Source organism: Balearica regulorum, chromosome W (genome assembly GCF_011004875.1).
Source record: "Balearica regulorum gibbericeps isolate bBalReg1 chromosome W, bBalReg1.pri, whole genome shotgun sequence".
Classification (NCBI taxonomy): Eukaryota; Metazoa; Chordata; class Aves; order Gruiformes; family Gruidae; genus Balearica; species Balearica regulorum.
Window position 1 is genome coordinate 25,271,609 of NC_046219.1, and position 910,833 is coordinate 26,182,441.

Genomic DNA, 910,833 nt, shown 5'->3' on the forward strand with positions numbered 1-910,833 from the left:
TCGTTCCCCTGCTCCAGCGTGGGGTCCCTCTCACGGGAGACAGTCCTTCACGGCCTTCTCCAACGTGAGTCTCCTCCACGGGGTGCAGACCTTCAGGAGCAAACTGCTCCAGCGTGGGTCCCCCACGGGGTCACAAGTCCTGTCAGCAAACCTGCTCTGGCGTGGGCTCCTCTCTGCACGGGTCCACAGGTCCTGCCAGGAGCTTGCTCCAGCGCGGGCTTCCCACGGGGCCACAGCCTCCTTCAGGTGCCTCCACCTGCTCTGGCGTGGGGTCCTCCACGGGCTGCAGGTGGAATCGCTACACCCCCTCATCCTCCCTCCATGGGCTGCTGCAGGGGGACAGCCTGCTTCACCATGGTCTTCACCACGGGCTGCAGGGGAATCTTGCTCTGGCGCCTGGAGCACCTCCTCCCCCTCCTTCTGCACTGACCTTGGTGTCTGCAGATGTTCTTACATCTTCTCCCTCCTCTCTCTGGCTGCAAAAGCGCTCTCTCTAACTGTTTTTGTCTTTCTTAAATATGTTATCACAGAGGCGCTGATTGGCTTGGCCTTGGCTAGCGGCGGGTCCGTCTTGGAGCCGGCTGGCATTGGCTCTGTCAGACACAGGGGAAGCTTCTAGCAGCTTCTCACAGAAGCCACCCCTGTAGCCCCCCCGCTACCAAAACCTTGCCACGCAAAACCAACACAGCCAGCTGTCAGAAAGAAAATTAACTCTATCCCTGCGAAACCAGGACAGAAGGCTCCTGGGAGACCTTATTGCGGCCTTCCAGTACCTGAAGGGGGCCTACAGGAAAGCTGGAGAGGGACTTTTTACAAGGGCATCTGGTGATAGAACAAAGGGTAATGGTTTTAAACTGAAAGAGGGTAGGTTTAGGTTAGATATTAGGAAGAAATTCTTTACTGTGAGGGTGGTGAGGCACTGGAACAGGTTGCCCAGAGAAGTTTAGATGTCGCATCACTGGAAGCATTTTAAGTCCAAGTTGGATGGGGCTTTGGGCAAGCTAGTTTAGTGGAGGGTGTCCCTGCCCATGGCAGGGGGCTTGGAACTAGATGATCTTTAAGGTCCCTTCCAACCCAAACCATTCTATGATTCTATGACCCTAGGAGATGCCAACAGATCCTCTCATCACCAGCGTCCAGTGCCGGCAACCTTCAATGAGTTCACCTGGAACCTTGGGAATGAGGGACTCTGGCTGGTGAGTCATTAAACTCCTGCTCCTAAATTCTAAATCCTGATAATCTGGTTTCTGGAAGTGCACAATAATGGAAATGAACTTGGCATAGAGAAGGGGATGCCCTTAACTGAGATTTTAGAAAACTGGAAGAAAATAGATAAAAAAAGGATGGTAACACTATGTAAGGAAGACTGGCCAGCACTTAGAGGAGCAGGGGTATGGCCCTGCAAAAGATCCTTTGAATTACAGAAATTGGCTACACTCTGGAACATTTTGGAAGATGAAAAACCTCAGCAAATGGATTATTGGTATGTATGAGATAATTGGGCATATGACCGCCATAAAGAGGATGGTTGAAAAGGAGTATGAAAACCTCAAGGAAGAACTTTAGCTGCGGCAGTTGTGAGTAATTTAACTGAGGCGCCTGCAAAGCCAGTCTCTGCATCACCCTATACTCCTCCCTCTCTATCACTTGTTGATTCCCCCCCAATTGTCTCTGCTGTCCCCACTGCTTCTGCTCAGCTTTACCCTGTGGTTTCTAATGTTATCCCTAATCCTCTTGCAATGCAACCAGTGACAGGATGGGGGTGAGGAGTGGGGGGGTGGGAATGTTCCTCCCCCACCTTCAGTGTTACATGTATATACCCATCACCCCTGGAACCCTGGGGATTTGGTTATGTGAGGAAATCAAATTTCCAGCTTAAGAGAAGATGCAGGTTGATGTGCATCATTATTTTCCAATATTTGTTTGGGATATAATCCATCCTGGGCTGATGTTAACCTGTTGTTGAGAGAGTTGTTCTGTCCAGATGAGAGAGATAATTGAAAAGAATGTGGAATTAACTCTACAGGTAGGGGGAAATCAGACTGCCTGGCCTCAGGTTGATCCTAATTGGGATTATAATAATCAAACAGAAATAATTCCTGAATGGCAGTTAGAAATCTGATAGATGCGATTAGAGCTTGCAGGGCGATAAGAGGAAATTGGACTAAAGGACAGGAAACAGAGGCTAGAGGAATATCCCTGCGGCTACTGGGGAAGATTGCAACAGGCTTTATTGACATATGGGTGAATGACTCGCCAGAATTTTGAGAATGAATTGGCAGCAATTGTGTTTGTGGACCAAGATGCCTCTGATATCTGCAACTATTTTAAGGATCACATGCTGGGATGGCAAGGAGAAAATTTGAAAGATATATTACCTGGAGGTTCTATACTTGTACAATATGTAGATTATTTGTTACTTGCCAGCAAGACATACAAAGATTACTTGCAAGATACTATTTGTCTATGTACTGCTTTAGCAGAAAAAGGTCACCGTGCATCACGTTCTAAGCTTCAGCTGTGTCATCAGGAAGTAAAATATTTAGGATTCATATTAAAAGAAGGACAAACATTAGTGTACCCAGAACGAGTCCAGTCTATTGTAGAAATACCTCAACTAGTAACAAAGAAACAATTGCAAGGATTTTTAGGTGCAGTAGGATACTGCAGACCCTGGATACCAGGGCTAGGGGAGTTAAGTAAGCCATGGACAGAGGCTACCAAAGCAGAGGAAGTGAAGCCTATACATTGGGGTCCAGAGGGAGAAAAGGCTTTCCAAGCTATAAAAGGAACTTTAGTTTCTGCTCTTACATTGGGATTGCTGGATTATTACAAGCCCTTTGAAATATTTTTGCATGAGAACAAAGGAGTAGCTAGCAGAGTCCTTGCTCAAAAGCTAGGTCCACATTGCTGCCTTGTGGTTTATTACTCAACTCAGCTGCATACTGTAGCAGCAGGGAATAATTCCTGTGTTAAAGCAATAACAGCAACAATGACTGTCATAAAAAGGAGCAAACTGTTAGTTCTGGATGTCGTGGTTTAATCCCAGCCAGCAACTAAGCACTACACAGCTGCTCACTCACTCCCCCCACAGTGGGATGGGGGAGAGTATCGGAAGAGTGAAAGTGAGAAAACTCATGGGTTGAGATAAAGACAGTTTAATAAGTAAAGCAGAAGTCGTGCACACAAGCAAAGCAAAACAAGCAATTCATTCACTACTTCCCATCGGCAGGCAGGTGTTCAGCCATCTCCAGGAAAGCAGGGCTCCATCACGCGTAATGGTTACTTGGGAAGACAAATGCCATCACTCCAAATGTTCTCCCCTTCCTTGTTCTTCCCCCAGCTTTATATGCTGAGCATGGCATCGTATAGTATGGAGTATCCCTTTGGTCAGTTGGGGTCAGCTGTCCTGGCTGTGTCCCTTCCCAGCTTCTTGTGCACCCCTCAGCAGACTCGCTGGTGGGGCGGTGTGTCCCAGCAGAAAAGGCCTTGACTCTGTGTAAGCACTGCTCAACAATAACAAAAACACCTCTCTATTATCAACACTGTTTTCAGCACAAATCTAAAACATAGCCCCACACTAGCTACTATGAAGAAAATTAACTCTATCACAGCCAAAACAGGCACATTGGGTCACCCAACAACCATGTATGTCCCACATGAAGTAGAAATGATTCTTAAACAACATGCTACACAAGCATTGCCCCAACAAAGAGCACTTTGTTATGAATTAACTGTTTTAAATGTGGATATTACTTTAAAAGGATCTAATGTTTTGAATCCAGCAACTTTACTGCCTGTTCTCTCTGATGGTAGCTGCATCATGATTGTGCTAAGGTAGTGTTTCACTCCAACTGCCTATGGGAATATCTGTGGGACAAACCTCTAGAGAATTTGGACCTAACTCTTTTCACCAATGGATCTTTGTACTACGTGAATGGAAAACAACACATGGACTATGCAGTGGTGAGAAACTTAGAGGTACTTGAAGCAGAACCTCTACAACCTTGGTGAGTGCTCAAGGGGCTGAATTAACTGCATTAGTAAGAGCAGCCTGGTGGGGATGTAATCAGCGAGTAACTATTTATACTGATTCTAAATATGCCTTTGGAGTATGTCAAGCAATGGGTATGCTATAGAAAGAACACGGATTCCTTTCTAATGGGACTGAAACCTGAATGCTGTTGAAATCTATTAAGCTTCCAAGGGAAATCGCTCATACCAAAGGATTCAGTGAAATTGAAAGGAGTAATGAATTGGCAGATAGAGCAGCAAAAGCTGCTGCCTGCCAACCTATATACGAGTGTACCGCCATAAAACCTCCCTCTACTAATGATTGGCCAGATATCAATAATCCAAGCCAAATATATGCAGAGGTCACTCAGGAAGAACAGCTTGATGGAAAAGTTGGGAGGCTGTGAAAGATTGTCCTGGTTTTGGCTGGGATAGAGTTAATTTTCTTTCTAGTAGCTATTATACTGTTGTGTTTTAGATTTAAGATTAGAGTAATATTGATAACACACTGATGTTTTCAGTTGTTGCTAGGTAGTTGTAGTGTCTACACTAAGTCAAGGACTTTTCAGCTTCCCATGCCCTGTCAGGTTCACAAGAAGGTGGGAGAGCATAGCCAGGACAACTGACCCAGACTGGCCAAAGGGATATTCCCTACCATATAATGTCATGCTCTGTATATAACCGGGGAAGCAAGCTGGGAGGTGGGATCACTGCTTGGAAACAGATTGGGCATCATTTTTTTTTCCGCAGGTGGTGAGCAATTGCATTTGTGTATTATTATTGTTATTATTATTATTGCCATCTTCCTTTGTTTTCCTATTAAACTGTCTTTATCTCAACCCACAAGGGTTTTTTTTCCATTCTCTTCCCCATTTCCTTGTGGTGGGAGGGGTGAGCAAGTGACTGCATGGTGCTTAGCTACTGGCTGGGGTTAAACCATGATAAAGATGAAAATGGAATTTGGACTATTAGAGAAAATCCATTTTACCAAGAAAATATTTAATGAATTTGGCTGGGTGGTTTCATGATAAAACACATGGAGGGATGGTAGCAATTGTTAACCAGTTTGAGAGAATGTGGGCAGCTCCAGGAATACATATGGCAGTAAAAAGGTGTGGTGGGTTGACCCTGGCTGAGGGCCAGGTGCCCATCAGAGCCACTCTATCACTCCCCTCCTTCTCTAGACAGGGGAGAAAAAGTATAACGAAAAGCTTGTGGGTCGAGATAAGGACAGGGAGAGATCATTCTCTAATTATCATCACGAGCAAAACAGACCGAACTTAGAGAGGGAATTCATCTAATTTATTACTAGGCAAAACAGAGTAGAGGAATGAGAAATAAAATCAAATCTTAAAACACCTCCCCCCACCCCTCCCATCTTCCCGGGCTCAACTTCACTCCCAGCTTCAACCTCCGCCCCGCCTCAGCAGCACAGGGGGACGGGGAATGGGGTTATGGTCAGTTCATCACACGGTGTTTCTGCCGCTTCTTCATCCTCAGGGGGAGGACTCCTCTCATCGTTCCCCTGCTCCAGCATGGAGTCCCTCTCACGGGAGACAGTCCTTCACGACCTTCTCCAACGTGAGTCCTTCCAATGGACTACAGTCCTTCACGAACTGCTCCAGCATGGTCTCTTCCATGGGGTGCAGACCTTCAGGAGCAGACTGCTCCAGCGTGGGTCCCCCACAGGGTCACAAGTCCTGTCAGCAAACCTGCTCTGGCATGGGCTCCTCTCTCCATGGATCCACAGGTCCTGCCAGGAGCTTGCTCCAGCATGGGCTTCCCACAGGGCCACAGCCTCCTTCAGGTGCCTCCACCTGCTCCGGCGTGGGGTCCTCCACGGGCTGCAGGTGGAATCTCTACACCCCCTCATCCTCCCTCCATGGGCTGCTGCAGGGGAACAGCCTGCTTCACCATGGTCTTCACCGCGGGCTGCAGGGGGATCTCTGCTCTGGCACCTGGAGCAGCTCCTCCCCCTCCTTCTGCACTGACCTTGGTGTCTGCAGAGTTTCTTACATCTTCTCACTCCTCTCTCTGGCTGCAAAAAGCGCTCTCTAACTGTTTTTCCCTTCTTAAATATGTTATCACAGCGGCGGGTCCCTCTTGGAGCCGGCTGGCATTGGCTCTATCAGACACAGGGGAAGCTTCTAGCAGCTTCTCACAGAAGCCACCCCTGTAGCCCCCCCCGCTACCAAAACCTTGCCACGCAAAACCAACACAAAAGGCTTGTGAGTTCTTCTCCCACGTTAGAATTTTTCTCATGCAAAATACAAACAGGAGGCTGGAGGACAACCATGGGCATACTTCCCATTCCAAAGACTGGAAATTGATTATGGTGACGTGTCTCCAGTGAGAGGATTTAAGTATCTGCTGGTAATCATGGATCAACTCTCAGGATGGGTAGAAGATTTTCCCACCAGGAAGACTGATACTGCAGGAGTGGTCAAAGCACATGTGGGAAAATCATTCCCAGATATAGAATACCTGAAACCACAGAATCCTATAGGGGTTCTCAATGGGAGTACTAAATAACATTTATAAAAGTTTAGGAATACAGCGGCAGCTACATGTTCCATATCATCCACAGTCCTCAGGAGAGGTGAAAAAAATGAATAGGACTCAAGAATTACTCAAATTTGTAGTCAAGTGGGTTTGAAATGGCCTGAAGTTTTAGGAATAGTGCTATGGGAGATTAGAAATATCCCTTGCCAACCTCTAGGGTTGTCACTAGCAGAAATACTGTTTGGCAGGCATTCAGCTGTACCCAAGACCTTTGTTCCTGCTAGGAGCAGCCTCTTAGATGGAGGTGAATGAGTTACCAGATTTGTATTTGGGATACAAAAACATCTAAAAGAAAAAAGGGCACAAGCCCAATGATTTCAACCAGTACCAGCAGGAATGCAAGTACATGATATCCAGTCTGGGGATACAGTAATGATAAAAGTCCACTCCCACAAAATGAAGCTGGACCCTAAATGGGAGGGTCCATATACTGTGATATTAATTTCTTATTTTGCTGTAAAAGTGTATTGGGTCTGGCTGAGATGGAGTTAATTCTCCCCACAGCAGCCCTCATAGTGCTGTGCTGTGTATTGGTAGCTAGCAAGGTGTTGATAACACACCAGTGTTTTGGCTACTACTGAGCAGTGCCAGCACACATCAAGGCTTTCCAACATTTCTTTTTCCCCAGCAGCAGGCTGGGGGTGGGCAAGATCTTGGGAGGGGACACAGCTAGGACAGCTGACCCAAACTGACCAAAGGGATATTCCATACCATATGACGTCATGCTCAGCAGTAAGAAACTGAGAATAGGGGGAGGAACAGGGCGGGGGCATTCGTTGTTTTTTTTTTTACAATGTTTGTCTTCCGGAGTAAGGGGCACACTTACTGAAGCCCTACTTCCCAGGAAGTGGCCGGACATCGCCTGCTGATGGGAAGTAGAGAATAATCTTTGCTTTTTGCTTTGCTTCCGCGTGCGGCTTTTTGCTTTAGCTACATTAAACTGCCTTTATCTCGACCCATGAGTTTGGGATTGTTTTTTCTCCATCTTCCTTTCTCCCCTCCCTGCCTTGCTGAGGAGGCGAGTGATAGAGCGGCTCTGGTGGGCACCTGGCCCCCAGCCAGGGTCAACCCACCACAAAAAGTTACAGGGAAAGACAATGAGATTAATCACTCATACGTTAAATGAATTCCTAAGAATAAATGAATAAGCGCCAGCCACGCAGAACCCTACCAATCCTGCCATGGAGATTAAAGCTGGGACCATTCAAATCCCTAAGGAGGAAGGAACATGTTGGTTTTGTTTCCTTTCTAGAGCCTCCTGGACCAGAGAGGTTCCTGCAGCATGGCCAAGTGGACCACCGGACAGTGTTAAAAGAGGACAGTGTCCTGTTTAGTGTATTCATAGAATCATAGAATCATAGAATGGTTTGGGTTGGAAGGGACCTCAAAGATCATCAAGTTCCAACCCCCCCTGCCATGGGCAGGGACACCCTCCACTAGATCACATTGCCCAAAGCCTCATCCAGCCTGGCCTTAAACACTTCCAGGGATGGGGCCTCCACAACCTCTCTGGGCAACCTGTTCCAGTGCCTCACCACCCTCACAGTAAAGAATTTCTTTCTAACATCTAATCTAAATCGACCCTCCTTCAGCTTAAACCCATTACCCCTTGTCCTGTCACTACACTCCCTGATAAACAGTCCCTCACCATCTTGCCTGTAGGCCCCCTTCAAGTACTGGAAGGCCACAATTAGATCTCCCCGGAGCCTTCTCTTCTCCAGGCTGAACAATCCCAACTCTCTCAGCCTGTCCTCATAGGAGAGGTGTTCCAGCCCTCTCATCAGCTTCGTGGCCATCCTCTGGACTCACTCCAACAGCTCCATGTCTCTCTTGTACTGGGGTCCCCAGAGGTGGATGCAGTACTCCAGGCGGGGTATCACCAGAGTAGAGGGGCAGGATCACCTCCCTCGACCAGCTGGTCACACCTCTTTGGATGCAGCCCAGGACATGGTTGGCTCTCTGGGCTGCAAGCGCACATTGCCAGCTCATGTTGAGCTTCTCATCAATCAATACCCCCAAGTCTTTCTCCTCAGGGCTGCTCTCAATCCGTTCTCCATCCAGCCTATAGTTGTACTTGGGATTGCCCTGACCCACGTGCAGAACCTTGCACTTGGCCTTCTTGAACTTTAGGCGGTTCGCATGGGCCCACCTCTCCAGCCTGTCAAGGTCCCTCTGGATGGCATCCCTTCCCTCCAGCGTGTCGACCACACCACACGGCTTGGTGTCGTCGGCAAACTTGCTAAAAGTGCACTCGATCCTACTGTCCATGTCGCCGACAAAGATGTTGAACAGTGCCGGTCCCAGTACCGACCCCTGAGGAACGCCACTCGTCACCGGTCTCCACTTGGACATTGAGCCCTTGACCACAACTCTTTGAGTGCGACCATCCAGCCAGTTCCTTATCCACCGAGTGGTCCATCCATCAAAACCATGTCTCTCCAATTTAGAGACAAGGATGTCGTGCGGGACAGGGTCAAATGCCTTGCACAAGTCCAGGTAGATGATGTCAGCTGCTCTTCCCTTATCCACCAATGCTGTAACCCCATCATAGAAGGCCACCAAGTTTGTCAGGCAGGATTTGCCCTTAGTGAAGCCATCTTGGCTGTCACCAATCACCGCCTCATTTTCCATGTGCCTGAGCATAGTCTCCAGGAGGATCTGCTCCATGATCTTGCCAGGCACAGAGGTGAGACTGACCGGCCTGTAGTTCCCTGGGTCTTCCTTTTTTCCCTTCTTAAAAATGGGGGTTATGTTCCCCCTTTTCCAGTCAGTGGGAACTTCACCAGACTGCCAGGACTTGGCAAATATGATGGCGAGTGGCCTGGCCACTTCATCCGCCTGTTCCCTCAGGACCCACGGATGCATCTCATCAGGTCCCATGGACTTGTGCACCTTCAGGTTCCTTAGATATTCTCGAACCTGATCTTCTCCTACAGTGGGTGGTTCTTCATTCTCCCAGTCCCTGCCTTTGCCTTCTGCGACCTGGGCAGTGTGGCTTGAGCACTTGCTGGTTAAGGCCGAGGCAAAGAAGTCGTTGAGTACCTCAGCCTTCTCCATATCCTGGGTAACCTGGTCACCCGTTTCATTCTGGAGGGAGCCCACGTTTTCCCTTGTCTTCCTTTTATCACTGACATATCTATAGAAGCTTTTCTTGTTGCCTTTGATGTTCGTGGCCAGATGTAATTCTGTCAGGGCTTTGGCTTTCCTAACCTGCTCCCTGGCTGCTCAGACAATTTCTCTGTATTCCTCCCAGGCTACCTGCCCTTGCTTCCACCCTCTGTAGGCTTCCTTTTTGTGTTTGACTTTGTCCAGGAGCTCCTCGTTGATCCATGCAGGCCTCTGGGCATTTTTGCCTGTCTTCCTCTTTGTTGGGATGCATTTCTCCTGAGCTTGGAGGAGGTGACCCTTGAATATTAGCCAGCTGGCTTGAGCTCCTCTTCCTTCCAGGGCTTTGCACCATGGTATTCTACCAAGCAGGTCCCTGAAGAGGCCAAAGTCTCCACTCCTGAAGTCCAGGGTAGCGAGCTTGCTGTGCACCCTCCTCGCTGCCCTGAGGATCTTGAACTCCACCATTTCATGGTCACTGCAGCCAAGGCTGCCCTTGATCTTCACATCCCCTACCAGGCCCTCCTTGTTGGTGAGAACAAGGTCCAGCATGGCACCTCTCCTCGTTGACTCCTCTGTCACTTGGAGGAGGAAGTTATCACCAATGCATTCCAGGAACTTCCTGGATTGCTTGTGCCCTGCTGTGTTGCCCCTCCAACAGATATTGGGGTGGTTGAAGTCCCCCATGAGGACCGGGGCTTGTGAACGTGAAGCTGCTCCTATCTGCCTATAGCGCTCCCTTTAATCCTAACCAATAACCTCTGGGTCGGCTCCTCATCCATCCCCAGGCGGAGGTCCATGCACTCTAGATGGTCATTGACATAGAGAGCCACACCCCCTCCTTGTCTCCCCTGCCTGTCCTTCCTAAAGAGCCTGTATCCTTCCATCCCAACACTCCAGTCATGGGAGCCGTCTCCGTGATGCCAAGAAGATCATAGCCCTGCAGGCATGCGCATGTCTCCGACTCCTCTTGTTTATTCCCCATGCTACATACATTTGCATAGAGGCATTTCAGTTGGGCCCCCCCCCATTGAGGCTGACTTACTGACTGGAGTGGCTGGAATTCCTTTGATGTATTTTACCAGTGTTTCCTCTTGGTTCCCCTTGCCTCAGGAGCCCCTGGCTCGTCTCCTCTAGACTTCAAGCATGCTGCATGTGTCCAGCACGTCTCTGAGCAATAGGCTGAGGGCCCTCACCAGCACCCCGTCCCTCCAACCTTGGCATGTCATCCCACAACATGTCACAGACAAGCCTGATATTATCCCCCTCCTCCTTCGAGCCTAGTTTAAAGCTCTGTCAATGAGCCCCACTAGCTCCTGGGCAAAGACCCTTTTTCCCCTTTGAGAGAGGTGAATCCCGTCAGAGTTCATCAAGCCTGGTGCCGTGTAGGCCATCCCATTGTCAAAAAAACAAAGTTCTGGCGGTGACACCAGCCACGGAGCCATGCATTTATGGACTACGTCTGCCTGTTCCTCCCAGTGTCGCTGCCTGCAACTGGAAGGAGGGAAGAAAAAATAACCTGCGCTCCAGATCCCTTCAGTGACTGTCCCAAGAGCCTGAAGTCCCTTTTGATTGCTTTTGCATTACGCGTCGCAGCTTCGTCCCCACCCACATGGAGGAGCAGTAGTAGGTTGTAGTCACAGGGCCGTACCAGGCTGGGGAGTTTCCTGCCCAGGGAGGCAGCAGACTTCTCTAAGAGGAGGGTCTGCCCTGCATATTGAACCCTCTGTACCCCTCAGAAGGGAGTCACCTACAACTGTAATCCGCCTTTTCTTCTTTGTCGAGGTGGTCATGATATGGGGTGCGGGCTTTTCTGGCCTTGGTGCTACCTCTGGTGTAGCTCGACTATTGTCCATATCCTCCTTTGAGTGGCCTTCCACAGCCAGAGCCTCGTACCTGTTGTACAGAGGCACTTGGGAAGGCGAGGTGGGCAAGGAGGAGAAGGTTCACCTGCCACGCCGAGTGTGGACCTGCCTCCGTTCACTCCTTCCTTTTAAGCTACTGCCTTCTGCCTGGCAGGGGAAGGATACAGGATCCCCTTCGCCTTGAGTTTTGTCTGGTGGCTGTCCCTGTTTCTGTCTCAGGGAGGGCAGAGCTTGGCTCCACCAGTCTATCTCTCTTTCTCAGCCTCTCTGATGCTCCTTAACCTTTCCACTTCTTCATGTAGTTGTGCCACCACGCTGCCGTCCACTACCAGTGATAGGCTCTGGCACTCCCTGCAGCCTGAGAGCTGGGTGGCTGCATGTTTTTGTGACAGCTCTGTCTGGGTTGCCACATCCCTTCTGGCAAGCGCAGAGGACAGAGTTTTCTGCCGGGTGGATGTCATGGCTAAGCTCCTTCCGAGGGAGTGATGACCACTAATGGACTCACCTCTTGAGCAAGTAGGGTGACTAGGCTCTCCCTGCACGCCCTTCCACACAAACTGCCACACAAACTGCCGCACCACACCCTGCCTGACGTGCCACGCTCTGTTTGCCGTGCTCCGGGTCAATAGCGCTCCCTAGGCTGCTTTTTATAGGCATGGAGGTGGGTGCCGCTACTCTGGAAATGCTCAGGTCTCGTCAGCAGTTCCGGTGAGAGGTGCTGCCTCGTGGCGGGTCTCTTCTGCTCTTCCGGCATTTACCTGCCTCTGGAAAGTCAGGAAAATCCCCTGTGAGCCTAGATCTGCTGCTCCGCTCCAGGTCGGGCTGGCACCACAGCAGCTCTCTTCGATGACTGAAGAACAATTTCAAATGGGGTCCTGAGCAACGACAAGCCTTTGAACAAATTAAACGGGAAATAGTTCATGCGGTGGCCTTGGGCCAGTTCGAGCAGGACCAGATGTAAAAAATGTGCTCTACACTGCAGCTGGGGAGAATGGCCCTACCTGGAGTCTCTGGCAGAAAGCACCAGGGGAGACTCAAGGTCGACCCCTGGGGTTTTGGAGTCAGGGATACAGAGGATCCGAGGCCCGCTACACTCCAACTGAAAAAGGAGATATTGGCAGCCTATGAAGGGGTTCGAGCTGCTTCGGAGGTGATTGGCACTGAAGTACAGCTCCTCCTGGCACCCTGAATGCTGCTGCTGGGCTGGATGTTCAAAGAGAGGGTCCCTTCTACACACCATGCAACTGATGCTACGTGGAGTAAGTGGGTCACACTGATCATACAGCAGGCCTGAATAGGAAACCCTAATACCCGGGACTCTTGGAAGTGATCACAGACTGGCCAGAAGGCAAAGATTTTGGAATGTTGCCAGAGGAGGAGGTGACGCATGCTGAAGAAGCCCCAGCATATAATAAACTGCCAGAAAACGAGAAGCAATATGCCCTGTTCATGGATGGGTCCTGTCGTATCGTGGGAAAGCATCGGAGGTGGACGGCTGCTGTATGGAGTCCTATACGATGAGTCACAGGAGCTGCTGAAGGAGAAGGTGAATCAAGTCAGTTTGCAAAGGTGAAAGCCATCCAGCTGGCTCTAGACATTGCTGAAAGAGAAAAGTGGCTGACGCTCTACCTCTGTACGGATTCATGGATGGTGGCCAATGCCCTGTGGGGGTGGTTACATCAATGGAAGCAGAGCAACTGGCAGTGCAGAGGCAAACCCATCTGGGCTGTCGAATTATGGCAAGATATTGCTGCCCGGCTAGAGAAGCTGATCGTGAAAGCACGTAATGTAGATGCCTACATACTCAAGACTTGGGCCACTGAAGAACATTAAAACAACCAGCAGGGGGATCAGGCTGCCAAGATTGAAGTGGCTCAGGTAGATCTGGACTGCCAACATAAAGGTGAATTATTTACAGCTCGGTGGGCCCCTGACATCTCAGGCCATCAAGGAAGAGATGTGACATATAGATGGACTCGTCATCAAGGGGTGGACTTGACCATGGAAGCTATCTCACAGGTTATCCATGAATGTGAAACATGCGCTGCAATCAAGCAAGCCAAGCGGGTAAAGCCTCTGTGGTATGGAGGACGATGGCTGAAATATAAACATGGGGAAGCATGGCAAATCGACTACATCACGCTCCCACAAACCCGCCAAGGCAAGCGCTATGTTCTTACAATGGTGGAAGCAACCACTGGGTGGCTGGAAACATATCCTGTGCCCCATTCCACCACATCAGAACACTATCCTGGGCCTTGAAAAGCAAGTCCTGTGGCGACATGGCACCCCAGAGAGAATCGACTCAGACAACAGGACTCATTTTTGGAACAACCTCATAGACAGCTGGGCCAAAGAGCATGGCATTGAGTGGGTGTATCGCATCCCCTACCATGCACCAGCCTCTGGGAAAATCGAACGATACAATGGGCTGCTAAAGACTACCCTGAGAGCAATGGGTGCTGGGACCTTCGGACATTGGGACACACATTTAGCAAAGGCCACCTGGTTAGTCAACACTAGGGAGTCTACCAATCAAGGTGATCCTGCCCAATCAAAACTTTTATGTACTGTAGAAGGGGATAAAGCTCCTGTAGTGCACATGAAGAATATGTTGGGGAAGAGAGTCTGGGTTAGCCCTGCTTCAGACAAAAGCAAACCCATCCATGGGACTGCTTTTTCTCAAGGACCTGGGTGCACTTGATGGGTGATGTGGAAGGATGGGAAAGTCCAATGTGTACCTCAAGGGGATCTGATTTTGGGTGGGAATAGCCAATAAATTAAATTGTTTGATGTTAATTGTTAAATAACTCTGTCATCGTACGTTATCATTGCTACAATTGCTATATGCTCTATCAATGGTATTACAGTAAGAATCACCCAAATTAATGAAGGATGAATGCTGTGATGATGGAACTAGAACTGGCCTTAGCAACTGGCGCCCAGTAACTTCCTTGAGAATCAACATCTTCAATCCGCAGACCATGAGCATGGACCATGCCAGATACACCAGCCGCAAGTTCTGGATGCAGCATGTAGCAAACCAACAGCACGCATCACTCCTGCCCTGAGACACTGTTAGGACAGATGGAGCCCAAAGTCACAGCCTAAATGAACTCAGTGGACACCATAGAGGGATGGCCTATAGACTAAGGGAATGATATCTGTGTGTGTGTGTATATATATATCAAAGACAGGGAAAATGATGGTGATTAATTGGGAAGTGTAGGACCTGGGCATGACATAGATGGTATAGAATAAGGAGTGGATAATGTCCTGGGTTCGGCTAGGACAGAGTTAATTTTCACCAGAAGCTGGGATGGCACACAGCCAGGATAGGTGACCCAAACCAGCCAAAGAGGGTATTCCATACTGTCCTGGTTTCAGCTGAGAGAGAGTTAATTTTCTTCATAGTAGCTAGTATGGGGCTACGTTTTGGATTTGTGCTGGAAACAGTGTTGATAATGGAGAGGTGGTTTTGGTTATTTCTGAGCAGTGCTTACACAGAGTCAAGGCCTTTTCTGTTTCTTGCACTGCCCCGCCAACAGGATGGCTAGGGGTGCACAAGAAGTTGGGAGGGGACACAGACAGGACAGTTGACCCCGACTGACCAAAGGGATATTCCGTACCATATGACATCATGCTCACTTTATAAGGGACTTGGGGAAGAGGAGGGACGGGGAGGGCGGTGGAATTTTGAGTGATGGCGTTTGTCTTCCCAAGTAACCGTTACGCGTGATGGAGTCCCGCTTTCCTGGAGATGGCTGAACATCTGCCTACCGATGGGAAGTGGTGAATGAATTCCTTGCTTTGCTTTGCTTGCGCGCGCGGCTTTTGCTTTACTTATTAAACTGTCTTTATGTCAACCCATGAGTTTTCTCACTTTCAGTCTTCCAGTTCTTTCCCCCATCCTGCCGGGAGGGGGCGGGGGGAGTGAGCGAGTGGCTGCGTGGTTCTCAGCTGCCGGCTGGGGTCATACCATGTGACATCATGCTCAGCATAAAAGGGGGCTAGTCGGGGAGGGGCGGCGGGGCTCCAGGACTCATGGCTCGGGAATGGTCTGGCTTCGGGACAGGTCTGAGCTTTCGGTCTGAGTTGTACGCTCATTGGGTGAGAAACTGCATTGTGTATCACCCGTTTTTGTATATTCTAAGTACTGTTGTTATTTCGCTCTCCCTTTGCTGTCCCAATAAAGTGTCCTTATCCCAACCCACGAGGTTTTGCTTTTGTCTTCCCTTTCTCCTCCGCATCCCGCCAGGGGGTAGGGGGTGGGGTGAGCAAGCGGCCACGTGGTGCTCAGCTGCCGGCTGGGGATAAACCATGACAGGGCCTCACTCTGCTCCCCATCCCTGTCTTCCAGCTCAGGGAGCTGGGTACCCGGAGAACAACTGGTCTTACGGCTAAAGACTGAGGCAAAGAAAGCATTAAGTACCTCAGCCTTTTCCTCATCCTTTGTCACTATGTTTCCCCCCGCATCCAATAAAGGGTGGAGATTCTCCTTAGCCCTCCTTTTGTTGCTAATGTATTTACAGAAACATTTTTTATTGTTTTTAATGGCAGTAGCCAGATTAAGTTCTAGTTGGGCTTTGGCCCTTCTAAGTTTCTCCCTGCATAGCCAAATGACATCTTTGTAGTCCCCCTGAGTTTCCTGTCCCTTCTTCCAAAGGCCATAAACTCTTTTTTTTCCTGAGTTCCAACCAAAGCTGTCTGTTCAGCCAGGCCGATCTTCTTTCCTGCCGGCCCATCTTTTGGCACATGGGGATGGCCTGCTCCTGGCGCCTATAAGATTTCCTTCTTGAAGAACGTCTAGCCTTCCTGGACTCCTTTGCCCTTCAGGACTGCCTCCCAAGGGGCTCTGTCAACCAGGCCCCTAAACAGGCCAAAGTCTGCCCTCCGGAAGTCCAGGGTAGCAGTTCTGCTAACTACCCTCCTTACCTCTCCGAGACTCGAAAACTCTATCATTTCATGATCACTATGCCCAAGACGGCATATAACTGATAGATGCAACACACTCTGCAGATCAGTATATCATCCAGCAAAGCACCAGTTTCTATGTACCAAATTAAACAGACTATGCCTCTTTCAGCAGAAGTAGGGGTTTTGTGGGGTTTTTTTCAAGCTTCCATAGAGATAGTTCTACCTTACAGAGTAATCTGCCAAAATCTCACATTCAGAAATTAAAAAAAAACAAATCTCCTTATTTACCTTCTGATCAAGAAGTCACATCTGAAATAAGTTAGAGAAATATAAATACAAGCCTGACCTGAAGTGTTGAGTAAAAATCTTGCTAGTCTTACTCATATTAGTCATCTCATGGGGCCTATGCTTAGAACCCTGTGGGTGGACATAAATTCACATGGAACCCACTGAAACCTGTTAAGTGATGTAAGAAGTGTAGCCGCCTTCTCCAGCTTTTGCCCAGAACTTCTCCTTGTCCAGCCACTGGAGCCCAGCCTGGTGCCTGGGGACCCGGGTTCTCTGCCAAAGCTGAGGGACATGGCTGCCACTTTCCCAGTTGCAGGTTCAACCTGTAACAATGTTGTGCATGTATCCCACACACACACAGAGGACACTGATACAGCCAGTCACACAGGTTTCCACAGACAAAGCACTGCCTTCAACAGCACCTACATACAGAACTCACATAAAACGTAAAAATAGACAGCCAAGTCCCCTTCCTCCTCTTTGGCTGCTAGAGATAGGAGGTCACTAGTGAAAGCATAGACAGAATGCTCCCTAGCTTCACAAGCACACATGCATTTGTGGATCCCTCAAGTACTGGCACAGACCCTCTGTCTGGCTGGCACCTCTGCCCAGATTCCAGGCCCCCTTACCTGCTTCACACATCCCCTACATGCTGGCTAGTCCAGCTTGATGCTTACTAGCAAACACTCACACTCTTCCCACAGGCACTCCACACTGGCAGGTTCCCCTGGGCATACCAGCACAGACCCTTGCCCACCTGATACCCTGGCCCAGACCCGAGCCTCCCGTACTCACTGGCTAGTACCAACTTAAAGTTTGCTAGTGAACACACACGCACACCCCTCCACACACCAGGATCGGGGGAAATACAGATACTCAGCCCCCTGCCACAGCAGCTGGCACCAGGTACATGAGCTGTGACCTGCAGTCCCACTCTAGCTGCCAGCATGGAGCCCCTCAGTCACCTCACTCACACTGGTCCTCCCCAGTAGCTGGTTTTGGGAACACACACAGTTCTTGCCCCAGAGGCTGGAGGTTAAAGACCCCAACTTTCTCCAGTAGCTGGCACTGAGACCCCACTCACTTCAGTAGCTGACAGCACAGGCCAGGGATGCCCATGCTCCTGGTCTGACTCCAGTAGCTGGCACCAAATTCCACTCTCAAACACACAGGTCTCACCAGTAGCTGGCACTTAGTCCATGCAGCACACATACACAGGGGATCGAGAGTAGAGATTACGCAGAGAGATAGTTAAGAAAAGATTTAACAAGAAGATATAAGATGATAGGACAGATTGCGGTGATCAGGCACAGGACTCAGCCAGACAAACGCACTGATCGGCGCTGTTTTACATGTGACAGGCCCCTTTTATACCATTTTTCAGTCTACCACCACCACACTCTTCTTCCTCCCTGCTTCCCCTTCCCCTGCACATCCTTTATGAATTTGCAATAGCTCTATCGGTTCCCGCACCCTTGCCAGTCTGGGGTCTCCCCCACAGTTTACGATATTATCAAAGTCCATGTTGATCTTCCTAGAAGTGGCACCTGTGGTTTCTTGATAGCGCATCAATTAGTGTGACTGGAGCAGTTTGTTTCTTGTCATTGTCTCCCTGTTTGCTTTGTCAAGTCTGTGTCTTGGTATAGTTTGGTTTCTGGCTTCCCCTTTTCCCTTGATTTCCCAAGTGACAAATTCCTCGCTCAGATAACCTTGCTGGAATAAACATTTTCACACTCTCACATGCCCTCATCAATTAGTGTGACTGACCAGGTTTGGTTCTTATCACTGCCTCCCTTATCATTTGTCGGCCAGTTTTGTGTCCCTGTATATCCTTGTTTATTGCTTCCTCCTTTTCTTATTATCCCTTGTGTCATGGTTTAGCCCCAGCTGGCCGCTTGCTCACCCCTCCCTCCCCTTGGTGAGATGGGGAGGAGAATCGGAAGAAAAAGGTAAAACTTGTGGGTTGGGATAAGGACAGTTTCCAAGGACGTCAAAGGGAGAGGAAAATAACACCAGTACTTATAACAGAATATACAAAGTGAGTGATACACAATGCAATTTGCTCAACCCCAGAGCCCAGCTCATAGTGAGCAGCAGCTCCTCCTCCATGGCCAGCCCCCTTTACATACTGAGCATGATGGTATGTAACACCCCTTTGGCTAGTTTGGGTCACCTGTCCTGGCTGTGTCCCCTCCCAGCTTCTGGTGAAAATTAACTCTATCCCAGCTGGAAACCAGGACACCTTGCTACATTGAAAAAGGTTCTTTCCTCTCCCTCCACATACCTGGGGTGGGTTGACCCTGGCTGAAGGCCAGGTGCCCTCCAGAGCTGCTCTATCACTCCCCCTCTTTAACTAGACAGGGGAGAAAAAAGTGTAAAAAAAGGCTTATGGGTCAAGATAAGGACAGGGAGAGATCACTCACCAATTATCGTCACGGGCAAACCAGACACAACCTAGAGGAAAAAAAACAATCATCTAATTGATTACCAAGGAAAACAGAGTAGAGGAATGAGAAATAAAATCAAATCTTAAAGCACCTCCCCCCACCCCTCCCATCTTCCTGGGCTCAACTTCACTCCCGGTTTCAACCTCCGCCCCCCCCTCAGCGGCACAGGGGGATGGGGACTGGGGGTTGCAGTCAGTTGATCACACGTAGTTTCTGCCGCTCCTTCCTCCTCAGGGGGAGGAATCCTCACACTCTTCCCTTGCTCCAGCGTGGGGTCCCTCTCACGGGAGACAGTCCTTCACGACCTTCTCCAACGTGAGTCCTTCCCACGGGCTACAGTCCTTCACGAACTGCTCCAGCGTGGGTCTCTCCCACGGGGTGCAGACCTTCAGGACCAGACCGCTCCAGCATGGGTCCCCCACGGGGTCACAAGTCCTGCCAGCAAACCTGCTCTGGCGTGGGCTCCTCTCTCCACGGGTCCACAGGTCCTGCCAGGAGCTTGCTCCAGCGCGGGCTTCCCACGAGGTCACAGCCTCCTTCAGGTGTCTCCACCTGCTCCGGCGTGGGGTCCTCCACGGGCTGCAGGTGGAATCTCAGATTATTTTACCCCAAGGTTAAATTTCCTTGAGGCACACACCGGGTCTCTCCATCCTTCCGCATTACCCACCAAGTACACCCAGATCACACTTCCTCCCCCTCCTTCTGCACTCACCTTGGTGTCTGCAGAGTTTCTTACATCTTCTCACTCCTCTCTCCAGCTGCAAAAGCTCTCCCCAACTGTTTTGTTTTCCTTCTTAAATGTGTTATCACAGAGGCACTGATTGGCTTGGCCTTGGCCAGTGGCGGGTCCGTCTTGGAGCCAGCTGGCATTGGCTCTATCAGACACAGGGGAAGCTTCTAGCAGCTTCTCACAGAAGCCACCCCTGTAGACCCCCCCCGCTATCAAAACCTTGCCATGCAAACCCAACACATTCCACCCCTCGCCTCTGTGAATCACATATTTAAGAATTATCATTAAAATATACATTCAACACAAAAACTTCACACACACTAATCACATCAACAAGGAAAAAGGAAAAAGAATTCCCCACACCCAAATCAAAATAACACCAAACAAGAGTGGACAATACACACAGAATCCACCTCTCGTCCCTTCACCACTATTTCACTCTCAAGCTATGTTCAGTTCATGTTTTGCCTGTTACCTCTTCCAATTACTATCCTTATCTCGATTTTCTCGTGCCCCACGTTGGGTGCCAAAAAGGACTGTGGTGGTTTACCCTCGGCTGGACGCCAGGTGTCCACCAAGCCGCTCTATCACTCCCCTCCTCAGCAAGGCAGGGAGGGGAGAAAGGAAGATGGAGAAAAACAACCCCAAACTCGTGGGTCAAGATAAAGGCAGTTTAATGTAGCTAAAGCAAAAAGCTGCGCGTGGAAGCAAAGCAAAAAAAGCAAAAGTTTATTCTCTACTTCCCTTCAGCAGGCGATGTCCGGCCACTTCCCAGGAAGTAGGGCTTCAGTACGCATACTCGTTACTGCAGAAGACAGACGTTTTAAAAAACAAATGCCCCCGCCCTGTTCCTCCCCCTATCGCTCAGTTTCTTATTGCTGAGCAGACATCATATGGTATGGAATATCCCTTTGGTCAGTTTGGGTCAGCTGTCCTGGCTGTGTCCCCTCCCAAGATCTTGCCCACCCCCAGCCTGCTGCTGGGGGGGGAAAGAAATGTTGGAGAGACAGCCTTGATGTGTGCCGGCACTGCTCAGTAGTACCCAAAACACTGGTGTGTTATCAGCACCTTGCTAGCTACCAATACACAGCACAGCGCCATGAGGGCTGCTGTGGGGACAATGAACTCCATCTTAGCCAGACCCAATACAATACCCATGCATAATCAGGGTCAGAGTCTTTCAAATAACATATTTAAAAAAGTAAATGGAAAAAAAAGAATATGTGCCTAAATAAGCAATACAGAGTAAATAATAGCATACAAGTTTCAGTATAACCCCGGTGGCATCTAAAACCACGCAGCCATTAGCTCACACCTTGCCTCCCAGTGGGATGGGGGAGGCAATCGAAAGGGAGAAAAAAGTAAGACTCGTGGGTTGAGATAAAGACAGTTTAATCGGATAGAAAAGAAAGATTATTATTATTATTAATAATAAAATAGAATATAAAAACCAAGTGATGAACAGCACAATTTCTCACCACCTGAAGTCGATGCTCAGCAAGTTTGACCTGTGTGCTGAAGCAACAAAGAACAGCGGTTCAAAGAAAGGATATGCACAGAACAGGCCTTGCATGTTTCAATAGCTCATAAATAACATGTGACTGGCCGAATCCGGGAGATAAGGAACTGAGAGGAGAAAGCCAGGCACCTGCCAGGAGGAAGAGAAAAACAAATAGCAAATCATGTGGGAAACAACAATCGGGTGATGATTGGGGAATAAAAGGGCCTCCCCTTTTAACAAGAAATACTATATAATCAGGAAATTCTGTAATAAAGTTGATTCTGTACTTGCACCCTATGGAGTCCATGCCTGTCATACACCACACCCGCTTTCTCGTTGGCAGGCCAGTATGAGAAGATGAAAAGTCCTTGACTGCTTAGCAACAACTAAAAACATCAGTGTGTTGTCAACATTATTCTCATACTAAATCCAAAACACAGCACTATAACATGTGCTAGAAAGAAAATTAACTCTGTCTCTACCAAAACCAGGACAGTATCCAGCCCTTATTCCATACCATCTACGTCATGCCCAGGTCCCATACTTTCCAATACACTGCAATTAATCACCACCACTTTTCCTGTCTTTTGATATTTATACGCACAGATATCATTCCCTTATTCAATGGACCATCTCTGTGAAGATGGTCCTTATTCAATGGACCATCTCTCTTCTCACTCCTCTCTCTGGCTGCAAAAGCGCTCTCTCACTGTTTTTTTCCTTCTTAAATATGTTATCACCAAGGCGCTGACTGGCTTGGCCTTGGCCAGCAGCAGGTCCGTCTTGGAGCCGGCTGGCATTGGCTCTATCAGACACAGGGGAAGCTTCTAGCAGCTTCTCACAGAAGCCACCCCTGTAGACCCTTGAATAAGGACCATCTACATTAAACTGCCTTTATCTTGACGCACGAGTTTGGGTTTGTTTTTTCCATCTTATTCTTCTCCCCTCCCTGTCCTGCTGAGGAGGGGAGTGATAGAGCGGCTTGGTGGACACCTGGTGTCCAGTCGAGGTTAAACCATGTGATGGGTTGACCCTGGCTGGGGGCCAGGTGCCCACCAGAGCCGCTCTATCACTCGCCTCCTCAGCAAGGCAGGGAGGGGAGAAAGGAAGATGGAGAAAAACAACCCCAAACTCGTGGGTCGAGATAAAGGCAGTTCAATGTAGCTAAAGCAAAAAGCCGCGCGCGGAAGCAAAGCAAAAAGCAAAGATTATTCTCTACTTCCCATCAGCAGGCGATGTCCGGCCACTTCCTGGGAAGTAGGGCTTCAGTAAGTGTGCCCCTTACTCCGGAAGACAAACATGGTAAAAAAAAAAAAAAAAAACGTTACAGATTATTTTACCCCAAGGTTAAATCTCCTTGAGGCACACACCGGGTCTCCCCATCTTTTCGCATTACCCACCAAGTACACCCAGGTCCTTGAGCGAAGACAATCCCAGGAATGGGTTTGCCTTTTCCCATGGGAGGAGCAATCCACACCACCTTCCCCAACCACTTTCCCATGTGTACTACAGGGACCTTGTCTCCTCCCACAGTATGCAGGGGTTTTGTTTGGGCAGGACCAGGATGGTTAGCAGATCCTCTGGTATTAATCAGCCAAGTGGCTTCTGCTAAATTTGTATCCCAGTGCTTCCATGCCCCATTACCTAATGCCCTCAACATAGTCTTTAACAGTTCATTATATCTCTCGATCTTTCCAGAGGCTTGTGGGTGATAGGGGATGTGATACACCCACTCAATGCCGTGTTTCTTTGCCCAAGAGCTTATGACGTTATTTCGAAAATGAGTCCCATTGTCTGATTCAATCCTTTCTGGGGTACCATGTCGCCATAAAATTTGCCTTTCAAGGCCTAGGATGGTGTTTCGGGCAGTGGCATGGTTTACAGGAAATGTCTCTAGCCAGCCAGTAGTTGCTTCCACCATGGTGAGTATGTAGCGCTTGCCTTGGCGTGTTCGTGGCAGTGGCCCAATATAGTCAATCCTCCAGGCCTCGCCATATCGAAAACCCAGCCACCGCCCTCTATTCCAGGGAGATTTTACTCGTGTCGCTCGCTTGATTGCAGCACATATTTCACATTCACGAGTGACTTGTGTGATGGCCTCCATGGTCAGGTCCAGCCCTCGATCACGAGCCCATCTGTATGTTGCATCTCTCCCTAGATGTCCTGATGTTTCATGGGCCCATCGAGCTACAAATAGCTCACCCTTACGCTCCCAGTCCAGGTCCACCTGAGCTGCTTCAATTTTGGCAGCCTTGTCTACCTGTTTATTGTTTTGATGTTCTTCAGTGGCACGGCTTTTGGGTATGTGAGCATCCACATGACGTACCTTCACAGCCATGTTTTCTACGCGGGCAGCGATGTCCTGCCACAATGCAGCAGCCCAGATGGGTTTACCCCTGCGCTGCCAATTGGTCTTCTTCCACTGCTGTAGCCACCCCCATAGGGCATTTGCCACCATCCAGGAGTCAGTATAGAGTATTGGCCACTTTTCTCGTTCAGCAATCTTTAGGGCTAACTGAATGGCTTTCGCTTCTGCGAACTGACTTGACTCACCTTCTCCTTCAGTGGCCTCAACGACTTGTCGTGTGGGACTCCACACAGCAGCTTTCCACTTCCAATGGTTTCCTACAACACGACAGGATCCATCAGTAAACAGAGCATAACGCCTTTCATCTTCTGGTAACTCATTATATGGTGGTGCCTCTTGGGCACGAGCTACCTCCTCAGGCAGTGCTCCAAAATCTCTACCTTCTGGCCAGTCCATAATCTCTTCCAGGATTCCTGGGTGGTTGGGTTTTCCCAGTCGAGCTCGTTGCGTGATCAATGCTACCCACTTACTCCATGTAGTGCTAGCTGCGTGATGTGTAGAGGGAATGTTTCCTTTGAACATCCAGTGTAGCACAGGCAATCGCGGTGCCAAGAGAAGAGACGCTTCTGTACCAACAACTTCTGAAGCAGCTCGAATCCCTTCATATGCTGCTAGGATCTCTTTTTCAGTTGGGGTGTAGTGGGCTTCTGATCCTCGATACCCCCGGCTCCAAAACCCTAATGGTCGACCTCGGGTTTCTCCTGCTGTTTTCTGCCAGAGGCTCCAGGTGAGGCCATGCTCCCCAGCTGCAGTGTAGAGTACATTTTGTACAGCTGGTCCTGTCCGAACAGGTCCAAGAGCTACTGCACGAGCTATTTCCTGTTTGATATGCTCAAAGGCTTGTTGTTGCTCAAGGCCCCATTCAAAATAGTTCTTCTTTTGGGTTACTCGATAGAGAGGGCTCACAAGCTGACTATAACCTGGAATATGCATTCTCCAGAACCCTACAAGGCCCAGGAAGGCTTGTGTCTCCTTCTTGTTAGCTGGTGGAGACATAGCTGCTATCTTGTTAACCACATCCATAGGCACATGACGGTGTCCATCCTGCCATTTTATTCCCAAGAACTGGATCTCCTGTGCAGGTCCCTTGACCTTGCTTTTCTTTATGGCGAAACCAGCTTTCAGAAGAATCTGAATTACTCTTTTTCCCTTCTCGAATACTTCTTCTGCCTTATTGCCCCACACAATGATGTCATCGATGTATTGTAGATGTTCAGGGGCACCACCCTCTTCCAGTGCAGTTTGGATTAGTCCATGACAAATAGTAGGACTATGCTTCCACCCCAGGGGCAGTCGATTCTAGGTGTATCGGACACCTCTCCAAGTGAAAGCAAACTGCGGCCTGCATTTGGCTGCCAAAGGAATTGAAAAGAATGCATTAGCGATGTCCATTGTAGCATACCACTTGGCTGCTTTTGACTCCAATTCATATTGGAGCTCTAACATGTCTGGTACAGCAGCACTCAGTGGTGGTGTCACTTCGTTTAGCCCACGATAGTCCACTGTTAACCTCCACCCTCCATCAGACTTTTGCACTGGCCATATGGGACTATTAAAAGGTGAATGAGTCTTGCTGATGACTCCCTGGCTCTCTAGTTGATGAATCAGCTCATGGATGGGAGCCAGGGAGTCTCGATTTGTGCGATATTGCCGCCGGTGCACTGTCCTGGTAGCAATTGGCACCTGTTGTTCTTCAACTTGCAGCAATCCCACAACAAAGGGATCTTCTGAGAGACCAGACAGGGTAGATAACCGTTTGATCTTCTCTGCGTTCACAGTGGCTACACCGAAAGCCCATCGGTACCCCTTTGGGTCCTTGAAGTACCCTCTCCTGAGGTAATCTATGCCAAGGATACAAGGGGCCTCTGGGCCAGTCACAATGGGGTGTTTCTCCCACTTGTCCCCTGTTAAGCTCACCTCAGCCTCCAATACAGACAATTCTTGGCATCCCCCTGTCACTCCAGAGATCCGGATGGGTTCTGTGCCCCTATACCCTGATGGTATCAGTGTACACTGTGCACCAGTGTCTACCAAAGCCTTATACTTCTGTGGGTCTGATGTGCCAGGCCATCGAATCCACACAGTCCAGTATACCCGGTCATCCCTTTCCTCCTCCTGGCCGAAGGCAGGGACCCTCTATTCCTGTTTCTGGTCAGAGTATTCACTGTCTGACCCTTGCGGTGCCAGACCAGATGTCCCCTCACCAGGATCAAGGGAGGTCATTTTAGTTTTACATCTGGGAGATCGCTGTTTGCCTTCTTGTGTCTCCGTGGCAACTACACTGACGGCCTTCCTGGGTGTCCCCTTCTTAACAGCTGTCTTCCCTCTTAGTTCACGAACACAGGCTTCTAACTTAAAGGTGGGTTCACTGTCCCACTTCCTCATGTCCTCCCCTTGGTCACGCAGGAAAAACCAGAGTGTACCACGTGGCATATGCCTGGGGCTCCCTTTCCCTCTGACCGGAGCAGGAGATGAATGATTTCTTGGGGTACCTCTGACAGCCGATGTGCTGGCCCATAGGGAGGAGGAGGTACAGAGGTTTTCTTCAAAGTTCTGAAGCCAAGCAGACACCTTCTCCACAGTTGGTGTGTCCATATCTGGGAAATACATTGCTGCCAAGCTGTTAGAATACGACGCTGGGGCACTTTGAATCACCTTCCTCCACATGGCCCGCGTGCACAGGACATCCTCTGGATCTTTGGAGACCTCCTCATCATCTAGATCACTATAGATGACTTCCAACACCGCTAGTTCTCTCAGGTACTGGATGCCTTCATCTGCGGTGGTCCACTTTCCTGGGGAGTTCACAAGATCTTCCTCGAATGGGTATCTTGCCCTCACACTTGAGAGGAGCCGTCTCCAGAGACTGCAAATTGCTGTCTCTTTTCCAATTCCCCTCTCAATTCCTCGGTTTCTAGCTAGGGATCCCAGCTGTTGGGCTTCCCTGCCTTCCAGTTGCTGACTGTCGGCCCCATTATCCCAGCATCGAAGCAGCCAGGCAGCAATCCGCTCACCAGGCTGGCGGCTGTAATCTTTCCGCATATCTCAAAGTTCGGATGAGGTCAGAGACCGGGTAGTTTCTGCTTCCTGTCTGATTTCTCTCACTCCTTCCTCCCACTTCTTTGCTGAAGGACCAGCTTCCTGATCAAACCTCTCCTCCTCTTCTTCCTCTTCCCTTACTAATCGATGATAGGGAACTGTTGACCTCCTGGTCCACTGTTTCTTTTTTACTACTGGGGCAATTACTGTAGTTGTTATTGTTTGTGTCCCTATCTCAGCCACGGTGTCCTCAGCTGCAGTTTGGGTGCCTTCCTCAACCACAGTCCTCTGAGAGTACTGCACTGTGGCTCGATAGGCCCAGGCCAGGCCCCAGTACAGTGCTAGAAGCTGTTGGTTTTCGTTGGGGTAGGCAAGGCACCCTTCTATCCGGTGGCGTGTCAGTTTGCCAGGGTTGCTTGCCTGTTCAGGTGTGAAGTCCCAGGCTATGGGAGATGATAACCATCCTAGGAACCTGCCCAAATCCTTCCACACACCCTGCCACCTGGGGACCGGCGGCCTCAGGGCACGTTTCAGTATTGCCTCACTCAAAAGTGGTCTCCCATTAAACCAGGACAAAACCAAACTCCACAGCACCCGTAATATGCCAGCAGTATGAATGAGTAATATTAAAGAGCTTACACAAGGGTGAACAAGGACCTTGGGAGCCTGCATAATGAAACCATCCACATCTTGCCCGGGTAGAGAGAGAGAGAGATGTATTCCCCCATCATCTCCACAAGATAGCTCCCCCAGCACAGCAATAACATCAATGCCAGGGCCATGCACATAACCATTGTTTGTACTAGCATGCTCCCAAGTTCCTTCATCCTCCCCACAAAATAGCTCCCCCAGCACAGTAAGATCATCGACACCAGGCCAAAGCACAGAGCAGCCATTGTTTGTATCAGCATGTTCCTAAGTTTAGCAAAATAGAGATAAGCAGCACAGCTAAAACCCTGTGACCTGCACAGGAGCTTGCAACTTAATAACTACTATAGCTGTAGCACGCTTAATACAAAACTGCCGTTGTCATGCCCCACGTTGGGCACCAAAAAGACTGTGGTGGGTTGACCCTGGCTGGGGGCCAGGTGCCCTCCAGAGCCGCTCTATCACTCCCCTCATTCACTAGACAGGGGAGAAAAAGTATAACGAAAAGCTTATGGGTTGAGATAAGGACAGGGAGAGATCATTCACTAATTATCGTTGCGAGCAAAACAGACCGAACTTAGAGAGGGAATTCATCTAATTTATTACCAAGGAAAACAGAGTAGAGGAATGAGAAATAAAACCAAATCTTAAAACACCTCCCCCCACCCCTCCCATCTTCCCGGGCTCAACTTCACTCCCGGCTTCAACCTCCTCCCCCCTCAGCGGCACAGGGGGACGGGGAATGGGGGTGTCGCGTAAAAGGGTACGAGTCTGATGTGTGGCTGAGGGAGGCCCTCCCGTTGAGTCACGAGGTTCAGAAAGGACCCCCTTGCTTTCTAAACTCCTTCTCAGAGAGCAGCCTAGGTGCGGCTAGGTCCAGTCTTAGTCCCAGACTTGGTCAACCGTTTATGTCTAAAGGATTATGTGCGTAGCCACTTATCAGAGCCAACGTTTGCCTGTCAGAGCCCCACTAAGGACTTTCACTGAAACAGTTTCGCAAAGTTGAAAAGCAAAATAGGTAATTTATTGAGGCGACAGATATAAAAAGTTCGGAATTGCCGTTGATAAATGCACTTACTGCAACAATTTTGAGCTCAAGTTAATAGTTCAGCGCTTTTGTTAATGATAGTTTTTCCCGGGGTAACATCCGACATAATTGGAGGCGCAAGTCTTACCAAAGAGGCGTCCCTGCTTGGGGAGGAGAGAGGTCCAGGCCCGTCGACCCGTCCGGAGAGTTGGAGTGCTCGTCCTCAAAAAAGAGGATTCTAAATGCCAGATTTATACTTTTGGCGAGGTGGGACTAAGTCAGGCATTGTGTGCCGATTGGCCCTTGACAAGGCTTGTTATGCAGTTGATCGGGGCTGAGTGGGGGGGAAGTGGCGGAGAACAAAGGTGTTCAGTATAGAGGAGCGGTGGTCTGTTTAGTTCTACCAAAGTAATGTCGAGCTGTGAAGGCTCCCCCTCACCCCAGGCGTCACTTAGTTGATTGAGGAGTAGACCCGTCAGGCGCCGCATCTTGTTAAGATGAACAAATTGCTCATCTCCTGCCCCTGTTCAGGTCCAGTGCTTATCAGTGCAAGATAAGCAAGTTGCTCAATCCCTGCTCTCGCCCAAGCTGGACTCCTCCAGGGCCCCTTCTGCTGGCTCATAATGGCCCCGTATTCGGCACCAACAAGCCTGGACAAGTCCGGCATCCCGCATTATCCACCCTGTGACTTTAGTCACAACTCGCCAAGAGGAACATCATATAATTTGGATTTAGGCGGGTTGAGGGATCCATCTCTCTCTCCCGTGTTTTTGTTCTCGTAATTTTCAATAGGGGATGGTATTAAAGGGACATATTCAGTATCACAGACTTGAAGCATCCTGACTTGTGCAGTTACAGCTCTAGTTATCATAGTTTTCATACATGATAATCCAGTTCCAACAATAACAGTCATTATGATAAACATGAATGCATACCGGATTAGATTCTGAACCCATCCACTCATTTTTAATCCAAACCAACTGAAAACTTTTGAAATCCACCCAGTCCACTGCCAGTCTCCTGGTTTCATTTTCTCACGGAGTTCGTGGGTCTGGTCTGCAATTTTTCTCATCTCATCCATCGCTTCGTGCAAGGTAACAGACACATTTGGGATTGACACACAACAAGTTTCATCGGGATAGGTGTTATTTAGCCACCCACAAACGCCGTTCTCCTTCAGTAGTAGTATATCCAAGGCCAATCGATTTTGTAAGGTCATCTGTGAGGTTGCTTGTAGCTGGGTGTTGCTAGCCCCGATGGCAGTTCGTGTCCAATTAGCAAGAGTCTCTACTTGCCACGTTAGATTTTCTATATAAAAAGTCGATTGTTAACTATTACTGTCCAGTGACCCCAGAATGCTTTCATGGCTAAATGTATCCTCATTCCCGGTGTATAATAACTTGGCCATGACGTGGGGGGCAATACGTTTCTCTTTGTTCTGTACCCTCTTACTTTCGTCCATGATTGAGTGTAATTAAAAGCTATTGTAGGACATAAACTTGGAAGTCCTAAAGTGCATTCCAACCCATCCCAATAGGGTTGAATGTAATCCGATATCAGTCCATCAGAACATACCCATATGGTCTCAGGTGGTGCAGGTAACATTAGAGTGGTACATGTACTGTTTTCTACTACGCTACGCGTGGAGTGTCCATTCCTATAATGTCTCGTAGGTATTCTACATTTACCAGAATTGTACACTGACCAGACGGTGATGTTTCCAGGCGTCACCTCCTTTTTACAGTCTGGTGGCTGGCCCAGGGATTGGAGCACTATAATTATGGCACAGACATATACTTCTTAAGGCGTGATAGAGGTCTGAGGCAAACCATACCCATAGATAATCATCAATATTGGAGCAATTTATTTTGTTGGTACAATTCCATAACCTGTCTGGTCCCAATGGCGTGGTATATTGGGGTCTCCTCACCCATTGTTTAAAATGTTTTTTGTGGTCAGTGGTGGTCCATATGCAAGATAAGTTATTAGATTGTGGGCCACAGTCAGATCCATACTTAGAGGGAAACTCAGTACACCATTCAGCTTCTACTGGGACATTATATCGGAATGTAATGGGCAAACCCCAGAATGGCCGAGGAGGCTGATTAAGCCAAGGTACCTCAGTGCAACTGATATTTGCAGGTACATTGTTATTATCAGCTGCTCTGCGCGGGTTTAGCCAAGGATTCTGTGGCCAATATTGCATAGTGCAATTGGTACCCCATATATTGCTAAGGTTAAGGCCCAAGGGGTATGTATAGTTTAAAGAAGTAGTATTTTCTACATTCATCCATGGTAAGTCTTGTACTAGAGTGTCATTTCTTTTCCACAGATCAGACAGTGCTCCACTTAGGTCAAGAGGAATCACCATAAAAGGGAGTCCCTCCGCAGGGGTTGTTGGCATCATTAAGCAAGTAGTACCCTGAGTCCACTCCATCATCCTAAAAAATCCTTGCATTAGCTTAAAAGCAGTGTTGTCCTGTAACATCTCTAAGGTTCTTTTACTTCTTCGATCATAGTCTCTATGGATCACACACACAATTACTATACCTAACACATACATATATATTAAACTTATCCTAAAACTACTCACACATAATAGGCTCATAATCAAAACTTTGGTTGCCACTTAACAGTAAATAGTACAAACAGAACAACAGTAATGATGAACACAGTTAAGCCTGGAATATATTCCAAACCAACATTTTAATAAACACACAAATTGTTTCAACTATGGCCCCAAACAATGTCACAGTTTTGTTAGCCATGGCCATATTAAAACTTTGGTTTCCAGATAAGTATGAGAATTAGAAATAGAAATACGCAACAAATAAAAATCAGTAGCCCTTGGGGGCATTCTAGATTGGTGTAGGGGAGTCCGTGATCCCAGGTGCAATTTCCTGTCATTCGGAGTACCTGTGAACACAAAAGAAGTGCTCAGTCTTGATTTAACCGGCAGATATTAGGTTAGAAGGTGGGTACTATCCACCTAGTACTGATCCGATGGAGTTTTCCAGAACTGTCTTTCGCTTCCCAAACATAAAGATTCTTTGGAGTCGTTAGTACCATTGCCACTGGCCCAATGTGAGGCATTTTAACCAGCACAGGCTGGCCTGCATAAAAGCCAGTAGGGTATTCCCCAGGTTTTACATCTGCCTTTGGCACTAAAGCTGTGGCAGAAGCACAAAAAGCTTTCATCTTCGGGCAACCGTCTCCGCTCCATCTATTGTTTAATTGATAGATGGCACTGGACAGTTGTAGATGCCATCCAGATTCATGAGTTTTAGCAAATCGCTTGACCAAGCCATTTGTTTGCTCCACAATACCATTGGCTTGGGGGTAGTAAGGAGTATGGAATACCCACCGGATCCCTTCTTCCTTTGCCCAGTCTTGTACTACTGTAGCTGAAAAATGTGACCCGTTACCACTTTGAATCTCTTCAGGAAGGGGAAGTGTACTAAACCATTCCTTCAGACTGTGACAGCTGTAGCCATGGTAACTCCTGAAATGACTTCCACTCCCACCAGTATGCATTTTTTACCACTCTATCACTCCCCCCCTTCATTAGACAGGGGAGAAAAAGTACAACGAAAAGCTTGTGGGTCGAGATAAGGACAGGGAGAGATCATTCACTAATTATCGTCGCGAGAAAAACAGACCGAACTTAGAGAGGGAATTCATCTAATTTATTACCAAGGAAAATGAAGGGGGGGAGTGATAGAGTGGCTCTGGAGGGCACCTGGCCCTCAGCCAGGGTCAACCCACCACAGTCCCACCTCGCCAAAAGTATAAATCTGGCATTTAGAATCCTCTTTTTTGAGGACGAGCACTCCAACTCTCCGGACGGGTCGACGGGCCTGGACCTCTCTCCTCCCCAAGCAGGGACGCCTCTTTGGTAAGACTTGCGCCTCCAATTATGTCGGATGTTACCCCGGGAAAAACTATCATTAACAAAAGCGCTGAACTATTAACTTGAGCTCAAAATTGTTGCAGTAAGTGCATTTATCAACGGCAATTCCGAACTTTTTATATCTGTCGCCTCAATAAATTACCTATTTTGCTTTTCAACTTTGCGAAACTGTTTCAGTGAAAGTCCTTAGTGGGGCTCTGACAGGCAAACGTTGGCTCTGATAAGTGGCTACGCACATAATCCTTTAGACATAAACGGTTGACCAAGTCTGGGACTAAGACTGGACCTAGCCGCACCTAGGCTGCTCTCTGAGAAGGAGTTTAGAAAGCAAGGGGGTCCTTTCTGAACCTCGTGACTCAACGGGAGGGCCTCCCTCAGCCACACATCAGACTTGTACCCTTTTACGCGACAGTAAAAGTGGCGTCATGGACAGGATTGCCATGGATAAACTGCTGCAAAAATATAAGTAAGTGTGCACCATCCCGAGCGGGAATAGAATGGGCCCAAAAATTTTGGAAAGATGAGGACAAAGTGATAGAGAGGATAGAACAGTGTAGAAGTGAGCAAAAGATTAAAAAAGGTAAAGGCAAAGGAATTGTTTGTGCAGTGTTGGGGGCTTGTTTATCCTGTGCGCAAAGGGAAATTAAAGAGTCCCCTCCCCCCGAACGAATTGCAGATGTAGAATATGCCTCTCTGAAATCAGAAAATGAAGTATTGAAAACTTCATTGACCTTTGAAAAGGAAAAAGGTGAGAAACTGGGAACACGAGTAGATGCCCTCGTGATTGAAAACCAAAGCTTGAAAACAGAAAATAGGGAACTTAAAATGCTATTAGCCTCAGCGGAAAGGCGAGAAAAACAACTGCAGGAAAAGTTAAATCTTTTACTGAATCAAATGCCATCCTCGGTCTCGGCTAAACAGATCCGCAAATTAATACACTGTGCAGATCCCGAGACATGGGATGGAGACATCTGGTATGATAACGATAATGATGAACTGGTGGAAGATTTTGATCTTACCCCAGAACCTGTGCCTGTACGACCACGGATTAAAACTGAAACTACAAATGAGGGGGATGATGATGTTCGTACTACTGTACGCACCATTCCCTGGTCTCCTGCTGAATTAGCAAAGCTGCAGGAAAAGTATTCCAGGAATCCGGAGGAGTCCGAGACAGAATACGTGTGGTGAGTCTCCCTTACGGGGGGGGACCGCATTTTACTAAGCGAGGAAGAAGCAAGAGGCTATTGGGGCCCTGAAGTGTTTTTAACCACTACACCAGGCAATCATAATTATTCATTAACGACACGGGCTGCCTATTGGGCTGGCGGCATAGACCCGCAAGAAGGAGGAGATCCCCTTGTTATCAAAACATCAGGATTCTCTGACTTGGCTGTGTCTGTACAAAAGGCAGCCTGCATACAAGCAATGTATGAGAGGGATGTGTTAAGGAAATCCCCAATGCTAGCTCCTGTTGACCCAGCAAGGTTAACTCCCCTCATCCGTGGCCTCCCGGACAGCCTAAAGACATATGTAGCTAATGTCCAGGATAGGATCAGAGCCACCGGGGAGGCTAATGCTGTACCTTACCGTGCACCCCGAGTTGGGAGACACAATTACAGGGATCAGTCAATTCCCACCTGGAGCGAGTTTGTACAAGAGATAGTGCATTATGGGCGCCGCGTGGGTTGGATTGGACCGACCACTGGGAAACCGCCAGAACCACCCCCTCGACGAGTTTGTCAGGTCCATACCACTAAGCCTAAATCGGAGTTCAAACTAAAGTTTGATAAGGAACGTAATGATCTGTGGCGCAGAGCCTTGGCGATGGGAGTGCCACGACAGTTACTATACGGCACATCCACTGCTGATCTCCGAGCTCTGGTACAATCACTAAGCCAAAGAATTGATTCAGCGGGGGGAAGTCAGACGACCGGAAATAAATCAGTTCCTGTTAGATCCTTGCCCTCAGCCCCGCAGCAGGTTCCAATTGATTTAGTAGATACTCCAACAAAAAACTTGCATCCCCGGGGAGGACAGTGAGCCACCCTGCCCGGCGAGTGCTAACTATACAATGGCTCTTTGATAAACATCACGAACCTGTCATTGCTATTCCAGTAGGACCAAGGAGAATTTTTACATATTTCCTCATTGATACGGGTGCTCAAATGTCAGTAATCACCAAGGAGACCGCGGAATGCCTAAATGTGAAGCCCGGTCGCCGTAAGGTAAAATTTACAGGGATTGATGGGATCGTAACGGAATGCCCCACAGCAAAAATTGCCTTGTGGCTCCCAGGCGAGAGGAAATTGACCCGCACTGAAGTACTGGTCGGTGCTGCAAACACCAACATATCGGGATTTGATGTGTTGTATGGCAGAGTGTGGAAACTCCCTGATGGGTCAGTCTGGAGTTTCGCCGGACGAGGTGATGGAGAAATAGCATGGCTTGAAGAGGACGAAACTAAAGCTATAAACTTGCTAGAGATGTCTATATCTCTACCCCCATCAAGAATTACTAATGTAAAGCAGTACCCCCTGCCAGCAGCCGCACATTCGGGCATTGACAGGGTGGTAACAGATTTAGAAAAAAGAGGTATTATCACTCGCACACACTCCCCTTATAATTCTCCTGCCTGGCCAGTAAAAAAGCCAAATGGACAGTGGCGGCTTACAATTGATTATAGGCGATTGAATGCCAATACTGCACTTTTAGCGGCAGCCGTACCAAACATTGCAGAATTAGTAACCCAAATTCAGGGAGCATCACACCCATGGATGGCAACTTTAGATGTCAAAGATATGTTCTTTATGATCCCACTCCAGGAACATGATAAAGCCCAATTCGCTTTTACCTGGAAAGGGATACAGTACACCTTTAATAGGCTGCCTCAGGGATATAAACACTCCCCCACCATTGCTCACAATGCTTTGGTGAAGGTTTTATCAGAAATTCCCAGCCCACAGGGTATCACGATATATCAATATATTGATTGACATACTGATAGGAGGAGAAAACTCGGAGGAAGTCGGGCATACCATGGAAGGTATACAAGAAAAATTGATAACTTTGGGACTAGACATTCCCCCATCCAAGTGTCAGGGACCTGCCCAGGAGGTTAAGTTCCTGGGAGTTTGGTGGATTAAAGGAGCCGCCTCTATTCCCACCGACACCCTGGAAAAAAAAGAGCATGGGCAGAATCCATCTAGCATAAAGGAGATACAGCAAGTTCTGGGAACCTTAGGCTATTGGCGCAAACATATCCCTGGTTTTTCTATTATTGCCCATCCCTTATACAATCTGCTCAGGAAAGGTAAATCATGGGAATGGACTAAACAGCACGAGACTGCGTTAGAATTGTTAATAAGAGAACTGAGGCTATTCCAACAGCTAGGCCCCTCACACCCGACTGACCCTATCCACGTAGAGTGGGGATTCAGTGAACATGGCTCCCATTGTAACCTATGGCAAAAGGGACCAGAAGGGCCAGAGAGACCGCTAGAGTTTAGCTCCCATTCTTTCAATGACACCGAAATGAGATATTCAGACCTTGAAAAAGGCTTGCTATCCTTAGTGCGAGCAGTGAAAAAAAGTGGAAGAGATAAGAAAAGGACAGAGTGTGATCATCTGGGGACCTTTCCATCTTCTGGATATAGTTCGGAAGGGTACGGCACCACCTGCAGGCATTGCCCAGAAGCCTACAGTCCGTAAATGGTACACCTACATGGAAAGTATCAATGACAACACTGTGGCACACCTGGCAGATCGACTACATTGGCCCACTACGACCCTCAGGGGGTAAAAAATGCATACTGGTGGGAGTGGAAGTCATTTCAGGAGTTACCATGGCTACAGCTGTCACAGTCTGAAGGAATGGTTTAGTACACTTCCCCTTCCTGAAGAGATTCAAAGTGGTAACGGGTCACATTTTTCAGCTACAGTAGTACAAGACTGGGCAAAGGAAGAAGGGATCCGGTGGGTATTCCATACTCCTTACTACCCCCAAGCCAATGGTATTGTGGAGCAAACAAATGGCTTGGTCAAGCGATTTGCTAAAACTCATGAATCTGGATGGCATCTACAACTGTCCAGTGCCATCTATCAATTAAACAATAGATGGAGCGGAGACGGTTGCCCGAAGATGAAAGCTTTTTGTGCTTCTGCCACAGCTTTAGTGCCAAAGGCAGATGTAAAACCTGGGGAATACCCTACTGGCTTTTATGCAGGCCAGCCTGTGCTGGTTAAAATGCCTCACATTGGGCCAGTGGCAATGGTACTAACGACTCCAAAGAATCTTTATGTTTGGGAAGCGAAAGACAGTTCTGGAAAACTCCATCGGATCAGTACTAGGTGGATAGTACCCACCTTCTAACCTAATATCTGCCGGTTAAATCAAGACTGAGCACTTCTTTTGTGTTCACAGGTACTCCGAATGACAGGAAATTGCACCTGGGATCACGGACTCCCCTACACCAATCTAGAATGCCCCCAAGGGCTACTGATTTTTATTTGTTGCGTATTTCTATTTCTAATTCTCATACTTATCTGGAAACCAAAGTTTTAATATGGCCATGGCTAACAAAACTGTGACATTGTTTGGGGCCATAGTTGAAACAATTTGTGTGTTTATTAAAATGTTGGTTTGGAATATATTCCAGGCTTAACTGTGTTCATCATTACTGTTGTTCTGTTTGTACTATTTACTGTTAAGTGGCAACCAAAGTTTTGATTATGAGCCTATTATGTGTGAGTAGTTTTAGGATAAGTTTAATATATATGTATGTGTTAGGTATAGTAATTGTGTGTGTGATCCATAGAGACTATGATCGAAGAAGTAAAAGAACCTTAGAGATGTTACAGGACAACACTGCTTTTAAGCTAATGCAAGGATTTTTTAGGATGATGGAGTGGACTCAGGGTACTACTTGCTTAATGATGCCAACAACCCCTGCGGAGGGACTCCCTTTTATGGTGATTCCTCTTGACCTAAGTGGAGCACTGTCTGATCTGTGGAAAAGAAATGACACTCTAGTACAAGACTTACCATGGATGAATGTAGAAAATACTACTTCTTTAAACTATACATACCCCTTGGGCCTTAACCTTAGCAATATATGGGGTACCAATTGCACTATGCAATATTGGCCACAGAATCCTTGGCTAAACCCGCGCAGAGCAGCTGATAATAACAATGTACCTGCAAATATCAGTTGCACTGAGGTACCTTGGCTTAATCAGCCTCCTCGGCCATTCTGGGGTTTGCCCATTACATTCCGATATAATGTCCCAGTAGAAGCTGAATGGTGTACTGAGTTTCCCTCTAAGTATGGATCTGACTGTGGCCCACAATCTAATAACTTATCTTGCATATGGACCACCACTGACCACAAAAAACATTTTAAACAATGGGTGAGGAGACCCCAATATACCACGCCATTGGGACCAGACAGGTTATGGAATTGTACCAACAAAATAAATTGCTCCAATATTGATGATTATCTATGGGTATGGTTTGCCTCAGACCTCTATCACGCCTTAAGAAGTATATGTCTGTGCCATAATTATAGTGCTCCAATCCCTGGGCCAGCCACCAGACTGTAAAAAGGAGGTGACGCCTGGAAACATCACCGTCTGGTCAGTGTACAATTCTGGTAAATGTAGAATACCTACGAGACATTATAGGAATGGACACTCCACGCGTAGCGTAGTAGAAAACAGTACATGTACCACTCTAATGTTACCTGCACCACCTGAGACCATATGGGTATGTTCTGATGGACTGATATCGGATTACATTCAACCCTATTGGGATGGGTTGGAATGCACTTTAGGACTTCCAAGTTTATGTCCTACAATAGCTTTTAATTACACTCAATCATGGACGAAAGTAAGAGGGTACAGAACAAAGAGAAACGTATTGCCCCCCACGTCATGGCCAAGTTATTATACACCGGGAATGAGGATACATTTAGCCATGAAAGCATTCTGGGGTCACTGGACAGTAATAGTTAACAATCGACTTTTTATATAGAAAATCTAACGTGGCAAGTAGAGACTCTTGCTAATTGGACACGAACTGCCATCGGGGCTAGCAACACCCAGCTACAAGCAACCTCACAGATGACCTTACAAAATCGATTGGCCTTGGATATACTACTACTGAAGGAGAACGGCGTTTGTGGGTGGCTAAATAACACCTATCCCGATGAAACTTGTTGTGTGTCAATCCCAAATGTGTCTGTTACCTTGCACGAAGCGATGGATGAGATGAGAAAAATTGCAGACCAGACCCACGAACTCCGTGAGAAAATGAAACCAGGAGACTGGCAGTGGACTGGGTGGATTTCAAAAGTTTTCAGTTGGTTTGGATTAAAAATGAGTGGATGGGTTCAGAATCTAATCCGGTATGCATTCATGTTTATCATAATGACTGTTATTGTTGGAACTGGATTATCATGTATGAAAACTATGATAACTAGAGCTGTAACTGCACAAGTCAGGATGCTTCAAGTCTGTGATACTGAATATGTCCCTTTAATACCATCCCCTATTGAAAATTACGAGAACAAAAACACGGGAGAGAGAGATGGATCCCTCAACCCGCCTAAATCCAAATTATATGATGTTCCTCTTGGCGAGTTGTGACTAAAGTCACAGGGTGGATAATGCGGGATGCCGGACTTGTCCAGGCTTGTTGGTGCCGAATACGGGGCCATTATGAGCCAGCAGAAGGGGCCCTGGAGGAGTCCAGCTTGGGCGAGAGCAGGGATTGAGCAACTTGCTTATCTTGCACTGATAAGCACTGGACCTGAACAGGGGCAGGAGATGAGCAATTTGTTCATCTTAACAAGATGCGGCGCCTGACGGGTCTACTCCTCAATCAACTAAGTGACGCCTGGGGTGAGGGGGAGCCTTCACAGCTCGACATTACTTTGGTAGAACTAAACAGACCACCGCTCCTCTATACTGAACACCTTTGTTCTCCGCCACTTCCCCCCCACTCAGCCCCGATCAACTGCATAACAAGCCTTGTCAAGGGCCAATCGGCACACAATGCCTGACTTAGTCCCACCTCGCCAAAAGTATAAATCTGGCATTTAGAATCCTCTTTTTTGAGGACGAGCACTCCAACTCTCCGGACGGGTCGACGGGCCTGGACCTCTCTCCTCCCCAAGCAGGGACGCCTCTTTGGTAAGACTTGCGCCTCCAATTATGTCGGATGTTACCCCGGGAAAAACTATCATTAACAAAAGCGCTGAACTATTAACTTGAGCTCAAAATTGTTGCAGTAAGTGCATTTATCAACGGCAATTCCGAACTTTTTATATCTGTCGCCTCAATAAATTACCTATTTTGCTTTTCAACTTTGCGAAACTGTTTCAGTGAAAGTCCTTAGTGGGGCTCTGACAGGCAAACGTTGGCTCTGATAAGTGGCTACGCACATAATCCTTTAGACATAAACGGTTGACCAAGTCTGGGACTAAGACTGGACCTAGCCGCACCTAGGCTGCTCTCTGAGAAGGAGTTTAGAAAGCAAGGGGGTCCTTTCTGAACCTCGTGACTCAACGGGAGGGCCTCCCTCAGCCACACATCAGACTCGTACCCTTTTACGCGACACCCCCATTCCCCGTCCCCCTGTGCCGCTGAGGGGGGAGGAGGTTGAAGCCGGGAGTGAAGTTGAGCCCGGGAAGATGGGAGGGGTGGGGGGAGGTGTTTTAAGATTTGGTTTTATTTCTCATTCCTCTACTCTGTTTTCCTTGGTAATAAATTAGATGAATTCCCTCTCTAAGTTCGGTCTGTTTTGCTCGCAACGATAATTAGTGAATGATCTCTCCCTGTCCTTATCTCAACCCATAAGCTTTTCGTTATACTTTTTCTCCCCTGTCTAGTGAATGAGGGGAGTGATAGAGCGGCTCTGGAGGGCACCTGGCCCCCAGCCAGGGTCAACCCACCACAGTCTTTTTGGTGCCCAACGTGGGGCATGACAACGGCAGTTTTGTATTAAGCGTGCTACAGCTATAGTAGTTATTAAGTTGCAAGCTCCTGTGCAGGTCACAGGGTTTTAGCTGTGCTGCTTATCTCTATTTTGCTAAACTTAGGAACATGCTGATACAAACAATGGCTGCTCTGTGCTTTGGCCTGGTGTCGATGATCTTACTGTGCTGGGGGAGCTATTTTGTGGGGAGGATGAAGGAACTTGGGAGCATGCTAGTACAAACAATGGTTATGTGCATGGCCCTGGCATTGATGTTATTGCTGTGCTGGGGGAGCTATCTTGTGGAGATGATGGGGGAATACATCTCTCTCTCTCTCTACCCGGGCAAGATGTGGATGGTTTCATTATGCAGGCTCCCAAGGTCCTTGTTCACCCTTGTGTAAGCTCTTTAATATTACTCATTCATACTGCTGGCATATTACGGGTGCTGTGGAGTTTGGTTTTGTCCTGGTTTAATGGGAGACCACTTTTGAGTGAGGCAATACTGAAACGTGCCCTGAGGCCGCCGGTCCCCAGGTGGCAGGGTGTGTGGAAGGATTTGGGCAGGTTCCTAGGATGGTTATCATCTCCCATAGCCTGGGACTTCACACCTGAACAGGCAAGCAACCCTGGCAAACTGACACGCCACCGGATAGAAGGGTGCCTTGCCTACCCCAACGAAAACCAACAGCTTCTAGCACTGTACTGGGGCCTGGCCTGGGCCTATCGAGCCACAGTGCAGTACTCTCAGAGGACTGTGGTTGAGGAAGGCACCCAAACTGCAGCTGAGGACACCGTGGCTGAGATAGGGACACAAACAATAACAACTACAGTAATTGCCCCAGTAGTAAAAAAGAAACAGTGGACCAGGAGGTCAACAGTTCCCTATCATCGATTAGTAAGGGAAGAGGAAGAAGAGGAGGAGAGGTTTGATCAGGAAGCTGGTCCTTCAGCAAAGAAGTGGGAGGAAGGAGTGAGAGAAATCAGACAGGAAGCAGAAACTACCCGGTCTCTGACCTCATCCGAACTTTGAGATATGCGGAAAGATTACAGCCGCCAGCCTGGTGAGCGGATTGCTGCCTGGCTGCTTCGATGCTGGGATAATGGGGCCGACAGTCAGCAACTGGAAGGCAGGGAAGCCCAACAGCTGGGATCCCTAGCTAGAAACCGAGGAATTGAGAGGGGAATTGGAAAAGAGACAGCAATTTGCAGTCTCTGGAGACGGCTCCTCTCAAGTGTGAGGGCAAGATACCCATTCGAGGAAGATCTTGTGAACTCCCCAGGAAAGTGGACCACCGCAGATGAAGGCATCCAGTACCTGAGAGAACTAGCGGTGTTGGAAGTCATCTATAGTGATCTAGATGATGAGGAGGTCTCCAAAGATCCAGAGGATGTCCTGTGCACGCGGGCCATGTGGAGGAAGGTGATTCAAAGTGCCCCAGCATCGTATTCTAACAGCTTGGCAGCAATGTATTTCCCAGATATGGACACACCAACTGTGGAGAAGGTGTCTGCTTGGCTTCAGAACTTTGAAGAAAACCTCTGTACCTCCTCCTCCCTATGGGCCAGCACATCGGCTGTCAGAGGTACCCCAAGAAATCATTCATCTCCTGCTCCGGTCAGAGGGAAAGGGAGCCCCAGGCATATGCCACGTGGTACACTCTGGTTTTTCCTGCGTGACCAAGGGGAGGACATGAGGAAGTGGGACAGTGAACCCACCTTTAAGTTAGAAGCCTGTGTTCGTGAACTAAGAGGGAAGACAGCTGTTAAGAAGGGGACACCCAGGAAGGCCGTCAGTGTAGTTGCCACGGAGACACAAGAAGGCAAACAGCGATCTCCCAGATGTAAAACTAAAATGACCTCCCTTGATCCTGGTGAGGGGACATCTGGTCTGGCACCGCAAGGGTCAGACAGTGAATACTCTGACCAGAAACAGGAATAGAGGGTCCCTGCCTTCGGCCAGGAGGAGGAAAGGGATGACCGGGTATACTGGACTGTGTGGATTCGATGGCCTGGCACATCAGACCCACAGAAGTATAAGGCTTTGGTAGACACTGGTGCACAGTGTACACTGATACCATCAGGGTATAGGGGCACAGAACCCATCCGGATCTCTGGAGTGACAGGGGGATGCCAAGAATTGTCTGTATTGGAGGCTGAGGTGAGCTTAACAGGGGACAAGTGGGAGAAACACCCCATTGTGACTGGCCCAGAGGCCCCTTGTATCCTTGGCATAGATTACCTCAGGAGAGGGTACTTCAAGGACCCAAAGGGGTACCGATGGGCTTTCGGTGTAGCCACTGTGAACGCAGAGAAGATCAAACGGTTATCTACCCTGTCTGGTCTCTCAGAAGATCCCTTTGTTGTGGGATTGCTGCAAGTTGAAGAACAACAGGTGCCAATTGCTACCAGGACAGTGCACCGGCGGCAATATCGCACAAATCGAGACTCCCTGGCTCCCATCCATGAGCTGATTCATCAACTAGAGAGCCAGGGAGTCATCAGCAAGACTCATTCACCTTTTAATAGTCCCATATGGCCAGTGCAAAAGTCTGATGGAGGGTGGAGGTTAACAGTGGACTATCGTGGGCTAAACGAAGTGACACCACCACTGAGTGCTGCTGTACCAGACATGTTAGAGCTCCAATATGAATTGGAGTCAAAAGCAGCCAAGTGGTATGCTACAATGGACATCGCTAATGCATTCTTTTCAATTCCTTTGGCAGCCAAATGCAGGCCGCAGTTTGCTTTCACTTGGAGAGGTGTCCGATACACCTAGAATCGACTGCCCCTGGGGTGGAAGCATAGTCCTACTATTTGTCATGGACTAATCCAAACTGCACTGGAAGAGGGTGGTGCCCCTGAACATCTACAATACATCGATGACATCATTGTGTGGGGCAATAAGGCAGAAGAAGTATTCGAGAAGGGAAAAAGAGTAATTCAGATTCTTCTGAAAGCTGGTTTCGCCATAAAGAAAAGCAAGGTCAAGGGACCTGCACAGGAGATCCAGTTCTTGGGAATAAAATGGCAGGATGGACACCGTCATGTGCCTATGGATGTGGTTAACAAGATAGCAGCTATGTCTCCACCAGCTAACAAGAAGGAGACACAAGCCTTCCTGGGCCTTGTAGGGTTCTGGAGAATGCATATTCCAGGTTATAGTCAGCTTGTGAGCCCTCTCTATCGAGTAACCCAAAAGAAGAACTATTTTGAATGGGGCCTTGAGCAACAACAAGCCTTTGAGCATATCAAACAGGAAATAGCTCGTGCAGTAGCTCTTGGACCTGTTCGGACAGGACCAGCTGTACAAAATGTACTCTACACTGCAGCTGGGGAGCATGGCCTCACCTGGAGCCTCTGGCAGAAAACAGCAGGAGAAACCCGAGGTCGACCATTAGGGTTTTGGAGCCGGGGGTATCGAGGATCAGAAGCCCACTACACCCCAACTGAAAAAGAGATCCTAGCAGCATATGAAGGGATTCGAGCTGCTTCAGAAGTTGTTGGTACAGAAGCGTCTCTTCTCTTGGCACCGCGATTGCCTGTGCTACACTGGATGTTCAAAGGAAACATTCCCTCTACACATCACGCAGCTAGCACTACATGGAGTAAGTGGGTAGCATTGATCACGCAACGAGCTCGACTGGGAAAACCCAACCACCCAGGAATCCTGGAAGAGATTATGGACTGGCCAGAAGGTAGAGATTTTGGAGCACTGCCTGAGGAGGTAGCTCGTGCCCAAGAGGCACCACCATATAATGAGTTACCAGAAGATGAAAGGCGTTATGCTCTGTTTACTGATGGATCCTGTCGTGTTGTAGGAAACCATTGGAAGTGGAAAGCTGCTGTGTGGAGTCCCACACGACAAGTCGTTGAGGCCACTGAAGGAGAAGGTGAGTCAAGTCAGTTCGCAGAAGCGAAAGCCATTCAGTTAGCCCTAAAGATTGCTGAACGAGAAAAGTGGCCAATACTCTATACTGACTCCTGGATGGTGGCAAATGCCCTATGGGGGTGGCTACAGCAGTGGAAGAAGACCAATTGGCAGCGCAGGGGTAAACCCATCTGGGCTGCTGCATTGTGGCAGGACATCGCTGCCCGCGTAGAAAACATGGCTGTGAAGGTACGTCATGTGGATGCTCACATACCCAAAAGCCGTGCCACTGAAGAACATCAAAACAATAAACAGGTAGACAAGGCTGCCAAAATTGAAGCAGCTCAGGTGGACCTGGACTGGGAGCGTAAGGGTGAGCTATTTGTAGCTCGATGGGCCCATGAAACATCAGGACATCTAGGGAGAGATGCAACATACAGATGGGCTCGTGATCGAGGGCTGGACCTGACCATGGAGGCCATCACACAAGTCACTCGTGAATGTGAAATATGTGCTGCAATCAAGCGAGCGACACGAGTAAAATCTCCCTGGAATAGAGGGCGGTGGCTGGGTTTTCGATATGGCGAGGCCTGGAGGATTGACTATATTGGGCCACTGCCACGAACACGCCAAGGCAAGCGCTACATACTCACCATGGTGGAAGCAACTACTGGCTGGCTAGAGACATTTCCTGTAAACCATGCCACTGCCCGAAACACCATCCTAGGCCTTGAAAGGCAAATTTTATGGCGACATGGTACCCCAGAAAGGATTGAATCAGACAATGGGACTCATTTTCGAAATAACGTCATAAGCTCTTGGGCAAAGAAACACGGCATTGAGTGGGTGTATCACATCCCCTATCACCCACAAGCCTCTGGAAAGATCGAGAGATATAATGAACTGTTAAAGACTATGTTGAGGGCATTAGGTAATGGGGCATGGAAGCACTGGGATACAAATTTAGCAGAAGCCACTTGGCTGATTAATACCAGAGGATCTGCTAACCATCCTGGTCCTGCCCAAACAAAACCCCTGCATACTGTGGGAGGAGACAAGGTCCCTGTAGTACACATGGGAAAGTGGTTGGGGAAGGTGGTGTGGATTGCTCCTCCCATGGGAAAAGGCAAACCCATTCCTGGGATTGTCTTCGCTCAAGGACCTGGGTGTACTTGGTGGGTAATGCGAAAAGATGGGGAGACCCGGTGTGTGCCTCAAGGAGATTTAACCTTGGGGTAAAATAATCTGTAACGTTTTTTTTTTTTTTTTTACCATGTTTGTCTTCCGGAGTAAGGGGCACACTTACTGAAGCCCTACTTCCCAGGAAGTGGCCGGACATCGCCTGCTGATGGGAAGTAGAGAATAATCTTTGCTTTTTGCTTTGCTTCCGCGCGCGGCTTTTTGCTTTAGCTACATTAAACTGCCTTTATCTCGACCCACGAGTTTGGGGTTGTTTTTCTCCATCTTCCTTTCTCCCCTCCCTGCCTTGCTGAGGAGGCGAGTGATAGAGCGGCTCTGGTGGGCACCTGGCCCCCAGCCAGGGTCAACCCATCACATGGTTTAACCTCGACTGGACACCAGGTGTCCACCAAGCCGCTCTATCACTCCCCTCCTCAGCAGGACAGGGAGGGGAGAAGAATAAGATGGAAAAAACAAACCCAAACTCGTGCGTCAAGATAAAGGCAGTTTAATGTAGATGGTCCTTATTCAAGGGTCTACAGGGGTGGCTTCTGTGAGAAGCTGCTAGAAGCTTCCCCTGTGTCTGATAGAGCCAATGCCAGCCGGCTCCAAGACGGACCTGCTGCTGGCCAAGGCCAAGCCAGTCAGCGCCTTGGTGATAACATATTTAAGAAGGAAAAAAACAGTGAGAGAGCGCTTTTGCAGCCAGAGAGAGGAGTGAGAAGAGAGATGGTCCATTGAATAAGGACCATCTTCACAGAGATGGTCCATTGAATAAGGGAATGATATCTGTGCGTATAAATATCAAAAGACAGGAAAAGTGGTGGTGATTAATTGCAGTGTATTGGAAAGTATGGGACCTGGGCATGACGTAGATGGTATGGAATAAGGGCTGGATACTGTCCTGGTTTTGGTAGAGACAGAGTTAATTTTCTTTCTAGCACATGTTATAGTGCTGTGTTTTGGATTTAGTATGAGAATAATGTTGACAACACACTGATGTTTTTAGTTGTTGCTAAGCAGTCAAGGACTTTTCATCTTCTCATACTGGCCTGCCAACGAGAAAGCGGGTGTGGTGTATGACAGGCATGGACTCCATAGGGTGCAAGTACAGAATCAACTTTATTACAGAATTTCCTGATTATATAGTATTTCTTGTTAAAAGGGGAGGCCCTTTTATTCCCCAATCATCACCCGATTGTTGTTTCCCACATGATTTGCTATTTGTTTTTCTCTTCCTCCTGGCAGGTGCCTGGCTTTCTCCTCTCAGTTCCTTATCTCCCGGATTCGGCCAGTCACATGTTATTTATGAGCTATTGAAACATGCAAGGCCTGTTCTGTGCATATCCTTTCTTTGAACCGCTGTTCTTTGTTGCTTCAGCACACAGGTCAAACTTGCTGAGCATCGACTTCAGGTGGTGAGAAATTGTGCTGTTCATCACTTGGTTTTTATATTCTATTTTATTATTAATAATAATAATAATCTTTCTTTTCTATCCGATTAAACTGTCTTTATCTCAACCCACGAGTCTTACTTTTTTCTCCCTTTCGATTGCCTCCCCCATCCCACTGGGAGGCAAGGTGTGAGCTAATGGCTGCGTGGTTTTAGATGCCACCGGGGTTATACTGAAACTTGTATGCTAATATTTACTCTGTATTGCTTATTTAGGCACATATTCTTTTTTTTTCCATTTACTTTTTTAAATATGTTATTTGAAAGACTCTGACCCTGATTATGCATGGGTATTGTATTGGGTCTGGCTAAGATGGAGTTCATTGTCCCCACAGCAGCCCTCATGGCGCTGTGCTGTGTATTGGTAGCTAGCAAGGTGCTGATAACACACCAGTGTTTTGGGTACTACTGAGCAGTGCCGGCACACATCAAGGCTGTCTCTCCAACATTTCTTTCCCCCCCCAGCAGCAGGCTGGGGGTGGGCAAGATCTTGGGAGGGGACACAGCCAGGACAGCTGACCCAAACTGACCAAAGGGATATTCCATACCATATGATGTCTGCTCAGCAATAAGAAACTGAGCGATAGGGGGAGGAACAGGGCGGGGGCATTTGTTTTTTAAAACGTCTGTCTTCTGCAGTAACGAGTATGCGTACTGAAGCCCTACTTCCTGGGAAGTGGCCGGACATCGCCTGCTGAAGGGAAGTAGAGAATAAACTTTTGCTTTTTTTGCTTTGCTTCCACGCGCAGCTTTTTGCTTTAGCTACATTAAACTGCCTTTATCTTGACCCACGAGTTTGGGGTTGTTTTTCTCCATCTTCCTTTCTCCCCTCCCTGCCTTGCTGAGGAGGGGAGTGATAGAGCGGCTTGGTGGACACCTGGCGTCCAGCCGAGGGTAAACCACCACAGTCCTTTTTGGCACCCAACGTGGGGCACGAGAAAATCGAGATAAGGATAGTAATTGGAAGAGGTAACAGGCAAAACATGAACTGAACATAGCTTGAGAGTGAAATAGTGGTGAAGGGACGAGAGGTGGATTCTGTGTGTATTGTCCACTCTTGTTTGGTGTTATTTTGATTTGGGTGTGGGGAATTCTTTTTCCTTTTTCCTTGTTGATGTGATTAGTGTGTGTGAAGTTTTTGTGTTGAATGTATATTTTAATGATAATTCTTAAATATGTGATTCACAGAGGCGAGGGGTGGAATGTGTTGGGTTTGCATGGCAAGGTTTTGATAGCGGGGGGGGTCTACAGGGGTGGCTTCTGTGAGAAGCTGCTAGAAGCTTCCCCTGTGTCTGATAGAGCCAATGCCAGCTGGCTCCAAGACGGACCCGCCACTGGCCAAGGCCAAGCCAATCAGTGCCTCTGTGATAACACATTTAAGAAGGAAAACAAAACAGTTGGGGAGAGCTTTTGCAGCTGGAGAGAGGAGTGAGAAGATGTAAGAAACTCTGCAGACACCAAGGTGAGTGCAGAAGGAGGGGGAGGAAGTGTGATCTGGGTGTACTTGGTGGGTAATGCGGAAGGATGGAGAGACCCGGTGTGTGCCTCAAGGAAATTTAACCTTGGGGTAAAATAATCTGAGATTCCACCTGCAGCCCGTGGAGGACCCCACGCCGGAGCAGGTGGAGACACCTGAAGGAGGCTGTGACCTCGTGGGAAGCCCGCGCTGGAGCAAGCTCCTGGCAGGACCTGTGGACCCGTGGAGAGAGGAGCCCACGCCAGAGCAGGTTTGCTGGCAGGACTTGTGACCCCGTGGGGGACCCATGCTGGAGCGGTCTGGTCCTGAAGGTCTGCACCCCGTGGGAGAGACCCACGCTGGAGCAGTTCGTGAAGGACTGTAGCCCGTGGGAAGGACTCACGTTGGAGAAGGTCGTGAAGGACTGTCTCCCGTGAGAGGGACCCCACGCTGGAGCAAGGGAAGAGTGTGAGGATTCCTCCCCCTGAGGAGGAAGGAGCGGCAGAAACTACGTGTGATCAACTGACTGCAACCCCCAGTCCCCATCCCCCTGTGCCGCTGAGGGGGGGGCGGAGGTTGAAACCGGGAGTGAAGTTGAGCCCAGGAAGATGGGAGGGGTGGGGGGAGGTGCTTTAAGATTTGATTTTATTTCTCATTCCTCTACTCTGTTTTCCTTGGTAATCAATTAGATGATTGTTTTTTTTCCTCTAGGTTGTGTCTGGTTTGCCCGTGACGATAATTGGTGAGTGATCTCTCCCTGTCCTTATCTTGACCCATAAGCCTTTTTTTACACTTTTTTCTCCCCTGTCTAGTTAAAGAGGGGGAGTGATAGAGCAGCTCTGGAGGGCACCTGGCCTTCAGCCAGGGTCAACCCACCCCAGGTATGTGGAGGGAGAGGAAAGAACCTTTTTCAATGTAGCAAGGTGTCCTGGTTTCCAGCTGGGATAGAGTTAATTTTCACCAGAAGCTGGGAGGGGACACAGCCAGGACAGGTGACCCAAACTAGCCAAAGGGGTGTTACATACCATCATGCTCAGTATGTAAAGGGGGCTGGCCATGGAGGAGGAGCTGCTGCTCACTATGAGCTGGGCTCTGGGGTTGAGCAAATTGCATTGTGTATCACTCACTTTGTATATTCTGTTATAAGTACTGGTGTTATTTTCCTCTCCCTTTGACGTCCTTGGAAACTGTCCTTATCCCAACCCACAAGTTTTACCTTTTTCTTCCGATTCTCCTCCCCATCTCACCAAGGGGAGGGAGGGGTGAGCAAGCGGCCAGCTGGGGCTAAACCATGACACAAGGGATAATAAGAAAAGGAGGAAGCAATAAACAAGGATATACAGGGACACAAAACTGGCCGACAAATGATAAGGGAGGCAGTGATAAGAACCAAACCTGGTCAGTCACACTAATTGATGAGGGCATGTGAGAGTGTGAAAATGTTTATTCCAGCAAGGTTATCTGAGCGAGGAATTTGTCACTTGGGAAATCAAGGGAAAAGGGGAAGCCAGAAACCAAACTATACCAAGACACAGACTTGACAAAGCAAACAGGGAGACAATGACAAGAAACAAACTGCTCCAGTCACACTAATTGATGCGCTATCAAGAAACCACAGGTGCCACTTCTAGGAAGATCAACATGGACTTTGATAATATCGTAAACTGTGGGGGAGACCCCAGACTGGCAAGGGTGCGGGAACCGATAGAGCTATTGCAAATTCATAAAGGATGTGCAGGGGAAGGGGAAGCAGGGAGGAAGAAGAGTGTGGTGGTGGTAGACTGAAAAATGGTATAAAAGGGGCCTGTCACATGTAAAACAGCGCCGATCAGTGCGTTTGTCTGGCTGAGTCCTGTGCCTGATCACCGCAATCTGTCCTATCATCTTATATCTTCTTGTTAAATCTTTTCTTAACTATCTCTCTGCGTAATCTCTACTCTCGATCCCCTGTGTATGTGTGCTGCATGGACTAAGTGCCAGCTACTGGTGAGACCTGTGTGTTTGAGAGTGGAATTTGGTGCCAGCTACTGGAGTCAGACCAGGAGCATGGGCATCCCTGGCCTGTGCTGTCAGCTACTGAAGTGAGTGGGGTCTCAGTGCCAGCTACTGGAGAAAGTTGGGGTCTTTAACCTCCAGCCTCTGGGGCAAGAACTGTGTGTGTTCCCAAAACCAGCTACTGGGGAGGACCAGTGTGAGTGAGGTGACTGAGGGGCTCCATGCTGGCAGCTAGAGTGGGACTGCAGGTCACAGCTCATGTACCTGGTGCCAGCTGCTGTGGCGGGGGGCTGAGTATCTGTATTTCCCCCGATCCTGGTGTGTGGAGGGGTGTGCGTGTGTGTTCACTAGCAAACTTTAAGTTGGTACTAGCCAGTGAGTACGGGAGGCTCGGGTCTGGGCCAGGGTATCAGGTGGGCAAGGGTCTGTGCTGGTATGCCCAGGGGAACCTGCCAGTGTGGAGTGCCTGTGGGAAGAGTGTGAGTGTTTGCTAGTAAGCATCAAGCTGGACTAGCCAGCATGTAGGGGATGTGTGAAGCAGGTAAGGGGGCCTGGAATCTGGGCAGAGGTGCCAGCCAGACAGAGGGTCTGTGCCAGTACTTGAGGGATCCACAAATGCATGTGTGCTTGTGAAGCTAGGGAGCATTCTGTCTATGCTTTCACTAGTGACCTCCTATCTCTAGCAGCCAAAGAGGAGGAAGGGGACTTGGCTGTCTATTTTTACGTTTTATGTGAGTTCTGTATGTAGGTGCTGTTGAAGGCAGTGCTTTGTCTGTGGAAACCTGTGTGACTGGCTGTATCAGTGTCCTCTGTGTGTGTGTGGGATACATGCACAACATTGTTACAGGTTGAACCTGCAACTGGGAAAGTGGCAGCCATGTCCCTCAGCTTTGGCAGAGAACCCGGGTCCCCAGGCACCAGGCTGGGCTCCAGTGGCTGGACAAGGAGAAGTTCTGGGCAAAAGCTGGAGAAGGCGGCTACACTTCTTACATCACTTAACAGGTTTCAGTGGGTTCCATGTGAATTTATGTCCACCCACAGGGTTCTAAGCATAGGCCCCATGAGATGACTAATATGAGTAAGACTAGCAAGATTTTTACTCAACACTTCAGGTCAGGCTTGTATTTATATTTCTCTAACTTATTTCAGATGTGACTTCTTGATCAGAAGGTAAATAAGGAGATTTGTTTTTTTTTAATTTCTGAATGTGAGATTTTGGCAGATTACTCTGTAAGGTAGAACTATCTCTATGGAAGCTTGAAAAAAACCCCACAAAACCCCTACTTCTGCTGAAAGAGGCATAGTCTGTTTAATTTGGTACATAGAAACTGGTGCTTTGCTGGATGATATACTGATCTGCAGAGTGTGTTGCATCTATCAGTTATATGCCGTCTTGGGCATAGTGATCATGAAATGATAGAGTTTTCGAGTCTCGGAGAGGTAAGGAGGGTAGTTAGCAGAACTGCTACCCTGGACTTCCGGAGGGCAGACTTTGGCCTGTTTAGGGGCCTGGTTGACAGAGCCCCTTGGGAGGCAGTCCTGAAGGGCAAAGGAGTCCAGGAAGGCTAGACGTTCTTCAAGAAGGAAATCTTATAGGCGCCAGGAGCAGGCCATCCCCATGTGCCAAAAGATGGGCCGGCAGGAAAGAAGATCGGCCTGGCTGAACAGACAGCTTTGGTTGGAACTCAGGAAAAAAAAGAGTTTATGGCCTTTGGAAGAAGGGACAGGAAACTCAGGGGGACTACAAAGATGTCATTTGGCTATGCAGGGAGAAACTTAGAAGGGCCAAAGCCCAACTAGAACTTAATCTGGCTACTGCCATTAAAAACAATAAAAAATGTTTCTGTAAATACATTAGCAACAAAAGGAGGGCTAAGGAGAATCTCCACCCTTTATTGGATGCGGGGGGAAACATAGTGACAAAGGATGAGGAAAAGGCTGAGGTACTTAATGCTTTCTTTGCCTCAGTCTTTAGCCGTAAGACCAGTTGTTCTCCGGGTACCCAGCTCCCTGAGCTGGAAGACAGGGATGGGGAGCAGAGTGAGGCCCTGTCATGGTTTATCCCCAGCCGGCAGCTGAGCACCACGTGGCCGCTTGCTCACCCCACCCCCTACCCCCTGGCGGGATGCGGAGGAGAAAGGGAAGACAAAAGCAAAACCTCGTGGGTTGGGATAAGGACACTTTATTGGGACAGCAAAGGGAGAGCGAAATAACAACAGTACTTAGAATATACAAAAACGGGTGATACACAATGCAGTTTCTCACCCAATGAGCGTACAACTCAGACCGAAAGCTCAGACCTGTCCCGAAGCCAGACCATTCCCGAGCCATGAGTCCTGGAGCCCCGCCGCCCCTCCCCGACTAGCCCCCTTTTATGCTGAGCATGATGTCACATGGTATGACCCCAGCCGGCAGCTGAGAACCACGCAGCCACTCGCTCACTCCCCCCGCCCCCTCCCGGCAGGATGGGGGAAAGAACTGGAAGACTGAAAGTGAGAAAACTCATGGGTTGACATAAAGACAGTTTAATAAGTAAAGCAAAAGCCGCGCGCGCAAGCAAAGCAAAGCAAGGAATTCATTCACCACTTCCCATCGGTAGGCAGATGTTCAGCCATCTCCAGGAAAGCGGGACTCCATCACGCGTAACGGTTACTTGGGAAGACAAACGCCATCACTCAAAATTCCACCGCCCTCCCCGTCCCTCCTCTTCCCCAAGTCCCTTATAAAGTGAGCATGATGTCATATGGTACGGAATATCCCTTTGGTCAGTCGGGGTCAACTGTCCTGTCTGTGTCCCCTCCCAACTTCTTGTGCACCCCTAGCCATCCTGTTGGCGGGGCAGTGCAAGAAACAGAAAAGGCCTTGACTCTGTGTAAGCACTGCTCAGAAATAACCAAAACCACCTCTCCATTATCAACACTGTTTCCAGCACAAATCCAAAACGTAGCCCCATACTAGCTACTATGAAGAAAATTAACTCTCTCTCAGCTGAAACCAGGACAGTATGGAATACCCTCTTTGGCTGGTTTGGGTCACCTATCCTGGCTGTGTGCCATCCCAGCTTCTGGTGAAAATTAACTCTGTCCTAGCCGAACCCAGGACATTATCCACTCCTTATTCTATACCATCTATGTCATGCCCAGGTCCTACACTTCCCAATTAATCACCATCATTTTCCCTGTCTTTGATATATATATACACACACACACAGATATCATTCCCTTAGTCTATAGGCCATCCCTCTATGGTGTCCACTGAGTTCATTTAGGCTGTGACTTTGGGCTCCATCTGTCCTAACAGTGTCTCAGGGCAGGAGTGATGCGTGCTGTTGGTTTGCTACATGCTGCATCCAGAACTTGCGGCTGGTGTATCTGGCATGGTCCATGCTCATGGTCTGCGGATTGAAGATGTTGATTCTCAAGGAAGTTACTGGGCGCCAGTTGCTAAGGCCAGTTCTAGTTCCATCATCACAGCATTCATCCTTCATTAATTTGGGTGATTCTTACTGTAATACCATTGATAGAGCATATAGCAATTGTAGCAATGATAACGTACGATGACAGAGTTATTTAACAATTAACATCAAACAATTTAATTTATTGGCTATTCCCACCCAAAATCAGATCCCCTTGAGGTACACATTGGACTTTCCCATCCTTCCACATCACCCATCAAGTGCACCCAGGTCCTTGAGAAAAAGCAGTCCCATGGATGGGTTTGCTTTTGTCTGAAGCAGGGCTAACCCAGACTCTCTTCCCCAACATATTCTTCATGTGCACTACAGGAGCTTTATCCCCTTCTACAGTACATAAAAGTTTTGATTGGGCAGGATCACCTTGATTGGTAGACTCCCTAGTGTTGACTAACCAGGTGGCCTTTGCTAAATGTGTGTCCCAATGTCCGAAGGTCCCAGCACCCATTGCTCTCAGGGTAGTCTTTAGCAGCCCATTGTATCGTTCGATTTTCCCAGAGGCTGGTGCATGGTAGGGGATGCGATACACCCACTCAATGCCATGCTCTTTGGCCCAGCTGTCTATGAGGTTGTTCCAAAAATGAGTCCTGTTGTCTGAGTCGATTCTCTCTGGGGTGCCATGTCGCCACAGGACTTGCTTTTCAAGGCCCAGGATAGTGTTCTGATGTGGTGGAATGGGGCACAGGATATGTTTCCAGCCACCCAGTGGTTGCTTCCACCATTGTAAGAACATAGCGCTTGCCTTGGCGGGTTTGTGGGAGCGTGATGTAGTCGATTTGCCATGCTTCCCCATGTTTATATTTCAGCCATCGTCCTCCATACCACAGAGGCTTTACCCGCTTGGCTTGCTTGATTGCAGCGCATGTTTCACATTCATGGATAACCTGTGAGATAGCTTCCATGGTCAAGTCCACCCCTTGATGACGAGTCCATCTATATGTCACATCTCTTCCTTGATGGCCTGAGATGTCAGGGGCCCACCGAGCTGTAAATAATTCACCTTTATGTTGGCAGTCCAGATCTACCTGAGCCACTTCAATCTTGGCAGCCTGATCCCCCTGCTGGTTGTTTTAATGTTCTTCAGTGGCCCAAGTCTTGAGTATGTAGGCATCTACATTACGTGCTTTCACGATCAGCTTCTCTAGCCGGGCAGCAATATCTTGCCATAATTCGACAGCCCAGATGGGTTTGCCTCTGCACTGCCAGTTGCTCTGCTTCCATTGATGTAACCACCCCCACAGGGCATTGGCCACCATCCATGAATCCGTACAGAGGTAGAGCGTCAGCCACTTTTCTCTTTCAGCAATGTCTAGAGCCAGCTGGATGGCTTTCACCTTTGCAAACTGACTTGATTCACCTTCTCCTTCAGCAGCTCCTGTGACTCATCGTATAGGACTCCATACAGCAGCCGTCCACCTCCGATGCTTTCCCACGATACGACAGGACCCATCCATGAACAGGGCATATTGCTTCTCGTTTTCTGGCAGTTTATTATATGCTGGGGCTTCTTCAGCATGCGTCACCTCCTCCTCTGGCAACATTCCAAAATCTTTGCCTTCTGGCCAGTCTGTGATCACTTCCAAGAGTCCCGGGTATTAGGGTTTCCTATTCAGGCCTGCTGTATGATCAGTGTGACCCACTTACTCCACGTAGCATCAGTTGCATGGTGTGTAGAAGGGACCCTCTCTTTGAACATCCAGCCCAGCAGCAGCATTCAGGGTGCCAGGAGGAGCTGTACTTCAGTGCCAATCACCTCCGAAGCAGCTCGAACCCCTTCATAGGCTGCCAATATCTCCTTTTTCAGTTGGAGTGTAGCGGGCCTCGGATCCTCTGTATCCCTGACTCCAAAACCCCAGGGGTCGACCTTGAGTCTCCCCTGGTGCTTTCTGCCAGAGACTCCAGGTAGGGCCATTCTCCCCAGCTGCAGTGTAGAGCACATTTTTTACATCTGGTCCTGCTCGAACTGGCCCAAGGCCACCGCATGAACTATTTCCCGTTTAATTTGTTCAAAGGCTTGTCGTTGCTCAGGACCCCATTTGAAATTGTTCTTCAGTCATCGAAGAGAGCTGCTGTGGTGCCAGCCCGACCTGGAGCGGAGCAGCAGATCTAGGCTCACAGGGGATTTTCCTGACTTTCCAGAGGCAGGTAAATGCCGGAAGAGCAGAAGAGACCCGCCACGAGGCAGCACCTCTCACCGGAACTGCTGACGAGACCTGAGCATTTCCAGAGTAGCGGCACCCACCTCCATGCCTATAAAAAGCAGCCTAGGGAGCGCTATTGACCCGGAGCACGGCAAACAGAGCGTGGCACGTCAGGCAGGGTGTGGTGCGGCAGTTTGTGTGGCAGTTTGTGTGGAAGGGCGTGCAGGGAGAGCCTAGTCACCCTACTTGCTCAAGAGGTGAGTCCATTAGTGGTCATCACTCCCTCGGAAGGAGCTTAGCCATGACATCCACCCGGCAGAAAACTCTGTCCTCTGCGCTTGCCAGAAGGGATGTGGCAACCCAGACAGAGCTGTCACAAAAACATGCAGCCACCCAGCTCTCAGGCTGCAGGGAGTGCCAGAGCCTATCACTGGTAGTGGACGGCAGCGTGGTGGCACAACTACATGAAGAAGTGGAAAGGTTAAGGAGCATCAGAGAGGCTGAGAAAGAGAGATAGACTGGTGGAGCCAAGCTCTGCCCTCCCTGAGACAGAAACAGGGACAGCCACCAGACAAAACTCAAGGCGAAGGGGATCCTGTATCCTTCCCCTGCCAGGCAGAAGGCAGTAGCTTAAAAGGAAGGAGTGAACGGAGGCAGGTCCACACTCGGCGTGGCAGGTGAACCTTCTCCTCCTTGCCCACCTCGCCTTCCCAAGTGCCTCTGTACAACAGGTACGAGGCTCTGGCTGTGGAAGGCCACTCAAAGGAGGATATGGACAATAGTCGAGCTACACCAGAGGTAGCACCAAGGCCAGAAAAGCCCGCACCCCATATCATGACCACCTCGACAAAGAAGAAAAGGCGGATTACAGTTGTAGGTGACTCCCTTCTGAGGGGTACAGAGGGTTCAATATGCAGGGCAGACCCTCCTCTTAGAGAAGTCTGCTGCCTCCCTGGGCAGGAAACTCCCCAGCCTGGTACGGCCCTGTGACTACAACCTACTACTGCTCCTCCATGTGGGTGGGGACGAAGCTGCGACGCGTAATGCAAAAGCAATCAAAAGGGACTTCAGGCTCTTGGGACAGTCACTGAAGGGATCTGGAGCGCAGGTTATTTTTTCTTCCCTCCTTCCAGTTGCAGGCAGCGACACTGGGAGGAACAGGCAGACGTAGTCCATAAATGCATGGCTCCGTGGCTGGTGTCACCGCCAGAACTTTGTTTTTTTGACAATGGGATGGCCTACACGGCACCAGGCTTGATGAACTCTGACGGGATTCACCTCTCTCAAAGGGGAAAAAGGGTCTTTGCCCAGGAGCTAGTGGGGCTCATTGACAGAGCTTTAAACTAGGCTCGAAGGAGGAGGGGGATAATATCAGGCTTGTCTGTGACATGTTGTGGGATGACATGCCAAGGTTGGAGGGACGGGGTGCTGGTGAGGGCCCTCAGCCTATTGCTCAGAGACGTGCTGGACACATGCAGCATGCTTGAAGTCTAGAGGAGACGAGCCAGGGGCTCCTGAGGCAAGGGGAACCAAGAGGAAACACTGGTAAAATACATCAAAGGAATTCCAGCCACTCCAGTCAGTAAGTCAGCCTCAATGGGGGGGGGCCCAACTGAAATGCCTCTATGCAAATGTATGTAGCATGGGGAATAAACAAGAGGAGTCGGAGACATGCGCATGCCTGCAGGGCTATGATCTTCTTGGCATCACGGAGACGGCTCCCATGACTGGAGTGTTGGGATGGAAGGATACAGGCTCTTTAGGAAGGACAGGCAGGGGAGACAAGGAGGGGGTGTGGCTCTCTATGTCAATGACCATCTAGAGTGCATGGACCTCCGCCTGGGGATGGATGAGGAGCCGACCCAGAGGTTATTGGTTAGGATTAAAGGGAGCGCTATAGGCAGATAGGAGCAGCTTCACGTTCACAAGCCCCGGTCCTCATGGGGGACTTCAACCACCCCAATATCTGTTGGAGGGGCAACACAGCAGGGCACAAGCAATCCAGGAAGTTCCTGGAATGCATTGGTGATAACTTCCTCCTCCAAGTGACAGAGGAGTCAACGAGGAGAGGTGCCATGCTGGACCTTGTTCTCACCAACAAGGAGGGCCTGGTAGGGGATGTGAAGATCAAGGGCAGCCTTGGCTGCAGTGACCATGAAATGGTGGAGTTCAAGATCCTCAGGGCAGCGAGGAGGGTGCACAGCAAGCTCGCTACCCTGGACTTCAGGAGTGGAGACTTTGGCCTCTTCAGGGACCTGCTTGGTAGAATACCATGGTGCAAAGCCCTGGAGGGAAGAGGAGCTCAAGCCAGCTGGCTAATATTCAAGGGTCACCTCCTCCAAGCTCAGGAGAAATGCATCCCAACAAAGAGGAAGACAGGCAAAAATGCCCAGAGGCCTGCATGGATCAACGAGGAGCTCCTGGACAAAGTCAAACACAAAAAGGAAGCCTACAGAGGGTGGAAGCAAGGGCAGGTAGCCTGGGAGGAATACAGAGAAATTGTCTGAGCAGCCAGGGAGCAGGTTAGGAAAGCCAAAGCCCTGACAGAATTACATCTGGCCACGAACATCAAAGGCAACAAGAAAAGCTTCTATAGATATGTCAGTGATAAAAGGAAGACAAGGGAAAACGTGGGCTCCCTCCAGAATGAAACGGGTGACCAGGTTACCCAGGATATGGAGAAGGCTGAGGTACTCAACGACTTCTTTGCCTCGGCCTTAACCAGCAAGTGCTCAAGCCACACTGCCCAGGTCGCAGAAGGCAAAGGCAGGGACTGGGAGAATGAAGAACCACCCACTGTAGGAGAAGATCAGGTTCGAGAATATCTAAGGAACCTGAAGGTGCACAAGTCCATGGGACCTGATGAGATGCATCCGTGGGTCCTGAGGGAACAGGCGGATGAAGTGGCCAGGCCACTCGCCATCATATTTGCCAAGTCCTGGCAGTCTGGTGAAGTTCCCACTGACTGGAAAAGGGGAAACATAACCCCCATTTTTAAGAAGGGAAAAAAGGAAGACCCAGGGAACTACAGGCCGGTCAGTCTCACCTCCATGCCTGGCAAGATCATGGAGCAGATCCTCCTGGAGACTATGCTCAGGCACATGGAAAATGAGGAGGTGATTGGTGACAGCCAAGATGGCTTCACTAAGGGCAAATCGTGCCTGACAAATTTGGTGGCCTTCTATGATGGGGTTACAGCGTTGGTGGATAAGGGAAGAGCAGCTGACATCATCTACCTGGACTTGTGCAAGGCATTTGACCCTGTCCCGCACGACATCCTTGTCTCTAAATTGGAGAGACATGGTTTTGATGGATGGACCACTCGGTGGATAAGGAACTGGCTGGACGGTCGCACTCAAAGAATTGTGGTCAAGGGCTCAATGTCCAAGTGGAGACCGGTGACGAGTGGCGTTCCTCAGGGGTCAGTATTGGGACCAGCACTGTTTAATATCTTTGTCGGTGACATGGACAGTAGGATCGAGTGCACTTTTAGCAAGAATGCCGATGACACCAAGCTACGTGGTGTGGTCGACACGCTGGAGGGAAGGGATGCCCTCCAGAGGGACCTTGACAGGCTGGAGAGGTGGGCCCATGTGAGCCACATAAAGTTCAAGAAGGCCAAGTGCAAGGTCTTGCACGTGGGTCGGAGCAATCCCAAGCACAGTTACAGGCTGGGTGAGGAATGGATTGAGAGCAACCCTGAGGAGAAGGACTTGGGGGTGTTGATTGATGAAAAGATCAACATGAGCCGACAGTGTGCGCTTGCAGCCCAGGAAGCCAACCGTGTCCTGGGCTGCATCCAAAGAAGTGTGACCAGCAGGTCGAGGGAGGTGATCCTGCCCCTCTACTCTGCTCTTGTGAGACCTCACCTGGAGTACTGCATCCAGTTCTGGGGGCCCCAGGACAAGAGAGACATGGAGTTGTTGGAAAGAGTCCAGAGGAGGGCCACGAAGCTGATCAGAGGGCTGGAGCCCCTCTCCTATGAGGACAGGCTGAGAGAGTTGGGGTTGTTGAGCCTGGAGAAGAGAAGGTTGCGGGGTCACCTAATTGCGGCCTTCCAGTACCTAAAAGGGGGCCTACAAGATATCTGGAGAGGGACTGTTTATCAGGGAGTGTGCTGATAGGACAAGGGGTAATGGGTTTCAACTAAAAGATGTTAGATTTAGATCAGATGTTAAGAGGAAATTCTTCCCTGTGAGGGTGTTGAGGCATTGGAACAGGTTGCCCAGAGAGGTTGTGGAGGCCCCATCCCTGGAAGTGTTTAAGGCCAGGTTGGATGGGGCTTTGGGCAACGTGGTCTAGTGGAGGGTGTCCCTGCCCGTAGCAGGGGGTTTGGAACTAGATGATCTTTAAGGTTCCTTCCAACCCAAACCATTCTATGATTCTATGATTCTATGATTCTTCCAGGTTACGTGAAAGAGAGGGCTTACAATGAGACTGTAATTTGGAATGTGCATTGGCCAGAAACCCAAAACGCCTAAGAAAGCTTCTGTTTCCTTTTTGTTGGTCGGTGGAGACGTAGCTGCTATTTTGTCGATCACATCCATTGGGATCTGACGACACCCATCTTGCCATTTTATTCCTAAAAACTGTATCTCCCGTGCAGGTCGCTTGACCTTACTTCGCTTTATGGCGAAACCAGCTTTCAGAAGAATTTGTACTATGCTCTTCCCTTTCTCAAAATCTTCTTCTGCTGTGTTGCCCCATATGATGATGTCATCAATGTATTGCAGGTGCTCTGGGGCTTCACCCTGTTCCAGTGCAGCCTGGATCAGTGCATGGCAAATGGTGGGGCTGTGTTTCCACCCCTGGGGCAGTCGGTTCCAGGTGTAATGGACGCCCCTCCAAGTGAAAGCAAACTGTGGCCTGCACTCTGCTGCCAAAGGGATCGAGAAAAATGCATTAGCTATATCCATTGTGGCGTACCACTTGGCTGCCTTTGACTCCAGTTCATATTGAAGTTCAAGCATGTCTCACATGGCAGCACTCAGTGGTGACTTCATTCAGGCCATGATAGTCTACTGTCAGCCCCCATTCTCCATTGGACTTCTGCACTGGCCATATGGGAATATTAAAGGGTGAGCGGGTTCTGCTGATCACTCCCTGGCTCTCCAGTTGACGAATCAGCTTATGGATGGGAATTAGGGAGTCTCGGTTGGTGCGGTATTGCTGCCGGTGCACGGCTGTGGTAGCGATTGGCACCTGTTGTTCTTAGACCCTGAGCAACTCCACAACAGAAGGATCCAACAAGAGACCAGGCAAAGTAGACAGCTGTTGAATTTCCTCCGATTCCAAGGCAGCTATACCAAAAGCCCACCGGTACCCTTTTGGGTCCTTGAAATATCTTGTCCAGAGATAGTCTATGCCCAGGATGCATGGAGCCTCTGGTGCAGTGTCCTGGTTTCAGCTGAGAGGATTGATTTTTCTTCATAGTAGCTAGTGTGGTGATACGTTTTGGATTTGTGCTGGAGACAGCATTGATAATATAGAGATGTTTTTGTTCTATGGACTTGAGCAGTGTTTACACGAGGCCAAGGCCTTTTCTGCTTCTTGCACTGCCCTGCCAGTGGGATGGCTGGGGGTGGACAAGAAGTTGGGAGGAGACACGGACAGGACAGGTGACCCAAACTGACCAAAGGGGTATTCCATACTATATGACGTCATGCTCAGTTTATAAGGAGCTTGGGGGAAGAGAGAGGGGGGGGTGGCGGCGTTCGGAGCAATGGCGTTTGTCTTCCCAAGTAACCGTTACGCGTGACAGAGCCCTGCTTTCCTGGAGATGGCTGAACACCTGCCTGCCCATGGGAAGTGGTGAATGAATTCCTTGCTTTGCTTTGCTTGTGCGCGCGGCTTTTGCTTTACCTATTAAACTGTCTTTATCTCAACCCACGAGTTTTCTCACTTTAACTCTTCTGATTCTCTTTCCCATCCCGATGGGGGGGAGTGAACGAGCGGCTGCGTGGTACTCAGCTGCCGGCTGGGGTAAAACCACGACAGTCTTTTTGGCGCCCAACGTGGGGCTCGAAGGGTTCGAGATAATGACAGATTTGATCAGAATGTGCTACACTGAATTTATAGCTGCTATTAGCTATTTAGTATTAGCTGTTTAGCTATTAATTGGCAGGCTCCTGTGCTTGCCATGGGGCTTGCTTGCCTTACTATCTATTAGAGTCTAGTGCTCGTTAGTGGCTGCTTTGTGCTTTCGCTGCTCGCTGTACTGCTGTACTTCTTATCATTTTACTGTGCTGTGCCTGGGAACATTTTGATAACAGCAATGGCGATGCGCCTGGGCTGGCAGGTGGCCAGGGCATCGCTGCTGTTTTTGTGCTGCTGTACTGGACAGGCTGGAACTCCTATGTGCACTCGAGTCGAAGGGACTGTGACCTGTGGATGATTCCACGTCGGAGCAGGACACCCCAAAGCGTCTGTGGCTGTGGTTGCATCTGTGCCGCAGCAGGTATATCTCGAAGCGTCTGGGGCCGTGGTTGCATCTGTGCCGCAGCAGGTATATCTCGAAGCGTCTGGGGCCGTGGTTGCGTCTGTGCCGCAGCAGGTATATCTCGAAGTGTCTGGGGCCGTGGTTGCATCTGTGCCGCAGCAGGTATATCTCGAAGCGTCTGGGGCCGTGGTTGCATCTGTGCCGCAGCAGGTATACCTCTGGAAGGACTGTGAGCCAAGGATGAGTCCATGCTGGAGAGGGTACACCTCGGAGCATCTGTGGCAAGGATAAGTCCATGCTACAGCAGGTACACCTGGGAGCATCAGTGGCTGTGCATGGGTCATACTGGAACATTTCAAAGTGTGTGGCCATGGACGAGCCCATGATAGGGCAGGTTTATTTCTGAGAGGACTGAAGCGACTGTGACTGTGGGCAAGGCCACACTGGAGCAAGTGTATCTATGAAGGCATTGTGGCCCATGGAGAAGGCCATGCTGGAACAGGTGCACCTCGAAGTGACTGTGGCTGTGGATAAGTCTATGCCACAGCAGGTGTAACCCTGGAGAAACTGTGGCTCATGGATAAGGCTCCGCTTGGAGCAGGTAGACCCCTAAGGGACTGCAGTCTGAGGATAAGTTCAAGCCAGAGCAGGGGCAAGGGGAGGTGTTCATTGCAATGGTAAACTTGATGGTCTGACTCGAAGGGACCAGGGGTGGAGATTGTAATGGAAATACCTTTAAATTATCGTAACCCATGATTTGAGTTGCATGTTACAGGAATTATTGTAGCAGAAATCACCTGAACCAATGGAGAACAAGCCTTACAGGGGGCAGCGCAAGTGCAGCAGTGGACCTGACCTGAGCTGGTTTTGGTGCCCAGTAACTCCACGTCAACCACCTCTCCTGTCCTGAGTGACCACCATGGTGGATGGAGCCCAAGGTTGTGGACCAAGTGAACCCAATGGACATTTTGTGGACATTTATGGACATTTTAAAAGGGTGGTCCACAGACTAAGGGAATGATATCAGCATATTATATCAAGGGATGAAAAGGGGGGTGGTGCTTAATGAGGATGTATTGAATTGTGTGGGACCTGAGCATGACGTAAATAGTATGGAATAAGGGGTGGATAATGTCCTGGTTTCAGCTGAGAGGATTGATTTTTCTTCATAGTAGCTAGTGTGGTGATACGTTTTGGATTTGTGCTGGAGACAGCATTGATAATATAGAGATGTTTTTGTTCTATGGACTTGAGCAGTGTTTACACGAGGCCAAGGCCTTTTCTGCTTCTTGCACTGCCCTGCCAGTGGGATGGCTGGGGGTGGACAAGAAGTTGGGAGGAGACACGGACAGGACAGGTGACCCAAACTGACCAAAGGGGTATTCCATACTATATGACGTCATGCTCAGTTTATAAGGAGCTTGGGGGAAGAGAGAGGGGGGGCGGCGGCGTTCGGAGCAATGGCGTTTGTCTTCCCAAGTAACCGTTACGCGTGACAGAGCCCTGCTTTCCTGGAGATGGCTGAACACCTGCCTGCCCATGGGAAGTGGTGAATGAATTCCTTGCTTTGCTTTGCTTGTGCGCACGGCTTTTGCTTTACCTATTAAACTGTCTTTATCTCAACCCACGAGTTTTCTCACTTTAACTCTTCTGATTCTCTTTCCCATCCCGATGGGGGGGAGTGAACGAGCGGCTGCGTGGTACTCAGCTGCCAGCTGGGGTAAAACCACGACATGCAGTCACAATCGGGTGCTTTTGCCAGTCATTCCCAGTTAGACTCACTTCGGCCTCCAACAGAGTCAACTGTTGGGATCCTCCTATGACTCCAGAAATAGAGATGGGTTCCGCCCCTTCACGGCTCGATGGCATTAGGGTACACTTTGCACCAGTGTCCACTAGAGCCTTATACTCTTGTAGATCTGGCGTGCCTGGCCATCAGTTCCACGCGGTCTAATAAACCCGGTTGTCTCTCTCCTCCACCTGGCTGGAGGCAGGGCCCCTCTAATCCTGCTCATCATATTCGCTACTCACTTCTTGTAACGTTGACTTAGAGGCCCCTTCAAGAGGATCATACGTACAAGTAGGCCTTCCCCTCAGTCTGGGGGACTGCCTGCTGGAAACAGGTGTGGCATTTTTCCTGGGAGAATCCCCTTTTGTGACTGTTTTGCCTTGCAACTCAAGTACTCGTGCCTGTAGGATCAAGGTAGGCTTTCCATCCCACTTCCTCATGTCCTCTCCGTGGTCACGCAGGTAAAACCACAGGGGGCCTCACGGTGTGTTCCCTCTATATCCTCTCTCTTGAGCAGAGAAACATTTACTCCTAATAGCTGAGATATAGTGGTCTGTACAGTTGGGGAGTAGGACAAATTCTCCTTAAGTTGCTGGAGCTTCCAGAACAGTTTCTCCACAGCTGAGATGAGGGAGGAAGAAAGGCTCTCTTCATATTGCTGGAGTCGGCCAGCCACTTCATCCACTGTGGGTGCCTCTTCTCCTTTCCAGTCCATTGCTGCCAGTGAGTTGGCGTACGATGATGGTGCATTCCGTACAAACTTCTGCCACATGGGTCGTGTGCACTGGAATTCATCAGGATCTGTGGGTAACTGCACATTGTCTGGGTCATAATAAACCATCTCCCGCATGGCTAATTCCCTCAGGTACTGGATGCCTCGTTCCATGGTGGTCCACTTGCCTGGCCAACATACATCATCTTCACTGAAGGGATACCAAGCGGCATGGGTTTATGAAAGACAGGTCCTGTTTGACTAGCCTCATCTCCTTCTGTGACAAGGTGACCCACTTAGTGGATGAGGGAAAGGCTGTGGATGTTGTCTGCCTAGACTTTAGTAAAGCAACACAGTTTCCCACAGCATTCTCCTGGAGAAACTCGCTGCTCGTGGCTCGGATGGATGTACACTTCGCTGGCTAAAAAACTGGCTGGATAGCCCGGCCCAAAGAGTTGTGGTGAATGGAGTTAAATCCAGTTGGTGGCAGGTCACAAGTGGTTTTCCCCAGGGCTCAGTATTGGGGCCATTTCTCTTTAGTATCTTTATCAATGAGCTGGACGAGGGGATCGAGTGCACCCTCAGTAAGTTTGCAGACGACACCAAGTTGGGCGGGAATGTTGATCTGCTTGAGGGTAGAAAGGCTCTACAGACGGATCTGGACAGACTGGATCGATGGGCTGAGGCCAATTGTATGAGGCAAGGCTAAGTGCCGGGTCCTGCACTTGGGTCACAACACCACCATGCAATGCTACAGCTTTGGGGAAGCGTGGCTTGAAAGCTGCCTGGCGGAAAATGACCTGAGGGTATTGGTCGATAGCCACCTGAACATGAGCCAGCAGTGTGCCCAGGTGGCCAAGAAGGCCAACAGCATCCTGGCTTGTATCAGAAATAGTGTGGCCAGCAGGACTAGGGAAGTGATCGTCCCCCTGTACTCAGCACTGGTGAGGCTGCACCTCAAGTACTGTGTTCAGCTTTGGGCCCCTCACTGCAAGGAGGACATTGAGGTACTGGAGAGTGTCCAAAGAAGGGCAGCAAAAGTGGCGAAGGGTCTGGAGCACAGGTCTTATGAGGAGCGGCTGAGGGAACTGGGGTTGTTTAGCTGGAGAAGAGGAGGCTGAGGGGAGACCTTATCGCTCTCTACAGCTTGAGTCACCATCCCTGGAGGTATTTAAAACACGTGTAGATGTGGTGCTTAGGGACATGGTTTAGTGGTGAACTTGGCAGTGTTAAGTTAATGGTTGGACTTGATGATCTTAAAGGTCTTTTCCAACCAAAACAATTCTACAATTCTATGATAAAAGTAAGAAAACTCACGGATTGAGATAAAGGCAGTTTAATAGGTAAAGCAGAAGTTGCACGCACAAGCAAAGCAAAATAATGGATTCATTCACTATCTCCCATTGGCAGGCAGATGTTTATCCATTTCCAGGAAAGCAGGGCTTCATCACTCATAACGGTTCCTTGGAAAGACAAACGTCATCACTCCGAACATCCCCTCCTTCCTTCCCCCAGCATTTATTGCTGAGCGTGATGCCATAATGTATGGAATATCCCTTTGGTCAGTTTGGGTCAGCTGTCCCAGCTGTGTCCCCTCCCAACTTCTTATCATAGAATCATTTAAGTTGGAAAAGACCATCAAGTCCAACCGTAAACCTAACACTGCCAAGTCCACCACTAAACTATGTCCCTAGACAGTTTAATAGGATAACCAAGGAAGAAAATAATAATAATAATAATAATAATAATAATAATAATAAGGGTAGGGAAGCCAAGCAGCTGGGATCCCTGTCCAGAGAAGGGGTTATTGACAAGGCAATTGGAAAAAGGACACAAGCCCTCAGTCTCTGGAGGTGACTCTTGTCATAGAATCATAGAATTGTTTAGGGTGAAAAAGACCTTTAAGATCATCAAGTCCAACCATTAACCTAGCACTGCCAAGTCCAACCACTAAACCATGTCCCTAAGTGCCATATCTACACATCTTTTAAATACCTCCAGGGATGGTGACTCAATCACTTCCCTGGGCAGCCTGTTCCAGTGACTGACAACCCTTTCAGTGAAGAAATTTTTCCTAATATCCAATCTAAACCTCCTCTGGTGCAACTTGAGAGACTATTTCCTCTCATCCTATCACTTGTTACTTGGGAGAAGAAACTGTCCTGGTTTCAGCTGAGATAGAGTTAATTTTCTTCATAGTTAATGCACCCCAGGATACCATTGGCCTTCTTGGCCACAAGGGCACATTGCTGGCTCATGGAGAGCTTCTTGTCCACCAGGATTCCCAGGTCCTTCTCCGCAGTGCTGCTTCCCAGCAGGTCAACCCCTAACCTGTACTGGTGCCTGGGGTTGTTCTTCCCTAGGTACAGGACCCTACACTTGCCCTTGTTGAATTTCATATGGTTCCCATTTGCCCAATTCTCTAGTCTGTCAAGATCTCACTGAATGGCAGTGCAGTCTTTTGGTGTGTCAGCCGCTCCTCCCAGTTTAGTATCATCAGCATCTATGCTGAAGGTACACTCTGTCCCCTCGTCCAGGTCATTGATGAATATGTTGAATAAGACCAGACCAAGCACTGACCCTTGGGGCACACCACTAGATACAGGCCTCCAACTAGACTCTGCCCCGCTTATCACAACCCTCTGAGCCCTGCCATTCTGCCAGTTCTCTACCCACCTCACTGACCCCTCATCCAATCCACGCTTCCTAAGCTTGCCTCTGAGGATGTTATGAGAGATGGTGTCAAAAGCCTTGCTAAAGTCAAGGTAGACAACATCCACTGCTTTCCCTTCATCCACCCAGCTGGTCATGCCATCATAGAAGGCTACCAGATGGGTCAGGCATGATTTCCCCTTGGTGAATCCATGTTGACCACTCCTGATAACCACCTTGTCCTCCACAAGCTTATTGATAACCCCCAGAATAAGTTGTTCCATCATCTTTCCCAGGGATGGAGGTGAGGCTGACTGGCCTGTAGTTCCCTGGGTCCTCCTTTTTGCCCTTTTTGAAGACTGGAGTGACATTGGCTTTCCTCCAGTCCTCAGGCACCTCTCCTGTTCTCCATGACCTTTCAAAGGTGATTGAGAGCAGTTTAGCAATAACATCTGCCAGCTCCCTCAGCACTCATGGGTGCATCCCATCGGGGCCCATGGATTTGTGGATGTCGACTTTGCCTAGATGTTCTCTAACCCGATCCTCCTCGACCAAGGGAAGGTCTTCCTTTCTCCAGTCTTTCTCTCCTACTGCCAGGGTCTGGGTTTCCTGAGGGCCAACCTTAGCAGTAAAGACCGAAGCAAAGAAGGCATTCAGTAACTCTGCCTTCTCTGTATCCTCCATCACCAGGGCACCCACCTCATTCAGTAGCGGGCCCACATTTTCCCTAGTCTTCCTTTTGCTGCTGATGCACTTGAAAAACCCCTTCTTGTTGCCCTTGACGTCCCCTGCCAGTTTTAATTCCAAGTGAGCCTTAGCCTTCCTTGTTGCATCCCTACACACTCTGAGTATGTCCCTATATTCCTCCCAAGTGGCCAGTCCCTTTTTCCACTTACTGTAAACTTCCTTCTTCCCTTTGAGTTTTTCCAGCAGCTCCTTGCTCATCCATGCAGGTCTCCTGCCTCTTTTGCTGGATTTCCTATTCTTCGGGATGCACTGATCTTGAGCTCGGAGGAAGTGGTGCTTGAATACTGACCAGCTCTCTTGGGCCCCCGTACCTTCTAGAACCTTAACCCATGGGATTCTCCCAAGCAGGTCTTTGAAGAGGCCAAAGTTAGCTCTCCTGAAGTCCAGGGTTGTAACCCTACTTTCTGCTCTGCTCCTTCCACGCAGGATCCTGAACTGCACCATCTCATGGTCACTGCAGCCAAGACTGCCCCCAACCTTCACATCCCCAACCAGTTCTTCTTTGTTTGTTAGTACAAGGTCTAGCAGCACCCCTCTCGTCGTGAGCTCCTCCAGCACCTGCGTCAAAAAGTTATCATCAATACTCTGCAGGAACCTCCTGGACTGTGCATGCTTGACCGTGTTGCCTTTCTAGCAAATATCAGAGTGGTTGATGTCCCCCATGAGGACCAGGGCCTGTGATCGTGAGGCTACTTCCAGCTGTCTGTAGAAGGCCTCATCGACTTCCTCTTCCTGATCAGGTGGTGTGGTGGGTTGACCCTGGCTGGGGGCCAGGTGCCCACCAGAGCCGCTCTATCACTCCCCTCATTCACTAGACAGGGGAGAAAAAGTATAACGAAAAGCTTGTGGGTCGAGATAAGGACAGGGAGAGATCATTCACTAATTATCGTTATGAGCAAAACAGACCGAACTGAGAGAGGGAATTCATCTAATTTATTACTAGGCAAACCAGAGTAGAGGAATGAGAAATAAAATCAAATCTTAAAACACCTCCCCCCACCCCTCCCATCTTCCCAGGCTCAACGTCAACCTCCGCTCCCCCTCAGCAGCACAGGGGGGTGGGGAATCGGGGTTGCAGTCAGTGGATCAGGCATTGTCTCTGCCGCTTCTTCATCCTCAGGGGGAGGACTCCTCTCATCACTCCCCTGCTCCAACATGGAGTCCCTCTCGCGGGCTACAGTCCTTCACGAACTGCTCCAGCGTGGGTCTCTTCCCTGGGGTGCAGACCTTCAGGAGCAGACTGCTCCAGCGTGGGTCCCCCACAGGGGGTCACAAGTCCTGCCAGCAAACCTGCTCTGGCGTGGGCTCCACTCTCCACGGGTCCACAGGTCCTGCCAGGAGCTTGCTCCAGCCTGGGCTTCCCATGGGCCACAGCCTCCTTCAGGTGCCTCCACCTGCTCCGGCGTGGGGTCCTCCACGGGCTGCAGGTGGAATCTCTACACCCCCTCATCCTTCCTCCATGGGCTGCAGGGGGACAGCCTGCTTCACCATGGTCTTCACCACGGTCTTCACCACGGGCTGCAGGGGGATGTCTGCTCCAGCACTTGGAGCACCTCCTCCCCCTCCTTCTGCACTGACCTTGGTGTCTGCAGAGTTTCTTGCATCTTCTCACTCCTCTCTCCGGCAGCAAAAGCTCGCTCTCGCTGGTTTTTTTCCCTTCTTAAATATGTTATCACAGAGGCGCTGATTGGCTTGGCCTTGGCCAGCGGCGGGTCCGTCTTGGAGCCAGCTGGCATTGGCTCTGTCAGACACAGGGGAAGCTTCTAGCAGCTTCTCACAGAAGCCACCCCTGTAGACACCCCCCCCCCCCACTACCAAAACCTTGCCATGCAAACCCAACACAGGTGGCCTGTAGTAAACACCCACAACAGTGTCACCCCTATTAGCCTGCCCCTTAATCCTTACCCATAAGCTCTCGACTCTTTATTCATCCACCCCTAGTCAGAGCTCGATACATTCCAGTTGCTCTCTCACATAAAGAGCAACTCCACCACCTCCCCTTGCTGGCCTGTCTTTCCTAAGAAGTACATAACCATCCATGACAGCATTCCAGTCATGTGAGCTATCCCACCATGTCTCTGTAATTGCAATGAGATCATGGCCCTGTGACTGCACACAGACCTCTAGTTCTTCCTGTTTATTTCCCATGCTGCGTGCATTGGTGTACAGGCATTCCAGAGAGGTAATCGAGCATGGAGGTTTCCGTAGAGGGGTGCAAGAGGGTCCACCGTGGCCACATACACCCTTGAAGTGGTTGGCTTTCTGATTCTCATCTTGGGAGGCAGCTAAGGAACGTTTGTCACTGCTCTGGTTATCCTGGCTTATTCCCCAGTTGGATGCAATGGCATGAGCATCGCCACTTTGGACCCCATCCCCTGAATCCTTCAGTTTAAAGCCCGCTTCACCAAGTTGGCCAGCCTGCTGCCAAAGATTCCCTTGCCTCTTCTAGACAGGTGGTTCCCATCCCTCTCTAACAGGTTATAGTCAAAGAATGTCCCACTGTCATAAAAGCCAAACCCCTTGTGATGGCACCAGCCACGTAGCCAGGAGTTGATATGCATTATATGTCTTTTTCTGGCTGCCCCCTTCCCTCCAACTGGTAGAAAGGAGGAAAAGATAACGTGGGCACCAATGTTTTTCACTTGCACCCCCAGGGCTTTATAGTCTTCCTTGATTCTCCCCAGGTTCTGGCTTGCCCACATGAAAGAGTAGCAGTGGATAGTAGTCTGTGATCTTGACAAGTTGTGGCACCCTCTCGGCAACATCTCACATCTTGGCTCCCAGAAGGCAGTGTACCTCTCGTGACTCCCTGTCAGGTCAGCAGATGGGCACCTCAGTGCCCCTTAACAGAGAGTCACCCACTACACGCACTCGTCATTTCTTTTTACGGTATCCACTGTGTGCTGCTGGTACAATTTCTCCTTGCACACCTTGCTTGTGGGTGTCTACAGCTGTTAAGGCTTCATATCTGGTTTTGATTGTGAAGCTGGAGGGTGAAGACTGAAGCGGAGCCCTACTTTTGTGGGTCACCAGGGTCCAAGGTGCCTCATTCTCTGTGGTGCCCACTACAGGTACTTGGTTATGAAACCACCTATCTATCTCTGTCTCAGCCCCCCTAATACTGTGCAGCCTTTTAACTGTTTCCTGCAACTCAGCCACCTGACACAACAGATAATCAACCTGTGTGCACCTTGTGCGGGTACTTACCTTTTCACCAGGAGAAGGGTCTGGGCACTCGCTGCAACCTACTGCCTGTACTGAAGTCTCCTTCCTTACCGCTTCTGACTGGGTGAATGTGTCAGTCATCTCAGGGGAGATGTTCTCTGTAGGAACACTGGTTTTAGCTCTGAGGCGAGTGCCCACCATTTTGGCAGAGACCTAGAGCAATTCCCTGGGCTGTGGGCCTAGAAGCAAATTACAGGGCCCTCCCTGTGCGCCCTCCCGTGCAAACTGCCACACCCTGTTTGTGCACCCTGTTAACTGCCGTGTTGCGCCCTGTTTGCGGCGCTCCGGGTCGCTAGTGCTCCCTAGGGCCGTTTAAATGTCCTGCAGTTGCTCCTGGCAACGCCCAAGCCACGTCAGCCTTGCTCAGGCCATGTCCGCCTCCCTCACAAGAGCTGCCGGTGCCTGGTGAGTCTCCGCTCTTCCTCGGGTTTCCCTGGCTCCGGGAACCCCTTATCCACCTTAAACTAGCGCTCGGCCACAGGACTTTCCACTGCCACTGCGTTCCTCACCGACTGAGTCTATATAGTAGAGTCTAGTGCTCGTTAGTGGCTGCTTTTTGCTTTCGCTGCTCACTGTACTGCTGTACTGCTTATCATCTTACTCTGCTGTGCCTGGGAACATTTTGATAACAGCAATGGCGATGCGCCTGGGCTGGCAGATGGCCAGGGCATTGCTGCTGTTTCTGTGCTGCTATACTGGACAGGCTGGAACTCCTGTGTGCACTCGAGTCGAAGGGACCATGACCTTCATCTGTGGCCGTGAATAAGTCCACACCAGAGCAGGTATATCTCGAAGCGTCTGTGGCCATGGTTATGTCTGTGCTGCAGCAGGTATACCTCTGAAGGGATTGTGGCCCAAGGATAAGTCCATGCTGGAGAAGGTACACCTTGAAGCATCAGTGGCTGTGCGTGGGGTCATGCTGGAGCATCTCAACGTACGTGGCCATGGATGAGCCCATGCTGGAGCAGCTTTACTTCTGAAGGGACTGTGGCTGTGAGCAAGGCCATGCTGGAGCAGGCATATTTCTGAAGGCATTGTGGTCCATGGATAAGGGCACACTGGAACAGGTCACCTCTAAGTGACTGTGGCTGTGGATAAGTCTATGCCACAGCAGGTGTACCCCTGGAGAGACTGTGGCTCATAGATAAGGCTCCACTTGGAGCAGGGACACCCCTAAGGGACTGCAGTCTGTGGATAAGTCCAAGCCAGAGCAGGGGCAACAGGAGGAGTTCATTGCAATGTTAAACCTGATGGTCTGGTCCAAAGGGACCAGGGGTGGAGATTGTAATGGAAATACCTTTCAATTGTTGTAACCCATGATTTGAGTTGCATGTTATAGGAATTACTGTAGCAGGAACCACGTGAAACAACAGAGGACAAGCCTTCCAAGAAGCAGTGCAAGTGCAGCAGTGACTTGACCTGAGCTGGTTTTGGTGCCCAGTAACTCCATGCAACACACCACCTCTCCTGTCCTGAGTGACCACCATAAGAGATAGAGCCCAAAGTCATGGGCTAAATGAACTCAGTGGACTTTTTGTGGACATTTGTGGACATTTTATGGATGTTTTTTAAGGATGGTCCATAGACTAAGGGAATGATATCTGCATATTGTATCAAAGGATGAGAACGGGGTAGGTGGTTCGTGAGGATGTACTGGACAGTGTGGGATCTGAGCGTGATGTAAATGGTATGGAATAAGGGGTGGATACTGTCCTGGTTTCAGCTGAGGTAGAGTTAATTTTCTTCATAGTAGCTAGTATGGGGCTATGTTTTGGATTTGTGCTGAAAACAGTGTTGATAATACATAGATGTTTTTGTTATTGTTGAACAGTGCTTACACAGTCAAGATCGACACCTACCTCAGTACAACCTCCTTCCAGGTAGTTGTAGAGAGCGATAAGGTCTCCCCTCAGCCTCCTTTTCTCCAGGCTAAACAACCCCAGTTCCCTCAGCCGCTCCTCATAAGACCTGCTCTCTAGACCCTTCACCAGCTTTGCTGCTGTTCTTTGGACACACTGCAGCATCTCAATGTCTGTCTTGTAGCGAGGGGCCCAAAACTGGGTTGGAACTGCTAGAAAAGGGACACAAGCCCTCAGCCTCTGGAGGCGACTCTTGTCAGGCATGAGGGAAAGGTATTCCTTCAAAGAAGATGTTATATATCACCAAGGCAAGTGGACCACCATGGAGAGAGGTATCCAGTACCTGAGGGAATTAGCCATGCGGACAATAGTTTATTATGACCTGGACAACATGCAGTTACCCACAGATCCAGATGAAGTCCAATGAAACTGACCCACGTGTTGGAGATTTATACAGAGCACACCACCAGCGTATGCCAGCTCATTGGCAGTAGTGGCCTGGAAAGACGAAGAGGCACCAACAGTGAATTAAGTGGCTGGCCAACTCTGGCAATACAAAGAAAATCTCTCTTCCTCCCTACGGGCCTGTGTCTCGGCTGTGGAAAGACTGTCCGAAAAAAGCAGAAACCCTGTTTGAGAAACTGTCCCGGGAGGTCCAGCAACTCAAAGAGGATATGTCCATTTCCCCGCTTTTACAGATCATTATATCAGCTATTAGGAGTAAGCATTCCTCTGCTCAAGAGAGAGGATATAGTGGGTACACACCACGAGGCACCCTGTGGTTTTATCTGTGTGACCATGGAGAGGACATGAGGAAGTGGGATGGAAAACATACCTTGACCCTAGAGGCACAGGTACGTGAATTGCAAGGAAAAACAATATCTCAAATGGGGATTCTTCCAGAAAAATTGCTGTTCCAGTCTCCAGTGGGTAGTTCCTCAGACAGAGTAGGAGGACTGATCTTACTTCCGATCTTATGGAAGGAGCTTCTGATTCATATTTACAAGAAGTGAGTAACAAGGATGAGATTCAAACCCATGTGCATCGCACGAATCCATTAGTCGGTAAGAAATACTATGACCAGGACTAGAGGGGCCCTGCCTGCAGCCAGGTGGAGGAAAGGGACAGCCAGGTTTACTGGACTGTGTGGATTCGATGGCCTGGCACATCAGATCCATAAGGCTCTAGTGGACACCGGTGCACAGTGTACTTTAATGCCATCAAGCTATAAAGGGTCAGAACCCATCTGTATTTCTGGAGTGACAGGGGGGATCCCAACAGCTAACTGTATTGGAAGCTGAAGTAAACCTAACTGGGAATGAGTGACAGAAGTACCCCATTGTGACTGGCCCAGAGGCTCCATGCATCCTGGGCATAGACTATCTCTGGACAAGATATTTCAAGGACCCAAAAGGGTACCGGTGGGCTTTTGGTATAGCTGCCTTGGAGTCAGAGGAAATTAAACAGCTGTCTACCTTTCCCGAACTCTTGGAGGACCCTTCTGTTGTGGGGTTGCTGAAGGTCGAAGAACAACAGGTGCCAATCACTACAGCAACGGTGCACTGGCAGTAATATCGCACCAACCGAGACTCCCTGATTCCCATCCATAAGCTTCTTTGTCAACTGGAGAGCCAGGGAGTGATCAGCAGAACCCGCTCACCCTTTAACAGTCCCATGTGGCCAGTATGAAAGTCTAATGGAGAGTGGAGACTGACAGTAGACTATGGTGGCCTAAATGAAGTCACACTGCTGCTGACTGTTGCCGTGCCAGACATGCTCGAACTTCAATATGAACCGGAGTCAAAGGCAGCCAAGCAGTATGCTGCAATTGATATAGCTAATGCATTTTTCTCGATCCCTTTGGCGGCAGAGTGCAGGCCACAGTTTGCTTTCACTTGGAGGGGCTTCCATTACACCTGGAACCGACTGCCCCAGGGGTGGAAACACAGCCCCACGATTTGCCATGAACTGATCCAGAGTGAAGGGACCTCTGGAGGTCATCTGGTCCAAACCCCCTGCTCAAGCAGGCCCACCTAGAGCCAGTTGCCCAGGACCGTGTCCAGATGGCTTTTGAATATCTCCAAGGATAGACACTCCACAACATCTCTGGGCAACCTGTTCCAATGCTTGGCCACCCTCACAGTAAAAAAAAGTGTTTCCTTATGTTCAGATGGAACCTCCTGTGCTTCAGCTTGTGCCCATTGCCTCTGGTCCTGTCACTGGGCACCACTGAAAAGAGCCTGGCTCCATCTTCTGTGCACCCTCCCTTCAGGTATTTTTATACATTGATGAGATCCCCCCCAGAGCCTTCTCTTCTCCAGGCTAAACAGACCCAGCTCTCTCAGCCTTTCCTCATACGAGAGATGCTCCAGTCCCTTAATCATCTTTCTGGCCCTTTGCTGGACTCTCTCCAGTATGTCCATGTCTCTCTTGTACTGGGGAGCCCAGAACTAGACACAGGACTCCAGGTGTGGCCTCACCAATGCTGAGAAGAGGGGGAGGATCACCTCCCTCTACCTGCCGGCAACACTTCTCCTGATGCAGCCCAGATGCCATTCGCCGCCTTTGCCACAAGGGCACACTGCTGGCTCATGTTCAACTTAGCGTCCACCAGGACCTCCACAGCCTTTTCTGCCAAGCTGCCTTCCAGCTGAGTGGCCCCTAGTGTATTTTGGTGAATGCAGTGGTTCCTTCCCAGGTGCAGGACTTTGCACTTCTCCTTGTTGAACTGCATGAGGTTCCTGTCAACTCATTTCTCCATCCTGTCCAGAGCCCTCTGGATGGTAGCACCACCCTCTGGTGTATCAGCCACTCCTCCCAGTTTTGTGTCATCAGCAAACTTGCTGAGGGTACACTCTGCCCCAACATCCAGATCATTAATAAAGATATTGAACAGGACTGGAACTAGTAGTGACCCCTGGGGTACAGCATTATTTACTGGCCTCCAACTAGACTTTGCGCCACTGATCACCACCCTCTGGGTCCAGCCATTCAGCCAATTTTCAATTCACCTTACTAGTTGCTTATCCAGCCTATACTTCATCAGTTTCTCTATGAGGTTCTTATGGGAGACAGTGTCAAAACCCTTCCTGAAGTCTAGGTAGACAATAGTAACTGCTCCCTCCTCGTCTACCAAGCCAGTCATTTCATCATAGAATTTGATCAAGTTGGTCAAGCATGACTTCCCCTTGATGATGCCATGCTGACTACTCGGATGATTTTCTTGTCCTTAATGTTCCTAGAAATGGTTTCTGGGAGTAGCTGCTCCATCACATTTCCAGGAATCGAGGAGAGGCTGACCAGCCTGTAGTTCCCTGGGTCCTCCTTCTTGCACTTCTTGAACATAGGAGTGTTGGATGGATGGGGGCAAATTGGTGCAACAAGACCAAAATTGTCTGATATGTGTGACATATTTGGTGACTGAAAGCTTTAAAATAAATACAATGAAATTACAATAACTGCAAGCCTGTAAAATTTATTTCTTTTGCAGCATTTTTCATTTCTGGAGAATTCTGACACTCTCTGACATTTAGTGCTGATTCTGCAAAATGTGTTAGTGCTGTTCTATGGTTCTTTATTAACTAAATATAATACAGTTGCAAGACAGCAATTTCTTAACTCTATGCTTGGAAGCATAGAAACAAAAGCATGTGAAGCATGGAAACATGTGAAGCATGGAAACAAAAGGCCCCCAAAATTCAGAGGAATGAGGCCACTCTTACATGTTTGCTGCAGCCTATCTATCTATATGAAGGGATATCCCTATGTGCTGGGAGTTAGGACTAAGCAGCAACTGGTTTGTATGATGTGAGGTCCCCTCTGTCTCCAGCAGAATTCTAAAAGTTCTCATTCCAGTCTTCTGGGCTATTTACAAAAATAAAAAAGGGAAAATGTTATAATCCTCAGAAAATTAAAGAAATTAAAGGAGTTGAATTCAAACCTTTTTGAAGCTCTTTCTTTATACTAGATAGAATCAAAATTGGACACACAGCCAAATTGTTTCTTTCTATAGCTTGTGTAAAAGTTGCCAGGGAGATTGGTTAGCCTGAAAACTTACCTGTGTTTTCAACAATATCATTATTACTACTTCTCTCTATGAACCATGCTTCGGATGGAGAGAAGCACTTCTACACAAAAAACTGTGGCAATTATGACTGGCATTTCTGATCTTGTTCCTGGCATTGGTAATTTTGATATAATTTGCAGCACTGGCTGTACAGGTTAATATGCTCACTGTTTTGATGATTACTAAATAATCAGTAGTACTAATATCATAGAATCATAGAATGGTTTGGGTTGGAAGGGACCTTCAAAGATCATCTAGTTCCAACCCCCCTGCCATGGGCAGGGACACCCTCCACTAGACCAGGTTGCCCAAAGCCCCATCCAACCTGGCCTTGAACACTTCCAGGGATGGGGCATCCACAATTTCTCTGGGCAACCTGTTCCAGTGCCTCACCACCCTCATCATAAAAAAATTCTTCCTAATAGCTAATTTAAATCTACCCTCCTTCAGCTTAAAGCCATTACCCCTTGTCCTATCACCACACCAGTTTTGCAAGATATCACCCTTTAGATTCTCAGAATACTTGTGAGAGATCCGGATGCCCACTCCTAGCAATAATAATCAGTGTTAATTATGCAGTATTTTAATCAACAGTTTTAATAGTGACATCTGCTATGCATGTTCTCAGATTTCTACATTAAGTGAAGTACACCAGTCAATGGTTGTCTTGTTTTTTGATGTTTTAATATCTTGAGGATTTAGCATGGAAACTTAGTATTGAGGCAATAAAGCTAGGGGCACTGGTATGGTGGACTCTCAGGATACTGTGAATATTCTGAAAGGGCAGATATATACAGTAATCAAAAACAAAGATGAGGGATATAAGTAATCCAAACCTTATGGTGATTGTTTTACTATCATGTCTGATCTCAATCACATACAGCAATGCCATTGATATGTTTATATAAGGTATGATCATCAATTGATGTGTCTATGTGAAAAGCCCTAAGGTTCAATAGATACATATGCTTCTTTTTTGCACCAGGAAGTGCTGGTCCATGATGATCCCACTAAGAAGGGCACTCAGACTCTGTAACTTATCATTTAAAATGCTATTTATTACAGCTAACGCTATAAAGAAAGAGAGAATAGTATAGATAATCTTACATACCTTTAGATGCTGGCAACTCTGAGTTGTGCAGTATTTAATGGGCCTCTGCTCCACATGCAGCACACCGTGCAGATCCCATCCATAGAAAGGCTTACCCCATTTTCATCATTCAAGCTATTATAGGATTTTCTTACAAGGAAACAACTCTATTCATCATTTCTACTGTCAAACACAAAGGATATTCTCATGAGAACTTCTTGCTGCACTGTTAGATAAAGGCAAGGCCAAGCAGGTGATGTAATCACCACTACCAAGTGGGAGCTGCCTGCAGGCTTCTCTGTAACGATAAGCTGGCTAAGTTTATCCTGCGGCCAAGGGATATGCACAGCACAACACAACACAACACAGCCTGAAGGCCAAGTTGTACACATGCAGTAAAGCACAGGCCTGGGCCTACTCAGGTTAACTGTTATGTGGATCACTAACTCCTTGATGTACAATGGTCTTCTGGTCAGGATCACTGCAGTTTCCCACTGAAGTTTTATTAGCTTAGAAAGAGCGTTTTAATTCACCAAAGTTTGATAATTCACTGATATTTTAGCCAAGCCTTAAGCAATAGAGAGCTGACTGCCTTCTGGGCAACTGGTAACTACACCTAGCCAAGCCCAAGGGACACAAATGTTTCTAAAGCTGGAGGGCAGGGGGCAGACAGTGTTCTGAAAAGAGAAAGGGTTTTGACTTTCCTGTCCCAGGGTAGACTAAGAAATCCCAGACATGTAAAAGGAGACATTTTTGAATCTGAGACTGTAGTTTTGTGATATGTTTCCTTGTGTGTCAGAGCTGGCTTAAGAAATTTCTTTCCTCAGCCTCCTGCAAACACTGGAATTTGCTTCACACTCAGTTTTCAACACAGCAGTTTGTAAGGCTGTGCTGTAAACTGGATAACTGAAATGACTTAAGTTAAAGTAAAACCTTTTTGAAATAAGTGGCCAGGGGAATGGACAGAACAACTTCTTAAGCTGGCTTCACTGCCAAAGAAGACATATTGTGTAACCTCATCCTGAACAATCCCAAGGATAGATCTAAGCTGTAAAAGAAAGTGTGTGTCCCCAGTGGAATCTGAGAACGTGGGATTGTATAAGAAACAGATCCTCAGCTATGGACTATAAAGCATGTATTAGTCCATCAGCTGGGTTCCATCAGTTGAGGCTTTGGATTTGTTCTAAGAACTAAGTAGTCAGGTACAGGGTTAATTGCTCTATACTTGTGTCTTTATAAGCCTTTACAACTATTTTATGATTTCAAGATAACTGGCTAACATTAGGACATTCCATTCCCATGTATGTGGGAATCCTTAAAACTGGAGCCCAGTACACAGAAATATGGTTCTCTGGGTATTGAAAGGATAATGGAGTGTCACAGAGCTACATGAGTAACTTGGGAGCTGGTATGCAGAAGTTAGGGAGAAGCATATTAGACTTCTAAGATGGCTTGTGACAACATGCAACTTCTCTTAGACCTAATGAGCTCATTGTATTGTAGACCTCTTCAAGGTGAGCGTCAAAGATGAGCTGGATTCTTCACTGTTTGTCATTGTAGAGTTACTGGCATAACAGCAGTAGGACAAAGTGGAGAACTGGGGCAAAATGGAGAAGAAATAAACTGGGAGAAGTTAGACTAAGGTTAATGAAATTACACTGGTATAAATGAGATCCAAATCAATTTGAGGCTATTTTTTACAATACAGCTGAAAATGTCAGTGTAGCATACTCTCAGCATGCACCTGAGCTTAGTTAATGGCTCAGTGGGTCGGAAGCCTCAGCAGTGTGAACTGTAGTGGGTACTTCACAAATTTAATGTTGCTTTTGGTACCCAAGCTGGCTCAGGTATACTATATGTGTTTACAGTGATATCGTCTAACAGCATGTATTGGGTCTGGCTGAGATGGAGTTAATTCTCCCCACAGCAGCCCTCATGGCGCTGTGCTGTGTATTGGTAGCTAGCAAGGTGCTGATAACACACCAGTGTTTTGGGTACTACTGAGCAGTGCCGGCACACATCAAGGCTGTCTCTCCAACATTTCTTTCCCCCCCCAGCAGCAGGCTGGGGGTGGGCAAGATCTTGGGAGGGGACACAGCCAGGACAGCTGACCCAAACTGACCAAAGGGATATTCCATACCATATCATGTCTGCTCAGCAATAAGAAACTGAGAGACAGGGGGAGGAACAGGGCGGGGGCATTCGTTTGGGTTTTTTTTTTTGGAAATGTTTGTCTTCCGGGGTAAGGAGTAGGCATACTGAAGCCCTGCTTCCCAGGAAGTGGCCGGACATCGCCTGCTGAAGGGAAGTAGAGAATAATCTTTTGCTTTTTGCTTTGCTTCCGCGCGTGGGTTTTTGCTTTAGCTACATTAAACTGCCTTTATCTTGACCCACGAGTTTGGGGTTGTTTTTCCATCTTATTTTCTCCCCTCCCTGCCTTGCTGAGGAGGGGAGTGATAGAGCGGCTTGGCGGACACTTGGCATCCAGCCGAGGGTAAACCACCACACAGCAGCAGACTTAAACATTACTACAGTTCTCTTGGACATCAGTACTTCTCCAAGCCTGTTTTTTAAGCCAGTGGCAGAGCTCTTGGACAGATAGCTTATTCGTAATGTTTTTTGTGAATGTACTAACTTTGTAAAATGTAAGAGATAATTCTGGTTTTTTTCCTGAAGATTGTAGTATAAAGCAGTTGTATGGTTGTTTTGTGAGTTTTGGTACAAAACAAATATGGTTTTTTCTTCTTAAATTAAGTTAAATGTGTTTGGGCTAAAAAATTACATTCAAGATTTTCTGCAGTGATTAAAATTAATGTTTCAGGTAGCACTTTTAAAGAACATTGATACTTTCTATTACTTGTTATTACAGCAGCAGTTAGCAACATACAATGATAGATATTGACTTCCTGGGGAAAAAAAAATTGCAACTGACTCGTTTTCAAATATTTATTCTACTGCGTTTTGAAAGTTAGTCTCCAAATAACTGCATCTTGATGAGTTACTCTGCTGCCATGCAAGGCCTGCCCAGTAACTGCTATAAAACAGTTATGAAACTATAAAATTAGGCTATTTGAAGATAGTTCTTGCAGTATGGAAAAGCTTTACTTTCAAACTGCATGTAACCCACACTTACCACTTTGTGCTCATGCGTCAAATTCTTTTTTCTCTTCTACATCTAAAGTCTGTTTGGGCTAAGAAAGCCTGCATGGTTTTGATTTGTCACAGTATAGCTGAACTTTCTGACTGAGAATGACCAAGAGGAAGTGACCTCAGGTGTCCTTCATAATATTGTTAAAAGACTAGGTTAGATATGTGTGGCAATATCTTTTTCCACTCAGTGGATCTGTTGCCCCAAAACTGAGAGTTCGTTTACCCAGTGTGCAATATGCCAATATACACACAGAGCAGAGGTATTTTATTGCATATTTGTGCAGATATGGGTGTCTGTCCAAGACAGCATACCAAAGCTCCAAATCAGTGGTTATTTATACATACGCATTGTTATTCTATTAAATGATTGGTTTAGATTTCTTCGTCTAGCATGCAAACTAGAACGCATGCTCAGTTCTTTTCTCCACCTTTATCTTTTGAGTCGGTGATGTAATTAGGGTGGGTGGTCCATGGGTCGGTGGTCACGGTCTCCCCCTGTTGGAATTACAGTTCCCCTAATTTCTTTCTTTTTGGCAATCCTCAGCGATTCTTCAAGGTTTGTTGGTAAAACTAGCAATATATCAGTTACGCTTCTACCTTTTGACAATCACATCCTACTTATCAGACAAAGGTACATTATTTAGATATTTCTTGTCTGGCCTTAGACCATCAGGGGTAGGGCTACACAATGGACTTTTGCAGCAGCATGACAACTTGATTCATATCAACATTTGGTTTTACTGTAACAGATCTGCAGAAGGAAGAAGAGCAGAGTTTCTGATTTTTGGATACAAGGATGCTGTGGGAGACCATGTCAGAAGCCTTGTTAAACTCAAGGTAAATGACATTCACAGCTCTCCCCTCATCTACATATATAGTAATTTCATCATAGAAGGCAATCACATCGGTCAAGAATAATTTTTCCTTGGTAGATCCATGGTAGCTCTTACCAATCACCTTCTCCTCTATGTGCCCAGAAATGGTTTCCAAGAGGACTTACTCCATGATTTCCCCAGGGTCCAAAGAGAAGCTGACTGGCCTGTAGTTCCCCAAACGGTCCTTCTTTCCCTTTTTGAAGATGGGTGCAATGTTTCCTTTCTCCAGCCATGCAGGACCTCTCCTGATATCCATGACCTTTCAAAGGTGATGGAGAGTGGCCTCACAAGGATATCAGCCAGCTCTCTCAGCACCTTCGGATGTATCACATAAGGTCCCGTAGACTTGTATATGTCCAATTTGTACAGATGGTCCCTAAATCAACCCTATTCTACTACTGTTTGTTTGCCATTTGCTTCATCATTGCTTTGTGGCAATAAATTATGGGGAGAACTTAAGTCCTTATTTCTTCCAAATGGCTACATTCCTTGTGGTCTGCTGCTCTATAAAAGGAATCTTCTTCCTTTCCCACAAGAGCAAAAACATTGTTGCTTTCCTTCCTGGCACTAGTGAAAGAAAAGATCAGACTCTGAAAAGGAAATTATGTAAGGTAAGGAGGGAGCAAGTTTATAATCAGATTTTTTACCTTTATTTTGCCAGCTGCCCCTCTGTTTCCTACAGACAACTTTTTACTGTCCTTTTTCAGAACTCTAGCTTTTGTTGTGTTCAGTCATTTCTCTCCTGTTGTGCCTTCATTGCACTTAAGAGACTCTCCTACAAGCCTTTTTTTCCCATTAATAAAGGAGCCATTAACTGCACAGTTGCTCCCAGAGTCAAGGAGTTTGAGTGCTATCAAGATTTGAAAGGTAAGTAAGTTCTGACCTACCTGGGAGCAAGCTTGAGGACCCAGATCCAGCCAACTACTTAGGCTTTCAGCTTGATGAAATTGATGAAATATTTGTGTTCCTGGGTCCTTGTTCTCCTCCAGATTATCATCTGCTATGTGGAACAAAGGACTCTGTTCCTAGATCACAAGTCTGCAGCCAAGTGGTGAGGGCATCTGGATGGGAAAAATAGGAAGAAAGAAATAAAACCAAGGCATATTACATAAGAGAAATATTCTGCTCAAGAAATTTCTGAATTTGTCAAAAATCTTTGTATTTGCAAGCTGTGCTAAACTATACTCAGAATGTGAGAGGATGAATCGATTTTTCAGTTGGAGTAGAAATGATTATGATGAGGAAAGTATGATTTCTTCAGTGAAAGAGAGGTTGCTTGTGAAAAACAGATATTTGTGAGGAGATGCAATTCTGTTAGCTTCAGTTGGGAAAGGTGGGAGTTGTGGGAGTACTAATTGTGATTAGAATTTGTTTTCAAGTGTGAGAAAGAAGAATTTATTTTTGCCTGGAAGAAAAAATGACTGAGAGATGGCTTGGCCCTAGATGGGAGAACTGATGTTAAGTCTGAAATGGAGGGGAGGAGGAAGCAGGTGAAAATATATTATGAATGAGGGAAAAGAACAAATGAGGTGGGAACAGAGACAGAAAAAAGGAAAGTATGGGTGGATGACTGATTTCTTCTGTTCTGCAAGTGCAAACTGTGAGTCACTGTACTGCATTAGTGTGGCTTTTTTTTTTTTTTTTTTTTTTTTTAAATCTTAACTGGTCCTGTATGCAGAAGTAAAATAGTTAATGCCTCACTAGATAAGAAATATTTGCAGGTTGACTTAATAGTCTCACCAAGTCATAGCAATTTAATTAACAAAGGACTGAATTATGTACTATCTAGAGCTTCCTTATCTGGAGAATTCCGATTGCTGTTGTTATTTACCACTGTTGCGGTTTAACCCCAGCCAGTAACTAAGCACCACAGCAGCCACTCTCTGACCCCTCCTTCCCCCCAAGAGGATGGGGAGGAGAATGGAAGAAAACCTTGTGGACTGAGATAAAGACAGTTTAATAGGATAACAAAGGAATAGAATGACAACAACAACAATAATATCAATAATAACAATAATACAAGTGATGCACAAATGCAATTGCTCACCACATGCGAAAGGGAAAAAAACCCAATCTGATGCCCAGTCTGTTTCTGAGCAGCGAATCCGCCTCCTGGCTAGCTTACCCAGTTATATATGGAGCATGATGTCATATGGTAGGGAATATCCCTTTGGTCAGTCTGGATCAGCTGCCCTGGCTGTGCTCTCCCAGCTTCTTGTGTACCTTTCAGGGCATGAGAAGCTGAAAAATCCTTGACTTAGTGTAGGCACTACAACTACCTAGCAACAACTAAAAACATCAGTGTGTTATCAAAATTATTCTCATACTAAATCCAAAACACAGCACTATACCAGCTACTAGAAAGAAAATTAACTCTATCATCTCAGCTGAAATCAGGACACTTTTGAACCTGGGGCTTGCAAACATTGGGCCTACTAGTCACACATATTAGAGCATTCTGAAGGCTGAAGGGTTGCTATGACAAGTAGAGATCATTGTGGACCAAAGTTGACCACAGTCACTCTCCTCATCTTGAGGATTCTACCTGCACGGATATGCTGCTTTGGTGGCTCTGCACCACCTAAGAAGTCCACCAGAGAAAGGATCCTCAAGAAGCTGATTAATCCGGGTTTACACTGGGCCTATGAGAGCCACATTTATTTTGCAAAGCTAAAGCAGCTGGGGCAAGCCAGTGAACAGAATACAATTCTGGCCAGCTGTACTAGAGAGAAACTGAAAGAGAAAATCAATATCAATATCTGGTTTTTGCTCAGTAAATACATGTTGCATCAAATACATTCTTGCTGTGCAATCTAAAATTTATTCATTATTACTATTATTTATAATTTAATGTCTTTAAGATACTCTATGATGCCAAGACCTAGTTGTGTATGTGCTAAGTTATTTGATTTACTTCAGTAGAGTTGATATAGATTTACAATAGTGTGATAGAATCAGAATTTAAACATTAAACTGACTGGGACACAGCAGACAAAATTCTTTACTTGTTTGGAGGCTGCACAAACATGACTGGAGGTGGATTTGCCCTTCTCTGCTTGCAGAAAAAGATAAGTAAGGTAAGTGATGTCGCCCTATGTTTTATATCCATGTAAGCACATTCAAATCTAAATTTGGACCAAAGTTTAAGTTTTAACCTAAAAGAAAGAATTTCATCAATTCGTTCAGATCCTCTTTGTCAGGTTTGCTCAAAACATGCTAAACCAAAATCCCTAGAAGGTAGAAACAGAATTTCTATCCAATCATCTTCTGTATACAGTTTAAATATGGAATTAAGTTGAGGGTGCCATTAGACTTTACTAACAGTATGAGTATTGCTATGCTGGTCTTCCTAACAATCCACTGGGAAAAAAAGTGGTCTTTGGACTAGAAAAATCCATCTCCCTTGTTGTGAGCTGTGTGATGTATTGTCTCTTGTCTATTGTATCATGGGAGGTGTATTAGGACACACTCAACGGACCCACCGCTGGCCAAAACTGAGCCAATCAGCAAAGCTGGTGACGCTTCTGTGATAACATATTTAAGAAAAGGCAAAAAATGTTGTGCAGCAGTGTCGTGGTTTAGCCCTAGCCGGCAGCTGAGCACCATGCGGCCGCTCACTCACCCCCCTTCCCCCGGTGGGATGGGGGGAGAATGGGAAGACAAAGGCAAAACCTTGTGGGTTGAGATAAGGACACTTTACTAGGACAGCAAAGGGAGAGGGAAATAACAACAACAGTACTTAACAGAATATACACAACTGGTGATACACAATGCAGTTTCTCACCCAACGACCGTACAACTCCACCGCACGCTCAGACCATCCCGAAGCCGAACTTTCCCTGAGCCACACGTCCTGAAGCTGCACCGCCCCTCCCCAACTAGCCCCCTTTTATGCTGAGCATGACGTCATATGGTAGGGAATACCCCCTTTGGCTAGTTTGGCTCACCTGTCCTGGCTGTGTCCCATCCCAGCATCTGGTGAAAATTAACTGTATCCTAGCCGAACCCAGGACAAGAAGCTGTGAGAGAGAGGGATGAGAATATGTGAAAGAAACAACCCTGAAGACACTGAGGTCAGAGAAGGAGGGGGAGGAGTTGCCAGAAGATTCCCGCGAAGCCCCTGGAGAGGACCATGTTGAAGCAGGTTGTCCCCTTGCAGCCTGTGGAGGACCATGACGGAGCAGATATCCACTCTGCAGCCCATGGAGGACCCCACGCCAGAGCAGAGGAAGAGCGTGAGGAGGAAGGAGTGGAAGAGACGCATTGTTATGAACTGACCACAATCCCCCATTCCCCATCTCACATGCGCCACTTGGAGGGAGGAGGTAGAAGATTTATGAATGCAGTTGAGATTGGGAAGAAGAGGGAGTGGGGGTGTTGTCCCAAAAGTGGGATCGTTTACCTGGAACTACCACCTAGCACCCATCTCTGTGCAGGCATGAAATAAATAAAATGCCTCTGCTCTGTGTGTATATTGGCATACCGCACACCGGGTAAACGATCCCACTTTTGGGACAACAGGGGGAAGGTGTTTTTAGTTTTGTTTTTACTTCTCACTCTCCTACTCTGTTATTAATTGGCAATAAATAAAATTCATTTCCCCAAGTCGAGTCTGTTTTGCCCGTGACGGTAATTGGTGAGTGATCTCCCTGTCCTTGTCTCAACCTGCGAGCTTTTTCATCTTATTTTCTCCCCCATCTTGTTTTGGAGGGGGAGTAGTAGAGCAGCTTGGTGAGCACCTGGCAGCCAGCCAAGGTCAACCCACCACACTATTATATTTGAAGTTTGGGTCTCTGTTTTAGTCTCAGTGTCTGTTTGTGTGGCCTCAGAGCGAGAGACCTTCTTCTTAGTTTCCATCTGTGTGCTCTTAGATCAGGAGACTCTCTTGGTCCTTTGAGGGTGCTGGACAGCAGCTCAATAGGCATGGGCCAGGCCCAACACAGCATTAGAAGTAGCTGTGTTTCATTAGAGTAGGCGAGGCTCTCCTCCTTCAAATGGTGTATTAGTTTGACAGGATCACATGCCTGTTCAGACATGAAATCAAAAGCTATCGGAGGCAATAACGGCCCTACATACCTGCCCAACTCGTCATGTACACCCTGACACCTAGGAATCATTTGCCTTAGAGCATGTTCCTATGTGTCAATCCTAATTAATTGTTCAACCTTACAAAACAATAATCAAAATCAAACTCAGGCTCACAACACACACCAGTATGAACAGTCTGATTATGCAAGGATATTCAAGGAACTGAGAGGTGATTACAACAAAGCTATAAAAACATATCCTAGAGGAGAGGAAGGGATAGGTGCCATTCTTTCCTTTTTCCACAAAGTGTCTCTCAGAGGACAAAAGTGGAAAGGTATAATTGATGATTTTCTCAATGAGATGGTTCTCCAAGTACTGGGACAGCAGCAATGCAGGGCCAGAATACCAGATTAGGCTCAAGGCCATTTCTTTTATCATAGCTGTCCCAGGCAAAACAAAACAAAGTGATAAACAATACAACAAACAGCAAAAACTGGAGAGTCATTAACAATTCCTGGAGTTTGCTGTACAGCGAGAAAGGGATGAAGCACCATGTACTGAGTTTGGCTGGGATGGAGTTAATTTTCTTCACAGTAGCTTGTATGGTGTTATGTTTTGGATTTGTGGTGAAAGCAGTGTTGATAGCACGCTCATGGTTTATTTATAGCTGAACAGTGCTTACACAGCATCAAGGCCTTTTCTGCTTCTCACACTGCCCCACCAGCAAGTAGGTTGGGGGTGCACAAGAAGTTGGGAGGGGACACAGTTGGGACAGCTGATCCCAACTGACCAAAGGGATATGCCATACCATATGATGAGCCCGTGTCAAGGACGTCACTAGGAAACTCCCCAGCCTGGTATGCCCCTCTGACTATTACCCACTGCTGCTCCTCCATGTGGGTGGGGATGAAGCAGAGACATGTACTACGAAAGCGATCAAAAGGGACTTCAGGCTCTTGGGACAGTCACTGAAGGATTCGGGAGAGGAGGTAATATTCTCCTCCCTCCATCCAGGTGAGGGCAGCAATGTTGGGAGGAACAGGCGGACACAGTCCATAAATGCATGGCTCTGTGGCTGGTGTCAGCGCCACGACTTTGGGTTCTTTGACAATGGGGTGACCTACACGGCACCAGGCCTGATGAACCCTGATGGGATTCATCTCTCTCAAAGGGGGAAGAGGATCTTTGCCCAGGAACTAGCGGGGCTCATCGACAGAGCTTTAAACTAGGCTCGAAGGGGGAGGGGGATAACATCAGGCTTGCCAGCGACATGTTGTGGGATGATGTGCCCAGGATGGAGGGACGGGGCGCTGGCGAGGGCCCTCGGCCTACTGCTCAGAGATGTGCTGGACGCACAACAGCACCCTCGAAGCCTAGAGGAGACGAGCCAGGGGCTCCAGATGCAACAGGAACCAACAGGGAAACACTGGGAAGATACATCAAAAGAATCCCAGCCACCCCAGCCAATAAGTCAGCCTCATCAGGGGCACAACAACTGAAATGCCTCTACGCGAACGCACGGAGCATGGGGAATAAACAAGAGGAGCTGGAGACGTGTGTGCGCCTGCAAGGCTATGACCTTACTGGCATTACAGAGACGTGGTGGGATAGCTCCTATGGCTGGAGTGTTGGGATGGAAGGGTACAGGCTCTTTAGGAAGGACAGGCAGAGCAGAAGAGGAGGGGGCGTCGCCCTCTATGTCAATGACCAGCTGGAGTGCATGGAGCTCCACCTGGGGATGGAGGAGGAGCCAACTGAGAGCCTATGGGTCAGGATTAAAGGGAGGGCTGGGGCAGGGGACATCATAGTGGGGGTCTGCTACAGGCCACCTGACCAGAGGGACCGAGCAGATGAAGCCCTCTATAGGCAGATAGGAGCAGCCTCACGTTCACAAGCCCTGGTCCTCATGGGGGACTTCAACCACCCCAATATCTGTTGGAGGGACAACGCAGCTGAGCGCAAGCAATCCAGGAAGTTCCTGGAATGTGTTGATGACAACTTTCTCCTCCAAGTGACAGAGGAGTCAACGAGGAGAGGTGCCATGCTGGACCTTGTTCTCACCCACAAGGAGGGGCTGGTAGGGGATGTCAAGCTCAGGGGCAGCCTTGGCTGCAGTGACCACGAAATGGTGGAGTTCAAGATCCTCAGGGCAGCGAGGAGGGCGTGCAGCAAGCTCACTACCCTGGACTTCAGGAGAGCAGACTTTGGCCTCTTCAGGGACCTGCTTGGTAGAATACCATGGGACAAAGCCCTGGAAGGAAGAGGGGCCCAAGACAGCTGGCTAATATTCAAGGGTCACCTCCTCCAAGCTCAGGAGCGATGCATCCCAACAAAGAGGAAGTCAAGCAAAAACACCAAGAAGCCCACGTGGATGAACTAGGAGCTCCTGGGCAAAGTCAAACAAAAACAGGAAGCCTTCAGAGGGTGGAAGCAAGGGCAGGTAGCCTGGGAGAAATACAGAGAAATTGTCTGAGCAGCCAGGGATCAGGTTAGGAAAGCCAAAGCCCTGATAGAAATAAATCTGGCCAGGGATGTCAAGGACAACAAGAAAAGCTTCTATAGGTATGTTAGTGAGCAAAGGAGGATGAGGGAAAATGTGGGTCCCCTCCAGAATGAAACGGGTGACCTGGTTACCCAGGATATGGAGAAGGCTGAGGTACTCAACGACTTCTTTGCCTCAGTCTTCACTGGCAAGGGCTTCAGCTGCACTGCCCAGGTCACAGAAGGCAGGGACGGGGAGAATGCAGAACCGCCCACTGTAGGAGAAGATCAGGTTCGAGAATATCTAAGGAATCTGAAGGTGCACAAGTCCATGGGACCTGATGAGTTGCATCCGCCAGGTCCTGAGGGGAACCGGTGGATGAAGTGGCCAGGCCACTCTCCATCATATTTGCCAAGTCCTGGCAATCAGGCAAAATTCCCGCTGACTGGAAAAGGGGAAATATAACCCCCATTTCTAAGAAGGGAAAAAAGGAAGACCCAGGGAACTACAGGCCGGTCAGTCTCACCTCTGTGCCTGGCAAGATCATGGAGCAGATCCTCCTGGAGACTATGCTCAGGCACATGGAAAATGAGGAGGTGATTGGTGACAGCCAACACGGCTTCAGTAAGGGCAAATCCTGCCTGACAAACTTGGTGGCCTTCTATGATGGGGTGACAGCATTGGTGGATAAGGGAAGAGCAGCTGACATCATCTACCTGCACTTGTGCAAGGCATTTGACCCTGTCCCGCATGACATCCTTGTCTCTAAATTGGAGAGACATGGTTTTGATGGATGGACCACTTGGTGGATAAGGAACTGGCTGGATGGTCGCACTCAAAGAGTTGTGGTCAACGGCTCGATGTCCAAGTGGAGACCGGTGACGAGTGGTGTTCCTCAGGGGTCGGTACTGGGACCGGCACTGTTCAACATCTTTGTCGGCGACATGGACAGTAGGATCGAGTGCACTTTTAGCAAGTTTGCCGACGACACCAAGCCGTGTGGTGTGGTCGACACGCTGGAGGGAAGGGATGCCATCCAGAGGGACCTTGACAGGCTGGAGAGGTGGGCCCATGCGAACCGCATGAAGTTCAAGAAGGCCAAGTGCAAGGTCCTGCACGTGGGTCGGAGCAATCCCAAGCATGACTATAGGCTGGGCGAGGAATGGATTGAAAGCATCCCCGAGGAGAAGGACTCGGGGGTGTTGGTTGATGAGAAGCTGAACGTGAGGTGGCAGTGTGCGCTTGCAGCCCAGAAAGCCAACCGTGTCCTGGGCTGCATCCAAAGAGGTGTGACCAGCAGGTCGAGGGAGGTGATCCTGCCCCTCTACTCCGCTCTTGTGAGACCCCACCTGGAGTACTGCGTCCAGCTCTGGAGTCCTCAGTACAAGAAGGACATGGAGCTGTTGGAGAGAGTCCAGAGGAGGGCCACGAAGATGATCAGCGAGCTGGAGCACCTCTCCTGTGAGGACAGGCTGAGAGAGTTGGGATTGTTCAGCCTGGAGAAAAGAAGGCTCCGGGGAGATCTAATTGTGGCCTTCCAGTACCTGAAGGGGGCCTACAGGAAAGATGGTGAGGGACTGTTTATCAGGAAGTGTAGTGACAGGACAAGGGGTAATGGGTTCAAGCTGAAGGAGGGTCGATTTAGATTAGATGTTAGAAAGAAATTCTTTACTGTGAGGGTGGTGAGGCACTGGAACAGGTTGCCCAGAGAGGTTGTGGAGGCCCCATCCCTGGAAGTGTTTAAGACCAGGTTGGATGAGGCTTTGGGCAACCTGGTCTAGGGGACGGTGTCCCTGCCCGTAGCAGGGGGTTTAGAACTAGATGATCTTTAAGGTTCCTTCCAACCCAAACCATTCTATGATTCTATGATGTCATGCTCAGCAATAAAAACTGGGGCGGGGCGGGGGAAGTTTGCTGGGGCTGCTGTTGCTTGAGGACTGGCTGGGCATTGGTTGGCTGGTGATGAGCATTTGCGGGGTTTTTTCCATCACCTGTTTTTCTTGGGTTTGTTTTTATTTTTTTTTCTTCTTTTTTTCCTTATTAAACTATCATTATCTCAACCCACGAGTTCTCACGTGTTTACCCTTCCGATTCTCCCTCCACCCCACTGTGGGGAAGTGAGCAAGCGGCTGTGTGGTGCTAAGCTGCCTACCGAGGTTTAACCACAACAGTCCTTTTTGGTGCCTGAACAGGGACTCCAGGTCTTTGAGAAAATGACAGATTTGACTACAGCATTTTAGAGGGAACTTAAATTATCATATCTGTTTAACAGTTGCTGGTCGTGATATTGACTTATCTGTTCTTGACACTGGTTTTTGTGATCTGTGCCATATTCCCTTTTTTTGCTGCACATCAAATTTCAGATCTTGTTAAAGGCTGGTTTTGGCTTTTGCAGTTTGCTGTGCTGTGTAGCTGTTGTGGTTTAACCTAGTAAGCAGCTAAAGCAATCACACAGCCGTTTGCTCACTCCCTCCCCCCCCCCAGTGGGATCGAGGAGAGAATTGAAAATGGAAAGGGAAAAAAAGAAAAAAAAAAAGTGGGTTGAGATAAAGACAATTTGACAAAAAAGGAAGATGATGATGATGATGATAATAATAATAAAAGAATATTCAAAACAAGTGATGAACAGCATAATTTCTCACCACCCAAAGTCAATGCTCAGCAAGACCCCGAGCTGCCCTGCCTCCTGGCCCACCTCCAGTTATATACAGAACATGACATCATATGGTATGGAATATCCCGTTGGTCAGTTTGGGTCAGCTGTCCTGGCTGTGTCCCCTCCCAGCTTCTCGAGTGCCCCCCTCCTTTTGGTTGGCAGGCCAGTATGAGAAGCTGAAAAGTCTCTGACTGCTTGGCAATAACTAAAAACATCAGTGTGTTATCAACATTATTTTCATCCTAAATCCAAAACACAGCACTACCAGCTGCTAGGAAGAAAATTAACTCTATCCCTGCTGAAACCAGGACATTATGATAAAAACACTGGTCTTGAGCCTAATCAGGTATTTGGGCCCTGCATTGATGCCATCCCTGTACTTCAGGAACCATCTCATGGAGAAAATTAACAATTACACTTTTTCCCTATTCTCCTCCGAGAGCCATTTGGTGGAGCAAGCACAGAATGGCACCTTCCCCTTCTCCTGTGTGGTAGATGTTTTCTCCCTCATTACAATAACTCTTCAGAATCTTGAACATCCTTGGGTAAGTAAATAAAATGCTCTTATTGGTATGTCTCAAGAATCTGTTTTCATCTTTTCCTAAGGTTAGCCAACTGTTTAGGTATATCACCCAGGGATATGCCCCGAAGCAGTGTGGTTATGGGTGGCAAGGCATGTGGGAGAATATGGGCAGGTACCTAGAATGGTTGTCACCTCCAATGGTCTGGGACTTTACCCCCAAACAAGTGTGGGATCCTGATGAAGTGATAGAAATTTGAAAAAAGGATGCCCTGGCCCTAGCTATGCCAAAGAGACACAACTTCTTGCACTGTGCTGGGACCTGGCCTATGCCTACGAGCACTATTCGGCACAATTCAGCACCCTCAAAGGGAAGAGAGGGTCTCTGGATCTGAAGACATACAAACAGACACTGTGGCTAAACCAGAGACTGAACTCTCAACTATATCAGTCACCCCAATAGTCAAGAAGAAACAATGGAATTGGAGGTCAACTTGTTTAGTAAGGGAGGAAGAATCTTCTCCTAAGAGGGAGCAGGAGAAGAAGAATCAGAAGAGGCAGCCTGTTTTGTAGCAGAGCAGTCACAAGAGCAGGAGGGAGAAGAGATGGAAATCATAAACAAATCAGAAACCACCTGATCCCTATCCCTAAATGATCTGTGAGATATGTGAAAAGATTTCAGCTGTCATCCAGGTGAGCAAATTATCAGCTGATTGCTCCAGTGCTGGGATATTGGGGCCAATAGTCAGGAATTAAAGGATAAGGAAGCCCAGCAGCTGGGATCCTGTGCTAGGGACAAGGCCATCAACAAAGAGATTGTAAAAGGGGCAACAGTCCTCAACCTCCAGAGGCGTCTCCTGTCAAGTGTGAAGGAAAGGTATCCCTTCAAGGAAGATTTTTCTAAATTACTGAGGCAACTGGACCACCACTGAGGGAGGTATCCAGTATTTGAGGGAGTTAGCGGTGGTGGAAGTGATCTACAGCAACCTGGAGAACAACCAGGCATCCAAAAACCCAGATGGCGTCCAGTGCATGCGGTCCATGTGGTCTAAGTTTGTACTGAGTGCATCTATGTCAAGCGCCAGCACTCTGGCGATAATGAGCTAGACAGACACAAACTGTGGATGGATTGGACAGCCAAATCTGGTAATTCAAAGATAATCTCGCTTCCTCCCTACAGGCCTGCATCTCAGCTGTGGAGAAACTGTCCCGACAGTTCCAGCAATTCAAAGGGACTGTCTTATTCCTCGCCCATACTAAACAACATCTCAGCTATTAAGAGTTGGCCTTTCCCTGCTCAAATGAAAGGTAACTGTGGGTGCGCACAGTGGGTTCTATCTGCGTGATCACAGAGAGGACATGAGAAAGTGGGATGATGAACCTACCTTGAAACTAGAAACTCAGGTATGGGAATTGCAAGAAAAAACAGCAGCCAAAAGGGATCCATCCAGGAAAATTACTGTTCCAGTTTCTATGGGGCAATTCCCTGGACAGAGTAGAAGGACTGATCTTAATTTTGACCCTGATGAAGGGATTTCTGGTTTGCAGTTACAAAAATCAAGTAATGAATACTCTGACCAGGAATAAAGGGGCCTTGCCTCCAGCCAGGTGGAGGAGGCTGGAGTGTGTGAGTTCAATGGCCTGGCACATCAGACCCACAGCAGTATAAGGTTCTGGTGGACACCAGCGCACAGTGTACCCTAATGCCATCAGGATATAAAGGGGAGGACCCATCTGTATTTCTGGAGTGACAGAGGGATCCCAACAGCTGTCCGTATTGGAGGCTGAGGTAAGCCTAACTGGAAATGAGTGGCAGAAGCACCCTACTGTGACTGGCCCAGAGGCTCCGTGCATCCTTGGCATAGACTACTTCAGGAGAGGGACCCAAAAGAGTACCAGTGGGCTTTTGGTATAGCTTCTTTGAGTACAGAGCTGTCTAGCTTGCCTAGTTTCTCAGAGGATTTTTCTGTGGTGGGGTTGCTGCAGGTTGAAGAACAGCAGGTGCCGATTGCTACCATGACATTGCACAGGTGACGATATTGCACCAATCGAGACTCCCTAGTTCCCATCCATAAGCTGATCCGGTGACTGGAGAGTCAAGGAGTGATCAGGTAAGAGTAATTCACCCTTTAATAGTCCGATATGGCCAGTGCGAAAGTCTGACAGAGAGCAGAGGTTAACAGAAGACTATCATGGCCTGAATGAAATCACGCCACCACTGACTGCTACCATACTGGACATGTTAGAGCTCCAATACTAACTGGAATCAAAGGCAGCCAAGCGGTATGCCACAAGTGATATCGCTAATGCATTTTTCTCAATCCCTTTGGCAGCAGAGTGCAGGCCAGAGTTTGCTTTCACTTGGAGGGGTGTCCAGTACACCTGGAATTGACTGCCCCAGGGGTGGAAACACAGCCCCATGATTTGCCATGGAGTGATCTAGACTGCACTGGAATAGGGTGTAGGGTGATGCCCATGAACATCTGCAGTACATTGATGACATCATCACATGGGGCAACACAGCAGAGGAATGTTTGAGAAAGGGAAAAGAATAATCCGAATTCTTCTGAAAGCTGGTTTTGCCATAAAACAAAGCAAGGTCAAAGGACCTGCACAGGAGATCCATTTTTTTAGGAATAAAATGGCAAGATGGGCATCATCATATCCCAATGGATGTGATCAATAAAGTAACAGCTATGTCTCCACCAACTAACAAAAAAAGAAACACAAGTTTTCTTAGGTGTTGTGTGTGGGTTTCTGGAGAATGCATATTCCAGGTTACAGTCTGATCATAATCCCTCTCTATCAAGTGACCTGGAAGAAGAACAGTTTCAAATGGGGCCTGGATCAGTAACAAGTCTTTGAGCAAATTAAATGGGAGAGATAGTTCATGCAGTAGCACTTGGGCCAGTTGAGATGGGACAAGATGTGAAAAACTTGCTTTATACTGCAGCTAGGGTGCATGGCCCTACCTGGAGCCTCTGGCAGAAAGCACCTGGAGACACTCAACGTCAACCTCTAGGGTTTTGGTGCCGGGGATATAGAGGATCTGAGGCCTGCTACACTCCAAGTGAAAAAGAGATATTAGCAGCATATGAAGGGGTTTGAGCCGCTTCAGAAGTGACTGATACTGAAGCACAGCTCCTCTTGGCAGCGCGACTGCCTCTACTGGATGTTCAAAAGTCACATCTCCTCTACACATAACACAACTGATTTTCTTCATAGTAGCTTGTATGGTGTTATGTTTTGGATTTGTGGTGAAAGCAGTGTTGATAGCACACTGATGGTTTATTTATAGCTGAACAGTGCTTGCACAGCATCAAGGCCTTTTCTGCTTCTCACACTGCTCCGCCAGCAAGTAGGTTGGGGGTGCACAAGAAGTTGGGAGGGGACACAGCTGGGACAGCTGATCCCAACTGACCAAAGGGATATCCTGTACCATATGATGTCATACTCAGAAATAAAAACGTGGCGAAATGAGGAGGAAGGGGGGACGTTCAGAGTTATGTCTTCCCAAGTAACCGTTAAACATGATGGAGCCCTGCTTTCCTGGAGATGGCTAAACACCTGCCTGCCAATGGGAAGTAGTGAATTAATTGCATGTTTTGCTTTGCTTGTGCATGCAGCTTTTGCTTTACCTATTAAACTGTCTTTATCTCAACCCATGGTTTTTTCTCACTTTTATCCTTTCGATTCTCTCCTCCATCCTGCTGGAGAGAGCAAGCAGCTGTGTAGTGCTTAGTTGCCTACCAGAGTTAACCCACAACAGACCATAAACAAGATTTTGAGTGCAATAATATGTAATGGACCAAAGGGTGGAATGTGGCAAAACTCATGGAATTTAAATTTTTACTATAGTTATAATTGCAATGGAGCTGAATAGAAGGTCTGTGCCTATGCACATACTCAGAATGTTTAGCCATCAATAGGAACTCTTCAAGAAGTCCTGTGAAATCCCAAGGCAGTTTCTGCTTAGATGAAATTATTGACTGATCAATAAAGGAATCCCCTCCCCAGACTGTCCCAGCTTTGTTTTTACTCTCCAAGTAGTTCCTGCTTTGCATAAAGAAGGAATTAACCAATTGATGGACACTATTTGTATGTTTAGATATGTGTATTATTGGATAGGACAGCTTTTGTACATAGTTAAGATAGTTTTAGCTAGTCAATAGGAACTGATTATATACATACAGTGGAGCGGTCACATAGGACCATGGGCCAGATGGATTATAAGAAATCACTGAACAAGACTTGGGAGAATCTCATACGATTCAGCTGAAGATACCATTAAAAGGATACTTGCAACGGAGACTCCTGTCACCATCTGGACAGCAACTGGCCATCCTGTTCAAGTGATTCTCCACAGAGTGTTACCCTATGCAGAAGATCCAAATAAATCCCAGTTTCTTTAACTAACACTCTGTGTGTGTATCTGTGGAACATTATTCAAAGCTCAACTTCATTCCTCACAGGAGTTAGGAAAGAAATGGGTCTATCCCAGTATTCCTACTACTCTGCAGAAAACTGTGTCCTTGAGGACCTAGGCACTGTGGAGTAGATAGCCATAGGCAACAGTCTTCTGCATTGCATCCTCAGACACTCAAAGACTGGTAGGCTTGCCTCTTTTCTCCTTCACAGAGTCCTCTGAGGAAGAGGGGCCACAGAGGCAGTAGCATCTTGTCCTGATTTCAGCTGAGAGAGTTAATTTTCTTCATAGTAGCTAGTATGGGGCTGTGTTTTGGATTTATGCTGAAATCAGTGTTGATAATAGAGATGTTTTTGTTATTGTTGAGCAGTGCTTACACAGAGTCAAGACCTTTTCTGCTTCTCACACGGCCCTGCCAGTGGGATGGCTGGAGGTGTACAAGAAGTTGGGAGGGGACACAGCTGGGACAGCTGACCCCAACTGACCAAAGGGATATTCCATACCATATGATGTCATGCTCAGCATATAAGGGGCAGGAGGAAAAGGAAGGAAGGGAGGGGACATTCGGAGCGATGGCATTTGTCTCCCCAAGTAACCATTACGCATGATGGAGTCCTGCTTTCCTGGAGATGGCTGAACACCTGCCTGCCCATGGGAAGTGGTGACTGAATTCCTTGTTTTGCTTGCGCGTGCGGCTTTTGCTTTACCTATTAAACTGTCTTTATCTCAACCCACGAGTTTTCTCACTTTCACTCTTCCGATTCTCTCTCCCATCCTGCCAGGGGGGAGTGAATGAGCAGCTGCGTGGTGCTTAGCTGCTGGCCGGGGTTAAACCACGACACATCTCCACCTCCCCTCGTCTGGGCACCTTTTACTGCTTTCCTGCAAGTAGAATGCAGCACATCTCAGAAGGCCATCCTGGAGGGCATGTTGCAACAGCTGAAGTCCAAGGTGGTATTCATGAGGAAGAAGAGGGACACCATGCATACTCTTTTTCTAAGAGGTGCTCCAGGATGCATAGTAGGCCCAACTCTGTTTCTTGGCCTATCTACATGCCTGATTGGCGGAGGCTTGGGAGCAAGAGGATCCAGAGAGGGGGTAGGATGAACAGCTGCCAAAGAAGGCCTTCCATCTCCAACCAACGCCCCTACACCATGCTCCTGAACAGCAACAGAACAGCTGAAGGATAAAAAAAAGAGAAGGGCACCCTTTTCCTCAGGAGTTACTTCTATCCCTACCACTAGCTCCAGTGTGTCCCCGTAAGACTATTCCAAAGTGCCCAAGCAGTGCTAGGAGGACATAGTGTGGCAACAATACTCAGTGGTGACAGCCTGGACCTTTCCTGTTTTGCATCACAACCATGGGCATGATGCCTGCACTTCTAATTGGACTATGCTGACTGACCAGTTCATTAACCGCAGGTCATAATATCTGTAGGTATGATTACAGACTCTAAAATATATCCTTTAAACTGCGAGTACCAGAAAAGGTTTAGATAAGAGCAAGAAAGATGATCAAACATATGGAATGTCTTCTACATGAGTAAAAACTTTTCAGCCTGGAAAAAAAGGTGATTTGGCGGATATAATAAATATTTACAAAACCACATGGAGAGGTGGATTGGTACTGACTATTCATTATCTCTTCCAAAACAAGAGCAAGGAACCATAAAACAAAGCCAGTAAGGATTCGGTTCATAACAAACAAAAGGACCTGTTTATTCATATAACAGCTATGAAGAACATTTGGAGTTTCTTGCCAAGGATGTTGTGAATGCAGAAAGTCTACATGATTTCAAGGGCAAAGTTGACAAGCTTTTGGAAGAGATAGCCATTGAGGTTTATTAAATAGATGACCCACATCAGGCTCAGGAAAAGAGTGAGGTGAAAATAGTCAGAGGATGGGCAAGTATTCAAGAGAAATGTCTGTGCTTGACTCTTCTTGCACTTCCTTAGACATCTACTTGTGGCCACTGGGCCAATCAGAATACCAGACTAGACACAACCTTGGTCTGAACCAGTATGATTGTTCTTATGCACTTTCCTTTAACATTTTGTACAAGTTTTATACTGTTTGATAAGATATACAAGTATTAGTTATACTGTGTGCTGCAGAGACTAGCTGATAGAAATCTCTAATATCAAATTCGAAATATGCCAGAGTTGGCAGATTGTACAACTGAACATCATTTGGAAATACAAACAGTCCATAAAGTAAACTTAAAAAAAAGAATGGGATATCTTATATAAGATGTTGGTTGGTCTAATTATTACACACACACACAAAAAAGATATCTAAACTGTAAGAGTCAACACTGAGGGACACCACTTGTTATTGCTTTCCATTTGGACATTGAGTCGTTGACTGCAACTCTTTGGATGCGGCTAGCCAACCAGTTCCTTATCCATCTAACAGTCCATCCATCAAACCCATATCTCTGTCACAGAACCTCACAAATCAGGCCAGGCCAGTTAACAAACTAAAAAAATGAGATTTATTTTACAAGATGGAAGGAAAAAAAATCAAACTGTTTTATTCTAACTGAAACCGCTCTGAGGCTCCAACAGACATTAACAATCCACAGGTTCAGGATGTCGGTCGGGATGTTAATACTACACCACTGACTTAAGAGCTCCTAAGGTTTATGGTTGATGACTCAAAATGCACAAAATCACTCACCCATGTAAGATGAGGCCTCTCAATCTGTACAGAAGATGAACCGTAGGTGGCATCCCAACCCATAGGGAGAACCTCTGACTGCAGACCCGCTGTTCTGAGGGAGACCAGCTCAAAATGGCTCTCTCGCAGGACTCCATTTATACCCAATTCAAATCTGACCTGTGGTCATATATGGTCACGTAGGCCTCCTATTGGCCAAAGACCTCACCTTTGTCACCTGTCAACTGAAATGGCCACTGCCATGTGGGCGTAATTCAAACTGCAGCGCGAAGGTTTTCCCGCAGGCTTTGTCAGAGCGAGTGCATCTGCCACACTCTCCAATTTAGTGGTAAGAATGTTGGGGGGGGGGTGTTATATCAAAGGCCTTACAGAAGACTAGGTAGATTGTAGAATCATAGAATCGTTTAGGTTGGAAAAGACCTTTAAGATCATCAAGTCCAACCATTAACCTAGCACTGCCAAGTCCAATCACTAAACAATGTCCCTAAGCGCCACATCTACATATCTTTTAAATACCTCCAGGGATGGTGACTCAACCAATTCCCTGGGCAGCTTGTTCCAATGCTTGATAACCCTTTCCATGAAGAAATTTTTCCTAATATCCAATCTAAACCTCCCCTGGTGCAACTTGAGGCCATTTCCCTTCGTCCTATCACTTGATACTTGGGAAAATAGATCGACACCCACTTCGCTACAACCTCCTTTCAGGTAGTTGCAGAGAGCAATAAGGTCTCCCCTCAGCCTCCTCTTCTCCAGACTAAACAACCCCAGCTCCCTCACCCACTCCACATAAGACTTGTTCTCTAGACCCTTCACTAGCTTCGTTGCTAGTGACAGATGACGCTCTTCTAAAATATTGTCAAACATTAATGGAATATGTAAGGACTTTCCGCACACAGCTGAAAAAAGCCTCACCTGAACCTATTACTGGTGTGTGTCACTTCTTGAAACCAGGAGACTGGGTCTACATTAAGGTATACCAGCAAAAACATTTCAGCCGCACTGGAAGGGAACTTTAGCAGGTACAGTTAATTACTAATACTGCGGTAAAGTACAAGTGTTACAGCAAAATCAAATATAACCAAGACTATTGCTGCTAAGGACAACCATTGTATAGTCCTACCCCTGTGTTAGTTAATGTTTATCCAAACAATGTGCTAATTAAGATGTGATTGTCAAGAAGTAGAAGCATAACTGATAAATTGCTAGTTTGACCAACAAGCCTTGAAGAACCATTTGGACTTGTCAAAAGTACTGGGAAACTAGGGGAAAGCTAATTCTGGCAAGGGGGAATTGCAACCACCGACCCATGGACCACCTACCCCAATTATACCACCTACTCAAAAGATAAAGGCAGAGAAAAGAACTGAGCCTGCGTTCTAGTTTGCATGACAGATGAAGAAATCTAAACCAATCATTTAATAGAATAACAATGCATATGTATTAGAAAGATGAAGTGCCAATAGGAATTTAATACCCCCATTTTGCCAGTAAGAAAGCCTAACTCTCAAGAATATACATTGGTACAAGACTTGTGGAGAATAAATACTTAGAGAGTCAATGTGCACCCTGTGGTGCCAAACCCGTATACGTTACTTGCTTCCATCCCTGAAAGTAACATGTGTTTTACAGTTTTAGATTTAAAAGATGCTTTCTTTTGCATTCCATTGGATGAACAGTCAGCTCATCTTCGCTTTTGAGTGGGAAATCCCGACTACTGGTTGGACTGTATTCAAAAATAGCCCAACGTTATTTGGTAACGTATTGGCAAAGGAATTAGAACACTGGCAAAATAATAATGGGCACATAACTTTGTTGCAGTACGTTGATGATTTATTAATTGGCTCAAGTAATTACAATGAATGTCTAGAAGCTACAATTAGCCTACTGAATTTTTTGGGACTTGCAGGATATCATGTTTCTAAGAAGAAAGCACAAATAGCAAAAGATAGAGTCTGATATCTGGGATTTGAAATTATGCAGGGACAGAGGAGACTGAGTGCAGAGCGAAAGGAAGCAATTCGCAGAATTGCTGTACCAACATCAAAGAAACAACTGAGAGGATTCTTGGTTATGGCTGGATGGTGTCAGTTGTGGATCCCTAATTTTGGACTGATTGCTAAGCCACTATATGCTGCCACCAAGGGTTCAGAAGGGCTGTTGGAATGGACTGCTGAATGCCGAAAAGAGTTTGATGAAATCAAGAAAAGGCTTATGGAAGCTCCTGCATTAGGACTTCCAAATTTAGAAAAACCCTTTCAGTTATATGTGCATGAGAGGCAACAAGTGGCCTTAGGAGTCCTAACTCAATTGCTGGGAACTTGGAAGAGACTGGTGGGGTATTTCTCCAAACAGTTAGATGACGTCAGTAAAGGATGGCCTGCTTGCTTGAGACCTGTTGCTGCAACAGCGATTCTAATTGAAGAAGCCAGAAAACTGACCTTGGGACAACCTATAACTGTGTGTGGTGGGTTGACCCTGGCTGGAGGACAGGTGCCCACCAGAACCGCTCTATCACTCCCCTCCTTCATTAGACAGGGGAGAAAAAGTATAACAAGAAGCTTATGGGTCGAGATAAGGACAGGGAGAGATCATTCACTAATTATCGTCATGAGCAAAACAGACTGAACTTAGAGAGGAAACTCATCTAATTTATTACTAGGCAAAACAGAGTAGGGGAATGAGAAAAAAACCCAAATCTTAAAACACCTCCCCCCACCCCTCCCATCTTCCCGGGCTCAACTTCACTCCCAGCTTCAACCTCCGCCCCCCCTCAGCGGCACAGGGGGACAGGGAGTGGGGGCTACGGTCAGTTCATCACACGTTGTTTCTGCCGCTTCTTCATCCTCAAGGGGAGGACTCCTCTCATCGTTCCCCTGCTCCAGCATGGAGTCCCTCTCACAGGAGACAGTCCTTCACGACCTTCTCCAACGTGAGTCTCTCCCACGGGCTACAGTCCTTCACGAACTGCTCCAGCGTGGGTCTCTTCCATGGGGTGCAGACCTTCAGGAGCAGACTGCTCCAGCGTGGGTCCCCCACAGGGGGTCACAAGTCCTGTCAGCAAACCTGCCCTGGCGTGGGCTCCTCTCTCCACGGGTCCACAGGTCCTGCCAGGAGCTTGCTCCAGCATGGGCTTCCCACGGGGCCACAGCCTCCTTCAGGTGCCTCCACCTGCTCTGGCGTGGGGTCCTCCACGGGCTGCAGGTGGAATCTCTACACCCCCTCATCCTTCCTCCATGGGCTGCAGGGGGACAGCCTGCTTCACCATGGTCTTCACCACGGTCTTCACCACGGGCTGGAGGGGAATCTCTGCTCCGGCGCCTGGAGCACCTCCTCGCCCTCCTTCTGCAGTGACCTTGGTGTCTGCAGAGTTTCTTACATCTTCTCACTCCTCTCTCCAGCTGCAAAAGCTCGCTCTCTCTGTTTTTTTTCCCTTCTTAAATATGTTATCACAGAGGCGCTGATTGGCTTGGCCTTGGCCAGCGGCGGGTCCGTCTTGGAGCCAGCTGGCATTGGCTCTGTCAGACACAGGGGAAGCTTCTAGCAGCTTCTCACAGAAGCCACCCTTGTAGCCCCCCCCGCTACCAAAACCATGCCACGCAAACCCAACACACTGTGTTTGTACCCCATGCTGTGAAAACAAGGGACACTATTGGATTTCTCCTAGTAGATTGGCCAAGTACCAGGCCGTGTTGCTGGAACAGAATGATATTACCATTTCAATATCTACTACTTCAAATCCTGCAACTTTGTTGCTAATCTCAGAACAAAATGGATTACAACATGATTCACAGATTCACACATTCACAGGTTAGTAGGGGTTGGAAAGGACCTCTAGAAATCATCTAGTCCAACCCCCCTGCTCGAGCAGCATCACTTAGAGCATATTGCACAGGATTGCGTCCAGGCAGGTTTTGAATATCTCCAGAGAAGGAGACTCCACAACCTCTCTGAGCAACCTGTTCCAGTGCTCGGTCATTCTCAAAGTGAAGGAGTTTTTCCTCATATTCAGATGGAACTTCCTGTGTTCCAGTTTGTGCCCATTGCCCCTTGTCCTGTCATTGCTTGACAACAGTCGAGCAAGTTTATTCCAGCTGACTGGATTTACAAGATGCTCCTCTTATTCATTTCGACCTGGAATTATATACAGATGGAAGCAGTTTCATGTCTGGAGGAAGATGATGTGCTGGATATGCAGTAGTGACCAGAGACCATGTTCTGGAAGCTTTACCTTTATCTTATAATACTTCAGCCCAAAAAGCAGAGTTGATTGCTCTAACTAGAGCTTTAGAAATAAGTACTGGAAAAAGAGCTAATATTTACATAGACTCAAAATATGCATTTGGGGTTGCACATGCACATGGAGCAATTTGGAAAGAAAGAGGACCTTTGAATTCACAAGGAACTCTTGTTAAATATAGAACTGAGATCATGAAATTGCTACAAGCTGTGTAACAGATGAAGAAAATGGCAATAATACATTGTTGAGCACACCAAAGACGGAGTAATGATATAATCAAAGGAAATCAGAGAGCTGATACAGCAGCAAAGGAAGCAGCCCTGAGAAGACTGGATATGGAAGGAGCATTAATCCCAGGATGCCATTTATATTTAACCCCACCACAATACACTGAAAAGGAAGATTAATTAGCTGAACAATTAGATTGTACCAAAATTGAACAAGGATGGTGGGCGACACCTTTAAAACAACTTTTAATCCCTGAAAGGACAATGGAATTTGTGCTAAAGAAATTACACCAAGAAACGCACATGGGTTCTGGTGCGCTAGTCCTTGCTGCTAAAAAATACGTCATAGGACTGAAAATGTAAAGTATTGCTGACATAGTACTAAAAAGGTGTCCAACATGCTGTGCTAATAACCCAAAGGTAGAAAAGAAAGCAATAGAAGGAAATGTAAAATGAGGCATAACACCTGGGGAGTACTGGGAAATAGATTTTTCAGAGTTACCTAGATGTAACCTTTACAAATATGTTAGTCTTGGTAGATACCTTTTCTGGTTGGCCTGAAGCTTTCCCCTGTCACACCAATAAGGCAAGAGAAGTGATTAAGGTAATGCTAAAAGAGTTAATCGCTAGATTTGATATTCCAGAAGGAATATCTTCAGACAATGGACTGCATTTTGTAGCAGAAATAGTCCAAGGAGTGTCAAAGATTTTGAAAATAAAATGGGATCTTCATACTCCATGGAGACCCCAATCTAATGGAAAAGTAGAGCGAATGAATCAGACTCTTAAAAGGTAAATTTCCAAATTATGTCAAGAAGCTCACCTGAAATGGATAGAAGCTCTACCTTTAGTCCTATTAAGAGTTAGAATTACCCCCAGAATTAGAGAAAAAGTAATCCCCTTTGAGATAATGTAAGGAAAACCGTATCCTATTAATGCACTTACAATAAAGGAGGAACAAATGCACCTCAAAGGACAGGAAATGGTCAAAGAGTATTTAATTTCTCTTTCGCAAATTTTATCTTCTTTACATAGGTATTTAAATCAGAGAGCACCGTTGCCGTTAGACACCCCTGTTCATCCCTTTCAGCCGGGAGACCTTGTCTATATTCAAACTTGGAAAGATGAACCACTAAAGGAAACGTGGAAAGGACCATATACTGTGTTGTTAAAAACTTACACTGCAGTTAAAGTGGATGGAGCGGACTCTTGGATCCATTACGCGAAAGTCAAGAAAGCATTATCTCTGGAGCAGAAACAATGGACTTCTAGAGAAACAGGACCTTTAAAATTAACACTCATTTTTTACTTATTGTTTTATTGATTATAGTAATTTATAGTGCATTTTTTCTTAGCAAATCTAAACATGATGAAATTGAAATCAGAATTAGTCTTATTGATTTACCAATGCATGTACATTTGTCATAGCAATTTAGTTTTGCAACTTATCCAGTCCTTCGGGAGAATCCACAGTGTTAGTCAGATCTCAGCATGTTTACCATTGCCAAAATCTGCTGCTTCCCCTTTAGACTGGGGAATTTTAACTTTGGACTTAAATCGAAACTTTGATACGATGCTGACTAATGGGACAGGAATATTACAGTTTAATTTAAAGAAGGAAAAAGTATTTGGGCTAGGAAAGTGGAAAATCTTGGGGGATGAAACTAAAAATTTGTGTTGGCCTGTTAATAAAACACACCAGCCAGGAATGGTTAAAGAGGCAGAGTCTTGTGATCAATTACCTTGGGGAAATGCAGTTTCCCTCTGTTTGGAAGACTGCTGAAGAAGGAGAATGGCATTATATGCAGCCAACTCCTTACTATATTGATTGGATAGGAAATCAATCAAAAGAAAAGATAAAAAAAATCATTTTACCTTCAAATTTGACTGAAAACAGAAGTTCTCCAAAGGCTTATAATTGGAATTGCACTCGAGTCTATGACTGTTCAAAAAACGTATCCGAACTTCAAAGGATAGGAGCGCTAGCAAGAGCTCTACGGCTGGGGTGTTTACATCGGAATTATTCAACATCCATAAAGGACAGGAATTTGGACAGGAACTATGATTAAGGACAAAGTTATAAATTGTGAATTGGAAATTATTCCCCCCATAGGACATACTGTATGGGTAGGCAGTGATGGGTCTTGGTCAGCTCAATTATCTTTGAAAGGACTAAGAAAACAAATTACTCTAGGAATGTTAAGCTTATGTCCTTTGTGGAGAAGATGGCCTTTAACTCCCAAATTATGGGGAAAAGTTAAGCGATCTAGTATAGATCCTCAGCAACACCCATCAACGGGAACAACAGCAGGATGGGTATTAGAATCCATATTTAGCCCTCGAATATCATCCTTTAGAAATCACATCTGGTTACATAATCTGACAGGACAAATTGAAGCATTGGCAAATGCCACAAAAATTGGTCTTCATGACCTAAATGTACAACTACAAGCTTCTTCAAGAATGACTCTCCAGAATCGCCTAGCTTTAGATTTGATGTTACAACATGAACATGGTGTCTGTGGTTATTTGAAATTAAATGATGATAAATGTTGTGTACACATTCCAAATGTAACCAAAAATTTGGAAAGGCAGCTTGACACTATTCAACAAGTAGCAAAATCAAGTCGAAATTTGAGAGAGGCAATGGAAATGGGGTGGCTTAATGAAATTTTACATGGCCTAGGATTCTCCCTGACGGGATGGCTTCAAAGTTTACTACAAAATTTAATTATCTTTATAATAATCATTATAATTGTTAATATCATGTTTGGATGTTTGAAAAGTTTGATTACTATACAGGTGTCTCAGTCCTATGTGTTAGTTGTACAAAACAGAGGTGAGACTTGATGAAGAATAGAACTTCGATAAGTCTCAAAGGGGGGAAATTGTTACGGGAAAAGCAAATGTAACCAAGACTATTGCTGCCAAGGGCGACCATTGTATAGTTCTACCCCTGTGTTAGTTAATGTTTATCCAAACAATGTACTAATTAAGATGTGATTGTCAAGAAGTAGAAGTGTAACTGATAAATTGTGAGTTTGACCAACAAGCCTTGAAAAATCATTGAGGATTGCCAAAGAAGAAGGAAATTGGGGGGTCGCTTACCCAATGTGCAATACGCCAATATACAAACAGAGCAGGGGTATTTTATTGCATATTTGCACAGATATGGGTGTCTGTCCCAAGACAGCACACACCAAAGCTCCAAATCTTTGGTTATTTATACATACAACATTAACATATTCATCTTTCTAATACATATGCATTGTTATTCTATTAAATGATTGGTTTAGATTTCTTCGTCTAGCATGCAAACTAGAACGCATGCTCAGTTCTTTTTCTCCGCCTTTATCTTTTGAGTAGGTGGTATAATTGGGGTAGGTGGTCCATGGGTCAGTAGTCGCAATTCCCCCTTGCCAGAATTACCTTTCCCCTAGTTTCCCAGTACCTTTGGCAAGTCCAAATGGTTCTTCATGGTTTACTGACTGAACTAGTAATGTGTCAGTTAAACTTCAGCTTTTAACAATCACAACCTACTTATCAGACAAAGGTACATTATTTAGATATTTCTTGTCTGGCCTTAGATCAGCAGGGGTAGGGCTACACAATGGACTTTTGCAGCAGCATGACAACTTGATTCATATCACATTTTACATTTGGTTTTACTATAACAAGAAGAAACAAAGTCAGAGGGACTTATGTCACTTGGATCCTCAGTGAGGGAGTACAAATCTAGGCCTATCCATTGCAAAGAGGGATAAGAGGTTTGGGCATCCAGGAGAAGACAGAGCTTTGACTTAATCCCCTCAAAGTGTTCAACCACGGTTTTGTCCCCCAAGGTGGCTAACCAGAACCAGAGACTGAAGGGAAAGATAAAAGTCACACAATGGGCCCTCCTGCTCATAGTGTCTAGCCTGAGCCCACCATACTGGTTGAGGTTGGAGTCATCAACAATGAAACCAAAGGAGGTTCATACTAGAACTAGAGACAGAAAAGGGTTAATGGAGTCACTCACACCAAGAGCTCACACCATTTGCAGAGGGTAGCATGGCATATTAATACCAGAAACCAACCCAGACTTTTCCTGACTTACCTCTCCTAAATTTTACCAGAACCGGAATTACAGATTTCTTCTCTCTTTTAGCCAGCAATTTGAGTCTGAACTGACCTTTATCAAAAGTTCGGATTTGGCAGTCTCAGCATACTACAGGAGCCTACAGATGACCATTGCCTAAAGTCTCAGTAGGGATTTCAAAAGGTCCTGTACCTTTCTGAGTGGTGCCAAGGGGTTTTGGCCGGGAGCAGTCTGCGGTCCTCCCAGGTGAAGCAGGATGTGTGAATCCGACTCACAGCCCCAAATTTGTCATGAAAAAAACGGAATACAATTTACATCAGGTCAGAACAGAAGCTATTGGAGAGAGCACAGAGCAGCAGAGAAACAGTCTCTGCTGATGTGAACTCTGTCTCTGTAAAGTGGATACAAGTTTTATACACTTAGAGATACTATGCAATAGACAGATAACAGGATGTGAGTTATTCATATCTGTTACATAAGGCCACAGAACTGCTCAAGGCTGGTCTGGCATCTGCTTTCTTTAGCACAGGGACTGATTTATCATGAAGGTTACACAGTGATTATTGTTTCAGGAGACAGGGTAAGAGTTCAATCAATAGGCCCATGAGACAGGATGAGAATTGAGTTGAGAGGCCCACTTAGGCCTTAGCATTTCTACTTCCACAATAGTAATGTGTAATCGTAAAAATCAGAAAAGATGATCTCTTAAAAAATTAATGAGACATACCTTCTTTGAGGATGATTTAAGAAGTTTATTTTAAGACAAAAATATATATATTTGGAATTATTTGAAGTAGAATTTCCTATTCCTCTTCTAATTTATATTAGGCCTATTAGGCCCTGATGGATCTAAGTGGATATCTTTGCAAATTAACTACACAGAAGAAAGGATTACAATTTGATAATTTCCTTGTAACACTGGTAGCTACAATCCTCCTACCTGTATAACCAATGATTATATATTCATAAGATGAAGATGTTTCTAAAACATTCTACAAATATGTAGAGTCAGGGAAAGAACTTCAGTCATTTAATTTTATTTCTGCCAAGGCCTTAAAGAGGTTTGATTTCTTCTTTCAAAGATAGACACATGAAGTTCCTTGCTTTGAGAACACAAATTGACAGCCTAGTCGATTGAGATAAAGAGCCAGATTTAAGGCTCTTACCACAGCTTATCCTGTTCATCTTTCCAAGCAAGTAAGCATGCAAGTGATGCTTGACAGAACAAATAAGTACAGTATCGAGAAGAAACAGTCTTCAGGTCACATAATCACAGAATAGTTGAGGTTGGAAGGGACCTTTTGAGATCATCTAGTCCAATTCCCCTGCTCAAGCAGGGCCACCTAGAGCTGGTTGCCCAGGACCACATCCAGATGGCTTTTGAATATCTCCAAGGTAACTACCACCACCTCTCTGGGCAATCTGTTCCAGTGCTCAGTCACCCTCATAGTAATAAAGTGCTTCCTGATGTCAACGCTTTCTTAACCATCACGGGTAAGATGAAAGATTCTAAAGCATTACTGTAGACTTACAGTCATAGTCTTCTGGCAACAATTTTTATGAGATAAAAATTATTTGGTGTCCAACCTTTAGAAATATCTTTTCTGTCCCTTATATCATTAAAAAGGAATTTAAAATTCAATGAATTTACAACTCCTCAAAATTTTCAGTGTATTATTAGCTAAATTAAGCTACCTTAATTTGCTGTATAGAAAGGAAAAGTATGTTTATCAAAATAGTTTTTAACTTCAAAACAAATTGACTTATTAAAGAAAGTATTATCCATTTTTAGCAAGTTGCAATTTATGTTTGTCTGTTATCATAATGCTATGTAGATGAGTGAATGTGAGCTTTGATCACCCAGAGATCCATTTAGGTAGAAGAACCTAAGTGGATAAGTTATTTGTTCAGCATCTCAGGATTACATTCTATAATAGAAAGTAGTAAGCTATATCTTCACCTTGAAAAATAGCATCATTTTACTAATTTAAGATTATTCTGTCTTGCTTTTAGCAGCAATTATGCTAAGAACCCTTTCAACTTTAAACATTATGATATAAATTTTGTGGCCCTCTATGTGGATGGTGAACAAATGCCAGTGAAACTGCTGCAGCCTGATTTTGAGAATGGCTGCTATGTGAGAAAATACATGCAGCTCATTCAGACAGTCAGCAGCCATATGGAAGACCATTCCCTGCTGGTTGACATAAGGATCATTGAGTCCAGCTCCCTGCTCCTTGCAGGACTACCTAAAACTAAATCATATGACTAAGAGCATCATCCAGATGCTTGGTGCCATGACCACTTCCCTGGGGAGCCTGTTCCAGTGATCGACCACTCTCTCAGTGAAGAACCTTTTCCAAATGTCCAATCTGAACTTCCCCTGATGCAGCTTCATGCCATTTCCTTGTGTCCTATCGCTGGTCACCAGAGAGAGGAGACCAGCACCTCCCCCTCCACTGCCCCCCTTGAGGGGGCAATGAGGTCACCTCTCAGCCTTCTCTTCTCCAAGCTGAACAAACCAAGTGACCTCAGCCACTCCTCATAAGTCTTGCCCTCGAGACCTTTCACCATCTTGGTTGCCCTCCTCTGGGCACACTCCAATAGTTTGATGTTCTTCTTATACTGAGGCGCCCAAAACTGCACACAGTACTTGAGGTGAGGCTGCATCAGTGCAGTGTAGAGTGGGACAATCCTCCCTTGACCAGCTAGCTATGCTGTGCTTGATGCACCCCAGGACACAGTCAGTCCTTTTGGCTGCCAGGGCACACTGTTGACTCATATTCAACTAGCCATCAACCCAAACCCCCAGATCTCTTTCCACAGGGCTGCTCTCCAGCCTGTCATCCCCCAAACTGTATGTATAACCAGGATTATCCCATCCCAGGTGCAGAATCCAGCATTTGCTCTTGTTAAATTTCATATGGTTGGTATTTGCCCAGCTCCCTAGTCTATCCAGATCTCTCTGTAAGGCCTCTCTACCCTTGAGGGAGTCCACAGCTCCTCCTAATTTAGTATCATCGGCAAACTTAATGTACATTCGATTCCTGTGCTCAGATCATTTATAAAAGCATTAAAGAGCACTGGCCCTAAAATTGAGCCCTGGGGAACCCCACTGGTGGCTGGCCACCAGCCTGATGTAACCCCCTTTACTAGAACTCTTTGAACTCAACCTGTCAGTCAATTGTTCACCCAATGTAGCTGTATGCTGGACATTTTGTCCAGAAGGATACTGTGAGAGACAGTATCAAAAGCTTTGTTAAAATTAAAAAAAAAAAAACACATCTACTGGCTTCCCTGGGTCAACTAGATGGGTGACCTTGTCATAAAAGGATATTAAGTTAGTTAAGCAGGACTTTCCCCTCATGAGCCTGTGCTGGCTATGACCAATACATGTATTACAGCCAAATGTTACTGGTTATGTAGATGGTAGAATGGGCTGCATACAACTATACAGCGATTTTATAGGTTACAAAAGGTGCAAAAGAGCTGCAGGTTTGCATATATTTGGGTTACAGGGATATATGGAATCATAGTGGCCATTAGATGTGGATGCATTGCAGAAAAATAGGTATGATGCTGTGTAAATTCTCACATTGTGTATTGCCTCCAATACAAAACATCCTTTATATCCCTAAAACAAGCAGTCATCCTTAACACCTTGACTGTAGAGGAGCAGAGAATCACTGGTGATATGGGAGATTAAAGGGAAACAGGATGAGGAAAGAAAATTAAAGAACATTGCCCTGGTGGCAGTGATAGAGAGAACTAACACTTAAGGGAAATGGCAGGACCATTAACTAGCTTAAGCCACATATCTAGTAATCTTAACCCTTACGTAAGATGTTTTAACAAGAACTAGCGTAAGGAAGGGTCAAGATGACCCTTCGCTCTGCTTGCATTTTTGTAACCAATCACAAGATAAGGAGGTAGTAAATAAGAATGGAATGAACACGGAGGATTCTCTGCTAATTTGGAACTGGTCTGAGTACGTTTTGTGGTGAAGGTGAAAAGTGCACAGTGAGGAAGACATACGGCCTTCATCCCTAAGACCCCGGCCCATGACCACCAAGAGGCACTGCGCGTGCGCAGCTGAGAGGAGTTAAAGGCGGAGACAATGGAAATGAACTCATTGTAATAAGACCGCCTTTCCGCGGAAAGATCATGAATATGTATAGGCGCTTTTTGAATATGTAACATTCTGTTGTATAAAATTCAAAGGGAATTGCCCCAAGGCGCGCACGATTTTGGTAGGATGACCCCCCGTGCTGCCCAGCGCTGAATAAACATACCTACTTTACAACTTTCCCAGCTGTGGAGTCTGCTTTCTGCATGTCATTTTGGCAAGCCAGCCAGGAGACACTCTGCTCGGCTGCGGGATCGACTGCAGAGCAGACACCCCTAGGCGCGCCCCGAGTACTTTCCTCGGAGGAGCCTCCACTCCCAGCCGCTCACCACGGGAGTAGACAACAACCTCCTGAAGCTGCGGATAAATGGTATGTTTAATGAGGGGGCCAGTAAGTCGTAGGGGACGCCCACGCTTGGCCGGGGCCGCTGGTAAATCGCGCAGAGACGTCTGGTGTACAGCATAGTCCCCGTATGGGAGGAGGGTACCCTAAGGAAAGGGGGGATTTGCTGACCGATAGAGCGGCCGCTAGCGATCTTGGGAGTAGATCGAGTGAATCCGAGGTTATCGCTGCATCCTGGCATCGGGAGCCAGGACGGACCTGCTAATGACTGTATAAGAAGCAGGAGAAGGGTAAGCGAGCCTCAAAGTGTGCAGCTGCTGAAGGGATAACAACTAGAGCATGAACTGTATGTTTTACCTATGAAATGCCCGGGTATTTTATGTTTAAAGCACGTGTGTGTGTGTGAGTGTGTGTTTGAGACACAGCGCCGCTGTGAAGCGAGTGGGAGTCCTGATTTGCAGTTCCGTGATTCCGCGAGGAACACGGCCAGAGATGGACAAAGCGTCTGAAACGTTTGTAAGGTCTGTAAGTGTTTTTGGTATATATAAGTTGGGCTGCTGCGGTGTTTAGTCAATCTCCTAAGTATCAGAGGCCTGGCTGATCATCAAAGTGGCAGGACGGAGAGAGTCACTCCTTCGGTGGTTTGGGCTCGAACCTTGGGAGTATTTAAATGAAGGAGGGAATTGGATAAGGAGGGGAGAGGAGCGAATTTTATTAAGAGGAGCATATTTAACACCAACTGGACAGATAGTAGCCCTAGATTGGGAACAACCTGTCCCAGATACCTTTTTTAAACCCCCATATTGATGGACACATAGGGGTGATTCCTTGTTTTGTGTGTGGGCTTACTAACAAATTATGTGAAAATTGGCATTCGGCTTGGGTCTTGTTGAAATGTGCATCTTGTAAGAAAAAGTGGTATTGTTTATCTAGAAGGCGAAAAGCTGAATGCCCTAAGTGCTTTCCCAAAATCCCCAGCTTTGTGATTGGGAAAGGACTTATCAAGAATCCAAAATAGGAAAGTTTGCGTGTAAAAAAAAAAAAACAAAACCAAAACCAAAACCAAAAAAACCCCCCAAAACCAAAAGACCTAATCCCAGAAATTTGGGGACGTCTGGGAAAAAGGATTGAAAGAGAACGGTGGGGATTTGTAAGAGGAGGTTTGCGTGGAAATTAAAACGGGATAGAGAAGGTAGCAGGAAAGAGTTTGGAAGGAATTTCAAGGAAAAAGAAATTATTAGGATGGGCAATACCCAGGGAGGCATTCTAAAAAAGAGTCCCCTAGGCTGTGTACTTGCTCACTGGAAGGAAATTGCTGGGACTGGAGGCACAGAGAGCAGGAAGACCCTTATTAAGTACTATAATCAGTGGTGGCCGCTGTACAAACTGGAAGATGGAGCCAAATGGCCGTTGAATGGGTCAATTGATTATAACACTATCTTGCAATTAATGCTGTTTTTAAGAAGGGAAGGAAAATGGGATGAAGTATCATATGCAGATATGTTTTTCACCCTCCGAAATCATCCGGAGTGGCAAAGGGACTGTGGGATGGTGCCACCACAGGACCCAATGGTACTTGCCCTTGAACGAGAGAGTAACAAGGAACTTAAAGGCAAGCTGAAGCGGTGCTGCTCGGCATGTAGTATTGGACAAAGATGTACAAATGTAAACAAAAACCGCCAGGCACTAGAACAAGATCTAACCGATTTGTTTAAGCCTCCCCCTCGATCGCAGGAGCAGGATCTGGACTCGGACAGAACCTCCACTCCCCCGACTAGCCCTGTATCCTCCCGTACTAGGCGGAAGCCCACCCTGACGGTCCTGCAGGCACCTCTCCGGGAAGCAGTAGGACCTGATGGTGGGACAATGCTGATCAAGGTACCTTTCTCCACGATCGATTTAGAGGCATGGAAAAGAGTTGCTAAGGATTACAGGAACGATCCGGTGAGTGTGACCAAACATTTTCAGTTTATTGTGAAGCAACACAACCCTGATTGGAATGACATACAATTATTGTTAGAATGTATGACCGAGATGAAAAAACAATTGATTTTAAAAAACTGCAGGGGACCTGGCTGAAGATCATTATAAAGTTATGGGAGGAGACGTTAAAGAATACCTCCCCCTTCAGGATCCAAAATGGGATGTGAATAGGTCCGCCCATATTGAAAAACTGCAGGCGTATCAGGGATGGATTTCAAAAGGAATGGAAAGAGCCATTCCCAAGACCATAAATTGGTCAGCACTATATGCAATTAAGCAGGGGCCTTCCGAGTCACCATCCGAATTCCTAGATCGACTGAGGGATGTAATGCGCCGTAATACACCGCTGGACCCTGGGTCAGAGAGGGAAAAATCAGTGAAGAAATTGCGAACCAGGTATACCCCAGGGTTTGGGCCACTGATGTGCCCGGAAAAGCAAAAATGCTCCACCTGTGGAGGTCAAACTCAAAGAAGGACGACAGCCAGTAAGAATCAAGCAGTATCCCCTGAGGAAGGAAGACAGGGAAGGAATTCAACCAGTAATAGAAAAATTTTTACAACTAGGATTATTAAGGGAATGTGAATCCGATTTTAACACTCCCATATTACCTGTCTGTAAACCCGATGGGTCGTACCGGGTGGTTCAGGACCTACGGGCTATAAATAAAATAACTGAAGACCTCTACCCAGTAGTGGCGAATCCATATACCTTGCTGACTGTATTGACACCTGAACTAACCTGGTTTACCGTTTTAGACCTGAAGGATGCCTTCTTTTGCCTCCCTCTCCATAAAGCCAGCCAGAAAATATTTGCATTTGAATGGAAAAATCCTAAAAGCGGTTGTAAAACTCAGCTTACTTGGACGGTGTTACCACAAGGGTTCAAAAACAGTCCTACTATATTTGGTAATCAACTCGCAAAAGACCTTTAGTCTTGGGAAGCCCCGCCTGAGGAAGGGAAACTGTTACAATATGTGGACGACATCCTGATTGCCACCAAGACAAAGGACGCTTGTATGACCTGGACGGTGAGTCTGCTAAATTTTTTGGGGCTCCAGGGATACCGGGTATCCAAGAAAAAGGCCCAAGTAATGCAGCGCAAGGTGATTTATCTGGGCTATGAAATTAGTGCTGGACAAAGGACTTTGGGACAGGCCCGAAAAGAGACAATATGCCAAACCCCGAGACCACAAACAGTGAAAGAGTTACGAACTTTCCTGGGGATGACTGGGTGGTGCCGACTATGGATCTATAACTGTGGAATGTTTGTTAAACCTCTGTGTGCACTGACAACCACTGAGCAGAAACCCCTTAAATGGAACAAAGAGACCATACAGGCCTTTGAGTTGCTAAAAAAGGCCCTCATGTCGGCCCCAGCCTTGGGACTCCCAGATGTGAGTAAACCATTTTTCCTTTTTTCCCCACGAGAAGCAGGGGATTGCCCTAGGAATATTACCACAAGATCTGGGCCCGTATCAACGAGCAGTTGCCTACTTTTCCAAACAATTGGATGCAACTGCAAAGGGCTGGCCTGGATGCTTGCGAGCGGTCGCGGCTGTAGTACTAAACATCCAGGAAGCCCGAAAATTCACCCTGGGCCAGAAAATGACTGTGTTGGTGTCCCATACAGTATCTGCAGTACTGGAAGCGAAAGGTGGACACTGGCTTTCCCCACAAAGATTCTTGAAATATCAGGCTATAATGGTAGAACAAGATGATGTGGAGATTGTAGTCACTAACATTGTCAATCCAGCCTCTTTCCTCAGTGGAAACACAGGAGAACCAGTGCATCATGACTGTCTGGAGACCATCGAAGCAACATATTCGAGCCGCTCGGACCTGAGAGACAGTCCTATGGAAAACACGGAAAACTGGTTCACGGATGGAAGCAGCTATGTCCTAAGCGGTAAAAGACATGCTGGATATGCCATTACCACCAGCCAGGAAGTAATAGAGTCAGGGCCTTTGCCCATGAATACCTCTGCACAGAAGGCAGAAATAATTGCTCTGACCCACGCTCTGGAATTGGCCCGAGGCAAAGCTGTAAATATCTATACAGACTCAAAATATGCCTTTGGAGTCGTACATGCGCAGGGAGCAATCTGGAAGGAGAGAGGATTATTGAACTCACAAGGCAAAAACATCAAGCATGCGGAGGAGATCCTGAAGCTGTTGGAGGCAGTCCAACTCCCTGAGAAAGTGGCAATCATGCACATTAAGGCGCACCAGAAAGTGAACTCAGAGTTGGGAAAGAGGAAATGAGCTGGTGGACAGAGAGGCAAAACAGGTAGCCAAAACAAAGGTAAAAACAGAAGGGGCTTTGGTCCCTGACAGGCGAATCTCCCTAGAAGGTAAGCCAGAATATACCAAGGAGGATCAGAAGCTTATCACAGATCTAGAAGGGTCATATAATAACGAGGGGTGGGCTCTCACCCCACAAGGGAAACTAATCATTCCCTCCTATCTAACATGGTCTCTGATAAGGGAAGAACATAGGAAGAGGCACTGGAGGGCAGAGGCCCTATATAAACACCTGATTAGAAAGATTGTAGCTAGGAATTTATACACCTCCGTGAGACAAGTGACTCAGCAGTGCGATCTTTGCCTCCAGACTAATCCCAAGAATACCCCCAAACCAGAAATGGGCCAAATTGGGAAAGGCAACGGGCCTGGGCAACAATGGCAGATTGATTTCTCAGAACTCCCAAGAAAAGGGGGGTATCGATATTTATTGGTATTAACTGATACCTTTTCAGGTTGGCCAGAGGCATTTCCTACCAGGACAGCCAAGGCTCGGGAGGTAACCAGAACATTAATACAAGAAATAATACCACGCTTTGGGGTTCCAGCAACCGTATCTTAAAACACGTGGTTGGGACTCGAAGCAGGGGTTTGGATGGACCTGTACATAACATACAACCTGGAGATTATGTATATGTGAAGTCTCTTACAGAAAAGACCCTGGAACCACAATGGGAAGGACCGTTCCAGGTACTCCTCACATCCTTCACAGCAATAAAGATTAAGGAACAGAACGCCTGGATTCACCACTCCCCTGTGAAGAAGGCACCTAAATCTCCATGGAGAGTCACGCAAGTACAGCAAGGAAAGCTTACCTTGTCACGACGCTGATTGTAAGCCTAATAGGGGGACTTGAGGCATGGGAGAATAATGCCTTTTTGCAGTGTCCTGGTTCTGGCAAGGATAGAGTTAATTTCACAAGGAGCCAGGATAGGTGAGCCAAGCTGGCTGGGGGCTATTCCATACCATGTGACATCATGCTCACCATAAAAGGGGGCTAGTCGGGCAGGGGTGGGCTCAGCGTGGCTCCAGCATGGGTTGAGCATCTGGTCGGTAGTGGGATCGGTAAATCGTTCTCTGTTATCACCCATTGTTACTATCTGTTATCAGTACTGTTGTTGATTGTTTTTTCTCTCTCCCTTGCTGTCCCAGTAAACTGCCCTTATCCCAACCCTCAAGGCTTTGCCGTTGTTTTTCCGTTCTCCTCCCCATCCCTCCAGGGGAGGGGTGAGCGAGCGGCGCGTGGCACTTAGGTACCACGTCATGCAGCTACATGACAAAATTGCTAATGCCATGAACTGGTCTGATTGCTGGATTTGCTCACGATTGCCCACAAACGTAGGACAGGGCCACCCGGTGGTCGCCACCAGTTTTCCCAACTCTTCGGAGATAGCCAAGGCCTTTAGTAATATATCCCTCACCGAATACACGGAGATACCAAAAAGGAATCTCGAGTGGCAGATAGATTTTAGCATACTCTGGAACGAGACCACGGAAGTACCTTGTGTCCAGAGGTGCTACCTGGAAAACACCACAAAGAGTACAGGAGGGAATAGCACAGATAAAAAATGTGGAAGTACAAGTTTTGTTGGGGCTTACCCTAATTGCACGAGTTATATCAAGTATGGAGGTGCAAATATGTGGAATAGCAACCAGACTCGAAGACACGTCAGCGGTACCCCCAAAGGCTGGCCCACCCCTGTGGGTCAGGGATGGTACTGGATCTGTGGGAAGTGGGGGTACAAAGTATTGCCCTTAGGGTGGAAAGGTCAATGCGCTACAGGGACTATAGTTCCTAACATTACTATTGTACAAAACTTAACTAGTTCAGGCACGCTCGGTTTATTACGAACTTATATGAAACCCGTGGCCCATCCAACCCGGGGAAAACGGAACCCTTTAGTAGAAAGACCAACCAGCTTTCAAAGCTTTGCGAGGTGGTTTATCCCATGGTTGGGGGTTAGTGAATTAGAAAAGGCCTTAGTCAACATTTCGGCTACAATGGAAATTATTAATAATGCTACAGCTGATGCGCTCACGGCTCTACAAAAAGAAATCTCTTCTCTAGAACAGGTGACACTCCAAAACAGGCTGGGGCTGGATTTGCTTTTTGCTAAAGAAGGAGGTTTATGTACGGTTATTGGTGAACATTGCTGTACCTATGTCAACCAAGACAAAAGGATTGAAAAGGATTTATCTCAAATTTGGGAAAAAACCAAAATCTTGCATGAAGTGCCCCAAGATAACACATCTTGGGGGTTTAGTGACTTAGTGGAAAGATTAACATCCTGGTTACCGAATTTGACATGGTTGAAACAATTATTTGTTATGACAATTATGGTTATAATCCTGTTTATAGCTCTGTGTGTAGTAGTTCGATGTGCTTTAGGGTGTTGTCAAAACATGGGGAATTCTTACAGCGAATGGAAGAAATATCAACTAAGGCAAAGGTTAGAATCAAATAAGTATTTTGAGAAAGTATTAGATAAAGAGTCATTGTATTAGCTGTAGTAAAAGAATTTACTAACCTTTTGGAAAAGGGGGGATTGATAGAGGGAACTAACACTTAAGGGAAATAGCAGGACCATTAACTAGCTTAAGCCACATATCTAGTAATCTTAACCCTTACGTAAGATGTTTTAACAAGAACTAGCGTAAGGAAGGGTCAAGATGACCCTTCGCTCTGCTTGCATTTTTGTAACCAATCACAAGATAAGGAGGTAGTAAATAAGAATGGAATGAACACGGAGGATTCTCTGCTAATTAGGAACCGGTCTGAGTACGTTTTGTGGTGAAGGTGAAAAGTGCACAGTGAGGAAGACATACGGCCTTCATCCCTAAGACCCCGGCCCATGACCACCAAGAGGCACTGCGCGTGCGCAGCTGAGAGGAGTTAAAGGTGGAGACAATGGAAATGAACTCATTGTAATAAGACCGCCTTTCCGCGGAAAGATCATGAATATGTATAGGTGCTTTTTGAATATGTAACATTCTGTTGTATAAAATTCAAAGGGAATTGCCGCAAGGCGTGCACGATTTTGGTGGGATGACCCCCCGTGCTGCCCAGCGCTGAATAAACATACCTACTTTACAACTTTCCCAGTTGTGGAGTCTGCTTTCCGCACATCAGCAGCATGCAGAATGAAGTGTGTTCAGGGAAGGAATTAAAGTGAAGCAGGTTGCATTCTAAGGAAAGGCATATGTGGGGAAGGGTAGGGGTCTATGAGGACCATTGCTGGAGGGAAAGGTTGGCACAAGGCAGCTGGTAATGCACATGCTGGTTGTGCACGTGCCAAGTCCAGCAGGCCAAGTATATAGAGCAGAAAATGTTCAGCTTTGCCAATGAGGGCAGTACAGCTGCTGCCACAGTCTCACCTACTTTAAATGGCAGCAGTCAATAAATAGCCCCATCCATCAGTGGCTCTTCACTGCCATTTTCTGATGGAAAAATGAGTGTAAAAGGTGACAAGCAGTGATCACAAAGCAGAACTTCCTGTTCACTCTAAACTGATTCCAAGTTGCAGGAAGCAAGCACAGCAGAAAAGCAAAGCAAACCACTGAACGGAGATCCCTGCACAAACCCCCCCTTTATCTTAGTCGCTAATCGGATGTGACGTCAGGATGTCGGTGAGTATGATCCACGCGGGAGACAGATATGCAGATATGACCACACCCCCTCTTCTTTCCTTCTCCCTCCCACTCGGTTTTCGGCCTGGCAGTTGCTATCCATTTGAACAATCAGCCACCACTACAGGTTCTCTCCCTGCCCGCTCCAATGTAGTGTGATCTTACATCCATGAATAGTCCATTGTCATACTACTGCCACTTTGCTTGTAGGGGATAGAATGCGCCCTCGCACGCCCTTAGCGAGGTGGAGGAGTTAATATGTCCACCCCAACCTTCTTTTCTTTCCTTTGAGGAAACGGATACCCCTCCCCTCCGGCCCTGGAAGCTGTCCGTCATACGGAAGGCCCTGCCTCTTCCGGATCTCTTCGGCTGGGCCACTGTCGCCTCCTCTCTCGTTTGTTCTCTCTCTTTTGTGAGTTATAGCAACTGTTGCCTTGTGAATCAAGCGCCATAGTCACTGTAGTCCTGGTGACTGTTACTCATCAACAATAACCGCTCTTCCGCTGCTTTCCATCTCCTTCCTCTTCGTCACCTACAACAGCCACCACCAGCAAGAACAACAACACAGCTTTCCACAGGTCAGGTGAATGTAACTGTTCTATACACGCTTGCAATCCCGCCTTTCTATCCCTTTCTTCTCCTCCCCCTCCGCCCCAACCTTTACCTCCTCCCTCCTAGCAGCATCCACGCTGGGACTGCTCCATTGGGCTTCACTATTGATTGAGGGGGAGGGGGAGGGAGAGGGAGAGGGAGAAGCCTTGAGCGCTTTCTCTTCCTTAGCCTTTTTTCCCTCCTATTTTATAATATAGGAAGAGACATCATTTCCGAAGGGGAAAAATGATGTAAATTGCCCTGTGGTTGTTTATTATAAAGAGTATTTATCTTTTTTTATTGGATGTAATCTGACATATTGCAGTACTTGTAATGTTCCAAAGTATCTTGTATGTCAATAGGAAAGGCTAGTGGGTAACACAGCAGAGGGATTTGAGATCCTTTAAAGCTGTCTTCAAGGTGTGATTTGTAGTTAATAGTAGAGGTCGAAGGGCTAATTGGTACCTATATAAAATCCTTCAGTGTAATTAGCTGTCATTTCCCTAAACTATGTGGTTGCAAGTGTAACTTAATTTTATAATTTATTTTTATGGCTTTACTTCTGAATTCCCAACTTTCTGTTCTCATCAACTAACATTTTCATTTTATTTATAATACATATTTGTTCTACATGGGATATTTGATTGTATTATTTTTCATGCACTGATTCAGAGCCTTTTTGAATTCTCTAGCTCATACTACTTGTAGAATTTAACCTGCTAGTATAGAAACTGCTAAGTTTTCAGTAAACTCAAAGGAGTTGTGAATATTTAGAGCACACAACGCTGTTTGTTTATCTTACTTACTTAGAAACACATTTGTTTCTGAAGAGCTAAAGAAGTCTTTAATGTATAGTTCCATAGGAATAAGAACCATCTACCTAGGTATGTTTTCTTAAAGGTGGTCCAACCATGCCATGTTGTTGATCCATATGGTTTTCTGTTGTCATTCAGTTTCTGTATCAAGTTGTATTATCTCAGTAGATGTTCTAAAATACTTTCATAGTCTATTAAACCCTAGCTTATACTGTGTTAGTAAGTGCACCTCTTCTTACAAAAAATGTACACGCTATCTTTCTTATGAACGTAGTGTCTTTCTGCTACCTAATAAAAGTGCTACGTAGAAAAACAATGACAGAATGTATCTACTGTGGGTTTTAACCTATTTTTAAATTAAGTTAAAAGAAGAAAAACACTGATACTGTGTAACTATCCAGTTCTTCATAACTCCTTAGCCAGTGGTTTTTTTCACTGATTCTTAACATAAATCCCATGTGCATTTCCCATATAATTGCTTTACTTGAAATTATGCTAGTTTCTCTCTCTCTCTCTCTAACATTTAGTGCCATGATGAAATGTTTAGTTGCCTCTTAAACCCATACTTACATGGCACAAAACAGGGATCTTTTTATCTTCAGTGATTCCTTTTTGTTTTGTTTTGTCACATGATCAGTCCTTTTGAATTAAACCTAATTTTGAGCTAACTATAAAGTAATATTGTATTAGGAAAATAATGATTAATTTTTAGAATTACTGTTTACTAACATGCAGATATAAGCCTGTGAAATGGAAGACAAAATACTAGATTTTTAAAGGGATATTTGGAATTCAGAGGGGAAGCTAAAGAACATTCCTTGGAACATTTTGCTCATTTTGTTTCTAGATAAGAAATTAAACTAAATGTCACTCTTTAAATCTTGCAATTTATGTTTTAGTCCTACTTTGCTTTTTTATTATTGTTGATAGTTTTGTCTGGACGTGTTCGTGTGCATTTTATAATTCTGTTTTCTGTATTTGCTGGCACTCAGTTTCAGTCTTTATTAACCTCCTCAATATGGTTCCTTTTTGGTGAATTGTTTCCTTTTCCTTGTTAGATGCTTTGCTTCCACATGGTTTAATGTTTCAGTTTACTTGAGGTAGTGGGATGTGGCAATGCTGGGAAGCATTGTATATTGCACATCTCTGAAGTATATCCAGCTGAGCTGCAGGGATAGCCTACAGTTACTCTTGTTAATCTGTTTTCTTTTGGGGTGTAAACGTTACCTGCTTCATCTCAATATACACAGAATTGACATTTAAAACTTATTTTGAAGACGACTCCTTCAGCCAATTGCAAATAACTAGAAAGAATGCTTATTCAGCAGTTCAGGATGAATTTTTCATGCCAGCAATCTGAAGATTGGTTAAAACATCTTCAAACATATTGTGAAAATAATCATATTGAGGAATTTGCCTTTTTGTCAAGTAGAAGAATCTGAGGAAGGTTTTAAATTATCTAAAAAAATAATTTAGAAATTATCTGTAAGTGTGCTCAGTTGAAATCTGCTTAGTTTTTTGCAGAACATATTAAAGCCTGCCCCCTTTGTGATACAGTAGTGCTTCTGTGCCTGGCTTGACATCTCTGTTGTTGTGATAACCCTTTACCACGTAAAATTTACCATAAAAACATCAGGGATTTACTAAAACTTAGTATTGTAGTAGCTGTTTTGGGGCTTTTTCTTAGTATCTATGTTAAAATATGTCTATATGTTATTTTATATATATGTATCTATGTATACATTTAAATACAGGTGATTGAGATTTTTCTTCTTCTTTTTTTTTTTTTTTTAACATGTCCTATTCTTGGAATTGCAGAGGAGTTAATGTTCCTGAAAATTCTAGGTGATTGATATTTTGCCCAGCCGAAAGAAGAATAAATTTAGAAAAGATACACCAAAATGAAAAAATATTTATGCTGGAAAATGTTCAAAAATCTTAAGCGTATACAGCAATATCCATTTCACTTCAGGTAGATCTTTATTGTGTGCATGTGAAACAGCCGTTGAGAGAGAATGAGCATCTGCATATGTGTCAAAGCATGCTCTATGTACTTGCATCAAGTACTTAAAAATTTGATGCTGAGAAGGAGTGAGGGAATGTCATGATTTAACCCCAGTCAGTAACTAAGCACCATGCAGCCGCTCACTCACCCCTCCCCACTCAATGAGATGGGGAGGAGAATGGAAAAAAACCTCATTGTAGATAAAGACAATTTAATAGGATAACAAAGGAAGAGAATAGTAATAATAAAAGTGATGCACAAATTCAATTGCTCACCATATACAGAAAAAAACAAGACCTGATGTCCAGTCTTTCTGAGCAGCGATGCTGTCTCCCAGCTAGCTTCCCAAATGATATACGGAGCATGACATTACATGGTGGGCAGTATCCCTTTGGCCAGTCTGGGTCAGCTGTCTTGGCTATGCTCTCCCAGCTTCTTGTGAACCTGGCAGAGCAAGAGAAGCTGAAAAGTCCTTGACTTAGGGTAGACGCTACAACTACCTAGCAACAACTAAAACATCAGTGTGTTATCAAAATTATTCTCATACTAAATCCAAAACACAGCACTATACCAGCTGCTAGAAAGAAAATTAACTCTATCCCTGCTGAAACCAGGACAGTATCCACCCCTTATTCCATACCATCTATGTCATGCCCATGTCCTATGCTTCCCAATACATTCCAATTAATCACCATCAATTTTCCTGTCTTTGGATATTCATACACACGGATATTCATACACACAGATAATATTCCCTTAGTCTATGGGCCATCCCTCTAAAATGTCCGTTGAGTTCCTTTAGTCCATGACTTTTGGGCTCCATCTGTCATAACAGTCTCTCAGAGCAGGGGAGATGGTGTGTGATGTTGGATTGTTGCGTGCTGCATCTAGAGCTTGTAGCTGATGTATCTGGCGTGGTCCGTGCTCATGGTCTGTGGGTTGAAGATGTCAATCTCAAGGAAGTTGCTGGGTGCTCGTTGCTGAATCCAGTTCTGGTTTCATCACCTCTGCACCTTGCTCGGTTTTATCAAAGTTCAATCTTCATTAGTCTGGGTGATTCTTACTGTAATACCATTGTTATGGCATATAGCAATCAGTAGTGATGGCATGCAGTATTATGTAGCAATCAACACCATACAATTTAAATAATTGGCTATTCTCACCCAAAATCAAATCCCCTTGAGGCACACATCGGAATGCCCCATCTTTCTGCATCACCCACCAAGTGCACCCAGGTCCTTGAGCAAAAGCAATCCCATGGATGGGTTTGCCTTTGCCCGAGGCAGAGCTAACTCAGACTGTCTTCCCTAACATATTTTTTAGATACACTACAGGAACTTTATCCCCTTCTACAGTATATAAATTATTGATTGGGCAGGGCCAGCTCGATTGGTAGATCCCCTAGTGTTGACTAACCAAGTGACCTTTGCTAAATGTGTGTCCCAGTGTTTGAAGGTCCCACCACCCATTGCTCTCAGGGTAGTCTTTAACAGTCCATTGTATCGTTTGATTTTCCCAGAGGCTGGTGCATGGTAGGGGATGTGATACACCCACTCAGTGCCATGCTCTTTGGCCCAGGTGTCTATGAGGTTGTTTCTGAAGTGTGTCCTGTTGTCTGACTCTATTCTTTCTGGGGTGCCATGTTGTCACAAGACTTGCTTATCAAGGCCCAGGATAGTGTTCCGGGCAGTGGCATGGGGCACAGGATATGTTTCCAGCCATCCGGTGGTTGCTTAGACCATCGTAAGTACATAGCGCTTGCCTTGGTGGGTTTGTGGGAGTATGATGTAATCGATCTGCCAGGCCTCCCCATATTTATATATTTCAGCCATCTTCTTCCATACCATAGAGGCTTTAACCATTTGGCTTGTGTTGTGGTTTAGCCACGGCTGACATTTAAGCACCACGCAGCCGCTCGCTCACTCTCCCCCAGCAGGATGGGGGAGAGAATTGGAAGGGTGAAAGTGAGAAAACTCGTGGGTTGAGTTAAAAACAGTTTAATAGGACACACACAAAAAAAGGGAAGATAATAATAATATATATAAAACAAGTGATGAACAGCACAACTTCTTATCACCTGAAGTTGATGCTATGCAAGACTCCCAGCCCACATGCGCAAGAAAACAAGACAAGGAATTCATTCACCACATCCCATTGGCAGGCAGGTATTCAGCCATCTCCAGGAAAACAGGGCTCCATCACACGTAACAGTTACTTGGGAAGACAAACGTTATCACCCCAAATGCTGCTGCTCAAGACTCCCAGCTGCCACACCAGGCCCCTAGCTGACCCGCCTCTCAGCCCACCCCCCCAGTTATAAACGGGACATGACATCGTATGGTATGGAATATCCCTTTGGTCAGTTTGGGTCAGCTGCCCTGCCTGTATCCCCTCCCAGCTTCTTGGGTGCCCCCACCTTCTCGTTAGCAGGGCAGTATAAGCTGAACAGTCCTTGACTACGTGGCAACAACTAAAAACATCAGTGTGTTATCAACATTATTCTCATCTTAAATCCAAAACACAGCACTATACCAGCTGTCAGAAAGAAAATTAACTCTATGCCTGCCAAAACCAGGACAGTTTGTTTAATTGCAGAGCATGTTTCACATTCATGGATAACCTGTGTGATAGTGTCCATGGTCAAGTCCACCCTTTGATCACGAGCCCATCTCTATGTTGCATCTCTTCCATAATGGCCTGAGGTGTCATGGGCCCACGGAGCTATAAATAACTCACCCTTATGCTGCCAGTCCAAATCCACCTGAGCCACTTCAATCTTAGCAGCCTGATCCACCTGCTGGTTGTTCTGATGTTCCTCAGTGGCCCGACTCTTGGGTACCTGGGTATCCATGTGACATTCTTTTACAATTAGGTTCTCTAGCCGGGCAGCAATATCTGCTTCCATTGCTGTAACCACCCCCACAGGGCATTGGCCACCATCCATGAATCCGTACAGAGGTAGAACACTGGCCACTTTTCTCTTTCAGCAATGTCTAGAGCCAGCTGGATGGATTTCACCTTTGCAAACTGACTTGATTCACCTTGTCCTTCAGCAACTCCTGTGACTCATCGTGTAGGACTCCATCCAGTAGCCTTCCACCTCCGATGTTTTCTCACAATACGACAGCACCCATCAGTGAACAAGCACCCGTAGTGCTTCTCGTTTTCTGGCAGTTTATTATATGCTGGGGCTTCTTCAGCATGTGTCACCTCCTCCTCTGGCGACATTCCAAAATCTTTCCCTTCTGGCCAGTCTGTGATCACTTCCAAGAGTCCTGGGTGACTGGGGTTTCCCATGTGAGCCTGCTGTGTGATCAGTGCAACCCACTTATTCCACCTAGCATCAGTTGCATCATGTGTAGAGGGGACCCTCCCTTTGAACATCCAGCACTGGCAGTTGGGGTGCTAAGAGATTGCCGCCACTGCACCGTTGTGGTAGCGATTGGCACCTGTTGTTCTTCGACCCTCAGCAATCCCACAATAGAAGGGTCCTCCAAGAGACCGGGCAAGGTAGACAGCTGTTTCATTTCCTCTGACTCTAAGGCAGCTATGCCAAAAGCCTATTGGTACCCTTTTGGGTCCTAAAATATCCTTTCCTGTGGTAGTCTATGCCAAAGATGCACAGAGCCTTTGGGCCAATCACAATGGGATGCTTTGCCCAGTCATTTCCAGTTAGGCTTACTTAGCTTCTAATACGGTTAACTGTTGGGATCCCTCTGTCACTCCAGAAATACAAATGTGTTCTGCTTCTGGCTCTCTTTCATCAACCTTTAATAAATGAGTTGACATTTGTGTCCGTTTCTTCTTGTGTATAGGGGCGACTAATACCGGTATGGATTGCTTCTCTGGTTCAGCTGCAGTGCCTATCACTGTGGTTGGAGTATCCACCGTGCCTGTCATGAGGGTATTCTTAAATAGTTGTTTAACTACATTCAGGAGACCTAGCAATAGAAGTATGCTGGTTTGAACATAGAATCGTTTTGGTTGGAAAAGACCTTTAAGATCATCAAGTCCAACCATTAACTTAACACTGCCAAGTCCACCACTAAACCATGTCCCTAAGCGCCACATCTACACATCTTTTAAATACCTTCAGGGATGGTGACTCCACCACCTCGCTGGGCAGCCTGTTCCAATGCTTGATAACCCTTTCAGTGAAGAAATTTTTCCTCATAGCTAATTTAAACCTCCCCTGGTGCCACTTGAGGCCATTTCCCCTTGTCCTATCACTTGTTACTTGGGAAAAGAGACCAACACCCACCTCGCTACAACCTCCTTTCAGGTAGTTGTAGAGAGGCAATAAGGTCTCCCCTCAGTCTCCTTTTCTCTAGGCTAAACAACCCCAGTTGCCTCAGCCACTCTTCATAAGACTTGTTCTCCAGACCCTTCACCAGCTTCATTGCCCTTCCTTGGACACGCTCCAGCACTTCAATGTCTGTCTTGTGTTCAGTTTTGGGCCCCTCACTACAGTACTTGAGGTGCGGCCTCACCAGGGCCAAGTACAGGGGGACGATCACTTCCCTAGTCCTGCTGGCCACGCTATTCCTGATACAAGCCAGGATGCTGTTGGCCTTCTTGGCCACCTGGGCACACTGCTGGCTAGTATACTGCCAGCTATTGACCAATACCCCCAGGTCCTTTTCTGCCGGGCAGCTTTCCAGCCACTCTTCCCCAAAGTTGTAGCATTGCATGGTGGTGTTGTGACCCAAGTGCAGGACCCGGCACTTAGCCTTGTTGAACAGTTGGCCTCGGCCCATTGATCCAGCCTGTCCAGATCCGTCTGTGGAGCCTTTCTACCCTCAAGCAGATCAACACTCTTGCCCAACTTGGTGTCGTCTGCAACCTTACCGAGGGTGCACTCGATCCCCTCGTCCAGATCATTGATAAAGATACTAAAGAGAACTGGCTCCAATACTGAGCCCTGGGGAACACCACTTGTGACCTGCCGCCAACTGGACTTAACTCCATTCACCACAACTCTTTGGGCCTGGCCATGCAGCCAGTATTTTACCCAGCGAAGCATATGCCCATCCAAGCCATTGTATTGTAATTCCGGCAGAGGTCTGGTAAGTTGAAGTCCCCCATGAGAACAAGGGCTAACAATTGTGAGACTTCTCCCAACTGCTTATATTTTGTATGCCTCTTCATCCTGTTTGAGTGGTCTATAACAGACTCCCACCATGATATCTGCCTTGTTGGCCTTCCCCTTGATTCTCATCCATAAACACTAAGCCCTATCATCACCATAGTCAAGCTCTAAACAATCAAAACACTCCCTAACATACAGGGCCACCCCACCACCTCTCCTTCCTTGTCTATCCCTCCCGAAGAGTTTATAGCCATCCATTGCTGCACTCCAGTTGTGCAAGTCTTCCTACTGTATTTCTGTGATGGGAACTATATCATAGTTTTCCTGCTGCACAATGGCTTCCAGTTCCTCCTGTTTGTTGCCCATGCTGCGTGCATTGGTGCAGATGCACTTCAGTTGGGCTACTGATCCCACCCCCTTTTTTGGGGGGAAGCTCTAATTCCTACCTGACCATTCTCAGGTGCTTCCGTGGTTTCTAACACATCAATAACCCTTGCATCTTTACTGCCGCATGGATCTCCATCCCCTACCTCCACTGAGACAGCAGACCGAAGGACCTCACTAGAACACCATTCCTCAAACACTGGCGTGCCACCCCTAGCAAGCCTGGTTTTATCATTTTCCCACCTTCAAATCTAGTTTAAAGCTCTTTCTATGAGCCCTGCTAACTCCTGTGCAAAAATCCTTTCCCCTCTTTGAGAGAGGTGTACCCTGTCTGTCGCCAGCAGGCCTGGTGTCATGTAAACCGACCCATGATCAAAAAACCCAAACTCCTGCTGGTGACACTAGGCTTGGAGCTAGATATTGATTTGCTGGCTCTTCCTCTTTCTCCCTTTATCATTCCCTGCAACTGGAGGGATAGAAGAGAACACTACTTGTGCTCCTGATCCCTTAACCAGTTGTCCCAAGGCTCTAAAGTCTCTCTTGATTGCCCTCGGACTTCTTGTTGCAACTTCATCGCTGCAACTTCATAGTTGAATATCCCAAGGATATTCAATATTCTCAAGAGCTATTGTAATTAGCTGGGAGAAGAAGGGGAAGGTGTCTCCTCCACATATTGGCTCTCCAAGGAGAAAAAGTAAAAGGTATAGTTATTAATAGCTTCCAACAGATGGCTCCCGCAGTACGGAGATGAAGCTGTCGCTCCATTGCTGCTGAATACAAATACAAAACTGGTCTGAGTATCAATGATTTTATCATACCATAAGCCAGTAGTACATGGAACAGCAGAGCAATAATCTTAATCCAACACCCCAAGGTGACAAACCACACATAAACACTGATAACCAGTATATATGGCGAGTAAGGTGTTACATAACACAACTCTGAGAACAAATAAAACGACATTGTGACCAGCGACTATTAAACTAATATAATGAATGCTTATGACAAATTTGGTTTAACATGTTCTGGTTAGATATGTCATTATCTCAACCCTTCCTGACCCACATTGGGTGCCAAAAAGGACTGTTGTGGTTTAACCCCAGCAGGTAACTAAGCACCACGCAGCCCCTTGCTCACCCCTCCCTCCCCCCAAGGGGATGGGGAGGAGAATGGAAAAAAACCTTGTGGGTTGAGATAAAGACAGTTTAATAGGATAACAAAGGAAGAGAATAACAATAACAACAATAATAACAATAATACAAGTGATGCACAAATGCAATTTCTCACCACATGCAGAATAAAACAGAACCTGATGCCCAGTCTGTTTTCCAGCTAGCTTCCCCAGTTATATACAGAGCATGATGTTACATGGTAGGGAATATCCCTTTGGCCAGTCTGGATCAGCTGTCCTGCCCATGCTCTCCCAGCTTCTTGTGCACCTGTGTAATGGGTTTGCATGGCAAAGTTTTGGTAGCGGGGGGGCTACAGGGGTGGCTTCTGTGAGAAGCTGCTAGAAGCTTCCCCTATGTCAAATAGAGCCAATGCCAACAGGCTCCAAGATGGAACCGCCCCGGCCAAGGCTGAGCCAATCAGTGATGGTGGTAGCGCCTCTGATAACGTATTTAAGAAGGGGAAATAAAAAAAAACCAACAAAAAACCCAGCAGCAATTGCAGCCAGAGAGAGGAGTGAGAACATGTGAGAGAAACAACTCTGCAGACACAAAGGTCAGTGAATAAGGAAGGGGAGGAGGAGGTGCTCCAGGCGCTGGAGCAGAGATTCCCCTGCAGCCTGTGGAGAAGACCATGGTGAGTCAGGCTGTCCCCCTGCAGCCCATGGAGGTTAATGGTGGAGTAGAAATCTACCTGTAGTCCCTGGAGGACCCCACGCTGGAGCAGGTGGGGACACCTGAAGGAGGCTGTGACCCTATGGGAAGCTCGCGCTGGAGCAAGTTCCTAGCAGGACCTGTGACCTGTGGAGAGAGGAGCCCATACTGGAGCAGGTTTGCTGGCAGGACTTGTGAGCCCCATGGGGGACCCATGCTTGAGCAGCCTTTTCCTGAAGGTCTGTACCCCGTGGGAGAGACCCACGCTGGAGGAGTTTGTGAAGAACTGGAGCCTGTGGGAAGGACTCACATTGGAGAAGTTTGTGGAGGACTGTCTCCTGTGGGAGGGACCCCCACACTGGAGCAGGGGAAGAATAAGAGGAGTCCTCCCCCTGAGGAGGAAGGAGTAGCAGAAATAATGTGTGATCAACTGACTGCAACCCCCATTCCCCGTCCCCCTGTGCTGCTGGGGGGGAGTAGGTAGAGAATTCTGGAGTGAAGTTAAGCCCAAGAAGAAGGGAGGGGTGAGGGGAAGGTGGTTTTAAGATTTGGTTTTATTTCTCATTATCCTGCTCTCATTTGGTAATAAATTAAATTAATTTTCCCGAGTTGAGTCTGTTTTGCCTGTGATGGTAATTGTTGAGTGATCTCTCCCTGTCCCTGTCTCAACCCATGAGCTTTTTGTTATATTTTCTCTCCTCTGTCCAGCTGAGGAGGGGGAGTGATAGAGTGAGTTTGGTGAACACCTGGCCTCCAGCCAGGGTCAACCCACCACAACCTGGCAGAGCGTGATAAGGTGAAAAGTCCTTGACTTAGTGTAGATGCAACAACTACCTAGCAACGACTAAAAACATCAGTGTGTTATCAACATTGTTCTCATACTAAATCCAAAACACAGCACTATATGGGCTACTAGAAAGAAAATTAACTGTATCTCAGCCAAAACCAGGACAGGAAGGAGAAGGAATTTGAGTGAAAAAGACTAAAGGGAGCATTGAACTTGGACAATTTGTACTGTAGAAGCATGCTAGTCTCACAGATGAGGGAGATATTCCATAATAGTGTAGGGGGAGTGCTGATTTAATCTCAGTAGGGCTTGGTTCTGGTTAAATTTCTTCATGTGAGGAATACTTATTCAGCTAAGCTGTCTCACCAAACTTTACAGATTGAGGCTCTATCCTGTTTTGTATAATCAAACCTATATGTCTGCAGAAGTTTCATTTACTTTAGTTACACTGAAGGGACTGTCTTATGGTACTAATAAAGGGCTACTTATGGAACAACTGAAGTTGGACAGCATTGCAGCTGCTCATTGCTTAAGTCCCTCCTGTCTCTAGTACATCCTTGAGCAACACAGAGGAAAACATTTGCTCTCGGTAGAGACTAGATCTAACATAAATCAAGACTGTATAATGTAGTTCAGATAATCATTAGCTAGTTTTTAAGTAAAACTATTTTTACAGTATAATATATCTAGATGTCTTTATAGCTGTGTAGATATAATAATTTTAGACTGTTTTCCAAGCTGTTTTCCATCACTTTTGAGATCACAATCAATAGGGTAGCTTTTAATGTTGTAGTGATCTGTCCTTGAAAGTAATTAAAAGTAGCAATTACTGTACTTATTAAGTATCTATATTTTTTTTCCTGTGCTAATGGAAATGGGTGCCTGATTCTGGTCTCTGAGTTGCTACTGTGTTCTTTACAAGGCTAAATCCTAAAAGTGCAGGAGATGAGGCAACTTCTCTTTATGGTTTGTATTATAAGCCCATTATCCTAATGTAGGCAAAAAAAAAAAAAGCCTTGGTTTTGCTTTAGTGAATGCAGTGAAGATAATATGTACTGCTTTTGTTTCTCTGCTTTAATAATTATTAAATATTTGCTTGTGCACACAAGCAAAGCAAAATAAGGAATTCATTCACTATCTCCCATCTGCAGGCAGATGTTTAGCCATTCCCAGGAAAGCAGGACTTCATCACGCGTAACGTTCCTTGGGAAGACAAGCACCATAACTCTGAACATCCCCCTCTTCCTTCTTCTTCCCACAGCTTTATATGCTGAGCATGATGTCATGTGGTATGGAATATCCCTTGGTCAGTTGGGGTCAGCTGTCCCAGCTGTGTCCCCTTCCAACTTCTTGAGCACCCCAGTCTAATCGCTGCAGGGCAGTGTGAGAAACAGAAAAAGCCTTGATGCTGCATAAGCACTCTTCAACAATAACTAAAACATGGATGTGTTATCAACACTGTTTTAGTCACAAATCCAAAACACAGAACCATACAAGCTGCTATGAAGGAAATTAATTCTATCTCAGCCAAAAAACAGTGCAATTGTTAAAATATGTTAGTATAACCCTTTAAAAAAAAGATATCTGGAGGTGTGTGGTGACTATTTGAGAAGAGTTTTAAGCTCTTTAAGCAAATTGGTCAGAAATGTATAAGGAGGCCTACAGATTTATTAATGCTTCTTAACCTGAAAGCACCACATACCTTTTAGGTTGCACAGCAACAGACTCCTAGCAACAGTAGTAGATTGAATTTCTAAGAGCGACCATGTCGGATGTAATAATAAAGCAAGAGTACAAAGAGTTGGTTTTCTTTTCATAATAAACTAGTTTGAATTTAAGGAACTTTTTGTCCTTCAAAAATAGAAAGCCCCTTGTAAAACAAAGGTACTTCAGAATGCTTCTGGTACCAAAACTAAACAAAAAAAAAAAGAGAGTAGCTGTAATGTTTTGAGGTGTGTGTGGTTTGGGTTTTTTTTTGCTAATTTCCTTTCTTTTTTTTGAGCATAATACTATGAGAGAAAACAGAAAATAAAGAATCATTAAATGGAGCATTAAGGAAGGAAGACATTTAATGCTTGCTTTTAAGGTGATCTGTAAATTTCAACTTTTCTTGCAAATTAATCCGTTGTAGGACTTCCTAAAAGTCACCAGCTAAACAAGTAAACAAATAAATGTTTTTTAAGGAATAAAAATTCTTTTACTTTGGGGTATAAGTCAAACTAATGGAGTTAGAAAGAGACCTCCCCTGAAGAGGTTATTCCATAACTGTCTACTGTAGGGGTTCTTGTGTCTATGTGAAGCTTGCAGTATCAGCTAATCTCATTTAGACAATTTTTATGTTCCAAAATATAAATGGTCATTGTTTTATTATTTTTATTTTTTCTGTTGTCTTCTCTTAGTTCAGCTAACAAATATTCTGAGGCAGTTTTTCTAACTTTTTTGGAGATGAATGTTGTTATAAAATCCTATATTGATTTTTTTTTAATTTTATTTGTTAAACACAAGAAAATTGGCTATTTTAAATCAAACTCTAACCTTTTTCAAAAAGGTTTGTGAAATTCTTGTGAAGATTTGTATAAAACTGACAGACAAATTTACTCTGTCATACCAGTCTGTCAGTGTTTTTTACCTTCTCAAATCCCTTATGTTAAAGGTGTGAAAAAGGTAGAAAATATGTGGGCAGGTAGGTGGTATGGAGATGGAATGAGACTTTCACAAAATTCTCTCACAAATAGTAAAATGCATTACTTTGTACAAATACATTTAAGTTTAAAATTTCTCACCTGACTGACTTAACTAGAACATTGCTTTTTTTGTTTTGTGGTTTTTTTAATTGCTAGTAAAATCTAAGTCTAAATTGGATTAATACCCTTATTCATTTTTTGTGTCTGCTTTTAGAACAGTTAATGTGTAGTTCTGCTAGAGGCCAAAAAATTTAATAAAAAGCCCAATTTAGTTCTTTGTGATATATTATATTTCATTAAAATAGCAATATTTTTTCTGAATAGCAGAGCACTGTCCTAACAGCTTAAAACATACAGTTTCAATTAATAAAAGTGATAGTTCTACCTTCATAGCATAGAACAAGAACATTGTATGGAAATATAGACTAATGTTACTCATTTGACTTGGGATGTTTTAGCATCTCATTCTGAAAAAGTCTTTGTTAAATGGGTCTTGAGTCAGACTATGTGAATAGTACCTTCCAGCTCAAATAGTCCATTTCAGAATGTGATGTTCTGTGTGTCGTGGTGTAGCCCCAGCCAGCAGCTGAGCACCACGCAGCCACTCGCTCACCCCCCGCCCCCCCCCATCAGGATGGGGAGGAGAATGGGAAGACAAAGGCAAAACTTCCTGGGTTGGGATAAGGACAGTTTACTGGGACAGCAAAGGGAGAGGGAAATAGCAACAACAGTACTTAGAATATACAAAACTGGTGATACACAATGCAGTTTCTCACCCAAGGACCCTACAACTCAGACCGCACACTCAGACCGGTCCAAAGGCGGATTGTCCCTGAGCCATGCACCCTGGAGACATGTCGCCCCTCCCTGACTAGCCCCCCTTTTATACTGAGCATGATGTCACACGGTATGGAATACTCCCTTTGGCTAGTTTGGGTCACCTGTCCTGGCTATGTCCCCTCCCAGCTTCTGGTGAAAATTAACTCTGTCCTAGCCGAACCCAGGACATTATCCACCCCTTATTCCATACCATCTACGTCATGCCCAGATCCTACACTTCCCAATTAATCACTATCCTTTTCCCTGTGTTTGAGATGTATATATATACACACACACAGATGTCATTCCCTTAGTCTATAGGCTATCCCTCTTATGGTGTCCATTGAGTTTTGGGCTCCATCTGTCATAACAGTCTCTCAGGGCAGGAGTGATGATGGGTGCTGTTGGATTGTTGCATGCTGCATCCAGAACTCGTGGCTATGTATCTGGCGTGGTCCATGCTTGTGGTCTGCGGGTTGAAAATGTTGATTTTTCAAGGAAGTCAGTGGGTGCTGATTGCTAAGGCTTGTTCTAGTTCCATCATGACGGCATTCATCCTTCATTACTTTGGGTGATTCTTACTGGAATACCGTTGATATAGCATATACTAATTGTGCCAATGATAATGTACAATGACAGGTTTATTTAGCAATTAACAACAAACAATTTAACTTATTGGCTATTTTCTCCCAAAATGAAATCTCCTTGAGGTACACATGGGACTTCCCCATCCTTCCACATGACCCACCAAGTGCACCCCGGTCCTTGAGCAAAAGCAATCCCATGGATGGGTTTGCTTTTGTCTGAAGCAGGGCTAACCCAGACTGTCTTCCCTAGCATATTCTTCATACGTACTATGGGGACTTTATCCCCTTCTACAGTAAGTGGAAGTTTTGATTGGGCAGGGCCAGCTCGATTGGCAGATCCCCTAGTGTTAACTAACCAGGTGGCCTTTGCTAAATGTGTGTCCCAGTGTTTGAGGGCCCCACCACCCATTGCTCTCAGGGTAGTCTTTAGAAGTCCATTGTATTGTTCGATTTTCCCAGAGGCTGGTGCATGGTAGGGGATGTGATACAACCACTCAGTGCCATGCTCTTTGGCCCAGGTGTCTATGAGGTTGTTTCTGAAGTGTGTCCTGTTGTCTGATTCAATTCTCTCTGGGGTGCCATGTCGCCACAAGACTTGCTTTTCAAGACCCAGAATAGTGTTCTGGGCAGTGGCATGGGGCACAGGATATGTTTCCAGCCACCCAGTGGTTGCTTCCACCATTGTAAGAACATAACGCTTGCCTTGGTGGGTTTGTGGGAGTATGATGTAATCAATCTGCCAGGCCTCCCCATATTTATATTTTAGCCATTGTCCTCCATACCAGACAAGCTTTAACCATTTGGCTTGCTTGATTGCAGCGCACGTTTCACATTGATGGATGACCTGTGAGATAGCATCCATGCTCAAGTCCACCCCTCGATCTGGAGCCCATCTCTGTGTTCCATCTCTTCCTTGAAGACCTGAGGTGTCATGAGCCCAACGAGCTACAAACAGTTCACCCTTATGTTGCCAGTCCAGATCTACCTGAGCCACTTCAATCTTGGCAGCCTGATCCACCTGCTGGTTGTTCTGATGTTCCTCAGTGGCCCGACTCTTGGGTACGTGGGCATCTACATGACGTACCTTTACAACCAGCTTCTCTAGCCGGGCAGCAATATCTTGCTGCAGTGGGGCAGCCCAGATGGGTTTGTCTCTGCGTTGCCAGTTGCTCCGCTTCCACTGCTGTAACCACCCCCACAGGGCATTGGCCACCATCCATGAGTCAGTAGAGAGGTCGAGCATCGGCCACTTCTCTCTTTCAGCAATGTCTAGAGCCAGCTGGATGGCTTTCACCTCTGCAAACTGGCTTGATTCACCTTCTCCTTCAGCAGCTTCTGCAACTCGCCCTGTAGGACTCCATACAGCGGCCTTCCACCTTCGATGCTTTCCCACAATGCGAAAGGACCCATCGGTGAACAGAGCATATTGCTTCTCATCCTCTGCTAGTGTCTACTAGGGCCTTGTACTCCTGTGGGTCCGATGTGCCAGGCCATTGGATCCACACTAATAAACCCGGTTGTCCCTCTCCTCCACCTGGCTGGAGGCAGGGCCCCTCTAATCCTGCTCATCATAGTCACTACTCACTTCTTGTAACGTTGACTTAGAGGTCCCTTCAAGAGGATCATACATACAAGTAGGCCTTCCCCTCAGTCTGGGGGACTGCCTGCTGGAAACAGGTGTGGCATTTTTCCTGGGAGAATCCCCTTTTGTGACTGTTTTGCCTTGCAACTTGAGTACTTGTGCCTGTAAGATCGAGGTAGGCTTTCCATCCCACTTCCTCATGTCCTCTCCGTGGTCACGCAGGTAAAAACACAGGATACCTCGTGGTGTGTACCCTCTATATCCTCTCTCCTGAGCAGAGGAACGCTTGCTCTGAATAGCTGAGACACTGGTCCGTACAGGCAGGGAGTAAGACATATCCTCTCTGAATTGCTGGAACTCCCGGGACAGTTTCTCCACAGCTGAGGGAGGAAGAAAGACTCTCTTCATATTACCAGAGTCAGACAGCCACTTCAACCACTGTTGGTGCCTCTTCGCTTTTCCAGTCCATTACCGCCAGTGAGTTGGCATATGACGATGGTGTGCTCTGTAGAAACTTCTGCCACATGGGTCATGTGCACTGGACTTCATCAGGGTCTGTGGGTAACTGCACATTGTCCAGGTCATAATAAACCATCTCCTGCACGGCTAATTGCGTCAGGTACTGGATACCTCTCTCCATGGTGGTCCACTTGCCTGGCTGACAGACGACATCTTCACTGAAAGGATACCTTTCCCTCACACTTGGCAGGAGTCGCCTCCAGAGGCTGAGGGCCTGTGCCTTCTTCCCAATTGCCTTGTCAATGCCCCCTTCCCTAGACAAGGATCCTAGCTGCTTGGCCTCCCTGCCCTCCAGTTCCAGGCTACTGGCCCCGTTATCCCAGCAGCAGAGCAGCCAGATAATGATGTGCTCCCCTGGAAGGTGGCTGAAATCTTTCCGCATATCTCGCAGGTCAGGGACAAGGATCGGGTGATCACTTCTGGTTCTGGCTCTTCTTCCTGTTCTCGTGACGGTCCTGGTTCATCATCATCTTTCACTAAGTGAACTGATTTCTTCGTGTATTTCTTCTTGTGTATAGGGGCAACTGATACCGGTACGGGTTGGTTTTTTGGTTCACCTGCAGTCCCTGTCATAGGGGTTTGAGTGGCCACAGTGCCTGTTGCCGGGGTTTGAGTGGTTGCCGTGCCTGTCGTGCCGGTGGGTCTGTCCTCCCTCTCTTCCCCTTCATGGCACTGCCTACTATCGAGCAGTGTTTGGTAGACAGTGGCCAGGGCCCAGCACAGGGCGGTAAGTTGTGCCTCCTTGGAATAACCACAGCATTTTCCTTTCAAATATTCTATCACTTCATTAGGGTCCTGTAGTTTTCGGGGGTGAAATTCCAAACCATTGGGGGTGAAAAGTTCTCTAGATACCTGCCCATATTCTCCCACATGCCATGCCAGCCCTGACTATTCACCCTTGGGGAAGAACCCTGGGTGGTATTCTTAAAACACTTTTTTGTAACCCTGAACAAGATTTGAAACACATTCAGGAGACATAATAATAGGAACATGCTGGCTTGAACATCCCAAGGGTATTCAAAATTCTCAAAAAGCTGCTGTGACTAGCCTGAACGGAAAAGGGGAGGTGAAAGAGTGGGAGAAAGTATTCCCCTCCGTCTTTCCCATAGATTGGGTGCGATTATTAATCAATTCAAAAAGATGTCATCCGAGGTACGGGCATGACAGCAAAGCCCCATACAAATACCAACTTAAGCTCATGACCATTGATGTTATCATATCATAAGTCGATATCGCACAGTACAGCAAAATGAGAACTCAGACCCCTCTCCCAGAGATGATAAACAGCATCGCAAGAAGTACATACAGCAAGTAAGGGTTTAGATACCACAGCCACATGACCAAACAAAACACCATTGTGACCAGTGGCTGCTTAAAATAATGCAATGAATACTTAACGACTTTGTTTCAACACACTCGGGTCAAATCTGCCATTATCTCAACCCTTCGTGCCTCACATTGGGCGCCAAAAAGGACTGTCGTGGTTTAGCCCGAGCTGTCAGCTGAGCACCACGTGGCCGCTCGCTCGCTCACCCCCCTTCCCCCCCCTCCCCGCCCCCCAGTGGGATGGGGAGGAGAATGGGAAGACAAAGGCAAAACCTCATGGGTTGGGATAAGGACAGTTTACTGGGACAGCAAAGGGAGAGGGAAATAACAACAGCAGTACTTAGAATATACAAAACTGGTGATACACAGTGCAGTTTCTCACCCAAGGACCCTACAACTCAGACCGCATACTCAGACTGGTCCAAAGGCAGATTGTCCCTGAGCCATGCACCCTGGAGACATGTCGCCCCTCCCCGGCTAGCCCCCCTTTTATACTGAGCATGATGTCACACGGTATGGAATACTCCCTTTGGCTAGTTTGGGTCAGCTGTCCTGGCTGTATCCCATCCCAGCTGCTGGTTAAAATTAAGTCTATCCTAGCCGAACCCAGGACACTGTGATATCACTGTCATTAGAATTCTCACTGCAAAGCATATTAGTAGGTGAACATGATATATTCAGTAAAACAAATGTATATGTTTATATTTGAATAATCATATTTATGTGGCATTTTTCTAAACCAGGGACTTTATAAAGCCTTTATAAAGCATATTTGAAGCAGGTATTTAGGTCTCTATCTTTAGGGAAGTTGTTAAGCAAGCACTTAGTTTTAAGCATGTGAATTCAGTTAATTTAAGTGGGAGTTAAGCACTTGTATGAACAACCTTCTGAATTAGTATGATGGCATTAGACTGTCAATTCAGTTATTTTTGCAATAAGGATATATTAGTGTAGTAAACTAGCAACTACCACTAAAAGTGGAGAATTTAAAGGAAAGATGAAGCAAAGATGGAAGAGAGAAGATCTGAGACTCAGAAGTTGAAGGTTTGCAATTTGGAGGTTAAAATCTGATTTTTTTTTTAATTATTTTTTTTTAGTAATAGAAAGTAAGTAGAAAGCAGAAATTTAAAAAAGACAAACTATGGAAAATACCTTTTATAATGAGCTGTTCGTATTCATAGCCCATAATTTTTTAAAGGTGTTTTTACTATATAAGCAACAAACAAGTTTTACTTATAGTACTGACCTTTTCAGAGGAGATTTGGGAATTTTCATGTCTTCCCTTATAAAAACTGATTGTAAGTATGTCTTCTCAAATCATGTAGATTACTTTGAGTTTCTGTAAGGATTTAATTTATTTTCCAGAACATTCTTCATTATCTTTATACAACTCCCCCCTCCACCTTCTCCCAAGTAGCTGATTTATCATAGATTGTATATATACTTTTCTTCTTCTTCTAGAATAGCCATTCCCTAATACAAGTCTTATAGGACAAACCTGAGTAACTGGGTCTGCAGGTTGTTTCCACTGCATCCAGAAGTAACTAATTATGACGACTGCTCTATGAATGTTTAACTAAATTATGTTGTGGTGGGTTGACCTTGGCCAGATGCCCACCCAGTTGCTCTCTCACTCCCCCTCCCCAACAGGCTCCCCAAAAGCATGGGCTTTCCATGGGCTGCAGCTTTCTTCAGGGTATAGCCACTTGTTCCGGCATGGTCTTCACCACAGGCTACAGGGGAATCTCTGCTCTGGTGTACCTCCTCCCCCTTCTCCTTCACTGACCTTGGTGTCTGCAGGGTTGTTTCTCACACTTCCCCCCCCCGCCTCAGTCTGCTGCACAGTGTTTTTACCCTTTCTTAAATATGTTATCATAGAGGCGCTACCAACTTTGCTTATTGGCTCAGCTTTGGCCAGTGGTGGGTCGGTTATGGATCTTGCTGGAACCACCTCTGTTAGGCACAGGGGCAGCCCCTGATCTTTCTTCACAAAGGCCACCCGTGCAACCCCTTGTGGTCTGAACACTAATGGAGTCTGACAACACATTATAAAACAAAGCTTTATTGAGGCAGTAAGAAAGATGAGCAATGATGTGCCCATACAGTGACTCACCCATCCCTGTTAGCAAACACAGGATCCTAAGTGATGCCATGGCTCTGATGGACTGCCAGTTACACTTGATGGCCGGGTCATCTGGCAGCAACCACCAATTGTACAAATGCTTTTTGAGCGTGGGTAAGAGTTGCGCCTCCCCTTGGCTCCACCAATGGTAGTGTGATTTGAGAGAATCATACTTTACATGAATAATGTGGGCAGCATCCTGCCTGTGCTGCTGATATTGGTCAAGGGGCAGGGTGTCAGGAAGCAGAGTGTCACCCCCTCAACTACCAAAACCTTGCCACGTAAATCCAGTACTTATGTTTTGTTTTAAACTGCACTTTGTTAAATGTAATGAGGATATTTCATTACTTCATATGCCCTCAGTAGAGGGCTAGTGATAGAAATTCATCTAAAAGAATGCCTTGCATGTCATAAAGCATTATTTTATGACATAAAAGCAAAATGAAAGATGGAGATTTAAGAAGATGCTTAAAAATGGATCAGAAGAACCAACTATATGTAAAGAGAGTTATAACATGTGCTTGCTTTTTTTAAATTTATTTTTGGTATTGTATCTGTAGTGGGTTAACCTTGGCTGGCTCAGACCCCCATCCAGCTATTCTCTTCTCCTCCTCAAAAGGATGGGGGAGAAAATAAGATGAAAAAGCTTGTGGGTCGAGATAAAGACAGGGAGATCCACTTGGGGAAAATTAAGTTAATTTATTGCCAATTAAAATTGGATAGAGAAACAAAGACAAAACAACACCTCCCCCCTGCTTTTTTTCCCAGGCTCAACTTCACTCTTTCATTCCCAACTCCCCTGTCATGTCCTGTCCCCTTGCAACAGCACAAAGGGGGGATGGGGAATGGGAGGGTTATGGTAAGTAATAACAGTTCCTCCCTGCCACCCCTTCTTCCTCACACTTCTCCTCTGCTCCAGCGTGGGTCCTCTCCATGGGCTGCAGTTCCTGTCAGGGGAATCTACTCCAGTGTGGGCTTTCCACAGGCTGCAGCTTCCTTCAGGACATATTCACTTGCTCAGGCATGGGGTCCTCCATGGGCTCTAGTGTGGATACCTGCTCCACCATGGTTTCTTCCATGGGCTGCAGGGGACTATCTGCTCCAGCGCCTGGAGTATCTCCTCCCCCTCCTTCTCTGACCTTGACATTCATAGTATTGTCTCTCACACTTTTTTTCCTTGCTCCTTCCACTGCCTATGCATCCTTTTGCCCTTTCTTAAGTATATTATCACAGAGGTATCACTAGCTTTGCTGACTGGTACAGCTTTGGCTGGCAGTTGGTCCACTGCCAAACCAGCTGGAACTGGCTCTGTCTGGAAGAGGGCAGCCCCTTACCTTTTTTCACAGAGGCCAAACCCATGCAGTCCATTGTGCTACTAAAACCTTGCCATGTATACCCAATACAGCGTCCATGAGAAAACTAATAAAATCCATTTAACTGGTGTTAGTGTAAGGCTAAATAATATTACAGAATGTTTAAAAATATACTATATTTTGTGTGTGAAGAAAATTTTAAAACACTAAAGGTTTATCAGTAAAAATCTACATGGGCACTAATGTAGTTCTCTGAATGAATGCAAGACAATTTTCTGGGGCTCATCTGCTATTTCTATACTACTGCAACATGTATGATAGCCTCCTTGAATGAATTCACCCATACACAGTATTCACTCTGGGATCATATACTGTGTTTATAGAACAATTATCTGCTAAACAGAGCAAAGAACATGAATGAGCTGTTTTAATGTTAATTAGAGGGCTCAATTTTATGGACCTGTATCACATAAATAAATAGTACTTCAGTAGCATTCTCTATTATATGGTTGTGAATTGAAACTTGGGCATAAATTGCAGAGTTTCAGTATCAGGGGGTGACGTGGTTTAGCCCCAGCGGGCAGCTGAGCACCACGTGCCGGGGGAGGAGAATGGGAAAACCAAAGGCAAAGCCTCATGGGTTGGAATAAGGACAGTTTACTGGGACAGCAAGGGAGAGGGAAACAATTAACAACAGTACTGGGAATGTTCACAATGGATGACAACAGAAAGCAACCAACACCAGAGTTCAGCCCACACTCAGACCCTCCGGAACCCACCCCTCCCCAACTAGCCCCCTTTTATGGTGAGCATGACGTCACATGGTATGGAATAGCCCCCAGCCAGCTTGGCTCACCTGTCCTGGCTCCTTGTGAAAATTAACTCTATCCTAGCCAGAACCAGGACATTATCCACCCCTTATGCTATACCATCTACATCATGTCCAGATTATTCACAGATATCATTCCCTTACTCCATGGGCCATCGCGCTAAAATGTCCGTCAAGTTCATTTAGTCCATGGCAGATGGTGGGGCTGTGTTTCCACCCCTGGGGCAGTCGGTTCCAGGTGTAATGGACGCCCCTCCAAGTGAAGGCAAACTGTGGCCTGCACTCTGCCACCAAAGGGATCGAGAAAAATGCATTAGCAATATCACTTGTGGCATACCACTTGGCTGCCTTTGACTCCAGTTCATATTGAAGTTCCAGCATATCCGGCACGGCAGCACTCATGGGCGACATGACTTCATTCAGGCCACGATAGTCTACCATCAGCCTCCACTCTCCATTGGACTTCCGCACTGGCCATATGGGACTGTTAAAGGGTGAGTGGGTTCTGCTGATCACTCCCTGACCCTCCAGTTGACGAATTAGCTTGTGGATGGGAACCAGGGAGTCTCTGTTGGTGCGGTATTGCTGCCAGTGCACAGTTGTAGTAGCAATCCGCACCTGTTGCTCTTCAACCCTCAGCAACCCTACAACAGAAGGGTCCTCCGAGAGACCAGGCAAACTAGACAATGGTTCAATTTCCTCTGCTTCCAAGGCAGCTATTCCAAAAGCCCACCAGTAGCCTTTTGGGTCTTTGAAATACCCTTTCCGGAGGTAGTCTATGCCCAGGATGCACGGAGCCTCTGGCCCAGTCACAATGGGGTGTTTTTCCCACTCATTCCCAGTGAGACTCACTTCAGCCTCCAACAGAGTCAACTGTTGGGATCCCCCCTGTCACACCAGAAATAGAGATGGGTTCTGCCCCTTCATGGCTCGATGGCATTAAAGTACACTGTGCACCGGTGTCCATTAGGGCCTTGTACTCCTGTGGGTCCGATGTGCCAGGCCATCGGATCCACACAGTCCAATAAACCCTATTGTCCCTTTCCTCCACCTGGCTGGAGGCAGGGCCCCTCTAATCCTGCTCATCATAGTCACTACTCAGCTCTTGCAAAAAGGACTTAGAAGTCCCTTCAAGAGGATCATAAGTGCGATCAGGCCTTTCACTCGATCTGGGGGGCTGCCCGTTGGAAACAGGAGAGGCATTTTTCCTGGAAGAGTCCCTTTTTATGACTGTCTTGCCTTGTGGCTCATGTACTCGTGCCCGCAGGGTTGAGGTGGGCTTCCCATCCCATTTCCTCATGTCTTCTCCGTGGTCACGCAGATAAAACCACAGGATACCTCGTGGTGTGTATGCTCTATATCCCCTCTCTGGAGCAGAGGAACGTTTATTTCTAATAGCTGAAATACAGGTCTGTACAGGCAGGGAGTAGGACATATCCTCTTTGGGTTGCTGGATGTTCTGGGACAGTTTCTTCACAGCCGAGACTAGGGAGGAAGCAAGGCTCTCTTCATATTGCTGGAGTCGGCCATCCACTGTGCGTGCCTCTTCACTTTTCCAGTCGATTACTGCCAGTGAGTTGGCATATGACGATGGTGGGCTCCGTACACATTTTCGCCACATGAGTCAGGTACATTGGACTTCATTGGGGTCCGTGGGTAACTGTGCATGGTCCAGGTCATAATAAACCATCTCCCGCACAGCTAATTCCCTCAGATATTTGATACCTCTCTCCATGGTGTTCCACTTGCCTGGCCGACAGATGACATCTTCGCTGAAAGGATACCTTTCCCTTACACTTGGCAGGAGTCGCCTCCAGAGGCTGAGGGCCTGTAACTTTTTCCTGATCAGCTTCTCAATGCCCCCTTCCCTAGACAGGGATCCCAGCTGCTTGGCCTCCCTGCCCTCCAGTTCCAGGCTACTGGCCCCGTTATCCCAGCAGCGGAGCAGCCAGGTAATAATGTGCTCCCCTGGAAGGTGGCTGAAATCTTTCCGCATATCTCGCAGCTCACTCAGGGACAGGGATCGAGTAATCACTTCTGGTTCTGGCTCTTCTTCCTGTTCTCATGGTGGTCCCGGTTCATCATCATCTTTCACTAAGTGAACCGATTTCTTCGTGTATTTCTTCTTGTGTATAGGGGCGACTGATACTGGTATGGGTTGATCTTTTGGCTCGATTACAGTGCCTGTTGCAGGGGTTTGGGTATTCGCAGTGCCTGTGGGTCTATTCTCTCTCCCCCCGATGATGCTGTCTACTATCAAGCAGTGTTTGATAGATCGTGGCCAGGGCCCAGCACAGTGCGGTAAGTTGTGTCTCCTTAGAATCCCCACAGCATTTTCCTTTCAAATATTCTACCATTTTATCAGGGTCTTGCAGTTGTTTGGGAGTGTGGTGGTTTACCCTCGGCTGGATGCCAAGTGTCCGCCAAGCCGCTCTATCACTCCCCTCCTCAGCAAGGCAGGGAGGGGAGAAAATAAGATGGAAAAACAACCCCAAACTCGTGGGTCAAGATAAAGGCAGTTTAATGTAGCTAAAGCAAAAACCCACGCGCGGAAGCAAAGCAAAAAGCAAAAGATTATTCTCTACTTCCCTTCAGCAGGCGATGTCCGGCCACTTCCTGGGAAGCAGGGCTTCAGTATGCCTACTCCTTACCCCGGAAGACAAACATTTCCAAAAAAAAAACCCAAACGAATGCCCCCGCCCTGTTCCTCCCCCTGTCTCTCAGTTTCTTATTGCTGAGCAGACATGATATGGTATGGAATATCCCTTTGGTCAGTTTGGGTCAGCTGTCCTGGCTGTGTCCCCTCCCAAGATCTTGCCCACCCCCAGCCTGCTGCTGGGGGGGGAAAGAAATGTTGGAGAGACAGCCTTGATGTGTGCCGGCACTGCTCAGTAGTACCCAAAACACTGGTGTGTTATCAGCACCTTGCTAGCTACCAATACACAGCACAGCGCCATGAGGGCTGCTGTGGGGAGAATTAACTCCATATCAGGCAGACCCAATACAGGGAGTGAGCTCCAAACCATTGGGGGTGAGAAGGTCTCTAGATACCCGCCCATATTCTCCCACATGCCATGCCAGCCCTGATTATTCAGCCTCGGGGCAGATCCCTCAGTGGTATCCTTAAAAAAATTTTTGCTAACCTTGAACAGGACTTGAAAAACATTCAGGAGACCTAGCAATAGGAATATACTGGCCTGAACATTCCAAGGGTATTCAAAATTCTCAAAAATTGTTGTAACCAACCAAAAGGGAAAAGGGGAGGTGAAAGAGTGGGAGAAGGTATCCCCCCCATCTTCCCCATAGAGTGGGTGCGATTATTAATCAATTCTGAGAGATGTTGACCGAGGTACGGGCATGACAGAAATGCTACATACAAGTGCCAGCTCAGACTCATGACTGTCAATGATATCTTATCATAAGTCGTTATCACACAATACAACAATATGAGAACAGGAACCCCTCTCCCAGAGGTGATAAACAGCGCCGCAGGGATTACATAGAGTAAACACGGGTTTACAAACCAGAGCCATGGGACCAAACAGAACATCATTGTGACCAGTGACTGTTTCAATAACATTATAAATGCTTATAACAACTTCGTTTTAACACACTTGCGTCAGACCTGTCGTTATCACAACCCTTTGTGCCCCACGTTGGGCACCAAAAAGGACTGACGTGGTTTAGCCCCAGCCAGCTGCTGAGCACCATGCGGCCGCTTGCTCACCCCTCCCCTGGTGGGATCAGGAGGAGAATGGGAAAAAAACAAAGGCAAAGCCTCGAGGGGTGGGATAAGGGCAGTTTTCTGGGACAGCAAAGGGAGAGGGAAACAAAAACAGTACTGATAACAGATATTCACAAGGAGTGATAAGAGAAACCAATTTACGGACCCGACCCCACGCTCAGACTGTCCAGGAGCCATGCCAAACCTGCCCCTCCCTGACTAGCCCCTTTTTATGGTGAGCATGACGTCACATGGTATGGAATAGCCCCCTGGCCAGTTTGGCTCACCTGTCCTGGCTCCTTGTGAAAATTAACTCTATCCTTGCCAGAACCAGGACAGGGGGGCTGTAGTGGTGACCTGTGTGGGAAGAGGCTATGAACTGCCATGTGCTACTCACGGCCAATTCCAGACAGCTGTGAAACTAATGGAAACAACCCATCCTGTGCCAAAACTTCAGCCAAACAGAGTTGTGGTGAATGGAGTTAAGTCCAGTTGGCGGCAGGTCACAAGTGGTGTTCCCCAGGGCTCAGTATTGGAGCCAGTTCTCTTTAGTATCTTTATCAATGATCTGGACGAGGGGATCGAGTGCACCCTCGGTAAGGTTGCAGACGACACCAAGTTGGGCAAGAGTGTTGATCTGCTTGAGGGTAGAAAGGCTCCACAGACGGATCTGGACAGGCTGGATCAATGGGCCGAGGCCAACTGTTCAACAAGGCTAAGTGCCGGGTCCTGCACTTGGGTCACAACACCACCATGCAATGCTACAACTTTGGGGAAGAGTGGCTGGAAAGCTGCCCGGCAGAAAAGGACCTGGGGGTATTGGTCAATAGCTGGCAGTATACTAGCCAGCAGTGTGCCCAGGTGGCCAAGAAGGCCAACAGCATCCTGGCTTGTATCAGGAATAGCGTGGCCAGCAGGACTAGGGAAGTGATCGTCCCCCTGTACTTGGCCCTGGTGAGGCCGCACCTCAAGTACTGTAGTGAGGGGCCCAAAACTGAACACAAGACAGACATTGAAGTGCTGGAGCGTGTCCAAGGAAGGGCAATGAAGCTGGTGAAGGGTCTGGAGAACAAGTCTTATGAAGAGTGGCTGAGGCAACTGGGGTTGTTTAGCCTAGAGAAAAGGAGACTGAGGGGAGACCTTATTGCCTCTCTACAACTACCTGAAAGGAGGTTGTAGCGAGGTGGGTGTTGGTCTCTTTTCCCAAGTAACAAGTGATAGGACAAGGGGAAATGGCCTCAAGTGGCACCAGGGGAGGTTTAAATTAGCTATGAGGAAAAATTTCTTCACTGAAAGGGTTATCAAGCATTGGAACAGGCTGCCCAGCGAGGTGGTGGAGTCACCATCCCTGAAGGTATTTAAAAGATGTGTAGATGTGGCGCTTAGGGACATGGTTTAGTGGTGGACTTGGCAGTGTTAAGTTGTGCTGAGTGCATATGTTTGTTTTTATTCTATGTCATTCTCAGTCCGATGTGGTGGGGAAGTTTGCTCGCAAAGGGATGTGTTAAGCATGCTAGTGCTTAACCTCTCATTTACTAGATTTAGAGAAAACACTGTTTTCTTTTCTCCCCACATTCTGCCCTAGCTTTTATAAATTGCACTGAATCAGAAGAATCTAGGTGCTTTGGTGGGATGGGAATCTGATTGATGATGCGGCTTCCATCCTAAACCACTGAACCTGCAACATCAACACTAACACTTTAATTTGAGAGGAAGCTAGTAAAAGGATAAGGGAACAAAAGTCACGTTCTGATAGTGACGCCGACATATTGTGCTGGTTTTGGCTCAGATGATAGTTAATTTTCTTTACAGTAGCTATTATGAGGCTATGTTTTGGATTTGTTCTGAAAACAGTGTTGAGAATACAGGGATGATTTTGTTATTGTTGAACAGTGCTTACACAGTGTCAAGACCTTTTCTGCTTCTCATACCACCCCACCAGCGAGTGGGCTGGGGGTGCACAAGAAGTTGGGAGGGGACACATTTGGGACAGCTGACCTCTGGGATATTCCATACCATATGACGTCATGTTCACCAATAAAAGCTGTGGGGAAGAAGGAGGAAGGGGGGATGTTCAGATGTTCAGAGGTATGGCGCTTGTCTTCTCAAGTAACTGTTATGCGTGATGGAGCCCTGCTTTCCTGGAGATGGCTAAACATCTGCCTGCCAATGGGAAGTAGTGAATGAATTGCTTATTTTACTTTGATTGTGTGCACATGTTATGTTTTACCTATTAACAGTGCATACCCCAATGCGCGCAGCATGGGGAATAAACAGGAAGAACTAGAGGTCTGTGTGTGGTCGCAGGGCCATGATCTTGTTGCAATTACAGAGACATGGTGGGGTAGCTCGCATGACTGGAATGCTGTCACGGATGGTTATGTACTTTTTAGGAAAGACAGGCCAGCAAGGGGAGGTGGTGGAGTTGCTCTTTATGTGAGAGAGCAACTGGAATGTATCGAGCTCTGACTAGGGGTGGATGAAGAAAGAGTCGAGAGCTTATGGGTAAGGATTAAGGGACAGGCTAATAGGGGTGACACTGTTGTGGGTGTTTACTACAGGCCACTTGATCAGGAAGAGGAAGTCGATGAGGCCTTCTACAGACAGCTGGAAGTAGCCTCACGATCACAGGCCCTGGTCCTCATGGGGGACATCAACCACCCTGATATTTGCTGGAAAGGCAACACGGTCAAGCATGCACAGTCCGGGAGGTTCCTGCAGAGCATTGATGATAACTTTTTGACACAGGTGGTGGAGGAGCCCACGAGGAGTGGGGTGCTGCTAGACCTTGTACTAACAAACAAAGAAGGACTGGTTGGGGATGTGAAGGTTGGGGGCAGTCTTGGCTGCAGTGACCATGAGATGGTGCAGTTCAGGATCCTGCGTGGAAGGAGCAGAGCAGAAAATAGGGTTACAGCCCTGGACTTTAGGATAGATAACTTTGGCCTCTTCAAAGACCTCCTTGGGAGAATCCCATGGGTTGGGGCTCTAGAAGGTAAGGAGGCCCTGCCATGGGCAGGGACACCCTCCACTAGACCACGTTGCCCAAAGCCTCATCCAACCTGGCCTTGAACACTTTCAGGGATGTGGTTGCCACAACCTCTCTGGGAAACCTGTTCCAGTGCCTCACCACCCTCACAGTAAAGAATTTCTTTCTAACATCTAATCTAAATTGACCCTCCTTAAGCTTAAACCCATTACCCCTTGTCCTGTCACTACACTCCCTGATAAACAGTACCTCTTCATCAATCAATACCCCCCAAGTCCTTCTCCTCAGGGCTGCTCTCAATCCATTCCTCGCCCAGCCTGTAGTTGTGCTTGGGATTGCACCGACTCATGTGCAGGACCTTGCACTTGACCTTGTTGAACACCATGCGGTTAGCATGGGCCCACCTCTCCAGCCTGTCAAGGTCCCTCTGGATAGCATCCCTTCCCTCCAGCGTGTTGACCGCACTACACAGCTTGGTGTTGTCAGCAAAGTTGCTGAGGGTGCACTCGACTTCAGTGTGATGGCGTTTATCTTCCCAAATAACTGTTACGTGTGATGGAACCCTGTTTTCCTGGAGATGGCTGAATACCTGCCTGCCGATTCAAAGTGGTGAATGAATTCCTTGTCTTGTTTTGCTTGCGCGTGTGGGTTGGGAGGCTGGGCAGCTGGGGGTCTTGCGTAGCATCGACTTTGGGTGATAAGAATTTGTACTGTTCGTTGCTTGTTTTGTATATATTATTATTATTTATTTTCCTTTTTTTGATTGTCGTATTAAACTGTTTTTATCTCAACCCACGAGTTCTCTCACTTTCACTCTTCCAATTCTCTTCCCCATCCTGCTGGGGGGGGAGTGAGCAAGTGACTCCATGGTGCTTAACTGCCAGCTCGGGCTAAACCACAACACAGAGAATGTCTGGAGAAAGGAAGACCTTCTCTTGGTTGAGGAGGATCGGGTTAGAGAACATCTAGGCAAAGTCGACATCCACAAATCCATGGGCCCTGATGGGATGCACCCACGAGTGCTCAGGGAGCTGGCAGATGTTGTTGCTAGGCCACTCTGAATTATATTTGAAAGGTCATGGAGAACAGGAGAGGTGCCTGAGGATGAGAGGAAAGGCAATGTCACTCTGGTCTTCAAAAAGGGCAACAAGGAGGACCCAGGGAACTTCAGGCTAGTCAGTCTCACCTCCATCCCTGGAAAGGTGATGGAACAACTTATTGTGGATGTCATCTCTAAGCATGTGGAGGAGGAGAAGGTTATTGGGAATGGTCAACATGGATTCACCAAGGGGAAATCATGCCTGACCAATCTGATAGCCTTCTATGATGGCATGACTTGCTGACTGGATGAAGGAAGAGCAGTGGATGTTGTCTACCTTGACCTGGACAAGAGGACAGAGTGTACCCTCAGCAAATGATACAAAACTGGAAGGAGTGGCTGATACACCAGAAGGCTGCACTGCCATTCAATGAGATCTTGACAGGCTAGAGAGTTGGGTGGAGAGGAACCAAATGAAATTCAGTAAAGGCAAGTGTAGGGTCCTGTACCTAGGGAGGAATAACACCAGGCACCAGTACAGCTTAGGGGTTGACCTGATGGGAAGGAGCTCTGCAGAGAAGGACCTGGGAGTCCTGGTGGACAACAAGCTCTCCATGAGCCAGCAATATGCCCTTGTGGCCAAGAAGGCCAGTGGTATCCTGGGGTGCATTAAGAAGAGTGTGGCCAGCAGGTCGAGGGAGGTTATCCTCCCCCTCTACTCTGCCCTGGTGAGGCCACATCTGGAGTATTGTGTCCGGTTCTGGGCTCCCCAGTTCAAGAAAGACAGGGACCTACCGGAGAGAGTCCAGCAAAGGGCTACCAGGATGATTAGGGGACTGGAGCATGTCTCATATGAGGAAAGGCTGAGAGAGCTGGGTCTGTTTAGCCTGGAAAAGAGAAGACTGAGAGGGGATCTTATTAATGCCTATAAATATCTAAAGGGTGGATGTCTAGAGGAAGGGGCCAGACTCTTTTCAGTGATGCCCAGCAACAGGACAAGGGGAAATGGGCAGAAACTGGAACACAGGAAGTTCCATCTGCATATGAGGAAGAACTTCACTTTGAGGGTGACCGAGCACTGGAACGGGTGTCCCAGAGAGGTTGTGGAGTCTCCTTGGGAGATATTCAAAACCTGCCTGGATGCGATTCTGTGCAACATGCTCTAGGTGTTCCTGCTCTAGCGGGGGGCTTGGACTAGATGATCTCTAGAGGTCCCTTCCAACCTAAACAATTCTGTGATTCTGTGATTCTGTGGTTCTGCGATTAAACTGTCTTTATCTCAACCCACAAATTTTCCAATTCTCTCTCCCATCCCACTGGAGGGGGAGTGAGCGAGCAGCTGTGTGGTGCTTAGCTGCCTACTAGTGTTAAACCACGACAGTATTTTTTTAACTTGTTCTTTCAAAATAAGTCATATTTTGAACTGTCAGTCTCACTGCTCTTTTTAGTATCTTTGTGAAAACTTGCATTGTTGGAAAAATATGCATCAGGTGATAATGTTCCAAGACATTTTGTGTTGACTGTTAACATTCTGTTAATCCATTTTGACTTCACGTTGCAGTTTTTTCTTAGACATGTCAGTTTCATTCTGTTCTTCTCCTTCAGTATGTAAGGTGCATGTGTCATGGATTAAGTCAACTGATTTTGAGCTTAATAATCAAAGTATCATTCAAATTGTTACTCGCTTCAGATATATAATTTAGTGTCATTTATTTGAGAAACATCATTTACAGTAGCAGTTTTAACAGAATTCCAGTACACTGAGGGACAGCCATCAACTGTGTGAGAAACATTTGTGATGTCATAATCTTATCCAACAGTAAATTTGGTCACAAGGGGGAGCAGCATATAGTTATAAGGAATAAGTGAGCATAAATAGTTTCTTGATGAGCTGTTAAGGGACTGCTTAAATACTTAATGAAAAGTGTAAAGAGAAGAGAGGAATGAAATGGGCATTCAGTAATCAAAGATGAGTTTTGTGAGTATAATTTTGGCTTTGAAGTGATGTGACACTACTTTCCGTCTCTTTAAGGGCATGGTGAGACCAAATTCTACTGGTAGTTCCTGTATTTGCCCCCATGATGTATCTTGTAATTCTGTTTGAAGAGCTCTTGCTGTATCTATCTATCTCTTGATAGTTGGGCATCTTCAGAGCTGGAGATTGTATTGTTGTCTTGGCCTGTTCTCTGTGCAGTAGACTCTTTCATGTTTCCCCTTTCAATCACTTCGGAAGGGGAGAGAGAGGTGTTACTTGGACAGTCAGTTTTATTTTCTTAGCTTTTCTGATTTCATACTAGGCAGAGGTAGAGCAATGTGTATCTGAAACTGAATAACTTGTCTACTGAAAATAGATCTTTGCTGTAGTTGATTACTGCTGTTAGTTTGTTGTAAAATTAGGATAAACAAGCTCCTTTTATTTTTACACTGAAGATTTTGAAGAATTTTAATTCCTTCTGTGCAGAAAGTTGTTACGGTATACATGAAGTCACTTTTCTTTAAAATGTTCTCCATTTCCTCTATTTCCTTCTGCTAAAAGTGCACTGAGGTCTATAGATCCTCAATCTTTTGGTAAACAATACTGATTTTGGATCCTGTAACAGAAATTGGACTTCTTACCTCTTTATTAAAAGCAACAAAAAAGTAAATCCATGTCTCTTAGCAAGTAGAAAAGAAAATAATCCTTTCTTCTTAGGGAACTATTGATAAAGTTTCCTCAAGGTACAAACATCATAACGGTGTGGTGAATAAACACCTACTACTAGCAAGACTGTGGTACTCCTTCCAAGATTTATTCTGATGTAGTCTTCATCAATACTGAGTCCCTTGGCACCAGGAAGGTCAAGGTTGTTATTCAGCCCTGAGGAAAGTCAGTCTTTGGCATCAATACTACCTTTTATGGTTTATCTTACTAAATGATCTACAGTTCAATAAAGATCATCTTGTGCTGAGTTATTCTAAAAATGGATGCCTAAGTGTAAGTTTAGATAATTGCTATTAGTGTTTTGTATCCAATGTAAGGCTGTTTGGGGTTAAGTGACAAGACACATGGGATTTGATTTATCACTCCTAACTGTTAACCATTGTGGTTAGGTAATGAGCATATGTGGATATGTAATGAGTTCTGAAAGTTTATTTGTTCCAGTCAGTGCTTTCAGGCATGGAAATCAGAGTACTAATCTATTTAACGTACTGTGTACTATTATCTTTTTACCATTGTATCTCAGCAGATTGGAGACTTCAGTGTAGTTCCTTTAATGCCTACAAGGCTGAGAATGACAATTGTCTCAATTTTATAGATAGGAAACTTGGGCAAGCAAAGTGACTTAATCAAGGTCTTGAAAGGAAGACTGGGAAATCAGGGTGCTGAATTTAAATCTCCAGATTCTTAGACAAGTGTCTTCACTGCATAGACCAGCATTCCTCTCAAAAGTAAGATTTTGGTCTGCCTAGCACAAGGAATCTCAGAATTAAGGAATAAAATGTTTTATCTACTACATAGATTTGTAATTCCTTTAAAAAAGGTGGAATTTATAACATTAGCATTTAAAATATATGGAAAGGAATATCAGTAGTTATTGTGTACACATTGGAGATTAGCACTAAAAAGAATAGAGTCCTTTCTTTTGCAAGTTGAATATTTGACCCCCTAGTAAGTGATATATGAGAGATGTTCTATATAGTGATGTTCTATAATGTGATGAAAAAACTGTGTTAATTCTATTAGTTGCATTCTGAATGAACTGGTTAAAATTATCTGAATCTTTATAAGTCAGTTGGAACATCAAAAAACTAAATATCCACAGCACACCCCTATGTTAACGATCCTCAGTCATCTGGACCAGCAAATCTATTGAAGCAGGTAAACAGCCAGAAGTTGTCTTAACATCAAGTCAGTAAGCAGCCAGCATATACTTGGAAGGAACTAGGATTTGCAGGGCACACTTAAACCTACAGTTTATCTGCATTCTTGGTGTATTTAGGTCTAATTCATATTTTTTAAAACCCATATGGGCTGCTACGAAGAAAATTAACTCTATCCCAGCCAGACACAGTACAAAAACTATAAGAAACAAATTTTACATGATCTAACAGCCACTATAAGGAGACATAAAGTCTTTCTTTATGGACGGATAACTGATTTAATAATTTTGATCTAGTTTGAGTGAGATCTTCTAAATTTGGTAGCCATGCAGTTGTCAGTGTAGTCTATTTGTTTACTTATAAGTAAAAGATCAAATTCATTCTGAAATATATTTGACTAATATCTCAGCTATTTTATTATTTTCTTAGTAATTTCTGATCTTTTTACTACATTTCCCAACACTGCTTACTGCCACAATAAAATGAAAGATGTGATTCAAATTAAATAAGCATTTATCATACGGCTTAAAGTTTTGCATAGGTATTGTATTGTATAGGTATTGTTCTGTCTCTGCCAGTAATTAGGAATGAGATGTCCTACAGGCATATATTTGAAATTATAACAGATGGTTAACAGGTAGTAATGTTAAAACCAGAGATAGGAAGCTTGATGTAGCAGCCTTTTCTTCAGTAAAATCTCTCTGTTAGCCCATTGTGTCTGTTTTCTACACTCAATACATAGGTATTAAGGTTGGTTTCAGAGAGTTCAAAGACTTATTTTTGAGCTTTTATACCCTAAATGATTTAGAGGTTGCTTATTTAAATGTCTGCTTTTCTTTCTGTGTGCTTCTGCTATAGTTTTAGCACTTGGGTACTATGATTACAGATTTTTTTTTAATATATATACAAAAATATATGTAAATCATTTATCATTTAATTTTGCTTGAAACAGACCCCAGTGATATTAGGTATTAGTAAAATACTACTAAGTTATACTATCATATCATTGTTCGTAAAAAAAATCAGAAACAAATGGAGTTTAGGAATGGGTGTTTTTATTGCTAAAAGTAAATTAGTATAGACTTCTAAAAATTATTATGAATTTAATTATTTACAAAATACTCAGATACTATGTAGAAAGTACACAGGAAATTTTTAACTACATGATTACTATTTTAAATATATGAATACATCCTTATACAAGACTTAAGCTTATAAAATGAGCTATAGTGGGTGAATTAGTATCTTCTTTCAAGTTTCTGACCATCTTTTGTCATGTTGCTAGGTGAAGTGATATTAAAGCTAGACGTTTGTCTTAATATAACTAAAGAAAATTTGTTGGCTTTTTTCTGTTGCTTTTCTGCCACCTTGTGGACTGACTTATTTGAATTCTAGAGTGGGTTCTTCCTAGGTTTCCTGAGAAATACTTTTTTTTTTTCTTCTTGTTTTATTCTTCTTATTTAGCATGTTCTGCAGTAGTTTTCTACTCTGTTCTTTTCAGTTTTGAAATGTAATTAAACTGTTCCTGGTGTTTTAAATTTTGTGATATCTTTAATGGAAAATTGATTGATTAAGTTTTTGTAGGCATTTGTTGACCTCATCTCTTATCTCTCTGCCTGAATTGTCCTACAATTCTAGCAGGAATTGAAACATTTAGTAGGAGAAAAAGTACAAGCGTATATCTCCAGCTACCTATTCTGGAATTAGTATAATGTCCTGTAAAAGCATTGAAGTTCCATTTCAATATATAATTCAGTTGGACTCCAACTTCTGTACTTCATATTCATTTGTTGCAAGTTAACTTGAACTTAAATCTGTCGATATAAACTAATATAATGTATGTTTAATAGTCACCCAGTTGTTAATTTTAGGACTACTTGGTCATATTTTCTCTGTGGATGCCTCAAGATTTTAATTACCTTTCTGTTTTTTTAATTGTGTGTACTAGCTTTAAAAAGGCTTTAGAACTTTTTGTATATTTGTCATGGAAAACAGCTTTGAATCTGATGTCAGAATGTGCATAGCAATAGAAAGACAATTCACTGTGATCCCACTGTGAGGTTTCTGGACTATGTTGATAATGAGTTGGCAGAAGAAAAGTAGAGAAGTAGTTAATGAGAATTTTAGTAGTTATGCTTCTATAAAAGACCTTTAGTCAAAAATCTTTGACTTAAGACATAGTGAGTGCCAGAAGGGATAATTTTAAAGATGGAGTTCTTGACTTTCACTGTATTTTTTTCCACTGTGCATTGTATACCTACATCTGAAATAGTATTAGTGATTTCAAAAGGCTGAAATTTCAAAGGATTCAAGCATTGTGAGCTCTGGCTAACTCTGTAGCAAACAGTGCCAAAAGAAAAATTAGTATTTTAAATTTTCAAAAGATCAACTGGTAAATTGGTTTATTATCCAGTACTAAGAAATTAATCTTCCACTTCCTTTACCGGTACTTAGTTAAATTGAACAGGAGCTTGAACAGGGAAGACATTTATTAGAAAAAATAAATTTTGTATAGAAGAAAAACTGGTGGTATGTGGAAGCAGATATCAGGGAGGGATAGGATCATTGGACTGACTTTGAACAGAGGATGGAGATTTGAGTTCTGATAAATATATACCTTAGGTGAAAGTGGAAAAAGAAGAAAGGGAGAATAGGATCAAAATCTTCAGAATAAGGATAGGAGAAGGAGGGTATGAGAAATGTTAATTCTATGTAATATAGAGGGATTATTACCAAATATAGTAATTCGTTGTTTTTTGACTAATATGTTACAAAATATTTTTTTTAAAAACAAAACTTCTTTCAACTTCCTTCCTTCAAAACTGGGTTGTTTTCCTTTCCTTTCCTTTCCTTTCCTTTCCTTTCCTTTCCTTTCCTTTCCTTTCCTTTCCTTTCCTTTCCTTTCCTTTCCTTTCCTTTCCTTTCCCTTTTCTCTTTTCTCTTTTCTTTTCTTTTCTTTCCTTTCCTTTCCTTTCCTTTCCTTTCCTTTCCTTTCCTTTCCTTTCCTTTCCTTTCCTTTCCCCTTTCCTTTCCTTTCCTTTCCTTTCCTTTTCTCTTTTCTTTCCTTCTTTCCTTCTTTCCTTCTCTTTTCTTTTCTTTTCTTTTCTTTTCTTTTCTTTTCTTTTCTTTTCTTTTCTTTTCTTTTATTTTATTTTCTTTTCTTTTCTTTTCTTTTCTTTTCTTTTCTTTTCTTTTCTTTTCTTTTCTTTTCTTTTCTTTTCTTTTCTTTTCTTTTCTTTTCTTTTCTTTTCTCTTCTTTTCTCTTCTTTTCTTTTCTTTTCTCTTCTTTTCTCTTCTTTTCTCTTCTTTTCTTTTCTTTTCTTTTCTTTTCTTTTCTTTTCTTTTCTTTTCTTTTCTTTTCTTTTCTTTTCTTTTCTTTTCTTTTCTTTTCTTTTCTTTTCTTTTCTTTTCTTTTCTTTTCTTTTCTTTTCTTTCATCATGATGTACATTTGTATATTTTGTATGGTTATCTCTAGTGTTTCTCACTTTTATTTTGTAAGGAAAGAAAGTCCAGAAATGAGGGTGTTAATCTGGAGACCTACACTCAGTTCCCTGCTGTGTTACCGATTGTGTTTGTGGTCTGGTCTGGAGCAAATTATTTGGGCTCATATAATCAAAGATATTTAGGGACTTAATTCCTCTTAGCTACTCTTTGGTTGAAGTTTTTAAGTATATGAAAGTGCAGGGCTTTTTCTTTGTTAATGCCCTTTATATGATTTCATATTCTGGTTCATATACATTGGTCAATTTAAAAGGAAAATGACCGGGATTTATATGCCTTTTGTCACATCACCTCTCCTGTCTCCAACACTTGCAGGGGCAAAAGGGTTTTGAGTTTTGTTGGGAATCTCACATTTGAAGAAAATAGTTTGTTCATACTAAATTGACCATGTTCTAGTCAACAATGAATGAAGGATACTAAGTTGATGATTAAAGTCCTTTAGAGTGGATCAGTCTCCAAAAAAAGTTTTGGAACTCAGATGTCGATGTCTTCATCTTTACCTTCAATTCACAGTAACCCTTAATATTATCAAAGAATGCAAGAAAAGAAATTTTAAACTTCATTGTGAAAACAGGTTGATTGTATCATTGTTTATAACACTATGGCCTAGATTTGGTGTGATGTATTAAACCTGTATGGCATTTTTAGTACAAATCACCTTTTTCCACTGTGGTTATTATATCCCACTATTCAATAGCTGGAATTGTATCACCATGGAAAGGTAAATCCTAGAGATAGTGCAAGAAGATTATTTGGTATATTTTAACCCTATTCTTCTATTCATATCCCTCCCTCATTTTGGGGACCTTTCTCAGAAAAGCCTGTTTAAAAAGACTTGCTTCCTACTGTGGATGAAGTGTTTAAAAAGTTCAGAGGAATTAACTTGATTCTGGTTGTTTTCTGATCACAAAGAGGGATGATGAACTGCAGCTGATCTTGAGACAATACAGTTCTTTTACAAGAAGTTTGATTTCTGTATATTAAATTTAATCAAGTCTGTCTTTTTTCTTAAATTGGTTCAGAGGAAAAAGATGCATGCTACCATATGACTGTCAGAACTTTACAGCTCTGAGATGTACACTTCCTAGTTGAAGATGACAATTAGTGCAAGACCTGCCTTCTGGTCTTTCTACTTCCCTGTGTAAATTTACAAAGTGTCTGTCACTTGCAATATGTATTTGAGGGTTTATGTACCCTGGTTTGGATGAATGGGTCATAGAAGTTGCATGGCAGACATCCCTGCCAAATTCAGACAATACTTATGTTAAATTGGTTCTCATAATGAAATATTCTTATCTCCCAGTGGCAGTCAGAGAATAGAATAATAGTCTAAAAAACCAAAACAACAAGGTTCTGCACAACCATTAGAGATTATAGCATCAGATACTTCAGGTTCATTTAGGTTTATTTCATAGAATGGTTTGGGTTGCATCCTGATTTCAGCTGGGATGATAGAGTTAATTTTCTTCATAGTAGCTAGTATGGGGCTATGTTTTGGGTTTGCACTGGAAACAGTGTTGATAATAGAGAGATGTTTTTGTTATATAGAGATGTTTTTGTTATTGTTGAGCAGTGCTTACACAGAGCCAAGGCCTTTTCTGCTTCTTGTACCACTCCACCAGCGGGATGGCTGGGGGTGCACAAGAAGTTGGGAGGGGGCACAGCCAGGACAGGTGACCCAAACTGACCAAAGGGATATTCCATACCAGGTGACATTATGCTCAGTTTATAAGGAGTTTGGGGAAGAGGAAGGGGGGGAGGGCGCAATGACATTCGGAGTGATGGCATTTGTCTTCCCAAGTAACCATTATACGTGATGGAGCCCTGCTTTCCTAGAGATGGCCGAACACCTGCCTGCCAATGGGAAATAGTGAATGAATTCCTTCTTTTGCTTTGCTTGTGCATGCAGCTTTTGCTTTACTTATTAAACTGTCTTTATCTCAACCCATGAGTTTTCTCACTTTCACTCTTCCGATTCTCTTCCCCATCCTGCCAGGGGGGGGAGTGAGAGAGCAGCTGTGTGGCACTTTTAGCTGCGAGCTGGGGCAAAACCATGACAGTCAGACAATCTATATGCATAGACAAGGCCTCAGTGTGCTCACTGACTGGCAGATAGTGTAAATGTATGTGGAAGGAGAGCATCTGTTCCTTTAAAGGTATCTAGTCAAGGACCTCTTCAATGCAAAAAGGGATAATAAGAAAAGGAGGCAGCCATAAACAAGAATGTACAGAGACACAAACTTGACTGACAAATGATAAGGGAGGCATTAAGAGAGTATTAAGGCATTGAGGACATTAAGATGTATAGTACACAGTAAGAAATCCCCAAACTTGATGAATATGGATCATTAACCTAAAAAATAAATTTAAAATAAGCAATAGGAAAAGTTACTTCCAAGCTATACAGAATCACAGTGCTGAAACATCTCTACCCCAAAATACTGTTTTTACTCCATAACCTTGTGGGTCTGACAATGTGCAACCTGATTTGCTCACAGCCTGGACTAAAACTTGGAGTCCAGAGTCTGAGAGTCCGAGGGGGAAAAAAAAAAGACAAATAAAACTAGCTTAGTTTTAAACCTTTAAATAACTAGAGGGAACATCAACAAATTTAAGGATAGCTCTAATTTGTGGAAAAGTGCTATGGAAATGAAAACAGATTAAGCCAGTTAGGGCCAACAGAAATCTAATTGGACCAGAACAAATTACTTGAAAAAAAAAATTTATGGATTATATTTTTCTATAAAGTTTTTTAAACTTTCCTATAGAATTCTATAGAAGATATATATATGTATTGAGGTATGCAATATAGTTCAAATATAAAAGAAAGTTTACTTTTTTTTTTTTAATCTAGCAGCAGTACTAAATATAGAGGAAGTCCATGCAGCTTCTTAGCTAGTGCATTTAGACTCTTCTCATTCATCATGTGAAACACTGGAACAGAAGGAATACTAAAAAAAAATAGCAATGACCATTATGTACATCTTAAAATACAGAGGAATGGAAAAGACAACTAAATGAAGGCCTGTAAGAAATCCAGTGCTAGTGATCTTTGGCTCCACAAAGAAGCCACAAGAATGCCTCCAATGAGTGATGCCAGGCTGTATATCTAATTACTTTCTCCTTTTCATGATGATGCGTGTTTAACATTGCACATTTTTTGGTATTTCAAAAAAGCTTTGGGCCTTTGAAAATTTTATAGCATTCTTTGGCTTCAGTTCTTTTATAAAAAGGGGTGGGGTTTTGAAAACTGCATTCTTAAATGATTCCAGCAATTCAGCTTTGATAGGATTAAAGCCAGCAGCAGTTTTCTTATTCAGGCTTTCATTTCCTTTGAGTTAAAAAAAAAAAATAAATCCAACAAACCCAAGCAACAGAAAAGTAGAGCTGCTGTATAGCAGATCAAAAAATAAACACGTGCAAACATTTGGACAAAGTTTTCTTTTTACCGACATTCCCTCCATCCCCATCCCAGTTGACTGCTTGATTACATGATGAATGCCTGGTGACTTCATGTTTACTTCTCCAATATATATGCACATGTACCCACACATACATAGCAGTCTTACGGAGAGAAAAATTTATAGCATTCATCCTGAATATCAGAATGGGAAGTTGGATATATTATGTGTGACAGGTCCCAGTTGCATTCACACTTGAAACATAGATGTCAAGTATTTCTAGTCTGCAACAGTCATTTACCTGTAATACCAGAATGAGTTGAAAAAGTTTGATGGAAAACATCAAGCCCTTTCTAGCCCACTGATGTGGGAATCAAGCGATCTTTGAAAGGATGGACCGTATTACAAGAACCACCATACTGTATGCTCTTCAGATTGTCAGCAGAATGTGGAGGGCATAAAGTCTGAAGATGCTCAAAAAACCCCCTAAAACAAAGAGAAGAAAGTGATTGGTAAAATATCTGAATAGAGAGACGAGGGATAGTGATAGTCCCAGTGAGTGAAATCTTGGCCATGTGATGTGAATAGTAAAAATCCCACTGATTGCAGTAGCATCAAGATTTCACTTGATTTCTGCCTATGAAGTATATTTGCTATAAAGCTGTCTAAGATGAAGCTTCCTCCAAGAAGTGTTCTTCCTTTTGCTATTAACTCCTCCTAATCCAATCAATTTCACTGACATTCTGGTTCACACATGATCTCTGAGGAGGCACTTGGTCAGCTAGTAGATGGTATTGTCAGGAAATCTCTCATGACATTGTTGAAAATGGTGGCTACCTGCCATAAAATGGTGGCTGAAACAACATGGCAAATCCTGTGTATTTAGTGGGAGGGAGGCTTCCTGCTCTGACATCCTTCTGGAATAAACAGGAAGACAAGGATGGTCTTGTCAGCCAATCACAGAGCTGCCTGAGAACACGTGGGTATGACAGTGTCAAGAAATGGCCGTTAGCCAATCACAGAGCAGTATAAAAACACATGGGTTATGATGTTTAACCCAGTGGCAGCTCCATGCCATGATCTGATGTATTTCCAGGTAAACTGGAAAGGACAGCTGGTCCTGCCAGCCAATCACAACAGACCATGTGGCGAGAAGAAGAGACTGTCTTCTGGGGCAAGTGGAACACATCGCTGCCTGCAGCAGGGCAGGACTTCAGCCAGAAACTGGGGGGCATGCCACCTGTCACTTCTTATTTTGTATACCAGTGGTCCCTATACTCTGCCTGTGGATTCTCTATACCCCTGGTTCCAAAACCCTAGAGGTTGACCTTGGGACTCTCCAGGTGTTTTCTGCCAGAGGCTCCAGGTGAGGCCATGCTCCCTGGCTGCCATATAGAGCACTGGTCATAGAATCATAGAATGGTTTGAGTTGGAAGGGACAGTTAAAGGTCATCTAGTCCAACTACCCCTGCAGTGAGCAGGGACATCTTCAACAAGATCAGGTTGCGCAGAGCCCTGTCCAACCCGACCTTGAAGGTTTCCGGGGATGGGGCATCTACAACCTCTCTGGGCAACCGGTTCCAGTGTTTCACCACCCTCATCATAAAAATTTTCTTCCTTATATCTAGTCTGAATCTACCCTCTTTTAGTTCAAAACCATTACCCCTTGTCCAATCGCTACAGGCCCTACTAAAAAGTCTGTCCCTATCTCTCTTATAAACCTCCTTTGGGTATTGAAAGAAAGAAGAAGAAATGTGTCAGTTGAAATAACTAGAAATATGAGACTCCTACCGGTATTTGTGACCATTGTTTTCTATCCTATATCTGAGAAATTATTAATCTCAAATACTAACGGAAACTGTTGTTGTTATAGATCTCTGAAATGTCACATAGATCTTTATCCAAACTCAATCTGTTGCCCTCTAGCAGGTTCTCAAAAGTGCTTCTTGAACCAACTTTTTCCAGAGAATCAGACTGTTTCCATTTTATCTATGCAACATTTGATTATATCATTACAATCTCTCTTAATAACATTGGTGAAACATTTACTAACTTTATTGCTGTCTGGTGAGAAAATCTATTTCAAAAAATACCTATTTTTCAGTAATGATGGCTATGCTACAATATTTCAGTTCTCATATCAGGTTTCAGTAATTTAACCAAAAAGTAATTCCCTTCCATTCTTTTGTCCCAAATCCTTGATGTTTGTTACACAAATATTGCATCCAGTTTTCTAACCAGATTAGAGACAGTCCTTTGATTACCTGCCATTTTTCTGACTTCTCATCAATAGTAATACTTTAGTCTCTACTATTTTTCATTTTACTCGCCTGTCAACCTGATTTTATTTACTTAAAATCAGGGGCAGAGATTACATGAATCTTTCCCAACTTTCTTTCCTCACTTCTTAGTTTAAAGCTCTTAAGAATGTTAGACTAAATAATGCAATGCTGTTTTTCACATATTTGGTCCATCATTTAAAAAGAGTCCACTCTCAATGAATTGATGGTAGTGATCAAACATCCTAGAAACTTGTCATGGTTTAACCTGGCAGGCAGCTAAAACAACCACACAGCCGCTCGCTCACTCACCCTCCAGTGGGATGGGGGAGAAAATTGGAAAGGTAAAACTGAGAAAACTCATAGGTTGAAATAAGGACAGTTTAATAGGTAAAGCAAAATCTGCACACGCAAGCAAAGCAAAACAAGGAATTTATTCGCTACTTCCCGTCGGTAGGCAGATGTGTAGCCATTTTCTAGGAAAGCAGGGCTTCATCACGCGTAACAATTCCTTGGGAAGACAAGCGCCATAACTCCAACCGTCCCCCCTTCCTCCGTCTTCCCCACAGCTTTTATTGCTGAGCACAATGTCATATGGTATGGAATATTCCTTTGGTCAGTTGGGGTCTGCTGTCCTGGCTGTGTCCCCTCCCAGCTTCTTGTGCACCCCCAGCCTACTTGCTGGTGGGGCAGTGTGAGAAACAGAAAAGGCCTTGATGCTGTGTAAGTACTGTTCAGCAATAGCTAAAGCATGACTGTGTTATCAACACTGTTTTTAGCACAAATCCAAAACATAGCCCCATACCAGCTACTGTGAAGCCAAAACCATTACATTTGGCTAGTAAATTTCCATCTTCCCTGATGTCAATCAGTTGTTCTTGCAAATTGATAGGAAGGTGTTTCAGTTTTATAGTTTTGACAGATGGGTTCAAAATCTACTGAAACTCTTCATTTGGAAGATTTTTAAGCAGGTTAGAAAATTCTATTTCCAAATTGTTTAAGTGCACAAATATGAGAGTTTTTGTAGGTGACACACGTGTACTGTTTTTGTCAACAAAATCACAGAATGATGGAAACATTTCCAAACATCTGTTTTCAAAATGCTCTCTGCATAACACAGGTTTCTTTTAAAAAGCAGTTGCTTTCTCACTCCTTGTTAAAACATCACTTTTACCTTGAAAGGACAGATTAAGTGTTTTTATTTTTTTGAAAATATCTGCGTAAGTAGATAATAAGCAGCAAATACACTTACAATCAGTTACCTATATGCCCATATATATATAATTTAAAATAATACTAGTACAGTGATCACCAAACCAGCTCCCAGGAGTGGGGCCTCGAAACTGTTCCCAAGAGCAGGGCCTTGAAATCGAAAATGGACAAAGTCTCACTTTGAAGGCGATCTGTGTCATGGAGTCTGGAGTCAGCCAGGTGTCCCCCGTGAGGGTCCAATAACTTGTCTAGGAGATCTCATAGAAAAGTTCATGCAGGGGGAGTTCTCAGAGAAAGAGGCTCCATTTTGGGTAGAAAGCAAGTAATTTTTATATCACTGTATTGGGTTTGTGTGGAAAAGCTTTGGTAGCAGGGAGGCCTACAGGAGTGGCTTCTGTGAGAAAATACCAGAAGCTTCCCCCATGACCAACAGAACCAGTTTCAGACAGCTCCAAGAGGGACCCACTGCTGGCCAAAGCTGAGCCAATCAGCGATGTTGGTAGCACTTCTGTGATAACATATTTAAGAAGGGAAAAAAATTGCTGCGCAACAGCAGCTGGGAGAGAGAAGTGAGAAAAACAACTATGCAGACACCAAGGTCAGTGAAGAAGGAGGAGGGGGAGGAGGTGCTCCAGGCACCAGAGGAGAGATTCCCCTGCAGCCCATGGAGAAGACCATGGTGAAGCAGGCTGTCCCCCTGCAGCCCATGGAGGATGATGGTGGAGCAGATATCTACCTGCAGCCCATGGAAGACCCCATGCTGGAGCAGGTGGATGTGCCTGAAGGAAGCTGTGACCCTGTGGAAAGCCTGCACTGGAGCAGGCTCCTGGCAGGAACCTGTGGCCAGTTGAGAGGAGCCCACGCTGGAGCAGGTTTTTCATCAGGACCTGTGACCCCATGTGGAACCCATGCTGGAGCAGTCTGTTCCTGAATGAATGCACCCAGTGGAAGGGACCCATGCTGGAGCAGTTCATGAAGAATTGCAGCCCATGGGAAGGATCCACGTTGGAGGGGTTCGTGGAGGACTGTATCCTGTGGGTGGGACCCCACACAGGGGAAGAGCATGAGGAGGAAGGAGTGACAGAGACAACACATAATGAACTGACTGCAACCCCCATTTCCTGTCCCCCTGTGCCGCTGAGGAGAAGGAGGTAGAAAAGTCAGGAGTGATTGGTCAGTAATTGGTGAGGGATCTCACTGTCCTTAAGTGAACCCACAAGCTTTCTGTTATATTTTTTTTCTTCCCCTGTCCAGTTGAGGAGGGGGAGTGATAGAGCAGCTTGGTGGGCACTTGTTGGCCAGCCAAGGTCAACCCACCACAATCACAGAGACATAAGGGGGCATAGGACACCAGCACCTGGAGCAGCCAATAGATGTTGCTAATTTCTATTTTTCACCTGGGACAGTCAATAAGTAATGATATTTTCCTAATCTCTCAGACCAGTTTTTATTTTTCCAGACTCTTTTCCTGTTCTTGCAGTTAGAACAGCCAATGGCAGTTACTGATTCCTTCTTTTTCAGGATGGTTTCCCTCTTTTCCAGACTATTTTTCACCTTTCCAGACAATAAGTTGCTGTTACAGTTTCTTGGTTTTGTGCTTATCAATGGTATCTCAGGATGTCTCCAGTTTCTAGGTACCCAGCTGCACTTCAAAGATGCCAGTTATGCATCTCAAGGATGCTTCTGGTTCACAGACCTAGTTCCCAGGCTAGCATTTCCCAGGCTGGCAAGCATTTTCTCTGTCGGTATTTCAGCAGACATCTTCTGTTTAGTATTTTTCCCCTTATAACCAGGTCATCTTTATGGCTGCTCCCATCAAGGATACCTTGCGTAGTGTACGTGACACATGACCACCTGACATATGGACCAAGTGAGGGCACCGGTGTCAATCCATATATTAAGTATTAGTAAAGCTTAATCTTTCTTATTTGTTTTAAATAAATATAAATTCTAGTATTTTCTTCCCCCACTCCAATGGATCATCTTGTGCATCCCCCTTTGGAGACCATTGGTCTAGAACACAGGACATCAAACAGATGATATACTTTGTCCTTCCAAGTTGAACAGATTTGGACCAACAGCATGGAGGTGAATGATTGTGTTTATTGTTATTACCTACTCTTTGAGTTCTCTTAGTCTGTATTTGACACTTGCCATCGTGGCACCCTTCACTCTCTGGACACTCTCTGTCTCAGCTCACTCACCCCTCTCTCAGCTCAGTTGCTCCCTCTCTCATTGTGCGCTCTCAATGTGCTCAATTGATGCACTTGTTCGGCTTTTTAGCTCAATCCTATCAATACACGCACTGGACTTGCCTGCCCAGCTCCATGTCAATGCTCTCGGCTCGCTCAGAGCACCTGCTCTTCTCCCTCTTCTCAGCACTCCCTTTCTCTTCTCAGCATGCTCTTTACTCTCATTGCTCTCAGATTTCGGCTCACTCAATGCTCTGCTCTTGACTCTCAGCACTCCCTCTCAACTCTCGACTGTCAATTCTTGAGACTAGTGTCTCTTGACTTGGTGCTCCATCTGTCGAATCACCCAGTCTCTCAACTCTTGGTACTTCCTCTCTTGATGCTGGCTCTCTTGGCTCTTAGCACACTGTCTTGGGGCTCTCACTCACCTATTGACTCTTTCTCTGCTCTTTCATGGCTCTCTCTTGGTGCTCTGTCTGCTCTGGATGCTTGCTCAGCTTGCTCTCTGCTCTGGGCACTCTCTTGGCTTGCTCTTGAATCTTGGTGCTCCCATTCTTGACTCTTGCTCTGCTTTTTACTCTTGATGTTTGGATCTCTCTGGGAACTTGCTTGGCACTCTGGGCGCTCTCTCTCCACTCGCTCATGACTTTCAGCTCCCCTCCCTCATTCCTCTTCTCTCAGTCCCCTCTTGCCTCCCACACTTGGCCCTTGCTCTCGGCACCTCCAGCCCTCTCTCCAGTCTCAGCCCTCACAGGATCCTCCCTCAGCCCCTTCTGGGCACTAGAAGGATCCTCACTTGGCCCTCTCTGCTCTCATTCTCCTCTTTCTTGGTCTCCACTTGTCTCACTCACCCCTCTCTCGGCCCTTCTTTCTCAGCCCTTGCTCCCTTCTTGCTTTCCTCTCTCTTGGCCCTCACTCAAACTCCCCTCCCCCCTCAGCCCTCTCTCCGCTTGCACATCTGTTGCTCTCCTGTCTTGGCCCTCACTCCTCTCATTCTCCCCTCATTCTCCTCTCTTGGGTCCTGCTCCCCTTTCACCCTCTTCTCGCTCGGCCCTTGCACCCCCCCCCCCCCCCCCCCCCCGCTTTATCTGCCCTTGCCCTCTTTTTGCTCCCTCCTCTACTGGCCCTTGCACCTCCTGCCCTCTTCTCACTCTCACCTTGTTCTCCCCATTCCATTCACCTATTGCTCCCTGCTCTCGACTGTCGCTCCCTCCCTCTTCTCAGCCCTCACTCCTCCCAGCCCCCTTGCCCCTTTTGCTCTCCTGTCTCTTGGCCCTCACCCCTCTTGTTCTCCCCTCTCTTGGCCCTCTGCTCCCTTCTCTCTGGGTCCTCTCTCACTCCTCTCGGTTGTATGCTAATCTCTCTTGGCTTCTCGTTTCCTGTTGTGCTCTCTCAGCTCTCGCTCTCGGCTCCTCAGCTCACTCCTCGTTCCTCGCTCTTGTCTCTCCTCTCTGCCACTCCTCTCCTCTCTCCTTGCTCTTCGCTCCTCTTGGTCCTCGCTCCTCACTCCCCTTTCTTGGCCCTCGCTCCTTGCTTGAGGCCCTTGACCTCAGTCCTAGCTCTTTGCCCTCTCTCTCTCCTCTCGGCCATGGCTCCTCTCTCTTGGTTCTGCACTCCTTGCTCTCGACTGCTCACTCCTTTATCCTCTTGCTTGGCTCTTGCTCCTTGGCGCTCAGTCATGCTTCCTTGCTCTTGGCACTCCCTGCCCCACCTCCCCGGTCCTCATTTCCCTCTCACTCCTCACTCCACTCTCTCAGCTCTTGTCCCTTGCTAATTGCTCCCCTCTCCCTCAGCCCTCCCTTGCTCCTTTCTCATCTCGGCCCTTGCTCCTTGCCCTCGGCTCTCTGCTCCTTGCTCATCACTCTTGCCTGCTCATTCTTGGCTCTTGCTCCTTGCTGCTCTCTCTCCTTGCTCTTGCTCTTCACTCTCAGACCGTGTTTCTCTCAGCCCTTGCTTCTCTCTCCTTTCTTTCCCCTCTCTTGGCCCTCACTCCTCTCTTGGCCCTTGCTCTTCTGTCTCTGTCTCATCTTGGCTCTCACGTCTCTCTCCTCTTGTGTGTCTCTCCTCATCCCCCTCTCCCCTCCACTTGGATCTTGCTCCCCTCTCCCCTTGGCTTGCCTTTCCCCTTGGCTTTTGCTCCATGCTCTTCTCTCTTGGCCCTTATTCTTTTCCCTCTCTTGTTCCTCTCACTCCCCTCTGTCGGCTCTCACTCCTCGCTCCCCTCTGCCAACTCTTGTTCTTGCTCCTCTTGCATCCCTCGCTCCAGTCTCTCGCTCATCTTGCTCTTGGCTCTCATGCCCCTCACTCACGCCTCTCCCTCCCCTCTGTCATTCCCCTCCCTCGTTCCTCGCTGTTGGCTCACTCTCCTCATTCCTCATGATCCCAGCTCTTTCCATCATTCCCTTCTCTCATACCCTTCACTCCTGGCTCCTGCCCCCCACCTCCCTCTCTCAGCTCTCGACCCTCACTGCCCTTATTCTCATGCCATGTTCTTGCCCCACTCCCCTCTCTCTCGCCCCAACCCCTTGCTCCTTCCTTTCCTCTCTCACCTCTTGCTCCTCTCACTCCTTCCTCTTGTCCCTCCCTCTTTGCCCCCCCCTCAGCTCTTTCCCCTTGCCCCTCACTCTCCTCTCGCAACCCTCCCATCTCTCTTGCTCCTCGCTCTCTCACCTTTTGCACCCTTCACTTGCGGATCTTGCTCCCCTTGCTCCTTTCTCACCCCTCTATTCTGGGCTCTTGCTCATCTTACTCTCAGATCTTGCTCCCCTTGCTCTTGATCCTCACTCTTGCTCTTGGCCTTCTCTCCCTTCACTCTCGCCTCTTGTTCTCCCCCCTTTTGACTGTTACCCCTTGCTCCTCATTCCCCTCCCTCTTGGCTCTCACACCTCACTCCTCTCACCTCCCTTTATCTTTTCTCTCACTCCTCTTGCTCCACTTCCTCTCAGCTGTAGACTCTCACTCCCCTCTGTTGGCTCTTGCTTCTTGTTCTTGCTTCTGTAGGCTTGTCACCCAGCACTATGGGGATAGGGACAGACAGGTTCTTTTGGGGATCCCTGGCAAAAAGATGATGGCACTAAGCTGTAGTTACAATTAAAGCTTTATTTTTTTTAACAGAATTTTATGATCAGAGTAGCACAGGAGTTTTATAAGTAGAATCAGTGTAGCACAATTTTATAAGTAGTGTAGCACAGAATTTTATAGCACAGCTTAGCTTATGGTTCCTAATCACCTGGACCCTCTACAGATTGGGTCAAATCTTAATACTTGGCTTGCCGTATCAATATAACAATTATAATCTAGACTTGAAAACACATAAAAGAATACAAGTCACTCAGTCCTTGGAGGAAGCAGACAATGGTGGAGGTGTCCCTGGCCACTGAGGGATCATGGGTTTCACTGTCCAGCAGCAGTTCTGGTCCAAGTTCCCACTTAGGACTTGTAAATGCTTGATTTTATAGACAGTTGACATGGTTTAGCCCCAGCCGGCAGCTAAGTGCCACGAGCTGCTCGCTCGCCCCTCCCCCCCGGCGGGATGGGGAGGAGAACGGAAAAACAATGGCAAAGCCTTGAGGGTTGGGATAAGGGCAGTTTACTGGGACAGCAAGGGAGAGGGAAAACAATCAACAACAGTACTGACAACAGATATTAACAATGGGTGGTAACAGAGAACAATTTACCAATCCAACGACTGACCAATTGGATGCTCAGCCCCGTCCGGAAACACGCTGAAACCGTGCCACCCCCTCCCCTGCCAGACTAGCCCCCCTTTTATGGTGAGCATGACGTCACAGTCACATGGTATGGAATAGCCCCCCCCCCCCTCCCCCCCAGCTTTGGTCACCTGTCCTGGCTCCTGGTGAAATTAACTCTATCCTTGCCAGAACCAGGACAACAGTGCTCTGTGTACTGTTACACTTCCCTGTTCTGTGACAGGGTCATCACCACCACATGGTTGGTCAGGTGCCTGGGACCTTCAAGGCCGGTAAGGAGGGAAGAAGTCAGCCTGGTGCCCAGGAACCTTGAGGCTGATAGGGAGGGGATGAAGAAATCTGCCTGATGCACAGGATCTTCAGGGCCTGATGAGGAGGGGAAAAGAGATCGATACATAACTAGCTCAGTGACAGAGAATGGTCGTTTGCCTTATAAAATGGTGTTAGTAATGCTAACCATATTACCAAGAGTTAGGAGCAGGAGGTATCAGTCACAAGGCTCTTGCTCCCTTCGCGCACAGTTCTTGGTCCCCTCGCTCCCTCGTCTTTTGACTCCTCGCACACTCCTTGCTCTCAGCTCTTGCTCCTCTCATACCCCTTGCTCTGGGCTCTCACTCATTTTGCCTTTGCTAACCGCTCCCCTTCCTCTCAGCCTGTTGTGGGTTAATCCCAGTAGGCAGCTAAGCCCCACACAGCTGTTCACTCACTCCCCCTCCAGTGGGAGGCCCTCATTCCTCTCTTGCCTCTCTCAGCCCTTATTTCTTCTTGGCACTTACTTTTTCCTCTGGGCCCTCTCAAGATTCTCTCCTTGCTGCTCTCCCCCTTCTCCTCTTCCAGCTCTCTCTGTCCTCACTCCTCTCTCACCTCTCCTTTTTCTCTCAGGCCCCCTTTTTCTCATGGCCCTCATTTTTCTCTCTTGGCCCTCTCTTGGCTGTCTCCTCCCTTGCCCCTCTCCTGGCACTCTCCAGTCTCTCTCTCTCTCTCAGATCTCTAGACACTTGCACCTATCCCAGCTCTCTCCCGGCTCTCTCTCAGCCCTCACCCCTCTCTCAGCCCTCAGTCCTCTCTTGCCTCTTTCATCTCTCTCTTGGTCTTTGCCCCTCTCTCGGCCCTATCTCCTTTCTTGCTCCTCTCAGGCTCTCTCTTGGCCTTCGCCCCTCTCCTGGCTTTCTCCTCCCTTGCCCCTCTTTCGTCTCTCTCCCAACCATCTTTCGGGCATCATGCCTCTCCCAGCCATCGCTCCTTTCTCAGCTCTCTCTCAGCCCTGGATACTCTCTCTTACCTCTCTCTGTCACCCCTTTCCCCTCTAGCTCCCATCCTCCCTCTCCTCCCCCCTCCCTTGTTTCCTTCTCCTTTATCTCTCCCCTCCCTCTCTTTTTCCTCTTCCTCTCTTGTCTTCCCTCCCTTCCTCCTTCCCCTCCTCCCTCATTCTTGAACCTATCTCATCCCTCTCCAGCTGTCCCCCTCTCTCATCCACCTATCTCTTGTCCATATCTCTCTTGCCGCCCCTCCCCTCACCCATCCCTCCCACTCTCTGGTCCCTCTCTTGCACCTCTCTTGCTTCCCCTCCCCTTGTTGCCTCCCTACGCACTCTAGTCTCCCTCCTCTCCTCTCCCATGTCCCTGGTCTTCCACATTTCTCATCTAATCTTTTAGCCCTCTCTTGCCCCCTCCCTCATCTCTCACGTGCCACTCTCATCTCTCCTTCTCTCATCTCCCTCTCCCACTGCCTCGTCTCTCTTGTCTCTCTTGTCTCTCATGTTTCCCTTGTCTCCCTCATCTCCCTCTCATCTCCCTCTCAGCTCTCATCTCTCTTGCCTCACATCATCTCTCTTGTCTCACTTCCTATTGTCTTGTGTCCTCTTGTCTTGTCTCATTGCATCACTTGTCTTCTCGCCTCCCCTTTCTCTCTCTCCCCATCTATCCCCTCGTCTCTCTTCTGTTTCTCCCATCTCGTCTCTTTGCCTCATCTCTCTCCTCCTCTCATCACTCATCTTGTCTCTCCTCTCTTCTCTTGTCTCTCCTCTTGTCTCGTCTCGTCCTGTCCTTTCATCTTGCCTCGTGTCTTTCTCTCATCTTGTCTCTTTCTCATCTTGTCTCACCTCTCGTCTCTCCCTCGTCTCTCATTTCTCTCTCCCGTCTTTCCCATTCTTCCCTTCTCCCCCCATCTCTTTCATCTCGCCTTGTCTCACCTCTCTTGCACCTCCCTCTGTCCCCTCCCTTCTCTCCCACCCCTCTCTTATACCATCTTTCTCATCTCTCTTGGCTCTCTCATCTGGTCTTATCTAGTTTCTCACCTTGTCTGTCTTGTCTCTCATCTGGCTGGTCTTGTCTTGCCTGGCGTCTCATCTCTTGCCTTGTCTTGTCTCTGTCAGTTTACCTCTCTCATCTCATGTCTCATCTCTCTCATTTTGTGTCTTCTCTCATCACTCATTTCGTTTTTCCCCTTGTGTCTTACCTCATGTCTCACAGCTGTTGTGCGGCATTTTTTACCCTTTCTTAAACAGGTTATCACAGTAGCACCACCAGCTTTGCTGATTGGCTCAGCCTTGGGAAGCAGTGGGTCCATTTTGGAGCTGGCTAGAAGTGGCTCTGTCCAACATGGGGGCAGCTCCTGATCTCTTCTCACAGAAGCCCCCCTTGAAGCCCCCCTCCCCCCGACTACCAAAACCTTGCCACGTAAAACCAATACAGGCACCAAAAAGGGCTGTTGTGATTCACCTGGAGTACTGCATCCAGCTCTGGGGGCCCCAGTACAAGAGAGACATCAAGCTGTTGGAGGGCCACGAAGCTGATCGGAGGGCTGGAACACCTCTCCTATGAGGACAGGCTGAGAGAGCTGGGATTGTTCAGCCTGGAGAAGAGGAGGCTCCGGGGAGATCTAATTGCAGCTTTCCAGTACCTGAAGGGGGCCTCCAGGAAAGATGGTGAGGGACTGTTTATCAGGGAGTGTAGTGACAGGACAAGGCGTAATGGGTTTAAGCTGAAGGAGGGTCGATTTAGATTAGATGTTAGGAAGAAATTCTTTACTGTGAGGGTGGTGAGGCACTGGAACAGGTTGCCCAGAAAGGTTGTGGATGCCCCCATCCCTGGAAGTGTTTAAGGCCAGGTTGGATGAGGCTTTGGGCAACCTGGTCTAGGGGACGGTGTCCCTGCCCGTAGCAGGGGGTTTGGAACTAAACGATCTTTAAGGTTCCTTCCAACCCAAACCATTCTATGATTCTATGATTCTATGATTTAACTCCAGCAGGCAGCTTAACACCACACAGCTGCTCACTCACTCTCATCTTGTCAGGTCTCTCTTGTCTCTCATCTTGCCTCTCTCATCTCATCTGGTCTCTCTCACATCTCTCGTCTCGTCTCACTCTCCTCTTCTTGTCTCTGTCAGCTTGTCTCTCATCTTGTTTCCCATTGAATCTCTCTCATCTGTAGTCTCTAGCCTTTAGTCTCTTCATCTCTCCTCTCGTGACTCACCTCTCCTTTCTTGCTTCCCCTTTTTCACCTCCCCTTTTCCTCTTCTCTCTCCTGTCTCTCATTTTGTCTTGTGTCTCATGTCTTGTCTCATCTTTCGTCTCATGTTGTGGTGGGTTGACCCTGGCTGGGGGCCAGGTGCCCACCAGAGCCACTCTATCACTCCCCTCATTCACTAGACAGGGGAGAAAAAGTACAACGAAAAGCTTATGGGTCGAGATAAGGACAGGGAGAGATCACTCACTAATTATCGTCACGAGCAAAACAGACTGAACTTAGGGAATTAATCTAATTTATTACTAGGCAAAACAGAGTAGAGCAATGAGAAATAAAATCAAATCTTAAAACACCTCCCCCCACCCCTCCCATCTTCCCGGGCTCAACTTCACTCCCGGCTTCAACCTCCTCCCCCCTCAGCGGCACAGGGGGACGGGGAATGGGGGTTAGGGTCAGTTCATCACACATTGTTTCTGCCGCTTCTTCCTCCTCAGGGGGAGGACTCCTCTCATCGTTCCCCTGCTCCAGCATGGAGTCCCTCTCACGGGAGACAGTCCTTCATGAACTTCTCCAATGTGAGTCTCTCCCACGGGCTACAGTCCTTCACGAACTGCTCCAGCATGGGTCTCTCCCACGGGGGTCACAAGTCCTGCCAGCAAACCTGCTCTGGCATGGGCTCCTCTCTCCACGGGTCCACAGGTCCTGCCAGGAGCTTGTGCAGTACAGGCTTCCCACAGGCCACAGCCTCCTTCAGGTGCCTCCACCTGCTCCAGCGTGGGGTCCTCCACGGGCTGCAGGTGGAATCCCTACACCCCCTCATCCTTCCTCCATGGGTTGCAGGGGGACAGCCTGCTTCACCATGGTCTTCACCACGGGCTGCAGGGGGATCTCTGCTCTGGCGCCTGGAGCACCTCCTCCCCCTCCTTCTGCACTGACCTTGGTGTCTGCAGATGTTCTTACATCTTCTCACTCCTCTCTCTGGCTGCAAAAGCACTCTAACTGTTTTTTTTCCTTCTTAAATATGTTATCACAGAGGTGCTGATTGGCTTGGCCTTGGCCAGCGGCGGGTCCGTCTTGGAGCCGGCTGGCATTGGCTCTATCAGACACAGGGGAAGCTTCTAGCAGCTTCTCGCAGAAGCCCCCCCTGTAGACCCCCCCGCGACCAAAATTTTGCCATGCAAATGCAACACACGTCTTCTCTCATCTCCCTCCATATTTCTCGCCTCTCCACTCTCGCCTCATCTTACCTCTCTCGCCTCTCATCTCGCTTCTCTCTCTTGCCCCCCTCCCGTCTCATCTCCCTTGCCTCCCTACTCTCTCAAGTTGCTCTCATCTCTCTCATCTCTTGTCGCATGGTGCCCCCCCCACTTCCCTCGTTAGCCTCTGGTCTCCCTTCATCGTCTCGTCCCACTCCCTTCTTGCTTCTTCCTCTCTGTTCTCCCTCCCCGCCCCTCTCTTGCCCTTGTTTCTCTCTTGTCTCTCCTTTTGGCCCTCGTCTTTCTCTCTTGTGTCTCAGCTATTCTCTCTTGTATCTCTCATCTTGTTTCTTTCACCTTGTCTGGTCTCTCTCATCTTGTCTCTCTCCTCCCCTCCTTTCGTCTCCTCTTGTCTTACCCCCTCTTGCCTCGTCTAGGTTGGCTTGTCTCTCTTGTGTCGTCTCTCCCCTCTCTTTAATCTCTCATCTCGCACCAACCCCTCTCCTCTCCTCCCTCTCCTGCTCCTCTGCTCTCTTCCCTCTATCTCTTTTCTCTCCCATCTCTCTCCTCTCTCTTCTCTCCCCTCATCTCTCCCTCATCTCTCTCATCTCTTCTCTCATCTGTTGTCTCTCTTCTCTCCCATCTATCTCAACTTGTCTCTTATCACTCGTTTCTCTCATCTCCTGTCATCTCCTCTCTCATTGCATGTCTCTGTTGCCTTTCATCTCTCAATTTGCTTCTTGTTTTCTCTTTAATCATGTCTCTTCTCTTACCTTGTCTCCTCTTGTCTCGCTTCATCTCATCTCTCGTCTCATCTCTCATCTCAGCTCTCTCTTGTGTCTCTCTGCTGGTTTTGGCTGGGATAGAGTTAATTTTCTTCATAGTAGCTAGTACGAGGCTATGTTTTGGATTTATGCTGAAAACAGTGTTGATAATAAAGAGATGTTTTTGTTATTGTTGAGCAGTGCTTACACAGAGTCAAGGCCTTTTCTGCTGGGACACACCTCCCCACCAGCGAGTAGGCTGGGGGGTGCACAAGAAGCTGGGAGGGGACACAGCCAGGATAGCTGACCCCAAATGACCAAAGGGATATTCCATACCATATGACATCATGCTCAGGATAAAGCTGGGGGAAGAAGGCCAAATGAGAAAAGTGGCCAGTACTTTATACTGACTCATGGATGGTGGCAAATGCCTTGTGGGGGGTGGTTACAGCAATGGAAGCAGAGTAACTGACAGCATAGAAATAAACCCATCTGGGCTGCTGCATTCTGGCAAGATATTGCTTCCCAGCTAGAAAACCTAATTGTAAAAGTGCGTTACATCATAGATGCTCACATACCCAGGAGTCAGGCATGCAACATATAGATGGGCTGGTGACTGAGGGGTGGACTTAACCATGGATGCTATATCACACAGGTTTATCCATGAATGTAAAACATGTGCTAGATTCAAACAAGTCAAGTGGTTAAAGCCTCTATGGTATGGAAGAAGATGGCTGAAATATATAAATATGGGGAGGCCTGGCAGATCGATTACATCATACTCCCACAAACCCACCAAGGCAAGCGCTATGTACTTACGATGGTCTAAGCAACCACCGGATGGCTGGAAACATATCCTGTGCCCCATGCCACTGCCCGGAACACTATCCTGGGCCTTGATAAGCAAGTCTTGTGACAACATGGCACCCCAGAAAGAATAGAGTCAGACAACAGGACACACTTCAGAAACAACCTCATAGACACCTGGGCCAAAGAGCATGGCACTGAGTGGGTGTATCACATCCCCTACCATGCACCAGCCTCTGGGAAAATCAAACGATACAATGGACTGTTAAAGACTACCCTGAGAGCAATGGGTGGTGGGACCTTCAAACACTGGGACACACATTTAGCAAAGGTCACTTGGTTAGTCAACACTAGGGGATCTACCAATCGAGCTGGCCCTGCCCAATCAATAATTTATATACTGTAGAAGGAGATAAAGTTCCTGTAGTGTATCTAAAAAATATGTTAGGGAAGACAGTCTGAGTTAGCTCTGCCTCGGGCAAAGGCAAACCCATCCATGGGATTGCTTTTGCTCAAGGACCTGGGTGCACTTGGTGGGTGATGCAGAAAGATGGGGCATTCCGATGTGTGCCTCAAGGGGATTTGATTTTGGGTGAGAATAGCCAATTATTTAAATTGTATGGTGTTGATTGCTACATAATACTGCATGCCATCACTACTGATTGCTATATGCCATAACAATGGTATTACAGTAAGAATCACCCAGACTAATGAAGATTGAACTTTGATAAAACCGAGCAAGGTGCAGAGGTGATGAAACCAGAACTGGATTCAGCAACGAGCACCCAGCAACTTCCTTGAGATTGACATCTTCAACCCACAGACCATGAGCACGGACCACGCCAGATACATCAGCTACAAGCTCTAGATGCAGCACGCAACAATCCAACATCACACACCATCTCCCCTGCTCTGAGAGACTGTTATGACAGATGGAGCCCAAAAGTCATGGACTAAAGGAACTCAACGGACATTTTAGAGGGATGGCCCATAGACTAAGGGAATATTATCTGTGTGTATGAATATCCGTGTGTATGAATATCCAAAGACAGGAAAATTGATGGTGATTAATTGGAATGTATTGGGAAGCATAGGACATGGGCATGACATAGATGGTATGGAATAAGGGGTGGATACTGTCCTGGTTTCAGCAGGGATAGAGTTAATTTTCTTTCTAGCAGCTGGTATAGTGCTGTGTTTTGGATTTAGTATGAGAATAATTTTGATAACACACTGATGTTTTTAGTTGTTGCCAAGCAGTAAAGCACTTTTCAGCTTCTTATGCTGGCCTGCCAACGAGAAGGTGGGGGGCACCCAAGAAACTGAGAGGGATACAACCAGGACAGCTGACCCAAACTGACCAAAGGGATATTCCCTACCATATGACATCATGCTCTGTATGTAACTGGGGACTGGGCCGGGAGGCAGTTTGGCTTGAGAACTAGCTGAGCATCAGCTTCCCGTGGTGAGAAATTGTGCTGTACATAATTTTGTTTATTCAGTTTTCATTATAATTATTATTATTATTTTCTTCCTTTTCTGTCCTATTAAACTGTCTTTATCTCAACCCATAAGTTTTAGCTTTTTTTTTCTTTTTCGATTCTCTCCCCCATCCCACTGGAGAGGGAGTGAGCAAACAGCTGTGTGGTTGTTTTAGCTGCCTGCCGGGTTAAACCACAACAATCTTCTATATCCTTTCTCTTGAGCAGAGGAATATCTAGTCCTAATAGCTGAGATACTGGTCTGTAAAAGCAGGGAATCGGACATATCCTCTTTGAGCTGCCAGACCTCCTGGGACAGTTTCTTGAACAAGTTTTCAGATTTTTCAGACAGTCTTTCCATGGCTGAGACACAGACCCATAAGGAAGAAGAGAGATTTTCTTCGTATTGCTGGAGTCAGCCAGCTATTTCATTCACCACTGGTGCCTCTTCACCTTTCCAGGCCATTATTGCCAATGATTTGGCGTACGCTCATGGTGTGCTCTGTACAAACCTCTGCCACATGGGTTGGGTACATTGGATTTCATCTGGATCTTTGAGTAACTGCACATTGTCCAGATCATAATAAACCATCTCCTGCACAGCTAATTCCCTCAGGTACTGGATACCTCTCTCCATGGTGGTGCACTTGCCTGGGTGACATATAACATCTTCTTTGAAGGAATACCTTTCCCTCATGCCTGACAAGAGTCATCTCCAGAGGCTAAGGGCTTCTGTCCCTTTTCCTATTGCCTTGTGAATGACCCTTTCCCTGGACAGGGAACCCAATCTGCTTGGCTTCCCTACCCTCTAATTCCAGGCTACTTGCCCTGCTATCCCAGCATTGGAGCAGCCAGGTGACAAGTTGCTTGCCTGGATGATGACTGAAATCTTTTCACATATCTCGCAGGTCACTCAGAGATGGAGATTGAGTGGTTACCTCAGGTTCTGTCTCTTCTTCCTGTTCTTGTGATGACCCTTTTTCATCATCCTTTACTAAACAAGTTGACTTTTGTGTCCGTTTCTTCTAGTGTATCAGAGTGACTGATACCAGTATGGGTTGGTTTTCTGTTTCAGCTGCAGTGCTTCTCGCTGGAGTTTGAGTAACCTTAGTGCCTGTTGCTGGTGTTAGAGTAGCCACAGTGCCTGTTGCAGGGGTTGATCTCTAGGTGGTATTCTTAAATAGTTGTTTAACTGTAAACAAGACCTGAACCGCAATTACTAGAAAGAAAATTAACTCTATCCAAGCTGAAAGCAGGACAAGGGGAAAAAAACCCAAAACTGCACAAGAGAAACTGCAGCCAGAGAGAGGAGTGAGAATATGTGAGAGAAACAACTCTTCGGACACCAAGGTCAGTGAAGAAGGAGGGGGATGAGGTACTCCAGGTGCCAGAGCAGACATTCCCCTCCAGCCGGTGATGAAGACCATGGTGAGGCAGGCTGTTCCCCTGCAGCCAGTGGTGATCCCACACCAGAACAGGTAGATGCTTGAAGGAGGCTGTGATTCCATGGGAAGCCCATGCTGGATCAGGATCCTGGCAGGACCTAATGGTATCCCCCAGGAGTCTATACTGGGGCCAATACTTTTTGCTGTCTTCAGCAAATCTGGAAAATGTGACAGAGTGTACCCTCAGCAAGTTTTCAGATGATACAAAACTGGGAGGAGTGGCTGATATACCAGAGGGTTGTGCTGCCATTCAGAGAGACCTCGACAGGCTGGAGAACTGAACAGAGAAGAATCACATGAAGTTCAGCAAGTGGGAATGCGAAGTCCTGCATCTGAGGACTTACCCTAGGCACCAGTACATACTGCAGGCTGACTAGCTAGCAAGTAACTGCAGAGAAGGAAATGAGTGTCCTGGTGGACAAGCAGCTGAACGTGAGCCAACAATGCACCCTTGTGGCAAAAAAGGCCAAGAATATCCCTGGCTGCATTAGGAAGAGCATTGCTAGGAGGTTGAGGTAGATCCTTCCTCTCTACTCAGTGCTAGTGAGGCTGCATCTGGAGTACCGTGTTCAGTTCTGGGCTCCCCAGTACAAGAAAGGTATGGACTTACTGGAGCAAGTCCAGCAAAGGGTCACAAAGATGATTAAGGGCATCTGCCATATGAGTAGAGGCCTAGAGACTTGGGACTATTCAGCCTGGAGAAGAGAAGGCTCAGGGAGGATCTTTTCATTGTGTATAAATACTTCATGGGAGGGAGTGAAGATGAGGGAGCAAGACTCTTCTCAGTGGTGCTCATTGACTGGACAAGAGGCAATGGGCACAAATGGAAAAAAAATCAGGAAATCCCATCTGAATGCTCAAAGACACTTTTTTACTGTGAGGTTAGTCAAGGACTGTACCATGTGTTCCAAAGATTTTTGTGGAGTCTCTATCCTTGGAGATATTAAGAACCCAACTGGACATGACCCTGAGCAACTTACTCTAGGTGACCCTGTTTTGAGCAGGGGGGTTGGACTAGGTGATCTCAAGAGGTCCCTTCCAACCTAAACAATTCTGTGATTCTGTGCAAAATTGAGGAATTCTCTAATTCCTAGTATGTATGTCATCCTCAGTCTTCTTTCTGATACTCTAAATAGGTTTTCTTTGTAAGGCATTTTTCCTTCACTGTTGGAACGTTTCTGTGCTCTATCCAGATTTTGAATATTCCTCTTAAAAATGTCAGTGCCACAACCTCATGTACTTTTCTAGTGTGTGCCTCACTGTTTTAATAGGGATAAAATTCCTGTTTATAACTCCAGTGATTACATCAACATTCTGCTAAAGCAAGTTTACTTGAGTCATTTTTTCACTATGACCTTTAAAATGCTTTTCAGGGTCTTCTTTTCAGGTTGCAGCCCTTCATTCTATTACCTCCTAGAGCTTTAACTCAGCATTTGAATATGAAGAATTTATAGTGCAACTCAGTAAACCAGAGGAAGGACAGCTTTGAAGAATGGGTAGTCATTTACAAGCTGATGGGAGGACTGACTTATTTCTAGTTTTTATGAGTTGTTCCTGAAGTCACATAAATAAGTGAGAAAAGTTTCTGTTCATTTACATTATTAAAATAGATATTTTGAGTGCAAGTAAAGCAAGAGAAAACTTTGAGTGTTTCAGTACATAAGGTTTTGAACCGTTTCAGGGAAGAAAATGAAGAGAGAAATTTTCTGGTATTGCATATTTTACTTATCGTGTTCTTACAGTACACTTTATTCAGTGTATGTTAGTTCTTTCTGAAAGCTGACACTATTGGAGGTACTGTAATTTACTTGTATTGTGATTACTATAGAGATTACTCTTAGTTCTTTAGAATTGTGATGAGTTGGTATGAAATGTTTCCAGTGTTCAGTTTAATTGGTTTGATTACTGCAAGTCTTTTTGTGAAGGCATGCTTAATTAAGAAGTAAATATTTATATGTGAAGCTTCTAGAATTAATTATGTTTGTGCATATATGTAGCTTAAAGTGTGTTGTCTTAATATGGTATAAGGTTTTGAGTCTCCTCTCAAAATTTGACAATAGTTGCAGCTAATGTATACAAGTGTAGTTAGGGAAGAATCAGGCCTGTGAATGGATTTTTTTCTAAAAGTTCTTTACTGCAAAACAGTAAGTAGGTTTGTGTGCACCTTGCTTCTGACTTGATAAATGTATTTGCTGTTACAAAGCAGACTGTAAACTGTTAGAAAAAAATCATGAAGTCCAGAGCTTATAATATTCTCTTCTTGATGTGCTGCAAGCTCTAAGGAGACCTTAAATTAGACAAAGCAATAATATATAATATGAATTTTCTAATATTTTAGACCAAAGCAGCATTTTAAAAAAGGAAAAATAAATTAAGTATCTCCATGTACTCATGTAATAGTACGTGAAACAATCTTTAGCTAATCCCCAGATTGGATTTTGGGTGAATATTCTTCTTTTAAGATCTGAATAAGGATAAGTGACAAAAAGCAAAGAATTTTGTGCTGAACTTTTAATTTTACATTTTAATTTTATTCAGAGACCACGATGCAGACATCAGAGACTGGGTCGGACACAGGTTCGACTGTGACTTTACAGGCATCTGTGGCTGGCCAGGCAGCAGTGCCCACACAGGTAGTACAACAGGTACCGGTTCAGCAACAGGTAGGTGTCTGTTAATTTTGGGAAAACAAAAAACCCTGGCAAGACAGAATGATGCATTTCAACAGGTGTAGTGAAGAACTGATTTTGTAAAAGGCTGCAAAAGCAACTATTTTTCACTGTTTTATTCAATTTTATTTTGCTGGAACTAAAATAGCTACATAAGCAGACATGCAGTTTTCAGGGTTTATTTCTTGAACTAGAATATCTGACAACCACCAGAAATACATATGCATGATTGAAAAAGTAAGTTACTATGAAATGTGTGCAATATCTCATTTAAAAGTTACATTCATTTAAGTTATTGAATAGTCACATTTATTCCTTTGAAAGGTTGATAAGGAATATGGAATTTTTGAAATAAATGCAATATAGATGTAAAATACAAAAACAATGTCATTTTGTATTTCTAAGCTGGACTCCCTGCAGGTTCTTGCACAACTGCAGAAAGATATTTGAAGTAAAACTATACGTAATGCATAATTTGGATTTGCCAGAGAATTAGAATCATAGAATCATAGAATGATAGAATGTTTTGGGTTGGAAGGGACCTCAAAGATCATCTAGTTCCAACCCCCCTGCCATGGGCAGGGACACCCTCCACTAGACCAGATTGCCCAAAGCCTCATCCAACCTGGCCTAAACACTTCCAGGGATGGGGCCTCCACAATTTCTCTGGGCAACCTGTTCCAGTGCCTCACCGCCCTCACAGTAAAGAATTTCTTCTTTAAATTAAAGGTGCTTCTGAAGCAGCCAGCTCAGCACACACTTGTGTGACCTATGCAGCCCCACTAACATTAGAGGGAGTGGTGCATGGGGAGATTAAGGAGGGAAGTGGAGTTGGAAAACAGGAACTGAATGTGAAAAGCCATGACTTCTGTCCAAGACTCCTTTAGTATGTGTAATGTAGCTTTTTAAAATATTTTTAATTATTTGTTCCAGTTGGAAGGGACCTACAACGACCATCTAAGTCCAGTTGCCTGACCACTTCAGCGCTAATCAAAAGCATATGATTAAGGGCGTTGTCCAAATACCTCTTCAACACTGACAGGCATAGAGCATCAACCACCTCTCTAGGAAGTCCGTTCCAGTGTTTGACTACCCTCTCACTAAAGGAATGTTTCCTAATACCTGGTCTGAACCTCCCCTGATGCAGCTTTGAACTATTCCCACTTGTCCTGTTACAGGATACCAGGGAGAAGAGATCAGCACCTCCCTCTCCACTTCCCCTCCATTCACCTGTTAGTGTTTTAGGTTCTTAGGGTGAAATCTGACTTTTTTTTTTAAAGTTGGCTTTACAGTTTCAAAATCAACTATATTAAAACTGAGAATAACTTGTTAAATTATGTAAGTCTGTTTCAGTGCTAGTGAATCACTGTTGTCTAAATTAAAATTTCTAGCATTTTTTAACTTTAGTTTTAGAATTTAAGGTGATTTTTTGCATGTTTTTTGCAATGCTGTTTAACTGTCTTATACATTTCACTAATAATTTTTCCTGGTATACAGACTTAATTCATAAAGTCTCATAATTCCATTAATATCACTTCTACTTATAATGTACCTCAGAATACATTTGCTTTTTTTTTTTTTTTAAACACCCCCTCCCCCCAAAAAAAACTCCACCAACATTTCAGCAAAACATTCAAGCATTGGGCATTTAACATGAATTTAAATGTTTATCTTTGTGCACTTGCTCAAAGTTCATCCCTATGAAGTTAATAATTGGATGAAATTACAGAATCATAAAATCACAGAATGGCTGAGATTTGAAGGGACCTCTGGGGTTCATTTTCTCCAACCCACTGCTCAAGCAGGACCACCTAGAGCCGATGGTCCAGGAAGATGTCCAGATGGCTTTTGAATATCTACAAGGAGATGGCCAAGCCCAGAGAGTTGTGGTGAACGGAGTTAAATCCAGTTGGTGGACGGTCACAAGTGGTGTTCCCCAGGACTCAGTTTTGGGGCCAGTCTTGTTTAATATCTTTACCAATGATCTGGATGAGGGGATTGAGTGCACCCTCAGTAAGTTTGCAGATGACACCAAGTTGGGCAGGAGTGTTGATCTGCTCGAGGGTAGGAAGGCTCTACAGAGGGATCTGGACAGGCTGGATCGATGGGCCGAGGTCATTTGTATGAGGTTTAACAAGGCCAAGTGCCGGGTCCTGCACTTCAGTCACAACAACCCCATGCAAGGCTACAGGCTTGGGGAAGAGTGGCTGGAAAGCTGCCTGGCAGAAAAGGACCTGGGGGTGCTGGTTGACAGCTGGCTGAATATGACCCAGCAGTGTGCCCAGGTGGCCAAGAAGGCCAACAGCATCCTGGCTTGTATCAGAAATAGCGTGGCCAGCAGGACTAGGGAAGTGATCGTCCCCCTGTACTCGGCCCTGGTGAGGCTGCACCTCAAGTACTGTGTTCAGTTTTGGGGCCCCTCAGTACAAGAAGGACATTGAGCTGCTGGAGCATGTCCAAGGAAGGGCAACAAAGCTGGTGAAGGGTCAAGAGCACAAGTCTTATGAGGAGTGGCTGAGGGAACTGGGATTGTTTAGCCTGGAGAAGAGGAGGCTGAGGGGAGACTTTATTGCTCTCTACAACTACCTGGAAGGAGGTTGTAGTGAGGTGGGTGTTGGTCTCTTCTCCCAAGTAACAAGAGATAGGATGAGAGGAAATGGCCTCAAGTTGTGCCAGGGGAGATTTAGATTGGATATTAGGAAAAGTTTCTTCACCAAAAGGGTTGTCAAGCATTGGAACAGGCTGCCCAGAGAGGTGGTGGAGTCACCATCCCTGGAGGTGTTCAAAAAACATGTAGACGTGGCACTTCGGGATATTGTTTAGTAGGCATGGTGGTGTTGGGTTGATGGTTGGACTTGATGATCTTAGAGGTCTTTTCCAACCTTAAAGATTCTATGATCAGCCAATTCCCTCAGGATTCTGGGATGCATCTTGTCAGATCCCATAGACTTATGTATGTTCAGGTTCCTCAGGTGGTCTCGAACCTGATCTTCTCTTACAGTGGGAGGGACTTCTCTCCCCTAGTTCCTGCCTTGAGGTCTATCCACTTGAGAGGTGTGGGAAGAGAGACTGCCATTTTGAATTTTAAAAGACGTACAAATTCCTGCACCTGGGACAACATAACCAATGATCCCAGTACAGGCTCGGATATGTGTGGATGGGGAGCATCCTTGCTGAAAGAGACCTGGGGGTGCTGGTGGACAGCAAGCTGAACATGAGTCATCAGTGTGCCACTGCAGCAACAAAGGCAAATCAGATCCTGGGCTGCATCTGCAGGGGCATTACTACCGGAGATAGAGACACAATCATCTCACTCTACTCAGCCCTTATCAGGCTGCACCTGCAGTACTGTGTCCAATTCTGGTCTCCACAATTCAAGAAAGACATACACAGGCTGGAGAGGGTCCAAAGGAGGTCCACAAAGATGCTCAAAGGGCTGGAGAACCTGCCCTATGAGGAAAGACTGAAGGAGTTAGTTTTCTCCCTGGAGGAAAAAAGGCTCAGGGGGGACCTCATCACAGTATTCCAGTACTTAATGGGCAGCTATGAAGAGGATGGAGGCTCTCTCTTCACAAGGAGCTGCATAGAGAAGACAAGGTGCAATGGACAAAAGTTCCACTGGGAGAAGTTTTATCTTGACATAAGAAAGAATTTTTTTACAGTGAGAACAATCAATCACTGGAACAACCTCCCCAGGGACATGGTAGAATCCCCATCATTGGAGGTTTTCAAGATGTGATTGGACAGGGTGCTAGATAATCTCATCTAGGCTCCCTTTCCCACGATAGGTTGGACCAGATGATCTTTTGAGGTCCCTTCCAACCTAGGCTGTTCTATGATTCTATGCTTGCCTTTCTACTCATTGATTTCTACCATTCTTCTTTTCTGAGGATACTGTCCTCAAAGATCAGCTAGCTCTCCTGGGCCCTTTTTCCCTCCAGGGCAGTTTCCTACCAAGCAGGGCTCTGAACAGGCCAGAATCTGCTCTTCTGAAGCCCAGGGTTGTAATTATACTGTGTTAATTTTCAAAAGTTATACCATTTCAATTTTCCATTAAACAAATTAGCAAAGTTTTGGTTAGCTAAAATTTTAAGTTGAGAAATTTTTTTAAAAGAGTTAATAAGTTTGAAGATTTCATCTTTCCTGCATATCATTCTCAGACAAAGGATAATTTGACATCTAATATATTTTATGAAATGCAAATGTGTAACCTGCTCCATTGCTCAGTCACTGTCACAGTAAAAAAGTGTTTCGTGATGTTCAGATGGAACCCCCTGTGTTTCAGTTTGTGCCCATTGCCTCTTGTGCTGTCACTGAAAATAGCCTGGCTCCATCTTCTATGCACCTTTCTGTCCTGGTTTCATCTGGGATAGAGTTAATTTTCTTCCTAGTAACTGGTATAGTGCTGTATTTTGGATTTAGGATGAGAATAATGATAATACACTGATATTTTGTTTGTTGCTAGGCAATGTTTACACTAAGTCAAGGACTTTTCAGCTTCTCATACTGCCCCACCAGCGAGGAGGGGACACGGACCAGGATAGCTGACCCAAACTGGCCAAAGGGATATTCCATACCATATGACATCATACTCAGTATACAACTTGGGGGAAACTGGCCGGGGCTTTGGACTGCGGCTCGGGAACTAGCTGAGCATCCGTGGTCTGGGGGTTGTGAGCAATTGTGCTGTGCATCACTTGTTTTGTATATTCTTTTTAAATAACAACAACAACAACTACTACAAATATTATTATTATCGTCCTTTTCTGTTATATTAAACTGTCTTTATCTCAACCCATGAGTTTTACCTTCCCCCCCCGCCATTGGGGGGGAATTGAGCGAATGGCTGTGTGGCTGTTTTGGCTATCTGCCAGGTTAAACCACAATGCTTCCATTCAGGTATTTATAGGCATTGGTAAGATACCCCTGCCCCATGCCTTCTCTTCTCTAGGATAAACAGTCCCAGCTCTCTCAGCTGGGAGCCCAGAACTGGACACAGGACTCCAGGTACACAGAACTCAACTGGTGCTGAATAAAAGGGAAGGATCGCCTATGTTCATCACTGTCTGGATTTGTGCTGTAATCCAATGCAAGATCCTTCAGTGCCTAAAAATTTATCTTTTCTCTGTTTGTTCCATTTAGAGTGATGCCTTTAACCTTTAAACAACACTTTCCTCCAGAAAAAGGGTAGCAGGACCCTCAGGTCCTTTTCTGCAAAGCCGCTTTCCAGCTGGTTGGTCCCCAACCTCTACTGGTGCATGGGATTATTCTTCCCCAGGTACAGGACTTGGTGCTTCCCCTTTTTGAATTTCATGAGGTTCCTGTCAGCCCATTTCTACAGCCTTTTGAGGTCCCTTTGTATGGCAGCATGACCCTCTGGTGTATCAGCCACTCCTCCCAGTTTGGTATGATCAGTAAATGGCTGCCCATCATCTAGGTCATTATTGAAGATGTTGAACAGGACTGGATCTGGTATTGCCCCCTGGGGTACACCACTAGTCACTGGCCTCCAACTAGACTTTGTGCCACTGAAAGGCTTTTGCTGAATTAGGACTTTTAGATAGATCTCTCTCTTTAACTTAAATCTTTATTACAGAATCACAGAATGGTTGAGATTGGAAGGGATCACTGGAGGTCATCCCTGCTACTCAAGCAGGGTCACCTAGAGCTGGTTGCCTAAGAACATGTCAAGAGGGCTTTTGAATATGGACAAGGGGCAACGGGCACAAACTGGAACACAGGAAGTTCCATCTCAATATGAGGAAAAACTTCTTCACTTTGAGGGTGACAGAGCACTGGAATAGGTTAATCGGACAGGTTGTGGAGTCTCCCACCTGGACGTGATCCTGTGTTCCTGCTTTAGCAGGGGAGTTGGACTAGATGATGTCCAGAGGTCCCTTCCAACCCCTACCATTCTGTGATTCTGTGATATCTCCAAGGGGGGAGACTCCACAATCTCTCTGGGCTCAGTCATTGTCACAGTAAAAAAGGGTTTCCTGATGTTCAGACGGAACCCCCTGTGTTTCAGTTTGTGCCCATTGCCTCTTGTGCTTTGACTGGGCACCACTGAAAAGAGCCTTGCTCCGTCTTCTTTGCACCTTCTCTTCCAGTATTTGTACACATAATGAGATTCTCCCCTGAGCCTCTGGGCTAAACAGCCCCAGCTCTCTGCACCAACTTGGCTTTGTGCCACTGATCACCACCCTCTGGGCCCACCCATTCAGCCAGTTTTCAGTCCACCTCACTATCTGCTGATCCAGCCCATATTTCAACAGCTTCTCTATGAGGATGTCATGGTTTTACCCCAGCTGGCAGCTGAGCACCACACAGCTGCTCACTCACTCCCCCTCCAGTGAGATGGGAGAGAGAATAGGAAGAGTAAATGTGAGAAAACTCGTGGGTTGAGATAAAGACAGTTTAATAGGTAAAGCAAAAGCCATGTGCGCACAAGCAAAGCAAAGCAAGGAATTCATTCACCACTTCCCATCGGCAAGCAGGTGTTAAGCCATCTCCAGGAAAGCAGGGCTCCATCACATGTAACAGTTACTTGGGAAGACAAATGCCATCGCTCCGAACGCCGCCACCCCCCGTGCTTCCTCTTCCCCAAACTCCTTATAAAGTGAGCATGACCTCATATGGTATGGAATATCCCTTTGGTCAGTTGGGGTCAGCTGTCCTGTCTGTGTCTCCTCCAACATCTTGTGCACCCCCAGCCATCCCACAGCAGGGCAGTGCGGGAAGCAGAAAAGGCCTTGGCTCGGTGTAAGCACTGCTCAACAACAACAGGTCTATATGACAAAAACGTCTCTCTATTATCAACACTGTTTCCAGCGCAAACCCAAAACATAGCCCCATACTAGCTACTATGAAGAAAATTAACCCTCTCAGCTGAAACCAGGACAGAGGACCTTATGGGAGACAGTGTCAAAAGCCTTCCTGAAGTCTAGGTAGACTATATCCACTGCTCTCCCCTGGTCTACCAGGCAAGTTATTTCATTGTAGAAGGTTATTAAGTTGGTCAAGCATGACTTTCCCTGCTGACTGCTCCTGATTATTTTCTTGTCATTCATGTGCCAAGAAATGGTTCCCAGGATTAGTTGCTCCATCATCTTCCCAGGAATTGAGGTGAAGCTAACCAATCTGTAGTTCCCCAGGTCCTCCTTCTTGAAGACAGGAGTGATTTTTGCTTTCCTCCAGTCCTTGGGCACCTCTCCTAATCGCCGTGATCATTCAAAGATTATTGAGAATGGCCTCACAATAACATCAGACAGCTCCCTCAGCACTCATGGATGCATCCCATCAGGGCCCATTAGGATAAGGTCTTTCTAATATTATACTAACTTTGCAAATGAAGCTTCTGTGATGCTTGGACTTAAGCTTTTTAGTAGGCTTAGTGTAGTTAACTTTTTAAGCTTTGCTTAAAACTTTTAAAAATTAGATATAGTTTATATTAGCATATATTTTCAATAAGATATTACTTATCTTTCAGTGTTAGTATTTCCAATAATTCTGTTTCACTGAATATTTAATCTGTACTTTGGACTATTTTGTGATTATATTGGATTGTATTTTTTCAGTTAAATCTTATTTTGAAAGTAGAAGTCATGTAAGGTTTCAGAAAGGAAAGTTAGGGGATCAACCTGGCCAAGGAAGAGGAGTTTGCTGCAATATTTTGTATTGACTGAAGAGGTGATGCATATGTTGTGAAAACCAACGCAGATGATTCTGCAGTGATTGAGACAGGATATGAAGGAGATACTGGTTTAGAGAGAAGAGGATAGATGATGAAAACATTGAGAAAAGGTCAGGAATTTTAAAGGAATTGAATGTGTAGGGTAAGGAAAAGGAAGAATAAAGATGTGAATCTAGTATACCACTAGGAAATGTGATGAAGAATGTGAGTAAGATAGGTGCTTTTCCACTGTAGGAAAAGAAATGGCTATCAGGCATTAAAACAATCTCTTTGATGAAGAAGAGTGCTTACAAAAGTAAGATCAAAAAGTGAGCAGCATAATTAAATGCCATTTAACATCCTGCAGAATTTTTCTTAGCCTTATATTTCCTCGAATATGATTTTCCACTCATGTATCATTCCTGTTTTAACATGCAATCTTAAGCATGAGGTAGCAGGCTTATAAGGATTTTAAATTAATCTCACTGACCTTATGGTTTATGTCATGTAATACAGAAGAATTTGAAGAGTAAAATTAAAAACAAGTGTCTAATTGATTTTAGAAGGTGTATCCATGCATCAAAAATTACACAAAACAAATCTTCCTATTCAACATCAGCTATGACCATAGCATTCAGAAATAATTGTATCTTTAAACTGGACATACATACACACTTTTGCTAATCAAAATTGGAGCTTAATGAAAAATCAGATTTAACACATGAAAAATGTAGTCATGAACTTATATCAGTCATTTATCTAAATATCAACATTACAGCATGCGCTGCTTTCCAAAATATTCCAGACTAATTAATGTATTAAGATGATTTTTTTCTATGAGAACAGGAAACTTTGCATATCTAACTCTCTTTCTTTTTTTTGGCTCTGCACTTGATTATATTTTTTAATTTTAAATAGGGTTTATAAATCCTTACTTATTTTACCCTGGTATTTTTCTCTTAACCTTATTAGTATTTTTAATGCAAACACTTTTATCTAAAATAAAAATTCTGTATGTAGTTTTATCTTGCCTTAATAATAAGAGATGTATTTTTTGAATTTGAGAAATTATAGTTCAGGAACACTGTTAAGGGATGGCATGCCAATGTCAATTTATGTAATGATTCACATGGGAAATCAGCAAAATGCTGATTTTTCTATTTAACCATCAAAAAGAGTATATCTCATTACTGCTGACTGACAGAAGCATCTGTTTTTCTGTCACATCTGAACAGTCTTGTTCAAAGTAATGTGTTGGGGTTTTTTTCAGAATTAAGGTTTTCATATAGATTTTTCCTTGGGTGTCGTGGTGTAACCCCAGCCAGCAACTAAGCACCACACAGCCACTCACTCACTCTCCCCCAGCAGGATGAGGGAAGAGAATCAGAAGGGTAAAAGTGAGAAAAGTCATGGGTTGAGATAAAAACAGTTTAATAATTAAAAAGTAGTAGTAGTAATAGTAATAATTTGTAAGGAAAAAGAGGAAAACAAATAACAAAGAGAAAAATAAAACCCAAGAAAGACAAGTGATGCCAATGAAAACAGTTGCTTATCACCAACCAATTGATCCCCAGCAAGTCCCCGTGCAGCAGCCCCCCCCACCAACCTTCCCCCTAGGTTTATTGCTGAGCATGACATCATATGGTATGGAATATTCCTTTAGTCAGCTGAGGTCAGCTGTCCCAACTGCATCACCTCCCAACTTCTTGTGCACCCCCAGCCTACTCGCTGGCGGGGTGGTGTGAGAAGCAGAAAAGGCCTTGACTCTGTGTAAGCACTGCTCAGCAATAACAAAAACATCCCTGTATTATCAAGAGTTTCCAGCACAAATCCAAAACATAGCCCCATACAAGCTACTCTGAAGAAAATTAACTCTATCTATCTCAGCCAAAACCAGTACATTAGGTTAACAATGAAGTTTAGAATCTCATTTCGAAGTATATGAGTTGATGGTGGAAAAGGAGGAGTAGAAATTTTAGAGAATGTAGTGAGGATGATGAAGGTGTTCTAACTAAAATGTTCTTAAAGAGCTCTTGTAGATGATGCATCACATATGAGAACCATACACTGAATTTTTTTAGGACCTACTCTGTTAACAGCACATGTAAGCTGTGATTTTAGAGGTTTGTATTGTATAGAGTTAAACCGGAATAAAAAACCCCCAGAAAAACAGCATATACATGACTGTCCTGGTTCTGGCAAGGATAGAGTTAATTTCCCAAGGAGCCAGGACAGGTGAGCCAAGCTGGCCGGGGGGCTATTCCATACCATGTGACATCATGCTCACCATAAAAGGGGGCTAGTCGGGCAGGGGCGGGCTTGGCGTGGCTCTGGGAGGGGCTGAGCATCCGGTGGGTCCTTGGTTGGACTGGTAAATCGTTCTCTGTTATCACCCATTGTGAATATCTGTTATCAGCACTGTTGTTGATTGTTTTCCCTCTCCCTTGCTGTCCCAGTAAGCTGCCCTTATCCCAACCATCGAGGCTTTGCCATTGCTTTTCAGTTCCGTTCTCCTCCCCATCCCGCGGGGGGGAGGGGTGAGCGAGCGGCCATGTGGCACTTAGGTGCCCGCTGGGGATAAACCAAATCAGTCCTTTTTGGTGCCCAACGTGGGGCTCGAGGGGTTGTGATAATGGCAACTCTGACCCAAGTGTGTTAAAACAAAGTTGTTATAAGCATTTATAATGTTATTGAAACAGTCACTGGTCAAAATGATGTTCTGTTTGGTCACATGGCTCTGGTTTGTAAACCCGTGTTTACTCTATGTAATCCCTGCGGTGCTGTTTATCACCTCTGGCAGAGGGGTTTGTATTCTCATATTGTTGTATTGTGTGATAATGACTTATGATATCATTGACAGTCGTGAGTCTGAGCTGGTATGTGTATGTAGCATTTCGGTCAGGCCTGTACCTCGGTCAATATCTTTCAGAATTGATTAATAATTGGACCCAATCTATGGGGAAGACGGGGGGGGATACCTTCTCCCACTCTTTCACCTCCCCTTTTCCCTTTTGGTTGGTTACAACAATTTTTGAGAATTTTGAATACCCTTGGAATGTTCAGGCCAGTATATTCCTATTGCTAGGTCTCCTGCATGCTTTCCAAGTCCTGTTCAGGGTTAAGCAAAAATCTTTTCAAGAGTACCACCCAGGGATCTTCCCCAAGACTGAATGGTCAGAGCTGGCATGGCATGTGGGAGAGTATGGGCGGGTATCTAGAGACCTTTTCACCCCCAATGGTTTGGAGCTTCACTCCTGAACAATTGCAAGACCCTGATAAAATGGTAGAATATTTGAAAGGAAAATGCTGTGGGGATTCTAAGGAGACAGAACTTACTGCGCTGTGCTGGGCCCTGGCCACAATCTATCAAACACTGCTTGATAGTAGACAGCACCATCCAGAGGGAGAGAGCGGACCCACAGGCACTGCAGCTGCCCAAGCCCCTGCAACAGGCACTGCAGCTACCCAAACCCCTGCAACAGGGACTGTAGTCAAGCCAAAAGATCAACCCACACCCGTATCAATTGCCCCTATACACAAAAAGAAATACACAAGGAAATCGGTTCGCTTAGTAAAAAATGATGATGAACCGGGGCCATCACGAGAACAAGAAGAAGAGCCAGAACCAGAAGTGATCACTCGATCCCTGTCCCTGAGTGAGCTGCGAGATATGCGGAAAGATTTCAGCCGCCTTCCAGGGGAGCACATTATTACCTGGCTGCTCCGCTGCTGGGATAACGGGGCCAGTAGCCTGGAACTGGAGGGCAGGGAGGCCAAGCAGCTGGGATCCTTGTCTAGGGAAGGGGGCATTGACAAGATGATTGGGAAGAAGGCACAGGCCCTCAGCCTCTGGAGGCGACTCCTGTCAAGTGTAAGGGAAAGGTATCCTTTCAGCGAAGATGTCATATGTCGGCCAGGCAAGTGGACCACCATGGAGAGAGGTATCCAATATCTGAGGGAATTAGCTGTGCGGGAGATGGTTTATTATGATCCGGACAACACACAGTTTCCCACAGACCCCGATGAAGTCCACTGTACCCGACCCATGTGGCGAAAATTTGTGCGAAGTGCACCATCATCGTACGCCAACTCACTGGCAGCAATGGACTGGAAGAGTGAAGAGGCACCCACGGTGGACGAAGTGGCTGGCCGACTCCGGCAATATGAAGAGAGCCTTTCTTCCTCCCTCATCTCGGCTGTGGAGAAACTGTGTCAGGACGTCCGGCAACTCAAAGAGGATATATCTTATTCCCCACCTGCACAGACCCATATTTCAGCTGTTAGGAGTAAGCGTTTTTCTGCTCCAGAGAGGGGATATAGAGCATACACACCATGAGGTATCCTGTGGTTTTTCCTGCGTGACCACAGAGAAGACATGAGGAAATGGGATGGGAAGCCCACGTCAACCCTGCGGGCACACGTACATGAGCTACAAGGCAAGACAGCTGTAAAAAGGGACTCTTCCAGAAAGGATGCTGCTCCAGTTTCCACCAGGCAGCCCCCCAGACCAAGTGAAAGGCCAGATTGCACTTCTGATCCTCTTGAAGGGACTTCTAAGTCCTTTTTGCAAGAGGTGAGTAGTGACTATGATGAGCAGGATTCGAGGGGCCCTGCCTCCAGCCAGGTGGAGGAAAGGGACAACAGGGTTTATTGGACTGTGTGGATCCGATGGCCTGGCACATCGAACCCACAGGAGTACAAAGCCCTAGTGGACACAGGTGCACAGTGTACCCTAATGCCATCGAACTATGAAGGGGTAGAAGCGATATCTATTTCTGGTGTGACGGGGGGATCCCAACAGTTGACTCTGTTGGAGGCTGAAGTAAGTCTAACTGGGAATGAATGGCAAAAGCACCCCATTGTGACTGGGCCAGAGGCTCCGTGCATCCTGGGCATAGACTACCTCCGGAAAGGGTATTTCAAAGACCCAAAAGGCTACCGGTGGGCTTTTGGAATAGCTGCCTTGGGAGCGGAGGAAATTGAACCATTGTCTAGTTTGCCTGGTCTCTCGGAGGACCCTTCTGTTGTGGGGTTGCTGAGGGTTGAAGAGCAACAGGTGCCAATTGCTACTACAACTGTGCACCGGTGGCAATACCGCACCAACAGAGACTCCCTGGTTCCCATCCACAAGCTAATTCGTCAACTGGAGGGTCAGGGAGTGATCAGCAGAACCCACTCACCCTTTAACAGTCCCATATGGCCAGTGCAGAAGTCCAATGGAGAGTGGAGGCTGATGGTAGACTATCGTGGCCTGAATGAAGTCATACCGCCCATGAGTGCTGCTGTGCCGGATATGCTGGAACTTCAATATGAACTGGAGTCAAAGGCAGCCAAATGGTATGCCACAATTGATATCGCTAATGCATTTTTCTCGATCCCTTTGGCAGCGGAGTGCAGGCCACACTTTGCCTTCACTTGGAGGGGCGTCCAGTACACCTGGAATCGACTGCCCCAGGGGTGGAAACACAGCCCCACCATCTGCCATGGCCTGATCCAGACTGCACTGGAAAAGGGTGAAGCCCCAGAGCACCTGCAATACATTGATGACATCATTGTATGGGGCAACTCAGCAGAGGAAGTTTCTGAGAAAGGGAAGAAAATAATCCAAATCCTGCTGCAGGCTGGCTTTGCCATAAAAAAAAGTAAGGTGAAGGGGCCTGCACAGGAAATCCAATTTTTAGGAATAAGGTGGCATGACGGGTGGCGTCAGATCCCAATGTATATTATCAACAAAATAGCAGCCATGTCCCCACCAACCAACAAAAAGGAGACACAGGCCTTCTTAGGTGTTGTGGGTTTCTGGCGAATGCACATTCCGAATTACAGTTTGATAGTAAGCCCTCTCTACCATGTAATCCGGAAGAAGAATGATTTCCAATGGGGCCCTGAGCAACGACAAGCCTTTGAACAAATTAAACAAGAAATAGTTCATGCCGTAGCTCTTGGGCCAGTCCGGGCAGGACCACATGTGAAAAATGTGCTGTACACCGCAGCCGGGGAGAATGGCCCTACCTGGAGTCTCTGGCAGAAAGCACCAGGGGAGACTCGAGGTCGACCCCTGGGGTTTTGGAGTCGGGGATACAGAGGATCCGAGGCCCGCTACACTCCAACGGAAAAGGAGATATTGGCAGCCTACGAAGGGGTTCGAGCTGCTTCAGAGGTGATTGGCACTGAAGCACAGCTCCTCTTGGCACCCCGACTGCCAGTGCTGGGCTGGATGTTCAAAGGGAGGGCTCCTACTACACATCACGCAACCGATGCTACGTGGAGTATGTGGGTTGCACTGACCACACAATGGGCTCGAATAGGAAGCCCCAGTCATCCAGGAATTCTGGAAGTGATCACAGACTGGCCAGAAGGGAAAGATTTCGGAATGTCACCAGAGGAGGAGGTGACGCATGCTGAAGAAGCCCCACCGTATAATAAACTAACAGAAGATGAGAAACCATATGCCCTCTTCACTGATGGGGCCTGTCGCATCGTGGGAAAGCATCAAAGGTGGAAGGCCGCTGTATGGAGTCCTACAGGGCGAGTTGCAGAGGCTGCTGAAGGAGAAGGTGAATCGAGCCAGTTTGCAGAGGTGAAAGCCATCCAGGTGGCTTTAGATATTGCTGAAAGAGAAAAGTGGCCAGCGCTGTACCTCTACACTGACTCATGGATGGTGGCCAATGCCCTGTGGGGGTGGTTACAGCAGTGGAAGCGGAGCAACTGGCAACGCAGAGGCAAACCCATCTGGGCTGTCGAATTATGGCAAGATATTGCTGCCTGGCTAGAGAAGCTGGTTGTAAAGGTACGTCACGTAGATGCCCACGTACCCAAGAGTCGGGCCACTGAGGAACATCAGAACAACCAGCAGGTGGATCAGGCTGCCAAGATTGAAGTGGCTCAGGTGGATTTGGACTGGCAGCGTAAGGGTGAATTATTTATAGCTCGGTGGGCCCATGACACCTCAGGCCATCAAGGAAGAGATGCGACATATAGATGGGCCCGTGATCGAGGGGTGGACTTGAGCACGGACGCCATCTCACAGGTCATCCATCAATGTGAAACGTGCGCCGCAATCAAGCAAGCCAAGCGGGTAAAGCCTCTGTGGTATGGAGGACGATGGCTGAAATATAAATATGGGGAAGCATGGCAAATTGACTACATGACACTCCCACAAACCCGCCAAGGCAAGCGTTATGTTCTTACAATGGTGGAAGCAACCACCGGATGGCTGGAAACATATCCTGTGCCCCATGCCACTGCCCAGAACACTATTCTGGGTCTTGAAAAGCAAGTCCTGTGGCGACATGGCACCCCAGAGAGAATTGAGTCAGACAACGGGACTCATTTTCGGAACAACCTCATAGACACCTGGGCCAAAGAGCATGGTATTGAGTGGGTGTATCACATCCCCTATCATGGGCCAGCCTCTGGGAAAATCGAACGATACAATGGGCTGCTAAAGACTACCCTGAGAGCAATGGGTGGTGGGACCCTCAAACACTGGGGGACACATTTAGCAAAGGCCACCTGGTTAGTTAACACTAGGGGATCTGCCAATCGAGCTGGCCCTGCCCAATCAAAATTTCCACGCCCAGTAGAAGGGGATAAAGTTCCTGTAGTGCGCATGAAAAATATGTTGGGTAAAACAGTTTGGGTCATCCCTGCTTCAGGCAAAGGCAAGCCCATCTGCGGGATTGCTTTTGCTCAGGGACCAGGGTGCACTTGGTGGGTGATGCGGAAGGATGGGGAAGTCCGGTGTGTACCCCAAGGGGATTTGATTTTGGGTGAGAATAGCCCATAAATTAAATTGCATGATATTAATAGCGATATACTGTATCAATGGTATGACCATAAGAATCTCCCAAAACTAATGAAGGATGGAGTTTGAAACTGAACAAAGTGCCACAATGATGGAACTAGAACTGACTTCAACTGGTGCCCAGAAACTTTATCAAAAATCACATCTTTGACATCCAGACTGTGAGCATGGACCATACCAGATACACTGGCTGTGAATACTCCGGATGCAGCATGCAACAATCCAGTAGCACGCACCATTCCTCTTGCCCTGAGAGACTGTAATGGCAGATGGAACCCAAAGCCATGGACTAAATGAACTCGACAGACATTTTAGAGTGATAGCCCATAGAGTAAGGGAATGAGATCTGTAAAATAATCTGGGCATGATGTAGATGGTATGGTTAGCTGCCGGCTGGGGCTAAACCACGTCAATGACCAAATAAAATTTTCTTCTTTACTGAATATAGTTCGTAAGCTTGGTGTGAAGCATACAGTTGTTTTTCTTCTGCTTTCCAGATGGTTCTGTCTTTGGCATTGAAAATACCCATACTCTCAAGGGCATGTATCTCCAGTGTTAGTACTCCACTCCACAAGCATATTACAGACTTGTAGCACAATATTACATTCTGTGTTATTTAGTAATTGTGAGAACAGGGATTTCCCATGACTGAGAGTATTGTTTAGAAACCATTAGATGCACTGAAGTACTAGTCATTCTTTTTATAAGGTAAACTATCCCATATTTCTGGTGTTCTTGTTTACAGGTACAGCAAGTACAGACTGTGCAACAGGTACAGCATGTCTACCCAGCCCAGGTTCAGTATGTGGAGGGAAGTGACACAGTCTACACAAATGGAACTATGTAAGTTGGTTATTGACCAAAATTAGAATGTTTACTAAAATATAAGGTTAAATGCACATTCTTTTAATGACATCATATGGGCTACTGTATTTTAAGTAGCAAAGAAAAATGTTTGAATAAAAACTTTATTTTTTGTCATTTTAAATCATTATTTGGGTGAAAGCAAGTTGAATTCACATTCCAAATTCATCTAAAATGAATTCAGGTAATTGTTACAGTTGGACATATTGTGAAGCTATATATGCAGCATTTTGTTGTTTGGGGAAAAAAAATTAAGTTTATGGACAAGTTTTAAGTTATGCTGATAGGAAGGATTATCTAAATTTGTCATAATATATCATCTGTGTAATAAAGAAGCCTTCATGTGGGCCTTCTATTCTTCTAGCTGAAATTCTACTGGCAATTTCCTAAATTGCTGAGGCAATTGCAGTCATTACTTACAGAAAACAACTATGTAATTTCTTTACTGTGTTTAGTGCAATGAGATACATATTTAATTTTTTTCCAAAGAAAGGATGGAAGGGAGAGGAACGAGAATATATCCTTTTACTTCTCTCTTAGACTCCTCTATTTCCTGTGCTTTTCTTGCTTCAATGAACACGCTTTTCTGCCATCAAGTTCCTTTCTCACATGTGCAAACTTAAAATCATAGAATAATTTAGGTCAAGAGAGACCTCTGGAGGTCATATGGTACAACCCAAACACACACTCAGAGTAGGGATAACTTCACAGAATCATAGAATCATAGAATGGTTTGGGTTGGAAGAGACCTCAAAGATCATCTAGTTCCAACCCCCCCTGCTGCGGGCAATGACACCCTCCACTAGACCACATTGCCCAAAGCCTCATCCAACCTGGCCTTAAACACTTCCAGGGATGGGGCCTCCACAACCTCTCTGGGCAACCTGTTCCAGTGCCTCACCACCCTCACAGTAAAGAATGTCTTCCGAACATCTAATCTAAATCTACCTTCAGCTTAAACCCATTACCCCTTGTCCTGTCACTACAGTCCCTGATAAAAAGTCCGTCCCCATCTTTCCTGTAGGTACTGGATGCAGTACTCCAGGTGGGGTCTCATGAGAGCAGAGTAGAGGGGCAGGATCACCTCCCTCGACCTGCTGGTCACACCTCTTTGGATGCAGCCCAGGACACGGTTGGCTTTCTGGGCTGCAAGTGCACACTGCTGGCTCATGCTGAGCTTCTCATCAATCAACACCCCCAAGTCCTTCTCCTCAGGGATGCTTTCAATCCATTCCTCATCCAGCCTATAGTCATGCTTGGGATTGCCCCGACCCACGTGCAGGACCTTGCCCTTGGCCTTGTTGAACTTCATGCGGTTCGCATGGGCCCACCTCTCCAGCCTGTCAAGGTCCCTCTGGATGGCATCCCTTCCCTCCAGTGTGTCGACCACACCACACGGCTTGGTGTCGTCGGCAAACTTGCTAAAAATGCACTCGATCCCACCGTCCATGCTGCTGATAAACATGTTAAACAGTGCCGGTCACGGTACCGACCCCTGAGGAACACCACTCGTCACCGGTCTCCACTTGGACATTGAGCCGTTGAGCACAACTCTTTGAGTGCGACCATCCAGCCAATTCCTTATCCACCAAGTGGTCCATCCATCACATCCATGTCTCTCCAATTTAGAGACAAGGATGTCGTGCGGGACAGGGTCAAATGCTTTCCACAACTCCAGGTAGGTGACATCAGTCACTCTTCCCTTATCCGCCAACGCTGTAACCCCATCATAGAAGGCCACCATATTTGTCAGGCACGATTTGCCCTTAGTGAAGCCATCTTGGCTGTCACCAATCACCTCCTCATTTTCCATGTGCCTGAGCATAGTCTCCAGGAGGATCTGCTCCATGATCTTGCCAGGCATGGAGGTGAGACTGACCGGCCTGTAGTTCCCTGGGTCTTCCTTTTTTCCCTTCTGAAAAATGGGGGTTATGTTCCCCCTTTTCCAGTTGGCAGGAACTTGACCGGACTGCCAGGACTTCTCAAATATGATGGAGAGTGGCCTGGCCACTTCATCCACCGGTTCCCTCAGGACCCACGGATGCATCTCATCAGGTCCCATGGACTTGTGCACCTTCCCGTTCCTTAGATATTCTCGAACCTGATCTTCTCCTACAGTGGGCGGTTCTGCATTCTCCTAGTCCCTGCCTTCTGTGACCTGGGCAGTGTGGCTCAAGCATTTGCCAGTGAAGACTGAGGCAAAGAAGTCGTTGAGTACCTCAGCCTTCTCCATATCCTGGGTAACCTGGTCACCCGTTTCATTCCGGAGGGGACCCACATTTTCCCTCGTCCTCCTTTTCTCACTAACATACCCATAGAAGCTTTTCTTGTTGTCCTTGACATCCCTGGCCAGATTTATTTCTATAAGGGTTTGGCTTTCCTAGCCTGCTCCCTGGCTGCTCACTTTCTCTGTATTCCTCCCAGGCTACCTGCCCTTGCTTCCACCCTCTGTAGGCTTCCTGTTTTTGTTTGACTTTGCCCAGGAGCTCCTTGTTCATCCATGGGGGCCTCTTGGTGTTTTTGCCTGACTTCCTCTTTGTTGGGATGCATCTCTCCTGAGCTTGGAGGAGGTGACCCTTGAATATTAGCCAGCTGGCTTGGGCCCCTCTTCCTTCCAGGGCTTTGTCCCATGGTATTCTACCAAGCAGGTCCCTGAAGAGGCCAAAGTCTGCTCTCCTGAAGTCCAGGGTAGCGAGCTTGCTGTGCACCCTCCTCGCTGCCCTGAGGATCTTGAACTCCACCATTTCATGGTCCCTGCAGCCAAGGCTGCCCCTGAGCTTGACATCCCCTACCAGCCCCTCCTTGTGGGTGAGAACAGGGTCCAGCATGGCACCTCTCCTCGTGGGCTCCTCTGTCACTTGGAGGAGGAAGTTGTCATCAACACATTCCAGGAACTTCCTGGATTGCTTGCGCTCAGCTGCGTTGTCCCTCCAACAGATATTGGGGTGGTTGAAGTCCCCCATGAGGACCAGGGCTTGTGAACGTGAGGCTGCTCCTATCTGCCTATAGAGGGCTTCATCTGCTCGGTCCCTCTGGTCAGGTGGCCTGTAGCAGACCCCCACTATGATGTCCCCTGCCCCAGCCCTCCCTTTAATCCTGACCCATAGGCTCTCAGTTGGCTCCTCCTCCATCCCCAGGTGGAGCTCCATGCACTCCAGCTGGTCATTGACATAGAGGGCGACGCCCCCTCCTCTTCTGCTCTGCCTGTCCTTCCTAAAGAGCCTGTACCCTTCCATCCCAACACTCCAGTCATAGGAGCTGTCCCACCACGTCTCTGTAATGCCAGTAAGGTCATAGCCTTGCAGGCGCACACACGTCTCCAGCTCCTCTTGTTTATTCCCCATGCTCCGTGCGTTCACGTAGAGGCATTTCAGTTGTGCCCCTGATGAGGCTGACTTATTGGCTGGGGTGGCTGGGATTCTTTTGATGTATCTTCCCAGTGTTTCCCTGTTGGTTCCTGTTGCATCTGGAGCCCCTGGCTTGTCTCCTGTAGGCTTTGAGGGTGCTGTTGTGCGTCTAGCACGTCTCTGAGCAGTAGGCCGAGGGCCCTCGCCAGCGCCCCGTCCCTCCATCCTGGGCACATCATCCCACAACATGTCGCTGGCAAGCCTGATGTTATCCCCCTCCCCCTTCGAGCCTAGTTTAAAGCTCTGTCGATGAGCCCCGCTAGTTCCTGGGCAAAGATCCTCTTCCCCCTTTGAGAGAGATGAATCCCGTCAGAGTTCATCAGGCCTGGTGCCGCGTAGGCCGCCCCATTGTCAAAGAACCCAAAGTTGTGGCGTTGACACCAGCCACGGAGCCGTGCATTTATGGACTGCGTCCGCCTGTTCCTCCCAACATTGCTGCCCTCACCTGGATGGAGGGAGGAGAATATTACCTCCTCTCCCGAATCCTTCAGTGACTGTCCTAAGAGCCTGAAGTCCCTTTTGATCGCTTTCGTGGTATGTGTCTTTGCTTCATCCCCACCCACATGGAGGAGCAGCGATGGGTAATTCTCCTAATCACCTTCTTGCCATTTATGCATTTACAAAGAGCTTCCAGGAGGATTTGTTCCATAAGCTTTCTAGAGACTGAGATGAGGCTGACTGGCCTGTAGTTCCTGGTGTCCTCCTTTTTGTACTTGAAGATGGGTGTGATATGACTTTTTCCAGTTATCACAGACTTCCCCCAGGTGCTCTGACCTTCTGAGGATGACAGAGAGCCTTGCAATGACATCAGTCAGCTACTTCAGCACCCTTTGATGCATCCCACCTGGTCCCATGGGCTTGCGTATCATTCCCTCCTGCATGTCGACACAGCTTGGTGTCATCAGAAACTTGCTGAGGGTGCACTCAATCCCACTGTCCATGTCACCGACAAAGATGTTAAACAGTGCCAGTCCCAATACTGACTCCTGAGGAATGCCACTTTTCACTGGTCTCTTTGATATTGTGGTGGGTTGACCCTGGCTGAGGGCCAGGTGCCCACCAGAGCCACTCTATCACTCCCCTCATTCACTAGACAGGGGAGAAAAAGTACAACGAAGAAAAAACCTTATGGGTCGAGATAAGGACAGGGAGAGATCATTCTCTAATTATCATCACGAGCAAAACAGACCGAACTTAGAGAGGGAATTCATCTAATTTATTACTAAGCAAAACAGAGTAGAGGAATGAGAAATAAAACCAAAATCTTAAAACACCTCCCCCCACCCCTCCCATCTTCCTGGGCTCAACTTCACTCCCGGCTTCAACCTCCGCCTCCCTCAGCGGCACAGGGGGACAGGGAGTGGGGGTTACGGTCAGTTCCTCACGCGGTGTTTCTGCCGCTTCTTCATCCTCAGGGGGAGGACTCCTCTCATCGTTCCCCTGCTCCAGCGTGGGGTCCCTCTCACGGGAGACAGTCCTTCAGGACCTTCTCCAACGTGAGTCTCCTCCACGGGGTGCAGACCTTCAGGAGCAAATTGCTCCAGCGTGGGTCCCCCACAGGGGGTCACAAGTCCTGTCAGCAAACCTGCTCTGGCGTGGGCTCCTCTCTCCACGGATCCACAGGTCCTGCCAGGAGCTTGCTCCAGCGCGGGCTTCCCACGGGGTCACAACCTCCTTCAGGTGTCTCCACCTGCTCCAGCGTGGGGTCCTCCACGGGCTGCAGGTGGAATCTCTACACCCCCTCATCCTCCCTCCATGGGCTGCAGGGGGACAGCCTGCTTCACCATGGTCTTCACCATGGGCTGCAGGGGAATCTTGCTCCGGCGCCTGGAGCACCTCCTCCCCCTCCTTCTGCACTGACCTTGGTGTCTGCAGATGTTCTTACATCTTCTGACTCCTCTCTCCAGCTGCAAAAGCGCTCTCTAACTGCTTTTTCTCTTTCTTAAATATGTTATCACAGAGGTGCTGATTGGCTTGGCCTTGGCCAGCGGCGGGTCCGTCTTGGAGCCGGCTGGCATTGGCTCTATCAGACACAGGGGAAGCTTCTAGCAGCTTCTCACAGAAGCCCCCCCTGTATCCCCCCCCCCGCTACCAAAACCTTGCCACGCAAAACCAACACAAATATAGAGACATGAGCTCTTGAGGGAGACTCTGACAAGGCTTTGGCATTGCCAGAGCAATGGCAGCCACCCTCACACCTAAAAAAGGCAGCTCTAGTAAGCGCAAGTGACCAGGAGTGCTGCAACCAGAATGGGCAAACAGAGCGTGGCATGTCAGTCAGGGCATGGCACAGCAGTTCATGCGGAAAGGCATGTAGGGAGAGTGCCTCTTCGAAGCAGGGGCATTTCACTGGCCAAGTCGGAGACTTGAAGTACACATAACCCAGGAACTGGGCACCATTCTGTGACAGGTCAAGGGCACCCATCCTACCTGACCCTCAAGGTAGAATTATGGATAGTTGCCTGAGAGCAAAGACTGCAGCTCCTGCTGGGGGGTCTGAATCATCTACCCCAGCAGTGGGTGATGCCTCCACTCAGATGGAGCTACTGAAGGGAGAGGCTGCAGTGCAGACATCTGACTGCAGGAAGTTACCTAGACCTTTTTCCCTGGGCAGGGATAGGCGGCACACCTGCCTGCAAAGGTGTGTCTAGGTGGAGGACCTCCTGCAGCAGGTGGCTGAGCTGCAGGAGGCAGTGAGAAGACTGTGTAATATCAGGGAGGCTGAGAAGGAGTTAGATAACTCTTTCCAAGCACAGTCTGCAGTGGACCCATAGCCCAGGGCCAAACAGCCAACTCCCACACCGGCACACACAGAAGGGAGGGGGGCCAATAATGCAGAAGAATGGAAGGTTGCAACAGTAAGGACCAGCAGGAGGAAGAGATTTCCCCTGAAGCCTGAGGTGCTCTGGCAGAACTGCTTCACCGCTCTGTAGACTGAAGAGGAAAGACCCACCATATCATGAGAGACACTGGAGCTGAGTAAGGCAGCCCAGTCTGCCCCTCGTATAACAACCAGCGCAACTAAGAAAAGGCAAGAGGTGATAGTAGTAGGCGACTCCCTTCTGAAAGGTACAGAGGCACCCATTTGCCAACCTGACGCATTCTCTAGAGAGGTGTGCTGCTAACCTGGGGCTTGGATCAGGGACGTCACTGAGAGACTACCAAGCCTTGTACAGTCCACTGACTATTATCCGCTGCTGTTGTTTCACGTGGGCTCCAGTGATACAGCCAGGAGCAGTCTCAGAAGTATTAAGAAGGATTACAGAGCCCTGGGAGCAGCGGTAAGGGACTACAGAGAGCAGGCAGTTTTTTCATCAATCCTCCAGGTCAAAGGGAAGGGGTATGAAAGGGCCAGGCAAATCCGGCGAGTCAACCAATGGTTACAGGACTGGTGCCACAGCCAAGGGAACGGCTACTTAGACCATGGGACTTGCTTTGAGAAACCTGGTCTACTGGGGGCTGATGGGTTCCATCTGTCAGAGAAGGGGAAGAGCATTGTCAGTCATAGCCTTGCCAAGCTGGTAAAGAGGGGAACCTCAATCCATCCCACTCCTACCAGTTTGATGCCAGTGCCGGCAACAGAAGCCCAGAGCCTGGAGAAGGATTACAAGTCAGCAGGAGAACACCTGACGTGAAGCACAAAAGAATTCCAGCTGCTCCAGCCAGTCAGTCAGCTTCATCAGGAGCCCAATTTAAATACCTCTATGAAAACGCATGTCACATGGGGACTAAACAAGGGGAGGTGGAGATGCGGGCATGCCTGCAGGGCTATAATCTTATTGGCATCACAGAGACGTGGTGGCATGGCTCCTATGACTAGAACGTTGGGATGGAAGGGTACAGGCTCTTTAGGAAGGACAGACAGGGCAGAAGAGGAGGGGGTGTTGCCCTCTATGTCAATGACTATCTAGAGTGCATGGAGCTCCATCTGGGGATGGATGAGGAGCTGACCGAGAGCTTATGGGTCAAGATTAAAGGGAGCACAGGGACAGGGGACATCATAGCGGGGGTCTGCTACAGGCCACCTGACCACGGGGACCGAGTGGATGAGGCCCTCTATAGGCAGCCTCACGTTCACAAGCCCTGGTCCTCATGGGGGACTTCAACCACCCCAATATCTGTTGGAGGGACAATGCAGCTGAGCGCAAGCAACCCAGGAAGTTCCTGGAATGTGTTGATGACAACTTTCTCCTCCAAGTGACAGAGGAGCCAAAGAGGAGAGGTGCCATGCTGGACCTTGTTCTCACCAACAAGGAGGGGCTGGTAGGGGATGTGAAGCTCGAGGGAAGCCTTGGCTGCAGTGACCACGAAATGGTGGAGTTCAAGATCCTCAGGGCAGCGAGGAGGGTGCACAGCAAGCTCACTACCCTGGACTTCAGGAGAGCAGACTTTGGCCTCTTCAGGGATCTGCTTGGTAGAATACCATGGGACAATGACTCAATGACTTCTTTGCCTCAGTCTTCACCAGCAAGGGCTCGAGCCACACTGCCCAGGTCGCAGAAGGCAAAGGCAGGGACTGGGAGAATGAAGAATTGCCCACTGTAGGAGAAGATCAGGTTCGAGAATATCTAAGGAACCTGAAGGTGCACAAGTCCATGGGACCTGATGAGATGCATCCACGGGTCTTCAGGGAACAGGCGGATGAAGTGGCCAAGCCGCTATCCATCATATTTGAGAAGTCCTGGCAGTCCGGTGAAGTTCCTGCCAACTGGAAAAGGGGGAACATAACCCCCATTTTTAAGAAGGGAAAAAAGGAAGACCCAGGGAACTAGAGGCCGGTCAGTCTCACCTCTGTGCCTGGCAAGATCATGGAGCAGATCCTCCTGGAGACTATGCTCAGGCACATGGAAAATGAGGCGGTGATTGGTGACAGCCAACATGGACAAGAGTGACTGATGTCATCTACCTGGACTTGTGGAAAGCATTTGACCCTGTCCCGCACGACATCCTTGTCTCTAAATTGGAGAGACGTGGATGCGATGGATGGACCACTCGGTGGATAAGGAATTGGCTGGATGGTCGCACTCAAAGAGTTGTGGTCAAGGGCTCAATGTCCAAGTGGAGAATGGTGACGAGTGGCGTTCCTCAGGGGTCTGTACTGGGACCAGCACTGTTTAATATTTTTGTCGGTGACATGGACAGTGGGATCGAGTGCACCCTCCACAAGTTTGCTGACGACACCAAGCTGTGTGGTGTGGTCGACACGCTGGAGGGAAGGGATGCCATCCAGAGGGACCTTGACAGGCTGGAGAGGTGGGCCTGTGTGAACCGCCTGAAGTTCAACAAGGCCAAGGGCAAGGTCCTGCACGTGGGTCAGGGAAATCCCAAGCACAACTATAGGCTAGGTGGAGAATGGATTGAAAGCATCCCTGAGAAGGACTTGGGGGTGTTGGTTGATGAGAAGCCCAACATGAGCCAGCAGTGTGCGCTTGCAGCCCAGAAAGCCAACTGTGTCCTGGGCTGCATCCAAAGAGGTGTGACCAGCAGGTCGAGGGAGGTGATCCTGCCCCTCTACTCCGCTCTTCTGGGGTACCCCACCTGGAGTACTGTGTTCATCTCTGAAGTCCAGAGAAGGGCCATGAAGTTGATCAGAGGACTGGAGCACCTCTCCTGTGAGGACAAGCTGAGAGAGTTGGGATTTTTCAGCCTGGAGAAGAGAAGTTTGCGGGGACACCTAATTGCACCCTTCCAATACCTGAAGGGGGCCTACAGGAAAGATGGTGAGGGACTGTTTACAAGGGCATGTAGTGACAGGACAAAGGGTAATGGGTTTAAGCTGAAGGAGGGTAGATTTAGATTAGATATTAGAAAGACATTCTTTACTGTGAGAGTGGTGAGGCACTGGAACAGGTTGCCCAGAGAGGTTGTGGAGCCCCCATTCCTGGAAGTGTTTAAGGCCAGGTTGGACGAGGCTTTGGGCAATGTGGTCTAGTGGAGGGTGTCCCTGCCCATGGCAGGGTGGTTGGAACTAGATGATCTTTGAGGTCCCTTCCAACCCAAACCATTCTATGATTCTATGACCTACTGGCAATACTGTGCCTAATGCGGCCAGGGATACCATTAGCCCTCTTTGCGGCAACAGCACACTGCTAGCTCATGTTCAACTTGGTGTCTACCAGGACTTGCAGGTCCTTTTCTGCAGAGCTGCTTTCCAACTGGATGCTACCCCCTGGCATGTACGAGATACTGTGATATATCAGCCACTCTTCCCTGTTTCGTTCCATCAGCCAACTTGCTGAGGGTACGCTCTGCCCTATCATCCAGATCACTAATGAAGATGTTGAACAGTATTGGACCCAGTATTGACCCCTGGGGTACACCACTATTTACTGGCCTCCAACTAGACTTTGTGCCACTATGACCATGGGATCGTCTCTGAGGACGGAGGACTGCTAGGGAGAGACAGGATCCACATGACCAAGTGGGGCACAAACAGCTTTGCCAACAGGCTGGCCAACCTGGTAAGGAGAGCTTTACACTAGGAATGATGGGGAAGGGATGACCAACAGTCAAGTGAGGAAGTCATAGACTGGATGGGCAAGTAAAGGATGTGGGGTAAACAGGAGAGACCTCTTAAAACCCAGTGTACCCGCCATTTCAGCAAAGCCACGGAGGCAAAGGGCTCCAGAGTCAAGGATCACACCGGTGAACTCTTCCTAAAGTGGCAAAACAGCAGCAAAACCGCAAAGGCAAAAGAGCAGGGAGAGAGAGGGCACCCCAGCCCTCCTGCCCATGGCGGGAAAGAGGGAGCTCCTGACAAACGGCAGCTCTGACTCAGCATGGGTGGGGGCAAGAGTGACAGTGGCCAAACCCCCTCACATACAAGAGCAGCCCCCAGGGAGCGCGAGCGACCAAGAGCACAGCGAACAGGGCAGGCAAACAGGACGTGGTGCATGAAAAGGGCATGGCACGGCAGTTTGCATGGCAGTTCGCGCAGGCAGGGCGTGCGGGTAGGGCGCAGTCCCCATCCTGGCTCTAAAGGGTAACTCAACTAGTGGTCATCGCCCTCCCAGGAGTGGACCTAGCTATGGTTTCCACTCACCCGAAAGCCATCACCAGAAGGAATGTGGTGACCCAGATGGAGCTCCCACACAAACATACAGCTGTCCAGGTCTCTGGCTGCAAGGAGTGCCTGAGTCTTTCACTCAAACTGGAGGGCAGCAGAGACAACAGCTGTTTTCGGTGCGACCAGGTGGATGATCTGCTCAGCCTGATGGTAGAGCTGAAAGAGGAAGTGGAAAGGTTAAGGAGTATCAGGGAGTGTGAGAGGGAGATAGATTGGTGGAGCCACACCCTACCATCCCGGAGGCCAAGGCAGCCGATGGAGGCTCCAGAAGCAGCAGAGGATCCCCTACCCTCTTTCCACCAAGCATAAGGAGGGAACCTAAGAGACAGGGGAAAATGGAAACAGGTCCCTGCTTGAGGCAGCAGGCAAATCCCCTCCCGGCCTCCTTCACCTTCCCAGTTGCCCTTACACAACAGATATGGGACTCTGGAACTTGAGGTTCAGGCAAATGAGGATGTAGGTGAAGGTCCATCCAGGAGACTGCCTAGGGTGAGCCAGTCAGTCCCATGCATTATGAATGCCTCTGTTAAGAAAAAAAGGAGGGTAATTGTTATAGGCGATTCCCTTCTAAGGGGAACAGAGGGCCCAATATGCCAACCAGACCCATCCCACAGGGAAGTCTACTGCCTCCCTGAGGCCCAGGTTAGAGACGTTACCAGGAAACTCCCTGGTCTGGTACAGCCCTCTGTTTATTACCCACTATTGGTTATGCAAGTTGGCAGTGATGAGGTTGCAGAGAGAAGTCCAAAAGTGATCAAAAGGGACTTCAGGGCACTGGAGCGATTAGTTGAAGGATCAGGAGCACAGGTAGTATTTTCCTCAATCCCGTCAGTGGCAGGGAAGAATACTGAAAGGAACAAGAAAACTCACCTGATCAACATGTGGCTCAGAGGCTGGTGCCATCGGTGGAATTTTGGGTTTTTTGATCATGGGGAGGTTTACACAGCACCGGGCCTGCTGGGGACTGATGGAGTTCAGCTATCTCAAAGGGGGAAAAGGATTCTCGCTCATGAGTTGGTGGGGCTCATCGAGAGGGCTTTAAACTAGGTTCAGAGTGGGAAGGGGATATAACCAGGCACATTAGAGAGGAGCCTAGGTGTGGCACGCCAATGTTGGGGGGTGAAATCGAAAGCCCAGCTCAAGTGCATCTACACCAATGCATGCAGCATGGGCAACAAACAGGAGGAGCTGGAAGCCATTGTGCAGCAGGACAGCTATGACTTAGTCACCATCACAGAAACGTGGTGGGATGACTCTCATGACTAGAGTGCTGCAATGGATGGCTATAAACTCTTTAGAAGGGATAGGCAAGGAAGGAGAGGTGGTGGGGTGGCTCTGTATGTTAGGGAGTGTTTCAATTGTATAGAGCTCGACGATTGTAATGATAAGGTCAAGTGCTTATGGGTAAGGATGAGGGGGAAGGCCAACAAGGCAGATATCCTGCTGCGAGTCTGTTATAGACCATCCAATCAGGATGAAGAGGCAGATGAAGCATTCTACAAGCGGCTGGCAGAAGTCTCACAATCGCTAGCCCTTGTTCTCATGAGGGACTTCAACTTACCAGACATCTGCTGAAAATACAACATAGCAGAGAGGAAACAGTCTAGGAAGTTCCTGGAGTGTGTGGAAGATAACTTCCTGACACAGCTGGTAAGTGAGCCTACCAGGAGAGGTGCCTCGCTTGACCTGCTGTTTACAAACAGAGAAGGACTGGTGGGAAATGTGGTGGTCGGAGGCCATCTTGGGCTTAGCAACCATGAAATGATAGAGTTCTCGATTCTTGGCAAAATAAGGAGGGGGGTCAGCAAAACCACTACCATGGACTTCCAGAGGGCAGACTTTGGCCTGCTCAGGACACTGGTTGAGAGAGTCCCTTGGGAGACAGTCCTGAAGGGCAAAGGGGTCCAGGAAGACTGGGCATTCTTCAAGAAGGAAATCTTAAAGGCACAGGAGCAGTACCAAGGGAGCTGGCGGAGGAACTTGCCAAGCCACTCTCCATCATTTATCAGCAGTTCTGGTTAACAGGGGAGGTCCCAGACAACTGGAGGCTTGCCAATGTGATGCCCATCTACAAGAAGGGCCGGAAGGAAGATCCAGGGAACTACAGGCCTGTCAGCCTGACCTCGGTACCGGGGAAGATTATGGAGCGGTTCATCTTGAGTGCACTCACCAGGCAGGTGCAGGACAACCAGGGGATAAGGCCCAGCCAGCACGGGTTCATGGAAGGCAGGTCCTGCTTGACCAACCTGATCTCCTTCTATGACCAGGTAACCCACTTAGTGAATGAGGGAAAGGCTGTGGCTGTTATCTACCTGGACTTTAGTAAAGCCTTTGACGCTGTCTCCCACAGCATTCTCCTAGAGAAGCTGGCGGCTCATAGCTTAGACAGGTGCACTCTTCACCGGGTAAAAAAACTGGCTGGAAGTCCAAGCCCAGAGAGTTGTGGTGAACGGAGTTAAATCCAGTTGGTGGACGGTCACAAGTGGTGTTCCCCAGGACTCAGTTTTGGGGCCAGTCTTGTTTAATATCTTTACCAATGATCTGGATGAGGGGATTGAGTGCACCCTCAGTAAGTTTGCAGATGACACCAAGTTGGGCAGGAGTGTTGATCTGCTCGAGGGTAGGAAGGCTCTACAGAGGGATCTGGACAGGCTGGATCGATGGGCCGAGGTCATTTGTATGAGGTTTAACAAGGCCAAGTGCCGGGTCCTGCACTTCAGTCACAACAACCCCATGCAAGGCTACAGGCTTGGGGAAGAGTGGCTGGAAAGCTGCCTGGCAGAAAAGGACCTGGGGGTGCTGGTTGACAGCTGGCTGAATATGACCCAGCAGTGTGCCCAGGTGGCCAAGAAGGCCAACAGCATCCTGGCTTGTATCAGAAATAGCGTGGCCAGCAGGACTAGGGAAGTGATCGTCCCCCTGTACTCGGCCCTGGTGAGGCTGCACCTCAAGTACTGTGTTCAGTTTTGGGGCCCCTCAGTACAAGAAGGACATTGAGCTGCTGGAGCATGTCCAAGGAAGGGCAACAAAGCTGGTGAAGGGTCAAGAGCACAAGTCTTATGAGGAGTGGCTGAGGGAACTGGGATTGTTTAGCCTGGAGAAGAGGAGGCTGAGGGGAGACTTTATTGCTCTCTACAACTACCTGGAAGGAGGTTGTAGTGAGGTGGGTGTTGGTCTCTTCTCCCAAGTAACAAGAGATAGGATGAGAGGAAATGGCCTCAAGTTGTGCCAGGGGAGATTTAGATTGGATATTAGGAAAAGTTTCTTCACCAAAAGGGTTGTCAAGCATTGGAACAGGCTGCCCAGAGAGGTGGTGGAGTCACCATCCCTGGAGGTGTTCAAAAAACATGTAGACGTGGCACTTCGGGATATTGTTTAGTAGGCATGGTGGTGTTGGGTTGATGGTTGGACTTGATGATCTTAGAGGTCTTTTCCAACCTTAAAGATTCTATGATCAGCCAATTCCCTCAGGATTCTGGGATGCATCTTGTCAGATCCCATAGACTTATGTATGTTCAGGTTCCTCAGGTGGTCTCGAACCTGATCTTCTCTTACAGTGGGAGGGACTTCTCTCCCCTAGTTCCTGCCTTGAGGTCTATCCACTTGAGAGGTGTGGGAAGAGAGACTGCCATTTTGAATTTTAAAAGACGTACAAATTCCTGCACCTGGGACAACATAACCAATGATCCCAGTACAGGCTCGGATATGTGTGGATGGGGAGCATCCTTGCTGAAAGAGACCTGGGGGTGCTGGTGGACAGCAAGCTGAACATGAGTCATCAGTGTGCCACTGCAGCAACAAAGGCAAATCAGATCCTGGGCTGCATCTGCAGGGGCATTACTACCGGAGATAGAGACACAATCATCTCACTCTACTCAGCCCTTATCAGGCTGCACCTGCAGTACTGTGTCCAATTCTGGTCTCCACAATTCAAGAAAGACATACACAGGCTGGAGAGGGTCCAAAGGAGGTCCACAAAGATGCTCAAAGGGCTGGAGAACCTGCCCTATGAGGAAAGACTGAAGGAGTTAGTTTTCTCCCTGGAGGAAAAAAGGCTCAGGGGGGACCTCATCACAGTATTCCAGTACTTAATGGGCAGCTATGAAGAGGATGGAGGCTCTCTCTTCACAAGGAGCTGCATAGAGAAGACAAGGTGCAATGGACAAAAGTTCCACTGGGAGAAGTTTTATCTTGACATAAGAAAGAATTTTTTTACAGTGAGAACAATCAATCACTGGAACAACCTCCCCAGGGACATGGTAGAATCCCCATCATTGGAGGTTTTCAAGATGTGATTGGACAGGGTGCTAGATAATCTCATCTAGGCTCCCTTTCCCACGATAGGTTGGACCAGATGATCTTTTGAGGTCCCTTCCAACCTAGGCTGTTCTATGATTCTATGCTTGCCTTTCTACTCATTGATTTCTACCATTCTTCTTTTCTGAGGATACTGTCCTCAAAGATCAGCTAGCTCTCCTGGGCCCTTTTTCCCTCCAGGGCAGTTTCCTACCAAGCAGGGCTCTGAACAGGCCAGAATCTGCTCTTCTGAAGCCCAGGGTTGTAATTATACTGTGTTAATTTTCAAAAGTTATACCATTTCAATTTTCCATTAAACAAATTAGCAAAGTTTTGGTTAGCTAAAATTTTAAGTTGAGAAATTTTTTTAAAAGAGTTAATAAGTTTGAAGATTTCATCTTTCCTGCTGTGGTGGGTTGACCCTGGCTGAGGGCCAGGTGCCCACCAGAGCCGCTCTATCACTCCCCTCTTTCATTAGACAGGGGAGAAAAAGTACAATGAAAAAAAACTTACGGGTCGAGATAAGGACAGGGAGAGATCATTCTCTAATTATCATCACGAGCAAAACAGACCGAACTTAGAGAGGAAATTCATCTTATTTATTACTAAGCAAAACAGATTAGAGGAATGAGAAATAAAACCAAATCTTAAAAACACCTCCCCCCACCCCTCCCATCTTCCCGGGCTCAACTTCACTCCCGGCTTCAACCTCCGCCCCCCTCAGCGGCACAGGGGGACAGGGAGTGGGGGTTACGGTCAGTTCCTCACGCGATGTTTCTGCCGCTTCTTCATCTCAGGGGGAGGACTCATTGTTCCCCCGCTCCAGCGTGGGGTCCCTCTCACGGGAGACAGTCCTTCACGGCCTTCTCCAACGTGAGTCTCCTCCACGGGGTGCAGACCTTCAGGAGCAAACTGCTCCAGCGTGGGTCCCCCACGGGGTCACAAGTTCTGTCAGCAAACCTGCTCTGGCGTGGGCTCCTCTCTCCACGGAGCCACAGGTCCTGCCAGGAGCTTGCTCCAGTGCGGGCTTCCCACGGGGCCACAGCCTCCTTCAGGTGTCTCCACCTGCTCCGGCGTGGGGTCCTCCACGGGCTGCAGGTGGAATCACTACACCCCCTCATCCTCCCTCCATGGGCTGCAGGGGGACAGCCTGCTTCACCATGGTCTTCACCACGGGCTGCAGGGGAATCTTGCTCCGGCGCCTGGAGCACCTCCTCCCCCTCCTTCTTCACTGACCTTGGTGTCTGCAGATGTTCTTACATCTTCTCACTCCTCTCTCTGGCTGCAAAAACGCTCTCTAACTGTTTTTTTCCTTCTTAAATATGTTATCACAGAGGCGCTGATTGGCTTGGCCTTGGCCAGCGGCGGGTCCGTCTTGGAGCCGGCTGGCATTGGCTCTATCAGACACAGGGGAAGCTTCTAGCAGCTTCTCACAGAAGCCACCCCTGTAGCCCCCCCCGCTACCAAAACCTTGCCACGCAAAACCAACACACCTGCATATCATTCTCAGACAAAGGATAATTTGACATCTAATATATTTTATGAAATGCAAATGTGTTTGCAAGAATAAATCATGAGATCTGGAAACATGAATAAAATTTAAAACTTTTTTTGGAAGAGTTAGGAATCTAAGTAGAGTCTGCACTCCCTGCCAGCTGGACAGAGTAATCTTTTCAGTATTGTTAATTGTAGCCTACTGAAGAGAGGGAGAAATGAAGAAATGAGGGCATTCTCTAGGATTTGCATGAGTCTTTTGGGCTTCTAAGAGCCACTTCTTGGACTCCACCTCTTCAAGTGAGATTTCTCTTGCAGACATCATTTATACCATTTCCTCTGGCCAGGGCTATTTTTACTGTCAACAATGATCTCATGTCTTTGTTCGTTTGCTTATCTTACTAATCTGTAGTTTTTTCTTTCCCCTTTTGGGGAAATTCCAGTGTTCCACCCCCCGGCAGACACTTGTTGAACTATTTCCCCTAAGTTTCCGTCATCATGTGCTCCTTAAGTACACTCTATTAAATAGGACTGTTTATTAAATTGCCTGGTTCTAAGAAAGATATAATATCTGGTCTGGTAGCAGATGCTTGACTTACCGTTCATTGTAGGCATTCAGTGATGCCCCAGTTTAATAAAATCCATCAGGTATATCCAAGGAGATTTCTCAAAAACATCTTGCCTGCACACATGTTATTGCAATGTAAAAGATAGCTTGATTCTAGCTCTGGAAAGATGGTACTACTAGATGACCATACAGGTTCTGGAGCCTTTCTCCTCCTCCTCATCCCTGCTTTTTTAAAATTGTTTTGTTTTCATTAGACTGCACTGTAGTCCCTCTAGATTAACTGTGAATTCCTCACAGCTGCTTGTAAAGCTTTTGAAATACCAAGAATAAAATAGAAAAATTAAAATTAGCTTAAGTAACTGCGAAAACAAGTAATATAGTGCATTTGGGTGGGAGTGTTGATCTGTTTGAGGGTAAGAAGGCTCTACAGAGGGATATAGGCAGGCTGGATCAATGGGCCAAGGCCAATTGTATGAGGTTCAAGAAGGCTAAGTGCCAGGTCCCACACTTGGGTCACAACAACCCCATGCAATGCTACAGACTTGGGGAAGAGTGGCTAGAAAGCTGCCCGGCAGAAAAGGACCTGGGGGTATTGGTCGATATTCAACTGAATATGTGCCAGCAGTGTGCCCAGGTGGCCAAGAAGGCAAACAGCATCCTGCCTTGTATCAGGAATAGTGTGGCCAGCAGGAGTAGGGAAGTGATCGTGCCCCTGTACTCAGCACTGGTGAGGCCACACCTCGAGTACTGTGTTCAGTTTTGGGTCTCCTCAGTGCAAGAAGGACATTGAGGTGCTGGAGCGTGTCCAGAGAAGAGCAATGAAACTGGTGAAGGGTCTGGAGCACAAGTCTTATGAGGAGCAGCTGAGGGAACTGGGATTGTGTGGTGGGTTGACCCTGGCTGGAGGCCAGGTGCCTACCAAAGCCGCTCTATCACTCCCCCTCCTTATACTAGACAGGGGAGAGAAAATATAATGAGAGGCTCATGGGTCAAGATAAGGACAGGGAGAGATCATTCACCAGTTACCATCACAGGCAAAACAGACTCAACTTAGAAAAAAAAAATCGTCTAATTTATTACCAAGCAAAACAGAGTAGAGGAATGAGAAATAAAATCAAATCTTAAAACACCTCCCCCCACCCCTTCCTTCTTCCTGGGCTCAACTTTACTCCTGAATTCTCTGCCTACTCCCCCCCAGCAGCACAGGGGGATGGGGAATGGGGGTTGCAGTCAGTTCATCACATGTTGTCTCTGCTGCTCCTTCCTCCTCAGGGGGAGGACTCCTCACACTCTTCCCCTGCTCCAGCATGAAATCCCTCTCAGGGGAGACAGTCCTCCATGAACTTCTCCAACGTGAGTCCTTCCCACAGGCTCCAGTTCTTCATGAACTGCTCCAGCGTGGGTCTCTTCCATGGGGTGCAGACCTTCAGGAGCAGACTGCTCCAGCGTGGGTCCCCCACGGGGTCACAAGTCCTGTCAGCAAACCTGCTCTGGCATGGGCTCCTCTCTCCACGGATCCACAGGTGCCATCAGGAACTTGGCCACCCATGGGGTCACAGCCTCCTTCAGGTGTCTCCACCTGCTCTGGCATGGGGTTCTCCATGGGCTGCAGATGGAATCTCTGCTCCCCATCATCCTACATGGGCTGCAGAGGGACAGCTTGCCTCACCATGGTCTTCACCATGGGCTGCAGGGGAATCTCTGCTCCAGTGCCTGGAGCACCTCCTCCCCCTCCTTCACTGACCTTGATGTCTGCAGAGTTTCTCACATCTTCTCACTCCTCTCTCTCGTTACAAAAGCTGCTGCTTTCCCCCCCCCCCCCCTTAAATATGTTATCACAGAGGCACTACCACTGTCTCTGACTGGCTCGGCCTTAGCCAGCAGCGGGTCCATCTTGGAGCCAGCTGGCATTGCCTCTGTCGGATATAGGGGAAGCTTCTAGCAGCTTCTCGCAGAAGCCACCCCTGTAGCTGCCCCCCCCCCCCCCCCCCCCCCCCAAAAATCTTGCCACGCAAATCCAAAACAGGTTGTTTAGTCTGGAGAAAAGGAGGCTGAGGGGACACCTTATTGCTCTCTACATCTACCTGAAAGGAGGTTGTAGCGAGGTGGGTGTTGGTCTCTTTTCCCAAGTAACAAGTGATAGGACAAGGGGAAATGGCCTCAAGTGGCACCAGGGGAGGTTTAAATTAGCTATGAGGAAAAATTTCTTCACTGAAAGGGTTATCAAGCATTGGAACAGGCTGCCCAGCGAGGTGGTGGAGTCACCATCCCTGAAGGTATTTAAAAGATGTGTAGATGTGGTGCTTAGGGACCTGGTTTAGTGGTGGACTTGGCAGTGCTAGGTTAACGGTTGGACATGATGATCTTAAAGGTCTTTTCAAACCTAAATGATTCTATGATTCTATAATACATAACTTGAAAAACTTTTCGGATATTAAAATTAAGTTTTAGAGGGTTTTGCCATCTCTGAAGAACAAGGGAGAATCGATGATGGCCATAGTTAATACCATAGAAGTTCTGACTTGGTTGTTGTTATGGGTTCAAAATGTTGGTTCTAGTTGATTTTAGGAAGCATTATAGGATTTTATAATTAAATGTCAAAATCAGCGTCTGGTTAAATAAACTAATTTTTATCATTTCACTATTTTATTATATACATGCCATGGTATAAAGCTTGTTGGTCTTGAAACATTGGCTAAATTTTTTTAATTACTGCAAAATCCAGATTCTTCATTTTAGAAAAGCTAATGAGTGTTATTTACTTGTGCATTTTGAGCTATATCAATTTGAAAGTCCAAGTTAGTACACAGGACCAAATATCAGTTATGTTCAATTGCTAATAAAAGATTATAACCCAGTAAAGTGTAATGATCCCAGTCATTATGAACATGAAGTGAAGAATGACATAAGGTTCATGAGTTAAGTGAAAAGTTTAAGATTAACTGGTTAATGAGACCCAAATGTTTAATAGTTGCAAAGAATTGAGTTAAATTACTGCTGTTCCTTTAGCTTTTTTAATCCCTTCACAAATCCCTTCATAAATTGTAATTCTGTTTTATTACTTTTTTATCCTAACACTGTACATATTGTTGTCCAATTTAAAATTTCACCCTGCTGAACTAACTGCATATCTTAAAAAACAAATGAGCTCAGAATTTCAAGCTTCAGCCAGAGACTTTCAGAGAATTTAAAATCAATACAAAACATTTATAGGACTCTTGTATATAGGACCATATTTGCTGACATTTTTTTTGGTCCTGTGTACAGTTTTGTAACATACACAGTATACACAATAAATGACATCTAAATAAAAATCCAGCTTTGACTGTAGCATTTAAAAAGTTACAACAGTTTTATAAATTACTATATAATGTATTAATACTAGAATGAGATATTCCTCTCATCTCTTCAATTCTTGTCATACTTTTCTCCATCCCTCTTCAGATGGGACTGAAAACATTTCCCATGAAGTTTAATGAATACTTATTTTAACAGTGAGTCCAAGTTAATTACTCAGCACTTTGACATAATGAAATGTTATTTTGTGTGGAGGCAGGGGTTGTTTGCCAGTCCTATTTAGTTTGTTTATAGCAACTGTACACTCTTTTCTATAATGATGTTTCCCTCACTTAAACAATCCAAATAAATAAATAACTACTACTTCTTTTGTTTTCTTTTCCTGAAGTCGAACAACTTATCCTTACACAGAAACCCAGATGTATAGCCAAAATACTGGGGGAAATTACTTCGATACTCAAGGAAGTTCTGCACAGGCAACAACAGTGGTCTCCTCTCATAGTATGGTGGGCACTGGAGGGATTCAGATGAGTGTTCCAGGAGGACAGCTCATTAGCAGCTCAGGAGGGACCTATCTGATTGGCAATTCAATGGAAAATTCTGGACATTCAGTGACTCATACAACACGGGCCTCCCCAGCTACAGTAAGTACTTCAAACTATGTTAAATCTTTGGGGATAGTTTCTTTGTCACTATGATGTTCCTGTGTAATGACATGTTTCTGTAGCAAAAAGCATATTATGTTGGCAGAATCAGTAATACATGGCTTTGTCTTGCAAATATTTACATTTAATTTAACTTTGTGCCTGTGAATAGTATTAAGGGAGTGCTGTCGTGGTTTAACTCCAGCCGGCAACTAAGCACCATGCAGCTGCTCACTCATTCCCCTCCCCCGGTGGGATGGGGGAGAGAATTGGTAGAGTAAAAGTGAGAAAACTCATGGGTTGAGATAAAAACAGTTTAATAAGTAAAGCAAAAGCCATGCGTGCAAGCAAAGCAAAACAAGGCATTCATTCACCACTTCCCATCAGCAGGCAGGTGTTCAACCATCTCCAGGAAAACAGGGCTCCATTATGCATAACAGTTACTTGGGAAGACAAACACCATCACTCCGAACGTTGCCCTGCTTCCTTCCTCTTCCCCCAGCCCCTTATATTCTGAGCATGGAAGGGACCTCAAAGATCACCTAGTTCCAACCCTCCTGCCATGGGCAGGGACACTGTCCACTAGACCAGGTTGCCCAAAGCCTCATCCAACCTGGCCTTGAACACTTTCAGGGATGTGGTTGCCACAACCTCTCTGGGAAACCTGTTCCAGTGCCTCACCACTCTCACAGTAAAGAATGTCTTCCTAACATCTAATCTAAATCTACCCTCTTTTAGTTTAAAACCATTACCCCTTGTCCTGTCACTACATGTCCTTGTAAACAGTCCCTCTCCATCTTTCTTGTAGGCCTCCTTCAGGTACTGGAAGGCTGCTATAAGATTTCCCTGGAGCCTTCTCTTCTCCAGGCTGAACAACCCCAACTCTCTCAGCCTGTCTCAAACCTGATCTTCTCTTATGATGGGCGGGACTTCTTTCCCTCAGTCCCTGCCTTGAGGTTCAGGGTCTTGAGAGATGTGGGAAGAGACATTTTCATTGAAAATGGAGGCAAAAAAATTGTTGAGTACCTCAGCCTTTTCCATGTCAGTTGTCACCGGTTCTCACATCCTATTTATTGGAGTGTGGGTGGATATATTTTCTTTAATCTTCCTTTTCTGGCCAACATACCTGTAGAAGTGCTTCTTATCATTCTTCTCATCCCTTGCCAAATTCAGTTCTACCTGTGCCTTAGCTTTCCTGATCCCATCCCTACACCTCTGGGAAGCATCCCTATATTCTTCCCAGGATACATGTCCCTGGTTCCACTGCCAAGAAGTCCTTACTGGGCCATTCTGGTTTCCTGCCTTCCTTACCTGATTTCTTACATGTGGGAATCAAGAGCTCTTGCGCTCTAAGAAAAATGTCCTTGAAGAGCTGCCAACTCTGTTCAGGTCCTTTATCCCTGAGGGCAGTTTCCCAGGGGGTCCCATCCACTAATTCCTTAAACAACTGAAAGTTCGATGTCTTAAAATTCAGAGTCCTGACTCTACTTTTCACCTGGCCCATATTCCTCAAGACTGTGAATTCCACCAGGGCATGATCACTGCAGCCCAGGCTGCCACCAGTCTTGAGATCTCTAATTAGTTCTTGACATCTCTAATTAATTTTAGACTCTTGATATGTAGGGTTCAACTCGTACAAGCAAGAGTCAATTCAAACCTGAACAGTTCAGCTTAAACTGTGATGTCAAACACATACTCAGTTTTAAATTTACCCAAAGGTATAAATAAACCAGGTAAACTAGAGCAACACAGCAGTTCAATTTTTCTTTGCTTTGCACCTGATATAGCTAGAGCTCATCTCACTTTTAATCCTCATCCTACCTGCACCATCATAATATTTTTCATACTTGTATAGAGAATTTAAGAGATCACAATAATACGTAGCCAGGCCTGCTTCCTAATGTAATACTCAGCAAATGTATACAAATATTTTGAATTAATTTTGGATAATTTTCACATGGAGACAAATGAACCAGTCATGGGCTTATTATAACCTCTGACACTTTTGCCATATCAAGATTTAGTTATGTTTCACTGTTTACAACAAAAAACTTCATTTTGTTTTTTTTTTACCTTCACTAATCAAATCATTAAATTTTTGTGACTAGTAAATTAGTCTTAACATCGATAAGATTTTAGCTCTTCCTGATAATTCTACTTATAGATTGTAGGAGGAGCAATTTGCCCTAATTGGTTGGCAATTTGAAATTATATTACATGTTGTATCCTACTTGAAGGATGAGTCTGTGTGGCTTACTGACAGTTACTATCAGAGGACAGGCAGCTACAGCAAAGACTAATTAGAAAATTATCTGCCCTATCAATAATAGAATTTAAATCACCCTGCACTTTTTACCATATATGAATGTCTTAAGGACCATTCTGATAAAATTTGAATTATATTATCAATGTTTCCTAATGTCAAAACTTTCAAAATGTGTATATAGTTATTAAATTAAAAAATGTTTTATGCTTGTCAGCCAGGGAGGAGCTCCCATCCATTAGTTCTGTTTTTTCTAACAAGCATTAGGATTGATCTGCAGTCACTGTTATTCATCAGTCATCACTAACCATAGGAACTCTTGACTCAGAAATTTATCCTATTTCAGTCATACTTGTGCAGATCAAAAGGTACATAGAAATAAATCAAAGTCAATATGAATTAATTAATTAATACTTCTGGTACTAAGTACAGTGTTCTAAGCATTCTCCTGATGTAAAAGAAAGCATTGTACCTTCCTAAAATAAACCATCCTATAATGGAGTGGGAGAAAAAGAATAACAGCTGCAAATAAAGAGGCCCAACAGTAATGTCATATCCTGATAATATAATTTTAGTGGAAGTATTATAGCTATTTTAAGAGTAAAAAAAATATATAAAACTGTATAAACTACCATAGCCTTATTTTAAGCTGGAATGGTTGTGATTTAGAAAGTAGTTTGAGATGAGATTTTATTTATTCAAACAGTCGGTCTCTTTCCAGGTAAAGGATTTTTTTTCCTTGTCTATTCTCTCACCCCTCTGGCAATTGGCAGCACACTTTTTATGTAGCTGGATTTGTCCTAGGATGAACAAACTGCTTCAGATAAAAAAATCAGAGATACATGGACCTTTGTTACTTTGGAATATTAAATCATCTAGTCTAACCTTTTAATCATACAGACCTGACATTTTTATTCAAATCTTCTTCTGAGCACAGTGACTTGTTTGGTGAAAAAAGGCATCACAATCAATTCACAAGGTGAATAATCTGTTTAATCAGTCACTCAAATGGTCAATTACTACCACTGCTAAAAATGTTGGTTAGTTATGAATTAACAAGTGGGGTGGTAAGATTAGAGGATTTGGGGGTTTTGTACTCTCATTAACCTCTGTCCCCCAAGACTTTGCCTCCTGCTTCTTTCTGTTCCATAGCCGTGAAGCATCATGGCTTCTCCCTAGCCCTTCCAGAAAGAGAGATAAGTTTCAGTGTTGCACAGTAGACAGAAGTACGTATATGTCCTACTCTGCCCCTGTGAGCCCCATACAGCCACCACTGTATGTCCAGAAAATCCCCATGAGACTAAGGTCAGTCACACCTGCACCATTTATATTCTGGCCTCATCTGCTCATGTTGCTTATTTCTTTCCATCTTTCATCCATTAGCTTTTGTTGTGTTAAAAATGTAAATTAAATTGTTAAAAAAATGAAATTTAAAAAGCCCTGTAACACCTAATGTTTTGTTTCTAGTTTTGCCTCTTAATATATTTATTCAGTAGATCACATACCTATATTAACTATCAATCAGCATGTTATATTTAGTGTATTAATTGCAAACAAATTGTTTCTGAGATAACTCTTTGTGGTAGGTTGACCTAGCCACCAGATGCCCACCAAGCTGCTCTCACTCTCACTCCTCAACACTCTGTTTTGCCCATGACAGTAATTGGAGAGTGATCGCCCTGTCCTTATCACAACCCACGAGCTTTTCGTCATATTTTTCTCCTCCTGTGTTGATGGAAGGGGAGTGTTAGAGCAGCTTGGTGAGCACCTGGAGGCCAGCCAAGGTCAACCCACCACACTTTCACAGGCAAAAAGACTCGACTTGGGTAAATTATTGTAATTTATTGCCAATTAAACAGAGTAGGGTAATGAGAAATAAGAACAAATCTAAAAACACCTTCCCTCCCCCCCTCCCTTCTTCCCAGGCTCAACTTCACTCCCGATTCTTCTACCTCCTCCTCCCAAGTGGCTTAGGGCGACGGGGAATGGGGATTTCAGCCAGTTCATCACGCATTGTCTCTGCCACTTGCTCCTCCTCACTCTCTTCCCCTGCTCCAGCGTGCGGTCCCTCCCATTGGATGTTCATGAAGATCTCCAACATGGGTCTTTCCCACAGGCTGCAGTTCTTCATGAACTGCTCCAGGATGGGCCTTTTTCATGGTGTGCAGTCCTTAAGGAACAAACTGTTCTAACGTGGGTCCCCCACAAGGTCACAGGTCCTGTCAGAAGACCTGCTTCAGCATGGGCTCCTCTCCATGGGCCACAGGTCCTGCCAGGAACCTGCTCCAGCGTGGGCTCCTGTCCACGGGCTGCAGCTTCCTTCAGGACACACCCACCTGCTCTTGCATGGGGTCCTCCATGGATTGCAGGTGGATATCTGCTCCACTGTTACAACATGTTATCACAGAAGGACTAGCAACATCACTGATTGATTGTTTCAATTTTGGCCAGCAGCGAGTCTGTCTTGGAGCCAGCTGGAAGTGGCTTTGTCTGACATGGGGGCAGCTTCTGGTGTCTCCTCTCAGAAGCCATACCTGCACCCTCCACATCTACCAAAACCTTGCCACGTAAAACCAGTACACTCTTATGGAAAATTCTGATGCAATTGATTTAATAATTTTCAGTAGAGAAATGTAACAGAAATCAAGTTGAAATGTTGTTGGAATTAAAATACATTTGAGTGTATTGTTCTCATTATTAAAAATTGGCCAAAGGAACACATTGTAGATTTAACCTGGCAGGCAGCTAAAACAACCACATAGCCATTTGCTCACTCCCCCCCGCAGTGGGATGGAGGAGAGAATCAAAAAGATAAAAGGTAAAACTTGTGGGTTGAGATAAAGACAGTTTAATAGGACAGAAAAGGAAGATGATGATGATGATGATGATGATGATGATGATGATGATGATGATGATAACAACAACAAGTGATGCACAGAACAATTGCTCACCACCCAGCCAGTTCCTGAGCCGTGCTGCCTCCTGTCCAACTCTCCCCAGTTATATACTGAGCATGACGTCATATGGTATGGAATATCCCTTTGGTCAGTTTGGGTCAGCTGTCCTGGCTGTGTTCCCTTTCAGCTTCTTGGGTGCCCCTTGCCTTCTCATTGGCAGGCCAGTATGAGAAACTGAAAAGTCCTTGACTACTTGGCAACAACTAAAATATTAGGGCATTATCAACATTATTCTCATCCTAAATCCAAAACATAGCACTATACCAGCTGCTAGTAAGAAAATTAACTCTATCCCTGCCAAAATCAGGACAGAATACAATGACTTTTTTGTTTCTGAGGTATTAAAAATTTGGTATTTGAGATGCCTCTGAATCCCTGGGGTGATTTTCTGTCTGTTCCTTTTCTTTTTTTCTGTGAAAACGTGTAAAGTAGGTCAAATATGACTAGACACTGACTGCTATCGTAACAGTCCAATTCTCAGTGGCATGGTGTTAGCACTTTTCTAGAGGAGTGGATTTCTGCGTGTCTAATTAAATATCCAGTTTGTTCTAAAAGTGGCAGTTCATCTCTTGCCAACTCTGTCTTGTCATATTTTTTCTGTATTTTTAAAAATAATTATCTGAACTTTCTGTTTTGTTTCTCAATCCTGATTTCCTGATGGGACTAACTCTTGTGGAAGTGTATGGGTCTTGCTATGTGTTTTTTAGGAGTTCAGTGCCTGTTCTAGAAATTCTAAGGTTTTGGGGAGATTTTTGAGTCTGTACTATATCTGGCAGATTAACTACAGGGCAACTCAGTGATTTAGAATCTCAAGTGTATGAGAAAGATGAGGTATACAAACTACTGCTTGATTTATGTTAAGGGGTTGGTTCCAAGAGAAAGAGTGGAATTGATAATTTGACCAGCCATTTGAAACATCCAGCAAAGAAGATAAAAATGGACAGTGAATTGTCATTTGACAACTTAGGGAGGAAGAAGTCATCTGATATAAACTCCAAGCATTTTGAATTTTTACCAAGTCATGGATATTATGTATGCTTCTGCTGCATATGTTGGCCCCATATGTTGTTTTCTGTTTATAAGAAAGATTTATATTCATCAGTCAATATGCATACTACTGGAGATAACTGTGATGTGTTTATTTTATAACGAAATGTAATGGATGCTCATAGCATCTGAAATACCCTCACATTGACATCAGAAAACAAACAAAATAATTAGGGCCCCTGTTCATTTCTCCCAGCTTTCCTATCTGATTAGGGACAGAAAAGAAGTCCTCAGCCTAATTAAACATTCCATTTGGGAAAAGTATGAATTTTGGAGGCCATTATTTTCTTAAACTTGTCTTCTCCTTAATTATTATAAATATATTAATTACAGTATTTTGTTTTGGAAGGTAAACAGAAATAAAACATTATGAAAAGTAATACAACAGCAGAGACCACAACTATGTCTAACTCTGTCTGTGGATTCCCATAAATGTCAATATTTTCATTGGATGACTGGTGTTCTTACTGATGTGGCCAGCACTGTTCCAGTAATTCATTATTTTCTCTCTTGTTCTCCTTTGAATATGAGCTATCTCCTGCTGTTTGTGCATCTAGTCATATACAAACACTTCTAAAGCTTTTCTGAGTTCTTTTAAAGTTGGCATATAAAAAATATCAGACATATTTTACATCTTTTTATGACCTTGTTGTGTATATGTACAAAACTTCTTTTTTCCCAAAATCTTTAAAGTTGCTTTTTTTTTTCCTTCTTTCAATTACTTTTTCATTCTCTTGAGCAAAATTTGATATAACCTAGTAAAAGCTCTACTACAGTTGCTTAGTCTGTGGGGACTTTCGAGAGAATCTTTCACATTCTGGGTGTAAAAGTTGGACCTGTGAGTTCTTTTTATATGGTCACTGATGCTTCATTTTCAAGTCTCTGTTTCTAGACAAGTTTGTCTGCCCAATTCAACATTCTGGCATGAGTACCTCTTCAGAGGACAGCAGCATTTGTATGAATGCATTGGTTTGAAATATAAGTGGCAAGCACTCGAGTTCTCATCCATTTATCATATAACACTTGATTATTATAGCGATGTGTATGGACCTTGTTTTAGGATTGTCAACAATTGTTACAAGGAAAAGCTACAACAGCAAACACAGTTATCAGTAGTACCCAAGGCTTAATTAGCTTTGCTGAATTTAATTTTTCCAGTATACATTTGATGAATTAGCAATTTCATCACAGTGGTGATGAATTTCTTCACTTGATGAAAACTTCTTTAGTATTTCACTTGGTTTAAAGCCTACAATGGCAACATTTTTTGAAGCTGATTAAAGTTAAAAGGTTCTAAAGATATAGCAGATAAAAATAAAAGGAAGCAGACAAATTTAAAAATAGGTGCCTGTGTAGATAGAGACATGGACTTCTTTTGGACATGAGGCAGCAAATGTCTTAAACTTTAAGATATCACCAAAAGCAACCTGTTTTATTGTCAGTGAAGAGGGGCTTGGAAATGCAAACAAATATAGATAATGAATTGGAGGATGGTCATGTTAATTTCAGTACCTCAGAGCTTAAACTTCTGAGGAATTTTTTTTCCTTATGTCCTGACTTCCTCAGAACAACTTAAGTGTTTTGTGTCAATTACTTGAATCATGAAGAAAGTAATACTTGTTTGCCATTGACTTTTAGGAAGGCAGTTTTTCAAAGTGAATTTGGGATTGTTAAGTGTTGTTCTATGTATATACTATAAAGGCATCTGAGACATTAATGTATATGTTCATCTGATAAAACGTTAATGGACAATAAGACTTTAACAGGAACAGTTAATAAGATTACATTGTAGGATTTAGTTGATGTACAATAATCATAGTTTTGAATTTATTATCTACAGAAAACATACCCTTCTTAACCATTAATGACTATGGCAGATAATAAATTAGCATTTTAGATGGAAAACTGAGTGTTTATATTAATATGTACACTGATAATTATATGCATTATTAATTAGTGATGCAGATATTTTTAACATGATTTGATTGGGGTTGCTGTGGGAATGATAACTTTTTTCAGTTATCAGTCAAAGCATTTTAATAAATGATGTCTATACATATTGAATTAGTCTTTTAAAAAGAAGAAATGTATGACTGATCACACATTCAAACAAGTGGATGTGTTATTTTTTTTGTCAGTTAGCACTCCAGTTGTAAATATGCCGGTAACTTCTGACTGCTTGTCCTTAGAAATGTAAGGAATGCAATTAATTAATCTCTATATGTGTAGAATATAATTTAAAATGTTAAATTTATTTTCATAATTTTTCCCATAGTGTCAAGGTTACAATTTAAAAAAAACAAACACTATTCAGGATAATCCTTATTTAATTTGGGATATATGCTTAAATGCTACTCTGAATAAAGGTGAACTTAAGTTCATGCTCATTTCTTTCCAGAATCAAAGTCTAAGTTCCTGGCCCTAACTTTGAACTTGAAATATTGAAGGAACAGATTCTGCACATGAATAACTTGCCGTTAAAGTAGCTGGCACTTCCCGCACATGCAGGGGCCTGTTTCACATAGAACATTTTGAAAGCCTGAGGACCCAAGCTGTCGTGGTTTTACCCCAGCCGGCAGCTGAGTACCACGCAGCCGCTCGTTCACTCCCCCCCATCAGGATGGGAAAGAGAATCAGAAGAGTTAAAGTGAGAAAACTCGTGGGTTGAGATAAAGACAGTTTAATAGGTAAAGCAAAAGCCGCGCGCACAAGCAAAGCAAAACAAGGAATTCATTCACCACTTCCCATGGGCAGGCAGGTGTTCAGCCATCCCCAGGAAAGCAGGGCTCCATCACGCGTAACGGTTACTTGGGAAGACAAACGCCATTGCCCCGAATCGCCGCCACCCCCCCCTCCTCTTCCTCCAAGCTCCTTATAAACTGAGCATGACGTCATATAGTATGGAATACCCCTTTGGTCAGTTTGGGTCACCTGTCCTGTCTGTGTCTCCTCCCAACTTCTTGTCCACCCCCAGCCATCCCGCTGGCAGGGCAGTGCAAGAAGCAGAAAAGGCCTTGGCCCCGTGTAAACACTGCTCAACAATAAGTCCATAGAACAAAAACATCTCTATATTATCAATGCTGTCTCCAGCACAAATCCAAAACGTATCCCCACACTAGCTACTATGAAGAAAAATCAATCCTCTCAGCTGAAACCAGGACATTATCCACCCCTTATTCCATACTATTTACGTCATGCCCAGGTCCCACACAATTCAATACATCCTCATTAAGCACCACCACCCTTCTCATCCCTTGATATAATATGCTGATATCATTCCCTTAGTCTGTGGACCACCCTTTTAAAATGTCCATAAATGTCCACAAAATGTCCATTGGGTTCACTTGGTCCACAACCTTGGGCTCCATCCACCATGGTGGTCACTCAGGACAGGAGAGGTGGTTGACATGTGGAGTTACTGGGCACCAAAACCAGCTCAGGTCAGGTCCACTGCTGCACTTGCGCTGCCCCCTGTAAGGCTTGTTCTCCATTGGTTCAGGTGATTTCTGCTACAATAATTCCTGTAACATGCAACTCAAATCATGGGTTACAACAATTTAAAGGTATTTCCATTACAATCTCCACCCCTGGTCCCTTCGAGTCAGACCATCCAGTTTACCATTGCAATGAACACCTCCCCTTGCCCCTGCTCCGGCTTGAACTTATCCTCAGACTGCAGTCCCTTAGGGGTCTACCTGCTCCAAGTGGAGCCTTATCCGTGAGCCACAGTTTCTCCAGGGGTACACCTGCTGTGGCATAGACTTATCCACAGCCACAGTCGCTTCGAGGTGCACCTGTTCCAGCATGGCCTTCTCCATGAGCCACAATGCCTTCATAGATACACTTGCTCCAGTGTGGCCTTGCCCACAGTCACAGTCGCTTCAGTCCTCTCAGAAATAAACCTGCCCTATCATGGGCTCGTCCATGGCCACACACTTTGAAATGTTCCAGCATGACCCATGCACAGCCACTGATGCTTCAAGGTGTACCTTCTTCAGCATGGACTTATCCTTGGCTCACAGATCCTTCCAGAGGTATACCTGCTGCGCAGCATGACGCAACCACTGGCTCCCAGACACTTCCAGAGGTATACCTGCTGCGGCACAGATGCAACCACGGCCCCAGACACTTCGAGATATACCTGCTGCGGCACAGATGCAACCACAGCCACAGACGCTTTGGGGTGTCCTGCTCCGACGTGGAATCATCCACAGGTCACAGTCCCTTCGACTCGAGTGCACACAGGAGTTCCAGCCTGTCCAGGACAGCAGCACAAAAACAGCAGCGATGCCCTGGCCACCTGCCAGCCCAGGCGCATCGCCATTGCTGTTATCAAAATGTTCCCAGGCACAGCACAGTAAGATGATGAGCAGTACGGCAGTACAGCGAGCAGCGAAAGCACAAAGCAGCCACTAACGAGCACTAGACTCTAATAGACAGTAAGGCAAGCAAGCCCCATGGCAAGCACAGGAGCCTGCCAATTAATAGCTAAACAGCTAATACTAAATAGCTAATAACAGCTATAAATTCAATCTAGCACATTCCAATCAAATCTGTCATTATCTCAAACCCTTCGAGCCCCACGTTGGGCGCCAAAAAGGACTGTCGTGGTTTTACCCCCGCCAGCAGCTGAGCACCACGCAGCCGCTCGTTCACTTCCCCCCCATCGGGATGGGGGGAGAGAATTGGAAGAGTTAAAGTGAGAAAACTCGTGGGTTGAGATAAAGACAGTTTAATAGGTAAAGCAAAAGCCGCGCGCACAAGCAAAGCAAAAGCAAGGAATTCATTCACCACTTCCCATGGGCAGGCAGGTGTTCAGCCATCTCCAGGAAAGCAGGGCTCCAGTCACTGCATAACGGTTACTTGGGAAGACAAACGCCATCGCTCCGAATGCCGCCGCCCCCCCCCTCCTCTTCCCCCAAGCTCCTTATAAACTGAGCATGATGTCATATAGTGTGGAATATCCCTTTGGTCAGTTTGGGTCACCTGTCCTGTCTGTGTCTCCTCCCAACTTCTTGTGCACCCCCAGCCATCCCGCTGGCAGGGCAGTGCAAGAAGCAGAAAAGGCCTTGGCCTCGTGTAAACACTGCTCAACAATAAGTCCATAGAACAAAAACATCTCTATATTATCAATGCTGTCTCCAGCACAAATCCAAAACATATCCCCACACTAGCTACTATGAAGAAAAATCAATCCTCTCAGCTGAAACCAGGACACAAGCCTATCAGAAGCTTGAGATTTTAAAAAATAAAATACATTGAAATGAGAGAAAACCCAGAAGTAGCTGGAAGTTTTTAAAATGAGCAAAACAAATGATTCACTATCTGGAAAATCTGCCTTCAAGTTAAGCATATTTTATTTACATGCTAGAGAAGGTTAAGAGATGTTTTGTGTATGGTTAGGTGCCTGCATGGGAAAAAGTTTTCTGATACTAAAGAGATATTTCAGTAGCAGGTAAAGCTCAAAATGCAACTGATCAAAATTTAGACAAGGAATAATGTACAAAATGTTTAATAATGAAAATAATTACTATTGGAACAGGTTACACTAGAATATGGTGAATATTTATCACTTTAAATATAGATAAGATGTCTTTCTGAAAGACTTGCTCTAGTTCAGTAATACTTCATGAGATTGATGAAATAATGAATGGTGAATTTTAGCGGTAATGAACACTTCCTGATCTACATTATTCAAAAAATAAGGCAAGCTGATCATAATAATCATTAAGATCTCTGGTTTTAAAATCTATGGATCTGTGGCCACGGATATATTGTCTTCAGTGCCAATATTGGTGACATATATTCACATATCTTCCCCAGTGCCTTGTTCCCTCAACTGTTTGTAGTGCTATGCTATTACCAAAGCAGTAAAGTGGTTTTTATATATATATATATAAATAAAACTTATTCATTTACAATTTTAAAGGACTGATTCTTTGAACAGGCCACAAAAACTTGTCTCAGTGAAGTGAGAGAGTAGTGTAGTAGCTGGAACGAGCAGCAGGAGGCAGGACTTCAGTCCTGTAGTACTTCTGTAGACAAGGTATTGTCAAACAGTGGAGTAAGATTCAGAATGATCCAAATTATATATCATGTTATCATGTTAAGATGGGAGTGTCTATGGTTGCAATATATGGTAAGTTGATCTTAGTATGATGAAATCTTAACCTTTTAATTTTTAGCATACTATATCCTTTTAAATCTGACCTTTTCTGTCTGATTGAATAGTTTGACCTAATAGTATTTTCCACTGAAGCAAGAAAAAAAATCTGTATTTAAACATTATTTTTATAATATCGATGTATATTTTCTTACATACTAATCAGATACTTGTATGCTTTTATAAAAAGGCTTATATTTCTAATATTAGACAGTTGTAAGAAAGACTTCATTTTTCATTGAGAAATACTACAGTAAAATACTATTATTTGATTAGCTTATAAAAAAGGGAAAGTAAATTGTATTCATGCACTAATTGAAATATAATCTGAATTATTTTCCAGGTTTTTGCTCTATACTGAGTGAACTCATTTTAGTAATGTAATTTACCAGCACAAACTCTTTTACTGTAATAATTAAAGAAGGATAGGGAAGACTTATTTAAAAACTGTCTACAGGGACAATAAGTGGTTTTAAATGTACAGATGGTTTTCCATTGCTTTTGTGGTTTTTGCATTTAATGTGGCTAATTATGTGCCTTCTTTTACTGTACATCCCATTGTCTCTATCACTTTCAATGTTTTTGCTATTCTAGCGCTGCAGCTAAACTACAGTTAGATTGTAATTTTATTTTTAATGCTGCCATGGAATTAATCAAAAGGTGTATTAATATGGGGGGGAAGAATGGGAATGGGTATGGTTGTCTTTACACATTTGTATTAGGAGTAATACTACTGTATGATTAGTGGCATATAATACTTTTTCTTTTAAAAATATTATTCTGAACCCATCTGATTTTTTTTTTCTTTTTTTAAAGGATGGATCTTGTTGTCTGTGTAAACCTTCAATTTTCATTTACTTTGAGAGCTCTGGATATTCAAAGAATGCTCTGACAGGCTGTGGGGGTGATATCCTGTCCAATGAAACTAATGGCAGAAAACCTACTGAATGATTGAGATTTTACTCCATGGTTGCAGAGAGCAGAAATTTTGTTTCTAATTCACATTCAAAGTGTGCACAGGTCTTTCTCAAATACTTGGAGGAAGAAATGTTGAGGTCTTTCTTAGGATTTTATTCTTTTTTTTTTTTTTCTTTTATTGAAAACATTGATTGGTCAGTAATTTCTACTGTTTGCAATGTAGCTTACTGGTAAATCCACTTCTCTTATTTCATGACCAGGGAGGAATATAAATTGGACTTTGAAAGTAGGATCTTGCAGTATATATGCAAGCAAAATGCTTCCCTGGCTTCACTGGGGAGGTTTGCCCTCATGGAGACTTCGGGATGAGGCCTTTAAGTAGAAAATATCCCTTAGCTGTGACTGAACTAGCTATTTCTGTTGAACTTAAGGCAATCTATCAGAATTTTTTTGATCAGCCTTTTTTACTGTCTTGTCTTGAGTCATTTTTTAATGACATTTATTATCAGATTGAAATGGCGATTGAGACACTGCAAAAGTCTGATGGTCTTTCTACTCACAGAAGCTCTCTTCTCAACAGCCATGTAAGTTGTCTCTTCTTTCATGAAAGCTAATCTCTTGCTTGTTCTGCATGCTTAGCCTGCCTCTAAATGTTTGTTTTAATTTATTGCTACTTTTTGCTTTTAATCTTTCCATTTTAGTTGCTTGTAATCTACATCATCTGTCACTATATTTTGTCAGGTTAAGTGTCATGACATATTGCAGAGTGCATTTCTTTTCTAGGTTCTGTATTGTGTTAAAACAGCTTAATGTATTTGCCTGTTCTGCAGGTCCTAATGTAAATGTAAAAATAATAATCAAATAATTCTTAAGTAGTCTGGGTTTGGCATTTTAAAATAATTTTCTACAATTTGTGTACCCGATAAAATAATTTAGGAGCACTTTGAATAAAAAATATTCTTTATATTTCTTTTTAAATATTTCTATTATTCTGAATAAGTTTGTTATAAGATAAGAAGTCTGAAGATCTATTTGATGAGATAAAAAAATTAAAACAATCTGTTACCTCTAATATGTTTTATTTTTCTGCCTCTTGCTTTGTTCTGTCTTTGCAAATCTTGTAGTTAGGAATTTTCCATAAGAGAAAGCTGAAGATGTTTGCATAAAAAAATGGTTGCAAATATAGTGGTAAAGTCATTAAATATAACTTTTAGGTAAAGGAGAAAGGCTCAAAGTTTAATCTTCAGTGTTTTTAAACAGTGCTAGTCTTTCTTGAAATGTTATGTAAACATGTTTTTTTTCTTCAGTTGGAATAAATAGTTTTGTATTTTTTAATGCTGCTAAATTTCTATACATACTGCATCCTTTTTGCTTCTCAGCCTTACTAACCACTATACATATTTTTTCAGATTCTTGTATTCCTTTACAAGAGAAATGTAAATATTGACTGTGATATGAATGTAGGAGTACATTGGGCAGAGGCTATACACTTATTCTGATTTGTTGACATCTCCCCCTCTCACCTCAAAGAATATGATAATATGGAGGTGAAAACCAAAATTGTTTTCTCAAAGTTTATCATCATGGTACAAAAAGACAGCAGGAGCCAATATAATTTATTGGAAGAGAATTTACTTTTCTTAGAAAATGCTAAAATTGGGTGAGGGAAATTGAATTCTGTAAAATGTGAAGAAGGACTTTTTAGATAATTTTGGATTTTTTTAAAATAATTGTTTTGATGTTAAGACAACCTAGAAACATGCTACAATTATTTTAATTTCATAATTAAATGGATGATTATTTTTTTTTGCAAAATGCCAAAAATCTGTCTTAAAACTTAGATAGAAAAGAATCGATATATCTGCCTTGAATCTGACAAGGAAGTCCAGAATCTTCACACTGAAAACAGTAAGAATTAAAGGACAAGCTTTTCTACATCAGAAAACTGTATTCCCCTGTTTCCTGTGTCATGCACTACTTAAAAGATCATGGAACAGATATTCCTGGAAGACATGTCGAAACATATGGAAGAGAGGAAGGTGATTAGAGACAGCCAACATGACTCCACCAAGGGCAAATCGTGACTGACTAATCTAGTGGCCTTCTATGATGCAGTGACTGCATCGATGGACAAGGGAAGAGCTACAGATGTCATCTACCTGGACTTCTGTAAGGCCTTTGATACGGTCCTGTGCAACATTCTGGCTGCTAAATTGGAGAGATATGGGTTTGATGGATGGACTGTTAGATGGATAAGGAACTGGCTGGATGGCCATGTCCAAAGAGTTGCAGTCAATGGCTCAGTGTCCAAATGGAGATCAGTAATGAGTGGTTTCCCTCAAGGGTCCTGTCCTGGTTTCAGCTGAGATATAGTTTTAATTTTCTTTCTAGTAGCTGGTATAGTGCTGTGTTTTGAATTTAGTTTGAGAATAATGTTGATAATGCACTGATGTTTTTAGTTGTTGCTACGTAGTTGTAGTGTTTACACGAAATCAAGGACTTTTCAGCTTCTCGCACCTTGCCAGGTGCACAAGAGGCTGGGAGAACATAGCCAGGAGAGCTGATCCAGACTGGCCAATGGGATATTCCCTACCATATAATGTCATGCTCCATATATAACTGTGGAAGCAAGTTGGGAGGCAGATTCACTGCTCGGAAACAGACTGAGCCTTGGGGTTTTTTTTGCATGTGGTGAGCAATTGCATTTGTGCATCACTTGGGTTTTTTTTAAATATATACATTTATTTATTATTGTTTTTTATTAATATTATTGTTGTTATTGTTATCATCATCTTCCTTTAATATCCTATTAAACTGTCTTATCTCAACCCTCGAGGGGTTTTTTTTTTCCATTCACCTCCCCATCCCCTTGGAGGAGGGTGGTAGAGCGAGAGGCTGTGTAGTGCTTAGTTACCGGCTGGGGTTAAACCACAACAGGTCTGTACTTGGACCAATAATATTTACTGTCTTTGTCAATGACATATAGATACTTGGATAGAGTTGATTTGAGGAGGGGCACAAAAATGATCAGAGGGCTGGAATACCTCTCCTATGAAGGAAGGTGGAGACATTTGTGGTTGTTCAGCATGGAGAAGAGAAGCCTCTGGGGAGACCGTATTGTGGCATTTCAATACTTAAAGGGGGCTTATAAGAAAGACGGAGAGACTTTTTACCAGGGCCTGTAGTGACAGGAGAAGGGGAAATGGTTTAAAACGTTAAGAGGGTAGATTTAGATTGGACATAAGGAAGAAAGTTCTTTACGATGAGAGTGGTGAGACACTGGATCAGGTTCGAGAATTTGCGGATGCCCCATCCTCAGAAGTGTTCAAGGTCAGTTTGGATGGGGCTTTGAGTGACCTGATCTAGTGAAAGGTGTCCCTGCCAATGGCAGGGGGTTGGACTAGATGATCTTTCAAGGTCCGTTCCCACCCAAACCATTCTATCATTCTATGAAAATATCTTCCTAATAATGAGATTTGCATCTGTCTGTTATGGTAGTCTTATCCTCATGTTTCTTAACTGGTTTGAGGTATTTTCAAAACTACTGAAAGACAAATAGAGGGATCTATTGTTGATTCTGTGAAAAAAAGAGACATCCGTGCATCTTGCTGTAATCATTTTTCTTTCCTAGCCTCAGTCATTTTGGAAGAAATTAATGGAACCCAGATCAAACTTGCTGGATGTTTTCCCTATTTTTAAAACATTTATTTAATTATGACTCAAATAAGGACAGTAAATATGGGTTTAATCCTATCTTCTTCCTTAAGCTGGCATTTTGTTGCCTAAGTTAATACCTGTTCATTTTAATGATTTTTTTCTTTTTCCTCTATTTTATTTCCTTTCCTGATTTCTTTCTGCATGTGATTGACTTAACTAATTTATAATCTGATTTTTTCTAAATATTGAAGTTTCATTGAAGTTGGAGTCAATTTACCTATTCTGTGTAAACCATTTCAAAACATTCCAATATTGTTAATATTATAAATCAAAAATTTAGAAATCAAAGTCTGGACATTTCAATTTTAAATTAGATTTCTGCAAATACAAAAAAGTGTTTAAGATTGTTTGCAATAACTTTATCATGTCTGAAGATTATTTACCTTTTTACATGGTATTCAGCTGTTGGCACTCTTCTTTCCAGGCTGTAACCTACCAAGTAATCTTTTCATTTTTGTTATTGAAATATCTTCACCCTAGAGCAAAAATTCTTATTTTTGTACTTATCTTGGGTTTTACTTTCCCATTGTTGGCTAATGCCAAGCTGTGGTTGAAAGAATATCTGTCAAATAAATACATATTAGTAAAATGCACTTAAATGAATCCTAATAAATTCTAATTCAAAAAAAAGTCTAATGCTATATTTAGAAGTTAATTGGGAAATAATTTTGGTTTTTTGTCAATTATTTTTTTCTTTGTGAGGTAAAACAGAAATAGTTCATATTCCATAATCTAATTAGTATAGATTAAATGGAAAGGTTGAAAGATATAATTAAGATATACTTGGGTAATTAATTAGTGAAATGGTTTTGTTAATACACTCAAGTAAAGGTAAAATTTTACAATAATATTTTTCCTAGGCTTTATTTCAGAATTCTAAATGCTCAAGATAAGATACATTTGTGAATGTTAAGACTTTTTTAATAATGCATTTATATCTACAAGTTGATATAAGGATGATGAACTGCCCTTTTTTGTTATGTTTATTTAAAGTGCAACATTCTCTGCATCCATCTTGAACCTGTTAGAACTTGCTTCTCCTGCATCTTTACATAGAACTCTTGTTTATAAACCTAAGCATGATAGTTCTGGTGATGATTTCTGTAAGAAAGTAAACATGAAGATGGTCTTTGAAAGGTCTGGAGTAAATGTTAGCTTTTTTTTTTTTTCATTTTTCATGTATTGTATTTAGTAAATTGCTCACAACTGACTTTTAAATATATTCATTATAATCTAAATTTTACTAGTAGTTCTGCAATAAAGAAGGGTCAGAGTGGAAGCATATTTCATGAGTAATGGGCATTAAACTATTGATATTCATGTTCTTTAAATGACATGTTATTTTGAACATTAGTAGAACAGAATTGGTTCAGTGATCTATTAGTAAATGACCCTGCAGACTGGCATATTAAATATCACATAAACTTTGTATATCTTTTACTGTACTTTAAACACATATCTTGGTCATATTAATTGCTTTGGTGAACTAAATTGAAATGGATTATACAACTGTGTGAGGCTCCATCATATTGGAATAAAATTTTATTCCAAATGCCAAAACCAAATCCATGGCTTCAGGATTTATTGGATGCTTAAACGAAGCCCAGAATTTTGGTAAGATTTGTGAACCTGGAAAATTTGGATGTTCATGCTGATTCATTTTGGTATAATTACTTTTTTAAGCAATTAAGTAGTAAATGCAAGCAGAAAACAAAATTTGGGAATTATTCAAGCTGAAATTAAAGGGAAATTCCAAGGATATGAAGCCATGGGGGGAGGGGGGTGTAAGCTAGGTAAAATATTAGCATCCAAAAAAATCTGAAACCACAGAATTTACATATGACTACTATAAAAATATTTCCATTTTATTCTGTTGTTCTCCTATACTGTTAAATGTCATTAAAGTGACCATTTTACTTGGGTTTTGTGTGTATGTTAGTTACTATTTGTTCTATACAAAGGTACAGTGATGTATTAGAAACTATTTGCTTACATACTTCCAAAATTGCTCACCAAAATTCTACATTAAATTACATGGAAAAAAGAAAGAATACTAATTCTGATCCTCTTTGAAGTCAAAAGGCAAACAGGCTACAACAGAAAGGGATTGGGCCCATAATACTTTATAGATGTGCCAGTTATTTTTCATATCATCTAGATTGCTTGTTACCTTATATTTGATAGTTTCTTCTTTGTATTTGGAAGAACATAAACCCTACTCAGTTAAAGTACTGGGTTTTTTCATTCATATTTTTTTAATTTCAGGTGAAGAGAAATAGTATAACATTCCAGAATTAAAAATGTATTAACTTACTCCTTTTAGTTTTTTCCTGCAATTAATATAAATCACAGCTATTATTTTATTTCCTTGAAGTTCCAACAATTTGTCTTCAAAGCACAAACAACTTCAGAAAATGTTAATGTATGGTACTGAATCTGAAATATTTTTACAACTGGAGCTATCTGAGGTCACAAGTGCGATGAGTTTTGTTATTTTCTTGTAATTCTAAAAGATACTAAGGCATCATGGCATATCTAGCATTGAAAGAGATTTAAAGAGATTATATTTACTTGAAGAACAAAGTCACTGTATTAAACAGGCCTTAAGAGTGGTATAAAAAAATAACAGGTTTTTTTTTAGTAGAGTAATACTGAATTTACATATGTTCACTCTTTCATATTTGATATAGCTCCAATGGCTTTTAGACAACTATGAAACGGCAGAAGGAGTGAGTCTCCCCAGAAGTACCCTTTACAACCATTACTTACGTCATTGTCAGGAGCACAAGTTAGATCCAGTCAATGCTGCCTCCTTTGGAAAACTCATACGGTCAATCTTCATGGGATTACGGACCAGAAGACTGGGAACCAGGTTTGCGTTAATGAAATCTTAAAGTATAATAGAAAATATCAATAATAATTGTGAACGTGAATCTTGTATTTTAAAAACAAGCAAACAAACAAGCAAAAAAATATTTAAAACCTTACTGTTAAGGGAGTTGCCAAATCCAGTGGACTTCAGGACCCAGGGGACTCTCAGTCTGCTATAGCCAGTTTCTATGTACCCTTAAGACCCAGATATCTTCCATCTCATTCCAATGGATGCAGCTACTGCTGTTCCCATTTGCAGGTCCAGCTAGTAGTGAGACTGAACATGTGTTTCAAAGATGCAGATAAACACACACATGATACTAACACAGCTAAGCTAACACAGAGCAATGCCTTTACCAGCACTCACATAGACACCAATAGCACTCACATAAACATGAATGCAGATAGCCCAATTCTGTTCTTCCTCTCCAGCTGATCAGGACTGAAGTGTTGAGGATGAAGGTGTTTGACACGTTTATGATTTAGTCAATTCAGAATTTATTAATAGTATAAGGTAAGTCAAAGGTTAAATTTTAGCAGCACTTAACGATTGACTAATTTTAAAGATTTACAAGTAATTCAGTAAAATATATTATGATCAAAACAGCAACTTAATTACAGATTCAAAGATGACAAGATTCACACTAACTTACTATAAGGTATCTTAAATCAAAGTGTATAGATACATATATATGTATATATAAACATAAAACATAAGACAAACAGGTACAAACAAACAGAAATATTTGGGCCCAGTGATATATGCCACCCACACTTGTAAAGGCAAATGTATGTATTTAAAGACGCATTTAAGTAGAGGTGGATGAAGGAAGCTAGCTTATAGTTAAGATTTCCCTCTTTGAGTTTAGAGTAAATACAATGCATCAGCATTCCTTAACAGGTGATAGTTGAGACTCAAGAAGGCTGGAAGCTAGCTTATAGTTAAAATTTCCCTCTTTGAGTTTAGAGTAAATACTCACAATGCATTGGCATTCCTCAATGGGTGATAGTTGAGACTCGAGAAGGCTGGCTTCGCCCTAGCAGACAATTCTTGTGAAGTTTGCACCTGAGAGGTGTCTCAGCTCTGGGGTGATACTGATCCAGGAGAGCTCTAAAGGGTCTCACTTAGAATCACTATTTATAGGATGCAAGATAATTGACTTTTGTCAGGTACTTTTCCAGCTTGGATGGTGAAATATTCTGGTATTTTCCACCAGTTGCCCAGACTAAAAACTTTTCTGGCATCTTCCCCTTTTTGGCCACAGCTCATGTACAGGTGTACCAGGTTGTCAGGAGGTGATTGATTTTCACTATTGTTCCCAAGTAATGAGGGAACAAGAATGTCACGGTTCAAGCACAGATGTACCAGGCCATTCTTGCTACCAAGCAAGCAAGAACCAGACACATTAAGGGGGCACCTTGATGCTTTGGTCTGCTGCTCAGGTATGTGGCTCAAAAAAAGGGGAGAAATTGCACCAAGTACCGAGCAGTTCAAGAGGGCGGGGTGGTTTGCACCACCACATGAAGTTGACTAGTGAAACATACACGAATCCTCACTCACGAGCATATCCCATTTATGGAATTGTTTTATTGACCATGACTACATAAGTCATTTATTTGGTTTTTACTTTCCTTATTCTATTTAAATGAAGTCCAATGGTAAAGTGATGGTGTGGTGGTTTAACCTTGGCTGGACATCAGTTATCCACCAAGCTGCTCTATCACTCCCCTCCTCAACAGGACAGGGAGGGGAGAAAAATAAGATGGAAAAAAAACCCAAAAAACATGTAGGTCAAGATAAAGGCAGTTTAATACAGCAAAAGGCCATGCACGGAAGCAAAGCAAAACCAAAAGATTATTCTCTACTTCCCATCAGCAGGCGATGTCCAGCCACTTCCTGGAAAGCAGGGCTTCAGTACACATAGCAGTTGCTCTGGAAGACAAACATTGTAAAAACAAATGCCCCTCACTTCCTCCCTCTCTCTCTCAGCTTTTTATTGCTGAGCAGACATCATATGGTATGGAATATCCCTTTGGTCAATTTGGGTCAGCTGTCCTGGCTGTGTCCCTTCCCAAGATCTTGCCCACTCCCAGCCTGCTGCTGAGGGAGGGAGAAATATTGGAGAGAGGGCCTTGATGCTGTGCCAGCACTGCTCAGTAATAGTCAAAACACTGGTGTGTTATCAATACCTTGCTATCTACCAATACACAGCACAGCACTATGAGGGCTGCTATGGGGAAAATTAACTCCATCTCAGCCAGACCCAATACAGATGGAAAATTTAAGTGAACTGATTTCCAGAAGCTGGTGGAGTTCTACCAGTTTTATACTAGAGTGAAAGTCAAGTCTAACTTTTACGTACTGCTTTCCAGTCAAGGCAAATTGTGAAGTGAGTATGATGTATATGCATAAAACTAATGTTATTTTTATTCTTTCATAAAGGGGGAACTCCAAATACCATTATTATGGGATTCGTGTCAAACCAGATTCTCCCCTTAATCGACTACAAGAGGACATGCAATATATGGCTATGAGACAGCAACCCATGCAGCAGAAACAGAGGTACAGTGTTAAATGAAACTACTTTTTCATATTTCTAGTTCTTGGAGACTTACCTGTCCTCATTTATGTGGCACAGTTGAACCTCTAATGGAAATTGTTTAATTTCTCTTGTAAAAAATAAAGGTTTGTCAGATCTGCAGCTGATATCACTAGAGTCTAATATCAATAGACATGAGAGAGTATATACCTAAAACCTCATAAATTTAAAAAAAGTGATAATAAAAGTAAAATATGATGCAATTCTTCTGAACAGATGCTCTTTGGCAGTCTTGGTTATTTTCCCACAACCTGAAAAAAAATAAAATAGGAGCTTTGAATTTCAAATTCTGTTGTTCATTTTAATTACTTTAAGCAGCACATATATAAAATGATAGAAGAGCTTGTGATTAGGTTCAGCTTTGTGTTGATTTCCTCCTCCTGGCAAGAACTGATGTATCAAAACCCTGGACTTGAGGAGAGAAGACTTGGGCCTCTTCTGGACTCTGCTTGGAATAATCCCATGGGACACAGTCCTATAGGGCAAAGGGGTCCAGGAGAGCTGGTTGATTTTTCAAGGATCACCTCCTTGAAGCTAAAGAATGGTCCATCCCAACATGCAGGAAGTCAAGCAAAGGTGGCAGGAGGCCTGCATGGATGAACAAGAAGCTCCTGACAAAGCTCAAACATAAAAAGAAAGTATACAAGAGGTGGAAGCAGGGTCAGGGAACCCAGGAGGAATATTGAGAGACAGTCTGAGTGTGCAGGGATGGTGTTCGGAAAGCCAAAGCCCACCTATGAAAGACAAGAAGATGATTGGGAGTTGTCAGCATGGACTTATGAAGGGGAAATCATGCTTGACCAACCGAATAGCCTTCTACAATGAGGTGACTGGCTCAGTGGATGAGGGGAGAGCAATGGATATTGTCTATATTGACTTAAGCAAGGTTTTCAACACTGTCTTCCTGTCAGGGAGCAGCGAGGGCTAGCTTGTCCCTAAAGGATGAGGAGTTGGGAGTCGAGCAGCATAATATGCACGGCAAGGACCAGCCTGGACCCGGTCCCACAGCATCCACATGAGGCAGCAGGGCAGACCAGGAGATGGCAGTCAGATTCAACCAAGAGTCCAGATCATCAGACAAATTTGTGGTGATGAGGCAGGTCAAAGGTCAAGCCAGAAAGTCAATCCTTGGGTTGGTGTCCAGATCAATGGGATCCATAGCCAGCCACAGGCATGGCTGTGGCTGAACTAGAGATCAGTACTCCTACAACATAGGGATCATATCTATGTGTATAAATACCTGATGGGATGGTGTAAAAGACTGAGCCAGACTCTTCTCAGCAGTGGGCAATGGGCACAAATTGAAAAACAGGAAATGTCATTTGGTTGGAAGTTACCTGTCGTGGTTTAACCCCAGCTGGTAACTAAGCACCATGCAGCTGCTTGCTCCCCCCTCCCCCCTCCAAGGGGATGGGGAGGAGAATGTGAAAAAAACCCAACAGTTTGTGGATTGAAATAAAAATAGTTTAGTAGAATAACAAAGGAAGAGAATAATAATAATAGTAATAGCAATAATAACAACAACAATAATAATAAATAAATAAATAAATAAATAAATAAAAACCCAAGTGATGCACAAATGCAATTGCTCACCACATGCAGAAGGAAAAAAACCCAACAATCTAATGCCTAGTCCGAGCAGCAAATCTGCCTGGGCTAGTTTCCCCAGTTATATACTGAGCATGATATTATATGGTAGGGAATATCCCATTGGCCAGTCTGGATCAGCTCTCCTGGCTATGCTCTCCCAGCCTCTTGTGCACCTGGCAAGGTGTGAGAAGCTGAAAAGTCCTTGATTTAGTGTAAACACTACAACTATGTAGCAACAACTAAAAACATCAGTGCATTATCAACATTATTCTCAAACTAAATCCAAAACACAGCACTATACCAGCTACTAGAAAGAAAATTAAATCTATCTCAGCTGAAACCAGGGCAGCACCTCTGGAAATAATCTAGTCCAACCCCCCCCCCAGCTCAAAGCAGTATCAGCTAGAGTAGTTTGCCCAAGATGTTGTACAGTTTGATTTTGAATATCTTTAAAGACTGAGACTCCACAACCTTCCTGGGCAACATGTTTCAGTGTTCAACCACCCTTAGAATAAAAAAAGAAAATTAAATTCTCTTATGTTTAAGTGGAATTTCCTATATTTCAATTTGTGCCCATTGACTTTTGTCCTTTCACTGGATACTAATGAAAATACTGTGGATCTGCTTTATTTATTCCATCCAAACGGTATCTATATAAAGTAGTTTTGAAGATCTTTGTTCATCCCCTAAATCAGTTCAGATGTGCAAAGATTTCAGTAAAATAAGTTTCCAAATCCCAGGCATTCTAAATAGATGAAATGCAGAGAGCAGGGAGCTAGATAGACTGTGTGATATTTAGAAGGTGAAAAACTTAGTACTGTCTCTTTTCTGTGCAAAATCAGATACTTTTCAGAAAAGTGTGTTTTTCCAACATAAAAATTAGAAATTTTCATTGAAAAATTGGGAACTCATGAACCAATTGTTATCTATGCAATGTTTTGTGCAAAAACTGCCAACTTTGAAGTTTTTGACTTAAAAATTTTTGATGGAAAACTAGACATTTTAAAAGCAAGAGTAGATGTTTTCATAATATTTTTATCACATTAAATTATGCTTATCATAGTAATTTTAAACAAAAATTTATATATATATAAATCACCAGTATTTCTTATTCCAGTATGTTTAATACAATTTTGTTGTTCTCTAGCATGCAGAAATCTTTACTTATACTTTTTTTTTCTGTTGATATCCTTATTTTGCAGTTTTTAGGATACAGTTTGGTCAAATTTTCCCCTGAAATGTGCATGGGTGGAGGGGAAAGCTTGAAAATATCCATATATTTGCTTGTTTATTTTAATGCAAATCAAGATTCTTATGTATGTACTACACCTCAGAAATTACGGTTTTGGGGGATGGAGGGGAGGATAAAAGAGCCACATGTAAGAAAAACAAACACACACAAGCATGCATTTAGCTGCATTGCATTTTTTAAACACTGTGTATTTCCAAACTAAGACTTCTGCCAGAGTTATGAAGCATGCTTAGTATATATTTGAGAAGTTTGATATATATCTGTATATTTGTATAAAATTTATCTTACAGTATTCAGAACTCTAACATGTTTTAACATAAGAAAAAGGACTTAATACTATAGTTTGAATCATTAGGAGTAATCTTTCTTATTTTCCAGTTTTATTAATGTTTCTAGTTTTATTTAAAAACTAAAAAAAAATAATATGTGTGACAGTTCTCTTATAAGACATTCAGAGAAAAGACAATCTAAGAACCATGTTTCTTTTTCCCTTCTGATTACTCAAACTGGGAAATGTTATTTATCTTAAGTCCTTTAGAATCAGCTGTCAACTGTGTTAGCTTTTTCTGTTCAGTTGTATCAATTTTATTCCTCCTACATCAGTCACATCTAATTGGATAGACACTTCTAGTTCTTGACTTCTTGACAAACAGTGTAGGCTGAATTTATGCTACAGATCACTTTTCTTCATTCTTTCTTAATTTGAAAGGTCATGCAACTTTCCTACTTGTGTCACATTGTACTGGGTATATGTAGCAAGGTTTTGGTAGTGGATAAGGGGCTGCCCTGTGCTGGATACAGCTGGTTCCAGATGGCTCAGCAACAGACCCAATGCAGGCCAAAGCTGAGCCAATCAACGAAGCTAATGATGCCTCTGTGAAAACATTCTTAAGACAGGGCAAAAACCACCAGACACACAGAGGAGGAGGGGAAAAAACCCAGCAGTATGAATGCCAAGGCCAGAGAAGAAGGAGGGGGAGGAGGTGCTCCATGGTGCCAGAAATGGTATTCACATAGCAGCTTGTGGAACAGACCATGCTGGAGCAGTTGGATATTTCATGAAGGAACAGCAGCCCATGAAGAACCCATGCTGGAGCAGAGGCAACATGTGAGAAAGAAGGAGTGGCAGAGAGATACTGTTATGTACTAACCATAACACCCTCCCACCCACATTCTTGAGATGCTTATTGCCTCACTGAAGGGACTGCATGTAACCTGTGACAATAACAAGAGGGGAAAGGAGTGAGCAATTTCTCACCTGATGACTGTACACTCAGACCGCACACTCAGAACATCCCAGAGTTGGTCCTGCAGTCGTGCCACCCCTCCCCAACTATCCCCTTTTTATGCTGAGCATGATGTTATATGGTATGGAATATCCCCTTTGGCTAGTTTGGGTCACCTGTCCTGGCTGTGTCCCCTTCCAGCTTCTGGTGAAAATTAACTCTATCCTAGCTGAAACCAGGACATTATCTACCCCTTATTCTATAGCATGTATGTCATGCCCAGATCCTACACTTCCAATTAATAACCACCACTTTACCTGTCTTAGAGACATATATATATACACGCACACACGGAGATATCATTCCCTTAGTCTATAGGCCATCCCTCTAAAATGTCCGTTGAGTTCATTTAGTTCACTACCTTGGGCTCAATCTGTCATAACAGTCTCTCAGGGCAGGAGATATGGTGTGTGCTGTTGGATTGTTACATGATGCTTCTGGAGCTCGCAGCTGGTCTGTCTGACGTGGTCCGTGCACCCAGGTCTTTGAGCAAAAGCAATCCCACAGATGAGTTTGCTTTTGTCTGAAGCAGGGCTAACCCAGACTGTCTTCCCCAATATATTCTTCATGCATACTATGGGGACTTTATCTCCTTCTACAGTACATGGAAGTTTTGATTGTGCACGGCCAGCTCGATTGGTATACTCCCTAGAGTTGACTAACCAGGTGGCCTTTGCTAAATGTGTATCCCAATGTTTGAAGGTCCCAGCACCCATTGCTTTCAGGGTAGTCTTTAGCACCCCATTGTATTGTTCGATTTTCCCAGAGGCTGGTGCATGATAGGGGATGTGAAACACCCACTCAATGCCATGCTCTTTGGCCCAGAGTGTCTATGAGGTTGTTTAGGAAACAACCTAGATTGCTTAGGAAATGAGTCCCTTTGTCTGCCTCAATTCTTTCTGGGGTGTCATGTCCCAATTCTTTTCTGGGGTGCAATGATACAAATCAGAAGCTCCTTCCATAATATCAGTCCTCCTACTCTGTCTGGGGAACTGCCCACTGGAAATCAGAGCAGCAATTTTCCTGGAAGAACCCACATTTGAGATTGTTTTTCCTTGCAATTCACATACTCATGCCTATAGGGTCGAGGTAGGTTTTCCATCCCACTTCCTCATGTCCTCTCCATGGTCATGCAGGTAAAACCATCGTGTGCCTTATGGTGTGTACCATCTATATCCTCTCTCTTGAGCAGAGGAATACTTACATTTAATAGTTGAGATACTGCTCCATACAGGTGGGGAATAGGACATTCTCTTTGAGTTGCTGGACCTTCTAGGACAAGGGAGGAAGAGACACTTTCTTCATATTGTTGGAGTCGGCCAGCTATTTTATCCACTGTTGATGCCTCTTTGCTTTTGCAGTCGATTACTGCCAATGAGTTGGCATAAGGTGATGATGTGCTCCGTGCAAACTTCCGCCACATGGGTCGGGTACATTGGACTTAATCAGGATCTGTGGGTAACTGCGCATTGTCCAGGTCATAATAAACCATCTCCTGCATGGCTAATTCCCTCAGGTACTGGATACCTCTCTCCATGGTGGTCCACTTGCCTGCTTGACATACAAAATCTTCACTGATGGGATACTTTTCCCTCACACTTGGCAGGAGTTGCCTCCAGAGGCTGAGGGCTTGTATCTTTTTCCCAATCACCTTGTCAATGCCCCCTTCCCTAGACAGGGATCCCAGCTGCTTGGTTCCCTGCCCTCTAATTCCAGGCTACTGGCCCCATTATCCCACCATCAGAGCAGCCAGGTAATGATGTGCTCCCCTGGAAGGCAGCTGAAATCTTTCCGCATATCTCGCAGCTCACTCAGGGACAGGGATCGGGAGATTACCTCTGGTTCTGCCTCTTCCTCCTGTTCTCTCGAGGTTCATCGCCATCCCTTACTAAGCGAACTGATTTCTTTGTGTATTTCTTCTTGTGTATAGGGGCAACTGATACCAGCACGAGTTGGTTTTTTGGCTCAGCTACCCTGCCTGTCACTGAGGTTTGAGTAGCTGTCCTGGTTTCAGCTGAATTTTCTTCATAGTAGCTAGTATGGGGCTATGTTTTGGATTTGTGCTGGAAACAGTGTTGATAACATAGAGATGTTTTTATTATATAGACTTGTTGTTGTTGTTGTTGTTGTTGAGCAGTGCTTACACAGAGTCAAGGCCTTTTCTGCTTCTTGCACCGCCCTGCCAGTGGGATGGCTGGGGATGCACAAGAAGTTGGCAGGGGACACAGACAGAATAGCTGACCCCAACTGACCAAAGGGATATGCCATACCATATGATGTCATGCTCAGCTTATAAGGGGCTTGGGGAAGAGAAAGGGGGGGAGTGAGCAAGAGGCTGCATGGTGTTAGTTGCCGGATGGGACTAAACCACGACAGTAGCCACAGTGCCTGCTGTGGGGGTTGGAGTAGCCACAGTGCCTCTCACAGGGGTTGATCTCTGTATGGTATTCTTAAATAGTTGTTTAACCCTAAAGAAATCCTGAACCACATCCAAGAGACCTAGCAGTAGGAACATTGACGTGGTTTAGGCCCAGCCGGCAGCAGGGTACCACACGGCCGCTCGCTCACCCCTCCCCCAGCATGATGGGGACAACAAAAGGCTTGGGTCGAGATAAGTACAGGGAGGGATCACTCACTAATTATCATCACAAGCAAAACAGACTGAACTTAGAAAAGAGATTCATCTAATTTATTACTAAACAAAACAGAGTAGAGGAATGAGAAAAATAACATCAACTCTTAAAACACCTCCCCCCACCCCTCCCATCTTCCCGGGCTCAACTTCACTCCGGGCTTCAACCTCCTCCCCCCTCAGCGGCACAGGGGGGCAGGGAATGGGAGTTACGGTCAGTTCAGCGCACGTTGTTTCTGCTGCTTCTTTCTCCTCAGGGCGAGGACTCCTCTCACCATTCCCCTGCTCCAACATGTAGTTTCTCCCACGGGCTACAGTCCTTCACGAACTGCTCCAGCATGGTCTCTTCCATGGGGTGCAGACCTTCAGGAGCAAACTGCTCCAGCGTGGGGTCCCCCACGGGGTCACAAGTCCTGCCAGCAAACCTGCCCTGGCGTGGGCTCCCCTCTCCACGGGTCTACCGGTCCGGCCAGGGACTTGCTACAGCGTGGGCTTCCCACGGGCCACAGCCTCCTTCAGGTGCCTCCACCTGCTCTGGCGTGGGGTCCTCCACGGGCTGCAGGTGGAATCTCTACACCCCCTCATCCTCCCTCCATGGGCTGCAGGGGGATGTCTGCTCCGGCGCCTGGAGCACCTCCTCCCCCCTCCTCCACCTCCTGCACTGACCTTGGTGTCTGCAAAGTTTCTTACATCTTCACACTTCTCTCCCCGGCTGCAAAAGCTTCCCCCAACTGGTTTTTTTCCCCTTCTTAAATATGTTATCACAGAGGCGCTGATTGGCTTGGCCTTGGCCAGGGGTGGGCCCGTCTTGGAGCCAGCTGGCATTGGCTCTGTCAGACACAGTGGAAGCTTCTAGCAGCTTCTCACAGAAGCCACCCCTGTAGCACCCCCCGCTACCAAAACCTTGCCACGCAAACCCAACACAAACATGCTGGTCTGAACATCCCAAGGATATTCAACATTCTCGAGAGCTATTGTAATCAGCCTGGAGAAAAAAGGGGAGGTGAAGGAAGGTCTCTCCCCCACATATTGGCTCTACAAGGAGAAAAAGTAAAAAGTGTAATTATTAGTAGGTTCCAACAGACAGCTCCCAAAGTATGGAGATGAAGCCATCACTGTCACTCCGCCACTGCTGAATACAGATTCAGCCACTGCTGAATACAAATATCAAACTGGTCTGACTATCAATGATCATCCCATAAGCCAGTAGTACACCGAACAGTAGAGTGATAACCTTAATCCAACACCCAGAGGTGACAAACCAAACCTAAACACTATCAGTGTTTATATATGGCAAGTAAGATGTTATATAACACAACTGTGAGAAAAACAACAAGGTAATAAACAGTGCCACAGGGAATAAATGCAGCAAGTAAGGGTTTACATACCACAGCCATGTGAACAAACAAAACACCATTGTGACCAGTGACTGTTTAAATATTATTATAAATACTTATAACAACTTGGTTTTAACACACTCTGGTCAGATTTGTCATTATCTCACCCTTTGTACTCTGTGTTGGGCACCAAAAAGGACTGTCATGGTTTAACTCCAGCTGGTAACTAAGAATTATGCAGCTGCTCGCTCACCCCTCCCATCTCCAAGAGAATGGGGAGGAGAATTGGAAAAAAAACTCGTGGGTTAAGATAAAGACAGTTCAATACGATAACAAAGGAAAAGAATAATAAACATAATAGGAATAAAAATAACAACAGTAATAATAACAATCATAATAATAATAAAACAAATGATGCATAAATACACTTGCTCACCACATGCAGAAGGAAAAAAAAAAAAGAACTCAACGCCCAGTTTGTTTATGAGCAGCAAATCTGCCTCCTGGCTAGCTTCTCCAGTTATATACCAGTTATATATATGATCTTATTGGCATCACAGAGACGCGGTGGGATAGCTCCTATGACTGGAGCATTGGGATGGAAGGATACAGGGTCTTTAGGAAGGACAGGCAGGGCAGATGAGGAGGGGGCATCGCCCTCTATGTCAATGACCAGCTGGAGTGCATGGAGCTCCACCTGGGGATGGAGGAGGAGCCCACTGAGAGCCTATGGGTCAGGATTAAAGGGAGGGCTGGGGCAGGGGACATCATAGCGGGGGTCTGCTACAGGCCACCTGACCAGGGAGACGGAGCGGATGAGGCCCTCTATAGGCAGATAGGAGCAGCCTCACGTTCACAAGCCCTGGTCCTCATGGGGGACTTCAACCACCCCAATATCTGTTGGAGGGACAACGCAGCTGAGCGCAAGCAATCCAGCAAGTTCCTGGAATGCATTGATGATGACTTCCTCCTCCAAGTGACAGAGGAGCCAAAGAGGAGAGGTGTCATGATGCACCTTGTTCTCACCAACAAGGAGGGCCTGGTAGGGGATGTCAAGCTCAAGGGCAGCCTTGGCTGCAGGGACCATGAAATGGTGGCATTCAAGATCCTTAGGGCAGCGAGGAGGGTGCACAGCAAGCTCGCTACCCTGGAGTTCAAAAGAGCAGATTTTGGCCTCTCCAGGGATCTGCTTGGTAGAATACCATGGGACAAAGCCCTGGAGGGAAAGAAGGACTCAAGACAGCTGGCTAATATTCAAGGGTCACCTCCTCCAAGCTCAGGAGAGATGCATCCCAACAAAGAGGAAGTCAAGCAAAAACACCAAGAAGCCCACGTGGATGAACAAGGAGCTCCTGGGCAAAGTCAAACAAAAACAGGAAGCCTTCAGAGGGTGGAAGCAAGGGCAGGTAGCCTGGGAGGAATACAGAGAAACTGTCCAAGCAGCCAGGGATCAGGTTAGGAGAGCCAAAGCCCTGACAGAAATAAATCTGGCCAGGGATGTCAAGGACAACAAGAAAAGCTTCTATAGGTATGTTAGTGATAAGAGGAGGATGAGGGAAAATGTGGGTCCCCTCCGGAATGAAACGGGTGACCTGGTTACCCAGGATATGGAGAAGACTGAGGTACTCAACGACTTCTTTGCCTCAGTCTTCACTGACAAATGCTTGAGCCACACTGCCCAGGTCACAGAAGGCAGGGACAAGGAGAATGAAGAACCACCCACTGTAGGAGAAGATCAGGTTCGAGAATATCTAAGGAACGGGAAGGTGCACAAGTCCATGGGCGCCGGAGCAGAGATCCCCCTGCAGCCTGTGGTGAAGACCATGGTGAGGCAGGCTGTCCCCCTGCAGCAGCCCATGGAGGGAGGATGAGGGGGTGTAGAGATTCCACCTGCAGCCCGTGGAGGACCCCATGCCAGAGCAGGTGGAGGCACCTGAAGGAGGCTGTGGCCCCGTGGGAAGCCCAGGCTGAAGCAAGCTCCTGGCTGGACCTGTAGACCCATGGAGAGAGGATCCCACGCCAGAGCAGGTTTGCTGACAGGACTTGTGACCCCATGGGGGACCCACGCTGGAGCAGTCTGCTCCTGAAGGTCTGCACCCCGTGGGAGAGACCCACGCTGGAACAGTTCGTGAAGGACTGTCTCCCTTGAAAGGGACTCCATGTTGGAGCAGGGGAATGTTGCGAGAAGTCCTCCCCTTGAGGAGGAAGAAGCAGCAGAAACACCGTGTGATGAACTGACCCTAACCCCCATTCCCCGTCCCCCTGTGCCGCTGAGGGGGGTGTGGAGGTTGAAGCTGGGAGTGAAGTTGAGCCCAGGAAGATGGGAGGGGTGGGGGGAGGTGTTTTAAGAGTTGATTTTATTTCTCATTCCTCTACTCTGTTTTGCCCAGTAATAAATTAGATGAATTCCCTCTCTAAGTTCAGTCTCTTTTGCTCGTGACGATAATTAGTGAGTGATCTCTCCCTGTCCTTATCTCGACCCATAAGCTTTTCATTGTACTTTTTCTCCCCTCTCTAGTGAACGAGGGGAGTGATAGAGCGGCTCTGGTGGGCACCTGGCCCTCAGCCAGGGTCAACCCACCACAAGGGCCTACAGGAAAAATGGTGAAGGACTGTTTATCAGGGAGTGTAGTGACCAGACAAGGGGTAATGGGTTTAAGTTGAAGGAGGGTCGATTTAGATTAGATGTTAGGAAGAAATTCTTCCCTGTGAGGAAGTGAAATTCTTCCCTGTGAGGGTGGTGAGGCACTGGAACAGGTTGCCCAGAGAGGTTGTGGATGCCCCATCCCTGGAAGTGTTTAAGGCCAGGTTGGATGAGGCTTTGGGCAACGTGGTCTAGTGGAGGGTGTCCCTGTCCATGGTATGCAGATTGGATTTAGATGATCTTTGAGGTCCCTTCCAACCCAAATGATTCTATGGCTCTATGATTCTATGATTCTGTTATATTATTTTTAATGATAATGTATAATGAAAATAAAGTTAAAAATTCTTACAAAATTAAATTTTTGGATTGCAAATAGATTTATTAAGTGACGTTAAGTTTATCCATAAGAGTTCAATGCTACCGTGATACTAGAGATTAAACTTTTGTCTTCTTAAAGTTGATTTCAGTTGTGCTGTTGATTTCAGGAGGGACTTTATTCTGGGCCTTTACAATAACCAAGCTTCATATTGAAGTCCTATATATAAAGATGGTGACAGAAGGTTTTTTTTTCCAAGTATTAACATTCCTAAAGTTATCATACTTTATGTTAATCAGGCTAAGAGGTCTTCTCTGGAAAAGTATACTTCTTCTATATACCATGTCCTATGTTGTTGTATAGTTAAATATGTCTGGAATTACCAGAACCTTGGATGCTTGCTTCTTATGGGTACTTTCTCATAAAGTAAAATCTAAGTAGTTACATAGGGCATTGCTATTATCTGTTTAATAAGATCAAAATGATAACATGTTCACAGCTGACTCAACTGCTTCTTAAGAGGAGTGTTTTCAGAGTGGAATTTGTTGATATTTCTAAAGTCAATACAAAGCTTTATAATCTGCACAGTGCAGTTTTAGACTTGAGTGACAGTTCACATGCATTGCATTCTGCACCAAGGTTTCTCTAGTTTTCCTTCTGGCTACAAGGCTATTTCAGAAGGATAAAGCTTCCAAGTTCTTATCACTAAGGCGTGGGGCAGAATTAATTTTCACTTATGTTGTAGATGGCAGGCAGAATCTTCAGCCTGTCAGTGTGATGGTCTTAACATCTGACCATCCAAACCAGGATTCCTATTTATATCTTTGTCCTTTTTATCCTTTATAAAAGCTTTTGTGACTTGACTGATTAAGAGTTTATAATATAATATTTTATTTTCATTCGCAAGGGACCTACAATGATCATCTAGTCCAACTGCCTCTAAGCATATTATTAAGGGCATTGTCCAAAAACCTCTTAAACACTGACAGGCATGGGGCATCTACTACCTCTCTAGGAAGCCTATTCCAGTGTTTGACCACTCTTTCTGTAAAGAAATGTTTCCTAATATCAAGTCAGAACCTCCCCTGGTTCAGCTATTTAGTTTAAGTGTAAGTAGCCTTCTCAGACCTTCTGAGCTCATAAGACATTTGTTACATTTTAAAATTATTTAAATTACTTTATCTCCAAACAGATACATGGCCCTTCGTAATGTGATTAAACTTTCTTTTTGAGCTACTTGATTCCTGGGAAGGCAAGTCCTTTGGAAAAGGAAAGATTGTGTTTCTGTTTAGTGTAAATGAGTTTTAGGTCTTAGTGGTATAGATTTTAAACTAAATTCCACAAGAAATTGGTAGTTGTCTTGTGATATCAGCTTTATGAATTTTATAATGCGTTGCCAATGTTCTACCTTTCCTTACTACAATTATTCTGATGCTATTTTTTTCTTGCGTGTGAACTAGCAAAACTGTGTATTGAGACTGAGAAATCAGGCAGAACAGAGTGTGATATTGCACTTACAAAAAAGTGAACATAAAGACTAATTTTGTATTTGATAGGTACAAGCCTGTGCAGAAAGTGGATGGAGTTGCAGATGGTTTCACAGGAAGTGGTCAACAGACAGGCACATCTGCTGAACAAACTATAATTGCCCAAAGTCAACATCATCAACAGTTTTTAGGTATGAAAAGATGTGTTATACTGTTGTATAAATAAAATAAATCCCATTATTGCCATGAACATCGTCATACAAATACAATAATTATTTTAGTTATGTTGCCCTGTTTAAAATTCTCACTGATAACAGAACAAAAAGATACTCATAGAAGCTATATGTTCTGTATTGTAAGACTTCTGCAATATTTAATATGCATCATGCAGACATAAAAGAAAAAATGCAAAATCTACTTGCATAGTAGATTTAAAATGTATTGCAATGCAATTGTGATGAAGCTTTTTATACAAAAATGCATGCAGAAAAATTTACCCTAAAAGCTCATTAATTTCCACTGGCTTCCCAATTTGTTGAATATGCACATAAATTGGGATTATATTTTTGCACTGCATTTGTGTTGACCATTGACAAGAAAGTGTATTGAGTTTGTGCTGCAACATTATAAATTGAAAGAGCCAAATAGTTAAAACCAGAAACCCAAGGTTCATGTTTAAAAATGTGCATTTTGTGCATTCATTGATGTAGCTAAGCATATTGATTTCTTAGTTGTGGAAGCAAAGGGTAATTTATTAATTTGCTAATGTAAAAAAGTTTATTAAATGTGTTATTGCAATAACTATACACTTAGTTTTGAGTTAATATATTGGGATTTTGAAGCACCATATTCTTTGGCTGAACCTTACTGTTACTGAAATCGTTGGGAACCTTAGGCTATAGTTTGCATGTTTTTGAATTTTCCCTTCCAATGCCCCCCCCCCCCCGCCGTTGACAGTGCATTTTTCCCCTCATACTAGTGTATCTTTTGGAAACATTTATGAGAAATAGCAAAGGCATATGTTGGCTACAGTTGAAAGTCTTGTAAATTTCAAATAAATATATGCTGCTGAGTCTACTAAACCATAACATGCATGACAATGCAAAAACTATTCAGTTGATCAAAACAAAAAGTATTAAATTATATTAATGTCTTATGTACTGACATGAATATTCTGCTTCATCCTGTCATACTCTGAAAATGTGTCTTAGCTTTTTTTATATACAGGTACAATATATATGTGAAATCATTTTTATCTGCTGTGTCAAGAATAATTTAACATCTCCTTTTGCTTAAAAAGATAGCTAGCTGGTTTGTTCGCAATTTTATTGCAACTTTAAAACATATTAAATATGAAAGACATTCCTCTTCGAGCATTATGACCTTCTAGACTTTATTTCTTTACATCATCCTTAAATGTTTTCTAATTGTACTGTAGTTGGCACTATTCACAATAGCTTTCTTCTGTTACGTTGTCATGGAAACAGATGCATCTCGAGTACTTCCAGAGTTTGGAGAAGTTGAAATATCTTCTCTGCCAGATGGTACTACCCTTGAGGACATAAAATCACTGCAAAGTCTTTATCGAGAGCACTGTGAGGTAAGAGAAAAGAGGCATTTCATATCACAGAATCATAGAATCATAGAATCTTTAAGGTTGGAAAAGACCTTTAGGATCATCAAGTCCAACTGTCAACCCAACACCACCGTGTCTACTAGACCATGTCCTGGAGTGCCATCATTCTTTGAAAAATCATGTCTTCTAATCAGAATCAGTACAACAGGATGACTGACAAAAAACACATTACAGCCAGCCTACTTGTATTTGATCTGCTCCTCAAATATTTCGCTTATTTTATCAGAAAGAACATTTGCAAAAAGACTTCTCTGGAATTTCTCTCTTTACAGGGAAAGAAAAGGCACTGGAACAGGTTGCCCAGAGAGGTTGTGGAGGCCCCATCCCTGGAAGTGTTTGAGGCCAGGTTGGATGAGGCTTTGGGCAATGTGGTCTAGTGGAGGGTGTCCCTGCCCATGGCAGGGGGCTTGGATCTAGATGATCTTTGAGGTCCCCTCCAACCCAAACCATTCTATGATTCTATTAAAAAATAACATGTAACAGAATACTGATACTGGAATGTAATCATGTGTAGGTTTTGAGAATTTTAGATAAATTGAACTTTAGATAATATATATACAGAGTTTTGCTTTTGTTTATAGGAGTTTAAATCAGATTAAATTGTTATTTCTAATGTTATGTTAAAAACAAACTTACTTTTTTCTTCCAGTTTTAAAGCAGCAGGTTATTTGAGAACTTAAGGCCACATTTCATATTGAATAACATGTTTTAAAATTATTGTTGAAGGTGCTTTAAAACATGTAATGAAGTAACAAAATTCATGAAATAGCAGGTTTCCTTTGTGTTTGTAATAGTTTAAAGTTCTGTTTAGGTGAATTCACCTGATATATGTGCTTAGGCTCTTTTCTGGAGGCTTCCTTGTATGTGCATTTGGCCTGATCTGAGTGTCTGTCCATACTAGTAAGGACAGTTGGAAAATTTGTTGCTAAAAAGTTATTAAAATGGATATTATATGTTTCTTTATAAACATACATTTTACTATTTTTTCTGCAAAATGATCAGGGGGGCGCTACATCGCTGGGAGGAGTTGGGGCAAGGGAGCGGGGATGAGGTAGAAGACTATCTGTACTTGTTTTATATTTTTTTAGGCAATAGTGGATGTTGTTGTGAATCTTCAGTTTAGCCTGATAGAAAAATTGTGGCAAACTTTCTGGCGCTATTCTCCCGCTGCTCCAGCTGACGATACAGCTATTATTGAACTGAGGTCAGTAAATGTCTCTTTTTGTTTATGGTTCAACATCATAATATAACAGGAGGAGTCAAATCAAATAAAGTCTTAGTTTTACATGTAGGCTAAGAATCTTTTCTGATATCAGTAGTTTTTCAGGTTAAATTTGTGTTGTCTGCTATTTGACATATAGGCTATTGGTATATGTCAAACTGCAGCCTTGAAATGATTGTATACATCTTCCATTTTTTCCTTTGTTTGGATGACAAAAATCAAAGTATCTTTTCACAATATACTGTCCAGTTTGTTTAAATTGCAAGGACTATTTTTATCATACCGCTGCATAATTTATGGGCTGAAGGAGAGCTTTGGAGGCCATTTTTCCCCAGTTTCATATGAGGAAGTTAGTTTTAACTGGATGTTACAATTTTTATTAAATAATCAATTTCAAAGTCCACTGTGCTTTTCTTATCTGTATGTAAATGCATTTTCATTTGTTACATTTATTCACACCAGCAATCTGAGTGAAATAGAAAGTCGACTTCCAAAAGGAAAATTGATTACTCTGTGCAAAAATGAGTCTATTCTGAAATGGATGGGTAATTGTGACCATGTGATGTACCAGGCTTTGGTGGAGATTCTCATTCCTGATGTCCTTAGACCTATTCCTAGTAAGTTAAACACAGAAAACATCTCGTAAGACTGTTGTTTTGTTTTGGTTTGGTTTGGTTTGGTTTGGTTTATGTGGTGATTTTTTTGTGCCTCATGAAACTTTTGGGAATGATTTTGAAGGATGTAAGCGTAGTGTGCGTCATCTTTAATTCTGTTGAGTAGGAAGGTGTACTGGAGGTATAGAATCATAAAATCATAGAATGGTTTGGGTTGGAAGGGACCTCAAAGATCATCTAGATCCAATCTGCATACCATGGACAGGGACACCCTCCACTAGACCAGGTGGCTCAAAGCCTCATCCAACCTGGCCTCAAACACTTCCAGGGATGGGGCTGCCACAACTTCTTTTGGCAACCTGTTCCAGTGCCTCACCACCCTCACAGTGAAGAATTTCTTTCTAACATCTAATCTAAATCGACCCTCCTTCAGCTTAAACCCATTACCTCTTCTGCTATCACTACTTGCCCTTGTAAACATTCCTCCTTCATCTTTCCTGTAGGCCCCCTTCAGGTACTGGAAGGCTGCAATTAGATCTCCCTGGAGCCTTCTCTTCTCCAGGCTGAACAATCCCAACTCTCTCAGCCTGTCCTCATAGGAGAGGGGCTCCAGCCCTTTGATCATCTTCGTGGCCCTCCTCTGGACTCGCTCCAACAGCTCAGTGTCTTTCTTGTACTGGGGCTCCCAGACCTGGACGCAGTGCTCCAGGTGGGGTCTCACGAGAGCAGAGTAGAGGGGCAGGATCACTTCCCTCGACCTGCTGGCCACACTTCTTTTGATGTAGCCCAGGATACAGTTGGCTTTCTGGGCTGCAAGCGCACACTGCTGGCTCATGTTGAGCTTTTCATCAATCAATACCTCCAAGTCCTTCTCCTCGGGGATGCTTTCAGTCCATTCTCTGCCCAGCCTATAGCTGTGCTTGGGATTGCCCCAACCCATGTGCAGGAGCTTGCCGTTGGCCTTGTTGAACTTTAGCACGGGCCCACCTCTCCAGCCTGTCAAGGTCCCTCTGGATGGCATCCCTTCCCTCCAGCGTGTTGATCACACCTCACAGCTTGGTGTCGTTGATGTAAGCATTGTATTTAAAGAAAAGGCGAGTGGATATTTCACGGCATATAGGAAAGTCTCTAGAAGTTTTAAGAATATATTTCCCTATGGAATATGCTTTTGTCATTGCAAATTCTAAGTTTTTATTAATTTTAAGATTAAAATGGGTTCCTTTACATGCTGGCTCTAGTCTACCTGACACTATGGCCCTGAGCCTGAGTCCATTAACGTCAGACAGTCTTTCTGCTGACTTCAGTAGGCTTTAGTTTAAGTTTTATGTATAAAATTTCTAGTTCTTAAAAAAAGAAAAATGTTTATGCTTTGTCATTTCATTTTTGAATAGTTAAATATTTATGTATTATCAATGGCTGCTAAAATCTTATCAGTTTTGATACCTATTAAACAAATATAACATTGTCAAACATTTTAAGTTTTGTTTATTATTCCAGTCTACTATACTTTCTATTCTATTTCCAGTATGAAGGACTCATCAATTGATTCTAGTATTATGATCAACTGACCATTATCAGGAATAGAGCTTTCTTTTCAAAGATGATTTTAGAGTATCCATCATTGCTCAAGCATGGTATTTTTTTATGGCTGCTTTTGGTAGTAAATAATTGGTTTCCAGGAAGGTTAAATTCTTTCCTAAAACATTTTTTGCATGTTCTGTATGTTGTGTTAAAAATTAAAAAGAAAATATATTTACATATATATAAAATAAAATATTTAATATTAAAAAAAATTACAAAAGAAATATTAGGAACCAACAGGGAAACACCTGTGAAATGCCTCAAAGGAATTAGGCAGAGTTCCTCTAAAAAGGTGATAAGGTCAATAGGCCCACTAAAGTGCCTCTATAGCAATGCATGCAGCATGGGTAACAAACAGGAAAAGATGGAAGCCACTGTGCACCTGGAAAGCTATGATCTAATCACTATCACTGAAACTTGGTGGGACGAATTGCATGACTGGAGCGCTGCAATCGATGGCTATGAACTGTTCAGAAACACAGGCAAGGAAGGAGGGGTAGGGGGTTGCCCTCTATGTAAAACAATGGATTGACTGCACAGAGCTGTCTTTGAAAAACAGCAATGAACATGTTGAGAGCTTATGGGTAAAAGTAAGGGAAAAGCCAACAAAGGAAACCTCGTGGCTGGTGTTTATTACAGGTCACCTGATCAAGGGGAGGATGTCAATGAAGCATTCTTACTCCGACTACAGGAAGCATCATGCTCGCAAGCTCTGATCCACCTGGGGGACTTCAATCACCCTGACATTGGCAATCTCTCTTCCCACATCTCTCAAGCCCCTGAACTTCAAGTTCCTCCCATCATAGGAAAAGATCAGGTTCAAGACCACCTGAGGAACCTAAGCATGTACAAGTCCATGAGACTGGACAAGATGCATGCCAGGGTCCTGAGGGAACTGGCTGATGTAGTTGCTAAGCCATTCTCCATTAAATTTGAGAAGTCATGGCAGTCAGACTACGACCCTGGTGACTGGAAAAAGGGAAACATTGCACCCATTTTTAAAAAGAGTAAAAAGGAGGACCCTGGGAACTACCAACCAGTCAGCCTCACCTCCGTGCCCAGTAAGATCATGGAGCAGATCCTCCTGGAAGACATGTCAAAACATATGGAAGGCAGGGAGGTGATTAGAGACAGCCAACATGGCTTCACCAAGGGCAAATTGTGCCTGACTAATCTAGTGGCCTTCTACAATGGAGTGACTGCATCAGTGGACAAGGGAAGAGCTATGCATGTCATCTACCTGGACTTCTGTAAGGACTTTGATATGGTCCCCCACAACATTCTGGCCACTAAATTGGAGAGATATGGGTTTGATGGATGGACTGTTAGATGGATAAGGAACTGGCTGGATGGCCATGTCTAAAGAGTTGCAGTCAATGACTCAATGTCCAAGTGGAAACCAGTAACGAGTGGTGTCCCTCAGGGGTCCTTACTGGAACCAGCACTGTTTAATATGTTCATCAGCGACACAGACAGTGGGATTGAGTACATCGTCAGCAAGTTTGCAGATGACACCAAGCCGACTGATGCAGTTGATTCGATAGAGGGAAGGCTTGAGGAGTGGGCCCATGTGAACCTTGTGAAGTTCAACAAGGCCAAGTGCGAGGTCCTGCACCTGGGTCAGAGCAATCCCCAGTATCAATACAGACTGGGGATGAATGGATTGAGAGCAGTCCTGTGGAGAAGGACTTGGGGATAGTGGTGGATGAAAAATTGGATATGAACCAGCAATGTGTGCTTGCAGCCCAGAAAGCCAATCACATCCTGTGATGCATAAAAGGAAGTATGGGCAGCAGGTCAATTCTTCCCCTCTGCTTTTGTGAGACCTTACCTGGAGTACTGCATCCAGCTCCAGGGCATCTAGTTCTGTTAGAGCAGGTGCAGAGGAGGGTCACAAGAATGATCAGAGGGCTGGAACACCTCTCCTATGAGGACAGGCTGAGAGAGTTGGGGTTGTTCAGCCTGGAGAAGAGAAGGCTCTGGAGAGATCTAATTGCGGCCTTCCAATATATAAAGGGGGCACAGAGAGACTTTTTACTGGGGCCTGTAGTGACAGGACAAGGAGCAACAGTTTTAAACTGAAATAGGGTAGGTTTAGATTTAGATTTAGGGCTCAGGAGCATATCTGAAATGCTTGTACACCAATGCACGCAGTATGAGAAACAAACAGGATGAACTGGAAGTGGTTGTTAGTTCCCAGAACTATGTTATCATTGGTAGTGAGACTTGGTGGAATGAATCCCACGACTGGAGTGCTGGGATGGAGGGCTACAGGCTGTTCAGGAGGGATAGGCAGGGCAGGCAAGGTGGAGGTGTCGCACTATATGTAAGGGATTGTACAGCTCTTACAATTAGTGGTGATGTGGTGGAGAGCCTCTGGGTGTGGATTAGGGGCATGGAAAACAAAGGAGATGTTGTAGTGGGTGTCTGCTACCGACAGCCAGGATGATAGCATTGATGAGTTATTCTATAGGCAATAAGGAGAAATCTCTGGATCGGTAGCCCTTGTCATTATGGGAGATTCCAACTTCCCAGACATCAACTTCAGGTCTGGGAAATTCTTGAAGTTTGTGGGAGATAACTTCTTGTCACAAGTACTCTGTGAGCCAATTAGGAAAGATGCCCTCCTAGGTTTGTTGTTTGTGAATAGAGAAGGACTCATGGGAGATGTGATGGTAGGTTGCTGTCTTGGCCACAGTGATCATGAAACGGTTGAGTTTAACATTTTCAGTGTAATGAGAAAAAGGGACAGCAGAGTTGCTACCCTGGACTTCAGGAGAGCAAACTTTAAGCTATTCAGGGAGCTACTTAGCAGTGTACCCTGGGAATCTTCTTTTGAGGGCTTAGGAGTCCACAAGTGCTGGTCAGTTTTTAAGAATCACCTTTTAGAAGCACATGAGCAGGCAATTCCAGTGTGTTGTAAGTCAAGCAAGCAGGGCAGAAGACCAGCTTGGCTGAACAGGGAACTCTTCTTGGAACTCAAAGAGGAAAAAGAAGTTGTATGATCTCTGGAAGCAAGGTCAGGCTTCGCAGGAAGAGTACAGAGCTGTGGTTCATATATGCAGGGAGAAGACACAAAAGGCCAAAGATCAATTAGAGTTGAAACTGGCCAGTGTTGTGTCAGACAACAAGAAAGACTTTTTTATGTACCTTAATAGCAAGAGGAGGTCTAAGGAAAACATTGGACTGATACTTGTTGAAGATGGTCACCTGACTAATATGGATGAAGAAAAAGCAGAGGCATTCAATGCTTTTTTTGCCTCAATCTTTAATAATACTGATAGACCTTGGGCTGCCCAGTCCCCTGAGTTGGAGGACCACGACTGTGGGAACAGTGACTTTCCATTTGTGGACACTGAAATTGTAAAGGACCAGATGTATCAGCTGAATGTTCACAAGTCCATGGGGCCTGATGGGATTCATCCCAGAGTACTGAAAGAACTAAAGGATGTTATGGCAGGACCTCTCTTGATCATCTACCAGATATCTTGGGAGTCTGGGGAGGTCCCTGCTGACTGGAAACTAGCCAACGCTATTCCAATTTACAGGAAGGGTGTGAGAGAAGACCCAGAAAACTACAGACCTGTTAGTCTAACCGCAGTACCTGGAAAAATTATGGATCATACTGGATACTACTGAAAGGCATTTAAAGAACAATGCGGTCATCAGGCACAGTCAACATGGGTTCACAAAGGGAAAGTCCTGTTTAACTCATTTGATATCCTTCTATGATAAGGTCACCCGCCTAGTGGATGAAGGGAAGGTGGTGGATGTAGTTTTTCTGGATTTTAGTAAGGCTTTTGGTACTGCCCCTCAACAGTATCCTTCTGGACAAGTTGTCCAACTGTGAGATGAGCAGGTACATGGTGCGCTGGGTGAAGAAATTTAACAAGTCCAAATGCTGGATTCTGCACCTCTGACAGAGTAACACTGGGCACAAGTATAAATTGGGAGAGGAGTGGTTGGAGAGCAGCCCTGCAGAAAGGGATCTAGGAGTGCTGGCTGACAGTAGGCTCGATATGAGTCAGCAGTGTGCCCTGGCAATCAAGAGGGCAAACCACATCCTAGGGTGCATTAGGAGCAATCTGATCTAGTGAAAAGCATCCCTGCCCATGGCAGAGGGATTGGACCTTTAAAGGTCCCTTCCAACACAAACTATATGATGATTCTATGATGATGCTCCAGAGAGCTATGATCCCTCCAACTACTGATGCTAGGACTCTCATTCACTCCTGTAGCCGACTCCACAGGCCCCAGGGTGCCTACACCCCCCAGTCTGACTCCACTAGCTGGGCACCAAATTTCACTCACACACAGAGGTCTCACCAGCAGCTGGCACCTGTTCCTTGCAGCACACACACACAGGGGACAGAGAGTGAGATTGACAAGAGTGATAGTTAAGAAACAATTTTAAAAGAAAATATAAGAAAATAGGAGAGACTGCAGTGATCAGGTGCAGGGCTCAGCCAAAGTGTACTGACTGGACCTGTTTTATCCATGACGGGCCCATTTTATCTCCCTTTCTGTCTATCCCCCCTCTTTGTTTCTCCCTGTTTCCACTTCCCCCTGCAAGTCCCTTCATTGGTTTGTATGGTTCTATCAATATCCACATCCCTCCCAGTTTAATGTCTGGGATCCCCCCTGGTTTAACATCTTATCAGTTGCAAAGTTCAGGTTGATCTTCCTGGAAGTGGTGCCTGTAGTTTAAATTCCTTCCTAAAACATTTTTTGCATGTTTTATATGTTGTGTTAAATATTAAAAAGAAATTTCCTATTTGCAATCCAGTATAATCCTTGTAAATACTAAGTTTTATATCCTTTCTGTGAACCAAACAATAATCACTTCATAAAGTTGGATTAATATTTTAAGACATAGAGCCTCAGCTATCCTTGTAGCTAGCAAAGCTATTTTTGATACTGTAAATGACACCTTCTGCCATGGTGACTTCAAGTGTAATCACAGAACCATAGAATAGTTGATTAGTTGAGGTTGGAAGGGATCTCTGGAGATTGTCTAGTCCAAACCCACTCTCAACCCCTGCTCAAAGCAGGATCAACCAGAGCAAGTTACTCAGGACATTGTCCAGTCAGGTTTTGAATATCTCCAAGGATGGAGACTCCACAACCTCTCTGGGCATCCTGGTCCAGTGTTTGACCACCCTTAGAGTAAAAAAGATTTTTCCTAAGTTTAAACAGAATTTCCTATGTTTCAATTGGTGCCCATTCCCTCTTGTCCTGTCACTGGGCACCACTGAGAAGAGTTTGACTCCATCTTCAATACACTCTCCCATCAGGTATTTAGACACATCGATAAAATCCCCCCTAAGTCTTCCATTCTCCAGGCTAAAAAATCCTAGCTCTCTCAGCATCTCCTCCTATGGGAGATGCTCCGATCCCTTCATCACTGCAGTGGCTCTTCGCTGAACTTGTACTGGTGAGCCCAGAACTGGACACAGTACTCCAAGTGTGGTCTCACCAGTGCTGAGTAGAGAGAAAGGATCACCTCCCTCAACCTTCTATCAACACTGTTCCTAATGCAGGATATGCCATTGGCCTCCTTTGCTGCAAGGGCACATTACTGGCTCACGTTCAGCTTGTTGTCCACCAGGACCTCCATGTCCTTCTCTGCAAAGCTGCTTTCCAGTCAGTCAGCCCCTAGCCTGTACTGGGGCATCGTGTTATTCCTCTCCAGCGGCAGGACTTGGCATTTCATAGTATCATAGAATGGTTTGGGTTGGAAGGCACCTTAAAGATCATCTAGTTCCAACCCCCTGCTGCGGGCAGGGACAGCCTCCACTAGACCACATTGCCCAAAGCCTCATCCTACCTGGTCTTAAACACTTCCAGGCATGGGGCCTCCACAACCTCTCTGGGCAACCTGTTCCCCTTGTTGGACTGCATGAGGTTCCTGTCTGCCCATTTCTCCAGGCTGTCGAGGTCCCTCTGAATGGCGCAACAGCCGTCTGGTCTATCAACCACTCCTCCCAATTCTGTATCATCTGCAAACTTGCTGAGGGTGCACTCTGTCACATCATCCAGGTCATTAATGAAGTTGTTAAACAGTATTGGCCTGAGGATCAACCCTGGGGGGACACCACTAGCTGGCTTCCAGCTAGACTTTATGCTTCTGATCACAACCATCTGGGCCTGGCAGTTCAGCCAGTTTTCAGTCCACCTCACTGTCCACTTATCTAACCTGTATTTTGTCAGCTTGTCTATGAGGCTGTTATGGGAGACAGTGTCAAAAGCCTTACTAAAGTCAAGATAAACAGCATCTGCTGCTCCCCTCCTCGTCCACCAAGCTAGTTGACTCATTGTAGAAGGATTATCATATTGGTCAGGCATGATTTCCCATTCCTAAATCCATGCTGATTCCTATCAAGCACCTTCTTTGGAAATGGCTTCCAGGATTATTTTCTCCATCATCTTCCCAGGAATAGAGGTGAGGCTGACCAGCCTGTAGTCCCCCAGATCCTCTTTCTTGCCCTTCTTGAAGATTGGAGTGTCATTTGCTTTCTTTCAGTCCTCAGGAACCTCCCCTGATCACCATGACCATTCAAAGATAATTGAGAGTGGCTTCACAATGACATCAGCCAGCTCCCTTCAGCACTCATGGGTGCATCCCATCAGGTCTCATGTACTTGTGCATGGACTGGGTCCTCCTCTATTGCAGAGAACTCTTCCTTGCTGCAGACTTTCCCTCTGGTCTCAGAGGCCTGGGATTCCTGAAGGCAATCCTTACCAGTAAAGACTCAGGTGTAGAAGGTATTCAGTACCTCGGCCTTTCCCATGTCCTTTGTCATCAGGTTCCCTGCCCCATTCAGCAGCAGGCCCACATTTTCTCTGGTCTTCATTTTGCTGCTGGTGTACCTGTAGAAACCCTTAATGTTGCCCTTCACCAGTTTCAACTCCAGGTGGGCTTTGGCTTTCCTAACCCCATCTCTGCACACTTGGACAGTATGTCTGCATTCCTCCTGGGTCACTTGCCCCCTTTTCCAGCTTCCTTTTTATGTTTGAGTTTAGTTGGGAGCTCCTTGTTCGTCCATGCAGATCTGTCACCTTTGTTTGATTTCCTGCTCATTGCGATGGACCATTCTTGAGCTTGGAGGAGGTGATCCTTGAATATCAAACAGGTCTCCTAGACCCCCTCTGCTCTCAAGGACTGTCTCCCATGGGATTCTTCCAAGCAGGTCCCTGCACAGGCCAAAGTCTGCTCTCCTGAAGTTTGGAGTTGTGATCCTTCCATTTGCCTTGTTCCCTCCTCTCAGGATTCTCAACTCCACCATCTCATGGTCAATGCAGTCCAGGCTGCCCCCCAACCTTCACACTGCCAACCAGTTTGTAAGAACTGTAAGAAAAGCTTCCTCGTTTGTAAGAATCAGATGCTTCATTGGACAGAGTTCCCAGACCCTCATCTCCTGCGAGGGTACCGAACCTGTTCTTTAGTTGGAGATATGCAGTAGGAGCCTTCTTCCTGTTGCTAGAAGTCACAAGCTTCTGGCCTTCACCATTTCCTAACCCAATAAGCACAGACAACCTGAACCTCCTTCAATACAGCTGAGAGTTCAGGCTACAGGGTCTTGAAAACAATCTGGCTGATCTCTTTCTCACCATCTCTGATACCACGCAGTCTGCTGACCTCTTCCTGTACCTCCTTGGCAACACAGATCCTGTACCACTGCACACCTTCTGCAGACAAGGAAACTGTCTCCCTCTGCCCCAGCCTCAGTGAGAGACCCCAGGCACTCACTGTACTCTGAGAGCTGCATCCTCCTTCGGGAGTTCGGTCTGGATTGAGGCCTCTGACATTATAGAGATTGTTGCTCCGATGGCGGAGGTGTTGCCCTGTGACACATTAACACCACTGCTCAGGACACAAATGCTGTTGTCTGCAAAGTTTCTGGTCCCCTTGTGAGCAAAGTGCTGCATCTGTTGGCTGCCTGTTAGCTATGCTGTAAGAAGCAACTCAGGAAAATATTTGCAAGTACTGCTTTGTAGAAATATCCCAGCATAGGCAGGTTTGTTTTTTTTCTGGATAATCGGAAAGGTACCAACAGCAGCTGGCCAAAAATATGGGAAAATGTGTTTAATTTAGTAAGGATGTAAACTGATAATTCTATTTTTATGAGTTTCATCTTTTTTTTTCTTTTTCTGATTTTCAGTATTTGGGGTAGGGGGGATAATCCCCCAAAACCTACTCTGTCACAGAACTTCCTAATAAATATTACCATAAAAGAAATCAACAGTGAGGAAAAACTTTTTGAAAAACAAGTTCTAAGTAAAATTTGGTCACTTGAAATTTTTGTGAAAACTTTTTAGTGCCCACAAAAATGAAAAACTACTCTGTAGGAAAAAGCCAAATTTCTTTGTTTAAAAAGAAGTCAAACACTCTATATTTGAGTCAGGAGTAAAGTTGATTATTATCTAATTATTTTAGCAAAAGATCAGAGCCACTGTGTATTACTGGCAATAGATCCTTTCCCCTGAGAATGGCCTTTTTATTTCTTCACAAGTGAAAGGATGGACAGTAACAAACTTGTTTGGGAGTTGCTATTCCAGGCAGAGAAGTTATGTTCAACATATTTTTCACATTGTATTTGTCAATTTCAGCAATTACAAGTACCGGAAAGACTGCAAAATCTTGTTATTTGTGAGATTTGTGTAGGGGAGAGATTTCAGATGAGAACTCAAGCTTTTTTGAATGCTTATCCAAAAATAAATATTATCCTCATAACTTTTTTTGCTACATCATTTAATGTCTGTTTAGTAACACTTTGCAAACTATCAGAATGAATTTAGGCCATTTATTTTGCACCAGATTGTTCTTAAGATTCTCTGGAAGAATTTTGGCAATTTTGATGATAGCCAGATCAACTTGAAGAATGTTTGGAGCATGTAACTGCTTAGGCTTTTTGGTAATGGCTGGATATGTTAACTACTATTTACAGGACAGAGGACAACATTTTTTTTAATATAATGTATCATTTTCATAGCTCATTAGAAGTTTGTGATCACTCTATACATCACTTTCCTCTAATAATATAGTGTTTAGCTAGAAAGAGGGAATATTATTTCTTTAGAATTTAGAATTCTTCTTTCTTCATAGCTAAAGATTATTTTTATAATCAGGATGACACTGAGCTGCTTCTTTCCACACTTATTTTTTAAAACAGATCATCCTGTAATACAGTGGGGTGAAAAAGATTTTAGGTGTTTTACATAGCATTTGACCAGAAAAAAAATATTTTCCTTATTTACAGTATTCCTTATACTTTAAGTGAAATGCTTTGACTTTAAGTGAATGCTTACTTAATGAGTAAGTGCATACAAAAAATGTTTATGTAGAAGCATAAGTGGGTTCAATGACTGACAGTACAAAAGAGCATTTGTTCTTTGCCTGGAAACCTCAGGAAAGAAAGAAAAAAAGAAAAAAAGACAAATAAGCCTATTCCATAGAGCTAATACAGAAGTTTTATAAATCCAAATTAAATTTCAGATGAGCATCCACCTTTGGGGGCAGTTACATAAACTAGTTATCACTACAAATTTGAAGAAAAGAATGCTGTGAAAAATAAAATATTTCTTTTTAAACAAATTGGCTAACTTTGCTAGCAGAAGTTCTTAATTACAGGATTCATCGATTACTCAAGTTGAAAAAGGGCATTTCTCATATTAGGTAACTTCCATTAACCATTCATTCTTACTCTACCAAACAAAATCCAGTCTTTACTTAGACTGTTTCTTCTTAGATGTAGTGAAAAAAAAAATCACTTAAAGATAATATGATTTCCCTTTTCTAGTTTTTTCTTCTTCATTACTGCAGCAGCATTCATTCTCCACCACCAAGATTTCACAGCAGTAACAGCAATCCTACCTTCTGTTAGTTAAACACATTCTTATATATTGCTTATTGATACTGTCTTTGAACACTGCACGTTGCATTTTATTCTTCAGAACTAAAATAAACAGCATGTTGGCAATGGTTCAGGGTGCTTTGAGCTTACTTGAGGAAACTGCAGTATTGCAATAATTCCCATTTCCTGCAGGGTTTTTCTCTTTAAAAGCAAAAGCACTTAGGCAAAAATTGAAGGTGGAAAATTCATGATGCAAGTTTTCAGGAGACAGGAAACAATTATTGCAATTACTGATATATCTGTATGAATGTCAGAAAGAATTTTCACTGCTAATCATAAGTTTCTTGAAAGGGTCTTGCGTGAAGTGGTCAGTTCTACTTGTTAAATCAGAAACTAAATAATTGTTACATAATATAGAATTAAAGAATAATTCAAGTGTGAAGGGACCTCAGGAGGTCTCTAGTCCAACCTCCTGCTCAAAGCATAGTCAATGCTGAATTCAGACCCGTTTGCTCAGGACTTTACCCAGTCGGGTCTTGAAAACATCTAAGGATGGAAACTACACAAACCTCTCTGGGCAACCAGTTGCACTGCTTAACTGTCCTCCTGGGTTGCTTGTGCACTGCTTTGTTGTCCCTCTAGCAGATATTGGGGTTGTTCAAGTCTCTCATGAGAACCAGAGCCTGTGAACTTAATGTTTATTCCAGTTGCCTGAAGAAGACCTGGCAAGGTTTTGGTAGAGGTGGAGGGTGCAGGGATGGCTTCTATGAGAAGACACCAGAAGCTGTCCCCATGTTGGAAAGAGCCAGTTTCAGCCAGCTCCAAGAGGTACCCGCTGCTGGCCAAAGTCTGAGCCAATCAGAGACATTGGTAGCACCTCTCTGATAACATATTTAAGAAAGGGTAAAAACTGCTGCACAACAGCAGATGGGAGAGAGGAGTGAGAATATGTGAGAGAAACAACTCTGCAGACACCAAGGTCAGTGAAGAAGGAGGGGGGGGGGAGATGCTCCAGGCGCCAGAGCAAAGATTCCCCTGCAGCCCATGGTAAAGACCATGGTGAAGTACATTGTCACCCTGCAGCCCATGGAGGACCCTGCATGAGAGCAGGCGGGTGTGCTCTGAAGGAAGTTGCAACCCATAGAGAGCCCATGCTAGAGCAGGCTCCTGGCAGGAACAGTGACCCTGTGGAGAGGAGCCTATGCTGGAGCAGATTTTCTGGCAGGTACTGTGACCCAGTGGGGACACTCACACTGGAGCAGTCCATCCTTGTAGGACTGCCCTCTGTGGAAAGGACCCATGCTGGAGAACTTTGTGAAGAACTGCAACTCATAGGAAGGACCCACGTTGGAGAAGGTCGTGAAGGACTGTCTCCCGTGAGAGGGACCCCACGCTGGAGCAGGGGAAGAGTATGAGAAGGAGAGGCAGAGACAAAGTGTTATGGACTGACCCATTCCCTGTCCCCCTGCACTGCTCAGGGGGAGGAGGTAGAAGAGAAGAGTTGGGAGTGAAGTTGAGCCCGGGAAGAAGGGAGGGGTGGGGGGAAAGTGTTTTTAGATTTGTTCCTATTCCTCATTATCCTACTCTGTTTAATTGGCAATAAATTAAATTAATCTTCCCCAAACCAAGTCTGTTCTGCCTGTGACAGTAATTGCTGAATGTTCTCCCTGTTCTTATCTTGACCTACGAGCTTTACATTGCATTTTTCTCCCCCGTTCTGTTGAGAAGGGGGAGTGATAGAGTGGCTTGGTGGGCACATGGTGGCCAGCCAAGGTTAACCCACCACAAGACTTCATCTACTTCTTCCTGATCAGGCAGTCTGTATCAGATACCGACAACATCACCCACATTGGCATGTCATCTAACCCAGACTCTTAAGCTCTCAACTGGCTTATCATCTATCCCTAGGAAAAGCTCCATGCATTCCACCTCCTCTTGGCCTGTTTTCCCTAAAGATTGTCTATCCATCCATTGCAGCACTCTAGTTGTATGATCCATCCCACAATATCTCTGTAATCCCTGAGATTGTAGCCCTGCAAATGCTCACAGGCGACTAATACCTCCTATTTTTCCCCATGTTCATGCATAAGCGTGTAGGGACTTCAGAGAGGCACCTAGTCATACGAATTTCCCCAAAAAGGCATGAAAGCTTTCCCATAATGCTGATCTCCTGACACTTCCTTAGTTATGTGCATATGCTTGAAGTGGCCCACTTTCAACACAGTTTCGTTGATTATGAGGTCCCTCCTGTTTACCCCACATCCTTTACTTGCCCATCCAGTCTATGACTTCCTCACTTGACTGTTGGTCATCCCTTCCCCATCATTCCTAGTGTAAAGCTCTCCTTACCAGGTTGGCCAGCCTGTTGGCAAAGCTGTTTGTGCCCCACTTGGTCATGTGGATCCTGCCTCTCCCTAGCAGTCCTCCGTCCTCAGAGACGATCCCATGGTCATAGTGGCACAAAGTCTAGTTGGAGGCCAGTAAATAGTGGTGTACCCCAGGGGTCAATACTGGGTCCAATACTGTTCAACATCTTCATTAGTGATCTGGATGATGGGGCAGAGTGTACCCTCAGCAAGTTGGCTGATGGAACGAAACAGGGAAGAGTGGCTGATATATCACAGTATCTCGTACATGCCAGGGGGTAGCAGCCAATTGGAAAGCAGCTTTGCAGAAAAGGACCTGCAAGTCCTGGTAGACACCAAGTTGAACATGAGCTAGCAGTGTGCCATTGCCGCAAAGAGGACTAATGGTATCCTGGGCTGCATTAGGCAAAGTATTGCCAGTAGGTCCAGGTAGGTGGTCCTTCCCCTTTATTCAGCATCAACTGAGTACTGTGTACCTGGAGTCCTGTGTCCAGTTCTGGGCTCCCCAGTACAAGAGAGACAGGGAACTACTGGAGAGAGTCCAATGAGTAGCCATGAACTGGCACTGCTTTACTGTCCTCAAGGTGAAAAAATTTCTCCTATCAAATCAGGACGTATCTCTTTTCAGTTTATACCCAGTGCCTATCACCCTCTTGCCATGCATCATTGTGAAGAGTCTGACTCCATCTTCTTGATACCTTGTAGGTATTGAAAAGCTGCTATTAGGCCCCCTCTAAACTTTCTCTTTTCCAGGCTGAACAAACCTAGTTCCCTCAGCCTCTCCTCATAAGGTATGTGCTCCAGTCCCCTGACCATGTCAGTGGCCCTCTACTGAACTTGCTTCAGTTTATCAACATCCTTCTTGTACTGGGAGGGATTTGAACCTAGACTGGATAAGTCTCTGAGCCAATAAAAGCAGCAGATCTCAATGTGGAATATTTAAATACTGAGGATGCAAAAGGTTTCGAGAGAGGCACCTTGCCATCTTTTTCATTTTATATTTATTCTTTAATGTTTAGGTGCCTTGACCCAAGCCATTCGCAATTTTGCAAAAAGCCTTGAAGGTTGGCTTTCCAGTGCCATGAACAATATTCCACAGAGAATGATACAAACCAAGGTAAACAATTTACTGCAGTTTTCTTCATTTATGCAGTTGTACGCTAGATGTCATTTAAGATCTAAAAGTAGCAGCATTTTAACTTTTATGATAAATATCATATTTAAGTTGAACATCAAACATGAAACATGGGATTGGAAATAACTTTGTTTTGCCAATAAAAATTAATAGCAAAACCTGTATTTCTTCCATTATATGTGAATTGCAATATCTGAGGGCTCATAAATTAATATAGCAATTTTAAAATTAAAATAGATGAAACAGAAGACCTGTTGATAAGCACAATGTGTTACGATAAATGGATTTCTTCATAGGTTGCCGCTGTAAGTGCCTTTGCCCAGACTTTGAGAAGGTACACATCTCTTAATCACCTGGCTCAGGCAGCTCGGGCTGTGCTTCAGAACACTTCTCAGATCAACCAGATGCTCAGTGATCTCAATCGTGTTGATTTTGCTAATGTACAGGTAAACTGTGGCTTTAAAAAATAGAGTTTAAAAATCGTTATTTCCCCTCAATTTTTTTATTTTTATTGTTAGTTCTTCTTATTCCATTGTATTGCATTTGTGTGGCAAGGTTTTGGTAGCAGGGGGCTATAGGGATGGCTTCTGCGAGAAGCTGCTAGAAGCTTCCCCTTTGTCCAATAGAGCCAATGCCAGCTGGCTCCAAGACGGACCCACCGCTGGCCAAGGCCGAGCAAATCAGCGACAGTGGTAGTGCCTCTGTGATAACATATTTAAGAAGGAAAAAAACAACCTAGGGAGAGCTTTTGCAGCTGGAGAGAGGAGTGAGAAGATGTAAGAAACTCTGCAGACACCAAGGTCAGTGCAGAAGGAGGGGGAGGAGGTGCTCCAGGCACCGGAGCAGAGATTCCCCTGCAACCCGTGGTGACAAGACCATGGTGAGGCAGGCTGTCCCCCTGCAGCCCATGGAGGAAGGATGAGGGGGTGTTAGACATTCCACCTGCAGCCCGTGGAGGACCCCATGCCGGAGCAGGTGGAGACACCTGAAGGAGGCTGTGACCCCTTGGAAAGCCCACACTGGAGCAAGCTCCTGGCAGGACCCGTGGAGAGAGGAGCCTATACTGGAACAGGTTTGCTGGCAGGACTTGTGACCCCATGGGGGACCCACACTGGAGCAGTTTTCTCCTGAAGGTCTGCACCCCATGGAAGAGACCCACGCTGGAGCAGTTCGTGAAGGGCTGTAGCCCGTAGGAAGGACTCACGTTGGAGAAGTTCATGAAGGACTGTCTCCCGTGAGAGGGACTCCATGCTGGAGCAGGGGAAGAGTGTGAGGAGTCCTCCCCCTGAGGATGAAGAAGCAGCAGAAACACCGTGTGATGAACTGACCGTAGCCCCCATTCCCCGTCCCCCTGTGCCGCTGAGGGAGGTGGAGGTTGAAGCCGGGAGTGAAGTTGAGCCCGGGAAGATGGGAGGGGTGGGGGGAGGTGTTTTAAGAGTTGATTTTATTTCTCATTCCTCCACTCTGTTTTGCTTGGTAATAAATTAGATGAATTCCCTCTCTAAGTTCAGTCTCTTTTGCTCGTGACGATAATTAGTGAGTGATCTCTCCCTGTCCTTATCTCGACCCACAAGCCTTTCGTTATACCTTTTCTCCCGTCTAGTTAAGGAGGGGGAGTGATAGAGCAGCTCTGGTGGGCACCTGGCCCCCAGCCAGGGTCAACCCACCACATCCATTAAGAAAGCAAAGTGGGAACATTTTGCTGATTTCTATATATGCAGTGATTTACTTGAAACTTTCCAGCTTACACTTTGGCCATAAGGAAAATAAAACCTCAGAACCATTATGTATTTCCATTTTCTCTAAGGCTTCTTATCTTTCAGACCACGCATTCTGCCAATTTTTAATTAATGCAAATGAAAGTGTAGATTACATGTGTTCTTATAATGAATAGCATGAACAATGCCTGAAGATGAAATCTTGGATAGTAGCATAGCTTCTGATCTTCCATAAAAAAATATTGAACATACAGCACTATTTCTAGTACAGATTGTTTCATTACATTTATTTTTATTTCAAAGACAATATCATTAGTATACTTTCTTTAATTATTTGTGTTTACATTTCCAGCCTTTCCTAAGTAACTGGTTAGAACTAGTTTCCAGTTATTTGTAAAACATCAATTTATTATTTTTCATTAAGTTTAGAAAAAAGTTTCCCTTCTACCTCTTTCTTTTCCTTAGAAGAAACAACATTTTTCCTCTCCTGTTGCTCAACTAATTGTCATGGCCCAGATTACTGGTAGTCATACATTTGTCGTCTTTGATGAATAAAAATTTTAACACATTTTATCTTAACATACGTTCAGAAGTTCACTAGCAACAGTTAAATTCTTTGTTGCTTGTTGCAAAGACCTTTGAATAAATAAAATTTAACACAGATATAGTTATATTGCATAATAGTGTGTAAACTACCTAAAATTTAGTATGTGACCAAATATATGGTATATTAAATATTGTTCTGTGGCAAGATATAGGGTCTATGAATGTTGAGATGTTAACTTGGCATGTGATAGCTAGAGTTTAAGAATATGGCCTATATTAAATCAATATTGGTTTTCTCTAAGTTCCATTTAACAGAAGTGTCCTATTGGTCTTATTTAAACTTAAAAATTTAATATAATCACATTCCATGATAATACTGTGAATTGCTCATTATTGTACATGGACTGTGTTTGTCCAATTGTGTGCTTTTTCTATTACTCATTAAGCAATGTGCAATATATTGCAGACTATGGATAAACACAACAACCCTTTTTTGCCTGTAAAACAAAGCTTTTTTTAAGTGAGGTGATTAAAAAAATGTAACAGAAATTGTATTTGGTCTTAACTCCTTCAAAGCAATAAGAACCATGGTACTTTGATTTGTTGGTTTCTCTTTATTTCTTACTCTCTCAACTTCCATTTGATTGCCCTTTCCACTCCTTGTTCCTGTAGTCCCAAGCCTGACAATTCCTGAAATTTTTACTAGAAAAATTATGAATGATGGAAGTCAAAAATCCTTTCATGAAAATTAATATGGAAAATTGCAATGCATTTTTTCCATCGTATTTTTGTGTGCATGTGCTTTTTTTGATGCCCATTTTTATACTTTGGGTTCCTTACTCTCATTTTCTTCCAACAAAATTGAAAGACACATGAAAATAAAAATGCTCATTAGTTTGCCTAATAAGTGTATTTCATTCTTTTCATTTAATTGTTCAATCTTTAAGAATAATTTACATTTTGTGTTTTGCTTTCATGTTTGCTATGTGTTGTAACAGGAACAGGCTTCCTGGGTGTGTCAGTGTGATGACAATATGGTTCAAAGACTAGAAACAGATTTCAAGGTGACTCTTCAGCAGCAGAGCACTCTGGAGCAGTGGGCTGCCTGGCTTGATAATGTAATGATGCAAGCATTGAAACCATATGAAGGAAGACCCAGCTTTCCTAAAGCAGCACGGCAATTTCTTTTAAAATGGTCTTTCTACAGGTAGTTCTTAATATTCTTCTAAATTATTTTAGCTATTTTATTATTTGCTAAATTGTATGCTGTAATAATGTTGCCACAATCAATATCAGACAATAGTTTCCCCCCCGAAAGATTAGTGTTGTTAACATTAAACACAGGGCTATGTGCAACACAGCAGTGGATTAAATGATCCTTGTATATTATTTTAAAGGCCTTGTGCAAGTGTAATGAGGTTAGAATTTTATCCTGTTTTGGAAACATGCTATGAAACATTTTGGATTGAATACCTATATAATTTTAAAGCCAATGTTCTTAATATTATTTATTAAAATACCGTGGCTTTTTATTATGCAGGGAAAACAAAATATTTTTTAATATGTAAAAAGAACATCAAGACAAATATTCCATGTCATCTGCTACTGTATCAGTTATCTTTTTGAATATTTAGCTTCTAGTTGTGTAATGTGGTCTCCAACCATGCTTTCAGAAAAAGGGGAGAGGCAAATAATTGTCTTTCCCAGACATTTTTTTCTGAAGACACCATAAATCAGTTGTTTGTGGATAGCATTACTTAAAAAAATATTATTCTTGAAGTGCATATTCCATATGAATAAATTATTAAAGAATTGTGATGTTTATTTCATAAATTTTTTTTTCCCCATATTTAAATAGCTCAATGGTGATTCGAGATTTAACCTTACGCAGTGCTGCTAGCTTTGGCTCTTTTCATCTGATCCGCTTGCTTTATGATGAGTACATGTTTTACTTAGTAGAACATCGTGTTGCTCAGGCAACAGGAGAGACGCCTATCGCAGTTATGGGAGAGGTAAGATAATATGCAAGACAATGGATTGGTGGATTTAGTGATTAATTTGGATATGCATCTACATTATTTTTTGACATTTACATGGAGCTATGGGATAATTTGTAATACAACTGTTGCAGATTGAGTTGCAAATACATTGGCATCTTCAAATTTGGGTTATATACCTTAATCCATGTTTCCTTGGCTGATTGTTTTTGAGAGTACTAAAACCACAATGACTTATAACACTGATTCTCTGCCAACGAGCTCGCTCAAAAAAAAAAAAAAAAAAAGCAGATCAACCTACTAGGTAGAAACCTACTTTTTTGAGTTCTAGAAAACTAAATAGTTTATATGAAAATAATAAAGGAATAGAATAATAGAAAAATTGCTCAATCAAATCTTTTGGGTGCCTCTGTGAAAACATATTTAAGAAAGGGCAGAAAACACCAGATAGGCACAGGAGGAGGGAATAAAAAAGAGTGAGAAACAGCAAAGGGAACACCAAGGTCAGAGCAGTAGGAGATACTCCATGGTGGAGGAGATATTCCCTGCAGCCTGTGGTGAACCTCCAGAGCAGAGGGATATTCCCAAAGGAACTGCAGCCTTTGGAGAACCCACACTGGACCAGAGGAAAAGTGTGAGAAGGAAGGAGTGGCAGGGAAAAATTGTTATGTACTGACCACAAGCCCCCCCTGCACCACCCATTGCCTTGCTGAAGGGACTGAGTGTAACTTGTGACAATAACACAGGGGGAAGAGAGGTGCTTGGAGTGAAGTTGAGCCTGGGAAAGGGGGAAGAAAGATGTTTTCCTTAAGTGTTTAAATGTTTTGTTCTTTTTTGCTTTTGCTTACCAATACTCGAATCAGTAATAAAATATTTATTTTAATTGGCAATAAATAAGTTAAATTCCCCAAGTCGAGTCTGTTTTGCCTGTGACAGTAATTGGTAAGTGATCTCCCTGTCTTTATCTTCATCTATGAGCTTTCTCATTCCAGTTCTTCCTATTTTCTTCCCCGTCCAGAGGGATGGGGGGTGGGGAAGTAAGCGAATGGCTGAATGGGTGTTTGGTTGTTAACCAGTGCCAACTGACAAGAACATGCATGAAATTAAAGTAGCACAGAAGTACTTGCAGGATTGGAACATGGCATATTTTCATGCGCATATTTCAATGTATTTCATTATAAATAAACAGCAAAAGTCTCAATTGAAAACCACTGTGTCTTATATGTGTCCATGGTATTTGCAAACTGAAGTTTATCTCAGACCTCTTTTTTTTCAGTAGCTCACCTAACCATTAATTTTGTGTGAGTTGCTTAAGAATTCACATTATCTTAGGAGTTATCATCAAGGAACTGTACTTTTAAAGTGCTAAAAAAGGGATAGATGTGGACATATGATAGATGGTTCACCAGAGCGAAGCTTAATGTTTTTATACTTGATGATCATTATATCATGTTTTATCTTACTGTTAAGTTGTAAGTCACCTTGCATGACTTGATATATCATTCTTCCCTCAGGATATATTAAATAGTATCATTAAATATTATAAAAATATGTACTTTTTCATAGAGATGGGGAGTCTTGGCTTAATTTGTAGTTCAATTGATATGACATATTTTAGAAAAAATAAATGACTCTTTCTGATTAGATATTTGATTAAACTCTGCCATTACATTTATAGCAAAGTATTGCAAAAGTGTAGTATTGCTACATTCTTGTTTTCTTGACAGACATGGTCTATGTTAAATGTAATGTTTTTGGTGTACTGTGGGACTTCCTATAATGTTTTGGTAAACTTGATGGATATAATCTTAGAGAGAAAATATGCAATCTAAAGCTTTTAGAGGTGAGAGGGGAACAGGGAAGATGTAAATATTCATTAAATGCATGGCTTCTTGTGTTTCTCTGCATTTACTCACTGTGGTTGAAATAAAATGGGAAAGACTAAGGCTAGTTTGACAAACACTTGAAGCCAGTATAAACTGGCTTTGCAGCTGAGAAAAACACTGTCTCCTCCTACTCTTAGCTTTGGACATTGGTGTTGGCACATGTACTCAGGCAGTCCAGTGGTTAACTGGATCAGAGAATTCATCCTGTGCAAAATAATCCCATTAAAATTATGGGGATTTTTCTTGGGTCAGTTCTGTCATGTGGTTCTTTGCACGGCCATGTGAACACTTAAGGTGAAAGGATGGGTATGGGGAGGTGAGGAAGAAGTATATGTGAGGGAACCTGGAAGGATAGGGCTGCTGCTGCTTATGCTGTTTAGTGTTCACTTAAGTTTTATCTTTCTGTATTTCTGAAAAGGACTGAAACAGGTATGGTTAGAAATATATTTATCTAAATATTGTACTCCTTTTATTTGAGATTCACTCATCAAATTATGCTCTGCTGCTTCTCATTTAAGAGAAGGGTAGATGACTCAGACAAGGAAAGGGAGGAAGGAAGGTTGCATTTTTTACTTCTGAACAACTTTTCACTTTTTTTTTTGTATAACTAGTTCGCAGATCAAATGGAAAATGAACTGGTATACTATGGATGTGACTGCAGTCACATGCATACACTTTCATACTAGCCACAAGCCATTGGAGCATACTACTGGCTTCATTATAGATAATCTAAGGTCATGTTTGTGTAGGACTGTGTCCACACTTTTTATTGTTTATTTTGCAGTTTGGTGATTTAAATGCTATATCCCCTGGAAATATGGATAGAGGTAAGCAGTCAAATCTCTCAAATGTATAATTTTATATAGAACTAATGTGTCTCTTGGAGCAAAACAAGTCCTTATTTTTTGAAAATATAGCAAAGCAGAATCTAAATCTGTATCATAATTTAAATTATGTGTATATTACTATTATATGGGTACAATATGCTATACATTATATATAGTATATAATAATGACTAGAATACTCCAGGTTCTTAATAGGAAATATTTTTTTTAAATGTTCATTATTTACACAAGAAATTTTCAGAATTTCACCAAGAATTTAGCTATATATCCTGGTGAGAGAGTTGAAGGGGATGGACAGTTGGAAAAAGGAAGATATGATGAGCATGTACATATATCTACATTTGTAGTGAATGATGGGTTTGATAAGTGAAGATGGCGAAATTGGGTCCAAGCTCTTGTCAAATAATTTGCCAATTGTTACTGAAGGTTATATTAAGAAATGAGTTTATGTCCTCTTTGTAGATTGAAGGCTTAATTTGTTCTCCATTCTTACACTGGTTGTATGATTTGGAGCAAGTCAACCTCTCTTCAGTTAAGTTTCCTTATCAGTAAAATGAGAGACTTTTCCCAATAAAATGTTGAGCTTTCAGTTTCAACTTTATTAGGTTGCTACACTTCCCTATGTTTTCATATTTCATGTTATTTGCAAAATAAAGGTCCTGGTATTTAGATTTTTTTCCCTTTGTGTTATTTTTTCTTGGGTTTTTTTGTTTTGTTTTTTTTTTTTGTGCAGATGAGGGCAGTGAAGTTGAAAGCGAAATAGAAGAGCTGGATGAAAATGGAGAGCCACAAGCCAAGAGGGAGAAAACAGAACTAAACCAGGCATTTCAGGTGGGCTGCATGCAGCAGTCAGTGCTTGAGAGTGGAGTAGATCAGAGCCTCCTGAACCCGCTTCATAATGAGCCCATTGTTACAAATACTCAGACTATCAGACAATGCAGTGCTACTGGAAATACATATACTGCGGTCTAATATTGAATTGGTCCCCCCCAACTACATTAGCCCTGTTGATGCTGGACTTAACGTGTGTGGGGGGGAGAGAATAGGTCTGAAAGTTGACTTATCAAATTTTAGCTGTGCTGAACATTACCTTTTGTTGGAGTTGTGAAATGAAATGGGTGTATGCATTTTGCCAGATGTTTAAAAAAAAATTGTAAGCAAAATCATTTTACATTGGTTACTTGATATGAGTTTTCCTAGTTTCAAGTATCAAGGAAGATTTTTGCCAAGCTTTTAATGTTAATGCATTTGTCCTCTTAAAATTAAAATAACATATTTTTTTGTAGTTTAAAAATATTTTAATGTTAATTATTTGTCATAATGTTTTCATATACATAGGTTTTTAATTAGAGGCACTTCTGTGACATACTGAAAGAAATACTTTCTTTGACTTATACTGGAGGCGTACTCATTTGACAGCAGATGCATCAGATTTGTTATAAAATGCGCTTTTCGTTGAATAGAACTAGAAGACACTATTTTGATGAAATTGTGAGCATTCAGGGGGTATTTTTATCATAATGTTGGAGAGTTGGGAAGATCTACTGTTTTCTTTCTGTAAGGAAGAATTGTTTTCACTGCATTTACAAATGCAGAATGAGTGATAGAATTGTAACAATGTGGTAATGTGTACACTGTAGGCATACCTAATTATCTGATCACCATGTAAACAATACAAGCTTCCTTTAAAATCAACAGCTCCAGATTTTATTTGCATGCCAGTTCCTCTGGTTTTGGAGACTACTGATTTTATATTTGAGACCACTGCACAGATGCTTTTGGTTGTTGAGTGGTACTGTAGTTGATAGAAACTGAACCAGAAATGAAGTGACTTGATTTTTTTTTAAGTGTTATGCTGAACTGGACATACAGAAAAACATTCCTTTTGGATGACTTTCTTCTATTCCAGGTCTTTTCCTACTACTAGTTCAATCTGCTGCTTTCATAAATGATAATTTATAGAATGTAAGGAATGTAGCAACCTGCATCATTTTCTTTTCAAAATATATTTCCTGATTATTAAAGTGAATTTAAATTTTTACAAAAATTTAATAAGGTAGTGTAACTGGCACACCTCACTTGTACTTATTCCCAATTGCATTGAATTTGAATAGGTGGCTATATGGACCATTGCCATTTAAGAATGTACATCAGGGATCATTGTACCTCGGCTATTACATGGTGCCTTAAACAGAACTGAAACTAAGATTCAGTATTTTTTGTTATTCTTAATAACTCTTAAAATTTATTCAACAAGGTGTGCCTGTCACTTTCAAATTTCCTAAGTATTAAAGGCAGGTTACATAGTCTTCAAAGAAATAAAAGGGGGTTTATTATTAAGTGATTTTAATATCCCTCTTAAAATTGATAATAAAAATATTTTTTCTTGTTTCTAGCTGAATTTCACTTTATTACAAATAAAATTTGCTTGGGAACTTGAAAAGCAAAACTAGCTTTAATACCAACTTCAAATGTTGTTAACAAAGTAAATGGACCCTAGTCATAAGCATGGTTATATATTTTTAAATCCTTGTCAGATTTTAATTTTAAAAAGTCAGACTAAATAAATGAGCAGGTACATAATGCAGCGCATATTTTCAATTTGTATATGTGGTAGGGTGTCAGCCTGATGCTATGTTTTAATTGTTACATCTTATAGTGATGGTTTATACAGTCCATATTAATTGACATTAAACATCTCTGATTTTTTCTGATTATTTTAAGCATTTTCATTATTTTTAAAGCAGACACATGGATTTGCTAAGCTAAAATAGTGAAAATAAATAAAAGCAAAAAATTGAATGAGAGAATAAAAAAATCAATTTTATAGAAAGGACTGTATAAAAATTTAGGGAGTCTCTTGTTTTATCTAGTGTGACTGTGGATTGATTTTTTTTTTTAAGTCATATATACCAAATGGGTGAACAACATGTGAAATGAACAGTGTATTTTTAGCAAAGAAATTTGTTGCTAGAGCTTGCACATGCTCCCAGAATGGTTACAGATCAACTAAGATGTCCTAACATTTTGGTGTACAGCAGAATTTGGAGGCCAACTCATCCTGCTCCATTCTATATAGGCACAATTCCTACTGATGTCAGTAGATGTTTTTTGTCTCAGCAAAAAGTACAAATGAGGTTTATGTTCACTTATCTCTAAATTCACCTGTGCACTGAATCCTCATAGATTTTGTTCTCCCAAATATCACCGCACCTTGGTTTTTTCCCTTAGAAATCGGCACCCTTCACCAAAAATCCTAAAAACTAACCTATGATAAATATTTACTCCCTTTTATTTTGCATTATAAGATTTTAACAAGTAAAATAAAATTAAATATTCAGCATTTTTCATTTTTAACATAGGGTGTTCTATGCTGTACTGATGGTCTGTATTGCCTGGTTTCAAATTTTGTGTTGACAAACCTTAAATGTTTTCTTATCACTGTCTTTTATTGGTAGAATGTTGGATTTATTGTTGCTGAGAGAAAAATATGGTTGTAACATGTAAATCTAGATTGCTAAGAAGAGGTGAGACCTGAATAACTCGACTGATATTTTGTTCATGTAGTGCAAAAAGAAAACAAAATATATGCATACAAACATAGAATGTATATCATGTATTCTAATAGCAGTTATCAAAACGAATTGGAACTATCCCTGATTCAGATAACTGAATGGAGTTTGTATTTCTAGGCTTATCAACTGATTATTCTCTCAATTTTTAAAGTAATATTTTCCCCACTTTAACAAATATTTAAAAGAATTAAGTTACTGTAAGCTGCTGTGTATACTTACAGGTTTGAGATTTTTGTGCTTTGCTTTTAAATTTACTGAATTTTTGATCAAACGTACACATATGAAACAATTTACACACTTTTGATATTTGTTAATAGATGAGTATTATTGATGATTTAAGAACAGAGATATGGATATCTCAGTCCAAATTATGTAGTGTGTAGCATGTGGCTGAATTGCCACTCTGAAGCCTGCTTAACTCTTTCAGAGCTCTAAAGAGCTGTAGCAAGCATCCACTGGCTAGATATTATAAGATAAGGGCTCATATGATTTGTGGATTTTACCCAATCTTGATGTGAAATTCAAAATAATTATTTCAGAGACACTTCTCCTATTAGCACAAATAACTTAGTGAACACTGTGGCAAAATGGGTATTGTTGAATTACTTTTTCAAAACACGTGACCCGATTTTTACAAGTTTTATGTTTATGAAAAGTTGTTGATACATTTTCATATTTCTCATTGTAAATCAGTTTAAAAAAAAACCTCTTTTCAGTTATCTAATTCTGTGTTTTGTTATTGTATTGTAGCATGCTTTGTGCACTTTTTTTTTAATGTTCCATTAAAAAATTTGGATAATATTCTTTAAATTGTTTACTTACAAAATTATGATGTACAGCATTTCTGCCTTTAGTTCACAAATGTGTAAAATAATGTGCTGGTGTACTGTCACTGAGGAATGTATAGGTCTATAAAACATTTTAAACTGAAGCATTTTTAAATGTCTGAAACACTGCTTCTGTTTTCCATGGGAGGAGACCTGATCTGTTATATTTGTGTTTCTCACCAAATAATATCAGCATTGTTTAGAAAAACATTTATATTAGTTAGAGCTACATTGCAATCTAACTTAATTTATAGAGTGGTTTTACAAAATAAAATAACCTTTTATAGTCATGAAAAAAATTGGTGAAAAATTAACTTTTTTAATAATGTGAATATTTTTGGTACTTCATGTGACAGTGATTTCAGAGTTTAAAATGTTCCTTTGCGAAATCAGTATAAATTTCGGAAAATTGCATCCTCATCTCTGTAGAACAGGAAAACTATCATGTCTGGTTTAAAAACAGGTCAGTGAATGGTATTCTAGTATCTTTGCTACTTTGGTGATAAAAAGAAAAAAGAAAACAGGAATAGAAGCATAAATACAAAGTGCTTAGGTTTAGCCTTAGAAAATTAATTTAATGTAATGTCTTGCATTAACCCTTTGAGCATTGTAAGGATACACTTTTTAGCTAATTTAATTAGACCACTGAAAATATTCTATACATTTAAGTAGCTGATTGTCTTGCAGATTATTTTCTTTTAATTTCTAAATTAAATACTTGCATACTAGGCAGAAATGGTTTTGTTACAGAAGGCTCAATAGATTTAGGCTAAATTATGCACTGCCATCAACATGTGCTGTCTGGTGCAAAACACTACTTCTGCTATTTTGTTTTCATAATTGCATAAATATCTGGAGAAATCAAATATTTGACTCTACAGACATAAGTAGTTTACTTTAAGATGCCTTTACAAGATGGAAGTTTAGAAAAAAAAATATTTGTACTATTTTGAAAATCCTTTTAGGATAATATTAAAATACTCTAATACTATAAATGCAAATCTTAAAAAATAAACCAAAACTGCTTAGTTAACAAGATAATTAATTTTATAGAACCCTTGGTATGTTTGCAATCAAATTTTCTGCAGTCTATCTGATGAATAGAGAAAAAGGACACTGTTGTATTCATATTACTTTTAACATTCAATCACTGTTATGTAAATTCATGGAAAGACAAAGGTACTAGATTCAGCTTCCTCTACAGGGATGCAATTTGGATGATTCCTATTGAACGTCAGAATTTTAAAAGAAAAAAAAACACAACAGCACCTAGAAATTGCACCTGTCTTCTACTGTGTTGAAAAAGTCCTTTGTTCTTACAAGTAGTATTCACCAGAACAAGGGAACAAGTTCAGAAGTGAGTAGAGAGTTATTGAAAATTATAGATAGAAACACCACCTTACTGAGCTTTTCTACTGGTTCCTTGCAGTAGCAATCAGCAATGTTAGGTGCAGATGTATTTATTCAAATTTAGCTGAGTGAAAAAAAAGTCTTATTACGTTGTTTAGAGGAATTACATCAATAGTATAGTGCAAGTTGTAAAGATTTTTAGTCAGTTAGTGCCGATTCATGCATAATAAAAATGCAATACTCAAAGGGTTTTAATTTAACAATATTTTATTCATAATTTATTGTAAATGCTTCCCAGTTTGCATGCCTTGAACATTGCTGCTAGTGATTTTATATGCCAGCAGACCTGAGTTTAATTTACCCATTTTACTTAAGAAATAGTAAAAGCCACTTACGAAGTGACTACCTAGTTTTTGTTTGAGGAAAATATGCCTTAGTTTGATCATTTAAACTTTCTTGGTTTATTCTGATTTAAAAAAAACAAACAAGCAAACAAGCAACCCAGCAATTAAAATGTTGGGATTGGAAGCCCTGAGTAACTAAACATTTGGTAAAAATTGTCCCTGTAAATTGATCATTAAGGCTGAAATTCATTGTAGAGAAGAAAGTCCATAACAAGACTATAAGCATCAAAATGACCCTCACTTAAGTCCGAATCAGGGAAATGTTCTTATGTTCTTAAGTGCTTCCTTGATTGTGGTGCAAATGCCTTGTAAGAATTTTCAGCACTGGGTGAACTTTACTCTAAAATAATAAATATTTTAAAAGAATTAATACTGTGGAGGGACAACCTCACCTTGATTGGTGTTTACCAGGGACCTAATCCAGTATCTTTCGACTCGCTGATATCAACAAGAGGGTTTTTTCTTTTGGTTTGTTTTTTTTTTGTTTTCACACAAAGAATACTAAAGGGTTCCCAAATATATTGTTAAAGTGATTGCTTTGTATTTAAACATTAAATATCATATTACAGTAACCCAATAAAGCAATTTAAAATGTCAGAAAAATATAATTTTGTACCAAAGCAAGTTTCTCATCTTCACTGGAAATTTGGATTTACAGTAATAACCAATGAGGCTATTGAATAAACTTTGAGTGCCTTTCAAACACTTGGGAAATTTTGCCTCAGGTGGTAAACTGTAATTAGGTTAATTCTACAGCTTGCCAATCAATAATTCTGTCATGACTCAGGGCTTTCTTACCTTCTAGGAAACTTACATGGTTCCATTTATTTTCTGCTGTGTTTTTTTAAAGTGCCATCATTTAAATTTCACTTAGTAAGTGGCAGATTACATTATTCAGTCCCACAGGAACAGAAATGTAATAACACTAGGAGAAACTGAACTTTTGTGTTCCTATTTACTGCATACATCATATAAATTAAGAAAGCAAAGTTTCTGTAGACTGTACATGTGACAATGTAATGTTGGTTTGCAGGTTTTGAATTAGTTAACACACTTTTTAATTATTTAAGGAAAACATCTTTACAGAATAATTTGATAGTTTTTTTTGTATAATGTATTTGATTTTGTAAATATGTATTTCCTGATGTGGGGGGTTTTTTGTGAGAAATGCTAAATCTTTTAGTATCTCATGTCCTCTCAAAATTGGAAGGAGCTAAATAATAGTTTGTGGGCAATTTGTATTGTGTACTGTACAATAACTAGGAAACTTTTATAATTATAAAAATATATATTAACTTTTAGTGTGTTGTTTAAAAATAATGACTGGAACATACTAAAGACAGTAGGATTTTTCTGAATATTTCAGACATGAACTCAGGCTAGTTTTCTTGTGTTTTTCAAAACAAAATTGTGTATTGTCTTCTGAAATAAATAAATTTGTTTTCCTGTTACAAACATTTGACATTTGAATTGTTTTGGGGTTTATATAATTAAATATTTTAAATTGTAATACTATTGATTTTGAAAGAAAAAATTATTTCAACTTCTGCCTTTTAAATAAGACAGTTAATATTTATGTAGCAGTATTAGGAGTAAAAAACTGAGGTTTTCTCAGACTGCAAAAGAAATTATTATTTGAGGTGTCAACTTGATTAAATAGCTGTTCATGCTTCCAATAACTGCAGAATATATTAATTTACATATCAAGAATAATTATCCATTCTGAATTTAGCTAGCTAAAATGGGGTTAGGAGCAAGAAGACTGGCATCTGGACTTCATTGCTGTTAATGTATGACCACAAAAGCCTACTACTGCAAGTTTTGCTTTAGTAAAATTGTGAAAATATTTGCAGCATTAACTTATTTCACCGTACTTAATCTGAAAACAAAGAATAAAGTCTCTATCATATCAAGCCATGTTTCTCATGGATCCCTCATGTGTTTTGCATCTAAAAATGTAGAATGCTATTTTAATTGGGGAAGACCCACCAAGTAACAGAATGCTAGAACATTAAAGTGAGCTTGGAATACCAGAATCAAAACAAGTATTTCATATAAAGCTTAGAAAAAAGATAGGAAAGCTGCCTCCTAGAGCTTGAATTTATTTATTTATGAGCATTATAATCTACAGTTGCCTATCATTTACAGTTTATTTCAACCAAGTTCCAAAACCTTATTACAAATACAATACTGGCTCCTGCAATGAATCCTACCAGACAAGACTATAAATCTTTATACCCTGATGACAAGCCAGGTTTATGTTTACAAAATCCTCCTAATTGGTTTGAAGACTGAGACTTCCTGTCCTAACTGGTGCTTTGGTTGAAACTGAGTGGGTTTAGTTCCAGCACACATTTGGTAGAGGAGCTGTAAAAGACATCTTCTTTCATCCTGACTGACAGTATTTGGTCATATTACTAGTTTCTTTTTCAGCATCTGTTACCAGAAAGAATGTTCAGGATTCAGCCTCTGTTATTGTTAATATTAATTAAAATAGCTTAATCATTTAAATAATAAATGGAAGTTTAGTTCAACCTCCCCACAGTGCTGTAATATAGATCCCATAGCATACAATATGGTGGAAATTCAGGGAAATGCAAGGTATTGTAAGACGACAGCAGAATAAGATGGGTTACACATCAAACTATCATTTTTATTACTTCTGCAAGGTGATTTTTCTGCACAATGTTGATATTATCAAGTAAGTTACATTCTGTATCAAGTTATTTTAAATGTATTTAATTTGCCTCACCTCAGGCAATCACTTCTAATGTGTAAAAAGTCATATAGCCCACAACAATCTAAACTGTGCCAAAAGCCATCACAAATAAAAAGCCAATTATTATTCCACAAAGGAACCAAGGCAGTCAAACCTTTATCCATTTCTGGCACTGTTAATGGTATGCCAAATAGAGTTGCTGTGTTGACTTGATGCTGTTATTCCTGATTTTATTCCAGATTTCACTAAATACCATTGTATGTATTCTTCCCCAATAACTGAATTAGCCTAACAGTATTAAAAAAGAGCAAAAAAAAAATCTTGACTACAATGTGGTGCTGTTGACAGTTTATTCTGAACAATTTTACAAACAGAACTGTTTTCCCAAGGATATACTATGAACCCAAAATCTGGAGCTGTCTTCACTACTAAAGTTTAGAGCATAATCAGACGTAATCACAGATCTAGCTGGAGTGGTGTTTAAAAAGATGTTGTCCCAGATGGAAGTTGCTGTTCCCCACAGTTGGTGGGATGTGAGTACAGATGACCTGAGTACAACTAGCATATTTCTGAGACAAAACCAACCACCTTTGCTCAAACTAGCTGAAAGTTTGTACTAATATCTTTGTTCCATAGCTTAGGAAGTCCTGAAAGCTTCCTAAACTGTTGTAGCAGCTTAGAGGAACAAGAAAACAAGGGACTGATGATGGGCATTTATTGAATTATAGAATGATATAGATTTGAAGGGACACCTGGAGGTCTCTAGTCCAACCCACCCCACTCTCCAAGCATGACCCCTATTTGTGTTTGACATCCTCATGGGGAAAAAACTTCCTAATATCTAAATGGAATTTCCCATGTTTCAGCTTGTGTCCATTGCCTTTTGTCCTTCCTTCTCTTTTGAAGGCTAAACAATCCCAGCTCTCAGCCTCTCCTTTTATGTCATATGCTCCAGCCCCCTGACTATCTTGGTGGCCCTCTGCTGGGCTCACTCCAGTATGTCAATGTCTGTCTTACACTGGGGAGCCCCAAAGTGGACACAGGACTCCAATTCTAGTCTCATTGGTATTGAATAGAGGGGGGAGACAAATCAGTTCTCTTAACCTTCTGGCTACATTACTGCTAATACAGCCCAGGATGCAGTTGGCCTTGATCACAAAGGCACACTGCTGGCTCATATACTAGTTGTCCACCAGGATCCCAGGTTCTTTTCTGCAAAGCTGTTCTCTAGCCAGTCAGCCCCCAGTCTGTACTGGTGTATCCAGTTCCATCCCAGATCTGGGAAATTTCCCTTTGTTGAACTCAATAAGGTTCCTGTCAGCCCATTTCTCCAGGGTGTTGAGGTCTCTCTGAGTAGCAACCCTGCCCTCCAGTGTATCAACTGCTCACCCCAATTTGGTATTGTCCAGAAACTTTCAGAGTGTGCACTCCATCCCATCATCCAAGTCATGAATAAAGATGTTAAACAGTATCAGCCCCAATATCAGTACTTGAGAGGTGACGTGGTTTAGCCCCAGCCGGTAGCTAAGTGCCACGTGCTGCTCGCTCACCCCTCCCCTGGCGGGATGGGGAGGAGAATGGAAAAACAACGGCAAAGCCTTGAGGGTTGGGATAAGGACAGTTTACTGGGACAGCAAGGGAGAGGGAAAACAATCAACAACAGTGCTGATAACAGATAGCAACAATGGGTGATAACAGAGAACGATTTACCGATCCCACAACCGACCGACCAACCGGACGCTCGACCTGTCCCGGAGCCACGCCGACATGCCGAACCCACCCCTGCCCGACTAGCCCCCTTTTATGGTGAGCATGATGTCACATGGTATGGAATAGCCCCCGGCCAGCTTGGCTTACCTGTCCTGGCTCCTTGGGAAATTAACTCTAGCCTTGCCAGAACCAGCACATTATCCACCCCTTATTCCATACCATCTACGTCATGCCCAGATTATTTTACAGATCTCATTGCCTTACTCTATGGGCTATCGCTCTAAAATGTCCGTCGAGTTCATTTAGTCCATGGCTTTGGGTTCCATCTGCCATTACAGTCTCTCAGAGCAGGGGCAATGGTGCGTGCTGCTGGATTGTTGCACACTGCATCCGGGGTTTTCACAGCCAGCCTATCTGGTATGGTCCATGCTCACAGTCTGGATGCCAAAGATGGGATTTTTGATAAAGTTTCTGGGCACCAGTTGCTGAAGTCAGTTCTAGTTCCATCATCGTGGCACTTTGTTCAGTTTCAAAGTCCATCCTTCATTAGTTTTGGGAGATTCTTATGGTCATACCATTGATACAGTATATCGCTATTAACATCATGCAATTTAATTTATGGGCTATTCTCACCCAAAATCAAATCCCCTTGGGGTACACACCAGACTTCCCCATCTTTTCTCATCACCCACCAAGTGCACCCTGGTCCCTGAGCAAAAGCAATCCCGCAGATGGGCTTGCCTTTGCCTGAAGCAGGGAAAACCCAAACTGTTTTACCCAACATATTTTTCATGCGCACTACAGGAACTTTATCCCCTTCTACTGGGCGTGGAAATTTTAACTGGGCAGGGCCAGCTCGATTGGCAGATCCCCTAGTGTTAACTAACCAGGTGGCCTTTGCTAAATGTGTCCCCCAGTGTTTGAGGGTCCCACCACCCATTGCCCTCAGGGTAGTATTTAGCAGCCCATTGCACCTTTCAACTTTGCCAGAGGCTGGTGCATGGTAGGGGATGTGATAGACCCACTCAATACCATGCTCTTTGGCCCAGCTGTCTATGAGGTTGTTCCAAAAATGAGTCCCATTGTCTGACTCAATTCTCTCTGGGGTGCCATGTCACCACAGGACTTGCTTTTCAAGACCCAGAATAGTGTTCCGGGCAGTGGCATGGGGCACAGGATATGCTTCCAGCCATGCGGTGGTTGCTTCCACCATTGTAAGAACATAACGCTTGCCTTGGTGGGTTTGTGGGAGCGTGATGTAGTCGATTTGCCATGCTTCCCCATATTTATATTTCAGCCATCGGCCTCCATACCACAGAGGCTTTACCCGCTTGGCTTGCTTGATTGCGGCGCACGTTTCACATTGATGGATGACCTGTGAGATGGCGTCCATGCTCAAGTCCACCCCTCGATCACGGGCCCATCTATATGCCGCATCTCTTCCTTGATGGCCTGAGGTGTCATGGGCCCACCGAGCGAGAAATAATTCACCCTTATGCTGCCAGTCCAAATCCACCTGAGCCACTTCAATCTTGGCAGCCTGATCTACCTGCTGGTTGTTCTGATGTTCCTCAGTGGCCCGACTCTTGGGTACGTGGGCATCTACGTGACGTACCTTTACAACTAGCTTCTCTAGCCGGGCAGCAATATCTTGCCGCAGTGGGGCAGCCCAGATGGGTTTGCCTCTGCGTTGACAGTTGCTCCGCTTCCACTGCTGTAACCACCCCCACAGGGCATTGGCCACCATCCATGAGTCAGTGTAGAGGTACAGCGCTGGCCACTTTTCTCTTTCAGCAATATCTAAAGCCACCTGGATGGCTTTCACTGCTGCAAACTGGCTCGATTCACCTTCTCCTTCAGCAGCTTCCGCAACTCGCCGTGTAGGAATCCATACAGCGGCCTTCCACCTCCGATGCTTTCCCACGATGCGACAGGACCCATCAGTGAACAGGGCGTATGGCTTATCATCTTCTGGTAGTTTATTATACGGTGGGGCTTCTTCAGCACGTGTCACCTCCTCCTCTGGTGACATTCTGAAATCTTTCCCTTCCGGCCAGTCTGTGATCACTTCCAGAATTCCTGGATGATTGGGGTTTCCTATTCGAGCCCGTTGTGTGATCAGTGCAACCCACTTACTTACTCCACGTAGCATCGGTTGCACAGTGTGTGGAAGGAGCCCTCCCTTTGAACATCCAGCCCAGCACTGGCAGTCGGGGTGCCAGGAGGAGCTGTGCTTCAGTGCCAATCACCTCTGAAGCAGCTCGAACCCCTTCATAGGCTGCCAATATCTCTTTTTCAGTTGGAGTGTAGTGGGCCTCGGATCTTCTGTATCCCTGACTCCAAAACCCCAGGGGTCGACCTTGAGTCTCCCCTGGTGCTTTCTGCCAGAGACTCCAGGTAGGGCCATTCTCCCCGGCTGCGGTGTACAGCACATTTTTCACATCTGGTCCTGCCCGGACTGGCCCAAGAGCTACGGCATGAACTATTTCTTGTTTAATTTGTTCAAAAGCTTGTCGTTGCTCAGGGCCCCATTGGAAATCATTCTTCTTCCGGGTTACATGGTAGAGAGGGCTTACTATCAAACTGTAATTCGGAATGTGCATTCTCCAGAAACCCACAATGCCTAAGAAGGCCTGTGTCTCCTTTTTGTTGGTTGGTGGAGACATGGCTGCTATTTTGTTGATAATATCCATAGGGATCTGACGCCACCCGTCATGCCACCTTATTCCTAAAAATTGGATTTCCTGCACAGGCCCCTTCACCTTACTTCGTTTTATGGCAAAGCCAGCCTGCAGCAGGATTTGGATTATTTTCTTCCCTTTCTCAGAAACTTCCTCTGCTGAGTTGCCCCATACAATGATGTCCTCAATGTATTGCAGGTGCTCTGGGGCTTCACCCTTTTCCAGTGCAGTCTGGATCAGGCCATGGCAGATGGTGGGGCTGTGTTTCCACCCCTGGGGCAGTCGATTCCAGGTGTACTGGACACCCCTCCAAGTGAAGGCAAACTGCGGCCTGCACTCTGCCACCAAAGGGATCGAGAAAAATGCATTAGCTATATCCATTGTGGCATACCATTTGGCTGCCTTTGACTCCAGTTCATATTGAAGTTCCAGCATATCCGGCACGGCAGCACTCATTGGCGGTGTGACTTCATTCAGGCCACGATAGTCTACCATCAGCCTCCACTCTCCATTGGACTTCTGCACTGGCCATATGGGACTGTTAAAGGGTGAGTGGGTTCTGCTGATCACTCCCTGACCCTCCAGTTGATGAATTAGCTTGTGGATGGGAACCAGGGAGTCTCGGTTGGTGCGGTATTGCCGCCGGTGCACAGTTGTAGTAGCAATCCGCACCTGTTGCTCTTCAACCTTCAGCAACCCTACAACAGAAGGGTCCTCCGAGAGACCAGGCAAACTGGACAATGGTTCAATTTCCTCCGCTCCCAAGGCAGCTATTCCAAAAGCCCACCGGTAGCCTTTTGGGTCTTTGAAATACCCTTTCCGGAGGTAGTCTATGCCCAGGATGCACGGAGCCTCTGGCCCAGTCACAATGGGGTGCTTTTCCCACTCATTCCCAGTTAGACTTACTTCAGCCTCCAACAGAGTCAACTGTTGGGATCCCCCCGTCACACCAGAAATAGATATCGCTTCCACCCCTTCATAGTTCGATGGCATTAGGGTACACTGTGCACCCGTGTCACTAGGGCTTTGTACTCCTGTGGGTTCGATGTGCCAGGCCATCGGATCCACACAGTCCAATAAACCCTGTTGTCCCTTTCCTCCACCTGGCTGGAGGCAGGGCCCCTCGAATCCTGCTCGTCATAGTCACTACTCACCTCTTGCAAAAAGGACTTAGAAGTCCCTTCAAGAGGATCAGAAGTGCGATCTGGCCTTTCACTTGGTCTGGGGGGCTGCCTGGTGGAAACTGGAGCAGCATTCTTTCTGGAAGAGTCCCTTTTTACAGCTGTCTTGCCTTGTAGCTCATGTACGCGTGCCCGCAGGGTTGAGGTGGGCTTCCCATCCCATTTCCTCATGTCTTCTCTGTGGTCACACAGGAAAAACCACAGGATACCTCGTGGTGTGTATGCTCTATATCCCCTCTCTGGAGCAGAAAAACGCTTACTCCTAACAGCTGAAGTATGAGTCTGTGCAGGTGGGGAGTAAGATAGATCCTCTTTGAGTTGCCGGACGTCCTGACACAGTTTCTCCACAGCCGAGATGAGGGAGGAAGAAAGGCTCTCTTCATATTGCCAGAGTCGGCCAGCCACTTCGTCCACTGTGGGTGCCTCTTCTCTTTTCCAGTCCATTACTGCCAGTGAGTTGGCGCACGATGATGGTGCACTTCGCACAAATTTTCGCCACATGGGTCAGGTACACTGGACTTCATCGGGGTCTGTGGGCAATTGTGTGTTGTCCGGATCATAATAAACCATCTCCCGCACAGCTAATTCCCTCAGATATTGAATACCTCTCTCCATGGTGGTCCACTTGCCTGGCCGACAGATGACATCTTCGCTGAAAGGATACCTTTCCCTCACACTTGACAGGAGTCGCCTCCAGAGGCTGAGGGCCTGTGCCTTCTTCCCAATTGCCTTGTCAATGCCCCCTTCCCTTGACAGGGATCCCAGCTGCTTGGCCTCCCTGCCCTCTAATTCCAGGCTACTGGCCCCGTTATCTTTCCGCATATCTCGCAGCTCAGGGACAGGGATCGAGTGATCACTTCTGGTTCTGGCTCTTCTTCTTGTTCTCGTGATGGCCCTGGTTCATCATCATCTTTCACTAAGTGAACCGATTTCCTTGTGTATTTCTTTTTGTGTATAGGGGCGACTGATACTGGTGTGGGTTGATCTTTTGGCTTGACTACAGTGCCTGTTGTGGGGGTTTGGGCAGCTGCAGTGCCTGTTGCGGGGGCCTGGGCAGCTGCAGTGCCTGTGGGTCCGCTCTCTCCCTCTGGATGGTGCTGTCTACTATCAAGCAGTGTTTGATTGTGGCCAGGGCCCAGCACAACGCAGTAAGTTGTGTCTCCTTAGAATCCCCACAGCATTTTTCTTTCAAGTATTCTACCATTTTATCAGGGTCTTGCAATTGTTCAGGAGTGAAGCTCCAAACCATTGGGGGTGAAAAGGTCTCTAGATAGCCGCCCATACTCTCCCACATGCCATGCCAGCCCTGACCATTCAGCCTTGGGGAAGATCCCTGGGTGGTACTCTTGAAAAAATTTTTGCTTAACCCTGAACAGGAGTGGGAAAGCATGCAGGAGACCTAGCAATAGGAATATACTGGCCTGAACATTCCAAGGGTATTCAAAATTCTCAAAAATTGTTGTAACCAACCAAAAGGGAAAAGGGGAGGTGAAAGAGTGGGAGAAGGTATCCCCCCCTGTCTTCCCCATAGATTGGGTGCAATTATTAATCAATTCTGAGAGATGTTGTCCAAGGTACGGGCATGACAGAAATGCTACATACAAGTACCAGCTCAGACTCATGACTGTTGATGATATCTTATCATAAGTTGTTATGACACAATACAACAACATGAGAACAGGAACCCCTCTCCCAGAGGTGATAAACAGCGCCGCAGGGATTACATAGAGTAAACACGGGTTTACAAACCAGAGCCATGTGACCAAACAGAACATCATTTTGACCAGTGACTTTTTCAATAACATTATAAATGCTTATAACAACTTTGTTTTAACACACTTGGGTCAGAGTTGCCATTATCACAACCCCTCGAGCCCCACGTTGGGCACCAAAAAGACTGACGTGGTTTAGCCCCAGCCGGTAGCTAAGTGCCACGTGCCGCTCGCTCACCCCTCCCCCGGCGGGATGGGGAGGAGAACGGAAAAAACAACGGCAAAGCCTCGAGGGTTGGGATAAGGGCAGTTTACTGGGACAGCAAGGGAGAGGGAAACAATCAACAACAGTGCTGATAACAGATAGTAACAATGGGTGATAACAGAGAACGATTTACCGATCCGACGACCAACCGACCAACCAGACGCTCGACCCGTCCCGGAGCCACGCCGACACGCCAAACCCACCCCTGCCCGGCTAGCCCCCTTTTATGGTGAGCATGATGTCACATGGTATGGAATAGCCCCCGGCCAGCTTGGCTCACCTGTCCTGGTTCCTTGTGAAATTAACTCTATCCTTGCCAGAACCCAGACAAGAGGCTATACAACAGTGAGCATGATGGTCCAGCCAAATTTCCACCCATCTTATTGTTCACTTATCCAGTACATATTTCACAGATTTGGCTATAAGGATACTATGGACGATCATGTCAAAGGCCTCGTTGAAATCATGGTGAACAACATCTGATGCTCTCCCCTAGTGCTCAGAGTCAGTCATCTCATCATAGAAGGTAATCAAGTTGGTTGGGCACAATTTGCCCTTGGTAAATCCATGCTGGCTGTTCCCAGTCACCACCTTGTCCTTTCTGTGCTTGGGTATAGCTTCCAGGAAGGTTTGTTTCATAACTTTCCCAGGGACTGAGATGAAGGTGACCAGTCTGTAGGTCCCTGGATCCTTCCCCTTGCCCTTCTTGAAGATGAGTGTAACATTTACATTTATCCAGTCATCAGGAAATTTCTTTGACCACCATGACCTTTTAACGTTGATAGAGCACGACCTTACAATGGCATTGGCCAGCTCCTTTAGCCCCTTTTGCATCCTGTCTGGTCCCATAGACTTGTATATGTCCAACTGGCTTCAGTGCTCTCTAACTGTATTGTTCTCTACTGTAGGTAATGCTTCACTCCCATAGACTGCTAGGAGGCTCAGGGGACTGAGAGGTCTTAGGGCAGTACTTACTGGTGAAAACTGAAGTAAAAAAAAGGCATTGAATATGTCAGCCTTTTCCATGCCATTGGTCACTAGGTCTTCTGCCCCACTGAGTAACAGGCCCATATGTTCTTTAGCATTCTTTTTGCTGCCATCATACCTAGAGAAGCTCTTCTTTTAGGCCTTCATATTCCTTGCTAGTTCCAACTCCAGTTGAGCTTTGGATTTTCTAACTCCATCCCTGCATACTTGGGCAATGTCTTTATGTTTCTCCTGGGAATCCCATCCCTGCTTTGTCTGGTCATATCTGCCTCATCTGCTTACAAATAGATTGCAAAAATACTGTATAAGCATTTGGGTCCCCTCTATTAGAATGTGTTCTCTAGGCAGAATCTAGATTTGCTAAAGGGTTGTACCTAACATTTCCAAGCACTTGTTTATCAAAAATAAATTATCTTTAGTGAAAGCAGAGGAGTGATGTATTCCTTACCTTCTTTCATGATGTACTGTTGGCAGAAGAATTTTTATAACCCTTCAGTTGTTAGAGAAGAGTTAGAGAGGGCTACCAGTAGAAGAGTTGTGAATGGGAACAGCTGAATATTGTATGCACTTTAGAAGAGGAGTTCATGAACCGGTTCTTTGCAGAAATTGCAATTTGAGGTTGTATCGCCTTTCATGGATGTTGAAAGTCCGCACAAGTAGCTGCTATAACACCCCATTGATTCAAATGACAGACACAAAGAAAGGGATACATTGTGGGTTTTGTTATTGGCTGCAACACAGGCAGTGAATTTATGTGGCCCATGTGAATGACAAAATATATAATTTCACCACATCTGTTCAGACTGTTAGCAGTCAATTTGCCCAGCTAATTCATCTGACCTTCAGCAGAGTTTCTGAAGTTTAGAATGTTTGTTTTGTTTTGTTTTTCTTTCTATGATATTGACTTCCCTTCCTCCACAGGTTTCAGCCAAGAGAATCACAGAATCACAGAATCACAGAATCACAGAATCACAGAATGGTAGGGGTTGGAAGGGACCTCTGGAGATCATCTAGTCCAAGCCCCCCGCTAGAGCAGGAACACCTAGACCAGGTTGCACAGGATCACGTCCAGGTGGGTTTTGAATATCCCCAGAGAAGGAGACTCCACAACCTCTCTGGGCAACCTGTTCCAGTGCTCGGTCACCTTCAAATTAAACAAGTTTTTCCTCATATTCAAATGGAACTTCCTGTGTTCCAGTTTGGGCCCATTGCCCCTTGTCCTGTCACTGGGCACCACAGAGAAGAGTCTGGCCCCATCCTCTCACACCCTCCCTTTAGATATTTATAAGCATTAATAAGATCCCCTGTCAGTCTTCTCCTCTCCAGGCTAAACAGACCCAGCTCTCTCAGCCTTTCCTCATCAGAGAGATGCTCCAGTCCCCTAATCATCTTTGTAGCCCTCTGCTGGACTCTCTCCAGTAGGTCCCTGACTTTCTTGAACTGGGGAGCCCAGAACTGGACACAGTATTCCAGGTGGGGTCTCACCAGGGCAGAGTAGAGGCGGGGGATAACCTCCCTCGACCTGCTGGCCACACTCTTCTTGATGCACCCCAGGATACCATTGGCCTTCTTGGCCACAAGGGCACATTGCTGGCTCATGGAGAGCTTCTTGTCCACCAGGACTCCCAGGTCCTTCCCTGCAGAGCTGTTTCTCAGCAGGTCAACCCCTAACCTCTACTGGTGCCTGGGGTTATTCCTCCCTAGGTACAGGACCCTACACTTGCCCTTGTTGAATTTCATATGGTTCCTCTCTGCCCAGCTCTCTAGCCTGTCCCAGTCTTGCTGAACAGCAGCACAGCCTTCCGGTGTGTCGGCCACTCCTCCCAGTTTTGTATCATGAGCAAACTTGCTGAGGGTATACTCTGTCCCCTCGTCCAGGTCATTGATGAATATGCTGAATAAGACCGGACCCAGTACTGACCCTTGGGGCACACCACTAGATACAGAACTCCAAGTGTCAAAAACCTTGCTGAAGTCGAGGTAGTAAACATCTACTGCTCTCCCCTCATCCACCCAGCTGGTCATGCCATCATAGAAGGCTATCAGATGGGTCAGGCATGATTTCCCCTTGGTGAATCCATGTTGACCACTCCCAATAACATTCTTTTCCTCCACGTGCTAAGAGATGACATCCAGAATGAGCTGTTCCACCACCTTTCCAGGGACGGTGGTGAGCCTGACTGGCCTGTAGTTCCCTGGGTCCTCCTTTTTGCCCTTTTTGAAGACCGGAGTGACATTGGCTTTCCTCCAGTCCTCAGGCACCTCTCCTGTTGTCCATGACCTTTCAAAGATGATGGAGAGTAGCATAGCAATAACATCAGCCAGCTCATTCAGCACTCGTGTGCATCAGATCAGGGCCCATGTATTTGTGGATGTTGAGTTTGCCTAGATGTTCTCTAACCCGATCCTCCTCTTCCTTTCTCCAGAATTTCTCTCCTGCCTCCAGGGTCTGGGTTTCCTGAGGGCCGACCTTGGCAGTAAAGACTGAAGCAAAGAAGGCATCTTCCAAGTGATAAAGGAGCCAATGAGGAGAGGTGCCATGCTGGACCTTGTTCTCACCAACAAGGAAGGGTTGGTAGGGGATGTGAAGATCAAGGGCAGCCTTGGCTGCAGGGACCATGAAATGGTGGATTTCATGATCCTCAGGCAGCGAGGAGGGTGCACAGCAAGCTCACTACCCTGGACTTCAGGAGAGCAGACTTTGGCCTCTCCAGGGACCTGCTTGGTAGAATACCATGGGACAAAGCCCTGGAGGGAAGAGGGGCCCAAGACAGCTATTCAAGGGTCACCTCCTCCAAGCTCAGGAGAGATGCATCCCAACAAAGAAAAAGTCAAGCAAAAACGCAAGGAAGCCTGCATGGATGAACAAGGAGCTCCTGGGCAAAGTCAAACAAAAAAAGGAAGCCTACAGAGGGTGGAAGCAAGGGCAGGTAGCCTGGGAGAAATACAGAGAAACTGTCCGAGCAGCCAGGGATCAGGCTAGGAAAGCCAAAGCCCTGATAAAGATTAGTCTGGCCAGGGATGTCAAGGACAACAAGAAAAGCTTCTATAGGTATGTTAGTGAGCAAAGGAGGATGAGGGAAAATGTGGGTCCCCTCCGGAATGAAACGGGTGACCTGGTTACCCAGGATATGGAAAAGGCTAAGGTATTCAATAACTTCTTTGATTCAGCCTTCACTGGCAAACGCTTGAGCCACACTGCCCAGGTCAGAGAAGGCAAAGGCAGGGACTGGGACAATGCAGAACCGCCCACTGTAGGAGAAGATCAGGTTCGAGAATATCTAAGGAACCTGAAGGTGCACAAGTCCATGGGACCTGATGAGATGCATCCATGGGTCTTCAGGGAACCGGTGGATGAAGTGGCCAGGCCACTCTCCATCATATTTGCCAAGTCCTGGCAGTCTGGTGAAGTTCCCGCCGACTGGAAGAGGGGGAACATAACCCCCATTTTTCAGAAGGGAAAAAAGGAAGACCCAGGGAACTACAGTTCACCTCTGTGCCTGGCAAGATAATGGAGCAGATCCTCCTGGAGACTATGCTCAGGCGCATGGAAAATGAGGCGGTGATTGGTGACAGCCAACATGGCTTCACTAAGGGCAAATCCTGCCTGACAAACTTGGTGGCCTTCTATGATGGGGTTACAGCGTTGGCGGATAAGGGAAGAGTGACTGATGTCACCTACCTGGAGTTGTGGAAAGCATTTGACCCTGTCCCGCACGACATCCTTGTCTCCAAATTGGAGAGACATGGTTTTGATGGATGGACCACGCGGTGGATAAGGAATTGGCTGGATGGTCGCACTCAAAGAGTTGTGGTCAACGGCTCGATGTCCAAGTGGAGAACAGTGACGAGTGGCATTCCTCAGGGGTCAGTATTGGGACCGGCACTGTTCAACATCTTTGTCGGCGACGTGGACAGTGGGATCGAGTGCACCCCCAGCAAGTTTGCCGACGACACCAAGCCGTGTGGTGTGGTCGACATGCTGGAGGGAAGGGATGCCATACAGAGGGACCTTGACAGGCTGGAGAGGTGGGCCCGTGCTAACTGCATGAAGTTCAACAAGGCCAAGTGCAAGGTCCTGCACGTGGGTGAGGAGAACCCCAACACATCTAAGTCTAAGGGCTGGGTGGAGAATGTATTGAAAGCAGCCCTGAGGAGAAGGACTTGGGGGTGTTGATTGATGAAAAGCTCAACATGAGCCAGCAGTGTGCACTTGCAGCCCAGAAAGCCAGCTGTATCTTGGTCTGCATAAAAACAAGTGTGACCAGCAGGTCAAGGGAGGTGATCCTGCCCCTCTACTCTGCTCTTGTGAGACCCCACCTGCAGTACTGTGTTCAGCTCTGGGGCTCCCAACAGAAGACAGACATGGAGCTGTGACGTGGTTTAGGCCCAGCCGGCAGCTGAGCACCACATGCTGCTCGCTCACCCCTCCCCCGGCGGGATGGGGAGGAGAATGGAAAAACAACGGCAAAGCCTTGAGGGTTGGGATAAGGACAGTCTACTGGGATGGCAAGGGACGCGAAAACAATCAACAACAGTACTGATAACAGATATTCACAATGGGTGATAACAGAAAACAATTTACCGATCCCACGACCCACCAGATGCTCAGCCCATCCTGGAGCCACGCCGCACCCGCCTCTGCCCGACTAGCCCCCTTTTATGGTGAGCATGACATCACATGGTATGGAATAGCCCCCGGCCAGCTTGGCTCATCTGTCCTGGCTCCTTGTGAAAATTAACTCTATCCTAGCCAGAACCAGGCTACTTGCCCACAGGACAAGCTGTAAGAGAGACCAGAGGATGGCCATGAAGTTGATCAGAGGGCTGGAGCACCTATCCTATGAGAATAAGGTGAGACAGTTGGGGTTATTCAACCTGGAGAAAAGAAGGTCCAAAGCATCATCCAACCTGACCTTGAACACTTCCAGGGATAGGGGCATCCACAACCTTTCTGGGCAACCTGTTCCAGTACCTCACCACTCTCACAGTAAAGAATTTCTTCCTAACATCTAATCTACATCGACCCTCCTTCAGCTTAAACCCATTACCCCTTGTCCTGTCACTACACTCCCCGATAAACAGTCCCTCACCATCTTTCCTGTAGGCCCCCTTCAGGTATTGGAAGGGCACAATTAGGTCTCTCCAGAGCCTTCTCTTCTCCAGGCTGAACAAGCCCAACTCTCTCAGCCTGTCCTCATAGGAGAGGTGCTCCAGCCCTCTGATCAGCTTCATGTCGCTCCTCTGTCACAATGCTGTAACCCCATCATAGAAGGCCACCAAGTTTGTCAGGCACGATTTGCCCTTAGTGAAGCCATGTTGGCTGTCACCAATCACCTCCTTATTTTCCATGTGCCTGAGCATAGTTTCCAGGAGGAGCTGCTCCACGATTTTGCCAGGTACAGGGTGGTTGAAGTCCCCCATGAGGACCAAGGCCTGCGATCGTGAGGCTACTTCCAGCTGTCTGTAGAAGGCCTCATCGACTTCCTCTTCCTGATCAAGTGGCCTGTAGTAAACACCCACAACAGTGTCACCCCTATTAGCCTGCCCCTTAATCCTTACCCATAAGCTCTCGACTCTTTATTCATCCACCCCTAGTCAGAGCTCGATACATTCCAGTTGCTCTCTCACATAAAGAGCAACTCCACCACCTCCCCTTGCTGGCCTGTCTTTCCTAAGAAGTACATAACCGTCCATGACAGCATTCCAGTCATGTGAGCTATCCCACCATGTCTCTGTAATCGCAATGAGATCATGGCCCTGTGACCGCACACAGACCTCTAGTTCTTCCTGTTTATTCCCAATGCTGCATGTGTTAGTGTACAGGCATTCCAGAGAGGTAATTGAGTGTGGAGATTTCCCTGGAGGGGTGCAAGAGGGTCCACCATAGCCACATACATCCTTGAAGTGGTTGGCTTTCTGATTCTCATCTTGGGAGGTAGCTAAGGAACGTTTGTCACTGCTCTGGTTGGCCTGGCTTATTCCCCAGTTGGATGCAATGGCATGAGCATCGCCACTTTGGACCCCATCCCCTGAATCCTTCAGTTTAAAGCCCACTTCACCAAGTTGGCCAGCCTGCTGCCAAAGATTCCCTTGCCTCTTCTAGACAGGTGGTTCCCATCCCTCTCTAACAGGTTATAGTCAAAGAATGTCCCACTGTCATAAAAGCCAAACCCCTTGTGATGGCACCAGCCACGTAGCCAGGAGTTGATATGCATTATACATCCATTTCTGGCTGCCCCCTTCCCTCCAACTGGTAGAAAGGAGGAAAAGATAACGTGGGCACCAATGTTTTTCACTTGCACCCCCAGGGCTTTATAGTCTTCCTTGATTCTCCCCAGGTTCTGGCTTGCAGTGTCATTGATGCCCACATGAAAGAGTAGCAGTGGATAGTAGTCTGTGATCTTGACAAGTTATGGCACCCTCTCGGCAACATCTCACATCTTGGCTCCTAGAAGGCGGTGTAGCTCTCGTGACTCCCTGTCAGGTCAGCAGATGGGCACCTTAACAGAGAGTCACCCACTACACGCACTCATCATTTCTTTTTACGGTATCCACTGTGTGTTGCTGGTACAATTTCTCCTTGCACACCTTGCTTGTGGGTGTCTACAGCTGTTAAGGCTTCATATCTGGTTTTGATTGTGAAGCTGGAGGGTGAAGACTGAAGCGGAGCCCTACTTTTGTGGGTCACCAGGGTCCAAGGTGCCTCATTCTCTGTGGTGCCCACTACAGGTACTTGGTTATGAAACCCCCTATCTATCTCTGTCTCAGCCCCCCTAATACTGTGCAGCCTTTTAACTGTTTCCTGCAACTCAGCCACCTGACACAACAGATAATCAACCTGTGTGCACCTTGTGCAGGTACTTACCTTTTCACCAGGAGAAGGGTCTGGGCACTCACTGCAACCTACTGCCTGTACTGAAGTCTCCTTCCTTACCGCTTCTGACTGGGTGAATGCGTCAATCATCTCAGGGGAGATGTTCTCTGTAGGAACACTGGTTTTAGCTCTGAGGCGAGTGCCCACCATTTTGGCGGAGACCTAGAGCACTTCCCTGGGCTGTGGACCTACAAGCAGATTACAGGGCTAGCCCTGCGCTCTCTACTGCTCAAACTGATGTGCTGCACACTGTTTGCAGCGCTCCGGGTCATTAGTGCTCCCTAGGGCCATTTAAATCTCCCATGGTTGCTCCTGGCAATGCCCAAGCCACTTCAGCTTCGCACAGGCTACGTTAACCTCACTCGTGAGAGTTGCAGGTCCCTGAAAGGTCTCTCCACTCTTCCTCAGGTTTCCCGGGCTTTGGGAACCCCTTATCTGCCTTAATCTAGCACTCAGCCACAGGACTTATGGTTGCCACTGCTGTATTCCTCGCCGACTGAGGCGAGGTGGTCCCACTACCCATTGGTCTCAGTGTAGTCTTTAGAAGTCCATTGTATTGTTCGATTTTCCCAGAGGCTGGTGCATGGTAGGGGATGCGATACACCCATTCAATACCATGCTCTTTGGCCCAGGTGTCTATGAGGTTGTTCTGGAAAAGAGTCCCATTGTCTGACTCAATTCTTTCTGGGGTGCCATGTCGCCACAGGACTTGCTTTTCAAGGCCCAGAATAGTGTTCCGGGCAGTGGCATGGGAAAAAGGGCATGTTTCCAGCCATCCGGTGGTTGCTTCCACCATTGTAAGAACATAGCGCTGTTGTCCCAAAAGTGGGATCGTTTACCCCGTGTGCAGTATGTCAATATACACACACAGAGCAGAGGTATTTTATTTATTTCATGTTCTGCACAGAGATGGGTGCTAGGTGGTAATTCCACAAAGATAGCACACTACACACAGAATCTACCACATATTTATCTTGTTACAGGATTAGAAAAACCCACCTAAATTTACGCTAATTGGTTATTAATTACCACATCATCTACTATTGGTCAAGAATCTTTAAATTAGCAGGCATGCTCCTTGAGGGTGTGGGGGGGTGTAACTTGCATAGTTCTTTAATTGGGTAGGTGGTGGTGAACCTGTGTCCTCTGTCCCCATCCCCCCCCAGCCACCTTTCCCATCCCCTGGTTACTGGTGGTTCTTCTTGACTTCAGGCCTCTCTGGCAATAGCCCAGCTCTCAGCACCTTCTGGGGCAGGATGTTTGCTTTTTATCAGTTTTTCAGCTCTCCTTCAAGGATACTCTTTAGCAAAGCATGCTTTTTATCAGTCTTTCGGCTCTTCTTCAAAGGTATAGTCGTCAGCAAAGCAAGGTAGTGCATTTAACCTTAAATTAAACAGTGTCTAATCACTAACCCAAACACATTTCTGTCCCTGGAAAGTGGAAAATTCTACTTTATGGATATCAGCGCTTGCCTTGGCGCGTTTATGGAAGTGTGATGTAATCGATCTGCCAGGCCTCCCCATATTTATATTTCAGCCATCGTCCTCCATACCAGAGAGGCTTTGGCTTACTTGATTGCAGTGCACATTTCACATTCATGGATGACCTGTGAGATAGTGTCCATGGTCAAGTCCACCCCTCGATCATGAGCCCAGCTATGTGTTGCGTCTCTTCCTTGATGGCCTGAGGTGTCATGGGCCCACTGAGCTATAAATAATTCACCCTTATGTTGAGAGTCCAAGTCCACCTGAGCCACTTCAAACTTAGCAGCTTGATCCACCTGCTGGATGTTCTGATGTTCCTCAGTGGCCCGACTTTTGGGTACGTGGGCATCTACGTGAAGTACCTTTACAACCAGCTTCTCTAGCCGGGCAGCGATATCTTGCCACAGTGGGGCAGCCCAGATGGGTTTGTCTGCTGCCAGTTGCTCTGCTTCTATTGCTGTAACCACCCCCACAGGGCATTGGCCACCATCCATGATTCAGTGTAGAGGTACAGCGCTGGCCACTTTTCTCTTTCAGCAATGTCTAGAGCCAGCTGGATGGCTTTCACCTCTGCAAATTGACTCACCTTCTCCATCAGCAGCTTCTGCGACTCATCGTGTAGGACTCCATACAGCGGCCTTCCACCTCTGATGTTTTCCTACAACGTGACAGGACCCATCAGTGAAGAGGGCATATGGTTTCTCATCCTCTGGTAGTTTATTATACGGTGGGGCTTCTTCAGCACGTGTGACCTCCTCCTCTGGCGACATTCCGAAATCTTTCCCTTCTGGCCAGTCTGTGATCACTTCCAGGATTCCTGGACGATTGGCGTTTCCTATTCGGGCTTGCTGTGTAATCAGTGTGACCCACTTACTCCACGTAGCATTAATTGCATGGTGTGTAGAAGGGACCCTTTCTTTGACCATGCAGCCCAGCACCAGCAGTCGGGGTGCCAGGAGGAGCTGTGCTTCAGTACTAATCACCTCGGAAGCAGCTCGAACCCCTTCGTAGGTTGCCAATATCTCTTTTTCAGTTGGAGTGTAGCGGCCCTCAGATCCTCTGTATCCCCGACTCCAAAACCCTAGGAGCCGACCTCGAGTCTCCCCTGGTGCTTTCTGCCAGAGACTCCAGGTAGGGCCGTTCTCCTCAGCTGTGGTGTACAGCACATTCTTTACATCTGGTCCCACCTGGACTGCCCCAAGGGCTACTGCATGGACAATTTCTTGTTTAATTTGTTCAAAGGCTTGTCATTGCTCACTTCCTCATGTCCTCTGGTTGCGCAGGTAAAACCACAGGGTGCCTCATGGTGTGTACCCTCTATATCCTCTCTCCGGAGCAGAGGAATGCTTGCTCCAAATAGCTGAAATACTAGTCTGTACAGGTGGGGAATAGGACATACCCTCTTTGAGTTCCTGGACGTCCCAGGACACTTTCTCCACAGCCGAGACAAGGGAGGAAGAAAGACTCTCTTCATATTGCCGGAGTCAGCCAGCCACTTCATCCACTGTGGGTGCCTCTTTGACTTTCCACTCTATTACTGCCAGTGAGTTGGCGTACGATGATGGTGCGCTCTGTACAAACTTCCGCCACGTGGGTCGGGTTCATTGGACTTCATCAGGATCTGTGAGTAACTGCACATTGTCCGGGTCATAATAAACCATCTCCCGCACAGCTAATTCCCTCAGATATTGGATACCTCTCTCCATAGTGGTCCACTTGCCTGGCCGACAGATGACAACTTCGCTGAAAGGATACCTTTCCCTCACACTTGACAGGAGTCGCCTCCAGAGGCTGAGGGCCCGTGCCTTCTTCCCAATTGCCTTGTCAATGCCCCCTTCCCTAGACAGGGATCCCAGCTGCTTGGCCTCCCTGCCCTCTAATTCCAGGCTACTGGCCCCGTTATCTTTCCGCATATCTCGCAGCTCACTCAGGGACAGGGATCGAGTGATCACTTCTGGTTCTGGCTCTTCCTCCTGTTCTCGTGACGGTCCCGGTTCATCATCATCTTTCACTAAGCGAACCGATTTCCTTGTGTATTTCTTTTTGTGTATAGGGGCGACTGGTACCAGTACGAGTTGGTCTTTTGGCTCAGCTACCCTGCCTGTGACCAGGGTTTGGATAGCCACAGTGTCTGTTCTGGGGCTTGGGGTAGCTGCAGTGCTAGTGGGTCTGTTTTCCCTCTCTTCCCCCGATGACACTGCCTACTATCGAGCAGTATTTGGTAGATAGTGGCCAGGGCCCAGCACAGTGCGGTGAATTGTGGAATAGCCAAAGCATTTTCCTTTCAAATCTTCTATCACTTTCTCAGGGTCCTGTAGTTGTTCAGGAGTGAAGCTCCAAACCATTGGGGGTGAGAAGGTCTCTAGATACCCACCCATACTCTCCCACATGCCATGCCAGCCCTGACTATTCAGCCTTGGGGAAGATCCCTGGGTGGTATTCTTAAAACAATTTTTGCTAACCCTGAACAGGACTTGGAAAACATGCAGGAGACCTAGCAATAGGAATATACTGGCCTGAACATTCCAAGGGTATTCAAAATTCTCAAAAGCTGCTGTGACTAGCCTGAACGGAAAAGGGGAGGTGAAAGAGTGGGAGAAGGTATGTCTTCCCCATAGATTGCGATTATTAATCAGTTCTGAGAGATGTCGTCCAAGGTACGGGCATGACAGCAATGCCACATACAAATGCCAGCATAACCTTATGACCATTGATGTTATCTTAAGTCGATATCACACAATACAACAAAATGAGAATATGAACCCCTCTCCCAGAGGTTATAAACAGCGCCGCAGGGATTACATAGACTGAACATGGGTTTGCATACCACAGCCACGTGTCCAAACAAAACATCACTGTTACCAGCAACTGTTTAAATGACATTATAAATGCTTATAACAACTTTTTTTTAACATGCTCAGGTCATAACTGTCGTTATCTCAACACTTCGTTCCCCACATTGGGTGCCAAAAAGGACTGTTGTGGTTCAGCCTCAGCCAGCAGCTGAGCACCATGTGGCCCCTCGCTCACCTCTCCCCCCTCAGTGGGATGGGGAGGAGAATGGGAAGGCAAAGGCAAAGCCTCCTTGGTTGGGATAAGGACAGTTTACTGGGACAGAAAAGGGAGAGGGAAATAACAACAGTACTTATAACGGAATATACACAACGAGTGATAACACAAGGTAATTTACCGATCTGATGACCAACTGGATGCACAGCCCACACTCAGACTGACCCTGAGCCTTGCTGACCCGCCCCTCCCCAACTAGCCTTCTTTATGGTGAGCATGATGTCACATGGCATGGAATAGTCCCCTGGCCAGCTTGGCTCACCTGTCCTGGCTCCTTGTGCAAATTAACTCTATCCTAACCAAAACCAGGACAGTAGGGGACCCATGAAGTGGGTAAAAGAGCCACCGATCTCATCTCCTGAGTCTCTCTCATGTCTCTCTCGTGTCTCTCTCATCTCTTTCTCATGTCTCTCTCATCTCTTTCATCTCTTTGATCTCTTTCATCTTCACAGTCTCTGTTGTCTCTCACCTTTTTTTGCCTCTCATCTCTGTTTTCTGTCTCGTCACTCTCTTGCCTCTCCATTCTCTTTATTTAGTTTATGTGGCAAGGTTTTGGTAGTGGTGGGGCTGCAAGGGTGGCCTCTGTGAGAAAAGATCAGGAGCTGCCCCCATGTCAGACAGAGACAGTTCCAGCCAGCCCCAAGACAGACCCGCCACTGGCCAAAGCTGAGCCAATCCACTACACTGGTAGCATCTATGTGATAACATATTTAAGAATGGGTGCCATGTAAAGGGTACGAGTCTGATGTGTGACTGAGGGAGGCCCTCCCGTTGAGTCACGAGGTTCAGAAAGAACCCCCTTGCTTTCTAAACTCCTTCTCAGAGAGTAGTCTAGGTGTGACTAGGTCCAGTCTTAGTCCCAGACTTGGTCAACAGTTTATGTCTAAAGGATTGTGTGTATAGCCACTCATCAGAGTCAACGTTTGCCTGTCAGAGCCCTCTCAAGGACTTTCACTGAAACAGTTTTGCAAAGTTGAAAAAGATAGGTAATTTATTGAGGCAACAGATATAAAAAGTTTTGAATTGCTGTTGATAAATACACTTACTGCAAAAATCGAGCTCAAGTTAATAGTTCAGCGCTTTTGTTAACAATCCTTTCCCGGGGTAACATCCGAATTAGTTGGAGGCACAAGTCTTACCAAAGAGGCGTCCCTGCTTGGGGAGGAGAAAGGTCCAAGCCCGTGGACCTGTCTGGATAGTTGGAGTTCTCATCCTTGAAATAGAGGATTCTAAATGCCAGATTTATACTGTATTGGGTTTGTGTGGCAAGATATTGGTAGCGGGGGGGCTACAGGGGTGGCTTCTGTGAGAAGCTGCTAGAAGCTTCCCCTTTGTCTGATAGAGCCAATGCCAGCTGGCTCTAAGATGGACCCGCCGCTGGCCAATGCCAAGCCAATCATCAGGGACAGTGGTAGCGCTGCTGTGATAACATATTTAAGAGGGGAAAAAAAAAAAAAAAAAAAAAGGAGCAGCAATTTTTGCAGCCAGAGAAATGAGAAGATGTGAGAAACTTTGCAGACACCAAGGTCAGTGAAGAAGGAGGGGGAGGAGGTGCTCCAGGTGCCGGAGCAGAGATTCCACCTGCAGCCTGTGGAGGACCCCACGTTGGAAGCCCGTGCTAGAGCAAGCTCCTGGCAGGACCTGTGGACCCGTGGAGAGAGGACCCCACACCAGAGCAGGGTTGCTGGCAGGACTTGCGACCCCCATGGGGGGACCCGTGCTGGAGCAGTCTGGTCCTGGTCTCACGGTGGAGAAGTTCATGGAGGACTGTCTCCCGTGAGAGGGATCCCACGCTGGAGCAGGGGAAGAGTGTGAGGAGTCCTCCCCCTGAGGAGGAAGAAGCGGCAGAAACGACGTGTGATCAACTGACTGCAACCCCCATTCCCTGTCCCCCTGTGCCGCTGAGCAGGGAGTAGGTAGAAACCGGGAGTGAAGTTAAGCCTATGAAGAAAGGAGGGGTGGGGGGAGGTGTTTTAAGATTTGATTTTATTTCTCATTCCTCTACTCTGTTTTGCTTGGTAATAAATTAGATGAATTTCCTCTCTAAGTTCAGTCTCTTTTGCCCATGACAGTAACTGGTGAATGATCTCTCCCTGTCCTTATCTCGACCCATGAGCCTTTTGTTAAATTTTCTCTCCCCTGTCCAGTTGAGGAGAGGGGAGTGATAGAGCAGCTTTGGTGGGCACCTGGCCTCCAGTCAGGGGCAACCCACCACATATACTTTTGGTGAGGTGGGACTAAATCAAGTATCACGTGCCGATTGGCCCTTAACAAGGCTTGTTGCGCTGTTGATGAAGGGGGGGAGTAGCGGAGAACAAAGGTGTGCAGTACAGAGGTGCGGGGGTCTGTTTAGCTTTACCGAAGTAATGTCGGGCTGTGAAGCCTCCCCCTCACCCCAGGCGTCACTCAGTTGATTCGAGTAGTAGACTGTAAGGTACCACATCTGTCAAGATGAGCAAGTTGCTCATCCCTTGCCTTTGTTCAGGTCCGGTGCTTATTAGTGCAAGATAAGCATGTTGCTCAATCTGCACTCTTGCTCAAGTCGGACCCCGCTACTTTCTGCCGACTCACAGTGACTCCGTATTCGGCACCAACAAGCCCAGACAAGTCCGACATCCCACAAGGGGTAATAACATTTTGCAGCAGATGTGAGAGCGGAGTGAGAATATATGAGAGAAACAACTATGCAGACACCAAGGTCAGTGATGAAGGAGGGGGAGGAGGTGCCTCAGGCATCAGAGCGGAGATTTCCCTGCAGCCCGTGGTGAAGACCATGGTGAAGCAGGTTGTGCCCCTGCAACCCATGGAGGAAGGATGAGGGGGTGTAGCGATTCCACCTGCCACCTGTGGAGGACCCCAAAATGGAGCAGGGTCCTGACAGGAACTGCGGCCTGTGGGGAACTCACGCTGGAGCAATCTGTTCCGGGTGGACTGTACCCTGTGGAAAGAACCCATGCTGGAACAGTTCTTGGAGAACTGCAGCCTGTAGTAAGATCTCATGCTGGAGCAAGGGAATAGTGTGAGGAGGGAGGAGTGGCAGGCATGAACTGTTATGAACTGACCACAACCCCCATTCCCCGTTCCCCCCTGTACTACTCAGTGGGGGAGGAGGCAGAAGAGTTGGGAGTGAAGTTGAGCCTGGGAAGAAGGCAAGGGGGGATAGGTGGTTTTAGTTTTTTTTATTTCTCACTATCCTATTCTGTTATTAATTGGAAATAAATTAAATTAATCTTCCCCAAGTCGAGTCTGTTTTTTCTGTGATGGTAGTTGGTGAGTGATCTCCCTGTCCTGATATTGACCCATGAGCTTTTTCATTATATTTTGTCCCCCTGTCCTACTGTGGAGGGGGAGTGATAGAGCAGCTTGATTGGCACCTGGCGGCCAGTCAAGTTCAACCCACCACCTCTCTATACTCTCTATCCTCTCACTCCTCTCTCTCATCTCCCATCTCTTGTGTCTCTGTGGTGGGTTGACCCTGGCTGGGGGCCAGGTGCCCATCAGAGCCACTCTATCACTCCCCTCGTTCACTAGACAGGGGAGAAAAAGTATAACAAAAAGCATGTGGGTCAAGATAAGGACAGGGAGAGATCACTCACTAATTATCGTTATGAGCAAAACAGACTGAACTTAGAGAGGGAATTCATCTAATTTATTACCAAGCAAAACAGAGTGGAGGAATGAGAAATAAAATCAAATCTTAAAACACTTCCCCCCACCCCTCCCATCTTCCCGGGCTCAACTTCACTCCCGGCTTCAACCTCCGTCCCCCTCAGCGGCACAGGGGGACGGGGAATGGGGGTTACGGTCAGCTCATCACGCGGTGTTTCTGCTGCTTCTTCATCCTCAGGGGGAGGACTCCTCTCATCACTCCCCTGCTCCAACATGGAGTCCCTCTCACGGGAGACAGTCCTTCACGAACTTCTCCAATGTGGGTCTCTCCCACAGGGTGCAGACCTTCAGGAGCAGACTGCTCCAGCGTGGGTCCCCCACGGGTCCACAGGTCCTGCCAGGAGCTTGCTCCAGTGTGGGCTTCCCACAGGGTCACAGCCTCCTTCAGGTGCCTCCACCTGCTCCAGCGTGGGGTCCTCCACGGGCTGTAGGTGGAATCTCTACATCCCATCATCCTTCCTCCATGGGCTGCAGGGGGACAGCCTGCCTCACCATGGTCTTCACCACGGGCTGCAGGGGGATCTCTGCTCCGGCACCTGGAGCACCTCCTCCCCCTCCTTCTGCACTGACCTTGGTGTCTGCAGAGTTCCTTACATCTTCTCACTCCTCTCTCTGGCTGCAAAAGCTCTCCCTAATTGTTTTTTTCTTTCTTAAATATGTTATCATAGAGGCACTGATTGGCTTGGCCTTGGCCAGCAGCAGGTCCGTCTTGGAGCCGGCTGGCATTGGCTCTATCAGACACAGGGGAAGCTTCTAGCAGCTTCTCACAGAAGCCACCCCCATAACCCCCCCGCTACCAAAACCTTGCCATGCAAACTCAACACAGCTCTCCTCTCTCTCTCTCTCTCTCTCTCTTATACCTCTCGTCTTTCATGTGTCTCACGTGTCTTATCTCTTTTCTCTCTCGTCTCTCTCATGTCTTCTCCCTCTCACCTGTCTCATCTGTACCTTCTCTCTCCTCTCTGGCTCTGTCACCCCCATGGTCTCTCGTGACTCTCTCCCGTCTCTCCCATCTCTCAGTGTCTGTCTTCCCTCTTGTCTCTCATGGCTCTCTCGCATCATGTGAGTATCTCGTCACTCTCATCTCTCCCATCTCTGCTGTGCCCCTCTCGCATCTCTCTCTCATTCTGCTCTCCTCTTTCTCTCATCTTTCTCATGTAATCTCTCAAGGCTGTCTCATCTGTCCGTCTCTGTGTCTCTCCCTCCCTCTCTCCTCTCTCCTCTCTCTCATCTGTACTGTCTCTCTCCTCTCTCATCTCTTTGCCCTGTCGTCTCTCATGGCTCTCATTTTTCTCATGCTTCTACCTCCTCTATTGTCTCTCTCTAACGTCTCTCCTCTCTCTCTCATGTCTCTCTTGTGTCTTAGTGTATCTCATTCATCTTATCTCTCATACCTCTCTCGCCTCTCATTCATCTCGTCTTGTCCCTCTTGCCCCTCTCATTACTCTCATCTCTTTCCCTTCCTTGTCTTTCTCACCTCTTATGTCTCCCTCGTCTCATGTATCTCATCTCTTTCTCTCTCTCTCTCTCCCCTTTCCTCTCTTGTCTGTCTTACATCTTGTTGCTCTGTCTCTCTGTGTCGTCTCACATCTCTCTTGCTTCTCTCTCATCTCTCACTATTGTCTCTTTTCCCTCTCTCATTCTTCTCATCACTCAACTTTTTCTCATCTCTATTATTGCACAGTCAGTATCAGAGAATCACAGAATGGTTGAGTTTGGAAGGGACTCCTGAAGGTCTCCTTGTCCAATCCCTCTGCTCAAGCAGGGTCACCTAGAGCCAGTTGCCCAGGACAATGTGCAGATGGCTTTTTAATATCTCCAAGGAGGGAAACTCCACAACCTCCCTGGGCAACCTCTTCCAGTACTCAGTTACACTCAGTTACTCACAGTAAAAAAGTTTTTCCTTATGTTCAGATGGAACCTCCTGTGTTTCACATTGTGCCCATTGCCTCTTATCCTGTATCTAGGCACCACTGAAAAGAGCCTGGCTCCATCTTTGCACCCTCCCTTCAGGTATTTATATACATTGATGAGATCCTCCCTGAGCCTTCTTTTCTCCAGGCTAAACAGACCCAGCTCTCTCAGCCTTTCCTCATAGGAGAGATGCTTCAGTCCCTTAATAATCTTCATAGCCCTTCACTGGACTCTCTGCAGTATGTCCATGTCACCTCCTTCAACCTGCTGGCAATACTTTGCCTAATGTAGCTCAGGATACCTTCTATGCAGCAAGGCCACATTGCTGGTTCTTGCCCTTCTCTCATCTCATTTTTCTAGTCTTTCTCTTCTGTACAGCCTATCTCCCGCTCCCCCTTCCCTCTCCCCTCTCTCCCCTGCTCGTCCCTCTCGTTTCTTGTCTCATTAACTCTTTTATAACTCTTTTATTGTCCCCTCTCACTTTCCACATCTCTCTGTCTCTGTTCACTTCTCTCCTCCCCCTCCTTCCTCCCCTCTGTATCCCTCATTTTCCCTCCTCCTTCTATCTTTCTCTCTCCCTTGCTTTTTCTCCCCCTCACTTTGTCTCCCAGTGTATCTCAATTTCCTATCTATCTATCTTGGACTCCCTCTCTGTCTCAGACTCTCTCTCTTCCCCTCTGTCATGGTTTAACCTGGATGGCAGTTAAAACAGCCACACAGCCCTTCGCTCACCACCCCTCTCCCAGTGGGATGGGGGAGACAATCAAAAATGGGAAAAAAAAAAAAGAAAACTCATGGATTGAGATAAATACAGTTTAATAGGACAGAAAAGGAAGATGATAGTAGTAATAATAATATACAAAAGAAGTGATGAACAGCACAATTTCTCACTACCCAAAGCTGATGCTTAGCAAGACCCCAAGCTGCCCCACCTCCTGGCCAACTCCCCCAGTTATATACAGAGCATGACGTCATATGGTATGGAGTATCCCTTTGGTCAGTTTGGGTCAGCTGTCCTGGCTGTGTCCCCTCCCAGCTTCTCGGGCACCCACTGCCTTCTCATTGGCAGGGCAGTACGAGAAGCTGAAAAGTCCTTGACCGCTTGGCAACAAGTAAAAACATCAGTGTGTTATCAACATTATTTTCATCCTAAATCCAAAACACAGAACTATACCAGCTGCTAGAAAGAAAATTAACTCTATCCCTGATGAAACCAGGACACTCTTCCTCTCTAGTCCTCTCTGTCTTGGCTTCTCCCAGTCTCTTTCAGACTCTTGCTCTATCGGCACCTTCCCCCAGAACTCTCTTTTGGATACTTTCTCTGCATATCTCGCTCCCCATCTTGTGCTTCTTCTCTCCCCTCCCCCTCTGTCTCTCTCCCTATCTCTCTCAGTCACCCCCTCTGCCTCTTGTTCTATTTCACAGTTTCTCAATTTATCTCACTCTCCAGGCCCTTGGTCTCCGTCTCTCTGTTGGGCTCTCACCCCAGCGATCTCCCTCTCTGCCTCTCTGTGTCAGTCTCTCCCTCAGTCTCTCTGGGTCTCTCTCTCACACGAAGTCTTACTCTCTCAATCTCTCTCCCCTTCTTACCTTGCCCTTGCTCTTACTCTGTCTCTCACACTCTCATCTCCATGTCTCAGTCTGTCCCCCTCCTTCCTCACTCTGTCTTTTGCCATGTCTCCCCCCACCTCCCCCTATCTCTCCCTCCTGTCGCACGCTCCCTCTCCCTCTCCCCACCCTTGCTCTCGCTCTCCCCACCCTGCTTGTCCCCCCCATCCCCCGATCTCTTGCCCCATTTTTCTTGGCCTCTCCCTCAGCCTACCTCTCACTTTCTTTCTTTCTTCCCATCTCTAGTTCTCAGTCTTGCTCACACTCTTGATCTCGATCTGTCGCGGTGTGTGCTTCTCTCTCCCCCAGTCTCTCTCCCATACTCTCTCTTGGTCTCTCTGCCTCTTTCTATCTGTGTATCTCAGTTTCACTCTTGATCTCTCTGTCTCTCTGCCTTTCTCTCTATCGGTACATCTCTCTCAGTGTGTCTTGGTCTACCCTGCTGCTTAGTCTGTCTCTCAGAGCCTCCCTCAGCGCCTCTCCCTTGTTCAGCCTCTCCCTCACTCACTTTATCTCTTTATCTCTCCCCATCTCCCTCTCTTGGGGTCACTCTCCCCAGCTTTCTCAATTTCTCTCTCTCATTCTCAATCTCAGGATCCCCTGCCGCATCATTTTCTCTCTCTCACATGTTCTTGGTTTCTCTCACACTCTCCCTCTCAGTGTTGCCTGGTCTGTCTCGAAGCTTTCCCCATCTCAATCTCTTTCTCTCCTCTCTCTTAATCTCCATCTCTCTGTCTCTCATTCATTCATTCATTCATTCTCCTTCTCCCTTTCCTTCTCCTAGTTTCAGACTCTCTCTCCCTGACTCTCTCCCTCTCTCTGACTCTTTCTCGTTTGCACTCATCTGACTTTCTTGGTCTCCCTTTTGCAAGTTCTCTCACTCTCTCTTACTCACCGCCTTGGTACCTCCCTCTCTCTCCCTCTCCCCCCCACCTCCAGTCTCTCTCTTGGCCTTGGCATCTCTATTTCTCTTCATCACTCTCAGTCTCTATGTGTGTGTGTGACTCTCAGCCCCTCCCCCTTTTCTCTTTTGCCTCCCCTTCCTCTCTCAGACTTGGACGCTCCCCCTCCTGGTCGAAATCAGACGCTCTCAGTCTCCCTCTGTCTTGGTCTTAGTCCCCTCTCCCTATCTGTGCTACCCCACCTCTCTCTCTCCCCACCGTCTCTGTTTCCCCTCCACCCTCATCCCTGCTTTTTTTGGTCTTGATAACTCTCTTTGCCTAGTCGCTTCTCTCTCCCTCTCCTCTGTCTCTCCCTCCCCCCCTCACCTCTCCCTTTCCCCTTCTCTTTCTCTTTTCCTTTTCTATCTCTCTTTCCTTCCCTCTTTCTCTCTCTCCCACTCTCTTTTTTCTTCTCTTTTTCCTCTCTTTCTCCCTCCTTTTCCCTTATCTTTTTTCACTCTCTCCCTATCTTTGTCCCCTGCTATTTATTCCTCCCTCTTTCTTTTTCCTGTCCTTGTCTCTCTCCCACTCTTTTGCTGCCTCTTTCTCCTTCTCCCTTCCTCCATCTCTCTCTCACACACTGTCTCTGTGTCCACCTCTTCCCCCTCTCTGTTTCTCCCTCCTCTTCTCTCTTTTTCTCTCTTTCTCCTCCCATCTCCTGTATCCCTCTCGTTCTCCCCATCTGTCTTCCCCTTCCCTCTATTCTCTACCTCTCTATCTTTTCCCCCTCTCTCTACTTATATCTTCTCCCACTTCTTCCCTCTCTTTCTCCTGCTCTCTTTCTCTTCCCCTCTCTACCTTTCCCTCTCACGTCTTCCTTACCTACCTCCACCCCCCTGCTCCCCCTCGGCTCTCTCTATTTGCTCTTTTTCTCTCTCGCTATCTTTTGCGTTCTCTTTCTCCCTCTCTTTTTATCTCTTTTTATCTCTCACTTTTGTGCGCGCCCTCTTTTGCTCTCTTTTTCTTTTTCTCACAGGGCTAAGGTGATTATTTCCAAGTATTACAAACTCTTGATCGTCAAACTTAGATATATCACTAAAATAGATCTAAATATATCTCTCTCAAAACCAGTTCTTCTAAAGGTTTTTTTGTTTTGTTGTTTTTCAAGCATAGCATTGTCAACGTCCATTTACTGATGATCAGTGTTACTGAATTTTAGCTCTTAAACCATTAAATGCCTTGTTTGTAGTCTACTGCATTTTGTTTGTACACCTTTACATTCATATTGTTTGCTCGTTCTGATCCATATACATACATAAGCATTTGTCCAGATGAATTTTTTGGTATTGGTACGAACATTTAGAAGTACAAATATGGAGAAATGTAATGATGCTACCACGAACATAAAATGGAATAAGTACTGGTGTAATTTTTTTTAATTTTTTTTTTTTTTTAGTTCTATCATGGTATGTTGCAATATTTTTGACCCATTCTGACAACTGTCTGTAAATATGAAAGAAATGTAGAGAGCAAGAGGTACACATATGAAAATGAACATGTTTGATTTGGGGATATTGATGCCTATCTAAAGAAGCAATGTACATATATAGCCATAAACTATTTAAACTGAAAGTGCAAAGCAGTCTGATAGCTGAGTTCCTCTTTTTCACTTCTGTTTTTCTACAAATGAACTAACTCCATGTTAATTTTTCCATTTTCAGTCATCAAGTAAACAGGATAATAATTTACCTACAGAAGACAGAGAGATGGATACTGTCAAAGATGATGATGTCCCGTTTGAAAAACTCAGTAGCAAAGTATGTGGAATGTTAATCTTTTTAACCTAAAGAAGTTAACTTTTATACTGTGTACTTTGACTTGCAACTGTATCTTCAAATACTTAGCAGCTACAGTTGCTAGCACTGTGACTGTCTCGGGAGTGGTTTAAAATGTAAAGTTTCATATGTATTCAGATATATTTATACCACTCATTGAAACTAATGGGAATCGGAGATATCATCAGAGAAAGCATCTTAATGTGATGAAATTATTTGCCTAAGTCGCATATCAGAAGCTTCAGTTATGTGATTTCTCTGAGAAATTTTTCATCATTTAAACTATATCTTAAGTTTGCTGAGACACTTTATTTTTTCTTATCTTCATAGGATGTGATGAAAACAAATGATATATGTATTCCTAAAGTTGTTAGAAGAGGAAGGAAGAGAAAGGTAACAATATATTAAACTAACTTGTTAGAATCTGGATTTCTTATGGGATAGTCTGATTTCTTTAATAATAGATTGCATCAGTTTATAGTGCTTTTATCTCTGCTCAGATGAAAAAGGTGCCTGAAAACTTCAAGGTGTTTGAAAAAAGGTGTTTGAAAACTTCTCCCATAAGTTCCTTTAAATTAATTAAGATTTTTTTTTAAAGTCTGAGCCTGACCTTATTCGTATAAAACCGGACTAATTGCATCCATCCCCATGTCAGTGGTATGAGCTAGAACTAGTTTTGATACTTTTAGAATCATAGAATCATTTAGGTTGGAAAAGACGGTAAAGAACAAGTCCAACCATTAACCTAGCACTGCCAAGTCCACCACTAAACCATGTCCCTAAGCACCACATCTACACGTCTTTTAAATACTTTCAGGGATGGTGACTCAACCACTTCCCTGGGTAGACTGTTCCAGTGCTTGATAACCCTTTTTTTCCTAATATCCAATTTAACCTCCCCTGGCACAACTTGAGAGGCCATTTCTTCTTGTCCTATCGCTTGTTACTTGGGAGAAGAGACCAACACCCACCTCGCTACAACCTCCTTTCAGGTAGTTGTAGAGAGCAATAAGGTCTCCCCTCAGCCTCCTCTTCTCCAGGCTAAACAATCCCAGTTCCCTCAGCCACTCCTCATAAGACTTGTGCTCTTGACCCTTCACCAGCTTTGTTGCCCTTCTCTGGACACGCTCCAGCAGCTCAATGTCCTTCTTGTAGTGAGGGGCCCAAAACTGAACACAGTACTTGAGGTGCAGCCTCACCAGAGCCGAGTACAGGGGGACGATCACTTCCCTAGTCCTGCTGGCCACACCATTTCTCATACAAGCCAGGATACTGTTGGCCTTCTCGGCCACCTGGGCACACTGCTGGCTCATATACTGCCACCTATCGACCAGCACCCCCAGGTCCTTTTCTGCCAGGCAGCTTTCCAGCCACTCTTCCCCAAGCCTGTAGCCTTGCATGGTGGTGTTGCGACCCAAGTGCAGGACCCGGCACTTAGCCTTGTTGAACCTCACACAATTGGCCTTGGCCCATCGATCCAGCCTGTCCAGATCCCTCTGTAGAGCCTTCCTACCCTCAAGCAGATTGACACTCCTGCCCAACTTGGTGTCATCTGCAAACTTACTGAGGGTGCACTCGATCCCCTCGTTCAGATCATTGATAAAGATACTGATGAGAACTGGACCCAGTACTGAGCCCTGGGGAACACCACTTGTGACCAGTTGCCAACTGGATTTAACTCCATTCACCACAACTCTTTGGGCCTGGCCATCCAGCCACTTTTTTACCCAGCGAAGCCTACATCCATCCAAGCCATGAGCCGCCAGTTTCTCCAGGAAAATGCTGTGGGAAACTGTGTCAAAGGCTTTACTAAAGTCTAGGCAGACAACATCCACAGCCTTTCCCTCATCCACTAAGTGGGTTACCTTGTCATAGAAGGAGATCAGGTTAGTCAAGCAGGATCTGCCTTTCATAAACCCGTGCTGACTGGGCCTGATCACCTGGTTGTCCTGTACGTGCCGTGTGATGGCACTCAAGATGATCTGCTCTATAACCTTCCCCGGCACCAAGGTCAGACTGACAGGCCTGTAGTTCCCCAGATCCTCCTTCTGACCCTTCTTGTAGATGGGCCTCACATTTGCTAACCTCCACTCAACTGTGACCTCCCTGGTTAGCCAGGACTGCTGATAAATGATGGAAAGTACCTTGGTGAGCACTTCCACCAGCTCCCTCAGTACCCTTGTGTGGATCCCGTCCGGCCCCATAGACTTGTGTGTGCCTAAGTGGTGTAGCAGGTCGCTAGCCATTTTCCCTTGGATTATGGGGGCTTCATTCTGCTCCCCGTCCCTGTCTTCCAGCTCAGGGGGCTGGGTACCCGGAGAATAACTGGTCTTACTACGAAAGACTGAGGCAAAGGCGGCATTAAGTACCTCAGCCTTTTCCTCATCCTTTGTCACTATGTTTCCCCTCACATCCAATAAAGGATGGAGATTCTCCTCAGTCCTCCTTTTATTGTCAATGTATTTATATAAACATTTTTTTATTGTCTTTTACAGCAGTAGACAGATTAAGTTCTAGCTGGGCTTTGGCCCTTCTAATTTTCTCCCTGCATAGCCAAATGACATCTTTGTAGTCCTCCTGAGCTGCCTGCCCCTTCTTCCAAAGCTGCATCAGTCATGGTGGGCGCAGAGCTTAGAGAGGCCATGGCTTTCTGCCGGGTGGATACCATTGCGCCCTGGTCGAGCTGGCAGAGCTTCAGTCCCCTTACATGCACACTGATGCGCCATGCTCTGCCCGCCCTGGTTGCTGGTGTTCCCTAAGGGCTTTTTTTTTTGTTTTGTTATATGGTGGAGGGGAAGGCTTGGCCCCCGTAGCAATTAACAACAGACAATTTGACTTATTGGCTATTTTCTCCCAAAATCAGATTCCCCTTAAGGTACACACCAGATTTCCCCATCCTTCCGCATGACCCACCAAGTGCACCCAGGTCCCTGAGCAAAAGCAATCCCACAGATGGGTTTGCTTTTGTCTGAAGTAGGGCTAACCCAGACTGTCTTCCCTAACATATGCTTCATGTGCACTATGGGGACTTTATCCCCTTCTACAGTAAGTGGAAGTTTTGATTGGGCAGGGCCAGCTCGATTGGTAGATCCCCTAGTGTTGACTAACCAGGTGGCCTTTGCTAAATGTGTGTCCCAGTGTTTGAGGGTCCCACCACCCATTGCTCTCTGGGTAGTCTTTAGCAGTCCATTGTATCGTTTGATTTTCCCTGAGGCTGGTGCATGGTAGGGGATGTGATACACCCACTCAATGCCATGCTCTTTGGCCCAGCTGTCTATGAGGTTGTTCCAAAAATGAGTCCCGTTGTCTGACTCAATTCTCTCTGGGGTGCCATGTCGCCACAGGACTTGCTTTTCAAGACCCAGGATAGTGTTCCGGGCAGTGGCATGAGGCACAGGGTATGTTTCCAGCCATCCGGTGTTTGCTTCCACCATTGTAAGAACATAGCGCTTGCCCTGGTGGGTTTGTGGGAGTGTGATGTAATCAATCTGCCAGCACTCTCCATATTTATATTTCAGCCATCGTCCTCCATACCACAGAGGCTTTACCCATTTGGCTTGCTTGATTGCGGTGCACGTTTCACATTGATGGATGACCTGTGAGATGGCGTCCATGCTCGAGTCCACCCCTCGATCACGGGCCCATCTATATGTCACATCTCTTCCTTGATGGCCTGAGGTGTCATGGGCCCACTGAGCTATAAAAAGTTCACCCTTATGTTGCCAGTCCAGATCTACCTGAGCCACTTCAGTCTTGGCAGCCTGATCCACCTGCTGGTTGTTCTGATGTTCCTCAGTGGCCCGACTCTTGGGTACGTGGGCATCTACGTGACGTACCTTTACAACCAGCTTCTCTAGCCGGGCAGCAATATCTTGCCACAGTGGGGCAGCCCAGATGGGTTTGCCTCTGCGTTGCCAGTTGCTCCGCTTCCATTGCTGTAACCACCCCCACAGGGCATTGGCCACCATCCATGAGTCAGTAGAGAGGTCGAGCATCGGCCACTTCTCTCTTTCAGCAATGTCTAGAGCCAGCTGGATGGCTTTCACCTCTGCAAATTGACTTGATTCACCTTCTCCTTCAGCAGCTTCTGCGACTCATCGTGTAGGACTCCATACAGCGGCCTTCCACCTCCGATGCTTTCCCACAGTACGAAAGGACCCATCAGTGAAGAGGGCATATGGTTTCTCATCCTCTGTTATCTTATTATATGGTGGGGCTTCTTCAGCACGTGTCACCTCCTCCTCTGGCGACATTCTGAAATCTTTGCCTTCTAGCCAGTCTGTGATCACTTCCAGAATTCCTAGGCGATTGGGGTTTCCTATTCGAGCCCGCTGTGAGATCAATGCGACCCACTTACTTCACGTAGCATCAGTGCATAGAGGAGACCCTCTCTTTGACCATCCAGCCCAGCACAGGAAGTCAGGGTGCCAGGAGGAGCTATGTTTCAGTACCCATCACTTCTGAAGCAGCTCGAACCCCTTCGTAGGCTGCCAATATCTCTTTTTCAGTTGGAGTGTAGCGGGCCTCGGATCCTCTGTATCCCCGACTCCAAAACCCCAGGGGTCGACCTTGAATCTCCCCTGGTGCTTTCTGCCAGGGACTCCAGGTAGGGCCATTATCCCCGGCTGCGGTGCAGAGCACATTCTTTACATCTGGTCCTGCCTTGACTGGCCCAAGAGCTACTGCATGGACAATTTCCTGTTTAATTTGTTCAAAGGCCTGTCGTTGCTCAGGGCCCCTTTTGAAATCATTCTTCTTCCAGGTTACGTGATAGAGAGGACTTACTATCAGACTGTAATTTGCAATGTGCATTCACCCGAAACCCATAACACCTAAGAAGGCCTGTGTTTCCTTTTTGTTGGTTGGTGGAGACATGGCTGCTATTTTGTTGATAATATCCATTGGGATCTGACGACGCCCATCTTGCCATCTTATTCATAAAACCTGGATTTCCTGTGCAGGTCCCTTGACCTTACTTCGTTTTATGGCGAAACCAGCTTTCAGAAGTTTTTGGACTATGTTCTTCCCTTTCTCAGAGACTTCCTCTGCTGAGTTGCCCCATACGATGATGTCCTCAATGTACTGCAGGTGCTCCGGAGCTTCACCCTGTTCCAGTGCACTCTGGATCAGTCCATGGCAAATGGTGGGGCTGTGTTTCCACCCCTGGGGCAGTCGGTTCCAGGTGTAATGGATGCCCCTCCAAGTGAAAGCAAACTGTGGCCTGCACTCTGCCACCAAAGGGATCGAGAAAAATGCATTAGCTATATCCATTGTGGCATATCACTTGGCTGCCTTTGACTCCAATTCATACTGAAGTTCCAGCACGTCTGGCACGGCAGCACTCATTGGCGGTGTGACTTCATTCAGGCCACCATAGTCTACCATCAGCCTCCACTCTCCATTGGACTTCTGCACTGGCCATATGGGACTGTTAAAGGGTGAGTGGGTTCTGCTGATCACTCCCTGACCCTCCAGTTGACAAAGAAGCTTATGGATGGGAATTAGGGAGTCTCTGTTGGTGTGGTATTGCCGCCGGTGCACTGTTGTGGTAGTGATTGGCACCTGTTGCTCTTCAACCCTCAGCAACCCCACAAGAGAAGGGTCCTCTGAGAGACAAGTAGACAATGGTTTGATGTCCTCCGTCTCCAAGGCAGCTATTCCAAAAGCCCACCGGTAGCCTTTTGGGTCCTTGAAATACCCTCTCCGGAGGTAGTCTATGCCCAGGATGCACGGAGCCTCTGGCCCAGTCACAATGGGGTGCTTTTGCCACTCATTCCCAGTCAGACTCACTTTGGCCTCCAGCAGAGTCAACTATTGGGATCCCTCTGTCACTCCAGAACTATAGATGGGTTCTGCCCCTTCACGGCTCGATGGCATTAAAGTACACTGTGCACCAGTGTCCACTAGAGCCTTATACTCTTCTGGATCTGACGTGCCAGGCCATCGGATCCACACAGTCCAATAAACCCGGTCGTCCCTTTCCTCCACCTGGCTGGATCCTGCTCATCATATTCGCTACTCACTTCTTGCAAAAATGACTTAGAGGTCCCTTCAAGAGGATCATACGTATGAGTAGGCCTTCCACTTGGTCTGGAGGACTGCCCGTTGGAAACAGAAGTGGCATTTTTCCTGGGAGAATCCCCTTTTGTGACTGTTTTGCCTTGCGACTCATGTACTCATGCCTGTAGGGTTGAGGTAGGCTTTCCATCCCACTTCCTCATGTCCTCTCCGTAGTCACACAGGAAAAACCACAGGGTGCCTCGTGGTGTGTACCCTCTATATCCTCTCTCCTGAGCAGAGGAACGCTTGCTCCAAATAGCTGAGACACTGGTCCGTACAGGTGGGGAGTAAGACATATCCTCTCTGAATTGCTGGAACTCCTGGGACAGTTTCTCGACAGCCGAGATGAAGGAGGAAGAAAGACTCTCTTCATATTACTGGAGTCAGCCAGCCACTTCATCCACTGTTGGCGCCTCTTCGCTTTTCCAGTCCATTACCGCCAGTGAGTTGGCGTACGATGATGGTGCGCTCCGTACAAACTTCCGCCACATGGGTCATGTGCACTGGGCTTCATCAGGGTCTGTGGGTAACTGCACATTGTCCGGGTCATAATAAACCATCTCCCGCACAGCTAATTCCCTCAGGTACTGGATACCTTTCTCCATGGTGGTCCACTTGCCTGGCCGACATACATCTTCACTGAAGGGGTATGTTTCCCTCACACTTGGCAGGAGTCACCTCCAAGGTCTGAGGGCCTGTGCTTTTTTCCTAATTGCCTTGTCAATGCCCCCTTCCCTAGACAGGGATCCCAGCTGCTTGGCCTCCCTGCCCTCTAATTCCAGGCTACTGGCCCCGTTATCCCAGCATCGGAGCAGCCAGGTAATGATGTGCTCCCCTGGAAGGCGGCTGAAATCTTTCCGCATATCTCGCAGCTCACTCAGGGACAGGGATCGGGTGATCACTTCTGGTTCTGGCTCTTCTTGTTCTCGTGATGGTCTCGGTTCATCATCATCCTTCACTAAGCGAACTGATTCTATTTCTTCTTGTGTATAGGGCCAACTGATACCGGTACGGGTTGGTTTTTTGGTTCACCCGTAGTCCCTGTCACAGGGGTTTGAGTGGCCACAGTGCCTGTCATGGGGGTTGAACTAGCCGCTGTGCCTGTCGTGGGGGCTGGGCTAGCCGCTGTGCCTGTCGTGCCGGTGGGTCTGTTCTCCCTCTCTTCCCCTTCATGGCACTGCCTACTATCGAGCAGTGTTTGGTAGACAGTGGCCAGGGCCCAGCACAGGGCGGTAAGTTGTGCCTCCTTGGAATAACCACAGCATTTTCCTTTCAAATATTCTATCGCTTCATCAGGGTCCTGTAGTTTTTTGGGGTGAAAAGTTCTCTAGATACCTGCCCATATTCTCCCACATGCCATGCCAGCCCTGACTATTCACCCTTGGGGAAGAACCCTGGGTGGTATTCTTAAAACACTTTTTTGTAACCCTGAACAAGATTTGAAACACATTCAGGAGACATAATAATAGGAACATGCTGGCTTGAACATCCCAAGGGTATTCAAAATTCTCAAAAAGCTGCTGTGACTAGCCTGAACGGAAAAGGGGAGGTGAAAGAGTGGGAGAAAGTATTCCCCTCCGTCTTTCCCATAGATTGGGTGCGATTATTAATCAATTCAAAAAGATGTCATCCGAGGTACGGGCATGACAGCAAAGCCCCATACAAATACCAACTTAAGCTCATGACCATTGATGTTATCATATCATAAGTCGATATCGCACAGTACAGCAAAATGAGAACTCAGACCCCTCTCCCAGAGATGATAAACAGCATCGCAAGAAGTACATACAGCAAGTAAGGGTTTAGATACCACAGCCACATGACCAAACAAAACACCATTGTGACCAGTGGCTGCTTAAAATAATGCAACGAGTACTTAACGACTTTGTTTCAACACACTCGGGTCAAATCTGCCGTTATCTCAACCCTTCGTGCCTCACATTGGGCGCCAAAAAGGACTGTCGTGGTTTAGCCCCAGCTGGCAGCTGAGCACCACGTGGCCGCTCGCTCACCCCCCGTCGGGATGGGGAGGAGAATGGGAAGACAAAGGCAAAACCTCGTGGGTTGGGATAAGGACAGTTTACTGGGACAGCATGGGAGAGGGAAATAGCAACAACAGTACTTAGAATACACAGTGCAGTTTCTCACCCAACGACCATACAACTCAGACCGCACACTCAGACCCATCCCGAAGCTGGACTGTCCCCGAGCCACGCACCCTGGAGACATGCTGCCCCTCCCCGACTAGCCCCCCTTTTATACTGAGCATGATGTCACACGGTATGGAATACTCCCTTTGGCTAGTTTGGGTCAGCTGTCCTGGCTGTGTCCCATCCCAGCTTCTGGTCAAAATTAACTCTATCCTAACCAAACCCAGGACAGGCAGGTAGGAGAATTTGGCTGTGAATATTGTGTTGGCATGGGCAGTGTCTGCAGGTCCTTGCACAGTCGAGCGAACAGCTTGTTGGTAAAGATGGGTTTTGGCTGGTGAGCGAGGAGAGTGCCCAGAGCTTCAGTCAGAGTGCAACAAGAATTAGCTGCAGAAGGCAGTTGTAGGCAGGAAAGAGAAAATGGCTGTGAGCACTTGTGTTGGTGTGGGCAGTGGCTGTGTGTCCTTTTTAAGTGAGCAGTTGAGATGATGCTTAGTGGTAGACACACATTTCAGCTGTCAAGCAAGGGGAAGCAAGGTGCTCAACTGCAGTCAGAGTGCAACAGAATGGGCTGTGGAAGGCAAGGCATATGCAGGAAAGAGAAGTTGGCTCTGAGGACTTACGTTGGCATGGGCAATGGACGCGTGCCCTTTAAGTGCACAGTTCAGATGAGAGCTTAGCAGTAGAAGTAAGTTTTGGCTGGTATGTGTGGGGAAGCCCAGAGCTTTGGTCAGAGTGTGACAAGAATTTACTGCAAAAGGCATTGTTAGCGCTCAAGAGAATTTGACTGCAAGACTGTGCTGGAGTGGGCAAGGACTGGCAGGGAGGATAAGGGTTGGGCATATGAGGGGTGGGCTGGTAGGGTAGGGTTTTGGCTTGGAGGAGTTGATGTGCAGGATAAGGGTTGGTCTTGGAGTGGTTGTCAGGTAGGGTATGGGTTGGGCTTGGAAGAGTTGGTGAGTAGGGTAAGGATTGGTCTTAGAGGGGTTGCTTTGAGGAGTTGGGTGTGGAATGGTTAATGGGCTTGGGAGGGATGGGCTTGGAGGGCTTGGTGGGAAGGGTAAGGGCTGGGCTTGGGGGATTTGGAGTTAGGGTAAGGGTTGGGTATTTGGGTTTGGGCTTGGAGGGTTTGGCGGGCAGGGGTTAGTGGGTAAGATAAGAGCTGTACTTGGAAGTGGTAGGGTTGAAGGAGTTGGAGGGCATGGAAAGGGTTGGACTTGGAGTATTTGGGGTTAGGGAAAGTGTTGGGCTTTGGCAGGTTGACAGGCAGGGTAAGGGTTGGGCACTGAGAGGTTGGTGGACAGAGTAAGGATTAGGCTTGGAGGGGTTGGTGGGCAGGGTAAGGGTTGAGCTTAGAGGGTTTGGCAGCAGGTCTTGGAAGGATTGGCTTTGGAAGGTTTGGTGGTTAGGGGAAGGGTCAGGGTAAGAGGGGTTGTCATTTGAGTTGGGTAAAGTGTTGGAGTTTAAGGAGTTAGGGGGTCAGGCTGACGGGTGGGCTCAGAGAGGTCGGCAGTTAGGATAAGGGTTTTGGTTAGAGGGGTGCGGTTAGGGTAGAGCATTGGTGTTAGCAAGTTTGGTGGTTAGACTAGGCCTTGTGTTTAGAGGGGTTGAGGGTTAGGCTGGGGGTTGGGTTTGAGCTGCTTTCAGTTGGGGTTAGAGTGGTTGGGTTTTAGGCTAGGGGTATGGGTTGGGCTTGGAGGAGTTGGCAGGAAGGGTAAAAGTTGGGGTTGGAGGAGTTGGCGGGTTGTCTAGGCCTTGGGCTTACAAGGGTCGGTGGTTAGAGATGTTGGCAGTTAGAGGAGTTGGGGTTTAAGCTAGAGGTTGGGCTGAGAGGGGGTTGGTGGATAGGGTAAGGTTTGGGCTTAGAGTGCTTGGTACTTAGGGTTAAGGGATGGGCCTGAAGGGGTTGGGCTTAGAGGGGTGAGCAGCTAGGTTTAAGGGTAGGTCTTTGAGGGCTTAACCATCTGGATATGGGTTGAGCTTGGAGGGCTTGGTAGATAGGGTAGGGATTGGGATCGGAGGGATGGATAGACAGGGTAAGGGTTGGGCTTTGAGGGTTTGGGTTTGGAGGGGTTGGCAGGCAGAGTAAGGATTGGGCTTGGAGGGGTTGATGAGCGTGGATGGGTTGGGCTTTGAAGTCCTTCATGGGTAGGGGGAGGGTTGGAGCCAGAGGGATTGGCAGTTAGGGGATGTGTCAGGGCTTGGAAGATGTTGGTGGGTAGAGGAAGAGTTGGGGTTGGCTATTAGTGGAAGTTTTGGGCTTGGATGGGTTGGCGGTCGGGGTATGTTTGGGGGTTAAAGGACTTGGAGGTTAGGCTAGGGGTTGGTCTTGGAGGGGTTGATGGATAAGAAAAGGGTTGGACTTGGAGGGGTTGGTGGGTAGGGCAAGGGTAGGCTTGGAGGATTTGGGGTTGGGGTGAGGGTTGGGATTGGAGGGATTAGCACATAGGGGAAGGGTTGGAGAGATGCATTAGGCATAATTGGCAAGGATTTGATAGCAGGGGCAGGCTGCAGGGATGACCTGTGTAGGAGGAGGTCATGGACTGCCCTGTGCTGGTCATAGCCAGTTCCAGTCGGCTCAGCAACAGACAAAATGGACTGACTGCACACCAATACTGAACCACTCAGATGACTTTACAGTGCCTCTGCAAAAACATATTTAAGGGTGGTAAATGCTGAGAAAACAATGCCAGAGCAGGACGACCAGCCCGTGGGGAACCCATGATAGAGCAGTCTGTTCCTGAAGGACTGTATCCCATGGAAAGGATCCACGTTGGAGCAAGGGAAAAGTGTGAGGAAGGAGCGGCAGAGATGAACTGTTATGAACTGACCGCAACCCCCCATTCCTCACCCTCCCCTGCACTGCTCGTGGGGGCAGGAGGTAGAAGAGTCAGGAACAAAGGAATGAAGTTGAGTCTGGGAAGAAGGGGTGGGGGGAAGGTGGTTTTAGTTTTGTCTTTGTTTCTCACCATCATGCTCTATTTTTAATTGGCAACAAATTAAATTCTTTTTCCCCAAGTGGAGTCTGTTTTGCCTGTCATGGTAATTGGTGAGTGATCTCCCTGTCCTTGTCTCGACCCATGAGCTTTTCCATCTTATTTTCTCCCCTTGTCCTGCTGAGGAGAGGGAGTGAGAGAGCAGCTGGGTGGAGGTCTGGCAGCCAGCCAAGGTCAACCCACCACAGTGTGTATGTTTATTTGTATTGTATACCTCTGGTTTTGTGCCTACTGGGAATACATGCTTAGCCTCACCACTGGTTGGACCTGGGGACATGGATCTGTGGCAGCCTTGCTTCTCTCAGGCTGTTGGATTCAGAAATCCCTAACATCGGGGACAGAGAGAGAGGGAAGGCAGAGAGAGGGGGAGAGAGAAGGGGAAGATAGAGAGAGGGCAAAAGGAGGGGCAGAGAAAGAGAGGCTGAGAGAGGCAGTGTCATGGTTTAGGTCAGGACAGACTAAACGCACGCATTAATTACTATGCAATAATTGTATCCACGTGAAGGAGTTTGGCAATTTATTGCCTCTGTGAAAGAGTGTTTATTAATGCATAGAACCCTATCTCAAATGTCTACAGGGTGTATTGGGTTTGCATGGCAAGGTTTTGGTAGCGGGGGGGGGGGGGTCTACAGGGGTGGCTTCTGTGAGAAGCTGCTAGAAGCTTCCCCTGTGTCTGATAGAGCCAATGCCAGCTGGCTCCAAGACAGAACCGCCGCTGGCCAAGGCCAAGCCAATCAGCACCTCTGTGATAACATATTTAAAACGGGAAAAAACAAGTTAGAGGGAGCTGTTGCAGCCGGAGAGAGAAGTGAAAAGATGTAAGAAACTCTGCAGACACCAAGGTCAGTGCAGAAGGAGGGGGAGGAGGTGCTCCAGGCGCCGGAGCAGAGATTCCCCTGCAGCCCGTGGTGAAGACCATGGTGAGGCAGGCTGTCCCCCTGCAGCCCATGGAGGAAGGATGAGGGGGGTGTAGAGATTCCACCTGCAGCCCGTGGAGGACCCCACGCCGGAGCAGGTGGAGACACCTGAAGGAGGCTGTGACCCCGTGGGAAGCCCATGCTGGAGCAAGCTCCTGGCAGGACCCGTGGACCCGTGGAGAGAGGAGCCCACGCCAGAGCAGGTTTGCTGGCAGGACTTGTGACCCCCTGTGGGGGACCCACGCTGGAGCAGTCCATTCCTGAAGGACTTCAGCCTGTGGAAAGGACCCACGCTGGAGCAGTTTGTGAAGGACTGTAGCCAGTGGGAAAGACTCACGTTGGAGCAGGGGAAGAATGAGAGGAGTCCTCCCCCTGAGGAGGAAGGAGGGGCAGAGACAATGTGTGATGAACTGACCGTAACCCCCATTCCCCGTCCCCCTGTGCCGCTGAGGAGGGAGTAGGTAGAAATCAAGAGTGAAGTTAAGCCTGGGAAGAAGGGAGGGGTGGGGGGAGGTGTTTTAAGATTTGATTTTATTTCTCATTGCTCTACTCTGTTTTGCTTGGTAATAAATTAGATGAATTTCCTCTCTAAGTTCGGTCTGTTTTGCCCATGACGATAATTAGTGAGTGATCTCTCCCTGTCCTTATCTCGACCCACAAGCCTTTCGTTATACCTTTTCTCCCCTGTCTAGTTAAGGAAGGGGAGTGATAGAGTGGCTCTGGTGGGCACCTGGGCTTCAGCCAGGGTCAACCCACAACAAGGGACAATTTTGTTTTGTTCACTGTCTATTCATAGCCATGGAGATGTCAAGCTATGTGTCCATAACTGACCAGCCATTATGACTGGTAATTCCACTCCTTGGATGTATGTAGCCCACACAGGTTGGTTTTTCCACCTAATTCTTAGAAGTGCCTTTGCATCTTAGCTGTGCAGCTCACAGCTGAGCACTTCTCCTATTGAAGTATTAGGAAGATGTAACCTACGGGCTCCACTATCCCAATGTTCTCCTTCGCAGATTAACCATACTTGTTCATTATTAGTAAAGTGGCCAGTTGCATACTTTGGCAGGTAGTGTCCAAAGAGTCATTCTGAACACCAGTCGAAATAGTCTTAGATATGTTTTTCATTACTTCCCAGGTCTGTCTTTCTATTCAGAATTCTAACAGAATTGGGACCAACGAGGGAAAAGTAATTAGGGGTGGGTTGGTTGTTTGGGACGTGCTTGGGTGGAGAAAAGGAAGTTGCAGGGGTGGTTAAAAGGTGTGTTCAGGAAAAGAAAAAATGGGGAATAAGGTATAAAATCAGGTGGAGGACAAAGAACTGGGGGATTTTGCAACGGTAGAAGTGCAGAGGCCTACAGACAGTGGTGAAGCTGACCTGCAGACCCAAGCTCCCCAGGACACTGGAGGGAACCCCCTTGGGCAACTTGCTGGACTCTCCATCCGGCCTATGATGTCCAGAAGACTTGGTGTGGGAGGATGGAGTGAGAAGGAATAAACTTGTATGGAGGGATAGACTTGTGCCTTACCACTAAGTGCAGGAGGAAAAGCAATATAATTGCAACTTAATAGCACTTATGTGTGTGATAAGTTTTCTTTATAGTAATATAACTATGTATCGATAATGATACTAGTAATAAGCAATAGAATCGTAACTCAATATTACTTGCAGTGATATAATTGTGTACTAATATTACTAATAATGGTGGTGAGTTTGTTAGACAACTAAGGTACTATTAGCTTTTTAAAGGTGTGTCACTTAATCAGTAAATATAACCATTTTGATCAGCTATGTCTCAAGCCTCCAATTTGAAAGGGGAGAGTCAGACTCTAGGGAGGTAACAGAGGTCTAGCCTGGCCTGAGCCTGGCTGGGATGATGCCTCTCCAGTGTTTACAAGCCAAGTGGCTTCTGCCAAATGAACATCCCAATTTCTCATATCCCCTTTTCCCTGGGCTTGTAGCATGGTTTTCAGGAGTTCATTATGCCATTCTACCTTTCCCAATGCCTGGGGATGTGGTGTATGATAGGCACAGACTCCGTAGGGTGCAAGTACAGAATCAACTTTATTACAGAATTTTCTGATTATATAGTATTTCTTGTTAAAAGGGGAGGCCCTTTTATTCCCCAGTCATCACCCGATTCGTGTTCCCCGCAAGATCTGCTATTCTCTTTTTCTCTTGCACCTGGCGGGCGCCTGGCTGTCTGTTCTCAGCTCCTTATCTCCTGGATTTGGCCAGTCACATGTTATTTATGAGCTACTGAAGAATGCAAGGTCTGTTTTGTGCATATCTTTTCTTTGAACCGCTGTTTTTCGCTGTTTTAGCGCACAGGTGGAAATCGCACATTTCCCATGCCGTCTTTATTCGCTAAAGCGTTTTTCTCCACATCTCCCCCTTTTTTGTTTATGACAATCCCGTTGAGCAACAGTGTGTCCATAACGTGTGCCTCTCTCCCCTGCACTCGTCAGATAGCCGACCATAGAATCTGTAAAAAAAAACCACCAAGAACAAGAAAAACAACACAGTGCCTATGCCAATAAAAACCTACATTCGAAGATTTAAACCACTAAACCAATTTTTTGGATTTAGCCATGATAGGCCATTTTTTAATGTGTCGAATACTCTTTGACTCATTAGTTCCTGTAATTTTTTAATTTGGTCCCTCAATTGATCATGTAAAGACTGAATATTATGTTGAAGAGATAAATCAAATGTCCTTCTAAATGTTGTTTCACTATTTTATAAATCGCTAAAAGCTATACAGCTCCTAAAGTCTGGTGAAGACAGGGTAATACAAAAAGATCCATTACATGATAGAATAGTAGCATTGGAGGTTAGAGCAAAAGATAAGGCTGGGTTGTGCAGACCATGATTTCTGCTTCAGACAAAAGCGTTACATTAGCCTTAGTTGCGTTCTCCGTCATTAGTACTTGATATAATTGTCGCTTAAAAAAGGAAAGACCCATCTGACAAATATTTGAATGAGCCAGGAAAAAAGATAAATCTGATGTGTTAAAACTATCATTATAATACATCTGCAATTCTATAAGCCACCATATCTTAATTTTGAGGTTGATCAATCCCAGATGCAACATCATCTTGGTGTTTCTTATCGTCCTGTTCATCTTCAGTATGCGTTTTCACTTGCGCTGGCTTTACATACCTTGCAGGGATCCAATATGGACCTGAGGGAAGAGAAACACAAGCATATCCTCGTCCCCAGGTAAGCAAGGGGACCGGTCCTTCCCATTGACCAGATTCCAAATTCTTATAAAACACCTGAGGCTTCATGGTAGAGGATTCCTCAGTTCTAAAATGTCTATCTACTGCGGAACTATATTGCTTAGATCCAGATAGATTAAGAAAATTTAGAACATAAGTAGCTTTGTCTAATATTTCCTGTGGTGTTGTTCCTACTGGATTCCCCCTTTTTTGTTTATCAATAATAGATTTCAAAGAACGGTGGGCATGTTCTATTATTGCTTGACCAGTAGGGGAACATGGAATTCCAGTAATATGTTCAACTCCCCAATCCTGTAAGAATAACAGAAAACGTCGAGAAACATAAGCTGGGCCATTGTCTGTTTTAACTTTCCGTGGGACCCCCATGGTCACAAAGCATCTTAAAAAATGCTTCACAACGTCTCTGGCACGTTCTCCGGAATGGGCAGTGGCTACCAGAAAACCAGAGAAGGTGTCAATAGAAACATGAACATACTTAAGGCGTCCAAAAGAAGAAATATGTGTGATCTCTGATTGCCACAAATCATTAGCATTTAAACCTCTGGGATTAGTCCCTGGCAAGACTGGCAAAGGGGACAGGCGCTGACAATCCGAGCATGCTCGAATTATATCTTGAGCTTGTGCGGTAGTTAAAGAGAAGTGCTTTCGTAATGAGTGTGCGTTTTGGTGGAAAAATTCATGAGCTAATTTTGCCTGATCAAAACGTCGAGGAAAAACCGCAGCCATTGTAAATTGGTCTGCTATTGTATTACCTTCGGCAAGGGGTCCTGGTAAGTTAGTGTGAGAACGAATATGGACAATGAAATAAGAATGCTGTCTGATTTTTAAAAGTTGGGCTAGCTTTAACAATAAATCAAACAACTGTTGTCTACCTCTCGTATAAAAGTGGATTCTAAGCGCTGAACAATACCTGTAACATATGCAGAATCTGCAACGATATTAAGAGGTTCCTTAGAAAATAACTCAAAGGCACGGACCGCTGCAGCTAACTCTACAATCTGCGTCGATCCAGATAAGTGAGAAACATCTGAGGCCCACTCCTCGCAGTTTGCGTGACGCCATACAACTGCAGCCTTACCTGTTTTGCCAGAACCATCGATAAACACAGTACGAGCATTCTGTAGAGGAACAGAACTCAACAAAGACCGTGGTTGAAGAGGTAAACAGTGCAGAGAACCTAATAAACGATGGCGTGGCAAAGAATACAAAACAACATTAGTATAATCAGCCAATGCAGCCTGAAAAGCCAAACTATTACACAATACAACATGAAATTCTTCTTTGGTTAATGGTAGATGAAGGAAGGTAGGATCTCGTCCTGTCAATTGTTGACATTTCAAACGACCCTGCGAAAGAAGTCTAGCAATCATTTCTAGGGCAGTGGTCAATGTTTTCGCAAAAGAATGTGGCAAAAATAACCACTCCAAAATGCGTAAAGCATGCTCTTCCTTCCGCACTTTCTCGTCCCACTGACCTAGGAGAGCATACGGTTGAAAGGAATGATAAATGATAAACAACCAAACTGGCAATTGCAGAGAAATTCGATGAGCAAATGTAAAATTAATTTTATCTATTGCTGTCTGCAGCGCCGACTGGGCTGCTTCTGTCAATTGTCTAGGAGAAGTTAGTTCAGGACTCCCCTTCAACAACGAAAACAAGGCCGACAGTTCGTGTGTCGTTATTCCCAACAGTGGTTGAAGCCAGTTAATTGTCCCCAACAACTTCTGTAAGTCATTTAGAGTACTCACTGTAGTAGCAAGTCATACAGACTGTGGATATACATGCGAATCAAGAAGTTTCCAGCCGAGATACCTCCACGGAGGCAGTGATTGTACCTTTTCCGTCGCAATTTGGAGACCGTATCGCCGAAGCTCAGCTACTAAACTGTCGAAAACTTGGGAAAGAGATGATTCAGTTTCCACAGCCAACAAAATATCGTCCATGTAAGGATATAACATGATTGCATCATATGTTTTGCGAATATTTGACAAGGCCTCACTAACAACAATTTGACATATAGTCGGCTATTTTTCATTCCTTGCGGTAAAACCACCCAATGAAACCGTTGCATGGGTGTATCATTATTAATCACAGGAACCAAAAAGGCAAAACGAACACAATCTTCAGGATGTAAATGAATGGTAAAAAAGCAATCTTTTAAATCAATAACCTTCAAATGCCAATAATCCGGAATCATAGTGGGATTAGGAGTTCCTAGTTGCAAGGCCCCCATAGGTGCCATCACTGCATTAATAGCTCGGAGGTCCTGCAACAATCTCCATTTGCCAGATTTTTTAGGAATAACAAATATAGGAGTATTCCAAGGGCTCGTGGAGGGAACAATATGGCCTAATTGTAGCTGCTCTTGCACCAATTCATGAGCCCTTTCTAGCCGCTCACCTTTCAAAGGCCACTGATCTACCCATACTGGCTTATCTGTTAACCAAGTCAGTTTGAGTCGCGGCTGAACGTCAGTGGCCCGTGTTAAAAATGTGTCGTTATTGTCATGTTCCATTGTTGCAAGAGATCGCGACCCCATAAAGTACATGGCACAGTTAAAACATATGGTTTTAAAAATGCTTGTTGGTTTTCAGGACCTTCCACAATCAAGGAATGCATACTCTGCCAAGGTATCTGTGTCCCTCCAATTCCAGTAACAGCAGCAAACGCCTGTACTAATGGCCATTCCTGTGGCAAGTCCAATCGTTGAATAATAGAAACATCTGCTCCGGTGTCCACTAAGCCAGTGAACACCTGACCATTTACTCTACAAGTCAACATCGGTTGTCCCGTGGTAATCTTCTGTGTCCAAAAAATGCGAGGCAGACCTGTACTACCAAACCCAGAGGACCCCCTTTTGCCAACATGGGCGGAACTTTTAGTTTGAATTTGCATGTTAGGCAGCAAAAGCAATTGTGCAATTCGCTCTCCAATAGGTATAGTACAAGGTGGCATAGGGGTCCAAACCATAATTCTTATTTCCCCAGTATAATCGGAATCTATGACCCCAGGCAAAACAAATAAACCTGCTCTGGAAGTGGAGGAACGACCGAGCAATAAGGCACATAAACCCTCAGGCAAAGGTCCATACACTCCTGTAGGCACTAGATGTACTGACTGATCTTGAGTTACTGTGGATTGACTGGTGGCCAGGTCCAACCCGGCGCTGCCTGCTGTGGCTGGTCTGAGAGACTCGACTGTAGTGAGTTGCCAGCGTTCATCTCGCTTATTTGTGCCGGCCATGTCAAGGACTGTGCTGGCGGGGGCTGGGTCAGGTTGTGTAGTCTCGGGGCACCGGACCTCGTGCCCCTCCTCCCGTTTCCCAAGGTATTCTCAGGGAGCGGATTGCCTTGTTTGTCAAACTTAGAACAACATTGATTACCCCAATGGTATCCCTTTTGACAACGAGGGCATAATCGAGCAAGTTGTCTTCCCTGCCCTCCTTGTCCTCGTCCTCCTCTTCTCGCTTTCGGACAATCTTTCTTCACATGCCCTTCCTGACCACAGGAGAAACATTTAGTAGCAGCTCGTGCAACTGCCAACTGTTGAGCTAAGGCAGCAGCTAGCATATCTGCCTTATGTTGCTCAGAGCCCATGTTTTGGCATGCTTTAGTAAGATCATTCAAAGTTCTTGCGTGATTACGAATAGGATCAATGGCTCGCCTGCAGTCCGTGTTTGCATTCTCAATAGCGAGCTGAAACAATAACAATTCTGCTGCTTCAGAAGAGTCTATCTGTCTCTGTATAGCAGTTTGCAAACGATCCAAAAATTGTATGTACGGCTCCTGAGGTCCCTGACGAATGGAAGCAAATGACGACTCTCGCTTGCCGAAATCCGGCACCCGTCGGAGTGCCCTCAAGGCTAACCCTGTGGCTTGGGCAAGAACATTCCGCGATAATCCAGCCTGTGCTATCCCGGTAGCATAATGCCCTTCTCCCATTAATTTGTCAAGACCAATAGCAGTTCCTGCTGTTAAATTGTTCATCACCTGAACTTGCACCAGCTCACGGTATTCTGAAAACCACACAGAGTACTGTGCTGCAGGCAACACAAGACGTAGGATGGATTTCCAATCTAAGGGTGTCAGTACGTAAGCTTCTCCTATAACCTGTAACAAGTTCATTGTGAATGATGCCTGCAAGCCATACTCCTTTATCGATTTGCGGATCTCCTTTATTACATCATATGGTAAATGAACGTATTCGGGGGGTCTATTCGGTTGATACCACACAGGCATGGCTTGAAGAAGCGATATGTCCCCTCTTTTTAGTGCCTCTGTCCGGCACTCATCAAGTAGTCCACCCAAGATTTTAGACTGAACAGTTCCTTGTAATGGGTAACTCGGGGGGGGGGGGCAGGGGTGCAGAAGGGGGCGGGTGCGCGCCGAGTGGAGGGGGTGGGGGGGTGGGCATCAGGGATAGCCGTGAGAGAGTCTTTTGTCTCTGTTGTTGCAAAATCTCTTCTGCTGTGGGGGCAGAAGCAGCCATCGCTTTTACAGGAGTAAGCAGAGGATATAAATCCGGCTCTCGTTCGGGGTCAACGGGACCTGGATCAAAAGGATCCCCAGGGTCTGCTCTGCCCTCCGACAGCGGAGGCTCAGTCACCACCTCAGCATAGTCTGACTCCAACTCAGGATCTATTAATTCAAACAAACAAGATTCTTTTTTCATATTTGTCTCAGCGGGTGGTAATACGGAGTTATTCACTTTCTGCAATACCTGTTCAGCATGTAGCAGAGTCCTGAGAGCAGTATAAACCACACGCCAAGTAATCAATATATCATCGGGGAGCTCCAACTGCAAAAGCTGCTTAGCTTGCAGCTCCTCTCCAACCTTCTGCCATTGAGTGAGATCATAAGAGCTTTTAACAGGGAACCATGGACAATAGTCCCGAATCCATACAAGCAACCTCACCAAATGCAGCGGAGCGACCTTAAAGCCTAGTTCTCATAAAATATGTTGTAAATTCTCTGTATGCAACTTCTGTTCTCGAGTCGCTGACTGTCCCATAATGAAGGAGAAAAAACTGACAGTCTAAAAAACTTCCCCACGGCTGCTCACCTGTTTCGTCCAGCGACCAGTGATGAATATGAGCGCTCAATGCAGTGCAATTTCCTCCATCCAGCTACGCAGGGGTACACCACCTGTAATTTTCCGCACTGCTTTTCCTTCTTCTCTTTTCCAAGTCCTTCTTCTATTTTTCAAGTCCCGATTCAGGCACCATTTGTGGTGTATGATAGGCACGGACTCCGTAGGGTGCAAGTACAGAATCAACTTTATTACAGAATTTTCTGATTATATAGTATTTCTTGTTAAAAGGGGAGGCTCTTTTATTCCCCAATCATCACCCGATTCGTGTTCCCCGCAAGATCTGCTATTCTGTTTTTCTCTTGCACCTGGCGGGCGCCTGGCTGTCTGTTCTCAGCTCCTTATCTCCTGGATTTGGCCAGTCACATGTTATTTACGAGCTACTGAAGAATGCAAGGCCTGTTTTGTGCATATCTTTTCTTTGAACTGCTGTTTTTCGCTGTTTTAGCGCACAGGTGGAAATCGCACATTTCCCAGGCCGTCTTTATTCGCTAAAGCGTTGTTCTCCACATGGGGATAATAGGGAATACAGTATATCCAGTCAATTCCATGTTCAGCTGTTCCTAACTTTATAATTTCAGCAGCTTGGTCCACTTGATGGTTGCTGATTTGTTCTTCAGTGGCACTTCCTTTTGGGACATGGGCACTGTGGGACATGGGCTCGAACTCCCTTCATATGCTGCTAGTATCTCTTTTTCAGTTGGCCTCAGATCCTCTATATCCTCAGCTCCAAAACCCTAGAGGTCGACCTCGAGTCTCTCCAGGTGCTTTCCGCCAGAGACTCCGGGTGGGGCCATGCTCCCTGGCTGCCCTGTAAAGCATGTTTCTCACAGCTTGTCCTGTCCAGACCGTCCCAAGGGCTACCACATGAACTATTTGCTGATTAATCTGTTCAAAGGCTTGTCCCTGCTCAGGGCCCCATCCAAAACCATTCTTCTTTCAAGTCACTCGATAGAGAGGGCTCACAATCTGACTGTAACCTGGAATATGCATTCGTCAGAAACACACAATGCCTAGGAAAGCTTGTCTTTCTTTTTTGTTATATGGGGAGGGACATAGCTGTTATCTTATTGATCGCATCCATTGGGATATGATGACGCCCATCTTGCCATTTTATTCCTAAAAGCTGGATCTCCTGCGCAGGTCCCTTGACCTTGCTTTGTTTTACGGCAAAACCGGCTTTCAGAAGGAAACACAAACACTTCCTCTGCTGTGTTGCGCCACACGATGATGTCATTGATGTATTGCAGATGTTGAGGGGCTGCACCCTGTTCTAGTGCAGTCCGGATCAGTCCATGGCAAATGGTAGGGCTGTGCTTCCACCCCTGGGACAATCGATTCCAGGTGTATTGGACACCCCTCCACCACATGAAAGCAAACTGTGACCTGCACTCTGCTGCCAAAGGGATTGAGAAAAGCGCATTGGCAATATCAGTTGAGGCATACCACTTGGCCACCTTAGACTCCAGTTCATATTGGAGTTCTAGCATGTAGTCCACTGTCAGCCTCCACCCTCCATCAGACCTTTGTACTGGCCATATGGGACTATTAAAGGGTGAGCAAGCCTTGCTGATCACTCCTTGGCTCTCCAGTCAATGGCAAAAAACCTCATGGATGGGAACCAGGGAGTCTTGGTTGGTGCGATATTGCTGCCGGTGCACCGTCATGGTAGCAATCGACACCTGCTGGTCTTCGACCCACAGCAAGCCCACAACGGAGGGATCCTCCAAGAGGCCGGGCAAGGTAGACACCTGTTTAATCTTCTCTGTACCCACAGCAGCTACACCAAAGGCCCACTGGTACCCTTTTGGGTCTTTGAAGTACCCACTCCTGAGGTAATCTATGCCAAGGATGCACGGAGACTCCAGGCCGGTCACAATAAGATGCTTCATAGAATCATAGAATGGTTTGGGTTGGAAGGGATCTTAAAGATCATCTATTTCCAACCCCCCCCTGCCATGCTTCTGCCGCTAGTCCCCAATACAGGCAAGTGTTGGGATCCCCCTGTCACTCCAGAAATCCAGATGGGTTCTGCCCCCTTGTACCCTGATGGCATTAGGGTGCGCTGTGCACTGGTGTCCACCAGAGCCTTATACTCCCGTGGGTCCCATGTGCCAGGCCATCGAATCCATACAGGCCAATAAACCCGATTGTCCCTTTCCTCCACCTGGCCGGAGGCAGGGCCCTTCTGTTCCTGGTCGGAGTAATCATCACTTGACTTCTGTAACTGTAAACCAGAAGTCCCTTCATTAGAGTCAGAAGACGGATCAGCCCTTCTGCTCTGCCTGGGGAATTGCTCAACAGCAACTGGAGCAGTAATCTTCCTGGATGGACCCTTTTTGGCCGCTGTTTTCCCTCACAAGCCACTTACCTGATCTTCCAGGTTCGAAGTAGCTGCACCGTCCCACTTCCTCATGTCATCCCTGTGGTCACGCAGATAGAACCACAGAGTGGCATGAGGTGTGCACCCACAGTACCTTTTCCCTTGAGAAGAGAAAGGCAGGTTGGTCTAGCCACAGTTGGCACCTCGATGTCTGTCCAATCCATTATCACCAGGGCATTGGCATATGACGTTGGTGCACTCCGTACAAACTTCCACCACATGGCCCACATGCGCTGGACTTCATCTGGGTCTTTGGATTCCTGGTTGTTGTCTAGGTTGCTGTAGATCACCTCCACCGCTGCTTGTTCCCTCAGATACTGGATACTTCCCTCAGTGGTGTTCCACTTGCCTCAGTAGTTTACAAGATCTTCCTTGAGGGGATACCTTGCCTTCACACTCGACAGGAGCTGCCTCCAGAGGCTGTAGATTGTTGCTCTTCTTCCAATCCCTTTGTCAATACTCCAGTCCCTAGCGAAGGATCCCAGCTGCTGGGCTTCCTTGCCCTCTAATTTCTGACTGTTGGCCCCAGTATCCCATCATTGGAGCAACTAGGTGATAATTTGCTCGCCTGGATGACGTCCGAAATCTCTCTGCATATCTCGCAGCTCACTCAAGGATAGAGACCGGGTGGTTTCTGACTCGTTTATGGTTTCTGTCTCTTCCCCTTCCTGTTCTTGTGAATGCTCTGCTGCAGAACACACTGCCTCTTCTGATTCTTCCTCTCCTTTTCCCTGTAAGGCTCTGATAACAAGTGAATGTCGCAAACACCTGTCTTGACATGGTCAGGGATGGGCTGATGACGAGGGAGTGTTGACCAAGAACGGAACGTGCGGAAGCAGAATAATGTCTTGTGAGCCCACTCCTCCATTCCTGAAACATGTAGACAAAAGATCATCTGTATCCTGTGTGCCGTGTGCCTGTGAAAGATCACCACTCACTTGGTCAGCCCCGAAGGAGGGGGACAGTGAAGCCATGTTGGCTGTTACCAATCACCTCCTTATTTTCCATGTGCCTGAGCATAGTCTCCAGGAGGGTCTGCTCCATGATCTTGCCAGGCACGGAGGTGAGACTGACCGGCCTGTAGTCCCCTCTTTTCCCTTCTGAAAAATGGGGGTTATGTTTCCCCTTTTCCAGTCAGCGGGAACTTCGCCCGACTGCCAGGACTTCTCCAATATGATGGAGAGTGGCCTGGCCACTTCATCCGGCAGTTCCCTCAAGACCCGCGGATGCAACTCATCAGGTCCCACGGACTTGTGCGCCTTCAGGTTCCTTAGATATTCTCGAACCTGATCTTCTCCTACAGTGGGCGGTTCTGCATTCTCCCAGTCCCTGCCTTTGCCTTTTGTGACCTGGGCAGTGCGGCTCAAGCATTTGCCGATGAAAACTGAGGCAAAAAAGTCGTTGAGTACCTCAGCCTTCTCCATATCCCAGGTAACCAGGTCTCGTTTTTCATTCCGGAGGGGACCCACATTTTCCCTCGTCCTCCTTTTCTCACTAACATACCCATAGAAGCTTTTCTTGTTGTCCTCGACATCCCTGGCCAGACTAATTTCTATCAGGGCTTTGGCTTTCCTAGCCTGCTCCCTGGCTGCTCGGACAGTTTCTCTGTATTCCTCCCAGGCTACCTGCCCTTGCTTCCACCCTCTGTAGGCTTCCTTTTTTTGTTTGACTTTGCCCAGGAGCTCCTTGTTCATCCATGGGGGCCTCTCGGTGTTTTTGCCTGACTTTTTCTTTGTTGGGATGCATCTCTCCTCAGCTTGGAGGAGGTGACCCTTGAATATTAGCCAGCTATCTTGGGCCCCTCTTCCCTCCAGGGCTTTGTCCCATGGTATTCTACCAAGTAGGTCCCTGGAGAGGCCAAAATCTGCTCTGTTGAAATCCAGGGTAGCGAGCTTGCTGCGCACCCTCCTCGCTGCCCTAAGGATCTTGAATGCCACCATTTCATGGTCCCTGCAGCCAAGGCTGCCCCTGAGCTTGACATCCCCTACCAGCCCCTCCTTGTGGGTGAGAACAAGGTCCAGCATGGCACCTCTCCTCGTGGGCTCCTCTGTCACTTGGAGGAGGAAGTTGTCATCAATGCATTCCAGGAACTTCCTGCATTGCTTGTGCCCTGCTGCGTTGTCCCTCCAACAGATATTGGGGTGATTGAAGTCCCCCATGAGGACCAGGGCTTGTGAACGTGAGGCTGCTCCTATCTGCCTGTAGAGGGCCTCATCCGCTCAGTCTCCCTGGTCAGGTGGCCTGTAGCAGACCCCCGCTATGATGTCCCCTGCCCCAGCCCTCCCTTTAATCCTGACCCATAGGCTCTCAGTTGGCTCCTCCTCCATCCCCAGGTGGAGCTCCATGCACTCCAGCTGGTCATTGACATAGAGGGCGACGCCCCTCCTCTTCTGCCCTGCCTGTCCTTCCTAAAGACCCTGTATCCTTCCATCCCAACACTCCAGTCATAGGAGCTATGCCACCACGTCTCCGTGATGCCAATAAGGTCATAGCCCTGCAGGCGTGCACACGTCTCCATCTCCTCTTGTTTATTCCCCATGCTCCGTGCTTTTGCGTAGAGGCATTTCAGTTGGGCCCCCCCGTTGAGGCTGACTTACTGACTGGAGTGGCTGGGATTCCCTTGATGTATTCTCCCAGTGTTTCCCTGCTGGTTCCTATTACCTCAGGAGCCCCCGTCTCATCTCCTCTAGACTTCAAGCGTGCTGCAGTGTGTTCAGCACGTCTCTAAGTAGCAGGCTGAGGGCCCTCGCTGGCACCCCATCCCTCCAACCTTGGCGTGTGTTAATGGACTGTGTCCGTCTGTTCCTCCCAACGTCACTGCCCGCAACCGGAAGGAGTAAGGAAAAAATAACCTGCGCTCCAGATCCCTTCAATATCTGTCCTGAGACCCTTCAGTCTCTTTTGATTGCTTTTGCATTACATGTCGCAGCTCATCACCACCCACCACAGAGGAGCAGTAGTGGGTAGTAGTGAGAGGGCCGTACCAGGCTGGGGAGTTTCCTCCTAATGTCTTTAACACAGGCCCCAGGGAGGCAGCAGACTTCTCCGAGAGGAGAGTTTGCCCTGCATATCGGACCCTCTGTACCCCTCAGAAGGGAGTCTCCTACAACTATAACCCGCCTTTTCTTCTTCATGGAGGTGGTCACGATACAGGGTGTGGGCCCTTCTGGCCTTGGTGATACCTCTGGTGTAGCTCGACTATTGTCCATATCCTTACTTGAGTGGCCTTCCACAGCCAGAGCCTCATACTTGTTGTACAGAGGCACCTGGGAGGGCGAGGTGGGCAAGGAGGAGGTTCGCCTGCCACCCTGAGTGTGGACTTGCTTCCATTCACGCCTTTCTTTTAAGCTACTTCCTTCATCCTGCCAGGGGAGGATACAAGGTCCCCTTAATCTTGAGTTTTGTCTGGTGGCTGTCCCTGTTTCTGTCTCAGGGAGGGCAGAGCTTGGCTCCACCAGTCTATCTCTCTTTCTCAGCCTCCCTGATGCTCTTTAACCTTTCTACTTCCTCTCGTAGCTCTGCCACCAGGCTGAGCAGATCATCCACCTGGTCAGACCTCACACAGCCGTTCTCACTACTGCCATCGATTCCCAGTGACAGGCTCTGGCACTCCCTGCAGCCTGAGACCTGGGTGGCTGTATGTTTTTATGGCAGCTCTGTCTGGCTTGCCACATCCATTCTGGCAAGTGCAGAGGTCAGAGCTATCTGCCGAGTGGATACCACAGCTAAGCTCCTTCCAAGGGGGTGATGACCACCAATGGAACTCACCTCCTGAGCTGGTAGGGTGACTAGGCCCTCCCTGAGCGCCCTCCCACGCAAACTGCCACGCAAACTGCCGTGCCATGCCCTGGCTGACACACCACGCTCTGTTTGCCCGCTCTGTTCGCAGCGCTCCAGGTCGCTAGCGCTCCCCAGGCTGCTTTTTATAGACGTGGGAGTGGGCACCGTTGCTCTGGCAATGCCCAGGCCTCGTCAGCGGTTCCCACGAGAGCTGCCAGCTCGTGGCAGGTCTCTTCCGCTCCCCTGGCATTTCCCTGCCTGAGGAAAGTCAGGAAACCCCCCTGTACGGCTAGATCTGCTACTCCGCTGTGGGTCGGGCCGGCACCAGAGCAACTCCCTTCAGCAAATTTCCCCGTCGAGTCTGTTTTGCCCGTGACAGTAATTGCTGAGTGATCTCCCTATCCTTATCTTGACCAGCAAGCCTTTCATTATATTTTCTCTCCCCTATCCAGCTGAGGGGAGCGGCTTTGTTGGGCACCTGGCATCCAGCCAGAGTCAACCCACCACACTTACACCGCCCCACCAGTGAGTAGGCTGAGGGTGTACAAGAAGTTGGGAGGGGACACAGCCGGGACAGCTGACCTCAACTGACCAAAGAGATATTCCATACCATATGACATCATGCTCAGTAATAAAAGCTGCGGGGAAGAAGAAGGAAGAGGGGGATGTTTGGAGTGATGGCTTTTGTCTTCCCAAGTAACCGTTACGCACGATGGAGCCCTGCTTTCCTGGAGATGGCTAAACATCTGCCTGCCAATGAGAAGTAGTGAATGAATTCCTTATTTTGCTTTGCTTGCGTGTGCGACTTTTGCTTTACTCAGTAAACTGTCTTTATCTCAACCCACGAGTTTTCTTACTTTTACCTTTCCGATTCTCTCCCCCATCCCACTGTGGGGGGAGTGAGCGAGCGGCTGTGTGGTGCTTAGTTGCTGGCCAGGGTTAAACCATGACATTGACACGCACCAATATGAGCATTCTGATTACCCAAGGATGTTCAAGAAACTGAAGAGCCATTGTAACAAGGCAGAAAACATCTACCCCCACAGGAGAAGAAGGGGAAGGTGCCATTTTTTGTTTCCTCCACAAATTGGCTCTCAGAGAAGAGGAAAAAGGTGTAATTGTTAATTCTCTCCACTAGATGGTTCCCGAAGTACTGGGACAGCAGCAAAGCAGGGCCCAAATACCTGATTAGGCTCAAGGCAAAACACAACAAAGTGATAAACAGCACAGCAAACTGCGGAAGCCAAAACCAGCCTTTAACAAGCCCTCATGTTTGATGTACAGCAAGAGAGGAAGTATGCCATGGAGCAGGTAAGGGAACAAATAAACCAGTGTCAAGAAAATTAAGTCAACATCATGACAAGCAACATCAAGTAACGACTTGTCAAGCAACGGCTAAACAGATATAACAACTGTAAATTCCATCTAGCATGCTACAGTCAAATCTATTGTTATCTCAAACCCCTCAAGCCCCACGTTGGGTGCCAAAAAGGACCGTAGTGGGTTGACCCTGGTTGGCAGGTAAGGCCCTACCCAGTTGCTCACTCACTTCCCCTCCCCACCAAGAGATGGGGGAGATAATTGGAAGGTCCAAAGTGAGAAAACCTGTGGGTCGAGATAAAGATAGTTTAATAAGGGGCAGGGAGAGAAAGTAAAAAAAAAAGCAAAAAAAAAGCAAAAAAAAAGCGATGCAAAAGCAATCACTCACCACCAGCAGACCAATGCCCAGCCAGTTCCCAAGCAACAGCTACTTTGGAAAGACTCCATTCTGTCTCATGTGTCGTGTCGTGTCATGTCGTGTCGTGTCCTGTCCTGTCCTGTCCTGTCCCGTCCCATCCCCCATCCCCTCCCCCCCTTTTATTGCTGAGCATGTCATTATATGGTATGGAATAACTCTGGTTAATTCAGGTCAGCTGTCCTGGCTGTGTCCCCTCCCAGCCTCTTTCCCACCTCCAGCCTACTCCCTGGGGGGGGGCAGAGTGAGAAACAGAGAAGGCCTTGACACCGTGTAAGCACTGTTCAGCAATAGCTGACTGTTTTGGTCACAAATGTAAAGCAGAGCACCATAGGGACTGCCATGAAGAAAATGAACTCCATCCCAGCTAGACCCAGTACACATATCAACGTGTCACACTGGTACATGCAGTTTTTCCAAATCCTGTGCAATGTTTTCCCTCAAATTAGCCATCCAAGTAGGTTTTCCTTGTCTCTGCCACTTCCTCTGTTTCCGCTGTGTGAAGCAGCCTCAGAGAGCATCAGCCACCACACAGGAGTCAGTATACAGGTATAACCTAGGCTATTTCCTCTGTAATGCTACATTGATAGCCATTCTAGCGGAGAGATGTCAGGTGGGTTGGAACTAGATGATCTTTAAGGTCCCTTCCAACCCAAACCATTCTATGATTCTATGATTCTTATGCCTTGGACTTCAGCAAACTGACTCAATTGTCCTTCACCTTCATCCGTTTTTATCACCCATTGGACAGGATTCCAAATGGCAGGTTTCTGTCTTCTCTGATTGCCAATAATTCATCAAGAGCTGTCAGTGAACAGGGCTTATTCGCGCTCTTCTTCAGATAGCTTGTCATATCCTGAAGCTTCTTGAGCATGTGGTAATACCCTGGGTGAGACCCCAAAATCACAAATTTGTTGTTGCTCAGTTCCCCACTCAAATGAGTTCTCTTTTCTGGTGACTTGGTACAGCGGGTTCACAAGCTGACTGTATCTGCAGATGTGCATTTGCCAAAATACTACCATTCCACAAAACATTTGTGTTTCCTTTTTATTGGTTGGTGGTGCCATTGCCACAATCTTGTCAATCATGTCAATAGGAATGAGATGGCACCCATCTTGCCATTTGACACCCAGAAAATGTATTTCTTAGTGCAGGTCCTTATTCCTCTTGATCGCAAATCCTGCATTTAGTAAAATTTCAGCAATCTGTTTGCCTTTGCTATACACCTCTTGGGTATTGTTTCCCCATACTATGATGTCATCAATGTACTGCAAGTGATCTGGGGCGTTGCCCACTTTCAAAACCTTTTGTATAAATCCGTGACACATGATTGGGTGTATTGGGTTTACATGGCAAGGTTTTGGTAGTGGAGGGGCTGCAGGGGTGGTCTCTGTGAGAAGAGGCAAGGAGCTGCCCTGTGCCGGACACAGCCAGTTCCAGCCAGCTTGGCAGTAGACTCACTGCAGGCCAAAGCTGAGCCAATCAGCAAAGCTGGTGGTGCCTCTGTGAAAACATGTAAGAAAGGGTAAAACTCCACATGGCAGTGTGAGAGTAGTGAGGAAAAAAAGTGTGAGAAACAACACTGCAAATACCAAGGTCAATGAAGAAAGAGGGGGAGGAGGTGCTCCAGGCACCAGAGAGGATATTCCCCTGCAGCCTGTGGAAGAGACCACAGTGGAGCATATATATCCCTGCAGGGCATGGAGAGGATCACACCAGAGCAGGTGGATATTTCCCTGCAGCCCGTGGAGAGCCCACGCTGGAGCAGGTTTTCCTCACAGGAACTGCAGCCTGTGGAGGAGCCCATGCAGGATCAGGTTCTCCTGGCAGCAACTGGCCCATGGAGAATCCATGTTGGAGCAGATTTTTTTCCTGAAGGTCTGCGGCCCACGGAGAGGGCCCATGCTGCAGCAGGGGAAAAGTGTGAGGAGGAAGGAGCGGTGGAGAGGAACGGTTATGAACCTCCTGTTCCCCATCCCCTCTGTGCTGCAGGGGGGAGGGAGGGAAAGGGAGGTAGAGGAGCTGGGAATGAAGGAGTAAAGTTGTGCCTGGGAAAAGGGGGGGAGAGGGGGAGGGAAGGTGATGTTTTAATTTTTGTGTTTGTTTCTCACCATCCAAATCTATTTTAATTGGCAATAAATTAAATTAATTTTCCCGGAGTTGAGTCTGTTTTGCCCATGGCAGTGATTAGTAAGTGTCTTTGTCTCAATCCACGAGTTTTTTCATCTTGTTTTCTCCCCCCAGTCCTGTTGAGGAGGGGTAGAGCGAGAGCAGCTGGGTGGGCATTTGGCAGCCAGCCAAGGTCAACCTACCACATGGGGTTATGCTTCCATCCTTGGGGCACATAGTTCCAGGTGTATTGTACTCCTTTCCCAGTACAGGCAAACTGTCATTTACACTCAGGTGTCAGGGGAATTGAGAAAAAACACTGGTCTCATGCCAGGCAGCATTCTTTTCTTTGGGTTCATGCTGTAGTTCTAGCATATCTGCCACTGCTGCACTCCAAGGGTGGTGTTATTTCATTCAAACCTCAGTAGTCTATGGTTGATCTCCCTGTTGGGTTTTCACACCGGCCAGATGGGGCTGTTGAAGGATGAATGGGTTCAAGTAACCACCCCATGACTTTCAAGCTCTTTGATAAGACCGTATATGGGACCGAGCAAATCCCTTTTGGTCTGATATTGCTGTTGGTGTACCATTTGGGTTGCCACTGGCACCAATTGAGGTGATGCCTGTAGCAGTCCTACTACTGACTCTCCCTCTGAGAGACCAGGTAGTTGAGGTATCAAAGGTGTGTCTATAGGGGTGTGGAAGGAGAGTGTCTGTTCCTTTAAGGGTATCTGGTCAAAGGAGCCTCACTTCCTTGCGCTTCAGGTGTTCTTCTCTTATATGGTTTTTTTACAACTGTCTTAAGTTATTGGAAAGGAGTTTTAATAAAGACAATTGGGAAGCTTTCAACGTCGTTCTACTTTACTAATAAGAGCTAACAATTAATCCGGATGATATGCTGTTAAGAGTATCAAAGCCTTTTCTTCTCAAATGACAAATTCCTTTATGTTACACTGTCCAGGAGTGCTTGAACTACGCTGTTGTGATACATGTTCAGTTAAGTGGCACGCAGATGGCAAAAGCTGATACTCCTTCTAATGCCACAGACTGTAGTATGCATGATAAACTTAACACTGTTAGAGAAAAGGTGGAAGTACAGGCTTCCTCAAAGGATGGAAGGTAACATTTAAGAGGTTATTCTACATAATGTTTAACAGCTTTTCACAAGATAGAAAAGTTAGGATTTCTAGTTTCACTAAATTTTTTATTCTCACTTTCTCTCCTTATTTTCACTTTTTGCAAGAGCCCTTCTCTTCAGGCAACAACAATAAAATAGACTCAGAAAACATACACATAGTAATAAATTTTACCCTTAAACTTGATACTTGGTCATAAGAATACTATCTTTGAGTATTTCAAATATCCTACTTATTTTGATAGACGGGTGAAACTCTTACAAGACTGCTTCAGGCATCATTTGCGTAAGGGTATGTGGAAGGAGAGTGTCTGCTCCTTTAAGGGTATCTGGTCAAAGGAGCCATAAACAAGAATATACAAAGACAAACCTGACCAACACATGATAAGGGAGGTTCTGATAAGAACAAACCTGGTTAGTCACCCTAATTGGTAAGGATATGTAGGGTGTGAGAATGTTTATTTTTTCAGGTGCACGATAAAGGAAAGGGAGGGAGACAAATACACAGAGTCATAAAATCTGACCAATTAGCATTAACAAAGACAATAACCAGAAAGAAACCTGGTCACTCACACTAATTGATGGGCTTCACAGAGGAGGAGGCAGAAACTTCACAGACCGAGTGCATCACTTACTTCCCCGACCAGGGCCAAGAGGTTGGTTCCTAAGATCATCCCAGCCATGGTATTGGCTGACTGAGGGGGGCCTCCCACAAACCAATCACATAAGGGGACGTCTTTCAGGTCTGCACAGCTGGAATATACCTGTTCAACAATTTGTAAACAATCATGTGCCAGTTCTTCTCCTTCATGTAGCAGAGAGGCTGGATTTAAGGCACTAGACACCTTCGTTATGATGTCTTCCTGTTCGAGCAGTATTGCTTGGTATTGTACCATCCTGCTCGGGGACAGCCAATGATGTCCTTTCTGTTCTAACACTGCTGCAACAGCATGTGGTGCATAAACAGTGATGTTTTTTGTCCCAAAGTCCTGAACAACTTGCGCCTCTCTTCGTGACGTTCTATATCCTGCTAGCCCCAAAAAGTTCAATAGATTGATGGTTGCTTTTTATAGTCTTCAGCCGTGTCCGCCCCCAGCAGTATATCATCTACATACTGTAACAAGGTAACCTTAGCTCCCTTACCTTGCCACTGTTCCAGTTCCTTCGCAAGTACATTACCAAAAATTGTGGGGCTATTCTTGAATCCTTGGGGAAGCATTGTCCAGCATAGCTGCATTTTCCGTCCTGTTGTGGGACTTTCCCATTCAAAGGCAAACAACTTCTGGCTTTGTTCTTCTAAGGGAATGCAGAAGAAAGCATCCTTCAAGTCTAATACTGTAAAATAAACATTGGAGTTAATTATGGTCCACTACTATTTGATTGATAGTTCTCAAACCTTGTACCAATCTGTATTCCTGTGCTTAACTAGTCCATATTTGAATAGGTTCCAGTCCAACACGGGCTTCCAATTTCATAGGATATTGTTTTCATCTTACCGGTTTAGCTCCTGGCTTCAATTCTCTTTTTACCAGTTCAGTCGATTTAGCTTTTCCAGGCTGCTCGGTTGCCCGTACAAAAGGGATCACAGCATCCTCTAATTCAGAAAGAGAATTGTCTGGCATCTCTTCTTTTCCGGTTTCTGTTGCCTTCATGGATTCCTGTAACACATATATTTGTGCTTCCCAAGTGTTATTTTGTGGAATATGAAATCTGATTTTGTTTCTATTTGCGCCCCTAGTTTGTTTAACAAATCCCTTCCCATTAGAGGCATAGGACATTCTGGCATATATATAAAAAATCATGTACCAATATTTTCTTACCAATCTTGCATTTAATCGGTTAAAAGAGAGGTCTAACCTCTCGTTTTCCTGTTGCACCAACTACAGCCATGGAATATTTACTCATAGGTCCCTTACGGCTATTTAATACAGAATAGGTTGTCCCCGTGTCAACTAAAAATTTAACTATATCGTTCCCCAGCTTAACAGCAACCGGGGATGCTTGGCTGGGGATTCCACTTTCTCAACCCCTGGTCCTCATCAATCCAAGTCCTCATTGACAAAATTAGCTGTTGGTATTCCTTAATTATTAATCTCCCTGTACCTGAATTCGGGTTCCAATCTAGCTCCTGAGTTGGCATAAACCGATCAGTGTCATCCCTATCATTTTGCCTTTCATTTTCTTCCCTCGCCTTTTCTATAACCATTCTTTTTTCTTCTGGTGTAAATATGTTATTCAACAATCAACAATCATTTTAAAAGACATATTATCACATATTATCAGGGTTATCTCGATATCACCCAGCAGATCCTTTCCAATTCATCAGATCCGACATTGTAAATGGTACTTTTACATACACTAGTAAACCGTCCGGACCTATTGCCTGGCGAAGGAGGGGTGGCCTGAATTACAGGATGTTGTTGCGCCCGAGTTCTCCCTGCTATTGGGCTAAAAAGCTTCACTACCTCTTTCACTGCCTCCCTCTCCATTATTAACACTTTCTTTACCTGGAGCTACTAACATCTGAATATCTTCCTCCTCCTCTCCCAGCTTCAGGCACCTTTTTTTCAATACTGTGAGCAGAACACTACCTCGGTGCCTTCTTCATATCTTTCATCATCGACGTTATATTTAAATCAGCATGATAATTTCTCAATGAGAAAAATAAATCAACATACAATACTTCATCCCATTTATCCAACCTCCTACAAAGTAACATCAACTGCAAAATTGTTTATCCAACCTTCTAAAAAAATAATATCAATTGCAAAATTGTATTATAATTTAAGGATCCTTTTTCCGGCCACTTTTCCTCATCCTCCAATTTATACTTTGGCCACCATTGACTACAATACTCTGTAAGTTTCTTTTTGTTAGGGGATCCCCTCCAAATTTGCCCCAATGTTTTAAAATACAACCTGATGGGGAACAAGGAGTTATTACAGACTGTTGGGCGCCCATATTTTTCTTTCCCAAAAAGGACGTTCTAAACCACGATGCCATATACTCCAGTCGTCACTGTCCAAATGTATATGACTCTTTCCCTTACAACCACCAGTACATTTTAAACCAGATGTACATGACCCCTTATGTATGCATACAATAACCTTAAACCAAGATTTCATATACTCCAGTCATCACTGTCCAAGCGTATATGACCCCTTATGCATGCATTTAATAACCCATTGAGCAATATCTCTTACAGCAAGCGTTGCACCGTTGTGTCGCTTACCCACTCCGGTTGGGGAGAATACTCGCGGAGTCCCCGATCAAAGGGTCGGTGCACGCTGGAGTCCGGAGAGCAGTTTCTCCCCACCGGCAGCCGGCAGGTCGATCTGGGCAAGGCGTCACGGCAGTCCCGTCACCGCAGTCCCGTCTGGGTTGCCAAAAACTGTTGTCCGAAAAGCGGATTCGTTGCCCGGTGTGCAATAAGTCAGTTCTCACACACACAGGAGAGATATTGCTTTTTATTCAGGCCTGGGTGCTCGGTGGATTTCCACAAATCAAGCACACCTAACGCTGGTTGTCTTGTCATATTTATACACAAAAGTTACAAATTAGTACACTCCCAGTTACAGTGATTGGTTTATATTTCTTCGCCTAGTATGCAAACCAGAACACATGCTCAGTTCTTTTCTCTGCCTTTATCTTTTGAGTAGGTGGTATAATTTGGGTAGGGGGCTCATGGGTCGGTGGTCGCAGAAACCCTGGCCCAAATTACCTTTCCCCTAGTTTCTCAATATTTCTGGAACTTCCAAATGGTTCTTCAGGGTCTGTTGATCAGACTAACGATTTCTTCTACCTCTTGACAATCACGTCTTAATTGATACATTGTTTGGGTGAATATTAACTAACATAATGGTAGGACTGCACAATAGCCATCCTTAGCAGTACCTAGCAACTATTTGCAAAATTATCTGTGACATCCTTAACTATGGAACTATGAAGAACTATCTGTAACTTCTTAGCTACAGAATCATGATTAACTCTTAACTTCGATGCTGGATATCACCTGGTGCTTCTGCCATGCCACTGGGCCATGTCCTTCCCTTGTTCTTACAGCCATGCCCACAGAGCTCTGTGGGCCACTCTGGGGCATCTGCTCCTTCAGTCCATCAGCGGGTGGTACTGGGCCCCCTTGTTCTCGCATGGCGGCCACCCATGCCTTCACAGAGGAGGAGGCAGAAACTTCACAGACCGAGTGCATCACTTACTTCCCCCACCAGGGCCAAGAGGTTGGTTCCTAAGATCATCCCAGCCATGGTATTGGCTGACCGAGGGGGGCCCCCCACAAACCAATCACTTCCAAATGTCCTGGGTCACCCCCTCTTGGTCCAGATCGATCAAAGGTGGGCTGTCTGTCATGCCATACACCACTTTGAACACCGCTCATTCCCTTAACCTCTGAAGCCCTTCTTCAGCCATATGCCACCACTTCTGGATGCACATATCCAGAAGGTCATTTTTCTGTAAATCACATCCTCTCACCCCAGCAAGCAGTCTATGTCACAGATTAGTTTCACCACAAGATCTGATTGCACTATCCACAGCTCCATCATTTGGACAGAGACCCCCAAACACAGTGCCTCCTGGTTATCTAGCTCTAAGTCACGGGCACCCACATCCCAGAACCTTAATAGCCAGGTTAGCAGGTTTTCTTATACTCCCAGCTTAAAATTAGCCTTTAGGTCTCTGTCGTGGGTTGAACTTGGCTGGCTGCCAGGTGCCCACCAAGCCACTCTGTCACTCCTCCTCAGCGAGACAGGGAGAAAAAATAAGATGAAAAACTGGTGAGTCAAGATAAAGGCAGTTTAATGAAAGAAAGCAAAAGCTGCACCTGGAAGCAAAGCAAACAAATAAAACAAACAAACAAACAAACAAACAAGAAGATTTATTCTCTACTTCCCATCCTCCAATCAGCAGGCCATGTCAAACTACTTCCTGGGAAGTAGGGCCTCAGTACACTTTGGAAGAGAAATGCTTAATAACAAATGCCCCCCCCCCACCACCCCTTTCTCTTAGCTTCTGTTGCCGAGCACAATGTCATACGGTACAGAATATCCCTTTGGTCAGTTTGGGTCAGCTGTCCTGGCTATGTCCCCTCCCAACCTCTTTCTAGCTACAAATACAAAGCACAGCACCATGAAGGCTGCTATGGGAAAAGTTAACGCCATCCCAGCCAGACCCAATACAGTCTCAGAAATCAGCACTACGTAAAGATAATAGGGTTTCAGTTTCTTCCTCTCCTTCCAATGTACCCCCAGAGGTGGATGGGCCACCATGATGATCCCTGACACTGTCATTTCCCCACCCCACACACACATGTTTGCATTAATTGTTCTGTTCCCTTCCTTTTCCATTGCCTACTTTGGACTAAGGGGGCAACTCCAGCTAAGTGGAGCGGCTGCTTCTCACACCTGCAGCTGGCCTTTACAACTCCATTCTAAAAGAGGCCAGCATGCAAAGGCACACCCCCACATCAGTGTGGTGCATTTTTCATCATTTCCTTGTAGGCATGTGGTGAGTTGACCCCAGCCAGCAGCAAAACACCCACCAGCTGCTCACTCACTCCCCCTTGAGAGATGGGGAAGAGAATTGGAAGAGCAAAACTGAGAAAAAACTTGTCGGTCAAGATAAAGACAGTTTAATAGGTGAAGGAAACAAAGGAAAAAACACATGATGCAAAGACAATCACTCACCACTTCCCATGGGTAGACCAATGCCCCAAGCAAGATAGTGTGAGAAACAGAGAAGGCCTTGATGCTGCGCAAGCACTGTTCAGCAATAGCTAAAACATTGGTGTGTTGTCAGCGCGGTTTTAGTTGCAAATGTAAAGCACAGCACCATAAGGGCTGCTATGAAGAAAATTAACTCCAGCCCAGCCAGACCCAGTACAAGGCATTAAAGCCTTTTCCCAGTTGGACTGCCAATTCTTTCAGGCTCTTGGTGTGCTCGGGTTTCAGTTCCCAAGCCACTGGAGGATGCATCCAAACCAGGCACTGAGCCAAAGGCACCCATTCCTCATCCCATCCAGGTTCAGGAGTCACTTGCCAGGTTCCCTTGCTCTTGTGTTAGAACAAGTTTCAAAATGTTTGTGCTATCCGACCTCAAGTAGGAGTACTAAACCTATTTCCTGCTGGACTCTTACCCCTGAGGGCCCACCCTCAAGATCTGCAAGATTACACCCGGCAAATGAATTTGGCAGCTGTAGGTAGTCTCTGCATTGCGGCCATTTGTTGGATGCACTACAGCTGTACAATCCTCTTTTCACAGTCCAAAGCTTCCTTCGGATCCCACTTCTGACAGCAGTTTTAGTAATGTCATTGTTTAGGTCTGGACAGACTAAACGCATGCATTGATTACTATGCAGTAATTGGTTCTGTGTGAAGGAGTTTGGATATTTATTGTCCCTGTGAAAGAGTGATTATTAATGCAAAGAACACTACAAAGTTACAGGAAAAGTGGCTATCTCTACTTCCCCTTTCCTTGCTGACAGGAGCAGCAGTTGTCAGAGTTTGGGAGGAGTATGAGTCCGTTCTGGCGAGGCAGGAGCATGGTCCCCGGCATCCCCAAAGGCAGAGTCATGCTGCCTCCCTTCGGGCTGAGGTGGATGTGTTTTATGAGGTGGAGAGCACCTTCCAGATTATTTCATCTTTAGTGTAGCGAGTCGCCAGGCAAATATTCTTGTATAAGTTTAGTTCTGCTATTTCTGCCAATTATGTTTTTTATAACACCTGCTTTGTTGTGCTTCATCTAACAAAAGTTACAACCCTAACAACTACATAGCAACATACCGAAGGTCAAACAGTGGGCCTCCAACATCAGTGTAGTTATTCGAGTGATGTCAGCTCAGTAGGACAAGAAAACCAGAGGAGGGCAGAGAGCACAGGGGGCAGAGACAGCACAGGGGTTAGAGAGGGGGGCCAGGGGGGCAGAGAGAAAGAGAGAGCGCAAGGGTGGGTGGGTGTGTGCTGCACAAGAGTGGGGGCAGGGATAAGGGATTTTACAAGTGTAGCACTTCTCTGTCTCCTTCCTTTTTTTGCCTTCAGAAATCTTTACAAGGTTTTTTTGGAAAACCTAAGTTCTAAACCCTTCAAGTTCATGCCAAGGAAAAGTTCTTAACAGCTTTGATTTAGACATTCCATCCCTTATGAATATCTTAATTTATACAATTTGAACATTAAACTCATACAAAGAAGTTGATTCTTAAAGACTTTATTTTTTTTAAAAAGCATTCAAGACTGTTTTCTAACCAATGTGCATCATCATAGAATCATAGAATCATGGAATGGTTTGGGTTGGAAGGGACCTTAAAGATCATCTAGTTCCAACCCCCTTGCCATGGGCAGGGACACCCTCCACTAGACTAGGTTGCCCAAAGCCCCATCCAACCTGGCCTTAAACACTTCCAGGGATGGGGCCTCCACAACCTCTCTGGGCATCATCAACAGGTTCAGTGAAAACACCAGATTTCTTCCTAGTATGACATCTATAATACCAAAACCATACTATGAGAATTCACACAGCATAAATTGGTACAATTGGTACATAGCATCACTTGGTACAATGTTTTAAAAGAACAAAATTAAACTTTAACATTAACTGCTATAAAAACAATGTTTCCAACTTGTACAAAGCACAGTAAAAAGCCATCCTGACACATGTTGAAAAACTACACACTAACAGGTCAGTATGACTGGAAGAGAGAATGTTTTATACAAATGAAGCAATTAAGCAGTTGAAAAACTATTTACACTCTTTCCTGCGATTAACTGGACAAACATACAGGAGTCAGATTAAAACATACTGCAACTCCGTCTCCTATTTTCTGAATGGGATTTTGAGATGTGTATTACTTATTAATACTGGATAAAACCGTCAGCAAAGCATTTCAATACTTTTCAAATGAAGATTAAAGGGGCTGTTATTCCACAAAATTTAACATTAAAATACTATGCTTATAAAATTTTTAAAACTTTTGGTCCGTAGATTTCAAATGCAAAATTTAATAACTTTTATTTTGTATTTAAAAAAAAAAAAAAAGACTCCAGTGGCATTGTTTCTTTTCAAAGAGATTCCTTTGGATTTTCAAGCTCTCTCTCTTCACCTGATGTTCTAGAAAAATAATAAAGCAAGATTAATAGCCATATAAAGAATTTTAGACATAAGTCTTACGTTAAAATTCATTGACCTGGAATAAGACTAGAATCACAGTGTGTTGATGCACAGTCAGCAGTAGATGAAGTTTGGAAGACTGAAGCAGTTAGTGATGTCAGCTTCTCTCCTTGAGAGGACTGTGCCCCCACATACACTCCCCCACACACCAATTGAGCTGAAGTCAACATGCCAAGCTGTGAACTGCAGTTATTCAGGATGTAATTTGTATTCCATTCAGGCATTCCTGAATAGTAAGCCAAACAGTTTTTTACTGTAGTTCTGACACTGGTACCGGTACCAGACTCGATGCCCTTGGAAGTGTAGAGGATGGAATCCAATATTCTTTTTGTGCTGGAAAAAGAAAAGGAAGTTTGTGTTGACCGAAGGACCATGCCATCAGCAGCGTGCACATTCAAGCTTGTAGCTTCCTTTCACTCCAATCAGCACTAATGTATTGGTTTGCTAGACAACATTTCACATCCTCCTCCTGGATTTTAGCAGTGGGGTTTCTTCCACTGAGTTATAAAACCTGAATGATTGCAGCATATTGCTCCAAGTTTTTGGCAGTGACCATTGCAACAATCATTTAAGGTTTACTTTCTCCCTTACAAACAGAGTGCTTTGTCCCAAATATTTATGAATTTTTATCCAGAAACTATTGGGCTTTTTATGCATCCTTACTCTACTAAACCAGTTTATTTTTTAGTGGTTTAGAAATATACTTTATGCAATATTTAGGAAGCAAGTAAGAAATAGCTGCTTTATGGGCAGAGGGTCTATGGTTTTAATTCATGAATTGCTTTCTTTAGACTGAAAAGCAAGCTGAAGCTGCGGAAGCTGCAGTGGTAGCAGCTGCAGTGGCTGTGACTCCAAAAGTAAGCCCTAAAAGACGAAGACCAGCAGGTAACTTTAAACAAAATGGAATTTTATTTATTTTTCCCCATACAAAATAACTTAATAGGGATGGTCGGAGGATTTATTGCCCCCAGATCTCCAGAGTATTACAGAATATTTCCTAATATGTAAACATCCAATTTATTTTTTTATATATACACACACAGAGACACACCCCCCACCCCCCCACCCCCCAAACTATCCTGCATGGCAACCTGAGGTATTTAGCAATTTAGCACATAAAGGGCCTTAAAATGTTTATGGTTATGCTGGGTCCTCTGAAATAAGGATCATTGTATCCCCTTGCAAGTATCACCTTTAAGAAAGCCTCCATAGGATTCTGCTAACTAATAGACTATGCATTAAGACCTCTGTTTCACTGTGGCTTCACACAGGTTTATATTAATCAAAGATGTATAAAGTTGGTACATTTCTTTCTTTCCGTGAAGAAGTGGAGAGGTTAAGGAGCATCAGAGAGGCTGAGAGATAGACTGGTGGAGCCAAGCTCTGCCCTCCCTGAAGACAGAAACAGGGACACCTAACAGACCAAAGCCAAAGTGAAGGGGACCCTGTATCCTCCCCTCGCCAGGCAGAAGGCAGCAGCCTCAAAGAGGGGAGTGAATGGAAACAAGTCCACGCGCGGCGTGGCAGGCGAACCTTCTCCTCCTCGTCCACCTCGCCTTCCCACGTACCCCTGTGCAACAGGTACCAGGCTCTGGCTGTGGAAGGCCACTCGAGCGAGGATATGGATGACAGTCAAGCTACTCCAGAGGTAGCACCTAGGCCCAAAAGGCCCATGCCTCGGGTCGTGACCACCCCAACAAAGGAGAAAAGGAGAGTTATACTCGTAGTGGACTCCCTTCTGAAGGGTACAAAGGGCCCGATATGCAGGGCAGACCCTCCTCTCTGGTAGGAGCTGGTAGGGGATGTCAAGCTCAGGGGCAGCCTTGGCTGCAGGGACCACGAAATGGTGGAATTCAGGATCCTCAGGGCAGCGAGGAGGGTGCGCAGCAAGCTCACTACCCTGGACTTCAGGAGAGCAGACTTTGGCCTCTCCAGGGACCTGCTTGGTAGAATACCATGGGACAAAGCCCTGGAGGGAAGAGGGGCCCAAGACAGCTGGCTAATATTCAAGGGTCACCTCCTCCAAGCTGAGGAGAGATGCATCCCAACAAAGAGGAAGTCAGGCAAAAACACCGAGAGGCCCACGTGGATGAACAAGGAGCTCCTGGGCAAAGTCAAACAAAAAAAGGAAGCCTACAGAGGGTGGAAGCAAGGGCAGGGAGCCTGGGAGGAATACAGAGAAACTGTCCAAGCAGCCAGGGAGCAGGCTAGGAAAGTCAAAGCCCTGATAGAAATTAGTCTGGCCAGGGATGTCGAGGACAACAAGAAAAGCTTCTATGGGTATGTTAGTGAGAAAAGGAGGACGAGGGAAAATGTGGGTCCCCACCGGAATGAAGCGGGAGAGCTGGTTACCCAGGATATGGAGAAGGCTGAGGTACTCAACGACTTCTTTGCCTCAGTCTTCACTGGCAAGGGCTTCAGCTGCACTGCCCAGGTCACAGAAGGCAGGGACGGGGAGAATGTAGAACCGCCCACTGTAGGAGAAGATCAGGTTCGAGAATATCTAAGGAACCTGAAGGTGCACAAGTCCATGGGACCTGATGAGATGCATCCGCGGGTCCTGAGGGAACTGCTGGATGAAGTGGCCAGGCCACTCTCCATCATATTTGAGAAGTCCTGGCAGTCGGGCGAACTTCCCGCTGACTGGAAGAGGGGGAACATAACCCCCATTTTTCAGAAGGGAAAAAAGGAAGACCCAGGGAAGTACAGGCCAGTCAGTCTCACCTCCTTGCCTGGCAAGATCATGGAGCAGATCCTCCTGGAGACTATGCTCAGGCGCATGGAAAATGAGGCGGTGATTGGTGACAGCCAACATGGCTTCACTAAGGGCAAATCGTGCCTGACAAACTTGGTGGCCTTCTATGATGGGGTTACAGCGTTGGCGGATAAGGGAAGAGTGACTGCTGTCATCTACCTGGAGTTGTGGAAAGCATTTGACCCTGTCCCGCGTGACATCCTTGTCTCTAAATTGGAGAGACATGGATGCGATGGATGGACCACGCGGTGGATAAGGAATTAGCTGGATGGTCGCACTCAAAGAGTTGTGGTCAAGGGCTCGATGTCCAAGTGGAGAACGGTGACGAGGTGTGTTCCTCAGGGGTCATCGGTACTGGGACCAGCACTGTTCAACATCTTTGTCGGCGACGTGGACAATGGGATCGAGTGCACCCTCAGCAAGTTTGCCGACGACACCAAGCCGTGTGGTGTGGTCGACACGCTGGAGGGAAGGGATGCCATCCAGAGGGACCTTGACAGGCTGGAGAGGTGGGCCTGTGTGAACCACATGAAGTTCAACAAGGCCAAGTGCCAGGTCCTGCACGTGGGTCGGTGCAATCCCAAGCATGACTATAGGCTGGGCAGAGAATGGATTGAAAGCAGCCCCGAGGAGAAGGACTTGGGGGTGTTGATTGATGAGAAGCTCAACATGAGCCGGCAGTGTGCGCTTGCAGCCCAGAAAGCCAACCGTGTCCTGGGCTGCATCAAAAGAGGTGTGACCAGCAGGTCGAGGGAGGTGATCCTGCCCCTCTACTCCGCTCTTGTGGAGTACCCCACCTGGAGTACTGCGTCCAGCTCTGGGGGGCCCCAGTGCAGGAGAGACATCGAGTTGTTGGAGCGAGTCCAGAGGAGGGCCACGAAGCTGATCGGAGGGCTGGAACACCTCTCCTATGAGGACAGGCTGAGAGAGTTGGGCTTGTTCAGCCTGGAGAAGAGAGGGCTCCGGGGAGACCTAATTGCGCCCTTCGAATACCTGAAGGGGGCCTACAGGAAAGATGGTGAGGGACTGTTTATCAGGGAGTGTAGTGACAGGACAAGGGGTAATGGGTTTAAGCTGAAGGAGGGTCGATTTAGGTTAGATGTTAGGAAGGAATTCTTTACTGTGAGAGTGGTGAGGCACTGGAACAGGTTGCCCAGAAAGGTTGTGGAGGCCCCATCCCTGGAAGTGTTCAAGGCCAGGTTGCATGAGTCTTTGGGCAATGTGGTCTAGTGGAGGGTGTCCCTGCCCATGGCGGGGGGGGTTGGAACTAGATGATCTTTAAGGTCCCTTCCAACCCAAACCATTCTATGATTCGATGATCAGTTGTGTTAGAATATCCACAAGACAAGCTTTAAAAAAAATGGGGAGAGGGAGACTGTCTATAGGTAGAGCTCAGAGGACAGTAAAAACAAGTGAAGAGCTGGAGAGATTTTGCTGAAAAGTCGCTTAAAGGAAATTTCTGTAGACCATTAGACAACTGAGAAGACAATATAGGTATTAGAAGCAGCATGTAATTTAAAAGATTTTGCTAATAGTTCTGCAGTACTTGTTTGTGAAAGTAGCATAGATTTAATTGTAATTCTTATGGCAAGTTTGCAAGTATTCTTGAAGGAATCGTTTTAAATTTGTTTACTGCTGACATGGGGAAATTTATTGGAGCACTTAAATATGCTATATGAGCATTTAGTCTGGGAAACAGATAATTTAATACTTTATACTCACCTGTATCTGGTAGCATTATGAAAATAACTTTTAGAAAGCGCAACCATAGCTAGCTCCCAAGGCAAGCTATTTAAGACTAGATGTGAGGAAATGAAGTATTTACCTTAGTACTTCACCCACTTTCATTACATTTATTAAATGAACATTTTTAATATTTTAATGTGTGTGTGAGTATATCTATCTTTCAAATGAATTGTGTTTGTACAAGCTATTGTCTGTAAGAGCAGGAAAGGACCTTTACAAGAGATGCTTTGGCACCCTATGGGAAATGTGTTACTAGATGATGTACTGTGCAGCATTCTCTCACATTAATATGGTGCATGCATCTCTTGCTTAGCAGTGCTCCACACTAACACCAGCAGCACTTCACTGGGCTGTTAGGTTATTTCCTAACAGAATGTTCACTGGGGATAGCAGATAAGCATGTTCCATAAATTTCAATCCATAATGGCAGCATACTAAGTATTTTCATTTTACAGAATTCGAAGGGTATAAATGTCGAGAAGGTGGATAAACTACTTAGCTCGCTTTAACACTGAAACACGGTGAAATTGAGAAAATGTAGAACTGTGCTGTATACCTCCGTGTGGTGGTAGAATTTCTTGACACTGATTTACTCTCAGGGAAAGGGATGGAAACTCCATGAAGCTCTTAAAACTACTACTAATAAATTGTCTGAGTTTAGATTTGCACACTAAATTACTTAAGTTTTTTCCCTCCACTTATTATTGTCTTATTATTCCACTTATTATTCTCTTGCTTCAGGCTTATTTTTTTTATTAGCTGTGTAACATGAGGCAGGGCCATTCTGAGTGCACTGGGTGGAAAAGGCACAGGAATAGATGGTTTAAATCTCTTAGACTGCTATCTTAAAGTACCAAAGTGTTGGTTGAGATTTTAATTTTTCAAAGAGATCTCGATTAAACTTTGATACACAGTTCCAACATTTGATTTTTTTTTTAAATAGAATATTTACCCTACTGAGTTTGACTCAAGTGTTGCTTCTATGCGTTGGCATGAGAAACAATCCCTTTAGATAAGGAATGGGTGGTGGCTGTAGACTAACCTGTTCTTTTTGTATAATTAGCTACTGAAGTAAAGGTTCCAAAACCAAGAGGGAGACCCAAATTGGTGAAACCACCTTGTCCTTCAGAGACCGACACGTGAGTTGGCTTTTTATATAAAATGCCTGTCTTTATTGTAAACCATGTGGTTGCATTTGATGAGCTGTCATGACTTACTGAGTTCCTGCCCAGCATTTTTCCTTGTAGTACTCAGTATAAGTTGGATGTTGCAGTCAGGATGGGTGGACAACCAGATGGTTAAAAAAGTGGTTGGATGATTGGGCTCAGAGGATAGGGGTTAATAGGTTGTTTTCTACCTGGAGGCTGGTAACAAGTGGAATACTGCAGGGGTCTATCCTGGGACCTGTCCTGCTTAACATCTTTATCAATGACCTGGAGGAGGTGACAGATGCCAGCAAATTGGGGGGGAGGGGGGGAGCAGTCAATACACTTGAGGGCAGAGCTGCCCTCCAGAGGGAACTAGACAGGTTGGAGGAACAGGCAGACAGAAACCTCATGAAATTCAACCAACACAAATGCAAAGTCCTGCCCCTGGGAAGGAAGAACCCTTGGCAATGGTACAGGCTGGGGACTGACTGCAGAGCAGCTCTGCTGAAAAGTACCTGGGGATCCTGGTAGACAGAAAGCTGACCATGAACCAACAGTGTGCCCTGGCAGCAAAGGAGGCCAACGGTATCCCTGGCTGTATGAACAGGAGCGTAGGCAGTTAACTGGGATGGAGTTAACTTTCCCCATAGCAGCCCTCATAGTGCTGTGCTTTGTATTTGTAGCTAGAACGGTGTTGATAGCACACCAACACACCAATGTTTTGGCTATTGCTGAGCAGTGCTCGCACAGCATCAAGGCTGTCTTGCCACACACCTACCCCCCCCCCAAAGGCTGGAGGGTGGGCAAGAGGTTGGGAGGGGACATAGCTGGGACAACCGACCCAAACTGACCAAAGGGATATTCCATACCATATGATGACATGCTCAGCAATAAAAGCTAAAAGAAAGGAGGGGAAGGAGGGGCATTTGTTATTAAGGCTATGCGTACTGAGGTCCTACTTCCCAGGAATTGGCTGGAGATGGCCTGCTGATGGGAAGTAGAGAATAAATCTTTTTTTCTTTGTTTCTGGGCACGGCCTTTGCTTTCTTTCATTAAACCACCTTTATCTCGACCCATGAGATTTTCATCTTATTTTTTCCCCCTCTCCTGCTGAGGAGGGGGAGTGACAGAGCGGGTTGGTGAGCATCTGGCAGCCAGCCAAGGTCAACCCACCACAGCAGTAGATTGATAGAAGTGATTATCTCCCTCTTTTCAGCACTTGTTAGACCACATCTAGAATCCTGGGTCCCCCAATACAAGAAAGATGCCGACTAACTGGAGCGAGTTCAGCAGAGGGCCACCAAGCTGGTCAGAGGGCTGGGTCCTATGAGGAGGGGCTGAGGGAACTGGGCTTTTCCAGCCTGGAGAAGAGAAGGCTTTGGGGGAGATCTAATAACGGCCTTCCAATACCTATGAGGAGTTCATCAAGAAGGAGCCAGGCTCATCACAACGGTGCATGGTGGGAGGATGAGAGGCAACAGTCATAAATTGATACAAGAGAGGATCAGACTGGATATAGAGAAATACTTTTTCACCCTGAGGGCAGTAAAGCAGTGGGGCAGGTTGCCCAGAGAGGTTGTCCAGTCTCCATCCTTGGAGGTTTTCAAGACCAGACTGGAGAAAGCCCTGAGTAACCTGGTCTGAGTCACCCCCAGCAAGGGGTTGGACAAGAGACTTCCAGAGGCCCCTTCCAACCTGAATTATCCTATGATCCTATGAAATGAAAGATCTAAGAGTGAGCCAACTTTGTGCAGGTGGAGTATTTGATAGTAAAAACTAAAAAGTACATCTTCCTGAACTGAGAGCTAAGTTCTCTTTTAAACTGGGTATAGATAATGAATATAAAGCTTAAATAATTTACTGTGTTTTAGTGTTCATGAAGAGGAGAAGACAAAGAAAAAAGGACTGGAAGAAAAGCCAAAAAAACAAGGGAAAAAAGATGAGGAGAGTCAGAAGGAGGAAGACAAGTCGAGGAAGGAATTTGATAGAAGAGAAGCAAAGAGGGAGACCGAACCAAAAAGGAGAAATACTTCCCAAGTGGGTTCTGCATCAGCATCTGATTCTGAAGAGGATGAAGGAGAACGTGAAGGTGATAAGGTATATTGCTCTTTATTGACTTACTTATTGTAAAGAACAGTAGTTCACTGAAAATATTTCTTAAAGCTAATAATAGGTCTTCAATTTTGTCTATTAAGTGTTGGAGCTTTGTGTCTGGCTAATATAGATGCACGTCTTGGAAATGAGAAGTTGCAGAATTCCTTTCTGTCAAATAATCTTTTCAATAACTTCTAGATATTTACAAATAAAATAAATCTAATACTTTTTTTTTTTTTAAGTTGGATTTAAATGTAAGTGATTTATTGATAGCAAAAGTTTGCTGTTTGGGATTTTTTAAATATGCTTACTTGAATGCATATATTTTTTTGTCCTGAGTGTTGAGAATCTGTGGGGTCTGTGAAATATATTTTTGAGAGATAGGAAGCTGTCTCTAGCTGATCATTTGGGAATGGCTTTGGGTTTTTTGGTGTTTGGGATATTCTTCTCCATATCTGAGAGAAAGCACTAATAAAACTCATCTTCTTATCTGCATATAAAAGATTTGGACTTACAGAGGAATGCTAACTCTCATCAGGGTGTTTCATGGACTAGAGCAATAATGTGTAGACATCTAGAGCAGGTAGGTTTAACTATTAATGTTTTTGACGTTCAGTAATCTAAAGACTCCTTCTCTCTTCTCACCCTAAAATCCTAAATAAAAACAGAAGAAAAAAGGAGGGAGAAACTTTCAAGGAGCTCACAGAAGAAACATGCTACAAGGCCAACATGAGAGAGAACTGACGGAAATAAAGTGTAAGCAAGAGGAGCAAGTGGAATCTGAGACGTGAGTATGTTTTAATACATAGTGTCTGTACATTGTGGTAGTCTTGAATACATGAGACCGAGATTTATATCAAAATTCTATAGCCATGAATTAAGTTGCTCAGGTTGTGGAATACATAGGGTTCCCTGGAAAACACTTCCTTCTCTGTCTGGCAGCTGGAGGCTATACTGTCAGATAGAACAAGAAAGAAGTTATGATTTATGCTACTCTGGCTCTGTAAAGCCAGTTGAGTAATATCTAGCAGTTTGCAGTCAGAAGATAAATTATCACAAATGAACCAAGCACTAGCATGGAGAGAAGATCCTGCCAGAAACTTAGGGAGTTGGGACAGCAGGAAGAAATTGATCTGACCCATTCTCAAGACCTATTCCACAAGTGGGTGAAGAAGTTGCATTGAGATGTTCCCATCCACACAGTTCTTGGGAAGGAGGAGGAAGGGGGAGAATGAGGTAAAAATTCTGGGAATTAGGAGAAGGAAATGGTCCCCTTCATCTATAACAATAAAATTATAACCTTTCTCTATCCTTTAACAAGAATCTAGATTTATTTACACCCACCCACCCCCACACCCACACACCCAGTGATTTTGTTTCTTCCTTGTCAGTTATTCTTTCTCTAGAAACCTAAACACATTTCTTCCTTGGGGCAAACCTAAACTTTTCCAGTGTCCCAAAGGCACTAAATTGTTTTTATAAGTTCTGCAATTCTTAATATATTATTATGTAAATCTGACATGCTTTTTGATTTCTGCAATAAATTGTCACGTGTTATTTTGGTATTCATAGAATCATAGAATGGTTTGGGTTGGAAGGGACCTCAAAGATCGTCTAGTTCCAACCCCCCTGCCATGGGCAGGGACACCCTCCACTAGACCACGTTGCCCAAAGCCTCATCCAACCTGGCCTTGAACACTTCCAGGGATGGGGCCTCCACAACCTCTCTGGGCAACCTGTTCCAGTGCCTCACCACCCTCACAGTAAAGAATTTCTTCCTAATATCTAATCTAAATCTACCCTCTTTCAGTTTGAAACCGTTACCCCTCGTCCTATCACTATGCTCCCTGATAGAGTCCCTCCCCATCTTTCCCATAGGTTCCCTTTAAGTACTGGAAAGCCGCTATAAGGTCTCCCTGGAGGACTTCTCTTCTCCAGGCTGAACAACCCCAACTCTCTCAGCCTGTCCTCATAGGGGAGGTGCTCCATCCCCCTGATCATCTTCGTGGCCCTCCTCTGGACCTGCTCGAGCAGGTCCATGTCTGTCTTATTCTGGAGGGCCCCAGAGCTGAACATAGTACTCCAGGTAGGGTCTCATGAGAGCTGAGTCTTCTTTACTTTTAAATAGATTTCATATTTTATGCATCTAGGGAACTATACGGAGCTCCACTTCAGTAAAAGTAAGGAGCAGTAGCTTATCTTAATGACTGTGCATAGTTTAGATTATACCTGATGCCTAATTATTAAGCACAAAATCTAATATTGATACAATGTGAAAAGGTTTATTTTTCTTTTTACTTTCTTGCAACTTCCTCTGTCAGCATAATGGATATAAATTGATTTTTTTTTTGTTTCATTTTTAAAAATCATTATTTTCCATTTTTCTGGTCTAGGTAGCTACCTCATTAATATTTGTTAGGCAAACTCAATTCAGTGCTTTGTACATAAGACACAGCCTTGCTTAAAGAATGCACGTCTGTGCAGGTACAACTGTGTTGCTCCTCAGTCTACTACCATATTTGTGCCAACATCCTCAGCTATTCATCCTCTCAGTTGGTAAAAAGAAACAAAGCAGCTTGTTGAACAATGTTGCAGAAAAGACCTTGACTTTTGCTGATTTAACATGCATTACCAACTACAGCTTTTCTTAGTACCAATGAATAATTCAACATGTCCCAAACTTTAAAAAGATAACTTAAGGAAACAACATATATGCCTATCAACACAGTTGAAAGTAGTTCTTAAGCACAATCACTTGGAATACATTATTTTCTAGAACGCACAGAATCATAGAGTAATTCAGGTTGAAGGGGACCTCAGGAGGTCATCTAACTTCAATCTCTGGCTCAAAGCAAGATTAGCTCTGGGATCAGATTGTTCAAGTACATATTCAAAAAGATATGAAAGCATCTTATCTCTAGTTAACAAATGGAGTAAAGTTACAGCAATATTTAAAATACAGAACTGAAGAGACATTTACAAGCCATTTGCTCAGACGCAATACTCAGTGCTTATGAGTGTTTTGTAAATTCATGTTTTGCTCATGTTTACTCTGCTTAATGGTCTCTTCTTTAAACAATTTAACACTGCATATGAAATTGTAAGCAAGTTTCACATAACAGAAATATAGTTTGCAGATTGTTCGAGTTTTAACATGTGCAGCATATGCATTTCTCAGCACGAAAGGTGTACCGGTTTAGTCAGAGTGGTAAGCTTACAAGTGGACTTTTACTGCAAAAACTGTAAAGTAACATTGGTTTAAGCAAGATAGGTTTGTGTTATGCACACATTGTTTGATAATGGCTAATCCAAATAAATTGCTCTTAAGTAGCCATACAAGGGTTTATGTAAACAGGTTTGATATTTCTTCGTTTAGATGAGTCAAACAATGCTAACTGGATCTTAGAGTTCAAGCCAACGTAAACACACACACACACACACACAATCTCTTGAATAGAGGGAAACGTACTTTGGCAGAACATAGAATCACAGAATCATAGAATGGTTTGGGTTGGAAGGGACCTCAAAGATCATCTAGATCCAATCCCACTTCCATGGGCAAGGACACCCTCCACTAGACCACGTTGCCCAAAGCCCCATCCAACCTGGCCTTAAACACTTCCAGGGATAGGGGCATCCACAACCTCTCTGGGCAACCTGTTCCAGTGCCTCACCACTCTCACAGTAAAGAATTCCTTCCTAACATCTAACCTACATCGACCCTCCTTCAGCTTAAACCCATTACCCCTTGTCCTGTCACTACACTCCCCGATAAACAGTCCCTCACCATCTTTCCTGTAGGCCCCCTTCAGGTATTCGAAGGGTGCAATTAGGTCTCCCCGGAGCCCTCTCTTCTCCAGGCTGAACAAGCCCAGCTCTCTCAGCCTGTCCTCATAGGAGAGGTGTTCCAGCCCTCCGATCAGCTTCGTGGCCCTCCTCTGGACTCGCTCCAACAACTCGATGTCTCTCCTGCACTGGGGCCCCCCAGAGCTGGACGCAGTACTCCAGGTGGGGTACTCCACAAGAGCGGAGTAGAGGGGCAGGATCACCTCCCTCGACCTGCTGGTCACACCTCTTTTGATGCAGCCCAGGACACGGTTGGCTTTCTGGGCTGCAAGCGCACACTGCCGGCTCATGTTGAGCTTCTCATCAATCAACACCCCCAAGTCCTTCTCCTCAGGGCTGCTCTCAATCCATTCTCCACCCAGCCTGTAGTTGTGCTTGGGATTGCATAACACTACCACTGGCTCAGTTCTTGGAAGATATACTTGCATGTTTTAAAGGACAAAAGCACAGTATTGTGCTGGAATATTTAAAGAAATATATGATTTAATTTGCCTATAGTTGCTTGTTTGAGACAACCTGGTCAAGACATCTTATGCAAGTATGTAAAATGTTCTTCTTCAGTTTCTTTTGACCAGAAATGACCACTGGTGTGTCGTGTTTGCACCCAAATAGCCTTATGCTTTTAACAGGAAATAAAAAGGGCAATCTGACTCAGTTTGTCTCTTGCCACTACAAAAATCCAAGTGTTGTCAGGTTCTGTAGAAACAAGGAAGTGGAACAGGTCATGAAAAATGTACCTTGGAGAGATAGTTATTAAAAGTGTCCATTTGTTTTCAAGTGATTGGCCAAATACGTTCCACTGTCCAACCGCTTCATTTACAATTTCAATTAACTCAGATGCCACACTGCATTAATGTCATACTGCATTTTGAACAACTCATTGATTTAAGCACAGTGCTGTGTTGCATAACTTGGGTTCGGAACCTGCACTGATCTCTTATTTATAAAAGGTACTCCTTTAGTATGCCACTCATCCAGGCAAAACAAACAATTGTAATTATCATTATTTAGCTGAAAACTCTCAAATGACATTTTTTAAAGCTGTCCAATCAGAAACCAATAATTCCAAGACTACCTCTGGAGCAAAATCAAACTCCTGTTCATCTAAAAGAAGAGATAAAACATAACTTAAGTTTACCCTACTGCAGTTAATAGTCAACATGTCCCACAGATTTATATACAAAGTTTTAGCTTCCAGGCAGCTAAAAGGAATGCTGGACACCACAAGTCTCTCAAGCTCTTTCATGCTTCTAAAACCAAGGAGAACACTGCTGACAGTATAGCTTCCCCCATCGAATACTGCTGGACAAAAACAATCTGTGAGCACTGACTATAGCAATACTTGAAGAAAACAAACTAGCACTTCAAGAAAAAGTTCAGCTAAAGGTTGATCTTAGAATTTTCCCCTCTGTTTTACAAAATTCTGCAGATTTCCAAAATAATCTTAAGCTTTTGAAAGTCTGATTCAATATCTGAATAAAATGTGAAAGGAGCATGGAAACTGATATACATGCAGGATTTTTATTTAATGGATGCTTATTTTTATAACATTTGGAAAAACTCACAGAATGGTAGAATATATCAATTAAAATAAGGCTTTGAAAGTCTATGATAAAACAAGACTGAAGACTTCATAAATAGGGTTTGTTTGGGGGTTTTTTTCTGAATAAAAATATTTTAGGAGTTTTCTTTAAAGATTCTGGTATAGCTATAGCTTACTTATTTCTGTACTTCTTTTAGTAGAATTGCTGTGGGAGTTATGTGTCATATAATTAATATTTTTCTCATAATTCCCTGAGGTAAACTTGAATGTCAGTTTTAAATTTGGGTCACCTTACAATACTCTCTCTCCATCAATCTGTTTCATACACTGCAGTTTTATCTTAATTTTTGCATTTTAATAATATTTTCATTTGCTGCTTCTAGGGGAAATAGCCTGCTAATCTGGAGGATTCCTTATCTGCAGTATCTAAATAAATAAATGTATATTTAATTTATTCTGATCTTTGAAGAAACCAGAGTTTGAGTTCTGTATTTTTACACACAGTTTGAATATGTCAAAACATCTCATTTAAAAATAATTTTAAAAAAACCCTCAAGACTTTAGAAGACAGCATTGTAAAAATGCTTTCATGTTTTAATAGGCAAAATAAAGAAGAATGTAAGAAATCAGACGTTAAGAGGATGGAGAAGAAAAGAGGTTAGTTTAAAGAATATTAAATATTCTTAATATATATACATACACGAAATATATAAATACACAATGGTTTTTACTATCTTAAATTTCGTAAAAGAAGCACATGTCTAGACTTACTGCTAAGGGTGTTTTGGGATGTCAGTCAAAGATGTTTGATCTGTGATTACTTCCTTCATATCTTTGAAGCAGTGTATTCTTGTTTTAGGCCTTCTACATTCTTTCCTTCAGCAGTGTGTTAGAATTGGTCTTCAGTATTCTCATCTCATTGTCATCCTAGTTTTTAAACTGTTTACATGTTCTCCATTCACCAGCATATGAAATCAAAAGTTCTGTTTCTTTGAACTGAATCATTTTAGTTCTTTATCTTCACAACTAATTGTCCGTTCATAGCAGAATAATCAGACGTGACCCCTTGCAAATAGTCAGATGGTATCCTTTTCCAGGGAAGGGGCTTAGATTTAGGATAGTTACTGAGTTCTTGTCCACCAGACCAGACTTCCAAACCAACCTTTACAATAAGAAGTCATTCCCTGCTTAGTGTCCCTACCCTTCTTAGATATGTCTTAAGGGCAGTTCAAACCACTGCCTTCGGGTTCTACCTATCTTCTGTTATATAGTAGAAATCCACAGAAGAAAGAGTATACAGAACTCTGTCCCACCTCAAGCTATCTAGCCTACTAGCAGAACATCGTATAGAACTTCCTTCTACCTACACCATAGAAATGAGTGAAGCATTTCTCCTAAAAGTGTTTGTTCAAAACTAGAGTTGAATTAACATACTATTATATTTCTATAAAATTGAGGAGAAAACCCTGTAAAGAAAACATTAATTAAACATGATTAAAGAGCTTCAAATCAGAAATGGTTAGTTCAGTGCACTTACTAACGTTAACTCACTTTTTCTTAGTGCCAACTTCATACTTCTCTTTCTTTTCCTCAGTGTTCTCTCCATTCTGTTGTGATTGGTTGATGGTCTGTGTTTCAGACTCTCCATTTAGTGTCTTCACACCTTTAAAATGAAGGGGAAAGAATCAGCACTGCAGAAAGCAAGAAAAGCAAAATTCTGTCATACAAAGCATCAGCTCCAACACTACAGATGTTTTTCCTATAATCTTGAAATCTACCGGCTGAAGCTATATATAAAAGCAAGAAGAGATATTATGATGTGTCCTGGTTTCGGCTGGGATAGAGTTAAATTTTCTTTCTGGCAGCTGGTATAGTGCTGTGTTTTGGATTTAGGATGAGAATAATGTTGATAACACACTGATGTTTTTAGCTGTTAGTCAAAGACTTTTCAGCTTCTCATACTGCCCTGCCAATGAGAAGGCAGGGAGTGCCCAAGAAGCTGGGAGGGGACACAGACAGGACTGCTGACCCAAACCAATCAAAGGGATATTCCATACTATATGACATCATGCTCGGTATATAACTGGGAGTTGGCCAAGAGGCAGCACAGCTCAGGAACTAGTTGAGCATCGGTTCCGGGTGGTGAGCAATTCTGCTGTGCATCACTTGTTTTCTATATTTTTATTATTATTATAGTTGTTGTTATCTTCTTTTTCTGTCCTATTATACTGTCTTTATCTCAACCCACAAGTTTTACCTTTTTCTTTTTGTTTCTCTCCCTCATCCCACTGGTGCGGGTGGCGGGGCGGGGAGAGTGAGCAAAGAGCTGTGCGGTTGTTTTAGTTGCCTGGCAGGTTAAACCACGACAGTCCTTTCTGGCACCCAACATGGCGCCCAAAGAGTTGAAACAACGACAGATCATCCAGAGCATGTTAAAACAAATTCATTGTAAGTATTCATTATATTAGTTTAATAGTCACTGGTCACAATGTTGTATTATTTGTTCGCATGGTTGTGTCATGGAAATCCTTACTTGCGTTATGTATTCCCTACAGTGCTGTTTATCATCTCTGGGAGCTGGATGAGGATTTTCCTTTTGCTGCATTGTGTACTACTGGCTTATGATAAGATAACATTACTGGCCATGAGAATGATTTGGTCTGTGTATTCAGCATTGCTGTCATTTCCCTACCTCAGGCACCATCTCCCGGAAATTATTAATAATCACACTCTCTGTCTTTTTTCACTGGAGAACCAATCTATGGGGGAGAAAGGGGGGAATATTTTCATCTTCACCTTTCCTTTCTCTTTCAGGCTAGTTACAACAGCTTTTGAGAATTTTTAATATCCTTGGGATGTTCAGACCAGCATGTTCCTATTGCTATGCCTCCTGAATGTGTTCCAGGTCTTGTTTAGAGTTACAAAAAATTGTTTTAAGAATACCATCCAGAGATCTGCCCCGAGGCTAGACAGTCACGGGTGGCATAGCATGTGGGAGAATATGGGCAGGTATCTAGAGAAATTCTCACCTCCAATGGTCTGGAACTTCACTCCTGAACAACTACAGGACCCTGATGAAGAGATAGAATATTTGAAAGGAAAATGCTGTGGCTATTCTAAAGACGCACAACTTACCACACTGTGCTGGGCCCTGGCCAGTATCTACCAAACACTGTTCGATATTATGCAGCACTCTCAGGGAGAAGAAAGGGAAAACAAACTGACAGGCACTGCGGTTATTCCAAACCCATTGACAGGCACTACAACTATTCCAATCATGGCGACAGGCACTGTGGCTACTCCAATCCCTGTGACAGGAACTGCAGTTACTCCAACCCCGGAGACAGACACTGCAGCTACTCAAACCCTGGCGAAAGGCACTGCAGCTGAACCAGAGAACCAACCCGTGCCAGTATTGGTTGCCTCTACACACAAGAAGAAATAGACAAAAAAAATCAGCTCACTAAGTAAGGGATGACGATGAACCAGGGTCATCTCAACAACAGGAGGAAGAGGCAGAACCAGAGGTAATCACCCGATCCCTGTCCCTGAGTGAGCTAAGAGATATGCGGAAAGATTTCAGCTGCCATCCAGGAGAGCACATTATTACCTGGCTGCTCCGATGCTGGGATAACGGGGCCAGTAGCCTGGAATTAGAGGGCAGGGAGGCCAAGCAGCTGGGATCCCTGTCTAGGGAAGGGGGCATTGACAAGGTGACTGGTAAAAAAACACAGGCCCTCAGCCTCTGGAGGCAACTTCTGTTAGGTATGAAGGAAGGGTAACCCTTCAGTGAACATGTGCTATGTCATCCAGGCAAGTAGATCACCATGGAGGGAAGTATCCAGTACCTGAGGGAATTATCCGTATGGGAGATGGTTTATTATGACCTGGACAACATGCCGTTAACCACAGATCCAGATGAAGTCCAATGCACATGACTCATGTGGCTGAAACTTGTGCAGAGCGAACCATCATCGTATGCCAACTCATATGCAGTACTGACCTGGAAAGATGGAGAGGGGCCAATGGTGGATAAATTGAAATTGACTAGCTGACTGGCAATATGAAGAAAGTCTCTCTTTCTCCCTCGTCTCGGCTGTGGAGAAACTGTCCCAGAAGATCCAGCAAGAAGAGAAGATATCCTACTCTCCACCCGTATGGACCAATATCTCAGCTATTAGGAGTAAGTATTCCTCTGCTCAAGAGAGAGGATATAGATGGTACACACCATGGGCCACTCTGTGGTTTTGACTGTGTGACCACGGAGAGGACACGAGGAGGTGGGGTGGAAAATCTGCCTCGATCCTAGAGGCATGGGTACATGAATTGCAAGGAAAAATGATCACAAAAGGGGATTCTTCCAGGAAAAATAGCACTCCAGTTTCCAGTGGGCAGTTCCCCAGGCAGAGTAGAAGGGATGATCGTACTTATGATCTTCTAGAAGTGACTTTTAATCCATTTTTACAAGGAGTGAGTAATGAATACAATGACCAGGCCCTGCCTCCAGCCAGGTGGAGGAAAGTGATAACTGGGTTTATTGGACTGTGTGGATCCGATGGCCTGGCACGTCAGATCCAGAAGAGCATAAGGCTCTAGTGGACACTGGTACACAGTGTACCCTAGTGCCATCTAGCTCTGAAGGGGCAGAACCCATCTGCATTTCTGGAGTGACAGGAGAATCCCAACAGAAAACTGTATTGGAATCCGAAGTGAGCCTAACTGTGAATGACTGGAAAAAGCACCCCATTGTGACTGGCCCAGAGGCTCCATGCATCCTGGGCATAGACTACCTCTGGAGAGGGTATTTCAAGGACCCAAAAGGGTACTGGTGGGCTTTTGGAATAGCTGCCTTGGAAACAGAGGACATTGAACCATTGTCTAGTTTGCCTGGTCTCTTGGAGGACCCTTCTGTTGTGGGGTTGCTGAGGGTCAAAGAACAGGAGCCGATCGCTACCACAACACTACTCTGGTGACAATATTGTACCAGTTGAGACTCCCTGATTCCCATCCATAAGCTGATTCATCGACTGGAGATCCAAGGAGGGATCAGCAAGATTCACTCACCCTTTATAGTCCCATATGGCCAGTGAAAAAAACAAATGGAGAGTGGAGACTGACGGTAGATGATCGTGGCCTGAATGAAGTCACGCCACGGCTGAGTGCTGCCATGCTGCACATGCTAGAACTTCAGTATGAATTGGAGTCAAAGGCAGCCAAGTGGTATGCCACTATGGATAGAGCTAATGCATTTTTCTCGATCCCTTTGGTGGCAGAGTGCAGGCCACAGTTTGCCTTCACTTGGAGGGGCGTCCAGTACACCTGGAATCGACTGCCCCAGGGGTGGAAACACAGCCCCACCATCTGCCATGGCCTGATCCAGAGTGCACTGGAAAAGGGTGAAGCCCCAGAGCACCTGCACTACATTGAGGACATCATTGTATGGGGCAACTCAGCAGAAGTTTTTGAGAATGGGAAGAACATATTCCAAATCCTTCTGAAAGCTGGTTTCACCATAAAACGAAGTAAGGTCAAGGGACCTGCACGGGAGATCCAGTTTTTAAGAATAAAATGGCAAGATGGATGCCATCAAATTCTAATACTTGTGATCAACAAAATAACATCTATGTCTCCATCGATCAGCAAAAAGGAAAAACAGGTGTTGTGGGTTTCTGGAGAATGCATATCCCAAATTACATTCTGATTGTAAGCCCTCTCTCTCACGTAACCTGGAAGAAGAATGATTTCAAATGGGGCCCTGAGCAAAGACAAGCCTTTGAACCAAGTTGTTGAAGGGAGCTGCTCCGGTGCTGGCCCGACCCACAGTGGAGCAGCAGATCTAGGCGCACAGGAGGGTTTCCTGACTTTCCTCAGGCCACGAGGTGGCAGCTCTCGTGGGAACTGCTGATGAGACCCAGGTGTTGCCAGAGCAATGGCACTCACCCCCACGCCTACAAAATCAGCTTAGGGAGCACCAGCGACCTGGAGCGCGGTGCGTCACTTTGCGCATCAGCGCGCAGGGAGGGCCTAGTCACTCTACCTGCTCAAGAGGTGAGTCCATTGGTGGTCATCACCCCCTTGGAAGGAGCTTAGCCATGGCACCCACCCAGAAGAAAGTTCTAACTTCTATGCTAGCCAGAAGGCTTGTGGCAACCCAGACAGAGCTGCCACAAAAATATACAGCCACCCAGCTCCCAGGCTGCAGGGAGTGCCAGAGCCTGTCACTGGGAATCGATGGCAGTAGTGAGAACGGCTGTGTGAGGTCTGACCAGGTGGATGATCTGCTCAGCCTGGTAGCAGAACTACGTGAAGAAGTGGAAAGGTTGAGGAACATCAGAGAAGCTGAAAAAGAGACTGGTGGAGCCAAGCTCTGCCCTCCTTGAGACAGAAACAGGGACAGCCACTGGACAAAAACCAAGATGAAGGGGACCCTGTATCCTCCCCTTGCCAGGCAGAAGGCAGCAGCCTCAAAGGGAGGAGTGAATGGAAGCAAGTCCACGCTCGACATGGCAGGTGAAACTTCTCCTCCTTGCCCACCTCGCCTTCCCAAGTGCCCCTGTACAACAGGTACAAGGCTCTGGCTGTGGAAGGACACTCAAAGGAGGATATGGACGATAGTCGAGCTACACCAGCGGTAACACCTAAGCAAGAAAGGCCTGCACCCCATATCATGACCACCCCCACAAAGAAGAAAAGGCAGGTTATAGTTGTAGGTGACTCCCTTCTGAGGGGTAAAGAGGGCCCAATATGCAGGGCAAACTCTCCTCTCAGAGAAGTCGCCTGCGTCCCTGGGGCCCATTGTGTTGGTTTTGCGTGGCAAGGTTTTGGTAGCGGGGGGGCTACAGGGGTGGCTTCTGTGAGAAGCTGCTAGAAGCTTCCCCTGTGTCTGATAGAGCCAATGCCAGCCGGCTCCAAGACGGACCCGCCGCTGGCCAAGGCCAAGCCAATCAGCGCCTCTGTGATAACATATTTAAGAAAGAGAAAAACAGTTAGAGAGCGTTTTTGCAGCCAGAGAGAGGAGTGAGAAGATGTAAGAACATCTGCAGACACCAAGGTCAGTGCAGAAGGAGGGGGAGGAGGTGCTCCAGGCGCCAGAGCAAGATTCCCCTGCAGCCCGTGGTGAAGACCATGGTGAAGCAGGCTGTCCCCCTGCAGCAGCCCATGGAGGGAGGATGAGGGGGTGTAGCGATTCCACCTGCAGCCCGTGGAGGACCCCACGCCAGAGCAGGTGGAGGCACCTGAAGGAGGCTGTGGCCCCGTGGGAAGCCCGCGCTGGAGCAAGCTCCTGGCAGGACCTGTGGATCCGTGGAGAGAGGAGCCCACGCCAGAGCAGGTTTGCTGACAGGACTTGTGACCCCGTGGGGGACCCACGCTGGAGCAGTTTGCTCCTGAAGGTCTGCACCCCGTGGAGGAGACTCACGTTGGAGAAGGCCCTGAAGGACTGTCTCCCGTGAGCGGGACCCCACGCTGGAGCGGGGGAACAATGAGTCCTCCCCCTGAGGATGAAGAAGCGGCAGAAACACCGCGTGATGAACTGACCGTAACCCCCATTCCCCGTCCCCCTGTGCAGCTGAGGGGGGCGGAGGTTGAAGCTGGGAGTGAAGTTGAGCCCGGGAAGATGGGAGGGGTGGGGGGAGGTGTTTTTAAGATTTGGCTTTATTTCTCATTCCTCTACTCTGTTTTGCTTAGTAATAAATAAGATGAATTCCCTCTCTAAGTTCGGTCTGTTTTGCTCGTGATGATAATTAGAGAATGATCTCTCCCTGTCCTTATCTCGACCTGTAAGTTTTTTTTTTATTGTACCTTTTCTCCCCTGTCTAATGAAAGAGGGGAGTGATAGAGCGGCTCTGGTGGGCACCTGGCCCTCAGCCAGGGTCAACCCACCACACCCATGTTAAGGACATTACAAGGAAACTCCCCAGCCTGGTACAGCCCTCTCATTACTACCCACTACTGCTCCTCCATGTGGGTGGGGATGAAGCTGAGACACATAATGCAAAAGCAATCAACAGGGACTTCAGGGTCTTGGGACAGTCATGAAAGGGATCTGGAGCACAGGTAATTTTTTCCTCCCTCCTTCCATTTGAGGGCAGTGACGTTGGGAGGAACAGGCAGACACAGTCCATAAACACATGGCTCCATGGCTGGTGTCAACGCCACCACTTTGGGTTTTTTGACAATGGGACGGCCTACACGGCACCAAGCTTGACAAATTCAGATGGGATACACCTCTCTCAAAGGGGAAAGAGGATCTTTACCCAGGAGCTATCAGGGCTCATTGACAGAGCTTTAAACTAGGCTTGAAAGGGGAAGGGGATAACATCAGGCTTGTCTGTGACAGGTTGTGGGAGAACGTGCCCAGGATGGAGGGACGGGGTGCTGGCGAGGGCCCTCAGCCTATTGCTCAGAGACGTGCTGAACACACTGCAGCACGCTTGAAGTCCGGAGGACATGAGAGGGGGGCTCCTGAGGCAACAGGAAACAACGGGGTAACACTGGGAAGAAAATTCAAAAGAATCCCAGCCACCCCAGCCAATAATTCAGGCTCCTCGGGGGCACAACTGAAATGCCTCTACGCGAACGCACGGAGCACGGGGAACAAGCAAGAGGAGTTGGAGACGTGCGCACGCCTGCAGGGCTATGACCTTATTGGCATCACGGAGACGTGGTGCAATAGCTCCTATGACTGGAGCATTGGGATGGAAGGATACAGGGTCTTTAGGAAGGACAGGCAGGGCAGAAGAGGAGGGGGTGTCGCCCTCTATGTCAATGACCATCTAGAGTGCATGGAGCTCCACCTGGGGATGGAGGAGGAGCCAGCTGAGAGCCTATGGGTCAGGATTAAAGGGGGGGCTGGGGCAGGGGACATCATAGCGGGGGTCTGCTACAGGCCACCTGACCAGGGGGACCGAGCAGATGAAGCCCTCTATAGGCTGATAGGAGCAGCCTCACGTTCACAAGCCCTGGTCCTCATGGGGGACCATGCTGGACCTTGTTCTCACCAACAAGGAGGAGCTGGTAGGGGATGTCAAGCTCAGGGGCAGCCTTGGCTGCAGGGACCATGAAATGGTGGAATTCAGGATCCTCAGGGCAGCGAGGAGGGCGCACAGCAAGCTCGCTACCCTGGACTTCAGGAGAGCAGACTTTGGCCTCTCCAGGGACCTGCTTGGTAGAATACCATGGGACAAAGCCCTGGAGGGAAGAGGGGCCCAAGACAGCTGGCTAATATTCAAGGGTCACCTCCTCCAACCTGAGGAGAGATGCATCCCAACAAAGAGGAAGTCAGGCAAAAACACCGAGAGGCCCCCATGGATGAACAAGGAGCTCCTGGGCAAAGTCAAACACAAAAAGGAAGCCTACAGAGGGTGGAAGCAAGGGCAGGTAGCCTGGGAGGAATACAAAGGAACTCTCGGAGCAGCCAGGGAGCAGGTTAGGGGAGCAAAAGCCTACATAGAATTAAGTCTGGCCAGGGACGTCAAGGGCAACAAGACAAGCTTCTATAGATATGTTAGTGAGAAAAGGAGGACGAGGGAAAATGTGGGTCCCCACCGGAATGAAAAACGAGACCTGGTTACCCAGGATGTGGAGAAGGCTGAGGTACTCAACGACTTTTTTGCCTCAGTTTTCATCGGCAAATGCTCGAGCCACACTGCCCGGGTCAATGAAGGCAACGGCGGGGACAGGGAGAATGCAGAACTGCCCACTGTAGGAGAAGATCAGGTTCAAGAATATCTAAGGAACCTGAAGGTGCACAAGTCCATGGGACCTGATGAGATGCATCCGATGGGTCCTGAGGGGAACTGCCGGATGAAGTGGCCAGGCCACTCTCCATCATATTTGAGAAGTCCTGGCAGTCGGGCGAAGTTCCCGCCGACTGGAAGAAGGGAAACATAATCCCCATTTTTCAGAAGGGAAAAAAGGAAGACCCGGGGAACTACAGGCCAGTCAGTCTCACCTCTGTGCCTGGCAAGATCATGGAGCAGATCCTCTTGGAGACTATACTCAGGTGCATGGAAAATAAGGAGGTGATTGGTGACAGCCAACATGGCTTCACTAAGGGCAAATCGTGCCTGACAAATTTGGTGGCCTTCTATGATGGGGTTACAGCGCTGGCGGATAAGGGAAGAGTGACTGATGTCACCTACCTGGAGTTGTGGAAAGCATTTGACCCTGTCCCGCACGACATCCTTGTCTCCAAATTGGAGAGACATGGATGCGATGGATGGACCACGCGGTGGATAAGGAATTGGCTGGATGGTCGCACTCAAAGAGTTGTGGTCAAGGGCTCGATGTCCAAGTGGAGAACGGTGACGAGTGGTGTTCCTCAGGGGTCATCGGTACTGGGACCAGCACTGTTCAACATCTTTGTCAGCAACATGGACAGTGGGATTGAGTGCACCCTCAGCAATTTTGCTGACGACACCAAGCAGTGTGGTGTGGTCGACACGCTGGAGGGAAGGGATGCCATCCAGAGGGACCTTGACAGGCTGGAGAGGTGGGCCTGTGTGAACCGCATGAAGTTCAACAAGGCCAAGTGCCAGGTCCTGCACGTGGGTCGGTGCAATCCCAAGCACGACTATAGGCTGGGCAGAGAATGGATTGAAAGCAGCCCCGAGGAGAAGGAATTGGGGGTGTTGATTGAGGAGCTCAACATGAGCCGGCAGTGTGCGCTTGCAGCCCAGAAAGCCAACCGTGTCCTGGGCTGCATCAAAAGAGGTGTGACCAGCAGGTCGAGGGAGGTGATCCTGCCCCTCTACTCCGCTCTTGTGGAGTACCCCACCTGGAGTACTGTGTCCTTCTCTGAAGTCCAGAGGAGAGCCACGAAGCTGATCGGAGGGCTGGAACACCTCTCCTATGAGGACAGGCTGAGAGAGCTGGGCTTGTTCAGCCTGGAGAAGAGAAGGCTCCAGGGAGACCTAATTGCGCCCTTCCAATACCTGAAGGGGGCCTACAGGAAAGATGGTGAGGGACTGTTTATCGGGGAGTGTAGTGACAGGACAAGGGGTAATGGGTTTAAGCTGAAGGAGGGTCGATGTAGGTTAGATGTTAGGAAGGAATTCTTTAGTGTGAGAGTGGTGAGGCACTGGAACAGGTTGCCCAGAAAGGTTGTGGAGGCCCCATCCCTGGAAGTATTCAAGGCCAGGTTGGATGGGGCTTTGGCAACGTGGTGTAGTGGAGGGTGTCCCTGCCCATGGTGGGGGGGGTTGGAACTCGATGATCTTTGAGATCCCTTCTAACCCCTTCTGGAGCTTCACCCTGTTCCAGTGCAGTCTGGATCAGTTCATGGCAAATGGTGGGGCCGTGTTTCTACCCCTGTGGCAATCAATTGCCATATGACACGTGGTGACATGGCACCTCAGAATGAATTGAGTCATACAGTGGGACCCATTTCCAAAACAACCTCTTAGACACCTGGGCCAAAGAGCATGGTATTGAGTGGGTGTATCACATCCCCTATCATTTTCCCCTCTGGGAAAATCAAACGATATAATGGACTTCTACACTGAGCGTGATGGGTGCTGGGACCTTCAAACATTGGGATACACATTTAGCTAAAGGCAGCTGCTTAGTCAGCACTAGGGGGTCTACCAATCATGTTGGCCCTGCCCAACCAAAACTTTTATGTACTGTAGAAGGGAATAAAGTCCTCATAGTGCACTTGGTATGTGACGCAGAAGGATGGGGAAGTCTGATGTATACCTCAAAGGGGATTTGATTTTGGGTGAGAATAGCCAGTGTTTGAATTTTATGATGTTAATTGCTATTTAACACTATATGTCATCGCTACTATGGTTGCTATATGCCATATCAATGTGTGGGATGCTGGACTTGTCCAGGCTTGTTGGTGCCAAATACAGGGCCATTATGACCCAGCAGAAGGGGCCCTGGGGGAGTCCAGCTTGGGCGAGAGCAGGGATTGAGCAACTTGCTTATCTTGCACTGATAAGCACTGGACCTGAACAGGGGCAGGAGATGAGCAATTTGTTCATCTTAACAAGATGCGGCGCATGACGGGTCTGCTCCTTAATCAACTAAGTGATGCCTGGGGTGAGGGGGAGCCTTCACAGCTTGACGTTACTTTGGTAAAACTAAACAGACCACCGCTCCTCTGTACTGAACGCCTTTGTTCTCCGCCACTTCCCCCTCCAGCCCCGATCAACTGCACAACAAGCCTTGTTAAGGGCCAATCGACACACAATACCTGACTTAGTCCCACCTCGCCAAAAGTATAAATCTGGCATTTAGAATCCTCTATTTCAAGGATGAGAACTCCAACTCTCCGGACGGGTCGACGGGCCTGGACCTCTCTCCTCCCCAAGCAGGGACGCCTCTTTGTTAAGACTTGCGCCTCCGATTATGTCGGATGCTACCCCAGGAAAACTATCATTAACAAAAGTGCTGAACTATTAACTTGAGCTCAAAATTGTTGCAGTTAGTGCATTTATCAACAGCAATTCCGAACTTTTATATCTGTCGCTTCAATAAATTACCTATTTTTCTTTTCAACTTTGCGAAACCGTTTCAGTGAAAGTCCTTAGTGGGGCTCTGACAGGCAAACGTTGGCTCTGATAAGTGGCTGCTACACACATAATCCTTTAGACATAAACCGTTGACCAAGTCTGGGACTAAGACTGGACCTAGCCGCACCTAGGCTCCTCTCTGAGAAGGAGTTTAGAAAGCAAGGGGGTCCTTTCTGAACCTTGTGACTCAATGGGAGGGCCTCCCTCAGCCACACATCAGACTTGTACCCTTTCACGCGACACAATGATATTACAGTAAAAAATCACCCAGATTAATGAAGACTGAACTTTGATGAAACCAAGAAAAGTGCAGCAATGATAGAACCAGACAAGCGCAGTGGTGATGGAACCAGAACTGACTTCAGCATGCAAGAATCTCTCCTGCCTTGAAGGACTGTTATGAGAAATGGAGGCCGAAGTCATGGACTAAAGGAACTCAGTGGACCTTTCGTGGACATTTATGAACATTTTATAGACTTTTCACAGGGGCGGTTCATTGACTAAGGGAATGATATCTGTCTGTACGTATCAAAAGGCAGGAAAAGTGGTGGTGATTAATTGCAATGTATTGGAAAGTGTGACACCTGGGCATGACCTAGATGGTATAGAATAAGGCGTGGATACTTTCCTGGTTTGAGCAGGGATAGAGTTAATTTTCTTCTTAGCAGCTGGTATAGTGCTATGTTTTGGATTTAGGATGAGAATAATGTTGAAAACACACTGATGTTTTTAGTTGTTGCCAAGCAGTCAAGGACTTTTCAGCTCCTCATACTGGCCTGCTAACCGGAAGGCGGGTGTGCCCAAGAAGCTGGGAGGGGACACAGTCAGGACAGCTGACCCAAACTGGCCAAAGGGATATACCATACCATATAATGTCATGCTCCGTATATAACTGGGGGAGTTGGCACGCAGCTCAGGAACTAGCTGAGCATTGGTTCCAGGAGGTTAGCAATTGTGCTGTGCATCACTTGTTTTCTATATTGTTTTATCATTATTCTTATTCTTACTATTACTATTATTATTATCTTCCTTTTCTCTCCTATTAAACTGTCTTTATCTCAACCCACAGGTTTTACCTTTTTCTTTTCAGTTCTTTCCCCCATCCCACTGGTGGCGGGGGGCAGGGATGGGAGGGGTGAGCGAATGGCTGTGTGGTTGTTTTAGCTGCCTGCCGTGTTAAACCATGATATGATGAATTTTAAGAATTCAGTATACCTCAGTCCCATAAATTGCGTTATCTAAATAAAATGAACAAGCATATAAACTATTGCTGAAGGCTACAGTTTCAAGGTATTTCACAACACATTTCAAGACAAACTCAAGAACATTGGAAAATTAACTTGAGAAGTATTAAGTGTATGACAGTTAACCTGAAGTGATCAGCATATATTTCAAGAGTGGCTAGGCAGGAGGGAGTCCTGGGCCAGAGTTGCACGAGGAAGCAGCCACGCTTGAATATCCCTTAACATCTTGAACTTGGCTCACAAAGTAGTGGAGACTGGATATAAACAAGAAACTAAAAATGAACTTTGAGGCTAACTGAAAGAACTATTTTATTTAAAACACCACAGAAAGTATTAACTATGGAAGCTCATTCAGCTGTTATAGTCCTAAAAGTATGCCAACTGAATTAACTTCAGTACTAATCTTCTTCCTTCCCTACTCCCATCATGCAACTTGGAAGATAACTGCAGTGTAATTACTTACTCAATAAATCCCACTGTACTGTAAAGTTCATTAAAAAATATAGCACAAACATAGCTGGTATGCTACTATAGTGAAGTCACCTGCAGAGAGTGGGATGAAGTACAGCAACACCTACCTGTTAGTTCTTTTTCCTTTTCTATTTTTTTGGTTGAACCTTTCTTCCAATGTTCTTTGGGGTTTTTTGTTTCCTCATGCTGCTTCTGCTCAGCAAGTGATTTATTTAGTACCTGAGAGAGAACAGAATCTCCTTCTCCAACTAGAAACATGGTCTTGAACTTGTTATAGAGCATTGTAGATTTTTCCATGATAACTTGGCTAACTTTGAACTTCCGTATCTGGAAATGAAAAGGTAAAACAGTCAACTCCACTTTTACGTATATATATATACACATATCTACTTAATCTCAGTAAGTGCTATATGAAATTCTGAACTCGATCTATGTTATGTTTAGACTTGAAGTGAAACATCTCCAAAGCAGTAAATAAACTTGATGTCAACTTTAAAAAAAAAGTTTCCCTTTTGAAGTTACTTTAAATGAAGTTGCAAAACTCACCTTCTTTAGAGTCAAAATCATCTCTGTGTGTTTTTGAGCTTGTTGCATTGTAACATGAAGGGAAGCAAGCTCATCAAGAGCCTCAATACACCTGTTCACATCCTGTATATAAACAAAAGTTTGATTTTAAGACTTTGTTTAAATGCTAACAATCTTTGGTAGCCACATTAAGAGGAAAAAAAATGTAAATTGAAGGCAATATTGAGCTTTAGTTCCTATTCTTGGGAGAAAGCAGCAAAAAACCAAGTCAAACACTGCTTAGATCTCTCTCTGAAGAGATGAGATCTTCATTCATCAAATTATGTACAAAGATGCTCAAGTTGTAGAAACCACCTGGATACTTGGCAGAGAAAAAAAAGGATTCCGGACTACTCTCAGCAGAATATGGTAGTTGCCACACTTACTCAGTGATAAATACAATAATGAAAACATCTTTGCTCTAGCTCTACAACCAATCTTATAAAATCTTCTAATCCAGAAAAGAATAAGATTATATCTCTCTCAGATTTTATTTCAAATATTTTTACATTTGAAGTGAATTTACTATCTGGAGTTCAGCTGACAGAAAAATATTTAAACTGAACCATTTTCTGAGGTGAAATTTTTTAAATTTAATATGAATTACTTTGAAATCAGAATTTTTTTATAGACTTAAGAGTTGGCTGTACTGGAAACAAATGTTTTATTCTTTAGCATGACAGCACAAACTCGTAGACTGAGTTGAAACTGCTCACTTCTCATGCTGCTAAATGCAGAAGCCACTGCAATGTTTGTTGTGAAAGACTTAGTTTAAACTAGTAGTTTCTAGTTTTCTCATTACACAAATAGCCTTCATGAAGTAAAAGTGCTAAGTTAGAGGCCAAATTCCTTTCAACACTTTTCACGTGATGGCACTCTGAGAAGACCAGGTGAGTAATCAAGAAAGAAGTTCCCCAAACCAGGTCTTGCAAATTAAAGAATTCCTTCTCAAGATATATTGTTTAATAAACCCTACTTCAAAGCAGGCATTCAAAAAATATTTCCTGCCTGAATTGTACACATGCATCAATGAACAAAATATACTTACTAGATTATCAATTTTGAGCGAGTTTTTAATTTCTGCATGTATCCTTTGAAGCCTAGAATCCATTGATGTTTCTAAAGATCAGAAATAGCAGGCATGAATATTTAATACTCTCATGAGATGTTTTTGTGGAAACATTTCTACAAACCTGAACTTGAGATACAGAAGGCAAAAAACTATGAGTAGGCAACTCATTAAGTTTTCCTAAGGTGCATTAAAGTAGCAAATAATGTAGCTTTTTTCTTTTTTTAACTGGACACACAACAACAACATGGAGCTACAACTGAACATTTTTCTGCTGTAATATCCAACTGTCACCTTCTAGAAGTTACCCAGGTTAAAAGAAAGTTTCAATAAACAGTAAGAGCTGGGAAACTGTAGAAGCTTTATGATGAAAGGATATCCGAATATTGATGCTTTGGATTTCAGAGACTTAGACACAGTCATAGGCCAAATCCATCGAAATAAAGTAGTTCACAATGCATGTGCCCTAACAAGCAGTAAAGACAAATGAATAAGTTGATTGCTAACTCATAGGTGCTAAACGTCTGTATTGGGTTTATGTGGCAAGGTTTTGGTAGCGGAGGGGCTGCGGGGGTAACCACTGTGGGAAGAGATCAGGGGCTGTGCCTATACCGGACAGAGCTGATTCCAGCCAGCTCTGCAATAGACACACTTCTGGCCAAAGATGAGCCTATCAGCGAAGCTGGTTGTGCCTCTATGAAAACATATTTAAGAAAGGGTAAAAACACTGTGCAGCAGAGTGTGAGAGAAAGGAGTGAGGGGAAAAAAACAAAGAAGAAAAAAAACAATGATGTGAGAAACAATCCTGCAAATACCAAGGTCAGTGAAGATGAAGAGTGTGGCAGGTTGACCTCGGCTAGCTGCCAGATGCCCACCAAGCCGCTCTGCCATGCCCCTTCCTCAACAGGAGAGGGGAAGAAAATATAACAAAAAACTTGTGGGTCGAGATAAGGACAGGGAGATCACTCAGTAATTACCGTCACAGGCAAAACAGACTAACCTTGGGAAATTAATTTAATTTATTGCCAATCAAATCAGAGTAGGGTAATAAGAAATAAGAACAAATCTAAAAAAACCTTCCCCCACTCTTCCCTTCTTCCCAGGCTCAACTTCACTCCCAACTTCTCTACCTCCTCCCCCAAGTGGCACAGGGGGACACGGAATGGGGGTTGCAGTCAGTTCATAATACTTTGTCTCTGCCACTCCTTCCTCCACACACTCTTCCTCTACTACAGTATGGGGTCCCACCCATGGGAGACAATCTTTCATGACCTTCTCCAATGTGGGTCCTTCCCACAGGCCGCAGTTCCTGCTAGAAACCTGCTCCAGTCTGGGCTCTCCACAGGTTCACAGCTTCCTTCAGGGCACATCCACATGCTCTGGCAGCATGGGGTCCTCCATAGGATGCAGGGGGACAGCATGCCTCACCATGGTCTTCACCATGGGCCGCAGGGGAATATCTGCCATGGCGCCTGGAGCACCTCCTCCCCCGCCTTGTTCACTGACCTTGCTGTATGCATCATTGTTTCTCTTACATTTTTCTCATTCCTCTCTCTCACAGCTGCTGTGCATAATTTTTTACCGTTTCTTAAATAAGCCGAAGTGAAGGGGACCCTGTATCCTCCCCTCGCCAGGCAGAAGGCAGCAGCCTCAAAGAGGGGAGTGAATGGAAACAAGTCCACGCGCGGCGTGGCAGGCGAACCTTCTCCTCCTCACCCACCTCGCCTTCCCACGTACCCCTGTGCAACAGGTACCAGGCTCTGGCTGTGGAAGGCCACTCGAGCGAGGATATGGATGACAGTCAAGCTACTCCAGAGGTAGCACCTAGGCCCAAAAGGCCCATGCCTCGGGTCGTGACCACCACAACAAAGGAGAAAAGGAGAGTTATACTCGTAGTGGACTCCCTTCTGAAGGGTACAGAGGGCCCGAAATGCAGGGCAGACCCTCCTCTCAGAGAAGTCTGCTGCCTCCCCAGGGCCCGTGTCAAGGACATCGCTAGGAAACTCCCCAGCCTGGTACAGCCCTCTGACTATTACCCACTGCTGCTCCTCCATGTGGATGGGGATGAAGCAGAGACACATACCACGAAAGCGATCAAAAGGGACTTCAGGCTCTTGGGACAGTCACTGAAGGATTCGGGAGAGGAGGTAATATTCTCCTCCCTCCATCCAGGTGAGGGCAGCAATGTTGGGAGGAACAGGCGGATGCAGTCCATAAATGCATGGCTCCATGGCTGGTGTCAACGCCACAACTTTGGGTTCTTTGACAATGGGGCGGCCTACACGGCACCAGGCCTGATGAACCCTGATGGGATTCATCTCTCTCAAAGGGGGAAGAGGATCTTTGCCCAGGAACTAGCGGGGCTCATCGACAGAGCTTTAAACTAGGCTCGAAGGGGGACGGGGATAACAACAGGCTTGCCAGCGACATGCTGTGGGATGATGTGCCCAGGATGGAGGGACGGGGTGCTGGCGAGGGTCCTCGGCCTACTGCTCAGAGACATGCTGGACGCACTAAAGCACGCTCGAAGCCTACAGGAGATGAGCCAGGGGCTCCAGATGCAACAGGAACCAACAGGGTAACACTGGGAAGATACATCAAAAGAATCCCAGCCACCCCAGCCAATAAGTCAGCCTCGTCGGGGGCACAACTGAAATGCCTCTACGCGAACGCACGGAGCATAGGGAATAAACAAGAGGAGCTGGAGACGTGTGTGCGCCTGCAAGGCTATGACCTTATTGGCATTACAGAGACGCGGTGGGATAGCTCCTATGACTGGAGCATTGGGATGGAAGGATACAGGGTCTTTAGGAAGGACAGGCAGGGCAGAAGAGGAGGGGGTGTCGCCCTCTATGTCAATGACCATCTAGAGTGCATGGAGCTCCACCTGGGGATGGAGGAGGAGCCAGCTGAGAGCCTATGGGTCAGGATTAAAGGGAGGGCTGGGGCAGGGGACATCATAGCGGGGGTCTGCTACAGGACACCTGACCAGGGGGACCGAGCAGATGAAGCCCTCTATAGGCAGATAGGAGCAGCCTCACGTTCACAAGCCCTGGTCCTCATGGGGGACTTCAACCACCCCAACATTTATTGGAGGGACAACGCAGCTGAGCGCAAGCAATGCAGGAAGTTCCTGGAATGTGTAGATGACAACTTCCTCCTCCAAGTGACAGAGGAGCCCACGAGGAGAGGTGCCATGCTGGACCTTGTTCTCACCAACAAGGAGGTGCTGGTAGGGGATGTCAAGCTCGGGGGCAGCCTTGGCTGCAGGGACCATGAAATGGTGGAATTTAGGATCCTCAGGGCAGCGAGGAGGGTGCGCAGCAAGCTCACTACCCTGGACTTCAGGAGAGCAGACTTTGGCCTCTCCAGGGACCTGCTTGGTAGAATACCATGGGACAAAGCCCTGGAGGGAAGAGGGGCCCAAGACAGCTGGCTAATATTCAAGGGTCACCTCCTCCAAGCTCAGGAGAGATGCATCCCAACAAAGAGGAAGTCAAGCAAAAACACCGAGAGGCCCCCATGGATGAACAAGGAGCTCCTGGGCAAAGTCAAACAAATAAAGGAAGCCTACAGAGGGTGGAAGCAAGGGCAGGTAGCCTGGGAGGAATACAGAGAAACTGTCCAAGCAGCCAGGGAGCAGGCTAGGAAAGTCAAAGCCCTGATAGAAATTAGTCTGGCCAGGGATGTCGAGGACAACAAGAAAAGCTTCTATGGGTATGTTAGTGAGAAAAGGAGGACGAGGGAAAATGTGGGTCCCCACCGGAATGAAGCGGGAGAGCTGGTTACCCAGGATATGGAGAAGGCTGAGGTACTCAACGACTTCTTTGCCTCAGTCTTCACTGGCAAGGGCTTCAGCCGCACTGCCCAGGTCACAGAAGGCAGGGACGGGGAGAATGTAGAACCGCCCACTGTAGGAGAAGATCAGGTTCAAGAATATCTAAGGAACCTGAAGGCGCACAAGTCCATGGGACCTGATGAGATGCATCCGATGGGTCCTGAGGGGAACTGCCGGATGAAGTGGCCAGGCCACTCTCCATCATATTTGAGAAGTCCTGGCAGTCGGGTGAAGTTCCCGCCGACTGGAAGAAGGGAAACATAACCCCCATTTTTCAGAAGGGAAAAAAGGAAGACCCGGGGAACTACAGGCCGGTCAGTCTCACCTCCGTGCCTGGCAAGATCATGGAGCAGATCCTCCTGGAGACTATGCTCAGGTGCATGGAAAATGAGGCAGTGATTGGTGACAGCCAACATGGCTTCACTAAGGGCAAATCGTGCCTGACAAACTTGGTGGCCTTCTATGATGGGGTTACAGCGCTGGCGGATAAGGGAAGAGCGACTGATGTCATCTACCTCGAGTTGTGCAAGGCATTTGACCCTGTCCCACACAACATCCTTGTCTCTAAATTGGAGAGACATGGATGCGATGGATGGACCACGCGGTGGATAAGGAATTGGCTGGATGGTTGCACTCAAAGAGTTGTGGTCAAGGGCTCGATGTCCAAGTGGAGAACGGTGACGAGGTGTGTTCCTCAGGGGTCATCGGTACTGGGACCAGCACTGTTCAACATCTTTGTCGGCGACGTGGACAATGGGATCGAGTGCACCCTCAGCAAGTTTGCCGACGACACCAAGCCGTGTGGTGTGGTCGACACACTGGAGGGAAGGGATGCCATCCGGAGGGACCTTGACAGGCTGGAGAGGTGGGTCTGTGTGAACCGCATGAAGTTCAACAAGGCCAAGTGCCAGGTCCTGCACGTGGGTCGGTGCAATCCCAAGCACGACTATAGGCTGGGCAGAGAATGGATTGAGAGCATCCCTGAGGAGAAGGACTTGGGGGTGTTGATTGAGGAGCTCAACATGAGCCGGCAGTGTGCGCTCGCAGCCCAGAAAGCCAACCGTGTCCTGGGCTGCATCAAAAGAGGTGTGACCAGCAGGTCGAGGGAGGTGATCCTGCCCCTCTACTCCGCTCTTGTGGAGTACACCACCTGGAGTACTGTGTCCATCTCTGAAGTCCAGAGGAGAGCCACGAAGCTGATCGGAGGGCTGGAACACCTCTCCTATGAGGACAGGCTGAGAGAGCTGGGCTTGTTCAGCCTGGAGAAGAGAAGGCTCCAGGGAGACCTAATTGCGCCCTTCCAATACCTGAAGGGGGCCTACAGGAAAGGTGGTGAGGGACTGTTTATCAGGGAGTTTAATGACAGGACAAGGGGTAATGGGTTTAAGCTGAAGGAGGGTCGATTTAGGTTAGATGTTAGGAAGGAATTCTTTACTGTGAGAGTGGTGAGGCACTGGAACAGGTTGCCCAGAAAGGTTGTGGATGCCCCATCCCTGGAAGTGTTCAAGGCCAGGTTGGATGAGGCTTTGGGCAATGTGGTGTAGTGGAGGGTGTCCCTGCCCATGGTGGGGGGGGTTGGAACTAGATGATCTTTAAGGTCCCTTCCAACCCAAACCATTCTATGATTCTATGATTCTATGATTCTATGTTTTTACATAGGTGACCCCAACGTTACTGACTGGCTCTGCTTTGGCCAGCAGCGGGTCCATCTTGGAGCCAGCTGGAACTGGTTCTGACTGACTTGGGGGCAGCTCCTGATCTCTTCACACAGAAGCCATCCCTGCAACCCGCCCCCCACCCCCGCCCCCCCCGTCCCAGCCCACTACCAAAACCTTGCCACATAAACCCAGTACAGAGGGGGAGGAGGTGCTTCAGGTGCCAGAGCAGAGATTCCCCTGCAGCCCATGGAGAGGACCATGCCAGAGCAAGTATCCACCCTGCAGCCTGTGGACAGCCCACACTCGAGCAGGCTCCTGACAGGAACTGTAGCCCATGGGAAGGATCCATGCTGGAGCAGGGAAAAGTGTGAGGAGGAAGGAGCAGCAGATATGAACTGTTATCAACTGACCACAACCTCTCTTTCCCCATGCCTGCTGTGCTGCTAGGGGCGGGGAGGGAATAGAAGAGTTGGAAGTGAAGGAGTGAAGTTGAGCCTGGGAAGAAGGGATGGGTGGGGGGAAGGTGTTTTAGTTTTTATCTTTGTTTTTCACCATCCGACTATATTTTTAATTGGCAACTGTGGTGGGTTGACCCTGGCTTAGGGCCAGGTACCCACCAGAGCCGCTCCATCACTCCCCTCCTTCATTAGACAGGGGAGAAAAGGCACAACGAAAAGCTTGTGGGTCAAGATAAGGACAGGGAGAGATCATTCACTAATTATCATCACGAGCAAAACAGACCGAACTTAGAGAGGGAATTCATCTAATTTATTACTAAGCAAAACAGAGTAGAGGAATGAGAAATAAAATCAACTCTTAAAACACCTCCCCCCACCCCTCCCATCTTCCCAGGCTCAACTTCACTCCCAGCTTCAACCTCCGCCCCCCTCAGCGGCACAGGGGGACGGGGAGTGGGGGTTACGGTCAGTTCATCACGCGGTGTTTCTGCCGCTTCTTCATCCTCAGGGGGAGGACTCCTCTCATCGTTCCCCTGCTCCAGCGTGGGGTCCCTCTCACGGGAGACAGTCCTTCACGACCTTCTCCAACGTGAGTCTCCTCCACGGGGTGCAGACCTTCATGAGCAAACTGCTCCAGTGTGGGGTCCCCCACAGGGGTCACAATTCCTGTCAGCAAACCTGCTCTGGCGTGGGCTCCTCTCTGCACGGGTCCACAGGTCCTGCAAGGAGCTTGGTCCAGCGCGGGCTTCCCACGGGGTCACAGCCTCCTTCAGGTGCCTCCACCTGCTCCAGGATGGGGTCCTCCACAGGCTGCAGGTGGAATCTCTACACCCCCTCATCCTTCCTCCATGGGCTGCTGCAGGGGGACAGCCTGCCTCACCATGGTCTTCACCACAGGGGGATCTCTGCTCTGGCGCCTGGAGCACCTCCTCCCCCTCCTTCTTCACTGACCTTGGTGTCTGCAGAGTTTCTTACATCTTCTCACTCCTCTCTCCGGCTGCAAAAGCTCTCTCTAGCTGTTTTTTTCCTTCTTAAATATGTTATCACAGAGGTGCTGATTGGCTTGGCCTTGGCCAGCGGCAGGTCCATCTTGGACCTGGCTGGCATTGGCTCTATCAGACACAGGGGAAGCTTCTAGCAGCTTCTCACAGAAGCCACCCCTGTAGCCCCCCGCCCCGCCCCCCCCGCTACCAAAACCTTGCCATGCAAATCCAACACAGCAACAAATTAAATTAATTTTCCTCAACTCAAGTCTGGTTTTCCCCCTGATGGTGATTGGTAAGTGATCGCTCTGTCTTTATCTCGACCCATGAGCTTTTCCATCTTATTTTCTCTCTCATCCTGTTGAGGAGGGAGAGTGAGAGAGCAGCTGGTTGGGGGTCTGGCAGCCAGATGGTTCAACCCATCACAAAGTTTATTTGGATTTTCTACAGTATATAAGTGGTATACATGCTAAGTAATAGTGCAGGCAAACTGTTTATTTTCTTTGTCCCATCTGTCTAGGACACATTTATACAAAAATACACTGTAATTGGTTCCACTTTAAACCAATGGATTTCTACTATATAACAGAAGATAGGTAGAACCCGAAGGCAGTGGTTTGAACTGCCCTTAAGACATATCTAAGAAGGGTAGGGACACTAAGCAGGGAATGACTTCTTATTGTAAAGGTTGGTTTGGAAGTCTGGTCTGGTGGACAAGAACTCAGTAACTATCCTAAATCTAAGCCCCTTCCCTGGAAAAGGATACCATCTGACTATTTGCAAGGGGTCACGTCTGATTATTCTGCTATGAACGGACAATTAGTTGTGAAGATAAAGAACTAAAATGATTCAGTTCAAAGAAACAGAACTTTTGATTTCATATGCTGGTGAATGGAGAACATGTAAACAGTTTAAAAACTAGGATGACAATGAGATGAGAATACTGAAGACCAATTCTAACACACTGCTGAAGGAAAGAATGTAGAAGGCCTAAAACAAGAATACACTGCTTCAAAGATATGAAGGAAGTAATCACAGATCAAACATCTTTGACTGACATCCCAAAACACCCTTAGCAGTAAGTCTAGACATGTGCTTCTTTTACGAAATTTAAGATAGTAAAAACCATTGTGTATTTATATATTTCGTGTATGTATATATATTAAGAATATTTAATATTCTTTAAACTAACCTCTTTTCTTCTCCATCCTCTTAACGTCTGATTTCTTACATTCTTCTTTATTTTGCCTATTAAAACATGAAAGCATTTTTACAATGCTGTCTTCTAAAGTCTTGAGGGTTTTTTTTAAAATTATTTTTAAATGAGATGTTTTGACATATTCAAACTGTGTGTAAAAATACAGAACTCAAACTCTGGTTTCTTCAAAGATCAGAATAAATTAAATATACATTTATTTATTTAGATACTGCAGATAAGGAATCCTCCAGATTAGCAGGCTATTTCCCCTAGAAGCAGCAAATGAAAATATTATTAAAATGCAAAAATTAAGATAAAACTGCAGTGTATGAAACAGATTGATGGAGAGAGAGTATTGTAAGGTGACCCAAATTTAAAACTGACATTCAAGTTTACCTCAGGGAATTATGAGAAAAATATTAATTATATGACACATAACTCCCACAGCAATTCTACTAAAAGAAGTACAGAAATAAGTAAGCTATAGCTATACCAGAATCTTTAAAGAAAACTCCTAAAATATTTTTATTCAGAAAAAAACCCCCAAACAAACCCTATTTATGAAGTCTTCAGTCTTGTTTTATCATAGACTTTCAAAGCCTTATTTTAATTGATATATTCTACCATTCTGTGAGTTTTTCCAAATGTTATAAAAATAAGCATCCATTAAATAAAAATCCTGCATGTATATCAGTTTCCATGCTCCTTTCACATTTTATTCAGATATTGAATCAGACTTTCAAAAGCTTAAGATTATTTTGGAAATCTGCAGAATTTTGTAAAACAGAGGGGAAAATTCTAAGATCAACCTTTAGCTGAACTTTTTCTTGAAGTGCTAGTTTGTTTTCTTCAAGTATTGCTATAGTCAGTGCTCACAGATTGTTTTTGTCCAGCAGTATTCGATGGGGGAAGCTATACTGTCAGCAGTGTTCTCCTTGGTTTTAGAAGCATGAAAGAGCTTGAGAGACTTGTGGTGTCCAGCATTCCTTTTAGCTGCCTGGAAGCTAAAACTTTGTATATAAATCTGTGGGACATGTTGACTATTAACTGCAGTAGGGTAAACTTAAGTTATGTTTTATCTCTTCTTTTAGATGAACAGGAGTTTGATTTTGCTCCAGAGGTAGTCTTGGAATTATTGGTTTCTGATTGGACAGCTTTAAAAAATGTCATTTGAGAGTTTTCAGCTAAATAATGATAATTACAATTGTTTGTTTTGCCTGGATGAGTGGCATACTAAAGGAGTACCTTTTATAAATAAGAGATCAGTGCAGGTTCCGAACCCAAGTTATGCAACACAGCACTGTGCTTAAATCAATGAGTTGTTCAAAATGCAGTATGACATTAATGCAGTGTGGCATCTGAGTTAATTGAAATTGTAAATGAAGCGGTTGGACAGTGGAACGTATTTGGCCAATCACTTGAAAACAAATGGACACTTTTAATAACTATCTCTCCAAGGTACATTTTTCATGACCTGTTCCACTTCCTTGTTTCTACAGAACCTGACAACACTTGGATTTTTGTAGTGGCAAGAGACAAACTGAGTCAGATTGCCCTTTTTATTTCCTGTTAAAAGCATAAGGCTATTTGGGTGCAAACACGACACACCAGTGGTCATTTCTGGTCAAAAGAAACTGAAGAAGAACATTTTACATACTTGCATAAGATGTCTTGACCAGGTTGTCTCAAACAAGCAACTATAGGCAAATTAAATCATATATTTCTTTAAATATTCCAGCACAATACTGTGCTTTTGTCCTTTAAAACATGCAAGTATATCTTCCAAGAACTGAGCCAGTGGTAGTGTTATGCAATCCCAAGCACAACTACAGGCTGGGTGGAGAATGGATTGAGAGCAGCCCTGAGGAGAAGGACTTGGGGGTGTTGATTGATGAGAAGCTCAACATGAGCCGGCAGTGTGCGCTTGCAGCCCAGAAAGCCAACCGTGTCCTGGGCTGCATCAAAAGAGGTGTGACCAGCAGGTCGAGGGAGGTGATCCTGCCCCTCTACTCCGCTCTTGTGGAGTACCCCACCTGGAGTACTGCGTCCAGCTCTGGGGGGCCCCAGTGCAGGAGAGACATCGAGTTGTTGGAGCGAGTCCAGAGGAGGGCCACGAAGCTGATCGGAGGGCTGGAACACCTCTCCTATGAGGACAGGCTGAGAGAGCTGGGCTTGTTCAGCCTGGAGAAGAGAGGGCTCCGGGGAGACCTAATTGCACCCTTCGAATACCTGAAGGGGGCCTACAGGAAAGATGGTGAGGGACTGTTTATCGGGGAGTGTAGTGACAGGACAAGGGGTAATGGGTTTAAGCTGAAGGAGGGTCGATGTAGGTTAGATGTTAGGAAGGAATTCTTTACTGTGAGAGTGGTGAGGCACTGGAACAGGTTGCCCAGAGAGGTTGTGGATGCCCCTATCCCTGGAAGTGTTTAAGGCCAGGTTGGATGGGGCTTTGGGCAACGTGGTCTAGTGGAGGGTGTCCTTGCCCATGGAAGTGGGATTGGATCTAGATGATCTTTGAGGTCCCTTCCAACCCAAACCATTCTATGATTCTGTGATTCTATGTTCTGCCAAAGTACGTTTCCCTCTATTCAAGAGATTGTGTGTGTGTGTGTGTGTGTTTACGTTGGCTTGAACTCTAAGATCCAGTTAGCATTGTTTGACTCATCTAAACGAAGAAATATCAAACCTGTTTACATAAACCCTTGTATGGCTACTTAAGAGCAATTTATTTGGATTAGCCATTATCAAACAATGTGTGCATAACACAAACCTATCTTGCTTAAACCAATGTTACTTTACAGTTTTTGCAGTAAAAGTCCACTTGTAAGCTTACCACTCTGACTAAACCGGTACACCTTTCGTGCTGAGAAATGCATATGCTGCACATGTTAAAACTCGAACAATCTGCAAACTATATTTCTGTTATGTGAAACTTGCTTACAATTTCATATGCAGTGTTAAATTGTTTAAAGAAGAGACCATTAAGCAGAGTAAACATGAGCAAAACATGAATTTACAAAACACTCATAAGCACTGAGTATTGCGTCTGAGCAAATGGCTTGTAAATGTCTCTTCAGTTCTGTATTTTAAATATTGCTGTAACTTTACTCCATTTGTTAACTAGAGATAAGATGCTTTCATATCTTTTTGAATATGTACTTGAACAATCTGATCCCAGAGCTAATCTTGCTTTGAGCCAGAGATTGAAGTTAGATGACCTCCTGAGGTCCCCTTCAACCTGAATTACTCTATGATTCTGTGCGTTCTAGAAAATAATGTATTCCAAGTGATTGTGCTTAAGAACTACTTTCAACTGTGTTGATAGGCATATATGTTGTTTCCTTAAGTTATCTTTTTAAAGTTTGGGACATGTTGAATTATTCATTGGTACTAAGAAAAGCTGTAGTTGGTAATGCATGTTAAATCAGCAAAAGTCAAGGTCTTTTCTGCAACATTGTTCAACAAGCTGCTTTGTTTCTTTTTACCAACTGAGAGGATGAATAGCTGAGGATGTTGGCACAAATATGGTAGTAGACTGAGGAGCAACACAGTTGTACCTGCACAGACGTGCATTCTTTAAGCAAGGCTGTGTCTTATGTACAAAGCACTGAATTGAGTTTGCCTAACAAATATTAATGAGGTAGCTACCTAGACCAGAAAAATGGAAAATAATGATTTTTAAAAATGAAACAAAAAAAAAATCAATTTATATCCATTATGCTGACAGAGGAAGTTGCAAGAAAGTAAAAAGAAAAATAAACCTTTTCACATTGTATCAATATTAGATTTTGTGCTTAATAATTAGGCATCAGGTATAATCTAAACTATGCACAGTCATTAAGATAAGCTACTGCTCCTTACTTTTACTGAAGTGGAGCTCCGTATAGTTCCCTAGATGCATAAAATATGAAATCTATTTAAAAGTAAAGAAGACTCAGCTCTCATGAGACCCTACCTGGAGTACTATGTTCAGCTCTGGGGCCCTCCAGAATAAGACAGACATGGACCTGCTCGAGCAGGTCCAGAGGAGGGCCACGAAGATGATCAGGGGGATGGAGCACCTCCCCTATGAGGACAGGCTGAGAGAGTTGGGGTTGTTCAGCCTGGAGAAGAGAAGTCCTCCAGGGAGACCTTATAGCGGCTTTCCAGTACTTAAAGGGAACCTATGGGAAAGATGGGGAGGGACTCTATCAGGGAGCATAGTGATAGGACGAGGGGTAACGGTTTCAAACTGAAAGAGGGTAGATTTAGATTAGATATTAGGAAGAAATTCTTTACTGTGAGGGTGGTGAGGCACTGGAACAGGTTGCCCAGAGAGGTTGTGGAGGCCCCATCCCTGGAAGTGTTCAAGGCCAGGTTGGATGAGGCTTTGGGCAACGTGGTCTAGTGGAGGGTGTCCCTGCCCATGGCAGGGGGGTTGGAACTAGACGATCTTTGAGGTCCCTTCCAACCCAAACCATTCTATGATTCTATGAATACCAAAATAACACGTGACAATTTATTGCAGAAATCAAAAAGCATGTCAGATTTACATAATAATATATTAAGAATTGCAGAACTTATAAAAACAATTTAGTGCCTTTGGGACACTGGAAAAGTTTAGGTTTGCCCCAAGGAAGAAATGTGTTTAGGTTTCTAGAGAAAGAATAACTGACAAGGAAGAAACAAAATCACTGGGTGTGTGGGTGTGGGGGTGGGTGGGTGTAAATAAATCTAGATTCTTGTTAAAGGATAGAGAAAGGTTATAATTTTATTGTTATAGATGAAGGGGACCATTTCCTTCTCCTAATTCCCAGAATTTTTACCTCATTCTCCCCCTTCCTCCTCCTTCCCAAGAACTGTGTGGATGGGAACATCTCAATGCAACTTCTTCACCCACTTGTGGAATAGGTCTTGAGAATGGGTCAGATCAATTTCTTCCTGCTGTCCCAACTCCCTAAGTTTCTGGCAGGATCTTCTCTCCATGCTAGTGCTTGGTTCATTTGTGATAATTTATCTTCTGACTGCAAACTGCTAGATATTACTCAACTGGCTTTACAGAGCCAGAGTAGCATAAATCATAACTTCTTTCTTGTTCTATCTGACAGTATAGCCTCCAGCTGCCAGACAGAGAAGGAAGTGTTTTCCAGGGAACCCTATGTATTCCACAACCTGAGCAACTTAATTCATGGCTATAGAATTTTGATATAAATCTCGGTCTCATGTATTCAAGACTACCACAATGTACAGACACTATGTATTAAAACATACTCACGTCTCAGATTCCACTTGCTCCTCTTGCTTACACTTTATTTCCGTCAGTTCTCTCTCATGTTGGCCTTGTAGCATGTTTCTTCTGTGAGCTCCTTGAAAGTTTCTCCCTCCTTTTTTCTTCTGTTTTTATTTAGGATTTTAGGGTGAGAAGAGAGAAGGAGTCTTTAGATTACTGAACGTCAAAAACATTAATAGTTAAACCTACCTGCTCTAGATGTCTACACATTATTGCTCTAGTCCATGAAACACCCTGATGAGAGTTAGCATTCCTCTGTAAGTCCAAATCTTTTATATGCAGATAAGAAGATGAGTTTTATTAGTGCTTTCTCTCAGATATGGAGAAGAATATCCCAAACACCAAAAAACCCAAAGCCATTCCCAAATGATCAGCTAGAGACAGCTTCCTATCTCTCAAAAATATATTTCACAGACCCCACAGATTCTCAACACTCAGGACAAAAAAATATATGCATTCAAGTAAGCATATTTAAAAAATCCCAAACAGCAAACTTTTGCTATCAATAAATCACTTACATTTAAATCCAACTTAAAAAAAAAAAAAGTATTAGATTTATTTTATTTGTAAATATCTAGAAGTTATTGAAAAGATTATTTGACAGAAAGGAATTCTGCAACTTCTCATTTCCAAGACGTGCATCTATATTAGCCAGACACAAAGCTCCAACACTTAATAGACAAAATTGAAGACCTATTATTAGCTTTAAGAAATATTTTCAGTGAACTACTGTTCTTTACAATAAGTAAGTCAATAAAGAGCAATATACCTTATCACCTTCACGTTCTCCTTCATCCTCTTCAGAATCAGATGCTGATGCAGAACCCACTTGGGAAGTATTTCTCCTTTTTGGTTCGGTCTCCCTCTTTGCTTCTCTTCTATCAAATTCCTTCCTCGACTTGTCTTCCTCCTTCTGACTCTCCTCATCTTTTTTCCCTTGTTTTTTTGGCTTTTCTTCCAGTCCTTTTTTCTTTTTCTTCTCCTCTTCATGAACACTAAAACACAGTAAATTATTTAAGCTTTATATTCATTATCTATACCCAGTTTAAAAGAGAACTTAGCTCTCAGTTCAGGAAGATGTACTTTTTAGTTTTTACTATCAAATACTCCACCTGCACAAAGTTGGCTCACTCTTAGATCTTTCATTTCATAGGATCATAGGATAATTCAGGTTGGAAGGGGCCTCTGGAAGTCTCTTGTCCAACCCCTTGCTGGGGGTGACTCAGACCAGGTTACTCAGGGCTTTCTCCAGTCTGGTCTTGAAAACCTCCAAGGATGGAGACTGGACAACCTCTCTGGGCAACCTGCCCCACTGCTTTACTGCCCTCAGGGTGAAAAAGTATTTCTCTATATCCAGTCTGATCCTCTCTTGTATCAATTTATGACTGTTGCCTCTCATCCTCCCACCATGCACCGTTGTGATGAGCCTGGCTCCTTCTTGATGAACTCCTCATAGGTATTGGAAGGCCGTTATTAGATCTCCCCCAAAGCCTTCTCTTCTCCAGGCTGGAAAAGCCCAGTTCCCTCAGCCCCTCCTCATAGGACCCAGCCCTCTGACCAGCTTGGTGGCCCTCTGCTGAACTCGCTCCAGTTAGTCGGCATCTTTCTTGTATTGGGGGACCCAGGATTCTAGATGTGGTCTAACAAGTGCTGAAAAGAGGGAGATAATCACTTCTATCAATCTACTGCTGTGGTGGGTTGACCTTGGCTGGCTGCCAGATGCTCACCAACCCGCTCTGTCACTCCCCCTCCTCAGCAGGAGAGGGGGAAAAAATAAGATGAAAATCTCATGGGTCGAGATAAAGGTGGTTTAATGAAAGAAAGCAAAGGCCGTGCCCAGAAACAAAGAAAAAAAGATTTATTCTCTACTTCCCATCAGCAGGCCATCTCCAGCCAATTCCTGGGAAGTAGGACCTCAGTACGCATAGCCTTAATAACAAATGCCCCTCCTTCCCCTCCTTTCTTTTAGCTTTTATTGCTGAGCATGTCATCATATGGTATGGAATATCCCTTTGGTCAGTTTGGGTCGGTTGTCCCAGCTATGTCCCCTCCCAACCTCTTGCCCACCCTCCAGCCTTTGGGGGGGGGGGTAGGTGTGTGGCAAGACAGCCTTGATGCTGTGCGAGCACTGCTCAGCAATAGCCAAAACATTGGTGTGTTGGTGTGCTATCAACACCGTTCTAGCTACAAATACAAAGCACAGCACTATGAGGGCTGCTATGGGGAAAGTTAACTCCATCCCAGTTAACTGCCTACGCTCCTGTTCATACAGCCAGGGATACCGTTGGCCTCCTTTGCTGCCAGGGCACACTGTTGGTTCATGGTCAGCTTTCTGTCTACCAGGATCCCCAGGTACTTTTCAGCAGAGCTGCTCTGCAGTCAGTCCCCAGCCTGTACCATTGCCAAGGGTTCTTCCTTCCCAGGGGCAGGACTTTGCATTTGTGTTGGTTGAATTTCATGAGGTTTCTGTCTGCCTGTTCCTCCAACCTGTCTAGTTCCCTCTGGAGGGCAGCTCTGCCCTCAAGTGTATTGACTGCTCCCCCCCTCCCCCCCAATTTGCTGGCATCTGTCACCTCCTCCAGGTCATTGATAAAGATGTTAAGCAGGACAGGTCCCAGGATAGACCCCTGCAGTATTCCACTTGTTACCAGCCTCCAGGTAGAAAACAACCTATTAACCCCTATCCTCTGAGCCCAATCATCCAACCACTTTTTTAACCATCTGGTTGTCCACCCATCCTGACTGCAACATCCAACTTATACTGAGTACTACAAGGAAAAATGCTGGGCAGGAACTCAGTAAGTCATGACAGCTCATCAAATGCAACCACATGGTTTACAATAAAGACAGGCATTTTATATAAAAAGCCAACTCACGTGTCGGTCTCTGAAGGACAAGGTGGTTTCACCAATTTGGGTCTCCCTCTTGGTTTTGGAACCTTTACTTCAGTAGCTAATTATACAAAAAGAACAGGTTAGTCTACAGCCACCACCCATTCCTTATCTAAAGGGATTGTTTCTCATGCCAACGCATAGAAGCAACACTTGAGTCAAACTCAGTAGGGTAAATATTCTATTTAAAAAAAAAATCAAATGTTGGAACTGTGTATCAAAGTTTAATCGAGATCTCTTTGAAAAATTAAAATCTCAACCAACACTTTGGTACTTTAAGATAGCAGTCTAAGAGATTTAAACCATCTATTCCTGTGCCTTTTCCACCCAGTGCACTCAGAATGGCCCTGCCTCATGTTACACAGCTAATAAAAAAAAATAAGCCTGAAGCAAGAGAATAATAAGTGGAATAATAAGACAATAATAAGTGGAGGGAAAAAACTTAAGTAATTTAGTGTGCAAATCTAAACTCAGACAATTTATTAGTAGTAGTTTTAAGAGCTTCATGGAGTTTCCATCCCTTTCCCTGAGAGTAAATCAGTGTCAAGAAATTCTACCACCACACGGAGGTATACAGCACAGTTCTACATTTTCTCAATTTCACCGTGTTTCAGTGTTAAAGCGAGCTAAGTAGTTTATCCACCTTCTCGACATTTATACCCTTCGAATTCTGTAAAATGAAAATACTTAGTATGCTGCCATTATGGATTGAAATTTATGGAACATGCTTATCTGCTATCCCCAGTGAACATTCTGTTAGGAAATAACCTAACAGCCCAGTGAAGTGCTGCTGGTGTTAGTGTGGAGCACTGCTAAGCAAGAGATGCATGCACCATATTAATGTGAGAGAATGCTGCACAGTACATCATCTAGTAACACATTTCCCATAGGGTGCCAAAGCATCTCTTGTAAAGGTCCTTTCCTGCTCTTACAGACAATAGCTTGTACAAACACAATTCATTTGAAAGATAGATATACTCACACACACATTAAAATATTAAAAATGTTCATTTAATAAATGTAATGAAAGTGGGTGAAGTACTAAGGTAAATACTTCATTTCCTCACATCTAGTCTTAAATAGCTTGCCTTGGGAGCTAGCTATGGTTGCGCTTTCTAAAAGTTATTTTCATAATGCTACCAGATACAGGTGAGTATAAAGTATTAAATTATCTGTTTCCCAGACTAAATGCTCATATAGCATATTTAAGTGCTCCAATAAATTTCCCCATGTCAGCAGTAAACAAATTTAAAACGATTCCTTCAAGAATACTTGCAAACTTGCCATAAGAATTACAATTAAATCTATGCTACTTTCACAAACAAGTACTGCAGAACTATTAGCAAAATCTTTTAAATTACATGCTGCTTCTAATACCTATATTGTCTTCTCAGTTGTCTAACGGTCTACAGAAATTTCCTTTAAGCGACTTTTCAGCAAAATCTCTCCAGCTCTTCACTTGTTTTTACTGTCCTCTGAGCTCTACCTATAGACAGTCTCCCTCTCCCCATTTTTTTAAAGCTTGTCTTGTGGATATTCTAACACAACTGATCATCGAATCATAGAATGGTTTGGGTTGGAAGGGACCTTAAAGATCATCTAGTTCCAACCCCCCCCGCCATGGGCAGGGACACCCTCCACTAGACCACATTGCCCAAAGACTCATGCAACCTGGCCTTGAACACTTCCAGGGATGGGGCCTCCACAACCTTTCTGGGCAACCTGTTCCAGTGCCTCACCACTCTCACAGTAAAGAATTCCTTCCTAACATCTAACCTACATCGACCCTCCTTCAGCTTAAACCCATTACCCCTTGTCCTGTCACTACACTCCCTGATAAACAGTCCCTCACCATCTTTCCTGTAGGCCCCCTTCAGGTATTCGAAGGGCGCAATTAGGTCTCCCCGGAGCCCTCTCTTCTCCAGGCTGAACAAGCCCAACTCTCTCAGCCTGTCCTCATAGGAGAGGTGTTCCAGCCCTCCGATCAGCTTCGTGGCCCTCCTCTGGACTCGCTCCAACAACTCGATGTCTCTCCTGCACTGGGGCCCCCCAGAGCTGGACGCAGTACTCCAGGTGGGGTACTCCACAAGAGCGGAGTAGAGGGGCAGGATCACCTCCCTCGACCTGCTGGTCACACCTCTTTTGATGCAGCCCAGGACACGGTTGGCTTTCTGGGCTGCAAGCGCACACTGCCGGCTCATGTTGAGCTCCTCAATCAACACCCCCAAGTCCTTCTCCTCGGGGCTGCTTTCAATCCATTCTCTGCCCAGCCTATAGTCGTGCTTGGGATTGCACCGACCCACGTGCAGGACCTGGCACTTGGCCTTGTTGAACTTCATGTGGTTCACACAGGCCCACCTCTCCAGCCCGTCAAGGTCCCTCCGGATGGCATCCCTTCCCTCCAGCGTGTCGACCACACCACACGGCTTGGTGTCGTCAGCAAACTTGCTGAGGGTGCACTCAATCCCACTGTCCATGTTGCTGACAAAGATGTTGAACAGTGCTGGTCCCAGTACCGATGACCCCTGAGGAACACCACTCGTCACCGTTCTCCACTTGGACATCGAGCCCTTGACCACAACTCTTTGAGTGCAACCATCCAGCCAATTCCTTATCCACCGCGTGGTCCATCCATCGCATCCATGTCTCTCCAATTTAGAGACAAGGATGTCACGCGGGACAGGGTCAAATGCCTTGCACAAGTGCAGGTAGATGACAGCAGTCACTCTTCCCTTATCCGCCAACGCTGTAACCCCATCATAGAAGGCCACCAAGTTTGTCAGGCACGATTTGCCCTTAGTGAAGCCATGTTGGCTGTCACCAATCACTGCCTCATTTTCCATGCACCTGAGCATAGTCTCCAGGAGGATCTGCTCCATGATCTTGCCAGGCAAGGAGGTGAGACTGACTGGCCTGTACTTCCCTGGGTCTTCCTTTTTTCCCTTCTGAAAAATGGGGGTTATGTTCCCCCTCTTCCAGTCGGCGGGAAGTTCGCCCGACTGCCAGGACTTCTCAAATATGATGGAGAGTGGCCTGGCCACTTCATCCGGCAGTTCCCCTCAGGACCCGCGGATGCATCTCATCAGGTCCCATGGACTTGTGCACCTTCAGGTTCCTTAGATATTCTCGAACCTGATCTTCTCCTACAGTGGGCGGTTCTACATTCTCCCCGTCCCTGCCTTCTGTGACCTGGGCAGTGCAGCTGAAGCCCTTGCCAGTGAAGACTGAGGCAAAGAAGTCGTTGAGTACCTCAGCCTTCTCCATATCCTGGGTAACCAGCTCTCCCGCTTCATTCCGGTGGGGACCCACATTTTCCCTCGTCCTCCTTTTCTCACTAACATACCCATAGAAGCTTTTCTTGTTGTCCTCGACATCCCTGGCCAGACTAATTTCTATCAGGGCTTTGGCTTTCCTAGCCTGCTCCCTGGCTGCTCGGACAGTTTCTCTGTATTCCTCCCAGGCTCCCTGCCCTTGCTTCCACCCTCTGTAGGCTTCCTTTTTTTGTTTGACTTTGCCCAGGAGCTCCTTGTTCATCCATGGGGGCCTCTCGGTGTTTTTGCCTGACTTTTTCTTTGTTGGGATGCATCTCTCCTCAGCTTGGAGGAGGTGACCCTTGAATATTAGCCAGCTGTCTTGGGCCCCTCTTCCCTCCAGGGCTTTGTCCCATGGTATTCTACCAAGCAGGTCCCTGGAGAGGCCAAAGTCTGCTCTCCTGAAGTCCAGGGTAGTGAGCTTGCTGCGCACCCTCCTCGCTGCCCTGAGGATCCTGAATTCCACCATTTCGTGGTCCCTGCAGCCAAGGCTGCCCCTGAGCTTGACATCCCCTACCAGCTCCTACCAGAGAGGAGGGTCTGCCCTGCATATCGGGCCCTTTGTACCCTTCAGAAGGGAGTCCACTACGAGTATAACTCTCCTTTTCTCCTTTGTTGGGGTGGTCACGACCCGAGGCATGGGCCTTTTGGGCCTAGGTGCTACCTCTGGAGTAGCTTGACTGTCATCCATATCCTCGCTCGAGTGGCCTTCCACAGCCAGAGCCTGGTACCTGTTGCACAGGGGTACGTGGGAAGGCGAGGTGGGTGAGGAGGAGAAGGTTCGCCTGCCACGCCGCGCGTGGACTTGTTTCCATTCACTCCCCTCTTTGAGGCTGCTGCCTTCTGCCTGGCGAGGGGAGGATACAGGGTCCCCTTCACTTTGGCTTTGGTCTGTTAGGTGTCCCTGTTTCTGTCTTCAGGGAGGGCAGAGCTTGGCTCCACCAGTCTATCTCTCAGCCTCTCTGATGCTCCTTAACCTCTCCACTTCTTCACGGAAAGAAAGAAATGTACCAACTTTATACATCTTTGATTAATATAAACCTGTGTGAAGCCACAGTGAAACAGAGGTCTTAATGCATAGTCTATTAGTTAGCAGAATCCTATGGAGGCTTTCTTAAAGGTGATACTTGCAAGGGGATACAATGATCCTTATTTCAGAGGACCCAGCATAACCATAAACATTTTAAGGCCCTTTATGTGCTAAATTGCTAAATACCTCAGGTTGCCATGCAGGATAGTTTGGGGGGTGGGGGGGTGGGGGGTGTGTCTCTGTGTGTGTATATATAAAAAAATAAATTGGATGTTTACATATTAGGAAATATTCTGTAATACTCTGGAGATCTGGGGGCAATAAATCCTCCGACCATCCCTATTAAGTTATTTTGTATGGGGAAAAATAAATAAAATTCCATTTTGTTTAAAGTTACCTGCTGGTCTTCGTCTTTTAGGGCTTACTTTTGGAGTCACAGCCACTGCAGCTGCTACCACTGCAGCTTCCGCAGCTTCAGCTTGCTTTTCAGTCTAAAGAAAGCAATTCATGAATTAAAACCATAGACCCTCTGCCCATAAAGCAGCTATTTCTTACTTGCTTCCTAAATATTGCATAAAGTATATTTCTAAACCACTAAAAAATAAACTGGTTTAGTAGAGTAAGGATGCATAAAAAGCCCAATAGTTTCTGGATAAAAATTCATAAATATTTGGGACAAAGCACTCTGTTTGTAAGGGAGAAAGTAAACCTTAAATGATTGTTGCAATGGTCACTGCCAAAAACTTGGAGCAATATGCTGCAATCATTCAGGTTTTATAACTCAGTGGAAGAAACCCCACTGCTAAAATCCAGGAGGAGGATGTGAAATGTTGTCTAGCAAACCAATACATTAGTGCTGATTGGAGTGAAAGGAAGCTACAAGCTTGAATGTGCACGCTGCTGATGGCATGGTCCTTCGGTCAACACAAACTTCCTTTTCTTTTTCCAGCACAAAAAGAATATTGGATTCCATCCTCTACACTTCCAAGGGCATCGAGTCTGGTACCGGTACCAGTGTCAGAACTACAGTAAAAAACTGTTTGGCTTACTATTCAGGAATGCCTGAATGGAATACAAATTACATCCTGAATAACTGCAGTTCACAGCTTGGCATGTTGACTTCAGCTCAATTGGTGTGTGGGGGAGTGTATGTGGGGGCACAGTCCTCTCAAGGAGAGAAGCTGACATCACTAACTGCTTCAGTCTTCCAAACTTCATCTACTGCTGACTGTGCATCAACACACTGTGATTCTAGTCTTATTCCAGGTCAATGAATTTTAACGTAAGACTTATGTCTAAAATTCTTTATATGGCTATTAATCTTGCTTTATTATTTTTCTAGAACATCAGGTGAAGAGAGAGAGCTTGAAAATCCAAAGGAATCTCTTTGAAAAGAAACAATGCCACTGGAGTCTTTTTTTTTTTTTTTTAAATACAAAATAAAAGTTATTAAATTTTGCATTTGAAATCTACGGACCAAAAGTTTTAAAAATTTTATAAGCATAGTATTTTAATGTTAAATTTTGTGGAATAACAGCCCCTTTAATCTTCATTTGAAAAGTATTGAAATGCTTTGCTGACGGTTTTATCCAGTATTAATAAGTAATACACATCTCAAAATCCCATTCAGAAAATAGGAGACGGAGTTGCAGTATGTTTTAATCTGACTCCTGTATGTTTGTCCAGTTAATCGCAGGAAAGAGTGTAAATAGTTTTTCAACTGCTTAATTGCTTCATTTGTATAAAACATTCTCTCTTCCAGTCATACTGACCTGTTAGTGTGTAGTTTTTCAACATGTGTCAGGATGGCTTTTTACTGTGCTTTGTACAAGTTGGAAACATTGTTTTTATAGCAGTTAATGTTAAAGTTTAATTTTGTTCTTTTAAAACATTGTACCAAGTGATGCTATGTACCAATTGTACCAATTTATGCTGTGTGAATTCTCATAGTATGGTTTTGGTATTATAGATGTCATACTAGGAAGAAATCTGGTGTTTTCACTGAACCTGTTGATGATGCCCAGAGAGGTTGTGGAGGCCCCATCCCTGGAAGTGTTTAAGGCCAGGTTGGATGGGGCTTTGGGCAACCTAGTCTAGTGGAGGGTGTCCCTGCCCATGGCAAGGGGGTTGGAACTAGATGATCTTTAAGGTCCCTTCCAACCCAAACCATTCCATGATTCTATGATTCTATGATGATGCACATTGGTTAGAAAACAGTCTTGAATGCTTTTTAAAAAAAATAAAGTCTTTAAGAATCAACTTCTTTGTATGAGTTTAATGTTCAAATTGTATAAATTAAGATATTCATAAGGGATGGAATGTCTAAATCAAAGCTGTTAAGAACTTTTCCTTGGCATGAACTTGAAGGGTTTAGAACTTAGGTTTTCCAAAAAAACCTTGTAAAGATTTCTGAAGGCAAAAAAAGGAAGGAGACAGAGAAGTGCTACACTTGTAAAATCCCTTATCCCTGCCCCCACTCTTGTGCAGCACACACCCACCCACCCTTGCGCTCTCTCTTTCTCTCTGCCCCCCTGGCCCCCCTCTCTAACCCCTGTGCTGTCTCTGCCCCTGTGCTCTCTGCCCTCCTCTGGTTTTCTTGTCCTACTGAGCTGACATCACTCGAATAACTACACTGATGTTGGAGGCCCACTGTTTGACCTTCGGTATGTTGCTATGTAGTTGTTAGGGTTGTAACTTTTGTTAGATGAAGCACAACAAAGCAGGTGTTATAAAAAACATAATTGGCAGAAATAGCAGAACTAAACTTATACAAGAATATTTGCCTGGCGACTCGCTACACTAAAGATGAAATAATCTGGAAGGTGCTCTCCACCTCATAAAACACATCCACCTCAGCCCGAAGGGAGGCAGCATGACTCTGCCTTTGGGGATGCCGGGGACCATGCTCCTGCCTCGCCAGAACGGACTCATACTCCTCCCAAACTCTGACAACTGCTGCTCCTGTCAGCAAGGAAAGGGGAAGTAGAGATAGCCACTTTTCCTGTAACTTTGTAGTGTTCTTTGCATTAATAATCACTCTTTCACAGGGACAATAAATATCCAAACTCCTTCACACAGAACCAATTACTGCATAGTAATCAATGCATGCGTTTAGTCTGTCCAGACCTAAACAATGACATTACTAAAACTGCTGTCAGAAGTGGGATCCGAAGGAAGCTTTGGACTGTGAAAAGAGGATTGTACAGCTGTAGTGCATCCAACAAATGGCCGCAATGCAGAGACTACCTACAGCTGCCAAATTCATTTGCCGGGTGTAATCTTGCAGATCTTGAGGGTGGGCCCTCAGGGGTAAGAGTCCAGCAGGAAATAGGTTTAGTACTCCTACTTGAGGTCGGATAGCACAAACATTTTGAAACTTGTTCTAACACAAGAGCAAGGGAACCTGGCAAGTGACTCCTGAACCTGGATGGGATGAGGAATGGGTGCCTTTGGCTCAGTGCCTGGTTTGGATGCATCCTCCAGTGGCTTGGGAACTGAAACCCGAGCACACCAAGAGCCTGAAAGAATTGGCAGTCCAACTGGGAAAAGGCTTTAATGCCTTGTACTGGGTCTGGCTGGGCTGGAGTTAATTTTCTTCATAGCAGCCCTTATGGTGCTGTGCTTTACATTTGCAACTAAAACCGCGCTGACAACACACCAATGTTTTAGCTATTGCTGAACAGTGCTTGCGCAGCATCAAGGCCTTCTCTGTTTCTCACACTATCTTGCTTGGGGCATTGGTCTACCCATGGGAAGTGGTGAGTGATTGTCTTTGCATCATGTGTTTTTTCCTTTGTTTCCTTCACCTATTAAACTGTCTTTATCTTGACCGACAAGTTTTTTCTCAGTTTTGCTCTTCCAATTCTCTTCCCCATCTCTCAAGGGGGAGTGAGTGAGCAGCTGGTGGGTGTTTTGCTGCTGGCTGGGGTCAACTCACCACATGCCTACAAGGAAATGATGAAAAATGCACCACACTGATGTGGGGGTGTGCCTTTGCATGCTGGCCTCTTTTAGAATGGAGTTGTAAAGGCCAGCTGCAGGTGTGAGAAGCAGCCGCTCCACTTAGCTGGAGTTGCCCCCTTAGTCCAAAGTAGGCAATGGAAAAGGAAGGGAACAGAACAATTAATGCAAACATGTGTGTGTGGGGTGGGGAAATGACAGTGTCAGGGATCATCATGGTGGCCCATCCACCTCTGGGGGTACATTGGAAGGAGAGGAAGAAACTGAAACCCTATTATCTTTACGTAGTGCTGATTTCTGAGACTGTATTGGGTCTGGCTGGGATGGCGTTAACTTTTCCCATAGCAGCCTTCATGGTGCTGTGCTTTGTATTTGTAGCTAGAAAGAGGTTGGGAGGGGACATAGCCAGGACAGCTGACCCAAACTGACCAAAGGGATATTCTGTACCGTATGACATTGTGCTCGGCAACAGAAGCTAAGAGAAAGGGGTGGTGGGGGGGGGCATTTGTTATTAAGCATTTCTCTTCCAAAGTGTACTGAGGCCCTACTTCCCAGGAAGTAGTTTGACATGGCCTGCTGATTGGAGGATGGGAAGTAGAGAATAAATCTTCTTGTTTGTTTGTTTGTTTGTTTGTTTTATTTGTTTGCTTTGCTTCCAGGTGCAGCTTTTGCTTTCTTTCATTAAACTGCCTTTATCTTGACTCACCAGTTTTTCATCTTATTTTTTCTCCCTGTCTCGCTGAGGAGGAGTGACAGAGTGGCTTGGTGGGCACCTGGCAGCCAGCCAAGTTCAACCCACGACAGAGACCTAAAGGCTAATTTTAAGCTGGGAGTATAAGAAAACCTGCTAACCTGGCTATTAAGGTTCTGGGATGTGGGTGCCCGTGACTTAGAGCTAGATAACCAGGAGGCACTGTGTTTGGGGGTCTCTGTCCAAATGATGGAGCTGTGGATAGTGCAATCAGATCTTGTGGTGAAACTAATCTGTGACATAGACTGCTTGCTGGGGTGAGAGGATGTGATTTACAGAAAAATGACCTTCTGGATATGTGCATCCAGAAGTGGTGGCATATGGCTGAAGAAGGGCTTCAGAGGTTAAGGGAATGAGCGGTGTTCAAAGTGGTGTATGGCATGACAGACAGCCCACCTTTGATCGATCTGGACCAAGAGGGGGTGACCCAGGACATTTGGAAGTGATTGGTTTGTGGGGGGCCCCCCTCGGTCAGCCAATACCATGGCTGGGATGATCTTAGGAACCAACCTCTTGGCCCTGGTGGGGGAAGTAAGTGATGCACTCGGTCTGTGAAGTTTCTGCCTCCTCCTCTGTGAAGGCATGGGTGGCCGCCATGCGAGAACAAGGGGGCCCAGTACCACCCGCTGATGGACTGAAGGAGCAGATGCCCCAGAGTGGCCCACAGAGCTCTGTGGGCATGGCTGTAAGAACAAGGGAAGGACATGGCCCAGTGGCATGGCAGAAGCACCAGGTGATATCCAGCATCGAAGTTAAGAGTTAATCATGATTCTGTAGCTAAGAAGTTACAGATAGTTCTTCATAGTTCCATAGTTAAGGATGTCACAGATAATTTTGCAAATAGTTGCTAGGTACTGCTAAGGATGGCTATTGTGCAGTCCTACCATTATGTTAGTTAATATTCACCCAAACAATGTATCAATTAAGACGTGATTGTCAAGAGGTAGAAGAAATCGTTAGTCTGATCAACAGACCCTGAAGAACCATTTGGAAGTTCCAGAAATATTGAGAAACTAGGGGAAAGGTAATTTGGGCCAGGGTTTCTGCGACCACCGACCCATGAGCCCCCTACCCAAATTATACCACCTACTCAAAAGATAAAGGCAGAGAAAAGAACTGAGCATGTGTTCTGGTTTGCATACTAGGCGAAGAAATATAAACCAATCACTGTAACTGGGAGTGTACTAATTTGTAACTTTTGTGTATAAATATGACAAGACAACCAGCGTTAGGTGTGCTTGATTTGTGGAAATCCACCGAGCACCCAGGCCTGAATAAAAAGCAATATCTCTCCTGTGTGTGTGAGAACTGACTTATTGCACACCGGGCAACGAATCCGCTTTTCGGACAACAGTTTTTGGCAACCCAGACGGGACTGCGGTGACGGGACTGCCGTGACGCCTTGCCCAGATCGACCTGCCGGCTGCCGGTGGGGAGAAACTGCTCTCCGGACTCCAGCGTGCACCGACCCTTTGATCGGGGACTCCGCGAGTATTCTCCCCAACCGGAGTGGGTAAGCGACACAACGGTGCAACGCTTGCTGTAAGAGATATTGCTCAATGGGTTATTAAATGCATGCATAAGGGGTCATATACGCTTGGACAGTGATGACTGGAGTATATGAAATCTTGGTTTAAGGTTATTGTATGCATACATAAGGGGTCATGTACATCTGGTTTAAAATGTACTGGTGGTTGTAAGGGAAAGAGTCATATACATTTGGACAGTGACGACTGGAGTATATGGCATCGTGGTTTAGAACGTCCTTTTTGGGAAAGAAAAATATGGGCGCCCAACAGTCTGTAATAACTCCTTGTTCCCCATCAGGTTGTATTTTAAAACATTGGGGCAAATTTGGAGGGGATCCCCTAACAAAAAGAAACTTACAGAGTATTGTAGTCAATGGTGGCCAAAGTATAAATTGGAGGATGAGGAAAAGTGGCCGGAAAAAGGATCCTTAAATTATAATACAATTTTGCAATTGATATTATTTTTTTAGAAGGTTGGATAAACAATTTTGCAGTTGATGTTACTTTGTAGGAGGTTGGATAAATGGGATGAAGTATTGTATGTTGATTTATTTTTCTCATTGAGAAATTATCATGCTGATTTAAATATAACGTCGATGATGAAAGATATGAAGAAGGCACCGAGGTAGTGTTCTGCTCACAGTATTGAAAAAAAGGTGCCTGAAGCTGGGAGAGGAGGAGGAAGATATTCAGATGTTAGTAGCTCCAGGTAAAGAAAGTGTTAATAATGGAGAGGGAGGCAGTGAAAGAGGTAGTGAAGCTTTTTAGCCCAATAGCAGGGAGAACTCGGGCGCAACAACATCCTGTAATTCAGGCCACCCCTCCTTCGCCAGGCAATAGGTCCGGACGGTTTACTAGTGTATGTAAAAGTACCATTTACAATGTCGGATCTGATGAATTGGAAAGGATCTGCTGGGTGATATCGAGATAACCCTGATAATATGTGATAATATGTCTTTTAAAATGATTGTTGATTGTTGAATAACATATTTACACCAGAAGAAAAAAGAATGGTTATAGAAAAGGCGAGGGAAGAAAATGAAAGGCAAAATGATAGGGATGACACTGATCGGTTTATGCCAACTCAGGAGCTAGATTGGAACCCGAATTCAGGTACAGGGAGATTAATAATTAAGGAATACCAACAGCTAATTTTGTCAATGAGGACTTGGATTGATGAGGACCAGGGGTTGAGAAAGTGGAATCCCCAGCCAAGCATCCCCGGTTGCTGTTAAGCTGGGGAACGATATAGTTAAATTTTTAGTTGACACGGGGACAACCTATTCTGTATTAAATAGCCGTAAGGGACCTATGAGTAAATATTCCATGGCTGTAGTTGGTGCAACAGGAAAACGAGAGGTTAGACCTCTCTTTTAACCGATTAAATGCAAGATTGGTAAGAAAATATTGGTACATGATTTTTTATATATATGCCAGAATGTCCTATGCCTCTAATGGGAAGGGATTTGTTAAACAAACTAGGGGCGCAAATAGAAACAAAATCAGATTTCATATTCCACAAAATAACACTTGGGAAGCACAAATATATGTGTTACAGGAATCCATGAAGGCAACAGAAACCGGAAAAGAAGAGATGCCAGACAATTCTCTTTCTGAATTAGAGGATGCTGTGATCCCTTTTGTACGGGCAACCGAGCAGCCTGGAAAAGCTAAATCGACTGAACTGGTAAAAAGAGAATTGAAGCCAGGAGCTAAACCGGTAAGATGAAAACAATATCCTATGAAATTGGAAGCCCGTGTTGGACTGGAACCTATTCAAATATGGACTAGTTAAGCACAGGAATACAGATTGGTACAAGGTTTGAGAACTATCAATCAAATAGTAGTGGACCATAATTAACTCCAATGTTTATTTTACAGTATTAGACTTGAAGGATGCTTTCTTCTGCATTCCCTTAGAAGAACAAAGCCAGAAGTTGTTTGCCTTTGAATGGGAAAGTCCCACAACAGGACGGAAAATGCAGCTATGCTGGACAATGCTTCCCCAAGGATTCAAGAATAGCCCCACAATTTTTGGTAATGTACTTGCGAAGGAACTGGAACAGTGGCAAGGTAAGGGAGCTAAGGTTACCTTGTTACAGTATGTAGATGATATACTGCTGGGGGCGGACACGGCTGAAGACTATAAAAAGCAACCATCAATCTATTGAACTTTTTGGGGCTAGCAGGATATAGAACGTCACGAAGAGAGGCGCAAGTTGTTCAGGACTTTGGGACAAAAAACATCACTGTTTATGCACCACATGCTGTTGCAGCAGTGTTAGAACAGAAAGGACATCATTGGCTGTCCCCGAGCAGGATGGTACAATACCAAGCAATACTGCTCGAACAGGAAGACATCATAACGAAGGTGTCTAGTGCCTTAAATCCAGCCTCTCTGCTACATGAAGGAGAAGAACTGGCACATGATTGTTTACAAATTGTTGAACAGGTATATTCCAGCTGTGCAGACCTGAAAGACGTCCCCTTATGTGATTGGTTTGTGGGAGGCCCCCCTCAGTCAGCCAATACCATGGCTGGGATGATCTTAGGAACCAACCTCTTGGCCCTGGTCGGGGAAGTAAGTGATGCACTCGGTCTGTGAAGTTTCTGCCTCCTCCTCTGTGAAGCCCATCAATTAGTGTGAGTGACCAGGTTTCTTTCTGGTTATTGTCTTTGTTAATGCTAATTGGTCAGATTTTATGACTCTGTGTATTTGTCTCCCTCCCTTTCCTTTATCGTGCACCTGAAAAAATAAACATTCTCACACCCTACATATCCTTACCAATTAGGGTGACTAACCAGGTTTGTTCTTATCAGAACCTCCCTTATCATGTGTTGGTCAGGTTTGTCTTTGTATATTCTTGTTTATGGCTCCTTTGACCAGATACCCTTAAAGGAGCAGACACTCTCCTTCCACATACCCTTACGCAAATGATGCCTGAAGCAGTCTTGTAAGAGTTTCACCCGTCTATCAAAATAAGTAGGATATTTGAAATACTCAAAGATAGTATTCTTATGACCAAGTATCAAGTTTAAGGGTAAAATTTATTACTATGTGTATGTTTTCTGAGTCTATTTTATTGTTGTTGCCTGAAGAGAAGGGCTCTTGCAAAAAGTGAAAATAAGGAGAGAAAGTGAGAATAAAAAATTTAGTGAAACTAGAAATCCTAACTTTTCTATCTTGTGAAAAGCTGTTAAACATTATGTAGAATAACCTCTTAAATGTTACCTTCCATCCTTTGAGGAAGCCTGTACTTCCACCTTTTCTCTAACAGTGTTAAGTTTATCATGCATACTACAGTCTGTGGCATTAGAAGGAGTATCAGCTTTTGCCATCTGCGTGCCACTTAACTGAACATGTATCACAACAGCGTAGTTCAAGCACTCCTGGACAGTGTAACATAAAGGAATTTGTCATTTGAGAAGAAAAGGCTTTGATACTCTTAACAGCATATCATCCGGATTAATTGTTAGCTCTTATTAGTAAAGTAGAACGACGTTGAAAGCTTCCCAATTGTCTTTATTAAAACTCCTTTCCAATAACTTAAGACAGTTGTAAAAAAACCATATAAGAGAAGAACACCTGAAGCGCAAGGAAGTGAGGCTCCTTTGACCAGATACCCTTAAAGGAACAGACACTCTCCTTCCACACCCCTATAGACACACCTTTGATACCTCAACTACCTGGTCTCTCAGAGGGAGAGTCAGTAGTAGGACTGCTACAGGCATCACCTCAATTGGTGCCAGTGGCAACCCAAATGGTACACCAACAGCAATATCAGACCAAAAGGGATTTGCTCGGTCCCATATACGGTCTTATCAAAGAGCTTGAAAGTCATGGGGTGGTTACTTGAACCCATTCATCCTTCAACAGCCCCATCTGGCCGGTGTGAAAACCCAACAGGGAGATCAACCATAGACTACTGAGGTTTGAATGAAATAACACCACCCTTGGAGTGCAGCAGTGGCAGATATGCTAGAACTACAGCATGAACCCAAAGAAAAGAATGCTGCCTGGCATGAGACCAGTGTTTTTTCTCAATTCCCCTGACACCTGAGTGTAAATGACAGTTTGCCTGTACTGGGAAAGGAGTACAATACACCTGGAACTATGTGCCCCAAGGATGGAAGCATAACCCCATGTGGTAGGTTGACCTTGGCTGGCTGCCAAATGCCCACCCAGCTGCTCTCGCTCTACCCCTCCTCAACAGGACTGGGGGGAGAAAACAAGATGAAAAAACTCGTGGATTGAGACAAAGACACTTACTAATCACTGCCATGGGCAAAACAGACTCAACTCCGGGAAAATTAATTTAATTTATTGCCAATTAAAATAGATTTGGATGGTGAGAAACAAACACAAAAATTAAAACATCACCTTCCCTCCCCCTCTCCCCCCCTTTTCCCAGGCACAACTTTACTCCTTCATTCCCAGCTCCTCTACCTCCCTTTCCCTCCCTCCCCCCTGCAGCACAGAGGGGATGGGGAACAGGAGGTTCATAACCGTTCCTCTCCACCGCTCCTTCCTCCTCACACTTTTCCCCTGCTGCAGCATGGGCCCTCTCCGTGGGCCGCAGACCTTCAGGAAAAAAATCTGCTCCAACATGGATTCTCCATGGGCCAGTTGCTGCCAGGAGAACCTGATCCTGCATGGGCTCCTCCACAGGCTGCAGTTCCTGTGAGGAAAACCTGCTCCAGCGTGGGCTCTCCACGGGCTGCAGGGAAATATCCACCTGCTCTGGTGTGATCCTCTCCATGCCCTGCAGGGATATATATGCTCCACTGTGGTCTCTTCCACAGGCTGCAGGGGAATATCCTCTCTGGTGCCTGGAGCACCTCCTCCCCCTCTTTCTTCATTGACCTTGGTATTTGCAGTGTTGTTTCTCACACTTTTTTTCCTCACTACTCTCACACTGCCATGTGGAGTTTTACCCTTTCTTACATGTTTTCACAGAGGCACCACCAGCTTTGCTGATTGGCTCAGCTTTGGCCTGCAGTGAGTCTACTGCCAAGCTGGCTGGAACTGGCTGTGTCCGGCACAGGGCAGCTCCTTGCCTCTTCTCACAGAGACCACCCCTGCAGCCCCTCCACTACCAAAACCTTGCCATGTAAACCCAATACACCCAATCATGTGTCACGGATTTATACAAAAGGTTTTGAAAGTGGGCAACGCCCCAGATCACTTGCAGTACATTGATGACATCATAGTATGGGGAAACAATACCCAAGAGGTGTATAGCAAAGGCAAACAGATTGCTGAAATTTTACTAAATGCAGGATTTGCGATCAAGAGGAATAAGGACCTGCACTAAGAAATACATTTTCTGGGTGTCAAATGGCAAGATGGGTGCCATCTCATTCCTATTGACATGATTGACAAGATTGTGGCAATGGCACCACCAACCAATAAAAAGGAAACACAAATGTTTTGTGGAATGGTAGTATTTTGGCAAATGCACATCTGCAGATACAGTCAGCTTGTGAACCCGCTGTACCAAGTCACCAGAAAAGAGAACTCATTTGAGTGGGGAACTGAGCAACAACAAATTTGTGATTTTGGGGTCTCACCCAGGGTATTACCACATGCTCAAGAAGCTTCAGGATATGACAAGCTATCTGAAGAAGAGCGCGAATAAGCCCTGTTCACTGACAGCTCTTGATGAATTATTGGCAATCAGAGAAGACAGAAACCTGCCATTTGGAATCCTGTCCAATGGGTGATAAAAACGGATGAAGGTGAAGGACAATTGAGTCAGTTTGCTGAAGTCCAAGGCATAAGAATCATAGAATCATAGAATGGTTTGGGTTGGAAGGGACCTTAAAGATCATCTAGTTCCAACCCACCTGACATCTCTCCGCTAGAATGGCTATCAATGTAGCATTACAGAGGAAATAGCCTAGGTTATACCTGTATACTGACTCCTGTGTGGTGGCTGATGCTCTCTGAGGCTGCTTCACACAGCGGAAACAGAGGAAGTGGCAGAGACAAGGAAAACCTACTTGGATGGCTAATTTGAGGGAAAACATTGCACAGGATTTGGAAAAACTGCATGTACCAGTGTGACACGTTGATATGTGTACTGGGTCTAGCTGGGATGGAGTTCATTTTCTTCATGGCAGTCCCTATGGTGCTCTGCTTTACATTTGTGACCAAAACAGTCAGCTATTGCTGAACAGTGCTTACACGGTGTCAAGGCCTTCTCTGTTTCTCACTCTGCCCCCCCCCAGGGAGTAGGCTGGAGGTGGGAAAGAGGCTGGGAGGGGACACAGCCAGGACAGCTGACCTGAATTAACCAGAGTTATTCCATACCATATAATGACATGCTCAGCAATAAAAGGGGGGGAGGGGATGGGGGATGGGACGGGACAGGACAGGACAGGACAGGACACGACACGACACGACATGACACGACACGACACATGAGACAGAATGGAGTCTTTCCAAAGTAGCTGTTGCTTGGGAACTGGCTGGGCATTGGTCTGCTGGTGGTGAGTGATTGCTTTTGCATCGCTTTTTTTTTGCTTTTTTTTTGCTTTTTTTTTTACTTTCTCTCCCTGCCCCTTATTAAACTATCTTTATCTCGACCCACAGGTTTTCTCACTTTGGACCTTCCAATTATCTCCCCCATCTCTTGGTGGGGAGGGGAAGTGAGTGAGCAACTGGGTAGGGCCTTACCTGCCAACCAGGGTCAACCCACTACGGTCCTTTTTGGCACCCAACGTGGGGCTTGAGGGGTTTGAGATAACAATAGATTTGACTGTAGCATGCTAGATGGAATTTACAGTTGTTATATCTGTTTAGCCGTTGCTTGACAAGTCGTTACTTGATGTTGCTTGTCATGATGTTGACTTAATTTTCTTGACACTGGTTTATTTGTTCCCTTACCTGCTCCATGGCATACTTCCTCTCTTGCTGTACATCAAACATGAGGGCTTGTTAAAGGCTGGTTTTGGCTTCCGCAGTTTGCTGTGCTGTTTATCACTTTGTTGTGTTTTGCCTTGAGCCTAATCAGGTATTTGGGCCCTGCTTTGCTGCTGTCCCAGTACTTCGGGAACCATCTAGTGGAGAGAATTAACAATTACACCTTTTTCCTCTTCTCTGAGAGCCAATTTGTGGAGGAAACAAAAAATGGCACCTTCCCCTTCTTCTCCTGTGGGGGTAGATGTTTTCTGCCTTGTTACAATGGCTCTTCAGTTTCTTGAACATCCTTGGGTAATCAGAATGCTCATATTGGTGCGTGTCAATGTCATGGTTTAACCCTGGCCAGCAACTAAGCACCACACAGCCGCTCGCTCACTCCCCCCACAGTGGGATGGGGGAGAGAATCGGAAAGGTAAAAGTAAGAAAACTCGTGGGTTGAGATAAAGACAGTTTACTGAGTAAAGCAAAAGTCGCACACGCAAGCAAAGCAAAATAAGGAATTCATTCACTACTTCTCATTGGCAGGCAGATGTTTAGCCATCTCCAGGAAAGCAGGGCTCCATCGTGCGTAACGGTTACTTGGGAAGACAAAAGCCATCACTCCAAACATCCCCCTCTTCCTTCTTCTTCCCCGCAGCTTTTATTACTGAGCATGATGTCATATGGTATGGAATATCTCTTTGGTCAGTTGAGGTCAGCTGTCCCGGCTGTGTCCCCTCCCAACTTCTTGTACACCCTCAGCCTACTCACTGGTGGGGCGGTGTAAGTGTGGTGGGTTGACTCTGGCTGGATGCCAGGTGCCCAACAAAGCCGCTCCCCTCAGCTGGATAGGGGAGAGAAAATATAATGAAAGGCTTGCTGGTCAAGATAAGGATAGGGAGATCACTCAGCAATTACTGTCACGGGCAAAACAGACTCGACGGGGAAATTTGCTGAAGGGAGTTGCTCTGGTGCCGGCCCGACCCACAGCGGAGTAGCAGATCTAGCCGTACAGGGGGGTTTCCTGACTTTCCTCAGGCAGGGAAATGCCAGGGGAGCGGAAGAGACCTGCCACGAGCTGGCAGCTCTCGTGGGAACCGCTGACGAGGCCTGGGCATTGCCAGAGCAACGGTGCCCACTCCCACGTCTATAAAAAGCAGCCTGGGGAGCGCTAGCGACCTGGAGCGCTGCGAACAGAGCGGGCAAACAGAGCGTGGTGTGTCAGCCAGGGCATGGCACGGCAGTTTGCGTGGCAGTTTGCGTGGGAGGGCGCTCAGGGAGGGCCTAGTCACCCTACCAGCTCAGGAGGTGAGTTCCATTGGTGGTCATCACCCCCTTGGAAGGAGCTTAGCTGTGGTATCCACTCGGCAGATAGCTCTGACCTCTGCACTTGCCAGAATGGATGTGGCAAGCCAGACAGAGCTGCCATAAAAACATACAGCCACCCAGGTCTCAGGCTGCAGGGAGTGCCAGAGCCTGTCACTGGGAATCGATGGCAGTAGTGAGAACGGCTGTGTGAGGTCTGACCAGGTGGATGATCTGCTCAGCCTGGTGGCAGAGCTACGAGAGGAAGTAGAAAGGTTAAAGAGCATCAGGGAGGCTGAGAAAGAGAGATAGACTGGTGGAGCCAAGCTCTGCCCTCCCTGAGACAGAAACAGGGACAGCCACCAGACAAAACTCAAGATTAAGGGGACCTTGTATCCTCCCCTGGCAGGATGAAGGAAGTAGCTTAAAAGAAAGGCGTGAATGGAAGCAAGTCCACACTCAGGGTGGCAGGCGAACCTCCTCCTTGCCCACCTCGCCCTCCCAGGTGCCTCTGTACAACAAGTATGAGGCTCTGGCTGTGGAAGGCCACTCAAGTAAGGATATGGACAATAGTCGAGCTACACCAGAGGTATCACCAAGGCCAGAAGGGCCCACACCCTGTATCGTGACCACCTCCATGAAGAAGAAAAGGCGGGTTATAGTTGTAGGAGACTCCCTTCTGAGGGGTACAGAGGGTCCGATATGCAGGGCAAACTCTCCTCTCGGAGAAGTCTGCTGCCTCCCTGGGGCCTGTGTTAAAGACATTAGGAGGAAACTCCCCAGCCTGGTACGGCCCTCTCACTACTACCCACTACTGCTCCTCTGTGGTGGGTGGTGATGAGCTGCGACATGTAATGCAAAAGCAATCAAAAGAGACTGAAGGGTCTCAGGACAGATATTGAAGGGATCTGGAGCGCAGGTTATTTTTTCCTTACTCCTTCCGGTTGCGGGCAGTGACGTTGGGAGGAACAGACGGACACAGTCCATTAACACACGCCAAGGTTGGAGGGATGGGGTGCCAGCGAGGGCCCTCAGCCTGCTACTTAGAGACGTGCTGAACACACTGCAGCACGCTTGAAGTCTAGAGGAGATGAGACGGGGGCTCCTGAGGTAATAGGAACCAGCAGGGAAACACTGGGAGAATACATCAAGGGAATCCCAGCCACTCCAGTCAGTAAGTCAGCCTCAACGGGGGGGCCCAACTGAAATGCCTCTACGCAAAAGCACGGAGCATGGGGAATAAACAAGAGGAGATGGAGACGTGTGCACGCCTGCAGGGCTATGACCTTATTGGCATCACGGAGACGTGGTGGCATAGCTCCTATGACTGGAGTGTTGGGATGGAAGGATACAGGGTCTTTAGGAAGGACAGGCAGGGCAGAAGAGGAGGGGCGTCGCCCTCTATGTCAATGACCAGCTGGAGTGCATGGAGCTCCACCTGGGGATGGAGGAGGAGCCAACTGAGAGCCTATGGGTCAGGATTAAAGGGAGGGCTGGGGCAGGGGACATCATAGCGGGGGTCTGCTACAGGCCACCTGACCAGGGAGACTGAGCGGATGAGGCCCTCTACAGGCAGATAGGAGCAGCCTCACGTTCACAAGCCCTGGTCCTCATGGGGGACTTCAATCACCCCAATATCTGTTGGAGGGACAACGCAGCAGGGCACAAGCAATGCAGGAAGTTCCTGGAATGCATTGATGACAACTTCCTCCTCCAAGTGACAGAGGAGCCCACGAGGAGAGGTGCCATGCTGGACCTTGTTCTCACCCACAAGGAGGGGCTGGTAGGGGATGTCAAGCTCAGGGGCAGCCTTGGCTGCAGGGACCATGAAATGGTGGCATTCAAGATCCTTAGGGCAGCGAGGAGGGTGCGCAGCAAGCTCGCTACCCTGGATTTCAACAGAGCAGATTTTGGCCTCTCCAGGGACCTACTTGGTAGAATACCATGGGACAAAGCCCTGGAGGGAAGAGGGGCCCAAGATAGCTGGCTAATATTCAAGGGTCACCTCCTCCAAGCTGAGGAGAGATGCATCCCAACAAAGAAAAAGTCAGGCAAAAACACCGAGAGGCCCCCATGGATGAACAAGGAGCTCCTGGGCAAAGTCAAACAAAAAAAGGAAGCCTACAGAGGGTGGAAGCAAGGGCAGGTAGCCTGGGAGGAATACAGAGAAACTGTCCGAGCAGCCAGGGAGCAGGCTAGGAAAGCCAAAGCCCTGATAGAAATTAGTCTGGCCAGGGATGTCGAGGACAACAAGAAAAGCTTCTATGGGTATGTTAGTGAGAAAAGGAGGACGAGGGAAAATGTGGGTCCCCTCCGGAATGAAAAACGAGACCTGGTTACCTGGGATATGGAGAAGGCTGAGGTACTCAACGACTTTTTTGCCTCAGTTTTCATCGGCAAATGCTTGAGCCGCACTGCCCAGGTCACAAAAGGCAAAGGCAGGGACTGGGAGAATGCAGAACCGCCCACTGTAGGAGAAGATCAGGTTCGAGAATATCTAAGGAACCTGAAGGCGCACAAGTCCGTGGGACCTGATGAGTTGCATCCGCGGGTCTTGAGGGAACTGCCGGATGAAGTGGCCAGGCCACTCTCCATCATATTGGAGAAGTCCTGGCAGTCGGGCGAAGTTCCCGCTGACTGGAAAAGGGGAAACATAACCCCCATTTTTCAGAAGGGAAAAGAGGGGACTACAGGCCGGTCAGTCTCACCTCCGTGCCTGGCAAGATCATGGAGCAGACCCTCCTGGAGACTATGCTCAGGCACATGGAAAATAAGGAGGTGATTGGTAACAGCCAACATGGCTTCACTGTCCCCCTCCTTCGGGGCTGACCAAGTGAGTGGTGATCTTTCACAGGCACACGGCACACAGGATACAGATGATCTTTTGTCTACATGTTTCAGGAATGGAGGAGTGGGCTCACAAGACATTATTCTGCTTCCGCACGTTCCGTTCTTGGTCAACACTCCCTCGTCATCAGCCCATCCCTGACCATGTCAAGACAGGTGTTTGCGACATTCACTTGTTATCAGAGCCTTACAGGGAAAAGGAGAGGAAGAATCAGAAGAGGCAGTGTGTTCTGCAGCAGAGCATTCACAAGAACAGGAAGGGGAAGAGACAGAAACCATAAACGAGTCAGAAACCACCCGGTCTCTATCCTTGAGTGAGCTGCGAGATATGCAGAGAGATTTCGGACGTCATCCAGGCGAGCAAATTATCACCTAGTTGCTCCAATGATGGGATACTGGGGCCAACAGTCAGAAATTAGAGGGCAAGGAAGCCCAGCAGCTGGGATCCTTCGCTAGGGACTGGAGTATTGACAAAGGGATTGGAAGAAGAGCAACAATCTACAGCCTCTGGAGGCAGCTCCTGTCGAGTGTGAAGGCAAGGTATCCCCTCAAGGAAGATCTTGTAAACTACTGAGGCAAGTGGAACACCACTGAGGGAAGTATCCAGTATCTGAGGGAACAAGCAGCGGTGGAGGTGATCTACAGCAACCTAGACAACAACCAGGAATCCAAAGACCCAGATGAAGTCCAGCGCATGTGGGCCATGTGGTGGAAGTTTGTACGGAGTGCACCAACGTCATATGCCAATGCCCTGGTGATAATGGATTGGACAGACATCGAGGTGCCAACTGTGGCTAGACCAACCTGCCTTTCTCTTCTCAAGGGAAAAGGTACTGTGGGTGCACACCTCATGCCACTCTGTGGTTCTATCTGCGTGACCACAGGGATGACATGAGGAAGTGGGACGGTGCAGCTACTTCGAACCTGGAAGATCAGGTAAGTGGCTTGTGAGGGAAAACAGCGGCCAAAAAGGGTCCATCCAGGAAGATTACTGCTCCAGTTGCTGTTGAGCAATTCCCCAGGCAGAGCAGAAGGGCTGATCCGTCTTCTGACTCTAATGAAGGGACTTCTGGTTTACAGTTACAGAAGTCAAGTGATGATTACTCCGACCAGGAACAGAAGGGCCCTGCCTCCGGCCAGGTGGAGGAAAGGGACAATCGGGTTTATTGGCCTGTATGGATTCGATGGCCTGGCACATGGGACCCACGGGAGTATAAGGCTCTGGTGGACACCAGTGCACAGCGCACCCTAATGCCATCAGGGTACAAGGGGGCAGAACCCATCTGGATTTCTGGAGTGACAGGGGGATCCCAACACTTGCCTGTATTGGGGACTAGCGGCAGAAGCATGGCAGGGGGGGGTTGGAAATAGATGATCTTTAAGATCCCTTCCAACCCAAACCATTCTATGATTCTATGAAGCATCTTATTGTGACCGGCCTGGAGTCTCCGTGCATCCTTGGCATAGATTACCTCAGGAGTGGGTACTTCAAAGACCCAAAAGGGTACCAGTGGGCCTTTGGTGTAGCTGCTGTGGGTACAGAGAAGATTAAACAGGTGTCTACCTTGCCCGGCCTCTTGGAGGATCCCTCCGTTGTGGGCTTGCTGTGGGTCGAAGACCAGCAGGTGTCGATTGCTACCATGACGGTGCACCGGCAGCAATATCGCACCAACCAAGACTCCCTGGTTCCCATCCATGAGGTTTTTTGCCATCGACTGGAGAGCCAAGGAGTGATCAGCAAGGCTTGCTCACCCTTTAATAGTCCCATATGGCCAGTACAAAGGTCTGATGGAGGGTGGAGGCTGACAGTGGACTACATGCTAGAACTCCAATATGAACTGGAGTCTAAGGTGGCCAAGTGGTATGCCTCAACTGATATTGCCAATGCGCTTTTCTCAATCCCTTTGGCAGCAGAGTGCAGGTCACAGTTTGCTTTCATGTGGTGGAGGGGTGTCCAATACACCTGGAATCGACTGTCCCAGGGGTGGAAGCACAGCCCTACCATTTGCCATGGACTGATCCGGACTGCACTAGAACAGGGTGCAGCCCCTCAACATCTGCAATACATCAATGACATCATCGTGTGGCGCAACACAGCAGAGGAAGTGTTTGTGTTTCCTTCTGAAAGCCGGTTTTGCCGTAAAACAAAGCAAGGTCAAGGGACCTGCGCAGGAGATCCAGCTTTTAGGAATAAAATGGCAAGATGGGCGTCATCATATCCCAATGGATGCGATCAATAAGATAACAGCTATGTCCCTCCCCATATAACAAAAAAGAAAGACAAGCTTTCCTAGGCATTGTGTGTTTCTGACGAATGCATATTCCAGGTTACAGTCAGATTGTGAGCCCTCTCTATCGAGTGACTTGAAAGAAGAATGGTTTTGGATGGGGCCCTGAGCAGGGACAAGCCTTTGAACAGATTAATCAGCAAATAGTTCATGTGGTAGCCCTTGGGACGGTCTGGACAGGACAAGCTGTAAGAAACATGCTTTACAGCGCAGCCAGGGAGCATGGCCCCACCCGGAGTCTCTGGCGGAAAGCACCTGGAGAGACTCGAGGTCGACCTCTAGGGTTTTGGAGCTGAGGATATAGAGGATCTGAGGCCAACTGAAAAAGAGATACTAGCAGCATATGAAGGGAGTTCGAGCCCATGTCCCACAGTGCCCATGTCCCAAAAGGAAGTGCCACTGAAGAACAAATCAGCAACCATCAAGTGGACCAAGCTGCTGAAATTATAAAGTTAGGAACAGCTGAACATGGAATTGACTGGATATACTGTATTCCCTATTATCCCCATGTGGAGAACAACGCTTTAGCGAATAAAGACGGCGTGGGAAATGTGCGATTTCCACCTGTGCGCTAAAACAGCGAAAAACAGCAGTTCAAAGAAAAGATATGCACAAAACAGGCCTTGCATTCTTCAGTAGCTCGTAAATAACATGTGACTGGCCAAATCCAGGAGATAAGGAGCTGAGAACAGACAGCCAGGCGCCCGCCAGGTGCAAGAGAAAAACAGAATAGCAGATCTTGCGGGGAACACGAATCGGGTGATGATTGGGGAATAAAAGAGCCTCCCCTTTTAACAAGAAATACTATATAATCAGAAAATTCTGTAATAAAGTTGATTCTGTACTTGCACCCTACGGAGTCCGTGCCTATCATACACCACAAATGGTGCCTGAATCGGGACTTGAAAAATAGAAGAAGGACTTGGAAAAGAGAAGAAGGAAAAGCAGTGCGGAAAATTACAGGTGGTGTACCCCTGCGTAGCTGGATGGAGGAAATTGCACTGCATTGAGCGCTCATATTCATCACTGGTCGCTGGACGAAACAGGTGAGCAGCCGTGGGGAAGTTTTTTAGACTGTCAGTTTTTTCTCCTTCATTATGGGACAGTCAGCGACTCGAGAACAGAAGTTGCATACAGAGAATTTACAACATATTTTACGAGAACTAGGCTTTAAGGTCGCTCCGCTGCATTTGGTGAGGTTGCTTGTATGGATTCGGGACTATTGTCCATGGTTCCCTGTTAAAAGCTCTTATGATCTCACTCAATGGCAGAAGGTTGGAGAGGAGCTGCAAGCTAAGCAGCTTTTGCAGTTGGAGCTCCCCGATGATATATTGATTACTTGGCGTGTGGTTTATACTGCTCTCAGGACTCTGCTACATGCTGAACAGGTATTGCAGAAAGTGAATAACTCCGTATTACCACCCGCTGAGACAAATATGAAAAAAGAATCTTGTTTGTTTGAATTAATAGATCCTGAGTTGGAGTCAGACTATGCTGAGGTGGTGACTGAGCCTCCGCTGTCGGAGGGCAGAGCAGACCCTGGGGATCCTTTTGATCCAGGTCCCGTTGACCCCGAACGAGAGCCGGATTTATATCCTCTGCTTACTCCTGTAAAAGCGATGGCTGCTTCTGCCCCCACAGCAGAAGAGATTTTGCAACAACAGAGACAAAAGACTCTCTCACGGCTATCCCTGATGCCCACCCCCCCACCCCCTCCACTCGGCGCGCACCCGCCCCCTTCTGCACCCCTGCCCCCCCCCCCCCCGAGTTACCCATTACAAGGAACTGTTCAGTCTAAAATCTTGGGTGGACTACTTGATGAGTGCCGGACAGAGGCACTAAAAAGAGGGGACATATCGCTTCTTCAAGCCATGCCTGTGTGGTATCAACCGAATAGACCCCCCGAATACGTTCATTTACCATATGATGTAATAAAGGAGATCCGCAAATCGATAAAGGAGTATGGCTTGCAGGCATCATTCACAATGAACTTGTTACAGGTTATAGGAGAAGCTTACGTACTGACACCCTTAGATTGGAAATCCATCCTACATCTTGTGTTGCCTGCAGCACAGTACTCTGGTGCAAGTTCAGGTGATGAACAATTTAACAGCAGGAACTGCTATTGGTCTTGACAAATTAATGGGAGAAGGACATTATGCTACCGGGATAGCACAGGCTGGATTATCGCGGAATGTTCTTGCCCAAGCCACAGGGTTAGCCTTGAGGGCACTCCGACGGGTGCCGGATTTCGGCAAGCGAGAGTCGTCATTTGCTTCCATTCGTCAGGGACCTCAGGAGCCGTACATACAATTTTTGGATCGTTTGCAAACTGCTATACAGAGACAGATAGACTCTTCTGAAGCAGCAGAATTGTTATTGTTTCAGCTCGCTATTGAGAATGCAAACACGGACTGCAGGCGAGCCATTGATCCTATTCGTAATCACGCAAGAACTTTGAATGATCTTATTAGAGCATGCCAAAACGTGGGCTCTGAGCAACATAAGGCAGATATGCTAGCTGCTGCCTTAGCTCAACAGTTGGCAGTTGCACGAGCTGCTACTAAATGTTTCTCCTGTGGTCAGGAAGGGCATGTGAAGAAAGATTGTCCGAAAGCGAGAAGAGGAGGACGAGGACAAGGAGGGCAGGGAAGACAACTTGCTCGATTATGCCCTCGTTGTCAAAAGGGATACCATTGGGGTAATCAATGTTGTTCTAAGTTTGACAAACAAGGCAATCCGCTCCCTGAGAATACCTTGGGAAACGGGAGGAGGGGCACGAGGTCCGGTGCCCCGAGACTACACAACCTGACCCAGCCCCCGCCAGCACAGTCCTTGACATGGCCGGCACAAATAAGCGAGATGAACGCTGGCAACTCACTACAGTCGAGTCTCTCAGACCAGCCACAGCAGGCAGCGCCAGGTTGGACCTGGCCACCAGTCAATCCACAGTAACTCAAGATCAGTCAGTACATCTAGTGCCTACAGGAGTGTATGGACCTTTGCCTGAGGGTTTATGTGCCTTATTGCTCGGTCGTTCCTCCACTTCCAGAGCAGGTTTATTTGTTTTGCCTGGGGTCATAGATTCCGATTATACTGGGGAAATAAGAATTATGGTTTGGACCCCTATGCCACCTTGTACTATACCTATTGGAGAGCGAATTGCACAATTGCTTTTGCTGCCTAACATGCAAATTCAAACTAAAAGTTCCGCCCATGTTGGCAAAAGGGGGTCCTCTGGGTTTGGTAGTACAGGTCTGCCTCGCATTTTTTGGACACAGAAGATTACCACGGGACAACCGATGTTGACTTGTAGAGTAAATGGTCAGGTGTTCACTGGCTTAGTGGACACCGGAGCAGATGTTTCTATTATTCAACGATTGGACTTGCCACAGGAATGGCCATTAGTACAGGCGTTTGCTGCTGTTACTGGAATTGGAGGGACACAGATACCTTGGCAGAGTATGCATTCCTTGATTGTGGAAGGTCCTGAAAACCAACAAGCATTTTTAAAACCATATGTTTTAACTGTGCCATGTACTTTATGGGGTCGCGATCTCTTGCAACAATGGAACATGACAATAACGACACATTTTTAACACGGGCCACTGACGTTCAGCCGCGACTCAAACTGACTTGGTTAACAGATAAGCCAGTATGGGTAGATCAGTGGCCTTTGAAAGGTGAGCGGCTAGAAAGGGCTCATGAATTGGTGCAAGAGCAGCTACAATTAGGCCATATTGTTCCCTCCACGAGCCCTTGGAATACTCCTATATTTGTTATTCCTAAAAAATCTGGCAAATGGAGATTGTTGCAGGACCTCCGAGCTATTAATGCAGTGATGGCACCTATGGGGGCCTTGCAACTAGGAACTCCTAATCCCACTATGATTCCGGATTATTGGCATTTGAAGGTTATTGATTTAAAAGATTGCTTTTTTACCATTCATTTACATCCTGAAGATTGTGTTCGTTTTGCCTTTTTGGTTCTTGTGATTAATAATGATACACCCATGCAACGGTTTCATTGGGTGGTTTTACCGCAAGGAATGAAAAATAGCCGACTATATGTCAAATTGTTGTTAGTGAGGCCTTGTCAAATATTCGCAAAACATATGATGCAATCATGTTATATCATTACATGGACGATATTTTGTTGGCTGTGGAAACTGAATCATCTCTTTCCCAAGTTTTCGACAGTTTAGTAGCTGAGCTTCGGCGATACAGTCTCCAAATTGCGACGGAAAAGGTACAATCACTGCCTCCGTGGAGGTATCTCGGCTGGAAACTTCTTGATTCGCATGTATATCCACAGTCTGTATGACTTGCTACTACAGTGAGTACTCTAAATGACTTACAGAAGTTGTTGGGGACAATTAACTGGCTTCAACCACTGTTGGGAATAACGACACACGAACTGTCGGCCTTGTTTTCGTTGTTGAAGGGGAATCCTGAACTAACTTCTCCTAGACAATTGACAGAAGCAGCCCAGTCGGCGCTGCAGACAGCAATAGATAAAATTAATTTTACATTTGCTCATCGAATTTCTCTGCAATTGCCAGTTTGGTTGTTTATCATTTATCATTCCTTTCAACCGTATGCTCTCCTAGGTCAGTGGGACGAGAAAGTGCGGAAGGAAGAGCATGCTTTACGCATTTTGGAGTGGTTATTTTTGCCACATTCTTTTGCGAAAACATTGACCACTGCCCTAGAAATGATTGCTAGACTTCTTCCGCAGGGTCGTTTGAAATGTCAACAATTGACAGGACGAGATCCTACCTTCCTTCATCTACCATTAACCAAAGAAGAATTTCATGTTGTATTGTGTAATAGTTTGGCTTTTCAGGCTGCATTGGCTGATTATACTAATGTTGTTTTGTATTCTTTGCCACGCCATCGTTTATTAGGTTCTCTGCACTGTTTACCTCTTCAACCACGGTCTTTGTTGAGTTCTGTTCCTCTACAGAATGCTCGTACTGTGTTTATCGATGGTTCTGGCAAAACAGGTAAGGCTGCAGTTGTATGGCGTCACGCAAACTGCGAGGAGTGGGCCTCAGATGTTTCTCACTTATCTGGATCGACGCAGATTGTAGAGTTAGCTGCAGCGGTCCGTGCCTTTGAGTTATTTTCTAAGGAACCTCTTAATATCGTTGCAGATTCTGCATATGTTACAGGTATTGTTCAGCGCTTAGAATCCACTTTTATACGAGAGGTAGACAACAAACAGTTGTTTGATTTATTGTTAAAGCTAGCCCAACTTTTAAAAATCAGACAGCATTCTTATTTCATTGTCCATATTCGTTCTCACACTAACTTACCAGGACCCCTTGCCGAAGGTAATACAATAGCAGACCAATTTACAATGGCTGTGGTTTTTCCTCGACGTTTTGATCAGGCAAAATTAGCTCATGAATTTTTCCACCAAAACGCACACTCATTACGAAAGCACTTCTCTTTAACTACCGCACAAGCTCAAGATATAATTCGAGCATGCTCGGATTGTCAGCGCCTGTCCCCTTTGCCAGTCTTGCCAGGGACTAATCCCAGAGGTTTAAATGCTAATGATTTGTGGCAATCAGAGATCACACATATTTCTTCTTTTGGACGCCTTAAGTATGTTCATGTTTCTATTGACACCTTCTCTGGTTTTCTGGTAGCCACTGCCCATTCCGGAGAACGTGCCAGAGACGTTGTGAAGCATTTTTTAAGATGCTTTGTGACCATGGGGGTCCCACGGAAAGTTAAAACAGACAATGGCCCAGCTTATGTTTCTCGACGTTTTCTGTTATTCTTACAGGATTGGGGAGTTGAACATATTACTGGAATTCCATGTTCCCCTACTGGTCAAGCAATAATAGAACATGCCCACCGTTCTTTGAAATCTATTATTGATAAACAAAAAAGGGGGAATCCAGTAGGGACAACACCACAGGAAATATTAGACAAAGCTACTTATGTTCTAAATTTTCTTAATCTATCTGGATCTAAGCAATATAGTTCCGCAGTAGATAGACATTTTAGAACTGAGGAATCCTCTACCATGAAGCCTCAGGTGTTTTATAAGAATTTGGAATCTGGTCAATGGGAAGGACCGGTCCCCTTGCTTACCTGGGGACGAGGATATGCTTGTGTTTCTCTTCCCTCAGGTCCATATTGGATCCCTGCAAGGTATGTAAAGCCAGCGCAAGTGAAAACGCATACTGAAGATGAACAGGACGATAAGAAACACCAAGATGATGTTGCATCTGGGATTGATCAACCTCAAAATTAAGATATGGTGGCTTATAGAATTGCAGATGTATTATAATGATAGTTTTAACACATCAGATTTATCTTTTTTCCTGGCTCATTCAAATATTTGTCAGATGGGTCTTTCCTTTTTTAAGCGACAATTATATCAAGTACTAATGACGGAGAACGCAACTAAGGCTAATGTAACGCTTTTGTCTGAAGCAGAAATCATGGTCTGCACAACCCAGCCTTATCTTTTGCTCTAACCTCCAATGCTACTATTCTATCATGTAATGGATCTTTTTGTATTACCCTGTCTTCACCAGACTTTAGGAGCTGTATAGCTTTTAGCGATTTATAAAATAGTGAAACAACATTTAGAAGGACATTTGATTTATCTCTTCAACATAATATTCAGTCTTTACATGATCAATTGAGGGACCAAATTAAAAAATTACAGGAACTAATGAGTCAAAGAGTATTCGACACATTAAAAAATGGCCTATCATGGCTAAATCCAAAAAATTGGTTTAGTGGTTTAAATCTTCGAATGTAGGTTTTTATTGGCATAGGCACTGTGTTGTTTTTCTTGTTCTTGGTGGTTTTTTTTTACAGATTCTATGGTCGGCTATCTGACGAGTGCAGGGGAGAGAGGCACACGTTATGGACACACTGTTGCTCAACGGGATTGTCATAAACAAAAAAGGGGGAGATGTGGAGAAAAACGCTTTAGCGAATAAAGACGGCATGGGAAATGTGCGATTTCCACCTGTGCGCTAAAACAGCGAAAAACAGCGGTTCAAAGAAAAGATATGCACAAAACAGACCTTGCATTCTTCAGTAGCTCATAAATAACATGTGACTGGCCAAATCCAGGAGATAAGGAGCTGAGAACAGACAGCCAGGCGCCCGCCAGGTGCAAGAGAAAAAGAGAATAGCAGATCTTGCGGGGAACACGAATCGGGTGATGACTGGGGAATAAAAGGGCCTCCCCTTTTAACAAGAAATACTATATAATCAGAAAATTCTGTAATAAAGTTGATTCTGTACTTGCACCCTACGGAGTCTGTGCCTATCATACACCACATCCCCAGGCATTGGGAAAGGTAGAATGGCATAATGAACTCCTGAAAACCATGCTACAAGCCCAGGGAAAAGGGGATATGAGAAATTGGGATGTTCATTTGGCAGAAGCCACTTGGCTTGTAAACACTGGAGAGGCATCATCCCAGCCAGGCTCAGGCCAGGCTAGACCTCTGTTACCTCCCTAGAGTCTGACTCTCCCCTTTCAAATTGGAGGCTTGAGACATAGCTGATCAAAATGGTTATATTTACTGATTAAGTGACACACCTTTAAAAAGCTAATAGTACCTTAGTTGTCTAACAAACTCACCACCATTATTAGTAATATTAGTACACAATTATATCACTGCAAGTAATATTGAGTTACGATTCTATTGCTTATTACTAGTATCATTATCGATACATAGTTATATTACTATAAAGAAAACTTATCACACACATAAGTGCTATTAAGTTGCAATTATATTGCTTTTCCTCCTGCACTTAGTGGTAAGGCACAAGTCTATCCCTCCATACAAGTTTATTCCTTCTCACTCCATCCTCCCACACCAAGTCTTCTGGACATCATAGGCCGGATGGAGAGTCCAGCAAGTTGCCCAAGGGGGTTCCCTCCAGTGTCCTGGGGAGCTTGGGTCTGCAGGTCAGCTTCACCACTGTCTGTAGGCCTCTGCACTTCTACCGTTGCAAAATCCCCCAGTTCTTTGTCCTCCACCTGATTTTATACCTTATTCCCCATTTTTTCTTTTCCTGAACACACCTTTTAACCACCCCTGCAACTTCCTTTTCTCCACCCAAGCACGTCCCAAACAACCAACCCACCCCTAATTACTTTTCCCTCGTTGGTCCCAATTCTGTTAGAATTCTGAATAGAAAGACAGACCTGGGAAGTAATGAAAAACATATCTAAGACTATTTCGACTGGTGTTCAGAATGACTCTTTGGACACTACCTGCCAAAGTATGCAACTGGCCACTTTACTAATAATGAACAAGTATGGTTAATCTGCGAAGGAGAACATTGGGATAGTGGAGCCCGTAGGTTACATCTTCCTAATACTTCAACAGGAGAAGTGCTCAGCTGTGAGCTGCACAGCTAAGATGCAAAGGCACTTCTAAGAATTAGGTGGAAAAACCAACCTGTGTGGGCTACATACATCCAAGGAGTGGAATTACCAGTCATAATGGCTGGTCAGTTATGGACACATAGCTTGACATCTCCATGGCTATGAATAGACAGTGAACAAAACAAAATTGTCCCTTGTTGTGGGTTGACCCTGGCTGAAGCCCAGGTGCCCACCAGAGCCACTCTATCACTCCCCTTCCTTAACTAGACAGGGGAGAAAAGGTATAACGAAAGGCTTGTGGGTCGAGATAAGGACAGGGAGAGATCACTCACTAATTATCGTCATGGGCAAAACAGACCGAACTTAGAGAGGAAATTCATCTAATTTATTACCAAGCAAAACAGAGTAGAGCAATGAGAAATAAAATCAAATCTTAAAACACCTCCCCCCACCCCTCCCTTCTTCCCAGGCTTAACTTCACTCTTGATTTCTACCTACTCCCTCCTCAGCGGCACAGGGGGACGGGGAATGGGGGTTACGGTCAGTTCATCACACATTGTCTCTGCCCCTCCTTCCTCCTCAGGGGGAGGACTCCTCTCATTCTTCCCCTGCTCCAACGTGAGTCTTTCCCACTGGCTACAGTCCTTCACAAACTGCTCCAGCGTGGGTCCTTTCCACAGGCTGAAGTCCTTCAGGAATGGACTGCTCCAGCGTGGGTCCCCCACAGGGGGTCACAAGTCCTGCCAGCAAACCTGCTCTGGCGTGGGCTCCTCTCTCCACGGGTCCACGGGTCCTGCCAGGAGCTTGCTCCAGCATGGGCTTCCCACGGGGTCACAGCCTCCTTCAGGTGTCTCCACCTGCTCCGGCGTGGGGTCCTCCACGGGCTGCAGGTGGAATCTCTACACCCCCCTCATCCTTCCTCCATGGGCTGCAGGGGGACAGCCTGCCTCACCATGGTCTTCACCACGGGCTGCAGGGGAATCTCTGCTCCGGCGCCTGGAGCACCTCCTCCCCCTCCTTCTGCACTGACCTTGGTGTCTGCAGAGTTTCTTACATCTTTTCACTTCTCTCTCCGGCTGCAACAGCTCCCTCTAACTTGTTTTTTCCCGTTTTAAATATGTTATCACAGAGGTGCTGATTGGCTTGGCCTTGGCCAGCGGCGGTTCTGTCTTGGAGCCAGCTGGCATTGGCTCTATCAGACACAGGGGAAGCTTCTAGCAGCTTCTCACAGAAGCCACCCCTGTAGACCCCCCCCCCCCGCTACCAAAACCTTGCCATGCAAACCCAATACACCCTGTAGACATTTGAGATAGGGTTCTATGCATTAATAAACACTCTTTCACAGAGGCAATAAATTGCCAAACTCCTTCACGTGGATACAATTATTGCATAGTAATTAATGCGTGCGTTTAGTCTGTCCTGACCTAAACCATGACACTGCCTCTCTCAGCCTCTCTTTCTCTGCCCCTCCTTTTGCCCTCTCTCTATCTTCCCCTTCTCTCTCCCCCTCTCTCTGCCTTCCCTCTCTCTCTGTCCCCGATGTTAGGGATTTCTGAATCCAACAGCCTGAGAGAAGCAAGGCTGCCACAGATCCATGTCCCCAGGTCCAACCAGTGGTGAGGCTAAGCATGTATTCCCAGTAGGCACAAAACCAGAGGTATACAATACAAATAAACATACACACTGTGGTGGGTTGACCTTGGCTGGCTGCCAGACCTCCACCCAGCTGCTCTCTCACTCCCTCTCCTCAGCAGGACAAGGGGAGAAAATAAGATGGAAAAGCTCATGGGTCGAGACAAGGACAGGGAGATCACTCACCAATTACCATGACAGGCAAAACAGACTCCACTTGGGGAAAAAGAATTTAATTTGTTGCCAATTAAAAATAGAGCATGATGGTGAGAAACAAAGACAAAACTAAAACCACCTTCCCCCCACCCCTTCTTCCCAGACTCAACTTCATTCCTTTGTTCCTGACTCTTCTACCTCCTGCCCCCACGAGCAGTGCAGGGGAGGGTGAGGAATGGGGGGTTGCGGTCAGTTCATAACAGTTCATCTCTGCCGCTCCTTCCTCACACTTTTCCCTTGCTCCAACGTGGATCCTTTCCATGGGATACAGTCCTTCAGGAACAGACTGCTCTATCATGGGTTCCCCACGGGCTGGTCGTCCTGCTCTGGCATTGTTTTCTCAGCATTTACCACCCTTAAATATGTTTTTGCAGAGGCACTGTAAAGTCATCTGAGTGGTTCAGTATTGGTGTGCAGTCAGTCCATTTTGTCTGTTGCTGAGCCGACTGGAACTGGCTATGACCAGCACAGGGCAGTCCATGACCTCCTCCTACACAGGTCATCCCTGCAGCCTGCCCCTGCTATCAAATCCTTGCCAATTATGCCTAATGCATCTCTCCAACCCTTCCCCTATGTGCTAATCCCTCCAATCCCAACCCTCACCCCAACCCCAAATCCTCCAAGCCTACCCTTGCCCTACCCACCAACCCCTCCAAGTCCAACCCTTTTCTTATCCATCAACCCCTCCAAGACCAACCCCTAGCCTAACCTCCAAGTCCTTTAACCCCCAAACATACCCCGACCGCCAACCCATCCAAGCCCAAAACTTCCACTAATAGCCAACCCCAACTCTTCCTCTACCCACCAACATCTTCCAAGCCCTGACACATCCCCTAACTGCCAATCCCTCTGGCTCCAACCCTCCCCCTACCCATGAAGGACTTCAAAGCCCAACCCATCCACGCTCATCAACCCCTCCAAGCCCAATCCTTACTCTGCCTGCCAACCCCTCCAAACCCAAACCCTCAAAGCCCAACCCTTACCCTGTCTATCCATCCCTCCGATCCCAATCCCTACCCTATCTACCAAGCCCTCCAAGCTCAACCCATATCCAGATGGTTAAGCCCTCAAAGACCTACCCTTAAACCTAGCTGCTCACCCCTCTAAGCCCAACCCCTTCAGGCCCATCCCTTAACCCTAAGTACCAAGCACTCTAAGCCCAAACCTTACCCTATCCACCAACCCCCTCTCAGCCCAACCTCTAGCTTAAACCCCAACTCCTCTAACTGCCAACATCTCTAACCACCGACCCTTGTAAGCCCAAGGCCTAGACAACCCGCCAACTCCTCCAACCCCAACTTTTACCCTTCCTGCCAACTCCTCCAAGCCCAACCCATACCCCTAGCCTAAAACCCAACCACTCTAACCCCAACTGAAAGCAGCTCAAACCCAACCCCCAGCCTAACCCTCAACCCCTCTAAACACAAGGCCTAGTCTAACCACCAAACTTGCTAACACCAATGCTCTACCCTAACCGCACCCCTCTAACCAAAACCCTTATCCTAACTGCCGACCTCTCTGAGCCCACCCGTCAGCCTGACCCCCTAACTCCTTAAACTCCAACACTTTACCCAACTCAAATGACAACCCCTCTTACCCTGACCCTTCCCCTAACCACCAAACCTTCCAAAGCCAATCCTTCCAAGACCTGCTGCCAAACCCTCTAAGCTCAACCCTTACCCTGCCCACCAACCCCTCCAAGCCTAATCCTTACTCTGTCCACCAACCTCTCAGTGCCCAACCCTTACCCTGCCTGTCAACCTGCCAAAGCCCAACACTTTCCCTAACCCCAAATACTCCAAGTCCAACCCTTTCCATGCCCTCCAACTCCTTCAACCCTACCACTTCCAAGTACAGCTCTTATCTTACCCACTAACCCCTGCCCGCCAAACCCTCCAAGCCCAAACCCAAATACCCAACCCTTACCCTAACTCCAAATCCCCCAAGCCCAGCCCTTACCCTTCCCACCAAGCCCTCCAAGCCCATCCCTCCCAAGCCCATTAACCATTCCACACCCAACTCCTCAAAGCAACCCCTCTAAGACCAATCCTTACCCTACTCACCAACTCTTCCAAGCCCAACCCATACCCTACCTGACAACCACTCCAAGACCAACCCTTATCCTGCACATCAACTCCTCCAAGCCAAAACCCTACCCTACCAGCCCACCCCTCATATGCCCAACCCTTATCCTCCCTGCCAGTCCTTGCCCACTCCAGCACAGTCTTGCAGTCAAATTCTCTTGAGCGCTAACAATGCCTTTTGCAGTAAATTCTTGTCACACTCTGACCAAAGCTCTGGGCTTCCCCACACATACCAGCCAAAACTTACTTCTACTGCTAAGCTCTCATCTGAACTGTGCACTTAAAGGGCACGCGTCCATTGCCCATGCCAACGTAAGTCCTCAGAGCCAACTTCTCTTTCCTGCATATGCCTTGCCTTCCACAGCCCATTCTGTTGCACTCTGACTGCAGTTGAGCACCTTGCTTCCCCTTGCTTGACAGCTGAAATGTGTGTCTACCACTAAGCATCATCTCAACTGCTCACTTAAAAAGGACACACAGCCACTGCCCACACCAACACAAGTGCTCACAGCCATTTTCTCTTTCCTGCCTACAACTGCCTTCTGCAGCTAATTCTTGTTGCACTCTGACTGAAGCTCTGGGCACTCTCCTCGCTCACCAGCCAAAACCCATCTTTACCAACAAGCTGTTCGCTCGACTGTGCAAGGACCTGCAGACACTGCCCATGCCAACACAATATTCACAGCCAAATTCTCCTACCTGCCTGTCCTGGGTTTGGTTAGGATAGAGTTAATTTTGACCAGAAGCTGGGATGGGACACAGCCAGGACAGCTGACCCAAACTAGCCAAAGGGAGTATTCCATACCGTGTGACATCATGCTCAGTATAAAAGGGGGGCTAGTCGGGGAGGGGCAGCATGTCTCCAGGGTGCGTGGCTCGGGGACAGTCCAGCTTCGGGATGGGTCTGAGTGTGCGGTCTGAGTTGTATGGTCGTTGGGTGAGAAACTGCACTGTGTATTCTAAGTACTGTTGTTGCTATTTCCCTCTCCCATGCTGTCCCAGTAAACTGTCCTTATCCCAACCCACGAGGTTTTGCCTTTGTCTTCCCATTCTCCTCCCCATCCCGACGGGGGGTGAGCGAGCGGCCACGTGGTGCTCAGCTGCCAGCTGGGGCTAAACCACGACAGTCCTTTTTGGCGCCCAATGTGAGGCACGAAGGGTTGAGATAACGGCAGATTTGACCCGAGTGTGTTGAAACAAAGTCGTTAAGTACTCGTTGCATTATTTTAAGCAGCCACTGGTCACAATGGTGTTTTGTTTGGTCATGTGGCTGTGGTATCTAAACCCTTACTTGCTGTATGTACTTCTTGCGATGCTGTTTATCATCTCTGGGAGAGGGGTCTGAGTTCTCATTTTGCTGTACTGTGCGATATCGACTTATGATATGATAACATCAATGGTCATGAGCTTAAGTTGGTATTTGTATGGGGCTTTGCTGTCATGCCCGTACCTCGGATGACATCTTTTTGAATTGATTAATAATCGCACCCAATCTATGGGAAAGACGGAGGGGAATACTTTCTCCCACTCTTTCACCTCCCCTTTTCCGTTCAGGCTAGTCACAGCAGCTTTTTGAGAATTTTGAATACCCTTGGGATGTTCAAGCCAGCATGTTCCTATTATTATGTCTCCTGAATGTGTTTCAAATCTTGTTCAGGGTTACAAAAAAGTGTTTTAAGAATACCACCCAGGGTTCTTCCCCAAGGGTGAATAGTCAGGGCTGGCATGGCATGTGGGAGAATATGGGCAGGTATCTAGAGAACTTTTCACCCCAAAAAACTACAGGACCCTGATGAAGCGATAGAATATTTGAAAGGAAAATGCTGTGGTTATTCCAAGGAGGCACAACTTACCGCCCTGTGCTGGGCCCTGGCCACTGTCTACCAAACACTGCTCGATAGTAGGCAGTGCCATGAAGGGGAAGAGAGGGAGAACAGACCCACCGGCACGACAGGCACAGCGGCTAGCCCAGCCCCCACGACAGGCACAGCGGCTAGTTCAACCCCCATGACAGGCACTGTGGCCACTCAAACCCCTGTGACAGGGACTACGGGTGAACCAAAAAACCAACCCGTACCGGTATCAGTTGGCCCTATACACAAGAAGAAATAGAATCAGTTCGCTTAGTGAAGGATGATGATGAACCGAGACCATCACGAGAACAAGAAGAGCCAGAACCAGAAGTGATCACCCGATCCCTGTCCCTGAGTGAGCTGCGAGATATGCGGAAAGATTTCAGCCGCCTTCCAGGGGAGCACATCATTACCTGGCTGCTCCGATGCTGGGATAACGGGGCCAGTAGCCTGGAATTAGAGGGCAGGGAGGCCAAGCAGCTGGGATCCCTGTCTAGGGAAGGGGGCATTGACAAGGCAATTAGGAAAAAAGCACAGGCCCTCAGACCTTGGAGGTGACTCCTGCCAAGTGTGAGGGAAACATACCCCTTCAGTGAAGATGTATGTCGGCCAGGCAAGTGGACCACCATGGAGAAAGGTATCCAGTACCTGAGGGAATTAGCTGTGCGGGAGATGGTTTATTATGACCCGGACAATGTGCAGTTACCCACAGACCCTGATGAAGCCCAGTGCACATGACCCATGTGGCGGAAGTTTGTACGGAGCGCACCATCATCGTACGCCAACTCACTGGCGGTAATGGACTGGAAAAGCGAAGAGGCGCCAACAGTGGATGAAGTGGCTGGCTGACTCCAGTAATATGAAGAGAGTCTTTCTTCCTCCTTCATCTCGGCTGTCGAGAAACTGTCCCAGGAGTTCCAGCAATTCAGAGAGGATATGTCTTACTCCCCACCTGTACGGACCAGTGTCTCAGCTATTTGGAGCAAGCGTTCCTCTGCTCAGGAGAGAGGATATAGAGGGTACACACCACGAGGCACCCTGTGGTTTTTCCTGTGTGACTACGGAGAGGACATGAGGAAGTGGGATGGAAAGCCTACCTCAACCCTACAGGCATGAGTACATGAGTCGCAAGGCAAAACAGTCACAAAAGGGGATTCTCCCAGGAAAAATGCCACTTCTGTTTCCAACGGGCAGTCCTCCAGACCAAGTGGAAGGCCTACTCATACGTATGATCCTCTTGAAGGGACCTCTAAGTCATTTTTGCAAGAAGTGAGTAGCGAATATGATGAGCAGGATCCAGCCAGGTGGAGGAAAGGGACGACCGGGTTTATTGGACTGTGTGGATCCGATGGCCTGGCACGTCAGATCCAGAAGAGTATAAGGCTCTAGTGGACACTGGTGCACAGTGTACTTTAATGCCATCGAGCCGTGAAGGGGCAGAACCCATCTATAGTTCTGGAGTGACAGAGGGATCCCAATAGTTGACTCTGCTGGAGGCCAAAGTGAGTCTGACTGGGAATGAGTGGCAAAAGCACCCCATTGTGACTGGGCCAGAGGCTCCGTGCATCCTGGGCATAGACTACCTCCGGAGAGGGTATTTCAAGGACCCAAAAGGCTACCGGTGGGCTTTTGGAATAGCTGCCTTGGAGACGGAGGACATCAAACCATTGTCTACTTGTCTCTCAGAGGACCCTTCTCTTGTGGGGTTGCTGAGGGTTGAAGAGCAACAGGTGCCAATCACTACCACAACAGTGCACCGGCGGCAATACCACACCAACAGAGACTCCCTAATTCCCATCCATAAGCTTCTTTGTCAACTGGAGGGTCAGGGAGTGATCAGCAGAACCCACTCACCCTTTAACAGTCCCATATGGCCAGTGCAGAAGTCCAATGGAGAGTGGAGGCTGATGGTAGACTATGGTGGCCTGAATGAAGTCACACCGCCAATGAGTGCTGCCGTGCCAGACGTGCTGGAACTTCAGTATGAATTGGAGTCAAAGGCAGCCAAGTGATATGCCACAATGGATATAGCTAATGCATTTTTCTCGATCCCTTTGGTGGCAGAGTGCAGGCCACAGTTTGCTTTCACTTGGAGGGGCATCCATTACACCTGGAACCGACTGCCCCAGGGGTGGAAACACAGCCCCACCATTTGCCATGGACTGATCCAGAGTGCACTGGAACAGGGTGAAGCTCCGGAGCACCTGCAGTACATTGAGGACATCATCGTATGGGGCAACTCAGCAGAGGAAGTCTCTGAGAAAGGGAAGAACATAGTCCAAAAACTTCTGAAAGCTGGTTTCGCCATAAAACGAAGTAAGGTCAAGGGACCTGCACAGGAAATCCAGGTTTTATGAATAAGATGGCAAGATGGGCGTCGTCAGATCCCAATGGATATTATCAACAAAATAGCAGCCATGTCTCCACCAACCAACAAAAAGGAAACACAGGCCTTCTTAGGTGTTATGGGTTTCGGGTGAATGCACATTGCAAATTACAGTCTGATAGTAAGTCCTCTCTATCACGTAACCTGGAAGAAGAATGATTTCAAAAGGGGCCCTGAGCAACGACAGGCCTTTGAACAAATTAAACAGGAAATTGTCCATGCAGTAGCTCTTGGGCCAGTCAAGGCAGGACCAGATGTAAAGAATGTGCTCTGCACCGCAGCCGGGGATAATGGCCCTACCTGGAGTCCCTGGCAGAAAGCACCAGGGGAGATTCAAGGTCGACCCCTGGGGTTTTGGAGTCGGGGATACAGAAGATCCGAGGCCCGCTACACTCCAACTGAAAAAGAGATATTGGCAGCCTACGAAGGGGTTCGAGCTGCTTCAGAAGTGATGGGTACTGAAACATAGCTCCTCCTGGCACCCTGACTTCCTGTGCTGGGCTGGATGGTCAAAGAGAGGGTCTCCTCTATGCACTGATGCTACGTGAAGTAAGTGGGTCGCATTGATCTCACAGCGGGCTCGAATAGGAAACCCCAATCGCCTAGGAATTCTTGAAGTGATCACAGACTGGCTAGAAGGCAAAGATTTCAGAATGTCGCCAGAGGAGGAGGTGACACGTGCTGAAGAAGCCCCACCATATAATAAGATAACAGAGGATGAGAAACCATATGCCCTCTTCACTGATGGGTCCTTTCGTACTGTGGGAAAGCATCGGAGGTGGAAGGCCGCTGTATGGAGTCCTACACGATGAGTCGCAGAAGCTGCTGAAGGAGAAGGTGAATCAAGTCAATTTGCAGAGGTGAAAGCCATCCAGCTGGCTCTAGACATTGCTGAAAGAGAGAAGTGGCCGATGCTCGACCTCTCTACTGACTCATGGATGGTGGCCAATGCCCTGTGGGGGTGGTTACAGCAATGGAAGCGGAGCAACTGGCAACGCAGAGGCAAACCCATCTGGGCTGCCCCACTGTGGCAAGATATTGCTGCCCGGCTAGAGAAGCTGGTTGTAAAGGTACGTCACGTAGATGCCCACGTACCCAAGAGTCGGGCCACTGAGGAACATCAGAACAACCAGCAGGTGGATCAGGCTGCCAAGACTGAAGTGGCTCAGGTAGATCTGGACTGGCAACATAAGGGTGAACTTTTTATAGCTCAGTGGGCCCATGACACCTCAGGCCATCAAGGAAGAGATGTGACATATAGATGGGCCCGTGATCGAGGGGTGGACTCGAGCATGGACGCCATCTCACAGGTCATCCATCAATGTGAAACGTGCACCGCAATCAAGCAAGCCAAATGGGTAAAGCCTCTGTGGTATGGAGGACGATGGCTGAAATATAAATATGGAGAGTGCTGGCAGATTGATTACATCACACTCCCACAAACCCACCAGGGCAAGCGCTATGTTCTTACAATGGTGGAAGCAAACACCGGATGGCTGGAAACATACCCTGTGCCTCATGCCACTGCCCGGAACACTATCCTGGGTCTTGAAAAGCAAGTCCTGTGGCGACATGGCACCCCAGAGAGAATTGAGTCAGACAACGGGACTCATTTTTGGAACAACCTCATAGACAGCTGGGCCAAAGAGCATGGCATTGAGTGGGTGTATCACATCCCCTACCATGCACCAGCCTCAGGGAAAATCAAACGATACAATGGACTGCTAAAGACTACCCAGAGAGCAATGGGTGGTGGGACCCTCAAACACTGGGACACACATTTAGCAAAGGCCACCTGGTTAGTCAACACTAGGGGATCTACCAATCGAGCTGGCCCTGCCCAATCAAAACTTCCACTTACTGTAGAAGGGGATAAAGTCCCCATAGTGCACATGAAGCATATGTTAGGGAAGACAGTCTGGGTTAGCCCTACTTCAGACAAAAGCAAACCCATCTGTGGGATTGCTTTTGCTCAGGGACCTGGGTGCACTTGGTGGGTCATGCGGAAGGATGGGGAAATCTGGTGTGTACCTTAAGGGGAATCTGATTTTGGGAGAAAATAGCCAATAAGTCAAATTGTCTGTTGTTAATTGCTACGGGGGCCAAGCCTTCCCCTCCACCATATAACAAAACAAAAAAAAAAGCCCTTAGGGAACACCAGCAACCAGGGCGGGCAGAGCATGGCGCATCAGTGTGCATGTAAGGGGACTGAAGCTCTGCCAGCTCGACCAGGGCGCAATGGTATCCACCCGGCAGAAAGCCATGGCCTCTCTAAGCTCTGCGCCCACCATGACTGATGCAGCTTTGGAAGAAGGGGCAGGCAGCTCAGGAGGACTACAAAGATGTCATTTGGCTATGCAGGGAGAAAATTAGAAGGGCCAAAGCCCAGCTAGAACTTAATCTGTCTACTGCTGTAAAAGACAATAAAAAAATGTTTATATAAATACATTGACAATAAAAGGAGGACTGAGGAGAATCTCCATCCTTTATTGGATGTGAGGGGAAACATAGTGACAAAGGATGAGGAAAAGGCTGAGGTACTTAATGCCGCCTTTGCCTCAGTCTTTCGTAGTAAGACCAGTTATTCTCCGGGTACCCAGCCCCCTGAGCTGGAAGACAGGGACGGGGAGCAGAATGAAGCCCCCATAATCCAAGGGAAAATGGCTAGCGACCTGCTACACCACTTAGGCACACACAAGTCTATGGGGCCGGACGGGATCCACACAAGGGTACTGAGGGAGCTGGTGGAAGTGCTCACCAAGGTACTTTCCATCATTTATCAGCAGTCCTGGCTAACCAGGGAGGTCACAGTTGAGTGGAGGTTAGCAAATGTGAGGCCCATCTACAAGAAGGGTCAGAAGGAGGATCTGGGGAACTACAGGCCTGTCAGTCTGACCTTGGTGCCGGGGAAGGTTATAGAGCAGATCATCTTGAGTGCCATCACACGGCACGTACAGGACAACCAGGTGATCAGGCCCAGTCAGCACGGGTTTATGAAAGGCAGATCCTGCTTGACTAACCTGATCTCCTTCTATGACAAGGTAACCCACTTAGTGGATGAGGGAAAGGCTGTGGATGTTGTCTGCCTAGACTTTAGTAAAGCCTTTGACACAGTTTCCCACAGCATTTTCCTGGAGAAACTGGCGGCTCATGGCTTGGATGGATGTAGGCTTCGCTGGGTAAAAAAGTGGCTGGATGGCCAGGCCCAAAGAGTTGTGGTGAATGGAGTTAAATCCAGTTGGCAACTGGTCACAAGTGGTGTTCCCCAGGGCTCAGTACTGGGTCCAGTTCTCATCAGTATCTTTATCAATGATCTGAACGAGGGGATCGAGTGCACCCTCAGTAAGTTTGCAGATGACACCAAGTTGGGCAGGAGTGTCAATCTGCTTGAGGGTAGGAAGGCTCTACAGAGGGATCTGGACAGGCTGGATCGATGGGCCAAGGCCAATTGTGTGAGGTTCAACAAGGCTAAGTGCCGGGTCCTGCACTTGGGTCGCAACACCACCATGCAAGGCTACAGGCTTGGGGAAGAGTGGCTGGAAAGCTGCCTGGCAGAAAAGGACCTGGGGGTGCTGGTCGATAGGTGGCAGTATATGAGCCAGCAGTGTGCCCAGGTGGCCGAGAAGGCCAACAGTATCCTGGCTTGTATGAGAAATGGTGTGGCCAGCAGGACTAGGGAAGTGATCGTCCCCCTGTACTCGGCTCTGGTGAGGCTGCACCTCAAGTACTGTGTTCAGTTTTGGGCCCCTCACTACAAGAAGGACATTGAGCTGCTGGAGCGTGTCCAGAGAAGGGCAACAAAGCTGGTGAAGGGTCAAGAGCACAAGTCTTATGAGGAGTGGCTGAGGGAACTGGGATTGTTTAGCCTGGAGAAGAGGAGGCTGAGGGGAGACCTTATTGCTCTCTACAACTACCTGAAAGGAGGTTGTAGCGAGGTGGGTGTTGGTCTCTTCTCCCAAGTAACAAGCGATAGGACAAGAAGAAATGGCCTCTCAAGTTGTGCCAGGGGAGGTTAAATTGGATATTAGGAAAAAAAGGGTTATCAAGCACTGGAACAGTCTACCCAGGGAAGTGGTTGAGTCACCATCCCTGAAAGTATTTAAAAGACGTGTAGATGTGGTGCTTAGGGACATGGTTTAGTGGTGGACTTGGCAGTGCTAGGTTAATGGTTGGACTTGTTCTTTACCGTCTTTTCCAACCTAAATGATTCTATGATTCTAAAAGTATCAAAACTAGTTCTAGCTCATACCACTGACATGGGGATGGATGCAATTAGTCCGGTTTTATACGAATAAGGTCAGGCTCAGACTTTAAAAAAAAATCTTAATTAATTTAAAGGAACTTATGGGAGAAGTTTTCAAACACCTTTTTTCAAACACCTTGAAGTTTTCAGGCACCTTTTTCATCTGAGCAGAGATAAAAGCACTATAAACTGATGCAATCTATTATTAAAGAAATCAGACTATCCCATAAGAAATCCAGATTCTAACAAGTTAGTTTAATATATTGTTACCTTTCTCTTCCTTCCTCTTCTAACAACTTTAGGAATACATATATCATTTGTTTTCATCACATCCTATGAAGATAAGAAAAAATAAAGTGTCTCAGCAAACTTAAGATATAGTTTAAATGATGAAAAATTTCTCAGAGAAATCACATAACTGAAGCTTCTGATATGCGACTTAGGCAAATAATTTCATCACATTAAGATGCTTTCTCTGATGATATCTCCGATTCCCATTAGTTTCAATGAGTGGTATAAATATATCTGAATACATATGAAACTTTACATTTTAAACCACTCCCGAGACAGTCACAGTGCTAGCAACTGTAGCTGCTAAGTATTTGAAGATACAGTTGCAAGTCAAAGTACACAGTATAAAAGTTAACTTCTTTAGGTTAAAAAGATTAACATTCCACATACTTTGCTACTGAGTTTTTCAAACGGGACATCATCATCTTTGACAGTATCCATCTCTCTGTCTTCTGTAGGTAAATTATTATCCTGTTTACTTGATGACTGAAAATGGAAAAATTAACATGGAGTTAGTTCATTTGTAGAAAAACAGAAGTGAAAAAGAGGAACTCAGCTATCAGACTGCTTTGCACTTTCAGTTTAAATAGTTTATGGCTATATATGTACATTGCTTCTTTAGATAGGCATCAATATCCCCAAATCAAACATGTTCATTTTCATATGTGTACCTCTTGCTCTCTACATTTCTTTCATATTTACAGACAGTTGTCAGAATGGGTCAAAAATATTGCAACATACCATGATAGAACTAAAAAAAAAAAAAAATTAAAAAAAATTACACCAGTACTTATTCCATTTTATGTTCGTGGTAGCATCATTACATTTCTCCATATTTGTACTTCTAAATGTTCGTACCAATACCAAAAAATTCATCTGGACAAATGCTTATGTATGTATATGGATCAGAACGAGCAAACAATATGAATGTAAAGGTGTACAAACAAAATGCAGTAGACTACAAACAAGGCATTTAATGGTTTAAGAGCTAAAATTCAGTAACACTGATCATCAGTAAATGGACGTTGACAATGCTATGCTTGAAAAACAACAAAACAAAAAAACCTTTAGAAGAACTGGTTTTGAGAGAGATATATTTAGATCTATTTTAGTGATATATCTAAGTTTGACGATCAAGAGTTTGTAATACTTGGAAATAATCACCTTAGCCCTGTGAGAAAAAGAAAAAGAGAGCAAAAGAGGGCGCGCACAAAAGTGAGAGATAAAAAGAGATAAAAAGATAGGGAGAAAGAGAACGCAAAAGATAGCGAGAGAGAAAAAGAGCAAATAGAGAGAGCCGAGGGGGAGCAGGGGGGTGGAGGTAGGTAAGGAAGACGTGAGAGGGAAAGGTAGAGAGGGGAAGAGAAAGAGAGCAGGAGAAAGAGAGGGAAGAAGTGGGAGAAGATATAAGTAGAGAGAGGGGGAAAAGATAGAGAGGTAGAGAATAGAGGGAAGGGGAAGACAGATGGGGAGAACGAGAGGGATACAGGAGATGGGAGGAGAAAGAGAGAAAAAGAGAGAAGAGGAGGGAGAAACAGAGAGGGGGAAGAGGTGGACACAGAGACAGTGTGTGAGAGAGAGATGGAGGAAGGGAGAAGGAGAAAGAGGCAGCAAAAGAGTGGGAGAGAGACAAGGACAGGAAAAAGAAAGAGGGAGGAATAAATAGCAGGGGACAAAGATAGTGTCCTGGTTCTGGCAAGGATAGAGTTAATTTCACAAGGAGCCAGGACAGGTGAGCCAAGCTGGCCGGGGGCTATTCCAACCATGTGATATCATGCTCACCATAAAAGGGGGCAAGTAGGGCAGGGGCGGGCTCGGCATGGCTCCGGGATGGGTTGAGCGCCAGGACACGTTGAGCATCTGGTTGGTTGGTCCTCGGATCGGTAAAATCATTCTCTGTTATCACCCATTGTTACTGTTATCAGTACTGTCGTTGATTGTTTTCCCTCTCCCTTGCTGTCCCAGTAAACTGCCCTTATCCCAACTCTTGAGGCTTTGCCTTTGTTTTCCCGTTCTCCTCCCCATCCCGCCGGGGGAGGAGTGAGCGAGCGGCACGTGGCACTTAGCTACCTAAACCACGTCAGTCCTTTTGGCGCCCAACGTGGGGCTCGAGGGGTTGTGATAACAACAAGTCTGACCCAAGTGTGTTAAAACAAAGTTGTTATAAGCATTTATAATGTTATTGAAACAGTCACTGGTCATAATGATGTTCTGTTTGGTCACATGGCTCTGTTCTGTAAACCCATGTTTACTCTATGTAATCCCTGCGGTGCTGTTTATCACCTCTGGCAGAGGGGTTCGTGTTCTCATATTGTTGTACTGTGTGATAATGACTTATGATAAGATATCATTGACAGTCATGAGTCTGAGCTGGTATGTGTATGTAGCATTTCGGTCAGGCCCGTACCTCGGTCAATATCTTTCAGAATTGATTAATAATTGCACCCAATCTATGGGGAAGACAGGGGGGGATACCTTCTCCCACTCTTTCACCTCCCCTTTTCCCTTTTGGTTGGTTACCACAATTTTTGAGTATTTTGAATACCCTTGGAATGTTCAGGCCAGTATATTCCTATTGCTAGGTCTCCTGCATGCTTTCCAAGTCCTGTTCAGGGTTAGCAAAAATTTTTTCAAGAGTACCACCCAGGGATCTTCCCCAAGACTGAATGGTCAGGGCTGGCATGGCATGTGGGAGAGTATGGGTGGGTATCTAGAGACATTCTCACCCCCAATGGTTTGGAGCTTCACTCCTGAACAATTGCAAGACCCTGATAAAATGGTGGAATATTTGAAAGGAAAATGCTGTGGGGATTCTAAGGAGACACAACTTCCTGCGCTGTGCTGGGCCCTGGCCACAATCTATCAAACACTGCTTGATAGTAGACAGCACCATCCAGAGGGAGGGAGCGGACCCACAGGCACTGCAGCTACCCGAACCCCCGCAACAGGCACTGTAGCCAAGCTAAATGATCAACCCATACCAGTATCAGTTGCCCCTATACACAAAAAGAAATACACAAGGAAATCGGTTCGCTTAGTGAAGGATGATGATGAACTGGGGCCATCACGAGAACAGGAGGAAGAGCCAGAACCAGAAGTGATCACTCGATCCCTGTCCCTGAGTGAGCTGCGAGATATGCGGAAAGATTTCAGCCGCCTTCCAGAGGAGCACATTATTACCTGGCTGCTCCGCTGCTGGGATAACGGGGCCAGTAGGCTGGAACTGGAGGGCAGGGAGGCCAAGCAGCTAGGATCCTTGTCTAGGGAAGGGGGCATTGACAAGGCAATTGGGAAGAAGGCACAGGCCCTCAGCCTCTGGAGGCGACTCCTGTCAAGTGTGAGGGAAAGGTATCCTTTCAGCGAAGATGTCGTATGTCGGCCAGGCAAGTGAACCACTATGGAGAGAGGTATCCAATATCTGAGGGAATTAGCTGTGCGGGAGATGGTTTATTATGATCCGGACAACGCGCAGTTGCCCACAGACCCCGATGAAGTCCAATGTACCCGACCCATGTGGCGAAAATTTGTGCGAAGTGCACCATCATCGTATGCCAACTCACTGGCAGTAATCGACTGGAAAAGTGAAGAGGCACCCACAGTGGATGAAGTGGCTGGCCAACTCTGGCAGTATGAAGAGAGCCTTTCTTCCTCCCTAGTCTCGGCTGTGAAGAAACTGTCCCAGGAGGTCCGGCAACTCAAAGAGGATATATCTTCCTCCCCACCAGTACAGACCCGCATTTCAGCTGTTAGGAGTAAGCGTTTTTCTGCTCCGGAGAGGGGATATAGAGCATACACACCACGAGGTATCCTGTGGTTTTTCCTGCGTGACCACGGAGAAGACATGAGGAAATGGGATGGGAAGCCCACCTCAACCCTGCGGGCATGCGTACATGAGCTACAAGGCAAGACAGCTGTAAAAAGGGACTCTTCCAGAAAGAATGCTGCTCCAGTTTCCACCGGGCAGCCCCCCAGATCGAGTGAAATGCCTGATCATACTTAGGATCCTCTTGAAGGGACTTCTAAGTCATTTTTCCAAGAAGTGAGTAATGAATACAATGAGCAGGATCAGAGGGACCCTGCCTCCAGCCAGGTGGAAGAAAGGGACAATAGGGTGTATTGGACTGTGTGGATCCTATGGTCTGGTACCTCAGATCCACAAAAGTATAAGGCTCTAGTGGACACTGGTGCACAGTGTACCCTAATGCCATCCAGCTATGAAGGGGCAGAACCCATCTGTATTTCTGGAGTGACAGGGGGATCCCAACAGTTGACTCTACTGGAGGCTGAAGTGAGTCTGACTGGGAATGACAGGCAAAAGCACCCCATTGTGACTGGCCCAGAGGCTCCATGGACATAGACTACCCCAGCAGAGGGTATTTCAAAGACCCAAAAGGGTACCGGTGGGCTTTTGGAATAGCTGCTTTGGAGATGGAGGACATTGAACCATTGTCTAGTCTGCCCGGTCTCTCGGAGGACCCTTCTCTTGTGGGGTTACTCAGGGTCGAGGAACAACAGGTGCCAATCACTACCACAACAGTGCACCGGTGGCAATACCGCACCAACCGAGACTCCCTGGTTCCCATCCACAAGCTAATTCGTCAACTGGAAGGTCAGGGAGTGATCAGCAGAACTCGCTCACCCTTTAACATTCCCATATGGCCAGTGCGGAAGTCCAATGGAGAGTGGAGGCTGATGGTAGACTATGGTGGCCTGAATGAAGACATGCATCCACTAAGTGCTGCTGTGCCAGACATGCTGGAACTTCAATATGAACTGGAGTCAAAGGCAGCCAAGTGGTACGCCACAACTGATACAGCTAATGCATTATTCTCGATCCTTTTCATGACAGAGTGTAGGCCACAGTTTGCTTTCGCTTACAGGGGCGTCCATTACACCTGGAACCGACTGCCCCAGGGGTGGAAACACAGCCCCACCGTTTGCCATGGACTGATCCAGGCTGCACTGGAACAGGGTGAAGCTCTGGAGCACCTGCAATACACTGATGACATCATTGTATGGGGCAACTCAGCAGAAGAAGTCTCTGAGAAAGGGAAGAACATAGTCCAAATCCTTCGTAAAGCCAGTTACGCCATAAAGCGAAGTAAGGTCAAGGGACCTGCACAGGAGATCCAGTTTTTAGGAATAAAATGGCAAGATGGGCATCGTCAGATCCCAATGGATGTGATCAACAAAATAACAGCCATGCCTCCACCGACCAACAAAAAGGAAACACAAGCTTTCTTAGGTGTTGTGGGTTTCTGGAGAATGCACATTCCAAATTACGTCTGATTGTAAGCCCTCTCTATCACGTAACTCGGAAGAAGAACAATTTCAAATGGGGCCCTGAGCAATGACAAGTCTTTGAACAAATTAAACAAGAAATTGTCCATGCAGTAGCTCTTGGGCCAGTCTGGGCAGAACGAAATGTAAAAAGATGTGCTCTGCACCGCAGCCGGGGAGAATGATCCTACCTGGAGTCTCTGGCAGAAAGCACCAGGGGAGATTCAAGGTCGACCCCTGGGGTTATGGAGTTGGGGATACAGAGGATCCGAGGCCCGCTACACTCCAACTGAAAAAGAGATATTGGCAGCCTATGAAGGGGTTCGAGCTGCTTCAGAGGTGATTGGTACCGAAGCACAGCTCCTCTTGGCACCCCGACTGCCGGTGCTGGGCTGGAATATTCAAAGAGAGGGTCCCCTCTACACACCATGCACCTGATGCTACATCGAGTAAGTGGGTCGCACTGAATACACAGCAGGCTTGAACAGGAAACCCCAATCGCCTAGGAATTCTGGAAGTGATCACAGACTGGCCAGAAGGCAAAGATTTTGGAATGTCGCCAGAGGAGGAGGTGACACATGCTGAGGAGGTCCTACCATATAATAAACTGCCAGAAAATGAGAAACCATATGTCCTGTTCACAGATGGGTCCTGTCACATCATGGGAAAGCATCAGAGGTGGAAGGCTGATGTATGGAGCACTACACAGCAACTGACAGAAGCTGCTGAAGGAGAAGGTGAATCAAGTCAGTGTGCAGAGGTGAAAGCCATCCAGCTGGCTTTAGATATTTCTGAATGTGAAAAGTGGCCGATGCTCGACCTTTCTACTGATTCATGGATGGTGGCCAATGCCCTGTGGGGGTGGTTACAGCAATGGAAGCAGAGCAACTGGCAGCACAAAGGCAAACCCATCTGGGCTGCCGAATTATGGCAAGATATTAAGGTGCATGAGTCCATGGGACCTGATGAGATGCATCCGCGGGTCCTGAGGGGAACTGGCAAAAGAAGTGGCCAGGTCACTCTCCATCATATTTGAGAAGTCCTGGCAGTCCAGTGAAGTTCCCACTGACTGGAAAAGGGGAAACACAACCCCCATTTTTCAGAAGGGAAAAAAGGAAGACCCGGGGAAGTACAGGCCGGTCAGTCTCACCTCTGTGCATGGCAAGATCATGGAGCAGATCCTCCTGGAATCTATGCTCAGGCACATGGAAAATAAGGAGGTGATTGGTGACAGCCAACATGGCTTCACTAAGGGCAAATCGTGCCTGACAAATTTGGTGGCCTTCTATGATGGGGTTACAGCGTTGGCGGATAAGGGAAGAGCGACTGCTGTCATCTACCTGCACTTGTGCAAGGCATTTGACACTGTCCCACATGACATCCTTGTCTCTAAATTGGAGAGACATGGATGCGATGGATGGACCACGCGGTGGATAAGGAATTGGCTGGACGGTCGCACTCAAAGAGTTGTGCTCAACGGCTCAATGTCCAAGTGGAGAACGGTGACGAGTGGTGTTCCTCAGGGGTCATCGGTACTGGGACCAGCACTGTTCAACATCTTTGTCGACAGCATGGACAGTGGGATCGAGTGCACCGTCAGCAAGTTTGCTGATGACACCAAGCTGTGTGGTGTGGTCGACACGCTGGAGGGAAGGGATGCCATCCGGATGGACCTTGACGGGCTGGAGAGGTGGGCCTGTGTGAACCGCATGAAGTTCAACAAGGCCAAGTGCAAGGTCCTGCACGTGGGTCGGTGCAATCCCAAGCACAGCTACAGGCTGGATGAGGAATGGATTGAAAGCAGCCCTGAGGAGAAGGACTTGGGGGTGTTGATTGATGAGAAGCTCAACATGAGCCGGCACTGTGTGCGCTTACATCCCAGAATGCTAACTGTGTCCTGGGCTGCATCAAAAGAAGTGTGACCAGCAGGTCGAGGGAAGTGATTCTGCCCCTCTACTCCGCTCTTGTGAGACCCCACCTGGAGTACTGCGTCCAGCTTTGGGGGGCCCTGTACAAGAAAGACATGGAACTGTTGGAGCGAGTCCAGATGAGGGCCACGAAGCTGATCGGAGGGCTGGAACACCTCTCCTATGAGGACAGGCTGAGAGAGTTGCGCTTGTTCAGCCTGGAGAAAACGCGGCTCCAGGGAGATCTAATTGCACCCTTCCAATACCTGAAGGGAGCCTACAGGAAAGATGGAGAGGGACTGTTTATGAGGGAATGTAGTGACAGGACAAGGGGTAATGGGTTTAAGCTAAAGGAGGGTAGATTTAGATTAGATGTTAGGAAGAAATTCTTTACCATGAGGGTGGTGAGGCACTGGAACAGGTTGCCCAGAGAGTTTGTGGATGCCCCATCCCTGGAAGTGTTTAAGGCCAGGTTGGATGAGGCAACCTAGTCTAGTGGAGGGTGTTCCTGCCCGCAGCAGGGGGGTTGGAACTAGATGATCTTTGAGGTCCCTTCCAACCCAAAGCATTCTATTATTCTATGATTCTATATTGCTGCCTGGTTAGAGAAGCTAGTTGTAAAGGTATGTCACGTAGATGCCCACATACCCAAGATTCGGGCCACTGAGGAACATCAGAACAACCAGCAGGTGGATCAGGCTGCCAAGACTGAAGTGGATCAGGTAGATCTGGAGTGGCAGCATAAGGGTGAATTGTTTATGGCTCGGTGGGCCCATGACACCTCAGGCCATCAAGGAAGAGAGCCAACACATAGCTGGGCTCGTGATCAAGGTGGACTTAACCATGGATGCTGTCTCACAGGTTATCCTGCACTGCGATCAAGCAAGCCAAGCGGGTAAAGCCTCTGTGGTATGGAGGACGATGGTTGAAATATAAACATGGGGAAGCATGGCAGATCGATTACATCACACTCCCACAAACCCACCCTGGGCAAGTGTTATGTTCTTAGAGTGGTGGAAGCAACCACTGGGTGGCTGGAAACATATCCTGTGTCCCTGCCCGGAACACTATTCTGGGTCTTGAAAAGCAAGTCCTGTGGTGACATGGCACCCCAGAGAGAATTGAGTCAGACAACGGGACTCATTTTCCGAACAACCTCATAGACACCTGGGCCAGAGAGCATGGCATTGAGTGGGTGTATCACATCCCCTATCATGCACCAGCCTCTGGGAAAATCAAATGATACAATGGACTGCTAAAGACTACCCAGAGAGCAATGGGTGGTGGGACCCTCAAACACTGGGACACACATTTAGCAAAGGCCACCTGGTTAGTCAACACTAGGGGATCTGCCAATCGAGCTGGCCCTGCCCAATCAAAACTTCCACTTACTATAGAAGGGGATAAAGTCCCCATAGTGCACATGAAGACTATGTTGGGAAAGATTGTCTGGGTCAGCCCTGCTTCAGGTAAAGGCAAACCCATCCATGGGAATGTTTTTGCTCAAGGACCTGGGTGCACTTGGTGAGTGATGCGAAACATGGAGAAGTCCCATGTGGACTTCAAGGGGATTTGATTTTGGGTGAGAATAGCCAATAAATTAAATTTTATGATGGTAATTGTTAAATAACCCTACCGTTGTATATCACTACTACAATTGCTATATGCTTTATCAATGGTATTACAGTAACAATCACCCAAATTAATGAAGGATGAACTTTGAAACCAAGCAAAGTGCTGCGATGATGGAACTAGAACCGACTTCAGCAACTGGTGCCCAGCAACTTCCTTCAAATCGACATCTTCAACCTGCAGATTGTGAGCATGGACCACGCCAGATACAGTAGCCGCAAGCTCCGGACGCAGCAAGCAGAAATCCAACAGCACACACCATACCTCCTGCCCTGAGAGACTGTTATGACAGATGGATCCCAAAGTCATGGACTAAATGAACTTGACGGACATTTTAGAGGGATGGCCCATAGACTAAGAGAATGATATCTCTGTGTGTGTGTGTATATATATATCAAAGACAGAGAAGTTGGTGCTGATTAATTGGAAGTGTAGGATCTGGGCATGATGTAGATGGTATAGAATAAGGGGTGGATAATGTTCTGGTTTCAGCTAGGACAGAGTTAATTTTCACAAGAAGCTGGAAGGGGACACAGCCAGGACAGGTGACCCAAACTAGCCAAAGGGGATATTCCATACCATATGATGTCATGCTCATCAGGGAGGGGCAAGGCAGCTCCAGGCAGCTCACAGTGACAGTCTGAGTGTGGGCTGAGTGTCCAGTAGGTCATCGGGTCAGTAAATTGCATTGTATTATCATCCATTTTGTTTATTCTAAGTACTGTTGTTTTTATTTCCCTCTCCTTTTGCTGTCCCAGTAAAATGTCCTCATTCCAGCCCATGAGGTTTACCTTTGTGTTCCGATTCTCCTCCCTGCTCTGGAGGGGGCAGGGGAGGAGTGAGCGAGCAGCCGAGTGGTGCTCAGCTGCCAGCTGGGGCTAAACCACGGCACTTACATATACAGAATGGCTCTGATCCACTCATGGCAGTGAAGAAAGACTGTATTAACAAGGGGCATGTATTTTTCCCTATTTGGAAAAAAGGAGTCAGTATACTTTTTCACCATTTCCTTGTGAAGTAAAGTTATAAGAATTTCAGTTCACACTGCAGGAGCACCCACCATCCCTACTCGTAAACAAAAACCTTTATCGCATATGGCATTCTACAACTGCAGAAAAGAATGATAGCCCTTTACAACTGAAGAGAAAACAATGAGTGAAGGCAACATAAAAAAACATGGAAGGATATTCATCATCCTGATAGGCCATAATCTCTCCATCTGGCATAATTAACAGTTAACCTGGTTTTTTGTTTTGTTTTCTTCTTAGTGGGGGAAGGTAAATAGGTTCAAATAAGAATTCGATGCAAGGTAGTTGTGTGGTTTTATGGATATTTATGAGGAAGCTTTTGCTCATTTTGGGAGCAGCATATAAGGAAACAAGATTGGTTTAAAGTGGCAGAGGCAGAAGCTGAGAACTCAGTAGCTGATGAGGAGAGGTCCAAACCAGGGTGAAAATAGGCAATGAAAGGTCTTGAAAGCGAAAGGCATGCAGTTTCTCATGGAGAATGAAGAGTCAGTGGGAAAGTGATGTGGACAATCTGACAAGCTAGGAAAACGGATTTTTCTAGCAGTATTCAAAGTGGAACTGTGTACAGCCAGTACATTGCAGTAATCACTACATGTGGTTATGAGTAGACTGGCAAGGTTTTTGCCTGTGTTGTTGGAGAGGAAAAGATGCATATTAAAGATGTTATTTGATCTATATATACTTTTTTTTTTTAAAATTTGTACCTACTTAGAGGAGGCACAGTTTTTGGGACAGTAACAGGGAAGACAATGTTGTTGTTCCCAGTGTCCGGAAAATTAAGAGTGAACAGAGAACTCTGGCCACATGCAGAAGTTAATAGTGGGATATTCAAACTGAGATGTCAGAATAATTGAATTTTTAATAAGGGCAGTTTACTAGGAAAGAAAAAAAGAGGAAAATAAGAATATTTATAATAGAATATACAAAGTAAGTGATACACAAAGCAATTTGCTCACTCCCGGAGCCCAGCCTGTCCCTGAGCAGTGACCTCTCCTCCCCGGCCAGCCCCCTTTATATACTGAGCATGACTTCATATGGTATCGAATATCCCTTTGGCTAGTTTGGGTCACCTGTCCTGGCTGTGACCCCTCCCAGCTTCTTGTGAAAATAAAATCTATCCCAGCCGATAACCAGGACAGAGAGTTCTGCCAGTTTTGTGCAAAAGAGCTAAGAAATAATAATGAGAATATTATTAATGAAATAATATAATAAAAAAATTAACTTGGGTTTGTGTGGCAAGGTTTGGGGGGGAGGGATTACAAGGCTGCCTTCTGTGAGAAGCTGCTAGAAGATTCCCCCATGTCCAATATGGCCGATGACAGCCGGCTCCAAGATGGACCCGCTGCTGGCCAAGGCAGAGCCAATCAGCGACGGTGGTAGCGCATCTGTGATAACATATTTAAGAAGGGGGGAAAAAACCCCATCAAGAGCAATTGCAGCCAGAAAAGGGGAGTGAGAATATATGAGAGAAACAACTATGTAGATACCAAGGTCAGTGAAGAAGGAGGGGGAGGAGGTGCTCCAGGCACCGGAGCAGAGATTCCCCTGCAGCCCGTGGAGAAGACCATGTCGTGAGGCAAGCTGTTCCCCTGCAGCCCATGGAGGATGATGGTGGAGCAGATATCCACCTGCAGCCTGTGGAGGACCCCACACCGGAGCAGGTGGAGGCACCTGAAGGAGGCTGTGACCCTGTGGGAAGCCCACGCTGGAGCAGGTTTTCCGGCAGGACTTGTGACCCTGTGGGGACCCACGCTGGAGCAGTCCATTCCTGAAGGACTGCAGCCTGTGGAAAGGACCCACGCTGGAGCAGTTCATGAAGAACTGCAGCCCGTGGGAAGGATTCACATTGGAGAAGTTCATGGAGGACTGTCTCCCATGAGAGGGACCCCACACTGGAGTAGGGGAAGAGTGTGAGGAGTCCTCCCCCTGAGGAGGAAGGAGCGGCAGAGAGACAACATGGGATGAACTGACCGCAATCCCCATTCCCCATCCCCCTGTGCCACTGGGGGGGGAGTAGGTACAGAATTTGGGAGTAAAGTTGAGTGTGGGAAGAAGGGAGGGGTGGGGGAAGGTGTTTTTAAGATTTGGTTGTATTTCTCATTATCCTACTCTGATTCTGTTTGGAAAGAAATTAAACTTATTTCCCCAAGTGGAGTCTGTTTTGCCCGTGATGGTAATTGGCGAATGATCTTTCATTGTCCTCATCTTGACCCACGAGCCTTTCGTTATATTTTCTCTCCCCTGTCCAGCTGAGGATGGAGAGTGATAGAGCAGCTTTGGTGGGTACCTGGCATCCAGCCAAGGTCAACCCACTAGTCTTCTCCTCCTCTACTTTCATGTCTTTAATTCTTCAAGCTTTTGAAATATTAATCTACTAATGATTTTAGGAAATGAGTAATTGCTTTCTGTGCTCGCTTAGTATTGACAGCTAATCAAAAGTGTATGTCGTGGTTTAGCCCAAGCAGCAACTGAGCACCACGCGGCTGCTCGGTCACCCCTCCCCCTGGTGGGATGGGGAGGAGAATGGGAAGACAAAGGCAAAACTTCGTGGGTTGGGATAAGGACAGTTTACTAGGACAGCAAAGGGAGAGGGAAATAACAACAACAGTACTTAGAATACACAAAACTGGTGACACAATGCAGTTTCTCACCCAAAGACCGTAGAACTCAGACCGCATGCTCAGACTGTCCTGAAGCCAGACTTTCCCCAAGCCATGCATCCTGAAGTCCTGAAGCCATGCTGCCCCTCCCTGACTAGTCCCCTTTTATACTGAGCATGATGTCACATGGTATGGAATACCCCCTTTGGCTAGTTTGGGTCACCTCTCCCGGCTGTGTCCCATCCCAGCATCTGGTGAAAATTAACTCTATCCTAGCTGAACCCAGGACAATGTATTTCTTGGCCAGGAAGAAGGTTAACCATGCTTTTTCGTATTATTTAAAATAAAAACTGTACAAAAGTTTTTAATAGTGGATTTTGGTTTCTTGCATTTGTTGATGACAAATTGCTGATTTGCTTTATTACATTTATAGGTATATACAAGCATGCACTTGTGGAGTTTGCCATATGTTTGGAAAAGGTACCCCATGGTGGTATTTATTTCTGATGTAACTTCATCTCTTGGCCAAAGATCCTGACAAGTCATGGTTGACTCAGAACTCTTCCATTTATTAAATTGCACTTCAGAAAATGTTCCTCTGCAGTATTTATAACCTAAATATAAGGTGCTGTTAGTGCATGAGAGCTTGAAAGGTAGATAATGAAAATACTGTCACTTCTCAATTTAAATTGAGAATTAATAAATTAGATAAGATGTTTTAACATTCTTGCAGTTTTAACCAGAGATTACTTAGATCTTCAGATATAGTACAACTTTTAATATCATTATTCTCTAGTTTAGGAAGGTATTTAGATTTCAAGTGTGATGGTTTTGTGTTTTAGTCCAGTCCAGCTGTTAACAGTGGTATCAAAGCAACTATTTGCAAAAGTTGTCAAGAGCCTACTGAGGGCAATGAAGAAAAAGGAGAAGCCAAAAGAAGGAAGTCTGTTATTTCCAAGGTGAGTAGCTAAATTAATTAGGTTTGTTTTATCAGAAAATTTTTCAAGTTTAAAGATGCATTGCAAGAGTCATAATTATTTTAAATTAGCAGTGTGTCAGTGTCTTGTTTTCAGGCTTGAACATTATAACATTTTTGTCCTTCTATAGTGCTTTTCAGGTGCTATAAATATTTGTGAAACTGAATTACTTTACATATCTAGTTTTCTAAATCAGAATACACTTAATGAAAACTTATACATCATTTTTAGCTAAGTGAAAGGGAAAATGACTGTGAAGATTTAGTATTGTTTCACAACTTCTTTCTGAAGGCTGTTTAATAGCTTGAACAGGTAGGGCTCTCCCTGTGACAACTTTGAAAAATCTACAACAACATTATATTCTGTCTAGGCTAAAAGAGTACTCTTTCACTAAATAGATTTTTTTTTTTTAAAAGAGTCAGTTTAAATTACTACAAATCTTGATATGAATGCATGTAAGGGTTTTCATACTCTTGTCAAATTTTTGTGTCAGGAATTCTCTATCAGTAACTGGTATATGCTAATTTATGTAGACAAAGTTTTTCTTTTTGGCTTGCATAAGCATGTATTGTTTTAAAACCCTATTGAGGCTAGATTATGTCCTTTTAAAATATATTGTACTTGAACTCAACCTGCATTTATCTGAAATGTCTGCTGTTTATTGCTGGTCACACCTCTTTTGATGCAGCCCAGGACACGGTTGGCTTTCTGGGCTGCAAGTGCACATTGCCAGCTCATGTTGAGCGTCTCATCAATCAACACCCCCAAGTCCTTCTCCACGGGGCTGCTCTCAATCCATTCCTCGCCCAGCCTATAGTCGTGCTTGGGATTGCACCAACCCACGTGCAGGACCTTGCACTTGGCCTTGTTGAACTTCATGCGGTTCACACAGGCCCACCTCTCCAGCCTGTCAAGGTCCCTCTGGATGGCATCCCTTCCCTCCAGCGTGTCGACCACACCACACGGCTTGGTGTCGTCGGCAAAATTGCTGAGGGTGCACTCGATCCCATTGTCCACGTTGCCGACAAAGATGTTGAACAGTGCTGGTCCCAGTACCGATGACCCCTGAGGAACACCACTCGTCACCGTTCTCCACTTGGACATTGAGCCGTTGAGCACAACTCTTTGAGTGTGACCATCCAGCCAGTTCCTTATCCACCAAGTGGTCCATCCATGTCTCTCCAACTTAGAGACAAGGATGTCATGCAGGACAGTGTCAAATGCCTTGCACAAGTCCAGGCAGACGACATCAGTTGCCCTTCTCTTATCCACTAACGGTGTAACCCCATCATAGAAGGCCACCAAATTTGTCAGGCACAATTTGCCCTTAGTGAAGCCATGTTGGCTGTCACCAATCACCTCCTTATTTTCCATGTGCCTGAGCATAGTCTCCAAGAGGATCTGCTCCATGATCTTGCCAGGCACAGAGGTGAGACTGACCAGCCTGTACTTCCCTGGGTCTTCCTTTTTTCCCTTTTTAAAAAAATGGGGGTTATGTTCCCCCTCTTCCAGTCGGCGGGAACTTCGCCCGACTGCCAGGACTTCTCAAATATGATGGAGAGTGGCCTGGCCATTTCATCCGGCAGTTCCCCTCAGGACCCGCGGATGCATCTCATCAGGTCCCATGGACTTGTGCACCTTCCCATTCCTTAGATATTCTCGAACCTGATCTTCTCCTACAGTGGGCGGTTCTGCATTCTCCCCGTCCCTGCCTTCTGTGACCTGGGCAGTGCGGCTGAAGCCCTTGCCAGTGAAGACTGAGGCAAAGAAGTCGTTGAGTACCTCAGCCTTCTCCATATCCTGGGTAACCAGCTCTCCCGCTTCATTCCGGTGGGGACCCACATTTTCCCTTGTCCTCCTTTTCTCACTAACATACCTATAGAAGCTTTTCTTGTTGTCCTCGACATCCCTGGCCAGATTTATTTCTATCAGGGCTTTGGCTTTCCTAGCCTGCTCCCTGGCTGCTCGGACAGTTTCTCTGTATTCCTCCCAGGCTACCTGCCCTTGCTTCCACCCTCTGTAGGCTTCCTTTTTTTGTTTGACTTTGCCCAGGAGCTCCTTGTTCATCCATGGGGGCCTCTCGGTGTTTTTGCCTGACTTCCTCTTTGTTGGGATGCATCTCTCCTCAGCTTGGAGGAGGTGACCCTTGAATATTAGCCAGCTGTCTTGGGCCCCTCTTCCTTCCAGGGCTTTGTCCCATGGTATTCTACCAAGCAGGTCCCTGAAGAGGCCAAAGTCTGCTCTCCTGAAGTCCAGGGTAGTGAGCTTGCTGCACGCCCTCCTCGCTGCCCTGAGGATCCTGAATTCCACCATTTCGTGGTCCCTGCAGCCAAGGCTGCCCTTGAGCTTCACATCCCCTACCAGCTCCTCCTTGTTGGTGAGAACAAGGTCCAGCATGGCACCTCTCCTCGTGGGCTCCTCTGTCACTTGGAGGAGGAAGTTGTCATCAACACATTCCAGGAACTTCCTGCATTGCTTGCGCTCAGCTGCATTGTCCCTCCAACAGATATTGGGGTGGTTGAAGTCCCCCATGAGGACCAGGGCTTGTGAACGTGAGGCTGCTCCTATCTGCCTATAGAGGGCTTCATCTGCTCGGTCCCTCTGGTCAGGTGGCCTGTAGCAGACCCCCACTATGATGTCCCCTGCCCCAGCCCTCCCTTTAATCCTGACCCATAGGCTCTCAGCTGGCTCCTCCTCCATCCCCAGGTGGAGCTCCATGCACTCCAGCTGGTCATTGACATAGAGGGCGACGCCCCCTCCTCTTCTGCCCTGCCTGTCCTTCCTAAAGACCCTGTATCCTTCCATCCCAATGCTCCAGTCATAGGAGCTATCCCACCGTGTCTCTGTAATGCCAATAAGGTCATAGCCTTGCAGGCGCACACACGTCTCCATCTCCTCTTGTTTATTCCCCATGCTCCGTGCGTTCGCGTAGAGGCATTTCAGTTGTGCCCCCGACGAGGCTGAATTATTGGCTGGGGTGGCTGGGATTCTTTTGATGTATCTTCCCAGTGTTACCCCGTTGGTTCCCGTTGCATCTGGAGCCCCTGGCTCGTCTCCTCTAGGCTTCGAGCGTGCTGTTGTGCGTCCAGCACGTCTCTGAGCAGTAGGCCGAGGGCCCTCGCCAGCACCCTGTCCCTCCATCCTGGGCACATCATCCCACAGCATGTCGCTGGCAAGCCTGATGTTATCCCCCTCCCCCTTCGAGCCTAGTTTAAAGCTCTGTCGATGAGCCCCGCTAGTTCCTGGGCAAAGATCCTCTTCCCCCTTTGAGAGAGATGAATCCCATCAGGGTTCATCAGGCCTGGTGCCGTGTAGGCTGCCCCATTGTCAAAGAACCCAAAGTTGTGGCGTTGACACCAGCCACGGAGCCATGCATTTATGGACTGCATCCGCCTGTTCCTCCCAACATTGCTGCCCTCACCTGGATGGAGGGAGGAGAATATTACCTCCTCTCCCGAATCCTTCAGTGACTGTCCCAAGAGCCTGAAGTCCCTTTTGATCGCTTTTGTGGTATGTGTCTCTGCTTCATCCCCATCCACATGGAGGAGCAGCAGTGGGTAATAGTCAGAGGGCTGTACCAGGCTGGGGAGTTTCCTAGCGATGTCCTTGACACGGGCCCTGGGGAGGCAGCAGACTTCTCTGAGAGGAGGGTCTGCCCTGCATTTCGGGCCCTCTGTACCCTTCAGAAGGGAGTCCACTACGAGTATAACTCTCCTTTTCTCCTTTGTTGGGGTGGTCACGACCCAAGGCATGGGCCTTTTGGGCCTAGGTGCTACCTCTGGAGTAGCTTGACTGTCATCCATATCCTCGCTTGAGTGGCCTTCCACAGCCAGAGCCTGGTACCTGTTGCACAGGGGTACGTGGGAAGGCGAGGTGGGTGAGGAGGAGAAGGTTTGCCTGCCATGCCGTGTGTGGACTTGTTTCCATTCACTCCCCTCTTTGAGGCTGCTGCCTTCTGCCTGGCGAGGGGAGGATACAGGGTCCCCTTCACTTTGGCTTTGGTCTGTTAGGTGTCCCTGTTTCTGTCTTCAGGGAGGGCAGAGCTTGACTCCACCAGTCTATCTCTCTCTCCGCCTCTCTGATGCTCCTTACCTCTCCACTTCTTCACGGAGTTCTGCCACCAGGCTGAGCAGGTCGTCCACCTGGTCACACCTCAGGCAGCCAGTCTCACTACTGCCTTCCCCTGCCAGTGCCAAGTTCAGGCACTCCCGGCAGCCTGAGATCTGGGTGGCTGCATGTTTCTGCGGCAGCTCTGTCTGTGTTGCCACATGCCTTCTGGCGAGCACAGAGCTTAGGGCTTTCTGCCTGGTGGGTGCCATGGCTGAACTCCCTCTATGAGAGAGTGATGACCACCAGTGGACTCTCCTCTTGAGCAGGTAGACTGACTAGGCCCTGCCCGCATGCCCTGCCTGCGCGAACTTATGCGCCACGCCCTGGCTGACGCGCCGCGCTCCAGGTCGCTAGCGCTCCCTAGGCTACTTCTTATAGGCATCGGGGGGTGGGCACCATTGCTTTGGCAACACCCAGGTCTCGTCAGCGGTTCCCGTGAGAGCAGACAGTCTCTTCCGTGTCCCTGGTGTTTCCCTGACTCTGGAAAGTCAGGAAAAACCCCCTGTGCGCCTAGATCTGCCGCTCCACTGCGGGTCGGGCTGGCACTGGAGCTGCGCTCTTCGGCAACTGACTAGATCATCTAGTTCCAACCCCCTTGCCATGGGCAGCGACACCTTCCACTAGACTAGGTTGCTCAAGGCCCCATCCAACCTGGCCTTGAACGCTTCCAGGGAGGGGACATCCACAACTTCCCAGGCTTAACTTTACTCCAAATTTTCTCTACCTCCTCTCCCACAGCAGCACAGCGGGACAGGGAATGAGTGTTCCAATCAGTTCATCATGCTTTGCTGCTCCTTCCTCCTCATGGGGAGGACTCCTCTCATTCTTCCCCTGCTCCAACGTGAGTCTGTCCTATGGGCTACGGTTCTTCACGAACTCCTCCAGCATGGGTCCTTTCCATGGGCTGCAGTCCTTCAGGAACAGACTGCTCCAGCGTGGGTCCCCCACGGGGTCACAAGTCCTGCCAGCAAACTTGCTCTGGTGTGGGCTCCTCTCTCCACGGATCCACAGGTCCTGCCAGGAGCTTGCTCCAGCGCAGGCTTCCCACAGGCCACAGCCTCCTTCAGGTGCCTCCACCTGCTCCAGCGTGGGGTCCTCCACGGGCTGCAGGTGGAATCGCTACACCCCCTCATCCTCCCTCCATGGGCTGCTGCAGGGGGACAGCCTGCCTCACCATGGTCTTTACCACGGGCTGCAGGGGGATCTCTGCTCCGGCGCCTGGAGCACCTCCTCCCCCTCCTTCTTCACTGACCTTGGTGTCTACATAGTTGTTTCTCTCACATATTCTCACTTCCCTCTTCTGGCTGCTGTTGCGCAGCAGGTTTTTTCCCCCCCCTTCTTAAATATGTTATCACAGAGGCGCTACCACCATTACTGATTGGCTCAGGCTTGGCCAGTGGCGGGTCTGTCTTGGACCCAGCTGGCATTGAGTCTATTGGACGTGGGGGAAGCTTCTAGCAGCTCCTCAGAAGCCACCCCTGTAGCCCCCTCTGCTACCAAAACCTTGCCACGCAAACCCAATACATGTTACAATGATTTGGTAGTAGGAAGTAGACTGTAGATATGTCAGGATTTTTTATTTTCTCAATTCTCTCCCAACTTCTTTTTGCTTTGAGGTTTTTCTTTAGTGTTTCCAACACATGTTTCTAAGGACAGTATGATTTGGCTTCTCCACTACACATTAGGGGCACGGTTTGATAAGTAACTTAATGGTAGTATTACTTAGTCTGTTGCTGCTGCTCTTTCCTGCCATTGCACTGTGCTGATAAAAGCATTTGTTCATTGATGTGAGGAACTGACCCTGCTTTTGGGAGTGGGGGAAACCATTTTATTTATTTTTTTTAAGCTGAACTGCTTCACTGGGAAGCTGTGCAAAAGCTTGTGTGGTGCTGGGGATGGCAGTGGGCTTAAAGTCACAAATATTTTTTCAAACTGTCTCAAGTTGGTGCTGCAAAGGTAAATGGGCAGAAGTACATGGAGAGCCCTTTAAATGAGAAGATGGGATGATAAAAGCCTGAGGGACTCCTTTTCAATAGGCCTCTCTAATAAGTCTTTTAATCAACTATCAAAGGGAAGTTAAGGGCCAGTTTTACTAGCTGTCTAGTTCTGTCTCAGTCTCATCTGTCTGGCTCTTGATGTGTCTGTCTGTCTCATTGTCTCTCTCTCTCTCGCCTCGTTCTCTCGTTGTGCCTGTCCTGTTGGCTCCTGTGTCTCTCTCTCTAGTTGGGGGTCTGTCTCCCTCCCTCCCGACGCTCTCTTGTCATGTCTCATGTCTGTCTTGTGTCTCTTGCTCTCTCTCTCATCATATCTCTCGCACCTTGTCTCTCATCTTTCTCTCTCATTAGGTGTCTGTCTTGCGTGCTTGTCTGGTGTGTCTCTTGGCTCTTGTCTGGTGTGTCTCTTGTCTCTCTCTCACTTGTGTATCGCTCTCTCATCATGCCAGTCTCCATCTCACTCTCGGGATCAGTCTTTTGCTGTGTGCCTCTCTTGCATCTTGTTCTGTCTCTCATTGTCTGTGTCTGTCTCATTGTGTGTGTCTCGTGTGTCTGTCTCTGTCTCATCTCTCTCCTGTGTCTGTTTCTCTCGAGTCTCTCATTCTGCCGTGCTCTCTAGTTGTGCCTGTGTCCGTCTCTCATGTCTCTCTCATCTCATGTTCTGTCTCTCTATTTGTGTGTCTGCCCCTATCTCATTGTGCCTGTCTTGTGTCAGCCTCATGTGCTTGTCACTTCTCGTTCTCTTTCTCTCTCGAGTTGTGTATGTCTCCTGTGTCTGTCTCTCATCATGTCTATCTCTAGTGCATCTCTTGTGCCTGCCTCATTTTGTGTGTGTCTGTCTGTCTCTCATCTCATATTGTCTCTCACACTTTCTCACATTATCTCTCACATTGTGTGGCGCTCAGGCTCACACACTCTCTCATGCTGCATCTTTCACATTGTCTGCGTGTCTCTGTATCTCTCACATTCCATGTGTGCACCTCTCATGTTGTCTGTGTGTCTCCTTCCCATCTTGTCTCTCCCTCATTCCACCTTGTCCCTCTCTTCCCACCTTGTCTCCCCCTCTCTTGTCTATCACACCTTTGCTCTCACCTTGTCTCTCTCCCTACCTTGTATCTCTCTCCTCCCTCCCTCTCCCTGCTTCCCTCACCCTCTCTCTCCCTCTCTCTCCTCCTCCTTGGTCTAAAGCTCTTTATGTCTTTTGACCACTGTCTCAGTCATCCCTCGCCTCTCTCTTGCTCTATTTCACAGTTTCTCAATTTATCTCACTCTCAGGCCCTTAGTCTCTCTCTCTGTTGGGCTCTTGCCCCAGCTATTTCCCTCTCCGCTCCTACATGTCAGTCTCTCCCTCAGTTTCTCTGGGTCTCTGTCTCACACGAAGTCTTACTCTCTAAGATGTTGCTCTTCCTTGATGGCCTGAGCTGTCATGGGGTCACTGAGCTATAAATAATTCACCTTTACATTGCCAGTCCAAATCCAACTGAGCCACTGCAATCTTAGCAGCCGGATCCACCTTCTGGTTGTTCTGATGTTCGTCTATGGTCCGACTCTGAATGTCATCACATAGATGTGGGCATCTACGTGATGTACTTTTACAATCAGCTTTAACCAGGCAGCAATATCCTGCCATAATTCGGCAGCCCAGATGGGTTTGCCTTTGCGCTGCCAGTTGCTCTGCTTCCATTGCTGTAACCACCCCCACAGGGCATTGGCCACCATCCATGAATCAGTAGAAAGGTCGAGCATCGGCCACTTTTCACATTCAGAAATATCTAAAGCCAGCTGGATGGCTTTCACCTCTGCACACTGACTTGATTCACCTTCTCCTTCAGCAGCTTCTGTCAGTTGCTGTGTAGTGCTCCATACATCAGCCTTCCACCTCTGATGCTTTCCCACGATGTGACAGGACCCATCCGTGAACAGGACATATGGTTTCTCATTTTCTGGCAGTTTATTATATGGTAGGACCTCCTCAGCATGTGTCACCTCCTCCTCTGGCGACATTCCAAAATCTTTGCCTTCTGGCCAGTCTGTGATCACTTCCAGAATTCCTAGGCGATTGGGGTTTCCTGTTCAAGCCTGCTGTGTATTCAGTGCGACCCACTTACTCGATGTAGCATCAGGTGCATGGTGTGTAGAGGGGACCCTCTCTTTGAATATTCCAGCCCAGCACCGGCAGTCGGGGTGCCAAGAGGAGCTGTGCTTCGGTACCAATCACCTCTGAAGCAGCTCGAACCCCTTCATAGGCTGCCAATATCTCTTTTTCAGTTGGAGTGTAGCGGGCCTCGGATCCTCTGTATCCCCAACTCCATAACCCCAGGGGTCGACCTTGAATCTCCCCTGGTGCTTTCTGCCAGAGACTCCAGGTAGGATCATTCTCCCTGGCTGCGGTGCAGAGCACATCTTTTTACATTTCGTTCTGCCCAGACTGGCCCAAGAGCTACTGCATGGACAATTTCTTGTTTAATTTGTTCAAAGACTTGTCATTGCTCAGGGCCCCATTTGAAATTGTTCTTCTTCCGAGTTACGTGATAGAGAGGGCTTACAATCAGACGTAATTTGGAATGTGCATTCTCCAGAAACCCACAACACCTAAGAAAGCTTGTGTTTCCTTTTTGTTGGTCGGTGGAGGCATGGCTGTTATTTTGTTGATCACATCCATTGGGATCTGACGATGTCCATCTTGCCATCTTATTCCTAAAAACTGGATCTCCTGTGCAGGTCCCTTGACCTTACTTCGCTTTATGGCGTAACTGGCTTTACGAAGGATTTGGACTATGTTCTTCCCTTTCTCAGAGACTTCTTCTGCTGAGTTGCCCCATACAATGATGTCATCAGTGTATTGCAGGTGCTCCAGAGCTTCACCCTGTTCCAGTGCAGCCTGGATCAGTCCATGGCAAATGGTGGGGCTGTGTTTCCACCCCTGGGGCAGTCGGTTCCAGGTGTAATGGACGCCCCTGTAAGCGAAAGCAAACTGTGGCCTACACTCTGTCATGAAAAGGATCGAGAATAATGCATTAGCTGTATCAGTTGTGGCGTACCACTTGGCTGCCTTTGACTCCAGTTCATATTGAAGTTCCAGCATGTCTGGCACAGCAGCACTTAGTGGATGCATGTCTTCATTCAGGCCACCATAGTCTACCATCAGCCTCCACTCTCCATTGGACTTCCGCACTGGCCATATGGGAATGTTAAAGGGTGAGCGAGTTCTGCTGATCACTCCCTGACCTTCCAGTTGACGAATTAGCTTGTGGATGGGAACCAGGGAGTCTCGGTTGGTGCGGTATTGCCACCGGTGCACTGTTGTGGTAGTGATTGGCACCTGTTGTTCCTCGACCCTGAGTAACCCCACAAGAGAAGGGTCCTCCGAGAGACCGGGCAGACTAGACAATGGTTCAATGTCCTCCATCTCCAAAGCAGCTATTCCAAAAGCCCACCGGTACCCTTTTGGGTCTTTGAAATACCCTCTGCTGGGGTAGTCTATGTCCATGGAGCCTCTGGGCCAGTCACAATGGGGTGCTTTTGCCTGTCATTCCCAGTCAGACTCACTTCAGCCTCCAGTAGAGTCAACTGTTGGGATCCCCCTGTCACTCCAGAAATACAGATGGGTTCTGCCCCTTCATAGCTGGATGGCATTAGGGTACACTGTGCACCAGTGTCCACTAGAGCCTTATACTTTTGTGGATCTGAGGTACCAGACCATAGGATCCACACAGTCCAATACACCCTATTGTCCCTTTCTTCCACCTGGCTGGAGGCAGGGTCCCTCTGATCCTGCTCATTGTATTCATTACTCACTTCTTGGAAAAATGACTTAGAAGTCCCTTCAAGAGGATCATAAGTATGATCAGGCTGGTTTTACTTCGGAAACTCAAACTCTTTCTTTAGCCATATTCTCCTTTACACTAGGCACACAGTAACTAGAGAAGTCTTGTGAAGCAGAGATTACTAATTCAAAAAGGATATCTAGTATTGCATGTGAAAGTGATGAGGAACATTTAGAGAGATGAATTTTTCTTATTTGTATTACAGTATTATCCAGAGGCCCTAGATTGTGATCATGGACCACACAAATGGCCTGTAGTCTTTACAATGTTCTGAACGGGTAAGTATAAACAAAATAAGCAGGAAGAGGACAATTTCTTTCTCTTTTGAGTAACTTTGGGGCTTCTGAATGGCTATAATTTAAGCCCAAAAGTTTTATCAGGAGAATATAAAACAAAAGATCACTGACAGACAAGGACTGATTCAAGTAGGCTATGTGACAATTTTGGTGGTAATAAGATGCAACATTGTTTCCAATAAATATAAGAAGGGAGGAAAATACAGTACAGTAAGATATCACATAATGAAATGTTGCCGTGATATTTGTGCAGAGCAACTACTTGCAGCTTAGAAGGTGTGACAGATGCACCCACTCAGAGTGAGTGAACAGTACTTTGGTTCAGGCATCACTCACAAATAGGCCTGACTGAAATCAGCCTTGCTGTGCAAACCATGAGAACTGTCCTAGGCTGCATCTTCTCAGGAACTAAGGAATCTAGGCCATGTCTTATTAGGCGCTAACAGTACCAGCCCGAGCTGGGACTAGACAAAACTAAAACTGCTACAGCTGCACACCTGCACATACACCAAGTGGGGCAGGATTGACTACAAGTCAATCACTTTATGCTATGAAAATCTGTAGCCCCTCCAGGCCCATTGATCTCTCCTGTATGGTAGCAGGCTGCATGGCAGTGATCTCCCCCTTGAGCAGGGATGCCTCTCAAGGTTACTCCTCGAGGTTGACAGACCCCTTACCCGTCATCTGATAGCTATAACAAGGTAAGTGACATTTTACATTAGGCCTAAAAGTATATTGTATACTAGCAACATTTATATATATTCAGCTATGGCTTAATTATTAGAAGTGTAGTAAGTAGTAGAGTGTTTGACCGCTGTCTAAATCATTGTCTAAATTATCATTGTATTGGGTCTGGCTGAGATGGAGTTAATTTTCCCCATAGCAGCCCTCATAGTGCTGTGCTGTGTATTAGTGGTTAGAAAGGTGTTGATAACACATCAGTGTTTTGGCTACTACTGAGCAGTGCTAGCACAGCATCAAGGCTATATCTCTCCAAATCTCCTCCACAAAGGCCAGTAGGTTGGGGTGGGCAAGATCATGTGAGGGAAAATAGCTGGGACAGCTGACCCAAACTGTCCAAAGGGATATTCCATACCATATGACATCTGCTCAGCAATAAGAAGCTGAGAGATAGGGGGAGGAAGTGGGGGCCATTCATTATTTATGACGATTGTCTTCTGGAGCAACCGCTACGTGTACTGAAGCCCTGCTTCCTGGGAAGTGGCCGGACATCGCCTGCTGATGGGAAGTAGAGAATAATCCTTTGGTTTTGCTTTGCTTCCATGTGCAGCCTTTTGCTTTTGCTATATTAAACTACCTTTATCTTGACCCATGAGTTTGGGGTTTTTTAGGTTTTGTTTCCCATCTCATTTTTCTCCCCTCCCTGTTCTGCTGAAGAGGAGAGTGATAAAGCAGCTAGGTGGACACCTGGCATCCAGCTGAGGTTAAACCACCACAATCATCTAAATCATCATTTAAATCATTGTTAAATCACTGTTTAACTAACATTCAATTATTGCTTAATCACCATTTGATTGCCATTTGATTTTCATTCAGTCATTAATTACCATTTGATCATTGTTTGATCATTAATAAAACCCTTTTCATTAACCCCATAATGATGACTTCTTTTAATAATTCACCTGTGACAAAAATTGGCATAGTTGGCAGGATGGTGGATTCAATCACTGACTGCTTACGGAGGCAGAGTTAACTCTTCACCAAAATTTTTGGATGATTGGGTGTATGAAAAACGGGATAATTAGAATAAGATAAAGGAACAGTTAAACCTTCTAAGAGGGAAACTGAAAGATGGTAAAGAGAAGGGAATAATATGCAAAATGTTGGGAATGTGTTTGGGAGCTGCATATCAGTATAAGAAATGTAAACAGGAAATGAGTGTTACAAGATGAGGTTGAACAAAGAAAGCAACAAGAAATGCTGTTATCTCTGCAAATAGACCAATTGGGGAAACAGCTTGGGGAGGAAAAGGAAAAATGCAGGAATTTAGAGGATAAACTAGAACTCATGAGAATTTGGGCTGCCAACTCCCCAGATCCTGTGAAAATTTTTAAGCTAATCATTTCCCCGGAAGATTGGGACGGCTTAGTGATGACAGTGAATTAGATGAATCCGAATTTAAGGTAGCCCCTATTATTAAAACTGAGATATCTGCTGGACCTCAAGAGGGCAACCAGAGAGATACCATAAAGACCATTTCATGGGACCCTCTTCAACTGGCCAATCTGCACAAAAAATATTGGCAGAAGCTTGGCGAAAGTGAGACTGAATATCTGTGGCATGTCTCCTTAATTGGAGGTGATTGTATTATGTTAGATAAAAGTGAAGCAGATGGCTTTTGGGGACCAGGAGTGTTCTTGAATGAGGGACCAGCCCCTAACTGGGAAAAGATGTAATACCTTGAATCCTGCCACCTTAATGCCACTGCCCATGGATGGAGAAAAGGATGAACATGATTGTGACACTGAGAACTTGACCGGGAATTGCCAGACATGCAGAAACTGTATGAGGAACTTCCTGAGGAAGAAAGACAGCTCTGGGAGAAGCTGGGAGCCGAACAGCAGAATGGACAATGGACTCTAGGGGTTAAACCGTTACTCCCAAAGGAACTTTTAAGCCCCATAAGTTAAAGTTTTTAAGGACTATTTTAGAAGATACTGCAAGTCAAAGTATTGATTATTGGTATATTTGGTATGATTGGTCTTGTCAAAGACGTAAGCCATCTAAACTACGGGTAAGCTCACTTCCCTCTGCCCCTGAGGCCGAGGAAACTGACCTTCCCCAAGCAGGGATGTTTCCCATGAAATTGGATTACATCCCAAATCCCAGAGCAGGACCAGGAGCTCCTCCTGATGTCCCTGCAGTGACTGCTGTGGTGTGCCACAAACCTTGGAAACAAGGTGACTTGATTACGTGGCAAAGCAAAATGCCAAGATTAAGAGATGATGCAGAAAAATGTGCGCAAATGCTATCTGGAATAGTCACTGATTACACACCTAATTGGAGTGACATGAAAACTTTGCTGAGAGAACTATTCCAGATGGGTGAGCGAGATAAAATTTTTCAAAAGGACCGAGAAATTGCTCAGAGAGGTCAAGCATTAAAATCCCTGGCCCACTTAGGACCCCAATTGGAATTTAGCCACAACTGATGGAAAAAGACTGATGGAAAGGGCTCCCTTTCCTCCTTTCCCTAACCAATCCAATCCTAACATTTTAGAGTGTTTTTATTGTGGGAATATAGGACATATCCAGCAGTAGTGCCCACTCCGCCCAGTAAGTGCTGGACAAGGATCAAATCCGCCATATCTACCGCGCCCTCACTTGCAATAGAAAATTAATGAGCTGAACTCCATGCTTGCCGAAGGACTGCGAAAATGTCGAATGAAGGAGTGAAGGTAAATGAGTATGGACAAATTACTGCAAAGGTAAACGGACTTTTTGTTGAATTTTCTGGAAGAAGCTGGGAGCCGAACAGCAGAATGGGCAATGGACTCTAGGGGGGTAAACCGTTACTCCCAAAAAGGTACTTAATACCGATCACGCGATGGCACCATGAGAAAACCCATGGTGGACCTGAGAATATAACTTTGAGAGTACAGAGATTGTGGGCAGCACCGGGGATTTACACTGCCATTAAAAGAGTTTGCAAAGGGTGTCAACTGTGCAAAGAGTATGCCTCTTTGAGAATTAAGGCACCAGCAGGAAAGCAACCTCCAGCAACATATCCTTTTCAAAACTACAGATTGACTATGCGGAGATGCCTAGGGCTATGGGATATGCTTATTTACTTGTGATTATTGATCAGCTTTCGGGCTGGGTGGAGGCTTTCCCAACTCGAAAGAATGACTCAAAAGCAGTGGTTAAAGCTCTGTTAAAAGAGATAATACCTAGGTATGGAGTTCCTGAAATAATTGACTCGGACAGGGGAGCACATTTCTCTGCCGCAATTTTAGTGCAAATTTATCATTCATTAAATATCAAGATGCAATTGCACACACCTTATCATCCACAATCGTCAGGACAAGTAGAAAGGATGAATAGGACGATCAAAGACAAGTTAGTTAAAACCTGTAAACAAACTGGCTTGAAGTGGCCAGAAGCATTAAATTTAGTACTTTGGGACATTAGAAACACACTGAGGCAACCAGTAGGTGTATCTCCAGCAAAAGTTTTATTTGGGAGAATTTTAGCAGTACCTGGAACTTATATTCCAGCAAAACCAAGCCTTTTGGATAGAGATGAACAGGTAACTCAGTATTTGTTTTACCTGCAAAATTATTTTATGCAATTATGAAATCATGCTTATTGGTATCAAGGGATTGTATGTGTAATAGTGATTTTCCAATGTTGTATAACCTGTTTTTCTAGTATAGTAGAAAAATTGCAAGGAGCTTGGAGATATAAATAATTGCAGGGATGCAATAAAAACAAAAGGAGGGAATTGTAAAAAATATAGAAGCTTAGCTATAAGAAAACTTATGTTAACTAGACAGATGCTAAAGGCCTAGAACTGTTTCAAAGCCTATAATCGTGGGAAAGGGGTTTCTAATCAAGGTAATAGGTAATGAAGCTAACTGACCATGGCAAGGTACAATGCTGCTACATTCCTTGTACAGTCCCTACCCAACCGGACAATAGGCCTGGGAATATTAATCTTATGAAGTAAGTTGTTATGGACAGGTGTATCCACAGCGAGGATACTGCGCATGCCCGCAAGAGGGTCATCCAGCGGACACAGGTGCGAAACCACTGACGACCACCAGAGACCCCTTGAGGACCACCAACTCAAATCACTGAGCATGCGTGACGGGGAGGAGAATATGGAAATGGATTCTAAGAAATGATTATCATAGGACTGCCTTTTCTGAGAAAAATGATGAATATGTATATTTTGATTCTATATAACCTGTGTGTTAGTAATCACCTGTATGCACGTTTGGTGGAGCTGTCCCCCATGCATCCAGCGCTGCAATAAAGCAAACCTAGGGAACTCACGTCTGGTAGATTTCTTTAACACTGAGCCACACTCTAATATGCGGCAAGTAGCGTATTGCGCAGGGGGCATAGACCTTTGGGTAGAGGGGAGCTCATTGCTATACCAATAAGATCACTAAGTGAACTGTCTACTGCTGTTACAAAAGCAGTCTGCCTTCAGGCTATGAATGACAGGTGTGCATATGGTAATTACCCTATCTCCACCCCTGTAGACCACCAAGCCATGAGACCACTGATAAGGGGAGCCCTTGCTGCTTTAAAATCTTACCTCATTGCAAAAAGGCATGAAATAAGACAAAACATAGAACATAACACTCAGGAGGGTCAGGACAGCCAAATCTGCCTCTGACCCATCCTGACCTGGGCAGATTTGATGCATGGCATTGTAACTCATTGTTGAGAAATGGGGTGGGATGAACCGACACCAGCAGGGCAATCCCGAGCTGATGCAGACAGCAGAGGGATCTGACAAGTAAAACAGACTCCCCAGAACCCCCGGCACTTTCCCCAAGGTCATAAAACCCCTGGTGAGGTAATGGACCCCTGGAAAAGGCATAATTAACTGTGACGGAAAGCCTTAGTGCCAGGCCAGGCATACCTTAGGTAGCCATACAGGGCCAGCTGACTGGGACTACATTTAGTCTGATCCAGGCTTTTGAAAAATGAAGGAAGTCAGGGAATTTGGAACAAACCAAACAACCATCTAACCCTAAAGTCCCCACAAATAACCCTTTCAAACCTCTTAAGGAGGAATTGCAAATCTTGATGCCAAAAAATGAGTAAGTTCCAGCAAGTTGGACTGCTTGTCCAGAGGACTGAAGCTTATCAATAGAATAACACAGACAGACCTCATATTTATGTTCCAATCAGCCCCCAAAGACAACTAGTGAAATTTTTAATTGACACAGGAGCTCAAATTTCAGTACTTTCAAATTTGGATGCCCAAAGAATTAACGTTAAGCCCGGCTGACAAATGGTTAAAATAATAGGATTTACCAGAAAAAGTGAAATATGCCCCATAGCTAAAGTAAACTTGTTATTGTAAGGGCAGAAAAGAATATCGAGACACCAATTAGCAGTAGTTTCAGGGAAGGAAAATGTTTTAGGCTTGACATATTACAAGGATGAGTTTGGAAACTGCTGGATGGTAGTGTTTGGTCTTTTGGCCGCCTGGAGTGTTCTTAGTTCACTGACTGAAAACTAGCAGCTACTCATGGGCATCAGTGAACTAGCATAGTTTGCTTGCTGTGAGCTGCATCCATGCTGCCTGACTCAAAAATAACTAATGTCCCTCAGTATCCTATCTCTGAAGCTGACCAGACGGGTATTGTGGAGGTCATAGCTGACCTACAAAAAGACACATTATCTCCTGAACACAGTTCCCATATAATTCCCCAGTGTGGCCAGTTAAAAAAACAGACGGGAGATGGTGCTTAACTATAAGAAGTTAAATGCAAACACTGCTCCTCTTACAGCCGCTGTCCTGAACACTGCTACATTAACTGCCACCCTCCAAGCTGCCACTCACCCCTGGATGGTGATACTATATGTAAAAGATATGTTCTTTAAGGTGCTGCTGCAGGAGGAAGATAAAATAAAATTTGCTTTTACTTGGGATGGGATACAATTTACTTTTAACAGACTTCCTCAGGGCTATAACCATTCATAGAATCATAGGATCATAGAATCATTTAGCTTGGAAAAGACCTTTCAGATCATTGAGTACAACTGTAAACCTAACACTACCAAGTCCACCACTAAACCATATCCCTAATCACCACATCTACATGTCTTTTAAATACGTCCAAGGATGGTGAGTCAACCACTTCCCTGGGCAGCCTGTTCCAATGCCTGACCACTCTTTAGGTGAAGAAATTTTTCCTAACATCCAATCTAAACCTCCCCTGGCACAACTTGAGGATGTTTCCTCTCATCCTATCACTTGTTACTTGGGAGAAGAGCCCAACACCCACCTCGCTACAACCTCCTTTCACGTAGTTGTAGAGAGCAATAAGGGCTCCCCTCAGCCTCCTTTTCTCCAGACTAGACAACCTCAGTTCCCTCAGCCACTCCTCATAAGACTTGTTCTCTAGACCCTTCACTTGCTTTGTTGCTCTTCTTTGGACGTGCTTGTGGTGGGTTGACAATGGCTGGATGCCAGGTGCCCACCAAGCCTCTCTATCACTCCCCCTGCTCAGCTGGACAGCAGGAGAAAAATACGACAAAAGGCTCATGGGTCGAGATAAGGACAGAGAGATCACTCAGCAATTACCATCACAGGCAAAACAGACTTGACTTGGGGAAATTAATTTAATATATTACCAATTAAATCAAAGAAGGATAATGAGAAATCTTAAAACACCTTTCCCCCCCGCCATCTCTTCTTCCTGGGCTTAACTTTACTACCCATTTTCTCGACCTCTTCCCCCTGAGAGGCGCAGGGGGACCAGGAATGAGGGTTGCGGTCAGTTCATCACACGTTGTCTCTGCCACTCCTTCCTCCTCACACTCTTCCCCTGCTCCAGCATGGAGCCCCTCCTACTGGAGACAGTCCTCCATGAACTTCTCCAACATGAGGCCGTCCCACGGGCTACAGTCCTTTACGAACTGCTCCAGCGTGGGTCCTTTCCACGGGGTGCAGTCCTTCAGGAATGGACTGCTCCAGCGTGGGTCCCCTATGGAGTCACATGTCCTGCCAGAAAACCTGCTCCAGCGCGGGCTCTCCACGGGGTCACAGCCTCCTTCAGGCGCATCTGCCTGCTCTGGCATGGGGTCCTCCATGGGCTGCAGATGGATATCTGCTCCACCATCATCCTCCATGGGCTGCAGGGGGACAGCCTGCCTCACCATGGTCTCCTCTACGGGCTGGAGGGGAATCTCTGCTCTGGCACCTGGAGTACCTCCTCCCCTTCCTTTTTCACTGATCTTGGTGTCTGCAGAGTTGTTCCTCTTACATATTCTCACCCCTCTCTTCCAGCTGCTGTTGCACAGCAGTTTTTTCCCCTTCTTAAATATGTTATCCCAGAGGTGCTACCACCATTGCTGATTAGCTCAGCCTTGGCCAGCGGCATGTCCATCTTGGAGCTGGCTGTCATCGGCTGTATTGGACATGGGGGAAGCTTCTAGCAGATTCTTACAGAAGCCACCCCTGTAGTCCCCCCACTATCAAAACCTTTCCACATAATCCTAATAGAGTGCTCCAGCAGCTCAATGTCCTTCTTGTAGTGAGGGGCCCAAAACTGAACACAGTACTTGAGGTGTGGCCTCACCAGTGCTGAGTACAGGGTGACAGTCACTTCCCTAGTCCTGGTGGCCACACTATTTCACCCACTATAGCTCAGTGGAGCTAAACATCACATTAGTGCTAGGTAGATATATCCTAGTTATTAACTAAAAGGGGCAACCAGTCCAGAGTCACCACGTCGAGACTTGTGTTATTTTCTCCTTCTAGAAACGGTACCAGGAATGCTACCAGAATGCCTCCCTTGGAGATTGGATTGATCATTGGAGGAATATTCACCATTCTTGGAGAAACAATCATCGCCAATGTGAACCAGATCTGGTTTACACCACAACAAGCCCAACATGTGAGGTAGAGGCCCTCACTTCTTTTACATGTGTTAATCAATATGCTAACTGTAATACATTCTGCACAATACATGTTTAAAATTGTTGTAAATACAGAAATATTGGGAGAAACAATACAAAATCTAACCATGTCTATCACTGGTGATCACACAATTGTAAAAGCAAATAAGAGTCACCTTATTTTTGTTACACCAGGTGACAGAATCTCTATTGAATGTAATGCGACAAATTATTCAAAAAGGGAACACTTATGTGGTCCTCTTATTTCTGCTAATCAATATGGTATCTGTAGTATATTCTGCATCACACATGTTTAAAATTGCTGGAAATACAGGAATATTGGGAGAACCAAAAATAAAAAATAAGAATAAAAGCTCCATAATGTCAAAGGTACTATAGAGACACATTTAAAAATTAAGATGTTTAGAACTTGATACGCATTGTGTCAGTTTATTTTAAAAAGTGTTCAACTTTTAATAGCTTGTATTGGATTTATGTGGCAAGGTTTTGGTAGCAGGGGGGTGGGCCTGCAGGGGTAGCTTCTGTACAAAATCAGGAGCTGCCCTCATGTCAGACAAAGCCAGTTCTAGCTGGCTCCAAAATGGACCCACCGCTGGCCAAAGCTGAGCCAATCAGCAATGCTGGTGGCAGCTCTGTAAAAACATGTTTAAGAAAGGGTAAAAAATGCTGTACAGCAGCTGTGAGAAAGAGGACTGAGAAAAATGTGAAACAACTCTGCAGACACCAAGGTCAGTGAAGAAGGAGGGAGAGGAGGTGCCCCAGGCATCAGAGCAGATATTCTCCTGCAGCCCATGGAGAAGACCACGTTAGAGCAGATATCCACATAGCACCCATGGAGGACCCCATGACAGAGCAGGTAGATATGCCCTGAAGGAAGTTGCAGCCCATGGAGAGCCCATGCTGGAGCAGGCTTCTGGCAGGAACTGTGGCCCATGGGGGACCTACACTGGAGCAGTCTGTTCCTGAAGGACTGCACCCCATGGACAGTACCCATGCTGGAGCAGTTTGTGAAGAACTGTTTCCTGTGGGAAGGACCCCATGCAGGAACAGAACATTGTGAGGAGGAAGGAGCAACAGAGAGAGAGCATTATGAACTGACCGCAACCCCTATTCCCCATCTCCCCAGCACCACTTGTGGGGGGGAGGAGGTATAAGATTTAGCAGTGAAGTTGAGCCTGGGAAGAAGGGAGGAGTGGGGGGAAGGTGGTTTTAGTTTTGTCTTTGTTTCTCACTATCCTAATCTGTTTTATCTTCCCCAAGCCGAGTCTGTTTTGCCCGTGATGGTAATTGGTGAGCGAACTCCCTGTCTTTTTCTTGACCCATGAGTTTATTTTCATCTTATTTTCTTCCCCTGTCCTGCTGAGGAGGGAGAGTGACAGAGCAGCTTGGTGGGCATCTGGTGGCCAGCCAAAGTTAACTCACTACATCACTTTATCCTTGTGCCCTGAAACTATTAACATGATCCCTTCTTAACTTTACTATAATAAAATAGCATCCCCAATTATACAGAAGAACCATTTTCTCTTATTTTGCTGAAAAATTGAGGTAAATTGTAAATAAGAATAGCAACATTAGTGATGTAGATCAATAAGTTATTCCCCTATAGCAGCTAAGCCATCATTGCTTTTTTAAATATGACAAAACAGATTAAAGTATTCACGGACTCTGAATCACTTACCTGTTGATGAGAGAATTTCACTTTGGGATTGTTGGCAATTTCCCATAATCCTTCATTAAAGCCTTTTCTTTTATTTGGTTTGCCATATTTTTCTTTATTTTCATAATAAGGGAATATATCCTTTGGTCCCAAGAATGCCCTTCAAGAGATGAAAACATTAATTACCAGAAACATCACATTTTTAAATTGCTACTCTTCAAATTAACTTTAGTACCAGATATTATAAAAAAATAATATTCATTAATGAGACATCTGAAGTGATATTCTGTAATCAGCAAAGCGCTACTACTGAAGCATCTTTAATCTTCTAAACTTTTGCTTTCAACAAACCCAGTTTTCCATTAATACTACCACACTTACTGCTCTCTCCTAGGTGTTGAGTGTCCAGGCAAGAAACAGTCAATGATATATCTTGAATGTTATGTCTTGTCAAGATCACAGTTGACAGAGCCACCCACCACTGTCAAACAATGATTAAAAACTGGGCAGCTGACTGATGTACAGAAAGAACCATTGCTTCCTTAGCAAACCAAGCTAAAATGTGAAGAAATAAAGATTCCTTAAATCCTGGAAACATAATGTAAGGTAATGAGTATGAGTATAAGAAGATATGGCTTCAAGCCAAAGAAAAATCTTTCAAAATTATTAAATTAAAACCATTAAGTCTGGGATGACAAAACAAAGTTGGGATAGAATGATTGCCTAGATCTTTGTAAGAATGCTATACAGTTTATCCTGAAAGACATGGAAATTTAACAAAAAAAAAAAGTACAACTTTATTAAATGCTTTACATTAAATGCTCAACATTTCTGTTTTTAAGTATCATCTTGCATATCTGAATGAAAAAAGAAAATTATAAAGATAATTTTGCTGTTGAAAGATAATTACAAAGGCCTAAAACCTTTTCTTAAGTTAACAGTGTTTTGAAATGAGGTGGTACAGAGTTGGAAACAAATTTACAGGTTTTGTATATTCTGTTTTTTAATTGTTAGCTTTTTTTAGTTTAAGTGTGAAGAGAGAGACACTCAATAATTTGGCTAGTACAAGTGTTAAATTGCTCCTTATTTTAAATTTCTTCTCCATCCCTAATCATAAAAAGAAATGTGGAAAAAAAATTAATCTACTCTCAGTATCTGGGGCTTAAAAGTGCTTCTTTTTATCTTTGTTTTCATCTACAGAAACTGGCCTCCCCTAAGGCAGGAAAAAAAATCCTCCCCCTAAAATCATTACATTATTATCTGTGCAAGTTGCACAACTATGACTATTAGACTGGTACCTTTTCCCACAAATTGCAGTATCTACACTGTATTTTTTTCTAAGCCAGACCTGGGAAAACAAGGTAATAAAGTACTAAACACCAGTATTCTACTTTGTACTGCAGAACATCAAAGTACATGAAGTTTCTGCTGCAGTATCATGTCCTCCGGAGTTAGGATTTCATAGTAGCAATCCAATTGCTGTTAATAACAAAACAGAAAACCTCAGTGACCAATTTTCTCATTTTCACCACCGTGCCTATATCCAGCTCTGTCTGACAAAGTATACATCTAAGACCCAATTGCTTGAATTGAAGATGCTGCTACTGTTTTTATGAGATAGTTCATGGTAAAGTTCAAACAAACAAAAAAAAACCCCCCTAAGTTTCATTTCCCCATTTTTTTCATCATCTCTATAATGAAGTATTTGAGACTTCCTCCCTATTCATTTAGATAAGATAAAGACAAATTGCAAGTCATCTAGGAAGCTTAAGCATTTCCTACTCCAGTAGTGTAAAACAATCTGATCTTTCACAGTGGCTATCATCCATCTCTTTGCAGAAGACTGTTAGAGAGCATCCAGCCAGGGATCCACACACTCGCAAACCTACTTAACTGGAGCAAAATGAGGCATGAAGAGAAGAGAGAACGATAGATCAGAGGAAAGAGAAAACATTGCTTCTTTTCTTTCCTTTGCTCTGAAAGGCAGCATTTTTCCACAGTTGCAAGTCTCTACCCACACTGTTCAGACTTGGAGAAATACTAGGAATTAGCTACCTTGCTAAGGTCATGTAGCTTACTGGGGGTTTGCAGTTAAATCCCCATACACAAGGAGAAAAGGTCAAGGAAGCCTAAACAGGATAGATATCACCCTGACATATAGGGTCCAGGGTCTTGAGTCCAGAGTATGACCTTTGGCCTGCCTGTGACTAGCTAAAATTTGTGCTTATGATGTGATTTACTCACATAAAGCTTTGTTAAAATACAAATATCTAGTTTATATCTAGTTTTCCTTTAGAAAAGGGTAATATTTCAAAAACAAGATGACAGCTGGCAAATATATTGAAAAGAAGAAATAGGCTCTTAGGGTTTTGGTGGATTTTATTTTTTCAAGAATATCAAGAAGCCACAAATTTAGTTTTTGGTGAAGCTCAGAAGAAAGCAATAATGAAAATCAAAGTACAAGCTTATACTTTAGAATCATAGAAACATTGAGGTTGGAAGGCAACACCTCTGGAGATCATCTAGTCCAGCCCCTGTGCTCAGAGCAAAGTCAACTAGAGCAGGTTGCTCAGGGCCATGCTCAGTTGATGTGGAACAAGCAGTGGACATTGTCTACCTGGATTTCTCCAAGGCTTTCGATACAGAACCCACAGCCTCCTCCTAGAGAAACTGATGCGGTATGGTCTAGACAAGTGGTCCATGTGGTGGGTGGGGAACTGGCTGACAGTTACCACCGGTGGTGGTAAATAGCTCTTTTTTGAACTGGCGACCTGTCACAATTGGGGTCCCCCAAGAATCGATACTGGGCCCAATGCTGTTTAATATCTTCATAAGTGATCTGGATGATGGGATCAAATGCACCCTGATGAAATTTGTGGATGATACCAAACTGAGTGGGGAAGTAGACACTTTGGAAGGGAGAGCCACGCTGCAGGAAGACCTAGATAGGCTGGAAGAGTGGGCTAAGAAGAACCTTATGAAGTTCAACAAGGACAAGTGTAAGTTCTTGCACCTGGGAAAACATAATCCAGGAGTGCACCACAGACTGGGATCCACCTGGCTGGAGAGCAGCTCTGTGGAAAGGGACCTAGGGGTCCTGGTGGACAACAGTGTGCTGCAGTGGCAAAGAAAGCCAACAGGATGCTGGGTTGCATCAGCAAGGGCATCACTAGCAGAGACGAAGAAGTCATTATCCCCACTCTACTCAGCGCTTGTCAGGCCACACCTGGAATACTGTGTTCAATTTTGGTCCCCACTATACAAAAAAGATGTGGACAGGCTGGAAAGGGTCCAGAGGAGAGCCACCAGGATGATCAAAGGACTGGGAAGCCTGTCATATGAGGAAAAGCTGAGAGAACTGGATTTGTTCGGCCTTGAGAAAAGAAGGCTTAGGGGAGACCTCATCACCATGTTCCAGTACTTAAAGGGTGGCTACAAAGAAGATGGAGACTCCCTTTTTACAAGGAGTCACATGGAAAAGACAAGGGGTAATGGGTACAAGTTACTCCTGGGGAGATTCCAATTGGACACTACAGGAAATTTTTTCACAATGAGAACAATCAGCCATTGGAAAAATCTCCCCAGGGAAGTGGTGAATTCCCCAACACTGGACACTTTTAAGATTTGGCTGGACGGGGTGCTGGGCCATCTTGTCTAGACTGTGCTTTTGTCTAGACAGAGCTTTTTCCAAGAAAGGTTGGACCAGATGATCCTTGAGGTCCCTTCCAACCTAGTATTCTATGATTCCATGATTTTTCAAAGTTATGTTCTAAAGAACTCATTTGAGAACTTTGAAATAGAGTAGACCTGAGTCTACTACATGACCAAAACCAGATTTCAGTAAAACTGCTTTGTATGAGTATCAAAGAGTGGGTATAAGATTTCAAATTTGCCAATAATCTACATGCAATCAAACATGATTTCAGAACCTAAATCACATTTGAAAAACGGTCATTGTGCTTCTCAAAATTCTACATAAACTTTTAAGATTACATATAAATTCATTTCTTTCTACTCTACATTTGATCTGTGTTCCTGAATACATCTTCAGGAATGACAGTAAAAACAAATAGTGCAAATTGAATGGCACGCGTTAAAAAGGAGAGAAGTAAAAGGGTGCTTTATTTATTGCTTCTTGGCCTTTTGGCTAAGATCAAGTGTAGTATCTGTTCTTATCAGTTTAATATCTGATACGTCCTCAATGCAAGGACTTTATATTAAACAGATTTTTGGGCCTGGGTTAAAATTTATTACTTCTCCCAGGAAGGCTAAGGCCTACTTGGAATTAAATCTGGCAAGGGATGTCAAGGATAACAAGAAGGGCTTCTTCAAGTACATCAGCAGCAAAAGGAAGACTAGGGAAAATGTGGGCCCACTGCTGAATGAGGTGGGTGCACTGGTGATGGAGGATACAGAGAAGGTGGAATTACTGAATGTTGCCTTTGCTTCAGTCTTTACTGCCAAGGCCAGCCCTCAGGAATCCCTGACCCTAGAGGTAAGAGAGAAAATCTGGAGAAAGGAAGACCTTCCCTTGGTCGAGGAGGATCGGGTTAGAGATCATTTAGGAAAACTTGACACCAACAAATCCATGGGCCCCAATGTGATGCACCCATGAGTGCTCAGGGAAGTGGCAGATGTTATTGCTATGCCACTCTCCATCATCTTTGAAAGGTCATGGAGACCAGGAGAGGTGCCTGAGGACTGGAGGAAAGCCAGTGTCACTCTGGTCTTCAAAAATGGCAAGAAGGAGGACTCGGGAAACTACAAGCCAGTCAGCCTCACCTCCATCCCTGGAAAGGTAATGGAATAGCACATTCTGGATGTCATCTCTAAGCATGTGGAGGAAAAGAAGGTTATCAGGACCCTGATCCACCGGTTGGTTGTTTTGATGTTCCTCAGTGGCCTGACTCTTAGGTACGTGGGCATCTATGTGATGTACTTTTATGATTAGGTTCCCTAATCGGGCAGCAATATCTGGCCACAATTCGGCAGCCCAGATGGGTTTGCCTCTGCGTTGCCAGTTGCTCTGCTTCCACTGCTGTAACCACCCATAGGGCGTTTGTCACCATCCTTTGTATCCCCGACTCCAAACCCCCAGGGGTCGACCTTGAATCTCCCCTGGTGCTTTCTGCCAGAGACTCCAGGTAGGGCCATTCTCCCTGGCTGCAGTGTAGAGCACATTTTTCACATCTGGTCCTGCCCGGACTGGCCCAAGAGCTACGGCATGAACTATTTCTTGTTTAATTTGTTCAAAGGCTTGTCGTTGCTCAGGGCCCCATTTGAAATCATTCTTCTTCTGGGTCACCTGAAAGAGAGGGCTTACTATCAGACTATAATTTGGGGTATGCATCCTCCAAAAGCCCACAACAAATAAGAAAGCTTGTGTTTCCTTTTTACTGGTTGGTGGAGACATAGCTGTTATTTTATTGATCACTTCCATTGGGATCTGACGGCGTCCATCTTGCCATTTTATTCCTAAAAACTGGATCTCCTGTACCGGTCCATTGACCTTACTTTGGTTTATAGCAAAACCATCTTTCAGAAGGATTTGGATTATTTTCTTCCCTTTCTCAAAAACTTCTGCTTTGTTGCCCCATATGATGAAGTCGATAATGTATTGCAGGTGTTCCGGAGCTTCACCCTGTTCTAGTGCAGTCTGAATGAGTCCATAGCAAATGGTGAGGCTGTGTTTCCACCCCTGGGGCAGTCGATTCCAGGTATACTGGATGCCCCTCCAAGTGAAAGCAAACTGTGGCCTACACTCCGCTGCCAAAGGGATAGAAAAAGATGCATTAGGGATATCAGTTGTGGCATACCACTTGGCTGCCTTTGACTCCAGTTCCATTAGACATTTGCACTGGCCATATGGGACTATTAAATGGTGAGCAAGTCTTGCTGATCACTCCCCGACTCTCCAGTTGACGAACCATCTTATGGATGGGAACCAGGGAGTCTTGGTTGGTGTGATATTGTCGCTGGTGCACTGTTGTGGTAGCGACTGGCACTGGTTCTTCAACCCTCAGCAACCTCACAGCAAAAGGGTCCTCTGAGAGACCAGGCAAGGTAGACAATGGTTCCATTTCCTCCATCTGCAAGGCAGCTGTAAGGCTCTGATAGCAAGCAAATGTTGCAAACATCTGTCTTGACCCAAGCAGGGATAAACTGATAACAAGGGAATGTGGCAGACATCCGTCTCGGCCAAGAACAGAACCTGCGGAGGCAGGACACTGTCTTGTGAGCCCCTTCCCCTATTCCTAAAACATGTAGACAAAAGACCATCTGTGTCCTGTGCGTGCGTGCCCATGAAAGGCCATCACTCAGTCAGCCCCGAAGGGGGGGAGACAGTGAGACCCCCAAGACCCCCACAACCCACCAACTCATTTCTGGAACATTCCTGAGCACATACTGTGCCTGCTCAGTGATGACACATCCCCGCCTATGCGGAGCATTTTGGGTTATAAAAAGGGGAAACACAAGTTCTCGGCGTGCACCTACCACCTGAGGACTACAACAATGAGCAGAGATCATCGCTGGATCCAAGGGTGGTGAAATCTTTTCTCTCTTTCTCTCTCTCTTTTTCTCTCTCTTTTCCTCTCTATCACTCTTTGTCTCTAACTTCATTTTCGGCACATTAAGATAATATCATCACAAGTTTTGTTAAGCCATTACCTTTCGTAGTTCTGCTAAGTTTTAAGTATTGTTATGACTTTTGCCAAGCCACTATCTTTTGTAGTTCTGCTGAGTTTTAAGTAAATTTGCGATTTGTTTGAACCTCTATAGTAATTGTCATTACTCCTGATTACCACGCAGAGAACTGAAAAGTTAACCTCACCCTAACCCACTGAGTGGGACGGGACTGCGGCTATATCAGAAGCCCATCACCCTTTTGGGTCTTTGAAATACCCTCTCCGGAGGTAGTCTATGCCCAGGATGCATGGAGCCTCTGGGCCAGTCACAATGGGGTGCTTTTGCCACTCATTCCCAGTTAGACTCACTTCAGCCTCCAACAGAGTCAACTGTTGGGATCTCCCTGTCACTCCAGAAATGCAGATGGGTTCCACCCCTTCATAGCTCAATGGCATTAGGGTACACTGTGCATTGGTGTCCACTAGAGCCTTATCCTCCTGGGAGTCTGATGTGCCAGGCCATCGAATCCGCACAGTTCAATAAACCCAGATGTCCCTTTCCTACTCCTGGCTGGAGGCAGGGCCCCTCTAATTCTGGTTATAGTATTCGCTACTCACTGCTTGTAAAAAAGGTTTAGAAGTCACTTCAAGAAGATCAGAAGAGCAACCCTTCTACACTGTCTAGGGAACTGCCCGCTGGAAACTGGAGTGGCATTTTTCCTGGGAGAATCCCCTTTTGTGATTGTTTTTCCTAGCAACTCATGTACTCGTACCTCTAGGGTCGAGGTAGATTTTCCATCCCACTTCCTCATGTCCTCTCCGTGGTCACGGAAGTAAAATCATAGAGTGTCTTGTGGTGTGTATCCTATATATCCTCTCTCTTGAGCAGAGGAAAGCTTACTCCTAATAGCAGAGATACTGGTCTGTACAGGTGGGGAATAGGACATATTCTCTTTGAGTTGCTGGACCAGTTTCTCTACGGATGAGATGAGGGAGGAAGAGAGACTTTTTTCGTATTGCCAGAGTCGGCTAGCCAATTTATCCACCATTGGCCCCTCTTTGTCTTCCCAGTCCATCACTGCTAATGAGTTGCCATGCGACGATGGTATGCTCCATACAAACCTCCGCCACATGGACTTCATCTGGATCTGTGGGTAACTGCACGTTGTCCGGGTCATAATAAACTATCTATCTCCCATACGGATAATTCCCTCAAGTACTAGATACCTACCTCCATGGTGGTCTACTTGCCTGGACAACATACAATATCTTCACTGAAGGGATACCTTTCCTCCACACCTGACAGAAGTGGTCTCCAGAGGCTGAGGGCTCGTGTCTTTTTCCCAATCACCTTGTCAATGTCCCCTTCCCTAGACAGAGATCCCAGCTGCTTGACTTCCCTACCCTCTAATTCCAGGCTACTGGCCCTGCTATCACAGCATTGGAGTAGCCAGGTGACAATGTGCTCACCTGGATGACGGTTGAAATCTTTTCACATATCTCGCAGCTCACTCAGGGACAGGGAACAGGTGGTTACCTCTGGTTCTGCCTCTTCATCCTGTTGTTGAGATGGTCCTGGCTCATCTTCATCCCTTACTAAGTGAACTGATTTTTTTTGTGTATGTTGTCTTCTGTATAGAGGCAACTGATGCCAGCACAGGTTGATTCTCTCGTTCAGCCACAGTGCCTATTGCGGGGGTTAGAGTGGCCGCAGTGCCTGTTGTTATTTTGTGAGATCCAGAGACCTTCTCTTCTCTTTAAGGCTACTGAATAGTGTTGAACAGAGCTCAGTAGGCATGGGCCAGGCCCCAGCACGTTGCAGTGATTTGTTTTTCCCTGGAATTGCCAGGATGACAGCATACTTTTTCCAAATATTCTACAAGCTTTTCAGGATTCTGCACTTGTTCAGGGGTGAAGTTCTGAAACACTAGAGGTGCCCACTGTCCTAGGCATTTTCCCATGCTATCCCACACACCCTGCCACTCATAACTATCCAGCCTCAGGGCAGATCTCTGGGTGATATTCTTAAATAGTTGTTTAACCCTAAACAAGACCTGAAGCACATTCAGGAGGCATAGCAATAGGAACATGCTGGTCTGAACATCCCAAGGATATTCAGAATTCTCAAAAGCTGTTGTAACTAGCCTGAAGGGGAAAGGAAAGGTGAAGGTGAAAGTATTCCCCCCGTGTCCCCCACAGATTGGTTCTCCGCAGAAAAAAGGTAGAGAGTGTGATTATTAATAATTCCCGGGAGATGGTGCCTGAGGTAGGGAAATGACAGCAATGCTGAACACACAGACCAAATCATTCTCATGGCCAATAATGTTGCCTTATCATAAGCAAGTAGTGCACAGTGCAGCAAAAGTAAATTCTCATCCAGCTCCCAGAGCACCGTAGGGAATACATAACGCAAGTAAGGATTTACACGACACAACCATGCAAACAAATAATACAACATTGTGACCAGAAACTATTAAACTAATATAATGAATGTTTACAATGAATTTGTTTTAACACGCTCTTGTCAGATCTGTCAATATCTCAACCCTTTGTGTCCCACATTGGGCGCCAAAAAGGACCATCATGGTTTAACCTGCCAGGCAGCTAAAACAACCACACAGCCATTTGCTCACCACCACCCCCCACCACCACCAGTGGGATGGGAGAGAGAATTGAAAATAAAAAGGTAAAAGTCATGGGTTGAAATAAAGATAGTTTAATACAACAGAAAGCCAGGGTCAACCCACCAGTCCTTTTTGGTTCCCAACATGGGGCATGAACCCACATCCCTGAGATTAAGAGTCCCATGCTCTAGCAACTGAGCTAGCTGGGCATATTTGACTGTGGAAATAATATCCTTATTTCACAGTAAACTAGTTTCACACATTGTCTGTGTCCAATAAAAATGGAAGAGAGGACATCTAAATAACAAAAAGATTTCTACTTACATTACTCTAGCTTCATTCTTTTCTAGTTCTTAACAATCCACAGCTCTGACAAAAGCATACTTCTGGTATAAATCTGCATTCTGGAGGTAGCTTAAAGATTTGGGGTATGTTGGTTTTTCTTGCTTTTTAAGCAAATAAGAAAAGTGCTATGTGAAAATATAAAAATCAGCAGTAAACCCATTTTTCTTTAAAAAGTAATACTGAACAGTTTTGGCAGACTGGAACTGTGAGAATAACGAATTATGTCTTTGTGTGCTCAAATCAAGATGTGAATTTTTTCAAAAGTTCAACATCTAAGGTAGATAATTTGTTGTTGTACTTCTCAGTGCAAGAAACCAATGCTAGATTTTTAATCTTGGTCGAGTGCTTGACTGGATGAGAAAAAAACCTGCTAATATAGTAATAATTTACACAGGCACTACAAGAAGTCAAATTTGACTCTTACATTCTCCTTTTCTGTAAGTTAGGAACTTCCCCGAGAGATGAATTCCAGTTACACATGAGTTTAGCACCACTAGCAGAAGTTAATTAAGTGAATTTTTGATGCTTTTTCTTCACATATTCTTAGTGATCTCAGAGTCCAATTACACCCTTCTCCATTTGTTTTCCATGTTTCAGTACAGTGAGTTCAGTTACACATATCTTTTTTTTTAATTGACATATTGTGCCCATTTTTCTTTATAAAATTCCCTTGCAATCTTTAAGGCAGTGCTGTTGAGTGAAACTGATTGCATATTACAGATAATACTAACAATTACTCCTCTAGGTGGTGCCACTAGCCCAGTATCTATAGCTTCAGAGTCCAGTTCTTCAGGAAGAATTAGGACACTACTTGCCCCCAATACACTACCCGTATGAGATGCATAGTGTCTCTGCTGTCTGCAACAGTCATATTGTTTTTTTTCCTCTACTACAGCTCAAGCCATTGCATATTTACTGTCCCTGTCCCACGATACTTCCATTTTTGGCACTGGGGTCCACATCATTGTGACTGTCTGGTTTGAGGTATCCAGGAAGAAGTTTGTTGTTAGTGTTTTTAAATTGTCCAACCTGATAATTGTATAACGAGGCATTTCCAAATTTCAGAAGGTCACCTACTGACGACAGAAAGCCACCACCAGCCCACTTGTAAGAGTTGTCCACATATGGTGCGTTTACCAGCTGTCCCTTTTTGTTGTAAACATAACACCTTGCTCATTGCTTCATTGTCATCTAGTACAGTTGATAGCATATCCAAATTACAAAATATTTTTAGTATATAATCTGTAAATTTTTGTCCTGAAACTCTCTCCACAACAATGCTTAAGAGAGTAAAGTCATATGTTGAATACAAGAACTGACTACCTGGTTTAAAGAATAAAGGATCATTTTTAAATATCTTCAGTGATTCAATCACACTTTCAAATTTTTCCTTCAAATAATACTCCTCTTGCTCAAATTCCTTGTCTCTCCTGCCAGGTTTTGAATTTTGGCTTTTTACCTCACCCTCATGTTCTTTCCTCAGTTTGACAGAATCAGTCTTTTCAATCTCTTTGCCTTCTTTTTCCTTTTGTTCTTTATCCTGATAGGGTTTTGTTAGTTTAAATGCTCTGTTTGCCTTTTCCTTTTCTTCCTTTACTTTTGTAATATCTTTTTCATAGTGACAAATCCAACTCAAGTGTGAAACTAACAGTCTTGTAGTAATAGCAACCTTTTCACCCTCGTAGACTTTTTCTGGAAATTCAGGGACATATTTCTGCACTGGAGTATCTAAATCCAGTTTCCCCTCTTCCCACAATTTAGCAACAGCCACCATTGTAAGACACTTGCTAATACTAGCGATTCACATGATCATCTCTGGCTTACATACTACACGATTCTCTACATCAGCATAACACAAATCTTCTGACCAGACTTCCTTTCCATCTACAGAAACTCCAACTAGGATACCTGAGATTCCTGCTTCATCCTTAATACTCCACAACAGATCCCTGCTCCTCTCGATGGCCGCGCCGAAGCCTCGAGGGGGCGGCAGCGGATTCGCCTCTGCCTCCTGCCCGCTCGCAGCCCACCGGAGTCGGCATCTTCACCCCGCCCCTCCCTTCTTAACTTTAAGCTTAACTTTACTCCCGGTTTCTCTACCTACTCCCCCCCAGCGGCACAGGGGGACGGGATGGGAATGGGGTTACGGTCAGTTGATCACACATTGTTTCTGCCGCTCCTTCCTCCTCAGGGGGAGGACTCCTCACACTTTTCCCGTGCTCCAGCGTGGGGTCCCTCTCATGGGAGACAGTCCTCCATGAACTTCTCTAACATGAGTCTCTCCCACGGACTATAGTTCTTCACAAACTGCTCCAACGTGGGTCTCTTCCATGGGGTGCAGTCCTTCAGGAATAGACTGCTCCAGTATGGGTCCCCCATGGGGTCACAAATCCTGCCAGAAAACTTGCTCTGGCATGGACTCCTCTCTCCACGGGTCCACAGGTCCTGCCAGGAGCCTGCTCCAGCACAGGCTTCCCATGGGGTCACAGCCTCCTTCAGGTGCCTCCACCTGCTCCAGCATGGGGTTCTCCACAGGCTGCAGGTAGATATCTGCTCCACCATCATCCTCCATGGGCCGCAGGGGGACAGCCTGCCTCACTATGGTCTTCACTGCCAGCTGCAGGGGAATCTTTACTCCAGTGCCTGGAGCACCTCCTCCCCCTCCTTCTTCACTGACCTTGGTATCTGCAAAGTTGTTTCTCATATCTTCTCACTCCTCTCTCTGGCTGCAAAAACTGCTCCTAGGTTGTTTTTTTTTTTTTCCCCCCCCTTCTTAAATATGTTATCACAGAGGTGCTACCACTGTCGCTGATTGGCTCGGCCTTGGCCAGTGGTGGGTCCCTCTTGGAGCCGGCTAGCATTGGCTCTGTCGGACATAGGGAAAGCTTCTAGCAGCTTCTCGCAGAAGCCACCCCTGTAGGCCCCCCGCTACCAAAACCTTGCCATGTAAATCCAATACAGGTTGATTTTATTTTTTTTTAAATATCTGTTCATTAAGAGACTTTGGAGTAGGTTGCAGTGTCCTTGCTTGGAGCCCAGTAATAAGCTTGTCTCTTTCATCAGAGAAAAAGCTAATTATCAGTTTGAGAGGAGCCCCCATCCACAGAACAACCATAGTTAACCATTTTAGGATGTCTAGATAATGACAATAAGGCCTATCTTAAATAGAAAAGACCTGATTTGCTGTAATAACTTGACTTGTGCTTCTAGGTTGATAACTGCCCTGAAGTACCTTCCTTAGGAGTATGCAGAATATGGCAAAAGATCCATGCATCTACTAGCTATCTTGCAGTGCCTTTAAAAGATTGACTTAGCATACGTTTCTTTCATATGTAAAGCTGAAAAGAACTAGTTAGCGTTCAGAGCTACATCTTAATATGAAAATTTGACATTAATAGATGTAATTTTCCAAATCCTATGCTATTCTTTACCATAGTGAGCAACATTGTTTGAATCTAATGATGTCAGGATTAGAATCCAATCTTTGTATCTTGTAAAGTTGTCTTCATATTTTTTTAATGACTTTGTTTTCAAATTACTAATTATTTAATGGACCTTAAGATGTGTCTGGCAATTTTATCATCACAGACATATCTACTTTCAGAATGAGATCTTCAGCTATTTTGTCAGGTAAGATGGAAACTTGGGCAGCTTTTCTCTAGAACAGGAGCTATCTTGTTGATATCCATAAAGTAGAATTTTCCACTTTCCAGGGACAGAAATGTGTTTGGGTTAGTGCTTAGACACTGTTTAATTTACAGTTAAATGCAGTACTTGCTTTGCTGATGACTATACCTTTGAAGAAGAGCCGAAGGACTGATAAAAAGCATGCTTTGCTAAAGAATATCCTTGAAGGAGAGCTGAAAAACTGATAAAAAGGAAACATCCTGCCCCTAGAAGGCATCAAGAGCTGGGTGATTGCCAGAGGCCTGAAGTCAACAAGAATCAGCAGGGGGAAGGTCCACCACCCCCAACTAAAGGACTATGCAAGTTACTTCCTTCCACCACCCCCCTCCTCAAGGAGCATGCCTGCTAATTTAAAGATGCTTGACCAATAGTAGATGATGTGGTAATTAATAACCAATTAGCATAAATTTAGGTGGGTTTTTCTAATCCTGTAACAAGATAAATATGTGGTAGATTGTGTGTGTAGTGTGCTAGCTTTGTGGAATTACCACCTAGCACCCATCTCTGTGCAGAACATGAAATGAATAAAATACCTCTGTGTGTGTGTATTGGTGTACTGCACACTGGGTAAATGATCCCACTTTTGGGATAACATTGTGACAGTTTTATGATAATTATTTTCAGTATTATAGACATATGTACTAGAAAGAATTCCTATGGGCAGTTCTTATTAATCACAAAAGATAGATTTACATATTCTGATATGCTGGGTCAGTCTCTTGTAAGCTTATTAAGAAACTGCAGCAAAATAAAATGAGAACCACTTTATGTTGTCTTTCAGTGTGCATTTGCACCCATGTCACTATGGCTGATTTTTATGGTACTTTGGATATAAAACAGTATAAAAAAGAACTGGACATACATTATTATACTTTTGTATAAAGAAAGGTCATAAGATTCTTCTGAATGTATGTTCTGTTTTAAATGTAAACTTACATTATGAAGCAGGATTGCATATTTTCTTAGCTATATATCTAACACATCACATTTATTTTTTTAAGCCATTGAAATAATATATTAACTAATTTTGTTAGCACCAAACACTTCTACGCTGTTGTACAGAAATAGATTGTGGTAAGCATGTGACCATAAGCTTGAGACAGTAAAGGTGGTCTGCAGGCTAGGTTCTTGTTTTGGGCTTTATCCTGGAAATCCATCTGACATGGAGTTTAAAAGCAAAGCTTCATGGCTAATTAATCTCACTCCTGAACATAGCCTCTGCCTCACGCTATCTTACTTTGATTTGTGGAAAGAACTCTTAAATCAATTTACTCTTCAACTTGAAGTAAATCTTGGCTTTTTCATGACTGATTTGTAAATATGCTATTTATATTGATCATCTTTTAAATATTTCTGAATTAGTGAATTTCTTCTAATTAAGACTTGAGTCAAAATCCCTTATAATGCTTCTCCCCTGCATCCCCAAGATGAACAATCTAAACCACTTATAAATAGAAAATGCCATTTTTATGTAACAGCTACAAGATGTGCTATGTAAAAGGCTACTGTTGCACAGCAAAGCTTGATTATTTACTTTTATGTTTTAAAAAATCGCAGTGCATACATTATCTCCATTTAGAATTATTTTAAAAATAAAATAATATCTATTACTCTGTTTGGAGAATGAAGAGGTAAAATTATGCATTTTGTGTTTACACTCTTCTGAAAATTCTGACAGCAAATATGTCTTCAAAATGGAGACCGAAAAAAATCTGCAATGTTCAGGCTTAGAGACTGAGCCTATAAAGTCACAGTTCTCACTACTGACTAAGGTTGCTATAGAATTGAACCTTAAAAAAAACCCTGAACCTGAACATAACCTGAAATGAATTGAAAAGAAAAAGGTAAAACTTGTGGGTTGAAATAAAGACAGTTTAATAGGACAGAAAAGGAAGAGAATAATAATGATAAAAGAATATACAAGTGATGCACAGCACAATTGCTCACTACCTGGAGCTGATGCTCAGCTAGTACCTGAGCTGCCCTGCCTCCTGGCCAACTCCCCCCAATTATATACTGAGCATGATGTGATATGGTATGGAATATCCCTTTGGCCAGTTTGGGTCAGCTGTCCTGGTTGTGTACCCTCCCAGCTTCTTGGGTGCCCCCCACCTTCTTGCTGGCAGGCCAGTATGAGAAGCTGAAAAGTCCTTGACTGCTTAGCAACAACTAAAATATTACTGTGTTATTCAACATTATTCTCATCCTAAATCCAAAACATAGCACTATACTAGCTGCTAGTAAGAAAATTGACTCTATCCCAGTCGAAACCAGGACACATAGTTTTCAGCTTTATTTCATTTTCATTTAGAACACAGTTTTGAGAATACACAGGACTATAATTAAAATCTCTTACAAAAGAAAGATAGATATGTCAATCATAGCACTTTGTGTAGGCTCTTGCTTTGTTACTGAGCAGGAAAAAGTGCATGTTGCAGGAAATAGTAGACTATAACCACATCATTTCACAGCAAATGTGGAAAGAAAGTTGCCTATCTTGTCACTAGAGATTAATTTAAGAAAATATAGTCTGCCACAGAATCACATAATTTTCAAACACACAATGCAAATTGTTAAGCTACTGTTAAGACATCCTGCAATGAAAACAATATGTGCCCTTTAATCTAAAGGACTTACGTTTCATGAGTCCCAAAAAAGAATATAGGCATTTTATTCATAGGAGATTTTACTGCTCCATCTGGAATTTCATCCACCTAAGAGAAAGAGAGACTAGAATTAAAGTTTAGCAACAATTAAAAATACTCTAGGGAAAACACTTAAGTGTTAAGTATTAACCTGAAGAAACAAAATACTATTGAAAAAGTGAAAGAGATTTAAATAAAACAAGACTCAAGGGTTATATATTAAAAAAAAACCCCACAAAACAACAACAAAGAAACAAGTGATATTTGTAAGGGTATGTAGAAGGAGAGTGTCTGCTCCTTTAAGGGTATCTGGTCAAGGACCTTTTCAATAAAAAAAGTTATAATAAGAAAAGGAGGAAGCCATAAACAAGAATATACAGGGACAGAAACATGACCAACAAATAATAAGGGAGGCAGTGACCAGAACCAAACCTGTTCACTCACTCTACTTGTTAAGGATATGTGAAGTGTGAGAATGTTTATTCCAGCAAGGTTATCTAATCAGGGACCTTGTCAGCTGGGAAACTAAGGAAAAGGGGGGGACAGAAACAAAATATGCAGACACAGACCTGACAAAACAAACAGGGAGAGAGTGAGAAGCAGCAAACCTTGCCACTCACACTAATTGATGGGCTATCAAGAAACTACAGGCACCACTTCCAGGAAGATCAACCTGGACTGTGTAACTAAGATTATAAACCAGGGGAGACCCCGGACACCAGACTGGGAGGGGTAAGGGAATCGATAGAACTATGCAAATTCATGAAGTGACATATTGGGCAAATGGCAAACAGGGAGAAACAAAGGGGGTAGAAAGAAAGGAAGGGTTAAAAACAGGGCTGGTCAGTATGCTTGTCTAGCTGAGCCCTGTGCCTGATCACCGCAGTCTGTCCTATCTTCTTATTAAATCTTTTCTCAGCTGGCTCTCTGTAATCTCACTCTCTATTCCATGTGTATGTTTGTTGCAAGGACTAAGTGCCAGCTACTGGAGTCAGACCAGGGGTGTAGGTGCATGTATTGGGTTTACATATCAAGGTTCTGGTAGCAGGGGCGGGGGCTGCAGAGGTGACCTCTATGAGAAAATGAGCCACCCCTGTGCCAGACAGAGCCACTTCCATCCAGCTCCAAAACAGACCCACTGCTGGCCAAAGCTGAGCCAATCAGCAATGCTGGTGGTGGTTCTATGGCAACATATTTAAGAAAGGGTAAAAAAGGCTGTGCAACAGCAGCCGGAAGAGAGGAATGAGAATATGTGAGAGAAACAACTACATAGACACTGAGGTCAGTGCAGAAGGAGGGGGAGGAGGTGCTCCAGGTGCCAGAGCAGAGATTCCCCTGCAGCCCGTGCAGAAGACCAAGGTCATGCAGGTTGTCCCCTTGCAACCCGTGGAGGTCCACGGTGGAGCGGATATCCACACTGCAGCCTGTGGAGGACCCCACACTGGAGAAGGTGGATATACCCTGAAGGAAGCTGCAGCCTGTGGAGACCTCACACAGAAGCAGGCTCCTGGCAGCAACTGTGGCCTGTGGAGAGGAACCCATGCAGGAGCAGGTTGTCTGGCAGGAACTGTGGCCCACTGGGGATCCATGCTGGAGCAGTCTGTTCCTGAAGGACTGTACCCTGTGGAAGGGACCCATGTTGGTGCAGTTCTTGAAAGATTGTTTCCTGTGGGAGGGACCCCATGCTGGAGTAGAGGTACAGTGTGAGGAGGAAAGAGCAGCAGAGATGAAGTGTTATGAACTGACTGCAAACCCCATTCCCCATCCCTCCTGTGCCACTGGTGGGTGGAGGAGGTAGAAGAGTTAGGAGTGAAGGTGTGTATGGGAAGAAGGGGTGGGGTTGGGGGAAGGTGGTTTTAGTTTTGCTTTGTTTCTCACTATTCTACTCTATTTTTAATTGCCAGCAACAAATTAATTAAATTAATTTCCCCAAGTCAGGTCTGTTTTGCCCGTGACAGTGACAGGTGAGAGATCTCCCTGTCCTTATCTTGATCCATGACCTTTTTCATCTTATTTTCTCCCCCTGTCCTGCTGAGAAGGGGGTGTGAAAGAGCAGCTTGGTGGGTACCTGGCAGCCAGCCAATGTTAACCCACCACACTCTGGCCTGTGGTGCCAGCTACTAGAGTGGGTGGGGGTCTTGGCCGCCAGCCACTGGGGCAACATCAGGGTGAGTACCAAAAACCAGCTACTGGGAGCAATCAGCGTGTGAGGCCAGTAAAGGGCTCAAAACCAGTGGCTGGAGCAGGACTGCAGGATCACAGCCTGTGTGCTTGCTGCCAGCTGCTGGGGGGGACCAGAGTGTCTGTATCTTCCCAAAACTGGGTATGTGTGGGTGTGCATGTGTATAATTCAAGCTGGACTAGCTGGCAAATAGGAAGCCCTGAGTCCAGTCAGGGGTATCACGTGGGTGGAGGGTCTGTGCTGGTATGCCCGGGGGGACTTGCAAATGTGGAGTGCCTGTGGGACAAGTGTGTGTGTACCTGTTTGTGTTTACTAGCAAGCATCAAGCTGGACTAGCTAGCAAGTAGGGAACCCATGAAGCAGATAGGAGGGCCTAGGACTTGGGCAGGAATGCCAGTACTAGGGGAATCAGCAAATCTGAGTGTGCTTGTGAATCTAGAGAGTGTCATGTGTGTGCCTTCACTAGTTGAATTTCTATCTCTACCAGCCATAGAGAAGGAAGGGGACTTGGCTGTCTTTGTTTTATGCACGTCCTATATGTAGGTGCTGATGAAGGCTTCACCTTGCCTGTGGCAGTCTGTGTAGCCAGCTGTGTCTGTGTCCTCTGTGTGTGTGTGTCTCTGGGATATGTGCTCAGCTTCACTACTGGTTGAACATGCAAATGGGAAAGCAGCAGCCTCATCCCTCAGCCTGGGCAGAAACCCTGGGTTCACTGGACTGGGCTCCAGCAGATGAGCAAGAGGGAGTCCTAGGCTGGAGAAGGTGGCTGCACTCATAACATCCTTTAACAATACCAACAACTGTTAAAAAAGAAAATAGCATCAACAATTTTCAAATTAACATTTACTTAAGAAAGAATGGAGTATAGGTAAAAAGTAGTATTCAGTTCCTCCCAAATATCACCTCCTCCTCACCATAATCTATAGCAACACTTCCTGTTCCCATACCCAACTGATGACTTACCCAAGCCCAAATCTCATATGCTATGAAAAATATAGAGGCTGTTTTGTGGTTTTTTTTTAATAATTCTAATCTCTGAATATTTTGTCTACAAGCCCACAACCATGAACTCAAATAAAGCGCTCACTGAACTTGTCATCACAGAATGTCAGACTCACAGAATGGTTGAGGTTGGAAGGGACCTCTGGAGGTCATCTGGTCCAAACCCCCTGCTCAAGCAGGGCCACCTAGAGCTGTTTACCCATGACCATGTCCAGATTGCTTTTGAATATCTCCAAGGAGGGAGACTCCACAAACTCTCTGGATAATCTGTTACAGTGCTCAGTCACCCTCACAATAAAAAAAGTGTTTCCTGATGTTCAGAAGGAACCTCCTGTGTTTCAGGTTGTGCCCATTGCCTCTGGTCCTGTCACTGGGCACCACTGAAAAGAGCCTGGCTCTGTCCTCCTTGCACCCTCCCTTCAGGTATTTCTATACATTGATGAGATCCCCCCAGAGCCTTCTCTTCTCTAGGCTAAACAGTCCTAGCTCCCTCAGCCTTTCCTCATACGAGAGATGCTCCAGTCCCTTAATCATCTTCGTGGCCCTTTCCTGGACTCTCTCCATTATGTCCATGTCTCTCTTGTACTGGGGAGCCCGGAACTAGACACTGTACTCCAGGTGTGGCCTCACCAGTGCTGAGTAGAGGGAAAGGATCACCTCCCTCGACCTGCCGGCAATACTTTGCCTGATGCAGCTCAGGATACCATTCGCCACCTTTGCTGCAAGGGCACGCTGCTGGCTTATGTTCAACTTGGTGTCCACCAGGACCCCAGGTCCTTTTCTGCAAAGCTGCTTTCCAGCTGGGTGGCCACCAGCATATATTGGTGCATGGGGTTGTTCCTCCCCAGGGGCAGGACTTGGCACTTCCTCTTGTTGAACTGTCAGCCCATTTCTCCAGCCTGTTGAGGTCTCTCTGGATGGCATCACAACCCTCTGGCATATCAGCCGCTCCTCCCAGTATTGTATCATCTGCAAACTTGCTGAGGGTATACCCTGTCATATCGTCTGGGTCATTAATGAAGGTGTTGAACAGAATCAGACCCGGTATTGACCCCTGGGGTATACCGCTAATTACTGGCCTCCAACTAGATTCTGCCACTGATTACCATGCTCTGGGCCTGGCCGTTCAGCCAGTTTTCAATCTGCCTCCCTGTGTGCTCATCCAGCCCATACATCAACAGTTTCTATGTAAGGATCTTATAGAAGACAGTTACATTGGGTCTGGCTGAGATGGAGTTAATTTTCCCCATAGCAGCCCTCAGTACTGTGCTTTGTATTGGTAGCCAGAAAGGTGTTGATAATACACCCAAGTTTTGACTATTACTGAGCAGTGCTGGCACAGCATCAAGGCTATCTCTCCAACATCCCCTTCTCTCACCAGCAGGCTGGGGGTGGGCAAGATCTTGGGAGAGGACATAGCCAGGACAGCTGACACAAATTGACCAAAGGGATATTTCATACCATATGACATCTGCTCAGCAATAAAAGCTAAGAGAAAGAAGGTGGGGGGACACACCACACATTTGTTATTTACAACCGTTGTCTTCCGGAGCAATTGCTACGTGTACTGAAGCCCCACTTCCCGGGAAGTGGCCGGATATCACCTGCTGATGGATTTGCATGGCAAGGTTTTGGTAGGGGGGGGGCTACAGGGGCGGCTTCTGCTAGAAGCTGCTAGAAGCTTCCCCTATGTCCGATAGAGCCAATGCCAGCCGGCTCCAAGACAGACCCACCCCTGGCCAAGGCCAAGGCAATCAGCAACAGTGGCAGGGCATTTGTGATATCATATTTAAGAAGGAAAAAAACCCCAAAACCTAGCAGCAGCTTTTGCAGCCAGAGAGAGGAGTGAGAAGATGTAAGAAACTCTGCAGACACCAAGGTCAGTGCAGAAGGAGGGGGAGGAGGTGCTCCAGGCGCCGGAGCAGAGATTCCCCTGCAGCCCGTGGTGAAGACCATGGTGAGGCAGACTGTCCCCCTGCAGCCCATGGAGGATGATGGGGAGCAGAGATTTCACCTGCAGCCTGTGGAGGACCCCATGCTGGAGCAGATGGAGACACCTGAAGGAGGCTGTGACCCCATGGGAAGCCCACACTGGAGCAGTCCGGTCCTGAAGGTCTGCAACCCGTGGAAGAGACCCACGCTGGAGCAGTTCGTGAAGAACTGCAGCCCATGCAAAGGACTCACATTGGAGAAGTTCGTGGAGGACTGTCTCCCATGGGAGGGACCCCACGCTGGAGCAGGGGAAGAGTGTGAGGAGTCCTCTCCCTGAGGAGGAAGGAGCAGCAGAGACAACGTGGGATGAACTGAAAGCAACCCCCATTCCCCGTCCCCCTGTGCTGCTGGGTGGGAGTAGATAGAGAATTTGGGAGTGAAGTTAAGCATGGAAAGAAGGGAGGGGGTGTTTTAAGATTTGGTTTTATTTCTCATTAGTCTATTCTGCTTTGTTTTGTAATAAATTAGATGATTTTTTTTTTTCTAAGTTGAGTCTGTTTTGCCCTGTGACAGTAATTGGTGAACAATCTCTCCCTGTCCTTATCTCGACCCATGAGCCTTTCATAATTGTCCTGATTTCAGCAGGGATAGAGTTAATTTTCTTTCTGACAGCTGGTGTAGTGCTGTGTTTTGTATTTAGGATGAGAACAATGTTGATAACACGCTGATGGCTTTAGTTGTTGTCAAGGACTTTTCACCTTCTCGTGCTGCCCTGCTAATGAGGAGGCAGGGGACACCCAAGAAGCTGTGAGGGGACACAGCGAGGACAGCTGACCCAAACTGACCAAAGAGTTATTCCATACCATACAACGTCATGTTCCATTTGCAGCTGGGGGCCTGGTGCAGCAGCTGGGAGCCTTGCATAGCAGGTGGGGGTCTTGCACAGCATTGACTTTGATGTGATGGCGTTTGTCTTCCCAAGTAACCGCTACATGTGATGGAGCCCTGCTTTCCTGGAGATGGCTGAATACCTGCCTGCCGATGGGAAGTGATGAAGGAATTCCTTGTCTTGCTTTGCTTGTGCGTGTGGGCTGAGAGGCTGGGCAGCTGGGGGTCTTGCGTAGTGTCAACTTCAGGTGGTGGGAAATTGTGCTGTTCATCACTTGTTTTGTATATATTATTATTATTATTATTTTTCTTTTTGTGTTTATCCTATTAAACTGTTTTTATCTCAACCCATGAGTTTTCTCACTTTCATTCTTCCGATTCTATCCCCCATCCCGTCAGAGGGCGGGTAGTGAGCGAGCAGCTGCATGGTGCTTAGTTGCCAGCCGGGGCTAAACCACAACAGTCCTATTTTCTCCCCCTGTCCAGTTGAGGAGGGGAAGTGATAGACCGGCTTTGGTGGGTATCTGGCCTCCAGCCGGGGTCAACCCACCACAGTCCTTTTTGGTGCCTGTCCTGGTTTTGGCTAGGATAGAGTTAATTTTCACAAGGAGCCAGGACAGGTGAGCCAAGCTGGCCAAGGGGGTATTCCATACCATGTGACATCACGCTCACCATAAAAGGGGGGTAGTCGGGGAGGGGTGGCTTGGGCCAGCTCAGGATGGTGTGGGCTGAGCCTCTGGTCAGTCAAATTTCCTTGTGTTATCACCTGTTGTGTATATTCTAAGTACTGTTGTTATTTCCCTCTCCCTTTGTTGTCCCAGTAAACTGTCCTTATCCCAACCCACCAGGTTTTGCCTTTGTCTTCCCATTCTCCTCCCCATCCCACCAGAGGTGGGGGAGGGGAGAGGAGTGAGCGAGCGGCTGCGTGGTGCTCAGCTGCTGACTGGGGTTAAACCACGACAATGTGCCTGGAGGTGGTTCCCAGATTTAGCTGCTCCATCACTTTCCCAGAGACTGAGGTGAAGCTCACCAGCCTGTAGTTCCGTGAGTCCTCCTTCTAGTCCTTGAAGACGGGAGTGACAACTGCTTTCCTCCATTCCTCAGGCACGTCTCCCAATCACCATGATTGATCAAAGATTATTGAGAGTGGCCTTGCAATGACATCAGCCAGCTCCCTTAGCACTCGTGGGTGCATCCCATCAGGGCCTATGGATTTATGTATGTCCAGTTTGCTTAAATGTTTCCTGACCTGATCCTTTTCCACCAAGGGTACATCTTCCTTGCTCCAGATTTTCCCCCTGGTCTCTGGGGCCTGGGATTCCTGAAGGCCAGTTTTGCCAGTAAAGACCAAGGCAAAGAAGGTATTCAGTACCTCAGCCTTTTCCATGTCCTGTGTCACCAGGGCCTCTGCCCCATTCAGCAATGGGCCCACATTTTCCCTCATCTTCCTTTTGTCACCTAAGTACTTAGAGAAGCCCTTCTTGTTGCCAATGACATCCCTGGCCAGACTGAATTCCATCTGGGCTTTATCTTTCCTGATCTCATCCCTGCATGCTCAGAGAATGTTTCTGTATTCCTCCCAGGTTACCCATCCTTGCTTCCACCATCTGTATGCTTCCTTTTAGAGTTTGGGTTTGGCCAGGATCTCCTTGTTCATCCACGCAGGCCTCTGGGCATTTTTGCCTGACTTTGTGCTCATTGGGATGGACTGTTCATGAGCTTGGAGGAAGTGATCCTTGAATATTAACCAGATTTAATGGCTCCCTCTTCCTTCCAGGGCCTTTTCCCAGAAGACTCTTCCAAGCAGATCTTTGAAGATGTCAAAGTCTCCTCTCCTGAAATCTAGCGTTGTGATTCTGCTTTTTGTCCTCCTCTCTCCTCTCGGGATCCTGAACTCCACCATCTCATGATCACTGCAGCCAAGGATACCTTCAAATCCCCAATGAGCCCCTCCTTGTTGGTAAGTAGGAAGTCCAGCAGAGTATCTCTCCTCGTTAACTCCTCTATCGCTTGGGTCAGGAAGCTGTCATCTATGCAGTCCAGGAACCTCCCTGAATTGCTTATGCCCTTCTGAGTTGTCCCTCCAGAAGATATCAGGGTGGTAGAAGACGCCTATAAGGACCAGGGCCTCTGAACATGCAGATACTCCTAGATGTCTGTAGAGGGCCTGATCCACTTGTTCTTCCTAGTCAGGAGTCCTGTAGTAGACATTGACTAGAATGTAACCCTTACCTAACTTCTCTTTATTCCTGACAGTCCCATTTCTGGCTAGGATAGAGTTAATTTTCACAAGGAGCCAGGACAGGTGAGCCAGGCTGGCCAGGGGGCTATTCCATACCCTGTGATGTCATGTTCACCATAAAAGGGGAGGGGTGGGTTCAGCATGGCTCAGGGCAGGCTGAGCCTCAGGTGGTGGGATGGGTACATTGTTTTCTGTTATCACCCATTGTGAATATCTGTTATCAGTACTGTTGTTGATTGTTTCCCTCTCCCTTGCTGTCCCAGTAAACTGCCCTTATCTCCTCCCCATCCTGCTGGGGGAGGGGTGAGTCAGAAGCTGCTTGGTGCTCAGCTGCCAGCTGGGGCTAAACTAAGTCAGTCCTTTTTTGGCACCCAACGTGGGGCTCGAGGGGTTGTGATAACAAGTCTGACCCAACTGTGTTAAAACAAAGTTGTTATAAACATTTATAATGTTATTGAAACAGTCACTGGTCACAATGATGTTCTGTTTGGTCCCATGGCTCTGGTTTGTAAACCTGTGTTTACTCTATGTAATCCCTGCAGCGCTGTTTATCACCTCTGGGAGAGGGGTTCCTGTTCTCATGTTGTTGTATTGTGTCATAACAACTTATGATAAGATATCATCAACAGTCATGAGTCTGAGCTGGTACTTGTATGTAGCATTTCTGTCATGCCCGTACCTTGGACAACATCTCTCAGAATTGATTAATAATTGCACCCAATCTATGGGGAAGACAGGGGGGGATACCTTCTCCCACTCTTTCACCTCCCCTTTTCCCTTTTGGTTGGTTACAACAATTTTTGAGAATGTTGAATACCCTTGGAATGTTCAGGCCAGTATATTCCTATTGCTAGGTCTCCTGCATGTTTTCCAAGTCCTGTTCAGGATTAGCAAAAATTGTTTCAAGAATACCACCCAGGGATCTTCCTGAAGGATGAATAGTCAGGGCTGGAATGGCATGTGGGAGAGTATGGGTGGGTATCTAGAGACATTCTCACCCCCAATGGTTTGCAGCTTCACTCCTGAACAACTGCAAGACCCTGATAAAATGGCAGAATATTTGAAAGAAAAATGCTGCGGGTATTCCAAGGAGACACAATTTACCACACTGTGCTGGGCCCTGGCCACGATCTGTCAAACACTGCTTGATAGTAGACAACACCATCAGGGAGGAGAGAAAGAGAACAGACCCACAGGCACTGCAAATACCCAAACCCCCGCAACAGGCACTGTAGCCGAGCCAAAAGATCAACCCATACCAGTATCAGTCGCCCCTATACACAAAAAGAAATGCACAAGGAAATCGGTTCGCTTAGTGAAGGATGATGATGAACTGGGACCATCACGAGAACAAGAAGAGGAGCCAGAACCAGAAATGATCACCCGATCCCTGTCCCTGAGTGAGTGTATATTGGACTGTGTGAATCCAATGGCCTGGCACATGAGACCCACAAGAGTACAAGGCCCTAGTGGACACTGGTGCACAGTGTACTTTAATGCCATCCAGGTATGAAGGGGTAGAACCCATCTCTATTTCTGGTGTGACAGGAGGATCCCAACAGTTGACTCTGTTGGAGGCTGAAGTGAGTCTCACTGGGAATGACAGGCAAAAGCACTCCATTGTGACTGGCCCAGAGGCTCTGTGCGTCCTGGGCATAGACTGTCTGAGGAGAGGGTATTTCAAGGACCCAAAAGGACACAGGTTGGCTTTTGGTATAGCTGCCTTGGAAGCGGAGGACATTGAACCATTGTCTAGTTTGCCTGGTCTCTCAGAGGACCCTTCTGTTGTGGGGCTGCTGAGGGTTGAAGAGCAACAGGTGCCAATTGCTACCACAGCTGTGCACCGGCGGAAATACCGCACCAACCGAGACTCCCTGGTTCCCATCCATAAGCTGACTCGTCAACTGGAGGGTCAGGGAGTGATCAGCAGAACCCGCTCACCCTTTAACAGTCCCATGTGGCCAGTACGGAAGTCCAATGGAGAGTGGAGGCTGATGGTAGACTATCGTGGCCTGAATGAAGTCACACTGCCAATGAGTGCTGCTGTGCCAGACATGCTGGAACTTCAATATGAACTGGAGTCAAAGGCAGCCAAATGGTATGCCACAATTGATATCGCTAATGCATTTTTCTCGATCCCTTTGGTGGCAGAGTGCAGGCCACAGTTTGCCTTCACTTGGAGGGGCATCCAGTACACCTGGAATCGACTGCCCCAGGGGTGGAAACACAGCCCCACCATTTGCCATGGCCTGATCCAGACTGCACTGGAAAAGGGTGAAGCCCCAGAGCACCTGCAATACATTGATGACATCATTGTATGGGGCAACTCAGCAGAGGAAGTTTCAGAGAAAGGGAAGAAAATAATCCAAATCCTGCTGCAGGCTGGCTTTGCCATAAAACAAAGTAAGGTGAAGGGGCCTGCGCAGGAAATCCAATTTTTAGGAATAAGGTGGCATGATGGGCGGCATCAGTTCCCAATGGATATTATCAACAAAATAGCAGCCATGTCTCCACCAACCAACAAAAAGGAAACACAGGCCTTCTTAGGTGTTATGGGTTTCGGGTGAATGCACATTTCAAATTACAGTCTGATAGTAAGTCCTCTCTATCACGTAACCTGGAAGAAGAATGATTTCAAATGGGGCCCTGAGCAACGACAAGCCTTTGAACAAATTAAACAAGAAATAATTCATGCAGTAGCCCTTGGGCCAATCTAGGCAGGACCAGATGTGAAAAATGTGCTCTACACCGCAGCCGGGGAGAACAGCCCTACCTGGAGTCTCTGGCAGAAAGCACCAGGGAAGACTCGAGGCCAACCCCTGGGGTTTTGGAGTCGGGGATACAGAGGATACGACGCCTGCTACACTCCAACTGAAAAAGAGATATTGGCAGCCTATGAAGGGGTTCGAGCTGCTTCCGAGGTGATTGGTACTGAAGCACAGCTCCTCCTGGCACCCCGACTCCCAGTGCTGGGCTGGATGTTCAAAGGGAGGGTCCCTTCTACACACCATGCAACCGATGCTATGTGGAGTAAGTGGGTTGCACTGATCACACAGCAGGCTCGAATAGGAAACCCCAATCGTCCAGGAATCCTGGAAGTGATCACAGACTGGCCAGAAGGGAAAGATTTCGGAATGTCGCCAGAGGAGGAGGTCACACGTGCTGAAGAAGCCCCACCGTATAATAAACTACCAGAAGATGATAAGCCATACGCCCTGTTCACTGATGGGTCCTGTCGCATCGTGGGAAAGCATCGAAGGTGGAAGGCTGCTGTATGGAGTCCTACAGGGTGAGTCGCAGAAGCTGCTGAAGGAAAAGGCAAATTGAGCCAATTGGCAGAGGTGAAAGCCATCCAGCTGTCTCTAGACATTGCTGAAAGAGTAAAGAGGCCAATGCTCGACCTCTCTACTGATTCATGGATGGTGGTCAATGCCCTGTGGGGGTGGTTACAGCAATGGAAGCAGAGCAACTGGCAGCGCAGAGGCAAACCCATCTGGGCTGCCCCACTGTGGCAAGATATCGCTGCCCGGCTAGAGAAGCTAGTTGTAAAGGTACGTCACGTAGATGCCCACGTACCCAAGAGTCGGGCCACTGAGGAACATCAGAACAACCAGCAGGTGGATCAGGCTGCCAAGATTGAAGTGGCTCAGCTGGATTTGGACTGGCAACGTAAGGGTGGGCCCATGACACCTCAGGCCATCAAGGAAGAGATGTGACATATAGATGGGCCCGCGATCGAGGGGTGGACTTGAGCGTGGACGCCATCTCACAGGTCATCCATCAATGTGAAACGTGCACTGTAATCAAGCAAGCCAAGCGGGTAAAGCCTCTGTGGTATGGAGGACGATGGCTGAAATATAAATATGTGGAAACATAGCAAATCGACTACGCCACACTCCCACAAAGCCGCCAAGGCAAGCGTTACGTTCTTACAATGGTGGAAGCAACCACTGGGTGGCTGGAAACACACCCTGTGCCCCATGTCACTGCCCGGAACACTATTCTGGGTCTTGAAAAGCAAGTCTTGTGGCAACGTGGCACCCCAGAAAAAGAATTGATTCAGACAACTGGACTCATTTTTGGAACAACCTCATAAGACACCTGGGCCAAAGAGCATGGTATTGAGTGGGTGTATCACATCCCCTACCATGCACCAGCCTCTGGGAAAGTTGAAAGGTGCAATGGGCTGCTAAAAACCACCCTGAGGGCAATGGGTGGTGGGACCCTCAAACACTGGGACACACAGTTAGCAAAGGCCACCTGGTTAGTTAACACTAGGGGATCTGCCAATCGAGCTGGCCCTGCCCAGTCAAAATTCCCACGCCCAGTAGAAGGGGATAAAGTTCCTGTAGTGCGCATGAAAAATATGTTGGGTAAAACAGTTTGGGTTATCCCTGCTTCAGGCAAAGGCAAGCCCATCTGCAGGATTGCTTTTGCTCAGGGACCAGGGTGCACTTGGTGGGTGATGAGAAAGGATGGGGAAGTCCGGTGTGTACCCCAAGGGGATTTCATTTTGGGTGAAAATAGCCAATAAATTAAATTGTATGATGTGAATTGCTATATACTGTATCAATGGTATGACCATAAGAATCTCCCAAAACTAATGAAGGACGGACTTTGAAACTGAACAAAGTGCCACAATGATGGAACTAGAACTGACTTCAGCAACTGGTGCCCAGGAACTTCATTGAAAATCACATCTTTGACATCCAGACTGCGAGCATGGACCATGCCAGATACACCAGCCGTGAAAAACTCCAGATGCAGCATGCAACAATCCAGCAGCACGCACCATTGCTCCTGCTCTGAGAGACTGTAATGGCAGATGGAACCCAAAGCCATGGACTACATGAACTCGATGGACACTTTAGAGTGATGGCCCATAGAGTAAGGCAATGATATCTGTGTGTGAATAATCTGGGCATGACGTAGATGGTATGGAATAAGGGATGGGTAATTTCCTGGTTTTGGCTAGGATAGAGTTAATTTTCCCAAGGAGCCAGGACAGGTGAGCCAAGCTGGCCGGGGGCTATTCCATACCATGTGACATCATGCTCACCATAAAAGGGGCCTAGTTGGGGAAGGGCAGGTTCAGTGTGGCTCTGGGACAGGTTGAGTGTCTGGTTGGTCCTTGGATTGGTAAATTGCTTTCTGTTATCACCCATTGTGAATATCTGTTATCAGTACTGTTGCTGATTGTTTCCCTCTCCCTTGCTATCCCAGTAAGCTGTCCTTATCCCAACCCACAAGGCTTTGCCTTTGTTTTTCCCATTCTCCTCCCCATTCTGCTGGGGGAGGGGTGAGCTAGGGGTTGCTCAGCTGCTGGCTGGGGCTAAACCACATCACTGACCCATTTAGGATCATTACAGGTGTTTTGCATTTAAATCACAGAAACTCTTCACTTATTTGATTAGCATTGTGTACTCTTCATGTTAGGAGAATTTACCTTCCCAACGAAACTTGAAAAAGTGAACAATATCCTTCTCCTTTCCTTACCCCTCATTTTTTACTCCCATATATGTGGTGAGATTATTTTGTTCTGTGGAGGGAAACTTAAGAGCAGTATGTGGAAGGAGAGGGTTTTTTTCCCTCTAAACATTTTTTTCCCTATTAATTTTGTATTTAGAAATTCAGATTTTCTGAACAGAGGATGGGCAGATTCCTGATTACTTCAAGATGTGATATGCATTTTTTTATTCTTTAAACAAACATAGTATTATTTAAATTTAATACAGGAAATACAGATACAGCCAGAAAGGCTTTTGGGGATTCTTCCATAATGGTGCCTTGTAGGTACTTCCTTGCTTACATGCAAATGCTGGAGGCAACCCTGCTTCAGTCCTGGTTTTTTTGATTTTGTGGTCCCTTCCTGTCATATTACTCCAGGCCCTTTGCTTATTAACCCTGACACTCCCTCACAGGGTTGCTGGTAACTCTCTCCCTCCCCTATCATTCCTAGTTTAAAGTCCTCCTTACCAGGTCAGCCATCCTACTGGCAAAGATACCTTTGCCCTGCTTAGTGAGGTGGATCCCACCTCTCCCAAGCAGACACTGATCTGCAAACTGGGTCCCGTGGTCATAGAAACTAAAACCCTGTTGCCGACACCAGTTCCTGAACCAATTGTTGGTATGCGTTATCAGTGCCCTCCTCCTCACATCCTTTCCCCTCACTGGCAGGACTGAGGACACCACCTGGGTCCTCATGCCCTTAACTGCCACCTCCAGAGCTCTGTAGTCACTTTTGATACTCTCCAGGTTGCCCCTGGCAGCATCATTGGTGCCCACATGGAAGAACAGCAGGGAGTAGTACTCAGAGGGCCAGACAAACCTGGGCAGTCCCTCCACAACATCCAAGATCTGGGCCCCCAGCCAGCAGCAAACATCTCTTGTTGATAGGTCAGGTAGGCAGATGGGTGCCTCTGTCCCCTGCAGCAGGGAGTTGCCCACTACTATCACTCATTGCTTCTTCCTGGTGGTCTTGCATGGTTTAGGGTGAGGTGACCCAGAGCCTTTGCTTGAAAGCACACCTGGCTTTTCTTCACCTTTGAGGGTGGTGAACTTATTTTGTAGCTGTAAGCTCTCCAGTGGGGCAGAAGCCTTCCTCTTGGTGCCTATCTCCCTTTCATCTTCTCTGATGCTGCGCAGCCTGCTCACTTCCTCCCATAACTCCTCCACTTGGTAACACAGCTCCTCCAAGACAGCACACCTCCTGGAGGACAGAGAGCCATCTCTCCTGGCCTCAGAGAGAAGCCCCCAGGCACTCCCTGCAACCTGGAAATCACAAGGCTGTATCCACTATCTGAAGGTCTGCCTGCATCAAAGGCTCTGCCATAGCAGGGGCAGCTGCTTCAAACCTGCCAGGGAAACTACCCTGTGGCGTACAATCACCATAAGTGAAAACACTTAGGCTGGTTTGAATTAAAAGGAGAACTCCTTCTTTGCAACTTTTTATATAAACTGCCACACTTGGCATGGCTTTTAGAGAGGCCTCTACCTGGTACTTGCTAAGCAGGTGTTTGACCCTCCCTAATCAAAGTGTAACTGCAACAAAGGCTCCAGGCACCCTGGGTCAAGGGCAGCTGACCCAGCTTGTTAAAGCTGCTAGAGCTTCTTCAGATCCCTACCCTTTTAGCTCCCCTTACCTGATAGCAGCAGCAGTGTGCTGGTTTTGGCTGGGATAGAGTTAATTTTCTTCATAGTAGTTAGTATGGGGCTGTGTTTTGGATTTGTGCTGAAAACAGTGTTGATGATATAGAGATGTTTTTGTTATTGTTGAGTAGTGCTTACACAGAGTCAAGGCCTTTTCTGCCTCTCACACCACCCCACCAGCGAGTATGCTAAGGGTGCACAAGAAGTTGGGAGGGAGCACAGACAGGACAGCTGACCCAAACTGACCAAAGAGATATTCCATACCATATGACATCATGTTCAGCATATAAAGCTGGGGAAAGAAGGAAGTGGAGGATGTTTGAAGCTATGGTGTTCTGTCTTCCCAAGTAACCATTATGCATGATGCAGCCCTGCTTTCCTGGAGATGGCTGAACACCTGCCTGCCGCTGGGAAGTAGTGAATGAATTCCTTGTTTTGCTTTGCTTGTGCACGCAGCTTTTGCTTTCCCTATTAAACTGTCTTTATCTCAACCCATGAGTTTTTTCCCCTTTCACTCTTCTGATTCTCTCCTCCCTCCCACTGGGGGGGTGGGGGTGAGCAAGTAGCTGTGTGGTGCTTTTAGTTGCCAGGTGGGGTTAAACCACAACAAGCAGGAAACCCCAAGTTTCTTAGAGGTTTTGTAGGAGTTCCCTGATGATCCTGTACCCTGTCCCCAGAAGATCTAAAAGCTCCCAAAGAAAAACGCAGAGATTGCTACACTAACTGCTACATCTGTTTTCTGCTTGTGTTAGCTGTGTCTGCCCTTCCTCCTTCTTTTCCCTGACTTCTAAGAATGATGTCATATGGTATGGAATATCCCTTTGGTCAGGGGGGGTCAGCTGTCCCTTCCCAATTTCTTGTGCAGCCTCAGCTTACTCTCTGGCGAGGCCGAGTGGGAAATAGAAAAGGCCTTGACTCTGTGTAAGCACTGCTCAACAATAATGAAAACATCTCTGTATTATCAACACTGTTTTCATCACAAATCCAAAATGTAGCACCATTCAAGCTACTATGAAGAAAATTATCTGTCCCAGCCAAAAGAAGAACAACTTCTGCCCCTTATTCCATACCATTTACATCATGCTCAGGACCCATACTATCCAATACATCCTCATTAACCATTCCTACCCACAGACATCCTTCCCTTAGTCCATGGGCCACCCATATAAAATGGGCATTGAGTTCATTTAGTCCAATGATTTGGGCTCCATCTGTTATGGTGGTTGCTCAGGATAGAAGAGGCTGTGTGTTGTGTGGAGTTATTGGCCCACCTCAGGGACTGTATCCCATTGGAGGGACCTCACACTGTTCCCCTGTTCCAGTGTGAGGAAGAAGGAGCAGCCAAGATGAACCATTATGAACTAACTGCAACCCCCGTTTCCCATTCCACTGCACAACTCACGGGGCAGGGAGGAGGTAGAAGAGTTGGGAATGAAGGAGCAAAGTTGAGCCTGGGAAGAAGGGATGGGGTGGGGGGAAGGTGGTTTTAGTTTTTTGTTTCTCACTATCCTATTCTATTTTTAATTGGCAATAAATTAAATTAATCTTCTACAAGTTGAATGTGTTTTGCCCCTGACGGTAATTGGTGATCAAACTCCCTGTCCTTATCTTGACCCACAAGTTTCATCATCTTATTTTCTCCCCCTGTCCTGCTGGGGAGGTGGAGTGAGAGAGCAGCTTGGTGGGCACCTGGGGAAAATTGATTTAATTTATTGCCAATTAAAATAATAGAGCAGGATGGTGAGAAACAAAGATAAAACAACACCTTCCCCTCACCCCTTGTTCCCAGGCTCAACTTCATTCTTCCATTCCCAACACCTCTACCTCCCTCCTGCCCTGAGTAGCACAGTGGAGATGGGCAATGAGAGGTTGCAGCCAGTACATAACAGTTCCTCTCTAGCACTCCTACCTCCTCACACTTTTCTCCTACTCCAGCATGGGTCCTCTCTACAGGCTACAGTTCCTGTCAGGCAAACCTGCTCCTGCACTGGCTTTTCACAGGCTGCAGTTCCTTCAGGAAATATCTACCTGCTCCAGTGTGGGGTGCCAGAGGTTAGTGATCCTGGAGTTATCCAGGTATTCAAGATCCCTTTCTATCTTTGGGAAAGAAGTGTGCAGCTCAAGCTTGTGACCTCTGTACTCAGGATCTCCAACATATCTGGATGAGCAGACAACTGGCTGAATGACCAGGCCCAGAGGGTGATCAGCAGTGCAAAGTCTAGTCGGAGCACAGTGACTAGCAGTGTACCCCAGGGGTCAATACTGGGCCCAACATCTTCATTAATGAGCTGGATGATAGGGAAGAACGTACCTCAGCAAGTTTGCAGATGATACAATACTGGGAGGAGCGGCTGATATGCCAGAGGGTTGTGATGCCATCCAGAGAGACCTCAACAGGCTGGAGAAATGGGCTGACAGTTCAACAAGAGGAAGTGCCAAGTCCTGCCCCTGGGGAGGAACAACCCCATGCACCAATATATGCTGGTGGCCACCCAGCTGGAAAGCAGCTTTGCAGAAAAGGACCTGGGGTCCTGGTGGACACCAAGTTGAACATAAGCCAGCAGCGTGCCCTTGCAGCAAAGGTGGCGAATGGTATCCTGAGCTGCATCAGGCAAAGTATTGCCGGCAGGTCGAGGGAGGTGATCCTTTCCCTCTACTCAGCACTGGTGAGGCCACACCTGGAGTACAGTGTCTAGTTCCGGGCTCCCCAGTACAAGAGAGACATGGACATAATGGAGAGAGTCCAGGAAAGGGCCACGAAGATGATTAAGGGACTGGAGCATCTCTCGTATGAGGAAAGGCTGAGGGAGCTAGGACTGTTTAGCCTAGAGAAGAGAAGGCTCTAGGGGGATCTCATCAATGTATAGAAATACCTGAAGGGAGGGTGCAAGGAGGACAGAGCCAGGCTCTTTTCAGTGGTGCCCAGTGACAGGACCAGAGGCAATGGGCACAACCTGAAACACAGGAGGTTCCTTCTGAACATCAGGAAACACTTTTTTTATTGTGAGGGTGACTGAGCACTGTAACAGATTATCCAGAGAGTTTGTGGAGTCTCCCTCCTTGGAGATATTCAAAAGCAATCTGGACATGGTCATGGGTAAACAGCTCTAGGTGGCCCTGCTTGAGCAGGGGGTTTGGACCAGATGACCTCCAGAGGTCCCTTCCAACCTCAACCATTCTATGATTCTAAAAATAGTAAATTCAATAAATTTTAAGCTTTGTTCAGTTTTAAGCTAGAATAACCATTACAAGGCAGATTGCACAGAATAATCTATCCAAGTAGTTCCAAATACAGAGGCTTCTAATGACAGGCAGCTTGGAGAATGGGAACCAGGCCTCTATGACTAATGCACAGAATCATGTGCTAGGCAACATCCTTCTCAGAGTGTGGAAAGATCCATTCTGTGATCTTACCAAGGAGCCTACCAGAGAAGTAAGAATGAGACGTTTCAAATGAACAAAACAAATCAGAAAATTAGGCAGTGAGATGATTACAATCCTCACAAAAGAGAAGTCTAGGGTAAACCCAAATATATTCATGTTGTTTGGTTTTGGTTTTTTTCCTGTGTGTAAACTGAGAGCGCTAATATTGCCATGTGAACACTGGACATCATCTATAGTCATTACGGCATGATGTTGTGAAATACACGCACTGAGCCTGAAATCCTGACCTTACTCCTATTGATGGTCAGTTTCTTTTTTTATTTTAACACAAAGAAGCCTCTGTAATTCAGAGCCTGTGGAAGCTTCTCAGGTGTGTTAGTTACACAGCTGCTTCTTTTTGTTATATCAAGGGGTTATTTCTCCATTTGTGGTGGTTGCATAATGTATTTGTTGTTTTAAAATTGTTAGCTATTAATGCTTCCTTTCCATGGAAGAATTTAGCATTTATTTAGAACAGTTGGTCCAGAGAAGTAATTTCTGGATACAGACTAATTTCACTCAGTAAGTGCTCTGTTAGGAGAAAATATTCTGCCCTGGAAGACTGATACATAGGACCCAATTTTTAAGTTTTTATTTAATTTTTAATCAGAGATGCTGTTATACAAGCAAAATTATCCCAGAGCTGTGTACCTCTTACAGATAATTGCTGTAATTATACTGAGTTTCCCTCATATTATATGGAATTTACACAGCACAAGGCATTAGCTTTGAGTACTGAAACATTTGAAGAGTTTCTTAATGAACATCACCAAGGCACTATGTCAGAATATTCTTTCTTGTTTTAAAAAAGGGACAAATTGTGTTTGGTTATTTTATTTTTCATTTGTTTGTTGGCAGCTGCACACAAATGGTGCAAATCCAGTATGTAAAACAACTCTGGCACCTTCCATAAATTAGTTGTAATTTTCCAGAGAGATGGTTCTAGCATATCAGTCGACTGACAGAAATTAGCATTTCTCTGCCCATTAGTGCTATTACTTTTTACATAGATGGTAAAGATATTAAGCTTCTCTACTTGATGAGCATATACATGTCTAGTTCTCTGAGATGGGTTATATGTTCATTTGCAAATATTTCTCTATCATCTATCTTTGTTCAGAAGCTGTCTCTAATAATATTATATTACAATACAAGCTACAGAGAGGATGGTTTATATTTAATAGGCAATAGCATTAATTTAAAGTTGGGGAAGGACAAGTAATCAAATTGAATAACAGATTCTACATGCAAGATGCCATTCTACCTCCACACCCTTTACATACACTCAGTTTAATTTATATTGGTAGCATTTCCAACCCCCTGAATAACCTAGGGTTGGTAGGACAAAAATCATAGCTTAAAGCCACCATACCCCATGGCCCCTATCACATGCAAGTTTGGCAACTCAACACTGACTCCTACTTTGTGTTGTCCGTAAGAAGGTGTATATAGTAGCCTATTTTCTTAAAAGAACAGTATTCTATATTCATGTGTCAAATCTTGCTCCCCTTGGAATTTGCAATGGTATTGCCACTGGCTTCAGTGATGCCATGATTTGCCTATTTGATGCAGAAACTTGGCTGGTCACCACTATCCCAGGTCAGGAAAGCATTTAAAGGGGTTGAACTTACTCCAAGTGCACTGACCTTTTGATCAGAATGAAAGCACCTTCAGAGTATCAAATCTGTTTTTGTAAGATATCTACTCTATCCTCTGTTATATTTTTAATTACGTTATATAGAGTTTGTTAGCTGCACTTTGGTGAGTCTTGAAGGGAGCAAGGAGAATAGGAAAGAGGACTGGAAGATTTATTACATACTTGCTCCCTCAACCTACTCCACAGAAATAGGAATAGCTAACTTTAATAGTCAAAAGTACTCCTACCAAAACTTAAGGTTTTGGGAGAGGTTTTTTTTTTTTTATCACAAAGGATCAGCTACATATGGAGTTTAGGTTTTCCTCCTAAAAATGCTATTATTTCCAGATTTTAAGACTCTCAAAAACTACTGCTTGACTAATAATAAATAATAATAATAAACCTAATACATATCTTCACATATAGAATTAAAGCAGCCCTTCCACAACTTAAAAAAACCCTAATAACAGCTACTGACTAGACAGTGCTATATGTCAAAAAAAGAGACACTTATAAAGCACCATAAGCCAAGAACAAACCATAGCGTGGGATCTGCAGTGTGATTTAGAAGTCACTTTCAGCAACAGCAGTGCTACCACATACACAGACACACCCACACACACATTGGCAAGATAGAGGCATGACACATTTTATCTATTTTCTTCTCTATAGGTATCTGAAAACATTCTTCTCAACAGAAAACTGAAAGAACAGAAAAAGCAATGAGGAGCAAAAAAAGACAGGTAAAGAGGTAGCAGCAGCCTGCACACAGAGGAGAGAGTGTCTTACCCTGGCTGGCCAATGGGGATAACCTTTCATCTTAGCAAAGATCAAGTCTCCGGGCTTGAAATCTCGGCTCATTTTTTTCACAGCGATGTGACGCCTGTTGCTACGAGACAAATGAGGTTGGGGGAGGGATTTGCACCTCCTTTTCCAGCCACCGGGATGCTTCCAGCCGCTCAAGATCACACTGCCAGAGATAAAAACCACCAGGGGATAGGAAGAAGATGCCAGCAGAGCACTCCACCAAGCGTAGTCCCCCACCTCATATCATTACTCCCCCCCACCACCACCTTCTAGCTAGAAGAGGGATGCTGAAACCAAGCCACCAAATACATCTATATCTGCGCGCACACACCCCCTCCTAACGCAAACAACAACCAATCTTATCTCTGACGCCCTGAGACCCCTCTCCACCCATGCGCAGCACCCCCCCAACCTCGTCCCAACCTGCTTATACTCGCACATGTGACTTCCCGCTTCTGCTTGTGCTCTTTCATTCCCCTCCCCCACGCAATCAACACCACACACATGCATATGATACATGCTTTGTATAATATACATACATAAATACGATATATATATGTATACACACCCCTCCACTAAAGCTTCCCCAAAGCCAACAATGCTCCCGCCGTACCATCTGCCCTCACCCCACACATATGCGCATGCGCTAGAACGGGAAAAGGGGCGGAGGAATAAAATTTGCTTGCCCTTCCCCCACAACCTCAACCGTTGCAGTCTAGTCTCTACCACATTCATGTCCAATCCCATAGTTCATTTCAGCCTGCGGTAGAAAATACCATTATGCTCCCTTTCTCCCCCTAGAAAGTTTGTTGATACTAACTGGAGCAAAAAGAAAAACAAAACATTAAAAAAAAAAAGGAAAGAAAAAATAAGCAAGCCCTGCTGAAAGGGGCTTAATCCCTTCCTGTGTGGGCATATAGAAGGCTAAAGGGGAAAAGAAGTGATATTGTCTTCCTGCGTTAGAGAAGGGAAAGAGACCCTAATTTGTGTTCTCCCCTATAGAGCAGATGAAATAGTTCATTCCTTCTTTCCCAGTTGCTGCTTGGGGAGGGCGAGAGGAGGGGATGTAGTATCTGTCACGGGAATAGGGGAAAGAGAAGCACTTCTGCAGAGGAGGCAGTGGCAGCTGTGTTCGGGCAAGGCAGATGGAAGAGACAGCATGTACGAAGTACTGCAATTTTCATCTACTAACTTCTCCATTCCAGACAGTGGTTATGACATACTGGCCTTAGCAAGTTTGACCTGCTTGCGCAGGCAGTTACCTGGGAGGGACCTGCCCCTAGACAGAAGCTCGCAGGCAGCTCCTGGTGACAGCTGTGCAAAAACAGGGAGAAAAGTCTACTGAGAAGCACTGATCCTGGACTGCTGGGGGAGGGGTAAAGGTTTGTTTTGGCTGAGGCAGCTTCGTCTTGGCTTCAGGAGTCTGCGTCATTTCTTCCCTGACGTGCGGAAAGCATACTCCACAACTGGGAAAGTTGTAAAGTAGGTATGTTTATTCAGCGCTGGGCAGCACGGGGGGGTCATCCCACCAAAATCGTGCGCACCTTGCAGCAATTCCCTTTGAATTTTATGCAACAGAATGTTACATATTCAAAAAGCACCTATACATATTCATGATCTTTCCGTGGAAAGGCGGTCTTATTACAATGAGTTCATTTCCATTGTCTCCACCTTTAACTCCTCTCAGCTGCGTGCACCCGCAGTGCCTCTTGGTGGTCCTGGGCTGGGGTCTTAGGGATGAAGGCCGTATGTCTTCCTCACTGTGCACTTTTCACCTTCACCACAAAACTTACTCAGACCGGTTCCTAATTAGCAGAGAATCCTCCGTGTTCATTCCATTCTGATTTACTACCTCCTTATCTTGTGATTGGTTACAAAAATGCAAGCAGAGCGAAGGGTCATCTTGACCCTTCCTTACGCTAGTTCTTGTTAAAACATCTTACGTAAGGGTTAAGATTACTAGATATGTGGCTTAAGCTAGTTAATGGTCCTGCCATTTCCCTTAAGTGTTAGTTCTCTCTATCATCCCTTAAGTAATGCAAAGCTCTGTTCCTTGTTTGCCCCCTCCAAAGGGCAATGGTTATTGCTAGTGATAGTTCAGGTTGGCAATTCACCTCTACTTTGCAAGTACACTTTTGGGGCACTAGGGAAAAAAAGTAACAGATGGTTCTGGGTCCTTTTGTAAGAGAAGTCCTCCTCAAAGCAAGGTAAAATCAGAACACCAAAACTGCATTGCAAGCTTTCCAAAGAATGAAAAGCAAGAGGGAGTCAAGGACCAACTGTAGTTAAGCAATTACTTTTCATCCAAACATTTTATTTTGGCGATGGCTCACATGCAGTATAGAATACCATTTTTTCAGAACTGCATGTGACTAATTCTGCTAGTATTGCGTTCATTAGCTACAGTCTGGTAATTACAGAGTTTCATGACTTCAATCCTTTTCATCAACTTTTTACTTGTGCGAGTGTATTGGGTTTGCATGGCAAGGTTTTGGTAGTGGGAGGGGGGGCTACAGGGGTAGCTTCTGCGAGAAGCTGCTAGAAGCTTCCCTATGTACAATAGAGCTGATGCCAGCTGGCTCCAAGACAGACCCACCACTGGCCAAGGCTGATAAAATCAGCGATGGTGGTAGCGCCACTGTGATAACATATTTAAGAAGGGGGAAAAAACCAGCCTAGGAGCAGGTTTTGCAGCCAGAGAGAGGAGTGAGAAGATATGAGAAACAACTTTGCAGACACCAAGGTCAGTGCAGAAGGAGGGGGAGGAGGTGCTCCAGGCACCAGAGCAGAGATTCCCCTGCAGCCCGTGGTAAAGACCATGGTGAAGCAGGCTGTCCCCCTGCAGCCCATGGAGGATGATGGTGGAGCAGATATCCACCTGCAGCCCATGGAGGACCCCACGCCAGAGCAGGTGGAGGCACCTGAAGGAGGCTGTGACCCCATGGGAAGCCCGCGCTGGAGCAGGCTCCTGGCAGGACCTGTGCACCCATGGAGAGAGGAGCCAGGTTTTCTGGCAGGACTTGTGACCCCGTGGGGGACCCACGCTGGAGCAGTCTGCTCCTGAAGGACTTGCACCCCATGGAACAGACCCACCCTGGATCAGTTTATGAAGAACTGTAGCTCGTGGGAGAGACTCACGTTGGAGAAGTTCATGGAGGACTGTCTCCCATGAGAGGGACTCCATGCTGGAGCAGGGGAAGAGTGTGAAGAGTCCTCCCCCTGAGGAGGAAGGAGTGGCAGAGACAACATGTGATGAACTGAAAGCAACCCCCATTCCCCATCCCCTTGTGCCGCTGGGGGGAGGAGGTAGAGAAATTGGGAGTGAAGTTAAGCCCAGGAAGAAGGGATGGGCGGGGGGAGGTGTTTTAAGGTTTTTATTTCTCATTACTCGACTCTGATTTGTTTGGTAATAAATTAGATTAATTTTTCTAAGTTGAATCTGTTTTGCCTATGATGGTAGTTGCGGAGTGATCTCTCCCCATCCTTATCTCGACCCACAAGCCTTTCGTTATACCTTTTCTCCCCTGTCCAGTTGAGGAGGGGGAGTGATAGATCTGCTTTGGTGGGCACCTGGCATCCAGCCAGGGTCAACCCACCACAGCATGCTTCAGGATGTACTTATGATATTTTTGTACCTTAGATCTTAAAGTGTGTGGCTAGAAAGTTACTCAAAAGGTTGCACATAGTTTGTGCAGAAATATGAAATGCCTATGTTTGTTCCACTGTCTCTCAAAAGTAAGATGTACTTGCTCGGGAATTACAGAGCATGACATTGTTACAGATCATCTGAAATACTGTTCTTTATAATCAGTGAGAGAGAAAACTGAAACGTGAACTTTAAATATGTGAAGATAGACTTGAGATGTGATATTCAATCCTGACTCTGGAATTTCTCTAATCTTGTTTATGCTTAGCTCCTGTGATGTTCTCATAATGATATTTAGCTAAAACCAACAGAATGGTCAAGTTTAGGCTTATTTTCATGGAGGCAGAAAAAACCTCCTATCCCTAGCACAAATTCCAAGTTCCTAAAGGAAGCACAAGAGCTTATAAAAAAATGAAACATCACTAACACATTTGACAGTGTAACCGTGGGATAGGGGCCATGAAACAGAAACTATAGAATCAGGTTGAGATAATTAGTTTGTAACCAAGGTAATAGGTAATGAAGCTAACTGACCATGGCAAGGTACAATGCTGCTATGTTCCATGTACAGTCCCTACCAAACTGAACAATAGGTTCAGAGATATTAATCTTATGAAGTAAGTTGTTATGGACAGGTGCACCCACAGCGAGGATACTGCACATGCCTGCAAGAAGAGGGTCATCCAGCGGACACGGGTGCGAGACCACTGACGATCACCAGAGACCCTTGAGGACCACCGACTCAAATCACTGAGCAGGCGTGACGGGGAGGAGAATATGGAAATGGATTCTAAGAAATGATTATCATAGGACTGCCTTTTCTGAGAAAAACGATGAATATGTATGTTTTGATCCTACATAACCTGTGTGTTGGTGATCACCTGGCATGCATGTTGGGTGGAGCTATCCCCCATGCATCCAGCGCTGCAATAAAGAATGCCTGCCTTTTAACACTACATTGGTGTTACGAGGTTTCTTCCCGGGTTTCAGTGACAACAGGGACAAAAAACACCCCCGTATTTTCCTCACCTACACACAAATGCCTGACCATTTGGGATCCTATGGTCCTGTGCTTTGGATTTGTGATCAAAACAGTGTTTATAACACACCGATGTTTTGGCTATTGCTGAACAGTGCTTGCACAGTGTCAAGGCCTTCTCTGTATCTCACTCTGCCCTCCCCAGTGAATAGGCTGGAGATGCACAAGAAGTTAGGAGGGGACACAGCTGGGACAGCTGACCCAAATTTACCAAAAGGATACTCCATACCCTATGACATCGTGCTCAGCAATAAAAGCTCAGGGAAAGAAGGAGGAGGGAGAGACATTCATGGTTATGGTGTTTGTCTTCCCAAATAACCATTACATGTGCTGAGGCTCTGCTTTCCAGGAAGTGGCTGGACATCTGCTTGCCGATGTGAAATAGTGAATTAATTCCTCTTTTTGCTTTCCTTGTGCATGCAGCTTTTGTTTCACTTGTTAAACTGTCTTTATCACTCCCTGATAAACAGTCCCTCACCATCTTTCCTGTAGGCCCCCTTCAGGTGCTGGAAGGCCCCAATTAGATCTCCCCGGAGCCTTCTCTTCTCCAGGCTGAACAAGCCCCACTCTCTCAGCCTGTCCTCATAGGAGAGGTGCTCTATCCCTCCAGTCAGCTTTGTGGCCCTCCTCTGGACTCGCTCCAACAGCTCAATGTCCTTCTTGTACTGGGGCCCCCAGAGGTGGATGCAGTACTCCAGGTGGGGTCCTCCACAAGAGTGGAGTAGAGGGGCAGAATCACTTCCCTCGACCTGCTGGTCACACTTCTTTTGATGCAGCCCAGGACACGGTTGGCTTTCTGGGCTGCAAGCGCACACTGCCGGCTCATGTTGAGCTTAAAAAGTTTTAAAGTAATGTTTAAAAAGTTTTAAAGCAATGCTTTTGAAATCTCTTGAGGACATGATCCTTTTTTCAGTCTTTTGAAGCTGACTTTTTGAAAATTAATGTTTCTCAGGAATTAGAAGCCTTGCACCTTGTGCAAGCCTGAAGTGAAATTTTTTTCTTTAAGGAAAGAATTGATTAAAGTATGCTTGCTTCCAGAAAATAGAAAGAAAGTGTATTAAATACAATTTAAGAAGTAGAGAAAAAAAAATACTGAAGAAATTTGAGGCTTATATTTTGTTCATAATCAGATTAATTTATGCATTTTTAAGTAAACATAAACCTGAAGTCAAATAAAACATTCAAGTACAGCCTCTAAGAGAATGGAAAAGTATATATTCTGCAAGCAGTCTTTATGATATAAACTGTACAGTGAAGTAAAAAGCTATATTATTGCTTTTAAATTTTGAGTAGGATCATATCACCATTTTTTCCAGCAAATGGTTTTATTCTGAATGACAATATCTGTAGAACTTCAAATAGAGAGCTTGTGGTGGTTTGACCTTGGCTGGTTGCCGGACCCCCCCACCCAGTCACTCTCTCACTCCCCCTCCTCAGCAGAACAAGGGGAGAAAACAAGATGGAAATGCTCATGGGTCGAGACAAGGACAGAGAGATCACTCACCAATTACCATCACAGGCAAAACAGACTCGACTTGGGGAAAAATATTTTCATTTATTGCCAATTAAAAATAGAGTAAGAATGTGAGAAAAAAATAGAAAGGTAAAAAACACCTTACCCTCATCCTTCCCAGTCTCAGTTTAACTCCTCCATTCCCAGCTCCTCTACCTCCACCACTGCAGAGCAGTGCAGGGGGGGATGGGGAATGGGGGGGTTGCAGTCAGTTCATAACAGCTTATCTCTGCCACTACTTCCTCCTGACATTTTTTCCCTGCTCCAGCATAAATCCCCCACAGGCCACAGTTCCTGCCAGAAAACCTTCCCCTGTGTGGGCTCCTCTCCACAGGCTGCAGCTTCATTCAGGGCATATCTAGCTGCTTCGGTATGGGGTCATCCATGGGCTGCAGGTGGATATCTGCTCCACCATGGTCCTCTCCACAGGCTGCAGGGGAACAACCTGCTTCAGTGTGGTCCTCTCCATGGGCTGCAGGGCAATTTCTGCTCTGGCACCTGGAACACTTCCTTCCATTCCTTCTTCACTGATCTTGGTGTTTGCAGGGTTGCTTCTCACATTTTTTTTCTCACTCCTCTCTCACAACTGCTGTGCAGTGTTTTACCCTTTCTTAAATATTTTTTCACAAAGGCACTACCAATGTTGCTGATTGGCTCAGCTTTGATCAACAGAGGGTGCATTATGGAGCTAGTTAGAACTGGCTCTGGCTGGCATGGGGGCAGCCTCTGGTCTTCTCTCACAGAAGTCACCCCTGCAGCCCCCGCTACCAAAACCTTGCCACATAAACCCAATAGAGAGCTATTACCTGACACTAATCCACTAATAAGCAGTAAATTGTTGTTGCCATATCTGTTTCACAGAGCTTATATGAACTTAGAACCACTTCCTCCCCAAAAGCACTTGGTTAGCTGGATCTTGTGCATTTAAAACAGTAGTTCCAACTGATTTCCTGCAGATGTGGGTTACCTTACCTTGTAGAGAGGCAAGTTGATATCCTGTCTGAATATGAAACAGTTGATCCTTACTCTTCCTGAGGTCAGAACCATACTGAAATATTGTATTTTCACTCCTCCTGAATTTCAAGCACTGCACATTATAAATAAATCTCTGTACAGAATCTTTTTCAGTACTGGGTATTTGATCATCAAGAAAGCACTGTTTTATTTTTCAGAGCCACATCACAATGTCTTTCAACTGCATGCACCTGGAAAAAGTCAAACAAGATTATTCATTTGGCATAAATGAATAAATTTTAAAAATACTATATGATTCAGAAATAGCAAAAATACAGATAAAAAACATTTGTGCAGATGAGATCACAAACTGAGGATAAAGAACTGTGACTGTTGCTTTGGAGGGTATGAAAAGTTGAGGGAGTTATTTGCCCCTTTCATTTACATTTTCAGTCTGTATCCTGAAGGACATTGCTATCAAGCTGTCTCTGACCCCACAGCTTAGAAAATTTCAACCCAAACAGTAACATTTTGGTAAAGCTAAAAGCAACAGGAATTAATCTTGAAATAAAAGTGCCAAGGGACCTTACCTGATATAACAATATGAATAAGGGAAACTAATTAGCGTAGAACAATTTTAAAACAGAATATATAACTTGGCAACACTTGAGTCAGGCCCCACAAACTCAGGCTTTGCCTCTCATGCTCCAGTATGAAAGAGAACAATTAGTAAAATAGTTGGAATGTAGAAACAGGATAAGAGAAGCCGTAAATTAGGGAACAGTCCTTGGGTATGAACTAGAAAAAAAGACACAAAGTTTGAGGCATCCTGATAAAGGGGGCCCAATATGCCAACAAGCCTGGGACCATCTGGGCAGGATGGATAACAAGGTTGCTGAGCTTGCAAAAACGGAGATAATGAAGAAGAGGTCACCCAACTGTGTACACTGAAGAAGAGGAGAAAGAGGAAGATTTGAGGAGGACGACCCCTGACAACCACCTGAGAAAGAAACTGCGCCGGCGTATCAGGACATTAGCATATATTCATGATTTCCTGGAATAATAATGAATATGTATTAAATTTATCAGAAACCTAATGAATATGTAACTCTTTTGTAATATAAATCACATATAATTTGTTTCTCGTCGAGATGCATGTTCGTGGAAATATCCCGGTGCAACTCCCAGCACTGCAATAAAGGATACCTGCTTAATAGTCACATTGGCTATTGAGTGAATTTTTTTTTATTCACATGTGATAAGACACTATTCATTGTTACTTTAGGTAGAAGGCTAAAGATTCTTAGAATGAGCACCTGCCACACATCCTGATAAAAAGGCAGAGCTACAAGACACTTCAAGGTCCTTATATATGTACTTTTCAGAAAGGGAAGACACGCCTCCAGGAGCATCCTTATCTTCCTGAGACATATAACGAACAGTTACTGGGACTGAAGTATTGAGAAACTAGGGGAAAGGTAACTTGGGCCAGGGTCTCCACGACCACTGACCCATAAGCCCCCTACCCAAATTATACCACCTACTCAAAAGATAGAGGTGGGAAAAGGAACTGAGCATGCGTTCTAGTTTGCATACTAGGCAAAGAAATATGAACCAATTATTGTAACAGGGAGTGTACCACTTTGTAATCTTTGTAATATTAGTGTATAAATATGACAAGAGAACCAGCGTTAGGTGTGCCTGATTAGAGGAACTATCCTCCTGACACCCAGCACTGCAATAAAAGGAAATGCCTGCTTCTTAATGCTAAATGGGTGTTAAGGAGTTTTCTTTTATTCCTGAATTTTGGTGACAGTATTAGGTATCATGTTTTCCTGAGCGAGAGCTACTATCCCTAAAACATGCCTGGTGTTTGGCAGACAGAAACATATGTGTGTGTATATATTTCAGCAGTTCTGGGAAATAATGGATTTATCTCTTACATTGTACAGGCTCCCTGTACATGTTGACTAAATGAGTCCTTCTGGGGATGCTTTGGGTTTGATCCACATGCTCTGTTAATACATTTGTTCAGTGTTTCCAGAAAAGACTGTGCTGCACAGTTACATACCCCTCTTGCATAGTTGATTGGTATGCAGGATGAGGATATGGCTAGTGTTTCCAGATATGGTTGCAACTAACAGGTCTGGTGATGTTTTCATATATCCAAAAATCTTGGATAACCATAAGAAACTGTACTAGACAAAACTTCTGGGTGGAAAAAAGAGATCATATCAGGTTTATGGTAACCTGAGCCATTCTCCCACTGTTTTAAGTTGTCCTGCTTAGTGATTTACATCTACACAGAGAAAATGAAATCACACAGCTTTTTACCTGCAGGGATATAGCATCACTGTTTGCTGAAGAGCTTGGCTGCAAAAAGGAGCATCTGAAATTGTCTAAAGCACTTTTATTTCCAAAAAAGGTTAGTGTACTAACTGAAACTGGATACAGCCTACAAGAGAAGCAGCCCCTGGCCTACCTAAGATAAGGCAAGAGTGCCACTTCCTTCACACGTACCTTCTTTAGGCTTTGTTCACCTTCACCTACCACACATGTGCCATGCCCCACCTTCCAATACCCAGCTAGGATTGCTTGTTATTTGTCTCCATCCAGTCCAAATATGCTGTGTCACAATGCTCTGCCCTTCCAACCAAAAACATCACTCCACAGCAACTAGGATGGAGAGACAAGGAGTGGTGGGAAGCAGGAGGTAGTAGTTAGCAGGAGAGTTGGGCTGAGGCTCAGGGAGATGGAGTAAGCTGATTGGGCAGGACACTGAGGGAGGCTAGTGAATGGAAGAGGGCTAGTGAGGCAGGTGAGGAGTATTTAGAACTGATGGGGATGTGGTGTAGCAGACCTTATACCTGACTAGCTGGAAGACCCCATCACAGAACAGGGAAGTGTAACAGCACACAGAGCACTGTCTATAAAATCAAGCAGTTATGAATACTAAGTGGGGAACTTGGACTGGAACTGCTGCTGGACAGTGAGACCTGTGACACTGCCCCCACACACACGGCCAGGGATGCCTCCACCGTTTTCTGCTTCCTCCGAGGATTGACTCGTATGCTTTGATATGATTTTCAAGTCTAGATTATGATTGTTATATTGATACAGAAAAAACATGTATTAAGATCTGACCCAGTCTGCAGAGCGTCCAGGTGATTAGAAATTATAAGTTGTGTTATAAATTCTGTATTATGCTACTTACAGATTATACTATATTGATTCTGCTTGTAGAAATCCTGTGCCATTCTAATAATAAATTGCGCTATACTAATCATACAATCCTGTTAAGAAAATAAAGCTTTAACTGTAACTACGATTAGTGCCATCATAATTCCATCAAGGATCCCTAAAAGAACCTGTCTGTCCCCTTAGTCCTGGGTGACAAGATGCTAAAAATACTTCCTGTAACTCTCCCATAGAGCTCAATAAATTTAATTTAGGTAGAAAAGCTGATTTTACTGAGCTTGAAAAACAGACTCATTTCCAAGAAGGTTTTGATTTGAAGGAAACACCACCACAGACGCACCACTCCCACAGCACGCTTTCCCTTTGGTGAAAATAGATGGTTAAGATTAGAGTTGCTTTTTTTTATTTTAATTCTAACCAATAAACAAATAAAAGAACATCCAAAAATATGCTGGTTTGGGAAGAAATTAAAGTTTCATTCTCCAAGTCCTGGCTACTGAATCTATTTGTAGTCTTACTTGTTTCCTTCAGATGAATACAAACATACAGATTATGGAGAAGACCCTCCTGGAGACTATGCTCAGGCGCATGGAAAATAAGGAGGTGATTGGTGACAGCCAACACGGCTTCACTAAGGGCAAATCGTGCCTGACAAATTTGGTGGCCTTCTATGATGGGGTTACAGCACTGGCAGAAAAGGGAAGAGTGACTGATGTCACCTACCTGGAGTTGTGGAAAGCATTTGACACTGTCCCACACGACATCCTTGTCTCTAAATTGGAGAGACATGGATGCGATGGATGGACCACGCGGTGGATAAGGAATTGGCTGGATGGTCGCACTCAAAGAGTTGTGGTCAAGGGCTCAATGTCCAAGAGGAGAACAGTGATGAGTGGTGTTCCTCAGGGGTCGGTACTGGGACCGGCACTGTTCAACATCTTTGTCGGTGACATGGACAGTGGGATCGAGTGCACCCTCAGCAATTTTGCTGACGACACCAAGCCGTGTGGTGTGGTCGACACACTGGAGGGAAGGGATGCCATCCAGAGGGACCTTGACAGGCTGGAGAGGTGGGCCTGTGTGAACCACATGAAGTTCAACAAGGATAAGTGCAAGGTCCTGCACGTGGGTCGGTGCAATCCCAAGCACGACTATAGGCTGGGCAGAGAATGGATTGAAAGCATCCCCGAGGAGAAGGACTTGGGGGTATTGATTGATAAGTTCAATATGAGCCGGCAAGGAGCGCTAGCGGCCCAGAAAGCCAACCGTGTCCTGGGCTGCATCAAAAGAGGTGTGACCAGCAGGTTGAGGGAGGTGATCCTGCCCCTCTACTCCGCTCTTGTGAGACCCCGCCTGGAGTACTGCGTCCACCTCTGGGGCCCCAGTACAGGAGAGACATTGAGCTGTTGGAGCGAGTCCAGAGGAGGGCCACGAAGCTGATCGGAGGGCTGGAGCCCCTCTCCTATGAGGACAGGCTGAGAGAGTTGGGCTTGTTCAGCCTGGAGAAGAGGAGGCTCTGGGGAGACCTTATTACAGCCTTCAAGTAACTGAAGGGGGCCTCCAGGAAAGATGGTGAGGGAGTGTTTATCGGGGAGTGTAGTGACAGGACAAGGGGTAATGGGTTTAAGTTGAAGGAGGGTCGATGTAGATTAGATGTTAGGAAGGAATTCTTTACTGTGAGGGCGGTGAGGCACTGGAACAGGTTGCCCAGAAAGGTTGTGGATGCCCCTATCCCTGGAAGTGTTTAAGGCCAGGTTGGATGAGTCTTTGGGCAACGTGGTCTAGTGGAGGGTGTCCCTGTCCATGGTATGCAAATTGGATCTAGATGATCTTTGAGGTCCCTTCCAACCCAAACCATCCTATGATTCTATGATTCTATACATCTTACAATCTTGTTCATATACAGGAGTGTCAGAGTGAAGAATAGGATCTGCAAATACCGGGGGATGGAGGGGTGTCGCACAGCACCTTAGGTGCCTTGGCCTTTGTATTGCTAAGGGCCTTCTATCTGCATCTCTGTAGCCTGCCTTCCACTCTAACCAAAATTACAATTTAGATCAGGTCAGAACAGAAGCACTTTATTACTATAGCTATATGAGAGAACACAGAGCAGCAGAGCGACAGCCTCTGCTGGTATGAACTCTTCCCAAATGGGGCAGTTACAGAATTTATATACCTTTAGGTTAGGCAACTCGTTCTTCAACAAACCATGTCAGATAAGCAGGGCTATAGTAATTGCAACAAAGAGTGGTAACAGGTGGATTACTTAATATAGGGAGACTCTGGACAGTCAGATAAGGAAGCTCTAGACAGTACCTCTTTTTTACAAATAATTCACTCCTTTGTTAATTACGTCACACTGACTCGGTGAGGCCGTTAGATCATACTGACAAGTATTTTTTATTTAGTGAGGCCTGCAAAGGCCTATGAAGTGTTAACTATTTTACTTTCACATTCCATCCTTTGAGACTTATAGTCTCACACAGTTGAGAGTCCAGAGTATAGTAGGTAAACCACAGACTCCAGAGGAAATGGATTGATCATTATATAGGCCATGCTGTTTCATCATCCATTCTTGCCTCTAGACTTGACTGACATTCATCAAATTGATGGTTTCTTCTCATTCCTTTTCTTTGTCTTTTAATAAGTTCAACATCATAATTTTAGCTTCTGCATGAGTCAGACATTCAACTTTGTTACAAGTCAGTTTACAACAGGTTGAGTTAACATATATAAAATAACTAAACGTATTAGTCCTATTAAAATATATTTCAATGCAGTTTTAAATAGGGCACCTAGCCATTCTCCCATGTCTGGCAGCCAACCCCACCAGTCAAAGGGTTTTTCATCAGCTACTTTGTGTAAAATTTTAGTTGGGTCTGTATTTGATTTATATCTCTATTATCTTGGTTGACATAAAAGCAATAGCTATTGTTAATTAAGGCACATACACTTCCCTGTGTTGCTAATAAGTAATCTAGTGCCATAAGTTTTTGTAGTGTCACTTGGAACACAGAAGTGATTTCTAGTTGCATGATTTGGATTGCATCTATTGTAGCATTTTCAGTTCTCTCAAGGGAGGCCAAGATATTTATAAATAAATACCCCTGAAAGAGGGTAGATTTAGATGGGATATAAGGAAAAAAATTCTTTACTGTGAGGGTGGTGAGGCACTGGAACAGGTTGCCCAGAGAGGTTGTGGAGGCCCCATCCCTGGAAGTGTTTAAGACCAGGTTGGATGAGGCTTTGGGCAACCTGGTCTAGTGGAGGGTGTCCCTGCCCATGGTATGCAGATTGGATCTAGATGATCTTTGAGGTCCCTTCCAACCCAAACCATTATGATTCTATGATAATGGCTTTTTCTAATTCAGATACTCCTAGCCAAGAAAGAAAATGCTCATGCAAACTGGTGGAAGCCAGTTTGTTGAAGGACAAGTGCATGGAAAATTTGGCGTTTCATTTTATTTGATTATGTTTTACACAACCACTAGCCAATTAATCATAAGCATTAAGGGAGGTTAAGAGCAGGGCTGCCTCCTCCAGCCATTCCAGCCCAGGACCCCTCCTTCCCAGCCACTGGAGCCCAGCCCAGTGCATGCAGGGACCCAGGGCCTCTGCCCAGGCTGAGGGATGTGGCTGCTGCTTTCCATTTGCAGGTTCAACCAGTAGCGAACTCAAGCACATATCCCACACACATAGAGAACATACTGATATGGCTGGTCACACAGACTGCCACAATGTGCTGCCATCAACAGCACCCACATACATGACTCACATAAAACATAAATATAGACAGCCAAGTCCCCTTCCTCCTCTTTGGCTGGTAGAAATAATTTGCTAGTGAAGGCACACACACAACAAGCACATGCACATTTGTGGAGCCCTCAAGTACTGGTATGGCCTCTCTGTCCTTTCTGTACTCCTGCCTGGATTTCAGACCCTCTTACCTACTTCATGGGTCCCCTACTCACTGGCTAGTCCAGCCTGATGCTTGCTAGCAAACAGGTGCACACTCATCCCGCAGGAAATCAATATTCGCAAGTCCCCCTGGGCATACCAGCATGACCCTTTGCCTGCCTGATACCCCAGCCTGGACCCAAGGCCCCCTTACTCACTGGCTAGTCCATCTTGAAGCTTGCTAGCTGTGGTGGGTTGACCCTGGCTGAGGGCCAGGTGCCCACCAGAGTCGCTCTATCACTCCCCTCCTTCTCTAGACAGGGGAAAAAAAGTATAACAAAAAGCTTATGAGTCGAGATAAGGACAGGGAGAGATCATTCACTAATTATCATCACGAGCAAAACAGACTGAACTTAGAGAGGGAATTCATCTAATTTATTACCAAGCAAAACAGAGTAGAGGAATGAGAAATAAAATCAAATCTTAAAACACCTCCCCCCACCCCTCCCATCTTCCCGGGCTCAACTTCACTCCCGGCTTCAACCTCCGCCCCCCCTCAGCGGCACAGGGGGATGGGGAATGGGGGTTACGGTCAGTTCATCACTGCCGCTCCTTCCTCCTCAGGGGGAGGACTCCTCTCATTCTTCCCCTGCTCCAGCATGGAGTCCCTCTCACGGGAGACAGTCCTTCACGACCTTCTCCAACGTGAGTCTCTCCCACAGGGTGCAGACCTTCAGGAGCAGACTGCTCCAGTGTGGGTCCCCCACAGGGGGTCACAAGTCCTGCCAGCAAACCTGCTCTGGCATGGGCTCCTCTCTCCACGGGTCCACAGGTCCTGCCAGGAGCTTGCTCCAGTGTGGGCTTCCCACAGGATCACAGCCTCCTTCAGGTGCCTCCACCTGCTCCAGCGTGGGGTCCTCCACGGGCTGCAGGTGGAATCTCTACACCCCCTCATCCTCCCTCCATGGGCTGCAGGGGGACAGCCTGCTTCACCATGGTCTTCACCACGGGCTGCAAGGGAATCTCTGCTCTGGCGCCTGGAGCACCTCCTCCCCCTCCTTCTGCACTGACCTTGGTGTCTGCAGAGTTTCTTACATCTTTTCACTTCTCTCTCCGGCTGCAAAAAGCTCTCTCTAACTGTGTTTCTCTTTCTTAAATATGTTATCACAGAGGTGCTGATTGGCTTGGCCTTGGCCAGCGGCGGTTCTGTCTTGGAGCCGGCTGGCATTGGCTCTATCAGACACAGGGGAAGCTTCTAGCAGCTTCTCTCAGAAGCCACCCCTGTAGCCCCCCCGCTACCAAAACCTTGCCACGCAAAACCAACACACTAGTGAATTACACATGCACATACTTCCATGCACAACAGATTTGGAGAAGATACAGACACTCAGCTCCCTCCAGCAGCCAGCACCAAGCACATGGGCTGTAACCCACGGTCCTGCTACAGCTGCCAGTAGTGAGCCTCATTCACACTGTTCTTCCTTAGTAGCTCGTTTTCAGGTCACACATTGTTCCCACTGCAGTGGCTTGAGGTTAAAGATCCCCACTCACTCGAGTACCTGACACTGAGACCCCATTCACTCCAGTAGCTGACACCACAAGCCCTGTCTAATTCCAGTAGTTGGCACCCAGACCGCTCATGCCAGTCCTCCCAGTAGCTGGTACTCTAGGCATAAAGCCTGCAGGAGCCTCCCTAAACCCAAAGAGCTATGTCCCCTTGTGGTGGGTTGACCTTGGCTAGCTGCCAGGTGCTCACCAAGCCGCTCTCTCACTCCACCTCATCAGTGGGACAGGGGGAAAAAATGAGATGAAAAACTCATGGGTCAAGATAAAGGCAGTTTAATGAAGAAAAGCAAAGGCCACGTGTGGAAGCAAAGCAAAAAAAAGATTTATCCTCTACTTCACATCAGCAGTCGATATCTAGGCACTTCCTGGGAAGCAGGGCCTCAGTATGCGTAGCAGTTGCTTTGGAAGACAAACACCCTAATAACGAATGCCCCCTCCTCCTCCTTTCTCTTAGCTTTTATTGCTAAGCATGACATCATATGGTATGGAATATCCCTTTGGTCAGATTGGGTCAGCTGTCCCAGCTATTTTCCCTCCCAAGATCTTGCCCACCCCAACCTACTGGCCTTTGTGGAGGAGATTTGGAGAGAGAGCCTTGATGCTGTGCCAGCACTACTCAGTAGTAGCCAAAACACTGGTGTGTTATCAACGCCTTGCTAGGTGTTCCTGTAACCGTAGGATATGGACCATGAGACAGAAACTATAGAATCAGCTTGAGATAATTAGTTTGTAACCAAGGTAATAGGTAATGAAGCCAACTGACCATGGCAAGGTACAATGCTGCTATGTTCCATGTACAGTCCCTACCAAACTGAACAATAGGTTCAGAGATATTAATCTTATGAAGTAAGTTGCTATGGATAGGTGCACCTAAAACAAGGATACTGCACATGCCCGCAAGAAGAGGGTTATCCAGCGGACACGGGTGCAAGACCACCGACGACGACCAGAGACCCCTTGAAGACCACAGACCCAAATCACTGAGCAGGCGTGACGGGGAGGAGAATATGTAAATGAATTCCAAGAAATGATTATCATAGGACTGCCTTTTCTGAGAAAAACGATGAATATGTATATTTTGATCCTATATAACCTGTGTGTTGGTGATCACCTGGCATGCACGTTGGGTGGAGCTATCCCCCATGCATCCAGCGCTGCAATAAAGAATGCCTGCCTTTTAACACTACATTGGTGTTATGAGGTTTCTTCCTGGGTTTCTGTGACATTCTCTGCCAAGATAATAACAAAATGTTTATGACACTGTCCTGGTTCTGGCTGGGACAGAGTTAATTTTCACAAGGAACCAGGACAGGTGAGCCAGGCTGGACAGGGGGCTGTTCCATACCCTGTGATGTCATGCTCACCATAAAAGGGGGCTAGTTAGGGAGGGGTGGGTTCGGCATGGCTCCGGGATGGGCTGAGTGTCTGGTCAGTCTGTCTGACCGGTAAATCATTCTCTGTTATCACCCATTGTTATTATCTGTTATCAGTACTGTTGTTGATTGTTTTCCCCCTCCCTTGCTGTCCCAGTAAACTGCCCTTATCCCAACCATCGAGGCTTTGCCTTTGTTTTTCTGTTCTCCTCCCCATCCTGCCGGGGGAGGGGTGAGTCAGCAGCTGCTTGGTGCTCAGCTGCCAGCTGGGGCTAAACTAAGTCAGTCCTATTTGGTGCCCACTGTGGGGCTCGAGGGGTTGTGATAACGACAAGTCTGACCCAAGTGTGTTAAAACAAAGTTGTTATAAACATTTATGATGTTATTGAAACAGTCGCTGGTCATAATGATGTTCTGTTTGGTCCCATGGCTCTGGTTTGTAAACCTGTGTTTACTCTATGTAATCCCTGCGGCGCTGTTTATCACCTCTGGGAGAGGGGTTCCTGTTCTCATGTTGTTGTATTGTGTCATAACAACTTATGATAAGATATCATCAACAGTCATGAGTCTGAGCTGGTACTTGTATGTAGCATTTCTGTCATGCCCGTACCTTGGACAACATCTCTCAGAATTGATTAATAATTGCACCCAATCTATGGGGAAGACAGGGGGGGATACCTTCTCCCACTCTTTCACCTCCCCTTTTCCCTTTTGGTTGGTTACAACAATTTTTGAGAATGTTGAATACCCTTGGAATGTTCAGGCCAGTATATTCCTATTGCTAGGTCTCCTGCATGTTTTCCAAGTCCTGTTCAGGATTAGCAAAAATTGTTTCAAGAATACCACCCAGGGATCTTCCTGAAGGATGAATAGTCAGGGCTGGAATGGCATGTGGGAGAGTATGGGTGGGTATCTAGAGACATTCTCACCCCCAATGGTTTGCAGCTTCACTCCTGAACAACTGCAAGACCCTGATAAAATGGCAGAATATTTGAAAGAAAAATGCTGCGGGTATTCCAAGGAGACACAATTTACCACACTGTGCTGGGCCCTGGCCACGATCTGTCAAACACTGCTTGATAGTAGACAACACCATCAGGGAGGAGAGAAAGAGAACAGACCCACAGGCACTGCAAATACCCAAACCCCCGCAACAGGCACTGTAGCCGAGCCAAAAGATCAACCCATACCAGTATCAGTCGCCCCTATACACAAAAAGAAATGCACAAGGAAATCGGTTCGCTTAGTGAAGGATGATGATGAACCGGGACCATCACGAGAACAAAAAGAGGAGCCAGAACCAGAAGTGATCACCTGATCCCTGTCCCTGAGTGAGCTGCGAGATATGCGGAAAGATTTCAGCCGCCTTCCGGGGAGCACATTATTACCTGGCTGCTCCGCTGCTGGGATAACGGGGCCAGTAGCCTGGAACTGGAGGGCAGGGAGGCCAAGCAGCTAGGATCCCTGTCAAGGGAAGGGGGCATTGACAAGGCAATTGGGAAGAAGGCACAGGCCCTCAGCCTCTGGAGGCGACTCCTGTCAAGTGTGAGGGAAAGGTATCCTTTCAGCGAAGATGTCATCTGTCGGCCAGGCAAGTGGACCACCATGGAGAGAGGTATCCAATATCTGAGGGAATTAGCCATGTGGGAGATGGTTTATTATGATCCGGACAACACACAGTTGCCCGCAGACCCCGATGAAGTCCAGTGTACCCGACCCACGTGGCGGAAGTTTGTACGGAGCACACCATCATCGGACGCCAACTCACTGGCAGTAATCGACTGGAAAAGTGAAGAGGCACCCACAGTGGATGAAGTGGCTGGCCAACTCCGGCAATATGAAGAGAGCCTTGCTTCCTCCCTCATCTCGGCTGTGGAGAAACTGTCCCAGGAGGTCCGGCAACTCAAAGAGGATATATCTTCCTCCCCACCTGCACAGACCCTTATTTCAGCTGTTAGGAGTAAGCGTTTTTCTGCTCCAGAGAGGGGATATACGAGAGAGAGCATACACGCCACAAGGTATCCTGTGGTTTTATCTGCGTGACCACGGAGAAGACATGAGGAAATGAGATGGAAAGCCTACCTCAACCCTGCGGGCATGCGTACATGAGCTACAAGGCAAGACAGCTGTAAAAAGGGACTCTTCCAGAAAGAATGCTGCTCCAGTTTCCACGGGGGAGCCCCCCAGATCGAGTGAAATGCCTAATCATACTTAGGATCCTCTTGAAGGGACTTCTAAGTCCTTTTTGCAAGAGGTGAGTAGTGAATATGATGAGCAGGACTAGAAGGGTCCTGCCTCCAGCCAGGTGGAGGAAAGGGACAATAGAATGTATTGGACTGTGTGGATCCGATGGCCTGGCACATCAAGACCCACAGGAATACAAGGCCCTAGTGGACACTGGTGCACAGTGTACCCTAATGCCATCGAACTATGAAGGGGTGGAACCGATATCTATTTCTGGTGTGACGGGGGGATCCCAACAGTCGACTCTGTTGGAGACTGAAGTAAGTCTAACTGGGAATGAGTGGCAAAAGCACCCCATTGTGACTGGCCCAGAGGCTCTGTGCGTCCTGGGCATAGACTGTCTGAGGAGAGGGTATTTCAAGGACCCAAAAGGACACAGGTTGGCTTTTGGTATAGCTGCCTTGGAAGCGAAGGACATTGAACCATTGTCTAGTTTGCCTGGTCTCTTGGAGGACCCTTCTGTTGTGGGGCTGCTGAGGGTTGAAGAGCAACAGGTGCCAATTGCTACCACAGCTGTGCACCGGCGGAAATACCGCACCAACCGAGACTCCCTGGTTCCCATCCATAAGCTGACTCGTCAACTGGAGGGTCAGGGAGTGATCAGCAGAACCCGCTCACCCTTTAACAGTCCCATGTGGCCAGTACGGAAGTCCAATGGAGAGTGGAGGCTGATGGTAGACTATCATGGCCTGAATGAAGTCACACCACCGATGAGTGCTGCTGTGCCAGACATGCTGGAACTTCAATATGAACTGGAGTCAAAGGCAGCCAAGTGGTACGCTACAATTGATATAGCTAATGCATTTTTCTCGATCCCTTTGGCAGCAGAGTGCAGGCCACAGTTTTCCTTCACTTGGAGGGGCGTCCAGTACACCTGGAATCGACTGCCCCAGGGGTGGAAACACAGCCCCACCATTTGCCATGGCCTGATCCAGACTGCACTGGAAAAGGGTGAAGCCCCAGAGCACCTGCAATACATTGAGGACATCATTGTATGGGGCAACTCAGCAGAGGAAGTTTCAGAGAAAGGGAAGAAAATAATCCAAATCCTGCTGCAGGCTGGCTTTGCCATAAAACAAAGTAAGGTGAAGGGGCCTGCGCAGGAAACCTAGTTTTTAGGAATAAGATGGCATGATGGGTGGCATCAGTTCCCAATGGATATTATCAACAAAATAGCAGCCATGTCTCCACCAACCAACAAAAAGGAAACACAGGCTTTCTTAGGTGTTATGGGTTTCGGGTGAATGCACATTGCAAATTACAGTCTGATAGTAAGTCCTCTCTATCACGTAACCTGGAAGAAGAATGATTTCAAATGGGGCCCTGAGCAACGACAAGCTTTTGAACAAATTAAACAAGAAATAGTTCATGCTGTAGCTCTTGGGCCAGTCTGGGCAGGACCAGAAGTGAAAAATGTGCTCTACACCGCAGCCGGGTGAACGGCCCTACCTGGAGTCTCTGGCAGAAAGCACCAGGGAAGACTCGAGGCCAACCCCTGGGGTTTTGGAGTCGGGGATACAGAGGGTACGAGGCTCACTACACTCCAACTGAAAAAGAGATATTGGCAGCCTACGAAGGGGTTCAATCTGTTTCAGAGTTGATTGGTATTGAAGCACAGCTCTTCCTGGCACCCCGACTCCCAGTGCTGGGCTGGATGTTCAAAGGGAGAGTCCCTTCTACACACCATGCAACCGATGCTATGTGGACTAAGTGGGTTGCACTGATCACACAGCGGGCTCGAATAGGAAACCCCAATCGTCCAGGAATCCTGGTAGTGATCACAGACTGGCCAGAAGGCAAAGATTTCGGAATATCACCAGAGGAGGAGGTGACACATGCTGAAGAAGCCCCACCGTATAATAAACTACCAGAAGATGAGAAACCATATGCCCTCTTCACTGATGGGTCCTGTCGCATCGTGGGAAAGCATCGAAGGTGGAAGGCTGCTGTATGGAGTCCTACAGGGTGAGTCGCAGAAGCTGCTGAAGGAAAAGGCAAATTGAGCCAATTGGCAGAGGTGAAAGCCATCCAGCTGTCTCTAGACATTGCTGAAAGAGGGAAGTGGCCAATGCTCGACCTCTATACTGGCTCATGGATGGTGGCCAATGCCCTGTGGGGGTGGTTACAGCAGTGGAAGCGGAGCAACTGGCAATGCAGAGGCAAACCCATCTGGGCTGCCCCATTTTGGTAAGATATTGCTGCCTGGCTAGAGAAGCTGGTTGTAAAGGTATGTCACGTAGATGCCCACGTACCCAAGAGTCCGGCCACTGAGGAACATCAGAACAACCAGCAGGTGGATCAGGCTGCCAAGATTGAAGTGGCTCAGGTGGATTTGGACTGGCAGCATAAGGGTGAATTATTTATAGCTCGGTGGGCCCATGACACCTCAGGCCATCAAGGAAGAGATGTGACATATAGATGGGCCCGTGATCGAGGGGTGGACTTGAGCATGGACACCATCTCACATGTCATCCATGTATGTGAAACATGCGCTGCAATGTGAGCGAGTGATGGTGTGGTGCTCAGCTGCCGGCTGGGGCTAAACCATGTCAGACAGAAAGCAGGTAACTAAACTACTGCCTACTGAAACTTAAATTGTTTTTTCCAGTTAGTTCAGGTTACTGTTTTTCACGTTACTGCGTGACATCATTGGGACAGAGGAGACTGAGCACAAAATGGGGTCACTGCCCCATGTGAGGGACAGCAGTCCATTGACTGCAATGCTGTCTGCCAAAGATAGGTTTGTTGCTCCAGGAGCCGGAGGAGCAGGGATTCAGTGCATTAATAATGATTACCTACCACATGCATGTCCAAAATAATGTAACTTTGCTGAAACTATCAGATTACAAGAGGGGTTTTGGGAGACAGCATGAACAGAACTTTTTAAATATAGCAATTACCTTAAAAATTTATTTATGACCAAGCCTTGACAAAGGTCTGTTGGCTGTGGAAAAAGAGATTAATATGGGAATAACCTTTAGGTCATACTAAAACACACTTATTCCATCAAGAAGCCTTGTGAGCTTAAAGATCAACTCATACAGCTCTATGTAGCAGGAACAAGGTTTATATTACCTTATTTTTTTTAACCTAATTAGAATAATACTGATTATATTTTGCACTTGCCTTTCAAAGACAGAAAATTTTATTTACACGGTGTTACATAAAGAAAATTGTTCTGCAATATATAGTAGTAGAAAACAAGACATGTTAATGGGTGAAGACTGGAATTTAAACCTGTCAGGAAATTCTTAAAATTAGTAACTCCACTTCCTGTATTTTTTGCTTTCCTGACTGATGTGCGGAAAATCAGACTCCACAACTGGGAAAGTTGTAAAGTAGGTATGTTTATTCAGCGCTGGGCAGCACGGGGGGTCATCCCACCAAAATCGTGCGCACCTTGCGGCAATTCCCTTTGAATTTTATACAACAAAATGTTACATATTCAAAAAGCGCCTATACATATTCATGATCTGTCCGTGGAAAGGCGGTCTTATTACAATGAGTTCATTTCCATTGTCTCCGCCTTTAACTCCTCTCAGCTGCGCACGCGCAGTGCCTCTTGGTGGTCGTGGGCCGGGGTCTTGGGGATGAAGGCCGTATGTCTTCCTCACTGTGCACTTTTCACCTTCACCATAAAACTTACTCAGACCGGTTCCTAATTAGCAGAGAATCCTCCGTGTTCATTCCATTCTGATTTACTACCTCCTTATCTTGTGATTGGTTGCAAAAATGCAAGCAGAATGAAGGGTCATCTTGACCCTTCCTTACACTAGTTCTTGTTAAAACATCTTACGTAAGGGTTAAGATTACTAGATATGTGGCTTAAGCTAGTTAATGGTCCTGCTATTTCCCTTAAGTGTTAGTTCCCTCTATCAATCCCCCCTTTTCAAAAAGGTTAGTAAATTCGTTTACTACAGCTAATACAATGACTCTTTATCTAATATTTTCTCAAAATACTTATTTGATTCTAACCTTTGCCTTAGCTGATATTTCTTCCATTCGCTGTAAGAATTCCCCGTGTTTTGACAACACCCTAAAGCACATCGAACTACTACACACAGAGCTATAAACAGGATTATAACCATAATTGTCATAACAAACAATTGTTTCAACCATGTCAAATTCGGTAACCAGGATGTTAATCTTTCCACTAAGTCACTAAACCCCCAAGATGTGTTATCTTGGGCCACTTCATGCAAGATTTTGGTTTTTTCCCAAATTTGAGATAAATCCTTTTCAATCCTTTTGTCTTGGTTGACATAGGTACAGCAATGTTCACCAATAACCGTACATAAACCTCCTTCTTTAGCAAAAAGCAAATCCAGCCCCAGCCTGTTTTGGAGTGTCACCTGTTCTAGAGAAGAGATTTCTTTTTGTAGAGCTGTGAGCGCATCAGCTGTAGCATTATTAATAATTTCCATTGTAGCCGAAATGTTGACTAAGGCCTTTTCTAATTCACTAACCCCCAACCATGGGATAAACCACCTCGCAAAGCTATGAAAGCTGGTTGGTCTTTCTACTAAAGGGTTCCGTTTTCCCCGGGTTTGATGGGCCACGGGTTTCATATAAGTTCGTAATAAACCGAGCGTGCCTGAACTAGTTAAGTTTTGTACAATAGTAATGTTAGGAACTATAGTCCCTATAGCGCATTGACCTTTCCACCCTAAGGGCAATACTTTGTACCCCCACTTCCCACAGATCCAGTACCATCCCTGACCCACAGGGGTGGGCCAGCCTTTGGGGGTACTGCTGACGTGTCTTTGAGTCTGGTTGCTATTCCACATATTTGCACCTCCATACTTGATATAACTTGTGCAATTAGGGTAAGCCCCAACAAAACTTGTACTTCCACATTTTTTATCTGTGCTATTCCCTCCCGTACTCTTTGTGGTGTTTTCCAGGTAGCACCTCTGGACACAAGGTACTTCCGTGGTCTCGTTCCAGAGTGTGCTTAAATCTATCTGCCACTCGAGATTCCTTTTTGGTATCTCCATGTATTCTGTGAGGGATATATTACTAAAGGCCTTGGCTATCTCTGAAGAGTTGGGAAAACTGGTGGCGACCACCGGGTGGCCCTGTCCTACGTTTGTGGGCAATCGTGAGCAAATCCAGCAATCAGACCAGTTCATGGCATTAGCAATTTTGTCATGTAGCTGCAAAAAGGCATTATTCTCCCATGCCTCAAGTCCCCCTATTAGGCTTACAGTCAGTGTCGTGACAAGGTAAGCTTTCCTTGCTGTACTTGCGTGACTCTCCATGGAGATTTAGGTGCCTTCTTCACACGGGAGTGGTGAATCCAGGCATTCTGTTCCTTAATCTTTATTGCTGTGAAGGATGTGAGGAGTACCTGGAACGGTCCTTCCCATTGTGGTTCCAGGGTCTTTTCTGTAAGAGACTTCACATATACATAATCTCCAGGTTTTATGTTATGTACAGGTCCATCCAAACCCCTGCTTCGAGTCCCAACCACATGTTTTTCAATTCTGCTGAGTTGTTTGCCTAATGCCACCATGTATGAAGACATAATTTCCTCCCCTGCTTGTGCGGACATCCCTTTCTGTATTCCATAGGGTCGTCCATACAAAATTTCAAAAGGGCTCAGCCCCTCCTTTGCTCTTGGCCTGGTTCGTATGCGCAAAAGAGCCAAAGGAAGAGACTGAGGCCAGGCCAAGTTAGTTTCCTGTCCCAATTTCACAATCTGCTGTTTGATTAAGTGGTTCATTTTTTCTACTTGGCCACTCGACTGAGGGCGATATGGGGTATGAAGCTGCCAATCTATACCCAAATGGCAGCTAATTTGTTGTACTACTTTTGAGATGAAATGTGGTCCTCTGTCAGAAGATATGGTTGCCGGAACCCCAAAGCGTGGTATTATTTCTTGTATTAATGTTCTGGTTACCTCCCGAGCCTTGGCTGTCCTGGTAGGAAATGCCTCTGGCCAACCTGAAAAGGTATCAGTTAATACCAATAAATATCGATACCCCCCTTTTCTTGGGAGTTCTGAGAAATCAATCTGCCATTGTTGTCCAGGCCCGTTGCCTTTCCCAATTTGGCCCATTTCTGGTTTGGGGGTATTCTTGGGATTAGTCTGGAGGCAAATATCGCACTGTTGAGTTACTTGCCTCACGGTGGTGTATAGATTCCTAGCTACAATCTCTCTAATCAGGTGTTTATATAGAGCTTCTGCCCCCCAATGCCTCTTCCTGTGTTCTTCCCTTATCAGAGACCATGTTAGATAAGAGGGAATGATTAGTTTCCCTTGTGGGGTGAGAGCCCACCCCTCGTTATTATACGACCCTTCTAGGTCGATGATAAGCTTCTGATCTTCCTTAGTATATTTTGGCTTACCTTCTAGGGAGATTTGCCCGTCAGGGACCAAAGCCCCTTCTGTTTTTACCTTTGTTTTGGCTACCTGTTTTGCCTCTCTGTCCGCCAGCTCATTTCCTCTTTCCAACTCCGAGTTCACTTTCTGGTGCGCCTTAATGTGCATGATTGCCACTTTCTCAGGGAGTTGGACTGCCTCCAACAGCTTCAGGATCTCCTCCGCATGCTTGATGTTTTTGCCTTGTGAGTTCAATAATCCTCTCTCCTTCCAGATTGCTCCATGCGCATGCACAACTCCAAAGGCATATTTTGAGTCTGTATAGATATTTACAGCTTTGCCTCGGGCCAATTCCAGAGCGCGGGTCAGAGCAATTATTTCTGCCTTCTGCGCAGAGGTATTCATGGGCAAGGGCCCTGACTCTATTACTTCCTGGCTGGTGGTAATGGCATATCCAGCATGTCTTTTACCGCTTAGGACATAGCTGCTTCCATCCGTGAACCAGTTTTCCGTGTTTTCCATAGGACTGTCTCTCAGGTCCGAGCGGCTCGAATATGTTGCCTCGATGGTCTCCAGACAGTCATGATGCACTGGTTCTCCTGTGTTTCCACTGAGGAAAGAGGCTGGATTGACAATGTTAGTGACTACAATCTCCACATCATCTTGTTCTACCATTATAGCCTGATATTTCAAGAATCTTTGTGGGGAAAGCCAGTGTCCACCTTTCGCTTCCAGTACTGCAGATACTGTATGGGACACTAACACAGTCATTTTCTGGCCCAGGGTGAATTTTCGGGCTTCCTGGATGTTTAGTACTACAGCCGCGACCGCTCGCAAGCATCCAGGCCAGCCCTTTGCAGTTGCATCCAATTGTTTGGAAAAGTAGGCAACTGCTCGTCGGTACGGACCCAAATCTTGTGCTAATATTCCTAGGGCAATCCCCTGCTTCTCATGGGAAAAAAGGAAAAATGGTTTACTCACATCTGGGAGTCCTAAGGCTGGGGCCGACATCAGGGCCTTCTTTAGCAGCTCAAAGGCCTGTATGGTCTCTTTGCTCCATTTAAGGGGTTTCTGCTCAGTGGTTGTTAGTGCATACAAGGGTTTAACAAGCAGTCCATAATTATAGATCCATAGTCGGCACCACCCAGTCATCCCCAGGAAAGTTCGTAACTCTTTCACTGTTTGTGGTCTCGGGGTTTGACATATTGTCTCTTTTCGGGCCTGTCCCAAAGTCCTTTGTCCAGCACTAATTTCATAGCCCAGATAAATCACTTTGCGCTGCATTACTTGGGCCTTTTTCTTGGATACCCGGTATCCCTGGAGCCCCAAAAAATTTAGCAGACTCACCGTCCAGGCCATACAAGCGTCCTTTGTCTTGGTGGCAATCAGGATGTCATCCACATATTGTAACAGCTTCCCTTCCTCAGGCGGGGCTTCCCAAGACTCAAGATCTTTTGCAAGTTGATTACCAAATATAGTAGGGCTATTTTTGAACCCTTGTGGTAACACCGTCCAAGTAAGCTGAGTTTTACGACCGCTTTTAGGATTTTCCCATTCGAATGCAAATATTTTCTGGCTGGCTTTATGGAGAGGGAGGCAAAAGAAGGCATCCTTCAGGTCTAAAACGGTAAACCAGGTTAGCTCAGGGGTCAGCACAGTTAACAAGGTGTATGGATTCGCCACTACCGGGTAGAGGTCTTCAGTTATCTTATTTACAGCCCGTAAGTCCTGGACTACCCGGTATGATCCGTTGGGCTTACGGACAGGTAATATGGGAGTGTTAAAGTCGGACTCACATTCCTTTAGTAATCCTAGTTGTAGAAAATTTTCTATCACTGGCCGGATTCCTTCCTTGTCCTCCTTCCTCAGGGGATATTGTTTAATTCTTACCGGCTGCCTTCCTTCTTTGAGCCTGACCTCAACAGGTGGGGCATTCTTTGCTCTTCCGGGTACATCAGTGGCCCATACCCCGGGGTATACCTGGTTCGTGATCTCCTCCCGGATTTTTCCTTCTGTGGGAACACTAGCTAGTGATAAACTCATTATTTGGATATACTGTTGATCATTTACCTCCAGAGTAATCTCTCCCTTTTCAAATTTAATTATTGCACCCAATTGTTCCAATAAATCTCTTCCCAAAAGTGCCTTCGGGGATTTGGGCATATACAGAAATCTGTGAATGCCCCATTGTTTTCCCAGTTTATATCTCAGAGGCTCACAAAAATATGCCTTTTCACTTTGGCCAGTTGCCCCTTTTACCATGATATAGTCATTTCCCAGGGGCATCAAAGCTTGGTTTAAAACCGAATACGTTGCCCCTGTGTCGATCAGAAATTCTATCTTCTTTTGTTCTTTCCCTAGCTTCATTATAACCAGTGGATCCGCTAGGGTAGATTCCCCAGGTCCCCGTCAGTCCTCCTTCACATGGGCCACTATCCCTCTTTTCTGATTGCTTCGTCCCTTCCCCTTATTTCCTTGCCTTTCTGGACACTCATTCTTCCAGTGACCAAATCTTTTGCATAACGCACATTGATCCCTGTCTAATCGAGGCAGTCCTCGTCTGGGTTTTCTCTCTTCTTCCCTGATGACCGCTACTACCCTTCTCTGTCCCCGTTTGTAATCTTCCTCTCTATTGCTGAACACTCTCCATGCCTCATCCAACAATACTTCCAGGTTCCTGCCCTCTGTGGGACGCAGCTTTTGAAGCTTTCGCCTAATATCCCCTGTAGACTGGCCCAAAAATAAAGAAACTAGTTGTTGTATTCCTACCTCTGACCCAGGGTCCAGCGGTGTATTACGGCGCATTACGTCCCTCAGTCGATCCAGGAATTCGGATGGTGACTCGGAAGGCCCTTGCTTAATTGCATATAGTGCTGACCAATTTATGGTCTGGGGAATGGCTCTTTCCATTCCTTTTGAAATCCATCCCTGATACGCCCGCAATTTCTCCATATGGGTGGACCTATTCGCATCCCACTTTGGGTCCTGAAGGGGGAGGTATTCTTTAACGTCTCCTCCCGAGACTTTATAATGGTCCTCAGCCAGATCCCCTGCAGTTTTTAAAATCAATTGTTTTTCCGTCTCGGTCATACATTCTAACAATAATTGTATGTCATTCCAATCAGGGTTGTGTTGCTTTACGATAAACTGAAAATGTTTGGTCACACTCACCGGATCGTTCCTGTAATCCTTAGCAACCCTTTTCCATGCCTCTAAATCAATTGTGGAAAAAGGTACCTTGATCAGCATTGTCCCACCATCAGGTCCTACTGCTTCCCGGAGAGGTGCCTGCAGGACTGTCAGGCCGGGCTTCCGCCTAGTACGGGAGGATACAGGGCTAGTCGGGGGAGTGGAGGTTCCGTCCGAGTCCACATCCTGCTCCTGCGATCGAGGGGGAGGCTTAAACAAATCAGTTAGATCTTGTTCTAGTGCCTGGCGGTTTTTGTTTGCGTTTGTACATCTTTGTCCAATACTACATGCTGAGCAGCACCGCTTCAGCTTGCCTTTAAGTTCCTTGTTACTCTCTCTTTCAAGGGCAAGTACCATAGGGTCCTGTGGTGGCACCATCCCACAGTCCCTTTGCCACTCCGGATGATTTCGGAGGGTGAAAAACATATCTGCATATGATACTTCATCCCATTTTCCTTCCCTTCTTAAAAACAGCATTAATTGCAAGATAGTGTTATAATCAATTGACCCATTCAATGGCCATTTGGCTCCATCTTCTAGTTTGTACAGCGGCCACCACTGATTACAGTACTTAATAAGGGTCTTCCTGCTCTCTGTGCCTCCAGTCCCAGCAATTTCCTTCCAGTGAGCAAGTACACAGCCTAGGGGACTCTTTTTTAGAATGCCTCCCTGGGTATTGCCCATCCTAATAATTTCTTTTTCCTTTTTCACAAACTCTTTCCTGCTACCTTCTCTATCCCGTTTTAATTTCCACGCAAACCTCCTCTTACAAATCCCCACAGTTCTCTTTCAATCCTTTTTCCCAAACGTCCCCAAATTTCTGGGATTAGGTCTTTTGGGTTTTTGGGTGGGTTTGTTTTTGTTTTTGTTTTTTTTTACACGCAAACTTTCCTATTTTGGATTCTTGGTAAGTCCTTTCCCAATCACAAAGCTGGGGATTTTGGGAAAGCACTTAGGACATTCAGCTTTCTGCCTTCCAGATAAACAATACCACCTTTCCTTGCAAAATGAACACTCTAACAAGACCCAGGCCGAATGCCAATTTTCGCATAATTTGTTAGTAATCCCACACACAAAACAAGGAATCACCCTCCATCAATATGAGGGTTTAAAAAAGGTATCTGGGACAGGTTGTTCACAATTTAGGGCTACTATCTGTCCAATTGGTGTTAAATACGCTCTTCTTAATAAAATCCGCTCCGCTCCCCTCCTTATCCAGTTCCCTCCTTCATTTAAATACTCCCAAGGTTCGAGCCCAAACCACTGAAGGAGTGACTCTCTCCGTCCTGCCACTTTGATGATCAGCCAGGCCTCCGATACTTAGGAGATTGACTAAACACCGCAGCAGCCCAACTTACATATATCAAAAACATTTACAGATCTTACAAACATTTCAGACACTTTGTCCGTCTCTGGCCATGTTCCTCGCGGAATCACGGAACCGCAAATCAGGACTCCCACTCGCTTCACATCGGCGCTGTCTCTCAAACACACACACACAGACACTCGTGCTTTTAACATAAAATACCCGGGCGTTTCATAGATAAATCATACAGTTCACGCTCTAGTTGTTATCCCTTCAGCAGCTGCACACTTTGAGGCTCGCTTACCCTTCTCCTGCTTCTTATACAGTCATTAGCAGGTCCGTCCTGGCTCCCGATGCCGGGATGCAGCAATAACCTCGGATTCACTCGATCTACTCCCAAGATCGCTAGCGGCCGCTCTATCGGTCAGCGAATCCCCCCTTTCCTTAGGGTACCCTCCTCCCATACGGGGACTATGCTGTACGCCAGACGTCTCTGCGCGATTTACCAGCGGCCCCGGCCAAGCGTGGGCGTCCCCTACGACTTACTGGCCCCCTTGTTAAACATACCGTTTATCCGCAGCTTCAGGAGGTTGTTGTCTACTCCTGCCGTGAGCGGCTGGAAGTGGAGGCTCCTCCGAGAGAAGTGCTCGGGGCGCGCCTAGGAGCGTCCGCTCCGCAGTCGATCCCGCAGCCGAGCAGAGTGTCTCCTGGCTGGCTCGCCAAAATGATGTGCGGAAAATCAGACTCCACAACTGGGAAAGTTGTAAAGTAGGTATGTTTATTCAGCGCTGGGCAGCACGGGGGGTCATCCCACCAAAATCGTGCGCACCTTGCGGCAATTCCCTTTGAATTTTATACAACAAAATGTTACATATTCAAAAAGCGCCTATACATATTCATGATCTGTCCGTGGAAAGGCGGTCTTATTACAATGAGTTCATTTCCATTGTCTCCGCCTTTAACTCCTCTCAGCTGCGCACGCGCAGTGCCTCTTGGTGGTCGTGGGCCGGGGTCTTGGGGATGAAGGCCGTATGTCTTCCTCACTGTGCACTTTTCACCTTCACCATAAAACTTACTCAGACCGGTTCCTAATTAGCAGAGAATCCTCCGTGTTCATTCCATTCTGATTTACTACCTCCTTATCTTGTGATTGGTTGCAAAAATGCAAGCAGAATGAAGGGTCATCTTGACCCTTCCTTACACTAGTTCTTGTTAAAACATCTTACGTAAGGGTTAAGATTACTAGATATGTGGCTTAAGCTAGTTAATGGTCCTGCTATTTCCCTTAAGTGTTAGTTCCCTCTATCACTGACAACTGAAGGAAAGAACCTAGAAATTGGTTGTGGGTTTCTTTCTTCATTTTTGCTGACAGTTTCATGGAAGGAGCAAGAACTTTAGGGGCTTTTTTGGTGAAAAATGTTTCATCCAACTTTGTCATGGTTATTTACTAAGTGTTGTAAAGGAGATAAGAAAACTTTAACAATACACAATGTAATTTAATAAAAATATTTCCCTTCTTATTATCTTATTATTCCCTCCTCCAACAAATTGTTGTTTCATTTTCTTTTTTCAATTGTTCTTATTTCTTTCGTGTCATCTTTTATGTCTAGAAGAACCTCCTTCCAAAATCCACAAAGAAATACCTACTTTCTGATTTCACTTTAACTTGGGTTGTGAGGCTTACAGAAATCTTGACAAAAAATGCTTGGTCATGGCTAGTAATTTTTCTGGTAATCATATTAATCTCACCATGACCTTGTGTATCCATTCCTTCTCTCCTATATCACATTGTCCTGGGTTCAGCTAGGATAGAGTTAATTTTCACCAGAAGCTGGGATGGGACACAGCCAAGGCAGCTGACCCAAACTACCCAAAGGGAGTATTCCATACCATATGCTGTCATGCTCAGCATAAAAGGGGGCTAGTTGGGGAGGGGTGGCATGGCTCCAGGGCACGTGGCTTGGGGACGGTCTGGCTTTGGTCTGGCTTCAGGATGGGTCTGAGCGTGCGGTCTGAATGTACGCTTGTTGGGTGAAAAATTGCATTGTGTATCACCCGTTGTGTATATTCTGTTAAGTACTGTTGTTGTTATTTCCCTCTCCCTTTGCTGTCCCAGTAAACCGTCCTTATCCTAATCCACAAGGTTTTGCCTTTGTCTTCCCATTCTCCTCCCCATCTTGCCATGGGAGGGAGGGGTGAGCAAGCAGCTGCGTGGTGCTCAACTGCTGGCTGGGGCTAAACCACGACAGTCCTTTTTGGCGCCCAACGTAGGGCACGAAGGGTTGAGATAACGACAGATCTGACCAGAGCATGTTAAAACAAAGTTGTTATAAGTATTTATTGTATTATTTAAACAGTCGCTGGTCACAATGGTGTTTTGTTTGGTCAAGTGGCTGTGGTATGTAAACCCTTATTTGCTGTATGTATTCCTTGCCCCTATACACAAGAAGAAATACACAAAGAAATCTGTTAGCTTAGTGAGGGATGATGATGAACCAGGACCATCACGAGAACAAGAAGAAGAGGCAGAACCAGAGGTAATCACCCGATCCCTGTCCCTGAGTGAGCTAAGAGATATGCGGAAAGATTTCAGCTGCCTTCTAGGGTAGCACATCATTACCTGGTACTCTGCTGCTAGGATAACAGGGCCAGTAGCCTGGAACTGGAGGGCAGGGAGGCCAAGCAGCTGGGATCCCTGTCTAGGGAAGGGGGCATTGACAAGGTGACTGGGAAAAAGACACAAGCCCTCAGCCTCTGGAGGCGACTCCTGTCAAGCGTGAAGGAAAGGTCTCCCTTCAGTGAAGATGTTGTATGTCATCCAGGCAAGTGGCCCACCATGAAACAAGGTATCCAGTATTTGAGGGAATTAGCCATGTGGGAGATGGTTCATTATGACCCAGAAAATGCACAGTTGCCCACAGACCCCGATGAAGTCCAATGTACCTGACCCACGTGGCAGAAGTTTGTACAGAGTACACCAGCATCGTATGACAACTTGCTGGCGGTAATTGACTGGAAAAGCGAAGAGGTGCCAACAGTGGATGAAGTGGCTGGCCGACTCCAGCAATACAAAGGAAGTCTCCCTCGTCTCTGCTGTGGAGAAACTGTCCTGAGAGTTCCAGCAATTTAGAGAGGATATGTCCTACTCCCCACCTATACAGATCAGTGTCTCGGTGTGCTGGGTTTGCATGGCAAGGTTTTGTAGCGGGGGGGGGCTACAGGGGTGGCTTCTGAGAGAAGCTGCTAGAAGCTTCCCCTGTGTCTGATAGAGCCAATGCCAGCCAGCTCCAAGACAGACCTGCTGCTGGCCAAGGCCAAGCCAATCAGCGCCTCTGTGATAACATATTTAAGAAGGGGAAAAACCAGTTAGGGAGGGCTTTTGCAGCTGGAGAGAGGAGCGAGAAGATGTAAGAACATCTGCAGACACCAAGGTCAGTGCAGAAGGAGGGGGAGGAGGTGCTCCAGGCACCAGAGCAGAGATTCCCCTGCAGCTGTGGTGAAGACCATGGTGAAGTAGGCTGTCCCCCTGCAGCCCATGGAGGAAGGATGAGGGGGTGTAGAGATTCCACCTGCAGCCTGTGGAGGACCCCACACTGGAGCAGGTGGAGGCACCTGAAGGAGGCTGAGACCCTGTGGGAAGCCCACACTGGAGCAAGCTCCTGGCAGGACCTGTGGACCCGTGGAGAGAGGAGCCCACACCAGAGCAGGTTTGCTGGCAGGACTTGTGACCCCCTGTGGGGGACCCACACTGGAGCAGTCTACTCCTGAAGGTCTGCACCCTGTGGGAGAGACTCACATTGGAGAAGTTCGTGAAGGACTGTAGCCCATGGGAGGGACTCCATGCTGGAGCAGGGGAACGATGAGAGGAGTCCTCCCCCTGAGGAGGAAGGAGCGGCAGTGATGAACTGACCGTAACCCCCATTCCCCGTCCCCCTGTGCCGCTGAGGGGGGACAGAGGTTGAAGCCGGGAGTGAAGTTGAGCCCAGGAAGATGGGAGGGGTGGGGGGAGGTGTTTTAAGAGTTGATTTTATTTCTCATTACTCTGTTTTCCTTGGTAATAAATTAGATGAATTTCCTCTCAAAGCTGAGTCTGGTTAGCTCGTGATGATAATTAGTGAGTGATCTCTCCCTGTCCTTATCTCAACCCACAAGCTTTTTGTTATACCTTTCCTCCCCTGTCTAGTGAACAAAGGGAGTGATAGAGCGATTCTGGTGGGCACCTGGCCCTCAGCCAGGGTCAACCCACCACACTGGGCTATTAGGTGTAAGCGTTCCTCTGCTCAGGAGAGGGGATATAGAGGGTCCACACCACGAGGCACCCTGTGGTTCTACATGCATGACCACGGAGAGGACATGAGGAAGTGGGATGGAAAGCCTACCTCGATCCTACAGGCACAAGTACATGAGTTGAAGGCAAAACAGTCGTAAAAAGGGACTCTTCCAGGAAAAATGCCGCTTCTGTTTCCAACGGGCAGCCCCCCAGACCAAGTTGAAGGCCTACTCATACATATGATCCTCTTGAAGGGACTTCTAAGTCCTTTTTGCAAGAAGTGAGTAATGAATACGATGAGCAGGATTTGAGGGGTCCTGCCTCCAGCCAGGTGGAGGAGAGGGACATCCAGGTTTATTGGACTGTGTGGATCTGATGGCCTGGCACGTCAGATCCACAAGAGTATAAGGCTCAAGTGGACACTGGTGCACAGTGTACCCTAATGCCATCAAGCCATGAAGGAGCAGAACCCATCTCTATTTCTGGAGTGACAGGGGGATCCCAACAGTCGACTCTGTTGGAGACTGAAGTCAGTCTAACTGTGAATGAGTAGCAAAAGCACCCCATTGTGACTGGCCCAGAGGCTCTGTGCGTCCTGGGCATAGACTGTCTGAGGAGAGGGTATTTCAAGGACCCAAAAGGACACAGGTTGGCTTTTGGTATAGCTGCCTTGGAAGCGAAGGACATTGAACCATTGTCTAGTTTGCCTGGTCTCTCGGAGGACCCTTCTGTTGTGGGGCTGCTGAGGGTTGAAGAGCAACAGGTGCCAATTGCTACCACAGCTGTGCACCGGTGGCAATACCGCACCAACCGAGACTCCCTGGTTCCCATCCATAAGCTTATTTGTCAACTGGAGGGTCAGGGACTGATCAGCAGAACCCGCTCACCCTTTAACAGTCCCATGTGGCCAGTACGAAAGTCCAATGGAGAGTGGAGGCTGACAGTAGACTATCATGGCCTGAATGAAGTCACACCGCCGATGAGTGCTGCTGTGCCAGACATGCTGGAACTTCAATATGAACTGGAGTCAAAGGCAGCCAAATGGTATGCCACAAGTGATATAGCTAATGCATTTTTCTCGATCCCTTTGGCAGCGGAGTGCAGGCCACACTTTGCCTTCACTTGGAGGGGCGTCCAGTACACCTGGAATCGACTGCCCCAGGGGTGGAAACACAGCCCCACCATTTGCCATGGCCTGATCCAGACTGCACTGGAAAAGGGTGAAGCCCCAGAGCACCTGCAATACATTGAGGACATCATTGTATGGGGCAACACAGCAAAAGAAGTTTCTGAGAAAGGGAAGAACATAGTCCAAATCCTTCGTAAAGCCTGTTTCGCCATAAAAACGAAGTAAGGTCAAGGGACCTGCACAGGAGATCCAGGTTTTATGAATAAGATGGCAAGATGGGTGTCGTCAGATCCCAATGGATGTGATCAACAAAATAGCAGCCATGTCTCCACCGACCAACAAAAAAGAAACACAGGCTTTCTTAGGCGTTGTGGGTTTCTGGAGAATGCACATTCCAAATTACAGTCTGATAGTAAGCCCTCTCTATCACGTAACCCAGAAGAAGAATGATTTCAAATGGGGCCCTGAGCAACGACAAGCCTTTGAACAAATTAAACAGGAAATTGTCCATGCAGTAGCCTTTGGCGCACTCTGGGCAGGACCAGATGTGAAAAATGTGCTCTACACCGCAGCCGGGGAGAACAGCCCTACGTGGAGTCTCTGGCAGAAAGCACCAGGGGAGACTCGAGGTCGACCCCTGGGGTTTTGGAGTCGGGGATACAGAGGATATGAGGCTCACTACACTCCAACTGAAAAAGAGATATTGGCAGCCTATGAAGGGGTTCAAGCTGCTTCTGAGGTGATTGGCACTGAAGCACAGCTCCTCCTGGCACCCTGACTTAGAGAGTCCCTTCTACACACCATGCAACCGATGGTACGTGGAGTAAGCGGGTTGCACTGATCACACAGCGGGCTCGAATAGGAAACCCCAATCGTCCAGGAATTCTGGAAGTGATCACAGACTGGCCAGAAGGGAAAGATTTCGGAATATCACCAGAGGAGGAGGTGACACGTGCTGAAGAGTTCCTACCGTATAATAAACTACCAGAGGATGATAAGCCATACGCCCTGTTCACTGATGGGTCCTTTCATACTGTGGGAAAGCATCGGAGGTGGAAGGCCGCTGTATGGAGTCCTACAGGACGAGTTGCGGAAGCTGCTGAAGGAGAAGGTGAATCGAGCCAATTGGCAGAGGTGAAAGCCATCCAGCTGGCTCTAGACATTGCTGAAAGAGAGAAGTGGCTAATGCTCGACCTCTCTACTGACTCATGGATGGTGGCCAATGCCCTGTGGGGGTGGTTACAGAAGTGGAAGCAGAGCAACTGGCAGCGCAGAGGCAAACCCATCTGGGCTGCCCCATTGTGGTAAGATATTGCTGCCCGGCTAGAGAAGCTGGTTGTAAAGGTACGTCACGTAGATGCCCACATACCCAAGAGTCCGGCCACTGAGGAACATCAGAACAACCAGCAGGTAGATCAGGCTGCCAAGATTGAAGTGGCTCAGGTGGATTTGGACTGGCAGCATAAGGGTGAATTATTTATAGCTCGGTGGGCCCATGACACCTCAGGCCATCAAGGAAGAGATGCGACATATAGATGGGCCCGTGATCGTGGGGTGGACTTGAGCATGGACACCATCTCACAGGTCATCCGTCAATGTGAAACGTGCGCCATAATCAAGCAAGCCAAGCGGGTAAAGCCTCTGTGGTATGGAGGACGATGGCTGAAATATAAATATGGGGAAGCATGGCAAATTGACTACATCACGCTCCCTCAAACCCACCAAGGCAAGCGCTATGTTCTTACAATGTGGAAGCAACCACTGGATGGCTGGAAACATATCCCATGCCTCATGCCACTGCCCGGAACACTATCCTGGGTCTTGAAAAGCAAGTCCTGTGGTGACATGGCACCCCAGAAAAAGAATTGATTCAGACAACAGGACTCAGTTTCGGGAACAACCTCATAGACACCTGGGCCAAAGAGCATGGCATTGAGTGGGTGTATCACATCCCCTACCATGCACCAGCCTCTGGGAAAATCAAACGATACAATGGACTGCTAAAGACTACCCTGAGAGCAATGGGTGGTGGGACCTTCAAACACTGGGACACACATTTAGCAAAGGCCACCTGGTTAGTCAACACTAGGGGATCTGCCAATCGAGCTGGCCCTGCCCAACGAAAACTTTTACATACTGTAGAAGGACATAAAGTCCCCATAGTACGTATGAAGAGTATGTTGGGGAAGACAGTCTGGGTTAACCCTGCTTCTGACAATAGCAAAGCAATCCATGGGATTGCTTTTGCTCAGGGACCTGGGTGCACTTGGTGGGTGATGAGAAAGTATGGGGAAGTCCGATGTCTACCTCAAGGGGATTTGATTTTGGGTGAGAATATCCAATAAAGTAAATTGTATTATGTTAATTGCTAAATAACCCTGTCGTATTTTATCATTGCTACAATTACTATATGCTGTATCAATAGGATTACAGTAAGAATCACCCAAATTAATGAAGGATGGGTGTCGCAATGATGGAACTAGAACTGGCTTCAGCAACCAGCGCCCAACAACTTCCTTGAAATCAACATCTTCAACGTGCAGACTGAGGGCATGGACCACGCCAGATAGATAGCCGTGAGTTCTGGATGCAGCATGCAACAATCCAACAGCATACGTCATCACTCCTGCCCTGAGAGACTGTTATGACAGATGGAGCCCAAAGTCACAGCCTAAATGAACTCAGTGGACATCATAGAGGGATGGCCTATAGACTAAGGGAATGATAACTGTGTGTATATAAATATATATCTCAAACACAGGGAAAGTGGTCATGATTAATTGGGACATGTAGGATCTGGGCATGATGTAGATGGTATAGAATAAGGGGTGGATAATGTCCTGGGTTCATCTAGGATAGAATTAATTTTCACCAGAAGCTGGGATGGGACATAGCCAGGACAGGTGACCCAAACTAGCCAAAGGGGATATTCCATACCATATGACATCATGCTCAGCATAAAAGGGGGCTAGTTGGGGAGGGGTGGCACGGCTCCAGGGCACGTTGCTCGGGGACGATCCGGCTTTGGGACGGGTCTGAGCATGTGGTCTGAGTTGTACGCTTGTTGGGTGAGAAACTGCATTGTGTATCACCCATTGTGTATATTCTTTTAAGTACTGTTGTTGTTATTTCCCTCTCCCTTTGCTGTCCCAGTAAACTGTCCTTATCCTAACCCAAGAGGTTTATCTTTGTCTTCCCATTCTCCTCCCTATCCCGCTGGGGAGGGATGAGGAAGTGGCTGCATGGTGCTCAGCTGCCAGCTGGGGCTAAACCACGACACACATTTACCTTGCAAATTTTTAAAAGCATGTTCAGTCTTACTAATACAACTACTCACACCAATAACATTAAATACATGCAATGGGGGATCTTGTAGTTTACATTACATAGAATTAGGATGATTCCCTGCATATATGTGCAATAGATTATACACACATGTGTATTCTTACCTGCCACAAGGGGCCTTTAGCTCTCCTTCGGCATTTTGGTTCGCCATGTCAATTTTTACACTAAAGACCATACCCCATCACAGCCATGGTAGCGTACAGGAAAAGGAGATGCTCCCACAACTAAATACTTTTGTAAAACCTTTGCATTGAAGAGACACTGTAGAAGTGGAAGGTCTAGCATCTTACCCTGTATTTTCACATCTTCTCTGTCCAGTCTCTTAGAGCGATTGATACTTTCCGAGAAATCTGAAATCGGAAGGAACCTCAACAAATTGTCCAGCCCATCTTGCAGTGAGACAAGACCAAGCCTAGGAGATGTTTATCTACGCTGATATTTTTTTAAATCTCCAGTGAGGGAGATGCCCACAGAGTGCCTAGGTAGACTTCTAGATTAAAGGTTTTTCCTCTAAAGAAGGAGTCAATGGAAAGGTAAAAAGTTCTCCTGGTGTCATATTCGTGAGTATCATATGCTAAATGACCTAATATACAAGCATGCTATGCAGCTACAAGATATGCATCTGACCATGCATTCAGTACAGCTTCTGTGAATTGTACTCCAAACATATGTTCCAGTGATGTATGATATACTTAGAAACATAGAATCATAGAATGGTTTGGGTCAGAAGAGACCTTTAAAGATCATCTAGTCCAACCCCCCTGCCATAGGCAGGGACACTTTTCACTAGATTAGGTTGGTCAAAGCCCCATCTAACCTAGCCTTGAACACTTCCAGGGAGGAGGCATCCACAACTTCTCTGGGCAACCTGTTCCACTGCCTCACCACACTTATTGTAAAAGGTTTCCTTGAGATATACTTGTTAGCAGATGTTACAGCTAGTGATCCTGGGATTTATCACTAGAGAAAATCAAGAATTTAACAGGTAAAAACTGGGGATTACCAGTGAGAGACATGGGTTTGACAATTAAAAGACTGGTGGCAGACATCACTGGAGGAACTCTGATGGCTACATGCCTGTTGAAGTGCACAGGTAGGGCCAGCAAGATTTGGCAGCCAAGAAGGAATGAGTAGTTTATCGCTAATGATTCAGGAGTGCCTAACCCATCTGGAAAAAGGGACAATCTGCTCTTTGCAAGATTTACATAACAGGTGAAAGCATAACAAACCAAGCATACAAAACATGCAAAAATCACAGCCACTGACCATCTCATATTTCTTTCCTTTCACTCCTAGAAAATGGCAAATCTTAAAAGTGGGAGTGTTAATAAATTAGGTGTAAAGACATGTAGGTGTCAAGAAAGAAATGTGCATCTTGCAATTCATTTTACTGACAGTTTCTTTTAGAGCACATCAAACAGCTGTCAGGTACGGCTACCCTCCAGCTTTCTCTTCTTTTACCTCTCCCACCAACCTCCAACATGGACAAATACAGCCTTGGCATCCTTTGCAGAGCCATGTTCACTCCATTAAGTGTGATTTCATCTTGTCATCTCTATTGATGAGATATTCAGTCCATCCATGCAACTTATTACAAATGTCTGTGTGTTCCGCCATCCCATAACAAAGTTTGTTTCTCTCTTATATTCCTGTACTAAAGCTAGAAACATCTCCATTTCTGGTCAGCTTATTCCACATGCAAAAAGATTTTTCTGTCATCAGAACTTTCATTATCCAACAGCATGTAACAGAAATAACAGTTCCTAAGTTAACATCTCCTTTTCAATTTCCAATTTCATAGCCTGAAATCCCCCTTTTTCCTCCAAGTACTGTATGAGTTTTGTTTTCCCACTCAGAACCTATTTTGCTTGGCCCCTACTCTCTAAAAGACTCCATGTTCTGTTCTCTGGTAAGAAAACATTTTTGTGTGGTTATAGTAACTTTTAACAGGAGATTAAGACTCTTGGAGCATTTCAGGATTATTTCATAAGCTTCTTACATCTGCATCTTCCATTTCTTGACAACATTTTCATACTCCCCAAGTACAGAATGGGCATTTATAGATAAACCAAAGGTATTATAAATGAGCCAAATAGAAAGCTTTCTCCTGTAAAAAATGGGAATATGAGAGTAAAATCTGGATAATTCCTCCTTACATTGTTTTGAGGAGTCATATCACATATATGGGGATTTTTTGACCTCATGCAAGTGGAACTGCATTGTAAACCACCAATATAGATCTTCTCTTGCACCATGTTGATATTGCAGTCAGACATATTATTTCCACACAGGCAGACATATTAATGTGCATACAGTGTGAAGGCCTTTAACTGTGTTAGCTCTGCTATTCATAGCAAAAGGGCATTAGTAATGCAGAGACCTGTAAGTGTGTTCGAAGAAGATGCCAAGTGGAATTTTAGATGTAGAAAGTGCTCTAGGAGGGCTCCACCATCACAGAGTAACCCAAGAGAGGACACTTCACAAAGGCTGAAAAACAGCTTTACACCATCTAAGACTGCCCAAATTTACTTGCTCAAACATGTAGATTCTTTATTGTTTCACCCTCCATGTCTTCCACTATTAGAACTGCCTGCAATTAGTAGTCTGACCTCCGCAGGATGCATATCCCCTTACCCCCCATCTCCCCAAAAAATGCCCTTATTATGCAGTTAATTTGAAACCTGGCCCTGTGGCCTATGTCCTCTTGCTGGCCCCATGACTTACTGCTCCTGCTGGCCCCAAGGCTTATGGCCCCTTGCAGTTTTCCTAGTGTGAAATGAAATACCACAGCAGTCCCATCTGCTCTGTGCAGCAAAAAGACAACCAGGCATTCACTAGTCACAGTCTTTGGGAGTTAGAGAGGCTCTGTGCAGGGCACACATGGGAAGAAAGAGGGAAAAGACAGATGGAAAAATTTGCAATTAAATTGCATTGAAAAACTTAAATCAAATTTACAAGACATTACTTAAACAGTGAAGAGCAGAAAGAGTTAAGGTCAGCAAGCTCAGTTTATCTTATCTCAGTGCGTAGTGACAGAACAAGTTAGTGCGAAGCAATTCATGGTGTGGATTTACAGCATTAACTAATCTATAGTAACTACCCATGAGAATACCTCTACCCATACCTTTATATGAATATAAGGTAATTACAAGGAGGTTACTGCTTTCATTTGTTTAAAACAAAACAAATTTCTACTGCACTTTTACCCTAACTTCTGGCAGAAATACACACACTTCCTTTGTACTTAAGAGATTTTTTCCAATAAATACCAAAGCAGCTCTCAATGGCTCCCTTCAAATCCTTTCTTAAAACTTTTTCTTGTCTGTGATAGCTGTGAACACTTGATAGCAGATGGATAGATGCAGACCACTGATGGGCTTGAACCACTCCTTGTCAGGCTGGTCACTATTGTGTCCCCGTTAGCTTGTGCTTCTTCTGTCAGCCCATAAATCCTCATGATACCTTTCTTATCATGAGACTGTCAGTTCTCTGAACAGGAACCATCATCTGGTCATAGATAAGATGATTCTCAATCTATGGCAGGATTAACATTTTATGACAGAGAAAATGGAAGGACAGCCTTTGTCCTAAAATACCACACACAAATTACCACAGACAAGTGGTAATCCTGAAGCCAGGATTTCATCCCATAGCTTCAACATATCCAAAAGAACCATAGGTTGTTTTGCATGTGACAGGAATGTTGCCTATCTTTCATTTTTGCAGGTAAAAATGTCTCACAGCCTTGTCTTTTCACTTGTCTAACACAGTAATTTTTTAACATGTGGATATGTATCCCTGTGGGTTTGTGACAACTTTTAAAGGATTTCTGAAGGATAACTAAAAAAGCCAAGTTTGCTGTCCTTAGGCTTAATTTTACTATATAGAAGCAAACATTGCGAAGCACAGGTCTGCAATGTGGAAAAGACTGAAAACAATTGTTCTACCTGAGCACATTTTTAATGTCAAAGACTTAGAAAACAGCTAACTCTCTCATCTTCAGATACCTGTGTGTCTTTATTATTACAAAACAGGAATTTAGTAATTGTTCTGATTAGTTCTTAACACTTTATTTGTTCAGGTGTTTTTTCGCTTGAAAAGCAGTGACCTCACCTACTGGACAGTCACATTTTTCAGAAGGAAATTTTTGTCGTCTTTTTTTACTCCCAACATTCACAGCAAAAGTTGCTTTTAAAACTCACTTGCAGCTCTCCCTATGTACCATTTCTTTCTATGTGCTGACTCCCCTGTAGCTGGAGAAGCTGTGTCTGTACATCCTGGGACTTAGTGCTGATGTACAGGACAGTGGTGGCATCAGCACTCACTGCTGTATGACTGTGCTTACACTCTCCCACTCCAGAGGAAGTGTCCATGTGAGGAGAGCAGCTTCTGCAGTATGTTTCCGAAGTGAATGAATACAAATGTCAAGTCTTCATTTCTTTCAGTCACTATTGAATAGCATTCTGTGTGAGGAAGAAGAGGGAAGACTTGTTGGGGAGATAGTAGGAAGAACTTCTAAAATTGTGTCTGGAAACCTGGGGAATCTCCCTCAGCAGCACTCTGAAGAGGAAGCACTTAGATGACAACAGGTAGGGAAGACTGTTTTGCAGAAGTGACAGTCCCAATAAAGGCCAGAAAATCACCAGTGGGCATGAAGAAACCTACCACAGCTCTAATAATGGGCATGGAATGGTAAGGTCACAGAGATAAGCATTTAAGACGTCTGTGGGGGTGTAAGAGGGACAGAGAGGCTGTCTGACAACCTAGTATGATTTTTTTACATCTTTTTTTTTCTCCATCTAATAGCAGCAAGCCCTGTCTGATAAACGTGAGACTAGAAGGACCCCCAGTCCATCCCTTTGTACTGAGGGAGGACTGAGCCTGGGCACAACTCTGGCAGATACTTGTCTAAACTTGCTCTTTTAACCTCCAGTGAAGAAGAATCCACAAAATCAGCCTTGTAGTTTTAAAAAAACCTTTCTTTGATGTCTAACCAAACTTCACATCAACATAAGTCAATTACTTTTTGTCCCTTGTCACTGTGTCCATGAGCATGATTGATCACAGTTCCCTTACAGCCTAAGAGAATATCTTCATGTGCAGTGCTGTACATTTTTTTCTTTTCTTCACTAACCAGCTCATCCTTTCATGCTTGCCTCAAGGATCATGTTTCAAATCCTCTTTTCTCCCTTTATTGTTCTTCTCTCATCACTGCAACTTGTCAGTATACTTTTTAAGTGCAATACACCAAGCTGGAAAAAATATAGAAAAACTACAAACTGGAAAACTGTGAGTCCACCAGCACAAGTAGACCAAAAGAATTGCCATAGTCATCATTACTTCTGTTAGTACATCCTGGAAAATTGAAACGAGAGATTCTGATAGGATATAAGGAAAGACTTTTTCATGATGAAGACAGTCAAGCTTTGGAACAGGTTGCCCAGAGAGGCTGTATTCTCCATGCTGGGATATTTTCTACAACCAGACTGGATAAGGCCCCGAGCAACCTGGTCTGACCTCCTAGGTGACTTTGCTTTGATCATGAAGTTGGACTAGAGATCTCCTGAGGTCCCACATGAATTATCTTATGGTCCTGTGAAACGAATTGCTTCCTTGTCAGTAACGTACCATTGCTGACCCATAGTCAGTTTGTGATGTACTATAATATTCAGGTCCTTTTCTAAGGACTGCTATCTGCCCTATTAGTCCCTATGTTATAGGCGTGCATTTGGTTTCTCCTTTCCAAATACAGTGTTTTTACAAATACAGTGTTTGTACTCTTTTTTCTTTTTTTTTAAAAAAAATCAGTCCAGTGAAATTCAGTGCAACTTCTCCAATTTGTTGAGCTCGCTTTGAATTCTTGTCTTCATAGGCCGTGCTTGCATTTCCTCCCAGCTGGGTGTCACCCACAAATATGCTAAGCATACTCTCTACTGTATCATCTGAATTAGCATCAAGAATATCAAATAGAACCAGAGGTAAGGCAGCTCTCTCCCAAGAGCCCTATTTGAAGTCCCTTTCCAGCTGGGTAGCGGACTCTGGATAAACAGTCTCTGAGTGGAGTTTTTCTACCAGTTATGGATACAGTATGTTCTTATTTGATCCAAAACATGTTTCCACATTTGCTTATAGTATTATCAGGTGAGACCAACTTTGTGAGTCTCACTAAAGTGGAAAAACATCACTTCAGATGTTTCCTCTTTACCTGCTGGGCAGTTATCCTGTCAAAGAAGAATCAGTTTTGTAGTACCTGATAAATCCCTACTGGGCTATTCTTTATCACTTGCTGTTTAGAAACAGATTTTACAAGATTTTATTTTAATAATTATTTGGGTAGCAAAGCTAGGCAGACAGGTTTACAGCTCTCCACCTCCTTCCTTTTCTTCCTGTTAAAAACTGATGCTCCTTTTAGAACATACCACATTCTCCATCCTTGAAAAAAGCACTGACAGGTCAGAGATTGCTTCAAACATTCTTTAAAGTATGCTAGAATAATTTTCACCAGCCTCACTAACTTGAAAACAACCAGTTTCCTTAAATATTATTCAGTCTGTTCTTTAATTATTCTGTTCCTATTCTTTTTGTTAGACTTAATCATGATATTTTATCACAATTATCTGTTTTGTGAAGACTGAAGAAAGTAGGCACTGAATACTTTGGTCTCGTCTGTCTCTTGTCATAATTAGCCCCATAGCCTAACACTACTCTGTAGACCAGACCATCAAGGGCCATCTTGATAGCATCCTAAGAAGGTCAAGATCAGTGGGAAGGATCACTCTCAGAAGGTGTCCAAGAGTAATTTTCAGTTGTGTTTGCAATATTGTGCCTTGCAACAAATGGTCTTCCTCCTCCTCCTCACCTGTTTGTTCCTCTTACCATTGCTCCCAAAGAGCTCCTCTCTGCCATTTCCTAAGTTTGCTGACATTTGTTTTTTCTGAGGTCCACTGATCACTCTGTTGATACTATATCTTCTGCTTGTAAGGATCACTCACCAGTTTTTAAGAGCTTTCTCCCATACTGCAGCGCAACTGCTTTGGGCACCACGTTACTTGTGACACCTTTGCAAGCCATTTGCTAAGTCAGCTTATAGGGTCTGGAAGTGTCTGAAGCACAATACTGAAGGGATACTTCAGCCTGGGATACCCTATGGAGTTTCCCGAGAAGCAGGAATATCTTCACAGGTAGGTAGGGGCTGCGGGCTCAGTGATCCAGTCTCGACGGTGACAACTTCAATTCCAGTCTCATATTGATCTTCATGTTCTGTTCTCTTCAAATTACACACAGTCTTTGACATTTCCAAATATCATACTGAGATTTTTTTTACCCCTTCAAAATCAAACATTCAAGAGAATGAGCAAATGTAAATATAGAACGAAATGAAACTTCTGGGTAAATGACTCTGAACACATCTTACCTTAAAATGCTGTAAACCATGTAACTTTAATTCAGGTCTTTATTTTTTAAGGACAAGCTCTTAAGGAAGCTTTGAATAGAACCTCCTCAACTGGGAAAAGGGAGATCTCACCTGCTGCCAAGGAGGATTTTTCAGCTTTCTGACAGCAGTTATCTGTAAGAAACTTCTGCTTTGGAGCAATTGTGATCAGGAAACGTAAACCTCAATTTATCTACAGACAAAGGAATTAAAGGGGTTTTTTCCTTAACACAAGACTCCTTCTGTGAAGGAAGCCTGTACTGGATTTGTGTGGCAAGGTTTTCGTAGCGGGGGGCTACAGAGGTGGCTTCTGTGAGAAGCTGCTAGAAGCTTCCCATATATCTGATAGAGCTAATGCCAGCCAGCTCCAAGACAGACCTGCCGCTGGCCAAGGCCAAGCCAATCAGTGACGGTAGTAGTGCTGATATCTATACAGTAGAATTTTCCACTTTCCAGGGACAGAAATGTGTTTGGGTTAGTGCTTATACACTGTTTAATTTAGGGTTAAATGCAGTACTTGTTTTGCTGATGACTATATCATTGAAGAAGAGCCAAAAGACTGATAGAAAGCATGCTTTGCTAAAGAGTATCCTTGAAGGAGAGATGAAAAACTGATAAAAAGGAAACATCCTGCCCCAGAAGGCACTGAGAGCTGGGCAATTGCCAGAGAGGGCTGAAATCAACAAGAATAGCCAGTAACCAGGGGATGGGAAAGGTGGGAGGGGGAACGGGATGATGACAGGTTTACCACCACCTAACCAACTAAAAGACTATACAAGTTACAAGTTACACCCTACACACACACCCCAAGGGGCATGCCTGCTAATTTGAAGATGCTTGACCAATAGTAGATGATGTGGTAATTAAGAACCAATTAGCATAAATTTAGGTGGGTTTTTCTAATCCTGTAAAAAGATAAATACGTGGTAGATTCTGTGTGGTGTGCTAGCTTTGTGTATTAGTGTACTGCACACCGGGTAAATGATCCCACTTTTGGGACAACACTGGCGGCTGGAGCACCTCCTCCCCATCCTTCTGCACTGACCTTGGTGTCTGCAGCATTTCTTACATTTTCTCACTCCTCTCTCTGGCTGCAAAAAGCTCTCTCTAACTTGTTTTTTCCCTTCTTAAATATGTTATCACTGAGGCACTGATTGGCTCGGCCTCGGCCAACAGTGGGTCCTTTTTGGAGCCGGCTGGCATTGGCTCTATCAGACACAGGGGAAGCGTCTAGCAGCTGCTCGCAGAAGCCACCCCTGTAGCCCTCCCACTATCAAAAGCTTGCCCCACAAACCCAATAAACATGTGGAGAAGAACAATGTTATTGGGAGTGGTCAACATGGATGCACCAAGGGGAAATCATGCCTAACCAATCTGATAGCCTTCTATGATCACAGAATCATAGAATGGTTTGGGTTGGAAGGGATCTCAAAGATCATCTAGTTCCAACCCCCCTGCCATGGGCAGGGACATCCTCCACTAGACCACATTGCCCAAAACCTCATCCAACCTGGCCTTGAACACTTCCAGGGATGGGGCCTCCACAACCTCTCTGGGCAACCTGTTCCAGTGCCTCACCACTCTCACAGTAAAGAATTCCTTCCTAACATCTAATCTACATCGACCCTCCTTCAGCTTAAACCCATTACCCCTTGTCCTGTCACTACACTCCCCGATAAACAGTCCCTCACCATCTTTCCTGTAGGCTCCCTTCAGGTATTGGAAGGGTGCAATTAGATCTCCCTGGAGCCGCCTTTTCGCCAGGCTGAACAATCCCAACTCTCTCAGCCTGTCCTCATAGGAGAGGTGCTCCAGCCCTCTGATCAGCTTCGTGGCCCTCCTCTGGACTTGCTCCAACAGCTCCATGTCTCTCCTCTGCAGGGGCCCCCAGAGGTGGACGCAGTACTCCAGGCGGGGTCTCACAAGAGCGGAGTAGAGGGGCAGGATCACCTCCCTCGACCTGCTGGTCACACCTCTTTTGATGCAGCCCAGGACATGGTTGGCTTTCTGGGCTGCAAGCGCACACTGCCGGCTCATGTTGAGCTTCTCATCAATCAACACCCCCAAGTCCTTCTCCTCAGGGCTGCTTTCAATCCATTCCCCACCCAGCCTATAGTCGTGCTTGGGATTGTGCTGACCCACATGCAGGACCTTGCACTTGGCCTTGTTGAACTTCATGCGCCCACCTCTCCAGCCTGTCAGGGTCCCTCTGGATGGCATCCCTTCCCTCCAGCGTGTCGACCACAGCACACAGCTTGGTGTCGTCAGCAAACTTGCTGAGGGTGCACTTGATCCCACTGTCCATGTCGCTGAGAAAGATGTTGAACAGTGCCGGTCCCAGTACCGACCCCTGAGGAACACCACTCATCACCGTTCTCCACTTGGACATTGAGCCCTTGACCACAACTCTTTGAGTGCGACCATCCAGCTAATTCCTTATCCACCGCGTGGTCCATCCATCGCATCCATGTCTCTCCAATTTAGAGACAAGGATGTTGTGTGGGACAGTGTCAAATGCTTTCCACAACTCCAGGTAGGTGACATCAGTCACTCTTCCCTTTTCTGCCAATGCTGTAACCCCATCATAGAAGGCCACCAAATTTGTCAGGCACGATTTGCCCTTAGTGAAGCCGTGTTGGCTGTCACCAATCACCTCCTTATTTTCCATGCGCCTGAGCATAGTCTCCAGGAGGATCTGCTCCATGATCTTGCCAGGCATGGAGGTGAGACTGACCGACCTGTAGTTCCCTGGGTCTTCCTTTTTTCCCTTCTTAGAAATGGGGGTTATGTTTCCCCTTTTCCAGTTGGCGGGAACTTCGCCCAACTGCCAGGACTTCTCAAATATGATGGAGAGTGGCCTGGCCACTTCATCCGCCACTTCCCTCAGGACCCGCGGATGCATCTCATCAGGTCCCATGGACTTGTGCACCTTCAGGTTCCTTACATACTCTCGAACCTGATCTTCTACAGTGGGCGGTTCTGCATTCTCCCAGTCCCTGCCTTCTGTGACCTGGGCAGTGTGGCTCAAGCATTTGCCAGTGAAGACTGAGGCAAAGAAGTCGTTGAGTACCTCTGCCTTCTCCATATCCTGGGTAACCAGGTCACCCGTTTCATTCCAGAGGGGACCCACATTTTCCCTTGTCCTCCTTTTATCACTAACATACCTATAGAAGCTTTTCTTGTTGTCCTTGACATCCCTGGACACATTTATTTCTATCAGGGCTTTGGCTTTCCTAACCTGATCCCTGGCTGCTCGGACAGTTTCTCTGTATTCCTCCCAGGCTGCCCGCCCTTGCTTCCACCCTCTGTAGGCTTCCTTTTTTTGTTTGACTTTGCCCAGGAGCTCCTTGTTCATCCACGTGGGCTTCTTGGTGTTTTTGCTTGACTTCCTCTTTGTTGGGATGCATCGCTCCTGAGCTTGGAGGAGGTGACCCTTGAATATTAGCCAGCTGTCTTGGGCCCCTCTTCCTTCCAGGGCTTTGTCCCATGGTATTCTACCAAGCAGGTCCCTGAAGAGGCCAAAGTCTGCTCTCCTGAAGTCCAGGGTAGTGAGCTTGCTGCACGCCCTCCTCGCTGCCCTGAGGATCTTGAACTCCACCATTTCATGGTCCCTGCAGCCAAGGCTGCCCTTGAGCTTGACATCCCCTACCAGCTCCTCCTTGTTGGTGAGAACAAGGTCCAGCATGGCACCTCTCCTTGTGGGCTCCTCTGTCACTTGGAGGAGGAAGTTGTCATCAACACATTCCAGGAACTTCCTGGATTGCTTGCGCTCAGCTGCGTTGTCCCTCCAACAGATATTGGGGTGGTTGAAGTCCCCCATGAGGACCAGGGCTTGTGAACGTGAGGCTGCTCCTATCTGCCTATAGAGGGCTTCATCTGCTCAGTCCCCCGGTCAGGTGTCCTGTAGCAGACCCCCGCTATGATGTCCCCTGCCCCAGCCCTCCCTTTAATCCTGACCCATAGGCTCTCAGTTGGCTCCTCCTCCATCCCCAGGTGGAGCTCCATGCACTCCAGCTGGTCATTGACATAGAGGGCGACGCCCCCTCCTCTTCTGCCCTGCCTGTCCTTCCTAAAGACCCTTCCATCCCAACGCTCCAGTCATATGAGCCATCCCACCACGTTTCCATAATGCCAATAAGGTCATAGCCTTGCAGGTGTACACACGTCTCCAGCTCCTCTTGTTTATTCCCCATGCTCCGTGCGTTCACATAGAGGCATTTCAGTTGTGCCCCTGATGAGGCTGAATTATTGGCTGGGGTGGCTGGGATTCTTTTGATGTATCTTCCCAGTGTTTCCCTGTTGGTTCCTGTTGCATCTGGAGCCCCTGGCTCGTCTCCTCTAGGCTTCGAGCGTGCTGTTGTGCGTCCAGCACGTCTCTGAGCAGTAGGCCGAGGGCCCTCGCCAGCACCCTGTCCCTCCATCCTGGGCACATCATCCCACAACCTGTCGCTGGCAAGCCTGATGTTATCCCCCTCCCCCTTCGAGCCTAGTTTAAAGCTCTGTTGATGAGCCCCGCTAGTTCCTGGGCAAAGATCCTCTTCCCCCTTTGAGAGAGATGAATCCCATCAGGGTTCATCAGGCCTGGTGCCGTGTAGGCCGCCCCATTGTCAAAGAACCCAAAGTTGTGGCGTTGACACCAGCCACGGACCCGTGCATTTATGGACTGCGTCCCCCTGTTCCTCCCAACATTGCTGCCCTCACCTGGATGGAGGGAGGAGAATATTACCTCCTCTCCCGAATCCTTCAGTGACTATCCCAAGAGCCTGAAGTCCCTTTTGATCGCTTTCATGGTACGTGTCTCTGCTTTATCCCCACCCACATGGAGGAGCAGCAGTGGGTAATAGTCAGAGGGCTGTACCAGGCTGGGGAGTTTCCTAGCGATGTCCTTGACACGGGCCCTGGGGAGGCAGCAGACTTCTCTGAGAGGAGGGTCTGCCCTGCATTTCGGGCCCTCTGTACCCTTCAGAAGGGAGTCCACTACGAGTATAACTCTCCTTTTCTCCTTTGTTGGGGTGGTCACGAGCCGAGGCATGGGCCTTTTGGGCCTAGGTGCTACCGCTGGAGTAGCTTGACTGACATCCATATCCTCGCTCGAGTGGCCTTCCACAGCCAGAGCCTGGTACCTGTTGCACAGGGGTACGTGGGAAGGCGAGGTGGACGAGGAGGAGAAGGTTTGCCTGCCATGCCGTGTGTGGACTTGTTTCCATTCACTCCCCTCTTTGAGGCTGCTGCCTTCTGCCTGGCGAGGGGAGGATACAGGGTCCTCTTCACTTTGGCTTTGGTCTGTTAGTTGTCCCTGTTTCTGTCTTCAGGGAGGGCAGAGCTTGGCTCCACCAGTCTATCTCTCAGCCTCTCTGATGCTCCTTAACCTCTCCACTTCTTCACATAATTCTGCCACCAGGCTGAGCAGATTTCCCTCTCCCTTTGCTGTCCCAGTAAACTGTCCTTATCCCAATCCACGAGGCTTTGCCTTTGTCTTTCCCATTCTCCTCCCCATCCCGCTGCGGGGGTGGAGTGAGCAAGGGGCTGCGTGGTGCTCAGGTGCTGGCTGGGGCTAAACCACAACAGTCTTACATCACCTGTTCCTTAAAAAACAAACATCTACTTTGTACCTGTCCTCCAAATCCATTCCCAAGCTTCCCAAAGAAAGCGTGGAGAGAAAGTTGATGGTGAGTATGTAGTACTTGTTTCCAGATTCCTCTGAGATGCAGAATAATAAAGGAGAAACGCGTGGATGTGGGCCGCACACTCTGCCCTGGCTGGCTGGACTAGTATCTGTCTTTTTCCAGTAAGACCTGGCTCTCAGCTGACAAGTACAGAGTTTAGCATCCAGCTAGGTCAGTGCAAGGCTGAGCAGTGCTGGGTGAACCAAAAATAGTTCACAGGACCCAAACAAAGTACTGAATAGTGCTTTAAAATGAATGTTTGACACTGGATCTGAATTCCAGGACTGAGATTACTGCAGAAGCCATGAGGCATTCATGGCCTATAAATATCTATGCAAAAAGAGCATTATCAGAAGATGAAAATTTTAATATCTGGTCATCACTGTCAGACGAAGTGGCTAAGGAACTATTCATCATGTTTGAGAAGTCATGGCAGTCCGGCGAAGTTCCCGCCGACTGGAAAAGGGGAAACATAACCCCCATTTTTAAAAAGGGAAAAAAGGAAGACCCAGGGAACTACAGGCCGGTCAGTCTCACCTCTGTGCCTGGCAAGATCATGGAGCAGATCCTCCTGGAGACTATGCTCAGGCACATGGAAAATAAGGAGCTGATTGGTGACAGCCAACACGGCTTCACTAAGGGCAAATCGTGCCTGACAAACTTGGTGGCCTTCTATGATGGGGTGACAGCGTTGGCGGATAAGGGAAGAGTGACTGCTGTCATCTACCTGGAGTTGTGGAAAGCATTTGACCCTGTCCCGCATGACATCCTTGTCTCTAAATTGGAGAGACATGGATGCGATGGATGGACCACGCGGTGGATAAGGAATTGGCTGGATGGTCGCACTCAAAGAGTTGTGGTCAAGGGCTCAATGTCCAAGTGGAGAACAGGGACAAGGTGTGTTCCTCAGGGGTCGGTACTGGGACCGGCACTGTTCAACATCTTTGTCGGTGACATGGAGAGCGAGTGCACCCTCAGCAAGTTTGCCGATGACACCAAGCTGTGTGCTGTGGTCGACATGCTGGAGGGAAGGGATGCCATCCAGAGGGACCCTGACAGGCTGGAGAGGTGGGCCTGTGCTAACCGCATGAAGTTCAGCAAGGCCAAGTGCCAGGTCCTGCACGTGGGTCCGCGCAATCCCAAGCACGACTATAGGCTGGGTGGAGAATGGATTGAAAGCATCCCTGAGGAGAAGGACTTGGGGGTGTTGATTGATGAGAAGCTCAACATGAGCCAGCAGTGTGCACTTGCAGGCCAGAAAGGCAACCGTGTCCTGGGCTGCATCAAAAGAAGTGTGACCAGCAGGTCGAGGGAGGTGAGCCTGCCCCTCTACTCCGCTCTTGTGAGACCCCACCTGGAGTATTGCGTCCAGCTCTGGGGGCCCAAGTATAGGAGAGACATCGAGTTGTTGGAGAGAGTCCAGAGGAGGGCCACGAAGCTGATCGGAGGGCTGGAACACCTCTCCTATGAGGACAGGCTGAGAGAGTTGGGATTGTTCAGCCTGGAGAAAAGGTGGCTCCAGGGAGATCTAATTGCGGCTTTCCAGTATCTGAAGGGGGCCTCCAGGAGAGATGGAGAGGGACTGTTTATCAGGGAGTGTAGTGACAGGACAAGGGGTAATGGGTTCAAGCTGAAGGAGGGTCGATTTAGATTAGATGTTAGGAAGAAATTCTTTACTGTGAGAGTGGTGAGGCACTGGAACAGGTTGCCCAGAGAGGTTGTGGAGGCCCCATCCCTGGAAGTGGTCAAGGCCAGGTTGGGTGAGGCTTTGGGCAACCTGGTCTAGGGGACGGTGTTCCTGCCCGCAGCGGGGGGGTAGGAACTAGATGATCTTTAAGGTCCCTTCCAACCCTAACCATTCTATGATTCTATGATTTTGTGAAGTATTGTCATTACTGAGCAAGATATAATTTAAAGCTTAAAAAGGCATGTATATCCAGTAAATAACAGCGGACCACATTCACATACACTTAGAGGCTTAGCTTGGCTATGTTTTTTATGCCCAAGTAAGACCTCTGTATATATTGTTCTAACTCCTGGCCAGAATAGGGATATAGTAATTTATTGTTGAGGTACAATGCAAGCTACTTAAAGGATAGCTAAGTTAAGCCTCTAAGTGTGTGTGACTGAGACATATAAAATGTTATATACTGAACATGATTGTATATGGTAGAGAATATCCCTTTGGCCAGTCTGGGTCAGCTGTCCTGGCTGTGCTCTCCCAGCTTCTTGTGTAACAGGCAGGGCGTGACAAGCTGAAAAGTCCTTGACTTAGTGTAGACACTACAACTACCTAGCAAAAACTAAAAACATCAGTGTGTTATAAACATTATTATCATACTAAATCCAAAACACAGTACTATACCAGCTACTAGAAAGGAAATTAATTCTATCTTAGCCAAAACCAGGATGGTGATAAAGAGGGTAACTGTAACTTTCTCATCAGGGTAACTGGTAAGCAGCAATGCCTTGTGATAGGATTAATTTCTGAAAAAGTCAAAGATGGATCACCATTAGAAGTCAGCAAAATTTCTAAATGGTATGCTTAAAAGTTATGGCCAGTATACCTAAACTGCCTCCCCAGTTAAACCAGGTCGTTATGTAGTGAGCAGGTAAGCAAACTCGACAGATTTATAGACCAAAAACAATTCTATGAGAATTTCTGCTTAGCGTTATCATTTTCTCTCCTTTTCTGTCACATGTATTTTACTGATTATGACTGAATACACGTTTTGATTAAAACCAAAATGCTCTTCTACAAAGTGTTTTTTCCTTAAGTAATATTCATACCACCAAATAGCTCTTGCTAAGGCAAATTGTATTTACAAACTTTATATACAGATTTTACATATCCATTATTTAGTAATTACATCATTTATGCTTCCATTATTTGTCCTGAATTTCTTGTAGTCTATCACCTTGCAAAACATGCTTTTTTTCTGCTCATTAAATATCCACACTACAGACTTGTCTCATAAACCATGGCTGAACCACACCTGCATAGTCTGAACACGGTAAGGGATCCTCCTTGAAAATGAATGAATGAAGTCTGCTTCACTAGTGAGGATATCTTCATCATAAACCAAACACAAGCTATAAAATAAAAATGGATCATCATATTCAGCTCAAAGATGAAGGGGAAAAAACTAACCATATTTAAAAGTTTCTGTTGTGTAATACAGATATAGGATATAATAAATCACAAAGCAGAACAAAAGAAAAATGTTACAATTATTGAAAAACTACACCTCTGTAGCAGTTGCTCTTCTATATGCTGACATGTTATACAGAGGATGGAAATATGTACTTTTAATCTACAAAAGGGTTGTAAATAGTAGCTTACAAATACAGAAGTGATGGGGACAATAGAAACAAATTATCTAAATATAAAAAACTATGATAAGGAAAGCAATGTTACTTACTCTATTTCAGAAAAAGAAAAAGTGGTACAGAGATATCTGTAGATATCAGATAACTGCTATACTCATTTTCTATTGTTTGCACCAACCAGCTGATGGATGATAAATTCAAAAGACAAATGTTTGAAGAAGCTGATTTATATAATTATTCAAATCTCAAAAATATAAGTATGTCATGAAGGAAGATAATATTATTAATTCAGTGAATTACATTTAGAATTCAGAAAAAATGTGTAATGATTTTATTTTCATTCAAATAAGTAACTTTATGGGAAAGGAACTACACTGCAGCAGTAAGAAAGCAATTGCTATTTTTTTGTTAATAAAGTGATTTGAAACACTGAACTTGGTGCTTGCAAAAGAGCTTTCAAAATCATTGAATGTTTTTAAATATTTTTAAAAACATTGCTTACATACCCACACATAAACTATAAATTATTTTTCTTATGAATCTTACAGGTTTCTCTAAAGCTAGGTGTCATAAATCAGATCGGATAGAAATTGAGTTCCCAAAATGTCCTTTAATTTTCTCCCTGAGCTGCTTTGGGATGGTTGCAACCACTAAGATCCATTCCCATTATTAAAGGGTTCTCCATGTTAACATACAAAAGCAAAACAAACTAATGTCGTGGTTTTACCCCAGCCGGCAGCTGAGCACCACGCAGCTGCTCGTTCAACTCCCCCCCATCAGGATGGGGAAGAGAATTAGAAAAGTTAAAGTGAGAAAACTCGTGGGTTGAGATAAAGACAGTTTAATAGGTAAAGCAAAAGCCTTGCGCACAAGCAAAACAAAACAAGGAATTCATTCACCACTTCCCATGGGCAGGCAGGTGTTCAGCCATCCCCAGGAAAGCAGGGCTCTGTCACGCATAACGGTTACTTGGGAAGACAAACGCCATTGCTCCGAATGCCACTGCCCCCCCTTCCCCCAAGCTCCTTATAAACTGAGCATGACGTCATATAGTATGGAATACCCATTTGGTCAGTTTGGGTCACCTGTCCTGTCCGTGTCTCCTCCCAATTTCTTGTGCACCCCCAGCCATCCCGCTGGCAGGGCAGTGCAAGAAGCAGAAAAGGCCTTGGCCCCGTGTAAACACTGCTCAACAATAAGTCCATAGAACAAAAACATCTCTATATTATCAATGCTGTTTCCAGCAGAAATCCAAAATGTATCCCCACACTAGCTACTATGAAGAAAAATCAATCCTCTCAGCTGAAACCAGGACAACTAATTCCTTAGCTTTAGACACAAATGATAAGATGACCAAATCTTGAAACAATTGAACCAAAATTTTTATGAGTTTAACTGCTGCACTGTCTGATTTTGTTTGCATGAATGTCTGAGTCTGTAAGAAAGCAATTACAATGTTGAAATATCATTTATTTGGTTTTTGGTTGTTTGCCATTCCTGGGCTTTCCATATCTGATTCCTCTCAGCATGGAACAGAAACTGTGAAAACATTCCTTAAAAGAGATTGATGAACAGTTTCCCAAGGCAGCTAATCACGTGAAGCTCTTGTATAATTCTAGAAACAGAATTATATGAATCTTAGGGTCCACATATCATTTATTATGCAGTAAATTATTAAATTTTATTTTCATGGCCTATACATATAATTGAGATTAATTTGATGCTGTATAAGCAAGCAGCAAAGTCTGTCAGGTACTCTTATTTCTTGTTTCAAAATTAAAACTATTTCTGTGCTTCACCTGGCCCATTCAAGTATAATCACGAATTAATCTGTAAAAAAAGAATTTGAAACCAAAGGATAGAATTTTGTGGGAAAATAACAGAAGATTGGTGAGGAGGATTGCAAACATGCTCAAGTGACTTGCAGCTGGGGTGTAGAAAAATCACATATATCATACTATTCGTTGTTTAGTCTTCTGTGCTTGACAAGTAGAACATCTGTGTTTAGATAACATAAGCCTGTGATAGACTCAGAGGCACCCTATCAAACATGCATGAGATTCCTGCCCTGCTGTGGGAAAGATCAAAGCACAGTTCGTTAACTCTCTAGCAAGGATCGAGCTCTGCAGTGCCTGCGTTCCCACTTATGTGCCTCTGCCCGGGTGCTGCTTTGGAGATCCCCCAGTTGGTGAGGTAACAAAAATAAATTTACTCTTTGCATTTCATCCATGGTTTTGTGGTTGTTCCTGTGTGCTGCTGGTGACAGCTCACACATTTAGTGTAGTCAGCAGGATCCAAGAACAGCCATGCCATGGCTGACAAAAAAGTCAGGGACTGGGGAGGCCATGACGGTGACTCCCTGTATTCCAGGATGGCCCAGTACTGATGACTGGACCCCCATGGCCCCTTTCCTGGGCAAATTGTCTCCACCGGAAGCATGGCCTGAAATAGAAGACAAGGCGGTGGTTACCCCTCAGGCAATTGAAACGGCTATGCATGTATTGCCATGGAAAGTGGCATCAGATTCTTCTCGCAAGTTAGCAGACAGATTGGGATGTTGTTAGCTAGCGGTCTTAGAGCTCTTCACTGTGAAGTTGTTGCATTATGGAATAAAATGAGAGAATTGGAAAAGGAAGTCAGGACTTTACAAGATGCAAAGGTGATTGCACAAGAGGTAATTACTATTCAAAGAGCGGTGCTATGAGCTGCAAGATAACATAGAGCAGTTGATAGCGCATATCACTAATAAAGGGGCAAATATGGAAAATGTAAGGTTTTGATTTCCCAAGTTTGTGCTCTTACCACAAAATGGCCACGGAATCCCGAGGAATGGGATGGAAGAATTTGAAGTGAATCCTCAGACTCTGAGATTGAGTTTGAATTTGATCCAGACTTAAAAGGCAGGGAGGTGGTGGAAGCATGACCCCTAACACAAATGATGGGGCAGTAGGAACAAGTGGATGAGGGAGTGCAGATCACATGTACTTACACTCTGAAAGAATTAAGGGAATTTTTAAAGATCTATCAGCAAAGGAGTGGGGAAGGCATACTGGCATGGATTTTGTGAGCTTGGGATAGTGGAGCTGCATCTATACATTTATTAGTGAGTGAAAAAGATTTATTAAGCCCTATAGGCAATGATGATCAGATACAACAAGGATATGCTCAGTTGCAAAATGTCAGAGGTCCTCATGGGCAATACATTATTGCACCTGCGCTACATCAATGGTTGTGTGCAGCAGTTTTAACAGCATATGCAGAACCTGTCGAATTAGTGTTGTCCCTCAGAAACTGGTGTACAATGGAAGAAGGTATTACTTTGGTGAGACAGATGGGGATGGCTCACGCCTTGGTTACGGGATCCAATCTGGACAGTGTAGCAGTAACAAGAAGTATCAAAATGCAGTTTTTGAGAGGACTGCCTGCCTCACTAAAACCCTTGATTATACTAGCAGTGACAAATGCTATAGGTAAAGCAGGCGCCCTAGAAAATACCTTGAGGGAAATTTGGGCTGTAATTTTGGGACCATCTGTTCGAGTGATCTTGCACAAGCCAGTATCCCACGATCAGAAATAGATGAGATCACCACATCAGAAATGTTTTGTTGATGGCAAAATTTAATGTTTACACAAAAAAGCTGACTGCCCCCAGCCCCACCACCAACTCCATGCCCACCTTCCACCCCGCCTGCCACCTCAATGCAAGACATTACCTGGCAACAAAAGCAATATACTTTTCAAGTATTGCCTCAGGGATACAAACACAGTCCCTCCATTTGCCACCAAATGATAGCAGCTGATGTAGCACTATGGTTGAGTGCTGTTACTGTTTACCATTATATTGATGATCAATTGATTATGGCAGAGTCACAACAAGAAACTGAAGCAGCTGCTGAATCGCTGAAACCGCATTTACAGGACCCAGGCTGGACAATTAATCCAAAGACAATACAGGGCCTTAGTACTAATGTACAATTTTTGGGAATAGCTTGGAATGGACAGATTAGAGAAATAACAAATAATGTACAGCAAACAGTTCAGCGATTTCCTGTACCAACAACAGTAAAACTGTTACAGACCTTTTGGGACTTTTAGGGCACTGGAGACCTTTTATCCCACATCTGGTGGTATTAATGCACCCTCTGCAGAAATTAACTAGTAGGAAGGCTGTTTGGCAGTGGACCAAGCAAAAACAAGAAGCCTTTCATACCTGCAAAAATTATTTGATTGAGCATGCACAATTATACACTCCTGGGCAAGAATGTCCTTTTGAATTAGAAGTAACACTTTTAGACGATATAGTCTCGTGGGGACTGTGGCAGATGACTGAGCTGAAAAATCAGAAAGAACCTGTAGGATTTTGGTCCAAGATATTAAAAGGCTCCACTATACATTATACCCCAATGGAAAAACAAATTTTGGCTGTAGTTTGGGCACTACAAGAAACTGAAAGAATCACAGGCGAAGATAGAGTGACTGCACACATCCATACCTATTCCTTTTTCTATATGTTTATTGCATGCCTCTCTAAATTACCATGCGCTGCACCCTGCAAGCCCAAATGGACACCTCCAGCTCTGCCAGCCCCAGAGATACCCTGGTTGATGAGGTAATGAAAATAAATTTACTCTTTGCATTTCATCTGTGCTTTTGCGGTTGTTCATGTGTGCTGCCAGTGTCAGCTCATACAAATTTATTTGATTTAAACTAACTTAATAGACAGTATGCTGCACTTGCCTTTTATAGGCTTGGGCCTTGTCCTGGTTCTGGCTAGGATAGAATTAATTTTCCCAAGGAGCTAGGACAGGTGAGCCAAACTGGCCAGGGGGCTATTCCATACCATGTGACATCATGCTCACCATAAAAAGGGGCTAGTATTTGGGGAGGGGCGGGTTTGGCATGGCTCCTGGATGGTCTGAGCCATGTTGTTGGATCGGTAAATCGTTCTCTGTTATCACCCATTCTGAATATCTGTTATCAGCACTGTTGTTGATTGTTTTCCCTCTCCCTTGCTGTCCCAGTAAGCTGCCCTTATCCCAACCCTCGAGGCTTTGCCGTTGTTTTCCCCATTCTCATCCCCATCCCTCTGGGGTGAGCGAGCAGCAGCTTGGTGCTCAGCTGCTGGCTGGGGCTAAACCACATCAGTCCTTTTGGCGCCTGACGTGGGGCACGGAAGGGTGTGATAATGACAAGTCTGACCCAAGTGTGTTAAAACAAAGTTGTTATAAACATTTATAATGTTATTGAAACAGTCGCTGGTCATAATGATGTTCTGTTTGGTTACAAGGCTCTGGTTTGTAAACCCGTGTTTAGTCTATGCAATCCCTGCGGTGCTGTTTATCACCTCTGGGAGAGGGGTTCCTGTTCTCATATTGTTGTATTGTGTGATATCAACTTATGATAAGATAGCATCAACAGTCATGAGTCTGAGTTGGTACTTGTATGTAGCATTTCTGGCATGCCCTTTTCTGTGTGGAAGACAGGGAAGGGGATACCTTCTCCCACTCTTTCACCTCCCCTTTTCCCTTTTGGTTGGTTACCACAATTTTTGAGGATGTTGAATACCCTTGGAATGTTCAGGCCAGTATATTCCTATTGCTAGGTCTCCTGCATGTTTTCCAAGTCCTGTTCAGGGTTAGCAAAAATCTTTTCAAGAGTACCACTCAGAGATCTTCCCCAAGGCTGAAGGGTCAGGGCTGGCATGGCATGTGGGAGAGTATGGGTGGGTATCTAGAGACAGTCTCACCCCCAATGGTTTGGAACTTCATTCCTGAACAATTGCAAGACCCTGATAAAATGGTGGAATATTTGAAAGAAAAATGCTGTGGGGATTCTAAGGAGATACAACTTACTGTGCTGTGCTGGGCCCTGGCCACAATCTACCAAACACTGCTTGATAGTAGACAGCACCATCCAGAGAGAGAGCAGACCCACAGGCACTGCAACTACCCAGGCCCCCGCAACAGGCACTGTAGCCGAGCCAAAAGATCAACCCATACCAGTATCAGTCGACCCCTATACACAAAAAGAAGTACACAAAGAAATCGGTTCGCTTAGAGAAGGATGATGATGAACTGGGACCATCACGAGAACAAGAAGAAGAGCCAGAACCAGAAGTGATTACTCGATCCCTGTCCCTGAGTGAGCTCTGAGATATGTGGAAAGATTTCAGCTGCCTTCCAGGGGAGCATATTATTACCTGGCTAACGGCCAGTAGCCTGGAACTGGAGGGCAGGGAGGCCAAGCAGCTAGGATCCTTGTCTAGGGAAGGGGGCATTGACAAAGCAATTGGGAAGAAGGCACAGGCCCTCAGCCTCTGGAGGCGACTCCTGTCAAGTGTGAGGGAAAGGTATCCCTTCAGCGAAGATGTCGTATGTCGGCCAGGCAAGTACACCACCATGCAGAGAGGTATCTAATATCTGAGGTAATTAGCCCTGTGGGAGATGGTTTATTATGATCCGGACAATGCGCAGTTGCCCACAGACCCCGATGAAGTCCACTGTACCTGATCCATGTGGCGAAAATTTGTGCGAAGTGCACCATCATTGTACGCCAACTCGCTGGCAGTAATCGACTGGAAGAGTGAAGAGGCACCCACAGTGGATGAAGTGGCTGGCCAACTCCGGCAATATGAAGAGAGCCTTGCTTCCTCCCTCATCTCGGCTGTGGAGAAACTGTCCCAGGAGGGCATGAGTACGTGAGGCACAAGGCAAGACAGTCAAAAAAAGCCACTCTTCCAGAAAGAACCCTGCTCCAGTTTCCACCGGGCAGCCCCCCAGATCGAGTGAAATGCCTTATCATACTTAGGATCCTCTTGAAGGGACTTCTAAGTCCTTTTTGCAAGAGGTGAGTAGTGACTATGACGAGCAGGATTAGAGGGGCCCTGCCTCCAGCCAGGTGGAGGAAAGGGACAATAGGGATTATTGGACTGGGTGGAACCAATATCTATTTCTGGTGTGATGGGGGATCCCAACAGTTGACTCTGTAGGAGGCTGAAGTAAGTCTAACTGGGAATGAGTGGCAAAAGCACCCCATTGTGACTGGGCCAGAGGCTCCGTGCATCCTTGGCATAGACTGTCTGAGGAGAGGGTATTTCAAGGACCCAAAAGGCTACCGGTGGGCTTTTGGAATAGCTGCCTTGGAAGCGGAGGACATTGAACCATTGCCTAGTTTGCCTGGTCTCTCGGAGGACCCTTCTGTTGTAGGGTTGCTGAGGGTTGAAGAGCAACAGGTGCCGATTGCTACTACAACTGTGCACCGGCGGCAATACCACACCAACAGAGACTCCCTGGTTCCCATCCATAAGCTAATTCATCAACTGGAGGGTCAGGGAGTGATCAGCAGAACCCACTCACCCTTTAACAGTCCCATATGGCCAGTGCAGAAGTCCAATGGCGAGTGGAGGCTGACGGTAGACTATCGTGGCCTGAATGAAGTCACACCGCCCATGAGTGCTGCCGTGCCAGATATGCCGGAACTTCAATATGAACTGGAGTCAAAGGCAGCCAAATGGTATGCCACAATGGATATAGCTAATGTATTATTCTCCATCCCTTTGGCAGCAGAGTGCAGGCCACACTTTGCCTTCACTTGGAGGGGCGTCCAGTACACCTGGAATCGACTGCCCCAGGGGTGGAAACACAGCCCCACCATTTGCCATGGACTGATCCAGACTGCACTGGAACAGGGTGAAGCCCCAGAGCACCTGCAATACATTGATGACATCATTGTATGGGGCAACTCAGCAGAGGAAGTTTCAGAGCAAGGGAAGAAAATAATCCAAATCCTGCTGCAGGCTGGCTTCACCATAAAACGAAGTAAGGTGAAGGGGCCTGCTCCGGAAATCCAGTTTTTAGGAATAAGGTGGCATGATGGGCGGCGTCAGATCCCAATGGCTATTATCAACAAAATAGCAGCCATGTCCCCACCAACCAGCAAAAAGGAAACACAGGCTTTCTTAGGTGTTGTGGGTTTCTGGCAAATGCACATTCCAGACTACAGTTTGATAGTAAGCCCTCTCTACCACATAACCGGGAAGAAGAATGATTTCAAATGGGATCCTGAACAAGGACAAGCTTTTGAACAAATTAAACAAGAAATAGTTCATGCTGTAGCTCTTGGGCCAGTCCGGGCAAGACCAGATGTAAAAAATGTGCTGTACACCGCAGCCGAGGAGAATGGCCCTACCTGGCGTCTCTGGCAGAAAGCAGCAGGGGAGACTAGATGTCGACCCCTGGGGTTTTGGAGTCGGGGATACAGAGGATCCGAGGCCTGCTACACTCCAGCTGAAAAGGAGATATTGGCAGCCTATGAAGGGGTTCGAGCTGCTTCAGAAGTGATTGGCACTGAAGCACAGCTCCTCCTGGAACCGAGACTGTCAGTGCTGGCTGGATGTTCAAAGGGAGGGCCCCTTCTACACACCATGCAACCGATGCTACGTGGAGTAAGTGGGCTGCACTGATTGCACAGCAGACATGAACAGGAAACCCTAATCATCCAGGAATTCTGGAAGTGATCACAGACTGGCCGGAAGGGAAAGATTTCGGAATGTCACCAGAGGAGGAGGTGACATGTGCTGAAGAAGCCCCACTGTATAATAAACTAACAGAAGATGAGAAACCATATGCCCTCTTCACTGATGGGTCCTGTCGCATCGTGGGAAAGCATCAGAGGTGGAAGGCCACTGTATGGAGTCCTACAGGGCAAGTCACAGAAGCTGCTGAAGGAGAAGGTGAATCGAGCCAATTGGCAGAGGTGAAAGCCATCCAGCTGGCCTTAGATATTGCTGAAAAAGTGGCCAATGCTTGACCTCTCTACTGAATCATGGATGGTGGCCAATGCCCTGTGGGGGTGATTACAGCAATGGAAGCGGAGCAACTGGCAACGCAGAGGCAAACCCATCTGGGCTGCCCCATTGTGGCAAGATATTGCTGCCCAGCTGGAGAAGCTGGTTGTAAAGGTAGGTCATGTAGATGCCCATGTACCCAAGAGTCCGGCCACTGAGGAACATCAGAACAACCAGCAGGTAGATCAGGCTGCCAAGATTGAAGTGGCTCAGGTGGATTTGGACTGGCAACATAAGGGTGAATTATTTCTAGCTCGGTGGGCCCATGACACCTCAGGCCATCAAGGAAGAGATGTCACATATAGATGGGCTCGTGATCGAGGGGTGGACTTGAGCGTGGACGCCATCTCACAGGTCATCCATCAATGTGAAACGTGCGCTGCAATCAAACAAGCCAAGCGGGTAAAGCCTCTGTGGTATGGAGGACGATGGTTGAAATATAAATATGGGGAAGCATGGCAAATCGACTACATCACGCTCCCACAAACCCGCCAAGGCAAGCGTTATGTTCTTACAATGGTGGAAGCAACCACTGGGTGGCTGGAAGCATATCCTGTGCCCCATGCCACTGCCCGGAACACTATTCTGGGTCTTGAAAAGCAAGTCCTGTGGCGAGATGGCACCCCAGAGAGAATTGAGTCAGACAACGGGACTCATTTTCTGAAACAACCTCATAGACACCTGGGCCAAAGAGCATGGTATTGAGTGGGTGTATCACATCCCCTATCATGGGCCAGCCTCTGGGAAAATTGAAAGGGACAATGTAGTGCTACAGACTACCCTGAGAGCAATGGGTGGTGGGACCCTCAAACACTGGGACACACAGTTAGCAAAGGCCACCTCGTTAGTTAACACTAGGGGATCTGCCAATCGAGCTGGCCCTGCCTAATCAAAATTTCCACGCCCAGTAGAAGGGGATAAAGTTCCTGTAGTGCACATGAAAAATATGTTGGGAAAAACAGTTTGGGTTATCCCTGCTTCAGGCAAAGGCAAGCCCATCTGCGGGATTGCTTTTGCTCAGGGACCAGGGTGCACTTGGTGGGTGATGAGAAAGGATGGGGAAGTCCGGTGTGTACCCCAAGGGGATTTGATTTTGGGTGAAAATAGCCAATAAATTAAATTGCATGGTATTAATAGCGATATACTGTATCAACGGTATGACCGTAAGAATCACCCAAAACTAATGAAGGATGGACTTTGAAACTGAACAAAGTGCCACGATGATGGAACTAGAACTGACTTCAACTGGTGCCCAGAAAACTTTATCAAAAAAATCACATCTTTGACGCCCAGACTGTGAGCATGGACCATACCAGATACACTGGCTGTGAAAACTCCAGATGCAGCGTGCAAAAATCCAGCAGCACGCACCATTGCTGCTGCCCTGAGAGACTGTAATGGCAGATGGAACCCAAAGCCATGGACTAAATGAACTCAACGGACATTTTAGAGCGATGGCCCATAGAGTAAGGGAATGATATCTGTGTATTATCTGGGCATGACGTAGATGATATAGAATAAGGGGTGGATAATGTCCTGGTTCTGGCTAGGATAGAGTTAATTTTCACAAGGAGCCAGGACAGGTGAGCCAAGCTGGCTGGGGGCTATTCCATACCATGTAACATCATGCTCACCATAAAAGGGGGCTAGTCAGGCAGGGGCGGGTTCGGCGTGGATCCTGGACAGGCTGAGCGTCCGGTTGGTCAGTCATCGGATTGGTAAATTGCTTTCTGTTATCACCCATTGTGAACATTCCGTTATCAGCACTGTTGTTGATTGTTTCCCTCTCCCTTGCTGTCCCAGTAAACTGTCCTTATCCCAACCCACAGGGCTTTACCTTTTTTTTTAGTTCTCCTCCCCATCCTGCCGGGGAGGGGTGAGTGAGCAGCCCGTGGTGCTCAGCTGCCAGCTGGGGCTAAACCGCATCAGGCCTTTTGTTATTCCAAATATGACGAAAAAGAATTATACCCTCATAGAAACCAAAAATGTATACCTAAATCTTAGAAAGCGACTTTGTCTCATTGGAGGATAAAGAATATTTCTGTAAGATTCTTCTGATATGTGCAGACTATATGGATTGCTTGTCTGTAGCAGGTATGAGGGTTCATGAAAGAATTTTCTGCTGCCATCCAACAGCAAACTTACCAAAAAAAGGAATACGTCAAGACTTCATTTACATATTTTTCTACCATGCAGGAGAATTCTTGTCACAGGAAATGTAATAATTTTCATTTTAAATTAAAATGAAAGAAGAATTTATTAAATTGCAATGAGCAGCAAGAATCCTATTCATGGTTTTACTAAATCTTCAAATCCTCTACTAAATATAATTGCAAAAAAGATTAAATTCTACCAGCAACTTAATAGTACTTGTATAAGAAAACATTTAATATTGGTAACTACCCACTCTTATAACTGCAGTTGAAAAAGCTGTTTTGAATCATGCAGCCTGAGCATCTGTATTCGGTATTGTAAAAGAGAAGTAACAGTATAGTGAGAGAGAGGTAAAACAAGAAGAAGGACAGAATGAGCTTTACTGTCAGAAGTCATCAATGAGACAAAGAGAAAGAGTGATGTGTGACATATCACCTCTTTACTGACACTGAAGACAGGTCTACGTGAGTATATACCTAGACTAATGCTACTTCAAACTTGGTGAGATTTTCAGAAGAGGCAGGAAGAAAATGGTGCATTCTGGATATTGTTAATGATTCAGTCTGATAAATGCTACTACTGTGCTGCCAGAAAGGAACTTGTGATTGAGAATTTCTCTGGGAGCATTCATTCTGCATAAAAAGATAAACATGCTGAGAGCTAGCTGATTCTAGGAGGAGCAAGCAGCTTTTAAAACACAGTGGCAGAAAAAGATGTGCCAGACCTGGAACATAAATTGTGTAAGATAAATTAGAACTTATATATTATAGATTCAGAATAAGGCACAAAATACATATGAACACAGGCATAATTAAGTAAATTTGGGGATACAGGATCAAAGGTTTACTAAGATACTCTGGTCTAGTTTTTTTTGTTTAAACTGGCATATTCACCAGCTGTTTTTGTGCATACCTGGCACTCCAACCGTGATTTTGCTTGGGTTTAATTTTAAATCTCATTCATACAACATTTCTCTGTGATGGAGCAGGACATCTACGATCCCTCTGGGGAAGGAATTTCAAAAGTGTAATTTGCAAAAATATTAAGCTGTTTTGGTTTTACCCCAGCCAGCAGCTGAGCACCACGCAGCCGCTTGTTCACTCCCCCCCATCGGGATGGGGGAGAGAATTGGAAAAGTTAAAGTGAGAAATCATGTGGGTTGAGATAAAGATAGTTTAAGAGGTAAAGCAAAAGCCGTGTGCGCACAAGCAAAGTAAAAGCAAGGAATTCATTCACCACTTCCCATGGGCAGGCAGGTGTTCAGCCATCTCCAGGAAAGCAGGGCTCCGTCACGCGTAACGGTTACTTGGGAAGACAAACGCCATTGCTCCGAATGCTGCCGCCCCCCTCTCTTCCCCCAAGCTCCTTATAAACTGAGCATGACGTCACATGGTATGGAATATCCCTTTGGTCAGTTTGGGTCACCTGTCCTGTCTGCGTCTCCTCCCAACTTCTTGTCCACCCCCAGCCATCCCGCTGGCAGGGCAGTGCAAGAAGCAGAAAAGGCCTTGAACCTGCATAAACACTGCTCAACAATAAGTCCATAGAACAAAAACATCTCTATATTATCAATGCTGTCTCCAGCACAAATCCAAAACATATCCCGACACTAGCTACTATGAAGAAAAATCAATCTTCTCAGCTGAAACCAGGACAGCTGTCTAGATAGGCATGTAGCAAATATCCATATGCCCAATAGCTTACAAAGTACTTGAATGGAACAGGTGAAGGGTTTTTTTGGCCTACAACTCTCCACATGACTCAAATGGCCAAAAGGGGCAAAATCTTGTCATTGAACCTAAAAAGGAATTCTAACAGTTTCTACTGTCAATCTGGAGAATGATGAAAAAAGAGAATGATCAGACTTTTTACAGTTAAAAAATTGACATAACACATAATTCAGAATGTGTATAAACTACTTTAAAAAAGTGCATATGAGCCTTGGTAGGAAAGGATTAGAGCAGCAGATGAAAATGAGAAGACATATCATCAAGTATAGAGACCTGAGGAATATGAAGAAGGAAATAAATAGAAATATATGGGTAAGAATAATTCTGATTGCAGGAGAGAGTAAAAGTGGAGCAGAAAGAGCTGGAAATGGGAAAAATGATAGGACAGCTGGAGAAAAATCAGAGGTAGAGTAGCACACTATTTTATATTCTTACTACTGGTTTCAACATAAAACATTCTGCGTTGTTATATGACTTGAACTGATCCTTCAGTAACAGTAAGGGAGTCATTGCTCTATCACGCAAGTCCCTAACAGTTATAATTTCTGTCATTTCTTTAAAATGCTTTTTTGTGCCACAAATTAAAACGTGAATAGTTGGATGACTTTTTCATCTTTCACTAGCGCCTCTGTTCAGTCATTCTATATTAAAATAACTTTACAGAATTTCACTTATTTTAAGGCAGACTGTTTATTCCAGTTTAAATCTTCTAGTCAGATTGCATATAGTCAAAAAAGAAACTGTTTATGAATAAGACAAAGATATTGTCAAACAAAATTTTGTTTCAGTATCCATTAAGCATAAGCCCAACACTATCCCTATCATTATCAACAATTCTGATGTCCAAGCTTAAAAAAAAAATCTGTTGGAATCGCCCTGGGAACAAATTTAATCTAGCTTAAGATCAGAGAAATGTGCAACTTGTGAAAAGAGAAGCTAAATCATTATTGTAGAAAACACAGTCTACACATCTTCTCCTTATAACATTAAATTCTGTGTACTAGCATTACTATGTGTGGCGGTTTAACCTCGGCTGGACGCCAGGTGTCCAGCAAGCTGCTCTATCACTCCCCTCCCCAGCAAGGCAGGGAGGGGATAAAAATAAATGGGAAAAAAAGACCCCCAAACTTATGGGTCAAGATAAAGGCAGTTTAATACAGCAAAAGCAAAAGGCTACGTGCAGAAGCAAAGCAAAAAGCAAAAGATTATTCTCTACTTCCCTTCAGCAGGCGATGTCCGGCCACCTCCTGAGGAGCAGGGCTTCAGTATGTGTATTAGTTACTCCCGGAAGACAAATGTTTTAAAAAAATGAATGGCCCACACATATACACTTCCTCCCCTATCTCTCAGCTTCTTATTGCTGGGCAGATGTCATATGGTATGGAATATCCCTTTGGTCACTTTGGGTCAGCTGTCCTGTCTTTGTCCCCTCCCAAGATCTTGCCCACTGCCAACCTACTGGTGAGGACAGGGGGAAATGTTGGAGAGAGAGCCTTCATCTGCATCAGCACTGCTCAGTAGTAGCCAAAACACTGGTGTGTTATCAACACCTTGCTAGCTGCCAATACACAGCACAGCCCTAGGAGGACTGCTATGGGGAAAATGAACTCCATCTCAGCCAGACCGAATACACTATGCCATGAATTACCATTATTTTATTACTAAAAGGAGCAAATGTGCACATTAACCCATGGTGTCTCCTTTGTCTAGCTACATCAACATCACTTTATTTATTTTTTACTATTTACATCATCAGTTTTACCCTAATTAGCAAACAACTGTGGATTAAACAACAATTGTGAAAGGCTAAGGTTCTACAAAGAACATTTCCAATGTACAGTATGCTTGACCAATATTCTCATTCAACATGAGGAGAAAGAAAAAGTATCTAAGGCTTGTAAGTGCTGGCATTAGGTGCAAGGATGCTAGCTAAATGCCAAATCACTTAGTTACATTGTGCTTACTTGCATTGTCTCTCCACTACAGAACAGACACACTATTCTTCATTTTATACCTTAAAATGTAGTTGAACAGAATTGTTAGTGCACAATAGCTGTCCTATTTCTAAAAGAAAAAGCAGTTGCATTGCAATAACAGCCAAAAGGATCCTAGTTATACTACATATATTCTTTAATAATTCTAGACAAAAGCTACAGTGAAAGAACATAAGACAAATGATGCACAGTTAATGACCATTTATTGAATTATAAAGATAAAATACTAATTGATGAGGCCTTATAACTATTTGAAATACTATTCAAAATATATCAGGCCATTGTATATAAAGTAATGCATACATAAAATGATAAACTCACATTTTATAACTATCTGCAAAAGCCTGGTTTCATTAACTTGATTTGTGTCTTGCAGAAACACTATGCCAGAGACTGAATTCAACTGTGTGCAGCAAAAATGAACCACCTGAACTTTACTTAGTACTTAGCTGTCTTTTTTTTCTTAACAACTGACTGGAGAGAAGAATTTTCAGTCATCCACACCAAGTACACAACCATTCTGTGCATGAAAGAATGACCACAAGAAAAAATATTCATGTAATTTTTCTAACTGTATTATGACACAGATGTGTGTGGATGTGGGTAATTTTTGGGATTGACTGAAAACATCCTTTGCCAGTATGTTTAACGTATAATTTGATAAGGTAGAGAAAGAGTGAGTCAGAATTTCAAGGTTCCATTCAAGCCATAGAACGAAGGCAATTTGTGTCACCTTGATCCTTTTTGTTCCATCCCTAATGGAACCCTCTTCTTGGCTAGCTATCTGTACCAGTCACATTCCTTTAGGAATATTTATCCAGTTCCAGCCACTAATCTTCAACTTTTTTTATCCCTTACCTACTGCCTTGCCCAACTACTCCTAGTGTCCCACTAAGTGATCACAGTCTGCATTCCAGAATTTCTGCCTTTCTGAAGGAAAAAAATTACCACACAGATATTAAAGGAAAGAAATTAGTAATAAAAAGGAAAATAAACTATTAAGAAGAATGAGATGCTCAAAAATGGGTAATCAATTCAGTGGCATCACAGTGACTTCTTTAAAATAAAAATGCCCTTAATTCCCTAGTCTTTTGTTGTATACTCTTCCTTAAAGCTGTATCTACATGCCAATCTCTAATTGCCCCATAATTTACTGTGTCCTTAAGACATGTACTCATTATTCAGATAGGGTCTAATGATCTTTCTACTTCCTTTTCTTTTGCTTATGTAAATTTTCATTCTGTCAGGCAGTTAAGCTCAGCTTTTATTGTTTTGAGGTTTTCTGTATAAAGTATTCCATTGCTCTTGAAATATTTTAGAAATGCTGTCTACCTTAAAGCCACAGAATCTCTTCAAGGAATTTCAGTGAAATTCTGTACACTTTAAAAAAAGAAAAGATTGTGTCGAGGTTTAGCCCCAGCCAGCAGCTGAGCACCACGCAGCCACTCGCTCACTCCAACCCCCACCCCACCCCCCCACAGAATGGGGAGGAGAATGGGAAGACAAAGGCAAAACCTCATGTGTTGGAATAAGGACAGTTTACTGGGACAGCAAAGGGAGAGGGAAATAACAACAACAGTACTTAACAGAATACACAGAACTGGTGATACACAGTGCAGTTTCTCACCCAATGACCATAGAACTCAGACCGCACACTCAGACCCGTCCAGAATCCGGACCATCCCCAAAGCACGCATCCTGGAGCCACCCCACCCCTCCCTGACTAGCCCCCTTTTATGCTGAGCATGATGTCACATGGTATGGAATATCCCCTTTGGCTACTTGCTTTAGTTAAGTCTCTGAGTATTACAAATGAAACCCAAGAGCATCAATATTTCAAATGTTATTTAATATTATATGCCACTATTCACCATAGACATTCCTGACAAACACATCACATTGGAGACACTGAATTCTCCTTTGAAGCTGAAAAATTCTTCAGTTCTTGGCTTAAATGTGGAAGTGCTATAACTGAACTAAGCTGAAACATATTGTCTTAAGTACAACGAGTTACAGTTCTTTGCAATAGGTTAAATTGTCTTCTTCCTTACTTGGTTACCAGTATGGAAAATAAAGAAAATATCAACTAGCCATAACACTGCACTTGTTCCTCACACTGGAAGCATTTTGCCGTGTTTCTTCTTCATAATGTCAGAACTTGTCTGCAGTTCTCTTGCCTTAATCTTGCCCAGTAATTTACTGAGATTTATTCAAGTCGAACCTACATACTGATAATCCACTTCACAGTACAGAAAACAATGTACCCAGTTACAATATTTTCCTGGACACAGCGTACATGGAATTTTCCAGACTGCATCATACATTCTCATCAGTATTTGAACACAGGTGATGCACTTGTTTAAAATATAAAGAGGATACTTAAGCAGTAACTGCAGTTTTTTGGTATATGTTTTATGTAGCCACATTAGCATTGCCTAGTGTTTGTTCTACAACTACTTAAATTAGGGGACTTTTTGGTTTTTACAGCACACTCACACCTTACCATTCTTCATGCAGATAATAAAAAGAGCAGAATATGCCATAGGAACCACAGTTCCTCTCCAGAGATGCAACCCCCCAACCCCAAAACAGTGAAGGGGAGAGAATAAAGATGGACAGTAAATGTACATGTAAAATACATCTATTATACAGCTATTGGAAGCAAGGTACCACTTGAAACAAACATCGGTTCAACCTGCCAATCAGATGCCTAATGTTCTTGTTTTAAAAAACATAACTACTAAAGCGCTGAAAGCAACAAGCAGAGAATGCACCTTCAAAATGCACAAAACAATGTACTTCACATAATGCATGGTAATATAATTTGTTCATATAAAGCCTAGTTAAGCTATGGAACTCCTTACCACAATACCACTCTCAATGGTAAACATTTACACAAACTCAAAACTGTCTGCATGTGTTCATGGAAGGGTTAATTGTACCAGTTTATGTAGCTGGAGAAAGTCCTTCAACACAATCAGTGGTGGCTGGGAGAATGTTCTGTAGGGAGCAACTGTAGGTCTTAATATATGCTTTCCCCTAATTTCTTCCCCAGAAAACACTAGGAGCACGGGAGGCCTGCTCGTAAGGCGCGGTGAAAGCTGCGCAGAGTTGGGCTAGGGAGACATCTCAGGTAAAAGTCTCTGCTAGGCGAAAGCCTGTGGAGCAGGGCCCAGAGGGGAGGGGAAGCCTCCAAGGTTGAGATTTCTCTTACCACCGTGGTGGGACAGGCCCGCACTGAGAGAAATCCCTGAGGGAGTTCTAACACGGGTTAGGGCCCCTCTGACTAGTGCTTGTGATTGTGCACAATCACAACCACTGAGTCCTTGGGAGATGGGTACTTTTCCGAGTAAAAAATCAATCCCACAAAAAACACCACTGGGATGCATTCTGGAACACTGGAAGGATTTGGGAAGTATTGATCCTCTGACTCGGAAACAGTTGATTGAATATTGTAATCACTGGTGGCCACTGTATAAGTTAGAGAATGGGAAAAAGTGGCCGGAAAACGGGACGTTGCAGTATAACACAATTTTGCAACTAATGTTATTTTGTAAAAGGGAAGGTAAATGGAATGAAATGGCATATGTAGATTTGTTTTTCACACTGCGAAATCATCCGGAATGGCAAAGGCAATGTGAATTGGTTTCACCTAGTTCTGCGATAATGGCATTAAAGGGGCAGGAACCTGGTAAAAATTTGAAAAAATGTTGCTCAGCTTGTGATATTGGTAAATGGTGTTTTAAATGTGAATTTGAAGATGATGATGTTGAATTATTGGTTGCACCTCATAGAAGGCTAGGAAATGATCAAGGGGATCAAAATCTGGGGGCCAATAATGCTTCCGCCCCTCCTGTGGAAGGGGAGGCAGAAGGATTCAGCCCGATTGCTGGGAGGACAAGGGGAAGAGGGGGAGGAGACAGATTAACTCCCCTCCAGGCCCCTCTTCAACAGGCAGTTGGTAATGAGGGTCCGGTAATGGGAAAAGTTCCCTTCTCAATAACTGATTTAAGACCAGGGAAAGAAACTGCAGGCACTTATCGAGATGATCTTGAAAGAGTTGCCAAAGTAGTTGAAGCTATACAATTGGCCTCTATATTTATGGGACAATCAGCCCTAGAAAAAACTCCAGAAACTGGAAGGGGCTGAGTCCAGAGACTTAGGCAAAATGCTTGAAGTAGCCTGGACTGTGTATAACAACAGAGAAAAAGAAAAAGAAGTCAGACAAATGCGAAGTGATGGAAAATTCTGGCAATCTTGACCGAGAATAATAAACATGTAAAGCAAAACTCAGCTATAAATCAGCAGAGGTTGCTGGTGTGACGGGGCGAAAAGAGAACTGGCCTTTCTTGAAACTGTTAAAATTTAAGCTGGGAAAACAGTAGGTAACACATCAATTTTTGTACATTCCCAAATGTCCGTTGCCTTTATTAGGACAAGATTTATTAAGCAAATTAGATGCACAAATAATTTTTAAAGATGGAGAAATCAGATTGCTAATACCAGAATCAAAGCCATAGAGGCGAGAGTGTTTATGTTACAGGATTCCTCCAAGGGGGAACAGATTCCAGAAGCGGTGGACAATGCAGTTACTCCTTTGGTATGGACAAGTGCCAGGATGATCCAAACTGGCAGAACCGGTAAAGGTGACTTTGAAACCTGGAGCCAAGCCGGTAAGACAAAAACAGTATCCTATTAAGTTGGAGGCTCAGAAGGGATTGGAGGAATTAATTACAAAATTTTTAGAGTATGGGCTGTTAGTAGAATGTGAATCAGAATACAATACCCCTACATTACCAGTAAGGAAATCAGGGGGCAAGGAATACAGATTAGTTCAGGATCTAAGGGCCGTAAATCAAATAGTTCAAGATATACACCCGATAGCAGCCAATCCATACACTTTACTGACCTCTTTGAAGGAGGAACATAAATGGTTTACTGTACTGGATTTAAAGGATGCCTTCTTTTGCATACCTCTGGATACAAAAAGTCAAAGCATATTTGCTTTTGAATGGGAAAGTCCTGCTACAGGACGAAAAACGCAACTAACATGGACTGTACTTCCACAAGGATTTAAAAATAGCCCTACAGTATTTGGAACTCAATTGGCAAAAGAGTTAGAAATGTGGAAGAAACAGAATCAAGGAGGAGGCATACTCTTGCAGTATGTGGATGACATCCTGATAGCAGCAGAAAGCAAAGAAACATCTTTTGAAATGACCATCAGTTTATTGAATTTCCTGTGCCAAGGAGGATACAGAGTCTCCAGAAACAAGGCCCAGATAGGGAAAGAAGCAGTGATTTATTTGGGATTTGAGATATCTCAAGAACTATATTGGATTTACTGGATTATTAGCTTCCAGGGCAAAGATCCTCTTCCCCCTTTGAGAGAGATGAATCCCATCAGGGTTCATCAGGCCTGGTGCCATGTAGGCTGCCCCATTGTCAAAGAACCCAAAGTCGTGGTGTTGACTGTATGTGAAACCCCTATGTGAAGCCCTGAAGGAATCTAAAGACCAATACTTGATTTGGACACCTGAATGCCATAAATCGTTTAAAGAACTCAAAAAGGCATTAATGATGGCCCCTGCATTGGGTTTACCTGGTCTAACCAAACCTTTTGAGCTATTTGTACACGAAAGGCAACATCTGGCCCTTGGAGTGCTGGCGCAACAGCTGGGATCCTGGAAGCGACCAGTGGGGTACTTCTCCAAACAACTTGACAATGTGAGTAAAGGATGGCCGGGATGTTTGCGTGCCGTGGCAGCAACGGTGCTGCTGATTCAGGAAGCCCGAAAATTGACTATGGGCCAAAGAATAGTGGTATATGTACTGCATATGGTAATAACTGTCTTAGAACAAAAGGGGGGTCACTGGCTATCCCCTAGCAGAAGGTTGAAATACCAGGTTGTCCTATTGGAACAAGATGATGTGGAATTAAAAACCACAGCAATTGTAAATCCAGCAATGTTCCTGTCAACAGAAAATCCTACCGAGAAATTGGAACATGATTGCCTGTTAACCATTGAACAAGTTTATTCCAGCAGACCGGACCTGAAGGACAAACCTTTGAAGGATCCTGATCTGGAACTGTTCGCGGACGGAAGCAGTTTTGTGCAAGAAGGAAGGCGAATGGCTGGGTATGCTGTTGTCACCACCACCAAGATATTGGAGTCCGGGAAGCTACCTGCAAATACATCAGCACAGAAAACAGAATTGGTGGCGCTAAAGCAGGCTTTATGGATGGCAGAAGGGAAAAGGGTAAACATATGGACGGATTCCAACTATGCATTTGATGTGATCCAAGCTCATGGAGCTCTCTGGAAAGAAAGAGGGCTGTTATCAGCCCAAGGATCACTGATAAGGCATAAGGAGGAAGTTCTTCAACTCCTACAAGATGCGCAAAAACCAAAGGAAGTGGCCGGCCGTAATGCATTGCAAGGCTCATCAATTTGGTCAATTTGGTCAGACGGCTGTCAATATAGGTAATCGGTTGGTGGATAAAATTGCAAAAGAGGCTGCTGAACAAGGTATCCTTGCACTAGTACCAGTAAAACAGGTAAAAATTCCAAATTTAAAAGCAAGATATAGTAAACTAGGTGAACAATTGGCAGAGCATTTAAAGGCATCCCAAAATGTGGAAGGATGGTGGGTAACACCAGAAAATCAGGTAATAGTGACCCCACAAGTTATGATAGAACTTGCAAAAGAGAAACATGAGCAGACACATTGGGGTGTAAATTCTATGGTTACAAGTTTAAGAACATCTGTAATGTGTCTAGAATAGGAAAATATGAGTGGAAGTATTGAAAAGTTATTATGTCAAAACTTCCAAAGGGGGGGAATGTAACCGTAGGATAGGGGCCGTGAAACAGAAACTATAGAATCAGGTTGAGATAATTAGTTTATAACCAAGGTAATAGGTAATGAAGCTAACTAACCATGGCAAGTGGCAAGGTGACCGTGGCAAGATACAGTGCTGCTATGTTCCACGTAGAGTCCCTACCCAACCGGACAATAGGTCCGGGCATATCAATCTTATAAAGTAAGGACAGGTGCAGATGTACCTGCACAACAAGGGTACTGCGCATGCCTGCACGAAGGGGTCATCCAGCGGACACAGGTGCAAGACCACTGACGACCACCAGAGACCCCTGAGGACCACCGACTCAAATCACTGAGCATGGGGAGGAGAATATGGAAATGAATCCTAGAAATGATTATCATAGAATCACCTTTTCTTGGAAAGATAATGAATACGTATATTTTGATTCTATATAACCTGTATGTTGGCGATTACCTGGCATGCACGTTGGGTGGAGCTATCCCCCGTGCACCCAGCGCTGCAATAAAGAATGCCTGCCTTTTTACACTACATTGGTGGTACGAGGTTTATTCCTGGATTTCGGTGACAAAGTCAGTTCTAGTTCCATCATCGTGGCACTTTGTTCAGTTTCAAAGTCCATCCTTCATTAGTTTTGGGTGATTCTTACGGTCATACCGTTGATACAGTATATCGCTATTAATATCATGCAATTTAATTTATTGGCTATTTTCACCCAAAATCAAATCCCCTTGGGGTACACACCGGACTTCCCCATCCTTTCTCATCACCCACCAAGTGCACCCTGGTCCCTGAGCAAAAGCAATCCCGCAGATGGGCTTGCCTTTGCCTGAAGCAGGGATAACCCAAACTGTTTTTCCCAACATATTCTTCATGTGCACTACAGGAACTTTATCCCCTTCTACTGGGCGTGGAAATTTTGATTAGGCAGGGCCAGCTCGATTGGCAGATCCCCTAGTGTTAACTAACCAGGTGGCCTTTGCTAAATGTGTGTCCCAGTGTTTGAGGGTCCCACCACCCATTGCTCTCTGGGTAGTCTTTAGCAGTCCATTGTACCTTTCAACTTTCCCACAGGCTGGCCCATGATAGGGGATGTGATACACCCACTCAATGCCATGCTCTTTGGCCCAGGTGTCTATGAGGTTGTTCCTGAAATGAGTCCCGTTGTCTGACTCAATTCTCTCTGGGGTGCCATGTCGCCACAGGACTTGCTTTTCAAGACCCAGAATAGTATTCCGGGCAGTGGCATGGGGCACAGGATATGTTTCCAGCCATCCGGTGGTTGCTTCCACCATTGTAAGAACATAACGCTTGCCTTGGCGGGTTTTTGGGAGCGTAATGTAGTCGATTATTTGCCATGCTTCCCCATATTTATATTTCAACCATCGGCCTCCATACCACAGAGGCTTTGGCTTGCTTGATTGCAGCGCATGTTTCACATTGATGGATGACCTGTGAGATGGCGTCCATGCTCAAGTCCACCCCTCGATCACAGGCCCATCTATATGTCGCATCCCTTCCTTGATGGCCTGAGGTGTCATGGGCCCACTGAGCTAGAAATAATTCACCCTTATGCTGCCAGTCCAAATCCACCTGAGCCACTTCAATCTTGGCAGCCTGATCCACCTGCTGGTTGTTCTGATGTTCCTCAGTGGGCTGACTCTTGGATACGTGGGCATCTACATGACAGACCTTTACAACTAGCTTCTCTACCCGGGCAGCAATACCTTGCCACAACGGGGCAGCCCAGATGGGTTTGCCGCTGCTTTGCCAGTTGCTCCACTTCCACTGCTGTAACCACCCCCACAGGGCATTGGCCACCATCCATGAATCCGTATAGAGGTCAAGCATCGGCCACTTTTTCAGCAATGTCTAAAGCCAGCTGGATGGCTTTCACCTCTGCAAACTGGGTCGATTCACCTTCTCCTTCAGCAGCTTCTGTGACTTGCCATGTAGGACTCCATACAGTGGCCTTCCACCTCCGATGCTTTCCCATGATGCCACTGGACCCATCAGTGAAGAGGGCATATGGTTTCTCATCTTCTGTCAGTTTATTATACAGTGGGGCTTCTTCAGCACGTGTCACCTCCTCCTCTGGTGACATTCCGAAATCTTTCCCTTCCGGCCAGTCTGTGAGCACTTCCAGAATCCCTGGACGACTGGGGCTTCCTATTCGAGCCCGCTGTGTGATCAGTGCAACCCACTTACTCCATGTAGCATCGGTTGCATGGTGTGTAGAAGGGGCCCTCCCTTTGAACATCCAGCCAGCACTGACAGTCGGGGTTCCAGGAGGAGCTGTGCTTCAGTGCCAATCACTTCTGAAGCAGCTCGAACCCCTTCATAGGCTGCCAATATCTCCTTTTCAGCTGGAGTGTAGCAGGCCTCGGATCCTCTGTATCCCCGACTCCAAAACCCCAGGGGTCGACATCGAGTCTCCCCTGCTGCTTTCTGCCAGAGACACCAGGTAGGGCCATTCTCCTCGGCTGCGGTGTACAGCACATTTTTTACATCTGGTCTTGCCCGGACTGGCCCAAGAGCTACAGCATGAACTATTTCTTGTTTAATTTGTTCAAAAGCTTGTCCTTGTTCAGGATCCCATTTGAAATCATTCTTCTTCCCGGTTATGTGGTAGAGAGGGCTTACTATCAAACTGTAGTCTGGAATGTGCATTTGCCAGAAACCCACAACACCTAAGAAAGCCTGTGTTTCCTTTTTGCTGGTTGGTGGGGACATGGCTGCTATTTTGTTGATAATAGCCATTGGGATCTGACGCCGCCCATCATGCCACCTTATTCCTAAAAACTGGATTTCCTGCGCAGGCCCCTTCACCTTACTTCGTTTTATGGTGAAGCCAGCCTGCAGCAGGATTTGGATTATTTTCTTCCCTTTCTCTGAAACTTCCTCTGCTGAGTTGCCCCATACAATGATGTCATCAATGTATTGCAGGTGCTCTGGGGCTTCACCCTGTTCCAGTGCAGTCTGGATCAGTCCATGGCAAATGGTGGGGCTGTGTTTCCACCCCTGGGGCAGTCGATTCCAGGTGTACTGGACGCCCCTCCAAGTGAAGGCAAAGTGTGGCCTGCACTCTGCTGCCACAGGGATCGAGAATAATACATTAGCTATATCAATTGTGTCATACCATTTGGCTGCCTTTGACTCCAGTTCATATTGAAATTCCGGCATATCTGGCACGGCAGCACTCATGGGCGGTGTGACTTCATTCAGGCCACGACAGTCTACCGTCAGCCTCCACTCTCCATTGGACTTCTGCACTGGCCATATGGGACTGTTAAAGGGTGAGTGGGTTCTGCTGATCACTCCCTGCCCTTCCAGTTGATGAATTAGCTTATGGATGGGAACCAGGGAGTCTCGGTTGGTGCGGTATTGCCGCCGGTGCACAGTTGTGGTAGCAATCGGCACCTGTTGCTCTTCAACCCTCAGCAACCCTACAACAGAAGGGTCCTCCGAGAGACCAGGCAAACTAGGCAACGGTTCAATGTCCTCCGCTTCCAAGGCAGCTATTCCAAAAGCCCACCAGTAGCCTTTTGGGTCCTTGAAATACCCTCTCCTCAGACAGTCTATGCCAAGGATGCACGGAGCCTCTGGCCCAGTCACAATGGGGTGCTTTTGCCACTCATTCCCAGTTAGACTTACTTCAGCCTCCAACAGAGTCAACTGTTGGGATCCCCCATCACACCAGAAATAGATATTGGTTCCACCCAGTCCAATAATCCCTATTGTCCCTTTCCTCCACCTGGCTGGAGGCAGGGCCCCTCTAATCCTGCTCGTCATAGTCACTACTCAGCTCTTGCAAAAAGGACTTAGAAGTCCCTTCAAGAGGATCATAAGTGCGATCAGGCCTTCCACTTGATCTGGGGGTCTGCCTGGTGGGAACTGGAGCAGCATTTTTCCTGGAAGAATCCCCTTTTCTGACTGTCTTGGCTTGCAGCTCACGTATTCGTGCCCGCAGGGTTGAGGTAGGCTTCCCATCCCATTTCCTCATGTCTTCTCCGTGGTCACGCAGATAAAACCACAGGATACCTCGTGGTGTGTATGCTCTGTATCCCCTCTCTGGAGCAGAAAAACGCTTACTCCTAACAGCTGACGGACGAGTCTGTACAGGTGGGGAGTAAGATATATCCTCTTTGAGTTGCCGGACGTCCTGAGACAGTTTCTCCACAGCCGAGATGAGGGAGGAAGAAAGGCTCTCTTCATATTGCCGGAATCGGCCAGCCACTTCGTCCACCGTGGGTGCCTCTTCACTTTTCCAGTCGATTACTGCCAGTGAGTTGGCGTACGATGATGGTGCACTTCGCACAAATTTTTGCCACATGGGTCGGGTACAGTGGACTTCATCGGGGTCTGCGGGCAACTGTGCATTGTCCGGATCATAATAAACCATCTCCCGCACAGCTAATTCCCTCAGATATTGGATACCTCTCTCCATGGTGGTCCACTTGCCTGGCCGACATACGACATCTTCGCTGAATGGATACCTTTCCCTTACACTTGACAGGCGTCGCCTCCAGAGGCTAAGGGCCTGTGCCTTCTTCCCAATTGCCTTGTCACTGCCCCCTTCCCTAGACAAGGATCCTAGCTGCTTGGCCTCCCTGCCCTCCAGTTCCAGGCTACTGGCCCCGTTATCCCAGCAGTGGAGCAGCCAGGTAATAATATGCTCCCCTGGAAGGCGGCTAACATCTTTCCGCGTATCTCGCAGCTCACTCAGGGACAGGGATCGGGTGATCACTTCTGGTTCTGGCTCTTCTTCTTGTTCTTGTAATGGCCCCTGTTCATCATCATCCTTCTCTAAGCGAACCGATTTCCTTGTGTATTTCTTCTTGTGTATAGGGGCGACTGATACGGGTATGGGTTGATCTTTTAGCTCAGCTACAGTGCCTATTGCAGGGTTTTGGGTAGCTGCAGTGCCTGTGGGTCCGCCCTCTCCCTCTGGATGGTGCTGTCTACTATCAAGCAGTATTTGATAGATTGTGGCCAGGGCCCAGCACAGTGTGGTAAATTGTGTCTCCTTAGAATCCTCACAGCATTTTTCTTTCAAATATTCCACCATTTTATCAGGGTCTTGCAATTGTTCAGGAGTGAAGCTCCAAACCATTGCGGGTGAAAAGGTCTCTAGATACCCGCCCATACTCTCCCACATGCCATGCCAGCCCTGACCATTCAGTCTTGGGGAAGATCCCTGGGTGGTACTCTTGAAAAAAATTTTTGGTAACCCTGAACAGGACTTGGAAAACATGCAGGAGACCTAGCAATAGGAATATACTGGCCTGAACATTCCAAGGGTATTCAAAATTCTCAAAAATTGTTGTAACCAACCAAAAGGGAAAAGGGGAGGTGAAAGAGTGGGAGAAGGTATCCCCCTCCCTGTCTTCCCCATAGATTGGGTCCAATTATTAATCAATTCTGAACGGTATTGACCGAGGTACTGGCCTGACTGAAATGCTACATACACCTACCAGCTCAGACTCATGACTGTTGATGATATCTTATCATAAGTTGTTATGACACAATACAACAACATGAGACCACAAACCCCTCTCCCAGAGGTGATAAACAGCACCACAGGGATTGCATAGAGTAAACACAGGTTTACAAACCAGAGCCATGTGACCAAACAGAACATCGTTATGACCAGCGACTGTTTCAATAACATTATAAATGCTTATAACAACTTTGTTTTAACACACTTGGGTCAGACTTGTCATTATCACAACCCCTCGAGCCCCACGTTGGGCGCGAAAAGGACTGACGTGGTTTAGCCCCAGCCGGTAGCTAAGTGCCACACGCCGCTCGCTCACCCCTCCCCGAGCAGGATGGGGAGGAGAATGGAAAAACAACGGCAAAGCCTCGAGGGTTGGGATAAGGGCAGTTGACTGGGAGAGCAAAGGAGAGGGAAAACAATCAACAACAGTGCTGATAACAGACATTCACAATGGGTGATAACAGAGAACGATTTACCGATCCGATGACCGACCAACTGGACGCTCACCCATCCCGGAGCCACGTTGAACCCGCCCCTCCCCAACTAGCCCCCTTTTATGGTGAGCATGATGTCACATGGTATGGAATAGCCCCCCCGGCCAGCTTGGCTCACCTTGGCCACATGCTTTGAGGTGCTCCAGCATGACCTCATGCACAGCCACTGATGCTTCAAGATATACCTGCTGCGTGACAGAAATAACAATGGCCACAGAGGCTTTCATATTTACCTGGTCTGGTGTGGACTTATTCATGGCCACAGATGCTTTGGGGTGTCCTGTTCCCACATGGACTTCCCAACCTCAACTCGAGTTCACATTGGAGTTCCAGCCCAAGTTCAAGGGAATCCTGTATCCTCCCCCTGCCAGGATGAAGGCAGTAGCTTAAAGGAAAGGACTGAATGGAGGCCAGTCCACACTCAGGGTGGTAGGCAAACTCTCTCCTTGCCCACCTGGCCTTCCCAAGTTCGTCTGTACAACAGGTATGAGGCTCTGGATATGGAAGGCCTGTCAATGAATGACATGGATGATGGTCCATCTACACCAGAGGTGTTGCCAAGGTCAGAAAGGCCTACCCTTTCTGTGGTTGTTATATCACTGTATCACAACCACCTTCACGAGGAAGAAAAGGTGCATTATAGATGTAGGCAGCTCCCTTCTGGCGGGAACAAAGCGTCCAATATTCTGGACAGACTCTCCTCCTAGGGAAGTCTGCTGCCCCCCTGGGGGCTGGGTTAAAGACAGCACTAGGAAACTTCCACGTCTGGTGCGGCCCTTGGACTATTACCCATTACTGCTCTTCCATGTGGATGGCAAGGAAGCCTCAAGACATAGTCCAAGGAAAATCAAAAGAGACTTAAGGGCCTTGGGACAAGGCAAGAGTGACAGACGTCGTCTACCTGGACTTGTGCAAGGCATCTGACACTGTCCCGCATGGCATCCTTCTCTCTAAATTGGAGAGACATGGATGCAATGGATGGACCACTCGGTGGATAAGGAATTGGCTGGATGATCACACTCAAAGAATTGTGTTCAAGGGCTCAATGTCCACATGGAGAACGGTGACGAGTGGTGTTCCTCAGGTGTCATCGGTACTGGGACAGGCACTGTTCAAGATATCTGTTGGCGACATGGACAGTGGGATCGAGTGCACCCTCAGCAAGTTTGCCGATGACAGCAAGCTGTGTGGTGTGGTCGACACGCTGGAGGGAAGGGATGCCATCCAGAGGGACCTTGACAGGCTGGAGAGGTGGGCCTGTGTGAACCGCCTGAAGTTCAACAAGGCCAAGGGCAAGGTCCTGCACGTGGGTCAGGGAAATCCCAAGCACAACTATAGGCTAGGTGGAGAATGGATTGAAAGCATCCCTGAGAAGGACTTGGGGGTGTGGATTGATGAGAAGCTCAACATGAGCCGGCAATGCGTGCTTGCAGGCCAGAAAGCCAACTGTGTCCTGGGCTGCATCAAAAGAGGCGTCACCAGCAGGTCAAGGGAGGTGATCCTGCCCCTCTACTCCGCTCTTGTGAGACCCCCACCTGGAGTACTGCATCCAGCTCTGGGGGCCCCAGTACAGGAGAGACATGGAGCTGTTGGAGAGAGTCCAGAGGAGGGCCACGAAGCTGATCAGAGGGCTGGAGCACCTCTCCTATGAGGACAGGCTGAGAGAGTTGGGATTGTTCAGCCTGCAGAAAAGGCGGCTCCGGGGAGATCTAATTGTGTCCTTCCAGTACCTGAAGGGGGCCTCCAGGAAAGCTGGAGAGGGACTGTTTATCAGGGAGTGTAGTGACAGGACAAGGGGTAATGGCTTTAAGCTGAAGGAGGGTCGATTTAGATTAGATGTTAGAAAGAAATTCTTTACTGTGAGAGTGGTGAGGCACTGGAACAGGCTGCCCAGAGAGGTTGTGGAGGCCCCCTCCCTGGAAGTGTTGAAGACCAGGTTGGATGAGGCTTTGGGCAACGTGGTCTAGTGGAGGGTGTCCCTGCCCATGGCAGGGGGGTTGGAACTAGATGATCTTTAAGGTCCCTTCCAACCCAAAGCATTCTATGATTCTATGACTATTCCAAGTTATGAAACTTCTTGATATATTTTCTATTTATTGCCACTCTTACTTGATTTGACAATCACATATGAAAAGCTTTATATGTGAGGTTGGTTGAAAAATGTTCATTAGCAGTGTGAAAGAGAAAACTCTGTTGAGCCCTGCTCATTATAGTCTTTCCTTCGAAACCTTTGAATGACTGTTACATCGTCTTGAACTAAAAAATATTTTCTTTCAGTCTTTTTTTAAAGAACACACTATTTTCTGCAAGGAAAATAGACCTTTTCCTTTTTCTTTTGAACAGCTCTGTTTTCAAGCATGTAACACAAAGAAATTACTTAAAGGTAAGGTAAATACAGTAAGTAATATTACCTTCACCATTTTTTAATGAAAAACACTCATAGTTTCAACCAAGATTTTTGTATCAAAGTAAAAATTAAAGGAAGTGTCTCTCTAACTAAGGGCCTCATAATGCCTTCCCCTCTGCTTGCCTGGTTTACTACACCAGGAAATGAGAGTTAGGAAATGAACATTTCCTGTGCCCCACAATCAAATGCAGTTGTTGAAAATTATTTTTCTGAATCTTAGCAGTCCCCTACACCTGTAAAATCAGGAGCTGTGCTGCAGAGAAACTGCCAAGTTTTTCAAGCACCTGGAGTTTTACCTAGCATCTCATTACCTTTCAGGGCTATTTGCAAAGTCCAGATACAGAAAAGTGCAGTATACACTAGGAATGCAGTGAGGACACAGACAGCTAGATGGATTAGATTCTTGGTCAGAAATATTCGTCAGGTAGAGCTCAGTTTGAATGTGCAGTGCAAGAATGTTGGAAGCCTGACTCACAAATACCCATCTAATAACTCCATGGCTGAGAGTGTAAGCTAAAAATGCTCTTGTAGCAGAGCACTGTGTTCTGGCTCTGTTAAGATCACATCTCTCCTGAAAACAGATATATGTAATTTCAGCTATAAGGAGATCAAGCTGCTAAAATTCAGCATGGGAATACCTCTTTTACCAGTATAATGAAGCTATTTTTAAAAGTGTATCTCGAAAGTAGATCTTATTACACAACTATGAACTAGGAAATCGCTTGGTCAAAATCCAAGTAGGCTCACCTATGGTTTTCCTTATCCACTGCAGGTATTGCTTTGTGAGTCAAATGTAGCCACTACAGCCATCAACAGCACCACACTTGTTGGGCTTCCTGAAAGCAGTGGTCCGTCTCATCACTTTATTCCATCTTAACGATCTGCCTGAATCCCCTTGGAAGGGGGGAAATATCATTCAAATTTTCAAAAGCTAAAAATGCTCCTCTTTCTTACATAAAATTTGCACCAGTTGCATGGAGGAAATAAAAATGTAGACAGTGCTATTGTGGGGGGTTTTGGGGTTTTTGTCCTCCTTACAAGGTCAGGTTTTCATTAGCAAAAAAGAAAAAAGACTTCAATCTGATCTTTCAGTGTGAGTTATGGGGAATGACTCTAGCTCACTGCTCAGGAATAGTTAGTCTTTTTGACTATGAAAAGAATGGGATCATAAAACATATGTGTGGTGGGTTGACCCTGGCTGAGGGCCAGGTGCCCACCAGAGCCTGTCTATCACTCCCCTCTTTAATTAGACTGGGGAGAAAAGGTACAATAAAAAAACTTACGGGTCGAGATAAGGACAGGGAGAGATCATTCTCTAATTATCATCATGAGCAAAACAGACCGAACTTAGAGAGGGAATTCATCTTATTTATTACTAAGCAAAACAGAGTAGAGGAATGAGAAATAAAACCAAATCTTAAAAACACCTCCCCCACCATTCCCATCTTCCCGGGCTCAACTTCACTCCCGGCTTCAACCTCCGCCCCCCCAGCGGCACAGGGGGATGGGGAGTGGGGGTTACGGTCAGTTCATCACGCGGTGTTTCTGCCACTTCTTCATCCTCAGGGGGAGGACTCCTCTCATCGTTCCCCCGCTCCAGCGTGGGGTCCCTCTCACGGGAGACAGTCCTTCACGGCCTTCTCCAACGTGAGTCTCTCCCACGGGGTGCAGACCTTCAGGAGGAAACTGCTCCAGCGTGGGTCCCCCACGGGGTCACAAGTCCTGTCAGCAAACCTGCTCTGGCGTGGGCTCCTCTCTCCACGGATCCACAGGTCCTGCCAGGAGCTTGCTCCAGCACGGGCTTCCCACGGGGTCACAGCCTCCTTCAGGTGTCTCCACCTGCTCCGGCGTGGGGTCCTCCACGGGCTGCAGGTGGAATCGCTACACCCCCTCATCCTCCCTCCATGGGCTGCTGCAGGGGGACAGCCTGCTTCACCATGGTCTTCACCATGGGCTGCAGGGGAATCTCTGCTCCGGCGCCTGGAGCACCTCCTCCCCCTCCTTCTGCACTGACCTTGGTGTCTGCAGATGTTCTTACATCTTCTCACTCCTCTCTCTGGCTGCAAAAGCCCTCTCTAACTGTTTTTCTCTTTCTTAAATATGTTATCACAGAGGTGCTGATTGGCTTGGCCTTGGCCAGCGGCGGGTCCGTCTTGGAGCCGGCTGGCATTGGCTCTATCAGACACAGGAGAAGCTTCTAGCAGCTTCTCACAGAAGCCACCCCTGTAGCCCTCCCCACTACCAAAACCTTGCCACGCAAAACCAACACATTATGTATTTTGTGGATATTTTTCTATTAAAAGTCATTTTGTTGAAGAAGAAAATAGCTATCATCTACCATGCTTGGATGAAAACCACAATATCCAAAATATCAATCAGACATGTTGATTTTTAAGGCTTAGAAGAACAAGCCTTGGTAAATTCACTCATTTTTAACAAAATTCTTCATTGAAATGAAGATAGGCAGAAATTATGTCTGTAAAAGCTAGTACTTCATATTTTATTTTTAATAGAATCTATGTGGATATAGCCAGTAAATATACTTACAAAAGATGCGTCCTTTCCTCCATTCTTAGCCACTGTGAATATCATATTATCTGTTATAACCGGGTTGTTTTTCTAATGATTGTTATCATTTCAGATTTGCCTGGTTATGACAGTGATGTTGACCTCCCTCAGGGTTTCAGAAAGCTTTCTCGGATAATTTTGTGTCCCTATCTTGTTACTGTAAAAGTTGTTCCTGCCTTGGGATCATCATCTGTGGTAGGCAGGAGAATAAGTTGCACAGCCTTATTAAGTCTTACTCTTTTCTCAAGCTGTAGAAGATATGGAAAATAGTTATTATGGGGCAGAGTCTAATAGTGGCCTCTGTGTGTTGACAGTTGGATCTTCTCCATTATGGTAATAAGGGATTACTGCAAGCCCTGTTTTGAGATTCCTCAGTTCTTTGTGACAGGATTTATGTAATCAATGTAAAAAATGACTAAAATTAATGTCCTTTGTCTCACGAAAAATCCATTCAATCTGTGCTGAAATATTAGCTCTAAAGAAGACCCTATTATTTCACTCATTTGGCTCTCAGACCATTGGGAGGACATAATAACAATAATCACTGAAGCTGGCAAAATTGAGGCTCAGAGAAGTCAGAAACTTTTAAATAGAACTGCTTTTTTGGACAGAACATTAGGGATTTAAACCAAAATTTTTTATGTGTGAAATATGCTTCTTTCTGTGAACAATCTTTATTTTTTCATTGAAAAGACTTAAATTGAAATATCTTGGTCCAGCTCCAGAATTTTTCTACTTCTAGCGTCAGCATGCATTACAGGAATTGTTGATTGCCTTAGTTCCCAGTGCATCTCCAATTTCCCAGTCTGCTAGATTAGCAGACCAGAGTATATCACCCCAGAAAAAAGGTCACCAGAAACTCCCCTGGCTTAATTCCCTCACAAGAAGGAAGAAACCAGTACATCATAAGAGATACATACTCCATGAGTGCTTTGGATTTGCGTGGCAAGGTTTTGGTAGTGGGTGGGGGCTATAGCTGTGGCTTCTGTGAGGAGCTTCTAGAAGCTTCCCCTGTGTCTGATAGAGCCAATGCCAGCCGGCTCCAAGACGGACCTGCTGCTGGCCAAGGCTGTGGGATTCACTTGCTGTAAGTCTGTAACTCTTTGCTGTCAAATGTGGTGCTAAAATGTCCAGCTGCTACACAGTCTTTTTTCCTCATGCCTCAAAGCAACAGTAATTACCTTGTTTTCACAAGTAGTTAAAAAAATTGACTCAGTGAATCAAAATTCATGCTATGCTATTTTCAACATCCCAGGAGCATACTCAGGGTTCAGGTACTTGACTCTGAACCTACCCCTATTGTTTTCCTTTGGGAACTGAATGAGGGGTGGATGTATCAGCTCCGCTCTTGGTAGTGGTCTTACCAATTGTGCCTTCTGCAATTTGTGCTGGAAGTTTAGGAGAATAGCTCACAGCACTGTTAGTTCAGAGATCATCATGACTAGACTGAATTGTACCGCTGTTTTGCCCTAACACCTGATGCACTTTTCAACACCATTTTCTGAATCCATGTGAGACATATCTCATTCCCTTTCTCTAACTCGTTCTGCAACTTCATATACTTAATAGATACTGAAGTGGTGATGGAGTTTTACCTGCTGGGGCTCTCTGATATAGAAAACAGGAGTCTAGCACTCCTTGGCCAAGCAGTCCAAGCAGACCTTTATATCAGACCATGGCTGTAGCTGCTTGTGGAAGAGCAATATATGTCATGGCTGAGTGAGAGAATATTCTTTGAGCAGGTGTGTATGTTGTCCCTCAGTTGCATCTTACTGAAACAAACATGACCTTAAGGCAGTGGTTGCTTGTTTTCCTTCAGCTATTAAGAGCTCTCTGACTATTGAGCATCATTAGGTTAATTATTTATTGTATTTTTCTCTTAAATGTGATCTCATTTGGAAATGCTCTTTACCATACTAATACTACAGCTTTTGGGCCCTATGCTCTCATTGTAGTAGGTCCCATATATCTCCCTGTTTGGACAGGGACAAGAGAAATAGAAATATTTGTCTGATGTCTGCAGAGTCCAGTGATTCACTGGTCCTAGGCAGGCCGCTGACAGATTCTGTGTGAGGTCTGTCTGGTCCAGCTGTGGTGTATGACAGGCACGGACTCCGTAGGGTGCAAGTACAGAATCAGCTTTATTACAGAATTTTCTGATTACATAGTATTTCTTGTTAAAAGGAGAGGCTCTTTTTTTCCGCAGTCATCACCCGATTCATGTTCCCCACAAGGTCTGCTATTCTGTTTTTCTCTTGCACCTGGCAGGTACCTGGCTGTCTCTTCTCAGCAACTTATCTCCTGTGGTGAACTACGTAGCTTTTAGAGAATAAAATGACAAGAACTTATTTCTGGTTTCTGAGCAGCTATTTAAACTGTCCAGTCCTCTGGCCTAGTGTACTGTTTGACTGAGAAAACAAGGATAAACTTCCCCCCAAATCCAGTACTTCAGTGTTGCTATTCTATGCTTGCATGCAGCCATAAGCTTGTAAAATATCTCTTCAGAAACTGTGAAGATCAGTATACCTTGTTATATTATTTTTTACTCAGTGAAGCACTTTTGTCAATATAAATTTTAAAACACAGTAATGAGAAAAATGATCATGGTCATGCTGAATGCAGAAAACCACCAGGGATATTAACTTTCTTTCTAGAACAGAGACACCAGATATTCACCTAGGGCAATCTCTGAATCAGAGTAAGAACTTACACGTAACAGTGGGCAGCTATTAACACTTAGTTTTTCTTGATCAAAGGCCCTCCAGAAATATGTTTTCCATTTACTCCTTTGATTAGGGCCATAAATGGTCTTGACTGTGGTGCTACTTCATTTCGTCCAATGATATCCACACACAAATGTAAAAATAAAAATAAGCCAAAATACACACAGTTGGGCTAACAAATACCATAAAACACTCTGGTCTCTTAGAGAAAACAGTGAATATAATTATAAGATATACGAACACACAAGTATGTCCATATATCACAATGCTGGTCTTCAGGGTAAACTTTTAAAATTGCTCAGCAGTGCTACTTCTGTATGTTTCAGTGGGACCGATATTAGATCAGTGGGGTGAGCTTTGACAAAAAAACCACCAAAATATTGTTGTTCTTGCACTTTTTTTTTCTGAAGTTTACTGCTAATGTTAATTCCTTAGCTTTCATAGTGAGTGTGCTGGTTTTGGCTGGGAGAGTTAATTTTCTTCATACTAGCTATTATGGGGATAGGTTTTGGATTTGTGCTGAAAACAGCATTGATAATATAGAGATGTTTTTGTTATTGCTGAGCTGTGCTTACACAGAGTCAAGGCCTTTTCTGCTTCTCACATCACCCCACCAGTGAGTAGTCTGGGGGTGCATAAGATCATGGGAGGGGATACAGCTGGGACAGCTGACCCCAATTGACCAAACGGTTATTCCATATCATATGACATCTGCTCACCGTATAAAACTGGAGGAAGAAGAAGGAATGGGGGTGTTTGGCATGATGGCTTTTGTGTTCCCAAATAATCATTATGCATGATGGAGCCCTGCTTTCCTGGGGATGGCTGAACACCTGCCTGCCCATGGGAAGTGGTGAATGAATTCCTTGCTTTGCTTGTGCTTGCGGCTTTTGCTTTACTTATTAAACTCTCTTTATCTCAACCCATGAGTTTTCTCACTTTTCTGATTCTCTTGCCCATTCCACTGGAGGGGGAGTGAGCAAGCAGCTGTATGGTGCTTAGCTGCCAGCTGGGGCAAAACCACGACAGTCCTTTTTGGTGCCCAATATGGGGCTCGAAGGGTTCAAGATAATGATAGATTTGATTGTAATGTGCCAGATCGAATTTATAGCTTTTATTGCTGTTTAGCTATTAATTGCCAGGCTCCTGTGCTTGCGACAGGGCTTGCTTGCCTTACTGCATATCAGAGTCTAGTGCTCTTCAGTGGCTGGTTTTTGCTTTTGTTGCTTTCTCTACTGCTGTACTGCTTATCATCTTACTCTGCTGTGCCTCGGAACATTTTGATAACAGCCATGGCAATGCACCTGAGCTGGCAGATGGCCAGGGCATCACTAATGTTTCTGTACTGTAATACTGGACAGGCTGGAGCTCCAGTGTGAACTCGAGTTGAAGAGACTGTGACCTGTGGATGAGTCCATGCAGGAGCAGGACATCCCGAAGCATCTTGTGGCCATTAATAAATCCACACCAGGGCAGGTATATCTCAAAGGATCTGTGGCCATGTTTGTGTCTGTGCTGCAACAGGTATATCTCAAAGCATCTGTAGCCATGGTTATGTCTGTGCCACAGCAGGTATATCTCTGAAGGGATTGTGGCCCAAGGATAAGTCCACGCTGGTGAAGCTATACCTCAAAGCTATGGCTGTGGATAAGTCCAAGCTGCAGCAGGTACACCTTGAAGCATCAGTGGTTGTACATGGGTTGTGCTGGAACATTTCAAAGTGTGTGGCTGTGGATGAGCCCACAACAGAGCAGGTAGACCCCTGGAAGAACTGCAGCAATGGGTAAAGCCATGATGGAGCAGGTATACCTCTGAAGGGACTGTGGCCCATGGAGAAGGCCACGCTGGAACAGGTGCATGTCAAAGCAACTGTGGCTATGAATAAGTCTATGCCGTAGCAGGTATACCCCTGGAGAGACTGTGGCTCATAGATAAAGCTCCACTTGGAGCAGGTACACCCCTAAGTGACTGCAGTCTGTAGATAAGTCCAAGCCGGAGCAGGGGCAAGGGGAGGTGTTCATTGCAATGTTAAACATGATGGTCTGCCTCAAAGGGACCAGGGGTGGAGATTGTAATGGAAATACTTTAAATTGTTGTAACCTGGGGTTGAAGTGATATTTTATAGGGATTACTATAGCAGGAACTGTCTGACCCAATGGAGGACAAGCCCTACAAGAAGCAGCGCAAGTGCAGCCTTGAACCCGACCTGAGCTGGTTTTGGTGCCTGGTAACTCCATGCAACACTCCACCTTTCCTGTCCTGAGTGATAACCATAACAGATGTAGCCCAAAGTCATGGACTAAATGAATTCAGTGGACATTTTACAGACATTTCACAGGGGTGGTCCACAGACTAAGGAATATCAAAGGATGAGAAGGGGGTGGTGGTTAATTGCAATGTATTGGATAGTGTGGGGACTGACCATGATGTAAATGGTATGGAATAAGGGGAGGAAAATATACTGGTTTTGGCTGGGATAGAGTTAATTTTCTTCATAGTAGCTAGTATGGGGCTATGTTTTGGATTTGTGATGAAAACAGTGCTGATAATATAGAGATATTTTTGCTATTGCTGAGCAGTGCTTACACAGAGTCAAGGCCTTTTCTACCTCTCACACCACCCCACAAGTGGGACGGCTAGGGGTGCACAAGAATTTGGGAGGGGACATAGCCAGGACAGCTGACCCAAACTGACCAAAGGAATATTCCATACCATATGACATCAGGCTAAGCATATAAGGGGCTGAGGGAAGAAGAAAGAAGGCGGGGTGTTTGGAGCGATGGCACTTGTTTTCCCAAGTAGCCTTTATGTGTGATGGAGACCTGCTTTCCTGGAGATGGCTGAACACCTGCCTACGTGGTGGGTTGTGGGAAGTAGTGAAAGAATTTCTTGTTTTGCTTTGCTTGTGTGCATGGTTTTTGCTTTGCCTGCTAAACTGACTTTATCTCAATCCATGAGTTTTTCTCACTTTTATTCTTCTGATTCTCTCCCCCATCACCAGGGGTGAGTGAGTGAGATCCTGCATGGTGCTTAGTTACTGGCTGGGGTTAAACCATGACAGTAAGAACCCCAGATCTGCCACTAGATAAACGTTTTGCAATTATGTGATAAGCAAACACCTGGAAACTGGGTTACATATTGTAACTCACATTAGATGAACCTGGTTTTCAGAAAAATAAAAAAATCAAGAGATTAATGTTTGTCTACGCCTCTGGAGACAAAGGTCAGATAATGATTATGTTAACGCCACTGAACTCCCCCAAGTAGCCTGTCCTGTCTGCTGTTTTAATTAATACTACCCACTGAGAAATGATTTTGTTTGTATGAAAGATCAAACACATACAGAGAGTGGGAAAGAGTTAATAATAACTCTTCCAATTAAAATTGGGACTAATTTCTTTACATTAACACATGTTGACTTAACTGGAACTCTGTATATCAGCATTTACCTGCAAAAGGATCGAACTGGTCACTTACCTCCACAAATTACCAGGAGAATGATAGCAGCAGAGGTGGACAAAGTGAGGAAAGCTCCCATGATTTCTGTCTGGTGTTCCCCCATTCACTTTTTTATATATGAAAATAAAATGGATTTTTTTTCTCTTAAGGATATTTGAAATTTGTAACTGTGACAAAAGCAAAAATCCTCACCAACAATATAGCTTACAGCAGAGGTGTTAGTGAAAAATTGCGGCATCTGTTGTGGTGTGAGGACAGGATCCGCCGCCCTTCATATTCTCTTTGTAGCATTTGCAGAGAGCTAATATGAGTCTTGGGGTGAAACCTTGCAAGCTACTATGTGTCTAATTATACAACGGGCCTCAGATCACGTAAAATTTAGTCTTCATTCAATTATGCACATGAAGACATATACTTGCATTCTAGACATGTCAAGTGGCCTCCAGGTCCTGGAGGATAAAGATTATTCATGGCGCTCTCCCATCAGAGACCACATCAGCTAGCCCCAACTCACATGCCCTAGTGTCTGGAGTTTAAGCTTGAATGGTAATCACTGAAATCTGCCTAGTCATTATAGTCAAAGGATCCTGCAGAGACATCAGCAAATCAGCTGCTAGGGGACGCTTTAGGCCAGCTGAATCACTCTCAAGGCTCCAATAAGTTTGTTGGATCTCCACTGGCTGAAATAGGAATAAAGGTGCATGTCTCACAGGTAGACATCTAAGTGGGACGTCTGCACATAGCTGTCTTTATGTGGAGCTGGTTCGCACCTCTAAAGTGAGGAGAGATGAATCCCAGCCCACTCCCCATTAGAGAGTTATCTGTGCTGTTCAGGAGTCCCTAAGAGCCAAGGCATCTGATGTTTGCTCCTTTCAGTGTCTGATCCTACCTCATTAGCTTTACACTGGATGAGCATCCATATAGCACTGCATGTGGTTTAGTGGCCTAGAGCTAAGGACATAACGCCATTTAAACTGTCTTAGGTCTACCTGAACTTTAACTTCTGCTGGTGGAGAAGGCCATAGGTATTCTGAAATGCTATGTCAGATTTGCAAGTGCTGTGACTGTGTCTGGGAAACAGAGAGCATCTCAAATGTCTCTAAATGCCTAGTTTCAGGCAATAGAATTGGGTCCTGAAAACAATAAAACTTATCAGAGCGTTGTAAAGGCACAGTTCCTCACTTACAAATATATACCCAAATAATAGCAATAACTTCCATCAATAGTAAATCATTTGGAATATTAAAAATTTTGGAAAATCAAGTACTTTATTAAGTGTACATTCAGTGAAGGGTCACTACAAACAGCCTGGAAGGTTTCCTGAAGACTTTAGCCCCTGTCGTGGTTTAACCCAGCCAGCAGCTAAAACAGCCACACAGCTGTTTGTTCACTACCCACCCCCAGTGGGATGGGGGAGAGAACCAAACTAAAAAAAACATATGGGTTGAGATAAAGAAAATTTAATAGGACAGAAAAGTGAAATAATAATATATAAAACAAGTGATGAACCGCACAATTTATCATCACCCGAAGCCAATGCTCAGCAAGTTCCTGAGCTGCCCTGCCTCCCGGCCAAGCCCCCACTTATATATGGAGCATGATGTCATATAGTATGGAATATCCCTTCGGCCATTTAGGGTCAGCAGTCCTGGCTGTGTCCCATCCCAGCTTCTTGGGTGCCTTCTCGTTGGCAGGGCAGTATGAGAAGCTGAAAAGTCCTTGACTGCTTAGCAACAACTAAAAACATCAGTGTGTTGTCAACATTATTCTCATACTAAATCCAAAACACAGCACTATAACATGTGCTAGAAAGAAAATTAACTCTGTCTCTACCAAAACCAGGACAGTATCCAGCCCTTATTCCATACCATCTACGTCATGCCCAGGTCCCATACTTTCCAATACACCGCAATTAATCACCACCACTTTTCCTGTCTTTTGATATTTATACGCACAGATATCATTCCCTTATTCAATGGACCATCTCTATGAAGATGGTCCTTATTCAATGGACCATCTCTCTTCTCACTCCTCTCTCTGGCTGCAAAAGCGCTCTCTCACTGTTTTTTTCCTTCTTAAATATCTTATCACCAAGGCGCTGACTGGCTTGGCCTTGGCCAGCAGCGGGTCCATCTTGGAGCCTGCTGGCATTGGCTCTATCAGACACAGGGGAAGCTTCTAGCAGCTTCTCACAGAAGCCACCCCTGTAGACCCTTGAATAAAGGACCATCTACATTAAACTGCCTTTATCTTGACGCACGAGTTTGGGGTTGGTTTTTCCATCTTATTCTTCTCCCCTCCCTGTCCTGCTGAGGAGGGGAGTGATAGAGCGGCTTGGTGGACACCTGGTGTCCAGTCGAGGTTAAACCATGTGATGGGTTGACCCTGGCTGGGGGCCAGGTGCCCACCAGAGCCGCTCAATCACTCGCCTCCTCAGCAAGGCAGGGAGGGGAGAAAGGAAGATGGAGAAAAACAACCCCAAACTCGTGGGTCGAGATAAAGGCAGTCTAATGTAGCTAAAGCAAAAAGCCGCGCGCAGAAGCAAAGCAAAAAGCAAAGATTATTCTCTACTTCCCATCAGCAGGCGATGTCTGGCCACTTCCTGGGAAGTCGGGCTTCAGTAAGCGTGCCCCTTACTCCGGAAGACAAACATTGTAAAAAAACAACAAATGCCCCCGCCCTGTTCCTCCCCCTATCGCTCAGTTTCTTACTGCTGAGCATGACCTCATATGGTATGGAATATCCCTTTGGTCAGTTTGGGTCAGCTGTCCTAGCTGTGTCCCCTCCCAAGAGCTTGCCCACCCCCAGCCTGCTGCTGGGGAAAAAGAAATGTTGGAAAGACAGCCTTGATGTGTGCTGGCACTGCTCAGTAGTAGCCAAAACACTGGTGTGTTATCAGCACCTTGCTAGCTACCAATACACAGCACAGCACCATGAGGGCTGCTGTGGGGAGAATTAACTCCATCTCAGCCAGACCCAATACAATCTCCACCCCTTATTCCATACCATTTGTGTCGTGCTCACGCCCCACACACTTTAATACATATATATTTTATAACTGTTTCATTGTATTATTATATTCTTATTAAGTACTATTTCCAGTCCTTTAACAGATAGATGTTATTCTCCCATTCCATGAGCTTCCTCTGCTCCTCCAGATGTTCATGAACAGGCTATGACTTGGGCCCAATCTGTCAGGATGGGTGTTCAGGTTCAGTTGTTGGGCACCAACACCGGCTTGCTTTGGGCTGTTGTTGCATTCATCTGGCTCCTTGCGAAACTTGCTCTTCGTTGGTTTGGGTCATTCCTTCTACATTACTTCCTAGAACGTACAAGTCGCATTACAGATTATTTTACCCCAAGGGTACATCTCCTTGAGGCACACACCGGGTCTCCCCATCTTTTCGCATTACCCACCAAGTACACCCAGGTCCTTGAGCGAAGACAATCCCAGGAATGGGTTTGCCTTTTCCCATGGGAGGAGCAATCCACACCACCTTCCCCAACCACTTTCCCATGTGTACTACAGGGACCTTGTCTCCTCCCACAGTATGCAGGGGTTTTGTTTGGGCAGGACCAGGACGGTTAGCAGATCCTCTGGTATTAATCAGCCAAGTGGCTTCTGCTAAATTGGTATCCCAGTGCTTCCATGCCCCATTACCTAATGCCCTCAACGTAGTCTTTAACAGTTCATTATATCTCTCGATCTTTCCAGAGGCTTGTGGGTGATAGGGGATGTGATACACTCACTCAACGCTGTGTTTCTTTACCCAGGAGCTTATGAGGTTATTTCGGAAATGAGTCCCATTGTCTGATTCAATCCTTTCTGGGGTACCATGTCGCCATAAAATTTGCCTTTCAAGGCCTAGGATGGTGTTTCGGGCAGTGGCATGGTTTACAGGAAATGTCTCTAGCCAGCCAGTAGTTGCTTCCACCATGGTGAGTATGTAGCGCTTGCCTTGGCGTGTTCGTGGCAGTGGCCCAATATAGTCAATCCGCCAGGCCTCGCCATATCGAAAACCCAGCCACCGCCCTCTATTCCAGGGAGATTTTACTCGCGTCGCTCGCTTGATTGCAGCACATATTTCACATTCATGAGTGACTTGTGTGATGGCCTCCATGGTCAGGTCCACCCCTCGATCACGAGCCCATCTGTATGTTGCATCTCTCCCTAGATGTCCTGATGTTTCATGGGCCCATCGAGCTACAAATAGCTCACCCTTACGCTCCCAGTCCAGGTCCACCTGAGCTGCTTCAATTTCAGCAGCTTTGTCTACCTGTTTATTGTTTTGATGTTCTTCAGTGGCACGGCTTTTGGGTATGTGAGCATCTACATGACGTACCTTCAAAGCCATGTTTTCTACCCGGGCAGCGATGTCCTGCCACAATGCAGCAGCCCAGATGGGTTTACCCCTGCGCTGCCAATTGGTCTTCTTCCACTGCTGTAGCCACCCCCATAGGGCATTTACCACCATCCAGGAGTCAGTATAGAGTATTGGCCACTTTTCTCGTTCAGCAATCTTTAGGGCTAACTGAATGGCTTTCGCTTCTGCGAACTGACTTGACTCACCTTCTCCTTCAGTGGCCTCAACAACTTGTCGTGTGGGACTCCACACAGCAGCTTTCCACTTCCGATGGTTTCCTACAACACGACAGGATCCATCACTAAACAGAGCATAACGCCTTTCATCTTCTGGTAACTCATTATATGGTGGTGCCTCTTGGGCACGAGCTACCTCCTCAGGCAGTGCTCCAAAATCTCTACCTTCTGGCCAGTCCATAATCTCTTCCAGGATTCCTGGGTGGTTGGGTTTTCCCAGTCGAGCTCGTTGCGTGATCAATGCTACCCACTTACTCCATGTAGTGCTAGCTGCGTGATGTGTAGAGGGAATGTTTCCTTTGAACATCCAGTGTAGCACAGGCAATCGCGGTGCCAAGAGAAGAGACGCTTCTGTACCAACATCTTCTGAAGCAGCTCGAATCCTTTCATATGCTGCTAGGATCTCTTTTTCAGTTGGGGTGTAGTGGGCTTCTGATCCTCGATACCCCCGGCTCCAAAACCCTAATGGTCGACCTCGGGTTTCTCCTGCTGTTTTCTGCCAGAGGCTCCAGGTGAGGCCATGCTCCCCAGCTGCAGTGTAGAGTACATTTTGCACAGCTGGTCCTGTCCGGACAGGTCCAAGAGCTACTGCACGAGCTATTTCCTGTTTGATATGCTCAAAGGCTTGTTGTTGCTCAAGGCCCCATTCAAAATAGTTCTTTTTCCGGGTTACTGGATAGAGAGGGCTCACAAGCTGACTATAACCTGGAATATGCATTCTCCAGAACCCTACAAGGCCCAGGAAGGCTTGTGTCTCCTTCTTGTTAGCTGGTGGAGACATAGCTGCTATCTTGTTAACCACATCCATAGGCACATGACGGTGTCCATCCTGCCATTTTAGTCCCAAAAACTGGATCTCCTGTGCAGGTCCCTTGACCTTGCTTTTCTTTATGGCGACACCAGCTTTCAGAAGAATCTGAATTACTCTTTTTCCCTTCTCGAATACTTCTTCTGCCTTATTGCCCCACACAATGATGTCATCGATGTATTGCAGATGTTCAGGGGCACCACCCTCTTCCAGTGCAGTTTGGATTAGTCCATGACAAATAGTAGGACTATGCTTCCACCCCAGGGGCCGTCGATTCTAGGTGTATCAGACACCTCTCCAAGTGAAAGCAAACTGCGGCCTGCATTCGGCTGCCAAAGGAATTGAGAAGACTGCATTAGCGATGTCCATTGTAGCATACCACTTGGCTGCTTTTGACTCCAATTCATATTGGAGCTCTAACATGTCTGGTACAGCAGCACTCAGTGGTGGTGTCACTTCGTTTAGCCCACGATAGTCCACTGTTAACCTCCACCCTCCATCAGACTTTTGCACTGGCCATATGGGACTATTAAAAGGTGAATGAGTCTTGCTGATGACTCCCTGGCTCTCTAGTTGATGAATCAGCTCATGGATGGGAGCCAGGGAGTCTCGATTTGTGCGATATTGCCGCCGGTGCGCTGTCCTGGTAGCAATTGGCACCTGTTGTTCTTCAACTTGCAGCAATCCCACAACGGAGGGATCTTCTGAGAGACCAGACAGGGTAGATGATAACCATTTGATCTTCTCTGCATTCACAGTGGCTACACCGAAAGCCCATCGGTACCCTTTTGGGTCCTTGAAGTACCCTCTCCTGAGGTAATCTATGCCAAGGATACAAGGGGCCTCTGGGCCAGTCACAATGGGGTGTTTCTCCCACTTGTCCCCTGTTAAGTTCACCTCAGCCTCCAATACGGACAGTTCTTGGCATCCCCCTGTCACTCCAGAGATCCGGATGGGTTCTGTGCCCCTATACCCTGATGGTATCAGTGTACACTGTGCACCAGTGTCTACCAAAGCCTTATACTTCTGTGGGTCTGATGTGCCAGGCCATCGAATCCACACAGTCCAGTATACCCGGTCATCCCTTTCCTCCTCCTGGCCGAAGGCAGGGACCCTCTATTCCTGTTTCTGGTCAGAGTATTCACTGTCTGACCCTCGCGGTGCCAGACCAGATGTCCCCTCACCAGGATCAAGGGAGGTCATTTTAGTTTTACATCTGGGAGATCGCTGTTTGCCTTCTTGTGTCTCTGTGGCAACTACACTGACGGCCTTCCTGGGTGTCCCCTTCTTAACAGCTGTCTTCCCTCTTAGTTCATGAGCACGGGCTTCCAACTTAAAGGTGGGTTCACCGTCCCACTTCCTCATGTCCTCCCCTTGGTCACGCAGGAAAAACCAGAGTGTACCACGTGGCATATGCCTGGGGCTCCCTTTCCCTCTGACCGGAGCAGGAGATGAATGATTTCTTGGGGTACCTCTGACAGCCGATGTGCTGGCCCGTAGGGAGGAGGAAGTACAGAGGTTTTCGTCAAAGTTCTGAAGCCAAGCAGACACCTTCTCCACAGTTGGTGTGTCCATATCTGGGAAATACATTGCTGCCAAGCTGTTAGAATACGACGCTGGGGCACTTTGAATCACCTTCCTCCACATGGCCCGCGTGCACAGGACATCCTCTGGATCTTTGGAGACCTCCTCATCATCTAGATCACTATAGATGACTTCCAACACCGCTAGTTCTCTCAGGTACTGGATGCCTTCATCTGCGGTGGTCCACTTTCCTGGGGAGTTCACAAGATCTTCCTTGACTGGGTATCTTGCCCTCACACTTGAAAGCAGCTGTCTCCAGAGACTGCAAATTGCTGTCTCTTTTCCAATTCCCCTCTCAATTCCTCGGTTTCTAGCTAGGGATCCCAGCTGTTGGGCTTCCCTGCCTTCCAGTTGCTGACTGTCGGCCCCATTATCCCAGCATCGAAGCAGCCAGGCAGCAATCCGCTCACCAGGCTGGCGGCTGTAATCTTTCCGCATATCTCGAAGTTCGGATGAGGTCAGAGACCGGGTAGTTTCTGCTTCCTGTCTGATTTCTCTCACTCCTTCCTCCCACTTCTTTGCTGAAGGACCGGCTTCCTGATCAAACCTCTCCTCCTCTTCTTCCTCTTCCCTTACTAATCGATGATAGGGAACTGTTGACCTCCTGGTCCACTGTTTCTTTTTTTACTACTGGGGCAATTACTGTAGTTGTTATTGTTTGTGTCCCTATCTCAGCCACGGTGTCCTCAGCTGCAGTTTGGGTGCCTTCCTCAACCACAGTCCTCTGAGAGTAGTGCACTGTGGCTCGATAGGCCCAGGCCAGGCCCCAGTACAGTGCTAGAAGCTGTTGGTGTTCGTTGGGGTAGGCAAGGCACCCTTCTATCAGGTGGCGTGTCAGTTTGCCAGGGTTGCTTGCCTGTTCAGGTGTGAAGTCCCAGGCTATGGGAGATGATAACCATCCTAGGAACCTGCCCAAATCCTTCCACACACCCTGCCACCTGGGGACCGGCGGCCTCAGGGCACGTTTCAGTATTGCCTCACTCAAAAGTGGTCTCCCATTAAACCAGGACAAAAACAAACTCCACAGCACCCGTAATATGCCAGCAGTATGAATGAGTAATATTAATGAGCTTACATAAGGGTGAACAAGGACCTTGGGAGCCTGCATAATGAAACCATCCACATCTTGCCCGGGTAGAAAGAGAGAGAGAGAGATGTATTCCCCCATCATCTCCGCAAGATAGCTCCCCCAGCACAGCAATAACATCAATGCCAGGGCCATGCACATAACCATTGTTTGTACTAGCATGCTCCCAAGTTCCTTCATCCTCCCCACGAAATAGCTACCCCAGCACAGTAAGATCATCGACACCAGGCCAAAGCACAGAGCAGCCATTGTTTGTATCAGCATGTTCCTAAGTTTAGCAAAATAGAGATAAGCAGCACAGCTAAAACCCTGTGACCTGCACAGGAGCTTGCAACTTAATAACTACTATAGCTGTAGCACGCTTAATACAAAACTGGTGTTGTCATGCCCCACGTTGGGCACCAAAAAGACTGTGGTGGGTTGACCCTGGCTGGGGGCCAGGTGCCCACCAGAGCCGCTCTATCACTCCCCTCATTCACTAGACAGGGGAGAAAAAGTATAACGAAAAGCTTATGGGTTGAGATAAGGACAGGGAGAGATCATTCTCTAATTATCGTCACGAGCAAACCAGACGGAACTTAGAGAGGAAATTCATCTAATTTATTACTAAGCAAAACAGAGTAGAGGAATGAGAAATAAAAACAAATCTTAAAACACCTCCCCCCACCCCTCCCATCTTCCCGGGCTTAACTTCACTCCCGGCTTCAACCTCCTCCCCCTCAGCGGCACAGGGGGGCGGGGAATGGGGGTGTCGCGTAAAAGGGTACGAGTCTGATGTGTGGCTGAGGGAGGCCCTCCCGTTGAGTCACGAGGTTCAGAAAGGCCCCCCTTGCTTTCTAAACTCCTTCTCAGAGAGCAGCCTAGGTGCGGCTAGGTCCAGTCTTAGTCCCAGACTTGGTCAACGGTTTATGTCTAAAGGATTATGTGCATAGCCACTTATCAGAGTCAACGTTTGCCTGTCAGAGCACCACTAAGGACTTTCACTGAAACAGTTTCGCAAAGTTGAAAAGAAAAATAGGTAATTTATTGAGGCGACAGATATAAAAATTTCGGAATTGCCGTTGATAAATGCACTAACTGCAACAATTTTGAGCTCAAGTTAATAGTTCAGCGCTTTTGTTAATGATAGTTTTTCCCGGGGTAACATCCGACATAATTGGAGGTGCAAGTCTTACCAAAGAGGCGTCCCTGCTTGGGGAGGAGAGAGGTCCAGGCCCGTTGACCCGTCCGGAGAGTTGGAGTGCTCGTCCTCAAAAAAGAGGATTCTAAATGCCAGATTTATACTTTTGGCGAGGTGAGGTGGGACTAAGTCAGGTACTGTGTGCCGATTGGGCGTTAACAAGGCTTGTTATGCAGTTGATCGGGGCTGAGTGGGGGGGAAGTGGCGGAGAACAAAGGTGTTCAGTATAGAGGAGCGGCGGTCTGTTTAGTTCTACCAAAGTAATGTCGAGCTGTGAAGGCTCCCCCTCACCCCAGGCGTCACTTAGTTGATTGAGGAGTAGACCCGTCAGGCGCCGCATCTTGTTAAGATGAACAAATTGCTCATCTCCTGCCCCTGTTCAGGTCCAGTGCTTATCAGTGCAAGATAAGCAAGTTGCTCAATCCCTGCTCTCGCCCAAGCTGGACTCCTCCAGGGCCCCTTCTGCTGGCTCATAATGGCCCCGTATTCGGCACCAACAAGCCTGGACAAGTCCGGCATCCCGCATTATCCACCAACACTGCACAAACAATTCCTTTGCCTTTACCTTTTTTAATCTTTTGCTCACTTCTACACTGTTCTATCCTCTCTATCACTTTGTCCTCATCTTTCCAAAATTTTTGGGCCCATTCTATTCCCGCTCGGGATGGTGCACACTTACTTATATTTTTGCAGCAGTTTATCCATGGCAATCCTGTCCATGACGCCACTTTTACTGTCGCGTAAAAGGGTACAAGTCTGATGTGTGGCTGAGGGAGGCCCTCCCGTTGAGTCACGAGGTTCAGAAAGGACCCCCTTGCTTTCTAAACTCCTTCTCAGAGAGCAGCCTAGGTGCGGCTAGGTCCAGTCTTAGTCCCAGACTTGGTCAACGGTTTATGTCTAAAGGGTTATGTGCGTAGCCACTTATCAGAGTCAACGTTTGCCTGTCAGAGCACCACTAAGGACTTTCACTGAAACAGTTTCGCAAAGTTGAAAAGAAAAATAGGTAATTTATTGAGGCGACAGATATAAAAAGTTCGGAATTGCCGTTGATAAATGCACTAACTGCAACAATTTTGAGCTCAAGTTAATAGTTCAGCACTTTTGTTAATGATAGTTTTTCACGGGGTAACATCCGACATAATTGGAGGCGCAAGTCTTACCAAAGAGGCGTCCCTGCTTGGGGAGGAGAGAGGTCCAGGCCCGTCGACCCGTCCGGAGAGTTGGAGTGCTCATCCTCAAAAAAGAGGATTCTAAATGCCAGATTTATACTTTTGGCGAGGTGGGACTGTGGTGGGTTGACCCTGGCTGAGGGCCAGGTGCCCTCCAGAGCCACTCTATCACTCCCCCCCTTCATTAGAGAGGGGAGAAAAAGTACAACGAAAAGCTTGTGGGTCGAGATAAGGACAGGGAGAGATCATTCACTAATTATCATCGAGAGCAAAACAGACCGAACTTAGAGAGGGAATTCAGCTAATTTATTACCAAGGAAACCAGAGTAGAGGAATGAGAAATAAAATCAAATCTTAAAGCACCTCCCCCCACCCCTCCCATCTTCCCGGGCTCAACTTCACTCCCGGCTTCAACCTCCGCCCCCCCCAGCGGCACAGGGGGACAGGGAGTGGGGGTTACGGTCAGTTCATCACACTTGTTTCTGCCGCTCCTTCCTCCTCAGGGGGAGGAATCCTCTCATCGTTCCCCTGCTCCAGCGTGGGGTCCCTCTCACAGGAGACAGTCCTTCACGGCCTTCTCCAACATGCGTCCTTCCCACGGGCTACAGTCCTTCACGAACTGCTCCAGCGTGGGTCTCTCCCACGGGGTGCAGACCTTCAGGACCAGACCGCTTCAGCATGGGTCCCCCACGGGGTCACAAGTCCTGCCAGCAAACCTGCTCTGGCGTGGGCTCCTCTCTCCACGGGTCCTGCCAGGAGCTTGCTCCAGCGCGGGCTTCCCACGAGGTCACAGCCTCCTTCAGGTGTCTCCACCTGCTCCGGCATGGGGTCCTCCACGGGCTGCAGGTGGAATCTCAGATTATTTTACCCCAAGGTTAAAGCTCCTTGAGGCACACACCGGGTCTCTCCATCCTTCCGCATTACCCACCAAGTACACCCAGATCACACTTCCTCCCCCTCCTTCTGCACTCACCTTGGTATCTGCAGAGTTTCTTACATCTTCTCACTCCTCTCTCCAGCTGCAAAAGCTCTCCCCCTAACTGGTTTTTCCCTTCTTGAATATGTTATCACAGAGGTGCTGATTGGCTTGGCCTTGGCCAGCGGCAGGTCCGTCTTGGAGCCGGCTGGCATTGGCTCTATCAGACACAGGGGAAGCTTCTAGCAGCTTCTCACAGAAGCCACCCCTGTAGACCCCCCCTGCTATCAAAACCTTGCCATGCAAACCCAACACATTCCACCCCTCGCCTCTGTGAATCACATATTTAAGAATTATCATTAAAATATACATTCAACACAAAAACTTCACACACACTAATCACATCAACAAGGAAAAAGGAAAAAGAATTCCCCACACCCAAATCAAAATAACACCAAACAAGAGTGGACAATACACACAGAATCCACCTCTCGTCCCTTCACCACTATTTCACTCTCAAGCTATGTTCAGTTCATGTTTTGCCTGTTACCTCTTCCAATTACTATCCTTATCTCGATTTTCTCGTGCCCCACGTTGGGTGCCAAAAAGGACTGTGGTGGTTTACCCTCGGCTGGATGCCAGGTGTCCACCAAGCCGCTCTATCACTCCCCTCCTCAGCAAGGCAGGGAGGGGAGAAAGGAAGATGGAGAAAAACAACCCCAAACTCGTGGGTCAAGATAAAGGCAGTTTAATGTAGCTAAAGCAAAAAGCTGCGCGTGGAAGCAAAGCAAAAAAAGCAAAAGTTTATTCTCTACTTCCCTTCAGCAGGCGATGTCCGGCCACTTCCCAGGAAGTAGGGCTTCAGTACGCATACTCGTTACTGCAGAAGACAGACGTTTTAAAAAACAAATGCCCCCGCCCTGTTCCTCCCCCTATCGCTCAGTTTCTTATTGCTGAGCAGACATCATATGGTATGGAATATCCCTTTGGTCAGTTTGGGTCAGCTGTCCTGGCTGTGTCCCCTCCCAAGATCTTGCCCACCCCCAGCCTGCTGCTGGGGGGGGAAAGAAATGTTGGAGAGACAGCCTTGATGTGTGCCGGCACTGCTCAGTAGTAGCCAAAACACTGGTGTGTTATCAGCACCTTGCTAGCTACCAATACACAGCACAGCGCCATGATGGCTGCTGTGGGGACAATGAACTCCATCTTAGCCAGACCCAATACAATACCCATGCATAATCAGGGTCAGAGTCTTTCAAATAACATATTTAAAAAAGTAAATGGAAAAAAAGAATATGTGCCTAAATAAGCAATACAGAGTAAATATTAGCATACAAGTTTCAGTATAACCCCGCTGGCATCTAAAACCACACAGCCATTAGCTCACACCTTGCCTCCCAGTGGGATGGGGGAGGCAATCGAAAGGGAGAAAAAAGTAAGACTCGTGGGTTGAGATAAAGACAGTTTAATTGGATAGAAAAGAAAGATTATTATTAATAATAAAATAGAATATAAAAACCAAGTGATGAACAGCACAATTTCTCACCACCTGAAGTCGATGCTCAGCAAGTTTGACCTGTGCGCTGAAGCAACAAAGAACAGCGGTTCAAAGAAAGGATATGCACAGAACAGGCCTTGCATGTTTCAATAGCTCATAAATAACATGTGACTGGCCGAATCCGGGAGATAAGGAACTGAGAGGAGAAAGCCAGGTGCCTGCCAGGAGGAAGAGAAAAACAAATAGCAAATCATGTGGGAAACAACAATCGGGTGATGATTGGGGAATAAAAGGGCCTCCCCTTTTAACAAGAAATACTATATAATCAGGAAATTCTGTAATAAAGTTGATTCTGTACTTGCACCCTATGGAGTCCATGCCTGTCACACACCACACCCGCTTTCTCGTTGGCAGGCCAGTATGAGAAGCTGAAAAGTCCTTGACTGCTTAGCAACAACTAAAAACATCAGTGTGTTGTCAACATTATTCTCATACTAAATCCAAAACACAGCACTATAACATGTGCTAGAAAGAAAATTAACTCTGTCTCTACCAAAACCAGGACAGTATCCAGCCCTTATTCCATACCATCTACGTCATGCCCAGGTCCCATACTTTCCAATACACCGCAATTAATCACCACCACTTTTCCTGTCTTTTGATATTTATACGCACAGATATCATTCCCTTATTCAATGGACCATCTCTGTGAAGATGGTCCTTATTCAATGGACCATCTCTCTTCTCACTCCTCTCTCTGGCTGCAAAAGCGCTCTCTCACTGTTTTTTTTCCTTCTTAAATATCTTATCACCAAGGCGCTGACTGGCTTGGCCTTGGCCAGCAGCGGGTCCGTCTTGGAGCCGGCTGGCATTGGCTCTATCAGACACAGGGGAAGCTTCTAGCAGCTTCTCACAGAAGCCACCCCTGTAGACCCTTGAATAAGGACCATCTACATTAAACTGCCTTTATCTTGACGCACGAGTTTGGGGTTGGTTTTTCCATCTTATTCTTCTCCCCTCCCTGTCCTGCTGAGGAGGGGAGTGATAGAGCGGCTTGGTGGACACCTGGTGTCCAGTCGAGGTTAAACCATGTGATGGGTTGACCCTGGCTGGGGGCCAGGTGCCCACCAGAGCCGCTCAATCACTCGCCTCCTCAGCAAGGCAGGGAGGGGAGAAAGGAAGATGGAGAAAAACAACCCCAAACTCGTGGGTCGAGATAAAGGCAGTTTAATGTAGCTAAAGCAAAAAGCCGCGCGCAGAAGCAAAGCAAAAAGCAAAGATTATTCTCTACTTCCAATCAGCAGGCGATGTCCGGCCACTTCCCAGGAAGTAGGGCTTCAGTAAGCATGCCCCTTACTCCGGAAGACAAACATTGTAAAAAAACAACAAATGCCCCCGCCCTGTTCCTCCCCCTATCGCTCAGTTTCTTACTGCTGAGCATGACATCATATGGTATGGAATATCCCTTTGGTCAGTTTGGGTCAGCTGTCCTAGCTGTGTCCCCTCCCAAGATCTTGCCCACCCCCAGCCTGCTGCTGGGGAAAAAGAAATGTTGGAAAGACAGCCTTGATGTGTGCTGGCACTGCTCAGTAGTAGCCAAAACACTGGTGTGTTATCAGCACCTTGCTAGCTACCAATACACAGCACAGCACCATGAGGGCTGCTGTGGGGAGAATTAACTCCATCTCAGCCAGACCCAATACAATCTCCACCCCTTATTCCATACCATTTGTGTCGTGCTCACGCCCCACACACTTTAATACATATATATTTTATAACTGTTTCATTGTATTATTATATTCTTATTAAGTACTATTTCCAGTCCTTTAACAGATAGATGTTATTCTCCCATTCCATGAGCTTCCTCTGCTCCTCCAGATGTTCATGAACAGGCTATGACTTGGGCCCAATCTGTCAGGATGGGTGTTCAGGTTCAGTTGTTGGGCACCAACACCGGCTTGCTTTGGGCTGTTGTTGCATTCATCTGGCTCCTTGCGAAACTTGCTCTTCGTTGGTTTGGGTCATTCCTTCTACATTGCTTCCTAGAACGTACAACTCGCATTACAGATTATTTTACCCCAAGGGTACATCTCCTTGAGGCACACACCGGGTCTCCCCATCTTTTCGCATTACCCACCAAGTACACCCAGGTCCTTGAGCGAAGACAATCCCAGGAATGGGTTTGCCTTTTCCCATGGGAGGAGCAATCCACACCACCTTCCCCAACCACTTTCCCATGTGTACTACAGGGACCTTGTCTCCTCCCACAGTATGCAGGGGTTTTGTTTGGGCAGGACCAGGACGGTTAGCAGATCCTCTGGTGTTAATCAGCCAAGTGGCTTCTGCTAAATTGGTATCCCAGTGCTTCCATGCCCCATTACCTAATGCCCTCAACGTAGTCTTTAGCAGTTCATTATATCTCTTGATCTTTCCAGAGGCTTGTGGGTGATAGGGGATGTGATACACCCACTCAATGCCGTGTTTCTTTGCCCAAGAGCTTATGAGGTTATTTCGGAAATGAGTCCCATTGTCTGATTCAATCCTTTCTGGGGTACCATGTCGCCATAAAATTTGCCTTTCAAGGCCTAGGATGGTGTTTCGGGCAGTGGCATGGTTTACAGGAAATGTCTCTAGCCAGCCAGTAGTTGCTTCCACCATGGTGAGTATGTAGCGCTTGCCTTGGCGTGTTCGTGGCAGTGGCCCAATATAGTCAATCCGCCAGGCCTCGCCATATCGAAAACCCAGCCACCGCCCTCTATTCCAGGGAGATTTTACTCGCGTCGCTCGCTTGATTGCAGCACATATTTCACATTCATGAGTGACTTGTGTGATGGCCTCCATGGTCAGGTCCACCCCTCGATCACGAGCCCATCTGTATGTTGCATCTCTCCCTAGATGTCCTGATGTTTCATGGGCCCATCGAGCTACAAATAGCTCACCCTTACGCTCCCAGTCCAGGTCCACCTGAGCTGCTTCAATTTTGGCAGCCTTGTCTACCTGTTTATTGTTTTGATGTTCTTCAGTGGCACGGCTTTTGGGTATGTGAGCATCCACATGACGTACCTTCAAAGCCATGTTTTCTACCCGGGCAGCGATGTCCTGCCACAATGCAGCAGCCCAGATGGGTTTACCCCTGCGCTGCCAATTGGTCTTCTTCCACTGCTGTAGCCACCCCCATAGGGCATTTGCCACCATCCAGGAGTCAGTATAGAGTATTGGCCACTTTTCTCGTTCAGCAATCTTTAGGGCTAACTGAATGGCTTTCGCTTCTGCGAACTGACTTGACTCACCTTCTCCTTCAGTGGCCTCAACGACTTGTCGTGTGGGACTCCATACAGCAGCTTTCCACTTCCGATGGTTTCCTACAACACGACAGGATCCATCCGTAAACAGAGCATAACGCCTTTCATCTTCTGGTAACTCATTATATGGTGGTGCCTCTTGGGCACGAGCTACCTCCTCAGGCAGTGCTCCAAAATCTCTACCTTCTGGCCAGTCCATAATCTCTTCCAGGATTCCTGGGTGGTTGGGTTTTCCCAGTCGAGCTCGTTGCGTGATCAATGCTACCCACTTACTCCATGTAGTGCTAGCTGCGTGATGTGTAGAGGGAATGTTTCCTTTGAACATCCAGTGTAGCACAGGCAATCGCGGTGCCAAGAGAAGAGACGCTTCTGTACCAACATCTTCTGAAGCAGCTCGAATCCTTTCATATGCTGCTAGGATCTCTTTTTCAGTTGGGGTGTAGTGGGCTTCTGATCCTCGATACCCCCGGCTCCAAAACCCTAATGGTCGACCTCGGGTTTCTCCTGCTGTTTTCTGCCAGAGGCTCCAGGTGAGACCATGCTCCCCAGCTGCAGTGGAGAGCACATTTTGTACAGCTGGTCCTGTCCGAACAGGTCCAAGAGCTACTGCACGAGCTATTTCCTGTTTTATATGCTCAAAGGCTTGTTGTTGCTCAAGGCCCCATTCAAAATAGTTCTTTTTCCGGGTTACTGGATAGAGAGGGCTCACAAGCTGACTATAACCTGGAATATGCATTCTCCAGAACCCTACAAGGCCCAGGAAGGCTTGTGTCTCCTTCTTGTTAGCTGGTGGAGACATAGCTGCTATCTTGTTAACCACATCCATAGGCACATGACGGTGTCCATCCTGCCATTTTAGTCCCAAAAACTGGATCTCCTGTGCAGGTCCCTTGACCTTGCTTTTCCTTATGGCGAAACCAGCTTTCAGAAGAATCTGAATTACTCTTTTTCCCTTCTCGAATACTTCTTCTGCCTTATTGCCCCACACAATGATGTCATCGATGTATTGCAGATGTTCAGGGGCACCACCCTCTTCCAGTGCAGTTTGGCTTAGTCCATGACAAATGGTAGGACAGTGCTTCTGTAAGGCTCTGATGAGTGACTGTCACAAACATCCGTCTTTACAAGGGAGTGTGGCCCAAGGGCAGAACCTGGGGAGGCAGGGTGCTGTCTTGGGACCCCATCCCCCTGTTCCTGAAACGTGGACAGAGACCGTCTGTCTGCTGTGCGTGCCTGCCTGCGAGGGGACATCACTTGTTCGACCATGAAGGGAGGAAGCAGTGAGACCTCCAAGACTCCACCAACCCAGTGACACATTCCTAAACATTCTGGAATGTTCCTGAGCATTCCTGAACAGTCCTGAACACATTCTGTGCCTGTTCAATGGTGACAAAAACCACATGAATGGGGGCACACTGTGTTATAAAAGGGTTAAAGAAAAGTTTTCGGTGCGCACCTGCCACCTGAGGAATACAGCTATGAGCAGAGACCATCGCTGGATCCAAGGGTGCTGATATCTTTTTTCTTCCCATCCTTTCTTTTTCTCTCTTTCTTTTCCTCTCAGCCACTCTCTTTGCCTGTAACTTCATTTTGAACACATTAGGGTAATATTGTTATAACTTTTACTATGCTTTTTTTTTTGTGGTTGTGCTGAGGTTTTTTTTTTTTTAGAACTTTTGCCTAGCCCTTATCTTTTGTAGTTCCACTGACTTTTCAGTAAAGTTGTGATTTGAACCTCTAGAGTAATTGTTGTTACTCCTGATTACCACGCAGAGTATTAAAAATTTAGCCTCACCCTGACCCACTGAGTGGGACAGGACATTAAATTGGAATCACGGACAGGATTCTCTGTGAAAAGTGGTAAAGAGGGTCCGTAAAGGGGATATCAGCCAGAGTGCTGAAGAAAGGAGAACTGATATTTTGTTGAAGCCGAAATTGGCAGTCCCCGAAAACTGTAGCAGAACAGATAAAAGACTTGGCAAAAGAAAACAGGTTTAAACCCGGAAAGGGAAAGTCTGTGGTTTGTGGTGTCTTGGGAGCTGCACTGATAGCAGCCCAGAAGGACAAATGTGTTGTTAAACAAGGTGAGTGGCAGGCAAATGAGTCCCTTCAGGAGCTAGTTAGAAAACTACAGGCATAATTGGAAATGGAATGGGTGAGACGGCAACTAGCTGAAAAAGCATTAGCAGACGAGAAAAAAAAAATCACAGAAAACTTGAAGGATAGCCTACAAGATGCTTTTGTGAGGGAAAAAGAGCTGAAGTTGCAGCTCCCTCAGGACCTTGAGATTGAACCAGGATTTTCTAGCTTATCAAAAGAAGCAGACCTCATTGCGAGGGAGGTTGCACCTCAGTATCCATGGGAGGAGCTGGAGGCGGTGACAGAACTTGACCCTATTCCCAAGCTCCAGCCACTTATTAAAACTGAAGTGATATATGACCACGAAGATGCGGAACCTGCCATTACCACTGAAGAGATACCTTATACCATTACTGAATTGGCAAAACTACAGGAAAAAATAGAGTAGGCAGGCTAAGGAAACTGAGACCGAATATGTGTGGAGGGTCTCCCTGACAGGCAGAGACAGAATAAGGCTTTCGGAGGAAGAAGCTCAGGGATATTGGAGTCCTGGTGTATTTTTGACTGTAGACAGCAAGCGGGACCCTTGGTCCCTGACCCAGAGGGTGGCGTATTGGGCCGGAGGATTAGACCCCTTGGCGAGAGGAGATCCTATTACCATCCCCACCCTTGGAGTAAGCCAGCTTACAGAGAGTGTACAGAAGGCGGCTTGCCTCCAGCAGATGCATGTTAGGTGCCCAGTTCCCCGCCAACCTTCCCCAATTATGTTGTTTGCCAATCCAGATAGGATGACTCCCTTGATTAGGGGGTTACCCGATTCAGTGAAGATTTATGTTGTGCAAATTCAAGACTGTCTAAGAGCCACTGTAGCCATGGGACCTCAGGACGGACCAGGTCTTACCTGGGGGGGAAATTGCATTGGAACGGATTAATTAAGGCCAGTGTGTGGGGTATGTCAGGAAGGAGGGGAAGGCACAAGCGGCGGTTCGTAGGACTGAGACAGAGGAGAAAATACTCCGCCCCTGAGAGAGAAGCTTTGCAGTCGGGGAGGGGGCATGGTCTCAAGAAATCGGTTGTGGAAGGACAGTCTAGATAAGGGTATTCCCCGAGAATTAATGGATTGCCTACCCCTCCCCAATTTGCAGCTCCTGGTAAAAATGTGGAAACTGATACATAGAGGCTGGTCAGGAAAGGAAAGCGTCCCCACAGCCCCTGTACCTCAGAGATCAGCCATTCCCAGAGCTGCTATGAGGGGGCCCACCAGCCCTCCAAAGTCGGGAAACTTCTTGCACCATCCCCAGTGAGTGAGCTGGAGGATGGCCAGTGGGTATATTTTAGAAGGCTCACTGAAAACGAGCAGGTGGACCTACTAGTAACTTTTCGCCTTGGTCCTTTTAAGACTCCAGTCACTTTTCTGGTAGACACAGGGGCCCAAATGTCTGCTTTAAATGCTGGCGTGGGATTGTCCCCGTTAGAAAACAGACATGGGTTACCGATGTGTTCGGATATTCCAAACCCCAACCTACAGCCCGAGTAAAGTGCTGGGTGCTGGCAGACACCACCCCCACCGAGACCACTATGGTATTGGGAGTGCTCCTACAAATATTCTGGGATTGGATCTATTCAAAGGGAAGTCCTGGACAGATTTGGCAGGGAGGGAGTGGAAGTTCGGGTCTCCAGCAACCCTGATAAGGCTTTTCCAGACTAGCCCCACCCTCCCCCCATCCAAAATAGTGAAAGTGAAACCCTGTCCCTTACTGCTGGGAGCGATTGTGAGAATCACTCTGGTGATAAGAGAGCTGCAGGAAGAAGGGGTAATTATTCAAACTCACTCCCCTTATAACTCTCCAGTGTGGCCAGTGAGCAAACCAAATGGGAAGTGGCAGCTAACAATCGACTATCGGCGCTTAAATGCAAGCACTAGTCCCCTGACAGTGGCCATGCCTAATATAGCCAAACTGATCGCCACCATACAGGAACAGTCCCATAAAATTTTAGCCACCATTGATGTAAAAGACATGTTTTTCGTGGTTCCTCTACAGGAAGGTGATAGAGATAGATTTGCATTCACATGGGAAGGTATATGATATACCTTTACTCGTTTGCCCCAAGGATATCGGCACTCGCGTACCTTGGCACACTATGCCCTGGCACAAGCACTATCAGAAATCACCCTGAGGAGGGAGTTAAAACCTACCAATACATTGATTGATATATTGGTGGGGGGGGTCCGATGCCACTGCAGTGGGACAAACCTAAAAGAAAATAATCACTCACCTGGAAAGTTTAGAACTTCAGGTTCCAGCAGAGAAAGTACAACTCCCCTCCCCAGAGGTAAAGTTCTTAGGCATACGGTGGAAAGGAGGAGTGGCATGTATTCTCATCCAAATCTTGGCTACCTTAGAACAGATAAAGATCCCACAAAAAAAATTTTTGGTTTTACATCTGGGAAATCACTGTTTGCCTTCTTGTGTCTCTGCAGCAACTACGCTGACAGCCTTCTTGGCTGACCCCCTTCTTAACAGCTGTCTGCCCTCTCAGTTCACATACATGGGATTGCAATTTAAAGGTATGGTTCACCATCCCGCTTCCTCATATCCTCCCCTTGGTCAAGCAGGAAGAACCAGCGTGTGCCACATGGCATGCACTTAGGGTGTCCCTTTCCCTCTGAATGATGCAGGAGGGTACTGACACTGTGGGGCACCCCTGACAGCCCAGGTGCTAGCCTGCGGAGATGAGGAGGGACAGTGATTTTCTTCAAAATTTTGGAGTCAGGAAGATGCTCTCTCCATGACTGGTGTATCCGTATCAGGGCAATACATTGCTGCCAAGCTGTTAGACTATGATGCTGGGGCACGTTGAATCACCTTCCACCACATGGCCCATGTGCACAGGACATCCTCTGGATCTTTGGAGACCTCCTCATCATCTAGATCACTATGGATGACTTCCAACACTGCTAGTTCTCTCAGGTACTGGATGCCTTCATCTGCAGTGGTCCGCTTTCCCAGGGAGTTCACAAGATCTTCCTTGAATGGGTATCTTGCCCTCACACTTGAAAGCAGCTGTCTCCAGAGACTGCAAATTGCTGTCTCTTTTCCAATTCCCCTCTCAATTCCTCGGTTTCTAGCTAGGGATCCCAGCTGTTGGGCTTCCCTGCCTTCCGGTTGCTGACTGTCGGCCCCATTATCCCAGCATCGAAGCAGCCAGGCAGCAATCCGCTCACCAGGCTGGCGGCTGTAATCTTTCCGCATATCTCGAAGTTCGGATGAGGTCAGAGACCGGGTAGTTTCTGCTTCCTGTCTGATTTCTCTCACTCCTTCCTCCCACTTCTTTGCTGAAGGACTGGCTTCCTGATCAAGCCTTTCCTTTCTCAACCAGGGTGTCCTCAGCTGCAGTTTGGGTCCCTGCCTCAACCGTAGTCCTCTGAGAGTAGTGCACTGTGGCTCGATAGGCCCAGGCCAGGCCCCAGTACAGTGCTAGAAGCTGTTGGTGTTCGTTGGGGTAGGCAAGGCACCCTTCTATCAGGTGGTGTGTCAGTTTGCCAGGGTTGCTTGCCTGTTCAGGTGTGAAGTCCTAGGCTATGGGAGATGATAACCATCCTAGGAACCTGCCCAAATCCTTCCACACACCCTGCCACCTGGGGACCGGCGGCCTCAGGGCACGTTTCAGTATTGCCTCACTCAAAAGTTGTCTCCCATTAAACCAGGACAAAACCAAACTCCACAGCACCCGTAATATGCCAGCAGTATTAATTAGTAATATTAAAGAGCTTACACAAGGGTGAACAAGGACCTTGGGAGCCTGCATAATGAAACCATCCACATCTTGCCCGGGTAGAGAGAGAGAGATGTATTCCCCCATCATCTCCGCAAGATAGCTCCCCCAGCAGAGCAATAACATCAATGCCAGGGCCATGCACATAACAATTGTTTGTATTAGCATGTTCCTAAGCTTAGTAAAATACAGAGATAAGCAGTGCAGCTAACAAACTCCGTGACCCACACAAAGGTTTCCCACTTAATAACTACTATAGCTGTACCACACTTAATACAAAACTGCCATTGTTGTGCCCCACACTGGGTGCCAAAAATGAGTGTGGTGGTTTAATCTTCGCTGGATGCCAGGTGTCCACCAAGCTGCTTTATCACTGCCCTCCTCAGCAGGACAGGGAGGGGAGAAAGATAAGATGGAAACAACCAAATTCAAACTTGTGGGTCAAGATAAAGGCAATTTAATACAGCAAAAGCAAAAGGCCGCACATGGAAGCAAAGTAAAAGCTTATTCTCTACTTCCCATCAGCAGGCAATGTCCAGTCATTTCCCAGGAAGCAGGGCTTCAGTACACGTAGTAGTTTCTCTGAAGACAAATGTTGGGAAAAAAACGAATGTCCCCACTTCCTCCCGGTATCTCTCAGCTTCTTATTGCTGAGCAGATGTATTATGGTATGGAATATCCCTTTGGGTCAGCTGTGTCCTCTCCTATTTTGGCTTTGCATGGCAAGGTTTTGGGGGGGGCTAAGTGGGTGGCTTCCAAGACAGACCCGCCACTGGCCAAGGCCAAGCCAATCAGCGCCTCTGTGATAACACATTGAAGAAGGAAAAAAAACAAGCTAGAGAGAGCTTTTGCAGCCAGAGGAGTGAGAAGATGTAAGAACATCTGCAGACACCAAGGTCAGTGAAGAAGGACGGGGAGGAGGTGCTCCAGGCGCCGGAGCAGAGATTCCCCTGCAGCCCATGGTGAAGACCATGGTGAAGCAGGCTGTCCCCCTGCAGCCCATGGAGGGAGGATGAGGGGGTGTAGCGATTCCACCTGCAGCCCGTGGAGGACCCCACGCCGGAGCAGGTGGAGACACCTGAAGGAGGCTGTGGCCCCGTGGGAAGCCCGCGCTGGAGCAAGCTCCTGGCAGGACCTGTGGATCCATGGAGAGAGGAGCCCATGCCAGAGCAGGATTGCTGGCAGGACTTGTGACCCCGTGGGGGACCCATGCTGGAGCAGTTTGCTCCTGAAGGTCTGCACCCCGTGGGAGAGGCCCACACTGGAGCAGTTCGTGAAGGACTGTCTCCCGTGAGAGGGACTCCATGTTGGAGCAGGGGAACGATGAGATGAGTCCTCCCCCTGAGGATGAAGAAGCAGCAGAGACAATGTGTGATGAACTGACCGTAACCCCCATTCCCCGTCCTCCTGTGCCGCTGAGGGGGGGCGGAGGTTGAAGCCGGGAGTGAAGTTGAGCCCAGGAAGATGGGAGGGGTGGGGGGAGGTGTTTTAAGATTTGGTTTTATTTCTCATTCCTCTACTCTGCTTTACTTGGTAATAGATTAGATTAATTTTTCTAAGTTGATTCTGTTTTGCTCGTGATGATAATTAGTGCGTGATCTCTCCCTGTCCTTATTTTGATGCACGAGCCTTTTGTTAAATTTTCTCTCCCCTGTCCAGTTAAGGACAGAGAGTGATAGAGCAGCTTTGGTGGGCACCTGGTGTCCAGCCAGGGTCAACACACCACAGTGAGATAGTGGCAAGGAGCCTCTCTTTGTTTTGACGTGGCAACTTGACTTCACCTTGGTAAAAAATAGAAGCTTTGGGACATTTCCTACTTGCTGAAGGCAGTAGGTGTTATCCTTTCTCCTGGCAGAGCAGGTGCTATGCAGAGAACTGGGTAGGCTGGCTAGCCATGCACAGACCTCAGGAGCTACTATAGAAATGACTGGATATGGCGGCGTTATCTGCGGAGAGCCTCAGGAACTAGACTCATAGCTTTTTCAAAGCATATTAAAAATATATTTGCCCATAACACCTCATAGAACTATTTGGCATGTCCAGTCTGAGAGCTGGAAGAGAAACTGGCTGCAGAAGCAATATAGCTGAACACAACTTTTTCTCTGACTTTCTTCCCTCAAACCTGTGGCCATACGAATGGAGCTGGGCACCTGTCAGGTCTGTGCTGCTGCATCTGCATGGCAAAGTCCTGTTCCTTGACCGGTTATAGTCATGGTCTGGCCCTGATGAAAGGATCTCTGTACTGTGTCATCCCTGCATAGTGTGCCTATTCCCACTGATTTTACAACTGTAATGATCTGCATAGCAGAAAACATTGGCTTTCCTGAATTAATTCATGATTTGAGTAAAATAATTCTGCTGTGCTTCGAGAACATGCTCAAGAGACAAAAGACCTCATAGAGAGATGGAAAAGCTGTACTACATGGTAACAAGGCAGGCAAGTCTGTCGTTGTCGCACACAATCAATAGGTAGTTGATATAAGTGGGAAAAATATGAAAAATATGGTTGTGATGATTGTTATGCTGAAGTTTGGGTTTTTTTACTACTTTCAAATCATCTACATTTCCAGAGGAAGAAAGGATTTTTCAGTGCCCAAGACCTCTATCTATATTAGAGACTTTCTTAAAAGTATGAAATTCATGTACCTTCTCTCTACTTCAGAAAACTTATTTCTCTGAATAGAATGCTAAACTTGAGCGATTTCACACAGCCCAAACTAATGCTCTGCCTTCACCTCTCAACACATTATCAATACTTTTGTCAGTAGCTCTTTCTTTTGTGACACCTCTTGCTCCTACGAATCTAAATGACCCTGATTAATCCATATGTCCACCTAGGAAAAAGCCCTTCCACATAGAAAAATATCTCCACTGTTTTTCACAGTTATTGATTTTCAAGCTTTTGCAAAAAAAAGAATCTTTTGGGAAACTAGACTCAAAGGGGGAGGGGGTAATAGCAGGCTTGCCTGCAACAAGCTGTGGGATGACATGCCAGGTTGGAAGGGCAGGGTGCTGGTGAAGGCCCTCGGCCTACTTAGAGATGTGCTGGACACACTGGAGCACACTTGAAGTCTAGAGGACATGAGGCCGGGACTCCTGAGGTAATAGGAACCAACAAGGAAACACCAGTAAAGTACCTCAGAGGAATTCCAGCCACTCCAGCCAGAAATTCAGCCTCATTGGGATCGAACTGAAATGCTGTAATGAAAATGCATGTAGCATGGGGAATAAACAAGAGGAGCTGGAGACATCTGCATGCCTGCAAGGCTGTGACCTTACTGGCATCACAGAGACGTGGTGGGATAGCTCCTATGACTGGAGTGTTGGGATGGAAGGATCGAGGGTATTTAGGAAGGACAGGCAGGGCAGTAGGCAAATAAGTCTATTATTTTCTACAACCAACACAGAGGGAAAGCATTTTTTCTGTTTGTTTATTACCTAACATAAATACCTGAAACAGGACTTACAAGTCACTGGCTACACGCATTGAAACTCACCCAGAGTCAGCAGCAGTATTTGACTAGGGAAATGAATACTGCCCAGGATCTCTAAGATGGAACCAAGTATTATGAGATGAGCAAAACCAAACCCAACACAGCTGATATAGAATAACAAACCCTTCTGAAAACCAGTCTCAAATCAGCATATCAAAAGTGATAATTATTACCATGACTCTAATTTGAGTAAGTGGGTGCAGGACAAACAAGGGTAGGGAAAGAGGTCTGGAAGAGAAACACTTTAAATATCCTATTAGAACTGAGTCTATTTCTTGCATTATCACCAGTTATTCTATTACCTAGTGCAGATACTCTCAATATTTCTGCATAATGAGGCCAAGACCACCTGATAAGATCAACACCACTATTCTTAACACAGCATAAACAAACTTTTTTTTTAAATAATTCAGGGCTCTGATGCGCAATTACTGTCAAATCTCACTGTGACATTGCCTCACTGACTGGTGCTGCAGCAGAGTCTCATTTCACATCTCCACAAACTAATTCAAAGGACAGCAAGTTAACTCAAACCACCTATTTCCATTCCTGGAGGAGCATAAACACCACTCCCTCTCCAGCTACAGAGGAGATGATAACTTCTGAAGTTGCTGTACCTTGAGTCATGAACATTAGAGCCCTCCGTATCATGCTTTTCAGCTCACTCGTGTTCTCACATACTCATATTTTAGTGTAGAGGCATCCCCAAGAAAACTTGCCATTAGAACCCTTCCCTTTTTGAAATATTGCAGCACGAAAATGAACTATGCAGCAGTATCAGACAGTTTATCTTCTGTTTCCATGTGTGTGAGATCTGTACTCCTGCAACTGTAGTTGTTGCCTCCAGATTATTCTTTTCATTATGATGTGTGTTGTACATAGTCAGAAATCATTGACAAGATCTGGCTGGACCACTTTGGAAGATGAGACCTCTCACTATCCTGGGGGAAGGAAGCAGTGCAACTTTCTCCACAGTGTTCCATCAGCATGTCCAAAGCCTCAGTTCAGAGAATAATTGTGTGCAGTGTTTGACCATTTGTTACATGAACTCTGCTAAGACCAGTGTTAGGACATGACTGTGGCTTTTGGTATGGGGTGCAGCTGCTCCAGAGTTTAATCACTGAAAGCCACATCATTGTCAACATGATTCATTGCCATTTGAAAATGGCAGGGGTTTGCAAAGGAGCTAGTCCACAGCTCCCCCTTCTTTTCATGCAGCTGCTTTTATCTGATACCAAGGGGCTGAAAGGATGTGCTATGTAGCTTTGGCTAGGAAAGCTTAAGATATGGGTGTTCTGAGAAATCTGGACACTACATCCTGATAGGTAATGTCCTCTACGTGATTTCAAGATAAGCTAAACCAAGGGAGGGGTGGGGGAGGTGTTTTAACATTTGGTTTTATTTCTTATTGCTCTACTCTGTTTTCTTGGTAATAAATTTAATGATTTTTTTCTAAGTTGAGTCTGTTTTGCCTGTGAAGGTAACTAATGAACGATCTCTCCCTGTCCTTATCTAGACCGACGAGCCTTTTTCTCCCCTGTCTAGTTAAGGAGGGGGAGTGATAGAGTGGCTTTGGTGAGTACCTGGCCTCCAGCCAGGGTCGACTCACTATGAAGACTTTGGGGTGAAACTGTAGAAAATCTCTCAGTTGGTTTAGGATTAAATCTCTGATATTTATTTAAAATGTTTACATTTCTGTTGATTTTGATAAGTGTTTAAATTTAGATTAAACATTTTTCAGTCAAATACACATGAGTATCATCAAATGGAGAATCAAAAGGGGAAGAAATTTTAATCCTATTTAAAAAACTCAGTGTTTTCTCTCACCTGCCTCAAAACACTCCAGTTTCTCATTCTCTTTTTTTAAATTCTGGAAAGGGGTTACAAGCTTCAGACATAATCTTAAAGATAAGAACTTATTCCACAGATACTGTGAAAAATAAAACATTTCATAAAACAGTTCACTGAAATCTGAAAATGTATAAAGCTCTGTCTTCATGGGAAAAATATGTTATTTTTACCATATATTAGCTAACAGTGGTAAACGCTTGATTGCAGCACGTTTCATCTTCATGGATGATCTGTGCGATAGTGTCCATGGTTATATCCACCCCTTGATCGTAAGCCCATCTATATGTTGCATCTCTTCCTTGATGACCTGAGGTGTCATGGGCCCACCGAGCTATAAATAATTCACCCTTATGCTGCCAGTCCAAATCCACCTGAGCCACTTCAATCTTGGCAGCCTGATCCACCTGCTGGTTGTTGTGATGTGCCTCAGTGGCCCGACTCTTGGGTACGTGGGCATCTACATGACGTACCTTTTCAACCAGCTTCTCTAGCCGGGCAGCAATATCTTGCCATAATTCGGCAGCCCAGATGGGTTTGCCTCTGCATTGCCAGTTGCTCCGCTTCCACTGCTGTAACCACCCCCACAGGGCATTGGCCACCATCCATGAATGACTAGAGAGGTCGCGCATTGGCCACTTGTTCAACAATGCCTAAAGCTACCTGGATGGCTTTCGCTTGCAAATCCTGACTCGATTCACCTTCTCCTTCAGCACGTTCTGCAACTCACCATGTAGGACTCCATAGAGCAGCCTTCCATCTTCAATATTTTCCACAATGCAACAGGACCCATTAGTGACCATGACATATTGCTTTTCATTTTCTGACAGTTTATTATATGGTGGGGCCTCTTCAGCACACATGGCCTCCTCTGCTGCAGCTATTCCTAAATCTTTGCCTTTTGGCTATTCCATGATAACTTCCAAGATTCCTGGGTGAATGGGGTTTCCTATTTGAGCTTGTAGGGCCCCTTGCCGGAGTTTGAGTAGCCACAGTGACTGTCTCGGGGTTGGAGAATCCTGTTGTGGTGGCTGATCTCCAGGTAGTATTCTTAAATAGTTGTTTAACCCTAAACAAGACCTGAACCACATTCTAGAGATCTACTGTCCTGGTTTCAGCTGAGAGGATTGATTTTTCTTCATAGTAGCTAGTGTGGGGATACGTTTTGGATTTGTGCTGGAGACAGCATTGATAATATAGAGATGTTTTTGTTCTATGGACTTATTGTTGAGCAGTGTTTACACGGGGCCAAGGCCTTTTCTGCTTCTCGCACTGCCCTGCCAGTGGGATGGCTGGGGTGGACAAGAAGTTGGGAAGAGACACAGACAGGACAGGTGACCCAAACTGACCAAAGGGATATTCCATACTATATGACGTCATGCTCAGTTTATAAGGAGCTTGGGGGAAGGGGGGGCAGCGGTGTTCGGAGCAATGGCATTTGTCTTCCCAAGTAACCATTACGCGTGACGGAGCCCTGCTTTCCTGGAGATGGCTGAACACCTGCCTGCCCATGGGAAGTGGTGAATGAATTCCTTGCTTTGCTTGTGCACGCAGCTTTTGCTTTACCTATTAAACTGTCTTTCAACCCACGAGTTTTCTCACTTTAACTTTTCCAATTCTCTCCCCATCCCGATGGGGAGGGAGTGAACGAGCGGCTGCGTGGTGCTCAGCTTCCAGCTGGGGTAAAACCACGACACCTACCAATAGAAGCATGCTGCTCTGAACATCCCAAGGATATTCAACAGTCTCAAGAACTACTGTAATGAGCCTGGAGAAGAAGGGAAAGGTGAAGGAAGTTTTCTCCCCCACATATTGGCTCTCCCAGGAGGAAAAAAAACTATAATTATTCATAGCTTCTGACAGATCCCCCTAAAGTACAGAGATGAAGCCATCGCTGTCACTCTGCTGCTGCCAAATACAGATTCAGCCACCAAGTACAAATACAAAACTGGTCTATCAATATTTTTACTGTACCATAAGCCAGTAGTACATAGAACAGCAGAGCGATAACCTTAATCCAATGCCCAGGCGTGACAAACCACACATAAGCAGTGATAACCAGTATATATGGCAAATAATGTTTCATGACACAACACTGAGAACAACTCTGAGACCAAATAAAACAACGTTGTGACCACTGATGATTAAATTAATAAATGCTTATAACAAATTTGGTTTAACATGCTCTGGTCAGATCTGTTGTCACCTCAACCCTTCATGCGCAATGTAGCTTGCCAAAAAGAGCTGTTGGGGTTTAACCCCAGCAGGTAGCTAAGCACCATGCAGCCACTCACTCAGCCCTTCCCCACCACAAGGGGATGGGCAGGAGAATGAGAAAAACAACTCATGGGCTGAGATAAAGACAGTTTAATAGGATAACAAAGAGAATAATAATGTGGTGGGTTGACCCTGGCTGAGGGCCAGCTGCCCACCAGAGCTGCTCTATCACTCCCCTCTTTCACTAGACAGGGGAGAAAAAGTATAACGAAAAGCTTGTGGGTCGAGATAAGGACAGGGAGAGATCATTCACTAATTATCGTCACGAGCAAAACAGACTGAACTTAGAGAGGGAATTCATCTTATTTATTACCAAGAAAAACAGAGTAGAGGAATGAGAAATAAAATCAAATCTTAAAACACCTCCCCTCACCCCTCCCTTCTTCCCGGGCTCAACTTCACTCCCAGCTTCAAACTCCACCCCCCTCAGCGGCACGGGGGATGGGGAATGGGGGTTACAGTCAGTTCATCATGCGTTGTTTCTGCTGCTCCTTAATCCTCAGGGGGAGGAATCCTCTCATCGTTCCCCTGCTCCAGCATGAGGTCCCTTTCACGGGAGACACTCCTCCACGACCTTCTCCAACATGAGTCCTTCCAACAGTCTACAGTCGTTCATGAACTGCTCCGGCATGGTCTCTCCCACGGGGTGCAGACCTTCAGGAGAAAACTGCTCCAGCATGGGGTCTCCCGTGGGGTCCCCCACGGGGTTACAAGTCCTGCCAGCAAACTTGCTCTGGCGTGGGCTCCTCTCTCCACAGGTCCACAGGTCCTGCCAGGAGCTTGCTCCAGCCTGGGCTTCCCACGGGGTCACAGCCTCCTTCAGGTGCCTCCACCTGCTACAGCGTGGGGTCCTCCACAGGCTGCAGGTGGAATCTCTACACCCCCTCATCCTCCCTCCATGGACTGCAGGGGGACAGCCTGCTTCACCATGGTCTTCACCACAGCCTGCAGGGGAATCTCTGCTCTGGCGCCTGGAGCACCTCCTCCCCCTGCTTCTTCACTGCCTTTGGTGTCTGAAGATTTTCTCACATGTTCTTACTCCTTTCACTTGCTGCAAAAGTTACTGCTCCTTTTTTTTCTACTTAAATATGTTATCCCAGAGGTGCTACCACTGTTGCAGATTGGCTTGGCCTTGGCCAGCAGCTGATCTCTCTTTGAGCCATCTGGCATTGACTTTGTTGGACCTGGGGGAAGCTTTTAGCAATGTCTTGCAGATGCTAACCCTGTAGCACCCACCCCCCCACTACCAAAACGTTTCCACGTGAAACAAAAATATTGTTTGAATTTTATTTCTCCTCCAGCTGCAGTTTGTTTGCCTTTACATTGATTTTCTCATGTTATACTAAGCTATCTAGAGTTTGCTCCCTTAATACAAGTATTAACTTTCTCCCACTGTCTGTTTAGAAAAAGTTAGACAGAAACAAACTTCTTCAGCTTATGCACATACCACATTTAAAAAGATCTTTAAATAAAAAATTTGCAGGATGGATCAGTCCTGATCCTTTTGGATTTTTCTCCCTGATTGTCCTCTTTTGCCTTTCCAGGCTTTGTTTATTACCAAGGATGCTGAAATAACATGAAGAAATATTCCTTTTTTACTTTTTTCTGTATCTAGCCTGTATTTCAAATGTTCCCAGGTAGTGTGCTTTCATAAGTTCCTCCTCCCCTTTCCTCTTCCTCCCTCGCCTTTGGTCCCAAATCTTCTCCAACCTCAATGTTTAGCAGCTTGTTTGATTCCAGCCAGGATGAGATCCTGACCCCATAGAACAAATGGAATTTTTTACCCATGCAAAGATTTCACACTGATTTCTGTCCTCAGAGGTCGGTCACTGCATGTAGACCAGGGACACTGTGGGTACTACTGCATGGGATGGTCACACAGGATTTCTTTTAATAGTGGTATTCAGAAGTAACTACAGAATCTGGCACAGATCCTCAGTGAATTAAAACAGCTGTGAATGCTTCTGTATTTTAATCAATCAATCAAGTGAGTTTCTGGCCCATATATTTTGTAAAGACCTTATGGCTACATATACCCTAGTAAAATTGATGGTGCCAGAGCATATTCCTCTGTATTGCAATTTGACCACTTTTACAGTCAGACAGTAGGGCAGTGGCTGGTGGGCTTTGTGCCAGGCCAGCTAGCCATGCCAAGCAACCACAGCCACAGCTCAGTAATTAGTGTCAGCCAGGCACCATTTCCAATAGAAAAACTGGATATCTTTTACCTTTTTTTGGTGAATAAGAGATTTTAATGACATGCACCAGCCTATTTGACACCAGTTGGCCTCAATAAGAGCTTAGCTCCAGGTATATATTATTTACTGCTGTAGCTATTGAGGATGTGCTGCTTGGCCCCATGTCACAATGGAGTGTTACAGTGAGAACTGGAAACTGACTTCATATCACCTGCCTTGTGCTTAAACTAGCAGAAAACACATCTGGCTTATGCCATAATTTGGCAAAAATTTTGCAACTAGGTAACTGGAGGCATTCAGGGAGATTCCTGCAAGAATTTTCAACTAAGATTTTTCTGAAGTGTTCCCCAAACCAGGGACATTGCTGCAGGAGAATATATTAATTCTCTCATTTTAATGAAAGATATTTTTCAGAGAATGACATGGCCACAGCAGATGGCAATTCTGTAAAAGAGGAATTTGTTAAGGAGAAAGCTATTTGCTCGCCAGTAAGGAAATGGCTAAATCCTCACTGATATTTACTTACACTAATAAAACTTTCAAATTAATGCAGTTCTCACAGATTATTGAATATGCAACAACAGTCTTTAAGAACAAAGTAGATCTATAGCATATGAAAATGTAACCTCTGAAGGCCAAATGCAATTCTGTCTTTCATGAGAAAAATGTTTATTTAAATAATAGACTGTACAGTGTATATGATTTTTGGTATTTGTTTTTATAAGTATTTCAACAGAGAAATGTATTGTGGATTCCTGGATGTAGAGTAATATTAAAAAACCCAACACGATTCAACTCACCTCATTTAAAAAAAATGACAGAGGCTGTCTCTTGCAGCCTGAGGGTGGGCAAGCTCTCACTGAATTCAGTGGACAATTTAGGTGAGTGAAACTATCGGTGTGGAGCCAAAATGGAAGAAATGCACATCAACAAATCCCAGGATAAAAAGCAGCATCCCTGACTCTCAATAATAATGATGTAGGAGCACAAGGATGTAAATTAAATAAGCCAATATTAGTCATTTTCTGGGTTTTAGAAATTTTGTGAAAATTCCTTGGAGATAAATATACTTTTCTTCACAGAAAACACCCAGCATTTCAGTTTATACATTGTGAATAACTTAGCTGAGACCCTGCAGACATATATTGTATTAAAGTGGATTTCTAAGGTTAAATTTTGTAGAGAGAAAACACCTGCTTGGTAAATTATACAGCTTTATAGAGGAGGACCTGAAACGAAAGAAACTGCTCAGCAGTATTTAAATGCATATGTTTCTATAAAGGGTTTAAACCACAACAAGCAGCAACTCTGCTGCCATTAAGGTCTGCATTTCTTGGGGAAGAGCAAGTCGAAGGCCAGAGGCCAGCAAACAGACCTTCATACTTTCCTTCTTCATTGCTGGCTACAGCCCAGCTGCGACTCACAGGGAGTTCCTCTGATCCAATATAGGGAAGACTTGGACTCTCAGTAAGTGGTAGTGCAGCCACAGCCTGCAGTACTTTTTAGTGCCCAGACATTTGTTTTTTACTTGCATGACCAAGCAGTCCAATTTCAGCCAGGAGACTAACTTATATACATTGGAGTGCTGTGGGAACTGGCAGTCCCTCATTCGGTCCAGACTAGACTATATATTTGTAACATAAAAATCCACAGAGACGGTTTTGCTAATTATCTTTGGAAACAACGAGATGCTCAGAGAATGTAAATTGATGTAGCTGTATCAGAGTGAACCTGGACTGCATGAGTTTAGGAACTGCCTCATAATGCAGAGTACTCTCATTGGAAATGTGATTTGAATGGATATTTCCTTTGAAATCAATGTGAGCTTTGACAGTGTCTTCAGTGAAAGGAGCACACAGTACTGCAGCCAAAGTATGGTGCAGGATCTGAAAACATACTTTAAAAGTACAAAAAATAGAAACTCCAAAGCATTCAAAGAGACCAAATAATCGTGATCCAAAGCCAACATCCATGAAAGAAGGCTGCTTTCACCTGGTAAGGCAATACTGAACCACATTGTTCTAGAACAAAAAGACTATGACAGCAGTAGACATCCAAAAGTCAGTAAGATAGTGCAGGCTCTCTTGCCACAGTAAGTGGAGAAACATAAAACTCAAACTACCATATACCACATTTTAACCTGTACTGAATATTTAGGTCTGAGAGGGAGCAATATTATCTTGGGCTATTTACAAGCAAGCATATTGATTCACAGCTAGTCATATCAAAAGTAATTTTTTTCTTGATTTCAGTGAGAGCAGGATCAAAGCCATGCTTCTTCAGCAGACTGCAGAGAATTATTTAAACAATATAGTAAATAGTTACATACATTATTACTATTTTGCAAGAGTGTAATAAATTACATGAGCACTTGAATGTAAATCTAATAAACTGGTTGATTTTTAAAAAGTATATGAGTATTATTGTTCAATAAAAAAACAACTGAAAGCATCACTGTCTCTTGTGTCTATCCATTAATGACAGAGTAAGATTGCTGGTGATGGCATAGCCATGGTGCATGCAGTCTAGGCACAATTTTGCTCCCAAATCCATAGAAAGGGTTTCACAATATCTACATCTATTTAAGATAATTTACTGGGGACTGTTCTCTGTTGCTGAACCTGAGTTCTGGCCTGTGTCCAGAATGGCTTGTATCTATACCATTTGACCATCTTCACCTCCAAAACAACGTGGCTGGATCCAGGTTGCCTACTGGGGAAAGCCCCTCCCTGAGCACAGCACAGGAAGGGTTTGGAGGTCCTCTTGATAGCCAGGCCACTGCCAAGCCAGGGACCATTTAGCCTTGGGGCAGGGACTGCAATTCCTTGGCACTGTTTGATTTACCATATAGGCAAAACCTGTGGATACACACCTGGCAAGTAAGGAGAAAAAAGACTGGGACATTTTCAGTCTCACCTCTGTGCCTGGCAAGATCATGGAGCAGATTCTCCTGGAGACTATGCTCAGGCACATGGAAAATAAGGAGGTGACTGGTGACAGCCAACATGGCTTCACTAAGGGCAAATCGTGCCTGACAAATATGGTGGACTTCTATGATGGGGTTACAGCGTTGGAGGCTAAGGGAAGCGTGACTGATGTCATCTACCTGGAGTTGTGGAAAGGATTTGATGCTGTCCCGCATGACATCCTTGTCTCTAAATTGGAGAGACATGGATTCGATGGATGGACCACTCGGTGGATAAGGAATTGGCTGGATGGTTGCACTCAAAGAGTTGTGGTCAAGGGCTCAATGTCCAAGTGGAGACTGGTGACAAGGTGTGTTCCTCAGGGGTCATCGGTATTGGGACCGGCACTGTTCAACATCTTTGTCAGTGACATGGATAGTGTGATTGAGTACACCTTCACCAAGTTTGCTGACAACACCAAGCTGTTAAGTTCCTTAACTTTATTAGTACACTATACTCCTGATCCTCCCTGATCCCTTCCCATCCACTATGCTCCCAAAGCAGGTGCAATTGAGATTCATGTGCTAGCTCTCTTCCAACTTTTGAAAGCTATCAGTCAGATATTCAAATGAAAGTAAAGATGAAAATTTAGTTATCCATGAATTGATCTTCACCATTCTAAAAAAATGTTATTTTTTCTTGAAATGACATAATTGATGAAATGTTTCTGTTGTGCAAATGCCAAGTCTCTGAAACTGTTATTTGATAAACTGGGACAACCGAAATCATATGAACATAATTTGAAAATATCTTTCTTCCTCACAAGAGAAACATCTATTTTTTTAAAGAACAAATAATGGCGTGGAATACCACTGAAAACTAAACACAATATTAGTATGTTGCTGGCATACAATGCTGAGGGAGAATACGCAAGTGCCCTTGCAGCTCTGTGACACTTTCCTGTTTGTTATTTTTAGTTTTCCATTCCTGGTCTTTTTTGGGGGGGGCTTGGCTTTGCTTCGTATGCGTTTTCCTTTTAACTCCTGTATAGCTCTGTTGTCCCAAAAGTGGGATCACTTACCCAGTGTGCAGTACACAAATACACACACAGAGCAGAGGTATTTTATTTATTTCATGTCTGCACAGAGATGGGTGCTAGGTGGTAATTCCACAAAGCTAGCACACACCACACAGAATCTACCACATATTTATCTTTTTACAGAATTAGAAAAACCCACCTAAATTTATGCTAATTGGTTATTAATTACCACATCATCTACTATTGGTCAAGCATCTTTAAATTAGCCCGCATGGTCCTTGAGGGTGTGTAGGGGTGTAATTTGCATAGTCCTTTAATTGGGTGGGTGGTTGCAAACTCCCCCTAGCCACCTTTCCTTTCCCCTAGTTGCTGCTGATTTTTTGTTGACTTCAGGCCTCTCCGGCAATCACCCAGCTCTTGATGCCTTCTGGGGCAGGATGTTTCCTTTTTATCAGTTTTTCAGCTCTCCTTCAACGATACTCTTTAGCAAAGCATGTTTTTATCAGTCCTTCAGCTCTTCTTCAACGGTATAGTCGTGAGCAAAGTAAGTACTGCATTTAACCCTGAATTAAACAGTGTCTAAGCACTAATCCAAAGACATTTCTGTCCCTGTAGGGTAGAAAAATTCTACTTTATGGCTATGAGTTGTCTTACGTATTTCAGGCATTTGGCTCTCTTTTATTTTTTTTCTTCAAAGGAAAACCAAACAATGCTGTTCAGTTTCGGGAACTCATTTTTCTCTTGGCAGTGGATGAGTTCTTGTTTTTTAAAGGCATTTAGGAGATTTACATTGCTAGTTTTCAGCTTTGAATGTGCTCAGGCTTCATAAGCATAAGAAAAGAGTAGCACACAAGGACAGCCCTACTCTGCTCTTCAGTATGTCCTGGTCTATGCACCTAGGAAACTGCCAGTATCCAGCCCCACATTAAAGTTCCAGGATGGCATTTAATAGAAAAAGGAATAAATGTGCTCTAGTGAAACACTGTATAACAAAAAAGTTGTGGGTTTTGTTTTTGTTTTAATTTTTTATTTACTGAAGTATTTGTAATGGATGGAACAACTTATTCTGTGGTTATCAAGAAGCACATGGAAGAGAAGAATGTTATTGGGCATGGTCAACATGGATTCACAAAGGGGAAATCATGCCTGAACAATCTGACAGCCTTCTATGATGGCATGCCTGGCTGAGCGGATGAAGGGAGAACAGTAGTTGTTGTCTACCTTGACTTCAGCAAGGCTTTTGACACTGTCTCCCATAACATCCTCATAGGCAAGCTTAGGAAGCGTGGATTGGATGAGTAGAGAGTGAGGTGGATTGAGAACTGGCTGAATGCCAGAGCCCAGAGGGTTGTGATAGGCGGCACAGAGTCTACTGAGAGTAGTATCTAATGGTGTGCCCCAAGGGTCAGTGCTTGGTCCGGTCCTATTCAACATATTCATCAATGACATGGACGAGGGGATAGAGTGTACCCTCAGCAAATTCACTGATGATACTAAACTGGGAGGAGTGGCCAATACACCAGAAGGCTGTGCTGCCATTCAGCAAGATCTGGACAGGCTAGAGAGCTGGGCAGAGAGGAACCATATGAAATCCAAAAAGGGCAATTGTAGGGTCCTGCACCTAGGGAAGAACAACCCCAGGCACCAGTACAGGTTATGGGCTGACCTGCTGGGAAGCAGCTCTGCAGAGAAGGACCTGGGAGTCCTGGTGGACAACAAGCTCTCCATGAGCCAGCAATGTGCCCTTGTGTCCAAGAAGGCCAATGGTATCCTGGGGTGCATTAAGAAGAGTATGGCCAGCAGGTCGAGGGAGGTTATCCTCCCCCTCTACTCTGCCCTGGTGAGGCCACATCTGGAATATTGTGTCCACTTCTGGGCTCCCCAGTTCAAGAAAGACAGGGAATTGCTGGAGAGAGTCCAGGGGAGGGCTACAAGGATGATTAGGGGACTGGAGTATCTCTCTCATGAGGAAAGGCTGAGAGAGCTGGGTCTGTTTAGCCTGGAGAAGACTGAGAGGGGATCTTATTAATGCCTATAAATATCTAAAGGGTGGATGTCTAGAGGAAGGGGCCAGACTCTTCTCTATGGTGCCCGGTGACAGGACAAGGGGCAATGGGCACAAACTGGAACATAGGAAGTTCCATCTGCATATGAGGAAAAACTTCTTCACTGTGAGGGTGACCGAGCACTGGAACAGGTTGCCCAGAGAGGTTGTGGTGTCTCCTTCTCTGCAGATATTCAAAACCTGCCTGGATAGAATCCTGTGCAACCAGGTCTAAGTGATCCTGTTCGAGCGGGGGGGGTTGAACTCCATGATCTCTAGAAGTCCCTTCCAACCATTACCAATCTATGAATCTGTGAGGGTGACCATCCAGCCTATTTCTTATCCACCGAGTTGTTCATCCCTCGAATCCATGACCTCCCATTTTGAGACAAGGATGTCGTGTGGGACAGCATCAAATGCCTTGCACAAGTCCAGGTAGATGACGTCTGTCGCTCTTCCCTTGTCCACCAATGCTGTAACCCCATCATAGAAGGCCACCAAATTTGTCAGGCACGATTTGCCCTTTAGTGAAGCCATGATGGCTGTCACCAATCACCTCCTTATTTTCCATGTGCCTGAGCATGGTTTCCAGGAGGGTCTGCTCCATGATCTTGCCAGGCACGGAGGGGAGACTGACCAGCCTGTAGTTCCCCGGGTCTTCCTTTTTACCCTTCTTAAAAATGGGGGTTATGTTCCCCCTCTTCCAGTCAGCGGGAACTTCGCCGGACTGCCAGGGCTTCTCAAATATGATGGCGAGTGGCCTGGCCACTTCATCCACCGGTTCCCTCAAGACCTGCGGATGCATCTCATCAGGTCCCATGGACTTGTGCACCTTCAGGTTCCTTAGATACTCTCGAACCTGATCTTCTCCTACAGTGGGCGGTTCTGCATTCTCCCAGTCCCTGCCTTCTGTGACCTGGGCAGTGTGACTCAAGCTCTTGCTGGTGAACACTGAGGCAAAGAAGTCATGGAGTACCTCAGCCTTCTCCATATCCTGGGTGACCAGGTCACCCATTTCATTCTGGAGGGTGCCCACATTTTTCCCTCATCCTCCTTTTCTCACTAACATAGCTATAGAAGCTTTTCTTTTTGTCCTTGACATCCCTGGCCATTCTAATCTCTATCAGGGCTTTGGCTTTCCTAACCTGCTCCCTGGCTGCTCGGACAGTTTCTCTGTATTCCTCCCAGGCTACCTGCCCTTGCTTCCACCCTCTGTAGGCTTCCTTTTTTGTTTGACTTTGCCCAGGAGCTCCTAGTTCATCCATGCAGGCCTCTGGGTGGTTTTGCCTGACTTCTTTGTTGGGATGCATCGCTCCTGAGCTTGGAGGAGGTGATCCTTGAATATTAGCCAGCTGTCTTGGGCCCCTCTTCCTTCCAGGGCTTTGTCCCATGGTATTCTACCAAGCAGGTCCCTGAAGAGGCCAAAGTCTGCTCTCCTGAAGTCCAGGGTAGTGAGCTTGCTGCGCACCCTCCTCGCTGCCCTAAGGATCTTGAACCCTATCATTTCATGGTCCCTGCAGCCAAGGCTGCCCTCGAGTTTGACATCCCCCACCAGCCCCTCCTTGTGGGTGAGAACAAGGTCCAGCATGGCACCTCTCCTCATGGGCTCCTGTGTTACTTGGAGGAGGAAGTTATCATCAACACATTCCAGGAACTTGCTGGATTGCTTGCGCTCAGCTGCGTTGTCCCTCCAACAGATATTGGGGTGGTTGAAGTTCCCCATAAGGACCAGGGCTTGTGAATATGAGGCTGCTCCTATCTGCCTATAGAGGGCTTCATCTGCTCGGTCCCTCTGGTCAGGTGGCCTGTAGCAGACCCCTGCTATGATGTGCCCTGTCCCTGCCCTCCCTTTAATCCTGACCCGTAGGCTCTCAGTTGGCTCTTCATCCATCCCCAGGTGGAGTTCCATGCAGTCCAGCTGGTCATTGACATAGAGGTCAACACGCCCTCCTCTTCTGCCCTGCCTGTCCTTCCTAAAGACCCTGTATCCTTCCATCCCAACACTCCACTTGTAGGAGCCATCCCACCACATCTCCGTCATGCCAATAAGGTCATAGCCCTGCAGACATACACACGTCTCCAATTCCTCTTGTTTATTGCCCATGTCATGTTGTGTTGGTTTTGCGTGGCAGGGTTTTGGTAGTGGGGGGGGCTACAGGGGTGGCTTCTGTGAGAAGCTGCTAGAAGCTTCCCCTGTGTCTGATAGAGCCAATGCCAGCCGGCTCCAAGACGGACCCGCCGCTGGCCAAGGCCAAGCCAATCAGCGCCTCTGTGATAACATATTTAAGAAAGACAAAAACAGTTAGAGAGCTTTTTTGCAGCCAGAGAGAGGAGGGAGAAGATGTAAGAACATCTGCAGACACCAAGGTCAGTGCAGAAGGAGGGGGAGGAGGTGCTCCAGGTGCCGGAGCAAGATTCCCCTGCAGCCCGTGGTGAAGACCATGGTGAAGCAGGCTGTCCCCCTGCAGCCCATGGAGGAAGGATGAGGGTGTGTAGCGATTCCACCTGCAGCCCGTGGAGGACCCCACGCCGGAGCAGGTGGAGACACCTGAAGGAGGCTGTGGCCCCGTGGGAAGCCCGCGCTGGAGCAAGCTCCTGGCAGGACCTGTGGATCCGTGGAGAGAGGAGCCCACGCCAGAGCAGGTTTGCTGACAGGACTTGTGACCCCGTGGGGGACCCACGCTGGAGCAGTTTGCTCCTGAAGGTCTGCACCCCGTGGAGGAGACTCACGTTGGAGAAGGCCGTGAAGGACTGTCTCCCGTGAGAGGGACCCCACGCTGGAGCAGGGGAACAATGAGTCCTCCCCCTGAGGATGAAGAAGGGGCAGAAACACCGCATGAGGAACTGACCGTAACCCCCACTCCCCGTCCCCCTGTGCCGCTGGGGGGGCGGAGGTTGAAGCCGGGAGTGAAGTTGAGCCCGGGAAGATGGGAGGGGTGGGGGGAGGTGTTTTTAAGATTTGGTTTTATTTCTCATTCCTCTACTCTGTTTTGCTTAGTAATAAATAAGATGAATTCCCTCTCTAAGTTCGGTCTGTTTTGCTCGTGATGATAATTAGAGAATGATCTCTCCCTGTCCTTATCTCGACCCGTAAGTTTTTTTTTATTGTACCTTTTCTCCCCTGTCTAATGAAAGAGGGGAGTGACAGAGCGGCTCTGGTGGGCACCTGGCCCTCAGCCAGGGTCAACCCACCACACATGTGCACTTGCATAGAGGCATTTCAGTTGGCCTCCCATAAAACTGACTTGCTGGCTGGAGTGTCTCGAATTTCTTTCAGGTATTTTACCAGCTTTTCCCTGTTGGTTCCTATTATCTCAGGAGCCCCTGGCTCGTCTCCTCTAGACTTCAAGCATGCTGCATGTGTCCAGCACGTCTCTGAGCAACAGGCTGAGGGCCCTCACTGGCATCCCATTCCTCTGACTGTGGTGTGTCATCCCACAACTTGTCCCAGGCAAGCCTGATATTATCTCCTCCCCCCTTCAAGCCTAGTTTAAAGCTCTCTCAATGAACCCCTCAAGCTCCTGAGTAAAGACCCTTTTTTCCCTTTGAGAAAGCTGAATCTCATCTGTCTCGAAGGGGAAAAAGGGTCTTTGGAGATTATGGGAGGCACCTGCCAGTATAGGCGGCAGAGATGCTTCTCCTATGCTGCAGAATAACCCTGAAAGACTTAGCTGTGAACAGAGGGATTGGGCAGACCTCAGTCTTGTCACTTTATGAACTGGTGGCCGACCTGCAGCTTGTCACACCTTTTAGTCCAAGATAGGATAACTCTCTTGAAACCCTTGTTTTTCTATTATCTCAGGTGATTCTTGAGGAAGCACCATCCAACCTTAAGCCTGGCTCCACGGTGTTCATGCTTCAGTGTGCGCCACATGAGCCTCCCAGGTGCTCACAGCACATTAGCAAGTCCACTGTGGGGTTTGCATCTGCTCTTTTCCCCCTTGCCATATAGCTGGGCAGAGCTCAGCTGGGCAGTGCCCCATGCAGCTCCTTGGATGTCTTTTGCAGAGTGATAGGTAGTCAAAAGCCCTTTCCAGTCACTTAATTTTATACTTTTTTTTACTTTTGTGCCACTTTTGGCTGGGATAGTGGTGAGCAATTGTGCTGTGCATCACTTGTTTTGTATGGTCTTGTTATTGTTATTTTCTTCCTTTTCTGTCCTATTAAACTATCTTTATTTCAGACCAAAAGTTTTACTTTTTTCCTTTTTGATTTTGTCCCCATCCCACTTGGTTGGGGGGTGAGCAAAGGGCTGCATGGTCATTTTAGCTGCTGGCCAGGTTAAACAATGAGAAATTGTCTGTCTTTTCATTACCCTCTTAACTTGGCAGTAGTCTCAGTAACAGAAAGAAAAGACCAGTTTTAAAGAGTAGTCAAAGGCTGTATTTCATGGGCAGGCTCTATTGATGGAAAGAAATTTTGGGAAAAGTAGCATGGCCTGAGGAGTACGAAATTGTGCAGGACTTCATATGCTGTTTAGTAGCAAAGCAGTAGTTGCTGCAAGAACTAGAAACATAAACCTGGTTTAAACATTCAATGGAGATAAATGCCTGTCCTGGTTTTGGCAGGGATAGAGTTATTTTTCTTTCTAACAGCTGGTGTCGTGCCGTATTTTGGATTTAGGATGAGAATAATGTTGTTAACAAACACACTGATGTTTTTAGTTGTTGCCAGGTAGTCAAGGACTTTTCAGCTTCTCATACTGCCCTGCCAACAAGGCCCCCAAGAAGCTGGGAGGGGAGACAGCGAGGGCAGCTGACCCAAAATGACCAAAGAGGTATTCCATACCATAGAACTTGATATTCCATTTGGGGGGGAGTGAGCGAGCGGAGTGGTGTTTAGTTGCCAGCTGGGGCTAAACCACGACAGTCCTTTTGCATTTATCTGTATTTATTTGTGGGTTTTACTTACACATTATTTAGTTTCCTGCATGCATGTGAATACCCTTACTATGCTTTCACAATTTTTGAGCCATCTCCATCCTCTGGAACTCCTTAGATTTGCAGCCAGGTCTATTGTGAGTGAGAAGTAAGATCTGTCCATTATGTTATGCAGGGAAAAGACTTGGTTATTTTTTTTTTAATAAATCGAAAAATGTGCTCTCTGTTTAGCAAAATGCACTATAGTCTCACTCCATGTAAACAATCTGACCTTCAGGTGGAATGCAGCCAAAGTGTTTATAAAATAGCAGTTAATAAGGAAGGAGATGGAAGTACTTAGAGTTCAACTTGCAGTGCTCACATATGGAAAAATAGCAAATGAGCTACCTGGAGGTCTTGTGCTCTAAAAAGCACAGATGCAATTTATGTAGGAACTCAGCAGAACCTGCGCTGAGCAGGTAAGAGTAATTCTCTTCTGAAAAGAACAGGGATCCGTGTGTATTACAAAGGCCTTTCACCACATTATGTTGCTTGGTTCACCATTTCATGACCATCTCGCAGTTGTTTAATGTGTTCCCATTGTCCCGCTTTTCAGCTGGGATAGAGTTAATTTTCAGAAGAAGCTGGGAGGGGACACAGCCAAGGCAGCTGACCTAAACTAGCCAAAGGGATATTGGATACCATGATGTCATCCTCAGTTTACAAGGTGGAAGCTGGCTGGGGAGGAGGAGATGCTGTTCAAGACAGGCTGGGCATCGGCTTCTGGACAGTGTGCCAATAGCATTGTGTATTACGTGGTTTGTATATTCTTTTATAAGTATTGTTGCTGTGTTGGATTTGCGTGGCAAGGTTTTGGTAGCGGGGGGCTACAGGGGTGGCTTCTGTGAGAAGCTGCTAGAAGCTTCCCCTGTGTCTGATAGAGCCAATGCCAGCCGGCTCCAAGACGGACCTGCCGCTGGCCAAGGCCAAGCCAATCAGCGCCTCTGTGATAACACATTGAAGAAGGAAAAAACCAGCTGGAGAGAGCTTTTGCAGCCGGAGGGAGGAGTGAGAAGATGTAAGAACATCTGCAGACACCAAGGTCAGTGAAGAAGGAGGGGGAGGAGGTGCTCCAGGCGCCAGAGCAAGATCCCCCTGCAGCCCATGGTGAAGACCATGGTGAAGCAGGCTGTCCCCCTGCAGCCCATGGAGGGAGGATGAGGGGGTGTAGAGATTCCACCTGCAGCCTGTGGAGGACCCCACGCTGTAGCAGTTGGAGGCACCTGAAGGAGGCTGTGACCCCGTGGGAAGCCCAGGCTGGAGCAAGCTCCTGGCAGGACCTGTGGACCCGTGGAGAGAGGAGCCCACGCCAGAGCAGGTTTGCTGACAGGACTTGTGACCCTGTGGGGGACCCCACGCTGGAGCAGTTTGCTCCTGAAGGTCTGCACCCCATGGGAGAGACCCATGCTGGAGAAGGTCGTGAAGGACTGTCTCCCGTGAGAGGGACCCCACGCTGGAGCAGGGGAACGATGAGAGGAGTCCTCCCCCTGAGGATGAAGAAGCGGCAGAAACAATGTGTGATGAACTGACCGTAACCCCCACTCCCCGTCCCCCTGTGCCGCTGGGGGGGCGGAGGTTGAAGCCGGGAGTGAAGTTGAGCCCGGGAAGATGGGAGGGGTGGGAGGAGCTGTTTTAAGAGTTGATTTTATTTCTCATTCCTCTACTCTGTTTTTCTTGGTAACAAATTAGATGAATTCCCTCTCTCAGTTCAGTCTGTTTTGCTTGCGAAAATAATTAGTGAATTGTGCCTTTTCTCCCCTGTCTAATGAAGGAGGGGAGTGATGGAGCGGCTCTGGTGGGCACCTGGCCCTCAGCCAGGCTCAACCTACCACAGTTGCCAATCAAAAATATAGTCGGATAGTGAAAAACAGAGATTAAAAACTAAAACACCTTCCCCCACCCATCCCTTCTTCCCAGGCTCAACTTCACTCCTTCACTTCCAATTCTTCTATCCCCTCCCCGCCCCTAGCAGCACAGTAGGTATGGGGAAAGAGAGGTTGTGGTCAGTTGATAACAGTTCATATCTGCTGCTCCTTCCTCCTCACACTTTTCCCTGCTCCAGCATGGCTCCTTCCCATGGGCTACAGTTCCTGTCAGGAGCCTGCTCAAGTGTGGGCTCTCCACAGGCTGCAGGGTGGATGCTTGCTCTGGCATGGTCCTCTCCATGGGCTGCAGGGGAATCTCTGCTCTGGCACCTGAAGCACCTCCTCCCCCTCTGTACTGGGTTTATGTGGCAAGGTTTTGTTAGTGGGCGGGGGGGGGGGGGGTTGCAGGGATGGCTTCTGTGTGAAGAGATCAGGAGATGCCCCCAAGTCAGTCAGAACCAGTTCCAGCTGGCTCCAAGATGGCCAAAGCAGAGCCAGTCAGTAATGTTGGGGTCACCTATGTAAAACCATAGAATCATAGACTCACAGAATGGTTTGGGCTGGAAGGGACCTTAAAGATCATCTAGTTCCAACCCCCCCATCATGGGCAGGGACACCCTCCACTAGACCATGTTGCCCAAAGCCTCACCCAACCTGGCCTTAAACACTTCCAGGGATGGGGCCGCCACAACCTCTCTAGGCAACCTGTTCCAGTGCCTCACCACCCTCACAGTAAAGAATTTCTTCCTAACATCTAATCTAAATCGACCCTCCTTCAGCTTAAGGGCATTATCCCTTGTTCAATGACTACTTGCCCTTGTAAACAGTCCCTCTCCATCTTTCCTGTAGGCCCCCTTCAGGTACTGGAAGGCCCCAATTAGGTCTCCCTGGAGCCTTCTCTTTTCCAGGCTGAACAACCCCAACTCTCTCAGCCTGTCCTCATAGGAGAGGGGCTCCAGCCCTCTGATCAGCTTCGTGGCCCTCCTCTGGACTTGCTGCAACAGCTCCATGTCTCTCTTGTACTGGGGCCCCCAGAGCTGGATGCAGTACTCCAGGTGGGGGTCTCACCAGAGCGGAGTAGAGGGGCAGGATCACCTCCCTCGACCTGCTGGTCACGCCTCTTTTGATACAGCCCAGGACAGAGCTGGCTTTCTGGGCTGCAAGCACACACTGCTGGCTCACGTTCAGCTTCTCATCAATCAATATCCCCAAGTCCTTCTCCTCAGGGCTGCTTTCAATCGATTCCTTGCCCAGTCTATAGTCGTGCTTGGGATTGTCCTGACCCACGTGCAGGACCTTGCACTTGGCCTTGTTGAACTTCATGGGGTTCACATGGGCCCACCTCTCCAGCCTGTCAAGGTCCCTCTGGATGGCATCCCTTCTCTCCAGTGTGTCGCCCACACCACACAGCTTGGTATATTATTCGATACCGTATGACGTCATGTTCAGAATATAAGCGGGGAGATGGCCAGGGAAGAGGGGTCACTGCTCAGGGACGGGTTGGGCAGCGGGTTCTGGGTGGTGAGCAAATTGCATTGTGTATCACTCGCTTTGTATATTCTTTTATTAGTATTGTTTTTGTTATTTTCCTTTTCCTTTGCTGTCATTTTAAACTGTCCTTATCCCAAACCATTAGTTTTACCTTTGTCTTCCGATTCTCCTCCCCAGCCCACTGAGGGGGAGGAGTGAGCAAGCAACCGCATGGCACTTAGCTGCCAGCTGGGGCTAAACCATGACATCAATATACTGCAGGTGTTCTGGAGCTTCACCCTTTTCCAGTGCAGCCTGGATCAGGCCATGGCAAATGGTGGGGCTGTGTTTCCACCCCTGGGGCAGTCGATTCCAGGTGTACTGGACGCCCCTCCATGTGAAAACAAACTGTGGCCTGTACTCTGTCCTCAAAGGGATCGAGAAAAATGCATTGGTGATATCAGTTGTTGCATACCATTTGGCAGTTCTTGACTCCAGTTCATATTGGAGGTCTAGCATGTGTGGTACAGCAGCACTCATCAGGGGTGTGACTTCGTTTAGGCCTCGATGGTCCACTATTATCCTCCACTCTCCATTATTGTTTTTCACTGGCCATATAGGAATATTAAACAGTGAATGAATCTTCTTGATCATTCCTGGGCTCTCCAGTTAACAGATCAGCTTATGGACGGGAACGAGGAAGTCTTGATTGGCATGATATTGTTGCCAGCGCGCATGTCAGCTTTTTAATGTCTGTTCTGAAGGCAGCTATACCAAAAGCCCACCAGTACCCTTTTGAGTCTTTGAAGTACCCTCTCCTGAGGTAGTCTATGCCAAGGATACACGGAGCCTCCGGGCCAGTCACAATAGGATGCTTTTGCCACTCCTTCCCAGTTAGGCTTACCTTCAGCCTCTAACATAAACAGTTCTTGGTATTGTCCCATCACTCCAAAAATATAGATTCTGCCTCTTTGTAATCTGATGGTATTAGAGTACAATGTGTACTGGTGGCCACTAGAGCTTTATGCTCCCGTGGGGCTGATGTGCCAGGCCAGCAAATCCACACAGTCCAGTCAACCCAGTTGTCCCTTTCCTCTGTGTGGCTGGAGGCAGGGCCCCTCTATTCCTGGTTGGAGTCTTCATTACTTGATTTTTGTAATTGCAAAACTGAAGTCACTTCATCAGGGTCAAAAGTACAATCAGCCTTTCTACTCTGCCCAACAGACACTGGAGCAGTAATTTTCCTGGATGGATGCTTTTTGGCTGTTGTTTTTCCTTGCAGTTCTTGTACCCGAGCTTCTAGTCTCCAGGTAGGTTCACCATCCCACTTCCTCATGTCCTCCTCTGGTCGCACAGGAAGAACCATAGGGTTGCACATGGTCTGCACCATCGGTACCCTTTTCCTTGAACAGAAAAAGTCTGACTCAATAGCTGAGACCTTGGTTGGAGTGTATGAGGAAGACCCATCGTTGGATTGCTCAGACAATTTTTGGGTCAGTTCCTTCACAGACAAGATGCAGGCCCACATGGAGGAAGTGAGATTATCTTCATATTCTCGGAGTTGTCTGGCCAGTCCATCTATACTTGGTGCCTCCATGTCTCTCCACCATTATCTCCAGGGCATTGGCATATGACATCAGTGCATTTCCTATAATCTTTTGCCACATGGATGCATACACCAAAATTCATCTGGGTCTTTTGATACCTGGCCATCATCCAGGTTGTTATAGATCACCTCCACCATGGATAATTCCCTCAGATACTGGATACTTTCCTTAGTGGTGGTTCATTTGCTTCTGGAATTTGAAAGTTCTTCCTTGAAGGGATACCTGTCCTTCATGCTTGACAGGAGTCGCCACCAAAGACTGAGGACTCCTGCACTTTTTCCAATCCCTTTGTCAATGGCCTTACTCTTAGTAAGGAATCCTAGCTGCCAGGCTTCCTGACCGTCTAATTTGTGACTACTGGCCCCAATATCCCAGCATGGGAGTAACTAGCTGAGAATTAGCTCACCTAGTTGACAGCTAAAATCTTTTCACATATCTTGCAGCTCACTTAAGATTAGGGATCGGGTGGTTTTTGTGTCATTTATGATTTCAGTCCTTTCCAACATGTACAGCAAAAAAAAGAGCATGGCACAAACTAATATCAAAACCCGATGAATCAATATCGTGACCTGTAATTGTTAACAGATATAAATCCCTTTTAATACACTCTGGACAATCTGTTATTACATCAAAGCCTTCAAGCCCCACATTGGTGTCATGGTTTTACCCCAGCTGGCAGCTGAGCACCACGCAGCTGCTCACTTGCTCCCTGCCATCGGGATGGGGGGAGAATTGGAAGAGTGAAAGTGAGAAAACTTGTGGGTTGAGATAAAGACAGTTTAATAGGTAAAGCAAAAGCCTCGCGCAGAAGCAAAGCAAGGCATTCATTCACCACTTCCCATCAGCAGGCAGGTGTTCAGCCATCTCCAGGAAAGCAGGGCTCTGCCACCCGTAACAGTTACTTGGGAAGACAAATACCATCACTCCAAATGCTGCCGCCCCCTTCCTCTTCCCCAAGCTCCTTATAAACTGAGCATGACGTCATATAGTATGGAATATCCCTTTGGTCAGTTTGGGTCACCTGTCCTGTCTGTGTCTCCTCCCAACTTCTTGTGCACCCCCACCCTACTTGCTGGTGGGGTGGGGTGAGAAGCAGACAAGGCCTTGATTCTGTGTAAGCACTGCTCAGCAATAACAAAAACATCTCTATATTATCAACACTGTTTCCAGCACAAATCCAAAACATAGCCCCATAGTAGCTACTATGAAGAAAATTAACTCTATCGCAGTCAAAAACCAGCACAAAAATATGCATGCCACATCTTTAGCTGGTCAAGTTAGTGGAGCATTAATGAGTAAAGATGCTCAAACTAAAATGTATTTGAACCCTGATACATGGGTTTTACTTCTGTCATTACAATTTTTCCTGATGCCAGGGCAAGCAGGTTTGAATTCAAGCAGTGCAGTCAGTGTAAAAGGCTGGGGTGTTCAGGTGTCCCAGATCGATTCCTGCAGACCTGCATTATACACCTTTTCTGCTTTTCCAAAGAAAATCTTTGGGGTTGTTTTTAGAAACTCTCAGCCAGAGGCTTGGTGTTGCCAGCCATTGCAGGGACACCCCAGCATCCCTTGTGGAAGTGAAGCTGTATGTCTCTTACTATTATTTCCTGAAACCTCTTCTGCTAACACCAAGCAGACAACAGCTTCCTGCAGCTCCTGTCAACAGAAAAGAGGCATCATACTCCGATACCTATTGGGAGACCAAGCAATATGGCTTCAATTCAGTACCAAAATATTGCAATGCTGAAAGCTGCTGGAGTCTGATGACAAAATCCACACTGTGGACCCCTGACAGGCTGAACAGAAATATGGAAGTGAAATGTGTGCTTAATGATACTTTGCTAAATGTGTATCATTGTAAAGACAGGTGAGCCCAAAGTTGCGGTGCTCAATGTGCAATGGAGATGGAACATAGGGCTGATGATGGTAAAAAATGAGACTATGACACAATGTCGAGTCAAAAAAACTAACAATGCAATTAGAACACAATTGACCGGGCACTCTTGAGTGTCAGTATTTGTACACTCTGAGCAAGAAAACATACACGAATACAGAAAAGGTAGTAGAATTTGCACTGGCTTTCCAGCTTAAGCATAATGGGCTGAAATCTTGTTCTCTGTTTCCAAAATGCTTTTGGCTAATAACAGATGTTCATTTCAATAAGATCAGGTGTTATGAAACTGTATTTTGAGCACTAAGCTCAATTTTTAAAGCAATGAGGTATTTTTAAAAATATTTTTATTTTTTATTATTTTTTAACAAAAACAACCTAAATGCCTAATTCAACAGTGAAGTGTGCCAGCATTCACTCTTGTCCCTCAGTTGGTGTTGCTGTGATACAACTGTGCCAAAATACCTGCCATGTTATGGAACATTTTTATAAAAATTTTATATGGATATGACTATCTTGTGGTAAAAGTATATTGTATTACTGATTATATGAAACATATAAAATGCAGAGGAAATATTGTAACTCATAGCTATATATGAGTTTTACTTTAATATCCTATCCTAAATCCACAGTAAAAAAAATAAAAAAATCTGATTGCCTTAATATAAGCTTTCCCTATGAACAATATAGAATAGTCTCTGGCAGAGGACAGTTCATCTTGTTCTGACATAGCTATTTAATATAGGTGAGAGGAGTCAACTCTAGATGAGCTGAGGTCACTGGCTTAGACTAGAAGTCCAGCTTTGAGATGGTAAAAACTCACTGGGCTGAATCTCATCCTGGGTTTCCCAAATAACAATCAATCTAGAAAATCCCCAAGAAAACAGATGTTTCGTACTTATGGATTCTTTTTGTGATTCCAGGAACAAGCAGTTTGTGGTCAGGATCCAGTCTGAATTTTTTTGGTTGTTTCACTTAACCCTGAAGTTGTTTGGTTTATTTAGTGAAGATGGGGTTTGGGGTTTATGAAGGATTGCCTTTCTTAGCAAATGGAGTTATAGACTGTAGAATCAAAGTGCCTTGAAAACATATATAAAATCAATAAATTCTTTTGTTTATAATCCACACACGTTTTTGTGCTTTCTTTAAAGACCTATAAAGTATTGTGGTCGGTGCAGAAACACAACAGGATCCCATTGCCAGTAACAGTGTTCTTCCGATTTTTCTGATGTTTATTTGTTAAATTACACATGTGCTGAGATCAGTGTTGTGCTGTGCCCAGCACTGTACCTCTAACATAATGCATATGGCCAGAATAGGAGAGATAGATACCTCATCATGTGTCTACCTGGCTATGTTCAGCACTTGTATGCATGTAACATCAAAATAAATGCATTGATTTGAACTTGCTCAAAGAGGACTGCACTGGGTTTATTTCAGTAAGTTTCTCCATTATTTCACTGCACATGCTTAGGAGATTTGAAATATCAAATTCTTAAATGTTAATACATTAGTGCTGTTTTGTCATTAAAAAAACTTTCGTCAGATTATCTTTTATTCTTGATCAAAAATGTGCACTCACTCTAGCCTCACATCAAATGCATTGTTTGACTTGATTTTGATTTTTTTTCTTTAATCAAAAATTAACTTGTTTGCAGTTGTTCCTGTAATTTGAGATTAGGAACTTTTTTCTTGAGATGTCAGAAATGCTGGTGGCCCAGGGAGCAGCTTCCCCATGCCATGATGCAACATCCTGACTGTCAGGAGTAGTGATACTCGGTCTAGGGGTCGTATCCCCCTTCCTCAAGCCCTCATACAATTCAAAAAATGTTGGTTAGGGAAGAAAAGAAAATAGGACAGAAATGTTCATAAACATTTTATGTTTTTTCTTTTTTAAAAATATTATAAGGGCCAGCTACAATTTTCGCTGCAGTAGCCTGTTAAGACCTGCAAGGTCAAATTCAGCACTGAATCTGTAACCGTGGGATAGGGGCCATGAAACAGAAACTATAGATTCAGGTTGAAATAATTAGTTTGTAACCAAGGTAATAGGTAATGAAGCTAACTGACCATGGCAAGGTACAATGCTGCTATGTTCCATGTACAGTCCCTACCAAACTGAACAATAGGTTCGGAGATATTAATCTTATGAAGTAAGTTGCTATGGACAGGTGCACCTACAACAAGGATACTGCGCATGCCTGCAAGAAGAGGGTCACCGAGCGGACACGGCTGCGAGACCACTGATGACCACCAGAGACCCTTGAGGACCACTGACTCAAATCACTGAGCATGCGTGACGGGGAGGAGAATATGTAAATCAATTGAAAGAAATGATTATCATAGGACTGCCTTTTCTGAGAAAAACGATGAATATGTATGTTTTGATCCTATATAACCTGTGTGTTGGTGATCACCTGTATGCACGTTGGGTGGAGCTATCCCCCATGCATCCAGCGCTGCAATAAAGAATGCTTGCCTTTTAACACTACATTGGTGTTACGAGGTTTATTCCCGGGTTTTGGTGACGTACCTACCCTCCCCCCTCAGCGGCACAGCGGGACGGGGAATGGGGGTTGCAGTCAGTTGATCACACGTTGTTTCTGTTGCTCCTTCCTCCTCAGGGGAGGAGTCCTCATATTCTTCCCCTGCTCCAGCATGGGGTACCTGTGGGGTGCCAGACTTATCCAGGCTTGTTGGTGCCGAATACAGGGCCGTTGTGACCCAGCAGAAGGGGCCCTGGGGGAGTCCAGCTTGGGCGAGAGCAGGGATTGAGCAACTTGCTTATCTTGCGCTGATAAGCACTGGACCTGAACAGGGGCAGGAGATGAGCAATTTGTTCATCTTAACAAGATGCAGCGCCTGACGGGTCTGCTCCTTAATCAACTAAGTGACGCCTGGGGTGAGGGGGAGCCTTCACAGCTTGACGTTACTTTGGTAAAACTAAACAGACCACCGCTCCTCTGTACTGAACGCCTTTGTTCTCTGCCACTTCCCCCCCCCCAGCCCCGATCAACTGCACAACAAGCCTTGTTAAGGGCCAATCGACACACAATACCTGACTTAGTCCCACCTCGCCAAAAAGTATAAATCTGGCATTTAGAATCCTCTTTTCTGAGGACGAGAACTCCAACTATCTGGACGGGTCGACGGGCCTGGACCTCTCTCCTCCCCAAGCAGGGACGCCTCTTTGGTAAGACTTGCGCCTCCGATTATGTCGGATGTTACCCCGGGAAAACTATCATTAACAAAAGCGCTGAACTATTAACTTGAGCTCAAAATCATTGCAGTTAGTGCATTTATCAACGGCAATTCCGAACTTTTATATCTGTCGCTTCAATAAATTACCTATTTTTTCTTTTCAACTTTGCGAAACTGTTTCAGTGAAAGTCCTTAGTGGGGCTCTGACAGGCAAACGTTGACTCTGATAAGTGGCTACACACATAATCCTTTAGACATAAACCGTTGACCAAGTCTGGGACTAAGACTGGACCTAGCCGCACCTAGGCTCCTCTCTGAGAAGGAGTTTAGAAAGCAAGGGGGTCCTTTCTGAACCTCGTGACTCAACGGGAGGGCCTCCCTCAGCCACATATCAGACTTGTACCTTTTTCACGCGACAGTACCTCTCACGGGAGACAGTCCTCCACGACCTTCTCCAACGTGAGTCCTTCCCACTGTTGCAAGAAGCCTCAAAACAGAATGCACTCAAGGACATAATTTTCACACATCCTGGAGGATTACTTATAAACGATCCAACAGTAGATGCCAGATAAGACCGAGAGAAAAGGAACTAAGAGCATAATGTGACAAGATTGCTAAGAGTCAGGAAAGCAGTTGAAACCGACACCTCTTGCAACACACTGTGACAAGACTGCTCGATGAGCCTATTCATGACCACATATGGAAGAAAGACTCAGTTAATGAAAGAGGAAACTAAAAGCATCTCTTCAACAAATCACTAGGGACCACCAGAGACCACCGAAGACTCCTTCAGGACCTCCTAAGAGACGCAAAGCCAATACAATGTTACATGAAAACACATTGCTGAAGAAATTGTTGAGATAATTAAAAATAATTAGAGGAATTAGAAGTTCATATTTCATATGCCAGTATGTATTCAAGTACACTGTGTTGGGTTTGCATGGCAAGGTTTTGGTAGTGGGGGGGCTACAGGGGTAGCTTCTGAGAGAAGCTGCTAGAAGCTTCCCCTGTGTCTGATAGAGCCAATGCCAGCCAGCTCCAAGACAGACCTGCCACTGGCCAAGGCCAAGCCAATCAGCGCCTCTGTGATAACATGTTTAAGAAGGGGGAAAAAAAAAAGTTAGAGAGCGCTTTTGCAGCCAGAGAGAGGAGTTAGAAGATGTAAGAAACTCTGCAGACACCAAGGTCAGTGCAGAAGGAGGGGGAGGAGGTGCTCCAGGCACTGGAGCAGAGATTCCCTTGCAGCCTGTAGTGAAGGGGTGGGGGGAGGTGTTTTAAGATTTGGTTTTATTTCTCATTCCTCTACTGTGTTTTGCTTAGTAATAAATAAGATGAATTCCCTCTCTAAGTTCGGTCTGTTTTGCTCGTGATGATAATTAGAGAATGATCTCTCCCTGTCCTTATCTCGACCCGTAAGTTTTTTTTTCTTTTCATTGTACCTTTTCTCCCCTGTCTAGAGAAGGAGGGGAGTGATAGAGCGGCTCTGGTGGGCACCTGGCCCCCAGCCAGGGTCAACTCACAACATATATGTAAATGAAATTGAATCCATAAGGAAGAGACACCTAGAAAATTGGTTTGAGACATGCAAAGCCGCAAGGGAAACTGCTTTGCTGACAGGAGATGCTGAGGAAGAGGTTTGTTAGAGCTGCAGGGGAAGGTAGGAGGACGGGACAAGTTCTCTGGCGTTAGACAGGAAGTTTCTGAAAACAAGGGGAAGTCATTTGGAAGCAGACCCATTGCCTGATTTGAAAGGCAGAGGCGAGGTGCTGGGTTGTGTCTGTGGGAAGTGGGCTATGAGCTGCCATGCTGCTTGGAGAACTCACCTCACTTCCAGAGAAAGGGAAGAGCAAGAATAAAGATGACAGGTTTTCTTGTAATTAGAGGAGAGCATTGTGCTTGGGGAAGGTGGGAAGACTTAGAAGATGGGTTTGATATTCTTCTCTATCCCTCTGTATCCCAATGTTTGAACATCCCACCACCCATTGCTCCCAGTGTAGTCTTTAGCACTCCATTATATCATCTAATTTTCCCAGAGGCTGGTGCATGATAGGGGATGTGATACACCCACTCAATGCCATGCTCTTTGGCCCAGGTGTCTATGAGGTTGTTCCAAAAATGAGTCCCATTGTCTGACTCAATTCTCTCTGGGGTGCCATGTCGCCACAGGACTTGGTTTTCAAGACCCAGAATAGTGTTCCAGGCAGTGGCATGGGGCACAGGGTGTGTTTCCAGCCATCCAGTGGTTGCTTCTGCCATTGTAAGTATGTAGTGATTGCCTTGGCGGCTTTGTGGGAGTGTGGTGTAGTCGATTTGCCATGCTTCCCCATATTGATATTTCAACCATCGGCCTCCATACCACAGAGGCTTTACCCACTTGGCTTGCTTGATTGCAGCGCACGTTTCACATTGATGGATGACCTGTGAGATGGCGTCCATGCTCAAGTCCACCCCTCGATCACGGGCCCATCTATATGTCGCATCTCTTCCTTGATGGCCTGAGGTGTCATGGGCCCACCAAGCTATAAATAATTCACCCTTATGCTGCCAGTCCAAATCCACCTGAGCCACTTCAATCTTGGCAGCCTGATCCCCCTGCTGGTTGTTCTGATGTTCCTCAGTGGCCCGACTCTTGGGTACGTGGGCATCTACGTGACGTACCTTTACAACCAGCTTCTCTAGCCGGGCAGCAACATCTTGCCACAATGGGGCAGCCCAGATGGGTTTGCCTCTGCGTTGCCAGTTGCTCCGCTTCCACTGCTGTAACCACCCCCACAGGGCATTGGCCACCATCCATGAGTCAATAGAGAGGTACAGTGTTGGCCACTTTTCTCTTTCAGCAACATCTAAGGCCAGCTGGATGGCTTTCACCTCTGCAAACTGGCTCAATTCACCTTTTCCTTCAGCATCTTCTGCGACTCGCTGTGTAGGACTCCATACAGCGGCCTTCCACCTCCGATGCTTTCCCATGATGCGACAGGACCCATCAGTGAAGAGGGCATATGGTTTCTCATCTTCTGTTAGTTTATTATACGGTGGGGCTTCTCCTCTGGTGACATTCTGAACTCTTTCCCTTCTGGCCAGTCTGTGATCACTTCCAGAATTCCTGGACAATTGGGGCTTCCTATTCGAGCCCGCTGTGTGATCAGTGCAACACACTTAGTCCATGTAGCATCAATTGCATGGTGTGTTGAGGGGACCCTCTCTTTGAACATCCAGCCCAGCACTGGCAGTCGGGGTGCCAGGAGGAGCTGTGCTTCAGTGCCAATCACCTCTGAAGCAGCTCGAACCCCTTCATAGGCTGCCAATATCTCCTTTTCCGTTGGAGTGTAGCGGGCCTCGGATCCTCTGTATCCCCGGCTCCAAAACCCCAGGGGTCGACCTCGAGTCTCCCCTGGTGCTTTCTGCCAGAGACTCCAGGTAGGGCCATTCTCCCTGGCTGCGGTGTACAGCACTTTTTTTTACATCTGGTCTTGCCCAGACTGGCCCAAGAGCTACTGCATGAAGTATTTCTTGTTTAATTTGTTCAAAAGCTTGTCGTTGCTAAGGGCCCCATTGGAAATCATCCTTCTTCCGGGTTACGTGGTAGAGAGGGCTTACAATGAGACTGTAATTCGGAATGTGCATTCTCCAGAAACCCACAACACCTAAGAAAGCCTGTGTTTCCTTTTTGTTGGTCGGTGGAGACATGGCTGCTCTTTTGTTGATAATGTCCATTGGGATCTGTGCCGCCCATCATGTCACCTTAATCCTAAAAATTGGATTTCCTGCGCAGGCCCCTTCACCTTACTTCGTTTTATGGTGAAGCCAGCCTGCAGCAGGATTTGGATTATTTTCTTCCCTTTCTCAGAAACTTCCTCTGCTGAGTTGCCCCATACAATGATGTCATCAATGTATTGCAGGTGCTCTGGAGCTTCACCCTTTTCCAGTGCAGTCTGGATCAGGCCATGGCAGATGGTGGGGCTGTGTTTCCACCCCTGGGGCAGTCGATTCCAGGTGTACTGGACGCCCCTCCAAGTGAAGGCAAACTGTGGCCTGCACTCTGTTGCCAAAGGGATCGAGAAAAATGCATTAGCTATATCAGTTGTGGCGTACCACTTGGCTGCCTTTGACTCCAGTTCATATTGAAGTTCCAGCATGTCTGGCACGACAGCACTCATTGGTGGTGTGACTTCATTCAGACCACGATAGTCTACTGTCAGCCTCCACTCGCCATTTGACTTGCGCACTGGCCATATGGGACTGTTAAAGGGTGAACAAGTTCTGCTGATCACTCCCTGACCCTCCAGTTGATGAATTAGCTTGTGGATGGGAACCAGGGAGTCTCTGTTGGTGCGGTATTGCCGCCGGTGCACAGTTGTAGTAGCAATTGGCACCTGTTGCTCTTCAACCCTCAGCAACCCTACAACAGAAGGGTCCTCCGAGAGACCAGGCAAACTAGACAATGGTTCAATTTCCTCTGCTTCCAAGGCAGCTATTCCAAAAGCCCACCGGTAGCCTTTTGGATCTTTGAGATACCCTTTCCGGAGGTAGTCTATGCCCAGGATGCACGGAGCCTCCGGCCCATTCACAAGGGGTGCTTTTGCCACTCATTCCCAGTTAGATTTACTTCAGCCTCCAGCAGAGTCAATTGTTGGGATCCCCCGTCACACCAGAAATAGGGATCGGTTCCACCCCTTCATAGTTCGATGGCATTAGGGTACATGGTGCACCAGTGTCCACTAGGGCCTTGTACTCCTGTGCATCTGACGTGCCAGGCCATTGAATCCACACAGTCCAGTAAACTCACTTGTCCTTTTCCTCTTCCCGGCTGGAGGCAGGGCCTCTCTTTTCCTTGTCACAGTATTTGTTACCAACAAATGCATTCTTGTGGTGTACATGGATTTGAATCTCATCCTTGCTGCTCACTTCTTTTAAATACAAATCAGAAGCTCCTTCCATAAGATCAGAAGTAAGATCCATCCTCCCACTCTGTCTGGGGAACTGCCCAGTGGAGACTGGAGCAGCAATTTTCCTGGAAGAATCCCCATTTGAAATTATTTTTCCATGCTATTCCGTGCCTCTAGGGTCAAGGTTTTCCATCCCACTTCCTCATGTCTTCTCTGTGGTCATGTAGGTAAAACCACAGGGTGCCTCGTGATGTGTACCCTCTATATCCTCTCTCTTGAGCAGCGGAATGCTTACTCCTAACAGCTGAAATACTGGTCCATACAAACGGGGAATTGGACATATATGCCAGACCTCCTGGGTCAGTTTCTCCAATAGTTTTTCCAATTTTTCGGACAATCTTTCCACAGCTGAGACACAAGCACAGAGGGAGGAAGAGAGGCTTTCTTCATATTGCCAGAGTTGGTCAGCCACTTCATTCACTGTTGGTGCCTCTTCGTCTACCCAGGCCAGTACTGCCAATAATTTGTCATACGGCGGTACTGCGCTCTGTACAAACCTCTGCCACATGGCTTGGGTAAATTGGACTTAATCTGGATCTATGGGTAACTGTGTAACTTGGCTTCCCTACCCTCTAATTCCAGGCCACTGGCCCCATTATCCCAGCATTGGAGCAGCCACGTGACAAGTTGCTCGCCTAAGCAACAAATGGCATCTTTTCACATATCTTGAAGTTTACTCAGGGATAGGGATCTCTGTTTCTGTCTCTTCCTCCTGTTCTTGTGATGGCCCTGTTTCATCATCCTTTACTAAACAAGTTGACTTTCATGTCCATTTCTTCTTGTGTATAGGGGCAATTTATACTGGTTTGGGTTGGTTCTCTGGTTCATCTGCATTGCTTATCACCAGGGTTTGAGTAGCCACAGGGCAGGTCGCTGGGGATTGAGTAGCCACAGTGCCTGTCATCGTAATTTGAGTAGCCGCAGTGCCTGTCACAGGGACTGATCACTAGGTGGTATTCTTAAACAGTTGTTTAACCCTAAACAAGACCTGAACCACATTCAGGAGACCTATCAATAGAAACATGCTGATCTCAACATCCCAAGGATACTCAACATTCTCAAGAGCTATTGTAATAAACCTAGAGGGGAAGGGGAAGGAAGGTGTCTCCCCCACATATTGGCTCTCCGAGGAGAAAAAGTAAAAAAATGCAATTTTTAATAGCTTCCAACAGATGGCTCCCAAAGTATGGAGATCAATCTGGTGGTGGTGTTTCTGTCTGCATGCTGCCCACCACTGCTGAATGCAAATACAAAACTGCTCTGACTATCAATGATTTTATCATACCATAAGCCAGTAGGACACTGTACAGCAGAGGGATAACCTGAATCCAGCACCCAGAGGTGACAAACTATACATAAACACTGATAACCAGTATATACAGCAAGTAAGGTGTTACATGACACAACTCTGAGAACAACTCTGTGAACAAATAATACAAAATTGTGACCAGAGATGATTAAACTAATATAATGAATGATTATAAGAACTTTGTTTTAACATTATCCGGTCAGATCTGTTATCTCAATCCTTCGTGCCCCACATTGGGCACCAAAAAGGACTGTCGTGGTTTAGCTCCAGCAGGTAACTAAGCACTGTGTGGCCACTCGCTCACCCCTCCCCTGCAAGTGGATGGGGAGGACAATGGAAGAAAAACTCATGGTTTGGGATAAAGGTAGATAATAGGCTAACAAAGGAAGAGAATATCAGCAACAAAACTACCACCACTAATAACAATAAAAATGTGTTGCACAAATGCAATTCCTCACCACATGCAGAAGGAAAAACCCCAATGCCCAGTCTGTTTCCAAGCAGTGATTCCCACCTCCTGGCTAGCTTCCCCAGTTATATAGGGAGCATGATGTTATATGGTAGGGAATATCCCTTTGGCCAGTCTGGGTCAGCTGTCCTGGCTATGCTCTCCCAGCTTCTTGTGCACCCGGCAGGGCATGAGAAGCTGAAAAGTCCTTGACTTAGTGTATACACTACAACTGCTTAGTAACAACTAAAAACATCAGTGTGTTATCAACACTATTCTCATACTAAATCCAAAACACAGCACTATACCAGCTACTAGAAAGAAAATTAACTCTATCCCAGCTGAAACCAGGACGCACAGCTTGGGAAGCAGCTGCTTGTTTCCGCAACACTCAGCTCAGCTGCAGCACGTTGTGCCTTGCAGACCTTGATCATTTGACAATCTCATACCAGGCTGTTTCACAGACTAAGGGTAAGAACCTTCATACTGTGTGTCCTCTCTGCACTGCTTCAGCCATCAGGGAGAGGTCCTTCCTTGCATCTGGGTTAGCACTGCTGCAGAAGAAGGAGATTCTCTCAGGAGCTGTCAAGTAGCAGAGCTGTACCCTGGTTTCACTGATTCCCCACTTCCACCCTGCTGGGAAATTCTCAGGCTGACAGCTGTGAGCAGAGAGCAGTACTTTGATAAGAAATCTAGACATATCCAAGCCTTGCTTTAGAGCTTTAACTTCCTTTCTTTTTAACACTTTTTCTTTATTTATTTCTTTTGTGGTTTTGCCCCGGTGTCCTGGTTCTGGCTAGGATAGAGTTAACCCTCTCAGCTGAAACCAGGACAAAAAGGAGCCAGGAGAGGTGAGCCAAGCTGGCCAGGGGGCTATTCCATACCATGTGATGCTCACCATAAAAGGGGGCTAGTCAGGGAGGGGTGGGTTGGCCTGGCTTCCGTTTGGTTGTTGATTGGTAAATTGCTTTCTGTTATCACCCATTGTGAACGTTCAGTACTGTTGTTGATTGTTTTCCTCTCCCTTGCTGTCCCAGTAAATTGTCCTTATTCCAACCCACTAGGCTTTGCCTTTCTTTTTCCCATTCTCCTCCCCATCCTGCCAGGGGAGGGGTGAGCGGCTGCGTGGTGCTCAGCTGCTGGCTGGGGCTAAACCATGTCACCCAGCAGCTAAGCACCACACAGCTGCTCGCTCACCCCCCAGTGGGATGGGGAGAGAGAATCAGAATGGTAAAAGTGAGAAAACGTGTGGATTGCAATAAAGGCAGATTAATAGGTAAAGCAAAAGCTGTGTGCGCAAGCAAAGCAAGGAATTCATTCACCACTTCCCATTTGCAGGCACGTGTTCAGCTGTCTCCAGGAAAGCAGGGCTCTGTCATGGGTAACGGTTACTTGGGAAGACAAATGTCATCACTCGGAATGTTTGTCTACCTTCCTTCCTTTTCCCCATCCCTTTATATGCTGAGCATGACGTCATATGGTATGGAATATCTCTTTGGTAAATTGTGGTCAGCTGTCCCAGCTGTGTCTCCTCCCAACTTCTTGTGCACCCCTGGCCTATGTGCTGGTGAGATGGAGTGAGAAGCAGAAAAGGCCTTGATTCTGTGTAAGCACTGCTCAGCAATAACAAAAACATCTCTATATTATCAACACTGTTTTCAGCACCAATCAAAAACATAGCCCCATATTAGTTACTATGAAGAAAATTAACACTATTCCAGCCAAAACCACCACACTTTCTTTCAGGAAAGGCCTAGCAGAAATCCAGACCAAGACTATATACACACGTACATAAATCAGAGCCTCTGCCAGGGGAAATTGTAATAGTTTAGTTGTAAACAGTGCATTACCTCCCAGGGATTAGAGCTGCAATCTATATAGGACAGTTGACAGTTTATGTCATTTTCTGTTGTGGGTGTTGTAATTTTGTTCAAACAATTCTTACTGCCTAAGAAATTTACTTGTCTCTAATTGAACTGTAACATGATTTAATGTTCACTGGTCACAAGTCACCAAGACATGTTTCTTTAGTTTGTGGGAAAGTTCCATGAGAAGCTGTTGCAGTACATAGATTTTGGAACAGAAATTTTCTAATACTTCAAATCGTTGAAAGTATTTGTAACTATCACTGTCTTGGAGCTGATAAGTGTATTTCAAAGAATACCATGGCTTCTGTTGGCAGCTTCTCCAACTTTTATTGCTTTGGGAAAGAACAAACCAACCCTGCTACATATTCCAGTAGAACAGTTTAAAATAAGTAACAACATATATTTTGCCCTACCTTCTTCACACTGCTTATGATGTGAGACATAGAACTGTTTCTTTCTTAGCTATTGATATAAATGAAAGATCATAAAAATGATGAAGCCAGTTGTTTGTGTGGCCTTTGCAAAGTCCACTGAGATTATGACTGCCTTTCTGTAGAAAGTGAAGAGCTGCTGTTGCTGGAAATGTGCTTTGGATACTGTATGGGGAAATCATCCAACTGGTTGCATGTGCTTAAGAAATACCAAAGGTGGATCTAGCAAGTATCTCAGGAAGCTATTTTATTTTCTTGTTTAAAATTTCCATAGAGGAACAGAAGTTGTTGTTTTTGTATTAGGAGATATTTATACTTACAAAGTTCTCCACTGAGCTCTACTTTTTGTCCCCTGCTAGAACAGGCGACACAAGTGACTAATAGCTTCTACACAAGCATGTGATTAGGAATGAAGGAGACGCCTGACTCAAAGTCTCTGCATTCTGCCTTTGAAGATTTCCCAGACACAGGAAATGACATGGTCTCTCATGCTTTCAGGGCAGACACGCAGGACGCCTATATCCTTTGAAAATAATATAAGTGTTGGAAATGCACACAGTTACACAGTGGATCTGTAGCTTGGCTGTTTGGAAGTGACTTCTCTGTGTCAATTTTCTCCTTCAAACCTAGCTCTGAGAGGTCTCTCATGGGAGGTGGGGGTGTATGTAATAGGAGTGAACACTGTTGGCACCAGGATTTTGCTCAGCATGTGAAATCCGATGTGTTGGCCATAGCCACTGATAAAAAGGAAGACCATCTAGTGAGCTCTTTCACTCCGAGGTAAATCACAGGAAGGACCTGGGTATCACCACACCTGCTTAGTTGTCACTCTCCAACAGGGAGTGACATACATCACTATTCATGAAACATTGAACACTTCTTGTAGTCGGAGTCCTGGCAGTGCCTGATTTGGCTGGGAGAGGCTGAAATCAGACTAGTCATTCTTTGGACCTACCTTAGACTTATACTCTCCTCAGTGATAGGATAGGGAGCCCAGGGCTGGCAATTCAGGGTAGCAAAGGATCTGAATTTTTCATCATTCTGCCAAATTTAACCCCTAGTGCAGCTGTGACAATTAAGCTAGACAGCTGTAGTATGGCCCCAAATCCATTAATAGTCCTGTTTCTGCCACTGGGCATGTATGTACAACTGCTGAAGAGTAAGCAAAGTCTTGGCACCTTGCTCTACCCTACACCTTGGCTGGATTAATAAACTAAACTACATGCTTCCTTGCTACTGTGTTTACAAACCCCACACACTCTGGGAAAGAGTTGGTGGTGGCAGGTAGGGATAGTTTCCATACATTCAATGATTGGGGCATTCATATAATATCGGGGAAATACAGGTTTAAACCTTCTTCCTCTATGACTGAGAAAGGTGTCCCCCCCCGGAGAGAGCCCAAATCTGTGAGCCATAGGTGCTCTTTGCAAAAATATCAAATGAGCAAGGAGACAGAGACTAAACCATCATTTAGGGTGCTTTTCAGAGAATTAGAGTCAACACTACAGTAAATCAAGTGAGTGCTCTGACCTTTCCACTATTGTGTATAAAGAGCAAGGGAAAGGTATGTTCCCTTATAGGGGAACCTTCCTGGCTTTCTGGGGAAAACAGCTGAGCTGGTTTAGCTGTTACCTGAGTCACTGATCAAGGAGCATTGTGAGACTGTGCTGAATAGGCAATGGCCCTGTCCTGCAGCCTGAGGCTGGGAAGCAACCTCCCTTTCAAAATCCAAACCTTGCTCCTTCCTATTGGTTCACTCAGGCAGCTCCAGGCAAGCTACTATGAAAACCTTTTTCAGATATCTAATGCTTCTTTGTACTGTGTGGATGTGTTTGTGTGTCTCACTCACTAGCTTGCAACTTTTATTTTTAATTTTTTTAATATAAAGCCACTGACTCCCGGTGTGGTGGTGTCTAAGCATTCAAATCCTCTTGGACAAAGGCATTGCATAAATTTTCTTCTCCAGAGAACTGCATTTAGATGTTAATGACTGGGGGGGTGTCCCATTGTTTTACCAGGGGTTTTTTTGTTTGTTTTCTGTTTTCAGATAAACAGTCCCACAGAAATCACATCACTCTGTCTCTGCAGTCTCAGGCAAAGCAATTTTTCTGACACAGCAGTTACCTGACAGACACATTTTCCCATTCTTTTTGCAACAACGATTACTTTGTTTTCAGGTTTTAATGAGTTATATTCATCTATGTCTGCTTCTGTCTTCAAAAGTTGTTTTTCTGTTGCCGCTCCAGCTTCTAATGTTATTCTAACATATGATAAAAGAGTTCAGCTGGCAGAAGATGTGAATCTACCACGGCAGAGTCTCTCAGATGTGTACAACACAAAATCACACTCTCTCTTATAATCTATGCTGGTTTTAAGCTGCCTTGGAATCACTTTATAAGAAGGTATTTTGGCTTGTTTTTAAAAATGCAGGAGACAGCCATCACAGAAGGCCGAACTTGCTGCAGAACTAACCTTTATTAAATGCTGCTTTTATGAGTGTACTGGGTCTTGCTCAGATGGAGTTAATTTTCCCCATAGCAGCCCTCATGGTGCTGTGCTGTGTATTGGTAGCTACCAAGGTGTTGATAACACACCAGTGTTTTGGCTACTACTGAGCTGTGCTGGCACAGCATCAATGCTGTCTGTCCAACATTTCCCCCTCTCCTCACCAGTAGGCTGGGTGTGGGCAAGATCTTGGGAGGGGACACAGCCAGGACAGCTGACCCAAAGTGACCAAAGGGATATTCCATACCATATGACATCTGCTCAGCAATAAAAGCTAAGAAAAAGGAGGAGGAGAGTGGGGGGCATTCATTATTTACGATTTTTTTTTTTTTTCAGAGCAACTGCTATACATGCTGAAGCCCTGCTTCCCAGGAAGTGGCTAGACATTACCTGCTGATGGGAAGTAGAGAATAAATGTTTTTGGTTTTCCTTTGCTTCTGTGCATGGCCTTTTGCTTTTGCTTTATTAAACTGCCTTTATCTTGACCCACGAGGTTTTTTCTATCTTATTTTTCTCCCCTCCGTGACCTGCTGAGGAGGGGAGCGATAGAGCAGCTTGGTGGACACCTGGCATCCAGCCAAGGTCAACCCACCACAATGAGTGTAGGAATAATAATATAAGGGAGCAAGGTTCAACTTCAAAATCTCTCACGATTTGCCATCAGTTTTCTCAGGTCAGGGCATTTCAAAACCTGGTTCTGTATTAATCTGAAAGTGATACTGTCCTGGTTCTGGCAAGGAAAGAATTAATTTCACAAGGAGCCAGGACAGGTGAGCCAAGCTGGCCAGGGGCTATTCCATACCATGTGACATCATGCTCACCATAAAAGGGGGCTAGTTGGGCAGGGGCAGGTTCGGCCTGTCGGCGTGGCTCCGGGACGGGTCGAGCGTCCGGTAGGTTGGTCCTCGGATCAGTAAATCGTTCTCTGTTATCACCCATTGTGAATATCTGTTATCAGCACTGTTGTTGATTGTTTCCCTCTCCCTTGCTGTCCCAGTAAACTGCCCTTATCCCAACCCTCGAGGCTTTGCCGTTGTTTTTCCATTCTCCTCCACATCCTGCCGGGGGAGGGGTGAGCGAGTGGCGCGTGGCACTTAGCTACCAGCTGGGGCTAAACCACGTCAGATACAAACAGCTGCATGTGTATAAGCTACAAATAACATTTGGGACAATATTGCTAAGCACAAAGAAAGGCCTCTCATCAAGTATAAATGAGAATGATATTTAATAGGAAGCTGGTATAAAGTTGTCCTGGTTTCAGCAAGGAGAGAGTTAATTTTCTTTATGGCAGCTCGTGTATTGCTGTGTTTTGGATTTAGGATGAGAATAATATTCATAACACATTGATGTTTTTAGTTTTTGCCAAGCAGTCAAGGACTTTTCAGCTTCTCATACTGCCCTGCCAATGAGAAGGTGAGGGGCACCCAACAAGCTGGGAGGGGACACAGCCAGGACAGCTGACCCAAACTGGCCAAAGGGATATTCCATACCATACAACTTCATGTCCTGTTTGTAGCTGGGGGTGGGGGTGGCATGGCAGTTGGGGGTCTTGCATTAGCAACTGGGGGCCTGGCGCAGCAGCTGAGGGCCTGGCGTGGCAGCTGGGGATCTTGCGCGGCAGCTGGGGGGTCTTGTGTACATTAACTTGGTGTGATGGCATTTGTCTTCCCAAGTAACTGTTACGTGTGATGGAGCCCTGCTTTCCTGGAGATGGTCTGTCAATGGGAAGTGGTGAATGAATTCCTTGTCTTGTTTTGCTCGCATGTGTGGACTGAGAGGCTGAGCAGCTAGGGGTCTTGCATGGCAGCTGAGAGTCTTGTGTAGCATTGACCTCAGGTAGTGAGAAATTGTGCTGTTCATCACTTGTGTATATATTATTATTTTTGTATTTGTCCTATTAAACTTTTTATCTCAATCCATGAGTTCTATCACTTTCGCTCTTCCGATTCTCTCCCCTGTCCCGTTGGGGGAGGGGGGAATGAGCGAGCAGCTGCATGGTGCTTAGTTGCCAGCCGGGGCTAAACCACGACAGTCCTGTTTTGGTGCCAAACATGGGGCTCGAATGGTTGAGATAATGACAGATCTGACTGGAGCATGTTAAATTAGATGCAAGCATACATTACATTAGTTTAATAGTTGCTGGGCACAATGTTGTATTATTTGTTCCCAACATGTTTTTTAAGTGAGTCCTTACTGGTATTATGTCTTTGCTACGGTGCTGTTTGTTTGTCTTTTCTGGGCACTGGATGAGGATGTTCCTTTTGCTGCACGGTGTTCTACTCACTTATGATAAGATAGCATTATTGGCCATGAGAATATTTTGGTCTGTGTATTCAGCACTGCTGTCTCTTCCGTACCTCAGGTGCTATCTCCTGGGAAGTATTAGCAAATACTTTCTCTACCTTTTTTCTGCGGAGAAGCAATCTATGGGGGACACAGAGGGGAACACCTTCACTTTCTCCTTCAGGCTAGTTACAACAGCTCTTGAGAATTTTGAATATCCTTGGGACATTCAGACTAGCATGTTTCTATTACTAGGTCTCCTGAATGTGGTTCAGGTCTTGTTTAAGGTTAAACAACTACTTAAGAATACCACCCGGACATCACCTCATGTGGCAAGCACCGTGGCCACTCCAGCCCTGGTGACATGCATTGTGGCTACTCAAATTGCAGTGATAAGTACTGCAGCTGAATCAGAGAACCAACCGATACCAATATCAATTGCCCCTATACATAAGAAGAACTGGACACGAAAGTCAACTCATTGAGCAAAGGATGATGACGAACTTGGGACAGAAACTTTACAGGGACAGAAATGTGTTTGGATTAGTGCTTAGACACTATTTAATTTAGGGGTAAATGCACTACCTTGCTTTGCTAACAACTATACCTTTGAAGAAGAGTGCTGAATGCTGAGTGATTGCTAGAGAGGCCTGAAGTCAACAAAAATCGGCAGTAAATGGGGAAAAGTAAAGGTGGCTGGAGGAGTTTGCAATCACTCACCCAAATAAAGGACTATACAAATTACACCCTCAAGGAGCATGCAGGCTAATTTAAATATACTTGATCAATAGCAGATGATGCGGTAATTAATAACCATTTAGCATAAATTTAGGCAGGTTTTTCTAATCCTGTAACAAGATAAATATGTGGTAGATTCTGTGTGGTGTGTGCTAGCTTTGTGGAATTACCACCTAACACCCATCTCTGCACAGACATGAAATAAATAAAACACCTCTGCTATATGTTTTATCTAAAAATTTTATCTTTTATTTATCTAAACTGTATGAAAAGGAGACAGAGAAAAACCCATCTGCTTTTTATGAATGTTTGTGTGAGGCAGCTCGAAAATGGACAGATTCAGATCCGGAGGATGCTAGCAATATGAAGTTGTTTAATATGTTGTTTATTGGTCAATCTGTGTCAGACATTAGGAGGAAACTGCAAAAGGTGGGTGGTGCGGACGGAATGACAATTTCACAGTTAATGTCGATTGCATGTAAAGTATATAATAATAGAGAAGAGGTGGAAGAAAAGGAGAAGCAAGGGCGAGCAAAATTGCAGGCTTCTTTGCTGGCTACCCTGACAGAAGGACAGGGAAGAGGAGGTGTACGAGGAGGATTCAGAGGCACAGGCAGGGGTCATGGATGTAGCAGAAGAAGCTGCTGTGAAACTTTCCTAAGAACAAATCAGCGTGCCTATTGTAAGCAGGAGGGTCGTTGGAAAAGGGAATGTCCATGTCTTTCGAATAGTCGAGAGGAAGAGGAAGCTGTGGGGATAATGGTGGAGATTGGGTTAGATTGAAGGGGGCTGGAGGAATCCATTAAAGTTTCCCCAGCTGATCCTCTGGTTCCAATTAAGCTGGGGACTGAAACAATAGATTTTCTGATTGATAGCGGGGCCCACCCATTCTGTATTAACTACTTGTAAGGGACCATTAAGTAAGACTAAGATAAGCATTGTTGGTGCTACAGGGGAAAAAAAATTTGAGGCCATTTTTACAGCCTATGGAACTCGCAATTGGGGATACTAAATTAACACACAAATTCCTCTATATGCCAGAATGCCCTTTACCATTACTTGGATGGGATTTACTCTGTAAATTAAATGCACAATTAACTTTCTCTGAAGATTCTGTTCAGTTACATATTCCCCCAGAGAATGCGTGGAGAGCTCAGACATGCCTGTTGACTAAGAATCCTACAGAAGAGGGAGATATTCCTGATGAAGTGTTGGACGCAGTAATACCTATAGCGTGGTCCTTGGGAAGTCCAGGATGAGCCAAGAATGTGACTCTGGTAAAGATTCAACTGAAACCAGGAGCCCAGCTGGTAAGAAAGAAACAATATCCTGTTAAATTGGAAGCTCAGAAGGGACTGGAACCTACAATAAATTCTTTTTTAGAACACGGCCAGCTAAGGGAATGTCAATCGGAATTTAATACTCCAATTTTGCCTGTAAAGAAACCTCACTCCCAGGAATATAGTCTGGTACAAGATTTACGAAAAGTTAATGCGAGAACTATAGATGTGCACCCTGTGGTTCCAAATCCTTACACCCTCCTTGCCTCAATTCCTGGTAGCAATACTTATTTTACCGTACTGGACTTGAAGGATGCTTTCTTTTGTATACCTGTGGACAAACAGAATCAGACCATTTTTGCTTTTGAATGGGAAAACCTGACTACAGGATGGAAGATGCAACTCTGTTGGACTGTCCTTCCCCAAGGATTCAAAAATAGCCCCACCTTGTTCGGTAATGCATTGGTGAAGGAACTAGAACAATGGCACAGTGAGTATAATACCATCACGCTGTTTACAGTATGTAGATGACTTGTTGATTGGTTCTGATACCTATGAAGAGTGCTTGGAAGCCACAATCAGCTTGCTGAATTATCTAGCTTTAGCAGGCTACCGAGTCTCCAAGAAGAAAGCCCAGATAGGAAAAGAAAGGGCCCAATATCTGGGATTTGAAGTTATGAAAGGACAAAGAGAATTGAGTGCTGAAAGAAAGAAGGCCATGTGCAAAATTGCTGTACCTACTTCAAAGAAGCAATTAAGGGGATTTTTAGGAATGGCTGGGTGGTGTCGGCTACGGATTCCTAATTTCGGACTAATTGCCAAACCATTGTATGCTGCTGTAAAAGGAACTGAAGGGTTTTTAGAATGGACACCGGAATGTCGTAAAAGTTTTGATGAAATTAAGAGAAAACTGATGGAAGCCCCTGCCCTAGGGCTCCCGAACTTGAGAAAACCCTTTCAGTTATATGTACATGAGAGACAACAAGTGGCACTGGGGGTGCTGACACAGAAATTGGGAAGCTGGAAGAGACCAGTGGGATACTTTTCCAAACAACTGGATGAGGTCAGTGAAGGTTGGCCCGCCTGCTTGCGAGCAGTAGCGGCGACTGTAACCCTAATTGAAGAATCTCGAAAACTAACCCTGGGCCAACCAATTACTGTATTTGTACCTCATGCTGTATCGTCTCCCCTTGAAAATAAGGGACACCACTGGATATCCCCGAGTAGGTTAGGTAAATACCAACCTGCGCTGTTAGAACAAGATGGTGTCATACTTTCTTTGATCTCCACCTTGAATCCTGCCACCTTACTCCCAATCTCTGAGTCTGATGAACTGCAACATGATGGTGTAACCACTATTGAACAGGTGTATTCCAGCAGGCCAGACCTACCAGATGAACCCCTACCTGATGCCGAAGCAGAGCTCTTCACCAACGGCAGCAGTTACGTGTTGGAAGGAAAAGGAAGAGCTGGATACGCAGTGGTAACAAATAACCAAACATTAGAAACCAGAGCACTGCCTAGTAATACATCCGCTCAAAAGGCAGAACTGATAGCACTGACTAGAGCTTTAGAGCTGAGTCATGGGAAAAGGGTCAATATATATACTGATTCCAAATATGCTTTTGGAGTGGTACATGCGCATGGAGCAATTTGGAAAGAGAGAGGACTATTAAACTCACAAGGAAATCCAATAAAATATGGGACAGAAATTATGAAACTCTTACAAGCAGTTCTTCAACCAAAAGAGGCTGCAATAATGCATTGTGAAGCTCACCAAAAGGGAAACAGTGAAGTTAGTTATAAAAGGAAATCGAAAAGCAGATCGGCTAGCTAAAGAAGCAGCCATGAGGGCGTCCAACTTAGAAGGAGCTTTAATTCCAAGATCTCGTTTAGAACTGTTGCCACCAAAATACACTGAAAAGGAAAACCTGTTGGCAGAACAATTAGATTGCTCCAGAACTGATCAAGGCTGGTGGGTGACACCACTGAAACAATTATTGATTCCTGAAAAAAAGATGGAAACTGTGCTTAAAAGACTGCACCAAGAAACGCATATAGGAGCAGATGCACTGGTATTAACTGCTAAAAGAAATGTTTTTGGGCCCAAAATGCAGAGTATAGCAGATACTGTAGTAAAGAAATGTACCATCTGTTGTGCTAATAACCCAAAAATTGGGAAGAAGATTATGGGAGGACTTGTGAAACAAGGAATAACTCCTGGGGAATACTGGCAAATAGACTTTTCGGAATTACCTAGATGTAACCAGTATAAATATTTATTGGTATTAGCGGATACCTCCTCTGGCTGACCAGAGGCTTTCCCTTGTCGTACCAACAAAGCTAGAGAGGTAATTAAAATCTTGTTAAAAGAAATTATACCCAGATTTGGCATTCCAGAGGGGATCTCCTCTGATCGGGGACCTCATTTTATTGCAGAACTGGTACAGGAAATTTCCAAGTTTTTTGCAGATTAAGTGGGAACTACACACCCCCTGGAGGCCTCGATCTAGTGGGAAAGGAGAAAGAATGAATCAGACTCTCAAAAGACAAGTTTCTAAACTTTGTCAGGAAGCACACCTTAAGCGGACAGAAGCCTTACCCATAGCTCTTTTTCAAATCCAAATAACCCCTAGGGTCAAGGAAGGAGTAAGCCCCTTTGAAATCATCTACGGGAAAGCATATCCTACAAACCTTTTAAATGTCAAGGGAGACCAAATGCATATAAAAGGTCAGGCTGCAATTAAAGAATACTTGATTTCTCTCTCTCAGACTTTCTCTTCCTTACACAGGTACCTAAATCAAAAGGTTTCTCTTCCCTTGGACACACCAGTTCACCCGTTCCAACCAGGAGATGTTGTTTACATACAGACCTGGAAAGATGAACCACTAAAAGAGAAAGGGAAAGGACCCTATACCGTGCTATTGAAGACTTACACTGCAGTCAAAGTAGAGGGGATTAATTCCTGGATTCATTATACACGGGTAAAAAGGGCACCAAGGCCTGATGAAGATGAACGGACCTCCACACCAACCAGAGAAGTTAATCCTTGATGAACTGTACCTGAGAAACAGGACTTGCCTAAGTAGAGGTTAAGTAAGTGCCCACAAAGCCAATTGGTTTTGTATTTAGGATTAATAATGTAGTTACCTATTGGTTTGCTGTTTATGTATAGAATGAAATTTTTCCTCCACAAGGATAATTATAGAACCTCCTCAGAAAGTGTTATTAATTTAACTCTGCTAAAATTGTAAATATTGTAATAGTATATTCAGTATTAGCCATTTGTGAAGGACAATTGTAGTTATAATGAAAAGAAATAGTGAGACATATGAGACCCAAGAGATCTCATAGTCTCAAGGGGGGGGAATGATATCCATAAAGTAGAATTTTCCACTTTACAGGGCCAGAAATGTGTTTGGGTTGGTGCTTAGACACTGTTATAATTTAGGGTTAAATGCACTACTTGCTTTGCTGATGACTATACCTTTGAAGAAGAGCCGAAGGACTGATAAAAAGTATGCTTTGCTAAAGAGTATCCTTGAAGGAGAGCTGATTTCTGTCATTTCATCTGAAGGATACTGCGTCTGTGTTACTTAAAATGAGGAAGAGAGTGCTTACTGTGAAAAACCTGTCACCAGTAAAGCTAAGGTGCTAAGCCAGGAAGGCTGAAATATTCATACACTGAATGATACTGGGAGAAGTTATTTATCTTCCTTGATATCCAAAAAACCCCCAAAATCCAGCCAGTACTGATTATCCTTCCAAAACTCCACTGTAAACCATATGTTGGATCACTACATTAAAAAGTCTGATCATGATCTGCATATCAAAAGTAAAAGTATTTTTCATTTGTTGCTAGGCGGTTCCACATCTTACATGCATCTTTGTGCATCTGTGCTCTCCTGGGACCATTTTGATTACATCCCAATAATCCATTAATCCATTATCTGCACTTAGCCTTGTATTGCATTTGTGTGACAAAGTTTTGGTAGCGGGAGGGGCTACAGGGGGGGTGGCTTCTGCGAGAAGCTGTTAGAAGCTTCCCGTGTCTGACAGAGCCAATGCCAGCCGGCCAAGGCTGAGCCAGTCAGCGACAGTGGCAGCGCCTCTGTCATAACATATTTAAGAAGGAAAAAAACAACCTCGGGAAGGTTTTGCAGCCAGAGAGAGTGAGAAGATGTGAGAAACTCTGCAGACACCAAGGTCAGTGAAGAAGGAGGGGGAGGAGGTGCTCCAGGTGCCAGAGCAGAGATTCTCCTGCAGCCCGTGGTGAAGACCATGGTGAAGCAGGCTGTCCCCCTGCAGCAGTCCATGGAGGGAGGATGAGGGGGTGTAGAGATTCCACCTGCAGCCTGTGGAGGACCCCACACCAGAGCAGGTGGAGACACCTGAAGGAGGCTGTGACCCCGTGGGAAGCCCGCGCTGGATCAAGTTCCTGGCAGGACCTGTGGACCCGTGGAGAGAGGAGTCCACACTGGAGCAAGTTTGCTGGCAGGACTTGTGACCCCATGGGGGACCCATGCTGGAGCAGTCTGCTCCTGAAGGTCTGCACCCCGTGGAAGAGACCCACGTTGGAGCAGTTCGTGAAGGACTGTCTCCCGTGGGAAGGACGCATGTTGGAGAAGGTCGTGAAGGACTGTCTCCCATGAGAGGGACCCCACGTTGGAGCAGGGGAAGAGTGTGAGGAGTCCTCCCCCTGAGGAGGAAGGGTCGGCAGAAACACTGCGTGATGAACTGACCGTAACCCCCATTCCCCTTCCCCCTGTGCTGCTGAGGGGGGAGGAGGTTGAAGCCGGGAATGAAGTTAAGCCTGGGAAGAAGGGAGGGGTGAGGGGAGTTGTTTTGAGATCTGATTTTATTTCTCATTCCTCTACTCTGTTTTGCTTGATAATAAATTAGATAAGTTTTCCTCTAAGTTTAGTTTGGTTTGCCCGTGATGATAATTAGTGAGTGATCTCTCCCTGTCCTTATCTCAACCCACAAGCCTTTCATTATACCTTTTCTCCCCTGTCTAGTTAAGGAGGGGAGTGACAGAGTGGCTCTGGTGGGCACCTGGCCTCCAGCCAGGGTCAACCTACCACAGCCTTTATCAAGGTAAAGTGACAGATGATTGATTTTCAAGAATTACACAAATTGACAAACCAGAATGTGCCCTTTGAATGTACATATGCCCAGAAGTCACATTCATTCCCAAGATTCATGAGGCCTTTCTTAGTCTAGACCTGTTTCCTTCTGAGCAAACAGACTCATTCATAGAAAAAAATGTATCGTACATGGCAGACACATAGCATGTTTTAAAAAAATTCTTACTTGGGTGACAGTTTTAAGACATTTGGGTGTGTAGTTCCCACTGATAGCAGAAAAAAATACTGCCCATTTCTTCCATGTTAGCACCAATTTATTAAGATGCTCTGTTCCGTACTGAGTGCACATATGATATACATACCTATGAAGAGTGGGATAATTCCAGCAGACAAATGCAACAGCAATTTAAGAACATAGATATGTAATAAGCACCATACTGGTGCAACGGTCCATCCACCCCCATTATCCTGTGTTCACCAGTGACCAATATTGGATGCCTACTCAAAACATAAATCAAGAGATGATGCATACATAATATTTGCTCATATGCTCCTAATATCCAACAGTCTGTGGATTCTCAAAATTGAAGGAGTGGTTTTGTATTCAGTAGCCCATGGTGGCTTTCTCTTCCACAGTTTTGTTTAGTCACTCCTTAATCATATGCCATTACCTTTGCCTACATAAGTTCCTATGGTGAGTGACTCCATAATTTGAAAGTACTTTGTTTAGATATTGGAAAAGAGAACAGTCTAATCCAAAATCTCTTCATGGTATTTATAAGCTTATCAATGTCTATAATATCTCTTCTGATTTGCCTCTTTCCAGTCCCAGTCTATATAGCTCTTCTATATTTTCAGTCATCTGAGTCTGTTCAGGATGTTGTTTATTGGATAGCATCATATTTGTCTAAATGCATGTTGAATTCTATGCCACCCTCAAAGCAGGTAGTCCTGGCCATGACAAGAGAACGGAGACACAGCATTTCACAAACCCATAAATTTGAGTGGGTTGTCTCTTGTGAAGTCTCTGTAAGAGAAAATGTGCTTGCTGATAGAGATGCCTTGCTGGCTGCAAAACAAGCATTGCTGGCTGACTTTCTCTGCAAAACAATCCCTCTGCTCCCAAAATTTAGTGTATGTAGAGAATGCCATGCTCAACTACTAAGCTCGTATTAAAATTGGCAGAAAACTCACATTGCTGTCATTTTCCAACTGAGCTTGAATACTAAGCTCAGCCTCAGTGATATCAATGTTCAGCACAGGACCACTGCCAGCAATAAAATCAGAATAAGAATGGTAACTGAAATATTTATTCACAAACACAATTTCAGGTTACACATGGTTGCTCTCTGCACATGCATTTCCAATTGTATGGAAATGCTTGTTTCCTACTTGTGTTATTTCTACTTCAGTTGCTTGGCTCTTAGTCACACTCCTGGAGGCAGACTGCCAGGGGAACAAAGACTGACTCCAAATCTTGGAGACATTTTTGACTGTGTAGTTGTTTTAGCTGCCGGCTGGTTTAAACCATGACACAGATACCAAACACATTCTCTAAAGATTCATCTGATTGTATAGATGTGTCTTCAGGTCAAAGTTTTGGGGAAAGGGAATGAATGACTTGTAAAAGCACTGGATAACACCTGAGAAGGAGTTATTTCATAGTGCTGTATATGAAAACACACCAATCCTTTTTCAGTCTACCTGGATGGCATGAAGACATGCCATATAGCTTAAAATACTACAGAAGATTCGACTTAAATAAAGATCAGAAAATTAAACGCTTGAAATCTGCTTTTAAACCATTCATTAAAACAATACATACCAACCATGCCTACTCCATTAGATGTAGCACTGACGTGGTTTAGCCCCAGCCGCTCGCTCACCCCTCCCCCGGCGGGATGGGGAGGAGAACGGAAAAAAAAACAACGGCAAAGCCTCGAGGGTTGGGATAAGGGCAGTTTACTGGGACAGCAAGGGAGAGGGAGAACAATCAACAACAGTGCTGATAACAGATAGTAACAATGGGTGATAACAGAGAACGATTTTACCGATCCGACGACCGACCGGACGCTCGACCCGTCCCGGAGCCACGCCGACACGCCGAACCCGCCCCTGCCCGACTGGCCCCCTTTTATGGGGAGCATGATGTCACATGGTATGGAATAGCCCCCGGCCAGCTTGGCTCACCTGTCCTGGCTCCTTGGGAAATTAACTCTATCCTTGCCAGAACCAGGACATTATCCACCCCTTATTCCATACCATCTACGTCATGCCCAGATTATTTTACAGAACTCATTGCCTTACTCTATGGGCTATTGCTCTAAAATGTCTGTCGAGTTCATTTAGTCCAGGATTCTGGGTTCCATCTGCCATTACAGTCTCTCAGAGCAGGAGCAATGGTGCGTGCAGCTGGATTGTTGCATGCTGCATCCGGAGTTTTCACAGCTGGTGTATCTGGTATGGTCCATGCTCACAGTCTGGATGCCAAAGATGTGATTTTTCGATGAAGTTTCTGGGCACCAGTTGAAGGCAGTTCTAGTTCCATCATCGTGGCACTTTGCTCAGTTTCAAAGCCCATCCTTCATTAGTTTTGGGTGATTCTTATGGTCATACCGTTGATACAGTATATCGCTATTAATACCATGCAATTTAATTTATTGGCTATTTTCACCCAAAATCAAATCCCCTTGGGGTACACACCGGACTTCCCCATCCTTTCTCATCACCCACCAAGTGCACCCTGGTCCCTGAGCAAAAGCAATCCCGCAGATGGGCTTGCCTTTGCTTGAAGCAGGGATAACCCAAACTGTTTTACCCAACATATTTTTCATGTGCACTACAGGAACTTTATCTCCTTCTACTGGGCATGGGAATTTTGACTGGGCAGGGCCAGCTCGATTGGCAGATCCCCTAGTGTTAACTAACCAGGTGGCCTTTGCTAAATGCGTATCCCAGTGTTTGAGAGTCCCACCACCCATTGCCCTCAGGGTGGTTTTTAGCAGCCCATTGCACCTTTCAACTTTTCCAGAGGCTGGCGCATGATAGGGGATGTGATACACCCACTCAATACCATGCTCTTTGGCCCAGGTGTCTATGAGGTTGTTCCGAAAATGAGTCCCATTGTCTGACTCAATTCTCTCTGGGGTGCCATGTCGCCACAGGACTTGCTTTTCAAGGCCCAGAATAGTGTTCCGGGCAGTGGCATGGGGCACAGGATATGTTTCTAGCCACCCAGTGGTTGCTTCCACCATTGTGAGGACATAACGCTTGCCTTGGCGGGTTTGTGGGAGCGTGATGTAGTCGATTTGCCATGCTTCCCCATATTTATATTTCAGCCATCGGCCTCCATACCACAGAGGCTTTACCCGCTTGGCTTGCTTGATTGCAGCGCATGTTTCACATTGATGGATGACCTGTGAGATGGCGTCCATGCTCAAGTCCACCCCTCGATCACGGGCCCATCTATATGTCGCATCTCTTCCTTGATGACCTGAAGTGTCATGGGCCCACCGAGCTAGAAATAATTCACCCTTACGCTGCCAGTCCAAATCCACCTGAGCCACTTCAATCTTGGCAGCCTGATCTACCTGCTGGTTGTTCTGATGTTCCTCAGTGGCCCGACTCTTGGGTACGTGGGCATCTACATGACGTACCTTTACAATCAGCTTCTCTAGCCGGGCAGCAATATCTTGCCACAGTGGGGCAGCCCAGATGGGTTTGCCTCTACGCTGCCAGTTGCTCCGCTTCCACTGCTGTAACCACCCCCACAGGGCATTGGCCACCATCCATGAGTCAGTAGAGAGGTACAGCGTTGGCCACTTTTCTCTTTCAGCAATATCTAAAGCCAGCTGGATGGCTTTCACCTCTGCAAACTGGCTCGATTCACCTTCTCCTTCAGCAGCTTCTGCGACTCGCCGTGTAGGACTCCATACAGCGGCCTTCCACCTTCGATGCTTTCCCACAATGCGACAGGACCCATCAGTGAAGAGGGCATATGGTTTCTCATCTTCTGGTAGTTTATTATACGGTGGGGCTTCTTCAGCACGTGTCACCTCCTCCTCTGGCGACATTCCGAAATCTTTCCCTTCTGGCCAGTCTGTGATCACTTCCAGAATCCCTGGACGATTGGGGCTTCCTATTCTAGCCCATTGTGTGATCAGCGCAACCCACTTACTCCACGTAGCATCGGTTGCATGATGTGTAGAAGGAGCCCTCTCTTTGAACATCCAACCCAGCACTGGGAGTCGGGGTGCCAAGAGGAGCTGTGCTTCAGTGCCAATCACCTCTGAAGCAGCTCGAACCCCTTCATAGGCTGCCAATATCTCCTTTTCTGTTGGAGTGTAGCGGGCCTCGGATCCTCTATATCCCCGGCTCCAAAACCCCAGAGGTCAACCTCGAGTCTCCCCTGGTGCTTTCTGCCAGAGACTCCAGGTAGGGCCATTCTCCCCGGCTGCGGTGTACAGCACATTTTTTACATCTGGTCCTGCCCGGACTGGCCCAAGAGCTACAGCATGAACTATTTCTTGTTTAATCTGTTCGAAAGCTTGTCGTTGCTCAGGGCCCCATTTAAAATCATTCTTCTTCCGGGTTACATGGTAGAGAGGGCTTACTATCAAACTGTAATTCGGAATGTGCATTCTCCAGAAACCCACAACACCTAAGAAAGCCTGTGTTTCCTTTTTGTTGGTTGGTGGGGACATGGCTGCTATTTTGTTGATAATATCCATTGGGATTTGACGCCGCCCATCATGCCACCTTATGCCTAAAAATTGGATTTCCTGCGCAGGCCCCTTCACCTTACTTCGTTTTATGGCAAAGCCAGCCTGCAGCAGGATTTGGATTATTTTCTTCCCTTTCTCAGAAACTTCCTCTGCTGAGTTGCCCCATACAATGATGTCATCAATGTATTGCAGGTGCTCTGGGGCTTCACCCTTTTCCAGTGCACTCTGGATCAGGCCATGGCAAATGGTGGGGCTGTGTTTCCACCCCTGGGGCAGTCGATTCCAGGTGTACTGGACGCCCCTCCAAGTGAAGGCAAACTGCGGCCTGCACTCTGCTGCCAAAGGGATCGAGAAAAATGCATTAGCTATATCAATTGTGGCATACCATTTAGCTGCCTTTGACTCCAGTTCATATTGAAGTTCCAGCATATCCGGCACGGCAGCACTCATGGGCGGTGTGACTTCATTCAGGCCACGATAGTCTACCGTCAGCCTCCACTCGCCATTGGACTCCCGCACTGGCCATATGGGACTGTTAAAGGGTGAGTGGGTTCTGCTGATCACTCCCTGACCCTCCAGTTGATGAATTAGTTTGTGGATGGGAACCAGGGAGTCTCTGTTGGTGCGGTATTGCCGCCGGTGCACAGTTGTAGTAGCAATCGGCACCTGTTGCTCTTCAACCTTCAGCAACCCTACAACAGAAGGGTCCTCTGAGAGACCAGGCAAACTAGACAATGGTTCAATTTCCTCCGCTTCTAAGGCAGCTATTCCAAAAGCCCACCTGTAACCTTTTGGGTCTTTGAAATACCCTTTCCGGAGGTAGTCTATGCCCAGGATGCATGGAGCCTCTGGCCCAGTCACAATGGGGTGCTTTTGCCACTCATTCCCAGTTAGACTTACTTCAGCCTCCAACAGAGTCAACTGTTGGGATCCCCCCGTCACACCAGAAATAGATATTGGTTCCACCCCTTCATAGTTCGATGGCATTAGGGTACACTGTGCACCCGTGTCCACTAGGGCCTTGTACTCTTGTGGGTTCGATGTGCCAGGCCATCGGATCCACACAGTCCAATAAACCCTATTGTCCCTTTCCTCCACCTGGCTGGAGGCAGGGCCCCTCTAGTCCTGCTCGTCATAGTCACTACTCACGTCTTGCAAAAAGGACTTAGAGGTCCCTTCAAGAGGATCAGAAGTGCGATCTGGCCTTTCACTTGGTCTGGGGGGCTGCCCGGTGGAAACTGGAGCAGCATTCTTTCTGGAAGAGTCCCTTCTTACAGCTGTCTTGCCTTGTAGCTCATGTACGCGTGCCCGCAGGGTTGAGGTGGGCTTCCCATCCCATTTCCTCATGTCTTCTCCGTGGTCACGCAGGAAAAACCACAGGATACCTCGTGGTGTGTATGCTCTATATCCCCTCTCTGGAGCAGAAAAACGCTTACTCCTAACAGCTGAAATGCGGGTCTGTACAGGTGGGGAGTAAGATATATCCTCTTTGAGTTGCCGGACATCCTGAGATAGTTTCTCCACAGCCGAGACTAGGGAGGAGGAAAGGCTCTCTTCATACTGCCGGAGCCGGCCAGCCACTTCGTCCACCGTGGGTGCCTCTTCACTTTTCCAGTCGATTACTGCCAGTGAGTTGGCGTACGATGATGGTGCACTTCGCACAAATTTTTGCCACATGGGTCGGGTACAGTGGACTTCATCGGGGTCTGTGGGCAACTGTGCGTTGTCCGGATCATAATAAACCATCTCCCGCACAGCTAATTCCCTCAGATATTGAATACCTCTCTCCATAGTGGTCCACTTGCCTGGCCGACATACGACATCTTCACTGAAAGGATACCTTTCCCTCACACTTGACAGGAGGCGCCTCCAGAGGCTAAGGGCCTGTGCCTTCTTCCCAATTGCTTTGTCAATGCCCCCTTCCCTAGACAAGGATCCTAGCTGCTTGGCCTCCCTGCCCTCCAGTTCCAGGCTACTGGCCCCATTATCCCAGCAGCGGAGCAGCCAGGTAATGATGTGCTCCCCTGGAAGGCGGCTGAAATCTTTCCGCATATCTTGCAGCTCACTCAGGGACGGGGATCGAGTAATCACTTCTGGTTCTGGCTCTTCTTCTTGTTCTCGTGATGGCCCTGGTTCATCATCATCTTTCACTAAGCGAACTGATTTCCTTGTGTATTTCTTTTTGTGTATAGGGGCAACTGATACTGGTGTGGGTTGATCTTTTGGCTCGACTACAGTGCCTGTCGCGGGGGTTTGGGCAGCTGCAGTGCCTGTCGCGGGGGTTTGGGCAGCTGCAGTGCCTGTCGCGGGGGCCTGGGCAGCTGCAGTGCCTGTCGCGGGGGCCTGGGCAGCTGCAGTGCCTGTCGCGGGGGCCTGGGCAGCTGCAGTGCCTGTCGCGGGGGCCTGGGCAGCTGCAGTGCCTGTCGCGGGGGCCTGGGCAGCTGCAGTGCCTGTCGCGGGGGCCTGGGCAGCTGCAGTGCCTGTCGCGGGGGCCTGGGCAGCTGCAGTGCCTGTCGCGGGGGCCTGGGCAGCTGCAGTGCCTGTGGGTCCGCTCTCTCCCTCTGGATGGTGCTGTCTACTATCAAGCAGTGTTTGATAGATTGTGGCCAGGGCCCAGCACAGCGCAGTAAGTTGTGTCTCCTTAGAATCCCCACAGCATTTTCCTTTCAAATATTCTACCATTTTATCAGGGTCTTGCAATTGTTCAGGAGTGAAGCTCCAAACCATTGGGGGTGAAAAGGTCTCTAGATACCCACCCATACTCTCCCACATGCCATGCCAGCCCTGACCATTCAGCCTTGGGGAAGATCCCTGGGTGGTACTCTTGAAAAGATTTTTGCTAACCCTGAACAGGAGTGGGAAAGCATTCAGGAGACCTAGCAATAGGAATATAATGGCCTGAACATTCCAAGGGTATTCAAAATACTCAAAAATTGTTGTAACCAACCAAAAGGGAAAAGAGGAGGTGAAAGAGTGGGAGAAGGTATCCCCCCCTGTCTTCCCCATAGATTGGGTCCAATTATTAATCAATTCTGAAAGATACTGACCGAGGTACGGGCCTGACCTAAATGCTACATACACATACCAGCTCAGACCCATGACTGTCAATGATATCTTATCATAAGTCATTATCACACAATATAACAACATGAGAACACGAACCCCTCTTCCAGAGGTGATAAACAGCATCACAGGGATTGCATAGAGTAAACATGGGTTTACAAAACAGAGCCATGTGACCAAACAGAACATCATTATGACCAGTGACTGTTTCAATAACATCATAAATGCTTTTAACAACTTTGTTTTAACACACTTGGGTCAGACTTGCCGTTATCACAACCCCTCGAGCCCCACGTTGGGCGCCAAAAAGGACTGACGTGGTTTAGCCCCAGCCGCTCGCTCACCCCTCCCCCGGCGGGATGGGGAGGAGAACGGAAAAAAAAACAACGGCAAAGCCTCGAGGGTTGGGATAAGGGCAGTTTACTGGGACAGCAAGGGAGAGGGAGAACAATCAACAACAGTGCTGATAACAGATAGTAACAATGGGTGATAACAGAGAACGATTTTACCGATCCGACGACCGACCGGACGCTCGACCCGTCCCGGAGCCACGCCGACACGCCGAACCCGCCCCTGCCCGACTGGCCCCCTTTTATGGGGAGCATGATGTCACATGGTATGGAATAGCCCCCGGCCAGCTTGGCTCACCTGTCCTGGCTCCTTGGGAAATTAACTCTATCCTTGCCAGAACCAGGACAAGCACATATGACAGGCCACCTCTGGAGTTTGAAGTTTTACATATACCAAAAGAACAAATAAAGAATGATCCATGGCAGGGAGGTGTTTTCAATATTTTTAACAACATAGTTGAGCCATAATCTGGTGCAATCAGTTAACAGGCTTTTCTTTGTACTTGTTCAGTATTGAGCTGAGTCTAAAGGTGATGGCTTTTATAGTGGTTATAGCAGTATAAATTCATTCCCTTTGGGGATTTGGGTTCCAGTAACAAAACATGGGAAAGCAAAAAGGCATCTACTTTCACTCATTGGCACTTTCTTGTACTCAGAACTTTCGTGAGATAGAGTTAAATCATCAGGAATTTAAGTTTTCCAGTTGTAATGCCAATTACAGACCGGCAATTCTAAATCACTGCAAAGCCATGAATACTGGATGGCACTTGAAATCCTGTCCAGCTTGTGATCCTTCCCCTAATGGGAAGTCAGCCAGTTCCTTTATTTCAGTCTTTTTCAATCCACAGACCTTTACATTATTTTTTTCTGAAGGGGTACAGACCCCTTAGAAATTTCATATGTATGTAAAGATATATATAACATATATGAGTTTGCCTCAGTCATCATTTCAAGACCCCTTAGAAGTACACATACATTGACACACACATGCACATTCCACAAATCACTAGTTGAAAATTACATGGGTTTTTTTTTTCTAAGATAAAGAACTCTCCTGTGTGCCTAGCAATGTGCATTCACAAAGCAGTGGATTAAGGATAATCCTTCTCTTCAGGTTTGTCTTGCTTTGGATTGTTGATTGCTGGATGCTAAGGGTATGTGAGCATAATTCTAATTTGCTTTCTCTTCTGAAAGGAGCTAAGAATCCTGCTGGCATCTTGGATAGTCCAAAGCTCCTTTGGGTGTCATACCATGTCACTGGACCTACTGAGACGCAGCTGCATTTTAGGTATTATTATTTATACACAGGCCACTGTACAGCATATAGTAGCTGCAAAAGTACCTTAGAGATTAGGCTGTGAATGTAACAATATAATTTTTTTCAAGCTTCAAGATACTGACACTTTGATATGGGTTGTATCTTACAGACACTCTCAGTAGATCTACTCAGTGAACTCATATTTGCACTGGTTGGCCATTGTTTGTGCATCTGTCCTTAGTAAGGATTCTAAATCACACTGAACTCACTGGGAATCTGGCTGATGACAGAACAGGATTGGATCAGACCCTTGATTTCCAATAAAAAAAATTAAAAATAAAACAAAAAATAAAAAAGCTTGCTAAATTTGAATTTCAGTGGAAATGTTTGCCATGGATTGAAAGTGTTAAAGTTTTGGGCCATATGACTGCATTTTATGCTTACTTCCCCATTCTTTTCCTGTTTCAGCTACTTTCATGTGATTGCAAGATGCAGAGCTGCAAGGTATTAAAAAGCACAATAGATGGGACACTTGCAGCTTCCCATAGATTTTTATAGACATTGATATCCTTTTGACTAGGCTATTTTAACAATCTTGATAAAACTTTATATTCCTCCTAAAAAGTTCCATAGGATTTTACAGGAAGATACACAGACTGTTGACAAATACTGAATCCTATCGGATGTAGCTGAGATAAAAAGTACACTGTTGCTTGCTGTGCAAAATGAACTACATATGTTTTCTCAGTTACAGTACCAGGGTATCCAGGAGCACTATTATTAGTCAAACACTATAAAAAAGTTTTGCACACTCTATTTCAAAGCATTTATAGATTTTTTTGTAAAATCTGTGGGATTTAACGGAGGTTTCTCTTTCTGCATTCTCAATGAAATGGGGCCACAGGGATAAAACACTGTGAAATTCTGCAGTGTGAAATCACACTACAGAAAAGAGAACAGTTTCTCTTAAATTCAGGTGAACCTTTTACATGTGGGTGTGACTTAATTTGCAGTAACCATACAGAGCGCAAGAGAGCTTGCTAGAGTAGTTACTAATCTTCCGAATTGCTTTACTGGCACTCTATATTCTTCCATTTATTTCATTCTGATCCCTCTACACTTCTGATATTCACAGCCAGTAAATAGGAAAATATAGAGAAGATAATGCAGAAGATAATGCAGAGAGATAGAGGAGAAAGAAAAGCAGAAAACACAGAGTAATGCCTGCATTATCTTATTAACCTCCCTACAGCAAAGTCACTGTAAGTTTGATGTGGTTTGTTACTAGCAGAGGAGAAGCTCATTTCTGTAACTCCAGGCAGGAGAAAGCTTTGACTGGAGCTTGAACGAAAGTGGAAATAGTGTATTGAATACTCATAGATTTTAGGTGAGAAATTACAGTCCTAGGCCTGAGCTCAGTTTCCTCATGCATCTACTGATGATGACAAGGTACAAAGAGGTTGCTTTGAGTAGACCCTTGGGAGAAAAAAGAAATGGTGGAGGAAACAGAGATCACAGCAAAGTGATTAAAACTATGGGGCCATACAGGAACACCTCAGATTAAAACACATGCAGAAAATAATAGTTATTTTCATAGGGGAGAGGTAAGCCGGATGGAGCCTGGTAGAGCAGCAAGAATCTAAGACAACATCTCTGCTCTGTGCACAAAGCATCATCAACTTGGCTGCAGTCCTTGGGATGCTATTGTCCTTACACAGCATGATATTGCCGCTCCCAGCACCTGGGAGAGAAGCAGAACGCTACTGATTACATCTCTTACTGGTACAAATGCTTAAGAACAGATGGACATTGCTTCCACATCCCTGTGACTAGTGTATGGATGATTAATACACACTGGTATAGTTGGATGTTTTATTATCCCTGACACAACATTAATTGCTGCTTTTCCTACAGCTGGTCCCATGGCTGTAAATGGAGTTAATGATGATGCCAATGGTGTTCTTGATTCTGGTCACTTTAAACAGGCACCAGGTCTCTGGCCAGTCCAAGAGTCCATTACACCTGCTTTTATACCCAAACTTTTGCACTATCCATCACCTCACCAAAGAAATTAGGGCCACCTGATTGCAACCCCAGGCAAACATAAGGGAAGTTGACACTAGGAAGGGGTCAGGAAATATGTTCTCTTGAGTGTTTGATTGTTTATGTTCCTTTTTTTTCTTTTCTCAGTACCCAAATCAATACTCAGAAGTTGGTGTTAATAGGCAGTAGATTAAATGAAGTAAAAATTCCTGCTATGAGCACAGAGTCAGCTCTTCACCTGCCATGAGAAGAATGCCTCTGACTGAGCTGGAGACAGACACCATGTTGGTGCTGGAAAGAGGGTCTGGAACAGATCCCCATGATGGGGCTATCACCTGCACAGCCAGTTTGTGGACACCACAAGATGTGACACTGCAGCTGGGAGGAGGAGGAGGATAAGGCAAAAGAGATCTGTGGGGAGTGACCAAGCCCTGAGAGATGATGCAATTCAAGGGCCCTCAAATTTTGGGTCCCACCCAAGGCTTCTCCAGTGCAAACCCTGCCAAGCAAGCAGAAAAAGTCACTTCATCCACTTTTGAATTGAATTTCATTTGATCGATCTATTAACATTTTTGGGGGTAATTCCATTTCCAGTATTTGCTGAGCAGATCCAAATATGGTTATTGGTGAAAGAGCAAATGAAAGTAACTCAGACTTGCTAATTCCTTTCCCTATTTTTATTCTACTTTGTACTTGTAAGATTACATTTACATTTGCTCACTAACTAAAATACAGATTTTTTTAAAAGAAAAATGCAACGTTTTCTGAAGTGCCTTCTTAAGTTCATCTGAAAAGAATTTTGGGAGAGATGATTACAAACCCCTCAAGTTGAAATGCTTTATAGTCAAGCACTGACCACAAAGCCTGCAGTCCAAATTCTGATCTCAGAGCAGCATAAATCTAGTGTAAAACCAATGAGTTTGGTGGAGCTACTCCAGTTTTACACAACAGTAATGGAATCAAACTTGGAACTTTGCCTTTAATTTTGTCCAAAAAATGGAAAAGTGGAAAAAGGTATCCTTTCGGCATGGAGTCCCACAGGAACTCAGAGGGTCATGACATCATTGAATAATTTCCTCAATCTCTCCCCATGCCTTCCCACTAAAAATATGCAACTCACAAAATCCTTAGTGTTTTGTCAGCTCAGCCAGAATGACAAAAATTTGTTCAGTTTGCCTGTGACGTGGTTTAGCCCCAGCCGCTCGCTCACCCCTCCCCCGGCGGGATGGGGAGGAGAACGGAAAAACAACGGCAAAGCCTCGAGGGTTGGGATAAGGGCAGTTTACTGGGACAGCAAGGGAGAGGGAGAACAATCAACAACAGTGCTGATAACAGATAGTAACAATGGGTGATAACAGAGAACGATTTTACCGATCCGACGACCGACCAGACGCTCGACCCGTACCGGAGCCACGCCGAACACGCCGAACCCGCCCCTCCCCGCCTGGCCCCCTTTTATGGGGAGCATGATGTCACATGGTATGGAATAGCCCCCGGCCAGCTTGGCTCACCTGTCCTGGCTCCTTGGGAAATTAACTCTATCCTTGCCAGAACCAGGACATTATCCACCCCTTATTCCATACCATCTACGTCATGCCCAGATTATTTTACAGAACTCATTGCCTTACTCTATGGGCTATTGCTCTAAAATGTCTGTCGAGTTCATTTAGTCCAGGATTCTGGGTTCCATCTGCCATTACAGTCTCTCAGAGCAGGAGCAATGGTGCGTGCAGCTGGATTGTTGCACGCTGCATCCGGAGTCTTCACAGCCGGTGTATCTGGTATGGTCCATGCTCACAGTCTGGATGCCAAAGATGTGATTTTTCGATGAAGTTTCTGGGCACCAGTTGAAGGCAGTTCTAGTTCCATCATCGTGGCACTTTGCTCAGTTTCAAAGTCCATCCTTCATTAGTTTTGGGTGATTCTTATGGTCATACCATTGATACAGTATATCGCTATTAATATCATGCAATTTAATTTATTGGCTATTTTCACCCAAAATCAAATCCCCTTGGGGTACACACCGGACTTCCCCATCTTTTCTCATCACCCACCAAGTGCACCCTGGTCCCTGAGCAAAAGCAATCCCGCAGATGGGCTTGCCTTTGCTTGAAGCAGGGATAACCCAAACTGTTTTACCCAACATATTTTTCATGTGCACTACAGGAACTTTATCTCCTTCTACTGGGCATGGGAATTTTGATTGGGCAGGGCCAGCTCGATTGGCAGATCCCCTAGTGTTAACTAACCAGGTGGCCTTTGCTAAATGCGTATCCCAGTGTTTGAGAGTCCCACCACCCATTGCCCTCAGGGTGGTTTTTAGCAGCCCATTACACCTTTCAACTTTCCCAGAGGCTGGCGCATGATAGGGGATGTGATACACCCACTCAATACCATGCTCTTTGGCCCAGGTGTCTATGAGGTTGTTCCAAAAATGAGTCCCGTTGTCTGACTCAATTCTCTCTGGGGTGCCATGTCGCCACAGGACTTGCTTTTCAAGACCCAGAATAGTGTTCCGGGCAGTGGCATGGGGCACAGGATATGTTTCCAGCCACCCAGTGGTTGCTTCCACCATTGTGAGGACATAACGCTTGCCTTGGCGGGTTTGTGGGAGCGTGATGTAGTCGATTTGCCATGCTTCCCCATATTTATATTTCAGCCATCGGCCTCCATACCACAGAGGCTTTACCCGCTTGGCTTGCTTGATTGCAGCGCATGTTTCACATTGATGGATGACCTGTGAGATGGCGTCCATGCTCAAGTCCACCCCTCGATCACGGGCCCATCTATATGTTGCATCTCTTCCTTGATGACCTGAAGTGTCATGGGCCCACCGAGCTAGAAATAATTCACCCTTACGCTGCCAGTCCAAATCCACCTGAGCCACTTCAATCTTGGCAGCCTGATCTACCTGCTGGTTGTTCTGATGTTCCTCAGTGGCCCGACTCTTGGGTACGTGGGCATCTACATGACGTACCTTTACAATCAGCTTCTCTAGCCGGGCAGCAATATCTTGCCACAGTGGGGCAGCCCAGATGGGTTTGCCTCTACGCTGCCAGTTGCTCCGCTTCCACTGCTGTAACCACCCCCACAGGGCATTGGCCACCATCCATGAGTCAGTGTAGAGGTACAGCGTTGGCCACTTTTCTCTTTCAGCAATATCTAAAGCCAGCTGGATGGCTTTCACCTCTGCAAACTGGCTCGATTCACCTTCTCCTTCAGCAGCTTCTGCAACTCGCCGTGTAGGACTCCATACAGCGGCCTTCCACCTTCGATGCTTTCCCACAATGCGACAGGACCCATCAGTGAAGAGGGCATATGGTTTCTCATTTTCTGGTAGTTTATTATACGGTGGGGCTTCTTCAGCACGTGTCACCTCCTCCTCTGGCGACATTCCGAAATCTTTCCCTTCTGGCCAGTCTGTGATCACTTCCAGAATCCCTGGACGATTGGGGCTTCCTATTCTAGCCCGTTGTGTGATCAGCGCAACCCACTTACTCCACGTAGCATCGGTTGCATGATGTGTAGAAGGAGCCCTCTCTTTGAACATCCAACCCAGCACTGGGAGTCGGGGTGCCAAGAGGAGCTGTGCTTCAGTGCCAATCACCTCTGAAGCAGCTCGAACCCCTTCGTAGGCTGCCAATATCTCCTTTTCTGTTGGAGTGTAGCGGGCCTCGGATCCTCTATATCCCTGACTCCAAAACCCCAGGGGTCGACCTCGAGTCTCCCCTGGTGCTTTCTGCCAGAGACTCCAGGTAGGGCCATTCTCCCCGGCTGCGGTGTACAGCACATTTTTTACATCTGGTCCTGCCCGGACTGGCCCAAGAGCTACAGCATGAACTATTTCTTGTTTAATCTGTTCGAAAGCTTGTCGTTGCTCAGGGCCCCATTTAAAATCATTCTTCTTCCGGGTTACATGGTAGAGAGGGCTTACTATCAAACTGTAATTCGGAATGTGCATTCTCCAGAAACCCACAACACCCTAGAAGGCCTGTGTCTCCTTTTTGTTGGTTGGTGGGGACATGGCTGCTATTTTGTTGATAATATCCATTGGGATTTGACGCCGCCCATCATGCCACCTTATGCCTAAAAATTGGATTTCCTGCGCAGGCCCCTTCACCTTACTTCGTTTTATGGCAAAGCCAGCCTGCAGCAGGATTTGGATTATTTTCTTCCCTTTCTCAGAAACTTCCTCTGCTGAGTTGCCCCATACAATGATGTCATCAATGTATTGCAGGTGCTCTGGGGCTTCACCCTTTTCCAGTGCACTCTGGATCAGGCCATGGCAAATGGTGGGGCTGTGTTTCCACCCCTGGGGCAGTCGATTCCAGGTGTACTGGACGCCCCTCCAAGTGAAGGCAAACTGCGGCCTGCACTCTGCTGCCAAAGGGATCGAGAAAAATGCATTAGCTATATCAATTGTGGCATACCATTTGGCTGCCTTTGACTCCAGTTCATATTGAAGTTCCAGCATATCCAGCACGGCAGCACTCATGGGCGGTGTGACTTCATTCAGGCCACGATAGTCTACCGTCAGCCTCCACTCGCCATTGGACTTCCGCACTGGCCATATGGGACTGTTAAAGGGTGAGTGGGTTCTGCTGATCACTCCCTGACCCTCCAGTTGATGAATTAGTTTGTGGATGGGAACCAGGGAGTCTCTGTTGGTGCGGTATTGCCACCGGTGCACAGTTGTAGTAGCAATCGGCACCTGTTGCTCTTCAACCTTCAGCAACCCTACAACAGAAGGGTCCTCCGAGAGACCAGGCAAACTAGACAATGGTTCAATTTCCTCCGCTTCTAAGGCAGCTATTCCAAAAGCCCACCTGTAACCTTTTGGGTCTTTGAAATACCCTTTCCGGAGGTAGTCTATGCCCAGGATGCATGGAGCCTCTGGCCCAGTCACAATGGGGTGCTTTTGCCACTCATTCCCAGTTAGACTTACTTCAGCCTCCAACAGAGTCAACTGTTGGGATCCCCCCGTCACACCAGAAATAGATATTGGTTCCACCCCTTCATAGTTCGATGGCATTAGGGTACACTGTGCACCCGTGTCCACTAGGGCCTTGTACTCTTGTGGGTTCGATGTGCCAGGCCATCGGATCCACACAGTCCAATAAACCCTATTGTCCCTTTCCTCCACCTGGCTGGAGGCAGGGCCCCTCTAGTCCTGCTCGTCATAGTCACTACTCACGTCTTGCAAAAAGGACTTAGAGGTCCCTTCAAGAGGATCAGAAGTGCGATCTGGCCTTTCACTTGGTCTGGGGGGCTGCCCGGTGGAAACTGGAGCAGCATTCTTTCTGGAAGAGTCCCTTCTTACAGCTGTCTTGCCTTGTAGCTCATGTACGCGTGCCCGCAGGGTTGAGGTGGGCTTCCCATCCCATTTCCTCATGTCTTCTCCGTGGTCACGCAGGAAAAACCACAGGATACCTCGTGGTGTGTATGCTCTATATCCCCTCTCTGGAGCAGAAAAACGCTTACTCCTAACAGCTGAAATGCGGGTCTGTACAGGTGGGGAGTAAGATATATCCTCTTTGAGTTGCCGGACATCCTGAGACAGTTTCTCCACAGCCGAGACTAGGGAGGAGGAAAGGCTCTCTTCATACTGCCGGAGCCGGCCAGCCACTTCGTCCACCGTGGGTGCCTCTTCACTTTTCCAGTCGATTACTGCCAGTGAGTTGGCGTACGAAGATGGTGCACTTCGCACAAATTTTCGCCACATGGGTCGGGTACAGTGGACTTCATCAGGGTCTGTGGGCAACTGTGCATTGTCCGGATCATAATAAACCATCTCCCGCACAGCTAATTCCCTCAGATATTGAATACCTCTCTCCATAGTGGTCCACTTGCCTGGCCGACATACGACATCTTCACTGAAAGGATACCTTTCCCTCACACTTGACAGGAGGCGCCTCCAGAGGCTAAGGGCCTGTGCCTTCTTCCCAATTGCTTTGTCAATGCCCCCTTCCCTAGACAAGGATCCTAGCTGCTTGGCCTCCCTGCCCTCCAGTTCCAGGCTACTGGCCCCATTATCCCAGCAGCGGAGCAGCCAGGTAATAATATGCTGCCCTGGAAGGCGGCTGAAATCTTTCCGCATATCTCGCAGCTCACTCAGGGACAGGGATCGAGTAATCACTTCTGGTTCTGGCTCTTCTTCTTGTTCTCGTGATGGCCCTGGTTCATCATCATCTTTCACTAAGCGAACTGATTTCCTTGTGTATTTCTTTTTGTGTATAGGGGCAACTGATACTGGTGTGGGTTGATCTTTTGGCTCGACTACAGTGCCTGTCGCGGGGGTTTGGGTAGCTGCAGTGCCTGTCGCAGGGGCCTGGGCAGCTGCAGTGCCTGTCGCAGGGGCCTGGGCAGCTGCAGTGCCTGTCGCAGGGGCCTGGGCAGCTGCAGTGCCTGTCGCAGGGGCCTGGGCAGCTGCAGTGCCTGTGGGTCCGCTCTCTCCCTCTGGATGGTGCTGTCTACTATCCAGCAGTGTTTGTTAGATTGTGGCCAGGGCCCAGCACAGCGCAGTAAGTTGTGTCTCCTTAGAATCCCCACAGCATTTTCCTTTCAAATATTCTACCATTTTATCAGGGTCTTGCAATTGTTCAGGAGTGAAGCTCCAAACCATTGGGGGTGAAAAGGTCTCTAGATACCCACCCATACTCTCCCACATGCCATGCCAGCCCTGACCATTCAGCCTTGGGGAAGATCCCTGGGTGGTACTCTTGAAAAGATTTTTGCTAACCCTGAACAGGAGTGGGAAAGCATTCAGGAGACCTAGCAATAGGAATATAATGGCCTGAACATTCCAAGGGTATTCAAAATACTCAAAAATTGTTGTAACCAACCAAAAGGGAAAAGAGGAGGTGAAAGAGTGGGAGAAGGTATCCCCCCCTGTCTTCCCCATAGATTGGGTCCAATTATTAATCAATTCTGAAAGATACTGACCGAGGTACGGGCCTGACCTAAATGCTACATACACATACCAGCTCAGACCCATGACTGTCAATGATATCTTATCATAAGTCATTATCACACAATATAACAACATGAGAACACAAACCCCTCTTCCAGAGGTGATAAACAGCATCACAGGGATTGCATAGAGTAAACATGGGTTTACAAAACAGAGCCATGTGACCAAACAGAACATCATTATGACCAGTGACTGTTTCAATAACATCATAAATGCTTTTAACAACTTTGTTTTAACACACTTGGGTCAGACTTGCCGTTATCACAACCCCTCGAGCCCCACGTTGGGCGCCAAAAAGGACTGACGTGGTTTAGCCCCAGCCGCTCGCTCACCCCTCCCCCGGCGGGATGGGGAGGAGAACGGAAAAAAAAAACAACGGCAAAGCCTCGAGGGTTGGGATAAGGGCAGTTTACTGGGACAGCAAGGGAGAGGGAGAACAATCAACAACAGTGCTGATAACAGATAGTAACAATGGGTGATAACAGAGAACGATTTTACCGATCCGACGACCGACCGACCGGACGCTCGACCCGTCCCGGAGCCACGCCGAACACGCCGAACCCACCCCTCCCCGCCTGGCCCCCTTTTATGGGGAGCATGATGTCACATGGTATGGAATAGCCCCCGGCCAGCTTGGCTCACCTGTCCTGGCTCCTTGGGAAATTAACTCTATCCTTGCCAGAACCAGGACAGCCTGACATCCACATACAGGGGTTAAACAGGTGCAAATCATTTGCAGTGTGAGACATTTGATAACCTTCTTTACAGCAGTATTGTGAAGATTAATTAGTTAATGTTCAAAGGCTTTTCAAATGTGCAGGTGAAGTATGACAGCTATGACATTAATAATCATTGTAAAAAATCTTTAAGTTAATGGCAGAGCTCTGGGTACATGCTCTTTGATCTTTGCTACAACTGAAGGCTCAGGTTTAGATTACAGCATAAAGTCACAGTGCTGAGGGAATCTGTGGTGAACATCTAGTATCCAGGATGTGGTTAGAGGCCTGACGTGGCTTAGCCCCAGCCGGCAGCTGAGCAGCACATGCCGCTCACTCACCCCTCCCCCAGCGGGATGGGGAGGAGAAAGGAAAAACAAAGGCAAAGCCTCGAGGGTTGGGACAAGGGCAGTTTACTGGGACAGCAAGGGAGGGGGAAAACAATCAACAACAGTGCTGATAACAGATATTCACAATGGGTGAAAACAGAGAATGATTTTACCAATCCGACCAGATGCTCGACCCCTCCCGGAGCCATGCCGACACACCGAACCCGCCCCTGCCCGACTAGCCCCCTTTTATGGTGAGCATGATGTCACATGGTATGGAATAGCCCCCAGCCAGCTTGGCTCACCTGTCCTGGCTCCTTGTGAAATTAACTCTATCCTTGCCAGAACCAGGACATTATCCACCCCTTATTCTATACCATCTACGTCATGCCCAGATTATTTCACAGACACCATTCTCTTACTCCATGGGCCATCGCTCTAAAGTGTCCGTCGAGTTCATTTAGTCCATGGCTTTGGGTTCCATCTGCCATTACGGTCTCTCAGGGCAGGAGCAATGGTGCGTGCTGCTGGACTGTTGCACGCTGCATCCGGAGTTTTCACAGCTGGTGTATCTGGTATGGTCCATGCTCACAGTCTGGGCGTCAAAGATGTGATTTTCGATACAGTTTCTGGGCACCTGTTGAAGTCAGTTCTAGTTCCAAAGTCCATCCTTCATTAGTTTTGGGTGATTCTTATGGTCATACCATTGATACAGTATATCACTATTAACATCATCCAATTTAATTTATGGGCTATTCTCACCCAAAATCAAATCCCCTTGGGGTACACACCGGACTTCCCCATCCTTTCTCATCACCCACCAAGTGGACCCTGGTCCCTGAGCAAAAGCAATCCCGCAGATGGGCTTGCCTTTGCCTGAAGCAGGGATGACCCAAACTGTTTTACCCAACATATTTTTCATGCGCACTACAGGAACTTTATCCCCTTCTACAGTAAGTGGAAGTTCTGACTGGGCAGGGCCAGCTCGATTGGCAGATCCCCTAGTGTTAACTAACCAGGTGGCCTTTGCTAACTGTGTGTCCCAGTGTTTGAGGGTCCCACCACCCATTGCTCTCAGGATACTCTTTAGCAGTCCATTATACCTTTCAATTTTCCCAGAGGCTGGTGCATGATAGGGGATGTGATAAACCCACTCAATGCCATGCTCTTTGGCCCAGGTGTCTATGAGGTTGTTCTGAAAATGAGTCCCATTGTCTGACTCAATTCTCTCTGGGGTGCCATGTCGCCACAGGACTTGCTTTTCAAGGCCCAAGATAGTGTTCCAGGCAGTGGCATTGAGGCATGGAATATGTTTCCAGCCACCCAGTGGTTGCTTCCACCATTGTGAGAACATAACGCTTGCCTTGGTGGGTTTGTGGGAGTGTGATGTCATCGGTCTGCCATGCTTCCCCATATTTATATTTCAACCATCGGCCTCCATACCACAGAGGCTTTACCCGCTTGGCTTGCTTGATTGCAGCGCATGTTTCACATTGATGGATGACCTGTGAGATGGCGTCCATGCTCAAGTCCACCCCTCGATCATGGGCCCATCTACATGTTGCATCTCTTCCTTGATGGCCTGAGGTGTCATGGGCCCACCGAGCTAGAAATAATTCACCCTTACGCTGCCAGTCCAAATCCACCTGAGCCACTTCAATCTTGGCAGCCTGATCCACCTGCTGGTTGTTCTGATGTTCCTCAGTGGCCCGACTCTTGGGTACGTGGGCATCTACGTGATGTACTTTTACAACTAGCTTCTCTAGCCGGGCAGCAATATCTTGCCACAGTGGGGCAGCCCAGATGGGTTTGCCTCTACGCTGCCAGTTGCTCCGCTTCCACTGCTGTAACCACCCCCACAGGGCATTGGCCACCATCCATGAGTCAGTGTAGAGGTACAGCGTTGGCCACTTTTCTCTTTCAGCAATATCTAAAGCCAGCTGGATGGCTTTCACCTCTGCAAACTGGCTCAATTCACCTTTTCCTTCAGCAGCTTCTGCGACTCGCCGTGTAGGACTCCATACAGCAGCCTTCCACCTCCGATGCTTTCCCATGATGCGACAGGACCCATCAGTGAAGAGGGCGTATGGTTTCTCATCTTCTGTTAGTTTATTATATGGTGGGACTTCTTCAGCACGTGTCACCTCCTCCTCTTGTGACATTCTGAAATCTTTCCCTTCTGGCCAGTCTGTGATCACTTCCAGAATTCCTGGACAGTTGGGGCTTCCTATTGGAGTCCGCTGTGTAATCAGTGCAACACACTTAGTCCACGTAGCATCGGTTGCATGGTTTGTAGAAGGGGACCCTCTCTTTGAACATCCAGCCCAGCACTGGCAGTCAGGGTTCCAGGAGGAGCTGTGCTTCAGTACCAATCACCTCTGAAGCAGCTCGAACCCCTTCATAGGCTGCCAATATCTCCTTTTTCCGTTGGAGTGTAGCGGGCCTCGGATCCTCTGTATCCCCGGCTCCAAAACCCCAGGGGTCGACCTCGAGTCTCCCCTGGTGCTTTCTGCCAGAGACTCCAGGTAGGGCCATTCTCCCCGGCTGCGGTATACAGCACATTTTTTACGTCTGGTCCTGCCCAGACTGGCCCAAGAGCTACGGCATGAACTATTTCTTGTTTAATTTGTTCAAAAGCTTGTCGTTGCTAAGGGCCCCATTGGAAATCATCCTTCTTCCGGGTTACATGGTAGAGAGGGCTTACAATGAGACTGTAATTCGGAATGTGCATTCTCCAGAAACCCACAACACCCAAGAAAGCCTGTGTCTCCTTTTTGTTGGTTGGTGGGGACATGGCTGCTCTTTTGTTGATAATATCCATTGGGATCTGTGCCGCCCATCATGTCACCTTATTCCTAAAAACTGGATTTCCTGAGCAGGCCCCTTCACCTTACTTCGTTTTATGGTGAAGCCAGCCTGCAGCAGGATTTGGATTATTTTCTTCCCTTTCTCAGAAACTTCCTCTGCTGAGTTGCCCCATACAATGATGTCATCAATGTATTGCAGGTGCTCTGGGGCTTCACCCTTTTCCAGTGCAGTCTGGATCAGGCCATGGCAGATGGTGGGGCTGTGTTTCCACCCCTGGGGCAGTCGATTCCAGGTGTACTGGATGCCCCTCCAAGTGAAGGCAAACTGTGGCCTGCACTCTGCTGCCAAAGGGATGGAGAAAAATGCATTAGCTATATCAATTGTGGCATACCATTTAGCTGCCTTTGACTCCAGTTCATATTGAAGTTCCAGCATATCCGGCACGGCAGCACTCATGGGCAATGTGACTTCTTCATTCAGGCCACGATAGTCTACCGTCAGCCTCCACTCTCCATTGGACTTCCGTACTGGCCATATGGGACTGTTAAAGGGTGAGTGGGTTCTGCTGATCACTCCCTGACCCTCCAGGTGACGAATTAGCTTGTGGATGGGAACCAGGGAGTCTCGGTTGGTGCGGTATTGCCGCCGGTGCACAGTTGTGGTAGCAATTGGCACCTGTTGCTCTTCAACCCTCAGCAACCCTACAACAGACGGGTCCTCCAAGAGACCAGGCAAACTAGACAATGGTTCAATTTCCTCCGCTTCCAAGGCAGCTATTCCAAAAGCCCACCGGTAGCCTTTTGGATCTTTGAGATACCCTTTCCGGAGGTAGTCTATGCCAGGATGCATGGAGCCTCTGGCCCATTCACAAGGGGTGCTTTTGCCACTCATTCCCAGTTAGACTTACTTCAGCCTCCAACAGAGTCAACTGTTGGGATCCCCCCGTCACACCAGAAATAGATATCGGTTCCACCCCTTCATAGTGCGATGGCATTAGGGTACACTGTGCACCAGTGTCCACTAGGGCCTTGTACTCCTGTGGGTCCGATGTGCCAGGCCATCGGATCCACACAGTCCAATACACTCTATTGTCCCTTTCCTCCACCTGGCTGGAGGCAGGGCCCCTCTAGTCCTGCTCGTCATATTCACTACTCATCTCTTGCAAAAAGGACTTAGAAGTCCCTTCAAGAGGATCATAAGTGCGATCAGGCCTTCCACTTGATCTGGGGGGCTGCCCGGTGGAAACTGGGGCAGCATTTTTTCTGGAAGAGTCCCTTTGTACAGCTGTCTTGCCTTGTGGCTCACGTACTCGTGCCCACAGGGCTGAGGTAGGCTTCCCATCCCATTTCCTCATGTCTTCTCCGTGGTCACGCAGATAAAACCACAGGATACCTCGTGGTGTGTATGCTCCATATCCCCTCGCCAGAGCAGAAAAAGCGCTTACTCCTAACAGCTGAAATATGGGTCTGTGCGGGTGGGGAGTACGATATATCCTCTTTGAGTTGCCGGACCTCCCGGGACAGTTTCTCCACAGCCGAGATGAGGGAGGAAGAAAGGCTCTCTTCATATTGCCGGAGTCGGCCAGCCACTGTGGGTGCCTCTTCACTTTTCCAGTCGATTACTGCCAGTGAGTTGGCATACGATGATGGTGCACTTCGTACAGACTTCCATCACATGGGTCGGGTACATTGGACTTCATCGGGGTCTGTGGGCAACTGTGTGTTGTCCGGATCATAATAAACCATCTCCCGCACAGCTAATTCCCTCAGATATTGGATACCTCTCTCCATGGTGGTCCACTTGCCTGGCCGACAGATGACATCTTCGCTGAAAGGATACCTTTCCCTCACACTTGACAGGAGTCGCCTCCAGAGGCTGAGGGCCTGTGCCTTCTTCCCAATTGCCTTGTCAATGCCCCCTTCCCTAGACAAGGATCCTAGCTGCTTGGCCTCCCTGCCCTCCAGTTCCAGGCTACTGGCCCCATTATCCCAGCAGCAGAGCAGCCAGGTAATAATATGCTCCCCTGGAAGGCAGCTGAAATCTTTCCGCATATCTCGCAGCTCCCTCAGGGACAGGGATCGGGTGATCACTTCTGGTTCTGGCTCCTCTTCTTGTTCTCGTGATGGTCCCAGTTCATCATCATTTTTCACTAAGCGAACCGACTTCTTTGTGTCTTTCTTTTTGTGTATAGGGGCGACTGATACTGGTATTGTAACCGTAGGATAGGGGCCGTGAACCAGAAACTATAGAATCAGGTTGAGATAATTAGTTTGTAACCAAGGTAATACGTAATGAAGCTAACTCACCATGGCAAGGTACAATGCTGCTATGTTCCATGTACAGTCCCTACCAAACTGAACAATAGGTTTGGAGATATTAATCTTATGAAGTCGTTATGGACAGGTGCACCCACAGCAAGGATACTGCACATGCCCACAAGAAGAGGGTCACCCAGCGGACACGGGTGCAAGACCACTGACGACCACCAGAGACCCCTGAGGACCACCGACTCAAATCACTGAGCATGCGTGACGGGGAGGAGAATATGGAAATGGATTCTAAGAAATGATTATCATAGGACTGCCTTTTCTGAGAAAAATGATGAATATGTATATTTTGATCCTACATAACCTGTGTGTTGGTGATCACCTGGCATGCACGTTGGGTGGAGCTATCCCCCGTGCATCCAGCGCTGCAATAAAGAATGCCTGCCTTTTAACACTACATTGGTGTTACAAGGTTTATTCCCGGGTTTCGGTGACAGTTTTTGGCGACCCAGATGGGACACTGCTTTTGAACGTCAACGGATCTGTGGGATCGCAGGACCTCTAGCCGGCACCAGGGAATTCTCGGGGAGAACCTCTGATCCCCGGACCGAAGAGCTCTGAGCAAGACCCCTGGGAGAGGTAAAGGCATTCTTATTTGATTTGAATATTAGTTTTTTTGAATATTTGCTCTTACCATCGTGGCGGGACAGGCCTGCACCAAGAGCACAAGTTGAAGGCCTTATTCAAGGAGCCCCATGGCTCTCACCACCGTGGCGGGACAGGCCCGCACCAGGGGCGCACAGGAGGCCTGCTCGTAAGGCGCAGTGAAAGCTGCTCAGAGTTGGGCTAGGGAGATGTCTCAGGTAAAAGTCTCTGCTAGGCGAAAGCCTGTGGAGCAGGGCCCACAGGGGAGGGGAAGCCTCCAAGACTGGGATTTCTCTTACCACCATGGTGGGACAGGCCCGCACTGAGAGAAATCCCTGAGGGAGCTCTAACACAGGTTGGGGTCCCTTTGACTAAGTGCTTGTGATGATAGTGCACAATCAATCACAACCACTAAGTCCCTGGGAGATGGGTACTTTTCCGAGTAAGAAACCAATCCCGCGAAAAACACCACTGGGATGTGTTTTGGAACATTGGAAAGATCTGGGAAACATTGATCCTTTGACTCAGAAAGAATTGATTGAATATTGTAATCACTGGTGGCCACTGTATACTTTAGAGAGTGGGGAAAAGTGGCCAGAGAATGGGACGTTGCAGTATAACACAATTTTGCAATTGATGCTATTTTGTAAGAGGGAAAGTAAATGGAATGAAATGGCATATGTGGATTTGTTTTTCACACTGCGAAATCATCCGGAATGGCAAAGGCAATGTGAATTGGTTTCATCTAGTTCTGCGATAATGGCATTAAAGGGGCAGGAACCTGATAAAAATTTGAAAAAAGGTTGCTCAGCTTGTGACATTGGTAAACGGTGGTTTTAAATGTGAATTTGAAGATGATGATGTTGAATTATTGGTTGCACCTCGCAGAAGGCTAGGAAATGATCAAGGGGATCAAAATCTGGGGGCCAATAATGCTTCTGCCCCTTCTGTGGAAGGGGAGGCAGAAGGATTCAGCCCGATTGCTGGGAGGACAAGGGGAAGAGGGGGAGGAGACAGATTAACTCCCCTCCAGGCCCCTCTTCGACAGGCAGTTGGTAATGAGGGTCCGGTAATGGGAAAAGTTCCCTTCTCAATAACTGATTTAAGACCAGGGAAAGAAACTGCAGGCACTTATCGAGATGATCTTGAAAGAGTTGCCAAAGTAGTTGAAACAATAATCAGAACCCAGAACCCTGATTGGGAGGATTTCAAAGTAATATTGAATACTTTGTTGGAAGACACTGAAAAGAAAATGGTATTAAATACATCCAGAAAACAAGTGGAAGGAGCTCATGCTAATGGGATTATACAAGGGACAGTGGACCAGAATTTTCCATCCACAAACCCTGAGTGGGACCCTAATCAGCCGGGGCCCAGAGGGATGCTGACTAGATATCAAAAGTGGATTTTGTTTGGTGTTAGACATGCAATGCCAAAAGCAAGTAATTGGTCTAAACTTTATGAAGTGAGACAAGAATTAAATGAGTCCCCTTCAGCCTTTATGGAAAGACTACAGGAGACTGCTAGAAAATACACTAATTTGGACTCAGAGGAAAAAAAAAACCACAAACAAAACCACAAGCAAACAAACAAAAAACCACCACGGAAGAAGCTATACAATTGGCCTATATATTTATGGGACAATCAGCCCTAGAAAAAAAACTCCAGAAACTGGAAGGGGCTGAGTCCAGAGACTTAGGTAAAATGCTTGAAGTAGCCTGGACTGTGTATAACAACAGAGAAAAAGAAAAAGAAGTCAGACAAATGCAAAGGGATGGAAAATTCTGGCAATCTTGACTGAGAATAATAAACATGTAAAGCAAAACTCAGCCATAAATCAGCAGAGGGTGTTGGGGCGACGGGGCGAAAAGAAAACTGGCCTTTCTTGAAACCATTAAAATTTAAGCTGGGAAAACAGTGGGTAACACATCAATTTTTGTACATGCCTGAATGTCCATTGCCTTTATTGGGACGAGATTTATTAAGCGAATTAGACACACAAATAATTTTTAAAGATGGAGAAATCAGATTACTGATTAATACCAGAATCAAAGCCATAGAGGCGAGAGTGTTTATGTTACAGGATTCCTCCAAGGAGGAACAGATTTCAGAAGCGGTGGACAATGCAGTTACTCCTTTGGTATGGACAAGTGAAGTTCCAGGATGATCCAAACTGGCAGAACCAGTAAAGGTGACTTTAAAACCTGGAGCCAAGCCGGTAAGACAAAACCAGTATCCTATTAAGTGGGAGGCTCAGAAGGGATTAGAGGAAATAATTATAAAATTTTTAGAGTATGGGCTGTTAGTAGAATGTGAATCAGAATACAATACCCCTACATTACCAGTAAGGAAATCAGGAGGCAAGGAATACCAATTGGTTCAGGATCTAAGGGCCGTAAATCAAATAGTTCAAGATATACACCCGATAGCAGCCAATCCATACACTTTACTGACATCTTTGAAGGAGGAACATAAATGGTTTACTGTACTGGATTTAAAGGATGCCTTCTTTTGCATACCTCTGGATACAAAAAGTCAAAGCATATTTGCTTTTGAATGGGAAAGTCCTGCTACAGGACGAAAAACGCAACTAACATGGACTGTACTTCCCCAAGGATTTAAAAATAGCCCCACACTATTTGGAAATCAATTGGCAAAAGAGTTAGAAATGTGGAAGAAACAGAATCAAGGAGGAGGCATACTCTTGCAGTATGTGGATGACATCCTGATAGCAGCAGAAAGCAAAGAAACATGTTTTGAAATGACCATCAGTTTATTGAATTTCCTGTGCCAAGGAGGATACAGAGTCTCCAGAAACAAGGCCCAGATAGGGAAAGAAGCAGTGATTTATTTGGGATTTGAGATATCTCAAGGACAGAGACAATTGGGAAACGAAAGAAAAGAAGCCATTTGTCAGATCCCCGAACCTAACAGTCCAAAGGAACTGAGAACCTTTTTGGGAATAATTGGGTGGTGTCGACTCTGGATTCTAAATTATGGACTGTATGTGAAACCCCTATATGAAGCCCTGAAGGAATCTAAAGATCAATACTTGACGTGGACACCTGAATGCCATAAATCATTTAAAGAGCTCAAAAAGGCATTGATGATGGCCCCTGCATTGGGTTTACCTGGTCTAACCAAACCTTTTGAGCTGTTTGTGCATGAAAGGCAACATCTGGCCCTTGGAGTGCTGGCGCAACAGCTGGGATCCTGAAAGCAATCGGTGGGGTACTTCTCCAAACAACTTGACAACGTGAGTAAAGGATGGCCAGGATGTTTGCGTGCCATGGCAGCAACGGTGCTGCTGATTCAGGAAGCTTGAAAATTGACTATGGGCCAAAAGATAGTGGTATATGTACCACACATGGTAGTAACTGTCTTAGAACAAAAAGGGGGTCACTGGCTATCCCCTAGCAGAATGTTGAAATACCAGGTTGTCCTATTGGAACAAGATGATGTGGAATTAAAAACCACAGCAATTGTAAATCCAGCAATGTTCCTGTCAACAGAAAATCCTACTGAGAAATTGGAACATGATTGCCTGCTAACCATTGAACAAGTTTATTCCAGCAGACCGGACCTGAAGGATGAACCTTTGAAGGATCCTGATCTGGAGCTGTTTGCAGATGGAAAGTTTCGTGCAAGAAGGAAGGCGAATGGCTGAGTATGCTGTTGTCACCACCGACAAGATATTGGAGTCAGGGACACTACCTGCAAATACATCAGCACAGAAAGCAGAATTGGTGGCATTAAAGCAGGCTTTATGGATGGCAGAAGGGAAAAGGGTAAACATATGGACGGATTCCAAATATGCATTTGGTGTGATCCATACTCATGGAGCCCTCTGGAAAGAAAGAGGACTGTTATCAGCCCAAGGATCACCAATAAGGCATAAGGAGGAAGTTCTTCAACTCCTGCAAGATGTCCAGAAACCAAAGGAAGTGGCTGTAATGTATTGCAAGGCTCATCAATTTGGTCAGACGGCTGTAAATATAGGTAATCGATTGGCGGATAAAACTGCAAGGAAGGCTGCAGAACAAGGTATCCTTGCACTAGTACCAGTAAACCAGATGAAAATTCCAAATTTAAAAGCAAGATGCAGCAAACTAGGTGAACAATTTGCAAAGCACTTAAAAGCATCTCAGAATATGGAAGGATGGTAGGTAACACCAGGAAATCATGTAATAGTAACTCCACAAATTATGTTAGAACTTGGAAAAAAAAAGAAACGTGAGCAGACACACTGGGGTGTAGATGCTATGGTTACAAGTTTAAGAACATCTGTAATGTGTCTAGGATAGGAAAATATGAGTGGAAGTATTGAAAAGTTATTATTTCAAAACTTCCAAAGGGGGGAAATGTAACCGTAGGATAGGGGCCGTGAAACAGAAACTATAGAATCAGGTTGAGATAATTAGTTTGTAACCAAGGTAATACGTAATGAAGCTAACTCACCATGGCAAGATACAGTGCTGCTCTGTTCCATGTACAGTCCCTACCAAACTGAACAATAGGTTTGGAGATATTAATCTTATGAAGTAAGTTGCTACGGACAGGTGCACCTACAACAAGGATACTGCGCATGCCTGCATGAAGGGGGTCATCCAGCGGACACGGCTGCGAGACCACTGACGACCACCAGAGACCCTTGAGGACCACTGACTCAAATCACTGAGCAGGCGTGACGGGGAGGAAACTATGGAAATGGATTCTAAGAAATGATTATCATAGGACTGCCTTTTCTGAGAAAAACGATGAATATGTATGTTTTGATCCTACATAACCTGTGTGTTGGTGATCACCTGGCATGCACGTTGGGTGGAGCTATCCCCCGTGCATCCAGCGCTGCAATAAAGAATGCCTGCCTTTTAACACTACATTGGTGTTACGAGGTTTATTCCCAGATTTCGGTGACAGTATGGGTTGATCTTTTGGCCTGGCTACAGTGCCTGTTGCAGGAGCTTGGGTAGCTGCAGTGCCTGTGGGTCCGCTCTCTTTCTCTGGATGGTGCTGTCTACTATCAAGCAGTGTTTGATAGATCGTGGCCAGAGCCCAGCACAGCACATTAACTTGTGTCTCCTTAGAATACCCACAGCATTTTTCTTTCAAATATTCTACCATTTTATCAGGGTCTTGCAGTTGTTCGGGAGTGAAGCTCCAAACCATTGGGGGTGAGAAGTTCTCTAGATACCCGCCCATACTCTCCCACATGCCATGCCAGCCCTGACCATTCAGCCTCGGGGCAGATCCCTCAGTGGTATTCTTGAAACAATTTTTGGTAACCCTGAACAGGACTTGGAAACCATTCAGGAGACCTAGCAATGGGAATATACTGGCATGAACGTTCCAAGGGTATTCAAAATTCTCAAAAATTGTTGTAACCAACCAAAAGGGAAAAGGGGAGGTGAAAGAGTGGGAGAAGGTATCCCCCTCCCTGTCTTCCCCATAGATTGGGTCCAATTATTAATCAATTCTGAAAGGTATTGACCGAGGTACGGGCATGACAGAAATGCTACATACAAGTACCAGCTCAGACTCATGGCTGTCAATGATATCTTATCCTAAGTCATTATCACACAATACAACAACATGAGAACAGGAACCCCTCTCCCAGAGGTGACAAACAGCACCACAGGGATTACATAGAGTAAACATGGGTTTACAAACCAGAGCCATGTGACCAAACAGAACATCATTATGACCAGCGACTGTTTCAATAACATTATAAATGCTTATAACAACTTTGTTTTAACACACTTGGGTCAGACTTGTCATTATCACAACCCCTCGAGCCCCACGTTGGGCGCCAAAAGGACTGACGTGGTTTAGCTCCAGCTGGCAGCTGAGCATCACATGCCGCTCACTCACCCCTCCTCCGGCAGGATGGGGAGGAGAAAGGAAAACCAATGGCAAAGCCTCGAGGGTTGGGATAAGGGCAGTTTACTGGGACAGCAAGGGAGAGGGAAAACAATTAACAACAGTGCTTATAACAGATATTCAGAATGGGTGATAACAGAGAACAGTTTACCCATCCAAGGATGACCGTCCCAGACACTCAGCCCATCCTGGAGCCATGCCAAACCCCCCCTGCCCGACTAGCCCCCTTTTATGGTGAGCATGACATCACATGGTATGGAATAGCCCCTGGCCAGCTTGTCTCATGTGTCCTGGCTCCTTGTGAAGTTAACTCTATCCTAGCCAGAACCAGGGCAAGGCCTCAGCATCTTTTGAGTTGTATGTTTATTGTGAGGACTTGTCTGCATAGGAACTTACCCCTGATTAACTCAATGTATGGGCATTCCTGTTCCAGAATGTGGGTAGAGAATAAGGCCTTAGCCTTGAGTAGCATTGTCTCCCTCTCAGTATTATCCTTGGCCATGACCCCAGTGATGGGTCTGTATACCTGCTGAGGAAGCTGAGGACAATCTGGCAAGTGAACACAAGGATCGACTTCCCAGGCAGTAGAAAAGACCCATAGGCTGGAGTGCCCTCTGACACAAAAGCATGCTATGATTGCTTTTACATACAGGAGTATGACAGGCTTCCCCAAATAGCTATGCATGAGAAGGAAAATTGGAACCAGCTGTGTCCAGATGTGTCATAAATAGAATACATTTTTCAGGGAAACAGCAAGCAAAAATAGAGTATAATAATCTTCAGCTCAGTATTTGCATATTACTAATGGCAGAAGAAAGTATTAGAAGGGACAATGGAAGAGGATTATTCGTATTAGAAGAACAAAGAATTACCAGGGATGTTGACCATGGTTTTAGGGCACTATAAGCCTTGAAAAAGAAAGAGCAAGCCTGTGACAACAGATGAAACTTCAAGAGCAGACTCACGGTTGTTGGGAATAGCTTGAATCAAAATATCCCTGAAGAGTTTAGCTGGGAATCCACCCACTGTGCCATACAGTCAAGATGAGCTTATGAACCTCAAAATCCTTTAAGGAAGTAGTTTATAAAACTGAATGAAAAAGAGACTAAAGTGTTTTATTAGAATCTCTTCTGCTGGACTGCGGAATTTAAATGGTGGATCCTCAAAGGAAAGAAACAGCCCAACCTAATACATCAGCGTCGGCATAACCTTAAGTCCGTAACCTTCTTGGGTTTAGTTTTTGCAGTATGAATTACTGTTTTTTTTCATCAGTCTTACCAGCTGGTCCCTTGGTCTTGCAGCTGAGCACACCTTACAATAGTTGTGTTGCATTATTACAGGAATGTTTGTTACAGGAAGAGGGAAATGAAAAGCAAGGCCATAGCATTTTGAGAGGCTCTTTGCTTGTCTGTTGAGGATACTGAGGGCTACAGGTCTGCAAATTTTTCCTTTCCAGTGCTGCAGGGTGAGACGTAGGCACAACAAATAGGCTGTTTTATTGAGATATTTTCGTGGGGGATAAGATTCCTACTTCCTCTACACACACTAAATAAGTAAGTTGGCTCTGCTTAAAAAAATAAGGCAAGCAGGAGATTTCTGAGCTAGTCTTACTCTTCTTTCTGAAATAATTTTATCATCTCTGTGCATGCAAATCTCGAAAGAAGTTGTTAGTGTCTGTAAATAGATTGGCTTTATATTTAATGCTAAGCAACAAAAAAGGAATTTGGATTTACAGTGAAGGCAGGGAAATGGCAACCATCCAGCCCAGTTTTGCAGCCACTGACTAATAGCATGGACCCATTTCTTACATCTCTTGTGGCAGGCTCAATTAGCTACTTGATTTGGTAGAGTAGCACACAGTATGCCCAGTTGTAAAGATAATCACCAGTGTTAAATTCACTAGGCTGTGATTAGAGCTAGTCAAATAATTATTCATTTGAAGAAATTCACCTTATTATGCATCTAACACTCTATCTGCATGGGTATTAAATACATACAAAAAGTGATTACAATTAACTGTTCTTCACTTGCAATTGTTTCACTATTATAGTGCGTGTAGACATTTTAGTGTCTAGTTTTGAGTAGTCTATGCAAACTGTTGCAATTTATGATTGCTTTTGACACCATCAAAGTCACATGGTCTCATTTCTATTTACTCTGTGTGTGTATGGAAGTGCAACTGGAGTCATTGGGCCTGTGTGTCCAAGGTGCCAGCGACTTGAGCAGGTGAGTGTATGCAAGCAAGTGTGTGGTCACTAGTGAATATCAAGCAGGACTCGCTTGGTGAATAGGTTGAGTGGTCTGGGAGCCACTTTGGAATGAGTTTCTCCTTCTAGTTACTGGAGCATATTTTAACACTTTCCTTTGATATTACCAGATCTGGTTCATATTTATAGTGCTATACTCAAGAAGGTGGTTTATTTCTAATTACTGCTTCATGGAGACATTATTGATATATACTGTTATCAAGCAATTAATACACTATTCCAACATTAAGTGAAGAATCTGATTTCATGGCCTTTAAAAGAAGAAAGTGCAAAGGAATTTGGGAACTTGTCTCTTTTTTATAAAAGATATAGAAAATGCATCATTGTCTAAAGAATGATATTGAAGGTACTGGTACCATTAGCCCTATTAGAAAATCCAAGTGGATGGTTTTAGTGGGTTCTTCCTGTTCCCAAAAAAGTTGGATTTGAGAGCTAAGTTTCTCCTGATCATCCAGTGGCTACTATTCCTAAATCTCAGAGCTAGCAGAGCAAACAAGCACCTGCTGAAATCAGTTCAAGAGGCCTAAGGAATCTTTTCTAGGTAAAAAGAAGAGAAATAAAATCCATTACTGAATACTTAATGTTTTGTATTTTAAGACCTGATTTTTCAAGGCTTGATATAGAATCACAGAACAGTTTGGGTTGGAAGGGACCTCAAAGATCATCTAGTTCCACTCCCCCTGCTACGGGCAGGGACACCCTCCACTAGACCACGTTGCCCAAAGCCTCATCCAACCTGGCCTTGAACACTTCCAGGGAGGGGGCCTCCACAGCCTCTCTGGGCAACCTGTTCCAGTGCCTCACCACTCTCGCAGTAAAGAATTTCTTCCTAACATCTAATCTAAATGGACCCTCCTTCAGCTTAAAGCTATTACCCCTCATCCTATCTCTACATGCCCTTGTAAACAGTCCCTCACCATCTTTCCTGGAGGCTCCCTTCAGGTACTGGAAGGCCGCAATTAGATCTCCCTGGAGCCTTCTTTTCTCTAGGCTGAACAATCCCAACTCTCTCAGCCTGTCCTCATAGGAGAGGTGTTCCAGCCCTCTGATCAGCTTCGTGGCCCTCCTCTGGACTTACTCCAACAGCTCCATGTCTCTCCTGTACTGGGGCCCCCAGAGTTGGACGCAGTACTCCAGGTGAGGTCTCACAAAAGCGGAGTAGAGGGGCAGGATCACCTCCCTCGACCTGCTGGTCACGCCTCTTTGGATGCAGCCCAGGACACGGTTGGCTTTCTGGGCTGCAAGCATGCATTGTCGGCTCATGTTGAGCTTCTCATCAATCAATACCCCCAAGTCCTTCTCCTCAGGGCTGCTTTCAATCCATTCTCTGCCCAGCCTGTAGTTGTGCTTGGGATTGCACCAACCCACATGCAGGACCTTGCACTTGGCCTTGTTGAACTTCATGAGGTTCACAAGGGCCCACCTCTCCAGCCTGTCAAGGTCCCTCTGGATGGCATCCCTTCCCTCCAGCGTGTCGACCACAGCACACAGCTTGGTGTCGTCGGCAAACTTGCTGAGGGTGCACTCGATCCCACTGTTGATGTCGCGGACAAAGATGTTGAAGAGTGCCGGTCCCAGTACCGACCCCTGAGGAACACCACTCGTCCCTGGTCTCGACTTGGACATGGAGCCATTGACCACAACTCTTTAATTCTTTTGAACATCTGGTGACAACAGTTTGTTCATAGTTGATGGAAATTATCTCACCTTATGCATGGTTTGAACTAATGACTCTAATCTGTCGCTATAGCAATAGATGAAAGAGTAGAAAGAGGCAAGTTTAGGATTTAATTTACCTGTTTCCTAAGATGGCCAAAGTGAATTGCATCTAAAACATGTTTCTCTTCACTAGTGCTAGAAAGGAGCCCAGTGTTATTTGTTCATCAGCTTACATATTCATTGTAGGCATCAAAAGTTAGGCAAGATGTTCAGCTTGCCCCGGAGGAAGGAGTTTGCTTTTCATACCATGCTTTTAGTTCAGCTTATTAGGTAGCATGTACAAAATTTGGTAACAGTCAAGGAAGATATCATAGTGGACGTCATATTTTATGTTTTTATTAGACTCTGGAAAAAATAATTCAATTCTGATTTGCATGTTACACAATTTTTATACTGTGTAGTTGTAGGAATGTGTTGGACTTCCTTTTTATTTTGCACATCATACAAACTGAGTTGCCTTTGCCAGGTTCTTTTGGAGTTCCAAATGTTTTTTAATAAAAGAGTCTTTTAGAGATTTATATTTTTTCCTCGGGAGATTTTGAGCTTTCTTAGCCTGATTATCCTTTATTTCCTGGGAGGCATTTTCTGTTGTGACCCTAGCTGCTAGAAGTTCTTCAGGCAAAATATGGAGTTTGAATGATATTGGGTCATGTGCATTTGACTGATGATGCAATGGAGCCCTTAAAGTAGCTAGTATTTTGACCTGACTGTATTTACTATTTTACTGTGGCAATTCCCAGTGTGAAGTAATGAATATGCTTCTGAAACACTTGACCTATATTCTGTGCTTTAGATGATGCACAGAGAAACATCTTGTTCATAACAATGGGCCACATCGAGAGAGGTTCATGCTAATCATAGCCAGAATATATTTACAATGTAATAACAAAGATAATCCTATAGAGAGGAATGGATATCATCCAATGCTCTTTGAAAGCTCCCATCTTGTGATGCAGTTAGGTATTTGAGTGTTTCACATAGTTAATAGAGCAGTCTGTACCACTGCATTTGAGGTAGATATTTCCCAGTTATGAGATGTGTCAAACTTGGCAGTTCAGCAGCTGGCAACAACCAGCAACAACTCTTTACAGTTTGCTTGCACCTGCATCTGAATGCATTGATTTCTTGTCATCTTCCAAAAGTGTCTGCAAGGTGCTGGGGTAATTTTAAATTTTATGAAATCTTACACATCTATGATACATGAAGCAATTGTGGCTAGGTGTGTCTGCAAAGTTTCCATGAGAGATGGTGGCTTGTTTCTGTTCATAAGATGAGGTTTATATTTTTTCATATGTGTTTGGAAGGAATTAACTTCAGTAATAGCAGTTAGTTCAGTGCTGCCCAAAATATACACAATAACAGTAGAGATGTCCCAGAGAACCTCTATTTCCTTGTATACCACATGAGTCAGTGCTTACAAGGTGGTACAATAGGCTTGTGACATAAGCAGGTTTTAATTAAATCTAACCTAAGCTTTGCACACTAACAGTTTGGTTATTCAGTGTTTTATGTTCACAAGAATGACACAACACTGGCCTCTGTAAGCAAGGAAAGCAGGGCATGGTGGGTTAACCTTGGCTAGATGCCAGGTGTCCATCAAGCTGCTCTATCACTCCCCTTCTCAGCAGGACAGGAGGGGAGAAAAATAAGATGGAAAAAACTCGTGGGTCAAGATAAAGGCAGCTTAATTAAACAAAAGCAAAAGGCCGCACATGGAAGCAAAGGAAAAACCCAAAATATTTTTTCTCTGCTTCCCATCAGCAGGCAATATCTGGCCACTTCCTAGGAAGTAGGGCTTAATATCTGATATGTCCTCAACGAAAGGACTTTATATTAAATGGATTTTTGGGCCTGGGAGTTGGACCTGAAGCTTGCTCACTCTGCTCCATGCATTGTCCTGGTATTGCAGTGCCTCTGGGAATGGTGCACCCTCCCCAGGGGGATTACAGAGGTGGTCCTTTTTGGCACCCAACAGCAGAACAAATGTGGGGCATGAGGAATTCAAGATAAGGATAGTAATTATGAGAGGTAACAGGCAAAACATGGACTGAACATAGTTGGGGAGTGGAATAACTGTGAAGAATTTTTGTTGTTCTAATTGTGGTGAAGGGATGTGAGATAAGGGAGGCACGAACTTTGTTCCCACACAAGTAAACTTAAAATAAACAGGGTGATTAAGAATAGTTTACACATATCAGAATGATGAGAGGAAGAACCAAGGACAGAATCCCTGATGCAGTAGGAAACATCTTACAAGACAAACTAACCTTGCGGTCTGGGAAAGGATCAGGGAGAGTACTGCGGCTGCATAAGGGAAGAAGGTCGAAAGATTATGAAGGGGATGATATTTACTTCATCATCAGAGACCCCTGCCCACCCTGACTAGAGGACACTATGCATGCGCCAGGAGGAGGAGTCGGGGAAAGAGCTAATTTTAATACGAGACGGGAAAGGTTATGAATATGTATAGGTGTCTTGCGAAACTATTATGAATATGTAATACTCTGTAGCATATAAGGAAGCTAAAAGCTGCTGTAAGGCACGCACGATTGTGGGTGGGGCGACCCCCCGTGCTGCCCAGCACTGAATAAACATACCAACTTTACAACCTTCTCAGTTGTGGAGTCTGTCTTCCGCACGTCAGACGAGGGGTGGATTGTGTGTGTAAATTGTCCACTTTTGTTGGGTGTTGTGGTGATGTTTTGATTTTGGTGTGGGGAATTCTTTTTTTGTTGATGTGACTGAAGTTTGTGAACATTGTGTGATGAATGTGGATTTTAATTAAATATGTGATTCACAGAGGCAAGGGATGGAATGTTTTGGATTTTCATGGCAAGGTTTTGGTAGTGGGGGGGGGGGCTACAGGAGTGGCTTCTGTGAGAAGGTGCTAGAAGCTTTCCCCAGTGTTCGATAGAGCCAATGCCAGCCGGCTCCAAGATGGACCCAGCACAGGCCAAGGCTGAGCCAATCAGCAACAGTGGTAGCGCCTCTGTGATAACATATTTAAGAAAGGAAAAAAAAACCATCAAAACCACCAAGAGCAATTGTAGCCAGAGAGAGGAGTGAGAGAAACAACTCTGCAGACACCAAGGTCAGTGAAGAAGGAGGGGGAGGAGGTGCTCCAGGCGCCAGAGCAGAGATTCCTCTGCAGCCCATGGTGAAGATCATGGTGATGCAGACTGTCCCCCTGCAGCCCATGGAGGATGATGGGGAGCAGAGATATCCACCTGCAGCCTGTGGAGGACCCCATGCTGGAGCAGGTGGATGCCCAAAGAAGGCTGTGACCCCGTGGGAAGCCCATGCTGGAGCAGTCTGTTCCTGAAGGACTGCACCCCATTGAAGAGACCCACGCTGGAGCAGTTCATGAAGAACTGCAGCCTGTGGGAAGGACTCACGTTGGAGAAGTTCGTGGAGGACTGTCTCCTGTGGGAGGCATCCCACGCTGGAGCAGGGGAAGAGTGTGAGGAGTCCTTCCCCTGAGGAGGAAGGTGCAGCAGAGACAACGTGTGACCAACTGACCGCAATCCCCATTCCCCATCCCCTTGTGCTGCTGGGGGGGAGTAGGTAGAGAATTCGGGAATAAAGTTAAGCGCAGGAAGAAGGGAGGGGTGGGGGGAGGTGTTTTAAGATTTGGTTTTATTTCTCATTAGTCTACTCTGATTTATTTGGTAATAAATTAAATTAATTTCCCCAAGTTGAGTCTGGTTTGCCAGTGACAGTAACTGGTGAGTGAGCTCTCCCTGTCCTTATCTCGACCCATGAGCCTTTCATTATATTTTCTCTCCCCTGTACAGCTGAGGAGGGGGAGTGATAGAGCAGCTTTGGTGGGCACCTGGCATCCAGCCAGGGTCAACCTACCACACAGGGCTGGAGATGTCATGTTCCAAAACATCTTACATTTCAAGCTTCTGCATGTGTGTAGGCACCACACTGTCCTACACATTTGGTTCATGGCAGAAGTGTATTTCTGCCTGGAGTTTTGAAAGCTGCAGTTTTCCTTTTAGAAATATAACTGTAGCAATTTCCAAGGACAGTATTTGCTCATAAAACTTGGCAGAGAAAAGGGACTGTGGTACCCAATGTTTTTCTATGTCTTCCACACAGTGTCTGTATTAGCAATTAGATTTGAAGAGTGTGATTTCGTTTCTCTGTTTACTATGTGGTGGTTTTGTTCTCCAAGTAGTTTATGTGTTTATCAAATTTCCTTTAAAGGGAACTAAATCAGACACCCCACTCCACTACCTGCTGGCATCATTAGGTCCCACACCCATACGTGAGTCTTGCCTGCAACTGGGTCTACAAGAAAGTACACAAAGGAGAGGCTTCCAGGTCATCAAGAGCTCTCACAGCACTCCAGCATGCATTTACACTCCTGGCATCAATCACTACCCATTAACTTTGGAAAATTAAATAACATGCTTTGAATGACATTTGCAGTGTATTCTGATAAATTACAGAACCCAAGTCATGTGTTATAACACTACCCGTAAGGAATGGAAACCTCTTTAAAACTATTACAAAGGCAGATGATATGATTTCTTTTAAAAGATGATGGGCCAGGTTCCTCTTTACTGTAACCCCACTGAAGCCCATAGAATTACACAAGGGATGAATTAAGTGCAGCATTTATTTCTAAAGATCATAGCTTAGATCTAGTGTTTAGATCTTCTGAGTGTTTTATGCCAGTGAAGACAAATGGAGAGCTAACATACAGCTCCCAGTCACTCAGCTAATGCTGTGTTCATGTGCTCAGTTCACCCTGTGGAAAGCTGTGGAATTGCTTGGAGAGGGACAGCAAAGACTGCATCCAAAAAATACTTTACTAGAATACATTGTCCTTTGGGTTTTTTGTTTCTTTCTTTCTTTTTTAACCAAACATGTACTTAAAATTTTCAAACAGTCTTTCAAATGACCCATGTTTTGCTGTCAACTTCAGAATTTCAATAAAAAACAAATGGAAAATGTTTGACTTGAAACGTTCTTTGATATGTTTATTGGTTATAACTAGGTAAAGAAAATATTAACTTGAGTGTATGTCTGCATTTGCTAGAACAGAGTGACAGTTCTCTAGACAAGCTTGTTTATAGATATGATGGTGAAATAAGAGCTGTAATGGAACACCATGCTGTCTCTTTCCCTCAAACCCTCTGCTTGTGGAAAACTATCCCACCTTATCTGATCTATATCTTGCCGCTGTGCTCTTGTAGAAATGAATTAAAGTCTCTGCCTCTGTTTCCTCTTACGTAAATAAAGGTAGTTTAAAATTCAAATGATGTAATGTGTTTTGTAGAAATTATTGTTTCTGTAACGGCCCTGAATGCAGTCTTCCTATTCCTGGGGGTTTGGCTGCCTGAGTTCAGATGGTACTGCTGCTGAGGGTGGCCCCTTTCCTCCTAAAGAGTTCATTTCATAGAAAAGTCCACAAGAGTTGGTTGAGGGCAGATGCTGGCAGTATAAGGACACACTCATGGTTTCAGTTAAATATTGAAAGAAAGGTTTCATGATGGTAGAGGCCTGACATGGTTTAGCCCCAGCTGGCAGCTGAGCACCATGCAGCCACTCGCTCAACCCTCCCCCGGCGGGATGGGGAAGAGAATGGGAAAGGCAAAGGCAAAGCCTTGAGGGTTGGGATAAGGACAGTTTACTGGGACAGCAAAGGGAGAGGGAAACAACAACAACAGTACTGATAACGTAATATTCACAATGGGTGATAACAGAAAGTGATTTACCAACCAGACGCTCAGCCCACACTCAGATCTTCCCAGAACCCCACTGACCCACCCCTCCCCAACTAGCCCCCTTTTATGGTGAGCATGACGTCACATGGTATGGAATAGCCCCCTGGCCAGCTTGGCTTACCTGTCCTGGCTCTTTGTGAAAATTAACTCTATCCTAGCCAAAACCAGGACAAGACCACAGATATCAGTTTATAGCTGGGTTCTGCAAGTTATGTATTGTTAGGATGGAGGGGTTGTGTTCCGTTGTCCAAGTGTCTGGAGAACATGAGTCTCTAGGTTTGGGTTGGGTTTAAAGCACAGGGATTCAGGGTTTATTACTGGATCATATAAGGCCTTGGAGAGGTTTGGTGACTACAGTCACCTAGGCAGGAGTGCTTCGTTGGTTTGGTAGAAGTTCGAGAACTGTAGGCTGTGCTCAAGGTGAGAGTTGTGGTTGTGGAGGAAAAAAGCAGATTTTGGAATAGAAGAAGCTGAGTTGATCAGTTCATCACATCAGTTCAATACCAGCACTGCTGGAGCAAAAGCTGAGGCCAGAGTTCTACAGAGATTCTTGGGGACCTGTACAGAAACAGGGGTTTCCAGGCTATGTTTATGGTTGGGGAAGTATTCATCAGAAGGCAGCACTGTAGGACTTAAGGACCAGGCTGAGAAAAGGCACAATTTGAAAGATGTGTACATGGGTCTTTTTTAGGGGAAAGGTTCAGTTTAGGCTTAAGGTAAGAATGTTAAAAATAATTTTTTTTTTCTCAATTTTCCTATGTCTACACAAGCCATTTCTGCCAAGGCAAATGGCCTGTGATTGTTCCTAAAGAGGAATGGATTGGTGGTGGTATTATGGAAGTGATTAAATTTGGGATTAAGGTTTAGAACTACATTGCCTTATGTGCTTGATCTGCTGGTTCCTGTAGACTCCACCTGGCAAAAGGAAGGGTGGAGCTGTCAGTAGTGAATGGATTCTGCTTAATTTTGGAATGAGTTTCAGTTACTGAATCATGTTTAAGGCTAAATTGGGGGGCTGGGGTTTGCCATAGAGTCCTGAGGTACTGAACTGCAACGTGTGAATTTCACGTGATGATGGAGATTTTGATAGTGCAACAAAAGGTTTGCTGATCTATGGGTAAGAGTAATTTGACATTACTTATTTAGGAAGACTAACATCTTATGGCTTTCCCTTTGTGGAAAGATCATCATCACACAATGGGAGGGCAGCTTGTGCTCCCTCTGACATCTGGCTGCTTTACATGGGGAAAGGAGCAGGGCAAGAACAGCTAAGACAGCATGTCTTCCTGCTAGGGCAAAGATTTTTGCATTTAGCACACAGTTTTCATTTCCCCCAGCTAACATTGGAAGTGGACAAAAAAATTTCTTCTTATGCCAATTTGAGCACATCAAAATGCCATTTAATGCAGTGTCCAAGTTTGGTTGGAGCTGTTTTTAGTAATGTCTCTTACAAATACATGCCAAAGTATCTAGTTTTCCAGTAATAACTTCAGCATTGGCACTATGACTTTATAGAGCAAATACCAGGTTTTAAAATCCATAATGAATGTGTTTGTAATTAGTTGCAAATATTAGGTCACTTTTGTAATTTTTATCTTTTGAATTGAAGAGCAGGAATTACCCAAAATTATACAACTATGTGTTGGACAGGCATTATTTTGCTCTGTAAGGTGAAGAGCATTTAACTTTTTTGGTTTTAGAGATATTGCCAGCCACCTCAACAAGGAAAGGTTCCTACTTCTTTTTTTCATCCCCTCTTATTTCAGTGATTATAAAGTGAGGAAAAACATACAGGAAAAATATCTTTGTGGGAGGTAAATAATTTCTGGCAGGAATAAAATATGATTTCTTAACAGGCACTATGGAGCAATGAACTTATTCATCAGCCAGTTAATATCTAGCCATGTACAATAGCTATGCCCTTTAATGTGGTTTTGAATAGTGTCTGCCTCTGAATATTTTTTATCCTGTTTCTTTCCTTGCTTTCCTCCTCCATCCCTTCAGTCCCTCTGCAAAAGTTGCATAGATTCTCGGTCCAGGATATTGCCCCTGAGTTGTCCATCAGGGGTCTGTATTGGGACCAGTACTGTTTAATATCTTCATCAATGACATAGACAGTGGGATTGAGTGCACCCTCAGCAAATTTGCAGATGACACCAAGCTGAGTGGTGCAGTTGACACGCCTGAGGGACGGGATGCCATCATGAGGTTCAACAAGGCCAAGTGCAAGGTCCTGCACCTGGATCGGGGCAACCCCCAGTGTCAATACAGGCTGGGGGATGAAGGGATTGAGAGCAGCCCTGAGGAGAAGGACTGGTGGATAAAAAGCTGGACATGAGCCAGAAATGTGCGCTTGCAGCCCAGAAAGCCAACTGTATCCTGGGCTGCATAAAAAGAAGCCTGGACAGCAAGTTGAGGGAGGTGATTCTGCCCCTCTACTCTTCTCTGGTGAGATCTCACCTGGAGTACTGCATCCAGTTATGGAGTTCTCAGTACAGGAGAGACATGGACCTATTGGAGATGAGGGCCACAAAAATAATCAGAGGGATGGAAAACCTCTCTTATGAGGAAAGGCTGAGAGAATTGGGGTCATTCAGCCTGGAGAAGAGAAGGCTCCAGGGAGATCTTATTGCTGCCTTTCAATACTTAAAGATGCTGCCTTCCAGTACTTAAAGGGGGCTTATAAGAAAGATGGGTACAGACTTTTTAGTAGGGCCTGTAGTGATAGGACCAGGGGTAATGGTTTTAAACTAAAAGAGGGTAGCTTCAGACTAGATATAAGGAAGAAATTTTTTACGATGAGGGTAGTGAAACACTGGAACAGGTTGCCCAGAGAGGTGGTAGATGGCCCATGCCTGGAAACATTCAAGGTCAGGCTGGACAGGGCTCTGAGCAACCTGATCCAGTTGAAAATGCCCCTAGTTGGACTAGATGACCTTTAAAGGTCCCTTCCAACACAAACTATTCTATGATTCTATGATATAAGGTCAAATCCATGTTCCATAAATAACACGACTCTTCAGGCTTTTCCCCTTTATTTGGGGCTAAAAGTTAAAGCACTGTTAGTATCTAACATGCAAAATATAAAGTCCTCTGAAATAACTACATTTTTTTTTTTTAGGAACCGAATTTAGGAATTACCAGTGTATGTGAATATAACTTTCCCTTATACACTCTTGTCTGCTATTGTAACATGAATACCGCAAAGATTTGGGAATGTGTTTCTTGACTATACTGTTTATTTCATTGCTGAAAATGAATAATCGGCTGAGTAATCTCTTTAAAACTGTGTCCATTTTCATACAGGAGGCTCGGTTTGGACAATAGCTAGTCCATTAATGCAGGAAACTGGTCAGCTTGCACAGCATATTTGCTAGTCCCTGCAAGATTCTAGCTCCACTAAAATGTTTCCAGCACATTAATTGAAATACTAGAGAAAAACCTCATGTTTTTCTTTTTTATTTAGTCATGAAAAAGAACGCATTTTAGTTGCCAGCACAGTTTACACTAAAAGTATCACATGCCTTAGGTTCTGCCTTTGTTATTTCTGGTTGTCCTGGTGCATTTGTTCTACTTATGGCAACAACAGACTTTTCCAAGAAACAGTTATTTTGAGGGGAACAAATATTGGAATTGGACATTCTTGATGAAAATATCAATAATACAAAAATTCACTTAGTAAATTAGCAATTAATCATAGCTTGCAACTTTCTTACACTTGCATCGTGAGATCTGCACACTGCTGCTGTGAGCAGGTGGAGAACGAGGCAGCGCATTGCGGTCATCTCAGCCTCCAGCAGGACCTCCCTCTCTTGCTCCAAATGCCACCCTCCACTTTGTATAGTAAAATGCCTATTAATGATTTTAACAATTATGTGAGGAATGGAGTCTGCACAATGCAAAGCAAAAACTAGATTATTTTTAAGGTCCCTTCAAACCCAAACCATTCTGTGATTCCAGGTTTCATTACAAATTATCATTTGTATTTTCCCATCAGTTATAATACTGTTTCATCCACAGCTATTCTGTTAGGAGCTAGTCAGCTCATACAAGTCTAACACCAAACTTGATTCCTGTACCAGGAGCAAGCTTGCTCCCTTTTTACAGCAAATCATAGGCAGAGGAAAATCAGGCTCAATGAGCAGAGCCTGAGATTTCTGCATTGTTGAAGGAGCATTCCGAAATTGTTTGGCTTGCCTCCAACCCAAGAAAAACCTACCTCAGCTGCGGATTTGGGCCCTGGAAAGCTGCTGTTTTTAAAGGAACACTCTTCTTATGCATGTGTTCAATAGGTCACTATTAAAGCTTCTCTCTTTGATATCCACTTAGATATCTGACTAGTACAGACTTTTATGAATTAAAGATCAGGCTAACTCTGCAATGAAGTGGAATGGTAAAGTGTAATCTGTTTTCATCACATCATTCTTCATACCCCTGTACATATCAGTTTTGGCTTATGGATTGGCATATCAACATCTCAGTCCAGCATCTCATTCCACGTAAGATTTACTTGGTGTTACCATGTGGTGTCAGCTCCCTGGCCTGTCTTTGATTCAGATCAAATGCTGCTCTGTTTTAGCTGATATTCAAACACTTATTGTTTCACCTAATAGGAACACAGAATTTTCTTACTGATGGATATACTTTAAGCAATTGTCTTTGAAAGATTCTTCAGGTGTGCAACTGCCTTTGAAATACAAGAAAGGAAGAGGTGAAATATTTTATCAGAGTAAATAATGCAGCTGGAGAAAAAAACACATGCATTTTTGTGTATGCAACCTCCCCTATTATGTCCTGAAGAAGTAGCTGAGAAAGATTTTGCATATCCCAAATGTTATGAATTGTTGTTCAGTTTCTTTTCTTCAGGTGTTACATTTATGAATACTGCTTCTCTTACAGTCTTACACCATCGTGACAATAACTGCACTAGGACTTTAAAAGTTAACATATTTAAGGTGTGGGATGGAGTCTTTCAAATCTAATGGAAATATATGGAAGCTATTCACAAGAAGGACAGAGGATAGCATTTTTATCTCGGTTATGTGTCTCAGTTAAAATATATATATTTCAACTCAGTGGTAACTTTATCCACCTGTCTAGATTAGGAAATCACTAATAGGACCTAAATAAAGGCAGGTTTGGAGGGCTGTTTGGGTAAGGAATAAAAAATGCATTTATATCAGCCCTAATAGAATAGATTTGTTGTATTAAGAAAAATGCTGGGAAATGTCTCTTATTTTGTTCTTAACCATCCTGGTTCTGGCTAGGATAGAGTTAATTTTCACAAGGAGCCAGGACAGATGAGCCAAGCTGGCTGGGGGCTATTCCATACCATGGGAAGTCATGTTGTTGATTGTTTCCCTCTCCCTTTGCTCTCCCAGTAAACTATCCTTATCCCAAACCACAAGGTTTACCTTTGTCTTTCCCATTCTCCTGCCATCCCACTGAGGGAGGGGTGAGCGAGCGGCTGTGTGGTGCTCAGCTGCTGGCTAGGGCTAAACCACGTCAGTCGTTTTGGCGCCCAACGTGGGACTTGAAGAGCTGTGATAACGACAAGTCTGACCCAAGTGTGTTAAACCAAAGTTGCTATAAGCATTTATAATGTCATTTAACCAGTTGCTGGTCATAACGATGTTCTGTTTGGTCCCATGGCTCTGGTTTGTAAACCCGTGTTTACTCTATGTAATCCCTGTGGTGCTGTTTATCACCTCTGGGAGAGGGGTTCCTGTTCTCATGTTGTTGTATTGTGTGATAATGACTTATGATAAGATATCATCCACAGTCATGAGTCTGAGCTGGTACTTGTACGTAGCATTTCTGTCATGCCCGTACCTCGGTCAACATCTCTCAGAATTGATTAATAATTGGACCCAATCTATGGGGAAGACAGGGGGGGATACCTTCTCCCACTCTTTCACCTCCCCTTTTCCCTTTTCATAGAATCATAGAATGGTTGGGGTTGGAAGGGACCTTAAAGATCACCTAGTTCCATCCCCCTTCTGTGGGCAGGGACGCCCTCCACTAGACCACGTTGCCTAAAGCCTTTTGGTTGGTTACAACAGTTTTTGAGAATTTTGAATGCCCTTAGAATGTTCAGGCCAGTATATTCCTATTACTAAGTCTCCTGAATGTTTTCCAAGTCCTGTTCAGGGTTAGCAAAAATTGTTTCAAGAATACCACTGAGGGATCTTCCCTGAGGCTGAATAGTGAGGGCTGGCATGGCATGTGGGAGAGTATGGGCGGGTATCTTTTCACTCCCAATGGTTTGGAGCTTCACTCCCGAACAATTACAGAGCCCTGATAAAGGGGTAGAATATTTGAAAGGAAAATGCTGTGGGGATTCCAAGGAGACACAACTGACTGCGCTGTGCTGGGCACTGGCCACAATCTATCACACACTGCTCGATAGTAGACAGCACCATCATGGGGAAGAGAGGAAGAACAGACCCACAGGCACTGCAACTACCCAAAGCCCCACAACAGGCACTGTAGCCGAGCCAAAAGATCAACCCATATCAGTATCAGTCGCCCCTATACACAAAAAGAAATACACAAAGAAATCGGTTCGCTTAATGAAGGATGATGATGAACCTGGACCATCACGAGAACAAGAAGAAGACCCACAAGTGATCACCCAATCTCTGCCCCCAAGTGAGCTGCGAGATATGCGGAAAGATTTCAGCCGCCTTCCAGGGGAGCACATTATTACCTGGCTGCTCCGCTGCTGGGATAACGGGGCCAGTAGCCTGGAGACGGAGGGCAGGGAGGCCAAGCAGCTGGGATCCTTGTCTAGGGAAGGGGGCATTGAAGGCTACTGGTGGGCTTTTGGAATAGCTGCCTTGGAAGCGGAGGAAATTGAACCGTTGTCTAGTTTGCCCGGTCTCTTGGAGGACCCTTCTGTTGTAGGGTTGCTGAGAGTTGAAGAGCAACAGGTGCCAACTGCTACCATAGCTGTGCACCGGTGGCAATACCGCACCAACCGAGACTCCCTGGTTCCATCCACAAGCTAATTCATCAACTGGAGGGTCAGGGAGTGATCAGCAGAACCCGCTCACCCTTTAACAGTCCCATATGGCCAGTGCGGAAGTCCAATGGAGAGTGGAGGCTGACGGTAGAACCATAGAATGGTTTGGGTTGGAAGGGACCTCAAAGATCATCTAGTTCCAACCCCCCCATCATGGGCAGGGACACCCTCCACTAGACCATGTTGCCCAAAGCCTCATCCAACCTGGCCTTAAACACTTCCAGGGATGGGGCCTCCACAGCCTCTCTGGGCAACCTGTTCCAGTGCCTCACCACCCTCACAGTAAAGAATTTCTTTCTAACATCTAATCTAAATGGACCCTCCTTCAGCTTAAACCCATTACCCCTTGTCCTGTCACTACACTCCCTGATAAACAGTCCCTCCCCATCTTTCCTGTAGGCCCCCTTCAGGTACTGGAAGGCCACAATTAGATCTCCCCGGAGCCTTCTTTTTTGCAGGCTGAACAATCTCAGCCTGTCCTCATAGGAGAGGTAGTAGACTATGGTGGCCTGAATGAAGTCACGCCGCCAATGAGTGCTGATGTGCCAGACATGCTGGAACTTCAATATGAACTGGAGTCAAAGGCAGCCAAACGGTACGCCACAACTGATATAGCTAATGCATTTTTCTCCATCCCTTTGGCAGCAGAGTGCAGGCCACAGTTTGCCTTCACTTGGAGGGGCATCCAGTACACCTGGAATCGACTGCCCCAGGGGTGGAAACACAGCCCCACCATCTGCCATGGACTGATCCAGAGTGCACTGGAAAGGGGTGAAGCCCCAGAGCACCTGCAATACATTGATGACATCATTGTATGGGGCAACTCAGCAGAGGAAGTTTCTGAGAAAGGGAAGAAAATAATCCAAATCCTGCTGCAGGCTGGCTTCACCATAAAACAAAGGTGAAGGGGCCTGTGCAGGAAATCCAGTTTTTAGGAATAAGGTGACATGATGGGCGGCATCAGATCCCAATGGCTATTATCAACAAGAGCAGCCATGTCCCCACCAACCAACAAAAAGGAAACACAGGCTTTCTTAGGTGTTGTGGGTTTCTGGAGAATGCACATTCCGAATTACAGTCTCATTGTAAGCCCTCTCTACCACGTAACCCGGAAGAAGAACCATTTCAAATGGGACCCTGAGCTCTGACAAGTCTTTGAACAAATTAAACAAGAAATAGTTCATGTCGTAGCTCTTGGGCCAGTCCGGGCAGGACCAGATGTGAACAATGCGCTGTACACCGCAGCCGGGGAGAATGGCCCTACCTGGAGTCTCTGGCAGAAAGCACCAGGGGAGACTCGAGGTCGACCCCTGGGGTTTTGGAGTCGGGGATACAGAGGATCTGATGCCCACTAAACTCCAACTGGAAAAGAGATATTGGCAGCCTATGAAGGGGTTCAAGCTGCTTCAGAGGTAATTGGTACTGAAGCACAGCTCCTCTTGGCACCCTGACTGCCAGTGCTGGGCTGGATGTTCAAAGGGGGGGGGGGTCCCCTCTACACACCATGCAACCGATGCTACGTGGAGTAAGTGGGTTGCACTGATTACACAGCGGGCTTGAATAGGAAACCTGGAAGTAATCATATACTTGCCAGAAGGCAAAGATTTCGGAATGTCGCCAGAGGAGGAGGTGACAGGTGCTGAAGAAGCCCCACTGTATAATACACTAACAGAAGATGAGAAACCATATGCCCTCTTCACTGATGGGTCCTGTCACATCGTGGGAAAGCATCGGAGGTGGAAGGCTGCTGTATGGAGTCCTACACGGCGAGTCGCAGAAGCTGCTGAAGGAGAAGGTGAATCAAGCCAGTTTGCAGAGGTGAAAGCCATCCAGCTGGCCTTAGATATTGCTGAAAGAGAAAAGTGGCCAACGCTGTACCTCTCTATTGACTCATGGATGGTGGCCAATGCCCTGTGGGGGTGATTACAGCAGTGGAAGCGGAGCAACTGGCAATGCAGAGGCAAACCCATCTGGGCTGCCCCATTGTGGCAAGATATTGCTGCCCGGCTAGAGAAGCTAGTTGTAAAGGTACGTCACGTAGATGCCCACGTACCCAAGAGTCCGGCCACTGAGGAACATCAGAACAACCAGCAGGTGGATCAGGCTGCCAAGATTGAAGTGGCTCAGGTGGATTTGGACTGGCAGCGTAAGGGTGAATTATTTATAGCTCGGTGGGCCCATGACACCTCAGGTCATCAAGGAAGAGATGCGACATATAGATGGGCCCGTGATGGAGGGGTGGACTTGAGCATGGATGCCATCTCACAGGTCATCCATCAATGTGAAACATGCGCTGTAATCAAGCAAGCCAAGCGGGTAAAGCCTCTGTGGTATGGAGGCCGATGGTTGAAATATAAATATGGGGAAGCATGGCAAATCGACTACATCACGCTCCCACAAACCCGCCAAGGCAAGCGCCATGTGCTTACAAGGGTGGAAGCAACCACTGGATGGCTGGAAACATACCCTGTGCCCCATGCCACTGCCCGGAACACTATTCTGGGTCTTGAAAAGCAAGTCCTGTGGCAACATGGCACCCCAGAGAGAATTGAGTCAGACAATGGGACTCATTTTCTGAAACAACCTCATAGACACCTGGGCCAAAGAGCATGGCATTGAGTGGGTGTATCACATCCCCTATCATGCACCAGCCTCTGGGAAAATTGAAAGGGACAATGGACTGCTAAAGACTACCCAGAGAGCAATGGGTGGTGGGACCCTCAAACACTGGGACACACAGTTAGCAAAGGCCACCTGGTAATTTAACACTAGGGGATCTGCCAATCGAGCTGGCCCTGCCCAATCAAAATTCCCACGCCCAGTAGAAGGGGATAAAGTTCCTGTAGAGCGCATGAAGAATATGTTAGGGAAGACAGTCTGGGTTATCCCTGCTTCAGACAAGAGCAAGCCCATCTGCGGGATTGCTTTTGCTCAGGGACCAGGGTGCACTTGGTGGGTGATGCGGAAGGATGGGGAAGTCCGATGTGTACCTCAGGGGGATCTGATTCTAGGTGAGAATAGCCAATAAATTAGAATGTATGTTGTTAACTGCTAAAATAACCCTGTCATTGTATCTTATCATTGCTACAATTGTTATATGCTGTGTCAACAATATTACAGTAAGAATCACCTAAATTAATGAAGGATGAATACTGCGATGGTGGAATTAGAACTGGCCTTAGCAACTGGTGCCCAGCAACTTCTTTGGAAGAAAAAAACACCTTCACCATGGACTGTGAGCATGGACCACACCAAACACCAATCACAAGTTCCGGAATGCAGCATGTAGGAGTCCAACAGTACACATCATCACTTCTGCCCTGAGATATTGGTATGATAAATGAAGCCCAAGGATATGGGCTGAGTGAACTCAATGGACATTTTGTGGACATTTATGGACATTTTACGAGGGCAGTCCAAAGACTAAGGGAATGATATCAGTATATTATATTATATTAAGGGATGAGAAAGGTGGTAGTGGTTAATGAGGATGCATTGAATTGTGTGGGACCTGAGCATGATGTAAATAGTATGGAATAAGGGGTGGATAATGTCCTGGTTTCAGCTGAGAGGGTTCATTTTCTTCACAATAGCTAGTATGGGGCTATGTTTTGGATTTGTGCTGGAAAACAGTGTTGATAATATAGAGATGTTTTTGTTATATGGACCTGTTGTTGTTGAATGGTGCTTACACAGAGCCAAGGCCTTTTCTGCTTCTCACACCGCCTTGCCAGTGGGACAGCTGGGGGTGCACAAGGAGTTGGGAGGGGACACAGGCAGGACAGGTGACCCAAACTAGCCAAAGGGGGTATTCCATACCATGTGACATCACACTCAGTATAAAAGGGGGGGCTAGCCGGGGAGGGGCGGCAGCAGCTCCAGGACATGTGGCTCGGGGACAGTCCGGTTTCGGGACAGATCTGAGCATGCGGTCTGAGTTGTACGGTCCTTGGGTGTGAAACTGCATCGTGTATCACCAGTTTCGTATACTCTGTTAAGTACTGTTTTGTTTTGTTTTGTCTTCCCCTCTCCCTTTGCTATCCCAGTAAACTGTCCTTATACCAATCCAGCAGGTCTTGCCTTTTCCTTCCCATTCTCCTCCCCATCCCACTGGGGGGGGGGCGGGAAGGAGGAGGGGCGGGGGAGTGAGTGAGTGGCTGCGTGGTGCTCAGCTGCCGGCTGGGGCTAAACCATGACATTGGTGTTCATCAGGACCCTGAGATAGGGAAAAAAAATTAACTGGGTTATTTCCCTTCTTCTTGATAGAGATTAGGTTCTGCTCGTTGTCAGACTACTTTCAAATTACAAACCTGTGAGCAGGAATTAAAAATGAACCAAGAAAGTTCAAATTCACCACTGAAACAATATCTCGGTGACAGTTATTCACAAGAGACAAAAAAGTATCCAACAGGTAAAATCTTGAAAAAAGGTTTCATGAATGTTTAATGCAAGTTCTAAGAATGGAGCCTGCCAAACTGGAGTAAAAAGTGAATGTAGAAAAGATATATATGGTAAATTTATACAAAAATAGAGTTGCTGCAGACACAGCATGCCTGACACACCAATAAGGAAAAAGTGGAGTGACCTCTGCCAACAATCACATAGCTAACTTTGCCAATTGGTACAGACCACAGACCCTACATGCCAGTCTAATTCTACCAGCCCATTTTTGCCTGTTTTTCTTTGTTAGGTTTGTTCCTCCTCTGGGTGGTGGAGATTGTGACTTCTCCATGGGAATGTGGTTCAGTGGAGGGTTGTTAGCAGAAGTATGGCATGTTTGGTGGGAAGGGCAGAAAGCATGTCATGCCTTGCACACGAGGTAGTGTTGTACTTGCAGCAATGCTGAGGACCATGAAGGCTTGAAGAGCATGTACTGATAGCTACATTTTTTTTCTCCCCCCATCTTTTGTGGTTTTGGGATACCTGTAGATATGCAGCTACAGCTCCTATTGGGAATCTGACCTGGACTAAAGCAATGTTAACCTCAAATCCCAGTTTAGAAAAGAAGTTCAGAGTGAGAAAAGGTGCTCAGATTTTGTATAAATCCCAGAATATATGCAAACTATTTGGGGGCTTTTCTGTGCAGGAATTTTCAGAACAGTTGTCATGTGTCAACTAGGTATGGGAATCTAGGCTATTAGAGCTGCATAACTCTCTATGCAAACACTGAGCAATCTTGTTCAGAATTAAAGTAAACTTAAATTTGATTTGTTTTAATTCATTATCCAAGTAAATTAAGCTAAATGGAAATAACATGAATTCTGAATGAGAACATGAACACAAGTCTTTAACATGGTTTAGCTAATCTACTTTAGATCTAATTTGGACAAATTTTCTTGAGTCTCCAAGTAGACAACTGTTTAAGGCTAGAGCCTATAAAGAATGCGGAACCTGTAAGCTTAGCTTAAGGTGCCTGGCTCACAGAGGGGACCTCTTTGTCTGGTTACTTGGCTCCCTGTCCCCAGAGAGACAAGAAAAAGGAAGTCTAGAAGCAGCCAGTGAAGGAACAAGCACGGGGGTCATGGGCAACACTGCACCCTCAGGAGCCTACGTCCTTCCTTCATGGCTTCAGATGAATGTTTTTATAACTTTGGGACCTACAGCCTGGAATCCTTCCTTTTAGGCTAGTGGGCACCTTCAGTGTTTCCTTTTGAAGAACAACATAAAGCTCAGTCCTGACAGATGCTGGTGGAAGCACCACTGCCTCTTGCACACTGCACTAGCTAGCAGTGAAGTAGCTTCACCCACATGGAGGGGAATCTCAGCTCCTTTGGCCTCAGAGGTTCAGGCGCATATAACCCAGGAGCAAGGGTCTGCGATCAAAGTGTGAACTAGGGGTCTTCCTTCTCTTGTCTCCGAGTGCAGAAGAATGCCAAGGGAGGTTGTGAGATGACTGTGAGGCCCATTGCTCTGAGCATTTATTGTCAGTGGTTCCTCCTCCCAGGGCTGCTCCTGTATTTTGCACCAAGCAATAATGGATTTTAAAGAGAAACTGGCCAAAACTGCCTTCTGTAGGATACTTCATTCTTTGGATGGGCACTCATGATCTAAGAGCGGTCCAGAGGGAAACCTGCAGCATCTTCCAGCTTCCTTCTCTGGCTGTCAACACACAGCTCCCCAGTTTGTGCTCTACTCAGACTGTAAGGAAAGAGAAAATTGCTTCCTCCTTCCTTTCCTCCTGCTCTACCAAGTTCCAGCCAGGCTTTTCTTGCCACATTGGTACACTGAGCAATGCTCCAAGGTGCAAGTCTGCCCTTTATCTGATTACTACTGTGAGCAGTTAAATTTCTTTCTTGCCCATCCCCAGGCACAAGGATGCATATTGCTCAACTCTTTTCACCAAACACATTCTTTAACTATGGTTCAAAATGTGAGCAATCAGTTCTTGAACTACAGCACACTGCTTCATCACTTCATATTCTGCAGGGGTATGGACAGCTAAGCCTGGAAAATTGCCTGTTCAAGACACTGCAAGATAGAACTGTCATTGCTTATGACTACCTGGAGGAAAAAGGCAGAATGGAAAAACAGCTCCAGCTGCTCACCACTGCAGGATGATGCATCAGCCATATGTTTATTCAGGGTTTAACATGTACCATCTCAACTTCAATTTTCCATCTGACTTTCATGCCACTCAAAATTCAGCTTAAAGGCACCCTGACACATTGTTTACCTTAATCAAAGCAGAGATCCAGCTGCCTTTTGGCACGCAGCTTGCGAATGGATGATGCTTATGGAACAGTTCAAACTGTCTGAGAGCAACTGTCTATGCTTTTATCACAAGTGAGTCCCAGAGAAACGGTAGGAAGGAGAAAATTAAAAAAAAGAAAATGCATACCCTAAATTTTTGAAATTAAATACTCTGCTGAAGAAGGTAATTGAGCTTGGGTAGACAGACTTTCCTTACTGTCTAGCAATCCTTCATTAGCACATTCAGTCTTGTTTGCATGAATCTAGTGGATGGACTGTGTTTCTATACTGTAGCTACACAAAGATGCAACATGGAACTGGTACAACGCTCTGACAGCAGAGACTTTTTCCCTCTCATACAGCTTGCTGTGCTCCTGAACAAGGCTGCAAGCAAACAAGATTAATAATTATTAAGCTCTAAAAAAATCCAAAAAAAACCCTTCCTATTTTTCTTACAATTGTATGAAGTGAAATTTACCCATGACAGATAAAAAAACTGGCACAGACTCGACATGGCAGCAACTGAATCAGCAGCACAGTCCTCAATTTCTTCGATTTAACAATTAGTGTAGTCTTCTTGTCTGCAACATTTCTCTGAGTGAAGCAAAATGAAAGCAAGCAAATGTGGCAGAACTCTGCCAGGATGGCACTGGAGGAGTCTGATACTTATTTTGCAAGCGAAGTTTTACAACATGATCATAGAACTATAGTATTGGATTGGATGGAAAAGACATTTAAGATCATCAATCCAACCGTTAACCTAGCACCGCCAAGTCCACCACTAGACCTAAGCACCACATCTATGCATCTTTTAAATACCTCCAGTGATGGTAACTCAACCACTTCCCTGGGCAGCCTGTTCCAGTGATTGAGAATCCTTTTGGTGAAGAAATTTTTCCTTATATCCAATCTAAACCGCCCCTGGCACAACTTGAGGCCATTTCCTCTTGTCCTTTCGCTAGTTACTTGGGAGAAGAGACCAACACCCACCTCACTACAACCTCCTTTCAGGTAGTTGTAGAGAGCAATAAGGTCTCCCCTCAGCCTCCTCTTCTCCAGGCTAAACAACCCCAGTTCCCTCAGCCCCTCCTCATAAGACTTGTGCTCTAGATCCTTCACCAGCTTTGTTGCCCTTCTCTGGACACACTCCAGCACCTCAATGCCTTTCTTGTACTGAAGTGCCCAAAACTGAACACAGTATTCGAGATGCAGCCTCACCAGTGCCGAGTACAGGGGGACAATCACTTCCCTACTCCTGCTGGCCACACTATTCCTGATACAAGCCAGGATGCTGTTGGCCTTCTTGGCCACCTGGGCACACTGCTGGCTCGTACTCCGCCAGCTATCAACCAATACCCCCTGGTCCTTTTCCACCAGGCAGCTTTCCAGCCACTCTTCCCCAAGCCTGTAGCCTTGCATGGGGTTGTCGTGTCCAAATGCAGGACCTGGCACTTAGCCTTATTGAACCTCATACAGTTGGCCTTGGCCCATCGATCCAGCCTGTCCAGATCCCTCTGCAGACCCTTCCTACCCTCAAGCAGATCAACACTCCTGCCCAATTTGGTGTCATCTGCAAACTTACTGAGGCTGCACTCAATCCCCTCGTCCAGATCATTGATAAAGATATTAAAGACTGGCCCCAAGACTGAGCCCTGGGGAACACCACTTGTGACTGGCCACCAACTCGATTTAACTTCATTCACCACAACTCTTTGGGCCTTAGTTCTCCTTCTGTTGTTAATGTATTTATAGAAACATTTTTTATTGTCTTTAATGACAGTAGCCAGATTAAGTTCTAGCTGGGCTTTGGCCCTTCTAATTTTCTCCCTGCATAGCCTAACAACATCTTTGTAGTCCCCCTGAGTTGCCGGCCCCTTCTTCCCATAAAGGCCATAAACTCTCTTTTTTTCCTGAGTTCCAGCCAAAGCTCTCTGTTCAGCCAGGCCGGTCTTCTTCCCTGGTCGTCTTCATTGCTCATGTGTTCGCAACTATACCAGAAACTGCCTGAGAAACTGAAACTGGTGCTTGTGGCTCTTCCCCCTAGTCACCTGAAGAGGCACTGAGGCTGTCATGATGGGTATGGTACCCTCCTGAAAGAGAGAAAGATGACTGGTACTCCTCAAGGTCGGAGAAGGAACTGAGCATCTCCTACAACTCTTACTTGAAAGCTAGTGAATAAAAAGAGAAGGGAGGGGGACACTCATTTCACTGTTTTTATTTTTAATGAAAGAACTGACTCTTGCTTTTTTCCCCAAAAAATAACTTAAAAAAATAGCATGGGGTGAATCAGTACCATCTGTGAGAAATACAGCTGCCCTAACTCACTACAGATAAAATGTTGCACTATCATCTCACCTAGCTCTTTATTTTTCTGTGTATTTATGTTATGCTCCTCATGTTTTTACTGCACCTAAAAGTCATATGTATTGAAATTAACTCAGTGCATGCCTGAGCTCTGCAGTTAACTGCATGAGTCTGAAATATACTGACATTATAGTACTTGTATATATTACACAATTTATGTCTCTATGTATAGCACGTACTATTCTGCCGTGTTATATTGAGAAGTTACTGAAATTACAAAAGCAGTATCTCAAAAATTAGGAAATGTCAGAAGTAAGGTAACCCATGTGACTTAATTCAGCTTTCTTGTGAATAAGCATAAAAAATGGGTTCCAATGACATGATCGCATAAGATTTTTCTGGGAAGGCCTTTCTTTCAGTTCACTGAATGAACAGTATCTGAGTGAGCTTCCTCTAGTGGCTTTTTTTACCTCACTGCTCTACACATGGCCCCATCCTTTACTTCTCAAATACTATTCACACATCATGCTGAAGACTGAGTATTAATTTCCCTATGAGGGTTGAGGGTGGGTTTTTTAACCTTAATAAAGCAATATCTGAAAACTTTACTTTATTTCAATGAGTTTATATTCACAGCATTCCAGCAAAATGAGCTGTGTTTATTATCCCCCTTTTGCAGCTGCTGGATTAAAAGTGTCCTCTAATTTGTGGTGGTCTACTTAAAGAAATTAATTCCTGATTATTTTTTCCAGAGAACTTTGCATTTTGTAGCATTTTTCTCTATTCAAAGCAGAATGTCCACGACCTTCAGCAAAAACTGTGAATACTCAGTACTTTTTTTCAGATTAGATCCTGGATTTAAACTCAAACCTACACAAAATGGAAAGCACACTCTTAATACAAATTATTTTTTGTGACTTATATTGCATAGAAGAACTTGCGTAGAGGCAGGTGTTGTCCCAAAACTTGGGGTTTGTTTACCCAGTGTGCAATACGCCAATATACACACAGAGCAGAGGTATTTTATTGCATATTTGTGCAGATATGGGTGTCTGTCCCAAGACAGCACACACCAAAGCTCCAAATCAGTGGTTATTTATACATACAACATTAACATATTCATCTTTCTAATACATATGCATTGTTATTCTATTAAATGATTGGTTTAGATTTCTTCGTCTAGCATGCAAACTAGAACACATGCTCAGGTCTTTTCTCCGCCTTTATCTTTTGAGTAGGTGGTATAATTGGGATAGGTGGTCCATGAGTGGGTGGTCGCAATTCCCCCTGTCAGAATTACCTTTCCTCTAGTTTCCCAGTACTTGTGGCAAGTCCAAATGGTTCTTCATGGTTTACTGACCGAACTAGTAATATATCAGTTAAACTTCAGCTTTTAACAATCAATCACAACCTACTTATCAGACAAAGGTACATTATTTAACAATTTCTTGTCTGGCCTTAGACCAGCAGGGGTAGGGCTACACAATGGACTTTTGCAGCAGCATGACAATTTGATTCATGGCACATTTGCATTTGATTTTACTGTAACACAGAGACAGTCTAGTTCTCTGAGCACCACTCTGCAGACTGAGGGAGACCCTTACTTGATCTTCACACTGCTTTTGTTTCTCACTGTGCACAGTACAACTGATGTTGCAAAAGAAGGAAGGATTATACAGACAACATTCTCCCTGAAAAAATCTTAGTATATCCTGTGCAAGGAATCAGGCAAGGGAAGTGGTGGAAAGCAGTTATATGACTGTGTGTCATGATGTGCCTTGATATACCAGCTACACAGGCAACTTAAATTCTGAAATTTCCTAACTTTATTTTTGCTGCTCAACCTTAGCATTCTTTACTACAGTCGTCTGTTGTGTGCAACTTCCTAAATCAATTCCCTCTTCCCTCACCAAGAAAAAAACAGATAATAGAACATATGGAGCCTTACTGATACCCATAGTGCTGCATCACAGAGCCTGCATTATGGCATCTCCTTCAGCCCCTAAATCTACAGTTCATCAAAAGTTAAAACTTCTCAACTGCCATATCAGACCTTTGACCATCAAGCAAAGAAAGTAATTTATAATGAAAGAAAGTAAACATTGCTGTCCACCAACAGAACTAAAGTTACTGTTGTGGTTTAGCCCCAGCTGGCAGCTAAACACCCTGTGCCTGCTCACTCACCCCTCCCCCTCTGGTGGGATGGTGTCCTGGTTCTGGCTAGGATAGAGTTAATTTCACAAGGAACCAGGACAGGTGAGCCAAGCTGGCCAGGGGGCTATTCCATACCATACCTATTCCATACCATGCTCACCATAAAAGGGGGCTAGTCAGGGAGGGGTGGGTTCTGCATGGCTCTGGGACAGGATTGGTAAATTGTTTTCTATTATCACCCATTGTGAATATCTGTTATCAGTACTATTGTTGATTGTTTTCCCTCTCCCTTGCTGTCCCAGTAAACTGTCCTTACCCCAACCCACGAGGCTTTGCCTTTGTTTTTCCGTTCTCCTCCCCATCCCGCCAGGGGGAGGGGTGAGCGAGCGGCCGCGTGATGCTCAGCTGCTGGCTGGGGCTAAACCATGTCAGATGGGGAGGAGAATTGGAAGAAAAAAGTAAAACTTGTGGGTTGGGATAAGGACAGTTTACTGGGACAGCAAAGGAAGAGGAAAGTAACAAAAACAATACTAATAAAAGAATATACAAAGCAGGTGACAGACAATGCAATTTGCTCACTGCTGACCTGATGCTCAGACCGTCCCTGAGCAGTGGCCTGTCCTCCCTGGTCAGCCCCCTTTCTATCCTGAGCATAATGCCATATGGTATGGAATAACTCGTTTGTTAGTTTGGGTCACCTGTCCTGGCTGTGTCCCCTCCCAGCCTCTTGTGAAAATTAACTCTATCCCACCTAAAAACTAGGACATTATCCACCCCTTATTCTATACCATCTATGTCATGCCCAGATACTACACTTTCCAATTAATCACCACCACTCTTCCTGTCTTTTTAATATATATATACACACACAGAGAGAGATATCATTCCCTTAGTCTATGGGCCATTCCTCTAAAATGTCTGTTGAATTAATTTAATCCATGACTTTTGGGCTCCATCTGTCATAAAAGTCTCTTAGGGCAGGGGAGATGGTGTGTGGTGTTGGACTGTTGCATGCTGCATCTGGTGCTCACGACTGGTGTATCTGGCACAGTCCATGCCCACGGTCTGCGGGTTGAAAAACGTCAATCGTGAGGAAGTTGCTGGGCACTGGTTGCTGAAGCCAGTTCTAGTTCCATCATTGCTGCACTTTGCTTGGTTTTTTTGCTTCATTAATTTGGATGATTCTTAGGGTAATACCATTGATACAGCATATAGCAGTTACAGTAGTGATGACATATGATGGCAGGGTTATTTAGCAATTAACATCATACAATTTAATTTATTGGCTACTCTCACTCAAAATCAAATCCCGTTGAGGTACACATCAGACTTCCCCATTCTTCTGCATTGCCCACCAACTGCACCCTGGTCCCTGAGCAAAAGCAATCCCACAGATGGGTTTGCCTGAAGCAGGACTAACCCAGATTGTCTTCCCCAACATATTCTTCATGCGCACTACAGGAACTTTATCCCCTTCTACAGTAAGTGGAAGTTTTGATTGGGTAGGGCTAGCTCGATTGGTAGACCCCCTAGTGTTGACTAATCAGGTGGCCTTTGCTAACTGTGTGTCCCAGTGTTTGAGGGTCCCACCACCCATTGCTCTCAGGGTAGTCTGTAGCAGTCCATCATATGGTTCGATATTTCCGGAGGCTGGTGCATGGTAGGGGATGTGATACACCCACTCAATGCCATGCTCTTTGGCCCAGGTGTCTATGAGGTTGTTTTGGAAATGAGTCCCGTTGTCCAACTCAATTCTTTCAGGAGTGACATGTCACCACAAGTCTTGTTTTTCAAGGCCCAGGATAGTATTCTGGGCAGTGACATGAGGCACGGAATATGTTTCCAGCCATCCGGTGGTTCCTTCCACCATTGTAAGAACATAGCGCTTGCCTAGGCAGGTTTGTGGGAGTGTGATGTGAAGCATTTTTAAGTCTCACTTTAATCCATTATACTTCCCTGGCCTACAGAGGGGTATGCACTGGATAAGGCAACGAGTAATGATAATCACAATTACAAACAACAAAATGAATACAAATAATTGTTTCAACCAACTTAAATTGGGAAGCCATGAAGTCAACCAAGAGAGATCCAATCCTTCTTGTTCTGTAAATTTAGAAGCCAACTCTTTCAACTGTTGGATTTTCTTTTCTATCAGTAGCGAATTGTCAGAAAGATTGAAACAACACATCCCCTTAAATTCTTCACACCCATGATTGTGCCTCAGTAATAAATAATCTATAGCTGCTTGATTTTTTAAGGTAGCTTCACTGATTTGAACCATTTCAGTTCCCAAAGCTGTCAAAGCTTGTGAAGTATAGTTTATATCCTTTACCAAGGCACAAGCAATTCTCTTTAATGTGTGGTAGTTCATGGCTACTCCTACTCCTGGTGTCAATATTGCAGTGGCTGTCATCTCACCATTACTGTATAAGGTGACTTGGGAATCACAATCTTTGGGCAATTGATGGACAGTTATTTTTGATCTGTTTTCATGCTTTAAATCTTCCTTATTTAATAGTAAAGGAGCTAATCTTCCTATGGAGCAAGGAACTCCAGTTATATTAGCTGGCACATAGGTATAAACAATTCATCCACAAAATAAAAACCACACTAAAGGTAATTTGGTATGGGCCCAGGCACAGCTCACAACCTGTGTTGTATTACAGGTTAAAGGGGGTTGGAGTTGTGCTAAGTTTTCACATCTTGAGGTACAATTTACAACGGTAACACAATATCTAGCTGGAAGAGTTCCTTGTATTTTAACTTTCAGCATTCCTTTTTCTTTGATTTTAGTTGTCTTTCCCATATTATACAATTGGTGATAAGTCAGATTAGCATCAAAACTCTTAAACATCATATAGTTCCTTATTAACTCCAAAGGGGTTGGAACTCCTATTAAACAGGAACTACACATTTCTCCTGCTGAATTCCCTGCATCCAAACAGGAGGACATGTTGGTTACTTCTTTGGCTAATAGCTCCCAAATATTTCTACTCAGATCCCATTTTGGTAACAGAATTTGAGAACTGTTGTTTCTTATCCAAGACATCAAAACATCCATAATGACTAACCCTTTCATTATTGATTAAAAAAAATTAAATTCGCTATACCAACAACACAATAGATACTATTCCTAGCAAAACTATAAAACTATACAAAAATATTTCTCCTTGGATTTAACCTAATTGAATAAATGATTCAGCACAATTCATCAAATGTGACTCAGTCTCAATTTCAAGGGTCCCTTTTGTATGGATGTCCACAGATGAGGAGGTGTCTTCTTTATCCTAGTATAATGGATCCACGATTCGACACCCTTAAGCTTCACTGCAGTATTTGTGGTTAGCAGCACCTGGTAGGGTCCTCTCCACCTTTCCACAAGTGGTTCATCTTTCCATGTCCGGAGGTATACCGAGTCTCCGGGCCTGAAGGTATATACTGGTGAATCCAAAGGCACAGGAGCTTTAACCTGGATGTATTTGTGGAGAGAGTTAATGACCTTGCCCAAAGATATTAAATACTCACTCAAAATTTGTTCTCCCTTCAGGTGCATCTGACTACCTTTCTTTTCCTGTCAAATTTGCAACATAAGGCTTTCCATATAATATTTCAAATGGACTAACTTTCTCTTTTGTTCTAGGAGTTATTCTAATTCTAAGTAGTGCCAGTGGTAAAACTTCAGTTCATTTCATCTGTGTTTCCTGACATAATTTCCTAATGTGCTGTTTAATTGTTTGATTCATTCTCTCTACCTTTCCACTAGACTGTGGTCTCCATGGAGTATGCAAATCCCATTTAATTTCCAAAAATTTAGAAACTCCCTGAATGATTTCTGTTATAAAATGGGGTCCTCTATCTGATGAAAATCCTTCAGATACTCCAAATCTAGGTATTATTTCTTTTAGAAGTACTTTTACTACTTCCCTGGCTTTGTTGGTGCGACACGGAAAGGCTTCTGGCCAGCCTGAAAAGGTATCAACAATTACCAGTAAATATTTATACCCCTTACATTTTGGTAACTCCGAAAAATCAATTTGCCAGTGATTTCCAGGCATAGAGCCTCTTTTTACCTCTCCCGGTAAGGGCCTTTCCTGAACTTTAGGATTATTTCTCAAACAAATATCGCATCCTTGTGTAATGCCTTTAGCAATCTTCAACATATTGATGCCTATTGCATATGTTCTCACCATTTCCACTAAGGCTTCAGTTCCCATATGAGTAATATCATAAGTTCGTTTCATGAGTTCCCTCATTATTTGAGGGGTAACTATGCATCGTCCATCTGGAGTTTTCCACCATCCTTTGGGGGTCTTTATACATTTTAGAAAGTCAGCCAGTTTATCTTCTTTCCCTGTATATTCAGGAACATTAATGTTAAAAGTTCTTTCAGGGACTAAGGCTGCTATGTTTGTAACTAGAGCAGCTCTTTTTGCAGTCTTATCAGCCTTTCGATTTCCTTTGATTACATCCGTCTGTCCGGATTGATGGGCTTTGCAATGTATCACTGCCACTTCCTTCGGTCTGTTGACTGCTTCGAGCAATCTTCCTTGCTGTATTTTATAGGGTTTCCTTGTGATGCTCTCCTTCCAGATTGCACCATGTGCATGTATTATTCCAAAGGCATATTTCAATTGGCTCACTTTCCTTCTGACATCTCTAAGTTTCGGGTTAATGCACTTAACTCGGCCTTTTGAGCAGAAATGTTCACTGGCAGTGGTTGTGCCTCTATCTCTTTTTCCAGAGTAATGACAGCATATCCAGCTTTCTGCTCCCCCTTGATGACAAAAAGTGCCTAATCAGGATCTCGTAAGGGGACATCTTTCAGGTCTGCACAGCTGGAATATACCTGTTCAATAGTTTGTAAACAATCATGTGCCAGTTCTTCTCCTTCATGTAACAGAGAGGCTGGATTTAAGGCACTAGACACCTTCATTATGATGTCTTCCTGTTTGAGCAGTATTGCTTGGTATTGTACCATCCTGCTCGGGGACAGCCAATGATGTCCTTTCTGTTCTAACACTGCTGCAACAGCATGTGGTGCATAAACAGTGATTTTCTGTCCCAAAGTCCTGAATGACTTGCGCCTCTCTTCGTGACGTTCTATATCCTGCTAGCCCCAAAAAGTTCAATAGACTGATGGTTGCTTTTTATAGTCTTCAGCCATGTCCGCCCCCAGCAGTATATCATCTACATACTGTAACAAGGTAACCTTAGCTTCCTTACCTTGCCACTGTTCCAGTTCCTTCACAAGTACATTACCAAAAATCGTGGGGCTATTCTTGAATCCTTGGGGAAGCATTGTCCAGCATAGCTGCATTTTCCGTCCTGTTGTGGGACTTTCCCATTCAAAGGCAAACAACTTCTGGCTTTGTTCTTCTAAGGGAATGCAGAAGAAAGCATCCTTCAAGTCTAATACTGTAAAATAAACATTGGAGTTAATTATGGTCCACTACTATTTGATTGATAGTTCTCAAACCTTGTACCAATCTGTATTCCTGTGCTTAACTAGTCCATATTTGAATAGGTTCCAGTCCAACACGGGCTTCCAATTTCATAGGATACTGTTTTCATCTTAGCAGTTTAGCTCCTGGCTTCAATTCTCTTTTTACTGGTTCAGTCGATTTAGCTTTTCCAGGTTGCTCGGTTGCCCATACAAAAGGGATCACAGCATCCTCTAATTCAGAAAGAGAATTGTCTGGCATCTCTTCTTTTCCGGTTTCTGTTGCCTTCATGGATTCCTGTAACACATATATTTGTGCTTCCCAAGTGTTATTTTGTGGAATATGAAATCTGATTTTGTTTCTATTTGCGCCCCTAGTTTGTTTAACAAATCCCTTCCCATTAGAGGCATAGGACATTCTGGCATATATATTAAAATTCATGTACCAATATTTTATTACAAATTTTACATTTAATTGGTTAAAAGAAAGGTCTAACCTCTTGTTTTCCTGTTGCACCAACTACAGCCATGGAATATTTACCCATAGGTCCCTTATGGCTATTTAATGCAGAATGGGTTGTCCCCGTGTCAACTAAAAATTTAACTATATTGTTCCCCAGCAACCGGGGATGCTTGGCTGGGGATTCCACTTTCTCAACCCCCGGTCCTCATCAGTCCGAGTCCTTATTGACATAATTAGCTGTTGGTATTGCTTAATCATTAATCTCCCTGTACCTGAATTTGAGTTCCAATCTGGCTCCTGAGTTGGCATAAACTGATCAGGGCCATCCCTATCATTTTGCTTTTCATTTTCTTCCCTCGCCTTTTCTATAACCATTCTTTTTTTCTTCTGGTGTAAATATGTTATTCAACAATCAACAATCATTTAAAAAGACATATTATCACATATTATCAGGGTTATCTCGATATAACCCTGCAGATTCTTTCCAATTCATCAGATCCGATGTTGTAAATGGTACTTTTACATATACTAGCAAACTGTCCAGCAAATTTGGGGAGGGCCTGAATTACAGGATGTCGTTGTGCCTGAGTTCTCCCTGCTATTGGGCTAAAAGCTTTGCTACCTCTTTCACTGCCTCCCTCTCCATTATTAACACTTTCTTTACCTGGAGCTACTAACATCTGAATATTTTCCTCCTCCTCTCCCAGCTTCAGGCACCTTTTTCCAATAATGTAAGCAGAACAACACCTTGGTGCTTTCTTCATATCTTTCATCATCATCATTTGAATCAGAAACCAACAAATTACATTGTTTTCGTGTTTCATGGTAACTTCTCAATAAATCAACATACAATACTTCATCCCATTTATCCAACCTCCTACAAAGTAACATCAACTGCAAAATTGTTTATCCAACCTTCCAAAAAATAATATCAATTGCAAAATTGTATCATAATTTAAGGATCCTTTTTCTGGCCATTTTTCCTCATCGTCCAATTTATACTTTGGCCACCATTGAGTACAATACTCTGTAAGTTTCTTTTTTGTTAGGGGATGCCCTCTGAATTTGCCACAATGTTTTAAAATACAACCTAGTGGGGAACAAGGAGTTATTACAGACTGTTGGGTGCCCATATTTTTCTTTCCCAAAAAGAACGTTCTAAACCACAATGCCATATACTCCAGTCATCACTGTCCAAATGTATATGACTCTTTCCCTTACAACAACCAGTACATTTTAAACCAGATGTACATGGCCCCTTACATATGCATACAATAACCTTAAAAAAGATTTTATATACTCCAGTCATCACTGTCCAAGCGTATATGACCCCTTATGCATGCAAATAACAACCCATCGAGCAATATCTCTTACAGCAAACGTTGCACCGTTGTATCGCTTACCCTCTCTGGCTGGGGAGGATACTCACGGACTCCCCGATCAAAGGGTCGATGTGCGCTGGAGTCCGGAGAGCGTCTCCCCACTGGCAGCTGGCAAGTCGATCCGGGCAAGGCGTCATGGCAGTCCCACCACAGCAGTCTCATCTGGGTCGCCAAAAACTGTTGTCCAAAAAGCAGATTCATTGCCCGGTGTGCAATAAGTCAGTTCTCACACACACAGGAGAGATATTGCTTTTTATTCAGGCCTGGGTGCTCGGTGGATTTCCACAAATCAAGCACACCTAACGCTGGTTGTCTTGTCATATTTATGCACAAAAGTTACAAATTAGTACACTCCCCGTTACAACGATTGGTTCATATTTCTTCACCTAGTATGCAAACTAGAACGCATGCTCTGTTCTTTTCTCCACCTTTATCTTTTGGGTAGGTGGTATAATTTGGGTAGGGGGCTCATGGGTCGGTGGTCACAGAGACCCTGGCCCAAATTACCTTTCCCCTAGTTTCTCAATATTTCTGGCACTTCCAAATGGTTCTTCAGGGTCTGTTGATCAGACTAATGATTTCTTCTTCCTCTTGACAATCATGTCTTAATTGATACATTGTTTGGGTGAATATTAACTAACATAATGGTAGGACTGCACACTATCCATCCTTAGCAGTACCTAGCAACTATTTGCAAAATTATCTGTGACATTCTTAACTATGGAACTATGAAGAACTATCTGTAACTTCTTAGCTACAGAATCATGATTAACTTTTAACTTCGATGCCGGATATCATAACCACCCTCACAGGGCATTGGCCACCATCCATGAGTCAGTAGAGAGGTACAGCGTTGGCCACTTTTCTCTTTCAGCAATATCTAAAGCCAGCTGGATGGCTTTCACCTCTGCAAACAGGCTCGATTCACCTTCTCCTTCAGCAGTTTCTGAGACTCGTGTAGGACTCCATACAGCAGGCTTCCACCTCCGATGCTTTCCCACAATGTGACAGGACCCATCAGTCAACAGGGCATACTGACTGCTGAGATCCCCTTATAACTCTAAAAATACAGATGGGTTCTGCACCTTTATAGCTTGATGACATTAGGGTACACTGTGCACTGGTGTCCACTAGAGCTTTATACTCCTGCGGGTCTGATATGTCAGGCCATTGAATCCAAATCCACACAGTGCAATAAACCTGGTTGTCCCTTTCCTCCACCTGGATGGAGGCAGGTCTCCTCTACTCCTGGTCTTCATATTTGTTACTCACTTCTTGTACAGATGACTTACTTAGAAGTCCCTGTGGTGGGTTGACCCTGGCTGGATCCCAAGGTACCTGCCAAAGCTGCTCTATCACTCCCCCTCCTCAGGTGGACAGGGGAGAGAAAATATAACAAAAGGCTCATGGGTTGAAATAAGGACAAGGAGAGATCATTCACAAGCAAAATAGACTCAACTTGGGAAAATCAATTTAATTTATTGCCAATCAAATCAGAGTAGGGTAATGAGAAATAAAACCAAAACTGAGAAACACCTTACCCCCACCTCTCCCTTCTTCCCGGGATTAACTTCGCTCCTGATTTCTTTACCTACTCCTCCCCAGCAGCACAAGGGGAGGGGGAATGGGAGTTGCAGTCACTTCATCACACATTGTCTCTACCTCTCCTTCCTCCTCAGGGGGAGTACACTCTTCCTCTGCTCCAACATGAGTCCTTCCCATGGGAGACAGTCCTTCATGAACTGCTCCAGCATGGGTCTCTCCCACAGGGTGCAGACCTTCAGGAGCAAACTGCTCCAGTGTGGGTCCCACACGGGGTCACAAGTCTTGTCAGCAAACCTGCTCCAGCATGGGCCTCTCTCTCCCCATGGGTCCACAGGTCCTGCCAGGAGCTTGCTCCAGCATGGGCTTCCCATGGGGTCACAGACTCCTTCAGGTGCATCCACCTGCTCTGGCGTGGGGTCCTCCACGGGCTGCAGGGGAATCTTGGCTCCTGTGCCTGAAGCACCAGGCTGTCATCCATCACTTCCTTATGTTCCACGTGCCTGAGCATAGTTTCCAGGAGGATCTGCTCCATGATCTTGCTGGGCACCTTGGTGTCTGCAGAACTGTTCCTCTCATATTCTCACTCCTCTCTCTGGCTGCAATTGCTCCTGGTGTTGTTTTTTTTCCCCTTCTTAAATATGTTATCACAGGGGCACTATCACCGTCACTGATTGGCTCGGCCTTTGCCAGTGGTGAATCCATCTTGGAGCCAGCTGGCATTGGCTCTATCAGACATGGGGGAAGCTTCTAGCAGGTTCTTACAGAAGCCACTCCTGTAGCCCTGCCGGTACCAAAACCTTGCCACGCAAAAGCAATACAGTCCCTTCAAAAGGACCATAAGTACGGTCAGGCCTTCCACTCGATCTGAGGAACTGCCTATTGGAAACTGGAGAGGCATTTTTCCTGGAAGAATCCCCTTTCATGATGTTTTTCCTTGCAACTCATGTACTTGTGGCTCTAGGGTCGAGGTAGGTTTTCCATCCCACTTCCTCATGTCTTCTCCGTGGTCACACAGGTAAAACCACAGGGTGCCTCGTGGTGTGTACTGTCTATATCCTCTCTCTTTAGCAGAGGAACGCTTACGCCTGGTAGCTGAGATACTGGTTCATACAGGTGGGGAATAGGACATATTCTCTTCGAGTTACTGGACCTTGCGGGACAGTTTCTCCACAGCTGAGACAAGGGAGGAAGAGAGACTTTCTTCTTATTGCGGGGGTCGGCCAGCCACTTCATCCACCGTTGGTGCCTCTTCGCCTTTTCAGTCCATTACTGCCAATGAGTTGGTGTTCCGTACAAACTTCGGCCACATAGGTCATATGCATTGGACTTCATCAGGATCTGTGGTTAACTGCACATTGTCTGGGTCATAATAAACCATCTCCCGCACAGCTAATTCCCTCAGGTAGTGGGCACCTCTCTCCATGGTGGTCCACTTGCCTGGATGACATACAACATCTTCACTGAAGGGATACCTTTCCCTCACACTTGACAGGAGTCACCTCCAGAGGCTGAGGGCCTGTGCCTTCTTCCCAATTGCCTTGTCAATGACCCCTTCCCTAGACAGGGATCCCAGCTGCTTGGGTTCCCTACCCTCTAATTCCAGGCTACTGGCCCCATTATCCCAGCATCAGAGTACCAGGTAATGATGTGGTCATCTGGATGGCGGCTGAAATCCTTTTGCATATCTCGCAGCTCACTCAAGGACAGAGATTAGGTGATTACCTCTGGTTCTGCCTCTTCCTCCTGTTCTCGTGATGGACTTGGTTCATCATCATCCCTTACTAAATGAACTGATGTCTTTGTGTATTTATTCTGTATAGGGGTGACTGACACCAGCAGGGGTTGGTTTTTTGGTTCAGCTGTACTGCCTGTCACTGGGGTTTTAGTGTTAGTGCCTGTCACTGGCATTTGAGTGGCCACAGTTCCTGTCAGTCTCTTTTCTCGCTCTTCCCCCTGATGGTGCTGCCTACTATCGAGCAGTGTTTGGTAGATACTGGCCAGGGCCCAGCACAGTGCAGTAAGTTGTGCCTCCTTGGAATAGCCACAGCATCTTCCTTTCAAACATTCTATCACTTTATCAGGGTCTTGCAGTTGTTCGGGAGTGAAGTTCCAGACCATTGGGGGTGAGAAGTTCTCTAGTTACCTGCCCATGAGAATATGCATGCCACCCATGACTATCCAGCCTCAGAGCAGATCTCTGGGTGGTATTCTTAAAACAATTTTTGTAACCCTAAACAAGACCTGAAACACATTCAGGAGACATAGCAATAGGAACATGCTGGCTTGAACATCCCAAGGATATTCAAAATTCTCAAAAGGTGTGGTAACCAGCCTGAAGGAAAAAGGGGAGGTGAAAGAGCACGAGAAAGTATCCCCCCCTGTCTTCCCCATAGATTGGGTGCAATTATTAATCAATTCCAAGAGATGTCATTCAAGGTACAGGCATGACAGCAATGCTACATATAAACACCAGCTTAACCCCATGACCAGTGATGTTATAATTTCATAAGTCAATATTACATAGTACAGCAAAATGAGAATCCCGATCCCTCTCCCAGAGGTGATAAACAGCACCGCAGGGAATATAGACAGCGAGTAAGGATTTACATAACACAACCATGTGAATAAACAAAACACCATTGTAACCAGCAACTATTTACCTAATAAACGTGTATAACAAATTTGTTTTAACACACTCCTGTCAGATCTGTCATTATCTCAACCCTTCGAGCCCCACATTTGTTGCCAAAAAAGACTGTCATTGTTTAGCCCCAGCTGGCAGCTAAGAACCACGTGGCTGCTCACTCACCCCTACCCCCCCACCCCATCCCACCCACGGTGGGATGGGGAGGAGAATCAGAAGAAAAAAGTAAAACTCGTGGGTTGGGATAAGGACAGTTTCCTAGGACAACAAAGGAAGAGGAAAATACCAACAACAATACTTAGAATATATGAAGTGGGTGATACACAATGCAATTTGCTCACTGCCCAGAAGCTGATGCCCAGCCCTTCCTGAGCAGCAGCCCCTCCTCCCCAGCCAGCCCCCTTTATATCCAGAGCATGAGGTCATATGGTATGGAATACCCCCTTGGGCTAGTTTGGGTCACCTGTCCTGGCTGTGTCCCATCCCAGCTTCTTGTGAAAATTAACTCTATCCCAGCCAAAAACCAGGAGAGTTACCAATTTTGTGACTTCTCGTTATGGCTATTTAGTAACAACAAAAGGACACAGACACTTTGGAAGCCCAAGGTATAATCAGAGACTGGAGGAACAGGCTTTTGTAGTCACAGGGCTTTTTGTCTTCATTGTTTCCTGATCTTTGTCCCCATGTGTTCCTACCCAACCATCTCTGACCTCCACCTTGCTTTAGCTGCCAGGCCCAACTTCAAACTTGTATTCCAGGCTACTGCTTTTCTCCTCCCGTGGCCAGGTAGAAAAACCAGCAATGTCAGGTCCTACTGATAGCTTCTTTGCTTAGCTTCTGGTGTGGGAGGTTTAGCCCCTCTGGATAAAGGGAAAAACTATTCCAGAGAAAGTCTCACTTAGCTGCTGCTGACCCAAGTTAGAACCAAGATCGCTTGGAGCAAGTGGGAGCTACAAAAAATTTATCTGTCAAACTTTAGCACAGTAGGGCCTGGAGAAACCTTAGTTTAACTTGGAAATATTTGTGCAAATTTTCACAGGCAGTGCAGCAGGCATATCTAAGGATGCAAAAGGTAATGTCTGCCAAATTTCAAGTCCTTGTTCCAAAGTACGAAAGAAGTAATGCTTTCTAGCCAAACTGTTTAAAGAATCTAAGAGGAAAAAAGTTTTTTATTTTTATGATCTACTTCTGAGAAATAGCTGAAAAACTTTCCTTTAAGTTTCCCAGAAGAATTCAGGCTGGAGCAGACAACTAGCATGGAATATGTTAGCTGGAATAGTGAAGTTCTGGCAAAATAAGAAGGTACTGTAAACAGGGTCTTGTAATTCACCAAAAAGATACCTGTGCCTCACCAAATAATTTAGGTATTTTTGGTGTAGGCAGTTCATTAACATTTTCTAAAAACATATCAATTTTATATGCAACATATTCTTCCATTTTGAATTTTTTTCCAGATTTTGTTGGTGCTTCTCTTGAATGTTTCATCACAATGTAATTTTCCTACTGATCTCTCTAAGCTGGGTCTTAGAACACTTCTAAATCAAGTGTACCATGCCATTGGACTCTGAAACTGGTAGAGAGAATCTAGAAAACATGCACATGTCATAGAGGCAACTGTCTTCTCTGCAAGTATCAGACAGCAAAAGGACTAGGAAACACACTGATCTAATAATTTTAGCATGTTGTTATTTTCTAAATTTAAACCCTACAATTTAAATATAAATATTATTCGCACTCCACTTGCTGGGCATTCTAAGTAGATATATTCCCCTGATGGGTTTATTCAACAGTTTTCATTGGATTTAGCACTTTCACAGAAACCGATACCTCAAAGGATCTTCTTGCAGCTTTCAATTCAACCTCTCTAACCCCCAGCAAGTATACCAGATACTTAACTACTGTCAATGCAAAAATTGTGATGCATCAAAACCAAATTACAGGAATGAAATAAAACAAAGGCATTTAACATTATTCTATAGAGTTAATTTGCTTTCCTCCACATTTATTTATTTAAAAGGATTCTGTTAGATTTCCTTTGATGCTTCCGCAGTCCCACACAATATACATTCACTTTACTGTAGAGTACATTCAGACCTCAGACCACATCATCCAGTAGTCCATCAGTCATGAGTGGTCAATGTCATACTTGTTCCAAATAAAATTAAAACTGTAGTTCTCACATAATGCAGTAAGCATTAATGGAGTTTAGGCTCCCTATATCAGTTTAACTCCAACTCTATAATGAGTGAGGAAAAAAGGAAGATGCTAATATGGATGCAGATTTGAACCTTTCCGAACTCTGCAACAATTCAGATCCAGGATTCCAGTCAAGATTTTTTGGTACACCAAATTTAACCAATTAGCACCCACACTCTCCCCTCGTCCCAAAAATTCACAAATGAGAAAGTATGCTGAAGGCCATGACAGTTTATTTGGGAAAACTGTACCTATCTGACAATGTATGTACACATATCACAGCTTAATTGCCCCCTGGAGATGTACATGTCATTAATACTAACCTCCTAGAATACTTCAACTGGAACAAGATCAATTTCTGAACAGGTCTTAATACCTCCACATAGAATTAATTTGATTGTAGTCTTATCTAATTACTGCAAAGACATTTAATAAGACAGTATCTGGCTTAAGCAAACACAAGCTATGGAACTCAGCTCAAAGCTAGCTCATCATTATCTCATGTAATTAAACAACATATGGGAAGCTGGAGTACAGCTGGGAAGAGCTATTATGGGAAGTGGTAAGTTTTGAATTTAGAACGAGACACCATGAGGAAGATAAAGAGCAAGTCAGCCCTATGACTACGGTCCTTATATTATCACAGAATGGTTTGGGTTGGAAGGGACCTCAAAGATCATCGAGTTCCAATCCCCCCTACAATGGGCAGGGACACCCTCCACTAGACCAGGTTGCCCAAAGCCTCATCCAACCTGGCCTTAAACACTTCCAGGGATGAGGCCTCCACAACCTCTGAATGAATCACAGTGGAGTCTCAACTCAGATAACTGGCAATGTAGATGTAAGTCTGAAGATAAACTGAATCAGCAATGAACAATGAACAGATAATTTCAAATGAAAAAAAAATGTTCTAGCCACACAGCTTGCATTCATATCCCCTTGATAAACATAATTTTTATTAGGCTAGCTCTCCAAATTTCCACTCACAGTAATGCTTTACACTAAAAAAAAAAATCCCTCACTGTAATATTCATTTTGGAAAGGGGATTTAGTGGTGTATTTTTGTATATGTGCTTAACATCCTAGTACATGTAACAAGTAGTCTCCATTTTCAGGACAAGTGTGAATAGATTTAAGTTCTCCCCTTTGAGACAACATTTGTTGTAAGACAGTACTTGCTGTGCAAACTGGATGGCAGTTGATTTTTTTCCAGTCAATATGAGGTTTCATAATCAGTTCCTATGATAGGCATCAACCCTTCATTCATTCGGTCATAAAAATGTGACTTACTAGAAAAGGAAAAATAGAGTCTAAAGGCACAGAATCACATGACTGCTCTACTAGGAGTCTGTAAACAGAGAATCACTTGAATTTAGGAAATCCAAATCTAGGAAAGTAAAAAGGTATCTGAAGCAGGCCTTTATCTAGCCAACTTCCTTAAAGATCCAAAAGGTTTTGAGGTCTACAAAGTATGCACTAAAATACCATATTTCAAAAAGCAATAAGGCAAATAGTATATTCATTATTTCAAAAAAGTTACAATGGTAGTGTAGGCATACACAGTATAACTTGGTTACAATGTGCAGTACTGTTTCTACTACATAGCCCTATTAACTTTCCTTTCTACATAAATGGAGATTAAAACAGGATTCCAGGTGAACACAAAACCATCCTTGTACTACCATCTACCACTGGCAACAGTTCTTCAGCAGCGACAATGTTTGCTCTGCTGCTTGAGTCACATTCATGCTGAGGAAAGTCCTCAAATCAAAGTTCAGAGATTAAACACTGTCATACTTGTGAAGAGCTGCTTCTAGCTTTTGTGTCACTTTTTGAAAAAAGAGTATTTGCTGTTGCAAGAAATGCTGCATCTGTGATTTAAAGTCCCTCACACGAATTTTGTGGAAATGATTAATTTCTGCTAGGGTTGCAAAAGAAATAATGTTACAGCGTTCTTGAATGCCCCCAGCTTTTTGGAGCTCCATCTTCCCCTCTTCCACATGTCGCTTACTCTCCTTTACTTTGGTAAGGGCTCCTGTGTAAAGAACAAAACACAATAGCTGAACTGTGAGGACAATGTAGACTCAACTACTGTAATTTAACAAGTAATTTAATAACAAGGATTCATAGAAGGCTCATTCTAAATGTATTTATATGTGTGCATATATATATATGAATGAAAAGGAATAATTTATTCCTTTTTCAGATCAAAAATCACAGAACAGTGAATCTTGTTTAAAAATATCAATTTTTTTAAGGCTTAGGCTTGCAAAAGTTAGTAAAACATGCCTATTTCACAATCTTAACAATCAGATGATGTCCTTCAGAGAATATCTGATAAATATACCAGCAGTGGAAAAAAATGAAAGCACTAGAAAACTAGTCAGATCAATTTAAGCCTACATAAACACCAGAAAAATGCCCTCATTCAGAAACTGGACTTTGTGAATATTTGTGAAACATCAAAATGAGATCTGAATGCACGATATCTTTCTAATACACCATTCTGCTTTTAGACTACAGATACCCAAAAATTAATTATTGAGTACTAGAGAATCGAAAAGCTTATTTCAAAGTTGTAGACATCCAGATAGAGCTAACACAATCTTGTAAGAGCTAGAAGAAACACAGAGCAAAAGAATTGACAGTCCTCCTCCTCCTCCAAATAGGTAATTAAAGCACACACATCCTACAAAACCAAAATATCACCCAAAGCAGACTCACCCAAAGCAGACTCCTATAGTGACACAGAATAACAAGATGCGTCTTAGACATTTATGTTCATGTCTCAATTTCCCATAGGAGCAAGGTCTTTGCCTTAAATATTATATGCATATTTTATTTATATAACTAAAACCATCCAGACCAATAAAGCTTTTATCTTCTCACAAAACAATAGTGATATGACATTTTTCACAACATTTATGATCACTCTTAACTTGTTCCTTCAACTATTTGTAATGTCTTAACTAACTCTCTCCTTTCATACTATACTTCTTACCATATGTGGGGGATTGACCCTGGCTGGATTCCAGGTGCCCACCAAAGCTGCTCTATCAATCCCCTCTTCAGCTGGAGAGGGGAGAGAAAATATAACAAAAGGCTTGTGAGTCGAGATAAGGACAGGGAGAGATCACTCACTAATTACTGACACGGGCAAAACAGACTCAACTCAGGGAAATTAATTTAATTCATTGCCAATTAATAACAGAGTAGGATAATGAGAAATAAAACCAAATCTTAAAACACCTGCTCCCTACCTCTCCCTTCTTCCCAGGCTCAACTTCATTCCTGATTTCTCTGCCTCCTGCCTCCAAGTGGTGCAGGGGAACAGGGAATGGGAGTTGTGGTCAGTTCATCACATGTTGTCTCTGCTGCTCCTTCCTCCTCACACTCTTCCCCTGCTCCAGTGTAGGGTTCCTCCCACAGGAGACAATCCTCCACAAACTTCTCAAACGTAGGTCCTTCCCACTGGCTGCAGATCTTCACCAACTACTCCAGTGAGAGACCTTTCCGCGTGTGTTTCCCATGGGGTGCAGTCCTTCAGGAACAGATTGCTCCAGCATGGGTCCCCCATGGGGTCACAAGTCCTCCCAGAAAACCTGCTCCAGCCTGGGCTCCTCTCTCCATGGGGTCACAGGTCCTGCCAGGAGCCTGCTCCAGCATGAGCTCTACACAGGGTCACAGCCTCGTAACTCCACATAACACTCGCCCAGTAACTCCACATAACAGACCACCTCTCCTGTCCTGAGTGACCACCATATCAGATGGGGCCCAAAGTCATGGAGTAAATGAACTCAATGGACATTTTGTGGACATTTATGGACATTTTACAGACATTTCACAGGTATGGTCCATAGACCTAAGGGAATGATATCTGTGTATTATATCAAAGGATGGGAAGGGGTGTGGTGGTTAATGAAGATGTATTTTGATAGCGTGGTACCTGACCATGATGTAAATGGTATGGAATAAGGGGTGGAGAATGTGCTGGTTTTGGCTGGGATAGAGTTAATTTTCTTCATAGTAGCTAGTATGGGGCTATGTTTTGGATTTGTGCTGGAAACAGTGTTGATAAAATAGAGATGTTTTTGTTATTGTTGAGCAGTGCTTACACAGAATCAAGGCCTTTTCTGCTTCTCACACCACCCCACCAGTGAGTAGGCTGGGGGTGCACAAGAAGTTGGGAGGGGACACAGCTGGGATAGCTGACCCCAACTGACCAAAGGAATATTCCATATCATATGACATCATGCTCAGCATATAAAGCTGGGGGAAGAAGAAGGAAGAGGGGGACATTCGGAGTGATGGTGTTTGTCTTCCCAAGTAACCATTATGCGTGATGGAGCCCTGTTTGCCTGGAGATGGCTGAACACCCGCCTCCTGATGGGATGTAGTGAATGAATTCCTTGTTTTACTTTGCTTGTGCACGCAGCTTTTGCTTTACTTATTAAACTGTCTTTATCTCAGCCCATGAGTTTTCTCACTTTCACTCTTCCTATTCTCTCCTCCATTCCACTGGAGGGGGAGTGAACAAGCGGCTGTGTGGTGCTTAGTTGCCGTCTGGGGTTAAAATCATGACACTCTGTCAGACATGGGGGAAGCTTCTAGCAGCTTGTCACAGACGCCACCCATGTAGCCCCCCCCCCCACTACCAAAAACTTGCCACACAAACCCAGTATTAGAAAGAAACTACAGAAAGTTGATAGGGCAGGAGGAATGTCAGTTTCACAGTTGGTGGAGGTGGTGTGCAGGGTGTGTGGCAGTCGGGATGAGAGCAGGGAGCGGAGTGGTGTGGGGTTGCAGGAGTCCCTATTGGCAGCTGCTATGGCAGGGAATGCCATTGGGGGTAGAGGAAGAGGCGGAATGGGAAGGAGTAAGGGAAGAGGTGGAATGGGACAGGGAAAGAATCCACAGGCTTGACCACCTTTGGGACAATGTGCGACCTGTGGACAGGAGGGACACTGGAAGAACGAATGTCCGAATCAAAAGGGGACAGAGGAACAAGATCATGCAGGAAACGCTAATCTCATTATGCTAGAGGATTCAGACAATGAATGAAGGGGACCGGGGAAAAACATTAAGGCCTCCCCAGCTGATCCCCTGGTTCCAGTTAAGCTGGGGAACGAGATCATAGATTTTTAATTGACAGTGGGGCCACTCATTCGGTAATCACCAGTTGTAAGAGACCTCTAAGTAATGTAACTATACCTATTGTTGGGGCAATGGGAAATAAAACATTAAGGACATTTTTGCAACCTATGGAATGTACAATTGGGGACACCAAATTAATTCATAAGTTTTTATATATGCCAGAATGCCCCCTTCCGCTACTGGGATGGGATTTGCTATGCAAACTAAATGCACAATTAACCTTTTCTGAGAATGCTGTACAGCTCTATATCCCACCTGAAACAGCCTGGAGACCCCAGATCTGCTTGCTGACAGATGAAACATCAGAAGAATCTGAAGAGAATATTCCGAACGCTGTATTAAACATGGTAATTCCCCTGGTATGAGCTTTTAAGGAACTAGGTAAAGCAAAAAAATGTAAGTCTGATCAAAATAGAAGTAAAAGAGGGGGCAAAACCAATAAGGGTGCATCAGTACCCTATTGGACTGGAAGCTCGCAGAGGCCTCGAACCCCTGATAAATATCTTTATGCAATATGGACTGCTCAGGGAATGTTGATCTGAATATAATACACCAATCTTACCAGTGAGGAAGCCTCACTCCCAGGAATACCGATTGGTGCAGGATTTGAGGGCTATAAATTGGATAACCAGAGACATACATCCTACAGTGTCTAACCCTTAAACCTTGTTAACATCTGTACCAGAGAACAATGCCTATTTTACAGTGCTAGACTTAAAAGATGCCTTTTTCTGCGTTCCAGTGGATGAACGGTCATTCGCCGAAGGGAGCTGCTCTGGTGCCGGCCCGACTCGCAGCGGAGCGGCAGATCTAGGCGCACAGGGGGTTTTCCTGACTTTCCAGAGGCAGGGAAACGCCAGGGGAGCAGAAGAGACCCGCCACGAGCCGGCAGCTCTCGCCGGAACCGCTGACGAGGCCTGGGCGTTGCCAGGGCAACAGCGCCCACCCCCCACCCCCCCGTCTATAAAAAGCAGCCTGGGGAGCGCTCGGGACCTGGAGTATGACGTGGCAGTTTGTGCGGCAGGGCCTAGTCACCCTACCAGCTCGGGAGGTGAGTTCCGTTGCTGGTCATCATTATCTTAAAGGAGCTTAGCTATGGCATCCACCCGGCAGAAAGCTCTGACCTCTGTGCTCACGAGAAGGGATGTGGCAACCCAGACAGAGCTGCCACAAAAACATGCAGCCACCCAGCTCTCAGGCTGCAGGGAGTGCCAGAGCCTGTCACTGGTAGCAGATGGCAGTAGTGAGAATGGCTGTGTGAGGTGTGACCAGGTGGATGATCTGCTCAGCCTGGTGGCAGAATTACGTGAAGAAGTGGAAAGGTTAAGGAGCATCAGAGAGGCCGAGAGAGAGACTGGTGGAGACAAGCTCTGCCCTCCCTGAGACAGAAACAGGGACAGCCACCAGACAAAACCCAAGGTGAAGGGGACCCTGTATCTTCCCCCTGCCAGGCAGAAGGCAGTAGCTTAAAAGGAAGGAGTGAATGGAGGCAAGGCCACACTCGGCGTGGCAGGTGAACCTCCTTCTCCTTGCCCACCTCGCCTTCCCAAGCGCCTCCGTACAACAGGTATGAGGCTCTGGCTGTGGAAGGCCACTCAAAGGAGGATATGGACAATAGTTGAGCTACACCAGAGGTATCACCAAGGCCAGAAGGGCCCACACCCCATATCATGACCACCCCCACAAAGAAGAAAAGGCAGGTTATAGTTGTAGGTGACTCCCTTCTGAAGGGTAAAGAGGGGCCGATATGCAGGGCAGACCCTCCTCTTAGAGAAGTCTGCTGCCTCCCTGGGCAGGAAACTCCCCAGCCTGGTATGGCCCTGTGACTACTACCCGTTACTGCTCTTCCATGTGGGTGGGGATGAAGCAGAGACACATAGTGCAAAAGCAATCAAAAGAGACTTCAGGGTCTTGGGATGGTCACTGAAGGAATCTGGAGCGCAGGTTATTTTTTCCTCCCTCCTTCCAGTTGTGGACAGCAATGTTGGGAGGAACAGATGGAGGGGACAAGGAGGGGCTGGTGGGGGGTGTGAAGCTCATGGGCAGCCTTGGCTGCAGTGATCACGAAATGGTGGAGTTCAAGATCCTCAGGGCAGCGAGGAGGGCGTGCAGCAAGCTCACTACCCTGGACTTCAGGAGAGCAGACTTTGGCCTCTTCAGGGACCTACTTGGTAGAATACCATGGGACAAAGCCCTGGAGGGAAGAGGGGCCCAAGACAGCTGGCTAATATTCAAGCATCACCTCCTCCAAGCTCAGGGGAGATGCATCCCAACAAAGAAAAAAGTCAGGCAAAAACACCAAGAGGCCTGCATGGGTGAACAAGGAGCTCCTGGGCAAAGTCAAACAAAAAAAGGAAGCCTATAGAGGGTGGAAGCAAGGGCAGGGAGCCTGGGAAGAATACAGAGAAACTCTCTGAACAGCCAGGGATCAGGTTAGGAAAGCCAAAGCCCTGATAGAAATAAATCTGGCCAGGGATGTCAAGGACAACAAGAAAAGTTTCTATAGCTATGTTAGTGAGAAAAGGAAGACAAGGGAAAATGTGGGCCCCCTCCGGAATGAAACAGGCGACCTGGTTACCCAGGATATGGAGAAGGCTGAGGTACTCCACGACTTCTTTGCCTCAGTCTTCACCGGCAAGGGCTCGAGCCACACTGCCCAGGTCACAAAAGGCAAAGGCAGGGACTGGGAGAATGCAGAACCGCCCACTGTAGGAGAAGATCAGGTTCGAGAATATCTAAGGAACCTGAAGGTGCACAAGTCCATGGGACCTGATGAGATGCATCCGCGGGTCCTGAGGGAACTGGCAGATGAAGTGGCCGGGCCATTCTCCATCATATTTGAGAAGTCCTGGCAGTCTGGCGAAGTTCCCACTGACTGGAAGAGGGGAAACATAACCCCCATTTTTAAGAAGGGAAAAAAGGAAGGCCCAGGGAACTACAGGCCAGTGAGTCTCACCTCCATGCCTGGCAAGATCATGGAGCAGATCCTCCTGGAAACTATGCTCAGGCACATGGAAAATAAGGAGGTGATTGGGGAGTGAGCGAGTGGCTGTGTGGTGCTTAGTTTCCGGCTGGGGTTAAACCATGACACTCTGTCAGACATGGGGGAAGCTTGTAGCAGCTTCTCACAGCAGCCACCCATGTAGCCCCTCCCCACTACCAAAACCTTGCCACACAAACCCAATACACCATACAAATGACTACAGTTCACGCACAGGACTCCCCATACGTTCCCTTGAAGAAATGCTTTTCTGTACTCCCTACAGTGACACTAGCCAGTAAGCTAACAGAGAAACCTCTCTGCCTATATCTTTCAGGAGGACAACCTCCACTTTATCTGCTGGGGAAGCAGGTTTGTCTTCTTGTCAGCCTGAATCCACACATGTAGTAAACACCATTAAACAGTAAAAATACAGTTCATCAGCAGTAATATTATCTTCTGTCCTTTCTTTCCTGTGTCTGTTTAATATGCCATTTCGAATACACCTTCCCTCAGCACCCTGACACGTCTCTGCAATTCAGATTTGGAGCATGACTTTGTGCATGGCAGTGTCTGGGCTTGCTCTATGGGCAGTGAGTTGGGAGGGAACCAGGCAGCACGGCCACTGCTCACTGCATTTTGTTCCCGGTTCTCACATTCCCCTGCCTGCTGTCGCTCATTCCCTGCCTATCTCCAACCCCTCACCAGGCAGTCAGGTAGAATGGATGGTCAAGGTATGCTCTTACTACAGGCAAGTTAAAATACCAGATGATTCAGCAGACTTGGGGAAACAGAGTTTGTTGCATTTTTGAAATGTAATGGGGGTTGTGCCTTGCATTATAAATAAAATCTGGAATGCCTAAATTCAGAGAAGCATGCGTGACTTTTCTCCATTCAACTTCTAACAACTTGTTAACTGGGCCAGGATGTGTTTTTAATAGCAAATACTCAGAAAAATTTTCCTCTGTTATCAGTACTTCTCTACTCTTAAAATCATATTTTTCTCCTTAATTTACATTTAGGCTGTGGTCTACATGGCATCTTGTGGGATGCCGGACTTGTCCGGGCTTGTTGGTGCCAAATACAGGGTCAAGGGCCCGGGGGGGGGGAAGCTATGCTCAGGCACATGGAAAATAAGGAGGTGATTGGTGACAGCCAACATGGCTTCACTAAGGGCAAATTGTGCCTCACAAATTTGGTGGCTTTCTATGATGGGGTTACAGCGTTGGTGGACAAGGGAAGAGTGACAGAGGTCATCTACCTGGACTTATGCAAAGCATTTGATACTGTCCTGCATGACATCCTTGTCTCTAAATTGGAGAGACATGGATTTGACGGATGGACCACTTGGTGGATAAGGAATTGGCTGGATGGTCGCACTCAAAGAGTTAGCAATAAGCACGTGGAGAAGAAGGTTATTGGGAGCGGTCAACATGGATTCACCAAGGGGAAACCATGCCTGACCAATCTGATAGCCTTCTATGATGGCATGACCAGCTGGGTGGATGAAGGGAGAGCAGTGGATGTTGTCTACCTTAATTTCAGCAAGGCTTTTGTTACTGTCTCCCATAACATCCTCATTAGCAAGCTTAGGAAGTGTGAGATGGATGAGTGGCCAGTGAGGTGGGTTGAGAACTGGCTGAATGGCAGAGCCCAGAGGGTTGTGATAAGCAGCACAGAGTCTAGTTGGATGCCTGTATCTAGTGGTGTGCCCCAAGGGTCAGTGCTTGGTCTGGTCCTATTCAACATATTCGTCAATGACCTGGACGAGGGGACAGAGTGTATCCTCAGCAAATTCACTGATGACACTAAGCTGGGAGGAGTGGTCGACACATTGGAAGGCTGCGCTGCCATTCAGCGAGACCTGGACAGGCTAGAGAGCTGGGCAGAGAGGAACCATATGAAATTCAACATGGGCACGCATAGGGTCCTAGGGAAGAACAACCCCAGATACCAATACAGGTTAGAGGTTGACCTGCTGGGAAGCAGCACTGCAGAGAAGGACCTGGGAGTCCTGGTGGACAACAAGCTCTCCATGGGCCGGAAATATGCCCTTGTGGTCAACGACTCAATGTCCAAGTGGAGAACAGTGACGAGCGGTGTTCCTCAGAGGTCAGTTCTGGGACTGGTGCTGTTTAACATCTTTGTCAGCGACATGGACAGCTGGATCGAGTGCACCCTCAGCAAGTTTGCCGATGACACCAAGCTGTGTGGTGCAGTCAACACGCTGGAGGGAAGGGATGCCATCCAGAGGGACCTTGACAGGCTGGAGAGGTGGGCCCGTGCGAACCGCATGAAGTTCAGCAAGGCCAAGTGCAAGGTCCTGCACGTGGGTCAGCACAATCCCAAGCACAGCTATAGGCTGGATGAGGAATGGATTGAAAGCAGCCCCAAGGAGAAGGACTTGGGGGTATTGATTGATGAGAAGCTCAACATGAGCCGGCAGTGTGCTCTTGCAGCCCAGAAAGCCAACTGTGTCCTGGGCTGCATCAAAAGAAGCATGGCCAGGAGGTTGAGGGAGGTGATTCTGCCCCTCTACTCTGCTCTGGTGAGACCCCACCTGGAGTACTGCATCCAGCTCTGGGGGCCCCAGTACAAGAAGGATATGGAGCTGTTGGAGCAAGTCCAGAGGAGGGCCACGAAGCTGATCAGAGGGCTGGAGCACCTCTCCTATGAGGACAGGCTGAGAGAGTAGGGATTGTTCAGCCTGGAGAAGAGGAGGTTGCGAGGAAGCCTTATTGCAGCCTTCCAGTACCTAAAGGGGGCCTACAGGAAAGATGGGGAGGGACTGTAGTGACAGGACAAGGGGTAATGGGTTTAAGCTGAAGGAGGGTCGATTTAGATTAGATGTTAGAAAGAAATTCTTTACTGTGAGAGTGGTGAGGCACTGGAACAGGTTGCCCAGAGAGGTTGTGGAGGCCCCCTCCCTGAAAGTGTTTAAGGCCAGGTTGGATGGGGCTTTGGGCAACGTGGTCTAGTGGAGGGTGTCCCTGCCCATGGCAGGGGGGTTGGAACTAGATGATCTTTGAGGTCCCTTCCAACCCAAACCATTCTGTGATTCTATGATTTTTTGCAGTAAGTGCATTTATCAATGGCAATTCCGAACTTTTATATCTGTCGCCTCAATAAATTACCTCTCTTTTCAACTTTGCGAAACTGTTTCAGTGAAAGTCCTTGGTGGGGCTCTGACAGGCAAACATTGACTCTGATAAGTGGCTACACACATAATCCTTTAGACATAAACCATTGACCAAGTCTGGGACTAAGACTGGACCTAGCCGTACATAGGCTCCTCTCTGAGAAGGAGTTCAGAAAGCAAAGGGGGTCCTTTCTGAACCTCGTGACTCAACAGGAGGGCCTCCCACAGCCACACATCAGACTCGTACCCTTTTACATGACACATATCCTTTCTGCAGTCCTGATATGAGCTTTGACTCACAAGCATAAGAAATTTCCCTCCGATATGATGTACTTGCAGAAAGACCATACAGAAGATTTTCCTTCTCTTTTTTAAACTGTGGCTGGGAAGTTATTAACAAGGTAAGTATAGACTGAAGAATGCATGGCTGAGGATGCTGATATTCGAGTGGCAGAGGCCATGCTCTGAACCTGGTGGGCTGAAGAGCTGCCCATAGGCCAAGAGCAGTGACTCTCCCTGGGGACTGCGAGATGGTGGCAGGGCCTGGCTCCACACCTTCCTGGTCCCCATGGCCCACCAGCGTGGTGGCTAAAAGCTTGGCACCAGCTGCTACTGCTGATTGCCCTCATCATCTCCAGCCTGGCCCAAAAAAACAACACTGAAAAACCTTTTCCACATGCAGTGGTGCCAGCAGCAGGACCATGCCAGAAGACCTGTATTTTCTCCTTCAAGGAGTGAGGAATCTGTGAGGTAGGGCATAATGTGAAAAATATTTAATCCCCTCTTCTGCAAAAAGGACGCTTCATTCAACAAACAAAACCGAGCTTAGCAAAAATTTTCTCTGCGTTCTGTTGGCATAGCAGGAATCCATGCAAGGCTGTGAAAAACTGAAATTTGGGACTTACTGGAAGCCAGATGGAGCTGGTTAAATAAACATGACAACTCTTCAGTTGTGATATGGGAAACAGCTTCAGATGTTATTTCTAGAATGACCGAACTGGAAGAAATATACTGAAATTTACAGCATCAGCAGCTGAAAGCATAACTAAGTTCTGGAGCATGTATAATCTTCAAATTATTTTACATCAATAAAAACCATACATTACCAAACACTAAACCCTTGAAGACAAGACATATTATGCATTATGCAGTTTTTGCCAAAAAAAAAAAAAAAAGAAAAAAAAAGAAAAAAAAGAAAGATTTATAATTAGGAAAAGGAATCTACGGGGAAACTTACAGCCATTAATACTGCTCTCAATGTATATAGATTCATACTGGTCCTGTACTGGAATTTCCTTTAAAGCCTAAGCAGACTACAACTGGAGCTCAGCAGTATATGTCAAGAGCTTATACGCATGCCGTGAAGCGTTGAATTATTAGTGAAACAATTAACCTTAAAATAACTTAATAGAGGGAAAAATTTAGCTTATTTTAGGACAAAGAACCTTCCCAAAACACACATTAAAAATCCAATGTGCTTTATATATTTTAAAAAGAAAATAATTTGTTCTAAAATGTCATTTTTAATTTGTTATTTACTGAAATTTGTAAGACATGATTTAGTAAATCTTAGAAAAAAATGGTTTTAGTTTGCACAGCTTTGCAAACAGCATTACTAACAATAACATACCACATTTCATCTCGAATTTTCTCAAAACACTTCTCCATAGCCTACAGCCCTTCTATTTGAATCTACATGAGCAAAACTCTGAGCCGGAGTAGACATTCATTGATGTCAAGGGTGCAACAATCCACACAGGTTTCTAATGGCAAAAGAGGGGAGGAAGACAGGGTGAGGGAAGAGGTGAGAAGAGAGCAGCCCCTTATGTGCATCCCTCCTTGAAAACAAGGGTCCTGCTCAGAGATGCCTGAGTGGAGGACAGGGCCTTTGGTAAGCCCTAATGCCTCCCAGCCCACAACTCCTAACCAGTCTCACCCCAGGCAATACACCATGAACACACATACGCACACCCCCCCACCCCCCCAATCCTCATTATCTATCCGTGGCCCTCAGCAACTAATCCAGCACCTTCCAGCTCCTGCTGCCACCCTTGCAGGCTGTTGAGGCTGAGCAAGCCCCCTCTGACTTAAGTACACCTGCAGAAGCATCTCCTGGTTTCTGAATTTAAAGATGTCAATATCAAGTATTGGTTTGGACAATCCAAAAAAGCAAGATGTTGGTTTAGGTTTGCGTGGCAAGGATTTGGTAGCAGGGGGATACAGGGGTGGCTTCTGTGAGAAGCTGCTAGAAGCTTCCCCTATGTCTGATAGAGCCAATGCCAGCTGGCTCCAAGATGGACCCGCCACTGGCCAAGGCTGAGCCAATCAATCAGAGACGGTGGTAGCACCTCTGTGATAACATATTTCAGAAGGGGGAAAAAAACCTGCTGAAGGTGAGAAGCAGTAACTGTTCCGAGGGACAGAAACATGGCACCTGGCCACAAGCTGCTCCAAGCACAAATATGTACTTATTCTATTTGTAAACCCTATTTGTAAATGATACTGAAAAAAACAACAGCCATAAAAATGACAGAATGGAAGAAAAACCCAAGGAGAGTGATTGTTCCAGCCTTAACATCAGTGGTAAGCGTGGCAAAACCAGAGTGCCAGATTCCTGACTGCCACCTTTGAGAAGTCCCCTGGCCAACAAGTTTCAGTGCAACAGCCTCCCCCAAGGCCTTGTGACGAAGTCCAAAGGCTCCTCTGAGAGATGGCTCCCTCACAGGGAAGGACAGCTAGGGTCAGAAAACACTGTGCTCCTTAAAGAAACTCCCAAGACTGACAAAAAAAATCTTTCAGCAGTTGTACCTAAGAAATCTTGTGCAAATAAAATGACCTGTACAATAAACAATTTTTCATCTTTCTACTGTCAGCAAGCTACAAAATAAAATTTGGTATATTACTGTCACCGAAATCCGGGAATAAACCTCGTAACACCAATGTAGTGTTAAAAGGCAGGCATTCTTTATTGCAGCGCTAGATGCACGGGGGATAGCTCCACCCAACGTGCATACAGTTGATCACCAACACACAGGTTATGTAGGATCAAAACATACATATTCATCATCTTTCTCAGAAAAGGCAGTCCTATGATAATCATTTCTTAGAATTCATTTCCATATTCTCCTCCCCGTCACGCATGCTCAGTGATTTGAGTCGGTGGTCCTCAGGGGTCTCTGGTGGTCGTCAGTGGTCTTGCACCCGTGTCCGCTGGGTGACCCCCTTCATGCAGGCATGCGCAGTATCCTTGTTGTAAATGCACCTGTCCATAGCAACTTACTTCATAAGATTAATATCTCCAACCCTATTGTTCAGTTTGGTAGGGACTGTACGTGGAACATAGCAGCACTGTATCTTGCCACGGTCACCTTGCCACTTGCCATAGTCAGTTAGCTTCATTACGTATTACCTTGGTTATAAACTAATTACCTCAACCTGATTCTATAGTTTCTATTTCACGGCCCCTATCCTACGGTTACATTTCCCCCCTTTGGAAGTTTTGAAATAATAACTTTTCAATACTTCCACACATATTTTCCTATCCTAGACACATTACAGATGTTCTTAAACTTGTAACCATAGCATCTACACCCCAGTGTGTCTGCTCATGTTCCTCTTTTGCAAGTTCTAACATAACTTGTGGAGTTACTATTACCCGATTTTCTCGTGTTACCCACCATCCTTCCATATTCTGAGATGCTTTTAAGTGCTCTGCCAATTGTTCACCTAGTTTGCTGCATCTTGCTTTTAAATTTGGAATTTTCATCTGGTTTACTGGTACTAGTGCAAGGATACCTTGTTCTGCAGCCTCCTTCGCAGCTTTATCCGCCAATCGATTACCTATATTTACAGCCGTCTGACCAAATTGATGAGCCTTGCAATGCATTACAGCCACTTCCTTTGGTTTCTGCACATCTTGTAGGAATTGAAGAACTTCCTCCTTATGTCTTATAGGTGATCCTTGGGCTGATAACAGTCCTCTTTCTTTCCAGAGGGCTCCATGAGCGTGGATCACATCAAATGCATATTTGGAATCCATCCATATGTTTACCCTTTTCCCTTCTGCCATCCATAAAGCCTGCTTTAACGCCACCAATTCTGCTTTCTGTGCTGATGTATTTGCAGGTAGTGTCCCTGACTCCAATATCTTGGTGGTGGTAACAGCAGCATACCCGGCCATTCGCCTTCCTGCTTGCACAAAACTGTTTCCATCCGTAAACAGTTCCAGATCAGGATTCTTCAAGGGTTCGTCCTTCAGGTCCAGTCTGCTGGAATAAACTTGTTCAATGGTTAGCAGGCAATCGTGTCCCAATTTCTCGGTAGGATTTTCTGTTGACAGGAACATTGCTGGATTTACAATTGCTGTGGTTTTTAATTCCACATCATCTTGTTCCAATAGGACAACCTGGTATTTCAACATTCTGCTAGGGGATAGCCAGTGACCCTCCTTTTGTTCTAAGACAGTAATTACCATATGCGGTACATATACCACTATCTTTTGGCCCATAGTCAATTTTCAAGCTTCCTGAATCAGCAGCACCGTTGCTGCCACGGCACACAAACATCCCGGCCATCTTTTACTCACGTTGTCAAGTTGTTTGGAGAAGTACCCCACTGGTCGCTTCCAGGATCCCAGCTGTTGCGCCAGCACTCCAAGGGCCAGATGTTGCCTTTCGTGTACAAATAGCTCAAAAGGTTTAGTCAGATCAGGTAAACCCAATGCGGGGGCCATCATTAATGCCTTTTTGAGTTCTTTAAATGATTTATGGCATTCAGGTGTCCACGTCAAGTATTGATCTTTAGATTCCTTCAGGGCTTCATATAGGGGTTTCACATACAGACCATAATTTAGAATCCAGAGTCGACACCACCCAATCATTCCCAAAAAGGTTCTCAGTTCCTTTCGACTGTTAGGTTCGGGGATCTGACAAATGGCTTCTTTTCTTTCGTTTCCCAATTGTCTCTGTCCTTGAGATATCTCAAATCCCAAATAAATCACTGCTTCTTTCCCTATCTGAGCCTTGTTTCTGGAGACTCTATATCCTCCTTGGCCCAGGAAATTCAATAAACTGATAGTCATTTCAAAACATGTTTCTTTGCTTTCTGCTGCTATCAGGATGTCATCCACATACTGTAGTAATATGCCTTCTCCTTGATTCTGTTTCTTCCACATTTCTAACTCTTTTGCCAACTGATTTCCAAATATTGTAGGGCTATTTTTAAATCCTTGTGGAAGCACAGTCCACGTTAATTGCGTCTTCCGTCCTGTAGCAGGACTTTCCCATTCAAAGGCAAATATGCCTTGACTTTTCGTATCCAGAGGTATGCAAAAGAAGGCATCCTTTAAATCCAGTACAGTAAACCATTTATGTTCCTCTTTCAAAGATGTCAGTAAAGTGTATGGATTGGCCACTACTGGGTGTATATCTTGAACTATCTGATTTATGGCCCTTAGATCCTGAACTAATCTGTATTCCTTGCCTCCTGATTTCCTTACTGGTAATATAGGGGTATTATACTCTGATTCACATTCTACTAACAATCCATACTCTAAAAGTTTTGTAATTAATTCCTCTAATCCCTTTCGGGCTTCCCACTTAATAGGATACTGTTTTTGTCTTACCGGCTTGGCTCCAGGTTTTAAAGTCACCTTTGCCAGTTCTGCCAGTTTGGATCATCCTGGAACTTCACTTGCCCATACCAAAGGGGTAACTGCATTGTCCACTACTTCTGGAATCCGTTCCTCCTTGGAGGAATCCTGTAACATAAATACTCTCACCTCTATAGCTTTTGATTCTGGTATTAGTAACCTAATTTCTCCATTTTTAAAAATAATTTGTGCATCTAATTTGCTTAATAAATCCCGCCCCAATAAAGGCAATGGACATTCGGGCATATATAAAAATTGATGTTATCCACTGTTTTCCTAATTTAAATTTTAATGGTTTCAGAAAAGGCCGGTTCTCCCTCTGCCCCGTCGCACCAACAACCTCTACTGATTTATGGCTGAGCTTTGCTTTACATGTGTTCAATACCGAATATGTAGCCCCCGTATCTACTAAAAATTCCATTTCTTCATTCCCTAGCCTTAGTGTAACCAGGGGCTCAGCTAGGGTTGATTCCCCCGGTCCCCTTCATGATTCGTTATCCAAAGCCATTAATTTAACAGCCTGGAGTGTTGGGTCTAGTCTCCCAGCTTTAGGGCAGTCTCTTCTCCAATGTCCACGTTCCTTGCAGATAGCACATTGGTCTCCTGCTAACCTGGAGACCACCCTTCTCCTTCCAAGCCCCCGATCAACAACGTTCATTCCTCGTCCCCTTCCCATGCCTCCTTTATTATTCTCAGTCGGAATGGCCAGAATTTTCCCATCCCTTCGCATTTGTCTAACTTCTTTTTCCTTTTCCCTGTTGTTATACACAGTCCAGGCGATTTCAAGCATTTTGCCTAAGTCTCTGGACTCAGCCCCTTCCAATTTCTGAAGCTTTTTCCTTATGTCTGGGGCAGATTGTCCCATAAATATAGAGGCCAATTGTGAAGCTTCCTCGGGTTTTTCTGGGTCCAGATTAGTATATTTTCTAGCAGTCACCTTCAGTCTTTCCATAAAGGCCGAAGGGGATTCGTTTAGTTCTTGTCTTACTTCATATAATTTAGACCAATTAATTGCTTTTGGCATTGCATGTCTAACGCCAAATAAAATCCACTTCTGGTACCTAGTCAACATTCCTCTGGGCCCCAGCTGATTAGGGTCCCATTCAGGGTTTGTGGATGGAAAATTCTGGTCCACCGACCCTTGTATATTTCCGTTAGCATGGGCACTTTCTACTTGTTTTCGGGCTGTATTTAATACCATTTTCTTTTCAGTGTCTTCTAACAATGTATCTAATATTACTTGCAAATCCTCCCAATCAGGGTTTTGGGTTCTAATTATTGTTTCCATTACTTTTTGGCAACTCTTTCTGGATCATCCCGATAGGTGCCTGCAGTTTCTTTCCATGCTCTTAAATCAGTTATTGAGAAGGGAACTTTTACCATTACTGGACCCTCATTGCCGACTGCCTGTTGAAGAGGGACCTGGAGGGGAGTTAATCCGTCTCCTCCCCCTCTTCCCCTTGTCCTTCCAGCAATTGGGCTGAATCCTTCCGCCTCCCCTTCCACAGAAGGGGCGGAAGCATTATTAGCCTCCAGATTTTGATCCCCTTGATCATTTCCTAACCTTCTGCGAGGTGCAGCCAATAATTCAACATCATCATCTTCAAATTCACATTTAAAACCACCGTTTACCAATATCACAAGCTGAGCAACCTTTTCCAAATTTTTATCAGGTTCCTGCCCCTTTAATGCCATTATCGCAGAACTAGGTGAAACCAATTCACATTGCCTTTGCCATTCCGGATGATTTCGCAGTGTGAAAAACAAATCTACATATGCCATTTCATTCCATTTACCTTCCCTCTTACAAAATAACATCAATTGCAAAATTGTGTTATACTGCAACGTCCCATTTTCCGGCCACTTTTCCCCATTTTCTAAAGTATACAGTGGCCACCAGTGATTACAATATTCAATCAACTGTTTCCGAGTCAGAGGATCAATATTTCCCAAATCCTTCCAGTGTTCCAGAATGCATCCCAGTGGTGTTTTTCGTGGGATTGATTTTTTACTCAGAAAAGTACCCATCTCCCAAGGACTCAGTGGTTGTGATTGTGCACAATCACAAGCACTAGTCAGAGGGGCCCTAACCCGTGTTAGAACTCCCTCAAGGATTTCTCTCAGTGCGGGCCTGTCCCACCACGGTGGTAAGAGAAATCTCAACCTTGGAGGCTTCCCCTCCCCTCTGGGCCCTGCTCCACAGGCTTTCGCCTAGCAGAGACTTTTACCTGAGACGTCTCCCTAGCCCAACTCTGCGCAGCTTTCACTGCGCCTTACGAGCAGGCCTCCCGTGCTCCTAGTGTGGGCCTGTCCCAGTGCGGGCCTGTCCCGGAGAGCCACGGGGCTCCTTGAATATCCAAATCAAATAAGAATGCCTTTACCTCTCCCAGGGGTCTTGCTCAGAGCTCTTCGGTCCGGGGATCGGAGGTTCTCCCTGAGAATTCCCCGGTGCCGGCTGGAGGTCCTGCGATCCCATGGATCCGTCGAGGTTCAAAAGCAGCGTCCCATCTGGGTCGCCAGAAACTGTCACCGAAATCCGGGAATAAACCTTGTAACACCAATGTAGTGTTAAAAGGCAGGCATTCTTTATTGCAGCGCTGGATGCACGGGGGATAGCTCCACCCAACGTGCATGCCAGGTGATCACCAACACACAGGTTATGTAGGATCAAAACATACATATTCATCGTTTTTCTCAGAAAAGGCAGTCCTATGATAATCATTTCTTAGAATTCATTTCCATATTCTCCTCCCCGTCACGCATGCTCAGTGATTTGAGTCGGTGGTCCTCAGGGGTCTCTGGTGGTCGTCAGTGGTCTTGCACCCGTGTCCGCTGGGTGACCCCCTTCATGCAGGCATGCGCAGTATCCTTGTTGTAGGTGCACCTGTCCATAGCAACTTACTTCATAAGATTAATATCTCCAACCCTATTGTTCAGTTTGGTAGGGACTGTACGTGGAACATAGCAGCATTGTATCTTGCCACGGTCACCTTGCCACTTGCCATGGTCAGTTAGCTTCATTACGTATTACCTTGGTTATAAACTAATTACCTCAACCTGATTCTATAGTTTCTATTTCACGGCCCCTATCCTATGGTTACATTACTTACTAGAAAGTAAAACAACTTACATTTCTGTTACTGGAAAGCGGCAAAATAATTCACTCTCTAAGACTTATTTTGAAGTTTTAGAAAGCAGGCATTCTTTATTGCAGCGCTGGGCGCACGGGGGATAACTCCACCTAACGTGCACCCCCAAAAGACAAAACTAGCAAGTATTTATACTATGTTAATATACATATTCATTATATTTCCGAGTAGTGCTTATCACATTCATGGATTTTCCGGGAACTCGTTAGCATATGCTAATGTCTTTCACGCATGTTTGTTGGCACCTCTGGATGGTCATCGGGGGTCTTCAGACTCAGTCCTGGTATCACCTATACCTTATCCCTCAAGGCTGGTTTTGTGATCACCTTGTAACTTTCTTATCTTTGCGCATCTGTTCTTCCAAGGCCGAGCTGTTTAAAATGAGATTGTTCCAGAGCTTCTTACCTTACAACCAATTATTTTCTAAGTTACAATGGTTTCTCTTTTGTTTGGTTACATCTATTGAGCAATGGCTCTAATTGCTTGAATTGATCTTAATATTTCAATATTCACAGGTATCAATCCCTTCTTTTCTTTTTGAGGATTTGTAGCTTACATGCTACAATTTCTCACTATACAAACTTATTGTATCTTGAACAGAGGTTAGTACAGCAGTGACAGCATTGAATCATTATGCAGGCAAGAATACAAACCACTATAATAAAAATCACTAATAAAAATAGCTTTTTCAACCATGACCAATTAGGTAGCCAAGAAGTAAGAGTATTCCAAATCTCTTCAAACCCAAAAGAGGTATTGTCTTTAGTAACTTCATGTAAAATTGTCATTTGGTCATGTATCTTCAGATATCCTTCCACTCTCATCAATGTATGTCTCAATAGAGCAAGTGGAAGTGCCTGTATCCAGATCATTGAGGGTTTTTTTGGCAAATTTTACTCAATCGTAGTTTTAAGGTTTGATTCATGCGCTCTACCCGTCCACTAGATTGTGGATGATAGGAGGCATGCAGTTCCCATGTTATTTGTAATATTCTACTTGCTTGGTGGACAAAGTTTGCAACAAAATGTGGTCCCCTATCCGAAGAAATCCCAAAAGGAACACCAAATTGTGGTATTATTTCTTTAAGCAAGATCTTATCAACTTCCCTGGCTTTGTTGGTGCGACATGGGAAGGCTTCAGGCCATCCTGTAAAAGTATCCACCAATACTAATAGATATCTCAACCCTCCTTTTCTTGGTAATTCAGTGAAATCTATCTGCAAGTGTTCTCCTGGAATATTTCCTGGTTTTGTTGATCCAAATTGAATTTTATTCTGTGTCTTCGGATTATTCCTAAGGCATGTTTCACACCTTTCAACTACGGACTTTATAATTTCTACCATATTACCACTCACCACTGATTTTTGTAGATGTTTCAATAAATTTTCAGTTCCCCAATGAACACTATTATGTTCTTTTTTTACTATTTCATGCAGCAAAATTGGGGTTAGAATTACCTGCCCCGTAGGAGTAACAGCCCATCCATTTTTCTGTATTTCAGCTCTCAGTGTTTCAATTAAATTGTTATCCTAACTATCCTAGTTAGGGAATTCTTCTAATTCTATCTTCTTTTCAGGTATTATTGCCAATATCCCTTTCCCCTTTTCTGCAACCTTATGAGCGGTCACATCAGCCAATTGGTTGCCTCTTTCTTGTGGGGTTTGTCTGGTTTGGTGAGCTTTGCAATGCACGATAGCCACTTCTCTTGGTTTCTGTACACTTTCAAGTAATTTTAAAATCTGCTCCACATGCTTAATTCTGGTCCCTTGAGATGACAACAGTCCCCTTTCTTTCCAAATTGCTCCGTGTGCATGTAATACTCCAAATGCATACTTGGAATCGGTCCATATATTCACTTGCTTTCCTTCACTTAGTTCCAAGGTTCTTGTTAGTGCAGTCAATTCTGCTTTCTGGGCTGATGTTTTTGGTTGCAGAGCTTTTGCTTCTACAACAGTATCCACTGTAGTCACAGCATACCCTGACATCCGGATCCCCTTTTTTTTTTAATGAAGCTGCTCCCATCTGAATATAGCTCCCAGTCTGGGTTTTCCAAAGGAGAGTCCTTCAGGTCAGGTCGACTGGAATACACTTCCTCAATGGTCTGTAAACAATCATGTGTGGGTTCCTCTTCTTCCAGTTGTCGGGATGACAGGAAAACTGTCGGATTTACTACTACAGTGGATTTCAAAACAGCATCATCTTGTTCAAGAAGCGCCACTTGATGCTTCAACATCCGGCTTGGAGACAGCCAGTGCCCACCTTTCTGGTCCAGGACAGTGAGGACCATGTGTGGTACAAAACCAGGCAATCTTCTGTCCCAGTGTCAGTTTCCGGGCTTCTTGAATTAGCGGCACAGTAGCAGCTACAGCTCTCGGACATCCTGGTCATCCTTTGCTGGTATTGTCCAATTGCTTGGAGAAATAGGCCACAGCACGTCTGTTGCCTCCCAACATCTGAGAGAGCACCCCCAGAGCTACAGCTTGCCGCTCATGAACAAACAATTCAAAGGTTTTGGTTAGATCTGGGAGTCCTAAAGCTGGTGCTTTCATCAGAGTTCCTTTTAGTTGTTTGAAAGCATTTCTGGTACTGTCGTCCCATTCCAAATGTTCAGGTGGTGAATTTTTCAGTAGTTCATATAAAGGTTTCACAATGAGTCCATAATTGGCAATCCACAGCCTGCACCACCCCACTATTCCAAGGACGGTTCGCAGTTCGTGTGCATTCTGGGGCTCTGGGAGTTGACAGATAGCTTCTTTTCTCTCTGTGCTCAATCTTCTTTGTCCTTTTAAAAGTTCAAATCCCAAGTATTTAACAGATTCTTGTGTGATTTGAGCTTTTTCTTTTGAAACTCAGTAACCGTTTAATCCCAGAAAATTCAAAAGATCAATGGTTAATTGTAAGCATTCTTCCCGGGTTACAGTTGCAATGAAAATATCGTCAACATACTGCAATACAGTCCCTGTTTTATGTTTTCTTTTCCAGGTTTCCAATTCTTTGGCTAATTGATTTCCAAATATTGTGGGACTATTTTTAAATCCCTGTGGCAACACTGTCCAAATGTACTGTGATTTGCGACCCATTTCTGGGTCTTCCCACTCAAAGGCAAATATATTTTGACTTTCTTGCTCGAGAGGTATGCACAAAAAGGCATCTTTCAAATCTATAACTGTGAACCACTCTTGTTTTTAGCCTGATTCTAGCCTCTAGTTTCAAAGGATATTGTTTTTGCCTTACTGGCTTCATTCCTGCTTTGAGTTCAATCTTTACCGGTTTGGCGTTCTTAGCTTTACCAGGGACTTCTCCAGCCCATACAAGGGGTGTCACTGCATTTTCCACTTCCGTTGGAATGCCAGTTTCTAAAATTTTATCTTCCTGCAATAGGAGCACAGATGCTTGTACAAGTTTAGATTCAGGAATTAACACCTCGACCTCCCCATCTTTAAAGGTGATTTGCGCTTCCAATTTACTCAATAGGTCCTGTCCCAAGAGTGGTATAGGACATTCAGGCATATATAAAAATTGGTGAGTTACTCATTGTTTTCCGAGCTTAAAATTTAAAGGATGGAAAAAGGCACACTGTTCCGCTTTCCCTGTGGTACTCACAATGTTTACTGTATCATCGCTCAATTTTCTTTGACAAGTAATAAGTTACCGCAGTATCTACAAGAAAATCTATTTTCCATTTCCCCAGCTCTACTGTGGGGTTCTGCTGGGGAGGTTTCCCCTGGTCCCCTTCAGGACTTAGTTAAGGGGAACTGATGTGGAAAGGGAGCTGCTTCTTGATTGTATCGTGCCTCCTCCAGAACCTCTAGACTGATAGGAATAGGACCCCTAAAACGGTCCTTAATCTTCCCAATGTCCCAGTTCTTTACAATATGCATGCTGATTATCTCCTAAGGTATTCCTGGTATTTTGTGCTGGAGGGGCCTCGCCTCTCCCCCCATAGTATTGCCATCCTCCCCTGAAGTTACTGTTTGCTGACGCTCCCTGCAGTGCAGCTCTCAGGTTACCGTCTCTTTCCCTGTCTCTCCGTGCCTCTCTCCGCTCTCTTTCATTTTCTCGTTGCTCTTCTCTAATTTCCTTCTCTTTCTCCCTGTTATCAAAAACCATCCATGCAACCTCCAACATCTTTCATTAATTCTAAATCATCCTCCTCATCACGCCTGCACTTCAAACACCGTTGCCCTGTACTACAAGCAGAGCAACACCTTCACAGCCTCCCGCTACCCTTTCCTGCAACATTTTCCTTTCCCGATTCTCTTTAACCACTTCTCGGTTATTATACATTTTCCCAGCCCTTTCCAACACCTTGCTCAAATTCCTCGAATACTCTCCCTCTAGCTTTTGTAACTTTCTTCGAATATCCAGAGATACCTGTTCCACATAAGATAAATGCTAACTGCAAGGCATCTCCCTCCTTTTCAGGACCTTCCCTAAGAATACCCGCCAGCTTTTCCCACAAGCATAAAACAGTCACTAAGAAGGGTACTTCGGACAACTCGACCTCCTAATCCTCCCCTCATTCTCCCTGCAACGGCACTGAATTTCTCACTTCCAGCAAAAGATTCCTCTTCATCAGAAACATCCTCCTCCGTATTTGAAGCACAATTTACTGATACTACACACCGAACAACAACGCTTAGAGAGTTTCTGATTATCTTTTTCCAAGGTCAAGAACCACAGGATCTCTCAGTATTAATTTACATTCCCTGCTCCATTCAGGAAGATCTCGTAAAGCAGAGAATAAATCAAAACACAGCTGTCCCGGTTCTGGCAAGGATAGAGTTAATTTCACAAGGAGCCAGGGCAGGTAACCCAAGCTGGCCTACGGCTATTCCATACCATGTGATGTCATGCTCACCATAAAAGGGGGCTAGTCGGGCAGGGGAGGGGGCAGCACGGTTTCAGGCCTGGCTCCGGGATGGGCTGGGTGTCTGGTGGGTCGGTCCTTGGATCGGTAAATTGTTCTCTGTTATCACCCGTTGTGAATATCTGTTATCAGTACTGTTGTTGATTGTTTTCCCTCTCCCTTGCTGTCCCAGTAAACTGCCCTTATCCCAACCCTCGAGGCTTTGCCTTTGTTTTTCCATTCTCCTCCCTCCTCCCCATCCCGCCGGGGGAGGGGTGAGCGAGCAGCCGCTTGGTGCTCAGCTGCCGGCAGGGCCTAAACCACGTCAGTCCTTTTGGCGCCCAACATGGGGCTCGAGGGGTTGTGATAATGACAAGTCTGACCCAAGTGTGTTAAAACAAAATTGTTATAAGCATTTATAATGTTATTGAAACAGTCATTGGTCATAATGATGTTCTGTTTGGTCACATGGCTCTGGTTTGTAAACCGGTGTTTACTCTATGTAATCCCTGTGGTGCTGTTTATCACCTCTGGGAGAGGGTTTCCTGTTCTCATATTGTTGTATTGTGTGACAACGACTTATGATAAGATATCATCCACCGTCATGAGTCTGAGCTGGTACTTGTATGTAGCATTTCTGTCATGCCCGTACCTCGGTCAATACCTTTCAGAATTGATTAATAATTGGACCCAATCTATGGGGAAGACAGGGAGGGGGATACCTTCTCCCACTCTTTCACCTCCCCTTTTCCCTTTTGGTTGGTTACAACAATTTTTGAGAATTTTGAATACCCTTGGAACGTTCATGCCAGTATATTCCCATTGCTAGGTCTCCTGAATGGTTTCCAAGTCCTGTTCAGGGTTACCAAAAATTGTTTCAAGAATACCACTGAGGGATCTGCCCCGAGGCTGAATAGTCAGGGCTGGCATGGCATGTGGGAGAGTATGGGCGGGTATCTAGAGACCTTCTCACCCCCAATGGTTTGGAGCTTCACTCCCGAACAACTGCAAGACCCTGATAAAATGGTAGAATATTTGAAAGGGAAATGCTGTGGGTATTCTAAGGAGACACAATTTACCACACTGTGCTGGGCCCTGGCCACGATCTATCAAACACTGCTTGATAGTAGACAGCACCATCCAGAGAGGGAGAGAGCGGACCCACAGGCACTGCAACTACCCAAGCTCCCGCAACAGGCACTGTAGCCGAGCCAAAAGATCAACCCACACCAGTATCAGTCGACCCCTATACACAAAAAGAAGTACACAAAGAAATCGGTTCGCTTAGAGAAGGATGATGATGAACTGGGACCATCACGAGAACAAGAAGAAGAGCCAGAACCAGAAGTGATCACCCCATCCCTGTCCCTGAGTGAGCTGCGAGATATGCGGAAAGATTTCAGCCGCCTTCCAGGGGAGCACATTATTACCTGGCTGCTCTGCTGCTGGGATAACGGGGCCAGTAGCCTGGAACTGGAGGGCAGGGAGGCCAAGCAGCTAGGATCCTTGTCTAGGGAAGGGGGCAGTGACAAGGCAATTGGGAAGAAGGCACAGGCCCTCAGCCTCTGGAGGCGACTCCTGTCAAGCGTGAGGGAAAGGTATCCTTTCAGCGAAGATGTCATCTGTCGGCCAGGCAAGTGGACCACCATGGAGAGAGGTATCCAGTATCTGAGGGAATTAGCTGTGCGGGAGATGGTTTATTATGATCCGGACAATGCACAGTTGCCCACAGACCCCGATGAAGTCCAATGTACCCGACCCACGTGGCGGAAGTTTGTACGAAGTGCACCATCATCGTACGCCAACTCACTGGCGGTAATCGACTGGAAAAGTGAAGAGGCACCCACGGTGGACGAAGTGGCTGGCCGGCTCCGGCAATATGAAGAGAGCCTTTCTTCCTCCCTCGTCTCGGCTGTGGAGAAACTGTCCCAGGAGGTCCGGCAACTCAAAGAGGATATATCGTACTCCCCACCCGCACAGACCCATATTTCAGCTGTTAGGAGTAAGCGCTTTTTCTGCTCCGGAGAGGGGATATGGAGCATACACACCATGAGGTATCCTGTGGTTTTATCTGTGTGACCACGGAGAAGACATGAGGAAATGGGATGGGAAGCCTACCTCAACCCTGTGGGCACGAGTACGTGAGCCACAAGGCAAGACAGCTGTACAAAGGGACTCGTCCAGAAAGAACGCTGCTCCAGTTTCCACCGGGCAGCCCCCCAGACCAAGTGGAAGGCCTGATCGCACTTATGATCCTCTTGAAGGGACTTCTAAGTCCTTTTTGCAAGAGATGAGTAGTGAATATGATGAGCAGGATTAGAGGGGCCCTGCCTCCAGCCAGGTGGAGGAAAGGGACAATAGAGTGTATTGGACTGTGTGGATCCGATGGCCTTACTGTTGGAGGCTGAAGTAAGTCTAACTGGGAATGAGTGGCAAAAGCACCCCATTGTGACTGGGCCAGAGGCTCCGTGCATCCTGGGCATAGACTACCTCCGGAAAGGGTATTATTTCAAAGACCCAAAAGGCTACTGGTGGGCTTTTGGAATAGCTGCCTTGGAAGCGGAGGAAATTGAACCATTGTCTAGTTTGCCCAGTCTCTCGGAGGACCCTTCAGGGTTGCTGAGGGTTGAAGAGCAACAGGTGCCAATTGCTACCACAACCGTGCACCGGTGGCAATACCGCACCAACAGAGACTCCCTGGTTCCCATCCACAAGCTAATTCGTCACCTGGAGGGTCAGGGTGTGATCAGCAAAACCCACTCACCCTTTAACAGTCCCATATGGCCAGTGCGGAAGTCCAATGGAGAGTGGAGGCTGACAGTAGACTATCGTGGCCTGAATGAAGAAGTCACATTGCCTATGAGTGCTGCTGTGCCAGACATGCTGGAACTTCAGTATGAACTGGAGTCAAAGGCAGCCAAGTGGTACGCCACAACTGATATAGCTAATGCATTTTTCTCGATCCCTTTGGCAGCAGAGTGCAGGCCACAGTTTGCCTTCACTTGGAGGGGTGTCCAATAGGGAACTTCAAACCACATCAACAGGGAACTTCATCCCATTTTCCTTCCCCTCTTAAGAATAACAACTGTAACAGAGTATCATAAAAGTCCCATTCACCAGCCACTTTTCTCCATCATTCAGTCTATACAATGGCCACCACTGATTACAGTACTTGATTAGATCATCTTTCTTTGCGACTCCTCCTGGGGGTCCTGCTATTTGCTTCCAATTTAATAAAATGCACCCGAGAGGGGATTTCTTTAAGATCAATTCCCTTTTAGAAGTTCCAGTTTCCATTTTAAAAACAAGACACAAAACCATTTAACCCCAGCTTTTACTTTTTTTTTTTTTTAACACTATAACAACAAGCACACAAAAATACACAATTACGATCACGGCCGTATTCAACATTCAACAGACAAACTTCTGAGCCTCGGTTTCAGGAAGGAGACTTATCCTTTAGTTTCAATCAAAGGGTACTTTCCCTTTGCCCCAGGGATGCAGCCCAACCCTGCGCAGCTTTCACTATGACTGACGGGCAGGCGTCAGAAAATAATACTGAAAGAATGCCTTTACCTTATTGATGGTCCTTGTTCAGAACTCTTTGGTCCGGGGATCGGAGGTTCTCCCCGAGAATCCCTCGGTGCCGGCTGGAGTTCCTGCAATCCCTCGGATCCACCGATGTTCAAGAGCAGTGTCCCACCTGGGTCGCCAAAATCTGTTACCGGAAAGCGGCAAAATAATTCACTCTCTAAGACTTATTTTGAAGTTTTAGAAAGCAGGCATTCTTTATTGCAGCGCTGGGTGCACGTTAGGTGGAGTTATCGCCTGCTTTCCGGTAACATTTCCAAACCATTCATCTGCCCATCATACTGTAACCATAGGATAGGGACCATGAAACACAAACTATAGAATCAGGTTGAGATAATTAGTTTGCAACCAAGGTAATACGTAATGAAGCTAACTGACCATGGCAAGGTACAATGCTGCTCTGTTCCATGTACAGTCCCTACCAAACTGAACAATAGGTTCGGAGTCGTTATAGACAGGTGCATCCACAGCAAGGATACTGCGCATGCCCGCAAGAAGAGGGTCATCCAGTGGACATGGGTGTGAGACCACTGATGACCACCAGAGACCCCTTGAGGACCACTGACTCAAATCACTGAGCATGCGTGATGGGGAGGAGAATATGGAAATGGATTCTAAGAAATGATTATCATAGGACTGCCTTTTCTTGGAAAAATAATGAATATGTATATTTTGATCCTACATAACCTGTGTGTTGGTAATCACCTGGCATGCACGTTGGGTGGAGCTATCCCCCGTGCATCCAGCGCTGCAATAAAGAATGCCTGCCTTTTAACACTACATTGGTGTTACGAGGTTTATTCCCAGATTTCGGTGACAGTTTTTGGTGACCCAGATGGGACCCTGCTTTTGAACCTCGACGGATCCATGGGATCACAGGACCTCCAGCCAGCACCGGGGAATTCTCAGGGAGAACCTCCGATCCCCGGACCGAAGAGCTTTGAGCAAGACCCCTGGGAGAGGTAAAGGCATTCTTATTTGATTTGAATATTTGCTCTTTTGAATATTTGCTCTCACCACCGCAGTGGGACAGGCTCGCACCAGGAACACAGGAGGCCTGCTCGTAAGGCACGGTGAAAGCTGCGCAGAGTTGGGCTAGGGAGACGTCTCAGGTAAAAGTCTCTGCTAGGCAAAAGCCTGTGGAGCAGGGCCCAGAGGGGAGGGGAAGCCTCCAAGACTGGGATTTCTCTTACCACTGTGGCAGGACAGGCCCACACCGAGAGAAATCCCTGAGGGAGCTCTAACACGGGTTGGGGTCCCTTTGACTAAGTGCTTGTGATAGTGCACAATCACAACCACTAAGTCCCTGGGAGATGGGTACTTTTCCGAGTAAGAAACCAATCCCATGAAAAACACCACTGGGATGTGTTTTGGAACATTGGAAAGATCTGGGAAACATTGATCCTTTGACTCAGAAAGAATTGATTGAATATTGTAATCACTGGTGGCCACTGTATACTTTAGAGAGTGGGGAAAAGTGGCCGGAAAATGGGACATTGCAGTATAACACAATTCTGCAATTGATGCTATTTTGTAAGAGGGAAGGTAAATGGAATGGAATGGCATATGTAGATTTGTTTTTCACACTGCGAAATCATCTGGAATGGCAAAGGCAATGTGAATTGGTTTCACCTAGTTCTGCGATAATGGCATTAAAGGGGCAGGAACCTGATAAAAATTTGAAAAAAGGTTGCTCAGCTTGTGATATTGGTAAACGGTGTTTTAAATGTGAATTTGAAGATGATGATGTTGAATTATTGGTTGCACCTCACAGAAGGCTAGGAAATGATCAGGGGGATCAAAATCTGGAGGTTAATAATGCTTCTGCCCCTTCTGTGGAAGGGGAGGCAGAAGGATTCAGCCCAATTGCTGGGAGGACAAGGGGAAGAGGGGGAGGAGACAGATTAACTCCCCTCCAGGCCCCTCTTCGACAGGCAGTTGGCAATGAGGGCCCGGTAATGGTAAAAGTTCCCTTCTCAATAACTGATTTAAGAGCATGGAAAGAAACTGCGAGCACTTATCGGGATGATCCCGAAAGGGTTGCCAAAGTAGTAGAAACAATAATCAGAACCCAAAACCCTGATTGGGAGGATTTGCAAGCAATATTGGATACTTTGTTGGAAGACACTGAAAAGAAAATGGGATTAAATACATCCAGAAAACAAGTGGAAGGAGCTCATGCAAATGGGATTATACAAGGGACAGTGGACCAGAATTTTCCATCCACAAATCCTGAGTGGGACCCTAATCAGCCGGGGCCCAGAGGGATGCTGACTAGATATCAAAAGTGGATTTTGTTTGGTGTTAGACATGCAATGCTAAAAGCAAGTAATTGGTCTAAACTTTATGAAGTAAGACAAGAATTAAATGAGTCCCCTTCAGCCTTTATGGAAAGACTACAGGAGACTGCTAGAAAATACACTAATTTGGACCCAGAGAAAAAAAAAAAACCAAAAACAAAAAAACCCACCAAACCACAAACAAAACCACAAGCAAACAAAAAAACCACCACGGAAGAAGCTATACAATTGGCCTATATATTTATGGGACAATCAGCCCTAGAAAAACCTCCAGAAACTGGAAGGGGCTGAGTCCAGAGACTTAGGTAAAATGCTTGAAGTAGCCTGGACTGTGTATAACAACAGAGAAAAAGAAAAAGAAGTCAGACAAATGCAAAGGGATGGAAAATTCTGGCAATCTTGACTGAGAATAATAAACATGTAAAGCAAAACTCAGCCATAAATCAGCAGAGGGTGTTGGGGCGACGGGGCGAAAAGAGAACTGGCCTTTCTTGAAACTGTTAAAATTTAAGCTGGGAAAACAGTGGGTAACACATCAATTTTTGTACATGCCCGAATGTCCGTTGCCTTTATTGGGATGAGATTTATTGAGCAAATTAGATGCACAAATAATTTTTAAAGATGGAGAAATCAGATTACTAATACCAGAATCAAAAGCCATAGAGGCGAGAGTGTTTATGTTACAGGATTCCTCCAAGGAGGAACAGATTCCAGAAGAAGTGGAAAATGCAGTAACCCCTTTGGTATGGGCAAGTGAAGTTCCGGGACGATCCAAACTGGCAGAACTGGCAAAGGTGACTTTAAAACCTGGGGCCAAGTCGGTAAGACAAAAACAGTATCCTATTAAGTGGGAGGCTCGAAAGGAATTTAGAGGGATTAATTACAAAATTTTTAGAATATGGGCTGTTAGTAGAATGTGAATCAGAATACAATACCCCTATATTACCAGTAAGGAAATCAGGAGGCAAGGAATACCGATTGGTTCAGGATCTAAGGGCTGTAAATCAAATAGTTCAAGATATACACCCAGTAGTGGTCAATCCATACACTTTACTGACATCTTTGAAGGAGGAACATAAATGGTTTACTGTACTGGATTTAAAGGATGCCTTCTTTTGCATACCTCTGGATACAAAAAGTCAAAGCATATTTCCTTTTGAATGGGAAAGCCCTGCTACAGGACGAAAGACGCAACTAACATGGACTGTGCTTTCACAAGGATTTAAAAATAGCCCCACACTATTTGGAAATCAATTGGCAAAAGAGTTAGAAATGTGGAAGAAACAGAATCAAGGAGGCAGCATACTCTTGCAGTATGTGGATGACATCCTGATAGCAGCAGAAAGCAAAGAAACATGTTTTGAAATGACCATCAGTTTATTGAATTTCCTGTGCCAAGGAGGATATAGAGTCTCCAGAAACAAGGCTCAGATAGGGAAAGAAGCAGTGATTTATTTGGGATTTGAGATATCTCAAGGACAGAGACAATTGGGAAACGAAAGAAAAGAAGCCATTTGTCAGATCCCCGAACCTAACAGTCCAAAGGAACTGAGAGCCTTTTTGGGAATAATTGGGTGGTGTCGACTCTGGATTCTAAATTATGGTCTGTATGTGAAATCCCTATATGAAGCCCTGAAGGAATCCGAAGACCAATACTTGACTTGGACACCTGAATGCCACAAATCATTTAAAGAACTCAAAAAGGCATTGATGATGGCCCCTGCATTGGGTTTACCTGATCTAACCAAACCTTTTGAGCTGTTTGTGCATGAAAGGCAACATCTGGCCCTTGGAGTGCTGGCGCAACGGCTGGGATCCTGGAAGCGACCAGTGGGGTACTTCTCCAAACAACTTGACACCGTGAGTAAAAGATGGCCGGGATGTTTGCGTGCCGTGGCAGCAACGGTGCTGCTGATTCAGGAAGCTCGAAAATTGACTATGGGCCAAAAGATAGTGGTATATGTACCACACATGGTAATAACTGTCTTAGAACAAAAGGAGGGTCACTGGCTATCCCCTAGCAGAATGTTGAAATACCAGGTTGTCCTATTGGAACAAGATGATGTGGAATTAAAAACCACAGCAATTGTAAATCCAGCAATGTTCCTGTCAACAGAAAATCCTACCGAGAAATTGGGACACGATTGCCTGCTAACCATTGAACAAGTTTATTCCAGCAGACCGGACCTGAAGGACAAACCTTTGAAGGATCCTGATCTGGAACTGTTTACGGATGGAAACAGTTTCGTGCAAGAAGGAAGGCGAATGGCCGGGTATGCTGTTGTCACCACCGACAAGGTATTGGAGTCAGGGACACTACCTGCAAATACATCAGCACAGAAAGCAGAATTGGTGGCGTTAAAGCAGGCTTTACGGATGGCAGAAGGGAAAAGGGTAAACATATGGATGGATTCCAAATATGCATTTGGTGTGATCCACGCTCATGGAGCCCTCTGGAAAGAAAGAGGACTGTTATCAGCCAAAGGATCACCAATAAGGCATAAGGAGGAAGTTCTTCAACTCCTGCAAGATGTGCAGAAACCAAAGGAAGTGGCCGTAATGCATTGCAAGGCTCATCAATTTGGTCAGACGGCTGTAAATATAGGTAATCGATTGGCGGATAAAGCTGCGAAGGAGGCTGCAGAACAAGGTATCCTTGCACTAGTACCAGTAAACCAGATGAAAATTCCAAATTTAAAAGCAAGATGCAGCAAACTAGGTGAACAATTGGCAGAGCACTTAAAAGCATCTCAGAATATGGAAGAATGGTGGGTAACACCAGAAAATCAGGTAATAGTAACTCCACAAGTTACATTAGAACTTGCAAAAGAGAAACATGAGCAGACACACTGGGGTGTAGATTCTATGGTTACAAGTTTAAGAACATCTGTAATGTGTCTAGGATAGGAAAATATGAGTGGAAGTATTGAAAAGTTATTATTTCAAAACTTCCAAAGAGGGGAAATGTAACCGTGGGATAGGGGCCGTGAAACAGAAACTACAGAATCAGGTTGAGATAATTAGTTTGTAACCAAGTGTGGTGGGTTGACCCTGGCTGAGGGCCAGGTGCCCACCAGAGCTGCTCTATCACTCCCCTCTTTCACTAGACAGGGGAGAAAAAGTATAACGAAAAAAACTTATGGGTCGAGATAAGGGCAGGGAGAGATCATTCACTAATTATCATCACGAGCAAAACAGACTGAACTTAGAGAGGGAATTCATCTAATTTATTACTAAGCAAAACAGAGTAGAGGAATGAGAAATAAAATCAAATCTTAAAGCACCTCCCCCCACCCCTCCCATCTTCCCAGGCTCAACTTCACTCCCAGCTTCAACCTCCGCCCCCCCCAGCGGCACAGGGGGACAGGGAGTGGGGGTTACGGTCAGTTCATCACGCAGTGTTTCTGCCGCTTCTTCATCCTCAGGGGGAGGACTCCTCTCATCGTTCCCCTGCTCCAGCGTGGGGTCCCTCTCACAGGAGACAGTCCTTCATGACCTTCTCCAACGTGAGTCCTTCCCACGGGCTACAGTCTTTCATGAACTGCTCCAGCGTGGGTCTCTCCCATGGGGTGCAGACCTTCAGGAGCAGACTGCTCCAGCGTGGGTCCCCCATGGGGTCACAAGTCCTGTCAGCAAACCTGCTCCAGCGTGGGCTCCTCTCTCCATGGGGCCACAGGTCCTGCCAGGAGCTTGATCCAGCCTGGGCTTCCCACGGGGTCACAGCCTCCTTCAGGTGTCTCCACCTGCTCCGGCGTGGGGTCCTCCATGGGCTACAGGTTGAATCGCTACACCCCCTCATCCTTCCTCCATGGGCTGCAGGGGGACAGCCTGCCTCACCATGGTCTTCACCACGGGCTGCAAGGGAATCTTGCTCCGGCGCCTGGACCACCTCCTCCCCCTCCTTCTCCACTGACCTTGGTGTCTGCAGATGTTCTTACATCTTCTCACTCCTCTCTCCGGCTGCAAAAGCTCTCTCTAACTGTTTTTTTCTTCTTAAATATGTTATCACAGAGGCGCTGATTGGCTTGGCCTTGGCCAGTGGCGGGTCCGTCTTGGAGCCGGCTGGCATTGGCTCTATCAGACACAGGGGAAGCTTCTAGCCTGCATGAAGGGGGTCACCCAGCGGACATGGGTGCGAGACCACTGACAACCACCAGAGACCCTTGAGGACCACTGACTCAAATCACTGAGCAGGCGTGACGGGGAGGAAACTATGGAAATGGATTCTAAGAAATGATTATCATAGGACTGCCTTTTCTGAGAAAGATGATGAATATGTATGTTTTGATCCTACATAACCTGTGTGTTGGTGATCACCTGGCATGCATGTTGGGTGGAGCTATCCCCTGTGCATCCAGCGCTGCAATAAAGAATGCCTGCCTTTTAACACTACATTGGTGTTACGAGGTTTATTCCCGGGTTTCAGTGACAGTACTAAATGGCCTAACGGCATGATGTGTCCTTCAAAGCAGACTACTTGCTATTGAAGGGAGAGCTTTGAATGAGTCTAATGACTCCCTTTGCTTTACTTTTTTACAAGACACTGTCTCTAATATGAGACAACATCTCTGAAAAGAAGGGAGAAAATATATTCATCATGTTGCTTTTAGTGGCTTTCATAAAAGGATGCAAAAGCAGAAAATGAAATAAATTTACTTTTTCCTTACCAAAGAACCTAATGATGAGATTATTTAACTACAGCTCTTTGCTTAAAGATTCGAAAAGGCAAGCCCATGTGCATATAGCACATTTTTGATTTACCCTCCTTCTGAAATAAACAACTGTGGAAGAAACAACATTATCTCTAATCTAGCAGACTGCTGCCAGAACAAGCCTGTCTACGTGGCCATCCCACTTACAACAGTTCTAGCAAAGATGTTACAGGATGACTCAAATGACTAATCCAATAAAAAACTGCATGGCCTGGAGGGGAGGGAGATGGTGACTTAGTTTTATCAGTGGCTTAGATATTTGATCTAACTCAGCTGAGGGCTACACAATCATTAGCTCCAACACAAGGGAAATTGCAGAAGCACCACATGAGATTATACATAATATGAAATCCTACTCCAAAAAAAGTCCCAAATGTCCCTCTCTCAATTCAAAGCGAAACGATGAAATTGTATGTAGTAGAATAGAGATTTTACTACATTGACAGATTATTTGCTTAAGAATGCTTTGAGCACAGATTAACAAAAGAAGCCTACATTAAGTTAAGATTCTGCACATTCTTTACATTTATTGGCCATGATTTAGAATGGAAAGCAGCATAATGGGAATTTTCCTCAAATTAAAAACAGAAGATTTCTCCAGTAGAGACTTAACTGTATAAAAGAAATGTCACAGGGAAAAATTAGCATTACAGTAACTAATGTAGGAATGAATTGCTACTTTAAAACCTGGTTTTATAATTTTAAACAGAAAAAAAGCAAGTGATCTTCAACATCAAAGGCAAAATGATGAAGTCACTTTGTTTTTTTCTGAAAGTGCCAACACAATAGAGTTTTCAAAACCAGGCTTTCTAATTCAAAGATGATATGCTTCTTGATGGTGGAAAACTATTTTAACAAAGTTCTATTTTCCATAATGAAAGTTAGAAATATAAAAATAAAATATATATTATTATGGGGAGGCATACAGATATGTGAAAATGGCTATAATGCTTTTAGAATCTGCAGCCTAACAGTTAAAGACAGTGAAGTTTATTTTTTATTATTTCATTGTTCAACTCCCCCTCCCTGAATAAAATACTGCTATCGTATAAATCTAGGCTCATAAATTACAGTACTCTGCTAACATCTAGGTTAACATTGACTAACTGCAGGATTATTAATGTTAATTGATTAATTTTAATCTCATCTGGTGGTTTTAACATCTACAGTTTTTAATTAATATATAACCGATTAATGATGGTGTTAGAATGCAGTATCAAATGTCACTCAATTTTAAAGAGTTACCAGTGTTAATGGACACAATATGTCTAACTTTTTTTTTTTTAAATAATGCCATATTTAAGACCTGATTAGACTCATTGTGCATACATGTGCAAGCTGGTGTACACACACATAGGAAGAGTATACATGGCCAATTTATTTATCCAGATCTACAAGGACTGTAATCATACCTGTGCATGTTCAGAATCTCCAAAATGTTTATGCTACTGAAAAATAATTTAAATTATCACATTGGCAATGTGCATTTCAGTTCTAGAGTGCCCCAGACAAATCTACAAGTTTTGGTGTGCAGCACCTCCAGTATGAATGTTTCACTGGGCCACATTACACCACACTGCTATGCATGCAACAAGCCACAGTTTGCCCTTGAAATAGTTGATAATAGGTGAGAGCAAGATGGCAAAATAAATTAAATAAATGCTACAGAATTACCTGTCTGTTGCACCTACTGCCATGCATAACCCCATTAACAAAACAAAAAAAGCCCATACTGCTAGGTAATGGCATGTAAAAATTGTGCAAAATCAGATGGAAGTTTTCCATTCAAATCTTGAATGCAGTGACTTTAAAACTAATGTATCTTTAGATTTATTGTACGTAGACAGTGTTTTCAGCAAACAACCTTATTTCAGCCACTGCAGAATGTTTAAATTGTGTTCATGAGTAGTTCTGACTTACAAGTACCTACAGTGATGTCTGAAAGGGGGCCTGTCAGGAATAATTTGATTTTAAAATCCAGCTACATTGTGTATATTGCTGTCCATTATCACAAACATAGCATTTTGCACCACAGCCTGAGAGGCAAACACTAGGTAATGCTGGTTTTGCCCAATTCTAAGACAGTCTGTGCTTTTAAGCACTCATATGTACCATTTAAGGAGTTTTTCTTTGGTATGGCTTCAGCTGATGATGCAGACTGAGGGTACAGAAAGGAGTGAAACTAGACTGACTGGTTGCTAGAAATGCAGTATGTTTGCCCCTTGAAAAGCTGGTCATGCTTTTCAGGGTGGACACTTGAAAATTTAAGCAATCACAATTTGCAGAAGTACCAAGATGAAACCTTTAAGTGATTTTAAGTACTTCTTACTAGCTTATATCTAATAGTGGCACCAAACAGGCTTTTAAGATAAATCTCTGTTTTTCATAGAATCATAGAATGGATTGGGTTGGAAGGGACCTCAAAGATCATCTAGTTCCAACCCCCCTGCCATGGGCAGGGACACCTTCCACTAGACCAGGTTGCTCAAAGCCCCATTCAACCTGACCTTGAACGCTTCCAAGGATGGGGCATCCACAACCTCTCTGGGCAACCTGTTCCAGTGCCTCACCACCCTCACAGTAAAGAATTTTTTCCTAATATCTAATCTAAATCTACCCTCCTTCAGCTTAAACCCATTACCACTTGTCCTATCACTATATGCCCTTGTAAACAGCCCCTCTCCAGCTTTTCCAGAGTTTAAGTTGGTCTATTACAGTGTAATCATCATAGGTTCTGAACACTAATTTCTCCCATTTAGGATTTTAAGAACAGGCACTTTTCTGTCATAATGATGTTATAGACTCTTAACAGCTTTTGTAAATGCCCTGTTCATAATGCCAACTTCAAGACAACAACCTAAATCAGAAATGATGCTGTGCATGTGTGATATAAATTAATCTTCAGTGAAACTGGCATATGAGCAGAAATGTCTCCTTCAGATCTGTAGAAGATGAATATAAGTCGCGGCCAAAATGACTGTGAGCATCATTATGGTAACTTCTTCAAAATTTTCTTGAGGTTCACGGGATGTGGGTGGACAGGAGAAGGCAGGTAAGACCACATATCAATATCCATATGCCATTATCAAGAGAAGCAAGTATAAATGCAGGTTCCACCTACTCATACATTCCTACTTTATTGGAGCGCTATGAAAGACCTGCTTTTGGATGTTGTTCTCTGTAAGGCTGAAGGGAAGCAAAGAGCGAGCATAATTTATGGTGTTTGCTTGTCCATCATCATCTGCTTAGCTCCACTACTGTCCTAAGATGAGCAAATACAACATGCATAGACACTTTACATAAATTCATATGAAAAGATGAAATGCAGATACCGCTCCACTTTTTCCCTAGTGTTCTTTAAATGCGCTCTCTCAGAAATCTGAATGCTGTAGTATCTCTGTAAGGACAAAAAGAAGTAGACTCTTTGTTGCAGTAAAAAATACACAAGGTAAACCATCATTAATGTAACCAATTAAAATATATTATATAATTCAAAAGCAGAACATGTGAACATTATAATAATATAATGCTATATTCATAAGAAATGCTATATATTATATTGTTATATTATGTTAATTATTTTTAAATTGTAAATACACAATTTTTTTAAATTAATATATTAATATAGTACATATATAGAGAATATTATAGTATTATAAAGGCAGAAGAGAATTGCTTGCCTTTTTAGTAGGAAGGGATCTACCTCTTTGAGTTTGGACTTATATAAAACTGCAAGCAACTTGAAAATGTAGTGTCATTATCATGATATTTGAGAAAATGGATCTTTCTTCAGAATACTGCCAGTTAGCTGGCATAGCTATTCATGCATAAAATGATTCAAAATGGTAAATCTGAAAAAAACAGAATAGCAAGTTGCTTTTTACCATGGGACAAAAATGCAATGTAGCATGAATCTGCTTTTCACATTGTTATGAAAGAACTGCATGTAGGCATAAAGAGGGTAGTTCAGTTCATCATTATGGAAGTTGTCCACCCATGATGTGTGCCTTCCTAAAACTAAGGCTGAAACCATCTCTTCTCCCTGCTCTGCTACAAGAACAATCACTGACAAGACCTGAACAGATTGTTTAAATGTATCTATTCTGTTACCAATTTTACGAGACATCCACTCCAAAATGCACTTTTCACTAGTTTATTATTTCACTAGTTTATTATTTATTTTTAATTTAAATTCTCATGGCCTTCATGAAAGATATAAACAAGACTGTGTAGAAAGTGTTTGCCATTTGTTTGCTCTAGTCTGCTGATAAAACTAATATTTTGGGAGCTAAGCCACAATGGGATTTATTTTTTTTTTAAATTCGAATTTCAAATTCTGTGCTATTTGAACCAGGCAATTTAAAATAAGGTACCAGCTGGATGAGTTTATAGTCTGCACACATTAACCTTTAACTGTTCAAACATTCTAACAATTAAGTCATGGAAAGATGCTGGAAAGGGTGAAACATGTCCTTGTTTTAAAGGTGACTTGCAACGTAGAAAAATCGGCCAGCTTGTTCATTTTTGATAATGTGCTTACAAAGACTTGGAAGAGCTCTGGGAGCTACTTTCTGTTTTCAGTCTACCAATTCTTGTCTTCCCTGTTTGGATGGAAGTCTTTTTAGCAAGACCTGGAGTTGTCTCAGCTGCAAGAGAGAACCATCTCACCATCTAGATTATTTATAAGCTTCAAGCTGAAAGGTATTGCATAGTCTTTGAAATAAAATTACTTCCTCTTTCTACAAAATAATTTTTACTTCTTCAATATCTGCACTGCCCTGCTACTCTCTAGCTGTCCACAAGGTTTTCCCAGTAGACAGGGCCTTAATGCCTGCAGTGAGCAAGTACCCTGTAAGAGCACAAGAGCTGACAATGTACTGCCTTTGGTCAAATCTATGGGTGTGAGCTCTGATCAAAACTTCTCCAGACCGTTGGGACTAAACGGGTAGTGTGAATAGACTTTCTGGTGTGCAGTAATGCATACTGTCTTTCCCATGGGAGGAACAGTTATACTATTCCCCTGCTATCAGCTATTTTTGAAAAAAAAAATCACTGGGATTTTATCAGCTATGAAACATCTCTCCATCATCAAATTTGTATGATATCAGGCTAATGGGTTCCAAAAGGTAACAGGAAAGAAAAAGACATCATGACTGCGTGAATCTTAATCCTTTAGAAAGGTAAGGTAAGAAGAGATGAGGGAGGCAGAGGAAAAGAGAAAAACCAAACATATTTAACAAGATCCATGCATCTTTTAAGTAGGCAGGACATAGAAGTCAATTTTTTTTTATCTGTTTAATCTTCTTCAAGTAAGGCCACTGCTCAATTTTAGTCTTGCTCATTGTTGTCCTCTGTGTCATTTACACACACACCAAGGAAACTATAATTTTATACAGTTTCTAGATTCTTTCATATTTTAGCCATCTAAAAGTCTCAGTTTCCTTCAGGTTACCTTCAAATATTGGGAGGTAATATTGGGGTACTGCATCCAGCTCTAGGGCCCCTAATATAAAAAGGACATGGAGCTGTCGGAGCAAGTCCAGAGGAGGGCCACGAAGCTGATCAGAGGGCTGGAGCACCTCTCCTATGAGGACAGGCTGAGAGAGTAGGGGCTATTCAGCCTGCAGAAAAGAAGGCTCCAGGGAGACCTAATTGCGGCTTACTAGTACCTGAAGGGGGCCTCCAGGAAAGATGGAGAGGGACTGTTTATCAGGGAGTGTAGTGACAAGACAAGGGGTAATGGGTTTAAGCTGAAGGAGGGTCGATTTAGATTAGATGTTAGAAAGAAATTCTTTACTGCGAGAGTGGTGAGGCACTGGAACAGGTTGCCCAGAGAGGCTGTGGAGGCCCCATCCCTGGAAGTGTTTAAGACTAGGTTGGATGAGGCTTTGGGCAACGTGGTCTAGTGGAGGGTGTCCCTGCCCATTGTAGGGGGGTTGGAACTAGATGATCTTTGAGGTCCCTTCCAACCCAAACCATTCTATGATTCTATGATTCTACCCATCTCTTTTTACTGTAGTGAGGGTCATCTGGCTAGGATTACATGCCTAGCTCTTAGACAGTAAAGTTAACCTGAGTTAACTTTAAAAAAAAACCATCTTTGCACAACAAATTTAAGAGGCTAGAAAGCAAGCAAGCGAGAAGAGCACTGCTTTTAAATTCTGATATAAAATTTTAGGTGTGAATTTTGACTAGTCTGATTTATTTATGAACACACATACCCACCCCACCCACCCCCCAAAAAAATTTCACTGAAAATGTTATAGAGAGCTCCAGGTTTCAGTGCTGTTTGGGGTTTTTCGATGCTTGAAATTTTGATGCATTCCCAGCTGGAATGTTGGGGGGTTTTTTGCCTATAATTTTGTAAGATATTCTAAAAATCACTCCCAGCACATTCTTTAAACATTCTTTAGACATTTCTAGAATTAAGTGTGCTTCAGGTAAATAAGACCATTTGCCTTATTTTACTTTTCACAAACGGTGACCAAGAAGCAAAAGGGTCATTCAGATATTTTTTAAATAATTCTTTTAAATCTTGGCATGCAGAGGAAATGGAATTGCTGCCTACATCTTAGAAAACGTTTAGGCCACTTTCTCAAATTTGTTTTGTAAAAATCATAACCAAAAGTTTATCAAGCATTAACGTCATAATGTTAAGAGAAAGGAGAAATCTGGAAAGCAGAGATGAAACAGCAAGTTAGGCAGTATTTCTTCCACTTTCAGGAATCACAAGAGGCCAATTATAGTAATTCCTCAAACAAAACTTGAATGAAAGAAACCCCAACCCCCATAACTTCTCTACTCTCACTAAGCAAATATCAAGACAAGATAGCCAGACCAACATGAGCTACAGTACTAGCATACACAATCTCAAATTCTCACATATGCATAAATTTTCTGAACCTGAACTTGCATAGGCCTGCAGTAAGCATTTAAGTTGAAGATGATGTAAATTAGAAGATCTCTTCAGTTGAGTAAAGCTCTAGCAATTATTTAGGAATTATTTTGCCAAGAACGCCTAGGGAATTTCCACAAGTAGACCTTAAAAACACAGAAAAGAAGGCATTATCCACTACAAATGAAGATGGGAGGGTGTTTTTCTTCTCAAAATTAAAGCAACTAGTATTTCTTGAAAGATACACCAGTTGTGCAAAATAAATGACAAAAGTGCAGCTTAGTTTTCAAACCTACTAAACCAGAATTTGGTCTTCAATTGGCATGTGGGAGTTCAAATCCTTCCTCTGTCTCTTCTGGAGCAGGAACTTTAACTCTTCCTTCCCTCACAGAAAATTCTTTAAACACCGGATGCACAAGATGAAGGAGAGGAATCTTTTAAAATCTCCTATTGACGTTATTGCCATTTCATAAAACACTTACAATATTAATAAGCTAATAAGCAGTTTGAAAATATTCCCACAGTCCAATGGTCCACATGTTTTATACAAGTGACCAAAACGATAATCCCTTTCTGCATACTTCAGATCATGTATGATGTCCTCAACACAGGAAGCAGAAAGACCTGGACACCATAGCAATTAAAAGCACAATGGTTAACACATTTTCCTGCTGATATGCAGACAAAGCAATAGCGGGGCTTATATGGCTTTGGTTCATAATTCTAGGAAAAAAGATAAAGCCCAAATGAAGGGAAATTTTTGTCTCTGTCTCAGATTCTCTGGCCTTCTTTTTGCAGAAGAAAAGTTGCAGAAATTATTCAAAAGCCCCAGACATGCAGACTTCTCAGTCCATACCACAAAACACACTTCCAAATCACATTAAGCAGTTGTTCAACTATCTGCAGTAAAGCAAGCCCATAACAGGACAAGGTAGTCTAATATTCTACCCACAGATATGGGTATGTTTTGGGCATTGCAGCCTTTTATTTTTTCGGTCCTTCTCACGTCAAGGGTAATATAGAAATGGAGTCTAGAAAAGGCTTCAGTTTTTATCCCAAGTGGACAATACATTTGCACTATGTAGAAGAAAAATGGAGAAGTACTCCTAACTTCAGAGTTCATCTTTTTAAAGTCATGGCCATGTAAGCAATGCGTCACAATCAGCCTGCTGTTTCTACCACTTCTAAGGGCACTTTGGGGTCATTTTATTGCATGAAGAAATTGTACACTAGAAAATAAAACACTGAAAGACATGTCAACACTATTTTTCAGATGATCTATTATCACCAACTGATTTCTGTTTGGTCTATACAGACAATAATTCTCAAATACTGACAACTATCCCAGTTAGTAAATTTAAAAAAAAGCTCTTATGTTGTAAGAACACCAAACAGTTCATATTTTCATCTGAAGTTTACAATTTGGAACTGAAAAGTTATACCTTGTTAACAAGTACCTCTTAAAAGTAATAAAACAGCAATATACTGGGGGTAAAAAACATCTTCCCCTCAGTTTTCTTCCAGTTTGCCTATTTTGTAAAGGGAACAACAACAACAAACACATGAACATGGACACTCAAGAGACCAACCTCTCAAGTCTATGCCATTTTCTGATGGCAAGTATGTACCAGGGATAATATTGTGTTGAAGGTAGTGCTAGCCCAGAGGTGCTGGAGCATTAACACCTGCACACAGACTGGCTGTACATTTCTCCAACCAGTTCCAGGACAGTATTCTGATGCAAAATCAGCTCTACATACATCATCATGCTCATGCACTGCTCTAGTGGAAGCTCATTTAGATGAGCTTTCCCTGGTTCAGCATGGTAAACCTAACCAATAAGTGCAAATTTAAACAGAACTATAAAGGAGACACACACAAGTTGAAGGAAATATGGGTTGAGTCAAGCACGTATCTTATTATTCCCAATCCTCTCCTCAAAGTAAAGTCTCCAAACATATTACAGTGAAGAACTCCATATAGTCTTAAAGCTTGAGGATATAGTATTTAAATACTATATATCATCTGCTGGTTTATTCCACCTAATGAAAAAAATCTTTCCCTTTGTTTTTTTTCCAGAAGTTTACAAATAATCCTATTATTAGTTGACAACTCACTTTAAAATCCTCTACTCCCAAACACAAGGCATTACCAAGGTCATCTTTCTCTCCAAATTTAAAATACTTTAAAGTCATTATCAGAACACAATGCCACAGCAGCTAACAGAACAATTCCTCCAAGGTTAGACTGCACACTTCCCTTTTCTCTTCAAAATAATATTAAGTTTCCATTCACAATTTTCAAGATTTGACAGGAGAATGGAAATCTGACTTTGATGCATGTAATCTTAATGAAAAGCTTACTTCTAAAAATAACAACAAATTGTGCACTTTATACCAAGTCTGCCTCCTCAGTTTTTCCCAGCAATAATGCATACCTCCCAAAAGCCTGTCTTTTTGATCTGTTGAAAAAACTCTTCCAACTCTTTTATCGTAAAACTCAAGGTACTGTTCCAGATGCAAAACTCTTGGAAGTGTCACATAAGGGCACAAAAGACTGATTCACCATGGGTGACAATTCAAGCTCTGCCTCTTGAGGTGCAGAACACCACTTATTAATCTCCAAAATAATTTTCAATAAAGAAGCTCACGCATTTTCTCAGATAATTGTTACACACACCCATTTCTGTACAGCATATGTGATGTTTTCTTGGTCTCTTTTACAGCTCTAATCACCACACACCCCGATCATATATAACAGCAAAAAGAATGAATGATGGGCTAGTCTTCTCACAATGGTGAAGAATATATGAATAGTATTAACTTCATAGCTGGGAAATCATCTACACATATATAGTGCTACAATCTTCTATTTATCTGAACAAGTGTCACTAGTTACATAGCAGATGATTCTTTCATTTTTGGAGTTTCTTTCTCTCTGATGGATCACAAAGCACCATACAAACAGCAACCTGAACCTCAGAAGCATGTTTCAGCTAGAAAGATGCCGAAAGGATAACAGGTGAGCAACATCTTTTTATGACAATAAGGGCAAAGGATGAACAACTCCAACTAAGAACATCGTGGCAGACCATCATCCTTACAAAGGCACCAAGAGAGTTTAATGCATGGCCAAACTGACAAACCCCAGCAGCTTTAAACATCTCATCTGAATGTCTGACACTGCAAAATGCACACACCACCATGTGCACCACAAACAAGGTGGTCAATTGGAGTATCTCCATCTTCAGATTACTTTATATTTATTATCTACTAGATCAGAGATTTAAGATACCTAACATACATCAAAGAGTAATAGATGTTTTCATACCACTTGATCTCCAGGGTTTGTAAACAAGCCCATTAATCTTTAATGTATCAGCAGTATAGGCAGATGTGGTTTCTTTCAGAAAACAGCCAAACACAGTAACCTCTGACCAATAAAATTCCCAATGTCTAGACCTTTGGCAAAGAATGAAAATTGTCACTGATGTGGTTTTGTATTTTTAGCAACAGTTTACCTGAGTAAACACTGAAAGATTTAACCCAAGGCCAGCAAGCCAGATGTAGAGCAAATTTAACCCTTTGTCATCTGTGTGCATGCCATTGATACATACCTAAAACTTCATCATTTCAGAAAAAATGTAAGGGTGTTACCTTTCTGGACGTGAATGATGTCTGGAAAGTTGGCCAAATGCCCCTGATACAGTGCTAACAAATCCATCACAGCATCTAGGTCCTGTCGGGGCTGATCTGCAAAGAGGTCCCCAATGGCCTCATAGGCTTCTGCAGTGAAGGCTATGGCTTGGTTGAGGCCAGCCGAAAAGGCCTGCTGGTCCAGCTCAAACGCCTGACTGAGGCACTTAAAGGAGTGCCCCACCTTCTGGTATTCTTTCTTGAAACCAGTGACTTGTTTGCGAGCAAATTCATTGGCTGTGTGATTAAGCTGCAGGGCGCTCTCGTCCATCTTTTTTGTGAAGGCTTTGAAGCCATCCACCTGGCTTTCCACCTCCTGCAAGTCCAGGCTGTCCCCAGGGCCAGTGGTGACACTGATAGTCAGGAAAAAGTTGGCACCCACCATCTCGTCCTTCTCAGCCTTGCGTTTGCCTTGTTTCCAGGCCTTCTCATCTGTGCTGGGACAGGTGAGGAAGTGCTGGAAGGCATAGCACTGAGCCAGCACAGGGTGGCTGCACATGTGGTCCATCCACCAGGCCAGGCCTTTGCGACGTTTGGAGATGAAGTCCTCCTCAAAGCGGCCGGTGGCCTGCTTCTCTGGCAAGTGGGGCACAGAGATGACGGGGAACTTCTCGGCCAGGCGCCCGTAGAGCCAGTCAAAGTGCTTGTAGCGGCGGTGCACCTGCTGCCCAGTGTGGCTGGGCACCAGCTTGTAGGCAATGTAGCTCTTCATGCCCTTGAACTTGGTCTGCTTGGTGGGGTCCTCGATGGAGCACTGGAAGGGGTAGGGGTTCTCCTGCCACTTGGGGCCCCAGGGGCCCAGCACCACGCACAGTTTGTTCCCTTCCTTCACGAAGCCTGATGCCTCGCCCAGCACAAAGGCCTCCCCGCCAGACTTGACAAAGGTAGAGAAGCGGTTGAGGTTGCGGCTCACTGTGGCGGAGCTCTTGGCACTGCTGCCAGGCGGGTGCAGGTGGCCTGCCAGGTGGCCACTGCGGGAGCTCAGGGACAGCTCAAACTGCGTGGACAGGCGGTAGTGGCCAGAGGCCCGCCCACCTGCCACCTCATAATCAGGGTAGGAGCTGCCCGGCTCATCGGCCACCATGGAGCTTTCATCCCAGTCGTCGTCCCAGTCGTCATCGCTGCCCTGGCTGGGCTGGTAGGAGCCGCCGTAGGGCGCTAGCGGGAAGGGGTACCCGTCGGCGGGGGGCAGCGAGAAGGGCTCGGGCGCCGCCGCCGGCGGGACCTGCTGTGTCGCCAGCTTGAAGGCTGCGAGGGGCGGCAGCGGCTCAAAGCCGCCGGCAGGGAGGTTGGCGTAGCGGGCGGGCGGCGGCGGCTCGGCGGCCGGGGCGCAGATTACCTGCACGTAAGATGCCGGGAAGAGGCCGCGGTCGCCGCGGCTGTTGACGCCCTCCAGCCAGCCCTCGATGTCCTGCTCGCTGCAGAGGCTCAGCACCTCGTGCTCCCGCAGCGAGATCTCCCCCGGGTTCTCCGACCTGAAGTCGTACAGCGCCCGGGCCCGCAGCGCCATGGCCCAACCGCCCCCCAGAGGCTCCCCGCCGCCGCACCACACCACCCCTCGCCGCGCCGGCGGGGCTGCGGCAGGACAGTGCCGCGACTGCCCCCGCGTCCGGCCGGCGGGACGCCGAGACGGCAGGCTCGCCCGGCTCCGCTGCGCTACAGCACGGCCGGCTCCGAGTCCCGACTTCACCCTGGCGGGCGAGGCAGGGCGCGGGGGCCGGGCCGGCGACCGTCCCACGTCGCCAGTTTCGCTAATCTAGAGCCGAGAGGCAGGGCGGAAGAGCCGAGCGCAGAGTGGCCGCCCCCATCGATGGGCCCGGCTCGCCCCCTGGCGTCCGACCGGCCGCGGGGTGGGCACCAAACCCCACCCATGTGAGGGTGCAACCCTGCTCACCCTCCCCTCCGCGGCTTCTGCCCTTACCCGAGAAAGGCACCCCGGCCTTGCAGCCAGAACAATAACACGGTTATAATCTGGTAGCGTTTCCAAACTGCCGTGTTTTGAGTGTTTTATACCAAGTTTTACAGGTTTTAATACTTGCAAGTTCAGCCTCTTTAAATCTGTTGATTAAATTTTCATAAGTCTACAAGATTTCCACAACTCAAACACATGATGATTACTTCCAACCCCCCCTCAAAGATGTTTCAGCACTTCTCCAGGTTTGCCAAAGAAACTTGCGTGTCTTCTCAGATACTTTGTTTTCTTTTCAGGGTTTCCATGTTGTGAGAAGGAAGAATTTATGCCATTGCTTGAACTTCTCTGCAGTAGGTATATTACACAGATGCTATGGGAAGGTTACACTGTTTCTGGTGGTCCTCCAGCTGGTTCTTGCTTACAAAGAAACAAGAAAAGTAAGGTTAGAATTAGGAAAGCATGCATTTTAGTTGTGGATAATGTGTATTTTGTCCCTCTTGAAAAATGTGGTCATGCTGCTTATGTTGATTTTCTGTGGAACAGCCTCAATCCCATCCCTGTGCTTTTTTCCCTGCCCTGATCATTTCCCCTCATAACTCCTGTGGCACCTGGTTCTGTGTTGTCTAATCACATGGATCCCATCCCATTAATGATGAGCTGTCTTTGGCTCCCTGGATACAAGTTTCTCTCAAGATTTCTACCTGTTAAAGAACAATTTGAAATAAAGTTTGTGTGGCACGCACTGGCTACAAACTTTTTTCTGCCTGCTGTCTTCCTCCTGGGTGTAAACACTGCCTTTGCCATGTTGTGGTGAGCTTTCTTGCCCCTGCTAGGAAAGAAGTTCTCTGGAGGAGATTGTGCCTGTTTGGCCCCCAGTTCTTCATGTTTTCCCATCAACATCCTGCCAGATATGAAGTTCTTGTTTATATCTCTGACATAGTGCAAAGTGTCCGTTACTTCTCAAAGGTCTTTGTGTCAAATAGTCTGTCTTCATCTAGGGGTGATTCACTGGAATCCTACAAGACCCGTACTGCTTGTTTTCATAGCTGGATTTAGTGTTTGATACCTGGGTTTTGCTTTTGTTCACTTTTTTCTTCTGACCTTCATTTTTCCAATGTTAGTGCATATATATATGTCTCTTGAATGTGTTTCAGGTCCTGTTTAGAGTTACAAAAATTGTTTTAAGAATACCACCCAGAGATCTGCCCTGAGGCTGGATAGTCATGGGTGGCATGGCATGTGGGAGAATATGGGCAGGTATCTAGAGAACTTCTCACCTCCAATGGTCTGGGACTTCATTCCTGAACAACTACAGGACCCTAATAAAATGCTAGAATATTTGAAAAAAAAAAAATGCTGTGGCTATTCAGAGGAGGCACAACTTACTGCACTGTGCTGAGCCCTGGCTAGTATCTACCAAACACTGCTCAGTATTAAGCAGTACCCTCAGGGAGAAGAGAGGGAAAACAGAGCAACAGTCACTGCGACGACTCCAACCCTGGCCAATGAAGAACATCAAAACAACCAGCAAGTGGATCACACTGCTAAGATTGAAGTGGCTCAGGTGGATTTGGACTGACAACCAGGTTTATTGAACTGTGTGGATTCGATGGCTTGGCACATCAGATCCACAAGAGTATAAGACTCTAGTAGACACCGGTGCACAGTGTACCCTAATGCCATCGTATTTCTGGAGTGACAGGAGGGATCCCAACAGTTAACTGTACCGGAGGCTGAAGTGAGTCTGACTGGGAATGACTGGAAAAAGCACCCCATTGTGACTGGCCCAGAGGCTCCGTGCATCCTGGGCATAGACTACCTCAGGAGAGGCTATTTCAAAGACCCAAAAGGGTACCGATGGGCTTTTGGCACAGCTGCCTTTGAGACGGAGGAAATTAAACAGCTGTCTAGTTTGCCCGGTCTCTCGGAGGACCCTTCTGTTGTGGGGTTGCTGAGGGCCAAAGAACAACAGGTGCCAATTGCCGGGTTCAGCAACTGGCGTCCAGCAACTTCCTCAAAACTGGCATCTTCAACCCACACACCATGGGCATGGGCCATGCTAGATACACCAGCCACGAACATGCAACAGTCCAACAGCACACACCATCTCTCCTGCTCTGAATGACTGTTATGACAGATGGAGCCCAAAGTCATGGATTAAATGAACTCAGTGATATTTTAGAGGGATGGCCATAGACTAAGGGAATGATATCTGCGTGTGTATATATATATCTATATCTATATCTATCTATCTGTCTCAAAGACAGGAAAAGTGGTGGTGATTAATTGGACAGTGTAGGATGTGGGCGTGACATAGATAGTATAGAATAAGGGGTGGATGATGTCCTTGTTTTCGGCTGGGATAGAGTTCATTTTCACAAGAAGTTGGGAGGGGACACAACTAGGATAGCTGACCTAAACTAGCCAAAGGGATATTCGATACCATGACATCATGCTCAGTATATAAGGAGTCAGTGCTCAAGGACAGGCTGGGCTTCTGGGCAGTGAGTAAATTGCATTGTGTATCACCTGCTTTGTATATTCTTTTATAAGTATCGTTATTATTTTCTTCTTCCTTTGCTGTCCTAGTAAACTGTCCTTATCCTAACCCACAGGGTTTTGCCTTTTTCTTCTAATTCTCCTCCCCATCCCACCAGGGTGGGGGAGGAGTGAGCGAGCAGCCGCGTGGTGCTTAGCTGCCGGCTGGGGCTAAACCACGACAGAACCACATAGTTCACCACACAACCAGCTCCTCGGCGGCCAGCCCAGTGGAACACATGCATGTTGCATCATCTGTGCCACTGTCTCCAAACCCAAGTTCCTAATTTGGAGCAGCAAGTTTATGGAGAGCAATACTGAATGTCCACATCAGTGATAAAGCGAGAAGCATCAGTCTCTTCCTGAGAGAGAGCTGGCAGCTGACTGGGATGGTACAGATGAAGACCTTGACTTCAAACAACTCTGTATCAAGGCTTCTGGGTTTTCCTGCCAGCTCACTTGGTAGTAGTGGAAGCACCTTGACCTGGCGTGGTCATGATTAGCCCTCCATGAGGCTCTGAGGTGCTCCTTAAGCCCTGCATCAGGCTGCAGCTGTAATGGCTAGGGCAGGAAGAAGGGACAAAGTTGAGCAGGGGGCCTGACATACTTCCTTGGGTGCAGTGGTGGAGGTCAAGGCTGTTGTGCTTCCCCCTGCCCCCCCTTAGTGCATTAGATCTGATGTTTTCTTAATAAGTTCTGTCTCATTATTTGTATCTCAAATGGACACAAGCAAAGGCGTCAAGTTCAACAGGTACAAAAACTGCTACCAGGAGAATCTGAAGGCATAAAATCTGTAAAGCTAATGAAAATAATATTTCTTAAATAAATAAGTGTGAAGTAGTGGAGTAGCTATTCTCTAAAATCTTCCAGTTTTATCTTGAGATTTTAACAAAAATTAAGTTACATGAAATTAAGTCATGCTTTTTCAGGCACTAACACAATCAATAAGGCAAAATTATGAAAGGGAAAAGTGTGTTATATTATTTTCCCTGGTGGAAAAAACTTCAAAGAGAACTTGGAACAATAACTAGCTTGAAAATACATTTTCCATCTCTCTCCCACCAGTGAGCCAACTCTGATTACCATTGTGTGCAGGTACTCTGTTGTGGATATTAAAATTAACATTTTTAAAAACTCAATGATTATTTTCAAAACCAATCTGCAAAATTAGAAATCACCCTAAAAAAGATTTTTAAAGCATTTGAAGAAGCCAACTTCTTAGGTCCTCAGTAACCATCTACAGTGCCAAGTAGAAGAGCTGGATTGATTGAGCTTTAGTTTTTGTTCAGACTAGCAGGGGCAAGGATTTCAAAATAAGAATAGCACATATTGACTTGTAGCATTTTAGCTGCACAAAATGTGTATCTGAATGCTTTGCTTGGTTGGGAATTTCTACCATCTTCATTGGGAATTAAATTTTCAGAGTCAAAGTGAATGTTATTCTGATCCTATTGAGACTGATAAACTATAATTCAGTGAAAATGTTTATTATTTAATGTGTTTCTAGGGATTTGTAATTTGGGGGGTGAAACTGAAAGCCAAACTAAAGCTAAATGGCTACATATGTCTACATATGGGATATCTCATTATTTTCATTTGGAGTTAGATATCTCAAGACCCCTGAGAATCTATGCTGAAAGAGGTGTTTGAAAACATTGTGATTTATTTTTCTGCTCAGGTGCAGAAGCTTTATTATAATAAAAATTTTGGAATATTTTTGGGAAAAGATAAGGAGTTTAGGCTATCTTGAATTAAGAAAAAGTGAACAAGTAGAGGCTCTGAAACAAAAAATAATAAAAGTGTGTATCACCCTCTGGGTAACTTTTCCTTGAAGCCCCCAAATGTTTCCTTCTTTATTTTGTTAATTTTCCTCTATGATATCATTTTGTTGCTTTAGTAAGAAAATAAAAGTGATTTTCCATGAGAGAAGATGAAGCTCTAGTGTCATTTCATCTTTTCACTGTCACCATTATGATGATACCCCTTTGTGGACCCTGGAAAAACCATGCATCTTCATATTGGACAATTTCCTAGTAGGAAACACACTGAATAATGCTTTGTGCAAGCGGATGTCTACAAATAGGCCAATTTTCATCAATATAATTTCTAAGAGGAAACTCAGTATGTGATTTTTTTTATTGTTGCTGTTTACGTTATATCTCTAGATGATTTTGTTTTGCTGGCGGTACTAAGTCATCATAACTAGAAATTACTGTAATTTTTTTAAACTATAGAGATGGATAATAAATTTCACTTAAAAGGGTAATAAACTGTTTTTATTCTCTTTCTACATCATCTGTAACTGTAAAGTCTAATTCCCAGTCCTCCCAGAGCAGCAGTTTGGCGTGCCTGGCAGGGCTGCCACTAGAGGGCACAAAGTGATTTTAAACACTGAAGTTACCACACTAAAAGCAAGTAAAGACTTTGAACTAGCAAAGCAATGAAGACAATGCAATAAATGTGACACATCTGTTATTCTAGTGTTTGATGGTGTTTTGGTTGGGGTTTTTTTCATTTTCAGCTTCTAAAAGATCTAATATGATTAGCTTTTAAATGTTTTGTACAATCTTACTTGAAAACATAAAACAGGTATCAGAAATGGAGACACTTTATAGCATGCTATGGAATTTAGGAAAAGACGCAGTGGAATTTAGGAGAAAACAAAATATTTTTCAAGTGGGAACATGAAATTGCAGAATTTTTTTTCAAACTAAGTTGTGTAAAATTAGAGATAATTGAATTAGCTATCTCAGCCCCTATCTGTGTAATAGATGACTGTTACTCAGAAATTCTTAACCCTCCATTTAATATTGCTTGGAATGCATGTCTGTCTCTGTTCCCTGTCTGAAGAGATAATGTTTCACAACCATCTAAGGATGCTGTCAAGATAAATCCATTATGTATGTAGTTCTTCCATGCTGTGGCAGTGGGGTCATAGATATTCTGGATGGTGCTGAGAGTCTTTCGTGGTTACAGATGAATGGGCCTGGGTTGACTGCCAGTCCTTGACATGCATATCAGTAATAAAGTGATCTCAGCAATAAACCCATTATATAGGATGAATAAAGTATCATATAGCTAGAATGAAGGATTGAGCATTCATTCATTTCCCACATGCAGATATCTCTATCCTCACCCAGGATAAAAAGTTGCAGAGAGGACCTTCTTAGTGGGTTCTGTGCCTGTGTTAACCCTGGCCACTCCCCACAAGGGTTTATCATGGGCAAATAAATACTGCTGGGTTCTAGAAATCCATGGGACTTGAGTTCTTTTGGGCTGACGAGGTTCACATCAACCCTGAAGTTGCTCTGGCCCTGTGCAGAGAGGTGGCTGGCAGAGGCTGGTCTCAGAGTGAAGGACTAGTCACTGGCAGCTCCTCGCTTATACCTGTCAATTGATCAGGATAGATGAGCCTTAACTCAAGTTTATTTATCCATGAGTTTTTACTGTCTGTTGTGGAACCTTATAAGAGTGACTTCTCAGTCTGAGCCTGGAAACCAGAACAAGTTCTCACTAACCTAGGCAACAGACCAGTTTCGATGGCAGTTTGGCCACCAAAGTATCTTCCATTCTCTCAGTGCTAGTGTTTAAGCTGAGAGTGCATTCTGCTAGCAGGAAGCAGTGACATTAAATTTTGAGTAAGTGAGATTGTTGTCTTATCTTCAAGGAGAAAATTCTAGCTTGTGTTGTTGCTTGAGGAGGTACAGTACAGAAAGGATGGCCAAGGAGGTGTTCATGTCATCTGTGTCAGCTCAAGAGATGAGTTTGAGACCCTCAGTGGCTGAAAACAGCATTAAGTTACTCTAAGGTAAATGGTTTAGCTTCTGGGTTTTGCTGGTCTTTTGGCAAGCATAGAGGTCTGCCAAGGATGAGGTGGTGAAGAAAGTTCCTGCTGTACTTGGTTTGGGCTGTGTATTGCTGAGAAGGCAATAGGTATGAATTCCTTATCACAGATGGTGCAGCCTGTCACTTGCCTTATTAAACCCTTGTTTTAGAAGGGATTTCAGTGTTGGAGACATACTGGGCATCCCATACCATGAGTGAAATGTTAAGAGATGATAATTTTTTAATAGAAAGTGTCAGAACGTGCCTATGGTCATTCTGTATGCATTTAGAAGAATACAGAACTGCATTCATATAAGTAGAATTATCTGAATTTAAAATATATTGTTACAAAAAGGGCAAGTGAAAGTAGAGATGGAAAAATTAAGAACTTGATAGCAAGAAATAGCAATTGACAGTTATGAGAAAAAGCTAAAGGTATATTAAAAATTATATGGTCAGTGGGGCAACAGGTGGGACTTCCACAGGAACAAACAAAATCCTAACAATATTTTAGATTAGTATGGCATGAAGATGACAAAACTGCCATTTATGATACAGGAGAGATATTAAATATATCAAAGGGTATTCAATAAATATTTATGCTCTTTATGTGGAAAAATGATATTCACAGTTTTTAATGACGATTAATTCCTTTGTGTTCTATTAGTAACTAAAGAGAATGTTTAGCAGCAGGTGTTAAACATTTATATCTTTGCAACACAAACTAATTCACAACATCAGGACAGTAAAAAGATTGTCCCAAGAGCTGTCCAGACTATTAGGTTTAGAGTAAAATTTATATCACTGAGCAAATCTCAGAGGGCTAGAGAAAACCTGCTTTTTGTTTGCCATGGTGATTATTAACACTTGAACAATTTATGGAGGGGTGTGATGGGTTTTCTATCAAGCAAAGTCTTTGATGTAAGATTTTGACATGGTTTAGCCCCAGCCGGCAGCTGAGCACCACACGTCCCTCCCTCGCTCCCCCCCCCCCCCCCCCCCCCCCCCCCCCCCCCCCCCCCCCCCCCCCCGGCGGGATGGGGAGGAGAATGGAAAAACAAAGGCAAAGCCTCGAGGGTTGGGATAAGGGCAGTTTACTGGGACAGCAAGGGAGAGGGAAAACAATCAACAACAGTACTGATAACAGATATTCACAACGGGCGATAACAGAGAACAATCCAACAACCAACCCACCGATTGCTCAGCCCATCCCAGAGCCAGGCTGAACCTGCCCCTGGCTGACTAGCCCTCTTTTATGGTGAGCATGATGTCACATGGTATGGAAGAGCCCCACCCCCGCCAGCTTGGGTCACCTGTCCTGGCTCCTTGTGAAATTAACTCTATCCTAGCCAGAACCAGGACATTATCCACCCCTTATTCTATACCATCTACGTCATGCCCAGATTATTTCACAGACACTATTCTCTTACTCCATGGGCTCTAAAGTGTCCATCGAGTTCATTTAGTCCATGGCTTTGGGTTCCATCTGCCATTACAGTCTCTCAGGGCAGGAGCAATGGTGCGTGCCACTGGACTGTTGTACGGTGCATCCGGAGTTTTCACGGCTGGTGTATCTGGTATGGTCCATGCTCGCAGTCTGGATGCCAAAGATGTGTTTTTTCGATACAGTTTCTGGGCACCTGTTGAAGTCAGTTCTAGTTCCAAAGTCCATCCTTCATTAGTTTTGGGTGATTCTTATGGTCATACCGTTGATACAGTATATCGCTATTAACATCATCCAATTTAATTTATGGGCTATTCTCACCCAAAATCAAATCCCCTTGGGGTACACACCGGACTTCCCCATCCTTTCTCATCACCCACCAAGTGGACCCTGGTCCCTGAGCAAAAGCAATCCCGCAGATGGGCTTGCCTTTGCCTGAAGCAGGGATGACCCAAACTGTTTTACCCAACATATTTTTTCATGCGCACTACAGGAACTTTATCCCCTTCTACTGGGCGTGGAAATTTTGATTGGGCAGGGCCAGCTCGATTGGCAGATCCCCTAGTGTTAACTAACCAGGTGGTCTTTGCTAACTGTGTGTCCCAGTGTTTGCTCTCAGGGTAGTCTTTAGCAGTCCATCGTATGGTTTGATTTTCCAGAGGCTGGTGCATGATAGGGGATGTGATACACCCACTCAATGCCATGCTCTTTGGCCCCGGTGTCTATGAGGTTGTTCCGAAAATGAGTCCCATTGTCTGACTCAATTCTCTCTGGGGTGCCATGTCGCCACAGGACTTGCTTTTCAAGACCCAGAATAGTGTTCCGGGCAGTGGCATGGGGCACAGGGTGTGTTTCCAGCCATCCAGTGGTTGCTTCTGCCATTGTAAGTATGTAGTGATTGCCTTGGCGGCTTTGTGGGAGTGTGGTGTAGTCGATTTGCCATGCTTCCCCATATTGATATTTCAACCATCGGCCTCCATACCACAGAGGCTTTACCCGCTTGGCTTGCTTGATTATAGCGCACGTTTCACATTGATGGATGATCTGTGAGATGGCGTCCATGCTCAAGTCCACCCCTCGATCACGGGCCCATCTATATGTCGCATCTCTTCCTTGATGACCTGAGGTGTCATGGGCCCACCAAGCTATAAATAATTCACCCTTATGCTGCCAGTCCAAATCCACCTGAGCCACTTCAATCTTGGCAGCCTGATCCACCTGCTGGTTGTTCTGATGTTCCTCAGTGGCCCGACTCTTGGGTACGTGGGCATCTACGTGACGTACCTTTACAACTACTTTCTCTAGCCGGGCAGCAATATCTTGCCACAATGGGGCAGCCCAGATGGGTTTGCCTCTGCGTTGCCAGTTGCTCCGCTTCCACTGCTGTAACCACCCCCACAGGGCATTGGCCACCATCCATGAGTCAATAGAGAGGTACAGTGTTGGCCACTTTTCTCTTTCAGCAATGTCTAAAGCCAGCTGGATGGCTTTCACCTCTGCAAACTGGCTTGATTCACCTTCTCCTTCAGCATCTTCTGCGACTCGCCGTGTAGGACTCCATACAGCGGCCTTCCACCTTTGATGCTTTCCCACGATGTGACAGGACCCATCAGTGAAGAGGGCATATGGTTTCTCATCTTCTGTTAGTTTATTATACGGTGGGGCTTCTCCTCTGGCGACATTCTGAAATCTTTCCCTTCTGGCCAGTCTGTGATCACTTCCAGAATTCCTGGACGATTGGGGCTTCCTATTGGAGTCCGCTGTGTGATCTGTGCAACACAGTCCACGTAGCATCGGTCGCATGGTGTGTAGAAGGGACCCTCTCTTTGAACATCCATCCCAGCACTGGCAGTTGGGGTGCCAGGAGGAGCTGTGCTTCAGTGCCAATCACCTCTGAAGCAGCTCGAACCCCTTCATAGGCTGCCAATATCTCCTTTTCCATTGGAGTGTAGCGGGCCTCGGATCCTCTGTATCCCCGACTCCAAAACCCCAGGGGTCGACCTCGAGTCTCCCCTGGTGCTTTCTGCCAGAGACTCCAGGTAGGGCCATTCCCCCCCGGCTGCGGTGTAGAGCACATTTTTTACATCTGGTCCTGCCCGGACTGGCCCAAGAGCTACGGCATGAACTATTTCTTGTTTAATTTGTTCAAAGACTTGTCAGAGCTCAGGGTCCCATTTGAAATGGTTCTTCTTCCGGGTTACGTGGTAGAGAGGGCTTACAATGAGACTGTAATTTGGAATGTGCATTCTCCAGAAACCCACAACACCTAAGAAAGCCTGTGTTTCCTTTATGTTGGTTGGTGGGGACATGGCTGCTCTTTTGTTGATAATAGCCATTGGGATCTGATGCCGCCCATCATGTCACCTTATTCCTAAAAACTGGATTTCCTGCGCAGGCCCCTTCACCTTACTTTGTTTTATGGCGAAGCCAGCCTGCAGCAGGATTTGGATTATTTTCTTCCCTTTCTCAGAAACTTCCTCTGCTGAGTTGCCCCATACAATGATGTCATCAATGTATTGCAGGTGCTCTGGGGCTTCACCCCTTTCCAGTGCACTCTGGATCAGTCCATGGCAAATGGTGGGGCTGTGTTTCCACCCCTGGGGCAGTCGATTCCAGGTGTACTGGACGCCCCTCCAAGTGAAGGCAAACTGTGGCCTGCACTCTGCTGCCAAAGGGATGGAGAAAAATGCATTAGCTATATCAGGTGTGGCGTACCACTTGGCTGCCTTTGACTCCAGTTCATATTGAAGTTCCAGCATGTCTGGCACGGCAGCACTCATCGGCGGCGTGACTTCATTCAGGCCACCATAGTCTACTACCTCTCCTATGAGGACAGGCTGAGAGAGTTGGGATTGTTCAGCCTGGAGAAAAGAAGGCTCCGGGGAGATCTAATTGTGGCCTTCCAGTACCTGAAGGGGGCCTACAGGAAAGATGGTGAGGGACTGTTTATCAGGGAGTGTAGTGACAGGACAAGGGGTAATGGGTTTAAGCTGAAGGAGGGTTGATTTAGATTAGATGTTAGAAAGAAATTCTAACAGTAAAGAATACTGATGCACTGGAACAGGTTGCCCGGAGAGGTTGTGGAGGCCCCCTCCCTGGAAGTGTTTAAGGCCAGGTTGGATGAGGCTTTGGGGCAACGTGGTCTAGTGGAGGGTGTCCCTGCCCATGACGGGGGGGTTGGAACTAGATGATCTTTAAGGTCCCTTCCAACCCAAACCATTCTATGGTTCTACCGTCAGCCTCCACTCTCCATTGGACTTCCGCACTGGCCATATGGGACTGTTAAAGGGTGAGCGGGTTCTGCTGATCACTCCCTGACCCTCCAGTTGATGAATTAGCTTGTGGATGGAACCAGGGAGTCTCGGTTGGTGCGGTATTGCCACCGGTGCACAGCTATGGTAGCAGTTGGCACCTGTTGCTCTTCAACCCTCAGCAACCCTACAACAGAAGGGTCCTCCAAGAGACCGGGCAAACTAGACAATGGTTCAATTTCCTCCGCTTCCAAGGCAGCTATTCCAAAAGCCCACCAGTAGCCTTCAATGCCCCCTTCCCTAGACAAGGATCCCAGCTGCTTGGCCTCCCTGCCCTCCGTCTCCAGGCTACTGGCCCCGTTATCCCAGCAGCGGAGCAGCCAGGTAATAATGTGCTCCCCTGGAAGGCGGCTGAAATCTTTCCGCATATCTCGCAGCTCACTTGGGGGCAGAGATCAGCTGATCACTTCTGGTTCTGGCTCTTCTTCTTGTTCTCGTGATGGTCCCAGTTCATCATCATCCTTCTCTAAGCGAACCCATTTCCTTGTGTATTTCTTCTTGTGTATAGGGGCGAGTGATACCGGTACAGGTTGGTTTTTTTGGTTTTTTTTGTTCACCTTCAGTCCCTGTCACAGGGGTTTGAGTAGCCACAGTGTCTGTTGCAGGGGCTGGGGTAGCTGTAGAGGTTGCAGTAGCCACCATGCCTGTTGTAGTGGCTGGGGTACTCATAGGGGTTGGGGTAGCTGCCATGCCTGTTGTGGGGGCTGGGATAGCCACCATGCCTGTTGTCCAGGCTGGGGCAGCCGTGGGGTTGGGGTCGCTGCTGTGCCTCTTGTGGGGGCTGGGGTAGCCATGGGGGTTGAGGTATCTGCTGTGCCTGTTGTGGGGGCTGGGGTAGCTGCAGTGTCTGTTGCGGGGGTTTGGGTATCCGCAGTGCCTGTGGGTCTGTTTTCCCTCTCTTCCCCCTGAGGGTGTGCCTACTGTCGAGCAGTGTTTGGTAGATAGTGGCCAGGGCCCAGCACAGTGGGATAAATTGTGTCTCCTTGGAATAGCCACAGCATTTCCCCTTCAAATATTCCATCACTTTCTCAGGGTTCTGTAGTTGTTTGAGGGTAAAGTTCCAGACCATTAGGGGTGAGAAGTTCTCTAGATACCTGCCCTCACTGTCGCACATGCCATGCCAGCCCTGATGATTCAGCCTTGGGATAGGTCTCTGGGTGGTATTCTTAAAACATCTTTTTGTAACCTTGAACAAAACTTGAAACACATTCAGGAGACATAATAATATGAACACGCTGGTTTGAACATCCCAAGGGTATTCAAAATTTTCAAAAGCTGCTGCAACTAGCCTGAAGGGAAAAAAAATGGTGAAAGAGCAGGAGGAAATATCCCCCTCTGTCTTCCCTGTAGACTGAGTGCGATTATTCATCGATTCAAAGAGATGTCCAAGGTACGGGCATGACAGCAAAACCCAATACAAGTACCAAATTAAGCTCATGACCATTGATGTTATCATATCATAAGTTGATATTGCACAGTACAGCAACATGAGAACCCAGACCCCTCTCCCAGAGGTGATAATCAGCAGCATTGCAAGGAATGCATACAGCAAGTAGGGGTTTAGATACCACAGCCACGTGACCAAATAAAACACCATTGTGACCACCAGCTGTTTAAAATAATACAATAAATACTTATAACATCTTTGTTTTAACACACTCAGGGCAGATCTGTTGTTATCTCAACCCTTCGTACCCCACGATGGGTGCCAAAAAGGACTGTCGTGGTTTAGCCCCAGCCTGCAGCTGAGCACCATGAAGCCGCTTGCTCACTCCCCTCCCCCCCACCCCCAGGTGGTATGGGGAGGAGAATGGGAAGGAAAAGGCAAAACCTCGTGGGATAGCAAAGGGAGAGGGAAATCACAGCAACAGTACTTAACAGAATATACACAACGGGTGATACACAATGCAGTTTCTCACCCGAGGACCGTACAACTCAGACCGCATGCTCAGACCTGTCCCGAAGCTGGACCGTCCCCGAGCCACACATCCTGGAGCTGCGCCACCCCTCCCCGACTAGCCCCTTTTATGCTGAGCGTGATGTCACATGGTATGGAATACCCCCTTTGGCTAGTTTGGGTCACCTGTCCTGTCTGTGTCCCCTCCCAACTCCTTGTGCACCCCCAGCCATCCCACTGGCAAGGCGGTGTGAGAAACAGAAAAGGCCTTGGCTCTGTGTAAGCACCGTTCAACAACAACAGGTCCATATAACAACAACATCTCTATATTATCAACGCTGTTTCCAGCACAAATCCAAAACATAGCCCCATACTAGCTACTATGAAGAAAATGAACCCTCTCAGCTGAAACCAGGACACTGTTGCTTTTTTAACTTAAGAGAATTTTTATGGAAGTACTGTGTAATAATTATCTGAAAAACAGACACCCAGCACACTGTCAGTGAAAGCAGTAGCATTGGGAAAGGGATGGCACTGGAAGATTTCAGGCTGAGGGCTTTTACGCCCTTTAAAAGTGTGTGTTTGTTAGAGCTGCCTGGATGCTGCACCTAACCCAAAGGTGAAAAATTTCAATCACCTCAAAAGCTTTTCAGCAGCTCTGAGACTAAAAGTGGATCTTTTCCACAAAAAAAAAATTCTGGCATAGTGATACCTTCCTGTGGTTTGAAGTATTTCATGCCCCTTAACTGATAAGAAATAATTGTAGTTATACCAGCAGAAACTTGTTGGTTTGGGCTGTCTACGCCGCAGAGAGGGTATACTGACATACCCGTGAGTAGGCATAGCTGTATGGCAGGCTATGTGGTGAACAAGGCCACAATAATCTGTGTTTTCATGAAAAATAAAGCTGGTTCTCCCATTTCCCTCCCAAAACATTAAAATTCAGCTGTGTTTTTTCAAAGGCAGCTTAACCTTTAAGTGTGTCCAGAATTTATCTACAAAATATTCTTTACCTTTTATCTTTTTTTCTCACCTAAGTAGATTAATTGGTATTGGTCAATATTTATTAAACAAATTCTTGTTTGAACAGAGTAGTGTGATTGTTGTGGGGGTTTTTTTGGTTTTGTTGGCTTTTTTTTAACAGTAGCAAGCATATGAATACAGTTTATATCTATAGTTGTCCTGTTGCTCCATATGGTCCATTCCCTTTCCTGTCAGCTGAGAATTCCCATCTCAAATTGAATTATATTCCCTGTATAGTCCTTGAACCATGCATGCTCAGCAGTGACAAATTTGACAGTTCTGATTTTACAGTGCTAGAAGAACAAAATAGCCAATAGTCTTCATCAGCAAACAGATTGGTGACAGCTGAGAAACTCGATGGTAGGTGTAGATATTTAGCCAGAAAAAAAGCTAAACTTGCAGCTGGAGAGAGGAGAAATGCAAAATGTCCGTGTTGGAGCATGAGATGTTTTCAATGGCTGAAGTTTCTCAAACCTAATGCATTAAGAGTTTGGTGAAGGCAAATATTGTTTTCAAAGAGGCTTTCATTGATCAAAACCTGAGTAATTTTTAATGGTACTTGAAATTTGTATGCCTTCCTCTAATTGTATATTTTGGATTAATTTTTTTGTGTAGGTTAATCTTCTGTTTCCTCTCACAGTAGTAATGTGCTGTGCTAGCCAAGTAAAACTCTTATGCTATATAAGGGGGGGGAGAGAGATTCCTGTATATGTTTCTACATATTTTCTATTCCCTAGGTCTTTTGGTCAAAATACATATCTTCTTAGAGGTTCTTGATTTTGTAAATATAGCATGCTGGGAAAATAAAATGAAAAGGGCACGCAGGAGCAAAATAATTCATAGAGAGCCTAAAGAATAAGAGATGCCCATGGCCTGTAACTATATACTGCTTCAAATCCAAAGCTGGAGATTGATAACAGCATGAACTGGTAATAGAGCATATCCATTAGATCTCTCATTTGTGTCTCTGCCAATGTTGGTGTAATTCTTACTCCATTTTCTAGTGTTGGAAGGCAGTCTAGTCTTAAATGTTCCAAGCAGCAGAATTCTTTGGCCAGAAGACTTGTGCTGCCTGCAAAATTCAGCTATCCTTGTTCTTCTGTCCACCTCCTCCTTTTATCTAAATCCTCCCATTACTACTTGTTAGACTGGGTGTACACTAGTAATGCTTTTCACCTTTACATTTAAATATGAACTGCATAGACTGTTTCTATTTTAGTAACTTTTTTGCATCGGTTTCTACTGGTATCTTCTTTCCCTTGCCTCCTGATAATTTTAGAGCAACCAACCATTCATTGTTTTGTTAACCTCTTGGTTGGGTAATAACTAAATTTGTTATGGTGTGCTTCTTGTACTGTATGAGCAGAGAGAATTATTAGCTGGGACCCCACAGCAGATAGGTTTAAAAGTGACAGTTAAAACCATTCTTTCCTTTCTAATGTACTGTCACACTATCATAACTTTGTTTAATTTTGCTCTATGGCATTTTGCAAAACAATTCTGAAACTATCTTAGGTTTCTCATTTGTCAATGGCATATTTGGGTCCTTCTCCCCTATTTTGTTGGGGTTTTTTTTAATACAGATTTTCTTACTTTGACTGGTATACACATTCTCTTTGTACTTGCTATTCTACCTCAGCCGTGGACACATTCAGTAAGATTAGACATAGCAAATAGTGTGGTCTGTTGTCCTTTGATATTTCTCCTCTTTCCTCTCGGATTTGATGGTAAATGTTAGTTTTGAAATCATTCATAAGAAAGAACAAGATATATCCTGGGGCTTAATCTCAGAGGAAACATTGCCTCAAGTAAACATTAGATATTTCTTCTTTTTCCCTCAAAACACACTTGGAGTTTCTCTAGGTTTTTTGTGGGATTTTGGGGATTTTTTTTTTGTGGAGGGTTTTTTTTTTGGTACTGAGACATATGCGCACAGCCCAGGAGATGTTTTCTTTAGTTAAGATTATAATGCCCAACAATTCTTAAAGCATAGGCTGAAGCTGCGTGGAAAAAATTCTCTGGAGTTTGTCTATTCCTGAAATGTTACTGAAATAGTAGGTGGAAGAAGTTTGATCTTGCTACTTTTCTTGGGAATGTATTAACTGGTATCATCTGTGTGCTGGTTTTGGCTGGGATAGAGTTAATTTTCTTCATAGTAGCTAGTATGGGGCTATGTTTTGGATTTGTGCTGAAAACAGTGTTGATAATATGGAGATGTTTTTGTTATTGCTGAGCAGTGCTTACACAGAGTCAAGGCCTTTTCTGCTTCTCACCAGTGAACAGGCTGGGGGTGCACAAGAAGTTGGGAGAGGACACAACTGGGACAGCTGACCCAAACTGACCAAAGGGATATTCCATATCATATGACATCATGCTCAGCATGTAAGGGGCTGGGGAAAGCAGAAGGAAGGGGGAGAAGTTCCAAGATAAAGACAGTTTAATAGGATAACAAAGAAGAGGAGAACAACAACAACAATACAAGTGATGCACAAATGCAATGGCTCACCACATGGAAAAGGAAAATAAAACTATTCAACGCCCAGTCTGTTTCTGAGCAGCGAATCTGCCTTCCAGCTAGCCTCCCCAGTTATATATAGAGCATGATGTTATATGGTAGGGAATATCCCTTTGGACAGTCTGGGTCAGCTGTCCTGGCTATGCTCCCCCTGCTTCTTGTGCACCTGGTAGGACATGAGAAGCTGAAAAGTCCTTGACTTAGTGTAGACACAACAACTACCTAGCAACAACTAAGAACATCAGTCTGTTATCAACATTATTGTGCTAAATCCAAAACACAGCACTATACCAGGTACTAGAAAGAAAATTAACTCTATCTCAGTTGAAACCAGGACACTGTTCTGCTGACTCAGCATTGGTTTATCACAGCCATGTGCTATTTTATTTTATCACAGATTCACAGATTGGTAGGGGTTGGAAGGGACCTCTGGAGATCATCTAGTCCAACCCCCATGCTAAAGCAGGTTCACCTAGAGCATGTTGCACAGGATTGCGTCCAGGCAGGTTTTGAATATCTCCAGAGAAGGAGACTCTACAACCTCTCTGGGCAACCTATTCCAGTGCTCGGTCACCCTCAAAGTGAAGAAGTTTTTTCTCATGTTCAGGTGGAACTTCCTGTGTTCCAGTTTGTGCCCATTGCCCCTTGTTCTGTCACTGGGCACCACTGAAAAGAGTCTGGCCCCATCCTCTAGACTTCCCCCTTTAGATATTTATAAGCATTGAGAAGATCCAGCCTAAACAGACCCAGCTCTCTCAGCCTTTCCTCACAAGAGAGATGCTCCAGTCCCTTAATCATGTTCGTCCTTCTCCGCAGTGCTGCTTCCCAGCAGGTCAACCCATAACCTGTACTGGTGCTTGGGGTTATTCATCCCTAGGTGCAGGATGCTACACTTGCCCTTGTTGGATTTCATTTGGTTCCTCTTTACCCAGTTCTCTAGTCTGTCAAGATATCGCTGAATGGCAGCACAGCCTTCTGGTGTGTCGGCCACTCCTCCCAGTTTAGTATCATCAGTGAATTTGCTGAGGGTACACTCTGTCCCCTCGTCCAGGTCATTGACGAATATGTTGAACAAGACCGGACCAAGCACTGACCCCTGGGGAACACCACTAGATACAGGCCTCCAACTAGACTCTGCGCTGCTTATCACAACCCTCTGGGCTCTGCCATTCAGCCAGTTCTCAATCCACCTCACTGTCCACTCATCCAACCCCCACTTCCTAAGCTTGCTAATGAGGATGTTATGGGAGACAGTGTCAAAAGCCTTGCTGAAGTCAAGGTAGACAACTTCCACTGCTCTCCCCTCCTCCACCAAGCCAGTCATGTCATCATAGAAGGCTATCAGATTGGTCGAGCATGATTTCCCCTTGGTGAATCCATGTTGACCACTCCCAGTAACCTCCTTCTCCTCCACGTGCTTCTTGATGACCCCCAGAATGAGCTGTTCCATCACCTTTCCAGGGATGGAGGTGAGGCTGACTGGCCTGTAGTTTCCTGGGTCCTCCTTCTTGGCCTTTTTGAAGACCAGAGTGACATTGGCTTTCCTCCAGTCCTCAGGCACCTCTCCTGTTCTCCATGACCTTTCAAAGATGATGGAGCATGGCCTAGCAATAACATCTGCCAGCTCCCTGAGTACATGTGGGTGCATCCCATCAGGGCCCATGGATTTGTGGATGTTGAGATTGCCTAAGTCTTCTCTAACCCTGTCCTCCTCGACCAAGGGAAGGTCTTCCTTTCTCCAGACTTTCTCTCCTACCTCCAGGGTATGGGTTTCCTGAGGGCTGACCTTAGCAGTAAAGACTGAAACAAAGGCAGCATTCAGTAACTCCGCCTTCTCTGTATGCTCCATCACCATGGCACCCACCCTATTCAGCTGCGGGCCCACATTTTCCCTAGTCTTCCTTTTACTGCTGATATATTTGAAAAAGCCCTTCTTGTTGTCCTTGACATCCCTTGCCAGATTTAATTCCAAGCAGGCCTTAGCCTTCCTTGTTGCACCCCTACATACTCTGACTGCATCCCTGTATTCCTCCCAAGGGGCCAGTCCCTTTTTCCACGTTCTGTAAACATCCTACTTCCCTTTGAGTTTTTCAAGGAGCTCCTTGCTCATCCATGCAGGTCTCCTGCCTCCTTTGCTTGATTTCCTATTCTTTGGGATACTCTGATCTTGAGCTCGGAGGAAGTGGTGCTTGAATATTGACCAGCTCTCTTGGGCCCCCTTACCTTCTAGAACCCTAACCCATGGGATCCTCCCAAGCAGGTCCTTGAAAAGGCCAAAGTTACCTCTCCTGAAGTCCAGGGTTGTAATCCTACTTATTGTCCTGGTCCTTCCATGTAGGATCCTGAACTCCTCCATCTCATGGTCACTGCAGCCAAGGCTGCCCCCAACCTTCACATCCTCAACCAGTCCTTCTTTGTTTGTTAGTACAAGGTCCAGCAGCACCCCTCTCCTTGTGGGGTCCTCCACCACCTGTGTCAAAAAGTTGTCATCAATGCTCTGCAGGAACCTCCTGGACTGTGCATGCCTGGCCGTGTTGCCTTTCCAGCAAATATCAGGGTGGTTGAAGTCCCCCAATGAAAACCAGGGCCTGTGATCGTGAGGCTACTTCCAGCTGGCTTTTGAAGGCCTCATCAACTTTTTCCTCTTCCTGATCAGGTGGCCTGTAGTAAACACCCACAACAGTGTCACTCCTATTAGCCTGCCCCTTAATCCTTACCCATAAGCTCTCGACTCATTCTTCATCCACCCCCTAGATGGAGCTCAATACATTCCAGTTGCTCTCTCGCATAAAGAGCAACTCCACCACCTCACCTTGCTAGCCTGTCTCTCCTAAAGAGTACATAGCCATCCATGTAGCCAGGAGTTGATATGCATTATATGTCTATTTCTGGCTGTCCCCTTCCCTCAAACTGGTGGAATGGAGGAAAAGGTAACTTGGGCACCAATGTTTTTCACTTGCACTCCCAGGGCTTTATAGTCCTCCTTGATTCTGCCCAGGTTTCTGCTTGCCGTGTCATTCATGCCCACATGAAAGAGTAGCAGTGGCTAGTAGTCTGTGCTCTTGATGAGTTGTAGCACCCTCTCGGCAACATCTTGGATCTTGGCTCCCAGAAGACAGCATACCTCTCGTGACTCCCTGTCAGGTCGGCAGATGGGTGCCTTGTGACCCTTAACAGAGAGTCACCCACTACGAGCACTTGTTTCTTTTTACGATATCCACTGTGTGCTGCTGGTACAGTTTCTCCTTGCACACCTTGCTCGTGGGTGTCTGTAGCTGTTAAAGCTTCATATCTGGTTTTGGTTGTGAAGCTGGAGGGTGGAGACTGAAGCAGAGCCCTGCTTCTGTGGGTCACCAGGGTCCAATGTGCCTCATTCTCAGTGGTGTCCATTACAGGTACTTGGTTATGAAACCACCTACCTATCTCTGTCTCAGCCCCTCTAGCACTGCACAGCATTTTAACTGTTTCCTGCAACTCAGCCACCTGACACAAGAGATCAACCTGTGCACACCTTGTGCAGGTACTTACCTTTTCACCAGGAGAAGGATCTGGGCACTCACTGCAACCTACCACCTGTACATAAGTCTCCTTCCTTACCAGTTCCATTTGGGTGGATGCGTCAGTCATCTCAGGGGAGATGTTCTCTGTAGGAACACTGGTTTTAGCTCTGAGGCAAGTGCCCACCATTTTGGCAGAGACCTAGAGCACTTCCCTGGGCTGTGGATGTACAAGCAGGTTGCAGGTCCCTCCCTGCGCAAACTGCTTTGCCCTGTTCACAGAGCTCCAGGTTGCTAGTGCTCCCTAGGGCCTTTTAAATCTCCCACAGTTGCTCCTGGCAATGCCCAAGCCACATCAGCCTGCTCGCATGAGCTGCCGGCTCCTGATGGGTCTCTCTGCTCTTCCTCGGGTTTCCCTGGTTCCGGGAACCCCCTGTCTGCCTTAACCTAGTGCTCGACCACAGCACTTACTGTTGCCACCACTGCATTCCTCACTGACTAAGTATAAACTGACATCGGCGAATAGATTACGTGCTACTTGCAGTCGTGCCTTACTGATGTCTGTTCAGTTTTTCTGCTCCTCCAATAGTCCTCAATGAGAGCCTGGGTAGTCATGTAGACCAGCTAGGTTACAGTTGTAAAGATTGTGTTTCTTTACCCAATGTAGTGATTGGCTTGTGGTTAAGATGGAAAAAAAAAATCAATTAAATTAGTAATGAGCTCCAGTTCAGGTGTGGAGTCTCAGGTTTCTATTGCTGAATGATCAAGAGCTGGGACTATGTAAAGACTGAATGTGTGAGAGGAGTGGTTCCACGAACATGTTTTCCTTTCCTTGCTGTAGCAGATGTATTCCTCTGATGTGAAGGTAGCAGATATTGGGGAAAAAGATATTTATATATATTGGGGTGGGGAGGACCTATCTTAGACATTGGTGGGCAATTATATCCCATACCTTAAGCATAAATTTCTTAGCTTTTCCAGAATGGCATATTTTTAGAATTTTTTACATAAAAGTTTTCCATATTACATACAAAGAAGGGTCTGTCAAACCTTACTAAGGGCTTAAGGGACCTTTTTGATTGGCTTGGCCTAATTTGGCAGTACTGTTTAAGAGATGTGAGCAGAACTCTAAAGTAGACTTTGAGTAAGTGATTTTTATTCTTTATATTGTCATTAATTCATACTTCTCCAGAGAAAGTGAGAGATCTGCATTTTTATGACTAGAGCTGGGTCCAGCAAAATTTATTTCTTTACAAGTTGTACTCTTTAACAGCTCATGTTGTAAGGTAGCATGAGTGCTGTCCTCCTTCAGAACATGTGCCAAAGCAAGCCCAGGAAGGACATCAATGGAGGAAAGTTCACTGATTCTTTCCTGGCCAACAGCTGCTCAGGAGCTGCTCTGATGTTCACACCAGATATTGCATGAAATTAGCCCAGGAAGCAAACTCATGCATACCCAACTGCAGAGTTGAGAAGCGCACGTGCCTATCTCAATGTATGATGTGCACTGTTCATGCTGTTCAGGAAATGGAAGTCACTTTCCTCAATCCAACTCCATGAGGTTTAGGTGAAAAGTTAATGGGTATATTTATGTTTTCTTATAAAGATCTTATAGATTTTTAGTTGAGCTGATCTCAGTCTATTAATTGATGATTTTGCCAAAATAGTAAGTTGGAATAATAATAATATGCTTCTCTCTAGCACCTTTAAATTTATAAACTTGAATTTTAGTACCTTGTTGAACAAACATTTGCAAAAGGTAACTTCTTCCTTTTCTCCCCCCCACCCCCCCGGCAGTGTTTTAGAGCACTTTGCTGCAAGGGACCACCACCACCACGGCCTGAATATGACTTGGTTTGCATAGGCCTCACTGGTTCTGGCAAGACAAGTCTTCTGTCGCAGCTTTGCAGTGAAAGACCGGAGAATATAGTGTCTACCACAGGTAGGATGCTGCCTTTCTTCCATGGTGTGCTGTAACATTGCCCAAAGATAACTTCTGAAACACATAGCAAAGGTGGTAGTGAACTTCAGCTTAGTTATCTTGCTTTTGAAAGTACCTAATGGATTGCTTTGAAGCTACCTGTCGTGGTTTAACCCCAGCTGATAACTAAGCACCACGCAGCCATTCATTCACTCCTCCTCCCAGTGGGATGGGGAGGAGAATGGAAAAAAACACAAACCTCGTGGGTCAAGATAAAGACAGTTTAATAGGATAACAAAGGAAGATAGTAATTAATAATAGTAGTAGTAGTACTACTACTAAATATAAATATATATATAAAACAAATTATGCACAAATGCAATTGCTCACCACCTGCGGAGGAAAAAAAACCAAACCCCAATGCCCAGTCTGTTTCTGAGCAGTGATCCCGCCTCCCAGCTAGCCTCCCCAGTTATATACAGAGCATGATGTTATATGATATGGAATATCCCTTTGGTCAGTTTGGGTCAGCTGTCCCAGTTGTGTCCCCTCCTAACTTCTTATGCACCCCCAGCCTGTTCACTGGTGAGAAGCAGAAAAGGCCTTGACTCTGTGTAAGCACTGCTCAGCAATAACAAAAACATCTCTATATTATCAACACTGTTTTCAGCACAAATCCAAAACTTAACCCCATACTAGCTTCTATGAAGAAAATTAACTCTATCCCAGCCAAAACCAGCACACAACCACTACTTACTCTTTCAGTGTTTGGTCATACACTGGAGAATATCCATGAAAACATACAATTTGGAATATGTCGAAAGTCAGAACATACATGGTGGTATAATTAGAATCTTTGGAAATGGACATTCATAGTTTACTGTAGACAGACCTTAAAAGGTTTGTTTCTTCTCTTCTGGTTTTTAAGCAGTCTTGTTATACAGACAGAAAAAAGGAGCATGTGATATAAAATAGAATGGGACAGCGATGCTCTGAAACTTACATTGGGATTTATTTCTTCTCTTACTTGGTCAGTACTGCCTTGTGGTATATGCTAGGAATCAAAAGAATAAATGTAATGGAAATTATTATTTCTGGTGATAATCCTTTCTTTTAGATCAACAGAGTTGTTTATGTAGTGAGGGCAGACTGAGATCAGAGAATCAATTTACAAAAAGCTCCAGTGGCATTGAGAAGATACATAAAACCACACACAACCACCATAGCTAAAAGGTTTCTTAAGTTCAGCAAATTTGAATATGCATGCTGATATAGATGAACCAGAATATCAAAAAGGATATTTTGATTAAAAAACACCAGAAGAAAACAAAAACAAACTTATAGAGTGAGGAAAAAGGAATACCTGTCTGCAAAGTTCAGAAAGAGGACAGATTAGGTCAAAGAAATATGGTTCTGTGGCTGCAACAATTTAGTAAGATTGATTGGCTGAGGGAACGGATAGTGAGTGCTGTGTGAGTAATTTGTGTATATAGTTATATGGCTTTATATTTGTCCTGGTTTCAGCTGAGATAGAGTTAATTTTTCTTTCTAATAGCTGGTATTGTAATGTGTTTTGGATTTAGTATAAGGATAATGTTGATAATACACTGATGTTTTCAGTTTTGCTAGGTAGTTGTTGTGTCTACACTAAGTCAAGGACTTTTCAGCTTCTCATGCCCTGCCAGGTGCACAAGAAGCTGGGAGAGCACAGTCAGGACAGCTGACCCAGACTGGTCAAAGGAATATTCCCTACCATATAACATCATGCTCTGGAAACAGACTGGGCGTCGAATTGTTTTATTTTCCTTTCGCATGTGGTGAGCAATTGCATTTGTGCATAAGTTGTAATATTATTATTATTACTATTGTTGTTGTTATTGTTATTATTATTATCTTCCTTTGTTATCCTATTAAACTGTCTTTATCTCAACCCATGATTTTGTTTTTCCATTCTCCTCCCCATCCCCTTGCGGGGATGAGTGAGCGAGCAGCTGCATGGTGCTTAACTGCCAGCTGGGGCTAAATCACGACAGTCCTTTCTGGTGCCCAATGTGGGGCACGAAGGGTTGAGATAACAGATCCAAGCAGAGCATGTTAAAACAAATTTGTTATAAGTATTCGTTATATTAGTTTAATTGTCACTGGTCCACTGGTCACAATGTTGCATTATTTGTTCAGAGAGTTATTCTCAGAGTTGTGTCATGTAACACCTTGCTTGCCATATATACTGGTTATCAGTGTTTATGTGTAGTTTGTCACCTCTGGGCATTGGATTCAGGTTATCGCTCTGCTGTTCAGCGTACTACTGGCTTATGGTATGATAAAATCATTGACAGTCAGACCAATTTTGTATTTGTCCTCGGTGGCTGAATCTGTATTCGGCCCCAGCGGAGCGACAGTGACAGCTTCATCTCTGTAATTCAGGAGCCGTCTGTCAGAAGCAATTAATAATTATACTCTTTACTTTTTCTCCTCAGAGAGCCAATTTGTGGGGGAGACACCTTCCTTCACCTTCCCCCACCTTCCCCTTCTTCTACAGGCTAATTACAATAGCTCTTGAGAAGGTTAAATATCCTTGGGACATTCAGACCAGCAAGTTTCTATTGCTAGGTCTCCTGAATGTGGTTCAGGTCTTGTGTAGGGTTAAAAAACTATTTAAGAATACCACTCAGAGATCAACCCCCGTGACAGGCACCACGGCTACTCCAAACCCTGCGACAGGCACCGCAGCTACTCCAACGACCGCGACAAGCACTGCAGCTGAACCAGAGAACAAACTCATATCGATATCAATTCCCCCTATACATAAGAAGAAATGGACACGAGAGTCAACTCGTTTAGTAAAGGACGATGAAACAGGGCCATCACAAGACCAGGAGGAAGAGACAGAACCAGAGATAACTGCCTGATCCCTGTCCCTGAGTGAGCTGCAAGATATGTAAAAAGACTTCCATCATCAATTAGGTGAGCAACTTGTCACCTGGCTGGGACCAGTAGCCTGGAATTAGAGGGTAGGGAAGCCAAGCAGCTGGGATCCCTGTCTAGGGAAGGGGGCATTGACAAGGCAATTGGGAGGAAGGCACAGGCCCTCAGCCTCTGGAGGCGACTCCTGTCAAGCGTGAGGGAAAGGTATCCCTTCAGTGAAGATGTTGTATGTCACCCATGCAAGTGGACCACCATGGAGAGAGGTATCCAGTACCTGAGGGAATTAGCCATGTGGGAGATGGTTTATTATGACCCGGACAATGCGCAGTTACTCACAGATCCAGGTGAAGTCCAATGTACCCGACTCATGTGGTGGACGTTTGTACAGAGCACACCACCAGCGTATGCCCAATCATTGGCAGGACTGGCCTGGAAAGACAAAGAGGCACCAACAGTGAATGAAGTGGCTGGCCAAATCCAGCAATATGAAGAAAATCTCTCTTCCTCCCTACGGGCCTGTGTCTCAGCTGTGGAAAGACTGTCTGAAAAATCCAAAAACTTTTTCGAGAAACTGTCTCAGGAGTTCTGGCAACTCAAAGAGGATACTTCCAATTCTCTGCTTGTACAGACCAGTATCTCAGCTGTTAGGAGTAAGTGTTCCTCCCCTCAAGAGAGAGGATATAGAGGGTACATGCAACGAGGCACCCTATGGTTTTACCTGCATGACCATGGAGAGGACATGAGGAAGTGGGATGTAAAACCTGCCTTGACCCTAGAGCCACAAGTACATGAGTTGCAAGGAAAACCAATTTCAAATGGGAGTTCTTCCAGAAAAATTGCTGCTCCAGTCTCCAGTGAGCAGTTCCCCAGACAGAGTAGGAGGACTGATTTTACCTCTGATCTTATGGAAGGAGCTTCTGATTCATATTTACAAGAAGTGAATAACAAGGATCAGATTCGAACCCACATGCACCACACAAACTCATTTGTCGGTAACAAATGCTATGACCAGAAGTAGAGGGCCCTGCCTCCAGCCAGGTAGAGGAAAGGGACAACTGGGTTTATTGGACTGTGTGGATTCGAAGGCCTGGCATATCAGACCCCCAGGCTTATAAGACTGTATTGGACACTGGAGCACAGTGTACCCTAATGTCATCAAACTATAAAGGGGCAGAACTCATTTGTACTATTTCTGGAGTGATAGGGGGATCCCAACAGTTGACTCTGTTGGAGGCTGAAGTAAGTCTAACTGGGAATGAGTGGCAAAAGCATCCCACTGTGCCTGGCCCAGAGGCCCTGTGCATTCTTGGCATAGATTACCTCTGGAAAGGGTATTTCAAGGACCCAAAAGGGTACTGGTGGGCTTCTGGTATAGCTGCCTTGGAAGCGAAGGAAATTGAACCATTGTTTACTTGGCCCGGTCTCTCGGAGAACCCTTCTATTGTGGGATTCTCACGGTTGAAGAACAACGGGTGCCAATTGCTACCACAACTGTGCACCTGCAGCAATACCGCACCAACAGAGACTTCCTCATTCTCATACATAAGCTGATTTGTCAACTGGAGATCCAAGGAGTGATCAGCAGGACCCACTCACCCTTTAACAGTCCCATATGGCCAGTGCGGAAGTCCAATGGAGAGTGGAGGCTGACAGTAGACTATCGTGGCCTGAATGAAGTCACACCGCCGATGAATGCTGCTGTGCCAGACATGCTGGAACTTCAATATGAACTGGAGTCAAAGGCAGCCAAGTGGTACGCCACAACTGATATAGCTAATGCATTTTTCTCGATCCCTTTGGCAGCAGAGTGCAGGCCACAGTTTGCCTTCACTTGGAGGGGCGTCCAGTACACCTGGAATCGACTGCCCCAGGGGTGGAAACACAGCCCCACCATTTGCCATGGCCTGATCCAGAGTGCACTGGAAAAGGGTGAAGCCCCAGAGCACCTGCAATACATTGAGGACATCATTGTATGGGGCAACTCAGCAGAGGAAGTTTCTGAGAAAGGGAAGAAAATAATCCAAATCCTGCTGCAGGCTGGCTTCGCCATTGTGTTGGTTTTGCGTGGCAAGGTTTTGGTAGCGGGGGGGGTGCTACAATGGGGTAGCTCCTGTGAGAAGCTGCTAGAAGCTTCCCCTGTGCCTGATTGATAGAGCCAATGCCAGCCGGCTCCAAGACGGACCTGCCGCTGACCAAGGCCAAGCCAATCAGCGCCTCTGTGATAACATATTTAAGAAAGAGAAAAAACAGTTAGAGAGCGCTTCTGCAGCCAGAGAGAGGAGTGAGAAGATGTAAGAACATCTGCAGACACCAAGGTCAGTGAAGAAGGACGGGGAGGAGGTGCTCCAGGCGCCGGAGCAAGATTCCCCTGCAGCCCGTGGTGAAGACCATGGTGAAGCAGGCTGTCCCCCTGCAGCCCACGGAGGGAGGATGAGGGGGTCTAGAAATTCCACCTGCAGCCCGTGGAGGACCCCACGCTGGAGCAGTTGGAGGCACCTGAAGGAGGCTGTGGCCTGTGGGAAGCCTGGGCTGAAGCAAGTCCCTGGCCAGACCGGTAGAGCCGTGGAGAGGGGAGCCCATGCCAGGGCAGGTTTTGGTGGTAGGACCTGTGACCCCGTGGGAGACCCATGCTGCAACAGTTTTCTCCTGAAGGTCTGCACCCCATGGAAGAGACCATGCTGGAGCAGTTTGGGAAGGACTGTAGCCCGTGGGAGAGACTCCATGCTGGAGCAGGGGAGCGATGAGAGGAGTCCTCCCCCTGAGGACAAAGAAGTGGCAGAAACAACGTGCGCTGCACTGATCGCAACCCCCATCCCCCTCCCCCCCTTCCCCCCCCCCCCCCCTCCCCGCCCCGCCACTGCTGAGGGGGGAGGAGGTTTGAAGCAGGGAGTGAAGTTGAGCCCGGGAAGGGGGGAGGGGTGGGGGGAGGTGTTTTAAGGCTTGATGTTATTTTTTTTTTCATTGCTCTATTCTGTTTAGTAATAAATTAGATGAATCCCTCTTTCTAAGTTCAGTTTGTTTTGCTTGTGATGATAATTAGTGAGCTCTCCCTGTCCTTGTCTCGACCCAAGCCTTTTGTTAACTTCTCCTCCCCATCATGCTGGGGAAGGAGTGAGCGAGCGGCTGCATGGCGCTCAGCTGCCGGCTGGGCCTAAAACCACGTCAACCCGGAACACTATTCTGGATCTTGAAAAGCAAGTCCTGTGGCGACATGGCACCCCAGAGAGAATTGAGTCAGACAACAGGACTCATTTCGGGAACAACCTCATAGACGCCTGGGCCAAAGAGCATGGTATTGAGTGGGTGTATCACATCCCCTATCATGCACCAGCCTCTGGGAAAATTGAAAGGTACAATGGACTGCTAAAGACTACCCTTAGAGCAATGGGTGGTGGGACCCTCAAACACTGGGACACACATTTAGCAAAGGCCACCTGGTTAGTTAACACTAGGGGATCTGCAAATCAACCTGGCCCTGCCCAATCAAAAGTTTCATGCACTGTAGGAGGGGATAAAGTTCCTTTAGTGCGTATAAAGAATATTTTAGGGAAGAGGGTCTTGATTAGCCCTTGGTTCATGCAAAGGCAAACCCATCCATGGGATTGCTTTTGCTAAAGGATGTGGGTGCACTTGGTGGGTAATGTGGTAGGATGGGGCAGTCCAATATGTACCTCAAGGGGATTTGATTTTGGATGAGAATAGCTAATGATTTTAATTGTATTATATCAATTGATACATAATAATGCATGTTATCACTAGTATGATTGCTTTATGCCATAACAAAGGTTTTACAGTAAGAATCACACTGACTAATGAACTTTGATGAAACCGAGCAAGGTGCAGAGGTGATGAAACCAGAACTAGCTTCAGCAATGAGCAACCAGCAACTTCCTCAAGACTGACATCTTCAACCCACAGACTGTGAGCATGGACTGCACCAATGTGGTGGGTTGTCCCTGGCTGGGGGCCAGGTGCCCACCAGAGCTGCTCTATCACTCCCCTCGTTCACTAGACAGGGGAGAAAAAAGTATAACGAAAAGCTTATGGGTCAAGATAAGGACAGGGAGATCATCAGCACCAGGCCAAAGCACAGAGCAGCCATTGTTTGTATCAGCATGTTCCTAAGTTTAGCAAAATAGAGATAAGCAGTGCAGCTAACAAACTCCGTGACCCGCACAGGAGTTTGCCACTTAATAACTACTATAGCTGTAGCACGCTTCATACAAAACTGCCGCTGTCATGCCCCACGTTGGGCGCCAAAAAAGACTGTGGTGGGTTGACCCTGGCTGGAGGCCACCAGAGCTGCTCTATCACTCCTCTCATTCACTAGACGGGAGAAAAAGTATAACAAAAAGCTTGTGGGTCAAGATAAGGACAGGGAGAGATCACTCACTAATTATCATCACAAGCAAACCAGACTGAACTTAGAGAGGGAATTCATCCAATTTATTACTAAGCAAAACAGAGTAGAGGAATGAGAAATAAAATCAAATCTTAAAATGCCTCCCCCCACCCCTCCCATCTTCCCGAGCTCAACTTCACTCCCGGCTTCAACCTCCGCCCCCCCCAGCGGCACAGGGGGACGGGGAATGAGGATTACGGTCAGTTGATCACATGTTGTTTCAGCCGCTTCTTCATCCTCAGGGGGAGGACTCCTCTCATTGTTCCCCTGCTCCAGCATGGGGTCCCTCTCACGGGAGACAGTCCTTCACGACCTTCTCCAACGTGGGTCTCTCCCATGGGGTGCAGACCTTCAGGAGCAGACTGCTCCAGCATGGGTCCCCCACGGGGGTCACAAGTCCTGCCAGCAAACCTGCTCTGGTGTGGGCTCCTCTCTCCATGGGTCCATGGGTCCTGCCAGGAGCTTGCTCCAGTGTGGGCTTCCCATGGGGCCACAGCCTCCTTCAGGTGCCTCCACCTGCTCCGGCGTGGGGTCCTCCATGGGCTACAGGTGGAATCTCTACACCCCTCATCCTCCCTCCATGGGCTGCAGGGGGACAGCCTGCTTCACCATGGTCTTCACCACGGGCTGCAGGGGGATCTCTGCTCTGGCACCTGGGGCACCTCCTCCCCCTCCTTCTCCACTGACCTTGGTGTCTGCCAAGTTTCTTACATCTTCTCACATGGACAGCGGGATCGAGTGCACCCTCAGCAAGTTTGCTGATGACACCAAGCTGTGTGGTGTGGTCGAGACGCTGGAGGGAAGGGATGCCATCCAGAGGGACCTTGACAGGCTGGAGAGGTGGGCCTGTGCGAACTGCATGAAGTTCAAGAAGGCCAAGTGCAAGGTCCTGCATGTGGGTTGGTGCAATCCCAAGCACAACTATAGGCTGGGCAGGGAATGGATTGAAAGCAGCCCTGAGGAGAAGGACTTGGGGGTGTTGATTGATGAGAAGCTCAACATGAGCTGGCAGTGTGTGCCTGCAGCCCAGAAAGGCAACCGTGTCCTGGGCTGCATCAAAAGAAGTGTGACCAGCAGGTCGAGGGAGGTGATCCTGCCCCTCTACTCCGCTCTGGTGAGACCCCACCTGGAGTACTGCGTCCAGCTCTGGGGGCCCCAGTACAGGAGAGACATGGAGCTGTTGGAGAGAGTCCAGAGGAGGGCCACGAAGCTGATCAGAGGGCTGGAGCACAGGCTGAGAGAGTTGGGATTGTTCAGCCTAGAGAAAAGAAGGCTCCGGTGAGTCCTAATTGCATCCTTCCAGTACCTGAAGGGGGCCTCCAGGAAAGCTGGAGAGGGACTGTTTATCAGGGAGTGTAGTGACAGGACAAGGGGTAATGGGTTTAAGCTAAAGGAGGGTTGATTTAGATTAGATATTAGAAAGAAATTCTAACAGTAAAGAGTGGTGAGGCACTGGAACAGGTTGCTCAGAGAGGTTGTGGAGGCCCCATCCCTGGAAGTGTTCAAGGCCAGGTTGGATGAGGCTTTGGGCAATGTGGTCTAGTGGAGTGTATCCCTGCCCATTGTAGGCGGGGTTGTAACTAGATGATCTTTGAGGTCCCTTCCAACCCAAACCGTTCTATGATTCTATGATTGTATGACTTGTGACCCTGTTGGGGACCCACGCTGGAGCACTCTGGTCCTGAAGGACTGCACTCCATGGAAGAGCTGATTCATGAAGAACTGCAGCCTATGGGAAGGTCTCACGTTGGAGAAGTTGGTGGAAGACTGTCTCCTGTGGGAGGGACCCCACGCTGGAGCAGGGGAAGAATGTGAGGTGTCTTCCCCCTGAGGAGGAAGGTGCGGCAGAGACAACATGTGATGAACCGACTGCAACCCCCATTCCCCGTCCCCCTGTGTTGCTGTGGGGGTGTGGATAGAGAAATCGGGAATGAAGTTGAGCCTGGGAAGAAGGGAGGGGTGAGGGGAAGGTGTTTTAAGACTTCCTTTTATTTCTCATTACTCTACTCTTATTTGTTTGGTAATAAATTAAATTAATTTCCCCAAGTTGAGTATGTTTTGCCTGTGACGGTAATTGGTGAATGATCTCTCCTTGTCTGTATCTCTACTCACAAGCCTTTCGTTATATTTTCTCTCCCCTGTCCAGTTGAGGAGGGAGAGTGATAGAGAGGCTTTGGTGGGCACCTGGCATCCAGCCAAGGTTAAACCACCACATATTACTACTATTATTATTCTCTTCCTTTGTTATCCTATTAAATTGTCTTTATCTCAACCCATGAGGGTATTTTTTCCATTCTCCTCCCCATCCCCTTGATGAGGAGGAGTGAGCTAGCAGCTGTGTGGTGCTTATTTACCAGCTGGGATTAAACCACAACAAGGAGAATGTGCTATGCAACTGATGGTGAAAACTGTTTATTTCCCTCAGTTGGACCAATACTATAAATAATCAGACAAGATATTTTTATTTCTTCTTGCTTTGCTTTTGTTGTTCAGAGCTCTGTCTGTTTCTTGTCCTTACGTCTTTTGTTACCATGAAAATGGCAAGCCAGTTTATATGGGATCTTTCGTTGCTAATGAGCTGCAGGCTCATGAAGAAAGAGGGAGGTGAATTTCAGTAACTGTCAGTGTGCTGGTTTGGGCTGTGGTAGGGTTCATTTTCTTCATACTAGCTAGTATGGGGCTATATTTTGGATTTGTGCTGAAAACATTGTTGATAATATAGAGATGTTATTGCTGAGCAGTGCTTACACAGAGTCAAGGCCTTTTCTGCTTCTCACACCACCCCACCAGTGAGAAGGCTGGGGGTACACAAGAAGTTGGGAGGGGGCAAAACTGGGACAGCTGACCCAAACTGACCAAAGGGATATTCCATACCATATGACGTCATGCTCAGCATATAAGGGGCTGGGGGAAGAAGAAGGAATAGGGGGACGTTCGGAGTGATGTCATTTGTCTTCCCAAGTAACCGTTCCACGCGATGGAGCCCTGCTTTCCTGGAGATGGCTGAACACCTGCCTGCCAATGAGAAGTGGTGAATGAATTCCTTGTTTTGCTTTGCTTGCATGTGTGGCTTTTGCTTTCCCTATTAAACTGTCTTTATCTCAACCCACGAGTTTTCTCACTTTCATTCTTCTGATTCTCTCCCCCATCCTAGTGGAGGGGGAGTGAGCAAGTGGCTGTGTGGTGCTTAGTTGCCGACTGGGATTAAACCACGACAGGCAGAAATGAACCTCTGTAGAGTCGATAGCAGAGCAGGATTTCGAAACATATCTATAACTAAGGCTCTAAGTTTCTATTTTATTTAGACTCATGAAGACTGCATCATAAGGTAAGGAAATTTTCAAAGGTAGATCAAAGTTTCAAGATAACTGACATTAATGGCCAATCATTTAACCGAGTATTGTGGGAAAGGAGAATTATGTTACTTTATTCAACTATTGGCTGTTCTTTTGTCTAACTGTCCTCCAGAAATAATTTAAAAATGCATTTCTGAATGTATGGCTTGCTAAAATAATGATAAAAATAATCTGGAATGTTTCCCATTATCTGTTCAGCAGCTGTTTTCTGTTTCATTAACTAATGAGAGAATGGAATGTGAGGTGACGCTTATGGAAAATGGATGGTAAAAAGCTATTTTCTACATGGCATTTAATATATTTTTGTAGAGTGAGAAAATTATTGTCTCCTACTTGTGTCACTTTGAGTCCATTACTTCTTAGAGCTATGAGTTGTCCTTTTAGCTAGATTGTTAGATCTGGATATATGTAAGCTCTGAAGGAATCAAAAATGTAATCACAACTACTGCAAGTGTTTAATCATTGGATATCAGGTGTTCTGTTTTCAAGAAATATTGAGAGATTCTTTTTCATTAATGTCTCATTCCAATCACATGGCATTTACATTGCACAGTGAATCACAACATAACTCTTTCTGCAGCAAGACTTCATGCTCTGTTATAAAACTTCTTGTAAGTTATAAGGGCTGTCCTGTTACATAGCCAGCTTAACTGAAAGAAGGCTTCAGTCTGTGTGTCACATCCTTCAAAACCTGGAAAAGGCTGGATCCACCCAAGCTCTTGGAAAATCTCTCCAGGGCGCTGATGCTCACTTATAATTGTAAACTCGATCTCCTAATTTTAGGGGCCTCTTAAGAAGTGGAAAGCTAATCTCAGCTTTTGCACTAAAAATCAAGTGTTTGCTCATTTCTTAGGAAGTATGTAAGAAATATAAGTAAGCATGGAAAGGACTATCATTTTGACTCATTACATCCACTATTACAAGACTTTTGCTTGATGTGTTGAGATGATAGAAGGGCAGCAGCTTCTGTTGGAGCAACATCTTTACAGAACAGTGAAGGAATAAAAATGCAACTTGTATAATAATGATTTTAAAATTTCAAGTTATTATAAAATTTACTTTAAACTGATGTCATGGAACTCTTTACAAGTATTTGCTTTGTTATTCGCATTGCTTGTTTTCTAAACATTTTTAGGCCTGTTATAGGCAAATGCATCTGTGCCTTACATTCTTGAGGAAGTTCTATAAAAAGCATACTATAGTATTTTGAGTGATAAAAATCTGTTCACTTCTTGCACACAGAAGAACAGTAGAGAGGAAATAAACAATTAAAAGAGAATAATGTGCCTAATGGACTGAAAGCTCTGTTTTGCCACTGAAAAGTAGAAACGGTCTTATTTTTCACCAGTTAAAAATTAACTAGTGTTCCAAGAAGAATGTCAGTTTTCAGTTTTCCTCCTCCTCTCTCTCACTGAAGTCTTGACTTGAGACTTGATAGAAATAACTCAAGACAGTTGAGTACAATAGGAATGATTTATTTATTTTGGAGCTGTTTAAACTTCATAGCAAGTGCTCACTTCTTTAGAATGTGAAACTCCTATTCCATAGATCAGATCTTCGGGTTTGCATGTTTTGAGGTTGACCACTTTATTAAAAAGAATTGAAGTACTGAAAATCTCACCTGTGAAGTTCTGGGAGTAGGAATATTTCTGTTGTTTAAAATTAGGTACTGTCTAATACTTCTAGGGGTAAGGGCTGGAAATCCTAAGACATAAATTATACACAAAACATGCTAACCTGCACAAAAACCCCCATGATCTCATTTTTTTATAATTTCTCCTAAAAACAAAGTTAACACTTGAAGTTAAATAGCTAGAATGAATTGAAAAGCTATGCCGTACTGAAGCTCTGGATATGTTTGTCAAAATATTTACTTGGAAGAAAATAATTGAACTTGCTAAATGAATTTTGAGATTTAGAATTTTCACTATGAAGTGTTGGAAGGGACTAAAGGTATAACTGAACAAACTTCGTTGCTCAGCTACCATGAAAATACTGTAATATAACATGAGTGCTAGAGTCAAAACTACATTAAAGAATAAAAATTCCCATGTATTTAGGAAATTTTAGAGCTATGGGCAATACTTTCTGAGTATTTGCTAGCAATTAGATATCGGCTGAATGGCCCTTGATATGAAGGTAGCTGTGGCTTTAGCTAAAGTTTATGACTTTGGCACTGGGTGCTAAATGAAGCCACTGATTTAAAGCATCCTGCTTTACTGCACCCTGCATCCTTTGTGACTGGGTCTTGTAGGCACAACTGGAATCAGTCCCGTGAGATTCTTCTTTAACATCAAGAATTCATGAAAATTTCTCCAAATGCTATAAGAGTTATCCACCATCATGCATCACCAAGATGGGTAAGTTCCCTAGGGCCAAGCAAAGAATCCCTGATCACTCAGCCTAAAACTCATTGAGTCTGAGAGTCAACATGTTGATCTGGAAGGCGGCCAGATACTGATTCCAGGGTAGAAGTACCTCATCCAGAAAGTCCTTAAAGAGCAACTTCTGTGATTTGTGAAGGATTTATGGGAAGAGTTGGCTATGGTTAGTGAACAATTAATTTCTGAAGTCACATAAATATGCTGTTTGATGTTAATGTACCTTGGGAATTAACTTCTATTATGAGCATCTGTAACTGAGAAGGAGACTGAGTGGGTCAATATTGGGAGTGGGAGGCTTGCCCTAAAATCTCAAGTTTAGAGTAACTGATAATGGATTGATGGTGACTCAACACTGCTGTCTTCATATGCTGACTTAGTGGATAATGTGAAATTCGTTGGTAGCCATGTCTCAATTCTATGGGCCATCTATTTATATCAGAAAGCCAGCTCCCCACAGGTTTCCAGTCTTAAAAGGAAAGCAAATAATTCATTGGTGAAAATACTGCTTCCCCTTGCCTGTCCACATGGAGAAAGCCAACCAAAATCTAGCTTCTATGTCTGAATTGTTATTTCCTTCAGTGTTCGAGTTAGAACAATATTCTCATACTGTCTTAATTTCCTGATTTTGGTGATGTCTGGAAGACTGCAGAGGTTGTAAAATCTCAGATGTTACAAATGTTTTTTGTAGATACAGTTTTTAGTTGAATCTGAGGACCAAATTATGATATATAAACCACATAATCCTTTTATCTTCACTGTAGTTGTACATAGTGTATATCAGTGCAGAATTTACATCCTTAATTTTAAAATTATCATCCATACTAGTTCTGAAATGACATGTTCTTTCATAGTGTGGGTTCAGCTCAGAAGACAGCACTTGGCCAGACTTTTCTTTAATATCACAGATTAAGTTTACTGTGAATCTTAATTTACAAAACTTAGACAGTTATGATATTCCACAGACATGAGTAGTGAACACTTTAATGAAGTGTTATGTCTGAAATTTAAAACTTATTTCTCCTACTTTGAGTTTCTCTTCATACACATTAGTATTTGAAAAATCTGAAAACATATTTTCTGGCCTGCTTTGTACACTTGCCTATACGCAAAGATTCCATCAGTGTAAAGCCATGCCACGTAGGTTGGAAAAAAATTATGGTAGACGCTTTTCTTCTTAAAAAAGTCATTGTATCATATAACATTGTGGAGGGTTGACCCTGGCTGGGGCCAGGTGCCTACCAGAGCTGCTCTATCATTCCCCTCATTCACTAGACAGGGGAGAAAAAGTATAACAAAAAGCTTATGGGTCGAGATAAGGACAGGGAGAGATCACTCACTAATTATCGTCACAAGCAAAACAGACTGAACTGAGAGAGGGAATTCATCTAATTTATTACTAAGCAAAACAGAGTAGAGGAATGAGAAATAAAATCAAATCTTAAAACACCTCCCCCCACCCCTCCCATCTTCCCGGGCTTAACTTCACTCCCGGCTTCAACCTCCGCCCCCCCAGCGGCACAGGGGGACGGGGAATGGGGGTTACGGTTAGTTCATCACACGGTGTTTCTGCCGACCCTTCCTCCTCAGGGGGAGGACTCCTCTCATCGTTCCCCTGCTCCAGCATGGAGTCTCTCTCACAGGAGACAGTCCTTCATGAACTGCTCCAACGTGGGTCTCCTCCATGGGCGACAGTCCTTCACAAACTGCTCCAGTGTAGTCTCTTCCATGGGGTGCAGACCTTCAGGAGCAAACTGCTCCAGCGTGGGTCCCCCACAGGGTCACAAGTCCTGCCAGCAAACCTGCTCTGGCATGGGCTCCTCTCTCCACAGATCCACAGGTCCTGCCAGGAGCTTGCTCCAGCCTGGGCTTCCCACAGGGTCACAGCCTCCTTCAGGTGCCTCCACCTGCTACAGCGTGGGGTCCTCCACGGGCTGCAGGTGGAATCTCTACACCCCCTCATCCTCCCTCCATGGGCTGCTGCAGGGGGACAGCCTGCTTCACCATGGTCTTCACCACGGGCTGCAGGGGAATCTCTGCTCCGGCGCCTGGAGCACCTCCTCCCCCTCCTTCTGCACTGACCTTGGTGTCTGCAGAGTTTCTTACATCTTCTCACTCCTCTCTCTGGCTGCAAAAGCTCTCTCTAACTTGTTTTTTCCCTTCTTAAATATGTTATCACAGAGGCACTGATTGGCTTGGCCTTGGCCAGTGGCGGTTCTGTCTTGGAGCCGGCTGGCATTGGCTCTATCAGGCACAGGGGAAGCTTCTAGCAGCTTCTCACAGAAGCCATCCCTGTAGCCCCTCTGCTAGCAAAACTTTGCCATGCAAACCCATCACAAACATACTGGCAGAATCTCACTCAGTCTTTACCATACCCTCTAAGCAATGATCTGTGTATACGTAAACATTTATAAAATATGGCCAGATACTTGGTTAGTAGGTAAGGTAGCACTTTCTTTCCATTACTATAATACTTTCTTCCCAACAAATAATTATCAACACAGTTATTTTTATTATAATATAGAGCAGAATCGCTGTGCAAAATCTACTGCTTGTATGTTGTACTACTGAAGGTTAGATGACCCTTAATTAAACTTTGTTGTAATAAAGTTTATGTTTAGATAGTATGTTGTGCAAGGAATAAAATATTTCTAGTGAGATCATGAGAGCTCTCTAATGTTTATAAAGGCAGATTTAAAACTCCCACGTTACAGAAACTGTTTTATTTTCACAGTAGAAGGGTTTTTTTCTGTATCAATCTTTGCTGTACAGAGTAGGTAAATTAGGTCTGAGCAGGCTAATAGGATAGTTCCATAGTCATATTTTTAAGATGTTTAAGTTATAAGCTTTTCTTGGAGAGAAGTTTTCAAAAATAATTCAGAACTTTACTGGGCAATTTTAAGTATGTCAGCTATTCCATATAGACTGTAGCATTCTTTGGGGTTGGTCAAAGCTACTTACAGATGGCCAAAGAGTATGGACTCTGTTATTTATAAAAAGCGAGGTGAGGTTTCTTTGTGCTCGGGATGAGCAAAGCCACAGGAAGATCATTTGGAAGAGTTAACCATAACCACAAACCACAGAGGGGGCTTTGACATACAGTCAAAGGAGTTAGTGTTGTTGGCATTTTTTTATCATTTCAAAATATATTCAGAGAATGACTGATGGATGGATAAAGAAATTAGAAGCAGAGAATGAGAGTGAAAGATATAATGTATAGAGAGAAATGTTCTAAACCAGAGTAAATTTGATTACTAGTCTACAAGAAAGCTCTCACTCAGCAAAGTATACTGTGTGATAGTAGCCAAAGGCAGTTGGATGTTGAATAATGAGTGACTGACTGTTCAGTTCTCCAACTCCCTACTCACATTGCTATTCCCACAGCATTCAGTGCAGACATCAGAGAAGTAAAGGATGTAGAATCAAACCTTATTCTAGCAACAATCTAGGAGAGAAAGAACCACCAGACAGTATCATATGGACTCCACAGTGTCTCACTGATATTCATTTTCTATCACTGCTGGAATTTTGCTGTGGAAACAAATAGCAAAGAAAACAATAACAGGATTAAGAACAATGACAAACTATTAAGTCACATACCAGTGGTTTACAGCCTATGGCATTTTTTTCCGCTGGTGCAATGTTAGATTTCTTTTTGGCAATGTTTTTGTGTTTTTTTAATGTCCAACATTTTAGGGTTAAGCACATGACCTAACTGAGGAGGGGATGCTTTCTAGTTCCTCCCTGGGAGGTAAGGGTCCACTTTGATACAGTTTGTATGTTGGTTTTGATTTAGTTCTCACACCTGAATCTGTGTAATTTGGAGAGAGGCCCCTTTTCTGTTCAGGAAGAAGAACTAGTGCCTCAGTTGCCAAACCATGCTTCATTCTTCCTGGGTATAGGAAGCCATAGAGAGCAGTTAGTAATCAGTGAGCAAACAATAGTAATGAGCTCTTCTATGAACTGTAATTCTGGGAGGGCTAATGTGCAAAGACTGCATAGCAATAGAGATTTGGGACCAACGTACAAATGACTGGTAATTCTATAATCCTGGGACTATTCTACCACTGTAGAAAAGCAGCATACTCTAATGTTAGGTACTTAAATGGTGCAAGGGGAGGGTGCTATTTTGAGAGATCAAATTCAGTTTCCTGTTCTTCTTATTTTACTTGTTCCCAGGGTCTAGACAGAGTTAATTTTCTTCATAGTAGCTAGTATGGGGCTATGTTTTGGATTGGTGCTGAAAAGTGTTGATAATACAGGGATGTTTTAGTTATTGCTGAGCAGTGCTTACACAGAGTCAAGGCCTTTTCTGCTTCTCAACACCACCCCGCCAGCAGGATGGCTGGGGGTGCACAAGAAGTTGGGAGTGAACACAGCTGGGACAGCTGACCCAAACTGACCAAAGGGATATTCCATACCATATGATGTCATGCTGAGCATATAAAGCTTGGGGAAGAAGGAGGAATGGGGGGACATTTGCAGTGATGTCATTTGTCTTCCCAAGTAACTGTTATGCATGATGGAGCCCTGTTTTCCTGGAGATGGCTGAACACCTACCTGACGATGAGAAGTAGTGAATGAATTCCTTGTTTTGCTTTCCTTGTGTGTGTGGCTTTTGCTTTACTTATTAAACTGTCTTTATCTCAACCCACGAGTTTTCTCTTTTACTCTTCCTATTCTCTCCCCCATCCCACCAGTGGGCAGTGAGCAAGTGGCTGTGTGGTGCTTAGTTGCTGGCTAGAGTTAAACCACGACACTATACTATAAAAAGACAGCGGAATATTCTGCAAGCTGGAAAAGTGAGGTTTTTTAGTTATTCTACTGCTGCAGTTCTACACTCTGATTATGTAAAAACTTGAAGCTAATATTTCTTCTCAGCAGATGTTAAATTTCTTTAATTTTTGAAGTCACTTTGCATAGAATCATAGAATGGTTTGGGTTGGAAGGGACCTCAAAGATCATCTACTTCCAACCCCCCTACAATGGGCAGGGACACCCTCCACTAGACCAGGTGGCCCAAAGCCTCATCCAACCTAGTCTTAAACACTTCCAGGGATGGGGCCTCCACAGCCTCTCTGGGCAACCTGTTCCAGTGCCTCACCACCCTCACAGTAAAGAATTTCTTTCTAACATCTAATCTAAATCGACCCTCCTTCAGCTTAAACCCATTACCCCTTGTCTTGTCACTACACTCCCTGATAAACAGTCCCTCTCCAGCTTTCCTGGAGGCCCCCTTCAGGTACTGGAAGGATGCAATTAGGTCTCCCCGGAGACTTCTCTTCTCCAGGCTGAACAACCCCTACTCTCTCAGCCTTTCTTCATAGGAGAGGTGCTCCAGCCCTCTGATCAGCTTCGTGGCCCTCCTCTGGACTCTCTCCAACAGCTCCATGTCTCTCCTGTACTGGGGCCCCCAGAGCTGGATGCAGTACTCCAGGTGGGGTCTCATGAAAGCGGAGTAGAGGGGCAGGATCACCTCCCTCGACTTGCTGGTCACGCCTCTTTTGATGCAGCCCAGGACATGGTTGCCTTTCTGGGCTGCAAGCGCACACTACTGGCTCATGTTGAGCTTCTCATCAATCAATACCCCCCCAAGTCCTTCTCCTCAGGGCTGCTCTGAATCCCACACATGGGCCCACTTCTCGAGCTTGTCCAGGTCCCTCTGAATGGAATCCCATCCCTCCTGCATGTCAACTGCACCACTCAGCTTGGTGTCATCTGCAAACCTGCTGAGGGTGCACTCAATCCCACTATGTCATTGATGAAGATATTAAACAGTACTAGTTCCAGTACAGACCCCTGAGGGACACCACTCATCACTGATCTCCATCTGGACACTGAGCCATTGACCACTACCCTCTGGATGCAACCCTCCAGCCAATTCCTTATCCACCAAGCAGTCCATCCATCACATCCATATCTCTCCAATTTAGATAGAAGGATGTTATAGGGGACCGTGTGTCAAAGGCCTTACAGAAGTCCAGACAGATGACATCTATAGCTCTTCCCTTTTCCACTGATGTAGTCATGCCATCATAGAAGGCCACTAGGTTGTTCAGGCAAGACTTGCCCTTGGTGAAGCCATGCTGGCTGTCTCAAATCACCTCCCTGTCCTCCATGTGCCTTAGCATAGCTTCTAGGAGGATCTGTTCCATGATCTTCCCAGGCACAGAGGTGAGGCTGACAGGTCAGTAGTTCCCAGAGTCCTCCTTTCTACCCTTTTAAAAAATGGGTGCAATGTTTCCCTTTTTCCATTCACTGGGGACTTCACCTGACTGCCATGACTTTTCAAATATCATGGAGAGTGGCTTGGCAACTACATTAGCCAGTTCCCTCAGGACCCACGGATGCATCTCATCAAGTCCCATGGACTTGTGCACCTTCAGGTTCCTTAGATATTCTCAAACCTGATCTTCTCTTACAGTGGGAGGGACTCTGCTCCCCCAGTCCCTGTCTTGCAGTCCATCCACTTGAGCGGTGTGGGAAGAGAGGTTGCCAGTGAAGTCCAAGGCAAAAAAGTTGTTGAGTACCTCAGCCTTCTCCTCATCTGTTGTTACCAGTTTGTCAGTCATGTTCATCAGGGAGGGTACACTTTCTTTGACCTTCCTTTTTTGGCTGACATACCTGTAGAAGCCCTTCTTGTTATTCTTTGCATCCCTTGCCAAGTTCAGCTCCAGCCATGCCTTTGTTTTCCTGACCCCATTCCTACAAAACCAGGCAGCATCCCTATACTCTTCCCAGGATACCTGTCCCTGCTTCCACTGCCTGTGAATTTCCTTCTTGCCCTTTAGTTTGATCAGCAGGTCTTGACTCTGACATGTTGGTCTCTTGCCTTTCTTTCCTGATTTCTTACACCTGGGGATCAAGAGCTCTTGTAGTCTATGGAAAATGTCCTTAAAGATCTGCCAGCTCCCTTGTCCCTGAGGGCAGTTTCCCAAGAGGTCCTATTGACTAACTCCTTGAACAGCTGGAAGTTTGCTTTCCTAAAATTCAGGGTCCTGACTTTACTCTTTGCCTGACCCATATCCTTCCGGACTGCGAACTCCACCAGTGCATGATCACTGCAGCCCAGGCTGCCTCCAATCTTGACATCACTGATTAGCTCACTTGTGTTGGTGACCAACAGGTCCAGTATCCATCCCCACTGGTAGGGCTGTCTATTACCTAGCTTAAGAAGTTATCCTTAATGCACTCCAGGAGTCTCCTGGATTGCCTACAGCTCACCGTGCTACTTCTCCAGTAGATGTCAGGGTGGTTGAAGTCCCCCAGCAGGATGAGAGCCTGCAAGTGCAATGACTCTTGTAGCCGGACTAAGAAGGCTTTGTCAATAGGCTCCCCTTGATCAGGTAGCCTATAGTAAACACCAACCACAAGGTTCCCTTTGTTGCCTCGGTCTCTGATTCTTACCCATAAGCTTTCAACCTGCTTGTGGCTATTCTTCAGAGATAGCTCTTCACAATCTATCCATTTCTTGATGTAGAGGGCAACCCCTCTGCACCTCCTTCCTCACCTGTCCCTTCCAAACAGCCTGTAGCCATTGATAGCTGCACTCCAGTCATGGGATTCATCCTGCCAAGTTTCAGTAATGGTAACTTGGTCATAGCTTTCTAGCAGCACAGTGGCTTCCAACTCTTGTTTGTTGCCCATGCTGCATGCATTGGTGTAGAGGCACTTCAGCTGGGCTATTGGATGTGTCACCTTCTTAGAGGAACACCCCTTAATTCCTTTGAAGTATTTCACTGGTGTTTCCCTGTTGGCTCCTATTACCTCAGGAGCCCCTGGCTCATCTCCGTAAGACTTCAAGTGTGCTGCAGTGTACCCAGCACATCTCAGAGCAACAGGCTGAGGGCCCTTGCTAGGACCTCGTCCCTCTAACCTCAGCATGCCATCCCACAGCTTGTCATGGGCAACCCTGATATTATCCCCCTGGTGAGTTGATCCTGGCTGGATGCCAGGTGTCCACCAAAGCTGCTCTATCACTCTCCCTCCTCAGCTGGACAGGGGAGAGAAAATATAACAAAAGGCTTGTGGGTCGAGATAAGGACAGGGAGAGATTATTCACCAGTTACCATCACAGGCAAAATAGACTCAACTCGGGAAAACAACATCTGCAGCTTTACTGGGTTTGTGCTGTCCATACAATTGTCACTAACTGGTTTTATTATTCACAAACTAAGTTTATAATCCAGTTGCCAAGACATTGTAAGAAAGCATGATTGGACTTGTGGTTGGGGCACTGACTTGGGAGGTAAGAAATCCAATCTTGGCTCTCCCACAGGCTTTTCTCTATGACTTCTGGCAAACCAGTCTTTCTGTTCTACTTTCAAAGAGTGCAGGAAGAGGTATCATGATCCTAGCCCTATTTAGATTATCAAGCTTTTCAGGAGAGACTATCTTCTAATGCATGTATGCAGAAACTCTGATACAGAGACAAGATAGCATATGAGGCCTTCAGAGGAAAAAGGCAGTGCAAATAAGGATCATAAAAATTGTAAGCATGAAGGTATATCACTCATGACAAAGATGAAATTGAGTTTAACATGAATACACTTTTAATATTCCTGATGAAACCAAAGAACTCATGTATCAGAGGTGGACTTGCTCCCCCCTCCTCTATTATGGCACCAAGTATGTCGCTTGCTTCATAGAATGTGATAGCATAGCTATAGCATACTGCCTCCAATGCTACATGCCTGGGCATGATTATAATGCAACAGAAAATACAGAGTATAGCAAGTGGAGGGTGAGTATACAGAAAATAAGAAAGTATGTAGTAATCAAAGTTTGTCAAATGGATGTATATTCAATAGAAACAAAGATGTTTTCAGATTTACCTTTTGCTGCTATTGATAAAGTAAATGTAATTGTATTGCTGTCCTGTTTGTATGGCTGATGATCTTGCTTTTGCTTTATTTACCAGTAGAATATTACTTTGCAAAGAAAACACAAAAAAGTCCCCATTCTAGACTTTTCAAACTATAGTACTATTAATGGCTTTTGTATACAAAGAGCTTTTACAGGACGAAATTGCTTGAGTTCAATCTAAAATAACAATTGTAGGCTCATCTTTCAGACATCTTTTGAGCAAAGTTCATATTGAAATTGAATTTTCCATGTGTAAGGACTGAAAAGGAGCAAAAGGACAAAAGGATTAAATATTTATTTTTACAATACCTGTACTCTAGAAAGAGTAAAAAAAACAAGCCTCAGAGACTTGTTTGACATTAATATGAAAAATGTTTCAGTGAAAATAAGTGAGATAAGTGGCTGTAATTTTAAATGTGCTAAACTGCATATGTGAAAAATGTTGAGAATATTTGTGGATAATTGCCAGCACACAAGCACAACAGTAAATTTATTGGGGGAGTGTTATGGTTTAACCTGGCAGGCAGCTAAACACCACACAGCTGTTAGCTCACTCTCCCCCAGTGGAATAGGGGACAGAATTGGGAAAAAAAACAACCAAACTCATAGGTTGAGATGAAATCAGTTTAATAGGACAGAAAAGGAAAGGATAATAATAATGATTGTGCTAGGTTTGGCTGGGATAGAGTTAATTTTCTTCATAGTAGCTAGTGTGGGGCTATGTTTTGCATTTGTGCTGGAACCAGTGTTGATAACACAGGGATGTTTTCATTATCGCTGAGCAGTGCTTACACAGAGTCAAGGCCTTTTCTGCTTCTCACACCACCCCGCCAGCAAGTAGGGTGGGAGTGCACAAGAAGTTGGGAGGGGACACAGCTGGGATAGCTGACCCAAACTGACCAAAGGGATATTCCATACCATATGATGTCATGCTCAGCATATAAGAGGCTGGGGAGAGGAAGGAAGGGGAGGACATTCGGAGTGATGGCGTTTGTCTTCCCAAGTAACCATTCCGCGTGATGGAGTCCTGCTTTCGTGGAGATGGCTGAACACCTGCCTGTCGATGGGAAGTGGTGAATGAATTCCTTGCTTTGCTTTGCTTGCACGCACAGCCTTTGCTTTCCCTATTAAACTGTCTTCATGTCAACCCACGAGTTTTCTCATTTTCACTCTTCTGATTCTCTCCCCCATCCTAGTGGAGGGGGAGTGAGCAAGTGGCTGTGTGGTGCTTAGTTGCCCGCTGGGGGTAACCACGACAATGATAAAAGAATATACAAAACAAGTGATGTACAACACAATTGCTCACCACCTACTGACTGATGCCCAGTCAGTCCCCGAGCTGCAGCGCTGCCCCAGCCAGCTTCGCCCAAGTTTATATACTGAGCATGATGTTATATGGCATGGAATATCCCTTTGGCCAGTTTGGGTCAGCTGTCCTGGCTGTGTCCCCTCCCAGCTTCTTGTGCACCCCCAGCCTTCTTGCTGGCAGGGCAGTATGAGAAGTTGAAAAGTCCTTGACTGCTTAGCAACAACTAAAAACATCAGTGTTTTATCAACATTATTCTCATCCTAAATCAAAACACAGTACTATACTAGCAACTAGGAAGAAAATTAACTCTATCCCAGCTGAAACCAGGACATGGAGTTACATTTTCTTTAAACTGTCTTAGAACGTGAGATGTTCGGTATAGCAAAAGTAAACAACAGTATGTGACCTTGCTACCTGTTTTGCAAGATCTCTGGGAACTGAATTTGCTGGGAGGGGGAAGCTGGAGTGTGTGAAGTGTGGGCTGTTAGTGTGAGACCTGGCAACAACCTGCCTGCTTATTTTTGGCCATCCCTTCCCTACCCTGTCTGTGCAGTCAGGCAAATGCTGCTTCTGGGGAGGATGAGAACTGACAGCCACTGAATGGAAGGAAGAGGAAGGAAGTTGCAAGGAAGAAGAGGCCTCTAAGTTTTAAGATGGGAATGGATTGTGGAGGCTACTGGGAAGTGAGGGAGGCAGAAGGAATTGTCCTGTATCCTATCATCTTAAGGCATGAGGACTAGTGAGTGTGTGGAGAGACTCCACAAAGCCCCATAACTTCCCTGATCCTTCTCCTTCCTCTTTCTATAGTTCCACTCCTTTCCACAAACCTGACTTTTTCCAGTCATCCTTCCCATTAAAACCCCCTAAACTCACTCCCAGTTCCTCTTTCCCTGGTTTCAATCAGTTCTTTAAAACAAAACCCTCAAATACACTTGCTGAGCCCTGCCACTTTTTTCTTCACCACAGCAGAACCTGATATTTATTTTTTCCCATTTATTACTGATCAATCTTGAGCTTCTGAGACTTCAGAAAATCCTCTCTCTGACTCCCTGCAGGTGCCTACTCTGGCCTGAGAGCTAAAATATTAATTGTATTCCTCCTATGGAATTCTATTGGGTCAGGATTAAAGGGAGCGCTGGGGCAGGGGACAACATAGCGGGGGTCTGCTACAGGCCACCTGACCAGGGAGACCGAGCAGATTAAGCCCTCTATAGGCAGATAGGAGCAGCCTCAAGTTCACAAGCCCTGGTCCTCATGGGGGAACTTCAACCACCCCAATATCTGTTGGAGGGGCAACACAGCAGAGCGCAATCAATCCAGGAAGTTCCTGGAATGCACTGATGATAACTTCCTCCTCCAAGTGACAGAGGAGCCCACGAGAAGAGCTGCCATGCTGGACCTTGTCCTTACCAACAAGGAGGGCCTGGTAGGGGATGTCAAGCTCAAGGGCAGCCTTGGCTGCAGTGACCACGAAATGGTGGAATTCAAGATCCTCAGGGCAGCAAGGAGGGCGCGCAGCAAGCTCACTGCCCTGGACTTCAGGAGAGCAGACTTTGGCCTCTTCAGAGATCTGCTAGGTAGAATACCATGGGACAAAGCCCTGGAGGGAAGAGGGGCCCAAGACAGCTGGCTAATATTCAAGGGTCACCTCCTCCAAGCTAGGGAGCGATGCATCCCAACAAAGAGCAAGTCAAGCAAATCCACCCAGAGGCCCCCATGGATGAACAAGGAGCTCCTGGGCAAAGTCAAACAAAAAAAGGAAGCCTACAGAGGGTGGAAGCAAGGGCAGGTAGCCTGGGAGGAATACAGAGAAACTGTCCGAGCAGCCAGGGATCAGGTTAGGAAAGCCAAAGCCCTGATAGAAATAAATCTGGCCAGGGATGTCAAGGACAACAAGAAAAGCTTCTATAGCTATGTTAGTGAGAAAAGGAGGACGAGGGAAAATGTGGGTCCCCTCCAGAATGAAACGGGTGACCTGGTCACCCAGGATATGGAGAAGGCTGAGGTACTCCACGACTTCTTTGCCTCAGTCTTCACCAGCAAGGGCTCGAGCCACACTGCCCAGGCCACAGAAGGCAAAGGCAGGGACTGGGAGAATGAAGAACCGCCCACTGTAGGAGAAGATCAGGTTCGAGAATATCTAAGGAACCTGAAGGCGCACAAGTCCATGGGACCTGATGAGATGCCTCTGCGAGTCCTGAGGGAACTGGCGGATGAAGTGGCCGGGCCACTCTCCATCATATTTGAGAAGTCCTGACAGTCCAGCGAAGTTCCCACTGACTGGAAGAGGGGAAACATAACCCCCATTTTTAAAAAGGGAAAAAAAGAAGAGCCAGGGAACTACAGGCCAGTGAGTCTCACCTCCATGCCTGGCAAGATCATGGAGCAGATCCTCCTGGAAACTATGCTCAGGCACATGGAAAATAAGGAGGTGATTGGTGACAGCCAACACGGCTTCACTAAGGGCAAATCATGCCTGACAAATTGGGTGGCCTTCTATGATGGGGTTACAGCATTGGTGTAGAAGGGAAGAGCGACAGATGTCATCTACCTGGAGCTGTGCAAGGCATCTGACACTGTCCCGCACGACATCCTTGTCTCTAAATTGGAGAGACATGGATTTGATGGATGGACCACTCGGTGGATAAGGAATTGGCTGGATGGTCGCACTCAAAGAGTTGTGGTCAACGGCTCCATGTCCAAGTGGAGAACGGTGATGAGTGGCGTTCCTCAGGGGTCGGTACTGGGACCGGCACTGTTTAACATCTTTGTCAGTGACATGGACAGCGGGATCGAGTGCACCCTCAGCAAATTTGCCGATGATATCAGGCTGTGTGGTGTGGTCGACATGCTGGAGGGAAGGGATGCCATCCAGAGGGACCTTGACAGGCTGGAGAGGTGGGCCCGTGCGAACTGCATGAAGTTCAACAAGGCCAAGTGCCAGGTCCTGCATGTGGGTTGGCGCAATCCCAAGCACAACTACAGGCTGGGCAGGGAATGGGTTGAGGGCAGCCCTGAGGAGAAGGACTTGGGGGTATTGATTGATGAGAATCTCAACATGAGCCGGCAGTGTGCGCTCGCAGCCCAGAAAGCCAACTGTGTCCTGGGCTGCATCCAAAGAGGCGTGACCAGCAGGTCGAGGGAGGTGATCCTGCCCCTCTACTCCGCTTTTGTGAGACCCCACCTGGAGTACTGCATCCAGGTCTGGGGGCCCCAGTACAGGAGAGACATGGAGCTGTTGGAGCGAGTCCAGAGGAGGGCCACAAAGCTGATCAGAGGGCTGGAACACCTCTCCTATGAGGACAGGCTGAGAGAGTAGGGGTTGTTCAGCCTGGAGAAGAGAAGGCTCCAGGGAGATCTAATTGCGGCCTTCCAGTACCTGAAGGGGGCCTCCAGGAAAGCTGGAGAGGGACTGTTTATCAGGGAGTGTAGTGACAGGACAAGGGGTAATGGGTTTAAGCTGAAGGAGGGTATATTTAGATTAGATGTTAGAAAGAAATTCTTTACTGTGAGGGTGGTGAGGCACTGGAACAGGTTGCCCAGAGAGGTTGTGGAGGCCCCATCCCTGGAAGTGTTTAAGGCCAGGTTGGATGACGCTTTGGGCAACGTGGTCTAGTGGAAGGTGTCCCTGCCCATTGTAGGGGGGTTGGAACTAGATGATCTTTGAGGTCCCTTCCAACCCAAACCATTCTATGATTATATGATTCTATTATTCTATGACTCCATGAGGAGCTCTGCTTCAGTGCCAATCACCTCTGAAGCAGCTCGAAACCCTTCATAGGCTGCCAATATCTCCTTTTCCGTTGGAGTGTAGTGGGCCTCGGATCCTCTGTATCCCCGACTCCAAAACCCCAGGGGTCGACCTCGAGTCTCCCCTGGTGCTTTCTGCCAGAGACTCCAGGTAGGGCCATTCCCCCCCGGCTGCGGTGTAGAGCACATTTTTCACATCTGGTCCTGCCCGGACTGGCCCAAGAGCTACGGCATGAACTATTTCTTGTTTAATTTGTTCAAAGACTTGTCGTTGCTCAGGGCCCCATTGGAAATCATCCTTCTTCCGGGTTACGTGGTAGAGAGGGCTTACAATGAGACTGTAATTTGGAATGTGCATTCTCCAGAAACCCACAATACCTAAGAAAGCCTGTGTCTCCTTTTTGTTGGTTGGTGGGGACATGGCTGCTCTTTTGTTGATAATAGCCATTGGGATCTGACACTGCCCATCATGTCACCTTATTCCTAAAAACTGGATTTCCTGCACAGGCCCCTTCACCTTACTTCGTTTTATGGCGAAGCCAGCCTGCAGCAGGATTTGGATTATTTTCTTCCCTTTCTCAGAAACTTCCTCTGCTGAGTTGCCCCATACAATGATGTCATCAATGTATTGCAGGTGCTCTGGGGCTTCACCCTTTTCCAATGCACTCAGTCCATGGCAAATGGTGGGGCTGTGTTTCCACCCCTGGGGCAGTCGATTCCAGGTGTACTGGACGCCCCTCCAAGTGAAGGCAAACTGTGGCCTGCACTCTGCTGCCAAAGGGATCGAGAAAAATGCATTAGCGATATCAATTGTGGCGTACCACTTGGCTGCCTTTGACTCCAGTTCATATTGAAGTTCCAGCATGTCTGGCACAGCAGCACTCATAGGCAATGTGACTTCTTCATTCAGGCCACGATAGTCTACTGTCAGCCTCCACTCTCCATTGGACTTCCGCACTGGCCATATGGGACTGTGAAAGGGTGAGTGGGTTCTGCTGATCACACCCTGACCCTCCAGTTGACGAATTAGCTTGTGGATGGGAACCAGGGAGTCTCTGTTGGTGCAGTATTGCCACCGGTGCACAGTTGTAGTAGCAATTGGCACCTGTTGCTCTTCAACCCTCAGCAACCCTACAACAGAAGGGTCCTCCGAGAGACCAGGCAAACTAGGCAACGGTTCAATTTCCTCTGCTTCCAAGGCAGCTATTCCAAAAGCTCACCTGTACCCTTTTGGGTCTTTGAAATCCCCTCTCTGGAGGTAGTCTATGCCCAGGATGCATGGAGCCTCTGGCCCAGTCACAATGGGGTGCTTTTGCCACTCATTCCCAGTTAGACTTACTTCAGCCTCCAGCAGAGTCAACAGTTGGGATCCCCCCGTCACACCAGAAATAGATATCGGTTCCACCCCTTCATAGTTCGATGGCATTAGGGTACACTGTGCACCAGTGTCCACTAGGGCCTTGTACTCCTGTGGGTCCGATGTGCCAGGCCATCGGATCCACACAGTCCAATACACTCTATTGTCCCTTTCCTCCACCTGGCTGGAGGCAGGGCCCCTCTAATCCTGCTCATCATATTCACTACACACTTCTTGGAAAAAGGACTTAGAAGTCCCTTCAAGAGGATCAGAAGTGCGATCAGGCCTTCCACTTGGTCTGGGGGGCTGCCCGGTGGAAACTGGAGCAGCATTTTTTCTGGACGAGTCCCTTTGTACAGCTGTCTTGCCTTGTAGCTCACGTACTCGTGCTCGCAGGGTTGAGGTAGGCTTCCCATCCCATTTCCTCATGTCTTCTCCGTGGTCACGCAGATAAAACCACAGGATACCTCGTGGTGTGTATGCTCCATATCCCCTCTCCGGAGCAGAAAAATGCTTACTCCTAACAGCTGAAATAAGGGTCTGTGCGGGTGGGGAGTACGATATATCCTCTTTGAGTTGCCGGACCTCCTGGGACAGTTTCTCCACAGCCGAGATGAGGGAGGAAGAAAGGCTCTCTTCATATTGCCGGAGTCGGCCAGCCACTTCGTCCACTGTGGGTGCCTCTTCACTTTTCCAGTCGATTACTGCCAGCGAGTTGGCGTATGATGATGGTGCACTTCGTATAAACTTCCGCCACGTGGGTCAGGTACATTGGACTTCATCGGGGTCTGTGGGCAACTGTGCATTGTCCGGATCATAATAAACCATCTCCCGCACAGCTAATTCCCTCAGATATTGGATTCCTCTTTCCATGGTGGTCCACTTGCCTGGCCGATGGATCACATCTTCGCTGAAGGGATACCTTTCCCTCACACTTGACAGGAGTCGCCTCCAGAGGCTAAGGGCCTGTGCCTTCTTCCCAATTGCCTTGTCAATGCCCCCTTCCCTAGACAAGGATCCTAGCTGCTTGGCCTCCCTGCCCTCCAGTTCCAGGCTACTGGCCCCATTATCCCAGCAGCGGAGCAGCCAGGTAATAATGTGCTCCCCTGGAGGGCGGCGGAAATCTTTCCGCATATCTCGCAGATCCCTCAGGGACGGGGATCGGGTGATCACTTCTGGTTCTGGCTCTTCTTCTTGTTCTCGTGATGGTCCCAGTTCATCATCATCCTTCTCTAAGCGAACCGATTTCTTTGTGTACTTCTTTTTGTGTATAGGGGTCGACTGATACTGGTGTGGGTTGATCTTTTGGCTCGGCTACAGTGCCTGTCACGGGGGTTTGAGTAGCCACAGCGTCTGTTGCAGGGGTTTGGATATCCACAGTCCTGTGGGTTTGTTCTTCCTCTGTTCCCCCTGATGGTGCTGTCTACTATCAAGCAGTGTTTGATAGATCGTGGCCAGGGGCCAGCACAGCGCATTAAGTTGTGTCTCCTTGGAATACCCACAGCATTTTTCTTTCAAATATTCTACCATTTTATCAGGGGCTTGCAGTTGTTCGGGAGTGAAGCTCCAAACCATTGGGGGTGAGAAGTTCTCTAGATACCCGCCCATACTCTCCCACATGCGATGCCAGCCCTTCACTATTCAGCCTCGGGGCAGATCCCTCAGTGGTATTCTTGAAACAATTTTTGCTAACCCTGAACAGGACTTGGAAAACATTCAGGAGACCTAGCAATGGGAATATACTGGCCTGAACATTCCAAGGGTATTCAACATTCTCAAAAATTGTTGTAACCAACCAAAAGGGAAAAGGGGAGGTGAAAGAGTGGGAGAAAGTATCCCCCCCTGTCTTCCCCATAGATTGGGTCCAATTATTAATCAATTCTGAGAGATGTTGTCCAAGGTACGGGCATGACAGAAATGCTACGTACAAGTACCAGCTCAGACTCATGACCATCGATGATATCTTATCATAAGTCGTTATCACACAATACAACAATATGAGAACAGGAACCCCTCTCCCAGAGGTGACAAACAGCACCACAGGGATTACATAGAGTAAACACAGGTTTACAAACCAGAGCCATGGGACCAAACAGAACATCATTATGACCAATGACTGTTTCAATAACATTATAAATGCTTATAACAACTTTGTTTTAACACACTTAAGGCAGAGCTGTCGTTATCACAACCCTTTATGCCCCATGTTGGGCACCAAAAAGGACTGACGTGGTTTAGCCCAAGCCAGCAGCTGAGCACCATGCCGCTGCTTGCTCACCCCTCCCCCTGGAAGGATGGGGAGGAGAATGGGAAAGACAAAGGCAAAGCCTCGAGGGTTGGGATAAGGGTAGTTTACTGGGACGGCAAGGCAGAGGGAAACAATCAACAACAGTACTGATAACCGAATATTCACAATGAGTGATAACAGAAAGCAATTTAACGACCGAGTGACTGACCGAACAACCCACCAACCCACTCTCAGATGGTCCTAGAGCCGCGCCAAACCCACCCCTCCCCGACTAGTCCCCTTTCACGATGAGTATGATGTCACTTTGTATGGAATAGCCCCCTGGCCAACTTGGCCTTGTGAAAATTAACTCTATCCTAGCCAGAACCAGGTCAGCTTGGTTTCTTTCTTTATGAAATGTAGAAATAGAATGTCTTGCTATGTGTTCTGGTTTTGGGAGGGATACAGCTAATTTTCTTCCTAGCAGCTGCTATAGTGCTGTGATTTGGATTTAGGATGAGAACAATGTTCATAACACACTGATGTTTTTAGTTGTTGATGAACAGTCAAGGACTTTTCAGCTTCTCATACTGACCTGCCAACGAGAAGTTGGGGGCGCCCAAGAACCTGGAAGGGGGCACAGCCATGACAGCTGACCCAAACCAACCAAAGGAATATTCCATACCATGTGACATCATGCTCAGTATATAACAGGGGTGGGCTGGGAGGCAGGGCAGCTTGGGGTCTCGTGGTGCATCGAATTCGAGTGGTGAGAAATTGTTCTGTTCATCACTTGCTTTGTATATTCTATTGTTATTATCATCATCATCTTCCTTTTCTGTCTTATTAAACTGTTTTTATCTCAACCCACGAGTTGGGTTTTTTTTTCCTTTTTGAATTCACTCCCTAATCCCACTTTCAATCATCTTTGAAAGGTCGTGGAAAACAGGAGAGGTGCCTGAGGACTGGAGGAAAGCCAATGTCACTCCGGTCTTCAGAAAGGCCAAGAAGGAGGACCCAGGAAACTAGAGGCCAGTCAGTCTCACCTCCATCCCTGGAAAGGTGATGGAACAACTTATTCTGGGGGTTATCAATAAACGTGTGGAGGAGAAGAAGGTTATCGGGAGTGGTCAACATGGGTTTACCAAGGGGAAATCATGCCTGACCCATCTGATAGCCTTCTATGATGACATGACTGGCTTGGTGGAGGAGGGGAGAGCAGTGGAAGTTGTCTACCTTGACTTCAGCAAGGCTTTTGATACTGTCTCCCATAACATCCTCATAGGCAAGCTTAGGAAGCATGGATTGGATGAGGGGTCACTGAGGTGGATTGAGAACTGGCTGAATGGCAGAGCCCAGAGGGTTGTGATAAGCAGCGCAGAGTCTAGTTGGAGGCCTGTATCTAGTGGTGTGCCCCAAGGGTCAGTGCTTGGTCCGGTCTTATTCAACATATTCATCGATGACCTGGATGAGGGGATAGAGTGTACCCTCAGTAAGTTTCCTGATGATACAAAACTGCGAGGAGTGGCTGATACACCAGAAGACTGTGCTGCCATTCAGCAAGACCTGGACAGACTAGAGAACTGGGTAAAGAGGAACCATATGAAATCCAAAAAGGGCAAGTGTAGGGTCCAGCACTTAGGGATGAATAACCCCAAGCACCAGTACAAGTTAGGGGTTGACCTGCTGGGAAGCAGCTCTGCAGAGAGGACCTGGGAGTCCTGGTGGACAACAAGCTCTCCATGAGCCAGCAATGTGCCCTTGTGGCCAAGAAGGCTAGTGGTATCCTGGGGTGCATTCAGAAGAGTGTGGCCAGCAGGTTGAGGGAGGTTATCCTCCCCCTCTACTCTGCCCTGGTGAGGCCACATCTGGAATATTGTGTCCACTTCTGGGCTCCCCAGTTCAAGAAAGACAGGGAAGTAGTGGAGGGAGTCCAGCAGAGGGCTTACGAGGATGATTAGGGGACTGGAGTATCTCTCTTAGGAGGAAAGGCTGAGAGAGCTGGGTCTGTTTAGCCTGGAAAAGAGAAGACTGAGAGGGGATCTGATCAACACTTATAAATATCTAAAGGGTGTGTGTCCAAAAATGAGATTGTTTACCTGGTGTGCAGTATGCCAATATACACACAGAGCAGAGGTATTTTATTTCATGTCTGCACAGAGATGGGTGCTAGGTGGTAATTCCACAAAGCTAGCACACTACCCACACAATCTACCACATGTTTATCTTGTTACAGGATTAGAAAAACCTGCCTAAATTTATGCTAATTGGTTTTTAATTCCCACATCATCTACTATTGGTCAAGCATCTTTAAATTAGCAGGCATGCGCCTTGAGGGTGTGGGGGGTGTAATTTTCATAGTCCTTTAATTGGGTGGGTGATGGCAAACCCCCCCAGCTACCTTTCCCTTCCCCTAGTTACTGGTGATTCTTGTTGACTTCAGGCCTCTCTGGCAATCATCCAGCTCTCAGCGCCTTCTGGGGCAGGATGTTTGCTTTTTATCAGTTTTCCAGCTCTCCTTCAAGGATACTCTTTAGCAAAGTATGCTTTTTATCAGTCTTTTGGCTCTTCTTCAAAGGTATAGTCATCAGCAAAGCAAGTAGCGTGTTTAACCCTGAATTAAACCGCGTCTAAGCACTAACCGAAACACATTTCTGTCCCTGTAAAGTGGAAAATTCTACTTTATGGATATCAGGTGGATGTCAAGAGGATGAGGCCAGACTCTTTTCAGTGGTGCTCAGCGACAGGACAAGGGGCAACAGGCACAAACTGGAACATAGGAAGTTCCATCTGAACATGAGAAAAAACTTCTTTACTGTGAGGGTGACCAAGCACTGGAACAGGCTGCCCAGAGAGGCTGTGGAGTCTCCTTCTCTGGAGGTATTCATAACCCACCTGGACCAGTCCTGTGCAACATGCTCTAAGTGATCCTGCTCTAGCAGGGGGGTTGGACTAGATGATCTCTAGACATCCCTTCCAACTCCTACCAATCTGTGAATCTGTGAGTGAGGGAATAGCTACGTGTTTGTTTTAGCTGACTGCTTGGTTAAACCACAACATTATGGCAAGGTGTTGTGAAGATTAAAAAAAAATAATTAATGATTGCAAGCTGTTCTCATCCTCTACTGCTTAGGGCACTGTGGAAATAACTTCAAGAGATGGATTACAAGTTGTACCTTCATGTTCCTGCTGAGAATCAATGAGGACGAAAACTCTAAGAAATCTACTCCCTTTCCACATAATGTGTAGCTTTGTGCGATGAGCTGAACCTTCGGATTTTTGTGACTTGAGTCTGTGACTACAATTCTGATTAAGGTTTGTAATACATTTGTTTCTAGTATTAATATTGTTCATGGAGTATTCAAATATTTCTCTCTCTCATAGAATCATAGAATGTCCTGGGTTGGAAGGGACCTTAAAGATCATCTAGTTCCAACCTCCCTGGTATGGGCAGGGACACACTCCACTAGACCAGGTTGCTCAAAGCCCCATCCAACCTGGCCTTAAACACTTCCAGGGAGGGGGAATCCACAACCTCTCTGGGCAACCTGTTCCAGTGCCTCACCACCCTCACAGTAAAGAATTTCTTTCTAACATCTAATCTAAATCGACCCTCCTTCAGCTTAAACCCATTACCCCTTGTCCTGTCACTACACTCCCTGATAAACAGTCCCTCTCCAGCTTTCCTGGAGGCTCCCTTCAGGTACTGGAAGGCTGCAACTAGGTCTCCCTGGAGCTGCCTTTTTTCCAGGATGAACAATCCCAACTCTCTCAGCCTGTCCTCATAGGAGAGGTGTTCCAGCCCTCTGATCAGCTTCGTGGCCCTTCTCTGGACTTGCTCCAACAGCTCCATGTCTCTCCTGTACTGGGGCCCCCAGAGCTGGATGCAGTACTCCAGGTGGGGTCTCACCAGAGCAGAGTAGAGGGGCAGAATCACCTCCCTCGACCTGCTGGTCACGCCTCTTTGGATGCAGCCCAGGACATGGTTGGCTTTCTGGGCTGCAAGCACACATTACTGGCTCATGTTGAGCTTCTCATCAATCAATACCCCCCAAGTCCTTCTCCTCAGGGCTGCACTCAATCCATTCCTCGCCCTGCCGATAGTTGTGCTTGGGATCGTGCCGACCCACGTGCAGGACCTGGCACTTGGTCTTGTTGAACTTCATGCGGTTCACATGGACCCACCTCTCCAGCCTGTCAAGGTCCCACTGGATGGCATCCCTTCCCTCCAGCGTTTCGACCACACCACACAGCTTGGTGTCGTCAGCAACCTTGCTGAGGGTGCACTCGATCCCACTGTCCATGTCGCTGACAGAGATGTTGAACAGTGCCAGTTCCAATACTGACCCCTGAGGAATGCCACTTGTCACTGGTCTCCACTTGGACATGTTCTGATTGTTTTGCCTTTTTACTGAATAAATAAATAGAAGCAATACAGTTACACTGGTTTTTGCTCTAGTGTTACCATGTAAATACATGTTTTCATCTGTATCCTTTTCCTTTGTTTTTGACCATATGATGAGAACTCTATTAGGCCAGAAGTACACTTGTGTTCCAAATTTACCCCTAAAAGCATTAGAGAGAAAATATTCTGGGTCTTTCAGACTATAACATGGATTGGTTTTGGATCCAGTTCTTATAGCCTTCCGTCTTGCCATTTGGTCTTCCCAGTTCTTCATATTGTTTGTCAGAAGTTCTCAAATCATAGTCTTGTGAAGGTGTGAAAAAATTCCACTGCAGTAGTAAAATACAATATATCTTATGACTTACATAATGCCTGTCTTGTGTTTGGAGATTAACAGTGCCCATCATGTAGGTCTGCCTGTCCACAGGAGAGGAATGTGGTGCCTTGGCTAAAGCTATGCAGATACCTGGAACATGAGTCTGACTGTTGCTAGCTTCTTTCTTTTCACTCTAAAAGAGCACCATGAGTGAGAAGAAATATGAAGTCTTAAAGCAATTGAAAGAACAGGTAATTCAGAAACAAAAGAAATTGCATTTTGCTTATGATCTTGTATTTCATATTTATATTCAACATGTTAACCCATCTTATATACTTCAGCTTTGTATCTTCATTAACAGCCACATCTTCCAGAGAAGTCAGTGTGACTACAAACCTGTATAACTAAATTTTACCTGTAGTCTAAATATAGCATATGTTGAGAATATACTCAGCAAAGCATTGCAGCTAACAGTGGAAATGACCGTTTCAGCTGTTGCTGAAAATAATGAACACCAGATACAAAATCTCAGTGGTTGAAGTTTTTCTACATTTTAACTTACTTTGTTTCTGAATCTTAAATGAAAAGCAAAATGTCTTTTAGCAGAAAGGATAAAATAAATGCTCAGAATGAGTAAGAAATAATTTGGTGGTATGGATATACCTTTATGGCAGAAATGAAGACATGTTTTAGCCTAATCTAGGTAGTATATTAAGAAGAGAAATGATGATGTAGTAACACATGCCTTAGAGTTTGAACTCCAGTTACTAGTTCACACAAAAGTAATGCTTTCACTTTTATTCATGTTAGAGAATTTAAGCTATGCAGGCATGTGAGCACAAGTTATAATTAAACCTGTATTTTGCTATGTAGCGTATTCACGGGAGCTCTTTTTTTCTTTAAATCATGTCCTAAATTCCTACTGACTAAAATGTGCTTAAATGCTTTGCTGCATATTCCTGATGAATTAAAGTATGTAACTAATGATAAGGTACACATATCAACATATAGCTGAAACAGGATTAAAAAGCAGTATCAGAGCATAAGACTCTGGAAGCAAAACGTGAGGTATAGATATCAGTGCCTCAAGAAATTTTAACAAGCCTTGAACAATATCAGTCCAGAAGGAGAATCCTATGTGGGTGTATTGGGTCTGGCTGAGATGGAGTTAATTCTCCCCATAGCAGCCCTCATAGTGCTGTGCTGTGTATTGGTAGCTAGCAAGGTGTTGATAACACACCAGTGTTTTGGCTATTACTGAGCAGTGCTCACACAGCATCAAGGCTGTCTCTCCAACATTTCCCCACCACCACTAGCAGGCTGGGGGTGGGCAAGGTCTTGGGAGGGGACACAGCCAGGACAGCTGACCCAAAGTGACCAAAGGGATATTCCATACCATATGACATCTGCTCAGCAATAAGAAGCTGAGAGAATGAATGCCCCCACTTCCTCCCCCGTTATTTACAACATTTGTCTTCTGGAGCAACTGCTACACATACCGAAGCCCTGCTTCCCAAGAAGTGGCTGGACATCACCTGTTGATGGGAAGTAGAGAATAAATCTTTTGGGTTTTTTTTGCTTTGCTTCTGCATACAGCCTTTTGCTTTTGCTGTATTAAACTGCCTTTGTCTTGACCCATGAGTTTGGGGTTTTTTTTCCATCTTATTTTCCTCCCCTCGCTGTTCTGCTGAGGAAGGGAGTGATAGAGCACCTTGGTGGACACCTGGCATCCAGCCAAGGTTAAATCACCACAGTTGGTCAGACATATTTACCAAAAGGACTGTGATTCAGCCACTATTTGAAGACAAGGAATAGGGAAAAGGTTATATCAACCGCAGATCATTTTAAAGGATTCCCATTTCATTTAAAAGTAGGAAATATGGGCCAATGTACTAATTACTGAGGAAAAAAATAGGTGTAGTAAGTAAGGAGATACTGTGAATTGAAACCAACAAGCTAATTAGGAAGTCTTGGAAAGAAATCATATCTCTCCAAAGGATTTGTTTCAATTGTAACTGTTCCTGAGGCATTTTGTGGTGGTTTTGTAGTTACAGTTCTATACATCTAAGATAATAAAAGTTTGAAGCAATGATATACCAAAAGAATGCAGATAAATCAACTAAATGCTCCCCCACTAGAACAGCAGATGTATTTTTTAAACTGGAAACTTAAGAAAATAGTGCTACACTGGAAAATATGTCTGGAAGCAGGAAAGCAAGTGTGTGTAACCAGTTATACTGCTTTCTCCATAAAGCAGTTTGGTTGACTGATGGCTATTCTACAAATGCTGTAATTCATACAAAAAGGTTTCAGTACTCAGCCCGCTTATGTGGGAAAGGTAGGATAGTTTACGTTGAAACAAGTTTACCTATTGTCTTAACTAAGGCTGTTAAACATACCACCTTACAAAAGTTTAACAGGTGCTTAACTATGTGCTTCAGTGTCTCTTTAAAGGGTAAAGAGGTTTGGCAGAAAATAAATCCCCTTGTGTTCCAGCTTGTCCTCAGATATCAGAGGGGCTGGGGGCAGCTGGGCTTAGATTCTGAGTGATACCCAATTTGGCACCATAGGTCTGGTCGCGTTCAATATATCGAACTATCATGATTACGGATGCATCAGTAGTGCAAGGCACCCTCAGTCTAGTCGCGTTCAATGGACTAGCACAGCTGTACTTAAGGAGTTTGGTCACGTCCAATGAGAACTCTCATGGCTAGATTAATGAATGGTGCAGTTTATTGAAGCAATTACAGAAGTACAGGTTCTTTTGGATTGCTGGTGACAAATACACTGTCTGCAAAGCTCGTGCAAGTACCAAGAATATGCATAATATAGCCGACTGCAAATATATTAAATTATGAAACAACTCTAGAGATTTTCTAAGTTTCCCGGGGAAGCACTTAGTATAACCGAGTGTTTGAATCTCACCCAAGAGGCATCCTTATGGGGGCTAAGAAAGCTTCAGCCCATCAACTGATCCCAGAAGTCAGCGATGTCCTCCCGACTGGTCTGCGATGGTATCTTCCCTAACATCCCGCTCTCTTAAGCCATTTTTATACTATTTTCTTACTTTCAGGTGGAGCTTGAGTGATTCTAGTCATACATACCTTTGTTATGATTGGTGTAAAACCTTCTCGCTTTGCTTTTAAAGTTATAGACTGTCCTGGTTCTGGCAAGGATAGAGTTAATTTCACAAGGAGCCAGGGCAGGTGAGCCAAGCTGGCCGGGGGCTATTCCATACCATGTGATGTCTTGCTCACCATAAAAGGGGGGCTAGTTGGGCAGGGGTGGGCTCGCGTGGCTCCAGGACAGGCTGAGCGTCTGGTTGGTCGGTCCTGGGATGGGTAAATCGTTCTCTGTTATCACCCATTGTGAATATCTGTTATCAACACTGCTGTTGATTGTTTTCCCTCTCCCTTGCTGTCCCAGTAAACTGCCCTTATCCCAACCCTCGAGGCTTTGCCTTTGTTTTTCCATTCTCCTCCCTCCTCCCCATCCCGCCGGGGGAGGGGTGAGCGAGCAGCCGCTTGGTGCTCAGCTGCCGGCAGGGCCTAAACCACGTCAGTCCTTTTGGCGCCCAACATGGGGCTCGAGGGGTTGTGATAATGACAAGTCTGACCCAAGTGTGTTAAAACAAAATTGTTATAAGCATTTATAATGTTATTGAAACAGTCATTGGTCATAATGATGTTCTGTTTGGTCACATGGCTCTGGTTTGTAAACCTGTGTTTACTCTATGCAATCCCTGTGGTGCTGTTTATCACCTCTGGGAGAGGGGTTCCTGTTCTCATATTGTTGTATTGTGTGACAACGACTTATGATAAGATATCATCAACAGCCATGAGTCTGAGCTGGTATGTGTATGTAGCATTTCTGTCATGCCCGTACGTCGGTCAATACCTTTCAGAATTGATTAATAATTGCACCCAATCTATGAAGAAGACAGGAGGGGATACCTTCTCCCACTCTTTCACCTCCCCTTTTCCCTTTTGGTTGGTTACAACAATTTTTGAGGATGTTGAATACCCTTGGAATGTTCAGGCCAGTATATTCCCATTGCTAGGTCTCCTGAATGTTTTCCAAGTCCTGTTCAGGGTTAGCAAAAATTGTTTCAAGAATACCACTGAGGGATCTGCCCCGAGGCTGAATAGTGAAGGGCTGGCATCGCATGTGGGAGAGTATGGGCGGGTATCTAGAGAACTTCTCACCCCCAATGGTTTGGAGCTTCACTCCCGAACAACTGCAAGACCCTGATAAAATGGTAGAATATTTGAAAGAAAAATGCTGTGGGTATTCCAAGGAGACACAACTTAATGCGCTGTGCTGGCCCCTGGCCACGATCTATCAAACACTGCTTGATAGTAGACAGCACCATCAGGGGGAACAGAGGAAGAACAGACCCACAGGACTGTGGATATCCAAACCCCTGCAACAGACGCTGTGGCTACTCAAACCCCCGTGACAGGCACTGTAGCCGAGCCAAAAGATCAACCCACACCAGTATCAGTCGACCCCTATACACAAAAAGAAGTACACAAAGAAATCGGTTCGCTTAGAGAAGGATGATGATGAACTGGGACCATCACGAGAACAAGAAGAAGAGCCAGAACCAGAAGTGATCACCCGATCCCCGTCCCTGAGGGATCTGCGAGATATGCGGAAAGATTTCCGCCGCCCTCCAGGGGAGCACATTATTACCTGGCTGCTCCGCTGCTGGGATAATGGGGCCAGTAGCCTGGAACTGGAGGGCAGGGAGGCCAAGCAGCTAGGATCCTTGTCTAGGGAAGGGGGCATTGACAAGGCAATTGGGAAGAAGGCACAGGCCCTTAGCCTCTGGAGGCGACTCCTGTCAAGTGTGAGGGAAAGGTATCCCTTCAGCGAAGATGTCATCCATCGGCCAGGCAAGTGGACCACCATGGAAAGAGGAATCCAATATCTGAGGGAATTAGCTGTGCGGGAGATGGTTTATTATGATCCAGACAACACACAGTTGCCCACAGACCCCGATGAAGTCCAATGTACCCGACCCACGTGGCGGAAGTTTGTACGGAGCGCACCATCATCGTACGCCAACTCACTGGCGGTAATTGACTGGAAAAGTGAAGAGGCACCCACAGTGGACGAAGTGGCTGGCCGACTCTGGCAATATGAAGAGAGCCTTTCTTCCTCCCTCGTCTCGGCTGTGGAGAAAGTGTCCCGGGAGGTCCGGCAACTCAAAGAGGATATATCGTACTCCCCACCTGCACAGACCCTTATTTCAGCTGTTAGGAGTAAGCGTTTTTCTGCTCCGGAGAGGGGATATGGAGCATACACACCACGAGGTATCCTGTGGTTTTATCTGCGTGACCACGGAGAAGACATGAGGAAATGGGATGGGAAGCCTACCTCAACCCTGCGGGCACGAGTATGTGAGCTACAAGGCAAGACAGTCAGAAAAGGGGATTCTTCCAGGAAAAATGCTGCCCCAGTTTCCACCGGGCAGCCCCCCAGATCAAGTGGAAGGCCTGATCGCACTTATGATCCTCTTGAAGGGACTTCTAAGTCCTTTTTGCAAGAGATGAGTAGTGACTATGACGAGCAGGATTAGAGGGGCCCTGCCTCCAGCCAGGTGGAGGAAAGGGACAATAGAGTGTATTGGACTGTGTGGATCCGATGGCCTGGATCAGACCCACAGGAGTACAAGGCCCTAGTGGACACTGGTGCACAGTGTACCCTAATGCCATCGAACTATGAAGGGGTGGAACCAATATCTATTTCTAGTGAATGAGGGGAGTGATAGAGTGGCTCTGGTGGGCACCTGGCCCCCAGCCAGGGTCAACCCACCACAGTCCTTTTTGGTGCCCAACGTGGGGCGCCAAAAGAAATTAAAGAAATTCATAGCGCGTGTTCAGTGAGGGGTGGTCGCACCTTGGAGGCGGGTAGCCTTTGCGATGGAGGTGTGTTTTGGTATTATAATGAGATTATAATGAGCAAGATTCAACCAAAGGACATGATTTCCATAGAAAATTGAATACTGCTGGCTCAGGACTGACTGAGGGTAACAACTATGCAGTTTATCAGTTCCATGGTAGCATTGGTACCATCAAGTGCCCATCCCTGCGATGTTATCACAGAGCCTAGCCACTGTGTCTCCACTCTGCTCCACCCTCCATGCTGTTTGTCTCAGAGTCAGCACACCACGCTCCCCTGGTGCCTGCCAACATCTAAGGTTGCAGGTCATGTTGCTTATGGAACAGATTCCTTGCCTATTCACCCTGGAAGTCTCCTCAACACTGCTTTGGTCTCAATAAGCCACCTCCAGTAATTACTCCACATTCAGTTACCAATAATTTTAAAAGACCTAAGCTCAAATGTTTATAAAGCAGAATATTAAGTAGGTTCTTTTTAATTTTAAGTTTTTTCTTATTTGAGCTGCTTCTTGGAAATCCACAGGTCAAATTGCTATTTATTTTAGATCACAGATTTTTAAGAATCTCTTCTAATAGTGTGAGTGTAAATGAGAAAGGATCCCCATGCAAAATGGATGATCTTCATGAGCATGGTTGCCCATTCTGAAACCACACGCAGAAAGCTACTTAAAAACATAAACAGTATTTTCATCCTCAGCATAGTCTTTATATATTATAGCAATAATGAGAACAAACATATTCCATCTTTTCTTTGGAAGACTGGACCTTCTGTCTTAGGAAAAGTGGAAAAGCCTATCCCCCTCTTTATAAAGTTTCAAGTACTTGACTTGAAGACTCAATTCATGTTCCTAATAAAAGCAATAGCAACATTGCTTCTGCTTTCAATAGGAGCAAGACACTGGCTACCTGACCTTTGTGTAATGGGTTTTGTTCAGAGGTCTTCCCAGTAATGGAACTGGATTTTCCATAAGCCTTATGCACTCATTTTTACAACTAGGCAGACTTGAAAAAATATGCTATTCTTGAATTCCTGGATGTCCAGAATTCATATACTCTGAGTACTCTGAGCTATACTGTGTCATGTATGTGCAGTCTGATAGTTATATACTCCATCTATGGCCAAGAGGGAAATGTAAAGCAAACAAGTGAAGTAACTTAGATGTGTTGGTCCAATCAAAACTAAACTGCAAAAGGAAATGAGGTGATATAATTACATGTCATATAGCTAGCACATCAATCAAAAGATGTTTCGCATTTTGAAGGTGACCATGTAGCCTGCGTATTTTCAGAATACATATTTTACCTTTGAACTTAGGCTAAGTTAGCATTACAAGATCTGACACTGTTACTCTCTGCATGGAAGGTTTTTTAATGATAGACAACAAAAGACCATCTGTTGGGAGACAGGCAGCTGACCCTGATCCCACTGTGACTCTGACATGTCTCTCTACTGCATCTTATTCCCTGCCCAGAAGATCTTTCCAGTAATACTGTTCCAGAATGACTGGAAGTCACTGAAAAAAGATTATAAGAACACACAGTAGGGTCTCTGTATCCTTTATACATAGGAAAATGGCAACAGATAAGCATTGGGATAAAGTGTGATAAAATGTACTGGGATTCTGCTTGTTTAAATACATTGACTTACAGAATCATAGAATCATAGAACGGTTTGGGTGGGAAGGGACCTCAAAGATCATCTAGTTCCAACCCCCCTACAATGGGCAGGGACACCCTCCACTAGACCACGTTGCCCAAAGACTCATCCAACCTGGCCTTAAACACTTCCAGGGATGGGGCCTCCACAGCCTCTCTGGGCAACCTGTTCCAGTGCCTTACCACTCTCACAGTAAAGAATTTCTTTCTAACATCTAATCTAAATCGACCCTCCTTCAGCTTAAACCCATTACCCCTTGTCCTGTCACTACACTCCCTGATAAACAGTCCCTCTCCAGCTTTCCTGGAGGCCCCCTTCAGGTACTGGAAGGCTGCAATTAGGTCTCCCTGGAGCCTTCTCTTCTCCAGGCTGAACAATCCCAAGTCTCTCAGCCTGTCCTCATAGGAGAGGTGTTCCAGCCCTCTGATCAGCTTTGTGGCCCTCCTCTGGACTCTCTCCAACAGCTCGATGTCTCTCTTGTACTGGGGACCCCGGAGCTGGACGCAGTACTCCAGGTGGGGTCTCATGAAAGCGGAGTAGAGGGGCAGGATCACCTCCCTCAACCTGCTGGTCACGCCTCTTTTGATGCAGCCCAGGACACAGTTGGCTTTCTGGGATGTGAGCGCACACTACTGGCTCATGTTGAGCTTCTCATCAATCAACACCCCCAAGTCCTTCTCCTCAGGGCTGCCCTCAACCCATTCCCCGCCCAGCCTATACTCGTGCTTGTGATTGCACTGACCCATGTGTGGGACCTTGCACTTGGCCTTGTTGAACTTCATGCAGTTCGCACGGGCCCACCTCTCCAGCCTGTCAAGGTCCCTCTGGATGGCATCCCTTCCCTCCAGCATGTCGACCACACCACACAGCCTGATATCATCGGCAAATTTGCTGAGGGTGCACTCGATCCCGCTGTCCATGTCACTGACAAAGATGTTAAACAGTGCCGGTCCCAGTACCGACCCCTGAGGAACGCCACTCATCACCGTTCTCCACTTGGACATGGAGCCGTTGACCACAACTCTTTGAGTGCGACCATCCAGCCAATTCCTTATCCACCGAGTGGTCCATCCATCAAATCCATGTCTCTCCAATTTAGAGACAAGGATGTCGTGCGGGACAGTGTCAGATGCCTTGCACAGCTCCAGGTAGATGACATCTGTCGCTCTTCCCTTCTACACCAATGCTGTAACCCCATCATAGAAGGCCACCCAATTTGTCAGGCATGATTTGCCCTTAGTGAAGCCGTGTTGGCTGTCACCAATCACCTCCTTATTTTCCATGTGCCTGAGCATAGTTTCCAGGAGGATCTGCTCCATGATCTTGCCAGGCATGGAGGTGAGACTCACTGGCCTGTAGTTCCCTGGCTCTTCTTTTTTTCCCTTTTTAAAAATGGGGGTTATGTTTCCCCTCTTCCAGTCAGTGGGAACTTCGCTGGACTGTCAGGACTTCTCAAATATGATGGAGAGTGGCCCGGCCACTTCATCCGCCAGTTCCCTCAGGACTCGCAGAGGCATCTCATCAGGTCCCATGGACTTGTGCGCCTTCAGGTTCCTTAGATATTCTCGAACCTGATCTTCTCCTACAGTGGGCGGTTCTTCATTCTCCCAGTCCCTGCCTTTGCCTTCTGTGGCCTGGGCAGTGTGGCTCGAGCCCTTGCTGGTGAAGACTGAGGCAAAGAAGTCGTGGAGTACCTCAGCCTTCTCCATATCCTGGGTGACCAGGTCACCCGTTTCATTCTGGAGGGGACCCACATTTTCCCTCGTCCTCCTTTTCTCACTAACATAGCTATAGAAGCTTTTCTTGTTGTCCTTGACATCCCTGGCCAGATTTATTTCTATCAGGGCTTTGGCTTTCCTAACCTGATCCCTGGCTGCTCGGACAGTTTCTCTGTATTCCTCCCAGGCTACCTGCCCTTGCTTCCACCCTCTATAGGCTTCCTTTTTTTGTTTGACTTTGCCCAGGAGCTCCTTGTTCATCCATGGGGGCCTCTGGGTGGATTTGCTTGACTTCCTCTTTGTTGGGATGCATCGCTCCCTAGCTTGGAGGAGGTGACCCTTGAATATTAGCCAGCTGTCTTGGGCCCCTCTTCCCTCCAGGGCTTTGTCCCATGGTATTCTACCTAGCAGATCTCTGAAGAGGCCAAAGTCTGCTCTCCTGAAGTCCAGGGCAGTGAGCTTGCTGCCTGCCCTCCTTGCTGCCCTGAGGATATTGAATTTCACCATTTCGTGGTCCCTGCAGCCAAGGCTGCCCTTGAGCTTGACATCCCCTACCAGGCCCTCCTTGTTGGTGAGAATAAGGTCCAGCATGGCACCTCTCCTCATTGGATCCTGTATCACTTGGAGGAGGAAGTTATCATCAGTGCATTCCAGGAACTTCCTGGACTGTTTGTGCCCTGCTGTGTTGTCCCTCCAACAGATATCGGGGTGGTTGAAGTTCCCCCATGAGGACCAGGGCTTGTGAACTTGAGGCTGCTCCTATCTGCATATAGAGGGCTTCATCTGCTCGATCTCCCTGGTCAGGTGGCCTGTAGCAGGCCGCTTGCTATGATGTCCCCTGTCCCTGTGTTCCCTTTAATCCAGACCCATAAGCTCTCAATTGGCTCCTCATCCATCCCCAGGTGGAGTTCCATGTACTCCAGCTGGTCATTGACATAGAGGGTGACGCCCCCTCCTCTTCTGCCCTGCCTGTCCTTCCTAAAGAGCCTGTACCCTTCCTTCCATCCCAACACTCCAGTCATAGGAGCCATCCCACCACATCTCCATGATGCCAATAAGGTCATAGCCCTGCAGGCGTGCACACGTCTCCATCTCCTCTTGTTTATTCCCCATGCTACATGCATTTGCATAGAGGCATTTCAGTTGGGCCCCCAATGAGGCTGACTTATTGGCTGGAGCACTTTATCAGGGAGTGTAGTGACAGGATAAGGGGTAATGGGTTTAAGCTGAAGGAGGGTCGATTTAGATTAGATGTTAGAAAGAAATTCTTTACTGTGAGGGTGGTAAGGCACTGGAACAGGTTGGCCAGAGAGGTTGTGGAGGCCCCATCCCTGGAAGTGTTTAAGGCCAGGTTGGATGACGCTTTGGGCAATGTGGCCTAATAGAGGGTGTCCCTGCCCGCAGCAGGGGGAGTTGGAACTAGATGATCTTTGAGGTCCCTTCCAACCCAAACCATTCTATGATTCTATGAATTCTTTTGATGTATTTTACCAGTGTCTCCCTGTTGGTTCCCGTTGCGTCTGGAGCCCCTGGCTCATCTCCTGTAGGCTTCGAGCATGCTGCAGTGCCTCCAGCACGTCTGTGAGTAGTAGGCTGAGGGCCCTCGCCAGCGCCCTGTCCCTCCAACCTGGGCACATCATCCCACAACATGTTGCTGGCAAGCCTGATGTTATCCCCCTCCCCCTTCGAGCCTAGTTTAAAGCTCTGTCGATGAGCCCCGCTAGTTCCTGGGCAAAGATCCTCTTCCCCCTTTGAGAGAGATGAATCCCATCAGGGTTCATCAGGCCTGGTGCCGTGTAGGCCATCCCATTGCCAAAAAACCCAAAGTTGTGGCGTTGACACCAGCTGCAGAGCCATGCATTTATGGACTGCGTCTGCCTGTTCCTCCCAACATTGCTGCCCTCAACTGGATGGAGGGAGGAGAATATTACCTGCGCTCCCGAATCCTTCAGTGACTGTCCTAAGAGCCTGAAGTCCCTTTTGATCGCTTTTGCTCTATGTGTCTCAGCTTCATCCCCACCCACATGGAGGAGCAGCAGTGGGTAATAGTCAGAGGGCTGTACCAGGCTGGGGAGTTTCCTAGCGATGTCCTTGACACGGGCCCCTGGGAGGCAGCAGACTTCTCTGAGAGGAGGGTCTGCCCTGCATATCGGGCCCTCTGTACCCTTCAGAAGGGAGTCCCCTATGAGTATAACTCTCCTTTTCTTCTTTGTGGGGGTGGTCACAACACAAGGTGTGGGCCTTTTTGGCCTATGTGCTACCTCTGGTGTAGCTTGACTGTCATCCATATCCTCCTTTGAGTGGCCTTCCACAGCCAGAGCATTCTACCTGATGTACAGGGGTATATGGGAAGGCAAGGTGGACGAGGAGGAGAAGGTCCGCCTGCCACACTGAGTATGGACTTGCTTCCATTCACTCCTCCCTTTGAGTCTGCTGCCTTCTGCCTGGCAAGGGGAAGATACAGGGTCCCCTTCACCTTGGTTTTGGTCTGTTAGTTGTCCCTGCTTCTGTCTCAGGGAGGACAGAGCTTGGTTCCACCAGTCTATCTCTCTCTCAGCCTCTCTGATGCTCCTTAACCTTTCCACTTCTTCACGTAATTCTGCCACCAGGCTGAGCAGATCATCCACCTGGTCACACCTCACACAGCCAATCTCACTACTGCCATCCGCTACCAGTGCCAAGCTCAGACACTCCCTGCAGCCTGAGAGCTGGGTGGCTGCATGCTTCTGTGGCAGCTCTGTCTGTGTTGCCACATGCCTTCTGGCAAGCACAGAGGTCAGAGCTTTCTGCCAGGTGGGTGCAATGGCTAAATTCCTTCTGTGAGAGGGTGATGACCACCAGTAGACTCACCTCTTGAGCACGTAGCGTGACTAGGCCCTTCCTGCATGCCCTGCCTGCGCGAACTGCTGTGCAAACTTCCACACCACGCCCTGGCTGATGCGCCACGCTCTGTTTGCCCGCTCTGTTCGCTCGCTCTGTTCGCTGTGCTCTGGGTTGCTAGCACTACCTAGGCTGCTTTTTATAGGCATTGCGGGTGGGCGCCATTTCTTTGGTAATGCCCAGGTCTCGTCAGTGGTTCTCGTGACAGCAGCCGGCTCATGGCGGGTCTCTTCCACCTCCCAGGCATTTCCCTGCCTCCTGGCACCCCAAGTGCCGGTGCTAGGCAGGATGTTCAAAGGCGGCCCCCTCTACACACCATGCAACTGATGCTACATAGAATAGATGGGTGGCACTGATCACACAGCGGGCTCCAATAGGAAGCCCCAATCATCCAGGAATTCTGGAAGTGATCACAGACTGGCCAGAAGGGAAAGATTTCAGAATGTCACCAGAGGAGGAGGTGACACATGCTGAAAAAGCCCCACCGTATAATAAACTAACAGAAGATGAGAAACCATACGCCCTCTTCACTGATGGGTCCTGTCACATTATGGGAAAGCATCGGAGGTGGAAGGCCGCTGTATGGAGTCCTACATGGCAAGTCGCAGAAGATGCTGAAGGAGAAGGTGAATCAAGTCAGTTTGCAGAGGTGAAAGCCATCCAGCTGGCCTTAGATATTGCTGAAAGAGAAAAGTGGCCATCACTGTACCTCTCTACTGACTCATGGATGGTGGCCAATGCCCTGTGGGGGTGGTTACAGCAATGGAAGCAGAGCAACTGGCAGCGCAGAGGCAAACCCATCTGGGCTGCCCCATTGTGGCAAGATATTGCTGCCCGGCTAGAGAAGCTAGTTGTAAAAGTACGTCACGTAGATGCCCACGTACCCAAGAGTCGGGCCACTGAGGAACATCAGAACAACCAGCAGGTGGATCAGGCTGCCAAGATTGAAGTGGCTCAGGTGGATTTGGACTGGCAGCATAAGGGTGAATTATTTATAGCTTGGTGGTCCCATGACACCTCAGGCCATCAAGGAAGGGATGCGACATATAGGTGGGCCCGTGATCGAGGGGTGGACTTGAGCATGGACGCCATCTCACAGGTCATCCATCAATGTGAAACATGCGCTGCAATCAAGCAAGCCAAGCGGGTAAAGCCTCTGTGGTATGGAGGCCGATGGCTGAAATATAAATATGGGGAAGCCTGGCAGACTGATGACATCACACTCCCACAAACCCACCAAGGCAAGCGCCATGTGCTTACAAGGGTGGAAGCAACCACCGGGTGGCTGGAAACATATCCTGTGCCCCATGCCACTGCCCAGAACACTATTCTGGGTCTTGAAAAGCAAGTCCCGTGGCAACATGGCGCCCCAGAAAGAACTGAGTCAGACAACGGGACTCATTTTTGGAACAACCTCATAGACACCTGGGCCAAAGAGCATGGCATTGAGTGGGTGTATCACATCCCCTATCATGCACCAGCCTCTGGAAAATCAAACCATACAACGGACTGCTAAAGACTACCCTGAGAGCAATGGGTGGTGGGACCCTCAAACACTGGGACACACAGTTAGCAAAGGCCACCTGGTTAGTTAACACTAGGGGATCTGCCAATCGAGCTGGCCCTGCCCAATCAAAACTTCCACTTACTGTAGAAGGGGATAAAGTCTCCGTAGTACGCATGAAGAATATGTTGGAGATGACAGTTTGAGTTATCCCTGCTTCAGGAATCCCCTCTGCAGGATTGCTTTTGCTCAGGGACCAGGGTGCACTTGGCAGGTGATGAGAAAGGATGGGGAAGTCCGGTGTGTACCCCAAGGGGATTTGATTTTGGGTGAGAATAGCCCATAAATTAAATTGCATTATGTTAATAGTGATATACTGTATCAACGGTATGACCATAAGAATCACCCAAAACTAATGAAGGACGGACTTTGATGAAACTGAACAAAGTGCCACGATGATGGAACTAGAACTGGCTTCAGCAACTGGTGCCCAGGAACTTTATCGAAAAATCACATCTTTGGCATCCAGACTGTGAGCATGGACCATGCCAGATACACCAGCCGTGAAAACTCCGGATGCAGCGTGCAACAATCCAGCAGCACGCACCATTGCTCCTGCCCTGAGAGACCGTCATGACAGATGGAGCCCTAAGTCACGTACTAAATGAACTTGATGGACATTTTAGAGCGATGGCCCATAGAGTCAGGGAATGATATCTGTGTATTATCTGGGCATGATGTAGATGGTATAGAATAAGGGGTGGATAATGTCCTGGTTCTGGCTAGGATAGAGTTAATTTTCACAAGGAGCCAGGACAGGTGAGCCAAGCTGGCCAGTCTGTTCAGCAATATAATCTATTGACTAAGCTATTCAATTTTCTTCATGCAAATCTTCTTGCATTGCTTTACCAACAGCAACATTTTTGGGGTACAGGGAAGAGTAAATAACCTATATAAAAATAACTGTAATATTACAAATACTTTATTCATATCCTATAGGTTTTAATTAATTATTAATTGAAATTATACTAAACTTATATAAGTGTAACTACAGTCAGAACCTGGTTTATACTATTGACCTTTTTTACCATTAATCTTTGCTTTTAGACTGCCTGTCGTTATTTTGCTAGTAAGGTTACCTAAAGGATGGAAAAATATATCAGGAAACATGAAAACAGAGAGCAAGAACAGGTGAAAAATCCGTTTCAAAATCTGGATGCTTGCTTTCATAATGACATGTTCTTTTGTAGGAAAAATACGATAGGTTTAGCCCCAGCTGGAAGCTGAGCACCACAGGGCCGCTTGTTCACCCCTGCCCCAGCAGGATGGGGAGGAGAATGGGAAAAACAAAGGCAAAACCTCGTGGGCTGGGATAAGGACAATTTACTGGGACAGCAAAGGGAGAAGGAAATAACACCACCAGTACTGATAACAGAATATACACAAGGGGAGTAACACAAGGCAATTTAACGACCCGATGACCGACTGGACACTCAGCCCACACTCAGACCATCCCGGAGCCGTGCCGAACCCGCCCCTCCCCGACTAGCCCCCTTTTATGGTGAGAATGACGTCACATGGTATGGAATAGGAGAAGATTTTTGACTGAGAGGTCTCGTTTCTCCTATAGTGATCATTCACAGTTTTTATGATGGGACATTTGCCACCTTTATAAATATTTAGGACTCCACCTCAGAAACAGTATGCATGATTGTATGCCTACACATCCTCTCTGGAAGGTTCTCTGATACTCTGTACTAGGCTCTGAGACTCTTTTAAACTGTTTGCATATAATAGTAATTTTTTTTGAACAGGGGTAATAATAGTTTATTCTTTCCTGTCCATACTCTGCAAACATGACTCCAGAAATAAGCAGACTAGTAATTTTCCTATCACTTGTTGTTTTGGACAACAAAACAAGGACAGAAGCCTCTGCAGTGGTAAGAACTATGTAGAAAAATGAAGGAGGCCTAGTGGAAGCATGGTCTTTGGTTGGTATGCATTGGCAAGAAAAAATTCTAGAAAAGAACATTTTCCTTTCTCAGGAAAACAAAGTAACAGTTTTCCTTGATTGCAGAATATGACATCAGTAGAGGAACAATTAGAAAATGCTAGTTAAAAAAAAAAAAAAACCCCAACAAACACCACCACCACCCCCCCCCCCCAAACATAAGGATAACAAAAAACCCTCTGTAGAGCCTTCTGCTTCTCAGATGCTGGGTATGGCAAAAGTGATGCATGCTAGCAGCATTGCATCAGTGTTGGCATCTTCCTGAAAATGATGAGTAATGGATATTTTGGTATTAGTAGCATTTTTGGCTTGGATTTGCACAGTGAGTTGTAGAAATAAATGATGCCTTTATAAAGCTGTGCTTACTATAGTTTATATATGGTAAGTATACTAAATGATACAAATGTGGCTTTAGTTCTCTGGTTTACTTTGGATTAACTTACATTTGTCTTTGTTCATAGTGATAAATCCATGTCTTGAAATGGTTTGACTGGAAATAGCTGGTGTGCTAAGGAATTTGTCTGATGTTAGAACAAAACGAAACAACACTTATTCATGAAGTGTTGGAGGGGAAGCTCTTAAGAGAAACCAACTGAGGTGATAACTAAAGGCAGTCATGGAATAGAAGGTAATCATGGGAGCATGTTTGAAAAGGTTCAGGAGCCAGCCTGTGGCTTACTGTATGGAAAGCTTCCTGTGATACTCTTCCCCTCCCCAATGTGGTTTCCTATTGGAAAATGGAAAGCTAAAGTAATAACAGAGCTCATATAGCATATCCTGTCTACTCCTCCCTTTCCCATGTCACGTCCTTGACATGAGCAGCAAAACAAAGGCACAAAAAGGCAGGAGGAAAAAAAATAAAATCTTTGTGCTACCTTTTGGGAAATGTGGACAATTCCATTCAGTCACTGTTAATATTCTGTGGGTAGACTGCTGGAAAGAAAAGATATAAATGCTTTCAACTTGCAGCCTTAAATAAAATATGCTTGCTATCACCAGAGTCTTGGCAGTGACTTGTGTTTGATGAGAGCATGTCCAGTTTGTTGTAAATATGTAGTCAAGCTGTCTGAACCATGCTGGTTGTGGTGTGTTATTGAATTGTGATTTATTTTTTTTTTTTTTTCAAATGGGGAAAGTAAAGACAGGTGAAGTGGGGAAAACATCAAGGCTGGGCCAGGAGTGAGGATCAGAATACAATTATCTACCCTTTCTCCCAATAGAGTTTATTGGTCAAAGTAAACTGTACTTGAATTGCTGAGCAGCCTCTCCTTGTGGCCAGAGCTCGTTTTATTTGCTCAAAGAGCTCAGCAGCTTGGTCCAACCAGTGCTGGTGTGACAGCGTTGTTTCCCTGTGCTATTAACTGATATACTCTGTACTTGCAGCCCTTTGACAACTTCTGACAACTAGTAATTTATTTCATTGGGAAATGTATGTTTTGCCAAATTAGCCTGTTAATTTTTGTCAGAATGGAGTGTTGTCTTTGACAAGCTTGCAGGCTGGAATAGAGCTTTATCCTGAACTAGGTAAATGATGAACTTGGATTGTGCTCCATCTGACAGGTCTCTGCTGTTCATGACCCCTTACTGTTCAAGGTATCCGTGCTCTAGAGAACACCAGTGTTGTTCCACTGATGGTTAACTAGGGAGGACTAGGAAAAAAGGCCAGATCATTATTACAAGAGTCTTAAATCTTTTCTGTTCAGACTACTTGCTGTTCAGTTTGTATTTATCAAAGCTATGAGGTTAGTTATCTGTCATGGTTTAGCCCCAGTTTGCAGATGAACACCAGGAGGTTCCTTGCTCATCCCTCCCTCCCCTCTGGTGGGATGGGGAGGGGAATCAACAGAATACACAAAGCAGGTGATACACAATGCAATTTCTCACCTGAAAACACATCCTACTTGAGCATGACTTCATATGGTATGGAATACTCCCTTTGGCTAGTTTGGGTCGCCTGTCCTGGCTGTGTTCCATCCCAGCTTCTGGTGAAAATTAACTCTATCCTTGCTCAGAATGAGGACATTATCCACCTCTTATCCTATACCATCTATGTCATGCCCAGATCCTACACTTTGCAATTAATCACCATCACTTTCCCTGTCTCTGAGGGGGGTATGTGTGTGTATATATCCACACACAGATATCATTCCCTATATATATTCCCTATCTATAGGCCAGCCCTCTAAAACGTCTGAGTCACATGATATGGAATAGGAGAAGATTTTTGACTGAGAGGTCTTGCTTCTCCTATAGTGCTCATTCACCTGTCTGTAGTATCTCAGCATGTTGACGTTTGTCAATGTATCAGAGTTGTAAATTGCTTCAAGTTTTATTTACTCAGAGCAGTTTTTTATTTTCCCCAGTAATAGTTACATAACTTGGAGCCTTCTGTTAAACAAAGTTATGTACTGAAATTAGAGCTGCAAATACAACTGCTGACTGCTATTGGCCTCTATTTAATACTCCTTATGAAAAACCCATTCTTTGATTTCTATATCCAGTTCTTTTTCCATATTTATGCCCTTCTGGATCTTTCTAGGAAATAATTTTGGTGACATTTGGCCAAACACATTTACTGTTAAAACTTATACTTAGAAATCTATTACCATTAGACCATTCATATCTTTTTTCCATCTGTTTTCAAGCTGCCAAATCTCAGAACTCCTCTAACTAGTCTTACTTCTTATCTCTAGCTTCTTGTTTATTCTGTCAGTGAAGTAGGAGACTTTTATCACATCATTTGTCCTGTTGAACTAACCACAACTTGTATCTGTTAAGGCATCTGATTCTAAATTTCTAGCCATGCCCAATAAAGGGATTTTGTAGCATTTGGGAGCATTTTCATTGCTGTATGAGTATCCTGAGTCAAAGTGGTCCATATTTTTGTGAGGCTTTTCTCCACAAATATTTATTATTCCAGAGTAAGGATATGGTGTTAATATGAAGCTACACATGTTGTAATGTTTTGCTTTCCTGCTGCTAACTATCCTATGACTTGCCAAGATGAGAGTTTGTGTATGCCCTCTGTAACAGCCTTGTACCATGGAAAACTGAATGTTGAAACAACACAGTATGAGTAAGGTAGTCACTTTCAGAGATATTGAACGCTTTATCTCTGCTTCTCAACTTCAATTAGTAGAGTAATATTTATTCTGTAATTAAGCTTCTTAAACAGAGCTATCTGGGCACCTTATATCAGTAAAAACTGAAGATAAATACAACTACCTTCTTGCTAATAAACAGAAGTCAGTTGCCAGGTTATTAAAAAGTAAGGCAATTGGGAAAGGTATGGGGGAGCAGGATAAACACACCATCCACTTTATTCTCTTACTGAATGAAATTATTATAATGTGGCAAAGTGGTTTAGATTGTCTCAGTCACCGAAATACTGCTAGGTCTCTTTGCTTTAGGGCCCTTCTAAAAAAGATCCAGTGTTCAGGTCATTCAGACCATGATGCAGGAACACTGGCCATACTGTTCCTATGTGCTGCTGCTGAATGAATAGCACTGCTTTCTACAGCACTTGTATAGAAGTATTATCTTTGCCAGAATCTTTTTAACTGATGAGATGAGAAATTGAAGTGGTATGACTAAAAGGTATACTAAAGTATGCCTGTCCCTCAAGTTGTTTACAAAGATAATGCTTCTGGACAACTTGTATCTATAGGGTTGACTATACAGTTCTGAAAAAAACCCCTTAAATTCCATTCAGCTATGTTAGGAAAGAGGCATGCGTGGTGGTTTAGCCCCACCTAGCAGCTAAGCACCATGCCGCCACCCCTCGCTCACTCTTCACACACTCCAACACCCCACCTCATGCCCACTGTAGGATGGGGAGGAGAATCGGAAGACAAAGGCAAAACTTGAGGGTTGGGATAAGGTCAGTTTACTGAGACAACAAAGGAGGATTAAAATATACAAAACAGATGATACAATTTCTCACATGATGACCAGACACAACTGCCCACTCAGACCCTCCCGAAGCAGGTCCCAGGGCTGTGCAGCCCCTCCCCAACTAGCCTCCTTTTATGCTGAGCATGACATCATATAGTATGGAATACCCCGTTGGCTAGTTTGGGTCACCTGTCCTGGCTGTGTCCCCTCCCAGCGTGTTGTGAAAACTAACTCTGCCCTGGCCGAAAACCAGGACATTATCCCCCCCTTATTCTATACCATCTACGTCATGCCCAGATCCTACACTTTCCAATTAATCGCCACCGCTTTCCCTGTCTTTGATTGAGATACATATATACACATACATACACAGATATAATTCCCTTAGTCTATGGGCCATACCTCTGAAATGTGTTGTGGTTTAACCCCGGATGGTAACTAAGCACCATGCAACCGCTCACTCGCTCTCCCCATGGCAGGAGGGGGGAGAGAATTGGAAGAGTAAAAGTGAGAAAACTTGTGGGTTGAGATAAAGATAGTTTAATAAGTAAAGTAAAAACCACGTGCACAAGCAAAGCAAGGAATTCATTCACCACTTCCCATCGGCAGGCAGGTGTTCAGCCATCTCCAGGAAAGCAAGGCTCCATCACGCGTAACGGTTACTTGGGAAGACAAACACCATCACTCCAAACGCTGATGCCAATGCTGCTGCCATCCTTCTTCTTCCCCAAGCCTCTTATAAGCTGAGCATGATGTCATATGGTATGGAATATCCCTTTGGTCAGTTGGGGTCAGCTCTCCTGTCTGAGCCCACTCCCAACTTCTTGTGCATCCCCAGACATCCTGCTGGTGGGGCAGTGTAAGAAGCAGAAAAGCACTTGACTGTGTAAGCACTGCTCAACAACAAACACCTCTATATAACATCTCTAACACTGCTTCCAACACAAATCTAAAACATAGCCCCATACTAGCTACTATGTAGAAAATTAACTCTCTCTCAGTTGAAACTAGGACATATGTCTGTTGAGTTGATTTAGACCATGACTTTGGGCTCTATCTGTCATGACAGTCTCCCAGAGCAGGAGAGGTGGTGTGTGGTGTTGGATTGTTGCATGCTGCATCCAGAGCTCGCAGCTGGTGTATCTGGCATGGTCCATGCTCACAGGCTGCAGGTTGAAGTTGTCAATTTCAAGGAAGCTGCTGGTTGCTGAAGCCAGTTCTAGTTCCATCATTGCTGCACTTTGCTCCGTTTCATCAGAGTTCATCCTTTGTTAATTTGGGTGATTCTTAGGGTAATACCATTGATACAGAATATAGCAGTTATAGTAGTGATGACATACAATGGCAGGGTTATTTAGCAATCAACATCATACAAATGAATTTATTGGCTATTCTCACCCAAAATCAGATCCCCTTGAGGTACGCATCAGGCTTCCCCATCCTTCTGCATTGCCCACCAAGTGCACCCAGGTCCTTAAGCAAAAGCAGTCCCACAGATGGGTTTGCTTTTGGCTGAGGCAGGGCTAACCCAGACTGTCTTTCCCCAACATATTCTTCATGCGTACTACGGAGACTTTATCCCCTTCTACCGTATGTGGAAGTTTTGATTGGGCAGGGCCAGCTCGATTGGCAGATACCCTAGAGTTAACTAACCAGGTGGCCTTTGCTAACTGTGTGTCCCAGTGTTTGAAGGTCCCACCACCCATTGCTCTCTGGGTAGTCTTTAGCAGTCCATCGTATGGTTTGATTTTCTAGAGGCTGGTGCAGGGTAGGGGATGTGATACACCCATTCAATGCCATGCTTTTTGGCCCAGGTGTCTATGAGGTTGTTCCCGAAATGAGTCCCGTTGCCTGACTCAGTTCTTTCTGGGGCGCCATGTTGCCACAGGACTTGCTTTTCAAGACCCAGGATGGTGTTCCAGGTGGTGGCATGGGGCACGGAATATGTTTCCAGCCACCCGGTGGTTGCTTCCACCATTGTTAGAACATAGCGCTTGCCTTGGTGGGTTTGTGGGAGTGTGATGTCATCAGTCTGCCAGGCTTCCCCATATTTATATTTCAGCCATCGGCCTCCATACCACAGAGGCTTTACCCGCTCGGCTTGCTTGATTGCAGCGCATGTTTCACATTGATGGATGACCTGTGAGATGGCATCCATGCTCAAGTCCACCCCTCGATCACGGGCCCACCTATATGTCGCATCCCTTCCTTGATGGCCTGAGGTGTCATGGGCCCACCGAGCTAGAAATAATTCACCCTTACGCTGCCAGTCCAAACCCACCCGAGCCACTTCAATCTTGGCAGCCTGATCCACCTGCTGGTTGTTCTCATATTCCTCGGTGGCCCGACTCTTGGGTACGTGGGCATCTACGTGACGTACCTTTACAACTAGCTTCTCTAGCCGGGCAGCAATATCTTGCCACAGTGGGGCAGCCCAGATGGGTTTGCCTCTGCACTGCCAGTTGCTTCCATTGCTGTAACCACCTCCACAGTGCATTTGTCACCATCCATGAGTCAGTAGAGAGGTAGAGCGTTGGCCACTTTCAGCAATGTCTAAAGCTAGTTGGATGGCTTTCACCTCTGCAAACGGACTCTCCTTCTCCTTCGGCAGCTTCTGTGACTCACCATGTAGGACTCCATACAGCAGCCTTCCACCTCCGATGCTTTCCAACAATGTGATGGGACCCATCAGTGAACAGGGCAATATGGCTTCTCATTTTCTGGTAGTTTATTATATGGTGCGGCTTCTTCAGCACGTGTCACCTCCTCCTCTGGCGATATTCCAAAATCTTTGCCTTCTGGCCAGTCTATGATCACTTCCAGAATTCCTGGTCAACTGGGGTTTCCTATTTGAGCCCGCAGTGTGATCAGTGCAACCCACTTACTCCACGTAGCATCGGTTGCATGGTGTGTAGAAGGGGCCCTCTCTTTGACCATCCAGCCCAGCACTGACAGTCGGGGTTCCAGGAGGAGCTGTGCTTCAGAACCAATCACTTCCAAAACAGCTCAAATCCCTTCGTATGCTGCCAATATCTCCTTTTCCGTTGGAGCATAGCGGGCCTCGTATCCTCTGTATCCCTGACTCCAAAACCTCAGGGGTCGGCCTCGAGTCTTCCCTGGTGCTTTCTGCCAGAGACTCCAGGTAGGGCCATTCTCCCCGGCTGTGGTGTACAGCACATTTTTTAAATCTGGTCCTGCCCGGACTGGCCAAGGGCTACTGCATGAAAACATTTCCTGTTTAATTTATTCAAAGGCTTGTTGTTGCTCAAGGCTCCATATGAAATCATTCTTCTTCCAGGTCACCTGATAGAGAGGGCTTACAATCAGACTGTAATTTTGAGCATGCATCCTCCAGAAACCCACAACACCTAAGAAAGCTTGTGTTTCCTTTTTGCTAGTTGGTGGAGACATAGTAGCTATTTTGTTGATCACATCCATTGGGATCTGACTACGCCCGTCTTGCCATTTTATTCCTAAAAACTGGATATCCTGTGCAGGTCCCTTTACCTTACTTTGTTTATGGCAAAACCATCTTTCAGCAGGATATGGACTATTTTCTTCCCTTTCTCAGAGACTTCTGCTGCTGTGTTGCCCATACAATGATGTCATCAATGTATGGCAGGTGCTCCAAAGCTTCACCCTGTTCCAATGCACTCTGGATGAGTCCATGGCAAATGGTGGGGCTGTGTTTCCACCCCTGGGACAGTCGGTTCCAGGTGTACTGGATGCCCCTCCAAGTGAAAGCAAACTGTGGCAGGCACTCTGGCGCCAAAGGGATTGAGAGAAATGCATTCACGATATCAATTCTGGCATACCACTTGGCTGCCTTTGACTCCAGTTTGTTCTAGCATGTCTGGCACAGCAGCACTCATGGGTGGTGTGACTTCATTCAGGCCAGGATAGTCTACTGTCAGCCTCCATTCTCCATTAGACTTTTGCACTGGCTATACAGGAGTGTTAAAGAGTGAGTGAGTTCTGATCACTCCTTGGCTCTCCAGTTGACCAATCAGCTTATGGATGGGAATCAGGGAGTCTCGGTTGGTGCGGTATTGGCACCTGTTGTTCTTTGACCCTCAGCAACCCCATAACAGAAGGGTCCTCAGAGAGGCCGGGCAAAGTAGACAAGTGTTTAATTTCCTCCATCTCCAAGGCAGCTATTCCAAAAGCCCACCAGTACCCTTTTGGGTCCTTGAAATACCCGCTCCGGAGGTAGTCTATGCCCAGGATGCACAGAGTCTCTGTTTCAGTCACAACGGGGTGCTTTTCCCAGTTAGACTCACTTCAGCCTCCAGTACAGTTAACTGTTGGGATCCCCCTGTCACTCCAGAAATACAGATGGGTTCTGCCCCTTCATGGCTTGATGGCATTAGGGTACAGTGTGCACTAGTTTCCACTAGAGCCTTATACTCTTGTGGATCTGACGTGCCAGGCCATTGGATCCACACAGTCCAATAAACCCAGTTGTCCCTCTCCTCCACCTGGCTGGAGGCAGGGCCCCTCTAATCCTGCTCATCGTGTTTGTTACTCACTTTTTCCAAAAATTACTTAGAAGTCCCTTGAGGAGGATCATAAGTACGTTTAGGCCTTCCAGTCGGTCTGGGGGACTGTCCGCTGGAAACTGGAGTGGGATTTTTCCTGGAAGAATCCCCTTTTGTGGTTGTTTTTCCTTGCTGCTCGTGTACTTGTGCCTGTAGGGTCGAGGTAGGTTTTCCATCCCACTTCCTCATGTCCTCTCCGTGGTCACACAGAGAAAACCACAGGATACCTCGTGGTTTGCTCCTTCTGTATCCTCACAGGATCCTAACAGCTGAGATACTGGTCCATACAGGTGGGGAATAGGAAATATATTTTTTCAATTTGCTGGTCTTTCTGGGACAGTTTCTCTGCAGCTGAGACAAGGGAGGAAGAAAGATTTTCTTCATATTGCAGAGGTCGGCCAGGCACTTCGTCTGCTGTTGGTACTTCTTCGCCTTTCCAGTCCATTACTGCCAATGAGTTGGCGTATGATGATGGTGTGCTCCATGCAAACCTCTGCCACATGGGTCGGGTACATTAGACTTCATCAGTATCTGTCAGTAACTGCACGTTGTCTGGGTAATAATAAACCATCTCCTAACTGGATGATGGAGAGTAGCTAATCCCCTTTGGTACCTGATACCTCTCTCCATGGTGGTCCAATTGCCTGGATGACATACAACATCTTCACTGAAGGGATACCTTTCCTTCACGCTTGACAGGAGTCGCCTCCAGAGGCGACTTTGCCTTTTTCCCAATCGCCTTGTGTGGTGGGTTGACCCTGGCTGAGGGCCAGGTGCCCACCAGAGCCGCTCTATCACTCCCCTCTTTCATTAGACAGGGGAGAAAAGGTACAATGAAAAGAAAAAAAAAAACTTACGGGTCGAGATAAGGACAGGGAGAGATCATTCTCTAATTATCATCACGACCAAAGCAGACCGGACTTAGAGAGGGAATTCATCTTATTTATTACTAAGCAAAACAGAGTAGAGGAATGAGAAATAAAACCAAATCTTAAAAACACCTCCTCCCACCCCTCCCATCTTCCCGGGCTCAACTTCACTCCCGGCTTCAACCTCCGCCCCCCCCAGCAGCACAGGGGGACGGGGAGTGGGGGTTACGGTCAGTTCATCATGCGGTGTTTCTGCTGCTTCTTCATCCTCAGGGGGAGGACTCATCGTTCCCCCGCTCCAGCGTGGGGTCCCTCTCACGGGAGACAGTCCTTCACGAACCTTCTCCAACGTGAGTCTCTCCCACGGGGTGCAGACCTTCAGGAGCAAACTGCTCCAGCGTGGGTCCCCCACGGGGTCACAAGTCCTGTCAGCAAACCTGCTCTGGCGTGGGCTCCTCTCTCCACGGGGCCACAGGTCCTGCCAGGAGCTTGCTCCAGCGCGGGCTTCCCACGGGGTCACAGCCTCCTTCAGGTGTCTCCACCTGCTCCGGCGTGGGGTCCTCCACGGGCTGCAGGTGGAATCGCTAGACCCCCTCATCCTCCCTCCAGGGGCTGCAGGGGGACAGCCTGCTTCACCATGGTCTTCACCATGGGCTGCAGGGGAATCTTGCTCCGACGCCTGGAGCACCACCTCCCCCTCCTTCTGCACTGACCTTGGTGTCTGCAGATGTTCTTACATCTTCTCACTCCTCTCTCTGGGTGCAAAAGCGCTCTCTAACTGTTTTTTTTCTCTTTCTTAAATATGTTATCACAGAGGCGCTGATTGGCTTGGCCATGGCCAGCGGCGGGTCTGTCTTGGTGCCGGCTGGCATTGGCTCTGTCAAGCACAGGGGAAGCACCCCTGTAGCTCCCCCCCCCCGCTACCAAAACCTTGCCATGCAAAACCAACACAGTCAGTTTTTGTTCTGTGGATTTTGTGGTATTTGCGTTACAATGGGTAACAAACCTTCGGTGAATGGGGGAATATTAAAGAAATCTCCCCTAGGGTGTATTTTAAAACGTTGGAAACAAATAGGAGGGGACCCTCTTATAAAAAGACAACTAATTGAGTATTATAATCACTGGTGGTCGATATATAAATTGGATGATCAGGAAAAATGGCCCAAGAATAAGAATTTGTAATATAATACAATATTACAATTGATGTTGTTTTGTAGAAGGGAGAAGAAATGGGATGAGGTACCTTATGTTGATTTGGTTGGGTTTTTTTCACCTTGCAAAATCATCCTGAGTGGCTGAAGGACTGTGGGTTTACCCTGCAAGACCCCCTGGCATTAGCATTAGAAAAGCAGGAAAAGGTAGCAGGAGGCTGTGAAGGTGTTGCTCTGCGTGTAGTACAGGGCAACAGTGTTTGAAGTGCAGGCGTGATGAGGAGGATGATTTAAAATTAATGAAAGATGTTGGAGGTTGCATGGATGGTTTTTGATAACAGGGAGAAAGGGAAGGAAGTTAGAGAAGAGCAACGAGAAAACAAAGGAGAGCAGAGACAGGCAGGGAGAGACAGGGAAAGAGACGGTAACCTGAGAGCTGCGCTGCAGGGAGCCTCAGCAAACAGTAACTTCAGGGGAGGACGGCAATACTATGGGGGAGAGGCGGGGCCCCTCCAGCACAAAATACCAGGAATACCTTAGGAGATCATTAGTGTGTCTATTGTAAAGAATTGGGACATTGGAAATGGGATTGTCAGAAATTTAAGGACCGTTTTAGGGGTCCTGTTCCTATCAGTCCAGAGGTTCTGGAGGAGGCACGATACAATCAAGAAGCAGCTCCCTTTCCACATCAGTTCCCCTTAACTAAGTCCTGAAGGGGACCGGGGAAACCTCCCCAGCGGAACCCCTGGTTACAGTAGAGCTGGGAAAAAGGAAAATAGATTTTCTTGTAGATACTGGGACGACTTATTCTTCTGTTAAATACTTGTCAAAGAACACTGAGTAAACATTGTGAGTGCCACAGGGAAAGTTGAACAGCGTGCCTTTTGCCATCCTTTAAATTTTAAGCTCGGAAAACAAAGGGTAACTCACCAATTTTTATATATGCCTGAATGTCCTATACCACTCTTGGGACGGCACCTATTGAGTAAATTGGAAGTGCAGATCACCTTTAAAGATGGGGAAGTTCAATTATTAATCCCTGAATCTAAAGCCATCAAGGCAAGAGTTTTTATGTTGCAGGAACAACCTAAGACTAACCAAGGAATTCCCGAGGAGGTGGAGAATGCAGTGACACCTTTGGTATGGACTAGTGAGGTTCCAGGTAGATCCAAAAGAGCGGAACCAGTAAGAATTATCCTTAAACCTAGAACAAATCCGGTAAGACAAAAACAATACCCATTGAGGATAGAGGCCAAAAAGGGATTAGAAAAGTTAATACTCAACTTTATAGAATATGAGTTGCTCACATAATGCGAATCAGAATTTAACACTCCAACCTTACTTGTTAAAAAAGCCAGGGGGTGAGGAATATAGGTTAGTACAAGATTTACAAGCTGTGAACCAAATAGCACAGGACATTCACCCGGTGGTGGCAAACCCCTATACATTACTTACAGCCCTCAAAGATAAACATGAATGGTTCACAGTCCTAGATTTAAAGGATGCCTTCTTTTGCATACCTCTCGAAAAACAGAGTCAGGCTATTTTTGCCTTTGAATGGGAAAGCCCAACCACTGGACGAAAAACTCAACTAACCTGGACTGTGTTGCCTCAAGGATTCAAAATAGTCCAACAATCTGTGGAAACCAGTTAGCTAAAGAATTAGAAATATGGACAAGAGACCATCCTGGAGGAGTTATGCTGCAATATGTGGATGATATCCTATTAGCAGCAGAAACCTGGGAGGAGTGTATACAAATGACTGTTGAACTTCTTAGGACAAGAAGGATGCAAAGTGTCCAAGAAGGCGGCACAGATTGCAAAACCAATGGTCACTTAGCTGGGATTTGAGATTTTACAGGGCCAGCGGAGATTGGGAACAGATCGGAAAGAGGCTATTTGTCAGATCCCAGAACCAAAGACAGCAAGAGATCTGAGGGCTTTCCTGGGAACGGCCGGATGGTGTTGTCTGTGGATATCCAACTATGGACTGCTGGTAAGACCTCTTTACAACATCTTGAAGGAGGCACAGAGAGAATATCTGCCTTGGAACCCTGAATGCGGCAGGCCTTTTTGGAGCCAAAAAAAAAAAAAAAAAAAGGCTTTGATGATGGTGCCTGCACTAGGGCTGCCGGACTTATCTAAGCCCTTCGAACTATTTGCATATGAAAGGCAACATCTCCTTTGGGAGTATTAGCCCAGAAGAATGGGGACAGGAAAAGACCAGTCGGGTACTTCTCTAAGCAACTGGACCCTGTAAGTAAGGGATGGCCAGGATGTTTCCGAGCCATAGCGGCCACTGTCCTATTAATACAGGAAGCCAGGAAATTAACCATGGGGCAAAAAAAAATAATTGTATATGCACCCCATATGGTTACCACAGGTCTAGAACAAAAGGGGGGACATTGGTTATCCCCCAGCAGAATGCTTAAATATCAGGTGATGCTATTAGAACAAGATGATGTAGAACTCAAAAGTCACCGCTGCTGTCAATCCCGCTATGTTTTTAACCATGAATGAGGAAAGTGAGGAATCTTTGAGCCACGACTGTCTGCAAACAATTGAACAAGTCTATTCCAGTCGCTCAGATCTGCATGATGAACCTTTGACTAACCCTGATTTGGAGCTGTTTACAGACGGTAGCAGTTTTGTACAGGATGGGAAACGAAGGGCTGGATATGCTGTTGTTACAACTACAGAAGTTGTGGAGGCCGAGGCGTTATCCATCGACACGTCAGCGCAGAAAGCAGAACTGATTGCACTACACCAGGCCTTGAGGGTAGCTAAAGGTAAACAGGTAAACATATGGACAGACTCCAAATATGCCTTTGGTGTTGTGCACGCTCACAGAGCCATTTGGAAAGAAAGAGGATTGCTGTCGGCACAAGGATCTTCTATTAGACACAAAGAAGAAATTTTACAACTTCTCCAAGCTGTCCAGGAACCAGAAGAGATTGCTATAATGCACTGCTGGGCACACCAGTTTGGGCAATCCAATGTTAATATAGGAAATCGTTTGGCAGATTGCACTGCCAAGGAGGTTGCACAACAAGGTATTCTAGCACTAATCCCAGCTAAAAGGATACAGCTACCAGGGACTAAGCCTTTTTACAGTTAAGTAGACCGTAAATTGGCATTGTATTTAAAAGCAACAGAAAATTCAGAAGGATGGCTGATAACCCCCAATGAGCAAGTTATTGTGCCACCTCAATTAATGACACAAATAGCTGAGGCCAGACATAAACAAATGCATTGGGGAGGGGAGTCTTTGATTGACAGCCTCCAATCACAAGTACTTAGTGTTTGAATGACTAAGATTATAAAATCAGTTACAGAGAAGTGTCCAGTCTGTTTGAAAAACAACCCTCTTAACCAAAGGAGGCCACCCCCAGGGGTTACTAAGCGAGGGAACTCCCCCGGAGATTACTGGCAAATTGATTTTTCTGAGTTACCCAGACAAAATGGCTATCGATATCTTTTGGTTTTGGTGGATACCTTTTCAAGATGGCCTGAGGCTTTTCCCTGTCGCACCAACAAAGCACAGGAGGATGTTAAATGCTTATTAAAGGAAATAATACCTAAGTTTGGTGTACCAATTGGAATGTCCTCAGATAGAGGACTGCATTTTGTGGCTGAGGTTTTGCAACAATTAAGTCAAACCTTGAATATTACATGGGATTTACATACTCCACGGAGACTGCAATCTAGTGGGAAAGTTGAAAGAATGAATCAGACTCTGAAGAGACAAATAAGTAAAATCTGTCAGGAAACAACATTAAAATGGCCCCAAGCCCTTTCTTTAGCACTTCTCCGAATTAGGGTACAACCTCGGACTAATAAAAAGGAAAAACGCTTGCAGGTCTAAAGAGATACGTCACCTTATCTGAACCTCTGACCCTTGATACCCCCATGCATCCATACCAGCCTGGCAACCATGTCTACATAAAGACTTGGAACTCTGAACCGCTAAAGGAAAAGTGGAAAGGCCCCTTCCAGATTCTTTTGACAACCTACACAGCAATCAAGGTTGAAGGAATTGAACCATGGATCCACTATACTCGAGTTAAGAAAGACCCCCTGGATCAGTGGCAAGTAACTATGGAAGGACCTCTAAAAATCAAATTGAATCGGGTTTGAAAAAGTATGTCAAATATGTAAGATGTCTTGCTCTGTTAGGACAGGTATGGTCCTGTATTACTGGCAGTTTCTTTGCTCTCCAGTCAAGGGAACCAACAGGAGCTATGGTCTCAAGCCCATAAACAACATACTGGTATAATGGGGAATGTAGGCAAAGCTACCTTACTGACAGTGGTAATACATGGAACTGAGGTGTTTTTAGAAAATGAATGGGGCTTGGAGGATGGCCATTGTGGGAAAATTCCCATAATTAAGGGGAAGGTAGGGAAAGAAATGAAAATAGGATGCAGAATGATAAATGGATCTACACATCAGAGGGCAAATAAGGCCACATCTTGTATAGGAGAAGGTCAAATTACGACCCAATGTATTTCTAGTACCTTAGATTGTTGGCACAATTTTACTTTGGTACAATCTGTGCACATAATCTGTTTAGGTGTCCGTGATCAATTGGTGGCATTAACATTTAAATTTAAGATAAACGTTATCGAACCTAGCATGACACAATCCCCTAGTGTAAGCCTTCTGTCGTGGTTTTACCCCAGCTGGCAGCTGAGCACCACGCAGCTGCTCGCTCACTCCCTCCCCATCGGGATGGGGGAGAGAATTGGAAGAGTTAAAGTGAGAAAACTCGTGGGTTGAGATAAAGACAGTTTAAGAGGTAAAGCAAAAGCCGCGCGCACAAGCAAAGCAAAGCAAAGCAAGGAATTCATTCACCACTTCCCATGGGCAGGCAGGTGTTCAGCCATCTCCAGGAAAGCAGGGCTCTGTCACGCGTAATGGTTACTTGGGAAGACAAATGCCATTGCTCCGAACGCCGCCACCCCCCCCTCTCTCTTCCTCCAAGCTCCTTATAAACTGAGCATGACATCATATAGTATGGAATATCCCTTTGGTCAGTTTGGGTCACCTGTCCTGTCTGTGTCTCCTCCCAACTTCTTGTCCACCCCCAGCCATCCCGCTGGCAGGGCAGTGCAAGAAGCAGAAAAGGCCTTGGCCCCATGTAAACACTGCTCAACAATAGGTCCATAGAACAAAAACATCTCTATATGTGTTGGTTTTGCGTGGCAAGGTTTTGGTAGCGGGGGGGCTACAGGGGTGGCTTCTGTGAGAAGCTGCTAGAAGCTTCCCCTGTGTCTGATAGAGCCAATGCCAGCCGGCTCCAAGACGGACCTGCCGCTGGCCAAGGCCAAGCCAATCAGCGCCTCTGTGATAACATATTTAAGAAAGAGAAAAAAAACAGTTAGAGAGCGCTTATGCAGCCAGAGAGAGGAGTGAGAAGATGTAAGAACATCTGCAGACACCAAGGTCAGTGCAGAAGGAGGGGGAGGCGGTGCTCCAGGCGCCGGAGCAAGATTCCCCCTGTAGCCCGTGGTGAAGACCATGGTGAAGCAGGCTGTCCCCCTGCAGCCCACGGAGGGAGGATGAGGGGGTCTAGCGATTCCACCTGCAGCCCGTGGAGGACCCCACGCCGGAGCAGGTGGAGACACCTGAAGGAGGCTGTGACCCCGTGGGAAGCCCGCGCTGGAGCAAGCTCCTGGCAGGACCTGTGGATCCGTGGAGAGAGGAGCCCATGCCAGAGCAGGTTTGCTGACAGGACTTGTGACCCCGTGGGGGACCCACGCTGGAGCAGTTTGCTCCTGAAGGTCTGCACCCCGTGGAGGAGACTCACGTTGGAGAAGGTTCGTGAAGGACTGTCTCCCATGAGAGGGACCCCACGCTGGAGCGGGGGAACAATGAGTCCTCCCCCTGAGGATTAAGAAGCGGCAGAAACACCGTGTGATGAACTGACCGTAACCCCCACTCCCCGTCCCCCTGTGCCGCTGGGGGGGGCGGAGGTTGAAGCCGGGAGTGAAGTTGAGCCCGGGAAGATGGGAGGGGTGGGGGGAGGTGTTTTTAAGATTTGGTTTTATTTCTCATTCCTCTACTCTGTTTTGCTTAGTAATAAATAAGATGAATTCCCTCTCTAAGTTCGGTCTGCTTTGGTCGTGATGATAATTAGAGAATGATCTCTCCCTGTCCTTATCTCGACTCATAAGTATTTTTTTCATTGTACCTTTTCTCCCCTGTCTAATGAAAGAGGGGAGTGATAGAGCGGCTCTGGTGGGCACGTGGCCCTCAGCCAGGGTCAACCCACCACACTATATTATCAATGCTGTCTCCAGCACAAATCCGAAACATATCCCCACACTAGCTACTATGAAGAAAAATCAATCCTCTCAGCTGAAACCAGGACACCTTCCCACAACATCTGGGCCTGTGCCAACAGGGCCCTCTGGACTGACTCCATTTACTTTTAGCATTGGTCTATATGTCGTTAAAAATGTGGGACAACAACAAATCTTACTAAATTAATTTTATTCCCTTAAAAGGGTGGAGTTGTCCATACAAATCAATATCATTGTGATAGAGGGAACTAACACTTAAGGGAAATAGCAGGACCATTAACTAGCTTAAGCCACATATCTAGTAATCTTAACCCTTACGTAAGATGTTTTAACAAGAACTAGCGTAAGGAAGGGTCAAGATGACCCTTCGCTCTGCTTGCATTTTTGTAACCAATCACAAGATAAGGAGGTAGTAAATCAGAATGGAATGAACACGGAGGATTCTCTGCTAATTAGGAACCGGTCTGAGTAAGTTTTATGGTGAAGGTGAAAAGTGCACAGTGAGGAAGACATACGGCCTTCATCCCTAAGACCCCGGCCCACGACCACCAAGAGGCACTGTGCGTGCGCAGCTGAGAGGAGTTAAAGGCGGAGACAATGGAAATGAACTCATTGTAATAAGACCGCCTTTCCACGGAAAGATCATGAATATGTATAGGCGCTTTTTGAATATGTAACATTTTGTTGTATAAAATTCAAAGGGAATTGCCGCAAGGTGCGCACGATTTTGGTGGGATGACCCCCCGTGCTGCCCAGCGCTGAATAAACATACCTACTTTACAACTTTCCCAGTTGTGGAGTCCGATTTTCCGCACATCATTTTGGCGAGCCAGCCAGGAGACACTCTGCTCGGCTGCGGGATCGACTGCGGAGCGGACGCTCCTAGGCGCGCCCCGAGCACTCCTCTCGGAGGAGCCTCCACTTCCAGCCGCTCACGGCAGGAGTAGACAACAACCTCCTGAAGCTGCGGATAAACGGTATGTTTAACAAGGGGGCCAGTAAGTCGTAGGGGACGCCCACGCTTGGCCGGGGCCGCTGGTAAATCGCGCAGAGACGTCTGGCGTACAGCATAGTCCCCGTATGGGAGGAGGGTACCCTAAGGAAAGGGGGGATTCGCTGACCGATAGAGCGGCCGCTAGCGATCTTGGGAGTAGATCGAGTGAATCCGAGGTTATCGCTGCATCCCGGCATCGGGAGCCAGGACGGACCTGCTAATGACTGTATAAGAAGCAGAAGAAGGGTAAGCGAGCCTCAAAGTGTGCAGCTGCTGAAGGGATAACAACTAGAGCGTGAACTGTATGATTTATCTATGAAACTCCCGGGTATTTTATGTTAAAAGCACGAGTGTCTGTGTGTGTGTGTTTGAGAGACAGCGCCGCTGTGAAGCGAGTGGGAGTCCTGATTTGCGGTTCCGTGATTCCGTGAGGAACATGGCCAGAGACGGACAAAGTGTCTGAAATGTTTGTAAGATCTGTAAATGTTTTTGATATATGTAAGTTGGGCTGCTGCGGTGTTTAGTCAATCTCCTAAGTATCGGAGGCCTGGCTGATCATCAAAGTGGCAGGACGGAGAGAGTCACTCCTTCAGTGGTTTGGGCTCGAACCTTGGGAGTATTTAAACGAAGGAGGGAACTGGATAAGGAGGGGAGAGGAGCGGATTTTATGAAGAAGAGCGTATTTAACACCAATTGGACAGATAGTAGCCCTAAATTGGGAACAACCTGTCCCAGATACCTTTTTTAAACCCCCATATTGATGGAGGGTGATTCCTTGTTTTGTGTGTGGGATTACTAACAAATTATGCGAAAATTGGCATTCGGCCTGGGTCTTGTTAGAGTGTTCATTTTGCAAGGAAAGGTGGTATTGTTTATCTGGAAGGCAGAAAGCTGAATGTCCTAAGTGCTTTCCCAAAATCCCCAGCTTTGTGATTGGGAAAGGACTTATCAAGAATCCAAAATAGGAAAGTTTGCGTGTAAAAAAACAAAAACAAAACAAAAAAACCCACCCAAAAACCCAAAAGACCTAATCCCAGAAATTTGGGGACGTTTGGGAAAAAGGATTGAAAGAGAACTGTGGGGATTTGTAAGAGGAGGTTTGCGTGGAAGTTAAAACGGGATAGAGAAGGTAGCAGGAAAGAGTTTGTGAAAAAGGAAAAAGAAATTATTAGGATGGGCAATACCCAGGGAGGCATTCTAAAAAAGAGTCCCCTAGGCTGTGTACTTGCTCACTGGAAGGAAATTGCTGGGACTGGAGGCACAGAGAGCAGGAAGACCCTTATTAAGTACTGTAATCAGTGGTGGCCGCTGTACAAACTAGAAGATGGAGCCAAATGGCCATTGAATGGGTCAATTGATTATAACACTATCTTGCAATTAATGCTGTTTTTAAGAAGGGAAGGAAAATGGGATGAAGTATCATATGCAGATATGTTTTTCACCCTCCGAAATCATCCGGAGTGGCAAAGGGACTGTGGGATGGTGCCACCACAGGACCCTATGGTACTTGCCCTTGAAAGAGAGAGTAACAAGGAACTTAAAGGCAAGCTGAAGCGGTGCTGCTCGGCATGTAGTATTGGACAAAGTTGTACAAATGCAAACAAAAACCGCCAGGCACTAGAACAAGATCTAACCGATTTGTTTAAGCCTCCCCCTCGATCGCAAGAGCAGGATGTGGACTCGGACGGAACCTCCACTCCCCCGACTAGCCCTGTATCCTCCCGTACTAGGCGGAAGCCCGGCCTGACGGTCCTGCAGGCACCTCTCCGGGAAGCAGTAGGACCTGATGGTGGGACAATGCTGATCAAGGTACCTTTTTCCACAATTGATTTAGAGGCATGGAAAAGGGTTGCTAAGGATTACAGGAACGATCCGGTGAGTGTGACCAAACATTTTCAGTTTATCGTAAAGCAACACAACCCCGATTGGAATGACATACAATTATTGTTAGAATGTATGACCGAGATGGAAAAACAATTGATTTTAAAAACTGCAGGGGATCTGGCTGAGGACCATTATAAAGTCTCGGGAGGAGACGTTAAAGAATACCTCCCCCTTCAGGACCCAAAGTGGGATGCGAATAGGTCCACCCATATGGAGAAATTGCGGGCATATCAGGGATGGATTTCAAAAGGAATGGAAAGAGCCATTCCCCAGACCATAAATTGGTCAGCACTATATGCAATTAAGCAAGGGCCTTCCGAGTCACCATCCGAATTCCTGGATCGACTGAGGGACGTAATGCGCCGTAATACACCGCTGGACCCTGGGTCAGAGGTAGGAATACAACAACTAGTTTCTTTATTTTTGGGCCAGTCTACAGGGGATATTAGGCGAAAGCTTCAAAAGCTGCGTCCCACAGAGGGCAGGAACCTGGAAGTATTGTTGGATGAGGCATGGAGAGTGTTCAGCAATAGAGAGGAAGATTACAAACGGGGACAGAGAAGGGTGGTAGCGGTCATCAGGGAAGAAGAGAGAAAACCCAGACGAGGACTGCCTCGATTAGACAGGGATCAATGTGCGTTATGCAAAAGATTTGGTCACTGGAAGAATGAGTGTCCAGAAAGGCAAGGAAATAAGGGGAAGGGACGAAGCAATCAGAAAAGAGGGATAGTGGCCCATGTGAAGGAGGACTGACGGGGACCTGGGGAATCTACCCTAGCGGATCCACTGGTTATAATGAAGCTAGGGAAAGAACAAAAGAAGATAGAATTTCTGATCGACACAGGGGCAACGTATTCGGTTTTAAACCAAGCTTTGATGCCCCTAGGAAATGACTATATCATGGTAAAAGGGGCAACTGGCCAAAGTGAAAAGGCATATTTTTGTGAGCCTCTGAGATATAAACTGGGAAAACAATGGGGCATTCACAGATTTCTGTATATGCCCAACTCCCCGAAGGCGCTTTTGGGAAGAGATTTATTGGAACAATTGGGTGCAATAATTAAATTTGAAAAGGGAGAGATTACTCTGGAGGTAAATGATCAGCAGTATATCCAAATAATGAGTTTATCACTAGCTAGTGTTCCCACAGAAGGAAAAATCAGGGAGGAGATCACGAACCAGGTATACCCCGGGGTATGGGCCACTGATGTACCCGGAAGAGCAAAAAATGCCCCACCTGTTGAGGTCAGGCTCAAAGAAGGAAGGCAGCCGGTAAGAATTAAACAATATCCCCTGAGGAAGGAGGACAAGGAAGGAATCCGGCCAGTGATAGAAAATTTTCTACAACTAGGATTACTAAAGGAATGTGAGTCCGACTTTAACACTCCCATATTACCTGTCCGTAAGCCCGACGGATCATACCGGGTAGTCCAGGACCTACGGGCTGTAAATAAGATAACTGAAGACCTCTACCCGGTAGTGGCGAATCCATACACCTTGCTAACTGTGCTGACCCCTGAGCTAACCTGGTTTACCGTTTTAGACTTGAAAGATGCCTTCTTTTGCCTCCCTCTCCATAAAGCCAGCCAGAAAATATTTGCATTCGAATGGGAAAATCCTAAAAGTGGTCGTAAAACTCAGCTTACTTGGACGGTGTTACCACAAGGGTTCAAAAACAGCCCTACTATATTTGGTAATCAACTTGCAAAAGATCTTGAGTCTTGGGAAGCCCCGCCTGAGGAAGGGAAGCTGTTGCAATATGTGGATGACATCCTGATTGCCACCAAGACAAAGGATGCTTGTATGGCCTGGACGGTGAGTCTGCTAAATTTTTTGGGGCTCCAGGGATACCGGGTATCCAAGAAAAAGGCCCAAGTAATGCAGTGCAAAGTGATTTATCTGGGCTATGAAATTAGTGCTGGACAAAGGACTTTGGGACAGGCCCGAAAAGAGACAATATGCCAAACCCCGAGACCACAAACAGTGAAAGAGTTACGAACTTTCCTGGGGATGACTGGGTGGTGCCGACTATGGATCTATAATTATGGACTGCTTGTTAAACCCTTGTATGCACTAACAACCACTGAGCAGAAACCCCTTAAATGGAGCAAAGAGACCATACAGGCCTTTAAGCTGCTAAAGAAGGCCCTGATGTCGGCCCCAGCCTTAGGACTCCCAGATGTGAGTAAACCATTTTTCTTTTTTCCCATGAGAAGCAGGGGATTGCCCTAGGAATATTAGCGCAAGATTTGGGCCCGTACCGACGAGCAGTTGCCTACTTTTCCAAACAATTGGATGCAACTGCAAAGGGCTGGCCTGGATGCTTGCGAGCGGTCGTGGCCGTAGTACTAAACATCCAGGAAGCCCGAAAATTCACCCTGGGCCAGAAAATGACTGTGTTAGTGTCCCATACAGTATCTGCAGTACTGGAAGCGAAAGGTGGACACTGGCTTTCCCCACAAAGATTCTTGAAATATCAGGCTATAATGGTAGAACAAGATGATGTGGAGATTGTAGTCACTAACATTGTCAATCCAGCCTCTTTCCTCAGTGGAAACACAGGAGAACCAGTGCATCATGACTGTCTGGAGACCATCGAGGCAACATATTCGAGCCGCTTGGACCTGAGAGACAGTCCTATGGAAAACACAGAAAACTGGTTCACGGATGGAAGCAGCTATGTCCTAAGCGGTAAAAGACATGCTGGATATGCCATTACCACCAGCCAGGAAGTAATAGAGTCAGGGCCCTTGCCCATGAATACCTCTGCACAGAAGGCAGAAATAATTGCTCTGACCCACGCCTTGGAATTGGCCCAAGGCAAAGCTGTAAATATCTATACAGACTCAAAATATGCCTTTGGAGTCGTGCATGTGCATGGAGCAATCTGGAAGGAGAGAGGATTATTGAACTCACAAGGCAAAAACATCAAGCATGCGGAGGAGATCCTGAAGCTGTTGGAGGCAGTCCAACTCCCTGAGAAAGTGGCAATCATGCACATTAAGGCGCACCAGAAAGTGAACTCGGAGTTGGAAAGAGGAAATGAGCTGGCAGACAGAGAGGCAAAACAGGTAGCCAAAACAAAGGTAAAAACAGAAGGGGCTTTGGTCCCTGATGGGCGAATCTCCCTAGAAGGTAAGCCAAAATATACTAAGGAAGATCAGAAGCTTATCATCGACCTAGAAGGGTCGTATAATAACGAGGGGTGGGCTCTCACCCCACAAGGGAAACTAATCATTCCCTCTTATCTAACATGGTCTCTGATAAGGGAAGAACACAGGAAGAGGCATTGGGGGGCAGAAGCTCTATATAAACACCTGATTAGAGAGATTGTAGCTAGGAATCTATACACCACCGTGAGGCAAGTAACTCAACAGTGCGATATTTGCCTCCAGACTAATCCTAAGAATACCCCCAAACCAGAAATGGGCCAAATTGGGAAAGGCAACGGGCCTGGGCAACAATGGCAGATTGATTTCTCAGAACTCCCAAGAAAAGGGGGGTATCGATATTTATTGGTATTAACTGATACCTTTTCTGGTTGGCCAGAGGCATTTCCTACCAGGACAGCCAAGGCTCAGGAGGTAACCAGAACATTAATACAAGAAATAATACCACGCTTTGGGGTTCCGGCAACCATATCTTCTGACAGAGGACCACATTTCATCTCAAAAGTAGTACAACAAATTAGCCGCCATTTGGGTATAGATTGGCAGCTTCATACCCCATATCGCCCTCAGTCGAGTGGCCAAGTAGAAAAAATGAACCACTTTTAATCAAACAGCAGATTGTGAAATTGGGACAGGAAACTAACTTGGCCTGGCCTCAGTCTCTTCCTTTGGCTCTTTTGCGCATACGAACCAGGCCAAGAGCAAAGGAGGGGCTGAGCCCTTTTGAAATTTTGTATGGACGACCCTATGGAATACAGAAAGGGATGTCCACACAAGCAGGGGAGGAAATTATGTCTTCATACATGGTGGCATTAGGCAAACAACTCAGCAGAATTGAAAAACATGTGGTTGGGACTCGAAGCAGGGGTTTGGATGGACCTGTACATAACATAAAACCTGGAGATTATGTATATGTGAAGTCTCTTACAGAAAAGACCCTGGAACCACAATGGGAAGGACCGTTCCAGGTACTCCTCACATCCTTCACTGCAATAAAGATTAAGGAACAGAATGCCTGGATTCACCACTCCCGTGTGAAGAAGGCACCTAAATCTCCATGGAGAGTCACGCAAGTACAGCAAGGAAAGCTTACCTTGTCACGACACTGACTGTAAGCCTAATTAATAGGGGGACTTGAGGCATGGGAGAATAATGCCTTTTTGCAGCTACATGACAAAATTGCTAATGCCATGAACTGGTCTGATTGCTGGATTTGCTCACGATTGCCCACAAATGTAGGACAGGGCCACCCGGTGGTCGCCACCAGTTTTCCCAACTCTTCGGAGATAGCCAAGGCCTTTAGTAATATATCCCTCACAGAATACATGGAGATACCAAAAAGGAATGTCGAGTGGTAGATAGATTTAAGCACACTCTGGAACGAGACCACGGAAGTACCTTGTGTCCAGAGGTGCTACCTGGAAAACACCACAAAAAGTACAGGAGGGAATAGCACAGATAAAAATGTGGAAGTACAAGTTTTGTTGGGGCTTACCCTAATTGCACAAGTTATATCAAGTATAGAGGTGCAAATATGTGGAATAGCAACCAGACTCGAAGACACGTCAGCAGTACCCCCAAAGGCTGGCCCACCCCTGTGGGTCAGGGATGGTACTGGATCTGTGGGAAGTGGGGGTACAAAGTATTGCCCTTAGGGTGGAAAGGTCAATGCGCTACAGGGACTATAGTTCCTAACATTACTATTGTACAAAACTTAACTAGTTCAGGCACGCTCGGTTTATTACGAACTTATATGAAACCTGTGGCCCATCAAACCCGGGGAAAACGGAACCCTTTAGTAGAAAGACCAACCAGCCTTCATAGCTTTGCGAGGTGGTTTATCCCATGGTTGGGGGTTAGTGAATTAGAAAAGGCCTTAGTCAACATTTCGGCTACAATGGAAATTATTAATAATGCTACAGCTGATGCGCTCACGGCTCTACAAAAAGAAATCTCTTCTCTAGAACAGGTGACACTCCAAAACAGGCTGGGGCTGGATTTGCTTTTTGCTAAAAAAGGAGGTTTATGTACGGTTATTGGTGAACATTGCTGTACCTATGTCAACCAAGACAAAAGGTTTGAAAAGGATTTATCTCAAATTTGGGAAAAAACCAAAATCTTGCATGAAGTGGCCCAAGATAACACATCTTGGGGGTTTAGTGACTTAGTGGAAAGATTAACATCCTGGTTACCGAATTTGACATGGTTGAAACAATTGTTTGTTATGACAATTATGGTTATAATCCTGTTTATAGCTCTGTGTGTAGTAGTTCGATGTGCTTTAGGGTGTTGTCAAAACACGGGGAATTCTTACAGCGAATGGAAGAAATACCAACTAAGGCAAAGGTTAGAATCAAATAAGTATTTTGAGAAAGTATTAGATAAAGAGTCATTGTATTAGCTGTAGTAAACGAATTTACTAACCTTTTTGAAAAGGGGGGATTGATAGAGGGAACTAACACTTAAGGGAAATAGCAGGACCATTAACTAGCTTAAGCCACATATCTAGTAATCTTAACCCTTACGTAAGATGTTTTAACAAGAACTAGCGTAAGGAAGGGTCAAGATGACCCTTCGCTCTGCTTGCATTTTTGTAACCAATCACAAGATAAGGAGGTAGTAAATCAGAATGGAATGAACACGGAGGATTCTCTGCTAATTAGGAACCGGTCTGAGTAAGTTTTATGGTGAAGGTGAAAAGTGCACAGTGAGGAAGACATACGGCCTTCATCCCTAAGACCCCGGCCCACGACCACCAAGAGGCACTGCGCGTGCACAGCTGAGAGGAGTTAAAGGCGGAGACAATGGAAATGAACTCATTGTAATAAGACCGCCTTTCCACGGAAAGATCATGAATATGTATAGGCGCTTTTTGAATATGTAACATTTTGTTGTATAAAATTCAAAGGGAATTGCCGCAAGGTGCGCACGATTTTGGTGGGATGACCCCCCGTGCTGCCCAGCGCTGAATAAACATACCTACTTTACAACTTTCCCAGTTGTGGAGTCCGATTTTCCGCACATCAATTGCACTAAAATCCTCATGTTTCCCATTCTTGAACACAGCCCATACTGGATGGCTGGCCTGGTTACGTGGGCAGACTCCCACCTCTCATAGAACACAAAGAGATCTAACTGGCACTTTGGGAACAGGAACGGGAACATTGAACAGTATAGATGCTGAAGTCCTCACCAATAAATTAGCTGCTGCCACTAAGGACGTGCAAGGATTACAACCATCCTCTTCGATCTCCCCTTTCAGCTTTAGGGGCAAATCAGTGGCTGTTACCAGATGTATTGCCTCAATGGAAACAAATTAATGAAAATGACCATGAGATAATCCTGGAGGGCCTGGCCAAAGTAATATCTCATTAGCTCTTAGCTGTATTCAAGCCCAACTATGGGTCCAGTCGGTGGCGTCAGCAATCATTAGAGAAGGGGAAGAAGGGGTCTTACCTAGTGAAGTCCCTAAAGTCATTTGGGATAACGCAAATGAATTTGAAAAAGAATTCCAGCCTTGACGGCAGTTAGTGAATTTCACCTACAATCCCACCAACCATAGTGCCACAGCATTTGTACTGACTATATGAAATGCTTCAATACATACCCCTATAGAAATGAATTTAACACTTGTGAGAGAACTTTTACATCATCAAGACCTACAGGAAATTTTGCAGACATGAAAACGGACAGAAAACATTGATAACCATCCACCACGATACTGAGAAAATCCATCAGCTGTTGGAAAGAGTGAAGGAAGATGGGGAGCATAAGTGGTGGGATACTCTGTTTGGATGATCGCCTAACATTACTGGACTATTGAACAAAATGTTGCATCTGATTATTGTATTGCTTTTGCTTGTCTTATTAGGCTTTGTTTTAACTACACTTTTGTATATTAAGCTTTGGATAATGATGAAGCGCTTGATACAGCTCACAATGTTTGCTAGAAGTACTGCTAATACATCTACTGATTTATATATGGCTCTGATTGATAGAAAAAGGTGAAGGCGAAACTTATAAGAATCTGAAAGGACCTGAAAAGTTTCAAAAGGGGGGAATTGTAGCCAAAAAGAAAGGCCTGTAATGAAGGCCTACTTGTATTATATGTGATAAGAAACTATTCATTATTACTTTAGGTAGAAGGCTAACAATTCTTAGAATGAGCAACTGCTACACATCATGAGAAAAAGGAGGAGCTACAAGACACTTCAAGGTCCTTATGTACATACTTTTCAGAAAGGGAGGACACTAATTGCCTCCAGCAACATCCTTATCTTGCTGAGGCATATAGCAAACAATTACCAACACCGAAATATTGAGAAACTAGGGGAAAGGTAATTTGGGCCAGGGTCCCCACGACCACCGACCCATAAGCCCCCTACCCAAATTATACCACCTACTCAAAAGATAGAGGCGGAGAACAGAACTGAGCATGCGTTCTAGTTTGCATACTAGGCGAAGAAATATGAACCAATTATTGGAACGGGGAGTGTACCACTTTGTAATCTTTGTAATATTTGTGTATAAATATGACAAGAGAACCAGTGTTAGGTGTGCCTGATTAGAGGAACTATCCTCCTGACACCCAACACTGCAATAAAGGAAATGCCTGCTTCTTAATGCTAAATTAGTGTTAAGGAGTTTTCTTTCATTCCTGAATTTCGGTGACACCTGTAGGGTCGAGGTAGGTTTTCCATCCCACTTCCTCATGTCCTCTCCATGGTCACACAGAGAAAACCACAGGATACCTTGTGGTTTGCTCCCTCTATATCCTCTTTCTTGAGCAGAGGAATGCTGGATCCTAACAGCTGA

At 45.6% G+C, this 910,833-nt stretch overlaps 4 protein-coding genes, 1 long non-coding RNA gene, 1 other non-coding gene and 2 pseudogenes across 19 annotated transcripts; 5 read left to right on the forward strand and 3 right to left on the reverse strand.

Annotated features, from left to right (window-relative positions):
- Positions 1-120,982: 120,982 nt before the first annotated feature.
- On the forward strand, positions 120,983-283,726 carry LOC142599166 (transcription factor RFX3-like). Of its 6 annotated transcripts, XM_075738931.1 has the most exons (18): positions 120,983-121,866; positions 184,166-184,290; positions 200,521-200,618; positions 221,156-221,411; positions 235,269-235,343; positions 241,167-241,348; positions 243,791-243,910; positions 256,561-256,682; positions 257,979-258,091; positions 259,216-259,331; positions 259,812-259,966; positions 274,784-274,881; positions 275,196-275,345; positions 278,162-278,370; positions 279,022-279,175; positions 281,831-281,873; positions 282,626-282,723; positions 283,231-283,726. In XM_075738931.1, the coding sequence occupies exons 2-18, from the start codon at positions 184,174-184,176 to the stop codon at positions 283,240-283,242; spliced, it is 2,118 nt and encodes a 705-aa protein (XP_075595046.1). In that variant the 5' UTR covers positions 120,983-121,866; positions 184,166-184,173; the 3' UTR covers positions 283,243-283,726. The 6 variants fall into 6 exon arrangements, with proteins under 6 accessions (XP_075595046.1, XP_075595044.1, XP_075595049.1 ...); XM_075738929.1 differs by having other exon boundaries at positions 282,626-283,726; XM_075738934.1 differs by lacking the exon at positions 283,231-283,726 and having other exon boundaries at positions 279,120-279,175; positions 282,626-282,718.
- LOC142599224 (uncharacterized) lies at positions 176,512-796,662 on the forward strand. Its single transcript, XR_012832846.1, has 4 exons — positions 176,512-176,558; positions 536,792-536,835; positions 757,615-757,664; positions 796,610-796,662. It is a non-coding gene; the product is annotated as an uncharacterized LOC142599224 (long non-coding RNA).
- On the forward strand, positions 319,036-412,283 carry LOC142599197 (lens epithelium-derived growth factor-like). Its single transcript, XM_075739103.1, has 9 exons — positions 319,036-319,848; positions 320,527-320,622; positions 320,971-321,033; positions 361,204-361,297; positions 365,977-366,052; positions 367,933-368,158; positions 368,824-368,942; positions 374,146-374,201; positions 411,389-412,283. The coding sequence occupies exons 2-9, from the start codon at positions 320,572-320,574 to the stop codon at positions 411,487-411,489; spliced, it is 786 nt and encodes a 261-aa protein (XP_075595218.1). The 5' UTR covers positions 319,036-319,848; positions 320,527-320,571; the 3' UTR covers positions 411,490-412,283.
- LOC142599175 (lens epithelium-derived growth factor-like) lies at positions 359,440-522,470 on the reverse strand. 4 transcript variants are annotated; one of them, XM_075739013.1, is made up of 16 exons: positions 522,403-522,451; positions 521,817-521,997; positions 500,566-500,642; positions 484,668-484,806; positions 451,102-451,197; positions 450,691-450,753; positions 410,444-410,537; positions 405,691-405,766; positions 403,584-403,809; positions 402,800-402,918; positions 397,540-397,595; positions 389,390-389,460; positions 388,324-388,425; positions 387,885-388,104; positions 375,096-375,207; positions 359,440-360,352 (listed from the first exon to the last, which is right to left on the reverse strand). In XM_075739013.1, exons 2-16 carry the CDS (start codon positions 521,886-521,888, stop codon positions 360,304-360,306), a joined length of 1,572 nt encoding a protein of 523 aa, XP_075595128.1. In that variant the 5' UTR covers positions 521,889-521,997; positions 522,403-522,451; the 3' UTR covers positions 359,440-360,303. The 4 variants fall into 4 exon arrangements, with proteins under 4 accessions (XP_075595128.1, XP_075595125.1, XP_075595126.1 ...); XM_075739010.1 differs by lacking the exon at positions 522,403-522,451 and adding an exon at positions 522,101-522,192; XM_075739011.1 differs by lacking the exon at positions 359,440-360,352 and adding an exon at positions 374,229-375,010 and having other exon boundaries at positions 522,403-522,470.
- LOC142599356 (U2 spliceosomal RNA) lies at positions 488,774-488,936 on the forward strand (annotated as a pseudogene).
- Positions 494,871-499,141, reverse strand: LOC142599321 (serine beta-lactamase-like protein LACTB, mitochondrial pseudogene; annotated as a pseudogene).
- LOC142599357 (U2 spliceosomal RNA) lies at positions 726,407-726,602 on the forward strand. Its single transcript, XR_012832908.1, has one exon. It is a non-coding gene; the product is annotated as a U2 spliceosomal RNA (small nuclear RNA).
- Positions 751,873-810,144, reverse strand: LOC142598236 (sorting nexin-18-like). Of its 6 annotated transcripts, XR_012832821.1 has the most exons (4): positions 808,323-810,107; positions 790,745-790,886; positions 765,250-765,320; positions 764,255-764,283 (listed from the first exon to the last, which is right to left on the reverse strand). XR_012832821.1 is itself a non-coding variant. In XM_075738982.1 (3 exons), the coding sequence occupies exons 1-3, from the start codon at positions 809,869-809,871 to the stop codon at positions 751,921-751,923; spliced, it is 1,818 nt and encodes a 605-aa protein (XP_075595097.1). In that variant the 5' UTR covers positions 809,872-810,107; the 3' UTR covers positions 751,873-751,920. The 6 variants fall into 6 exon arrangements, 5 of the variants coding, with proteins under 5 accessions (XP_075595097.1, XP_075595101.1, XP_075595098.1 ...); XM_075738982.1 differs by lacking the exons at positions 764,255-764,283; positions 765,250-765,320 and adding an exon at positions 751,873-752,047; XM_075738986.1 differs by lacking the exon at positions 790,745-790,886 and having other exon boundaries at positions 761,199-764,283; positions 808,323-810,144.
- Positions 810,145-910,833: the final 100,689 nt, after the last annotated feature.

Coding starts and splice junctions, on each gene's coding strand:
- LOC142599166 (XM_075738929.1), top strand. CDS start 184,174: ATGCAGACATCAGAGACTGGGTCGGACACAGGTTCGACTGTGACTTTA. Junction 184,291..200,520: donor AGGTACCGGTTCAGCAACAG/GTAGGTGTCTGT, acceptor TCTTGTTTACAG/GTACAGCAAGTACAGACTGT. Junction 279,176..281,830: donor CTATCGCAGTTATGGGAGAG/GTAAGATAATAT, acceptor TTTATTTTGCAG/TTTGGTGATTTAAATGCTAT.
- LOC142599197 (XM_075739103.1), top strand. CDS start 320,572: ATGGATACTGTCAAAGATGATGATGTCCCGTTTGAAAAACTCAGTAGC. Junction 366,053..367,932: donor TGTCCTTCAGAGACCGACAC/GTGAGTTGGCTT, acceptor ACTGTGTTTTAG/TGTTCATGAAGAGGAGAAGA. Junction 368,159..368,823: donor GAGAACGTGAAGGTGATAAG/GTATATTGCTCT, acceptor AAATAAAAACAG/AAGAAAAAAGGAGGGAGAAA.
- LOC142599175 (XM_075739013.1), bottom strand. CDS start 521,888: ATGAGCCGAGATTTCAAGCCCGGAGACTTGATCTTTGCTAAGATGAAA. Junction 389,461..397,539: donor GAGGATGGAGAAGAAAAGAG/GTTAGTTTAAAG, acceptor TCTGATCTTTAG/AAACATCAATGGATTCTAGG. Junction 388,426..389,389: donor CGCTCAAAATTGATAATCTA/GTAAGTATATTT, acceptor GTTTATATACAG/GATGTGAACAGGTGTATTGA.
- LOC142598236 (XM_075738982.1), bottom strand. CDS start 809,871: ATGGCGCTGCGGGCCCGGGCGCTGTACGACTTCAGGTCGGAGAACCCG. Junction 790,887..808,322: donor CATCATTCACGTCCAGAAAG/GTAACACCCTTA, acceptor TTCCGGTAACAG/ATTTTGGCGACCCAGGTGGG. Junction 752,048..790,744: donor GAACAAGGACCATCAATAAG/GTAAAGGCATTC, acceptor AAATACATCCAG/GTTAAAGCTCCTGTGCCTTT.